Raw genomic sequence first — 1,153,433 nt, 5'->3', positions numbered from 1 at the left:
ACACTCTTCTGAAATCTTCATATAATAAAAGCAAATGCAAGTGGCAAATAATTAATGCAAAAACAGGTAGGAATAGTGTTAGTAACATTAAACTTGATTACTAAGAGGAAGTAGCTCAGGAATTTACAGAAATTTAACTCCTACTTTACTGAAACTGTAGAAAGCTGACAGAACTCACAGAACATCTAAGACATAATTGCTCATTGCTCTTCTCAATCAGTCCTCAATACCTTCATCAACATTTTATTTTATTTTTATATTTTTTTAATTTTTATTTTTTTGCCACCATCAAGAACAAAGATAAGAAAGATAATACATAGTAAAATAAAGAAAATCATCAGCAAGAGAAGACATGATCCCCTGCTTCCTTTTCCACAGATGCAACAAACTTATTAGTGAGCCATTGTCTCCGGTAATAAATGCCTCATTTTCAGATGCAACTTTCCCAAGAAAACTTAAAATTGTAAAAGTCATATCCATACATAAAAATGGATCCAAAGAAGATCCCGGCAACAACTGTCCAGTTGCATTGCAGTCTGTATCCAGAAAAATATCTGAACATGCAGTGGTTGGCAGACTTGCAAACTTAACAGAAGCTTTCCTGCGACACTTGCAGAAGTTTGGAAGGTAGGAGACAAGGTACTGGTAGAAGGAAATCTGTGAGGACAGGGCGGGAGTCATGCTTGGGTAGCTCAGTTGGTAGAGCACTTGCTCGTGAAATGCAAAGGTCCCGAGTTTGAGTCGTGGTCCGGCACACAGTTTTAATCTGCCAGGATGTTTCATGTCAGCGCACACTCCACTGCAGAGTGAAAATCTCATTCTGGAAACATCACATAGGCTGTGGCTAAGCCATGTCTCCGCAATATCCTTTCTTTCAGGAGTGCTAGTTTTGCTAGGTTCGCAGGAAAGCTGCTGTTATGTTTGAAAGGTAGGAGACAAGGTACTGGTAGAAGGAAATCTGTGAGGATGGGGCATGAGTCTTGCTTGGGTAGCTCAGTTGGTAGAGCACTTTCTCATGAAAGGCAAAGGTCCCGAGTTCGAGTCTCAGTCAGGCACACAGTTTTAATCTGCCAGGAAGTTTCATGTCAGCGCACACTCCGCTGCAGAGTGAAATCTCATTCTGGAAACATCCCCTAGGCTGTGGCTAAGCCATGTCTCCACAATATCCTTTCTTTCAGGAGTGCTAGTTTTGCTAGGTTCGCAGGAAAGCTGCTGTTATGTTTGAAAGGTAGGAGACAAGGTACTGGTAGAAGGAAATCTGTGATGATAGGGCATGAGTCTTGCTTGGGTAGCTCAGTTGGTAGAGCACATGCTCGTGAAAGGCAAAGGTCCTGAGTTCGAGTCTCGGTCTGGCACACAGTTCTAATCTGCCAGGAAGTTTCATGTCAGCGCACACTCCACTGCAGAGTGAAAATCTCATTCTCATAAGCTCTAACGAATCCTGCACAGGCACTTTCGTAAACAAAGATATAACGTCAAAACTAACTAAAATATCTGACGCTTGTAGCTTAAGTGTCTTCAGGCGTTCTATGAAGTCCTCTGAATTCCGGATGTGGTGATCACACTTGCCTATGAGAGGACCCAACAGTGTAGCAAGATGTTTGGCCAGAAAATAAGTGGGAGCTCCAATGTTGCTCACAATTGGCTGAAGTTGTGTTCCATCCTTGTGTATTTTGGGTAGGCCGTAGAGTCTTGGGGGGACTGCAGCCTGTTGTCGCAGACTTTTGGTCACTTTAGAAGGAATGGAACTCATCTTTAGAAGATCTAATGTTTTCCTCTGGATTTTGCGAGTGGGATCCTCTCTTAGCTTGCGATAGGCAAGATCGTCGAGCAGCGCCTCCATCTTGCTGTTGTATTCAACTCGTGAGAGAAGGACGGTGGCGTTCCCCTTGTCGGCAGGTAAAATGATGAGTTCTTTGTCCGCTCTCAAGTCTCGCAGAGCCTTCCTTTCTGCTGATCTGATGTTGAACTTGCTCGATGGGGCACGTGTTAAAATTCGGCAGGTGTCCCTCCTAATCTCTTCTGCAACATCACTGGGAAGCTTCAAAATTGCCTGTTCTCTGCCAGCTATGACATCTCGGATTGGAGCTGTCCGTGGTGTTGGTGCATAGTTCAAACCTTGCTCGAGCACTGCAACAGCAGCGTCATCCAGAGTTCTGCCTGTGAGATTAAACACGGTGCGTCGACGTAGCACATTCCCTTCTTGCTGTAGGGCCTCGAGACGAGAATAGTTCGACATTTGGCGGACCTTGGCCTGTTGTTTTGACCAGTCAGCTAGCGCCCAGGTAGCGCTGTCAATCCAATCCCAGGATAACGCTGAGAGTTTCGAAGAGATCTTCAGATGCAGTGATAGCAATTTTGTGGACACTGTGTGCAGTTCCCGTCTTGTATAACGCACCCTCTCTCTCACTAGGGCTGCACCCGACCGTCGTTTAATTCTAGCAGCGGCCGCAGATTCAATATGATGTTTAAATTTAGCAAACGTAGGGACAGTTTGCTTGTCACGGCATCTCAATAAAAACATCATAGTGCACAGCAATCTACGGAGCATTGCCTGGACACGGGACATCGTATGCTGTACAAACAGACGGAAATTTTATCCTCAGCGTCATCTTTCTGGGACTGTGTTGTTAAGGAGGCCATACATATCCGTACAGCTGACAATCTTATCAACAGGGATGCAGGGTTCCAGCTAAGCGCCACCTGGAATCCAGCACTGGCTGCCATTAAATCGGAGAAAAGGGAAACAAGAACTTCCGATCCGTCAAGTGACGAAACGCGCAACTGAGGTTTAGTTCGGACTTTAACCACAGGAACATCCGGCAGCACAGTCATTGCCCACAGCGCACGCATGGATGTCCTTTCTGCGGCTCCCAGCAGGGGTCACCAGGAGCGCCGCTTTCCTCCAACTACGAGCGTCTTCCCACGCACGCATATTGCCTGCTCCCGGCATGATAAATTCCATCGCCGTCATGCGATTATCATCAGTAGCACCTTGTAGCAGTGATAACAGCAGCTACCACCACCTGATGATGTCGAGCAGTTGCATCGACGAAATATTGTGCGAGTTACACAATACAATCCGGCGGCAAACCCGAGAAGAGTATTTGCAGCAGATCCATCGGGAAAGCATGAAAAGTCACAACTTCTGTTATGTTTGGAAGGTAGGAGACGAGGTACTGGCAGAAGGAAATCTGTGAGGATGGGGCGTGAGTCATGCTTGGGTAGCTCAGTTGGTAGAGCACATGCTCGTGAAAGGCAAAGGTCCTGAGTTCGAGTCTCGGTCTGGCACACAGTCTAATCTGCCAGGAAGTTTCATGTCAGCGCACACTCCACTGCAGAGTGAAATCTCATTCTGGAAACATCCCCTAGGCTGTGGCTAAGCCATGTCTCCGCAATATCCTTTCTTTCAGGAGTGCTAGTTTTGCTAGGTTCGCAGGAAAGCTTCTGTTATGTTTGAAAGGTAGGAGACAAGGTACTGGTAGAAGGAAATCTGTGATGATAGGGCATGAGTCTTGCTTGGGTAGCTCAGTTGGTAGAGCACATGCTCGTGAAAGGCAAAGGTCCTGAGTTCGAGTCTCGGTCTGGCACACAGTTCTAATCTGCCAGGAAGTTTCATGTCAGCGCACACTCCACTGCAGAGTGAAAATCTCATTCTGGAAACATCCCCTAGGCTGTGGCTAAGCCATGTCTCTGCAATATCCTTTCTTTCAGGAGTGCTAGTTTTGCTAGGTTCGCAGGAAAGCTTCTGTTATGTTTGAAAGGTAGGAGACAAGGTACTGGTAGAAGGAAATCTGTGAGGATGGGGCATGAGTCTTGCTTGGGTAGCTCAGTTGGTAGAGCACTTTCTCATGAAAGGCAAAGGTCCCGAGTTCGAGTCTCAGTCGGGCACACAGTTTTAATCTGCCAGGAAGTTTCATGTCAGCGCACACTCCGCTGCAGAGTGAAAATCTCATTCTGTGATATGAGACCAGTCACTCTGTCCTTCTTTGTTTTAAAGACATTAGAAAAATTGGGTAATTTACATGTAAGGGAAAGGAGGCTGACTGAGTTTTCTCTACCTGAAAACCAACAATTTCAAGAAATTGCACTCTGCATTTTCCTGAATACTGAGAGGGCTTTTAGCAATATGCTCTTCAAATTCACAGTTAAAGCTGCAGTATAGCATGGCGTCAAGACCAATACATGTACATTTAACAAGACCACACTGGGTAGACAAAAAACAGCAGCCACAATGATGGATGTGAAAATCATGATCGACACCACCAGAGGATGTCTGCATGGTGGAGCTTTCTAACCATTACTGTAGAAACTAGTAGTGAATGAATTAATTAAAGGGTTAAATGCTAGAGGTTACTTTTGCGAAGGATATGCAAATGATTTAGTCATAGTAAAACTTGACAAATTTGCAAGTACAATTAGAACATTGGCACATTACACTCTGAACATTGTGCAGACTTGGTGTAAGTAACAGGATCTAAGTCCAATCCTGGGCTTGAACAAGAGGCAAATTAAACTCATGATAAGTTTAATGACAGGCCATGCAAACTTCAAGAAACATATATACATGATGAGAACACAGAAAGAAACACCTTTTGTTTCTCTAATTAAATCAAATCAAATCTGGACTCACAGTTTTATATTAATATGTCTATGTACCAGCATGAAAATACATCATTGAAGGATCTCCTTTTATGCAAATATTTTGTTACTGGAATAGAAATATTTGGTATATTAAATTCTTTTCCAAATGATTGCATGATTCATAGGCAAGAACTTGCAGCAAAACAAAACAAAACAAAACAAAAATTCTGAAGTCGTAGTAATGCGTTAATCAAGTCGCCAATATCACTAACTTCATAAAATCTCAGGTAATGAATACTCATTTATTCAAAACACAACATGAGGATATGAAAAGTCATCTTTTATATAATGAGGTCAGACAGTTGTCTCAAGGAAAGATATTAACCCATATTCTTAAGCTGACAGAGGAGGTGTCAGCTTTATTTTTAGAACAAAAGTTTCAAATTGAAAGGCTAGTTATTTGACAGAAATTGACTGCTCAAAATTTCCCATTTAAATGACTTTTTTACAAATGTCAATTGACTTAATTTAATTCTTCCAGGCAACCTAGCAAATACTTGAGAAATAAATTCTTCCTTACAGATTAAAAAAAGAATTTTGGACAATTTGTATACACTCCAATGGCTTTAGATTTGCTTTCCTACAATAAAACGCTTTTTAATAGAGAAAGGGGTTTGAACAGGAGAGACATTTATTGAAGTTATTTAGCATTTGAAATGTTTGAGTGAATCTTTTAATCAGTATTGTCCAACTGAACATCAAAGATCAAAAATAACTGTGGATTAAAATCCTTTATATTATCAATATATGACCTTCAATTCTGTCAGCTTGGTAATAGGAAGCTTCTATTAAAATGACATCTCATTCATCATTGGAAATATAATTTAAATTAATATTCTTATGAAATTCTGGCACAATTCAGGAGATGAACATCTTCAGTTGGCACAAAAAGCCATGATGGTAATTTTATTTGCAACTATGTAGAGGTATGAAACAGTGGTCTCAACTTATGTATTGACAGAAAATAAATACCACAACAGTCTTAATGGCTAATTTGTCATGAGAATGTAGTTTTCATCCATAAAGCAGAATATTAAGTATGTCTGCAAAAATAAGAACCAACATCATACCTCTCATTAAAATTCTAATTTAAGAATCCTGTTTGATTACATTATTTTAAATTTATTTTAAGAACTTTTGGGTTAATCTGAAATTACTTTTTAAAGCAAATAAATGTTATTTGAAATAACTCTCATTTTGTTGCAAACAATTCATTTGAAATTGTTGAATTAAATAATGCTATGGAAACAAACCAGGGGTCCACAATAAACAAAGGACTTAAAAAAGGGTTCCACTTACTGAAAAACTTAAGAAATGTTGATACAGAGAATGCACTTTATAAGTTATATAAATTAATAGACAATAGCACCCATGACCTACATTGTAGCAGAGAAAATAATGTAATAATGTTGATTAGGGTTGTTAGTAATACAGTGAACTTGCAGAAACTATGTTCAGAACTTAGTTGCGTTAGATCGTGGTTTTATTAAATATTTTCTCACTGAGATGGTTCTTTGAAGGCAGCCATTGCCAATTACTTTTTGTAAGTGACTTATTGCTACATGTATAGTGATCACACATCTAACTGGTCAAATGTTTGCAGTAGTATTTATAGTGACTATAATAATCTATCGATATTTATTTTGTAAATACTGACCTCAGCAACAATCAAAAAACTCTTATCATCATCTTGATTACATAACTCAGCAAAATAATATTCTCCATACGTATCATGTATAAACTCAATATCATTAAAAATTTCCATTAAATCATCATTGTCATCTTCCCTGAAATATTAAAAAATGTCACACTTTTAGGTGTCATATGCAACATTTGTTGAGATGGAAATTAGAACAAGTACAATTGACAGATGCAATACTTTTCTTTGGTGTGACTTTACTGACCAAGAAAATAAAATAAAATATAAAGCTAGTAAACCATTAACAATATCTACAGCTCTCAATTTCTTTTTAATGATCTTCCATGGCTTCCTGTAGTGGAAAACTTTTCTTTTATTGAAATGCTTCAGCCTGGTTATTTTTATATATTTTCGCAATTATTGTATAATTTGTGTGAAATATAAATATTAGGAGTCTTTCAGATGATCAAAAATGACAAGTTATGGTTCAATTTATCAAACTGATAAATACGTCTTAAAGTAGTTACCAATAGAGTATCAAAAAATGGAAAATCCAGGATTGAATGCAACAATATACGCGCATTCACACACACAAGCAATCAACATAAACATATCTCACACACATGTGAGCACAGTCTCTGGCAAATGGAACAGAAAAGCTCATGCTGCCAGAGACTGTGGTCATGTGTGTGTGTGAGTTGCATTTGTATTGATTTTGTGTGTGTGTGTGTGTGTGTGTGTGTGTGTGTGTGTGTGTGTGTGTGTGTGTGTGTTGTCTATTTTTGACAAAGGCCTTGTTGGCCAAAAGCTGACTGTCCAGCACTCTTTTTGTTGTATCTTTCTGCAACTCAGCATCTCTGCTATGTGGTGAGCAGCAACTATCATTTTCATAATATTGTACGACTAAAGTATTTCATTTCATAATGAAATCTGTTCATATAAGAGCTGTGCTACTGGCAATTAGTAATCATTATATTATTATTATTATTCATACAAAACACTAAAGAAACTAATTTACTGTCAACATAACAGAACTAGACGAGAGTCGATGTCTGAGCAGTAAACGAAGGACCTTCTTTGTCATACAGCAATGTAGGTTTCCATGACCTGTGTAAATTTCATTAAAATTCTTCTTGAAGCATTGCCACATGAATATGCAAAATAGAAAAATAGGTAATATATGGCCATATTGGAGTGGACTACTTCAGGGCAGATGGAGGGTACTTGCATATTTGCATCTCTACCTGGATTGAATGATTACTGATATCAGTAATCTAAAGTTTTAATGGTCCCAAAATATCAACAGTCTGTTAAGATATTCAAAGATTCCAAGGCTTACAAACAAATGGTACTCCAGAATGAGTAGGCATTTTATTTTATTTAGTATTTTAAGATAGGCAGTGCTGACAATGTAGTTTGTTTAGACAATCATTAGTGTCCACTGAGGTTGCACCTGTCATCTCTCACAGTTAAGATCATCAAGATTGCTAGCAACAAATATGTTGGGAGCCTATAGCCATCCTCTCTGTGAATATTGTTGGGATGTTGTGATTTCATTCATTTCTCTTATGGTACATCTGTAGCTGATATACAAGCACTCCAACCTCCTAGAACTAGAATTTGCACACACATGATTGGTTTTTGCCATTGTTCATTTGTTGTGCTATTCCCTTTGCACACAGTATCCATATTCTCTTATGCATATGTTAAATGGGCTCAATGTTTCCCCAATGTAGACAGCACCACACTCAGAGTATGACTGACATATATCTGAAGTTCCTTGGTTGACACTGATGCTCTGGATTCTGCATGACATTGATTCAATGAGTGAAGCATACTGCTTATTCATTTGCCAATGTATGTTGTATAAGGTAAGTACATTAGCAGAAGCTATTTGCCAGTGTCATGTTCTTTGTTTTCATGTCTACTGAACTTGTAGTCCAGTCCTTATTATCATTTTAATATTGTGAGGCTCAGACACTACTACATAGTTATCTCTGTTCATGTTTGATGCTATCCTGGGTCATTAAACTGATACAACTGAGAAAGCATGACGTTACTTTAATAATCTATAGCAGAACAGCAGCATTAATATAAATTCTCAGATGATATCAGTGCTTGCAGCTGTGGATTTGACAACATATAACACAAGCAGTGATAGAACTCATAAATGGCAACAAAATTAACAGAAAATTAATAGAGAGTATAACTGTAGCTTCTGTGTTATGTCGTATTTGCCAGACAGCTTTGTAAGATAGCTCCAACGGGTTACTGGGCAGCTTCCTCACTAGGGTTATATCTGTAAACCATCTAAACTGCACAGGTAATGAAGCAGTTACTCTATTTTTTGCAACGGTGTAAAGTTTTATTTGAGCCAGATGCATTTCATTTTATTTAAAGCAGATCAGCATTTTCACTCCTACATTATCTCCATGCATTTACAGCATGTACTGATACACAATATTTTTTCATGTACATGTCTTCATATTGGTATCAGCAAAGACCAGTGTGCTAAAAATGGAATACCTGTGTATAGAAGAACACATTAAAGTACTGTAGGAACCAAAATAATGATCATCAAAGATGCTTTAAATAAAGTGATACGCATATTGGCCAAATAAAGCTTTACATGGTGCCAAAAGCTGGAATAACTCCCATACTACTTGCAAAATTGTGATTATGAAAGAGAAGCCTCAAAAACAAAAAGAAAACATATAACTGCAGAGGCATTTTTCAGCGATAGCAAGCAGGAAAATTCATCTCCCAGTAGCTTATCGTCTATCACCAGTGGGCTGTTAATTACCAGCAATGCACAATTCTTGAATAGCCTTCCATTTTTTTTCTTCTATTCACAAGAAACCAGTGATTTTTAAGGCATATAAAAACTATGAATGATGACACTGGTAGTCTCGTGAGCTTGTCAGGTCTCCTGATCAAACAAGCTGTGCTCAGAAGAATATCACTATAAAATTTCCAAAATATTGGTCACTTTAGGTATTTTATTTTGTGATGTGCTCCGTACTCCAAGAAGGATTTTAGTGAAAAAGTCTGCTTTCTTATTTTGAATATCCAATACAAAACAATTTCAGCATCAAGACTTACCATGATAAAATACTAAGAAGCTTCAAAATCATTTCAAAAACTTTGAAGATGAGTTAAAGACCCTACATGTAAAGTAAATAAAATAGATTTATTCGAAATAACTGTGTGCTACAAACATGACACAATGGCCATTTTGAAGATCTTTTAACTCTTTTGTTTACTTCACAGTAGATTTACAGAATGACAGATTTTAAGTTGATTGCAAAAATCTGTTTGAGGTGAACTTTGATTTGCTGTGTTGCAATATGACACCAAAAACAAGAGTCAAGCAGACTTTGCTTTCTTGTCTCAGTTTCAATGTGGAGTCAAGAAAATTGAAAAATCCATTATTAGTCAGTTTTTGTACAAACTGTCTGAATATCTAGATTCATGGCATCAGAATTACTGTTACCTACATGGCAAATGGCAGTGTTCATTGAAAAGCTGCATGACATTTAGTAACATATATTAAACAGAAGTATGTTGTTATAGATTTACAGATGTGAGTGATCATTGTTCATCTATCTTATTCTTAGTCAGCCTTTCCTTCTTGTGGAATCCAGTTTTTCTTTCATTATTGCTTTGGAAAATCTGTCTTCCTCTTCTTATGTTATAAGCAGGGTATTTACTGAGATCTGAAACTGTTGACTATATCTTTCACTTGTATAAGGTGCTATAGTTCTTAGTTATGTCTTTATCTCCAACTGTTTGCCTCTCTCTCATTTGTATATGTTTTCCACAATATTTTTCATTTGAAGTTGCTTATGTTGTTTATATCCACTACTGTCACCTTGTATTTTTATCATCCATCTGTAACAACTGGTCATACAAGGGAGTAGCATACTCTTAACTTTGTTGTTGTTCTATATAAAGAGTTCTTAAATATGCTCACATCATTCAGACTGTACGAATTTATTGGGAAATTATGGTCCTTTGAGCTATGAATGTTCATGGTCTTTGAAGAAAAAAGGAGCAGGAAATCTGAGTAGCAAAATGGATTTCTTACACTGAAGTGATATAGGCCTACACTGCACAGATTAATCTTACTTTTGCAACATCCTTCGCTTCAGTTGCAAAGAAAATAGTAATGAAAGTAGATGCTTCCACTCACATTGAAGCAAGTAAGGTCAGCACAAACACCTGTGCTTGCACATACATCTGCTAAGTCAGACTTATAAAACAGCAAAAAAAAAAAAAAAAAAAAATTATACAGCATCAAAAGATACAGAAAACACTAACATTCATTTTAAAAAGTTGCTAAACATGGTTATCGGTAGCACACCACATGCAACACCAACATGACTATTAACTGGTAAACATAGAAAGAGAATAAGGGGCAAAAACCAATAAAGATGACTACAAAACTGTCAAACTATCAGAAGGCCTAATGACAACCCACCTAATGAGTGATGGAATTGGACATATGTCTGTTGGAACCAAAAATCCTTCTATAAATCCCCTGATGATTACAAAATCTCCAAAGTTATGTAAGGGAAAAGGTAAAGGGAGTGATGTAGACAAACTGCACCAATAAAATGGCTCCCATTCTATAGTGAAATATTAGTGAATTCAGGAATCAAATAGAGAAACTGAGATTCGGAGCACAGGAGAAATCCCTGTCTCTGTGTCTTCAGGAAATCAATTTCAAAGAGTCTGACACCTCTGTGCTGAGGGATTATAGTCTCCACAGAAATTACAGCCTCAATGGGAAAAGAGCTAGAGGTGCTGCAGCCATATTTGATGAACGTTTCGCCCTACCAGCTCACAAGCAATTGCTGTAATAGTGCACATTCCATATGAAGTGACTAGATGTTCTCTGTACCAGCTCCTCAAGGAAGATCTAGAGGTAAATGTTCTCAAGAGCCCTATAATACAGATACCCCAGCCATTCCTCCTTTGTGAAGCATTTAATGCACACAATGTGCTACAGGACCTGGGATCCTGACTGAGTAAACTGTGACCCTTTCCCTAAAACTCTCCAGTCCTTTTCCTTCACCCCTCTTAGTTCCCTTACAACTACTATGCCAGAAGGAGCCACTGGCTCTGAAAGCTTGTGTGTGTGTGTGTGTGTGTGTGTGTGTGTGTGTTTGTGTGCTTACCTTCCTGCTGCTCTTATCTGTCCATTTACATTATGGAGCGGTAACTAGGCTGGGCATTCAGGACAAAGCCTTGGGACCCCAGAGTACAAGCAAAAGATAGGAAAACTTGAAACAAAATGGAAAATAAAAGTGGAAAAATAGCAAATATAATATGCATCAACAAACATTCACACATGTACACAGCATAATGGTATCCAACAGTTTAAGTCCAGAATTAGTGCTTTGGATGTGAGATAAATGGATTTTTATCTGTTTAGACTGCACCAATAGCTCACAGACAATTGACAAGAATATGACACATGCTTACCTTCCATCAGTGTATCACACTTTCATGGGAGGACATAGACAGCTGCATGTAGATTGCTAGGCTTCAGTCCCCTGCCCTAGAAGAAAGCATTACTTGGCACCACAACATATTTATTGTGAAGTAGACAGTTGTGTAGGGAGAGCTACAGAAAAATTGTGTGTATCAGTTAAGTAGTGCCCATTGTCAATTCTCTGATCAACAGAATGTCTCTGGTTACTCACATTGTAGTCACTACAGAAGCCTTGATGCAGCAGTCGTTTCATTAATGTACTCAAGCTCTCTGCTGACCAGTCCTGTCATGATCTCCACATTATCAGGACTATTTGCTTACATGATGTAAGTGCTCCCACTGCAGGGGCTTTCAGAAATTGATGGACTCATTTTATGATAGTATCATGAAAAAGTGATTGTGTGAAAAACAAAAAACAAAACAAAAATGGTACCTCACAAAATTCTTTCTCATTATCAACATGGATGTATCAATCAACAGAAAAAGGCAGGCTCAAGATTCAGCACATGCCCCACAAGTAAGTGTGATTTTCAATGTAGTGCTGTTACAAATGTGCACCATGGTAACACCAAATAAACAAAAACTCCATCCCAAAAAGGCCTTGAAGGTCCAATGGTACTGACAGACAGCTCCACCATCCTCAACTCATAGGCATTACTGAATGCAGGTATGGAGAGGCATGTGGTCAGCACACTGCTCTCCTGGCCAATGTCAACTTTCGTGGCCAGAGCTGCTACTTCTCAGTCAAGTAGCTCTTCAATTGGTCCCACATGGGATGAGTGGATCCCACTTGTCAACAGCACTCAGCGAACCTGGACAGTCACCCACCCAAGTGCTAGCCAAACATGACAGTGCCTGAATTCAGTGATCTGAGAGGATCCAGTGTTACCACTGCACCGAGGCCATTGACATTTGGTAACACCAAACAAAGAAGAAAACAACAATAGTCTCCTAGTTTATTTGTAAGAGTCTCTCACTATCAATCAAATTTTGTGTATTTTAATGGATTTAGCACATTTGAGGTAAAAATGAAAGTTGTCTTGTGATTTCCTAGTGGTACTTCTCATGAGAAGTTATTATGACTTCATATCTGTTATAGTTTGTGTGTTACACATTATCCAGACTGTTTATATAAGTTGGAGAGGAAGGGGGAAAGCAATGGACATTCTGACTAGTACAGTAAATGTGAAGTCATTGGCTTGATTCTTTCACTACATGATTCATTTTCAATCCCCAAATTACACTGTAAATCTGTAAGAACTACACAAAGACTAATAAAGTAAAGATCAGAAATTAAGTTAACTTTATTAGATTATTTGAGAACAATGTATGTCAACCCAATATCTGTCAAGTCTGTTGATACACTGACAAACCAAGACAGTATTCTAATGCCTCTTCTTTAGACTGGTCAGGTTCATCCTACTGGTAGTTTTTCTGAGCAGCTCCTTGGTGCGAGTGTTCCAGTTGAAATGTTGGTCCAGTGTGATGTTTAGATATTTCTGTTGACCATATTCATTTGAAAACTAAAGCTAGAGGTTTGGATTCTGTAGTAATAAATAATTATTAGGGACAGGTGAATAGGTTCCTGCTTTTGCTGCAAATCACAACTTTTCTCAATTTCTTCACCCATAAGTTCTTCATATGGAAACATCCACAAAATCATTAAACATGTCATTGGACAATGACACTAATTCATCAAACACTAGTTTCATAAAATGCAATGTTTATGTGTTTATACTATGCATGTTCGCTACAGTCTGGAACTGCGTGACCACTACAGTCACAGGTTCGAATCCTGCCTCGGGCATGGATGTGTGTGATGTCCTTAGGTTAGCCAGGTTTAAGTACTCCTAAGTTCTAGGGGACTGGTTACCTCAGATGTTAAGCCCCACAGTGATCAGAGCCATTTATGCATGTTCAATTATTTTCGTCTTGGCCCTCGTGCTTAATTCGAATGTTTCTACCTCTTTCATTCAATTAGTCCCTAGTTACCTAGATCCATATGCATGCATGCATGCTTGTGCGTGTGTGTGTGTGTGTGTGTGCGTGCATGTGTGTGTGTGTGTGTGTGTGTGTTCAGGCCCACATGTGTCCATTTATGTGTCTGCAATTTCTTTTCTGATATAATATTTTCAAGTTAGTAAAACAGTTTGTTTTTAAGTCATGTTCTCTATTTGTTTAAAACATTTTTCAACTTTGCTATTTTTTTTTTTTTTTTTTTTTTTTTTTTTTTTGTAGGCTACATGGAAATTTTCTTCAGTGGTGCAACTTTTGTTTAGGCTGCCGATGGATTTCATGTAATATCAAGTTTTGTTCTATGTTTGTACGATAATGTTTCTAGATCATTAAATAGCCAACATAGAGGAAAGTGAGATGTTATATTTTAGAGTTTTGAGGTAGTATATACAATGATCTACAAAACTATATCAAGAAATTAGCACCTCGCCCAATTTATCTGTTGTGCAAGTCACAATTTAAATTTAGTGCTTAATGACTCTGTAGAGACTAATCAAACCAGTTCTGTTTTTCAAAACACTTGAGAAAATCTCTAATTTTTTTGGTCATCCTGTGGTATGATGGCATGATTTAAAAACTTGTCCCATGGGCATTTCCAATGTAACACTAAATCCATGAAACCTGTCACACAAGAGTAACAGATACAATAACTGAGTGTAGTAAAAGGTCAAAGAGAAACTGGAATCCTGCAGATTTGTTATTTGTGTAGTAATTCAGTACAAAGCACTACAAAAAAAAAAAAATAGGTGGAACATTTAAGGCATTACAATTGCATGTAAACTCTTTAGAATGCCAATATCAGAAATAGCTAGTAACAGGAATAGCAAGGATTATTCAAGAAGTTGCTCGACACAGCTTTCAGTATCTGTGAAGAATTTGACAGGCACTTAGTGTTAAGTACCTAACAAATGAATAACACAGCAAAGAAACACTTTGATGATCTTGGGATGAAAGGAAGCTGACAGAACTAGTAACTGGACTTGACACTTTTTACACAAAAATTGACATTATTTATTTGCAATAGAATACATTTTCCAAACCATGAAGTAAGTTATGGATGCATACAGAACAAAACAACCTCTGTTAATATCAACCACTTGCAACAAAAATCTAAAAATGAGGCAGTTAGTTTTACAATGTCACTCTGATGAAATTCTGCTTCTGGTTTCAGTACATTTGATAGGTCTGCACATCAACAGGAACTCACCACTGTATTCCTTGAATAACTCCATCATAGTACTGGCCTTGTGACTCATTGAAAAATGCCATTGCTGTCAGGAAAGATGATTATCATGAAGGGGTGTACATGGTCTGCAACTAGTGTATGATACTCCTTGGTATCATGGGGCCTTGCACAAGCTCCACTGAACTCATGGCTGCCCACATTAATGTTCTCCACAGCATAATGGAGCTGCCACCAGTTTGTCACCGTCTCACAGTACCAATGTCAAGGAACTGTTCCCATAGCAGTCAAAGGATTCACAACCTCCCATTGGCATTATGAAGAAGGTATTGGGATTCATCAGACCATGCAATACTTTGCCCCTGCACTAATGTCCAGTGCAATGACCATGAGCCCATTTCAGTCATAGTTGCTGGCATACCCATGGGTTGCTGATTGGAGCAGTCCATTATTAGGACTGTTGAGTGCACTGTGTGCTGAGACACACTTGTACTCTCCCAGCATTAAAGTGTGATGTTAGTTCCACCACAGTTCACCACCTGTCCTGTTTTACTATCTGCCTGGCATAAGACATCTGACATCTGTAATGAGGGGTGGTCGCACAATCCCAAGATGTCCAGACATCATTTCACCTTGGTTTTGCCTCTTGTTGAAGACACTCACCACAGCTGTCCTCAAACATCCAACAAGTCATACAGTTTCTGAAATGCTTATGCTTAGCCTCTGGGCCATCACAATCTGCCCTCAAACTCTAATAGATCATTTGCCTTCCCCATTCTGCATATGGAAAGCATGTTCACTGACACTACATGTGCCATGCATGTGTATGACTAGCAGTCATTCCTCGCCAGGTGACTCTGATATCCCCTGGGTGGGTTTGTATTGATAGCAGGTTGGTGATTATAATGTTCTGGCTCATTAGTGTAGCTCACAAATATCAAGGTACTCTATTGTATGCACAGCTGACTAGATAATCTAAAGTACTTTTGAGTGCTGCACAAACTTCTTACACTCTACACTGATATGGGAAGTGTTAACCAGACTGGCAATACTATCAACAGAAAATGAAAGAGCATAAATTTCTTTTCAAAACTATGCTTGAGAATTTTGCAGATACAAAAGCAGGAAAAATATAATTTAAATAACATAAAAATTCCACTCACTAAGCATGTAGCACATAGAAACAAGGTCTGGGATCCTGTGCTCAGTTTATTATGAGCTTGGTGGCCATTGCACCCACTACAGCTGGGAAAAGCTGAGAGAATTGGCACCTAACAGAACATCAAAGACCGTAGTGTGCATCAGGAATCAAACTCAACTATAAACATGGGAAATTTTTGGAGGATTCTTGCTATTTTAAACGAAGTGTTGCCAACGAAAGGAAGAAAAGCTAAAGATTGTTCCGGCATGTTCTCCTCTTTATTCACTTCCTGCTTCTTAGTTTTAAATGTTAGTGGCCTGTTGATCTGCCTGATGGAATACCCATTTTTGCTGAATACTGTCTTTAGATGGGCGAGTTCTTGAGGTAAGCTATATATATCTGAGACAGTATGAGCTCTATGAACAAGTGTTTTAAGTAAACTCATGGTTTGTGATGTGTGATCCTCCAAAAACTTCAGGTAAAAGTAGTTTCCCGCCCACCATCAAAGATTGTGGACCTTGTGGGACCAGTTAAGGACAATCTGTTACTACGAAAGGCCGGAATTCACAAGATACTGTGCCAATGTGGTATGGCTTACATAGGTCAAACCACATGCACCATGAAAGAATGCTGCACTGAACATCAACGTTACACCCACCTTTTGCAGCCAAGCAAGTCCGTTATTCCTGAACATTGTATTTCTACTGGACATTCAATGGAGTGTGAGAAAATAATGATTTTGTCCACAACAACGTCTTTCTGGAACTCCATTATTAAATAATCCACAGAAATATGACTGGCAGAAAATCTGTTAAACCATGACAGCAGCTACCAGCTGGACAGTTCATGGAATCCCATCATCTCCACAATTTGCTCAAATCAAAGACGACACAGTGCGTCGATGGCCATGGCATACAGCAATGCAGAGGGCGAGTGAGTTCCGCTATTCCACCAGCGAGGGCACTGCTGGCAGGCAGTGTGGATCATCTATCAAATTTTCAACGCATGTGCAGAATAGTTACAGTATTCTATATATTGCGGAATGGAGGACGTTTTCGCCAGTCTGCGACGGCTCACCTGAAGATGACTGGCAGGTTCCCAGTTGAAATATCGTGTGAAGTATTGAACAACGATTGGCTGCAAGCCTGAAATTTGTTTGAACACTGTTGTAAGTGTTCTCCATGTGGCAAATATGAGTCAATTTACATTTTTTTTAAAATACTTGCAGTGGGTTTAGCAGATAAAATTTTAGCCTTTGGTGTATTCCTCCAATGTGAAAAATTTCAGGGTAGGTTTTGGCATGTCAGATTGGATCATGTGCTTGTTAACTGTAGAGAATTCACTGCTTCATATTTTTGGGCTCCCAAAACAAATTACCACGCTTTTATATTTTGCCTTCATTTCCCTACTGTTCACTTTTAACTATTCTTAATTTTTCTGTATTCTCCTCTTTCAATTTTTCCGTCTATTTTTCTTGCTCCAATTCCTCTCCTTGGTATTTTCCCCTTTGCAGCGATTTGTTCAAAAAGCTCACTGTTGATGTTTCATCACAATTATGTCAAAAACTAAATAAAATCCTTTATCTAAATATCATTGCCCAAACACAGAACTAGAAAAAGAGTGGGTTACCTTCCCTGCCATCTTTTTACACATAGAGGTCTTTCCAGTGCCCTTTTATTACTATTAAGGTATCTTTAATATTGAAACACAGATAATTATTGTATACTTTCTTTGTGACTGTTGATCGTTAAATTATACTAGTATCATTCCTTCTACATAAATTAATAAATTACTCAGAGAAATGTGAGATTAGTGTATTTTTAAAGTATGTACTCACATTGCAAGACGAATATTCAGTTTTGGAACATGCTTTTGCCTCGTGCTCAAGAACAGCCACTGTGCTCTTTGCTTTTCACCCTCACAGGAAAGAGGATATATGCGTACAAAATGCTCATCAAATATATCACCTGAGTAGAAAAAGACAAACAGAGCAATGTGTGATTAATACATATGACATCAGTTTCAGATCCAACCATTGCTTCATTGACAATGGAGGATTCATATTATTTAATCTCAAAATATTTATACAGAAAAGTAAGCAATAATGGTTTCATGTAAAGTCTGTTAACATACACCTTGCAGAACATTATCTAAAACTTTGGTATTCTACAAGTATGAGGTGTTTGAGAACCATTTTTATCTACCAAAGTTTTTATTTTTTTCAAACAACACATTGTCCCCTACAAAGTGGCTCCACTTGGCAGCTATGCACCAGTGGAATCACTGTTCCCAGTTTTGGTAGCAGTTCCAAAAGGCATCAACTGGTAGGGCCTTTAACATGTCAGTCACATTTGTTTGAAAGTTCTCCAGAGTCTCAAAATGATGACCTTTCAAGACATTTTTCAATTTTAGGAAAAGGAAAAAGTTACAAGGACTGAGATCATGTGAATAGGGGAGCTGTGGAACAACAAGGGTGTCTTTTGAGGTCAAAAATTCCATGATGGAAGTGGCTGTGATATGGGATGTAGTCATGATGCAGCTTCCACTTGTGTGCAATGTCCGGTCTCACTTGATTCACCCTTTTCCTGAGCCTTTCAAGGATATCCTTGTGAAACCTAATACCTCTACTGTCAAAAAAGCAAATTAGCATTGCTTTGATCTTTGATTTGCTTATTCAAGCTTTTTTTAGTTGAGGAGATATCTCAGTGTGCCACTCCTCAATTTGCAACTTTGTCTCAGCATCATATCAAAAATCTGTGATTCATCACCACACACAGCTGAACCACTTGTGCTCACTGGCAATCCTCTCAAGAAGATCAATGCACATGTTTCTTTGATTATCCTTCTGCTTAGACGTCAGGTTTTATGGCACCATTTTGGCACAGACCTTTCACATGTACAAAACTTCAGTCAAAATTTGATGTACAGTGAAAGTGTTTAAGTTTAACAGGCCACTCACTATCCTTACTGTTAAACATCAGTCTGATCTTACAGGAGCACACACATTTGTTGTTTTCAACAGTTTTTCAAGTTGAAGGCTCTCTGAGTGAGGTTCATCTTCAATGTGTTCTTGGCCGTCAAAAAATTATTTATGCCTGAGAAAAACCTGTGCTCTTAATAAGGAAAGTTCCCCATAGGCCCAGTTCAACTTTTCAAAGGCCACACAGGCAGATCCTCAAGTTTAACACAACCTTGATGACATAACACTAAATTTCATTGTTCCATTTCAGTAATACACAACAAAAACACAACTTCATTTAAGGTACTCTCAAAAATTATGTGATGGCTGTAAGAAGCTGAAACCCAGACTGATCAACTGGAAGGAGTAAAGACACCAGTCTATACAACAACAAAGTAGTGTTGTCAGTCTCATTACTTACCTCACTCGCTCTTTCTTCTCAGTACATTTACTCTTTAAAGGTATGTAGCTGGTTTCAAATGACTTCTGATATATACCATCAAAATTATAAATCTCTTTCTCCTCCTTTCCTTATCTAGTGCAGCCTACTCACTCTACCTTCATCTCCTCTGTTTTCCTTTCTCTGTCCATCTCCTCCTCTTCCCTTTCTCTGCCCATCTTCTCCTCTCCCCTCTCTCTGTACATCTCCTCTTCCTCCGTTTCTCTGCCCATTTCATCCTACCCCTCTGTCTGTTCATATCCTCCTTCCCCCCTCTCTGCCTGTCTCTTCCTCCTCCCTGTCTCTGTCCATCTTGTCCTTGTCCTATTTCCTTTCCCTGTCCATCTCCTCCTTCCTCTCCCCACTGTCTGTTTCCGCCTTCCCCTCTGTCTGTCAATCTCCTCCTCCCCCTATCTGTGCTCATCTTCTCCTTCCCTCTCACTCTCTGTCCAGCTCCTCCCCCCCCCCCCCCCCCCCTTCTCGCTCCATGTTGTCATAGTCATCCCAATGGTAGTTGGTAGTTTTTATCTGCACACTATTTCTTTCTACATTTAACTAATATGTTTGCTGAATTTTGCTGAAATTGTTCCAGGGGTTAGGATGAGCTTTTTGTCAATGACTTTGCCATGTAACCACATTTAAGATACATTGCACATATATTTAACATTTTTCACACATATTTCTACAGATATTTCACCTGAATCTCTAGCGAATTTCAACCTATAGTTTCATTTGCAAGCAGCTCAACATCTTATCTACTGAACTGTTTGCTGTACGATATACAGGACATAAAATCCCATCTGGGGCCTGTGATCATTTTTATGGTAATAATTGGCAACCAATGCTGTGCAATTGCAATAAAGTCATGAGATGTTCAATTCACTCTTTTATCAGAACATGTTACGCATTTCAGGATTACACCCATCTTGAGACACCACAAACTTCAACTCCTTCCTAACCAACCAGACGTAGAGCCTTCATAACCCAAAGAAAGTTTCGAATAACATATGACTGTGACACAACCAGTCTTGAAGCAGATCGTTTGTCTGAAGATGTATGTAATCCCGAAATAGGTAACATGTTCTAATAAAACAGTCAATTGAACATTTCATGACTTTATTGTGATTGTACAGCATTGGTTGCCAATTATTAATATGTTTACTGTAAAATAATATATTTTTTAATACATTGAGCAACACATGCAGACACCGTCTGTGAAATATGTTGCAAGTAGAGCTAGTAGTAAGTAAGAAATAAATTAAATCGTCATACATCATGCCAGTTTTTCACACATCTCAGTATTTGATATCATACTTCCTGAACTAAGTGTCATACAATGATATATTTAGTTGTACAATGATATATTTAGTTGCACAATGATATATTTGTGTAGGTACATTCATCGGCAGATATGGATACTGTCTGCAAAAAGTGTTGCAAGTAGAGTGAGTAGCAACAAAGTAATAAATTTGAATGTCTTGTGTGGTACAGTACTTTTTCATGCATTTCAGTGTTTATGACATCATATCTTCTGAACTGTGTTGTACAATTATGCAATTTTTTGTGCATTCAGTGATATATATGAATACTGTTTACAAAATACTTCATGAACACAGTTTGAAGTAAAGAAGTAATAAATTAAAACGCCATGCTTCATGCAGCTGTTTTAGTGCATGAACAGTGAAAATTTAGTAAGCAATAAACTTTTTTTTCTTTTATTGCTTTGTGGGGCTTCACCTCTGTCATACATACATCATGATCACTTAAGTTGAATTCTGCCAATGTAACAAGCAGCCCCATCAGTATTATCATGCCTGGGCTGTGACCCTCCACAACCTTAGTCGCAAGTGCCATTTTGTCACAGCAAAGTCAAAAGTGCCATGTGCAGATTTCGTGGTGCTATGCCCCAAGGAAGTCTGGCAGTGTGCCCTCCCTTGAAGAAGTTTTTTCCACTGCCCAGTTGGTTGAGGTCTCACACAATCCTGTTCAGCAGCTGGAAACATGATGCGATGTCACAGCGTTACAGGGTGGCCCAACTCTGGGGAGAGCAATGTCGGGATGGTGAAAGCCGGCTGATCCAGCAACTCCTGCACAACATGTAAACAGCCTTCCAGTCAGCGCTCCCTGTTGCCTTCGTGGGCGTCTTTTTACCCCTAACATGATAGATGAGAACGTCCCTAGGGTTGAGCTGTCTGTCATAAGTGTCACAAAAAGGCCACATTGCATTAGTCTGCCACTAAACCACACAGAATGCACAATAATGGAGCATTGACAGGGATATCCAGGAAGGGCCATCATTAGGGCCCATTCCCAATCAGTATTACAACAAGGTTTTTATCGAGGTTTTGGCTCTCTAGCAGCAGCTGCACCTGCAGCTTCCCTGCTTAATGTCCAAATGTGTTGAGACCTTGGCTCTCCACTACAATCAATGGTAAACAAGTGCCTATGGGGATATGGCAAACAACAAATACCCTTGCTTGGCCAATTCATAGCTGGCATTACCTATAGGTCAGTGACTTGTTCTATTACCCTTACTGTTGTCCATGATACTAGTTAAACAAACATTTTCAGGTTTGATGCCTTTTAGGCCTTTGGCTTTTCAGTCACAGACCCCATACTATTGGCATCTGCTGCAGTCTCCTATCAGTCATCCTTGCTGCAAGAGCTGAAAGCTTTCCTGGGTGAAATTGCCTATTAGCACTGGTTCTTTCTTGGGGCATCCACCAATGCACGCCCTTTCTACCCTCTTCTTTGCAAGGTTGCTTCCTTCCCCTGGTCTCCTGCGTGACAAGGCATTCTTCACACAGAAAGACTGCCTCAGGTTGGTACCGTGTCTAGCTGCTTTTAATTCCAACAAACCACTGGTTTTGCCTATGGACACATTGCAGTATAGTTTGGGGGAAGTTCTCACCCATCAAAATGCAGATGGCTTAGAGCAGTCCCTGGCATTTGCATCCAAAACTCTGTCCAGCATAGGTCCACTACTTTCAGGTCGAGGAGGAGGCTTTGGCCATTGTGTATGCAGTCACCAAATTTTACATTTTGTTGCATGACACAAAATTCCAACTCATTATGGACCACAAGCCATTAGTTTCATTCTTTAGTCCGTCTGCCTGGGTCCCAGATATGGCAGCCCCAGACTGCCTTGTTCCTCTCCAGATACCACTATGACATCCATTTTCGCCCCACTGGACGCCATGCCAGTGCATATGCCTTATCCTGGCTGCCCATTGGTCCAAACTCCAAGTTTGACTGGGAGGAGCTCCTGTGTTTTCGTTTGGTTACTGCTTTCTGGAAGGGTTAGACATGTTTCTGATCACTAGTAGTCAGGTTACCAAGGCCACAGCACTAACCCCATCCTCAGGCATGTTGTCTGTCTTGTCAACCACAGTTGGTCATCTCATCCTCCAGGCGGTATCTTCTTCGTAACTACTTTCTATTGTGCCATCATCTTAATAGTTCCCAGAGTGGTTATTCCTGGGAGATTGCAGTGGGGGGTCTTACAGCTGTTATCAGAGGGTCACTGGGGGGTTTCCCGCACCAAAGCCTTGGCTAACAGATGTGTATACTGACCTGGCACTGACTGGGAGCTGACCGGTGTGCTAGTCAACAGGCAGCTACTGAGGCCTCATTCTCCCCATGACCTCCAGCAACCCAGCTCAAGGAAGCATCCCTACGGACTTTGCGGCTCTGTTTCAGAATATGTTTGGACTGATAGCCAATGACACATTTTTGCATTTTCCATGCAGGGTCTGGTGCTCCTTGACCACTACTGAAGTCACTATTCAGGCCCTCACAACATTTTTTCTGTCAGAGGTCTCCCAGTTATTCCCATTTCTGACAACATATCTCAGTTTCTGTTCCTGGAATTTAGTGATTTCTGTGTGCAATCAGGCATTTGCCATTGTCACTCCCCTCCCTTTCACCATCAGTCTAATGCAGAAGCTCAGCATGTGGTTCACACCTTTAAGACCCATACGAAAAGTTATCTGCTGTATTTTCCCACTAAGGCTGCATTACAGTTTTTCTGACAGCCTATAGGATGACTCCTATGGCTCCTGTAGCCCTTCTGCATTTCTCCATGGATGCCAGCTTTCCACGTTCTCACCTGCTCTCATGTTCTGCTGCACTGCATTTCCCACCAGGGAGAGCAGTCTGGACATTACTGTGCATCAGAACAGCTGTACCTCTATACCCTCCAAAGTGGAGACTGGGAGATCCAGCACCATCAAATTCAAGTTGGAGTCGGGGTGGACACCCATCCTCTCATCCCAGCCATACCACCACCTATGCTGGAACCCCATTCACTGGGTGCCGTCCATTTATCAGTGTTCTGATCTCCTCTTTTCTGCTTGCATCAGCACCTCCTCCCTCTTCACAGCCTCCAGCAGTGGCTCTGGTTTTTCCCTAGCCAGTGGACATGCCCCTTGATGGTTATATGTCTCCCATAGTGCCTCATCCTGCAAAGGAGTCACCTCCATCTCTCACACTGCTGGCAAACATCACCAGGGACCCCAGCTTGGATTGCCCATCACCATGCCTGTCATCTCTTGCCCCGACAAGGAGGAGTCGGGGAGCTCTTCATGACGACTGCTTTTACCCATATTCTAAGGTCTCCAGTGGCCAGGAATTACTCTCCCCTCTCATCTTCATTTATGTGGATGCCATCTTCACATTGAGGTCATCTACACTGTGCCCGGGGAATCAGGGATGTTCCATCCCCGAGGGGGGGGGGGGGGGGGGGGGGGGATGATGGAAGGTGTAGTGAGTGACCTGTGTAGCTTTCACATCCACAATTATGGTGCCCAATTGTACAGTGTGCCACAGAAGTTAAAAGACCTTAGCACTGGCAGAGGCCTCCAGTCTTGGATGCATGTGAGCTTCTCCACAGTGCACGGTACCGGCTAGCTGACAGTTTACATATTTGGGCCCAACCAGCCTCGCTCTCATTCCTAGGTTGACATTCAGCCTACGTTTCTCAGACTAGCAGTGCACCCACCCCATGGCAAGTGTCTTCTTGTACAACTATTATATACATAATAAAGTTTTGTGCCCATTATTACTCTCTGTTCTTGTGGTTAGTACAACAAACTTGTTCATTAAGCAGTCTCATTACTTTCTTATTAACATCTCAGACTTCATTCTCAAGCTTTATTAGTTTATGCAAAGAAAGGTTTGCTGAACTAAGGCACTTTAAATTTGCAAACAATATCCCCAGATGTTGCCTTACCAATGACCAATGTCTCTAAATGATGACTCACAAATTTTTTTCTGAGCTGCTGACCAATGGGCTCAATAGTCATGCTTGGTCATACATCTTCCAGTGACTGGCAGAGAGGGTTGAGAATATGATCCTTGCTCATGGAGTTTAAACAAACCTAGCAGTCTGCAACATTGACCTAGGAACAGATGACGGTGCTCTGGTTCTCCTCGAGTGGAAGGCTTGACTGTGAAGGTTCTGTGACAAAGTAGTTTGTTATTTCCTGTACTTACACCATAGTGTTGAGAACTTTAGGAGCTCCCTAAATAGGTTGGGTGTGCATTACACATCAGAAGATGCCACCCAGACAGCTGATATGAAAGGAGTGCAAAGGCAACTCTCCATCTAGTCTAGATAATGTAGGAGACCCAGGAGTATGAGTGTGTAAGACCCAAGGAAATGCCCTCTACAGGTGAGAGTATTAAAATCCTAGTGGTTGATTGCCGAAGCATTGGCAACAAAGTGTCTCAGTTTGAAGTGATCCAAAAAAGCCATGAAGCTCACCCAAAGCTGGTTAAAACCCAAAATTGAGGGCAGTGAGATTATTGAAGCATATAACAAAAGAATACACTTATGGGAAATGGAGATGGTGGATGTACCATAGCATACAAGAAATTCAGTTCAACTGAGATAGAAATTGAAGCTGCATTCAAGAATGTTTGGGCACAACTCAGTATCAGGGCTGGGAATAAAAGTATCATTAGATCCTTCTATTGAATGGTTGACTCACCTCCTTATGTAGCCAAAAACTTTAGAGAAAACCTTAGTTCACTAGTGTGTACACTACCCAATCATACTGTAATCATCTGAGGATACTTTAATAATCCAACAATCGATTGGGATGATTACAGTTTTATTAGTTGTGAGCATGGCAAAGCTTCTTCTGAAACATTACTACATGCCTTTTCTGAAAGCTATCTAAAACAGATGGTTAAGACCACCCTCTCATGATGGAAATATTTACATACAATGGCAATGAACAGACCTGACCTCTTTGAGGATTTCCACACTAAAACTGGTATCAGGGACAATGAGACAGTTGTAACAACAAGAATTACCAAAGTATAAAGGCCAACTAAAGCAAATAAAAAGATTTATATGTTCAGTAAACCAAATAAATAAGCAGTATTTCAATGAGGCACTCGCAATTTTCAGTTCAGGACAGGAGCTTAAGATTTTTAAAAAAACACATTGGTTGATCATACAATGGCCTGATGTGTACCAAGTACAGCAATTCACAATGGGAGTGACTCTCTGTGGTACACAGTCACTGTAACAGATTAGATTAATACTTGTTCCATAGATCATGAATACGACACTTCGTAATGATGTGGAACGTGTCAGGTTAATGAAAGATGTCTGTACAAGATCTTACATTACACAAAATATTGCATGACACTAATGTTTAAGTTAGTTTTTTTCCCTCCCTTAATTTATATCTAAAAATTCAGCCAATGAGTAGAAGGAGTTGTCATCTAGAAATTCTTTTAATTTATTTTTAAATGTTGGTTGACTATCTGTCAGGCTTTTGATGCTGTTTGGTAGGTGACCAAAGACTTTTGTGGCAGCATAATTTACCCCTTTCTGTGCAAAGTCAGATTTAACCCTGCATAGTGAAAATCATCCTTTCTCCTGGTGTTATAGCTATGCACACTGCTATTACTTTTGAACTGGGTTGGATTACTAACAACAAATTTCATAAGTGAATATATATACTGTGAGGTAACTGTGAGGATCCCTAGATCTTTAAATAGATGTCTGCAGGATGACTGTGGGTGTGCTCCAGCAATTATTCTGATTACACGTTTTTGAGCAATGAATACTTTTCTACTCAACGATAAATTACCCCTGAATATGATACCATATGAAAGCAGTGAATGAAAGTAGGCATAGTAAGCTAATTTACTGAGATACTTATCACCAAAATTTGCAATAACCCTAATAGCATACGTAGCTGAACTCAGACGTTTCAGCAGACCATCAATGTGTTGCTTCCAGTTGAACCTCTCATCAATGGACACACCTAAAAATTTTGAAAATTGTACCTTCGCTACAGACTTCTGTTCAAAGTCTATATTTATTACTGGAGTTGTGCCATTTACTGTACGGAACTGTATATGCTGTGTTTTATCAAAATTTAAAGAGCGTCCATTTTGCTGAGAACCACTTAATAATTTTGTGAAAAACATCATTTACAATTACATCTCTTAGTTCTTGGTTTTTGGATGTTATTACTATACTTGTATCATCAGCAAAAAGAACTAACTTTCCATCCTCATCAATATGGAATGGTAAGTCATTAATGTATATCAAGAACAGTAAAGGACCTAAGACCAAACCCTGTGGGACCACGTACTTGATAGCCCCCCCCCCTCCCCTGTTTGAGGAATCAGCTGTTGTTTTAACATTACATGAACCACTTATTTCAACTTTCTGCATTCTTCCAGTTAAGTATGGATTAAACCATTTGTGCACTGCCCCCCTCAAACCATAATGATTTAGCTTATCTAAAAGAATTCCATGATTTACACAATCAAAGGTCTTTGAGAGATCACAAAAAATACCAATGGTTGATGTCTGGTTATTCAGAGCATTTAATATTTGATCAGTGAAAGCATATATAGGATTTTCTGTTGAAAAGCCTTTCTGAAAACCAAACTGACATTTTGTTAGTACTTTATTTTTACAAATCTGGGAGATAGTACTTTATTTTTACAAATCTGGGAGGCTACTCTTGAATACATTACTTTCTCAAAAATTTTTGATAGAGCTGTCAGAAAAGAGATTGGGTGATAGTTGTTGACATCCGACGTATCCCCCTTTTTATGCAATGGTTTTACAATGGCATATTTCAGTCTATCGGGGAAAACACCCAGCTCCAAAGAGCTATTACATACATGGCTGAGAATCCTACTTATCTGTGGGGAACAAGCTTTAAGTACCTTGCTGGAAATGCCATCAATTCGATAAGAGCTTTTACTTTTCAGTAAGTTTATTATTTTACTGATTTCAGAGAGAGAGGTTGGTGGAAATACAGTTGTTTCAAACTGCGCAGGTATGGCCTCTTCTATTAGAAGCCTTGCCTCTTCTAGTGGAGATGTAGATCCTATTTTCTCCACAACATTTTAAAAAAATGATTATTGAAAATATTTCCAATATCTGATTATTCGTTAGCACACTTGTCATTCAGTTTTATGGCACTAAAGTCTTCCTGTGCTCTTGGTTGCCCTGTTTCCCTTTCAATAACAAAACTTCTAACACCAGAGACTACGATATAATGCATGTAGTTAGGTACGTGTTCCATTGATCAGTCTCACAGAACATGTTATGATGTGTAACATTAAAGAAGGACTTATCCAGGAAATATGATTTCCATTTATTTTTGAAACTAATACCCCTTTCTGTGCCAAAGATAGATTATGTAGAGGACGGCGTAAGTCTTTCTTTCTTCTGGTATTATAATCATTAATGTCACTATTGTTTTTAAACTAGTCTATGTTGTTGAGAACAAAGTCCATTATTGAGTGAATGTACTGTGAGGCTGTTGTAAGAATTCCTAACTACAAACTAAAGGTGCTCTACTGATTTGAGCATGGAATGTCAGATCCCTACCAGGCAGGTAGGTTAGCAAATTTAAAAAGGGAAATGGATAGGTTCAAGTTAGATATAGTGGAAATTAGTCAAGTTCGGTGGCGGGAGAAAGAAGACTTCTGGTCAGGTGAATACAGGGTTATAAATACAAAATCAAATAGGGGTAATGGAGGAGTAGGTTTAATAATGAACAGGAAAATACAAATGTGGGTAAGCTACTACAAACAGCAAAGTGAATGCATTATTGTGGCCAAGATAGATATGAAGCCCATGCCTACCACAGTAGTACAAGTTTATGTGCCAACTAGCTCCACAGATGACGAAGAGATTGATGAAATGTATGATGAGATAAAAGAAATTATTCAGATAGTGAAGGGAGACGAAAATTTAATACTCATGAGTGACATGAGTGACTGGAATTCGACAGTAGGAAAAGGAAGAGAATGAAACGTAGTAGATGAAAATGAAATGGGTGTAAGGAATGGAAGAGGAAGCTGTCTGGTAGAATTTTGCACAGAGCATAACTTAATCATAGCTAACACTTGGTTCAAGAATCATAAAACAAGGTTGTATACATTGAAGAAGGCTGGAGATACTGACAGGTCTCAGATAGATTATATAATGGTAAGACAGAGATTTTGGGACCAGGTTTTAAATTGTAAGACATTTCCAGGAGCAGATGTGGACTATGACCACAATCTATTGGTTATGAACTATAGATTAAAACTAAAGAAACTGGGAAAAGGTGGGAATGTAGGGAGATGGAACCTGGATAAACTGACAGAACCAGAGGTTGTACAGAGTTTCAGGGAGAGCATAAGGGAACAAATGGCAGGAAAGGGGGAAAGAAATACAGTAGAAGAACAATGGGTAGCTTTGAGGGATGAAGTAGTGCAGGCAGCAGAGGATCAAGAAGCTAAAAAGACGAGGGCTACTAGAAATCCTTGAGTAACAGAAGAAATATTGAATTTAACTGAAGAAAGGAGAAAATATAAAAATGCAGCAAATCAAGGCAGGCAAAAAGGAATACAAACATCTCAAAAATGAGATCATAAGGGAAGTGCAAAACGGCTAAGCAAGGATGGCTAGTTCCAAGCAAAGAAGGGAAGGCAGAAAGGTGGAAGCAGTATATAGAGAGTCTATTCAAGGGCAATGTAATTGAGGGCAATATAATAGAAATGGAAGAGGACATAGATGAAGATGAAATGGGAGATACGATACTGCGTGAAGAGTTTGACAGAGCACTGAAACACCTAAGCCGAAACTAGGTCCCAGGAGTAGACAACGTTCCATTAGAACTAAAAATAGCCTTGGGAGCAAAGTACCTGATGATGTTCAAAGTAGAGAGGATATAAAATGTAGACTGGCAATGGCAAGGAAAGTTTTTCTGAAGAAGTGAAATTTGTTAACATCGAGTATAGATTTAAGTGTCAGGTAGTCATTTCTGAAAGTATTTGTATGGAATGTAGCCATGTATGGAAGTGAAACATGGACGATAAATAGTTTGGACAAGAAGAGAATATAAGCTTTCGAAATGTGGTGCTACAGAAGAATCCTGAAGATTAGATGGGTAGATCACATAACTAATGAGGTAATATTGAATAGGATTGGAGAGAAGAGAAATTTGTGGCACAACTTGACTAGAAGAAGGGATCGGTTGGTAGGACATATTCTGAGGCATCAAGGGATCACCAGTTTAGTATTGGAGGGCAGTGTAGAGGGTAAAAATCGTAGAGGGAGAACAAGAGTTGAATACACCAAGCAGATTCAGAAGGATGCAGGTTGCAGTAGGCACTGGGAGTTGAAGCAGCTTGCACAGGATAGAGTAGCATGGTGAGCTGCATCAAACCAATCTCAGGACTGAAGACCACAACAACAACAACCCAGCTAATCTTCAGCATTATTCTGTAGCACTACATTTTGAAAGCTTCTCTTCTTGTCCAAACTATTTATCATCCATGTTTCACTTCCATACATGGCTACATTCCATACAAATACTTTCAGAATTCACTTCCTGACTCTTAAATCTATACTCGATATTATCAAATTTCTCTTCTTCAGAAACGCTTTCCTTGCCATTACCAGTTTATTTATATCCTCTCTACTTTGACCATCATCAGTTATTTTGCTCCCCAAATAGCAAAACTCATCTTCTACTATAAGTGTCTCATTTCCTAATCTAATCCACTCAGCACCACCTGATTTAATGCGACTACATTCCATTATCCTCGTTTTGCTTTTGTTGATGTTCATCTTATATCCTACTTTCAAGACACTGTCCATTCCGTTCAGCTGCTCTTCCAGGTTCTTTGCTGTCTCTGACAGAATTACAATCTCATCAGTGAACCTCAAAGTTTTAATTTCTTCTCGATGGATTTTAATTCCTTCTCCAAATTTTTCTTTTGTTTCCTTTACTGCTTGCTCAATATACAGATTGAGTAACTTTGGAGATAGGCTATAGCCCTGTCTTACTCTCTTCTCAACCAATGCTTCCCTTCCATGCACCTCAACTCTTACTGCCATCTGGTTTCTGTACAAATTGTAAATAGCCTTTCACTCCCTGTATTTGACTCATGCCTCCTTCATAATTTGAAAGAGAGTATTCCAGACAACATTGTCAAAAGCTTTCTCTAAGTCTACAAATGCTAGAAACATAGGTTTGCCTTTCCTTAATCTATCTTCTAAGATGTGTTGTAGGGTCAGTATTGCCTTGCATGTTCCAACATTTGTACAGAATCTGAACTGATCTTCCCCAAGGTCAGCTTCTACCAGTTCCTCCATTTGTCTGTAAAGAATTCCCATTAGTATTTTGCAGCCATGACTTACTACATTGATCTTTTGGTAATTTTCACACCTGTAAACTTGCTTTCTTTGCAATTGGAATTATTATATTCTTCTTGAAGTCTGAGGGTATTTCGCCTGTCTCATACACCTTGCTCACCAGATGGTAGAGTTTTGTCAGGGCTGGCTCTCCCAAGGCTATCAGTAGTTCTAATGGAGCGTTGTCTACTTCCAGGGCCTTGTTTCAGCTTAGGCCTTTCAATGCTCTGTCAAACTCTTCACACAGTATCACATCTCCCATTTCATCTTCATCTATGTCCTCTTCCATTTCTATTATATTGCCCTCAATTATATTGCTCTTGTATAGACTCTCTATATACTGCTTCCACCTTTCTGCTTTCCCTTCTTTGCTTGCAACTGGTTTTACATCTGAGCTCTTGATATTCATACAAGTGGTTCACTTTTCTCCAGGAGCCTCTGTAATTTTCCTGTATACAGTATTTATCTTACCCCTAGTGACATATGCCTCTACATCCTTACATCTGTCTTCTAGCCTTTACTATTTAGCCATTTTGCACTTCCTGTCGATTTCATTTTTGAGACATTTGTATTCCTTTTTGCCTGCTTCATTTACTGCATTTTTATATTTTCACCTTTCATCAATTAAATTCAGTATCTCTTCTGTTACCCAAGGATTTCTAATAGTCCTTGTCTTTTTACCTACTTGATCCTCTACTGCCTTCACTATTTCATCTCTCTAAGCTACCCATTCTTCTTCTACTTTATTTCTTTCACCTGTTCTTGTGAATCATTTCCTAAAACTCTCTCCCAAACACTCTACATTCTCTGGTTCTTACAGTTTATACAGGTCCCATCTCCTTGAATTCCCACCTTTTTGCAATTTCTTCAGTTCTAATCTACAGCTCATAACCAATAGATTGTGGTCATAATCCACAATCACCCGTGGAATTGTCCTTGTAACTGCTTAATTTCCAAATTAATTTGATCCTTTTTCTTTTTAAAACATCCATGAAAAAAGTATGAGTGAGACTGAACTGTTCAAGATAAGAAGAAAACTAACAAAATTTTAGATACTGGTTGCAAGAAATTATTAGCAATAAGAGTACATGAAATACTTAACTATACTTACTTGTAGTAGCATTTGGTGGCACCACCATAATGATGTGCTCAAGATAGGGACTGGCCAAAAAAGCATTCTCCAGAAAGAAAGTGAAGGAAGTTTTGTCATAGTAATAATCCCACACAACCAGATGCACAAATAATGTATTACGGGCTGTGAGGTACTCCAGTCTGGCATAAAAATAAAGCCATCTCTGAATAAGATCACACAATAACACTAGGAAGAATCATGTTAACAACTTCAAAATTGTATTACACTTATTAATTTAAGTATGCATAACTCTATAGTTAGTTAACAACAGGAGCACAGTTTCTTGAAAGGCACAACATGTACAACATACATTTGATTTGTAGTACAATAGGTGTGACCTATGCAAAAATTTATGTCTTTGGCATAGTAATGGCTACCACAAGTATCACTGTTTCTCCTTTATATAAATCAGTCAAAAGCATCAGTAGTAACGGACCACAGACAAACCCTCCACTAAAAATCTCTTCACTGATTCACTAAATAAAACACATTAGCATGCAAAAACTCTAGAACAAACAAATTATCTCTAGGTTTCATAGCTTTTCCTGCATTTGTGGGGTGCAATAACATTAAAGAGGAAGTTTATTTCATGAATTATCAGTCAAATGTAAGAATTGGAGAAGAACAGAATGTATAAATGGAGCAACACTGAGTTCATGATACACCGTTCATTAACCTTCAAACAATGGAAACTCCAGGTTGGAATATTAACAATGTAAGTATTCATAAACCATGGACCTTGCCGTTGGTGGGGAGGCTTGCGTGCCTCAGCGATACAGATAGCCGTACCGTAGGTGCAACCACAACGGAGGGGTATCTGTTGAGAGGCCAGACAAACGTATGGTTCCTGGAGAGGGGCAGCAGCCTTTTCCATAGTTGCAGGGGTAACAGTCTGGACTATTGACTGATCTGGCCTTGTAACACTAACCAAAATGGCCTTGCTGTTCTGGTACTGTGAATGGCTGAAAGCAAGGGGAAACTACAGCCGTAATTTTTTGCGAGGGCATGCAGCTTTACTGTATGATTAAATGATGATGGCGTCCTCTTGGGTAAAATATTTCGGAGGTAAAATAGTCCCCCATTTGGATCTCTGGGTGGGAACTACTCAAGAGAACGTGGTTATAAGGAAAAAGAAAACTGGTGTTCTACGGATCGGAGTGTGGAATGTTAGATCCCTTAATCGGGCAGGTAGGTTAAAAAATATAAAAAGGGAAATGGATAGGTTAAAGTTAGACATAGTGGGAATTAGTGAAGTTCGGTGGCAGGAGGAACAATACTTTTGGTCAGGTGAATACAGGGCTATAAATACAAAATTCAGTAGGGGTAATCGAGGACTAGGTTTAATAATAAATAAGAAAACAGAAGTATGGGTAAGCTACTACAAACAGCATAGTGAAAGCATTATTGTGGCCAAGATAGATACAAAGCCCACGCCAACTACAGTAGTACAAGTTTACATGCCAACTAGCTCTGCAGATGACGAAGAAATTGAAGAAATGTATGATGAAATAAAGAAATTATTCAGGTAGTGAAGGGAGACAAAAATTTAATAGTCATGGGTGACTGGAATTCGGCAGTAGAAAAAGGGAGAGAGGGAAACATAGTAGGTGAATATGGATTTGGGGTAAGAAATGAAAGAGGAAGCCGCCTCGTAGAATTTTGCGCAGAGCATAACTTAATCATAACTAACACTTGGTTCAAGAATCATGAAAGAAGATTGTATACATGGAAGACCCCTGGAGATACTAAAAGGTATCAGAAAGATTATATAATGGTAAGACAGAGATTTACGAACCAGATTTTAAATTGTAAGACATTTCCAGGGGCAGATGTGGACTCTGGCCACAATCTATTGGTTATGAACTATAGATTAAAACTGAAGATACTGCAAAATGGTGGGAATTTAAGGAGATGAGACCTGGATAAACTAAAAGAACCACAGGTTTTACACAGTTTCAGGGAGAGGATAAGGGAACATTTCACAGGAATGGGGGAAAGAAATACAGTAGAAGAAGAATGGGTAGCTTTGAGGGATGAAGTAGTGAAGGCAGCAGAGGATCAAGTAGGCAAAAAGACGAGGGCTAATAGAAATCCTTGGGTAACAGAAGAAATATTGAATTTAACTGATGAAAGGAGAAAATGTAAAAATGCAGTAAATGAAGCAGACAAAAAGGAATACAAACATCTCAAAAATGATATCGACAGGAAGTGGGAAACGGCTAAGCAGGGATGGCTAGAGGACAAATTTAAGGATGTAGAACCTTATCTCACTAGGTGTAAGACAGACACTGCCTACAGGAAAATTAAAGAGACCTTTGGAGAAAGGAGAACCACTTGCATGAATATCAAGAGCTTTGATGGAAACCCAGTTCTAAGCAAAGAAGGGAAAGCAGAAAGGTGGAAGGAGTATATAGAGGGTCTATACAAGGGCGATGTAATTGAGGGCAATATTATGGAAATGGAAAAGGATGTAGATGATGATGAAATGGGAGATATGATACTGCGTGAAGAGGTTGACAGAGCACTGAAAGACCTGAGTCTAAACAAGGCCCCCGGAGACTTAAGATTAAGGAAGGGCAAACCTAAATTTCTAGCATTTGTAGACTGAGAGAAAGCTTTTGACAATGTTGACTGGAATACTCTCTTTCAAATTCTAAAGGTGGCAGGGGTAAAATACAGGGAGTGAAAGGCTATTTACAATTTGTACAGAAACCAGATGGCAGTTATAAGAGTCGAGGGGTATGAGAGGGAAGCTGTGGTTGGGAAGGGAGTTAGACAGGTTTGTAGCCTATCCCCGATGTTATTCAATCTGTGTATTTAGCAAGCAATAAAGGAAACAAAAGAAAAGTTCGGAGTAGGTATTAAAATCCATGGAGAAAAAATAAAAACTATGAGGTTCACCAATGACATTGTAATTCTGTCAGAGACAGCAAAGGACTTGGAAGAGCAGTTGAACAGAATGGACTGTGTCTTGAAAGGAGGGTATAAGACGAACATCAACAAAAGCAAAACGAGGATAATGGAATATAGTCGAATTAAGTCGGGTGATGCTGAGGGAATTAGATTAGGAAATGAGACACTTAAAGTAGCAAAGGTTTTTTGCTATTTAGGGAGCAAAATAACTGATGATGTTCAAAGTAGAGAGGATATAAAATGTAGACTGGCAATGGCAAGGGAAGTGTTTCTGAAGAAGTTAAATTTGTTAACATAGAGTATTGATTTAAGTGTCAGAAAGTCATTTCTGAAAGCATTTGCATGCAATGTAGCCATGTATAGAAGTGAAACATGGACGATAAATAGTTTGGACAGGAAGAGAATAGAAGCTTTCAAAATGTGGTGCTACAGAAGGATGCTGAAGATTAGATGGGTAGATCACATAATCAATGAGGAGGTATTGAATAGAATACGGCAGAAGAGGAGTTTGTGGCACAACTTGACAAGAAGAAGGGACCTGTTGGAAGGGTATGTTCTGAGGCATCAAGGGATCACAAATTTAGCATTGGAGGGCAGCGTGTAGGGTAAAAATTGTAGAGGGGACTGAGAGATGAGTACACTAAGCAGATTCAGAAGGATGTAGGTTGCAGTAAGTACTGGGAGATGAAGAAGCTTGCACAGGATAGAGTAGCATGGAGAGCTGCATCAAACCAGTCTCAGGACTGAAGACCACAACAACAACAAGGGAAAAATAAATTGCTACTCACCATAAAGAAGACAGATTGAGTTGCAGAAAGGCACAACAAAAAGACATTTGCACATTAGCTTTCACCAAAAGCCTTTGTCATAAAAGGAAACACATACACATTCAGTCACACAAGCAAAGCACACCTCACACTCACAGGACTGCCATGTCCAGTAGCTCAGACCAGAATGCCATTAAGCTTCTCAATTAATTACAGTTATTGACATTTACAGAATTTGTGGCAGTATATGTGCGTATGAGAGCATGAAATTGTTCAAAACGTTCCTCACACGGTGTTCACTGCTGTGCTGTGAGTAACCTTGACATAGCAATTCCCTTTTCGATCATACTATAAGGTACGGTAAGCATAGTGATAGGCAAACCATCGTTCTTGAGAACCAACATTGGTTCTCAGTTTTCAGTTGTCCCTTTGCAGTGTCAGAAAAATATTCAAACAAATTTTTATGCTTCTACTTCTGTCACAATCATTGGTAATGTGATATTTAGTTTATGCTTTGTCTTGATGTGGCAAATTTCATACTGAAACCTGTAATGGCTGCATAGTATAAAGGGACTTAACTGTTATGTGGGCCATGAGTTTGAATCCCAATATTTTATAATATTTATCAAAATACTTTTATCATTATTTTTATTCATTTAACTAGTTTAAATGCAATTTTAGACTTCTAACACTTTTCTGTATTTTTTTCAATCATTTCTTTTGCCCCATTTTTTCTTATTATAATTCTTTCTTCATTTGAATATCCATCCATGTGATTTTAATCATTTTTATGTATTAACTTTGATTTAATTTCTTATGCTTTATTATTTTATTTTTTGTCAATGCTATTGCATTCATTATTTATACACCTAATTTTGCTTACATTCTGATTTGTTAATGATCCCTCATTTTGTTTGAATTTCCATTTGTATTATTTCGTCCACAATGCAACAAGAATTTATGTTCAAAATGTTTCTATGATGATTACCATACAAAAGTCCTCAGTTTTTGGGTCTCATTTCTTTTCTTAGTTCTTGATTCTCAGTTCTCACTTCTGTTCTTGTTTTTTGGGACTTAGATTAGATTAGACTTACTTTCATTCCAGTTGATCCATTGTGAGTAGGTCCTCCAGGACATAGAACATGTCAGAAAAACAATAATACATGACAAATATTTACAACTAAAACAAATAAGCTAATGTACCTTCCACAGGTCCCAAGAAGAATGATCATAATTTTTTTTATGAGGGCTATATGGAAGTATAATTTTACAACACTCATTTACTAATGTCGCATTAATGCACTGACTTTAAAATTTATGAAAAAGTTCTTTTTATTTATAAGGTAATATGCATATTTACAATGAACATATTACTGCACATTCACAAAATCAGTTGGTTCTATTGAGAAATTCATCAATGGAGTAGGAGTTGACCACCAATAAATTCTTTAGGCTTCTCTTAAACTGAATTTCATTGGTTGTTAAGTTTTTTATAGTTGCTGGCAAGTTACTGAAAATGTGTGTTTCTGAATAATGTGCACCTTTTGGTACAAGAGTAAGTGAATTTAAATCCATGTGAAGATAAACCTTATTTCAAGTACTGATTCCGTGAACTGAGCTGTCAGTTTGAAAAAGTGATATATTTTTAATGACAAATTTCATTAAGGAATATATTGGGAAGCAGTAGTTAGTATCCCTAGTTCCCTAAACAGGCCTCTGCAGGATGCTCTTGAGTTCACACCACATACAACTCTAACAGCACATTTTTGTGCCTAGCAAACTTTAGCTTGGCTTGATGAATCACCGAAAAAAAAAAAAATCCCATATGACATTGTGGAGTTAAAGTAAGCATTGTATGCCAGCTTTTTCATTTTTATATCCCCTATGTCCGACGGAATGCACATTGCAAACAGAGATTTGTTTATACACTTCAGCAGTTGTGTGGTGTGCTCCCCCCAGTTGAATTTATTATCGAGTTGTAATCCCAAGACTTTTAACACTGTACACTTCTTCTATCTGTCTGTTGTCATATGTTAGGCATATACTCGTGGGACACCTCTTACAAGTTCTGAACTGCATGTAGCATGTTATTTCAAAGTTTAGTGACAAAAAATTGGCTAGGAACCAGTGATTAATGTCCACTATTATATTAGCCAATCTTTCTAAGATTACACTTGATTTGCTATTTATTGCAATGTCTGTCAAACAAAACAAATTTGGCATCTGGTAATGTTACTGATGAAAGGTCATTGATATACACGAGAAAAACTAAGGGCCCTAGGATGGAGCCTTGCGGGGTCCCACATATAATTAGTTCCCAGTTAGATGATGCCTGATAGCTTAATACATGTCTCTTTCCTAATAACACCCTTAATTTCCTGCCAGAGATATAAGATTTGAACCATTTTACAGCATTTCCTGTTACACCATAATGTTCTAATTTCCTTAAAAGGATATTGTGATTTACACAGTCAAATGACTTCACAGATTACAAAATGTACCAGCTGCCTGAAATTTTTCTATAAAGATATTATCAATGGCTCCAGAATGAGATTTTCACTCTGCAGCAGATTGTGCGCTGATATGAAACTTCCTGGCAGATTAAAACCGTGTGCCAGACCGAGACTCGAAATCGGGACCTTTGCCTTTCACAGGCAAGTGCTCTACTGACTGAGCTACCCAAGCATGACTCACACCCTATCCTCACAGCTTTTCTTCTGCCAGTACTTCATCTCCTACCTTCCCAACTTTACAGATGCTCTCCTGCTCATATCAGTGCACACTCCGCTGCAGAGTGAAAATCTCATTCTGGAAACATTCCCCAGGCTGTGGCTAAGCCATGCCTCTGCAATATCCTTTCTTTCAGGAGTGCTATTCTGCAAGGTTCGCAGGAGAGCTTCTGTAAAAGTTGGAAGGTAGGAGACGAGGTACTGGCAGAAGTAAAGCTGTGAGGACAGGGTGTGAGTCATGCTTGGGTAGCTCAGTCGGTAGAGCACTTGCCCGCGAAAGGCAAAGGTCCTGAGTCCGGCACACAGTTTTAAACTGCCAGGAAGTTTCATTATCAATGGCTGTTTGTGAGCAATTGGGTACCCTAGTTGGGAACTTTACAGTGGGAATTATGTTGAATGATAGTGTTGCTAACTCAGATAAGTTCTTATTGGGAAAGCCTTTAAGAATATCTAAATTGAAGTCACCCGCAACCACTGATTCTTTGTTTTTGGTTGTTAAATGGGCCAGTACAGCTTCAAGGTGGTTTAAGAACAGATTAAAGTTACCTGCAGGTGCTTGATATACACTTAATATAATGAAGGATTTTTTATGAAATTCTACTTCTGTTGCACATGTTTCTCAGATCTCATTTCCAAGTTCTTGCTTCACAGTTTTCTCTCCTTAGTTCTCACTTGTTATTTGTTTCTGTTGATCAAATTGAGAAAGAAGTTTTTGATCTCAAGATTTATTTTTGTTACTATTTTGTGGCTGCTGCCTTTTATTACAGGAATTCAGGCAACATCATTGATTTTGTAAATTGTTAAATAAATTAGAATGTTTAAGTGAAATACATACTAAAACACACAATATATCTGCAACATCATATACATAGAATTATGGAGTAAAATGCTTCACTACCTTTCAAAAATGTGAAACTCCAAGTGGATAAAATATTTTGTGAACAAGTTATGATGAAAATAATACAGTATTTCAAGGGCTAATTATATGGGAAGTGGCAACAATCTCAGTGGGAATCCTGCAAATACCACCTATTATCTAAACTCCAACCATCTGGAATACCAATCATCTGTCTTGCTTTGAGGAAAAACAAATTTGTATTGTTTGATTGAAATTGTTAGTTTAGTATGATAGTTATTACAGCATACCGTACACCATACATTGCTTTATTGTTCTAAAATCAATCCACAACAAATGCATTAAAAGACAAAATCTTAAAGTGATTAATGAATACAGTATGTGCATTGTTGTAGACGCAATATGTGCATGGTTGTGTTTGTGGTGCCTGCCATTCAGAGTGGCCTGCATCAGTCTGTATCATGACCTTAATGTATAGGCCTACACTGGCTTACCACCAGATGTTCTATTTTCCGTGTCTTTTGTTTAATGAGTGTATTTTAACTTATGGTGCAGCATATGTCTTGTAAAAGGAAATGTGTCTGTTCTCTTATCATTGGCAGACAAAATGAAAGTCCTGGAACAATTAGAATTAGAGATGTTTTAGTGTGGGAATATCAAATTTCAGGCATAAAAAATGAAATATATATAAAAAATAAAAAAAACGAGTGTTCTGTTTTAAACTTTGTGGCTCTACTTGAGAATGAAGATGGGAGTTCATTCAAAAAATCGATGAAAACAAGTTGAAGAAGCCACATTCAAGTGGTTTTTGCAGCGACGAGCATTGGGAGACCCTCTTTCTGGGCTGACTGTTCACAACAATGCGAATCATTTAACCAAGAAAATCGATATGTTGTCTTCATTTAAAGCTTGCAATGGATGGCTGCAGAGTTTCAAGGCAAGACACAGTATTCGTGATTTGGATCTAAATGGTGAAAAATTGTCAGCAGACTTGAATGCAGCAATAAATTTTATTGAAAATTTGAAACTGAAGCAGAATCTTATGGCTGTGAATTTTTATACAGTGCAGCTGAGACAGTCCTTCTTTGGAAGGCTTTTCCTGAAACAACTTTGGCTTCTAAATGTGAAACTAGTGCTAATGGCCATAAGTTAGTACAGACTGTATTATCATGCTGAACTGGGCTAACTCTATAGTAAATCTGTTTATAGGAAAATCAAGAAACCCCAACTTTCAAAACTGTTAAAAAGCCTGCCATATTTTACTGGAATCAACCAAAGGTCTGGATGCCTGCTACTTTGTTTTGTGAATGATATGATTCAGTTTTCACTAACTAAACTCCCCTGAACTGGCCATGAAGGCCTAACGGTACCAACTGGCCACCATGCCATCCTCAGCCCACAGGTGTCACTGGATGCAGATATGGAGGGGCATGTGGTCAGCACACCACTCTCCCAGCTGTATGTCAGTTTAAGAGACCAGAGCCAGTACTTCTCACTCAAGTAGCTCTTCAGTTCACCTGACAAGGGCTGAGTGCACTCCACTTGCCTACAGTGCTCCGCAGACAGGATGGTCACGCATCCAAGTTCTAGCCCAGCCAGATAGTGCTTAACTTTGGCGATCTGACAGGAACTGGTGTTACCACTGCGGCAAGGCCATTGGCTGATTCAGTTTTCATAGGTGAAGTAAAAAACTACTCAAAAGGCCATAGAGAAAAAAAGATAGGTAAAAATTTACCAATAGGCCGTAAGGGAAGAAAGGAAGTATAGTGATGTTAATTCTGGACAGCACACCCACCCACCTCACAGGAAACCTTCCTGATAGAGAAGATGGATGACTCAAAACACTCTTCCTGCCATGAAACTCAAAGAGTTTGTGGCAGCCAATGCACCATTTGGTTTTTGAAACTAGGAAGTGACATTACAGATGGCAACTGTTGTGGAAGCTTTTGATAGTAGATGAAAATGAAGAAGGCATTGGGGCTCCTCACCAAAAACGGAATTTAAAAGTCTGTTCTTCCATGGCCGCAGAAGCATGGAATTTGAAGAAAACCACATTAAAAGGAGCTTGGAATACATCGAAAGGCATTTCTATCAAAGGTGGGATACTGACAGATGAAGACAAAAATAAGAAACGCGAAAAGGAAGAGGAAGAAAGAGACATGGCAGAGGACAAAATATTATCTGAGGACATGAGAAAGATCCTTCTTAAAATTCTAGGATGCTTTTACTGCAGTGCAGAGGCTACAGATGAGTGGCTTGCTCATTATTCTTTGGACTCTGGATTCCAAATTCTCAGTGATGATGAAATCATTCAAAGTGTGAGAGAAGAAACTGATGACCAGAAGAATGACATTGTCACTGAACCAGATGCGGGACCACCAGCGGGTCAAGAATTTGCATGTCTTGACACTTCGCTAACAGAGATGGAGTGGCACCCTTAGTGTGGCCACATACAGCAGCTCACTGACAAACAGTTATGAGACTTGGCTGCACAAAAATTATTGAGAAGGCAAAACAGCTGACAGACCTGTGGTCAGCACATCACTCTCCCAGACACTGGATGTAAGTACAGTACTGTACAAAATGTAAAAGTATTGTTTTGTTGTCATTAAATTAGCATTACAGTAGTACGCATACACAAATTTAGCTTTCTTTTTTCTGTTTTAATGATTTATCTCCAGGTATCCACATATCTGAGATATTTGATCATCCAGAACACGTGTGGTCCAAAGTCATCTGGAAAATTGGAGTTCTACTGTACAAGTAAAAGCCATCGAGGAAATGTCACGGCAGTTGGGTCCCTGTCTGTGTGGGCTGTCGAAAGTCATCTGCTGAGAAGACTTTTGTGGTATCAGTGCAGCATCAGCAACTCCTGGAGAGAAGGTCACAGTTTTAATCCTGCATGGGCCTGGATCTTAATTTACCCCATTGCTGAGTGCATCCTCAATATGGTACAGAACGATAGTCTCAACCACTGGAAAGCAATCAATATTTGGGGCAAACAGTATTTATGGTTACTTTTCTGATCGATAATACATTTAATGTTTAGCTCACAGTCTGGTCAAATACATCGCTATAGAACAGGATTTTTGTAACAAACAGAACTCTTTAGAATTCTCTATAAGGAACCAAAAAGCAACACATCATATTTCTGCCCCCCCTTATTTTCTAAGAAATCATTTGCCTGCCTACCTACACACACACACACACACACACACACACACACACACACACACACACACACACACACACACCCACAAACTATCATTTATACAAATTGAAAGGATGAAAGACCAAAAAAATGAAGCAGCACAAAGTACAAAGGTGATTGATTGGTTGTGTGACATGGAGTAGGATACCAATATCTATAAAACTCATTTGGGAAAAATCTGATTACCAGCTGCAGGAAGAAATCACTTTGTTATTATTCATTGCAGGGTGACTGCAAGTTGAGTATGGGTTGGTCCATTATGGGTGATAACTTGTTTCCGGAATAAACTATAACGTTTCTCTTTCTTTACAAATATAAGTTAGAAAAATTCACTATTGACGCTGAAGACTGTCCACACAGAATGTTTCATACAACACACAGTGCAGTTTGCTGTAGTAAGAGCCACTGCTGCCACAGCCATCAAACTCTTAAAAACCATAAGCTAAGCTGCTCTCGCTGATAACTGATTCAACCATGGATGATTGGAAATTTACATGCAGCGAAAATACAAAAGCACATTGCTAAGGTAATGTGCAAGCACTTAATTGTTGCTCGTCTCCTGGCGCAAGAAGGGTTGCAGTGTTAAATACTACTGAAAAATGACTTATCACTAAAAATTGTTACTCATAGCTGGCTGATTCAGATACCATTGTTTCTCCGTGTCTGACAAAACAGGATTCCAAGTTTTACTTAGCTGATATCCATTATCAGAGTTAATGATTTCATCTTTTAGTCTTGTTTCAACAGATCTCTTAAAACACAATCCCAGTAACATGAGGCACTTGCAACCGCTTGAGTCTCATGTATAACAGCGTATGTCCGTCTGTAAGACAGAGTTTAGCCACCACAGATTTTTTAGATTATAATAATCAAGTATGGTAATGGTATTCCACACATCTGTCATTTACTGTACGAATAGTTTGGCCAATGTGTATTTTACCACACTCACATGGTATTTTGGCCTCAACAAGGCCAACAAGTGTTCTAATCTTAGCTGGCCGACACACACATCTAGTTTCACGTTTCTTCAAAACCCTACCTACCTCAGGTAGTATCTGACCAGCATATGGAAGGAAAGCCACAGAACTAAAGGTGTCTTCAGCTGGTTTAGATAGTGGTCCAAACTCAAAAGCATGTCGATTCTCTCTGCCTGTGTAGCTGCTATGATTAAACATTTTTTAACACAGCTCTAACTATAGAAATTTTCAGCCTCTTTGGAAACACAACTTCACTGAATGATAAATTAGCAATATGTACCAGTGGTTTCAAAATTTGTAGGGCAACATATTTTATTAGTGACACTGTCATTTCATCCATACCTGCAGATATTTTTGCTTTCAGGCTATTAATTACTTTCATCATTTCATATTCATTTGTGAGACTTATTCTCATACTGTTGACTACTTTTGCTGCTGTCATTTTCTCTTGTTTGGTGGAGTTCTCGGTTAGTTTCTCAGTTACTCTTAGAAAGTAATTATTAAAGTAACTGGGAAATGCTTCCTTCTTTATTTTAATGTTATCACTACATTTAAGTAAAACTTCTTGTTCCTTAATTGTTTTTTCCCCTAGTCTTCTTCTAACAATTTCCCATGTAGTTCTTGATTTATTGCCTGACTTCCTTACTAATCTGTCTGCTTTTAGTACTTTTGCTAGATTAATTACCCTTCTATACACTTTTATGTAGTTTCTTACATTTAAAAAAAAATTAAAGTCAGTACAAGTTTCATTTCAGAGTGAGTCTTTTCATAGTCGTAAAAAATTTTATACTAGATGTGACACATGTGTTTATGCCTAGTTGAGCTAATTTTGGCTAATCCAAGCACAGTTCAAAATTTGTCATGGAAAGAGAAGGGAAAACAATGTGTGCAGCATTTATATTCGTTTGTAGCAATACTTCTGGACAGAATTGGTTAGTCAATGTGAGCAAATTCGTTAGTTTTCAGATAAGAAAACTCTTTTATATGCACGATGTAGTTACTGTTTTTGTTTTTACTGGAACTGTGAGAACTTTAAAGATGAGTGCATTGTGGTCAGATATTCATTACTTCTGTATCTGAGGTTTCTATATTTGAAAATTTATTGTATATGAAATTTTTTAAAGTATTTATTAGCCATGAAGGGCAATTTATAAAGTTGAAAGTGTGTAAAATACTGAGGAATTGAACTTTTACAACTACATCCTTGCTCTGCAAACCACAGTGAGGTGCACAGCAGAGGGTGCATCCCATTGTACCAGCTATTAGGGTTTCTTACTCTTCCATTCACACATGGAGTGTGAGAAGAATGATTGTTTGAATGCCTCTGTGCATGCAGTAATTATTCTAATCTTATCCTCATGATCCCTATGTGAGTGATACATAAGGATTTTAGTATATTTCTAGAATAATCATTTAAATCCAGTTCTTGAAACTCTGTTAACAGACTTTCTCAGGACAGTTTATATCTACCTTCAAGAATCTTCCAGTTCAGCTCCTTCAGTATCTCTGTGACACTCTCCCACTGATTAAAAAACCTGAGACCATTCATGCTGCCCTTCTCTGTATATGTTCAATATTCACTGTTAATCCTATCTAGTACAGGTCCCACAGAATTAAGCAATATCCTAGGATGGGTCACACGAGTGATTTGTAAGCAATCTCCTTTGTAGATTGATTGCTCTTTCCTGATATTCTACTAATAAACCAAAGTTTACCACCTGCTTTACCCACAACTGAACCCATGGATCATTCCATTTCATATCCCTACAAAGTGTTGCAGCAAGGTACTTGTAAGCATTGTCAAATTCCACCTGCAACTCATTAATTTTATAATCACAGGATACTACTTTTTTTGTGAAGAGCAACATTTTACATTTTGTAACATTTAAAGCAAGTTGCCCACCTCGGCACCAATTTGAAATCTTATCAAGATGTGACTGAATGTTTATGCAGCTTCTTTCAGATGGTAGTTCATTATATTATATTATCATCTCCAAAACACCCTGATTTTACTATTAATATTGTCCACAAGATCATTAATATACAACACAAACAGCAAGGGTCCCAACACACTTCCCTGGGCACACTCAAAGTTACTTCTAAATCTGACAATGTCTCTACAGCCAAGATAACATATTGCATCCTCCTAACGAAAAAATGTTCAGTCCAGCCACAAATTTCACTTGATATCCCATATGATCGTACTTGTGACAAGAAGCATATGTGTGGTACTCGGTCATATGCTTTTCGTAAATTGAGAAATACAGCATCAACCTGATTGCCTTGTTCCAAGGCTTTCAGTATATCATGTGAGGAAAGTGCCAGTAGGGTTTCACATGATCAGTGTTTTCAAAATCCATGCTCGTTGGCAACATCTACGAATATATTGGCATTAAAGTCCCCACATATAATTACTGATAATTTCTCATAACGTAAGATGCTTGCAGGGCCTCAGTCTTATTTACAAAAATTTCTACATCATATGACGAACTATACGCTGATATTACTATTGTTTCTCTCTTTTTTTTTACATTCAGATGCTCTGCTGTAGCCTCAAAACATTTTTCTATACTCAAGGCTTCAGCTTCAGGGCTGTTTTTTACTTTAACCTCTGACTTTACATACATGTACATGGGGCAATATTTATGTTCTCTAGTTCATAACTTTTGCACCAACTCTCATGAATACAAATACAGCCAATGAATGCACCACTGGCTTTAATCTCAAATTCTGGAACTTTGTATTTGAGATATTGTATATTAAGGCTAAGTACTTTCAAGGTGTTGCAACTAGGTTTAGACGAGCTCATAATTTATAAATTCAAGGAAAAATTCATTTGTACCAGAAAATAGTTCCAAACATTAATTTGTCCATTTCCTTGAAATTAAGTAAAATAAGTAACTAATGCCAAATTTGGATGCACTGGTATATTTAGTTGAGTTCTAGTTTTAAATGTTCAGCATATTCGTACTATTTCAATTACTTTGCAAAAGTCAAAAAACTGGGGAAAACAAATGCGGAGTTGAGAAAATTTGTTATCCTCAATCAGTGTTAAAACAATGGAGGACAAAGCATGAAAACTGAATACTGTCCCCAGATCATGACGACAGCTGACCACCTCGGTCTACTGATTAAAAGTATAATCGGAGATTTGCATTGTTGTGCCATTGGACGTTGGTGTTGATTTAGGGAGGAGGAGGGGTAAATCAGGGAGCCTGATAGTAAAAAGAAGGAGTGTCATTTTTCAGTTTTTATTTATTTATTTAGTGCCCGTATTATCACATTCATGTCAAGGTACAGAGCAGTGTAAAATATTACATATTTACATAATGTACAAAATATTATCATTGGTATCAACACATCTTTGTATCAAAAACATTATTCTGCATAATTTGATTATAAAATTATATATGTACTTACAGATAGAATAAAAGCTAACAAAACCCCTTGGTTGATTTTATTAAAACTATTAAATACCAATACTTTAGTTAACTATACATAGTATCATATGGCACAAAAGCTAGGTGCATAATTAGATAAATACAGGGACGAAAGAAGTTTGGTTTTATCAAGGAATGGTTGATAATTACAAATTTTTGTTTAGTGAGTTATGAGGGAGACCTACAAATTTGAGCAATGCACTGTACAGAATTTTTGGTCTGTAAACAGCACTGTCCTGATATCTTGTTTTTCTGTGCAAATCCCTATGATAGTCATCTCTGTTCCTTGTTTGATAATTATGGATCTCACTACCCAAAGCTGGTTTGAAGTTCATTCATACAGTTTTCTTGTCATTGACAACTAGAGTTATCTTTACACCATTTTTCTGCCAGTTCTGCTATTTTGGCAATTTTTTGCTGCATCTCATAATCATTCTTCCCTTTTACAATGAAGCTGATATCATCAGCAAATAATGTTGTGGTAGGTCACTAATAAAAATCAAGAATAACAATGGTCCCAATACCGAGCCCTGGTGCACCCATAATTAACACTTTGATATTCAGAATGGTACACATTGTCATCCTGAGAAATTTGTACTCTTTGTTTCCTACCACTTAAACATGACTTGAACCACTCATAGGAAATACCATGGACATCATAATAATACAGTTTTAACAGCGGTAGATAATGATTTATAAGATCAAATGCTTTAGAAAGGTCCAAAAACAACCCACATATCAGTTCCCTTGTCCTCAATAGCTTTGTACAGTAAACAAGTTTTAGGAAACTGAAGAAAGCTGTTTGTGTAGATTTGCCTTTACTGAAACCACTCTGTGCATTTACAAGAATTTTATTTTAGCAATCTGTCATACATTATTCTTTCAATTACTTTCGAGAATACAGATAATGTGGTCTGAAATTTTTAATGTCAAATTTGTCACCACTTTTATAAACAGGTATGACTGTTGAAACTTCCTGGCACATTAAAACTATGTGGCAGACCAAGACTTGAACTCGGGACTTTTGCCTTTCGCGGGCAAGTGCACTACCAACTGAGCTACCCAAGCACAACTCACGCCCCGTCCTCACAGCTTTAATTCAGCCAGTACCTCATCTCCTACCTTCCAAACTTCACAGAAGCTCTCCTGCGAACTAGCCCTCCTTTGTTCCAGGAGTGCTAGTTCTGCAAGGTTCGCAGGAGAGCTTCTGTGAAGTTTGGTAGGTAGGAGACGAAGTGCTGGTGGAATTAAAGCTGTGAGGACAGGACGTGAGTCGTGCTTGGGTAGCTCAGTTGGTAGAGCACTTGCCCGCGAAAGGCAAAGGTTCTGAGTTCGAGTCTTGGTCCACCACACAGTTTTAATCTGCCAGGAAGTTTCATATCAGCACACACTCCGCTGTAGAATGAAAATTTCATTTTGTTGACTGCTTAAGTTTACTTGAAAACACACCAGTTTCAAACGAGTCATTGATTATGTCCATACGTTGAGAGACAACATTATCCGTACTATAATTAATAATTTTGTGAGGGATATCATCAAATCTGCAGGTCATTATAATAATGTGCCCTGCCCGTGATGTAATAACATACTGTTTTTCCATTTTCTATTGGAATATTAAGGTTTAAAGATATAATTTAACTACCGACTCAATGAACTGCACTGCAAGTCAGTGAATATGAACGCCCAGAATAATAAGAGCAGTATATCATTATCATCTGTACTTTGTTCTATATAAGAATGCACACTCATTTCTTTCTCTTCTTTAATCGTGCTCCTTTCCGACAGCATCTTACGCTATCAGACTACCATATTCTTCCATTTAGTTTGAATGAACTAAACTTGTATTGCTGCTGGGAATTTATTTATTCATTTTATTATTATCACCAACTGCGAGTACTAATATGACCTTATTATGAATGCTTTCACTCCAGAGTTGAGCTAAGATTACTGTAATTTCCAAGTATTTCGCCGAACTATGGAACAACAGCTTTACTGTATGATTAAATGATGATGGCGTCCTCTTGGGTAAAATATTCCGGAGGTAAAATAGTTCCCCATTCGGATCTCCGGGCGGGGACTACTCAAGAGGATGTAGTTATCAGGAGAAAGAAAACTGGCATTCTACGGATCGGAGGGTGGAATGTCGGATCCCTTAATCGGGCAGGTAGGTTAGAAAATTTAAAAAGCGAAATGGATAGGTTAAAATTAGATATAGTGGGAATTAGTGAAGTTCGGTGGCAGGAGGAACAAGACTTCTGGTCAGGTGACTACAGGGTTATAAACACAAAATCAAATAGGGGTAATGCAGGAGTAGGTTTAATAATGAATAGGAAAATAGGAATGTGGGTAAGCTACTACAAAAAGCATAGTGAATGCATTATTGTGGCCAAGATAGATACGAAGCCCACACCTACTACAGTAGTACAAGTTTATATGCCAACTAGCTCTGCATATGACGGAGAAATTGAAGAAATGTATGATGAAATAAAAGAAATTATGCAGATAGTGAAGGGAGACGAAAATTTAATAGTCATGGGTGACTGGAATTCGGTAGTAGGAAAAGGGAGAGAAGGAAACGTAGTAGGTGATTATGGACTGGGGTAAAGAAATGAAAGAGGAAGCCGCCTGGTAGAATTTTTCACAGAGCACAACTTAATCATAGGTAACACTTGGTTCAAGAATCATAAAAGAAGGCTGTATACATGGAAGAAGCCTGAAGATACTAAAAGGTATCAGATAGATTATATAATGGTAAGACAGAGATTTAGGAACCAGATTTTAAATTGTAAGACATTTCCAGGGGCAGATGTGGACTCTGACCACAATCTATTGGTTATGACCTGTAGATTAAAGCTGAAGAAACTGCAAAAAGGTGGGAATTTAAGGAGATGGGACATGGATAAACTAAAAGAACCAGAGGTTGTACAGAGTTTCAGGGAGAGCATAAGGGAGCAATTGACAGGAATGGGGGAAAGAAATACAGTAGAAGAAGAATAGGTAGCTTTGAGGGATGAAGTAGTGAAGGCAGCAGAGGATCAAATAAGTAAAAAGACGAGGGCTAGTAGAAATCCTTGGGCAACAGAAGAAATATTGAATTTATTTGATGAAAGGAGAAAATATAAAAATGCAGTAAATCAAGCAGGCAAAAAGGAATACAGACGTCTCAAAAACGAGATCGACAGGAAGTGCAAAATGGCTAAGCAGGGGTGGCTAGAGGACAAATTTAAGGATGTAGAGGTTTATCTCACTAGGGGTAAGAGAGATACTGCCTACAGGAAAATTAAAGAGACCTTTGGAGAAAAGATAACCACGTGCATGAATATCAAGAGCTCAGATGGAAACCCAGTTCTAAGCAAAGAAGGGAAAGTAGAAAGGTGGAAGGAGTATGTAGAGGGCCTATACAAGGGCGATGTACTTGGCGACAATATTATGGAAATGGAAGAGGATGTAGATGACGACGAAATGGGAGATAAGATACTGCGTGTAGAGTTTGACAGAGCACTGAAAGACCTGAGTCGAAACAAGGCCCCCGGAGTAGACAACATTCCAATAGAACTACTGACGGCCTTGGGAGAGCCAGTCCTAACAAAACTCTACCATATGGTGAGCAAGATGTATGAGACAGCCGAAATACCCTCAGACTTCAAGAAGAAGACAATAATTCCAATCCCAAAGAAAGCAGGTGTTGACAGATGTGAAATTTACCGAATTATCAGTTTAATAAGTCACAGCTGCAAAACACTAACGCAAATTCTTTACAGGCGAATGGAAAAAGTGGTAGAATCCGACCTCGGGGAAGATCAGTTTGGATTCCGTAGAAATGTTGGAACATGTGAGGCAATACTGACCCTACGACTTATCTTAGAAGCTAGATTAAGGAAGGGCAAACCTACGTTTCTACCATTTGTAGACTTAGAGAAAGCTTTTGACAATGTTGTCTGGAATACTCTCTTTCAAATTCTGAAGGTGGCAGGGGTAAAATATAGGGAGTGAAAGGCTATTTACAATTTGTACAGAAACCAGATGGCAGTTATAAGAGTCGAGTGACATGAAAGGGAAGCAGTGGTTGGGCAGGGAGTGAGACAGGGTTGTAGTCTCTCCCCGATGTTATTCAATCTGTATATTGAGCAAGCAGTGAAGGAAACAAAAGAAAAGTTCGTAGTAGCTATTAAAATCCATAAGAAATAAAAACTTTGAGGTTCACCGATGACATCGTAATTCTGTCAGAGACAGCAAAGGACTTGGAAGAGTAGTTGAACTGAATGGATAGTGTCTTGAAAGGAGGATATAAGATGAACATCAACAAAAGCAAAACGAGGATAATGGAATGTAGTCGAATTACGTCTGGTGATGCTGAGGGAATTAGATTAGGAAATGAGACACTTAAAGTAGCAAAGGTTTTTTGCTATTTAGGGAGCAAAATAACTGATGATGGTTGAAGTAGAGAGGATATAAGATGTAGACTGGCAATGGCAATGAAAGCGTTTCTGAAAAAGAGAAATTTGTTAACATCGAGTATAGGTTTAAGTGTCAGGAAGTCATTTCTGAAAGTATTTGTATGGAGTGTAGCCATGTATGGAAGTGAAACATGGATGATAAATAGTTTGAACAAGAAGAGAATAGAAGCTTTCGAAATGTGGTGCTACAGAAGAATCCTGAAGATTAGATGGGTAGATCACGTAACTAATGAGGAAGTATTGAATAGGATTGGGGAGAAGAGAAGTTTGTGGCACAACTTGACCAGAAGAAGGGATCGGTTGGTAGGACATGTTCTGAGGCATCAAGGGATCACCAATTTAGTATTGGAGGGCAGCGTAGAGGGTAAAAATCGTTGAAGGAGACCAAGAGATGACTACACTAAGCAGATTCAGAAGGATGTGGGTTGCAGTGGGTTCTGGGACATGAAGAAGCTTGCACAGGATAGAGTAGCACGGAGAGCTGCATCAAACCAGTCTCAGGACTGAAGACCACAACAACAATAACAACATGGAACAATTCTTAGCCATGTTCAAAACTGTGAGAATTATTCACAAAATCTTAGATTTCTGTACAAATTATTTACTTCGTTAAATAATAATTGTTTAATTTAACATTTCTGCTTTCATTTCATAACAGCAGTCCCAAATTTCCAATTTATAGATGTTATAGATATTTCTTTACTGCATTTTTTCGTTATGTTGCCAACACGATACTCATGAGATTATATCATATTATTCTGAATTTCTTGCGAGGTGAGAAGACAGAAATTTCCCTGATATTACAATAACACAAATTAACTGTTCTTCAGCACCCTGCTTGCCTACTGATCTTCATTGCAAGCAAAAAAGGTAAAAAGGGTAACATAAATTAAGAAGTGAAGTGATAATATTGCCTTTTCAATACTACTGTGTGAATTTTTATTATAAAGTCAAAAAAGTGGTGTGTGTGTGTGTGTGTGTGTGTGTGTGTGTGAAATATCTAATTCACTTACTTTTAATTAAGGATAAGAAGTGATACCTTTGATTATTTCACGCACTAATAGTTGTGTGTGAATATTTAAGTATTAAAGATAACTAGTCCCATGCATATATATAAATAATAGTAGAATAGAAAATTTAATGGGATGCATTAAGTTTGAAGAAATTTTGCTTAACTGTCATTCAATTACTGAACTACTGCCAATATATGAATATACTAGACATTTAGGTTACATCCATGGTAATTTACGCTAGCCGAAACATAAATTTTGGCAATAATAATAATATTCATGCATATTTATAAAATATACCACAGTCAAAAAGATTCAGTTTATCATTTTAGTCTTTAGTTTGGTGATAGCCATTTATACTTCTTTGGATGTTACAGGATATAGATACATTAACCTTTCATTTATTGGAGTTAGTACATTTGTCTTTGGATTATATTAAGTGGTGATCAGGTTCTGGGCTACATTAATATAATGATCCTTAAATATATTAGCTATTAGAAGTGGATCACCATAATTTCATTTCTGTGTTTTATGGTGATTTTATTACTTGCATTTTCATGTTTGCCTATATGATTATTAATAATCCACATAGATTTAGTTTTGTTGTTACCCTTTGTGATATATGAATCATTGTGTTTATTTTTGCAGCAACTACAGCTTTCCTGTACTTTTTCCTACAACACGTTACATAAGATTTCAAGATAGTATTTGCTTTGCACACTTATATTGCATTCTAAGACTTTCTGGTGACACTAATTTCACTCGTGATCCATGAATTTGATCTTTTGTTCATTTTCATTCTCTTCAGAGGGAATGAAACATCATAGCAGTATTTAGAATTTGGCAAGAACTTGCTGAATTTTGTATCTGCAGAACTATTGCCTTTGGTGTCCCAGTTTACTGTTTTTAACATTAGATTAAAGACCCTATTGCTGTCATCATTAATTAATCTTCTCTCAATATATCTCCTGTTGTAACTTTTATCATGAGATTTCTCTAGGGTCAATTTAACAGCTTGATGGTCAGAGACACCTGTATCCAATACCTCAGATTTAAAGCCACATTTTGATTTGTCGATGAATATTTAGTCTATAGCACTTTCACTGGCATATCTGGTGGTATCTTCTATACACATGTCTATATTGTATGTATTAGTAGATTAACAAGTTTCTGTCCTTTTACAGTTGTACTTGAAATTATAATTGAAATCCCCAAGCACAATGTATTTTGACTGACTTTTTAGATAGTCCAGATGATTTTCCAAATTTTCAGAGAACAATTCAAAATTGCCAGATGTGGACTTATATATAAATGCAATTTTAATTTTACTATCTGTTAACTCACATAAACAATATTCAAAATCTTTTTCAATACAGCAGACATTTTTAAACCTAATTTCCTTTGATTTAATGCCTCTTCTTACATATATACATGTTCCACCATCTCTGTATATTTCCCTGCAAAAGCTGTTGACCAATTGGAAGTCTGAAGTCCCAACTGCACATTTTTGTATAACTTACAGCCAGTGTTCAGTTACACACAAGACATATCTCCTTCAATGAACCATTCAAAAGGACCTCTAGCTTATATAGCTTTCTAGTTAAGCCCTGTACATTATGATATAGGAGAGTTCTCATCTAGGACAGCAAAACACCTAGCAGTGGCCCTATTTATGTAGTAAAAAACACCTGAACTAAAGCAGTGACACACAATTTTCCAGTGTCACGCCATTCATATAATGATGCAACCAAGGCTTTGGGGGTCATTGACATAAAAGAAATAAACCAAAGAGCCTTGTATGTCTCATAAGATTGGGTAGACATGCTCGCATCTTTAAGCGATAAGTTTATTGTAACTCTTACAGAAGATGAGGATTGATTTCATTAACATATTACAACTCAACACTTTCTTTCCAAAAACATTAATGGAAATCTGAGGAATGAAAGTTCTTCGTTTCAAAAAGACAAATCCAGCCACTCTCTTTTACAAGACTACACCAGGAAGTATTGAATCGAGCAAAGAGTTTCCAATCCCGGATCCGATCAACGTCCCTCACAGCTTCCAGTTCTTGCAAGAGTGGTGTGGTTTGTACAATACTTACCACATCTGTCTAGTAGACAGGAGAGCTGATTCAAGTCCTGGCTGTGGCACAAATTTTAATTCATTTCTTCAGCTTCTATCTTTATTGATGAAGAAGAAAAAATATGAAGCTCATGGAACTTCGCCAATCTGTCTCACCAATCTGCCATTAATTCTCTGCTGAGGTGCTGGATAACATGACAATGGAAGCAACACACCAGTTGTTGAAGAAGTAGAAGAATCATAACCAGACAATGTTTATGATACAGGCAGAGATGATTATATTGTCTAATACATACGGAGTATTCAATTTACATTAAAGTGAGTTTTCATAAATTTGTATAACAATAAAAGTATTTCATGAAACTACTGCAGTCATTTTCCTTACCATTTCTTTAGAAGTAAAGCGATCTAAGTCACGTCTTCTTGAAAGACAAAGGACCTGAGCGTAAACATAGTGAGAGGAATAAATAGAACTGCTAATATTAAAAAAATCAAGAAAGGCTGAAAGTGATTTTGAATGTCTAAGACTTCTATAAGACTTTGAAATACAAAAATGTACGTAGTCAATATTTTTATTCCACACAAAAATAATTTTTCAAACTTTAACATTGATTTACACAAAATTAGAAAAATTACACTTTGATCTCTTGTGTTCTAGATTCCACATATATACAGGGTGCGGATAAAGTCCAGGAACACTTTCAATTAGTTATTGCACAAGAACTAATCATTGTACAAATGTCATACATATTGCATTTTGAAAATATGCTCTGAAAGTTGTTGTTGTTTCCACCCCCACCGCCCCAAACTTTCGATATGCGAACCATGAGTGACCCAGCAGATGTCAATATGGTAATCAAATTCTTGTCATACCATCCCAGTATGGCATCGTTGGCTGTGACAGTAGCTTCCCGTATTCTCTTCCGGAGCTCTGCTACATCATGTGGTAGAATCAGTACATGTATCAGATCTTTAATATGTCCCCACAGAAAAAAGTCACAAAAAGTGGGTATGGTGATTGGGGAAGGCATATCACGGAACAGCTCTCCCCTTCTGTAGCACAGCCGATCCATCAATGCAATAACTCCGTGTTCAGGTACCGACGAACTTCATGTTGAAAATGGGGTGCAGTCCCATCCTGCTGAAAGATGAACGGAGAGTAAGATTGCATTTGAGGCATCAGCCATTGCTGCAACATGTTCAAGTAGGAAGAATGGCCCATACAGATTTTGGTGTGACAAGGCACAAAAAACATTTACCTCTGGGGAAGTCATCTCTGGGCAAAGCAATTTACGAAACATTAGAAACATATGAAAAACAGAGTATCTATGAGCCAGTTACCAGCCATTGTAATGAACTACCAATACATTACTGAAAGCAACCATTCAGGAAGTAAATCTGTCTTGGAGACAACAACTAAGGCAGCTGCAGAACCACAAATTGCTACAGCATCATGATCAAATTCAGTAACAACTGCAGCACCAGCAAAACCAACAACATCTGAACCAGATCAAGCAAAAAGACCAATAACAGCAACAGCACAAGCAACCGAAGCAGAAATGGTGTCAACAACAACTGTAGCAGTTCCACTGCAGTCAGTGGTAGAAAGGAGGAAGGAAACGACAGTGAGTATTGTATCACCACCTCCATCCTACACCAAAGTGTTATCAAGTACCTACACTCAGCCTGCCCACATAAACTATGTAACATGTGAAACAAACAAGAACCTTGAGAAACAGACAACAAAAATGTCACCTCCATTAGCAGATAAGAAGACAGAAACCTCAGTAAGTATTGGGTTATCTCCATCCCATAGTGAAGTGTTATCTAGTGCATCAAGTCAGCCATCCCACACTAATGTGTTACCAAGTAGGCCTATATCAAATCCCCCATGCCAGATAAATTATGCAGGAAGTGAAATAAAAAAGTCTGCCACCCGAGCCTCAAACAGAACCAAAAAAATACCATAGAGAAGTAATGATTTTTTTATGGCCTGCCACAAGGAAGTCCAGCCACTACCAAAATGTAACACCATCACCACACCAAACATGAGGACCAGTGAAAGGCAAACCACCATGTCTGCATCCAATTGGGCCCAAAACACCAAGCATCTTCCCTCTTGCTGTGAAAAATTAATATTATTCATGCACATAAATATTAGATCTCTGAAATATAAAGCTGATGAACTTGGTGTTGTATTGAATGGAAACAATAGAATAAAAATATGTATTAATGAACACTTGTTAAGAGAAGAAGAGAGAAAACTGTATGTACCACCATTTTTAATTTAATTACAAGTTACTGCAGACCCAATGAAGGTTATGGGGGTTTCTCAATGTATACACTCCTGGAAATGGAAAAAAGAACACATTGTCACCCGTGTGTCAGACTCACCATACTTGCTCCGGACACTGCAAGAGGGCTGTACAAGCAATGATCACACGCATGGCACAGCGGACACACCAGGAACCGCGGTGTTGGCCGTCGAATGGCGCTAGCTGCGCAGCATTTGTGCACCGTCGCCGTCAGTGTCAGCCAGTTTGCCGTGGCATACGGAGCTCCATCGCAGTCTTTAACACTGGTAGCATGCCGCGACAGCGTGGACGTGAACCATATGTGCAGTTGACGGACTTTGAGTAAGGGCGTATAGTGGGCATGCGGGAGGCCGGGTGGACGTACCGCCGAATTGCTCAACACGTGGGGCGTGAGGTCTCCACAGTACATCGATGTTGTCGCCAGTGGTCGGCGGAAAGTGCACGTGCCCGTCGACCTGGGACCGGACCGCAGCAACACACGGATGCACGCCAAGACCGTAGGATCCTACGCAGTGCCATAGGGGACTGCACCGCCACTTCCCAGCAAATTAGGAACACTGTTGCTCCTGGGGTATCAGCGAGGACCATTCGCAACCATCTCCATGAAGCTGGGCTACGGTCCCGCACACCGTTAGGCCGTCTTCCGCTCACGCCCCAACATCGTGCAGCCCGCCTCCAGTGGTGTCGCGACAGGCGTGAATGGAGGGACGAATGGAGACGTGTCGTCTTCAGCGATGAGAGTCGCTTCTGCCTTGGTGCCAATGATGGTCGTATGCGTGTTTGGCGCCGTGCAGGTGAGCACAACAATCAGGACTGCATACGTCCGAGGCACACAGGGCCAACACCCGGCATCAAGGTGTGGGGAGCGATCTCCTACACTGGCCGTACACCTCTGGTGATCATAGAGGGGACACTGAATAGTGCACGGTACATCCAAACCGTCATCGAACCCATCGTTCTACCATTCCTAGACCGGCAAGGGAACTTGCTGTTCCAACAGGACAATGCACGTCCGCATGTATCCCGTGCCACCCAACGTGCTCTAGAAGGTCTAAGTCAACTACCCTGGCCAGCAAGATTTCCGGATCTGTCCCCCATTGAGCATGTTTGGGACTGGATGAAGCGTCGTCTCACGCGGTCTGCACGTCCAGCACGAACGCTGGTCCAACTGAGGCGCCAGGTGGAAATGGCATGGCAAGCCGTTCCACAGGACTACATCCAGCATCTGTACGATCGTCTCCATGGGAGAATAGCAGCCTGCATTGCTGCGAAAGGTGGATATACACTGTACTAGTGCCAACATTGTGCATGCTCTGTTGCCTGTGTCTATGTGCCTGTGGTTCTGTCAGTGTGATCATGTGATGTATCTGACCCCAGGAATGTGTCAATAAAGTTTCCCCTTCCTGGGACAATGAATTCACGGTGTTCTTATTTCAATTTCCAGGAGTGTGTATATAAGTGACAACCTAGCATTAAGATATACTGTGCTTGATTTTAGGGACAAGTGTTAAAGGCATTCTTGAAGCGGCTGTCATGCTACTACCAACATTAAAACTCACAGTTATTTCAATATACCATTCTCCTGATAGTGATGCCGATCAATTTGTAGTGTGTTTAGATAAACTTATTCACCGTACAGAAAAATATACCAAACACAAGACAGTAATTTTAGAAGATTTAAATTTTGATGTAAGGAAAAAACACACAAAAATACTAATTTGCTTTACATGCTAAGATCCCATAATCTCTTCTGTGCAAATTATAGTCCCACAAGACAACTTTCTTGTCTCGACAATTTTATCACAAATATACATAAAGATGATTTTGAATTGGGAATCCTTAATGTTGACCATCTGACAGATCACAAAGGTATTGAGGGTAAAACTAACAATTAATGAAACAATGGGGGATTGTGAACCAGTATGTCAGGTTATTAAATGAGAAAAAGCATAAATAGCTTCAGGGTAAACTGAAGGTACTAAACTGGAATAATATAATATATGCTTCCAACAATGTTGAAGAGGAGCAGGTTTTTAGTACCCTATCTGAAATTTTCAATACCTCCTGTCCAACGGTTACCAAACGAAACAAAACTATGGCAAGAAACCATGGTCAAACTACTCCACATAGGTGGTTCACAGCATATTTACAGAAGCTAAGATTAATGGTTTTGATATGCTACGATAAGGTAAAAAATGGTAGTGTTGACAATGCAACATATGTTAGCCTCAAGAGACACTATAGACCACAAAGCAGATTAGCAAAATGTAGAGCAAATGATAACTTCATCAAAGACTCCAATAATAAGTGTAAGGCTGTGTGGCGGGTCATTAAAGCAGAATTAGGTACAGGTAGTCATAGTGTAAAAGTTACAGCTGATGTTAATGTCACCCCAGATGAATTTAAGCTCTTTTTTATCAATGCAGCAAACCCTAATCCCTCATCTCCTCATAAGAAGAGTTCAAAATCAAATTCACAATCTACTTATATAAACCAGTTTTTATAAGTTTTTATAAAACACTCCTGATACCATGCCAACCTGTAATTGGGAACATGTGGAAATAAGTTTTGTAATTGAATCAGTGGCAAAGTTAAGTGACTCCAGATCGGAAGATATTTACGGCCCCTCAAATTAAAAAAATAATAATAATAATAATAATAATAATAAACTTGATATCATTCCCTCTCTGCACACTCATAAACTGGATATTTGACAGCGGTATTTTTCCAGAATGTCTAAAGAAGACAGTAGTAATTCCATTACACAAAAAGGGTTGGAAATCCTGCACTAACAATTATTGTCCAATTTCTCTGACACCAATTTTTTTCAAAAATAATCAAATATTGTATACAAAAGCAAATTAACATGCATGCAATTGTCAAAAAACAATATACTGACTAAGTCTCAATATGGTTTTAGGGCCCAGTTATAAACAATTAATGCTGTTGAAAATGTTGTTTCTATTGTGCAATCTTCTTTTGAATTAAAAATTATCTGCTGAAGCCACACTAGTGGACTTAAGCAAAGCATTTGATTCTGTAAACCACACAATACTGCTGGAAAAACTATGATGTTATGGCATTAGGGATCTGGAACTCTCCCTCATAAAATCATATCTCAGTAATAGAAAGCAAACTGGAAGCTACAACTGTCAAAAGTCACAGTTACTGAATGTCACTAGGTGTTCCCTAAGGATCAGCACTTGACCATTTTGTTTATTATATTTATAAATGACCTGCCCAGCAATATGCCATGAAAATCTGTGCTTTACGCAGATGATACAACTTTCATCAATTCAGGGAAGGACATAAATAAACTGAAGGAGCAAAGTTAAGATTTTCTGAGATTATCCAATATGTGGTTCGAAGCCAATGAGTTAGCTATTAACTATAAAAAGACTGTAAATATATCCTTCAGCTTATCCAATACTGATATTGAGTGCACGTCTACCAAACTTCTTGGCATATACTTAGATACGAAATTAACCTGGCAGAGTCACATGGACAACATACCTCTAAAGCTTTCACGAGTTATCTATCTACTGAAAAAATTACGCAACTGTGTTTCTGAAAGCCTGCTAATTACTTCCTATTATGCATTCTTTCAGTGCCATATTAGCTATAGTATTCTTCTATGGGGTAATTCTCCATGGTCCAGGAAAATTTTTATTTGGCAGAAGAAAGCCATCGGGAGCATCTCTGGGATTACCAAAAATAACATACCATGTAGGACATACTTCAAATAATTGCAGATTATGACAGTCCTTTCTTTTTTCATATACAGCTGTCTTTTGCACATAAAAGAAAACTTTTTCAGTTACAACCTTAGGCAGTCATAACACTCATCAAGCATTTAAGATAGACATACCAACAACTCGACTCAGGAAAACACAAGACACTTATGAATACATGGGAATAAGGCTTTTCAACACATTACCTGTACAAGCATGTTGTGTCTCTCTTAATGTATTTAAAAGTACGACTAAAAATGGCTGAAAAACAAAGCTTTTTACTGTGTTAAAGAATTTAAAAACTCTTCAAAAATAGACTTGAATTACGACACAAGTTGCAACTGTTTGTACCTCTTCCTAAGCTTTTCTTGTCTCTGTAGTTCCACATTTAACTGTTAAACATGTGGAGAAATCCTTATGTATGAAATGAATTCTTTTATTATGCACATTCTTTAAAATGCACACTTTAGTTATGTGGAATATCTTTACGTATCAAATGTATTCCTTTAATATGTATGTGCTTTTAAAACGTAATTTTAGCTTCGTGTGATACCTCACAATAGTTATATTTCTTAAGATGTAAATTGTACATTACTCATGACGACATCGATTGCATGTAAATGCTTAACGATGGATAAATAAATAAAAACCAAGCTCAAATTGAGTGCAGTCGTGTGTATGTATTGTACTCCAGATTCGACAATTATGCCTGTTCACTCTCCTATTAGTGTGAAAAGTGGCTTTGTGTCTAAAAAAAAAATTAAGCGATCAACAATGCCATATCCATTCTCATTTAATTGTTGCAACTGCAAACAAAACTCAGAATTCTTGTCTTTGTCGTTGTGATTGTCATTGAACTTCTGTACTAGCTCCAATTAGAATGGTTCCATTTACAGCTTCAGTCGCAGGAGTTTCCACACTGTCACTTAAGACGTTTTGAGTTCACGGGATCCACGACGCACCGATTTCCTTGGACTCCTTATGAATGCCTCTCGTTCGCGCCCCACAGTCACTTCACTCACAATGGGACTGCACGACGCACCGATTTCCTTGAATTCCTTATGAATGCCTCTCGTACGCGCTCCACAATCACTTCACTCACAATGGGACGTCCGCTTCTCTTTGCCGGGTACAAGCAACCCGTCGTAACGAATTTGTTGTGCCAGCGGTAAATGGCCTTCCTTGCTGGGGGCTTCTTACAGTATTTGGTTCTACTTCTAAACATCCGTTGAACAGTTTGGCACACTTGTTTTTGTCGAACCCCAACACACAGAAAGCTCGCTCCCCTCCTGAAATCGCCATGTTTGCGACTAGCGCCGACTACCAGCAAATTACCAAACCACGCTGTGGCGGTATACATGAAAAAAACTTCAATGTACACCGTGTACTTACAACTGGCTCGCTACTGCAAACGCGTAACCATGCGGGGCGGCTGCACAACAGTCACCTCCATACACTCCTGTGATCTAGTAGAGCTCATTTCCGAGACGCAACTAGGCCGCGTTCACGAAGGCAATTCCTTTTTTTTGAGTTCAGTTTATGAACTACCTTACGGAATGATTCATTTTCAACAGACAATGGCTGAAAATTTGTTTCAGTATTTTTATAAATGCACACTCAACGTCATTTTCTCGAAGTGTTAATTCCCATTGACAGCAATATATTTCAGCTGCTGAGATTTCTTGCTTATTAAAATAAAAGTTTTTGATCACGTGTTGTTTCGCTCGAATCGCTAGCGTTGCTGAGAAACTCCAATGTCTTTTATTATATACTGCCCTTCCCCAGAATTGTCCGCAATTGAATAGTTTCTCTGCCAGAGTTGTGTAAGGGGTGAACACGCTGGAAGTGCCCCTTTAATTACCGAATTTCCAAAATATTTTACTTCTTTACGGCAAAGACTGAAAGCACTGGTCCTGCACAAAAACTTCCTACACATCACGTCAGACTTGTTCCTTCTTGAACCAATGTTCAATTTTGAAACCAATATTCGCAGTTTTTAAATACACATGACCGCATCACAAATCCGTAAACTAGTTAAGGCCCTATGACAAAAACAATACAGGGACACTGATGCTATGAGTGGCGGAACCGCAAATACCTACCTCACAAAAACAGAGAACGCGAGAACGTCAATCGCCAGCAACGAACTCCTGAGTACTAAATTCATTATCTGGGTCGAGAGATTTTTTATGGATGGTTAGAATATGTAAATGGATTTCCTCTCTATATTGACCTCTGTATATTCCGAACAGCGAAAGACTTCTGAGGGCAAACAGCACTACTGCCGACTTCCAACCGTGCGAACTACAGGAAAGGGTTTACAAAAGCCGGTATAAGCGTCTGGATGACTAAACAGACTTACTAGATCCTTTGTGGTGTAAGTATAGTAATGGATGTAGTAACTTTGTTTTTATGCAGTTTTCGCAGTGAACCTGAGCGTTTACAATTTCGGATTGCTGCTCGAACAAGTTCTATGAAGAGCTTGAATCAAAGCATTGGCATAGTGCTTTGAGTGCAATATTGTATAAATTAAGAAAATAAAATGTCACAGTAATTAACGCAACCTTTCCGTTGACCCTAATGCCGGTTTCACACAGGCAACAAAAGTACCGCCACTGGGAATGGCGAACTGCAGTTGCTTTGTAGTTGCATGTGTGAACTCCTAATTTTCGGTGGCGCCATTTAAGAAGCGCAACTTTTGTCACCCCACAAAAAGTTGAACTTGGTTCTACTTTGTTGCGCCATTTTGCCTTCTCCACAATCGAATAACATCATTCGATTGCTATCTCGTGGCTGCATTCAAACCTTTCTAGTGCGTATTCGTTCGCAAAAAGTGCTTTTGTTTGTGCGTTTGCTATTAATATGTCAAAAAAGTGGTCAACAGCGACAATTATGAGATTCTTGGAGGTGTATCAAGAACGAGAATGCCTTTGGAACGACAAAAGCGAAGCATACAAAGACAGAAATTTGAGAGATTCTGCATTAATTGAAATAGTAAACAGTATGCGTGAATATGTACCTGGAAGTGATGTAGCTACAACAAAGTTAAAAATTCGAAGCATTCGATATGCTTACATGAATGAACATAAAAAGTACTGAAATCACTTAAGAGTGGTGCGTCTACAGACGGCATTTATAAACCCAGCCAGGCTTGGTTTGAAGCTGAAGACCGGTTCTTAAAACATGTAGTCGAGACAAAAGAGACGAGAAACACTTTGGTAAGAAATATTTTACATTTATTATGTTTCCAAAACATCTTATTTAGTAATATGTACAGCCGTTTACTCAGCTCATACAGGTGACGCCATTTTGCAAACTGCGCAATTACGAAGAATTTGTGGCGTCCTGTGTGAACGGTAGCTGACAGCGCCACTTCAGAATGACTTCACTTGTGGCGATATTTTCGATGCGTGTGTGAACCCGGCTTAAGAAAGCTGCTGAGAATTGAGCTTTATACAACTAACGCCTTTACAAACTGTACGAGATCAAGAAAATTTACAGGTAGTAACTGATTCGAATAAGATTTCGCTTGTAGTAGAAATGTTTCGAGAGGTCTAAGGCGCTGCAGTCATGGACTGTGCGGCTGGTCCCGGCGGAGGTTCGAGTCCTTCCTCGGGCATGGGTGTGTGTGTGTGTGTGTTTGTCCTTAGGGTTATCTAGGTTAAGTAGTGAGTAAGCTTAGGGGCTGATGACCTTAGCAGTTAAGTCCCATAAGATTTCACACATATTTGAACTTTTTTTTAAAAAAATGTTTCACAGCCTACAAAAACAAACGGCGAACGGTGTCAGGGTTGCCCTGGGAACAACAAACATTTCAACTTGTGATAAGTTCCTAATTATTATTGGTATCGAAAATTCGACAATAATCTTCCTTTCTGAAAGATATGAGATAAGTGGATATAGTCTGTACTAACTTGAAACAACTGCAGTCCAAATTCCTCGTGTATTACCTTCAATTTGTTTCAGAATATATCAAAATATTATCTTCAGTTGTTGAGTGTGTGCGATTGCAGAAAGTTATTAATAGTTAGCTGCATATAACTGACAGTGACTTCATTGGCGCAATCTTAGCGCAGCCCCATAATTTTGAACGTGTTTGCCTTTGACAATAGTTTTACTTGTAAAACATCCCGAAAACAACAGAAACTAATTGTAGCTGCACTGTCTGGTGCAAATAAATTATGATTCATCTCATTTTAAGAACGTGTAAAGAGAAATAAATGTACGGGTAGAATTCTAAGTAATAACAAATAGCAGGAAGGTGGGGGAGGCTGGTGGTTTGCTGTATACGGCATGTTGTTGGATTTCTCGTTTCTCTTTCGACTCCTTTTGGTTCTCACGAATAGAATTCTCTATTCTTCAACGATTTAAGTTCTGCCTATCCAAGGCTGTAACCAAAGGGGATGGTGCTGGGGGTCCGGACCCTCCAAATGAAATTACACACGGCCTAGTTGCCGTGCAATGAAATTGAAATACATTTTGACTTTCGATCATACCATGATAACAGGCTACGCACTATCGATAGTCAGCAAGGCCAACGATATATTTAAACTATCTACAAATCACTGTTGGCTATCGCCCATCCCTATTTTAGCCAAGAACAACTGTTAGTCTTGTTTAAGCTCAGTAGTTTTGTTAATCAGTTCGGTTCTTACTTGCAGTTGAATTTAATGTAAGTGCTACCGCTTATTGTTTTTGTGCTGTGTACTGTCATGATAGTTTCTAATTGTGGATAAATTTGTAAAAAGAAAGAGGAAGAAAATTAATTTTGATCCATCTGCTAGCATTATGCCAAGTTAAAAATGTGTACGCACTACTGTAATAGCCTAATTACCTATCTATAGCAGTTTAATGTTAGCACTGCATTTGTTATTTGGAGGCTGCTAGGGCTTTTTGGTTGCAATATTTCAGTATTTCAGAAAGCAGCAGAGCGATAAATATCATTACAAATAACATTAAATTAAAATCAGTGCATAAAAATACACTTGAATTTGTCCGTATCGCCCAAAAATCGTGTCGACCAACAAAAACGTCGCCTAAAGGGTGATGGTTGCGTTTCTTGGGGTAGCTCTGCAGTTGGGTTGCTGAGCGAGCAATCCCTTGGTTCTGGAGGCGAAGTTGTTTGAATACATACACTAACAACCTTGAAAATGATCTTCTGGTGTTTCCCGTTCAATTTAAGCAAATGCCGTCCCGTTCAATTTAGGCAAATGCCGGCGTTGGTCCCTTACAACAGGCCCCAACCAATTTCTTCGAATACCATTCCTCCTCAAAGATTCCAATTTCCTTAAAGGAGCAGCCCCTGTGCTTAAATGAAAAGAGCTGCATCGAAGGCGGAATTAGTATTTCTTTGGAGACTCCCAGCACTAAAAGCCATATGGTAAATACATAATAATCCAAAATCTCCTCGTTTAGACTCAAGTATTTGTCTGCTGGGACATTCTTCAATGAAGAAAATGATCTTTCTTATATTGCAAGAAGTGAGAGATGCATACTTAAATGGAGAAATTTGGGAAAGTGTAGGACTGAATAATTCCGAACCCTTTGCATTTTCATCACCAACAATTGTTCTAGCTTAACTGTCGAACAGAGATCTCTCCATTCCGAAAGCCCTATCGGTAATAATCACTGTGTCCCAAAACAATTAGAGCTCTACCGTTCCTGATCACTTCCTCAGTTCACATCCAAACTGTAAGTTCATGAAAGAAGAAGAGTGTATGACGACCTTGGAGGGTGAAGGGAGAATGGAGCACGACTGCTTCTTAGTAGTTTGACAATATACATCACTTCTAAGTAAGGATATTACATCTTCACTTGGTGAAAGCTTCGACATCATCGTCGAACAAAATTATTTATCGTTCTTAAATTTTAAGAATAAATAAAAATATGAGACTTTTTAAGGTCGTGTTTCACAAATCGGACCCCCCCTTCGACAAAAACCTGGCTACGTCCTTAGTCTGTCCCTAGCGTGATCAGCTGGTGGCACATTGCCTGCTGGACAAACCCCACTTCCGCCTTCCAGGCCTGTCAGCTTTAGGCTTGTAAAAGAAAGAAACGTAATGACTACTCATTACTATGGCGCATAACAGGTTGGCAACGTGCGTAACATTCCGTAGCGGCTGTAATTCGGCTGACCTTCACAAATCAGAAAAGTGTCAGGTTATAACGTGGGATCAGTATGTACTAATAAGAGGATGTCATGCCGGCATGCCATTTCTTTAATCTGTAAGTAATAGGTGTCGTAATGTTGGCTGGTGTTAGTGTGTCCAATAACAATACACGACTGTTAACTGTTGTAGACGAAGCACATATGTAATGAAAATTGCACAAACAAAAATACATGTCTTTTACCATACGCATCGTTCAAGCACATAAGAAAACTTCGTCTGCATATAATGTATCACATTTATTTTGACGAACGTCATTTCCTTTCTATTCTGCCGTATGCTTAACTACAGTTTACTCACAAAAAGAAGAGCGAGACCTCCCTAATTCTGAATCGGCAGAAGTCGGTCTGCTCCGATCCGCTCACGTTATGCGTTCGCCCGCTGCCAAACTCTGCAATTTAATACAGTAGTCACTTGGAATCGACCGTTGTGCTTTGTTGAGTTCCTTAGCAAAATAATGCATCCCTTGACGACTGACAACGAAGCGATTTCTGGCCCGCCACTAGCAACGCCAGATACTCCTTCACTCTGCGGAGAAGGACACGAGGTAGCACATTACAGAGTGGAGCAAGGAAAATAATTGTTGATGCCACTGAATGTCAAGTCTAGTTTACATAACGACACTAGGTTGCAGGCAACTGCGCTACCGGCTACTGCGCATGCGCATCTCATCGCTGAAACTAAACAGTTTCGACGGTTCCAACTTTGGCGACACTAGTTGCATGGGTTTTGAGGTTATGTGTGTTCGTAGAATGTAGTCAAACTGAAATATGAAGTGCGGAACGGAGAATAATGTTCGCTTTCTGGATATATATGTGGTTTGCATACATGTCTGTGGACTTTCAGTAATGTTGATTACAAAAATAAGCAACATATTGCTGCTCCTGAGACCGTCATGTGCGAACAGAACATAGTTCGACAATTTCTGAGCTGCAGGGCAAAATTTATTGAATTAGGAGCACATATACGACTGAATTAAGACAAATACAAACAAACGTCATTCTAGCTGTAAAAATGCTCTCGTCTACAAGATTAAAATTCCTTCGTTCGCGTCGCCCCACCTTTTTTTTTTTTTAAAAAAAAAAAGAATATTGTTGACAGGAGGGAAGGCTACGCAAACCAAGAAGCTACATTCTTTATTCAATATTCATCTATTTAAAACGTCGCAGTAGTGCTCCCTATTTACATATGTTTTAATTTTGAAATGTTGCCATTGTACAGATCTATCTCCAAGAGAGAAGTCTGTAAACCATTCTCTTCTTAATGCGGCTTCGAATAATTACTGCTGTCAATGTTAATAATTATTGCTGTTAATGTTAATAATTATTGGTGTTAATGAAAAAGCGTCATCATACTTACAGCATGCCGAATGTTACCGATTGTAATGCATGCAGTGTGATATGTAATTTCAGTTCTGGCGACAATGCTTCATCCATTAGAATATCTCTATTCCTTATCGCATAATTAAATTTATTTAGAAGAAACGTGAACAGTTCTGGTGACATTCTAAGATAAGTAAAAGAACTTCTTGGATCTTCTGTTATAAATTATTTCAGCAAGGATGCTGAGCAACCGAGCTGACGTCTTTTCTTCATCTAGTCACGAATCGAAACACGTACCTTTTTTTTTCTTAAGCAGCGATTCCACGCAACGAGCTTCACTCCATCACAACTCGTCGACGTGCAACTGCCAAAACTTTCATTTCAGGCACGACTTAGGAACCCACAAAACGACGAAACTGAAGTATATACTGGTTTCGCCGTGTCTAAAGTCAAATATAAAACCCTTTGCGTGCAAGTAATTCCACGCAACGAGTGGCGCAACCCAATGTCGTCATGTAAACTAAGCTTTATGGGCAGGACAGCAAGAATAAAGAGTTGCTCCATTCTCTCTAAAAACCGACAAGACGCACTGTTAAATGCACAGGGGCAAGTATGAGATCTGTAAAAAGTATTCAAAGATTTTGCAAAGAGGCTTATGGAAAATCAGCAAAAAGATTTAGATTTCAGTTCAAATTTTTCTGTCGACTGTGGTATGAAACTACCTTCCATTTAGTCTGAATTGTTTTAGAGTGGTCATTTTGTTTTCTGTGTAAAAGAATTGCTTGTCATCTAGTAGGTGGCTCAATATGTAATAATAAAGAAGAATTGTTCGTGGCCCTCATTTACCCTAATGGTCAGCGAGCATGGTAGCTCGGTGTGTTCGGCCAGAGAGTTGCTTGCCCTCTACGATAAAAAAAAAAAAAAAAAAAAAAAACTAAGTGAAGTATTCAACGCTCAACTATAAGATCTGTCATGTGACATCTGTCCAGACCAAATGACGAGAACAACGACGAAGAAATGTACATAGGGTAAAGTACTAGGCCACTATGCCAAAGGTAGTGGGCTCGGGACCTGTGACATGGTAGGTTTTCTTTCTTTATTTTTTTTGTTTTACATTGTAATATAAATGCACATTGGAAAACAGAAAACCGCTTCAGCTGCACAAAGATACTTTACTTTTTTAAGTAAAAAAACAAGGATTTTCATACGGCTGAAGCGGTTTTCTATTTTACAACAGCTGTTGTTGCCCTGCCTATAGAGTCTTTTATTACAGAAATAACTGCCAGCATTACTTTTATTCAATTACTTGTGGCAGGATAGTGTGATCCCTGGGACCATAACCTATACTAGTATATAAGAGGTATCAAAAAGTCTATAATTCTCTTTGTGATCTCTCCTTGTTACTTGTAACTATGCATTTTGCATAAAATGAAATTCTACTTTCTCGCTTTTTTATGCTCTTTCATTAGGTCAACATCTGCAGCGTAAATCCAACTGGATAACTTCGGTAGGGAGTCTCGAGACAAACAATCAAGGACTTCTTCATGATGCAGAAGATTGTTCCCGTTCTGTCGAAACTTCGATCAATACTGGAGGAAAATATCGACAGGGTTGGGGGTATTATATCTCTGTGCAATATTTTGTTGTTCATGGGATTCACATGGGAGAAAAGTGCAGAATAACAGGTCTTTACTGCTAGCGTGTGGAGACATTATTGATTTGCGGTCGCCTTTTACTGTAGGAATGAAACATCTTAGCGAAGCAGTCACAGAAATATTCCATCTGGACGATGCTTGGATAGACAGTAATGTGATGGATGGTAAATGTTGGCAGAAGGTTGTCGTTGTCGGTATTATGGGATGGGGAAACTCCTCTAAAAGATTTATTATTGGAAGTGTTGGATCGAGGTGGGGATTTGTCCGGGAAGCCCAACAAAGTCTGGGCAAATCCATAAAAGTTGATTATCAAATTAACTCTGAAAACTGAAATATGATTCTCCCAAATCTTCATCCAAAGACAGAGATTGGGATGGTCAACGCTCCGTACCACAAAAGACAGTTAAAAAAACACCCACACAGCAGGCTATTGGAAAGGCTGCAAAAGGGGTGCGTTGCGTGTAATGAATGCATAAGCAAGAAATCTCAGCTTAACTCAAGACAATAAATCTGCTAAAAGAAACGTACGTGATCGAAAAATGGTAAAAGAGAAGGGCTACACAGCGTTCCGCTAGCAATCTGTAATTGTAAACAATTTGAGTGCAGTTGAACTGGCTTGGGCAAAAGTAAAACGGTTGTTTAGAGAGTGAAGCATTTCAGGAGACATGTCCAGAGAGTACCTGTTTAAGGCTGCAAGTGAATCTCTTCTGCCAACAACTGCTGATTATTGGGAAGTGCACAGTACAGCAGGAAGGTCCACCAACTGGATGAAGATTACTAGACTCGCGATTCTGTGTCATTGGAATCGTGGAATCGCACTGTATGAAATCATTATCAGTACTGGTGATGCTGAACCAGACAGTAGCAACAATAATGCATCGTGTGCAGATGAGGAATTTAATGAGACTGAGTCAGAGTGATTTTTGTGTACAGACATTTAATGTGTGAATAAATGATCACGATTTTACTCATTCTCTTTTTATTGCCAAAATGTTAAGTTTTACTACTGATTCTTTTTAATCCACAACTGTCTCCAACAGCTGATGAATTCGTAGCTACAAGTACCATTATTCAACATAAACCTACCAACTTCGATTTCACGAATCCTGTGACCTTTTACTACGTCCCTGTTTCAGTTTTTCCTTTCGTATTCGCGCAATAAATTTGATAGTCATGGGTGACTGGAATGCGATAGTAGGAAAAGGAAGAGAAGGAAACGTAGTAGGTGAATATGGATTGGGGGTAAGAAATGAAAGAGGAAGCCACCTGGTAGAATTTTGCACAGAGCATAACTGAATCATAGCTAACACTTGGTTCAAGAATCATAAATGAAGGTTGTATACACGGAAGAAGCCTGGAGATACTGACAGGTTTCAGATAGACTTTATAATGGTAAGACAGAGATTTAGGAACCAGGTTTTAAATTGTAAGACTTTCCAGGGCCAGATGTGGGCTCTCATCACAATCTACTGGTTATGAACTGTAGATTAAAACTAAAGAAACTGCAAAAAGGTGGCAATTTAAGGAGATGCGACCTGGATAAACTGGCTAAACCAGAGGTTGTACAGAGTTTCAGGGAGAGCATAAGGGAACAATTGACAAGAATAAGGGAAAGAAAAACAATAGAAGAAGAATGGATAGATTCAAGAGATGAAATAGTAACAGCTGTAGAGGATCAAGTAGGTTAAAAGACAAGGGCTAGTAGAAATCCTTGGGTAACAGAAGAAATATTGAATTTAATTGATAAAAGGAGAAAATATAAAAATGCAGTAAATCAAGCAGGCAAAAAGGAATACAAACATCTCAAAAATGAGATTGACAGAAGTGCAAAATGGCTAAGCAGGGATGGCTGGATGACAAATGTAAGGATGTAGAGGCTTATCTGACTATGGATAATATACATACTGCCTACAGGAAAATTAAAGAGACCTTTGGAGAAAAGAAAACCACTTTTATGAATATCAAGAGCTCAAATGGAAACCCAGTTCTAAGCATAGAAGGGAAAGTAGAAAGGTGGAAGGAGTATGTAGAGGGCCTATACAAGGGCGACATACTTGAGGGCAATATTATGGAAATGGAAGAGGATGTAGATGAAGATGAAATGGGAGATATGATACTGCGTGAAGAGTTTGACAGAGCATTGAAAGACCTAAATCGAAACAAGGCCCCGGGAGCAGACAATATTCCATTAGAACTACTGACAGCCATGTGAGAGCCAGTCCTGACAAAACTCTACCATCTGCTGAGCAAAATGTATGAGACAGGCGAAATATCCTCAGACTTCAAGAAGAATCTAAATAATTCCAATACCAAAGAAAGCAGGTGTTGAGAGATGCGAAGATTACCGAACTATCAGTTTAATAAGTCACAGCTGCCAAACACTAACGCAAATTCTTTACAGGCGAATGGAAAAAGTGGTAGAATCCGACCTCGGGCAAGATCAGTTTGGATTCCGTAGAAATGTTGGAACATGTGAGGCAATACTGACCCTACGACTTATCTTAGAAGCTAGATTAAGGAAGGGCAAACCTACGTTTCTACCATTTGTAGACTTAGAGAAAGCTTTTGACAATGTTGTCTGGAATACTCTCTTTCAAATTCTGAAGGTGGCAGGGGTAAAATATAGGGAGCAAAAGGCTATTTACAATTTGTACAGAAACCAGATGGCAGTTATGAGAGTCAAGGGACATGAAAGGGAAGCATTGGTTGAGAAGGGAGTAAATGCTATTCAATCTGTATATTGAGCAAGCAATCTGTATATTGAGGAAACAAAAGAAAAATTTGGAGTAGGTATTAAAAATCCATGGAGAAGAAATAAAAAATTTAAGGTTCGCCAATGACATTATAATTCTGTCAGAGGCAGCAAAGGACTTGGAAGAGCAGTTGAACGGAATGGACAGTGTCTTCAAAGGAGGGTATAATATGAAAATCAACAAAGGGAAAACAAGGATAATGGATTGTAGTCGAGTTAACTCGGGTGATGTTGAGGGAATTAGATTAGGAAATGAGACACGTAAAGTAGTAAAGGAGTTTTGCTATTTGGGGAGCAAAATAACTGATGATGGTCGCAGTAGATAGGATATAAAATGTAGACTGGCGTTTATGAAGAAAAGAAATTTGTTAACATTGGGTATAGAGTTGAGTATCAGGAAGTCGTTTCTGGAAGTATTTGTATGGAGTGTGGCCATGTATGGATGTGAAACATGAACGATAAATAGTTTTGGCAGAATAGAAGATTTCGAAATTTGGTGTTACAGAAGAAAACTGAAGGTTAGATGGGTAGATCACGTAACTAATGAGGAGGTATTGAATAGAATTGGGGAGAAGACGAGTTTGTGGCACAACTGGACTAGAAGAAAGTATCGATTGGTAGGACATGTTCTGATGCATCAAGGGATCACAGATTTAGTATTGGAGGGCAGCGTGGAGGGTAAAAATCGTAGAGAGAGACCAAGAGATGAATACACTAAGCAGATTCCAAAGGATGTAGGATGCAGTACGTACTGGCTTGCACAGGATAGAGCAGCATCGAAAGCTGCATCAAACCAGTCTCAGGACTGAAGACCACAACGACAACAACAGACGTGCAATATGTAGCAGCTGACAGATGTTGCGGTGGAGGCTAATAGATGGCACTGTCAGCGTCGCTTAGAGCACGAATTGTATGTGAAGTCAAGCGTGTTGCCAGCACTGCTTGCTACTTGACGTTAGTGCTGCTTGTTCCCCAAGCACGCTGCCTCTCAGTGCTCGGCAGCCTATGTGCTGAGGGTCGGTGGGTGGGGCTTGCTGACTCCACTTTCTCTCAGAATTCGCTCTTCTTTTTGTGAACAAACTGTACGTAAGATACCATGTCACATTTATAAATTTCTGTGGCTGGACAGTCGATGCATTTGATAGTGCAGTCTAACATTTGACAAGACTCTGCGTTTGACTGTGTGCTCCATAGCTCGACTGTCACATGCAAAGATCAGCATTCCACAGCAAATCCTATTACTTCCGTAACGGTGTAACTTACTACCTTAGAGACAGGCACTAACTGGCTCTTAAATGAAATTCTTTTATTGTATTTTTCAGCCCCGGGTCACAAAAATGATATCAAAGCCAGTTTCCACTTCTTAGCATATCATCATAAGATGATATGTTGAAAATCAGACAAAGGGGGGCAATGAAGTACTAGGAAAGCCGATTACTAAATCAAATAACGTGTGTCTACACCACTACACGTACATGAATGCATTACACAGCACACACTCATCAAGTACTACTGAACATGTCAGGAGAGGCACTCTGGACTCTAAAGGCTCTGAATACTATGGGACTTACCATCTGAGGTCATCAGTCCCCTAGAACTCAGAACTACTTAAACCTAACTAACCTAAGGACATCACGCACATCCATGCCTGAGCCAGGATTCGAACCTGCGACCATAGCAGTCGCGCGGTTCCGCACTGAAACGTCTAGAACCGCTCGGCCACCGCGGCCGGCTATCTGGACTCTAACTGGTGGAACTAAAGGCTACAGTAACAGTGTCATAGGATAAAGTTGGCTGAAATTGATAAAAAAAATTCCAGAAAAACTGTGCAATTCATGAGGAAGGTGCAGAACTTATTTTGATCAATTTGTATTACTGTTTATAGTGATTCAGTTGTGTTTCTCACTGTTGTTTCAGTTTCAACCATTTAACATCTGCATATTATATGCTTCAAAAGTTATTGCGGATAACATTCAGAAACTACCGTGAAATTTTATTGTTGATACGGAAATACACTTGTAATATAAACCTAGTTATAAACATATAAACAGAACATTAAAATTATTTACCCATAATGTGCTTTAATGCAATCAAGCCACATGCAGGGTGGTACTACTGGAATATTCGGAAACGGCTGCAATATCAAGCAGGATACAATCTCTTCATTTTCATTGAACACGGTCATCGGCATGTAAGATCGGTCCCTGCAAAATGCAATATATAGTTTTAAACGTAAGAAGAAACACAGTACTGTGTTATACAACGTGAGGTTTATAAGACTGATGAGTTACATAAGTTATGGAATGACAATAAATTCATCTTATGACTATAGGGATATAATAACCAATATTATTCCACGCTCGATTTCATCTCACAAGTCATTTTCATGTGGCTCTGAAGAGTCTACGTATCACATGTCACAGTCTTAAGTCACACCATTGCATTCTGTGTTTACCGTCATAATTCATGACTGTATACAGGGCAATCGGATTGCTCGTGTTCTGTGTCATTGCTCATAATGCTGTACATGGAATTCGCACTTTTGACTAACGACATGTGCACTGGTGCATTGACCTACCTGAACCTGGTTTTTAGACTGGTTTCCGCTTTTATATAAGTGTATGGAAGTATTTCCCCCATCGCCATCACAGAAGCACAACTCGCAAGTAGTTAAATGACCAATATATACAGAACAGCTTACACGAATTTACAGGCAAATACGCACACAGTGCCCCCTGAGCCAAATTGACAACATTTTCCCCCCACATGCGAATATCATTTGGCGTCCCTCTCTGACCCCGCCATCCTCAGACATAAGGTGTCTTTCCTTGGGCTCTTGAAGGGACCTTTAAAAATAAATTTGAATCTAGAAATCATAGAAGTGGATTGTTTACTCTTTCCAAATTTTTAGTACACAGATACTGATCTGTAACAAAAACAAATCTCTAAATCTTTTTTTTTTTTTTCACTGCGGGACTTAACTCCTGAGGTCATCAGTCCCCTAGAACTTAGAACTACTTAAACCTAACTAACCTAAGGACATCACACACATCCATGCCCGAGGCAGGATTCGAACTGCGGCCGTAGCGGTCGCACGGTTCCAGACTGTAACTCCTAGAACAGCTCGGCCATCCCGGCCGCCTAAACCTTATTCCAAAGTTAAATATTAAGAGAAGAAATGATTAATTTCCACTTTGGGTATTTTCTTAGATCTTTGAAAGACTTAAATAAAAAAGTTTTGCTATTATGTATTCAGGATGGATTACAGCTAATAGCAGAAATTTTCACTGTAAACATATACAATAAGTGGTGCAAGTGCGTTCTACAGTTGGAGTTACAAATGGACAGCAGTTAGTTTAGGTTGGTTTTGTCAGGGCCCACAAGAAATACGGGCCTTGCAACGAACTCGTGATGTTCTAATGGTCAGCGTGTCTGCCATACTTCGTGGGGCCATGGAAAATCAATATGTAATTGAGAAGGTATCCACTGAAGGTCTTCACTTTTTCATGTGCCATCAAGAGCTTACATACATTTAAACGCACACTTAAAAATTATTAAACTTGTTGCGCATTTTCAACTTCTCGTGGCGTAATGGATAGTCCATTAAATTTCGGGCATGCAGCCGCGCAAATAAAATTTCCTCCACTGATATTTCGGCCGCGTATCGTCCGGCCATCCTCAGAGTGAGTCACAAGACTGAAGACAAGATTGTTTTTTCCTTTATTGAATTTCAATTCCCCCCGGAAGGAAGTGGGCTGGCAGCAGCGTAGTAAGTTGCTCTACAGCCTACAGACTTTTTAAAAACGGAGGAAGAAATGAAACAAGAAAAACAGGCGATAAAACGGTGAGTTAAAATGTAAAATGGCGGGAAATTGTGGAAAGTTAAATCACAAAGCAAAGGAGTTGGGAATGTTAATAAAAGACACAGAAATCAGACAAGTAACATAGTAGACACACAATTAAAAAAACATGGCAAAGGTCTGGTTAAGAAGACAAGATGCCAAGCGCGGCCTTATATGCTACACCGCGGCGGTACTGCGCGTGCGGGTCACAGATGCTGGTCGGCGGCAGAGAAATTCGCTTACACATGCACCGCCTGTTGCGAAGGCGTACAGACATTCGATTCGCTTATCAATGTATGATCGGCGGCGGTGACACCATGACGACTTCTCTGCAGTTTAATTAGCCCATGAGCCGGATTCCATGCTTTGTCCAAATTAAAACCATTATCTCTATTTATAGCTTCCTTGAAAACAGATTCTCAAAAAGAAGAAGTGGATGTTAAAATCTTCACATAATTGTAATTCATGGAATGCCCCTTATCAATACAATGTTCGGCCACAGCTGACTTGTCTGGTTGTAATAAGCGTGTATATCTTCGATGCTCCACACATCTCTTATGAACGGTGCGTGTTGTTTGACTTATGTACGACTTCTCACAATTTCCGCATGGAATCTGATACACACCCGTTTTACGAAGCTGAAAATCGTCCTTCACAGAGCCGAGTAAAGCTGCTATCTTCGTGGGGGACCGGAAGATCACCTTCACACGGTGTTTCTCAAGAATACGGCCTATCTTCGAGGAAAGAGCACCCACGAAGGGCAAAAACGCACTAGATCTGAAGGAAATACTATCTTCTTCCCCGTCACATACCTGCATTTTAGGTTTTGCATCGAATGCTCTACGAATTTGTTGCGGAAAAAATCCATTCGATTTAAAAATGCTCTTGAGGTATGTGAGCTCTTCTTGCAAATTGTCTTTATCAGATATACAGTGCGCCTGATGTACTAAGGTCTTAAGAACACCTATGGTCTGTGAATGGTGATGGCAGCTATTGACGTGTGTTGGTTTCCGATGTGCGGCATGTCCTAATGTGCCATCACCTTTACGGCGAACGACAACATCCAAAAAGGGGAGGCAGCCGTCTTTTTCTATTTCCATAGTAAATTCAATGCTAGCATGGATGGAATTCAAATGTTCAAGAAATCGATGTAATTCATCCATCCCATGGGGCCATACCGTGAATGTATCGTCCACGTATCTTGTACCTCCAGAAGACCGTTAGTATAAACACACGCTCATTACAGCCAGACAAGTAAGCTGTGGTCGAACGTTGTATTGATACAGGTCATTCCATGAATTACAGTGATGTGAAGATTTTAACATCCACCTTTTGGGAATCTGTTTTCAAGGAAGCTCTAGAGATTAGATCAGTTTAATAAGTCACGGCTGCAATATACTAACGCGAATTCTTTACAGGCGAATGGAAAAATTGGTAGAAGCCGACCTCGGGGAAGATCAGTTTGGATTCCGTAGAAATATTGGAACACGTGAGGCAATACTGACTGTACAACTTATCTTAGAAGAAAGATTAAGGAAACGCAAACCTACGTTCCTAGCATTTGTAGCCTTAGAGAAAGGCTTTGACAATGTTGACTGGAATACTCTCTTTCAAATTCTGAAGGTGGCAGGGGTAAAATACAGGGAGCGAAAGGCTACTTACAATTTGTACAGAAACCAGATGGCAGTTATAAGAGTCGAGGGACATGAAAGGGAAGCAGTGGTTGAGAAGGGAGTAAGACAGAACTATAGTCTATCTCCAATGGAGTGTAGCCACGTATGGAAGTGAAACGTGAACGATAAATAGTTTGGACAAGAAGAGAATAGAAGCTTTCGAAACGTGGTGCTACAGAAGAATTCTGAAGATTAGACAGGTAGATCACATAACTAATGAGGAGGTATTGAACAGAACTGGGGAGAAGAGGAGTATGTAATTCTAACAAATTTAAATTATTGTTTGTTAATTCATTAAATGATGTTTTAATGTGAGAATAAAATATATAAAGAAATAATAACTTAAGAATCTTCTGATTTCATACGACACTCACTTTTTATTATAAATAAAAGTGAGATTTTCATACAGGGTCAAGGTTCTAGTTTTGGCCACTAACCCACAACACCTTGATGAAACGGGTGCAATTTTAAGCTCCTTTGGAATAACAGCCATTCTACCACAGATTATAATAAGCAATATGAAATGTGCTATTCAATTGTCTATAGAAACATTTCTTTGTTTGGTCGTGTTTGAAGTCACCATTTAATGAAAAGATCTGTGTTGCAAAAGTTGAGTTATGTAGTGTTTTTCTTTAAGCAACCCACAATCTGTTTTGTTTTTTTTGTATTCTACATGTTGTACAAAGCATCAGAAGAAAATTAATTTATTGAGAGGTAAGATTAAGTATTATACTTTCATTTCCTACAAGTTAAACACGATAAAACCTAAAAACATCTCATTAATGTGGCCATAAGTGGAGCCTCGACCCTACATTAAAATGTGTCTGAAATAATCATAGCAAAAAAAACTTATTTGTGCTCTATATTGTACTGTATTTTAGTGTTAGGTTGTCTAAGTTATCTAGTATAGAGCGGTGTAGTCTTAGTTTATGATGTGACATGTATGTGGTAATATATCAATCATCATAAAACACGACTATATACTATATTTATTTTTTCTCGAATGTTCCAAATAATAGAAATGTAGTTATTTAAATTTTTGATAGTATAATTTGTTACCTTACAGAAATGGGATCTCAGAAGAATTGGGTGATTATTGCTGCTAAATGTTGTAACCCTTCTAAAGTAGAACAACATAAGAAAGTCCGTGTACCATCACTAAGAAATGTAACATACTGAATGTGCTCTCTAGACTTAGGAATCATTAGTGGCATGAAAGTATGTGATGTATGTAGGAAAAAGGTTAGTGACAAATACGAAACAGAAGAAGTAGTTTTACCTTGCAGTAGCGAAAATATAAATGATTCTTTCATTGATCCTCAATCTTCCGTAGACTATTTGAACAAGTCACTGGAACGCATTGGTGAGTCACCATTAAAGAAGAAAAAGTTGTCTATGCCTACTTATACAAAGAAAAAACTTGATAAAATAAAGTCTAGCTTAGAAAAGAACTTACTACCAGAGTCGAGCCATGAAGAAGTTATTACTGAACATTCTGAAGATGAATCGGATATTATTCAACAGTTAAAAGAAAAGTTTGCTCAAACAACAAAAAGAAGTGAAAACATGATGATTTTGTCTATCGTACCTAGGAGTTGGAGCTGTCAGAAAATAGAAGAAGAATTTGGAGTGACAAACTACATGGCTCATGCAGTAAAACTGTTAGTAAAAGAAAAAGGAATTTTGTCAAATCCTAATCCTAAACCTGGAAGAACTCTAAATGAGAATATTGTCGACTGTGTAAAAGACTTCTACAGTTCTGATGACGTTAGTAGAATGATACCGGGGAAAAAAAGATTGTGTGACCATAAGAAATAAATATGGAAAGATCCATGTTCAAAAGAGGCTAGTGTTGGCAAATTTGCAAGAAATAATCCAATTATTTAAGGAAAACATCCCTGCAAACAAAATTGGGTTTTCCAGGTTTTGCGAATTAAGATCAAGAAACTATATCCTGACTAGAAGGAGTGGCACACATACTGTTTGTGTGTGTACCTTACACCAAAACATTAAGCTAATGATGAAAGGCGCTAAGATGCAAAATTTTGTTTTAGATGGAGATAAAACTGCTTTGAAATCTTATCATTCCTGCCTAGTCAAGATGACGTGCAATCCACCATCACAACAATGTTTAATGGATATTTGTAAAGAATGTCCTGGCATCTCTAGACTTAAAGATCTATTGAATGCAAAGTTCACTGACGATATGATTGATGAAGTTACCTAGAAAAAGTGGGTAACTGTAGATAGTTGTTTGATGGAAACTGTAGTAAAAAGTACTGAAGACTTTGTGAATGAGTTTTTGGACACTCTAATGAAGGTAAAAACTCATTCATTTACAGCTAGTCAGCAGAAAGAATACTACAGCGAAATCAAGGACAATTTAACTGAAGGTCATGTAGTAGTCAACTGTGATTTTGCAGAAAACTACTCTTTCGTAGTACAAAATGAAATACAATCATTCCACTGGACTACCACCCAAGCTACACTACATCCTTTCATCATATATTATAAATGGGAGGGAAAACTAAAACATCTGCAGTATGTCTTCATATCAGATTGACTGAAACATAATACAGTCGCTTTCTATGTATTTCAGAAAAAACTGCTAGAAATCATAAAGCAAACCTTGCCTTTTGCAGTTAAAAAGTTACTTGCTTTTCTAATGTCAGCGCTGCACAATATAAAAAGAAGAAAAACTTCCTTAATTTGTGTTTGCATAAAACTGATTTTGAAGTTGAGGCAGAGTGGGAGTTCTTTGCAACATCCCATGGCAAGAGTGCATGTGATGACCTTGGTGGAACTGTTAAGCGGCTAGCTGCTAAAGCCAGCTTACAAAGGCCATATGACCAACAAATCTGAACACCCAAATCACTTTATGTATTTGCCATGTAAAACATAAAATACATTGACTTTGAATATTGCACAACAGAGGACTATGAACTGACCAAAGAATACTTACTTCCTCAGTTTAGTGCATTAAAAGCGATTGTGGGAACACAAAAGTTTCACTCATATAAACCCAGCACAGAGAGTCATATTACTGTCAAGCCTTATCATTTTAGTCTGGATGAGTCTCTTGAATATGTGACAACACTGAACCAAATAACACTGTTACATATGGAAAATATTGCTGCTGCTTTTTTGACAGTTGTATGTGATGACTCTTGGTGGCTAGGATGCATTGAAGAAAAATACAATGACATGTATGGAATAAATGTTTTACACCCAAAGAGTCCAGCCCAGTCTTTTTACTATCCACAACCAAGAGATATATTAGATGTCCCAGGAAATATTCTTTTACAAACAGTGAATCCAACAACAGCTTGGGAAAGAACCTACACTACAAGTGCTAAAGAAATGAAGTTGTCTTCTCTTGCTTTGGAAAAATATCTTAAAAGATCATAAAAGAAGCACCTTTAAATTTTGTTACACCTACCCTCACTAAAGTCTAAGTTGTATAAATACCATGTGTATTAACTTTGTAAATACCAAGTAGTATTAGGAATATAGTTATATCCATGCAAATATCAACAAGTTAATCTTTCTCCCAAGTGAAATTACTTATATGCTAGAAGGAACTTCTTGCAAATGATTACAAATGACAATGGAAAACCAAGAAAAAGATAATCTCTGCCAGTTACAACTAAGGATGAAGGTGAGTGGCTTTATACAAAATTTTAACTTGTAGCACATATATTGCCAATTAAAATGTGTTCAATTCCTTCTGAGCATAGTTAAAAGAATCATGAACATTAAATTAAAACAACACTATATCATTTAATGAATTAACAAACAATAAGAGGGAAATGTTGCATAGAAAGGCTAACATAATAATTTAAGTTTGTCAGAATTACATAGGCCTACCTTAGTATTCATAGCCTAGAAATAGTCTGCTTTTCACCTCATTAGTGTGTATTGCCATAGTAAAATAATATTTTATACAAGAACCCACTGAGATCCCATCTTGAAATTTTGCATGCATGTAGTCAGTTAGACTGGACAACACATGTAATTTTTATAGAAAAATGCGAGGGTATGTATTTTGGAAATTTCAAAAAATGTATTTTTTTTGAATAGTTTAAAATGTCCAGTTTTAGGTAGCATGGTCATGTTACATTTTTGATTTTTAAACCCTTGAAACTCAAAAACCAAAGGTCAGAAAAATTTGAAATTTCAAATTTAAATTAGTGTTAGTGGGTACGTTACCTGACAAAAAATTCATCCAAATCTGAGAGGTCATGGTTCAAATCATGTAGTACAATTGGTTGATTTGACATGGAATTACCCTCCTCTGCATCCTCCTCTGATACCTTCCTTCTCCTCCCTAGCTCTGTTCCCTCCATCTCTGCATCCCCTGCCACGGCCCACGCCCTGCTCTCACTCTCACATTCACCATCATCATTGTCTTCACCATCGCCATCGCTTTCACCGTCGCCATCCTCGTCTCCAGTGCCAGCTCCAGCATCCACACCGGGACCTGCCACTTCCTACCCTCTCCCAGTGGCTCCTGTACCACAAACCTCCTCTCACCCTTCAGTTGCTGTAAAGCACCCCAGTGGCACCCCTGCCTCCTCTGCTCCCAAGAAGGCACAGTCCCATCCTCCTCCCCCCCCCCCCACCCAGGATGGCATGGATGTCTCCCCACCTGTCCCTGCCACCTCCTCCTCCTTCCCCTCCTCCCACAAATACCATTCTCCCTTCCTGATCCCTCCCACCTAGAGGCCCAGAACCTCACGCTCCTCTTACGCCAACACTTTCCTGGAGCCCCCATCTCCCTCCTCACTCCCTGCCAAGACACCGTTCTCATCTCCTCCACCAGCCCCATCCTTCACACAGACATCCTCTCCCAAATCCCTGTTACCCGATTTGGCCCAAATGCCTCCCTCACCCCTGCACCTTCCCCGTCCCTCTCCTACCAACCCCAACCCATGCGTCGCCTGCCAACCCTCACCGCCGTCATCACTCGGCTTAGTCTGACGATCAAGGAGGAGGAGGTGTTGGCAGAGCTTAAGGTGCACCCATCCTTAGAAATATGGGCAGTCCGTCGCATCTTCAACCATGCTTGCCCTACCCGCCTTATGAGGGTGTTCTCAGAACTTGCCACATTCATCGACCATTTCCTGAAGGAAATTTCCCTCCTCTTCCATCAATGGTACAAGGTCGACCCCTCCCATTCCCCTCCTCAATCCCACCGCTGCCAGAGGTGTCTTTACTACAATGCACATCCTACGTTTGAGTGCCGTGAGGCCCCTGTCTGCCCCCACTGTAAACAGGTGCATTTCCTCCGGCAGTGCCCCAACCTACAGTACCCTCCCTCCTGCAACACCTGCAACCTCCCACATCCCACTTACTCCCAGAAATGATCCCCTCCAACCACTCCTGAACTCCTCATCCCCGTCCGCCCTCTGGACGCCCCCACCCCTGATGGCAATTCCCTTCGTCACCCCCCCCCCCCCACCGCTGAGGACATCATCAGGTTCATAATCATCGTCCACCAGAATGTCCACCCATTCCAGCACCCCCACACCCTCCAGCAGATATTCCTTGCCGCCCGATCCATCTTCCACCTCAACATGTATGCAACCTACTCCCATAATCAGGCCCATTTCACCTTCTCCCATCTCGACACCCTCGTCTAAATCCCTGTCATGGCGCCAGCACCATATCTTGTTTAATAACATCCATTACCTTCCCTCCAACAAGAACCTCCTCCTGCACACAATTGCAATCCACCACGTGGATGCCTTCCTCCTTAATGAAACCTTTCTTCAGCTCCAACACACCATACACACCTCGCCCTACCTCCTTCACCCCTCCGATAATCCCCTCCCGATATTGTGTGGCAGAGTAGCCATTGGCCACCACTGCCAGATCCCTGTTCGACTCCAACCTCTCCTTCCGAAATCCACAGAACACCTGATCCTTACTATCTTCTTCCTTGGCTTTACCATCACCTGCGCCAACATCTATGTCCGCCCTAACGCCCCTATGCCTTTTGACTTCCTCTCCCACACTGACCATACCTTCTCCTCCTACGCGATCACTGCCGACCTCAACATCCATAGTCGTTCCGCCGCCCAGTTAGCGGCGGTGACATCAGTTCCTCTCTTCCTTCCAAGGCGATCTCATTCCCATTCCCCAGCACCCCCACTGCGAATCCAACTCCACTCCCAATGTCATCCTCTCCTCCCCTAACCTCCTTGGCTGTAAAGTGATGGATGTTCTGGACCCCATTGGTAGTGACCATTTCCCTGTCCTCCTCACCGTTTCAGACGGTCATCGCCCCTGACACGATCCTCGTAATGTCCCTCCCCTGAAATACGTCCATGCCGACTGGAATGCCTACCAGGATTCCCTCTCTACCCAGGTCAATAGCCACCCCTTCACCTACCACCACCTTGATGATGTTACCCTTGCCGCCTCCTTTCTCCAGCAGACCTTGTCTGAGGCCGTGGAGGCCCACGTCCCGTCGCCATCCACCCCCGCATCCTACTTTGCCCCCACAGGCCGTCCTCCTTCTCCGTGAATCCCCGCCGTCTCTACTGTGCCTTCCTTCACACGCATGACCTGGACACACTAAGACGCCACTGGCAACTACGACACATCAGAAACTTGCTCGCGGCTAGTAAATGCCGGGACTGGCGACAGACATGCACTCATCTTACTGCTACACTTCCTATCAACTCGTCCAAGTACTGGTCAGCCTTCCGCTGCCTTACCGGATCTAACCCCCCCCCCCCCCCCTACTACCCTCTCCTTCATGATAACCAACCCAACCTGACAACCTTAGTAAGGCCAATCACTTTGCCTCCTACCTCTCCCATGTCTTTACCATCCCAGACGATCCCCAGTTCGATTACTCCCTCTTCCCAGATGTCCGCAATCAAACCGACACCTCTGTACCTCTCCTCACTCCTGGTTTCCAATACTTGGACAACACTGCACACAATGAACTCAATGGCCCCATCACTACTCAGGATATCATCACTACACTCCGCACGAAAAACAACACCGCTCCCGGTCATGATTGTGTCACTTATTGCCACCTTCGTGAAGCTCCTGCCTCCTTCCTCTTCACCCTGGCCAGGCTCTATAATGTGGTCCTGTCCACCAGCTACTACCTCGACCTGTGGAAAACCTCCCATATCCTGATGTTCCTTAAACCTGACAAACCGCCGTCCGCTGTCTCCTCCTACCATCCCATCAGCCTTACCTCGGTCTTCAGCAAGGTCCTGGAATCCATCCTTACCCGACACATCCACCAGCATCTCCGCCAACACCGCCTCCTCCTCATTACCCAGTGTGGGTTTCGGCCGATGACCTTCTCCTTCACCTCACTCATCTCCTCTCCGAACAGCTCAATTCCCGTCGCTCTGCTATCTTCCTCTCCCTCAACCTTTAATGCGCCTATGATCGTGTGTCCAGTCTTGAACCGTGCGACCGCTACGGTTACAGGTTCGAGTCCCGCCTCAGGCATGCATGCGTGTGATGTCCTTAGGTTTGTTATGTTTAATTAGTTCTAAGTTGTAGGGGACTGATGATCTCAGATGTTGAGTCCCATAGTGCTCAGAACCATTTGAACCATTTTTTATGACCATGTGTGGCATTCTTGTCTCCTCTTCAAGCTCCAAACCTTCGCCCTTCCTACCAACTACGTCTGTCTTATCGGGTCCTTTCTTTCCCAACGTCCTACCTACGTCACCATCCATAACACGGATTCCTACACCTTTTCCCCCTCTGCTGGTGTGCCCCAAGGTTCTGTCCTCTCCCCTCTTCTGTATGTTTTGTACACGGCAGACATGCCGCCACCTTCATCCCCATCCACCATCTCCAGTACGCCGATAACACCACCTTCCTTGCCCTTGCCCCCTCACTGCAGCGCTCCCAACACCTTCTCCAATCCCATGTTAACCAGTTCACCGCTTGGTGCAACCAGTGGTTGCTCAAGGTCAATCCTTCCAAGACCCAGGCGATCACTGTAGGCAAAACCACCCCTTCCTTCCATCTCCTCGACTTCTATGTCCCCATCTATGGCCATCCTATCACCCTCACCCCCACCTTAAGTACCTTGACATCACCCTTGACCGTCACCTCTCCTGGACCCCACCCTCCATCTCTGGACAATTCAAGCCAAGGCACGCTCCCGATTCCGTCTCCTCAAGCTCCTTTCTGGCTGCACAAGGGGTCTGGACCCCTCCACCATCCTCCACACCTATAAATCCCTCATCAACCCTATCCTCTGCTACGCACACCCTGCCTGGATCTCCGCCCCTCTTACTTTTCACAAATCCCTTCAAATCCTCGAATGCCATGCTCTCCGCCTTGCCTATCGCATCCGTCTCCCCTCCTCTACACGGATCCTGTACGACCTTCTTCCATTTCCACACCTCCTCCTTTCCCTTGAACGGATACTGATCCTCTACACCTCCCGTAAACTAGATCCCCCTCACCCGCTTGTCTCTCCCATCCTCTCCCACTCCCGTCCGCTGCTGCGCTGTGCCTGTATTCCCACGTCCCACCTGCTCTCCATCTCTCCACTCTCCTTACTCTCTCCCAAGGTGGCTTCCACGAGCTCCCCCTGCCTAATGATTCCCTCCTCCCCTCCATCTACCCCTACTATCAACTTTGATCCTCCTCTTCCACTGCCTGTGTTTTTTCCTCATGGCACGCTCCCTCCTTTCTCTCCCTCCTCCCTTCCTCCCCCAGGCTTCCCCTACCCCCATCCCTTCTTTCCTACCCCCATTTCCTCTGCCACTGGCATCTCCACTCTCCCTCCTCCTCCACCTTTTTCCCCTTTTGGCAGGTCCCCAGACTCACACACGTTAAATGAACATTAGTGCGCCGGAGATCATCGCCATTGGTTTTGTGTGTGTGCCGTCGTGTTTGTGCTTCAGTGTTTTCGCCGCCCACGCTGCATCGTTCACCTGTGTCATCTCCGTCATCAGTGTTCGTGTACACTGCTAACAGTTTCGTTCGTTTTCTTCGAGTGTGAACGGCTTCGTGTTTTTTCGTTACTGTGTCTACTGTTTTTTGTCCACCATTATGTTATGTTCATTCTGTGTCTTCATTGTTTTCTCTTGTACTGCCTGTGGCTGAAGAGTGGCGTACTGTTGCCGCTGCCAGTCCACCTTGTGTAAGGTGTGAAATAACAATAAAGAATAACAAATCTTGTCTTCAGTCTTGTGCCTCACTCTGAGTATGGTCGGATGAAATATCAGTGGAGTAAATTTTATTTGCGCGGCTGCATGCCCGAAATTTAATGGACTATTATTAAATTTCTTTGAAATAATTACTCACTCTTCATCTGGGATTCTTCGGTGTAAAGTGTTGGGACATAAGCGGCATGACCTGTCTCCCTCGTGGAGCCAGGTTTGGTGCACCTACAACAAGCGTTCTAAATCTACATAGCTACTCTGCAATTCACACTTACGTGCCTGGCAGAGGGTTCATCGAACCATTTGCATATTACCTCTCTACCATTCCACTCTCGAATGGACTTTGGGGAAAAGGGACACCTAAATTTATCCGTTCAAGCTCTGATTTCTCTCATTTTATTATGATGATCATTTCTCCCTACGTAGGTGGGTGTAAACAGAGTATTTTCGCATTCGGAAGAGAAAGTTGGCGATTGAAATTTCGTAAACAGATCTCACCGCAAAGAAAACCGCCTTCGTTTCAGTGACTGCCACCTCAACTCGCGTATCATATTAGTAACACTCTCACCCCTATTGTGTGGTAACAAGAAACGAGCTGCCCTTCTTTGCAGTTTTTCGATGTCCTCCGTCAATCTTACCTGGTAAGAATCCCACACCGCGCAATAATATTCCAGCAGAGGACGGACAAGTGTAATGTGGCTGTCTCTTTAGTGGGTTTGTCGCATGTTGTAAGTGTTCTGCCAACAAAGCGCAGTCTTTTTTTCGCCTTCCCCACAATATTATCTATGTGCTCTTTCCAATTTAAGTTGCTCGTAATTGTAATTCCTAGGTATTAAGTCGAATTGACAGCCCTTTGATTTGTGCGATTTATCGTATATCAGAAATTTGTCGGATTTCCATTAGTACCCATGTGGATGACCTCGCACTTTTGTTTGTTTAGTGCCAATTGCCACTTTTCGCACCATACAGAAATTCTCTCTAGATCATTTTGTAATTGGAATTCATCGTCTGATGATTTTAATAGACGGTAAATTACAGCGTCATCAGCAAACAATCTAAGGGGGCTGCTCAGATTATCACCTAGATCATTTATGTAAATCCGGAACAGCAGAGGGCGTATGACTACTTTGCAGAACGCCAGGTATCACTTCTGTTCTACTCTGAGAGGAAATCACGAATCCAGTCACACAATTGAGACGATACTCCATATGCACGCAATTTGATTAATAGTCGCTTGTGAGGAACGGTATCAAAAGCCTTCTGGAAATCTACGAATCTGGAATCGATATGAGATCCCTTGTCGACAGCACTCATTACTTCATGGGAATAAAGAGCTAGCTGCGTTGCACAAGAACGATATTTTCTGAATCACTGTTAATTATGTATCAATAAGTCATTTTCTTCAAGGTGATTCATAATGTTCGAGTACAGTATATGCTCCAAAATCCTACTGCAAATTGAGATCAGTGATACGGGTCTGTAATTCAATGGGTTACTCCTCTTTCCTTTCTTGAATATTTGTGTGACCTATACTAATTTCCAGTTTTTTGGAACAGACCTTTTCAAGTGAGTGGTTGTATATGATTGCTAAGAAAGAAGAAAGGCGCTATTGTGTCTGCATACTCTGAAAGGAACCTGATTGGTATACCATCTGGACCGCAATACTTGCCTTTCTTAAGTGATTTGAGTTGTTTCGCAACACCTAAGATATCTATTTTTATGTCACTCATGCTAACAGCTGTTCTGGTTTCGAATTCTGGAATATTTACTTCGTCTTCTTTCGTGAAGGCATTACGGAAAAAAACAGCCAATGAGCGTTCTCTAGTGTTCTGAGCGCTCTGCCGTGAACTTTGTAGCCATTGCGAGTTATTTAGTGAATTTTTATTAAATTTTTTGTGAGTAGTCGTCGCTGATGGTAGTGGTAAGCTACAAACCCTACATAAGCAATTGGGAGACATAATTTGTAGGATATACACTTTCTTGAAGCGCAAAGGAAGTGTGTGTGTAATGCACCTATCGCATGGAACTGGCAACATAGTAATTCCCATTCTTGCCTCGACCTACGCGAACCGCAATTGTTTGTGAATTGAACTACAGTAAACATTGGTCCGCTGGGAATTCATTTGCGAGATAATTTTGAAATTATGGTTGGGTTGTGCGCCGCCACTCACTTCAGCGTAGAATAGAGTTCTACTTAGTATAATGATATCTAAAATGCAAACTTTTGGATTAAGCCCCTATCTAATTGAGCTGAAATTTCTTTCACGGCCTACCTTAACTGGTGTAATGTTACAGCATCTGGTAGGTACAGGATAGGGGATTAGGTACATTGTGCTCCTGATGTGGAACAACATGTAACACAAAATTACTGTACAACATGGACAGATCAAGCACGCCTGTAACTTGGCCTGCAAGATCACATGACCTCAGACGGATGGATTTTTCTGTCTGTCATCTCAGAAGCGAAGTGTACAGCACTCCCATTGATACTAACGAAGCACTGGAGAAGTGACTTCTACTGCCTTGTAAAAAAATGGTTCAAATGGCTCTGAGCACTATGGGACTTAACATCTGTGGTCATCAGTCCCCTAGAGCTTAGAACTACTTAAACCTAACTAACCTAAGGACATCACACACATCCATGCCCGAGGCAGGATTCGAACCTGCGACCGTAGCAGTCGCGCGGTTACTGCCTTGTAAAGATTCACGATAAACTCACTGCAGGGATGGGAGTAGTAATGCGTCCAAATGTGAGGACAACATATGAAACACATGCATAACAAGTACAAGTGTACTGTAAATTGTGACGTGTTATGCTGTACTGTATTTCTTAGGAAACAAGCCTTGGGCGAAATTTGAGCCCAAATAGATTGAGACTTAATCCAAAAGCTACATTATAGATAAATTGTACTAACAAGGTCAATACTATTTATTGAAATCAGTGGTGGATCGTAGCTGCCAATTCACAATTATCTCGCAAAAGGTCCCTGTTTACTGGTACGTTTTTGCTTCTACAACTATTATAGAGGAAATTTTCGTTACTATTTTTTTCATGCTGGATACAAATTTTGCACGTGGGTGCCTCTGGCATGTGCTTGTGTTGGATGGAGCTTAAACTGACCCCGATTATCCTCCCTTACGGTAAGTGACATATGAGTCACAAGAATGACACCCGACCACAGTACATACGTCAAATATGGCATAGGTAATTGTCCACCGTTTATGGACTGCGCGTTGCTGGATCACGGACTAATGTAAAAGAAGTGGTTTTATTTTATGTACGGTTTAACGTCCGAACTACAGAGACATGCACTGATGAACGAAAACCTTTTGATCACTGCCCACCAAGAAATGGAATGTCGCCTGGTGGCGTTGTAGGCATGTAATGTGGTAAGAAAAGTACACTACTGGCCATTAAAATTGCTACACCACGAAGATGACATGCTACAGACAATTAACTTAACCGACAGGAAGAAGATGCTGTGACATGCAAATGATTAGCTTTTCAGAGCATTCACAGAAATTTGACGACGGTGGCGACACCTACAACGTGCTGACATGAGGAAAGTTTCCAACCGCTTTCTCATACACAAACAGCAGTTGACCGGCGTTATCTGGTGTAACGTTGTTGTGATGCCTCGTGTAAGGAGGTGAAACACGTACCATCACGTTTCCGACTTTGATAAAGGTCGGATTGTAACCTATCGCGATTGCGGTTTATTGTATCGCGACATTTTTCGCGTTGGTCGAGATCCAATGACTGTTAGCAGCATATGGAATGGGTGGGTTCAGGAGGGTAATACGGAACGCCTTGCTGGATCCCAACCGCCTCGTATCGCTGGCAGTCGAGATGACAGGCATCTTACTCGCATGGCTGTAACGGATCGTGAAGCCACGTCTCGATAACTGAGTCAACAGATGGGGTCGTTTGCAAGACAACAACCATCTGCACGAACAGTTCGACGACGTTTAGAGCAGCGTGGACTATCAGCTCGGAGACCATGGCTGCGGTTACCCTTGAGCCTGCATCACAGACAGGAGCGCCTGCGATGGTGTACTGAAAAACGAACCTGGGTGCACGAATGGCAAAACGTCATTTTTTCGGGTTAATCCAGGTTCTGTTTACAGCATCATGATGGTCGCATCCGTGTTTGGCGACATCGCGGTGAACGCACATTGGAAGCGTGGGTTCGTCATCGCCATACTGGCATATCACTTGGCGTGATGGTATGGGGTGCCATTGGTTACACGTCTCGGTCACCTCTTGTTCGCATTGACGGCACTTTGAACAGTGGACGTTACATTTCAGATGTGTAACGACCCGTGGCTCTACCCTTAATTCGATCCCTGCGAAACCCTACATTACAGCAGGATAATGCACGACCTCATGTTGCAGGTCCTGTACGGGCCTTTCTGGATACAGAAAATGTTTGATTGCTGCCCTGGCCAGCACATTCTCCAGATCTCTCACCAATTGAAAACGTCTGTTCATTGGTGGCCGAGCAACTGGCTTGTCACAATACGCCAGTCACTACTCTTGATGAACTGTGGTATCGTGTTGAAGCTGCTTGGGCAGATGTATCTGCACACGCCATCCAAGCTCTGTTTGACTCAATGTCTAGGCGTATCAAGGCCGTTATTACTGCCAGAGGTGGTTGTTCTGTGGACTGTTTTCTCAGGATCTATGCACCCAAATTGCGTGAAAATGTAATCACATGTCAGTTCTGGTATTACATATTTGTCCAATGAATACCGGTTTATCATCTGCATCTGTTCTTGTTGTAGCAACTTTAATGGCCAGTAGTGTATGTATGCAGAGCATAGACGAATACGGTATTGTTCTAGTGACGATACAGACCGCAAGTGGTAAAACCCACTGACATAATCAACTTCGAAAAAAGTCAGATTATTATGACGTGGCACCTGGGAATGAGCATCTTGGAAGCTGTGAAGCTGGTCTGCTGTTGGTGTGCTGCTGTCATGAGCATCTACAGAAAGTGGTTCAGGGCAGTGAAACCATGAGAAGGCAGTAAAGAATTGGATGACAACGCCTAATCACAGAATGTTGAAGGCCTTCCCACTATGTAAAGCACGATAGGCAGTGATCTGTGGAAGATCCGGTGACAGAGTAGAATGTTGATGCAACCAGAAGTGTTTCGGAGCACATTGTTTAGTGCACATTTCTGAGTGTGGGGGTCCACCACAGATAATCCCCACATGTTCCCATGTTGATACTGAGATATCACTCATTATATTGTCGCAGAAAAAACAGAGTAGCGCAGTCGCCGTGCTGTAGTCATTATGATACTAGATTGTTGCCTGTAGGGTCGTGAGTTCAAAACTCACCCGACTTGAAAAAACTTAAATTTTATATTCGGTTCGAATACATTCTAGAAGCATCCACAAATGGCAAGAATCATTGTTCTAGAATGTTCTGTAGCTGTATATATATATATATATATATATATATATATATATATATATATATATATATATATATATATATATATATGTTTGTTTCTGTCAAGAAATTCGATTTAGTTGCATTGGCCACTGAGATGCATGTATAACCAGCTAAATACGTAAGCAAAATGTCCTTGAGAGATGAAGTGCCGCTAAACATGTGATGTTATGACTATGATCATGAAAACCTTTCACACTTGCAGTGGAATCATTCTTCGACTACGTAAAGAAAAGGTCGTGTGGTTGGAAGACTTAGATTTGTTGGAATGGTTCTCCAAAAATGTCACATACTGTAAAGGAAATGGTATATAAGATCCTAGTACGATCAATTCTGGAGGTCTTTTACGAATGCTGATGAAGTAAGCATTACGGCACATATGAAACGAAACCAAAGAAGCCCTGCTAGTATCACAATATGTATGCATAGTGCAGACGAATGTGTAGCAGTATGGGGATGGTATGAAGCGAATGTCATTGATTTTAATACAAAATGCGTTGATTTCAGCGCGAAATCGACGTATTTCATGTTGTATGTATCCGCTAAACTGTGTATATGTCCCACATAACTTATAGAAGTACCATTCCATGCCAATTACTTACGAGCATTAATTACCTTCTACAAATCAGACGCGCTGGACTGTTGCGGCACCTGTATTGAGCAGTCATTCCCATTTTCAAGAGCTGGGAGTAAATCTCATATTTTTTTCGGATTTCAATAAAAACGATAAGGTGCTCTGACTGATGGCCTTAAGTCTGATGCCTTGTCCTAGTACAGTTGTTGTCTAACATCGCTGTGTCATTATACTTTCCTTAAAAATACCGGTACATCAAACCATCAAGTAACGATACATCAGCGAGCAGAAAATGATTCTTGATTTCTCCTGTCTTCGTCGTCTTTACATGAGATGTGAGCTGTTCTGCTCCCTGTCGCAACTTCATATTCTTTAAACTTTCACATTAATCTTTCATGATGCGCATGGCAATGCATCTCACTGGGGTGATGTGCCACTTGCTACTGCAGGCCAGCAGACTTGCTAAGTGCGCTGCTGCTGTTAACAGCTGCCACCCGTCAGCACTCTGGACCAGAATGGGCATGAGTCACAGCTTCACTACGACGACAGCGGCATACCCCGTTAGATTGATGGTTGCAGGCTCTTTTCACCTGCAGTCTCCAGACCATGCCGACAGAAAATTCTGTGGTCTAATATCTGACAACACCGACATCTGTGTCTTGTTAATATACTGTGGATAAGAATGGTATGGACAATTACTCTCATAAGATGTAATTGTGTTATCACATGTATTTGCCAGGTTTTTGACGGTTATGAGTCACGATTCTGCTTTCAATAGAGGTGTTCTCCTCTCTCTGTGTCTGATATATGACTGGAGCACGTGACGTATAATTTTTTAACACAACCGGTTGTGTAATATGAGCAAGGCAGCTTAAGCTTCGAAGAATGTCATGTTCGCTGCCGAGAGCCGCTGATAAAATTTCTTTATTTAGCAACCAGTTTCAGCCCAGAGACAATCATCAAGTACGTAAAATGATTTGCAACATCAGGTTGGGCATTACAAAGTCATTTGCATCTGATAATAACATCCACGAATTTGTCAATAATGTCACCTAGTGAAATTACTTACGTCACCAATCATAAATTGTACCAGACAGCGTATTTATTCATGCTATATCAACAGTCAGCATTAATGATTGTGCTGGATGCATTCTATATATTGCCAACTGGTGAATATTTGTTCAGTAGCCAACATCAATAATTTTTGTAGCGACTTTCAAAATAAACTTACTACTTTCTTTTCTTCCAGCTTCTGAGCTTTAGCAAAACTTCCCTGAGAGGACAAGTTTGTTTAAATTTTCATGCAGAATGTCTGTGTTGGCTACTGGTTAGCTTGAATTTATTGCCATTTTTCAATGTGGATTAACGCATAAGCGTGCTTCTTGAATTTTTCAAATTCCAGTGCCATTTAAATTAGGTTAAATGGGTTTTGACGTTAGACGGATTGTTTGTGTGTGGGGGTGGGGATAGCAATGCTATTGTAAACAAAACGCTAGTAGTGGAAATCAGCACTACATCTTGGATTTTAAATTTTCCACAATTTTAACTTAGGGCAGTGTTTATTGTGTTTATGTGTGAGACCGCGGTCGGATGTTCACGCCAGACAATCAAATGACGTGACTCGGTGGCGAGCAGTGGATGCGGTGCTGTCTGGCACTTTCAATGACATCGTTCACAATCTTATATAGCTGAAGGTCCACTGGTGATACTTTGCAACCATGGAGGGACCTCTCCATGGTCTGATGTTTGTTTAAATAAAGATATAAATACTCTTATCATGTACCAACAATGGTGGCAGTCGTTTTAGTGTAGCAAAATTGGATTAGGAGAAGTCAGATTCGAAATAAGGGTGACAGTTGTTTAAACTGAGATATCAGAGGGGAAAAATCCAATGGCTATTTGAATTTTGTACGTGACGTGAGCTGACAGCCATGACTGCAAAAATAAATAGCCTCACACACAGGTTCCCAGATGTCTGAGTGAATAATTTTTCTCGATGCATGTGGAAAACATGTTAAGTGGTCTTTCATGTCCCTAAAGTTATATCTAAATAAATAGCCGGCATGTGAAGACTAGTTACTTCCCCTTTGTCCTAGTGAGTAAAGGTCACCATCATGGATTCTGACACAATAGAGCTGCGCCAGTATCACTGGTCAGCCATCTTGAAGCCTTCGAATTTCATACCATCAGGACAGTGCACCATCTTGGCTTTTTGAATCTCCTGCCTATTTACACACATGGCAACTGGCCTAGTAGGAGAAATCTGGTAGCAATGTATGACATCATAGTGTGATGAATGAGTGGGAAATCCGATGACGTCATAGGGGAGGGTGTTGGCGGCATCCTCTGTTCCAAAGCCGGCAAAACCTACATGCAGAGGCCTTCTCTACTTCCGTCAGCATGTATTACAAAAATACTGATCTTGCAAAATCCAGTTCGCATTTTTATCACATGACATTCTGAAACCATAGATGAAAGTAGTCTGGTAGATGTCTTCCGAAAAGCAACACCAACGCTTTTAACGAAAGTTATACGGTATCAAACTAAGTTTGTGAGTGGTTTGGGTATTTTTAGTAGGGATGATGCAGAACGTTACTGTCTCTATAGTCTTCTTGATTTCTGCTGTACTATATCACATTCTTAACACATATTATTGATGGAGGACACTGAAAAAGTTCAGAGAAGGGCATCTCAATTTGTATTATCACGAAGTAAGGGAAAGAGCTTTACGGATACTGTACTCAAGTTGGAGTGGTAATCATTAAAAACAGAGGCGTTTTTCGTTGCGACGAGATCTTTTCATGAATTTTCAATCACCGACTTTCTCCTCGAAATTTAAAAATATTTCATTGATTCTTACCTACACTGAGCGGAACGACCATTGTAATTAAATAAATCAGAGGTCGCACGGAAAGATTTGGGCGTTTGTTTTCTCCACGCACCAATTGACAGTGGAATGGTGAATAAGCGGTCTGAAAATGGTTATGTTAATCCTCTGCCAAGCACTTAAATGTGAAATACAGAGTAGTCATGTAGATGTAGACGCAGACCTGGGATGAAGAACCAGTGACGTCTATGTCCACATGACTACTCCGCAAGCCTCCGTACAGAGCGTGGTGGTCATTTTCCTTGCTGTTCAATTCGAAAATAGAGCGAGGGGAAAACGACTGTCTGCATGCCTCCGCATGAGCCTTAATTTCTCTTATTTTATGTTCGTGTCCCATACAAAAAATGCACGTTGGTGACAGTAGGATCGTTCTGCAGTCAATTCAAATGCCAGTTCTCAAAATTTTCGCAATAGCACTACGAAAAAAAAAAAAAAAAAACCATTGCCTTACCTCCAGGGATTCCGATTTGAGTTCCCGAGGTACCTCTGTATTACCTGTCTGTAGATCGAACCAACTAGTAATAAATCTAGGAGACTGCCTCTGTATAACTTTTAATGTTTTCCTTCAATCCGACCTCGTGGGGACCCCGAGCATTTGAAGAGTATTCAACAATGCGTCGCACTAGCGTCCCACACTGAACCGCCAAAGAAACTGGTATAGGCATGCGCATTCAAATACAGGGATGCACTATGTGATTAAAAGTATCTGGATACCTGGCTGAAAATGATTTAAAGTTCGTGGCACCCTCCATCGGTAATGCTGGAACTCAATATGATGTTGGCCCACCCTTAGTCTTGATGATAGCCTCCGCTCTCGCAGGCATACGTTGAATCAGGTGCTGGAAGGTTTCTTGGGGAATGGCAGCCCATTCTTCACGGAGTACTGCACTGAGGAGAAGTATCGATGTCGGCCGATGAGGCCTGGCACGAAGTCGGCGTTCCAAACCATCCCAAAGGTATTCTGTAGGATTCAGGTCAGCACCCTGTGCAGGCCAGTCCATGAAAGCGATGTTATTGTCGTGTAACCGCTCTGCCACAGGCTGTGCATTATGAACAGGTGCTCGATCGTGTTGAAAGATGCAATCGCCATCCCCGAATTGCTCTTCAACAGTGGGAAGGAAGAAGGTACTTAAAACATCAATGTAGGCCTGTGCTGTGATATTGCCACGCAAAACAACAAGGGGTGCAAGCTCCCTCCGTGAAAAGCACGTCCACACCATAACACCACCGCCTCCGAATTTTACTGTTGGCACTACACACGATAGCAGAAGACGTTCACCAGGCATTCGCTATCCCATACCCTGCCATCGGATCGCCACATTGTGTATTGTTATTCGTCACTCTACACGACGTTTTTCCACTGTTCAATCGTCCAATGTTTACGCTCCTTACACCAAGCGAGGCTTCGTTTGGCATTTACCGGCGTGATGTGTGGCTTATGAGTAGCCGCTCGACCATAAAATCCAGGTTTTCTCACCTCCCACTTAACTGACGTAAGACTTGTAGTGGATCCTGATGCAGTTTGTAATTTCTGTGTGACGATCTGGCTAGATGTCTGCCCACTACACATTACGAGCCTCTTCAACTGTCGGCAGTCTCTGTCAGTCAACAGACGAGGTAGGCCTGTACGCTTTTGTGCTTCACGTTTCCACTTCACTATCACATCAAAAACAATGGGCCTAGGGATCTTTAGGAGTGCGGAAATCTCGCGTACAGGCGTATGACACAAGTGACACCCAATCACCTGACCATGTTCGAAGTCCGTGAGTTCCACGGAGCGCCCCATTCTGCTCTCTCACGGTGTTAGTGACTACTGAGATCGCCGAATGGAGTACCTGTCAGTAGGTGGTACCACAATGCACCTACCTTGAAAAACGTATGTTTTTGGTGGTGTCCAGATACTTTTGATCACATACAGTATGTATAAAGGCAGAAGACGGGGCAGCGGTCGGTAACACTTACATGAGACAAATGTCTAGTGCTGTTGTTATATCGGTTACTGCTGCTACACTGGCAGATTATCAAGATTTAAGAAAGTTTGAACGTGGTGTTGATTTTCCCGTATTACCATTTCACGAATGTAACATGAATATCAGGAATCCGGTAAAACATTAAATCTCCAACGTCGCTGCGGCCGCAAAGGGATTCTGCAAGAACAGGACCAACGACGACTGGAATCGTTCTACGTGATAGAAGTGCAACGCTTTCGCAAATTGCTTAAGATATCAACGCTGGGCCATCATCAAGTTTCAGCGTGCAAACCATTCAATGAAACATCATCGATACGGGATTTTGGAGCCGAAGGCCCACCCGTGTACCTTTGATGACTGCACGACACAACGCTTTACGCCTCGCCTAGGCCCGTCAACACAGACGCGAACTGTTGATAGATGGGAACACGTTGCCTGGTCGGACGAGTCTCGTTTCAAATTGCATCGAGCAGATGGATGTGTAAGGGTATGGAGACAACCTCATGAATCCATGGACCCTGCATGTCATCAGGGGACTGTTCAGGCTGGTGGAGGCTCTGTCATGGTGTGGGGCGTATGCAGTTGGAGTGATATGGGACCCCTGGTAAGTCTAGATACGACACTGAGAGATGACACGTAACTAAGCATCCCGTCTGAGCACATGCATCCATTCATGTCCATTCACACTGACTTGGGCAATTCCAGCACGACAATGCAACACCCCACACGTCCAGAATTGCTACAGAGTGGCTCCACTCGTCTGAATTTAAACGCTTCCGCTGGCCACCAAACTCCCAAGACAGGAACATTGCTGAACATATCTGGGATGCCTTGCAGCGCGCTGTTCAGAAGGGATTTCCACCCCCTCATACTCTTATTCATTTATGGACAGCCCTGCAGGATTCGTGGTGTTAGTTCCCTGCAGCACTACTTCAGACATTAGTCGAGTCGATGCCACGTTGAGATGAGGCACTTCCGCATACTCGCGTGGGCGCTACACGATATCTTGTAGCTGTACCACTTTCTTTGGATCTTCAGTGTACATTTACAGATGAACTACACTTTCTCAAAACTCTCTAGATAAATCGAAGTCGACCACTCACCTTTCCCATTACAGTCCATTTCATATCACTTTGCACGTTTATGTCTAGATACATAATTGAACTGACAGTATCAAGTGGCATATTACTAATGATTTATTCGAACATTATGGGATTGGTTTTCCTTCTCGTCTGCATTAACGTTCATTTTTCTACATTTAGAGCTAAATAAAGTGTGAACTCCTAAGGGACCAAACTGCTGAGGTCATCGGTCCCAAGACTTACACACTACTTCAACTAACTTATGCTAAGAACAACACATACACACACACACACACACACACACACACACACACACACACACACACACATGCCCGAGGGAGGACTCGAACCTACAGCGGGAGGGACCGCGCAGTCCGTGACATGGCGTCTCTAACCTCGCGGCCACTCCGCGCGGCGCATTTAGAGCTAGGTACCCATTCATCACACAACTAGAAATTGTGTCTAAATCATCTTGCATCCTTCTACAGACAATTCCTTCCTGTACACAACAGTATCATCCGCAAACAGCCGCAGATTGCTGCTCACCCTGTCTGTCAGATCATTTATGTATATGCAGAATAACAGCGGCCCTATCACACTTCCGTGGTGCGCTCCCGACGATACCGTTGCCTTTGATGAACACTCGCCGTCGAGGTCAATGTGCTTGGTCGTATTACTTAAGAAGTCTTCAAGGCGTTCACATATCTGGGACTCTATTCAGTGTGCTCGTACCTTGATTGACAGTCTACAGTGGGGAACCGCGTCAAAGGCTCTTCACGGAAATCTCGGAATGTGGAATCTGTCTGTTACCCCCCACCCATAGTTCGCGAAAGATCATACAAGAAAAGGTCAGGTGAATTTCACATGGCCGATGCTTTCTAAAACTGTGCTAAGTTGTGGGCAGAAGTTTTTCCATCCCAAGGAAGTTTATTATATTCGAACTGAAAATATGGCCAAGAATTCTGTAACAAACGAAAGATAAGGATATTGATCTGCAATTTTGCAGCAGGTCAGTTTTTTTCCCCTTCATATGTACCTGCGCTTTCATCCAGTCGCATGAGACTTTGCGCTGGGCGAGAGAATCGCGATACATGCAAGCTAAGTAAGGGGCCAATGCAGTAGAGTACTCTATGTAAAACCGAATTGGGATTCCGCCCAAACCTACCTACTTATTTGTTTTGAAATCTTTCAGTTGTTTCTCTACGCCAGGATTTCTTGTTACTACACTATGTGATCAAAACTAACCAGATACCCCCAAAAACTCCATATCAGCGACCTCAGTAGTTCAAAAAATGGTTCAAATGGCTCTGAGCACTAAGGGACTTAACATCTACGGTCATCAGTCCCCTAGAACTTAGAACTACTTAAACCTAACTAACCTAAGGACTTCACACACATCCATGCCCGAGGCAGGATTCGAACCTGCAACTGTAGCAGCAGCGCGGTTCCAGACTGTAGTGCCTAGAACCGCTCGCCCACTGCCTCAGTAGTCATTAGACATCGTGAGAAAGCAGAATGGGGCGCTCCTTGGAACTCACGGAATTCGAACGTTGTCAGGTGATTGGGTATCACTTATGTCATACGCCTGTACGCGAGATTTCCACACTCCTAAACATCCCTAGGTCCACTGTTTCCGAAGTGATAGTGAAATGGAAACGCGAAGGGACACGTACAGCACAAAATCGTACAGGCCGACCTGGTCTGTTGACTCACAGGCCGCTGACAGTTGAAGAGGGTCATAAGGTGTAATAGGCAGATATCTATCCAGACCATCACATACAACTGCCAAATTGCATCAGGATCTTCTGCAAGTGCTATGACAGTTAGGCGGGAGATGAGAAAACTTGGTTTTCATGGTCGAGCGGCTACTCATAAGCCATACATCACGGCGGTAAATGCCAAACGACGCCTCCCTTGGTGTAAGGAGCGTAAACATTGGAAGAATGAACAGTGGAAAAACATTTTGTCCAGTGACGAATCACGATACACAATGTGGCGATCCAATGACAGGGTGTGGGTATGGAGAATGCCCTGTGAACGCCATCTGCCAGCATGTGTAATACTAACAGTAAAATTCGGAGGCGGTTGTGTTATGTTGTGGTAGTGTTGTTCACGGTAGGGGCTTGAACCCCTTGTTGTTTTGCGTGGCACTATCTCAGCACAGGCCTACATTGATGTTTTAAGTACCTTCTTGCTTCCCACTGTTGAAAAGCAATTCGGGGATGGAGATTGCATCTTTCAACACGATCGAGCACCTGTTCATAATGCACGGCCTGAAGCGAAGTGGTTACATGACAAAAATATCCCTGTAATGAACTGGCCTGCACAGGGTGCAGACCTGAATCCTAAATACCGATCGAGGTGGCGCAGTGGTTAGCACACTGAACTCGCATTCGGGAGGACGACGGTTGAATCCAGCGTCCGGCCATCCTGATTTAGGTTTTCCGTAATTTCCCTATATCACACCATGCAAATGCCGGGATGGTTCCTTTGAAAGGGCACGGCCGACTTCCTTTCCCATCTTTCCCTAATCCGAGCTTCTGCTCCGTCTCTAGTGACCTCGGTGTCGACGGGACGTTAAACACCAATAACCTAAATGAATTCTACACTCCTGGAAATTGAAATAAGAACACCGTGAATTCATTGTCCCAGGAAGGGGAAACTTTATTGACACATTCCTGGGGTCAGATACATCACATGATCACACTGACAGAATCACAGGCACATAGACACGGGCAACAGAGCATGCACAATGTCGGCACTAGTACAGTGTATATCCACCTTTCGCAGCAATGCAGGCTGCTATTCTCCCATGGAGACGATCGTAGAGATGCTGGATGTAGTCCTGTGGAACGGCTTGCCATGCCATTTCCACCTGGCGCCTCAGTTGGACCAGCGTTCGTGCTGGACGTGCACACCGCGTGAGACGACGCTTCATCCAGTCCCAAACATGCTCAATGGGGGACAGATCCGGAGATCTTGCTGGCCAGGGTAGTTGACTTACACCTTCTAGAGCACGTTGGGTGGCACGGGATACATGCGGACGTGCATTGTCCTGTTGGAACAGCAAGTTCCCTTGCCGGTCTAGGAATGGTAGAACGATGGGTTCGATGACGGTTTGGATGTACCGTGAACTATTCAGTGTCCCCTCGACGATCACCAGAGGTGTACGGCCAGTGTAGGAGATCGCTCCCCACACCATGATGCCGGGTGTTGGCCCTGTGTGCCTCGGTCGTATGCAGTCCTGATTGTGGCGCTCACCTGCACGGCGTCAAACACGCATACGACCATCATTGGCACCAAGGCAGAAGCGACTCTCATCGCTGAAGACGACACGTCTCCATTCGTCCCTCCATTCACGCCTGTCGCGACACCACTGGAGGCGGGCTGCACGATGTTGGGGCGTGAGCGGAAGACGGCCTAATGGTGTGCGGGACCGTAGCCCAGCTTCATGGAGACGGTTGCGAATGGTCCTCGCCAATACCCCAGGAGCAACAGTGTCCCTAATTTGCTGGGAAGTGGCGGTGCGGTCCCCTACGGCACTGCGTAGGATCCTACGGTCTTGGCGTGCATCCGTGCGTCGCTGCGGTCCGGTCCCAGGTCGACGGGCACGTGCACCTTCCGCCGACCACTGGCGACAACATCGATGTACTGTGGGGACCTCACGCCCCACGTGTTGAGCAATTCGGCGATACGTCCACCCGGCCTCCCGCATGCCCACTATACGCCCTCGCTCAAAGTCCGTCAACTGAACATACGGTTCACGTCCACGCTGTCGCGGCATGCTACCAGTGTTAAAGACTGCGATGGAGCTCCGTATGCCACGGCAAACTGGCCGACACTGACGGCGGCGGTGCACAAATGCTGCGCAGCTAGCGCCATTCGACGGCCAACACCGCTGTTCCTGGTGTGTCCGCTGTGCCATGCGTGTGATCATTGCTTGTACAGCCCTCTCGCAGTGTCCGGAGCAAGTATGGTGGGTCTGACACACCGGTGTCAATGTGTTCTTTTTTCCATTTCCAGGAGTGTATATAACACTTCTGGAATGTTTTGGTAAGCCGACTTTGTGCCAGGTCTCACCGACCGACATCGATTCTTCTCCTCATTGCAGCTCTCCGGTGAAGAATGGGCTGCTATTCTCCCAAGAAACTTTCCAGCACTTGATTAAACGTATGTCTGTCAGAGTGGAAGCTGTCATAAGGGCTAAGGGTGGGCCAACCCTATACTCAATTCCACGATTACCGATAGAGGGCGCCACGAACTTTAAGTCATTTTCAGCCAGGTGTCAGGATACTTTTGATCACATAGTGTATGCCCCCTATACGGGAGTCTGTGCGATGTTCAAGCGACGGTATTTTTGTACGATCCTTCTGCGTGTACGATTTCTTGAACGCGATATTTAAAATTCCAGCTTTCCTTTTGCTATCTTCTATTGCCACTCCAGATTGGTTAAGGGGCGACAGGTTAGAAGCCTTCGATTCGCTTCGCGATTTTGGGCAGAACTATAATTCTCTCTGTCTCTCGGTTACCTTCTTTGCTAAGATATGACGACGTTAGTTACTGCATGCTTTGAGCACCGATCTGTGAACAGACGCACTAATCTCGGTTCACATTTATCAGTCGTTATTTGGATGTTCTCTTTTGAACCGCGAGTGCAACAGTCTTTGCTCCCATAGAATTTTCTGATTTTTTAAAATTAAACCATGGCGGCTCTGTTCCATCCTTAATTCACTTACTCGGCACATATTTCTCCGAATAGTGATTTATAATCCGTTTAAGCTTTGCCCATAATTTCTCTGCTTCCATCATATTGGAACTAAATTATGTCCATTCATTGTCTAAGTGGGATGCTAGGAACATATACAGAAGTAACTTCAGACGTTCCCCAAAACAGTGTTTTGGGGCCCAAGCTGTTCATGTTCGTTTATATATTAAAGACCTGACAGACAGTATTAGCAATAACCGGAGACTTTTTGCAGCTATGTACACTCCTGGAAATTGAAATAAGAACACCATGAATTCATTGTCCTAGGAAGGGGAAACTTTATTGACACATTCCTGGGGTCAGATACATCACATGGTCACACTGACAGAACCACAGGCACATAGACACAGGCAACAGAGCATGCACAATGTCGGCACTAGTACAATGTATATCCACCTTTCGCAGCAATGCAGGCTGCTATTCTCCCATGGAGACGATCGTAGAGATGCTGGATGTAGTCCTGTGGAACGGCTTGCCATGCCATTTCCACCTGGCGCCTCAGTTGGACCAGCGTTCGTGCTGGACGTGCAGACCGCGTGACACGACGCTTCATCCAGTCCCAAACATGCTCAATGGGGGACAGATCCGGAGATCTTGCTGGCCAGGTAGTTGACTTACACCTTCTAGAGCACGTTGGGTGGCACGGGATACATGCGGACGTGCATTGTCCTGTTGGAACAGCAAGTTCCCTTGCCGGTCTAGGAATGGTAGAACGATGGGTTCGATGACGGTTTGGATGTACTATGCACTATTCAGTGTCCCCTCGACGATCACCAGAGGTGTACGGCCAGTGTAGGAGATCGCTCCCCACACCATGATGCCAGGTGTTGGCCCTGTGTGCTTCGGTCGTATGCAGTCCTGATTGTGGCGCTCACCTGCACGGCGTCAAACACGCATACGACCATCATTGGCACCAAGGCAGAAGCGACTCTCATCGCTGAAGACGACACGTCTCCATTCGTCCCTCCATTCACGCCTGTCGCGACACCACTGGAGGCGGGCTGCACGATGTTGGGGCGTGAGCGGAAGACGGCCTAACGGTGAGCGGAAGACGGCCTAACGGTGTGCGGGACCGTAGCCCAGCTTCATGGAGACGGTTGTGAATGGTCCTCGCCGATACCCCAGGAGCAACAGTGTCCCTAATTTGCTGGGAAGTGGCGGTGCGGTCCCCTACGGCACTGCGTAGGATCCTACGGTCTTGGCGTGCATCCGTGCGTCGCTGCGGTCCGGTCCCAGGTCGACGGGCACGTGCAACTTCCGCCGACCACTGGCGACAACATCGATGTACTGTGGAGACCTCACGCCCCACGTGTTGAGAAATTCGGCGATACGTCCACCCGGCCTCCTGCATGCCCACTATACGCCCTCGCTCAAAGTCCGTCAACTGAACATACGATTCACGTCCACGCTGTCGCGGCGTGCTACCAGTGTTAAAGACTGCGATGGAGCTCCATATGCCACGGCAAACTGGCTGACACTGACGGCGGCGGTGCACAGATGCTGCGCAGCTAGCGCCATTCGACGGCCAACACCGCGGTTCCTGGTGTGTCCGCTGTGCCGATGTGTGATCATTGCTTGTACAGCCCTCTCGCAGTGTCCGGAGCAAGTATGGTGGGTCTGACACACCGGTGTCAATGTGTTCTTTTTTCCATTTCCAGGAGTGTATAAATATCTGCGGGAGTCCTCAGATCAGATCTTGATAAGATTTCAAAGCCGCGCAAAAGCTGGCAGCTTGCTTTAACCGTTCACAAATGAATAATTTTGCACTTCATCAAATTCAAAACCGTAGTATCCTAAGGTTACAATATCCGTGTGTCACAATGGGAATAAGCGAAAGCGTACAAATACCTGGTCATAACAATTTGTGGGGAAATGAAATAGAATAACCACATATGATCAATCCCACTCAGAACAGTTAGTACTTTCGTAAAATGCACTTTATAAAGCAGATTGCTTACAAAACAGTCGTGCAACCAACCTTAGAATACAGCTCAAGTATGTGGAACCCGTATGAAACAGTACTAATAACGGGTATTGAACATATAGAAGAGTCGCATGAATGGTCACAAGTTTGTCTGACTTTCGGGAGAGTCTTCCGGGAATGTTGGGAAACCTGCATTGAAGATATATGTCAGTTATTCTTAAAATGCTTAGTTATTGAGTTTCAAGAGTGAGTGTTAAGTGAAGAATCTGAACATTGTCTTAGGCCACTATGTATCGATAATGTAGGGATCGTGAAGACAGGATCAGACTATTTCCAATGTGCACAGAGACCTTTTAGCTGTCATTCTTCCCCCGCTCCATACGCGATTGGAAACGATAGAAACACTGTCATATGGTGTAATGCGTATACAGTTTCCCACGTACTCCACAGTAGTTTTGAGAGCACGGATATAGATGTAGATGTTCCTGCTGGGAGAGAGAGAGAGCGCCTCAGTCTCTATGTCCACTGCAATAGTTTGGCCTGTCATGTGGTTATGACATCATTAGATCTTGTACCGTAGGCCTCGATCTTGTACTAGTGATGGTAACAACCGAATGAAAATATTATGAGGGTGGTTTCATAAGCCTGGTAAATTTCCATGAAAACCTATAGCCACCTCTTGTTGTCTTTCCTTCATTCTATGAGTAAAACCAGTGTATAAGAACAACTGAATGAAACCAATCGATTAGGCAATTGTTTCACATATCGGGTGGCTTATTATTCATTTATTTCTTTCGAGTAAAACTAGCGTTGCATTGCGGTTTCAGTTTTACGGTACATTCAAGAGAACTTAAGGATTGGTGATACTTGACAACTTTATAATGTGTTGTTAGTCCTGCAGCAGCAACGAACAATTCTTCCTGGGTATAGGCTTTGATGTCGATGCTACCGCGAATCTGATTGTATGATTCTTCGTAGAAATGTGATGCCTCATATCTGCCTTACCTCCGTGAGTTACTGACATGAAACAGCTACAAATCTCACACAACTCTTCCTGATCTGCACCCCCTTTCTTGGCAGAAGACCACTCTTTTGTGTAATCATACGAAAAGTGACACGTTTATAACACTTTCGTCATCGAAGTACACGTCCCTATACACTTCACCCCCTACACAACCGCAGTAAACACTTCAAACATTACTAACTTTTAGTCGTTGTTGGTACTATGTTCAGAATGAATCAGACCGCTGTTCAAATGAGAACTGTGTGAGTCTTCTGTGTAGCGCTGCTTAAATAGTTCCAGGCCCATACTACTGGAGAAGTCTGGTATGTTTTGGAATGATGGCGGTAGGTCCAGAAAGCGCTTGCATCGTCGATACAGGACACGCAACAGGCAACGCCGTCTGTGAGACGACCTTGTCAACATAAACTTGACATAAATAAAACTAACTGAGGCTGCATTTAGATCTTGCGCTAACAGATGGTGCTACTTCAGTACTAGAGCCACACACGTAATAGTATTTTCTAAAATCGGCACAAAATTGGGTTTTGTCGAGATGTCAGGAGAAGAAGGTCCATAATGGTGCCTGTCCCGATATATAGGGGCAGATGGAAACCCTAAGTAAAATCAGTGTGTAGGAGCGACCGAATGGAAACGATCGAGACATTAGGTTGTAGTTTTGCATACTCACTGAGTTAGTAATTACTTCTTTACAAGTGAAACCAGTCTGTAGTCTTCCTTCCGAATAAAACCAGACTGCTGTACTTTCCCTGGGTAAACTAAAGCAGTCGTATGCAACTGGAGTACACATACCCGCAGGCGATACCTTACCCCCACAAGTGCATGATGACATCTCAGTGAGTACCAAAAAGTCAAAATAAGCTTTTAATGATGTTCTGAATGGACATTTCCTTCAAAATCCTTAGCCCCATAGAAGTATCAGTACTTTCCAAGGCCTCACCTTTTGCCCTACTCTCTAATTCAAACATGCAGGGCTTGTTAAAGACCTTCTCCCAGTCCCTACAGTCGAAACACTTTTTCGCCACCAACCCTATCAATCAGACTCCACTAGAGGTCAATGTTGAATCCTCCCTGACTCAGTTCACTCCTCCATCCAAATGTGATCCACTCCATTACCCCCAAATCACACTCTGTTAACTTTCCAAACTTAATCTCAAAACTTGCCACACCATCATTCCCAAATCCCTTAACATGCAAACAAATCTTATATCTGCAGAAAGAATCGCAATCCACCACCTTAAAAGTCATCCTGACCATATAATTCTACCTGCTGACAAAGGCTCCACCACTGATGGTTTGAGCTGCAAGGATTACCTAGCAGAAGGACTCTGCCAACTCCACAGATTCATCCACCTACAAACTCTGCCAAAGTGACCCCATTCCAGAAATCCAGAAGGATCTACAGTCTCTCCTCAAGTCCCCATGCCCATCCTTGCACCTATCTCTGGAGTCCATCCTTCTGCTCGCCCCTACCACTCCCTGCACTCCTACCTTCTACATGGTTCCCACAAACCCAACCACCCAGGATGCTCCATTGTGGCTGGTTACTGAGCACCTACTGAGAGGTTCTCTGCCTTTGTAGACCACCATCATCAGCCTATTACCAACAACCAGCCTTCCTATATAATAGATACCAACCATTTCCTCATCTGACTCTCCACAGTTCCTGTTCCTTTACCATCTGGTGCCCTGCTTGTCACTAATGATGCCACCTCGCATTACTCTTAGATCCATAGTGCACATGGCCTTACTGTTATTGAACACCATCTTTCCCAAGACCCAACTGATTCCAGACCTACAACCTCCTTCGTAGTCTTCATGACCAATTACATCCTTGCCCACATTACTTCTCCTTTGAAGACATACTCTACCCAGAAATCTGGGGTAAGGCTGTGGGCACATGCATAGCACCATCCCATGCCAACCTAATCATGGGCCACCTAGAGGACACCCTATCCACATTTCTCCAGAGCCTCAACACACTCTCCCTCAGTCAGTTGACTACCTCCATCAATATAAAACCTACCAACCACCAGCAATACCTCCACTTCAACAGTTGCCACACGTTCCATACCAAGAAATTCCTTCCATACAGCCCAGCCACCCATGGCCATCGCATATGTAGTAAGGAGTAGTCCTCACTGAAATATTCTGAGAGTCTCATTGAAGCCTTCACACATCGTGATTACCCTCCCAGCCATGTACAAAAACAGATCTCCTGTGCCTTATCTCTCCAGTCACACACCACCTCCCACAGTCCCACTGTTGGGCCACAGAGCAGCATTCCCCTTGTGACCCACTACCACCCAGGACTGGCGCAACTGAGTCACTCTTGTTGTGACCTCCCACATTGGCATTCCACCGCCTACCGAACCTACACAGTATCCTCACCTATCCCTACACAACCCCTGCTACCAACCACTTGCCTCATAACTCATATTCTTGTAAAAGACCTGTCCCACGCATTCTCTCACCACCATCTACTCTAGTCCAGTCACCGGGAACACCTATCCCATTGAAGCCAGGGCTACCTGTGAAACCAGAAATGTGACCTACAAGGTAGACTGCAACCACTGTGCTGCTTTCTATGCAGTTGCTGAGCACACCACCCAACATGATGACTGCTTCACAACCTGTGCCATCTGGATCCTTCCCGTTAGCACAAGCTTTTTTGAATTGCACAGATGGGAACTCTCCCTGTAATATACCCTACATTCCCATAATCCCCTTCAATCTTTATTACACACTGCCCTCATCCATCTAGCCCCTTCCTTGTTCTCATTCTAGCAGTACACAGCCCTCTATTTCACCAGCACACCTTCCCCTCTACCCTCTGTCTTACCTCCCAACTGCACCTAGCTGCCCTACCCTCTCTCCATCTAATCCCTGTACACTCTCACAAGCAGCAGCTTACTGTCCCCCACCCCTACCTTGCTTACCTTCCTCTCCTCACCCCTGCCTCCTCCTTACCCCAACCATCTATTTGATTCTCCCATCATGTGCTGCTGCTCACAGTCTGGTCTCAGCAGTCAGAGACTGTGGTCATGTGCAAGTGAGTTGCATTTGCGTGCGTGTGTGTGTGTGTTCTCTATTTCTAATGAAGGCCTTGATGGCTGAAAGCTCACTTTCTGACACTCTTTTTGTTATGCTCATCTGCAACTCATCATCTCCTCTATGATGTGATTAGCCACTGTCATCTTCACAATACTGATCATTAAGCTTGTCACAAATAGAGTATTCAACAAGTTCAAAAAATGGCACTATAGGTCTTAACTTCTGAGGTCATCAGTCCCCTAGAACTTAGAACTACTTAAACATAACTAACCTAAGGATATCACACACATCCATGCCCGAGGCAGGATTCGAACCTGCGACCGTAGCGGTAGCGCGGTTCCAGACTGTAGCGCCTAGAACCGCTCGGCCACTCCGACCGGCCTATTTAACAAGTAATAGTGTTGTCTGACAAAGGCACACATACTAGCTAACTCTCCTGTCATAGTAGATACCAAATTCAGAACGGCTGGTGAAATAAGGTCTACTGTAATGAAGTTAAGTTTCTTGCTCTTTGTGACACAATAGACAACTTTATAGAAATCATAGCTAGTTTAGTGAAAGTTCTTTTTCTGTCATTTCTTTTATCTTGTGGGAAAAGTATTCTCACGGTTTGTCCAACAAATTTCCATGATTTTACGCAGTTTCATTTTATTTGGAAACATGCTTTCAGTAACTAGGACTTTGAATCTAATGACACACTATGGTCGTTCTTCATTTCTAACAGTAGCACACGTAAAACAAAACTTCAAGTAACCGTGGTTAGTCTTCCTGTATGCTCGCCTATTAATGTCTGTAGAACTACATGATACAGTACATTTGATGTCACATTTTGTACTTACATTTAAAATTCTGTATATGCTGACAGAGAAACACAAATCACAGAAGACAAACAACTATTAAGAAACTATCCACATTCGACAAAATTAATCTTGAAACTGTTATGTACTGAATAAAAAAAATTGAGTCACAGAGTACGACTCGACTGCAATCTGCCACGCTGCCATAGTAACAACACTTACTTGCCGGCCCGCTATATATCACTACTAGCACACACGTTGTTCCTTTATTCAGCAAGCGAACAAACCAAATTATTATTTTTATGAAATCATTTTGACGCTCGTACTGTGAGACTGTGATGTTTCTGGAAACCATGAGGCACAGTTTGAAAATCCCTGCCTTAGACCATAGATAATACAGGGTGTTTCAAAAATGACCGGTATATTTGAAACGGCAATACAAACTAAACGAGCAGCGATAGAAATACACCGTTTGTTGCAATATGCTTGGGCAACAGTACATTTTCAGGCAGACAAACTTTCGAAATTACAGTAATTACAATTGTCAACAACAGATGGCGCTGCGGTCTGGGAAACTCTATAGTACGATATTTTCCACATATCCACCATGCGTAGCAATAATATGGCGTAGTCTCTGAATGAAATTACCCGAAACCTTTGAGAACGTGTCTGGTGGAATGGCTTCACATGCAGATGAGATGTACTGCTTCAGCTGTTCAATTGTTTCTGGATTCTGGCGGTACACCTGGTCTTTCAAGTGTCCCCACAGAAAGAAGTCACAGGGGTTCATGTCTGGCGAATAGGGAGGCCAATCCACGCCGCCTCCTGTATTTTTTGGATAGCCCAAAGCAATCACACATTCATCGAAATATTCATTCAGGAAATTAAAGACGTTGGACGTGCGATGTGGCCGGGCACCATCTTGCATAAACCACGAGGTGTTCGCAGTTTCGTCTAAGGCAGTTTGTACCGCCACAAATTCACGAAGAATGTCCAGATAGCGTGATGCAGTAATCGTTTCGGATCTGAAAAATGGGCCAATGATTCCTTTGGAAGAAATGGCGGCCCAGACCAGTACTTTTTGAGGATGCAGGGACGATGGGACTGCAACATGGGGCTTTTCGGTTCCACATATGCGCCAGTTCTGTTTATTGACGAAGCCGTCCAGGTAAAAATAAGCTTCGTCAGTAAACCAAATGCGCCCACATGCATATCGCCGTCATCAATCCTGTGCACTATATCGTTAGCGAATGTCTCTCATGCAGCAATGGTAGCGGCGCTGAGGGGTTGCCGCGTATGAATTTTGTATGGATAGAGGTGTAAACTCTGGCGCATGAGACGATACGTGGACGTTGGCGTCATTTAGACTGCAGCTGCAACACGGCGAACGGAAACCCAAGGCCGCTGTTGGATCACCTGCCGCACTAGCTGCGTGTTGCCCTCTGTGGTTGCCATACGCGGTCGCCCTACCTTTCCAGCACGTTCATCCATCACGTTCCCAGTCCGTTGAAATTTTTCAAACAGATCCTTTATTGTATCGCTTTTCGGTCCTTTGGTTACATTAAACCTCCGTTAAAAACTTCGTCTTGTTGCAACAACACTGTGTTCTAGGCGGTGGAATTCCAACACCAGAAAAATCCTTTGTTCTAAGGAAATAACCATGTTGTCCACAGCACACTTGCACGTTGTGCACAGCACATGCTTACAGCAGAAAGACGACGTACAGAATGGCGCACCACAGACTGCGTTGTCTTCTATATCTTTCACATCACTTGCAGCGCCATCTGTTGTTGAAAATTGTAACTACTGTAATTTCGAAAGTTTGTCCGCCTGAAAAATGTACTGTTGTTCCAAGCATATTGCAACAAACGGTGTATTTCTATCGGTGCTCGTTTAGTTTTTATTGCCGTTTCAAATACACCGGTCATTTTTGAAACACCCTGTAAGAGAACGCACCCTGAAAGACGTCACATTAGTCAGCTTATTCGCCACATTTCGCAAACGCTCAGCTCCGTGAAGGGCACACGGGAATCGATAAGTAAATGAAACGGTATCCACGGAATTTTGCCGTGTGCTATAGAGAACTTGCAAGCATTTAAAAGTGCAGTCAAGAATTATGAAACTCGTCTGAAACAGTTATTTGGTCTCTGCCGGAGACGGCTGATGGCACTCGTAAGACCGTAGTGTCGCGTACTGTGATGTCCACAGCATTGCCAATATTTTCATGGGCCTCATGCAGAACACACAAGACTTCATTATATTGAAACCGGGAAAACATCGCGATGAACTGACTCGAGGCGGTATCCATTTACGGGTGACTTCTGGTATTCTGTTGAATTTATGTTAATTGTTGTATTTCTGGTAAAGGTTTCATTATTAAAATTGTATAATCTCGTGCAGCGTTTAGTTGCATTGAGAGTAACATGAAAAGAAGTAATATTTCGTTCCACAAGCATATATGTTTCGAAATACACAACAATTAAGAAAGAGATTTTTCGACATTAAGCCAGTGAATTTATAGGGTGACGTTAGGGAGTTATATCGGTACCAAGCAGTTGCGAATGGTCTTCTATTTCATTTAGAGTATTTATGTGTGTCATAATGTTAAGAACCGAGTGATTGAGCTCATTGCTCGGCACAAAATGAAGAACTGAGAAGGGAAGGAAGACACGTTATGAAACTTCGTGGCCTGTGTGGGCATGTAATGTTCTTGTAGTGATTACAATACTGAGTCATATTCATAAAGAATCTGGTACTATGAGCCCTGGATGCGTGTACTGATTTGGTTGGGAAGGGTGTCATAAAGCAGTGTATCTTCTCTATTATAGCTGGTCCTTGATACACTGGCAGTGGGATGTGCGAGCTGGTTCACACATGTTCTACTGGAGACAGATGTTGAAGGACACAGGAGTACCTCAACATAATGCAGACAGGTCATAGAAACATGTGTAGACGAGCATTGTCCTGTCGAAAAATGGCACAACGATACTGTCACATAAGAGGTAACACATGAGAATGCATGGTGTTCGTGATATATAATTGTGCCAGCAAAGTTCCCTCATTGCCGTGACCTGAAATTGTAGTCAATGGCATACCAGCATAACATCTCTGGGCCTCTCATTGAAAAAAATAGGACTCCTCCAAAGCTGACGTGATTCTCACTGATAACAATCATTTGGAACAGTGGAGAACCCCGATTCATCTGTAAACACCATGTGATGCAATTCATTAGTAGTCCGTGCTTTACAGTCCGAGCATTCCAAACGCAACCGTTTGTGGTGTATTAATGGCAGCCTACAAGTGAGACGGTAATTACGTAGTCCAGCTATTGCTAGTCTCCGACCAATGCTGTGGGATGACACAGAATATTGCAGGGAGTCCATTACTTGTTATTTGGTGGCAGGAGCAGATGTGAGGGGTTTGCGAAATGCTTGGTGCATGTAGGCGATCCTGTCTCGTACTGGTCAGCCAGAAGGTTGACGACAAGTTAACAAATGCCGTGTGGCTAGGGCCTCCCGTCGCGTAGACCGTTCGCCTGGTGCAAGTCTTTCGAGTTGACGCCACTTCGGCGACTTGCGTGTCGATGGTGATGAAATGATGATGATAAGGACAACACAGCATCCAGTGCCAGAGGAGAGAAAATCTCCGACCCAGCAGGGAATCGAACCCAGGCCGTTAGGTATGACATTCCGTCACGCTGACCACTCAGCTACCAGGGGCGGATGACGACAAGTGTATGACTGTCCATACGTTCCCATGCACTCTAACAGCTGGCCACTGTCGCATGCCATAAATTATTACACGATTCGACGAGTCATCCAAATGGAGACCCAAAATAAGGCCCTTTCAAAGTCTATCACGTGCTGATAAAGCTGTCTCACACAAGTATGCTGATATCCATGTACCTCACAATACTGTTCAACATGTGTCGCTGTCCACACGCCTCATATACCCTACTAGGCCTGCTACCAACACTGAACACGGACTACACTAATACACTCTGGAGGTCGTTCTACCTGTCACAGTGAATTGCAACCCTAATCATTTACAAACCCCCCAATGGTGTGTACGTGCACAGAGCTATACTCACATGTGATCATGACATTTGAATGCTTCACTTTTTTCTCCGGCAGTGTACATCTATCTCGTAAAATTACCATGGTCCTCTGATCTAAATTCTATAAATGACAAAGAATCAGAGATGACAAAATATTAATACCTAACTCACTGTTCTAAATAATCAACGTTTTCTAATATATTATGCTTCTTACCTTGGTGTTATTTCAGTATCTCAAGTAGTTTAAGCAAAAGTCTTAAGACGTAAAAGCCCGAATAGGCCATGAAGGTCCATGGTGCTGACTGGCCGATGCGTCATTCTCAGCCCACAGGCGTCACTAGATGCGGATATGGAGGGGCATGTGGTCAGCACACCGATCTCCCGACAATATGTCAGTTTACAAGAACAGAATCGCTACTTCTCAATCAAGCAGCTCCTCAGTTTGCCTCACAAGGGCTGAGTGCACCCTGCTCGCGAACAGCGCTCAGCAGGTTGGATTGTGACCAATGCAAGTGCTAGCCCATCTCGACAGCGCCTAACTTCGGTGATCTGACGGGAGCCGGTGTTACCACTGCGGCAAGGCCATTGGTATACAAGGGTTGTACAGAAAGTAAGTTCCGATCGGTGGCTAAATGGAAACCACAGCGACAATCAGAAACATTTTATATGCAAGAGTTAGCTACACTTTCCACATACTTCTCTACACAGTCGCCTCTCCGACTTAGACATTTGTCGGAGCGCTATACTCAATTTCCAACACCACCGTCATAGAAGGCAACCGCCTGTGCTTTCTGATAATTCTCTACAATGGTCTATAGCGCGTAGCCTGCACCCAAGTATTGTCTTCATATCCAGCGTTTCATATGAACAGAGATGACACTCAGGACGAGCCAATTAGGGCTGTGTTGAGGGTGATCGAACACTTCTCATCGAAAAAGCTGCAGGAGCATCTTCACTGCTCCTGCAAAGTGTGGCTGAGAATTGCCATGAGGAAGGAATAGCCTGGCAGTTGTGTTAGGTGGGCTGAATTCATTAAGGCAAAGACTCTCAGCGGGCCCTCCTACTTGGCGGGAAACATCGTTTTCCTAGGTACCTTTACTCGCTCACAATACGCTCACAACTTAAAAAGAGAGTCTTGATGCGATCGACGCTCATACTAGAGACACTACTCAACACATCTCTGCAAAGCTTCATCGGGTTTTCACTGTGGTGTCCATTTCGCGACCGATCGGAACTTACTTTCTGGACAACCCTCATATTTTGTGTATAAACTGGACGTTATGGTGTTATTTTTAGTAAAATAAAATTAAAAATTTCGCACGTGTTGTTTAGGAATCGTCAGAAAACTAAATGCTTCTTATCGAACTGACATTTTCTTCTGCTCCTGTGGAGCAGTGAACTAAATTATTCGCACTTCAAGAACTGCAAGAATTCGTTGAAGAACTGTAACTGTGTCGCTTGTAAAACGAAAGAATTGCTAATACAGTGTTTCAGGGTAACTTGTCCATCTAAAACTTCCGCCACAAATATTTTGGAAATGGAAAGTGCTATTGATGTGCGGATTTCACAGAATGGATTGGTAGTCAGGGGTCTATACAGTTAGCCAATAAACAGATCCTTAGAAAGTGTATTTTTGTGCAAACACATATTTTCAAATATAACAGTGCTTATTGACATTAACACGCTGTAAGTAGGGTACTTTAGAATGTCAGTGGTGTTCGTTGCAGGATTCTAGGAGGAGTCCTTTACTAGATATCATATTTTGAAAAGTTCCCATACTGACAATTGTTTACACTATTCAACCTGTATAGTTGCTAGGTACAACGTTGTTATTGTAGAATGAAGGCTTTCACGACCGGTTCACATGGCTGTTGATATACTTTCCGGGATGTGAGGTCGTGGTCCAAGAACTTTTCTGCTCCTTACGTTTCGTCTAGGACTGCGCTGGACTTCCTCAGAGGCGCTGCTCCGATGAGTCTTGCCGACTGGTCGGGTGTCTGAGAGCGACTTATATATTGTGAGAAAGGGGGGCGTGGTTCAGGTGACACGTGATGAGCAGTGATAATCCATAGCAAAGATAAGTTTGACTATCGATTACCACCTTGTCAAGATAAAAATTGTTAGCAATTTTGTAGAGCCACTGTCCATATATCGCTGAGTTTCATAGCCTCCTCTTTCCTATTAAAATTATCGTGATGTTTATAAATTTCAATAGCTTCTCTGTATAGGCGTGGATAGTAATTTAACGTTGTAGATAAAACTTCGGTATCCGAAAACTTCACTTGGTGGTTTCCTGGTTGAAGAGCATGTTCCGCTACAGCTGATTTTTCTATTTTCCCAAGTCGACAAAGACTTTTATGCTCTTTCAGTCGCGTATTTACGCTTCTTTTGGTAGTACCAATATAAACTTTCCCACAGGTACATGGAATTTTATACACAACACCTGTCGACAGAGGAGGGCGTTTATCCTTCACAGATCGTAGTACTTGACTTATTTTCTTTGTTGGTTTAAAGACCGGTGTTACGTCATGTTTTCGTAAAATCTTACCGATCCGATCTGTTACTTTTTTAATAAAAGGGAGAACTACTGTATTTTTCTGTCGTTGTGGTTCATTCTTATCTTTTGGTCTTCTGTTCCTTGGACGCAAAATTCTATTTATCTCTTTTTTTGATTAGCCGTTTTTTTTCGAAAGCCTGCTTCAGATGTTTCACTTCAGCATCCAAATGCTCAGGTGTACATATCCGTTGCGCTCGATCTACAAGACTTTTTATGAAACGCCCCTGAAGATATTCTTGTAAGTTTTGACATTGTGTCCTTATTCACAATGATTCCTGTTAACGAAGTTATGATTTTCATAGCGGATATTTTTCCAGAAGATTTGACTGTTCTTTTTAGACATTGTCTCACATCAAGTCAGTTCCAGTGGGATAATGAACTTTATGAACAACTTGATGGAGTAGCAATGGGTAATCGATTAGGCCCTGCGATTGCCAATCTTTACATGGAGAGATTTGAACAATCAGCCCTAGACAAAGCTAATAACAAACCATCTCGTTGGTATCGATATGTAGATGACACATTTGTGGTTTGGTCCCATGGCAGAAAGGCCTTGGATGATTTCTGTGATTATTTAAATAAAGTTCACCCAAAAATACAGTTTACCATGGAAATAGAAAAGGATAACAGAATATCTTTCTTGGATGTCTTAGTTATGAGACGGTCCGATAGAAGCTTGGAATATAAAGTTTTTCGGAAGGCAACACATACGGACAGATATTTACATAAAAATTCTAATCATCATCCACAACAAAAAAGGAGTGTCATAAAAAGTCTTGTCGATCGAGCGCAACGGATATGTACACTTCAACATTTGGATGCTGAAGTGAAACATGTGACGCAGGCTTTCGAAAAAAAACGGCTACTCAAAAAAAGAGATAAATAGAATTTTGCGTCCAAGGAACAGAAGGCCAAAAGATAAGAATGAACCACAACGACAGAAAAATACAGTAGTTCTCCCTTTTATTAAAAAAGTAACAGATCGGATCGGTAAGATTTTACGAAAACATGACGTAACACCGGTCTTTAAACCAACAAAGAAAATAAGTCAAGTACTACGATGTGTGAAGGATAAACGCCCTCCTCTGTCGACAGGTGTTGTGTATAAAATTCCATGTACCTGTGGGAAAGTTTATATTGGTACTACCAAAAGAAGCGTAAATACGCGACTGAAAGAGCATAAAAGTCTTTGTCGACTTGGGAAAATAGAAAAATCAGCTGTAGCGGAACATGCTCTTCAACCAGGAAACCACCAAGTGAAGTTTTCGGATACCGAAGTTTTATCTACAACGTTAAATTACTATCCACGCCTATTGAAATTTATAAACATCACGATAATTTTAATAGGAAAGAGGAGGCTATGAAACTCAGCGATATATGGACAGTGGCTCTACAAAATTGCTAACAATTTTTATCTTGACAAGGTGGTAATCGATAGTCAAACTTATCTTTGCTATGGATTATCACTGCTCATCACGTGTCACCTGAACCACGCTCCCCTTTCTCACAATATATAAGTCGCTCTCAGACACCCGACCAGTCGGCAAGACTCATCGGAGCAGCGCCTCTGAGGAAGTCCAGCGCAGTCCTGGACGAAACGTAAGGAGCAGAAAAGTTCTTGGACCACGACCTCACATCCCGGAAAGTATATCAACAGCCACAACGTTGTTATGTTTGCTTACAATGTGCTTGTTTGTTACTTGGGTGCACTGCGGCTTGCTGGCCAGAAAGAATGTGATAATCCAAGTAGGAGCTCGTGAGTGTACGACTGGATTTACCAATGCAAAAAAGGCGACATGCTCATGCTGCATAGAGAGTATGGAAAGAATGCAGTTTGTTCAAATGGCTCTCAGCACCATGGTCTTAACATATGAGGTCATCAGTCCCCTAGAACTTAGAACTACTTAAACCTAACTAACCTAACGACACCACACACATCCATGCCCGAGACAGGATTCGAACTGCGAGCGTAGCGGTCGCGCGGTTCCAGACTGAAGCGCTGAGAACCGCTCGGCCACACGGGCGGCTGCAGTTTGTTCTTGCATGGTGTATGTGGGAAGACATCCCAACAGATCTCAGCCATCTCGGCAATAATTTATCAACCTCTTTAACCAGTTATGTGAAAGCAGTAGTGTAACATGTAGATAACGTAGCAGAAGGAAACAAGTGACGACAAAAGAGGGGAAATTTTATGTTCTAAGTGCTGTAGCAATTGATCTGCACTTAGTCCCCGTGCAATCAAACAAGGATGTGGCACTGGTCAGGCACTTGTCCTACAAATTCTCCATTGATATAGGTTCCATCCCTATCACATCGCTCTCCGTCTAGAGCTACTTGGAAATGGTTATGTGAATCATGGTAACTTCTGTACAGGATAACTTCTGTACAGGAAACTCCAGATATGTCATATATCTTGTTTGATGATGAAGTCACGTTTACCAATCGTGACTAGGTAAACCACTGAAACATGCATACTGGTTTGTTGAAATTCGTGTTGGTTTTGTCAGGTGGAATGTCAGCGTCCATAGAGTGCAAATGTGTGGTGTGGAATAGTGAACCATCAGCACATAGGCCTGTTTTTTTTTTTTTTCTCAGAAAGAGCACTGTACACGCGCCAGCATCGCAGCCTCCTAACAGACTATCTCCCGTGGGTGCTAGAAGGCGTTCCTTTGTAGACTAGGCAGAACCTGTGGTACCAACAGCTCTACAGTACGTCTTCACGAATCTTCCACGGATGCTGCAAGACATTCGTCCGCAGACTAGGTGGAACCTGTGGTACCAACGTGGTGGCTGCCCAGCCCTTAGTGGACGAAGTTCTACAGCATGTCTTCACAAACTGTTTCTGAATCGCTGGATTGGACGCAGAGGACATGTACCTCGGCTGAGCCATTCCACGGGTTTGGTGCCTATATACTTGTTTTGAAAGACGCTCTCTACAAGGGCATACCAACTATAAACTGATGACATGCAACAACATTTTACTGCAGCCTGCTTGTATATCTCTGCTGAAATTCTAGCAAGCGTGCAGCAGTGATTCCATAGCAGACTGGGAGCGTGTATTACTGCCACCAGTGGTAATTTTGAACATAGCCCGTGACAGTCAACAGTCTCATTACTGGCCAGAATCCACATAACTAACGCATTCACTTATGGTGTTCTTTAGTGTGTGCTATCACTGGTGTTGAACAAGTGTCAGCGTGGATACTTTTCAAAATACGATATTTCATAAGCGACTTGCATTAGAATGCTGCAACAAATACCATGACGTTCTAATTTGCCTTACTTTTAGTTTGTTAATGTCTATAGGCATTGTTCCATTTAATAAAGTGTATGTTTGCACAAAAAGTACGCTTTCTAAGTATTATTACAGTCTGTTTATTGGCTAACAGTATGAGTCCCTGACTACTGACACAATTTGTGAAATCCGCACATAAACAGCACTTTCCATTTCTGCACGTTTTTGGTGATTCAGCCTATGTATGTAGTGGTGATGAGACACCATGCCAATTGCCCACATAAGACAATGCAAGTGCCTACCTACTTCAAATGTGAGATTCCAGCTCTTCCCAAAGATCGGCCAGTGCCCACACACCTGATAAGTAATGCGACTGGACAGTGAGAGGGGTGGAATGGCCACACCAGCAACTGTCTTGTCATAAGCATCCCACACAGCTGATAGATAACCCTACTGGAGTGATTGAGTGTGATGGCTTCTTTGGCGCTCTCTGTCACAGCAGCCACCAAATCGCCCACACATGATAAATAACAGGTAGCAGGCCACAACCCACAGCACTGTAATGATCTGGAACTGCTGTGTATGCCACAGAATACAGAGCCAGCTGTGACAAAAATTGCAGCTTGAGGGCACACTATGCACCATCTGTTTTTAGTTTATTTTAAATATATTACATGCCTGGCCTATTCCCATCCTATTCCAGTGGGAGTTATTGTTTGCAGTGTAAATTTAGTGATGTGGTGTATGAGCACATATTTGGAATTTTTTGCTGTTATTTACAAGTATAATATCATCTTATCGTATCACATTCATCTAAGGCAGTTTTATAGTGACATCATTATTTTTAACGCACTATACAGGGTGGTCCATTGATCGTGACCGGGCCAAATATCTCACGACAAAACTAAAAAGAACGAAACTTGTCTAGTTTCAAGAGGGAAACAGATTGCGCTATGGTTGGGCCACTAGATGGCGCTGCCATAGGTCAAACGGAAAGCAACTGTTTTTTTTTTTTAATTGGAACCCCCATTTTTTTTATTACGTATTCGTGTAATACGTAAAGAAATATGAATGTTTTAGCTGGACCATTTTCTTCGCTTTGTAATAGATGGCGCTGTAATAGTCACAAACATATGGCTCACCATTTTTGAGGGACAGTTGGTAACAGGTAGGTTTTTTAAATTAAAATGCAGAACGTAAGTACGTTTGAACATTTTATTTCAGTTGTTCCAATGTGATACATGTACCTTTGTGAACTTATCATTTCTGAGAACGCATGCTGTTACAGCGTGATTACCTGTAAATACCACATTAAAGCAATAAATGCTCAAAATGATGTCCGTCAACCTCAATGAATTTGGCAATACGTTTAACGACATTCCTCTCAACAGTGAGTAGTTCGCCTTCCGTAATGTTCGCACATGCATTGACATTGCACTGATGCATGTTGTCAGGCGTTGTTGGTGGATCATGATATCAAATATCCTTCAACTTTCCCCACAGAAATACCGCTTCAACCGTATACAAGCTATGTGCCGGACATCCACCATGCTGGAAGTACATCGCCATTCTGTCACGCAGTGAAACATCTTGTAGTAACGGAAATCAGCGTACATTGCACCATTTAGATTGCCATTGATAAACTGGGGGCCAATTATCCTTCCTCCCATAATGCCGCACCATACATTAACCCACCAAGGTCACTGATGTTCCACTTGTCGCAGCCATCGTGGATTTTCCGTTCCCCAATAGTACATATTATGCCGGTTTACGTTACCGCTGTTGGTGAATGACGCTTCGTCGCTAAATAGAACGCGTGCAAAAAGTCTGTCATCGTCCCGCAATTTCCCTTGTGTCCAGTGGCAGAACTGTACACGACGTTCAAAGTCGTCGCCATGCAATTCCTGGTGCATAGAAATATGGTACGAGTGCAACCGATGTTGATGTAGCATTCTCAACACCGACGTTTTTTAGATTCCCGACTCTCGCGCAATTTGTCTGCTACTGATGTGCGGATTAGCCGTGACAGCAGCTGAAACACCTACTTGGGCATCATCATTTGTTGCAGGTCGTGGTTGACGTTTCACATGCGACTGAACACTTCCTGTTTCCTTCAATAACGTAACTATCCTGCGAACGGTCCGGACACTTGGATGACGTCGTCCGGGATACCGAGTAGCATACATAGCACATGCCCGTTGGGAATTTTGATCACAATAGCCATACATCAGCACGATATCGATCTTTTCCGCAATTGGTAAACGGTCCATTTTAACACGGGTAATGTATCACGAAGTAAACACCGTCCACACTGGCGGAATGTTACGTGATACCACGTACTTATACGTCTGTGACTATTACAGCGCCATGTATCACAAAGCGAAAAAAGTGGTCTAACTAAAACATTCATATTTCTCTACGTACTACACGGATATGTAATAAAAAATGGGGGTTAATATTTTTAAAAAAGCAATTGATATCCGTTTGACCTATGACAGTGCCATCTAGCGGGCTAACCATAGCGCCATCTGGTTTCCCCCTTCAGGCTAGACGAGTTTCGTTCTTTGTAGTTTTTTCTTTTGATGCTTATTTCGTGAGATATTTAGCCCTGTCACTATCAATGGACCACCCTGTATAGCCATTTTTATGCTGTTTGTGGCAGTCAGCAGCACATGTGGATTGGGGGTAATTGTTTATAATGTAAATTTAGTAATTTGTTGTACGTGTATGCACTTCCCTTTGTAAATCCTATAGTATCCTGCTCCTCTAAGGCAACCTTGTAGTGGCGTTATTGTTTTTTTAACATATATGACATCACTGTTATTAACTCACTAATAATACAGGAACAAGTACCTTACAGTGAAATGTAGGCCTGGTATTAGCAAGAGTTTATTCGTTTAGATAATGCAGTGTAATAATGGTTAAAGATTAAAATTCCTATATTGTGTGCACCTTTGATTTACGGTCTTGAAACATGTCTGTTTGGAATACATGAGGTCATACGCTGGAGTGCTTACAGAAAAAGTCCAGTTCTCTGCTCCTAACAGTGCTAATTAACACAAAAAACTTGAAGGCGGCCATTTTGGATGATTAATTACGGCGATTAATATAATATCTGTCGCCATTTTTACGTAGGGTAAGAGCCTGTCATATAATTTGCATAGAGGAGTGGGTGTAAGGAATATTTAACTGCAACTTCTTATTCTTTCTAGAGGTACTGGCTGATCTCTGATGATGCTTCATGGTGTTTATTCCACTGGGGTGTACAGACCTCAAACGATATAACTCATGCAACTAGCCTAGGGAGAGAAGTGGGGATAGGAGGGGGAGGGGAACTTGATTCCCCCATATTTTTAAGTCATACAACTGGTCTAGAGAGACAAGGGGAAGATGAAATTTGTTTTTCCACCCTCCCATTAGCCTAGATCAATGGAGGGAGGGCCGCACGCGGTGGCCGTGCGGTTCTGGAGCTGCAGTCCGGAACCGCGGGACTGCTACGGTCGCAGGTTCGAATCCTGCCTCTGGCATGGATGTTTGTGATGTCCTTAGGTTACTTAGGTTTACGTTGTTCTAAGTCCTAGGGGACTTAAGACCTAAGATGTTGAGTCCCATAGTGCTCAGAGCCACCTGAACCATTTTTGAATGGAGGGAGGCTGACGTTGAAAGGGGATTGTACCTGCACAGTGGATGGGTGGCCATCATTTTCCCGCCATTTTTATGTCATATAACTGATGTACAGACGGGGGTGGCCGAATGGGGCATTATCTTGACATGCGATTAGTTTCATGTTACATCATGGCACTGATTTTACTACTGCTTGTGTGGGTATCAAGTTACATCGTGACCTTGAGAAGAGATCGTTATCTGAGCTCCTACCAGCCCAGCCACACGACTCACGATATTCACCTAGTCGGATGTGAAAAAAGTGCCAAAAAGCCGCATTGAGGCTGACAGGCACATCCCTCATCAGTGAGTCTGGTGGATTCGATCTGGAATCGCCACGTCCCCAAGAATCGTGAAAGCAGCAGGCTAACGTGTGTGGCTATCTGGGAGTGTAAGATAGAAGGATTAAGAATCCACAAAATTTTAAAATGTGTGTTACACTGTTCCATTTCAGCTAGGGTGGTGGGCAGGTCTGCCACCAAGCAAAGAATATCTCTTATGCCAATACATGAAACACACGTAACTAAAATGTGTTGAATCGAAACTGGTATTCCACAAGATGCAGAAACACTAAAAAAGGCCACTCGTAACATGGAAAGGGCCTCTTGGACTGATGAGTTGGGTTATGTGTTAGTAGAGGCCGACTGTGGTCGCATTAAGCAGAGCACTCAGTCTGCAACAGGTAAGTGGCGGAGATATTTTGGTGATTACACTTTGGTCCATCTCTGGCCCTTACGCAAGCAATTATTCAGCTTGCCACTGATTGACACGGTTGTCGGATTGGCAGAGTTGTTGGGATATCGTGCCAAATTCTATCCAACAGGCGGGTTAGATCGTCAAATGGCCAAGGTGGTTGGAGGGTGCTGTCCATAATGCTCCAAACGTTCTCAATTGGGGAAAGAGGCGGTGACATTGCTAGCCAAGAAAGGCTTTGGCGAGCACGAAGACAAGCAGTAGAAACTCTTGTCTTGTGCGGGCAGGCATTATCTCGCCAAAATGTGAGACCAGGATAGCTTACTATGAAGGGCAACAAAACAGGGCGTAGAAAAACGTCGACGTACCATAGTGGTATAAGTGAGCCATATAGCAGACGACAATCATCTTGGTATCCCCCTCCCGGCGTCTGGGGGTCTCCGGACACTTCTTTGCTGGTCAGCAGAGCACAAAAATGGTACAAATGGCTCTTAGCACTATGGGACTTTACATCGGAGATCATCAGTTCCCTAGAAGTTAGAAGTACTTAAACCTAACTAACCTTGCTTGGTAGAGCACTTGCCCGCGATAGGCAAAGGTCCCGAGTTCGAGTCTCGGTCGAGCACACAGTTTTAATCTGCCAGGAAGTTTCATATCAGCGTACACTCCGCTGCAGAGTGAAAATCTCATTCAGGAAACATCCCCCAGGCAGTGGCTAAGCCATGTCTCCGCAGTATCCTTTCTTTCAGGAGTGCTAGTTCTGCAAGGTTCGCAGGAGAGCTTCTGTAAAGTTTGCAAGGTAGGAGACGAGAGCTGCGAGGACGGAGCGTGAGTCGTGCTTGGGTAGCTCAGATGAGCCGGCACGGTAGCTCAGCGTGTTCGGTGAGAGGGTTAGCTGCCCTCTGTAATAAAAAAATTGAGTTAATCGATCAACAACGAACTTAAACGGATGTCTTACGACGTCCGCCCCGAGCAGATGCAACGAACGAAAGCGAACAAAATGAGGGGAAAAAATGGTAGAGCACTTGCCCGCGAAAGGCAAAGGTCCCGAGTTCGAGTCTCGGTCGGGCACACTGTTTTAATCTGCCAGGAAGTTTCATATCAGCGCACACTCCGCTGCAGAGTGAAAATATCATTCTAGAAGAATAAGATAAGCAGATATTTCATACAGAGTTCAGATTTGTTATTGTGGTTCCACTTTCATGTACAACAAGCAATGAATAGCAGAATATGCGAACTGAGGCACTATATTAACTTATTATGTTATTCAACTTATATTAATTTGATGTAACAGAAGACAGATGGGAAGCTACACAACACGCCAGCCCATCGCTTCCGAGTTGTAGTTAGAATGACGTGTGAAACATTTCAAAGGCATGAGGTTGCATGTGGAAACTCAGGTCACGTGGCCTCAATCCTACCGACAGCATATGGGGCGCCATAGAACGAGATGTGTGCCCCTTGCGGCCGGCTGCGACAACATCCATGAATTGTAAGCGGCAGTTGTTATGTCACGGATAGGAACGGCTGTCAAATACCCACTGTTTTACCTGGAATGGAAGTTATAATGAGTTGCTTCCATCACCTTGGCAGAAAGGATTGTTACCAGCGGTGTAAATGTAATTTAATTACTCATGTATATCTATTATATGGTAATTCCTATACATCCGGTCAATACTTGAAAACAGTTTCATAAGTCCACATACTTCTTCGAACCAAATACGTTAATTCTTTGGCAGTATAATACATAATATATAAAGAGTGGCCAAAAGTCATGGGAAGGCACTGTCATGTTACTCGCTCGTCCCTCGTCTGTCAAAACCACAGTGGCACATACAGACATGGTCTTTACGAGATTACATTGCAAAAATCTTCCAGTGTTACAAATAATAGTTCTTCTGTAGTTCGTGTTGGGTTCATCAAGTATACAGTGGTATTACACACATCCATAAATTTTCGACTGGGTTCAGATCAGATGATCTGGAGGGCCAAGCCAAATCATGAATACACTGGAATGTTTATCAAGCCACTTGCATGTACACAACGAATAGTGACGTGTCACATTGTCCTACAGAATCACTGTGATCCTATACCTCATACCACAAAGGACTGCAGATGGTTTGCAGGAAAGTTCATATAACATTAACCTGTCATTGGTCGCTACAGCTTGACAATGATATCTAATTGCGATCATGTGGACACAGTGCAAGTCATTACTTACTTTAGCCACGACCAGAACAGATGATGCACTGGATGCATAGTTTTATGCGGCATACGCCACACTCCCCCCCCCCCCCCCCCCTCATCATCTTAGCACAACTGAAACTGAAATTCAGCATAACGGGCTACATCACTGGTTCCAAGGTCCAGTGACGATATTCACGGTAGTCATTGAATTCTGTTTCGAACTGTCGGCAAGGGGACAAGACTGGCCCATCTGCTGTTGCAGTTGTCTCTGTACGGTTCGAGTAGAAATGGATTCCTGGTGTCTAACAGCTTAACTGGCTGTGATCTGACTAGCAGTAGACGTCGATCGACACTACAGCTCTGTGGAGGCGACATGATGCCCATTCGTAACAGTAATATTGAGGGTCCACTCTACAGTAGAGTCAATGAAAAAAGATCCCCAAGAGCTGGCAGCGCTGTTACCAGATTTAAACTGCAATACACAAACGGCTCTAGGAGAAAGCAACAGAGGTCTACTGAGCCGTGACAAAATGAGGTGTTGCCACAGAGATGTATACAAAATCGCGTTATGTGACGTTGATGCAAACATGCAAAGCGACTGCTCGAAGCCTGCTGCAAGTGTCAGGTATTTTCATTCACCGACTCAACTACAAGTAGTGTTAACGATTTTTGCGTAAAAATTTGAAGTGTTATGACCCATGCTTCTTGCATAAATTATTACTTCACGTTGGAAGTTGGTTAACTCGTGATGTGCCATCACATACACTACAAATCTATCTTTTAACAGACTGCTCAGTTATCGTGGCTACACTCTTGTACTACGCCACACTTAGCCACAACATTCAAGAGTTACACATGGCACATCCTTAAATGGAACAACCCATTCCGCGACCTTTGGGCACTCAGTTTAAATTAGTACAGAAAGAAACGTACACAAGTAAATTCAAATCAACGTCACCGAATATTTCCTTTGTACATGGAGTTTTAAAGAGTTTCCGTATATTGGGGATATCTTTTGTCTCCGTTCTGCGCCAATGAGAAACTGGATATATCTGTTTTGGTGAGTCCCTCTGGCTCTTCGGAGATTCTGACCAGTCTGGCGACGAAGGTTCCTGAAACAAGGAGACACACTTACACTAACAACTAATAAATCTTCCCCCCTTAGACATACTGCAACAGCTCATAGTTACATTCAAAGAACTACCTGGGACATAGCGCTAAACGAATTTACTAGATATAAGTGTATAAGTTCAGTCATGTAAAAAGGTAAAAAATGTTTGAAATTCTGTGAAAAACAGGAGTAAGGTGTAGAGAAAGGCGGATGATTTACAATATATACAAGAACGAAGAGGGAACAATAAGAATGGAAGGCCAAGAAAGGCGTGCTCAGATTAAAAAGGATGTAGACAGAGATGCACTCTTCCGTCCCTAGAGTCCAATCTATGCACTGAAGAGGCACTGACGGAAATAAAGGTTAAAGAGTGGGATTAAAATTCAGGGTAAAATGATATCAATGACAAGATTCGCTGATGAAACAGAACGAACAATCTAATGAGTTCAGAATATGTACTGCAAGTACACCAAAGCAGGACGAAAGTAAAGAGGGGAACACAAATGAGATAAGCGATAAAATTAAGATCAAAACTGGTCACCACTGAGTAGACGAAGTTAAGAATTTCTGTTACCTTTGAAGCAAAATAACAATCTCGGACGAAGCAAGGATGACATAAAAAGCAGATCAGCGCAAACAAAGAAGTCTGCTAGTATCACGTATCAGCCTTAAACTGAGGAAGAAATTTCTGCGAATGTATATTTGAAGGACTATATTGTGAATCTTGGAGTCTGTGGAAACTGGAGAGAAGGAAATCTAAGTATTTGAGATGTGGTGCTATAGAAGGATGTTGAAAATTATGTGAACTGATTTAAGGAACGGGACAGTTCTCTGCAGAATCGGTGAAGAAAGAATTAGAGGTAGCCATATGTGTACTGGATTTAAGCTTTATGGTAATAAGCACGTGAACATTCATGAATACGGAAAAGGATCTTCAAGCTAAGAACATGCATTTTTAACATATTACCTGAATTGTTGCCTGTTGGAAGAGTTGCCTGTTGGAAGAGTGAAGTATGCGAGTAGTGGATGCTGTGTAATGACATACTACTATACGCAGATGCGCAGTTTAGCCAATAAGCATATAGTTTAATGGATCGATGGGCGGTCAAGGCTGAAGACATACACTTTGTTGCGAGACTGTTTTTCCAAAGCTGTTTCACAGAGGAAGACCGCACTGCAGTTCGTTCTCTATATCCTCGCACGAACGAAAAAATGACTGACATCGAAATAAGTGTCCAAGGAATAGAAAAGCAACTGAAATCACTCAAAAGAGGAAAGTCCACTGGACCTGACGGGATACCAATTCGATTCTACACAGAGTACACGAAAGAACTTGCCCCCCTTCTAACAGCCGTGTACCGCAAGTCTCTAGAGGAACGGAAGGTTCCAAATGGTTGCAAAAGAGCACAGGTAGTTCCAGTTTTCAAGAAGGGTCGTCGAGCAGATGCTCAAAACTGTAGGCCTATATCTCTGACATCGATCTGTTGTAGAATTTTAGAACATGTTTTTTGCTCGCGTATGACGTCATTTCTGGAAACCCAGAATCTACTCTATAGGAATCAACATGGATTCCGGAAACAGCGATCGTGTGAGACCCAACTCGCTTTATTTGTTCATGAGATCAAGAAAATATTATATACAGGCTCCCAGGTAGATGCCATTTTCCTTGACTTCCGGAAGGCGTTCGATACAGTTCTGCACTGTCGCCTGATAAACAAAGTAAGAGCCTACGGGATATCAGACCAGCTGTGTGGCTGGACTGAAGAGTTTTTAGCAAACAGAACACAGCATGTTGTTCTCAATGGAGCGTCGTCTACAGACGTTAAAGTAACCTTGGCGTGCCACAGGGGAGTGTTATGGGACCATTGCTTTTCACAATATATATACACTCCTGAAAATTGAAATAAGAACACCTTGAATTCATTGTCCCAGGAAGGGGAAACTTTATTGACACATTCCTGGGGTCAGATACATCACATGGTCACACTGACAGAACCACAGGCAACAGAGCATGCACAATGTCGGCACTAGTACAGTGTATATCCACCTTTCGCAGCAATGCAGGCTGCTATTCTCCCATGGAGACGATCGTACAGATGCTGGATGTAGTCCTGTGGAACGGCTTGCCATGCCATTTCCACCTGGCGCCTCAGTTGGACCAGCGTTCGTGCTGGACATGCAGACCGCGTGAGACGACGCTTCATCCAGTCCCAAACATGCTCAATGGGGGACAGATCCGGAGATCTTGCTGGCCAGGATAGTTGACTTACACCTTCTAGAGCACGTTGGGTGGCACGGGATACATGTGGACGTGCATTGTCATGTTGGAACAGCAAGTTCCCTTGCCGGTCTAGGAATGGTAGAACGATGGGTTCGATGACGGTTTGGATGTACCGTGCACTATTCAGTGTCCCCTCGACGATCACCAGAGGTGTACGGCCAGTGTACGAGATCGCTCCCCACTCCATGATGCCGGGTGTTGGCCCTGTGTGCCTCGGTCGTATGCAGTCCTGATTGTGGCGCTCACCTGCACGGCGCCAAACACGCATACGACCATCATTGGCACCAAGGCAGAAGCGACTCTCATCCCTGAAGACGACACGTCTCCATTCGTCCCTCCATTCACGCCTGTCGCGACACTACTGGAGGCGGGCTGCACGATGTTGGGGCGTGAGCGGAAGATGGCCTAACGGTGTGCGGGACCGTAGCCCAGCTTCATGGAGACGGTTGCGAATGGTCCTCGCCGATACCCCAGGAGCAACAGTGTCCCTAATTTGCTGGGAAGTGGCGGTGCGGTCCCCTACGGTACTGCGTAGGATCCTACGGTCTTGGCGTGCATCCGTGCGTCGCTGCGGTCCGGTCCCAGGTCGACTGGCACGTGCACCTTCCGCCGACCACTGGCGACAACATCGATGTACTGTGGAGACCTCACGCCCCACGTGTTGAGCAATTCGGCGGTACGTCCACCCGGCCTCCCGCATGCCCACTATACGCCCTCGCTCAAAGTCCGTCAACTGCACATACGGTTCACGTCCACGCTGTCGCGGCATGCTACCAGTGTTAAAGACTGCGATGGAGCTCCATATGCCACGGCAAACTGTCTGACACTGACTGCGGCGGTGCACAAATGCTGCGGTTCCTCGTGTGTCCGCTGTGCCGTGCGTGTGATCATTGCTTGTACAGCCCTCTCGCAGTGTCCGGAGCAAGTATGGTGGGTCTGACACACCGGTGTCAATGTGTTTTTTTTTTTTTTTTTCATTTCCAGGAGTGTAAATGACCTAGTAGATAGAGTCCGAAGTTCCATGCGGCTTTTCGCGGATGATGCTGTAGTATACAGAGAAGTTGCAGTATTGGAAAATTGCAGCGAAATGCAGAAAGGTCTGCAGCGGACAGGCACTTGGTGCAGGGAGTGGCAACTGACCCTTAACATAGACAAATGTAATGTATTGCGAATACCTAGAAAGAAGGATCCTTTATTGTATGATTATATGATAGCGGAACTGGCAGTGCGGTTCTAGGCGCTGCAGTCCGGAACCGCGTGACCGCTACGGTCACAGGTTCAAATCCTGCCTCGGGCATGGATGTGTGTGATGTCCTTAGGTTAGTTAGGTTTAAGTAGTTCTAAGTTCTAGGGGACTGATGACCTTTGGTAAGGCGGGTATCAGGTTGAGATTCATTGGGAGAGTCCTTAGAAAATGTAGTCCACCAACAAAGGAGGTGGCTTACAAAACACTCGTTCGACCTATACTTGAGTATTGCTCGTGAGTGTGGGATCCGTACCAGGTCGGGTTGACAGAGGAGATAGAGAAGATCCAAAGAAGAGCGGCGCGTTTCGTCACAGGGTTATTTGGTAAGCGTGACAGCGTTACGGAGATGTGTAGCAAACTCAAGTGGCAGACACTGCAAGAGAGGCGCTCTGCATCGCGGTGTAGCTTGCGACCCAGGTTCCGAGAGGGTGCGTTTCAGGATGAGATATCGAATATATTGCTTCCCCCTACTTATATCTCCCGAGGAGATCACGAATGCAAAATCAGAGAGATTAGAGCGCGCACGGAGGCTTTCCGGCTGTCGTTCTTGCCGGGAACCATACGCGACTGGAACAGGAAAGGGAGATAATAGACAGTGTCACGTAATGTGCCCTCCGCCACACACCGTTGGGTGGTTTGCGGAGTATAAATGTAGATGTAGATGTAGAACTGCTGCGGCACAAGGATAGTGCTATAGCAGGACCGAAGGTTCAAGAACAGAGCGACTATGATCAAAGTCAATTAAATTCTCTGCCCGCTGTAAAGCATCGCTGCGAAATATATATCATACTCACTTTATTATAATCAAATATTAAATGAATGTTGAAGTGTAGAACACTTATGTTAGTGATACGTGAGTCACCCTCTACGTGAGCTTACAGCATTACTAATAACAAAATGGCAAGAGATTTTACACTAAGCTAAAGGCTGTTAGTCAAGATTTTAATACTGATCAAATTTTATTTAATTGAATAGAGGCATTATTTACTCGTTTATTTGTTTATTATTACATGCAATAACTACAATTATAAATCTTAAGATGTGTGACATGTTAGCAATTTCAGGTGAACAGAGGGAAGAGGAAGGGAAAGGAAACCTTTGCCTCAGTTGAGTATGACTTGCTAACATGCGTGCAAAGAAACACTAATATGGCGAGTCAACTGTTATGTCCCCGCAGCTAAAATTATTGTTATCTCTGGTGAAAGAGCGCTAATGAATTGTTTAAAAGCTGATGCGTGGTATGTTAAGAGGTGTAACATTGAAGAAATGATGAGTTATTTAGTAAATGTGCCTTATTTTATAAAAAGTGGAAAGGTTAGATGGGGATTAAAATCGAATTTAGCATTATTCTCAACAGATCTTGAGCAGCTACCTTTTAATACATATAGCGAGAATTTGTCTAAAGAAATTAAGAGGAAAGTACGTTTCAGACATTCAGGGCTGCATTTCTGTCAACGAATAAAAATAAACCGTAAAATCTAATAGCTATGAATGGATCCCTGTTGGACAGTCATTGACAACAAGTATTTATGAGAAGGTGAAGACTTCTTGGAAAAGTGTGCATGAATGTTATTAGTGACCCTTGGTAAAACGAATGTAGGGGGAATAACATGAGAGAAGGATCATTATTAGACGACTGAATACAATATATGCAACTTATGGTATTAGGAGTATATGTACAAAGGTACAGAAGGAATAAGGAAACATAAGTTTGAAATAACTGGGTAGGGACGATATGCTACGGAGAAACTTCGTCATTCATCTCCGTAAAGGAAAGTGTCAGAGGAGGGACACTTGCACTGTAAAGGTGAAGAAGTGTTTACATAGCATCTGCCCATAAGAGGAGATGTAAGCTCAGCTCTTCCGTAAGGTGGGAAGCTGCACAGTGTCTGGTGGACACACTGTAGAAGTTCTCTCCAAAATAGTTAAAGGATAAAAGTGTTATTAACTTGTCTCGGCAGTGATGATTCTCTGAATTTACATTTCCGCACATTTTTAATCTACCACAGACCTGAGATTTGAAACTGTGGGGAGTGGTGTAGATAAAAATGTCAGCATTTAACTCCTTATGGCAAAGAGGAGCTTAAATATTTTCTGTCTCAATAAATTTTAAAAACTTGCGCTATTGGTATCAATGAATTGAAAGCAAAGTAAATGCAATTACCTTTGAGTAAGAGTATAATAATGATGATATAGCTTGATCGAACAGGGCAAATATCTCTATTGTTTCTAAGAAAATGAAACTATGTACGTGTAAAGTAATTGGATGAAAGTACAGAAGAAACCCTGTACAGAAGAAACCCTGTACAAATGGAGCAACAAAATGTATAATGGGAAAGTCATTACTAGTTTATAGCAGGCTGTGAACTGCTTTATGATTGAATAGATATACACCTGTATTTTGAACGAAGTATGTTAAGCTGTGCAACGAGACTATTAAAGAAATATTCTGTTTTTATGTAAGCAAGCTGAGTAACGTAATGGATATTTTTTTCAAAAATAAAAATAGGGTTGCTCTTTAAGTGACCTTAAGGACAGATAATGCCAATAATAATTGAGTAAAAGTTAAAAATACGGTTATTTCGTTGACTTTTTTCAATGTGTTTCGTCTCAGTAGGGAAATCTGTGGTGTAACAAGTCGATTCTGTAGAATAACATGTCCCACTTTCAACCAATTACTCGTCCGCCCCCGGTAACTAAATGGTCAGCGCGGCAGAGTGTCAATCCTAAGGGTCCGGGTTCGATTCCCGGCTGGGTCGGCGATTTTCTCCGCTCAGGGACTGGGTGTTGTGTTGTCCTAATTATCACCATTTGACCTCAATCGACGCGCAAGTCGCCGAAGTGGCGTCAAATCAAAAGACTTGCACTAGGCGAACGGTCTACCCGACGGGAGGCCCTAGTCACACGACCAATTACTCAGGCCTACGAAAGAAGTCCGTGGAAACCGGAGACGTTATTTAGGTAATCTTTATACATGAGAACTGCGATTCTCCAACGTCAAATTTATATATATATATATTTTGCGATCTATGTTGAGCTACCTGGAGGAAAGCGGCGCTCCTAGTACCCCCTCATGGCATCCGCAGGAAGCCCTTCCGCACTTGCACTGTTGGCAATGACTGTGATGCCGGACGCTCCTGTGGTTACAAGCTGAATTAAATCTCAGCAGTGTGTTGCGTCGAATTATGAATCCGAAGTTCTTGTTTTCCCAGCCTAGATTTAATGGCAGCCAGTGCTGGATTTCAGGCGGCGCATAACTGAAAACCTGCATCCCTGTTTATAAAACTGGCCGCTGTACGTATATGTGTGGCCTCCTTAGCAACACGGTCCCAGGAAGATAACGCTGGGGATAAAATTTCCTTCTTTTCGTAAAACATGCGATGCACCGTGTCCAAGCAATGCTCCACTACAGCTGATTTATCAGGTTGCCACCAGCTAAATCCAGGAATTTACTGTATTCGATCAAAGACGGCCTTGGCCTTTGGAAACTTGACCTGTAGAATACCCTATGCCAATGTGGAAAATCTTGTATTGGACAGGCATGCCGGCCACTGTAGCCGAGCGTTTCTAGGCGCTTGAGTCCGGAACCGCGCTGCTGCTGCTACGGTCGTACATTCGAATTCTGCCTCGGGCATGGATGTGTGCGATGTTCTTAGGTTAGTTAAGTTTAAGCAGTTGTAAGTCTAGGGGACTGATGACCTCAGGTTTTAAGTCCCATAGTGATTAGAGCCATTTGGACCATTTGGTCATGCATGCCGAACCGCGCAAGAACGTTGGTGAACGCCACCGTTACACACACCTGGGTATTCGCAACAGATCAGCCGGGAAAGCCTAAAAAGTCACATAAGAGACTTCTGTTTTATCCGCAACTGTAAATGAAGTTGTACAGTGGAAATGCCACGCTTATAATACGGAAAAATTACTTTAAAAGCGACTATGTCATTTTAGTGGCTGGACAATATGGGAGCTATATTTCAATACCCAACCACTACAAAATGTGAAGAAATCTCACGTCACGGTCTAAATAGTGGCACTGCATAGCTGCTCCACTAAAGCGAATAACTTCCATGAACGACGAAGGCATAATATTTGTAAGTTAAAAGTTGCCGTAAATATCAACCGGGTGACAGATTATGCATCATACCTGCCTCATTCCGAATTATAAGTAGTATTTCTTTCATGTCCACCACTATCATTCTCGTAAAATTTCGATGTTGTTGTGGATCTTCCCTCGCAAGCGCTACAATGAAATTCTTGCATGTTCCAAAGTCATCCCCCGACTAATCCACTCTCGTACCCAAGACGGTCGTTTCTTTGCCTCTAAAATTATTAAAAGTGTACCTGCAGCCCTACGTTCTTCCTTCACGCTCGGAAATACGAATGAAAAATCTAGCAGAGTGATTTCTCAGCTCTCACAGACTCTCTCTCCCAACTGTGTGTTAATGTTTCCCATATCTACTACTGCAGAACTCTCAGACACTTACAGAAATTGCTCGGAAAGAACCATCCGACAATAACTACGAGGGTAAGGCAATTATTATCCGCAATTTAGTTATATTTTTGTTTATTTTGGTAGTACTGTCGTTTTACGTCGATGACGCATTCTTTGTTTATTTTTCGTTATATCTTTGCAACTTTCAAGCTGCTAGGTTAGTTTCGTTATCGCCGCCGTGCTGTAATCATGGCTGCTCCGCTGTATATTTGCACCAAAGAAGAGCAACATTCAGTATCCGATTTTTGTGGCCGGAAGGCGTATCAGGAGCCAAAATTCATCGAACAGTTTCGGTACAGTACGGGAACAGTGTCTTGCCATAACGGAGTGTCTACGAATGGATTGAAAAATTCTGAAATAGTCGCACAAGTGTTACGCACGATGAAGGAGCCGGACGACGTTTATCGCCACAAATGAAGAAACCATCGAGTGTTCACGTGAAATGATTCTCTTAGACAGACGATTAACTATTGACGAAGTGGCACATCTTCTGCAAATTGGTCACGGTTGTGCCTACGATATCACCCACAACAGACTTGGGTTTCATAAAGTTTGTGCAAGATGGGTCCCAAAACAACTCACACAGTTGCATAAAGAAACGCGCTTGGACATCTGCAAAAAAACATCTGGATCTCTATGGTAACGAATGGGACAAATTCTTAGACAGGATCAATACTGGTGACGAAACATGGATCCATAATTACGAACTGGAGAGCAAATGGCAAAGTATGGAATGGAAACATCCAAATTCGCCGTACAACAAAAAGTCCCAGACCCAACCGTCCTCAGGAAAACATGCTTACTGGTTTTTGGGACGCACAAGGTCCAGTACTGGAACATTACGGTGAAAAGGGCACAACAATAAACAGTGTACGTTACAGTGAGATGCTTACTGCCAGGCTAAAGACTGCAATTCGAAGCAAACGCCGAGGATTGCTGTCGAAATGTGTTGTGTTGTCGCACGGCAGTGCTCGTCCGCATGCATACTGCTGCCCACACTGCTGAAACGCTCCAGAAATTTGAAGTACTGGATCATCCTCCATATGGACCCGATCTTGCCTCGTCTGACTATCACTTGTTTGGTTCACTCAGTCAGTCATTAAGGGGCCGTCGATTTTCCTCGGACGAAGCAGTGGAAGAAGTGGTGCATTCCTGGCTCGCAGCTCAACCGAATACACTGTTTTATGAGGGCACCACGAAGCTTATACAACGATGGACCAAGTGCGTTGAAAGGCAAGGAGACTATGTCGAAAAATGATGTTCTTGTAAGATTCCTATTTGATTATAATAACATTTTATAAGGACTTTGCGGATAGTAATTGACTTACCCTCATATCAGCGATAATTCGCTCCTAGTGTAATCCTTTCTGCGAATACTATCTGAGAGTACCAATTACTGAGAGGAAAAATTTTCCAAGTGTAACGCAACCCTTTCAACAGTAGAGCTCTAGGAAAATAACGTAGGGCCTAGCTAAAAATTCATTCTCGTTTTGAGTGCTGGGCGAGTCCACCCTTACGTTATGAAGGGACAGCCAACACAGTTTACTGTCGCCTGCGGGGACTGATGACCTCAGATGTTAAGCCCTTAGTGCTCAGAGCCATTTGAACCATTTTGAGCCACTTGACTGTCGCCTGCCAAATTGTGTACTTCGACCTAGGGCAGTTGATATTTTTAAAAATATTGGGAAACAGTTATATCGATGTTAAAAAAATAACATATTCGGCCATGGTCGTATCGAAAGAATTATGGATATATCAATACATCGACGAGAAAAGCCTTTAAAAATATCGGCAGCACATTGCAGGCATTCTGGCAGTTTTGAAGCTGTATATTTAAATACTGATTTAGTCTTAGATACAAGCTAGCAGCCTGCTTATCCTCCTTAGGGCATGAACAGAAAGGAAAACTATGCACGTTCATGCTTGGAGATAACGAATTTGCTAGCAATGTTAACTGCATGTAAGTGACACAATATAAGGTGTTCGATGCGTCGTCGTTTGGTTTCGTCACGTATCGGATTTGTTTGGAACACTTCATATCGACTTTCCTGTTTTTTTTTTTTTTTTTAATATCTGCAAATTTCAGCGACCTAGCAGCTGTAGTGTCAAAACTGCGTGGTGAAGTTGAACGGTGCAGTTTCTGTTGGTAGCGCCGCGCGCCGGTAACATCACCATTTCCCGTCATACGTCTTCGCAAAGACAGACTGGTGTGCTGTTTCTTCATATCTGATATCTTGTTATGCCATTCACACCGCCATGCCCACAGTGTAATCGGACTTCTTTGTGCCATCTACACCTGCTATACCTGCTTCAAAAAATAAAGGGAAAGACTGGACGTGATGAAAGCTCAAAAAGTAGTAAAACTACTTCACACAGTACAAGTAAAATTATGTTCTACTACAATTTCAAAGGAACAATCTCAAATGTTTACCGAAAATTGCGAAAAAAACATAAAATAAAAATGTCGACTCTTGATATTGCCAATTCGATATCGATATATTGTGAGGAGACGTGTCGCCAATGTCGTTATTGTGGGAAAAAATATCCACGTTGGGAATGGTCATCTTTTATCAACAGCCCTACCTCGAGCACGTTGCTGTATGTTTACTGGATTGAATGACATTGGAGCATTTGCACACCGTAGCTCCAGAAAAGTTCTTCATAATCAGACGTTATACACTGAATTGACAAAAGTCATGGGATACCGATAAGCGCATATACAGATGGCGGTATTATGGCGTACACAAGGGATTTAGCGGAAGTGCATTGGCGTAGCTGTTATTTTGTTATTTTTTCACGTGAAAATATATCTGACGTGTTTATGACCGCACTACAGGAATTAATATGGTTCAAATGGCTCTGAGCACTATGGGACTTCTGAGGTCATCAGTCCCCTAGAACTCAGGACTACTTAAACCTAACTAACCTAAGGACATCACACACATCCATGCCCGAGGCAGGATTCGAACCTGCGACCGCAGCAGTCGCGCGGTTCCATGAATTAATAGACTTTGAATGCGGAATGGTAGTTTGGGTTAGACGCAGGGGACATTCAGTTTTGGAAATCGTTACGTATTCAATATTCCGAGATCAACTGTGTCAAGAGTGTGTGGAGAACATCAAATTGCAGGCACTATCTCTCACCACGGACAACGCAGTGGTCTACGGTGATCACTTAACGACCGAGAGCAGCATCGTTTGCGTAGAGTTGTCAGTGCCAACAGACAGGCAAAATTGCGTGAAATATGTTTATACGACGGATTCGGCTGTCGAGCTGCACCTCCCCTACTACCGCATGATGGTAATTTACAACGGAGCCCTCACCATTATCAGTCTTCTCCCCCTCCACGCAATCTGCACAGGGGCCCTATACAAGTGATCGCCGCATTCAGATCTCTCTCGCCGTTACGAGGCTGAGCATCAGACAGCGTGTCGATTGGGTAACGTTCATGACAGCATAAGGAAGGCATCTGGGTCTTTTCCTATTGCTATCTCATGACATTCATCGATAATTTTTCTTTTGAAGTAAATGAAGTCGCTCACATATGGCCAACGATTTGTAAATAGAAGACCTGTCACTACTCAACAGAGTGTTGTGTAGAGCTTTGGCTATATGTAACTAAAATACACTCCTGGAAATTGAAATAAGAACACCGTGAATTCATTGTCCCAGGAAGGGGAAACTTTATTGACACATTCCTGGGGTCAGATACATAACATGATCACACTGACAGAACCACAGCCACATAGACACAGGCAACAGAGCATGCACAATGTCGGCACTAGTGCAGTGTATATCCACCTTTCGCAGCCATGCAAGCTGCTATTCTCCCATGGAGACGATCGTAGAGATGCTGGATGTAGTCCTGTGGAACGGCTTGCCATGCCATTTCCACCTGGCGCCTCAGTTGGACCAGCGTTCGTGCTGGACGTGCAGACCGCGTGAGACGACGCTTCATCCAGTCCCAAACATGCTCAATGGGGGACAGATCCGGAGATCTTGCTGGCCAGGGTAGTTGACTTACACCTTCTAGAACACGTTGGGTGGCACGGGATACATGCGGACGTGCATTGTCCTGTTGGAACAGCAAGTTCCCTTGCCGGTCTAGGAATGGTAGAACGACGGGTTCGATGACGGTTTGGATGTACCGTGCACTATTCAGTGTCCCCTCGACGATCACCAGAGGTGTACGGCCACACCATGATGCCGGGTGTTGGCCCTGTGTGCCTCGGTCGTATGCAGTCCTGATTGTGGCGCTCACCTGCACGGCGCCAAACACGCATACGACCATCATTGGCACCAAGGCAGAAGCGACTCTCATCGCTGAAGACGACACGTCTCCATTCGTCCCTACATTCACGCCTGTCGCGACACCACTGGAGGCGGGCTGCAGGATGTTGGGGCGTGAGCGGAAGACGGCCTAACGGTGTGCGGGACCGTAGCCCAGCTTCCTGGAGACGGTTGCGAATGGTCCTCGCCGATACCCCAGGAGCAACATTGTCCCTAATTTGCTGGGAAGTGGCGGTGCGGTCCCCTACGGCACTGCGTAGGATCCTACGGTCTTGGCGTGCATCCGTGCGTCGCTGCGGTCCGGTCCCAGGTCGACGGGCACGTGCACCTTCCGCCGACCACTGGCGACAACATCGATGTACTGTGGAGACCTCACGCCCCACGTGTTGAGCAATTCGGCGGTACGTCCACCCGGCCTCCCGCATGCCCACTATACGCCCTCGCTCAAAGTCCGTCAACTGCACATACTGTTCACGTCCACGCTGTCGCGGCATGCTACCAGTGTTAAAGACTGCGATGGAGCTCCGTATGCCACGGCAAACTGGCTGACACTGACGGCGGCGATGCACAAATGCTGCGCAGCTAGCGCCATTCGACGGCCAACACCGCGGTTCCTCGTGTGTTCGCTGTGCCGTGCGTGTGATCATTGCTTGTACAGCCCTCTCGCAGTGTCCGGAGCAAGTATGGTGGGTCTGACACACCGGTGTCAATGTGTTCTTTTTTCCATTTCCAGGAGTGTATGATTAAAAAAAAAAAAAACAATGTTCGAGTGCAACAAATCTGAAATATGATAACAAACTGTTCCATAGTCTAGTCACAGATTTGACTGGCAGGTAATAGCCTGAAGCCAATGAATGTATCTACATAGTCTCTAACTGCACGACCATAGTGAATACATGCACTTGTTATCTCTATCTTTTATGTTACAATCTGCTAAAGGCTTTTACTATCAGTGCATCGAATGAGAGACTGATTTGTAGCATATGTCGTGGTCTACATTGTTGGCTTAATCAGGAAACAGATGAGTATTCTGTCATTATCTCCATTTCTCAGAGTACAGATACACTTATGGAGATTAATTTCGAAAAATACGTCATTATAATCATGAAATAACGGTTTAGATGCACGTACTTTAAGAGTTTGGGAAGTGACTGAAATATTGACAATTCACGGTCATAATCATAAAAACTAGCACTACGCTTTTATGCTTTAATTATACACTATGTCTCCATATTTTTGAATGTACTACTTTCAATGGTTATAAATATAAACGCAATTAACTGCGACCTTCGATAACGCAGTTTATTTTCCATAACAAAACTTCTAGACACAGTGGTAACACTGATTTTAATTGCTTGGCAAATCACTCATGTCTGAGAAGGCTGGGGCGAGCTACAAATCGCAGCGATATCACGTGCGAGGCCCTTTATTCTGTGTGGATTCGAACACACATCAACAAAACGTGTTTTACAATGAGAGTGATACAAGTTTTAGGTGTCATTGTGGTCAGTTTTCTTTTGAAAGTTGATGCAAGAGAAAGTCTATTTTTCTCTTGGTAAATACTTTCTCACAGCCCCAATATCCCACTAGTTATTGAAAAGGAAGCAGGGCGCCTTGTAACTTTTCCATCCCTTCGTCATCACCTTTAGCTAGCCAACTTTTTAAGTGTTCACCCTCTAACCATCTATTACGAAATGAGACCACTCTTTTCACTTTTTTCTTTCAGGTTTCATTCTGATTGTTTTAACTATCGTCACAACATTCATTTCCATTGATATTTGTATTTAGGCTACACTTAATCTACTGAGTATTTAAAATATGAATCGGACTTCGTAAAACCTTAAATTCACGCCAACATTAATGATATTTTGCACTTACGGAGCACCGAACGTAGGAAACATGGAAATTCGATTACTACGTAAGTAGAACTGTCTCTGCAACACCATAAGAAAAAGATAGTTTCGTTGCTCTCATGTGTATTTTAGACATTGGCTTTGGCAAGCAAGAATAATATGACTTACTTAAGAACACGAAATTATAAATTATAGAATATGATATAGTAAAAGTAAAACTGTAAAAAAAACATGGGAAGTAGATACTTCAGATGGTCCTGTATTACTCATTTAGGAAATCAGACCAGTTACAAAGGAGTAGGGACAATCGCTAGTGTCACAGAACTGATGAAAAATCATGTCTGAGAAACTGCCAAGAAATGTAAATTATTTCTCTGTTTCCAAGTAGCAAGTAGTGTCACTCGTGAAAACAGACAATTAGTACGACAAATTTTAGTTGACCAAGGATTTTTAAGCAATATAGTGTTATTTACTCGCAACAGCGTACGTAGATCTATGCTATTTGATGTTGAAAAGTTTACAACTTTCTCTCCTGAAGTGAACTACATCCTAGAATAGAAACAAACGCGTGCTTACCTCGCTGAACTGGTAAGACATGTTGCCGTTTGTTGCAAAATATCCTTCTTAAAGGTATAAGGTCTCACAAGTCACAGTTTTTCGCAACACATTCAAATAAAATCAGATCTTCTACCTTACAATAAAAAATCACCAAATTCCAAAAATAAAAATAATAGTCAAAAAACTCTTCGCTTTGATTACAACAAAATCTACAGTCAGAGATTATTGTGCAACAGAACACGCCATTCACGGAAACTTAAAAAAAAAAAAAAAATCTGCGAGTGCAGTTTAGATTCGTCGTAGGCCAAGGAGGTTAGAATATTTTGAAAAACCAACTCTGTTAAGGGGATTTACTTCTAGCCTCCTTGATTTTTATAACCGGTTGGATGTAGAACTCTGGTCTCTGAGCATAAAAATTCATCGTACCTATTGATTCGTATAGTGAGTATCGATAGCCGTATTATTATTAGGCAAGAAGTTTCCATCATTGTGTACTGTGATTAGGGATTATTTACTTATTCCTGGTTGTAAACCATTGCTCATTTACTGTAATAGTGTCTGAAGCAGAGAAATATCAACTCGCACGATACTGCACTACAATACTTCATTAAAATATGCCACAAAATCAGAGTAATCGCTTCTTTCAAACAAACTGCGAATTTCACAATCTTCACCCCTGATTTTCTACCTGCGTATGGTAACAGAAATGTTTCATTTGCTTTGTAACTTTACATACATCCCACAGTAAACGGACAAGGACTTCCAACGTTTTTCCCGAATTACGTTGTCCGTCAGCTTTTATATGGATCTCTCTTGGTCGAAATAGAACACCTTTAGTAACCGGAAATGCAGCTAATCCTATTGAAAATTCGATATGTAATGTCTTTTTGAAGAAATAATATGCCTCATTTGGAGTGTGTGTTTCTGTGAAATTGATTAACAACAGAAAAGTGGTAGCAATGCGTGGCTTTATATACCATGTACAGGGGTGGGACAAGAATATGAAAACACCTTAAGATATGCATGCATGAACATAAATGCAGATGCTAGCCAAGCCTCCAGTTTGTGCTGTTGTATTTTATCACCAGCAGTACCCGTGCAGTGTCCTCAATGCACTGCAAGTGTCAGACGTGGTCAGAACAGTGATATGTGTTGTGAATGCACCATGTCGGAGCTAAGTGAATTCGAAGTACGCAAGTTGTTGGGACTCGTATGGTGGGTGCGTCTGTAACCAAGGTAGTTGAAGTGCTTGATCTTTCAAGAGACATCGTGTTGAAGATTTATAACGCAGACCGGGAATGAGGAAAACCATTATCCACGAAGTCACAGTGTGGATGAAAATGTGTATTGAGTAATCATGACTGACATTCATTGCAGAGGATTTTGACACAAAGTAAGGGGGCAACTGCAAAATTAAATGCAGAACCGAATGTCCCACTCGTGAGCCCTGTCGGCACTAAAACAACATGAATCGAGCTCCATATGCAGGAAACTGCAGGGAAAGCTGGAATTCCAAAACTACTCGACTGCAAAATGTGAATAGTGAGGAAACGAGACAACGTTGCTCTAAAACAATGAACATTACCTAAGGTCAAGGTCACGTCCTTATCTCCAAGAATGGGAGTCAACATCCTCCTCTTTGAAAGAGTTTTGTTTCAATATTTTTTAATCAACTTCTATACACCTGGAAACCCTGTCACTTGGTTTTCAGGCATAATCGAGAATGAATAATATTACGAAAATATTTTGATACTAGAAAGTTACTATTGTATCTAATATAAACCAAAACTTTTTTTGGGGGGGGGGGGAGTGGGAGTAGGGTGAGTGTCCCCTGCCCCACCCCCTCACCCCGGCCCCCTACATGTGGGTGTGCCAGCATCTGCCATTTATAATGCAGTACTGGAAACAAGAATTTTCCACATTTCTGGTGCCTTTAGGTCGCCACATTAAGTTTTGTTATGCTTGCTGCAGTTCGTCCTTAAGGCCTTTTCTTACCACAGGCAATCCAGGACACAATCTCATTGGCCCCAAAGAAATTCTAAAATCGTTGTGGAAAGCAGAGAACAAAATGATTATTCAAGTAAGTTGATTAGCAGACATACCATCGGGCTTTTCTTGGAGGTATGGTGAACAGATTAGATACACTGGTATGCAAAACTTGTCTGTGGACGATGTTCTCACACCCTTCCCCTCCATTTTTCTCTCCTTCGCTACTCCTTTCTCTAGGCAAATTGTGCATCACTAACATCTGAACACTGCAGCGAAAGGATCATCATGAAGCATTACGAGCAGTAGAGATCAGCATCAAACAGAATAACAGACGAAAAAACTGACCTGTAAATACACACATCAAAAAAAGTATTGCATCACCCCGATTCCCAGAACTCCTGAAGATAAGACATTGTATTACAGACACAGTCCTTTTGACTCTACAGTGAGGTGACTAAACCCACCCATAGATCTAAACAACCACGCATGAGAAGCGCCTATTAGGCAGAGAGGGTCCGACAGCGATCAGTTCCAGTCATTCCACTAGGAAGGAGGTACACTTCTTGTGTTGTGTGTAATTCAAGCATACCCAGTCAGTCAGTACCGTGGTTCGACGGCGTCCGCATTGTTACTTTGTGCCAGGAAGGGTTCTCAACAAGGGAAGCGTCCAGGTGCCTAGGAGTGAACCAAAGTGATGTTTGGTCATGGAGGAGATACAGAGAGATATGTACTGTTAATGGCATGCTTCACTCAGGCCGCCCAAGGGCTGCTACTGCAGTGGATAACCGCTACCTATGGATTATGGCTCAGAGGAAACCAACAGCAACGCCACCATGTTGAATAACGTTTTTCGTGCAGCCACAGCATGTCGTGTTGTGACTCAAACTGTGTGCAAAAGGCTGCATGATGCCCAACTTCACTCCCAAAATCCATGGTGAGGTCCATCTTTGCAACCACAACACCATGCAGCGTGGTACAGATGGGCCCAACAACATGCCAAATGGACCGCTCAGGATTGGCAACACGTTCTCTTCACTGATGAGTGTCATATATGCCTTCAACCAAAGAATCGTCGGACATGTGTTTGGAGGCAACCCGGTCAGGCTGAACGCATTAGACACACTGTCCAGCGAGTACAGCAAGGAGGAGGTTCCCTGCTGTTTTCGGGTGACATTATGTGGGGCCGCCGTACGCCACTGTTGGTCATGGAAGGCGCCATAACGACTGTACAATATGTGAATGCCATCCTCCGACCAATAGTGCAACCATATATTGGTGAGGCATTCGTCTTCGTGGATGACAATTCGCACCCCCATCATGCAGATCTTGTGAATTACTTCCTTCAGGATAATGACATTGCTCGACTAGAGTGGCCAACATGTTCTGCAACCATGAAACCTATTGAACATGCCTGGGATAGATTGAAAAGTGCTGTTACAGATGACATGACCTACCAACCACTCTGAGGGATCTACACCAAATCACCGTTGAAGAGTGGGACAATCTGGACCAACAGTGCCTTGATGAACTTGTGGATAGCGTGCCATCACGAATACAGGAATGTGTCAATGCAAGAGGACGTGCTACTGGGTATTAGAGGTACTGGTGTGTACAGTAATCTGGACCACCATCTCTAGAGGTCTCACTGTATGGTGGTACAACATGCAATGTGTGGTTTTCATGAGCAATAAACAGGGCAGGAATGATGTTTATGTTGACCTCTATTCCAATTTTCTGTGCAGGTTCTGGAACTCTTGGAACCGAGGTGATGCAAAACATTTTTTTTTGTGTGTGTATTGACCCATTCCTCACTCATTATTCATTGTTCAATATCCTATGTATTTTCACAAATACTTACGATTTTTCCTTTTCAGTAGTGCAACAGCCCCCTGATATACCAATAGCTGAGGACATACACCTCTTCCCTGCACCATCACTCGCTGAGCTGCAGTAACATGCAAGTGGGTTACCTAACATTTCAGACCAGGTCACACAACCATTCTCTGCACCAGCACTTCCCAGGCCACAGCTAAGTGGTCCTAGTGTACTGTTATTCACCAGCAGATATAATTTTACTGACAAACATAGGTATAGGAGCAGACAGTGATTGCTATGTAGCAATGGAAATTGAGAGTGTTAAACATGGTGTGAAATGTGGTTTATCTTCCCTGTTTATTTACGTCATTTGAGTGTTATGAACTTGTGTGGTGCATTACAGATTATGAAAGACATGCTGAGTCACTGGCAGCTGTATGTCAAAGCTGCATTCTATGTGTGTGAGCTATTGTATAAATTCATGTGTCCACACAGTGCCAGAGTCAGCTCCTGTCACCCCAATAAGTATTAAACCCATTAAAGTGTAATTTACAGATGGAATGAAGAGGTTTTTTTGTTGCTCACATCTGTTTGTCTGTGATACAATGTGTATTTAAAGCATATATGAAACAGTTATTTGTGAGATACTGCAATGTAATGCTCTAGATAGAGAAAAAAGAGAATAACATTTTTGGATAGTTTTGAATAATAGTGTATGGAAATATTTAATAATTTAATAAAATAATATTTTCTTACAAAATTGTTTTAATTTTTCCCCAACCCCATCCTGTCATTAAATGTGATTTAGTAGCTTATAAAGCTGTGCAGTCACTGTAGCTCAATAAGTAAGGTGTTTGTTTCTTAAACACAAGTATATACAGAAACAGATGCAACAGCATCCTTCCACCAACTTGTTAAGCTAGAGTGACAGCATATTTTAGGTCCATCTGTTTGACATTATGCATTCAAATAATTTTGCTAAGAAAAAAGCATGTCACTCTTAAACACTTGAGGTAGCCAATGAAAGCTGTGTGAAATATCACTTAACACTGGTATCAATTCCTTAGGAAACACATGATAATAAAATATGTTCAAACAACAGGCTCTTTCTGTAATTTTGTTACACATTTCAAACATCAGCTTACATACATTTTTAGATCTAACCAAATAAAACTGGTGGTATGCATTAGCACTCTCATTATCATTCTCCTTGTTGAATTCATAGTTTCCAAACCGAAGCGTCATGACATATTCAGGAATAATTAGCTCCAGCATCTTCAGATCATCTAGATTGGGTAGATTTCCTGAATACACCAATCCATCAAACAGTAACCTGTATCCCTTAGTAGTGAGGTAATGAATGTGCTCAAAATATAAACAGATACATCAGTTCTCAGAACTTGTAGCACTGTACGTATTCATTGTCATCACTTAAATTAACAATTAGTAACCATTTTCAGTAGTACATATGACGACTCAAGTGACAGCAATGAATTGGCTGTAGAATCAAATGTATTTTTTCCTTCTATACTTGAAAGCAAAGATGATATTTTACTACAAATTTTCTTAAACACGTTGCAGACGTTGTGATGAATAGTACTCGGTAATGGAGGCTGAAGCAACATTTTCTCCCAGCCATGTAAAACTTTAGAAGGGTGAACATGCCGAAACACGCAGCAGCAGCAGTGCCGTTCTCATCCTCAGTGCGTCCATTATGTAAGTATTATTGAGGTTGGTGGTATTAGATTAGATTAGATTAGATTAATACTTGTTCCATAGATCATGAATACAACACTTCGTAATGATGTGGAACGTGTCAGATTAATGAAAGGTGTCTCTACAAGATATTACATTACACAAAATATTGCATGTCACTAATGCTTAAGTTAGTTTTTTTCCCTCCCTTAATTTGTATCTAAACATTCAGCCAATGAGTAGAAGGAGTTGTCATCTAGAAATTCTTTTAATTTATTTTTAAATGTTGGTTGACTATCTGTCAGGCTTTTGATGCTGTTTGGTAGGTGACCAAAGACTTTTGTGGCAGCATAATTTACCCCCTTCTGTGCCAAAGTCAGATTTAACCCTGCATAGTGAAGATCATCCTTTCTCCTGGTGTTGTAGCTATGCACACTGCTATTACTTTTGAACTGGGCTGGATTATTAACAACAAATTTCATAAGTGTAAATAAAATAGAAAGAAGCTTCCACATGGGAAAAATATATTAAAAACAAAGATTCCAAGACTTACCGAGCGGGAAAGCGCCGGCAGACAGGCACATGAACAAAACACACAAACACACACACAGAGTTACTAGCTTTCGCAACCGATGGTTGCTTCTTCAGGAAGGAGAGGGAAAGACGAAAGGATGTAGGTTTTAAGGGAGAGGGTAAGGAGTCATTCCAATCCCGGGAGCGGAAAGACTTCCCTTAGGGAAAAAAAGGACAGGTGTACACTCGCACACACACACACACACACATATATCCATCCACACATACACAGACACATGTTCATGTGCCTGTCTGCCGGCGCTTCCCCGCTCGGTAAGTCTTGATGTCTGCTTGTGTCTGTCACTCGTTGAGTGAAGCTAACAGCTGGAATCTAAGTAAATAGTCAACGATGGAATATTCTAAAATATAGCAGTCAACAACCGCAGAATGTCTGTGAGCCACAGCAGGGACTGATCCTAGTGGCCAGCACATGACCACAGCTGACACATCATAAGTGATCAGTAGATCATGCAGTGACACCTGTCACCACTCACCCCCCCCCCCCTCCCCACCCCACCCCCATGGGAAAATGGAGTGTCATCTTCAGTAATTGCCTCAGATGCCTTCCTTGAATCCTGCTGGAAGTGAGATTACAGGAGATGGCTGTCTGCTGTCAAATGATGGCACTGATCAGCATAGAGGAAAGTGAATAAAGATTATTCCAAGACAAATGCTGGATAACACTGTCAATAGACATAGTATTTCTCTTGCCATTAACTAAAATTTCCATCATCTTATCTTGTCTTGCTACTACGTGGTGTGATCCAGTATATGGTGGTGTGAGCACTGGCTTGATTCTATCTTTTCATGGGATGATATGGGTGCAACACTTCAACTCTCCATGGACAAATGTTTGCTGTATGCTGCATCATGATGCGGGATGCAGTTGAATGCAGGAGATCTCTCAAATGCGCTATGAACTCCGATGATTGCAATATGTCCCCCATTGAGGAATCCAGATCAACAAACTAACCTGTCAGCAGTTGCATTTCTCCATAGACCAATTCATCTGGGGCTGCACAGAGATCCAGTTTGCTTAAGGTGAAGAACCCTGGTGGAACTAATGGTAGGGCTGTTGTCCATTCGATTCAAGGCACATGAGGGTGGGAGGGCAAGTTTTAGGAACTGGTGCCACCACTTGACCATGCTATTGCTGGTTGGATGATAAATTGCTGATATGTGTCATGAAATGCTACAAAACTTGTTCAACTGTGTAAACAAATTGGACTCAAATGGGCATCCTCTGTCACTTGTTATTTCCACTGCACATCAGAAGCGAGTGACTCAGTTGGACATAAAAGCAGCAGCTAACATCTCGGCAGAGATATCATCTATAGGAATAGCTTCTGGCCAACATTTCAATCTACTACAATGGTTAGCAAATCTTGTTGACCTTCTGATGGTGGTAGCAGCCACATGATGTCAATACATATTTGGGCAAGCCTCTTAGTTCTGTCTGGGAATTTTTCTACTTGTGCATGAACATGATGTGAAGCTTTGCTGCATTGGCAGCTCACATATGCATGATAACACTGACAGCAATGCTTCTATATCCCAAGCCACATGTAATGATTAGATGTGAGCTCCATCACTGCCATAATTCCAGGATGACATAAATTGTGGATGCTACAGAATACTTCTTTGTGCATATCTGCTGGAACAAAAAGGTGAGTTTTTTTCATTGGAGGCATCACAATACACCTTATTGTTTGCCTCTGGTATGTCAATGAGTGTGAGCAGCAGGCCTGAGGCCTGCCATAGTAAGAGTCACGTAATCTCAGATTTATTGGTCAGACTGTTGTGCTGGAGCCAGTTGTGCGAATTTTATGGTCTCCACACTTGCGTTGATGAGTGAGAAATGGTCTGCTACTACATTGCTTAATTCTGAGATATGTTTAATGCCAGTGGAAAATTGAGCCATTAATTCCAGATGATTAAACTGCCTCAGAGCATTTGTATTGTTGCCAAAGATGGAGGTCAGAGGTTTGTGGTCCATCTAGACCATGCATACTCTTACCTCCAACTGTGGATCGAAATATTTTCTCCATTTTTGCTGAGCTGGGGGCATTTTCCAAGACAAAACAGCAAGAGTCTGCCAGGGCTCATTAACAAACTATTTTAATGCTGCACCAATGGCTACCTGGCTAGCATCGAGCTCTAGCATGAGGGTACATCTAAAGAATAATAGGTGAGAAGCAGTGCTCCACTATAATTTTTTTTTTTTTTTTTTGATGGCTCAAAGGCATCTGTTATTGACTGTGACAACTGCAGAGCTGTCATGCGTTTTGTTTATGGACCAGTCAGAACAGCCATAAATGGTTCTTGAAGTTCTGTCACATATGGCAGATGGAAAGGATAGAAACTCAGCACTCAAGAAATTGCTATAAGGTGTTCATTGTCTTTGGAAGAGGAATGTTCAAAATGTCTTCAACTTTCACTGGAAAAGGGCATGAGCCTGCTGTGAGATAAGGTGGTCTGGAAACATTATCTCCAGATTTCCAAACACACACATAGGGAAGTTCAGGACAATGCCAAATGCATCAAGTCGCTAAAAAACTTTTGTGAGATACTGCTCATGTTCCTCTGGCATTCCTGAAAATACTTGTATGTCATCCAGGTAGGTGAAACAACATGATAATCCCCATAACAGTGAATCAATGAATTGTTGTCATGTTTTTGCGGTGTTTCTCATTTTGAAAGTCTTGAACGAGCTTTCGAACAAACCAAAAGGTGGTATAATGGCTATCTTTGGAATGCCTCTCTCAGTAACTGGGATTTGTGTGTAAGCTTTGGCACAATCTGACACACTAAATACCTGTTTTCCACACAGTGGAAGGTTATAATCTTACAGCAGAGGCACCGGCTAGTGGTCTGGGATCATTCTTACATTTAAAGCATTGTAATTACCACATGGGTGCCACGCACTGTTCTTTTTTGGAACCAAATGCAAAGGTGATGACCATGGCCCTTTAGAAAGAAGGATAACGCTCTCAGTCAGTGTAGGGTCAGGATTTGACTTAGCAATTACATACTGGTTGGGAGCTAATACTCTGGGCGTGCATGAAGTCAGAGAGTCTGCTGTCATATTAATGTGGTGCACGGTATCATGACATACCTGTCAAGGCATTGTGAGAGCAGGCAACCGGTTGATGAGCTTGGCATATCCATTTCCTGTAGCCTGGGTCACCTTGGCTTCAAATGTGGCAACATGACACTGGAACCCAGTGGTGGACTGCCCAGTGACAGTGTTCAGCTGCTGTGCATTAGCAATGTGAGGAATCAGGCAAAAATGCAGTGAGAGATCTGCTTCAATGATAGGCTCTGTCACATCTGCAATTATAAAGTTCCATGCCAAAGCATACCTCAGTCTCAGGTCCAGTTCCAAATGCTGCACAATAGCAGACCTGTTAGTGGCTGACAGTTGAAATGTGGTGGCCGAGTGGTACTTGTGTAGCTTGTCCCACAGCAGAATGCTGAGACTAGACCCCACATTATCAAAAATGTTCACCCCTACTTGTAATCCATACAGAAAGATGACCTGATGCATCTACCTCCGTCTGACATTTATGGTTGGCAGATTACATTTAGTGCCTGATCTCCATATCACTCGCGATGCTGGCATATGCTGGCTAACTGCCTGTCGGCGGAGCAGGGTGAGTTTGATGAAGAGTAACTTGGTGCTTCCTGTCTGGACTGTCTTGTAATGTTCAGACTGGCAACCAACTTACACATCTATTTACTGCGGGCATCGATCTTGTTCAAGTAGCTGTCATTCAGCTGTTTGTTCAATGCCTCAACTTCATCCAGTAGACTGTCACAGTTTGGTCTGGTTCCCAACAAAACACTATTACATACCATCAGAATAGGAGGCAGGTACAGTTGCATCTTGAATAAGGTGAGGCAGATCAGCTACAGCATCGAGTGGCATATCCGTTTGCGATGCGATGATAGTTTCACCTGAGCTGACAGTTTGTTGCTCCACAAGGTATGACGTAGTGTGTCTGACATTGGGCTTATGTTGACTTTACTCCTCAAGCGATGGAGATATTGTAATGGTTTCTTGTCCCCAATATCCTCTTTTGTTAGTACTTAATGCACTCTCTCTTCTTGTGACACTGATACTCATCGTATTAATACCATCTTGAGTTTCAGGTACACTTCTGTGTCAGGTGGTAAGATTATACTGCCCTGCACTTTGGAAACATATCAGTGATCCATTTGACTAAGTGCTAAAGCAATCTTGATGGAATCAGCTGTCACACTGGCACAATGTAACACACTAAATACCTGTTTTACACACAGTACATGGTTATAATCCTGCAGCAGAGGCACCAGATAGTGGTCTGGGGTCATTCTTACATTTAAATCATGGTAATTATCACATGGGTGCCACGTAATGTGTGTGTGCCTCAAGTTTTGGGGCTGTGGAGCCAGAATGGTGGCAGCTGCACTGTCAGTCTTGAGATTGTGGATGCATCTGCCGCTGAAATGTTTCTGTTATTGAATGCAATGTTCTTGAGCCTTGTAAATTGTATTGTATCATACCACAAATTACGTCATTGTCACCACTGTCACAGGTCTTGCTGTCCACGAGGCTTCTGGCTTAATTTCATGTTCTTATTGTCGAAGAATTGCATTTAGGTGGTGCTGACATTAAGTACATTTTATTTTCCTAATTAGAGTGCTTCCAAATTACAGGAACGATAAGAAACATGGAAGCAGAACTAATACAACTGGAGGAAACAATAATTGACTGTAGGGAAGAGCAAGAATCTAGTAAACAGTCAACAACAGAATAATCTAAAATAGAATATCGAAAACCACAGAATATCTGTGCACCACAGCAAGGAGCTCTTAGCAACCAGTGTTTCAACTCAGTTGAAGTTGACATGTGGTGAGCAATTAGCTGATTACATGATGCCTCTCGCCATGACACCAACTGTTTTTGATAACTGATATTTGTGGTTTTTGTACATTTTTACTTATGACTGTACTGTAATTGGTGTATTTATGGTTGTTTTTCTATTAAAATTATCTTTGTATGTCATAATTTATATTGGCTGGGCGTCTTCTTGGTGTTGTCATTGAGGTTACAAGCTTCTCATGCTATGTCTTGACTATATATGGCCAGCTTCCTTCTTGTGTGTGCATGATGAAAAGTGTTGATGTATGAAAAGTATTGTTCTATATTGTTACTCATGAAACTGACAGTTAATATGATAGTATGATTCAGCATGATTAATGTGTGAGTTGCAGTAGCCAAGTTCTTCCTAAAATTTGTTTTTGTATTTCATTTCCACACAATGTTCTGCACATGAGATTTTGTTGTCGTTTCTACTTTCTGACATTGACTCACGTGCCAGAAGAAGGTCAATAACCGAAACTGCTAACAAATTAATAAACTGTTGTACTGCATCCAAGTGTTGTGGGCTTCCTGTGACATATATCCTATGCTGAAAGTTGACTGACGAAATCATTTGGAAATGATATTGCATACCTCCTACAAGACGCACATTCACACTTTAGTGAGGCTGCATTTACACTCATTCTATGTGAGCTAACTGGCATGCACAATACACATGGGTGCACAGCCCAGACAAATTCCTACCACAGAACACAGAACACAGAACACAGAACACAGAATGATAGCCCATACTACAGGTTTTCTCTCTCACTGTAATAGGAGTTGCAGGGAAGAAGGAATCAAATTGTTTAGATAGTGTGTAGGTGCTGAACATGCACCAGGAATTGTGAAGGCTGAGCCACATACCCCAATGGATTGTTGCAATAAGCGAGGAGTGCTCACAGTCGTCAAGTGTAGCGCAACATCCATGCATCTGTGCACCACGCCATTTCATGGCTGAATGCAGTAGGCTGGCAGCTGTGGGCACACAGAGTCCCCCACACATCTGCATGCACAGCTGCACTCCTTGCTCGTCTGCAGTGTGCACCCTGCCATGCCACTGCCTTCATTCTCACGACAATGAAATGGAAATGAGTGTTTGGCGTCATTGGCCAGGAGGCCCCTTATGGGGCAGGTCTGGCCACCTTGGTGCAGGTCTTATTACATTCGATGGACGACCTGTGCACCAGATGGGGATGAAATGATGATGAAGAGAACACAACACCCAGCCCTGAGGGGAGAAAATCCCTGACCCAGCCTGTAGGACAGCAATCCGTCACTGGCAATGCGCCAGTGCAACTGGTTGTCAATTACTTGGCGAGATAGGGAGCTGCTGATGGATGTCTTGGAAAACCACTGCTGATGTTTTAGTGGAGGTATCGACTTGCTGATGAATTGCACCAATGCTTCCCTGCAGTGTTTGAGCATGCCACCCTCATGTCAACCAGAAACCTCGCAAAAATATTTGAGTTAAATACACAGAAGTTTATACAGCTAGCACTGGTGATCTGTAGATGGGAACATACTGTAAACTGTCTCACTATGACAGCATCAAAGGGGCTGCAGACCCCTTTCAAAGGTGATGGGGGGTGTCTGCTGCACTTGCCTTCCATTTCCAAAACATATTTCAGTGCTACTAAGTCCTTAAAGCCACAGCATTTACACTGACTTTCCTGGCTAGAAGATGTGCAGTCCCATGACGAATGTGTTATGTCTCTCTGATCTGGTACAGACTTAACAGGTCAAAGAATTTTCCCATGCATATATTCTTACTCCTACAGATTCAAGTCCCTACAATATTTCACTCTAATGAACCTAAAGTGTGCTTTTCATGCTATTATTCTGAGGACACTGATATTTCAAAGGACAGCACAGTGAGAAAACATCTCATTATTCTCATTCAGATACCAACAGCAGTTAACCTCCTGTGATAAATTTGGTCAGCAGGTGTGCTTCCTTGCCTTTGATTTGACAATACATGCCCCCACTATCTCTACACGGGGTAGCTGCAGACATGATTCTCCCACCAGTCAACAGAATTTGTATAAATACCACAATTCTGCCAGTTGAATTCATTCTCCAGGTTGCAGCACTTTAACATCCACAATGGATATATTCTGCAGTCAGTCCTGTTCTGAAAGCAAGCACTCATGTCAGGCTGGTTTCATATTCAGTACTAAAGTTGAGATATTCTATGCATGCATTTGACCATCCATATAAGTAGTGACTTTTTTTCCTTCTTCAACTTGTGTGTGTGTGTGTGTGTGTGTGTGTGTGTGTGTGTGTTAGAGAGAGAGAGAGAGAGAGAGAGAGAGAGAGAGACCGTGTGTTATATGCAATTCATTATGTTGTTGCAGCATTCATCTCTCAAATGCTGGCTGAACTTGAACAACAACTTAAAGATAAAAGCAATGTGCCACCATGTCCGGAGTGACTAGTTACATGAGACAGTCCTCTCTCCTAGCTGATGACAACACTGGGGGATACTCAGAGATACATCATGCATTACAGAAACCGCCAGCAGTGTCTCAGTTTGGGAATGGATCTAATTAGAGTCACCCAAACTACCTCCTTCAAACAGATATGCTGATTAAAGCAATATAATGATATTAACACTTAAATAAAGGCTCCAGTGGCTTGTGATTTTTTAAATGGAATTTTTAAATTAATGAATGAATAATGCTGTTTTGGGCAAGACAATGGAGAATTTGAAACATCTGCATGAAACTTACTTAGGAATGCAATGAGAGGGGTGTTACAGTGTAAAGAATTATATTACAACGCCAAATTTTAAATGGGTCTCAATCTTCAAAAACAATTTTCCTCTAGAGAATGTTTCAGTAGAAATCACAAAATCTATTTGTAGATAAATACTGTGCCTACCCAAACTTCACATGTGCCAGTTTCAATAGAGGTTTGCAAAAACTCATTTTGCACGCCCAAAGATACTCTATACAGATACAGACAGCTTCATACACTAACAGGAAAAAAATGCAATACCAAGAAGGAGTTGCGCAACATCAACGAAAGTTATGAGGCGTGTTTCAGCGTCTGAAAGATGATGTCTATCCATGTTTCACCCCAGTCACATAAGAGTGGTGCTAGTACTGCCACTACAAGGATGCAAACCAAGTTTACTTTAAATACATGCTGTAACGGTTGTGAGCATTAGTTACCTTTTAGAGTGGACGGGATGAGTTGGTGTTAGTCAATAATGTCTTTAAGATGACAAAAACACCAATATCAGCACATCACTGAGTTTGAACAAGGATGTGTAATAGGGTGACAAGAAGCTCGATATTCTGTCTGCAATATTACAGAAAGACTTGGCTGGAATGTAACCACCATACAAAACTGCTGTCAGTAGTCGTCACAAGAATGTATGGTTGATAGAAGACTGGGGTCTGGATGGCCATGTAACATTACCAAGAGGGGAGAGCATCATGTTCGGGGAATGACTCTGGTGTATCATACTGCATCTGCAGTAGCAGTTTGAGCACCAGTTGGCACGACAGTGATACAATGAACCATCACAAATCACTTACTTCAAGGACGGCTCTGAACCAGATGCCCTGTGCCACGCATTCCACTGACGCTAAACTAGTGCTTTTTGTGACTTCAGTGGTGTCAGGCAGGTGTGTTGTGTTTTCTGATGAAATCTGGGTCTGCCTCAATGCCAGTGATGAGTATGTGGTGTTTAGGAGGAGGCTATGTGAGGGCCTGCAACCAACCTATGTGCTACAAACACTGGACATACACCTAGAGTTATGGTCTGGAGTGTGGTTTTGTATGGCAGCAGAAGCATTCTCATGGCTATCCCATGCACCCAAAGTGCAAAATTATACATCAGTGTGGTGATTTAATCTGTTGTACTGACATTCATGAACAGCATTCCATGGGGCATTTTCAACTGGATAACGATTGCCCACATTCCACTGTTGTAACCTAACATGCTCTACAGAATATCAACATGTTATCTTGGCCTCCTCAATCACTAGACTGTTTCCAATTGAGCACATATGGGACATCATTGGATGACAAATGCAGTGTTATCCTCAACCAGCATTAAGCATCACCATATGGGTTGACCAAGTGCAACAGGCATGGAAATCTATCCCACAAACTGATGTGTGGCACTGTAAAAAGCAATGCATGAACACTTGCATGCTTGCATTCAACATTCTAGCAGTTACACTGGTTATTATTGTACCATCATTTCACATTTGCAATGGGTTATATTGCTCTTACATTAACATTTGATTTTGCAATCTTAATAACTGAAATATGTTATCTAGACAAATGTATTCCCAACATTTCATTACTCTATGTTAATTATTTTTTTGGTGGTGCAATTTTTTTCTGTCACTGTATACTGAGTGAAGGATTGTAATCTATATAAAGTAATAAAGTGCCACCCCAAAGCATTCGACATTTCTCAATATGTGGACAATTATCCATATGGTATAACACCTGCACATGATAATGTTATTTACCTTATACTAACTGAGAAAAACGGATCACAGATTGAGGAGTTTTTATGTCTTAGATCGAAAATGCACGCACACCATACAGTGATAGGTGCCATCTGAAGGCAAGCAAAAATTGTGCTTTATGTGGCATCAGTGGCTCTTCTGGATGAAGACCACTTCAAGTGACTGTGCAGCAGTGTTGGTGGTGCTCCATCTCAGCCACTTCATATAGTGCAACCAGTTAGTATTCTATCATAGGGCCATGAAAGGCACACTATAACATAGCTGAAAACTGGTCTGTACCTCATGATGATAAGCAGGTCATTGATGGGGACAGGACTGAAATGCTCCCATTATCACACTATTCACTCAGGTGAATGCACTTATATGTAAAAAGTGTGTGTGTGTGTGTGTGTGTGTGTGTGTGAGAGAGAGAGAGAGAGAGAGAGAGAGAGAGAGAGAGAGAGAGAGAGAGAGAGAGAGAGGAGGGAGGGAGGGAGGGAGGGAGGGAGGGAGGGAGGGAGGGAGGGAGGGAGGGAGAGAGGGAGGGAGGGAGAGAGGGAGAGTGGATTGCTGATTGCATTCTGTGTGTACTTAATGAAATGTGTATTGCGTATATTTGTATAACTCATGTGGTGTTTTGGAATTTCACACAGAATTCTGAAAAGTTCTTCCAAGTTAACAAGTAATGACCTTAGCGATATACAGGGTGTTACAAAAAGGTATGGCCAAACTTTCAGGAAACATTCCTCACACACAAAGAAAGAAAATATGTTATGCGGACATGTGTCCGGAAACGCTTACTTTCCATGTTAGAGCTCATTTTATTACTTCTCTTCAAATCACATTAATCATGGAATGGAAACACACAACAACAGAATGTACCAGCGTGACTTTAAACACTTTGTTACAGGACATGTTCAAAATGTCCTCCGTTAGCGAGGATATATGCATCCACCCTCTGTCGCATGGAATCCCTGATGTGTTGATGCAGCCCTCGAGAATGGCGGATTGTATCACAACCGTCCACAATACGAGCACGAAGAGTCTCTACATTTGGTACTGGGGTTGCGTAGACAAGAGCTTTCAAATGCCCCCATAAATGAAAGTCAAGAGGGTTGAGGTCAGGAGAACGTGGAGGCCATGGAATTGGTCAGCCTCTACCAATCCATCGGTCACCGAATCTGTTGTGGAGAAGCGTACAAACACTTTGACTGAAATGTGCAGGAGCTCCATCGTACATGAACCACATGTTGTGTCGTACTTGTAAAGGCACATGTTCTAGCAGCACAGGTAGAGTTTCCAGTATGAAATCATGATAACGTGCTCCATTGATCATACATACTGACGAAACTAAAATGAGCTCTAACATGGAAATTAAGTGTTTCCGGACACATGTCCACATAACATGTTTTCTTTATTTGTGTGTGAGGAATGTTTCCTGAAAGTTTGGCCGTACCTTTTTGTAACAACCTGTATGCAATGAATCACTAGCAGAGAGAATTTCTTCAGACAGGTTAAAATATACAATTATTAAACCTCTCCATAAGAAAGGTGACAAGTCAGACTTAAACAGTTATCATCCAATTTCCTTACTGATATCTTTTTTTCAAAGTATTCAAATGAGCAATATACTGAAGAGTAGTTTCACACTTGCGAGAAAGTGGAAACAACTTACTTAGCATATGAGAGTCACAATCAATGGACCACCCTGTAGAGTCGAGAAGTCTTACATCCCCAGTGTCATTTGATGCAATGGAGAAATTCTGCAGCATAACTAGATTACACTAAAAACTGGTGACTCTGGCAGCTAACAGCATGTGCAAGACTAATGCAGAAAAAAATGTATATATAGAAACATTCCACATGGGAAAAATATCTTAAAAAATGCTGTGACTTACCAAACGAGGAAGTGCTGGTAGATAGACACAATAAAAAACACACAAACACACACAAATTTCAAGCTTTTGCAACCCAATGTCGCTTCATCAGGAAAGAAGGAATGAGAGGGAAAGACGAAAGGATGTGGGTTTTAAGGGAGAGGGTAAGGAGTCATTCCAATCCCGGGAGCAGAAAGACTTACCTTACGGGGCAAAAAGGACAGGTATACACTCTCTCACACACACATATCCATCCGCACATACACAGACACAAGCAGACATGTCTTTGATCTGCCTTTGATTGTGTACACCTTCCGGGTTGCAGGACTGGAGTAGGTGGTGGTGGGAGAGTGCATGGGACAGGTTTTACACAGGGGGCGGTTACAAGGGTACAAGCCAGAGCGTAGGGAAGGTGGTTTGGGTATTTCATAGGGATGAACCTAAAGGTTATGAAGGTTAGGTGGATGGCGGAAAGACATTCTTGGTGGAGTGGGGAGGATTTGATGAAGAATGGATCTCATTTCAGGGCAGGATTTGAGGAAGTCATATCCCTGCTGGAGAGCCACATTCAGAGTCTGATCCAGTCCCGGAAAGTGTCTTGTCACAAGTGAGGGACATTTGGGGTTCTTCTGTGGAAGGTTCTGGGTTTGAGGGGATGAGGAAATGGAACCTTCCACAGAAGAACCCCAAAAGTCCCTCACTTGTGACAGGACACTTTCCGGAACTGGATCAGACTCTGAATGTGGCTCCTACCCTTTTAACTGCCCCCGGTGTAAAACCTGTCCCATGCACCCTCCCACCACCACCTACTCAAGTACTGTAACCCGGAAGGTGTACACGATCAAAGGCAGAGCCACGTGTGAAAACACCCACGTGATTTACCAACTGACCTGCCTATACTGTAAAGCCTTCTATATGGGAATGACCAGCAACAAACTGTCCATTCGCACAAACAGACACAGGCAAACAGTGTTTGTTGGTAATGAGGATTACACTGTGGCTAAACATACCTTGGTGCATGGCCAGCACATCTTGGCACAGTGTTACACCGTCCGGGTTATCTGGATACTTCCCACTGACACCAACCTATCAGAACTCTGGAGATGGGAACTTGCCCTTCAATATATCCTCTCTTCCTGTTACCCACCAGGCTTCAACCTCTGCTAATTTCAAGTTGCTGCCCTTCGTACATCACTTGTTGTTCAACAACATCTTTGCCTCTGTACTTCTGCCTCGACTGACATCTCTGCCCAACCTCTTTGCTTTTACATATGTCTGTCTGTGTCTGTATATGTGTGGATGGACATGTGTGTGTGTGTACGAGTGTATACGTGTCCTTTTTTCCCCCTAAGGTAAGTCTTTCTGGTCCTGGAATTGGAATGACTCCTTACCCTCTCCCTTAAAACCCACATCCTTTCGTCTTTCCCTCTCCTTCCGTCTTTCCTGATAAAGCAACATTGGGTTGCGAAAGCTTGAAATTTGTGTGTGTGTTTGTGTGTTTTTTATTGTGTCTATCTACCAGCGCTTTCTCGTTTTTAATATATTTTTCCCGTGTGGAATGTTTCTCTCTATTTTATATATTTCATTACATCACACACATTCTGTACAATAAACTCAGACATGTTTATTTAATTAGGCTGTTAGTTACATATGTGTGTGGATGGAGATGTGTGTGTGTGTGTGTGTGTGTGTGTGTGTGTGTGTGTGTGTGTGTGTGTGTGTGTGTGTGTGTGTGAGTGTATACCTGTCCTTTTTTCCCCGTAAGGTAAGTCTTTCTGCTCCTGGGATTGGAATGACTCCTTACCCTCTCCCTTAAAACCCACATCCTTTCGTCTTTCCCTCTCATTCCCTCTTTCCTGATGAAGCAACATTGGGTTGCGAAAGGTTGAAATTTGTGTGTATGTGTGTTTTTTATTGTGTCTATCTACCAGTGCTTTTTGTTTGGTAAGTCACAGCATTTTTAAGATATTTTTCCTATGTGGAATGTTTCTATTTTTTTTTTTCTGCATTAGTCTTGCACGTGCTGCTAGCTGCCAGAGTCCCCAGTTTTTAGTGTAATCTAGTTATGCTGCAGAATTTCTCCATTGCATCAAATGACACTGGGGATGTAAGACTTTTCGACTCTACAGGATGGTCCATTGATTGTGACCAGGCAGGCTATGTGCCGGACCATGCATCATGTTGGAAGTACATCGCCATTATGTCATGCAGTGAAACATCTTGTAGTAACATTGGTAGAACATTATGTAGGAAATCAGCATTCATTGCACCATTGAGATTGCCATCGATAAAATGGGGGCCAATTACCCTATAATGCTGCAACATACATTAACCTGCAAAGGTCACTGATGTTCCACTTGTTGCAGCAATTGTGAATTTCCCATTGCCCAATACTGCATATTATACTGGTTTACATTACCACTGTTGGTGAATGATGCTTCATCGCTAAATAGAATGCGTGCAAAAAATCTGACATTGTCCCGTATTTTCTCTTCTGCCCAGTGGCAGAACTGTACATGACAGTCAAAGTCATTGCCATGCAATTCCTGGTGCCTAGAAATATGGTATGGGTGCAATCGATGTTGATGTGGCATTCTCAACACTGACGTTTTTGAGATTCCCAATTCTCGCTCAGTTTTCAGCTACTGATGTGGAATTAGCCACGACAGCAGCTAAAACACATACTTGGGCATCATCATTTGTTGCAGGTTGTGGTTGACATTTCACATGTGGCTGAACACTTCCTGTTTCCTGAAATAACGTAACTATCCAGTGAACAGTCCAGACATTTAGATGATGTCATCTAGGACACTGAGCAGCATACATAGCACATGCCCATTGGGCATTTTGATCAGCCATCCATCTATCACAAAGCGAAAAAACTGGTCCAACTAAAACATTCATATTTCTTTACGTACTATGCAATAAAAAAATGGAGTTTCTATTTTAAAAAAATGCAGTTGATTTCCGTTTGACTTATGGCAGCCATCTAGCGCACCAACCATAGTGCCATCTATTTTCCCCCTTCAAGCTAAACGAGATTCGTTCTTTGTAGTTTTTTCGTTTGACACTTATTTTGTGAGATATTTGGCCTGGTCGCTATCAATGGACCACCCTGTATATCAAATGACATTGCAATAACTGAATTGTAATTTTTCTTTTATTGTACCACTGATGGCTTTCATGGGAAACATATCTTTTTAGTGTCAGAAAACGTATCTCTATGGCATGCATAAAAGGCATTATTTTTTAAAAGAACTCATTGTTACTTTTATTTCAAATTGGATAGCTCTCTCTGTATTTTTATTAATGATGGAACTAAAGAAAGTATTTTATAAGATTAATTGAATGAATTATGAAGATATTTGTTATCCCATAACCTTGTTTTGGTTTACAAAACGCCAAATCACAATTCCGTCAAAGTAATGCAGTAGACTGAGATGTTTAAAAATGAGGATAACAGGGTTCACCGACTGACCATTTGGGATTTCACATTTTGATAAGCATGTGAAGGTTTCTGAGAACAGGTAGCATGTGATTGCGGCTGTTTCCAAATACATGTAGAAGATACCAGTCTAAAATTATGTAACCTGTGCTTGAAGAAGACCATAGGCATAATATGTGGATGAAGTTGAACACTAAACAAAAATATATCCTCATAATCTTACTCGTATAAGCTGATGGTAGTTGAAAACAAACTGGAATTGTGATCTCATTAATAACACATTGCATTAGTTTTAAATTCATTTATTTGTCACCCAGCTTAAAACCAATTACACATTTTCTGAAGCAGACACAACACTATTTTGTCCATCTCCATACTTCTCTTTGAGTTGCTGGAGGGTTGAACAGCCATATGATTCCAGATTCTGAATAGCTGCATACTTAAAGATACCATCCATCCACATAGTCTCCTAGGGGCCTTTAACATAAACAACAGTGCCTGTGTAGTTTAAAGTTTAAAGCAGTGTCACCACATCTGCATAAGGTATACCAGAATCATTCCAGTGATTTCCATAGAAAAATGGGTTAACCACAATGCTGCCTTCTTTGTTTCAGCCCACTTCCCATCCTTGAGATGTTTCGGTGATGGTATACTTCCAGAGAATGTCACTGTTACACTATCAAAATTTGTAAAAGCAGTTAAGGCAACATCCATACATAGCAAAAATCTTGAGCATCTACAGTGACGTTCACTCTTTGAGGTACCATCATGAAATGCTTTAGATGAGACACAGCTCTTGTTCATTTATACAACTCATTGCACTATTCTTCTGACTGGTGAATAGTTAATGATACAGTCATTCAGAACTAGAGCATATGCTATGATGCCTGCTGGGAAGTTTGCTGAAAATTCAAATTCAATATCTACATCTAGTGGACCAGGTTTAATTGTCTCATTCTATTTTGAGCGATCTATAATTATGAATGGTGCCAGCTCCTTAAATTTCTATGGGGTTGAGTAGACACTCTTCTTCTATAATATCCTCCATAGTAAGAAGGGTGAAACCTTGCATACATATTGAATGATGGACTGTAGACATTATGATTCCACTCCACTTGTAAGTTGTCATATGGATAATAAACTGAATTCAAGTAGACTTTGGCATTAGCTAAATTGCTAGTGTTGAATATGTCCAAATGATTTTCTAAGTAGCTGTTCCTATTGGTTTGAAATGCTAGTATAGTAAATCTTTTGTCACTAATTGAATGGACGTTTTAATAGCCCACATCTGCTTGGATTCATTCACTAGCATAGGATATTCAAAGAGCTTCCATGAACAGAAAGTTAATGGCAGATGAATACTGGCAATCAAATCTTTTAACAGCTTCAGGCATTCCTCATCTTTTTATTGATGGGTATCTCGTTCACTTCCTTGAATGTGTGAGTACAGGTTCAGTCAATCTCAACTCCAATCAATTCATATCTTATTTTATTTCATGAAGAGAAATTCTAGAGCATTATGAGTTGGTTGATGCTGGATAAGAATCCTGCTTTCATCAATTTTGTTAGACATTGCTGAGGAGGCAAACAGCTTGTGTGAAATGTATTCCTGTCATGTAATCCTTTCACCGTATCCTATGGGAGACGTTATAATTGCAAGGTTTCAAGTCCACAAATTTAAAGAACAAGTAGGTCTTCAGTGTTATCATTTTGCATCTGTAAAGTGGTGCACAGACAAGAGTATGTGCTGGTTTTATACCTTAGGGTCATCCTGCTATAGGTGTAGAAGTACCATGATTTCCACCCTGTGAAAGTAGAGTACATGATTGTCTTGGTCAATAATACATAGCTTTCGGTGTTCCAACATCTGGTGGTCACTGGAAGATATACAGCATTGGTAGGAGCTTCGATAATTTTGCATTCTGGTCAGATTGTTGGGAAAAAACTGCAGATTGTGTGAATTAATCTATCATCATATAAAATTTCATTGCAGTGTTACACTCAACATGAATTTTACTAACAGGTAACTAATGTATCATCTGGCACGTAAAACTTATGGGATTGTTCTCTAAAACTTGACTCCTTGAGAAACCCAGCAGTGGTCTTATTGAACCATCATTTGGTTAAAGTCTAGCATGTTTACTATTGTTCTTATTCTGGTTTAAGTGTACTCACATTTATATATAATGCAATCCTTTCCCAACTGCACAAAACCTCCTTTAAATCATCAATATCATATGTGCTGGGCTTTATTTACACTACATTACCACCTTCTAGATATAGCTTCTTGTTTACATCAGTATGTTGGGAATGCTGTTGTATGTCTCCAGTGCAATCAGTGTGACACATCAGTGCTCTCTGCTTAAATCAATTAGTGGGAAGTATTTGACATTTAATACTGATGATCATGTTTTAAAGCTGGAATGTGTGACATCACATCTAAATCGCAACTGACGATTTGATGTCTCATGTTGATCCTTATATTTTTTCTTAGTTGTAAATGTCAGGAAAACATGAGGCACAGATGACAACTCAACGATGTGTGGAAGTTTTGGTAGTGTCAAAAATTGTGGAACATATGGTGGCTGATAAAGTATCGGCACCTGGGCACAGGTCACCAAACAAATCAAAACTGTAGATACTGTTTATAGGTTTTTTAAAATATGTCATCCAGTAAGTCACAGATCCCCTCACTACCTCCAAATCCACAGTTCTGCAGTCATTAGATTTACACATAGTCTAAAGCAATGTATTCTGCATAAATACTTCAAAAAATCTTGGAATACCGAATTTATTTGTGAATTTAAGTAGATAGGCATTTTTAAGTGGTCCATTGAATAGTATAACAAGGAGCTTTTCATTATGAATTGTCTGTGGCCTTTCCTGTGTCATTTTAAATGTAGTCCTTTTTCAACAGCCAAAGATTCCATTATCCTATTGTGGCTTTTTGCCTTATAAAGCTCTGCCTGGGCTCTTTTGGTATTTTTCACTGTTGAGGCGATGGCTGCTGCGCCTCTGACTAAAGAGCCAATCACTAAAAGATCTGTCAGTGAAGGAATTAGAACTGGAATAATTCTACCTGAGGTCCAGGGAATTGGTAGACCAGGCATTTGAATTGGTCTTCTTCTTCTTACTCCTGTCTGCTTCAGGGCACTTTTTTTAGCAGGCATCACAGACTGAATGCAGTTCTTTAAACACCACTGGGTTGTCCTCTTCTTCTTAAGTGTACAAAGAGTGGCATTCATAGCTTGTCAGGAATTTTCTCCCAAACTCAGCTTGAGCTAGATGACCATTTTTATATCAACTGTAAATGCCCCAATCCATTTTCTTATACTAATGACTCCCCTTGCATGTGTTGCCTTAGCTTTATCAGCCACTATTCAACCTGTTGCATGAAATTCTGCCAAATCCCAATTTACAGCGTGTGCAATACTGTTCTCCTGGCAGGCCTTGTCCAACAGATTAATCATCTTATCACCATGTACTAGCCATTTTAAGCTGTTTCAGATCCACAGAAGTTATATATAGGGATTCATAATTTGACCATTAGTTTACCAGTAACACTAGCACCATCTCTGATGCACTCCCTACCACTCATGTTATGTTACTGCACAGTTTGAGATTTGTGCACCATGTTATATAGCAAATTATAGGCATCCACCCAAATATTGTGTGATGATGGGAAACCAAGCTGTTTAGCTAATGCCCTGTTCCCTCAGTGTCTTATGACACACACTATAACAAGCACATGCAATTCAGAGCTCTTCTGTAATTCTTCTGTGTAAAAACACCAAACAATTTCCTTATCCTTGCAATCCTTTAAGATGTTGGTTCTAGGGTTTGTTCTCTGTACTTTGGAAACTGTAAATATCTCTGTTGATTATTTTGGTATGTGAGATTCCTTAAATGCAGTCTTATACTTTGAAATATGTAATCAATTGCCTAGATTAAATTTCTGCTTGCATGAATCTAGATCTACCACTTTAATACGATGTATTCAGTACTAAGAGGCTCATTATCATGATCAGTTGGTATCATTCATACTGTATGATGTGCAGTTTGGTAAAACCCTTCAATAATTTGTGGGGGAATGTCAAGAAATTTGTGTGATCTCAAAGATGAAAATGCATCAACATTTGGTTTTTGATCATCCTTTCCAAACTTTCCACAATACTAGCTTTCAACTGGGAGGATGTCGAGTAGTGGTGTATTTCATATCGCCCCACTATCACTCTAAAATGCTTATTGTAACAACAAACTAATGCCATTGCCTTATCTTCCCTTGCAATTGGGCTGGACCCAGTGTTTGATGAGGACAAGTTGCTTTGTTTCTATTTACACTACTGGCCATTAAAATTGCTACACCACGAAGATGACATGCTACAGATGTGAAATTTAACCGACAGGAAGAAGATGCTGTGATATGCAAATGATTAGCTTTTCAGAGCATTCACACAAGGTTGGCGCCGGTGGTGACACCTACAACATGCTGACATGAGGAAATTTTCCAACCGATTTCTCATGCACAAACAGCAGTTGACCGGAATTGCCTGGTGAAACGTTGTTGTGATGCCTCATGTACGGAGGAGAAATACATACCATCGCGTTTCCGACTTTGATAAAGGTCAGATTCTAGCCTATTGTGATTGCAGTTTATTGTATCGTGACATTGCTGCTCGTGTTGGTCAAGATCCAATGACTGTTAGCAGAATATGGAATCGGTGGGTTCAGGAGTGTAATAAGGAATGCCGTGCTGAATCCCAATGGCCTCGTATCACTAGCTCTTGAGATGACAGGCATCTTATCTGCATGGCTGTAACGGATAGTGCAGCCACGTCTTGATCACTGAGTCAACAGATGGGGATGTTTGCAAGACAACAACCATCTGCACGAACAGTTCGACGACGTTTGCAGCAGCATGGACTATCAGCTCAGAGACCATGGCTGCGGTTACCCTTGATTCTGCATCAACAATGAACCTGGGTGCACAAATGTCAAAACGTCATTTTTTTGGATGAATCCAGGATCTGTTTACAGCATCATGATGGTTGCATCCATGTTTGGCGACATCATGGTGAATGCACATATGAAGCGTGTATTCGTCATCGCCATACTGGCGTATCACCGGGCACGATGTTATGGGGTGCCATTGGTTACACATCCTGATCACCTCTTGTTCACATTGACGGCACTTTGAACAGTGGACGTTACATTTCAGACGTGTTACGACCCGTGGCTCTATCCTTCATTCGAGCCCTGCGAAACCCTACATTTGAGCAGGATAATGTATGACTGCATGTTGCAGGTCTTGTATGGGCCTTTCTGGATACAGAAAATGTTCGACTGCTTCCCTGGCCAGCACATTCTCCAGATCTCTCACCAATTGAAAATGTTTGGTCAATGGTGGCCGAGCAACTGGCTTGTCACAATACACCAGTCACTACCCTTGATGAACTGTGGTATCGTGTCGAATCTACATGGGCAGCTGTACCTGTACACGCCATCCAAGCTCTGTTTGACTCAATGCCCAGGCGTATGGAGGCCGTTACTACGGCCAGAGGTGGTTGTTCTGGGTACTGATTTCTCAGGATCTATGCACCCAAACTGTGTGAAAATGTAATCACATGTCAGTTCTACTATAATATATTTGTCCAATGAATACCCGTTTATAATTTGCATTTCTTCTTGGTGTAGCAATTTTAATGGCCAGTAGTGTAGATACTGAGAACCAGAATGTGGCCAATGGTTTTCCCATTACTAGTGCCATAATAGTATCAGCTGTCACCTCGGATCCTGGACTTAGTTAGGTCCTCTCTTGTGCAGCACAGTTGGCAAGAAAAACTCCTGGGACATGTCTCAGATCATTTACACAATTACTTCTCCCATCAGCACCACCTTTCTGTTTTTCATGAGGTTCTTTTGTTAGCTATTGAGGACACTGCTCTCTGGGTTGTGATGCCTGCTTCCTTAACAGTAATGTACTGTGGCTTTTGCATGTCAGTCATTGGGTGACCTCTCACACCAAAGCTTTGCCCCACAGGCAAGTGTATTGGCTGGGAATAGATGGGGACATTATGCAGCCACTTGCATTCACTGCATTCAGCAACAGGTGGCTCTGTGGGTATCTTTTTCCCCCTGGCCAATGAAGCTGGGTCCATGTGAGCATCTACATTCAATTTTGCTAGGCTCTTCCTCAATCAGTATTGGCTCATTATAGTCGTGGACAACTATTCCTAGTTTCTCTATGTGGCACACTGTCCATCCACACATGTGGCAGGCCTATTTTGGCCTTGTCTAAGATTGTTGCAGTGGAGGAACTTCCATACACCATGGTTATCAATAATGGCCCAAAGTTTGTTTTTCAAGAATTTGTATCTTTTTGTCAGGTTAGTGATGTTCATAATCCTACATAATCCCCATTTCATCAAACTAATTGTGAGGCCGAACACGTGGTTTCTATGTTTAAAACTCAGATTTGGAAGGAAGTATGTATCCAGCAGGTGCGCTGAAGCTGCTTTAGACTGTTTTTTGAGTTCATATCAGTGGAGGACAAGAGCTCAGTGGAGCTGTTACAGAGACACCAACCATGGACCCTGCTTCACCTGCTGCATTTGACACGATGTCCACCAGCATCACTGGTTCCCCAATGGTCCCGGTTGTCTGCACCAGTCTGGGCTCATGGTTTTGGCCATTGCCCATACTGGGTTCCTGCCCTCATCAAGCATTACCAGGGCTGGTGTCTGCATGTTGTTCATACTCCTGAAGGGCAAACAACCCATCATTGACCAGCTGTGGCTGCACACAGTGGGGTCTGTTCCGGAGGGCCTACTGCTCCCCCGCCCCCTACCGATGCCTGTGTGGTAGATGGTCCAGTTCTTGTCAAATCGGTGTTCGCTGTGTGGCAGATTGCTGTATTCAATTCCTGCCTCCACCCCCACTCCTCGACTGCTGCTCTGTTGCAGCCCCCTCTATACTTGATGCTACAGCCTCCGTTGCTGCATCGATGTTGCTGTCATCTCTGATGCGCCCGCTGACACCTCTGGCACTGACCACTGACCTGAATGAGGACATTTATGTCGAGATGCCATCCGATGTACTGCCCTTCGGCCTCTCACAAGAGGGATGACAGTGCACCAACCCACCCCCTCATCATTCTCGTGCCTACTTGCCACTGACTTCCAGGGCCATGCTGCATCGGCCACCATTGTCAGGTGATGAAATGGATGCCTGTGACTTTTAATCTCAGTGCCTTGTGAATTAGTGCATTTTTTTCATGGTACCAGTGCTATTTATCTGTACCATTAATTTTTTCTGTATCATGTGTTTCTTCTGTACCACATATTTTTCTGTGTCTCCTGTTGTGACATACATATGTGGTTTTCCCACCCCTAGATGGGAGAGTGATGTACTTCCACTCATGATGCACACATCCTGTACTTCACAGGCCCACTTATAGACGCCACCTGGGTCAGCCCTGAGGCACACTCTGGTGAGCCACCAAAGAAACAGTATTATTTAAGAGATCGCTAGTGAGTGCTTGGCCTATTCTGTCACCTGCATTACTGTTGACCAGTCAATACATTCAGTGCTATGCATAACACATAATTCATTATATCTGACATGTAGCTCTAAAAGTGATATGTTCCATAAATTGTGTTTTTTCTTGCTATAGCACACATGTTGATAATATTTCTGTTTGACCTGATGTTGGAGCTTTTTATTTGCCCATTTTTCATATGTGCATTAGTCATATATAATATTTCAGTGTAGATTTTTAGATCTTTTGGGGATAGTTGTTAGGGTTTGAGGTTTTTAAGACTATTAGAGTCACTAAACTTGGCATTCTTTCAAGTTCCTTATTCCCAACATGTATTACATGCTTGGTTAAGCTTATAGGCTGTGTACCCAACATTTATGGTTCTTCTTCACAAACCCTGTATGTCCAATGTATTTCACTACCTCCGTGATGATTAATGAAATGTTCTTCTCTGCCTTTATCTGTCTTAGATTGATGGATTCACTAACTTGTTTAAATGTTTCTCAGCGACTGGTTCCATATGTCCCATCCTTAGCAATCATAATTTCCATCGAATAATATTACACACCTCAATGAATTTACATTTTGTTGACAAGTAATCATGTACTAAACTGACTGTGAGAAAGCACACAACTTACATAATTTTTTCTCATATATCTAAAACTTGATCATTATCTTTAACCTTTGCATTTAGTACCTTGGATAACCTCAGAACCACTCTAATTATTAATATTTGTACCTTGTAGCACTTTTCCAAATTTACAGATCTTTTTAGTTGCCAAATTCACATGCTGTACAAAAGCTTCACTGCTAGTGATATCTTGACAATCCTTGACAGAAAGTCTTTCATTGAGAAATGTAGTCTGTCTAGTATGATTTCTCAAATGTCCTTTATAAGACTCACCAACAATCCAAATACCAGTCGTTCTCACTATTGCCAGCATCACTGCAACCATTCCTGAAACCCATGTGGTTAATCATCGTGGACCCCTTCTCCCATTTCCTGTACATCACCTGCCTCCAGCTGCAATGGCAGCCATGGTGGTTGCACTGGAGCATATTTTTACAGTAGCCAATGCACTGTACATGCTGGTGACTGACAGTGGTCCTCAGTTCACAGGGCCAACTTCAGTCAGGTTTGCAACATTATGGTATTAAACATCTTACTACAACCACTTTCCATCCAGCCTCAAATAGGCTGGCAGAATGGTTTGTTTGCAGCTTTAAAGTGCAAATTCTAATAGCCCTAGGGTCTACTATATCAAAATCAGTGCTAAGCTCCTTCCTATGCCCATGCCTGTCAGTGGCCAAAGCCCACCGGAGCTTCTACAGGGGCACCATCACATGGCACTTCTTGATTTGGCCCACTTTGTTCACAGACTGTAAAGATTTACAGTAGAGCGTTGATTATCTGAAGTAATTAGGGGACATGGGTGTTCGGAAAACTGGTTTTTTTGGATAATCGAACTGTACATGTTTATTTGCCAAAAAGAAGTACTGTACAGTAAATTTATTCATAAAAACAGGCATCTCTTTTAGTATTACAAAGTAACATACAAAGGCAACTTCTGTAGGAATATATAGTATGTGGCACAGCTTATTGAAGAAAAGTATATACATATTACATAACGCATTTTGCATGAACAATACACACAGTACACAAAATTAACATTTAAAAAAACCTTTATTTTGGTCTGTCTAAGCAAGCCTACACGCTTATGAGCAGCTAAGTCATGTACTTTTTTCATTACAGATATCTGAAACTGGTCGCTTTCATCTTGGGCTTCAAACCATCGCAAGGCAGTATCTAAACAAGTGAACACCTCAGAAGCTGTTGGTATACTTTTATCTTCACTTTCTGGAGCACTGATTGATGAGATGCTGGTGGCATCATCTTTATCAGTTTACAATATCGCTGTCCTGCATGATTTGGTGTCCTGGATCTGCATCATCGATATTCATCCATTCATGAACGTCTTCTTCATCACATTCGTGGCAATCTGTTGCTTGGTTTGGGAGTGATGGGGACGATAGATGGTAGGGTGGGAGAGTAACAGGTCCAAGCGAATACACAGTTCAGTTAAGCGGTCGTTCGGTTGACCGATGTTCAGATAATCGACGCTCTACTGTAATTTGTTTACATCAAGTGACCCATGTCATTGACCTCAAAAACCGATACATCAGCAGACAGGGCCCCTCTCAACTATCATGTGACAAACCACAGCCCCTTCCTATCTATTATGTGATAAACCACACCCCTTCCCCTTTTTTGCCCCTACCATCCTCTCACCTTCCCTCTCCTCACCACCTCTTCCCAAACAAATTAAAGAGTAATATCAAAAATGTTACAGTTAGTCAGAATCCAAGGGAGCAGAAATAACACAGTTGTGCATTAGGCCCCATGCCACCCTCCCCAACTTTCCTGTGAATCACACTGAAATATTAAAATAATACATAAAAATGCCGTCAGGTAACATTACTTTCATAATAACTACAAACACATACATATCTCTGGCATAACAGTGAAATGCTGTGTAAAAATGATACCATTGTGTACACATATTTACCTCTGTATTTAGTCAGCACAACATAAAAATGGTATCTAAAAATAATGTAAATATTAAAGGTATACACTATCCCCATGATACTGAAGTAAAATTGTGTATGCGTGCATTGCTCTTGTGTAGTATTAAAATGATGTGTAAAAATTAAGCCAAAGTCAAATATATGCATTTTTTCTGTGATATTTACATAAAATTTTCTAACAAACATACCTCTGTAATTAATTAGCATAATATTCAAATGATGTGTAAAGCAACTGCAACCAGAGCCTGGTATTTTAGATACCATTGAAATGAAAGAGCCAATTACAATGTAGCACCATCTTGGCTGTACTAAAAAGTATCTGAATAACCTCAATTATTTATTTACAACAACAACAACAAAAAACTTTGTTTGCAGCTTTCCACATCTAAAATATGTCACATACTTAAAAACTACTTAAAATGGTGCCAGAAATACTGTAAACTATAGTTTCATCACTAATTACAAAAAAATCATTAATGGACTAGGTCACCAGTCATATCTGTGTATTTCATTAGAAGCTTATGTCATTTGCTACAAAGTAATAGAATTAGTATACAACATACTTTCCACAAATAGCTAAAAGCCTTTTGCTTATACAATGCAATCAACAAATAATAATTTGTATTTGCTGAATATTTGCTATTCTACAAAATATTCCATAAAAACTCAAAAATATGAAATAAAATCAACTGCTGATTTACACCCCTGAAGCCAGTCTTTTCCAACAAATGGCTGCACTAATAAATGCTCAAATTTCTATTGCTGTAAGACACAACAGAGGCTGAAATTAATTATTTGCCCCATCTATGATGCCTGTCAAATGTCACAATGTCTTTCCAAGTCTACAATGTGTGCAAAAATGCATCAAAGTGCATAAATGTGCAATGTTTACATCACAGGTAGTTTAAGAAAAAATAACAGACTGTTGACATTTAAATTTAAGCCTAAGACATCCAAGGTCACCTGACCCTGCTAAAATACTATGCAAACACTCAAATAAACTGGCATTTTGAATCTAATTATTTTGGGATACTTTTGGTGTAACACCCTCAAATTAAATATTTAAGTGTTACAATGGCACCTAAAAACATAAAGTATATAAATGTATTTCTAGGTGTAAACATGGACAACCATCAGCTGTATGATGAGATGACAACAATGAAAATTTGTGAGGTAATCAAACCTGGATTTCCAGCTTATCACTGGTCATATGTATTTATACGCTGACACTGGACAAGCAACTTTCTGTTAAAATTTCTCTCTTGTACAGGAATATACATAATGGATGAATGAGTGAAGGTTGTAGGTATATGGTTGATAACATATGGAAGTTTGGGTCTGGCCATGAAGCATGTTGAGATAGCCTAACATTAAGACAACCACTTGCAATAAGCAGGAAATCCATGTTCAAGTCGCAGTCTGGCACAAATTTTCATTGTTGTTTCACAATACAGCTGATGGGTTATTCGTATTCACAAGTATGAATACTTTTCATGTATTTCATAACACCTGTATTTGCCACGGTGCCTGTTCCTTCAGACATGCATCTATGGCTTAGACTAGCATTGTCATGCCACTTGCAACACTCCAGTTGCTGAATGTTTCTGACATAGCTGGTTGTTCATATTTTCCCATGTTATTCCAGTTTTTGGACAGGTGCTGGTAAATTTAAGAGTAATTACTTAACTATTTACATCTATTTGTTTTACGATTTACTGGATAAACAAATAAACACATTCACAGCTGGAATATTCCACAATACAAGCCTAAACAATATTATTTTCTACTGATTTCTTTGTAACAGTTATTTTCGAAGCAGAGAGAAGCAAAGAGATGTCATTACCTTTTTTACAATACAGATTTATTTAGCCCATTTTATGGGATTTACAGAACAGTATTAATTGTAGTGAAAATCTGCCAGTAGTACTGACATCAAAGCATTGATTAAGTTGTGAACTGCTTTAGGTTTAAAGCTAGCAACAGAGCATGATGAAAGTCCACCTATAACTCTAACTCTGCATTCAAATTGGCATGAAGGTTCATTACAGCCAAGTGAGAAACAAATGTGACTTTCAAAACTTCTGCAGCATTTTAGTGCACCACAGCCACTGAAACCCACAGCTGATATAGCAGTCAACAGCATTTGTGGTATGTCAAACTTCAACTGCTGTGGCAATCAAAGGATGAAACACTATCAGACTTTTCTGTTTCCATTATGGAAGTTACACATGGAAAAGTGTGCTTTATTACAATGTCACTGACAGTTGAGAAAATGTGACATACTAGTCAAAAAATAATCAATGAATTTTTTTAAAAAAGATTTCAGTGGTTTTAAAACAAACTTCCGTTTAAGTGTTAAATGTGATTGTATAAAAATAGGAAAAAATAAGAATATTTATTTCCATTATTTTCTATTACGACATTACTTCTGGAAATTTCTGCGCAATCAGTGTGACTCTTGAGCCAGCCAGTAATAATGCCATTATGGCCACCATTTCTTTCTTTCTTCTGCAGTACAGTAGTGCTAAGAGGAGATTTTTGAAACAGTGGGAACTGTTGATAAACATTATAATGTCCATTTCTAACTTTCATCTGTTTTCTCCTAAAATTTCCCTCTCTGATTGTTGCTTATTAGATTTGACATATTTGTCTCAGAAGGCCGCCAGTTAATTTTAGCCTTCAGCAGTCTTTTGTTTTAAATAAAAATCAGTTCACATTGCTATAATTTTTTTTTTATTTTTCAGTTCTGGTCACCAGTTAAGACTAAGACTCCAGATGACAGGAAGAGTGAGCACACAGGGCTACTACATAGTACCAAATGACATGTGTCTGAATTGCTTAACAGCTTGTCATAAATAAAAAAAATTAAAAAAAACCTTTTGCAACCCCCCAAGCTCATGGTATATAATATGTCAGAACAACTGAGAGGTATGGTTTCAGGTTTCAGAGAGAGGGATGACTCACACCAAGATCTGCAGAGAAACACACGCAGGTGTGTCATTGACTTTATTACATCAAAGGCGCACAGCAGGCATTATGCTGAACTTGATAATGGTACTGCACACCATACATGCATGGGTCAATTCCAACACCACTACTGGAATCTGCAGCATCAGAATCTGGTCGCCCAGCCTTGCAGATGTAGCACTCCTATTCATCCGACAGCTAAGTGGCTGCCGCATGCATTAGCTGTGCTCCATGGCCCAGAACACAGCTGATTGCTCTCCCAAGCATTACTCATGGACCCCATGTAGAGTGCTGAAGGGAAGCAGCCAGTCTCTGTCATTGCAGGAAGCATTAGCAGCTCCAGCTGTCTGCCCAGGGCAGTTTGCTCAGTGTCCGCAGACAGCTCTGCACCCAGGAGGCAGCAAGTTCATGACCCATCCTCACCCCTGTGGGTGGCAGCTTGCAGTCCACCTAATGATGTCACCCAGAGAGTGGAGGCTAGCAGCCCTCTCGCTCCTCATGGTTAAATAGCTCCAAGGTGCAACATGCCCCACCACAGTAATGATGCATTCATGCAGCTGAGGTCAGAGGTAGCTTCAGCAGGCCAGTTGACCACCAATATCTATCAGCAAAAGGTCATAGTGGTTGGCCTGCAACTGAAACAGTCACCATTCTCTCCAGTTCTAGACACAGCCAATGTGGTGACATGACTGCCTGCTTTGAGCTTTCCTCAGCTCACTTCGGTCCCTACATGCAGGTCACTAGGTGCTGTTGCAACTGCTATGTATGGGTTCTTCACATCATGTCAGTGCCCTGTGCTGCCCTGATTACTTCACATTTGTTTACAATGCCCAACAGGCTGTGCCTTCTAGCCTGCAAGCGGTGTTGTAAACCTGCCTTGCAGAATGTTTGCAAAATATCAACATCATCTGTGCCTGAAATCTGATGTGCCAATTAGTCCATTAACTGCTTCCTTCCAGCCATAGTGGTGCAAAATTCACAAGAATTCCACAAATCCACACATGTACTTATTCATGATGCAGCATGCATCCTTCCTTCCATGAAGATTCATCCCAAATCTTTAACATTGTGCTCCCACTCAACTACCTTAACTTTAATAATTTACATATTGAAGACAATCTCCTGAATTCACTATACAAGACTTCCACTCACAGTTTACTACTACCATGTACCCCTTATGAAAGCCTTATACATAAATTAAGACCTTAAAACTAACTGCTTCCCCGACCAATGCTGGTCAACCATTCTACTGGTAATGGCGTGTTTGCACATCCACAGCCTGTGTCCTCTTGCATCTTACCCAGAAATACAGTATGCAAAAGCCTGCTAGAAACATGCCATAACTGGTGACCCATATGCTCACGACTAAAGCTTTAAGCTTCTGATCTTCCCAGAACGGTGTACATGCTGCCACATTTGTTCCATCAAAATTCCCCTTTGCTGGGACTCTATTAACCTTTCTAATGACTGCAAAAGTTCTGGATTGAGTGTGTTATTTAAATACGTTAAATCCTGTAGAGGTAATACCTTCAGGGATCTTTTTGGTCAATGCATCATAACAGTTGAGTCTGTAAGTATACTCAGAAGATGAAAATCGTTCATGACTACCTCACAAGTCATGCCATTAATGACCATTCTGCTTTCCCAAAACTTGAGTTATTTCAACCCTACCAGTTTGCCTCCTTATAACAATGTAACCACACATTTTCCAACATGAATATGGAATATAACCAATGGAGTACCCATCCTCTGGAGGTACTTTTGGGCTGGTAGAAGCTCCTTCCCATGACTTGTCCCATTCACTTCCCCCAGAAACAAATTTGCTTCACATTTTTGCATATCAGTCCATACTTGGCCACTCAGACAGATCACAAATTACCTTATTATCCTATCCCTCTTTCCGAAAACAAACAATCCACAAATAAGCAATACTAACAACAATTACTTGGAAAACTAACAACTCTGAAAAAAAGGTCCTATGACAAAAAAATACCTACTCCCTGATGTACTAAACCAAAAAAAGCAACAAATAACAATTATACAACTTACTAACACAACCTTAACCTATAAGGCACATCATGCTCTTTATGCTGCTCACCAACTCCTGCTTTCTTCTTTTTACCTTTGTAACTTTCATCTCGCGATTGGCTGCCAATAACTGTGGTATCCCCACTACCATTCCTTTAAATGGTTTCCTGCAAACGGACATGTATAACAGAGTTTTTGTGAGGAACTATATCTTCACACTGACCGGTGAGGTCATTCCCACGACCTGATATGATGACTGATATTTTGTTAAAAATTTCTTCATTTTCCTCTTTGACTTACAGGAAGTAGTGATCATTACCCATTGCTCCATGTGGTACTGTAGCAATTTGCCCATACATTTGTTTGGTTGTTCCTGGTGTTCTAGCACCTTCATGTTTGCCTTTTGCACACTCTTCCAAACTTCATTAATCTTCTGGCAAACTTTCTCACTGATTTACCATATAGTCCTAATTTAGGAATCAAAATGTTAAAGGGAGATGGCATTTTCCTGCTGTACATCACCTCAAATGGTGACAAGCCCATTGCGGTATGACCTTCAAGTTATATGCACACAGTACATAAGGTAAATAGGCATCCCAGTCGTCATGTCTGGAAACTACATAATAGCTCAACATCTTTGCAATTGTCTTGTGCATGTGTTCCATTCTCCCATTGGTCTGCAGCCAGAACAGACTCACCAATAACTTTCTTATTCACAACATGCGGTATATCTGCTGCATTAAGCCCAAGACAAAATTCGTACCTTGGTCTGTAATTACGGTTTCAGGCACCCCAAACTTTAATATCAAGCTATTTACTAACGCCTGTGCTACAGCATTAGCCCTCTAGTCTGCCATCAGCACCATTGCCAAAAATCGAAAAAAATGATTGATGATTGTGAGAATATACTATTTCCTCCAGGTGTTTCATTAAATGGCCCAAGGATATCCAACCCCAACATAGAAAATGTACTGGACACTTCTTGTAACCTTTACAATGGCACTTTTTGATATGTATTGTTAGCCCTCTGTGCACACGGCACATCACCCACCATGACCTGAGAACATATGGTCATGAGCTTGCTGCAAAACTTCTTTCTGAAAATCCTCTGGAACCAGCACACTTGGTCCACACCTCATGATTCTACACAACAAACCCTGATGCATAACAAAATGTGTCTGTGACTTAAATGCTTGGTACTCCTTATCCTTTTCCTGTGCTTACTGCCAGTCTTTAACACTCTTCCCTAGCATACTTAACATTGCTACCCCTGGCTGAATGAATCTGCATTTGCATGTGATCTCCCTTGATAATGGATTACCTTGTACTTTAATTCACAAAGCTTAAGTGCCCACCAAGTTAGCCTGCTAGATGGATCCTTCAAACTAAGCAATCATTTCAATGAGACATGATCTGTCATGATCTTAAACTTCCTACCATACATATAACACCAAAAATAAGTAATACCATATATGATTGCCAACATCACTTTCTTTGTCGTTGAGTAGTTATACTCCACCTTGTTTAACTGCCTTGAAACATTAACTACCAGATGTTCCAAACCATTTACCATCTGTCCCAAAACACAACTGACTACCTCATTTGAAGCATCACATGAAAGGATAAACTCTTTCTCAAAAGCCAAAAAACCAATACTGGGTCTGAAACTAACATTTCTTTCAATTTTTCAAATGCTTCATAACATTCCTGCAACTAATGGAGTTTCATCCCCTTCTTCAGTAGCTTGTTCAAGGGTCCAAAAGTCTTTCATGAACTGTCTATAATAATTACAAAGGCCAATGAATGACTGTACCTGCTTAGTTGTTTGTGGTATCAGATAATTTTTAACTGTGCCTGTAAGATGAGGATTAGTCAGCATGCCACACTCATTAATCATGTGTCCCACATAGTTTACTTGAGTTTGCACAAAATGGCACTTGTCCACACTTCATGTCAAACATGCTAATCCTAGTCTACTAAAGACATACTCCAAACATCTCACATGCTCCAGGAAATCCTTTGAATAGATAATTATGTCGTCAAGATAGACTAGACAAGTTTGGCTTTAATCCTCTCAGTACCTCATCTAACAACTGCTGAAAAGTTGCTGGTCCAGTCTTTAGTCCAAGTGGCATGCATTTGTAATGAAAATGTCCTGCTGGGATGGTAAATGCTGTTTTCAGACTATCTTCAGATGCCACCTCCAATTGATGGTATTCTCTCCTCAGGTCCATAGTTGTAAAGAATCAATACCGACTGAGATTATCCAAGTTTCTGTGATGTTTGGAATTGGATAAGCATCCAAAATGGTTCTCGCATGTCGATATCTGTAGTCACAGCAAAATCTGTACTTCTGCATCCTGTCTGCCAATTTTTTTGGCATGATGACAATATTTGCACTCCAGGGACTATCACTCAGTTTTATGACCCCATCCCATAGATGTTGTTCAATAAATTATTCTAGCGAACCATGGACCTTGCCGTTGGTGGGGAGGCTTGCGTGCCTCAGTGATACAGATGGCCGTACCGTAGGTGCAACCACAACGGAGGGGTATCTGTTGAGAGGCCAGACAAACGTGTGGTTCCTGAAGAGGGGCAGCAGCCTTTTCAGTAGTTGCAGGGGCAACAGTTTGGATGATCGACTGATCTGGCCTTGTAACATTAACCAAAACGGCCTTGCTGTGCTTGTACTGCGAACGGCTGAAAGCAAGGGGAAACTACAGCCGTAATCTTTCCCGAGGGCATGCAGCTTTACTGTATGATTAAATGATGATGTCATCCTCTTGGGCAAAATATTCCGGTCGTAAAATAGTCCCCCACTCGGATCTCCGGGCGGGGACTACCCAAGAGGACGTCGTTACCAGGAGAAAGAAAACTGGCGTTCTACGGATCGGAGCGTGGAATGTCAGATCCCTTAATCGGGCAGGTAGGTTAGAAAATTTAAAAATGGAAATGGATAGGTTAACGTTAGATATAGTGGGAATTAGTGAAGTTCGGTGGCAGGAGGAACAAGACTTTTGGTCAGGTGAATACAGGGTTATAAATACAAAATCAAATAAGGGTAATGTAGGAGTAGGTTTAATAATGAATAAAAAAAATAGGAGTGCGGGTAAGCTACTACAAACAGCATAGTGAACGCATTATTGTGGTCAAGATAGACAGAAAGCCCATGCCTACTACAGTAGTACAAGTTTATATGCCAACTAGCTCTGCAGATGATGAAGAAATTGAGGAAATCTATGATGAGATAAAAGAAATTATTCAGGTAGTGAAGGGTGACGAAAATTTAATAGTCATGGGTGACTGGAATTCGTCAGTAGGAAAAGGGAGAGAAGGAAACATAGTAGGTGAATATGGATTGGGGGGAAGAAATGAAAGAGGAAGCCGTCTGGTAGAATCTTGCACAGAGCATAACTTAATCATAGCTAATACTTGGTTCAAGAATCATAAAAGAAGGTTGTATACATGGAAGAATCCTGGAGATACTAAAAGGTATCAGATAGATTATATAATGGTAAGACAGAGATTTAGGAATCAGGTTTTAAGTTGTAAGACATTTCCAGGGGCAGATGTGGACTCTGACCACAATCTATTGGATATGAACTGTAGATTAAAACTGAAGAAACTAATAAAAGGTGCTAATTTAAGGAGATGGGACCTGGATAAACTGAAAGAACCAGAGGTTGTAGAGAGTTTCAGGGCGAGCATAAGAGAACAATTGACAGGAATGGAGGAAAGAAATACAGTAGAAGAAGAATGGTTAGCTCTGAGGGATGAAGTACTGAAGGCAGCAGACGATCAAATAGGTAAAAAGATGAGGGCTAAAAGAAATCCGTTGGTAACAGAAGAAATATTGAATTTAACTGATGAAAGGAGAAAATATAAAAATGCAGTAAATGAAGCAGGCAAAAAGGAATACAAACGTCTCAAAAATGAGATCGACAGGAAGTGCAAAATGGCTAAGCAGGGATGGCTAGAGGACAAATGTAAGGATGTAGAGGCTTATCTCACTAGGGGTAAGATAGATACTGCCTACAGGAAAATTAAAGAGGCCTTTGGAGAAAAGAGAGCCACTTGTATGAATATCAAGAGCTCAGATGGAAACCCAGTTCTAAGCAAAGAAGGGAAGGCGGAAAGGTGGAAGGAGTGTATAGAAGGTTTATACAAGGGCGATGTACTGAAAATGGAAGAGGATGCAGATGAAGATGAAATGGGAGATACAATACTGCGGGAAGAGTTTGACAGAGCACTGAAAGACCTGAGTCGAAACAAGGCCCCGGGAGTAGACAACATTCCATTAGAACTACTGACGGCCTTGGGAGAGCCAGTCATGACAAAACTCTACCATCTGATGAGCAAGATTTATGAGACAGGCGAAATACCCTCAGACTTCAAGAAGAATATAATAATTCCAATACCAAAGAAAGCAGGTGTTGACAGATGTGAAAATTACCAAACTATCAGTTTAATAAGTCACAGCTGCAAAATACTAACACGAATTCTTTACAGATGAATGGAAAAACTGGTAGAAGCGGACCTTGCGGAAGATCAGTTTGGATTCCGCAGAAATGTTGGAACACGTGAGGCAACACTAACCTTACGACTTATCTTAGAAGAAAGATTAAGAAAAGGCAAACCTACGTTTCTCGCATTTGTAGACGTAGAGAATTTCTAAAGGTGGCAGGGGTAAAACACAGGGAGCGTAAGGCTATTTACAATTTGTACAGAAACCAGATGGCAGTAATAAGAGTCGAGGGACATGAAAGGGAAGCAGTGGTTGGGAAGGGAGTGAGACAGGGTTGTAGCCTCTCCCCGATGTTATTCAATCTGTATATTGAGCAAGCAGTAAAGGAAACAAAAGAAAAATTTGGAGTAGGTATTAAAATTCACGGAGAAGAAATAAAAGCTTTGAGGTTCACCGATGACATTGTAATTCTGTCAGAGACAGCAAAGGACTTGGAAGAGCAGTTGAACGGAATGGACAGTGTCTTAAAAGGAGGATATAAGATGAACGTCAACAAAAGCAAAACGAGGATAATGGAATGTAGTCATATTAAATCGGGTGATGCTGAGGGAATTAGATTAGGAAATGAGACACTTAAAGTAGTAAAGGAGTTTTGCTATTTAGGGAGTAAAATAACTGATGATGGTCGAAGTAGAGAGGATATAAAATGTAGACTGGCAATGGCAAGGAAAGCATTTCTGAAGAAGAGAAATTTGTTAACATCGAGTATAGATTTAATGGTCAGGAAGTCATTTCTGAAAGTATTTGTATGGAGTGTAGCCATGTATGGAAGTGAAACATGGACAATAACTAGTTTGGACAAGAAGAGAATAGAAGCTTTCAAAATGTGGTGCTACAGAAGAATGCTGAAAATTAGATGGGTAGATCACATAACTAATGAGGAGGTATTGAATAGAATTGGGGAGAAGAGGAGTTTGTGGCACAACTTGACAAAAAGAAGGGACCTGTTGGTAGGACATGTTTTGAGGCATCAAGGGATCACAAATTTAGCATTGGAGGCCAGCGTGGAGGGTAAAAATCGTAGAGGGAGACCAAGAGATGAATACACTAAGCAGATTCAGAAGGATGTAGGTTGCAGCAAGTACTGGGAGATGAAGAAGCTTGCACATGATAGAGTAGCATGGAGAGCTGCATCAAACCAGTCTCAGGACTGAAGACCACAACAACAACAGCTATGGTTGCAGCTGCTTTGTTATATATAATGGTTTCCTATAAATTGGTGCACTGCCCGTTGTTAGCATGTGATGTTGCATCAGCAGGGTTGCTGGTAACCTTCTGCTTGCCCAAAATAAATTACTAAACCTCAATAAGCTCTCCACAGCCATTCAATCACTGCCCTCCAAATTATCTACTTTCCCTGCTAACACTTCCTTATCAACAGTTTGCTTGTGGCTTTCCTCTAGGGTCAACTTATCCAAGTCCTCATCTTCCAGGACTTATAGAGTGGCTATTATTGCAACCTTTGACAGAGCCACCTCCCCTCTGCCAAAGTGATCCACACTAACCAGAATCATCTGTTCCCCATTAATGTCACACCTGTGAATAAAGCAATGCAAACTATCCAACTCCTCATTGCTTAAGAGTGGTTCAACCACGTATAATGTTTCCCTTGCCAATCGGTATCCACTGGAACCCACACTATCTTTCCCATACCTGCTGGTATTTTATCCTGCTGATCGATCTTTACTGGAAACACACACAGCTTAATTGGTCCCATCTCTATGACAGGTGATCCTTCGACCACTGTCTCAGTTACAACTGTTTCCCCCAATTGAAACAAAGTCCCACTGAGTTCCAATGTGCATTGCAAAAGATTAATCTTAGTGTGATGTTTGCCGAGAAAGTCTAACCCGAGATTCTCTTAATAACCTTAGTGTTCCCAGCTGACAGCTCCAGTACTGCCATACCCAATGATTCCATCCTATTATTGCCAATCCTACATAACCTATACTGTGGGGGTCCCTATCCCCCCCCCCCTTTCCCACAAGGTCCAATCTGATAATGGACACATTCACCCCCATGTACACCAAAAATCATTTTCCTGCCCCCCCCCCCCCCCCCACTGAGCCCACCAAGTTACATTCCATATCTGCGCTAACTTGTGCTGCTGTGTTGCGGTCTTTCGGGACTGCCTTCCCATGGGTGAAGCAATCCTGTTTGCATTTAATGGCTGCTTCTCTTGCCAGTGCTCTCCACCCTCACTACCTCTACACACAAATGCCCAGTGACCCACTATGCCACATGTATAGCACTCCAAATGCTTACACTGCTTCCTTGCATGTCCCTTCCAACCACATCTATAACACTTGACTTCATAAGCGAACACGTGATGGTCCACCCTCTGTTTTGTGGCCATATCCACCTCCTCTATAAGTTTTGTGATCCTAGGAGCTGACTCTTAAGTCCTCTGGGTTCTCCATTTGTATCCTCTGTGACATTTTAGTGGATATACCACACAAAAAAACATTCGCCACTCTATTTTCCACCACCTTAACAGCACCTTATTAGCTCCTGTATTCTGGGTCTGTATATGTATTTTTGTGTTTAGATTATGGATTATATACAAGAACACTTCCACGGACTTGTGCTGCATCAGCAACATACCTAGTTTCTCTCGAAAAAGTCACATACTGTTCTGCTTTTGGTACCACTGGCACAAGCCCGCAGCCCATTCCTGAAATGTATGTGTTTTGTGTTTTACTCAATGTCTTGAGGTAGATAAGATATGCTCTGGCATCTCCTGCCAAATGAACATTAGCAACATACAAGGTTACTTCATCCTACCATCCATGTGTTTTTCCAGCACCCCTAATATCCCTAATGAAAACTGTCATGTCCTCCATTGCCTTGCTTGAGAAGGAATTAATCCGTCTGACCACTGCTGGGTCATACTGAACAGAAGGCACTCTCAATCCACACTTACTTTCCTGAGACTCTGATTGCAACCAACATAAACTCCCATTCAGCTCTGCACAAAAAATGTAAACAAAAATTAATTCTTCCAGTGAATCATTGCCCATCTACACCCATTAAAACTACTAGACAGATGAACAGTATGCCTACATACAGAACAAAGAGCTATTACAGCTCTGGCATATGGCTACTCGTGCCCAGACAAATAGCAAAATTGACACTTCACTGGCACTAAATTATCCCATCATGGTCCTGCCCCTGCAGACAACAGACTAGACAATGTCACCCAAAGAGCAGAGGCTAGCAGTCCTCTCACTTCTTGCGCGGCTGATGTAGCTCCAAGACATGACTTACCCCACCATAGCAAGGATGCGACCATGTGGCGGAGGTTGGAGGTAGCTTCAGTCGGCCAGTTAGCTGCCAATATCCATCACCAAAAGGTCATCGTAGTTGGCACGCAACTTAAAAAATCATCATTCTCTCTGGTTCTAGATGCAGACGGAATGGCAACATGACTACGTGCTTTCAGCCTCCTCACTCGCTTGTTTATACATTTTTCCTATGCCTCTGACATAGTTTCTCTTGACGGTACAAGTGGAGTGCTCTTTGATAGTTAAAATATCAGCTTTTCTCAGCCATTTCGGCCACTACACACAGGTCACTAGACGCTGTTGTAACCGCAATGGATGGGTTCTTCATAGTACATCAGCGCCCAGTCCTGCCCTGGTTAGTTCACATTTGTATAGCAGTGTTGTAAGTCTGCCTTGCAGAATCATTTGCAAAATATCAATATTGCCTGCACCTGCCATATAATGTGCCAATCAGTCCCTTAACTACTGTCTTCCAGCCATAGCTGTGCAAGATTTACAAGAATTCTTCAAATCCATGCCTGTACTTATTTGCCGCACAGCAAAGCTATTTTGATCTTAGTGGCTCTTTATTAAAATACTATATTCCATATTGTTACTGTTGTTTCACAACTATGTCAAAAGTTATTGCTTTATCAGTCAGTTTTTATGGCTAGAAATGTACCACAAGAATAATCTTTAGCTCATGTATGCAAATATTAACAAAAATATTTTTATGCTGAAAAAAATTAACAAAAATCCTGCAACACATTCCTTTTCCTTTTCTAATAAAGTACATAAAATGCAAACTGATATTTACTCTTCCATAGATATGTTATACGGAGTTTGTAAACATTTGTTGATCCATGTATTACGTGAACACTCTTTAAGACTGAGTCATCAGTGCACATGCATCGAGTACTGGCTTGCGAGTGTGGACGGTTGCAGTTGGCCTCCAGTGGTCTTTACCAGAAACAAACAGTGACATTGCAGTTAACAAGTACAGTAGTGACTATGGGAAATATATCACACTGTCAATGCTTTCAAGTCAGTTGTGGATATACTATCAAGTGCTTCAGTATGTCCTTGTGAAATATTGTCAGTAGAGCAGTGCAGTGTTACACATTCAGGTCAAAAACAGCTTATATTCAATGTTGTTCAATTTTGCCAGGAAGGAAAGAAGCAGAATCAGATGATACCTGTAGAGGAAGCAATCTTTTAGGGGGGGAAAATGGTATGGAAGTCTGAAAGGCTTTAAGAAAGTGGAAGAAACTAAGGAAAAGTTAAAACTCCTAGAAAAGTTGTTTCTCTAGATGACTTCAGTAAATAACTTATTCAAAGAAAATTTTTGGAGTATTATGAGCAGAAAGCTGCTTATATTTTCAAAAACTGCCATAAATTTTTGGGGAGGGGGGAGGGGAGGGGGACATTTCAGAAACTTTTGAAATAGATGGTATTTCTTTTCAAAAAAATGTAAAAGTAAGAGAACCATTTTTCTGACATTGTTGCAAATCACACGGAATACTTGAGAGCTATAAGAAATAAAGAGAAGGGTCCAGATAAAACAGTATTATTTACAGAAGAAACATTGTGCACACACACCTTGCCATGAAAAAGTTCTGGCAGCATGAATAACTTCCATGTGTAATGACTAATAACAGTGCAGGCCAATGTAGAAGCAATGGGTCTCATAGAGGGAGCAGAGTTTGTTTATGTTTCAAAATCTAAATCCCAACATTATAACTATGACATGAATAGGGAAGAATATTACAAATGATAAGAACACAAACTGATTCCTAACATCCCAACTGGTAGACTTGTTCTTGATAATGCAGTGTATCACTCTGTTCAGGCAAATAAAGCCCTACAACTGCAGCTCACAAAAAGAGCACAATTTAACGGCTCATTCAGAACAAAATCAGTTTTGAATGAAGCTTTTCAAGAAATAAACTTTTAGAAAATGTGCATTACAATAAGCCAAAGCCTGTTTCCTAAGCAGATGCAGATATAAAGCGTAAGGGATAAATTGTTTCGTTGCTTCCACCTGGAGAGCTAATTTGCATTAGAATGAAACAAAAAAAGCTTTTCTTCCATTATTTTAACTACCCTAGAACACAAATCCAAAGAGTCTTCATCTAAGATTACTCAACATGATTTTTTAAAAGCTTGTGAACATGTAAAAGGAACTGAGAATGAATATTGGTGCACAGATGGCTTAACCGAAGATGCAGTAGAGAGTATATTAATCAAAGTTGGTCTAGAGAGTGAAGATGAATCTGCAGCATGTGGCAATAACAGTGATATGAAAACTATTACAGCAGATGGAGCTGGAGTGCGTAATGTACCAGAATGGGGCTAAATATTATAAATAGACTTATAAGAGGTCAATAAAAATTCCAATACTTCCACGCATTGCTATATCCATGTACTGACTGATTGATTTATTCATCCATAGAGGAATATACATTGTATGGATGCCATTGATGTTTTGTGCTTGCATCAATGAAATTAAACAAATGTTTTGAAATTAATAGGGTCAACCTGCTGTGTAACCTCAATTAGGTTACACAAATATTGTTCTGTAAACACCAGCGCGGTCTGTATAGAAACAAACAGCCGCACTGAAACTTCTCAGAACAGCATGCAAAAAAAGCAATAATAATAATTAAAATATTCATTTTTATGCTACCAGAAACATGTTTTACAGAAAGTTACTGAGTAACAGGTTTGTAATTAACAAGTAACCCTATGCAATTGTTTGCAGAAGATATTTCATAAAGTTTCAATGTGAAAACATATTTATATCAAATTACTGACTATCTGAAAGTTGTAAGCACAATTTGCCAAACTAAAATTTCGTAACCAGTGTCACAAGTTTCAATTCTAAGTTTGATTGCATAAATTCTAACAACACTGAGAAAACATTTGTAATTGTTGCACATTATATAAGCACCACAGCAGTAGCCACATTAGTTCAGTTCTGGATCACACACATTTTGTGATGTGTAGTGTGTGTATTTCAGAATAAGGATGGTGGTAATCTATGAAACAACTGGGATTTGTCTTTTTCTATGCCAGTTTAACCTGACTGTTAAAACCATTCAAAATAACTGGATTCCAAAGAAATGGATTTTCGGATTTTTATTCGTATTATTTCCTGTGATGAATGTATAAAGCAAAAAAATATTGAAAAATTTTGACTCTCAGTTTCAAGTTACATAGAATAAAAACATTAAATTTAGTTGACAATCAAAGAAAGCACAGTACATCCACTGTTCACTGCTTTTCTCAAAAAGTTGTTAAGTGGTTGAATACTACAAAAAAAACTGCCAGCATTCTCCTCATACGGTTCCAATTTTTTGCTCAAAAATCATGTTGTAAATGGGAATCATACCACTATTTTGGCATTATGAATAGTCAGTGCTAAAAGATGAAAAGTGGTGTTGAAGAACTAATTTTTTCATGTCAATCTGTCCCTGTTCAAGGGCTGCTCACAGGTAACGGCATATTAAGCAGACACAGGCAGCAGATCAGCTACTTTCTGTTTTTATTGTGCATTATGAATGAATTGCTATTAAGTTTTGAATCTATTACTGTTACCATAATTTCCTTCCTCTTATTATTTCATTGGAATGGCAGACAAATCTTTAATCTTTTAAAAGAAATAAAGCGTTGTACTTCATTGTTATGCAACTTTGTAAAAATATTTCCATACTAAGGTCAGTGACATTCAGAAATACAATGGATGCCTGGTAACAACAGTGAGGAACTAATGTATAGACCAGGTGGGAGCAAGTCCTGCACACTGCACTTCACTTAAGCCACAACACATGGCAACAAGGACATTAACATCTCAGAAATGCTGTACCACTTCTTACACCACGTGTTTGTTGCTAGTTTCTGTCGATGTCATTAAAACAGCACTGATCACTTTTCCCATTTTCTACAATAACGCAATATTTCGAACCAAAGCAAATTTTGTGAATAAAAATTAGTCCTTTTTTAAAAAAAGGGTTTATTTAAAAACCAAAAATTTTAACATTTCTGCTATGGATTATTGATATTAACCTGCCATAATCTAGACCAAGCAAATATCCAAAAATATTGCTTATTCAAAACTACAATACCAGTATCGGTTTTCAATGGTTGATTTTTCCCACCTCTATGTCACAGTGCCAATAAATTTGTTGACAAATGAAAAGTGGTGTCATGTACATGAACTACATATTAGCATCAAGTTTAACTGCTTGACTAAGTGGAAGGAACCCAACAAAGTTTTTAGTGAATTTATTTATCATATATTTTTACCACTTGAGTTACACCCAATCAATGAACATGATCAAATATGAATATTATTCAGATGCATGTGTAGAAAAACACACATTGGAACATCACAGGATCTTTTTAAACAGATTCCAGTGAAATTAGGTACAGCAGGTGAAGAACTTGGCCTCTGTCCCTTCTGTGGCGGACCACCCACTTCATAGCTCTCATCAAGAATGTCAGTGCAGTTTTCATTGCATAACTGTAGTTGACATACCTTCCCTCCTAACCCTGATCACATACTGACTCACAACAAGCCAACCAAAGCACTGTGACTGCCAGGTGCAGTTTCATGTAATATTGTGATAAACTAATAACGAGGTGAGCTGGGATACTACATATTGAAATGACAATACCAGTATTAGTGACATATACAATTCAATAGCCAGATATTTTTCTAGCACATTTTGTGTAACTGCTGGTTCTTACATTTATAGTTCTGTTCTGCTACGTTGTGAACTTTTACCCTTTGAATTTTGTAAACATAATTTTCTAGCTCCATTTCACTTTTTATGATACAAATTTACTTTCCTTACAACATACTAGTATTGTTGTCTTGTCAACGGTTCTGGATTCGGACATTATTATTTATTCACCTCAAAAGAGCTATATGCAATGGAATCCATTACACATACTGAAAATATGTTAGTGATAAAATCAGTAAAATAATTAAGATGTAAGTAAGGGATTCTGTGAACTCATTGTCTAAATATCAGCATTTAATCTAACTTTATAATGAAAACTTTACCTAACTGGAATTTACTAATAATAGATTTGTTTCAACCTACACTATTACACAAGGTGAAAAACCTGTTATAAAATATAAATTTCTAAACAGAATGTAATTGATGTAATCATGTCAGTTATGAAGTTATGAGCATTACCACTGGTATTTGCTGCTGGAGAGTACTTAACCAGGGTACCAATTCCATGAATGTGATCTGTTAGTTGCATGTTTGTATTATCTATACCTTTAAATCTTCTCTTTCTGCACTCTTGTCACTCCTTGAAGTTGTGGTCCTGACATGCAGTGCCACTTGTAGGTATATCACACTTCTTGACTGTCTGAAGAAAAGTGCTGTGATAATGGAAAATTATGTTTGGTACTCACTAGCTATGAAATCATGTAACCATTTCTTTTCAAAATACTTCTGTGTTTAATAGTCCACCTAACATTTTCAACATATCAATTAAACATTCACATTTAAGCTCTTAAAAACCAAACTTGTCAACAGACAGATCATTAGTATCCCAAAGTCAGAAAGTAAGTAAGTAATTCATTAAGTAATTCCATGCTTTTTTTGTTTTTCTTTTCCAGAACACCACTCATTGTCATCCCCACTTCTTCCTCTCTGGCATCCATGGCACCCCCAAGCCATGGTGCCAAAGTATAAATGGTTCTTTCCCCACCAGTAAAACACTCACCCTCCATTGCACCTTGTGGCTGTACTGTGCTTACATTTCCATTTTGTATCTGCACATACAATGGACATCTCTAAAAAGGGCCATCACAGAAGTTGGGAAGGAAAACATAGGTACAAAGAAGGTAACTGTGAAGAAGCCCTGGGTAACAGAAGAAATACTTCAGTTGATCGATGAAAGGAGGAAGTAAAAAAGTGTTCCGGGAAGCTCAGGAATACAGAAATACAAGTCACTGAGGAATGAAATAAATAGGAAGTATGGGGAAGGTAAGACAAAATGGCTGCAGGAAAAATGTGAAGACACTGAAAAAGAAATGATTGTCAAAAGAACAGACTCAGCATACAGGAAAGTCAAAACAAACTTCAGTGCCACTAATAGCAAGGGTGGTAACATTAAGAGTGCAATGGGAATTCCACTGTTAAATGCAGAGGAGAGAGTGGATAGGTGGAAAGAATACACTGAAAGCCTCTATGAAGAGCAAGATTTGTCTGATGTGATAGAAGAAGAAACAGGAGTCGATTTAGAAGAGATAGGGGATCTAGTATTAGAATCAGATTTTAAAAGAGCTTTGGAGGACATGAGATAAAGTAAGGCAGAAGGAATAGATAACATTCCATCAGAATTTCTAGTCATTGGGGGAAGTGGCAACAAAACGACTATTCACGTTGGTGTGTAGAATGCAGGAGTCTAGCGACATACCATCTGACTTTCGGAAAAGCATCATTCACCCAGTTCTGAAGACGGCAAGAGCTGACAAGTTCTAAAATTACCACACAAGCAGCTTAATAGCTCATGCATCCAAGTTGCTTGCAAGAATAATATACAGAAGAATGGAAAAGAAAATTGAGGATATGCTTGATGATGATCAGTTTGGCTTTAAGAAAAGTAAAGGCACAAGAGAGGCAATTCTGACATTGCAGTTAATAATGGAAGCAAAACTAAGGAAAAATCAAGACACATTCATTGGATTTGTCGACCCAGAAAAAGCGTTTGACAATGTGAAATGGTGCAAGATGTTTGAAATTCTGAAAAAAGTAGGGGTAAGCTATAGGGAGAGACGGGTCATATACAATATGTATAACAGCCAAGAGGGAATAATAAGAGTGGACGCCAATGATGGGCTCATATTAAAATGGGTGTAAGACAAGGATGTAGCCTTTCACCCCTACTGTTCAATCTGTACATTGAGAAAGCAATGATGGAAATAAAAGAAAGGTTCAGAAGTGGAATTAAATTTCAAGGTGAAAGGATATCAATAATATGACTGAAAGTGAAGAAGAATTACATGATCTGCTGAGTGGAACGAACACACTAATGAGTACACAGTATGGACTGAGAGTAAATTGAAGAAAGATGAAGGTAATGAGAAGTAGTAGAAATGAGAACAGCAAGAAACTTAACATCAGGACTGATGGTCACGAAATAGATGAAGTTAAGGAATTCAGCTACCTAGACAGTAAAATAACCAATTACAGACAAAGCAAGGAGTACATCAAAAGCAGACTAGCTATGGCAAAAAAGGCATTCCTGACCAAGAGAAGTCTACTAATATCAAATATCGGCCTTAATGAAATGTCTGAGAATGTATGTCTGGAGTACAGCATTGTGTGGTAGTAAAACATGGACTGTGGGAAAACCAGAACAGAAGAGAATTGAGGCATTTGACATGTGGTGCTAAAGACGAATGTTGAAAATCAGGTGGACTGACAAAGAAAGGAATGAGGAGATTCTACACAGAATTGGAGAGGATAGGAATATATGGAAAACACTGATAAGGAGAAGGGACAGGATGATGTGACATCTGTTAAGACACAAGGGAATGACTTCCATGGTACTAGAGGAAGCTGCAAAAGCCAAAAACTGTAGAGGAAGACAGAGATTGGAATACACCCAGCAAATAATTGAGAACATAGGTTGCAAGTGCTACTATGAGATGAAGAGGTTGGCAAAAAATGTGTGCACAGTACGCGGTCTTTCCTCTAACACTACTACAGTTAAATCATGTTGTATTTGATACCCAAATTGCCTGCTCCTCCCAGTTTTGAAAATGGATCTCTGGCCCCCCATACAAATTTTGAAGAAGAATATATTTGAAGGAATTAATTTCATTTCATGTAACTCAAAGTGAAATATTTTCTAAGATTTTGAGATGTTCCTTAACACGATTTTCTCTGAGCCCACATTCAAAAATCAATGAACAACGTAGCACTTCCTTTGACATACTTCTGGTATAATACCAGATGCTAAAATTATGAAAATTTGGTTCCAGTTAGATGGATACCAACACCAGATTGTAACTGTAGATGGGTATCTGCTAGTATGACCTCACAGATTTTCTTGGTAGTTGATTCATCATGTACTTTCAGTCGAGTCCATTTTCCCAAACCAGTATTGTGACAACAGGCCCCTTTGTCTTCTTCAGTGGTGTAAACTGTGTTGTGTGTGCTTGCTGCCTGGACTCCAACCATAGTGTGAAATGATGTTGCTAGTGTGTCACTGCTTACAGCAGAGTTACATATGCAATCATCAATACGTACTGGCTCAGTTGCGATGATTTCCATGCAGTGTTGTGCAAAGCATAAAAACTTCTTATTTTCCAGTTGTCATTTCACTTTAATGAACTGATATTAGAAGTTAATTCATAAACAAAAGCTTGCCTTCCGTGTTTTTACAGAAGAGTGCTCTTTCATGGTTTAGCTCGAACTGCAGCTGTTGTAGCAAATTCAATGTTCTCGATGGTCTTGTGAGGAAACAGTTTAGTTCTATGAGTAGCATAAGAAATGTTGCTACATATCTGATTCTTACACAAATGAGTTTTGTGAACATGATGTATATACAGGTTGTGCTCATTCTACATAATCTATTGAAGTTATATAAATTGTAACACATAACTAACAAATGTAAAATTTTCAGACCCTAGTTTCTGTGTTAAACTAATGAATGGGTTTTTCAAAATAAATAAAAAAGGAAACTGTAAACTCACACCAAATTACTACAAAGCATGTAGTGGAGATGTTAAACCACAGTCAGGCACAACAAAGGGACTACTAAACACATAAGCTTTTGGCCAGAAGGCCATTTTACCTGTCTGCAACTTATCTTCACCATATGATGACTAGTACGTAATCCTTTTTTTTTTTTTTTCCCATGCTATTGTCAATATTCCATTACGGCCTCTCCATTGTATGAGGATCTTGTAAACCCAAAGACCAATCACTTTCAGATTAGAATTCTCCTCATAGATGAACTAAGCAAATATGTAAACTAAAAAACACTACATCTATTCCCAAGTCACTTAAAGTGCATGGCAGAGGGTACTTCCCATTGTACTATGTATTGGGTTTCTTTGCATCCAATGCAAGTATGAAGCACAAGAGGAATGGCTGTTTTAATTCTTCTGTGTACATTATAATAGTCCAATACTACAGAAAGGGACTGTACTATACCATTAGATTCATCAGTTAATAATGGTTCTTGAAACCATGTAAGGTATCCATGAGACACTTGACATTCATCACTTTCCAGATCAGGCTTTTCACCATTTTCATGACACTCACCCATGGGACAGAAGAATCCATTACGATTTGTGCTCCCCTGGGTATATGTTCAATAACGCCCATCAGTACTACTGATATGGGCTCCACACATTTGAAAAATATTGTAAAATGGATATCACATGTGTTTTGTTTGCTGTCTTCTTTGTAGACAAGGGAAATGCTATCAATATCATTTCAATGAACTGATGTCTGTGACCTGTTTTACCCCCAGTTGACCCTATGTCATCATTTCATTTTATTTTCTGTGCCAACAAATTACACTGACTGACCATAAAAGTGAACCATGCTGTAACTACATAAATGTACACACCATCAGTGAATATATAGTACACCAGTTGCAGTTCTCTGTGACAAATCAAATGGCCAGCATTACTGTTGTTCATGTTTAGTGTTGTTACCAGGTCTGGTAGGATATACAAGAGGTGTGAAAAGCATCAGATGTTGAGTGTTCACCATGAAGGATACAGACATCTTGTGCACTCATGTGAGACAACGTTATCAGCACTTGACTAAGTTTGGAAAGGGACCTCATTGTGGGACTCCAATTGGTCAGCTGGTGAAACCGTGCAATGTTCAGATTTATGGGGCCATTGGACATGACAGCAGCTTGATATTGGATTGGATGGGAACGTTAGCGCATGCATGAAAATCATCAAGTTTCTAGTCAAACACATCTAACCACCATGAGGGATGATCACCACACTATGCACCAAACACATCTTAACCCATTTACATCTGTGTCTGTCATCCAAGAACACATAATGAGCCCTTCAGCATCCTGTGTCATCCTGCATCATTCGTGGGAGACTAGCAGCACCCAGACTATGGAATTACAATCCTGATTCATGGGCTGCCATTAATGCCACAATACAAATGGCTGAAGAGTAGTACTGTGACTGGAAGCATGGAGGGCTGGTGAATGGTGTAGCATTGTATTCAGTGTGAATCATGGTACTGTACTGCCCTGGATGACAGTTGTCAGCAACTGTGGCAGTGACACCTGGGGTGAGGTTGTTCATTGTCCCATTATTTTGGAGAGACATAGCTGGTGCCATGGTATGGGGATCCATCTAGAATGACTTCAGGTCATGATTGAGGGAACTCTGACTGTACAGTGGTACATACTGACATCGTGTGTTGTCATGTGATCTCTCTCATGTAACAGTATCATGGTGCCATTTTTTCAATGGTCTGAATGATAATGGGGTACTCCCTTAGCCAGAAAGATCCCCAGATCTGTCCCTGATGAACATATGGGACCAGCTTTGGCATCAGCTCTGTTCCATTGTCAGTATCCCGAATATTAAAGACCAGTTACAACAGTTGTAGATCACCTAACCTCAGGAGAGAGAACACTGATCAGCCAGAACATTATGACCACCTACCTAATAGCCGGTATGTCCATCTTTGAAATGGAGAGCAGCAGTGTCGCAGTGTGGCATTGAAGCAATGAGGGCTTGGTAGGTTGCTGGAGGCATTTGGCACCGCATCTGTACATGCATCTCACCTAACTGCCGTAAATTTCATGGAGGGGAGTGGTGGGCTCTGACATACATCCCAGATGTAATTTGCCACTGCATTTCTCAGACCATTCCATCAAACTCCTAGCTTTCTGACTTGGCACATTATCTTGATGAAAAATGCCACTGCTGTCAGGAAACATGATCATCATGAAGGGGTGCACGTGTTCTGCAGCCAGCATACGATGCTCACTGGCCGTTATAGTGCCTTGGATGAGCTCCACTGGACCCATGGATGTCCACATGAATGTTCTCCACAGCCTAATAGAGCTGCTGCCAGCTAGTCTCTTTCCCACAATACAGGTGTCAAGGAGCTATTATCCTGGAAGCCAATGAATTCACATCCTCCCATTGGCATGTTGAGGAACATATTGGAATTCATCAGAGCACGCACTGTTCTGCTGCTGCACCAACATGCAGTGCCAATGGTCATGTATAGTTGTTGATGTCATGGTGTTAACCCTGGCAAATGCATGGGTTGCCAGCTTGCACTGTGTGTTCAGAAACACCTGTACTCTGCCCAGCATTAAAGACTGATGTTGGTTCTGCCACAGTTCACCACCTGTCCTGTTTTACCAGCCTGCCCAGTCTGCCCAGCCTGCAACATCCAACACCTGTAATGAGGAGTGGCCACCCAATCCACAATGTCTGGACATGGTTTCACAACATGTCGAAGACACTCAACATAGCACCATCAAACACCTGACAAGTCAGGCAGTTTCCAAAATGCTCATGCTGAGCCTCCAGGTCATCACAATCTGCCCTTAGTCAAACTCTTAGTCAAACTTAGAGATCGTGCATGTTCTCCATTCAACACAGGGACAGCATGCTCACTGATACTAGATGCACTGTGCGTGTGTCTGACTAGAAGTCACTCCTTGCAAGGCAACACTGTTTTCATCTGGATGTGTTTACATCAATAGTGGTCATAATATGGAGATAGCTTTATGACACACTTTACAAATGAAATTGTTCATGGATCCATGTCAGAAGGGGTGCAATGCCATGCTGATATATGGGCTCCTATTGCCAAATTCTTTGTAATTTTGACTTGATTTTGTAGTCACTGAAATAACACAACATACCCTCTCAACCTGTGAAGTTCCTTTTTGTTTCCTGTTCTCCTTGAAGGTGCTTCAATTGTTTGTCTGGCAATGTATTATATCCAGGTATCTGCTGGAATTGGCATGATACAAGTGGGACTCATTAATATTGTTATCATAGGATTGTAATCATCAGATGTTATGTTTCTGCATTTTTTTAAGTGATCAGTTTTACATTTCTGAACATTAAAGTAACTTGTCAGTTTCTGCATAAATTTAAACTAATATGATCTGACAGGATATTTGTGCAGCTTTTTTCAATTAGTACATCTTTTTGTATCATTTCATCATCTGCAAACAGTGAGGTTACTATTACCACGCTGACTGCCACAAGACCACTGGCAGTGCCGCAGAGCTTCCAGCTATGGCTACTGCTGGCTGCATGGCAGTTAGTGGGTTTAATTGTCTGTCAGATCAATACAGTGTAGGACATAAACAGCTTGAGGCCCAAAATATTCTCCATGGGAACACCTAAAAGTACTTCTACATGTTTTGATGACTCTCCATCGAAAGGAGAACGTTCTCCCTACCAAGAAATCCTTCATCCAGTCACAAATTTTGTTTGATACCCAATATGATAATTCTTTTTTTAAAATAAGAAATGGTATGGTACCGTATCAAATGTCTTTCCAAAGCAAAAAATAAAATAAAATAAAATAATAATAATAATAATAATAATAATAATAATAATAATAATAATAATAAAAAGTGTCAACAGGCTCACTTATAAATTCATGCAATTCTAATCCACATCTTACCTAAAAATGGCAAACATCAAAAACTACAGAAGGATGTTGTCACTACCAGTCAGTTCCATAATTCTGTAAGTCTTACTTCTGAAACTCAAAACACAAACAGACCACCCAATTTGTTAACATCAGGTAGGTTTCTGGTAATGAGGATCACCCTGTGGCTAAACATGCCTTGATGCACGGCCAGCACATCTTGGCACAGTGTTACACCGTCCGAGTTATCTGGATACTTCCCACCAACACCAACCTATCCGAACTCCGGAGATGGGAACTCGCCCTTCAGTATATCCTCTCTTCTCGATATCCGCCAGGCCTCAACCTCCGCTAATTTCAAGTTGCCGCCGCTCATACCTCACCTGTCTTTCAACAACTTCTTTGCCTCTGTACTTCCGCCTCGACTGACATATCTGCCCTTAACTCTTTGCCTTTAAATATGTCTGCTTGTGTCTGTGTATGTGCGGATGGATATGTGTGTGTGTGTGTGTGTGTGTGCGAGTGTACACCTGTCCTTTTTTTTTCCCCTAAGGGAAGTCTTTCCGCTCCCGGGATTGGAATGACTCCTTACCCTCTCCCTTAAAACCCACACCCTTTCATTTTTCCCTCTCCTTCCTTCCTTCCTGACGAAGCAACTGCCAGTTGCGAAAGCTTGTAATTCTGTGTGTGTGTTTGTGTGTTTTGTTCATGTGCCTGTCTGCCGGCGCTTTCCCGCTTGGTAAGTCTTGGAATCTTTATTTTTAATATATTTTTCCCATGTGGAAGTTTCTTTCTGTTTTTTATATATATATATATATATATATATATATATATATATATATATATATATATATATATATCCTGTAGATTTCATCACTTAAGTGAAGATTCAGTTTAATATCTTAGATTGTTATTATAAGATGTGAAGTTCTTTCTGAAGTCATTGTTTACATTGTGAATGAAAATTATGAACTGTGCTTGTCAACGATTTTTGCTCTAAGAGGCAGTGATACAGAGAGTTCAGGAGCATAGACCTCCATACTCTTCAGTCTTGTCTTGGAGAAAGCAACCATTACCTTGGCTTGTGTCTGTGTATGTGCGGATGGATATGTGTGTGTGTGTGCGAGTGTACACCTGTCCTTTTTTTCCCCTAAGGGAAGTCTTTCCGCTCCCGGGATTGGAATGACTCCTTACCCTCTCCCTTAAAACCCACATCCTTTCATTTTTCCCTCTCCTTCCCTCTTTCCTGACGAAGCAACTGCCAGTTGCGAAAGCTTGTAATTCTGTGTGTGTGTTTGTGTGTTTTGTTCATGTGCCTGTCTGCCGGCGCTTTCCCGCTTGGTAAGTCTTGGAATCTTTGTTTTTAATATATATATATATATATATAAACACACACACACGAGAGAGAGAGAGAGAGAGAGAGAGAGAGAGAGAGAGAGAGAGAGAGAGAGAGAGAGAGAGAGATGCTACAAGTGTATTTGATTTGCTATGATTTCCCATATAGAAGGTGTTTTATGTACATTGCTTGTGTCACTAATGGCTCATGAAGTAACAAGTAACACAACATAAATACTTTAGGTGGAGAGGTACAAGATATTCCAAGGCTACACAGAATGCATTGTACTTCGTGGTGGAGCCCTTCCTCATTTTAGCATGTGTGTGTCACAGTATCTCAACACTATGCCAAATTATTGGGTTGATCATAGTTTTACCAGACACTGAGGTATCCAGATCTAATACTGTTAAAATTTTTATTTATGTTGTTAGACGAGTGCAGAATTGAATAGAATATAGGTCCATATTAGGCGCATTGCTAAGTCACACTGTGTACATTAGTGTTCCTGCAAGTGTAGGGATTGAACTTTTGTTTATTTTCGACTGAATCACATTATATGTTACAATCGTAACTGGTTTCAGCCTCAAATGGCCATCTCAAGATAATAAACAGAAGTTTGAGAAGTCTATCACTGATCTCCTTCAATGGAATCTCGCTGTTCCAAAATTCACTAAGACAGGAAATGAGAAATGTTTTCCTAAGAATTCAGATCTGTTCTAACTGCACTTAAGGTTGTATAAATTAATTGTAACCATTTTAACTGTATTGTGTACTGCCAAAAATTTATTAAGAATGGTTCAAAATTTGTAACCTGAGAAACAAAGAAACTGAAAAATTATTGTGGTTATAAAGATTTATAAGTATTCAACACAGGGACTAGCTTCAATAGAGCCTATGTTTATGTAAAATTTCTTCTGTCATCTGCTTAAATATTGATCTCCAGAAGGGTCAGTACTGTGGCAAAAGTTGAACATTGCCACTCGAGGCAGAAGGGTTCATTGGAATATGTGTCATGTTGTTCTGTCAAAGATGAATACTTCTAAATACTCATTCTATAGGCTGCAGTTACACAAGGTTTCACCATGGCTCTTTTTTATGTATTATTATTCCTTGCTGAAAAGCACTCTTGAACTAGCTGATGATTTTGCTTTCTTCTTCTCATAACTCTTATCTTCTGCTTGAAATATGTCTTTCATCCTTCTGCCCAGTCTGTCTCAAAACAGATGATTCTGTATAAATGTTCTGAATACATCTGTCCTGGATCATGTCACTTGAAAATCATTTTTTAGTTTCAAGCAGCCAGTTGTTCATAACTTTCACTGAGATGATAAGACTAAGAATTCTGTTGGTCAGCATGTTGTCAGTTATCTTGAGTGAGCCCATGACGTTTAATAATTTTTGGTAGAATTGTCAGATTTTCTCAGTATGCTAATGGAATTACTAGGATTTTCTTTTCATCCACATTCCTCCTGTGCACCCTGGATCCAAAGTTTTCCTTATAATTTTTCTTCTTTACTCCTCTATGTGTTGAATTTGGGCCTGCACCAGTTATTGAGGATTCCATTGCACTTTGATTACTGTGCTGTTGTGCTTAGTGTTGCATTTTGGGATACTGATTTTTCCTTATCTCAGTTTCAGGTGATTTTGTAGGCTTTTTGTTATTTAGAGATTCTCTCTTTGTGTGTTTCATAGTTTAATCTTTAATGTTGGCTAGTTTACCTTACTAGTGTGATTTTACAAACCAAAATATGAAAGAACTGAGGAGTTCCTTCCACATGCAGAATTTTTATATGTGAAATGCACAGTACTCTTTCGGCTGCAGTTTCAGGAATTTTTTCTTTGGAGTGAATCATATTGTTCTATTGTTTGAGAGAACTGCTAGATCATCTGCAAATGAATTTTATTTTCACATAGTCCATCAATAGTTAGTCCTTTTAATTCTTTTTCCCCGGTAATGGTTGCTTTCTCCAAGACAAGACTGAAGAGTATGGAGGTCTATGCTCCTGAACTCTCTGTATCACTGCCTCTTAGAGCAAAAATCGTTGACAAGCACAGTTCATAATTTTCATTCACAATGTAAACAATGACTTCAGAAAGAACTTCACATCTTATAATAACAATCTAAGATATTAAACTGAATCTTCACTTAAGTGATAAAATCTACAGGATATATATATATATATATATATATATATATATATATATATATATATATATATATATATATATATATATATATAAAACAGAAAGAAACTTCCACATGGGAAAAATATATTAAAAATAAAGATTCCAAGACTTACCAAGCAGGAAAGCGCCGGCAGACAGGCACATGAACAAAACACACAAACACACACACAGAATTACAAGCTTTCGCAACTGGCAGTTGCTTCGTCAGGAAGGAAGGAAGGAGAGGGAAAAATGAAAGGGTGTGGGTTTTAAGGGAGAGGGTAAGGAGTCATTCCAATCCCGGGAGCGGAAAGACTTCCCTTAGGGGAAAAAAAAAGGACAGGTGTACACTCGCACACACACACACACATATCCATCCGCACATACACAGACACAAGCAGACATATTTAAAGGCAAAGAGTTAAGGGCAGATATGTCAGTCGAGGCGGAAGTACAGAGGCAAAGAAGTTGTTGAAAGACAGGTGAGGTATGAGCGGCGGCAACTTGAAATTAGCGGAGGTTGAGGCCTGGCGGATATCGAGAAGAGAGGATATACTGAAGGGCGAGTTCCCATCTCCGGAGTTCGGATAGGTTGGTGTTGGTGGGAAGTATCCAGATAACTCGGACGGTGTAACACTGTGCCAAGATGTGCTGGCCGTGCATCAAGGCATGTTTAGCCACAGGGTGATCCTCATTACCAACAAACACTGTCTGCCTGTGTCCATTCATGCGAATGGACAGTTTGTTGCTGGTCATTCCCACATAGAAAGCATCACAGTGCAGGCAGGTCAGTTGGTAAATCACATGGGTGCTTTCACATGTGGCTCTCCCTTTGATTGTGTACACCTTCCGGGTTACAGGACTGGAGTAGGTGGTGGTGGGAGGGTGCATAGGACAGGTTTTACACCGGGGGCGGTTGCAAGGGTAGGAGCCAGAGGGTAGGGGAGGTGGTTTGGGGATTTCATAGGGATGAACCAAGAGGTTACGAAGGTTAGGTGGACGGCGGAAAGACACTCTTGGTGGAGTGGGGAGGATTTCATGAAGGATGGATCTCATTTCGGGGCAGGATTTTAGGAAGTCGTATCCCTGCTGGAGAGCCACATTCAAGGTCTGATCCAGTCCTGGGAAGTATTCTGTTACAAGTGGGGCACTTTTGGGGTTCTTCTGTGAGAGGTTCTGGGTTTGAGGGGATGAGGAAGTGGCTCTGGTTATCTGCTTCTGTACCAGGTTGGGAGGGTAGTTGCGGGATGCGAAAGCTGTTTTCAGGTTGTTGGTGTAATGGTCGAGGGATTCAGGACTGGAGCAGATTCGTTTGCCACGAAGGCCTAGGCTGTAGGGAAGGGACCGTTTGATATGGAATGGGTGGCAGCTGTCATAATGGAGGTACTGTTGCTTGTTGGTGGGTTTGATGTGGACGGATGTGTGCAGCTGGCCAAACATCCTGGCCGCCCCATTGTAGCTGGTTACCAAGCCCCCACAGAACGCATCTCTGCCTACGTAGATCAACACCTTCAACCCATTACATGCAGTCTCCCATCCTTCATCAAAGACACCAACCACTTTCTCGAACGCCTGGAATCCGTACCCAGTCTGTTACCCCCAGAAACCATCCTGGTAACCATTGATGCCACTTCCCTATACACAAATATCCCGCACGTCCAGGGCCTCGCTGCAATGGAGCACTTCCTTTCACGCCGATCACCTGCCACCCTACCTAAAACCTCTTTCCTCGTCACCTTAGCCAGCTTCATCCTGACCCACAACTTCTTCACTTTTGAAGGCCAGACATACCAACAATCAAAGGGAACAGCCATGGGTACCAGGATGGCCCCCTCGTATGCCAACCTATTTATGGGTCGCTTAGAGGAAGCCTTCTTGGTTACCCAAGCCTGCCAACCCAAAGTTTGGTACAGATTTATTGATGACATCTTCATGATCTGGACTCACAGTGAAGAACAACTCCAGAATTTCCTCTCCAACCTCAACTCCTTTGGTTCCATCAGATTCACCTGGTCCTACTCCAAATCCCATGCCACTTTCCTAGATGTTGACCTCCATCTGTCCAATGGCCAGCTGCACACATCCGTCCACATCAAACCCACCAACAAGCAACAGTACCTCCATTATGACAGCTGCCACCCATTCCATATCAAACGGTCCCTTCCCTACAGCCTAGGCCTTCGTGGCAAACGAATCTGCTCCAGTCCTGAATCCCTCGACCATTACACCAACAACCTGAAAACAGCTTTCGCATCCCGCAACTACCCTCCCAACCTGGTACAGAAGCAGATAACCAGAGCCACTTCCTCATCCCCTCAAACCCAGAACCTCTCACAGAAGAACCCCAAAAGTGCCCCACTTGTAACAGAATACTTCCCAGGACTGGATCAGACCTTGAATGTGGCTCTCCAGCAGGGATACGACTTCCTAAAATCCTGCCCCGAAATGAGATCCATCCTTCATGAAATCCTCCCCACTCCACCAAGAGTGTCTTTCCGCCGTCCACCTAACCTTCGTAACCTCTTGGTTCATCCCTATGAAATCCCCAAACCACCTCCCCTACCCTCTGGCTCCTACCCTTGCAACCGCCCCCGGTGTAAAACCTGTCCTATGCACCCTCCCACCACCACCTACTCCAGTCCTGTAACCCGGAAGGTGTACACAATCAAAGGGAGAGCCACATGTGAAAGCACCCATGTGATTTACCAACTGACCTGCCTGCACTGTGATGCTTTCTATGTGGGAATGACCAGCAACAAACTGTCCATTCGCATGAATGGACACAGGCAGACAGTGTTTGTTGGTAATGAGGATCACCCTGTGGCTAAACATGCCTTGATGCACGGCCAGCACATCTTGGCACAGTGTTACACCGTCCGAGTTATCTGGATACTTCCCACCAACACCAACCTATCCGAACTCCGGAGATGGGAACTCGCCCTTCAGTATATCCTCTCTTCTCGATATCCGCCAGGCCTCAACCTCCGCTAATTTCAAGTTGCCGCCGCTCATACCTCACCTGTCTTTCAACAACTTCTTTGCCTCTGTACTTCCGCCTCGACTGACATATCTGCCCTTAACTCTTTGCCTTTAAATATGTCTGCTTGTGTCTGTGTATGTGCGGATGGATATGTGTGTGTGTGTGTGTGCGAGTGTACACCTGTCCTTTTTTTTCCCCTAAGGGAAGTCTTTCCGCTCCCGGGATTGGAATGACTCCTTACCCTCTCCCTTAAAACCCACACCCTTTCATTTTTCCCTCTCCTTCCTTCCTTCCTGACGAAGCAACTGCCAGTTGCGAAAGCTTGTAATTCTGTGTGTGTGTTTGTGTGTTTTGTTCATGTGCCTGTCTGCCGGCGCTTTCCCGCTTGGTAAGTCTTGGAATCTTTATTTTTAATATATATATATATATATATATATATATATATATATATATATATATATATATATATATATATATATATATATATATATATTACTTCACCATTTATGTATTAATCACGGGTGCTAGAAGTTTCCTACAATGTTAGCCTTCCACTTAAAGAGGATGAAAAATCAATGCAATGGATATGAAATTTTGTTTTATTTGTAAATATATTAACATACAGACTGACATTATATTTAAATGCTGTAAAAGACACATACCCAAATACTAGGAATTTATTCAATATTACGGCTGTCTTTCATTAACTGAGGAATAAACATAACCATACAAACACTAAACAGTTTGCACATATTATAGCTTAAATCTGTATATCACTTTATCTGCTAAGGACATTAAAGTATATAATATTCACAACACATAAGGCACACATACACACTACATACAATAAACACACTCAAAACATCTTTTAGCACGTTGAAAGATTCTAATAGCATTGAAAGCTGAGTATTATTCAGAAAGTAAGCATATTTATTTACATAGATATTATGTAGTTGTTGGAAAGCTATCTGCTGTCACATCATATGTGGAGATAGACAGGAAAGGGAAGAAAGATTAAGTGAGAAGCAAGAATACACAATAGTCAAAGTTTCCTGTACACAGTGTAATTGAGAGGACATCATTCATACAAAAAGACTCATTTTATTCATAAGAGTAGACTGAGACAGCATAATGTACTGTCACCAAGAGCATTGAGAATAGGTGCAAGAGGCTTCAATTGAGGGAAATTTGAAACTGTTTAATGATTATTAAAACAGTTGGGATGACCTACTGTAATTATTTATAATTGAAACCAATCAGTCTTTAAAGGTAATTGCACACATATCCATGGCACTTAGCTTTTAGTCATTTTAATAATGACTGTGTTCAAAAAATCTTTACATAATGCAACTTACCTATAGATAGTTTTTCTTTTGGTTCTGCGAGATATTTGTCCTTGTGTAAATATTATCAAAAGAGATTTATTGTAAGTTTCACAAATGATTTACCATTCTGTTTGAGAAGCTACGTTGTTTCTTTCTTGTAGAATTTTATTTCAGAGTTGGTCTGCCATATGAATGTATGCATTTCAGTGGTTGTGAATTCTTTGACGAGGTGCGGTATGTAATAGTTCTCTAACACTGTTCAACATTTGTTGTTCCCAATCAGACAATAGATGAGTGATGTCAATAATATAAGAGAGAGAATAACTTTCACTAAAATTTTAATCAGACATTACTATTCTGTTCAAATGCTAAGATAACATTAAAAGTCTGAAGTTATGGTTCTCTGGAAACTAGGGTAGTGCTGCTGGTGGTGACAATTGCAGCAAATGAGAATAATGAGGACGAGGAAGGGGAGAGGAGGAGGAGGAGGAGGAGGAGGAGGAGGAGGAGGAGGCGGCAGCGTTTTACGAAGGCATACCATACCACTGCATGTAAACAAGGTTTAGAATGGATAGAATATACATGTTTCACCAATATATGTACAGTGTAGTGCAAATAAATATCATCTCCAGATCTCATAGTATAGTGTGGAATAGAATGCAATTCTTGCTGCCATCCCAGAAAAGGTCAAAATGCACACAATGCTAATTTTGAGGTATTTTTAAGCACATAATTAAGTTATATTGTTACAATGCCAGATTCGTTACTTGTTCAAGTGATTTGGTTTCTTCTTGTTCATGTTGAGATTAAAACTTGCAAATGCTTTTCAATGTTTCTTTTTATCAGAAGTTCATAACTTACACTCAGTGTCACTGTCATAATGTCAATCACACCATATTTTATGCTTGTAAATAATCCCAATGGTGAGATCACTGTGTTATGAGTAAATTGTATCTTATACAATTCCTGTAGAAACAAAACACTTGTCTGATGTATTGAAACTGAGTTTTAAATGGATGTTAGCATGCTTTATAAGCATGTAATACACATTACATTTGACTATCAAAGTTCAAAAATAGCTGTTTGTAATTGACAGTGAGCAGACAAAGAACTTCTAAAATACGGCAGTTTTTTTAATACTTTAATGTCAAATTTCTTCAGGTTACATATGAAACTTTTTATACTCCAATAACACTTATCATTTTGAATGCTTCGATGTAATAATTATAGCATAAATGTAAATCTATTATTTCTTTCATACATTAATCTGATATCTCAATAACAAAAATCTGAATAATAGAATTCCTTACTTGACTGAATTCTTTACGTGTTCTGTCAAGTCAACACTCATGGTATCTTCACACCAAAAGATTTAAAAAGATAACAATGATGGCAGAGGTAAAATTAAAAACTTTTTGTGACGCAGACAATATGAGGGAAGATGTAATCATAGAACAGATTTTTTTTAAAAAAAGAATCTGCTCCAAAGACAAATATTTTGAACTTTGCACAAGTGTGCAAAATATGTTAGGTGTAATTAACATTTATAGTTTTCTAAAATTTTCTGCCATCAAACAATAACAACAAATTACTTTTAATATTCAGTCATACTGCTCATTAACTTTTCTCTATATTTAGAGCAAGTTATTTAAATACAACACTCATGCACGCATTTGCACAGATCTGAATTTTTGTATATATATATAAATGGATCATGTACACAAATGTATGTCAGTATTTTTCCTTATTAACTACAAAGCTTATGTACAAAGGCATGATTTATAAAATGATATACAAGACTGATTATCTGCACCGAAGTAATAAAAAGTGACTATGCTAGAACACACAGAATGTCTATAAAAATGGTATGGATAATAATAAGGTACCTTAGCAGGAATAAAATGTCTTTGTACACAGAATATATCCTTCTTGGTCCTTTCAGCTTGTACACTGTTAAAAAGGGCACTGTCCACTGTTATGAAGATAAGATTGACAATCTTGATAAGAAAATGTATAAAAATTCTAATGGTTCACTATTTCTGGGTTGAACAGTTAAAGAATTTTTTTTTCCTTCCAATACAGCGTAGGAACAACTGAACCTACAAAGCTTCTGTGACATTAGATTACAGCAGTGAAACAATTCAGTCCAAATAACGTATTGTAAAACTAGTCTACAGTCGCTCAGTGACGAAAGTCTTAACTTGTGTGCGGAATGGTTCCCTCCGCACAGCGTAAGACAGAAGTATCCCCAAAGCTACCAACACCATAGCCAGAGCATTCATGATTATCCCTTCCTCAGGCATCTCCGAATACTTAGAGCTGAAAGCACACAGAGAAACAAACATAAATTTGTGCACATGCCACACCATGCAGGAACCCTGTGAGACAACACAAGCATAAACATGGTTCAACAACAGCAAGTTTGTAATGGGTGTTTTGCATTTGTGCCAACATATCACATGTTTCCTCAGAAGGACAGAAAACAAACTTCAGTCTCTTGTGAGTAAAACATAATAAATGACATTATGATTTAGACTGATACAAATTAAGGTCATGTCTGACTATATTGGTCTTTCACACCTGTATAGTGCTGCCGAAGCAGCATAACCCAAAATGAACAAAAATGTGACAGGTACTGAAGAATTGCCCCAGAGCCTCTAAAAATAAATAAATCAGGTGTATTAGGGAGGTATAATAAAACCTTCAAATTATGAAATACTTTCATTTTATGTTTTTAAATTTTGGGAACAAGAAAATTACAGAAACTGAGAAAAAACAAAAAATCTCTTTTGCAAATGGCAGTATTATGTAACTTTGACTGTCACCTGTAAGTTGTCTTTTTTGGTACTGTTCTATTTGCCTGATGTTTATTGTGTTTGCTGACCGATGAAACCAGTACTATGCTAGGCATAGATCACTGCAAGAGTAATACAGCTACTCAGTGGTTCATTCACAGACACTTGGTAATAACCGAGATATACTTGTTCTATGTTAATTACATGCAAACATTTTTCAGTATGAAAACAGGCTGATTAGTTATGTTTGACTTCGAGCTATAGTGTCCTGTTCTTTACTAAAACACAATTTCATTGTGAAAAAATGCAGGTGTCTTGAATCCATAGCCAGCAGATACTGTAATGGCATCTATTAATGCTCTCTGAATTAAAGATTTTTCATTTCTTTGGTATTCTTGGAGAATGACACAAAACGTACTGAATGATATGCATGTGAATTTCTGGCAGAATTAGAAGTTTGTCTCTCACTAAACATAGCAACTTTTTGAGAAAATATTCATCACTAAGCACTAGTAGACAGAAAATAAAATGTTTTTCTGGCAAATACTTCAAATGACAAGTAACAGCCAACTTTCCAGAACTTGCATAGCTCTGTCGAATTCTTATCTTGTCAGTAACTGTTACCGGCCTAAGGTAATTTTCTAAGCTGATCATTAATACTTAGTTTAACTATCACCGCGCAAGATAAAACTATTTTTTCTTGATATGAAAGTCATATATAGCGTTCTGCAAATGCTGATAGAGACTAACTCTAGCAAATGAATGGTTTACCTGAACTCTTGCATCTGATACATTTAATATTGTGTTGCTTAAAAAGAGGAAAAAACAAGGGTGCATAAGACAACAGTATTAAATTATAATTATAAACAGGAAAGACAGACAAACATGAAACTGTTACTTTAAAAAACTGGATACAGTTTTCACCATTATGGAATGAAGAAAGATGAATTAATGATGTTAGGGGTCCACTGTGACTGAAAAGCGACAGGTTATTGTTAAAAGGCTGTGTGACAGACTAATACCAAACACATCCAGTGCAGTGTACCATCACCTTGAGAGTGCCATCTGCTGTGCAGTGAAGTTAGTAAGCTGATTTAGGGCTGATACATACCATAAAGTAAGAGAAATCTGAGTATTTCCACAAGAGAGTAATCAGAATCAGAGAACAGGCAAGAAGTGTAACAAAAATGTTTTTATTTGAGCATTGCTCAATACAATCACTTAATCAAAAGTGTTCTTATGAATGAAAATATGAAATCTCAATTTATATTCCTTGTAAATAGTTTTCTGAATATCACATGAGAAGCTTATGAGAAGTGTTAAGATCTTCATAGATCTCCATCTGATGTAATCAGAATACGACCACGGTAACGGAAGTCATCCCTCATGACGATGTAGCCAACAACAACTGCGCTGACTGAAAGCACTATGGCAAGTGCGTTCACTATGACAGCCTCCTCAGGCAAATTCTGGTAATTGGTGCTGCAAATTGATAATTGATATGTGCATAAATGTAATGTATATATGCTAATGACAGTTAAAGTAACATAAGAATAAAAGTGTCCAGTATTGGAATTATTAGAGGAAAAAATGCAGGTTTGGAAAATCATTAAGAATAAAAGAAAGTTGACAGAAACTGAAATGTCAGGGAAATAAATTATAAATAACAACCATTAAAACTCACCAGTAATTTCAGAACATCAATCATTCTTTCTAATGACCAATGTAATAGCTTTTGTTCTCTTTATTGTAATTTATGCAAAGTTGGTAACACTGTCTACTGTGGCTATGATGCAAGTCACAAGTAAATAGTATGTATTATAATAGTTATGGGAACTAAATTAACTAGTGATACCTGAGAAGGTTACAGAATAAAAGAAACAGAATTAAATATGATAATTTGAACTTCAGGAAATAATATATTTCTACCTCCACAGCCAAAGTGAAAGTGAAAAAGCAGGAACAGAAAATATTTAGATAGGTGGCAAAGGTTAGAGTAGTAATATGGGTTAGAAAACTAGTCAACTGATACATATGGCCACTGTAGACAAAGTATAAGAATAGAAAGTTGATTATGATGAATAATTTGAAGACTAGAAGCAATCTGTAGAGTGCAATTAATGTGTCAGACAGTAAGTGGACCTACTGTTCCAGATCAGGATAAAGGATTGAAGGAAGATTGAAAAAGACAGCAGACACTAAAATCTCAACACAGGAACAAAAATGAGGAAAAATTGTCAGTAAATAACAAATAACTAAAAAGGTGATTTACCCTGATTATAAGAGATATAACTGCACAAGAAGAGAAAGCTACTTTGGAAAGGAATTATTAAATAAACTAGTGGCAAAGGAGGCCTTTTCAGAAGGAAATCAAAATAATATGGATTAGGTTAAGACCAAATATTGGGAATAAATTGAGGACATTAATTGATTTAAATTTTATGAAATGTAATGAATAGAATCATTAATGAAGAAATGCACAGACTTTAAATTATACCCACTATTGGGTAGCAAATTCCTATTAATTTCAGAACTATTCTTGTATGTATCATTTCCCACTATTTTTAATAATAACACACCAGTGAACATTTTTTCTTTTTTTAACTTTTAGCTTTTTATACATAACATATGACGAAGTTTTATATCTGGTCATTGTAGTGTAAATAAAGTATAGCAGCAGCAATTTATTATTATTTTTGCTCCATGTAAAACTATTGTTAACATATCCACATAACGGAACTTAATAGCAATTTATAATTTCTGCTTCTATCTACCATTTTGTTATTTTAAGAGAGCTGCTTCTAAAAATGTGGGTGCAAAATTGTAGGCATCACATCAGTAATGTCCCTCACATTTCATTCCTTTTCTGTGATACATCTATGCAGACAAAGTCTACTTTTAAGCAACAATCTATTGCTTAACCAGTTGACTGGACAGATTGTATGTGTTCATTTGGAATAAGGACTTTAATAGTAGCTGTATGCCACTCTACGTTACTAAAGGCACATGGGAAGTTTGGAAAGATTATTTGTTTATGACATGGATGTGAATGTTTGTTCTAAACATGGAGCTAAGAATGTGCTTCTGTGACACTCTCAGGTAATTTTTAAGAAGATTTTGAAGATTTCACATTTGATAATTATATGACACCGATAATTAATGATGCTTTTAAGATGCAAACTACTTGTCAAATAGATGGCAGACAGCTGAAATATCAATTATATGACACCAATAATTCATGATGCTTTTAAGATGCAAACTATTTGTCAAATAGATGGCAGACAGCTGAAATATCTACTTTTCAAATAGAATCATATCACATTGCACAAAAATGCAGTATGAAGCTATTAAGAAAGCTTCAAGACTTGTCTAAAAAGTAGAAAGATAATTTTCTAAATTTAACTTCACAGCTTGTGAACATTATCCTATTCTGACATTAATTTAATTTTGTGTTCCATGTGTGTCTATTTTAAAACATTGGTAATAATTTATTTGGACGGTAGCAAATAGAAAGTAAAGACAAATTAGTCCCTATCCTGTAGATGAAATACACTTTCACACTCTGGAATACATACCTAAGCTTAAAGAAGGCCTTCTCTGTGAGACCTGTAAGGCATGTCGCTACAGCCAGCATGAAAGTTGTTATGCCAAAGGATGCGTGTATGGGTACTAGAGAAGCTCGGAATGCTGCTGTTGCACCTTCACAGCACAGCAAGATCAGGAAGCTGAAGAAGCCTACAACAAACTGGAACAAGCAGTAATATTAATTATCTGTTCTATGGATCACTAAAATTAACTATTCTTTCTACAAATTGTACGAACTACACTAGAAGTAAATAAGCATTTAAACTTGATATGTAGGTATTAAAGCTTAGTGTAAAGTATAGGTTATTCACACTTTATGCAGATTCAGTTTATCTCAAATTTTCGTCAACACAGTCACCCTTAATTTTGTATGTATATTAATTAAATATTGCTTTCATTTTTAACAAATTTTTTTCCACCAACAGCCCTGACTCAGCACACACATGCTTGTGACTTGCATGTGTACAACAGGAAACCATTCGGTCTAATCTGAAAGTAGATACACAAAGAAAGTATTTTCAACAGAGGAGACAACAGTGATTAGTTATCTATAATAAAACTTATTATGTACCTAGACGGCACATATATCAGATTTTTTTGCAGATTAAAACTGTTGCCAGATGATGACTTTAGCTTGAGAACTTGGCCTTTCATGGGCAAGTACTCTACCAACTGAGCTATCCAAGCATGACCCATCCTCACAGCTTTACATCCATCAGTACCTCATCTTCTATATTCCAGACTTAACTGTAGTTCTGCTACAGAAACTTGCAGGACCAGCACTCCTGGAAGAAAGGATATTCCAGAGATGTGGCTCAGCCAGAGCCTGCAAGTGGAGATTCACTGTGGAAACAATCCTCCCACACTGTGGCTAAGCTGTGTCTCCACAATGTACTTTCTTCCAGAAGTGCCTGTCCTGTAAGTTTTGCAGCAAAACTTCTATGAAGTGTTGATGGTAGGAGATGAGGTATTGTAGGAAGTAAAGCTGTAAGGACAGGTAACTAGTCATGTTCAGATATTTAATTTGGTAGAGCACTTGCCCACTAAAGGCATAGGCGTTGGGTTTGAGTACCAGTCTGACATACAGTTTTAATTTGCCTAGAAGGTTCATATTAATACATACTCCACTGCAGACTAAAAATTCATTCATTGTGTATTTTTAGTCTACATAAATAACAAATAATTTTGCAAATCTGACTATTTTTGATTTACAATTTGTAGAGCAACCTACAATAAATATTTCAGTTACATCCCTGCCAAAAGGAATCTAAAAGTCTGCAGTTTCTACATTAAAGAGTCAACAGAATTCACCTTGCTCTTACAGTAGTGTGAAATTTCTGTTACAATAAAACACCATTTCTAATTTTGTAAATTAATATTTCTATTTAGATTCAGAAGTATACATCATTCAGTATGTCAATAACCCAAATGACAGCATTTAGTTTAATTATTTGCATGTTTCATAGGTCAGTATTTGACCTCTCACTGTGATATGGAAGACACCAGTTTCACAATTATAGTACATCTTCTTAATAGAAAATATGACTACATGCTCGCCAGATACGGTACATGATTTCTTAAGCCTTTCCCATCAAATTATTCTACTCACTGTGTTCTCCCCAACTCTATAGCACAATAATGGAAATTTGTCAGAAACTGTCTGACATTGGAGCCATTCCGGAAAAAAATAATGTGAGATGTAGCCCAATAGTGGACACAAGTTTTCAATGTGATAGGGTCTGCAGCTGTGATAAATTGTTTGAAAGATTTCTTGAAGCCTTTAGCTGCCATTCTCTTTATTTCCTGTATCATTGTACAATTTTGGCCTTAGACCATTTTCAAGTATCTAAAATGGAAGTATCGTACATTGGCTACATTAGTGACACTTGTGATTTGATGTAGGAACAAGTCATATCTGAATATACACTCGGCGTGCATTATAACTTTATGTACGATTTTTTACTAGCAGATTATGTCATATATGACTTTGCTCCTATGAAATCATGTTATGCTCATAAAATGCAACCATAATGCAGTTTTTACTCGGCTCTTGTAGTTCTCAGTACTGTTTCATTACAACACTGTGATAAAAGTGGTATATAAGACATTTGTACCAACTGTTCAAAAATGACGTGGTCCTACAACAACAGAACAAATATTTACAAGTCATTTTAAAGGAATTACATACAGTCATATTTACATCAATGATTTACGATAATTAAATGTAAGTAGGAACAAAAGTATATGCAGGGTAAGTAGCAAAATTCTGTAAAATAATTATAATCTTCCTAGCATTAAGTATGTTATATAAAAGAGCTTTGCAACAACTGCTCAAAAGTAAATTGCTCCTAAAATAGCATGAACACCACTAATTATTTTATGAGTAGAACACAATGTCATAAGAGCAACGACGTATATGACATAATCTGCTACTAAAAAATCGTCCATATAGTAAGTTATAATGTGCTAATGTATTCCTAGTTTATCTTCAGGTACGACTTGTTACTACATCAAAATCACAAGTGTCAATAATGTATCCAATGTATCATACTTCTGTTTTACATACCTGAAAAAGGCCTAAGGCCAAAATTGTACAATCTTACAGGAAATAAAGAGAATGGCAGCTGAAAGTTTCAAGAAATCATTCAAAAAATATTAATTTATATTGTGTTCCATATTCGTATAGTAATTTATAGTTAATTCTGTTTAATTTCTCTCTCCTACTCTCAAACACGTGCACACAGACCCAAGACAACACACAACTAAACATTCAGAAATATTTCAATGGAGGAGTGATTTCAGTTTGTGTTTGAAGTTACTTACATTCCTTACATTAGTGTGTACATGGTCAAAGATTTTTAAGGATGAGTACCTCACTCGGTTGAGATCAAGGGTGTTACACGAATGAAAATTATAGTGCAGGACAAGTTCACAGCTATGAAATTGAGAAAAGCTGGTGTTGCTGGGAAGAATGCAGATGACACAGCTGTGAAGCAATTTCTGAAGTCACACACACTGCGTTCAGTGGCATGCTCAGCAGCTGGATGGTCCTGCTGTCTCTTGGCCACTATTTGGTGATGGTCATTCATATGGACAGATGCCGAACAAGGATACTGCATAGTTTGGGGGTGGGTGGTGGGGAGGGATTGGATGGGGAGGGGGGGGGGGTGGAGTGTAGCTGTGGATGAGGTGGGTAAGGTAGTGAGGAGGATATATCTCAGTTCAGGTAATGGTGAGAGGTAGTCAGAATCTTGGCGGAGAATGTGGTCAGCTGCTCAAGTCCTGGATCACAATGAGTCATGAGGGGGTGCTCCCTTTTGGTCAGACAATGAGTATCTGAGGCATGTGGAGATAAAGAACAGGAGACTTGTTTCTGGATAAAGTGGGAAGGCAATTTCAGCAGCTGAAAGTCTCAGTGAAATCCTAGGCACATATGGAGAGGGACTGCTCCTCATTACAGATGGCATGACCACAGGCGGCTAAGCCATATGGAAGGGACTTCTTGATATGGAATGGGTGGCAGCTGTCAAAGTGGAGGTATTGTGGTGGTTAGTAAGTTTCATAAGGGTGGAGGTACCGATGTAGCCATCCTTCACATGGAGACTGACAGCAGGGAACGTGGCTTGGTGGGCTGAGGAGGACCAAGGATTTCAATCTTTGTGAGGATGATATGTCAAATTCTTATTCCAGTATTATATCTCCACTTTATCTTTATCTATTCCATCTTCCCTTTCAGTAATACTGTCTCCAAATGTGTCTCAGGGGGAGGGCCTCAGACGCGGCCAACCGATTCAGCTCAAATTTGGCAGGTCGCTTGTGTAGAACCTAAAACGAAGGAATCTAGGATATTTTGGGTCAACACCCCCGCAATTTTGAGAAAATCACCCCTAAAGGTTACGACGAGCAATCGACTCAAAATTGGTAGGATCAATAGATAATTGCAAATAGAGCATTTTTCATCATCAGGTATAGTGTCCGAAAATGCATACTTTTTCAGAAATCGAGGTAAGAAACTTTTACAGCTACTGCTTCTGTACCCACATGGTAAACGCTTTTCGCCGACAGCACCAATAGCACAACGGCCATGGTAATTGGCTGGGACTCTGAGAACCTTGCGGATGTTGTTCTTTTCGTTCGTATTTTGCCATATCTCAATTGATGGGGATAGGAGGCTTAATAAGGTCAGTATTACTATCATTCCTTAATGATTTACTTACCTTATTAACCCTCTTATCCCTATCAATTGAGGTATGGAAAAATACAAACAACATCCGCTACGTTTCTTTGAGATTCGAACCCGGGTTTCCCGATTCCCAGCCAATTACCTTGGCCATTGTGCTGTCGGCGAAAGGCGTTTATCATGTGAGTAGAGAAGCAGCAGTTGTAAAAGTATCTATCCTTGATTTCTGGAAAATTTTGCGTTTGCGGACCCCATACCTGATGATGAAAAATTCTCTAATTACAATTATCTATCGATCCCTCCAATTTTGAGTCGATTGCTCGTCATAACCTTTATGGGTGATTTTCTCAAAACTGCGGGGGTGTTGACCCAAAATATCTTAGAGTCCTTTGTTTTAGGTTGTACCCAAGTGACCTGCCAAATTTGAGCTGAATCGGTTGGCCGTGTCTGAGGCCTCCCCGTTGGCAGCCTACCCTTCTTTACTTAATACTGGCTTGTCATCTGAGCTGAAACTTGCATGTATATGAATATTACACAACACTTCACACACATCTTTCATAATTCAGTGTAAAGATTCCCTAATAACTTCATTACTATAAATTACTTTATATTGTTTATCAGATGTTTTACCTATGACCATTCACATAACTGTGTATTTATAATTGCTGCTGATAAAATTTTATGTATCCAGTACAAAATGACAGAAGGTAGAATACAAATAAATGTTTAGCTAGAACATCATACTCATCTGAGAATTTGAGACAGCACTAGCTCAGCTGGAGAGGACTGGGGAAGAAAGTAACCACATGATTTTTAAAAGACTCCTTTATTACTTACCTGATGTGATTATAAGCAATTCACAGACAGCCTAAATCAGAATGGGAAGCTGGTAGGTTGCACCCATTGCTTATGAAGAGGAGTCCATTGTTTTGTGTCACTGTGCTGCCTCATGCAGCACAATGGGGTACAATAAATATACACTATTACATCCATGATTTACTTAAAAAAGACACAAATACCTTTAGTGAAAAGCAAGTCAAAATGACTCCCTTTTAAAATTTTGTGCAACTGATAGAAATAAAATTAAAAACTTAGGCTTGTTTGACAAGCACTTCAAATACGCATAATTAATATGATAAACTCTAGAACTGTACCAACATGACTTGTATACAGAAACATAAATGGCAATATTTATTCATGAGTTTTACATGTGACACTTTATACCTAAAACTGATTAATTTTAGTAATTCATTTATTATAGATTCAGAGCTATAACTATTATAGAAAAATCACTAACTCATGAAATATCAGTTTTGTATAAAACTCTCACTTAAAATTCTCACTGAATTCTTGCTTACTATTGTAATAATGTAATTGGGTTGTTATTCCAGCTTATATATTCTCAGAACTCAAAAGTTTCAGAACTTTATAATGGAAATTGAGTTGCAATGCACAAAAGCGTGAACACCTGAGATCATTGTAAAACACATTACTTCTTATTCCAAAACATTGGAAAACATTGCTACAGAATCCAAAATTATTTTTGAAATTTATGAACAATTTCAACTTTGATCTCTCTGCAGGATCTCAGACAGTGGTGTCATGCAGATGGTGAGACATTTCTACGATTTGGTTTGTTTCTATCCTCAGGTGATCCTAATGACTGCTGTTCATAGGCATAGCTTCTTCCTCCCCCACCCACCCACCCACCCACCCACCCATCCATCCATCCATGTTTCTATGTGTCTATCCATAATGTTCCATAGATCCAACTGAGAAGGAAAACCTTCATGGGTGTGGAACAAGTCAATATACACATTAATGTAATACAACAATTTAATCTGCTTTACTGTATTAACAACATACTATCAATATATTGCTTTCACACTAATGTCATTTAAATTTCATCAGGTAAATTGGTAAGAAAGTTACTACCGTCAAAAAGGGTGCTGCCTCCATGGTTTTACTAAATAACTGCTCGTCATCTGCTATTAGTAGCTTAATATTTACTCAGTTACAATGGAACTTTTCAAACAAGACAGTTTTTACATCTAAAAATACTGGAGTTTTATAACAAACACTTATACTTGCTGTGTAGTTAATAGCACTTTCTAAACACTGAACCAAGATATTCAAATAATTTGTAGAAACAGTAGGTAGTGATGTACAGCTCCAGTTTTCTTTTGAATTTATAAGGATTCCCAATTTCTTGCTTTATGATAGATGGGAGCTTGTTTAATGTCTTACTAACAGAGCAATTAAGACTATTCAGGGGCCTAGTCAAGGACGCGAGATGCTGGAGGAAGTGAGTAACTGGGATACGAACCACATTCCTCAGTCATTAAGCTGCCACCACCAGGATCGGGAAATTGCTAATTTAGAGGTGGCTAACCTACATGGTGTCATCTTAATTTTTCAATTGATATGACATAAGTGGTTCTTCTAATATACTGACATTTTATTTTGAGTGGAATTCAAACTTGAGTCACAAGCTTTAATAGTTAATCTGTAATCAGAATTGCCTGAAGTTGTCAACAAATTAACTTGCCAAAATACCACTATGTTTAGACAACACTATCACACTGAATACCTGAGAAGAGTTCAAACTTATCATACACCAGGAAAATCTGAAATCACATATCTCTCTATTACTTTCTGCATAAGAAACACATCTCAACTGTATCAGTTCTGTAGTAGTGAAAGATTTAGCTAGAATTACAACTAGTTATCATCTCCATAACTCGTCAGGTTTTAATGAAACCAATTTGTGCAGTTGATGGCAATGTAGAAATGCAATACACAACAAATGATCACAGTATCAAAATAAGATAGGCTGCATTATCTGATGAGTGTTTACTGCAGAGCTGTTAGCAAGCCGGTCTTTGTCAATACCGAAATGCTGTGATTGCTGAGGTAATGGAGGCTGTTTGCATTACGTTTTTCAAACCTTTATCCACCCATTGACATGATAAGCATATACACAGTTGTTACTTATCAATAAAGCGATTCGCTTGGAAAAGTAAAAAATTCTATATTAAGTACCTACAACAATTCTTTGATAAGAAGTAAGTTCTGATGCACTCTGCAGTATGTATTGACTGTACGTATCAGCGTCAGTCTTTCCCTTTTCCCTCAACATGTTTTTAAAATTAGTTCACATATGTGCTAGCGCCAGTTCATTGATAAAGTTAAAAGGAGCTACTAAAATGGTGTTTACAAGTATAATTACCTGCAGTGCAAACAGGCCCATGGTAACCAGCCCCATCCAGCTGTGCAGGGAGTAGAAGTTTGCTATTGGTGGATCTGCAAGGTTGTGTGAATCAAGTACTGCTATAAATCCAACCACAATGCATGGTATGGCAAGAGCATGGAAGATTGTGTGGAACAGCTTCACGTATATGCGACGGCAGCATCGACAGATTCGATACAGTAACAGGGCTGGAAAAAAAAAAAAAAAAAAAAAAAAAAAAAAATAAGTTGTTAGTTTTTCTGTGCAAGAAATTTATATCAGAAACTTTTACTCTAATTTGCTTTTGAAAAAATGAAATTTATCAATTATTTTGTTAACTTCACAGAATGACAATATATCACATGTTACTCTCGCCCCAATGTTTTCCTGTAAATCATATGGCGTTACCAAGTGAGTACAGCTACATTTTTTAGATCTATCATTGGACACAGAGCTCCTTCACAATTTGTTTGTGCAAACATAAAATATGAATATGACATCAGACAGAAAACAACTGTGTGCCTGAATCGGCCCACAAACATTAAGACTACTGAAAGAGGTGAAGACACTGTTAATGTACAATGATTTCACTATTCCAAGCAGAATTATTAATGTTAAAAATATTTAATATCTATCTACGTGTGTCACGTCTGAAATAATCTGTATCTGTAAGATACTACTAATGAGGCCACATATGCCATCACAGTAAACAAAAAATTGTTTCTCTTTCTTTTTGTAACTGGAAACAGTCTTAATTTTTCAGACAGCACGCTGATTCTTGAAATGAATAGGATCCTTTTCACAGCCTGGCAAGCACAGACAGTATCAGAAGCCACATGGCACTTGTGCATAGCCACAAAAAAAGAATAAGGAATAGAAGAAAGAACCAGCAGGGTCAACCCTTCTATCACAAGTCAGGGTGTGCATTACAGCATTCAATAAGATTTTAAAATTATATAGGATTGGCATTCTAAATAAAACTGTGTCTGTGGAGTCTTACATCAGGTCTGTGTTCTTACAAAGCACCATGACAAAAAGGTAGCTTTTTCAGTACCTACAAATTTCCAATTTAATCATTATTCACAGTCACTGGTTGGTTGGTTCTCACTTCTCAAGCAGCTGCAGGAACAAAACAGTAAGCAGCTTTTAAGCCCATAGCTTTTGGTGAATAAAGACAACAGTGGACTTCATGTTAAGAATGTTACATTACTATCTGACTACATATACAAGAACTGTAAATACATTCCGTACATTATGAGTTTTATCTAGAGAAGAAGTATCCCTCACCACCATCAACTTGGCAGTCATTTACTGGAAATGAATGCACAAGTGAGGAAAGATATAGGTCATGAGTAACATCTACTACCATATTCCACCTAATCAAAAGTACATAGACATTTATTAACGACACAGATATGGGGTATGTCAAACCTTGCCTTTATGATGGATTGAACATTAATGGCAGTACTTTCAGTAAGATGTCAATGTCCATGGAGGAATGGTAGCCCTTCTTTCCTCCAGAACCACATCCAGATACGGTAGTGATGTAGGACACTGGTGTCTGGAGCGAAGCTGACATAACACATCAAAAGATATTGTTTGGGATCAGATCGGGACTCTGAGCAGGCCAGCCCATATTAGGAATGCTGCTGTCCACAAACCACTGAGTCAGAGATGCTGCTTTATGACAGGGAGTACTGTCATATTGCTAGAGTCATACTCTCTGAACTATTCCTCTACTGTACACAGTAACAATACTGTAAAATATGTTTATATCCTTCTACATTTATCTTCTTCTCAAGTGCAGTAAGGAATCACACACTGAACATAATAAACACCCTTATACTGTAACATTTACACCTCTATATTTCACTGTTGGCACAACACATGATAGCAGGTAATGTTATCCAGGCAGTTGCCAAACCCAAATTCCTCCAGTGGATTGCCACAGGATATAGATGCTTACCCTCACTCATCAATCCAAATCACTTGTCTCCTATCACCCTTTGTCCAGTAATACTGCTCGTCAAATGTACTTCGGCATTAACTGCAGATACTATGAGGTTCATTCAAATGAAACCTGGTCAGAGCATCTACCTTTGTCTCACACGTATGGTGACACCACATAACTCCGAGTATTGTGGTGCCATATATTGGTAGAGAGACTGGTGCTATGCAACATCAAATGGTGTGCATGCATCAGTGTGGTTTCACGCCGAAGAGAAGGTGGTCACACAAACATGAAGGCGAGAAAGCAGGAACAACAAGGAATGATTCAATTTTTGGTGGTAGACAGAGCTGTAGGCTGTGAAATGTGTTGACAGATGAACGCTGTGTACAATGAGTACAGTCTGAGTAGTTCACGTGTTGTGGAATGGCACAAACGATTCCTTGAGGGCAGTGAGTCACTGGAACACTATGCTCGTCCTGGACAGGCTCATCGTGTCATTATACTGGAAATGTTTGCAGAATTGAATGCTTTAGTCTTGGACAACTACAGAATAATCATGTACAAGATCCATTGGTTACTGGGTATTAACGTGAGCACCGCCCACACCGCAGTGCATTGAGAAATCTGTGCACAGTGGGTTCCCCACCAACTGATCAACGAACAGCGCAATACTCGAATGGTGCTGTCTTTTAGCTGCAACGTTATCACAAGGATGAATACTGCTTTCTGTCACATATTGTCACAACTGACAAAACATAGTGTCACCATTTTGAACTCGAAAATAAGTGTCAGAGTAAGTAGTGGAATCATGTGACTTCACCACCTCCAAAGAAATCAAAGGCCGTGCACAGCAATTCTGGTAAGGTCACGGTGTCCTTTTTTGACCACAAGGGTTCCTTGTTTGTCGAGTTCCTGGAACGGGGACATCAATTCCCAACGGACTTTGAAGTGTGTGACAGGTTCCAGGCATAGATCCGACAGCAGTCTACTGGCTTCTTCAAGGATGGAATCGACAGCTAGTGTCACAATGGGATAAATGTTCCAACAGTTCTGGCGACTGTTTTTGAGTATGTGTACTGTGTATAACTACATTTCTGAGCCCGCATCTTATGGTCGTGCGGTAGCGTTCTCGCTTCCCACGCTCGGGTTCGATTCCTGGCATGGTCAGGGATTTTCTCTGCCTCGTGATGGCTGGGTGTTGTATGATGTCCTTTTGTTAGTTAGGTTTAAGTAGTTCTAAGTTCTAGGGGACTGATGACCATAGATGTTAAGTCCCATAGTGCTCAGAGCCATTTGAACCCTTTTTTTACAGTTCTGAGTTAGTAAAATCGTTACCATTACTTTACACTAGCAACTGGATTTCATTTGAATGCCCCTCATATACTTTTTTCATCACTGGTCACATATTTAATTTATGTGGCATTTGAGGGGCAATATAGTGAAAAAAATCCTTTGTGCATTTTCATAAAGTTGTAGTGAATTTCATATGTTTTTCAAATATTTATTATTTGTAATTATATTTTCAAGAATGTGGGCAAGCTTGGCAAGCGCAAGTCAAACCTTGTTAAATAATGATGCGAATGACTTTATTCACAATCAGTAATATAGTCAGTGACAATGTGCCAGACCACAAAAGTAATTTACAATTATTCGTCGGGTGTGCTCTTGAGAGAACACGTTGGCGCCGGCCGTTGTGGCCGAGCGGTTCTAGGCACTTCAGTCCAGAACCACGCTGCCGCTATGGTCGCAGGTTCAAATCCTGCATCGGGCATGGATGTGTGTGCTGTCATTAGGTTAGTTAAGTTTCTAAGTCTAGGGGACTGGTGCCATCAGATGTTGAGTCCGATAGTGCTCAAAGCCAATTGCAAAATTTGAACCACAACCACGTTGCAGGATGGTATTTGTCATACAGACATAATAAGCATAAATTGAAACTTCATGCAAATACATGTTCTTTTTCTCATTATATCAACTATCCAATGTCATATAAATGAAATAATATGACCAGTGGTGGAAAAAAAAATTGATAACGAAGTTTGTGAGGGAGTCGAACCGTCACCACGTACACATTAGTCTTACAAAGCTCGAATGCTAATCACTTGACCACCATGAACTCTCAAGTCCAGTATCTAAACATAGATACGTAAGCCACTTAATAGATGCGTAAAACTTCTCTTGTGATTTTGTCATAATTGCCGGTATATTGCACCTTACTACTGGCACTTGCGTTGTTTTAAAGGCCTACTAAGGTTGAAGTAAATTCGTGATCCCAATGTTGTTGTCTCCCCCTGTAAGTTGCGGCAACACTGCGGCGTTGCCAGAGAGACCGATACGAAATCACGTTACGTGATTGGTTGTGTGAGACGCGCGAAGCAGCCGCGCCAACTCCACTTGAACGGTCACGTTTCGTAATTTCCAAGAATGATTGCCTATTGAAGTTGCGGTGGCCAAACGATATATATCGAACGTGCGATCGTAAATCGATCATGCGACTCTGGTGACGGGCGTTGTGATCAGTTATTTGTGATCGTCATTTTTGTGTGTTTCCCATCGTTCCCTTAGTTGCTCTAAATTACATATCTCCGCGAATTATTTGTGAATTGCTAGGGAATCGCAGACGAATAGAATGTCTGGTGTTCTTCACGTTTCTTCGACAGATTCTCTCACATGGAAAAATCTAATTTCACATTTATCCAGCGTAGAAAATTGTTCCACTTTTTGTCGCAAATATGGAGTGCTACTGGATGAGGAAAGACGGGACTGTGTAGACTGTGGCGGTGCGAAGCGTGTAAAACTTCGCAAGAACAGTTTCGATGCCGGCATACCGTTTACAATTTCATTGTGGACAGTGCGGAAAACGAACGAGTATCAGGAAGCATACCTTGTTCGACTCTTCCAAATTATCCATCCAAACCACCGTAATGGACTTTCACATGATTCCAACACCGACGACAGGTGAGGTAATTCGTCTCCTTTGCAATTAAAAGTATTTTTGTAACGATCTTCTTTTGTCGTTGCTGTAGCGACCACCGTAAACATAACGCCCGCCACCAGAGTCACATGATCGATTTACGATAGCTTGTTCGACATGTATCGCTTGGACCCCGCCACTTCGATAGGCAATTATTCTTGGAAATTACCCATATTTTGCGGTTGGACTGTACGTTGAGATAGAGTGAGTGTGTCGATGACTGTCTGCAGTAGCTTCGGGTCCGCGGCGTACTCACAGAAGCCACTGAAGGTGATGAACCCGGCGACCATGAGCACGGGGTGGAGATTGAACTGGCGAGCGGGCTCCTCGGTCCAGGCGAAGCCCCCGGCGTAGTACAGCGCCCAGAAGAGGGTCAGCGTGAGGGCGCCGAGCAGCAGCAGGCTGGCCAATACCACCACCAGCATGTACTCGAACCAGTTCATGCACGCCCACCCGCTCTCCTCATCGTCGTACTGACGATGCCTGCAACAAAGGAGAAACAGCTCGGTAAGACCAGCCAAAGTTCAATACAGTAAGCTACTCATTATAGATTGTTGCCGTGAAATGCGAGGCAGAAAAGAAGTGAGCATACACTCGTGGGAAAAAAAGAGACACGACGAAGGAATTATCCCAAAGTGACAAATCGGTAAATGTGATGTCCATATACAGACAAACAAATTATTACAATTTTAGAAAAACTGGATTTATTTGCTAGAAAGAACTTGAATTTCAAAGGGCAAATGGAGAAACTTGAGGTAAAGGAAAGAAAAATTTTAAGAAAAATTATTGGGCCAAAATTTCAAGACAATAAGATTATATACATCAAAAATGAAACTCTCTACAAGAAAATTGAAAAACTTTCAGATTCTATGCGAAAAAGGAGAACAAATTTTTATGGTCATCTTCTCAGAATGAATTCCAACAGATTAACTAAACAAATCTTTGACTTCTTCTGTAACCTAAAAACGAAGCCCAACTGGTTTAAAGAAACAGAAAGACCTAGTGGAATTAAAGATTTCAGAAAATTCACTTATTGATCGAACTGATAAATTAATTACTAAAGATGAAAACATAAGGTTCCAAGACAAATCCACACAAAAGTCCAAACCCTTTATCTCGGAAGAAGCGAGGAGAAGAAGATCAGAAAGAATGAAGAAATACTGGGCCCTAAGAAAAGAACAACGCACAAAGAAATGATTGATCCGGCGTACCCCAAAGAGGGTGAAACGAAAGAAGAAGAAGAAAGAACTTCACGAATTGAGTAAGTCAAAGTTTATGAGTTTCTTCTCCAGTGGTTTTGTTGGGGTCGTCCCACCACAGTCCGCGAGAATGTGGTAATTGCTCCTTGGTTGGGACGTTTTCATTCACACCTCGGTTGGATGATTTAGGGTCGGTGTTGCGGGTCTCTGTGGTTCGGAGTCTGTGCAGGCACCGCCCTGGCTACATCTTCTGGTTTTGAGTAACACGAGGAGGGGGCGGCTGGTAATGGAAGTTTTGGGGCTGATCTGTTGTGGCCCTGTAGACCACCAATAACTATTCCGACTATTGCGATTTGGGTACCTTTACACGTGTGACTCCCTCACCGAGTTAAGGAAAATTTTTTTGGGTACTGCGTTTAATGTGAAGGTTTGTGTGCTGGCTTATTCACATTTATCTTGTAACAACTGACAAGTGGAATATAAGTTATTTAACTGGCGAGAGGCAACTATTTTAGCTTTAGTACAAACTAGCTACTTAGTTTTTTTTAAGGAATTCCTCTCTTATAGATATAGCAAGTTTAAAATCTTATTATTGGGAAGTTGTTAACGTCATACCTTGCAATATCCTTTTCATAAAAAAATTTGTCAGCTATTCGAAATTTCTTTGATTTTTTTAAATGCCAGACTTAAAAATTTAGTATTGAGATACCCTATTAAAATAAAAAGATAAACTTAGCAGTGTGTGTTATTTCACCAGCACCTCCTGGCCCCTACTTCCACGATAACGTTTTTGGAATAACATGTGTACTTGAATTGTTGTTTGTGAACCGCCCTAATTGACGATTCAACGTGGTCAAAACCCCAACATGGTTGCAGGACCCTGACACAAAGCTTCACACTTTGTCAATTGCGGAGAGATCCAGCGACCTTGAGGTGCGGTTTGGCAAGCATGAAGACAAGTAGTAGAAACTTTCACCATGCGCGGGTGGAAATTATATTGCTGAACTGTAAGCCAGGATGGCTTTCCACGAAGAGGAAAAAAACAGGCCGTAGAAGGTCATCGATGCACAGCCCGGGTCTGGTCATAGGAACTCAGTTCGAAGCGGGACTCGGGACTCGTCACTGAGGTCGAGTCTACTCCAGTCAATGAGATCCCAGGCCGAGACGTATCTGGAGATTCCCTGGGTAGCAATAGGATACCACCGTGACTGTCGCCCGCCATATGACCTGACAACCAGGAGTGATTGTCTGGGGTGGCATTTCTTTTCATAGCAGCATCCCTTTGGTTTTCATCCGCAGCACATTTACAGCACTGCTGTGCGTCGACGGTATTTTACAGTCCGTTCCGTTGCCCTTCATGGCAAGCCACGTTGAGCTTATATTTCTGCCACATAATGCCCGCCCTCACACAGAGTTTTTACTGCTTGTCTTCGCGTTTGCCAAACCCTACATTGGCCAGCAAGGTGACTGGATCTCTCCCCCATTGAGAAATTCAGAACAATGGAGATTAAGGGCAGGGTTTTCCAGACAGCTCGGCATTTCCACGGTCTAAAGCGCAAATTGGACAGTATTTGGTACGATGCCTCCTATGTGGACATCCAACAACTCTATCAATGAATGCCAAACCATATAACTGCTTGCACAACCTAAGGACCAGAGGTGGGCCAATGTGTTACTAACTTGGTCAATCTATGAAGCAATCTTCAATAAATCATCCAGTTTTTCTGAAATTGTAATGATTTATTTGTCTGTTCATATACATCACATTAGAATAATTTATTCGTGGTGAGTGTTTTTTGTCGACTTAGAGTGTAATTTTAAGCCTGTTGTACACAATCGACTTTCAGGTCAAAATTTGCTACTCGTTGCGGGTGCAGGTAAATCAGCCGCCTACCACGTAGTGGGTAAGTCAGTGAAATTAACCATTAACTGACTGCGCGCAGTGTAGGTTTCAATAATCGTGGAGTTGAAGAATGCATGCACAGGATCAGGGGCTTGTGGGCGTCTCCTAACTCTCGAAGTTAACCTATTGTCGCAGCGTTCACTCATATTATAGTAATGGATTTTGTGCTTTTGTTTCTTCTTAATCTTTATATTTTGTTGCTTACTTTGTTTTCATGATGCATTGCAAAAGCTGCAGGACTAATTTACGTTACTCCTGCTAGCGTTCTCCCACAACGTAAACCAAATATCTCAAAGCAAAAAGGTATTTAGCATTTACAATACCAGGAGGAGGGATGGTCTACGCTCAGCATAAATAAGAAAGTCAACATAATGTCCGAAAAACAACAATGCTTCACTTACCTGGACCTGAACGAAAATGATATGACCTCTCCTTTGACAGACGTGGGTACTAGCTAGCTTCCTTGAATTCTAACTATGACGCATACACACAAGCAGAGGTGCAAGACTAGAAAAAATGACTGAGTCGATAATGCTATTCAGAAAACACACACACACACACACACACACACACACACACACACACACACACACACACAGAGAGAGAGAGAGAGAGAGAGAGAGAGAGAGAGAGAGAGAGAGATTGCCCGTATGTTGTTGCTGGAGTTCCATTCCATGGCAGGACAACGAAACCACCGCGCCACTTAACTGGCATTAGCAGAGCAGTAATGACATAAACCCATTATCTGGAGCTTCTGTAACGAAATGCTACGGACGGCATCTCCCAAGAGAAAGTAATGGCGTGCTTAGCATAACAAGTACCGCATAAATTTCGCCTTCAGGCGCTGGAGCACTTCTCCGCGGACCATCTTCGCGTCGCAAGCAGGTTCCACGCGTTGTCTGGACACTACAGCTCCGGGTTGGTCGTTTCGTTGGCCTCCCCGAGTTCCACCGCCTAAGGTACGCGTCACAGAAGTAAAACTGACAAAAAATAACTTGCGTACGGGAGCGATGAGCTAAACTTCCTTCACACTGTCATTTTCCCTGTGTGACAATGAGTTAGAAGTAGATACTAACGATGCTGCCATGCTTCTGTCAACAATGCCGGAGGAGGATGCAGTGTACTGACTAGTGGTAAGTAGAGTTGGGCAACACTATTCTTTTTCCCGATTTGATTCCTACGATTCAATCTCACATTGCGAATCGATTCCTACGATTCGTTCACGATTCTTCCTAGTCTGTGATGGCACGATTCTTACGGAATGCAAAAAGCTCTACATCTTACTCACAGATGGCAGGACATGTCTGAAATTGTCAATGGGGTTAGAATCGAACTGTGTCATGATAAGATATGCCAGAAGTAGTTTGTTTATGAGTAAACATGCATATGACGTTACAAGTGTGATTCTCGTTTTATACGAGTAATGCCTTAATTGAGGAAAGGTCACGTTTGATTTGATTGCATCTATAGTTTTATTTCAGTATGCCAGGAAAGAGGAGTCGATTTGCGCGAAAGGTGGTGCAAAATTGCTTCCTTTGTTCACACGCATCCTCCACTTGACTGCCGTCTGGCGGTCGTAATCATTCGGCGCGACTCGGCATGATTCGGAAGTTGCCTTCAAAGCATAGCGTACTAAGAATCGATGAATCGTTGGAACTTGGAAACGTCACGACTCGGAAACATTCAATCGTTCTTACGATTATTTTGAACGACGATTCGTACCTATCATGATTCGATTCTTACGATTCTTTATTTAGAGTCGTTCAAATGAACAACTCTTTCACAAATCGCCACAACTCTAGTGGTAAAACATTGGTTTCGTGGATCTACGTGTAATCCTGAGGAGTAGCGTCACCAAAATTCACAAACAGCGAAACAGGTTAAACACAACACGAACAGAATTTAATTACACCACTGTGATAAGACTAAATGCGTGCTCTTGATGCATTTGTGGCTTTTGTAGACATCAGTTATAACTGAAGAAAACAAGCCATACTGGTGAACAAGCAACATGGGAAAATAAGTTGAATATTTTAAAGTAAGGTAAGAACACTGTTTATTTTGTGACAGGTACTTTGATTGAGTAATTGTGATTGACGATTTAAACACAGCCATCCAGATGGTGATAGCGTGATTCTCGAAACGCTTAGCTCTGAATTAACAGTGCTTCTTTTCGTGTTGAATGAAAAAAATAAAAAAAAAACACAAATATAATGAACTTCAGGTATGTGTACAATATGGTTTATCAGAGGCTGGAAAATTAAAATCTGCAGTGGTCTTGTTCGACAGTATACTATTGACCAAAAGTATTTGATCACGAGATGACAGGAGACCAAACAGAGTAAAGGGAGGCGGGAAGTACTGTGTAGTCGGTAGAGAAACAGTAACAGCAGAATGGATCCATCACAGGATGTCACTTGAGTAACAAATCCATCAGACACATTTCAACCTTTGCACAAGGTGCCCAAATCGACTGTTGGTAATGTAACTGAAGAGAAAACGCGAAAGAACAGCCACAACTAAACCACGACCAGGCAAACCTCATGTGCTGATTGACAGAGATAGTCGAGCATTGTGGAGGGCGTCTGTCAAAAATCGCATTAAATCAGCGGCAGGAATCAGTCAAGTTCTAGAAGGCTACCAACAATGCAGCTAGCACAATGACTGTGCGCAGGGAGGTTAAAAAAACATAGGGAGGATCTCCCCATAAGCCCCAGATTTTTGTAGTCAATGGTTAGCGACGCTTTAGGTGCTGTGAAAAGCGGCGCCATTGCGCAGTGGATGACTCGAAGAGAGTGTTTTGGAGTGATGAATCTCCCTGTGGTAATGTGATGGAAGGGTTTGGGTTCGGTGAATGCCTGGAGAACGTTACCGATCACTATGTCGTGCCAACATGAAGTGTGGAGGAGATGGTGTTACAGTATGGAGTGTCTTTCGTGGTGAGGGTGTGATCCCCTGATTGAGCTTAAGAAAACGGTAAATGCGGAAGCATATGAACACATTTTACAGCAATGTACAGTAGAAGAGCAGTTCAGAGGCGATGATTGTATCAGCGGGATAATTAACCCTGTCAAAGCAGCATCTCAGTCCGAGAGTCCCAATGGAGCACCTCTGGCTTGAGTAAGAACGTTGACTTCGCTCCAGACCTCAGCCTCCAACATCACTACACAGTCTAGTTTCGGCTCATGATTGAGAATGGGTTCCCATTCCTACACAGGCATTCCAAAGCATCATTTCAAGTGTCCCCAGCAGAGATCAAGGCGTAATAAACCGAAGGATGGACACTCCTCTTATTAATGTCCGCTAACAGGTGTAATGACACTTTTGATCGGATAGTGTACAGGCCTATACAATGGTGCCCAGAGTGTCCAGATGAATCACAACTTCAGATGGTTACTTCCCGAACGGCCTCTTTGAAGACGGTGGTACTGTGAAAATTTACACACTGCAGTCAATTTCGGTGAGGCTATGGACTATTTCTCACGTTCGGCTAGTCTTGTACTCATTCAGATAATGACGAAGTAGGGTTTCACAAAAGAGCTTGTTCACGGTACGGAGAAATTACAACAGGATTTCTTAATAAACTTTGAAATAAATCATTTGTGATCCATACTTATCATAGTGTATGTTGTCTCTTTACGCCATTACTCGCTACATGTTGTTGTTGTTGTTTTCAGTCCTGAGACTGGTTTGATGCAGCTCTCCATGCTACTCTACCCTGTGCAAGCTGCTTCATCTCCCAGTACCTACTGCAACCTACATCCTTCTGAATCTGCTTACTCGCTACATACAGTCATAAAATGTTCCCAATACAAACGGACGTACTAAAAATCCGTGCTTGTATCGTGTAGCCGGTTATCTATAAGTATTACTACATTTCAAGATCCCACCGCGTTTGTCTGTATGTATGTATTCCCATCTCAGGAACTACGGTATTCTGATACCTTTTCGCTAACAGACTGACTGACTGACTGACTGACTGACGGAGAAGGTTTGCGTGTATAATTATAGTTCTATGGATATGTGCGGAAAAGAGAGAGGCAGACTGGGAGGGAGGGAGAGAGAGAGAGAGAGAGAGAGAGAGAGAGAGAGAGAGAGAGAGAGAGAGAGAGAGACAGGCAGAGAGAGAGAGGCAGTGTGGGGGGGAGAGAGAGAGAGAGAGAGAGAGAGAGAGAGAGAGAGAGAGAGAGAGAGAGAGAGAGAGAGGCAGAGTGGGGGAGAGAGAGAGGCAGAGTGGGGGGGAGAGAGAGAGAGAGAGAGAGAGAGAGAGAGAGAGAGAGAGAGGGGGGGGGGAGGGGGGCAGTAGCTTTTCAGTTTTCAAAAATCGTTGATATTCATGACAATCTGTTTTAACAAGACAGACAAAAATGTTTAAATGACTCCAGGTGCCACTGTTTGAACATTCTAAGTGCCTACCTATTCGAACAGTCAAAGAATACGTTACTGTCTCTATCATAATGACTATGTTACTACGTCCACAACTTCATGTTTTCCCGGGTTCGATTCCCGGCAGGGTCAGGGATTTTCTCTGCCTCGTGATGGCTGGGTGTTGTGTGATGTCCTTAGGTTAGTTAGGTTTAAGTAGTTCTAAGTTCTAGGCGACTGATGGCCATAGATGTTAAGTCCCTTAGTGCTCAGAGCCATTTTTGAACTTCACGTTTTAATTTTGTTAGTAAAACCATCAAATACAGTAACACGAAATAGTTTTATTTTATCGCCGTGCTAGAACGAAGAGTATAAGCAGAGACAATACAAGACCCAGAGAGGTCTACGAATAATAATGTTATAATTAGTAATAGGGGACTGATGACCTCAGATGTCCTATAGTGCTCAAAGCCATTTGAACCATTTGAATTAGCAATAAAGAAATAATATCCTTGACTTTTGGGAAGATGAAAGGAATATTCTATTTGATCTTCTCTTATAGTTTCGTTGCATGTCGCCCAGATAAAACTTTATTTACATCTACTATTCTCTTAAATGAATAATAATTCATTTCCAGATTGAGTCAAAAAACTTATTTTAAATAACGTTTGATACAAATTAATGCGACAAATAATGAGGTAATGTTAAATGTGACCGTCTTTAAAGCGGAATCGATTCGTTTCATATCATAATTAATACTGTTTAATAATCATGCAGTCGCGCAATTATTAAACGAATCGATTCCATAAAGGTTATGAACCTAGCTAATATTTTCTAATTCCATAATAAATGAACTCAGAATCCAACTGATATTTAAAGCATTTCAGTTAAAGAAAGAAAGCACCGCGCATACACGCCGCGAGTTTGCGCAACTCGTTGTTGAAACTAAACACTTTCGGCGTTTCAAATTTGGCGACACTAGTTGCATGCGTTTTGGGGTTGTGTGTGTTCGTGAAGTGTAGACAAACTGAAATATGAAGCAGGGGACGAAGAATAATGTTCGCTTTTTGGGTATCTATGCTTTCATAGGTGTTTGTGGGATTTCAGTGATGTTGATTTCAAAAATAAGCGACATTGCAGCCGCCAAGACCGTCATGTGCGATCTTAACATGGATGGTTTGACAATATCTGAGCTGCAGGGTAAAATTTATTGAATTAGAAGCATATATACAACTGAATTAAGAAAAATGCAAGCAAGTGTAATTCTAGTTGTGGCAATGCTCTGGTCTACAAGACTAAAATCCCATCGTTCGAGTTGGCGAACTCTTTGTTAAGGAATATTGTTGATAGGAGGAAAGGCTATACAGATTCAAGAAGCTGCATCTTTTATTCAATATTCATCTATTTAAAATGTCGCTGCAGTGTTCCACATTCACATATGTTAGAATTTTGAAATATTGCCACTATAAAGATTTCTCTTCAAGATAGTAGTTTGCAAACCATTCTCTTCTTAATGCGGTCTGCTTCGAGTAATTATTGTTGCTGATTTTAATAATTATTACTGTTAATGTTAATAATTATTGGTGCTAATGAAATAGCGTCATCACCAAGTAAAACCGTTCCTTATAGCATGCAGAGTGTTCTCAATTGCAAAGCATCGCATAATTAACTTTATTTAGAAGAAACGTGAACAGTTCTGGTGACATTCTAAGATAATTGAAAGAACTTCTCGGATCTTCTGATATAAATTATTTCGGCAAGGGTGCTGAGCAACCGAGGCGACACCTTTTTTTCATCCAGTCACGAATCGAAACACGTTTCTTATTTTTTTTCTTATGCAGCGATTCCACGGAACAAGCTTTAACTCTATCACAACTCGTCCGACATGCACCTGCCTGAACTTTCATTTCAGACACGACTCAGAGACCCACAAAACGACGAACATGAATTGTATACTGGTGTCGCCGTGTCTACTGGCCATTAAAATTGCTACACCAATAAGAAATGCAGATGATAAACGAGTATTCATTGGACAAAAGTTTTATAGTAGAACTGACATGTGATTACATTTTCACGCAATTTAGGTGCATAGATCCTGAGATATCAGTACCCAGAACAACCAACTCTGGCCGTAATAACGGCCTTCAGACGCCTGGACATTGAGTGAAACAGAGCTTGGATGGCGTGTACAGGTACAGCTGCCCATTCAGCTTCAACACGATACCACAGTTCATCAAGAGCAGTGACTGGCGTATTGTGACGAGCCAGTTGCTCGTCCACCATTGACCAGACGTTTAGGGCAGCAGTCGAACATTTTCTGTATCCAGAAAGGCCCGTACGGTATCTGCAACGTGCGGTCGTGCATTATCCTGCTCAAATGTAAGGTTTCACAGGGTTCCAATGAAGGGTAGAGCCACGGGTCGTAGCACATCTGAAATGTAACGTCCACTGTTCAAAGAGCCGTCAATGCGAACAAGAGGTGACCGAGACGTGTAACCAATGGCATCCCATACTATCACGCCGGGCGATACGCGAGTATGGCGATGATGAATACACACGTTCACCGCGATGTCGCCAAACACGGATGCGACCATCAATGATGCTGTAAACAGAACCTGAATTAACCCGAAAAAATGACGTTTCGCCATTCGTGCACCCAAGTTCGTCGTTGAGCACACCATCGCAGGCGCTAATGTCTGTGATTCAGCGTCAAGGGTAACCGCAGCCATGGTCTCCGAGCTGGTAGTCCATGCTGCTGCAAACGTCGTCAAACTGTTCGTACAGATGGTTATCATCTTGCAAACGTCCCCATCTGTTGACTCAGGGATCGAGACGTGGTTGCACGATCCGTTACAGCCCTACGGATAAGATGCCTGTCATCTCGACTGCTAGTGATACGAGGCCGTTGGGATCCAGCACGGCGTTCCGTATTACCTTCCTGAACCCACCGATACCATATTCTGCTAACAGTCATTGGATCTCGACCAACGCGAGCAGGAATGTCGCGATACGATAAACTGCAATCGCGATAGGCTTCAGTCCGACCTTTATCAAAGTCGGAAACGTGATGGTACGCATTTCTCCTCCTTACACGAGGCGTCATAGCTGCGTTTTACCAGGCAAAGCCGGTCAGCTGCTGTTTGTGTATGAAACATCGGTTAGAAACTTTTCTCATGTCAGCATGTTGTAGCTGTCGCCACCGGCGCCAATCTTATGTGAATACTCTGACAAGCTAATCATTTGCATATCACAGCATCTTCTCCCTGTCGGCTAAATTTCACGTCTGTCGCACGTGATCTTCGTGGTGTGGCAATTTTAATGGCCAGTAGTGTATGAAACTACTTGCGTGTAACTCATTCCACTCAACGAGTGGCGCAACCCAATGTCGTCGTGTAAAGTAGGCTTTAATTACGGAAGGGTGGGCACGACTTATATGTTAGTAGTAGAAAGCCATATTAAACCTGCCGTGAAATGACTACGACGAAAAACTTATAGGGGTTTGGTGTCATACAGATGTAAAGGCACTCAATTCTCCCGCGCACGATAATGAAATAGGGTAAAACGATAATGGCACTGACAGCACGACAGTATGAAGTGTCCTTGCTGTTGACGCAGAAGGTCGGGTTGAAGTGTCCTTGCTGTTGACGCAGAAGGTCGGGTTGAAGCGTCCCTCCACTCTAGCAGCAGTATGCGAGAAACTGCCGTCGCGCGTGGCAGCTTCAGAGAGGTGAGGAGAATGTGGGTTAATGAGAGTGTTCCCGGCCTTACATCACACGGCAGGCGCTCTGCTTTAGTGCCTATCCTTTCTTCCTTCCCGCCACTTGTCTGGCGGGACACGGAAAGGCCATAAGGCGGGCGCCCATTCCCGGAATGAATAAGTGGCGCGCGGCCCAGTATATTTAGCAACAAGTGCGACCACAGACCACTCACACGCTCGCCCAGCCTTTCTACTGCTAGCAGGGTAAGGTTTCCGCTATTCCTTTTTGTGGTATTATCCGTAGATCGCAGTGCCACACCAAAGTCGACAACGCGAATCGACACCATAAAACAGCGAGTACTCGCTGCAATCCGCAATAATCAATGGGAGACACTCCAGAAGACTCGCCTTCCTTTCGGCATAGCAGCGCCCTTACACTGCGGTCAATATAGTTCTGAGCATGCAAGTGTTCCGCCGAAGTTCGTGACGTCAGCTACAGCAGTCAACATTTAAGTGTAGGGCCAATAATCAGTTAAAGTTTCTGATGCATTGCAGTGTTGTAAATGTCGAAAAAAGCACTGTAAGGAAACAGTTTGTTGCTAAGTGCATCAAAAATGGTTCAAATGGCTCTGAGCACTATGGGACTTAACTACTGTGGTCATCAGTCCCCTAGAACTTAGAACTACTTAAACCTAACTAACCTAAGGACATCACACACATCCATGCCAGAGGCAGGATTCGAACCTGCGACCGTAGTAGTCGCGCGGTTCCGGACTGAGCGCCTGAACCGCTAGACCACCGCGGCCGGCGATGACTGGGTGTTGTGTGATGTCTTTAGGTTAGATAGGTTTAAGTAGTTCTAAGTTCTAAGGGTCTGATGACCAATCAGATTCGATAGTAGTGTCTTAATCATAAATCTATAGGCCATAAATACAACTTCCGTGTTAGCTGTAAAACCGAAGGCGAAGAAAAAACAAAGCAGTAAATTGTTGTTGAAAATGTGCATAAGAAGAAAGAATACATATGGGAGAAACATTTTGCATAATAGTTTGCATGCCCTCCGTTTAAAAAAAATTGAATTGAATCGGTACTTAACGTTTCGAGATTTTTGTTATCAACAAACAGCAACTTGTCTTTGTACAGTAGTATGGATTAAACTCCGCGAAATGAAATGAATGGAGGCAATAAGGATGAAGTCAGTTACATGAAATGTTATCGGTGAAAACCGTCAGGAGCGCTTAATCTGCAATGTAATGAATAATCGAACTTGAAAGAAGCTAAATAGTTGATGTGTGAAACGAGGCCTTCAAGACTTCCCGTCTCGAGATCCAATTTCCCGTGTCAAACCATCAATTAGGGGACGCCATTCCTCTTTCTTTTCTACACTTATTTCCATTATATTTTCCTATCGTTAATTAAATAATTAACTATAAAATAATTTTGTTGTATAAATTAACTGACATCACTCTATGCAGTTTTCAGAGTGTCCATCTGCGCAGCTGAGTGGTAATCTTAAGAAACCGAGTTCGACTCTCGTTACTGCCGAGGGTTTTTCCTTGGCGAGAGGACTGATACGGAGTACACTGAGCCTCATGATGCCAGCAGAGGAGAAACTTGACTGTGAAATAGCGGTTTCACCGCCTGGAAAGCGGTGTCTAACACATGCCTCTCCATACCGCATGGCAGAGGATGACATGGCGGCCGATCAACATCCCTTGGACTTTCAAAGGACTGGGCGACGAGCTCTTTGTTATTCAGATATAACAACTTATATGCCACCTCATCCGACAAAAAATTATGTACGCCCCAACTCCGTATACGATGAGGTAAAACGGTCTGTCACATCACAACTCCACAGGGTGTCCCAAATAATGTATACACTCTTTGGAACTTAATATAATTAATTAAAGTAGGAATGAGAAGTTTTTGGTATCGTTCATATTAAGGTGTAACTAAAGACTGCATATGCTCAAAATAACCACCATCCACCGCAATGCATTGTCGACAACGATTTAGATGTGAGCGACATAGCAGTTCTACTGTTTCTGATAGAAAAATCATTCACGATCTGTGATTTTGCGGAGTTCACTGCTAGAATTTGCTTTTCGTCGCATCCATGTCAAATAGAATAGGAATTGAGAAATTCCCTCGCATCAAGTTGTAATTTAGGTTGCGCCCCATCCCGCAGAAAGTAAGAATCTTTGTTGTCAATAATTTCGTTAAGATCTGGAGTTATATGCAAGATTTGCCGGCCGGAGTGGCCGTGCGGTTCTAGGTGCTACAGTCTGGAGCCGAGCGACTGCTACGGTCGCAGGTTCGAATCCTGCCTCGGGCATGGATGTGTGTGATGTCCTTAGGTTAGTTACGTTTAATTAGTTCTAAGTTCTAGGCGACTGATGACCACAGAAGTTAAGTCGCATAGTGCTCAGAGCCATTTATGCAAGATTTCTTGGTAAGGGGTACCTGTGACAGTGTCTTCCTAGAAGTACGGTCGAATTAACACTCCAGCCAACAGACCACGCCAGAATGATACTCCTAGTAAATTAAAACGCCTTTCTTCGATTATGTATGGATCTTGCTACACAAGTACATGAAAATTATGGTGGTTGACTGTTACATTATGTCTAAAGGCTGCTTCTTCGGACCAAAGAATTGGGTCCTGGAAACGTTGACCTTCGTCAGACAAGTTGTTGAAATACAAAATTAGGTTCGCCTATCGGGATTATTCTCGATCAGCGTGTGAATTGTCGGAATGTAAGGCTCCCATCTCCGCTTCCGTAAAAAAAAAATACTGTGACTCAGGTTTTACTGATCCCGGTCTCACGATAGCATTCTCTCATGGACTTTCGAGTCCGCCCCGGTAGCTGAGTGCTCAGCGTGATGGATTTTCCGTCCTACGGGCCCGGGTTCGAATCCCGGCTGCGTCGGAGATTTTCTCCGCTCAGGGACTGGGTGTTGTGATGTCTCCATCATCATTTTCATGCCCACCCGGTTCGCAGGTCGCCCGATGTGGCGTCGAATGTAGTAAGACCTGCACCAAGGCGGCCGGACCTGCCCCGCAAGGGGCCTCCCGGCCAATGACGCCAAACGCTCATTTCATTTTCATAGACTTCCGAGATTGGGTAAACTCCTGAATCACTACATCAATACTTCCGTCGTCTATTGAATGACTTTTTTTCCACTATGCCTCTTCTTCAAACATGCACCGTTCCATCAATTTTGGTGGGATTTGTCTTACAGTCTTAATTGTTAATCGTGAATGTGCGATAAATTCAACTATTCGACATCATCGAACCTAACGTTCTCTATTTTGCAGTAATACTTTAGGACCCACTTGAAACGATACAGTCATGTGTACTTCCAGTCATGCAACATAAGGTGGCGTTGAAAGTTTTCACTGCCTTTTGAATTACTACCCAAAAAAATTGTCATGAGCTTTAATTAAAGAGAGATTAAGTTTCAAAGAATGCGTGCATTGTTTTGGGACACTTTGTATATCTTGCCAGCAACACAGCGCGTAGTTTCCCTCATTGTCTCTAGGCTCAGACGTTGCGTTCAATGAGTTGGTAAGTCTCGTAATGATGTAACAGATAGCTCCTTTAGGGAATTCTACGATTGCACACTGACAGCGCTGATAAGTGACCTCATAAAATGCCCCAGCTTCTCCAATGCTGAAATGCTGAAGCGACGGAGAAAAATGTTTGGGTCGTGCCAGCGACATCGGCGTAACAAGTCATCCGGCGCGGATTGCAGAGGCGGGGCAAGGACGCCGGGCGGCGGGCCCATTTGACGGATGACGTTAAGTGCAGCAGGCGTTTGCAAACACGCTCCCGTCGCAGCAGCCGGAGCCGCGGCAAAAAACAAGGAGTGGGAGGACGAGGAAGCCGGCGTGGCGTGGAGGGACGTTATTTATGGGCCGGCGTAATGGGCGCGCCTGCGCTTTTACTGCTACGTCTGCTGCCTAGCTGGCTGCCCGATGCAGCAGGCGATTTACACAAGTCCGAGCCGAAGGAGGCACAGGATGAGAAGGCAGTGAGACAGGGTTCAGCCTATCCCCTATACCCTTCCAAGCACTAAAGGAAAACAAGCTGAAATTAGGAAAGAGCACTGAAGTTTACGGAGGGGAAATAAAACCTGCAACGTTTACATGCAGATTGAAGCGACGAATGAAAATGTTTAAAAAGCCCGGGATTCGAACCTGGGTTCCTGCTAACTTGGCAGATGTGCTAACCACAACGCCATCCTGTACGGATTACCCTAGGGCGCCTCCCTCCTTGACGCAAATTCCCGTCTCTTCGACCGTAGCCGGCCGCGGTGGCCTATCGTTTCTAGGCGCTTCAGTCCGGAACCGCGCGACCGCTACGGTCGTAGGTTCGAATCCTGCCTCGGGCACGGATGTGTGTAATGTCCTTAGGTTTAAGTAGTTAAGGGACTGATGACCTCAGATGTTAAGTCCCATAGTGCTCAGAGCCATTTGAACTTTTTTTTTTTTTTTTTTTTTTTTTTTTTTTTTTTTTTTTTTGCTATTCCAGTACAGATGGAGAGCCTCTGCAATTGCGTACGTTGTTGGAGACAGCGTGGAACGGTAGCTAGCGCATCTGTTTAGTAAGCAAGAGACTCGGGTTCGAATTCCACCCTTGGCACAAAATTTCCATTTGTCGCTTCAGTCTGTATCTACAGGGTGGATGTTGAAACCGACAAACTACAGGGTGGATTCCTGACTGGAAATGGAGGAAAAAAGGTCCCATGAACAGGTGTTCTGAAATGCGTCGTTGCCACGGTAGACGGCGCTGATGAATGAAAGTTTCTCTGATCACGTACTCTGGTTTCCGTGAGTGTTGCAGGCTGTGTGATTGACGATTGATGCAGCGTACTGCAAGCAGCAGAATGGTCCTGTATTCATGTCGGGAACAAGCCGAGATGGCGTTTGTGTACGGCCAAGCAGTCGATAACAGTCGAGAGACAGCGCGGCTATGCCAAAACAAGTCCCCTCACGGACACCACCGGCATCATACAACATTTCATGACCTTTTTGAGCGTTTGTGTAGTAATGAGTTCTCTCAGACAGACGAATGTGCAGGGGAGCGGCAGACTGTGCGTGCACCAGATTAGGAAGACCGGGTTCCACAGGACATTGAGACGAACCCGGAACAAGCTCCAGGCAAGTGGCCCGCCAACATGGTGTAAACCAAAGTACGGTTACGTACAACCGGCATGATGCGATGTGTGAACGCGTCCATTGCATCTCATGGAGACCACTTTGAACAACTGTTGTGATGTGGATGTGATGCAGCTGTGTACTGTGTTCGGGGAGGATTTGTAGTCGTTTCACGCACACTATCCGTTTCCGGACACGCGTTCATAGGACCATTTTTCCTCCGTTTCCAATCAGGAATCCGTCCCTGCAGTTTGTCGATTTTATTAATGTTCGCCCTCTGTACGTCACTGACGTTTGAGACTTGAAACAGTCTCTGAAACTATGTAGCTTGTAAAGCTGTATTGTCTGACGATGACATTGTAATCCTGTCAAAGATCGCATACGGCTTGCAAGACCAATTGAACGGAATGAATGTCATCATCGTAAGTTTTTAATCTCTGCAGAAGATACAATAATATTGAGCCAATATACTGCACGGGAGTGAGATGTCGAAACCGGCACAATGGTATTGCGCAATATTTGTGCTCGGGGAAGCGTCAGGCTTCATATCGTCATGCCTTCGCAGCGAACATGTTGGCCCTCTACGGTGTGGAAATCGCATGTGCTGTAACCGAGTTCCTTGCCTTGTGGAACACAAGCAAAAATTATGCAGAACGGACGAAACAACTCTCGGAAGCTTCCAGTGAGCATTTCAATGGGCCAGAGACTCATTCACTGCAGCATAGATTCGTAAACCACAATAAAAATAATTACAAACTGAACATGTGAATTGTGTTCAAAAAATGGTTCAAATGGCTCTGAGCACTATGGGACTTAACTTTTAAGGTCATCAGTCCCCTAGAACTTAGGTTAGTTAGGTTTAAGTAATTCTAAGGACATCACGCACATCCATGCCAGAGGCAGGATTCGAGCGTGCGACCGTAGAGGTCGCGCGGTTCCAGACTGTAGCGCCTAGAACCGCTCGGCCACCCCGGCCGGCTGTGAATTCTGTATTTTATCGCGTGCAAGCGAAATACAATTATTTATACAAACATGTACGCTCACAGGACAAATGATTCTTTTTGTCGCTTCTTAAAATTGCTAAAAATGAAATAAACATTTTTGCTTACTGTCACAACATTAAGATCTCTCGTCCCCTAAACTATTGTGGAAAACGAGGTATCTGGCGTTTTTTAATCAATCACGAATTTCATTTCTGAAAGTACCGCACTATGCTTTCACATACGTCTTCCAGCCAACTTCCTGATCTTTTCTCATTTACTTTTTTTAGTTCTTTGCGGACATTCGTTCGGAGCCAATTCAATTTCTTTCGGGATCGACAGGATCTGCCGTGTATTGCGCAATATCACCATTACACGGTACAATATACTGCACATTATGTTAAACGAGCCTCAATATTTTTAAAGTTCTGCAGTTTTCTTCAGTGTATTGCGCAAGACGTCAATAACGATGTAATTCGATCATTATTACTGTGCAATGTTCAGTGTTACGCAGGAAGTATAAAGCGCGTGAGGCTCCTTCAACAGCAATCGCGTTGGAAGATGAAAATATAGAAAGATTCAACGCCGGTTAACTGCCGTTTGTGTATGAGAAATCGGTTGGAAACTTTCCTCATGTCAGCACCTTGTGTGAATGCTCTGAAAAGCTAATCATTTGCATATCACAGCATCTTCTTCCTGTCGGTTAAATTTCGCGTCTGTAGCACGTCATCTTCGTGGTGTAGCAATTTCAATGGCCAATAGCGTAGTTTGTACGGAACCCTCAGTGCACGTGATCAGTTTTTTGTAACATCTTAACCGTTATAAACACAGTCCTATCATGCCACTCGCCTTATGACAAAATCATGTCTCTGGTTACAACAAATACTGTATTTCAGAGGGAGTGGTTGCGCAGAAGGGTGTGATTGTTACGTGGTAAGGAGTGAGTGCGTCGGATGGCTGCTTCCTGCTAGCGGGCTGCGGGGTGCTACACCAGACATAAAAACCCTCAAACAAGTACGGCCATAAACGCAGCCAGCAGTAAAAACGCCGGCAGTGCGTGCCCGACAGCGCTTCCGCCTCACTGCGACTTCCTCTTTGAGGAAGCCGCTGGTTGTCAAACGAGATACACGTTGTTTATCTCTCGCGTCTTAATTCCCGCATTCTGCTGACTGCTACAAAATTACGTTTATCCCCCATTCATAACAAGTAGTACAATCGGTTGCATCTGTGGCTCAAACGTTCTCCGATTCCGAAGCACAGCTTTCACCGACGAACCATCATTCGCGTTTTATTTATTGCATACAGTATTTCATCCAAATGATTCTCTCTGTGATTCCACATGTAACGCTCCAGTATTTAATTTTCTATTGGTCCTAGCATTTTTATAGCAGTTGTACATGAAGTATTACCCTGGATAAAAATTACTTTACGTTAAAAAGTCTGAAATTTGGAGAGACTGTGAGTCTCACAATTATTGGTTGCACGACTCGAGTCCCAGGACAGGAAAAGACGAAGCCACAACATAGTCAATAGTACCTAGAGTAGTCCAAGTAATCCTCTTGGTTTACTTTTTAGCCACATTTTTATGACACGTCCGCTCTTTCCTATGCTGCTTTGTACATTACTTTTAGAGCTTATCAGCAAAGTAAGTCGGTAGATGTGCAACTAAATCAAACAATGCACACTGTTGCTGGTACAATAAACAACACACAACACACAAGTTTTAAGATTACCTGCCTTGTGCCGCCTTTTCACAACCTAACCTGAGAAGAAACAACACCCTTCTGTGTTAATAAAAGAAAATCTGCAGTAATTAGCATCTGCCAATACATGACGACATACCTGCTATCCAAACCAACAGACCCTGCACCAGACATCCCCATTCAGAATATCTAGCTAGCTAGTGAACCATAACTTCGATCCCCATAAAGATTGGACGCAGCAATGGTGCAACATGGAATTACGTTTTCCTGGAGACATATTGAGTCTCACTTTCATCCTCTATAAGGACAGAAGTTGAAGAAATGAATTAAAACTTGTGCCAAGACGTGGAGTTGAATCCGAGCCTCCTGGTTACTGAGCAAATACACCACCCTGGCATTGTGGCTAGCACAGCTTTACGAACTAATCTAGTCCAGTGCTCTCCCTAACACAAACTTCAGTCCACTAGAGCTCCATAGCTTTCTCGAAGTAAACGACGCACCATGGGAACTTCATCTACCACGGAGGACACTGAGTAACTCAGCAGCAACCAGAGTAACCATGGGAGATGAGGCGAGTCCCATCGCGGAGCGCACCTGTTGCTTTCCAAGACACACTGGCAGAGATATAGTTGGAGTGTGCCCTCGAAATTCGTGCCCTGAAAACCTCCCAGACTACTTAGACACTACAGCAGAAGTGATCAATTACACAAATAACATGTCTGTAAATTTGTCGATCATGTACATATAAAGTATGTACTTCTAAAATGACTTATAAGTGCCATATTATTATTAATCTTCGTCACCACCACCACCACCACCACCACCACCACCACCACCACCATAAAGATCGTGATCAGCAAAATGATGTTCTGCGTCAATGATCAATGACTCATTAGCTGATGTGTGCAACATCAATAAGAAACAGTCGAGAATTTTTGTTTTATTGGGGAACGCAGTCATAACATACTTTTTAATTGGAAACATTGCCATCACTTGACTAAGTTTTTATTATTTATTTATTTCACTATCGGTGTTTTAGCATTTTTGAGTGCAATATAAGAAAGGTCAGTAAATATAAGAAACGTCTGAACGACACGTCGTCCTTGAAATGTTAGGAAGTATATCTGGTCATATGTACTAGTCGTATCATCGTAAGATCCGAGTGTGAATTAAAAATAGTTATCGTAACTAACATTGGGACGGCAGACATCCTTTGACACACGGTGCTGTGATAATGCTGGCCAACACAATTCTGTGACGAGCATAAACCATGTACAGATACGAATTCATCCGTTCCAAGTTGACTGAAAAAACAGTTTTTGCCACATACAATCAAGAGCACTGGCCATGATGGCAAAATAGGGGATGTGAGGCTTTCAGAGAGGCGTATTGACTGTCTTTCTTGCAGAGAACTCTCTTCCAAGTGTAACGCAGGGGGGAGGGGGGGGGGGGGTAAAAATGACGTACCCTCCACCATGTGGCTTTCAGAGGCCAGAAACACAATCCGCGTACTCCAGGAAGGCACTCGGCGGAGTGGGTCGTACGAGTAACAGATGCACAATGTAGTGTACGACTTCGGACTGCTGTTGTTTGGTTGGTTGGTTGATTGACTGACTGACTGATTTGAGGGAGGGGACCAAACAGCGAGGTCATTGGCCCCAGCGGATTAGGGAAGAATGGGGAAGGAAATCTGCCTTGTCCTTTCACAGAAACCATCCCGGAATTCGTCTGAAGCGAGTTAGGAAAAAAATCACAGCACTGTTGTTCACTTGTTTAGAATCGCCCTACTTTAGACTAGAAAACAATGCTGTATACACTGGTGCCCTTGTCATTCTGCGTTTGTTGTTTTACGATATGTAACGGTTATTCCAAAATGAGTTATGACGCAGCTTAAGCTCTATTAGAGACATACGCTTCCGTGCGCAAAATCATAAGATCAGCAAATTCAGTGTTGTCTACTAACAGAGGCAGGCTACGTTGGTAGCGAACGGGACAGGTTTCATGCTTCTTCCTCAACATGTGAGTGCGAGTAATTCCATTCACACCTGTGTTCACACTGGGCCGCTTCTACTTTCGTGTGGGGCAGCTACAGCCGTAAGGCGCATATGTGTAAACGCATCTTAGATGGTAGTGACTTCGGCTGACGAGACAGCTGTAACTGCTGTAGTAGTTTAACTTCGGATCTACATGACGCGGTGTCCACTTCTAGGAGCGATGCTCGCGGCAGATACCATCGTTACTGGCCGAATCGACTGTGGTACTCGAGCAGCGCGCACAGAGGCTCTTCGTGCGGCACGTCTGCAAGAAGCGCCATTAGGTCCACATTTTCTGGCGGCAGCATCGGGGAAGGCAGGCTGCGGCGCTTAGCGTGGAACCGGAAAGCCAGCCGTCTGCGTTCCCAGAAACTGTCAGCTCGCAAGAAACAGCACCGAATGCACTCATTCCACAAATGGATTGACAACATTCTTTCCTTTATTTCGAAGAAAAGAGTACAATCATTTCCAAGAACGTTTCGCCGGCGACACACGTCTCAGTGACCTTTTCTTAAGCAACCGCCTTACTATTCTCGCAAAATTTTCTGAAGCGGCAGTAAGAGAGAGAGAGAGAGAGAGAGAGAGAGAGAGAGAGAGAGAGAGAGACCGACCGCCGCATTTCCCAGGAGACATCTCGTTACACGAACTGAGCTCCGCATATCTCTAACGTCAATCAGTTGTAGAATTTTGGAACACGTATTGTGTTCGAGTATAATGACTTTCCTGGAGACAAGAAATCTACTCCGTAGGAATCAGCGTGGATTTCTAAAACGAAGATCGCGTGAAACCCAGCTCGCGCTATTCGTCCACGAGACTCAGAGGGCCATAGACACGGGTTCACAGGTAGATGCCGTGTTTCTTGAATTCCGCAAGGCGTTCGATACAGTTACCCACAGTCGTTTAATGAACAAAGTAAGAGCATATGGACCATCAGACCAATTGTGTGATTGGATTGAAGAGTTCCTACATAACAGAACGCAGCATGTCATTCTCAATGGAGAGAAGTCTTCCGAAGTAAGAGTGATTTCAGGTGTGCAGCAGGGGAGTGTCGTAGGACCGTTGATATTCACAATATACTTAAATGACCTTGTCAATAGCATCGGAAGTTCACTGAGACTATTTGTGGATGATGCTGTAGCATATCGAGAGGTTGTAACAATGGAAAATTGTACTGAAATGCAGGAGGGTCTGCAACGAATGGTGCAGGGAATGGCAATTGAAACTCATTGTAGACAAGTGTAATGTGCTGCGAATACATAAGAGAGAAAGATCCCTTATTTAGCTACAATATAGCAGGTCAGCAACTGGAAGCAGTTAATTCCATAAATTATCTGGGAGTACGCAGTAGGAGTGATTTAAAATGGAATGATCATATAAAGTTGATCGTCGGTAAAGCAGATGCCAGACAGATGCATTGGAAGAATCCTAAGGAAATGCAATCCGAAAACAAAGAAAGTAGGTTACAGTACGCTTGTTCGCCCACTGCTTGAATACTTCTCAGCAGTGTGGGATTCGTACCAGATAGGGTTGATAGAAAAAAATAGAGAAGATCCAATGGAGAGCAGCGCGCTTCGTTACATGATCATTTAGTAATCGCGAAAGTGTTACGGAGATGATAGATAAACGCCAGTGGAAGACTCTAGAGGAGAGACGCTAAGGTGGCTTGCGGAGTATGGATGTAGATGTAGATTAGCGTATCCTAAACGAAATGCAAGGTAATTCCCGAAACAAGGACGGCAGTTTAGAACGCTAACACCTGCGGTACATCCTGGACGCAGTCACATGGATCATATAAAATGTCCAAATAAAGTCTTGCACTCCCCATCTTGACGTGTGTAGTTTGTGTATCATTAGTCGGACATCCCTTTCTTAGTCCTATTTTGACTCGAGGAAATATATACCCGCAAGACTAAAAAAGGGCACAGTATACTCCTGTTTACACGAACTGTAGACCAATACTGCTAACGCAAGTGGCTTGAGGTACATTTGACTAACAGAATCCAGTACGTTATACTGAACGATGATTGTTCCACACAAACTAAAGTAGCATCGACTGTGCCCCATGGAAGCGTAACAGAACCTCTAACTTAATATTTCATGAACTGCTTATCAGAAAGGATATGTAGCACTATAGGATATCTCTGACGATGCTGATGTGTGCAGGAAAATATCGTCGTAGAACGATTCTAAGAAAGTTTAGAAAGAGTTGGACAAAAATTCCTCTTGGTGTAATGAATGGCTGCTCAGAATATGAATAAATAGAAGACAAGGCCTATTAACCAGTGAAAGGAGTCTACAGTACAGGGCGGGGCAAATAAAAGTGGCCCGGAGAACAGAGTTTTCCAGGATACAAAGAAAACAGGCGTCAGGTTGATCTGGTAGGACTCTGAAGCATTTTCAGGTGAACAGCAGCCACTTTTTCTGGTGTGCAGGCAAGTTTCGAAATGTTTTTTGACTTGCTCAAAACAGACCCTGTCTGACGCCATTTTCGGACTAAGCGTTGCGTGGCACTCTTTGCTAGCACTTTGACACCATTAACCTTCTCAGCAGAAAGCAGACCACTCCGTTTCCATGACTGTCACATAACTTTCCACAACGAGTACCCGCTGTTCGACTGTGACCACCACAGTCCCCATTGCACTGCTCCACCCACACTGACACAGGCTACGCTCTGAATCGGTGTGGATAACATGGCGGTCGTACACGTGATATAGGCATTACAGGGTGAGGTTATATGTATACATTCACTCATTCGGATCACTTATTTGTCCCACACTGTATCTTACTATCAGATTAAAGGTAAAGATCTTCAGAGTTTAACTCCCTCTGCCGGTATGCACTATCATCCTATATGTGAAATCAATGGTGTTAACATCTATGCGATTGTATTCTAATTGTTTCCTGTATTGTCTCTGGCACTGAGGATGGTCACTCAGTGACCAATATCTAGATCTACTACCATAAACACAAGTTGCAACTGATTACAGTGCCTTCTTTAACCATCTATAGCATGCCCTATCGTAGAAGTATTTAAGGGTAGTACTAAGAACCGGTATTAAGTGGGAGGGTCACCTAAAACCAGTATTAGAGAAGAAGACTGGAAGACTTAAGTTTTGTTGGAAGGGTTCTGGAACAGTGCGGTGCATCTTTAATGGAAACTGCACACAAGTCGCTAGTGTGGCCAATTCTAGAGTAGTGTTCATATGTTTGAAATCCTTGTCAAGTAGGCATGACAACAGGCATCGAACGAAACAGAGACGCGCTCTTAACGGCACGGTATAACCCACACGGAAGTGTAACAATGTTCCGACAACGTAAATGAGAGCTCTTTGAACAAAGACGACATAGTCATCGCGAAACCCTGTTGGGTAAATTTAGAAAAAAAGTATTCGAAGAAGGCAGTGCGGCCATTATGCTACCACCATGGAATATATCGCACATTGATCGTGAGAGTAAGACGAGAGATTAGGGCACGTTCAGTAGCATGCATATAATAATTTTTCCTTCGTTCAGCACTCTAATCGAATAGGAAATAAAACTGTTTATACAGTATTAGTACCATGTACTCTCCGTAGTGCACTGTTCAGTGGCTTGTGAAATATTTATGTACATGTGGATGTGTAATGGAGCTAAATGAAAAAGGTCTCTCAGAGTACTTCAGTATAGAATACTGTTTCTACAATCGAGAATTGGACGGTACTGCCTGGGTACACTGTTCGGGTTATCATCCATGAGTTGAAAGGTTATCTCAGGCTTAGACCGGATTCGCTTTGTCACTTTACGGCAAGAGGGGTTGCCGGAAGTGCATTTTCCGCCGCGCTGGAATGCACCACAGCGAAGTATCCAAACACTCAAACATAAAACACTGAAGATCTATTTCTCAGTGGTCGCCTGTTGTCAACAGCACTTGTTAGCCACTGTTACATAATAACGGCTCTTAGGTGCGACGAAGAAAATCTCTTCGAGCTGAATTTTTGGGGCAACTGTTAGTGCCGTGTCGTTCCAGACAATACACATCCGCCTTCACGCCATCGATTTGGTCTCAAGGTGTCCACTACGAACAACAGTAAAAATCTCCCTGCACCGTGATGCACGAAGAAGATGGGCAAGGAAACAAATGGACTGATACGGGATCAGTGGTGTAGGGTTCTCTTCACTAACGACTGCAAGATTTGCCTAACGCCTTATTGTCGCTGTAGACGAGCATGGCCGGGCCCAGGTAGCAATACACCTCTTATAGACTAACGGATTCAGCACGATGGTGATTCAGTCACGTTGTCGGTAGGTACCGTGTTCAGATTTCGGGCCATCTCATCGCTATCGAGGGTAATTTGAGAGCGCTGTTCAGTTTTGGGATTGGCTCCTTCAGTGTAATGGCCAGTCCTGCAGCCAAAATTTCAGGGACGAATTATGCACGAACACATCGCATCTACCTCGTGCGCGCTTCCCTCTAGAAAGCAGAAATCAACCGAAAGGGTTCGCCCGCGGATGTGGAGACATGAACCCAATTGAAACTTGCGGCACCTTGATCTCAGCTGTCTAAGTGTAGCACAAGCTCGATCAGCAACGTATCGAACACGTTGTCAACAACGTACCAAGGAAGATCCAAGCATGTTACAATGCACAAATCTACTTTCTTGCATCCACGTTGATGAGACGATGAAAGAATAAGCGTTACGAAATTTAGCCCAGACACGTTCGTGTTAACGTGAAGCCAAGCTTTCTTTGAGCAATTTCTACAGACAAGATTAGGTAAAAATGGTATAAATACAAAATGCCATTTGCAAAAAACGCATGATTTAAGTTATGGTACACTGGAGACTGCTTACAAAACTTGGTAATTCAGTGTTGAGCACGTGTTACTTATTTGCGGTCTCTCCACGAAGTGGGTTTGGAGAAGTAGATCTCACGAATTGAAACGCCGCTTGCCAGATTCGTGACTGGCTAGTTTCACTACGTCATGGCACATGCGCACTGGAAATCGTTGGGAAAGAGTACGCGTTGCTTTCGGGAGGAGCTACTGGCAAAGTTTCAGTAGCCCGATTCTAGACAAACTTGAACAGATTCGCCTACGTCGAATATATGCTTCGTGTACAAAAGAGGTGAGAGAGAATAACCAGCCATAGTGGCAATTGAATATTCGTATCTTCTTTTGTTCTTGAAAGTGACGAAGTCTATAATGGCATCACACACTTAATAATATATTTCGGAGCACCTTTGCGGCGTCACTGATCCTCTACCTTTCCCCACACCTGGAGACAGAATTGTGTAAAACACACCGAGTGACTTGCTTGATACTGTTGCTGGTTGTGGTGCATGTAATATGACAGATTAACAGTGCTGACTCGTGTGCTGCGGGTCACCAGTTCAAACCCGTATAATGTATAATTTCTGGAAATTTCCAGAAATGTCTCGTTTATTATGTCTGAATATTCTGGAATATTCGAAGTTTGTATAAACTGAAGTTCTCTGTCCAGGAGTTCAGTTCTGTTCTTCTCTGGTTGTACGTTGGTGTTCGTAATAAATGTGCATTCACTGCTAAGTGTTGCACTTGATTCACGACCTTGATTTCGGATTTGGACTTTATAGTCGTTACGACGTGACAGTATTATTAAAAGCTCTCCATTATTCTCTGAATGTCAACATACTACCCTGGGAGCGCGTGCATCAATTACATCCTTTTAGTTGTGGATAACCTAATCTTCGGCGCTGAAAGTGACTCATGCTGGTACCACTGTCGTGATTTTAATTCTGCAGTGGAAGTAACGGAAATAATTCAGCTTGATATGATCTTAACAGTCATTTATAGTACAAATCTATTTTAGAGAGTGATATTTTGGTGAAAATACAGTATATTATGGTAAGACAGAGATGTAATAGACTGCAGAAGTGGGCAGGACTATGACCCGACAGGCCGGCCGCGGCGGTCTAGCGGCTCAGGCGCGCAGTCCGGAACCGCGCGACTGCTGCGGTTGCAGGTTCGAATCCTGCCTCGGGCATGGATGTGTGTGATGTCCTTAGGTTAGTTAGGTTTAAGTAGTTCTAAGTTCTAGGGGACTGATGACCACAGATGTTAAGTCCCATAGTGCTCAGAGCCATATGATCCGACAGGTGAGTGTGGACTGTGAAATGTGTCCCTAGGCCATCTAAGAATCTACTTGTTTCCAGGAGGCTACCAAATAACTGTTCATCAAAATGTAACGCGGATTGAGAATCGATACCGACGAGCAGTCACCATATACATTTAGGTACGTAAGCTAAGAAAACAATTCACTGAACAGCACGAAAGTTTTACCTCTACTGATGGGCGACTCTTTACAAAACTTAGTCTGACAAATATTTCTATCACACACTAAAATTACAATAGAAAAGAGTGTACACTGTATGCCCATTCCACTAACGGAAGTATCATAGGGACTTTCCCTGTGATCCAGTAACTGCTGTGAGAGAAACCTACAATCATCAGTTTAACTTTTAATGGAGTGTTTCGATGTATGCCATCAGCAGATAGTGCATATGGTGTGGTGTTGGAAAGGACTCAATGGCAGGCACCGCGCGCTGGATGCAGATGTTCTGTGTAGGTGGCGGCTGTGGTTGGCTCATCAGCCGTGCTTAAATGGAGTAAGTGCCTGCCTGACAGTTGTTACGGTCAGAAGCAGCCTTGGGCCATGTATGAGCAACAGCAGTAATGGCTTACATCAGATCTAGTAGTGAAGCATACACATGAAACTTCCATACAAGGAAGGTAACTCCCCTAGCATTCAGAGAAATTTGCTATGAGTGTGCCCCTCTTATTTGACTGGCCAGCTCAGATTCTTCGACTTTCCCTTCGAATCATTTGGAATTAATTTAAATCGTAGCTACGTTATGCCTTATTTTCCAGCGCACACGCCGACGTACTCACATGGGCAACTAGTTGCACACACTTCTCTCTCTCTCTCTCTCTCTCTCTCTCTCTCTCTCTCTCTCTCTCTCTCTCTCTCTCTCTCTCTCTCGAAAGGACGATGTTCGAGTAGTGTGTTGATTCTGATTCTTCAATAAATGCGAAACACTGTTCTGCTGAGTCGTTCATTTACCTTCGACAATCGACAGTTTGTGTTTTACTCCTGTCGTCGACTGGAAAACAACGAGCCTCGAGTTGACCCTGGGAACTGCATCTACAGTGGCCACTGAAAGGCGCTGTAGCATTATTTCGCTAGGTTTGTCTGCTTGCGGTGGCGAAAAAGCTTTCTTCGTCTGTTTTTCGGGGCGACTGGGGCTCCCTTCAACGTAAAAATTGTCCTATTATACTCCCGAGACGCATAAGAGACAATACTGATCTATTTGTGGGTGGCTCTCCATACATGATAACATGGCACGTTCTGCATTCAGTCCTCTCGCAAACGTGGCTCAATTCACGTACGCGGACATATTTTCTCTAATAGTGGTTATCGAAAGTGTTGAAACATCGAGTGTAGGAGGCGTACGTGTAAAAGTAAGTCCTGGTATACGTTGAAATTCCCACGCTACAATATCGTAGCAAGCAGCTAGAGAAATCAGCTGATCCGAAAGCAAAATACCTCACGATATTCCACTTTACGATGCACGCCGCCTCTTTCTTTCGATACTGCAGTGTAGGGTGTTCAGTGGGTACCAGGACTGCAGACATATACCTGCAAACAAACCATATATTAACTGTGTAGCTTTATTTTATTACCTCTTGATTAATGAAATATTAAGACTCCCACGAACTCACGAGGCTGCAACCCCCTGGTGACTGAGCGCGATATCTGCTCTGCGCATGCGCATCCCGCCCCTCTGGGCCACGCAGTCCCCGACGCCAGCAGCCGCCGCCGCCGCCAGACAACTGGCGGTTAACGAACCCGACGGCGGGTGCGTGTTGTGCAGGCAGTGGGCCGGTAGGGGCAGCCGCCTAACCTGCTCCACTTGCATGGCCGGGTACCGTACGGGGAGGACGAGCGTCATTCCTCAGACACGACACGGCGGATGCTGGCCGCCTGCGGCATCGGCTTCACGTCCGGGACGCTCCCTCTGCCCTCTGGAGGCGCTGCCGTCTGCCCCACAGCCGGAAGAGGAAACCGACACGCTTCGCCGTCTCGCGGCCATCCTGAACGTAAATACAGCGTGTACTTTAAGTCCGGGAACACTTTCAATTCCTTACTGCACAAGAACCAAACATTGTACAGATATTATACATATGTCATCTTTAAGAGAAACCCTTAAAGTGTTTTTTACTTTTTTTTTACGTACATCGCCCGAGCGTAGTTTGGTAATTTGCCGATAGTCAGCGCTAGTCGCAAACATAGCGAGTTCAGGTGCGCAGCGAGCTTTCTGTGTGTTGGAGTTCGCCAAAAACCCGTCTTAACGAATTTGTTGTGCCAGTGGTAAATGGCCTTCCTTGTTGGTGGCTTCTTACCTTACTTGGTTCTAAACATTTGCTGAACAGCTGTAACACACTTGTTTTTGCCGATCTGCAACACACAGAAAGCTCGCTGCGCGCCTGAACTCGCCATGTTTGCGACTAGCGCTGGAGAGAAGGAGAGAGAGAACCACTTGCATGGTTTCTCTCAAATTGACATGTGTGTGATATCTGTACAATGTTTGGTTCTTGTGCAATAAATATAGAAGTGTTCCGAAACTTTTTGTATACCCTGTATATTGTACGCAGCTGACAACAATGCGCTCGCTCGGAATGTTGCTGCGAGTGGACCGACATGGTCTAGACACGATAGTATGCGCTCTTCTAAAAACAATTTCACGAATGCAACTACACTGAAGCGCCAAAACACGGGAATAGACATGCGTATTCAAATAGAGAGGTATGTAGACAGGTAGAATATACCGCTGCAGTCGGCAACACCTTTATAAGACAGTAAGTGTCTGGCGCTGTTGTTAGATCGGTTACTGCTGCTACAATGGCAGGTTATCAAGATTTAAGGTGGTTGAACTTGATGTTATAGTCGGTGCACCAGCGATGGGACACAGTGTCTCCGAGGTAGCGATGAAGTGGGGATTTTCCCGTACGATCATTTCACGAGTGTACCCTAAGTATCAGGAATGCAGTAAAACATCAAATCTCCGACATCGTTGCGGCCGGAAAAAGATCCTGGAAGAACGGGATCAACGACGACTGAAGAGAATCGTTCAACCTGACAGAAGTGCAAACCTTCCGAAAATTGCTGCAGATTTCAATCCAGGGCCATCAACAAGTGTCGGCGTGCGAACCATTCAACGAAGCATCCATTGATATGGGCTTTCGAAGCCGAACGCCTACTCCTGTACCCCTGATGACTGCACGACAAAGCTTTACGCTTCGCGTGGGCCCGTCAACGCAGATATTGACTGTTAATAATTGGAAAGATGTTGCCTGGTCGGACGAGGCTCGTTTCAAATTGTATCGAGTAGATGGCGTGTACGGGTATGGAGACAACCTCATGAATTCATGGACCTGCATGTCAGCAGAGGACTGTTCAAGCTGGTGGAGGTTCTGTAATGGCGTGGTGCGTGTGCAGTTGGAGTGATATGAGACACCTGATTCGTCTAGATAGGACTCTGACAGATGACACGTAAGCATCGTGTGTGATCACCTGCATCCATGCATGAACATTGTGCGTTCTGACGGAGTTGGGCAATTCCAGCAGGACAATGCGACACTCCACACAATTATGTGAAAATTATAACCGTCACTGACTCTAAAGGGTTCGAGATGGGTAAATACACTCCTGGAAATGGAAAAAAGAACACATTGACACCGGTGTGTCACACCCACCATACTTGCTCCGGACACTGCGAGAGAGCTGTACAAGCAATGATCACACGCACGGCACAGCGGACACACCAGGAACCGCGGTGTTGGCCGTCGAATGGCGCTAGCTGCGCAGCATTTGTGCACCGCCGTCGTCAGTGTCAGCCAGTTTGCCGTGGCATACGGAGCTCCATCGCAGTCTTTAACACTGGTAGCATGCCGCGACAGCGTGGACGTGAACCGTATGTGCAGTTGACGGACTTTGAGCGAGGGCGTATAGTGGGCATGCGGGAGGCCGGGTGGACGTACCGCCGAATTGCTCAACACGTGGGACGTGAGGTCTCCACAGTACATCGATGTTGTCGCCAGTGGTCGGCGGAAGGTGCACGTGCCCGTCGACCTGGGACCGGACCGCAGCGACGCACAGATGCACGCCAAGACCGTAGGATCCTACGCAGTGCCGTAGGGGACCGCACCGCCACTTCCCAGCAAATTAGGGACACTGTTGCTCCTGGGGTATCGGCGAGGACCATTCGCAACCGTCCCCATGAAGCTGGGCTACGGTCCCGCACATCGTTAGGCCGTCTTTCGATCACGCCCCAACATCGTGCAGCCCGCCTCCAGTGGTGTCGCGACAGGCGTGAATGGAGGGACGAATGGAGACGTGTCGTCTTCAGCGATGAGAGTCGCTTCTGCCTTGGTGCCAATGATGGTCGTATAAGTGTTTGGCGCCGTGCAGGTGAGCGCCACAATCAGGACTGCATACGACCAAGGCACACAGGGCCAACACCCGGCATCATGGTGTGCGGAGCGATCTCTTACACTGGCCGTACACCTCTGGTTACCGTCGAGGGGACACTGAATAGTGCACGGTACATCCAAACCGTCATCGAACCCAACGTTCTACCATTCCTAGACCGGCAAGGGAACTTGCTGTTCCAACAGGAGAATGCACGTCCGCATGTATCCCGTACCACCCAACGTGCTCTAGAAGGTGTAAGTCGACTACCCTGGCCAGTAAAATCTCCGGATCTGTCCCCCATCGAGCATGTTTGGGACTGGATGAAGCGTCGTCTCACGCGGTCTGCACGTCCAGCACGAACGCTGGTCCAACTGAGGCGCCAGGTGGAAATGGCATGGCAAGTCGTTCCACAGGACTACATCCAGCATCTCTACGATCGTCTCCATGGGAGAATAGCAGCCTGCATTGCTTGGAAACGTGGATATACACTGGACTAGTGCCGACATTGTGCATGCTCTGTTGCCTGTGTCTATGTCTATGTGCCTGTGGTTCTGTCAGTGTGATCATGTGATGTATCTGACCCCAGGAATGTGTCAATAAAGTTTCCCCTTCCTGGGACAATGAATTCACGGTGTTCTTATTTCAATTTCCAGGAGTGTATATCGAACCTCCTCACGTCTTTGCTAACGACCTTGCCGCATTGTTCCCGTAGGATGAGCGAAGATAAGCGCTGTCGGCTTTGCTAGCACTTGGATGGGTGGCCGTCTTGTTGTGCCGAACGCTGCTAGCAAGCGGGGCGCAGTCCGCCCTCGACTGAGAAGAAGCGGTCCGGTCACGAAAACTGACAACGGCCGAGAGAGCTGTGTGCTAACCACATGCCCCTCCGTGTCCGCATGCAGTGATGCCTGTCGGCTGAGGGTGACATAGCGGTCGTTCGGTACCGCTGGGTCTTCCAAGGCCTGTTCCGACGGAGTTTAGTTTAGTTTTATAGTTTTATATGTCTTCTGCGCCCTAATACGTTAGAAATAACGTTGGTCAAATTCTACATTTTTGTACATGCTATCAGCAGCTGCTGTATCAATTTATTAATACTGGTGCCACGGATGCAACTAATTAAATGTGTTTTACGTTATGATTCACGTTTCGTTTTATTCAGCTAAAACATCACAGCCATAGCAGCAAAGATACCCATCACGGTTGTTGCGCTCCTCTAGCTGTGCTGGAACACTGAAAAACGTGCGACGTCTATGTGTGAGGCTTATTTGAAAGGTATTAAATTCGGACGTGAGTTACAAAATCTTAACGAATAAGGTCTGCAGCTGATACGTAGAAAGCCGCTGTCTGCACAGTCAGGATTTGTCTGTTGCAACAGCTGTTACGGTAGAGCAGCGATGTGGTATGGGGGACGGCAGTCATCATAAGAGCAGTTGTAACCAGGAACGAGACAGCGAAGCGCACTTGCCATTTTAGTGTTATAAATATGGTAACTGCCAGAAATGCCATAAATGGTTAAATCTTAACCACTTATCTGTATTATTTCTATTTTCAATCAACCGAACGGTAGAAATTTTATGCAACAATTACTGGACTAAACGTGGTACGATTCCCGAAATTTGAATGCTGAAATTGAGCGATAGGAAGTGAATCTTTGTTTGAGTATGGACTAGAAAACGTTATGTTTAGCTTATGATGAAGTAGTAGTTAAATTTTTTGTACCGTTAAGTTAATTAGCATCTGACGGAGAGTACGGAAACTTCCAACTCAGGCAACATCACTAGTGGTATTTGTGCGATGTAATACCTGAGTCATGGTAGTCGAAGTCATGAAAATTTGGTACAAGTTGTCCTCTTGGAGAAGGCAGTAGATATGGTTGCCTCGAATAAATATCTTTTAAAGGTATCCCTTTTATTGTTCAAGACTATCGGACCGCAACCAGTCGTATCACCTGCAGCGAGACCTACACCAGCTCGGTTTTCAGTACGCGTGTATAACATCCGAACAGCAGCCAGCTGTGCTACGTATTCACTGAAGCAGTTCTACAGTTGTATCAATACAGACTGCGGCGGAAGTTGTAGCTCAGTTATGGAGGGTGACAATTACTGAAATACATATAATACAATCGTCGTAACTTCTGAAAGGTTTGCGTTAGGGCGTTCAAACTACACGGTTGGTCGCGGGGAATTAGAATGCGCTGTGTGGTTTGGTTGAGCGATGAAGCTCATCTTCATTTGCATGGGTTCGTCAGTAAACAGAACTGGCGCATTTGTGGTACTGAGAATCCGCATTTTGCAATGGAGAAGTCTGTTCACACTCAATTGGCGAATGTGTGGTCTGGCGTGACCTGTACGGAATAGTAGCTGCGATATCCCTTGATGGCACGGTGACTACCGCACGGTACGTGAAAGTTTTGGAAGATGATTTCATCGTCGTAATCCAAAGTGACCCTGATTTGGACAAGATGTGGTTTATGCAGGACGGATCTCGACCCCATCGAAACAGGAGAGTGATGTCCTGAAGGAGCTCTTTGGGGACCTCTTTCCGGCTCTGGGGTACCCAGAGGCCACTAGCATGGGCCTCGATTGATCGCTATTTACTCCGGGTCTGAGCACATATGACTCCTTTTTGTGGGGCTACTTTAAAAACAAAGTCTACAGTAATAACCCCGAAACCTTTGCTGAGCTGAAAACAGCCATTCAGTAGGTCATCGACAGCATCGATGTTCCGAGACTACAGCCGGTCATGCCGAATTTTGCTATTCGTGAGCGCCACACCATTGCCAATGATTGCAGGCATATCGAATATGTCATAACCTAAATCCGAATAACTGTAGTGACGTTTACATGTCGAATAAAGTGTGCGCACGCCCTAGTTCGTAACCAATTTAAGTTTTCGTCCTATAGTTCATCAATTGTCATCCTGTATCGTCACTCACGGAGATTGTTCGCAAATGCTTCCATCAGTTCCGTAAGATGTGAAAGTCTCTAACAACATTAGAAATGACACCGGCAGTGTGATACGGCCAATGGAAATTGCCCTTGAGATAGTGCGTTTATATCTCTTTTACTTGTTTTACACCATTCGACAAACACTGACGCCACTTGTATCACGCCGCTGCAGCCGAGAAAAATTGTCAGTCTTGTACTTCTGAATCTACACTGCGAAACCGGAAATAACCCATAGCTACGAAGCGTAATTTCCATGCAAGGGAACGTGTAAGCTAGAACTTCCAACCGCAAAGCGAAGTCCCATGCAACAGGTAAAAAAAACAGACTGTTACACGAGGCCGGCGGTTGTGACCGAGCAGTTCTAGGCCCTTCTGTCCGGAACCGCGCTGCTGCTACGGTCGCAGTTTCGAAGCCTGCCTCGGGCATGGATGTGTGTGGTGTTAGGTTCGTTAGTTTTAAGTATCGGGTGATCAAAAAGTCAGTATAAATTTGAAAACTGAATGAATCACGGAATAATGTAGATAGAGAGGTACAAAGTGACACACACGCTTGGAATAACATGGGGTTTCATTAGAACCAAAAAATTCAAAAGTTAAAAAAAATTTCCGACAGACGGCGCTTCATCTGATCAGAATAGCAAAAATTAGCATAAGTAGTAAGACAAAGCAGAGATGATGTTCTTTACAGGAAATGCCCAATATGTCCACCATCATTCCTTGACAATAGCTGTAGTCGAGGAATAATGTTTTGAACAGTACTGTAAAGCCTGTCCGGAGTTATGGTGAGGCATTGGCGTCGGATGTTGTATTTCAGCATCCTTAGAGATATCGGTCGATCACGATACACTTGCGGCTTCACGTAACCCCAAAGCCAATAATCGCACGGACTGAGATCTGGGGACCTGGGAGACCAAGCATGACGAAAGTGGTGGCCGAACACACGATCATCACCAAAAGACGCGCGCAAGATATCTTTCACGCGTCTAGCAATATGGGGTGGTTCTAATAAAACCCCATGTGTGCCAATTTTTACCTCTCTATCTACATTATTCCGTGGTTTATTAAGTTTTCAAATTTATACTGACTTTTTGATCACTCTGAAGTTCTAAGTCTAAGGGACTGATGACCTCAGATGTTAAGTCCCACAGGGCCATTTTTTGTTACACGAGCATTCATGTACATGGAGGCTTTACAGGCACAGTGTTAAATACGCCGCCTCCGCCTAGGAGAAGTGTGGTGCTGCGCTAGGTACCGGTTGCGCGCCGAGTGGACTGGAGTGAGGAGGAGAAGCGACTGCCTGCGGGCAGCAGCTGCCGTCGTCGGCTGTGTAATTAGGAGCGAGATGCGCCGACAGACATACGACGTGCCGCCACCAGCCCGTCTGGCCACGCACTGCCCTCCACACTGCGGTCTCGTCTCCTAACGCTGCACCGAGAGAAAATGTTCAACACATCAAATACACTACAGGCCATTAAACTTGCTATACCACCAAGATGACGTGCTACAAACGCGAAATTCAACCGACAGGAAGAAGATGCTGTGATATGCAAATGATTAGCTTCTCAGACCATTCACACAAGGTTGCCGCAGGTAGCGACACCTACAACGTGTTCACATGAGGAAAGTTTCCAACCGATTTCTCATACACAAACGGCATTTGACTGGCGTTGCCCGGTGAAACGTCGTTGTGATGCGTCATGTAAGGAGGAGACATGCGTACCAACAAGTTCCCGAATTTGATAAAGGTCGGATTGTAGCCTATCGCGATTGCGGTTTATCGTATCGCGACATTGATGCTCGAGTTGGTCGAGATCCAATGACTTTTAGCAGAAAATGGAATCAGTGGGTTCAGAAGGGTAATACGGAGCGCCGTGCTCGATCCCAACGGCCTCATTTCACTAGCAGTCGAGATGACGGGTATCTCATCCGCATGGCTGTAACGGATTGTGCAGCAACGTCTCGATTCCTGAGCCAACAGATGGGGACGTTTGCAAGACGACAACCATCTGCACGGACAGTTCGACGATGTTTGCAGCAGCGTGGACTATCAGCTAGGAGACCATGGCTGCGGTTACCCTTGACGCTGCATCACAGACATTAGCGCCTGCGATGGTGTGCTCAACGACGAACCTGGGTGCACGAATGGCGAAACGTCATTTTTTCGGATGATTCCAGGTTCTGTTTACAGCATCATTGATGGTCGCATCCGTGTTTGGCGACATCGCGGTGAGCGCGTGTATTGGTCATCGCCATACTCGCGTATCACCCGGCGTGATGGTATGGGATGCCATTGGTTACACGTCTTGGTCACCTCTTGTTCGCATTTACGGCTATTTGAACAGTGGACGTTACATTTCAGATGTGCTACGACCCGTGGCTCTACTCTTCATTCGAACCCTGCGAAACCCTAAATTTCAGCAGGATAATGCACGGCCGCATGTTGCAAGTCCTGTACGGGCCTTTCTGGATACAGAAAATGTTCGACTGCAGCCCTGGCCAGTATATTCTCGAGATCTCTCGCCAATTCAAAACGTCTGGTCAATGGTGGCCGAGCAACTGGCTCGTCACAATGCGCTAGTCACTACTCTTGATGAACTGTGGTATCGCGTTGAAGCTGCATGGGCAGCTGTACCTGTACACGCCATCCAAGCTCTATTTGACTCAATGCCCAGGCGTATCAAGGCTGTTATTACGGCCAGAGGTTGTTGTTCTGGGTACTGATTTCTCAGGATCTATGCACCCAAATTGCGTGAAAATGTAATCACATGCCAGTTCTAGTATAATATATTTGTCCAATGAATACTCGTTTATCATCTGCATTTCTTCTCGGTGTAGCAATTTTAATGGCCAGCATTGTATATGAGAGGTGAAGTAAAGGCTGGCTGGTACTTAACAGTCTTTCTAAAACACATCGGTGGCATTCAGTATGGACTGACGGAAATAAAAATCACAACACCAATAACTAATGTTGCGACAAACGGTAGGCGTGTTTCTACATCTGAAAGATGATGTGTATTCCAATTTCGCGCCAGACGCATTAGGAGTGGCAGCGGTAGCGCCACTATGAGTATGCGTATCCAGTTTGCTTTAAAAGTGCACGCTGCAGCTGTAGTGAGCGTTAGTTACCTTCGAGATTAGACGTGATGAGTTGATGTTAGTCAAGAATGCCTTTGAGGCGACAAATACGCCAATATCAATACACCACTGAGTTTGGAATTACTGCTAGCAGCGGTGGTCTTGGGAATCTACGGTTGAAGAAGACCGGGCTCAGAGCCACGTGGCGCTACCGAGAAGGAAGGCCATCGTGTTCGGCTTATGACTCTGACGCATCGTACTGCATCTGCAGCAGCAGTTTGAGCAGCAGCTGGCAGCACCGTGACACAACCAACTGTAACAAATTGGTTACTTCAAGCACAGCTCCGAGCCACACGCCCTGTAGCCCGCATTCCACTGACGCCAAAGCACCGCCATTTGCGACTTCAGTGGAGTCAAGCCAGAGCTCGTTCGAGAGTAAGGTGGAGGTCTCTTGTGTTTTATGATGAAAGCCTGTTCTGCCTCGGTGCCAGTAATGCCCGTATATTGGTAAGAGCACTTCGCTATTGGTCGTCCATTCTTATTTTTCCCTTTTGCTTTTGTACATACTGTACATTACACGAAAGTGCATTGAAAAGAGGATAAGATGAACATCAAGAAAAGCAAAACGAGGATAATGGAATGTAGCCGAATTACGTCGGGTAATGCTGAGGGAATTAGAATAGGAAATGAGACACTTAAAGTAGTAAAGGAGTTTTGCTATTTGGGGAGTAAAATAACTGATGATGGTCGAAGTAGAGAGGATATAAAATGTAGACTGGCAATGGCAACGAAAGTGTTTCTGAAGAAGAGAAATTTGTTAACATCGAATATAGATTTATGTATCAGGAAGTCGTTTCTGAAAGTATCTTTGGAGTGTAGCCATGTATGGAAGTGAAACATGGACGATAAATAGTTTGGACAAGAAGAGAATAGAAGCTTTCGAAATGTGGTGCTACAGAAGAATGCTGAAGATTAGATGGTTAGATCACATAACTAACGAGGAGGTATTGAATAGAATTGGATAGAAGAGGAGTTTGTGGCACAACTTGATAAGCAGAAGGGATCGGTTGGTAGGACATGCTCTAAGGCATCAATGGATCACCGATTTAGTATTGGAGGGCAGCGTGGAGGGTAAAAATCATAGAGGGAGACCAAGAGATAAGTACACTAAGCAGATTCAGAGGAATGAAGGTTGCAGTAGGTACTGGGAGATGAAGCTTGCACAGAATAGAGAAGCATGGAGAGCTGCATCAAACCCGTATCAGGACTGACGACGACGACGACGACGACCCTATAGCTACCACCAACTTTTTCGAGAATTTCAAACATTTTGCACTACTTTACGTTGTAGAATGATGTTCTAGATCGAAAAATCCTACAAACTTGCCTAGATGTTTTTTAAACCTTGCTTCCATTGTCAGAGCAACCAGTCTAGTGCCCATCTCCTTGCTAAAGACAAACTGGTCGTCGTCTAGCATGCCCTCAATTTTCTTTACCATTCTTCTGACCTTACTAAAAGCACTGTAGAAATGCAGATTTGGTGTAAGAATCTGGTAACCTTTCCCGACGGAGATTATAAACCAGCAGGTCAATGCTAAGAAGGCGGTAAGCCCGAACCCGTCACGTGGCCTACACTGTACCGGAAGCAGCAGCAGCAGCAGCAGCTGCTGTGTAGCCTACTCTCGGCTTGGGGCCCGAAGGTATCGGCCGCGCTTTGTCTGGTTGAGGTACAGCGCACACAAAAACACAGCAGCTGGCTGCCGGCTCTCCAGCAGGTACACCACACTGCGTACCTACGTCTCACTCCCGGCAGTTCTTCACTGCTGAACTTAAATAACAGAATGGTTCAAATGGCTCTTAGCACTAGAGACTTAACTTCTGAGGTCATCAGTCCCTGAGAACTTAGAAGTACTTCAACCTAACTAACCTAAGGACACCACACACATCCATGCCCGACGCAGGATTCGAACCTGCGACCGTAGCAGCAGCGCGGTCCCTGACTGAAGCGCCTAGAATCACTCGGCCACAACTGCCGGCCTTAAATAACAAACTTGCAGCATCAGTTCGGTTTTTTCGTATTTAGCACAAAGCGTATCGACAATTTATTCCAATTTTAGTTTGCTGTGGGACGTTATATATCTTTTTTAATATGGTGTGTGTGTGTGTGTGTGTGTGTGTGTGTGTGTGTGTGTGTGTGTGTGTGTGTGTACTTGGAGTCACAGGCGGTCCTATGAGAGATAAGGGGGTGCACTGCGTCCGATCGACAGTTCCGAGAGGGGGCAGAGGAGGGTATGCGAGGGAGTGCCGAAGGCTTAGTGCACCGTCCGTCACTAAGGTAACTGTAAATTTGCTCTTAAAGCTTCTACATTAATAATTTTATTTTGCATTATACACAGAAGCAGCATTCGTTTTATATTGAAATGGGGCTTCTAAATCATTTTGACTCTCTTCTAAGCAATTTCGATGCTGAAAATACTCGTATTCTGTAGTAGATAAAGTTTGTAGGTTGTTTTGGCGGAAAGGGTGGGTAATCCCGTTTGGGTCGGGCCAGCCGAAATCAGGCAGCGTCGCATTTCCCGCACCGCTGCGTCCCCGGTGTGGGGAAGAACTGTTACGTATGTGACACGGTAGTAGACCCAGAAACTTATTTCTAAACAAATCTTTACTATTGTTGCCACACATCGTTATGCCGAAATCTGACCAACGTTTTGAACTTGAAACTGGAAACCACACAGCCCTTTCTTTTCTAGAATGGCTCTGAGCACTATGCTACTTAACTCCTGAGGTCATCAGTCGCCTAGAACTTATTAAACATAACTAACCTAACGACATCACACAGATCCATGCCCGAGACAGGCTTCGAACCTGCGACCGTAGCGGTCGTTCGGTTCCAGATTATAGCGCCTAGAACCGCACGGCCACTCTGGCTGGCTTTCTTTTCTAAAAAAACTTAATTATAAAAAATATTACAAAGAATAAGGTCGCGTTAAAATTTACAATATAAATTACACAACCTCTGATATTGGTCAAAACGATGACTTTCACCAACTTTCCTTGATGGTACAAACCCATTACAAGTGCTGAATTACGAATTTCAGACTATATCGAATTTCAGTATTTCAGAATTTATCGACATGATTTAATTACCTATCACCCGACCGGATAGCCGTACGCGTTAGTACGCCGCTTCCGGGATTTGGGAAGACCCAAGAAAATGAAAATGACGATGATGATGAAGAATTGGAATTTACCTACCGTTACCAGTCAACAGCTGACACTGAAAATTCTATATCTGAATTAAAGGGAATTAGTACTGAACACGATACCTGTATTTAAGTCAGTGACACTGCCAAGGATGTTGCGAATAGTGAAGGTCGAAAAGTACTTACCAGCACAGTTTTTCGACAGTCATTGGTCTGATACTGTATACAGAGTAGCCTATTAGGGAAACACAGTGACCGTCTTGTAATTATTTAAACTCACAACTGAGCAGTTGCATCGATGTGCCGCTTGGACCAGAAACAGCTTATAGACCAAAGTGAAAGATATTAGGCCTATGCAAGCCAGCAGGGTTGCCACATGTTGCAAATAAAATCAGTCTCATTACTTTATTGTCGCACCTGATACTATGTTATGGCACGCCCAGAAATTTTTAACGAATGCTATAATATACTTAAAATTGACACAGCTACATGACTCTGTATCAGATAATCCCCAGGTCTCAGTATGTGAAAGAATGTTCTAACAATTGTTCACTTCCTTGACGATAGCAATCCGCTCCTTGGTCACGCAGGCTTCCGAGAACGGCGATCTGAGCGTCCTCAGTGTTGGAGTCTCTTCCCCAAAGATGTTGTTCCAGCTTGCCGAAAAAGATGGTAATCGCATGGTAGAGGATCAGCACTGTACGACTGATGCTTCCAAACCTCCCATCGAAAACCCCGAAGCAATACTTGTGCTGTGTGCGCAGTGTGAGGTCTTGCATTTTCGTGCAAGGGAACACAGTTTTTTTTCCACGCCTATTATTATTTACGTTATGGCCACAAGAATCTTACTGTCCTACATACTTTAAGTCTGAAGTACGTTTTCAGTTGGCATACAAGTTCACTCGCACCGTGTGATGATGTATCTTTAATCCATACAGCAGCAAAACTACGTTTGCAGGAAACCCACAATATCTATTTCCTTCTGACACTGGGCCCCTGTTGTTGTGGTGTTGTGGGACGTTCTTAGCGCGGGCCGACGCTTTTAAGTAACTTTCTACATAATTAAACACTGGCTAGAATGTGACTTATCGAACAGAGATTTATTGTTTACGTGGATGGGTTTTAAGCCCTCCTCTCGAAATTCCTTGTACACGCAGAGCCTCCCCGATGCAGATTTATATTTACTGAAGCGCGCAGCGCGCAAGACAGCTGGCCTTGCTCCGCTTTGCGCAGCGCATCCCCCCCCCCCCCCCCCTTTTCCCGAACAGTAAACGCCGGGAGCAGCGGTTCTCACGCGGCCGCTCCGCCACCCCCTCGCTGACTGCACCTGACAGGCTGTGCTCGTCCGCCCCCGCTAACCCTCCCCCGCGCCAGGAGGGTGCACTCCTTTCCCACGCAGGAGCAGCAGCGGCAGCGGCAGCCCACAAGAAATGACGGGCCTCTAGCGTTACTGACGGAGCCTCTCCCAGGAGACCCGGCGCACTAGCAAAGCACCGCTGTCTGCACGCCGTCAGCGATAAATCGAACCCCACCACGCACGGCACGTAAACTAACGCTTACAAAAAAAAAAAAAAAATTAAAAAATGCCGTCTCCACATCCTTTCATTACATCAAGGCTCCGACACCGCTTCTAGCATCCTGGCCCAATACCGCTCCTTTGTGTTTCTCGCTCTTGACACATCGCACTCCGACAAGAAAAGTAAGAAATCACAAAACGGCAATTTTTAGTTCTTGTTACTGAAAAATACGTGCGAATTGCTCCAGCGTGCACGAAAAACGTCGCATCTCTACTCCGCAATCTGTCTACTTCAGCACAGTTGCGTCTGTTTTGTTGTAGGCTGTCCTATTCCGCCACGGCAAGTACATTGTCGCTTTAGCGTTTATAAAACAGGTGTGCACGGCTCATTGAACAAGAGAGGCGCATTCTGACTTGTGACACACCTCATGTATATGTTAAGTTGAATGTAATCGTTAATATAATTGATTATTTAAACGGCTGTGTTTACACAGTGTCTGTATCTTAACATCACATGGTCCTTCTGACATGCATGTATGGAATGCAACAGACCCGTAGCCGTGTCGGGAAACTGTATCTCGACGAACAGATATTATTTTGACAATTAAAGTAGTTGTAAATAATACGAGATTTCGTAAGTAGCAGCGCACAAGGAAAAAAAACCCGGAAATTCTGCTGTAAAGGAAGTCCATATTGAATCCCTTCTTTCGGCTAAAAGTACGCCGTATGCCTACATTACATTAGCCCGTTTATATGTTTTCGTAAATATTTCTTAAGTTGTATTTAATTAATGTTTCTTATTAAATTGTATTAATTATCATAAATTACAATTTTGCATTTTTATTTTTCTAATACAACAATTTTAACTTTTTCTTTTTTAGTTTAAAATAAGTATTAACTTTCCCTGATGGATGTTCGAATGTCTGAAAAGTGGCAAAAATATTACATTAGGTGTCATAGCAAATTCATAAATTTTTTAGAAAGTCAAGAAAAGTGGCAAAACTCTAAGAATTTATTAATAATTACCTGATAACACCTCACATTCGACGAGAACAGAATTAGATGTCCGTATTACTACTGTATCGACTATGAAGAAATTTACTGGAAATTCTTCGGGGTTTCAAAGGTAGTGTGTGTGTGTGTGTGTGTGTGTGTGTGTGTGTGTGTGTGTGTGTGTGTGTGTTTTTAATATAATAAATAACAGTTTCCCTATAAATGCCCATTTACCAGCGTTTTACTGTTGCCGTGAAGCCTCGACTCCGCGTTAACCTGACTAATAGAGAGCCGCATGTACATAAAGGGTGACCGAGAATGAATTGCCAATATTGAGGGATATTACAGGGAATAGCATTCGAAGCACAAAAGTCTAGTAAATATGGGCTCTCAAATTCGTACCTTAACTGGTATGAACAGTTGTTCAATACAAGACATGTTTCACACCAGCGAAGATGAACAAGTACTGATATCTCTTAAGGTATGCATTTAAGAATCCACGTTTACTAGACGTTTGCACTTCGAATGCTCCTCCCTGTAACATCCTCGAGTACTGACAATAGACGGATTAAATTATACGCAGCTAGATGTCATGCATGTTTATACCTATAATAAACAGCATTCGTTTCCTCAGGAAATCAATTAAGTTGTTCAATGTTTGGGATAACCTGAATTACTTACAAAAGCACTCTGCAATGGGACACAAATGTTTTTGTTAACACAATTCCAGTTGACATTCATTATTTCCTTCAACCGCAGCCCGTTGAAGAGGCGACTATAGATTCGTTGTGGGAGTATTTCACTTTTTTCGTCGATAAGATGGAATGATGCTTCAGCACCATACTAATGAAAAAATTACTTCCACGCTTTTCGATAAGTAAATGGCCCTCTCAAATGGGGCAACGAAACCATTTTATCCATACTCCCTTTGAAGTCCGAATTTTATTTTGGTCTGTTTTGTTACAGGATAAGCTCTTAGAAGAGTTTCCGCCGTTCTCGTCTGCAGACTGTATGATATGAGATAACAATGTATACAAGGAAGCTCTTATCATAAGCACATGGCAAACTGCAGATAACCGTAGCTGATGTTCCCGATTATTGGGTTTCCTGTCCGTCTCTCCAACACACTTGTGACAAAAGCTTAGCTGAGGAAACAGACCACCTAGACGGGTCTATTATGACGAAGAAGACATAAGAGCATTTGGTTAACATATATAGTACAAGACGTTTCTTAAAGTTACGTGCAATAAAAAAAAGTTTTGGAAGCCCACCGCGGAGAAAGTTATATTTTGCTCGTCCAGTATGTTTCATACTTTAAGTTTAGGACTGCTTGGTAGCTGTATAAAACGAGCTTAATTAACAGTTACGGAATCTACTACAGCGCTCCCAGTTTCGAGGAAGAAACCTACACGTATTTTCAGAATGAGATTTTCACTCTGCAGCGGAGTGTGCGCTGATATGGAACTCCCTGGCAGATTAAAACTGTGTGCTGGACAGAGGCTCGAACTCGGGACCTTTGCCTTTCGCGGGCAAGTGCTCTACCAACTGATTTTTCTCATTCTGGAAACATCCCCCAGGTTGTGGCTAAGCCATGTCTCCGCATTATCCTTTCTTTCAGGAGTGCTACTTCTGCAAGGTTCGCAAGAGAGCTTCTGTAAAGTTTGGAAGGTAGGAGACGAGGTACTTGCAGAAGTAAAGCTGTGAGGACGGGGCGTGAGTCGTGCTTGGGTAGCTCAGTTGGTAGAGCACTTGCCCGCGAAAGGCAAAGGTCCCGATTTGGAGTCTCGGGCCGGCACACAGTTTTAATCTGGCAGGAAGTTTCATACCTACACGTATTTTATTTATTTGTAAACCACAATAGAAGTATATGACAAATTAGGCAGAACTTCGTATTGTTTAATTAGAAAAAAAATAAACCTTTCGCAAAGCCAATCTTTAAATATTCTCTCATCATGCCAAATTTTTTCCAAGCTAGTGATTTAAGTATTGTTTTCAAAAATATTTCAGAAAAAAGAAAATGTTTAGGTTCGAGGATAAACACTGTTTCCTTAGTCTTCATTCATTTTGTACGTCCCGTGTTTCTAGGCGACCGGGCGAAGTAAATATTCGCAAACTTGTGTTTAATACTAATAGCAAAGAAGAAGGGCAGTTACAGGAATATCGAACAACAACAACAACAAAAATAACGGAAATGTTATTGCGATCGATGGAGTTCGCATTTGAGACACATGAAATATTTCACACGGAAACGGAGAATAAGACAAATGAAAGTACAAGGTGTCGCCGGCACGGTACCTCAGCGTGCTCGGTCAGAGGGTTAGCTGCCCTCTGTAATAAAAAACTGAGTTAATAGATCAACAACGAACTTAAACGGATGGCTTACGACGTCCGCCCCGAGCAGATGCAACGAACGAAACCGAAAAAAATGAGATTAAAAAAGTGTGTAAAATATTTATCTGCTGCTCCTGCTACATTACTACGACGTTTAGAGATTCGCAGTGCGTGCACATACAGTGAGAAAGTAGGTCTTCTATCACGTGTTCTGTCATTTTGAAGCACAAGTATTCAATTATTAACTTCACGACAAGAAACTGTATAAGAAAATCTTACTTTTATCGCCTACGTTTAGAGAGATTTTCTCTATCATGACGCGCGTGGCTACGTAGTTTAGCAACGTTTCGCAGTCAGGTCGCTTTAAATCTGTAGACAGGTTGGTGGAAGCGTCGTCCCGACCGTTTGTATCTTCATCGACGTCGAACGTTGTGACTACAGTTACAGCCGGAATAAGCTGACACTGCGTCTGATGAGACCCTTTGGGTAGCAACCGACCGAGCGGCAACGAAATTTCAGAACAGCTATGTAAAATGGAGCTGGGTGTAGAACAGGAAATGACTTACGACTCTCGAACAGACGTGTAGTGCATCTGCGTAGGCATGTTGCAACGGCGCTAGTTCCGAACGCACTGCCTAAGGCCAAGCGGCGCTGTTATCGCCCGATAACGCCGACAGGCGGTACCTCTGCGTCACCAGTGTAGTCTAATAGCTTGGCCAGCGAGCGGATTCCTGCGACGGGCCAGAACTGTAGGTCATTTCTGCGGATATGTCTGACGGATCCGGCCTGGCCATTCAGGCCTGTCGTTTCCCACTATCTTACAGGCCCCACCGGTGCGGTCTTGTATCTTCGATCTGCCCAGAAGCCGGGTCCCTTAGTACGTGGCGAAAATCAGCAGAGTTTCGCCATTTGTCCGCGGACCCAGGGTGACGGTGGATACTCAGTATTATTTTAAGGCATTTTTTGTAGTGCATTTTTGGATTTTGAAGCTGTTCTAGCTGGGCGAAGCTACTTTCGTTGGGCCACCAAGTTGTTCTTCAATTTCTATGGAAGAAGGCTCATCAAACTAGAACGCGTGAAATATTAGTTCACCTTACTACATACATGTATAGAAGATTTACTTAACTTCGACACTCCTCTTTGCCCCAGGAGTACTTGTTAATTTACAACTGTCTTTGACTAGTAAAGCATCACTTGGTGCATCAATTAACAAGCAGTTTTCTTGACACACAATGTTCAACACGAAAAGCAAATGGCCTCTTCAGACGAATCACATTTTATCCTCCATCGGACAGATGGCCGTTTGCATGAAAGATGTGAAACGCCTGACAGCAAACACCCTATGACAATCGTCAGAATGGTCCAGGTCGAAGGCCATTCCCTGGGTGACCTCGTCACTCAGGAAGGCACATGTACTCATCTATCCTCCGGACTTTGTCGACCCCTCCTTGCAGTTATTTTTCGACGGCACCTATAGCACCTACTAGCAGGATCATGCTGTGTGTCACACAGCTCTGAGCGTACGTGGATGGTTCGAAGAGCATCATGACGAGTTTACTGTACTTCCCTGGCCACCAGACCCAGTCGAGAATCTGTGGGACTACCTTTTCAGAGCCTCTCTGACTCCCTTCCTTCACGTATAGAACGGTCCGTACTGCGAAAGGTGGTTATTCAGGCTTTTTACAAGTGCTGACAACGTGATTGGACAGTACATTCTTCAAGCCAGACCAATGGTGTTTTATTTCAATAAAACGAATTGGTTTGATGAAGAAATATGCATTTCTTGTAGTTTCAAAGATGGATTTAAAATGCTTTCAGTAATTATAAAGCAACTACAAATTAAGAATTTATATTCTGAAGCTTTGTTTCAAATTTTGGAACCTAGATTTTGTAGCACTTTGATGCACAGTTGGAATACCATCTGTAAATGTTTCTACTATATCTCTGCACGCCCTAGATCTGTCGTTCTTGTTCACATAATGTTCATCTGTCAGTTTCTACAAACACATTCCAAACACTACTTTTTATGTTCGGTTTGGTCTCGGCTAATGGAAATTATAGCGTCCCCAGTGCTATATTACGAAAAAACTTAGAAAACGGTATTTATAAAAGAAGAGACATTTAAAATTTGAGTAATAAGTGGACACTAGCCGCTCAGGCGAACATACATTTTTCTCTATATGATAATTTCTCTGTGTAAGTTTCGAGGGCAAAGGAATATAACAAAATTATCTAAAGAGGCGACAAGATACGCTCTTTTGTTAATTTTTTTGTCGTCTTCACTTCTTCTCCTGTCTTGTTTGCGTGAAGACGGACATCTTGCGAGTACTGGCAAATGTAAGCATATTTGTATGAGTTAAGCAGATAATATATTGATTTAATATCATTGTCCACTTTTAATTTGTAAGAGGTGATCCCGATTTCATGTCCGCCTTCCTTGAATTAACCTGCAGTCGAGTAATTTACAGTTCGCAGCGGCCGATGCAGCCAACGACGCCATTATGTGGCGAAATTAACTTACGAACATTTAGCGGAAGCGAAAAACTCGCCCGCTATTAACATAATATCCATTTTTCTCCAGAGCCGCACGAAGTAGCAGAAAATACGTAGCTTTAAGATTTCAGCATCCTAGCCGAGAGCCAGGACTCCGACAACAATGCAATATGTATACTCGCCACCAACGTTTCACAAAAATGTTGCCAGTTCTGTTTCGTCGAAACCTATTTTTTTGTGTATTGTCTTCACAGTTTCCATAAGATTTTTCTCTGACTCGAATCTCACTAATGAAACATTCCACCATTCACTGAAAACGATGTTCGAACCGAAGAAATTATTTCTCGGCTTTTCAAATCAAGACGATATTAGCTAACAGAAATTATTTGCACGGCACATATTAACTTATTTCTTATCTGAATGAGCACTTAAATCAATCATTTCTGTCAGTTCTAGAAACATTGACACGTCCGTAGTTGGAACCTTGGACTGATAAAGCTCAAATCTGCGAAAAAACTAGTAACCTCTTGTTCTGTTAAAACAATGATATTTCCTATATTTATTTCTTCAAGGAAATCCACAGAGCATCCAATTTTGATAACACTTACTTTACCCATGTGAAACGGGGCCACGTTTTGTGAATGTTGTATATAGTGTATAGTAACTTTTCAGAATGAACACTTATTTGGGAACTATACAGTTCATACATAATACAGCGAAATTTATTAACAAAGTACTATAGAAATATTCGCCGAACGCATCGTTCAACATGCACCAAACAATTAACGACCATAAAGTGAGTCCCCAACATTAAAGTTTGGAAATGCCATCGCACAATGGATTTTTTAAGATGCGAAACCAATAACTGTTAAATGTAAATAACTTTTATACCATAGTAATGGCTGGTTGCTGCATTTAGGTTACAATTCTTATACTTCTGCTACAGCCACGCCTCTCATAATGTCTATTTTCGACAAGACAGCTAATACGCAGCAGCTCTGCGGCGAAGAAGCACAGTTCCTATCTTGCTGCAAGAATGCAGTGTGGGCGCCGACGTTGAAACGCTAGCGAACGTAATACACTCTCTTTATACGATAAATGAGCGGGAAGAAACACTGCTGACCGGGAAACACAACCACCATTTTTATAGCTTTTTTCCCCTAAAATGTTGTCGTGCAGTGCACAGCGTTTAGCGTTCCGTAGCGCCTTTACCAGCACTAGGCCTATGGTGCATTAGACACAAGGCTTTCGCTGTCTCAGCCACCGATCATCTGGTGTACCGGTCAAACTTAGTGGATTTTCAGTGCTGTTTTCTGTCTCAATGATAAAAGATTGGATTGATTTCTCACATATAGAATGCAGATTACAGGAAGATAAATCTCATCCGTTCCCTGTGCTCCAACGTGAATTATTTCCGGCATTGCGGCAGCAGAATATCGTGTCAGAAAAGAAAGTCAAGTCTAGAATGGAAAAAAATACAAATAAAGAAGATTCTACGTAGGACAAGTTAAAACCATAGACTTGAAAATGGGAGTAGAGCACTACGCAAATGGTTCAAATGGCTCTGAGCACTATGGGACTTAACATCTGTGGTCATCAGTCCCCTAGAACTTAGAACTACTTAAACCTAACTAACCTAAGGACATCACACACATCCATGCCCGAGGCAAGATTCGAACCTGCGACCGTAGCAGTCGCGCGGTTCCGGAATGAAGCGCCTAGAACCGCTTGGCCACCGCGGCCGGCAGCACTACGCAAACACGCCTCTCGGACAGATTCAGATCTTGAACTGCTCAGTACTACTAGTGGACTCCACAGTGTGTCTCTCATGATACGGGAGCAACACCTCTAGCGGGGCAGATATGGTGGAAATTTTTCTTCGAAGCCTCTACGGTGTTGATGAGATTGTCACACAGAACCAACACAGCGCAAATTCTTCAAAAACAGTAGAAAATTTCTGTCTACATAATAAGTGAACTTTGAAAACAGCAATATCTCACAAGCCACGGAAGAATCTCTGTTGTTGAGTAAAAGGTTGGCTCAGCCACCACTTTATGTGACAGAGTATGAGACTAGTGGAATCGAAGGTGTATTGCACGATTTCGCTTTTAGTCCTGTAAAAAGGCAGGTCAGCAATCTCGATAATCTCATCCAGAGTTCCAAGTTCACTTTAATTATTAAATTTATTGGTTTCTCCCAAAGAGAGAACAGTGAATCGTTTATTACATTTTGAACGGACGACAGATCGGACGTCTACATCACATAGGCGTAGTGAACCTTGCGCATAAACTGCCCTAAAAAGAAGGAACATTGTTTTACACCTCTCGTCGACGACAAGGTTACTAGAGAAGGAGCGCAACATCGAATTAGTGAAGGAAACCAGCCGCGTCGTTTGCACTGGAACGGTTTCGGCATTTGCCTTAAGCGATTTAGGGAAATCACGGGAAACATGAGTCTGGATTGTCAGACGAGTATCTGAACTACCGTCCTGCCTGCTACGAGTGCAGTGTGCTGACCATTGAGCTGCCTCACTCGGTATGAACGGCCGAGTAGGTGGACAGCGTCTTGGAAGAGATATGGCACTGTATTGCTTTCTATGTTAACCGGGGACCTACAAACGACGGAGAGGCTCCGTCCCCGCCGCTGCCGCAGTGGTCCACAACCCCACGACGACTGCCGCAGTCCACTTCACCCCTCCTCCGGCCCCACACCGAACCCAGGGTTGTTGTGCGGTTCGGCCCCCGGTGGACCCTCCAGGGAACGTCTCACACCAGACGAGTGTAACCCCTATGTTTGCGTGGTAGAGTAATGGTGGTGTACGCGTACGTGGAGAACTTGTTTGCGCAGCAATCGCCGACATAGTATAGCTGAGGCGGAATAAGGGTAACCAGCCCGCATTCGCCGAGGCAGATGGAAAACCGCCTAAAAACCATCCACAGGTTGGCCGATTCACGGTCCACCGGACCTCGACACAAATCCGCCGGGCGGATTCGTGCCGGGAACCAGTTGCTCCTTCCCGCCCGGAAAGCCGTGCACGGCCAACCGGACGGGCAGATATGGCATTACGGAACGATGCTCAAAATTAATTGAACTAATCTGGTAAGAAATGAGGACGTTGTTCGTAGAACCGGCACGGAAAGTAAAATGTGGCAGACACTAACTGGAAGAAGAAACAAGATGGCATTTAAAACTTCAAGGAATAAATTCTATGATACTAGAAAGCCGTAGAAGCAAATGTAGGAAGGAAAGGTAGAGTTCATAACATACAAGGTATTTCACAAGGTCTCTTACAGGCTTCTAGGGGTTGCCGAAGGCCGTCTGTTGGTACAGTTTCGACATGCGGCCCATGTCCAGAAATGTACCGTTTGCATATAAAATAAATTTTAAGATCGAATCACTTCCAGACTTCCAACTCCACGCTGAGCGCACAAGCTGGGGGAGAGTGCCGTCATCAGTCCGTGTTGTAATTATATTCTCGTCGTACAGCATTTTCATCCTACTACAAGAACGGCTGTGATAAACTGGTAGTTCGCAGCTAGGGAGGTTGAGTGAGGTGCTTAACGGACATATTGCACTCTCGACTCACGTAGAATAGAACCCAACAGCAAGCACTCTAAACATTGCCCGTACCTTGGACCCCTGTTGAGCATGTTGTCTCCATTGCCCGCGAGATCTGAAAGTGATCCAATCTTCAAACTTATTTTACATCCAAATGGTACATTTCTAGAAACGTGTTTCTTATAAACACTTTATTTACTACAACCCTCAGAAGCCTGTAATAGGGCTCGTGAAACACTCTGCATACCATACATAGTCGAGGACGTTGAGCTGAGGTGCTACATCAACATTTATACTCCGCAAGCCACACAACGGTGTGTGGCGGAGGGTACTTTACGTGCCACTGTCATTACCTCCCTTTCCTATACCAGCCGCTATGGTTCGCGGGAGGAACGACTGCCGGAAAGCCTCCGTGCGCGCTCGAATCTCTCTAATTTTACATTCATGATCTCCTCGGGAGGTGTAAGTAGGGGGAAGCAATATATTCGATATCTCATCCAGAAACGCACCCTCTCGAAACCTGGACAGCAAGCTACACCGCGATGCAGAGCGCCTCTCTTGCAGAGTCTGCCACTTGAGTTTGCTAAACATCTCCGTAACGCTATCACGGTTACCAAATAACCCTGTGACGAAACGCGCCGCTCTTCTTTGGATCTTCTCTATCTCCTCTGTGAACCCCACCTGGTACGGATCCCACACTGATGAGCAATACTCAAGAATAGGTCGAACAAGTGTTTAGTAAGCCACCTCCTTTGTTGATGGAATACATTTTCTAAGGACTCTCCAATGAATCTCAACCTGGCACTCGCCTTAACAACAATTTTATATGATCATTCCACTTCAAATCGTTCCTTACGCATACTCTCCGATATTTTACAGAAGTGTTTGTACCGCTATCACATAATCGTACAATAAAGGATCCTTCTTTCTAGGTATTCGTAATACATTACATTTGTCTATGTTAAGGGTCAGCTGCAGATCTTCCTGCATTTTGCGGCAATTTTCTAACTCTGCAACTTCTCTGTATACTACAGCATCATCCGCGAAAAGCCGCATCGAACTGCCGACACTATCTACTAGGTCATTTACATATAGATTGTGAAAAGCAATGGTCCCATAACACTCCCCTGTGGCAGGCCAGAGGTTACTTTAACGTCTGTAGACGTCTCTCCATTGAGAACAATATGCTGTGTTCTGTTTGCTAAAAACTTTTCAATCCAGCCACACAGTTGGTCTGATATTCCGTAGGTTCTTACTTTGTTTATCAGTCGACAGTGCGGAACTGTATCGAACGCCTTCCGGAAGCCAAGGTTCAAATGGCTCTGAGCACTATGGGACTCAAATGCTTTGGTCATCAGTGGGAAGCCAAGGAAAATGGCATCTAATTGGGAGCCTGTATCTGATATTGTCTGGGTCTCATGAACAAATAAAACGAGTTGGATCTCACACGATCGGTGTTGATTCCTACATTGTGGTGAAGAGGTTGGCACAAGACAGGGAACAGTGGCGGGCCGCTTAAATTCAGTCCAAAGACTGGCGACGAAACTTCTTGTTAGGGTTATCAGGCACACTGATCAAGTGACGACTACCCAAATGAGGAACCGCAATTGTGTAATACAAAACAACAAATATCCAGTGGAAAAGGTGGCGTAGAACTCACAGTCTGAATAAATTTTCTTGTCTGTATTGCAGCAATTACCTCTCCTCTTCTTCACCCTGTACATTTACCTAGGTAAATGTTACGAGCTAACTGTTACAGAGGAATGTTGTCGCCGACACTACCACCTCGTCCGCCCTGCTTAAAACTTCTCAGATGCGCCACACACGCACGTTTGATTTTTTCCTGGGTAGCATTTAAGACTAGCTCCTTTAGATCGGCAGTAGCGCTGCAGACTAGGGCTACTGGCTGGATCAGCAGACGGAGAGATGGACCCCGCCGTGCAGTCGGAGCGTCGCGCAGTTTGGGGTTTAGCGGCGCGAGTTAAGCCGGGGACGCGCGGTGTGGTCGGTGCTCCAAATCAGCGCAGCCCAGCCCAGCCCCGCCGTAATCGCCCGCACCTTAACCGTCGGATTCGCGTGTGCCTCAAGTCGGGAGGCGCGGGCAGCAACGGGCCAGCAGCTGCCGCCATGGTTCAGAAAGTTGTTCGTTGTGAGTCAGAAGAATTATTCAGCAACTGCCAAATAACGCAAAATGTCTGACAGGTGGAAAATCGAATCCAAAATACACCTTACTTAACTCTACAGCAACGTATAAAATAGTAACTGATGAGCATTTAGAACGCCTCTTAACGACAGCAATATGGAATTCTCTCATTGAAAGGCGAAGAATTCACATTTTTTCACTGATGATTGTTGTGCTTAGCTTAATGAAACTCACTAGTAAGCAATCAGCACTTTAAGTTGTCGTGACAGTGGCCAGGGGTAGAGGACGTCCCTGTACAGTGAATTCCTCCGACAGTGAAGCTGTAGATGACGTAGAATAAAAATCCACGAAAAACTGTGCTGCAGCGAGTTTCAGAAATTAGGTCTGACAATGTTGACCCACTGTCAAAATTTGTTGAGGCAAGGAGTGCCTCAAAATGTAGCAAACTGGCTGCGCCGGCCAGTGTGGCCGAGCGGTTGGTTCTAGGCGCTTCAGTCTGGAACTGCGCGACCGCTACGGCTGCAGGTTCGAATCCAGTCTCGGGCACGGATGTGTGTGATGTCCTTAGATTAGTTAGCTTTAAGTAGTGCTAAGTCCCATAGTGCTCAGAGCCAAACCCGGCTGCAATTCCTACATAAGAGACGCGTATCAAATGTGGTATGTATTCATGTATTTTGAAAGATAATTGTTTTGAAGCTTATCATAAAACGCACCGAAGCAAGGACTAGTACGTTTTCATGGTAACTCGGGTCCACATATGTGGGCTTACGTTTATGCCTTAGTTAGTCATCAAAATTATTTCATTTGCGTCATCCTCGTTCATTAGTTCGCTTGAAAATATGAAAAGAAAAATTAACTGCTAATTTTTATCTGAGAAGTGAAGAGGTTAATGCAACCTGCCGTTCACTGCACAAAATAGGAATTCTACAGACATCATCCTGAAAGGCTATTTGAATTTTAACGAGACGACTAAGACACGATGAAAGACTTTTTTTCAAAAATTCAGTCCTACAAAGGTGCCGCTTGTTTAGAACCGAAAATTCCCGAATCACAAATAGCGAAGGAAGTGAGTTAACCTGGAACGCATATTACGAGACAGAAGCTGGAGAAAACAGACGTAAGAACAGAGTGGAAGAGTGAGGGCGCCGCAATCGAGAATAGACCAGCACGCAGCGGACGACAGTGTTAAGGTAGGTTCACACTTTACGTTACGTCACCGTTACGCCGTAGATTCTCCTCTGTAGCTCTCTGTGGCACTCACACACGCCGTCAAAGGAAGTTCATCGACAGGTCACGTCACGTCAGCGTTACCAGAGGTCTCTCAGGAAGAATGTTTCGATGGGCCATAGTTTAGCGTACTTGGCGGACAAAGGTCACATTAAGCACACAGTGTGGACTAATACCGAAGTATCCCCATTGACTGCTATCGCGAAAAGGTCTTAATATGTACTGGAAGACAATACTGAAGGAGTACATTGCAAAATAAACGATACATATCTTGGTTAAATGTGTTACACTCAAGATTTTTCTAGTGGAATAGCGAGAAGAACATTCATGAGTAAAGCTGATGTGGCATGCAGAAGTTTAAAATAAGATTCGTAATAAATTAACAACGAACAGCAGGCAACAAAAATACGAGGGTGAGTCACAATGAAAACCTTAAATGTGTAATAACAAATCGAAATTTCGCACCCGTTATCCTGTAATTTAGTAAGCGTGCTACAAACAGCGTGCAGAATGACCTGTAGGTGGCAGCATAGTGCAGACGCACACATACCGTCGCAGTATCAGTATAATGATGGCCGCCCAACTTGCGACTTGCACCAGGGAAGAACAGCGTCCTGTCATTCGGTTTTTGCGTAGTGAAGGTGTGAAACCTATTTAAATTCATCGACGAATGAAGGTTCAGTACGGTGATGCATGTTTGTCACAGCAGCAAGTCTACGAATGGAGTAGGAAGTTCGCAAATGGTGTGACTTCAGTCGAAGATGCTCCTCGTACAGGTCACGCACAACGAGTTATGACTCCATAGAACATTGCAGCAGTTGAAGCTATAGTGAAGGAAAACCGCCGAGTGACGCTGAATGACATTGCAGCGTGTTTACAGATTAGTCATGGGTCAGAACACCACACTGTCCATGATGTGCTCAATTTTCCCAAAGTGTCTGCAAGATGGGTGCCACGGCAGCCGACTCCTGAAATGAGAGAACGACGTGTTGAAGCCCGTGAAGAATTTCTTCGTGCTCTGAAAAGAAGGTGATGGCTTCTTTGCAAGAATCGTTACTGGGGACGAAACCTGGGTTCACTTCCACCAATCGGAAACGAAGAGAGGGAGCAAGGAATGGCGCCATTACTCATCACCAAAACCAAAGACGTTTCGAGCAGAACCATCATCAGGGAAGGTTATGCTGACTCTCTTTTGGGACGAACAAGGCGTCATTTTGGAGCATTACATGCCTAGAGGGACCACTGTCACCAGTGCATCATACACAGACCTCCTAAAAAATCATTTTCGGCCTGCAATCAAAGCAAAGCGACACGGATTGCTGTCAGCAAGTGTCCTTTTGCAACAAGACAATTCAAGGCCCCACACTGCCCGTACAACAGTTGCTACAATCACAGACCTGCATTTTGAGTGTCTTCCTCATCCACCATACTCTCCAGACTTCGCCCCAAGTGATTTCCATATGTTTGGACCACTCAAAGACGCAATAGGAGGAAAGAAGTTCCGTTCTGACGGAGAGGTACGCCACGCGGTGCGTGAATGGTTGCGCGGGCTACCTACAGATTTATTTTTAAAGTAATTTATGCACTTTGTAAGCGCTGGAGGGCTTGCATTGAGCGTGGGGAAGATTATGTTGAAAAGTGATACAGCTTTGTACCACCTCTGCACAATAAATAATATTTAAAAAATTTATGGTTTTCATTTGACTCACCCTCGTATATGTAAACATAGTTCAAGTACGCATCTTGACATACCGTAGGCCAGGGCTTCCCAACCTTTTCAGCTGGCGGACCCCTTTTTCAGTCTAAAATCCATGGAGGACCCCTCGTCAATCAACAGCACAGTAACTTTAAATTTCAGAGCGAAACCCATGGGAGCTGGAAACTTCTTAATGCACGTGCCATGTTCCCAATTCGTCTAGCATGCAAGAAACAATATCATTAACACACGGCTTTATGAGATTTTCTGCAATGGTATGAGCTTTGTCTGTTTTTGCTACTCGGTAACTAACCAAGAAAGAAGCTTTTAATGAATTTTTATTGTTTTTGCATACGTTTTCATACAATGCTGAGAAGCAGCTAGTTCAGCACTCTTCCTTTTGAAAAAATCGATTCTTTAGCCTGGATATCCGGGTGAGTACCTTCAAAATGACGGTGCAATTTAACTGGAACCACTGAACTGTTCGAAAGGACTCGCGCACAAAATACACACTGAGCTTTACCGTTTCTTGTCTCCATAAAGCCCATTTCTAAATAGCTTTCGTTGTACTTTACGCTTTTTGGTTATTCCACTTCCACAGGATATTGCAACCAATGGAGTACTTGCAGCGTTTTCACATAATAAATCCGACAAAGCTCGCTCCGCGCATGCGTAAAAGGTTTTAGCGCATCTAGCGCCGTGAGCCGGCGCACGAACGGCACCCCTATTGTTGCGAAACATTCGATCAGAGAAGCCGCATTCTCCGGCACTAAACTGTGTATGCGTACTCACTTAGCCTGCTTGGGAATACCACCTGAAGTACACATGTTTTTCACAGGAAAAAAGAGATGAATTTGATTTTCACATTTCTATTCAATAATTTTACTCATTATTTTACACGATTTGGTGAAAGTTGGCCGAGGACCCCCTAGAAAGAGCCGGCGGATCCCTAAGGGGTCCGCGGACCACACGTTGGGAAGCCCTGTTTGTAGGCAAACCAACAACTCCTGTCGAAGTGATATACGACACCTAAATATTCGGTTTCTCTTCGCAATTTTTATTTGTGCCTTGCGTAACAGGTAAAAATCTGTTATTTAGAAACTCTGAAATATTTACAGAACGATGATTACTCCACTTCCAGAACCTTGTAAAGTGTATGGATCTCATCTTCATAGTCTTTTTTTTTACATTTTTCTAATCCAGACACTTTCTTCTCTCCGTTCCTCATCATTAGTGCAAACTGCTTTAGACTGAGTTTCGGCTTTTTGTGACTGTCTAACGCGAACTACGAAATAGCACCGCTAGTGAGTATTTTATGAACCAGCTGTAACGTTACGACGTTCTTTCGACGTTTACGTGCCGTATAATATGACTGCACAGGAATTCCTCTGACCGTCGGCGTTCAAAAACGTGACGGTTACGTTACGGTGACGTCCCGGCAAGTGCGAATCCGCCTTTGTAGCAGCAGCCGAGGTGCGGACCCATCGCCGCGGGCGCTGCCGCGCCAGTCAGTGGCTTTGTTCTGAGCGACAGACGAGAGCACGCCTGGTCGCGTTAGCAGCACGCATGTAAAGCTCGCTCACGCCGCCGCGCTTCGCACAAGCGGCATATTAAAACCAACTGCGCTCTTTTCCGCTAGTTTGTGCAAGGATGGTGCAGTCGAGGGCAGGTGTAGGAAGAAATGGTTGCGGGATAGGTCTACATCTACATACATAGCTCCCTACTTAGCACTCATATACAACCGCTCGCTCACCGATAGATCTGTACCTACAGATTGGAAAATTGCGCAGGTCGCACCAGTGTTCAAGAAGGGTAGTAGGAGTAATCCATTTAACTACAGACCTATATCATTGACGTCGGTTTGCAGTAGGGTTTTGGAGCATATACTGTATTCAAACATTATGAACCACCTCGAAGGGAACGATGTATTGACACGTAATCAGCATGGCTTCAGAAAACATCGCTCTTGTGCAACGCAGCTAGCTCTTTATTCGCACGAAGTAATGGCCGCTATCGACAGGGGATCTCAAGTTGATTCCGTATTTCTAGATTTCCGGAAAGCTTTTGACACCGTTCCTCACAAGCGACTTCTAATCAAGCTGCGGAGCTATGGGGTATCGTCTCAGTTGTGCGACTGGATTCGTGATTTCCTGTCAGGAAGGTCGCAGTTCGTAGTAATAGACGGCAAATCATAGAGTAAAACTGAAGTGATATCAGGTGTTCCCCAGGGAACCGTCCTGGGACCTCTACTGTTCCTGATCTATATAAATGACCTGGGTGACAATCTGAGCAGTTCTCTTAGGTTGTTCACAGATGATGCTGTAATTTACCGTCTAGTAAGGTCATCCGAAGACCAGTATCAGTTGCAAAGCGATTTAGAAAAGATTGCTGTATGGTGTGTCAGGTGGCAGTTGACGCTAAATAACGAAAAGTGTGAGATGATCCACATGAGTTCCAAAAGAAATCCGTTGGAATTCGATTACTCGATAAATAGTACAATTCTCAAGGCTGTCAATTCAACTAAGTACCTGGGTGTTAAAATTACGAACAACTTCAGTTGGAAGGACCACATAGATGATATTGTCGGGAAGGCGAGCCAAAGGTTGCGTTTCATTGGCAGGACACTTAGCAGATGCAACAAGTCCACTAAAGAGACAGCTTACACTACACTCGTTCGTCCTCTGTTAGAATATTGCTGCGCGGTGTGGGATCCTTACCAGGTGGGATTGACGGAGGACATCGAGAGGGTGCAAAGAAGGGCAGCTCGTTTTGTATTATCGCGTTACAGGGGAGAGAGTGTGGCAGATATGATACACGAGTTGGGATGGAAGTCATTACAGCATAGACGTTTTTCGTCGCGGCGAGACCTTTTTACGAAATTACAGTCACGAACTTTCTCTTCCGAATGCGAAAATATTTTGTTGAGCCCAACCTACATAGGTAGGAATGATCATCAAAATAAAATAAGAGAAATCAGAGCTCGAACAGAAAGATTTAGGTGTTCGTTTTTCCCGCTCGCTGTTCGGGAGTGGAATAGTAGAGAGATAGTATGATTGTGGTTCGATGAACCCTCTACCAAGCACTTAAATGTGAATTGCAGAGTAGTGATGTAGATGTAGATGTAGATAAAGTTTTAATTACTACCTCAAGCAAAAGCTATGTAACTAATTTCTTGTTAGTTTGCAGGTACAGTTAACGTCTGCAGTTGTGGTGCACTCTGAAATGCCGAGGCCGCAGTACTGTAGGGCGCTGTTAGTGAAGCCAGAACAAAAGGGTGCACGCCATCTACACTTTATCGATGGTCTGTGCGACAGCACTGCGCCGCCGGGATTTCAGTATGTGCCAGGACTGCAGACATAAACTGTACTTACAAACAAACTAGAACTTAAATCCCTAACTCAATCCAGGATGCCTCAAAATAATGTACAGATTCTTTGAAATTAAGCAGCTCTTTAGCAGATACCAATGAAGAAGGTGTACCTTAAACTGAAGTGACAAAAGTTATGAGACTGTTGGCTGAGCGGCCTAAGGCGCTGGAGTCATCGACTGTGCGACTGGTCCCGGGGGAGGTTAGAGTCCTTCCTCCTTAGGATAATTTATGTTAAGTAGTGTGTAAGCTTAGGGACTGATGACCGCATTCGCGACAGGCTACAATCCGACCTTTATCAAAGTCGAAAACGTGATGGTACGCATTTCTCCTCCTTACACGAGGCATCACAACAACGTTTCACCAGGCAACGCCAGTCAACTGCTGTTTGTATATGAGAAATCGGTTGGAAACTTTCCTCATGTCAGCACGTTGTAGGTGTCGCGACCGGCGCCAACCTTGGGTGAATGCTCTGAAAAGCATATCACAGCATCTTCTTCCAGTCGGTTAAATTTCGCGTCTGCAGCACGTCATCTTCGTGGTGTAGCAATTTTAATGGCCAGTAGTGTCGATATAATTCCTCAGTGCGCCAGAGCTAGGTCACTTTTTTTCACATCATCGTCACAACCACTACACGCAGCGCACCAGAACTGAGAAAGGAACTGCGGGCAAAACTAAATGTCGCCTGCACGCCTTCAGTTGAGATAACTGCATAGATATAGTATTTGTCGGCTAACAGCACAGTGAGACTGAAGGTGTGTGGGTGCATTTCTAGGGCCGACACTATCTGCGCCTGGCCATCGTTCCGATATGCGTGCTGCACAGCCCGTGACGTCAGCTGCGACCGCGCCCCCACTGTTGCCGCCGTCCCACGCCGCCGCAGCAAGTGCTCCGGAGACGATGGCCTGCAGCAGCCTGCTCTGAATATCAATAGTCCCTATTAGCAGGCAGGCCGTGGTCAGCCGAGCCGGCGCGGCGAGCCAGCCATCCAGCGCTATCCGGTAACACTGGACCCCAGCGGGCTCACTTTTCACATTTCCTGCTCAGCTGAACCGAGTTACAACAAAGTACGCCCGTCTGCAGTTATGTTCTCTCTCTGGCTGTCAGAGAACATTAACCTACCGAAGAGTTCTGTCTCTCTGCGCCGGAACATCATTAATAGCTGAGATGGACTAACAAGTTTCGTACAAGAAAGAGGGAAATACAGGCTGTATAAAAAAGAATCACCCGACTTAGAAAAAACATAACCATTATTTTATGTGAGATATGTGCGTGAACAACACACTATTGAAAAGAGCGAACTGTCGAGTTTTTCATGGTTCCCACCAGGTAGCACCAGTACGCGCCCACTTCGGTTCTAGTGAAATCGTGTCGGGACAACAGAAAGCGTTGTGTGTTCTACTTCTTGCTCTGTGAGGGTCAGTAATAATTGTTCAGCGTGACTTTCTTACTAGGAATGGTGCGGGTCCTACTACAGCATAGAGAATTAGACGATGGCATGAACAATTCCGAGAGACAGGTTGTTTGTGTAAAGCCAAATCGCAGGACTACCCCCTGTCGAATGCATCCGCAATAGTTTCACAAGGAGTCCGCAGAAATCCGTTCGCCGTGCAACTCGACAGCTCAACATACCCTCTATGCCCATCTGGTGTGTTTTGCGTCTACTTTTATACATGAAACCACACAAAACTCAGCTCGTCGAAACTGTCCGTAAAGGTGAGAAACAACTACGTGTTGAGTTCTGTAATTTCGTTCTTGGTACGATGGAGGATGACACTTTTCTTCCACGCTTAGCGTTTAGTGACGAGGCGACATTCCATTTAAATGAAAAGGTGAACAGTCTTGATGTGAGAATATGGGGTACGGAACAACCACATCAAGTTGTATAACACGAGGGGAGTTCACCAAAATTAGACGTGTTTTGTGCCTTTTTACGGGAAAAGGTGTATGGTCCATATTTCTTTGCCGAGAACACTGTTACATAAAGTACACCTCGATATGCTTCAGAACTTTCTTTTCCCCACAGTTCAAGTCGGATTCGAACGACTCCATTTACCAACAGATTTGGGCACCGCCACACTGGCATCTGGAAGTGTGGGAATTTTTAAATCAAAGGATTACTGAACAATGGATCGGTCGCACTGGACCAAATGATTCAGCCTTACATTACTGGCCTGCAATGTCACCGGCATGACTGCATGTTATTATTTATGGGGTCTATAAAAGACTGTTTACATGTGGCTACGTTACCAACAACAATGAATGGAGACATTGCATAACAGCACCTGTGGAGGCTCAACTCAAGACATGCCCGCTTCAGTGGGGAAATAATTTGAATACCGCATTGACATATGCGGTGCATCTCGAGGGGGTCATGTTGAACACGTATGAAAGGATACGAAAGAAAACTGAGTTTCTCGTTCATCACAAAACTTCGGGGAGGCTGACGTTAGCAGTTACAGCGAAAACATTTTCAATTTAGCCTCTGCTGTTGTGGTTTTCTTGTGACATTAAGAAGCAGATAGCAAAAACTGGTGGCCCTATAAACTTAGCATTTGCACGTGGTAAAGTTAAATTATGTTGAAACGTGAGCAGCAGCTCTGAACGGACCATGACACACACACCACTTTCCGCTGTATCAAAGCGATAACACTGCTTAGCAAACACGTCCCACACAGAGTTAGTCAGCAGTTAAGCTTGTTAGATAGCAGGCTCCTCATAAAGACGTTCTTGTCTCAACTCAAATATTTGGCACGGGCGACGGGAACTATAAAGCTACTGTGTACAGCGCTGCAGGCATCTCAAGATTTTAGACAATGTTCCTGCACTGTCGTAAACGGATAAAGTCAATGGTAGAACTTTCACCCACGTAATGGGCGTGATGATTCAAAATAAGTTGTGCTTTAACATGTAGAATACCTTGTTAGTCATTGTCAGAAAAGTGACGACATACAGTACATAATCCCCGCTTCTAAAAAAGTGTCTTGGAGGAGATTACGAGCAAGTCTAGAGTATCTGAATGTTTGAAACCATTAGACATTGTTCGTTTGATAAAAACGGGAAGTCTGGTGGTTTCCTTCATGGATTTAGATAAAATTAATCTAAATGTTGCCACCAGGTTACATCCTTCCTTTAATGTCCATAATCACTCACAATAATACAAACACAGCACTACAGCGAAGGCACACTAATCACAGCGCCAAAATTCAAGTCATGACCCTGAGATAAGATGATGGACCATTCGTCAGCATTTCAGAACCTCCCACGAAGGTCCACGAAATTGGATTGCGATGTTGAGTTCTAACCAATGGCGAGGTTTAATAGTAAAAACGTCGCGGCCGGTCTTTCGTGATCGTCTCTCTCATCGAATAAGCTCTCCACCTTTATTTCTGCAAACTGACTGATGATCTAGGTTACTAAAAGCCTGAATACAGCCGTTACCAGTTGCAGGTAACGTATCTAACGGGTTGCCGCGAGGGCAACAAAAATTTGACTTTCAGTATTTGATATGATTAGGCCTATCAAAATCCTCTCCTCCCGCACACGCCATGAAGACCCAGAGGTACCGACCGCCCGCCGTGTCATTCTCAGCCCATAAGCGTCACTGGATGCGGATATGGAGGGTCATGTGGTCAGCACACCGCTCTCCCGACCGTATGTCAGTTTACAGGACTGGAGCCGCTACTTCTCAATCAAGCAGCTCCTCAGTTTGCCTCACAAGGGCTGAGTGCACCCCACTTGCCAAAAGCGCTCAGCAGACCGGATGATCTCCTGTCCAAGTGCAAGCCCAGCGCGACAGCGCTAAACTTCGGTGATCTGACGGGAACGGGTATTAACACTGCGGCAAAGTTGCTACAATCTACCCATTAAGAAACGTATTATTATGTTGAAAGTATAACAGAATAATTCAAGTATCGAAATTGCTGACGAGTAAGAAATTTGTGGTAAGGACTATGGGACCAAACTGCTGAGGTCATCGGTCCCTAGGCTTACGCAGACTTGATCTAACTTAAACTAACTTACGCTAAGGGCAAAACACACACACACACACACACACACACACACACACACACACACACACACACACACACACACACACACACAAACGCGCGAGCACGCACGCACGAGGGAGGTGCCGCGCGAACCGTGTCAAGGCGCCCTAGATCGCACGGCTACCCAGCGCGGCTACTGATGAGTCTTCTGGGCTGGGCGGTCGTAATCAAACAAACTTTTCAGTTCCAGAAGTTTCGTTCGGAGCTGTGCTCGACGTCTTCGGAGGTGCTCCTGGTGACTTGAGTATTGCTCACTGACGCGAGAGCGACATAAATACTCACGCTTGGGCGTGGTCGAGTATACACGTGATAAGCAGAGATAATCTTTGTTAAAGATAAAACTTGACTACCGATTGCCGACTGTCAAGGACAAAACTTAACTATCGATTCTGCAGAGCGACTGTCCATATATCATAATTGCCATGACTTCTTCCTTTCTGTTAAAATTTGTCACTATGCTTGTACATTCTCTGTACAGTCGTGGTAGATAGAATTTTGGTTTCGGAAATTTTCACTTCATTATTTCCTGACTGAAGAGCATGCTCTGCCACACACGATTTTTCTGTTTTCCCTAGTCGGCAGAGACTTACGTTCTTTCAATCTTGTATTCACGTTTCTCTTCGTAGTTCCAATGTAGACCGTTCCACATGTACACGGTGTCTTTCATAATTCACTTGGTGTCAAAGGAGGACGTTTGTGTTTTCATTGCGCGATCACGTATTAAAGCTAGAAAATTTGTATATGTCTTGAGGCAACGTAACTAACAAATTTCCCAAAGAATATTTATCCAGCATTGCATTCTCCGCGTTTTCTCGCAGTGCGATCGGCTGACATTGGTTTCTCAGAACGGGAGTCACGCCTTGTGTCCCAATAAAATACTTGTCCTTTCCGGCTTTCTAGTTCAGGCAAGCGGCCCAGCCATGACGTGTGGAACATATCCGTTCCTCCCAGAGCCACTAGACGTCGCCAAGAATGGACAGCGAAAGCCGCGGCTAGTAGGCCGCACGCGCTCTGAATGAAGCGCATCTGTTAGGCACCACGAGCGTTTTTGTGTGTGTGTGTGTGTGTGTGTGTGTGTGTGTGTGTGTGTGTGTGTGTGTGTGTGTGTGTGTAGAGAGAGAGAGAGAGAGAGAGAGAGAGAGAGAGAGAGAGAGAGAGAGAGACGGACTAAGACGACTTCATTATCGAGTATTTCCTAAGGTCCGGCAGCGGCGCTGTGGAGTCTGTGGCAGGAAGAGGGGTCACGGCGCGGTGTCCCGCTAGCGCCTAGCGGCAGGTGGATGCCAGCAAGTGTGTCGCTGACCCGGTGTCCTCACCGACACCGCTGCCGCTGTCACCTTTTCATAGCTTCCTATGGCTACGGAAGGTGGCCACGGCGTTCTATGGAGTGGTCAGATGTGTATTCTCTCCCAGGAGATGAGGATCAACAAAGTGACAACTGGGTGTGGGGGGGGGGGGGGGGGGTGAGAGGAAGCGGTTGCGATTATGATCTCGTCTTACCTGGGTGCCGCAGCCATTCTAGAACTAACTAGACTACAGGCGGATTGTCCAGACAGCAGACGTAACACGTTGCGGGACAAGCGTTGTCAGGGGCACTGCAGTAGCACTGCCGAGTTTTCTTAACATTCAGTAGCTTTGAATTGCAAAAAATAGAAAAAATTTAAATGTCATATAGCATATGGGGCTTGGATATTTCACAAGGTGGATTCAACCGCCCGTCGAAGTGGCGCTCATCGGCCCCTTTCCTTTTGAATATGAGAGTAGAGAGCAGGTGAGTGTAATGGATGGTGTGTATAGCATAATGTTTGTATTGTATGCTGCTGCTGACGATTATTATTATTATTATTATTATTATTATTATTATTATTATTATTATTATTATTAGACGAGGGACAGTGTGAAACTCGGCTGTAGCACGTAGCCTACTCCTCTCACATAGCCCTAAGGGGGCCGCCGTGTTCAGCGTCCCCTCTCGACTGACGAATTACTCGCAACAGCGCCACATGGCCACACTTCATGAGACACTGCAGAGAGGTCAGTCAGGACACTGGCGCATTGAATGGTGGCCGGGACTTTACATACCGCCCCCCCCCCTCCTGCCGACCAAACACTCGCACTAAAAATTTGATTCACCATCATGGCTCGAGCCGACTTACCTCTGAGTTGACCGCCACGGCACATGCGTGTTTAGAGATCTCTGTATTGAAAATACACTGCGATCCATATAAACCCGAACTGCTTTAATGATTCATAACACTTGAACCAATAATGGGACCGCATTTACAATTTTGGGAGATGCTGACAAGTGGTTCAAATGGCTCTGAGCACTATGGGACCTAACATCTGAGGTCATCAGTCCCCTAGAACTTAGAACGACTTAAACCTGACTATCCCAAGGACATCACACACATCCATGCCCGAGGCAGGATTCGAACCTGCGACCGTACCGTAGCGGTCGCGCGGGATGCTAATACACAATTGAGAGATTTCGTACGTATGTACATACATATATACAAAATATTCGCAGAAAATGCTGGAACTGCCGTCCATCAGCTTCGAAGCATAACTGTACTTGTTTCATCATATCCCGCGATGTTTTGTGAAGGGTATCTTCGCCAGTGTCGTTTATTTAGCGTATTACAAATTGGCATAATTATTTCATTAGCATATTGCGAACATTGTAGATAGTGTCGTTTAAACCAGTGGTCATTAAACTGCGGCCCGAATCAAGTACTCATGCAGCCCGCGGTTCTCAGCCGTAATTTATAACAACATGCTCTACCAATGATAAGCCGAATCAATAAGAGCACACATACAGCAACAATTCGTCAGCTTCTTAGAGTGTCACAACTTTGGAGTCGCTAAGAGTGGCAGAAGCAATCTGAAACGGGAAACAGTCGACACGAAGCGTTCCGAATGGTGCCGACTTTTTAACAATCAGTACTTCGGGCTGGAGGCCAACGTACCGCGCCCTTACTGTATAACTATTCTATTGGTGGCGTATAAAATGATAATTTATGTGCATAACCGATTAATAATAATATCGGTACATACACAGTCCTAGGTGCAATCACAGAATGTCAGTATACGTTCTTAGGCAAAAAAAGTTTGACGACCACTGGTTTAAACAGTCGCCCAATCAGAACTAGTTTGAATTAAGATTAGTGATACTCCTCCCGCTTAGTGGGAACAGGAACATCACCACCTTGGTAACTTACTTAGTTGAGCAGACAGCCTAAGAAGGAACTGGTCCAAAAATTTTATTTCTTTAATGACACAGATACTTGGTATTCGTAAACGGGAAGCTAGTCTTTACTTTAATGGAATAAAACTTCATGAGACTTTGCCTTCACATTTTATACGGAAGCAAAACGAAACAATTAGGAAAAATATGAGTCTATAATGATGACTTGGGGCGCTGAAGTTCGTACGTGTTAGGGGCTCCGCCCGACAATGTTTATGATTATTATTGTTCTCAACATATCCATCACCTCTTGTTCTTTTCCATCCTCTATTCACTGTCCTTACATTATACCTTAATTGCAAATAATTTACATTGCCACGTACTGCACATCTATATATTGTTAGGAATTTTGAAAGTGCAGTGTGCCATCTATTCTCCCTTCTCCCCGTTTTTACGGTTCCGTACATCAATCGGCAAGAAGGGAACCCTTACAGGATCATTTTGTTGTACATCTATCTGTCTGTCCAACTGTTGAAAAACCCTTTTCTCGGAAATGAGTATACATAGACAACTAAAATTTATTTCACATATTGAGGTGTATGGTCCTTTGGTGGCGTACGAAAGTTAAGATTCTAAATCAATGTAATCGAAAGATACGGCCATTTTGTCACATTTTGAGACTCGCGCACTCACGCCTTAAAACCTCTAGGGTACTTCCTGTTGACCTACAATCATAAAATTTGGCAAGAAGGAAGGCTCCACAGGAAAAAAAAAACACACACATTATTGATTTGTAATTATATCACACGCAAAAAATATTTCCTTTTTCATTCGTTATCCGACTTCAGACTTGAAATTAAAACATTATCGAAACTTTAGGAATGCCGGGGACCAACATCTTACGAGTATCGATGTGGATGTCGATGTCGAAAATACGCAAAAATCATAGAGTTTCTCGATTCCCGGAGTGGATAAGCTGTATACATACATAATTGTGTACGGAATCCACAGCGTGAGAGTCCAACTCTTACCTGGTCAATTTTTTTCTCATAGCAGTCGTCTGAGTTTCAGCCTCGACGTCAGTTTTGATTTGCTTACAAGTACTAAACAGGACGCTCAAGCTGGAGTGTGAGCAGTAACTACAATGACAATGTTTTGTTAGCGATACTGCCGTACCTTGGCATTCGTCCTGTGTCTACGGAGGAAATAGATTAAATGTTGACTGTTAGATAGGGCATAGCTCGATTCGTACGTCTGTTTCGACAGCACTTCATTCAAAACCTTTGATCTTTCACTGCACCATTGGCCTCCTGGGTCGCTGATCGCACGGTATGTGATTTCTTTTGTGATTATTTGTGGAACACTCCTATGGATCTACCTATGGATCTCCCCTTCCAACAACTTAGAGCGAATTGCGGCGCCGTATAGCAAATAGGAGAGAATATAGTAACTTCAGACCTGATGAACAAAGTATGGGACGATTAATGCGACGACTATGACTATCCTCAGGAGTTATATCGTGCCTCCTTTGGAAAGTACTGAATAGTTATAATTAGTACTCGCTGAGGTCCACCGTGGGCTGTAATTATCCGTACGGCAGCGAAACTTGCTGGATATGCTACTGCTGTAATGAAGAACAGATTTACGTCGGAAATAAATTTGTTCAAATTTTGGCCACTAGGCGCTGTACACCATTTCGCGTCTGGTGCTGATATTGAAAAAGCGGCGTAAGCGTTGGTTAATGATAAAATCAACCTTGTGCCTTTATTGCTTGTGTGACCTTTCCTGCCTACGTCCCGCTTCCAACCCATCACATATGCAAACATTTATGTACGTATTTCTTGCATCAGCGCCAGATACGCACCTGGTGGCCAAAACTGGTACTGATTTTTTCCATCGCAAATCGGTTCCGCATTAACACATTAGAATACCTATCAAATTTCGATGCCATACTACACTCCTGGAAATTGAAATAAGAACACCGTGAATTCATTGTCCCAGGAAGGGGAAACTTTATTGACACCTTCCTGGGGTCAGATACATCACATGATCACACTGACAGAACCACAGGCAACAGAGCATGCACAATGTCGGCACTAGTACAGTGTATAACCATCTTTCGCAGCAATGCAGGCTCTTATCCTCCCATGGAGACGATCGTAGAGATGCTGGATGTAGTCCTGTGGAACGGCTTGCCATGCCATTTCCACCTGGCGCCTCAGTTGGACCAGCGTTCGTGCTGGACGTGCAGACCGCATGAGACGACGCTTCATCCAGTCCCAAACATGCTCAATGGGGGACAGATCCGGAGATCTTGCTGGCCAGGGTAGTTGACTTACACCTTCTAGAGCACGTTGGGTGGCACGGGATACATGCGGACGTGCATTGTCCTGTTGGAACAGCAAGTTCCCTTGCCGGTCTAGGAATGGTAGAACGATGGGTTCGATGACGGTTTGGATGTACCGTGCACTATTCAGTGTCCCATCGACGATCACCAGAGGTGTACGGCCAGTGTAGGAGATCGCTCCCCACACCATGATGCCGGGTGTTGGCCCTGTGTGCCTAGGTCGTATGCAGTCCTGATTGTGGCGCTCACCTGCACGGCACCAAACACGCATACGACCATTATTGGCACCAAGGCAGAAGCGACTCTCATCGCTGAAGACGACACGTCTCCATTCGTCCCTCCATTCACGCCTGTCGCGACACCACTGGAGGCGGGCTGCACGATGTTGGGGCGTGAGCGGAAGACGGCCTAACGGTGTGCGGGACCGTAGCCCAGCTTCATGGAGACGGTTGCGAATGGTCCTCGCCGATACCCCAGGAGCAACAGTGTCCCTAAGTTGCTGGAAAGTGGCGGTGCGGTCCCCTACGGCACTGCGTAGGATCCTACGGTCTTGGCGTGCATCCGTGCGTCGCTGCGGTCCGGTCGCAGGTCGACGGGCACGTGCACCTTCCGCCGACCACTGGCGACAACATCGATGTACTGTGGAGACCTCACGCCCCACGTGTTGAGCAATTCGCGGTACGTCCACCCGGCCTCCAGCATGCCCACTATACGGCCTCGCTCAAAGTCCGTCAACTGCACATACGGTTCACGTCCACGCTGTCGCGGCATGCTACCAGTGTTAAAGACTGCGATGGAGCTCCGTATGCCATGGCAAACTGGCTGACACTGACGGCGGCGGTGCACAAATGCTGCGCAGCTAGCGCCATTCGACGGCCAACACCGCGGTTCCTGGTGTGTCCGCTGTGCCGTGCGTGTGATCATTGCTTGTACAGCCCTCTCGCAGTGTCCGGAGCAAGTATGGTGGGTCTGACACACCGGTGTCAATGTGTTCTTTTTTCCATTTCCAGGAGTGTATATTTACAGCCCACACCGCATCTCTGCGAGTAGCTGCACTTTTTTTATTATAACCACCCGATACACTGAACTTTTCTGAAAGGTAAATGGAAACTGATATAAATGCGACTGTAAGAAGTACCAAAAAGCTTTGTGTGTGTGCGTTTTAAGCTCACTTGGCTTATACTGTACATTTTAATTTTCCGTCTAGCTGGCACGGGTATGGAATGGTCGACAGAGAGAACACGCTTCGTTTCTAACACAATGCGGCCTAGCTAGATAATGCGAAAACGCGTCTCTTTGCTTTTTGAATACTGACGGAAATATCTTGCTTTGAGAAGTTAGCAGTACAGATCATTTTGTCGTTTGTTGACACACTTTAAGCAACACAATCCATAACAGTGGCTAGACACAACTATGCTCATATTCACTTTCACACTGTAGTTTGCCATTTTCCGAATTAATCTTTCAGGTCCACGTACCTTTTTTAAAACTGTTCAAATACTAATACGTACCAACGACACAAGCTACTGACTAACGACGACCACCGCTTTTCGTCCAATGGTATCATATGTAATTACGAGAACCTTTCCCGAATAAACCGCATCATTGCTCACTAACATACTACCAATCGACGTAATACTTACAAACCCGTAATTCATCGCTTTCAAATAATGTTGTGCGACACAGCTACACGCTACCCATCCGTGCGAAACCCCAGCGACTCCGTAGTCGCATACTGGCGCGTGGCCAGTAGCACTTGGGCATTATTGAAGGTAAAATAACAGGACAATTCACCTGTCGAAAGAGGGTGCGTTGAGCTCCAAGTTCCAGAGAACGAGCGTTGTTGCTTTACCCTCGCAGTACCAAGGGGGGGGGAGTGACTTGATGCCCACATACTGAAATTTTAAAAATATTGTTTTTAATGAATTATTCTACCAGATTCCATAAATGAGTTAAAACTTTCAGTTAAACTTATCCAAAAATTTAAGACTTAGTATTAGATATCAATTTAACCAGTGAATGTCACATTCGATATTTACAAGTTCGGGACTTACCCATAAAAAAATCTTTAAAGAGTTTATTGTGAGTAAAATCAACAATAATCAACATAATTTGAATCTGAAAAATGTTTTTGTAGTGTTGATAGTACATCTGGTACCAGACATTAATAAAACTGTCTTGAATGATGTAGCTTAGTCTGTGCTGTAATATTTTCAGATTATGGATCCAAATTAAGCATCAGAAACTGTTTTCAAGAAAACTATTTTGCTAATATAAGTCGACAACAGTTAACGAATTTTGATTTTTTTATTATTTATATAATTTTTTTAGGGTGAACATAAAGTACCCCCCTCCTTGGTATTGCACGTTGTGGGAAATGCGTTGGTATTGCGAAAATGAAGCCAACCTTGAAAAACCGAAACCCAAGAGATTCAGTTAAAAAAATCGGGAGATACAAATGATCCAAAAACCGGAGCTCTTTCTCAGTATAATCACGAGATAACTGATGTGAGTCTTTCCCTATGAACTCATAAAGCTATATGAACACTAGAATTACTCAGAACATTTATTTCACACCCCTTGTCTGTAGCACAGCCTAGGTAAAGGGTACTAGGTTGGAATGTTTTTCAACACAGCTGCAACTTTGTTCTTCATTCCAGCCATTGCAGGTGCCTGACCACAAGATATGGCTAAACAGTTATTGAATGGAACATTACATTCCTTTAGTGTGTCAAGAAAAAGTGTCCTACGTTGATAGCCGTGGAATCTCCTTTTAAGTTAGTGAGAGATAGTAAGTTGCTTTCAGTTTCTTGGTTATTATAAACTGTAACAACTACGGAATATAAATCAGAATCGACTTTGTTACTACCGTCCGCCGAAACAGAAAATGACCAATCTTCGGCAGTATTTACGATTTCTTTCTTTTCGCAATTTCTGCTATAATTGCAATGTTTGTGTTTTGTTTTTGCACAGCTGTATTTTTTCGCTGTACTGCCATCCGGGAACATTTTCTGAACACCTACTTGTCTCGTCAGTGCAATCGATTGGCAAATTGTGTTCAAAAATGAACGATGTAAATAGACCCTCAGCATTTAACACTCCGCCACTTTCACTTTCAACACTGGATTCCAGCTTCTGTTATCATTCACAAAACGTTTTGTCGATTTTTTTTGTTTGCACATTTTTGAAATACTGCTTTTTCCACTGTGTGAGATACAAATACAAATGTCATATCCACAAAGAGTACAAAACGCACAGAAGAGACCTCCCTACACTCGATAATGCAAGGAAACTGTTCCGAATATTGGTTCAAGAAAACATTTATATATGTTTTGGCATAATGAAAAAACAGCGAAGCAAAATACTACGTATACAATGAATCAGAGGATTCGGGTGACAAAATAACAATCATCAATTCTAAACATTTATACCGATTATAAAGCCGGCCAGTGTGACCGAACGGTTCTAGGCGCTTCAGCCTGGAACCACGCGACCGCTACGGTGGCAGGTTCGAATCCTGCCTCGGGCATGGATGTGTGTGATGTCCTTAGGTTAGTTAGGTTTAAGCAGTTCTAAGTTCTAGGGGACTTGTGACCTCAGTTGTTAAGTCCCACAGTGCTCAGAGCCATTTTCAGCCGATTATAAAAACGTTGATTGGTAACCAAACAAACAAGTCCAGAAGAGCACAACACTAAGCAATACGAGTCTACACTCCAGAAAATGCGTGGGTAAAAGGAAAATATGAACTTCGATACTCTGAGCCAATAAACTCTAGCCATCGTGCAAAAAAACTGAAATTACGGGTTTTCAGTTTGATGATAATTAGCTAAAAATCTGGAGAAATAAAGGTGAAATATCATGTCTCACTTAAATCGGTACAGGTAGCTAGTACACGAACTTTTTTATTTTTTAAAAAAATTATGTGTTCATATGCTCATACCTACATTCATTTACAAGATACAGACGTGTGAAATCCGATGAGTCTTTTTGAACCACTGTGAATATCGACAGTTCCGAATTCCTGGGAATTCTCAGTTCTGCCCATCACTAGCTTGCAATACCACCGGACTCAATCAAACCCACCAGCTTCAGTAAAGTGGACTCTTAACAAGGTAAAGCAGAGAACTCCGAGAGGAAGTTTTCACACCAGATCGTCATACTTCTTGCCAGCGCCTGCAGAGATAAAAAGGGGCACGTACAGTGGAACTGGGTGTCGAACCGGAGCCCCCTGTGGGAGAGCGCCAGAAGGGAGGGCGGTCTGCGCGTGGCGCGTCGCCGCCACATCCTCCCGGTGACTGTCCACTCCACTCCAATTGGGGCGAATTGTGGCCGCTCGTTGAGGCAATCAAGCGGGATTGGCGGCGGCCTTGCGCGCAAGTTAAAGCGCGTTGCATCACAGGAGGTGGCGGTTCCGCGCTGCAGGCGGCTGTGTGCACGGGCGGCGCGCCGGGCCGCCACCTGTCCACCTACACGTCCACCCAGCTTGGCCCACCAGCAGCCGAGCTGTCTGCCGGCGCGGCCTCGCCGCTCCTGTGATAACGGCGCTCACCAGATGACCCACATCCTGATTATCTACATACCGCCGCCATTGGCGCAATTGGATGAGTGTCGCCAATTGCAGATTAAGCTCTGCAGTTCGATCACACGTCGCTTTCGTGACCTTGCTTCGCTTTGCCAGTAGTGCGCTGAGGCAAGTGTTAAAACAGCTACCACGTTAGGCCGAGGATGAGACGTATTGGCCTTCCTCTTTTGCAATCGTGGCGTAAGTAGACTGTGGCAGCCGGTGTGTGTCCTGCTGGGCGCCGTTTCTGTGGGGGTGCAGTTTTCTAACGAGCGAAAAGTTAGGAAGGGAAAAAGGGCCGGCCGCGGTGGTCTAGCGGTTCAGGCGCTCAGTCCGGAACCGCGCGACTGCTACGGTCGCAGGTTCGAATCCTGCCTCGGGCATGGATGTGTGTTATGTCCTTAGGTTAGTTAGGTTTAAGTAGTTCTAAGTTCTAGGGGACTGATGACCACAGATTTTTAGTCCCATAGTGCTCAGAGACATTTGAACTATTTTCAAGGGAAAAAGGGGTGGGAGGAGGAGGAAGCTGGCTGGTTGGTTGATTCGGGGGAGGGGAGCAAACAGCGAGGTCATCTGTTTCTTCGTGTTAGGCAAAGATGGGGAAGAAAGTTGGCCGTGCCCTTTCAAAATAACCATCCTAGCATTTGCCTGAAACGATTTAGAGAAATCAAGGAAAACCTCAATCAGCATGGCTGGACGATGGTTTGAATCGTCGTCCTCCCAGTGCTCGGTAGGAGGAACAGGAGGGTTGGAAGCATTAAAATAGGTAGAGGGGAGAAGATGCATCAAAGGAAATCACGAGCAGATTCAGATTGAACTTGGTTGAGCAACAGGGTGGGTTGCTTTTTTTCCTTCTGTGGTGGATACGAAGTAAGACAACACAGAAGCCCGCCCGGTTATGGCTCTGAGCACTATGCCACTTTTCTGAGGTCATCAGTCGCCTAGAACTTAGAACTAATTAAACCTAACTAACCTAAGGACATCACACACATCCATGCCCGAGGCAGGATTCGAACCTGCGACCGTGGCGGTCGCTCGGCTCCAGACTGTAGCGCCTAGAATCGCTAGGCCATTCCGACTGGCTCCGTCCCGTTAGCCGAGTGGTATAACGTACGGCATTCCGGAGTGGGAAGGAACGCCTGGTCCCCTGCAAGAGTTCGATCGGCGCACTTGTGTCGAGGTCTGGTTAGCCGACCAGTTTATGGGTGGTTTTTAGGCGGTTTTCCATCTGCCTCGGCGAATGCGGGCTGGTTCCCCTTATTCCGCCTCAGCTGCCCTGCTTCGGTGATTGCTGCGCAAACAAGTTTTCCACGTACGCGTACACCACCATTACTCTACAACGCAAACGTAGGGGTTACACTCATCTGCTGTGAGACGTTCCCTGGGGGGTCCACCGGGGGTCCAATCGCACAATAATCCTGGGTTCAGTGTGGGGCAGCGGAGGTTCGAAGCGGTTCTATGAGCTACAGCGTGGAACCGTGAGACCGCTACGGTAGGTTCGAATCCTGCCTCGGGCATGGATGTGTGTGATGTCCTTAGGTTAGTTAGGTGTAGGTAGTTCTAAGTTCTAGGGGACTGATGACCTCAGATGTTGAGTCCCATCGTGCTCAGAGCCATTTGAACCATTTGCAGGGGTGAAGTGGACTGCGGTAGTCGTCGTGGGGTTGTGGACCTCTGGGGCTGCGACGGAGACGGAGCCTCTCCGTCGGTTCTAGGTCCCCGGTTAACATACAATACAACACAATACAGAACTGTAAAGAGCATACAGGGTAATCATAATATCTTCCCCGATTACAAAAATGTCTTAGGAAGTACGGTAGATACAGCTAGTAGCTTAACACATTTCTTAAGGATACACTGCCACTTGTGCTCCGTTTGTTTCCCGTGGAATACCTCAACGGCACTCAATATGTCTGCATGTCTTTGCCAACATGTCTTCTGTCACCGCCTCTACAGCATCTCGTACTCGAGCCGTAGGAGTTTTCAGGTCAGGAACTGGTCAGCTGAACACTTCGTCCGTGACATAACCTCAAGTCAAGGGGGGGGGGGGGGGGGGGAGGGGGGCGAGTGTGTATGGATGACAACTATGATGAACCGCCCCAACTGATCCATCTGTCCGGAAACGGTCAGCTGAACACTTCGTCCTTGACATAACCTCAAGTCAAGGGGGGGGGGGGGGGGAGTTTGTATGGATGACAACTATGATGAACCGCCCTAACTGATCCATCTGTCCCGAAACGTTTAATGCAAGAATTGGAAAACAAACGACTCCCAGTGTGCCGTAGCACCAACTTGTTGAAACACTATTAGGAGTAACGCCGACATGTAGAAGCGAACCCGTAAAAAGTTCAAGAGATGACGTGCCGTTTGCAAAAGAACAGAACAGGCATACGGAAGCTTGTCCACAAAATCTCTGATTTAAGCTAACATTTGCCACAAAGACCATAACTGTATCTAGCATAGTTACATAGATATAAATTTATGTATCCAAGCATAGATATGTTCACCTCGTACCTTTCGTTTATTGTTTCAATAATTTTTGGAACATTGCTCGTGGAGAATAGTGGTCTGGCGAAAAATACTTTAAAAACGCACACAGAGAGACTAAATCGCAAAAACACTTATTTTGTGATAACTGGTTTCGCTCAGTGTTTTACTATCTTCAGACCCTCATACCATAATGATAGGCGGCTCCATTCACTGCCACCGTCTAACATTATGGTACCAGGGTATGAAGATGGTTAAAAGCTGACCGAAACGCGTCACCACAAAAAGTTTTTGTATTCGAGACCGTTTGTGTTTGTTTTTAAAGTTTACTCTTTCGTTTTGTTACCACTTTGCACTGACCGGCAATTCATCGGCGAAAAAGGAATCAACTTATTGCTGCAACCAGTGCGAATTTGGTCTGTGTACTTTTCTTCGTTTTGACTATCATAAAGAAAAGGATCACTGAAATGTATGGCTTTTACTTATTTATAACTGAGTATTTAAACAACCTCATCGGATTTCCTAGAAAAAACTTGCAATTTTAGACGATTTTGTTTGTACAGATTGTGGAATCTGAAGCTCACAGATTTCTTGTTCGAATTGGTAGCTAAGGAGTTCCCGACTTAAAATCGCTTTTAACTAATATACTCATCAGCCGCCTCCGTAGCCGAGGTCGCCAACGCACACCTACGCAATGGCACTCTGATGTGAGCCGGCGGGAATCCTGGTGGGGGATAGAATTTTCACTGCAAGTATTTGGCCAGCTACGGGAGGGTGGATCGGTGGTGCGCGAAGTTACTGATCACGAGCCTTTTTACGAATGGCCTGTTTTAAATTGCAAATCTGTGCGTAAGTGTCATGGAATGAGAGCGTGTGGCACCAATGATGGTGGTCCGTCGTCGGATGGGGACGTTAAGCTCTGCGGACGCCTTGGTGTTGTTCGGGAAGAGTATGCTACGTGAAGGCAGCGTGTTCCACCCTCTCCCTTCTCTTCTCTTCACCCATAACGACACAAACCCGGTACTACTATGCACAGACAGTTCACAGTCATCCACACGACACAGACTCGCACTTGAAATTTCGGAACAGGTCAGACGCAGGCACTGGCAAACCACTAGGACCTTTCCTAGCATGGCGATGCTGAATTCGGCCACCTGCTTCCTCATTCTGTGAGTACAAAACTACTCTGATTTTTGACTATACAGACTTTGATATCAAGCACATGAATGGTGATTCTGTTTTATTAACACTTTTCAATCTGGAAAAATAACGAGAGAGAGTTAGGAAGAGGCAAGGGACGAAGGTTAAATAAGAAGTCATAAGAATATGGGAATTTGGCAGGAAGTGAATGGGTTGAAGAGCACGCAAAACCTAAATTTGCCTCGGGTGCCAATTACCTCGGTTACACGACTGTACGGAAGTAATAATATAGGGCAGAGCAAATTTCTAACTCATGTCGCCATGTTTATTTGAATTGTATATTGTTGGTTACCTGATGATGAACGCAACCGGTAATTAAAATAACAGCATTTTTTTCAAACAGCAGTTGAGGTTGCAAATTACACAGTCCTTAAATTGGAGAAGTGTGAAGGTTTTAACACTAATGCTCATAAATTAAGGATAGTTGCAGAATGCGGTGCCACACAACGTGGCACTACACAAAACTGGCGCTAATAGCATAGGCACATAGGGAATACACGTGACACACATCTGCAAGTCCACGGTACTGGTGATAAGTTGAGAAAACCGTCCCGAAACACATGTGCTACAAAACGCCACTGTTTCCTGCGCATGTACCCCGACATCAATATGGGATATGATCACCATGCAGACGTGCACAGTCCGCACAACGGATTGGCATACTCTGGATGAGCTGGCCGTGCTGGGGTATAGCCTCCCATTCTTGAGCCAGTGCCTGTCGGAGGTCCTGAAGTGTCCTAGGCATTTGAAGACGTGCAGCGATACGTCGAACGAGAGCGTCCTAGACGTGCTCGATGCGGTTTAGGCCTGGAGTACAGGAAGGCCACTCCATTCGCCTGATATCTTCTGTTTCAAGGTACTCCTCCACGATGGTAGCTCGATGGGGCCGTGCGTTATCATCCATCAGGAGGACGGTGGGACCCACTGCACCCCTGAAATGGCGGACATTCTGGTGCAAAATGATGCCCCGATACACCTGACCTGTTACAGTTCCTCTGTCAGAGACATGCAGGAGTGTACGTGCACCGATCATGATCCCACCCCACACCATCAAGCCACGACCTCCTTACAGGTCCATTAAGGACATTAAGGGGTTGCTATCTGGTTCATGGTTCCCGCCAGATGAAAACCCGGCGACAATCACTCTTCAGACTATACCTGGACTCGTCCTTGAACATAGCCTGGGACCACTGTTCCAATGACCATGTGCTGTGTTCTTGACAAGACTTTACGGGCTCTCCTGTGTCCAGGGGTCAGTGGAATGTACCTTGCAGGTCACCGGTCGAATAAACTATGTCTGTTCAGTTGTCTGTAGACTGTGTGTCTGGAGATAGATGTTCCAGTGGCTGTGGTAAGGTGCCGAGCAAGGCTACTTGCAGTGCTCCATGGCCATCTGCGGGCACTGATGGTGAGATATCGGTCTTCTTTTGGTGTTGTACACTGTGGACGTCCCGTACTGTAGCGCCTGGACACTTTTCCTTTCTGCCGGAATCGTTGCCATTATCTTTAGATCACACTTTTTGGCACACAGCACCTACTGTGTTTGACCAGTCTTCATTCGCCACAGTATTCTACCCCTCATAACGTCATCAGTGTGTGTCCTTTGAGCCATTTTCAACGCACAGTCACCATTAGCACGTCTGGAAACGTCTGCACACTTGAACTGTCTGCACCGTACTCTGAAATGCACCAACACACCTCTGCATATGTGGACTGCTGCCAGCGCCACCGTGCGACGACCACAGGTCAAATGCACCGCATGGTCATACCCCGAGGTGATTTAAACCCCCAAACTGCCCCCCAGACTGTTGTTTAACATGTATCAGCATTGTCCTTAATTTATGAGCATGAGTACAGTTACTTTAAAACGTGCTGAACCATAGTGGCAACGTAAGCAAAGCGGGACAATGTACTGTATTCTCACGGGATAAAAAACCCTTACAGTCGGGTTACTGTGGAGACACGTTGACTTTCGCTAGAGCGTTTTAGGGAAAACAGAGGAAAAGTAAATTTGCTGCACTAGGCCAACAGTTCCTGGTAACGCATTAGCGGAAAGCGAGTCTAATTCGCTTTACTGCGGCACGGCCAGAAGCCCGTGACGCCGGGTAAACACAGTTTTGCATCAGCCGCCGCTTTTAAGACGCTACGTTGAAGTTATTAAAACCTCATGTTAGCTGCCAGTTATGAAAAAATCAAAGGAAAAAAGCGGCTGTCCAAAAAGAAATGAGCAGGCAGCGAACACACTTAGTGAGGTGAGTCCTTCAAAAGGTACCGTGACGAACTCTGCACAAAAGGGTCTGCATCTCTTGTTCTCCTCGGTCTCTGTTTTTAGTGATGTAGCTACGCTACTGAATCATTAGAGTTACCGTGATTAACTGCCAGCTACGCCTAGTGCCGAAGTGTCGGTTTGTTTCCAGTTACAAACAAAATGATTTCAAAAGCGAAATTACGTTGTGACCTTTCGACGCAGCTGTCTCAAATTAATCTAGTACGATATTCGGTTCAATGGTTCAAATGGCTCTGAGCACTATGAGACTTAACATCTGAGGTCATCAGGCCCCTAGAACTTACAACTACTTAAACCTAACTAAACTAAGGACATCACACACATCCATCCCCTAGGCAGGATTCAAACCTGCGACCGTAGTGGTCGCGCGGTTCCAGACTGAAGCGCCTAGAACGGCACGGCCACTCAGGCCGGCAACGTAGGCGGAAAGAAACAACACTAGCCCCATCTACGTGTTCGTATAGCCACAGTCTACAGACATGTTTTCAGAGTCTTAGTGCTAAGTTACAGACTGGCATTGGTCGGCCCACACTTCGATTTTATATCGCGTAAATTATTACATTCCCCATGTTTTAAGAGTTTATTACTGTTATTGCTGAAATCAATAACTAGAAACATGCATGTCTCAAATTCTTCGACCGACTGGTGTCTGATATATTTATCTGCAGTGCAATTTAGTGTAAGTTGTGCTAAAGCTGTAAGCTGTGGCGACAGTACTCACTACTCCAGAGAGTTCCGCACCACAATCGATAAACCGCGCTAGCAACAATCGTAGCGCAGCAGCTGTGTGGGTTTGCAGTGCGAAATATACAGAGATCCGCCAGTGGCCGCAGCTGCCAACCCATGGGGATCACGTGTGTGGACAGCGATCGGTCGATGCCTCGTTAAATACCGGAGCACTGAGCGACGGCGGACAGTTCTCTTTAGTGTGCAGAGTCGTGTGCATTCTCCAGTTACCGCCGAGTCGTATTACTAATTGCTGGGAATTTCTCTCATTGAAGATAACCTGCATTCTCGACATAACCGAAGTGCAAATGTAAACAAATTATTATTACATTTAAAAAATTCGCCAGCCGGAGTGGCCGAGCAGTTCTAGGCGCTACAGTCTGGAACCGCGAGACCGATACGGTCGCAGGTTCGAATCCTGCCTCCGGCATGGATTTGTGTCATGTCCTTAGTTAGGTTTAAGTAGTTCTAAGTTCCAGGGGACTGATGACCTCAAGAGTTTTGTCCCATAGTGCTGACAGCCATTTTTGAACATTAAAAAATTTCATTGATATTATTAATCAACCCTTAGGCATCAATAGCATGTTACCAGTAAGGGTGGCAAAAAATTCTGTTTGGGAGTTTTTGACAAGACTCGTCCCCGCCTTCCGCCCCCACCTGCGCCACGTTCATCCAAAGAACAAAACAATGCGTGTCCGCCTCAGAGCCGCAAATTTCTTATCCTCTGGTCTTTCTACTGTAGATGTTTCGCTTCTGTGCACTGCTGCTCCACTATTAAGAGTCCCTGAGCTACAGTAACATAGTTTCCGTTCCGTACTCCTATAAAGCGAGCAAGAGAAATGTCACGGTGGGTAATGCATGTCCACTACGTCTGTGTGTTCACTACACGTAAGCGTATGCACACTTTCCCGTCACCCCAGGGTACACACTTGTTGCTCTCCGTGCAAACGTATCGTACGTTGTTGGGTTCCCACGCAGCGTCGCGGATGGCTGGTCGCACTTTCCTCCGCGTCAGCGGCCAACGGTTTGGCGAGGGTCACAGGTGAAACTCTACCGTTCGCCGGGTCAGCACGGCCAAATCTACTGTGACACCGTCATTAACACTCCTCCTGTACACCACACAGGCGTAAAAATTGAACGAAAGCAGTGTTCATAAGCTGATATCAGTTTTGCAATGACCTCACGATTTTCATAAGGTGCGACTTCGTACAAGTATTCATGAAATAACGGAAGTTTTAGTTCCGCAACTACGAGATATGCAATATGTGACCTCAAGTGTCCGGACATCCCTTCCAATGCAGAACTGAAAACTAGATGTCAATGGAGACGGACCTGCAGTACAGAAGATCGTGGGGAGTATTGTGTTTTCAGTGTAGACAAGCAGTAACAGAGGGACGGATGTGCCAGGAGAACTCTGCGACTTCTAACAAAGACTAGAGTTTTGTTGTCACCTGAATAACAAATCCGTCAGGGAAAATTATTCCACTCCATCTTGGTGCGGTCACACAGCAACCTTCTATTGCTCCTATTTCAAAACAGTCGTAGGTCTATGCAAAAACGGTCAGGCCTCTGGAGCCGTTTTAGTATACGGCTATTTACGGTTTGCGTCGAGGTCCTGTTCTGTGCTGCTAAGGCTCTCGTTGCCTCCATGAAGTTGCCTTTTAGTATGTTCTATTCGGCACTGCAATTCTGCCAGAGACAGCAAAGGACTTGGAAGAGCAGTTGAACGGAATGGACAGGGTCTTGAAAGGAGGATATAAGATGAACATCAACAAAAGCAAAACGAGGATAATGGAATGTAGTCGAATTAAGTCGGGTGATGCTGAGTTAATTAGATTAGGAAATGAGACAATTAAAGTAGTAAAGGAGTTTTGCTATTTGGGGAGCAAAATAACTGATTGTTGAAGTAGAGAAGATATAACATGTAGACTGGCAATGGCAAGGAAAGCGTTTCTAAAGAGAAATTTGTTAACATCGAGTATAGATTTAAGTGTCAGGAAGTCGTTTCTGAAAGTATTTGTATGGAGTGTAGCCATGTATGAAGGGAAACATGGATTATAAATAGTTTAGACAAGAAGAGAATAGAAGCATTCGAAATGTGGTGCTACAGAAGAATGCTGAAGATTAGATGGGTAGCTGACATAACGTATGAGGAGGTATTGAATAGAACTGGGGAGAAGAGGAGCTTGTGGCACAACTTGACTATAAGAAGGGACCGGTTGGTAGGACATGTTCTGAGACATCAAGGGATCACAAATGTAGCATTGGAGGGAAGCGTGTAGAGTAAAAATCGTAGAGGGAGACCAAGAGATGAATACACTAAACAGATTCAGAAGGATGTAGGTTGCAGTAAGTACTGGGAGATGAAGCTTGCACGGGATAGAGTAGCATGGAGAGCTGCATCAAACCAGTTTCAGGACTGAAGACTACAACAACAACAAATGCGGCATCGTGCCTTCTTGACGGATGCTTTTGGCTGACAATTTCTGAACTTTTAACGTAACCTGATGATGCCCTATTTGGGTGAAACGCGTCGGTCTTATTAACTTAAGACCATTCTGCAACATATCACTGTTTTTTAGATAGTAAGTTCATCAGGGGCATTTAAATCCTCCCAAAGCACTGTTGGCGATGTGCCTGGTCGTCAAAACGCAAAGGAACAACCACTTGATGCAAGACGAGGCAAACCTTGTGTACTGATGGACAGGGACTGTAGACCACTGCAGAGGTTTGTTATACAATATCGCATGACTTCAGCTTCCGCTGATCCGATCCGGCCGGGATTTGGAGTGACGAATCACACTGTGAATTAGCGTGTCGATTACGCACCAGACCCCAGCTTCTCCGGTTTCGGCTCTTGAGCTGCCATTCCTGCACAGACATTCAGACACTTCACTGTAAGTATCCCTAGCAGAGTTCAGCCCGTCATAAAGGTGAAGGATGAATATACCTCGTAATAATGTTCATTAACAGGATACCCCGTAGTAATGTTCATTAACAGGTGACAGGATACTTCTGATCAGACACTGTATTTACAACCAGCTTTATACAAATTGTCCCAAACATTATACAGGTTGATTCAGCTGTCCCTACTGTGAGATTTTATGCAATCCGCAACGCATTAAAATACACCTGCAAGATTTTGCAGTTCTCTTGCTTGCTATGCAGAGAGTACTAGCTCTACAGAAAAAATAGAAATCATTTTTGCTAAGGGCATGTGTATCATGAATTTTGCAAAAAGTCGCAATTTGACTTTGTTCGTGGTATGATATGGTGCAAAACGCATGGGTCACAGAATATCGGAGATGACACAAAGTAGTTCTTTCTGTGGTCAACAGTGTATAGTGTGCGTCTTTCGTACCGCATAGAGAATGTTTCTATATGCATAAATCGCAGCACACCAATCGCAGTAGCTGCATCAAAACCAACGCGACGGTAGGAGAACTGTACATGATACAACCGAAAACCAGTTGGGCAACATATCGTGTTTTCGCCCGTACTTCTTATCGAGCGGTCACTGGCCTTGTAGACCACGCACTGCATCAATAATCAGTGAACATTGATTCTGTCCGTTGTTTCCTTCAAACGTACTACATTCAAAGATTCCGCATCTCTCCCGTCCCATCCAGACATCTTTTCGTTGTAATGCGGGTAACGAAAGCTTGCTCAGGAAGTCCATTCTCTGGCATACGGATTACGTGACCTGCCAATTACAGTCGTTTGGTCTTTTGATACTGTAAAATGTTGGGCTGGTTTATGAAATAAATTTCATTATTCTTTCTTACTCTCCAAGGTCTCTGGGTCTCACTGGGTCCAGATTTTTCTCACTGCGTATCTTTCACATGATACAATCTTTTGCATTTTCATTTTAATCAGGATCTAGCTTTCTGAATCATACAGGACAACAGGGGCGTATAACGCCTGTACTGCATTTTCACAGAATGTGATACGGCTTGAGACTTTAACGTATCTCTCAGGGCATATAGACATCTGAAGCGAGCAGAAATTTCTTCATTTACCGTGATCCCCATTACTTGCTCAATGTACCAGGTGGTTATAATTAAAGTGCAGTTACCCACGGAGGCCCAACGTGGGCTGTAATTGTCGTATGTCGGCATAATTTGGTAGATAAGCTAAAGTGTTAATGCGAAACTGACTTACGCTACACGAAAGTTCCAATTTTGGCCACCAGGTGCAAATCCAGCGCTGTAGAGCATCTCGTAGACGTCTCTTGTGCTCATATTCAACAAACTGTGTTTAGTGGTGGTTAATAACAAAATCAACATCATGTATTTCTCATTTGTTTGACCTTTTCTGCCCATGTCTCATTCCTAACCCACTCCTTATGGAAATATTTCTATACGTCTTCCTTGCATTTACACTGGTTCCAAAACCGTCCAGGTGGTATGTTGACGGCTCCACTCTAGTTCCCTTCTGTGAAGACACGCCAGCGGTAACCAGACAGCAGGTTTCCAACAATAAAGGCCACTCTGCTGAAACCTACTGCACACAATTTGCCTCGATACAACACGTCCAGGGGATGCTGCGAGGTCGGATGCCAGTTGCAGTGCGGCACTAAGGCGCAACCGACTTGCCCTTACAGCCAAATAATGGTCCACTCTTTCTGACGTCACACATGGGCCCTGTCCTGGTCTCCGGGATACAGTTTCGATCTCTATAAACTGTCGCATTATCCTAGAAACAACAGAAAGATTCACATTAAGCCATTGGGCCACAATAGTTTGCGACTCTCCTCCTTCCATTCCTCCTACGGCCCTCCACAGTAGTGTCTGTAGGCGTCTTCTATGTGCCATAATGCACCGTCCTGACTCAGTACACAGCGACTGTATTGTGGATGTGGGACTACCGGCACACTTCACCCCGCCTGACGTCATTGCTGGCGTGGCTGTCCGTTGACCGGAATGCGATCTTCCGTGCATAACTCGATCGTAACGACATCTGTTGACAGTTTGTATGAATTACACACAGGGCGGGGAAATAGCAGTTCATTGCTTTAATTTTGGACTCTAGTGTACACCCCCAGATTTGCTCCTGGTGGCCAAAGTGGAACTAATTTTTTTTCCAGTGTTTATCGGTTCCGTATAAACGCATTGGTATATATACCAAGTTTCGCTGCCACATGGTAATAACAGCCCACACTGGACCTCTGCACTTTAATTACAACCACCCGGTACAACGAGGAGAGCGCACAACCCTTTCCGGACCGCCTCAGCCCCCTGCAGTGTGTTCGCTGTCTCCGCCTGCGCAGAGCGCCGACCTCACGGCCGCTGCTCGCTATTAGCGTGGGAGGCAGAAAAGACCACAATCATCCCATCACGGTCCCATTACGGCGCCTCGCGCTCTATTGTGGCGCAGATATGTGCCGCTGATAGACCGCGCCGCAACAGCCGGGCCCGGCCGTCTTAGCATAGGGAGAAGGAGCGAGGCGCGGATTGACTCCGCCTCAATGCACCCGGCCCTCCATTATGGAACACTTCCGCTTCGTTGAGGCCGCCGACTATGTGCATTTTGAGATGCTGGCTGGCGTCAAGTTTCACGACGGTTGTGTGATTCCTTTAAGTCGGGACTCAGCTGGACCGTGAGGACATACTTCATGGGATTTGGAGAAGGCCAGATTTTAATGTAATGGTACACTATCTGAAAAATTCAGCTTGTGTGGATGTAAAAAAAAAAAACACTAGTTACATACAGGGAGTCATTCCTAAAGGAAACTCACTTACTTCCCCACAGTAGGGATACCCCTGTTTCAATGACTTGGCACATAATAATAATAATAATAATAATAATAATAATAATAATAATAATAATAATAATTATTATTATTATTATTATTCTTTTTCCCGGTTTTTATCCAGTATCTTCATAGGGCCGGCACGTAAAAATTGAATTTGGCACTATCAGTCATAGAGGGTGACCGGATACCCATTCTGTCGCAACTCGTTTTTATCGAATACGTGCTTGCCGATGTTGGGGAAACGTTCCCAGTTTTCTCGTTTAAGAATCTAAAATAGGCATTGAAAATAGCATGTGGCTGAACTGATTCGGATATGAACCCAACTGCTCCTTAGCACAATTTGTGCTAGTCAGCTTATACAACGAGAGAACAAATTCCTCGTTTGTGAGATCTCGTTTCGGAGTTGCTTGGGTCTGTAATCTTACTTTCTTGTCCCTTACTTAAGAACGCTCACGAATTGGCAAAGCTCTGATCTGGTGCAATTACATTTTCCTGGACAAATACTGAGTCGCAACTTTATAACCGACAAGGCTGAAGTAATTAATTACAATACGTGCCAAGGCCGAGACATGTCTCCAGCTTACTAGGCATCTGTGCTATCCACTAAAACACCGTGGCATTGTGGATAACGCAGATGCATGGATTATCCTAGTGAGTGTGGATTGAAGTTTGTGTTAAAAAAAAAATAGTTCAAATGGCTCTCAGCACTATGGGACTTAACTTCTATGGTCACCAGTCCCCTAGAACTTAGAACTACTTAAACCTGACTAACCTAAGGACATCACCACACATCCATGGCCGAGGCAGGATTCGAACCTGCGACCGTAGCAGTCGCGCGGCCCCGGACTGAAGCGCCTAGAACCGGCGAAGTTTGTGTTATGGGGGGCCTTGGGCTACGGTAGTCCGTACAGCTGAGTCAGCCACAATGGTGGTCTTTTGGGTAGTACAGATGCCTAGCAAGCAGAAGCCCTATGTTCAACTCCTGGCACATATTTTAATTCACTGCTTCAGTTTATACCCTTAGCGAAGCTTTGTTACAATCCGCTTGCATCTTTTGCATATTATTTCCTGGTTTTTATTTTCTGCATCAGAATATCACGATGCGAAAATATGGTATTCATAAGACAATAGCATCTCTTAGGCTACGTGTTGTCTTGTTCATCAACGAGACTGTCCCCGAATTCGTGTTTACTACGTATTTCCACAGAGATTTTCGAGGCCAGTTCTTCAGTCAAGCTGTTCTCGGCGGCCTACATTAAAGCGTACAGCTTGATATAACACTGGCGACAGAAAACAATGGAGGCTTGAAATAACGTTATACTTCTACCACTTCGCATCCTATCGCAAGTCTTTCGCGTAGTGGCAACCTATGCTCGTTTTCAGTCGCCGTGAGACAACCTGAGTATACACTGTTTCTACAGGATCTTGCCCTGTGGAGGCGCGTGTGTTTGAACGCAGAGGCATGCTCGGGTACACGGCCTAATTATAAACACGGCTGGCGTCCCAAATAGATGGGCGCCGACAGACTGCCGGGGCGTGGCTGGGCCGTCTCTCGTGACGGACTGGTGCGTGCCGCGTCTCATCAGCGAACGGCAGCGCAGTGCTCCCGATTAACATTTCAGGGGCCGCGTTGCGGTATGGCCATCAGTTTCAGGGCAAAGGCAAGTGAACCCATAATCTCCCTTCTAACGAGAAGAATGCAAGGAGCAAATACAAAGAGAAGAATGCGAGATGGGAAAAGATAAGAGGAGAGGATGGGCGACAAGTAGAAGTAGAAGAAGAAGAAGAAGAAGAAGAAAAAGAAGGAGGCAGATGATGAGAGAAGAGGAGGCGATGCAATAAATAAAAGGCGAAGCAACAAAGAGAATAAGAGTTCTGCAATGAGTAAAAATAAGGGAAGACAACTTGGAAAAAGAGAGAAAAGAAAGTAATAAAGTCAGGAAAAAATATAAGGAAAGAAAGATAGTGACAGTAAGAAATGTGAGAGAGATTGAAATAAACACACACACACACACACACACACACACACACACACACACACACACACACAGAGAGAGAGAGAGAGAGAGAGAGAGAGAGAGAGAGAGAGAGAGAGAGAGACTTTTATTACAGACTGAGAGACCAAGAAAGAGGGGGGGGGGGGGAGAGGGAGGGAGTTTAAAACGAAGAGCTTTACTGCGACAGAAAGTCCCGCAAGAGACCTGTGACCGTTATGTAAGCTCTGAGAACGTCTTGTATCACTGTTTTATCAGATCACTAATATTAGGTCACCAAGATCAACAGATTAAATGTTACAAATTAAATTCGCTGAGTGCTAATACACTGAAAAATGAAACATAATTGCCATGAAAGTACAAGCGTTAAATCTACATGACATTGAGTTCTAGGGTGGTGGTGGTGGTGGTGGTGGTGGTGGTTAGTGTTTAACGTCCCGTCGACAACGAGGTCATTAGAGACTGAGCGCAAGCTCGGGTTAGGGAAGGAAATCGGCCGTGCCCTTTCAAAGGAACCATCCCGGCATTTTCCTGAAGCGATTTAGGGAAATCACGGAAAACCTAAATCAGGAAGGCCAGAGACGGGATTGAACCGTCGTCCTCCCGAAGGCGAGTGCAGTGTGCTAACCACTGCGCCACCTCGCTCGGATTGAGTTCTAGGGGACTGATGACCATAGATGTTAAGTCCCATAGTGCTCAGAGCCAAAAACTACACAGTTATGTTTACGCGCCACGTAAAATACCGCATTTCATAATATTGTGTCGCAGAATTACATTCTTGATATAGATGTCCAACTGATGGTGGACTGACAGTTAAAAAATTCTCACTGTCTGCCAACGGGTGGTAACTATGTACGGTTGCACTGGCGTTAGAAGCGTACACCGAAATTAGCGAAACAAATGAATAAGAAAAATAGAATCAGAAAAAAACTATAGAAAGTTGGAGGAAAGAGCTGTAAGAAAAACTGAAAACAATAAAATTAAATAAAATTATGTCAGTGATTTATTTGAGGGTGGTGGAAAGGGAATGAAAGGAGGACTGTGGTGAGCATATTGGGACAGTCGCCATGCAGTTGTAATTCGTACAGGTAAGAGCCAACAAAACATGGAACAGTCGTATCTAAAATTATACAAGAAAGAAACACCTCATGTACTTTACGAAATGCACATAAATCAGAAAGGGAAGGAGGAGGAGTGAAAGAACCGCGTACTCTTAATGTCACGCATACGTTGTGATTATGCTTTCATGCCAACTTTTGTTTTGCAGATATTCTGATGTCTGATGATGGAATATACCCGAGACGAGTCCGGAAATGTAATTTTACCTGTAGATTTGAATAATAAAGAGGTCCGCAGAGATGGAAGGGGGTCTAAGGAAGTCATAACAGACCTCACTGACAAGACCATTGTCAACACAAAATGGGATACTCATACTCTTATAGTAGGCCTATACATAACTGATTACTAATAAATCACAAGTCAACAGTTTCTCAAAAGCGTTACTGAGACAACAAAGGTAACACAATGCGTTTGACTGTTTCCGTGCTGAATATGCGACGATGAACGGTTACGTAAACTGTGCGGTATTTATAGCGCCCAGTCACCGCCACTGTTAGTGGGCCACCTACTTCGAACCTACATTTAACTGACGCGTTCCACACAGAGGCAGAAATGTGGAATGCACCGACTATCAGAACGGCTGCAGTAGCATCGGCGTGGCGCTCTGGTTGGGGTGGGCTGCCCGGCACAGCACGCTGTTATCCAAACAGAGCGACGGCCCCCTCCTCTGCTCGATACCATCTGCTCTACTTCCAAGTCACGCTCGTGTCCGGTTCCCTTTAACATCAGATGGGACACACAGTCCTCTGGCGAGGTTCTGCCGGGGAAGTCTCTGTGCTCATAGATCCATCAGAAACGTCCAGACGACGACCCTTAACATTATCACGTCCCGACAACAGAAGTAAACTAGTCATTATGTCTAACGGTTTCTGAAAATAGCAGCACTGACGCCAGCCTTGGGCGTCAGTCAACAATTAATTGCTTGTCTCTGCTCTAAACAGAAAGCCAGACTAATAAAATAGGCTGGAGAGCCGATTACTAATAAATGTTACACATACAGGGATTCTACAAAAAATATGGAAATACCGCAAGAAATGCATGCTTCAACATAAATGCAGATGTAAGCCAACCCTGCATGTTTCGCTGTTTTATTTGGCCACGAACGGCGCCCGTGCAGAGTCTTCAATACATTGCAAGTGTCAGCCGTGGTCAGAACAATGTTCTGTATAGGGTGTTATGTCGAAGCTAAGTGAATTCGAACGTGTGGAAAGTGTTGGTGACGGTATGGTGTGCCATTCCGTAATCAAGGTAGGCAAAGTGATAGAGATTTCAAGAGGCATCGTACCGAAGAATGATACCGCATACAGGGAAAGAGAAAAACTGTCATCCGCTTAGTTAAAACGCGGACGAAAGTGTATGTTGACTGATCGTGAGAGACGGTCACTGGAGAACCTAAGACGAGGATGGCTGTAAAAGTTACTGAATGTTGCACTCGCGCACCCTGTCAGCACCAAACCACGACATAATCTCCAGAAGCAAGGAATTGCAGGAATTTCAAAACCAATCGTCAGTGATGCAAATGACTGTAAAAGGAAAACGTTGTGCCGAAGCCTTAGAAACTAAACTATGTAGCAATGGAAGAAATTTATTTGGTCGCACGAGTCTTGTTTCACACAGTTGCCAACATCTAGACGAGTTACGTCCCAAAAGTGAAACATGGTGAGGATTCGGTGACTGGGCAGCCTTACCGGGGTAATCCAAGCGCACCCTCCATTGGTATTCTGCATGGCCACACTACTGCCAAGGATTAAGTGACTGTTGGCTGAGCAGGTCCATCCCACGGTACAATGTTTGTTCCCTAAGGATGACTGTGTTCCATTGCGACAGGGTCCCTATTCACGAAGAATAAGAACAATCTACATGAAGATCTAGAATCCCTTATCTTGGTCCAAAAAGGGGTCCAATATTCAGGAACATACATTTTCAATAAATTGCCAACAACCATTAAAACTTGTTTTCAGATAAAGCACGGCTTAAACAGAGTTTGAAAGACTTTTTGATAGGCAACTCCTCCTAGTCTATACATGAATATCTTAACGGCGACTGTTAGACCAAGTAAGTAAAAATGTCGTCAGGTTTCAGTTTTGAAAGCACTTGGTCACAACAGTCAAGATTACGCATTTTGTTTATGATACATTTATTAAAAGTGCATAACAATCTTTCATTCTGACAGTGTATTAGTTCCATAAATATTAACAGTTCCAGTATACTGTAATGTATTCACCTATTTTGACAATATCCGGACAAATCATCAGGATAGTAAGCATTATATTTAAATGTTTTATGCTTTTTTAATGTTATACTTTCTGATATGTTCCACACCCACGAGAATCATCTCATTTTTTGGGTCTATGGAATGAAAACTGAATCTAATCTTATCACACAGCTCGCATCCTTCACGACTGCTTTTGCGAGCACGGTAATGAATTTTCGCATCTCCCTTGTCGTCCACACTCAGCAGATCTCAGTATTTATTGAGCCTTCATGGTCTACTCTGAAGAGAAGGTGCTTTATCGCTACCCACTTTCATCACCATTACCTAAAATTGCCACTATTTTCCTGGATGAATGGTATAAGATTCGCTTGAAAACTATGTAGAACTACGCTAATCCATTTCGAGAGAGCTGCAAGCTGTTTTGAATTCCAACGGTTTTCCTATGCCGAATTAAGCATATTAATGCGTTGTTTTTGTGGTGCTTCCATATTTTCGTCCACCTCCTGTAGTATGTTCTAAAATGTAAGACTTAACTATCACTAATCGCCACTTCAGCGAACTATGTAATACGCATTGGCATACACTATCGATCGACTTGTTTTTTTGTCTCTGAGTGAATCTTTAACAGAAGTTAGAGTAGTTGTGGTTCGCACATGATACGGTATGGTACTTCAGTGAAAAGACATAACCCTTCATTACCAAGTCTCACAGTGTATCACTTTCATATTTCACTGCTCTTTCGTTTATATTCGATACAGAAGATACTGTTGTTCACGTGTGGCGTCACATGTATGCCACACCTGGTGCGACATGGTTCATACTATTAATGTGTAAGCAAGCGATGGACGGTAACATATGCCGAATTTAAGACTGTCAGTATTATGTTTCCGAGTTACCTTGACTATATACAAATTAACACATTACTCTTCTATCTTGTTACTTTCTTTTAATAGGTGCTTGATAGTGACATGGTACTCGAAACAGGCCTGTAGCACAGCAAATAAATGATATAAATATACATCCTACAATGGGTAGTGTTTCCATTTACGAACGGGTATAAGTGCAGATATTTCTACAGGTGAGTGAGGACGGTGCACTAAACAACTGGCACATCAGTATTTACGTTTGTAGACTAATAATTAAAGCTATTGTAAGTCCTACGTTTTTAGGTTGGGTAGTACCTCCAAGTAATGTAAGACACAAGCAAATTATTATTTATTAATATTCATTTCTTTTTCCTGGGCGGCATGTCAGATATTGAAGCGTAGACGAAGGTAACAAAACGTGTAGCCTATGCTGCCAGGCGTCGTTCACTTCCCAGCCTCGGTCCGGCAATGTAGAAAACATCAGCTTGTAAAGTTTGTGATGTGTTAGTGGAACGACTGTTTAATACAGAGAAAACGCAACCGATGCATTGACATGTGTGTATATTAAGGCGCCACACAGAAAAATATCTGCATGTACATCCCTAACACCCTGTATTTGGAGACTGTGGACCCACATATAAACACTTTCATCTCTGCAAGTTTGTCGGTACAACTGAGACGTTCAAACGAGTAATATCTTTCCCCGAATTAGGTTTTTCACTAGTTCCCACTCGTGGCGTGACTAAGTTTATCTCTCTACTGTTCGAATAAAGTTGCCTTTTCTAGCGCTACCTCATTCCCCTCGGCGGATCTCCTCCGACCGTCTTCTTCTCGTCGCTTTGCCTCTACCTTTTCTCTTTCTTTCATTGTGTCCAATGTTTCCACACCTTCATTCGAAAATTGCCGTATTGTTTTCTTTCTTCTACCTTGGTGTGACTATTGACTTAGTAAGCATCCATAGTCAATATTAGCCTTGCGTTTGTTTAAAATGAAACTACAATGGTCTGGAAATGAATTTGGTGTTAAGGGATACAATGGTATTTAAGCCCAATCAAGCTGTCTCTGACCTCGAGCTTTTGTATTTATTCTCGGGTATGGACAACAGGAAATACGTGCGATGAAAAGATGTAATTAATATTCCGATTTAAATTTCCTACGCGTACAAGAGTATTTCCATTTGCATGCCTTCGGATCGTAATACGCCACAGTGCTCCATTAACAGACACGCTCCGCTTTGTTACGTGTTACTAATTTTAACGAATGAGTAATGTGAAATGCTCAATATAATGATAATTTTCTGCTAAGCAGAGAGGAACAATGCCTTGCCCAAGTTCTCACTAACTGAAATGCAAGTCATAATAAATGGCAATTAGTAAACCGAATGGAGTAAAAATATGGGTACGTGTGATTGCATGTTAATCACGTAGTCTTTTTGTGAACTATCTTTAAAGAAACACTTTCCTGATACAGAACTAGCGAGACAGTTTGGAGGCTACGACATTGTATTGTGCGCGGATTAAAGATGAGTGAGGTTCAAATCTCGCGTCGGCTTTCTTGATTAAGTCTCTCCATGGATTCCTAATTCGTTGGAGGAAAATAATGGAATGGTTCTCCCCCCCCCCCTCCCACCATCACCATCAGACTCTCCGCATGTTCTGTTCCTAATGACACGCTACCATCTAATGCTTCTTTTTCCCCTGGTCATACAGAATAACGTCAGGTTATTTTCTGAAAATAGACATCAGCTCTTTGAATAACAGACAACATCAGTTTCTCATTTACAAAGCCGACTCAAGATTCGACTTTTCACTAAGCCGAATCAAGCGCGACGTTACATAACCTAGCAGAAGGTCGCAAGACACTTGACTGGGGTGTACAGTGGACGGGAAAATACTTCAGTCACCACGCCATACAACAATCTTTTTTCTCGTATTTCCTGTTTCAGCTAAAGAACGGTACTACGAGGCGAGACCGGTTCGTGACGAACGCTGGAGGGAGTTTAACGTGAGTAGCCCTGAAACTATTCCAAGTATCGGCGTGCGAGCGGAGTGCTGCAGCGGTAATGCCGTCGATATCGACCTTGTAACAATGACTTGTTTTTCCTGTGGTTAGTCTGAAACTATCCGTGCGGCCGCTGACATACTTTCTTGTTCAAAGACGTGAACGTTGCTTTCTCCAAGGTTGCCAGTCTTTAAACGACTGGTCAAATTAATATCTGAGTTGAAATTATAGTAATATTCGCCGCTAAGCCTTGCGTAATAAAATCCACCTTAAGTTAAAATGCTCACTAGGCAAGCATTTCGTCGTCTCATCCAGTTGTTTTTCATTAAGTCTCTGTCCTATCTGTCCATTGGTCTTCCTCTCTGTCTTTTCTGGTAAATTGGGCTAGTATTCGTGTCTGCCATCGTTTCTTCGCGAGACATGACCAGCCCACTGCCATTTCAAGATATTTAGTCTTTCCATTATGTCACTGACTTATGTTGTACGTCTGATGTCTACTGCTTTGTTTCTGTATTTCTTTGTATAGCTCAACATTGATCTTTCCAGTCCTCTCTGAACTGCTATGAGTTCTCTGATAATTAACTCAGTGTCCATGTATAATGTACGGGATAGATAAACAGCTCGTCAATTTGTGACGCATGGTCTACAGGAAAAAACTTCTTTTTAAGTTTAGTTGCATATGTATGTTTTCATAAACATTAACACTAATTATGCGACCATATCCTGTTAACTGATTCATTCCATGTCATTTCAATAAAAGAATCGTTCAAATGATCTAAAGAACGTATAACTAATTAAAAACTAAGCGTGGAAAGTTACGTCTATCGGTACCTATATCTATACTCTGCAGATCACCTGACCCTTGGTACCACCGCCATTTTCCCTTTTTCGTTGTTCCAATCACGAATGGCGCGTCCGAAGAATGATTGCCGGTAAACTTCCATATGAGCTGTAATTACTTTGATTTACTAGTCGTGGTCATTTCGCAAGAGTTTCGTAGGAGTAAATTCTATAAAATTCAACAATAATCCTCGCCGTGGAGCAGAAAGCCTCTCTTGTACGCAATGCCCTTTGCGTTTCCTGACTATTTCCTACTCGCTCTCGCTCTTACAGAAACGATCCCGTGACGAAAAGTGTCGCTCTCCGTTGGTTCTTTTCTATCTCTTCTATTAATTCAGCTAGGTAGGCAGCACGAGCAGTAAATCTGCCTTCTCAGAAGTGTCAGCGGTGGGAACTTCCAGTGTTATCTCTTAACGTTGAAGCATAATCTAGTTTTAATTTAGAAAAGAAAGAAAGAAGGAAAACAGAAAAAGACCGCTAGGGAGCAACATCAGATTTCAACAAGAGTGATTTACGAAAAGAAGGCTACTTCTTCTTCTTCTTCTTCTTCTTCTTCTTCTGTTTCTCTTCTTCACTTCGTTCCGCTGTTACACGAATTCTGCCCGCAAGTCAAGTCACGTTACGTTACTGGCAAAGCTCCAGCGACGCGAGGAAACTCGGCAGCGGATAAAAAAGGGAAACGAAAGGGAACAAGAAACTCACAGGCCCGCATCTCGCAGCTTTCAGCACTGTGTCGCATTAATTCCGTCATAAAATGTATTTCTGCGTTTCTGTCTGTCGGGTGAATTTTGTGGCTTTGATCCCCGAAGCGCGAGATGATAATCAATATGGCGCACAAACCCCTACCACAGCATCGTAGCCCGTCCGCTCGTCTAAAGCTTTTTTTTTTTGGGGGGGGGGGGGGGGGGGGGCAGGTGGCTTCAAAGCTTCTGTATGCATTACAAAGACTATTTTTCCGTTGTAACGAGGTAGGACTGTCTTTGCGCCTGGATGAATTTCTTTAAATTGTATAGATCTTAAAACACAGGAAGGAAATTATACAACTAGAAATAGAAGTTGAAATGAAAGTACAAGTTATGAAATGCAACGAATTATATCGAACGGTACCGATCTCACCTTTCCTTCATCTGGTAAACTCTTCATGCTCCATCCAGAGCAAACTTACCGCGGAGTTGTGCAATCCCATGTTTATAAGGCATTACTCAGAGCTTCAAAATGTTCAAATGTGTGTGAAATCTTACGGGACTTTACTGCGAAGGTCATCAGTCCCTAAGCTTACACACTACTTAACCTAAATTATCATAAGGACAAACACACACACACACACACACACACACACACACACACACACACACACATGTCCGAGGGAAGACTCGAACCTCCGCCGCGACCAGCCGCAAAGTCCATGACTGCACCGCTCTAGACCGCTCGACTAATCCCACGCGGCCAAAGAGCTTCCTATTCAAACACACACAAAACATGTAGATTTTCAGTTTTCTGGTACTCCTTACACAGAATTTCGAAAAGTTAAGACGCCCTGATTTATGACTTTTTATCGTTAAAAGATATTTCCTTTATCAGTTACGATTATGGTTATTTGAACACAGACTATTATCGGCAAAATTCATCATATCAATAATTTTTCGAAAGAATTTTTTCTTCAGAGCTCTCGGCGTTCCTAACCGGGGAAATAAGAATATATGTCTTGTAGTACATAAACTACAACTCACAAGTACAGTATACGCATTTCAGGATGAGCAACAGAGCTGGTGAAGAAAACATAGTCAACCTAATTTCATTGTTGTTATCCACCTGGATGGTATAACTAGAACCATATATTTCACTTTCTCTTATAAAAGAGGTTTCAAACCCCTAATTTTCGCTCTTTCCATGTGCTGTGAGGACTGTTTTGAAACTGTTAATATAGAATTTGTGGCAGCATACTCTTAATTCATTACGAAAGGTTAACTTTTTCATCGTCTGTTACTGAATTTTCTCGTCTTATCCTGCTGGAGCTTCTTACACATATAGGCATCTACATGTAACAGAAAGGTTGTCCTCTTAAAAGGACTCAGTAAAAAATCATTGCTTCCATATCAAAATTTCTTTGTTGAGGCTCCACCTTAAAATTCTCTGTGGAGTTGTAAATATGAAACTGTACAATATTTTGACAAAACCATTTTGTTAGAAAAGAAAAGGAAGTTTCCAAAGAATAAATCTTCAATTCAAGTTGTGATCATTCCTGTAATCAAAACATTATTTCTCCTTTAGCCTGCATGTGCAAGTTATTGTTCTTTACATTTTACTGGAGTAGCTAAAACACCTCTACTTTCTAGCATCCTAGATCTCACCCATATATTTGTGAACGACGAATGAAAGAAATTACTCCGCAAAGATAGCTGCTCTTTGCTGCAGAACAAAATCTTTGGCAGCATGAGCGTCTGTTGGTCTCGAAACGTTTCTAAGTTACAAAACACGTGTTTATTACCTTATTCGGTGACTAAAGTTTCTTTCATGTAAAGAGAACATAGACAAGAAAGAGGTTAGCTACAATTTTTTAATATTTAAGTCACTAAGCGATACACGTTAATTTTTTACAACATCAAAAACAGCAACCAGCAATTGTTAACAATGTCATTTATTAAGAACAAGAAGCACCAATAGTGGTTTCGAGGCGACAGGTTCATTATCAGCCGCTGTCCAGGTTTGAAAACAGATTTACCTTACGGTGCACGACTGAGGTAGGCTGATTTTCATTGTAGCTGAAGTTCCTATATGAAATAAAATGATGTAAGAAAAAGCGACCACTTACTTTAAGTGGGCCTAATAATGAATTAAAACATCTTAAACAATTTTCTATATAGAGTCGCAGGACTTTTGATGTAAGTAAAACAAAAACAACTCAATCCTTATCTTAGAAAGTTAATTAAGATGTTTTAATTAGTTGTTAACTCCAATTACAGTACATAAGACCTCTGTCTTACATCTGTTTTGCTGCGAGGTGCAAGGGACTGACACATCACGGAACTTCCGTGACGTCAAAAGTACAACATAAGCTATATGTAGTGTTAAATGTAAACAGCCGTCTAGTGAAGAACCTGTAGCTTAGAAACAGATAATGGCGTTATTTTCTCTCAATAAATAGCCCTGTCAAGTGTCTGGTTGCTATTTAATTTATTGTATGAATTAACCTGTATTTTCACATAGCCACGGTCTCGCCATATCAATTTTCAGAAAAATAACGGTATTAGGGTATCCTTAGCGTCGTTGTGAAAACTTAGATGAGTAGATTTCTTTTTAACCCTTGACCCAAGAAGTGTGGTCTTTCAGACCGCGCAAGGATTTTCAAGAAAATGGCTCTGAGCACTATGGGACTTAACTTCAGAGGTCATCAGTTCCCTAGAACTTAGAACTACGTAAACCTAACATACCTAAGGACATCACACACATCCATGCCCGAGGCAGGATTCGAACCTGCGACCGTAGCGGTCGCGCGGTTCCAAAGGATTTTCAAACTCGTTCTCCAAGGTAATTTCAGGCAGCATGCTTCTATACTCCACCTACCCTCCTTGAATCGTCAACTTTATAGTATTTTATTGTCAACTGATTTACCGCCTTCCTTGTTCGTTGCCGACACGTCTTGGGGTGTCCTAGACCGCGCCTTGTGAACTACATACCTGCTTTCTTAGTATAGCACAAAATGTGTTCACAGGGAAGTGTCGATTTTAGCTATCCTGAGTTTGATGAAGTTGTCTGCCGGCGAGTAGAGCAAAATGTCAGTGATCTTGATCAAAAAATAAACGGAAAACGGCGATTACGGAATAACTGGTGATCACAACTGACAGCGAATAAGAGGATCACTCGGAGGCAGAATTTCATAAAAGAAAAAAAGCTTAAAGTGTAAGTTAACATTAAAAGTGTTCGGAGTTGCTAAAAAGGAAAATTTAAATGTCAGTTTTGCAGGCTTGCTTTTTGTCCTATCGAGTGGAATTTTCGTCTGCAAGCTTAAACCCTCCAGTTTAGTTTTACGTGAAAATTTACCAGATACAAAGACACTATAATTTTTCAGAATGTAAAATTCAGTTCTAACAGTTTGATTATGTGCACTATTTAAAAAAAACCGGACGGAAGTATGTAACTTTATGAGATAACAAGTAAAATACTGCAGGCTTTACTTAGCATCAACGAGCAGTATTTAAACGACACTGAAATAATTGTAAAAATAAATGTTACACAACTTTAAATGAAAATTTTCGTATGATTTATCCCCTGAATCTCAGTTTAAACACAAATATCTCAGAGGCCACACATCGTATTATACGTTACAGATAAGTCACAGCGTCAGTTGAGGGTTGCAGATGGGTAATGGTTAAATAATGTCTGCCAGTGCTAGACAATGAACAAGTGACTTGGGAGTGTAACACCACATCGATGGGTACTCCTATTTCCGTGCAGAGCTACGTAATCTACTTCCCCAAAAAATCAATTGAGAAGAAATAAATAAAATATTTTACCCGACCTCCACTATCTATAACAAGACGAGCACGAAACAAAGTAGCACTGTCAAAGGCTCTACGTCTTCGCTATGCTTCTCTGTGGGACGAGAGGCAAGTTGCATAACCCGTACGTCGCAGGCGTTACGCTACCGATAACGTGAATTATCACGACGTTAACTGCGGTCCGAAGGCCAGTGTATCCTCTGCCTGTCGACCTTAGGCGAATGCAAAAGCCTAGTCTACAGAAAACAGTCTGGAAAGTTGAACGCTAAGTTTGTCAGTCTATAGTTGCCACAAATTTAGTTGTTTAATCTTACATACGAAAGGGTAAGGCAACCAAATCCCGAACACTCATTTCTTTGCCCAAGTATAGTTACAGCACTGCTTCGTTGTAAATAGCGCCAGTCTTGTTGTACATACTTTCCGATACAGATTTAATTCGCACACTCTGTACGTATCGCGGACAGCAAGAGCCTTAAAACACTCCCATCGGATGCTTACGTGGTTACTTCCACATCATACAATATCGCCCCGTTAAGAATGACGCCGCGTGGGATTAGCCGAGCGGTCTCAGGCACTGCAGTCATGGACTGTGTGGCTGGTCCCGGCGGAGGTTCGAGTCCTCTCTCGTGTGTGTGTGTGTGTGTGTGTGTGTGTGTGTGTGTGTGTGTAATTTAGGTGGTGTGTAAGTTTAGGGACTGATGACCTTAGCAGTCAAGTTCCATATTCAAAGAAGAGCATCGTGCTTCGTCATGGGATTATTTAGTAAGCTCGAGAGCATCAAGGTCACGCTCCTTAAACTGTAGTTTTATTCGATGCAGGCGTGGCGACTCCGGTAACTTTCTCTCACATTCATCTCACAAAATGACTACATCTGCAAAGCTACAGAAATTAGAGCTCGCCGACAATCATTCTTCCCATGCACTGATCGGTACCTATCGCACACTTTAAGATGGTTTGCAGAGCCACCGTCTGGTGCGTGGCGGAGGGTGTCTTGTACCACTACTAGTCACTTCCTTACCTGCTCTACTCGCAAACAGAGCGAGGGAAAAACGACTGTTCACACACCTCCGCGCGAACCCTAATTTCTCTTACACTAGTGGGCCTCACGCGGAATCTACGCTTGCGGCAAAAGAATCTTTCTGAAGTCAGTCTTCACTATTGCTGAGCAACCGTTTCAGGTGAGTTTAGTCAAGGCGCTGGTTACCACTCGCAAAGTCTTCTGTAGTTGTATGCATTATCAACTACATGTCAGTCACGGCAACTAGTACAAATATTTTACCTGTGGGCGATGGCAATACTAGATTCACTTTATCAATTTACTTAATGTTCTTTTGTTGAAAGAAGGTAAGATATGAAGAGGAACAAAGCTTTCCATTTGTGCTGTTTGTTTTCTGTATGATTACCACCAGAGCTGGAATACGAATACACACTCTCAGTGCCAGCTAGATTCGGTACACAGCAAAACAAAATATCGCATCCTATCTATAACGCGGAGGTAAACAACGCAATTTTGTTGTATGTTGTTCAGCGGTATGGAGCGGGGATTTCAGTCTGTAACAGAGCTACAGACATGTACCTGCAAACAAAAAGTTGTGTAATTCTTTCTTTCTGTGGTCATAGTTTTTAAAATGTTTTTAGCGAAGGGTTCTGTCTAAAGCTATTTTACTTACTTTCTTATTTACGTTTGGGCATAGCCTTCTGCTGGAAATTAATTTTTGTTCACTGATTTATTGATTAACGGCGTCAGGGCTACGGTGGTGCGTAGCGTGTTCGGTTCACAGATTGATTCCAAACGGTGAGCAACGAATTCTGCGCTCGGCACCTGGCGGAGACGTGTCGTGTAAAGAGAAAAAAAACAACCAAAAAAACCTGTACACTAAGAATTTTAAAGAGAGAGCCCAAAGGTACGCGTCATGCATGCAGTTACGCCGTAGCTAGTCGTCAAGTGTATTCTTGGCGCGACCAAGCCACGATATGCTCACCCAAACACCACGGAAGGGAGAGAGATCGCCGGCACGTGTTCACATGCCAACACCTCTCCCCTCCTTCTCCCCCCCCCCCCCCTCTTCCCACCGGTATTCGCTAATGAGCGTTCGTTAGCGGTGAGCTCCTATCGGCGCCGACACCTCCGTAACCAGCCTTTCACGCCCGCCTCAAGCCGTTAAGGCGAAGGGCGTCCTCAAGTGCGTGGCGTAATGTAAGAGCGGCCACGTCAATAAAACTGACTGCCGAACTTTGCGCGAAGCGCTTGCGGCAGAGTGGCTGTCTCTAATTTTATCAGTTCTTGAATACTTCTGTGAAACGCGTTAACGCTGTTAACATCTATAAAAACGAATCTCACCAAATAACTATTCGTGTGCACAGTTCACGTGATAGCTGTCATGTAGACACTGTACACAACTAGTGCTTTGATGGGATTCATGTTAAGTATGTTAACAACGTTAAAAGATCCAACATACGGATAAGACGACGACTTTTACTCATGTCAGAAAATTAAAATATTTTGACAAGTGTTAAACGACAGTTATACCACTTGATAATGGCCACACTGCCAAATCTGAAACAGTACACATAGCAGCTCCTACAGTCAAAGGCGAGTTTGATTTCATTTACACAATCTTTCTAGTTAAAAGTAATATAAATTGAAATAGCGCCAGCCTACAGGCAAGTTAATTTTATTAGTAAACACATTCTTGCACTTCGTTTGTGACATCACATCCATGGTGCGAAGAATGATGTCTTTAAATTCGTTTTGCTAGACGCCATGTGTCACTTGAGACTGCCATGACCCGATTTCGCATCTACCGGCTTCCGCAGCAGATCATTATACGAATGCTTCTTATCGAATTACGAGATATAAGGATATTATATTAATTGTAAAATTATAATTGAGTTTCACAATAAATGTCATACAGTGTTGTGTGTGTGTGTGTGTGTGTGTGTGTGTGTGTGTGTGTGTGTGTGTTTTATTTTCAGGAGTTAGATCTTTTTATATTCTTATAGTTCATTTCTAAATCAGTTCTTACATTAATTCTTACATTTTGTTCTTTACGTTTATGCTTCTGGAAGATTTGGTGCACTTGCTTGGATGTTACCGATCGTAGACACATTGGAAACATACAAATTCCGAACTCTACGAGCGTCGCGCGAAGGCAGGTTGGCTGCAGTGACTTTTCTTCGTATGAATCTCACACTAATGAATATTTCACGCGTTGGCAATATTTTCGCGGCAAACCACGTATACCGGACCGTTTTTCCGAAAACTCGTGCATGCAACTGATTATGAATCAGGAAGATCAGGAATTTCACCGAAAACAATTTGAAATAATTTTCTAATTCATTTACTGTTTTTTAATTGCACTCACCAGACAGACAATTAATAGACTAATAAGGACAACGTTGTTTCAGCATAAATTGGAAAACGTTCGTGTAGTAATCCTCTTAGAACATGGGTTAATAAATTAAAAACAAAAATATATAAACAGTAACCGAGTTTCGAATGCGGGTCGCTAAAGTGTTAAGCCGCGACGCAAACCACTTTGCCCCCGGTTCTGTTAAAGTTGCCGGTGCTAAAAGGCGTGTAAGTTACAGCGGTAACTTTGACCGTCGTGTTCTCAGAAACGGTGGAGTATCTATGGGTCAGACGAGACACGTGTTCGCTTTTTTTGACCCCTCTTCCACTGAGCGAAGTTTCTGGGAAATAGGATAATGGCACTTGCGGTGTTCACCTCGTGAGTTGTTGTGGTTCCAGCTAACATAGACCTACAATACTTTAAAGTTTTGTGGAAATGTGCTTGAACACGTCCGAAGTCAGTTCTGAGTGTCCTCTGACATTTGTTTGCGAAATACTGAGCTGTGAAGACATATTTTGCTTTATCTACATTCGTATTGCACGTTATTACGTAAACCTTACAGAGAGCACAGATCTGGAATCGACTGCGGCCATTATATTCGTCACATAATATTGAAATTCACAGATTGGGTTTATGTCATCGTATATTAAGTGAGGGCTCACACTACTTCCATTGACTCCACGTACACGTCCGCCACAGCCTGTTGGCCATGATAAATAGACTAGTGTGGCCAACTAGGATTTGAACAGCGCTTCTTCCAAACACAAAAAATACGGTACTGTCAACTACCGCTTCTCCTACATTTGTGCAAACAAGATGGAGCGTAGAGTACATGAGCTAACATTACTATCAAATTAGCTAATCTGAACGTACAGAGCCGGCCGGGGTGGCCGAGCGGTTCTAATGGCTCTGGGCACTATGGGACTTAACATGTGTCGTCATCAGTCCCCTAGAACTTAGGACTACTTAAACGTAACTAACCTAAGGACATCACACACATCCATGCCCGAGGCAGGATTCGAACCTGCGACCGTAGCGGTCACACTGTTCCAGACTGAAGCACCTAGAACCGCACGGCCACACCGGCCGGCCCGAGCGGTTCCAGGCGCTACAGTCTGGAACCGTGTGACCGCTACAGTCTGGAACCGAGCAACCGCTACAGTCGCAGGTTCGAATCCTGCCTCGGGCATGTATGTGTGTGATGTCGTTAGGTTAGTTAGATTTAAATAGTTCTAGGTTCTACGGAACACATGACCTCAGAAGCGAAGTCCCATAGTGCTCAGAGCCTTTAAAAAAAAAAAAAAAAGTGTAGAGCGGGTTTCGCGCACGATGTAGGCGTGATATGTGACAGAAATTCGTGTTAAAAGGCCAAAGATAATCAAAATTTGTTCCGATCTAATCAAGAATATTCACTGGTAAGCGTATGAAAAGATGTAGACAGCATTTACAGGCGCTACACAGGATCTCTATAGTTTAGTAACATCCCAAGCAGAGCCTTTGATTACTGTCTAAAAATATCTGCAGTACCTATGCAACACAGTAACAGCTATTTCGTGTGGGTCAACGGCCTGCTAGAAGTCTTTAAATTGGATGCCACTTCGGTGACTTACGCGTCCCTAATCTACCAGTTATCCAATCGTCTAGCTCGATGAGGAATCCGAACAACGTGTCGATTCTGGCGAATATCAACATCACTGAGATGTAAATGCCAGGCTGAAATGCAGGCAGATCCATGTTCCTACCGGGATACGATACCGCGACCTACGTGTTCGCAGACACGGTACCGCAACACCATGATGCTACGAGAAAAACATCTTGAAAAGTGTGGATATTGGTTGGTTGGTTTAAAAGAGTGGGAAATTACGAGGTCATCGGTCCCCTGTTCCTAATAAAACACTGCCACAAGTGTGAGAATAAAATAGACGAGACATGTAACACAAAACGGAAAGAAGGGAAAGACCACAAGAAATAAGGAAAGGCAACGAGCACTGAAAGGAACAAAAGAGGACAAGAGAACAACAGAGAGATGCAAGAAACAGAAGAGAGTAAAACATGGAAGCAGATTACAGTGGCTGGCCGACCACGAAAATAAAAAGGTAAAGCCAGCCACCCAGCAACACATTAAAACCTTCACCCTAAAAGCACTAGGGTGGAGGACACAGAGGGACAAAGGACAGGCTCTAAAACTAAGATCGAATGATAAAACGCACCCTCACAGATGAGCCGATGAGGTTTGTCTGGTAAAATCAATGATAACGAGTCGGGTAACTGAAGATGAAGTCGCAGGGCAGCCAAAGGAGGACAGAGCAGAAGAGTATGGGCCACTGTCAACCGACACTGAGGTGGGTCTTCACGGAGCACGAGGTAGCCGTGGGGGGCCCATGCATGGCCAATGCGGAGTCTGCAGAGAACCACAGAGTCCCTGCGAGACGCCCTTATCGAGGACTTCCACACATTCGAAAGGGTGGGTATTATGAAGCTTCCGAGTAGGGAGATCGTGGAGCTTATTTCTAGCGTGAAAGAGACTGTGAAGCCTACATTTGTGAACGCCATGAATTTGGTGAGCCTTCGCTACGGTACCGGGTGAAGAAAGCATATCGTGTCCGTGGCGCCGGAACACTGGGAAGGCAGTCCTCGCCTGTTGGCCAGCTGGTGTCTATCTCGCGGCCAGGTGCAGATCCCTAGGCAGATGTAGATCCGGGCGTGCTGATAGCGCCAGGTGTGTAGCTGGCACGCAATCACGCCGGCTTTCTGCGGCGATCAAAGATCCGCAGACACGGACGCTTTCTCTAGTCGCTGGCATCTTCCGCATTGTCCTGTTCTTGTGTGATGACAGAGGCAGAGAGAGCATTGCGCGTCATACCTTAAACATCGTCTGTCATTACTTGTCATCGGTAATGTTTACACAGGGATGTCCTTGCTATGGGTAACTACAACTTTATACGAATACGTGGTGTCTGTTCTTTGGACATATGCGAAAGAACAGACACCACGCTTTCATGTAACTGATTCGCCTCGATGGGCAATGAATCCACCACCTTCAGTGCGGATGCACAGTTACGTTCGATCTCCAGCGAGAATCTAAAATGGCGAGCATGGAGAACATAAACGGGGACTGCAGATAGGCGGCGATAGATGGGAGTGTGGGTCAGTCAGGGAGCGCGCCAAGACAGTCCGCGCATTTGCGATGGATACTGTGTCCTGATGACGCACTGGTTAACGCAACTGCATAGTAAGCAGGAGATTCCAGGTTCTAGTCCGAGTCCGGCACACATTTTCACTCGTCGCCGCTGATTCCGCGCACAGAACACCAGGCTCTCGTCGGGTATCGCTGTTTTATCTCGTCCCTGTCATGGCACCACATTAAGGGACAACAAGTACCCCGCACCGTCGGTTCTCTGGACGATCGCAGCTCACGGCGGACACAGCTATAGTCTACAAGAAACTTTGCAATGTAAGCAAGTATCGGCGAAATGTTTGCAACTGGAACAGGAGGCAGGCACATGAGAGAGTAGCGTTAGCTGGTCAATTAATGGCGATGTTACTGTAAGCGTCCAACGGCGCGAAATTCTGAGTATCGCCCGCGTGAACAGGGCTGAAGACTTGAGGCGGACGTTCGTAAGGCCAAGTCCACCATCCTACGCTCTGAGGGTTAAAGTGGCATTAGCACGACTCAGGACACGTCCTCACAGTTTTAGTTTCGCCAGGGCCTCTTCTCCTACCGTCTGAGAAGTCTGGAGGGTAGGAGGCAAGGTACTGGCGAAAGTAAACCTATGAGCACGGCACGTGAGTCGTGCCGGGGAAGCTCAGTCGGTAGAGCACTTGTCCGTGAAAGCCAAGGGGTCTCGAGTTCGAGTCTTGGTCCAGAACATAGGTTTAATCAGGCAGGAAGTTTCAATCAAGTGCAAGTCTCAAGGGCCTACGTCTGAGGATATTGATGGGTGGTACTGCACTTCCCAAAAAAAGTCGATCAAACACGCCAGTAAGCTTACGTCATACACGCCTGAGCATTCTCCCAGAAAATGATAGTCGAGTCATGCAGGAAGTGTTACCGCTTCTCTCTCTAAGCTGTTCAGTTTTGGAACACAGCCTGCGAACAGCTCAGAGAAAGAAGCGGCGACACTTTCTGCAGGACCCACCGACCGTTTTGCAAGACAGTGCTCCGGTGGGTGTGGCGCAAGTAGTGACTGATTTGTTCGAGCAAATGGGCTGGGAAGTGTTGTACCACCGACCACACTTTCCAGACTTAAGATCTTAGACTTCAGTTCCTACACTAAAGGAACAACTTTATGGCATTTACTGCAGAACTGTTAGAGAGATTCGTAGGGCAATAGATCGTTCCACTAGAACTTCGAACACAACTGGCGCTGCTAAGTATATCGTACGACTTCAACATCGCTGGCGTTGTCACCCCGTCCAAAAAAATATAAAGTCAAATAAAACAACAAAACGACGCTGATTTGCTTTTTTTATGCGAAGGGCGTAGTTCATTCAGAGTTTGTTCCTCCACCAGGTCAGACGGTCAATCAAACCTTTTATTTGGAAGGTTTAAGAAGACTGTCCAACAATGTTCGTAAAAAAAAGATCCGATTTGTGGCAGACAGGAGGCTGGTTCTTCCATCACGACAACGCACCTGGACACACAGCAATTTCTTTTACAGAGTTTTTGGCTAAAAATGGAATGGTTCCGCTTCGCCACACACCTTACTCACCTAACCTGGCTCCGTGCGATTTTTTTCTTATTTCCACGCACGAAAAAAACACCTTTTTGACATTGGAGAAGTCAGGAAAAAACGACATAGGAACTGTCAGCTATTTCTGAAGACTACTACAGAAAGAGTTTCGAACAGTGGAAGCACCGGTGGGACAAATGTACACTACTGGCCATTAAAATTGCTTCACCAAGAAGAAATGCAGATGATAAACGGGAATTCATTGGGCAAATATATAATACTAGAACTGACATGTGATTACATTTTCACGTCATTTGGGTGCATAGATCCTGAGAAATCAGTACCCAGAAAAACCACCTCTGGCCGTAATAAGCGCCTTGATACGCCTGGCCATTGAGTCAAACAGCGCCTGGATGGCGTGAACAGGTACAGCTGCCCATGCAGCTTCAACACGATACCACAGTTCATCAAGAGTAGTGACTGGCGTATTGTGACGAGCCAGTTGCTCGGCCACCATTGACCAGACGTTTTCAATTCGTGAGAGGTCTGGAGAATGTGCTAGCGAGAGCAGCAGTCGAACATTTTCTCTATCCAGAAAGGCCCGTACAGAAGCTGCAACATGCGGTCGTGCATTGTCCTACTAAAATGTAGGTTTTCGCAGAGATCGAATGAAGGGTAGAGCCACAGTCGTAACACATCTAAAATGTAACGTTCACTGTTCAAAGTGCCGTCAGTACGAACAAGAGGTGACCGAAACGTGTAACCAATGACACCCCGTATCATCACGCCGGGTGATACACCAGTATGGCGATGACGAAAAAACGCTTACAATGTGCGTTCACCGCGATGTCGCCAAACACGGATGCTACCATCACGATGCTGTAAACAGAACCTGGATTCATCCGAAAAAAAATGACGTTTTGCCATTCGTGCACCCAGGTTCGTCGTTGAGTACACCATCGCAGGCACTGCTGTCTGTGATGCAGCGACATGGGAACCACATCCATGGTCTCCGAGCTGATAGTCCATGCTGCTGCAAACGTCGTCTAACTACTTGTGCAGATGGTTGTCTTGCAAACGTCCCCATCTGTTGACTCAGGGCTCGAGGCGTGGCTCCACGATCCGTTACAGCCATGCGGATAAGATGCCTGTCATGTCGACTGCTAGTGATACAAGGCCGTTGGGATCCAGAACGGCTTTCCGTGTTACCCTCCTGAACTCACATATTTCGTATTTTGCTAACAGTCATTGGATTTCGACCAACGCGAACAGCAATGTCGCGATACGATAAACCGCAATCGCGATAGGCTACAATCCGACCTTTATCAAAGTCTGAAGCGTGATGGTACGCATTTCTTGGTACGCATTTGTCCTCCTTACACGAGGCATCACAACGTTTCACCAGGCAACGCCGGTCAACTGCTGTTTGTGTATGAGAAATCGGTTGGAAACTTTCCTCATGTCAGCACGTTGTAAGTGTCGCCACCGGTGCTAACCTTGTGTGAATGCTCTGAAAAGCTAATCATTTGCATATCACAGCATCTTCTTCCTGTCGGCTAGATTTTGCGTCTGCAGCACGTTATCCTGGTGGTGTAGCAATTTTAATGGCCAGTAGTGTATTAGTTGAAATTAGAGGGATTTAGGTTATTTTGTATACAATTTGAAAAAGTAGATAGCTCTTAAAAAATAATCCCTTTTTTGGCTGGTGGTTGTTAGGGTTGTCCCTCCGAACACAATGCTGGTGACTACTCCGAAGGACAGTAAAACTTTGAAGCATAAATAAAAAGTTGCCACTATAGAAGTTCCACTCCTGATAGAGCGATTATACTGTGACGAAGAGTTGAAACTCGCGGCTGCAGCGTAGCGCGGGCTGCAGAGTAGGCGATAGTAGAGAGGGGGATCCGGCCGCAGACGCGTCGACCTTGAGAGGGCATGAATGGCGGCAGCGGCGGAGGCCGATCGCAGGTGCCGGCGGCCGAGCTGCGCTGAGGCGAGGCTGTGCTGTGCTGTGCTGGGCTGGGTAGGCGCGGCTGCGGCCCCGCCTGAATGCTCGCCTCTCTGGGTACGCGGCTGCGCTAATGAATGATGCAGCGCGGTCCGCGCATTGTCCGCGACGCGCTCTCCGGTGGCGTGCCGGCTCATTACGGGGTACTCTGTGCCGGCGGCGCTCGATACACGCGCTGCGTAGCTACCGGCTGCGACTCCTCCACCTGTACCGCCACAAGCTGATGACACTCGCCCCACAGGTCGCCAGCGCTGTTTACACCGCGTCAAACGCTTTGTGCCATCGGGAACTGCGTCTCTACCTAAACTCTGTAACATCATAGATTAAGGGTCGACCTGCGACAGCAATCGCACAACTTGTGTACGGGCCGCTAGAAGCCGCCGCGAGCGCTAAGAGTGCATTGCGATCGTAAGCGAGCGTGTTGCACACGGGCCGCGAGGTGCAACCACGAGCGCAACCGTATGTAAGTGCCCACGGAGTTCGGCCAGCTCTCATTTTGTTGGCATCTCATTTTTGCCTATTCTCTTATTTGCTTAGTTGCTTAGCTCTTACTCGTTTGTGGCTCATGTTATTGTGCTCTCTTTCAGCCATTCTGATTGTTTTGATTTACTCCAAATTGAGAAGTGCTCATTGCATATTTTTTTGGCTCTGAGCACTATGGGGACCCAACTTCTGAGGTCATCAGTCCCCTAGAACTTAGAACTACTTACACCTAACTAACCTAAGGACATCACACACATCCATGCCCGAGGCAGGGTTCGAACCTGCGACCGTAGCGATCGCGCGGTTCCAGACTGTAGCGCCTAGAATCGCTCGGCCACCCCAGCCGGCCGTTGCATATTCCTCATTTTCCTAATAATATGCTCCTTAGCTTTTTACAGTTGAATTGATTAACATAGTCTCATGTACTCTTTTCATTTCAGCCTGCTCATATTTTGATGTTCTTTAAAAACTAATAATTATCGGAAGCATTTCTTCCCCTAAACTTGTGTAAAGTATTATCGATGTAGCATTTGTTCTGTGACACAGGTGTAAGGTTTTGAATATAAATTATATACGAACCTGTGCTTTAAAAGGAATTTATTTTTTCAGTTTTTACTACATCAGTAGACGATTTTGTGATACGAGGGATATATTTGAGAGGCGAACCCATGGAAATAGTCTTAAGTGATCCCCTTTAAAAATAAAAATTTGTGTGACACAAAGACGTGAGACTAAGCACCGAACATTTATATATATATAAAATTATACGTCACAACTCTCAGCCAAAGAAGTTATTAACCTAGAGGGAAACTTATGGTATTAGACGCATTCTGTACTCATGGAAAGCAAATAAATCTAAGCTCCGTATTCTGGTCCTGAAAGACCAGTCGACACCGACGACGTGTCATTACCTGCCAGTGGCCTCCTCAGATTCGGTATCGGGGCCAACGAGAAATACGGGCCCTGCAGCGAACCTGTGACGTCACACTAGCAGCTTGTACGCCTCAGTTCGCGAAAACTCAGATCCGTGCAGGGCCCACGGGAACTCAATAATGGAAAAGGCATTCACTGACTGTCTTAATTTTGTCGTGTGCTATCGAGAACATAGGCAACGGCCTTGCCGCAGTGGCTACAGTGATTCCCGTGAGATCACCGAAGTTAAGCGCTGCCGGGCGTGGTCGGCACTCGGATGGGTGACCATCCAGGCCGCTATGCGCGGTTGCCATTTTTCGGGGTGCACTCAGCCTAGTGGTGCCAATTGAGGAGCTAATCGACCAAATAGTAGCGCCTTCGGTCACGAATACCATCACAACGGCCGGGAGAACGGTGAGCTGACCCCAAGCCTCTCCTATTTGCATCCTCCACGGAGGATGACACGTCGGTCGGATGGTCCCGGTAGGCCACTCGTGACCTGAAGATGGAGTGCTTTATCGAGAACATGCATGCATTTAAACACGCACTTAAGAACTATTAAACTCGTCTGAAGTATTTAAGTCTATCCCCGCCGGGGACAGCTGTTGGCACTCGTAAGAGCAGCGTTGTCATGAGCTCTGACGTACGTCTGTCCCCCTCGTGGGCCTCGATTCGCTATGGAGCGACCTGCTGTTAAACATCGCTCTCCCGGCCGTTGTCGGTTTTCTTGACCTTAGAGCCTGTCGCGACCCAAACGTGAGTATTGGGGACTGAGCGACTAAGAGTGAATTAGCCGCTTGGCCTCTGTGAGGTAGTCTTGACCTAGCTGCTACTCCTTGCAAAACAGGATAAGGATTGGAAAGTAGCTTGAAACGATCTCAAAAACAAGTGCATTACAATTCCTCGTTCCTTTCCTTAAGCGGCTGCTCTTCTGCTACTTTTACTGGTTGGGCTTCATATACAGAGAGACCAAGTTTCTGTACAAAAACAATGATTTGACGGAACACTTCCGCCTGTACTCAATATCACTGAAGTGGTACTGTACCCTCTCTACGACAGAGTTCCTTGGCACTAATCCCGTTTAGAACATCCGGCAGCTCCTAATCTCTAATTCTCTATTTCTTTCAGACACTCTCGAGGAGAGCTGGGATCCCTATTTTTGTCCAGCATTTCCACTCCATCCGTGTCTGTCTCCGACATGACGTGATGTTGAAGGCGTGTTTTCTTCTCTCGGGCTCTAATTTGCAGTCGCTCTTAGTAACTTTCCTGAAGCTGGGTGGAGGGGAGAGAGCAGTCAGTCTATATACTGCGTTTCTAGTTATCTGCTTCTTATGAGATCTCTCTTCCCTTCCCCGAACATCTCTGTCCGTCCTCTTCTAGCCCCCAGCTTGCTGTTACGTCGGAAAAATTTCCGTTCCCTTATTTTGATGCAGATGGGTACTGAGTGTACTCTGCAAGGATGCAATGTAATGCTGCTGTGTTTTCGTCCCTCACGGCGGTTGCCGCCATCCTGACGCCGACTTACTCGCCGTCAAGAGACGCCTGGCGCCCTGTTGATGCCCGCTTCTGCATTGAACCTGAATGACTTTCTCTTCACAAAACTTGGTCCTTTCTCTCTGCGGATACGATAAACCGCAATTTATCACTCAAGCAGCTCCTCAGCTGGCAGCAAAGGCTGAGTGCAGCCTGGGGTGCACCAGTCCTCCCAGCATAGAAAAATACCTGAACCCGAGTCCTCCCCATAATAGCCCGACATGTGACCCACTGAGTTACGGAGGGAGACGTATACACGTAAAGCGTTTAGAAGATACGAAGCATCGTATCACGTATGTATCTGTCGTATAAAAGTTCTTTACAAAAAAACAAGAGGCCAGACTGAGGTGTTCGGGAAAGGGATCGTATATCTCGTAAGAAGCTGATAACAGGCTATAAGATCAGAATATGGACAGACTGCTCTGTCCGCTTTACTCATTCTGTCGAAAGTTACTAACGGCGAGTGCAAATTAGAGCCGATGAGAATGCAATACGCCTTCAACATCATGTCATGTCGGAGACAGACAGCGACGACGTGGAAATGCTGAATAAAAATACGGAGCTCGGCGTTCCTCCAGAGAGTCTGAGAGAAACAGAGAATGTGTGTGTGTGTGTGTGTGTGTGTGTGTGTGTGTGAGAGAGAGAGAGAGAGAGAGAGAGAGAGAGAGAGAGAGAGAGAGAGAGAGAGAGAGAGAGAGCTGCCGGAAGTGCTTGGCTTCCGAGTTATATATATCCTTCAAACAGTGATATTCACTGCAACGTCTCTCTTCGCGCAGGAAGTCACCGTGACAGAATATATTAACAGGACAGTTTACTCCCAGGCGAAGGGTACCTTAACTGTTATAGTTGGCGTTCGACTTTTACTCCGATCAGGATCTGGTAGAAGTGCTCTTTGTGAACGTTAAAGCGAACGGCAATGCTACGCTCCATCGTTATTGGCACCAGGAGCGAGAACAACAGCGAAGATGTCCAGATCGACAGACGTATCAATGTCTCTATCACTGTCTGTGCGTTCGTGGGAAGTTTACGGCTCCGGGTTTGCAGAGGGGGAGGGGGAGGGGGGGGGGGTTAAATAATGATCATCATAGCAGATGGCGGTTCTGTCAATTGATGTTGAATAAGTGTTCCGCAGATACACGGTTCACATCTAAGATTTTATTTACCGATGAGACAGAGTTTACAAGAGACGGTGTTGTATGGGCAGACGTAAATCATCAAGCAATTCAGGAAAAAGGGCATCAACACTGATTGTCAATCACCATATGGGCAGGCGTACTTGACGAGAGATAAATAAGGCCATACGTGCTACCACGAAGGGTAACTGGGGTGCATTACTTGAACTTTCTCATGAATTTACGGCCTACCTTGCTGGAGGCTGTGCCACTGCACCAGCAAATACGCATGTGGTTCATGCATGATGGCGCACCAGCACGGTTGCGTCACAACGTGCGCAAACATCTGGCGCAGTCATCTCAGGACAGCTGGATTGGGAGGGAGGAGGGGGGGGGGGGGAGGTAAAGAGGGAGGATGGTGGTAGTACACACGTTGGCCTGCTCGTATCCCACACCGCAAACCCCTATACATTTGGTTATGGGGACACTTAAAGGAATTAGTCTACACACGCTAATCAACGATGTGCGGATACTGCGGTGTCGCTTCTTCAATGCGTGCCAGCAGGTACAACAACAACAACCGGGTATACTTCGAAGAGTGTGTCATTCCTTACGCCGTAGGGCAGACAGGTGCATTTGTCATGAATGGATGCCACGTTTAACACCTCATATAAACATGTTTAGTGCAGAAACTATGCATTTACGGACCCGTGTTTCTGTTGTTTCGATGAGTACTACCGCCTCTCAAAGTATTCTACACTTTTTTTAGCACCTTGTATAAATTCATAGCGTTCTTATCACCTGTAGCAGGTATAACTACCGCAAGACTAAATTACAGGACTGCAACCGCGTGATCGCTATATGTTGTCTTCACTCGACAGCAGGGCGCAAGAGGGCAAAGATATTTTATATAGATTGGCTGAAGTTAGCAAAGATGACAGGCACTACCCCGCCTAGCGATGCGGCAACGTATTTGAGGCGAAAGGCCACCCGGCGGTCACTCGGCTGTGGCTACTTCCAGATGTGTTCCGAAGCTGCAGAATGCGCTGGCGCAGTGCGCTTCCTTTCACCCCACTACAATGTCTGCGCACTCCACTGCTACTGATTCAAAAGGCACGCTGTAGAAGCACCGGCATGACTTTGCGACAGCTTGTAGGTTCCGCTTGTGACGTAGCTGGGTAGAAAAGAGTGCAGAGTCACCTGTTCGTTCCTCAACTTCCGGACAGGTCACACTATCTGGCCAAAAGTATCGGGATACCAATTAGTGGACATTAATATAGGGTATGTCCGCTCTTCGCGTTTATGATGGCTCGGGTTCTTCTGGGACTATCTCAATGAGATGTCTGAATGTCTGTGGAAGAACGGCAGCTAATTTTTCCTCAAGAGCCAAAACCAGAAAAGGTAGCGATGTAGGACGATAAGGTCTGGTGCTAAGTCCACGTTCTAACTTACGACAAAAGTGTTTCGTTGGGTTCAGGTTGGGACTCTGGGCAGCCGAGTGTATTACAGGAATGTTGTTTTCCAGAAACCATTGCCTCACACATGTCGCTTTATGACAGTATGCATTGTTATGCTGATACAAATAACTATCGTCTACTGGCAACAGTACACAATGCTGTAAAATGTGTTCATATCCTTCCGCATTTAGCGTATTCGTAAGTGTAGTAAGGAGACCACGCATTACCCGCGAAAAACACCAACTGCGTATTCCACTGTTGGCAGCACATACAATGGAAAAATGTCATCTTTAATTACCAGACCCGCTAGGTTAGCCGAGGGCGCTAACGCGCTGCTTCCTGGACTCAGGTAGGCGCGCCGGCCCCGGATCGAATCCGCCCGTCGGATTGACGACGAGAGCCGGTGTGCCGGCCAGCCTGGATGTGGTTTTTAGGCGGTTTTCCACATCCCTCTAGGTGAATACCGCGCTAGTCCCCACGTTCCGCCTCAGTTACACGACTCTCAGACATTTGACACACAGCCGCACTTTTCCATGATTTACATTTGACACAGACAGATCTGGTGCTCTGATTCCGTCCCGGGGGGTACGGGGTGACGGCAGGAAGGGCATCTGGTCACCCCTTCACATTAACATGCCAAATTCGATTTAACCACGCCAACCCCGCGCACAATGCGGGACCAAGGCGCAAGTGATAGACTAAAATAACAGTCATATTTAATAGCCAATATTCACTTTTCCACATAATCACCAGCTAATTGAATACATTTTTGCCAACGATGAACAAGTTTTCTGAAGCCATCACAGAAGATGTCGACACTGCTTCCGCAAACACAGTCTCACATTTCTCCAAATGTCTTTATCAGAAGCATAACGATGTTCCCGCAGATCGCCTTTCATTATCGGGAACAGATGGAAGTCAGACGGTGTTAAATCTGGACTGTATGGAGGATGCCGTACGGTGGTGAGATTCAGTCTCTGAAGTTCGGCTGTGGTGGCTCGTAAAGTGTATGGTTTGGCATTGTCATGCTGCAGGAAAACATTTCCCTTTTCCTTTCGGACGTTTCTTAGCCGTCGTTTCAGAGTTCGCAGCGTTGTGATGTAAAGCTCTGAATTTATTGTTGTTCCACGATCAAGGAAATCAACATGAATAACATCAACTGCACCCTAGAACACTGTGGCCATGATTTTTCCAGCTGATGGTGGCGCCTTGAATTTCTTTTTCTGGGGCGAGTCTTTGTGTCGATATTCCATGCACCGACGTTTCTTCTGCGGGTCGTAACGGCGTACCCACTTTTCGTCTCCTGTCACAATTGAATGGAGAAAGGAGTCACCTTCATTCTCTTAACACAAGAGGAGTTCCTGGCAGCAAATTTCAAGTCTGTACGCTTTCATTTCAGGAGACAGCACCCGGGGTACCCATCGTGCACAGATCTTTCGGTAGCCAAACAAAGCAATAATGTGACCCACACGTTCTTGTGAAAGGTCGATTCTGTTTGCAGTTTCTCTCTGAGTGATACGACGATCGTCCTGAATCAATCTGTCAACATGTTGCTTGTTAAAGTCTGTTCTTGCTGTCACAAGACGTCCAACTCTGTCACGCAGGTCAGATGTTCCCGCCCCAACATATTTGGTTCAAATGGCTCTGAGCACCATAGCACTAAACATCTGCGGTCATCAGTCCCCTAGAGCTTAGAACTACTTAAACCTAACTAACCTAAGGACATCACACACATCCATGCCCGAGGCAGGATTCCAACCTGCGACCGTAGCGGTCGCGCGGTTCTAGACTGTAGCGCCTATAACCGCTCGGCCACTTCCGCCGGCGAGCAGGGTTCCATACTTTACATTGTAAGGGCAGAACAGTTCAATGCTAAGGCTTCCCACCATCTGGAACTGTAGAGAAGAGGCTACCGAACAAGCCAGTACCTGCAGGATACCAATGCTGCCAACTGTTGAAGAGTTACGAAGGTGGAGACATTACTTTTCAGTCAAGCCTAGTAACAAAAAAAGGTGAGCTTTGTGCGTGTAATCCTCTCTGCCTTCTGGCAATAGGCCCAGATCTGAAACTAGCTCCAGCATTCCTTGAAAAAGTGTCGGAACGGCGCGACTGCTACGGCCGCAGATTCGAATCCTGCCTCGGGAATGGATGTGTGCGATGTCCTTGGGATGGTTAGGTTTAAGTAGTTCTAAGTTATAGGGGACTGATGGGTCAGATGTTAAGTCCCATAGTGCTCTGAGCCATTTTAACCATTTTTTGAAAAGGTGTAGTTGGTTGCAGTTTCCTATTCCATGATATTTCCGGTAACAGCCTGTTGTTCTCAAACCATCATGGATAAAATAATTTGTATTCATATTTTTAACAGTGAAGAAAATCAAACGAAGAGACAACGAAGCCTTTCGATCTCGGCATCTTAATAAACTACGAGAAACAGCAGATTCGGAAACGTGATCCCTGGGCGTCGGCTCCTACGCGCCGGCTGCGGTGAGACAGACAGTAATTGCACGGTGCCCGCGGTAGATAGCGGAAATGCCTTCGCATCGCGCTGGATTTAAATTGTCACGGCTCACTGAGTCACGCCCCCTGTACACAACTGCGCCACAGTTCAGTTCAAACACGGCAGTGACGACAGCCCCGCGACTAAGCGAACAAAGACTACACCCGAGTCGTAAGCGCTAGGCCGCGATGCGTGGGTACCGACCCAGCTACACTACGACATCTGTTAGGATTACACCTAGAATATAGCCACCAGTCAAAATTATGGTATAAAAAGTTTATTCGCATTTAATCACTAATGGGTTCGGAATTGTACACGCTTTCGTGCTGGGCCTTCGCTCTGTTGTCAGTTGTTTGGTGCTCTAAGATTAGCAGATAATAGTTCAAAATTTAGTATATATATATGTACGAAAATGTGTTTGAAAGCCGTTTTTGAAAATACTTGTGTTTAGGGTAGCCTTGCACGGGAGTGAATCGTGCTCGATAAGCAGTTCAGTGTAGAAGCTTGTGAAATATCATACTAAAGAAGGAGAATGCTGAAGATCAGGTGATCAGATCGAGTAAATAATGTAGAGCTACTGAATGTAACTTGGGGGGGGGGGGGGGAATGAAACTTCTGGGGCAACTGGACTAAAAGAACGGGTCGGTTGATAGGACACCTCATGAGGCATCAAGTAATCTTCAATTCTGTAATTGGGAGAGAGAGAGAGAGAGAGAGAGAGAGAGAGAGAGAGAGAGAGAGAGTGTGTGTGTGTGTGTGTGTGTGTGTGTGTGTGTGTGTGTGTGTGTGAGGAGGGGGCAAAAATGTAGAGGAAGAGCAAGAAGTGAGTACAGCTAGCAGATATAGATGGCTGTAGGTTGCACTAGGTATTTACAGATGAAGCTTGCACAAGATAGACCAGAATAAAGTGCTTCATCAAGCAGCTGCTGCAGCAGCAGAAACAACAACAACAACAAGTGGAATTATACAGGAAATGGTCTTCAAGTTGGTTAATACATAATTTGGCGAACATTTGCGCGATATACCGGGTGATCAAAAAGTCAGTATAAATTTGAAAACTTAATAAACCACGGAATAACGTAGATAGAGGGGTAAAAATTGACACACATGCTTGGAATGACATGGGGTTTTATTAGAACCACCCCATATTGCTAGACGCGTGAAAGACCTCTTGCCACTTTCGTCATGCTTGGCCTTCCAGGTCCCCAGACCTCAGTGCGTGCGGTTATTGGCTTTGGGGTTACCTGAAGTCTCAAGTGTATCGTGATCGACCGACATCTCGAAGGATGCTGAAAGACAACATTTGACGCCAATGCCTCACCATAACTCCGGGCACGTTTTACAGTGCTGTTCACAACATTATTCCTCGACTACAGCTATTGTTGAGGAATGATGGTGGACATATTGAGCATTTCCTGTAAATATCATCTTTGCTTTGTCTTCCTTTGTTATGCTATTTATTGCTATTCTAATCGGATGAAGCGCCATCTGTCGCACATTTTTTTAACTTTTGTACTTGTTTGGTTCTAATAAAACCCCATGTCATTGCAAGCATGTGTGTCAATTTGTACCCCTCTATCTACATTATTCCGTGATTTATTCAGTTTTCAAATTTATACTGACTTTTTGATCACCCGATATATTCTTCAGCGACACGTTCGTTGAATATTGCTATTGCTTTTCTACTATTTCTCACTATGCACTGGTTATAGGATTCACTAATTATCAGTTCAATGTCACATCTTTCTGAATTTTAGGACACCACACACTATAATCAACATTCAACGCTGCTAAGTTTCAAATGGATAATGAAAAAAAAAATAGGCCTATATCCAATCAAAAATGCAACTACATGAAGTTACAGGCGCTGCGTAAGTTTACACTTGTAAGTACACTATTTTTATATTTTAGAAGTTCATTTATGTATTCTGTGCCTGACGATTTGAGTTAATCGCAATTAATACAAAGAAGTCAGGTTTTTCCACAGCAGGTGATTGTGGTATTATATTGTTTCCTCTAAAGACACAGTAAGTGGAAGTATTTTTTGAAGTGAAGTAATGAATTGAAGGAAGAAAAAGTAAAAGCTCTATTTATCCGTAGGTCAGCTGTAATCTGAGCCACTTCTATGCTTCTCTCACTGCAGTTCTTAGATTTTGCCGCAAATATCATGTGGAATACGTCTTGCGAGGCCAACGTTCCGGTGTCAGAAAATGGGTTCAGTTACGCAGCGAAGTTGCGGAACTCAGGACTGAATGATGTGACATTTCCTTGAATTTTCCAGTGTCACTTCAGCTGAATGACTAGTGGTTGGTTGGAAACTACACAGCATGTAGCATTGGACAAAATGCTTCAAATGGCTCTGAGCACTACGTGACTTAACATCTGAGGTCATCAGTCCCCTAGAACTTAGAACTACTTAAACCTAACTAACCTAAGGACATCACACACATCCATGCCCGAGGCAGGATTCGAACCTGCGAGCGTAGCAGTCGCGCGGTTCCGGACTGAAGCGCCTAGAATTACTCGGCCACCGCTGCCGGCCTAGCATTGGACAAACTGATCCACTGATGCGTCTCTAACAAACGTGTTCCAGTGGGACAGTACGACGCAGCAAAGAAACAAGATCACGTAGCGTGTAACTAAACTCGAGCGGGCAAATCGTACATACATCGCTTCGGAAGCCGGTAATGATAAATCTTGAAAAAGAAAAATTGTCTGTTTCGTGTGAGTGGTACACAGCCGACGACGTGAAGGATAACAGCACTTTAAGCTAGCGGTATGGATGACGGCTACAGCGCCCGCCGGAAAAACAGGCGGTGGCAGGGCCATTAGAGCTTCCCGGGAAAAGTGTCGTGCAAAACATGGCACACGCAAGCCGGAGGGCGGCCCGTTAACTCTCCATTAACCAGCTCGCCACGCCAACTTGCGACACGCCGCCAATTACGATCCACGCTTTATTACATTAACCGCTGGCCAGGGCTGGGTGACGGAATACCCTTAGCTCTGTTTGCACAACGTCAGCCACAAACGTACAAAACGAAGCGGCCCGTTCTGTGGATACTGTGAAGGCCGAGCAAACCGACCGCGTTTTTGGCCAATTGTGTTGTAGTTCGGAAGGAATCACACTGTCAAAAGTACATGGGTATCAAGTGAAATTTGTGACCAGATTGAGCACTGTTTCGTAGGGGGATGTAGTATGTTATCTTGGACGGAGAGTCATCGTCAGATGTAGAAGTAACATCGGATGTGCACCAAGGAAGTGTTTGGGACCCTTGCTGTTCATGTTGTATGAATGACCTTGCAGAGAATATTAACAGTAACCTCAGACTTCCTGCAGATGATGCAGAAATCTATAATGAAATACTGTCTGAAAAAACTGCATAAATATTCAGTCACGTCTTGATAAAATTTCAAAGGGATGCAAAGATTGGCAACTTGCTTTAAATGTTCAGAAATGTAAAACTGACCACAGAATGAAAAAACTTAATATCCTATGACAATAGTCTGATATGAATGAGTAACTGCTGGCATCGGCGAATTCATAGAAATACCTGGGTGTAACACATAGTACGCATATGAAACGGAATGACCACATTGGCTCAGTTGTGGGTAAAGCAGAGGGTAGACTTCAGTTTACTGGTAGAATACTGGGGAAGTGGTATTAGTCTACAAAGGAGACGGCTTACAAATCACTCATGCGGCGGTTCTACAATATTTCACATGTGTGTGGGCTCCGTACCAAATAGGACCAACAGGGAGTTTTTACCGTATACAGAGGACAGCTTAACCTGGGGGAAAGTTACACAGATACTGAGGAAATTTAAATGCAAAACTCTTGAAGAAAATCTATTAACAAAATTTCAATAATTGGCTTTAAATGATAACTCTAGGAATATACTACAACCCCCCCCCCCCCCCTTGTATTGTTCACATAGGGATTGCGAGGATAATACTAGAATAATTAAACAACGCATAGAGGCATTCAAACAATAATTCTTCCCTCGCCCCGTACTTAAATGGAACGGGAAGAAACCCTAATAACTGGTACAATGGGACGTACCCTCTACCGTGCACCTCACGGTGGTTTACAGAGCACTAGATGTACGTGTAGGTGTAAGTGGATGTCTTCCAGACCCCGGCAGAAGAAAAAGCGGAGCAATAAGTAACTTTTTACATTCTGTGTAATTCACCTGTGCAGCCCTCAAGCAAAAAATGTAGCAGCCTTTTTTAAAAATCAACTTATTACTGCGAAGTCAATACTAGAAATATCGCCATTTTCCCACTTAGCCTCCCTTCAGTCTCTACCCACTTGATAGGTCGCATCCTTCATGGATGTTTTGACTGCACATGAACAAAATATAAATACACCTAACTGCCATTCGTCACTTGTGAAGTATTTCTTTATTTACATCAATGACTTTTCAAGGCTTTTCAGATGAGCCATGCAAAGCTTACATTGGTGTTTGTAGCGCGATACATGCTGACGGAAGTTCCTTGAGGCAATTTGGGCAGTGCTGCCGTTAATACACACTCAGGAGCTTCAATTTTCATGGCCTTCGGACAAAGAACCAAGCACTACTCGCTGACAACACTGAATGTACCAGAAATCTTCAGAATCCAGCATGCGCTGTAGAGCCTCTGCTACAGTGCAAAGTTTCTTGGGCGATTTTAAACTGTGAACAGTGGCTAATCGTCAGCTCACGCGCAATGTCATCACTTCTGGGATGGTGACCGCAGCGAATAATTTGCCCAGCTGTCTCGAGGTTCCTGGCAGGTCACATAACAAGAATCGTAGCCGAAAACTGTACTCTAAAGGGCAGTGGAAGTACAGAATCTCAGGGTCAAACCCAAAAGTATTTAACGCAGATCGTCGATGCTTTGGGAAGCAACAGGTATGTTTAAATGAAGAGCAGAGCTGAAAGGCAACAAGAGTCCACAGCGGCATCAAACCAACCTTGGCGTTGATGACCAAAGCAACAACAGCAGCATGTCCTGATTTAGAATTCCGTAGCAAAAATTTGTATTACTGGCGTTCAGCCTTCAAAAAAGCATGACTGGAATTTCGAATTTTGCCCGTTGACTATGATGTAAGTCCACTGTCGTTGAAATGTTTGTAGCGTGGAAAAAAAAGGGCAAGACGATGCGAACAGTCTGATACAGGAAAATTATGATACATGAAGTTGGGAACTAACATAAATTAGCCTAAAAAACCACCTAACCTACAGTACATTTGCGCCACCCGAGATATTAGAATACCGTCTCTCCATCTTACGCCATCGTCTTAGTCGTGCACTCATGAGCTATAAGACTGACGTTTGCGTAAATTTTGCCTCACTATTTTGTGAATATTAGCGCGTAAAATTAACAGTTAAATCGTTCTGTTTTTCTGGTATTCTTACTATGAGACTAGTATGCTTCTAATGGTTAAGTTTTGATCGAATTGTAAAAGTAATTAATTTTTGCACATAGTGTTCGAAAGTCTTTTACTTTCACTTCGCTGACAGGAAAGGTTTACTTTAATGATGCTCAAGAAAGTCGATGGCATATGAGGGCGAGGGGGGTATCTTGCTTGGCGTGCAATTGTGGCTTCGATGGCTTTTGTAGGCCAATTTGAGGTTGTTCTCCGATTTGACAGACCATACGTGTCTCACACTCGAGTGACAAAAGTAATGGGACACCTGCAAATATCACAGACTCCCTTTTCCCGGCGTTGTGCAGCAACTCTACGCGGCATGGAGTCAAGGCGTTGGCAGAAATACTGAGGCATACTGCATCTACAGCTGTCCCTCATTGCGAAAATGTTGCCAGTGCAGGATTTTGTGCACAAACTGAATTCTCGACTATGTCCCATATACGTTCGATACGATTCCTGTCCGGAGATGTGGGTGGCCGAATCATTCGCTCGAATTGTCCAGAACGTTCCTCAAAGCAACTGTGAACAACTGTGACCCGCCGACATGGCGCATAATCATCCATAAAAATCTCATAGTTGTTTGAAAACATGAGGTCCAGGAATGGATGTAAATTGTCTCCAAGCAGCCGAACATAAGCACTCCTTGTTGACAAACTGGTTCCATGGCTTCGTGGGGTCTGCGCCACACTCGATCACTACCGTAAGCTCTTAGCAACCGAAATCGAGACTCATCTGACAAGGCCACGGGTTTCCAGTCGCCTATGGACCAACCGATACGGTCACGAGTCCAGGAGCGCGCTGCAGGCGATGTCGTGCTGTTAGCAAAGGCACTCGCGTGGGCCGTTTGTTGTCGTAGCCCATTAACGCCGAATTTCACCGCAGTGACCTAACGGGTACGTTCGCCGAACGCCCCACATTGATTTCTGCGGTTATTTCACACAGTGCCGCTGGTCTGTTGGCACTGACAACTCTATGCTAACGCCAATGCTCTTCGTTGTTTATGAACGACCGTCGCCAGCTGCACTGTACGTGATGAGAGGAGATGCCTGAAATTTGTTATTCTCGTACATTCTCGACACTGCGGACCTCGGCATATTGAAATCCCTAACGATTTACGAAATGGAATGTTCTGTGCGTCTACCTTCAACAACCATACCGCGTTCAAAGTTTGTTAATTACCGTGGTGCGTCCATAATCACATCGGTAGCCTTTTCACACATTGAAACTTCCTGGCAGATTAAAACTGTGTGCCGGATCGAGACTCGAACTCGGGACCTTTGCCTTTCGCGGGCAAGTACTGTACCAACTGAGCTACCCAAGCACGACTCACGCTCCGTCCTCACAGCTTTACTTCTGTCAGTATCTCGTCTCCTGCCTTCCAAACTTTACAGAAGCTCTCCTGCGAACCTTGCAGAACCAGCACTCCTGGAAGAAAGGATATTGCGGAGACATGGCTTAGCCACAGCCTGGGGGATGTTTCCAGAATGAGATTTTCACTCTGCAGCGGAGTCTGAGCTGATATGAAACTTCCTGTCAGATTGAAACTGTGTGTCGGACCGGGACTCAAACTCGGGACCTTTGCGTTTCGCGGGCAAGTGCTTTTCACGTTAATCATCTGTATACAAATGGCAGCTCCGCCAATGCACTGCCCTTTTGTACACTGTACTACAGCCTTCTGTGTACGTGAATATCGCTATCACAGGACTTTTTCACCTCAGTGTACATCAAATTGATGTACTTCTCCTACACCGTTCAGTACTTTTTACATCTTATTTATTGTGAAACACGAGTCTAAAACACAAAAACCGAAACATGGCAATCTAATGACGCCAAAACCATGTTACAAAGTTCTTTCTTCCTGGGTTTGAGCAGGAGGCAGATTAAACTCGTGACGGGTGTAATGAGTGTCCACTTCAGGAAACATTTGCACGCGATGCGTATAGATAAAGAAGGTCCTAAGTCAGACTACGTGAAATGGGGGATGAAGCTGCAGCATTTTTTTAACTTTGAAGTGCAAAGCAGTGGAGGCCAAAAGATACGAAACATGTGGGTCACTAAGTACTGAAGGAAATATAGCAAGGATAGACATAATAAAGGGCCTCCTATTAGTCTGTAAGGTTACTGGCTGGCTTTATTAGAATGACAGGGAAAGATACCGTGCAACAAACTTAGCGTCGGTGCGGACAACAGTGGACTAAAACCACTGTTGCTTTGTTTTTCTGGCTATCTTAAATCATCATATTGTACAGGCTGACCTTCTAAAGTGAGAAGTTCTCAAAATTCATCTGGATGCTGTTATACAGGGATCCATAATTGAATTTCAAGTTTCAAAACGTTGTAGAACGGACCCCTGCTCAAAATGACTTAAAATTTGACCAGCATATAATAGCTGGGAAAACGTCATGGAACAAAAAAACAAGAACAAAAAAATGTTTGAGCAACAGATGGCGCTGTAAGTGTCGGAATATGCAGAGCAACAGACGCGCGGCACACGCCTTTTCCTCAGTTTGAGATCGAGACGCCCAGCATGGCTGTCTCCATTTAGGACTGCGCGCTGCTGATAAAGTCCGTTTACATGAACGGTGACGATGCGTCATTAGCCGTGCAAAAGTTCCGGACACTCAGGGCTATGGAAAAAATGCATTGGTCCGTTGTCAGCTAAGGGCCCGGAGAAAATGAAAATGAATTCAAAATTCGAAAAGAGAGGTTCTTTTGAAGTACTATGTGCCAGTGGGAGGTAAGAAGTTGATCTGACGTCTGTTGAAGATGTGGACACAGCATTGTAGGAGGGGTCGAGCAGTGCCGTGCAAACACTCGGTGGACAGGGAATCGGCAGATCGTTAGACACGCCTACGAGCATGCTGTATAAAATCCTACGAAACGTCCTGCATTGCTATCCATGCAAAATTACCCATGTTCAGGGGTTGTGCTCTGCGTTTTGACATGTCCTTGGAGCAACAAATTCCAGAGTTGTAAGATGGGGCTCCTGGGCGCATTACACAGCCGCTGCAGAGGCACTTTGGATATGCTATATTTATTAGCCGTCATTTATCTCAGCTTGGCCATCCAAATCAACTGATCTTAATCCGCGGGACTTCTGGCTGCGTGGTTATCTGATAGATGATGTGTTCACTGCTCCAATTGCCAATGTAGCTGAAGTAAAGGCCTGCACTGCGCAACGCGTTCGTAAGTGTCATCCGTCACACTTCGATCTGCTGTGGAACGTGCTGTGACAGAAAATTGTAGACAACGTATTGAACATGTCTTGCGTCACTCTCACGAATTTTGTTTATTTATTTGCAGAGTTTGGCTTCAGGACAATTAAAAACCGATATTTCCCATACGATATGGTACGACCTTGCCGTAGTGGATGGGTGTACCTTAACAGTGCCGAGCTTGCGCAGTCACGCACACTGAACAATACCGACGGTGTGATGTGCAACTAAACCGTAGCCGTCGTATTGTGATTCATCTGTCATTTGTAGCCAGCCCCATATATGGCCGGACAGTGTGGCCGAGCGGTTGTAGGCGCTTCATCTGGAACCGCGCGACCACTACGGTCGCAGGTTCGTATCCCGCCTCGCGCATGGATGTGTGTGATGGCCTTAGGTTAGTTAGGTTTAAGTAGTTCAAAGTTCTAGGGGACTGATGACCTCAGATGTTAAGTCCCATAGTGCTCAGAGCCATTTGAATCAGCCCCATATATTGGTAAAAATTTCCGTTAATTTCTTTCTTAAATGACGTTTACTTTGCGTCAATAATATGGTTTGCAAATCTGACGTCATTCCGAGGTGTGGCTCTCCTTCTACAGCGTTTTGAAACTGTAAATTTAATTGTGGATGGCCTTTATTTTCTAAAGTAAGGCCAGAAAAGAAATGAGAACTACTTTAGATGCGATCACATCGCTCCAGACGTTTTAGATGTTTTAGTTTTCCCATCTCAGTGGATCATACTATTGACGGTAGATTTTGACGGAAAAGCAAATTCGCAGCGGTCTGCCCATATATTAAGTAGATGTTTTACTACCTTCCGCATTGAAAAAGTTAGCTAGTAAGTTGAAGCTACGGTAGCAGGTAAGAATATAAGTCCCTGGAATTTATCAAGTGGAGTTCAGTTGCTGCGTTACCACCATCCTGTGTGCATTCTTTCTGAACGATGTTTACTGGAAAACGCCGAGGCCGTGCGAAGGCAGCTGGCGACAAAGCTGCAAGATAAATCGTAGCCTGTTCTATTCCTTTCCTTTCAGTCGTCCTCAAGTAGCTTTTGTCTTCCTGTTTTCATTCAATTAGACGCTGTGCGGTTAGTCGCAGCCGGCCTGCACGGCCGTCCTTGGCGGTTACGGCGAGCAACGCTGACCTCTGCTGGAATGCGAGAGAGTTGCGCCGAGTAAAAGCGTGCTGGCCCAACTGTCACTTGTCTGCACCTGGGGCAATAACAGCCGCTGCCACGCTGTTGTGTAAAGGCACTGCGTTTAGTTTCGCGAGCGAAATAAACACACGGCATATGAAGGGCTTATTTCAATAGTAGTATAAGTCCATTTTTGTTCATTTTCAGGTACAGAGTCCTAAAGCTAAATCAGCGCAGAAAAGTCTGCAGTTGAGATACCAGAAATAGACAAGCATATGGCTTCTTGCTGGAGATGAACCTTTCTTTCTGTTTGGATCGTTAATTTCAGAGGCATTATCGGCAGAAACGTGGAGGTAATGGACTTATACCACTATTGAAATAAGCCCTTCATATTATACACTGTGCAGCAACGAGCTCAACTACAATCAATGCTCCGATCTGAAGCCCGTGCGCCTATATCCCTAAGTCGTCAGTACTTCTATGCCTATTTAATGATGGTCTCGCACCGATAGCTTAAAATACGACCATGAAATGCTTGATTAGATGTTTCAAGTTTGTTACAACTTTTGGTTCAGTGCGCTTATTTCCACCACAGTCGGTGATACTTTCGAAGTGGAGCACGGTAGCAGTCCCTTTCTCCCTCAGGGTCTTAAACGATTATTGCACTCACTGGTCCGCAATAATTATTGTGGTGTGCGTACTGTAAGACCTTCGGTACACACACCATCAGATAATTTGACTTGTCGCTCTAATGAAGTAGGCAAATGTCAGCAATATGTCTCGTGGTCTTATCGTGGCGTGTTTATCTTCTGCTGTTAGGTCAGACGATAGAAATGCCACTTGCACACTTAGAGGAGCAGATTGATGGTGACCAACTTTAAACAGAACTTGATTAATTTTCACACACATTATTAAAATAATAACAAGTATAAAATTACTTAACTTGGTATGGATGCTATTTACAATTGACAATCTGAAGTTCCTTTGGTATTGCAACGTTAGTCTTATTCTCACATATATCTCTGATACTTGACAAAAGTGTCTATACATTTATCTTCATCGCTATCTACAGGAATATGGTAATCTTATTAGGCTCAGACTGAAACTTGACTATAGACTGGTACAGACAAATGTAGAACTGGTAGAGACTAATGCAGACTGGTACTGACTGATGCAGACAAATGCACACTGTCTAATCGGAGGTCTGTACACTCGTTATAATACCTCGCGCGTTCATGTATCACTGCGCGAGTGTTATCTGCGAGGAGAAAAGGTTCTACGTTAGGAGAACTCTCATTGGCTGCGTCACATATTAATACGCGGATCGGCGGAAGCAGAATTTGGTCCGACTCTATGGCAGCGCCATCTCGTAGTGCGGCGATGGACGAGCGCTGCGTCTGCGCTGTTGTGCTTAGCGGGGCGCGCTCTAGTGGGAAAGTTGTGTTCGCGCTGACTACGCGGAACTATGTACACAATAATAATAATAATAATGCCGTTGGCTTTCAGGCAGTTTTAAGATTTTCCATTATACATGTTATCTTTTCGTTTTTCTATTTCAAAACACATCTGCAACTTGCGTATTAGCTTAAAAATTTTGTCAAGCAGTTTCTGATTTAGTTTCACTAGATGAAACAGACCTTTTCGCAATACAAAGTTGATTGTGAAGTTCGGGAATCAAACCCTGTACCTCTGCCTTCACGTATAGAAAAAAAAAAAAAAATACGAAAAACACGGAGATAATGCATCGTCGAGCGAATTACACGAGCGGAATATGTTTACGCGTTCAGATTAGCTTACCTCAGAAATGCTCAGTCCATGGGTACTTATGCCAGCCATGAAACATACGGAGAGAGGAAGGGATGACGGAGTTTCAAATGGCTCTAAGCACTATGGGACTCAACATCTGAGGTCATCAGTCCCCTAGACTTAGAACTACTTAAACCTAGCTAACCTAAGGACATCACACACATCCATGCCTGAGGCAGGATTCGAACCTGCGACCGTAGCAGCAGCGCGGTTCCGGACTGAAGCGTGTAGAACCGCTCAGCCACACCGGCCGGCAAGACGGAGTTTATCACAAGTCACTCCGAGCTATGCATATGTGGATGCGTGGCGAGCTCGCAGCGAACGGAAGTGCGTCCGCATCATGCGGCGACTCGCAGGTGACACGCGTCTCCCGCTGCCGGCCAGGAAGGGCACTGCATCGCCACGCAAGCTGCGTTCAAATGCGTGAGCTGCACGCACAACGTCCCCTCACACTTCCGTCAACGTGGTACGACGCACGCCGCCCCGTCCTTAGCAAGGGGTCACATCTGGGCACGCTACGCAATTTCATCTCCAGCTTTCTGCGCAGATCGTATTTCCGCACGGGTAACATGGATCCGACCCCAGAGTGGTAAATCCTGTGGGGCGCTCAGAATGCCTTACGGAAAAGATCAATTACTTTCATCCGTCTCAGTCTCGGGAGACGGTGCATAATTTTAAATGTTAACTATTTATTTATTTTACCTGATGCTCTGACGTCGGGCCAAAGTTTTGCAAATACATTTTTACATCGTAGTTACTTTCTGTTGCTAGTGAAATCAATGACTTATTTCTTTCCGTGTTTGGAAACCCTTTTTTTGTCGTCGAAACAGCAAACGAAAAATATTTGGCTTGCAACGTTGTTTTCACGGTACCTGGACTTCACAACGTGTAGCCAATAATGCCGTTATTAGTCCTATCGTGATAAGCTGCTTCGTTTTATTTCCCTCAAAACTTTCAAAACCTTTTTTACTTTTTTTTTCTCTAGACATGGAGTCAGAAAAAAGGACTACTATTTCTGTGCGAATGTTAAGGATACATGCAGAATGAGAGCTATTAAAAAAAATAGATGAAGAAAGAAGATGGTGGCAAATTTATAAGAAGAGTAACTTTCCTGTCTGTGGTTGTCACAGTTGGGTAGAACTGTTTAAACTCTTAACGCTCTCTCCATTTGATTATACCTTTATTTTATTTTGCACGCTACTGAAATTTTGGCTCTATAGCCATTTGAAAGTCATCCATTAGTGTACCATGGTAATTTGTCACACATTGCTTGCTGCAAGATCATAATATGAGACATCCGATCATAATGTGAATTTCATGTCAAATCAACTTTTAATTCTATTTCAGCGCCAGTCCCACTCTTAACACAACTCCTGTCAGATACGTTTCATCATTGACACAGTAGAAAGTACTGCTATCATGTCCAAAAGGAAATTAAAAAACAGTCGGAAGGCGCAAGTGTTATGTCGACAATTACGAGGACGACATTGCTTCTATTAAGTACTGTCTACTTATGATGCGTGAGGCTCCATGTGTAATGTCTAAACACATGTTGGATAGCGGTTTATGTATTAGAATTGCACGCACTGTTATTTCCTTTTCACCTTTTCGTAAAAGGAGTGACTAAGATGGTCTGATTCAGGACCGAAATTGACTGTCTTTAATAAAAGATGAGATAGTACAGTTATGTTTTGTACAAAGCAATTCTTACAGTCTTGATGGACAAGGTTTGGGAACCAATGATTTCCCCAAGCGACGTATTATGACTGGGGACATGAACACCACACAGCTCAGTCCCCGTGGATCCAAACTGCAGATATGCACTTGAGGACACACACATGACACGTGTTCCACATGGCCACCGCTCATGTGAAGGCAGGCCTCAGCGCGTCTCCTCATCGATGCCCGTACATTTTCACACCTCCCAGATGTGTTCTCAATGCACTGACAACCACCTAAAGTGCGTACACGGAGTCCATCTACACTATCAACAGAGCTAAAATACATCAAAGCTCTTAAATATACCCACACAAAAAAATCCAACGAGTTGATATGAGGTGTGGAAGGCCAGAGCATTGGCGAGCCACGACCGATACACTTGTTGTCGAAGATTGGTGCTACGTATTCTCCAAACAGCCACTCGAAAGTGCACCAGACAGTCATCATGCACGCACCACATACGCATTCTTGCACCGCCAGGTACACCGAAGTTGCAGCGTCGACGTAGTCTTCGAGATTAACAGTTCTGTAACACTGGCACGACTGCACTCGTGCATATGTCGTATCGAAGAAGCCATTGGTTTCCAAACGTTCGTATCAAGAGTTTTTGCTAGTTTCGTTGTCCTCTACTCGCCCGTTTCATTTGTACTTGTAACTAATAAACACCCTTTATATTGTGGGGGGGGGGGGGGGGTTGTGCCCCATGGCTTGTAACTCCTTCCGAACAGGCCATGAAAGCCCAACGGCACCGACCGGTCACCGTGTCATCCTCTCCCAAAGACGCCACTGGATGCGGATATGCAGGGTTATGTGGTCAGCACACCGCTCTCCCGGCCGTATGTCAGTTTCCGAGACCGGAGCCGCTACTTATCAATCAAGTAGCTCCTCAGTTTGCCTCGCAAGGGCTGAGTGCACCCTGCTTGCCAACAGCTCTCGGCAGACCGGATGGTCACCCATCCAAGTGCTAGCCCAGCTCTACAGCGCTTAACTTCGGTTATCTGACGGGAACCGGTGTTACCACTGCGGCAAGACCGTTGGCCCCAGAGCCCACAAGTATCTAAATTAAAGTCATTTCAACATCTCTTAATGATTCTGAAATATGACTCATTTTTATCATTGGTTCAAATATTATCGCTCGATTCAACATATCTGAATGTTGATCACACCTACAGTTCTGTAACTATGTGAAAAGGCAACGCAGATGGCTAGCAGCACACAGAACTAGTTTACATGTACACATTAGCAATCATAAAAATACTACTGTGTGCAGCTGAAGATGAGGATGTACGCCAGTGAAAATCGTTGCGGGTGACGTAAAAAATTGTGTGCCAAAAACAGATGTTTTGATTTAGGCAGAAGTTAACGATAAAACGAATCGTGCTATTTCTCTGATACGCAAGTAAACTGGCGCAATCTCGCAGACGCGTAGAACCGGAGCGAGGGGATTCCCCACCGAGGAATAAAGTCGGGGTGAGGGGAGGGGCAGGTAGGGAGTAGGGGGAGAGGAGGTAAGGTGTGAAGCCGGCGCTCCAGAGGCGTGACGTCACCCCCGCCTCGCCGCCCCCGCCCGGCTGCTGCATTATTCAACAGCGGGGCCAGAGGCAGCGCCAACATTCCGCGGATTAGCCGTGGCAGCACGCTCCGCCTCCGATCGCACCCACTGAGCTGCCAGAGCGCCAGCTTCCTCGACATCTCACTCAGCGGCCAGTCTCCCGCCGACAATTTTACTCCGTTAGTAGTTAGAATACGGAAGTGAAAGTTTAATCAGTGCACCGATTTCCAAATGAAACCACGTGTTAGAGATATGAGAAACGACACATCGTGTCCAAACTGAAGCACTTTTTCCTGCCGTGGCCAATCAATCTTAGTCGGCGCGAAAACCAGTGGGGCGGGTTTTATCGGAAATTAACGATACATGGTGACATAGATGCCATTGGTTTCAGTACACGTGTATAGAAGAGAGCTGTGAGCAGAAATTGTGTATCTTAGAACAAAATCAAGAAGGAATAGAGCCTACCTCGGTAGCTGCGAGATCAGAGCTAGCAGACGGGGCCAGGGTTCGATTACCGACTGGGTCGAAGATTTTCTCCGCTCGGGGACTGCGTGTAGTGCCGTCCTCACACTCGTAACATCATTACTGACACGAAAGGCTCCTCAAACACCCTGTTGTACCGTCTTTTCACTATTGAGGTGGCTGTATGTGCACTAATTGAAAAAAAAAGAACTACGATGAACAGGCACGGAAGTGTGTGTAGCGAATTCGTAGAGAGGAGGTAGGGTAAAGTTAGAAGCCTGTGCGCTAGCGGTTCTAAATAAATGCACAGTTTTGCAGTTCACGAAATGGGATACGAGGGATAAGGAGTCACAACTACAGTCAGACATGTGACACAAATATTTGCGCTCTGCGTAACGGTTTTTAAAGATGGTAGTTGGAACGATTACATAGGTTTAGTTGTAAGTTAAACAAATGGTAAGCTTCCATCGGCTGATAGAATACTAGGAAACTGCAGTTCCTTTACAAGAGAAATTCTTTACCAAAGGCTTGTAGGAACTGCACTAGAGTCAATGCCAGATTAACAGAAGGCATCGAGCGTATAAAATGAAAGAAACATGTTAACCGGCTGATACTCTAGGAAAGCCAATGCACAGGATCAGCTTAGTAAGGTCTAACAACAGCTTTCAGCGAAGAAATCGACCCCCTACACATCTATCCCGTAGAGATTTGAGAAATAACAGCTTTAACACAAGCATACAAGTAGTCATTGTTCCCCCCACAAGAGAATGAAACTGAGAGAAACCTTAGGAAACGTTACAAAACAAAAATACCCCTGCCATACATCCAAACGAATCGACTAGTTCAGTTGTAGAATTGGCTACGGTAGGAAAATCAGAAGAATGTTAGCATTGATACCGATTAAAATGAGATAAACAGATTGCAGGGACTGCAGCGATATTTCGGAACATTTACTTCGGGGTTATGAATTACCTGAAGGAAACGATCTAATCGAACTCAGTAACTACCGTTCTTGTAAAACAGAGCTGGTTCTTTATCCACACGGAGCAATGAGTGCCCTCGACAAGGGACATCAATTTCATCACTTTGATTCAATATTATTTTGGATACTTCCAGAAGCCTTTTGCCACCATTCTTCATAGGAGACTTCTAATCGAACTGTGTGCCTATTTATCGTTGCAGTTGTACGACTGTATTCGTTATTTTCCATCAGAAAGGTCGCATTTCGTAGTAATTGACGAGAAGCCTCAAGTGAAACAGAAATGATGTCTGACGCTCCTCGAGGAAACGTTATAGACCGTGTGCTGAAAAATCTTTATAAACGATTTGGGAGACAATCTGAGCAGCCTTCTTAGATTGTTCGCAGGTCACGTTGTCGTTTATGGCTTAGTAAAATCTTCAGAAGATGAAACCAAACGTAAGAGATAGGACAGGTCTGCGCGACCTTGTTGCTATAACAACATACGCCTCACCTAACGACTCAGCGTGCTTTTGTTCACTGACAGGTTTTTGTAGACATTCTGCAACCGCCTGTGAGTACGTGCGATGCTCCGGATTCCACCCAAAAGTAACTTAATGACAGCTTTCTGCTTGGAAAGCAGCTGCGTCACAGCCGCCATTTTGAAGGCTATGTATAGCACCGCCACCTATCGGATCTTCATGAAACTATAGGTGCTGAAGCGGAAACACTCCACAAGTTCCCACAACAAATCCCGCATTTTTGCAACCGAAATTGTGCGAGAAAAAAGCGTGTTGCGTTATTTATTGTGCACCCCTCGTAGACATGCAGTGATACGAAGATTATAACAATCTATCAGGAGACGGAGAACAGCGCCAGACGAGTGTCTTATGTTTGTAACGAACAAGGAAAGTGACGTGTTTAATAGTATGGAAATAGCGCTGACTGGAAGCTGGCCGAGAGCGACAGGTTTTATAGGGAAAGGTGTTTAAGTGGAGAGGCTAGTGGAGAGAGAGAGAGAGAGAGAGAGAGAGAGAGAGAGAGAGAGAGAAAGAAAACATGGCTCAAGGCCAGCCGTAAAGCTCTCGCCGCGGAGCGTTTTGCGAGCCGCTGGTGAAGGCGGGTCCAGTTGCCCCGCAACGGTACCGGGAGCCGGCATACCTGGCCAGCGCGGCAAAGCACGCTGTTCTGCGGTTACGCACGTGGCCCGCTGGCAGCACCGGGCACTGCGCCTCCAGCAGCTCTGTGCCCGTCTCGCGATTCTCCACTACTTCGCCACCCTCTACAGCAGGAGATGGCGGCGTTGTATCTCACATTTACGTTAGTTGTCACTGCACCTTGAATGCAGAACGAGTATATCTGCATTCTATGCCAAACCTGAGATTCAGTAGGGAACCAGATTGCAATTATACGAGGGGGCGTTCAATAAGACAGTAGTGAAATACAACCTCTGACAAATTTCTGTGAATAGTCCTGTAACATTAACGTAGATGAGCTATGAACTACAGTTCCTTTACTGTCCTTCGAAACAGTCACTTCCCATAACTCTGCACCGTTGAGCTGTGCGATACATGTCCTGGAAACTTTGCGCAAAGTTTTCCTTTGGGGTGATGTTCAAAAGCCGCGTCACGTTTCGTTGGATGTCGGGAATATCGTCAAATCTCTTTCCTTTCAAAGCTAATTTGAGTCGAGGGAATGAGTAGAAGTCTAGAGGATTGAGATCCGGCGACTATGGCGGATTTCCAAGTTGCCTCACCCCTTTTTTTGCCAGGAACTGTTTGACGTTGTTGGCTTGTGTGGCTGCCGACCGCGGTGGCCGAGCTGTTCTAGGGGCTTCAGTCTGGAACCGCGCGACTGCAACGGTCGCAGGTTCGAATCTTGTGTGTGCTGTCCTTAGGTTAGTTAGGTTTAAGTAGTTTTAAGTTCTAGGGGACTGATGACCTCAGATGTTAAGTCCCATAGTGCTCAGAGCCATCTGAACCATTTTTTTGGCTTGTGTGGACGAACGTTGTCGTGAACAAAAACAGGAACATTGTTGTGCGTACTGAGGCGTGCCCTGCGTAGATGTTGCATAAAACGGGTCAAAATTTCGGAGTACCATGCTGAAGTCAACGTCGTTCTCTCAGGTAGAAATTCCTTATGAATAACGCCTCGACTATCGAAAAAGGTGATGAGCATCAATTTGTGCGTGATTTTTCGGCTCTGACATTTTTCCGACGAGGTGATGTCTGAGAACGCCATTCCATGTTTTGCCGTTTCATTTCAGGGTCGCACCGGAGACACCAGGTTTCATTTTTAGTGACAATACGGGTCAAGAAATTCGGTGTCGCATCCAGCGTTTCGTCAAAATCCTGTGAAGCCGCCAAACGTGCCTGCTTCTGACCGTCAGTCAAGTGGTGTGACAAGACAACACGTTTTCCTCTTCCCTGAGTGCTGGGCAAGGAGTTGCAGCAGGGATTCACGGTTCATCTGCAGTTCATACGCTGTCGTGCCCACGGTTAATCGACGGTCGTTCGTGATTAATTTCCCCACTTTCACAATGTTTTCGTCAGTGACGGCGGTCGCCGATCTTCCGCTACGGGGACTGTCAGAAACACTTTCGCGGCCTCCTCGAAAACTGGCGAACCACTCGTACACAAACTTCATGGACAGTGCTTGACACCCAAAAACACATACCAGCATTGCATCCGTTTCTTTCGGTGTCTTGCCAAACTTTAAACAAGACTTTAAATTGATCCTTTGTTCGTTCACTGTCCTGTTCTCAGTTCAGAACCTACGCACTAAACAAGCACTTCGTCCAACAGGTCTAACACTTAACAGACATGATGCTCTGTTGAACTACGGTGGGGGAGGGTGCCAACACCGGCTGCTACGCAGGTGCAGCGTTGTGAGTCGCCAAATTGCTCGATCGACCTTCTAACTTCATTCACCGAAATTTGTCAGAGATTTTATATTTTGTTCTCCGCCAATTTCGGTTGAAAAAATGCGGAAGCTGTGCGACAGTGTGGAATGTTTTCGCTTCAGCCTCTACAATTTCGTTAAGTTAAAATAATGATGGAATCTGAAGAAATGAATTAAATTTTGTGCCACGGCCGGGACTTAAATCCGGGTCTCTCTGCTTCCTAGGAAGGAATCCGGGTCTCTTAGTTTCCCCTTCTTAGATCGTCCCTGTTGCCGAGGCTCGCCGGCATTGGACTAGCACCCCAGCTTTGGACGTAATGGGGAGATCATGTTTCTCAGTTGCAGGTGATCTATAGATCTTATAGCCGGCCGCGGTGGTCTCGCTGTTCTAGGCGCTCAGTCCGGAACCGCGCGACTCCTACGGTCGCAGGTTCGAATCCTGCCTCGGGCATGGATGTGTGTGATGTCCTTAGGTTAGTTAGGTTTAAGTAGTTCTGAGTTCTAGGGGACTGATGACCTCAGCTGTTAAGTCCCATAGTGCTCAGAGCCATCTATACATCTTATAAAATCATTAAGTTCCGGTAGGTGGCGACGCTATAGGTAGATTTCAAAATTGTGTCTGTAACAGAGATGTGTTACAAGAAGAGAGCTGTCACAGCGCATCGCAGGTACTGAAAGGCGGTTGGAGAATGTATACGAAGACCTGGCAGTGAACAAAACCACGGTGAGTCGTGGGGTGAGGCATATGTCATCGTGCCAACAAGATCGCGCAAACCTGTTCGATCTCCTGCGTGCCGACCGATCGCACACACCTGTGACTCCTGCAAGGTTGGAACGTGCGGACATTCTTATTCGAGGTCATCGACTGATTACAATCCTCGCTGCTCAACTGGGCATATCCGTTTGTAGTGCTTACACATTCGTCCACCAGTTTGAGTACTCAAAGGTGTGTTGGATCCTCGCGCGCTGTCTCTGCGGAATTACTTGCACGTTACGAGGCTCGTCGAGCAGATTTTTTCTCGATCATCATCATCACGGGCGATGTAATTTGTGTTCATCACTTCGAACCAGAAACGAGACGGCAATCCGTGGAATGGCTCCACTCCATCTCTTCTCCCGACAAGAAGCTCAGCTGGTAAAGTGATGGCGACGGTCTTTTGGGATTCTGTAGCGGTTATTCTGTTTGATGTCTTGCCTCATAGTGCAAAGATCAACTTTGAAGTGTATTGTGAACCCTCAGGAAATTGAAGAATCGACGTCAGGTGTTCGTCGCCGCAAAAATGCAGACGAACAATGCAAACTAATTTCTGCTTCTCTATGACAATGCAAAACCCAAGACGACTCTGCGCACCCGATAGTTCACAAAACGTCATTGGACTGTTCTTCCTCGTCCACCCTACAGCCCCGATCTCGCACGTTTCGACTTACATCTATCTGGCCCAATGAATGACGCACTCCACGGAGGCAGTACGCGGATGATGGGCAGATGATTGATGTATCAAGACGTTCCGACGTCGAGCAGTAGAGTTATACCATGCGGGCATACAGATCCTCCCAGTAATGTGGCGTAAGGCCGTAGTATTGAATGGAGATTATGCTGAAGAATAGGGTTTTGAGGCTAGAAGATTGGGGAATAATATGGTGTATTGGAATCTTGAATAAAACCAACCTGCTTTCAGAAAAAAGGTGTTGCATTACTTACTGATCGTCCCTCGTAACAGTTGAGAATTTAACACAGAGTAATTGAGAAGGAAGTGAGAAAGAAATTTGGAAAGGGAATAAAAGTACAGCCAGAAGAATTACAAACTTTGAGGTTTGCTGATGACGCTGTACCTGTCACAAATGGCAAAGGAATTTGAAGAGAAGTTGAACGGAATGGATAGGTCTTTAAAACAGCTTGTAAGACGAAAGTCAAGGAAAGTAAAGTCAATGTAATGGTGAGTAGTCGAATTTCATGAGCCGATAAGGGGGGAAACAAATTAGGAAATGAGACACCGAAAGCATAGGTAAGCTTTGATATTTGGGTAGCAAAATAATCAACGATGGCACAAAAAGAAAAGATTAAAACTGGAGACCGACAACTGGGCCAAAAGCAATCCTGAGAAAGAGAAATTTGATAATACCCATTATACGGTAAATTTAAATCTTATAAAGTCGTACCCGAAGGTATTTTTGGGACGTCGCCTTATATTGTGATGTCTATTTATCAATTTCTAAAAGAGCTCTGCCATCTCAAGTAAAGCTTCTCTGTGGATCACAGCTTTGCTTCGTTGCTGGCACTTGCGAATAACTTTAACTATAGATTCCGACACACCTTGTCAAAGACCTTGCCTCGGCCAATTCAAGTACGATGTATCCCTTACCCCCTCCACCCTAACCATAAGCTGTGTGGAGTAGGGGATGAATGCTGAAAGTGTTAACACGGCTGGTCTCCTCCACTCGGCCTTACTGGAACGTTTGAGATGAGGAGAAGTAACGTGCGAAAGCGATTATTCCGCAGGAAGAATTGCTCAGGACAAGATTACCTTCTGATTCCTTTACAAATTCTGGCTGCTGGTGAATATATTTTTATAAGGTATTCAGCGTTGTTTTCCGATTCATTGGAAATTTTTCTGTCAGAATTGTTCCCGTGAAATGCCAGAGCAGAATGAATAGTTAGCAGCGCTTTTAATAAGTAACTAATCTTGTCACATACAATTTTGTTCACTGTAATTTGTTTGTGTTGTGGTGGTTTAGATTTTTTGTTTTATTGCGTAAGACTTGCACAAGGAAAGTTGTTTCATTCACATTTTTGTCAGACTGTTAATAAGTGGGTATCTCATGCAAAGCATTTTTCTGTATTTAAAACAACGTCTAGTTATAGTATGGGGTCCCCTTCTAAATTTCATGCAGGTACTTTTACCTGAAGCAAAAAGGCATCATATTAATATCACTAAAATTCATCCCTTTACGTTAACGTACATACAACTCGAACCAAACGAAACTTTTCAATTTACTGATTTATTAGTTCTTATTCCTACAGATCATAAAACCGAAGCACTATAAAATATGTTAATAATGCATTCGTATTTAACATTTATCACAGGTGCCTCATCTTAGCTATATATTTAATTACATTCTGGGATCCATTAGATTATTTCCTCGAGGAAAGATCTACTCGGGTGTATACCTAGACCACCACCTTATCAAATGGAAGCGAAACCTGGACGATAATCAGCGCACACAGAAATAGACTAGAAGCTTTCGAAATATGGTGTTTCAGGAGAATGCTGAAGGTTTGTTGGACAGAACAAAGTAATGCAGACCTGAATCGCTAGGATTTGGCTAGCCGACTTACTGCGTGGAAGTCATTCTCCGCGGTATCTAGTCCATCATTAGCGCTGGTTAAGGAAGATATCTAGGAGAGCCGCTGGGAAGTTTTTGAAAGTAGGAGGTGCGAAGGCGGGTCGTGAACCGCTGTTAGATGTTTATCCAGTAAGAGTGCTGCTCGCCAAATGTCAGGGGCCCGGTTCGGCACATTTTCAATCTGTCACGAATTTTCACAACAGCGCGATAAATTCCTTCTAGGTTCTGTCAGAAAATCACGGAAATCTGGATGTGGCTGATCAGCTTGCCTTCTCTGCAGTTGATGAAAAAGATATGGTTTTTGTAAAACAGAAGCACAGGTCTGAGCAGTTCTCTTAGACTGTTCGCAGATGATGCTGTAATTTACCGTCTAGTAAGGTCATCCGAAGACCAGTATCAGCTGCAAAGCGATTTAGAAAAGATTGCTGTATGGTGTGTCAGGTGGCAGTTGACGCTAAATAACGAAAAGTGTGAGATGATCCACATGAGTTCCAAAAGAACTCCGTTGGAATTCGATTACTCGATAAATAGTACAATTCTCAAGGCTGTCAATTCAACTAAGTACCTGGGTGTTAAAATTACGAACAACTTCAGTTGGAAAGACCACATAGATAATATTGTCGGGAAGGCGAGCCAAAGGTTGCGTTTCATTGGCAGGACACTTAGAAGATGCAACAAGTCCACTAAAGAGACAGCTTACACTACACTCGTTCGTCCTCTATTAGAATATTGCTGCGCGGTGTGGGATCCTTACCAGGTGGGATTGACGGAGGACATCGAGAGGGTGCAAAGAAGGGCAGCTCGTTTTGTATTATCGCGTTATAGAGGAGAGAGTGTGGCAGATATGATACACGAGTTGGGATGGAAGTCATTACAGCATAGACGTTTTTCGTCGCGGCGAGAGCTTTTTACGAAATTTCAGTCACCAACTTTCTCTTCCGAATGCGAAAATATTTTGTTGAGCCCAACCTACATAGGTAGGAATGATCATCAAAATAAAATAAGAGAAATCAGAGCTCGAACAGAAAGGTTTAGGTGTTCGTTTTTCCCGCTCGCTGTTCGGGAGTGGAATAGTAGAGAGATAGTATGATTGTGGTTCGATGAACCCTCTGCCAAGCACTTAAATGTGAATTGCAGAGTAGTCATGTAGATGTAGATGTCGTGAACAAGAGAGAATGGTCCCTGGAGTATAGTGCAAAGTTTAAGTAAGACTGCATTACCGAAATGTTACGAGGGGATTTCGAAAAGTAGGTTACGCATGTCACCCCACACTAAAACCAATGCGAAACAAGAGTGGTGTATTGTCAGAAAAGCGTACACGTTCAGGCTTCCTTGCAGACACAGTGAGTCACATTGTGCGAACAGACTGGCGCCGCTAGTGGAAACGTACTCCAAACTTTAAGTATGTAAAACAGAACGATTCTTGGGGCAAAACGTCTGAACTGTAGACAGATTCACTGAGAAATTCTGGCGGTATATCATCCAGCTGTAGTGTCACGTCCAGACGCAGTGAAGTGGCGCAGGCATTTTGACCAAGGCCGCTTGGATGTGGTACTGATGACGCTAATCGGTAAGGAAGCCCATCGACATCTATAATGACGACACTGTCGAAGTAATCGGAGAAATGATTCGCAAAAATTCCATTTTTTCCCCCACTTCTGACGACGAGATCGTTCACAAAGCGGTTCTCGAATGGCACCGTGACCGAGGAGCGGTTTTCTACCGTCGAGACACTGAATGTTTGATATACAGTTCCGACCGCTGTGTACAGATACTGTATGGCTACACTGACCAGTACTGTCATATATATCTGCGCCACTTTGTAGTGCAGCATTCAATAAAAGTTAGTTACTTTTAAAGTTCTCTGTTGTCTTGGGAGATGGATAATTTTTGCTCTGTCCTTTAAAGCTCAGATCGTGGGCAAAGGTTCCGTGAACGCAGCTGGAAAATTTTATAACGAATAAAAAGGAAACGCCAAAGCAGTGTCTTTGTCGTAAATTCTTTCGGCTGCTGACGACAGAAGTCAATTTTCTTACATTCGCTTCGCTGATGTTGCGACACCTGCAACGAACCGGCAGGAAATACGGTATTTTGAGTTCCACGGAGGCGTGTGTGTCAAGGTAACTGATAATTTGAGCAAATTTTCACTGTTTGGTAATTCTAGCGAGAGAGGGCAAAATAGTTTCACATTAGGAAGTTGATTTCGACAGTTCAAGGGACGCGAGCGAGGACTTTGGCAGTGGGGTATTGTAATCGACCGATTACAACTGCCTTCGGGTGTAAATATACTAATGGCTCTTTGAGACAGGTAAATGTAAGATTTTGATATTGATGCAGAAGACGCCTGTCATCAGGACCACTTCATATTGACGTCTACGGGTGTCCCATACCGCAATAATACGTATATTTAACGGAGGTGAAGCAGTTTTAGAGTATTTTTAAGAGTATTCGACATATAGTGTGCAACGGGATGCGATCTCAGGTATTCTCGGAGTGATGTATTAATGCTGCATGTTCAACAGACTTGTTTCATTTATTCCACATAAACAGAGTGTAAAAGACAAGGGGCACCAAATGTCAAAAATACCTGCTACATGATGTGCTACTTTCTCTATTCTCTTGCTTTGCAGTGCACGTAACAAAACAAATTTTGTCATGTGGTCCTGATACACCATAATATACTTAAATCGACAATCTTCTTGAGTTTGCATGTTGATCAGATCAACCTGACAACGACTGTTCATTTCTGATGAAGTTTAGGTTTCGAAACATGTCCCCTTTTCTTGATGCTCCTTTTGCGCTGAGAAGTTTCACAAATAGACAGATAAATGTTTATCATCTCCACTGTTATGTTTGCATATTTTCTTGAAGTTTCAACCTTTAATCTGTCTCGACCTCCGTGACCAACGGCCTGATGAGCTGCTACAATAATGTCGAAAATTTCTTCGACACGTAAGTAGTACTTCACAGGCTCTTTTCTTGTCACTAACTTCCTGGTCCCACAAATATTAATAACCTTGAATCGATTCAATCTTCTGCACTGCTTCTGTGTCTTTTTCTCAACTGATTGTAGTTCTTCAATTTCGTCCACTAATTTATCGTAAGATATACAACAGGCTCTAGATACCGGCTCCAAGTTTGATGCCATATTTCTCGACTTTCCACAGGCGTTCGACTGAGTTCCGTACTGTCGCTTGCTCAAGTGCGCGCTTACGGCCTATCCAATGACATATGCGGCTGGATAGACAGTTTTCTAACAAACAGGGAGTAGTATGTCGTCCTGAACGGAGTGACTTCAACAGAAACAAGCGTAACTTCAGGTGTGGCCCAGGGCAGCGTAATAGGTCCGCTGCTTTTTACGATTTACATAAACGATCTGGTTGATGGTATTGACAGCGGCATTAGGCTGTTTGCTGATGATGCTGTAGTCTACAGGAAAGTGGTATCACATGAAAGTTGTGAACAAATCAATGAAGATTTGCAGAAAATAAATGCGTGGTGGGATGACTGGCAATTATCTCTCAATATTAGTAAATGTAATAACATGTATAACAAGGCGAAAATCCCCATTAATGTATGAGTACAAAATAAATGCCCAGTTTTTGGAAGCGGTAACATCAATCAAGTACCTGGGTGTGACTGTTCGAAATGACCTCAAATGGAATGACCAGATTACACACGTAACGGGCAAGGCTAACTCTAGATTGCGGTTTATTGCTAGAATCCTGAAGCGATGCAGTCCTTCAACAAAGGAAATAGCTTACAATACGTTAGATCGTCCAGTCTTAGAGTATTGTTTGTCTGTATGGGGCCCTTACCAGTTGGGTCTGATTCAAGAGATTGAGAAAGTCCTAAGAAGAGCGGCAAGATTCGTGACTGGTACATCTAGCCATCACGAGAGCGTTACAAACCTCATAGAAAGTTTGAAGTAGACCCACTTGCAGATAGCACGCTAAGCGGAAGGGGCTGCTCACTGAAGTCCGAAATCCGATCTTCGCCGAGGATGTAGAGCATATACTAGTACCACAAACTTTCAAATCGCGCACTGATTATCATTCAAAGATAAGGGAAATTAAAGCTCGTACTGAGGCATTCAGACAGTCGGTTTTCCCTCGCGCGATCCGCGAGTGGAACAGAGGAGGGGAGGGGGGATATGATTTTGGCGCGAATTGTGCCCTCCGCCACACACCGCTTGGTAGCTAGCGGAGTATATATGTACATGTAGAACACAAAAAAAGAATGACTTTAAGGCGACAAAGAAGCATTACAAACACCTCACTGAGTTTGAACAAGGTCACGTATGGGGCTACGAGAAACTGGATGTTCCTTCTTCGATGCTGCACAAAGACTTGGCAGGAATGTAGCAACTGTACATGATTCCTAGCAGCGCTGGTCGCGAGAATGTGCTCTCGCAAGAAGACGGGGCTACCGACGACCACGTGGCCCTATCGAGAGGGAAGACCAACGTGTTCGGCGTATGGCAATTTGAGCAGCAGTTGGCACCACAGTGACACAACGAACAGCCGGCCGGAGTGGCCGAGCGGTTCTAGGCGCTACAGTCTGGAACCGCGCGACCATGCCTCGGGCATGGACGTGTGTGATGTTCTTAGGTTAGTTAGGTGTGTGTCTGTCGGGGCTTATGGGCGCTCAACGTCGAGGTCATCAGCGCCGTTAGTTAGGTTTAAGTAGTTCTAAGTTCTAGGGGACTGATGAGCACAGAGCCATTTGAACCACTTGAACGCAACGAACTGTTACAAATCGGTTATTTCAAGGACACCTCCGAGCCAGACATACTGTGGCGTGCATTCCACTGACCCCAAACTACCGCCATTTTCGACTCCAGTAGTGTCAAGCCAGAGCTCATTAGGTGGTAGGGTGGAGGTCTGTTGTGCCTTATGATGAAAGCTGGTTCTGCCTCGATGCCATTGATGGCCGTGTGTTTGTTAGGAGGCGGCCAGTTGACTGTCTGCAACTAAACTGTATGCGTTTTAGATACACTGGTCTTACACCTGGAGTTGTGGTCCGGGGCGCGATTTCGTATGACAGCAGGGCCATTCTTGTGGTTACATCAAGCACCCTGACTGCAAAATTGTCGAGCAGTCTGGTGATTAGACCAGTTGTGCTGCCATTCATGAACAGCATTCCGAGGGTTGTTTCCCAGAAATATAACGCTCGTCCACATACCGCTGTTGTAACTTAACATGCCGATATGTTGTCTTGGCTTGCTCGATCACCAGATCTGTCTCCTACGGAGCACATACGGACCATCATCGGACGACAACTCCAGCGCTACCCACAAGCAGCATTAACCGTCCCTGTGTCTAACGACTAAGTGCAACAGGGATAGAACACATCCGGCACCTGTAAAACACGAAGTATGCGCGTTTGCACGCGTGCATTCAACATTGTGGCGGTTACACATAAATGTGTTACCTATGCAAATTGTATTCCCGAAATTTCATTACTTTACAATAATGATTTTTTGGTGTTGCGGTTTTTTTTCCATCGGTGTATTTCGCCGACCGACTCAGTCGTCTTCTTCAGGTGCTGTGAGTTTTGCTGTTATGTGTACTTGCTGCCTGGGTTCAACCAGACTGTTGGCTATTTGATGTCGGTGAAATATTGTGTATAGAATAAGAGTAACAAAATGGCAGAATGTCCCGAAACGCGCTATTAATGTGTAACTGGAAAAAAGAAAAAAATAACATGCATCATAGATTTCGAAATTTTGCAGTATGAATAAGAAAGTCATTTTCTAGTTTTTGAGAAGAGGAACTTCGTCGGAATCATCTGTCCGAAACTAACCGTGAAGCAGGTAATTAAACCACAGTAAGAAAGATGCATCTATGGATGCCGTGTGTTTGTCCATCAACGAAGGAGGTGGCTTACAGAACACTCGTTCGACCTATACTGAAGTATTGCTTATCAGTGTGGGATCCGTACCAGATCGGGTTGACAGAGGAGGTAGAGAAGATCCAAAGAAGAGTGGCGCGTTTCGTCACAGGGTTATTTGGTAAGCGTTACGGAGATGTTTAGCAAACTCAAGTGGCAGACTCTGCAAGAGAGGCGCTCTGCATCGCGCTGTAGCTTGTTGTCCAGGTTTCGAGAGGGTGCGTTTCTGGATGAGGTATCGAAAATATTGTTTCCTCCTACTTATACCTCCAGAGGAGATCACGAATGTAAAATTAGAGAGATTCGAGCACTCACGGAGGCTTTCCGGCAGTCTTTCTTCCTGCGAACCATACGCGATTGGAGCAGGAAAGGGATGTAATGAGAGTGGCACGTAAAGTGCCCTCCGCCATACACCGTTGGGTGGCTTGCGGAGTATAAATGTAGATGTAGATGTACATGACTTTTCTTTCAGGAGCTGCAGAGTACGTGTCCTGTGCTAATCTCTCAAAATAATGTCAGTTTTTTTTCTGAAATATCTGACGAAAACATTTCTACGGTGATTTACTAAGGAATCGGTACATAAATTTTTCAAGCGGTAATCAAGCTTAATTGTTGAAGGATTCTAGCTCTCTTCGTGCTATTTATTTTTCCTGCTGTATAGCACTTTCACAAACGACCTTTTCTTCCTATTGTACTAGAGTCCTTCAGTTGAATGCTTTTAAGTCGATTAAAGAACATCCGATGATGTTAGAGTGTAGCCAATCACAGAAAGTTGCTCCGTCGGGTAGTTCCAACCTTTGCTTCCTACTTACCATCTTCGCTGGGGCCATCGCTATCACGAGTTGGTTCAAATGGCTCTGAGCACTATGGAACTTAACATCTGAGGTCATCAGACCCCTAGACTTAGAACTACTTAAACCTAAGTAACCTAAGGACATCACACACATCCATGCCCGAGGCAGGATTCGAACCTACGACCGTACGGTCGCGCGGTTCCAGAGTGAAGCGCCTAGAAGCGCTTTGCCGGATTATCACGTGTTGAGCTCGCCGATCCCGCACTGCGAACTTCCACGAGATACGCTCCCTGACACGCATAACTTCAATTTCCACAGCGTAGGTCTCGTCATTGGCAATCTGTAAGCGATCGACTGAGGTGACCATGGCGTCGCTTGCATCACCGTCGTACATGGAGGCGGCCGGCTGACTTCACTCCGGAACCGCGCGTAGTACAAACAGACGCGCCCTTACATACTAAGCGTGTTTTATGTAACAGCCGAATCACATCACTCACTTTACTCTGTGTCGCTATTCCGACATAGAAGTGGGACACCAGCAGACTGGAGTAAAGACTTTTCTTTGCATATACAACCAGCCTTACAAAGGGTTAGACATTTTAGTATCCTCGTTTCAATGTTTGTCGGAAGGCAAATAATTGCACACGGAAGGCCACAGACCTCTGTTTTTTCCTTATGCGAAAAATAAAAATAGGAACGCAACAACCAAAAAACTATTAGTCAGATTGTAAATCAATGTTTAGTGGCGCGCAATACTTTTTAGTAAACTGTGATACTGCGTCGGTATTTATTGACCTTGATATTACGTAAAACACACTTTGTACGTAAGAGCGCGTACGTTTTAGATCCGCTTTTGCCAATTTTTCTGTTCGTGCGGCATTTGTGTGATATCTGAAAATGTAAAATTCCGGAAAGAAATTTCAAGATGTTACTTAAGTATATGAGTATTATCTTCACTTTTTCTGTTATCTTCACTTCCAATGTTTTTCCATTTAACATTGTTTGAAACAATCTTTCAACAAATGTGCAAATGTGTGTGAATTCCTAAGGACCAAACTGCTGAGGTTATTGGAAACTAGACTTACACACTCCGTAAATTAACTTAATCTAACTTATGCTAAGAACAACACACACACACCCATCCATGCCCGAGGTGGACTCGAACCTCCGGCGGGAGGGGGCGCGCAATCCGTGACATTGCCCCTCTAACCCCGCGGCCAGTAACTTTGATGAAATAATTGTTTCCTAATGTGAATTTGTGATTGTAGCTAGATTTGAATTCCCATGTGTCTTTCTGGTCTACATCTATTACACCGCGTTCTGCCGTCCAAAGGAAACTTGGCAGAAATTCAAGTTACTGATCCAAAGATTTGCGGTTCAATCTTAAGTTGGTCGTAAGTTTTTTTCTGCTACTCACTTCTTTTTTCAACTTTGAAAACTGTTTATATACGGGAAAAATGCTAAGTTTTACCGTGGTCTGGAGTCAATGGTAAACTGGCTGGGTTACGTCGTTTCAGTGGTCGGAGGAAGACCACCAGTAGGACCATGTCTACTGAAGCACTCCAATGTCCAAACCAATCTTTCAGCTGAGGACAGCCCTACCCCTTTACTCACAAAATGTAACACAGTAATTAAGGTATGGAGTAAATAATTAACTAATGACCATGGCGGAAACTAGCTGCAACTGCTTCGAGCAATAAAACTTACAACAAAATTGTGTTTCAGAAACAGGCATAATCCAGTGCTGGAAGATGTGAACGAACTTCCGGAGCGTTTGACTTTTTGATGGAGCAGTTTAGTCGACCATGGCTTGTAGTACAAAGATGGCCACAGCATGGCTTTTACGTTAACCTAGTGTCGCTCTTGCACACTTAGCAATGCTGTACACGGTTGCTTAACATTCCTGTCGCCTTCGATTTGTTTTAGGAGAGAGAAACGGAAAGTAAATGTGGCTTCTGTGTCATGTTCAAGAACGGTGATCTGTTCTAATAGGAACCATCGCGACGTTTTCTTGAAGTAATTTAGGAAAAGCATGACAACGTAAATCCCAGTTCGGTTTTACAAAGAGTACTGAACGGAAATGGCTCCTTACTTAGCTTGCATTAATCGCGAATCTCTAGCCCAGTGCATCGTACCAAGCGACTGGAAAAAAGCGCAGGTGTCACCTGTGTGTAAGAAGCGTAAAAGAACGGACTCTCAAAGTTACAGACCAACACCCTTAACATTAGCTTGCTGTAGAATTTTTGAACACATTCTGAGTTCTACCGAAGAGGCCGAAAAGCTGAGGTCCGCGTATCAACACGTTTTCACAATGCATGCATGTTTGTCATGCGCTAGGAAAATGTTGTTCGTCTGTAAAAGACACTGCATATAGGACGCTATGACCTGTTCTTGATTACTGCTCGAATGTTTGGCACGCGCAATATGTCGTCGAATTAAAGGGAGACGTGGAAGCAATTCAGAGGCGGGCTGCTAGACTTGTTACCGGTAGGTTTGAAGAACACAGAAGTGTTACGGAGGTGATTTGGGAACACAAACGGGAATCCCAAAAAAATTTAGAGAACCAGCATCTGAAGTTGACTGCAGAACGATCCTACTGCCACAAGCATACATTTCGCGTAATGAGCAAGAAAATATGAGAAATTAGTCTCATATTCCGGCATAAAGATAGTTGTTTTTCCCTCCCTCTACCAGCGAGTGGGTTCAAATGGCTCTGAGAACTATGGGACTTAACTGCTGAGGTCATCAGTCCCGTAGAGCTTAGAACTACTTAAACCTAACTAACCTAAGGACGTCACACACATCCATGCCCGAGGCAGGATTCCAACCTGCTACTGTAGCGATCGCGCAGTTCCAGACTGTAGCGCCTAGAACCGCTCGGCAACCCCGGCCGGCCCTGCGAGTGGGACAGCAAAGGAAACTACACTACTGGCCATTAAAATTGCTTCACCAAGAAGAAATGCAGATGATAAACGGGTATTCATTGGACAAATATATTGTACTAGAAAACGCAATTTGGGTGCATAGATCCTGAGAAATCAGTACCCATAATAACCACCTCTGGGCGTAATAACGGCCTTGATACGCCAGGACATAGAGTCAAACGGAGCTTGGATGGCGTGTACAGATACAGCTGCCCATGCAGCTTCAACACGTACCACAGTTCATAAAGAGTAGTGACTGACATTGTAACGAGCCAGTTGCTCGGCCACCATTGACCAGACGTTTCCAATTGGTGAGAGGTCTGGAGAATGTGCTGGCCAGGGCAGCAGTCGAACATTTTCTGTATCCAGAAAGGCCCGTACAGAAGCTGCAACATTCGGTCGTGCATTATACTACTGAAAAGTAGGTTTTTTGCAGAGATCGTATGAAGGGTAGAGCCACGGGTCGTAACACATCTGAAATGTATCGTCCACTGCTCAAAGTGCAGTCAATGCAAACAAGAGGTGACCAAGACGTGTAACCAATGGCACCTCATACCATCACGCAGGGTGATACGCCAGTATGGCGATGACGAATACACGCTTCCAATGTGCGTTCACCGAGATGTCGCCAAACACGGATGCGACCATCATGATGTTGTAAACAGAACCTGGATACATCCGAAAGAAATGGCGTTTTGCCATTCGTGCACCCAGGTTCGTCGTTGAGTACACCATCGCAGGCGCTGCTGTCTCTGATGCAGTGACATGAGTAACCGCAGCCATGGTCTCCGAGCTGATAGTCCATGCTGCTGCAAACTGTTCGTGCTGATGGTTGTTGTCTCACAAACGTCCCCATCTGTTGACTCAGGGATCGAGGCGTGGCTGCACGATTCGTTACAGCCATGCTGATGAGATGCCTGTCGTCTCGACTGCTAGTGATACGAGGCCATTGGGATCCAGCACGGCGTTACGTATTAACCTCCTGAACCCACCGATTCCATATTCTGCTAACAGTCATTGGGTCTCGACCAACGGGAGCAGCAGAGTCGCGATACTATCAACCGCAATCGCGATAGGCTACAATCCGACATTTATGAAAATCGGAAACGTGATGGTACGCATTTCTCCTCCTTACACGAGGCATCACAACATCGTTTCACCAGGCAACGCCGGTCAACTGCTGTTCGTGTATGAGAAATCGGTTGGAAACTTTCCGTATGTCAGCTCGTTGTAGGTGTCGCCACCGGCGCCAACCTTGTGTGAATGCTCCGAAAAGCTAATCATTTGCATATCACAGCATCTTTTTCCCGTCGGTTACATTTCGCGTCTATAGCAAGTCATCTTCGTGGTGTAGCAAATTTAATGGCCTGTAGTGTAAAAAGCGATTTCCAAAGACGGTGGATTACCAAAATTTGTACGAAATGATTCGAGGCGTATCACAGCAATTGTAATGGCTAGTAGTGTACTAGTAGTGGTAAAGATTACCCTCCGCCAGGCACCGTACAGTGGCTTGCGGACTGTGTACGTAGATGTAGGGTGGTCGCATCAGGCCCTGAGCCTCCGTCCTGCCGAATGGAGACCGGCGGCAGCTGCCGCAGGCTTACACGGTGGTCTGGGGAGCGGGACAGAGCGGAACCGCTAGCCGCGTGACGGATGGACTCATTCATCCGGGCCACAGCCGACCCCAGCCAATTGGCGCCTCGCGCTGCTTCAATTTGTAGCCTCGGCGCCGGTGCTAGTGTCTGGGCAGGAGTGGCGTGGCTTTCCCCGCCGCTACACGCCAGCCAGTACCGCTTCCCACTGTGAAATACACGGCGCGAACCGCCGCCAATCTTATTCTCCGGAAGGCTAGCCAAGTAGCAAACTTTCAGTCGTCAACCTGAAAGCACCGCTCTTGGCAACCGCACTGTTTTACTAGACAGCGCGTGAAAGTGGCACCGAAACGCCAATACGGCGAGGCAGTAGACTCGCATCCTTTTTAGGTGTAATCACCAAAAAGGTGTGAGTGAAGTTGAATGTTCGTGGATATACTGGAACTGCCTATTCCTACTCCTGACAACTAGACGTCGCGAAAGCACAATCGTGCTACGTTTCAGGCTCCACACGCTTTTGAATCACACTTTGCCTCGTTGCTGTTGTGGCCTTCAGTCTGAGGAGTGGTTAGATACAGTGCTTTTTTTCTAAAAGAAGAAGTTTGAGAGTACTCCGACACTGGATACAATGCAACATGGGATACCACCACCCGTCTGCTTTTAGCCATGACCTCATCAAAATCATCATGGTAGCGAGACCGCAGAGACATCTATCGGTGGCTCGGCCTTCGAGTGTACGCATATCCGTTTAGCACTACCATCGCCCACTATTAGCGGGCGAGGGCTCTACATGCTTGTCGAACTGGCTGCCAGCAATTCAGTTGTCGAGAACGGTTGCTGCAGCTTCGTAATGCTTGAAACAGTCAATGACATTGCTTTTCCCACCAGAAACTGCACTGGTATCGTTCGTATTGCAATTACCAACAAGGAAAAATTAAATAAATTTACGTCCGTGAAAATAATCTTTGGCACTCTTCCAAGTTATCAACATCGTAAAAAAAATTACTTTGTCGAAGAGAAAGTTTAGGGGTACGCATCCCCCAGCGTTCCCCCAGAAAAACAGCACTGGTTAGATATATTTCGAGTTGTGCTCTACCAAAACTACACTTTGGTGCTCTCGGTACAGAATACACATGACGTAGTAAAGGTAGGGTTACCGGTAGTATTGTTAGCACTGATAGAGGAAAAAAAAATTAATGGATGTATGCCAGAGAAACTGGGAAGCAACGACAATTTCTTGTTTTTTATTTGTTTTTCAAATAATTAGAATCAAAAATCGATATAAATACCGTTTATTTTTAAGCGACAGGAGGATAACTACATAGAACAACAATGTTTCACATGGTACATGGCCCTTTATATATCCTCACTTAGCTTCTAGATGAGTCACTACTTCCAGTTTTTTGTGTGAATCTACTAAGACACTGATAGCACACGCAAAGAAAGCGATCAAAATGAGGTGATGCCTGGTCGGGCATGGATGTGTGTGATGTCCTTAGGTTAGTTAGGTTTAAGTAGCTCTAAGTTCTAGGGGACTGATGGCCTCAGATGTTAAGTCCCATAGTGCTCAGAGCCATTTGAACCATAACTTAGGTACGATCGTAACGGACGAAAGCTACTAGGGAAACTACCTTACTCTACTCTTACTTCTGACAGTATACAGTAGCCTAAAATAGTGTTACAACTCTAGATGTAGCTCTCTGTCCTAGCTTATCCTGTGCAAGCCTCTGTCATCTCTTCGCGACTACTGCAATCCAAATTGTTCTGTAGCTGCTTTCTGTAGCCTAGTCTTGGTCTCCGTATTCTTCCTCCCACTACCTAATTAACTATTTCTCGAATTCTCACTCCTGTCAACCTGTGCCTTCTTTTAGTCAAATTGTATCAAAGCTCTTTCACCTTAATTTCACTTAGTTACTCGATCTACTCATTCGTTCATCAGCATTCTCCCGTCACACCAGATTTCAAAAACTTCTGTTCTCCTGTCTTTACCGTTTATCGGCTGTTTCCCTTCTTGCAGTCTGTTCTTTTATGCAGCAGACCCGAGTCAACTGTCTGCACTGTTATATTATAGAAAAAGTTTTTGGTAATGGTCAACAACACTACTTCAACCGGCGAGACCTTGATATAACAACTCTTGACAGACCTGACCACTGTCCTGTAGCATTCTGACTGGACCCAGATGACTTAAATCTTATCACTGAACTGCAGACAGACAACGCGATATTCCCTATTTCACTTCCAGCTGGCTCTCTGCGAAGTCCTCGATAATGTCAGAAAAAGCAGTCAATGGGGAATAGTTCAGGAATACCACCAACATCTAACACTCCAGTTTGCCCAGAGACATTCAAGTTTATTCATACTGTAGTAAACATGGCCAAAGCTATTTCTTCGACCCAATTAATACTATCAACATTAATACACTCTGGTGGTCTTTATACTTGTCAGAGAGAATTCAATCTCTTTCCATTTACATGTTGTGTACGTGTAAGAAGTTACATTGACACCCGACTGTGTCTTCTGGGTGCCCCATTTCTTTGTCAGGTAATGTAGTTAAGACATCCCTCGTCAATTGAAGGCGCTGGCAAATAAAAAAAAAATTTTAAAAACGAATTGAAATAATTACTATTTCACAACTACTCTTACTTTAGTAACTAGTTTCTGAGCAGATAGAAGGTAAAAAAATACAGTTATGTAAATGGCAAGCACATGGCCATGTCTTCACAAAGAAAATTTATCTTGATTTGTAAACCTGCTAACATATTCCACATCACGGCGAGTTATCGCGAATATGATCCACGGAGCATGCAATAAAACCAAATTGAACTATCTAGCCAATCGAAAAACGCTCATGTAGAGAACAGCTGTGCAATGACAGCGCGTGGGAAAAGATGATCAAAGGAATGGCGCCCGCTAGCTTTCTCCGCCAGTTCCTAAGCAAAGCCGATGATAGCGCTGACTCACTGGATCGCTGGAAGGCAGGAGAGCGTCCGTACAGCAAAAAAACATTTGTCATGGTAAACGAGGAAGCTGCTCAACACCATAGCTAAATGCAGACAATTGTGACCCCTGCTAGCTCATTGAATTAGGAAAGCGTGAGACTGCCACATTCCACTAGGTAAGAAAACTAATCTTTATTATACACTGATCACAGAAAACATTAGGACCACCTGCGTAACAGCTTGTTCGTCCGTCTTTGGGACGAAATACATAACTGATTCCGCGTATCTTGGATCCGACAGTTTGTTGGTAGGTTATGGAGGTATGTGGCATTAGATGTCTACGCACAGGTCATGTAATTTGCGCAAATAGCGGGCCGTTGATTTGCGTACGCGCTGATGGCACCCAATAGCGACCCACACGAGGTTCCATAGGATTTACATCATGCGAATTTTGTCGCCGAGACATCAACGTGCGTTCACTGTTATCTCCTCGAACGACTGTAGCACGGCTGTGGCTTCGAGAAACGGAAAATTATACTGCTGATATCGCCACTGGGAAAGACATCAAGCATGAAGGGATAAAAGCGTTCGCAGCTATTAGTGTGTCTTCAGTTATTACCACAGGTCCCATGCAAGCTTAGGAGAATTTCTGCCATAGCATAATACGCTCTCATCAGGCTATGTCCGTGGGTCGTGCACGTTTCGAGCCGCCGTTCACCTCGATAACGGCGTTTTGTGGAGACGACCATCGACCTAGTGTAGCAAAAGTGTGATTGACCCGAAGTGCCGACACATTGTAATATTTCTGGCTAAGTCAGCCATCATATTAGACTCCAAGAAGCTGTTCCCAGAGCAGTGGAGATACAAGAAGTATATAGATGACGAAATTTCATGTGAGTTGCCTGTGACAGATGTTAGGTTCGGTACTATTCCCGTGAGAAAGACCGCCTGCATAATTCTACTGCTCTGTGATTGGCTGCTGTGTTCGGAGCAAGGGCGCCAAAACGTTAAAGTATAGTTATTGTTATTACTTAAACTAATCATTGGAATGACTTCGCTTTTTAATATAAATATCTCTCAACAGCTAACAATCAATCAGTCATTTTAGAATTATTAAATACAATTTAAATCAAAAACAAAAGACTGACGAAATTGCAGACGAAGTACTTCGGAAACGTTCGGGTCACGCCTTTTCTGGTATGGCGCGCGAAGTTGTTCAAATGTGTGTGAAATCTTATGGGACTTAACTGCTAACTTCATCAGTCCCTAAGCTTACACACTACTTAACCTAAATTATCCTAAAGACAAACACACATACCCATGCCCGAGGGAGGACTCGAACCTTCGCCGGGACCAGCCGCACAGTCCATGACTGCAGCGCCTGAGGCCAGCCGCGGTGGTCTCCCGGTTAAGGCGCTCAGTCCGGAACCACGCGACTGCTACGGTCGCAGGTTCGGATCCTGCCTCGGGCATGGATGTGTGTGATGTCCTTAGGTTTGTTAGGTTTAAGTAGTTCTAAGTTCTAGGGGACTGATGACCTCAGCTGTTAAGTCCCATAGTGCTCAGAACCATTTGAACCTTTTTTTTTTTTTTTTTTTTTTTTTTTTTTTTGCAGCACTTGAGGCCGCTCGGCTAATCCCGCGCGGGTCGCGCGAAGTGTTTCGGGCTGTTCGTCACTCTGGATTAGGCAGTCCAGATGTACAGACATGTCTGTGGCAGGATGTGTTTGCCAGTATTAAAAGATTCACTCCGGTGGTCATGAGGCACAGACACGTGCCACAAATAGTAGAAAGATACATTTTCGTAAACATTGTGTTTGATCATGTACTTAGCTGTATCAGAAGGTGTTGTATTAAGATCTTGTAGTCTTCTCGTGTGGCTATATTAAAATACTCGAGAGGCATTCCAAAGAAGTGATACATTATTTCAGAACAGAACCTCGCTAAAAGTCGGTTTGAGCCTCAAGACACAGAACCTACGATCTGCGTGCGGTTTTCTGCGCTGGGGACATCAATTTGAAGACAGCAGGTTAGTGAACTATAACAGAACCTTCGTATTCCACACAGTGCAGTGTAAACAACTAGGCGACTCACACGTACTGTGTGCTCAGTACAAATGTGCTCATGCTCAGTACAAATGTGCTCATGCTCAGTACAAATGTGCTCATGCTCAGTACAAATGTGCTCAGTACAAATGTGCTCAGTACAAATGTGCTCAGTACAAATGTGCTCAGTACAAATGTGCTCAGTACAAATGTGCTCAGTACAAATGTGCTCAGTACAAATGTGCTCAGTACAAATGTGCTCAGTACAAATGTGCTCAGTACAAATGTGCTCAGTACAAATGTGCTCAGTACAAATGTGCTCAGTACAAATGTGCTCAGTACAAATGTGCTCAGTACAAATGTGCTCAGTACAAATGTGCTCAGTACAAATGTGCTCAGTACAAATGTGCTCAGTACAAATGTGCTCAGTACAAATGTGCTCAGTACAAATGTGCTCAGTACAAATGTGCTCAGTACAAATGTGCTCAGTACAAATGTGCTCAGTACAAATGTGCTCAGTACAAATGTGCTCAGTACAAATGTGCTCAGTACAAATGTGCTCAGTACAAATGTGCTCAGTACAAATGTGCTCAGTACAAATGTGCTCAGTACAAATGTGCTCAGTACAAATGTGCTCAGTACAAATGTGCTCAGTACAAATGTGCTCAGTACAAATGTGCTCAGTACAAATGTGCTCAGTACAAATGTGCTCAGTACAAATGTGCTCAGTACAAATGTGCTCAGTACAAATGTGCTCAGTACAAATGTGCTCAGTACAAATGTGCTCAGTACAAATGTGCTCAGTACAAATGTGCTCAGTACAAATGTGCTCAGTACAAATGTGCTCAGTACAAATGTGCTCAGTACAAATGTGCTCAGTACAAATGTGCTCAGTACAAATGTGCTCAGTACAAATGTGCTCAGTACAAATGTGCTCAGTACAAATGTGCTCAGTACAAATGTGCTCAGTACAAATATGCTCAGTGACACGTTGTCTGCAGTAATGCAGAGGAGGAACAGGAGGATGATCGTTATTAACACCAACAATCAATTCTTTTTTTCCTTTCTTGCCGTAACATTTCCATTGATCGACGGTCGAATCCCGATGGTCCCGTGGCCACCGCAATCGTAACTGATGATGTCAACATGCGAACACCTAGGGGTGGTCTGCTGCGGAGCTCCAAGTTCAACAATGTACGATGAACGGTGTGCTCCGAAACACTTGTGCGTGCACCAGTATTGTGCTCCTTCGGCAGAGACGACACAGATTACCATTATCCTACTTCACGGAGCAGACAACCCTCCGGACCTTGCATTTTGTGAAGAGACGTGGACGTCCAACCATATACCGTCTACTTTTAGTTCCACTGTCCTATCTCTTTCCTTAGATGCTCACGACAGTAGCACGCGGAAGTTCGACCAGCTTCGCCGATTTCGAGATACTCGTTCACAGGCTCTGCGTAGTAATCTGCCCTTTGTCAGTCTCGCTGACCTCAATGGATTTCCCCATTTTTAGTCCGTATCTTCGCTTGCATACTTTTGACACCGCGTGATGTGCCTGCAACGGCACCAAGCGGCATCCAATATCGCGGTGGGCAGTTGTCAAACGTTCTGGCATATCAGCGTAAAGCTATGATTAATCATGTCGGGGACAATCTGTTACTGTCTCTCCTCTGCCTGTGAAGTTGTTGAGGTAAAATTGTAAACTGCAGCAGGACTTCGCACTTTATCCACACAAAACGCCTTCACAAAGGCAAAAATTATGTCATGAACTATTAAAAAGCTCGCAGGGGATCACCAGGAGTTTGAACTTCAGATAAATAGCTCACCACTACCCAGCTTGATGAGAGGTGCCAGCTCGTGGTACACGGGGTTTTAATTCCGCTCCAACCACACACAGCTTTCCCCAATTTGTCGCAAGGTAATACGCTCGAATGGCGGTGGCTGTCCATCCTTTAAGACAATGGACTGCTCCTTACCAATTTAGCAAATGCAAAAAAGGCGATGGATTTCAGCCAACAGGATGAAACACTGAAATGTAGAAAAAGAGCTGTTGAATCCAGTAACTACAGCTAACAGGTCTTGATTCCTACATATAACAAGTAGTTCTTCGTATTGTTAGAAATAGATACTGGTATACAAAATCGGACTTCTTGTTGTTGTGGTCTTCAGTCCTGAGACTGGTTTGATGCAGCTCTCCATGCCACTATCCTGTGCAAGCCTCTTCATCTCCCAGTACCTTCTGCAACCTACATCCTTCTGAATCTGCTTAGTGTATTCATCTCTTTGTCTCCCTCTACGATTTTTACCCTCCACGCTGCCCTCCAATACTAAATTGGTGATCCCTTGATGCCTCAGAACATGTCCTACCAACCGATCCCTTCTTCTGGTCAAGTTGTGCCACAAACTTCTCCCCAATCCCATTAAATACTTCCTCATTAGTTATATCATAGATCTTCGACCGCATGTAATGAGCGTGTCGAAAAATTCCACGACGACTGTGAGAAAAACAAAGCTGTTAGTGGTGTACTTCGAAGATACATTACGAATGTTGAACATTATGACGGGAAAACTCTGGGTACATTCCTGACATATTAAAGTCCAGGAAGTATTGTGTGAACTCAACTGACTGAGAGAATGGACACATATCTAAAAGGGTTCAGCAATTGTTCCAAAGAACAACCCGCCAACGACATTTATTTTGAGGGTATGGCATTCCTTGACGACGAATACGTCAGAGCACTTGAATGCCATCGGTATTTGAATATTTCAGTACGATCGTATAAACTAACGTACTGCTTACAACTGAGCGAACAACGATCACACTACAGACAATTTCACCGCACAGAACATTAGCTGCGAAGAAAAAAATTCTGAAAAAGAATGTTAAGTCCAACATTCTTTTTATACCTTAGAATTCACTTTGACTGTCTCGATGCTTATGTGCTTTACGGAAGTACTTTTTCTATTTTCTTTTAGCTCAAGATTCAAAAGCTGCTAGAAGTCGATACTTGAGAATGTCCTGTAGTTGACTGCGATACGCGAGTTCAGTCATATTATTCACTGCCTAATATCACTGTCATTAGCAATGAACAAATTCAAACCATACATATGAAATAAAATAGCTACAGACACTAAAACATCTCTACTATATTTTTTTCTCTCTCCTTAGAATCACAGGAGAAATACTACTGAATTCAACGTCTCGCGAAATATTCGTTGCATTTAACATTTAGGACGGGGTAAAAGTGAATGCGAAACCACGATTTCAACCCAGGATTCGCGTGCATCGGTCTTATAACTGTGTAGTGGTGGGACGTAAGTGTTACTTGATCAGTGCTTAAAGGTGTGTCCGAACTGTTCAACCGAACGAGTACTTGCCACGAATACATGTATCGAGGTCGAGATTCTAGTCATAGTCCGAAATTTGTTTGTTAGTACAACATTCGAGAACCAATGCTGACGAAGAAATGTATGGCTCCTGTAGGCTCCGAGAAAACCTACTAGGCTGACATGAAGACGATATCTCTCTCTCTCTCTCTCTCTCTCTCTCTCTCTCTCTCTCTCTCTCTCTCTCTCTCTCTCTAGCCCGTGAGATCTAGGTATAAAGCTATTTGGAGTATGAGGAAAGAAAATAGGCTACGAGATTATTTTGTTTCAGTAGAAACTGTTAAAGTACACACACACACACACACACACACACACACACACACACACACACACACACTCACTCACGCACTACAGGGTGAGGGGAACGCATTTCTTGTGCTTGGGAACTTGGCCTGAAGGAATGTCGTAGAGAAAATTATCACGCACACGCAACCTGCTCCAAGACCGTTACACGGCATTCCACTGAGTCATCTTTTGTAGTACACGACGGTGCAGTTCCCATTCATAATATACCTACGTACCACATAATATCACGACTATTCTTCGGCTTATGGAGAATTAAATTGATATTTATTTTAACTGCATTTCTGATAACGGAACGGAGTTCAAAATCTGCAAAATATTAATAGTTCCAAGAAAACAACGGAGTTGCAGACTAGAAAATAACTCCGTAGGAAGACCATCTCCATAAAGAGCCTGTAAAAGAAAATAAGGAATTCAAAATCTCCAGAATTTTCTTGCAGTATAAATTGACGTGAATATGTTGGACAGCGTATCACGTGAATTGCCATTGCCTGTGAAAGTACTCCAGCAGTTACATCTGAGACAGAAGTAAACACTTTGTTCATATTGCGAAAGAACAGGGAAACTTTATGTCGAGACCATACCGGAAAGTAAACATACAATGGAGTTGCGGGGGCGGGGGGAGGGGGGGGAATGATACAGCAATTAGTCTAATGATGTTAGACCGCATAAACACACTACGACGTAACTCCGGTGAAAAATGGAAACGTGGAGTTGTCTGAACTTTACTGTTAATCGAGGAAATGAAAGGAAATGTATTTGTTCAACAATATCATTTAACTTTCTTTTAATGTTCAAACGTAGACTTAGTTTCCATTCGACTGCGTTTGCACCGCTGTACCAGGAAATAAGAAGAGAAAATTATATTTGGAATGTCAAAAAAATGTTCAAATGTGTGGCAATATCTAAGGGACCAAACTGCTGAGGTCATCGGTCCCTAGACTTACACACTACTTAAACTAACTTACGCTAAGGACAGCACACACACCCATGCCTGACACAGGATTCGAACCTGCGGCCGTAGCAGCAGCGCCGTTCCGGATTGAAGCGCCTAGAACCGCTCGACCACAGAGGCCGGCTGGGGACTGGTGACCTCAGATGTTAAGTCCTATACTGCTTAGAGTCATTCGAACGATTTGAAGCGGCCATGTCGGCTGGGTGTTGTGTTGTAATGTGTTGTCTTTACGTTCGAATCATAATAATTGACATTCTTCTGTTGAGACGGCTGTATGGTCACGTCTCGGAAGCCAGTAAGTAAAACTCGCGGCAGGCCAGGTCTACGTGGACTGCACGCAGCCAACAAGGGCGTGCATCTGGTGAAGGTCAGTCGGCAACCCGGCGCGTGATCGTCGCGGCCGGCATTCCGGAGCCAAACGATCTGCTTGTGGCAGCCGGCCAAAGCTGTTTACCTCTGTGGGCGCCAGCACGCCGTCTGCTCCCAGGTCAGCCGCGCGTATTTCACACTCGGGACTCTGCTCCACCCCGACACACGACTGCTAAGCTGCGTTTGTCTCTGCACGCCTGAGAAACTGCAGCTAGACATTTACCGGTGCAACTCCTGACCTACGTCTGGAGCTCTGTGTGCAAACGATACGTGGACAGGAATAAAACCAGAGAGATGCGGGGACACTTTAAATATTCTCCTGCAAATCGATATAAAAAAAATTCAGATCAATTTATGACCTAGATTAAAGTCCCCCGCCGCGTTTTTCTGCCCGTACCTTCGGTCTAATCTTAGGAGCTACTGCAGAGCTTTTGATATACTGTAGTTTTCACTAATATGAGGAGCGTTCAGTAAGTAGTGCGACACATTTTTCTCGCATAATCTTGGTTGAAAAAATGAGAAATTTATTGGGGAACATAATGGAATATTCTCTATTCAGCTTCAGTAGTTTCATTAACTTCCGATGAGTGGCGACATTATACATAGGCTTCAAAGTGGCGTCTGTAGCGCAGGTGCGCTCCAAACCGAGAGCTGTCATTGAGCTTCTTTTGGCGGAGAAACGGAGAATCGCAGATGTTCATAGGCGCTTGCAGAATTTCTACGGAGACCTGGTGGTTAACAAAAGCACGATTAGTCGTTGGGCGAGGCGTCTGTCATCGTCGCAACAAGATCGCGCAAACCTGTCTCCCGCGTACCGAAACTGAACAAACGACTTCAGCGTGTTCACCGGCACAAAATTACAAACGAACTCCTCCCTCCCCACGACAACGTGAGGCTCACAAGTCAGCGCACCCAAGACCGCCTCACAAAATTGCATTGGACTGTATATGTGGTGTGTTATTTCGGACAAGTCTGAAAGAGTGAACACCAAATATATTTAATTCAGGAGAGAACGGGCAACGACCCCTTCAGTGCTGATGCACACCATATCGGCGAGATGCTGCGAGAAATTAGGATAATGGGCAAGAGGTACTACACTAGTAGCGTGTGGCGTAAATTGAGAATTTGGCTCTGACGGGAGGTCCAGTAGTCATCACATCTGCCTATTAAGTGCGAGACCCGCGTTTGAATACTGGTCTGCGGCAAATTTTCAGCTTTCCTCACGATGGACTACCATGTACTGCGAATTGATGCCTCCCAATGTGCCTCTTCCACCTCATTCGCGGAAGGAATGATCATCCACATCCACATATCATCCGGCGGCAAGGGATACAGGCCTACCGGCTACTGACCCTTCTCAATTGCGACTACAAGATCTACTCCAGGATACTTGCGGCAAACTTTAAACGCGTAATACGCCAAGTGAGATCACTTCACCAAACCCAGCTAGGAGGGGATAGCAATATACAAACGGCACTCAGCGACTCAATGACCACTGGCAGCTAATATCTTTAATTCCTGTCACGGCACTGTTCTACCTCATCCACCCTACAGCCCGGGTCTCACACCTTCCGATTACCATGTGCTTGTCCCATTTGGGCTGCACTTCACGGGAAGCAGTATGTGGATGATGGGGTGGTTATTGATGCAGCAAGACATTGTCTCAGGCTCGATAGAATTTGAAACATGACTCGCCCGACCAGGCAGTGTGTTTTCAGTCGTCAACAGTCTAATGTCTGTGTTGACGGGCCTAGGCGCCGGCCGCGGCGGTCTCGCGGTTCTAGGCGCTCAGTCCGGAGCCGCGCAACTGCTACAGTCGCAGGTTCGAATCCTGCCTCAGACATGCATGTGTGTGATGTCCTTAGGTTAGTTAGATGTTAAGTCCCATAGTGCTCTGAGCCATTTGACGGGCCTAGGCGAGGCGTCAAGCTTTGTGTCGTGCAGTCATCAAGAGTACACGAGTGGGTCTTTGGCTCCGAAAGCCCATATAGATGATGTTTCGTTCCATGGTTCGCACGCTGACACTTCTTGATGGCTTAGCATTGAAATCTGCAGCAATTTGCAGTAGGGTTGCACTTCTGTCTTTCCGGTCATCGCTGGTTCCGTTGTTGCAGGACCTTTTTCCGGCAGCAGCGATGTTGGAGATTTGAAGTTTTACCGGATGCCTGATATTCACGGTACACTCGTGAAATGGTCATACGGGGAAGTCCACACTTCATTGCTACCTCGGAGATGGTGTGCCCCATCGCTCGTGCGCCGGCTGTAACACCACGTTCGAACACAAATCTCGATAACCTGCCACTGTAGCAGCAGTAACCGATCTACCTACTGCACCAGTCTCATATAGGCGTTGCCGATCGGAGCGCCGTATTACATATCTCTTATTTGAATACCCAAGCCTATACCAATTTCTTTGACGTTCCATTGTATATACGCAGAAGTTTATTTTTATTTTCACAGATTTTTTTATATCCAAATTATGAACGGCTGACGATGTTTTTGACGACGCCTGGTGTTTTGCTGCTGTTTGTTGTGGTTCGGGAGCGGGTAGAAGCAGCAGAGCAGAGCCGCGGCTTATCCCCGCCGTCGCCACCGCAGGCGGGGGAGTGTGGGACACAAGCAGCGAGGGGCGGCAGCCGGGGGCAGCCCTGTTGACCCGCGTACAGTCGCTGCCTGTGCTGCGTGCTGTGGTGTGGCGGCGGCGGCGAGTAGCCGCAGCACCAGCGACCGAACCAATTCAGAGGCGTGCCGCAGTACAGCGAACACAACGTGCGACAGGGATGCCACGGGAACGCAAATGTGGGAACTTTCGGAAAAAAACGCAACATTCTATTCGCGATACTCTGTTGAACGTATCTGAGGAGCTGGTACTCTAAAGAGTCTGTCAAATACAGGGTGGCGCATGAAATGTGTTACCATTTTATTTTTGAATACAAACTTTGTCAATACAATCTGAAAGGAACATATACTACAATGAAGAGCCGTCCATGGAGGTTTGTTCTAACTCAGCACATGCTCAGTATGTCCACCATTTCTTTTCCTAACTTCCTTCAAACGAACACTGAAGTTAGTGACTACCCTACGGCACATGTCTTCCGTAATTTCACTGCAAGCTTGAAGAATGAGTCTTCTGAGCTCCATTAAATCACGTGCACGTTTCGGGAAATTTTTTTCCTTTAGGTACCCCAAAAGAAAAAAATCACATGGATTGAGGTCGCCGGCCGATGTGGCCGAGTGGTTCTAGGCGCTTCAGTCTGGAACCGCGCGACCGCTACGGTCGCAGGTTCGAATCCTGCCTTGGGATGGATGTGTGTGATGTCCTTAGGTTAGTTAGGTTTAAGTCGTTCTACGTCTAGGGGACTGATGACATCAGATGTGAAGTCCCATAGTGCTTAGAGCCATTTGAACCATTTCATTGAGGTCTGGACTATTGGGGGGACCAATTTTGTCGTCATTGAAGCGACCTGGAAACCCGAGTGAAATGATCCGCATGTCGAAATGATCGTTAAAAAACTCAAACAGTGTTTGCAGTAAGTGGCCTTGCTCCATCTTGCATGAACCACTCCGTGTTGAAGGGAAAGGAGTAGCAAGAAGTTGTGGAATGAAGCTATTGCGAAGCACGCTCAAATAACGCTCGCTGTACACAGTTTCTTCAAAGAAAAAGAGTCCAATAAGTCCGTGACTGGAAATTGCTGCCCACGCTGTAATCCCCGGAGCATAATGTTGTCATTCATGAAGCACTTATGGGTTTTCAGTGGCCCAAAAGCGTACATTTTGTTTGTTAACCACACCGTCTAAATGAAAATGCGCGTCTGAAAACCAAACGTTGAGAGTTTCTTCCCTATCCTCCACTCACTGAACAAACAGTCTCTGCTGCTTGTGTTCTTCAGTGAGCTTCTGTGCACAGGTCTTCTTGTATGGGTACATATGGAGGTCACTTAAGAATGCGTTGAACGGAGCGTCTGGATATTCCCAGTTGCACTGCTGTATTTCTACACGATTCCCGGGACTTCTCTGTACTGCAACTCGTACCGCTTCAATATTCTCCGGCGAACAAACAGGCTTAGGCCGAGGTCGCTTCGCTTCCAATACTGCTCCCTCCTGAACAAATTTATCGTACAACCTGTGGATGGTCTTCTTGTAAGGGACCCATCGTGTGTTAAACTGTTGTCTAAAACGCCTCTGAGTCACAACAAGGCTTTTCGTTTCATGAGAAAGTAACACTTCGTTTCATGAGAAAGTAACACAAATTTGCCGATCGTTGCTATGTCGTCAGTCTTCCATTGTCAGCCATTGCTGCTTACTAGTCTCCTAGCGGAAGTATCTTGAATTACACGTCATTTCGTAGCTCATTTGTTTTTCCAAGCTCTGCTGGTACTACTGTAGAGATCTCAGCGGGATATCTAATGTGCGTCGTAAATTTTGAAAGAACAAATTGGTAACATTTCTTGCGCCACCCATGCTGTCGCTATCGCGTATTTTACGTAGGTTAGAAAGCCCTCCTGACCAGATTGTAAGGTGCCACTTATTTTCGAAACATTTTCTTTCAATGATATTACAGATTTACATTTTATGTCGCGTCTGCAGATGTCAGTGGCAGTCATTCAGTGAGATTAAGCAGTACTGCGGAACGCAGTAAACTGCACGCAGTTCCCTTCGCGGTGTTCGTTCGGAAAGTGGCAGAGGTGGGCTTGCATACACTGATAGTAAAACGCCAGTCGGGCGTGAAACCGATTTTGCCACCGGTAAAGACGGAACAGTTGTCTTCGGTCCCTCTTGATGAGTTTCTCTTTTTGAATACTATTCCTACGCTGTGTTACCTGGCAGCGTGTTAAATGATTTTGACTATTCCTTGTAGGTACGTTGAACAATCTGCGATGGTACACCAGCAAATCAGGCAACTTCATTCACGGGTCTGTTGCGGGCACTTCCAAAAATGGCAGCTAGCATTCTCTCACGTCTCCACGTGTATCCATACAACCGACTAGAATATACGCACCTCTTCACTAATATGACTTACACGTCTGTGGTAGAGGGTCACATGACTGCCTGATACTATTTCCACACCTTCCGACCGCTCCAAAGCGAACAGTGTGCTCTTTTACGGTGTTGACAAATTTTTTCCAGTGATTTACTTTTTTGAAGACTGTGACAGTTACTCCTGTCTGAGCTTAAGGCATGTTGAAGGATGCGACGACAAAGCCACAGTCTTTGGCATCTGCTTTGCTGTTACGGCTTGACTGTCTCTGGGTTTGTTGCCAGAGCGGCAGTGATCCCGCGTCGCGCTCCACGGGAAATACGGGCCCCACAACGGACTTGTGACATAACATTGGTTGTCTTGCTCGATAAACATCGAGCACGTTCGGCTGCGTCCAGGGCCAGAAGGGAAATCAGTATATCAATGGAAAGGTACCCACTGACGTCCTTAGCTGGCCGTTGTGGCCGCAGGTTCGATCTTGTTTCGTGCATGGATGTGTGTGATGTCCTTACGTTAGTTAGGTTTAAGTAGTTTGACCTCAGATGTCAAGTTCTGTAGTGCTCAGAGGCATTTGAACCAATTTGACGTTCTTAACTTTTTCGTGTGTTATGAAGAGCGTGAGTGTACCTAAACGCCGAGCTAAAAGTATTGCACTGGTCTGTAGTAGTGACTCGCTTCCGCCAGAGACGGCCGCTATAACTGTTCAGACCTGTAGCATCACGTACTGTGACTCACGCGACAGGAGCTGGCATGTCTCGTTGGCCTCGCTCAGCGGTTGGTGACGTCGCGCCCTGGTATCGGACAGGAGGAATGATGCTGACGCCGACATGTGCGGAGCTGCTGATCGACGGATCAACTCTTGACATTTGCGGCTGGGTACACACGAGGAATGCACTGGAGCCCTCTGACCCCAGAGAGGAGGGAAAGAAACAAAAAGTGCGTGAGCTGAGCTCACCGCGAGTCACTAGTGACGTCACGATACCAGGGGCACAGTCGCCGCTCCCGTCTGCTTCTCTGCAGCGACTGCACACGAAATGTCTTCGTGATTTTCAGCCGTACGTGCTTTTTTTTGTTATTGTACCAAAAAAGCGTGTATTTATGAAAGTCTACTTAGCATTTCACCGATGTCCAAACGAAGGTTCGATGATCATCATCATACTTAATGTATGATGGAGATGAATGAATGATGATAGAGATAGATGGATGAGAACTTACGGCGCTCATCTGTACGGTTATCAGCTTCTTTACTGCATATCAACGCACACATCTCGAGCTTTCAGCGATGTCTTTGGTCAAGACAAATTGCTGCGACGATTCCCCAGGAACACAAACTATCAATTTAACTTCAGAATGTGGAACCATACTGACGCAAATATATGGTTTGACACGGACAAAATTATGGTCGTATACTGACCGCCACCGATCATTTGGATTAAATCCTTATGACACACTAAACCATGGCAAATAACCATTGTTTCTATGGCAGTTAATTAATTGCTGGTGAGTTTACTAACATAATAATAATAATAATAATAATAATAATAATAATAATTCCGTGCGGTTAAAAAGCCTGGCGCAACTCTTTCAAATGCACGCCACTTCGTCGACTTGCGTGTCCTTAACCTACACCCGTAACCTTCCAGAGAAATGGCATCTGCAGTTTAACGTGGAATCAGAACAACGTGACACTCCTAGCGAATCTTCTCTCCATTGAGACACGAAGGCTGGCTTGAACGCAGACTGAACTATTCCGTGGTCCGTCTAGGATTCAATCTCAGGATCTTCCGGATTCCAGCCACGGGTTTTACAGCTGGACTACCAGTCCCTACAACTTATCGCAAAGCTACGTTACTACACGCTGCATACAATGAAGAACAATGTTTATAGGGCGGATTGTATAAAAATGGAGGGAATCTGAAAAAAACGTGCATTAGGGTTTTAATCTCTCCACACACTGGTGTCATCGTAGTTGAGTACAAGCGAACTAATCACGACTTGAGATGCTACTTAATGCTACGAGAACTAGCTGAACAGAAACGTTAGAACTACTTGTTACATGTGGGAAGCAGACCTCTTAATGAAAACCAGGAGTCAAGCCATCCACTCAGAGCTCACTGACATCTCAACAACACTTCAGGAAGGATGCCCCGAAACGTCACTAAACATTTTTGAAAGGTTAGAGGATAAACATCCCCCCCCCCGTCCCCTCCCCCCTCTGCTAAGATTATTGATGATGGTGCCGTAACACTGTCGGACAAGGACGGTGGAAGCAAGAGACTGTAGCAGTTTAAAAGGAACTGACCCGGCATTCACCTGACGTGATTGGTAAAGCGCCACGTAACTCGATAACTCACAAACCAACAAGGCAGCTGACTGATAAAGTGACACAGTTGTTCTTATAAAACATTTAATCTATTTTTAAGTTTTACTTCCAATCATCAACGAACTCTGGAATTATTTTCCCATAAGCATAATAATTTTTAGCATAATAACAAGTGAAATGGAATAAAGCTACCAAAATAAATTTGGGTTTGAAAGAACAAAGAACGCGCACTTTTCCAAGAAACTACGGATGTCGACGTACGTATTTCAAAATTTCAAATTACTTTCGTTTGACAGAAGTAAAAACAATGTATATCAATAACATGGAGCCGAAAACCTTGCAAGAAAGATCTAGTAATTTGTACACAACATGAATCTGAACAGAACGGACTGTAGTATCAATTTCAAATATGTAACAGTTCAGCGTAATGTACAAAACTGACAAAAATATGCAACATTTACTGGGAAATAATTCTATTTACTGCGGCAGGTAGCGAACTATAGTGCACAATTGCTTTCCTCGAGTTTAACGGATCATTTGCAGTTCACAAGGAGCGAATTATTATCCTGTCGCTTCCTTAACTATATATCAAATTCATAGTGAGTAACTACAACTATTTATTTTTGTTTTTCTTCTTTTTTTAACCTTCTGCATCAAATGTGTAATGGGCAACATTTGTACTCACATTCACTGTATCAGTAATACCCGAGAACCCGTGAAATAACGGTTATTGACCGCGTGATACGGAACTGAGCCAATTGCGAACACGTGGAACTATCTTGCAGGTGTCGCTATTTAAATGTGGGAGACAAACTCGTGGAACACTATCAGCATTCTAATCGTTCAGTTGTTAAATATTTGCATCTAATTATTTCCACGTCCATTTGCATACGGACAACGCCTGCATCTAGATGCGTGGAACCCCGCTTCAGTCGCAAGAAGCAAAACTCATTGTGAATGTATGCTGTTCCCTAACTGAGATAACAACCTGGAGGTACCGCAAGGACAGCTTTTTCAACTGAATTTGCCGCTTTATTTGGCCTTGAAGTTTCTTATTTCAATGATATCTATTACTGTCCCCAAAGCTTATTTTAAATCGGGTGTCTCGTGCATATTATGATGATGTTGACTGACACATATCGAACTGCTGGCGGAATAACTGCATTTAAGTAGTAAGAACTATAGCAGTGAGGTTTAACAGATGTATTTTATCCTAACGCTAGTTGTCTTAACAGAGACCTACTCAACATCATCTTAAGCGAGGCGTGTTTGACACTTACCAGTCTGATTTTAGGCGGGTTTTCACACCTTTCTAGACAAATTCCCTGGTTTGTCCTCCAAATGCGCACAAACAGTTTGCGGATAGAAAGGTACTGAATACAATTTACACGGTTGGCGGGCAGATGGTATATTCGGTATCGCTCCCCATCTCAGGTACATGGACCACCATATGGTCAACTGGTAACCGAAATAAACCAAAAGGTTAGTTTAACCATTTGCGTGCTTCACTAGGAATGATCCCTTTGGTAATGATATGTCTCGCTGTTTTCCGACGTTTGGACTGTCTAACCTAACCACTTACAGGGGACTTTCAGCTCATGTTGATTTCGAACTATGGTGCAACATGACATTTTCCACACTAACAAATCATTGTCAGAAACAAAAGAAGCCCCTGGATTAATTATCTGATTTTTAACTACAAACACTGTTTGAGACTTCCCCCGTCCCCGGACCTATAGGCACCCTGCACCTCCAAACAGGCGTGTAACTAAGTACCGTTTGAAGAAAGGCAGAACATGTTACGTATATTTACTAGTAGCTAGTGAACCAAGAGCCGTTCGGCCTGCAATATCAAAATTATTACGTCAGTGAGCCCGAAACTAACATAAGTTACTACCCTCCCCCCAAACACCCGCAGTTCATGTTCTAGGTACGCTCTTGTTAATCACTTAAGACACCGACCTATGAAGTGATTTCAGGATGTGTGTCCGATCACCTGCACACACAGAAAATTAGGGATAAAGACAACGAGAAGAAATGCATCCCAATGTCTTGAAAAGTACGTACACGTCACCGCTTGATCTACGAAACTCGGATTGTGTTACAAGAAAAGAACGTGAGTGTCGACATCTAGGTCTTAGAAACAAAACAGATTATTTCCTCGAGCCGCTTTAGGAGACCTCTGATAACTTAAAGAAAGCAGTGAAGCCCAGCTTCTTAACAGTACGTGTCCAGGTTCTTAACCACGGTACCCCGCACACAGTGGGACTACGAAATTCACAAGGAATATATTACCAAATACTATCGTTCACCTTTAAATCTGCGTTTCATTTAAGCTTAAATTCATTTAGCTGCCAAGAAAGTGCTATTTGTACTAAAATAGTACAGTGTTCTCCGGAAGATACGGAAAATTGCATACACAGATGAGCACTGGATATCTATATCTCAGTCGCACTATAGATTCAATTAGCCTTGACGGAGGGCGCAGCCTGCAGGGTCTACATTACACTTCCGTCTTACGTCACGCAAATAGTTCCGAAATGAACATCCATCTGCAAATCGCGGATATAAGCAGACAGTATCAACAGTATCTCACCACGACGCCAAGAAGAGCAAAATTTAACATTCTAGACGTGATCTTAGTTGTCACTCACTGGATTCAGGACTATACCAGAGTTACAGATCAGTGCAAGTGAACGTGGGATGAATTATTGACATGCACCATCCTCATACTGGAGCTGAGTATTTCTAAGTTTTGTATAAATAAATTGTTGCCGATCTGTGTTGCGTCATTTTACAACAGATGTTGTCTAATCCTATTTGGTGCTGCGACGCGTTGCTACGAGGAAGCAAGCCATGTCATAACAGCAACTAATTCTGGTGGTAGTGAGTTCTCTTTCTGCCACATAGTTATGTTTGACAACTAGAGCGCTTGGCGAATACAGCAAATACTTCACTGAACAAGTTCATGAAAAAACAACAAGTGTGTCGTTCTCAAACCAAACCAATGTCATCCCAAATCCACAATCCCCCATATAGAATTTCAAGAAACGGTATATTCCGCTGACCATATTATACGCCGTTCTGTCCAATGAGAATAACGGTCTATGATGTATTACGAGGTATCAGAACCGAAGGAAATGATGTAGGGGTTAAAACAGAGCTCGTATTGGAGAGGATAGTGTTCGAATACCCTCTCTGTTCTTCTGTTTAGGTCAAACGCGCTTTCCCCAAACGCGAGAACACGGGCGGTTCCTCTAAACAGGCTGACGAGGCTTATTTCGTGCCTCATCCTTATCCAGTTAATTAGTCGTCGACGAGACGTTAAATGCTGACCGTGCTGCTTTAAGGAAAATAATCATGCGCTGAAAGAAATGAATGAGGCGGGAGAAGAGGGTAATAATTTGCTTGTGCTGTGGGCGCCTCGCCTCGACGTAACGACACTGCAGCAGCATTCGCCGTTGTAAGAAAAAACTGGGACAGTGACGTCACATCGGTGACGCTCCAGCGGCGACCCCAAGACACGCAGCTGCGGCCGGAAGCCTGGCCCACACACCGTGACGTGGCCGGCACAGCTTGGTCTGCCACAGTCACGTGACGACTGAGCAGGAAACCGGGCGCAGATGACACAACGCGCTCGAGAGAGAGGCGTCAGCTCTACCATTAGACCTGTGCACTGTCATCTACTAAACGAGATACGCGCTTTAGTAGTATCACATCAGCCCTGCGATTCGAGTGCTGGTCCGTTTACAGGCCGTCCAATCAACCACTCAAGTGCGGTTTTGCCACAGAATTACGACACGTACGCAGAGATTTTCGCGGGAGTGGGTGCTTCCAATCTATATACATAGGAGAAGAGTGTTTCCAGAATGAAACTTTCACTCTGCAGCGGAATGTGTCCTGATACGAAACTTCCTGGAAAATTAAAACTGTGTGCCTGATCGAAACTCGAACTCGGGACCTTTGCCTTTCGCGGGGAAGTACTCTACCGACTGAGCAACCCAAGCAAGACAAACGATCTGTCCTCACAGCTTTAATTCCGCCACTACCTCGTCTCCTACCTTTCAAACTTCACAGAAGCTCTCCTATAGACCTTGCAAAACTAGCACTACTGGAAGAAAGGATCGGAACTTCCTGGCGGATTAAAATTGTGTGCCGGGCCGAGACGAACTCGGGACCTCTGCCTTACGCGGGCAAAGGTAAAGGTCCCGAGTTCGAGTCTCGGCTCGACACACAGTTTTAATCTGCCAGGAAGGTTCGTATCAGCGCACACTCCGCTGCAGAGTGAAATTCTCATTCTGGAAGAAAGGATATAGTGGAGACATGGCTTATCTACAGCCTGTTGATCCCCCAGGAGTTTTATTAATGGGAGCTCGATTCTTTAAAGATTCGGGGTGAGGAGTTCACCGGTGGAAAACCTAAATAAAGCTGGACGGGCATTTGAACCCTACTCCTCCCGTATGCAAGGACACAATCTTCAACAATCTTCTGTGTACAGAATTATTAATACTAACCTGCAATTTATAGATATCGTAGATGATAATAATAATAAAACAGCACAAATAGGTGGGCAAACTAAAATCAAAGAAACAGAGAAACAAGAAAGGAAAATTTTTGGCCCAATACAAGAGCAAGGAATCTGGAAGAAGAGACCAACATCAGAATTATATAAATACACAGAAAAGATTACGGATACAATAAGGAAAAGAATGCAATTCTACGGACATATCCACAAAATGAATGAAAACAGAATTTCAAAGCGAATTCTTAAAATCATCAACTCAGCAGGGGAAAAACAAAATGGATAAAAGAAGTTGAAGAGGACCTCAGACAAGCACACATAACAGTAAACGATGCAGAAAATAGAACTGAATTCAGGAACATCATCAAAAAACATAAATTTGACACCACAACACAGAAGAGACCAGGTTGCAAATGGACAGCGGAGCGAAATAATCAACACAGTGAACAAATGAAGAAAATTTGGGCTCAGAAAAAACAATCATCATAAAGGAATTCAAGTTCAAACGCTCTCTTAAATGGGAATAATCGAAAATAATAATAATAATAATAATAATAATAATAATAATAATAATAATAATGCCTTTATGCATCAGAATTCATTTCGTTAAAAACAGCCAAAGAATCGGGTGAAACGGAAGAGAACGAAGGAAAATAATCAAGAAAACCCTCGGACCAAAATGTGTGAATGGAAAATGAAAATTAAGAAGTAATGAAGCAGTTTATGGAAAAAATAGAGCTAATATCAGACATGATGATGAAGAGAAATTTGTTCAAATGGCTCTGAGCACTATGGGACTTAACATGTGAGGTCATAAGTCCCCTAGAACTTAGAACTACTTAAACCTAACTAACCGAAGGACATCACACACATCCATGCCCGAGGCAGGATACGGCGACCGAAGCAGTCAGGCGGTTCCGGACTGAAGCGCCTAGAACCGCTCGGCCACATCGGCCGGCCAGGAAGAGAAGAGTTGCATTCTATGGACACCTAAAAGGCTAGATGAAAAGTGGACAGCAAAAAGAACGTTTCTTTGACAGAAATTCCAAAACACCAATGACTTGGATAAAAGAAGTGACAGCAGACCAGAGCGAAATGGAAATAATGAGGACGAAATAGGATAAAGGTTCAGAGCGAAAGTAAAAGGTATCAAGGGCATCCAGAACAAAAGGGTGCAATATGGACAGAAGAAGAGAAAAACGTAGGGAAAGAATGAAAAATTACTGGAAAGAAAGGAGAAAAGACAGAATACATAATTTATGTGATCCTTAGTAGGCCAAACAAATTAAAATAATAATAATTTAGATTTGTGGAATAGGTTCATTTATGGGTATGGCAGGAAATGATTTGCACAAACAGCGTCTGTTCGTCCATCAGTGTGTGTGTGTATAAGAAGCGTGGGGGGGGGGGGGGGGGGGGGCGCTTACGTAAACCTAAGTCTGTAGGCGCTTGTGTGTAAGGATTTAACGGTGCCGCCAAACAGAGCGGTCTCTCCCCGGCACTGACTTCGCTTGTGTAGCACGGCGCGTTATCACAGTACAATTGTCAGCCGCGATGTCGGTGGGTTTTACCGCGACACGCCTTACCTTTAACGGCGCAGTAAACTCAGTGAAGTCACCGTAACAGTCACTCTCTCGCCGTCGTTTACACTTGAAGGGTGACAGGCGGGACATTCTCTCTTCTACGGAGCAAAAGAGCCCTTCCCTTCACTTGTTGGTACCGTGAACGCGAAAGCATGTAATTCGTTCACAGCAGTTCTAATGCTTAAAAGTGAAGCGTAACAACGGGGGGGGGGGGGGGGGAAGAAAGGAAATGGAATGTGGAAAGACGACCACTCATTGTAAATGGGCATCAAGAAACGTAGTTGCTCTGTCTCTAGGAGCAAAGAGTACCCGTGGTTAGACCAATAAGAAGGAAGATACTGGTTTGATAACCCATCGGCCTGGGTATAATTGACGTTGCGTAGGCAAACGCAAACATTTTTCCGCGAAACCACTGACCATCTTGTCTCAGTGGGATAAACGTATTAACAGTTATGCCGGTTATTTGCGAAATAACGCCGGCCACGGTGGCCGTGTGGTTCTAGGCGCTGCAGTCCGGAACCGCGGGACTGCTATGGTCGCAGGTTCGAATTCTGCCTCGGGCATGGATGTGTGTGACGTCCTTAGGTTAGTTAGGTTTAAGTAGTTCTAAGTCTAGGGGACTGATGACCTAAGATGTTATGTCCCATAGTGCTCAGAGCCATTTGACCCATTTAGCCACACTATATTCATCCTGTATTTAAGAACGAGATGATTTAACGACTTCTATCAAACTGTTCACATAATATCTGCACCCACGACAAAGTGATGAAAGGAAAAATGTTTATCAGTTGTTATATTTCACTCTCCACGCAGTTAAACTTCAGCGCAAGGCTTTATTAGTTATAGAGCTATGAGAGAAAAGTAATGAGACTCTCAACACTGCGAGCTATCTCACAACGCTGCGGTGTTCTGCTTGTGTACACAGGTGTGTTCCAGATGCTCAGTCCGAGTTTCAGCTAGGTACAGCCATCATGTGATTTTTGAGAGCGCCTTCAGTAAAGTTATGATTTTGTTGTGTGTTACGAAAATGGAACAGCGGAATTTAAAGCAACGTTAAGCTATCGAGTTGTGTGTTAAACTTGGAGAATCCACGAGTGCAGGCTCTGAAAAGTTGAAACGGGCCTATGTGGAACATTCCTTACCATGGCGAAAGTTTATCACTGTCACAAATCATGTTTGGAAAGCCGAAACACACTGAAGATGAATCTCGTGCAGGAGGAACTTCAACTTCAAAACCGACGAAAACGTTCAACGTGTGCATGCTCTTGTGAGATTGTACCTGCAGGACGAACTTTCAACCAAGTGGTTTTAAAAGATATGTTCTTGAAAGGCTCATGAAAATGGTTAATCAGGAGAGACCGGACATTGCAGACAAGGGATGCTGCACCATGACAACTCCCATGTCACAGGGCCACATCCATTATGGATTTTTTTCCTTTTACCTCAAAAGGCATTCCTCTTGTTCCACAGCTCCTATCCCCCCCCCCCCCCCGCCCCCCATTCATCTGATATGAGCCCTTATGGCTTTTTCCTTTGTCGAAATTGAAAAACATCTTAAGAAGGACATCATTTTGGGACTCTGGAGAACATTCAAAAGAATGTGACAGACATGTTAAAGGCCATATCAGTTTTAGACTTTCAGCGCTGCTGCCAAGACTGGGAGGAACGACGAAGCGAACTGCTTTGAAGGGGACAATACTGTTGTTTGAAAACAAATGTAAGTAAAAAATAATACATACTTTGGTACATAAAAAATCAGTCTCATTACTTTTTCAATCGCAACACATTTTGGAGACCGTATTCACAGGAAAAAAGGTTGAAATGGCTCTAAGCACTATGGGACTTAACATCTGAGGTTATCAGTCCCCTAGAACTTAGAACTACTTGAACCTAACTAACCTAAGGACATCGCACACATCCATGCCCGAGGCAGGATTCGAACCTGCGACCGTAGCAGCAACGCGGTTCCGGGCTGCAGCGCCTAGAACCCCTCGGCCACGGCGACCGGAAACAGTATTCGCATATACCAGTGGTGGTGGTGGTTAGTGTTTAACGTCCCGTCGACAACGAGGTCATTAGAGACGGAGCGCCAGCTCGGGTTAGGGAAGGATTGGGAAGGAAATCGGCCGTGCCCTTTCAGAGGAACCTGGAACGATTTAGGGAAATCACGGAAAACCTAAATCAGGATGGCCGGAGACGGGACTGAACCGTCGTCCTCCCGAATGCAAGTCCAGTGTGCTAACCACTCGCATATACCAGTGAATGTATCAGTTTACGACACATAGTGTTGGAGGTATGACGTCATAAACATTGAGATACGAATAATTAGCGTTCTGCTTCTTCAACTGTACGAGTTTTACAAGCCCAGCGTCATATATTTAATTTATTGACTCACTTATCAAGCAATCGGACGTTTCTTTTAAAAATGATGTGGAGTGAGGGGCGTTACTGACAGCTGTTTAATAACTTCTGTTGTTGAAGTAATTTTACAAGTTACAAGGGCTGTTCGGAGCATAAGGTCTGATCGGTCGCGAAATGAATTTCACAGTGAAAATGAAAAATTTTTTATTCGCAACAGTTAGCCACACCTTCCATCTATCTCTTTAAACAGTTGCCACTGCGACTTAGAAATTTGTAGTAGTGTTGTACAAACTTTCCAGTACCCTCGTCATAGGAAGCAGCCGCCTGTGCTTTCCGCCAATTCTCTAAGCTGATCTGCCTTTCGTTGTATGTGCCAAAATGTTGTCTTCATATCCAGCGGTTCATGTGAACACAGACGAACAACGGAGGAAGCCAATTAAGGGCTGTATTGTGGGTGATCACTTCCCATCGAAAACGTCGCTGGAGCATCTTCATTGCCCTTGGAGAACGCGGTTGAAATAGTCTTGAAGATAGAAACGCATGACATTTATGTTATGTGAGCTGCATAGCTTCAGGCAAAATCTCATCCCAGATCTACATACTTGGCGGGAGACGTTGTCAATTTAGGCATTTATACGTGATCGCTTGGCGCTCTGAACTGAAAAGAGCGACGTGAAGCGATCGAAACGCACACTAAAGACACTGCCCAACACATCTGTGAAAAGTTCCATCGGATTTTCACAGTGGTTTTCACTTCGCGCCTAATCGGACCTTACTTTCCGAATACGCCACGTACATACATTACTTTTCTACAGTTTCATAATTTCACTAGCCTCATGCTGTTGGACACTGCTCTATCCAAAAATGTCTTGCGATCGAGCTTTAAGCTGTTCTGTAGCACTTCGGGTACGAAGTTCAGGAACAAAGATCTCATTTTTCTCGACTGTGCCAAACTTTTGGATGTTAGTGTACTTCGATGGCGTGGAATAGTCGTTAAGCTGCAGTGGGCAGGGCCTACCCCGGCTGTACGTTATTTTGCAACGGCAACAAGCAAAGTGGAGAAGTTATATAGCGGTGTGTTTTAATTCCGCGCTATATCTGGGGGGAAGTACAGAGAGCTCCCCTCCAGCACTTCCGTGATGAAGCGGGCAGTCTTCCTACTCCCTGCTGCTGAGCTCATCAGCCAGAGAACGCAGCCGCACTGCGTCCGCTGCTTGCTTACACCACTGAGACTCATCTGAAGTTGCGCCTCGCCTCGCGCGACGTCATTATGTAGAAACTAACACTCCCTGGCTGCTACGTTTCCTGCATGCTACTCGAGACGTTTAAAGAGAGGTTCTCTGTGAGACACACATTTAGACTGAGAGCCAAGTAATATCGTATCTTAGTTTAAAACTAATAAACACGTGATTCTTTCAAGGATACAACTCCGATGTATAATATAACTTCAAACGTCAGATTACTGTACAAATGAGTTGATGTGTTGAGCAGCATGTCAAGCCTTCATGGCTAAGGAAGCAAAACACTAATTACGCGGAACTGAATGTTTATGACATCGTATCTCCTGAAAGTAGTAAAGGAGTTTTGCTATTTGGGGAACAAATTAACTGATGATGGTCGAAGTAGAGAGGATATAAAATGTAGACTGGCAATGGCAAGGAAAGTGTTTCTGAAGAAGAAAAATTTGTTAACATCGAGTATAGATTTAAGCGTCAGAAAGTAGTTTCTGAAAGTATTTGTATGGAGTGTAGCCACGTATGGAAGTGAAACATGGACTGTGGAGAAGAAGAGAATAGAATCTTTCGAAATGTGGTGCTACAGAAGAATGCTGAAGATTATATAGGTGGATAACATAACTAAAGAGGAGGTATTGAATACAATTGGGGAGAAGAGGAGTTTGTGGGTCAAAATGGCTAGAAGAAGGGATCGGGTAGTAGGACATGTTCTAAGGCACCAAGGGATTACCAATTTAGTTTTAGAGGGCAGCGTGGAGGGTAAAAACCGTAGAGGTAGAACAAGAGATGAATACACGAAGCAGATTCGGAAGGATGTAGGTTGCAGTAGGTACTGGGAGAAGATGAAGCTTCCACACGATAGAGTAGCATGCAGAGCTGCATCAAACCAGTCTCACGACTGAAGACCACACCACCACCACCACCACCACCAACAACATCTCCTGAACTGAGCGTTGCACAAAGATGTAACTTAGCAGGTACATTCTGAGTGGTATACGTGGATACTGCCTGCAAACTCTATTGCGACAGTCGGTATTAAAGAAGTAATAAATTAAAGTGTCATGTCTGAGGCCGAAGTTTTACTGCATGTGTAGCGTATAAGTAATAAGCGATAAACGGTTTTTTGTCTTTTTTTTGGGGTGGGGGGTGGGGGAATGAGACAGACAGCGAGAAAGTATTCCGTGAAAGTTTGAAATTATATGTACAGCTTCTTGGAAGTCGCTAAGTCTTCTCATTCTCAAACAGTGGATAAATAAAGTCTGGGTATTTTCGCGCTATCAGATTGCCTCGAGACAAACACGCAGTTTCTAACTGTAATACATATTGTTTCAAAAACGAATATACGTATTGCAAACTGCTATGTTGTCAAAACTCTCTAACGCTGCGCCACGGTTCGGTTATTGGTGGAACTAATACATTGTCTAGGTTATATTCAGTACCACTAGATGTCGGTTGTCTTCTCTTTGTTTCGTTACCGTCACATGTCTCGAAATGGCTACTCTGTAGCTGAAGCAATTTTGTGTCTCCAAGTTTGCTAAGTGATTACAGTGCAAAGACATTTCACACCAAAATTCTGATCTAACTTTTAGTTGTTCTAAAAATTATACCAAAACTCTCAGTATCTATCGCAGAAAAACAACGATATGCTAGCAAACAGCATTTGCCGATGTAAGCGAGAAATCAAGCGGAAATCACCGTAAGTACAAACCAACATATTCTTAACGAATTGTTGTTCGATCTAAAAGCAAATCAAAATGTAAATAACTTAGTTACAGACCACTGATGATGCTTTTACCCCAATAAAGTGAAACGCGTCTGGTGAAAAATAAAATCACTCATTTTTGTAGCTGCAACGACAGAACAAATATACCCTCAACAAGGATTTGGAAGTTAATGCAGGATATTGGCGCAAAGACTGGTGATCAGGAACTTTACGCCTCCACCTCCTCCTCTTGCCCGGCAAATACTGGCACTGAAAATACAGGGTGTATCAAAAAGAATCATCCGATCTGGCAAGTCTATGTTTCTGAAACTAACAAACATATACGATGAATTTTCTTTTTTGATGAACGGGAAACTCAAAAGGTCTATTTTCATTGCTTTCCATAGGCGTTCAGTGTGCCCCCTTGAGATGCACGGCATATATCAATGTGGCACTCAAATTGTTCCCACATTGCAGTTGTTGTTGTTGTTGTTGTTGTTTTCAGTCCTGAGACTGGTTTGATGCAGCTCTCCATGCTACTCTATCCTGTGCAAGCTTCTTCATCTCCCAGTACTTACTGCAGCCTACATCCTTCTGAATCTGCTTAGTGTATTCACCTCTTGGTCTCCCTCTACGATTTTTACCCTCCACGCTGCCCTCCAATGCTAAATTTGTGTTCCCTTGATGCCTCAGGACATGTCCTACCAACCGATCCCTTCTTCTAGTCAAGGTGGTCTGATTATGCGAGGTCTTGGTTCATTCATTGTTGTTGGTAACGGAGGCAGATAAACAGTATCTTTTACAAATCCTCACAAGAAATAATCACATACAGTGAGGTTGGGTGGACTTGGAGGGCACTAATGTGAGGCTCAATAATTTGGTCCACTAATGTGAGGCTCAATAATTTGGTCCACTACTTGTGAGTCTAGACGTGTTAACATGTACTGTTTTGAACCGGTTATTAGCGGTGGACACTTCTGCTGCCACCTAGCGCGAACCATTTAAAACTCGAGATTTGCTCTTTCCAACAGTACATTGTCACGCACATATCTCAATTAACATACTAGTTATTTTTTTAAAAATAGGATGATACTTTTTCATAGGCCTGTATCACCAGGATTCGATCCGGCGCACCATCGACTCGACCGCCGAAGCACAGACGTTCGTTAGCGACTTCAATTATTGAGGCAAGTTAAGCTATCACTATAAATGCTTATTATTATTTGCATTTACGACAGCTACAAGTAAGCTAGTAAATTAGCAGGGTGTTCACTACTTTGGGAAAAAAACTTCAGTTTCTCGGTTGGTTAAGCGAAGTTGAGTGAATCCAGTTTGAGTCGACTCACTGAGTAAAGCTACTCGGCAGCGCTGAAAACCGATGTTGGATTCTTGGCGTCACAGGTGAGACTCTGAACACGAAGCTATGGAAGAGAATGCAGCAGAATGCTTGTTGGTAAAAACACATGGTAACTGGTGGTGTGGGATGACCGCAGCGTATTGGGCACGAAACGAAGTTGAGGACGAGGCTACCGGCAGTGGCGCCGAGCAGACACCAAGGGGCGCCTTGAGAGCCGTGGGAGAGTGTGAGAGCGCGAGAGGCACGTGGCTGGCCAGAGGTCCCGCCGCTGCCGTGGGAGGCGCACAGCGACCAGCGTCCACTGACCCCGCCCTCCTGTCCCGCAAAAAGCACTCCGCTCTGTACCACCAGCGCTGCCGCACATGTAAGCCCCCCTTCACTCCGTAGCGAATGGAAGCGATCACAAGCGTATGTTCTTTCGAGACGATTCGCCAGTGTTCTCTATTATCCGCTGTACACTGAGGCGACAAAAGTCATGGGATAGCCATATTTACGTTTACAGATGGCCGTAGTATCGCGTACACAAGATGTAAAAGGGCATTGCGTAGGCGAAGCTGTCATTTGTACTCAGGATGTTCATGTGAAACGTCTCCGATGTGATTATGACTACATGACAGGAATTAACATACTTTGAACGCGGAATGGTTGTTTCCATTTCGGAAATCGTTAGGGAATTCAACATTCCGAGATCCACAGTGTCAAGAAAGTTCCGACAGTATAAAATTTCAGGCATTACCTCACACCATGAACAAGGCAGTGGCCGACGGCTTTCACTTAACGACCGACTGCAGCGGTATTTGCGTAGAGTTGTCATTGCTGACAGACAAGGAACACTGCGTGAAATTACCGCGGAAATCAGTGTGGGATGTACGACGAACGTATGTGTTAGGACAGTGCGGCGAAATCTGGCGTTAATGGGTTATGGCAGCGTATGACCAACGCGAGTGCCTTTGCCAACAGTACGACACCGTCTGCAGCGCCTCTCCTGGGCTCGTGATCATACTGGTTGGACCCTAGACTGGTCAGATGTGTCCCTATCTCAGTTGGTGAGAGCTGATGGTAGGGTTCGAGAATGGCGAAGACCCCACCAGGCCATGGACCCAAGTTGCCAATAAGATACTGCACGAGCTGCTGGTAGCTCAGTAATGGCGTGTACTTTGTTTACGTGGAATGGACTGGGTCCCCTGGTAAAAATGACTGTCCGACTGCTTGAAAATCATACGGAGCCATTAATGGGCCTCATCTTTCTCCAAAAACAAACAAAAAAAACTGTGGAATTTGTATCAATGACAATGTGCCATGTCAGTTCGCCACAATCGTTCGCTACTGGTTTGAAAAACATTCTGGGCAATTCGAGCGAATGATTTGGCCACCAAGATCATCCCATCTGAATCCCATCGGACATTCGTAGGACGTAATCGAGAGGTCAGTTCGTACACAAAATCCTGCACCGTCAACAGTTTTGCAATTATGGACGGCTGAAGAGGCAGCAAGGCTCAAAATTTCTGCAGGGGACATCCAACGAGTTGCAATTGATTTCATGCCACATCGAGTTGCTGCACTATGCCGGGTAAAATGAGGTGCGACACGATATTAGGAGACATGCCATGGCTGCAGTCGTCTCACTGCGTCTGAACAAGCGTTTACTCTAGAGGGTAATGGGAGGGAACGCGACACAACGAACGTCAGCTATGAACGCTGTGTTGTTGTTTTGTGGAGCTGATAATAAGCGCCGGCCAGGGTGGGGAAGCGGTTCTAGGCGCTACAGTCTGGAGCTACGCGATCGCTACGGTCGCAGGTTCGAATCCTGCCTCGTTCATGGATGCGTGTGATGTCGTTAGGTTAGTTAGGTTTAAGTAGTTCTAAGTCCTAGGGGACTGATGACCTCAGAAGTTAAGTCCCATAGTGCTCAGACCCATTTGAACCTTTTTTTAATAATCAGCATACAGAATGTAACACTATACAGTGAGAGCATTAATAAAACCGATAAACTGCAAGAACGGCTTCCTGCCTGGAAATGGAGGAAAGAGGTCCTCTGTACATGTCTCTGGAAATGCATCGTTGCCACGGTATATGACGCTGACTAACGAAAGTTCCTCGACTACGTACCATGTTTTCCTTGAGTGTTTCAGGTTATTTGACTGACGGAGCGGATTCTAAGCAGCAGAATGGAACGGTCTTCATGTCGGGAACAAACCGAGATGGTATTTGTGCACGGGGACGCAGATGGAAACGGTCGAGGGGCAGCACGGCTATACCAAAACAAGTATCCTCACAGACACCAACCACATCACACATTTGAAGCCCTTTTTGTGATCGTGGGTCCTTTCAGACAGACGAACGTGCAGGGAGGCGGCGGACCGTGCAGTCACCAGACCTGAAGGCCGGGTTCTACAGGATGAGGCGAAACCTAGTACCAGCTCCAGGCAAATGGCCCTCCAACATGGTGTAGGGCGACGTACTATTGTATGTATCCTACATGACAAATGCTACTATCTCTTTCACCTGCAACGAGTGCAAGCGAAGATTATCATCAGCGCATTTCCCTCTCCGGAAAGTCTTTTGTCGATGGTTTTTGCACCAGCCATACACAATTACGGGATTTGTCATCTTCCTCTTTAGTGACAAAGCAACCTTTACCAGAACTGGCATCGTCAACCTGCATAACCGTCATCTGTGAGCAACAGACAATCCTCGGGGAATGGGGGAACGTCTCATCAGCATCGGTTCAACGTCAATGTGTGGGCAGAGATTCTTGGCGATCACATACATGGACCAGTTATTATTCCACAACTCCTCGACGGAGGAAGGTACATTGACTTCCGGCCGAATATTTTGCCTGCGATTCTTGAGAATGTTTGGGTTCGGAGGAAGAGACCAAACTGCGAGGTCATCTGTGTCATTGGATTAGGGAAGGACGGGGAAGAAAGTCTGCCGTGCCCTTTCGAAGGAACCATCCTGACTTTTGCCTGGAATTTTAGGGAAGTCATGGAAAAGTTAAATCAGGATGGCCGGAGCCAGGATTGAACCGTCGTCCTCCCAAATGCGAGTCCAGTGTGCTAACCACTGCGCCACCTCGCTCGGTCTCTTTGACAATACGACAAGTTATGTGGTTTCTGCACGAACAAGCACCAGCCCACTTCCGCTTTAGAATTCGCCGACACCTCAACATCATCTTCCCCGGATGTGGTTAGCGCACGGAGACCCTGCAGCATGGCTTGCTAGATCGCCGGGCTCAAACTCCCTGGATTTTTTTTCCCTCTTGAGGCATCTAAAAAGCGATGTGTATGCTGAAGCAGTTCCTGATATGCAGACCCTTCAACAGTGTCCTCAGTTATTCGGAGAGGGGCCGGAACGTGAGGAAAGAATGTGGCAATCCACGAGGCGACGTGTGAACGCGTGAACTGTATCCTATGGAGGACACTTTGAACACGTGTTGTGACGTGGGCGCGATGCGGCTCTGTATTGTGTTCCGGGAAGATTTTTTGTCGCTGCACGCACACCGTCCATTTCCGGACACTTGTTCATAGGACCTATTCTCCTGTATCGACTCTCGCCTTCGATACAACGTCGGCTGAGGAGGCGTGAATAGGAATTTCGATTGGGGATGATGGCGCGCTAGGGTAGTTGGTGCAGTTGTGCAAAGTCACTGTGCCAGAGGGGCGTTGTGGTTAGCACAAAAAAAGAAAAAAAAAGAGCGTGTGGGAGACCCGGGTTCGGACCCTGGCCTTGGTACAAATTTCCATTCGTCGCTTCAGCCTGCTTATATACATCATAAAAGACACTTATAACTATCATATGTAAAAGAGCACCATGGATGCCCAGCTTCATACCTGTATTTTACAGTGCTAATTTATTCCTCACCAATAAGAGAAAAAAATGGCTCTGAGCATTATGGGACTTAACGTCTTAGGTCATCAGTCCCCTAGAACTTAGATCTACTTAAACCTAACTAACCTAAAGCCATTACACACATCCATGCCCGAGGCAGGATTCGAACCTGCGACCGTAGCAGTCCCGCAGTTCCGGACTGCAGCGCCTAGAACCGCACGGCCACCCCCGGCCGGCCCAACAATAAGAGACTCCCTTTTGATATTACCTTATTAAAAATTCCATTTTATTTGTTTTAAAGTACTTTTTAACTGCATAACATATATACAACATTGTCATAGATAATAACTGTGACCACACCGTAATCCATCATCTCTGTCCTTCGTAAAAGCTGACTTTTCTAAACGAATATACTTTCCGAATAAAAAAAAAAAAAAACAATAGTATTTGTCATTGAGGCCTTGAATTGTGAATTATTTACTGCTAGTACGGACTAACCGTGTTTACTTTAACTGGAAAATTTTGCCTAATTGAGGATTGTTTGACGAAACTGACAGTACCTGCTCTGTCAGTCGTACAGGCCGGGACAGACAGACAGTTGAACAGTTGAAAATGTGTATGTAAGGATGCATCGTAAATTTATCCTTATTATTTCACGACGTTCTGTTCTTTTTTGAAGATGTTTTCTCTTCATTCCCGCAACTCGCCCCAACAACTTCAGTTATTCCAAATACTGTCATTATTTACAACCATGGAAGTGCGAAAGTTTCGGGCGGATTCTCTGGTATAATGAATTCGTCGCCAGTAGGCTCTTCGATTACTTCGGCAATTTTCTACCAATCAGTTTTTCCTTCGGCTTTTGTGCTGTTGTTGATCTCTTGGATCTGAAGGCACTCCTGACATTTCTATTATTCTATCAGCAACATTACATTACCTTGGGTCTGCTTCATCGCTCGAGAAACTCTTAACAATAACAGTAGACCTGATGGGATAGGCTTTCTGTACTACTAGCGCCGCAGCGGAGATGACCCGAACCTCCTTTGATGGTTTGCAAAGATATCGGCAAATAGCGGAACACGAGCGAAAACAAGGAATGCGGACCGAAAACGACAGAATACCGTTAGCTCACGCGCGCCTAGCGTTTACACCACAAAAACTCTCGTTGGCTGTTGCACGTTTGCTTGTGTTCGCTACACTGTTAAAGGGGCGTTAGCGTGCCACAGATCCCCGTGTAGCTGCACTGATTGGAGCTTAGGCCCGAGTTACAAGACCCCCGAACGACTAAGCTTCTCAGCTGCGTCCTGCTCCTAGCCTATACACAGATTACCAGGCTGGTACCTGGTACCGTTAGCGTCCTTAGCCTAGGGGTACCGTCGTTGCTTCGTGAAGGCAGATACAGGGTTCAAATCCCCCTGTGGCCACTTATTATATTTTAGATGTGTCGTTGCAGTGCATGACGCTTTAAGTACATTAGAATGTTACAAAGCATTACAAAAATGTTTTTTATCTTTTACACTTCTACATCTACGTGGATACTCTGCAAATCACATTCAAGTGCCTGGCAGAGGGTTCATCGAACCACATTCACAATTCTCTATTAATCCAATCTCGTATAGCGCGCGGAAAGAATGAGCACCTATATCTTTCCGTACGAGCTCTGATTTCCCTTATTTTATAGTGGTGATCGTTCCTCCCTATGTAGGTTGGTACCAACAAAATAGTTTCGCATTCGGAGGAGAAAGTTAGTGATTGGAATTTCGTGAGAAGATTCCGTCGCAACGAAAAACGCCTTTCTTTTAATGATCTCCAGCCCAAATCCTGTATCATTTCTGTGACACTCTCTCCCATATTTCGCGGTAATACAAAACGTCCTGCCTTTCTTTGAATGTTTTCGATGTACTCCGTCAGTCCTATCTTGTAAGGACCCCACACCGCGCAGAAGTATTCTAAAAGAGCACGGACAAGCGTATTGTAGGCAGTCTCCTTAGTAGGTCTGTTACATTTTCCAAGTGTCCTGCCAATAAAACGCAGTATTTGGTTAGCCTTCCCAACAACACATGAATGAAGAGGCATTTCCTTTGCTTTTTAACAAAGGAAATTTTCTTTTTTTTTTTAAAAAAAAAAAAGAGTGCCCACACACAACGCTGCCTCCATAGCCGTCCATATCTGCGAAAGTGTCGCTGTTGCAAGGTTTCGTGAACGAACTTAACTGTTGATTATTTCCCATAAATGTTCCATGGAATTCATGTAGGGGGATCTGGGTGCACTTCGAAACAACTGCGACCAACTGTGGTCCAGTGACATGACATTGTTGTTTGGGAAGATGAATGGCTGCCGAAAATAACTATTTCTAGTCAACGATCGGTTCATCAGTCCACTCCATGTAAACACAGTCCACACCATTATGGAGCCACCACCAGCCTGCACATTTCCTTATTGACAACTTGGTTCAAATGGCTCTGAGCACTATGGGACTTAACTACTGTACTCATCAGTCCCCTAGAACTTAGAACTACTTAAACCTAACTAATTTAAGGACATCACACACATCCATGCCCGAGGCAGGATTCGAACCTGCGACCGTAGCGGTCACGCGGTTCCAGACTGGAGCGCCTAGAACCGCACGGCCACTCCGGCCGGCTATTGACAACTCGTGTCCTTCAGTGTATTCTGGAAATCGGCATGAATGCCCTTTGCTTTCTTGCCTCTGTTTACGAAGTACTTAATCGCTTCTCGAATCTCTATTATTTCGATCTTCGCAAATTACTACGCGGGAACAACAACAGAGCCACGTCCCTGCCACGGCTCTCTTCCAAGAGGACTAACGTGGCACACGTTTACAGGCAACAGTCCAATGAATATTACGTGAACAACTCGTTGCGTTAGCACTGCCCTCTAGTGGTAATTCCGAGAACTTTTCAAACCGCCCTCGTATCGTTGGGAGACGAACAGGAAAACTATTTGATTATACAGCGGAAAAATTTGTGCAGAAATCTTCTATAGTCAGGGGCAGATAAATGAAAAAACAGAAATGAAAATAGCAATCGGGTTTCTAACAGGCAGCCCAAAAGCATGAAACCGTTATACTTGCAACTGTCGCACCGCTTGGGTTGAACCATGCACTCGCTGAAAGGCACATGAAGTACCTCGAAAACTTTGACCGTCCTTTTCTCGGAAATGGTATTGTATATATGGATATGCGGAGACATGCGTACGCTTATTTAGACCTCTCTTCCAGTGTGCGAAGTTTTCTGGAAGTCTGATTACAGCACTTGCATGATGTTTCGTGACACTTACTTCACCATTCTATAATTGTCTCACTGAGTCGTTATTTCTAGGTTTAACAAAATATCTACAAAAAGTGAGCATAAGTTATCTTTTGTCATTTTCCAAATTAAGATTTTAAGGAAATTCTTTTTAATTCTAAATTTCAATTAGGCGCCAAGGTTGACATGATGGGGAAACGGGTGGGTGGCGGGGGTGGGGGAGTGGGGTGGTTACTAACTAATATCCGATTGCATCCATGAGTAACGTACTCAGAGCAGTGGTTCCCAACCCTTGTATCAGACACCGGTGCGGCTCACGTTTCTGTATTCCACCTAGCTGCCGGCGCTAGAGATACGCGGAAAACCGAGGCTGCCGGGACAAGTAGTTTAGTTTGTGTTACGCTTTAATTAAATGTGGAACTTTGTAACTCACCGCCGTACATAACGTGGTGACATAATCATGCTATTCAGCGGCGCCGCGCGCAGAATCGGCAAGCAGCCGGCTTTATCTGTCGCCGGTTTGCACGAAGCTTCGCAAAGCTCTCTAGTTTTCCGCTCGTGGGCGTCCGTGTCAGCTGGAGGCAGCCGACTGCGTCCGTCCCAACGATGACTGCTCCACTGTGGCCGCAGAGGGGGAAAAAAAAAAGTGGCTCCGCTCAAAGAGCGATATTCTGTTTGATCTCTCTTCGTGCGGTTCATGCGGGCTGCAGTCTGGCCGAAACCAGTACTGACTTGCATCCGCTTCGAATCCCTGGAACGGCACGGCAGGTTCCGTGACGGGAGGGACCTCTGTCCCTACATGTTTTCAACTTATTAATCCTTTCACTACCACTGAGGCGTATGTGGCCCACGTTACGTTATCGAAGAACCAGCGGGAATTCAATGCATGTTATTACTATGCACAGTGTATCAACTTGCTTTGTGCAAAAAGTGTTTCACAACATACCATATGTAGGAAGATCGATGGGATTGTGAGACGGGACACTCAAATTTGCGTTATAATATTAGTGTTTAATTCAATAAATGTAACAGATTTGCACTTTTCAACCAAAAAGTATTTAAAGATGTTCACTAACTATAGATTTTGTTTGCATTCCAAGACGCTACACGAAAATGCTATAACTCTTCACTTGTCTCCTGCTAACACTCTGTCTGTAGTTATGTTGTGAGAAAGCATATTGTAAGTTTGCGACCTGTAAGGTGCTTATTGAATAATAATCGATTTTATGTAAGAGTGTATTGTTTAGTAGAAATGTTTTAAATACGTTATTTTCATGTTCTTTATGATTCAAAATGCAAATTTATGTTATTCCTGGACTGATTTCAACAGGACTGCAATCGCATTGTTCAGTGCCGAGTTGAGCCTAATGTTAGCCATATCGTTAATCAATTTCACGTGAGAGAAAGTATCCATCTTTGTCAGAAACCAAGTCCGATTATGTTAGCTTTTACTTTTTACCAGTGCGTATTTTATTGAAGTTTTACGATCAAAAGCCACTAATCAATGTTGGCAACCATCCATCATGGCTTGGCGTAAAAATTCACTGATTATCGTACGAAAGCAGCAGCAATAGTAGCACACTGCAGAAATAAAAATCGCAACACCAAAAAATAATTAATGTAGAGCAATGACATTTCGGGAATCCATTTGTCTAAATGCCAAAATTTAAGTGATTAACACTGCAAGATCACAGCAAAATGGAAGCGTGAGATAAGTCATTGCAAGTGTGAAATGCAACAACTCGGCAAAACGCCCGCAGCACACTAATAATCAATTCCGTACAGAAACCCTGACAGACAGTGATAAACAGCTCACCATTTGAAATAACCTACCGAAATCTGAAATATTTGTAATCATAAATACGACCCAAATGCTTTTCCCGAAATGTAAGTAATATACATGAAAATACAGTATCATTTGATTACCACTGGGACATATAGGTCACACATCTAAATACAAAGGAGACATGTACGTGCAACCCCTCCCTGAATTGGGAAACGGAACAGCGGGAAATATTTTTTTCGTATTCTTACTTTTGACTACAGTATTAATTAAAATAACCGCACAGTAATGTTTTTCACTCCGGAAAAAAGTGGTAGCGAAAGGGTTAAGTGATGTAGGAAGTTCGTGCACGATTTCATGACAGGTTTATTTGTGTTAATAAGTTCTGACCCTGCTGATTGCTAGTCTTCTGTTGGTTGTTATTTCGACTGCAAGGTATGTAGCTAACTTCCGCATTAGCCAAACTTCAATAAAGCTTATCCGCTTCTGCAGCCCAAGTTGCTAAATGGCGTTAGCCACGCGGAGTGACCGCGCGGTTAGAGCCGCCATGTCACGGATTGCACGGCCCCTCCTGCCGGAGGTTCGAGTCCTCCCTCCGGCATGGGTGTGTGTGCTGTTTTTCGCAGAAGTTAGTTTACGTTAATTTAAGTAGTGTGGAAGTGTAGGGACGGATGACCTCAGCAGTTTGTTCCTCTGGAATTCACACACATTTGAACATTTTAAATTACTTTGTGCTACCAAAACATTATTTTCAGCCGAGGGAAGGAGAAGTGATGGACCAAGGGATGTGCAGCAAGACGTTGCTGTGGTGTCTTACCTTGAAGGAAGTAAGTACATGGTTATTCATAAGGTTTCGGAAGATGACTCCACTAAAACTGCAATACATACAAAGAAACGACATTTGTCAGTGGCTAGAGTATTTATTTAAGTTTCAATTCGTAATACACGCCATTCCGTAGTTGTACAAGGGGACAGGCGTGTCAGAACAAGCAGACAAATCATCCCCTCCGCATTGTCGCGTCGAATCAGATCGTGTCTGCAGATAAGCAACGCAATTAGCAGTTTGCAAAGCGGGCTGCCGTCGCGCCTTGTCAGGCAATTCACGAATCGCAAGCAGATATTGACGTTCGCCGCATCACGAACGGTTCCCATATTGAGCACCGGTAATGTGAGTCCAAAGTCCGAGAGATGTTTTATTCACTGATGTGTGTGTGTTTTTTGTAGGTCTTGCAGTTTTCGTGTACCTCACTTCCGAAACCCCCAGAGATACTTACGAATAACTTTTTATTCGAATACGGAAAACTCTCACAACAAATAAACTGGTGTGACCGTAGGACTCTTGCTTGGACATCAAGGAAAAATTAGTCTGGCAATTTAGCCAGAATGACTGAAAAACATATGAAGGAGGAAGCCACGAATAACGAAAGAAGAAACACAAATTATTACACAGGTTCTTAGGCGCAGTCGATAAACATGGATGAGAAGATTACCATACACTGGAAAGACACGTATGGCTACATCACCCTAGTCAGAAGAAGAAGAAGAAGAAGAAGAAGAAGGTTTAAAAAAATTGGAAGAACACACTTCGAAGTATTTGTGAAGTGTTTTTAGTTCTCATTTTTCGAGTATTTGAAATTGTATTGTATTGTAGAACAAAAGCAAACTGGTGCTTTTCATTTATTACGATTATGTTCTACCAAGAACCGACGAAAGATTCTGTTAATATTTGAAACTGTAGTTCTTAAATTTAAAAAAATCTGTGGCCAAATATGGGAGTAAATTTCACATACTAAAACACACAAAAAAACATTTCATGTAACCTTTAGGTTGATAAAGCATTCTGATAAGTAACATTAGGTATTTGCAGTTTTCAGCTCCCATGGATTGGCCAGAACGTCAGCAACTCGAACAGTCTCGCAAATAATGTTAAAAATATCCAATTGCTCAAACTTTCACACATTTCCGTGACATTATAAGCCATACGTTGGGTACTGCGCAAGAAATGATTCCCCTTTGGTGCTCTCGCAGAGAGCAAATTCAGGGGGAACTGTAGTCAAGTTCACACGCGTACCTTCTAACTAATTATTCCCTTCGTAGCTCATCTGTCGTAAGACACTGGGCACTGCATTTATAACAATATGACTGATATGTCCTGGAGGTCAGTGAAGCATAAACTGCATTATACGAGTATTCGGCACTGCCGGAGTTGCATTCTGTATTAGTTCTGACACCTCAGCAGATTGTGACTCACCGCTTACATCACAGAAGTGGTTATACAACAACTTGAGCATATGTATACACAACTTTTTTCCGTTATGTTGATGTGAAAAATCAGCGCAAAATATTGGCCTGAAGAGTAATTGTAGCGTAGCGTTAAAAATACTAACAGGTGAAAGTTATTGATAGTTCGGTCGTAGTGGAAGAATACACAGTCACACATAGACTATTTGATCGAAAGTATTCGGACACCTATTAACGGACATCAATTTGGGGGGAGGGGGGTGTCCATCCTTCGGCTTTATGACGTTTTAAACTCTGCTGAGGACATTTTCAATGAGCTGTGTGAATGTATGGACCGTCACACAGACTCGTGTGTACCTTACTGTTGGTAATAAACATGATGGCAAGTAACTTTCTCCATGCATTCGCCAAACACAAATCCTTCCATAGGATTGCCACAGGGTATAGGGTAATTCATCACGCCAATTCACTCGTTTCCAATTATCCACTGTCCAGTGCTGTCACTGTACAGCATCTCAAGCATCACTTACGACTAACTACAGAAATACACGGGTTATCAGGAGCTGCTCCACCACTGTAGCCTATTCTTTTTAACTTCCTACTCACAGCCATCGTGATAGCTCGTGCGGTTCTAGGCGCTACAGTCTGGAACCGAGCGACCGCTACGGTCGCAGGTTCGAATCCTGCCTCGGGCATGGATGTGTGTGCTGTCCTTAGGTTAGTTAGGTTTAATTAGTTGTAAGTTCTAGGCGACTGATGACTTCAGAAGTTAAGTCGCATGGTGCTCAGAGCCATTTGAACCATCGTGATAGGTGCAGTGCTGACAGTACTTTGATAGTCCCTGTCTGCAGTCCATGAGATGTACCTTGTCTTTGTTTAAATCTGTATGTTCCTTCGTGTTTCCACTTCATAGAAGCATCAGTAGCGGTAGACTGTGGCACATTTAGAAAGGTTCAAATGTTGTTACCCACGTGATATCCACTAGAATTTCACTAGAGCGATATCGTCTGTTTCCTTAATATTCCCAACAAATTTCGCCGAGAATTTCTGTTATACTTTCGCATGGGCTGTGCCGACCTGTTAACGATCCTCGCTGTGCGTTTCTGGGATAGGATGACGTCTATTGCCATAGCTACTCCAAAGGAATTACAAGCACTATTGTAGAACTACTCACACCACCATCTTGTATGTATTCAACTTCAGACATGAACTGCATTTCCGCATGTCCCCATCGACATAGCTAAGTGTTCCATTCGCCTTCCCTAAAGCTTATTTACGTGCTTATCCCATTTCATACAGCTTCCAACATTAAAATGGTCAAATGACTGAGCACCATGGGACTTAACTTCTAAGGTCATCAGACCCGTAGAACTTAGAACTACTTAAATCTACCTAACCTAAGTACATCACACACATCCATGCCCGACGCACAATTCGAACCTGCGGCCGTAGCGGCCGCGCGGTTCCATACAGTAGCGCCTAGAACTGCTCGGTCACCCCGGCCGGAGTTCCACTATTATCCCTAAATACTTACACGATCAAGAGGTGGACCACTAATCTTATAATCGTTTGAGGTCGGAGTTTTTTTTCTTTGTTATAGGCGTTTATCAACATTTGAAATAGGCTGCCGCACACCAAGCGACGACATTTCCCTGTAGACAACGAATGAGCTTCACGCCTGCACGGCTCCGAAGGGTGGAGTGACCTCAGCTGGGACGGAGAAGCTTCACACTTGCTCTTAAGTGACGTCAAAATGTCAGCAGCACATTTTGAGTAAGTCGAAATGGACAATGCACCAGCTTCTGCCGTGAGTGAGTGTATGCAAGAAAATCCCAGAAACAGCAGCTAAATGTTTCACTCGCCGCGATTTAAGCTATTCTCTTAAGTTCCTGCCTAACCACACCCTCGGAAATAGCGATACAAACAGCTAAATATTTGACACAAACAGTGAGTATAAACTGTCGTTGCTGGTCGTTTCTTTCGTAATAATCCCATCCTTAGTTTTCTAATCAGACAGAGGTCACAAAATCGAAGCAGCTAATTCCTGACAGCTCGCGTTGATATGGTAAACAAAAAAAATCGAATCTATTACATTCATTAGAAAGTCCCAGAATGAGTTAAAAAGACTACAGCAAAAGAAATTAGTGTTGCACGCAAAACATACTTCGTTCAGTTTCGTAATCCACGATCTTAACTACATTACACGGAACACACGCAGCTTACAACATTCTACTATACATCATAGTATCACTTGAAGGCTTTTACCGAAGTCGTAACAAGGGTGACGTGTCTTTGACAAATCTTCAGTGCACCGCTGCCTTGAAACCGCATACTACAAGATATGGTTCAAATGGCTCTGAGCACTATGGAACAACATCTGAGGTCATCAGTCCCCTAGACTTAGAACTACTTAAACCTAACTAACCTAAGGACATCACGCAGATCCGTGCCCGAGGCAGGATTCGAACCTGCGACCGTAGCACCCACGCTGTTCCGGACTGAAGTGCCTAGTACCGCACGGCCACCGTCTCCGGCTACAAGGTATGATACAAAAACAGAGATACGGCTAAACCAATATGGCGTCTATTGCATCGAGTGGCACGTCATTTCGACGTCACTACGCACAGCTGGGGTATATGGGAAGTGCGGGGCTATGTGGGTAACGTGAGCCGCGCACGCCTTAACGTTTGCTATTTGAAAACAGTGTCATAGGCCAACAACCGTAGTGCTGTTGACTTTATTAAATAAATCGTTTATGTAAATTGGTAAAAAGAGATCTTACTACTCTTCCTTGGAGCGTACCAGTGTTAAGATTGCCTACATCAAGAAACAATCGCGCTTGCAGAATTCCACGCGGGATCAAGACTTTCTGACTGGCACTCTCTGACAGGCTTTGCTGGCGCCCGAGTCGTAAATGAGCTCGCAGCGGCAATTAGACGCGGCAGCCATCGGCGGGGGAACATTAAATTACAGGCGCGCCGGTTAACAGGACCTCGCCGCCTGATAGGTAGTCTTTATCGAGCGTCGGCCGGCAACAGGTAACACGTGTCCCCAGCCAGCGAGCAGCCATGTACTGGGACGCCAGCCGCCGGCGATCAACAGATGCCGAGGCACCTAGCACGGCGGTCACGAAATCTAAAACCGGGTATTCTCGATCGCTCGGTACACTTCCTTGGAAATGCCTGCCCTAGATCTCACCTAGTTCACACAGGCAGGATCTCTCCGCGCTGTTTACACAGCAACCAGCATGCCAGATTGATAATACCACCTGTTACTTTTGGAGAAAGCAGTGTGTAGCTCACGAAAGACTTTGCGTGTGGCCTGTGGTGGTGCGTAATCAGGGTGCAGCTTATTAACAGACGTGATATATGTTTACTGAACTTATCTGATGGCGAAACAATATTTTGAAGCAGCAGTCAACGAATCTAGGACTTTAGTATACGGTTAACACTCTTAGGCAAATCATCGGCTCTGTATTGTCGCATATATTCAGCATTCTTCTACAGCCTTACATTTCAAAAGCTTCTATCATCATCTTGTCTGAATTTCCCATCTTCCACGTTTCACTGCCACAAAAGGCTACACTACAGAACAATACCTTCAAAGAACACACTAACATTTAAATATATATTACACGTTAGCAGACCTCTTTTTCAGAAACGCTTTTCTTGCATTTTACATTCTGTATAATTCAGTCATCATCCCTTATTTTCCTGCCCAAATAGCAAAACTCATTTAGTACTTTTAGTGGCTCATTTCCATATCTAATTCCCACAGCATCACCTGACTCACTCCAACTACATTCCACTTCTGGGCGGTGCGGCCGGGCGGTTCTAGGCGCTTCAGTCCGGAACCGCGCTGCTCCTACGGTCGCAGGTTCGAATCCTGCCTCGGGCATGGATGTGTGTGGTGTGCTTAGGTTAGTTAGGTTTAAGTAGTTCTGAGTTCTAGGGGACGGATGACCTCAGAAGTTAAGGCCCATAGTGCTCAGAGCCATTTGAACCATTTTTTTCGCCTATACCTTTCAACTCGTTTCTTGACTACGGTCCGTTACTTCAAATTGATACTTTATCATTCTCCATCATCCCCGAAAGTTTGAACCACGGCGAAATGACACTGCGTATGAATAACCATGTATATATGAAGTCCCTCTCTGATACGCTCCTGTGAATTACCTTAAAAATTGGGATAGGCAACCGCAGCGGCTGTCGCGTGTAGGCCTGCAGAACGAGAAGGTAAAGAATAGGCGCTGGGCGAGGTGTACAGTCAGTCACCCCGCCTGCGGGACCGGTCGCGCCGCCTGCACTGCCGTGGAACGGAGCGGTGGTCCGCCCGACCGGCTCTGAAGAATACCCGGAAGCGAAGGCGGAGGCGGCGCCTTACAAAAGCGCGCCGTGGGAGCGGATTCCTGCCGCCATTGTGACGCCGCCGCCGCTGTCAAAGGCGATCTCGTCCGGGAACGAGGACCGCTCGCAGGTGACGTCTCGGCCCGCGTGAAGGGGGGGGGGGGGGGGGGGGGAGAAAAAGCGGTGCGGGGCTGCCATTGTAGGACCTGGCTGGTGTATTGACTGGCGCTAAACTCACGCTCGCTGGTTCGCGGGGCCCGCTTCCCCGAGTACGTGCGGCGTGGGTGTTACGGGGGGGGGGGGGGGGGGCGAACAGGCGTGCCAACCCTCCGGCATCCCCTCGCAGCCCGCGGCGGGCGCAGAGTGCGGACGGCGCAGGAGGGCGCTTTTCGAGGCCCCTCGCGTGCGTCGCGCAAACGAATACGGCGCGGTCCTTCATCCGAATGAGTACCACCACCGAGTCTGCGAGCGGGCGTGAGCAAAATAACGTCGCGCCGGCGCAGTACTTGGAGAGATCCGCCGCAAGTGGTGGTGCATTAGTGCCCAGTTTTCGCCGCGTGGCTTCCCTCCGCCTTTAAGAGTCATTGCAGTGTTTTGCTATTGCGCTCTTTAGCGTTAACCCGTACTGCGCCACAACGAAGCCACCCTGCTCCGTTAGGACTAAAACTAAAACGTGGTACAACTTTCCAGAATGAGATTTTCACTCTGCAGCGGAGTGTGCGCTGATATGAAACTTCCTGGCAGATTAAAATTGTGTGCCGGACGGAGACTCGAACTCGGGAACTTTGCATTTCGCGGGCAAGTGCTCTACCAACTGAGCTACCCAAGCACGGCTCACGCCCCATCCTCACAGCTTTACTTCCGCCAGTACCTCGCCTCCTACCTTCCAAACTTTACCCAAGCTCTCCTGCGGACCTTGCAGAACTAGGACGCCTGGAAGAAAGGATATTGCAGAGACATGGCTTAGTCACAGCCTGGGGGATGATTCCAGAATGAGGAGGGCTTCTGTAAAGTTTGGAAGGTAGGAGACGAGGTACTGGCGGAAATAAAGCTGTGAGGACGGGGCGTCAGTCGTGCTTGGGTAGATCAGTTGGTAGAGCACTTGCCCGCGAAAGGCAAAGGTCCCGAGTTTGAGTCTCGGTCCGGCACACAGTTTTAATCTGTCAGGAAGTTTCGTGGCACAACTTTATTTTTATTTCGCCTTCAGACTTGCACCCATTCTGTCAGGTGCACAGCATGAACTCGGAAAATTCTACGGGACTGAGCTGTTTCCTAGAATGCAGTGCTGCAACTCAACGAAGAGACATGCAGCTGTGTCTCTAAATTGAGGAGAAAGTGCGGCACCTATTTTGACATGGTCTGGAGAGCGACTTTTAAGTGAACGATTGGTGGATGTCGATTTTTTACAGTACTGGGTCACTAGCTAATTCAGTTCCTCAAGCAGAAGCGGATAAGCTACAAACCTGAGTTAAAACCGTTGTTACCGTTTCCGGACACGGGTTCCTATTCAAAATATTGTACCATCACTCCTCTCTACAAATAACGAGTATTTCCGAACATCCTGCATACTGCTTTAAACGTCGCTGGCGGCCAAGTTCAGTATCTTCTGTGATGTGTAGTCATAAAAGTCAATTCCACGTCAGTCACTTTAAGTAATATTACTTCTCCAGATATACACTACTGGCCATCAAAATTGCCACACCACTAAGATGACTTGCTACAGACGCGAAGCTTAACCGACAGGAAGAAGATGCTGTGATATGCAAATGATTAGCTTTTCAGAGCATTCACACAAGGTTGGCGCCGGTGGCGACACCTACAACGTGCTGACATGAGGAAAGTTTCCGACCGATTTCTCATACACAAACAGCAGTAGACCGGCGTTCCATGGTGAAACGTTGTTGTGATGCCTCTTTTAAGAAGGAAAAATGCGTACCATCATGTTTCCGACTTTGATAAAGGTCGGTTTGTAACCTATCGCGATTGCGGTTTATTCTATCGCGACATTGCTGCTCCCGTTGGTCGAGATCCAATGACTGTTAGCAGCATATGGAATGGGTGGGTTCAGGAGGATAATACGGAACGCCGTGCTGGATCCCAACCGCCTCGTATCGCTGGCAGTCGAGATGACAGGCATCTTACTCGCATGGCTGTAACGGATCGTGAAGCCACGTCTCTATTCCTGAGTCAACAGATGGGGACGTTTGCAAGACAACAACCATCTGCACGAACAATTCGACGACGTTAGCAGTATCATGGACTATCAGCTCGAAGACCATGGCTGCGGTTACCCTTGACCCTGCATCACAGACAGGAGCGCCTACGATGGTGTACTCAAAGAAGAACCTGGGTGCACGAAAGGCAAAACGTCATTTTGTCGGATGAATCCAGGTTCTGTTTACAGCATCATGATGGTCGCATCCGTGTTTGGCGACATCGCGGTGAACGCACATTGTAAGCGTGTATTCGTCATCGCCATACTGGCGTATCACCCGGCATGAAGGTATGGGGTGCCATTGGTTACACGTCTCTGTCACTTGTTGTTCGCATTGACGGCACTTTGAACAGTGGACGTTACAGTTCCGATGTGTTACGATCGGTGGCTCTACCCTTCATTCGATCCCTGCGAAAGCCTACATTTGAGCAGGATAATGCACAACGGCATGTTACAGGTCCTGTACGGGCCTATCTGGATACAGAAAATGTTCGACTGCTGCCCTGGCCAGCACATTCTCCAGATCTCTCTCCAACTGAAAACGTTTGGTCAATGGTGGCCGAGCAACTGACTCGTCGCAATACGCCAGTCACTACTCTTGATGAACTGTGGTACCGTGTCGAATCTGCATGGACAGCTGTACCTTAGACGCTATCCAAGCTCTGTTTGACTAAATGCCCAGGCGTATCGAGGCCGTTACTGCGGCGAGAGGTGGTTGTTCAGGGTACTGATTTCCTAGGATCTATGCACCCAAATTGCGTGAAAATGTAATCACATGTCAGTTCTATTATATTTGTCTAATGAATACCCGTTTATCATCTGCATTTCTTCTTGGTGTAGCAATTTTGATGGCCAGTAGTGTATTGGGGTGGTCTATCTCACCCTGTATGGGTTGCAGCCCTGGGTCACGGCCAACGAACCAAGAACTAATTTCCGTTGTCATACGAACAGAGCGGATAAATCGCACGAAGCCATTTCGGGCCGGCTCCCCTCCCCTGGGTTCCCACGAGTCGCTGCACCTGTTGTCGGCCGATCCGTCCCACCTGCATGTAGCTGGCTGGCGAGCACCACGGATCCGATGTCGATCGCGCGTGTCGGATTTCCTGCCGACACGCTTGCGCCCAGTTCTTCCGCCGCTGTTCCGCCTTTGTCTCGGCTACTTACTAATGCTTCATTACTATCTGCGCCACCAGTCACGTCAATATTACTGTTATCTGCGCCGCAATGATGCAGGCGCGGGTTCTGCACTCAATAAAATGGATGCTATTCCGTCGTTGTTTAACTCAGAGAATCTCAATCTGTATTGAAAGTGCAGTGGGTGTTTTAGGAAGGAAGGATGGAAGGAGGGGGGGGGGGGGGGGGGAGCGAGAGGCGTTCGTACAACTCGGTAGTACAATCATTCTTCATGGTTCTATGAAACATGACGACCTAGCGAGCTGGCGCAGTAGCTGGCACACTGCACTCTAATTCCGGAGGACGACGGTTGAAACCCGCGTCCCGCCATCCAGATTCAGGTTTTTCGTAATTTCTCTAAGGCTCTCCTGGAAAATGCAGGGGTAGTTCCTTTCATAGGGTACAGCCGATTCCTTTCACATCCTGGAAATATTCCGAAATAATGCTCCGTCTCTACTGACTTCGGTGTATATGTACCAATCGGTTGTTACGTGTCTGCGCATGCGCATCTCTCGCGTGCCCTGCCCCTAGTATTTCGCTGTGTCATCACGTTTGCGTGAATGAGAGAGCGACAGATCTGATTAGTGACCAGCTGAATGAAACAGAATATGGTGTTCACGATAAAACATTCATGGAACATCTGAAAGATAAACAGGCTGTGAGATACACTTAGTCGCAGCTTGCTGTATGCCTCTAATTGCCATTCCTGCATCGTACACGAAGAAATTTATGGCCACCAAAATGCAGAAGTTCTCGCGAGAAACGACACGTGGTAAAATGAGTTTCTTGTCTCGAAAATATAACAGTAGATCTGTAGTTTGAGAACGTAGTTTTCGTTTTGGTGACTATGTTCTTACTTAAATGTTTTTCTGAGTTCTTACGGTGTCGAACTTGTTTGTATGTACGAACGTTCGACGAATTCAACTGTCCTCATCGTCAAGAGTTAACTTAAGGACTAATATGCCATGTGGGACTTCCGTACATAGGTGGCTGATTACACTGAGGTGATAAAAGCCATCGGATACTGCCTAATATCGTGTCTTATCTCTTTTTCTCTGGCGTAGTCCATTAACTGGATGTGTCCCGGTCTCAACAAGTCGCTGGAAGTCCCCTACAGAAATAGGGAGCCATGCCGCCACTGCAACCATTCATAATTGCGTAAGTGTTGACGGCGGATGATTTTGTACACGAACTGACCTCTCAATTACGTCCCATAAATATCCAATGGAATTTTTGATGGGCGACCTCCGTGGCCAAATTTTTCGCTCGAAATGTCGAGAATGTTCTTCACGCCATTCGAGAACCATTTTGGCCCGGTGGCATGATATCGTGTTTGTGAACCTCAAGTACGTGAACGATTTCATATGGCCTCCAAGTAGACGAACACAATCATTTCCAGTCAATGATCGGTTCAGTTGGACCAGAGGACCATGTCCAGTCCGTCTGAACACAGCCCACTCCAGTTCGGTGACACCATCAGCTTGGACAGCGCGACAACGTGAGTCAGTGGCTTCGTGGGGACTGCGCCACATTCGAATCCTATCACGGGTTCGAATGTGGTGCGGACGCCGTGAATCCCCAAGGGTTTCCAGTTGTCTGGGGTGCAATCCGGCTTGGTCACGATACCTGGAGATACGATGTTTTGCTGTTAGTAACGGCACACGTCGGTCGTCTACTGCCATAGACCACTAACGCCAAATTTCGCCGCACTGTCGTAACGCATACGTTCGTCGTATGTACCACATTGATTTCTGCTGTTATCTCACGCAGTATTGCTTGCCTGTTAACAGTGACAATTCTACACGAACACCGTTGCTCTAGGTCGTAATGCGAAGGCCGTTGACCCCTGCGTTGTCCGTAGTGAGAGGCAATGCCTGAAACTTGGTACTTTCGGCACACTATTGGCACCGTGGACCTCTGAATATTGAATTCCATAGCTACAACTATCATTCTGTGTTCAGGGTCTTAATTCCTGTCGTGCGGACACAGTCACCTCGGAAACCTTTCCACATGCATCACAAATGACAAAAAAAAAAAAAAGTGTGAGAAATATTATGGGACTTAACTGCTAAGGTCATCAGTCCCTAAGCAAACACACTACTTAACCTAAATTATCCTAAGGACTATCACATACACCGATGCCCGAATGAGAACTCTAACCTCCGCCGGGACCAGCCGCACAGTCCATGACTGCAGCGCCCAAGACCGCTCGGTTAACCAACCGCGGCACAGACGACAGCTCCGCCAATGCACTGTCCTTTTATACCTTGTGTACACGACACTACCGCCATCTGTATACTGAGTATCGCTATCCTATCTCTTCATTGTAGTTACTTTACAATTTATGGTCATATTGATTGTTAATTGAGCGTGAATGTTTCAAAGATATGAGGAGATTTTTCAGAGCTCGCTTCCAGTCACAAAATTTGTCCATAGAAATTATTTAATGGCTCAACATGCTTCGGGATATAAACCTCATCTTCACTGTACAATGCAATACTTTTTTTAATTTTTTCTTTTGCTACAGTAACATACTTCGAAATATGTCGCTCCATTAAATAGTTAAAGAGAGTCAGCTAATTTTGTTACTGGCAGCGGCCTCTGAAAAGCATTTCCAGAGTTACTTGAATTTGACTCTGCAACTTCGGTTTCGAAAGCAACCATCAACGGACGCAAAGGCTGTGTCATGACCCCGTCGCTCTGCTGTACTGCAGTCTGTCAGGATAAAGACATCGATACCGCTACCAAGTATCGAATGTCACAATTAAGTGATCTCTAGTCTATTAATAATGTTGTGCAAATATGCTGAACGGTTGGCTGCGGACGGCGAAACGATGTTGCGCGAAGTTAACATAAATTCTCGGACTTGCAGATATGCCGGATAGTGACGGGACGGAGCTGTTATTTGGCTCTTTGGGGGGGGGGGGGGGGGGGGGCGTTCGTGTAAGGAATATAGGACACGTAGATGCACGTGTGTGATGTCCTTAGCTTAGTTAGGTTTAAATAGTTCTATGTTTTAGGGGACTGATGACCTCAGATGTAAGTCCCATAGTGCTCAGAGCCATTTGAACGAGAACAAAACTACTATGCTGATATACCGTTTACATGCACGTGGAAAACCAAGCCAAGTGACGATACACGTCGAAGACGGGATGGCGATCATAGAATGGATGGCCCACGTTGGAGTACCACATTGTCCCAAGAGCAAAAATAAGGCAAACAGAACAATGACTACATCGGCTTTGGAAAACAAAAGAGTTAATCTGTTATACTGATGTGTCGTTCAGAACTGCCAGCCCTCATTGCGAGCTCTGAACTCTCAAGCTGTAAGCAGTGCTTTCTTCTTTGAGATGAAGACTGAAGTATTTGCTAGATGAAGATTGCTGTACTGATTTGAAGAATGTGTGTCATCTTTATCGGTTAGAGATCATAAACGGAGTGAATACGAGGGTAATGTTGGCGGTTGCATACATCTGAAACCAAGGCGCCGTTGCACGTCAGTACTTTGCCTGCTTCCTTCCTTCCTTCTTTCCTCCCTTCCTTCGACTTCACGAGTATGACGAGTCTGAGAACGGTGGTATTGGAGTTGCTTCTTGCACGTCCAGTCTTTATAATTCGTATGCATATAATAATCGGCATGCCCAACATTTGTGTATGTGTGTAGCGGCAATGCTGTGAGCTTCAGTTACACTTGTGTACTTGTCTCTCTCTCCTTTCTATGCCGATACAGTCCACTTCCACCCGACGACAAACTCTCAGTTTTCGGTTGAACAGTCAGCGACAAAGACCCACTAGTCCAGTCTAGAGCATACAGAGTGTTCGAAGATGACGTCATAGGGCCCGTTGGCGAGTTTAAAATAGTATACGGAGCAGATTTCTGATGTCTAGTGTCGGAGCATATATTCAAGGAAAGTAGAGTTATTTTCTGCCATTGTCCTTCAGCACATACTGCATAATGAGGTGGTAAAGTCGATCATGGTTCACTACTTTAACTAAATCTATACTTGGAAATACAACGGGAATACTGCAATCGATGTACTAACCAGTGTTGTAAAATTATATTTTATATTAAAACAAATTATATACTTAATTATTATTATTGAAATCTTAGTCATCTGTCCCAGGGTGCATGTGAGAGCGATGGCAAGTTAGAACAAACTGCGATCCCTTACAGAGCCAAACCCAGATCCCCGCCTGCGTCGAAGTGATTTGGAAGCCCTCTAGGAAGTGTGGCAGCAGACTAGACGGCAGATGGGTGGTGAATGGGAACCAGCGCAGAGAAGAGAAGAGAAGAGGCCGCGATGTTTCAATTAGGCGCACGGCGCGGCGGATCAGCCGACCAAAGCCGCCTCCGCCGCGAGTTTATTCTGGCGCCGCATTTCTGGGAAATTAATGCCGTCAGGCGGAACCTATCAAAAGCCAAACGAGCTTTTGCTCCGCCGGTTACTTTTTTCTTCCCTTTTTTCCGCGCCTTTATGCGAGGCAGTTGCTCAGGCTTCCAGAATTTAACGAGACCCTGGCGAGCGGCTGTACCCGAGCCTTCCTCATCTGAACCCATTTCGCACAACCACGCACACAGACATGCACTTTTCTCACTTCTGAGGTTCAGACACTGAAGTAAGCTACAGCCGACATGGGACAGCAACAGCTCACTACGCCACCCTTAATTTTACTATTGTGCTGCTTCCACCGTATGCGCCGCTCGCAAAAGGACGCTTGCTTGCGCCACGGGGAGGTAAGTCAGATCCGTAACGAATCTGTACGGCGGATTAACAACTGTGGGCTGATACACCGACAGGATCTGAAATTGGTTTTTAGGCGGCATCCTATTGTCGTCTTAGATAATACGATACACAAACAGCTAACATACTGTGGTGGTGGTGGTTAGTGTTTAAAGTCCCGTCGACAACGAGGTCATTAGAGACAGAGCGGAAGCTCTGGTTAGGGAAGGATTGGGAAGGAAATCGGCCGTGCCCTTTCAAAGGAACCATCCCTGCATTTGCCTGAAACGATTTAGGGAAATCACGGAAAATCTTCACCAGGATGGCCGGAGACGGGATTGAACCGTCGTCCTCCCGAATGCGAGTCCAGTGTGCTAACCACTGCGCCACCTCGCTCGGTAGCTAACATACTATAACACATGATACGCAGACAGATGGTGCACACGAGTTCCCTCTCTTAAGGTTACCTTTACGTCTGTGGCGCCGCGAACGGATTCGACCGCAAATTAAGATTGTATGTATACATACATACAGAGGGGTCCAAAAAATGTACCCACAATTTAAAAGTCCATAACTGGCAAAGTAATTGACGGAGTTGTCTCATCTTTGGTAGTGTAATAGTTTGTAGTTCCGGCAATCGCCACACAAGCGTTGTATTGCGTTGTTTTGATTTGTCAGATGACAGTCGCCAGATAGTGTTTCGTTCTTAGTTGCACCTAGTTACCCGAGTAAATATGGCTGGCGCAAGGCTTACATTCGATGAAAGGAACGTCAGTTTTGAAGTGGTATTTTAAGTACGAAAACGTTAATGAGGTTCAACGACAATGGCGAAATATCAAACAGAGCCACCGACACATTTAACGATTCGTCGCATTCGAAACAAATTTGAAGCCGGAGGCTGTGTTAAAGACGTACACAAACAACGATCTGAATGACCTGTAACAGTAACAAATCCAGCTAACTCCCGTCGTGTGTTACAACAATTCACTTTCTCACCACAGAAGTCTGTGAGACAGTGTGCCCGTGAAACTGGAGTGAGTCGCACAAGTGTTCGGCGAATTTTAAAGAGAGCAAAGTGGAAGTGCTACATACCACAACTGCTACACGCAATGAACGAGGACGACCCAGATCGTAGAATGGAGTACTGCGAATGGTTTACTAACATAGTGCGCAACGGTGAAAAGTTTGCAGAGATGATTGTGTGGTCTGATGAGGCACAGTTCAAACTCAGTGGTACAGTAAATCGCCACAGTTGCATCTACTGGGCCGCCGAAAACCAGAACGATCATGTAGACAAAGCCGTGAATTTGTCAGGAGTAAATGTATGGTGTGGGTTGTCTTACCGGGGCTTGATTGGGCCATTCTTCTTTGACGGCACAGTTCCCGGTGAGGTGTACCTTCAGAAGCTTCAGACATCCATTTTACCTGCCATCCGAGACTTGTATGGAGACGGAAGAGTTTACTTTCAACAAGATGGTGCCCCAGCCTACTACCAAAATCGTGTTAGGGCGTATCTCGACGAAAATCTACCAGGAAGATGGATAGGCCGTGGAGGTGTTGTGCAGTATCCATCACGTTCCCCATACCCAGCTCCTCTGGACTTTTACCCGTGGGGAACACTAAAGGACGTCGTTTATCGACAAAAGCCACGCACATTGGATGAACTTCGAGAATCCATCGTACATTCATGTGCAAATATCCAACTGAACACGTTGCAGTCAGTAGTTCGTGCTGCAGTTCGGCGGCATCGTTTGTGTGTGGGTGTTAATGGTGACCACTTCGAACGCCTGCAGTCATATCTTTAAGTTGGACTTTAATCTACACTTTCACCAAAAATGAGACATCTCCGTCAATTAGTTTGCAAGTTATGGACTTTTAAAAAAATGGTTCAAATGTCTCTGAGCACTATGGAACTCAACTGCTGTGGTCATCAGTGGCCTAGAACTTAGTACTAATTAAACCTAACTAACCTAAGGACAGCACACACATACATGCCCGAGGCAGGATTCGAACCTGCGACCGTAGCGGTCGCTCGGCTCCAGACTGTAGCGCCTAGAACCGCACGGCTACTCTGGCCGGCATGGAATTTTAAACAGTGGATACATTTTGTTTGGACCCCTCTGTATATAAGCATGTCTGTTTGTTTGTATTTCATACAAATCTACAGTTTTATTCCGGTCTTGATCGAATTTTGGACACTTTATCTTCCAGACAAGAACACTGTCCACGTAAGATATCGTAATCTGATCTGAAACATAGACGCATGTAACATTCACTGATGGGCCAAAGAAACTGGTACACCTGCCTAATATAGTGTAGAGTCCCCGCGAGCATGCAGAAGTGCCGCAACCCAATGTGGCATGGACTGAGTCTTGCAGGGCTGTCCATGAATCCGGAAGAGTACGAGGGGGTGGAGATCTCTTCCGAATAGCACGTTGCAAGGCATCCCAGATATGACTGGGGAGATTGGTGGCTAGCGGAAGTGTTCCTGGAGCCACTCTGGGGGACGTGGGGCGGGGGGGGGGGGGGGGGGGTCGGATTGTCCTGCTTTAAATGCCCAAGTCCGTCGGAATGCACAGTGAACATGGAAGGATGGTCCCGTATCACTCAAAGTGCAACCGCTCCACACCACTACAGAGCCTCCACCCACTTGAACATCCCCCTGCTAACATGCAAGGTCCATGGATTCATGAGGTTGTCTCCATACCCGTACACGCCCATCCGCTCGATACAATTTGAAACGAGACTCGTCGGACCAAGTAACAAGTTTGCTGTCATCAACAGGCCAGGCGAGGCGTAAAGCTTGTGTCGTGCAGTCACCAAGAGTACACGAGTGGGCCTTCGGCTCCGAAAGCCCATATCGACGTTTGGTTGAATGGTTCGCACGCTGACAATTGTTGATGGCCCAGCATTGAAATCTGCAGCAATGTGCGGTAGGGTTGCACTTCTATCACGCTGAATGATTCCCTTCAGTCGTCATTGGTCCCGTTCTTTCAGGGTCTTTTACCGGCCGCAACAGTGTCGGAGAACTGATGTTTTACCGAATTTCTGATATTCTCGGTACACTCGTGTAATGGTCATACAGGAAACTCCCCACTTCATCGCTAACTCGGATACGCTGTGTCCCATCGCTCGTGCGCAGACTGTAACACAACTTTCCTTACTTAAATCTTGATAACCTACCACTGTAGCAGCAGTAACCGATCTTACAACTGCGCCAGACACTTGTCTTACATAGGCGTTGACGAGAGCAGCGCCGCATTCTAATTTCTTACATCTCTCTGTACGTTAATACGGATGCCTATACCAGTTTCTCTGGCGCTTAAGTGTATAAAGGGGAAAGGTTGTTACTATAACTTCGTAAAAGGTCTTGGCCGATATACTTCAAATTTGTACACGATACTCAAACGAACATTTTGGCGGCCATATATCATAAATATTTCTTATGTACACAGTATGTATAATTTACAGACGGGAACCGTTCTTACTAAGCCTCTCGAAAAGTACTTGACGTGTTTAGTTCAAATTTCTATATTCAGACAATGAAGAAAATTAAAGAAATATTGGATGCCTAACAAACGAAATATATCGTGCAAAACTGACCTATCGCGAGAATAAATGATAGTGGCAAAACCCGTCTTAGAGACAGTACCATCAGACATCACTAGATTGCGGGACGATCGAAAGCTCGGCAGTTTGACAGAAACATGATTGCTAACTCTTATTTATTGATTAGTTGTCGTTGTTACAAATACAACGGAAGAAAGATGGCCCTGAAGAACCTTTCGTCGAATGTAATAGAGGCCACCATCACGGGATATGCCGTAGGTGAAGACGTATTCATTCCTCGCATTCCGTCGATACCAGTAATTTAAATATGCTTTTCTTTTTAAAGCGATTGCAGTTTCCTATGCGGCTTTCATTCGTTATGAGTATCAACAAGGCATAAAGTCAATTTCAACAACGATTTCTTCGCTTTGTTTGTTCTATATTAAGAGTCACTCCATAATGTATCGCTTCTGTTGCAGCAGGCGAAGTCTTGTTGCTCTACCGCCCACTATACAGTGCTTGTTGAGCGTATCGCAAAATCTCGTGTGCTAATACACAAACTAGTCACGAAACGGGAACTTCGCCTTTGAAGTGACGCTATCTCCGCTTTGGCTCGTGTCCCAGCCAAACTAACGATGATCGCGCATGGATTGCACAACCTTATAGCAGGCGACTTCCCTTTCGAATAAGCTACGCCTCCATAGACTCCACTTAAAGAACCACTATCTAATTTCCTTTCTCTCCTATAGTGTTTGCGTTACTGACCATCCCGCAGCACTTCATCATTCCGAGATATTTCACCAACTAAACTAATCGTGAATGTTGTTCACGCAGGAACTATATTGGAGCGCTTTATCTATTCCTATATATTCAGCTAAATTGACAGTTGGATGCCAATCACTGTAAAAACTTTTTCCTACGATTTCGCGGCAGTGAACGATCTACGAACGATATAATAGTACGCTGATGTTTATTTGCGGCAGCCATAGTAGATCATCACAGTGCTATTATCGTCTAGCGTCAAACTGTGACAGTTCCACTGCAAGCTGAACTGTACGACAAAAATCATTACGACATCCACTGTCTAAGGAAATGTGGAACTATTCTATTTAGAAGCGATAGTCGAAGGTTAACTTACGACTGCCCAATAAAAGAACTAAATCCGTGATGGGTGTGCGTTTCATAGGTACCACGAAGCAAGATCCGCAACAAATCATGAACGAAAGCGAATTCAAAGATAAATCTGAAAAGCAGCCTATCCGATGTACAGGAAATCATAGCAGCTCCGCGGGAATTACAACTATGAGGAAGTCCCACACTCTAAGATGAGGATCTTCTGCAAGTCTTATCTATGCCGACAATGCAGTAAGTAGCGGTTCTGATTGTGTAGAAAACGTCTTCTAGAATTTCTGAAAATTTTCGCGTACAGATTTTGGTATTTATGTAGGGCCAATGTGTGCATAGCACGCATTCATCGTGATCATTGGTTATTGTCCTTTGTGATTTTAAAACTGGCATATAGGCATAACTAATATTGTACTAAGTTCGACGGGTTTCACAGAGAAAGTCACTGGAAACCACATGCGCAGCTCCACCCGTCATGGACAGGATGTTCACCCTAATCTTTGTTCCTTTTGATCAGCTGCTATGAAAATAGCAATAGACCAACAACACATTTAATAGGTTTAACACTTTCAGCTGACAGTCTGTGATATTTTCAAACGTGTTGTGGCCAGCTGAATAAAATGCAGAGTAAAAAGAAAAGTTTAGATTTAGCTACTACCGGGTCTTGCAGTTTGTATGGCCGAAGTCCGTGTAACTTTTCCGTTCCTAACGTTTCGTTCAGGGCTGCGCTTGACATCGTCAGAGGTGCTCCTGGTTCAGCTATTATCTTGCAGTCGGAAGAAGTTTCATTGACCACAGATATAAAACCCGGAAGACCTACCAGCATCTACGACATCTAGTCGTGAGAGAATTCAAAGTTTAGAAGTCTTTCGTTGCGTACATACACATATTGCATCCGCGACAATCAACCATTTTACTTTGCAACTGGTAATATATTGGGTACTTGGACTAATTCTCGCTGATTGTTGGACAGAAAACATATGTTTATTTTAACAAAATAGTAAATGATTATTTACTGAACATAGGGTTCAAAATGGCTCTGAGCACTATGGGATTTAACATCTTAGGTCATCAGTCCCTTGGAACTTAGAACTATTTACACCTAACTAACCTAATGACATCACACACATCCATGCCCGAGGCAGGATTCGAACCTCCGACCATAAAGGTTTCACGGTTGAACATAGGGTCCTTAAGTAGCTATAACATTTTCTCCACTCTTCGGGTAATAAATAGATTCCTAGACTAAAAAAAATTAAATTATTTTAAGATGATCCACACATGGAGGTATTTTACGAGATGTGAAGTGTCGTTCACAAAGGCCACGCTGCGTGAACCGAAAGAAATTTAAATCGGAAGGGCAATGTCTGCTGAATATGTCGGGTGGGGTATACATAGACGTCCCCTCAGGGTTTCTTTAACTGTGTTTGCAGCGTGTGGTTTGGCATTGTCATGACGCAGAATGACTGTCACGCCTCTGAGCAAATTGCCGGCGTTTGTCTTACATGCGCGATCCAGATCCAGTATCAGCGCTTCGCAGCGTTCAGTCACCTCAAAATATTGGTTTCTGAATCGTCGAATCAAATCAAATGGCTCTGAGCATTATGGGACTTAACTTCTGAGGTCATCAGTCCCCTAGAACTTAGGCATCCTTAAACCTAACTAACCTAAGGACATCACACACATCCATGCCCGAGGCAGGAATCGAAGCTGCGACCGTAGCTGCCACGCGGTTCCAGACTGAAGCGACTAGAACCGTACGGCCACACCATCCGGCAAAGAAGTCCGGAAAGTTCGCTGCCCATCTAAGGAATTTGCTTCTTTAGTTGACTTTGAGAAAAGTTTTCGGCGCGGGTGGGATCGCGATCGTAAGTAGGCCGAGTAAAAACGCAAGGTTGCCACGTGGGTACGCACCTGGCCTGGTGGCGCACGTGCTGCGCGCGCGGGCCCCTGCCGTGTCCGTGTCCGTGCGCGCGCTCCACGCTTCCCACCACCATGGTGGCAGCCCTGCTGCCGGCGCCCTGCTCCAGCTTGCCGCTCCTGAAGACGCCGGGGCTTCTGCTGCCGCAACGCACGCACCAGCGACTGTCGCGCGGCAGTGTCCACTCGTCTCGGCGCGGCCGAGGAAGGCGCAAATTGACGCAATGACCTCAGCAGCGCCGCCGCCAATTGTCGTGTGAGGAAGGGGGAGCCGGCCGCCCCCGCACCAGACCGGTCGGCCGGGCTGCTCGGGTCGCCGCGTGCAGCCGCACAGCGGCTTTCTCCGCTGCTCGCGTTGCACGTGCAGCGAAAGGGAAACCGCCGGCCGGCCGATTAGCAGATTGCTTCCTGTCCTCCGCCCGCTGCAGACTGTCCTTTGTTCCTGGAGCTTCAAGTGCCGGTATTCGGGGGTCCATTAGCTAGATCAGTCGTTCCGGAACGAGTCTTTCGCTCTGCAGCAGTTTGAAACTTTTTTTAAAAATTTTTTAATGGCCTCCACGCATTATCCAACGAGCCAGCGCAATATCTATGGTATTTCGTACTGAAGTCAGTGCCGCCCAGTACATACATCTACATACATTCTCCGAAATCCACCTTACGGTTCGTGGTGGAGGGCACCCAGTACCACAACTAGCATCTTCTCTCCATGTTACACTCCCAAACAGAACGAGGGAAAAATGACTGCCTATATGCCTCTGTACGAACCCTAATCTCTCTTACCTTATCCTTGTGGTCTTTCCGCGAAATGTAAGGTGGCGGCAGTACAATTTACTACAGTCAGCCTAAAATACTGGTTCTCTAAATTTCCTCAGTAGCGATTCACGAAAAGAACGCCTAAGGGGTCCGCCGGCTCTTTCTAGGGGGTCCGCGGCCACACCTCACCAAATCGTGTAAAATAATGAGTAAAATTATTGAATAAAAATGTGAAAATCAAATTCATCACTATTTTTTTTTCGTGTGAAGAACATGTGTACTTTTTTTTACTTCAGGTCGTATTCCCAAGCAGCCTTTGCGGTTCCTAAGAGAGAACGCATACACAGTTTAGTGCCGGAGAATGCGACTTCTCTGATCGACTCTTACACAACAATACGGGGGTCGTTTGTGCGCCGGCTCATGGCGCTAGATGCACTGAAACCTTTTACGCAAGCGCGGAGCGACCTATGTCGACCAATCACAGCGCTCGCTGGCATGTATGCGGCCCCAGGCATCATTAACATTTAAACTTGGTTTGCCAGTGCTCTACCTATTGCATAAGTCGATTTTTGACCATCAAGTTGTTTTCATTCATCTCTAAACCAAAGACTATTGATACTTTGGGGGGGAGGGGGTGGGGCGGGTAATTGGGAACATGGAACATGCATTAAGAAGCTTTCAGTTCCCATGGGTTTCGCTCTGAAATTTAAAGTTACTGTGCTCTTGACTGATTAGGGGCCTGCCATGGATTTCCAGCTGAAGAAGGGGTCCAACCAGCTAAAAAGATTGGGAAGCCCTGCTCTAGACACTACCACCCGAGTTCCTGTAGCATTTCCTAACACTCGCGTGATGATCAAACCTAACAAATCTAGCAGCCCGCCTCTGAATTACTTCTATGTCCTCCCTCAATCCGACCTGATAGGGATCCCAAACGCTCGAGCAGTACTCAAGAATAGGTCCTATCAGTGTTTTATAAGCGGTCTCCTTTACAGATGGACCACCTCTTCCCAAAATTCTACCAATGAACCGAAGACGACTATCCGCCTTCCCCACGACTGCCATTACATGCTTCTCCCACTTCATATCACTCTGCAATGTTACGCCCAAATATTTAATCGACGTGACTGTATCAAGCGCTACACTACTAATCGAGTATTCAAACATTACGGGATTCTTTTTCCTATTCATCTGCATTAATTTACATTTATCTATATTTAGAGTTAGCTGCTATTCTTTACACCAATCACAAATCCTGTCCTAGTCATCTTGTATCCTCCTACAGTCACTCAACGACACCTTCCCATACACCACAGCATCATCAGCAAAAACAGCCGCATATTGCTATCCACCCTAGCCAAAAGATCATTTATGTAGATAAACAATAGCGGACCTACCACGCTTCCCTGGCGCGCTCCAGATTATACCCTCCGATGAACACTAACCATCGACGACAACGTACTGGGTTCTATTACTTAAGAAGTCTTCGAGCCACTCACATACTTGGGAACCAATCCCATATGCTCGTACCTTAGTTAGGAGTCTGCAGTGGGGCACCGAGTCAAACGCTTTCCGGAAGTCAAGGAATATGGTATCCGTCCGATACCCTTCATCCATGGTTCGCAAGATATCATATGAGAAAGGGCGAGTTGAGTTTCGCAGGAGCGATGCTTTCTAAAGCCGTGCTGATGTTTGGACAGCAACTTCTCTGTCTCAAGAAAATTCATTATATTCGAACTGAGAATATGTTCGAGGATCCTGGAACAAGCCGATGTTAAGGATATTGGTTTGTAATTTTGAGGATCCGTCCTTCCACCCTTCTTATATACACACAGTACGATTAAAATTACTTGTAGTTGAAGTTTGTCAGTTGCTGCTACAGTGTTGCCACATCGTCTGCTGGTTACCGCTCGGTTATAGATAACACATTCCGCAGGTCACTTCACAAACGCTGAACTGTGTAACGCAGAACAGTGTTGGAATAGGCCGGCACGAGGTATGCCGGAAATACGAGATGCTCTGTCGATAGCTGATTTGAAGTTCAAAAATGGTTCAAATGGCTCTGAGCACTATGGGACTTAAAATCTAAGGTCATCAGTCCCCTAGAACTTAGAACTACTTAAACCTAACTAACCTAAGGACATCACACACATCCATTCCCAAGGCAGTTTTCGAACCTGCGACCGTAGCGGTCGCGCGGTTCCATACTGAAGCGCCTAGAACCGCTCGGCCACAAGGGCCGGGTGATTTGAAGTCATCAATGACTTAACTGCGGCAGACGACGCGTTTCGTAGACCTGAATTTAAACTCGTGTCCAAACTACAACCTCGTGATGCGTACTGTATCAGAGAAAACGACAACCAAAAATCTATGGCCCAACTGAAATCACTATCGCTATGCGATAAAAGCTAACCTCTACGAGCAAATTTAAGAAAAAGAAAAAAAAGCGAGCTACAGTTTCTCTTTACAACTGGTTACCCGAAACTACCCTCACACCGGCAACACGAGATGCCGCGTTACCAACCGATGAGGAGCCGTCATTGGCGCTTCGTTGCAGATTATAGGCGACAAAAGCAGATTCCAAACGAAAAAAGAATGACAGGAATAAAAATAAGAGCAAATACGGTCATTACGACACTGGAAATGACGCAGCAACGAGTAAAATTAAAAATGCTTTAAACCAGTTAACTGAAAGAAAATAATAATCATACTCTTCTGATTAGATTTAGAGATGATAAAAATTGTTTCAGTTCTCAGATTCGAACCTACACATCAAATTTATACGCTAGCCATTGTGCCGAGTCACAAAGCTGGATTAAGCAGCTATATTTATGAGTGTGGGCTTCAGTCGCAACAATGAATTGCAGCCTTCAAAAATTGGGCTTCACGTAATGTCGTGCGAAGCTTATCTAATGCAAGCTGCTTGTCTGTAATTATGACAAGTGTATATGTAACACTGAATCGGGTCTTGTGCGGAAGTATCCAGTAGTGTTCAATTAGTGCTATGTATGAAACGAATGTATTTAATTAGCATCGTTGATTCTGCGTGTAATGTCTTTTTGGCGTCGTTATTGTGTTTAACAACCTTCGAGAAACCTCCTTTCCGGATGAAAATGTGCTCTGAATAAGGGTAGTTCTGCAAGGTTCGCAGAAGAGCTTCCGTGAAGTTTGGAAGGTAGGAGAAGAGGTGCTAGCAGAATTGAAGCTGTGAGGGTGGGTCTTGAGGCGTGCTCTGGTAGCTCAGTTGGTAGAGCACTTCCCCGCGAAAGGCAAAGGTCTCGAGTTCGAGTCTCGGTCCGGCACACCGTTTTAATCTTCCAGGAAGTTTCATTCCAAACATTTCTTCTGGTCGTCCATAATGATGGAAATATCTACATCGGGTTGCGTGAAAATGCTGTTTATGGAACTAATGCGCTTGCATTTCAAAGCACTTTTGCAATTTACAATCAAATGCTGCAAAGAAATACTGTATGTAAACATGCTTTTGCAAATGTTTGATTAAATATATAATCCTTAGCAGAAATTTGAAAGAAACTAGTCAAGTAGGTGCAAGAAGCAATATTTTTACTGGTTTATATGTACTCGTTTTAGACAGAAGACACATTACGTATCGTGTTTCTTACCGGAAAAACCGCGTTATCAGAACATTTTCACGGACATTACTTGAATGCACAAGCGAATCCCATGCGTTCACACCACTTAATACCAGAAAATAAAATCCTCGCCGTTTGCAACAGCTACGGCACAGACCACCTTGATGAGTTAACATGGCTCGGTGGCGCTAACACGCGTGGGCGCTGTGCCGCAGCAGTGAATACGTCTCTTCTAGAAACACCGACTCACTCTTCCTGCCTGCGGTTTCACAACAAACCCACTAGTGTTATCTGCGTTGCTGACGAATACGAGCACAGGCTAAAGGTCTCAACAGGAAAGGATCGTACACCGCAACACGGCATTTCGCGACTCAGTTGCATTTTCAACATTTCACTACTGTATTAGACACTGGGCCTCTAAGTGTCAGTGAGAAGGGAGACGAATAGCACAGTTTTTATGAACTTCGTCTTCTGGAAAATAAGTTTCTTTTTCCGTACTTTTTTCGATACATATTACGACTGCCATGTAGTGTGGATATCTATTTTATTTCCTAAGCTGCAACAATATATAGGTAGACTACAAGGCGACCTGCGATTATTCATTGGTTTGACATCATGCCACGTTTTTTTCTTTGTTATATAGTGCACTCTTGGTGTGTTTCGTGGGTTCCACTAATGTATACTGTTGCCGTTCATACTTCTTTCCACTTCGCTATTATCTGGTACCGCAGCTCAAAACGAATTTAGAATAAAAACTTTCCTATCAACATTCATGAAGGGATGTTATTGTATCTTCCGATGAGTGGGTGCGGTAAGGTTTTTTTATAAATTCGTTTCAGCCGATGAATATAGTTTTAAGTATGAAAGGAAGATCCACAGATGACACACAGCTCCCAATGCAGATATGGACACGTAATGGAGGAAAAATCGTGTTTTAAGGAAGGCGCACTAACAAATTCTCTCTCCTGTGCCTTACGTGCATTCACAGACTTAAAACTGAAAACATGTATGTACGTTCAAACACTACAAGTAGCTCGACAGAAAAAGGCGAGCGTCCGTTTGTTTGTAATTCATACTAATCTACAGTTTTATTCTGATCTTGATAAAATTTTGCACACTTTACCTTCAAGACAAATGGAAGATCACTGTCTACATAAGATTCCGTAATCTGACTTGAAACGTATATACATGTAATATATAAAGCGGAGAGGGAAAGGTTGTTACCAAAAATCTCTAGAAGTTCTTGGCCGATTTGCTTCCAATTTTTTGCGTTCAGATGAAACAATGAAAAAATTAATGAATAATTAAATGCCTAACATACGAAATATATCGTGGAAACCTGACTGTAATTCCTATCGCGAAAATAAATCACAGCGGCAGTGCTTGTCTTGGAGACAGTACCATCAGACGTCAATAGATCGCTAGATGAGCGAAAGTTCGAGAATTTGACAAAAACATAGTTGCAGAATCTTATTTACTGATTAGTTGCCATTATTGCATATGATATATACCCCAGAAGATATTTTAGCCCGTGTTTCACAGTTATTTTTGTTATTAAAATCCACAGTGACATACAAGCGCTAAGGCAGATCGCGGATATAGTACCAACAAAAATCACTAAATCGTAGCCAATCAAAAGATCGATCAGAACCCGATATTTTCTGAACTGTGACGTAAACTGTTGGAACATTCGAGTCGAGTTCAACATCTCGAGATCAACATCTTTTCATTCACCGCATTTTGCTGACATTCAGTGATTCGATTTAAAGCGTTTGCATTTTCCCCTTGCGACTTGCTTTCGTTGTATCAACAAGGCACAGGGCCCAATCATTTCGTGTGGCAGATATTAAACATTCCGCGCAATGCCGGGCACTACAGCTAGTGTTCCATATTCAAGAGTCTTGGATTCTTCTCTGAAGTCAATCACTGTCAGATACATTGAATATTTTAGTGCTTTGTAAAGCCGTACCCCAACAGGGGGTTTCTCGTTCAGCTTGTCTGTCTGGTGTAATGCAGAGGCACCAACATCGTTAAAAAAGTGTACGATTAGTTTCAAAATTGTTCAATCTGCCTTGCTAGGAACGGGGTGATGGTTAAAGGGCTCTCATATTGTGTAGTTGATTCACGAGATTGCCTGTCTCTCCTCTCCCTCAGTTGGAGAAAGTTTCTTTTCTCCGAGTACCATCATTCACTGTTCGGAGAGTCTGTTCTACCAATGCTGTAGGGAGCACACTGCGTCCTAAGCACTCCTCGATTCCTGCTGTGACTGAGAACTAGATGCTATAGTGGTCGTAAGAAGTCATGTAAATACACGTGAGCTGCCATTTAATGAAAATAGTAAAGACTGTTGCGGATGCGCTAGGTTCGAGATGGGAAGCTTGGTGGAAAAATAACAGCAGTGGTTGACTTTATTAATATCTATAACCTCATTGAAGCACTGTTCATGAAGCTGTGTTTTGTTGCTACTTTCGGATGTATTTGTCTCATAACATCCGTATCTGGTTATTATCAACGACATTTTTCATTCCATCGTGTTGCTTGTTGCCTTATGAGTCTGCATCTACATCTATATAGATACTCCGCAAGCCGCCATACGGTGCGTGGCGGAGGGCACCCTGTTCCATTACTTGCCTTTTCCCTCCTGTTCCACTCGCAAACAGGGCGAAGAAAAACGTCTGTCTGTGCGCCTCCGTATAAACCCTAATTTCTCGTGTCTTATCTTCGTCGTCCTTACGCGCAATGCATGCTAGCGACAGTAGAATTGTTCGGCATTCAGCTTCAAATGCTGATTCTCTAAATTTTATCAATAGCGTTTCTTGAAAAGAAGGTTACGTTTCCTGCACGGATTCCTATTTGAGTTCCCCAAGCATCCACGTAACACTTCGCGTTGTTTGAACTTACCGGTAACAAATTTAGCAGCCCGCCTCTGAATTGCTTCGATGTTTTCCTTCAATCCGACCAAGTACGGATACCAAACACTCGAGCAGTACTCAAGAATAGGTCGCACCACTGTGCTATATGCGATCTCCTCTACAGGTGAACCACTCTTTCCTAAAATTCTGCCAGTAAACTGAAGTCGACCCTTTGCCATCCCTACCACAATTTTTGCATGCTCGTCCCAACGTCACGCCCAGATATTTAAACGACTTGAGTGTGTCAAGCAGGACACCAGTAATACTGCATCCGAACTTCAGATGTCTGTTATTCCTACTCATCAGCATTAACTTACATTGTTCCACATCTAGGACTAGATGCCATTCATCACACCAACTGGAAATTTTGCTTAAGTCGTCTTGTATCTTCCTACAACCACTCAATGGTCGACACCACGCCATCATCAGCAAACAACCGCAGACTGCTCCCCACCTTGTCCGCCAAATCATTTGTGTGTATACAGAACAACAGCCATTGGATCGCAATACGGGATCGCATAGCGTTCGTGAATGCCCAGTCTTATAACACCTTTTGCAAATTTATATGCCACTTCATTCCCACAAAAGCAGCATACCACAATCGTAATCGACTTTTGTATGTGTTGTTACCGGAGTAACTGTTCAGCTATGTCTTGCATCGAATGGCTGTTATGTCGTTGCATCGTATGGTTTATAAGACACAGCTAAGTTGAATGCCAGTGTGATAATAGTAGATTGTTTTGAAAGGGATCCTTACACACTGCATCGGAGTGAGTGTTGTTTTGAAACTTCAAGGCAAGCTAAGACTGTACGTAGAACAGGGACTCGAACCCGGCGGCTTGTCCTGCGCAGCCAATTCCCTTATTGGCTGAACTATACGAGCACGATCCTCTACCCACAATCACACTCTTACATCAACCAGGAGGCGACGTGAGGGCGAGGCGTGAATCGTGCCTGGATAACTCAGTCGGAAGTCTAAATCAGTGTCGATTTCGTATATCGACCATATGGTTTGCTCAGGGTTGCTAATATAGCTGTCAGCTGTGAATTCACGACAGACGACTCTTGAAGCAGTTTAAAGTAGTCGCATTTCTTCATATTCGGGTTTATGCACGCACAAACTGTATCAGTGAACCAAATTCTACCATTTCTACAGTTTCCGAGTCGGAAGTACTAATATTCTTCTCTCTAACGGCATGGAGACGGTACTCAATTCGCTTAGGTCTGTGTAGCGTGTAACAGGCGAAGAGTTTGGACCTAAAAATACGCCTCCGGACATTGACCTCTGGGGACGGACTTCAGTGCCTGTGTCAGCGGAGATAAGGGCAGTGCTGGCTGGCTTCCGTTTGCAAGACGGCGTGCAACAGTCCCAGGCGTCAGCTGTCTGCTGATAACACTAGAGGCTGCGACCGCAAGGAGGGAGTAGGCTACTCCGACTTAGCGTGGCGCGTTCTTTTTCCAGAGTTGTTTCTGCGATTCTGCCGTGTGATCTGACACGGAGAATGTTGCACTACGTGAAATTTAGAAAAAAAAAAGATATTTAGATAAGGTTTTAGGAACGCGTTATTTTGTAGTTCTCAGGCATATCATATAGAGAGCGATAGAAAAAGAACAACTTGAACTAAACCAGAGTACAATTATAGCCGGCCGCGGTGGTCTCACGGTTCTAGGCGCGCAGTCCGGAACCGTACGACTGCTACGGTCGCAGGTTCGAATCCTGTCTCGGGCATGGATGTGTGTGGTGTCCTTAGGTTAGTTTGGTTTAAGTAGTTCTAAGTTCGAGGGGACGGATGACCACAGCAGTTGACTCCCAGAGTGCTCAGAGCCATTTCAACCTATTTTTAGTACAATTATAGGAATCGAACAGTACGAACTGAGGAGTAAGTGAGGGTTGTAGCCTTTGCCCCCATGTTATTTAGTCTGTCCATTGAGTAAATTGGAAAGGAAATCAAAGTGAAAGTTGGAAAGGGGTTAAAGTTCTAGGAGAAGAAAAAATGCTACATTTGCCAATGATCTTTTAACTCTGTCAGTGCCAGCAAAAAACTTAGAACGTCAGGAGATTGGCTTGGAACATGGTTACAAGAGGAACACGGACGTATATCCTGTAGCAGTGTTCTCGGCATAGAAATATGGACCATAAATTTCTTTTGTGAAACTCCAGATAAAGCATTAATTTTTGGAGATTCCCTCTCATGTTGTACAAATGGCTCTAAGTACTATAAGACTTAACATCTGAGGTCATCAGTCCCCTAGAACTTAGAACTACTTAAACCTAACTGACCTAAGGACATCACACACATCCATGCCCGAGACAGGATTCGAACCTACGACCGTGGCAGCAGCGCGGTTCCGGATTGAAGGGCCTAGAACCGCTCGGTCACAGCGGCCGGCTATCATGTTGTACAAGTTTATGTGGTTGTTCCGTACCCCATACTCTCACATTATGAGAGTTCACTTTTCCATTTAAATGGAATATTGGCCCATCACTAAACACTAATCACGGGAGAAAATTGTCGTCCATCATCTTGCCAAGAACGAACTCAATACGTTGATGTTTGTCACCTTCACGAAGAGCTTGCAGTAGCTGAATTTTGTGTAGTTTCATGTGTAAACGTCGACGCAACACACTCCAGACGGACCATCGGTGGCATGCTAAGCTGTCTACACGGCGAACGGATTTCTGTGAACTCCTTGCGAAACTATGGCGGTTGCGTTCGACGTCTGTGTCAGATACTCGGGGACGCTGCGGCGATTTGCCTTCAGACAAACAACCTGTTTCTCGGAATTGTTTGCGCCATCGCCTAATGCTCTGTACTGTAGGAGGATTCACACCGTACCTAGTACGAAAGCCACGCTGGACAATTATTACTGACCCCGGCTGCTCAAAACTTAGAACACAAAACGCTTTCTGTTGACCTGACACCATTTTTACTAGAACCGAAGTGGACGCACAGTGCTGCTACCTAGCGGGAACCATGTAAAACTCCAGAGTTTGCTCTTTCCGACACTATGGTGTTCACGCACATTTCTCAAATAACATAACAGTTACGACTTTTTTTAATCGGATGATTCTTTCTGCTAGATCCTGTATTTTTTCCTCACGAAACAATGAACAGAATGTTAATGTAGATTCTGGAATTGTGTCAGTCTCGTGTTGATACAACGTCCACAGCCTCGTTTAGAATCTCAGGTGGAACAAAGCTCTGTACTGGAATCGAGACACACACTGCTGCTACTGATAGACCGTCCTGCATAATGACGCTGCACACGTCTCGAGCACTGTGTAGTTGGCAGCGTGGCTTAGAAAGTGCAGAGAGACTGCGGCGCGGTGGCTGGCTGCTCGTTTGTTCCACATGGCGGCGTCGACTGTACAACAGTCATTATACCGCTGTTGGGAAATGCCGACAGGAATGCATCGCCAACAGGCGTCTCAGCACAAGGGATGCGAAAAATCGACCGGCTAGAACCTATACCGGTATTTCACTTCTCAATAGCCGCTATTTTATTTTTTACTAATAATCAGGTAATACACCGAAGTATCAATTAGCCATAGCAGCTATCCATAAATTTTTGGTTTTTAAATATGCCCTTTTCAAAGAAAGAGTAATGTTTTATTCGTAAAATTTCCAATGTTTTGAAATGTTGTGTTATTAGGGAAATTGGGAAAAGCAGTGAGTGATATTTTAATAATAGTGCCGACAGAAACGAGCAACAAACACATGAGATCTTAAGTGGTACACTTTTGCCAAGACCGTAATGTACCTGTTACCATGAGCTGTGGCGTATTTAATGCCACCATCCCTAGTATGGAAGAGCAGGCCGGTGTGACCGAGTGGTTGTAAGCGCTTCAGTCTGGAACCGCGCGACCGCTACGTTCACACGTACGAATCCTGCCTCGGGTATGGATGTGTGTGATGTCCTTAGGTTGGTAAGGTTTAAGTAGTTCTAAGTTCTAGGGGACTGATGACCTCAGATGTTAAGTCCCATAGTGCTCGGAGCCATTTGAACCATTTTGAACTTTGTACGGAAGTATTTTACGGAGTGCGGTATCAGTGAAGTACAATGCTTTAAAATATTGAGAATGGGATGAGACATAACGAACTTGCAACAGCAGTAAAAACTTAACAGTTCATTCATATAACGAGAAAGCAGTATAAAGTACCACATTTCACTTATTTTATTCACTTTATGACCAGTTCCCATAATAAAATGGTCACCATGATTAGTGACTATAACGATCCGAAAACCATATCAAAAATGTACAACGAGCAGTTACAGCGCATACAGATAACTGGAACTGTTCGTTGCATATTCTTGACATGGTTTTCGCATCTACGGATACATTATTATTGAATATGTCACGATGATTTGAAAATCGGTCTCGGCCCGAACTAGTAATGGATCAAATGGCTCTGAGCACTATGGGACTTAACATCTTAGGCCATCAGTCTGCTAGAACTTAGAACTACTTAAACCTAACTAACCTAAGTACATCACATACATCCATGCCCGAGGCAGGACTCGAACCTCCGACCGTAGCAGGAGCGCGGTTTCGGACTGAAGCGCCTAGAACCCCTCGGCCACAGCGGCCGGCCAAACTAGTAATCATGTGAATAAAAAAAAATTGCTGCTTTGTACTCGTTTTCCGTTGTACTGAATAACAGAAGTTGCTGACCCATAGCTATTCCAGCATGCTGGAAGTTCGTTAATTCATTCATATTTTACAATAGTAATAGAAAGTAACCGATCTGTTGCCTCTTTCTTTATGTGCACTTAGCTGCTTGTAACTATTGAAAACGGGCGAATTAATAGAAAAAATATAGGTCTTCAACCTCAGTTTTCACCCTTCGACACTGACTACTCGTAAAGCCCAAACACTGGTATGTTCCTCCATTACAACATGATTTTTGAGTTTCAGAAATATTAGAATCGATAGAACCATAAGGGCAACTTTTTTTGTAGTGATCAGCTACTCGCCAGTTTTAGATAAAGCAGTGAACAATTGAACTATTTTTTCTTCTATTTGCTTAATTAAATATTTTGAGTTTATGTACACTCCTGGAAATGGAAAAAAGAACACATTGACACCGGTGTGTCAGACCCACCATACTTGCTCCGGACACAGCGAGAGGGCTGTACAAGCAATGATCACACGCACGGCACAGCGGACACACCAGGAACCGCGGTGTTGGCCGTCGAATGGCGCTAGCTGCGCAGCATTTGTGCACCGCCGCCGTCAGTGTCAGCCAGTTTGCCGTGGCATACGGAGCTCCATCGCAGTCTTTAACACTGGTAGCATGCCGCGACAGCGTGGACGTGAACCGTATGTGCAGTTGACGGACTTTGAGCGAGGGCGTATAGTGGGCATGCGGGAGGCCGGGTGGACGTACCGCCGAATTGCTCAACACGTGGGGCGTGAGGTCTCCACAGTATATCGATGTTGTCGCCAGTGGTCGGCGGAAGGTGCACGTGCCCGTCGACCTGGGACCGGACCGCAGCGACGCACGGATGCACGCCAAGACCGTAGGATCCTACGCAGTGCCGTAGGGGACCGCACCGCCACTTCCCAGCAAATTAGGGACACTGTTGCTCCTGGGGTATCGGCGAGGACCATTCGCAACCGTCTCCATGTAGCTGGGCTACGGTCCCGCACACCGTTAGGCCGTCTTCCGCTCACGCCCCAACATCGTGCAGCCCGCCTCCAGTGGTGTCGCGACAGGCGTGAATGGAGACGTGTCGTCTTCAGCGATGAGAGTCGCTTCTGCCTTGATGCCAATGATGGTCGTATGCGTGTTTGTGGCGCTCACCTGCACGGCGCCAATCAGCACTGCATACGACCGAGGCACACAGGGCCAACACCCGGCATCATGGTGTGGGGAGCGATCTCCTACACTGGCCGTACACCTCTGGTGATCGTCGAGGGGACACTGAATAGTGCACGGTACATCCAAACCGTCATCGAACCCATCGTTCTACCATTCCTAGACCGGCAAGGGAACTTGCTGTTCCAACAGGACATTGCACGTCCGCATGTATCACGTGCCACCCAACGTTCTCTAGAAGGTGTAAGTCAAATACCCTGGCCAGCTAGATCTCCGGATCTGTCCCCCATTGATCATGTTTGGGACTGGATGAAGCGTCGTCTCACGCGGTCTGCACGTCCAGCACGAACGCTGGTCCAACTGAGGCGCCAGGTGGAAATGGCATGGCAAGCCGTTCCACAGGACTACATCCAGCATCTCTACGATCGTCTCCATGGAAGAATAGCAGCCTGCATTGCTGCGAAAGGTGGATATACACTGTACTAGTGCCGACATTGTGCATGCTCTGTTGCGTGTGTCTATGTGCCTGTGGTTCTGTCAGTGTGATCATGTGATGTATCTGACCCCAGGAATGTGTCAATAAAGTTTCCCCTTCCTGGGACAATGAATTCACGGTGTTCTTATTTCAATTTCCAGGAGTGTATATTGTAACTGAGGGAGTCAAAAGTTTTCAATGTTTGTTGGATTTCTACGTTTATTACAGGGATTGATGGGAATGAAAACCCGAAAATCTGTAATTTCAGAAACCGGTTATTTTGAGCGGTTTTAACGCTCCAGTTCAACTGGCGTTGAAAAAAAGGCCGATACAATCAAAATCTGGTTGTTTAAGTGATAACTCCCATCCCTACTGAGCAGAGTGGAACGACGGCAGAAGCTGCGGGGAGAGCGAGAGATAAAGATCCAGGAATGCTGGTGACTGCCGACGCTAATGGTGGTACCTCACCGCCGCGACTGGTTGTTAAATGGATGCAGGGGAGGGTCGGCCAGTACTGGACAGGAGCTGCACCGGAACTCTACCATTGGCACTGCCCCCGTCGCGCCGGTTCGTACTGACCTACGGAGGGTCGAGACCGCTCACGCGATTTTGAATCTGAACAACAGTGCGTTTCAGAGTGGCAACAAATTGTGCGTTTCTAGAATGTTTTTTAGATGGACGAGTTTAGCTGTGAAGTAGTATTGTTTGCAACTAAGTAATATTACATTTTCATTGCATCTTTAAATAGAATTGACATTTTCTATATTGTTGGCTGTGAGAGTGATTAGTCCAAGTAAACGTAACGGGGAATGTTATTACCACGGTGGTACATTCAGATTGTTTCGTAAAAGGCATTTCGGGTTTTCCAGACACAAAAGGCACCATAAACACACATTTTAAAGTTTTTTTTTAACAAGCAAATGTGGAGAAATCATTAAATAAAATGTGATGAAAGTAATACGAAGGAATCCCATGTTGGGCTTATGAAAATTGTGCTAGTGTAGCCAGCCGTTGTGACTGAGCGGTTCTAGGCGCTTCAGTCCGTAACCGCGCTGCTGCTACGGTCGCAGGTTCGAATCCTGGCTCGGGCATGGATGTGTGTGCTGTCCTTAGGTTAGTTAGGTTTAAGTGGTTCTAAGTCAAGGGGACTGATGACCTCAGATGTTAAGTCCCATAGTGTTCAGAGCCATTTGAACCATTTTGTGCTAGTGTAGAGGTGCAATGTCTTCACTACGCGTGTGATGAATGTTTCACTGAAGGTTAAACCAATATTTGATTCAGACATAGTCTACAGAAAACTGTAACTTAATAGCTTCATTATGAAGTTTTGCTTCTTTGAGTCAAATTTCACCCTATGTGGAACCTCAGTAATGAGAGACACATATGACTTTACTTTAGTATGATGCCCTTAAACGCATGTCTAATTAAAACGTTGTAACAAAACTGACTGTCACAGTTTCACGTACGAACAACTGTAAAAAATTTATACGACCAAAACGCGAAACGGAAAATAAAAAAACCAGCAGAGTATATTATTATGAATCGAATTTATAGTTCTGTTAAGTAACTTAATATTTTTAAAAAATACAATTAAAAAAAGCTTATGTGCCCTACGGTACTAGACCTTCCCCTGCGGTACAGGGCTGAAAGACGTATTCCTACTTCGGGGAGGGGGGGAGAGGAAAGAGAGATCTTCTTGGCCATAAATAGACGGAGCAGGAAGCCACCTGATTAAGCGTTGAAAGGAAAACGGATATGACCAGCTTTAAGGAAGCAACTTGACATTTCTCTGATGCACGTAAGTGCAATCACGACCAACTACTTGAAAATGAATAAATTATTCTCGGGTCTCAAGCACCGTTATATCGAAGTACAGGAACTGAGGGAAGATTGCAAATTGCTTAGTTCAGTGAATCAAAATATGTATGATGTAAACACGACAGGAAACGAAGTTTGCGACTACTGCAAAGACGTAAGCCCACCTGACGGAGGTGAAATCATCCTGAAAGGAAAGTGGAAATAAAAGTGAATTATAAGTACTCACAGTAACTTTTAGTTTCGATTCATGATCACAACGGATAGTCAAGCATAACCTAAAATGTTGACATTAAAAATGGAATTAGCTCCTCGAGCTTTCTGAAGCTACCTACACCATCGTCATCAGGAGGAAAACTACCGGCTACCGGGACTGGCATGGTGTTCTCACAAGGAGCGGAATGCCGTGCCGGCCTCATCACTCAGTGGCTTCACTCTTGTTGGTGAGATTGATCATTTTATTCGAAATGACACGGATTAAAAACCAAGGAGACTTATCTTCAGGCTTGCTGCCGTGAAGGATATCGAGGACTTATCTCATCTGGTCCACGTACCATTCCAGCGGGTTAAGCACGGCACACGTCATTTGCTACGTCACGTTGAAGTTCAGCATATTCGCTATTTATGGTGACACCTTCTGCTGAGTACAACTGCGAGATAAGAGACGTATGTTATATATGACGGATGAGTCCTCAATAGATAGACTACGACAAAATTGGCTATGTTGAATTTGTTTCGATGAATTGGCCCATAGAACCATTAATTTAAATTCTTAATGGTTCTTGGAGTATCAGTAGCGATTTAATCGGAAGCATAACCACTTTCACTCTATAGAAACGCCATGTGAAAATATCCCTTGCCGTACGATCTGCACCTCTCGAAAAGTAGAACCTCTGACGCGTCTGAGAATGCTGACGTCGTGATGCTGCTGTATGTGACGCTGCCACTCCATCACTAAGAATTTACACTAAAGGAAAAAGAGCTACAAGAAATGATAGGGCGGATCGAAAGTACTAGAAAATATCGTGGGAGGGAAGTAACGCAATGGAAACGAATATAATTACAATAGCAGAAGGGCCAAGGACGTCGATACGATAGTTTGAACGGGAGGAGGGCTAGATCTGGGAATACAGACTATTTTTAATATTTTGGAAGACTAATGGCGACTTGCAAATAGCATAAAAAGTTCGAGGTGCGACCCTTTTAAAAACATGTGGACTTTAAGGTAATATTCTTGAAAGCAAAATATCTGACTACACTGCGTTTTCTTCTTTCCCTGAGAGCTAAGGGGGGAGGGGGGTTGGGGAGGCGCCCTCCTCCCCCTTTCCTTGCCTCACGATACGGGCGCTCTTGACAGCAAAGTGGTATAAATAATGCCAAATGGAGAGAAACTGTAATTAAATGATGAATGTCAGTAGCAAAATCGGCGTTCTCTAAGACGAGGATTATTTTCGCAGCAGTGTGAGCATGTGATCATGTAAAATGTTAATACTGTGTTTTGTCTAGAGCGACTTCCTGCACCTCACCGAAAATTTGCCCATGAGGAGGAAAGACGTGAAAAGGCTGGAGCATTCGCGCAGAATGGAAGAACTTAAAAAAATACAATGACGTTCAAACTGAAAACTTGTGTGCCTTCAACATTTTCAACTTTTCCGACGAAATTATTTCCTTCAAATATTCGTTCGTATTGTGTACTGACAATATTTCATTTCTATATCATCATCATCATCATTTAAGACTGATTATGCCTTTCAGCGTTCAGTCTGGAACATAGCCACCCCCCCCCCCCTCATAAAATTCCTCCACGATCCCCTATTCAGTGGTAACATTGGTGCCTCTTCTGATGTTAAACCTATTACTTCAAAATCATTCTTAACCGCATCCAGGTACCTTCTCCTTGGTCTGCCCCGACTCCTCCTACCCTCTACTGCTGAACCGATGAGTCTCTTGGGTAATCTTGCTTCTCCCATGCGAGTAACATGACCCAAACAGCTAAGCCTGTTCGCCCTGACTGCTACATCGATAGAGTTCATTCCCAGTTTTTCTTTGATTTCCTCATTGTGGACACCCTCCTGCCATTGTTCCCATCTTCTAGTATCTGCAATCATCCTAACTACTTTCATATCCGTAACCTCAACCTTCTTGATAACTTAACCTGAATCCACCCAGCTTTCGCTCCCATACAACGAAGTTGGTCGAAAGATTGAACGGTGCACAGATAGAGTAGATCGTAGCTGAGCGCTCACTGCATTAGCTTTGCTACACCTATCTTCCAGTTCTTTCACTACGTTGCCATCCTGTGAGAATATGCATCCGAAGTACTTGAAACCGTCCACCTGTTCTAACTTTGTTCCTCCTATTTGGCACTCAACCGGTTTATATTTCTTTCCCACTGACATTACTTTCTTTTTGGAGATGCTAACCTTCATACCATAGTCCTTACAGTTCTGATCTAGCTCTGAAATATTACTTTGCAAACTTTCAATCGAATCTGCCATCACAACTAAGTCATCCGCATATGCAAGACTGCTTATTTTGTGTTCACATATCTTAATCTCACCCAGCCAGTCTATTGTTTTCAACATATGATCCATAAATAATATGAACAGTGGCGACAGGCTGCAGCCTTGTCTTACCCCTGAAACTACTATGAAGCATGAACTCAATTTACCGTCAACTCTAACTGCTGCCTGACTATCCATGTAAAGATCTTTGCTTGCAAAAGTTTGCCTCCTATTCCATAATGATTTCTATAATGTATATATTTTTTCAATGAGGAAAGGCAAATAGATACTATGAAAATACGAAGCACGAATTGTTACCAATATAGCATCGGCCACCGCGCCATTCGGTTCAGTGAGCGGACGCATGGGTATTATATACTGTAAGACTGAAAGTTTTGGAGCGTTTTTCTCGTGAATGGCTGGCCATCTGGCCGGGGCATTATAACACTATGGGGTAGTGCCACAAACACGCTCCGTCCCACTCCGAACTTCATTTCCCAACCCTGGCACTCCCCCTGTGAACTGTGAGCAGTCGGCAGTGGAACTGCGACGAGTGGCCATGCGAAGAAGGACGAGTCCGGCCGAGCGAGACCGCGACAGAGACAGACGGGAACGGGACCGAGAACGAGGCTGGAACGAGACCGACCGTTTCCCGTTCCCGGAAAATATAAATAGAGAGCCGCGACTGAAGCGAACAATGAAAGACCGTTCCTTAGAATTCGTTCCTCGCTTCTTCCGTTCATCTTGGTGACTCGTTCCTTTAGACCCTTTAGTTCGCGAACGACCCATCTCCAGTGCATTACACTAACCTCAAACCACCGCCATTTACGACTTCAGTGGAGTCAAGAGAGGAGTCATTGGATGGTAAGTGGAGGTGTATTGTGTTTTCTGATGAAACCTGGTTCTGTCTCGGTCGACGGCGCGCAACCAACCTGTCAGCGTGCTAGAATGATTGGACCTACACCTGGAGTTATGGTATGGGGTGCGATTTCGTGTGACAGCAGGAGCACTCTCATAGTTAACCCAAGCACCCTGACCACAAATTTGTTCGTTGGTCTGGTGATTCGACCTGTTTTGCTGCCATTCGTATACAGAATTCCGCGGGGAGGTGTTTTGTGTTTCCCAACAGGATAACGCTCGCCCACATATCGCTGTTGTAACCTAACATGCTCTACAGATTGCTGACATGTTGCCTTGACCTGCTCGATCACCAGATGTAATCAAATAGAGTATATATATGATATCATCGGACGACAACTCCAGCGTCATCCACAAACAGCATTGATGCTGTTGGTTGTTGTTTTTATTCCTGAGACTGGTTTGATGCAGCTCTCCATGCTGCTCTATCCTGTGCAAGCTGCTTCATCTCCCAGTACTTACTGCAACCTACACCCTTCTGAATCTGCTTAGTGTATTCATCTCTTGGTCTCCCTCTACGATTTTTGCCCTCCACGCTGCCCTCCAATGCTAAATTTGTGATCCCTTGATGCCTCAGAACATGTCCTACCAACCGGTCCCTTCTTCTTGTCAAGTTGTGCCACAAACTCCTCTTCTCCCCAATTCTATTCAATACCTCCTCATACGTTATGTCAGCTACCAATCTAATCTTCAGCATTCTTCTGTAGCACCACATTTCGAAAGCTTCTATTCTCTTCTTGTCTAAACTATTTATCGTCCGTGTTTCACTTCCATACATGGCTACACTCCATACAAATACTTTCAGAAACGACTTCCTGACACTTAAATCTATACTAGCTGTAACAAATTTCTCTTCAGAAACGCTTTCCTTGCCACTGCCAGTCTACATTTTATATCGTCTCTACTTCGACCATCATCAGTTATTTTGCTTCCCAAATAGCAAAACTCTTTTACTACTTCCAGCGTCTCATTTCCTAATCTAATTCCCTCAGCATCACCCGACTTAATTTCATTACATTCCATTATCCTCGTTTTGCTTTTGTTGATGTTCATCTTATATCCTCCTTTCAGGACACTGTCCATTCCGTCCAACTGCTCTTCCAAGTCCTTTGCCGTCTCTGACAGAATTACAATGTCATCGGTGAACCTCAAAGTTTTTATTTTTCTCCGCGGATTTTAATTCCTACTCCGAATTTTTCTTTTGTTTCCTTTACTGCTTGCTCAATATGCAGATTGAATAACATCGGGATAGGCTACAACCCTGTCTCACTCCCTTCCCAACCGCTGCTTCCCTTTCATGTCCCTCGACTATTATAACTGCCATCTGGTTTCTGTACAAATTGTAAATAGCCTTTCGCTCCCTGTATTTTACACCTGCCATCTTCAGAATTTGAAAGAGTATTCCAGTCAACATTGTCAAAAGCTTTCTCTAAGTCTACAACTGCTAGAAATGTAGGTTTGCCTTTCTTTCATCTATTTTCTAAGATAAGTCGAAGGGTCAATATTGCCTCACTTGTTCCAACATTTCTGCGGAATCCAAACTGATCTTCGCCGAGGTCGGCTCCTACCAGTTTTTCCATTCGTCTGTAAAGAATACGCGTTAGTATTTTGCAGCTGTGACTTATTAAACTGATAGTTCGGTAATTTTCACATCTGTCAACACCTGCTTTCTTTGGGATTGGAATAATTATATTCTTCTTGAAGTCTGAGGGTATTTCGCCTGTCTCATACATCTTGCTCACCAGATCGTAGAGTTTTTTCAGGACTGGACAGCATTAACCGTCCCTATATCGACCGACCATGTGCAACAGACGTGGAACTCTGTCCCACAAACTGAATCAGGTACGTGTATAACACAATGCATACTCGCCTGCATGATTGTATTCAGGCACACTGGTTATAAATGCAGCACCATTCCACATTTCCAGTAGCTTATCTCTATTTTTTCCGTCGATGTAGATATAGAAATTTCACCGTATCCTTTTCAAAGGATGTATCACAACCGCTGCCTTGTTCAATTTAAGGAAACCAAAATTTTGATAGGCGGACAGAAAATCTACCTCTAGTTCTCCGAAAGGTAGGGCCGATGGTTCACAATTCTGTCAAGTTAATAATTTTCAGCAGACTTTTCGTAGTGCCTAACTTGCAGTGCCGGCACCAAACGCCATCGATGTCAGAGGACAGTGTGGAGCCTGGAAGTGGAGTCGGCCTGAGATAGTGGTAGCCCCGAATTACTGGTCGTTAAGGGCGGCGGGCCACATCGTGTGTGCAGCGGCGCCGTAATTGCAGGGCTGCCACCATTAGCATTCCTGGCGGCTGCGCCGCACTCCAAGGTCACGAAATTAACGCAGGCCCGCGCGACCGGTTAAACCACGGCAGGCTAGCTGCATCACTGCCCGCCCGAACATCCCGCAGACGGGTCGCGCCCGTGTTGTTGGCAGTAACGACTCGCTGTCACAAGTCACAATGCGAAAGTGACGTGATGTAACGCGAGCAGCCACAAGGATACTTGGGCCGTACATACGTGCATACAGACCCCGCACGCCAGAAGATTATGCGAACCAATCGCGAACAACTGTGTCCTGGTGGCATGGGACATTGTCATCCATAATAATTCCGTCGTTTTTTTGGGAAGTACGTGAATGACTGAAATTGGTCTCCAAGTAGGCAAACGTAACTATTTCCAGTCAAAGGTCGGTTCAGTCGGACCGTATGAGAGCACATACCATTAAGGAGTAACCACCAGCTTGCACCGTGTCTTGTTGACAACTTGGGCCAATGGCTTCGCGGCGTCTGTGGCACACTAACCCTACCATCAGCTCTGACCGACTGAAATCGGGACTCATCTGACCACGGTTTTCCAGTCGTCTAGGGCACAACAGATATCGACGAGCCCAGGAGAGGCGCAGCAGGTGATATCGTGCTGTTAGCAAAGGCACTTACGTCGGTCATCTTCTGCCATAGCCCATTACCACCAGATTTCGCCGGACTGTCCAACCGGGAAGGTTTTTCGTACATCCCACATTGATTCCTGCGGTTATTTGAAGTGTTTGTCTGTCAGCGCTGACAACTCCGCACAAACGCCTTTTTTCTCTGTCAACGTGAAGGCCGTCGGCCACTACGTTGTCCATGGAGAGAAGTAATGCCTGTTTCCCGGCACACTCTTGACACTGTGGAACTTGGGATATTTAATTTCGTAACGGTTACCGAAATGGAACGTCCCATGCGCCTAGCTCCAACTACCAGTCCGAGCACAAAGTCTTAATTACAGTCGCGTGGCCATAATCACGTCGGAGACCTCTTCACGTGAATCACCTGGGGGCATAAATTACTGCACTGCACTGCTTTGCCCTTTTATGTTTTGTGTACGCGATATTACCGCCATCTGTATATGTGCATACCGCTATCCGATGAGTTTCGTCCTCTATCTTAGTTCTATTGTCTGGTGCGATATAATGAACGAGGGCATTCTGAAATACTAGTACCGTGTTTTAACTCTTCGAAATGTTTGTTTACAAAGGAGAGTCATTGAACTTCTCGCCTTGCAACGGAACGGAGTATTTACGTAGCACAGGGTGTGTGTGTGTGTGTGTGTGTGTGTGTGTGTGTGTGTGTGTGTGTGTGTGTGTGTGTGTGAAAATGAGATAGATAGAGAGATAATGAAAATTTTATTCTCTATGTCTTCATCTTGTTTGCCTACGACAAAAGCGTGCGAGCGTAATTTGCAGCATGCGGTCGGAGCACGCGAGGATGGGCCAAAAAACGCGTCCATCAAGATACAGAGCGCAATCGATACTCGGGTCGACCCCTCGCCGTGTTGCGTGTTGGCTGCTCCCGTGCTGGCGTTAACCACATCTCACGCGCCTACCTGTTAGCGCACACGCACAGCGCAGCATTTTGGAGAGTCCTGCCGGTACTGACCCGTTAGTAGCGGTGACATACTCTGCCCCAAGGTCAGCTACTCTTCTTTGTGTTCATAGTGGTACGACAGAACTGACTTTTTATAGAACAGCATAAAATATTGTCGTTGAGGATCACTTTAGTGAACCTACGATTTGCGGTTCGTCCCTAAGTCACCTTCTCAGATTTATAATTATGAAGAAGAAAGGCATACTGTCAGGGTCACCTTAGGACTTGTCTTCTCTGGTGTTGTTCTTACAGAGTGTGTGGGTCCGAACAAAGTCGCCGCATTTGAAGATAAAAAAAAAATTTATCGTTGCTGGAGCTTTGTTAACAGTCGGTAAACGAGCGCGTGAAGTCGCTAATTGGAGTGTTGCTAGTGGCATACATTTTTGTTTAGTTTTTTAAATCCATATTTGTTAACAAGTAGAAATCTTAATTAAACATCTAATTTTAGAGTACTATTTGCACGAAAATATTCACACTAAATTAAAATTTGGTACAAAAGAGAACATAAAAGAGAAAATATTTTTTTTAATTGCTGAAGATTGAACAGTCTCACTAATGTATACACTATTTTTGATTTAACAAATAGGCATTTCCCATTTCTGCGTCAAATTTTAATTTATTTTCGTATTCCCAATAATTAAAAATGCTTTAGTTTTTAATAAAAGTTATGACAAAATTTATTAATTACCATTTGCGACAGCCAATAAATGAAGTAAAAAGATATGTAATATATACTACTAGCTACGACGGGCGTTCAATAAGTAATGCGACATTTTTTTTCCCTCTAAGCAGGTTGGTTTTATTCAGGATTCTAATACTTCACATTATTCCACACTCTTTTGCTACAAAACCCTATTTTTCGACATAATCTCCGTTCATCGCGGCGGCCTTATCTTACTGGGAGGGCCTGCATGCCTGCACGGTACCACACTACTGACCGACGTCGGATCTAAAGTCTTGCCGCATCAGTAAGTTCCCCATCATCTACGTACTGCTTCCCGCGGAGTGCATCCTTCATCGGGCCAACCATACGGAAATCGGAAGACGCGAGATCCGGGTTATGGGGTGGATGAGGAAGAACAATTCAGTGAAGTTATGTGAACTACTCTCGGGTGAGCGGAGTTGTGTGTAACGCCTCGAGTCTTCATCAGGAAGGTGAACTTCCTTTTGCATTTTTGTGGCGACGAACAGGTTGCAGTTGTTTCTTCAATTTCCTGAGGATATCACAATGCACTTGAGAGCTGGACGGTGTACGGTGATGGAGGACAACCAAACAGAATAACCGTTTTACACTCCCAGAAGAGCGTCGCCGTGACTTCACTGAGGGTGCGGCAATGAACTTTTTCTTCAGTGGGGATGTGGTGTGGCGCCTCTCCATGGATTGCCGTTTTGTTTCCGGTTCGAAGTGACGAGCCCGCGTTTCATCGCCTGTGACGAAGTTCGACAGAAAATTGTCACCATCAGCCTCGTAACGCGCTAGGAATTCTCCACAGACGTACCTAGTTGCTCTTTATGGTCTTCCGTGAGGCGGCGAGGATCAAATGGCTCTGAGCACTATGGGGCTTAACATCTGAGGTCATCAGTCCGCTAGAACTTAGAACTACTAAAACCTAACTAACCTAAGTACATCACACACATCCATGCCCGAGGCAGGATTCGAACCTGCGACCGCAGCGGTAGCGCGTTCCCAGACTGAGGCTCCTAGAACCGCTCGGCCACCCTGGTCGGCGAGGCGACGTGGAAATCAGTGGACACACATCATTGCGTTATGCAACTGGTGGACGACTGTGTCAGCGCTGCTAGCAGATATGTCCATTTGAGCAGCGACGTGTTTCTTTGTGATCCCACGATCACCTCGAATGAGTGTGTCCGCACGTTCCAACATTGCAGGAGTGACAGGCGTGTGTGCGGGCAGGTCGGAAAGTTTGCTCGACCCTGTCGCCTCGCCCCACGACTCACCATGCTTTTGTTCGCTGCGAGGTCTCCGCAGACAGTCTGCAACCGGCCATGTGTATTTGCGTTCCTCTGGTTTTCTGCCAGAAGAAACTCAATGACAGCTCACTGCTTGGAACGCAACTCGGTTGCAGACGCCATTTTGACGGCCACGTAAAGCGCCGCCACCTATCGGAACTTCATGAAACTTACAGGGGGTGAAGCGGGAATAATCCAAGATGTCCCACAACAAATTTCGCATCTTTTTAAACCGAAATTGACCGAGGAAAAATGTGTTGCATTACTTATTGAACGCCCCTCGTGGAAGAAATTTGGCTTTCCACACAGAGACGTAGCCGCGGTAACTTTCTGCGCCCTCTCAGCTGTGCCGAATTTTTTCGGGCCCGAACCTAATCGTCACTCGGGTTTCCGTCACGGCGACAGGAGCAGCGCCGGTGAATGAGCAGCGAGACAGCGGGGTGGCTGCAAAACAAGGCGCCCGGCGCTTTCGCTGCGACTGCGTCAGCTGTGCCTCCGCCTCCGCCTGGCTTCCCTTCGCTAGGCGCTACCCTTCCCTACCCTGCTTTCCCGGGCAGCCCCTCGACATATCGACGTTGCTATTAGCCGCTCCCGACTCCCCGCTTCCTCTCGCAACAAAGACACGCCTGCCACCTGCGCGCACTCACATTGCGATCTTCCTGGCGCGTCGCCGACACTGCGACGCATTCTCTTCCGCGTCTTGTGCTCTACAGGGTGGTCCAAATGTGACACAAAATACTGCATATCGCATATTGGTGTCTCTTCTAAGGAGGTCCGAGACAAAAATAAAACTGATTACAAATGGCTCTGAGCACTATGGGACTTAACTTCTGAGGTCATCTGTCCCCTAGAACTTAGAGATACTTAAACCTAACCAACCTAAGGACATCACACACATCAATGCCCGAGGCAGGATTCGAGCCTGGGACCGTAGCGGTCGCGCGGTTTCAGACAAACGCCTAGAACCGCTCCGCAACACCGGCCGGCATATCTGATTAATTTTGGGTAATTTGTTGGGTGCTATTTTAAAGTAATCTTTGAAATTCCACGTTTGTCGAAAAGTAGCAGAAAAACTGTAATTTGTGTACTGAGTTTTTTTTCTGAAGTGTTGAAACTACTGACTAGTACAAGATGAAAGTGAATAATATTTGAGTCGTAAATCTGTCGCTGTTTTAAAGTGGACTAGACAACTACTGGTTGACCCAAAAGTTAACAGACTGTCTAAATTACTGGATAGTTTAACGTAAATAAAAAACTGAATAACTATTAAATAACATATGGGTGCTGTATTAAAGGGGTCTTCAGAACTACAAGTTGATCCTAAAGTAACCACAAAGTTTCGGACACTGAATTCTACTTTAAAGGGAATCCCTTGCAGTTTTCGCAGCTTCTTTACGAAAGTTTTGCTGCATTAATAACTCTCCCCCCTCCCTCCCCCCAATCATCTACGCACTGCTTCCCGCGGGGTGTATCCCTTATATGGAAATCGGAAGGTGGGAGATCCGGGCTATAGGGTGGATAAGGAAGAACAGTTCAGTGAACTTCTGTGAACTCCTCTCGGGTGCGCGGAGAAGAAATAAAAACTTTGAGGTTCGCCGATGGCATTGTATTTCTGTCAGAGACAGCAAAGGACTTAGAAGAGCAGTTGAACGGAATGGACAGGATCTTGAAAGGAGGGTATAAGATGAACATCAACAAAAGCAAAACGACGATAATGGAATGTAGTCGAATTAAGTCGGGTGATGCTGAGGGAATTAGATTAGTAAATGAGACACTTAAAGTAGTAAAGGAGTTTTGGTATTTGGGGAGCAAAATAACCGATGACGGTCTAGAAGTAGAGAGGATATAAAATGTAGACTGGCAATGGCAAGGAAAGCGTTTCTGAAGAAGAGAAATTTGTTAACATCGAGTATAGATTTAATGGTCAGGAAGTCGTTTCTGAAAGTATTTGTATGGATTGTAGCCATGTATGGAAGTGAAACATAGACGATAAATAGTTTGGACGATAAGAGAATAGAAGCTTTCGAAATGTGGTGCTACAGAAGAATGCTGAAGATTAGATGGGTAGATCACATAACTAATGAGGAGGTATTGAATAGAGTTTGGGAGGAGTTTGTGGCACAACTTGACTAGAAGAAGGGATCGGTTGGTAGGACACGTTCTGTGGCATCAAGGGATCACAAATTTAGCATTGGAGGGCAGCGTGGAGGGTAAAAATCGTAGAGGGAGACCAAGAGATGAATACACTAAGCAGATTCAGAAGGGTGTAGGTTGCAGTAAGTATTGGGAGATGAAGAAGCTTGCACAGGATAGAGTAGCATGGAGAGCTGCATCAAACCAGTCTCAGGACTGAGGACCACAACAACAATACGATATATGTACGTAATATGCATGACAATACTTAAAGGAGGCTTATCCATGATCTGATATGCGTTTCCTGAATTTATCCTGCAGTTTTAGTTTTATATAATTAAAAAGTGCGAGGAGAGAGCGCTGTGAGAAGAGGTCGGCCAATCGCGTACAGGCCGGACCTCCTTCCAGGACGACAACGTGACAGCAGCGGCCCTTATGTGAAGAGGACATAAGCGCCGCAACCGACTGGTTGAATATCAGCTTAAAAATTATCCAGTTCAATAGCAGCTTCAAGTTAAGTGACTTGGATAGCAGCGTCAACGCTAGAACAGTTCACTTGTACTCTCTATGTAGCACAGATTTCGGATTGTCTATACTGAAGAAGCTTGATTATTTTGTATTCGTCCTTTGCTTGAAACACATCAGTGTGATTGCAAAAGTTAAGGATTATAATTTTATTTTTATAATAAAACTCATTAATACGACTCGTTTGACTGTCTAGCGATCCTAGACACGACATCTACAGGTCAGTTTGTTACCACAACCTGTATTTGGCATTCACATTTTTAACCTACTTAATCACGTTGTCATATTTCTGCCTAACCTAGTCCTCGGGCGATGTTACAGGTCTCTGTCACCACAGCCAAGATTTCAGGGAGATCCAGTCAAACATTCTGTCCTTTAAAGTGGGTGTCCCTCTTAGTAGGTAATCCAACGTTCTCTGGTGCTCTTAATAGAGTTTCTAATCTTACGCTCACCCAGAGCCGTTAGTAAAAATTGGAGATCCTTAATTTTTAATAAAAAAAATGTGTTGCTGTAACAGACATATTGTTTACCGATTAACATTTTCGCCTTGTCTACTAAGCGTGTTTGCCTTCAGAGAACAGGATATCTATGTATTAAACAACCGAATCTAGATATTTAAACGTCTACCTGGATCCTGTCTTTAGCTGTACGCTTTTATCAACTAATCATAAGTGCATTATCTATAGGCATGGAGTACTTTGTTAAAGAAAGACGTCGATGTCATTAGAGACAAGTTCAGAGGAACCTTGCCTTAATTGATTTAAAGAAACATAAAACTGAATGGACGAGCCGGCCAGAGTGGCCGAGCGGTTCTAGGCGCTACAGTCTGGGACTGCGCGACCGCTACGGTCGCAGGTTCGAATCCTGCCTCGGGCATGGATGAGCGTGATGTCCTTAGGTTAGTTAGGTTAAAGTAGTTCTAAGTTCTAGGGGACTGATGACCATAGATGTTTAGTCCCATAGTGCGCAGAGCCGTTTGAACTGGATGGACGAACGGGTATTTGATGCGCCGTCTTCCAGAATGCTACTCCATTGTGACAATCACAGCCTGATCTCATTCCTCGAGCCGTATTCAGTTACCTGTCCAGATTCGCCAACCTCCTACAGTAACTTCTCAGTCTGCAGGAGGGTGTGCACTTGGCTGCTACCGAGGAGAAAACTGTAAAGTATACTTATAACTACTTTCCTCTACCATTCACACGCCAAGTGGATGCTTCGCCCACGGAGGACAGACGAGCGCAACAAATTACGTATCCCTTTCTCAAAGTCCAGCAAGCACCATAGACAAATTGTCTGCAAATTATGCGGACCTAACAGCACTGATTGAATTGACATAGACGGGAACGACTGCCAGAGCTTCGTCCGCGGCCTAAAGAGTGCTAATTTCAGACCTGCTGCATCACACAAAGCATCAACAGGGTCCAGAGCCCACAGCCCTGTTGAGTAACTGTTCCGACATACGACCCAGATCGAATTCCACCACTTAAGCGTGACTGCACAGGAAACAGGGCGGCATCCGGTTCAGAGAAAGGACCACCCATTGTCGGGTCTAATAGGGGCCGTACGCACTGAATGGTGACCCCTATCCTCACCTAATTCTGTTTCGTTAATGTTTTACGTATGAATATATTATCTCTGTAATGTATCTGCCGCGCAGTTCTCCCCCCCCCCCCCCCCCCCCCCCCCCCGTCGGAGGTTCCAGTCCTCCATCGGGAATGTGTGTGTGGGTGGTCCTTAGTGTGAGTTAAAGTTAGATTAAATAGTGTGTAAGCTTAGGGGCCTATGACCTCAGCAGTTTGGTCCCATGAGACCTTACCACAAATTTCCAAATATCCGCCGGCCAGCGTTAGCGGAGCGGTTCTAGGCGCTACAGTCTGGAACCGCGTGACCACAACGGCCGCAGATTCGAATCCTGCCTCTGTCATGGATATATGTGACGTCCTTAGGTTAGTTAGGTTCAAGTAGTTCTAAGTTCTAGGGAACTGATGACCTCAGATGTTAAGTCACATAGTGCTCAGAGCCAATTGAACCAAATGTCAGATACTGTTGTCCTTAACTGTCTATGAAGGAATAAAGAAATACATAATAAATTTTCAAACCAGGTCGTAGTGGAGCTGATCGTAAGACGACGTAGGGACACTATTTCCACTGGACTTTCGACGCAGTGGCGATCCTTCTTTGAAAACGCGCTGCGTTTACATGTGGCTCCAAAAACAGGGCTTCGTAAACAGATTTCGCAGTACCATTTCTGGTTGGTAATGCGATTCTAACTGCCCTATTTCCTTCTCCACAATCTATTTTTGCTCCTATATAAACGCGTAATCGGTTTTGAAAGGTGCTAGGGTTGTCAGTTGTTTTGAACAACTTTCGGCTGATCTGGACGGAGTGACTCTTTGTGCAGTGACGAAGTTGAAACATCAGATTGAGTATGAAGCGTTGTCTACCTCCGATATTTATCTGAAGAGAAAAAGCCTTGTGCTGACTAGAAACCGTAACAGCTGATATCTAAGAGGAAATTTGTGTTATACAACCGACTGTCGGAAAACCGATTCTTGACCGATCTAGCAAAACCGTTTCAAGCCTTAACTTGTAAACACGGGAGAGAAAAACTGTTTCCGAAATTCAGTTTTCGTCTTCCAGAAGTTGTCTCTGACGTAAACGTAGCTACTGTATAAAACTTCTGTCGTTGCGAGAATCGAACCTGAAACCCTTAAGTCTTGCACTAAGTTCAACCTTAGTATCAATTGGGACGTTATATTTTATAAGCACGCCAACACTATGCAAGCGATTGTACAGAGCAGGGTGGAGGGTACCTTGTACCACAAGTATCTCTTCAGATCCTTTATCATTGGCGTATGCAACAAGCAAAAACTGAATATCTGGGCCCCAGTACGCTTCCTAAGCCCTCTTATCTTATTCTATCCTAAGCCTTACGGGAGATATACAAAGGGACCAGCAAATCTGTAGTCTTACTCTAATAACGGTTCACTAAATATTCCTAACAGTGTCTCGTGAGTACAACGTCTTTATTCCTGTATCCTAGTTAATTTATCTGAGCATTGCTGTAAAACACACACGGGTTATACTGGCCTGTGTATTTGTTTGATGTCTGCCGTCACATTTAATTGATAAGAAGTCCAAGCGCTGGAGCAGTACTCTACAATTGTTAGCACTAGCGCCGTGTATGCGGTGTGTCATACACAGCCCACTTTCCCAGAACACTTCTGCCAAATGTAAGTAATCCATCCATCTCCTCATTACTGACTTTAAGGATTCACCTCAAGTCATATTGCTTCTTAGTGTTGCATCTAGATAGTTAAACAATGTACAACACCCAGAAGTTTACCACCGATTTTATCAACGTGATACCAACGGGTGGTCTTTTCTTTTTATCGGCTTTACCGCGGACGTGACTCCATTAAAAGATCTGCCATTCACCACAAACGAAAATGCTTCCCAATTAATTCAGTATTTCCTTTTTGTCATTACTCAGAAAACTCCTGTAGGCATAAGCATAGTCAGCGAACAGTCCGCTAATATTGTTAAACCTACCTGATATACTACTAATTTGTACTGAACAATTTGGAATTTACCTTTCCGTAGGGCGCACTCGGTACTGCTTTCGCTTCTGTTCTGTCCTGTATAAAGTACTAGGTTATACAAATCAAAAATTCTTCGAACCAGTCGCTTGTGTATGAAGATAACGCTTATATCTGTAGACTGGTTATCCATCAACAAAGTGCTACAGTGCCAAACACGTTTCATAAGTCCAGAAAGACGGAATATATAGCAGTCGCCGGAGTCTACTACTTCTAAGATATTGTGGGTGAAACTTTATTTTAACTTGCGACGAATTTTTGAGGTAACTTTTTCCTCGTCAGAATTCATTACGTTAGATCTTAGTGTATGCTCTACGAACAAGCAGCAAACGGATGGTATAAATATTGGTATTTATTTGGCTCTGAGCACTATGGGACTTAACTTCTGAAGTCATCAGTCCCCTAGAACTTAGAACTACTTAAACATAACTAACCTAAGGACACCACATAGATCCATGCCCAAGGCAGGTATTTACTTGTACGCATCCTTTCTCCTACCCGTTTTATAAATAGGAGACATTCGCGCACTTTTCCAATCACGCAGCAAGGAACTTTGAAATTTATCTTTCTGCTGCCGTGCTGTTAACACTCATTACTTATTCATATGAACCTGAGAACTGCAAAGATTTGTTGTATTCGGCGAATTTTGGTTTGTCTACATCTTGCCAGACGACAGTTCTGCTTGTTGTGGCACATGTAGAGTTCTCGCAGAATCCTATCACCGGTGTACATTCGTACTGGTGAAAGCATCAAAATATTTACACTGTCATTTTAAAATTTTTAAACCATCTTAAGTGTCATAGTACTTCCTGTTTACTATCATGAATTCTGCGAAGGCAATTTGTCCAACACGGACCCATTTCTGGTGAGAGATAACAACGAAATTTGATTACTTCTCGAAGAAGCCAATTCACTGTCTCTAATACGGAAGAAACACACTGCTGCTTCATTTTGCAATAATCGTACTCTTTAACAAAAGTAATTAAGTCTTCAGTGAGAATATGAAGAAAGTTAACAATGAACAAAGGTAACAATGAAGTAGAACAGTAGCACATTTCTCGTAGACGGTTTCTCGTTCTGTGTGCATTAGCTTTGTGACAAAGTCTCGGTTCACATCGCCGCCGATAACAGTACAAATTTCCGTGCTTGACGGTTCTAGACGTCGCTCACTGGTCGTATGGAAATGGAAATCTGCATTCCTTTTGTTTCAGGGTGCTAAGCTAAATGGAGATGAGAAAAAATTGTGGCATTCATAACGCGAATTCAAGCAAGTAATAGGCTCTTCTTTACGTAAGTTATTGCCTACTTTCACTGTAGGTGTGTTTTCTATTAAAATCTGTGTTCTTCAGCAGTCAGTTATCGAACGAGTCTAAGAAACTGGATGTGATACAAACTGTAAGAACAGAAAATGCAAGGTCCTTTACGTAATGGCAATCTGACCTCATAGTTTCTAAAAGTGAAAAAAGGTTAAAAATAAAAACAACCCACTACAGTCAAGTGACCTGTTGCACCAACTCCTTCAGTGCAGCAATATCTTAAGACAAATCGTAACAGGTGCTGGAGATAACCTCCAAGGAGGGCGCCGGTGCAGCGCGGAACAAAAAATACAGCCTCAGGGGGCTAAATTTTCCGGACCGGTTTTGAAGGCAAACTACAAAAATGAAAACATTTGCTGATTACTCACGAGACATGCGTTTTCGACTTGGCCATCGTTGACGTCCGTGCAGTGGTGGAACGCTGAAGGCGTGTTTGTGCGACGCCGGTGTCTTGTCGGAGCACGAGGGCTACGGTACCCAACACACCACAACAAACAAGTGACACAGACTGACCGACGCGCCTACAAGCCGCGCGCTTGCCAACAACGCCGCCAACCCCGCGCGCCGCTGCTGCCACCTAACGTTGGCGTCGCCAACTTGTAGGAACACGCGGCGAGGTAACGCCGATTCGTTAGAGCTGTCCGACAGATGGCACGGTGGGACACCGCACCGCTGTGTGGGCGGGAAAGTGTAGGAAAGTGTACGATTTGTGAAAGAAATGCTTCGTAGTCGGAAGCAAAGCCCGTTTAGTTTCGGTCGGAGCAATCTACGGAGATTTCACAGGTTGGTTCTGCAGTGATGTTTTCCTCTCCCTTCCACAAGGAAAAGAAACAAGACATGTCAGACCGTTGTTTCCTGTTCGTAACATCTCGCTTGAGGGCTGGCTTCCCACTGGACATCAATGGAGCCGAAGGTAACGTCACTGTCAAATGATGGCGTGTGTTCACACTATACGGGACATCAACACATCGCTTCGTTTAACACAATAGCGAAAGGCGGAAGATTGGTAATGAGTTATCATCCGTGATACAAAAAGTACGGGAGATAGTATCAGAACTGCGAAATTACTAAGGATAAAGCCTGTTAAATGGCAAAATCAAAGTTTGAAGCGTGTATTCTCGACGAAGTATCGACGATAAACTGTTTAAAAGTAAAGTAATACTAAATGTGTTGGCAACATGTACTGGTGTGCAACACTTATGCAAGAAAATAACTTTCGCGTGTCAAGCTACATAGCTCGACGAAGCTTGAACCATACATATACTTCTGGTCTCCGAGCTGATAGTCCATGCTGCTGCAAACGTCTCGAACTGTTCGTGCAGATGGTTGTTGGCTTGGAAACGTCCTCATTTTTTGACTCAGGGATCGAGATGTGGATGCACGATCCGTTACAGCCATGCGGGTAAGATCCCTGTCATCTCGACTGCTAGTGATACGAGGCCGTTGGGATCCAGCACGGCGTTCCGTTTTACCCTCCTGAACCCACCGATTCCATATTCTGCTAACAGTCAGTGGATCTCGACCAACGATAGCAGCAATGTCGCGATACAATAAACCTCAATCGCGTTAGGCTACAATCCGACCTTTATCAAAGTTGGAAATGAGATGGTAGGCATTTCTCCTCCTTACACGAGGCATCACAACAACGTTTCACCAGGCAACGCCGGTCAACTGGTGTTTGTGTATGAGAAATCGGTTGGAAATTTTCCTCATGTCAGTACGTTGTAGGTGTCGCCACCGGCGCCAACCTTGTGTGAATGCTCTGAAAAGCTAATCATTTGCATATCACAGCATCTTCTTCCTGTCGGTTAAATTTCGCGTCTGTAGCACGTCATCTTCGTGGGGTAGCAATTTTATTGGCGAGTAGTGTACATACTCTGCAAACCACAGTAAAGGTTTTAGTACAGGGCATATGGCATGGTACCACATATTTGTGTTTGCTATGAATGTGGTAATGGATAGTTACTATTAATTCAGCCCAAACATCAATGGTAGCAGAAAACTGCTTTAGTTCGTTCAAGGACGCCATAGCACACTTTCTAATTAATATTTGTTTTACAGGGCTCACTAAAATAGGAATGTGGCTACTCTAAGTAAATAACCGACAACATTAATTATTTTATTGAGATTATGTTAGAAAACGATACAAAACTTCGGTGCAATTTGAGGCGTGGCACTCTCTCCTAAACCTAGTCCAATGAAATATAAATAAATCCGCTGTTTCTTGGCAGCCTATTGTATTGTAAGTATCACAAATAGCAATGTGGCGGAATGTTACTGGTACAAATTCTGAGCAAACAGCGACTGCTAAATTGGAAGGTAGTCTTTAGAACACTGCACTGGGCTGACTGGAGGCACTGTATTAAAAAAAAAAAAAAAAAAAAAAATGGTTCAAATGGCTCTGAGCACTATGGACTTAACATCTGAGGTCATCAGTCCCCTAGAACTTGGAACTACTTAAACCTAACTAATTTAAGGACATCACTTACATCCATTCCCGAGGCAGGATTCGAACCTGTGACCGGAGCGGTCGCTCGGTTCCAGACTGAAGTGCCTAGAACCGTTAGGCCACACCGGCGTTAAACTTCCTGACTGCTGGTTCATAACCATCTGAATGACCGTGGCAGGTCGCATTTTGGGGCACATGACTTCCAGGTCCGTCAGTACAAGGCAGAAGCTACGTCGTCCTCAGTTGAGAGTGTTCCCAATTGGCCGTCGCTTTTATCACTGGAGGGTATGCGACGTGCTGTAGGACCTGGCGCAGAAGCAGGATGAGGACTGTGTTTGAGAGCGGCATCTAGAGGCTGCTGCACCGAGCTGAGACACGCTAGGTGAGTGTTCGTGCTTCTCGTGGCATTTGTTGTGTGCGTCTTGCTGTAACAGTCAAAGAATGTTTATATACAGGGTGGTCAGGAATAGTCTGAAAAGATGTTAAGAGTTGCAGGGAAGGCTGAGTTGAGAAAAATAACCGTTATGAAAAAGTTCGACATGTTGCGCCGTTTCCGATTTAATTAGCATTGAAGTTAACCAATGAGACCATTGTGGGCCCACCAGATATAATTAGTGTTAGTTGTTCGCATAGCGTAGATGAAGGCGCACGAGACTGCTGAGCTTTAGACTTGGTTTCAATCTTGACGACCGTCCCATGTCAAATTTTTGTACCGATCTCTTATTCGCTTTTGGGAACCCAAAATAAGAACACGATTGGTGACACCGTCCCTGACGGACGTTTCAATTTGCGCCTGATTGGCTAACTTCCAGCTTAATCAACTTGGAAATGGTGCCGCGTATCGAATTTTTTTCTTAACAATTATTTATCATTACAACCTGCCCTGGAACACTCTATCAGACTGTTTCTAATCTCCCTGTGTAGTATGTGTCCCTCATAACGCTTATTCTCACTAACGTTTTTGCAAATTAGTTTTTACAATGTGTAGCTCGAATCAGGCCACGCAAATTCAGCTGATCTCTTTTAAGAGACGCGCAGCGTCTGTAGAAGACGTCGGTTTTTTGAACGTTACACACAAAATTACCGAACTATCTGTTTAATAAATCACGACTGCCAAATACGAACTCCAATTATTTACAGATGAATGGAAAAACTGGTAGAAGCAGTCCTAGGCGAAGATCAGTTTCGATTCCGTAGAAATATTGGAGCACGTGAAGCAATACTGACCCTACGACTTATCTTAGAAGCTAGATTAAGGAAAGGCAAACCTATGTTTATAGCATTTGTAGACTTAGAGAAAGCTTTTGACAATGTTGAATGGAATACTCTCTTTCAAATTCTGAAGGTGGCAGGGGTAAACTACAGGGAGCGAAACGCTATTTACAATTTGTGCAGAAACCAGATGGCAGTTATAATAGTCGAGGAACATGAAAGGGAAGCAGTGGTTGGGAAGGGAGTTAGACATGGTTGTAGCCTCTCCCAGATGTTATGCTATCTGTATATTGAGCAAGAAGTAAAGGAAAAAAAAAGAAAAATTCGGAATAGGTATTAAAATCGACGGAGAAGAAATAAAAACTTTGACGTTCGCTGATGACATTGTAATTCTGTCAGAGACAGCAAAGGACTTGGAAGAGAAGTTGAACGGAATGACAGTATCTTGAAAGGAGGGTATAAGATGAACATCAACAAAAGCAAAACGAGGATAATGGAATGTAGTCGAATTAAGTCGGGTGTTGCTGAGGGAATTAGATTAGGAAATGAGGCGCTTAAAGTAGTAAAGGAGTTTTGCTATTTGGGTAGCAAAATAACTGATGATGGTCGAAGTAGAGAAGATATAAAATGTAGACTGGCAATGGCAAGGAAAGCGTTTCTGAAGAAGAAAAAATTGTCAACATCGAGTATAGATTTAAATGTCAGAAAGTCGTTCCTGAAAGTAGTTGTTTGGAGTGTAGCCATGTTTGGAAGTGAAACGTGGACGATAAATAGTTTGGACAACAAGAGAATAGAAGCTTTCGAAATGTGATGCTACAGAAGAATGCTGAAAACTACATGGCTAGATTACATATCTAATGAGGAGGTATTGAATAGGATTGGGGAGAAGAGGAGTTTGCGGCACAACTTGACTAGAAGAAGGGATCGATTGGTAGGACATGTTCTGAGACAGGTAAAAATCGTAGAGGGAGACCAAGAGATGAATACACTAAGCAGATTCAGAAAGATGTAGGTTGCAGTAGGTACTGGGAGATGAAGAAGCTTGCACAGGATAGAGTAGCATGGAGAGCTGCATCAAACTAGTCTTTGGACTGAAGACAACAACAAGTAACAAGAATTAGTTGATCGCCTAACTTCGGCGCTTTTATGTAATCAAAGCAATTACTTTTGGTCCAAGTACAGTTTACATGCACTAAGATAAAAAAGTATATACAGAGTGTGTGGCAATTCCTGTTACAACTTATAGAGGGGAGTGAGTAGGTAATATTTTGAACTGGAATCCGCGTTTGGTAACGTACTGCCTCCGTGCTACAATCATTTGAAAACATGATCGGAACGCGATCACTTTTACAAGTAATTCATTGGGCGTGACCCAGTACATCCCTTGTTTTACAGTTACACTCGTTAATAGCGAAAGAAACTGCTCGCGTTCTCGTTGCCAGTTTCTCTTCAACTTGGTGCAGTACGGCCCCTTCCAATTCGGGTCTCCTTGGAGCACCACAGTCACGCCTGCTGACGGTGAAGGTACTCTTTCTCGAAGCCGTGACGAAAAGCGTATGATAGAGAATCGGATGAATAGAACCTGAATTAAACATTGAGATTTAAATTTTGCTATAAATACTGTTTACGTTTAAGGCAAGAGGATAACTATGTTGAAAAAAAAGTGCCGTAGGTTATGCAGTCCTTTTTGCACACATCAAAAGAAGTTTTGCATCACCTCGGTTCCGAGAGGTCCGGAACCTGCACAGAAAATTGGAATAGAGATAAACATAAACATCATTTCCGCCCTTTTTATTGCTCATGAAAACCACACACTGCATCTTGTGCCACCATACAGCGAGACCTTCAGAGGTGGTGGTCCAGATTGCTGTACACACCGGCATCTTTAATACTCAGTAGCACGTCCTCTTGCATTGATGCATGCCTGCATTCGTCGTGGCATACTATTCACAAGTTGATCAAGGCACTGTTGGTCCAGATTGTCCATTCTTCAACGGCGATTCGGTGTAGATCTCTCAGAGTGGTTGTTGGGTCAAGTCGTCGATACACAGCCCTTTCCAATCTAACCCAGGCATGTTCGATAGGGTCAATGTCTGGAGAACATGCTGTCAACTCTAGTCGAGCGATGTCGTTATACTGGAGGAAGTAATTTACAAGATGTGCAAGATGGGGGCGCGAATTGTCGTCCATGAAGACGAATGCCTCGCCAATATGCCGCCGATATGATTGCACTGTCGGTCGGAGGATGGCATTCACGTATCGTATAGCCACTACGGCGCCTTCCATGACCACCAGCGACGTACGTCGGCCCCACACAATGCCACCCAAAAACAGCAGAGAACCTCCAGCTTCCTGCACCTGCTGGACAGTGTGCCTAAGGCGTTCAGCCTGACCGGGTTGCCACCAAACACGTCTCCGACGATTGTCTGGTTGAAGGCATACGCGACACTCATCGGTGAAGAGAACGTGATGACAATCCTGACCGGTCCATTCGGTATGTTGTTGGGTCCATCTGTACCGCGCTGCATGGTGTCGTGGTTCCAAAGATGGGACTCGCCACGGACGTCGGGAGTGAATTTGCGCGTAATGCAGCCTACTGCGCACAGTTTGAGTCGTAACACGACGTCCTGTGGCTGCACGAAAAGCATTATTCAACATGGTGGCGTTGCTGTCAGGGTTCCTCCGAGCCACAATCCGTAGGTAGCAGTCATCCACTACAGCAGTAGCCCTTGGGTGACCTGAGCGAGGCATTTCGTCGACAGTTCCTGTCTCTCATCCATGTCCGAACAACATCGCTTTGGTTAAAGCCGATACGCCTGGACACTTCCCTTGTTGAGAGCCTTTCCTGGCACAAAGTAACAACACGGACGCGATAGAACTGCAGTATTGGCCGTCCAGGCCTGGTTGAACTACAGACAACACGAGCCATGTTCTTCCTTCCTGGTTGAATGACTCGAAATGATCGGCTATCGGACCGCTTCCGTCTAATATACGCTTCTCATGCATGGTTGTTTACATCTTTGGGCGGGTTTATGACATCTCTGAACAGCAAAAGAGACTGTGTCAGTGATACAATATCCACTGTCAAGTCTATTTTCAGTTCTGGGAAATGGTGTGATACCAAAACTTTTTTATTTTTGTATATTCTCATTTAGTTTATAGACTGTTCGCCACGTTTGGTTTTTAGGAGAAAAAAATCAAATGGTCGCGTGGCATTGTTGGCCAGCAGGACCCATCCGGGAAAGTTCGGCCGCCGAGTGTGAGACGTATTTAGTCGACGCCACATTGGGCGACTTGTGTGCCAGTGATTAGAATGAAATAATGATGAGGACAACACAACACCCCGACCACGAGCAGATAAAAACTCCAAGACGACCGGGAATTGAACCCAGAGCCGCTGCATGTGATGCGAGCACGTTACCACTAAGCTAAACAGGGGGGTTTTTAGGGGAACCTAGTAAGACGCTGATCGCAAACGCAAGAAAAGCTGAGGTAACTCATGATGGTATACAAGACACCTAACGTACAGATAATGCGGGTATGGGCTTAATTGACCAAAGCTACTAGGAAACTGTCGTAGTCTATGCTTACTTGCTACCATCTACAGCAGGTCAAAGTAGTTTTACAACCCGGGTATTAGGGGACTATAGTTCGGCCGAGCGAGTGACAAACAACGGTGCGCACGAAAAATTAAAAGCTGCACTTTCACAATGCCAAAACTGTGTACTACCAGAATGATGGCCTAAATTTTCACGCGGGTGGAAAAAATGGTTCAAATGGCTCTAGGCACTATCGGACTTAACATCTGAGGTCATCAGTCCCCTAGAACTTAGAACTACTTAAACCTAACTAACCTAAGGATATCACACACATCCATGCCCAAGGCAGGGTTCGAACCTGCGACCGTAGCGGTCGTGCGGTTCCAGACTGAATCACCTAGAACCGGCCGGCACCATATGTTCGATGGGACTCATGTCGGCGATTTGGGTGGCTCGGTCACGCCAGCCGTCCACTCGGGAGGAATTACTGAGGTTGATATCTTACAAATGTACGAGGGTTGGAACTTTAATAGTGGCAACTATTTATTTTCAGCTCGTAGAAAATAGATACGTGTTTCAAAGTTTTACTGACCTTCAAAGTAGTTACCAAAATTGTGAATAACCCGTTGCCAGCGATGTGGAAGTAGTAGCATACTCTTAACAGTGCCAGTTGTGTTGATAGTTCGAGCGGGGCGGTCTGTTGCCAGACGAATTTGTAGCAGTTCGGAAGCGAATTCCGTGAACTGTTTCCTTCAGTTTAGAAATCGAGTTAAACTCACGAGGGCTTAAGTCAGGGGAGTGCAGTACGTGGTATAGCACTTAGCCGCCCCACCAGTCAAACAAATCAGTAACAGCAGGTGCTTGAGCATTGTCCTGCGAAATGATGGTCAGGTTCTGCAGAAAGTGTCATCACTTCTGCCTATTAGCTTATCGTAGGTTGTGTTCCAAAAATGAACAGCATAGAGTCAGAAGTGATGACACTTGCTGCAGGACGTGACCATCATTTTGCAGGGCAATGCTCAAGCACGTACTGATTTGTTTGACTGATGGGGCTGCTAAGTCCTATACCACCCACTGCACTCCCCTGACTTAAGCCATCGTAAGTTCGACTCGATTTCTAAACTGAACGAAGCGATTCACGGCATTCGATTCAGAGCTGCTACAAATTCGTCGGGCAATAGACCGCGCCGCTAGAACTGTCTACACAAGTGGCACTGCTAAGAGTATCCTACAGCTTCCACATAGCTGGAAACGGGTTATACACAATGCTGGTGGCTACTTTGAAGGTCAGTAAAACTTTGTAACACGTATCTATTTTGTACGAGCTGTAAGTAAATAGTTGCCACTAATCAAGTTCCAACCCTCGTACTTTTTCTCCTTACGAGATATGATCAAGTTGGAGGTGATTCCTTATGAGTGACGCTGCAGCCTAGCGGTACCACTCAGCGCGGTGCTGTCAGCGCTGGAGTGCCGGTTACTCTTCATGCCTTACTGACCCTGTTAATACATACAGACCAAACGAACATCACACTGGAAAAAATTGGGACCACTAAATCTAAGTGGCACGTAAAATCCCGCTTTAAATATCATTTTGCTTGTAACAACAAACAAACCGATGCTTTCCGAACAAACACGATGTTCTCATCAGCGTTGTGACGAGCGAGGCTGGTCCCAGCTACACATTTGTAAAATCGAAATTGTAAACACTTGCAGAAAAAGCAGAGAACATGCACCTTGTAGCTCTTAAGAGGTACGCCTTGTATATGCATCACTCCTTGCTTCCCTTGAAGCCATACTTTCACAAATTCTGAGCATTTTTAAAGGATCAGGCGGACTCATTGGTAAAGTATACTACTGGCCATTAAAATTGCTACACCAAGAAGAAATGAAGATGATAAACGGGTATTCGTTGGACAAATATACTAGAAATGACATGTGATTACATTTTCACGAAATTTTGGTGCATAGATCCTGAGAAATCAATACCCAGAACAACCACCTCTGGCCGTAATAACGGCCTTGATACGACTGGGCATTGAGTCAAACAGAGCTTGGATGGAGTGTACAGGTACAGCTGCCCATGCAGCTTCAACACGATACCACAGTTCATCAAGAGTAGCGACTGGCGTATTGTGACGAGCCAGTTGCTCGGCCACCATTCACCAGACGTTTTCAGTTGGTGAGAGATCTGGAAAATGTGCTGGCCAGGGCAGCAATCGAACATTTTCTGTATCCAGAAAGGCCCGTACAGGTCCTCCAACATGCGGTCGTGCATTATCCTGCTGAAATGTAGGGTTTCGGAGGGACCGGATGAAGGGTAGAGCCACGGGTCGTAACACAACTGAAATGTAACGTCCGCTGTTCAAAGTGCCGTCAGTGGGAACAAGAGGTGACCGAGATGTGTAACCAATTGCACCCCATACCATCACGGCGGGTGATACGCCAGTATGGGGATGTCGAATACACGCTTCCAATGTGCGTTCACCGCGATGTCGCCAAACACGGATGCGACCGTCATGATGCTGTAAACAGAACCTGGATTCATACGAAAAAATGACGTTTTGGCATTCGTGCACCCAGGTTCGTCGTTGAGTACACCATCGCAGGCGCTCCTGCCTGTGATGCAGCGTCAAGGGTAACCGCAGCCATGGTCTCCGAGCTGATACTCAATGCTGCTGCAAACGTCGTCGAACTGTTCGTGGAGATGTTTGTTGTCTTGCAAAGGTCCCCATCTGTTGACTCAGAGAAGATCCGTTACAGCCATGCAGATAAGATGCCTGTCACCTCGACTGCTAGTGATACGAGCCCGTTGGGAGCCAGCACGGCGTTCCGTATTACCCTCCTGAACCCACCGATTCCATATTCTGCTAACAGTCATTGGATGTCGACCAACGCGAGCAGCAATGTCGCGATACGATAAACCGCAATCGCGATACGCTACAATCTAACCTTTATCAAAGTACGAAACGTGATGGTAGGCATTTCTCCTCCTTACACGAGGCATCAGAACAACGTTTCACCAGGCAACGCCGGTCAACTGCTGTTTGTGTATGAGAAATCGGTTGGATACTTTCCTCATGTGGGCACGTTGTAGGTGTCGCCATCGGTGCCAACCTTGTGTGAATCCTCTGAATAGCTAATCATTTGCATATCACAGCATCTTCTTCCTGTCGGCTAAATTTCGTGTCTGTAGCGCGTCATCTTCGTGGTGTAGCAATTTTAATGGCCAGTAGTGTATATAAATGCGATCTGAAATAAGGAGTATTCGACTTAGAGCAAAAAGTTAATATAGGATACGAATGTGGCTGGTTGAACAAGCGATGTAGCACGAGAGCACGAGCCAAACCTTTTTTATAGTATTAAAATCTAACCCCCCCCCTATCCTCAGCTGTTAAGAAGCAGACGTTATCTTACAGTCCGCAAATAAACTACATTCCCATGCGAGAAACTGATATCAAGGGAAGAAGGGTGGTGAGAAGAGGGGACGTGGAAGAAAATATTGCTACCACACTTGAATGAAAATTAGAACTCTTCGATTAGCCATTACATATATAGCCAGTATCATTACAACGGTTAAGGATCCAGGCGGATAAAGAAATAAAATTTATGACCTCGGGGTGGAACGTACCGACAGTTGCTGGACAAGAGGCACTAATTGCGTGTGGAGGGTAGAGCTGTGGGCGGGTGCCACACAATGCGCAGTTGAGAGGGCATTGTGACACTCAAGTAGGGCCGATGAGAGCTGAATTAAGAGGCCCACGGAGGCTTCCCATTCAATGTAATCCCACATTTCCCAGTTAACACGTCGTTGCCACCGTCACTTTAGTGAAGCACTAGTGTGGCAGTAACCAAGTTTGTTCACGATACTGTGTGGCATTCTGGGACATACCACCAAGCCCTGTTCCGAATGTTGTCTGAAAAATTTGTTCTGGAGTTAACTTTTCTTTACATATATTTCGAAATAACAGCTTCCAGTTTCTTGGCGGCCGTTCCTGTGAAAACTACTGTTTTTCCGCAAATGGCCCAATTTAAAACCTGAGAAATAAAGCTGAATCAGTTTTGTGCTGTGAAAAAAAAAATCCAACCTCCTGCTAAACTAACACATTAACAAGAAATAATAGTTTTAAATTCTTGGGTGTGCACCTTGATGAAAAATTTAACTGGAAAAACGATTCAGTAGACCTGCAAAAACGTTTACGCTCGGGTACTTTTTCCATTAGAAAAATAGCCAACGTTTGGGGGTGCAGAAGTCAGTAAGTTAACCTTTTTTCGCATACTTTTATTCAATGTCGTCCTACAGGATAATATTCCAGGTAATTCCACACTTAGGCAATAAGTGTTAATTATAGAAAAGAAAGTAATTTGAATTATGTGTAGTGTTAACGAACATAGCAAGCATTGCCTTAAGCATCTGTAAATGTTAATCACAGCCGCACACTAAACTTATTAACTTATGAAATTTGCTATCGACAATCCATCTTAGTTTGAGAATAACAGAGACACTCATAAGTACACTATTCGAAGGAAAAGTATTTGCATAAAGCTTTGATAAATCTAAATTTAACAAAGAAAGGGATAAAATAAGTAGCTACAAAACTGACAATGTACTCGTTAAAAAAAATGTCTGTCAGACAGCAGAAGTATTTTCAAATGTACTTCAATGATTTTTCTTCTTAACAACTCCTTGTATATAATAGACAAATTCTTGAGGAGGTATAACTAGTCATTTATAGAGAAGAAACCTGTAAATTGCGAGTATATAGCCACACATTTTTTTTTCATTTAAATAAAGTATGTGTTTTACGTTTATTCTATTGACACATTCCAGATTACAACATTGACTGTGAATATGATCTATGGAACATGTAACTAATTTAATTGGGACATTGTTTAAACTTTCCTCTAATATTCCTACCTACATATTAAAAAATGGAAACGTTTAACTCCAAGTCCATATTGTATTTATAAAAGCCACGTAAAACTCTCCTTCACATTTAACTTGAATACGCACACCCAATATGCATAATGGATTTAGAGATTAATATTGTCTTGTTGCAAAATTAGCATGTTACATTATTATTTTTTTGGCACGTCAGTACGTCCATTGTATATACATACAGTAAGTAACTTCTCAGTAACGAAGATCGCGTGTGTTTCTAGTGCTACTTTGTTAGTCCTATGCTGAGAGGCTAGTTTATATCTTAAGCCTTGTTCTGCAGTCTAAGAGGCTATTTTTGTTATATGGATTTATCTGTTATACACCTTGAGAGTCTGACTTACCTGTATGTATATAAGAGAGAATGTTTGTATGTACATACATGTGTATGTCCATCATCTCCTTCCAAGTCACTGGCTCGATTTCTACCAAATTTAGCGCACATACTGCTTGCGATATGAGAATCAGCAGTTTGGGCGTCAGAGCTTCCTAGCTCACATAGGAGTAGAAATATGGACAAAAAGTATTTTGAATCCCTGATTGTAAGTTGCCCAACATGACAGGGGTGTCGTGTGGGTAGTACCCGTATGTCTTGCACGGTCTACATGTGTGGATAGGCCGGCTGAACAGAGAGAGGGGGGGGGGGGAGAAGATGGACAGTGAGAGAGGGGGAAGGATGAAGTGGACAGAGAAAGGGAAAGGAGGAAAGGGAATGAGAGGAGGAGGAGGAGGTCATAGACAGGTAAGGAGTGGGCAGAGAGAGTGGAGGAGATGGACAGAGAGGAAGAGGAGATACACAGGCAAAGTGTTGAGGAGGAGGAGATAGACATAGAGAGGGCGGAGGAAATGGAGAGAAGGGTGATGGAGCAGACAAAGAGACAGGGGGAGGAGGAGATGTTGAAGAGGAGAGGCGGAGATGAATGGAGAGAGTGCAAGAGGGGGAGAGGTAGGATGCAGGTGCAAGGTGTAGAAGGGTGATGGACGGCTGGGAAAGGAAGAGTTGCTGTGTACGTTGTCACACGGCACACTGCGAATATCCACAGATGGCGTCACGAAAAAGGCGCTCTTCACGCTGGGTGTCTCAAAATTCCCATCTGTTGCAGCGCTCATAAACTGGAATCAATTTATGCTTTCCCGTCCCACGGAACAGAGCGCAGCTGTACATCATTCTGCCGGTCGTGGATAAATGCCGACGCACCGCACACAGTCGGCAAATTCAAGGTGCAGTTCATTTTCCAGCACCGGTTCAGCACCAGCAACGGTTCCAGTCTACAGGTACAGCCGCCACTGACGAGTGATCATCGGACAGTAAACGCCGAATGTTCATTTGTTACTCAAATCCGAGACAGACTTATAAACTGCTAGATACATCAGTCCAGACTGAACTTCTTTAGATTAGACAGTTCTTTTTCAATGTCTTAGGCTACTGCAGCATGTAGGACTTAAACAGAGCCACCCATCACACATCACTAAAAGTTGAGCATTCTGTATAAAGTCCTTTAATAAATGTTTTGATGAATCAGCCTCAGTTGCACAAATTTTGTGGTCTTTATCAGGTTTCGGCTAGATTAATCTAGCCTTCTTCAGAAGCATAAAGCTCCTTCACTTTATGCTAAAGCTCCTCCATTTTATGCTTCTGAAGAAGGCTAGATTAATTTAGCCGAAACCTGGTAAAGACCAGAAAATTTGTGCAACTGAGGCTTATTCTTCAAAATATTAGTCTATCACAGTTGCTGACGCGGCTGCAATATGCTAAAAATTCTTTTAATAAATGTTTATTACTTGTTTAATTTTACGTTGCCCATACTATTTGTTTAATTTATAAAGCCCTGTGACCACATATGTTGCTAGCGTTCTAGCCAGGTGTAGGGGCCGGACAAAACTATGGAAATATTGCAAGAAATGCATGCTTGAACAAGTCTGTAGGATTTGTTTGTGACACTTCATGGCCTCTCCGTCGTAGTTGGCAAGAAACTGCATAATAGGTAGGAGGCCTTTAGCCGGCACGGTCAGACAGCTGCGCTTCATCATACCGTTGGCTGTGTGAAAAAAATAGCTAATTCAAAAAAATAATTGTAAATAAAGTTGTACGCTGGCATTATCTTGTTTATTTGTATTTGTTACGTTGCTAACAACATGTTGATATCTAACAGTCAGTGCCGAGTTTTACGATTATACTGGTGTACATTATGGTGCAACTGTGTGCTTTCTAGCGAGTGCATCTGCGTATTGTTTCGCACCACTGTTATTTCAGTGCAACTTGGAAAACTATACGAGGTGCAACTGGCAAACTAATTTTTTTACGCAACTATCATATCGCGTACGCGTAGAGTGCAAAGATTCTGGTGCTGTGGAACTAATTTTTGTACTCTATCATCTGAAATTACAGAATCTGTGCAACAGATGATCACTTTAAAAATCATACACCCATGTATAATGATTAGTTCCAGATACATCTGACGACGTTAACTTTACAGGAATATGACTCACAGGCTAATTATCAGTTATTTCGTAAGATATGTTGTGTTTAAGAAACATACGTGAAAAATTAGAGAAATGCTTTCGGAGTATGCTGATGCATTAGCTCCATACTTAACAATCATATACAGCCGTTCGCTCGACGAAAGATCCGTTCCCAAGGACTGGAAAGTTGCACAGGTCACACTAATATTCAAGAAAGGTAGTAAGTGAAATCCACTAAATTACAGGCCCATATCGTTAACGTCTATATGCAGCAGGATTTTAGAACATATATTGTGTTCGAACATTATGAATTACCTCGAAGAAAACAATCTATTGACACACAGTCAACATGGGTTTAGAAAACATCGTTCCTGTGAAACACAACTAACTCTTTATTCACATGAAGTGTTGGGTGCTATTGATAAGGGATTTCAGATCGATTCCGTATTTCTGGATTTCCGGAAGGCTTTTAACGCTCTACCACTCACGCGGCTCGTAGTGTAATTGTGTGCTTATGGAATATCGTCTCAGTTATGTGACTGGATTTGTGATTTCCTGTCAGAGAGGTCACAGTTCGTACTAATTGATGAAAAGTCATCGAGTAAAACAGAAGTGATTTCTGGCGTTCCCCAAGGTAGTGTTATAGGCCCCTTGCTGTTACTTATCTAAATAAACGATTTGGTAGACAATCTGAGCAGCCTTTTTCGGTTGTTTGCAGATGACGCTGTCGTTTGTCGATTAATAAAGTCATCAGAAGATCAAAACAAACTGCAAAACGATGTAGAAAAAATATGTGAATGGCGTGAAAAGTGTCAGTTGACCCTAAATAAAGAAAAGTGTGAGGTCGTCCATATGAGTGATAAAAGGAACTAGTTAAGCTTCAGTTACACGATAAATCAGTCTAAACTAAAAGCCGTAAATTCAACTAAATACCTAGGTAATACAATTACGAATAACTTAAACTGGAAGGAACACATAGAAAATGTTGTGGGGAAGGCTAACCAAAGACTGCGTTTTATTGGCAGAACACTTGGAAAATGTAACAGACTTACGAAGGAGACTGCCTACACTGCGCTTGTCCATCCTCTTTTAGAATACTGCTGCGCGGTGTGGGATTCTTACCAAATAGTACTGACGGAGTACAACGGAAAAAAGGCAGCACGTTTTTTATTATCGCTAAATATGGAAGAGAGTGTCACAAGAATACGAAGGAGACTGCCTACACTGCGCTTGTCCATCCTCTTTTAGAATACTGCTGCGCGGTGTGGGATTCTTACCAAATAGTACTGACGGAGTACAACGGAAAAAAGGCAGCACGTTTTTTATTATCGCTAAATATGGAAGAGAGTGTCACAAGAATGACACAGGATTTGGGTTGGAAATCATTAATAGAAAGGGGTTTTCGTTGCGACGGAATCTTCTCACAAAATTCCAATCACCAACTTTCTCCTCCGAACGCGAAAATATTTTGTTGACACCGACCTACATAGGGAGGAACGATCACCAAAATAAAATAAGGGAAATCAGAGCTCGTACGGTAAGATATAGGTGTTCATTCTTTCCGCACGCTATACGAGATTGGAATAATAGAGAATTGTGAAGGTGGTTCGATGAAGCCTTTGCCAGGCACTTAAATGTGATTTGCAGAGTATCCATGTAGATGTAGATGTAGATGTAGTTTTTTGTTGAGTATTATGTTTTCTTAAGTTTACTGACTGAAAATAACCCACGAGATTTTCCTAGCATATTACAGTCGTTAGCGTTTTTTCTGATACACTGCTAGTGGAATTACAGAACTTCTAGCATTTACGCCCCATGACGACAAAGATTTTGTTAGACTTTATCGTTCGGTGTAGAAAGACTTACGACGAATCACGCTGCGAGTCTTCGAGGTAGTCATATAACTCTGGTCAATAATATTAACTGTTTAAATGTTTATAGACGACTCCAACCAGACTCTCGGCATTATCCACATTGACAGCTCCCTAAATTTGATTTCAGTAACTCCAAAGTCAAGGTTATATTTTAATTAGCATTTTGTTTAGTGTAATCTATCAATGGCCAGATGAACCGGCCAGTTACAAGCGCGCCCTATACAAGTAGACGCGGAAGACCGAAGACAGCACACTACACTGTCTCGGACTATTTTTCGAAGATGCACCATGCACGTACAGCGAACCGAATACGTTCTCGCGTGAAAGTGGTTATTTGAGTTAAAAGTTCCTTAGAGAACGTACGAATTCGCGAGTGTGTGACTTCTAATTTGTATGGAGATAATTTTCCGAACTTCAATGGTACTCGATAAGCGAAGTCTAGAATTCACGAACTTGCATTCAAGTGTTACCACTAGACAGGCTATAAAGATCCTTTTTTCCTTGATTCTTGATTAAAACAAGTTGGCATCCCACTATTTCCAGATATTTCGTTTAAAGTGCCGTTAAGGTTTCCGGGCTTGCCATTCCATTGCTCACAGTTGATTGAATGCTTACACAGAGCGTGACTTTTTGGTTAGAAGAAGAGCAATTTGAACATCGAGACAACGCGAGGAAAGCAGACCTGTTAATCGTGAATCAGGGAGCTTGCACGTGCGATGCACTTTCCGTTGGCGAGCTGGTCAACTTAAACCTCCACACGCAACGGTTCTGTAGAAACAACTCGTGCCTTTAACGCTTTCGACACAGTTAAGTCTCACGGCAGGAACAATCCATATCTCGCCCCAATTAATTAACTAGTTAGAAAGGTAGGAATTGTTACAAACTCACATGATACTTCTACCACACACAAACCAAATTTCTACGATTCCATCTGCCAGAACGCTCGTGGACTGCGTTTAAAAAGGAGTCTCTGATGAAAACTGTTCGTTTTCACTGGAGGCAATAAGATAACGAGAAATCCGATGAGAGTAACTGAAATAAATCCTTTATCTGCAAGTGAGCTTTCTTTATGGTGAAACTGTAATCATTGCACGTGAAGGTTAATAAGTATAGAACTGGCGCTGCTCTACTGTCACGCTAGTCTAGTTCTGTGATGAAAGTCACTCTCGCCAGCCAGATATGGATCGAGCGTTCACGGCCGAGCGCCATCGCCATTAAGCCAACCCGCCTACAGAGGCCATTTGCGTGCGTAATTGGAGTTGTGTATCTGATTTATCCTCAACGGTGCTTGCGGAAACTGTAGCGCCATGCTGTAATTATTAGACGTTACTCCAGTATAGTTCACATATCACCTATGGTGATGAGAAGAAAGGATATGCTGAACAATGAAAACAGTATGACACGCCCAGAACCAGTATTTGATGAAGGCTTCACACGCTGCAGCAACGAACTCTGGACGTCATGGTATCGGATGGATAGCCGGCTGCTGTGGCCGAGCGGTTCTAAGCGCTTCAGTTTGGAACCATGCGACTGCTACGGTCGCAGGTTGGAATCCTGTCTCGGGCATGGATGTGTGTGGTGTCCTTAGGTTAGTTAGGTTTAAATAGTTTCTAAGTCTAGGGGACTGATGACATCAGATATTAAGTCCCATAGTTCTTAGAGCCATTTGAATCTTTTTTTTTTTTTTTTTCGAACGGATACGTTTGAATAGTCCGTATCCACTCCCTTAGTCGGAGCCTGCACAGAGTTTTTCGATGCGGAAGAGGTCTGTTGGAATCCTGGTGGTGGAAGAAATGTTTTTACCACCAGAGGGAAGATGGTGGTGCAAAGTTGCAGCTTACCACACTTTGCTCCAGTGTCCTTCAGTGAAGCCACAAAACTTCGCGCAGTGTCTTGAAAAGAGGGCATGTAATTCTGTTGACGGTGATACGTCCGTTGGATGAGGATGTGAAGCTCGACGGCTCCCTTGGTGCTATTCGAGAAGATTAGGCATTGGGTTTCACCCTCTCCATTCTCTCATCGTATAACAAAAACACGACAGAAAAGGTACATACATAAATTAATTACAGTCCCCTACGCTCAACATATTCACTTATGACGCAATACATACTTCGTGAAGGATTGAGCGAGAAGATGGAAAATTTCGCCAAATACTTGCCTGAATCTGTACCTCGGGGTGTCAGACAACAATGCCATAGTACAGTGAGGTGACAAAAGCGATATGCACACTTACAGATGGCGATAGTATCGCGTGCACAAGGTATAAAAGGGCAGTGCACTGGTGGAGCTGTCATTTGTGCTCAAGTGACTCACGTGAAAAGGTTTCCTACGTGATTATGGTCGCACGAAGGGAATTAAAAGAACTTGAACGCGGAATGGTAGTTGGAGTTATACACATGGGACATTCATTTCGGAAATCGCTAGGGCATTCAATATTTCTTTATCCACAACATCAGTGTGCAGAGAATACCAAACGTCAGGCATTGCCTCTATCACGAACAACGCAGTGGTCGACTGCCTTCGTTTAACGACAGAGAACAGCAGCATTACCGTGAAGTTGTCAGTGAGAACTAGAGATGGGTCGTTCGCGAACTAACGGGTACAAAGGAACGGTTCACCAAGATGAACGGAACGAGCGAGGAACGAATTCTAAGGAACGGTCTCTGATAGTCCACTTCGGTCGCGGCTTTCTACTCACAGTTCCCGGGAACGGCACGTCGGCCGGTCTCGTTCCAGCCTCGGTCCCGTTCCCGTCTCTCTCGGTCTCGGTGTCGGTCTCGCTCGGACGGACTCTTCCTTCTTCGCGTGGCCACTCGTCGCAGTTCCACTGTCGACTGCTCATAGTTACCTCAGTATCGAGTTGTTCGTCTCGTCCGCTTCGCACGCCCATTCTAGATCTGTTTCAAACCTTTTTTGAACTCTGAACTTCTGGTTCTTTTCGTATTCTATTCAGCGTCCACGACTGGTAATTAAAATGTATTTTATAATTACGTAAATTACATAAAAATTACGTGGTATCTAATACATACATACTTTCAGGTAAGAAATCGGCGTATCAGCTTACTTCACTATTTCGATAAACAGTAGAAGAAATACTTGTAAAAAGCCAAGAGTTTTTGTTATTACTCATGCAAAGGCACACAAGAGTGACCATTTTCCCTTTTTTTTATACAGGCTAAAAGAGCATGTTCATTGTTATGGAAGGCAGGCAGCCTTACAACCGAATGAAGCCTGCGCTCCGTAATCGAGTGCATGGTGTCACATTTTGTAAAGATAGTATGATAACTCCTACAATATTATTTCAGTGGTACAGGGTGGCGCTCGAAATATCGGCCCCGAATACTGCGCATTGTCGCTTACCAATCACCACCTATTGTTTCGAAGTTGTTTGCTTTAGCTTATTTGTTGTTTCTTCACTGCCAGATTGTTACATGTTTATCTATTCTGCTCGTAGCGGTCAACAAATCGTGCGTAATTGGCGAGCAGCCACATAACGCTGCAGTTGGCTAACCGAGATGTTTTGAAGAATCACGAAAATTACAAATGTGTGAGAATTCCGTTACGAATAAAAACTCTATACTCCAGGGGAGAGGCAAGTGCCTCTCCTTGGCGTCTTCCATCTTCAGTCATCTATGCTACCAATTTTCAATTTTTCATAAGAACCATACACCAAGCTCAATGAACGGTGAACGAGTAAAAATGAAAAGAACCATACACCAAGCTCAATGAACGGTGAACGAGTAAAAATGAACGGTTCCCAAAAAAAGAGCGATCACCAGTGAACTAGTTCCCAAGGATGAACGAGTTTGCCCATCTCTACTGCTAATGGACAACCAACACTTCGTGGAACAACGGCAGAAATGAATGTGGGACGTACGACGGACGAATCTGTTAGCGCGGCGAAATTTTGCTGGAATGGGCTACGGAAGCCGACGACCGACGTGAGTGCCTTCCTCAACTGCACGACATCGCCTGCAGCCCCTCTCCTGGGCTCTTGGCCATATCGGTTGGATTCTAGACGACAGGAACCCCCGTAGCCTGGTTAGATAACTCACAAATTCAGGTGATAATAGGATATGACAAGGTTCGAGTGTAGCGCAGACCTCACGAAACCATGGACGCAAGTTGTCAACAAGGCACTTTGGTGGTGACTCCATAATGATGTGGACTGTGTTAACATGGAAGTGGACCGGCCATTGACTGGAAATGCTTATGTTCGGCTACTTGGAGACCATTTGCAGCTATTCATAAACTTCATGTTCCCAAACAATGATGGAATTTTTATGGATGATAGTGCGCCGGTGATGTCACAAGGCCACAACTGTTCGCTATTTGTTTTCAGAATATTCTGGACAGTTCGAACGTATGATCTGGCCACCCAGATCTTTCGGCATGGATTCCTTTGAACATTTACGGGACATAATTGAGAATCAGTTCGTGCACAAATCCTGCACCGGCAACACTTTTGCAGTTACAGAGACAGCATGGCTCAATATTTCTCCAGGATGCTTCCAATGACTTATTCAGTCCATGCCACGTCGAGTTGTTGCACTACGCTGGGAAAAGGCAGGTCCGACACGATATTAGGAGGTATCCCATGATTTTTGTCGCCTCATTGTACTTTAATTACTTTTAACGTGCTCCTGAGGCATAGCATTTCAGAAAACTTCTATCCAAAACTGAGTTATACTGGCTACATGACTAGTGTCGGGAGCAAGTCACAGACCAACGTAACCATAGATATATTTATGACACCTCACTAAGGAGAATGTTAACGAACTGGGAGGAATAAAAATCATGTGGTTGATTTAAAGATATTTTTAATGGAAATGTACATGACACTGGTCAGAGATGGAATGGGACGGAAGTTATACCAAACTGTTTTCTCAACTGATCAGCGTTGTATGACTTGCTTCAGACCATAACTCACAGTGTGAGAACCTCGTCGAATGCCATGACCAAGAGAATTGAGTACGCGAGAGTTCCTAACGAGTAATGCGAACTTGGGATACCTGAGAATTAAACAGTCTCGATAGACGACAGTTCCAACAGATAAAACGAGGAGATAGACTACCCATCTGATCTACAGTAGACTTGTGAAAGAGCGAGCGGAAAGGTAAGACATAACTCAGTTCGTGCTGAATTCGATTACCATGTTGTTAGTAACTAATTAGTTGTTTTTTTCAAAATGGATCCTAGCAAAAATCGGAAAAGAACGTCACGAAGACGATCTGGGTCGAGGAAACGCGGTAAGCAAGCATGTGCCGGGCTGAGAATAGGCATTTCTCAACAACAAATATACTGCATGCAGTACCTGTAGCCGATATAGGACTTACAGTTAGAGTCTACAAGTTTTATGGCAACTCATTAGGAATTACAAAGGACTGAAGAGAATTTAGTAAGTGAGGAAAAACGTGTTTTGGTGTCCATGTAAATTAAATATATTTCTCTTTGTGGTAGAAAATTAGATTGAAGTGGGAAACTTACGATAAATAAATTACTTAGTGGTGGAAAATGAGATTGAAGTGGCTAACGTAGGATAAATAATTTGGACTTGATGGAACTGGCCAAGGTAGCTATTAATGAGCCAGACACTAGTATAAATAAATATTTTACAATATACTTCATTAGAGTTTCTGGGTTTACTTATTAGTAGTTCTTCGCTTCAGAGAATCCCTGTCTGTGTAGTGAATGGGCTAGAGAGAATCTTCAGCAGGTGTTGATGAAGCCAACTAGAGCTGGCACTAATTAATCTCACTCATTTAAGTGACGCTGGCTGCGATACTCATGTGAGGCCACAGGCAAAAATCCTCTTAAGTTGTGTGGGCAACGTAAAAGGTAGACGAGTCGACAGGGGCGATTAATCCAATGAGTCGTGGAGAGGATATTAGGATTGGATTGTATGGTTTTAGCAGGAGAAATTGATTCTTACGGATAATCTTGTCAGGGTGCTGGCCTACCAGGAGTGGAGAAGTTATAGTGTTGGATCGGCGACACGTCAAGTGTAGGAGCATGCCTGGAAGAAGTAGTGTTGTCATGTAGAGAAGAACTCTTCAACGTTCCTTACAAATATGGACAAATATTGATCTGTCGGAGTACAGCTCAAGGAATACGTTGAAGTGAAGTTGCCAATAATTCTTGAAATCAGGGTTGGTGTTGAGAGTGTTTGTAATCTGGCGATCAGTGTTTTGATGTAGATGACGGTCGATTGTAGATAGCCTTTTCCATTACTGTGTCTCATGGGTACTTGGCGATAACAAGTATCCAAATTATGTCTTGTCAAGTGAAAAGTCACTATGTTGATGTGCCTGTTGTAGCCAAATGAGTATCTTATTTACGATTAAGGGTATTGGTGTGTCGTCTGAACAAGACAAAGAGCCACAGACGCAAAGATGCAAGCTGGCGGCGGTCTCATAGAGGCTCGCCACTTGCATAAGTTCCACCAGCTCGACGGGCGGCGCTGAAGATGTAGGTATCGACTTGGCCTCGGTCAATTGCCGGCCGAGTACAATCTGCCATTGACTGGACGACAACGGACAGAAGCCTATTTGGAAGACAGAAGAGTAACTCTAGCCCACTTGGTTATAGATCACCGTCCAGGGCTGACTTAGACAGGGAACATCGTTTAGTGAACACTTAGAAGTGAAAGACAGTTGTTGTAAATGACAGTTGGTATGTACTGTGAAGTCTACCTACGGTTATTTGCACTTAGCCAGTGAGGGCCTTTTTGGTGTTATATTACATGCAGTATTTCAGACTTAATCGTTCAAGTAGTCACAAAGATAAGTAAATCTTTTAACTGAAAAAAATGGTTCAAGTGGCTCTGAGCACTATGGGACTTAACTTCTGAGGTCATCAGACCCTAGAACTTAGAACTACTTAAACCTAACTAACTTAAGGACATCACACACACCCATGCCCGAGGCAGGATTCGAACCTGCGACCGTAGCGGTTGCGCGGTTCCAGACTGTAGCGCCTAGACCCGCTCGACCACTATTACAGCGCCATCTATCACAAAGCAAAAAAAGCGGTCCAAGTAAACCATTCATATTTCTTTACGTACTACACGAATATGTAATAAAAATGGGCGATTCTATTTGAAAAAAAAACGCAGTTGATATCCGTTTGACCTATGGCAGCGCCATCTAGCGGGCCAACCATAGCGCCCCCTTCAAGGTAGACAAGTTTCGGTCTCTGTAGTTTTTTTCGTTTGACGCTTATTTCGTGAGATATTGGGCCCAGTCACGATCAATGGACCACCCTGTATACTGATAAAATTTTATCGGGCCTGCAGTCGGGTACAGTGGCTTAAAATCCACGAGCTTTCGGCCGAAAGTTCATGGACTTTAAACCACTGAACAGAGAAGAAATGGACGACGCCAGCCTGCCCCCTCACTGTGAGATTATAAACAACAGATACATTAAAAGGACGTGTATCTCCGTCAGGGCAATACAGTGCTACCACAAAGCGTTATCTTGAGAAATATCCTCACTGTGACGCCGTATCGTGCCCACTGCTGGAGTACCCCTGTGGTTATGACAGCCGGTCGCTGCGCAGTGATTGAGGAAGAGCCGGGAGGCGGCCGGGCAGCCCACGGCTGCAGCGGCAGCGGCAGCGGCAGAGGATGGGAGGATGTGGGTAATTTGAGCCCTGCTTGCCGTAATGGGGGCAATCGGCGCCCACTCGCCGCGCGCCGCTCGCCGGCGAGCCTGTGCGGGGGCGGCGGGGGCGGCGGCGCACCTGCGCAACGCAGTCAGCGAGGTGCCAACCCCCCCTCCCCCAGGTCACGTCCGCTCCCCCCCTGACACTGGACACCCAACGAGCCGCGGCACGCCGTCTCCCCACACCAGTCTTCCGTCATTTGACCCTAGGAGCCTCGCACGCAGCGTCCATCGCGTTCGTTAAGCGCAAATAGCCCGTTTCGTGTAACCCAGTCAGCAGTGATTATAGCGGTGTGCACCAAAGAAGATGGGTGGTCGGCCGTACGCAATGGCAAAGGGCAGTGTAGGCCAACAACCTCTTTGTGTCAGAAGTATGCAATGCTTTGATAGAAGGACCGAAAGATTTCATCAAGGGCAGCTAAAATAAAAACACATCTTTGTTTTAGTTCAATAGCACACATTACCGCTTGCATTGTCAAATCTTGCTTCATTTATGCCTCGAGATAGTATGACTCAAACCTTGTGGATGAAGTGTCACCTGTGCTTTCACTTTACGTGTGCATCTTTTTTGCCTGGCATCTGTCGTAGGTTCGAAGACTTCGGACATGCTTCGACAAGCATGATTCCGACTTCATCACCAATAGCTTACCAATTTTTTTTTTCAGACTGCGATATGTGCATACATTATTTTCGACGTCCTATAGCTCTAGTCATACTTGGATCGCATTATGAAAGTCATAATTCTCTCGTTTGTCCATTTATCGCACTGTACACAACAAAATAACGATAAAATACAACGACAAAACACGTAGCTATTTAGGTATGCTCGCAAATATTCGAACAAAAGCGAAACGATATTGTTTTCATTGAGACACGTGACTGCAGCGCTGTAGGTGAGGAAAGCAGGAAACAAAGTTTTCGGAATTAACTAGATCAGTAAGTAATCGTTCGAACGCATGTGTCTTATCTTCTGATAATATTTTCTGGCGTATTAAGGTGGCATGTTTGACAGCATTGTAAAGTGATCTGTGGATGAATAAACATCTAAGTTTGAGGCTTGGAAAAATTCAGTTCATTCTTTCCAGAGCACATTTTCGATATTTCTAATGCTGACTACTAATTCAGCTACAGAATCGAGCTTATAGCTTTTAGTATCGCTAATATCTACATTTCATGGCTCGTAGCAGAATCCATTTCAGCACGAGCACCTGTCTTGTCCGTGCGACACCCATCGGTGGTCCTCCGTCGAGTTCACGGTATTGCCACACCGTGGCAGCCCGAACAGGCACCGTAGAGCATCGGTGGTCCGCTCCGATGCGTTGTGTTGTGTTCTGGTGTTGACGGCGACTGGATCTGTTGTGTTGTGTTCTGGTGTTGACAGCGACTGGATCTGTTGTGTTGTGTTCTGGTGTTGACGGCGACTGGATGTGTTGTGTTGTGTTCTGGTGTTGACGGCGACTGGTAGGCAGGTTGTTAGGATGACGTAGGTGTCAGCTGATGGTGCTATATAGGGGAAGACAACGTATGTACAGCCTACTGAGTTTAGGCCACACTCCATTCACTGTTCACATTCACATTTAGCTATTGCTGTGCGACATTACTATTGTGTTAAAATTTGTCATCAGGTATTAATAAAATAATGGCAGCTCATAAATTGTCCGAGTACTTCGTTAACCGTGAACGTTTAAAGAAATATTGTCGTAATAACTGAGAGTTTCACTTGAAGGTTTCGCTCGATGATCATTTTACGATTTTAATAAAAGCCTAACTGAGAAGCAATGCCTCGAATCGCTTCGTACAAATTTTGGTAATGCATCACCTTTGGAAATCGCTTTTTACAATCTGTCAGCGGAGTTTCATTGTGGTCATGTTTCCATTACCGATGAACTTCGCGAAGGTCGACAAAAATCGGCTGCTGTACTGAAACACCGTGGATACAGTGCGCAAGGTGACCGAGTAGCATCGGTATGTGACTCAGTGTGACATGTAGGCACCCTTAGGTAGGTCGAGGACTTCACTACATTACACTCCCAAGGAATATTTAGCTGCGAAAAAGATCGAACCCTATAAATAGCCTCATTTCAGTTGCTGTAGGGCTATGCTAAAAATTCGAAATGCAACTACCTTATACAACATTGTAACAGGAGACGAAACTCGCATATACACTATATGATGAGAAATATCCAGACACCCACAAGCAGCGCAGAATTGATCGCTAGATAACACGAGATTGGGACCAGCCAGTATAAACGCAGGTAAAGATGATTATTTTGTCAGTAGAAAAGCAAAAACAGCAGGATACGTCGGTCAGGAGAGGCGCGTGCTTTCAAATGGAAACTAGTCATTGGCCGTCACATGAGTAACAGATCCATCAGGAATATTTCAACCCTTATAATGATGTCCAAGTCGATTGTTAGTGATGTGATTGTGAAGTTGAAACGTGAAGGAACAGCCTCAGCTAAACCACAACCCGGTAGACCTCATATACTGAAGAATAGATATGGTCGAGCGTTGCAGAGTGTGGATGTAAAAGATCGTCTGAAATACCTTAGACAACTTTGTAGAATGGCACCGAGGTCTTTATCGGACCAACAGCGATGGAGGGATATCGGGAAACTTGAAACTAGTCAATTTCAAACACAATGGATGAGGACAATTATTTTAAACATATTTATTTATGTCAATGTATATTACAGATTACGCCATTAGTGAATGTCAAAAGCATTTTTATTTCTTGAATATCACTCCGATACTTGAGCACCCCTTCGGCGCACACATTCTTGCAACAGTTCCGGAATCTACACTGTTTGATCAAAGGGCTACATTTACGCTAATGACTAATACATGTTCATTCAAAAGAATGTGAAGTTTTCGAACGTTTGTCAACGCTGCGAGATATGCGGTGCCGAATGACATAAAGAATGCTCATCTCTCTGTCTTGCAATTTAGGAAACAGTAATCATAGAGCACTCGAACGGTGTGCAGCTTGCCTTTATGATAAAAGCCTGTTACAGCAATGGAGGTGTGGAGCCCGCGCGTCGAGAATTTCGGCGTTATTATGACATACGACGGGAGTCAACACAAGGGTACGCGATTCTGAAGCAACGGGTTCTGCATTGAAGAACCGTTCTGCAGGGAGGCCCCGAACCAGGAGGCAGTATCGAGACTGTTGCGTACTGCTTTCGTAAGAGGCCTTCAGTACTCTGTTCGACGTCACGAAGAGTCCCTACAGTTGTATCGTTCGAGTATCCAGCCAGTAATGAACGTGGATTTAAAGTTCCATCCGTACAAGCTGCAGATCGTTCAGCAATTTCAACCTAACGATCTTCTAATGCGTACTATATGGTGCGGCATGTTGTCGAGTGGTGTTACGGGTCCCTATTTTTTTTTGAAGATGATGATAGATGCGCAACGATGCGCAACCACTGTAACGTCTGCTAGGTACCTTGGCAAATTAAAGTTTTTTTTAGCACGAAACTGCCCCTTTTTCCTGACAACAGTTCGTTTCAGCATGGCGGGGCAACGGCGCATACGGCACGGATATCGATTGGAGCTGTGCGATGATTGTTTGGTAGCCGAGTCTTTTCAAAGCACAGTGAAACTGCATGACACCCAAGATCGCCTGACCTGACAGCGTGTGGTTTTTTCCTGTGGGGCCACATTAAGTGCGCGGTTTGTCGCACTCGACTTGCTACCAACAAAGAACTTAAAGCAAGAATACGGGAGGAAGTGTCCAGTACTCCTATTGAAATGTTAAGTCGAGTCATGCATAACGACCTTATAAGGCTGCAGGAATGTGTGCGTCGAGGGAGAGTTCATCTACTGGATGTGATATTCAAGAAGCTGAAATGAAATGTTGAAATGTGTGTGAAATCTTATGGGACTTAACTGCTAAGGCCATCAGTCCCTAAGCTTAGACACTACTTAACCTAAATTATCCTAAGAACATACACAACCATGCCCGAGGGAGGACTCGAACCTCCGCCGGGACCAGTCGCACAGTCCATGACTGCAGTGCCTTAGACCGCTGGACTAATTCAATAAGTAAAAAATGCTTGTGACATTCTGTAATGGCATACTCTGTACTGTACACTGACATAAATAAATATGTGTAAAATAATTGTACTCATCCATTAATCTCCATTTCAAAATTTCCCGTCCTTATGAGTCACGTAGGTGATATCATGCACCCAATGAATGGGTGCGATCCCACGTACGTACTAAGATTACGGCGTTCTTCTCACAGAAATAAAAGAAAGAGTCGTGTGGTATTTTTGCTGGGAAACTGTAATGTGTTTGAGTATAATGTAGTGTTATCTCTGTATTGAATGGTGAGAGAAGGGAGATAATAAAACCCGGTGCCGGCACGTAACCCATTACTCACGAATAGCACTGACGGGACCGATGAGCTAAACCATTTCAAAGTTAAAATTTATTTTGCATGTATTTGAAAAATAACAATTCAAAAACTTTCTTCCTCTGTAATAAATAATACTAATTTTTTTAAAAAAATTGACGAATTTTGACAACTGATGAAGTGGGACAGATGTCTCCCACGAACCTAGCTAGATGCTTGTTTTCTTGTGAACCTAAGCTTTTTAGAGTGAAACTTTAAATTTTAAAATGGTTTTATCATGATGAAAATTATGGAAAAAATTAACAAATCAGTACCGAAACACATATATTCTCCTCACAATGAAAAACATGAAATAGGGCACGCAAGCCTACAACATAATATTTGAAGATGGCTTTGACGTACCACGCACCATTTTTAAAACACTCTATGAAGTTTTCTGGAGTATATACGTTCCGCTACATACAGATTATGGTACAAACCAGCTGAATCAATGAAGTGTGTAGTAATGTTTCAAAACGATGTCTATGATATGTAAGAAAACAGAGTTAGGTTCCAAATGGTTCAAATGGCTCTGAGCACTATGGGACTCAACTGCTGTGGTCATTAGTCCCCTAGAACTTAGAACTACTTAAACCTAACTAACCTAAGGACATCACACACATCCATGCCCGAGGCAGGATTCGAACCTGCGACCGTAGCAGTCGCACGGTTCCGGACTGCGCGCCTAGAACCGCGAGACCACCGCGAGAGTTAGGTACTTCAGACGTTCTTGGAATAGAGAAATAGGTGATCTGATCTGCTTTTCGTGAAACAGACGCACTGTGTCATCTATGAACACACGGATTCAAATTTAATCACTCACAGCCTTCTACCAGGGTGAGTCAAATGAAAACCTTAAATTTGTAATAACAAATCGAAATTTCGCCCCGTTATCCTGTAAGTTGGTAAGCGTGCTACAAAAAGAGTGCAGAATGGCCTGTACGTGGCAGCATAGTGCAGATGCACACATACCGTCGCAGTATCAGTATAAAGATGGCCGCCCCACTTGCGACTTGCACCAGGGAAAAACTGCGTTCTGTTATTCGGTTTTTGCGTAATGGAAAGCTCGCAAATTGTGTGACTTTAGTGGAAAATGCTCCTCGTCCAGGTCAGGCACAACGAGTTGTGACTCCACAGAACATTGCAGCAGTTGAAGCCATCTACATCTACATCTACATGACTACTCTGCAATTCACATTTAAGTGCTTGGCAGAGGGTTCATCGAACCACAATCATACTATCTCTCTACTATTCCACTCCCGAACAGCGAGCGGGAAAAACGAACACCTAAACCTTTCTGTTCGAGCTCTGATTTCTCTTATTTTATTTTGATGATCATTCCTACCTATGTAGGTTGGGCTCAACAAAATATTTTCGCATTCGAAAGAGAAAGTTGGTGACTGAAATTTCGTAAAAAGGTCTCGCCGCGACGAAAAACGTCTATGCTGTAATGACTTCCATCCCAACTCGTGTATCATATCTGCCACACTCTCTCCCCTATAACGTGATAATACAAAACGAGCTGCCCTTTTTTGCACCCTTTCGATGTCCTCCGTCAATCCCACCTGGTAAGGATCCCACACCGCGGAGCAATATTCTAACAGAGGACGAACGAGTGTAGTGTAAGCTGTCTCTTTAGTGGACTTGTTGCATCTTCTAAGTGTGAAGATAAACCGCCGAGTGACACTGAATGACATTGCAGCGTGTTTACAGATTAGTCATGGGGCAGCACACCACACTGTGCATGATGTGCTCCAGTTTCAAAAAGTGTGTGCAAGATGGGTGCCACGGCAGCTGACTCCTGAAACGAGAGAACGACGTGTTGAAGCCCGTGAAGAATTTCTTCGTGCTCTGAAAAGAAGGTGATGGCTTCTTTGCAAGAATCGTTACTGGGGACGAAACCTGGGTTCACTTCCACCAATCGGAAACGAAGAGAGGGAGCAAGGAATAGCGCTATTACTCATCACCAAAACCAAAGACGTTTCGAGCAGAACCATCATCAGGGAAGGTTATGCTGACTCTCTTTTGGGACGAACAAGGCGTCATTTTGGAGCATTACATGCCTAGAGGAACCACTGTCACCAGTGCATCATACACAGATCTCCTAAAAAATCATCTGCGGCCTGTAATCAAATCAAAGCGACACGGATTGCTGTCAGCAGGTGTCCTTTTGCAGCATGACAATACAAGGCCCCACACTGCCCGTACAACAGTTGCAGCAATCACAGACTTGCATTTTGAGTGTCTTCCTCTTCCACCATACTCACCAGACCTTGCCCCAAGTGATTTCCGCATGTTTGGACCACTCAAGGACGCAGCAATGGCAGGAAAGAATTCCGTTCTGATGAAGAGGTACGCCATGCTGTGCATGAGTTGTTTCGCGGACTACCGAAAGAATTTTTTTCTAAAGGAATTTAAGCACTTTGTAAGCGCTGGAGGGCTTGCATTGAGTGTGGGGGAGATTATGTTGAAAAGTGATACAGCTTTGTACCAATTCTGCACAATAAATAATATTTTTAAAAAATTTAAGGTTTTCATTTGACTCACCCTCGTATTACCCATCCCGTGATACATACTATTTCTCTCCAAGTTCCTAGATTTTAGCACAAGACAGATATGAGATATACAGTTCCCAACGCTCAAAACTGGATATTATTTTTAGTGGGACGTATGTGTCCCATCAACCACGGAAGGGTTAACGTCCTGATCCGACTGACGGATCACTATTAACAGTGTCATATGCCCTTACTCTACGAGACACCGTGCAGAGGTTTGGAACTCAATGCATGCCGCTGGCGCTAAGTGCAGCGATCAAGAACTTGATACCAACGGCTCACCTCCCCTTGTTGGTCAAAGGGGGTCGCAGAATATTTCTTCCAACACTGAGATTCGAACGAGGTACCCCTAGTCGAGCACCACCACATAGGCGTGTATTAACGACCTCAGTTATTTTCTTCCTCTCCTCAGAAAATACCTCGCGCAGGACTCGCGTGTGATGAATTTGTGCGTAGCAGAGAGCGCGGCTCGGACCTATTCATTTGCTCGCATTGTCACATAAAAATCCGGCCAACACGCCGCCTAAAAGCGCGCTAAAGGGAAGTAATAAATGCGAGCACTGCCGGCGCAATTTTCGCGCACATTTTAATAAAGGAGTGGTAAACAAACAAATGGCGAGCCAGGTGAAATTCGCGCGAGTGGCGCGGAAAGGCGAAGCGAGAACAAAGCGGAAAAGCTGGCCGCCGTTTCCTCGCGCCGCAGGGGTGGTTGCTCGCACGTTACTTCACGCAGTCACAGGAAAAGAGCTACAGCAACGGTTTCTCGGTGTTCAGTTTTCTCCTTGCTTGCGGCATAACAAGAGTACAATGGTCCCCTTGCAGGGACATCTAAACCTTTCTTTAAAACGATAATAAAATTACCGGCTGAGTACCTCTCCTCTGGTCTTTTTAAAGAAAATCATCACCAGCTTTGTTCGACTAAGCCGACCCCTAGATTGGACCACCTGGTCACCAGGTCATGTTGCTCGAAGTTCCACCGTAACTGTCTGTGTATACCACCAGGTGGTTATAATTAAGGTGTAGCTACTTAAGGAGGTCCAGTGTAGGCTGTAATTATCGTACGCCAGCGAAACTTGGTAGATACGATGTGTTCATGCGAAGCCGCCTTACGATGAAAAAAATAGTTCCAATTTGAACAACCAAGTGAAATTTGGCGCTGTATATCGTTTCTGCGACGGTATGACATCCATGCTTTCATTTGACAAGCCATAACGTGAGTAAACAGCATGACTAATGTGAAGAGAGAACGTGTGCTGTTAGTGAAGCCGTGCTATGTGAACGACAGAAATTACAGTGCTACATTGAGACCGTCTCTGAGGAGAGGCCTGAAGTCATTAAATGGTTTAAAGAAGACGATGCCGTAATTAAAAAGAAAAATACAGACGAGGTTGGCGTGGTACCTGGAAGAGGAAGGCATCCTAGCCCAGTGGAAATTATGAGGAGGTTGCTGTGCTGTAACTGACCACACCAGCATGTCTACCTCTACATCTACATCCATACTCCGCAAGCCACCTGACGGAGTGTGGCGGAGGGTACCTTGAGTACCTCTATCGGTTCTCCCTTCTATTCCAGTCTCGTATTGGTCGTGAAAAGAAGGATTGTCGGTATGCCTCTGTGTGGGCTCTAATCTCTCTGATTTTATCCTCATGGTCTCTTCGCGAGATATACGTAGGAGGGAGCAATTTATTGCTTGACTCTTCGGTGAAGGTATGTTCTCGAAACTTCAACAAAAGCCGGTACCGAGCTACTGAGCGTTTGTCCTGCAGAGTCTTCCACTGGAGTGTATCTGTCATCCTGTAACGAAGCACGATGCTCCCCGTTGCATATTCTCTATCTCTTCTATCAACCCTATCTGGTACGGATCCCACACTGCTGAGCAATATTCAAGCAGTGGGCGAACAAGTGTACTGTAACCTACTTCCTTTGTTTTCGGATTGCATTTCCTTAGGATCCTTGACTGAATCTCAGTCTGGCATCTGCTTCACCAACGATCAACTTTATATGATCATTCCATTTTAAATCACTCCTAATGCGTACTCCCAGATAATTTATGGAATTAACTGCTTCCAGTTGCTGACCTGCTATTTTGTAGCTAAATGATAAGGGATTTATCTTTCTATGTATTCGCAGCACATTACACTTGTCTACGTTGAGATTCAATTGCCATTCCCTGCACCATGCGTCAATTCGCTGCAGATCCTCCTGCATTTCAGTACAATTTTCCATTGTTACAACCTCTCGATATACCACAGCATCATCCGCAAAAAGCGTCAGTGTACTTCCTATGTCATCCACAAGATCATTTATGTATATTGTGAATAGCAACGGTCCTACAACACTCCCCTGCAGCACGCCTGAAACCACTCTTACTTCGGAAGACTTCTCTCCATTGATAATGACATGCTGTTATCTAGGAACTCTTCAATCCAGTCACACAATTGGTCTGATAGGCCATATGCTCTTACTTTGTTAATTAAACGACTGTGGTTAACTGTATCGAACGCCTTTCGGAAGTCAAGAAACACGGCATCAACCTGGGAACCCGTGTCTATGGCCCTCTGAGTCTCGTGGACGAATAGCGCGAGCTGGGTTTCACACGACCGTCTTTTTCGAAACCCATGCTGATTCCTACAGAGTAGATTTCTAGTCTCCAGAAAAGTCATTAGACTCGAACATAATACGTGTTCCGAAATTCTACAACTGATCGACGTTAGAGATATAGGTCTATAGTTCTGCACATCTGTTCGACGTCCCTTCTTGAAAACGGGGATGACCTGTGCCCTTTTCCAATCCTTTGGAACGCTACGCTCTTCTAGAAACCTACTGTACACCGCTGCGAGAAGAGGGGAAAGTTCCTTCGCGTACTCTGTGTAAAATCGAACTGGTACCCCATCAGGTCCAGCGGCCTTTTCTCTTTTGAGCGATTTTGTTTCTCTCGTCTATTTCGATATCTACCATTTTGTCATCTGTGCGACAATCTAGAGAAGGAACTACAGTGCAGTCTTCCTCTGTGAAACACTTTGGAAAAGCTTTAGTATTTCGGCCTTTAGTCTGTCATCCTCTGTTTCAGTACCATTTTGCTCACTGAGTGCCTGGACATTTTGTTTTGATCCACCTATTGCTTTGACATAAGACCAAAATTTCTTAGGACTGTCTGCCAAGTCAGTACATAGAACTTTACTTTCGAATTCATTGAAGGCCTCTCGCATAGCCCTCCTCACACTACATTTCGCTTCGCGTAATTTTTGTTTGTCTGCAAGGCTTTGGCTATGTATGTTTGCTGTGAAGTTCCCTTTCCTTCCACAGCAGTTTTCTAACTCGGTTGTTGTACCATGGTGGCTCTTTTCCATCTCTTACGATCTTGGTTGGCACATACTCATCTATTGCATATTGTACGAGAGTTTTGAACTTTGTCCACTTATCCTAAACACTATCTGTACATGAGACAAAACTTTTGTGTTGAGCCGTCAGGTACTCTGTAATCTGCTTTTTGTCACTTTTGCTAAACAGAAAAATCTTCCTACCTTTTTTAATATTTCTATTTACGGCTAAAAACATCGACTCAGTAACCGCTTTATGATCGATGATTCCCTGTTCTGCGTCAACTGTTTCAAATAGTTGGGGTCTGTTTGTCACCAGAAGGTCTAATATGTTATCGCCACGAGTCGGTTCTCTGTTTAACTGCTCAAGGTAGTTTTCAGATAAAGCACTTAAAAAAATTTCACTGGATTCTTTGTCCCTGCCAACCGTTATGAACGTTTGAGTCTCTCAGTCTATATCCGGCAAATTAAAATCTCCACCCAGAACTATAACATGGTGGGGAAATCTACTCGAAATATTTTCCAAATTATCCTACACTACTGGTCATTAAAATTGCTACACCACAAAGATGACGTGCTACAGACGCGAAATTTAACCGACAGGGAGAAGATGCTGTGATATGCAAAGGATTAGCTTTTCAGAGGATTCACACAACGTTGGCGTCGGTGGCGACACCTACAACGTACTGACATGAGAAAATTTCCACCCGATTTCTCATACACATACAGCAGTTGACTGTCGTTGCCTGCTGAAACGTTGTTGTGATGCCTCGTGTAAGGAGGAGAATTGCGTACCATCACGTTTCCGACTTTGATAAAGGTCGGATTGTAGCCTATCGCGATTGCGGTTTATCGTATCGCGACACAGCTGCTCGCGTTGGTCGAGACCCAATTTCTGTTATCAGAATATGGAATCATTGGGTTCAGGAGGGTAATACGGAACGCCGTGTTGGATCCCAACGGCCTCGTATCACTGGCAGCCGAGATTACAGGCATCTTATCAGCATGGCTGTAACGGATCGTGAAGCCACGTCTCGATCCCTCAATCAACAGATGGGGATGTTTGCAAGACAACAACCATCTGCACGATCAGTTCGACGACATTTGCACCAAACATGGACTATCAGCTCGGAGACCATGGCTGCGGTTACCCTTAACGCTGCATCACAGACATTAGCGCCTGCGATGGTGTACTCAACGACGAACCTGGGTGCACGAATGGCAAAACGTAATTTTTTCGGATGAATCCAGGTTCTGTTCACAGCATCAAGACGGTCGGATCCGTGTTTGGCGACAACGCGGTGAACGCACATTGGAAGCGTGTATTCGTCATTGCCATACTGGCGTATCATCCGGCGAGATGGTATGCGGTGCCATTGGTTACACGTCTCGGTCACCTCTTGTTCGCATTGGCGGCACGTTACCAGTGGAGGTTACATTTCAGACGTGTTACGACCTGTGGCTCTACCCTTCATTCGATCCCTGCGAAATCCTACATTACAGGAGGATAATCCACGACTGCATGTAGCAGGTCCTGTGTGGGCCTTTCGGGATACAGAAAATGTTCGACTGCTGCATTAGCCAGCACATTCTCCAGATCTCTCGCCAGTTCAAAACGTCCGGTCAATGGTTGCCGAGCAACTGGATCGTCACAATACGCCAGTCACTATTCTTGATAAACTGTCCTATCGTGTTGGAGCTGCATGGGCAGCTGTACCTGTACACGCCATCCAAGGTCTGTTTGACTCAATGCCCAGGCGTATCAAGGCCGTTAACACGGCTAGAGGTGGTTGTTCTGGGTACTGATTTCTCAGGATCTATGCACCCAAATTGCGTGAAAATGTAATCACATGTCAGTTCTACTATAATATATTTGTGTAATGAATACCCGTTTATCATCTGCATTTCTTCTTGGTGTAGCAATTTTAATGGCCAGTAGTGTATCATCATTATATTTTCGTGAGATATACGTAGTAGGAAGCAATATGTTGGCTGACTCCTCTAGGGACGTACGCTCTCGTCATTTTGGCAGTGGACCTTACCATGGTGCAGAACACCCTTCTTGCAACGTATTCCGCAGGAGATGGCTGAGCATCTCCGCGACTATTTCACGCTTACTAAATGAACCTGTAACGAAACGCTCTACTCTTCTTCGGACATTCTTTATTTTCTCTGTCAGTCATATCTGGTGCACATCCCAGATTGACGAGCAATATTCAGGTATTCGTCATATCGACAGATCACACACATGCTTAAGTGTAGTGCAGTGACTGCAGAACGTGTGGTTTCGAGTTAGATTGAGGACATTAGTGTTGCTACAAGAGTAGGTGTGGGTCCTTCAAGAATGACTAGACCACAAGAAGATCATAAGATTGTGCGAATGACGTTGCCAAACAGACGACAACAACTGAAATTCTGGTAGAGCCTACGGACAGTTACCAGGGGAACAGATTACTTGATATTTCATGTTACCATGCAGTCGTCTGCTGCTCACATTATACTACACAAACAACAGAATCTTGCATTTTGTAGAGCCTGAATTACCTGATACACTGCCATTCGGTGGTGTTGTGCGATGGGAGTCGCTTCTGTCTCTGGCAGTCAGATCGACGTCAACAAGTCGATAGACAGCCTGGTAAAGGTCACGGGAAGCTGCGATTATCGATCCCTATAAGTCTCCAGCTCCTCAGTAACAGCATGGGGAATTACTGGACATGGAAACTGGGTGAGCTGGGCAATAGTTTAGGGGAGACTGAGTGCTCTCCGCTATGTTGCAAAAATAGTAAATCTTGGTGCATATCTTTCATGATCAAATGGCATATGTTAGCAGAATTCAAACCCCACTCCCGATTTCACACAACAAATGTCTTGAGAAATGAATGTATCCTTGACTGTCCAACACAGTCCTCTGATTTGTCACCGGTAGAGCATGTCTCAGATGCGATGGGAAGACGTATAGTTGCATGCCGGCCTCCAGCCAGCAAGACTTCACGTATGAATTTCAGGTATGGCATGAGATTCCTCAAGTTGATATCCAGAGGCAGTTGTCTCCTATATCAGAACAAATACAAGAGTATTATTGTGTTCGAGGGGGGTCATAACTGGTCTTGGTGATGGGCATCAGTCCCAAAAGATATAAGACTTTAATTATTAAATTCCCATTATATGATGTTCACCTCCACAAAGTTTAATAAACATCCAACTCCTGTTCATGGTGTAGCACTTACTATTTCCGTCAGCGAATTTTTCTTTTTTAGAAAAGTTTTCCTTGGCATTGACAGTCTGAATTTTATAAGCTATTTACCTCTTCACCTCTGCAGACGTACAGCCGGTTCTAATGAGCACACTTGCTGCAGGTAGTTGGACTAAAATATATTAAAATTTTTGTGTTTGTTCAAGACAAGAAATTAATTACAATACTGGTAGGGCGTTAATAACATACAAAGATTCATTACATACAAAGTATCCATTTCAGAGAAAATCCAATAGAGTAAAGACAGAAAGTAATAACAATAACAATAATAATAAAAAAACTCTAAGAAAAAAAGCTACGCATCACGAAGGATTTATCCGAATGGGACGGAAATCGGTACATGTGATGTACACATACAGACAAACAGATGATTACAATTTCAGAAAAATTAAATAATTTATTCAAGAAAAAGAGATTCACAAATTGAGAAAGTCAATAACGCATTGGTCCACCTCTGGCTCTTATGCAAGCAGTTATTCGGCTGGGGATTGACTGAGAAAATCGTTGGAGGCTGTCCTGAGGGATGTCACGACAAATTCAGTGCAATTGGCGCGTTAGATCGTTAAAATCCCAAGATGGTTGGACGGCCCTGTCCATGCTCCAAACTTTCACAACTGGGAACAGATCCGGCGACCTACCTGACCAAGATAGGGTTTGGCAAGCACAAAGACAAGCTGTAGAAACTCTCGCCGTGTGCGAGCTGGCATTATCTTACTGATAATTAAGCACAGGATGGCTTGCCATGAAGGGAAACAAAACGGGACGTACAGTATCGTCGACCTATCACTGTGTTGTAAGGGTGAGCTGGATGACAATCATAGGAGTTCTGCTATTAAAATAAATGTCATCACAGACTATCAGTCCTGGTTGTCGGGTCATATGGTAGGCGACCGTTCAGGTTGTTGTGCCACCGCTGTCTGGGGCGTCACCAATCTTCGTCCACAAATTTCATTGATTGGAGTAGAACTGTCTACAGTGATGAGTCCCGCTCCGAACTAAGGTCCGATGGCCAGCGAAGACGTGTCTGGAAGCGTCCTGGACATTGGTAGCATACCAACCTGACAGTCACCCCCATATGGCCCAACAACGAGGGTTGATGGTCTTGGGTGCCATAACACTTCATAGTAGGACGCCTTTGCTAGTCATTCCTGGTGTCCCTACAGCACAGCGGTACGTCGACGATTTTCTACACTCCGTTTTGTTGCTTATGGCAAACTATTCTGGGCTTGAATTTCAGCAAGATAATGCCCGCCCGCACGTGGGAGAGTTTCTGCTGCTTCTCTTTGTGCTTGCCAAACACTAGCTTGGTTGTCAAGATCGTCCGATTTCTCTCCAGTTGAGAGCGTGTGCAGCACTGTAGGCTGGGCCCTCTAACCAATTGGACAGAATTTGGCACATTATGTCTCAGGAGAACATCCAACAACTCTAACAATCAACGATATGTCAAATAAGTGCTTGCGTCAGGGCCGAAGGTGGACCAACGCGTTACTGACTAGTTCAATTTCTGAATCTTTTTCTCTTGATTAAACCATCCATTTATTTCTAAAATTGCAATCATTTGTTTGTATCTAAATGTACACCATATCTACCGATATTCGTCCGATTCAGATAATTCCTTGTTGGGGAGGGGTGGAGAGGGGGTTAGTATTATGTCTTAGAGTGAAATACGGGTAGGAAGATTTAAAAAAACACGAACGAACAGCAAGACTGTTCTCTTCATCTTTTGTGGAGACACAGTATTCGACTGCTCTTTTTGACTGTTGTTTTCTTAACTGTAGCAAGACCATCATCTGTAGTACAGGTATCTGGCAGCTGCAGTACAGCAGATTTTGCTGGTCCTGCAGGTAACCACACTGGCAAATTTCATCACGGCTGCTGAAGCCTGATTTCGTGAGGTTGAATCTGCACCGTGACAGCCCAGCACAGTCCAGCGTCTTCCATGTCCATAAGGCAGATGCCCGCCTCGGGCTGGTGCCTCTTTGACATTCATCCGATGTGGCTCAGGTGAAGAACCTCGCCAAAGTTCCGCTCGGCGATTTCCGGAAAATGAAGGAATCGCTGTAGTTGTCTGCGTGAAGCTAATTCGTCATCTGAATCTTGGTCGCCGAGGTACGTGTCCAAACAGCGTATTCTGGGATCAGTTCCATGTTTTTTCTTCTCCACTTCTGGAGCTCCTTTCCTGTAAATACCTGGTGGTGCTCTATGTAGTACCTTAGCCTCTCGATACTCCCGAAGTCGGTGCCTCGTCTTCATGAGCGCCACTTTGGACATCAACACCTACGAAGCCTACAGGCCGCCGGCCAATGAAGAGCGTCAGGACGGAGTTATAAGAGGCGGGCACCTGGGAACCAGTCTACTAGTTCAAGATTACTTCTTTTTGCTAGTTGATGTTCTTCATAGCTAGCTCTACTGTCAAACATTCAGTTTACTCAGACGCACGCCCGTGTCGGGCCTTTGCTTGTAGGTAGCTACGGCTGTTTGCAAACGGTGTAGCATTTCTTCACCCACAAGTTGAGCGCATTATATTTATTTAAAGTACACTTGTGTCAACTAATCTTTTGCTTGCCTGTCCTTTTATTATTAGCAGCGAGGATGTAATACTTGGCGCCTCGGAACATAGCGGTTACCGACTCGTATCATAACACTATACCTGTAACTTAGTACAGTTTACTGCAGGAGTTAGTCGTAGACAGCCTGTCACAATGCGTCCAGTGTCGTTTCGTGCTGCATCAACCTGTCTGGCATGTGTAGACTTTTGTCAGACTGCTGCAGAATATATCGCTGCAGAGAAACATAGCGACAGGGAGGATGTTCGAAAAATTTTAGGGTGAGCACCACAGGTGTTTTCTGTGAGTATACGGACGAGGTTGTTTCACGCCGATACTTCTTCGCAGTGGGTTTGACCGAAGTATTTAGAAGTGGAATTTTTATAGATAACGAAAATATTCTGACTCTTGCGTTGAAAGGGTACGTGATTCAGATAAGTCCAACTGTTAGTACGCTAAAAGTTCATTAAAATTGTGTTATGTGTAATTGTTCTTGTCTATTGGGCCAACAGGTTATCCACAACTTGTATAAAAACCATATTGCAATTATAAGTGTCGAACGACATGAAAATGTGATAGAAACGGAGAAGACAGAGATGTTCGTAACCTTTGCCCGATGTTATTCAACCTGAACATTGAGCAAGTAGTAAGGGAATTAATGAGAAATTTGTAAAAGGAGTTTAAGTTCTGGGAGAAAAAATAAAAAGCTTGAGATTTACCGAAGAGATTGTTATTCTGTCACAGACGGTAAATGACATGGAAGATCAGCTGAAGTGAATGTTTAATGCCTTGCAGAGAGGTTGCAAGATGAATACTAATAAAAGTAAAACAAGGATAATGGTGTGTAGCAAAATAAAAAAGGTGAACTGAGGGAGTTAGATTGGGAAATGGACAACTAACAGATGACTTTTGGTATTTGGGCAGTAAAATAAGTGACAATGGCCGTAGTAGAGACGATATAGTACGAGGGTCAGTCAAAAAGTAATGCCTCCTATTTTTTTTTCTACATTTAATTGTCAGGAAATTTAAATGCAATTACATAGGTTGAAAACCACAACATTGAGGATCATTTTGTCATTTTTCAATGTAATCTCCGCCCATCTCTACAGTTTTGGTCCATCTTTGAACAAGGGCATGTATCCCAGCACGGTAAAAATCACAGCTCTGCTTCCTAAGCCATTGACGCACGGATGTTTTGACGGCCTCCTCATCTTCAAAATGAATCCCACGATGAGCTTCTTTTAGTGGCCCGAACAGATGGAAGTCTGATGGTGCCAGGTCAGGGCTGTATGGGGGATGAGGCAAAACTTCCCATCCAATTTTGACAATCTCGTCAGAGGTGTGACGACTGGTGTGTGGTCTTGCATTGTCATGCAAAAGAAGAACATCTGCCATTGATTTTGTTGGGCGAACTCGCTGAAGACGTGCTTTAAGTTTTTTGAGGGTTGTGACGTATTGAACAGAATTTATTGTGCATCCCTGCTCCAAAAAATCAACCAGAATCACACCCTCTGTATCCCAGAAAACTGTTGCCATAACTTTCCCTGCCGATCGCACAGTTTTGAATTTTTTCTTCCTCGGCGAGCTTGTGTGACGCCACTCCATTGACTGCCTCTTTGATTCGGGTTCAAAAACATGCACCCATGTTTCGTCCCCGGTCACAATTTTTTTCAGAAACTCATCTCCCTCCAAACGGAAGCCCTGCAAGTGTTGGGAGGCTATTGTTTTCCTTGCCTCTTTATTCTGATCGGTTAACATTCTTGGAACCCACCGTGCACAAACTTTTGAGTACCCCAATTGTTTAATAATCGTGATCACACTGCCTTTACTAAGAGAAATAATGCGACACACTTCATCTGCAGTCACCCGACGGTCACCACGAATGATGTCATCAACTTGCTGAATGTTGTGTGGAGTCACTGCACTCACCGGCCTGCCGCTCCGCTTTTCGTCAGTCAACGGTGTTTGCCCTTCAGCTTCCTTACAACGACGAACCCATGGTCTAACAGTTCTGACATCCACTGTCACAACACCATACACCTTCTTCAGTCTTTCATGAATGCGTATGGGCGTTTCACCTTCTGCATTCAAGAATTCAATCACACAACGCTGTCTTAAACGTACATCGATGTCGGCCATCTTACAAACTTCTGCTGTGCTGCCACCTGTTGACACAGAAAGTTACTACTGCAGTGGATTGCAGAAGAAGGTTTGAGGAATGGCGCCAAATTCAAATTTTTCACTTAACTTAATTTTTTTAAGTAGAAAAAAAATGGGAGGCATTACTTTTTGACCGACCCTCGTATGCAAACTGGCAATAGCAGTTAAAGTATTTATAAATCACAGGCAGATTTTAACAACTAATATACATTCAAGTATTTGGAAGTCTCTTTGTGTCTGAAGTCTAGACTTATATGGAAGTGAAACGTTGATATTAAACTGTACAGACACGAAAATGGAAGAATGTTTTAAAATGAGGTCTACAAAAGTGGTTGGAAATTAAATGTGTAGATCGGAAAACCAATGGAAAGTAAGAGATCTAATCAGTGAAGAAAGCAATTTACAGCACTGTATGGCCAAAAGAAGGGATAGGTTGATAGGACACTTGTTGAGGCATGAAGGAATGAACGAATGTGGGAGTGGAGGGAAGTGTGTGTGGAAGGGGGGAGGGGAGGAGCGATAAAATTGCAGAGAGAGACCCGTGTTGGCCACAGTAAACAGATTCACGGGGACGCACAATAGGCTGCAACAGTTATACAGAGAAGAAGTGGCTTGCACAGAACAGACTAGGGCGGAGAGCTACATCAGACCAGGGCTCGCACTGAAGATGACGACAATGACAACTACAACAACAACAACAACAACAACAACAACAACAACGAAAACAATAAGAACAATAACAAGACATAGTCATGGACCCACAGGATCTGTAGATACGTAATACTTATTATTCAGGTAGTAATGTGAACTCTAAATTACCACATGTTCGCATTAAAGTGTGAAACATTTAAAGCGTTTTCCACATTTGTGTGCTCTGTTTTTCCTTAGATGAGTAACTGTATCATAGGCAAATCTGACGTACCTGTCCCATTTTCTAATAATGTGTTAGGACGCCGCAGCCTTAATCAGTGCTAAACAACATTCTGGTGCATATGGTTATTGAAACTTACGAGCTGTTAGATACTGGGAACTGGACTTAGAGATATAAAGCATCTTTATTGAAATAGATTTGCGAACTGTTTTGTAGCATCGAATGGATTGCCTCTTGTTTGCTATAAAGGATAGATTTAAGAAAGGTCACTTACAAGAAATTCTACAAAAAAAAATTAAAAAAATCGAATGGATTGCCCCTCGTTTTCTATAAAGGATAGATTTAAGAAAGGTCACTTACAAGAAATTCTACAAATAAATAAATATATAAAAATAAAAAATAAAAAATTACGCAACTTTACTTCGTATGCTTTAAAGTTCTAACTGAACTGAGCATCGCTTGAAAGTTGTAGTTTCATCTAATGATTACTTGCAGTTTGTTTCTGAATGTTTCTGGCAGCACTGAAGTTCCATTTAATGCAAACCAGAAAGCCACCGTTTAATTAAAGCGCTAATGGAATGTTCTTTTACAGTTATTTCAAACACGTTCGTTCACGCATTATTTTCAGTTTGTATACTTATGTAGGTGTGTTAAAATTTTACAATGCAGTCGATATTCAGGCAATTGTTCTAATACGTCACGCTGCCGATAACCACAAGTAATTTGTTCGCGGTTAGTCCGATTGCCACATGGTCAAATCATTATAATATGTAAGGGTAAACCACAGGCTGGATTTCATGTCTGCTATATTCTGAATTGTTTTAAACCAACCCACGGCTTTGACAATTTGATCAGACGACATAGCGCAGTCTTAATAATAACATTAATAATAATCATTTCGTATGGTGACTTGCATGTTCGTAACATTCCCCACTGTTCATGTGATAGCGGAACAAGTGAAAATCACACAAACAGTAAAACAGTGTGTGTTCGGAAACTCCACTTCAACAGCGTGTAGAAGCAAGAAAACGCGAGATCTACAAAAAATAAGCACATACATGTACATACGAAGTCTGCTCCCCCTCTCCAATCAACATTTCTTAAAGCCTAACCACAGTCAGCGTATGTTCAACACAGTTTTAGAAAAATAGTACTGTAACCTAAAAAATATTAGTCGAACAGAAAAAATAGCGAATCTTTGTTTACAAAACAACATAACACAACGACAGTAGTGCTACAAAAAGAAAAAAGCGATAATACCATTTTAGGTCTAAAAATAAAAATATGAGAGAAAACAACGATAAACGCTTATTAATTACAGATGATATATTGGAAGGCAATAATTGTAGCTGTGCTGCAAATACCAAACTCTTGTTGAAACCAATATGCAATAATAAGGTATGTATTTATTCTTTATTTTAATATTTCTGTCATTACTTATCGTAAAGGAATACTATAACCTCAAAACACTGGTAAATATCATAATGCATAAATTCTTTGTATATTGTTCAACAGATAATAGATAAAACCCGCTTAAGATCGAGAAACTTTTCCGAAACATGAATGGATAGTAAAACAAGAAAAATGGTGTTTTCTCAAGACAGAACCACATGTCCGTAACATAGTCCGCTAAAGTTTAGCTGTAAAAATAAAACTAAGATAATTGGCTAATTAAAAATTGAAATAAAAATCAGTCGAATGTTTTGTGAAAGGATTTGTCTAAAAGTGAGAAATAAAATAGATTAGAGAAACATATGGTATGCCTTTAAACAAGGCTCGAAATCATGTTATTTGACATTCCTATAAAGGATGATTTTGCTAAATGGAGATAACCGCAGGAAAGGAGCCAGGAGTGAATTTGGGGCAAGAAAGGGCATATGAACATATGGCCGGAAATGCGTTCCAATGGAAGTACATCCATTTTAAGTTGGAGATTAAAGATCTTTGACAGTGTGAGTATCAATGATTGAACGCGTGGTGTATTGTGGTAAATGTAGATCACTTCAGGAGGAGATCGAGCATTTACATCACATACACACACAATTTATTAGTAATCTACAGTATTAAAACTTGATCATGGCAAATACTTAACTTTGAAAATAATTATTGTCCTCACAGGTGACATATATTCGATACTTTCGACGGCATAACATTTAGCGTTTCGTTCATTGCAGAAAGATACACACCTGGAAATTGAAATAAGAACACCGTGAATTCATTGTCCCAGGAAGGGGAAACTTTATTGACACATTCCTGGGGTCAGATACATCACATGATCACACTGACAGAACCACAGGCACATAGACACAGGCAACAGAGCATGCACAATGTCGGCACTAGTACAGTGTATATCCACCTTTCGCAGCAATGCAGGCTGCTATTCTCCCATGGAGACGATCGTAGAGATGCTGGATGTAGTCCTGTGGAACGGCTTGCATGCCATTTCCACCTGGCGCCTCAGTTGGACCAGCGTTCGTGCTGGACGTGCAGACCGCGTGAGACGACGCTTCATCCAGTCCCAAACATGCTCAATGGGGGACAGATCCCGAGATCTTGCTGGCCAGGGTAGTTGACTTACACCTTCTAGAGCACGTTGGGTGGCACGGGATACATGCGGACGTGCATTGTCCTGTTGGAACAGCAAGTTCCCTTGCCGGTCTAGGAATGGTAGAACGATGGGTTCGATGACGGTTTGGATGTACCGTGCACTATTCAGTGTCCCCTCGACGATCATCAGAGGTGTACGGCCAGTGTAGGAGATCGCTCCCCACACCATGATGCCGGGTGTTGGCCCTGTGTGCCTCGGTCGTATGCAGTCCTGATTGTGGCGCTCACCTGCACGGCGCCAAACACGCATACGACCATCATTGGCACCAAGGCAGAAGCGACTCTCATCGCTGAAGACGACACGTCTCCATTCGTCCCTCCATTCACGCCTGTCGCGACACCACTGGAGGCGGGCTGCACGATGTTGGGGCGTGAGCGGAAGACGGCCTAACTGTGTGCGGGACCGTAGCCCAGCTTCATGGAGACGGTTGCGAATGGTCCTCGCCGATACCCCAGGAGCAACAGTGTTCCTAATTTGCTGGGAAGTGGCGGTGCGGTCCCCTACGGCACTGCATAGGATCCTACGGTCTTGGCGTGCATCCGTGCGTCGCTGCGGTCCGGTCCCAGGTCGACGGGCACGTGCACCTTCCGCCGACCACTGGCGACAACATCGATGTACTGTGGAGACCTCACGCCCCACGTGTTGAGCAATTCGGCGGTACATCCACCCGGCCTCCCGCATGCCCACTATACGCCCTCGCTCAAAGTCCGTCAACTGCACATACGGTTCACTTCCACGCTGTCGCGGCATGCTACCAGTGTTAAAGACTGCGATGGAGCTCCGTATGCCACGGCAAACTGGCTGACACTGACAGCGGCGGTGCACAAATGCTGCGTAGCTAGCGCCATTCGACAGCCAACACCGCGGTTCCTGGTGTGTCCGCTGTGCCGTGCGTGTGATCATTGCTTGTACAGCCCTCTCGCAGTGTCCGGAGCAAGTATGGTGGGTCTGACACACCGGTGTCAATGTGTTCTTTTTTCCATTTCCAGGAGTGTATTATGGAGCCACCACCAGCTTGTACTGGTTCCATGGCTTCGTGGGGTCTGCGCCACACTCGAACACTACCAACTGAAATTGGGAATCATCGATATTTATCCGCTGACACTGGGCAAGCGATTTTCAAAATAAAATCTCTCATCTTTACTGGAATATGCAAGGGTTGGAACTTTAATAGTGGCAAGTATTTATTTACATCTCGTACAAAATATATACGTGTTTCAAAATTTTACTGACCTTCAAATTATTCACCAGCATTGTGTATAGTCCGTTGCCAGGGATGTGGAAGTCGTATCATACTCTTAGCAGTGTCAGTTGTGTTGACGGCTCGAGCGGTGCGGTCTATTGCCCGACGAATGTGTAGCGGTTCTGAAGCGAATGCCGTGAACTGTTTCTTTCAGTTTAGAAATCGAGTCGAAATTGCGATGGCTCAAGTCAGGGGGGTGCAGTAGGTTGTATAGCACTTAGCAGCCCCATCAGTCAAACAAATGTGTAACAGCTTGCACTATACGTGCTTGAGCATTATCCCGCAAAATGATGGTCAGGTCCTGCAGAAAGTGTCATCACTTCTTTTTCTAAGCTGGTCGTAGGTTGTGTTTCAAAAATGAACAGCATAGAGACAGAAGTGATGACACTTTCTGCAGGACCTGACCATCATTTTGCAGAACAATGCTCAATCACCTACAGTGCAAGCTGTTACTCATTTGTTTGACTGATGGGGCTGCTAAGTGCTGTACCACCCACTGCACTCCCCTGACGTAAGCCATCGTAAGTTCAACTCGATTTCTAAACGAACGAAGCGATTCACGGCATTCGCTTCAGAACTGCTACAAATTCGTCGGGAAATAGACCGTGCTGCTCGAACTGTCAACACAACTGACACTGCTAAGAGTATCCTACGATTTCCACCTAGCTGGTAACCTGTTATACACGACGCTGGTGACTACTTTGAAGGTCAGTAAAGCTTTGAAACATGTATCTGTTTTGTACGAGCTATAAATAAATAGCTGCCACTATTGAAGTTCCAACCCTCGTACATAATGGATGCACGAGTACAGATTGTTCAAAATGGCTCTGAGCACTATGGGACTTAACTGGTGAGGTCATCAGTCCCCTAGACTTAGAAGTACGTAAATCTAACTAACCTATGGACTTCACACACATCCATGCCCGAGGCAGGATTGGAACCTGCGACCGTAGCAGTCCCGCGGTTCCGGACTGCGCGCCTACATACAGATTGTAGACGCAAGGTCGACGACATGTGAAAGTTTCGGTCTGGCCTTGAGTCGTACACGGACAGCCAAATGGTAAGGCGAACACTAACGATAAGCGGGAAACACGGGTTAGAGCCCCGGTCCGACACATAATTTCATTGTCGTCATTCCATTCTACAGCTGGTCGTTACCCATATTCGCAATTGCGAATATATTTAATGTTCTCAATTACATTTGCGAACTAAGCACGGTCAGTGCACATGTTTTACTATAAGGTTGCATATACGAAACTTATGTAAGGAAACTTAACCATTAGAGAGAAGTAAGCAATCTATAAGGTGGTCAGAAATAGTCTGAAAAGCATGTAAGGGTGTTGCAGGGCAGGTTGTGCTGAGACATAATAGTTAAGAAAAAAATCGGTATGTTGTGCCGTTTCCGATGTAGTTAGCATCGAAGTTAGCCTATCAGGCTCTAATCACTATGGAACTTAACATCTGAGGTCATCAGTCCCCTAGACTTAGAAGTACGTAAATCTAACTAACCTAAGGACATCACACACATCCATGCCCGAGTCAGGATTCGAACCTGCGACCGTAGCAGCAGCGCGGTTCCGGACTAAAGCGCGTAGAACTGCTCGGCCACAGTGGCCGGCTGTTGCGACTCAAATTCCAGCGGCTCGTCAAAAACGTTGTCGCCAAACGTCTCCGTCTGGTTTCCTAAAACCGAACAAGAGAGTGATGCGAAAATTGGACAAGGGACTGTAGTAAGGACAAACCCGGGCCAAAGACTGAGGAGTCTCATGTGATATCTACGCTATGAAAAATAATGTACCTGGCGCGCCACTGAATTTGCGCTCGCAATGGGCCGATTGGCTAATTTAAACGTAAATTAACATTGAAAAGGGCGGAACGTATCGAATTTTTACTTAACAATTATTTCTCAGCACAACCTGCCCTGTAACATCCTTACAACCTTTTCAGAGTGTTTCTGACCATCCTATATATGACAATGTAACCAATCTGCAATATAAGCACGTCTGTGTTAAATTATTCATAAACTGAAGTCATATTCCGTTAGAATAGTATTGGACTGGTCGTTTTCCATAAGTTAAGATACACAACAGATACGCATAACAGAGACTTTAGGCTTCATGTCTGCCAAGGCTGGAGTAACTTTTTGCTTTCCGCGATTGTAGAAATCACGGCATTTTCATCAGGAAAGGTTTCTTGAAGCTTGTCCGAGAGAGAGAGAGAGAGAGGAAAAAGTGCCAATCGTGAAAATCTGAGGGCGGAAGATCAGGTGAATAAGACAGGTACGGAATGACTTCCCAACCCAACTCCTGTTATTTGTCAGTGTAGCGACATGCGGGCGGGCGTTATAGTGGAGTAGCATCAATAGACGCAGTCTTCCTGGTCTTTGTTGTTGGATTTCGACTGCAAGACATCTAAGTTGTTGTTGACAATGAATGTCAGCAGGCATAGATATACCTTAGGGTGCCGGCCGCTGTGGTCGAGCAGTTCTAGGCGTTTCAGTCCGGAACCACATAGGTGCTACGGTCGTAGATTCGAATCCTACCTCGGGCATCGATGTATGTGCTGTCCTTAGGTTCGTTACGTTTAAGTAGTTCTAAGTCTAGGGGACTGATGACCTCAGATGTTACGTCCCTTAGAGCTTAGAGCTAGCTGAACCATTTGAACCTCGGGGAAGCAATTCATACACTACTGCCCATTAAAATTGCTACACCAAGAAGAAATGCAATTTATTCACGGGTATTCATTAGACAAATATATTATACTCGAAATGAAATGTGATTACATTTTCACACAATTTGGGTGCATGGATCCTGAGAAATCAGTACCCAGAACAACCACCTCTGGCCATAATAACGGCCTTCATACGCCTGGGCATTGAGTCAAACACAGCTTGGATGGCATGTACAGGTACAGCTAACCATGCAGCTTCAACTCGATACCACAGTTCATCAAGAGCAGTGACTGGCGTATTGTGACGAGCCAGTTGCTCGGCAACCATTGACCAGACGTTTTGAATTGGTGAGAGATCTGGAGAATGTGCTGGCTAGGGCAGCAGTCGAACATTTTCTGTATCATGAAAGGCCTATACAGGACCTGCTACATGCGGTCGTGCATTATCTTGCTGAAATGTAGGATTTCGCAGGGATGAAGGGTAGAGCCACAGGTCGTAACACGTCTGAAATGTAACGTCTACTGGTAACGTGCCGCCAATGCGAACAAGAGGTGACAGAGACGTGTAACCAATGGCATCGCATACCACCTCGCCGGATGATACGCCAGTATGGCAATGACGAATACACGCTTCCAATGTGCGTTCACCGCGATGTCGCCAAACACGGATGCGACCGTCATGATGCTGTGAACAGACCCTGGATTCAACCGAAAAAATTACGTTTTGCCTTTCGTGCACCCAGGTACGTCGTTGAGTACACCATCGCAGGCGCTCCTGTCTGTGATGGAGCGTCAAGGATAACCGCAGCCACGGTCTCCGAGCTGATAGTCCATGCTGCTACAAACGTTGTCGAATTACTCGTGCAGATGGTTGTTGTCTTGCAAACGTCCCCAGCTGTTGACTCAGGGCTCGAGGCGTGGCTGCACGATCCGTTACAGCCATGCGGATAAGATGCCTGTCATCTCGACCGCTAATGATACAAGGCTGTTGGGACCCAGCACGGCGTTCCGTATTACGCTCCTGAACACACCGATTCCATATTTTGCTAACAGTCATTGGATCTCGACCAACGCGAACAGCAATGTCACGATACGATGAACCGCAATCGCGATAGGCTACAATCCGACCTTTATCAAAGTCTGAAGCGTGATGGTACGCATTTGTCCTCCTTACACGACGCATCACAACAACGTTTCACCAGGCAACGCCGGTCAACCGCTGTTTGTGTATGAGAAATCGGTTGGAAACTATCCTCATGTAAGCACGTTGTAGGTATCGCGACCGGCGCCAAACTTGTGTGAATGCTCTGAAAAGCTAATCATTTGTATATCACAGCATCTTCTTCCTGTCGGTTAAATTTCGCGTCTGTAGCATGTCATCTTCGTGGTGTAGCAATTTTAATGGCCAGTAGTGTAATATTTTTCTAGGTCAGCATTCATAGAGAAAAAAAAGACACTACCATTAGGGCAATTTTCCGTGGGGATTTCAAAGTCCAGTCAGTTTATTTCTGAAACACAGGCAGTTTACCAGCTACATTGCTGCAAAGCGACTAGTGTCCTCTTTTAGGAGTGTGACCAACATTTTTTGCTGTGAGCTCATCTCCTTTTGGCGGCACAGCGAGTCACAAGGGCCGAATTCATCGCTGCAGTAACTATTCGATGGCCTGGGACGCAGGCTAACGGGAGCTCGGTAGTGGCGTGTGTGCCTTCTCTGTGGCGGCTGTTCCGTACCGCGGCTTGTCAACGGCTTCCACCCCTGTGTGTGGAGTTGAGTCCCCCGTGAGACGGCCGCCTGCCATCAATAGTTTACAGCTGTGCGTGACGCGTATGCGTAAACGGCTGAATTATTCGTCAGCATCTATTAAGCAGTAGCGTCGGCCCTCGCTGCGTCCGCTTGACAGCCCTACAGCCGTTTGCACGGCGTTCCTGGGCCCCAGAGATTACTGATGTGTCCTCCGTGTGCGGTCAATATGGTGAAACAGTGAGGTGATAATCAGGGAGCCATGTAGCTAACATAAAATAATTTTGTGATTGAGGGATATCAGTGGCGGTGGGGCAAGGGAAGTATTGTGTCAACGGGTAGCATGCCACGCTTGACGAGGCTCTGCGCGTACCTACTAAACAGGCAATATAGGGAGCACGTGGCGCTTCTGACATGCTGGATCGGGTAGCAGTGCCTCGAACCAGCAACTAATTTTTTTATTCGAAAAGTCCACGGGTGTACTGCCGGTCCATAGTGTCCAACGGGCACAATATTTCGGCGATCAGACATGTCGCCATCGTCAGCTGTGCTGACGAACTGAGCTTCTCCCCTCGCGAGGCGTTCTCTCTGCGGTCCGCGCCCGCGCGACAGTGGCCGGTGAGACGCTGGCGTCGGCGTCTGTGGTGGCGTCGGTGTAATTGCTTCGTCCAGTCGCCGGGTCGTTTCCTTTGCTGAGCGTCTTTTTAATGTGCTGGTTTCCATGTCCTGCTGAGGTTGTAGCCGCAGTCTCGGTTGATGAATCCGTCACTGGTACTAATTTCGATAACCTCTCTAGCGACGCTGTCCCATTATTTAGATGTCTGTGCCAGGACCCTGGTATGTTGGTAGTCCATTTCGTGAGTTTCGGACAAACAGTGCTCTCCGACCGCCGACTTCTTGGAGGCCAAGTCGAGTGTGCCTCTGATGTTCTCTTCTTCGATGGTGCTCACTGTTTGTCCAATATAAGTCTTCCCACATTGACATGGAATCTGGTATATGCCGGTCTTACGCAAACCGAGATCGTCTTTGATACTTCCCTACAGCCCTACCCGTTGTGCGGCCTGTGTACGTGTGCATGGTGATCACTTCCCGTATTGATGTCGGTGTACATGAGCAGGAAAATGTGGCGTTTTGTAGCACATATGTTTTCTTATCACCAATACCGTGGACTTACAGATCTATGTCGTGTGTGTTCCCTATGCGCCTATGCTATTAGCGCCAGCTTTGTGTAGTGCCACGTTGTGTGGCACCACATTCTGCAGTTATCCTTAATTTATGAGCATTAGTGAATAAAAAATGTAAAGAATAGCCGGACGGTGTGACCGAGCGGTTCTAGGCGCTTCAGACTGGAACCGCGCGACCACTACGGTCGCAGGTTCGAATCCTGCCTCGGGCATGGATGTGTGTGATGTCCTTAGGTTAGTTAGGTTTAAGTAGTTCTAAGTTTTGGGGGACTAATGATCTCAGATGTTAAGTCCCATAGTGCTCGGAGCCATTTGAAACATTTTGTAAAGAATACAGAATGTAAACAACTGCAACATGCATAACGGTAGACAAAAATGTTGTTCGTTTCTTTTCGAGAATTCTTTTCCACATATTCCTACTACTGGTTAACGTGCTCGGTATGGGGTAATTACTGAAGTTATGAAAACTTTTTCATGACCCCGTGTCACTATTTCTCTAGATGAAAAAAGATGACGTGATGTCACACCTGGTCTGTCCTGCCCTGATCTTTGGGATACAGTTTCGTTCCCTATAAACTGCCGCCACGTCCTAGAAACAACAGAACGATTCACATTAAGCCAGCGGGCCACATCAGTTTACGTCTGTCCTGCTTCCACTTTTCTTATGGCCCTCCACTGCAAAGAGTCTCGTAGATTTCTCTGTGCTATTCTGGACTGTCTGTGACTTTGTACACAGCAATTTTTGATGTGGGACTACCTGGCAAACACTATCCCGTTCGATAGGTGCCCTGACGTGGTGTGGTTGTACGTTGACTGAAATACTATCTTCCGTGCAGAACACGATGGTACTGACATCTGTTGACATTTTGTATGACTATATCGTGGATTAGAAACAGTTCGGAAAAACAGCGGTTTGTTGGGACACCATTGTAAATTAAATGCAAAAGGAGACGGCTGCAAGTATTTTAATTTCCATTTCATAAAGGACGTTAGTCTGATATTTGGATTAGACATTAACTCAGCAATTTCAACGATAATTGACAGAGGAGCGCACATCCAATATTCTACCGCAAAACTACCTCCAATGAGAAAAGTTGATTTTTGTTTGACGGTCGTTACTCGAGTTATGAAAGCGTGTTCATGACCCTTCGTCACTATTTGTGTGTATCAAAAAAGATAACAAACAGTTATTATTTCAGATGAGAAAGTTGGGTACCTCGCCTTACACATACGCATTAAGCTCGTGGATGCGACGTACTAAGTTGCTACCCCTAGTCGACGAAAACTTTTAATTTCTGTTTCTTTATTCTCTCTTTTTGCCCTGCCTTGACTTTTTTATGTTTCAGCTAGTACAGCTCGGAATGTATGTACGTAATAATACTTGAAGGTTTTAAAGCTAAATAACAGAGTACAAACAAATTTGCCCCAAGCAAATAGATACAATACAGTACGGCCGGCCCTGTCCTTTGTGAAAACGGGACGAAATTAAGCCGGCAGCGGACCGGCGCGATGTTTCAGCAGAGAGGCTCCGAGACCACGAGGTGTGAACAGTCGGCGTGTTCCCGCGGATGCTGCTGCGCAGCCGGCAGTAAGCTCCGGGCTCATTCTCCTAGCTGGCTGGCGTTTACGCGCCGGAGCGCAGCAGCTCGACACGGACTGAATGGCTGCGCTCGTAGCGCCGGCGCCTGGCCGAATAATGTCAGGAACAAGCGCAGCGCAGCCAAAGCGCAAAGCCCTTGTCGGCGCCCTTTCTCACTTTCCAGAATATTTTGTCTCTAGAAAGAAACAGCTTTTAGATGGGGAGAAGTGAGGGGGCGCGAGAAAATATTCTCGTGAATGTTCCTCTTCTTCCTCTGGCAGTCTGGGCGTCTCGCTCGATGAACTTCCCAATTACTGGATAGTGCGCTCTTCGAGTGCTAAACAGCAGCGTGGTGCTGGTTGTTCAGTTAACACCCAGCCGTGTATTTCAGCTCTTACACGCTGCCCAGTGTATCAGTGAATAACCATCTTTTGAAGTTCGGATCACTGCGAGACGTCCAGGAAGAGAGTCGTGGAAGGTTCCTACAGGGATGTGGAACCATGCCGACTCCAGCGCCGTGGCCACCTGCTCTAGGTTTCTCGGTTGACGATCCATGACGCGAACAGCCCAATCAAGGTCGTCCCACAGATTCTTGACTGCGTTTAAATCTGGCGAATTTGGTGGCCAAGAGAGTACGGGAAACTCATCCTGGTGTTCTTCAAACTACACAAAGACACTGTAAGCTGTGTGACACGTTGCATTGTGCCGCTGGTAGATGCCAACATTCTGTGGCGGCACCACAGTTTAAGATAGCAAAGTTGGATTCAGTGCAACATTTCTGAGCGCACAAGTTACAACCATCCACAGGTCTGTTGGCAGTAAGTTATGCTGGCCAGTGGTTGCAAAGTACAATAGAGGTCACAGGGCCGTCAAAGCACTGAAAAGCGTAAATCTACATCTACATCTACATGACTACTCTGCAATTCACATTTAAGTGCTTGGCAGAGGGATCATCGAACCACAATCATACTATCTCTCTACTATTCCACTCTCGAACAGCGAGCGGGAAAAACGAACACCTAAACCTTTCTGTTCGAGCTCTGATTTCTCTTATTTTATTTTGATGATCATTCCTACCTATGTAGGTTGGGCTCAACAAAATATTTTCGCATTCGGAAGAGAAAGTTGGTGACTGAAATTTCGTAAAAAGGTCTCGCCGCGACGAAAAACGTCTATGGTGTAATGACTTCCATCCCATCTCGTGTATCATATCTGCCACACTCTCTCCCCTATAACGTGATAATACAAAACGAGCTGCCCTTTTTTGCACCCTTTCGATGTCCTCCGTCAATCCCACCTGGTAAGGACCCCACACCGCGCAGCAATATTCTAACAGAGGACGAACGAGTGTAGTGTAAGCTGTCTCTTTAGTGGACTTGTTGCATCTTCTAAGTGTCCTGCCAATGAAACGCAACCTTTGGCTCGCCTTCCCGACAATATTATCTATGTGGTCCTTCCAACTGAAGTTGTTCGTAATTTTAACACCCAGGTACTTAGTTGAATTGACAGCCTTGAGAATTGTACTATTTATCGAGTAATCGAATTCCAATGGATTTCTTTTGGAACTCATGTGGATCATCTCACACTTTTCGTTATTTAGCGTCAACTGCCACCTGACACACCATACAGCAATCTTTTCTAAATCGCTTTGCAACTGATACTGGTCTCTTCAGAAGTTTGCAGAAGTTTGCATGGCGCAAGTTACAGGCAGATGGGGCCCACTGGCACAACCTAGGTGTTGTGAGTACGTGACTCGGAGCGGCGCGTTAGCAAAACAGAGGTGCATAGCCGCGTATAAATAGGTGCGGTTTTCTAACGAGATTCATTCAAGTGAGGCAGCGCTCCTGGACAGCGGGGCGTGTCACGCCACCAGCTACACGCAGCAGCAGATGGGGCGCCAGTGTTGCAGTCCACGCCACACCGCTGGTTCGACCCTCTGAGGCCGACGCGGGGTCCGTAGCCAGCCAGACAGTGGCGGGTCACTCTTTGGCTCGCTACCACAGGCAGTCGTCTTGGCTCCCAATGCACACCAGAGGCTTCCCATGGCGAGAGCTGCAGATTCGGACGCCTGATTGCGAGCGCTTGTGACCGCCGCGATCTCAGCTACGCCAGCGAGGAAGGCACGTCACAGTCGATATTTCGCATGAAACCGGAAGTGTCCTCTCTCAACAGGAGAGGAATGTACTTGCACGATTAAAAAAATGACGAAAGGAAGTGCAGACCAAGAAGCATATATATATATATATATATATATATATATATATATATATATATATATATATATATATATATATATATATATGTGGTGTTCGTACTTGGTTCTAAGCAAAGTGTAATCTCAACGTGAAGGATATAACTAAGGCCGTAAGACGACATTTGACTCCTGTTTTGCAAGGTAGAGTCTTCAGATGCACTGAAGAAAGTCGGACGGTCTTCAGTGTTAGATGCTGAATGTGTCTAAAATTCTCATTTAAAGTCTTCTACGACGGTTCAGAAACACAGGACTTACGCACAGTAGGCTGGAACTGAGTAACCGTTTCACGATGTCTTGTACTGACCGTACTACAAAATCCAACAATGTGCGTTAGTTTATTTATTTAATTCATCAGACTGCGTCGGACCACGTGAGACAAAGCTGCTTAGTTATGGGACCTGTTGCTACAGTTGCCAAAGATTCTTGGTAAGAAAATTGAAGAAAACAAACAAAGAATACTTAAAAATAAAAACACAAAAGACTGATTTATATGATACATATAACAAATATTATATTACAGTACAAGACTCTGAACTACTTAGGGAACTCCTATATAAAGTACAAGGTGCGACAAGTCTTTTTTATTTCTGCCGGAAATTCACTGCAAATGACAGCTGTAGAATTGTGCACACTTTTCTATGCAACGATGAACCAACTGTTTTTCAAGTGCAACTCTTTCTTCATTCTAGTGTTCACGGAGCGAATGGCGCTGCTCCTTTTGAATGAGTTCAAATTATCAGTTGAAAGTCTCATGATGGTGTACACATACAGGAATTGCAGAATTAGAACTGTGCAACACATGAACAGCGGCTTGCACAAAGTTTGTGAGCTGAGACTGCAGATCATCCTGGTGGCACTCTTCTGCACGAAGAATATTTTTGTGAACACATAAAACAGAGTTGAAGTATGCAACGAAAACAGTTTTTTTAGGAAGCTTGTATCAAACAGCTGTCTCTATTTCTTTTATTATTACAATCGGTTTCGGTTATCAGCCATCTTCACAGAATCTGTATACACTAAAGAAAAAGAGCACAAAAGAAAATACGCGTAGATTACAATCAACTGAAATATGAGTCTGTATTAACTAATACTTAAAAAATATTATTTACGTGTGAGGTCAATATTCGACATCGTAAGACTATTAATACAGCTTTTATTCCATCAAAACTGCTCAAGAAAAAAGTGACAGACGTAGTTGTTATGCTTTTCAACTTACTTACAAGACGTTATACATGGTTAAAAATCATCTGGTACACGCACAAAAAAGGGATACCTAACAGCCAACCAGTAATCAATTGTCAGAGCAATTGTAAACACGTCGAAGAGAATCAAACCAGAGATGTATGTTATACTTTATAGTTTTCTGGAATTGACATATGCTGTTATCATAAATATGCAGGGTGTTAATAAATATTGATAAAACGAATATCACACTAAACTAATTTAGGATGGCTGTATCGAATGGACATTTAAAAATCGTGTTTAAGAATCTTTTTGTTGGTAACGGGAAACAAACCGACGCTTTCCGCGGATACTGTGCGCTGCATGAAAGGACGTGATCAGTAATATTTGTTTGGAATGACATCAACTACACGATCCAAAAACGAAATTGTAAACATTTTCTGAAACTCCAAAGAAAATGCGCCTGACGGCTCTTAGGAAAGACACCTTGTATATCACACTTCTAAGGGAAAAGTTGCCTCTTCCGGAACGTACGGTTTTTTTAAAAAAACTTCCTGGCAGATTAAAACTGTGTATCGGGCCGAGTCCTATCGCGGGCAAGTGCTCTACTAACTCTTTTTTTTGTTCGGTATTGGTAGCTGTATTTGTTAGGGGCGGACGTCCCTTGACGCTTGTTAAAGTCCGTTGTTGATCCATTAACTCAGTTTTTTATTACAAAGGGCAGCTAACCCTCTGACCGAACATGCTGAGCTACCCGTGGCGGTACCAAAATGAGCTACCCAAGCACGACTCACTACCCGTCCTCACACCCTTACTTCCGCCAGTACCTCGTCTCCTACCTTCGAAATTTCACAGACGCTCTCCTGCGAAACTTGCAGAACTAGCACTCCGGAAAGAAAAGATACTGCGGAGACATGGCTTGGATAGCTCGGTTTGCCGGCAGGGTAGCTCAGCGCGTTCGGTCAGAGGGTTAGCTACCCTCTGTAATAAAAGACTTAGTGAACGGATCAACAAACAGACTGATCGGGTGTCATCGGACGTCCGCCCCGAACAAATTCAGCGAGCAATATAGAACAAAATGAGATCACAAAAAATAGTTGGCAGAGCACTTGACCGCGAAAAGTATAGGTTCCGAGTTCGAGTCTCTGTACGGTCCACAGTTTTAATTTGCTGGAAAGTTTCATATCTACGCACACTCTTCTGCAGAGTGAAAAAATCATTCTGCTAAGTTTGTTTTATCTGTGTACAGAATTTTGCTATGACTGTAACTAAAAAATACCTCTCTCCTGATTGCTAATCCAGATGACAACTCTTTTTGTTAATTTATACACAATATTCATTACTATATAACATTGATTGGATGAAGCTGCGTTATGTTATATCCACTGGCACGAGTTTTCTTTGCACTGGATCGTTACACTACACCCAAGATTTGACCCTTTTGTGTGATTTATCAGACAGCCAGTTTAAAACTGTGCCTTCAAGATTATATACTACCATGGAACTACCTCTTGCTTAAGGATTGACTGTTATACATACCCTTTGAGTGAATTTACCAGATGATCTGTAATACGTTATAAACATCCTATCATTTCGAAAGTTAAAGGAAAAGAATCTTAATGACGAGGTATGTCACTTTCACGTTTCGAAAGTTAAAGAAAAAAATCTCAATGACGAGGTATGTCACTTTCACGTTCTGCAGCTCTGACGAGGTACAAGGTTGCAGTAATAAACTTTCCATTTCTAAAACTGACGAATCACGTACTTAATATTCGAATTTTTTAAAGTATATGAACCTCACTTTTGAAATGAATGTACTCTGCTCATTTATGTGTTTTATTCTCTCATTTGCTATATATACATAACATGAAGATGGTTGATAACCGAAATCGGTTATAATAATAGAAATATAGATAGCTGCTTGTGACGCACTTCCCAAAATACATAACACCTATTGGTAATAGCACATAAAACATTTTCGAAGCAAAGAAGCTTTCGCGCTTCAGTGTCAGAATCAGTGGAGTAGATTGTAGAAGCAAAGAGCGCTACATTAGTATTTGTACAAGATTCTGAACTAATATTCCCAAGAGAGCTTGTCTGTAAAGCTTACAGCTGCTCTTCATGAATACCGTTTTCCCACAAACTGTGTCAGAGGCTCGTGGCAGTCGGTGTTGTATGCCTGGCGCTCGGCAGCGTACGCCCGCAACAGCAGTGCGGATACAACCCCTTTCTGACAGAGCCAGCAACAGCCAATGAATGGAATGAATAGAGACTGTGCTCTTTGGCGACTATTTCCACCTTGCTTTGATTCACAGGGCACATTTGTGTGGGCGAAACGTGTAGACACAACATTCAAAGGAACGCTGTACACTGATGAACTGAAACATTACGGCCGCCTGCTTAATAGTGTGTCGGTGAAGCTTTAGGTGCAATATGGCAAAGGTTCTTCGTGTCATCGATTGGGCATGTTCTTGGTTAGTTTCCAGACGTATATGGCCCGAAATATCTATGCACACATCATACGATTTCCATAATGTACTGGTAAGTGGCTTGTGGTTATAGAGCTTGTTTTCTCTCTGTCTCTATAAGCGGAACTTCCTGGCAGATTAAAACTGTGTGCCAGACCGAGACTCGAACTCGGGACCTTTGCCTTTCGTGGACAAGTGCTCTACCAACGGAACTACCCAAGCACGACTCACGCCCCGTCTTCACAACTTTACTTCTGCCAGTACCTCATCCCCTACCTTCCAAACTTTACAGAAGCTCTCCTGCGAACCTTGCAGAACTAGCACTCCTGAAAGAAAGGATTAGCAACAGCCTGGGGGATGTTTCCAGAATGAGATTTTCGCTCTGCAGTACCTGCCTTTCGCGAGCAAGTGCTCTGCCAACTGAGCTACCCAAGCACAACTCACGCCCCGTCCTCACAACTTTACTTCTGCCAGTACCTCGTATCCTACTTGGTGCTCTGGTAGAGCACTTGCCCGCGAAAGGCAAAGGTCCCGAGTTCGAGTCTCGGTCTGGCACACAGTTTTAATCTGCCAGGAAGTTTCATATCAGCGCACACTCCGCTGCAGAGTGAAAATCTCATTCTGTCTCTATATGTGTTTACACAGAAGTGTGTGTGTGCACACGTATTTATACACACATATAAGGGAGTTTAAGTTTTTGTAAGACAGCGTATAATGGATATAAGTGCAAATGTTTCTATTAATGGCTGAAGAACATTACATCAGTATTTACGTCATTTTCAGACCTATAATTGTAGCTATTACTGATGTTATGTTTTTAGGCTGGATACTACTTCCACGTACATGTGGCAAGAGCAAGCCGTTAATGCTTATTTTCCCCTGAGGAACGGGTCAGGAGTAGACGCAAGGACGCAATGTAGTTAGCCTATACTGGCAGGCATAGTCCACTTAGTGATACAGCTACGGCCGTGCATAAATCATCATGAAGTTTGTGAGGTGTTTATGACTAGGGAGAACTTTTAACATTGCAGCGCGTCAGCAATCGTGAATAATTTAATGATTATAAAGAATCCGCCTCGATTGCAAGTAGAAACCGGATGTTGACCTAGGTTTCGGCTCGGCTGTATTAATGTTGGACATGGCCTCTTTAGGCAGTTTGTAGTTTTAGTGTGTTCCGAAGATGGCGTGGTTATCCGCGACCAAGCCTTTGTCAACATCCGGTTTCTATTTCCAATCGAGGCGGATTCTTTATAATTATTAGTTTATGGGAAGACTTATGTTTGTCTATATAAGGTACCACATATAAAAATACCTTTACTTATATCCGTTACACCCTGCATATTTCTCTCATAATTTTGGATCTTAAAAAGTCCTTTCTTACATCTGTGCACGTGTGCTTGTGCGTGCACACACACAGAGAACAACTGGAAACAAACAAATTAGGAAAGTAGGATCACTCACGGAAACAAATGAAATTCTAGACACCGAAAATAATAGTTGAATTTACTTGATGTTACAAATTTACAATGACCACGAAAAAGTGCGACTCTCAACCGGTTTTCCACATAGAGGTAAACTGCATGATCTTCACGTGTGAATTAGATTTTTTACTGTAAGTATATTTTCATTTTACTATAATATATTTACGTCAGTTGTTTTAAATCTAAAAACCAATCTGTGGGAAGGAAAAGTCTTATGACATTCCACGGCACCCACTGCTGATGGCTTGTTAAAATGGTAAATCGCGTGTTGTACAAATGAAAATTTATGTGCACCTTGAAAATAGGCGTTTTCCTCCTAACTAATACAATTTACATCGTAAGTGTATGTTATGTCGCTGCTAATTCAGTGTTGGTAATTGGAGGCAACTATCTCTCTGACTGTTTTGTTGTTGTGGGTCATATAAGTATGTCTTTTACATTTCGAAAAATACAATAAAATATTTATAATTTAATGTTTTTCGCTAGTATTGAACGTAAAAATGCAGGACTTAGCTTGCTCGGTAGTAATTCCAAAATTCTGTTCAGAAATCGTACTTCCATTTCTTGATTAACTCTTGGGTACATGCGTACTATGCATGAACTGCCACAACGTTTCATACACAGTTTAAAGTGTTGTAATAAGGAGTGCAGGGAATGTTACTACAAAAGACGTAAATGGGACGCTCTACACTGAATACAGTAATACATATAAGCATGTCGCAAGTAGGTTAACACAGTGGCATGATTTAAATGACTAGGTTGAATTTTTTAAAATTTTAAAGTTTCAAAGGGATGTTAAAGAAGAATAGCGTGATTTGAATTGTAGTAATAGTCTCGATGGCGTATTGCTGAAAAAGGTCCACATAATTTGATAACAAGCAACAACTGTCTTTGATATATTTAAATGAGATCACTATCCTTGACTTGGAATTCTCGGCTATGAAATAATTTGTGGGGCAACCCTTTCTAGTCGTCATCAGGCACTCTTAGCTATATATCTCTTTATTATTTGACACTCCTGATGTGATGAGATGGACTAGTTTGTAAGAAGCAGCTATACAACAGTAGGAAAAGCCAAAATATGCAGTCATCTGTTATAACTGCTGCTCCTTTCAAAATCCTGTAAGTTGCTGTTCACTTGTACCCTTTTGCCTCATGTTGATTGAATCTTAGTTTTATTGAAGTGTGGAGACTACGAAGAAGATCTCAGACTCTTCTACAATGGTGACACCACGCACGAAGGACTTACCCAATATGCAGCATGCAACAGCAACAGCAAGCGGCTACACTCACCTGGAAAAAAAAGAGGCCAAAAATTACTCACAAAGAATCTTACAGAATTCCATTTTAAACTGAAAAAAACGAATGTTGTCTTGATAACAACATGATTTCAATTACCACATGCTAATAGACAGTGCGCTCTTAGACAGCTTCTCAGGCTAACTTCCTACTGATCTTTACCCACTTTTGAATAGTGCACTGATATAATGAAGGATTCGATTCCAGAAATCTATGTATTGCACTACAGTATCGATAATTATTGGCATGTTACATATTGGTACTGTTATTGTTTTCTTTGCTTTTATATTAATTATTTCATTGACTCTATGGCCATATTGCTCTAGCATGAGAATGTCACAGTATAAAACTTAACATTGCTAGTACCATAAAGGAGAGTGAAATGGTGATTCCAGTCGACAAGGAAGGATATTCAGGGAGGGGTACTACTTCAAATTGCGGTCTATGTATTTCTGTTTGAATCTACTCTTGACCCAAAAAAGTGAGTCAAAATGTGTTTTATGTCATAAATGTTGATGTAGAAAGTGATATTTTTAAAGGGAAGCGCTTCAGATAGAAAAAAGTAGTTGGTGATGACCATCGTTACGAACCAGTTGTGTGTCTGGTATCGCCATCTGCTAGACGATTTTTTGTGATAATTTTAGGTTGGAAACATGCTAACTACTTTCGTTTGTGTGCAAGTGTGATGCTCGTTTGTTTGTCTTTTCGAAATAAACATATAAATCGTCTTTAAATTACTGAGTCGGTATCCAACAGTGAATATGTCGACGTTGAAACCTGTATGACGCAACCGAAACCAAGATACTGAATCTACAACTATTCTGCTGATGGACATTCTCGAACAATGTAAGAAGTTTGTTGGTAGGCTCGGACTAGATTGTTTTCCTGTATAACACAGCACTTCAGACGCAATATGTGTGAGAGAAAGTGAAGGAAACTTCATCATCTAACGAGTTAAATGGACTGGATATCGTTCTCAACTCATCTACCACCTAAGTCACAGGTAGGTTGTACAAATCCTTGCCGTGTTGGGGTATTTTTAAAGATAATACAGATTGCATTTATACACATGTATAAACCCATCCAGGCGATAGCACCGTCACCTGGTGAGGAATGACTGGTAGTCAGACACACACACACGTTACGTATAATATCAGAGAGCGTGCTAACCGTGTGATGGAGCGCGATCTATCTTAGTTAGACCGAGGTAAGATTTTGATGACCCGGAAACTGGGCACAGAGATTTCGGAAAATGTACGACTTGTCTTTTTCCAAAGCTGTTTCACAGAGGAAGACTGTATTGTAGTTCCTTCTCTGGATTGTCGCACAGATGACAAAATGGTAGATATAGAAATAGATGACAGAGGGATAGAAAAACAATTAAAATCGCTCAAAAGAGGAAAGGCCGCTGGACCTGATGGGATACCAGTTCGATTTTACACAGAGTACGCGAAGGAACTTTCTCCCCTTCTTGCAGTGGTGTACCGTAGGTCTCTAGAAGAGCGTAGCGTTCCAAAGGATTGGAAAAGGGCACAGGTCATCCCCGTTTTCAAGAAGGGACATCGAACAGATGTGCAGAGCTATAGACCTGTATCTCTAACGTCGAGCAGTTGTAGAATTTTGGAAAACGTATTATGTTCGAGTATAATGACTTTTCTGGAGACTAGAAATCTACACTGTAGAAATCAGCATGAGTTTCGAAAAAGATCGTGTGAAACCCAGCTCGCGCTATTCGTCCACGAGAATCAGAGGGCCATAGACACCGGTTCCCAGGTAGACGCCGTGTTTCTTGACTTCCGCAAGGCGTTCGATACAGTTCCCCACAGTCGTTTAATTAACAAAGTAAGAGCATATGGCCTATCAGACCAATTGTATGATTGGATTGAAGAGTTCCTAGATAACAGCATGTCATTATCAATGGAGAGAAGTCTTCCGAAATAAGAGTGATTTCAGGTGTGCCGCAGGGGAGTGTCATAGGACCGTTGCTATTCACAATATACATAAATGACCTGGTGGATGACATCGGAAGTTCACTGAGGCTTTTTGCGGATGATGCTGTAGTATATCGATAGGTTGTAACAATGGAAAATTGTACTGAAATGCAGGAGGATCTGCAACGAATTAATGCACGGTGCAGGGAATGGCAATTGAATCTCAATGTAGACAAGTGTAATGTGCTGCGAATACACAGAAAGAAAGATCCCTCATCATTTAGCTACAATATAGCAGGTGAGCAACTGGAAGCAGTTAATTCCATAAATTATCTTGGAGTAGACATTAGGAGTGATTTAAAATGGAACGATCATATGAAGTTGATCGTCGGTTAAGCGGATGCCAGACTGAGACTCACTGGAAGAATCCTAAGGAAATGCAATCCGAAAATAAAGGAAGTAGGTTACAGTACACTTGTTCGCCCACTGCTTGAATATTGCTTATCAGTGTGAGATACGTACCAGATAGGGTTGATAGAAGAGATAGAGAAGATCCAACGGAGAACAGTGCGCTTCGTTACAGGATCATTTAGTGATCGCGAAAGCGTTACGGAGATGATAGATAAATTCCAGTGGAAGACTCTGCAGGAGAGACGCTCAGTAGCTCGGTACGGGCTTTTGTTGAAGTTTCGGGAACATACCTTCACCGAGGAATCAAGCAGTATATTCCTATCTCCTACGTATATCTCGCGAAGAGACTATGAGGATAAAATCAGGGAGATTAGAGCCCTCATAGAGGCATAGCGACAATGTTTCTTTCCATGAACAGTACGAGACTGGAATAGAAAGGAGAACCGATAGAGGTACACAAAGTACCCTCCGCCACACACTGTCGGGTGGTTTGCGGAGTATGGATGTAGATGTAGATGTAGACTGCTGTGGTGTGAGTGTGTTCAGCACGTGGCGAATCAAGGTGAAACCACGTCCAGACGTCATGGGGTTGGGCGACCACCCCTCATTACAGATGTTGGACGTCGTAGGCTTGGCAGACTGGTAAAACAGGACAGGCGGCGAACTGTGGCGGAATCAACATCAGTCTTTACTACTGGTCAGAGTCCAAGTGTGTCTAACACACAGGGCACCGAACACTCCGCAGCCGACGACCCATGCCGTGTGCCAATGTTAGCTCCACGACGTCAGTAACTGCGACTGAAACGGGCACGTCACCATCGGCACTGGACCTTGGCACAGTGACAGAGCGTTGCATGAGCTGATGAATCCCGATATCTTCATCGCGCCGAAGGGAGGATGCGAATCCATCATCTTCCATGGGAACAGCCTCCTCACACTCGTACTGTGCGACGGGGAAGGGCTGACAACGGCTCCATTATGATCTGGGGAACATTCACGTGGGCATCCAAAAGTCCAGTGGAACTCGTGCAAGGCACCACAGCGGCCAAGGAGTGTCGCACGTTGGTTGTAGAACACGTAGTCCCTTCATGACACCCATGTTTCCCGACGTGATTGGTATTTTCAAGAAAATAATGCGCCATGAACGTGGCGTCAGAGCTCATCGCTCCCTTCTCTGAAATTTACGGAAATTAGGTGACCTTTTTGTGGGGCTAACTCCTCCAACGACCTACCAGAGCGTCACTGCTTCCCGGAACCGCGCGACTGCTACGGTCGCAGGGTCGAATCCTGCCTCGGGCACGGATGTATGTGATGTCCTTAGGTTAGTTAGGTTACAGTAGTTCTAAGTTCTAGGGGACTGATGACCACAGATGTTAAGTCCCATAGTGCTCAGAGCCATTTGAACCTCACTGCTTCCATGACACGACGCATCGCCGCCGTTATTCGTGCCATAGGTGGACATATCGGCTACTAGGTAGTGGTCATAATTGTCTGGCTGATCAGTGTCAGTTCTACAAGAGCAGTGTTAGCCAGTTATGAGAATCTTCAACACGTACCATGGCGGGGTCATCAATGACAGTTGAAACTATGACAGAAAGCAGGTTTATTATGTAAACTCAACACTAAGTGTAGACAAAGTGAAATTGTCCCCTAAGCGAAAAGCATTGATTAGTGGGTGTAAGGTGACGGCCAAATCACAATAAAAAAAGGAAAACAAAAGAAAAAGTGAAGAGTTTTTGTAATAACGCTTAACATCGAAATTTCTAGAGTGAAATATATTTACAATAACGCACAGGGAAATTCTGTAAGTTTTAAATATTAAATTACGAATGGTTACAGGAAAAATCAGAGCAATCATTGAAGGGTTTCTTCGGTATACCACGTAGCGATTGCAACTGTTACTTCACGCTAGGCCACTAACAGTTACCAGAAATATGTTACCAACTAAACCGTATTCCATCGAATAGAAACTTACTGGCGTTATTCGTTTGTTAAGGACGGATTTGTCGCGAAATGGAAACCACAGTGAAAATCTGATGAAACTTTACACAGATTTATTGAGCAGTGTCTCTAGTACGCCTGTAGAGAGCGTCACGTCGCCCTTTTCAATTTTGAGCGCACAGTGAGCGCATATAGATGAATCGTATTTCCCTCCAAATATTAGTACTGGCTAAGAGATTTCGCTTGATTTCATGCAGCCGATATAACATAACTGTCACGCATTTCCTTCTTCATCACAATTTGCGGCCACATACTGCAGGGACAATGAAGGAGCTTGCAGTGTTGTCGATGGGGAGTGTTTGATCAGCCATCATACAGCCAGGACTTGGCTCCCTCTGATGCTCATCTCTTCTCACATGAACTGCGGGCTACAGAGACAACATTTTGGCACAGACAACGAGCTGCAGACCAGCGTAGAGAAGTGGCGGAAAGCACAGGCGGCTACCTTCTACGACTAGTGTATTGGATAGTTGGTACAACGCTACCACAGATGACTAAGTCAGAGCATCGAGTTGCCTTTTACGACGAGGGTGTTGGAAAGTTGGTACAATGCTACCACAAATGACTAAGTCAGAGCAACGAGTTCTTTGTACTTAGAGAAGTACCTGGAAGGTGTAGCTAACTGTTGCAAACAAAACATTTTTATTTTCACCATGGTTTCCATTTAGCAACCGATCTAACCTTAATAAACAAATAGCAATTGTACATGCCTAATGCCATTCGTGGTTTCGTTAATGTCCATGGGAAGAAACACGCACAAAATTTCCAGTGCATTTATTGCCACGCTAAATCAATCAGTGCTAATGGGACATTAGTCTACTCTACTCTAATAACCATAGTAGACGCTGAACAAATTATGATACTCGGAATATATGTTAAGTTGCTTACCCAACATGAGAAAAGTCGATACGTTTCACTGAGATTATTTGGTTTCTAATTTAACTTTAAGTATTTATAAGAACCCCCGCTGAAACAGTCATAGAGTCTTTACTTTTAATGAATTTATGTTTGAAATAAAACATTTCGTTACTTCATTGTGCTTCCAGCTCGTTTTTACGGAAATTACGCAATAAATTTCAAGATTAATGCCTTCATTTTCAATAATAAAAAAGTAAATGATTTAATCCTTGCCCAAGTGTAAAACACGAGGCTCGTACTCATAGGTAATGTGAGGCCCAATATTTTGTACCCATTAGAAATTAAGGTGTCGACAAATAATTAAATTGCCTTCCGGCTGTTTTTTTTTTCTTTCTCGTTTACTTTCATTTCTAAGAAACGCGTTACTTTCATCATCTGACTCGAGAAACATCAGGATTCCTCGGCGTCTTGAGAGCCCAGCAAGTCGGTCAGTGTGGGCGGATTTTAATCCATTAGGGGTGCGGCATTATTCACAAGGGCAGCCGTGGCGGCGTGAGCCCGCGCCCCTTGGCGGTCTGCTACCCGCCGCACGGTCTCCGAACAGGTCCGGTCCCGCGGGATGCTGTTCGCCACTCAGCCAAGGTGGCACCGTGACGTCACAGCAGCACACAGTCGCCTGTGGCTCCGCGTCTCTCTCTACCAGGGTCGCCACCTCCTCGTCGAAGTTGTAATCGAGGCGAATTACAACGCAAATGGATATCGTTTCATTCATAGGAAGTATAACTCAAAGTAGAGACAACAGTGGATGAATTTCAATACAAATTACGCATCAGATGGTTTGTAAACACCTGAAGAAATAGAATAATAGGACCAGTGCCACCAACAAGTAATACTTGGTTCGATGCACCGCTCCATTAAGCCTATTCTGTCGAACTCTCTTTATTTATGTATAATTACTGCAACCTACATCCGTTTGTACGTTCTTACTGTAGATAAACATTTAACATTGGTCTCCCTCTAGAATTTAACCGCCTCCCATTCCTCCCGAACTTCTTTCAGATACCAGAGTGTCGATTCCTTGGTTACATAAATTTCGTTCCCTGCAATTCGATTCAGTGCCTCCCCATTAGTTATTTGACCTACCCATCTGATCTTCAACATTCTTCTGCAGCACCACATTGCAAAATCTTTTATTACTTTTATTACTTATCTTCAACGTACAACGAAAGAATCCAGACAAATCCCTTCAGAAATGACTACTAACACTTACATTTGTATTTGATGTTCACAAATTTCTGTTATGAGAAACGCGTTTCTTGATATAGATAGTCTGTATTTTATACGTTCCCTACTTCGGCCTTCGTCAGTTATTCTAATAATTTCCGGGTATGCAGCCGGATCCCGTCGACATTCTGCCACGATATTTCGGCCCAGAGACGTCGCTGGGCCGAAATATTGTGGCAGAATGTCGACGGGATCCGGCAGCATAGCCGGAAATTATTAGAAGAACAAATACGCCGGGAAAATTTCAGAAGTCACTTCTTCAGTTAGTTTGCAGCTAAATAACAAAACTTATTGACTGCTTTTAGTGTCTCGTTCCCTGATCTGATTCCCTCAGCATGGCCTGATTTAATTCGACTGCCTGTAAATATCATTATTTTACTTTTACTGACGTTCATCTTACAATCTCTCTTGAAGACATTATCCGTTTCGTTCAACTGCTGTTCCATGTCCACTTCCAATTGCAACGACATCGACAGACCTCAATCTTTTAATTTCTCCACCATGAAATAATACTGTCCCTTCTTTTCTACGTTTCTTTAGTACGCTTAATTATTACTCCTATTCAATAATTTCCTCATGTAATGCATCCTCATCGTCAACTGCCTATGAACCACTGCCCACTCCTGCCCCCTCCCCAAACCACCATTGTTTCTCCGACCTCGTTACAAATAATCAAAAGTAAATTATTATAATATATTTTTAAAGGTTTTAAAAATTGTTAAAGAAATATATCACATTACTTTAATAAACACAACCACAAAATCCTTCGGAAGTAGATATTCCTTCCGCGAATACCAGATATGTATGCGTACACAGAGGATTTCACTTCCCCTACAAACCCTCGACCTCTGCCTACTGTTACCTTTACCATTGTCGATAACGCAACGGAAACCACTTGTAGCATGCGCATTTATGCATAATTTTGTTATTTTTATCCTTTTGTAGGTAGTTACTTGGAAGATTTTGTAGATTCAGTAACGATACTTTGTCTTCCCTTTCTACCTGTTCATGGTCTGAAGGGTCGAAACCGTTTACGGCATTGTGAAATTTAGAAATGAATTTTCAAGAAGTTTTGAGATCAAAACTTGAGTTAGAGAGATGGTCTCTCTCCGCTGCTCTTTAATTGTATTCTAGGAAAGGTTCTAAGAGAATGGACACTGGCGTTACGAGAAAGCCAAATCAATGAGGGAGTTATATTAGATTACAAAAGGGACAAACTACAAGTAGACTTCTTAGCATTTGCGGATGACCTAACTATTTTTTTGGACTCAATGGAAACAGCCACTACACAAACAGAATTGCTTAAAGAACAAGCTGAAAAATCGTGCCAGCAAGTCTTCTTTGAAGAAACCAGATTTATGACAGATATTAAGACAGTCCCGAAAATGATGAAAACTAAATATGGAAAAATTAAGAACTAACAACTTCAGGTGTCTTGGAGGAGTAACTGAACAAGACATTTAGAAGAAAGGAACTATTAAAGCAAGAGTTCATTAGATGAAAACAGTATGCTACTTCGCTAAGGACGTATATAATAAGCACTCAATACCCTTCAATGCTACACTACTCTGCAGTAATTCGCCCAGAAGCTCTCATGCAGGCGAATGTTTAGTTGTGATCAAAAAGCCATGATAGAAGCATTGGAAATCACAGAAAGTAATAAATAAAAGTTTGGGACCAGTTAAAGAGCAAATGCAATACAGAAGACGTCATAATTGTGAATTTTATACGCACACTGAAAAATAACAGACATGGTTAGGAAAAGGAGGATAGCTTTCTACGACCACGTGCACTGGATGATTCCAACAGACTGACAAAAATACGGTTTATAACGCTATTGGCGGTGCGTGCGACCTGTTTTCTAATAACACAACTTCTAGTCATGTCACAGGAAACCGAAGTAGAACGCTACCGCGGAATTTTAAATGTGCCAAATATGACCTTAACATGCAGCAAGCTTTACCCTCTGAGAGGAATTCTGAAAAATTTGACCATGCATTAACCTATCGAACAGAGGGTATCGAACGTGAATTTCGTAAGGGTGGCAATTAGTAAAAAGCAGAAAGACTATAATTTAGAAAATAATGAAAGTACAGAAAATTTATTTAAATGAAACAAAAAATAGACGGCCACCAGCTTAGTTAGGCATAATAATGTGCAAACATTATTCTCAATGGATTTATATATACTCTTGCAAAAGGAACTTTCATTAATACTTTCTTAGTAAAGTGCAATGAACACCTGTAACGACCAGACAAACTACACAGTGGGTAGCAGTAATTATCAACAGTATAGGTTAGCAATCACAGAAATGTAAAAGAGACTGTAGAATGTTAATTACAATCATCACCTCAACCATTAACTAATTCAGCACAGAAAATGTTCTCAAAATACAACACGAGGCTAGGTGGCATCTGACAAGTGTTCAAGTTTAACTAACATACATACACACATCACAAAGTCAATAATATGACACTGAAATAACACATTTCATATTCGTTCCACAGTGGCAATGTTTCAGGTTCATTTGCAAAACCCAGATTCAAATTGACTTTCCTCTGCTCATAAAGATTAAAGTCGAGGCCCTTAAACTGTCCCTTTCTTTATAAGTAACTATGCTCACGTTTCAGAATCACTTTGCATCACATAAATGCTGAACTGCAACTCAACTGAAGATTATTTAGTCCTCAATGGTTTAAAACAATTTACGCAAGCAATATTCTTATGAAGCTTTGGAAATAAATTCAAGTTAAGTTTCTAATAGGATCAAATTTAAGTGCCTCATAACACCACAAGGGAAGCAAGTGATTTCAACTAACCACATTTATGTTCATTAGTACTAAAACTTTGGCACATTCAAATTAAAGCAGTTCATAGCAAATTAAAACTTTTCATCAGTTAATCAGTAAAATATTATGTGCTTCTTTTTTTATCTGTGAAACAAATGATTTAACTAGCAACTTATATATGCTTTAAAACTGAACAAATTAGCATTTCTTCATAATTAGGATACTCGGTTTTTAGCACTATTAGGATAGGACCCTACTTGGTATCATGAAGAGGGCAGTTCAAAGTTTAAACCTGTAGTTTGCAACACTGATATTTATTGCAAAAGCACACACAAGCCCATTGGTTCATGCTGACATAAGTATCTGTTTTCCAAAGTTATTGACGCAGTTGCGCAATATTGGTGGCAAGCACATGGTGACTATGAGGTCTCCTTCTGGCGGTTTTAAGCTCCATTTAATTCTTCTTGGCAGCGTATTCATCATCTTGAGAGCCTTTCCAAATACGAGAGCACCCTTTTTACAGTCAGAACCACATCTGAGGCCATTACATTATAGATTTTGTTACAGAATGCCTCACTTGCCACCTGCAGTGTTGACTGCGCAACTGCTGGCCACTGAATACCTAACGTGCTCTCTCCCTTGCCGGCCAGAATGTCCGCCACTTCCACCTTTTTTTGCGTGCCAAGCCCCTTCCGTAGTGGAAGGGGTTCCCTACGTCTTTTCTTTCCTTACAAAACCTCTCTCTAAGCATAAACCAGTTATTTACATACAATTTGTTTTCATAAGCAGACATTTTTAATAAAGTTTCATTATTTAAGCACACTGGTAAGTTAAACAAATTATACATCATATAATTCCATTTCCCTCCAATAATTCAAAGAAATTAACGCTTAAAGACTAAACACTTAATAGTTATATTAAATTAATTACACTGTACCAGTTATTCGCAATCGATAATGATGTTACACGTTCACTTACTGCGGTAAGTTAAAAATGGATAATACATGCTGCAAAGAAGTTGGAAGGGACTCTAAGGTACTCCACATGGTACTGAAGAAAGACTGTCAATCAGGAGTATATTACAGGACTTCAAAGGTTTCCATGAAAACTCCAAGAAGAAGAGTGGAGCCACTTAGAGAGATGAAAGAAGAGGAAACATCGAGAAATGATGAGAGAAATGTGGAAGAAAAAAAAAGAAAAAGTTGAAATAATCATAGTTCATTGCGTCTCAAATGTGAAAGAAGAAGAAAAATAGAAGGAAATCTGTTGTGCTGTACCTTATGTACAGTCATAAAATCATAAAGAACTGTTTGTGATAGTAAATTGCCGCACTCTCCTCAGATTTAGTAGTAATAAGGCCCAGTGGATAGCCTGCCAAAAACAGGGTGAAAAAAAAGGCACAATAGCAACAGTGAACGGTCCGAGAACAAGAACTGCAATATCGAACAACAGCATGGGGGCCGCTAGAACGGAAAACAAAATTCTTTGCGGTTCACCGCACTTGTGAATTAATTTATTTATCAAGTTCGGCGGGACAATGAAAGCCATGATTGTGGTTGCCTCGATATCAACACTTCCACAAACCAGAATGAAATTTGCGTTCTGCAGCGCAGTGTGCGCTGACCTAGAACTTCCTGGCGGATTAAAACTGTGCGCCGGACTGAGACTCGAACTCAGAACCTTTGACTTTCGGGGGCAAGAGCTCTACCGACTATTTTTTAGCCATCTACTCAGTATTTTATTTATATATAACTGCATTATCAAAAACCAGAAAGAAAGTATAGAGAAACATGTTTACAGTTGGTTGGTTGATGTGGGGAGGGAACCAAACAGTGAGGTCATCGGTTCCACCGGGTTAGGAAAGGAAGGGGAAGGAAGTCGGCCTTGCCCTTTTAAAGGAACTATCCTGGCAGTTGCCTGAAGCATTTAGGGAAATCACGGAAAATCTGAATCAGGATGGTCAGACGCAGGAGTGAACCGTCGGCCTTCCGAGAGCGAGTCCAGTGTGTTAACCACTGCGCCACTTCGCTCGGTACGTATTTACAGTATAAAGTACTTTATAAAACGGAAAGGGAGAAGAGAAACAATATGGGGTATACATCCGTATGGCGGCATTGCCTAAGGGCAGAGAGGAGAAAGGGTCGTAACTGAGGCCTGGCCACGGTCTCCCGGCCCACCCCGCAGTCGGATGCATAGGAGGGGAGTACGTGTGGTAGTTAGGGTCGGGTGATGGAGGAAGCGTCATGTCGCTGTCTTGTGCGGTGAAAGATGTCCTCAGAAGCCGGGGACGAAAGATGCAGATCCAGCGAGAAGAGCTAGAGGAGAAGTCATGGGGGGAGAGGGAGTGGGAGTAACTTCCATGACGTCCCAACTGGGCGGTGGGGATATGAATACACCACGCGAGTAGTTGGCAAACATGGTCCGGTAACTGGGTTATCGCTCCAAGTCAGTGATGGCGTTCTATAACCTGTACCAAAAGCCGAGGCCTGATTTGTCGTCGTCGCCGTGGATGTAGCTGAGCGTTTGACCTTTCATTCAGAGTATTGCGTAGGTTTCTTCTGGAAAGATGCATATCTGATCTCAGGGAAGATGCATATCTGAAGTTCAACTTTGGCCGGGGAAATGTGGAGAAAGCAGGCGATCGCCCTGCATCTTAGCTCACAGATGTCAACAGTTGATGGGTACGTGAGGCAGTGGACGTCCACGTGTTGACAGGCAGCACACAGAGGGGCGACAGTTAATCCAATTGCATCTTCTGTTGTGTCGCAATTTTGCAATTGGTAAACAAGTACCAGGTTGCTCTGAAGTATGTTGGGAGGTAAACTGTGCGGATATGACGCCATAAATTTGATCGACGGATCGCAGGTAACATCTGCTCGACAGTGTTGCGTAACAATTGACGTAGCATGGTAAGATAGATGTCTGGCCATAGTAGGATGCTTGGGTGGGAGTGCGGGTGCACGTAACTATAGGCCACACTGGTTGCTACATTTTAATCATCGACTTCAGTCGATTCGTGATCGTCGTCCGTAAGTCCTGCAAGCGAGGCGTCATTGTGAGGTGAGGCATCCCGATGGGAAACAGAGCGACGTCTGCGTTTAAGGCGCTTGGGTGATCGCTGCTTCCGTGACCGGTCTTCCATGCCGCATCCTGCATAAGTCGGCGGTTGGCCGTCGTAAAAGCCGACCGCGCGACAGCCGCTTATCTGGACGTAGGATGGCACATGCCAGTGGAGGTCTACGGTTATCTGACTGGCGCCATTGAGGACCGGATATGTTCGAAAGTGTGCCCACTGTTCCACTACATGGCCGTGAACGGCGCCATAAGGAGGAAGGCGTCAACGACGTCAACCGCTGAGAGTTCGAACGGCATTTCAAAGACTTTTTGTTCTCATGGCTAACCCTGCGTAATCGACCGTCACCGGCCCGACGTTGCCGTCGGCGTGGTAGAAACGTCGCGTCACTGGTTGCTTTAACGTTCACTGTACTGTTGAATATTCATAAGTGGATGCCCGCTATGTCGTTTTCCCGTATTTTGGCTACATCACGAAGAAAGCGCTCTACCTCGAACGCCTTTGGTCTTGCATAGTCATTACAGAACATGAAACGGAGTGTTGATTTACGGAATGGGTGTGCCATTGCTCTGGAGCGCAAGCAACAGCCGCAGAAGATAAAAAAAACTAGCACGCGCGCTCCCCAGGCGGTAACACGGGACGACCGCACAGGTCGGCTGCTAAAGCCAGACTGTGACTGTAGTGTAGAAGCAGGGTGGTAGTGCTCGTAGGTAAGGGTAGTGATTAGACAGGGTGGGTGCAGATTGGCGGTTAAGCGGCGCGCCGATACGATCTGCAGCCTGGGGTTCGCGGCTCGGGCAGGCGACCGAGGGCGCTGGGTGGGAAGCCGGCGAGGCACGTGTGGCGTGATTCAATCTCGGTGATACGGCCCAGCTCTCCGGGCCCTCCCCTCTCCAAGCACGCGCCTGCGGGGGTGAGAAACCGCAGGCCGCCGAGGAACCGCAAGAGAAGCCGAGACCGGTCTTCCATCACGGCGCAGCCTCCACAAACTACCCGCCACCAGCCCTGCAGATCAGAGAAATCCGAGGGGGTCTCCACTAATCCCCCTGTCTGTATTCCACAACATGTCTTCTGGTAGAAGATTTTGAAGCCATTTTGACTATTTTTCGACTGTGACTGTCTCAAGATATATGTAAAGGATTATTTTTATTTTTTTAATATATATATATTACCGCTACCAGTCGCAAACTTGGCCAACTATTGTAGTACTTATTTATTTAGCGACACGTTTCGAGGTAAATCTTATCTTCAGGCTAAATGGCTTTACAAAAACAAATTTAAAATAAGGCCATACTGATGTTACATAATCTTTTCGTAAATGCTGTAATCATGCTGTGGAAGAAGAGAAAACTTAGTAAGAGGTGCTGTCACTTCGGAAGCTGGACTGGTGTTTGCACGAAAATGTTTTGTAACGGTCACTCACTTTTTTCTTCTGGCGTGGCAGTCTTGTAGTGATGCGCTGGGGTGCCTCCAATTCCGTGCCTCTCCTGGTCACTGTTCACAAATTGTCACTAACATAGCCGTAACTTGGAAACACGATCACAAACAGTTCTGTAGTGGTTGCACAGGATTGCGGTCGAAATACAGCTGGTTTCAATATGACTATCGATTTGTCGATCTGTGTGGTGTCAGATGTTTACCTGTCTTCTGCACGTTTTGTTCTCGTATTACAGGTGTAGGTTGACGAAATACATTGCAAATTGAGCACCAGTTACAATATTATTGAACACATCATGATATAAACTATTTATTTTACATATTTCCAAGCTATTGCTGGGGCTACAGTCAAACGTCTGTGTCACTAACATAGCAGTCACCTGGACAGAATAAAAAAGTGAGTGACCGTTACAAAACATTTTCGTGCAAACTTCAGTCCAGCTTCCAAAGTGACATCGTCTCTTAGTAAGTTTTCTCTTCTTCCACAGGATGACCACAGCATTTACGAAAAGGTTATGTAACATCAGTATGGCCTTATTTTAAAGTTGTTTTTGTAATGCCATTTAGCCTGAAGATGAGGTTTACCTCGAAACATGTCGCTAAATAAATAAGTAATAAAGTTAACAAAGTTTGTGACTGGTAGCGGTAATTAAAATAAAGCCTATACAGACGTCTTCTGGTAGAATAGCGTGTACATACACCGATGACTCAAAAAAGTGGCTACCGATTGCACGCGAAAAGGTTTACTGCCCATCCAACTGCGCGAGAGAAGGTTCAGCATTACGTCAGGGAACAGGTCGACTGCATGGAACTGTTTTATTTGCTACTTCGTAATGTTTACACAGGGTTGTTGTTAGAAATATTATCATTAGTCACTTTCTCCTATTGTGCCAGTTCCTACTCCTCATCTGTGACTGATAGTTGTAAGTGGATTGTCACGTTCCTGTGGAGCATATGGCAAGTGAAAGCATACGTAAGCTGATCGTTGTCGGAACAAATAAATTTTGGGAAGACAGAGAAACAACATAGAGTAGCAAGGAGGTGCACGGCAATTGCATGTTATTTAATCAAACGATTCTTCAACTGACACCCTGTTTACTGAACCCTCGACTACTGCTTCCAACTTTTTCATGACTTATTTTAATTCATGTTTCAAACAATGGTCAATACATTTGTTACTGACTTGTGACGAGATTCTGTTAAGTTTCAATTGTCAGGCATTGTGCTGATTGTCAGCACTTAGCCAGGTGTGGCGATTTTCATCAATACTAGGCTGCAGGTCTGGCGGAGGAAAATTCAGCCGTAATCGCTGTCTTCCGATTACAACCTAAACAACATTTATACAGCTGAATGGTTACACTGGTTATTTAGTTTCACTTTTCTCGCTCTCCACGAAGCTGGAGATGCTATTATTGAAGATGTTAAATCTTAACTAAACCCGAAAATGATAATGTTACAAGTTTAGCTGATTATCTGAAAACGATCTTCATAGACTTCGAAAGTTGGTTGCCGCCAGAAAGTTAGGCTTCCTGTAATATAATCCCTGAAGGAACAATCAATGCTTGTGAGGCATTTCACAGGGCTTTCGGCCTTAATTTTTAGAGAGCACATCGACATTTACATAATTTTGTAGACACTATCGTTCAAACTCAATCACCTACGTTAAAATAAATGATACAGATAGGCCTCACCGATGTAACGATAAACGTGACAAATACGTGCAGTATATACAGGAAATGATGTTGAAGTAGAGGAATGAAGCTACGACACATTTTAATTGTATTAGTTGAAAACAGTCTTGGTTGCAATTTTAGTTTTTTATTTATCAACTACGCGTTTTACCCTATTTAGGGATCTTCAGGCGGATCTTAATGTGGTATTTCTTAAGACGATCCTTTATACACTGTAGCTAAAGGGCATCGTGGAGTACATCAGGCCAACATCGCCTTCTCTAACTTCATTAAATACTTTTTAGATGGAGGTGAGCCAAACGGCGCCGCGCTTGGTGTTAAGGAGCGTGAACACTGGACGACTGAACAGTAGAAAAACGTCGTGTGGAGTGACGAATCACAGTACACATTGTGGCGATCCGATGGCAGGGTGTGGGTATGGCGAATGCCCGGTGAACGACATCTGCCAGCATGTGTAGTGCTAACAGTAAAATTCGGAGCAGTGGTGTTATGATGTGGTCGTGGGGTTTTTCATGGAGGGGGCTTGCACCCCTTGTTGTTTTGCGTGGTACTATCACAGCACAAGCCTGTTTTGATGTTTTAAGCGCCTTCTTGCTTCCCGTTGTTGAAGAGCAATTGGGGGACGGCGTCTGCATCTTTCAGAACGATCGAGAACCTGTTCATAATGCACGGCCTGTGGCGAAGTGGTTACACGACAATAACATCCATGTATTGGACTTGCCTGCACAGGGTCTTGACCTGAATCCTATAAAACACCTTTCAGATGTTTTGGAACGCCGACTTCATGCCAGGCCTCACCGCCCGACGTCGATACCTCTCCTCTGTGCAGCACTCCGTGAAGAAAGGGCTGCCATTCGCCAAGAAACCTGATTGAACGTATGCCTGCGAGAGTGTCAGCTGTCATCAAGGGTAAGGGAGTACCAACACCATATTGATATCCAGTATTACCGAAGGAGGGTGCCACGTACTTGTAAGTCATTTTCAGCCAGGTGTCCGAATACTTTTAATCACATGGTGTAAAATTTAGGGTCTGCCCGCATTTGGAATAACCCGACCCAAAACACGACCAGCTGCTTATTAGAGTGTTGCTTCGCATTTCGAACGCAGTGCAGGCAGCCCTTGAGCGTAGCAGGGATTCGACAAGTCGTTGATTGGTTTCCGTAGATATTTAGCATCTGATACCAACAAATAGTTCAAGCAATTCCCGTAAATTACTGGTGAACCTGGCAAGCGATACAGTAGCAGATATGGTCAATCAGGCTCAGATCATTCGAATTTAGTGGCCTAGACATCAGCGTAAGTTCGCTATCAATGGATCTCAGATCACTGTGGCTTGGGTCTGACCTTGTGATACGGGCAGTTACCCTAATGAAAAATGCAAGCGATGGTCGAAAAGACATTCAACATGAAGCGATGCAAGTGACCATCATTAATGTATGGGCAGCGTCACAACTGTCATGGTGTCCTCGATTACTACCACAGGTCACATAGAAGCCCAAGTGATCATCCCCCGCAGTACAAACTGTTTCAAAAGAATATACGTATTCTGATCACAAATATTTATTAAACAGTAAGACATATTACTTGAGATACGCATTTACTAATCTCTCAAGCTCAGATTACAAATGTTCAATATGTCCTTCACCTTCAACACGTCCTCCATCAGCGATACGAACAATATCACATCGATACTCGAATTCCTCCCATACTCCGGTAATCATATTCATCGTCACTAATGTTGTGGACGAATCATGTTCTTCAACTCTTCTAGATGCTATGATAGTGTTCGTGCATAAACGTTGTCCTTAATGAAACACAGGAAGAAGTCACAGGGCGTGAAATCCGGTGAACGTGGAGAAGTTCTAAGTCACCTCTTGTTTGACAAGCAAATCAATGGCTAGCACAAGTTTCATTAAGATATTCACGCACTTGGCGATTCCAGCGAGGAATTGCGTCGTCTTGTTGAAAAATGAAGGTGTCCCTCTTCATCCTTGGAAACAACCAGTTTTGTAACACAACGAGTTACTGCTGACCGTTAATCATGTTTCCATGAAAGAAGAATGAGCTGTAATTAGGTGAGTGCGATATCGAACAAGACACATTGACGTTGGGTGAATCTAGTACATGTTAATTTTCTGTATATGGGTTCTGTAGGACCCAAATTCCAGCATTGTGTTTGTTTACTATGGAGGAAATATGCTACATCACTGAACAAGATGCGCTGTGTGAAATTTTTATCATTGTCAACAGCTTTGAGAAACTCGTCAGAAAATGCCACACCTTCGCATTTGTCTTAATAACGTGCAGCCTGCAACGAATGAAACTTTTGAGGTTTCATAACCAACCGACATATCAAAACACGCCCAATTCTTGTCGAAGGCTGTTGTAACTCCCGAGTGGCACGATGAGTTCATTTTGTAAACTACGCTGGAAAGGGGTTTGGACTCGTGCTACATTTTCGTCGTAAACACGAGGGTGGCCAGGACTCTTTGCTGTACATACACATCCTGTGTCTACAAACTGTCGATACCATCTGAGAATTTTCCATCCATTCGGAGGATCAGCTTGATACCTCAACATGAAACTCCTTTGCATGGTAATCACGCATTGCGCTTCAGGTAAGACACGTGGGAAGACCAGGAGACTTTCCCATCGAGCATAAGCCCAAGACTTCGAAATTCCAACGAACAGAAGAGCAACAGGCCCAAGATGAAAAGATGGTGGGAGAAACCAATTTGCGCCGCCAGAAATTCATACAAACAGTTTTGTCAATGGAAAAACGAAAGCCATTGTCAATGCTCGATGAGTAAAAACGATTGAGACATCGCTGAAGACGCCGCTCAATGAGACAAGTCCGCGCAGACCTGCATTAGATGGCAAAATCGTCAAGAAAAAGGGAGCTGGGGATGCCTTCCATTATAGGGCTAATGGCGATATCAAAGAGGACGACGCTCAGGACGGAACCCTGAGGCACACCTTCTTCCTGGATAAAGATGTCCGACAAGGCAGAACCCACACGGACCTTGAAAACTACGTCTTTTAAAAATTTCTGAAGGAGAGTGTGGGGACTGATGGGGAACCTACCTTTTTCATCACCCGATGGTCGGCAATGACGCCCTAATCAGAGGATTATGTTTGGTTTTCCGTCTGAGTCAGACCGTCGAGAAGCCTAGTGTATAACATCACGGGCAGAATTCAGAGTTCTATGGGCCTCTACACGAAGAGGATAGCCATGGAGAAACGGAGCGGGAAGCAGTTGTTGTGCCTGAGAAGCAGAAGTAGTCTCGAAAAGCAAAGTGCCATTCACCAAACGAGAGCAGTATTTCAAAGGGCCGGCAACTACATCAGCACCTTCCGGAATAACAAATGGATTTACCGTTGTGACGGACTGACCGTCTTCTGTATGTGAAACAACGAGGAACCATGGTGCAGATGGATGGGTCTTTGAATCGTTAGCCTCATTCCATTTACGTGTCGTATACGTTGATTATGAAGATGGTTGGCTCATTCCGAGAAAATCCCCCATGATTGCTAGCGCCTCCGATGGCGCATTCCTTCCAACTGGGGGCCCCCTTCACATCTCAGGTCACACCTCCAGAAGACCTTACAGAGGGACCAATCCTCAATTTGGGAAGATAGCAGCTCAGGCAATCATCTCTCCCTGGGCCTGGCCTGTGCCAGGGGGTACGTGCGAACCCTGTCTGTCGATCCGAGGCTGGGAATTATGCGTTACCCAGTCATCTATTACGCGTCAGACACGCACGGGGAAGAAGAAGAAGAAGAAGAAGAAGAAGAGGAGCCTCAAACGGCGAAGCGAAGGAAGGATAGGAGAAGGTGAACGAAGAAAAGAAAAGGGAACATAAAGCAGTGGTGAGACTGTTTTATGCCACCTAAGAACATTGCGGAATGAAACGCGGAAGGGAAAACACGCTGCCAAGGCTGGGGCCCCGTGGTAGCCAAGCACGAACCCACCGACGAGCGGCGAGCCTTCTTTGGGGGCGGGGACACTGGACTGTTGATGACTGGAAACATGTCGCCTGGTCGGTAGAGTCTCGTTTCATACTGTAAAGAGCGGATGGATGTGTACAGATATGGAGACAACCTCATGAATCTATGGACCCTGCATGTCAATAGGGGACGTTGGAGGCTCTGTAATAGTGTGAACCGTGTGAAGTTGGTGTGATATTGGGCCCTTTCAACGTCGAGATACGACTCGGATAGGTGACACATACGTAAGCGTCTTATCTGATCACCTACATCCATTAATGTCCACTGTGCATTCCGACGGACTTGGACAATTCCAGCAGGACAATGCGACACCCCCAGAATTGCTAAAGAGTGGCTCCAGGAACACCCTTCTGAGTTTAAACACTTCCACTAGCCACCAAACTCCCCCGACTTGAACATTATTGAGCATATCTGCAATGCCTTGCAACGTGCTGTTCAGAAGAGATCTTCATCGCCTCTTACTCTTACGGATTTATGGACAGCCCTGCAGGATTGATGGTGTCAATTCGGTCTAGTACTACTTCAGACATTAGTAGAGTCCATGCCACATCGTGTTGAGGAACTTCTGCGTGCTCGCCGTGGCCCTACACGGTATTAGGCAGGTGTACTTGTTTCCTTCAGTGTAATACTGCTCACACGGTGTTGCATCCAATGCACGTTTCGAGCAGCCGTTCCCCTGGGTGACGGCATATCCGGAGGTGCCGACGACCTGATGTAACAGGAAACGTGAGGCGGCACGTTTTCAGTGATCAACGGTCCATTCTCGATGATCATGTGACCACTGCAATCTTAATTCGCAAGTCGTTAAGTCAACATGGTAACATGTAGGAGTCGTCTGCTGCAAAGCCCCATATTTAGCAATGTGCACTGATCGGTGTGCTTCAAAACACTTCTACCTCCACCAGCACTGTACTATGTCGTCACATCTGCGGCTGAGTGCCCCTATACAGCTTTACTGAGCGATCAGACCATCATGTTCTGTGAGGAGTCATGGACGTCCAGCGGCTTCTCGCCCACTTAACGTTTTCCCCGACCTTCGACCATTTGGCCGCGCGCTCAAGACAGTAATATGCAAACAGCTAACATATTTCGCCGTCTACGAGATACTAGTTTCCAAGCGTCAAGCCGTAACAATTTGTCCTTTACGAAAGTCGCTTAAATAAGGGGATTTTCCCATTTGCAGCCGGTAACGTTGCTGGGCGACATTCAAGGTGGGCAGTAGCCGTAAAGTTTTCGTGATCACGCCGTATTTCGGCAGACGAGTCCTCTGCGCTTTGGAGATCGATAAATGTCTGCGTGGGCTTAGCTCTGTTTGAGTCAGCTGATCCTACCTCACATTTAAATTTAGGCAATGAAGTTGAGCAGAGTATAGCCAGACTCATAAATACGGTAACTATTGTGGGTTCCGGTTCCGTACCAAGAAAGTAACAAGAAAAGCAAAGAGAGACAAGTATTCATCCAGAAGAGAATTGTGCCCTGATAAAATAGACAGATAGACTAGGATTATTGAAGCATGTTTCGTACAAAATTCATACTTCTGGCCATTAAAACTGCTGCACCACGAAAATGACGTACTACGGACGCAAAATTTAACCGACAGGAAGAAGGTGCTGTGATATGCAAATGATTAACTTTTCAGAGCATTCACACAAGGTTGGCGCTGGTGGGGACACCTACAACGTGCTGGCATGAGGCAAGTTTCCAACAGATTTCTCATACACAAACACCAGTTGACCGACGTTGCCTGATGAAACGTTGTTGTGATGCCTCGTGTAAGGAGGAGAAATGCGTACCATCACGTTTCCGACTTTGATAAAGGTCGGATTGTAGCCTATCGCAATTACGGCTTATCGTATCGCGACATTGCTGCTCGCGTTGGGCGACATCCAGTGACTGTTAGCAGAAGAATCGGTGGGTTCAGGAGGGTAATATGGAACGCAGTGCTGGATCCCAACGGCCTCGTGTCACTAGCAGTTGAGATGACAGGCATCTTATCCGCATGGCTGTAACAGATCGTGAAGCCACGTCTCGATCTCTGAGTCAACAGATGGAGACGTTTGCAAGACACCAACCACCTGCATTAACATTTCGACAACGTTTGCAGCAGCATGGACTATCATTTCGGAGACCATGGCTGCGGTTACCTTTGAAGTTGCATCACTGACAGGAGCACCTGCGATGGTGTACTCAATGACGAACCCAGGTACACGTCATTTTTTCGGTTGAATTCAGGTTCTGTTTAGAGCATCATGATGGTCGCATCCGTGTTTGGCGACATCGCGGTGAACGCACATAGGAAGCGTGTATTCGTCAGCGCCATACTGGAGTATCATCCGGCGTGATGGTATGGGGTGCCATTGGTTACACGTCTCGCACTGACGCCACTTTGAACAGTGGACGTTACATTTCAGATATGTTACGGCCGGTGGCTCTACCCTTCATTCGATCCCTGCGAAAGCCTACGTTTCAGCGAGATAATGCACGACCGCATGTTGCAGGTCCTGTACGAGCCTTTCTGGATACAGAAAATGTTCGGCTGCTGCCCTCTCCAGCATATTCTCCAGATCTCTCACCAATTCAAAACGTCTGGTGAATGGTGGCCGAGCAACTGGCTCGTCACACTGCGCCAGTCATTACTCTTTATGAACTGTGCTATCGTATTGAAGCTGCATGGGCAGCTGTGCCTGTACTCGGCATCCAAGCTTTGTTTGACTCAATTCCAGTCGTATCAACGCCGTTATTACAGCCAGAGGTGGTTGTTCTGGGTACTGATTTCTGAGGTTCTATGCGTGAAAATTGCGTGAAAATCTAATCACATGCCAGTTCTAGCATAATATACTTGTCCAATGAAGTCCCTTTATCATCTGCATTTCTTCTTGGTGTATCAATTTTAATAGCCAGTAGTGTAAGTATTTTCTTTGGCTTAAAAACATAAGGGGCAGTTAAATGAAAAACGAGTGGCCGCCACAACTGGACCACCCAATGGTTCCATCCAAAAGTAATCACTGCTCGCGTTAAGATATTTTTGGCGCTGGGATACGGGACGATCAGTTCCTCTTTCATAGAACACGGTCGGCCGCTGTCGGATCACCAACCGCATCCACTGTTGCACTTTCTCTTCCGACTGAACCCAACGTCCACGCATGTCTTTCTTCATGTCGCCAAAGATGTCAAAATCACACGGAGACGTATCTGGGCTCTATGCAGGATGTTGCAGTGTTTATCAGCCAAATCGCCTTCGTCCGATTGATAATGTGAGGTAGGCGTTATCGTGCAAGAAGATGGAAATGGAAATGAGCGTTTGGCGTCGTTGGCCGGGAGGCCCCTTGCGGCGCAGGTCCGGCCGCCGTGGTGCAGGTCTTATTACATTCGACGCCACATCGGGCGACCTGCACGCCGGATGGGGATGAAATGATGATGAAGACAGCACCCAGTCCCTGAGCGGAGCGAATTCCCCAACCCAGCCGGGAATCGAACCCGAGTCCGTAGGACGGCAGTCCGTCACGCTAACCACTTTTATTCTATTTTTTATAATTTTGTTCGGCATTGTTCGTTTCGTTTGGTCTGGCTGGACTTCACATGATATCTGTTTAAGTTGATCGTTTATTCCTTTACTCAGTTTTTTTTTTTATTACAGAGGAAAATCGGCCCTCTGACCGAACCCGCTGAGCTACCGTGCCGGCGAATGTTACAGGAGATTTATTTATTTATTTGCTTGGTCGTTGCAGACGTCACATGACATCCGTTAAAGTTCGCTGTTGATCCTTTCACTCAGTTTCTTTATTACAGAGGCCAATCCCCTCTCTGACCGAACACGCTGAGCTACCGAGCCGTCAACTGAGCTATCGGGGCGGACGCTTTTGAATTTGTGGCGCGTCGCAGTTTCTGGAAATTGTGTTCGAAGAGCTCCCCGCTGAGAGTGGTTTGCTCCTCGAGGAACTCGACGACCGTAGAGCCCCTGCAGTCACAGAAGAAGGCCATAATGACCCTAACGAAATTTGTGATAACAGTTTTGGATTCTTAGGCGGGGGAGGTGTGAAATATTTCCTCTTTCGGCATTCCCGTTTGCCCTCGGGCTTTCTTGTTGTACGACAACGCCCGCTCGTTTCTGCCAATCGGACGAAGGCGACACTTCACAGCGATCTGATTGGGAAACACTGCAACATCCTCTGCACAGCCTGGATCCTTCACTGTGTGATTTTTAGTGCTTTGGCAACCTGAAGAAAGGCATGCGCGGACGCCAGTTTCAGTCGGATGAGGAACTGGAAGAGTTGATAGGGTTGCGGATCCGGCCGACTGTGTTCTACGAAACACGCCTCGTCTCCCAGTGGGATAAAATAGATACCTTGTGGCGGATGTTCATCTTTCATTTGACTGCCCCTCAAATATTGTGAATAAAAGTACTTGCTACTGATAGTGGTTATTATATGCTACCTTATCTAAGCACTTTTTCATCGATTTTAATAAAAATTATTGGAACAGTGATCAAAAAATTAAAAAAAAATCTTTTTAAAGTTCAGTCTTGATCGCACCACGTATGCTACAAGAACAGTTGCAATTGACATCACAACAGCTGAGAAGAGTGCTCCACCTACCATCTTCGAAGAATGCCATGGGTCTGATGGTGGTCCTGTGATATGACCACAATCGGTCACCTATGTTCTTGTAGCATACGTGATGGGATCAAGACTGAATTTTAAAAAGAAGATTTTTCAAGAACTCTTTCATCAACCTTATGCTTGGTTAGAATATTTAATTTAATTATTTACCTTTTTAAAATTTTGTATTTCAAAAAGCAAGAGTAATCTTTATCTTAACTTCACGTCAGTCCTCGAATTTGGATTAGTAATATGCTGTCGGAAGTGGCCAAGAGAAAATCATAGGTCTGTTTTGGGCAAGTTGCGGAGCTGGAGTGCTGGCGGTGAGGGCAGTTTTGGGCAAGTTGCGGAGTTCGTGTGCTGAACAGATAAAAGTTGCGAGGTTCGTGTGAGCCGCCACAAACACTCGCCTACAAATTTCTGGTCTCCAACTTCCATCGGAGAAGTTGGGAACTATTTCGAAACACAGTATGTCCGGTTGCGCCTGTTATTAATTCCGTGTTCCTCAACGAGGAGGACATACTAATTTAGTTATCTTAGGAACACAGAAACCCTTTTGCATTATTTGTCACCTCACGAGGCCTGGAGCTGAGCCCTTCTCCACCGTTAAATATTAACGTGGTTACTGCTGACACGTTCCTTCCAACTCGTCCTAGAAGCTTCCGTGACGTCGTGGCCACAGCCAGAACCCACGCTCTCTTGACGATGTACGCTGTGCCATACAGATCACGCGACGTACCACTCCGCATATTTAATCGGAAACGTTTGTTTAGGGACCGGAATTAATCCTCTGTAGTGTTAAAAGCAATCTAAATGAGGGTCGAAAGCCTTTGACCCGCGAGACAGGCTAAACTTTTCATTGCTCCAAAGTCAACAATTAATGTTCTGTAGCTATCTAAGAAGATACTGGACTATCTCCACTACTTTTCATTGCACTCATCGGTGTAGAATCTCACGTTTTGAGCTCCTTAGGCTTTTTTTTGGGGGGGGGGGGGGGGATGATGTTGTCATGTGAGGAGTATCAAGGCAAGAGATTCAGAGGAAATTAGATTGCTGACCGATAAATGTAGTGAGTAGAAGTTAACTGTGAGTAATAAGGAAACAGTATCAATGAAACTGTCCACAATACCCAATGAAAGAAACCTTAAATTTAATAGTGAAAGACGTATGTGTGTGTAGAAACCTACATTTATCTCGGAAGTATTGCATCAAATCAGAAGGGGGTTAGATTAGAAGTACAAAATAGAATGCCAAAAGGTTCCCTTTATTCTACCAAGTACAAAATCTAGTGTCGGATAAAGTGGTTCCCGTAAAATCCAGACAAACTGCGTTCAAATCATACTTTCTGTCAATCATGACGTACGGCTTGGAGTCCTGTGTTTTATCTAGAAGGGACATAAGTGAACTACAAGCGGGATATTTTTACAATTTGCTACGCAAAACAAAAGACGAGATCGAATTAGAAACGAGTGCACTAGGAACGTCGTGCAAGCAAGTTGTATAATGGAAGAAAGATTAGAAACTACACGGCTGAAATAGTTTGGGCATGCGCAGACGATGCAAGGGACTACAACCCCCGACATTACTTGGAAACTACAGTACACGGAAGGAGAACTGTTGAACATTCTAGAAGAAGATGGCTGGATGGAATAAATGAAGATCTTGTTAAGAAAGGATTAACGTTACAAGATTTAAAAAGAAAGGAGGTTTATAATGACAGTAACAGATGGAGTAATTTTGCCACAAAAGTCCTACCCTAGAAGAAACTGATGATTACGATTATCATGAAGATGATAGCTGTCTAAGTACTTTCACATTCCGGTATCTGACTACTGGTCTGAGATACATACACAACCAGAAGTTGATTCACAGCTTCCTGTTGACTCCTACCAACGCCCACTGACAATCTCCACAATAAAGAAAGTATGAATACAGTTCAAAGTCAACGGGCCGAGAGACACGTCATCACCAAACTGCAAATTAACCGCAGAAAAAATGAATTTTATTGGCTTCAATTAAACCTTGCCAAGAGACTGACTTTTGTTAAACACCATCTGCTGTTACCTAACGCCAACGATTTGATAAAGGCCTATTTCCACCAACTACTTGAACAAGCTCTACAACGCACACTTGCTTGCAAATACCGGAAAATCACTGAACAAACGACACCTGCCAACAGGAAACGTGTTTACCAGATCTATCAGTTTTTCTACAGCAGGAAATATTCCATGGATCGTGGATCATTGAATCTCTGAGCACACAAATCACCAATATTCTCGATACAATAATTCCGCGCACGGAGCCCACGACTTCAACACCCGATTGACTTCCCTCAGGCTGTCAGCCCCAAGTTGCTCCACGAAATTTTTTCAACATTTCCAGCCAATAAACCTAAGGAGAAAAACAGAAAGTACTTTATTGGCTTTTTCCTGCTCCAGCTAATAGCGCTTATCTACAAAGTTCTGCTTTCTGCTAGGACTTAAAAAACGGTGTGAGATATCGAAATGAAATTTTGGCAAATAATAGGGGAGTATTTCACGAAATGGTTATTATTACGCAATACTTCATTATATTTCGTGTTACTCCACGAACTACGGACTTTTTCGATGAAAGAATGTAATTTTTAAGGGCTGTCGATAGCTAGTTAAATGAGAAATGCTGTGGGTTTTGAAGCAGCATAAGTGAAGAAATTATACGTTTGTTCAAATGGCTCCGAGCACTATGGGACTTAACTGCTGAGATCATCAGTCCCCTAGAACTAGAACTAATTAAACATAACTAACCTAAGGACATCACACACATCCATGCCCAAGGCAGAATTCGAACCGGCGACCGTAGCGCTCGCGCGGTTCCAGACTGTAGTGCCTAGAACCGCTCGGCCACTCCGGCCGGCGACATACGTTTGTTTTTGTACCCTGGATGTGCTCAGCTACTGATCTTACTTTTCCTCAGTTTGTCACTTAACAAAATTAATGAGCCACTGTTTTAGAATTCTCTCGCAGCTGAGTGTGCATAACATCTTACTGAGGTGACTTTGGGTGACTGTGTAAACTCCGCTGTACTTTGGCGAAAGAAGCATATTTTAACATGGCAACAAGAGGATTATAGGTTTCACTCAAAATACGCCACTCATGACGCTTCTCTGAATGTTGGAATCGGTTAAAAAGCCACGCGACAATAGATCGCTGCTTTTGTCGGAATTTCAGCGGAATTCTTTCTAGATACCAACCAAGCAGAGGTGGATGGTCACTATGCAAGTTTGGGTGTGAAGAGGCTCCACCGACATTTGCATATTAGCGTAGTGTTCAGTTTAGAATGGCACTTCCCCTCCAGCTCTCAGCATTTCCCCTACAGCGCCTGACCACAACCCCACCACTACCATCCTCCCCATGCGTGCAATTCCAATTGCTCATCTACTGACCGCATTATTCTGCAAACGCACACTACTGCCAGGGATTTATCCTTCGCGCGGTGACTGAAACACGGTGCACTCAGCCTCGTGTTAACACCTAAGGAGCTAATGGAGCGAGAAGTAGCGACTCCAAAGTCTAGAAAGCCAACAACTGCTGGAAGAGCGATGTGCTCACTTTCTCCATACCGCATCCAATGGCCCCATTTGGCACAGGATGATACGGCGGTCAAACAGTCTTGATTAGCTTAACAGGGACAGAATACAGAGATTTACCTTTTCTTTCAAAAGGAGTAGGCAGTGAAATAAGCACTCCCATTTCTGAAATGCAATGAAGATCAGACATCTGGTGAAGACTACTGTATTCAGTTATCTGGGCAAGCCATCAGTGATATACATCTAATAGATCTACATTCATACTCCGTAAGCCACCCAACGGTGTGTGGCGGAGGGCACTTAACGTGCCACTGTCATTACCTCCCTTTCCTGTTCCAGTCGTGTGTGGTTCGCGGGAAGAACAACTGCCGGAAAGCCTCCACGAGCGCTCGAATCTCTCTCATTTTACATTCGTGATCTCCTCGGGAGGTATAAGTAGGTGGAAGCTTTATATTCGATACCTCATCCAGAAACGCACCCTCTCGAAACCTGGACAAGCAAGCTACACCGCGATGCAGAGCGCCTCTCTTGCATAGTCTGCCACTTGAGTTTGCTAAACATCTCCGTAACGCTATCACGCTTACCAAATAACCCTCTGACGAAACGCGCCGCTCTTCATTGGATCCTCTCTATCTCCTCTGTCAACCCTATCTGGTACGGATGCCACACTGATGATCAATACTCAAGTATTGGTCGAACGAGTGTTTTGTAAGCCACCTCCTTTGTTGATGGTCTACATTTTCTAAGGATTCTCCCAATGAATCTCAACCTGGTACCCGCCTTACCAACAATTGATTTTAAATGATCATCCCACTTCAAATCGTTTCGCCCGCATACTCCCAGATATTTTACAGAAGAAACTGCTACCAGTGTTTGTTCCGCTATCATATAATCATACAATAAAGGATCCTTCTTTCTATGTATTCGCAATACATTACATTTGTCTATGTTAATGGTCAGTTGCTACTCCCTGCACCAAGTATCTATGTTAAGGGTCAGTTGCCACTCCCTGCACCAAGTGCCTATCCGCTGCAGATCTTCCTGAATTTCACTCCAATTTTCTAATGCTGCAACTTCTCTGTATACTACAGCATCATCCGCGAAAATCTACATGGAACTTACGACTCTATCTACTAGGTCACTTATATATACTGTGAAAAGCAATGGTCCCATAACACTCCCGTGTGGCACGCCAGAGGTTACTTTAACGTCTGTAGACGTCTCTCCATTGAGAACAATATGCTGTGTTCTGTTTGCTAAAAACTCTTCAATCCAGCCGCACGGCTGGTCTTATGTTCCGTAGGCTCTTACTTTGTTTATCAGGCGACTGTATCGAACGCCTTCCGGAAGTCGAGGAAAATAGCATCTACCTGGGAGCCTGCATCTAATATTTTCTGGGTCTCATGAACAGATAAAGTGTGTTGGGTTTCACACGATCGCTGTTTCCTGAATCCATGTTAATTCCTACTGAGTAGATTCTGGGTTTCCAGAAACGACATGATACGTGAGCAAAAAACATGTTCTAAATTCTGCAACAGATCGACGTCAGAGATATAGGTCTACAGTTTTGCGCATCTGCTCGACGACCCTTCTTGAAGACTGCCGTTGTGCACCTGGGGCCAACGATACACCTGGACTCTGAAACAAACTTGTGGCGTTACACTAGTAGGTCTGTCCGCCAAACTTCGTGAGCACGTGGCTCCAAAAAAGGGAAGGATTTCTAACATTTATTGCTTCCAAACTGAAAAAGATAGAAACATAATTCCAATGTTCCTGTAAAGTTCAAATTTTTATGCATTCAGTGTGAGCACCATGTATTATACGACAAATATGAGAATGCTGGCTCGTTTCCTACCACACACGATGCAGCTAGTCTCTTGTTAGCGAATTCACAGTTTCAACAGTACGATTTCGCAGACTTTCAATAGTGTCAGGCATAGCGGGGATAAAAACGTGGTGTTTTATGTAACCCCACACATAAAAATCACGAAGTCTGAGATATGGAGACATAGGAATTCTCTAAACACGTCTGACATTACCTGAATGACACCATTCCAGGACGTTGAATTGGAGGAGGAGCAGAAGACGAAGTTCATCTCCGGTTGCCTCCCAGGTCTCCAGACCTCGCATCTAGAAATATTTATCTGCGGGGTTACGTAATAGACAGCGTTTTTTCCCCCCTATTGAAAGTCTGCGACAACGCATTGGTTGAATTCGATGACGAGCGGTTAACTGCGTAGTGTGTTGCAGGAAATGAGCCACCGTTTTGATATTTTTCGTGTAACACATGGTGCTCACATTGTACGCACAAAAATTTGATTTTTCCTCTTTTCAAGAACGTTAGAATAGTGTTTATACCTTTTGTAGTTTTGAAAAAATAAATGTTTGAAATCTGTTCATTTTTACACTACTGGCCGTTAAAATTGCTACACCAAGAAGAAATGCAGATCATAAACGGGAACTCATTGGAAAAAATATATTATACTAGAACTGACATGTAATTACATTTTCACGCAGTTTGTGTGCATATATCCTCTGGCCGTGATAACGGCCTTGATACGCCTGGGCATTGAGTCAAACAGAGCTTGGATGGCGTGTACAGGCACAGCTCCCCATTCAGCTTCAACACGATACCACAGTTCATCAAGAGTAGTGACTGGCGTATTGTGACGAGCCAGTTGCTCGGCCACCATTCACCTGACGTTTTCAATTGGTGAGAGATCTGGAGAATGTGCTGGCCAGGACAGCAGTCGAACATTTTCTGTATCCAGAAAGGCCCGCACAGGACCTGCAACATGCGGTCGTGCATTATCCTGCAGAAATGTAGGGTTTCGCAGGGATCGAATGAAGGGTAGAGCCACGGGTCTTAACACATCTGAAATGTAACGTCCACTGTTCAAAGTGCCCTCAATGCGAACAAGAGGTGACCGAGACTTGTAACCAATGGCACCCCATACCATCACGCCGTGTGATACGCCAGTATGACGATGACGAATACACGCTTCCAATGTGCGTTCACCTCGATGTCGCTAAACCCGGATGCGACCATCATGATGCTGTTCACAGAACCTGGACTCATCCGAAAAAATGACGTTTTGCCTTTCGTGCACCCAGGTTCGACGTTGAGTAAACCATCGCAGGCGCTCCTGTCTGTGATGCAGCGTCAAGGATAACCGCAGCCATGATCTCCGAGCTGATAGTCCATGCTGCTGCAAACGTCGTCGAACTGTTCGTGGAGATGATTGTAGTCCCCATCTGTTGACTCAGGGATCGAGACGATGCTGCACGATCTGTTACAGCCATGCGGATAAGATGCCTGTCATCTCGACTGCTAGCGATACGAGGCTGTTGGGATCCAGCAAGGCGTTCCGTAGTACCCTCCTGAACGCACCGATTCCATATTCTGCTAACAGTCATTGGATCTCGACCAACGCCAGAAGCAATGTCGCGATACAATAAATCGCAATGGCGACAGGCTACAATCTGAGATTTATTAAAGTCGGGAACGTGATGGTACGCATTTCTCCTCCTTACACGAGGCATCACAACAACGTTCACCAGGCAACGCCGGTCAACTGCTGTTTGTGTATGGGAAATCGGTGGGAAACTTTCTTGATATCAACACTTTGTAGGTGTCGCCACCGGCTCCAACCTTGTGTGAATGCTCTGAAAAGCTGATCATTTGCACATCGCCGCATCTTCTTCCTGTCTGTTAAATTTCGCGTCTGTAGCACGTCACCTTCGTGGTGTAGCAATTTTAATGGCCAGTAGTGTATGAATAGCCTTGTATTTAATTGGTCAGTTACCCACTAAACGTCTTAAATTTTTCGTGTGCTGTCGAGAGCTTACATGTTCCCCGCCGGAAAGGGCTGCTGGCGCTCGTAATACCTTCAGTACGCGCTATGGTCTGTCTGTATCGTGGGCCTCGTGTGCAACCTATCTCTACAACTACATCTCCTTCTACATACTTACTTCCAATTTAACATTTAAGAATTGGGAGGAGGCAGTGTAGCAGCACTTCTATGCTATTCCTCTACCGTTCCACTCTCGAATAGCATGTGAATTAAATGATCACACAAATCCTTCCGTGTGAGCTCAAATTTCTTTTGTTCTGTCATAGTCTTCATATCTCTCTAAGTGGCGGAAATCAACTAAATGTTTTGACATGCGGAGGAGAAAGTTGGTGAGTGGAATTTCGCGAAAATGTCTCCTCGCAGCTCAAAAAACCATTGTTTTTAATGATTGACATACCAACTGGCGTTCCATGTCCGTGATACAGCCTCCCCCCATTTCGCGAGCTTAACTTCTTTGACATTTTTCGATGGACTTTGTAAATCCTATGTGGTAAGGATCCCATATTGTGCAGCAATACTCCAGAAGAAGATTGAGAAGCGTAGTATAAGCAGTCTTTCTGTCGCATCTTCTGGGTGTTTAGACAATAAACATAATCTTTAATCCGTCTTCCTTGCAACATTTTCTGTGTGAAGGCTTCAGTTCAAGTTGTTCGCAATTTTAATCCCTAGGTATTTAGTTGATTCAGCAACATTTAAATTTGTGTGATTTATATTGTAACCGAAATTTAGCGAGCGTTTTTTAAGTACTCTTACGGACGAGCTAACGCCTTTCCTTTAGCACATTAAATTTCGGGCATGCAGCAGCGCAAATAAAATTTTCTCCCCTGATATTTCCGTCCGGCGATACGCCGACGATACGCAGCCGAAATAACAGTGGAGGAAATTTTATTTGTGCGGCTGCTTGCTCGAAATTTAATGGGCTATTCATTACGCCTCGAGAAGTTGAAAATTCACCTTTTCTTTCGTTTTAACTGCCACTTTTCGCACCATACTGATTCTTGGCTAAACCATTTTATAATTTGTTTTGTTTTTCTGATGACATTCGTAGAAAGTAAACGACAGCCTCATCTCCAAACAATCTAAGATAGCTGCTCAGACTGTCTCCTAAACGGTTTATTTACATTAAGAAGAGCAGATGACCTATAGAACTTCTTTGGAGAACCCCATATATCACTTCTGTTTCATTATGTGACTTCCCGATAACTACTGCGAATTCAGTCGCATATATCAGCGGATACTCCATTGACACACAATTTCATTAATAGCCGCTTCTGAGGAACGATGTCAACAGCCCTCTGTAACTCTAAAAATATGAAATCAATTGAGATACCCTGCCGATAGTGCACATTACTCCGTATGAATAAAGAGCAAGGTTTATTTCATAAGAACGAATTCTAGTGAATACGTGCTGACTCTACGTCAATAGATCGTTTTTTTCATAATGTTGTTGTACGTATGTGTTGCAGATCCCAAATGCGAACTGGTGTAAACGTTACGGGTCTATAATTCAACGGACTGTTTCCTTTTTTGTGTATTGGTGTGCAACGTTCCAATGCTTGGATACAAATCATTCATCGATCGTGCTGTTTTACATGTTTGCTAAGAATCAAGCTGTTTCATCAGCATTCTGTGGAGGGAACCTAATTGGTTTACAGTCTGGACGTCTATTAAATGAATTAAGTTGCCTCGCTACACTGAAGGAACCTACTTCTAAATCAGCCATGTTGGCAAATGTTCTTGATTCGAACTCTAGAATGTTTACTGTATTTGCTGTGGTGAAAGAAATACGCTAAATCGTGTTGAGCAACTCAGTTTTGGTGGCACTGTGGTCGGTACCCTTACCATTAACCTCACACTGAGAAGGTACTGACTATATCTTGCCGTTAGTTTACTTAACACAAACACAAGCACCTCACTTTGTTCTCCCCTCCATGTGCGTCAAGTATAGTTAGCACCTAAGACATTTCTTGGAATAAAGCACATCCGCTGCGGATTTCTTTGCAATTACAACTGCCCGCCAGTTCTAGTACCTGCTCACGCACCAAATACACTCTCAACTTTTCCCGACCGAGTGGCAAGCCCTGGATTCACCAACTTGCGGAATGCCACAAACAATTTCCAATATCTGTCTGCACCGCGTGTACAATAAAGCACTTGGGAAATGCGCAGCGGAAATTACTAACCGCGCCGATGAAACAACACGCACTCAGCTTACAGAACTCTGAATTTCGCTGCTTGTCAAAACGCATTACGAAAACAAGAGAAAACGAGGCAGCGAATTTCCGGAAACTGCTCTGGCAATATGCATGGAAAATACTGAAACAAGGAGACTCGATAAAATAACTATTTGTATATCAGATCCATCAATTTTGTTAGAGGGCAGCATGAAATAACATGCAGATTCGATTAACACATTTATACGTCACACAAGACAAAAGAACTTAGAGACAAATTAAAGTTTCTCTACTACGTTTTTCCTCCTTTGCAAGGAATCAAAATATTTTTGTTTCGTTCACTAGGTTTCGCACCACAGTAGCTGCGACAGAAAAAATGGTTAGGTATTCGTGAATGAAGGCCATGTCTCTAGGTTGTCCACGTCTTCGTGACTCTGCCAGGTTATTTGCTTCCCGGAGCACCTCATCAATCGTCTTGCGAGTGTGGACGAAGCTATATCAGAAAATGTTCGATAAAAAATTGGCGTCTCCAGTTTTTTTCCGATGACGAATTTTGCTGTCAGAGGTTACAAGTAGACTGTATATCAGAATCTTACAAGCGGAGGCCACGACGTTTGGAACGCGGATTTACTTCAAACTTCGTACACTCGTAGTACTCCATTAGGACAACAAAATGTGTCCAGTAGCGCGTACTTATCAAGCCTTATTGAGAAAATCGCTAGATAATTTCGGTGGTCAAGTATATACCTGTGCGTGGCCATTTTTACTGTGCCGCCGAGTGGTTAGCGTTTAAGCCACGTAATCACTGGATCGAGTCCCATTCGTCAGTTTTTTTTAACACAATCATTTTCTTCACTATTTATAATACAATTGATATAATGGGAAAAATGCGTGTAATCGGATGAACTTTTATTAAATTTACAATGTTATTTGGCAGTGTACAAATTTTTGTTATGACAAATAATATAATATTCATAGCTATTGACTAGTAAACGACCAAACGCATAAAGTGATACTAAAGATATATGCTTGTCCGCGATTTGGGAAATCCCTTATACCTGGAAGGAGCCCGAAACGACTTGTTACCTCCAAGTTTTGACCGGCATAGACGGCTTTCGAAAGATGTATAACTAATCGTCGCTTTCGACATCACGAGTATAAGTTACAGGATGGTATTTTTCGTAAAAACATGGAAAACATGAAGTTAAGCGGCACCAGCTGCATTGAATAAATGCTATGTTTCCGCACACGCAAAGTCTTTTGAGGTTTTCCATGGAAAAACAAACTTCATTAACATTTTCAAAAACCTCTGTTTCAGCCGATAATTTGGAAGCGAACCACGCATAACGCAGTATTTCCTTAAATATCGGCGCTGATGATTGGTCATGTAGTATTGAGTGTATTTTAATAGCGTCTTCGCGAGAAGCAATTTCTCGTTCTCTTTCGATTAAATACGAACAATTTAGAGGACACGGACAAGCCTACATTTTCAGTATCACAAAATGCGTTTGGTGGTTTGTTAGTCGATAGTTATGAATAATATATTATTTGTGATAGTAGAAATTTGTAGACTGCCAAACAACATTGTAAATTTAATAAAAGGTCATCCGATTACGCGTATTTTTCCCATTATATCAATTGTAATATAAGTAGTAAAGAAAATGACTGTGTTGAAAATAAAAAAAAAACTGACGAACGGGACTCGATTCAGCGATTACGGGGCTTGAACGCTAATCACTCGGCGCCACAGTGAAAATAGCCACGCACAGGTATATATTTGACAACGGAAATTATCTTGCGATTCTCTCAATAAGGCTTGAGAAGTACGCGCTACTGAACACATTATGTTGTCCTAATGGAGTACTACGAGAGTACAGTAAATCTGCGTTCCAAACGTCGTGGCCTCCCCTTGTGAGACAACATGGACAGCTGTGTCCCGTATCCTCTTGTGATGATTCGGGACAGCAAATCACCTGAGAGTCCCTCTCAGCACCATGCCCACTTCACAGTTATTCTTGGTGGATTTACGCTCTGCCGGCCGGAGTGGCCGAGCGGTTCTAGGCGCTACAGTCTGGAACCGCGTGACCTCTACGGTCGCAGGTTCGAATCCTGCCTCGCGCATGGATGTGTGTGATGTCCTTAGGTTAGTTGGGTTTAAGTAGTTCTAAGTTCTAGGGGACTGATGACCTCAGAAGTGAAGTCCCATAGTGCTCAGACGCCATTTGACCCATTTGAACCATTTACGCTAGAGAGTACCACGCTACATCACTAGAGGAAAAACTCGTTCTAGTGTCTTCCAGTCTGCGTCCGTTTCAAAGATTTTGCAGTCACTGGTGGAATGTCCTCGTAATGAGTTCGTGTGAGAAGCAAGTTGCCGCTGCTTTTATAATAACTGTTTGTAGAAAAAGAAGGAAAACGTGTGAAAAGAAGTGTTAGCTCCTGTATAGGACGCATCAAAGTCTATTTGTCAATCTCGTTGGACGCACGAATAATAGCTTCCCTTGTTTGACTCTTCAGTTTTCTTCTAACAGCATCAGAGCGCAGTGTGTGTAATACTGAAAGTCTACTCTGCAAAACTGTCATATTCGTCAGGTATTCCTTTCGGCTAAAGCTGGGAGTGCAGCTGTTGCTACCAGGTCGTCTTCTTCTTCATTTTCCCCTTTGTTTTTAACTTTTCTTCCTAGTCAGCTCTTTAACATTGTCGTGACACTGTCATGTCATCGGTAGCCTCTTCCCAAGCATCAGTACCTTCGACTTCCCTTAATATTCTGGGCTGTTAATTTGTATCCGCCTGATATTGATAATTCATCTCTCTTCATAAAAAAATATTTATGGATGAACAGACACGCATTACAACAGTATTTTGAAAGTGGTATTATACATTAGGGACAACAAATGACATATCGTACCCGACGATGGTGGAGACAAAAAATATATTTTTTCTGATTAAAAAATAAAAACCGTGAGAGATAAAACTCAGACATTATTTTAAACTACTACAAATGATTTTTCTTGACAGTACTTATACATAGCTATTTGACGGCAGATTTTGAAGAAAAGGTTACACGTAGCAAATTGTTTTGTGTGGGAACACAGGTAGCCATTCCCTGAATAACAGATTTCATTGCACCGACATAAGACCACGTGCTTTTGTAATTGTCATCGCCGGCCAGGGTGGCCGAGCGCTTCTAGGCGCTTCAGTCTGGAACCGCATGACCGCTACGGTCACAGTTCGAATCCTGCCTCGGGCATGGATGTGTGTGATGTCCTTAGGTTAGTTAGGTTTAAGTAGATCTAAATCCTAGGGGACTGATGACCTCAGAAGTTAAGTTCCATAGTGCTCAGAGCCATTTGAACGAATTGTCATCTGCCGAGCTTTCGCTTCTTCTCTTTCGCTATTTCTCTGCTTAACTTTCTTCAACTCTCGAGATACCTTAAAAGATGAGAGACAACCATTAATGTTATTTACCACTCTCAGCCTTATATACCATACAGTCTGGACAATCCAACGATAGCAGAGAGCCAAGTGACTCGCTGGTGGGCCGTTTGCGGGTTTAAGTCTCTTCGAAGTATGACCTTGCGGTGCATTTGACCTGCGGTCGTGGCACGGTGGCGCTGGCAGCATTATAAGCAGAGGTGTGTTAGTGCATGTCAGAGTACGGTGCAGCGAGTAAGTGTGCAGACGTTTTCAGACGTTCTGGGTGTTGTGGTGTCCTCCTCCTCATCATCATCATTCGTGAGAGTGGCCAGATTGGACCATGCAAAAATTGGGCTGTGTCAAAATTGGGACTCTGTACGGGCTCTGATGACCATGCAGCTGAGCACCTCACAAATCAAACATTTTTATCATCAGAGCAGAACTCGTATCCAACGACCTCAATTATTTCCAGGCTGTATCCCAATCTCTGTCTTACCCTAGGCTTTTACCCTCGACAGTTCTCTCTAGTATAACGGAAGTTATTCCATTATGTCTTAACACACGTTTTATTATCGTGTCCCTTGTTTTTGTCAATGTTTTCGATTGTTCATTTCTTCGCTGATTCTCAAGGGATGGTCGTCGTTCTTTATTTTATCAGTCCACCTGATGTTCAATATTCTTACAATGAAATGAACACCCTTAGCTGCTTACAGGCGTTGATATACGTCAACAGGGACAGATGAAAATGTGTGCCCCGACCGGGACTCGAACCCGGGATCTCCTGCTTACATGGCAGACGCTCTATCCATCTGAGCCACCGAGGACACAGAGGATAGCGCAACTGCAGGGACTTATCTGTGTCACGCCTCCCGCCAAACCCACATTCTCAACGTATTGTCCCGCACTACATTCGTAGTGCCCCCGCCCATTATACTCATTACTCGCGGCGCGTTGCCGATTCCCGTAAGAGTTCGGGCACTGTTTGTGCATTCGCACAGAGGAAGAAAATGGTCAAGTGGCCGGTGAGCCATATATATATATATATATATATATATATATATATATACTAAGACGGTATCTGTTCTTACTATCGGTGACCAACAGCTCGTTACAGGCGTTGACATATGTCCGAAAGAACTGATACCATCTTAGTAAATATATTCAATATTCTTCTTTGGTACTACGTCTCAAGCGCTTCGTATCTCTTCTGTTCCGGTTTTCCCATTTTTTACGATTCACTATCAGAAAATCCTGTGCTCCAAATGTACAGTCTCAGCTATTTTTTCCTCAGATTAAGACCTACGTTTGATACTAGGAGACTTCTCTTAGCCCGGAATGCCTCTTTGCCTGTGCTAGTCTGCTTTTTATGTCCTCCTTGCTTCGTCTGTATTGTGTCTCACTGTTTAGAGGCACAAAACGCGTGGATGTTTTCAGCTCGTTACTAAATGCAAATAAGTAGGAGGCCGAGTTGATAGGAGCTGAAGGAGTCCAGGTTGCAATAATATGCGGTACGGCACACTATCAAAGAGAAGGATTATTATTCAAAAAACACATAGTACAAGAAATTACTTATCTTCAGCAGTTTGTAGGACTGCTGCTGCGGCTATGAACTGACAATCTCGTAACATGGAATACCATGAACTAATATAACATATTCTCAGGGACTAAGACTAATGAGCCCTCCCCAGAGAATCAATGCAAACATTACAGAACTGGCTGAGGGCCGATTATGAAAGTGCGTCTGCCTAGGTTGAAGTCTAGCTAAGAAGTGAACGAGGCACACTCCAGTTCCTTCGAGCTGCACAGCCCACTAGCGTGCGCTGTGCTCGGCAGACGACAGGCTGCCAACCTTGTGTTAGCGCTGAGTTGTAGTAGTATCTGTGGCAATGATACTACAGTCTGCCACGGGTTATTTTCCTTCCAAGGTAGCAGAATTCCTTAACTTTGTCTATTTCTTATCACCAGAGTTGACGTTAAGTTTCTCGCTATTCTCATTTCTGCTACTCCACACTACTTCAACATCTACATCTACATGATTACTCTGCAATTCGCATTTAAGTGCTTGGCAGAGGATTCATCGAACCACAATCATACTATCTCTCTACCATTCCACTTCCGAACAGCGCGCAGGAAAAACGAACACCTAAACCTTTCTGTTCGAACTCTGATTTCTCTTATTTTATTTTGATGATCATTCCTACCTATGTATGTTGGGCTCAACAAAACATTTTCGCATTCGGAAGAGAAAGTTGGTGACTGAAATTTCGTAAATAGATCCCGCCGCGACGAAACACGTCTTTGCTTTATGACTTCCATCCCAACTCGCGTATCATATCTGCCACACTCCCTTCCCTATTACGTGATGATACAAAACGAGCTGCCCTTATTTGCACCCTTTCGATGTCCTCCGTCAATCCCACCTTGTGAGGATCCCACACCGCGCAGCAATATTCTAACAGAGGACGAACGAGTGTAGTGTAAGCTGTCTCTTTAGTGGACTTGTTGAATCTTCTAAGTGTCCTGCTAATGAAACGCAACCTTTGGCTCGCCTTCCCCACAATATTATCTATGTGGTCTTTCCAACTGAAGTTGTTCGTAATTTTAACACCCAAGTACTTAGTTGAATTGACAGCCTTGAGAATTGTACTATTTATGGAGTAATCGAATTCCAACGGATTTCCTTTGGAACTGATGTGGATCACCTCACACTTTTCGTTATTTAGCGTCAAATGCCACCTACCACACCATACAGCAATCTTTTCTAAATGGCTTTGCAACTGATACTGGTCTCCGGACGACCTTACTAGACGGTAAATTACAGCATCATCTGTGAACAACCTAAGAGAACTACTCAGATTGTCACCCATGTCATTTATATAGATCAGGAACAGTAGAGGTCCTAGGACGCTTCCCTGGGGAACACCTGATATCACTTCAGTTTTACTCGATGATTTTCCGTCTATTACTACGAACTGGTTATGACCTGTAGATTAAAACTGAAGAAACTGCAAAAATGTGGGAATTTAAGGAGATGGGACCTGGATAAACTGAAAGAACCAGAGGTTGTACAGAGATTCAGGGAGAGCATAAGGGAACAATTGACAGGAATAGGGGAAAGAAATACAGTAGAAGAAGAATGGGTAGCTCTGAGGGATGAAGTAGTGAAGGCATCAGAGGATAAAGTAGGTAAAAAGACGAGGGCTGCTAGAAATCCTTGGGTAACAGAAGAAATATTGAATTTAATTGATGAAAGGAGAAAATATAAAAATGCAGTAAATGAAGCAGGCAAAAAGGAATACAAACGTCTCAAAAATGAGATCGACAGGAAGTGCAAAATGGCTAAGCAGGGATGGCTAGAGGACAAATGTAAGGATGTAGAAGCTTATCTCACTAGGGGTAAGATAGATACTGCCTACAGGAAAATTAGAGAGCTTTGGAGAGAAGAGAACCACGTGTATGAATATCAAGAGCTCAGATGGCAACCCAGTTCTAAGCAAAGAACGGAAGGCAGAAAGGTGGAAGGAGTATATAGAAGGTTTATACAAGGGCGATGTACTTGAGGACAATATTATGGAAATGGAAGAGGATGTAGATGAAGACGAAATGGGAGATACGATACTGCGGGAAGAGTTGACAGAGCACTGAAAGACCTGAGTCGAAACAAGGCCCCCGGAGTAGACAACATTCCATTAGAACTACTGACGGCCTTTGGAGAGTCAGTCATGACAAAACTCTACCAGCTGGTGAGCAAGATGTATGAGACAGACTAAATACCCTCAGACTTCAAGAAGAATATAATAATTCCAATCCCAAAGAAAGCAGGTGTTGACAGATGTGAAAATTATCGAACTATCAGTTTAATAAATCATAGCTGCAAAATACTAACGCGAATTCTTTACAGACGAATGGAAAAACTAGTGGATGCGGACCTCGGGGAGGATCAGTTTGGATTCCGTAGAAATGTTGGAACACGTGAGGCAATACTGACCTTACCACTTATCTTAGATGAAAGATTAAGAAAAGGCAAACCTACTTTTCTAGCATTTGTAGACTTAGAGAAAGCTTTTGACAATGTTGACTGGAATACTCTCTTTCAAATTCTAAAGGTGGCAGGGGTAAAATAGAGGGAGCGAAAGGCTATTTACAATTTGTACAGAAACCAGATGGCAGTCATAAGAGTCGAGGGGCATGAAAGGGAAGTAGTGGTTGGGAAAGGAGTGAGACAGGGTTGTAGCCTCTCCCCGATGTTATTCAATCTGTATATTGAGCAAGCAGTAAAGGAACAAAAGAAAAATTTGGAGTAGGTATTAAAATTAATGGAGAAGAAGTAAAAACTTTGAGGTTCGCCGATAACATTGTAATTCTGTCAGAGACGGCAAAGGACTTGGAAGAGCAGTTGAACGGAATGGACAGTGTCTTGAAAGGAGGATATAAGATGAACATCAACAAAAGCAAAACGAGGATAATGGAATGTAGTCAAATTAAATCGGGTGATGCTGAGGGAATTAGATTAGGAAATGAGACACTTAAAGTAGTACAGGAGTTTTGCTATTTAGGAAGTAAAACGACTGATGATGGTCGAAGTAGAGAGGATATAAAATGTAGACTGGCAATGGCAAGGAAAGCGTTTCTGAAGAAGAGAAATTTGTTAACATCGAATATAGATTTATGTATCAGGAAGTCGTTTCTGAAAGTATTTGTTTGGAGTGTAGCCATGTATGGAAGTGAAACATGGACGATAACTAGTTTGACAAGAAGAGAATAGAAGCTTTCGAAATGTGGTGCTACAGAAGAATACTGAAGATAAGGTGGATAGATCACGTAACTAATGAGGAGGTATTGAATAGGATTGGGGAGAAGAGAAGTTCGTGGCACAACTTGACTATAAGAAGAGATCGATTGGTAGGACATGTTTTGAGGCATCAAGGGATCACAAATTTAGCATTGGAGGGCAGCGTGGAAGGTAAAAATCGTAGAGGGAGACCAAGAGATGAATACACTAAGCAGATTCAGAAGGATGTAGGTTGCAGTAAGTACTGGGAGATGAAGAAGCTTGCACAGGATAGAGTAGCATGGAGAGCTGCATCAAACCAGTCTCAGGACTGAAGACAACAACAACATCAACTACGAACTGCGACCTTCCTGACAGGAAATCACGAAACCAGTCGCACAACTGATACGATACCCCATAGGCCCGCAGCTTGAATAGAAGTCGCTGGTGAGGAACGGTGTCAAAAACTTTCCGGAAATGTAGAAATACGGAATCAACCTGAGATCCCCTGTCGATAGCGGCCATTACTTCGTGCGTTGCACAAGAACGATGTTTTCTGAAACCATGCTGATTACGTATCAATAGATCGTTCCCTTCGAGGTGATTCATAATGTTTGAATACAGTATATGCTACAAAACCCTATTGCAAACCGATGCCAATGATATAGGTCTTTAGTTCGGTGGATTACTCCTACTACCCTTCTTAAACACTGGTGCGACCTGCGCAATTTTCCAATCTGTGGGCACAGATCTATCGTCTTTCGGTTTTCTCTCAATGTTAGTATACCACTCCTGAGTGAAATACGGTAAATATATTGAAAACACACAAAAGAATATGCTAGCCAATGCGCAGACGGGATGCAAGTCAGCCTGTAACGACAGGTGCGGTGCTGGCCGCAAGACGGGCAGAATCTTTGCTGCTGTGTCTCATATCTCTTAAAACCCGGCGACCTAACAGCGGGGTCTCTTTGAGCGTCCAGCTTGCGCACAGGTGCCGGGGCGGCGGGCGGAGGGAGACAAAGACTTGGGCGCAGCAAGCTCGGAGCTCTCACAGATATTGGCCTGCGTCCGCGGGGACCCTAGAAAACGCCTCCAGTCGCCATTTAGCCACCGGCCCGGAATTTGCGCCGTGTCCTCATTATCACTTCGCTGCAGCGGGCACTTCCATTACCCGGCAATAACCATTAGTTTATTACACAAAATGGCCGCCGTCGTTGCAGCTGCTGCAGCCGCCTGTAGGTGGGCGATTCTCTCCTCTGTAAATTACTGCTGTTATAATCTTCTCCTGTAACTTTCGAGCAAGCGGAATAGGTTCTCGGAAGTGGGACGCCCTCCACGAACTTTTAAATAATAGGACCCAGAACGTTTTGCTGAACTGCGAATGTTTGCCAGAGACAAAAGCGTCGTCAGAAGAGTCCACAGAAAAATAAAAATGAAACTCCCTCAAGGACAAGGCTATTTTATTGATAAGTGACGTGACAGACTGAATTGTATTTTATGTTCACCGTGGACCTAGAAACGACGGAGAAGCGCCGTCTCCGCCGCAGCCGCAGTGGTGCGCAACCCCACGACGACTACCGCAGTCCACTTCACCCCTCCGCCGTCCCACACCGAACCCTGTGATTTCGTGCGGTTCGGCCCCCCGTGGATCCCCCGGGGAACGTCTCACACCAGACAAGAGTAACACCTATGTTTGTGTGGTAGAGTAACGGTGGTGTACTAATACATGGAGAACTTGTTTGCGCTCCAATCGCCGACATAGTGTAGCTTTGGCGGAGTAAGGGGAACCAGCCCGCATTCGCCGAGACAGATGGAAAACCGCCTAAAAACCATCCACAGTCTGGCCGGCTCACCGGACCTCGACACAAGTCCACCGGGCGGATTCGCGCCGGGGACCAGGCGCTCCTTCCCACTCCGGAAAGCCGTGCGTTAGATCACTCGGCTAACCGGGCGGGTTAAGACGTGACAGATAGTTCATCATTGTAGGAGTAAATACGAACAAATTCAGACAAAATGAAACACACGGCACATTAAAAGGTGCCCAAATAGCCGCATCAATACACAGTGTAACTCCTCTGGCAGCAACATAGGTGTAAATTCTTGTATGCAAACAATCGTAAAGGTGACACAAGGCATCCGCCAATAGATTGCTCAAGCAACTTGCAACTTTCGTTGCACACCGACAGTGGTTCTTGCAGGTTGTGGAGGTCGAATAACTTGCCGCTTCACCCTGTCCGATACATGTTTAATTGGCGAGAGACATCGTAATCCTGTCTGCACCGATAGCTGATTGGTCAGCATGAAGGACTGCCGTCCTTAGGAGCCCGGGTTCGATTCGCGGATGGGTCGGGGATTCTCTCCGCTCAGGGACTGGGTGTTGTGTTGTCTTCATCAGGCGCAGGTCGCCCAATGTGGTGTCGAATGTAATAAGACCTGCACCAAGGCGGCTGGACCTGCCCCGTAACGGGCCTCCCAGACAATGACGCCAAACGCTCATATCCATTTTACATGGCAGTCCTACTGCCCGGGGCACTTGTTGTACATCTACATCTACAAGGTTACTCTGTAATTCACACTTACGTGCCTGGCAGAGGGTTCATCCAACCATTTTCATTCTACTTCTCTACCATTCCACTCTCGAATGGTGCGTGGGAGAAAGGAACACCTAAACCTTTCCGTTCGAGCTCCGATTTCTCTCATTTTAATATGATGAGCATTTCTCCCTGCGTAGGTGGGTGTCAACAAAATATTTTCGCATTCGGAAGAGAAAGTTGGTGATTGAAATTTTGTAAATCAATCCCAACGCAAAGGAAACCGCCTTTGTTTCACTGACTGCCACCCGAACTCGCGTATCATACCAGTGACACACTCACGCCTATTGCGTGGTAGCACGAAACAAGCTGCCCTTCTTTGTACTTCTCCAATGTCCTCCGTCAATCCTACCTGGTAACGATCCCTCACCGCGCAGCAACATTCCAGCAGAGGACGGACAAGTGTAATGTAGACTGTTTGTGGGTTTGTCGCATCTTCTAAGTGTTCTGCCAACAAAGCGCAGTCTTTGTTCCTCCTTCCCCACAATATTATCTATGTGGTCTTTCCAATTTAAGTTGTCGTAATTGTAATTCCTAGGTACTTAGTCAAACTGATAGCCCTTAGATTTATGCGATTTATAGTATACCCAAAATTTATCGCATTTCTTTTAGCATCCACTTGGATGACCTCGCACTTTTCCTTGTTTAGTGCCAGTTGCCAGTTTTCGCACCATACAGAAATTCTCTGTAGATAATTTTGTAATTGGAATTCATCATCTGATTTTACTAGACGGTAAATTATAGCCTCATCTGCAAACAATCTAAGGGGGCTGCTCGGATTATAACCTAGATCATTTATGTAAATCGGGAACAGCACTAAGAAGGGAATGCTCATTGCGTCGTAGCAGTGCATGTGGACGTGCATAGTCCTGCAAAACGACTCATCACCTTCCTGTCGAGGGACGGGCGTAGTTCGAGGATAACAAGCGTCACAAAGAATGCATTTCTTTTTCTTTTGTGATAGTTTGAGGTGCGGCGTTACCGGTGGATCTCGGTCTTACTGTCTTGGTGCAAGGGTAAAATTGTTCTATCCTACAATGATGCCATTCCAATGACATCATTAGAGTGCAAGTTGGGGGGGAGGGGGGGGGGGGGGTAGCAGGGGAGCTTGAAATCCCATACCACCTTCCGACGATGGAGGTTCAAGGTAGCAGCCAGCGGGTAACACAACTATATAGGTAGTGTTATTGGTGGTCGTACCAGGTGTACCGGTATGAAATGAGCGTTTTTTTGTGAAAATGAAACACTAATTTTGAATTGAAAAGTAAAAACATTTTATTCAAAGTACTGACCATTGATTTTTATACAGTTTGACCACCTTTTTGGCAATTTGTGGACTCCACGCAAATAGAAATGTTCGTCTTTTGAAGCAAACCAATCAGACACCCAATTTTCGACTTCTTCGTAGGAATCGAAGTGTTCCTCAGCCATTGCGTGTCACATTGATGAAAACAGCTGGTAGTCGGAAGGGGCCAAGTGTGGTGAGCACGGCGGGTGGGGTAGCAGCTCCCAGCCAAGTGTTTTGATTCTATCCTGAACCAGTTTTTCTTTGTGTGCAGGTGCATTGTCGTGTAAAAAATTACTTTGCCACGTCTTCTGAGCCATTCTGGTCTTTTTTGGATCAAGGCATGGTTAAAATTGATCATTTGTTGTCTGTAGCGATTAGTATTCACAGTTTCACCGGGTTTTAGAAGCTCATGATACACCACACCTTTCTGATCCCATCAAACACAGAGCATTGTCTTCTTGCCGAATAGATCTGGTTTTGCAGTCGATGTTGACGGTTGTCGCGGATTAACCCATGATTTTTCCCGTTTAGAATTCTTAAAATAAATCCATTTTTCATCGCCAGTAACAATTCGATGCAAATTGATTTTCTTTCAAAATTTGACAAATGGTTTTTCGGTTTTCCATCTGTCTTTCATTCAATTCATATGGCACCCATTTTCCACACATTTGGATCTTTCCCATAGCTTTCAAACGGTCAGAAATTGTTTGTTGTGCAACATTTAGCATTGCTGCCATTTGTTTCTGACTCAAAGTATCATCTTCATCCAATATTGCTTGCAATTCGGCGTCTTCGAACGTTTTTGGTGGTGTTCCACGTTCTTTATTTCTTACATCAAAATTATTATTTCTGAACCGTTGAAACCATCTTTTGCATTTTGCTTCTGATAGAGCACGATCACCATATGCCTCGACAAGCATTCGATGCGACTCTGCAGCACTTCTTTTCAAATGAAAACAAAAAATTAATGCTTTCCGCAAATCATCACTTTCTGGTACAAAATTCGACATTGTTAACACGATGGAAACATAAGATGTTGCTTGTTCCATTACTTGATGTATACTAAATATCTTTGACAGATGTCATACCAACCAAGCGAAAAAAATTAAGGATCATTCACAACAAATGTTCCCTATCGACACATCTGTATCTTAACGCTCATTTCATACCGGCACACCTGGTATGATAGTCGAGACATATCGAGTGGTCGTATCACTTGGTCGTTACAATGTAGCGGCACTGGTTACTTTATCCTGCAGGAACACCAAATGTGACCGCGAATTGTACTATAAAGGCCCCCCAAAACCATGAAGCCTGGGATGGAACTTATGTGTCGTGGCGGATGCACTACGGAACAAGTCGGTCACCATACACGGGTACGTTCATCACTCGCACACAGACAGAACCCTCTCTCATCACCGAAGACAACAGATCACCATCCCACTCTCCAATCGACTCCTTCACAACACCAGAGCAGCCTTGGTTGGTGGTGTCTTGGGTCAGTGGTAGCCTGGCCAGAGACACTCTTGAGCTTAGTTCTGCCGCAGGCAGACGATTCCCAAAGGTCAGTGGTTACTCAGCAAGTACAACACGTACCCGGATTTCTTCCGTGAGAGTCGGTCTGCAGCAGGGTTTTGGAGCATATACTGTATTCAAACATTATGAATCACCTTGAAGGGAACGATCTATTGATACGTAACGAGCATGCTTTCAGAAAACATCGCTCTTCTGCAACGCAGCTGGCTCTTTATTCGCACGAAGTAATGGCCGCTATCGACAGGGGATCTCAAGTTGATTCCGTATTTCTAGATTTCCGGAAATCTTTTGACACCGTTCCACACAAGCGACTTCTAATCAAGCTGCGGGACTACGGGGTATCGTCTCAGTTGTGCGACTGGATTCGTGAATTCCTGTCAAGAAGGTCGCAGTTCGTAGTAATAGACGGAAAATCATCGAGTAAAACTGAAGTGATATCAGGTGTTCCCCAGAGAAGCGTCCTGGGACCTCTGCTGTTCCTGATCTATATAAATGACCTGGGTGACAATCTGAGCAGTTCTCTTAGGTTGTTCGCAGATGATGCTGTAATTTACCGTCTAGTAAGGTCGTCCGAAGACCAGTATCAGTGGCAAAGCGATTTAGAAACGATTGCTGTATGATGTGGTAGGTGGCAGTTGACGCTAAATTACGAAAGGTGTGAGGTGATCCACTTGAGTTCCAAAAGAAATCCGTTTGAATTCGATTACTCGATAAATAGGACAATTCTCAAGGCTGTCAATTCAACTAATTACCTGGGTGTTAAAATTACGAACAACTTCAGTTGGAAAGACCACATAGATAATACTGTGGGGAAGGCGAGCCAAAGGTTGCGTTTCAGTAGCAGGACACTTAGAACATTCAACAAGTCCACTAAAGAGACAGCTTACACTACACTCGTTCGTCCTCTGTTAGAATATTGCTGTGCGGTGTGGGATCCTTACCAGGTGGGATTGACGGAGGACATCGGAAGGGTGCAAAAAAGAGTAGCTCGCTTTGTATTATCACGTAATAGTGGAGAGAGTATGGCAGATATGATACGCGAGTTGGGATGGAAGCCATTAAAGCAAAGACGTTTTTGGTTTCGGGGGATCTATTTACTAAATTTCAGTCACCAACTTTCTCTTCCGAATGCGAAAATATTTTGTTGAGCCCAACCTACGTAGATGGGAATGATCATCAAAATAAAATAAGAGAAATCAGAGTTCGAACAGAAAGGTTTAGGTGTTCGTTTTTCCCGCACGCTGTTCGGTAGTGGAATGGTAGAGAGATAGTATGATTGTGCTTCGATGAACCCTCTGCTAAGCACTTAAATGTGAATTTCAGAGTAATCATGTAGATGTAGATGTTCGGTCGGCCATGGACGCTCTCACAACGTGCTCATCTTGACGTGTGTACTACGCTAACGTCCAAAAACTGTTGTGCTGGTGCGGTAACGTTCCATAGCCCACTGTTGAAACCAGTGACGTAAGACCGACACATTATGTCCAACACGTGCAGCAGTCCGTCGGCATGTCCAGCCAGCTTCCCGTAGGTCCACAATACGACCCCGTTCAAATGGCTGAAGCTGTTCAATAGAAGCGCGAGGGCTATTAAGAAACTAGCAACGTTTCCGTCCGACGCCGCTTGGCGCGCCGACCGCGTATATTTTGGTATGTGCGTGGTCGGCAGCTCAGCCGGCATCAATCCGTGACGTCGGGAATGTCTCTGCGCGTCTGGTTTTTTCGATATTCCAATTTGAAATGTGGGCTGCAATCGAAAATACCGCCAGTTGTGAGGTGCGGTCTGTGATACGGTTTTTGTTGGCTAAAAACCTAAAACCTATAGAAATTTATCGTGAACTGTGCGAAGTGTAGAGAAACAACGTAATGAGTGAATATTCCGTCCGGAAATTGGTGCATTCGGTTTAACAATGGCCGAACCAACCTTCAGTGGACGCCCGAGAATTGTAACAGACGATCTTGTCGCTAAGTTGATGAAACGATTCTTGAAAACCGTCGCTTCACAGTAACATAGCTTTCGCTTTCTTTTCCACAAGTTTCACAGACTTTGTTGTTTGAAACTGTCAATCAAAGGCTAGGCTTTACGCCTACCACAAACAATGTGATTCATTACTGGATCGATTGTAACCGATGACGAGGCTTGGGCGAAACACGTCAATTGCGAGACAAAATTACAGTCCCCCCAAAACCAAGAAAATGTTTGAAAACCTTGTCAGCAAGGAGGATGATAGCGACAGTGTTTTGGGATAGGCAAGGTGTGCTTCTTATTCATTTTCTCGAACGTGGAGCAACCATAAATTCTGCACGGCACTGTCTAACTTTGCGCAGCCTTAGAAGAGCAGTTCAAAACAAACGCCGAGGAAAATTTTGTTTTTGTTTGACAATGCCCGACCTCATACGGCAAACAACACTAAAGAACTCCTTAATTCATTCAAATGTGAAACTTTCCCTCATCCGCTCTGCAGTCCCGATGTTGCACCACGCGAATTCCACTTGTTTCCCAAGATGAAGAACTGGCTTGCAATGCAACGCTTTGATGACGGCGAGACGGCCGGTGTGACCGAGCGGTTCTAGGCGCTACAGTCTGGAACCGCGCGACCGCTACGATCGCAGCTTCGAATCCTGCCTGGGGCATGGATGTGTGTGATGTCCTTAGGTTGGTTAGGTTTAAGTAGTTCTAAGTTCTAGGGGACTGATGACCTCCGAAGTTAAGTCCCATGTGCTCAGAGCCATTTGAATCATTGTTTGATGACGACGTGGAACTCCAGGCGGGCGTGACTCACTGGCTGAAGTCTCAGGCGGTAGAATCTTCCAACGAAGATATTCAAATCTTGTCCATCACTATCATAAGTGCCTCAATGTGTTTGTTGACTATATGGAAAAGTAGTATGCCAGTCACTCTTTCAGATGGATATAATAAAATGTATTTCTTGTACTTAGTTTTTTTAATGCCAAAAGGTCCCCTCATTTCTGGATAGCCCTCGTACGTACTCGTTGGCGGGGTAAGGTTCTAACCTAGAATGAATGTTATAAGCACGTTTCGCCTCCAAACTCTCCAGAATTACGGCCTAGAGAGTCAAAACAGAGGGAGCTCTTACAGACCTGAGTGTCATCTGATCGACGATGACCTTGACAAATGAATAACTAACACTACAACCTCTCAGTATCCACATATTACATCGGTGTCCAAAATTAAAGCAACAAAATGCTATTTCCCCGTCCTGTGTCTAATTCATGATATAATTTATTTATTTAACCTGATCAGATTAAGGCCATCAGGCCCTCTCTAACATCGGACCAGTGTTCCACACATGCAGCATTTCACACATCAGAGTTACATCATGACCATAGTTTAAATGAGAATATTAGCTTACTCTAGTGACAATATGAATAAAGAGTAGTGACTAAGACCTAATAAAGTAAATGCGGCAGTATTTTTACAACAGGTGCAATACATACAGATTATGATAAAATCAATAATAATAACAGTAAAACAAATGTAATGATAAACATGACTAAGACCTAATAAATTAAATGCTGGCAGTATTTTTACAGCAGGTGCTATACATACAGATTATGATAAAAGCAATAATAAGCAATAATGATAACAGTAAAAAAAATCAAATAATAATGACAAACATGAGAAAGATTGGCAATAGTAATGAAGGTTTGTGCAGATGTGTGTAAAGTAGATGTTTACTAGTTTAGCGTGTTTTGGGGAATGGAGATTTAAGGAGGGGGAAAGAGGGAAGTAATGATGTGAAGTGCATTCATGTACAGAGGAAGGCATTACTGTTGCTTAAGCAGATACGTCATTAACTGTTTTTTTGAAGCTGGACATGCTTTTAAGTTCTGTAACATAACGAGGGAGGTTATTCCATAGTCGGGTTCCCGCTACTGTAAAGGACTTCGAGAAGGTGACTGAGCGATGCAGTGGAACGGAGAGGATTTTATTATAATGGGAACGTGTGTTTCTGTCACGTTGTTCCGACATGAGCGTTAGGGACGAGGAGAGATATGAGGGACAGTTTACATTTATAAGGCAGTAGATGAGACAGAGTGTATGGAAATCTCTGCGTTTGTCTGCATGCAGCCAGGACAATTTTGCTTATGCTGGTGAAATGTGATCAAAAAGTCGAACGTCACAAATATAGCGGACGCAGGCATTCATGACCAGTTCTAGACGTCGGGAATCATACAGACTGTCAACAGATGTCGTTACGATCAAGCCCTGCATGGAAGACGGAATTCAGATCAACAGATAACAACGCCAGCAATGGCGTTAGGGCACATATTAAGCGGTGAAGTGTTTGCAGGGTAGTGCCACATCCACAATCGCTCTGTACACAGTCGCACACGGTGAAACGTCCCCTTTGTAAAATTTATACAAGACTGTGCTTAAACTGACACACAATATGTTTAGCGCAACGCAATGTGACTTCCAAAAATCCCTACGAAAGAATGGCCCTGACTAACATTAACCTATACGTTTCACAAATCACTTACCTCACAAAAATCTTCGTTACTCAAGCTACTGCAATACAGCGAGCGCCACTACTGCCAGCTAAATAAAAGATTCAAACTACTGATAGGGACAGTTAGCAAATGAAAGATTTTAATAGAGAACAAACGATGTATTTACCTTAATAGTCAAAATATATATGGTAGTTCATGACTTTCAGTGTTACAAATTAGAAAACTCCGTCATCTCTCTCCCCACGTCCACCACTGCTGGCGGCTCACCTCCAACTGCGCAACGCTACGCGCTGTTAGCATCCAGCTGCCGCTGCCCAACACTACAATGGCAGACAACAATGCAAACCAGCCACAGACTGCACACGGCACAGCCAGTGATTTTTATACAGAGCGCTACGTGGCGGCGGCGTTACCAATAAAAAAACCTAAACAGCCTACTTACAACGGTGCAGTATGGTGCGGAGAAGACTCCTACAGACTCTGTGCTGTGGAGCCTCGTAGTAAGAATGGAAGCAGGGGAGTCGGAAACTGATGTGGGCTGATAGCTAAATGTTAATCGCCCTGTTGTTTCTAATATGAGGCGATAGTTTATAGAGATCCAAACTGTATCCCGTAGACCAGGACAGGGTATGTCACGTGTGACATCAGAAAGAATGGACCGTTATTTGGTTATAAGGGCACGACGGTACCGCCTTACTACTGCAATACAGCTGGCATCTGATCTCGCAGCATTCCCAGGACGTGTTGTATTGAGGCAAACGGTGTACAGAAGGCTTGAGCAGAGCGGCTTTTACTGTTGGCGGCCTGCTGTCTGTTTACCTCTGCCGTGTCTGCACAGAAGGGAACTTCTAGAGCGGAACCGTCAACATGCCACCTGACGGTCGAACTGAGGGCCGATGTTCTTTTCACAGATGAGGCCCGATTTGGCCTAGAGAGTGATTTTCGACGGATTCGCATCTGGAGGGCACGTGGAACACGATTTTGGGATTCAAACATTGTGGAAAGAGACTGATATCGAGGAGGATCCCTAATGGTGTGGGACGAACACTTTTTCAAGAAACTGTACAGGTGAAACAGCAAGATTTAACTGCTGTCAGGTGGCCTGAGGTCTTGCGATCTCATGCGAATTTGTTTCGAGTAGCTGTGGGACCAGACTTCGTAGTGATGGACGATAATGCTCGACCTCATAGAGCACAGGTGGTTGATTTTTTTTTAAGTAAGATATTGCACGCATGGCGTGGCCTGTTCGCTCTTCCGACCAGAATCCCACTGAGCATGTCTGGGAGTCACTAGGTAGAGGGGTTGCATCACGTCAGTATCGATCAACCACTGTCCAAGACTTGTAAGCAGCTCTGCAGGAAGAATGGGCGTTATTGGCTCAACATGAAATTGATAACATCATTCACATCATATTCCGTCGTTGTCAGGTCTGTATTGATTTAGAGGAGGTTGTGCGTCTAGGTCCGTTAAGTTGGAAAAGAGGGAAGAACATTTTTGTCCACTGTTATTCACGTTGCAGTTGGCTACGTTCTGTATTCTTTACATTGTTTCTACTTTACTTCACCTCTTTACACTGTTTTGTCTCAAAATAAACGCAATCTTCCAAAATGTCCTTTTGTTGCTTTAATTTTGGTCACCAGTGTTGTCCGCGAACACAGTATCTGAGGGTGCTGCATTGTTTTTCGGCAATATACACTATTGGCCATTAAAATTGCTACACCATGAAGAAATGCAGATGATAACCGGGTATTCATTCGACAAACATATTATACTAGAACTGACATGTGATTACATTTTTACGCAATTTGGGTGCATAGATCCTGAGAAATCAGTACCCAGAACAACCACCTCTTGCCGTAATAACGGCCTTGATACACCTGGGCATTAAGTCAAACAGAGCTTGGATGCCGTGTACAGGTACAGCTGCCCATGCAGCTTCGACACGATACCACAGATCATCACGAGTAGTGACTGGCGTATTGTGACGAGCCAGTTGCTCGCCCACCATTGACAAGACGTTTTCAATTGGTAAGAGATCTGGAGAATGTGCTGGCCAGGGCAGTAGTCGAATATTTTCTGTATCCAGAAAGGCCCGTACAGGACCAGCAACATGCAGTCCTGTATTATCCTGCTGAAATGTAGGTTTTCGCAGGGATCGAATGAAGGGTAGAGCCACCGGTCGTAACACATCTGGAATGTTCAAATGGTTCAAATGGCTCTGAGCACTATGGGACTTAACTTCAGAGGTCATCAGTCCCCTAGAACGTAGAACTACTTAAACCTAACTAACCTAAGGACATCACACATATCCATGCCCGAGGCAGGATTCGAACCTGCGACTGTAGCAGTCGCGCGGTTCCTGACTGAAGCGCCTAGAACCGCCTGGCCACCCCGGACGGCCATCTGAAATGTAGCGTCCACTGTTCAAAGTGCCGTCAATGCGGACAAGAGGTGATCCAGTCGTGTAACCAATGGCACCCCATACCATCACGCCGGGCGATACGTCAGTATGGCGATGACGAATACACGCTTCCAATGTGCGTTCACCGCGATGTCGCCAAACACGGATGTGACCATCATGATGCTCTAAACAGACTTGGATTAATCCGAAAAAATGACGTTTTGCTATCTGTGTACCCAGGTTTGTCGTTGAGTACACCATCGCAGGCGCTCCTGTCTGTAATGGAGCATCAAAGGTAACCGCAGCCATGGTCTCCAAGCTGATAGTCCATGCTGCTGGAAACGTCGTCGAACTGTTCGTGCAGATGGTTATCATCTTGCAAACGTCCCCATCTGTCGACTCAGGGATCGAGACGTGGCTGCACATTCCGTTACAGCCATGCGGATAAGATGCCTGTCATCTCGATTGCTAGTGATACGAGGCCGTTGGGACCCAGCACGGCGTTCCGTATTACCCTCCTGAACCCACCGATTCCATATTCTGCTAACAGTCTTTGGATCTCGACGAACGCGAGCAGCAATGTCCCGATACGATAAACCGCAATAGCGATAGGCTACAATCCGACCTTTATCAAAGTCGGAAACGTGATGGTACGCATTTCTCCTCCTTACACGAGGCATCACAACAACGTTTCACCAGGCAACGCCGGTCAACTGCTGTTTGTGTATGAGAAACCGGTTGGAAACTTTCCTTATGTCAGCACGTTGTAGGTGTCGCCAACCTTGTGTGAATGCTCTGAAAAGCTAATCATTTGCATACCATAGCATCTTCTCCCTGTCCATTAAATTTTGCGTTTGGAGCACGTCATCTTCGTGGTGTAGCAATTTTAATGGCCGGTAGTGTATAAACGATCTGACGGATAGTGTGAATAGCAATCGGGGATTATTTGCTGATGACGCTGTAGTGCACGAAATAGCGTCGAAAAGACTTTAGGAGCATACAGGGTGAATCTGACGAAATGTGTATTAGTATTTGCTGTGACGCAAGGCAGATTGCTGCAAATGTGGGCCGGCCGCGGTGATCTCGCGGTTCTAGGCGCGCAGTCCGGAACCGTGCGACTGCTACGGTCGCAGGTTCAAATCCTGCCTCGGGCATGGATGTGTGTGATGTCCTTAGGTTAGTTAGGTTTAAGTAGTTCTAAGTTCTAGGGGACTAATGACCACAGCAGTTGAGTCCCATAGTGCTCAGAGCCATTTGAACCTTTTTATTTTTATTTATTTATTTATTTATTTTTTTTTTTTGCAAATGTGGAAAAATTTAAGTCAGTGAAGATAAGTGGGAAAAAGTATAAGTGGCGTGCTCCAACAACCGAGAAAAGCTCGAGGAAGGATTTACTAATCCACCTACTCGAATTCTGCAACTTGTTTTTGTGGTAAGTGAGCGAATTTTCTACCAGGATAGGTGCATAGTCTACGTACCTTCTAACTGGCGACAGCGGCGAGCACGGTAGTGTCGAATTTAGCACCGAGAAAACAAATTACAGACATGTTCCTTTTTACATGTAGGATAGTGAAGATGTGGAAAGGTGTAAGAGATACGTGGAGCGAAAGCGGACAGACACTCCTACGTACTTTTAAAAAACTTCACGTTCAGATATCATAGCAAAGTGACATCTACCAATGAACGGGGTTGGAAATGTTCGAACAAAAAGTACTTTAATGTAAAAATATTAGAATAGGAAGTAATGACGTTTTGTCCAGGTGCGTGACAATTCACACTCTTGATTCACCTTCAGTATGAGAAATAGGCAGGAAATCGGCAACAAATACAAGAAAAAGGTAGGGAAAGCATGTGTGAAAAAGGAAAGTGGCTTTCTAAATTTCTTGAAACATGAAGTAAGAGCTGCGTTTTGTGATGTAATGAGCATCGTGTCAGAAGATCGTTTACTGTCACTGTCCGTTATTCTCATCACAGAAGATTATGTAGATGAGGAAAACGCATGACGACCTGTCTGTTGACTTTCGTCTCGGGACCTTCGGCCGACGTTTGTTTAATGCAATTTGTGACGTTTCGCCAATACAAGTGGCTCCATGATGATAGATTCACCCTCTGTTGCTGGTGGCAGAGGGTGAATCTTTGACAATGCTGACCGCTCGTGCTGGAGAAACATCAGAAAAAAAATAGAAAGTGGCCTATGAACCCGAGACGAAAGCTAATACGCAGGACACCGAGTAGCCATGAAATCCCCGACAACTAGGGAAATGCATCTTTCTGTCCTCGTATTTGGGCAGACGAGTTTTCTGTGCTTTGGATAACGATCAACGGATTCGAGAGTCTTCATTCTCGTTTTAACTATTTGTTTGCATCCGATAAACGTAAAAGCTACCATTTTTAGTGATTTAAGAAGAATACAGGCTCTTAAAACTGCCTAATAGTGTCGGGTCTGATCGTGTACTAAACTCTGATAAGAAAGCCAAAGAGGGTCAAGACAGCAAAACTGAGCGATGGAAAAAAGGTGAAGTCGTCACATTGTAAAACAATGATCTTCCACAGAATCGCCACTTGTCGGTACACAAACGTGTACAGTTGCCCAAGGCTTCTAACAAGAAAGAGACGCTTGGTAATTAATAATCAATAGACCTAATTACTGATTCTGGACCCTTTGCTAATGAGCAGCGCAGTAATTTTAGAAATGTTAATATTATTTTGACTTTCCTTAAATCTCAGCTTCAAGTTTTTGTTGTTGTTGTAGGTTCTTCAGTCCTGGGACTGGTTTGATGGAGCTCTGCACGCTACTCTATCATGTGCAAGCTTCTTCATCTCTGAGTAACTACTGCAACCCACCAGCATTTGAACGTACTTACCGCACTCGCCTCTTGGTCTCTGTCAGGTTTTATCCCCCACACTTTCCTCCAACACTACGTTGACGGTTCCTTGATGTCTCAGAATGTGACCTGTCAATTAACACTAAAATTGTTTTTTATCTCCAGTTTTGTTCAGTTCCTCCTCATTGATTATATGATCCTCCCATCTAATCTATAGCATTCTTCTGTAGCATCACATTTCAGAAGCTTATATTCTCTTTTTTTTTATATTCGATGTTAGTTTCTCTTCTTCTGAAACGCTTTTTTTTGCCATTGCCTGTCTACGTTTTATAAACTCTCTACTGTAGCCGTAATCAGTTATTTTAATTCCCAAACGACAAAATTGATCTACCGATTTTAATGTATCATTTGCTAATCCAATTCCCTCAGCATCGTCTGACTTAGACTACATTCCATTATCATTGTTTTGCTTTTGTTAATGTTAACCTTATATCCTTCTTTCAAGACACTGCCCATTCCGTCCTACGGCACTTCCATATCCTTTCCTGCCACTGACACAATTACATTGTCACCGGAAAACTCCAATGTTTTTATTTCTTCTCCCTGAAGGTCTATTACTTTCCCAATTGTCTCTCTGCTTTTCTTCACAACTTGCTAAATGTACAGATTTAATAACATCGGGTTAGGCTATGGCCCAATCTTACTCTCTTCTCAGCCAGTGTTTCAAATTTCATGCCCCACGATGCTTCTAACTGGCGGCTGGTTTCCGCACACGCTGTAAATAACCTTTCGTTCCCTAAATTTCTCCACTCTTCTGTAAATAATTTGTATCATTATTTTGCAAACATGACTTATTAAACTGATAGTTCGATAATATTCGAACGTATCAGCATCTGCTTTGTTTAGAATTGGAATTATTAGTTTCTTATTGACGTCTGAGATTATTTCCGCTGCCACATAAATTTTCCACACCAGGTGGAGTAGTAAAATCACGGCTGGATTTCCGAAGAGTGTCAGCAATTCTGACGGAATGCCGTCTACTTCAGAAGCCTTTTTCGACTTAGGTGTTTCAGTGCACTGCCAACTTCTTTTATCAGTATTTTATCTCCTATGTCATCATCTAGTTCCTCTTCCCTTTCTATAATAATCCTTTCAAGTTCACTTCCCTTCTAAATCGCAAATTGACTCCTTAATAAACTCTGGCTTTTTATGGCCTCGGAGTTACTGCACTTCACTGAATTTCTGACCATACAAAATGGGTAGATATGGCACCACTTTTCTTTGGCGTGCGTGCCTGCATCGCGCCTCAGATGAACACAGACTGGGTCAGCCATGTGGTAAGATGTGGTAAGACATGACCGCAACCACACCCCCTGTCACCTCAGTTGCGATCTCATACCTTTCAGTACGCTCTAGGATGGCAGGAATTACTTATACATTTTCTTCCAACCACCATGCTAATGCTGCTTGGTTTAAACAACTTATGGGTTTTTTCAATTGATGAAGCATACAGCCAGTCGGTTGCATAAAGTTTATTATAATAAGCTTTGACCAGGTTTCAGTACCACTAAGGGTATCTTCCTCAGAAAGAATAAAGTCACATACCTAACATTACGTTAAAATTATAAACATACGCTCAAATTAAATAGCAGATGTCATACATTGAGTCCTTTTGGAAAAACAGGCAGAATTATTCCACAGGTACGTGGGACTTCATTCCTTCTCGAGTAGGTACCCATAGCGGTATTGAAACTTGGTCTAAGCTTATTACGGCAAACTTTATGAAACCGATTGGCTGTTTGCATCATTTATTGAAAGTTTATTTACAGTTTCTGCCCTTAGCCATGTATAAAACTGTTAGAAGAAGCTTTTGGCAATACAGTTGATCTCTGGTTAAGATCTCTGTCAGAGTACTCTGCGTTTATACGTATTGCTAAACGGCAGTGAAGGCTACTCTCGGCTCATGTTGTGACTTTGTATTACCAGAACTGATTTCATAGTTAACCCTCAACCAACTTTTATATTCCACCTGTAAACCCTATTCACATCTGCCAGACTTCTAATTAGCAGCAAACAGGTGCTTTCCGCCGCTGGGCTGAGCGGAAAGTTAATTTAAATGCTAGCGGCGTGTAAACTAGGGCAAGCACTTCACTGACGGCCATCTGTGGGAGATACAAGATTGCACTTATTGCTTTCGTACCAAAGCTTAAATGTTAACGTTAGCTTAAGGATATCTTCTGAAAAAAGTACTTTTAATTGAATATTATAATGTATTATATCATTAATACCTTGTCCTTAAACGCTTTTTCATCATCCTTCTTTTAGTTAAAATATTTACATAATAGTTTATCTTCATTTAATTTTTCTTCATAGCTATGTAATACTACTCTGTAGCTTAACATTGTTAGACTCATACGATATGGCTTACTGACATATTGCGGGTAGTGGGTAAGAGCGAATGTCGAGGCTGCTGCTAGTTACAGAGTTCGCATACTGGGACTAATAGCGGTTTTGGGCAGGTTGCGTAGAACAGTCGACGGAAAACGATTAAGTCCCACATCAAGCATTCTCGACGTGTACAGCCAGGTCGCAATTTGTGGCAACACTTTCGCCCCATTAATGCCCCTGTTCCATGGTAGCGTCAAGATACTGACAACATAGGAAATTAATAGCAGTTTAACATTATACTCGGAAGTATAAAGTATCAACAGCTGTCGTAAAAGACGTGGTGACCAGCTCAGCAGTCGATGCTTCGCTTGCATAGACTATATTGCGCGTAAAGATTTTTGTTTTTGTTTTTCTTTAATAGAATTTTCATGTTGTTCACAAATTGCAACACGTTCTAAACTATTCACGCAAATTAAGGTTATAGAATCATGGTCTTTTTCGAATGCCGATCTGAACAAAAATCGATTCTGTTAGCTGAAATCAGAAGTTGTTGTTAATCGTAGCTTTTGAGTTCTTGTGGTGATATTTCCTTAGAAGCTTTCATCCCTACTTCACTCCCTTAAGGGTTAAATTTCCAGAAACACAGAAACATATATTTTTTATTTCTAACCAAGAAGTAAAATACCAACTTTCACAGACATAGTTTAAAAACTGCTTTAGTAGTTCTGTAAAAATGATTTAATTAAAAAAAACTTTCACCCAATATTATACCTCCCTTCGTGGTTGACTTTCCAAAAATGCTGAAGCACGTATTATTATTTTTATGAGTGAGGAGTCAAAATACCAATTTTCGTAGCTCTGCGTTCAAAATTGTTTAATAGCGACCTATTTTCGAAAAACGTTTCATCCCCTATTTCACCTCTTTAGGAGTGGAATTCGAACACTCCCTTCTTAAACGATGCCTGCAGCATAAGATCAATATCCTGGCCAGATTTCAAACTCCTGTCGTTAGCGGTTTGGACTGGGCGATGTAGAGTCAATAAGAACATTGCCTAATACAGTATATATGTATAGAGACTGGCTTAGCGCCTGCTATTTGCTCGCGTAAACTATACGGTTGCACAGATTTTTATTTATGAAGATTCTCGAAAGAACAGATTCCATTAATGATGGTGCAGCTTCTCTAGAATAAATGGTAACTAATTGAAACCCTCAGCTGCCGATAGGTGTTGTTGATTAGCTCAATGGGGACAGCTGAAAATGTGTGCCCCGACCGGAACTCGAACCCGGGACCTCCTGCTTACATGGCAGACGCTCTATCCATCTGAGCCACCGAGGACATAGATGAATAGCGCGACTGCAGGGAATTATCCCTTGCACGCTTCCCGTGAGACCCACATTCCCAACCGTCCACAATATACATACGTAACGTTCCTAATAGATATTTGCCTAAACACTCATTACTCGAACACACTAAGGTGACGATTCCCGTAAGAGTTCGGGCAACCTGTGCGCATTCGCACTGACGACGGTCAATGGGCGGGTAGCCATTTTAACTAATTCGCACATACGAAGGTCAATGGCCGGGTAGCCATTTTAACTATATATGAAGATAGTAACTGTTCCCGAAAGAACAGATACCATTGATGACCGTGCAGCTTCACTAGAATAAATGATAATTAACTGAAACCCTCAGCTGCCGATAGGTGTTATTGATATACCTCAATGGGGACAGCTGAAAATGTCTGCCTCGACAGGACTCGAACCCGGGATCTCCTGCTCACATGGAAGACGCTCTATCCATTTGAGCCACCGAGGACACAGATGAAACGCGCGGCTGCAAGGACTTATCCCTTGCACGCTTCCGGTGAGATCCACATTCCCATTTTGTTTATTTTTTTTTTAATCGAAATTTTATGTTGTTCTCAAACCGTAGAGTATTCCTAACTTTTCACTCTAAATGAGGCCATAGAAGCATGATCATCTCTGAATGCACTTCGCGCCAAAAAGAAATTCTATTAGCTGAAGGCGGAGGTCTTCATTCATCCTGCTTATTGAGTTCTTGTGGTGATATATCTATAGAAACTTTCATTCCCTTATACATATTTCCTTAGAAGACAAATACCAATTTTCATACATTTAGATTTAAAAATGTTCTGATACAAGGAGATATTTTCAAAAAATGTTTCATGCCGTATGTCACCATGTAGGGATTAAATTTAAAAAAAAATATACCACTGAAACACATATATTTATTTAAATTGAAGGTAATGGTGGAGGGGGGGGGGGGCGGGGCGGAGGGAGAAAGGAAAATAAAGAGAACGGACTATTGATGTCGGCAGCATCTGGACTTTATCAGCGGCGACGAGTGAAAATGTGTGTCGGATCGGATTTCGAAGCTGCGATCTCCTGCTTACTAGGCACTTGCATTTACCTCTACGTCAACCGGATACGTGCTCACAGCAATTTTGGGAACTATCTCGGAACGCATCTAGGACGACCCATGTTCCCACCTAGCGCCACCAATTCGCAGTGCCGAGATAGTCTGCACAGTTGACAGTTGTGTTAAACACTGTGTCTTAGTGGCGCAGTGATTAGGTCAGCCGGCCGCTATAGCCGAGCGGTTTCAGGCGCTTCAGTCTGGAACCGCGCGACCACCACGGTCGCAGGTTCGAATCCTGCCACGGGCATGGATGTGTATGATGTCCTTAGGTTAGTTAGGTTTAAGTAGTTCTAAGGTCTAGGGGACTCATGACCTCAGATTTAAGTCCCATAGTGCTCAGAGCCATTTGAACGATTTGGTTAGCTCAACTGCCTAGTAAACACGAGATTTCGGCTTCGAATCCCCGTCTGAAACACAGTTTTACTTATTCCGATTAAAGTCCCGATACCGATACAGCTGATATCAATAGTCCCTTCCTTCCCCCCCCCCTCCCCGCAATCGCTTTTACCTTCAATTTACATAATATATAACACACCTACCAATTCCGTGTGGTGTCTCTTCGTTCGGACATGTGCGAAAGAACTGATACCACGCATTCGTATATTCTTCTGGTTCCTATCCGTACCGGATGTTGGCACCATCTTGGCAGTGCTTTTCTGTTACTTGCAGCTCTAAATAGCCCTGTAGATGTTTTAGAGGTCCACGTTCTGATGTCCTTAAGCCAACGCTTCTCTTCCATGGTATTTTTCCTTGCAGGATGGTCTGGAGGAGATGGTATCTGTTGTTGTCCCGCATGATGCTGTGTCCCAAGTACTGGATCTTTCCTGCTTTCCAGGTGTCCAGTACTTCTTTCTTCATTCTTCGTAGAACCTCGACATTTGTGACATGCGCTGGCCACGGTATTCTTAACATTCTCCTGTACAGTCACATCTCAAAAGTCTCCAGTCGCTTGCCCAACAATTCTGTCAGAGTCCATATTTCAACACCACAGAAGAGGGTGGAAAATACGTAGCAGCTTAGAAGTCTGTTCTTCGTCGTCATTGCTATACCATGATGCTTGAAAAGGTTACTCATCTTATTGAAGACAGCCCTGGCTTTTCCAATTCGAGTTCTCACCTCATCAGAAACATACCACTGCTCATTTATTGTAGTGCCAAGGTACGTGTATTTATGTACTAGTTATTCGTATAACATATTTTTTAAATTTCTGCCCGAAAAATAAAATACCAGTTTCCGTAGATGTTGCGTTAACGGCCCTTTAGTAGTATTTTTATAATGATATTTTTTTTAAATACTTTCACCCGCTGTTCTACCCCTTAGCGGATGAATTTTCAAAAAGTGCTAAAGCACGTATTTTTTATTTTTGACCGAGAAATCAAATACCAATTTTCGTAGTACTTGCTTCAGAATTTCTTTAATAGCGACATTTTTCAAAATTCTTTCATCTCCAGCTTCACCCCCTTAGGTGTGGAATTTCGGACAATCCCTTCTTAAACAATGCCTACAGGATAAGACCAACAATCTCCCAAAATTTCATGTTTCTGCCCGTCGTTGTTTGGGGTGGGCGATGATTGGACAGGACATTTCCTTTTATACCTGGAGATTTTATCGGCAACGCTAGAAGCGATCTTAAGAAGGTGTTCGCGTCGCTGTGCCACAAGCTCACGGTCAAAGTGCCTTTTCGTCACTCACTGAACTGGAGTTCGCTTCCGCCGTATGATCAGTACTGTATTCTTGTATGTCCCCATCGCTGTATGTGCCATGACTTTCCTGTGATAGCGTCTCTGCAATGGTGCGTAATATTTATTGTCTTTAAGAGAACTATTTTACTACTAACTAATCCAACTGTATCAAAAAGCTCGCAAAATGTTAAAGAAAATCTATCAAAGTTATTTTAACGACATTCGTTTTACAGGACTGAGAGAATATTGTTATGTTGAGAAATAAGTGATTTTAGACCAGACTTCTAGCACATATTTGTCTTTTATGAAGATCGTATTTCAAATTAACAGAGGCTGACTAACAGATAATAATTCAGTTCTTTGCAACGAATAAACTAGTAACGACATACTTTTTATCAAATTACGCGCCAGAATGTAAGCGCCAAACTCAAGAACAATACTTTTTTCCTTTTATTTGGGAATATTAAAATTCGCTATCACTCTCCACTTCGAAAACAACCAGTTCCAAATCACGTTGCCAAAGAGAGTTGAACACTTTTCATAGAAACAGCAGGCAGAATGGGAAAGCAGATGAAGCAGAAAAAAAACATTAAGCTGGAACAGTATTTATTAAAATTCTGTTGGACGTGTATAATGATCCGAAAGAGATTAAGCAGTTTCGTAATAGCAAGACCTTCCAACTGACAAGACAAATGTTGAATATGATTTTCCAACGAAAAATGTGGTATTTTCAAGGAAAATAGAACTCAATAATGTCAGTGGTCCGCCGGTATCAAACTGCAGACACCAGAAGACGGAGGGCATTCCTGTTTACGTTACTATAATTAGAATTTAATTTGTGAAAATGGCTAATTATATTCTGTTTTACATTGTTTTCGATTAATCCAAAATATACTGTTGTTGCTGAAAATAATTTTGAATGCGGAAGAAAGGCACCTGTTATCGGAGAGTTCGCTAACGTGATACAGCTGGATTCTAGCGAAAGTAAGCGTTCACCCCCCTTGGGAGGTATTACAAATTAGTTCTCACAGCGCTTCAGGTGTATAGCAGTGACAAAAAGGCCATTACAGCGATGGATATTGTTCAGATTCCTTTATTGTAGAAGCGTAGAATTTCAAGTTTTTGGAGTGTGGGTGCTTGCAGGGATTTAATACCTGAAGTTGAGTAGGTGTTGCAGCAATATTCATATGACTATATATTTCACAAAGTTCTCTTTTACTCGCTATAACGAATTGTCCTTCAAACCGAGCAGCGTAACTATGACGCCTTGGTCTCCAGTGTAAAATAGCTTATTCCTAAAATGCCATGGATATCCTAATACGCGAAATGGTCGTATATTAGTAAATGATGTATCATATTAGGGTATCTTCATCTTGCCACTCTAGTAGCTGGATTAAAAATCGTACTTCTAAGTGGTCTGATAATTTTGTAAACTTTGTGAATTCACCTGGTGATGATCATGTTGCGATAATGCTTGATGGGCATCATATCACATTTGTGTGAAAGGGAAACCAACAGAAAACCGTTTCCGCAACATCTGTTTACCGCCCTACCACACGCATAAAATATAGCCTCTTGTGTGAAATTCATGGGGCCATTTAAAACACATTATTCCCAAGAAACGGCAACCTGTGTGGGCAAATAACTCAGGTCAATTAGCAACCTCATTTTTTATTGCAAGGTTATTTGGAGGGACCTACTTGAGGGCAGTAACAATGGAAAATGCTGGAAATGTCCTCTGGAAAACGGGATTCTTCCCGTGTGACAGGAATTTAATTAGACACAATGACTCTGTAGTACAGCAGGACTTCAAGACGCAGAGAACAAAGTAAAAAAGAGTCCAACTGGTATCTGGCCAGAGCTCAAAATCATTAAGCCACATCAGAAGCATCTGATCTAGTAAGGTCAGCACGTTCTGATTCGGTTAAGTAGCTAACATCGTCTCCATACAGGGAACGTTTAAATCACTCCAGAGAGATGAAAGTTGTAGTGGAATCAAAGGAGACAGAAGGAAATTTTTGTTCGTGAAAAAGAAAGAGAGAAAAATATAGGAAACAATCTTCCACTCATTCATAGTCGCATACAAATTCAGTTGTGGACAATGCTTCAGATGTGCAATTAGTAGAAGAAGACATTGAATGGGTATTCTGCGGTGGTGGTTTTTCTGAAGATTTACAGACAAATGGGCACAGTGCATGGAATGCTATTTATGGTCTTCCAAAGAATGGTAACTTGCAATATAGTGTTTATATGCCCTGACTGCACTTCTTTTGCACAATAAACGTAGAAAATGTTGAAGAGTCAATAAGGAAAAGATTATTATTATTATTATTTGTTTTACCTGTTCTTATACTGGCCGATGTTAAGTGTTTTCCCTGACTGCCTCATATTAGGACACCATTTCTATTTCCATTCAGGTTAACTTGTTTGGGATTTTCCCAAATTTACGTGTATTAAATGTTAAGTAGCACGACTAAAACAAATAAAATGTAAAGTGCAATAATTTCACATAGGTTCCCAATTAACAAACGTAAAATTGTATCAAATGTTGTAATACTAAGCGGAGTAACATGAGACGAAGAAAGCTTCACATCAGGGGTAAGGCTGGTATGTGCTACACACGCCGTTGGCCTCAACCACCTGCCTCATCCGACGAGGCACTGAAGCGGTCAACCTCTGGAAGTATATCTGATAGTACCCGAGACTCTCCCATGTATCCAACACTACGGCCTGAGGGGGCCGGTATCGGCCAGTGTAAGTTCACGTGACGCTTCATTTTGGCCCTTTTCAATGAAATTCAAGTCAGGCGCTCGAACAGTCCAGTCGATCAGGTCGACGTCAGCTTGTTGCTAAAAGCGTTACTGAACGATTCGACTAGTGTGAACCTATTAGTTGTCAAGCTGGAACTGGATCACTTCATTGGAACGGTACACTGAAATCATTATGCTGGACGAGTACCAACGCTATCTCTCGAGGTCAGCAAATCCTGAGGCAGCATGGTAGTATGATTGTTTGTCACGTACACGTCTGTGGCGCAGCGCATTAGTTATCGAGTTAGATATATCTCAGCTATATTCGTGTTAGACTTGCAACATAATCAGCAAACAATACAATGTAAAAAAATAGTGTCGACGTGACGTGACCCGTACTTACTTTCGGGAAATAGGGATCATCAAGCGTTGCCACCTGGCAACAACGAAACTATTCGGCTCTGCTCTTATTCGCGTACACTGATCGGCCAGAACATTATGATCACCGACCTACAATACTGTCGATATAAAGCTATCCAGGTGATAGCATTGGCCGGCCGGAGTGGCCGTGCTGTTCTAGGCGCAACAGTGTGGAACCGAACGACCGCTACGGTCGCAGGTTCGAATCCTACCTCGGGCATGTGTGTGTGTGATGTCCTTAGGTTAGTTAGGTTTAATTACTTCTAAGTTCTAGGCGACTGATGACCTCAGAAGTTAAGTCGCATAGTGCTCAGAGCCATTTTTGATGGCATTGTCACCTGGCGAGGAATGACGGTTAGTCAGACACACGCTCGGTGAATGTAGTATCACTGAGTGTGTCGTCCGTGTGTAGAATGGGGAAGGCGCGCGATCCCACCGAGGGCAGATTGCGATGGCCCGCGGGCTCGACATGGGAATTTCCGAAACTGCACGACTTGTCGGGTGTTCGAGGAGTGCTGTGGTGAGTGTCTTCAGTATGTGGTGAGACGAGGTGAAACCGTGTCCAGTTGTTGTGGGGTGGGGCGACTATCCGTCATTACAGATGTCGGACGTCGTAGGCTGGATAGACTGGTAAAACAGGACAGGCGGCGAACTGTGGCAGAACTAACACCAGACATTACTGCTGAGTACACATTTCACAGAACAGTCCTAACGATGGCCTCCACAGCCGACGACCTATGCATGTGCCAATATTAACACTATGACATCGGCAAGTACGCTTGAAATGGCACGTGACCATCGGTACTGGACGTTGGCGCAGTGGTAGAGCGAGATGCATCCCGATACCTTGTTCATTATGCCGATGGGAGGGCGCCAATCCGTCTTCTTGACACATCTACTGCGGCACGGAGACAAGCTGACGGCGGCTCCATGATGCTCTGGGGAACATACACGAGTGCATCCATGGGTCCATTAGAGTTCGTACAAGGCACCATGACGTCGAAGGAGTGTTGCAGACTTGTTACAGACCACTTACACCCCTTCATGACGATTATGTTTCCAGGCGTTAGTGACATTTCTCAGCAAGATAATGCGCCATGTCACATGGCGAGGAATGTGATGGAGTGATTCGAGGAACACAGTGGCGAGTTTCAATTGATGTGCTGGCCCCCCAACTTAGATATGAATCCGATTGAACACAATTGAAATGTGACTGACCGTGGCGTCAGAGCTCATCGCCCCCCTCCCCGGAATTTATGACTTGTGTGTCCAGATGTCGTGCGAAGTCCCTCCAACGACCCACCAAGGCCTCATTGCTTTCATGCCATGACGCATCGCTGCTGTTATCCTTGCCAAACTTGGACATATTGGCTACTAGGTAGGTGGTCATGATATTCTGGCTGATCAGTTGTAAGGTGGCTACAATTTCGCACCTTACAAGCACTCATCTACATACTTTGCCGTGATTTACAACCGGAATTAGGTATCATTTGATAGGTTGTACATCGTATGTATGAATATTTAAAGAAGACTAACACTGTCACGTATACCTTGTAAATAGTTGTTAACGCTTATTGCATGAAAGGCGATGGAGTGTCTTTATTATCAAAACTGCGTAATGGAGGATTGCCTATACTAGTAGAGGTTGGAAGGCCAGTGGAAATGAACCGGCAGGCGTAACTCAGGCCCTGGGTGGAAAAGCCCGTACAGGTGTGTTGGTCCTGCTTAACACAGGAAGTAGCCCAAGACGACGGTCAGGGCACCAGAGCGCTGAAGAACAATAGAGTGGCAGCTGGCCGGTTTTGTAGCGGGGACGGAAGGACAACTGGAAACTCTGAAAATCTTGCACGCAGCAGAGACGAAGAAGCGTACCATTGTATGAATTTCTAATTAACTGGAATAGGTATTTCCTCGCAAACTTTCCGCGCTGGACGACAAAAGACTAGAATATGGTTCGTTGGCGTTCGGAAGAATCTGTAGAGAGGGAGTATATTCCGTGGTTTGGAGAGTATGATTCGCCTTCTGCAGTTACGAGGGAGGGGAGCGGAGCTTTGCTGGAAAGCCAGCGGTGGAGAGAAAGAGGTCTTCCATTTTGAGCGCCCATGTTTGACAGTCGCTTTGTATCAGCTTTCGTTGGTACAGACAGACTTGCTGTCTTTGCTCTCAGGAGATTTTATTGTTAGAACGGTTAGGCACTGTACTGATGCGAACTTACACGACTCTGGACTTCACCTCTGGCAGGGAGTCGTCATAGAGTACGCAGCGTTCAGTGATTGAGAGCACTTCCTCTGTCTATACTCACATAGAGACATTATCTGAATTCCGTCCTTGTGGCTGGGAGCTAGCATTGCTTGTATGTAGAACACAGGGAGGAGAAGATAGTATTAGATTATACTAGTCAGAGGACCACCTTTTGCAGTCCTAGTGTTTGAAAGAGTTTTTTATCTTGTGGCTGGAGTGTTTCCATCGTCGCAGACGTGTACGAGAACCATGACTCCGACGCACCGGACGCGGTACATACGGTGATATTCCTAATTGGTTTGGCTTATTAGTGCTATAAAGCTAAACAGCTGTGATATCGTAAGTTTTATTTCCACTGAGGTTGCACACCAATGTAGATCATATTTGAAAGTATTGTCTTCTAGTGTTTGGTACGCAGATGATGTCAGTCATTTCGTGTTATTTATATTAGATAGCGTAGCTATAAAAAGGGGCAGATTTAGGGAGCTGATCGGTAATATTACTTAGGAAATTCACTTGTGTCTATTTATTTCCACTGGATATTGATTTATAAACATTTGTAATATATAAAAGGGGTATTAAAGTACAGTAAATGTATAAGCAGAATCAACGTTTATCATTTTGTAGTTACTAGTTCCCGTAGTCATTCATTTATGCAATTTATATGTTAAAGAGCAAGAAGAAGGATCACCACTAAGAGATCCTAAGATCTGCTTCAGAGGGTAGACAGACAGGGCCAAACCTTCATTTTCGCGCTTAGTATTTTCCGTTGCGTACATCCATTTTCACACCCGCCTGGAGAAGCATCTTGGACAGTGTATTCAAGACAGAAACATCACGGCATTTCAAACAGATAAAAGTTAAATGTTGCAGTGTATACATAAACGAGTATGCAGTACTTATACGTAATTGCAGAAAATCAGAAGAAAAATCGTTAGAAAAAGACGGGAACAAATAAACTGCTAATAGTGTGTTACATGTGGCGCTGCCGCCGTTGCCGGTGTGTGCTGCCGTCCCACTGGTGCGAACTGTACACAACCGAAGACATGCGAGCTTATCAACACATGCGGACAGTTTAGTTTTGTCGACTGTGCGTGTGCTCTGCCTGAGGAATGGAAGAACTAGCGTTTTCCGCTTCCTACAGCAGCCTTTCCGGTTTGCGATTAGTAACAACAGATGACCTTTCAAGGTGCTCTACAGGCAAAAATTGCAGGGAGAGGTATCATGGCATATAGGAGGACAAGAGACCAGCCTGCTTTCTCATGTTGCTTCTGCTCATTGATCACATTATGAACCCGAGCCAAGGTCGCAAGTGTAACGTGTGCGATTTGTGTTGCTACATCCTGCTGATGATATCCATGCAGTTGTTCATCTTCTGTCACCTGATTCGCAAGTGAATTAAACAGAGTACCCAGTCACGAAACGCTGAAACACATTTAGCACATGCTGAATTTTTGGCACTATGTAACACGTAAGTCATACAAGGAAATGCGCATATATGTTAGTAATTCTCGCAATATATATATATATATATATATATATATATATATATATATATATATATATAGAGAGAGAGAGAGAGAGAGAGAGAGAGAGAGAGAGAGAGAGCAGTATGAAAATCTACGCCTACATCTACATCTATATTCTCCAAGCCACCTTACGATGTGTGGTGGAGGGCACTTTATATACCACTGTCATTTCCTTCTTTTCTACAAATTGCGTTTTCTGTATAGGCTTGTAAACAGTATCCTCGGCCTGAATTGAGCTTTGGACGGTTTAAAGTCCAGGTAACAAGATGTGCATATAAAATCTTTTTGAGTCTAAATAACTCGCTCCTAAACGATATGTTTGTCTAACGACGTAATCTTTAATCTATACAACTGCTAAATGCTTCATTTCCAATGTCTGATTTCTATGTTTTCTTATTCCTTTTAGCAGTGATGATGGTTATACTGTCTGAAATCTATCTGGATAAAATATGGACTGATACGCGACTGTTCGCTGTGTTATTCCCTAATTATAATTATTTTACAGCCGCTGAGCACAGCGATTCTTAATGAAACCCAACCTTAATATATATAAACTGGGGTCGCCTGGCTAACGCCCGTCTGAATGCACAGGTTGTGTACGTCTGACAGGACGGATAACACTCAGATACATACACTTCTGCCTTTCTACATATAGAGAAAGCTTTTGAGATGTTGTTTCTTGAAATTATGAATGTAGCAGGGTAAAATACATGGAGTAAAAACCTGTACAGAAACCACAATAGAAGGAATGAAAGGGAAGAAGTAGTGGAAAGTAGTGGAAAGTTGAGTAAGAAAGCGTTGTAGCCTCTCTCCGGTGTTATTCGATCTATAAACTGAGGAAGCCGTAAAGATATACAAGCAGAAATTTGGAAAGGGATTTAAAGTTCAGGGGGAAATAGATAAAGAATTTTAGGTTTGCCGATGACATTATAATTCTGTCAAAGACGGCAAAGGACTTACAGAAGCAAGTGAATGCAATGGATATTTTCATTCCATTTTGGAAATTGTTATGGACTTCAGTATTGCGAGATCCACCGTGTGAAGAGTGTAGCGAGAATACCAAGTTTCAGGCACTACCTCTCTCTACAAAGAGTTGCCGATGATATTCACTTGACGAACGAGTGCAACGGCGTTGACATAGAATTTTCAGTGCTAATGGAGAAGTAACGCTGAGTGAAAAATTGGAGAAATCAATGCGGGAAGTATGACGAACGTATCCATTAGGACAGTGGAGTAAAATTTGGAAGTAATGGACTGTGGAAGTAGACGATCGACGCGAGTGCCTTGCACAACGCTATTTCGTCTGCAGCGCCTCTCCTGGACTCGTGACAATATTGGTTGGAGCCTGGAGTACTGGAAAACGTGGCCTGGTCAGACGAGTGCCATTTCAGTCGGAAGGAGCTGATGGTGGGGTCCGAGTTTGATGTATACCACACGAAGCCATGGACCCAAAATATCAATAAGGCACTGTGCAAGCTGGTGGTGGCTCCATAATGGTGTGGGCTGTGTTTATATGGAACAGAATGGGTTCTGTGGTCCAACTAAGCCGGTCATTGACTGGAACTGGTTATGTTCAGCTACTTGGAGGCCACCGCAGCCATTCATGACTTCTCGTTTCCAAACAGTGATGGATTTGTCACCGGGCCACAGTCGTTCGGGATTGTTCTGAAGAAAATTCTGGACAATTCGAGCTAATTATTTGGCCATCCATATCGTCCGACACGAATCCCACCGAACATTTATTGGACATAATCGAGAAGCCAGTTCGTGCACAAAATCCTGCAACGGTAACACTTTCGCAAATTATGGACGGCTGTAGAGGCAGCATGCACTTCCAGCGGCTTGTGGATTCCTTGCCACGTCGAGTTGCTTTACTATGTCTGGAAAAATGAGGTCCTATACGATATTGGGAGCTATCCAGTGACTCTTATCACGTCAACCTATAATCGCTGTGAGCATGGGAACATATAAAACGTCATTTTCAATAACCCAGGATCATCACGGTCGTGTTCTTCAGTTCGAATACTGGTCTCCATGCTAGTCTATCTTCTGCAAGCTTCAGCATAACTAAGCATCCTGCGTCAACTTGAACATGCTTACAGTGTTTAAACCTTGGTCCCCATCTACAGTTACCACCCTTCCCGGTCTACCCTTTCACCCCCTCCCTTCATACATGAATTTCCTGCTGCTGAGAAACTGACGGACCTTTGATGAACCTTTGATGACTCATGATGTGTCCTTTCTTATAGTCAAGTTTTGTCATAAATTTCTTTTCTCCCCAGTTAGATTCAGTACCTCCTCATTGATTTTTCGGCCTACCCATCAAACTCCCATACATAAACAAATTCTTTCAAGAAAGATTTCCTAGCACTTAAGCTTATATACGACGTTCAGAAATTTTTCCAGACATGCTTTTCTCGCTGTTGCCATATTGTATTTAGTACTCCCTTTACTTCGGCCATCGTTAGTTATTTCGGTCCCGAAATAGCAAAACTCATAGACAGCTTTTAAAGTCTCTTTTCCTTATTTTATTCTATCGGAGTCTCCTGATTTCTTCTGAGTGCATTCCAACAGCTTTGTTTTACTAGCATTGATGCTGATATTACAACCTCTTTTCAAAAGACTATGCGTTCCGTTTCAGTGTTATTACTCTTGCGTTTTATTGTTCAAAAGAATTTTTGCCAATAATGTGGAACGACATATTATTAAATTTAAAATTGTAAAATGCATGTTTTTAAATATTAGGCAGCAAGTCTATCTCCAAGTACCATTCAGGGTTAAAGTTTGTTAATTCCCGCCATGCTACCATAATCACGTGAGAAACATTTCCACAATCACTGGAATACAAGTGACAACTCCACGAGTGCAGTGCTCGTTTTTACTTTGTGTACGCATCACTACCGCCATCTGTATATCTGCGTATCGCTGTTCCACGACTTTTGTCACTTCAGTGTATTCAGTCATTCACTGTGACAGGTGGACGGATCTGCATGGACTTATCATTAGCCTTTGTCAGAGTGTGGCCGTCAGCCGTGTTCCTGGTTACGTGGGTGCGTAAGGGGGAGTGACCGCCTCGGCAAAGGGTGTAGCGACGGCGGCAGACCTTTCATGCCAGAAATAGAGACAGCGCCGGGCCCGCGGCAAGCTTCATTAGACACTGCGTCCTGTCGCCCTGGCCTCCGTGACTCACCCCAGCGTCTGGCTCAGCCTCACAAGTAGGCAACCCAACCAACGGAATCGTTCGCCGTGTGGTATTCTTAATTCTCGCAGGGACTCCAGGAGTAACCGCGGGAACCTGTTCTTCGGTTTAGCTTTCGTAAGAACAATACGTCTCTCAGACGAATTTCTTAACGGCTACAGATTGCAACAAAAATATTTTTGAAAGTAGCAAAGCATATTTTCTTACAAAGGCACCTTATAGTTCTGTTTTCTTCATGCGATTTCATTGGATTTTTTTGATATGTACAGGAATTCAAACTCAGAGTCTGGACATCATTTTCATAAGGCAGTACGATGCACGTCTGAAAAGCAGTCGAATAAATCTGCTTCAAAGATTTACGAGTGCTGTTAAGCACAAAAAATTTCGAACTTTTCTTAAAAAGGCAGTCAGTAGCTGTTTGCGTAGTGTTCTGGTCTTCTAATCGCATCGTCACTCGTTGAATCATTCTCAATGGTCGCAACATATCTTTAACTTTTATGTGAATCTATATTCAGTTTAAAGTTAAAATATTAATTACAAATATTGATTCATAATTTTTATAAAAATACACCTATTTAATTTTGATTGCCAATCAAATGACAGTACGAGTATTCGTAATAAATTGAAGTTTGATACGAAAATGCTCAACGTGAATACTTAACATACGTCAATAATATTATTTTTAACATTATGTTTGTATTTATTCGTAATCTCTAGAAATAAAAAGAAGTTCAAATGGTTCAAATGGCTCTGAGAACTATGGGACTTAACATCTGAAGTCATCAGTCCCTTAGAACTTAGAGCTACTTAAACCTAACTAACCTAAGGACATCACTCACACCCATGCCCGAGGCAAGATTCGAACCTGCGACCGTAGTGGTCGCGCGGTTCCAGACTGAAGCGCCTAGAATCGCTCGGCCACACCTAAAGAGAAGTATTTTATTTTTTGTTTCATGATGCGAACTTCACCCTTTTAACGTGTTCGTGGGTGATTACTTGTCTACATGTTTGCCTAGTCGTTTTCCAGTGAGCTTAAAGTCGATAATTCCCAACTTACTTCAAGCTGACAATAGAGGAAAGTATGTTTTTGTCTGGGATGGTCCCCATAAGAATTCTTAGTCTATGTTGATGATAAATGAAAGCTTACTGTTAAACCTTGCGAAGAAGAACGCATTGTTGGTTCGTGTTCTATGCGCCGATAGATCTCGGTTATACCGAATCATCTAAAATGGATCAAGGAGAATGAGCGTTATCTTGTATCACATTTTTTGCTGGTGCTGAAGTTACGGACGGCTTTCAAGTGCTGGAAGATGGCAGGTAAACGAAAACGCGTTGCTTCGTTAAAAACGTGAATTTCGAATTATCTCTGATTTTCAGTCATCTGCACAGTCTAGCCTCCACATCAACGTCTCTAATTGGAAGTTTACTGTATTTATTTCTGTGGTGAGCTTGTAGAATAAATGAGGTAAAGATCATTCTATATTGGATAAATGAATGGAGTGTTATTTGCCACTTCAGATTTGTATGTCAACTCAGGCTTTCGACGACTGGCCCTGTCTTCATCATCAGGAGTTATCTATGAGCTGTGCCGTACTTTATGTATTTAGATAAATTATGTAATGGAGTCGCATCGAAGAAAGAGAACTTCAATATGCTTTCAGAGATTATGTCGACGCCTATAACGGAGGAACATTAGTAGTCTTTCAGAATGAAGCACCCGTTTCCAAACACCACATCGCTGTCCCGGTTAAAGCTGTTGTTGCACATACTGATCACAATGGCTTCTTTGACGACAGAATTATAACAGATGTATGGGATGAAATTTTCATTTCATTAAATATTATTATAAGTTTGTTTATCAGGCTGACTGAGCGTCAACAAATTTCACGAAACTGAATTTTTAATGTGGCTTCAGTGGTCTATGCACAATCCTGAAGTCGCTCTTACCGATTCAACAATGTGACCGCCATCGCATTCACAAGAACTGTCGTAAATGCCAGGAACACTGAGACCAACGGTGTCTTTTACTGAGAGCAGTATCTCTCTAATTTTCTTGGGAGGTTGGAGAACGAATAACGGATTGAATATGTCTTCCCAGGTACCTACCCATTTTATTTGTTGTAGATCTGAAGGAAGGAAGGAGTGCTACAGGCAGATCACCTTGTGTTGACTGAGCGTCCTTATGTTTTCGTTCACTATAGTCAGTTTTTCGAAACACCTTTTTCAGATTTTTGATCTCAAAGTCCAGGTGGCCCCTGTCAGCAACAGCCTTAACTCTATGTATCGATGTACTTCAAACCACTCAACTTTGGGCTGGGTGATGAAAGCTCTGCCTACGGAGTTACACACTGACGAGTCAAAACATGATGGTCACTGCCTACTGCGGGGATGACTGCCGCTTGTTGACGCGCGACCCGATAAGGTAAGCACATACGCGGACAAGAATTGAGAATCAATCTAGCGACAATGCGGGCCGCAAGTGGGAGAATACAATGTGGTGCGCGACTCTTAGTATTATTCACCGTGGTGTTGTCCAACGGAGGGGACCTTTACCTGGTCTCCCATGGTGCTGTAATTGAGGAAACCATGAGAAGTGTGGACTCGTGACCACGTGCATCCTTTCATGTTTGATGTTTTCCTTGACGGATGGGATCTTCCAGTAGGATAACTGTCTACATCACAAGGCCAAAGTCTTGCTACAGTGGATTGAAGGACTTGACGTCTCAGTCGATAAATACATCTAGGACGCTACTGAGACAGTTTCGGTACCACACGCCACCAGCCAATGATTTACCCAAATTGCGTGGCCTGTGCGTAGACGTCTTGTACCACATACCTCCAGAAACATATCAAGAGCTTGTCGAATCGAAAGCACTCAGAATCGTTGCTTTATTGATTTACAAATATGGTTGAACATGGTTTTAACCAGATGGTTTTAATGTTGTGGCTCACTAGTGTAGGTCAGTAAGACACTGAGGTGGCAAAAGTTAGGGGATGGCGATATTCACGTACAAAAATGGCGGTGATATCGGGTACACAAGGTATAAAAGGGAGAGCTGTCATTTGTACTCGGATTATTCATGTGAAAAAGTTTGCCCACGTGATTTCCGCCACACGACGCCAATTAACAGACTCTGAATTCGGAATGGTAGTTGCAGCCAGAAATATGGGACACTCCATTCCGGAAATCGTTAGGGAATTCAATATTCCGAGATCCACAGCGCCAAGAGTGCGCTGAAAATACTATATTTCAGGCACTACCTCTCACCACGGACAACTCAGTGGCCGGCGGGCTTCACTTAATGACGGAGAGCAGCAGCCGTTGTGTAGAGTTGTCAGGGCTAATAGACAAACAACACTGCGTGAAATAACCACGGAAATCAATGAGGGACGTATGGCGAAGGTATCGGGCAGGACAGTGCGGCGGAATTTGGAGTTAGTGGGCTTTTCCAGTAGACGACCGACACGAGTGCCTTTGTTACCACGACGACATCGCCTGCAGCGCCTCTCCACGGCTCGCGACCATATCGGTTGCAGCTTAGACGACTGAGAAACCGTGCCCTGCTCAGGTGAGTCCCGCATTCAGATGGCAGCTGGGTTCGAGTGTAGCGCAAGCCACACGAAGCCATGAGCCCAAGTTGTCAACAACAGAGGATGACAGACTAAAGGCTGAAATAATAAATGTCTTTTTCCAAAGCCAGTGCACAGAGGAAGACTGATGAATGTGGACGTAACGCGATACGTCTGCCCAACACATCCCACACGTGCTAGATGGGATTTAAATCGAGGGAACGGGGAGGCTAGTTCATTCGTCAAATATCCTCTCGTTGCACGAGTTCCTCCACCTGTATTGTTCGATATGGTCGCGCACTGTCATCCATAAAAATGAACAGGTCATCCCAGTTTTCAAGAAGGGACGTCGAACAGACGTGCACGACTACAGAGCTATATCTCTAACGCCGATCAGTTGTAGAATTTTGGAACACGTATTATGTTCGAGTATAATGACTTTTCTAGAGTCTAGAAATCTACTCTGTAGGAATCAGCACGGGTTTCGAAAAAGACGATCGTGTGAAACGCAGCTCACTCTATTCGTCCACGAGACTCAGAGGGCCATAGACCCGAGTTCCCAGGTACATTCTGTGTTTCTTGACTTCCGCAAGGCGTTTGATATAGTTCCACACAGTCGTTTAATGAACAAAGTAAAAGGATATGGTCTATCAGACCAATTGTGTGATTGGATTGAAGAGTTCTTAGATAACAGAACGCAGCATTTTATTCTCAGTGGAGAGAAGTCTCCCGAAGTAATAGTGGTTTCAGGTGTGCCGCAGGGGAGTGTTGTAGGACCGTTGCTATTCACAATATACATAAATGACCTTGTGGATGACATAGGAAGCACACTGACGCTGTTTGCGGATGATGCTGTGGTATATCGAGAGGTTGTAACAATGGAAAATTGTACTGAAATGCAGGAGGATCTGCAGCGAATTGACGCATGGTGCAGGGAACGGCAACGGAATCTCAATGTAGACATGTGTAATGTGCTTCAAATACATAGAAGGAAAGATCCTTTATCATTTAGCTGCAATATAGCAGGTGAGCAACTGGAAGCAGTTAATTCCATAAATTACCTGGAAGTAGGCATTAGGAGTGATTTAAAATGGAATGATCATATAAAGTTGATCGTCGGTAAAGCAGATGCCACACTGAGATTCATTGGAAGAATCCTAAGGAAATGCAATCCAAAAACAAAGGAAGTAGGTTACAGCACACTTGTTCGCCCGCTGCTTGAATACTGCTCACCGGTGTGAGATCCGTACCAGATCGGGTTGATAGAAGAGATAGAGAAGATCCAACGGAGAGCAGAGCGCTTCGTTACAGGATCATTCACTAATCGCTAAAGCGTTACGGAGATGATAGCTCGGTACGGGCTTTTGTTGAAGTTTCGGGAACATACCTTCACCGAGGAATCAAGCAGTATATTCCTACCTCCTACGTATATCTCGCGAAGAGACCATGAGGATAAAATCAGGGAGATTAGAGCCCTCATAGAGGCATACCGACAATGTTTCTTTCCATGAACAGTACGAGACTGGAATAGAAGGGAGAACCGATAGAGGTACTCAAAGTACCCTCCGCCACACACCGTCAGGTGTCTTTCGAAGTATGGATGTAGATGTAGATGTAGATGTAGCGCGAAAACTTCCAACTGAACCGATCACTGATTGGAAATGGCTATGTTCGGTTATCTGGAGACCATCTGCATCTATTGATGGTCTTCATGTCGTCAAACAATGATGGAATTTTTTTGCATGACAGTGCGGGATGTCACCGGGCACAGCTCTTCGCCATTGGTTTGAAGAACGTGCTGGGCAAATGGAGCGTTTGGTTTGGCCGCACAGATCGCCCGATATGAAACCCTTCAAATGTTTATGGGACGTAATCGAGAGATCCGTTCGTGCACAAAATCCTGCACCGCCAACACTTTCGCAATTACTGACGGTCCAGTATTCCGCAGGGAAATTCAAACGACTTGTGGAGTCAATGCTACGTCGAGCTGTTGCACTACCCCACGCAAACGAAGGCCCGAAACGATGTTAGGAGGTTCCCATTACTTTTGTCGCCACAGTGTATACTGGCTGTAGCTCCGGACACACTTTGTGGAGTAATTAAGTGAGTATTCGCAGCACTGCGGACGGCCTCGGTGTTCGCTGCGGAGCGAGACCCGCAGCACTCACTGCTCGCAGGCCGTGTGATTTGCCTGCTCCGCCCTGTGGACATTCCGCAGTTTGTTGATCTACATCGCTCGTTCGCCAGCGTTAAAACACGGCGCCGCAGCCAGGCGTGTCAATATTTGGCGGGCTCCCACAGCGCGTCCACCTGCCGGCATCGCAGCGGAAGGGCCGACGTACGCTCGCGTGTGCTAAACTGTCCACCGCCGCATTAATTTGACATCTCTTTCTGCAACCAGCTGGGCTGATGACCGCCGCCTCGGAACAGTGTTGGGATTTGCGACGAATCTCCGCATCAGCTATACGCACATATGTTCGTAGCAGGCGTAGTTTGTTTCAGCACCTAAAATTCATTTAAAGCGAAACCTGACGCTGTTGCAAAGTGTGTGCTTCAAGAGACGCTAAAAGGTTTAGTATCGCTCACTTTAAAACCTGGTTTACAAAGGAGTGAACGCAATCGACTGAGCGTCAGCGAACGAGGTTTTTCAGTGGTGTAAACAGCGAGCGAGCGCCAATGAACAGCGTTCTGTCACATACGGTTCTACATTCAGTTGCAGGACTGTGAACCACTGGCTAACGTCTTTAAGCGTGTAAGACGTGTATATTTCTATTGTCTATTGTCAAACCACAATTTATGAAAGATGTTTATATTTCTATTAGTAGGATTAAGTCGGAATAATTAATATTTGTCATTTTGGAAGTAATTGTGGTAGCAGGGAACGTCTGCACCAAAGTATTGTAGGCGGGAGAGAGCACACCTTGATATAATTTTAAAAAGGGCGGGAGAGACGACGTATGTATACATTTAAGAAAAGAGCGGGAAAGACCACGCATTGATACATTTTGCAATGGTAACACGTATTGTTTGCACCAGAAAGCATTGTTGGCGGGAGATACCGCACTTTAGCGTTCGTTGGAAGTCAGTAGTAAGCGAGATTTGAAGCGAGTCGGTAGCAGGTCTGAAGCGAGAGGTTGAGAGGAGCTGTGTGCCTGCCAGCCACCAGCTATGATTTACAAGAGATTATAAACGGACGTACAGAGACATCAGCTAACTATTATCATAAGAGGAACTAATATTATTGAATTATTATTCTTTTTCTTTTTGAGAAACTCAAAACCACTGGAGGTATGTTTAGGCAATGCTAGTTGTAAGATTATTGTAAAAAGTAAGTCCCATTTGAAAGTTTGTAATATCATTTCATTACCAATATTAAATATGTGTAGAATTTTTTTCAGAATATAATTAATTTTTGCCAGAAATATTGCATTACTGATTATAATCCATCCCGAAAATCATCAACGTAAAACTTTGCAAAATTTTATTGTTGTCAAGAAAAGGTTTAAGTATGAATTACGTAACTTCAGTCAAATTAATTAAAGAATAACGGCAGCTTTACTATTAAAGAATAACGTCAGCTTTGGTAATAAATACAGCCACTTATTATGGCAGCCCACCAGCAGTTAATAGAGTATAGTAAAACAGAGTAAGTATATTCATGTCGCAGTTCGGTGTTGCAGTCAGATGGCGATCCAGTAACAGTAAAGAAAGGTAAGGAACAGTTTTGGGTTATTGCAGGTAACGACTGAGGTCCACGACGACGACACATTCTATGTTTCTTCGGAATAATCAGCAAATCACTTTTAATAAGCAGCATTTAAATTTGTATGCGAAGATTGCAATTATTTTTATTGAGAAAGAGAATTAATTTCAAAGGGAAGATTTAATTTGTTATCATTAAGCAAGAGATAGAAATCCTAGGGGAAGGTTTCACAGGTTATTGTAGAAGGGAAGGTTGCGTAACAAAAGAGATATAGAGGAGACGCGAAAGTTTCAAGCGAACCAACGAAGGAGTTTCGTGCTCTCTGCACTTCGGCGTTTGTTGTTTTGCGTGCGATCTTCTTTTGTTGTTAATGTGAACTGTGCGAGTTACTGAGTAGTCGGTAGAGAATATATTACGGGTGAGAAAAGAATACAGATACAGAAAAATACGTGATTGTGAGATCCACTGCACAAATTCCACCGAGAAAGAAATATGTTTGATACTAACTTACTTAAGCACTGAAACATCGGACGGAGAACGTGAGAAAGGTGAAAAATTCTCTAACTGCTTCCGTTGGATGGGTACAACGAGAAAAGACACAAGCTTCGTATTTCATTCTCTTAAAAAGGAACAGCACAACAAATATCCTTGAAAGTAGTATGATAATTAAAACTATTAGTTTACGTGTGATCTGATTATTCTCGTTGCCTATGTTCCTAGTAGCTGTAATTACATAGCTTATGTATCAGTCCTCCTCTTCCTTTATCGTGGACGAAGATACCCAAATTGTTTTCTTTTTACTGCTCTTTTCCCTTATCTTCACGGAGTCGACAATTTAACGACCCTCTCTCCGCCACCGGGATGAAAGTAGTGTAACACACTTTGCCGCCGACCAGCATCTGTTACCCGCAAGCGCAGTACCGCCGCGGTGGAGCATATAAGGCCGCGCTTGTCATCTTGTCGTGTCTTGTGACTCACTCTGAGGATGGATACGCGGCCGAAATATCAGTGGAGCAAATTTTATTTGTGCGGCTGCATGCCCGAAATTTAATGGACCACAACCCATCTGTCTGCTGCTAGTGTTACCCATCGGAAAGTGCGTGAACGTTTTCGAAATGTTTCAAAATCGTATAAGAGAGGCGGGACGTGGGTGCCTGCCCGGTATTCACCTTGTCGGATGTGGGAAACCACCGAAACAACATAACTGGTATACAGTTTGGACTGGAAGACTAGCATGAATGCGTGTGTGGGAAGAGAATGTGAATAGCCAGACAGGGAAATTTTCCGACAGAAGTGTAGCAAAGAGGAAAGGCACTACAGTGGAGCACTGGTTGTGCAAGCAGCGACTACGCCGTCGGCGGCTCCTCCCGGGCGTGAGCGGCGAAAGCCAGGGTATTGGCGACGCCCAGCGGAACGATGGCTCGCCGCGAAGCTGGAGACAGTGAATAAAGAAGCGCAGAGGGACGGCAGCTTCTGCGTGACTGATCCCGTTGTCCAGCGGAGCCGATTCGCGATTTGTGACTGCCTTGCGGGCGCTTCTCACGGACGGAAACTTTAACCCGGCTGGAAAGTCCGCTACACGCTCAGCTGACTACGATTGTGAAATCAGTCATCTGCCACAATCGTAAATCTTGCAGTTTGTACACCGGGCAGCACTGTAAATGTTTCAATGAAGGTGGCATCCTCACCTGATTGGAGCCAACAGATTTTCACAGAATTGTGCGCTCAATACAGAATCATTTGATTTCAGTTCTTGAAGAATCTGAAGCTTGTGACGATGAAGTTAAAGGCTATGGAGTATTCTTTGCACGCTCCGACATCCGATCCCCAATGGAGGTGGATAGCAATGACGAACCGCTCTCTGCAATGTAGACCGCAAAGGCTCAAGAACATTGAGATATGGTGACTGGTCGACATGCTATATGCGACAATTCATTCTCGTACCCAAAAAATGAGTTGTGTGAACAGGGTCCCTCTCGTCTTGTAACACAGCTTCACCGTTGATAAACAAAAGTCGTCCCGTGGGACAGACCTGATCAGCCAAAGTGGCCACAAAATCCTTGGCAGTGATGTCACCTTGCAAAGTACCCATGGGGCTCATGGAATACCGCAACATTCCTAGCCAAACCATTAACCGACCTCGGGCGCGTTTCACTCTTGGGATTTAATCTCGGTCAGAAGTCGTAAACAGTGCGAAACAATACTGATCCGAGGAAACGACATTCTTCCATTGCTCCACAGTCCAGGTTTTATGGCTTCGGCACGTCGTTTCCAGCTAAGTGTATTTGCATCACTGATGAGAGGTTTTGGACTTCCAGCTCGCCCTTCAATTCTCTGCTTATGGAGCTCCCTTCTTCTTGTTTTGGTGTTGACAGGATTCGCGAGTGCGACATTCAGTTCTGCAGCGGGTTTTGCAGTTGTCGTCCTCTTTTTTTTTTTTCACTGTCCTCTTCAATGACCATCTGTTAGGATCACTCAATACATACACGCTGCCGTCCGCGTTGTGACTTAGCGGATGATATTTTTCTGCTTTCGCTGTACGCAGTATAACTTTTCGATTCGGTGGCTCCTGAAAGCGAAGCATTTCAGCAACCTTGGTTACGTAAGCACCTTGGATACGAGCACCAACAACTTGCCCACGCTCGAATTCATTTTGCTCCGATATAATGCATTCATAATTACACAAAACACTTTTCTGGACACGACTAACACATGCAACGTCCTGGTCAAATAAAACAGCGTAACCTATAGGTTTGGCTAGCATCTGAAATTACGTTCAAGGATGCATTTCTCGCCGTGTTTCAACATTTTTGTTAAACTTCAGTATATAAGAAGATACCAAGTTTAGTATCAGGTGCCGTAGTTGTGTTCAAAAACGGAGTGAGGGTGGATGCCGGAGTGTAAGGTAATGGGCAAGTGGAACACGATTTCGCCGATGAGACGACGCTAATTGTAGCCGTTAACAGTCCAGGGGTGTGAGTCTTAGGTCTGGCAGGCCTTACGTGTCTAAGAACCCCAAGGAGTCTGCCAAAGAAATGGAGTCAAAGAATCCAAACCCTCCTTTAAATTGAGTGTGTCCTATTTAATATAAACAGCTAATTCCTAAATTCAAGACATATAGGCAAATAGAGTCCGTCTGGCATCAAGTCATCTAAAAAGATTTTCTTTTCAAAGATGCATTTGCCATAAAAGGACTTTAAAAACTAAAGTAGCGTGAAGGGAGGCACCATCCCCTGAGTGGCTTGCATAAACATTTGTTGTGCGACGAGTCTGTAGGCGATACCACTCGATAAAGGACACGTCGTTCTGGCCACTTGTGAGTGGCGGACACACAAACCTACTGCCTTGGCACTCGTGAAATGGTGGGTATGTTTGAGCATAGTGGTGCACAACATTGTGGAGATATTACGCATAAAATACCTTGATCAGTTGGCGTTGGTTTTCCGTATCTGTGAACAATTCGTGGCCTAGCCGTTTCAGTGCAAATAATTAGTGAAAGATATAAATGCTGCCTCCGAAAAATAAATCAGTAATGTATTGAAGTTGCGGTTGTGGACACTGTAACAGAAAACAGTCTTATCCCGACTTAGTTTTGTTTATCCTGCATTGAGAAGCCGGTGGCGACGTTAGAGCTTTTATTGGTTCCTGCTGATTGTGTTTCACTTGTTGTACGCAGTGTTGTATGTATACGCTGCGCGACATGGCACAGAACTGGAGGAATATGTGGGGGTCAATTGTGTTTGAGAAGTACATGGTAAATCTCGAACTGATGCCTTGCACAAGTTACTGTATCTGTACGCACAGGTGCCTGCCGCTGTGGCCTAGCGGTTCTAGGCACCTCAGTCCGGAACCGCGCTGCTGCAACGGTAGCAGGTTCGAATCCTGCCTCGGGCATGGATGTGTGTGATGTCCTTAGGTTAGTTAGGTTTAAGTAGTTCTAAGTCTAGGAAGCTGATGACCTCAGATGTTAAGTCCCATTGTGCTTGGAGCCATTTGATTTTGTACGCACAAGTACAACAACATCTTTTAAAATCCTTAATGCGCCAAACAGCTTCGCAACTATCGAGAGTAGTTTCGTCAGGGAGACCTCTATCAAGTGAACGTTAGCATCCAGTTTACCTCGTACGCGTCCTGTCGTAGGACAGATACCACGAAGCATAGAAAGCATAAGTCAGCCATTGTGAACCATAATCTCAGTCCAGCGAGTTCCTCAGAGCTTGTAAGTCTTGGTCTATATCGTGCCAAATGCACGTAATGGGATCGGTGTCAAATGACTTGAGATTTACAAACTAGAGTGTCTTTCACTTACAGCGTCTTTGTTTCCATCAAGATGTCAAATACGGAGAGAAGCTAGTATCTCTCGAATCTTCCGCAGAAGCGAAGTCAAAATGACGTTTCGCTCGAAGCGACCACGGCAGTCGATAGAAGTCGCCCAAATCCGTGCGTGATCAGATCTTCGGGAAAACCCGACGAAATAAATAAATAAATAAATAAAATAAATAAATAAAATAAAAAATTGCTAAATATTTTGGACAAGCAAGAACATAGTCGTCATTGCTGCTCGTTTCACCCGCAGCAGTTTAAGCTTTGTTCTTACATTCCTGTCCAACCACTCTCTCGGAAACCGAAACATGTTCGAAAATAAATAGTAAAATATTTGACAAACAAAAATATAAATGTCATTGCTGCTCGCTTCACTCGAGGCAGTTTAAGTTTTACTCTCAGTTTCCTGCCTCGGAAATAGAGATATATTCGGAAAAACGGCCACATATTGGTGACAAGCAAGAATAAAAATGTCATTGCCGGTCGTTTCGCTCGCACCAATTTCATCTTTAGTTTTTTAATCAAACTGAATCCACAAAATCGAAGAAAATATTTCCTGAGAGAACGTGCTCTTACGTGTAAATATCATCAAATTTTGCAGATGTACTTCTATTACATAAATAAGAAAGTCTCAGAATCTTTTACAAACGCGGTGATAAAAAAGAAGGATACTAGCATGTAGCAGAACGCGAAGCTACTACCATCGACTCCGTATCATTACGTCTCTATCTCCGAGACCACGCTGAACTGATGCAAATTTCAAAAATAATAGCATTTATCTTACGATCTCCCCAAGGCTTTTACTGTCAATGTGTCCTTAACTGATATTTAATTATAACAAATCATACCAAGAGTGACACGCTGTGATAAATCTTCAGTGCCGCATCCTCTTGAAAAGGCATACTGAAATGACACGAAAGCTGTATTATAAAAATAGCGAAATACGACAAAACCAATATGGCGTCATCAAAGTTGTTTATTCGTCGACTTCTATGGGTTTTGGTAGTCGCACGTCATTTTGACGTCGCTTCTACTAATTTTAATTTTTGACTCGTACAATAGACAACATTTTGCTAGAAGTAAATTAAATAGTTCCGGTTCCAACGCCCGACCGAGGGTTTACGTAGGTTACGCTTTGTCATGAGGCGAAAGGCGGAAATCCCCTCCCAGACAGTTCCAACTGGGTTTTCCTTAGCCCGCAGCTCCACTCCCAGTTTGCTGGAATATTTGACTGAAAAGAAAGTTCGATAAAAATGACTATTCTACAACGGTCCGCCCTGCTCTCACGAGTTGGGAATAAAAGCTATAAAAATGCACATACGTCTGGAAATGTTTTATTTTGATAGAAAATATTTCCATTTTCCTAGTTCTGATGAAAGTCCTCTGGAGGATTTCCAAATTGATAAGTTCAGCCACACTAGCAGCTCATCTGGTATTCGGCTGCACTGATCGAGAGTGTGTCATTTAGCAGATCTCAGACAGGCCGCTCCATCGCTTTAAATAGAGAATATTACTATAAAAAAATGGTGTTTCTCTGTGTCAAGTGCCCGCTTCTACACATTGCTAAGTGCGAATCTCTTATGTCAGAGTGTTGGTGTACATTCTAATTTATACGGGTTCTTCGATAACTGATGCTCAGTAGATTTAAGTGTGGGCTCGAAGCCATGTCTGCTGAACAACGTTTTGTGTTAATTCCTAAACTGTGGTCAGCCACGGCAGACTTTCCTAGATTCCTGTACTTATTTGATCACTATATTGAGTACAGTGCTGTGAATGGGTCTGCGTATTGATATGAAACATTGTGGACCCGTGGTACTCTCCTTCAGTGAATGCAACATCTCGTTGATTTTCTTGGATGGTCGAAAGACGGTTTTAATTATATCCTCGTTACAGTACTTCGGCTGATTATTTGTTACTTTATTGTTGCAACATGTTTCACGGACTATTTTGTTTGTACGTTTCTACAGTAGATACCTCTTTAGGTCATGACGACTTCACCACTTTAGAGAACTATGTTCGTCGCTTTGTCTGCTTATATTGTGCAGATGTAATAAATTTGTGTTACTACAAAATAAAAGAGCCAAATATGTGAATATAGTTGCTATCAAACTCCGCATCGACTTGTGGCCTAATGCTCTTCCTGCTGACCGAGCAGGCTGATTAATATACGAAGGCAACTCCAATGTGCTAAAAATGTCAAACGGGAATTAAAAATGACGTATTGGCACAGGGGATTTAATCTGACCTTTTCAGTCGGTTTCCATCCGTTTTATCAGCATCCCCCAGCTCGCGTCACGGTGTAGAGTGAAACATTTCGCACGGATTTTCTCCCGAGCTATGTGGAACTGGCATCAAACTGAGCCTGGCACCAAAGAACGAAAATATTAGCAATGTATTTTAAAAGAATACTTTACTTTTTTATACCAAATTTGATCGCCTAATTTGTATCAGCAATAATTTCCAAATGAAGCTTCACGAAAGACATTCATGCACCAAACATCACATTTCATGCTGTGCAAAGCAGATTGAAATTAAGTGACTGAAATAAATGGCAAGCAGATTTATCTGCACAGCTATATTTTTCGTTTGCCATACATTTTTTCATTTAAAGTATTCCCTGTTTAAAGATCTGGAAACTACCTCCAGGGCTAACTCCGATTCCAGTTTGAAAATTCTCAACTTTCTGATGAAGACTAACGGAATTTCTGTCACTGACGTATCTACTCTTCAGTATACTAACATAGGATGAATCGAAGCTTTGTTGCTCAAGGATTGTCTGTAAATATTTGTTGTGACTGAGTTCAAAAAATATTTTAGAGCAGTTTCGTTTGATTCAGAATGTTTCTATTATCATTTACTTGTAACTTTTCGTTTCTCTTTAATTGTCACCTCATTTCAGCTGAGATTTTCTTTTATTTTGCTTTCTTCGTTGCTGCAACATCTTTTGATGATTGCCTACGTAGCCTCTTTAAAATATTTGCTCCTTTTTGTATGTATAACATTAATTTTCGAAGATTGTGAACGTTTTGTTTAATGTATTCCGGCTGACCTCCATATCCTTGCCCAATAAATTTGTTCCTCTCTGGCTTTGTAGCTAATATTAACCTAGGTCTTAGTAGTCTGTGACCACGTGACGTTTTCAGTGGTTTCAGCAGTCACATTCTGTACAGCTTCTACATTTCTCGGAAAACGTAACATTGTATAAAACTTTTAAGAAGCTGCAGCCCGTCTTTTTATTCTCCCATTACGGGAAAAATTCTATTGTCACTTCGTTTACTGGTTGCTATTATGTTTAACAAGCTTCATTTATCACACCTGCAGTGTTTCATATCTATATCTGATAAGCATTACATATAATAATTTCGAAAATGTCGAATAAACAACAGAAATTCACGTTAATGTTCGCCAGTAAAACGAATACAAGCACAGAGGACAGTGTCCCACAAAACCATAAGAACCACGTTTGAATAAACATAAGCATGATTTAAATATTAATGAACGCAGTTGCGAACTCTACACATCCAAATAATTCAAACACGTACTTAAACGCTGTGTAGTTCAGTGCTGTGTGTGGAGAAAAATGAGACTAGTCTCTGGGAAAACAGAGCTGAGAGAAATAAGCGAGTGGTAAATATGACTACTTCAAAACCGAGATGAAATTAAAAAAATTCGTTTTTTAACAAACTGTATAAAAATTTATCTTTGGACGGTACTAATAATCATGATAAGGATCAAATCGAAAATCTTTTGGCAGACATTTTTATTTAGACGTGAAAGCAAACTACATTTGGGAACTTACGGAACGTGTTTCAAGCCGTTCAGATTGAAATAAAAAGTGACGTCCTCCTCATGAGAAGTAAAAAAAAATTCCGTTAAATTCCTGTTATACCACAAAAATTATCGATTCAGTTAAATATTTTGAAATATGATCGCTTTGTGCGCATTCACGTTATCAGTAAGTCACTTGCAGACTCACGAACGACCATTCACAAACTGCCCCTATCGGTGGGAGTGGTACATCTCTGCCGAAAAGATAAGGGCAGGCATCTCTTGTATCAGCGCTAGAGATTTGATCAGCAATGGCCCATCAGATCGGTAGGCGCATGTAGTTCAGTTGATCCTCTCATGCAGTTCGAAATACCAAAGTATTGCTCGACTTGTCTTTCATCCTGAGCAACAATGGAACAGTTGTAATTCTGACTCTTGTTTTGTGTGTTTGAGATGGCGCGTGCTGCCAGCAACTTCCAACAGAACTGTAAGATTACAGCAAGCGGCGAGCGTTCGGATTCATTCATATGACTGTAAACCGCGATGTTGTTGAAGTTACGTAAAATGTGTCCTTTTTCCCGTTGTCTTTTTCATACGGATTTGTCGATCGCAATGTTGTCTCTTTGTTCTCGTTCTCAGTTGCTGCAAAACACATGGTGATCGGTATACGTCTCTGACTGAACTCTCTGTAAATTCAAATGACTCACAAACAAACTCTGCGCGCGCAAAGCTTTTTCTAAAAAGCTTATAAAATTATTATTGCGCAATTTTTTGCCCAGATTTCCGGAGCGGATGTTAAATGTTCTGATTTGGTGTTTTTCCTTAATCATAACGATTAAATTTTTACATCAGATGTTTCCACGTATTATAATGTATTTTTCATAAATTGTGGCTTCGCCAATTCATTGTCTTGTGGCTTTCTTTTATTCAAAAATATTACCACATATAACTTATCTCTATATTTGAGTACGTAAGATCTGTCTCATACAAAACGTGCCACATTCGTCTGAAATTTGCTCAAGGGTTACGCTGCACATGATTGCAGTGCTGCATTCATCTTCTGTAAGAAATTTATAACAATCCAGGTAAATCATCGATAATGCATTTCTTCTGATTACGCGGTAGGAGCGTTATCGTTAAGTTACTACTTTCACCACACAAGCCCTATTTTCAGGTTACTGGAAGCCCTACTTTCAGGTTATTGGATAGAGCAGGTAACATACGACAAACACGTTGTCCTGTACAAATGGAGCCTGCAAGGATACGTTTTACACTCCTGGAAATGGAAAAAAGAACACATTGACACCGGTGTGTCAGACCCACCATACTTGCTCCGGACACTGCGAGAGGGCTGTACAAGCAATGATCACACGCACGGCACAGCGGACACACCAGGAACCGCGGTGTTGGCCGTCGAATGGCGCTAGCTGCACAGCATTTGTGCACCGCCGCAGTCAGTGTCAGCCAGTTTGCCGTGGCATACGGAGCTCCATCGCAGTCTTGAACACTGGTAGCATGCCGCGACAGCGTGGAAGTGAACCGTATGTGCAGTTGACGGACTTTGAGCGAGGGCGTATAGTGGGCATGCGGGAGGCCGGGTGGACGTACTGCCGAAATGCTCAACACGTGGGGCGTGAGGTCTCCACAATACATCGATGTCGTCGCCAGTTTTCGGCGGAAGGTGCACGTGCCCGTCGACCTGGGACCGGACCGCAGCGACGCACGGATGCACGCCAAGACCGTAGGATCCTACGTAGTGCCGTAGGGGACAGCACCGCCACTTCCCAGCAAATTAGGGACACTGTTGCTCCTGGGGTATCGGCGAGGACCATTCGCAACCGTCTCCATGAAGCTGGGCTACGGTCCCGCACACAGTTAGGCCGTCTTACGCTCACGCCCCAACATCGTGCAGCCCGCCTCCAGTGGTGTCGCGACAGGCGTGAATGGAGGGACGAATGGAGACGTGTCGTCTTCAGCGATGAGAGTCGCTTCTGCCTTGGTGCCAATGATGGTCGTATGGGTGTTTGGCGCCGTGCAGGTGAGCGCCACAATCAGGACTGCATACGACCGAGGCACACAGGGCCAACACCCGGCATCATGGTGTGGGGAGCGATCTCCTACACTGGCCGTACACCTCTGGTGATCGTCGAGGGGACACTGAATAGTGCACGGTACATCCAAACCGTCATCGAAGCCATCGTTCTACCACTCCTAGACCGACAAGGGAACTTGCTGTTCCAACAGGACAATGCACGTCCGCATGTATCCCGTGCCACCCAACGTACTCTAGAAGGTGTAAGTCAACTACCCTGGCCAGCAAGATCTCCGGATCTGCCCCCCATTGAGCATGTTTGGGACTGGATGAAGCGTCGTCTCACGCGGTCTGCACGTCCAGCACGAACGCTGGTCCAACTGAGGCGCCAGGTGGAAATGGCATGCAAGCCGTTCCATAGGACTACATCCAGCATCTCTACGATCGTCTCCATGGGAAAATAGCAGCCTGCATTGCTGCGAAAGGTGGATATACACTGTACTAGTGCCGACATTGGGCATGCTCTGTTGCCTGTGTCTATGTGCCTGTGGTTCTGTCAGTGTGATCATGTGATGTATCTGACCCCAGGAATGTGTCAATAAAGTTTCCCCTTCCTGGGACAATGAATTCACGGTGTTCATATTTCAATTTCCAGGAGTGTATTTAGGCCGCGTAGTACGAGGTTTGCAGTTAATATTATAGTTTAGTACTCAACTGTGTTATTTCTTTGTAACTTCTAACCTCCCCTCTCCTCCAATTTCTCTGCACTATGAGTAAACTTTACCATCTGCGAATTCTATTTTCAAAGTCAAATCGCGTTGTTAATGTGCCATATTCAGTGTCTGGGGACCAATTTCGGGTTCATAATCTCGTATGAGTCGTTGAAGTGTAGTTTCAAAAGGAATGGCAAGTTTACAACCTAGGGATTAAATTTCTGAACAACATCGGCATCACACAGAAAACGTCGTGGGGAAGACGAATCATAGCCAGAACATTTAGAACGTGAAACAAATCTACTAAAGAGACTCCTTTCACTGCGCTTGTCCCTCTCTTCTGGAGCACTGCTGTTTGGTATGGGACGCTTATCAAATAGGATTGACGGAGGACTTCGAAAAAGTCCGAAGAAGGACGGCTCATTTTTTGTTATCACATAATAGGGGAGAGAGTGTCACGGATATGATACGCGAGTTAGAGTGGCAATCATTTAGACAAAGCCGTTTTTCGTTGTATCGAGATATTTTCACGAAATCTCAATCACCAACTTCCTTCGCCCAACGACAAAATTTTTTTTTGAATCCTGGCCTACATAGTAAGGAATGATAATCGTGCTAAACTAAAAGAAACCATATTTTGCACAGAAAGATTTAGGTGTTCATTTGTTCCACGAGCTATTCGAGACCCTGCCAAACACTTGAGTGTAAATTCTAGGATAATCATGTGCGAGGGACATTAAATAATTAAAAGAGCAAACCGATGTAGAAATGTAACAGTTTGTAGGAGTTGTTTGTACTTATAGGAAGAGTTTTGCACTTTCATGACTTTAGTATCACTGGGATGAGATGAGAACAGATGATGGATAAAAATTATTTTGTTTATAATCTCAATATTGCATTTAATGTTGATGAGTTTGCTTGAAGTTTACACATTAGTTGAATGACATTCAGTGTTCCATTTGTTCCTCTCTGAATGCGAAAAATCAGCTGGAATCATTTCTCGAATGATTTTGCAGTATGGAAAAAGTTCTATGTAACTCGGAAATTTTTGTAAGTGGGTAGGACAGATCAAAGAGACCGAACCTCAGTGACTGATGAGCAGCATCGCTTGAAACCCGCAATGACGACATTAACCGTGATGACCGACGTGTTAAAGTTGTACATATATTGCAATGAATGTTGACGCAGTTCATAACGTTACCAGCAACAAACTCAATCACAGAAAAACAAGTGCAAGGTAGGTCCCGAAAGAGTTAATGCAACAACACAAGGAAGCAGCACTCAAAGTTTGTACAGAGTTGAAGGAACAATATGAAAGGGAAGGTGATCATGATATAACAAAAAATCTAACGTGTGGTGTAATTTATGTTCATCATTTTGAACCAGAATCCAAAAGACAAAGCATGGAATGGAACCACACCAGCCCATCTATGCAAAAGAAATTCAGAAGACAAGCATCAGCGGGAAAAGTCATGTTGACCATTTTTTGGGGTGCCCAAGATTTTGTCTCTCGTGAGTATTTGCAACATCGCGTATATTAAACAGTGCCTGGTACTCAGACGTGCGATTAGAGAAAAACATCACGGATCTCATAAAAAAGCTATGATATTGCTGCACAACCATGTTCGCCCTCACACCACCCAGGTGACCAAGAAACCATTGATAAAATGGGTTCGGTGAAACTACCTCATCCTCATTACACTCCAGATTTGGCTCCCTCGGATTTTCATTTGTTTAGTCCATTCGAGGAGGCATTACCTGGAAAAAGTTCAGCAACAACGAGGGGGGCAAATATTTTATGGGAAAGTGGCTCAAATAACAAGACAAAGATTTCCTTGCATCAGTTATATAAAAGATTGTTGGGACAAGTGTATTAATACCAGCGCAAAAATGCTCCTAAAGAGCAGAAAAAATGCGAATTTATTCCTGTTTATTTAAAAGTCTCTGACTGAAAAGTAAGGTACCAACTTAATTTCGTTTGTCATATTAGATGATTCAGGAAAGCCTGCAACTGTGACTTCATGATTTAAATAATGAAAACTGAACCAGTTACTTACTTTTTGTAGCTAAGCACAACGCGAGTCGAGAATTTATTCTTTTTTCAAGCGCATTTGTGCATTTCTTTACATGAAGATTTTTGGTGATGTTTGCCTGTCTAATTTTCTGCATCTCTGTATAATGGAGGCGGCAAAATACCTTCTAACTTCAAAAAGACACAAGAGAGAGAGAAAATCACACGTGCAAACATCACCAAAGATATTCATGTAAACAACGGTACAAATGCACTTGAAACGAGTATAAATTCTCTAAACAAAAAATAAGTATCTGGCGCCGTTTTCAGTATTTAAATCAAGGTACCAGCTGCATCATTCTACCGTCCTCAGCACGTGTAAAAACGTTCATAACAATTTCGGCATGCGAACACTTTCATGCTTCTTTTAATATGCAGCTCACTTTAAACTGCTACAGGCTCCCGTGAATGTAACTCATTTACACCCAGGAGTCCGTTGCTGCGAGTCGCCCACACCCGCCCTCTCCCAGTTGCCCTTTCTCACACACTCATTCAGCCCGACTCTTTGTCGTTCCCTCTTTGTGTCTCTCTGTCATTGTCTCCTGTGGCACAGCCACAGTCCCCTTCGTTCTGTCATTCTACTACAGTCTCCTCTCACACTCACTGTCTCCCTCTTGCTCTCTCTTATTGTTGATATTTCATCCCTTTCTTCCTGCTGCTGCTGTCTCTTCTCACTGTCATTATCTCTCTGTTCCTCATTGTCTTTATCACACACTCTCTCACTTTATCACTTGCATTTTCTCTTTCTGTTTATTGCTCCCCCACCTCCCCCCCCCCCCCTCCTACCGTGGGAACTATCACCTTGCTATTTTCCAAGCACTGTTCTGCAACTGTCAACTATCTTCCACAGCCACTGTATCCGCCCTCTTTCCTTTCCACTGCCATTGTCTCCTTCACTCTTTCTATAGCAGAGCCACTGTCCACTACCTTTCAGTATTTATTACGTTTCCGTCTCTTAGTCGCTGCTACTGTCTTCTTCTCTCTCAACATAAAAAAAAAAAAACGCGAATATGACCGAATGCCAAAAATTTTTGTAACAATTTTAACGGTGCAGAGGGAGGTAGAATGCGGCCGTCAGTCTTTTGCAAAAAACGGAAACATATTCGCATTTTCTGTTCTCTGACAGGAGCATTTTTCCGCTGCTTCCCTTTTTTTGCCTGCTGAAGCAGGGCAGGGCATATAAAAAGAAATGTATAGGTCAGTAAAATTTAGATAATTTACTTATGTGAAACTGAAATAACTCAGAACTAATCTTAAAACTCAGGCAGGATTTTACGTGCAAAAAGATTTTGCATGTCCTTCGGTACTACAACATGGGGTTCCTAGATGATAACAGAGACACTTCACAGCCTATTTCTCCGTACTACGTCACTTTCTAAACTATATCTTTCCCTCACTCCGGATTTTACGTGTGTACTTTACATGTACAAGTAGGGTAACTACGAACCTCTATATCTTGGATATGAGCGAAGATATGAAGAAAATTTTCAAGGCTGTTCGAGATTAGGGTCTTAGGAATATATCGTAAAAATTACAGCCATTTGCTGCTCAAAGTTGTCTTGGAACCTGCTGTTGGGTTTTGGTAGCCAAAAACCGACTTTTTGTTATGCTTCCCGATAACGGATAAAGATTTTCGATAAGGAGGAGATGGCTCTTTCAGATAATTGCCTAGAGAATACGCAATTAAAATTTGAGCAATTTGCTACGTTTATTTATTATTTAGATTTCATCTCACACTGGTTTTCACGTGTAGAAGTAGGGTAATTTTGAACCTCTCTGTCTTGGAAGTGGATAAAGATATCAAGAGAAGTGTCAAGGTTGTGCGAGATCGGGCTCTTTGGAATATATCGTAAAAATATCAGCCAATTGCTGTGCATAGTCATTTTGGAATCCAGGAATGGGTTTTCGTCCTCTGATGACGGTGAAAATATAGTAGAAAAAACCCTTTCTTGGAACTAGTGTTGCCTCCATAAGTCCCATCAAGCACACATTAGACGACGTCAAATGCAAAAAGAACCAACGGGTTTGCTCCACTTGCCTAAGCAGGAGGAAGTGTGTAATATTCATACTTTGACCTTGTACTGCAGGATTGTGAAACCAAGGCGATATTTCCGGTGGGAGTACAAAAGGTCCCTAGCCCAAGAGCTGTTCGAAACACTCGACCCTACCTTTTTATCTCTAACAGAACCCGAGGTATGAGCACCGCAAAATACCGTTTTTATTTGCGGCGTTTTGGAACGTATTAGATACGCATGCTGTCGCATGCATACCGATTAGTGGAGATTATGCTTGGAAGTCGTAAAAGTCTCATTTTCTAAAAATACAGTTTTTCCTACATCAGTCTGTCTCTTTAATTATTGAATGTCTTTGGTAAGTGTACATGTAGAGTTAATTTGTCAGTAGAGTGAACAGTACACTATAGGAATTGAGAAAGGAGCGTGTAATCTCCCCCCCCCCCCCTCCCCGCCCCGTCCCTCTACTTCCTTCTTTCGTCTATTGTCCTCATTAAACAATGCGCAGTCTTTGTAATTAATAAGCAAAGTCTTTTATGAAGATTTGGGAGGAGCGAAGATTACAATAAACTTTCAAGTTTACTTAGCTTGTCATGTTGAAATGGCTTCAGTTCTTCTTGTCTAGAGGTCTGACTCTTGAAGCTGAAAATCTATCAGGTCCTCACGGTTGGTTTGAACTAAATAAATTGGAAGATTTTTGTTGCAGGATTTTTTGCATAAATATATGTTCCATTGATTTTCTCACATTTTAGTGTATCATGCGGTATTTTGATTTTTTACACTAAGAAATCCGAAGTTACATTGTTCACACCTGTTATACAAAGAAACGTCCGATCACATCAAAGGTAAGCTTACGACTCTCACACTATGCGGAAATAACAATATTCTAAAGGGTTTACAATTTTTCTTAAAAAATGAATTCCTACTGGTTTTAATTACATTATTAATTTCGATTATTATTTCATAAATGAATCCAGAAATAAACATAGTAAAGAGGACATGATTGGATAATAAGTATTATAAATTTTAAGTGTGCAAATAAAAAAGATAATTTTAACTTTCCATTGTGAACCAGTACTTATCGATTATAACATCGAAACTAAAATATTTTATGAAGTAATTCCATTTCATTAATTTTAGCTTGAAATACAACATACTGTGTGTAAAATTTTATGAAAGTTTTCAGAAAAGCAGATGAAATGATACCGACCTGTCCAAAATTCGAAAAATGATACTGGTATCAACAACAACTGTTGAGGAAAAAGTAATGCTGGAGGAGGATGTCCCGTTACAGGTGGAATACGTAAGCCGTTTCATGGTGACTATGATATAATCAGAAATTAACAGAGAGAGAGAGAGAGAGAGAGAGAGAGAGAGAGAGAGAGAGAGAGAGAGAGATTGCTTTCAGCTTTGTGGAAGCGTGCATCGTTTTTAGTAAATACGGATATTTGATTTACTTCTATGTATTTTCGTTTTCGTGAGATTTATTGGACTTCCTGGAAAATATTCCAGGGGCATGCAATCTTCACAGTTAATACAAATTCAGACAGTAAATTCCTAAAGCATCCAATAATCTAAGCGAAACGTGCAAGCCACCAACGGATACCCAGTCGTAAGAAACGTGGCGAGCAGCCCTCGGTAGGCGGCGTTACTCTTTTGTTCCATCCGACTGTGGGGGAGGGGGCACTGTTTGCTCGGCACCCAGGGGAGGCGCGCGCCTGTCCGTTGCCATAACAACGTTTTATAACCAAATCTCCCCTCGCCGGCCGATCCCTTTGGTCACGCCGGATCGATACTCAGCCCTCCCGGTGGCTTAATGAACAGGTAATTGCCATGTTTATTAATAATCGCGTACGCACAACGGAAGTGGCGGTGCGTGATCCACGCGCGGGGAGCAGACTTCAGAACAGCGATGACACGTGCGTTGTCAGCCACCCTCCTCAGTGTTCGCTTCTGATCCAGGGCAGGAAATCCCGTAGCTGTTGGCCTGCTTACTAGCTGACGTTTCGGACCTGACGTTTGGGAAGTACTTCGCAGAGCGTGGAGGAGCACTGACGTGCAATCAAAACTGACGTCCTCTTCAAGCAAAAGGTAGTAGAAAAGCGGTACAGGCATAAAGCAAGCCGCCGCATGTCGCACAGTAATTGTGTGGTTTCCCCTCGCGTGACTTTGTTTGTCGCTCTGACCAACGGCTGCACGTTTTTAAAGGAGTTACAGAGCTGCTATTGCTATCACCAGCCCACCACTCCTGGGCTTCGGTTGAAAAGGTTCCAAGGTCAACAGACTGATTCCTGTTTGGTGCTATAACAACGTTTTTTTTCTGCAATTTTCTCGGGAGTTGTGGATTTAACAGTTAATCTATTTTTCAAAATCCCTTTCAATCAACCCAGAACGCGGAATACTTCTTGTAACGATATATCGTTTCGCAGCTGCAACAAGCGGTATCCCTCCTTCTTCAACTTTTTTTCCTGAGAACATTTTTTGTACATTCTGTTGTTCCAGAATTCCGTTCACCTTATTAGGTAACGGAGAACTCGACGTATGATGCGATATCCTTTGTATGTACCTGAATTACAGCAATTAACAATACATGGCTTTACTAGCAGATTACGAACTACTACCGGCTTATGTAATAGCACACACCGTTACTGTCCGTCAAGAAACAGGGCACACATGATTCACGACACGGATCTTGAAATATGAAATGTTGCTTCCGTAATACTACAGTTCCGCCTGTTGAGATAATATTCAATTCTTCTGTGCTTCTTAACTAATGTTTCTCAATTCAGATTACGCTTTAACGGCAATATCTGTTCGATGTTGGACAAACTACAGGCAGGTGCTTTCGCTTCTTGCCGTTAGATGGCCTGTTGTTGCGATCTCCCTCAACTACCGTATTCTTTTGTACTTTCTGTATCATACTGAAAATAATTCTGGATAAGTTTTGCATGATGAAGTGAAAACCCCGCTGGGACAAGTGTGTGAACAGAGGGGGTACTACTTTGAAGAAGACAAGGACTAACCATCTGTGAGCAGAATATTATTTAAAACATCGGTTTCTTTCTTGAACAGCGTTAGGCGCATTTACACCTGGACAACTTTCTGTGCACGTTAATTACATGCGTCTGGTACACGAATATACACGTGGAGCAACAGACTGTCATTACCAGCTTTGTGTAGAACCCGTTTCCAGCGATGTGGAAGGCGTAGTATACCGTTATCAGAGCCTGTTCTCTTGATGGTGCGAATGGAGCGGTCGACTGCCTGTCGAATCACTGGAACAGTTCTGAAGCGAATGCTAAGAAGTGGTTCCTTCATCTTCAGAATCAAATCAAAGGGGCTTAAGTCCGGGGAGTACGGTGGATGGTACAGTACTTCCCAGTCCCATCGACCGAACAGAGCAGCCACAGCTTGCGCTGTATGCGCCCGCACATTGTCGAGCAAAATGGTGGGTGGGTTGCGCAGAAGGTGTCGCCGCTTCTTTCGGAAAGCTGGTAGCAGGTTATGCTCCAGAAACGAACAGTAATACTGTGCATTGATGGTCTGCCGTGGAGGAACGTAATGCGTTAAGATAACAAGCTGCGTGTTCGGTCGATGGGACTAGGAAGTACTGTACTATCCACCATACTCCGCGGACGTAAGTCCTTGTGACTCTGTTTGATTGCGAAGATGATGGAACCACTTCGTGGCATTCGCTTTTGAACTGTTCCAAAGATTCGACAGGCAGTAGACCGCTCCATTAACACCATCAACAGAACAGGCTCTGCTAACTGTTTACTACGCCTTCCACATCGCTGGCAATGAGTTCTACACAACGCTGGTGACGACTTTGAAGGAGAGTAACAGGTCCAAACATGTGACTGTTTTGTATCGGTTGTAAATAAATAGTTGCCACTATTTAAGTTACAACCCTCGTATTCAAATGAACTTCCAGAGTAATGAATTGGTTGTGGAAATGCAGCGTTCTGGCCTCCACGTTCCCCGTACCTTAATCCACAAGATGTTTATTTTTGAGACCACTTAAAGGAACAAGTTTATAATGCTCCATTCACGGATGTGCAGTTCGCGTGCATGCCGCTTCGGTAAGGAGGATGCAAGTGTGTTGCGTAGGATTCAGCAACGTATGAGCCAGCGAGTGGCGAATTGTGTTTTTTGTATCTCATTGGTCACGGATAATGTTAGTGTATTTTCTATTGGCTTTCTTTGTGTTGTGGACGAAACAAACTGGTCGTTTACGTCTGTAAGGAGTTCATGTTATCTTTTAATGTTTAAAGAAAGGTAACAGCTACAGAAAGAAATACACAATATACTAACCGGCCGCGGTGGTCTCGCGGTTCTAGGCGCGCAGTCCGGAACCGTGCGACTGCTACGGTCGCAGGTTCGAATCCTGCCTCGGGCATGGATGTGTGTGATGTCCTTAGGTTAGTTAGGTTTAAGTAGTTCTAAGTTCTAGGGGACTAATGACCACAGCAGTTGAGTTACATAGTGCTCAGAGCAATTTTTTTTACACAAGATACTGCGCTGTGGAAGTAAAGAAAATGTCGTGTGGCTAGGGCCTATCCTCGGGTAGACCGTTCGCCGGGCGCAAGTCTTTGGATTTGATGCCACTTCGGCGACTTTCGCGTCGATGGGGATGATTCAAATGGTTCAAATGGCTCTGAGCACTATGGGACTTAACTGCTGACGTCATCAGTCCCCTAGAACTTAGAATTACTTAAATCTAACTAACCTAAGGACATCACACACAACCATGCCCGAGGCAGGATTCGAACCTGCGACCGTAGCAGTCGTGCGGTTCCAGACTTTAACACCTAGAACCGCTCGGCCACTCCGGCCTGCGATGGGGATGAAATGATGGTGATGAGAATACAATGGTGGCTTACAAAACACTCGTTCGACCTATACTTGAGTACTGCTCATCAATGTGGGATCCGTACCAGGTCGGGTTGACAGAGGAGATAGAGAAGATCCAAAGAAGAGCTGCGCGTTTCGTCACAGGGTTATTTGGTAAGCGTGATTGCGTTACGGAGATGTATAGCAAACTCAAGTGGCAGACTCTCCAAGAGAGGCGCTCTGCATCGCGGTGTAGCTTGCTGTCCAGGTTTCGGGAGGGTGCGTTTGTGGATGAAGTATCGAATATGTTGCTTCCCCCTACTTATGCCTCCCGAGGAGATCTCGAATGTAAAATTAGAGAGATTCGGGAGTGCACGGAGGCTTTCCGGCAGTCGTTCTTCCCGCGAACCATATGCGACTGAAACCGGATAGGGAGGTAATAACAGTGGCACGTCAAGTGCCCTCCGCCACACACCGTTGGGTGGCTTGCGGAGTATAAATGTAGATGTAGATGTAGATGTACAACACCCAGTCCCTGAGTGGAGAAAATCTCCGACCCTGTCGGGAATCGAACCCTTGGGATTGACATTCTTTCGCGTTGACAACTTTTTTTTTAGACTAGTATCATATTTTTTGTTAGAAAAATAAAAATAAATATAATAAGCAGGAGGGTGTTTGGAATGCGGTCCAACAACGCGACCACATTTTTTTGTTTTTTCGTGGAACAGGAAGACTGGGTAAACAATCTTTATTCGTACAATTGTGCTGTCCTTGGGGTAAGAAAAGAATAGAGACAGCAAAAACAATTTGGAAAACATAACATCATTGAAAATACTGCCTTTTTTCTTTTTTACACGAATAAAGTAAATGACAATCCTAGTCACGGGCGGGATTGAAAACGAAGTAATCATCTGCATCACAATCCCTGCAGCACGAGCTGTCACCTAATGAATCGGGCACCCAGCCATATAATCTTCACCATATCTGTCATGGTGGGCGGCATGTATTTCTTCTGCGTCGACCATTCGAAGGACCATTATCTGTGGCGGTTTCGGTGTTTACAGCCATTCAGTTACCGCGGGCGGACGCTGTGGAAGTGGATACAGTAGAGTAGATGTGTAAAGCACATTAAGGAGACAACGTTCATGTATTTATCCATTTATTTTTATTTATCTTGTCTTATGTTTTGTTTCATTACCATCGAGCGTATCAGGAAACCAACGTCTCTGACAAGAGCTTTCCGATAACCAGAGAACAACCAGTACCAAGGGTGGGAAACGCGTCGATCAACTCCTCTTTCTAGTGACACCCCAAGTCCGTGGTGGGTTAAGAAAGACGCTACAAAGGAAATCAGAGAAAATTGGCTCTATTTGGGATTACGGAAAACTGCACAATGTCGTTCATTAAGAAAGTTTTAAAAATTGAAGGAAATTTTCCTCGCCATGAGCAAACAATTAGTGAACTGCGTGTCCACAAATCCACTTCACGGAGTTCGTCTTCGTTTGTGGGAGGTATCCCGAGCCCCGAAAGAGGATCAGGTGGGGAGAATCTGATGGGGAGTCGTACGGGTAATTACATTAGGCATCTGTCGCAACAAGAACTCACACCTGTCGCCGATCCACGCTCCAGGCGATGTCTGTGTCCAGAACATGACAGATGACACGCATTGGTTGTCTGCAATGTGAAGCCTATGAAGGCATCACCGGCGTACTTGCTTCCCACTGACAGTAAGGTGTCACGCAGACTGGACGTCAGTGTCAAGATAAGAAGCGCAAATCGATCGCCAGACGGCACGCCAGTCGACGAGGGGATACTTCCCCTCAACAACAGTCGTTGACCTGTCCTGCTCAAGAGAGACATAAAAAGACTTCTTGGACATTAAGCACGTTGCAGTATCGCAGTGCCGACATAGTTCAATTCAAGGAGAAAAAGACGAAAGTAAAAGAAGGGCGCCGGTACCTCCGAAATCTGTATAGGGGCTGAGAGAGAGCTTGGTGCAAAGAACCTCTAGCAACAGACTGTTGAGGCTCGTGGGACAACGGCGCCACAACACCACCAGAGAGCTGATGGAAAGGGCTTTCGTTTGAGGGGCATGATATGGGCCTAAACCGCCCTGCACCAAGGAAGAATGAGGATCTCGTACAGAATCTTGAACAGCAAGTTGAGGCAAACGTATGTACCCAATGCTGCTGTAAGTAGGCTGTTTAGGTTTTTATGTTGGTAGTGTCATGTAGCGCTCTGTATGAAAATCACTGGCTGTGCTGTGTGCAGTCTGTGGCTGGTTGGCATTGTTGGAATATTCGCTATTGTAGTGTTGGGCAGTTGGTTGTGAACAGCGTGTAGCGTTTCGCATTTGGAGGTGAGCCGCCAGCAGTGGTGGATGTGAGAAGAAAGATGGCGGAGTTTTGAGAGCGGATGATTTGGACGTGTGTCCATCTGAAAGAGAAAATTGTAAGACTGGATATCATGAAGTGAGATATATACTTCTGAACACTATTAAGGACAAATCTTTCATTTGCTAACTATGCCTATCAGTAGTTAGTGCCTTCAGTAGTTTGAATCTTTTATTTAGTTGCCAGTATTGGTGCTCGCTGTATTGCAGTAGTTCGAGTAAGGAAGATTTTTGTGAGGTAAGTGATTCATGAATGGGATAGGTTATTGTTAGTCAGGGCCATTCTTTTGTAGGGACTATTGAAAGTCAGATTGCGTTGCGCTAAAAATATTGTGTGTCAGTTTAGTTTTGATCAGAATAAGTAAAGAAAGAAATGTATGAGTACGTTCAGTTCTGCTTAGCTGTTTGAAAATCAAATAACGTAAGAGCTTTACCAGCACAGTAATTTAAATTTTTTTCTAATGGAGACGTTTCACTGCTAGCATCCGGCGGGCCATCGATAACAGAATTGGGAGTGTCTGTTCAAATGGTTCAAATGGCTCTGAGCACTATGGGACTTAACTTCTGAGGTCATCAGTCCCCTAGAACTTAGAACTACTTAAACCTAACTAACCTAAGGACATCACACACATCCATGCCCGAGGCAGGATTCGAACCTGCGACCGTAGCGGTCGCGCGGTTCCAGGCTGTAGCGCCTAGAACCGCTCGACCCCCCTGGCCGGCTTGGGAGTGTCTGTGCCACTTGGGGGATACGTGACGCCCAATATACATTTATCGTGTCCGTTGCAGACGATCGAGGGCTCGCAAACGATGATCAGGGAGCCCACCTCTTAATTGGAACAGTAGGCATCGGCAGTTGAGGGCAATCTTGCGCCGCAGATCACTTGCGGAATCGAGTCCTAAGCATCAGATAGTAGCAGCTACTAGCAATGGAGCAGCGCCATCCCCAGGAAGCCCCGAACCTATAGCCATAGCGCTCGATTTGCGAACGTTAAGACACCTACCAGAAGATTCGCCGTAGGCGGTAACCCATGCCAATAATTGCCTGTCGTCAGCACCGCTATGAATAACAAGGATGAGACCGTCCACATAAGACGTGCAGCAAAAAGAAATGGCCACCGGGAAACATCCCGGACACACGCTGACGGAGGCCGCATAACAACGGTTCCATGGAGAAAGAATACAACAGTGCAGAGAGCGGGCTGCATGATCAAGTGGGGTAGATCTTGCACCGCGCAGAGTTCATGCTACCTGTTCTTGGCCACGCCGCCAGCAGATATAGCGTTTCCAGAGACTCGTTTCTTAAATTGTATTTCAATTAAACCTATTGGCGGGGCTAGGTCTTGCTAGATATACTTTTGTCTTGAATTGGGATGACGAATCGCATGCCGATCGCCAAGTGCGGTAATTTTTCTTCGCAATGTACATTATTCTCCTATAGAGAGATATGGTTCTATGGTAAGTCGACTGAAACACAAAAAAATCTTACTATCTATTACGCTGACGGGGGTTTCTGACGATGTATCAGGATCTCGTCAGAAAAATTTAGTAGCTCGAGAACGTAGCGCTGGCATGCGACGCGGCACAGAATAGACTTAGTGCTGTCGCTGGCTAAGTGCCTTTCCCACTGTTTCGTAACGGTCGACGAAGGCCGCGTGATAAGTTGAGGTCAAACCAATTAACGATAACATTGTGTTTCTCTTCACTTCTTGTTTATTTTCGCTACAACGCAGAGGCGTTTAGGGATTTCAACACAAACCTTTTGATTTGCAGACCGTAGTTTCTCTGCTCCAACACACATTCACGCAACATTGCACAATCCGAAAAACACCACAATAGTCTCTAGAAAAAGTAAGAGAAAAAGACGGAGTTGGAATATGCCGAGTTCTGTCGCAAGTTACTGAAGCTATGCCAGACACTTTACGAGTACTGGGCATCCAATCGAATTCAAGGCTATATACTTCAATGAATTTTTTATCTCAGAATTATTCGCATTATGCATTGAATTTTCGTTGGCTGAGCCGGCAAGGTTTATAAAACAGCGTGTTGTGTGTCTGAATTATATATTTAGAAAAGCTTAAGTTTCCATCTGACTCTCTAGATACGTTTCCTGTGCTTTCCCTAGAACACAATGTCTCACCATCGACAGAACGTTAAACCCAGGATATTCCTGCTTTCCGTCCTTATCACGGGCTCAGTAGCAATACGCAAGACATATGGACGTTTCTGTCGCAAGAAGTAGTTTTTTCTTACTGTAAAAGGTCTTTGATAAAGATGTGTTGAAAGTTCTGCTTACATCTACAACACAATACGTACTACTTCCACTATAATCAGTCCGTGTCATACCTCAAATTATGCAATAAAATGATATTATAAGTTATGACCATGTTATCCTGAACACGGCTTGTTGTCCTAGTCCTATAGAACTTACCCGTTTCGAGATTTATGCTGCAACTCCAGTACGCGTGAATATTATAGACAATACTCATAGTATTCGTGAGACGAGTTAACAAAACGCAAAACACTCCCCTCTTCTTCGCCTTATTCTATTTCTGTCACTAGTAAACGGCACTTATGATAACTTTCAGAAACACAAAAATAACGCCTCGGAGGCTGTGGTCTGTAAACTTGTCCCGTGCAGCTGTCTGTGCGATTGTTTACGGTAACAATGCTGGAATTGGCGGGCATTTAATATGTGTTTGCTGGAACGGTACTTCTAAACAAGCTGTTCCATAGTTTTTATGTATAAGGAGTTCCGTTACGCACACTTCGATTCTAATGGACGGGGATAATTTCAGTTTGCAGACTGCTGGCCTGTGGTCAAGCCACTCACCGCCATGTTTGTTCCACCGCGCTAGCCTGGCCTTGAACGCATAGACTCTCTGTACAGTACGGAAGAGCTGGAAGAAGGACTAATCGGACTGTTCTTTGAATCAAGTCGTGAAGTTCTGGTTAGTTGCTTGATTTGGGGGAGCGTACCAAACAGCGAGGTCATCGGCCCCATCAGATTAGGGATTAATGGGGAAGAAAGTCGGCCGTGCCTTTTCGAAGGAACCATCCCGGCATTTGTCTGGGTAGATTAAGGGAAATCACGGAAAACCTAAATCGGGATGGCCGGACGCGGGTTTGAACCGTCGTCCTCCCGAAAGAGAGTCCAGTGTGCTAACCACTGCGCTAACTCGCTCGGTGTCGTGAAGAGTGTGACTGGCTAGCTCATTCGGCGTTGACATTGTTCACAGTAGACAACAGACCAGAACTGAGCTCCAACTGGGTTCAGATTTTTAACGTACTAGAATGCTCACCTGATACACCACCGCAGAATGAAATTTCTATTCTGGATACGATGGAGTTGTTATCTTGTCCGTTAAAGTTTCTTTTTGTGTGTGTCGTCATCCAATTCTTATTCATGCTATTAATGGGCAAAATATTTCGTTTGTAGATTTTACCTCAATATGTTTTGATGCATTGAAGATATTCGTGATATGTGTCCATTAAAATCGCTTGTAAAATAGCGACCAATAGTTGTTTACATAAGCCTATTAGCCACCGAGCTTACAGCATCAAGTTAGTTTTTAAGTTAAAACTATATAACTTTTAGGCTCCAGAAAACTGGTCTCCGTCACAAAGTATATGGTGGCAGAACTATTTAATTGATTAGTGATTATCGAATAAAAACGCCTTTAAAATTTTGAATCCATGATCCATGGCTCACTTTCCACGATTTATCGCCGACCACTGTGATCGAGCGGTTCTAGGCACTTCAGTCCAGAACCACGTGGCTGCTACGATCGCAGGTTCGAATCCTGCCTCGTGCATGGATGTGTGTGATGTCCTTAGGTTAGTTAGGTTTAAGTAGTCCTAAGTCTAGGGGACTGAAGACCTCAAATGTTAAGTCGCATAGTACTTAGAGTCATTTGAACGATTTATCGCAATGACGTGGATTAAGTAATTTTACGGAATATTAGCTTAATTTATGTACGAGTTTTATCTGTGCTTTCGGACACGACCGCAAGAACAGACAAAACACATATATAAATATATAAGCCTTGAAGGCTACTAAAGATTATTTCTGTGTGGATGCACTCTCTCCCCCGAACTCTTTCGGGAATCAGCGTGAGGCTGCGAGCAATGAACGTAATGGACAGGAGACACTATGTCTTCAGCGTGAGAAAAGCTGGAAATTTGTCTTGGACAGGAAGCGAAGCGGGGAATCCGGGTTCGAGTCGTGGTCCAGCACAAGTTTCCACTTATGGCAATTCAATTCGTATCGATTCAGAATGCAGTCGATTTGAGAATTTCTATTGGAAGCACTGTTACCATAAGAGCCCAAAGCACAGAAACAAAGTTTTGAAAAAAGTAAATTTATGTAAAAATCAAATTTATAAACAAACCACCATTCTCATAGGTCTGAATTGTTTTTTTTACAAAGAATCCTATACTTCCTATGAAAAAGTAATCTACCCACTATATTTATAGTCAGGCCCTCTGGCCACAATTGTGTACATTAACGTTTGCTGTGTCTTAGCTGCAACAGAAGTACTTTTTCCTAATGGAAACTTGAGGTACACATTTGTGAACGTTCAGCTTTTTCATCATGCGCAAGTTCTACCAACTGTAGGGCATCACTATGAACATATCAGCAAGTCAATGTAGCAGTGCGCAACAGTTCGTGACCACCACAATACACAGACGAGGTTAGTTCGCCATGTTCCACTGTATAACTGAATATTGTTATAATAGCTTTACATGGTAATTTTTGAATGGCCATTTTACTATTTATTATAATAGAGAATATTTCGTAATTAGTTATTTTGGTCCGTAAAATGAAGCCAAGTGCACAAAGTACGTTTTGAAAACTGGTACATATTTTTGTATAAATCTTGCGTCTAAAATCATTAAAAATCATCTAAGAGCATTACCACATAAAGAAAAATTTTCGTTTCTCCAGAAAAAAATCAGGTCTTAAAGAGTTACGATTATATTTAGAATTAACGTTAATTCACAAAATTAACATGTATAAGCTACTGAAAATAGCGTGATTTTGCAATTGCAAAATTTGCAGTTATTATGAACAACTCTGTCAGAGACAGCAAAGGACTTGAAAGAGACGTTTAACGGAATGGACAGTGTCTTGAAAGGAGGATATAAGATGAACATCAACAAAAGCAAAACGAGGATGATGGAATGTAGTCGAATTAAGTCGGGTGATGCTGAGGGAATTGGATTAGGAAATGAGATACTTAAAGTAGTAAAGGAGTTTTGCTATTTGGGGAGCAAAATAACTGATGATGGCTGAAGAAGAGAGGATATAAAATGTAGACTGGCAATAGCAAGGAAAGCGTTTCTGAAGAAGAGAAATTTGTTAACATCGAGTATAGATTTAAGAGTCAGGCAGTCGTTTCTGGAAGTATTTGTATGGAGTGTAGCCATGTATGGAAGAGAAACATGGACGATATATCGTTTGGACAAGACGAGAATAGAAGCTTTCGAAATGTGGTGTTACAGAAGAATGCTGAAGATTAGATGGGTAGATCACATACCTAATGAGGAGGTATTGAATAGATCTGGGGAGAAGAGGAGTTTGTGGCACAACTTGACGAGAAGAAGGGATCGGTTGGTAGGACATGTTCTAAGGCATCAAGGGATTATCAATTTAGTATTGGAGGACAGCGTGGAGGGAAAAATCGTAGAGGGAGACCAAGAGATGAATACACTAAGCAGATTCAGAAGAATGTAGGTTGCAGTAGGTTCTGGGAGATGAACAAGCTTGCACAAGATAGAGTAGCCCACAACAACAACAACAACAACAACAACAGTGAACAACTAAATCATAACACAAAGAACAGATGATAAAGCATCACACACACAAACACACACACACACACATACACACAAACAAACATACACACACACACACACACACACACACACACACACACACACACACACACACACACACAATTATGGCCTATCCCAGCTCTTCATGGTTCTCGTTATCGTCGCACATTCTGCGGCTTGAGGTTCAGATAAATTGCCGATGTAGCTCAGATGATGGAGTATTATTCTCACGTGCATGATGTAGACACTAAATTATGTTTTGTACACTTGATAAAAATTGAGAAGCGCAGTGCAACAAAATTATACTTTGTGATTTGGGCCCATATGAAAATGAATATCGGAGAATTCGGTGTGAGATTTTCGTGAGTGTTCAGGCATACAGTGTAGGGATCAGATGTAGATAAATCTGATTCAACATAAGATCAACAGACAGGAAAAGCATACATATATGCTAAAATCTCAAAATGGATGTCAGTGTGCTATATGCCCTTATGCTTCTCAGCGCTTCGTTTAATTTCTTTATTAACTGGTGTATAAACGTGGCGATTTTATGAGTGTATGTGAAGGCGTATGGCTAATCTCAGGAACTACGCTAGGTATTTTGAGATGGCTTTCATTAACAGACAGACTGATTCGTGAGGATGATTTGTGTATACGCCAAACAACTCGTCACAATGTAGATACTTAGTGTTACTCATATGAAGCCAGAGTGGGTCGCTACTTTACACTAAATAATCTTCAAGTTCCTAAATAAAAAATTGTACTTAAAAATAAGACTTGTCCAGAAGGGACTTTTTCAGCATACTTTCAAATTTAGCTTCTCTGTCTCTCAGGTATTTAACATTATTGGGTAAGCAATCAAAGCTGTTGGTGACACCATTTCATCCCTTTCTGAGATAATGTCAAACTGAATGAAGAGCAATGAGTTTTATAATTAAGTATGTAATTATTCTTTCTGAGTTCTGCGGATGATTTACAACAAATTTCACGAGAGACGTTATCTGCTGTGATGTCGCAGTCGGATTATAGAACTCGTTAAACAGTTTTGTACAAGAATATCGAGGAAGAGTACCATATATCGTTCTTTTGACGCGCTGTTCTGCAATGGAGACTGTCTTTCTTAACGATCCGTTATTCCAGAATGCAATTCCATACGATATTACTGAATGAAAACAAGTATGCGAATTAACTAATTTGTCTCTATTCAAACTACAAATTGCGACAGTGGATTATCTGCGCTGTTTAACAGGCACCAAAATGTGTTTTTAGCCTATCTGAATTCTCATCAATATGTACAACCATATGTAGTCAATGGAATCGCGCGATACCTGGGGAAGCGTATAACCTCTTAACGAACAGGAGTATCGTTGTGTTAAGATTTAAAGTCTTGTTTGACTGCTAGACGCACAATTTCAAACATATTTTGCAGAATAAAATATCGAAATTTCTAAAAATAATGACATAGGCAGTGTCATTTCCCTTATCCATCGCGAATAATATTTTGTCTATTATTGTCAGTTAAAAATACAACGGGTGCAGATTTAATTGCATCAGTAGGTACATATATAGCACGCACTGTGATTTTTTTACTGAAGTAGTCCGATAATTATAAAGATTAAATTCACACACACAGCAGTATGAGCACATTACACTAAAACGTACATAAACTTCAACATAATAACTGTTTCACGGAACTTAAGACTCATCTTTATCAAAATAAACTTTTGCACTGTTGGCTACTGTGGTGACGCTGAAGCAACTGGTAAGCAAGTTTTGCCATCACTGCTGATCCTAACTGCGTGAACTGCTATTAAGAGAGGCACCAATTTCAGCACGACACGTGTTTTAGAATGCCACAACACTCACTGCCTAATATCAATGAATAAGCACTTTTACGTCTAAAGTTTTTGTCACACCTTCTAAATAATAATTTATCTCTACTGTTTTGGAATCAAAACGCAGAGAAGTTTTGTTTATATAAAATAAAGTGCATGTCTGTATTTCGGTTGTTAACGAGGTTGCGAAAACACTTTCTCGTGTTATCTTTAACGTGCCAAAGCATATTTGTAGTGAAGCGGTGGGAGGGAGTACTTGTGTGTGACGTCTAGCAACCAAATCAAAATTTATACAATATGTGGAGTACAGTACGTATAACACCAGTAATAGAAACACGGGATTGGGGACATTCTTTCGAAACCCCCCTGTGTTTGTACGCTCACTTGCCCTATGCACGTTAGTGTTGCAATTTCACCAACATTTAGAAGCTTTCAGCTGTATGCTTTATAATACAATTTCATTTCATTCGCACAACATGGAAGCCACTTTGGTCATTTACAGTAACAAACTCAAACATAAGCGCAGTAAAGCAGACGTCTATCTGCTTGATATTCATGTTGAAACAAAAGCCGGTCTCTCGATTAGGTCAACAAGTTTGCAGGCAAGCGCAGTGAATTGATCTGACAAGTGTGCATTTAACTAGTTGTGCTGCTGTTACCGACGCCAAAGGGCAGGCCCCTCATGACGTCATCGTCCTTTGGTGGGGGCAGAGGGCGCCCTGTGCGAACACCATTGATTAATGACGCTGTTGAAAGGAGGGGAGGGTGGCGATGATGAACTGCGGGGACGGTACGGCGTGTACCACTTTGTTGGCGAAGTGTCAGCGAAAAGCGGCAGCTAGCACATTGCAAGATGAGCAAGTTACGTTGAGAACTAACCGTTCGTTCTCTTCTACTAGTACATCAAACATTACCTGTGATGCTATTGCGGTTTGGTGGCCTATTTCGTGTACTTACCGATATTGTTCTATTCTTGACCCATGCTTACGAGCTAGGAGCTTAGCTGAGGTAGTGAATATGTAAACAATTGGTAATTTGGGCCTGCGTGTGGCAAGTTAATTGATTAGAAATTATTCCACAAACGCCGGCTGGAGTGGCCGTGCGGTTCTAGGCGCTACAATATATATATATATATATATTGCTCTGCAACTAGGTTTGATTGTATGTCATCATTCGATAACTGCTGTGTTTATTGCTCTGCAACTAGGTTTGATTGTATGTCATCATTCGTCATTCGATAACTGCTGTGTTTTGCTACAAATGATGCCATCCCATACGTCAGCCTCACTTCCGTTTCTGCACTAAATATGTATATAACATATTTTGAAATGTGGTAAACACCATGTTAGACTTATGATGTCTGTGAGTTCATGACACTGTCGAAACTACTTGTACAACAATAAAGATTCTAGGAACTTAAAGGTGGCTATACATACAGACCCACACTGTTTTAAAAACGTATTTATTGTCTGTAATTTACCCTAGCGATATATGTAGTCGTAAAACACAAAAAATAAAAGGAAGTAAAAATCAAGGAAGTTTCATGTAGCATCTCTAATGGAGTGTTATAGAAACAATAACAGGAATTATAAACTAAGAAATATGCATATGCTGCTACAATGTAAAATAAAATGAACAGCTATGCACAAGATACTAGCAGAACTATTGCCTCCTGTAACATGGTTGATGCCTTACCAAACTGCGAGAGGCGACCGAACGGATGACCAAGATGGGTCGCTAAAAGAAGTACGGTACAGCTGGCATTCGGCTGAAATCGGTCGAAATGGTTGTGGTGACAAACTCATCAATAGCGTAGCCCAAGTTCTGGTTTAGGTCGATAGGTGATGATTTGGTTGTGAGTTGCGATGCCAACGAACGTGAATGCTCTTAAATGTTCTGGTAAAAAACTAATCTGTACGGTAGCCTAATGTTTACGCACGCGCCATTTTTAATCGGTCCATTTCAGGCGAATGCCAGTGATACTGTACTCATTTTCGTTGCTCGTTGACCCAGCGTGCTCCCTAACCCATTTAGACGTGGCTGCAAAACAGCATTAAAACTGACAAGGGCCCGCACCTACTCGCCACTCGTTCAAATTTTTGATGTATTCAGGGCGTGGCAGCTTAAGAGTTAAAAAAAATAGTATTGTTGTCGGGGGTCGTACGAGGCATGAGTCATTATTGGTGTCCAAAATTAAACCAACAAACCGCTATTTCCCCGTGTAATCTTTCATTCACGGTATAATCACACAAAATGTCAACATATGTCAGTACGATCGTGTTCTTCACGCAAGATGGCATTCCGGTCAATGGACAACCATCTCAACGATGATTTCAGGGCACTTATCAAACTGGATAGTGTTTGCCGGATAGTCCCACATCCAAAATCGCTGTCTATACAGTCAAAGACGGTGCAGTATGGCACAGAGAAGACGCCTAAGAGACTCTCTGCAATGGAGAGCCATAAGAAGAACGGAAGCGGGAGAGTCACAAACTGATGTGGCCCCGAGGCTTAATGGGAATCATTCTGTTATTTCTCGCATGTGGCGACAACAGAATCCCGAAGACCAGGGAATGACCGACCACGTGCGATAACAAAAGGAGAGGACCGTTATCGGCCGTAAGGGCGCGACAGTACCGTCTTAGTACTGCACGGCAACTGGCATCTGACCTCGCAGCAGCCACTGGACGTGTTTATCGAGACAAAGGATGTACAGAAGGCTTCCAAAGAGTAGCCTTTATTTTCGTAGATCTTCTGTATGTGTATCTTTGACGCGTCTTCACAGACGGGAACGTATAGAGTTGAGTCGTCAACAAGCCACTAGGGCGGTCGAAAAGTGGGTCAATGTTCTTTCCGCAGATAAGTCACGATTTGGTCTGGAGACTGATTCTCAACGCATTCGCATCTGGAGGGGACGTGGAACACGATTTCGGAATCCAAACATTGTGGAAAGAGATCGATATCGAGGAGCATCCTTAATGGTGCGGTCAAGGATCATGTTATTCATTTGAACATCTCTTCGTGAAATTTTACGTGTGAATTGGCACGGTTTAGCTTCTGTCAGGTATTGCAACGAGATGTTCGGACTTCATGTGCGGTTGTTGCGAGGTGGTGTGGACGCAGACTTCGTACTGATGGACCGTAACGCTCGACCTGACGTGACCTGCTCGCTCTCCCGATTTTAATCTCTTAGAGCATGCCTGGAATGTAGTAGGGAGACAGTTTGCATCACTTCAGCATCGACCAACCACTCTCCAAGGCTTTCGAGCAGCTCTGCAGGAAGAATGGGCGTTATTGCCTCGACTCATGGCATCACACACAGCATGCCCCGCCTTTGTGAGGCCCGTATTGCAGCCACACGTGGTAACACCCCGTGCTGAGCAAATTAACCAGTTGTTGGAATGTGTGTGCAAATCCGGTCAAGTTGGAAAAACGAAGAACATTTTTGTCTACCGTTATGGATGTTTCAGTTATTTACATTCAGTGTTCTTTACATTGTTTCTACTTAACTGTCACCTGTTTACGCTGATATGTGGCAAAATAAACGCAACCTAGCAAAATTTCAGTTTGTTGCTTTAGTTTTGGACACCGGGGTATGATAGCGCAGTTTCCAAACAGCAGTTGGCACATCGGAAGGAAACTGAATCCGAGGGACGTACGGAGAGAACTTTTTTTTATTTTAAATGTTTGCAGTACTTACAGCGAAATATAAACGAAGTAACTGACTCGTGTATAGCGCAGTTTGCTATAACCCTTTCTGGAGAATTATTGCCAACATTGTATGTACTGGGGATTCTAAGTACAGTGGATGAGTACGCGGTAAAATGCAGAAATGTCGTCATTACTTCGTTGAAATTTGGGAAACTAACAACAGCATTATACAAAAACATTTGGCTAATGTGATGAAGCTCTACGTGCAGGAGAACAAATTTTTTTCTGTTAACTGCCTCGCAAGAAAGACAAATCCAAAATTATACGACGAATTTTTTCCAAGATGAAGAAGGGTTGCCATGTGCAGTATTAAAGTGATTGTACCCAGAAGCACCGTGCTAGTGCAGCTCTGCTATGTCTGTCTTCCTCATCAGATAAAGAATTTGATCAAAAAGCTTCAAAACTGCTCTTGTTTCGTTGACAGAGCAAAAGAAATCACACTCCAAGAAGACGTATTCAAAATACCTTCCACTGTACATCACCAGCTACCCTCACCAACATTTGGCGAAGTGACGCGTTACGCGTGGTTCGCTACGCAACTGTGCGATGAGAGCGTACCTTTTATCAGCGAAAAACAAGTTTGTTTGTTTATAGAAACTTTAAAGCAGCCACATAATTGTAAAAACGCGGTATTTGCAACGTGTGCAAAATGTCGAGAAAAACACTGATTCCCTGTTTTTACGACGAATATCACCCCAGAAGGTGTAAATCAATAATTGTCAAATTGTAAAAGTTTCTAATTTTACAATAGATTTCTCCTATAATCCCTTCCTAGAAATATATTTCCAGCCCCAAATTTCCCTTTGCCTTTTCTTTTCATGACTTTAGAAAGTATGAATAAACACAGGATATCGAACAATATTTCGGTTTGTTTCCAGTGTAAGTAACGTAAAAATTGAAAATAAAGTTTCTAAACAGGGACGAGACCCCACGCCACTACTCGGAGTACCGTTCTGTACTCTTCCCGCTGCGCTAATCACTGCTTGGAGGCATAAATGGCTCAAACTACACCCGGCCAGCGACAAAAATATTTTCTTTGAACGTTTGGGCATCTAGACTTCTCATTACTGAAACTTCCATTTCTTGCCAAACTTCGCATATACCATACATTTGGACTAAAGCGGCGACGAGTACGTGCGGTTACCCTGATTATCAACATGACTCCTCAAAGAATTAGTACGTCGGAAAGACCGGCAATTAGCTTAACGAGGATCGAGCATCAGTACGTGCGTGCTGAAAAGACTTGCGAGATGATGAAAGAAGATAAAAATGAACTAGCGTACGGTCATTTTGTAACTTAACTTTACTACTCTATAGACTAACTTTAGAGTGGGATCTGTACCAGATCGGGTTGACGGAGGAGATAGAGAAGATCCAAAGAAGAGCGGCGCGTTTCGTCTCAGGGTTATTTGGTAACCGTGATAGCGTTACGGAGATGTTTAACAAACTCGCATGGCAGACTCTGCAAGAGAGGCGCTCTGCATCGCAGTGTAGCTTGCTTTCCAGGTTTCGAGACGGTGCGTTTCTGGATGAGGTATCGAATATATTGCTTCCCCCTACTTATACCTCCCGAGGAGATCACGAATGTAAAATTAGAGAGATTAGAGCGCGCACGGAGGCTTTTAGACAGTCGTTCTTCCCGTGAACCATACGCGACTGGAACACGAAAGGGAGGTAATGACAGTGGCACGTAAAGTGCCCTCCGCCACACACCGTTCGGTGGCTTGCGGAGTATAAATGTAGATGTAGATGTAGAGGTTGAAGTACGAGATCAGTTTCGTTATACAGTTTTTATTACTGCAGTTACTTTTTTTTGCACTGAATTTAATTTTAGGCAGCAATAATTGTAAGATAATCTGCCTTGCGGTCAGAAATATACACGATGTTTCAGATAAACTAACTTTCTCCATAACTACAAAATAATAAGTGAAAGGAAAACGACGAATGGCAGCCAAAGCTGACGTGTATTTTGCAGGCCTGAGGAATTTAATTTTCGAGGATTCAACGCATTGGAACACCGCTGTAACAAGTGCATAAGTGTACAGGTAGACTACATTGAAAAATATAGTTTTATGGAGTTAATCCATTCTTTCTATTTCATTGTGAGAATTCTACGCTCGTAACTATACTTCAAGACGATGGATATACAGGTCCATTCTCATAAGCGAAGTATCTGCGTAGGTACTCAATATAGCGCTTTCATTCAATACTCTGTTTGCTGTCTGATGTACTTGCCGTCCTACAAAGCAATATAAAACTGATCTAATGCACGGTAGTTCACAATTGTGTACCACGCATGATGCACTAAAACAGGCAGATTCGTTTTAAATGACAATGACACTGAATCACTAAATCAAATTAGATTACTTATATTTTGCATAGATCATTGGCAACGTTTCTCATAGTCCTGTAGAACAAGTCAGTTCGTACGTTACTTGTGCATGGTTAGTTTATAAGCACATGGTTCAAATGGCTCTGAGCACTATGCGACTTAACTTCTGAGGTCATTAGTCGCCTAAAACTTAGAACTAATTAAACCTAACTAACCTAAGGACATCAGACATATCCATACTCGAGGCACGATTCGAACCTGCGACCTCGGTTCCAGACTGTAGCGCCTAGAATCACACGGCCACTCCAGTCGGCTATATAAGCAGACATTGGCCGTTTACAGACAAATATTTTGGTAGCACAATAACGTTTTACTTGAGATGTAGGACAATATTTTGCATGAGAAAAAAAATCCAGTTTGTTTCGGTCACATTATCTTTTTCACATCATTATTCCGCTTACAAACAACGTGTTCTTACTAAAATAAAGTGTTCAGGTTTCGTTTCTGAAGATATTTTACGCAGTAACTCTTAGAGTAAGCAAACAGAAAGTCAGATTAATCTTGCAGCTTGACTATTTTGTTATTAATAGTGTTTCGTCGTCCTTTTTTTTGTATCTGATCACATATTATTCAACTAACGCACTCTTGATCAAATGTGTGCAGGTTTCATTAACATTATTTTCAATGCCTTGTTGTATTACAAATTGTTTAGTATTTGACTTATCAAAACAAATTTCGCTGCATAGATCGCTTTATGGAACTTTAATCACAACAGGGCCAGTAGATTTAATTGATTTATACGGATATTATACAACCATTTAGCAAGCATGGCATTGCTTGATAATGTAATAATATCCGAAATAAAAATTCACCCTGCAGCGAAATGTATGCTGTAATCCTGACTGATGTAATCCTGTGTGACAGTACAGGCCTCTAACCTGGACTCCCATATCGACTAGAGCCTTATTCTCTCCTTGCCCTCAACCCCCTCACCGCTCTCTGGCATTATTCACCTCTTCCTCTCTCTCCTATGTAATACTCTGATGCTCTCTGTCCATGCGAAATGTCGAAATGGGCTATCCAGTGAAGCTACACGGCTTGACTCAAAGTCAGTCTAACTGTTCCTCTTTCCAACTCATGAATGCCTTATGAGGGCTCTGTCTTGGCTGCGAAAAGAACGGGAGTGATTTAGCCACAGCCTAAATTCATTTCCAAAACGAAATTAACACTCTGCCTTCAATTCGCTCTGTACTCTATGAAACATGTTACATATTAAAACTGAGGAGTCAGTCTACTTTCAAGTCCTGTTTTGCAGTTCGAGGCTCATCGGACAAAATACTGATCACCCCCGTAAAAAAAAAAAAAAAAAAAAATGCAGTCGCTTTGGAGCGATGTACAGTGGATAGCGTACAGCTGATACCAAGTGATCAGTGAACAATATGAACGTCCATCACTGAAATTTGTCTTGGCAATGAAGTGCTATGTAAATACCGGTCGGCTATATGGAGCGTCTGTTTTAGTAAAAAAACTTTTTCCATTTCGGCGAAAACGTGATGGCAGATAGTCGAGAGCAACGCGCGGCAGTGAAATTTTGTTTCCTGTTGGCAAAATCGGCCGGCGGAAACTGATGTAATTCTTAACACAAGACTGCTTATGGGGCTGCTGCCCTAAGTAAAACCAGATTCTACTAGTGGTTTTCATGTTTTAAGAATGGAGATATGTCAATTGAAGACCAACCCCGTTCAGGACGACCCTCAAAGTCAAGAAGTGAAGAAAACATCGACAAAATAAATTCCCTGTTTCGTGAAGACTGTCTCCGAACCGTTGATAAACTCTGTGAGATGCCTGGGATATCATGGAGTTCACCTCAGACGATTTTATCCGAATATTTGCACATGAGGAGGGTTGCAGCCAAATTTGTCCCTCGTCTCCTCATAGACGAGCAAAGGGAGCGTCGACTTCAGGTATGTTTTGAGCTTCGAAATCAGCTCAAAGAGGACCAAGAATTTTTTTTCGAAGATCATTACTGATGATGAGTCGTGGCGCTTTGGATACGGCCGCAAACAAAGCAGCAATGAAATTAGTATAAAACAAGTGGATCTCCTCCTTCCAAAAACTCTCGCCAAGTGAAATCAAACATCAAGACAACGTTCGTTTGTTTCTTCGACTGCAGAGGTGTTGTGCAAACAGAGTTCTGTCCCTGGGGTCAAACGGTCAACCAGGAGCTCTAACTGGAGGTTCTGAAAAAGTTGAGGGAGAGTATCTGGAAGAAAAGGGCAGATCTTTGGGGCACAGGCGACTGGTTCTTCCATCATGACAACGCGCCAGCCCACATCACCCTCACCGTAAAGCAGATTTTGAACCAAAACCGGCATGACACCGACTGTCCACCCTCCCTACGCGTTACAAATGTGGAGATCGGATTATCAACTGGAGGTGGGCCAGCGAGAAAATTGCTCAATAACAAGAACTTCTGCAAACAATGTACCGACTAACATTTTCTTCAGACCGGAAGAAAGTTACTACTCTCAGGCAAAAAATAACGCAGTGACTTGGTTAATGGGAAAATATACAACTTACGTTATTGCCAGTCTACATTTTATATCCTCTCTACTTCGACCATCGTCAGTTATTTTGCTCCCCAAATAGCAAAAGCGTTTCTGAAGAGGAGAAATTTGTTAACATCGAGTATAGATTTAAGTGTCAGGAAGTCGTTTCTGAAAGTATTTGTATGGAGTGTAGCCATGTATGGAAGTGAAACATGGACGATAAATAGTTTGCAGAGGAAGAGAATAGAAGCTATCGAAATGTGGTGCTACAGAAGAATGCTGAAGATTAGATGGGTAGATCACATAACTAATGAGGAGGTATTGAATAGAATTGGAGAGAAGAGAAATTGGTGGCACAACTTGACTAGGAGAAGGGATCGGTTGGTAGGACATGTCCTGAAGCATCAAGGGATCGTCAATTTAGTATTGGAGTGCAGCATGGAGGGTAAAAATCATAGAGGGAGACCAAGAGATGAATACACTAAGCAGATTCAGAAGGGCATAGGTTGCAGTAAGTACTGGGAGATGAAGAAGCTTGCACAGGATAGAGTAGCATGGAGAGCTGCATCAAACCAGTCTCAGGACTGAAGACCACAACAATAACAACGTTTTTAACAATATTGGGAGCGATGAACATATTGAATACAGGATGTATACGGAAAATGAATACGAGAAAACACTTAAATATCAGAATCACAATAAGAAATATGGTAACATGCTCCGAATTGTTTTCAAGAGAATGAGTATAGGTTAGGAACTGGATTCCTAGTAAAGAGAGATTGGGTTGGGTCACGATCCTGTCCCTAACCTCACCTGCAAGTCACACATGAAAAATAAATTATTAGCACAGCAGATACAAGAATATGGCGACAAACATCTGGTGTCTGATATAAAGGAAGATCTTGAACTCCCTATGGATGCGTTTAGAAGGCTGCAACTGACAAAAATAACACGGCAGTGAAGGATTTTGCAATGTCGCTGTTCGGGACTGCTCTTCTGTCCACGTAATTTACCCAGGAAGAAACACACGTCAAGCATTTACTGCATGATTAATTTGGGTCTGGGAAATGATGATGAGGTACCAGCTGCAGAAGAAGAAAATATGCAAGCTGAATTGCCACCAGTTGAAGGTGACGCTGAAGGTGCTAAATGTGTGCTGCTGCTAAAGGCTGAATATGATTCCTTATTCTTTGAATGCTGTAATTTATGACTGCAGTTATCTGTCACCTTATTTATGTCATTTCATTGTAGACAGTTATGCTACTGTTTTTGTGGAATAATTAACAAAAACTGGATCTAGCCCCCTGTGATTTCATTTTTGTTCCCCAGACTCAAAAGCGACATGGCGTTTTGGCACTGTGGAGGAGGTAAACAAAAAATCGTTGGAAAGCATAAAGAAGATCCCGATAAGTGAATTTGGAGGAAATGGTGAAATGTGGGTAAGGGAGCTGTGACGAATTTCCGATCGTGTGACACGTCTACAGTAGCGTCGGGCAGAACTGTGGCAAAGTTTGGTGCCAATGTGACATCATAAAGCCATCTTACACGTCACATGAACTTCTGTACTGTGACCTTTGTTTCCCATACGTCGACACCTTGCTATGAGAAGCGCCGTCGAGGCCATGGGTGACTTCGCATAACGCCACGCATCCGCAACATTACAGGGAAATGTTTCACGCGCCTTTGAGCCAATTTTCAAACGTAAGAGTCGTAGTGTGTGGGAATTACGGGGGTTTCAAAAAAGTGATCCTCTAACTCCACTGCACAGTGTATATTTACGAATTCTTTTAGCTGTTAAGAGAATAAGTTGTAATAAATTAAGAAAGACTGTACTTTCGAGAAGTTTAATTTTTGTCACTTTGATGCGTAAAACCCTCGAAGGTGTAGGTCTGGTCCTTAGAAAATTATTCTGCTCGAGTAAGCACTTCACAAAAACACTGCCCATCGCTTTTTTAATATATAAAAGAAGCTTTTTGTGTCGGAGGGGATTATACCAGTTAGGGATGAAAGAACCATCGTATTTTAAGCTGCGTCGCCTCAAGCTGGACAGAAATACGGCGGCGGCAATTGCTCGCGGGCGCTGACGAAGCTTGACAGGGATGATGCTAATCTCGAGAGTGTAGCTGGCAGACACGCAGCTGAGACCGGTAATTTGCGTCGACACCACCGCCTATCTCGATTCAATTAAGCAAATCCTTTTCCCGAAAGCCGCCGCCAAGGTCACAAGTTGCGGGCCGGTGGTGTTGCTACGGAGTTTGAGAAACGCGATTTTGAAGCGTCGCGGTGGGATAGATAACCCGCTGCTGCAGGGTCCAGCTGTCTAGGGACGGGGAACGGAGGCTTGCAAGGAGTGGTTAGGAGGGCTGGGGGAAGTAATTAACGTCGTGGCCCATTAGAGGTACCGCATCGAGCGCTTCTGAAGAGCGAAACCTGCCGTGAGTCTGCCAGCAGGAAGGCGTGGCAGATGTATGCAGGGCAGAAGCGCGGCATGACACACAGGGCGTACTCAGTTTGCTCTGTCTGAAATTTTCAATTAAATGGAAATTCCCGAGATTGTACACTTTTCTTTTACGTTGAGTCTTAATTTGTCCTTCAGTCGATCGGCGGTGTCAAAGTCTATTTTGAAATTAGTATTTTTGAAAGATTTGGTTATTTTATCTGGAGGATCAAAAGGAGCAGTAGAAATCTCTGAATGACTAAGGACGAAATGAGAAAATGCACTGTTATTTAAAAAGATTTTGTTTTTCTTTCATGTCGAGCATTGCAGCAAGATGATCCAGTGGGGACTCCAGACATGGCGGACGGCGAGAGCTAACCACTATTGCATCGAAGTCAACGGCCGGCGGCTGGAAGAACCGTTGAAACATCATGCTGACCATTATTAAAATGTGTTTTATATTTTTTTTTATAAAATGAAAAGGAGTTCAATGTTGAATGTGGAATGATAAAGTTTGTAACTGGATGTCAATTGGTTGTCAACTGTTAAATAAACTTCGAGTTGGAAGTTAAAACAGTCAGTTGACTCTGTTGTTGCGACATACATCGTAAATATTACTTATGTGTGAAATTGGCAAATTTTATTAAAATTCAGACTTCTTGAAGAGATTCTGGAAGAATTTTATCAGGAGTGAGGACGATCTTCAATAATTAACTAGTTTAAAGTTTTATTAATTAGATGTCGACACGTACTGATATTTTGAAAATAATCGATACTGTGAAATGTATTAAAATTCTGTTTTAAAACTTTATCGGTGATTGTGGTCAAGAAGATCGGTTATAAAGTGGAATATGTCGTTAAATGAGAACAAGATGGATTCTTTAGTGACATTAATTAACTATTTATTTATTTATTTATGCATTTATTTTACAAGTAAAAATCAGGAGAATTTCAATTTATTCTGGCAAAGACCTCAAGGAGTGTCAGACCGGACAAGGAACAGATGCAAACTCTGTGACTTTGTTGAACAGTCAAAAATTTTTTTACGATAAAACTTTTCTACAAAAGGGACTGGTGAATTTTTCTGCGTTCATATTTATCTTCTAGGTTGAATCTGCTACAGCTTAATGTTTTTCTTTATGGATTTTTCAAGTAACTGGGAAAAGAACTTATAATTTGATTTACGGCGGCTTGTCGATATTGGGTACAGGGACAGGCTGCTGTAAAGCCTGTTGGTTTGCAGATTGCCTTTCTTTCCCCTGCTACAGGCATCGTTGCTGCGACTGGATCGGCCGTACAGTGCAAAAAAAAAAAAAAAAAAAAAAAAAAAAAAAAATAAAAAATAAAAAAATAAAAAAAATAAAAATAAAAATCTAAATAAAATAAAAAATAAAAATAAAATAAAAATAAAAAATAAAAAAAATAAAAATAAACCGGAACACCAAAACGTAATCTGTGTAGAGTAACAAAATATCTGGAATACATTTGTCTTGGTACTACATTAAAGCGATTAACATTCCAAGATCGCAGGTTAATGCAAGCGTGAAACAAACCATGGCAGATTTGAAATTCTGGCACATTAATAAGCTGTGTAACCGCCAGAACGTTGAATACAAGCATGCAGCCGTGCACACAATGTGTTGTACAGGTGTCGGCTGAGGACGGTTAATGCTGTTTGTGGAAGATGCTGGAGTTGTCGTCCGACGATGTCCCGTTGTGCTCGTTTGGAGACAGATCTGGTGATTGAGCAGACCAATATGTCACGTCACTCCAAAATAAATGCACAATATTTTTTTAAAAATCCATCTTTTATTCTACATGTTTGAAAGTTTTACAGTCTGTAGATACATCCTTTAGGAACAATATTTTCATTTCTCCACATAAGTTCCATCCCTATCACCTGCCTTACGCCATCTTGGAACGAGAGCCTGTATACCCGCACGGTAAAATTCTGGACCAACATGTTGGAGCCACTGTTTGGCAGCGTGTACAAGGGAGTCACCATCTTCAAAACTCGTTCCACGAAGAGAGTCTTTCAGTTTCCTAAAGAGATGACAGTCACATGGAGTCAGGTCAGGACGGTAAGGCGGGTGTTTCAGTGTTGTCCATCCGAGTTTGGTGATCGTTTCTACGGTTTTTTGACTGACATGTGGCCGTGCATTGTCGTGCAACAGCAAAACACCCTGCTTTTGCCGATGAAATCGAACACGACTCAGTCGAGCTTGAAGTTTCTTCAGTGTCGTCACATATGAATAAGAATTTATGGTGGTTCCACTTGGCATGATGTCCACGAGCAAGAGTTCTTCGGAATCGAAAAACACCGCAGGCATAACTTTTCCAGCAGAAAGTTCAAATGATTCAAATGGCTCTGAGAACTATGGAACTCAACTGCTGTGGTCATCAGTCCCCTACAACTTAGAACTACTTAAACCTAACTAACCTAAGAACATCACGCACATCCATGCCCGAGGCAGGATTCGAACCTGCGACCGTAGCAGTCGCACGGTTGCGGACTGCGCGCCTAGAACCGCGAGACCACCGCGGCCGGCCCAGCAGAAGGTATGGTTTTGAACTTGCATGATGCCACTTCATTGATTGCCTCTTCGGCTCTCGTGAAAAATGATGGAGCCATGTTTCATCAACTGTCATAATTCTTCCAAGAAATTCATCTCCACCATTCTCGCACTGTTCCAAAAGTGTGGATGTGTGTGATGTCCTTAGGTTAGTTATGTTTAAGTAGTTCTAAGTTCTAGGGGACTGATGATCTTAGAAGTTAAGTCCCATGGTGCTCAGAGCCATTTGATTTTATATGTAAATGTGTTACTTTCACGTAAAGCGTGGTACAAAATTTCATTGCCATATCTCCAAAACTGTGGATTTGGTGCATTTTGTGAAATAGTGGGTTTTTTCATCAACGTCCCTCCTTAACATATGGAAGTGTGTAATATTCAAACTTTGACCCTTTATTGTAGGATGGTGACGATCCTTCTGTTGGGCATATAAACGGTCCCTAGTCCAAGGGCTACCCAAAACACTTGACCCGTTCTTTCTATCGCCAATAGAACCCGAGGTATGAGCACCGGAAAATCCCGTTTTGGAATATGTTGGTAAGCACGCTGTCGCATGCGAGAAGACGCCCACGGACAGTGGGTCGGAGTTCTGTGGGACGCTGGCCTCCAGCAGAGTGGAGAACACGCGACTAGGGCTGTAAGTCGCGTAGGCAGCGTCAACAAGTTAAGGCTCATCACGGCGGCTCGCAACTACTTAGTCACCGGCGGGAGGTGGGAGGGCAGCCGCCTCTGGCGCTCACTCCGGGACTTGCAGTCTTGGCTGCGAAAACGTGGCCTTGGGAAAGGACAGGGGGAAGGTCGTCGGGTGTTGGGGGCGGGGAGGCGGGAGGGTGCAAGGGTTGTTGGTTTAAAGAGACGGGGAGGGAGGGGGGGGGACGAGGGATGCGTGGCAGGGAGGTGGAGGCGCGGAAGGTTGCACTGGAGGATGAAAGTTGTGTACTCCGTAATATGTAGAGAGAAACAGTGTTGTCAATCACTTAATTCCTGTCCAGGATTCTCTTAGTTTTTGTTTATTTTTTTTTCTTTTCGCACCACTGAGGAACGCGTTTGAAGTCGTCTAGAACTTTTTCTCATCCTTTCTTCCCAGTATCTTTTCATTCGTGCATTGTGTTCTTGTTGGGTGTCCATCTTGAATTTCGTCTGGTACACTTCTCAGAAAATTTGTGTCTCCGAATCAGAGTTCTTTCTTCGATTTATTTATGAATGCTGTAATAACCCTGTATAAAATTTGTGTGTGTATGTGTGAAAAAAACCAATTTATCGATTAGCAGTCAGATATTTCATGTGTACATGTTTGTCTAATAAAAAAAGGGCGCAGCCATCAAGTTTTTAGAGAGCTGCTATCAGAAGCGTTGTTGTTCGCATTTGCCTTTTTTCTTCCATCCGTCCGAAAGTAAGCATTGTGGGCCGTACCTGTAAGTCGTTTCTGATATATAGAACTGTTTTTCACTAACCAAGGTGTTGTATCTTTATTAATACTTCAGATCCCATGTATATCTCAATATTTATACTATTACATGTTTTATTTTCCAGCTTTCCTCGCGGGGAAGACATGACACCTCGAAGTGTAATAGATCCGCGATTGGTGTGATTGTATAACTGTTTTACAATGTTCATTTTTGCTTATCGGACCACCAGAGCCTGCCGGTATTCAGACAAGAAGCCAAAGATTTTTTAAACCGATCATACAGCATAGAGCGGTTATCGAATGGCGGTATGATTTACACGTTATACAATTCCATCGCTCCACATCTTCTGTTGCGTCGTTCCAAAGACGAATCTGTGTCACTTGCAAATTTCATACTGTTTTATTTGAAATATTTGAACGACTGGAGGTGGAGGCCAACTCACAATGCCAATTCCTTGCAAGTCTTCATTAACTTCTGTTTACCGGTTGTTGTGATTTTTCATCTATAAAGCTTAATTTTCAGTTTTGTTAGTAAGTCTGTTATCCATTCCATAAAGGTGACCATATAAGTGTAACAGCTTTTTTCTGGTTACATCTGCGTTTCTTTTTGTAACTTGATAGGTTTTATTTATTTATTTATTTATTTATTTTTTGCCGCTACGGTCACAGGTTCGAATCCTGCCTCGGGCATGGATGTGTGTGTTGTCCTTAGGTTGTTTTAGTTTTAAGTAGTTCTAAGTTATAGGGGACTGATGACCTCAGAAGTTAAGTCCCATAGTGCTCAGAGCCATTTGAATCATTCTCTTTTTTACTCAAGTTCTATTTTGGCATTTTGGTACTAAGATTTTTCTGAGCATTTCACTTTCTTGTTTTTTAATCAGATTTATTCTACACGTTACCAAATTTTTATGGTTTGCAGTGTGTAAATAGTTTCCGTTCAGAGTTCTACAGTTTTCAATTTTTATTTTTTTGCGCATCGCTCATATCAGGCAGAAATGCAAATACTGTGTAAGTCAGGAGGAAAGGTACTTACCTTGAGGAGGTGAGAGTAACAAAAAACTTCAGGTGGAAGTATGTACTGTTCTTAACGTGTTCTGAGGAAACTAATGAAAACCATGGGGAGCAGGACAAATGCAGATTATAATAAATAAAAGATTATGCTGTAATGTTTTTTTTGTTTAATTGTGTACATTTCCTCACGAAGGGTGTTCAAAACATCCAACGTCAACTGCAGTGCAGTTTGCAGCTCTTGTAGACAGTTGCTGTGTTGCTGATCTGAGCTCATTCGTACGGTCGTTCACTGGAGCACACAATGTGATACAAGAGTTAGAATTTTCTCCTTCGTGTTCACACGGCGCATCTAGACTTCGCTCTGTAGCAAACCTCACAAACAGCAGTCTGATCGAGTAAGACCGGGTGACCTCGGTATCCAAGCAATGACTCCACGGTGACCGATTCCACGTCAGGGGTACGTCTCCGTGAGCTACTGAGTCACTGGCTGTACCAAATATGTAGGAACTCCGTCGTGCTGAAAGCGCATACGACGCCGTGTTTCCAAAGGAATATCGTTCAAGTATTCTGGTAGGATATTTTGAAGAAAATCGAGACACATTAGCCTGTAATGACGTTATCTAAAACAACTGGACCGATAAGTTGGTCATTAATAATATCGCACCACATGTATTGAAATAGTCAGTAAAGACAACACTACGTAGCCTATGTCATTTTGTCTTCGCATATGAATGCTAGAGAAGAGCATGGGACTGACACCAGTGATTTTCAAAAAGCTGTATGGCGGTTTACGGTTAAGAAAAGGATATACGTTCATTGGAAGTTTTTGTTCGGTATCACGAGTACTACCACCCATAAAGCCTGTAGCCTTCCTCCTGAGTCACCCTGTATATTTGTGTAAAACGGCGAAGTTACCTGGTAAATGATATCCACTGTCACTAGCGCAACCTGCATATTCGAACCTTGTCTGCTCTTCACCTTGTTTTGCAATCTAGTGCGTTGAGTTTTATCAAGAGTTTAGTGAAGTTTTAAAAATGATATTTCATAACATAATCTCATTCTGACAAAACGGTTGAACTTTGTCTTGCAAGCGATTCGTTTCGTTAACAAAGTATTCTTTCTACATCTACATCTACATGACTACTCTGCAATTCACATTTAAGTGCTTGGCAGAGGGTTCATCGAACCACAATCATACTATCTCTCTACTATTCCACTCCCGAACAGCGAGCGGGAAAAACGAACACCTAAACCTTTCTGTTCGAGCTCTGATTTCTCTTATTTTATTTTGATGATCATTCCTACCTATGTAGGTTGGGCTCAACAAAATATTTTCGCATTCGGAAGAGAAAGTTGGTGACTGAAATTTCGTAAAAAGCTCTCGCCGCGACGAAAAACGTCTATGCTGTAATGACTTCCATCCCAACTCGTGTATCATATCTGCCACACTCTCTCCCCTATAACGTGATAATACAAAACGAGCTGCCCTTTTTTGCACCCTTTCGATGTCCTCCGTCAATCCCACCTGGTAAGGATCCCACACCGCGCAGCAATATTCTAACAGAGAACGAACGAGTGTAGTGTAAGCTGTCTCTTTAGTGGACTTGTTGCATCTTCTAAGTGTCCTGCCAATGAAACGCAACCTTTGGCTCGCCTTCCCGACAATATTATCTATGTGGTCCTTCCAACTGAAGTTGTTCGTAATTTTAACACCCAGGTACTTAGTTGAATTGACAGCCTTGAGAATTGTACTATTTATCGAGTAATCGAATTCCAACGGATTTCTTTTGGAACTCATGTGGATCATCTCACACTTTTCGTTATTTAGCGTCAACTGCCACCTGACACACCATACAGCAATCTTTTCTAAATCGCTTTGCAACTGATACTGGTCTTCGGATGACCTTACTAGACGGTAAATTACAGCATCATCTGTGAACAGTCTAAGAGAACTGCTCAGATTGTCACCCAGGTCATTTATATAGATCAGGAACAGTAGAGGTCCCAGGACGCTTCCCTGGGGAACACCTGATATCACTTATCGTAACATATATCATTGCGCTCGTACCTCTTCTGTGCCTACATATAAATACTTGCTCTATTTTCACGTATACACTTATATTTTGAACTACATATTTACCCCCAGACCTTTGCGTAGCTCACGGCGGGGGCTAATTCGTTTAAACACTAGCCACTTTCCTTCGAGATCTGTTCGCGAGTGGAGCAAGGAGGAAGCTCTCTTGGCGCAACCGCAAGTGCACAACTCTATATGTTCTGTTGTCCGTGCACGAGATGTACAATGCAGGTAGTGGTTGATTTTCACTTTACACTCTGTCTTTAATCAATACGCTCTTTTTTTGCTCAAAAACTTTTCGCAAAAATAACTTATAATTCTTTAATAAACTCTTACTTATTGCCGGCCGGGGTGGCCGAGCGGTTCTAGGCGCTAATTCTGGAACCGCGCGACCGCTGTGGTCGCAGGTTCGAATCCTGCCTCGGGCATGGATGTGTGTGATGTCCTTCGGTTGGTTGGGTTTAATTAGTTCTAAGTTCTAGGGGACTGATGACCTCAGAAGTTAAGTCCCACAGTGCTCAGAGCCATTTTCTTACTTATTGACTAAACCAGTGACATCTGTAGCAGCGTGCTTTCGAATTTCATTGATCCGCTATGACGCTAATCGGCGGCGGGCCCAAATACACAATCACTATTTAATTCAAGATCTCACAACTCTCTTACAAAATCTCCATGATAGATGAATCATAATCATAATAACCCAGAGCCATCTCATGAAAGCAGAGTCGCCATTTTAATCAACGTGGCTATGGATGGCGGAATACCACTAATGCTGCTATCAAAAGATACAGCTTTTTTCATGCTCTTTTCAATTAATTGTTTTGCATTATCACCATTTAAGACAAGCTTCAGTTCACTATATTATATTTCAAGTCTATGACAATGTATTTTCCTAGGATGTGTCTATATTTCAAGTCTATGACAATGTATTTTCCTAGGATGTGTCGGACGTAACAATACCACCCGTCATCTTTGAGTCTTGACGTCATCTGAACGGGAGACGAAAATATCGAACCAAATTCAGGGTACATAAAATTTGTGCAACAACAAGAATTATAGTTATTATCATGAGATCACATTAGTTGCTGTCGTCAAATCTCAATCAACCATTTACGTTTCAACGAAACCTACCCCTCTGTTACAGTAAAACTCAGTATGTCACAAGATATAAGATTTCGCATTCGGATTCGTTGACTTCAGCAACTCACGACCAAATTGTCACTTTAAGCCATACTTGGTATTGGACTACGCTACACATTAGTCTGACACTACATCCTTCATTCCAAAAAAGTAATGTTGAAGCAATATGAATGTTGTCGCTCTTCTGTTTTATCTTGGTTTGCGTACGCATGATGTCACACGCAACAGTATCATTACGTTAGTGATGAAAGACTAGGTTTCGGTAGGGTCAGCGCATCCCACTGTATCTCTGCAACAGTTCGTGAATATTTTACTCCGAACTTTATCTGCGTATGTAACTGATAGTCAGCAGTCTGTAATTTAACTTGCTCGCTGATTTCCTAAGCTACCCTTAAGCGAATTATGAGATTAACCATTACTCAAAGCCGATACCAATACCCGAACCCACCGACGTTTCAGGTGCTAACATAGATGTGCAAACATGTTTACACGACGCTGCACTATTACACGCCTAACATAACTCGCAGACAGATTGAATAGCTTAGGAGATAGTTGCACAATAACGCGGACAAAATTCGTAAGCTGTCTTGACGATCGGTGGTCTTAGTATACCTGGGAGTCGTACAGACGAGATGTTAAGTAGTTTCCTGCCCCCGGCTAGAAAAAAATTCGTGCTGGTTTCCGGTATTATTTACAAGTGGAGAGTCTGATCAAGTTTGGAAAGGACGTTCTGTATGATACATAAACAGTCATGTGTTTTGGCTTTCCAGACACACACACGTTTTTAAAGTCGACGTCAAATGTGATGAGAAAATTGTATTTTCAATGCTATAAACTGAAAGATCGTCTAGAAACAAACATATTTGTTTATACACGAGGGTGAGTCAAATGAAAACCTTAAATATTTTTTTAAAATATTATTTATTGTGCAGAAGTGGTACAACGCTGTATCGCTTTTCAACATAATCTCCCCCCACGCTCAATGTTAGTCCTCCAGCGCTTACAAAGTGCATAAATTCCTTTAGAAAAAAAAAAATCTTTTGGTAGTCCACGCAACCACGATGCATCGCGTGCCGTATCTTTTCATCAGAACGGAACTTCTTTCCTCCCGTTGCGTCTTTGAGTGGTCCAAACATATCGAAGTCACTTGGCGCAAGGCCTGGTGAGTGTGGTGGATGAGGAAGACACTCAAAATGCAGGACTGTGATTGTTGCAATTGCTGCACGGGCAGGATACCAGCTGACAGTAATCCTCGCCGCTTTGATTTGATTGCAGGCCGCAGACGATTTTTTAGGAGATCTATGTATGTTGCACTGGTGACAGTGGTCCCTCTAGGCATATAATGCTCCAAAATGACGCCTTTTGCGTCCCAAAAGAGTCAGCATAACCTTCCCTGCTGATGGTTCTGTTCGAAACTTCTTTGGTTTTGGTGATGAGGAATGGCGCCATTCCTTGCTCCCTCTCTTCGTTTCCGGTTGGCGGAAGTGAATCCAGGTTTCGTCCCCAGTAACGATTCTTGCAAGGAAGCCATCACCTTCTCGTTGAAAGCGCCGAAGTAGTTCTTCACAAGCATCAACACGTCGATCTCTCATTTCAGGAGTCAACTGCTGTGCCACCCATCTTACAGACACTTTGTGAAACTGGAGCACATCATGCACAATGTCGTATGCTGACCCATGACTAATCTGTAAACATGCTGCAATGTCATTCAGCGCTACTCGGCGGTTTTCGTTCACTGTGGATTCAACTGCTGCAATGTTCTGTGGAGCCACAACTCGTTGTGCCTCACCTGGACGAGGAGCATCTTCCACTGAAGTCACAGCATTTGCGAACTTCCTACTCCATTCGTAGACTTGCTGCTGTGACGGACACGAATCACCGTACTGAACTTTCATTCGTCGATGAATTGCAATAGGTTTCACACCTTCACTAAGCAAAAACCGAATAACAGAACGCTGTTCTTCCTTGGTGCAAGTCGCAAGTGTGGCGGCCATCTTTATACTGATACTGCGACGGTATGTGTGCGTCTGCACTATGCTGCCACCTACAGGTCATTCTGCACGCTGTTTGTAGCACGCTTACCAACTTACAGGACAACGGCGCGAAATTTAGATTTGTTATTACGAATTTAAGATTTTCATTTGACTCACCCTCGTAATATGGAGTCCATAGTTAAAAATTTAGAGTTATTACTGTTTTTTTGTGTTCGTGCTGTATCTTGTGTGCAATCCTAAAGTATCGACTGCAGACCGACCAGCTCGGTGCCGCGAAACAGCAAGAAGAAGGCGGCGATCCGCTCGCCAATAGAAAGAGCGGGCAGTGCCACACCTCCAGGAAGACTGACTGAACCAGCTGCCCATCGCTGATCAGCCCAGTTTGGTCGCAGACTTCGAGAGCATTAGTGTTGAGTATTGGGAAACAGATACTTAGCCTGCGTTCTGCGAGTAGTAACACTGGAAAGTATTTACTTGTAGGAGGCACAGTAAGCAAGTTAAGCTATGTTTATTTTCTATGTTTTATGTACAGATCATTTTGGATTCCTTCCACAGGACATTGCAACTTTTCTCCTTCCTTGTTTGTGTCCGTGCTCACTCCAGCAGTTGCCGACACAACATCTTGGGTACGCAGCCATTTATTGTGTCTTCAGAGAAAGCTCAGTGGTTGAGCGGTCAAGGGATTAGACCGCCAATCCGCTTGTCTGTGTTCGAGTCTTGCTCGTGTCTTTTTCTTATTCGATATTTTTTTTGGTGTATCTGATAAAATTCTGATAATCTGAATACTTTTCTTTGCCTTTTTTGTGTTGTTGGCTGAGAGACCGCTAACGGCACGTTCAACCACCTAACTGGACAAATTTATCTGTCCTTCAAGCTCAGTGGCAGCTTTTCTTCGCGAAATGTGTGGGTTCTGTGTTCAAATGTGTCTCAGAAGAGCAGGTGACTGTAATGAGTGTGAGAAGTGTGGTGTCTTTTTTTCTATTGGATGACGATGATGAGAGGAGGGAGAGGTTGAAACTCGATGTCAGCACCCAGCCGATTGTTCTCGAAAAGCTCCAAGGAGGCGGCCCAGTTTAATGCTACATATGACCGATCAACAGCATCACGTGCCCACACTTCAGGAGACACTGCGGAGAGGACTCGAAAGTAATTGAGGAGATTGGATGAAAGACTGGTAACCGGGAAACACAGGCCACCATCTCTCTCCCTCTTTGCCGTAACGGCAAATGGAAAACAGCCAACAACACGTGGCATACCCAGGCGGCTACCCATCCGTTCAAGTACCGACTACGCCAGAAGTTGCTAACTTCTTTGAACTGTGGAGAACCCGGTGTATTCAACAAGGTAAGACCGTTGCCTACAATATTGTTAATGAAATAGGTCAGTGGTAATCACACGGACTTCATTGCAGTCTGGCATATAAACAGACGGAATATGTCACTATTTTCATCATGGCAGCAACACCAGCAACCGTTACGAAATTGTTTCGAATGAAAAACAGCCCACAGTTGAACTAATTATGTTTATTCCTAACCTAGACCATTGTTTCAGCTATAACATCATAGCCTTCTTCAGAAGTCCTGAAAAGTGATCAAACTACCATCTAGACCAGTAATACAATCTATACATCAACTTTTAAAATTACGTATGTGGTAATACGTTACTTACATAAGCTTTTAAAAATGAAAAATCTTAGCCCAGCGGCTGCGTCAAGATCAATACAATAAAGTAAGTTCAACAGACATAACTGCATCTATTATGTAGTGGCGGGGGACATACGGTGACATAACGGTGACATATGTAGTTTTACTTATGATCGAAACAGACTTATGTCTGTTATTTTATTTTATTAATTTTGAAGCAGCAGCTGGACTAAGACATTTTTCATTTTTAAAAGCTTATATAAGTAATGTGTTTTCACATATGTAATTTTAGAAGTTTATGTTTACATTATGCTACTGGTCTGTATATTAGTTTGATCACATTTTACGAATTCTGAAAAAGCCTATATTGTTATTGCTGAAACCATGGTCTAGGTTTAGAATAAACATCATTAGTGCAAATGCGGGCTGTTGTTCATTCGAGAGAGATGGAATATGGTTGTTTGGCGGCTGGCAGATATGTAATGCACCAGATAGTTTATGATTAAACAATAAAAGTATTTTTTACTGATTTGTAGTATCATGTTTCTGATGTTTGTGCTTATCGACCCACTTGTTTCCACTGCGTTAGTTAATGTGCGACGTGTTTGCAAAACTGGACGTGTGGCATACAGCGTTGTCATTTTTAAACTAGGTACTTTGTGATATAATGCGATTACAATGTTACATAAATCTTGTGCTTCAGAAGAAGTGTGCTCTCTTGTCATGTATTAACCCAGCAAGTTGGCGCAGTGGTTAGCACACTGGAGTCATGTTCGGGAGGACGACTGTTCAAACCCGCGTCCGGCCAGCCAAATTTAGGTTTTCCGTAATTTCTCTAAATCGCTCTAGGCAAATGCCGAGATGGTTACTCTGAAAGGGCACAGCCGATTTCCTTCCCAATCCTTGACACAATCCGATCTTGTGCTGCAACTATAATGGCCTCGATGTAGGTCGGACGTTAATACCAATCTTCCTTCCTTCATTTTTATTATGTATTATGCTTACATCAGCTTGATGATTATGTAAGTTGTCGAAACTGGTTGTAATATAGCAAAGTTTATTGCAGATTTTGGTGGTTTAGATAAAAAAAACCTTTTATCAATGCTGTGGGGTGCAACACAAAAACAAGAAAGATGGTTGGATGAAAGAAGCTAAACAGATAAGGAATGAAAAAATAAAAAAACAGATCGGTTGAAATCAATAACGGTAGTTTAGCACCGAATAACAAATTTTTTCCAAATTTTTCTAGTTTCGATTAAAATAGTATTTTTTTAGATTTTTTACTGATGAGGAGCTAAAACTATTATATCAATTTACCAAAGCAGCGGTCCTAAAACTTTCGGTTTTTAAATAATTAAAAAAAGAGTTGTACTTATTCATGAAACTCAGTTAATTTGAAATATTGGGTTACTATAGAAAATGAGAAAAACGATCAGTGCTATTTTAATAACAAAACCGATAGTTAGAAACGCGCAGCAACTAACAAACACACAAGAATCTATAAAGTTTTTCTGAGAGTCACGTAGGTGTCGGGGTGTGGTGTGGTCTATTACATGGTATACTCATCCTTGCAGTGTGCAATACTATACGGGACTTCACCGCAAAAATACTCTGATGGACTGCAGAATGGCTCCGTCCATAATCTGTAAGGATTGAATTGCACTGAATTGTTGTCAGAAATGTTCGACATTTTGATGTCTTTCGACGATTCGACGAGACCAGAAATGAGTTTTCCGTAAGTAAGTATTTTTCAGGGGTACTGATTTACCCATAGACATTCTCGAGTGAATTAAGAAATCTCAGTGATAAACACGGTGCAGTCAATGTTCTGTATCAGAAGCTTCTAAGCAACCTTGAAGGCAGAAGAACGAAAGTACTGCAGAACTCTCTGCTGTGGAATTCTACAATATCTAGTCCAGTGTTAGAAAGAATTCATGAACCTCGTTACCATCAAAGCCGTTATAAACTTGACCCAAACTGTAAACTTTCATCTACATGAACGGTTATTTTCGAGCTTTTCAGCTATCGCGGTTAGCCAAGAGTGGTCCAGTGGAGCTCGAAAGTTTATTTCCGAACGAAGTACAGCTTTACTTACAGCATTCTTTACTACTCAATATCAGTAGTGATCGTTTCTTTTTTTACGAGCAGAGTAAAAGTTGTATGGCAGGCATCTCATTTGTAGCTCAAAAATATTTATCTTTTGCAGTAAGTTTTATGGCGTCTGAAAGATGAGTCTTTGAATGATACTGTTTCTGATGAAAGGAATCGATTTACAAATCAACACATTATGGAAAGAGTATTTATGAACAGACTGGACAGTAAAATATTTTAACTACTATTGTGTACTTGTTCCCGATAAATGTTAAATTTTGTCTACAATCGAAACTGTTCATTCGAATTTTTGGAAAGGGTATTTTTATTTTCGTCAGAAAAAATCAGCTGTATTCGCATTCTCATTTAGAAGTAAACACGTATATTTGACTACAAAAGAGGTTTTCCACTCAAAACAAAGAAAATGAGAGCTACAAATTTGCACAAAAGCTTATAATTGGTTTGCCATTCCCCTGAAGTAATAAAAGAGGAAGGAAATTATAGCAACATAGTATGCCTATATCTGCTTGTAGCCCTTGGAAACGGACAACTTAACACCTAAAATAGAGTACTGTAATTAGTTCTCACTCTCTAGCATTGACTATGCGTAATCCCCTGAAAGTGGCATGGTCCTCGATTTAAACATGGTTTCTGAGCAGTTTCAAAAAACTAGAATCAGTAGAAAAATACTGCTGATTTTTTGTAGTATTCAACCCCTCATTATTCGTAGAGAAAGGCGGCGAACGTGGAGGGACAAAGTTTTCTTTTATTTACCTATTTTATTTGATATTTTGGTTCTAAGTGTCTTGACAATTATAATGCGAAAGTGTACGGGAGTCTTAAGATTTTTTCAGCCTTTGTTCCATATTTACCTTTATCGCTAGACATAACAGCAATAAAGTATCGAGAATCGGTTATTTCAAAAACATGTTGTTTTGGGCGGTTTCAAAATCAGGTTGCATTGGAGAGGAAAAATATCGGTATAACCGCATCCCTAAAGCGGGTACCTTGGAGCGACATTCACTGACAGTCGCCTGCGACCGTAGGTACAGGCCTGCTGAATGGAGTGATAGAGGTTCCCTCCGTGTTCCTCGGCCGGGGTGTGCCGCTGTTATGTATTCACCTGCCCTCCGCCGGACGGCGGCGGCTTCCGAAATTCCGATATTACTTTGTGATTGGCGCCTCCCCCGCGTCCGTTCCCAGGCCCGCCCATTCATCTGGCGCTGCTGCTGGGTCCCCACGGAATGCCGATGGCGTCGCCGGCATTCCACCCCGGTCCCACTCTCTGCGCGTTCTGCTCTGCCGGTATTGCACCTCTCTGCGCTGTCGAATAGTTTCCGGTTCGCATTAATCAGGCCGCGTCCGAGAACGTAAGTCACGTCCGCGGAAAGAACGCCAGAGTAAGCAAGCTGCTGGAATCTGATGCTGTATTTAAATGGCATGTAAGATGGTGTTGTATTCGTTTACGTCCATTCTCCATCTCCCGAGCGCTCACATCACGTTAAATTTCAGTTCCAGTAATACGGCTGGGATGAATCGACACTCGAAAAGGGGCCTAACACAAAATTCGCGGATAAATACTTAGTCCTCTTTGGCCCCTAAGTATGCATCTATCTAAGTTCACATAATTCTGCAACAGAAAAAGTTCCGTCGCTCCATTCGAATCAGAGTAACGGTCATCTCACAAAACTTCCTGACGTCATTTTGACGTTACACGCAATATCGACAATCGATTCTGCAGGCGTAATATTCGTTTTGACATATTTAGTTATTTGTATTAGAACTTGCTGTACGCCGTATCAAGGCAACTGTGCACTGAAAATGTATCACGAGCACGTCACCCATATCATTTAATGTCAGTTAAGCCTTCAAGAGATACTATAATAACCGTGCCATGAGGCAAAAACCACACGAAAAACTGCTAGTGTACTGGATAATGACGTGGTTTGCTGATTCGATGGGTGTAGCGGTTCTAGGCGCTTCAGTCCGGAACCGCGCAACAGCTACGTCGCAGGTTCGAATCCTGTCTCGGGCATGGATGTGTGTGATGTCCTTAGGTTAGTTAGGTTTAAGTAGCTCTAAGTTCTAGGGGGACTGGTGACCTGAGATGTTAAGTCCCATAGTGCTCAGAGCCATTTGAACCATTTAACATTTCAGTCTGATTCCAGAACGAAGGATGAGATAAATATTTAGTTGTTTACTTCCGGCTATTAGGCGACTTTCGAGTGTGTCATAAGTCAGGAACTTAAGAGGACAGCTTAAATTGCTGTGAGTGAAATGATGAGTAATCATATTCATATTCTCCCCTGTCGTGATTTCCCTAAATCGTTTCAGGCAAATGCCGGGATGGTTCCTTTGAGAAGGGCACGGCCGATTTCCTTCCCAATCCTTCCCTAACCCCAGCTTATGCTCCGTCTCTAATGACCTCGTTGTCGACGGGACGTTAAACACTAACCACCACAACCATCTCCCCTGTCACAAATACTTTTGGCGGGTAACACTCAACTCACAAGACGGGCTGCAAACCAATGGCACTTCAGGTTGGTATCTTTCTCCTACTAAGACCGTGTGTCAGCTGTCATCCATGCGAGGGGGGCGCGCGTCGAACGCTAACGAGAATCGATAGCAGTTCCTGCGGTTGTCGATTTTGTATGTGGTGTCAAAATGAAGTCACATTTGCATGAAATTTTGTGAAATGAGTGTTACCCCTTCGAATCACTATTGGAAGATAGGAACAGCACAATCAAAGATCGATTATCTCTCTACGACACATCCAATGCCTTAAATGAAAAGTAAGTTGACAAGTAATGTAATAAACTCAAAACATGATCACTATCCAGTCAGTCAAACACAAGCCTCACGCAAAAGAAAACAGTAATTTTCTGAACACTAAGCTTTCAAGCATATTCTGAAATCATAATTACACACAATGCACCTCGTAATATCTAGCTACCCATTCTTTAACGAGATTCAGTTAACATGAAATTCAATCGACTATCCGGGTGTATATAAAAGGATTACCTAATCAAACATAAATGCAGTACGATTGATGCATTACAATATACATTGTTGTGCAGAACTGAAGGGCAACAGTAACTATCGTGTAATGAGTGACTGGGATTCTTTCTTTCTTTCTTTCTTTCGCTTACGCCATAGTCCCGTAGCGATCGCAGGGTCGGCGTGGTTACAACGGACTTGGCAGTGTTAGGGATGGCCGGATGCCCTTCCTGCCGTCACCCCGTACCCCCCAGGACGGAATCAGTGTACCCCAGCTTGCTGCGTCGAGTGTAAATCGTGAAATAGTGCGGACGTGTTTCAAATGTTTGCGACGCGTGTAACTGAGGCGGAACGTGGGGACCAGCCCGGTATTCATCTAGCAGGATGTGGAAAACCGCCTAAAAACCACATCCAGGTTGCCCGGCACACCGGCCCTACTCGTTAATCCGGCGGGCGGATTCGATCCGGGGCTTGCGGGCCTACCCGAGTCCAGGAAGCAGCGCGTTAGCGCTCTCGCTACCCTGGCGGGTAATGAGTGACTGGGATGTAACGATAAAACTTGAACCATACGTACAAAGAACTGCTACTGTATAGTACAGAAGATAAATCAGAGAAATACAGTGCGCAATGAGACGAACAAAAGCTATTCTTTTTCAAAGACAGTAATTACACTGAAGTCACCGCCATGTATGATGGTCCTCCTGGACATTAATAAGGGCTGGACGTGGTTCTTAACAGGACGTGTGAGCAGTGCATGAACTGCAATGTGTTCCCATGCTGGCAGCATGGCTGATACGGAGCTCATCCGGTAGGGCGTTCTATTCCTCCGCCATTGTAGTTAAGAATTACTAGATGGTCGTTGGTGTGGATGTGTACGAGCTGTAATAGGCTTTCCCAACTCATGAAAAGCTTGCTCGGTGGAATTTAAATCTGGAGAACGGGCGGGCCAGTACATTCACAGAACATAATTTCATTCTAAGTGCTCTGCCGTCTCTGCTGTTCGATGCGCCGCCCATATTCAGCCTTGAAAATGAAATCTAGAGCGAATGCACCTCTGAAAAACCGCACATAGGAAGGTGAACAGTTCCACAACAATACCAATCGTTAAGTGAACCATATTCAAAGGTTTGGAGGCCAGTACGCACATGGAACATTGTCTCTCCGGATCAGAACACCTCAACCACCAAAACTATTATGTTCGACAACGCTGGACGTACCATAATATGGTGAGAAATGGGAACACACATTACACCCAGGAATATTGTCATACGTAATCGTTTGGGTGGTCCACGTGTTATTGAGTGGGGAGAGAATGTTGCATTGGCGTACTGGTTCAAATGGTTCTGAGCACTATGGGACTTAACTTCTGAGGTCATTAGTCCCCTAGAACTCAGAACTACTTAAACATAACTAACCTAAGGACATCACACACATCCACGCCCGAGGCAAGATTCGAACCTGCGACCGTACCAGCAGCGCGGTTCCGGACTGAAGTGCCTAGAACCGCTCGGCCACTGCGGCCGGCTTGGCGTACTGACCAACACTCACCGGTCATTGTTATTGGGACACTGTACTCCTTCCACGTCAGCATTTTTTCAGGGCCGGCTTCGCCTCAGACTTAATTTTTACGGATGGCAATGGGCGATCACTTCGAAGACGGCACGTACAGAACGTTTTGCAACGAGACGATACTCAGCGAATGAAATGTCTTGTCAGTTCCTCGACTTAAATCCTGTCGAGTATTTGTGGGAGGCGCTGGGGAGACAAATTACTGCACGTTCACATGCACCAGTGACCATCCAACCACCGTTAACCGCGCTGGTGGAGGAATGAAACGCTCTACCGCAAGAACTCCTTACCAACCGTGTGGCCAGCTTTGGAGCAAGTCGCACAGCATACTCTGCCGTCCGTCACACATCCTATAAAAACTATGTCCAGCCGTTTGTGATGTCCAAGAGACCATCATAAAACATAGTGAATAAACTAAAAATACTTGTCCCGAACAGGCCATGAAGGCCTAACGGTACCGACCGGCCACCGTGTCATCCTCAGCCCACAGGCGTCACTGGATGCAGATATGGAGGGGCATGTGATCAGCACACCGCTCTCCCGACCGTATGTCAGTTTCCGAGACCGAAGCCGCTACTTCTCAATCAAGTAGCACCTCAGTTTGTCTCACAAGGGCTGAGGGCAAAAATGGTTCAAATGGCTCTGAACACTATGGGTCTTAACATCTGAGGTCATCAGTCCCCTAGAACTTAGAACTACTTAAACCTAACTAACCTAAGGACATCACACACATCCATGCTCGAGGCAGGATTCGGACCTGCGACCGTAGCGGTCGCGCGGTTCCAGACTGAAGCGACTGGGATTCAGCCACTCCGGCCGGCGGCTGGATGCACCCCGCTTGCCAACAGCGCTCGGCAGACCGGGTGGTTACCCAGCCAAGTGCTAGCCCAGCCCCACAACGCTTAACTTCGGTGATCTAACGGGAACCGGTGTTACCATTGCGACAAGGCCGGTGGCCATAAAACATAGTGACTTGAGTGTCGAACTGCCGTTCATGTCACTGCGTATTTCTTCCAGTTACCTCGTGTATTGCCGGTCGCTGTATTTGAGCAGTTCTACGCGCTTCAGTCTGGAACCGCGCGACCGCTCCGGTGGCAGGTTCGAATCCTACCTCGTGCATGTACTTAGGTTAGTTAGGTTTAAGAATTTCTAAGTTCTAGGGGACTGATGGACTCAGATGTTAAGTCCCATAGTGCTCAGAACCATTTGAACCTTGTATACTTTACTGTATCAGTTCTTTCTACGTGTGGCCTAAGTTTGTTTGTGGCACATCATGCGGAAGCTACTTTCGTCCGTAAGTTTTGCACACCAGTGTAATGATACCTACGTTACTCTCGATGACACCTTCAGGTTTTCAGCTGCCCGAGTCATTGTTTGGTTGCCACCAGCGCTCACGCCTCCTCAGATCAGCTATTCCATTCCCTGGCGGGTTGAAATACTGGGTGGTAGTTAGTAACAAAACATGAATCAGTTTTTAAAACAATTCATGGAATGATTTTCTTCAATCATTCAGCAAATGTATTTACGGCATCGGTCTACCATTTTTGTGTAAAGGAGCCAGATATAAATGGACTGTTACACTTGCTGTAACTTTAAGCAATGAATAAGCACTTTTAAACTCAACACTATTACCACTTACATCACCAAATCTCTATATCCGGGATAAAGTAAATTCTACAAGAAAGTAAACGGACTGGAGGGAACGGAATCGTGATGATCCAGAAGTTCAGCGTCTATAACACGATGCAGTCAGCGTCACTTCTTAACGTGAACAACTTGAGTGTTCCACAGACATAGCCCGCAGCAGTATCTCAGATACACAGAGGAAACGTTTGCCAGTCTGTAACTAGTAGTCGAGCACTGCTGTCAGAATCAAAGTCCCGGGGCAGTACAGTATGGTGCGGCGGCGAATTCTGCATACTCCAGCGGAGCGGAGCGACGTCTTATGACAACGGCAGTGACGTTGACAAGCGTAGCTGGCGACAGTCTGGTTGCACTGGATGCCGGAAGAGAAGTGGTTCCCGCATTCTCTGCGGCGACTTGCATCGCCGTGTTCAGTGTTCCGCAGGCGGTCCACTAGCGGAAACGTGACGCAGTTACAACTGCTCATGGCGAGACCGCTAAACTGGCGATGTCAAAAAGGGTTCCGAAAGGGGGAAAAAGAGGGGGAAATGTAGGTCTCAGAAATCAGTGTGGCATGTATCTTATTGAAATTACAATGAAATGAATACCACTAGCTGCATAAAGGCCTTGATATAAGTCAACGGGGACAGTTGAAAATGTGTGCCCCGACCGGGACTCGAACCCGGGATCTCCTGCTTACATGGCAGACGCTCTATCCATCTTCTTTTTTTTTTACATTTTGTTCGTTATGGTTCGTTGTATTTCGTCGTAGCGGACGTCACATGACATCCGTCGAAGCTCGTTGTTGATCTTTTCACTGAGTTTTTCGTATTACAGACGCCAGCCAGCTCTCTGACCGAACGCGCTGAGCTACCGTGCCGGCACAAAAGACTGGAATCAGTGGGTTTCGAACTCGGGACCTTAAGATCCATCTGAGCCACCGAGGACACAGAGGATAGTGCGACTGCAGGGACTTATCTCTGGCACGCCTCCCGTGAGACCCACGTTCCCAACTTATTGTCCCGCACTATATTCATGGTGGCCCTGCCCATTGTACTCATTACTCGCGGCTTATTGCCGATTCCCTTAAGAGTTCGGGCACTCTTTGTGCATCCGCACAGAAGAAGATGGTCCAATGGCCCGTGAGCCTTAATTATATAAATATATGAAGATGGTATCTGTTCTTCCCGACATGTCCGAAAGAACAGATAACATCTTCATACGTATGTATCTTAGTGTCAGCCGTGCGCAAACTAGAAGTTTCCTTCTGTTCAAATTTCCTCAACCACTCCCAGTTTTTATTCATTTCGATAATGATGTAAATCACCCAGTTGTGGATTATGTTATCTGCGGACTTCGTGTCGATGTCTCTATTTCTAAGTCACTGCTTGAACCGGATATAATACAACAGATGTTTACAGAGAATATGAAAATATACTTTAAAGGACAAAGGAAACGAGAATGCCTACCTAGAACTTGAAAGAAAAGTATCTACGGTGCAGTGACTGTCTCTAGAAAGATAAGATGTTTAAGGGGAAGTAGAAGATACGGCAGAGGCTATGATAGTCGACATGGGCACTCGTAATAAGATGCTGATTTATTGCTCAACTTCCAAACAAAATGTTACTTATAAATCTGCTCACACAAAAATGTTGCATTGTGTGCTTTCAGGTAAGCCAGGAAGCCATCAGCAGTAAAGAAATATTCAAATTCATTGTCGTGGGATATTGTGTTAGCATACAGCGGTGGACCTGTAAGCGGAATCGAGACGGGTCATATGCATTATGCAGACTGTACTCCACATACATGGGCAGAATCTGATAACGACAGTGTGCGAAGATTAATTAACAGTTGCATTGCACTCTAGCGTTAACTGTACGTTGCAAATTACTAATGACGGCAGAGATGCAGTGTGTATTTTATTTTATCTGAATGGACAGTGAGGTACTGCAAATAAGTTTACGATATCTAATGATGATCAGATGAAACCGGTATTAAGTAAATAATTATCTCATTAGTAGCTCTTAGCGGTTTGAAATACGACATTTTTAATTTGCTAAAAAGGCATTTTTGAATATTCAACGTTAATTATAAGAAACTTTTGGGTTGTACGATTTTTTGAAATGTTTAGAATTCAACTTTCCAAAAACCAGAAGGATAACCGCCTTTCATTACAGAAAGTACTTTCATTGTACGCCTGTTGTGACGCCAGAATGTGAGAGGAGAATGTGAGCCAGAATTTAATAAATAGAGAGTAATTAGGGAAATTAAAGCAGAACAAGCCTTTGAGGCCCGAAATAACACATCACGTATTTATTCCTGAGTGCTTAATTTTCATCATTTTATGTCCGCCAGGACGAGAAATAAAACATATGTATTGACGATACATAGGTATGGTAGTATTTTTCTATAACTTTTGCGCATCGTTATTCCATTTCGTTATACAGATCCATTAAGAGTAAGTCCTTGTTGTATCTTGGTGGAGATGCAGTTTCAGTCGTTAAGAGGCATTCTAACGCGTCGCAGCAATCTCTACAAAGCTGTAAAAATGAACTCAGGTTGCCTTTAAAAAGTAGCACATCTCTGCACAGTCGACTGTTTTCTTTGAGGGCCGGGCATTCAAATAGCACTAAATACTAACGCTTCTTCTCAGTTTGGTAAATGATCTTCTGTAGACAACACGCATATTCTGCACTTAGTAAAGTCAGCTCCCACGTCACATGGACATACAGCTTAGGCGCCATGTTGCAGTAGTTTATCCAAATGCCTAAAGCCTCAGATGTTCAGGAAAGGCTGCCGGTTTTATTTAGCTAACGGGTTTACAATATTGTTTCTTGCTAGACGCAACAATTAGATGCCTGGAAAATACAATGGTATATCGCATTTACCACTGCATCAGGACCTCAGATGCTAATAAGAAGCCGCTAAGCTAATTGGCGCTGTATTGCCGTGAACCATCAATAGACAGAATCTATCCCGCTCGCCCCCACTTTCATGTCTGATGTCTACATTCATCTGTTTTCCATGATTTCTTGTGCGTAGTTTGTCCTTGTGGACCGAACACTGTTTGTCGGCCCCTTAACCATTACGAGGGGCGTTTGAAAAAGTCCGTGCAAAAATAAAAACTACTTACGTTTTTGGGGCAAACCTTTTTTTATTTTTCGATATAGTCTCTTTTTAGACTTATACACTTCATCCAACGCTTTTCTAATTTGTTGATCCCTTCCGAAAATAGTTGTCCAAGTCTGCAAAATAGCTATTAGTTGCTGCAATCACCTCCTCGTTTGAATAAAATCTGTGTCCCGACAGCCACTTTTTCAAATTGGGGAGAAATAGTAGTCCGAGGGAGCCAAGTCTGGAGAATAGAGGGGACGTGAAACGAGGTGCAATCCTATTTCCATTAATTTTGCGACCACAACTGCTGAGGTGTGTGCTGGTGCATTGTCGTGATGGAAAAGGACTTCTTTGCGTTCCAATCGCCGGCGTTTTTCTTGTAGATCGGTTTTCAAACGGTCCAATAACGATGAATAATATGCACCTGTAATAGTTTCACCCTTTTGCAGATAGTCGATGAGGATTATCCCTTGCGAATCCCAAAAGACAGTCGCCATAGCCTTTCCGGCTGAGGGAATGCTCTTCGCCTTTTTAGTGCAGAGTCTGCCTTGGTAACCCATTGTTTAGGTTGTTCTTTGGTCTCAGGAGAATAGTGATGCATCCATGTTTCATCCACTGTGACGAAATGACACTCCAAGTCCTGAGGATTCTTCCTGAACAGCTGCAAACCATCCTTGCAACACTTCACACGATTACGTTTTTGGTCAAGCGTGATCAATCGCGAAACCCATCTTGCGGATAGTATACTCATGTCCAAATATTTTTGCAAAATATTATATACCCGTTCATTCGAAATGCCCACAGCACTAGCAATCTCACGCACCTTAACTCTTCTGTCGTCGATGACCATATCATGGATTTTATCAATGATTTATGGAGTCGTAACCTCCACAGGGCGTGCAGAACGTTCAGCATGACTTGTCCCCATACGGCCACGCCGAAAATTTTGAGGACACTTATAAAGTGTACTAATCGAAGGTGCAGAGTCACTGTCATGTTGTTCAAGCTTCTCTTTAGTCTCATGAGGCGTTTTGACTTTCATAAAGTAATGTTTAATCACCACACGAAATTCTTTTTCGTCCATTTTTTTTGACAATCACTCGACTTCCTTGATTCACACGTGTGCCAGACACAAAGAAAAAGACCAATATGGCCGAAACTTGGTGTGCGTTGTTTCAAAGATGCTACGAACTAAACATGACCTCGATACGCGCCGGTGAAGCCATCTCTCGGACTTTGCAGGGACTTTTCTAACGCCCCTCGTAATTCTATGTTGGAACAGCACTTTCGCCTCTGATTTCAGTACTTTCTAATTTACGCACTGTGTGATCCTTTTTGTAAGTTAGTATTACATTTGTCTCCGAAACAATATATCTGTGTCATCTTCAGATTTCCCGACGAATCAACTGTTTGCAATGCCAGCACGCCTTCAACTGCTATCATGACTCACAGTGTGAGAGTACGGTACCGGTACGTACGCTGGTCTACAGGCCAGGTGGAACATCGATCGAAGAAAGCTGATAAGGGAGCTCAGCTACCATAAGGAAGAACTCAAAGGGAACAGATACAGCGAGGCATAAATCCAGCGTGCTCTCTGGTGGACAGTACAAACCCAGCAAACAGAAGACGACGAAAAGGATAAAACAACGGTGTATTTGTACGACGGCAAAGTACCGAACAAAATCGGTAGAACCCTGGCTTGCCGTGTCATTAAATGTGTTTCTGTGCACTTACGAGGACGTGCGCACTCTTTCAGGGAGTGGACAAAAATGTGGAAACACCATGAGAAAATAATGCTTGAGCATTAATGCAGATTCTACCCAAGCCTGCAGGTTGCGTTGTTGTAATTGAACATGAACGTTACCTGTCTAAATCCGCAACAGGATTGCGGCGAAACATAACAGGACGACAGCTGCAAAAGTCACTGTAGAACTGACTGTCGCACTCGTGAAACCTGTCGGCAGGAAAAGAACATGAAGGTAGCTTCATAAGCTGGAAAAATGCAGGGCGAGCTGGAATTCCAAAATCGCTCATTAATGGTGCAAATACGCGAACAAGAAAACATGGAGCCGAACCCATAAAATGCGGACTATGGAGTGAAGAAAGAAACTAATTTGGTGGAATGTGTCTTCTTTCACACTATTTCCATCTTCAGGGCTACTTTACGTCCCAAGAGGCAAACATGTTGGGGGTTCAATGATTATTCGAGAAACCATATTTTGTGTGCTGTATGGTTACTTTGAATGACCAAGACCATCCCACGGGACAATTTTTGTTCGTTTCCCAATGGTGAAATCGTGTTCGAAGACGAGACTGTTCTGTTCACACAGACCGCATCGTCGAGGATTGTTTTTTTTTTCCTTTTTTTTTTCTTTTAGTTTGGGGAACAAGTTCCGCATCTCCCCTGGGCACCATAGTCACCAGATGTCAATATTATCGAGGATTTGTGGTACATTTCGGAGAGAAGGGTGCGTGATCGCTAGCCACCTCCATCATTGTTACCTGAAAATGCCCCTATTTTGCAGGTAGAATGGTATAAGATTCCACTTCAAACCGTACAGGACCTATATTTAAGTGTTAGGAGAAGTCTGCAAGGTGTTTTGTATGCCAGCGCTTTTCAAAATGGTTCAAATGGCTCTGAGCACTTTGGGACTCAACTTCTGAGGTCACCAGTCCCCTAGAACGTAGAACTACTTAACCCTAATTAACCTAAGGACATCACACACATCTATGCCCGAGGCAGCATTCGAACCTACGACCGTAGCGGTCTCGCGGTTCCAGACTGTAGCGCCTAGAACCGCATTTCCACTCCGGCCGGCTCAGCGCTTTTCCTGTACCGTATTAGTCATGGTAAAGTGTTGTTTTTTGCATATTTTTGTCCGTCCTTTTTAGCTATGGTGAAAGGTGACTAGCAGGTCCATAAATCGGGTGTCTATCGTACTCCATGCCAATGCGGTGAGGTATACATCGGCCATACTGTGAGAACAGCCGAGAAAAGGAGCCAGAAACAGAGGAAAAACGCCGAACTCGGCCAAACAATAATATGCGGTTGTGGAACACTGCATAGTTACAGGGGACTCCGTGAAATATGAACGAATAAAAGCGCTTGACACAGACCTTGTAGTATTGCGACTGTGTTGTATTGGAGGCTGTTGAGATACGAGCTACTGATGGGATGGCCAACAGAGATGGTGGCTTCACTCTCAGTAAAGCGTGGCTCCCAGAGCTCAGGCTACTGGAAGTTATATCGCTGGCATAACGTGCTGCCGAATAGTAGGGGAAGGCGTGCAGAGCGAGAAGTTTGTGAAAGTGTCCGTGTGTAGTAAATAATGATACCAATTCTACATATTAAACCTCACGATGAAGGCAAGCTACGGTGTCGAAATATCGTGTTTTGTAAATGCTTGCACCAGGCTGGACACCCGAGAACGATACAGATACATCTGTGTAATTGAGTCTATACTCTTCTCTTACTTGACCTCCGTTGTGCTTTTCCCTTCTGTCTTGGGCCCCACTACTGTGAGGCTAAAGAAAGTTTAACCTGCAGTAGATTAGGAATTGGATGGTTTAGGCAGGATAGTGCGCTGGGGTCGTAGGGTGCTCTACTTGAACCAAGTCAGTGGATACAGGCCCCGACTTCACACAGTTATGTATGATGTAGAAAACGGTGTTTTTAAAGGCGTCGATCGCAGATTGTTATGTAAATGTTATTGTGGGGAAGTCTGCAGTGGAAGATAAATGGGGTATTACAGATTACTGATGTGGCTGTGAGCATTAGGTACGCGTAGGGTGAAGAGGGACGGAAAGAGTGATGTACGCAGCGGTGACGTTCGTCCCGTGCTGCCTGGGAGTCTGCTAGAAGGCGACGCGGCGTCAGCTTTTTGCGCGCCTCTCCGCCTTCAAAACAAACGGTTGGCAGGGCGGCGTGCTGCCCCGAGCAGCTGGCTCGCCAAGTTTTTGCGGACGCGCCGCACAGATTTGGTGCACTTCGCGGCGCTTCCTGCCACCGCTCTGCCGCTTCTCGGCTACCACGCTCACACTGAGGTCATTCCTGAGAGGAAATCTCACTTGCACCACGGCAGATGGTCGTTCAGAGGGGGCTCGACAGTTGGGACATCTCGACACTATCTGGAAGTCGCACCACGGATAACAGAGCCTCTGGTGGAAGGAAGTGGAACTGCGTCACATGACACTACATTGTATGTACATCAGTCCGTCTGGTGGAACGAAGCGGCACTAGATCACACGCGACATTTATTACCTTCACGAAATAAATCTGCCACCCAATATGAAAGGTAGTAGGAAAGTAGGAAGAGAACCCTACTAAAGAGAAGTAGTTTTGTATTTAGGCGGTGTGCTTGCATGCTTGCAACTAATCTCGTCACGGGGCGAATACTACTTTACCAAATTGGACAGCAATAATTTATTAAAATAAAGTGCACGTTAAACACTCAATGTAGAGCAATGAATAGAGTTGTAAAGCTACTGTAGACTACTATAAGTAAGTGGAGACTACGGTAGTTTTCCTAGAAGCTGTAACATCATAGATTAAGGGCCGACCTGAGACAGCAATCGCATAACTTGCGTACTAGTCGCTAGACGCCGCCGCGAGCGCTAAGAGTGCACTGCGGTCGTAAGCGAGCGTGTTGCATACGGGCCGCGAGGTGCCGCCACGACCGCAACCGTTCATAAGTGCCCACGGAGTTCGGCCAGCTCTCGTTTTGTTGGCATCTCATTTCTGCCTATTCTCTTATTTGTTTAGTTGCTTAGCTCTTACTCGTTTATGCTCTCTTTCAGCCATTCTGATTGTTTTGATTTACTCGCAATTGAGAAGTGCTCATTTTGGCGTTTCACTTTTGCATATTTCTCATTTTGCAAGTAATATGCTCCTTAGATTTTTATAGTTGAATTGATTGACATAGTCTCATAAACTGTTCGTTCATTTCAGCCTGTTCATATTTTGATGTTCTTTAAATACTGTAATAATTATCGGAAGCATTTCTTCCCTTAAACTTGTGTAAGGTATTCTCGATGTAGCATTTGTTCTGTGGCAGGTGTGGGGTTTTGAATATAAATTATATACGAAACTGTGCTTTAAAAGGAATTTATTTTTTCAGTTTTTACTACATCAGACGACAATATTGTGATATGAGGTAAAATTTGAGGGGCGAACCCATGGAAATAGTCTTAAGTGGTCCCCTTTAAAAATAAAAATTTATGTGACACTGTATGCACCGAATATATATATATATATATATATATATATATATATATATATATATATATATATATATATATATATATATATATATACGTCACAAAACCGAGCGAGTTGGCGCAGTGGTTAGACACTGGACTCGCATTCGGGAGGACGACGGCTCAATCCCGAGTCCGGCCATCCTGATTTAGGTTTTCCGTGATTTCCCTAAATCGGTCCAGGCAAATGCCGGAATGGTTCCTTTCAAAGGGCACGGCCGACTTCCTTTCCCGTCCTTCCCTAATCCGATGAGACCGATGACCTCGCTGTCTGGTCTCCTTCCCCAAACAACCCAACCAACCCTATACGTCAGAGAGCTTAGGTCAGCTAAGGTCATACCTGCAGTACCTAAATGTTGGGTGTGTTGCATACCTATCAGGCGTTGCCTCATAACAGTCGCTTTCTATACATATGCTATCATTGCCATACTAGATCTCCCTAAAAACCAGAAGCAATGAACTGTCTGGAAACTGAGTTAGGATATATCAACAGCTGGGTAACTTACATAACAGTCCTATATACTTATCCTCCTGTCTGTTACTTAATAATAAACAGTATTTGTAGTAAGCTGAAACTGTCAATGTTTAATTCAGGTTTTATTCGAAAATTGTTGATTTGAAATGTGAAACAAAGGGATGTTGTAGTAAAAATAATATATATTTATTATACAGCGCTAGAAAACGAAATTTCATGAACAAAATCGTAAAATAATAATGTGCCATACAGAAACATACCGAATATCGCTTCAATACTTCATTGAGCTTATATAGAAGATGTTTTCTGTTATTCATAAACAACTTTCGCATTTATAAATAATAACAGGTAACTCTTCCTTTGATCATGATGGCGAATGTTCTATTGAGAGGAAATTACAACAAAAATTGTTTGAATTTTTGTAAGTTTGTGGATGTAAACTGCACTTGCATTAAAAGTAATTGGTTTTGTTATGTAGAAGTGCAGAAGTTACAACAGCAACTAATTTTTGTTACTTATAAAATGTAATTTATATTTTGTGAGAATGTAAAATACACAATGGTCTAACATCAAATGATATGCAGTTCTAATTATATGCGAAACAAAAACCAAACAAAAAAAAAGAAGAGAAGTCGTTCGCTCCTAATTTGTCTCTTACACATTCATTTACGTTTCTTTTCCTTTCAATTCCACCAATACTCTCGGTAATATACATCATTTACGTAGTGCATCAAAACTACCGAGCCATAGTTTTGGGACAGCGCAACTCTAGTAATGAACTGTGGTAACCTGGTCTCAGTGATGACTAACTGTGTAATAGTTCAGTCGGACTCCTACAAACAGTTCATAGTTTAGGCTCAAATAATGATACCTTGACACTCGGCGTTGACTGTTCAACGATCACTCATTGACAGCTGTGGGCAACAACTGCGGCGACTGTTCATCTTGTCAACGACAAGTCGACAATTCGCGTGGTGACTCTCGGGAACGGCAGGAGGTGTGCCTTGTCCCATGCATTAGCGCTACCGAGAGAAGAGAAGCGGCGAGCCGAAGGCAGCATCGGCAGCGTGAAGCAGTGATGGCCCCGTTACTCGTGTTTTGTGCCTTGAAATGTGTACACTGATAAATCGCATCTAGGAGCAGCTTAACGTTGGCAGTGCTCGGAGATAAATATCTTTCCACTGCTGCCGACATTCTTCGCTTCTGGTAGCACTAGTAAAGTGATCAACTTATTGTGGACAATCTGTAAATAACTGGAACTGGTTGGTAACTGATGATCTGCAGCAATTGGTCGGTAATTGGCCGGTAACTGTAGAGTGAAGTTGCGCGATCGGTGGAAGAATCGTCATTTGCCCTCTGTTTGGCACCAGGAGTATGGAATCGATATGAAATCCCTTGTCAACAGCACTCAACACTTAATGTGAATAAAGATCTAGTTGTGTTTCACAGGAACGATGACAAGTGTTTATCGCAGCTGGAATTCAGTTTCTGCTACCATTATGTTGGGCATCGAAGTTATTGGTGAATACAGTTTCTATCAAGCACAGTTTTGTCATGATGTGACATCGTTATAACTGAGCAACTTAAAATATCTCATGCAATGGAATGAATAGTAACTTAATTTTAAATATATTTTACTGAAATAGAGAAAAGCTCAGAAATGAATGAAGATCCTGTAAAAAAAGTGAATCTTTAAGCTTGTTAAACAGACTGTTTCTGAACTTTTCCAGCAAGTTGGCTACCACAGAAATGTGATGTGGACCCTTTTTGTTTCCTGGAACTCAGTACCAATTTGCTTGAATGATATCCAGTCCACCCTCTCAGTCGTTTCCTAAACGAAGTTGGAGTTGACCAACAGTTGGGTCCATCCAAAACAAAATCTTTCAATTTCGCTTCCGCCAGATGAGAAATTCTCGGAGAGAAACTTGAAACGTTTTGCATCATTAGGCTCAGTAAAGTCGCTGAAACTGAGCTTTTGAAATGTTGAGGATTAATTGTAAGAGCATGACTATTTGTTGTGATGTCAGAATTCAAAGCACTACAAATCAGAAGAATCAATCGCTTTCATTAAAAAATTGTTTAATATTAACCTCAGAATTACAAAACTGTATTGCCAGAAGCGTAAGTTTGTTAGTTGCATATTCCATTAATCTTCTGAAAGATTCTTTTAGCGAAATGATATGGAACGAGTCAGTTTACAGGATATGTATAAATAATTAGTGTTAACATTAAAAATAGTATTATTATTTTAGTCCTAATCATGCAACTACACTTCAAGACAAGGTTGTTTTTATTTTTATTTTCATGCGCTATCAGTTTTTAAGTGGAAAATCGTCAATGGAATAGCATCAGTTGTCCAGGAAAAATGGTTTTAAGTTATATTTGAAATATTATGTAAATTGAAGGAGGAGGGGCAGAGAAGGAAAGAAAAGGGAAGGGAAGGGAATACTGATATCAGCTGCATCAGGAGTTTGTGCGGCATCAGTGGCGACGAGTGAAAATGTGTGCCAGACCGGGATTCGAACACGAGATCTCCTGTTTACTAGGCAGTTGCGTCAATCACTGTGGTACCCCAACACAGTATGTATCGTAATTGTGCGGACTATCTCGGCACACCCTCGGCCGATCCATGTTCCCACTTAGCGCCACCCATGTGCAGTCCCTGTTCATGTCCTACTTTGAGATGCTCGTAGGAGGTCGGATGGAACTGACGCCGCTCATTCATATGACTGATTCACCTCGATGGGCAATGGATCCACCACATTCAGTGCACAGCCACAATTACGCCCGAATTTCTGTGGGAATATCAAAGTAGCGAGCATGGATGACATGGACTGGGACCACGGGGTCCCGGGTTCGATTCCCGGCTGGGTTGGGGATTTTCTCTGCCCGGGGACTCGGGGACTGGGTGTTTGTGCTGCTGTCATCATTTCATCATCATCATCATTTGTAATAGTGGCTAGATTGGATTGTGAAAAAACTGGACGTGTAAAACTTAGGACTTTGTACTGGCGCTGATGACCGCGCAGTGTCTCTGAGCACTATGGGACTTAACTGCTGCGGTCATCAGTCCCGTAGAACTTACAACTACTTAAACCTAACTAACCTAAGGACAACACACACATCCATGCGCGAGGCAGGATTCTAACCTGGGACCGTAGCGGTCTCGCGGTTCCAGACTGAATCGCCTAAAACCCCTCGCCACCATGGCAAGCTTACATTGCTTCAACACTACTTATTGGTATGTAGGCTGTGGTGTCAGACTAATGTGTAGCGTCCCACAAACCAATCGTCATCATCGACTGGGGCTTTGGATAGGTGGCGTTAGTGGGAATGAGGATCGGCCGAGAGGCGTGAAGAGACGGTCCGCGCAGTTGCGATAAATTCTGTGTCCGGGTGGCACAGTCGCTAATGCAACTGCCTAGTAGGTAGAAGATCCGGGGTTCGCATCCCAGTCCAGTACTTATTTTCACTCGTCGACGCTGATGCCGCACAAAGCCACGATGCAGTTTTTTTTTTTACAATCTTATTGGCCAACTAGGATCACGTTAACAACTTCAGTTTCTCTTCTTCCTTTGTTGTTGTTTCCTGTTTTTCCAGTATTCCCTCATTTTCTCCTCATGAAGTCTCTTCCTTTCTTCTGTCCATGTTGTTCCCGATTTTTTATTTCTTCTGCTTTGAAAGCCTTCGAAATTTAGTATTATGTTTTTAAAACGGTTTCTTTCTGCTATTTATGATTCTTTGATGTTGTTTCTTTCTTAGTCTTCGTTTGGCCATTACTTCAGATATTTTCTCTATATTTTTGTAGATCTCCTCATTACTTCTTATTTTCCAACCATCTGTAGTTTTCATTGAAGCCATTATTTTTCTAATAACCCTTCTTTCCAGTACCTCTAGTTTGTCCATTTTATAGTTCATCGTTAGGCATTCAGATCCATATAAACATTCTGGTTGTACCACTGTGGTGTAGTGTTTTAGTTTTTTTCTAGATTATTATTATTATTAATAATCTCTTCCCTTTTCCCCTTCCTCCTTCAATTTACATAATATGTTTCAAAGCTGTGGATTGCGCTAGGTGTCTGTTCTCTCGGACATGTCCGAAAGAATAGATATCACGCACATAAACATTAATTTAAAACTTGAATACAGTTGTTGCAGAAAAAGACCGAATGACCTCCAATTTTATATTAAATAATAAGGGAAGTTGACTCAGTAAGCGGGCTTAGAGTTGCTTCCAGGATTTGCTTTAACATACTGTTACTGGATTAAAATTAAATATCACTAAAATACGGTAGACTGTGGTACATGGACTCTGTATAAATGGTGTCGTTTGGAGGAAACAGTTTCGTTTGTTGCATTGTGCCCTTTGTTTCCAGATGACTGGGAATTCTGTCACTCTTAATGGAAGAAGCGTGTTCTCCTTCCATTCATTCGACACAGACGCAGTAATCGGCGGACGCTGGGGCCCATGCTGTGTTGCGCGGCAGAAAGCCCTGCATATCCGACGTGCGGCAGCCTAACAGAAAGTCTCGGAATTTCAGCTCAAACAAACGAATATTTGATGTAAACGAACCCTCTAGTATTCTTTCAAGAAACGCCGTGATTGGTGAGTACAGTTCCGTGCTATCACATTTAGCAAATTAGTTTTAGTACCATTCGCTCAGTCAGTGTTAGAGTTCGACAGAGAACATGGAAACAACGAACTTTGTAAATTATTAGTAAAGCCTTATTATGTAATGTTGACAACGTAATCGAAAGTACATCCGAATTCTGTTTTCAGTTTGCTGTGCAAGATCTGTAAGCGGCACATCCTGCCACACATTACCAACATTCTGGATCCCATTGCAGGACACTACCTTGCCAATTGTGACACGATATAACGAAAAATAAATGTGCGCCTTGAGTAACGTGATGTGGAATGACAGAATGAATAAAACGGCAAATGCTGCCCTGGAAAGGTTAAGAGTGTTCTTCCTCGTTTGTTCGGTAAGTTTTCGATTGTTTTGCCGCTGTTTCCCACGTATTTTCCCTCTTGATTTTCGACATACAAAATCTAACACTTAGTATTCTCGTAATAGGAATAACCATTTCACCGCACTCAAGAGCAAATGTAAATTATGTATTAGTTTATTTGGATCAGAAGATGGCTCTGCAAGGTCTGTAGTGCATTGTGGATTTAATAAAGCACGAAAATAGTGTGACTGAAGGCGTTTATCCAAAGTTGTTTTCGGTAAATTTATCACTTTTTCTATTCTTTTTTATTTCATTTATAATTGTCTGTAAAAACTGTCAGTCTGTGTACTGCTGGCATAGGCAAACTCAATTTATACCCTCTAGGTTGTGTATAGTTGGTAACATTGTCATATCATAAAACTAAACAACCGACAATCCTTGTGAGGTGAGGAGACTCGAATTGTACTGAGATCCGAAAACCACTGGGCTTAATTGAAAAAAAAAGAAGTCCCAAATAGTTAGTATAGAGGGTGATGTGATATGAGTTTTACTAAGGAAGGCACAGAACCGAACAAAAATGACAACTATATTTCGCAGTTATCAGGATTTGGTACAGACAATATCGATATTCATTCATCGATAGTCTTTGTCAGAATATCAACAATATAGATGTATTTGCGGCATGTATTGGGCTACGGAATGTAAGTAATCACTTTGTTTTCACACGTTCAGCAAAGTTAACAGAACAAAGATTTTGAAGTGTTTCAAGTATAGCCTTGATATATAACACATCAGACTTACATGTACGGTAAGTACTTCATTATTATTTAAAAAATTCGTTTTTATTTCCTGGCAATAAATGTACACACATAAGGTGACAATTATTGAACTATACGAAATAAACGTAAATTATTTGCAAACTACAGCGTGCACACGCACTATTCAACGTGTAAACGTCACTACATATGTTCAGATTTAGGTTAGGACATGTTCGACATGCCTGCCATCATTGGCGATGATGTGGGGCAGACGAATAGCTAAATTCTGCATCACCCTCGGAAGCGTCGAAACATCGATACTGTCATTGACGTCCTGAATTACTGTTTTCGGCTCAGAAATGGTTTTGGGGTTGTTCCTGTACGCCATGTCTTTAATATAGCCCTACAAAAAGGAGGCGCATGTGTTCAGATCAGGAGAATACAGCGACCAATCGAGGCCCATGCCAGTGGCCTCTGGGTTTTCCAGAGCCAGAATGCGATCCTGAAAGTGCTCCTCCAGGACATCAAACGCTCTCCTGCTTCGACGGGGTCGAGCTCCGTCTTGCATGAACCACATCTTGTCGAAATCACGGTCGCTTTGGATAATGGGGATGAAATCATCTTCCAAAACTTTCACGTACCGTTCGGTAGTCACCGTGCCATCAAGGAATATCCCACCAATTATTCCGCGACTGCACATTACACGCCACACAGTCACCTGCTGAGGGTGAAGAGACTTGTAGATCGTGAAATGCGGATCCTCAGTCCCCCAAATGCGACAATTTTGCTTATTGATGAATCATCCAAATGAAAATGGGCTTCATCGCTGAACCAAACCATTTCCACACTAACTCTCATCATGCCCCGCGGCCAACCGTGTAGTTTCAACGTCCTAACGCAAAACGTTCAGAAGTTATGAGATTTTATTTCATATAGTTCCAAAACTGTCATCCTGTGAATCACACACATTCGTGTGTCTATTTAAACACTGAACCAGTCGGTTACTTCCCTGTGTATTGGAAACTACACTGCTTGTGAAGATCTAAAGTCAGTCTACACGATGCTTTATATTTTTGTAAGAGCGTATCTTCATGTCCGTTATGAATCCATCGAGTCAGTAACGCCCTACTTCTCTGAGCCCATTCCCACACCTACTTCTCTTCAGTTCTTCTGTTGAATCAAGCCCACGTAGTTTGTATGAGTTGTTGGCTTGCAGTTGATGAAGTGACCTGCTGCACCGCTCGCTGATACTTTACGGAGTGTGGTGTGGTTACTAAACTAGTGCAGTGAGGAATATCTTCTTCAAGTAATGTGTGGAGATATTTTAAAAATAGTACTAATTGAAAGAGTAACATTTGGGGAACAATTCTGAAATGTTAGGTAATGGTCACATTAGACGCCACTCGCCGTTGTCCTGTGATGCGAACATGGACTTACGGTATCCTACTTGCGATCATGCAGTCATAGAGCGGTTTCTTTTAGAGACGAGGGAAGATCTAAAGCCAGTCTACACCTTGCTTTATATTTTTGTAAGAGTGTATCTTCATGTCATGACGTTTATCCCACACCAGACGTGATTTTCAAGAGATGGCAACATCATCACTGAAAAAAAGGAACAGCCTGTGTGTCGGTCTCTCATTAGAACTACTTTTCAATGCGAGCTTTAAGTTTATTGGAAGGAACCATGTTTCACGTTGTGGTGTAGATCACACGTCCACGTAAGTATTGCAGTCCTTACTTTTATAATATAGGAAAATTGACTTTCATCAGGAACACATAAAACTCATTTTTCTTCGTTCTTAAGTCAGTGTTACTCAATACAGCAAAAATATGGTTCAAATGGCTCTGAGCACTATGGGACCCAACTGCTGTGGTCAATAGTCCCCTAGAACGTAGAACTACTTAAACCTAACTAACCTAAGGACATCACACACATCCATGCCCGAGGCAGGATTCGAACCTGCGACCGTAGCAGTTGCACGGTTCCGGACTGCGCGCCTAGAACCGCGAGACCACCGCGGCCGGCTCAAGACAGCACATTCTCGATTTTTTACAATTACTTTCTACTTGTTATATTTATTATCTATTTTTAACTGATAAGGTAGATGAAATCTCAACCAATTTCTATTAAAAAGTACGTAGGTTTATTGACAAACGTTTATGTATCATAAGTAAACATCAAAAACAACAAGTTTATATTTGTTGTTTCAAATCTAGCAATATTTTTCAAATAAGAATCACTCTTGCTAATACGAATATATTAAAAATTACATATATTGGAAACGGCAACATTTTCCATTCAGTTTGTCTTAATTAACGATATCCGCAGACGACCTATCGAAAAGTCAACGTGCCGATGCTTCGGAAAGTTTTGCCATCTCAGTAACCGAATGACATTAGTGTCGAGATTTGAAGTTAATGTGAGAACTGCTTAAGGCTTTTATGTACATTGTATTTGTGCATAATTGTTGAACTTGCCTCATTTTATTTCAGTTTTAATCTTTCTTTATTCAGCACTTTTGCTCTTTCATTATTTTTATTATTATGCCAAACTGATGAAGATTGGTATCTTCTAAATATTTTAACATGCTCATGTTATGTAAACAGATTGAGGCGTTCGACCAGTTGCTGGGAGGTACGGAACATGTCACGTAAATCACTTAGAGCATCAATAATGTTAAAAATTCAATGGAAGTAATGTTGAAAAATAAGATTTGCTTCTAACAAAACATTAAATTTTCAGAACTTATGAATCCCAGTGCGAACGTATGCCAGTTGTACATTGCACTACAGCCCGCATCTCGTGGTCGTGCGGTAGCGTTCTCGCTTCCCACGCCCGGGTTCCCGGGTTCGATTCCCGGCGGGGTCAGGGATTTTCTCTGCCTCGTGATGGCTGGGTGTTGTGTGATGTCCTTAGGTTAGTTAGGTTTAAGTAGTTCTAAGTTACAGGGGACTGATGACATAAGATGTTAAGTCCCATAGTGCTCAGAGCCATTTGAACCATTGCACTACATATTTACGTAGCCCTGTAAATGAGCCTCATGTCATTCTGAAGGAATGATCTGACATTTCGTACTTCACTACAGTTACCCAAAATGACGTAAAACAACGTCGTGAGACGATACGCTTTAAAATGTCAAGGGGCACCAAGTGGCGCAATGTTGTAGCCACTGGGCTCGTGTTCGAGAGTGTAGTTATTCAAATGCCCGTCGCAGAATCCTGATTTAGGTTCTGTGTGGTTTCCAGAAATCACATTGAGTGATGGGACGCGTTGTTAAAAGGATCTGGGGAATCCTAATGGCTTAGTTGTCCGATCTGTGTTAGTGCTTTTTTTTGCAATCAGTTCAATGTTCGTGGAACGTTAATTCATAACCATGCTTTTTTTTATGGTCCAGAAGCAGAATGGCGCTCTATGTTAAACAAAGTAGTGCCGCGATAAACACGACTTTAAAAGGAATGGTATTAAATGTGCTATAGTTTTGAGAAAGTTTGGATATTCTAAATGTAAATCTTCGCAACAAATTGAGGAAAAAGGGAACTGAATTATATTTAACAAAGATTTACAACATTTTTCTACCTGTAAGCGTATCCAATAGAACCATTAAAACTAAATAAAAACAGCAGCTATGTAGCTGAGAGAAGAATATAGCACTCATCTAAGTCGAAAAAGACCAACTTTAGTATACATATTGGATTGTGCATAAATTCGTAGCATTACTTCATAAGTTTAATAAACACAACAGATACACATAACAGAGATTTCAATCATCAGTAATATATTCTCCTTCATAATTTGAAGTTTGCCAACTTTTCGATTCCACGAGAGTAGATTCAAAAATGTTCAAATGTGTGTGAAATCTTATGGGACTTAACTGCTAAGGTCGTCAGTCCCTAAGTTTACACACTACGTAACCGAAATTATCCTCAAACACACACACACACACACACACACACACACACACACACACACACACACACACACACACACACACACACATGTCCGAGGGAGGACTCGAACCTCAGCCGGTACCAGCCGAACAGTTCCTGACTGCAGCGCCCTAGACCGCTCGGCTAATCCCGCGCGGCCACGAGAGTAGAAATCACGTGGTTTTGAGGCGAATAAATCGTCGAACTATGTTCGGAACGCATTTTCATCCGGTAAGGAAGTTCCAAAAAAAATGGCTCAAATGGTTCTAAGCCCTATGGTGGGACGTAACTTCTGAGGTCATCAGTGCCCTAGAACTTAAAGCTACTTAAACCTAACTAACCTAAGGACATCACACACATCCATGCCCGAGGCAGGATTCGAACCTGCGACCGTAGCAGCAGCGCGGTTCCGGACTAAAGTGCCTAGAACCGCTCGGCCACAGTGGCCGGCCTAGGAAGTTCCTTTACGGTGTTAAACCTTAAACGAAATGTGGGTGGATTATGGCATCATTCTAAATTCGGTTGTTAGTTATATGAAATAATGAAAATCAAATTTTTACTGTTTCTGGAAAGAGTTAGATGGATAACCTGCAAGTGAGATCGTGGATCATGGACCGTGAAACGGGTTGTCATTTAGTGATATACCTGGTGATTATAATTAAAGTGCAACTACACACAGAGGTCCTGTGTGGACTGTGATTATCGTCTGGCAGTGAAGCTTGGTAGATATTCTACTCTGTCAAAGCAGAACAGATTAACAGCGTTAGTTCCCATTTTGGCTACTAGGAGGAAATCTGACACTGTAGAGCGTCTCTTCGACGTCTCCGGTGCTCATATTAAAAGTATTGTTTATGTAGCGTTAATAACAAAATAAAAATTGAGCCTTTATCTCTTTCCTGACGTTTTCTTCCACGTCCGATTCCTAATGCATTACATATGGAAACATTAGCATACATGTTTCTTGCATTCACAGAGCCAGATTTGCATCTGATGGAGAAAACTGGAATTAATTTTATTTAACAAAATAAAAATTGAGCCTTTATCTCTTTCCTGACGTTTTCTTCCACGTCCGATTCCTAATGCATTACATATGGAAACATTAGCATACATGTTTCTTGCATTCACAGAGCCAGATTTGCATCTGATGGACAAAATTGGAATTAATTTTATTTCAGGAGTTAATCTGTTATGCATTAACAGATTAGAATACCTACCGATCTCCGCTGCCAGACGATAATTACAGCCCACAATGGACCCCTGTGAGTCGTTCCACTTATAACACTAACGTGCTGTGAAACTCGCTAATTTCACGCTCTGAGAGGACTTCAGGGTTCGACCGCACGTGGATCTAATGGACAAGGGTATCGGACTGTAATGTCGATTTTGGTGAAATTAACAGAAAAACCAAGTGGACTTTAACCTTGGAAGTTAACGAAAGTGGCAAATCACAAATGAATGAAAAAATGAACGGTCGTCAGCCCAATCGGGCACATTAATTTGGAAATATATATTTGACAAAATTTAATATTAGTTGTTGAAGTTACTTTTGTTGAGATTTCCCTTTGAATAGCAAACAGGATACAAACTGACACAGTGCACTCTGTACTGTGTGTAGCAGTAGTTACCGGTAACACACACACACACACACACACACACACACACACACACACACACACACACACACACACCAGTAAATTATGGGGAGCAAATTTGCACTGAACTCATACTAATGACAGCCTCACTCCAGAGCATTACTTATTCAAATACTGAAACGTCACTGCATGAAGTGCAGAACTAATTTTGGACATGAGGGACTTCTATCTTGACCGACATGAAAAAACTCAAATAAACATAAATAACATCAAAAATACACTGTTCAAGGTCCTCTACATATAGCAGTTTTCCTTAGTAACAGTAATAGTTCAATTTTTTCTTAATAGGTGGAGAATATGATGGGGACCCATAAACTAGTATAGTTTCATAGTTTCACTAGTCAAAGATCTTTGATTAGTGCAATAGTAAAGACTAACTTTAAAAGGTAATGGTTAACTTAAATTACTTTGCAAGACAGTAAGTTACAACACTGGGGTTAATTACCTTCAAAAGAAACCTCTCATGATGGGTACCACAACTACACAATCTCCGAAAATGTGCATAATTTTACTTCTAACAGTACTACCGTAAATCTATTCATTAAAGATTTATATGTACTAGAACGTTACTCACCTGTGAGGTAGATATTCTTTGCAAAAACATTTACACAATCTCGCACCCGTAATCCTACAACACAGTATTTTATAATAAACTAAGGATAAGTCAGCAAAAGCGTATCCAACGCCACTTTTGTAGTTTTAACTTTTAAATAATTAAGGTTTTCACTTTCCTCTTAATTGATCTTTGATGAATTTCTCTTTTTCTACTTCCTACCTTAATAATTTCTCTTGGAGTAGTTTATTAACAAACCATCCAAATGTTCCTCTTAATTTAACTTTTATACTCCTTTTACTTTAGACAACAAAACACTTTAAAACATATGAATGCTAGAATTGTTCCCTTAAATCAGGATAGTAGGTTTTAGTATTACTTAGGTGAGGACCCTGCGTTGGTTCGTGATCAGTATTGAAATTATGGTTCCAGACGCGAATTTATGTATTATGTGATTATTATTGAAACAACACACAAATTAACTGGTCCATGCACATATACATTACTTAACTTAATGTATGAAGTTCGTGAAGCAGTGGCGAAAACTGGTGGTACGCGAAATGGCGGCTAACTGTACTCAAATGGTTCAAATGGCTCTAAACACTGTGGGACTTAACATCTGAGGTTATCAGTCTCCTAGAACTTAGAACTGCTTAAACCTAACCAACATAAGGACATCACACACATCCATTTCCGAGGGAGGATTCGAAACTGTGACCGCGGTTCCGGACTGTAGCGCCCAGAACCGCTCGGCCACAGCGGCCGACAACTCTACTCACGGTTCTTGATGTGCGAATGCTCAATAAATTATCTTCTTGGCGTCGGATTTTCAACATATTAGAGCCATTCCATTATTCCGTGAATACCAAATAATAGCCAGATTCACATTCGAGGCAAACCCTTCTAATGCAGCTTCCGATTGCCTCTCTTTAGCACCGTCGAGGTGTACCGCGCGAAGGCTATCCACATACTGAGTGTCGTTCATACAAAGGAACCGCTCAGTTCGACCTCCAAACCCACTTATTACATCGCGACATGCCACTTTCGATGCGGAGGGACTTCCCTGCAGCGTTTACACGTTACAAATACAAGTGCCCTAAGCAGGTACCATATATCAACAAACATACTCTTTCTCATAAACAAATTTATATTATAATAATTTAAAATTTCAATATATTCTTTTGCTTTTTTCACATATGCATTACAAAACTCTAATTTCCTTGCCATACATCAAGAAGTTTAAACAACACAGAAGACACACTTCATAAATTGCAGGTACACAGTTACGTAAAATAAACCTACTCCTAATCGATATGAGTGCTACTCAATTTAATTATAACCCCGTGGTAGGGTAGACAATCACCTTGACTACCGGGTCGGTGCAAAATGGCTCTGAGTACTATGGGACCTATCATCTGAGGTCATCAGTCCCCTAGAACTTAGAACTATTTAAACCTAACTAACCTAACGACATCACACACATCCACGCCTGAGGCGGGATTCGAACCTGCATCAAGAACATAGTGGTCTTGCATAATAGAATAAGACTTTTGGCTGGTTTAAATATTGCAACTCATGGCCTCACGTTTCATTTCGCTTCTCTGGGCTTCTCTGGCAGAAAGTCGGAAGATTTATAATAACTGCAGTCCTTATAGCACGAAGGTCGCCGTCATTTCATTTTCTATATAAAGAGGCCACACATTTGTGTCGTAGCTTGACGGTAAGTAGACAGGTCACTGTAACGGACCTCTTACAGTCGGGAAACCAAAACTTACGCTAATGTAGATAGCGAACGTTGCAACAGCAAGTAACGTAGGGCCAAATCGGTATCAATGAACAAAACCATATTTGTCTTACGCAGCAACACACAATAGGAGCTGCAAATCCAAGACTGAGTCCGCAAATTTTGGGTAAGAGATGCATTTGTGAATCGGTGTGACAAAGACTTCAGTACCGGCCAGGTAGCCGGCCGGTGTGGCCAAGCGGTTCTAGGCGCTTCAGTCTGGAACCGCGCGATCGCTACGGTCGCAGGTTCGAATCCTGCCTCGGGCATGGATGTTTGTGCTGTCCTTAGGTTAGTTAAGTTTAAGTAGTTGTAAGTTCTAGGGGACTGATGACCTAAGATGTTAAGTCCCATAGTGCTCAGAGCCATTTGAACCATAAAAATTGGGTTTCACAAAAGCACACGCAAAAATGTTTTTCTCGACTTCAACGGAAATATTGGCTTGAAAGTACCTACAACTACGGTTATATAGCGTATACAGGCGATTTTGGTGGTGTATGCAGTCACGAAGTGTCAGTAAAGGCTGCAAATAAAAAATTTTCTGGTGTTAAGGAATATTCTTGGTCGTATTAAGACCAGCCGATGGAACAAAAATCGGGCGGAATCTCGTAAACAAAACACGTTCATACGGTGACACGATACAATAAAGTTGTCTCAGATGTTACCCAAAAGTAGTTTTATGGTTTTCTTAACAACTTTCTCGCTGTAACTTTCTACGACGTTCTACACAAGACATATTCATCAGCGACATTTTTCGTTACACAGGTGGAACAGTGTCACATATCGTAAGTCGGAATACTTTTATGTTTTCACGATAAAAAATGTACCACATGCATCTACAAACTTTGGAAATGTTCATCTATCATTTTCAGTTCAAACACGTCGGTCGCTTTTTTTTTTGTTTTTTTCCCTGCAGATCGAAGCAAAAATACATTTTTCTCTAAAATTGCTCGCAACGTTAGCATTAATTTTTTTCGAGCAGCTGGCACAAATTATCTTTTGGAAAGTACTCCATCATATTCTAGATTAAAAGTAGGGATATCTAACTTTTTCAGGTTTTGTACAAACATGTGAAATTACCACTAAATGACAATGCTGTAAGACGGTGAGATGACTTTGAGGTGCCTATTTTCGTGACGGCCGTTATAGTGGAAGAGCAGCTGTGTACTGAAGAACGAGCATCGTATTGACAATAGTGGAGCTTTTTCTCACAGGGAATGTTGTGCAATTTCCCACGCTCGGAGACCCATGCAACGTGAAGGACTCCTTCACGCTTGTTCTTGAGCACGTAACGTTGTTTATTACAGATACAACCCACTTGGCAGTGACTGGAATGAATAAGACCCCGTGAGATAAACTCACCTTGGTCCTAATGGCACCTAACTGTCACCAAGCCCTTGTAACTGCTGAGATTCGCTGTTGCATAAATGACACAAAGTACTGGATGTAGTAGCCACCGAAGTGCAGCACCATATGAAAATAAATGTCCAAATCGACGAGAATGCGCGGTGTAGACACTAGCGATCAGGGATTACGGTTAGGAAGAGAAGTCCATCGCTGTAGAATGATGGCTCTGAAGTACTCATCGCTGTCAGGAAGAAGACACAGAGGATAGCAGCGGAAACGAGGTGGTCGTCTGTAATCTCAAGTAGTAATATCATCGTCACCTCTTACAAGGGAACCTCCCCATCGGACCCCCCTCAGATTTAGTTATAAGTTGGCTCAGTGGATAGGCCTTGAGAAACTGAACACATGTCAAGCGAGAAAACAGGAAGAAGTTGTGTGGAACTATGGAAAAAATCAAAATATACCAACTGAGTAGTCCATGCGCAAGATAGGCAACATCAAGGATAGCCTGAGCCATGGAGCGCCGTGGTCCCGTGGTTAGCGTGAGCAGCTGCGGAACGAGAGTTCCTTGGTTCAAGTCTTCCCTCTAGTGAAAAGTTTAATTTTTTATTTTCAGACAATTATTATCTGTCCGTCCGTCCGTCTGATGCGAGGTAACTGCGCCGTTGTATGGGATCGCTACTCCTAAACAAACATCGAAACACACGACGTCAGTCGACTACAGCGCACGGAAGAGAGTATTCCTGCTAACGAGGCTCCCTGGCTGGCAGTTGACTGTTCGCTACGTTGGACAATCGCATGGTTGTGCGGTGCTGTAGCAAAACACAGACACTAAACTTATTACAGTGAACAGAGACGTCAATGAACGAACGGACAGATCATAACTTTGCGAAAATAAAGAATGTAAACTTTTCACTCGAGGGAAGACTTGAACCAAGGACCTCTCGTTCCGCAGCTGCTCACTCTAACCACGAGAGCACGGCGACCCTTAGCTGACACTATCCTTGGCCTATCTTGCGCATGGACTACTCAGTTTGTATATTTTGCTTATTTTTTCATAGTTCCACACAACTTCTTCCTGTTTTCTCGATTGATCTGTGTTCAGATTTTCAAGGCCTATCCACTGTGCCACCTTATAACTAAATCTGAGGCGGGTGCGATGGGGAGGTTCCCTTGTTAGGTGTCTGCCGAGCACGGGGTCCCGAGTTCGATTCCCGGCCGGGTCAGGAACTTTCACCTGCTTCGATATGTGTAGGTGTTCGTGTTGTCCTCCTCACTTTCATCATTCATGAAAGGGGCGAGATTGGACTGAGCAGTTGGGCGCCCCACAAACCAAACATCATCATCTTAGGTGTCTGACCGATGTAGTGCAATGGCAAATACGCTGAACTCGTATTCTGAAAGACCGGGAAAGAATCCCTGGATGGGCATCCAAATTTTTGCTTAACGTGTTTTTTCCAAGTTCATTAAAGGTGAGCGGCTGGCTTACGGCCCATTTCATTCCCCTTCCTTTCGTGGTACAAGGAGCCCTTTGTCGCTAATAAGTTCGACGAAGATGTAACATTAATCTTTCTTCTGTCCTAAATGTTGCGTTCAAGGAGCCATCGATTCACTATTGGATGGAAGAGTGTCGGGGCTGGGGAGGGGGAAGGGGAGGGAGGACTAAAAATTGTAGAGGCAGTGCTCAGGTTCAAATGGATGTACGTTGCAGTAGTTATTTGGAGATGAAAAGGCCTTATTACGAAGAATTCAAATTATTTGTCGGTACAAGGCCTCAAGCAATAGGAATAATTGAAACAAAATATTATTTTTTAAAGAATTGACAGAATCAGACCACATAAAGAAGGGGTGGTCCACGGACAGTGGTCAAAGGATCGACCTGGGAAAGTCCCTCAAACGTAAGTAAGGAGAGACAGGCAGCCCAGTGTTATACTCACTTAATAGGATGGCAACTCAAACCAGTCACAGTTAAACGCAAGACCAACACTCTCGCAAAATCTACCTAACATCCGATGTCCAATACGCGATAGAATAAGCCATGCCAAGCAGACGGGCGGCCTACACTCTTGACATCGTAGAACGACAAACATATGTGGGAGCACGTTCAAACGCAAGAATAATCCGAGATAATCACAACAAGCTGCCCCTACGAATCTAGTACGCAGACAGCGTTAAAATGGCTGATCATTCCAAACCACACTGGATACACGTGGATCCGCGAAAACAATTCCACAAACAACTCAGAGAATACTAAAACCAGTCACTGTGGAACAACAAGGACGAATTACAAGTCGACACAAACACAGAGAACCCAGAAGCCGTCGGAAGACAAATTACTCGTCGTCCGTTGAGACGTCCCAGTACGAATCGCCAACTAAGAGCTTGTTACCGTGAGATCACTTCGGCGGACGAAGAAACACACAACGGTGGCGGTTTCACTACTCGGATTTAACGATCCATTCAGCTTAAACTCGCTGAATGCGGTCCTTGGCGTGGTCGTGCACTCTCGCGACCACGTCCTTCCATCGGGCAGTGCATGTACTGACAGCTGTCCCGGCGAGTCCTGGACTGTGCGGACCTCACTGGTCCTCCGTCCCAACCGAATTCGGACACACGACGACCTGGAAATAATAGAGGTCGCTCTAAAGATAGTACCACAGTACTCGCTAACGGTAATCGCCGCTGCTGCCACTCACGGACATACAAAGCGAGAAAACGCTGTGACGCCAGTGAACGCATTAGGAAAACGAGAGGTCACAATCCGAATACACGACGCCAACCTGTCAACGGCACAAACGCAAGCCGGAGCACGGCTCATGTGTCATAAATAGTGAGATGCGTGGAAAACTGCCGCATCGTGCATGACTTATAAATTTACTAGAGCGTTTCCACCAGCTCAATTCGAAACACGTTTTCAGACAGTATCCAGATGTGCTGCTGACTGTACCTACAAAATTTTATCACTGCACGACACGTAGTTGAAGAGATATTACGTCATATCGCGGGGAAATAACGCTTCATGCGTGAGGTTTTACTACATTTATTCTTTATTACTAAGACACTTCTACGATCGAGTCAACATGTGGGAAATCCCTGACAACTGGCAATGCTTTTGACAGCTTTAAACTGCGAAGTGCGACGGGTGTAGGCGAAAAGGATAGCTGTCTATAGAGCTATGAAGAGGCGTTGCCATCGAGACGCTTACAAGATTGCGTTGTAGGCACACGAAGCTGCGCCTGGCGAACATGAACTGTCCGGGATCACGTTTCCTAATTTGGATACTGTACTTCTATGTTTGTAAATTTTGCTTATTTATTTGTACGACTGTTTCATATTTCCATAGGTGTTTTTACGAATAACGGAAATGAAATTTTTTGATACTTCACTACAAACACATTTCATGTTTTTCTTTTCGTCTCTAACAGGAAACTGCTAAAATGAACATCCAAGCAATGTCGTATTTGACAGCTAATTAACAGATAAAACTGCGATCACATCACGTAGTGGCAGCGCGTGTATCACGAAAAACCGAAGCGCGGCTGAACTTTAACGATTGCTCGCATAGGAGAACAATTTTAAATACAGGGAGCATAAAAAAAAATAAACCGACTTAAAAAAAATCATTACTATTATGTTACTTGATATTTGTGCGTGAACGACGTATTCTTGGAAAGAGCAAACGCTCGTGTTTCACATGGTTTGCCGCTAGGTAGCATCAGTGTGCGCCCTCAGTTCTAGTAAAAATGGCATCTGCACAACAGAAAGCGTTTTGTATTCCACGTTTTGCGCAGTGCGGGTCAGTAAAAACTGTTCAGCGTGACTTTCGTACTAAACATGGTGTGGATCCTACTACCGCACAGAGCATTAAACGATGGCGTGAAAAATTCCGAGAAACAGGTTGTTTGTGTAAAGGGAAATCGCCGGGCCGTCCCCGAGTGTCTGATACAGACGTCGAACGCATCCGCCATAGTTTCACAACGAGTATGCAGGAATCCGTTCGCCGTGCAGTTAGACAGCTCCACATGCCTCTGATGTCCGTCTGGCGTGTGTTGCATCGACATTTACACATGAAACCATACAAAATTCAGCTGCTGCAAGCTCTTGGTGAAGGTGACAAGCAACAACGTGTGAAGTTCTGTAATGAGTTCTTGGCAAGACAGATGCTGTCAGGTTTCTTCCACGCTTAGTGTTTAGTGCCGAGGCCATATTCCATTTAAATGCAAGGTGAACCGTCACAATGTGAGAATATGGGGTACCGAACACCCATATTAAGTTGTATAACATGAGAGGGATTCTATAAAATGTAATGCATTTTGTGCAGTTTCATGGGAAAAAATGTATGGTCCATTTTTTTCTTTGCCGAGAACACTGTTACAGGAAGGACATATCTCGATATGCTTGAGAACTTTCTTTTCCCACAGTTGGAGACTGATTCGAACGACTTCATTTACCAACAGGATGGGGCTCCGCCACACTGACATCTGGAGGTGCAGGAATGTGTAAATCAAAAGATTACTGAACGATGGATCAGTTGGACTGAACCTAATGATTCAGCCTTACATTACTGGCCTCAAAAGTCACAGGACCTCACTGTATGTGATTTTTCTTGTGGGGTTTTACAAAAGACTGTTTATGTGCCCGCATTACCAACAAAAATGAATGAACTGAGACTTTGTATAACAGCAGCTGTGGAAGCTGTAACTGAAGACATGCTCGCTGCAGTGTGGGAACAATGTGAATACCGCATTGACATACGCCGTGCATCTCAAGGGGAGCAGATTGAACACCTATGAAAAGGTATGAAAAAAAACTTCTTGAGTTTCCTGTTTATGAAAAAAAACGAATTTCATTGTATATGTTTATTACACTACTGGCCACTAAAATTGCTACACCAAAAAGGAACGAAGATGATAAACGGGTATTCGTAGGACAAATATATTATTCTAGAACTGACATGTGATTACATTTTCACGCAATTTGGGTGCATAGATCCTGAGAAATCAGTACCTAGAACAACCTCCTCTGGCCGTAGGCCTGGGCATTAAGTCAAACAGAGTTTGGATGGCGTGTACAGGTACTGCTGTCCAAGCAGCTTCAACACGATACCACAGTTCATCAAGAGTACTGACTGGCGTATTGTGACGAGCCAGTTGCTCGGCCACCATTGACCAGACGTTTTCAATTGGCGAGAGATCTGGAGAATGTGCTGGTCAGGGCAGCAGTCGAACATTTTCTGTATCCAGAAAGGCCCGTACAGGACCTGCAACATGCGGTCGCGCATTATCCTGATGAAATGCAGGGTTTCGTAGGGATCGAATGAAGAGTAGAGCCAAGGGTCGTAACACATCTGAAATGTAACGTCCACTGTTCAAAGTGCCATCAATGCGCCTAGAACCGCTCGGCCACACTGGCCGGCAATGTGACGGTAATGGCGAGAGCAAAGCACCCCCTGATTTGTAAGCGAGACTTGCGTTTAGCCGCAGCCCGTGGCCGAGAGCCCCTGGGTCGGTACTCTCCAGTCTCGGCCCGTGCCTTCCCGTCCCTCATTTCCATTCAGATGGCGCGTCACACAGCGCCGCCTACGCCTCCGTCAGGCGCGTGAACAGCATCTTCCCGGCATGCCTCACTGTAACCGCTCCACCAAAAGTCTATCGAAACCCCAAAGGCAGTCGAGGTTAACCGCAGCGAACTACATCGTGAACACACAATAATGACTATTCCTTCAGCAACTTCTAATTTAGTAATTCCGACCACGACATTTACGAGGGCTCCTTTTTTCTTGCAAGTTCTGTTCGGTGGCGAAATGGAAACCAGAGTGAAAATAAAAATCGGCAATACACGAATGCCGCTCGTGGCTCTGCATACTACAGTCACGTTACTCTCATAGTGCATTTCTGCTGCTGTGTATTCTTAGTGTCTGCTGAAATGGACAGTGATCGCGCAGATATATGAGGGTCGTTCAATAAGTAATGGCCCACATTTTTTTTCTGAGAACATATTTATTGTTAAGAGTCAGAATTTGGTGACAATATACATCATGTCTTGTCCATGTCCTATTTTTCTGCGTAGTCTCCATCACGTTCTATGGCCGTATGCCAACGTTGTGGGAGAGCATGTATTTCGTGCTGGTAAAAGGTCTTGTCCTGTAGGCGTAGCCATGTTTTCACTGCATGACTGACACTTCCATCATCTTCAAAGTGTATTATCCATAGAGAATCTTTAAACGATCCAAAGAGTTGGAAATCCAAGGGTGCCAGGTCTGTACTGCAGAGTGGCTGAGGCAATGAGACAAGATGTCCACCTCAATTTGGTGGTATGTTCCCGGGTTCTAAGGCTTGTGTGTGGGCGTGCGTTATCGTGTTGGTTCAAGATTTCTGCCGGATTGTTGTCCGATCGAACACGTCGAAAACGTGGCATCCGCACGTTTCAGCATGTCTGGGGCAGTGACAAGACGTCTCAAACATGGTGGTTTATAGAGCTCTATTTCTGCATTTCCTGAGACTGTAACTTTTACTCGTCGCTCAGCTGTACTCCTGTCTTTTTACAGGCGTTGACATGCGTCAACGGGGACAGATGAAAATGTGTGCCCCAACCGGGACTCGAACCCGGGATCTCCTGCTTACATGGCAGACGCTCTATCCATCGGAGCCACCGGGGACACAGAGGATAGCGGGACTGCAGGGATTTATCTGTGGCACGCCTCCCGCGAAACCCACATTCTCAATGTATTGTGCCTCACTACATTCGTAGTGCCTCCGCCCATTATACTCATTACTCGCGGCGCGTTGCCGATTCCCGTGAGAGTTTGGGCACTGTTTGAGCATTCACACAGAAGAAGAAGATGGCGAAGTGGCCGGTGAGCCTTAACTATATAGGGTGATTCAAAAAGAATACCACAACTTTAGGAATTTAAAACTCTGCAACGACAAAAGGCAGAGCTAAGCACTATCTGTCGGCGAATTAAGGGAGCTATAAACTTTCATTTAGTTGTACATTTGTTCGCTTGGGGCGCTGTTGACTAGGCGTCAGCGTCAGTTGATGCTAAGATGGCGACCGCTCAACAGAAATTTTTTTCTGTTATTGAGTACGGCAGAAGTGAATCGACGACAGTTGTTCAGCGTGCAGTTCAAACGAAGTATGGTGTTAAACTTCCTGATAGGCACTTATCTGTCCGTAACTACCTGAATGTCAACTACCCGAGGCGATGGATCGGCCGCCAGGCAGCCCGTGACAGAGCACTTCATCACTGGCCTCCAAGAAGCCCTGATCTTACCCCCTGCGATTTTTTCTTATGGGCGTATGTTAAGGATATGGTGTTTCGGCAACCTCTCCCAGCCACCATTGATGATTTGAAACAAGAAATAACAGCAGCTATCCAAACTGTTACGCCTGATATGCTACAGAGAGTGTGGAACGAGTTGGAGTATCGGGTTGATATTGCTCGAGTGTCTGGAGGGGGCCATATTGAACATCTCTGAAGTTGTTTTTGAGTGAAAAAAACCTAATTAAATACTCTTTGTAATGATGTATAACAGAAGGTTATATTATGTTTCTTTCATTAAATACACATTTTTAAAGTTGTGGTATTCTTTTTGAATCACCCTGTATATTTACTGTCCGAAAGAACAGATACAATCTTAGTAAAAACAAAATGTACTCCTGTCAACTGCAGCATCGACATACATTGCGCACAAACGTTTGTGGATGTTCACCACGGTTTCTCTTTCTGCACACAAGAATCTAATAACAGCACGCTGCTTGCAACGTTAATCGTATTCAGACGCCATTTTGACGTTGTATTACCGCTGTGCCATCTGCCAAAACAGTTCGAAACTTCACCGGCGCGCAGACCAAATATCATCAAACGTGAAGCACAAACAAGGACGTTTGTCTGTGTATATTAATGGCTATTATTTTAAAAAAGTGGGGCAGTACTTATTGAACGACCCTCGTACATTATCAATGAGAACTGTCAGACAGAACAGTTAGAAAAGAGCAACAAACATGTGATGTAAGGATCGGTAGAGCACTGCTGGAACAGTTACGTGCCTGTTGCTGGTCGCCATTGTCAGGTTGGTCGTTACATCAGTTTGTCACTGTCGTCCTCAGACGTCCGTTGCATTGCAGAATGGCATCCTAGTACACTGCTCCATTTGCTTTAAAAGATTAAACACGGGAGGAGTCACAAGAAACCTACGACAGCATTTAAGGTTGAAAACATCCATCATGTTCCTTGGAAGACAGGGTAATATCTCTGATATAGCAACAATTCTGTAGAAATAATATAAACTTAGATAATAATTAAACACTTAATATTGTGGTTGCTTTAGGATGAAAACTTGGTATCATCCAAAAGCGACAAGGCAGAAAAGTCGCCAATTTTCAAACTTCGCTCTCGCCGTCGTCGCGCCCCCCTTCTTCACCTTGAAGCGACCCTTTAGAAAAATTAACGAATTACTGTGCTGTTAAACTTCTTACATTATTTGATTTTCAAACGCTGAGCAAAACTGAACGTACTCAGACATTTCTCTCTTTACTTACTCTGATCAACACTAAACTGACACACAATATTTTTAGCGCAATGCAATCTGACTTTCAATAATCCCTACAAAAGAATGGCCATAACACTAACCTATAACTTTCATGAATCACTTACCTCACAAAAATCTTCCTTACTCGAACTACTGCAATACAGCGAGCACCACTACTGCCAGCTAAATAAAAGATTCAAACTACTGAAGGCACTAACTACTGACAGGCATAGTTAGCAAATGAAAGATTTTGATAGAGAACAAACAATGTATTTACCTTCATAATATTCAAAAGTCATATTTATATCAGTCCATTACATCGAGTCTTACAAATTTACTCTAATGGACACACGTTCAGATCATCCGCTCTCAAAACTTCATCTCTCTTCCCACATCCACCACTGTTGTCGGCTCACCTCCAACTGCGCAACGCTACGTGCTGTTCACATCCAGCTGCCCAACACTACAATAGCGAATATTACAACAATGCCAACCATCCACAGCCTGCACACAGCACAGTCAGTGATTTTCATACAGAGCGCTACGTGGCGTTACCAACATAAAAACCTAAACAGCCTAGTTACAACCTTCGACGTCTTTTCTGGCGACATCCAGACCGGTTTCTGCCACAGCCTCAACCCCATATCGATAGAGATTTCCCACTCCTTCATATTCATTAGAGTTCTTCAATCATTGTTTGAAGTTGGAAATAACAGCAGTAAAAAATCGGAAATCGGTTTTTAAATGAATATTTCGCCGTTTGACTCTATTGTTGTTTATTTAATTACGACCCAGGTTTCGACCTTTTATGCCATTTTCAAGTGACTGAGTTTATGCCATTAACATATATTGCAGGACATCCACCTCAAAATTGGCCATAAATTAAGAAAAATATGGCTCTCCACGAACCGCCAGATGTAAAATCATCATCTTTAACCGTTTATATTTAAATACACCCTCAAATGCCTGGCTAGGTAAGTCAGTAAACAGTTTTTGATGTAGCTAAGTAACAGCCATACAATAATTTTTAAATGATCACACCGCCATTTGACTGTATTGCTATATATTTTATTACGATCGAGGTTTCGGCCTTTTATGTCATTTGGATGTCCTGCAATATATGTTAATGACGTAAAATCAAAAACTTGAGAATGACATAAAATGTCGAAATCTGGGTCGTAATTAAATAAACAACAATACAATCAAATGGCAACGTGTTCATTTAAAAATTATTGTATGACTGTTGCTCAGCAACAATAAAAACTGTTTACCGCCAATCGGTTATTTCAGAAACCAGTTATTTTGAACAGTTTTAACAGTCTGGTTAAAGTGGAGGCTAAAGAAATCGATATAACCGAAAACTGTTTACATCGATAATCGCCATCCCTAGCTGTTTCACGTTAACTGTCGATCTAGCTCCTACTCGCCTGCTATACTTTGTAAGAAAAAGTTGCTTGCCCTCATTATAGCCATATTCGTCGTTTCCCGTTAACTTCCCAATTACTTCGTTCACGCCCGTGATTCTTGCCGCAAACCTCTCGCCCGTGTACCACAGGAAACGTTCAGAGCTGAGATTGCTTGTAGAAGCACCTGAAAAGGATCTTGCATCGTAAAGCTGGGCAGCTAATTTATCGCACCCCCTGCCCCTCCTTTGACTCACCTTTTAGTTCGCACCTCGCGTTCATTCGGCCTCGCTGGATTGCCAAGCTCTCCGTGCTTCATTAAACTGCCAAATCCGCCATGAATATTCATCCGCACACGCAAGCGCCAAATGAGTAATGTCGAACTCCGTTGCCTGGAAATCCGATACCTGTCAGTGGTCCCACGGCTATCCCTCCACTCTTGTTTATCCGTCTATTACAGCAGCTCGCACTGAACAGCCAGTGACACGATGGAACCCGAATACGCCCTTTCTAAATTTCGAAGCTGAAATGGTATTCCATCCTGCACATCCAGTTTCTGCAATCACTGGATGTCGTGTCTGCACCGCTATCAATCAATAACCGTAGTTCATCTCAATGCACAGCTCGTTGCTGCAATATTTCATCAGTACGGGAACAGAACTGCTGTCATATTCAGTGTATTTACAGTGTCCGGGGCGCTACGAACGTGCAGAATATCCTCTGCACCCGAGCTGCGTAATCCACTACACCCTGATCGCTCTAGATCCTGGTATATTTGGGTGTGCGCTTCGAATAACACGAATCAGATTGGAAATGTGGAGCCGAAATCAAGACTCCACGCCAATTTCTTGGTTACAATACCGGGTGATTAAAAAGTCAGTATAAATTTGAGAACTGAATAAATCACGGAATAATGTAGATAAAGAGGTACAAATTGACACACATGCTTGGAATGACATGGGGCTTTATAACAACCAAAAAAATACAAAAGTTCAAAAAATGTCCGACAGATGGCTCTTCATCTGATCAGAATCGTAATAATTAGCATAACAAAGTAAGACAAAGCGAAGATGATGTTCTTTACAGGAAATGCTCAATATGTCCATCATCATTCCTCAACAATAGCTGTAGTCGAGAAATAATGTTGTAAACAGCACTGTAAAGCATGTGCGGAGTTATGGTGAGGCATTGGCGTCGGATGTTGTCTTTCAGCATACCAGGAGATGTCGGTCGATCACGATACACTTGCGACTTCAGGTAACCCCAAAGCCAATAATCGCACGGACTGAGGTCTGGGGACCTGGGAGGCCAAGCATGACGAAAATGGCGGCTGAGCACACGATCATCACCAAACGACGCGCGCAAGAGATATTTTTACGCGTCTAGCAATATGGGGTGGAGCACCATCCTGCATAAAAATCGTACGTTCCAGCAGGTGTTTATCAGCCAGGCTGGGGATGATGCGATTCTATAACATCGGCGTACCTCTCACCCGTCACGGTAACAGTTACAAAACCAGAATCACGCATTTCCTCGAAGAAAAAAGGCCCGATAACGGTAGATGTGGTAAACCCAACCTATACCGTGACTTTCTCGTCGTGCAATAGAGTTTCCACGATAGTTCTAGGATTTTCGGTAGCCCAAATTCTGCAGTTGTGGGCGTTGACAGACCTTCGGAGAGTGAAATGAGCTTCGTCGGTCCACAACACGTTACTCACCTAATCATCATCTTCCTCCATCTTTTGAAACGCCCACACCGCAAATGCCCTCCGCTTCACTAAATCGCCAGGTAACAGTTCATGATGCCGATGGATTTTGTACGGATAGCATCGGAGGGTACGCCTAAGTGCCAGCCAAACAGCAGTTAATGGAATGCCGGTGCGACGTGTGACTGCACGACCGCTGACTTCCCCGTGCATAGACGAACCCGCTACAGTCTCCGTTTCTTCCTGAACTGTCTCAGCAGCATTACGCCTTGTGCTCGGTCGGCCACTGCGGGGTCTATCGTCTAAACAACCCGCGGCTTCGAACTTCGAAATCATTCTGCCGTAGCTGCATTTGTCAACGGACCTTTACCCGTTCGAATCCCCTTCCTATGGCGACAGGATCGTAACGCTGAACTAGCACAGTCCCCATTCTGATAATACAGCTTCACTAAAAGCGCCTTTTCAGGTAACGTCAAAATGCTGCGACTGCTGGCGCATCTGATTCTCTCTCTCATTACAGCTCCTTTTGTACACGATTGTCATGCACAGTCACTGACGTTTTGCTGACCAGCGCCATCTGTCGGACATTTTGTGAACTTTTTTTGTTCTAATAAAACCTCATGTCATTCCAAGCATGTGTCAATTTTTATCTCTCTGTCTAGATTATTCCGTGGTTTATTAAGTTTTCAAATTTATACTGACTTTTTGATCACCCGTTACAATTTATTGCACCGTGACACGCCAACATCAGCGCTATAGGCCTACGAATTGTGGTGCAGAGCGTATAATAACTGTAAACACAGTCTAACACAACAGTCACGGCTCTCCATCTCTTTTCAGTTACCCAGTGCGATAGCAGCGCACCGAGATACCAGCAAGTGACACTTCTGAATACGATCTCGAATGAGTGTGAATATCATGATTGATACTGATTTGTAACATACTTTATATAATAAGGAGTGTGTTAAGTGCCATAAAAATCGACTAAAATTAAAAAGACACACCTCATTTGTCGTTTCTTAGTTCCCTGAGAAGCCTGGGAGGTATGAACGGTAGTTTATATTACAGGACAAGTTATTTACGATTCTCTTGTAAATAATAGGCATTTACTGAATAATGTCGTTTCTCTTTAATAACAAAAAGTTGCAGAAGACTTAGCCTCTTGCAGAAAGACGCTGTATATCTACTAACAACGCGGAGTTTTGTTCGCTACACTTCCAGCAAAAACAGTGAATGTGGAACGTACAAAAGACGTATGGAACGTAATACCTAAATTAATTAGTGCATCAAATAAGCCACCACACTTGTAGCTGACGGGAAAAACCACACAAACGTGATAATAAAACATCATATGCAAGATAACAATTTTCCGCCGCAGAGGAAACAAATCCCACAATAGTTGATTTATATAAGCTGCGAACGCCAAGAATCTTAATCACACTCGCTTCTGAAGCAAAAGTAATTACGTTTACAAAGATATTCGGCTATTAGAAAATTGATTAAAGTATAAGAATAGGTGAATCATTAGATTCCATAAAAAACTTTTCCTGTCAAGCAAAGTGCCCCTCAAAATAAGAACAGACAACGACTGAAGATTTGCTTCTCCCGCTTGAAATGTGTGTTTACCTTCTCTCGCTTTCAGCGAAATAAGCTGAATTTATACACACTTTCGTGATACTTCTTCAAAAGTAAGTTGTAGCCCATTTCACTGAATCAGTGAGTTTCGGATGCTTTTTACGATTTTATATTTATAAAATACCGGGTGATCAAAAAGTCAGTATAAATGTGAAAACTTAATAAATCACGGAATAATGTAGATAGAGAGGTAAAAATTGACACACATGCTTCGAATGACATTGGTTTTTTTTAGATAAAAAAAAGCAAAGTATTGCTAGACGCGTGTAAGATCTCTTGCGCGCGTCGTTTGGTGATGATCGTGTGCTCAGCCGCCACTTTCGTCATGCTTGGCCTCCCAGGTCCCCAGACCTCAGTCCGTGCGGTTATTGGCTTTGGGGTTACCTGACGTTACAAGTGTATCGTGATCGACCGAAATCTCTAGGGATGCTGCAAGACAATATCCGACGTCAATGCCTCACCATAACTCCGCACATGCTTTACAGTGCTGTTCACAACATTATTCCTCGACTACAGCTATTGTTGAGGAATGATGGTGAATATATTGAGAATTTCTTGTAAAGATCATCATCTTCGCTTTGTCTTACTTTGTTATATTAATTATTGCTATTCTGATCAGATGAAGCGCCATCTGTCGGACATTTTTTGGACGTTTTTTTTTTTTTGGTTCTAATAAAACCTCATGTCATTCCAAGCATGTGTGTCAATTTGTACCTCTCTATCTACATTATTCCGTGATTTATTCAGTTTTCAAATTTATACCGAGTTTTTGATCACCCGGTAGATGTCGTAAATTTGTAGAAAAGGGATGTCAAATAAATGTTGTCCTTAAAACGCACGTGGCTGTGTTTTCTCATTGCTTGGAGCTCTATTGTCGCTCCAGCTGTTAGGCGGTAACAACTTCCGCAGCAGAGAGTGTCGTGACTGTATAGAGGCTGTTTCCGCAAGAGCGTGCAAAAATTTAACAGGACGCAGATGACGTTCCACTGAACAATTTGAGGTAGGGAACCTGCGGTCCGAGAAGCCAGCTTAAGAAGGTGATAGGAATAAAATCACATTGCAGTGCACTATTTTAGTTACAGGTAACTTCAAGTACCTTCATTGACACAATGAACGTACTATTTGTATAAAGAGTGCTGAAATTGAAAGTCATCAACTTCAGTGCAAGCATGACATCCGCGAACAAGATTCTGACGCATCCTGGTAAATATCCCTGGTGTGTTTCGAATCACATCAGTCAGCAACAATTATGACAACTAATTCCATCTTCGTATCCACAGTCGTCTCATACCAAGTGAATTCAGATATGCCCACAGGAAATAATCAGGGGGATTCAGGTCAGTGGACCTAGTAGGACGTGGAGCAGGACCTCCCCTTACAATCCTATGACCTGGAAATACAGCACTGAGATGGTTGTGGACATCCACACTGAAGTGAGGCGGTGCACCGTCATGCTGTACCCACATCCTTTCAGGAGCAGCCAAGAGTACGTTCTCCAACAACTCACCGAGCGAGGTGGCGCAGTGATTAGCACACTGGACTCGCATTCGGGAGGACGACGGTTCAATCCCGCTACCGGCCATCCTGATTTAGGTTTTCCCTAAATCTCTCCAGGCAAGTGCCAGGACGGTTCGTTTGAGAGGGCACAGCTGACTTCCTTCCCCATCTTCCCCTAATCCGATGATACCGATGACAACGCTGTCTGGTCTCCTCCCCCAAACCTCCCAACCCCATCCCTCCAACAATTCGGGTAGAGCTCTTTGTACGAACTTCAAGTACAGGTTGCCATTCAGACTGCCAGATAGGAGATAGGCCCAATGAGATTATCGCCTACAAAGCCGACTCATATGTTCACAGCAAAAGGTACCTGATGGCGTTACTCTACTTCAGCGTGAGGGTTTCCCTCATCCCATAAATGGCTTTTCCTGCTGTTCGAAATACCATCACTATTGTCAGTAATCAGCACGATTTGGAGGAAGTCTGGTCGATCAATTCATTGTTGGAGCAACCACTGTCACAATGAGACCCTTGCAGCAAAGTCAGTTACAAGCGTTGCATGGCCTCGTTGGTGCAATTACTCGCCACACGCTAGTATGTACAGCCCCCATATCACGTGTAATTCGACGAGAGCCTGTAGTGGGGTCCGCTGCAACACTTTCCAGCACCTCCTCTTCAAAATCGGATGTGCGAGTGATCCTCATGTTGTCAAATCCCTCGTTTCTTCTTTCCAAAGGACCAGTCTCCCGCATTCGTCGATCGAGAGAAATAAATACTCGTCGTGATGGATGATGCCTGTTGGGAAATCGTTCCCTGTACAGCCTAAAATAAACTTTATATTGTTTCCCAATTTTAGTTTACCTACCAGTCTCAAAACAGTTTTTCCCATTTTTCCAGGTTAATTGACTTGCCATATGGCATGGTAACCATTCTTAGGTCATTAAACAGTAATGAACAACTGCTACTAAAGGGCATTTTCGGAGTTTGCTGAATTGGTTTAGGTAGTTTCCGTTACTCTTTGAAATAATGAAACTAGGAGCTGACAGTTTACAATTCGTATTTTGTGATCCGTAAGGCACCACCCGTAAATGATTTTCCTCCTTGTTTGTTGCGCTCTTGCGCAGACTTGCTCTCCCCTAATCAAAACGCTTTATACTTTAAAATTCTTTCTTATATTTGGAGGCGAACGCCAGGGCACAAATAATTATTCTAAACTTGTATGTACCGTATATGCAAGTACTTTATCACAAGACTGTGGGCAGCTTTCTAAGTCTTTTACCAGGACTGCGATAAATTGCCAGTGGAGGTCTTATAGAAATACGGCCTAAAGGCTTTGTCGCTATCAAACTATTCTGGTATTTTTTTAAACTTTTATTCCTATTTGGGTATTTTTAAGACGAACTCTGGGCAGGACCTGCAACTCGGATAACAAATTCTTTATTGTAATTCTGTCACAGTTGCATTTTATGAGCTGGTGACTAGTTTCGAACTACTCGGTTCATTTTCAAGCCAGGCCTTAGCTGCACTAATACTAATGAAGTGCGTTGCGAAACTGGTTGACATTCCATATGACCATGTCTCATGTGTGTATTACCTATGTGTGAGTTGATTACCGCAGTTTCAGTAGGCCTGGTTTTCAAATGAACTTCATAGTGAAACTAGTCACCAGCTTAATAAAATGGAACTGTGACGGAATTAATATAAAGAATTTTTTATTATTTATTTTGGATACTGCTGGAGGCAGAATGCCATGACACTAGTAAGTACCTTATTCTGTTATCATCCCAATAACCTATTCGATAAATGTACTGTAGCTTCTTGACTATGGTCAACTTTTGAATATTTGCTTTAGACCGTACAGTGCTCTAACACAAACAAAAAGGACCATTGGTCGAACGGTTTATAACTTCATGCAACTTTATCGGCGTTCTGCGCATCGACGGCGGCTTGTGCAAGTAGCTGCTAATCCGATTTTATGCGCAAGAGCTGACCCCGACTCGGTCCAAAATCTAAGATTTTCATACCAGGGTTTCCAACAAACAGAACCTCTGACCACTAGCCTACAGAGCATACACAGAATTATTTATCTTTGCCATCTATATTTTCCTTTGAGGAAACTATCAGTCTCGCCATTAGACAAGATTTTCGATATTTGAAGCAAATGAGTCCATCGAATAGTCACAATAACTGCTTACCTCAAAATTCCATCTACTCAGTCAGTTGCCGTTCTACTTATGTGGGCAACTGGGACGAAAATTGTAAGTCGTGGTTCTTTGCTGATATGGCGCACGGCGCACTTACCGCACTAGGTAGCATGCAAGGCAGAGACGAACCAGCGACACTCACCTGAAAAAGAAACCAAAGGTTTGATAAAATCCGATCATGAATTAAACGTCAGAAAAGTAATTGGTCAAACAGAAATAATTTTTGCAGATGACGTATTAATTAGAGCTGTGCTGGGTGTTATCAGGATTGTTAATGAGTATCCAGCCACTGTCTATTAAACGTGCTTATAAGGGTCCACCCAATCTATGGAGAAATACACCTAGAGCCACGCAGTTCTATCCTTGTAATATATTTCAGTCGTATAAAAATGAGTGTATGATGTGTGTTAGACCCACATTTCCTCATAAACCACTGGACCGATCTGAACCAAACTGGGAACACATGTCCCGTACTGTCAGGCAACAATTGCTGGAGGGGGGGGGGGGGGGCGGTAAGTATCACTTACCTATCATAGTTCAGAAGATACGACTTCATCAACAATGAGATGCATGAAAAACTGCTGCATCATGCATGACATTTAAATGCATTGCTTCTGTGCTACTAACTGTATTCAAAATAAATTTCGCTGGCATTATCCACAGATGCTGCCATTCGACAAGAACGAAGCAGGATCTCGGACACTGTGTTCTTGAAGGAACTTCCGTGCTTTCGCCTCGTCGTGAACGGTAGCTGTACGTTCCAGAAAGCCGCGAGAGGAAGTGTGATTTTTTAAAGGGTCATATCCCCGGTTCTATTGATCACAGAGGTAAGGGGTCAAGTATATTGGATAGCTCCCGGCCTGGCAACCATTTTCATACCTATCGGAGGAAGGGTCATAATGTAGCTATCCTACACTTCCTCCAGGCCAGGCAAATTGAGCAACTGAGTTGGCTCTTTTGCATTAGATGGGGTTTATGGTGGATCGTAGGTGGCTTACAGAAGTACCATTTGTTCATGGGCAGTCCTGAGAAACCCAAGAAGCTACGATTTTTGAGTACGAAAATTACCAATATTGGAGTGGCCACTTCTACAATTTTTGTTCATGGCAGATCGTCGAAATTTCTACTTTATGTTATTAAGATGATATTCTCGGGAAACTTTGAAACTTTATTCGATATCACTGTCCGTTACCGAGTTCTAGAGGTTTAAAGTTACCATACTTACGCGCGTAAAATACGGACGTAGTATCCGGTCTGAGGTGTTAGTACAGTTTCAACTCACGCAATGAACACGTGGTGGGAGTTCTGAAGTCCCCAAGCCATGTTTTTGGCAGCCTTTATTCACCAATAAAACTTTATGATGCGATGTTTCTGTACAATGAGCACTTCACTCCAAAGGAGCTCTGTTGACCTGGAAATTATTCGATGGTGCTATCTGGCGGTATAAGCAACTTACAGAAATCATTCTCATACGAAATTACTTACACTAAAATATGCGCTGTTTTATTTTCAAGTGCATTATAAGTGTAGCCGAAAAATGTTGTGCATTTGGATGTAAACTGCTATAAAGTGAACTAGTGTTGTATGGAAGACGATACTGCTTATTTGTTGTTTATGTGTGTCAAAGTGTATAAATGTGTCGAAGTGTATAAATAAGCTGCCAAAACGTTACTAATTTGTAGGACTCATTATATATCAACAGCACACCCGACTGTGGCAGGGAAAAGAAGAGAACGAGGGGAGAAATGCTCTCGTCGGATCACATAAAAGGCGAATAGGTTCCTCTTTAAAAGTCACTGACAGAAAAGAGGGGAACTGGTTGCCTCAACCGTAATTCCGATTTCCACACCAAAAATTTTGGCATGCGAAGATATTCGCGCTGTTGTATGTTGTAAGAGAGTAGCAGACTATGGTATCGTCCAGAGGGCATGGTGCCACACCAAATTCGGCAATGCAAGTCGATACCACAGATATTAGCAAGGTCTCGCTGTAGTGGGGAGGCACTCGAGAAGACCACGCCTCCCGCTCAGAATAGTAACGCCCTCAAATGGTTCAAATGGCTCTGAGCACTATGGGACTTAACATCTGAGGTCATCAGTCCCCTAGAACTTAGACCTGCTTAAACCTAACTAACCTAAGGACATCACACACATCCATGCCCGAGGCAGGATTCGAACCTGCGACCGTAGCGGTCGCGCGGTTCCAGACTGAAGCGCCTAGAACCGCGAGGCCACATCGGCCGGCTAGTAACGCCCTCACTCTGCGGTCAATTTAGTGTCGAGCATGGAAGAGCACAGCCCCAGTTCGAGACCACAGATGCAGCAGTCAATTTGATCGTCCCGCACAAAACGCAATTTTTTTCGAAATTGCATTTTGTACGGCAAGAGAACAGTTTGTTTATATGAGCATCAAGTGACGCTTTAATAGTCAGTAGCAGTCGCAGATTAAGCTGTGCTGTGGCAAATAACTCTGAAAAAGTTAAGTAAATCCTTTATTTATGCATGTATTAAAATAAATTAATATTTCATGTGATCTAGTTGATGTGTCTTCTCTCAGACCAATCATAGAACGCACAGCTATTGCCTGACGAAAGTACTTTCATCTGGTGACTACGCATATACGCATTGGTGGGGAATAGAGAGAATAAATTGCCAATGGGAATGAAAGAGAGACGAATCAGCGATGGCAGGAGAGATAAAGTGGTAATTAAAGAGAGAGAGAGAGAGAGAGAGAGAGAGAGAGAGAGAGATGTGGATCAAGACAATAGCCGTGGGAGCAAAAGAGAGGGGAGACAGTGGGAACGAAAAACAGGGATGAGTGGAGATGATACATAGACTTCGCGGGTTTGGATCCCCCCCTCCTCTACCCCCATACCCACTCCATCCAGTCCCTCCTCCCTCACACTGGCGAACTTTAACTGTAGGTGTAGGGGAGAGCCCAGTTTGGACCAAACTGTTAATGATGTGGGTGCAGTGGAAAAAGTAAGCTATACCGCAGAGAAATTTAGAGCTGCCGGGGTATGGTGGAGACAGTGCCATTGGGAAAGAAAGACAAAACGAGAGAGAGAGAGAGAGAGAGAGAGAGAGAGAGAGAGAGAGAGAGGAAACAGTGGCAGTGGGATATTGTGTAAACCAATGTGAGAAAAAGGAGACAGTGAGAGAGAGACATATATAGACAGTGGTAGTCAGAGGAAGATGCTCAGTTTGAAAGCATAACCACAAAGAGAGTCTGTGTAAAAGAATTCTGTGTTAAAAGAGCGCGAATATGTTCGCTTGTCAAAATTATTGGTGAGGCAGGCGGATTGAGGATTGGGGCAGCGGGTTCCCCAGTTTTCTGTCAGAGTCTTTCAAAGAGGAACATACTCGCTTTTATGTGCCCTGCCAGGAGCATTTTTCCACTTGTTAGGGAATATGCAGAAATCTACGTCAGTACGATGAGACAGGAATTTCGACACTGCTACCAACGAGAACAGTTACTTAAACAATGCGCCACCTTATTCTGCTAAAAAACTTATCAGTGACAGATTTTACAACTACGTCTACATCTGTACTGCGCAAGCCACCTTGATGTGTGTGGCAGAAAGTACTTTGTGCGTCACTGTCACTTCTCCCCTTTTTCTTGTTCGAGTCACGTATGTTTCAGGCGAAGAACGATTGCTGCTAAGCTTCCATGTCGGCTCCAATATCTCTAATTTTATTTTTATGGTCTTTCGCGACATCTAAGTAGGAGATAGAAATATACTGGCTGACTCTTCTAGGGACGTACACTCTCGGAAATTTAACAATAAACGACGCAGTGATGCAGAACGCCTCTCTTGCAGCGTCTGCCACTAGAGCTAACTTACGCTTTAGAGGAAGTAGTGTACCTTTAACTACAGGTGCTGCTGATTTTTGGACTTTTTTTATTTCTTCTATCACACCTATCTGGTGCGGATCCCAGACTGACGACTGATAGTGGAGCATTGGTCGAATGAGTGTTTTCTAAGTGCCTCTTTTGTTCATGGACTACATTTCCTGAGGATATCTCCAATGAATCTGTCTGGCATTTGCGTTCCTCGCGATAAATTTTGTGTGGTCGCTTCACTTCAAATCGCTCCGTACACATAAACCTAGATATTTTATGGAAGTACCCTCTTTCAGTAACTCTTTTGCAGTTTCGTAATCATACAGAGAAAGATCTTTATGTCGAGATATTCCCAATACGTTACATTTGTTTATGTTGAGGGTCAATTGGCACTCCTCTTACCAAACGTCTATCCTTTGCAGATCGTCTTCCATTTTGCTGCAATTTTCTAGTGTTTCTTTTTCTCTTTATACAACAGCATCATCCGCGAAAATCCTCATGGAATTTACGACGTTATCTACTAGGTCATTTACATATACAGGATGGTCCATTGATCGTGGCCGGGCCAAATATCTCACGAAATAAGCGTCAAACGAAAAAGCTACAAAGAACGAAACGTGTCTAGCTTGAAGGGGGAAACCAGATGGCGCTATGGTTGGCCCGCTATATGGCGCTGCTATAGGTCAACGGTTATCAACTGCGTTTTTTAAATAGGAACCCCCACTTTTTATTACATATTCGTGTAGTACGTAAAGAAATATGAATGTTTTAGTTGGACCACTTTTTTCGCTTTGTGATCGATGGCGCTGTAGTAGTCACAAACATATGGCTCACAATTTTAGACGAACAGTTGGTAACAGGTAGGTTTTTTAAATTAAAATACAGAACTTAGGTACGTTTGAACATTTTATTTCGGTTGTTCCAATGAGATACATGTACCTTTGTGAACGTATCATTTCTGAGAACGCATGCTGTTACCTCAATGCATTTGGCAATATGTGTAAGGACAATCCTCACAACAGCGAGGACTTCGCCTTCCGTAATGTTCACACTCCCCCCAAGAAACATGGACCTTGCCGTTGGTGGGGAGGCTTGCGTGCCTAAGCGATACAGACAACCGTACCGTAGGTACAACCACAACGGAGGGGTATCTGTTGAGAGGCCAGACAAACTTGTGGTTCCTGAAGAGGGGCAGTAGCCTTTTCAGTAGTTGCAAGGGCAAGAGTCTGGATGATTGACTGATCTGGCCTTGCTGTACTGGTACTGCGAACGGCTGAAAGCAAGGGGAAACTACGGCCGTAAATTTTCCCGAGGGCATGCAGCTTTACTGTATGATTAAATGATGATGGCGTCCTCTTGGGTAAAATATTCCGGAGGTAAAATAGTCCCCCATTCGGATCTCCGGGCGGGGACTACTCAAGAGGATGTCGTTATCAGGAGAAAGAATACTGGCGTCCTACGGATAGGAGCGTGGAATGTCAGATCCCTTAATCGGGCAGGTAGGTTAGAAAATTTAAAAATGGAAATGGATAGGTTAAAGTTAGATATAGTGGGAATTAGTGAAGCTCGGTGGCAGGAGGAACAAGACTTCTGGTCAGGTGACTACAGGGTTACAAACACAAAATCAAATAGGGGTAATGCAAGAGTCGGTTTAATAATGAACCGGAAAATAGGACTGCGGGTAAGCTACTACAATCAGCATAGTGAACGCATTATTGTGTCCAAGATATATACGAAGCCCACACCTACTACAGTAGAACAAGTTTATATGCCAACTAGCTCTGCAGATGACGAAGGAATTGAAGAAATTATTCAGATAGTGAAGGGAGACGAAAATTTAATAGTCATGGGTGACTGGAATTCTAGAGTAGGAAAAGGGAGAGAAGGAAACTTAGTAGGTGGATATGGATTGGGGCTAAGAAATGAAAGAGGAAGTCGCCTGGTAGAATTTTGCACAGAGCACAACTTAATCATAGATAACACTTGGTTTAAGAATCATGAAAGAAGATTGTATACATGGAAGAACCCTGGAGATAATAAAAGGTATCAGACAGATTATATAATGGTAAGACAGAGATTTAGGAACCAGGTTTTAAATTGCAAGGCATTTCCCGGGGCAGATGTGGACTCTGACCACAATCTATTGGTTATGACCTGTAGATTAAAACTGAAGAATCTCCAAAAAGGTGGGAATTTAAGGAGATGGGATCTGGATAAACTGAAAGAACCAGAGGTTGTACAGAGTTTCAGGGAGAACATAAGGGAACAATTGACAGGAATGGGGGAAAGTAATACAGCAGAAGAAGAATGGGTAGCTCTGAGGGATGAAGTAGTGAAGGCAGCAGAGGATCAAGTAGGTAAAAAGACGAGGGCTAGTAGAAATCCTTGAGTAACAGACGAATTATTGAATTTAACTGACGAAAGGAGAAAATATAAAATACAGTAAATGAAGCAGGCAAAAAGGAATACAGAGGTCTCAAAAATGAGATCGACAGGAACTGCAAAATGGCTAAGCAGGGACGGCTAGAGGACAAATGCAAGGGTGTAGAGGCTTATCTCACTAGTGGTAAGATATATACTGCCTACAGAAAAATTAAAGAGAGCTTTGGAGAAAAGAGAACCACTTGTATGAATATCAAGAGCTCAGATGGAAACCCAGTTCTAAACAAAGAAGGGCAAGCAGAAAGGTGGAAGGAGTATATAGAAGGTTTATACAAGGGCGATGTACTGAAAATGGAAGAGGATGCAGATGAAGATGAAATGGGAGATATGATACTGCGTGAAGAGTTTGACAGAGCACTGAAAGACCTGAGTCGAAACAAGGCCCCGGGAGTAGACAACATTCCATTAGAACTTCTGACAGCCTTGGGAGAGCCACTAGTGACAAAACTCTACCATCTGGCGAGCAAGATGTATGAGACAGGCGAAATACCCTCAGACTTCAAGAAGAATATAAAAATTCCAATCCCAAAGAAATCAGGTGTTGACAGATGTGAAAATTACCGAACTATCAGTTTAATACGCCACAGCTGCAAAATACTAACACGAATTCTTTACAGACGAATGGAAAAACTAGTAGAAGCCGACCTCTGGGAAGATCAGTTTGGATTTCGTAGAAATATTGGAACTCGTGAGGCAATACTGACCTTACGACTTATCTTAGAAGAAAGATTAAGGAAAGCAAACCTACGTTTCTAGAATTTGTAGACTTAGAGAAAGCTTTTGACAATGTTGACTGGAATACTCTTTCAAATTCTAAAGGTGGCAGGGGTAAAATACAGGGAGCGAAAGGCTATTTACAATTTGTACAGAAACCAGATAACAGTTATAAGAGTCGAGGGACATGAAAGGGAAGCAGTGGTTGGGAAGGGAGTAAGACAGGGTTATAGTCTCTCCCCGATGTTATTCAGTCTGTATATTGAGCAAGCAGTAAAGGAAACAAAAGAAAAGTTTGGAGTAGGTATTAAAATCCATGGAGAACAAATAAAAACTTTCAGGTTCACCAATGACATTGCAGTTCTGTCAGAGACAGCAAAGGACTTGGAAGAGCAGTTGAACGGAATGGATAGTGTCTTGAAAGGTGGATATAAGATGAATATCAACAAAAGAAAAACAAGGATAATGGAATGTAGTCGAATTAAGTCGGGTAATGCTGAGGGAATTAGATTGGGAAATGCGACACTTAAAGTAGCAAAGGAGTTTTGCTATTTGAGGAGTAAAATAACTGATGATGGTCGAAGTAGACAGGATATATAATGTACTGGCAATGGCAAGGAAAGCGTTTCTGAAGAAGAGAAATTTGTTAACATCGGGTATAGATTTAAGTGTCAGGAAGTCATTTCTGAAAGTGTTTGTATGGAGTGTAGCCATATATGGAAGTGAAACGTGGACGATAAATAGCTTGGACAAGAAGAGAATAGAAGCTTTCGAAATGTGGTGGTACAGAAAGATGCTGAAGATTGGATGGGTAGATCACATAACTAATGAGGAAGTGTTGAATAGGATTGGGGAGAAGAGAAATTTGTGGCACAACTTGACCAGAAGAAGGGATCGGTTGGTAGGATATGTTCTGAGGTATCAAGGGATCACCAATTTAGTATTGGAGGGCAGCGTGGAGGGTAAAACTCGTAGAGGGAGACCAAGAGATGAATACACTAAGCAGATTCAGAAGGATGTAGGTTGCAGTAGGTACTGGGAGGTGAAGAAGCTTGCAAGGATGGAGTAGCATGGAGAGCTGCATCAAACCAGTCTCAGGGCTGAAGACCACCACCGCCACCACCACCACCACCACAACAACAACAACAATGTTCACACATGCATTGACAATGCGCTGCCGCATGTTGTCAGGCGTTGTCGGTGGATCACGATAGCAAATATCCTTCAACTTTCCCCACAGAAAGAAATCCTGGGACGTCAGATCCGGTGAACTTGCAGGGCTCCGACGACAAATCCACCTGTTATGAAATGTGCTATTCAATACCGCTTCAACCGCACGCGAGCTATGTGCCGGACATCCATCAACTTGGAATTACATCGCCATTCTGTCATGCACTGAATCATCTTGTAGTAACATCGGTAGAACATTACACAGGAAATCAGCATACATTGCAACATTTAGATTGTCATCAATAAAATGGGGCCAAGTATCCTTCCTCCCATAATGCCGCACCATACATTAACCCGCCAGGGTCCCTGATGTTTCACTTTTCGCAGCCATCGTGGATTTTCCGTTACCCAATAGTACATATTAAGCCGGGTTACGTTATTACTGTTGGTGAATGATGTTTCGTCGCTAAATAGAACGCGTGCAAAAAATCAGTCATCGTCCCGTAATTTCTCTTGTGGTGGCAGAACTGTACACGACGTTCAAAGTCGTCACCATGCAATTCCTGGTGCATAGAAATATGGTACGCGTGCAATCTATGTTGATGTAGCATTCTCAACACCAACGTTTTTGAGATTCCCGATTCTCGCGCAGTTTGTCTGTTACTGATGTGCTGATTAGCCGCGACAGCAGCTAAAACACATACTTGGGCATCATCATTTGTTGCAGGTCGTGGTTGACGTTTCACATGTGGCTAAACAGTTCCTGTTTCCTTAAATAACGTAACTATCCAGCGAACGGTCCGGATACTTGGACGATGTCTTCCAGGATACCGAGCAGCATACATAGCACACGCCCCTTGGACATTTTGATCACAATAGCCATGCATCAACACGATATCGACCTTTTCAGCAATTTGTAAACGGTCCATTTTAACAAGGGTAATGTATCATGAAACAAATACCGTCCGCACTGGCGGAATGTTACGTGGTACCACGTACTTATACGTTTGTGACTATTACAGCGCCATCTATCACAAAGCGAAAAAAGTGGTCCAACTAAAACATTCATATTTCTTTACGTACTACACGAATATGTTAAAAAATGGGGGTATCTATTAAAAAAAAACGCAGTTGATATCCGCTCGACCTATGGCAGCGCCATATAGCTGGCCAACCATAGCGCCATCTGGTTTTCCTCTTCAAGCTAGGCGAGTTTCGTTCTTTGTAGTTTTTTCGTTTGATGCTTGTTTCGTGAGATATTTGGCCCGGTCACTATAAATGGACCGCCCTGTATATTGTGAAAATTCATGGTCCTGTAACACTAACTTGGGGCATGACGGAAGTTACTTTGACGTCTGAAGATTTCTCTACATTTTGAATGGCCGCGCGGGATTAGCCGAGCGGTCTGGGGCGTTGCAGTCATGGACTGTGCGGCTGGTCCCGGCGGAGGTTCGAGTCCTCCCTCGGGCATGGATGTGTCTATTTGTCCTTAGGATAATTTAGGTTAAGGAGTGCGTAAGCTTAGGGACTGATGACCTTAGCAGTTAAGTCCCATAAGATTTCACACACATTTGAACATTTCCGTTCTGAATAACATGTTTTGTTCCGTTTACTAGAAACTCTTCGGTCCATTGACGTGGTTGGCCTGATATTCTGTATTTTCGTATTTTATTCATTGGACGGTAATGCGGAATTGTCCTGAAAGGTTTCCGAAAGTCAAGGAGCACGGCATCTACTTGGGCGCCTGTACTTACTCCTTTCTTGGTCTTGTGGACGAACAGAGTGAGATGGAGTTCACGCGATCGTTGTTTTCGGATTCCTACATTCAATGTTGATTCCTACAGAGGAGATATTCGGTCTCCAGAAATGTCATAAGACCGAAATGTCGAAATACGGGAGCATAAACATGTTCCAAAATTCTACAACTGATCGACGTCAGGAATATAGGTCTATAGTTTTGTAATCTGTTCGACGACTCTTCATGAAAACGCGACTGACCTGTGCCTTTGTTCGATCATAACGAACGTTTCCTTCCTCTAGAGACGTACAGCACACTACTACTAGAAATGGGAAAAGTTCTTTTGCGTACTCTGTGTAGACTCGTACTGGTATCCTGTCAGGTCCAGTGGCCTATCCTCGGTTGAGCGACTTCAATAGCTTTTTGACCCTTGGTCACGTATTTCGATGTTTGTCATTGCGTACTCTGTGTAGACTCGTACTGGTATCCTGTCAGGTCCAGTGGCCTATCCTCGGTTGAGCGACTTCAATAGCTTTTTGACCCTTGGTCACGTATTTCGATGTCTGTCATTTTGTCGCTCATGTGACGATCTAAAAGAGGAACCACTGTGCAGTCTTCCTCTATGAAACAGTTTTGCAAAAATACGTTCAGTATTTCGGCCCTTGTTGAACCATTCTGCGTTTCGTTGTCACAGAGTGTCGGGACAAGTGGGTTCGACATGTTCACTGATTTATAAGACCAAAATATCTTAGGATTTTCTATCAAGTCGGTAGATAGAATTCTACTTTCGAATTCGTTGAACGCTTCACACACGGCCCTTCTTACGCTAATTTTGGCTCTGTTTAGTTTTCGTTTCCTTGTGAGGCTTTGTCTATGTTTAAATTTGTAGTGAAATTATCTTTGCTTTCGTGACATTTTTCTAACACGGTAGTCGAATCACAGTGGGTCTTCTCCGTCACTCACAATATTGCTCGGCAAGTACCTGCCTAGCAACGAATTTACGATGCTCTTGAATTTTGTCCATTGATACTCAGTGTTGGCAGTACTGGAGATGAAATTTTCGTGTTGACCTATTTGGTAGTCTTAAATCTGTCTCTTGTTGCTAAACAGAAAGATATTCCTACTTTTCTTTACATTTCTAATTATAAATATATTAAGTGGCGTTTTAACAGTCTTGTGACAGCCGATTCCCTTGTTCTACGCTAACTGGTTCGTACAAGTTCGTGTCTGTTTGTCGCCAGTAGATATAAGATGTTATCTTAACGAGTCGGTTCTCTGATTAACTACTCAATGTAATTTTCGGATAAAGCATTTAGAACAACTTCATTCGATTCTCTGTCCCTACTACCCGTCATAATTATTTGAGGCTCCCAGTCTACAGCTAGTAAGTTAAAATCTCAACCTAAAACTATAAGATGACCAGGAAATTCACGCGAAATATTCTCAGATGTTCCACCACTACCGTTGTTGAGGCAGTGGTCTCGAGCATCCGATAACCTTTAAGACTTGCAGTCACCCAAATGATACCGCATTCTGAATACGTACTTATCTCACTAGACATTATCGTATTTTTTAAAATTGTTATAAACACGTCTCCTCCACCAACGCTCAACCTATTTGGGCTGTATATGTTACAGTCGCGGCTTAGAATTTCATTACTGACATCTGCTTTCAGTCTGCTTTCTCCCCCTAGTACTATGCGGGTACTATTACCATGTATTAGCGGGACTCGTGCCGGGGCCTTCCACAGACGCTTCTGTTGTTAACAAATACTATACGAACGTTTTGTCCCTCCAATCTGCTATGACGGATGCTGTTCCATCTGGACTCAGAACGCGTCTTTTCCGGCCTGTGGAACAGTTTCTCTATCGTAAAAAAGCCAAATGTGCTCACCACACGCAGTCCGCTACCCTGTTAGCCCCTTCCTGCATGTAGTGCACGCCTGACCTGTTAAGAGGAAGTCCTATATTTCTCCACCCGATAGCGGAGGTCGAGAAATCCGCTCCAAGATCGTCACAGAGTAATCTGAGCCTATGGTGTTTGAGCCTTCAACTCGACTCTAAACCAGAGAACTGCGATCGGTTCTGAGAACGATGCTACAAAACGAGAGCTCTGCTTCAATCCCAAGCACGGGGTTAACTGTCTTCACCCGAAGCCAGGCGGTAGGCGCCATTCGTGTCGACATAACCACGGTTTGCAGCTGTCGGCAGAGCCTCCTCTACATCTCGGAGGAGAGCCCCAGCAAGCAGAGAGGACACTGGCCGTCTTCGCCGACATGCCCGCTATTTCCTTGAGAGGCTCCATCACTCGCCTAACATTGGAGTTCCGAGCGACATGCAATTTCACCGTCTGTACTTGTCCGGGTAAAAAAAAAAGGCAAAGGACGACATGGTTGTTTTGCGAAAATGCACAATAAACAGAAAATAAAATATCATACGAGGGTCGGTCAAAAAGTAATGCCTCCCATTTTTTTTCTACTTAAAAAAATTAAGTTAAGTGAAAAATTTGAATTTGGCGCCATTCCTCAAACCTTCTTCTGCAATCCACTGCAGTAGTAACTTTCTGTGTCAACAGGTGGCAGCACAGCAGAAGTTTGTAAGATGGCCGACATCGATGTTCGTTTGAGACAGCGTTGTGTGATTGAATTCTTGAATGCAGAAGGTGAAACGCCCATACGCATTCATGAAAGACTGAAGAAGGTGTATGGTGTTGTGACAGTGGATGTCAGCACTGTTAGACGATGGGTTCGTCGTTGTAAGGAAGCTGAAGGGCAAACACCGTTGACTGACGAAAAGCGGAGCGGCAGGCCGGTGAGTGCAGTGACTCCACACAACATTCAGCAAGTTGATGACATCATTCGTGGTGACCGTCGGGTGACTGCAGATGAAGTGTGTCACATTATTTCTCTTAGTAAAGGCAGTGTGATCACGATTATTAAACAATTGGGGTACTCAAAAGTTTGTGCACGGTGGGTTCCAAGAATGTTAACCGATCAGAATAAAGAGGCAAGGAAAACAATAGCCTCCCAACACTTGCAGCGCTTCCGTTTGGAGGGAGATGAGTTTCTGAAAAAAATTGTGACCGGGGACGAAACATGGGTGCATTTTTTTGAACCCGAATCAAAGAGGCAGTCAATGGAGTGGCGTCACACAAGCTCGCCGAGGAAGAAAAAATTCAAAACTGTGCGATAGGCAGGGAAAGTTATGGCAACAGTTTTCTGGGATACAGAGGGTGTGATTCTGGTTGATTTTTTGGAGCAGGGATGCACAATAAATTCTGTTCAATACGTCACAACCCTCAAAAAACTTAAAGCACGTCTTCAGCGAGTTCGCCCAACAAAATCAATGGCAGATGTTCTTCTTTTGCATGACAATGCAAGACCACACACCAGTCGTCACACCTCTGACGAGATTGTCAAAATTGGATGGGAAGTTTTTCCTCATCCCCCATACAGCCCTGACCTGGCACCATCAGACTTCCATCTGTTCGGGCCACTAAAAGAAGCTCATCGTGGGATTCATTTTGAAGATGAGGAGGCCGTCAAAACATCTGTGCGTCAATGGCTTAGGAAGCAGAGCTGTGATTTTTACCGTGCTGGGATACATGCCCTTGTTCAAAGATGGACCAAAACTGTAGAGATGGGCGGAGATTACATTGAAAAATGACAAAATGATCCTTAATGTTGTGGTTTTCAACCTTTGTAATTGCATTTAAATTTCCTGACAATTAAACGTAGAAAAAAAATAGGAGGCATTACTTTTTGACTGACCCTCGTAAATAAGATCGTGACTTTTTTATTCCTGTAGGTTTTTGTTTTCTTATATTTCTAGAGTAACGATATATTTTTAAAATCGTAAATTCTATCCCAAATTTTACTCATAAAAATGCATGAACAGGTGCTTAACATTGTTCACTTGCAAACTGACTGCACTTGACAGGGGTTGGCATTGACTTTTACTGTTTACTTGTTGGACGATTTAAGAATCATCATTGTAAAACCTCTCAATAATACAAATGTATAAGGTCTGAACTGTTTCACTTCATAATATTAAGCGCTGCATTACCAATTTTTACAGTAACAAGGTTAAAAGTCAAAATTGAGTCTATGATGCGGCATAATATAAAATTAATTTTATCGTGGCCTTCTCTACAATACGTAAACAACGTTAAGGATGACACTTAACGTGTCTGCCATCACACTGTCACGTAAATTAGTGTAAAATATTGAAAGAAACAAGACTTAGTTATTCACGTGCAATGCAGTGTGGGACGTCCGATGATCGTGTCCGTTAGGACAGTGTGGCGTAATTTGTCGTAAATGGGCTGTGGCAGCAGATCACCTAGGCGAGTGCCTTTGCTAACAGCACGACACCGCCTGCAGTGCCTCTCATGGGCTCGTGATCATGTCGGATGGACTTAGACGGTCGGAAAACTGTGACCTGGTCAGATGAATAGTAAGGATCAAGTGTGGCATTGAACCCACGAAGCCATGGACCGAAGTTGTCAACAATGCAGTGTGCAAGCTAGTGGGCCGGCCGCGGTGGACGAGCGGTTCTAGGCGCTTCAGTCTAGAACCACGCGGCTGATGCGGTCGCAGGTTCGAATCCTGCCTCGGGCATGGATGTGTGTGTTGTCCTTAGGTTAGTTAGGTTTAAGTAGTCCTATGTCCAGGGGACTGATGACCTCAGATATTAAGTCCCATAGTGTTCAGAGACATTTTTGCAAGCTAGTGGTGGGGAAGCAGTGGTTGGGAAGGGAGTGAGACAGGGTTGTAGCCTATCCCCGATTTTATTCAATCTGTTTATTGAGCAAGAAATAAAGGAAACAAAAGAAAAGTTTGGAGTAGGTATTAAAATCCATGGAGAAGAAATACAAACTTTGAGGTTCGCTGATGGCATTGTAATTATGTCAGAGACAGCAAGGGACTTGGAAGAGCAGGTGAACGGAATGGACAGTGTCTTAAAAGGAGAGTATAAGATGAACATCAACAAAAGCAAAACGACGATAATGGAATGTAGTCGAATTAAGTCGGGTGATGCTGATGGTATTAAATTAGGAAATGAGACACTTAAAGTAGTAAATGAGTTTTTCTATTTGGGGAGCAAAATAACTGATGGTCGAAGTAGAGAGGGTGTAAAATATAGACTAGCAATGACAAGGAAAGCGTTTCTGAAGAAGAAAAATTTGTTAACATCGAGTATGGATTTAAATGTTAGGAAGTCGTTTCTTAAAGTATTTGTATGGAGTGTAGCCATGTATGGAAGTGAAACGTGGACGATAAATAGTTTGGACAAGACGAGAATAGAAGCTTTCGAAATGTGGTGCTACAGAAGAATGCTGAAAATGAGATAGGTAGATCACGTAACTAATGAGGAGGTATTGAATAGAATTGGATAGAAGAGGAGTTTGTGGCACAACGTGACTAGAACATGGGATCGGTTGGTAGGACATGTTCTGAGACATCGATGGATCACCAATTTAGTACCGGAGGGCAGCGTGGAGGGTAAAAATCGTAGAGGGAGACCAAGAGATGAATACACTAAGCAGATTCAGAAGGATGTAGGCGGCAGTAGGTACTAGGAGATAAAGAAGCTTGCACAGGGTAGAATAGCATGGAGAGCTGCATCAAACCAGTCTCAGGACTGAAGACCACAACAACAACAACAACAGTGAACGTATTGGCTGCATCCACACGGAATGGGCTGGGTCCTCTGGTCCAACTGGACCGTTCGTTGCCTGGAAATGGTTATGTTCGCTGCTTGGAGGCCATTTGCAGCGATTCATGGACATCATGTTATGGGTGACAATGCACCATGTCACCAGGCCACAACTGTTCGCGATTGGTTTTGCAGATCATACTGGAAAATTCGAGCGAATGATGTGGCAACCCATATCGCCCGACGTGAATTCCATCGAACGTTTATGGGTCGTAAGCGAGAGGCCATTTCTTGTACAAAATCCTGAAAATCCTGCGTTGATAACACTTACGCCTTTACGGACGGCCGTAGAGGCAACATGGCTCAATATTTCTGCAGGGCACTTCCAACGACTTGTTGAAGCCGACCGCAGTGGCCGAGCGGTTCTAGGCGCTTCAGTCTGGAACAGCGCGACCACTTCGGTCGCAGGTTCGAATCCTGCCTCGGGCATGGATGTGTGTGATGTCCTTAGGTTAGTTAGGTTGAAGTAGGTCTAAGTTCTAGGGGACTGATGACCTCAGATATTAAGTCCCATAGTGGTCAGAGCCATGTGAACAATTTTTTCGACTTGTTGAGTCCATGCCAAGTTGAGTTGCTGCAATACTCCGGGCAAAAGGAAGTCCGACACGATATTAGGAAGTATTGCATGACATTTGTCACGTTCTCAGTGTATGTCGATGAATTATGTAATGCGTATTTGTGAGTAGCGTGGCTAAAATCCCCGTTCAGCGACTTTGACCGAATATTCCGTAGCAGCTTGGTGTATATTACATTAAATGCCCCCATGGTGCCTACACAAAGTGTTAAGTAGGGTGTTTAGGTTTTTATGTTGGTAACGCCACGTAGCGCTCTATATGAAAGTCACTGACTGTTCTGTGAGAAGTCTGTGGCTGGCTGGCATTGTTGGAACATTCGCTATTGTAGTGTTGGGCAGTTGGATGTGAACAGAGCTTAGCGTTGCGCAGTTGGAGATCAGCCGCCAGCAGTGGTGAGTGTGGGGAGGGGGGGGGGGGAGGGAGAGAGATGGCGGAGTTTTAAGAGCGGGTGATCTGGACGTGTACGTCAGAGACAGTAATAAATGACTTTTGAACACTATTAAGGTAAATACATTGTTTGTTCTCTATCAAAATCTTTCATTTGCTAACTATCCCTATCAGTAGTTAGTGCCTTCCGTAGTTTGAATCTTTTATTTAGCTAGCAGTAGTGGCGCTCGCTGTATTGCAGTAGTTAGAGTAACGAAGATTTTTGTGAGGTAAGTGATTCATGAAAGTTATAGGTCATTGTTATTCAGGGCCATTCTTTTGTAGGGATTTTTGAAAGTCAGATTGCGTTGCGCTAAAAATATTGTGTGTCAGTTTACTGATCAGCTGTTTGAAATTCAAATAACGTAAGGGGTTTATCAGCACAGTAATTCATTAATTTCTCTAAGGGGGCGTTTCAAAAGGACATGGCCCGTTTCCGTTCTCAGTATTACTGTGCCCGATCTAGCGCTTCTTTTCTAATAATCTCATCGCCGACAGGACGCTAAACCTTATCCTACTGTCATTTTTCCACTGAACTACGCGCATAACATAGAATGACCGGCACCATACCCCGTTTACGTGCGCAGACTTCCCGGCAGCCGGCCAGCTTAGCGGGGATTCTACGAATGCGACAGAATTACTGGAGCAGGACGCGGGTCTGGAAGCGAACGCGGATCTGCGGGGTCGGTGCGACCCGGTGGCTGAGTGACCCGGTGGCCGGCAGACGCTGTCCGCTGTGCGTGTCGGCCAAGGCTTCCCGCCAACCGGAAGCCGAGTCTGCAGCCTGCAGTCTGCAGCCTCGCGTGACGAGCGTTCACAACGGCGCCGCCAGCGCTCTGCCTTGCCGTGCAACTAAACTATTCCGCCAGCAACTGCATCCACTGCTCTCTCTGCCACAAGCATGTTGACACGGAAGTCATTTGCTCAAAGTGGTTCAAATGACTCTGAGCACTATGGGACTTAACATCTAGGTCATTGGTTCCCAACAGGTGGTCCGCGGACCCCCAGGGGTCCGCAAGATGCTATTAGAATAAAAAATATATTTAATATATTTCGTATGATAACAGATTTTTTTGTTTTGGCCGCTTCCTGCATGAGCAGAGTTTGTTACACTAAACACCCAGATTTGACAACAAAGATTTTGAGCAATAATCAAAAATTTAAGGTTAACAATGATGGCTAAATTCAAAAAGTTTTAAGCTCAACATTTTTTCAATAATGAATATGTCAATGTTTTTTCTAAGTACCAAAAATAGAAAACGTATAAAAAGACTCTTAATTTGGCATTTTTAGGTACTTGACACTGTGATATGACAAGGTACCAATCATGCTCGAGACAGGATTCTAACCGTAGCGGTCGCGCGGTTCCAGATTGAAGCGCCTAGAACCGCTCGTCCACAACAGCCGGCGCACATTTGCTATGGATACTCTCAGCACGTACTTCTTCCTCTTCTACTGCTTCGCTTCGTGTATTACGCAAATTTAAACTTAAATTTTTCCATTTCACAGGTACGTTGTTTGAGGACTGCGTCTATATTGTAAGATTTTTATGAAATAATATGTACTCCAACAGCCACTTGTTACAAATATTTTATTTGTACGACGCTTTTCGGCAGCATGCTGCCATCTTCAGGTTCTTTTACACTTAAATGGTTCCAATGGTTCTGAGCACTGTGGGACTGAACTTCTGAGGTCATCAGTGCCTAGACTTTAGAACTACTTAAACCTAAATAACCTAAGGACATCACACACATCCATGCCCGAGGCGGGATTCGAACCTGCGACCGTAGCGGTTGCGCGGTTCGACTGTAACGTCTAGAACCGCTTGGCCAGTCCGGCCAGCATTTAGAGTTACTTTTACAGTTTTAGATTGAAATAAAAATAAAGTGAGGTTAGATTTCTTTCCTATGTGTGCCAGTGAGGTAGCGTGACGAAAAACACACCTGTCCAGGAAAATAAATATGTAATAGTCCATTAAGTAATAGGCATGATCAGCTCATTTTGTCAGTGCATTTCGAGGTCTGGCATACACATCACAGTAGCGTGTACATCACAACTAAAAACTTTCACAATCACTTGCTGACATCAGTCCATAGCGTCTTAAAGGCTAAGGCGCTAAGATAAACTAGCTTCTACTAGAAATATTAAAACAACAGTATGAAGTGAAGATGTGGGTACGAAACAGTTATGTCTAATGTGCCCAAAGTATCCGGACACCTGGCTGAAAACGACTTACAAGTTTGTGGCGCCCTCCATCGTTAATGCTGTAATTAAATATGGTGTTGGTGGTGTTGGCCTTGGCCTTGATGACAGCTTCCACTCTCGCAGGCGTACTTTCAGTCAGGTGCTGAAAGGTTTCATCGGGAATGGCAGCGCATTCTACACGGAATGCTGCACTGAAGAGAGGTATCGCTGTCGGTCTGTGAGGCTTGGCATGAAGTCGGAGTTCCAAAACATCCCAAAGGTGTTCTATATGATTCAGGTCAGGGCTTCGTGCTGGCCAGTCCATTATAGGGGTGTTATTGTCATGTAACCAATCCGCCACAGGCCGTACATTGTGAACAGGTGCTCGATCGTGTTGAAAGATGCAATCACCATCCCCGAATTGCTCTTCAACAGAGGGAAGTAAAAACGTGCTTAAAACATCAATGCAGGCCTGTGCTGTGATAGTGCCACGCAAAACAACAAGGGGTACATGCCCCTCCACGAAAAAGACGACCACACCATAACACCATCGCCTCCGAATTTTACTGTTGGCTCTACACACGCTGGCAGATGACGTTCACTGGGCATTCGCCATACCCACACCCTGCCATCGGATCGCTACATTGTGTACCGTGATTAGTCACACAACGTTTTTCCACTGTTCAATCGTCCACTGTTTACGCTCCTTACACCAAGTGAGGCGTCGTTTGTCATTTACCGGCGTGATGTGTGGCTTATGAGCAGCTGCTCGGCCATGACATCCAAGTTTTCTCACCTCCTGCCCAACTGTCGGAGTACTTGCAGTGGATCCTGATGCAGTTTGGAATTCATGTGTGATGGTCTGGATACATTTCTGCCTATTACACATTACGTCCCTCTTCAACTGTCGGCGGTCTCTGTCAGTCAACAGTCAACACTGATTTTATGCTGAAGGGAGAGAGTATCCAACTCTCCGGGATTTATCCTAACATATACCGAAATGTCAAAATACTAAAATGAATTCTTTACCGACAGCTGGAAATACTGGTAGAAGACGACCTCGGGGAGGATCAGTTTGGATTCCGTAGAACTGTAAGAATACGCCAGGCAATACTGACCTTAATACTTATCTTAGAAGCTAGGTTAAAGAAAGGAAAATCTACGTTTATAGCATTTGTAGACTCAGAGAAAGCTTTTGACAATGTTTACTGGAACACTCCCTTTCAAATTTTGAAGGGGTAAAATACAGGGGCGAAAGGCTATTTATGATTTGTACAGAAACAAGATGGCAGTTATAAGGGTCGAGGGGCACGAAAGGGAAGCAATAGTTGAGAAGGGCGTGAGACAGGATTGTACCCTAATACCGATGTTATTCAATCCGTACACTGAACAAGCAGTAAAGGAAACCAAAGAAAAATTTGGAGTAGGAATTAAAATGCAGGGAGAAGAAATAAAAACCTTGAGGTTCGCCCATGACATTGTAATTCTGTCAGAGACAGCAAAGGACTTGGAAGACCAGAGGAACGGACTGGACAGCGTCTTGAAAGGAGGATCTAACATGAACATCAACAAAAGCATAACCTGCATAATGGAATGTAGTCGAATTAAATCAGGTGATGATGAGGGAATTAGATTAGGAAATGAGACACTTAAAGTAGTAAAGGAGTTTTGCTATTTCGGCAGCAAAATAACTGAGGGTGGTCGAAGTAGAGTGGACATAAAGTGAAGACTGGCGATGGCAAGGAAAGCGTTTCTGAAGAAGAGAAATCTGTTAATATCGACTATAGATTTAAGTGTCAGGAAGTCTTTTCTGAAAGTATGTGTATGGAGTGTAACTACGTATAGATGTGAAACATGGACTATAAACAGTTTAGACAAGAAGAGAATAGAAGCATTTGAAATGTGGTGCTACATAAAAATGCTGAAGATTAGATGGGTAGATCATATAAGGTACTGAACAGAATTGGGGGAAAGAGGAATTTGTGGCACAACTTGACTAGAAGAAGGGATCGGATGTTAGGAAATGTTCTAAGGCATCAAGGGATCACCAATTTAGCATTGGAGGGAGGCGTGGAGGGTAAAAAACGTAGGAGATCAAGATATGAATACAGTAAGCAGATTCAGAGGATGTAAGTTGCAATTGTTACTCGGAAATGAAGAGGCTTGCACAGGATAGAGTAGCATGGAGAGCTCCATCAAACCAGTCTTTATACTGAAGACCAAACAACATTACGAAACGTTCTCGAAGAGCGTTATAGGTCGAGCAAGTAAAGTGCTGTTGCGTCCCTATCTTGTGACAGGCGACAGCCCCTGTCTTCGGAGTCTGAGAGGAACAAAGGGCGATGAAGCGTCCGTGTCGCAGACTGCGGATTCCGTGGCTCCCTTTGAGCTCCTCCGCCGACGTGGCAGCACGCAAAGCACGGAACTCTGGAAACACTGCCGGGCTTCACCAGCAAGACATCATCGCCGAGGGGAATTTCTCAGTAGCTTCCGCGAAGCTCTCAGTAAAACCCAGTCACAAGTGTTGCAGCACAGCACAGGAGTGTAGCAGTCGCAACATCTCGGAAGCAGTCTGTGTACCTACGTGGATTATGTACGCAGATAGGGTGAGTTACTAACCTTACACTGCCATGTTTACTGTCTGCGTGTGTCTTTATTCTAATATTGAGCAGTCCGGCCATTCTGATCTATATTTTCTATGATTCCCCTAAATCTACTGGGACGAATTCCGGTATGGTTTCTTTGAAGAGGATTCAAGCAGTCTCTTTGCCCATGCTTGTGTCGGAGCTTGTCCGCTTCCTTTAACGACTTAGTCGTATAAGTCATAGAGGCGACTTCAAGTCGCAATCTTCCTTCTTTGTTTATGTAAAGTTCATTGAAGCTGATTCTACACTAGTGATTAAGGCTTATACTGTCCGTCTACAATTAAATAATATTTTTTTATTTTTTAAAATCAAATTTTGTGTCTTATGTATATGCACGTAAATGAGAGAGAGAGAGAGAGAGAGAGAGAGAGAGAGAGAGAGAGAGAGAGAAGTATAATAAAAATAAAAAAAAATGATAAATATTTGACTGTTCTTTCTATCATTTGAGATCTTAATCACCAAATTTAAATTTTTTCTGTCTAATTTTTAACCTTTTAGAGTATCGAATACGATTGTTGAATAAAATTCTTAGTGAAAATATTTCTATCATTACGGAAGTACTGACCACAGCCTGTTGCGAAAATACTCATTAAAAACTGAAAACTGTCTTTAAATTATGTTACACTCAGTCATTAATTTACTGAAAATCACTTAATGTGGAACTGCGCGCTTGCCTCACAATTTGAAGAAATCTGAATCCGCCGCGTGTTGACGGCGTATTGTTGCGCGTCAGTGATGTTATTTCTCGAAGCTGCAATCTTAAGTAAAATCTTAAAATGCTTATATATTTGACATGGAGGGTGCTACATAGACAACCACTAAAATAGTACTGAATACATATAATATTCTTATTTGTCACAGTGCAGAGCTGTATGCAAAAGCGGAGCTAATATTTTTTAAAAAAATTGTTGTAAGTTTCTATGGGACCAAAATGGTTCAAATTGCTCTGAGCACTATGGGACTTAACTTCTGAGGTCATCAGTGCCCTAGAACTTAGAACTACTTAAACCTAACTAACCTAAGGACATCTTTAGTCACATTGGGGAACGAGCAAGCGAGAGAGTAAGGTAATAACGTCAGAAATAAACTTACAGGCTTCCACAACAAAAATGGTTCAAATGGCTCTGAGCTCTATGGAATTTTACTGCTGTGGTCATCAGTCCCCTAGAACTTAGAACTACTTAAACCTAACTAACCTAAGGACATCGCACACATCCACGCACGAGGCAGGATTCGAACCTGCGACCGTAGCGGTCGAGCGGTTCCAGACTGTAGCGCCTAGAGCTTCCACAACAACAAGGTAGTTATAGCTGTCGTCAAGACAATCTTTCACTTTTGATGGGTAAGTTAAAATTCACCCCAAGTTTCTCTCTTTATTGATGTGTAAGATGTAGTATTGTGAAGAATCTCTTTGAAATACAATATAGATTCCTTGCTGTTGCAAATAAGTAGAGAGTGGGAACTAATTAGACCTATGAGAACACAAACTCAATAGTGTGGTGCTGATTTAACGCCTACAAGTCTAGCATATGGTATGAGATCGTCTAGGAGAGAAATGAGGATCCTATGGTTCTAGAATTCCCTGTCAGACAAGCTGTCTACCGGTCCCTTTGTTCAACGCCTCGGAAGTTAAATTTCTCATCAGAAACTTAAAAGGCACATCGGCACGTGGACTCAGCTGCATAACAAATTAACATATCAAAAATCTCTCAAGTAACCGTTACTAACTAAAATGTGCAACAGATGCGCACAATTTCGCTGATCTACTCAGATGTGGGGGAGAATCAGCATTATAACCGTCCCGATCACAGCAAAACATCTGAAGCTTCTAGTTAGTTACGAACCGATAAGCATATTACGCACCTTAAGCGAAGTCATTCAAAAAATGAAAAAAGAGTCCCACTAACAGAAGTGCATCCCATACGAGTGGAGCAATTAGCCTTCCAGAGAAAGCACCATATTACTCGTTTGTAAAGATGCTTACGATAACCCAGTATGAATGCTTACAGTAATGTCTTGAGTGATCATCTCACCTAGAAACTCATCACACAGTCAATAATTCAAAACTGTTCTATCAAACTGCTTGATAATTCCACCGGAAAAAAGAAATTGTCCGTGTTACGAGATACCGTGTAGCGCCACGTGTGGTCATGCTAATGGTCTCAATTCGGCAAGGAAGACAGGCCACAAGTTTTCTTTTCCAGGTGTGCCATACTATAACGAGGCCACTCTTTGATGGTCAGATCCTTTTTTTTAAATATATATATATATATATATATATATATATATATATATATATATATATATATATATATATAAGACATAGGAAGTTGTAGCGGGGTGTCATTGCAGTAAGCTTGTACACGAAGGTCGAAAAACGTGGTGCTCCTGCGAATTATTTTATTGATCTGACGCAAGATATTATTGTTACAATAGGAATATTATCATTATGCAATGCATAAGACGGATTTACTAAAATAGAAGCTATTTTGATAAGATTAGCACTTGCGGTATCGAATGAACATATTTTACTTTGTTGCAGGAGCATATTGTTAGGCATTCTTGGCTCAACATAGACGTCCAAATAAGGAATTTCTTGCTTTTTTATAAAGTTTTTGTCACAGCTGATGTTAATGGATTTGAAAAGATGAAGAGAGTTTAATCATTATATGAGGACTTTTGTGTTAGAATAAATTTTCATGTTGAGTTCCTTTTTTGTTTTTGTCCAGTGATGATCTTATGTAATTGTAAGTTGTAATGAAATATTTTCCAATTGTTTGCTTATCCTTCAATAGCGAAATTTTGTAAATGGAATAGTGTAAGGAAACTTTTTGAGATGAACTTTTTGAACACGGTTTCTTGAGATGAATTTTCGCCTAGAGAGTAACTCAGATTATGCTCCGTCATAATCCATCTCCCAGAACCTGACGAACATTCTTTTTTATGAGAGACAAATTTTATGAGAACCAAGTTTGCACGGCATCTGTTTAAGAGATCGCATTGCTCCACCGCGATTCTCTGTTGTCAAGTAGCAGCTCAAAAATTGAGGTGCACTTTTCCTACTTTTTCTACGAGAGCAGTTGCACGGCGTTTTCCGTTGCAACACAGGGAAGCCAGGTACAGTGGATACGAAATTTCAGTTTCCCAAAATCAGTTAATAGTGTTGATTTTAATTCCCATTAAAGGTCAAGGTTTATTTTTTTTGTGTAACAGACAGTGTTAGTTCAGACAAGGGCATATTTCATTTACACTGTCGCAATCAGATTTGCTTCTCATTCTCAAAGATTTAGTTCTTAACTGTAAATGTGATGTTAGGTTATGCATGTATTTGCTTCCTATGAATGGAATTTTTTGGTATGCAATAGTTTACATTCATAAAGAAACTATGCATTCAGAAAGGGACAATCCAGAAGTAAAGGAGGAGGAGGAGATTAGTGTTTAACGTCCCGTCGACAACGAGGTCATTAGAGACGGAGCGCAAGCTCGGGTGAGGGAAGGATGGGGAAGGAAATCGGCCGTGCCCTTTGAAAGGAACCATCCCGGCATTTGCCTGAAATGATCTAGGGAAATCACGGAAAACCTAAATCAGGATGGCCGGACGCGGGATTGAATCGTCGTCCTCCCGAATGCGAGTCCAGTGTGCTAGCCACTGCGCCACCTCGCTCGGTAGAAGTAAAGGAAACACGTGCACATTCACTTAATCTTCTTTGTTTTTTTTAATTATTTTTATGGAATTTAGATGGCCAGTCGAGGTGCAAGGGTGCCTGAGTTTAAATGAAACCAGGGCAACTGAAATCAGGAGCACATGTGTGCTGTGTGAATGCAGTTGTTCTCACCTTGGAAGAAGACAGGGGTGTACGGCTGATCCCCGCGGAGGTTCGAGTCCTCCATCGGGCATGAGGGTGTGTGTGTGTGTGTGTGTGTGTGTGTGTGTGTGTGTGTGTGTGTGTGTGTGTGTGTGTGTGTTTGTCCTTAGGATAATTTAAGTTAATTAGTGTGTAAGCTTAGGGACTGATGACCTTAGCAGTTAAGTCCCATAAGATTTCACACATACACTCCTGGAAATGGAAAAAAGAACACATTGACATCGGTGTGTCAGACCCACCATACTTGCTCCGGACACTGCGAGAGGGCTGTACAAGCAATGATCACACGCACGGCACAGCGGACACACCAAGAACCGCGGTGTTGGCCGTCAAATGGCGCTACCTGCGCAGCATTTGTGCACCGCCGCCGTCAGTGTCAGCCAGTTTGCCGTGGCATACGGAGCTCCATCGCAGTCTTTAACACTGGTAGCAAGCCGCACAGCGTGGACGTGAGCCGTATGTGCAGTTGACGGACTTTGAGCGAGGGCGTATAGTGGGCATGCAGGAGGCCGGGTGGACGTACCACCGAATTGCTCAACACGTGGGGCGTGAGGTCTCCACAGTACATCGATGTTGTCGCCAGTGGTCGGCGGAAGGTGCACGTGCCCGTCGACCTGGGACCGGACAGCAGCGACGCACGGATGCACGCCAAGACCGTAGGATCCTACGCAGTGCCGTAGGGGACCGCACCGGCACTTCCCAGCAAATTAGGGACACTGTTGCTCCTGGGGTATCGGCGAGGACCATTCGCAACCGTCTCCATCAAGCTAGGCTACGGTCCCGCACACCGTTAGGCCGTTTTCCGCTCACGCCCCAACATCGTGCAGCCCGCCTCCAGTGGTGTCGCGACAGGCGTGAATGGAGGGACGAATGGAGACGTGTCGTCTTCAGCGATGAGAGTCGCTTCTGCCTTGGTGCCAATGATGGTCGTATGCGTGTTTGGCGCCGTGCAGGTGAGCGCCACAATCAGGACTGCATACGACCGAGGCACACAGGGCCAACACCCGGCATCATGGTGTGGGGAGCGATCTCCTACACTGGCCGTACACCTCTGGTGATCGTCGAGGGGACACTGAATAGTGCACGGTACATCCAAACCGTCATCGAACCCTTCGTTCTACCATTCCTAGACCGGCAAGGGAACTTGCTGTTCCAACAGGACAATGCACGTCCGCATGTATCCCGTGCCACCCAACGTGCTCTAGAAGGTGTAAGTCAACTACCCTGGCCAGCAAGATCTCCGGATCTGTCCCCCATTGAGCATGTTTGGGACTGGATGAAGCGTCGTCTCACGCGGTCTGCACGTCCAGCACGAACGCTGGTCCAACTGAGGCGCCAGGTGGAAATGGCATGGCAAGCCGTTCCACAGGACTACATACAGCATCTCTACGATCGTCTCCATGGGAGAATAGCAGCCTGCATTGCTGCGAAAGGTGGATATACACTGTACTAGTGCCGACATTGTGCATGCTCTGTTGCCTGTGTCTATATGCCTGTGGTTCTGTCAGTGTGATCATGTGATGTATCTGACCCCAGGAATGTGTCAATAAAGTTTCCCCTTCCTGGGACAATGAATTCACGGTGTTCTTATTTCAATTTCCAGGAGTGTATTTGAACATTTTGAAGACAGGAGTCTCCACAGCATTCTCACCACAAGACTTAGAAGAGAGGTCAGCATTTGGTTACAGAGAGTGTTGAAATAAGAATCCTGGTTCATGTTCATGGTAATCTGAATAGCTGAAGACATAGTTCGGAAAGGGTCACTCGAAAATGTCATAGAACCACCTCGAGCCGGAGTTCTCATTGGACCGTCGGTGCACTTGAAAAGTGCATTTTAAAAGAGAAAACATCGTAACTCGTCAAGTTTCTGCGTTGTTCGATTCACTGATGTCGTGCATGTTAATGAGCACCTGTGAGCGATGGCCTTTCGCGAGGTCCACACTCCGAGTGCTCACTGCTTCCAGGACCCTTCCCATTGTTCATCTGGAACCCAGCTGTCAGAGTCAAACAACTGAAGATTTCGCCCATCGCAATGAATGTGTCTCGCTGATGTGTATGAAACACGTGACAGAGGAAGCGTTGGGCGCGGCTGTGCGCGTCCCAGAGCGCCGCACCGCCAAGTCGATTCCAATTTATCGCGCTGCGCACGCTCCGCGAATGACACACGGCGTCCTGGGAAGGGATGGGATGGGATGGGAAGGGAAGGCATGGGATGGTGTGGGATGGAAAGGAAGCGCATCTCGCTGCCGGCCGCGTGCTCGCGCGGAATAAAAAACCGCCGACCGTGGCTCAGCTGTTCCCACTGGCGGCCACAATAGCCGGCTTCCAGCAGAAATATGGCCCGCTATTCCTGGCCGCTGCGCCACGCTGTCAGCGGCTGCGGAAATGCTCGTCGTGACAGCGCTTTCCGGCGCCTCTGCCGTCACACGCTGCCCGGGGGCGACGCAAAGTGACGCTATTAAATTTCTGCGGAGCACTAGAGAGTGAAGAATCCGAGCCACTGAGAAACAGGAAGCTTTCTCGGGTCGGAGACAGCTCTTAGCTGCGTATCAACCAACTGTGTGGGCAGAATGTACTGAGAGTTGACCTTCTGGAATGATGCAATGTGATATTTAGATCGAGACAGTTCTTTTAGTTTTATACTGTCTGCAGTCCAATCAGTAAATATTTCTCCATGCTGTGACCGACTTCGGCCAGCCGTAGATCATCTTAAGACTGTCAGTAGATAAAGACAAAGAATCGTCGTAGGGGCGGGCGAAATAGAACTGGCTCGGAAATATTTCCTACACCTTAACGCAGGCAACACAACTCAAATTATCCACGTCTCCGGCGGATGCTGGAAGTTGGGTTACCTTCTTAAAATGCATGAAATACACTGACGGAAAAAAATCGCAATACCAAAAGGTAAGCCGGGCGTGGTGGCCGAGCGGTTCTAGGCGCTACAGTCTGGAACCGCGCGACCGCTACGGTCGCAGGTTCGAATCTTGCCTCGGGCATGGATGTGTGTGATGTCCTTAGGTTCAAATGGCTCTGAGCACTATGGGACGTGATTTCTGAAGTCATCAGTGCCCTAGAACTTAGAACTACTTAAGCCTAACTAACCTAAGGACATCACACACATCCATGCCCGAGGCAGGATTCGAACCTGCGACCGTAGCTGTCGCGCGGTTCCAGACTGTGGCTGCTAGAACCGCTCGGCCACTCTGGCCGGCCGATGTCCTTAGGTTAGTTAGGTTTAAGTAGTTCTAAGTTCTATGGGACTGATGACCTCAGAAGTGAAGTCCCATAGTGCTCAGAGCCATTTGAACCATTTGATCCAAAAGGCAATTAATGTAGAGTAATGACATTTCGGGAATACATTTGTCTAGGTAACATATCTAAGAGGTAAACATTCCAAGTGAGAGGTTGACGTAATTGCAAGATAAGCCATTGCAAATGCGAAGTGCTGATACATTAATAAACTGTATAACCGCCAGAATGTTGGAGGGAAGCGTGCAGACGGGCGTGCATCGTGTTGTGCTGGTGCCGGACGTCTGCTTTTAGGGTGGACTTGCATTCCTGTTGCCCTTTGTCGGTCAATACGGGGACCGTAAAAGCTGATTGTGGGTCACGCTGGAGTTGTCGTTCGATGATGTCGCACATGTGCTCCATTTGAGACAGACCTGGTGATCGAGCAGGAAAGACAACATGACGGAATTCTGTAGAGGAATTTGGGTTACAAAAACAGTTCGTAGGCGAGCGTTATAGTGTTGGAAAACACCCCATTGAATACTGAAACTTCCCGCCAGATTAAAACTGTGTGGCGGACAGAGACTCGAACTCGGGACCTTTGCCTTTCGCGGTCAAGTGCTCTACAATCTGAGCTACCCAAGCACGACTCACGCCCCGTCCTCAGAGCTTTACTACTGCATCTATTCTCGTACCTTCCTAACTTCACAGAAGCTCTCCTGCATACCTTGCAGAATTAGCACTCCTGAAAGAAAGGATATAGCGGAGACATGGATTAACGACAGCCTGGGGGATGTTTCCAGAATAAGATCGTTTCTTTCAGGAGTGCTAGTTCTGCAAGGTTTGCAGGAGAGCTTCTGTAAAGTTCTAAGGTAGGAGACGAGGTACTGGCAGAAGTAAACCTGTGAGGACGGGCGTGAGTCGTGCTTGGGTAGCTCAGATGGAGGAACACCTGCCCGCGAAAGGGAAATGTCCCGAGTTCGAATCTCTGTCCGGCACACAGGTTTAATCTGCCAGGAAATTTCTTATCAGCGCACACTCGGCTCTAGAGTGAAAATCCCACCCCCATGGAATACTGTTCATGTATGGCAGCACAACACGTTAAATTACCAGACCCCAAGGACGGGGTTCCGCGTTCGATTCGCGGAGGGGACAGGGACTTTCACCTGCTTCGAGATGACTGGGTGTGTGTGTTGTCCTCATCATTTCGTCATCGTTCATAAGAATGGCCAGATTGGACTGAGCGAAGGTTGGGAATCTGTACAGGTGCTGATAACCGCGCAGCTGAGCGCCCCACAAACCAAACATCATCATCAAATCACCAGACTGACGTACAAATTTGCAGTCATGACGCGTAGGAAAACCTCGAGAGAGCTCCTGCTTGTCATAGGAAGTCGAACCTCAGACCATAACTCTAGGTGTAGGTCCAGTGTGCCTAGCAGAAAGAAGATTGCTTGAAGGCCCTCAACTGGTCTCCTCCTAATCAGTACAAGGCCATCACAGGCATCGAGGGAGAACCAGATTTCATCAGGAGACACAACAAATTTAAACCGTGCCCTCCAGTAGGTTTTCGCTTGACACCACTAAGTCACAAAAGGTGGTATGGGGACAATGCCTTGCACGCTACAGGGCGTCTGGCTCGGAGCTGTCCTTGAAGTAACTGATTAGTACCAGTTCATTGTGTCACTGTGGCGCCAATTTCCGCTCAAATTCCTGCTGCAGATGTAGTACGATGGTCTTCTTTCTCGGTAGTACCACGTGGTCATACGGAGCCCAGCCATTTAGCGATCGTACATCCTCATAACCACCGCTCCCAGCAATCAAGTACAGTGGCAAGTCTTTCTGTACTATTGTAGAAGGAACATACAGCTTCTCAAAGCCCTCTCACAAGACCTCATTCAAATACAGTGATGCGTTGATGACGGCGTCTTTGTCACCTTAAAGGCATTACTGACTAACGTCAACTTACCACGCCCAGTCTCAAAGCTAAATAACGCTCACGATCTTGCATAGTGTGTTTAAACCAAACTCGATTTGAATCCTCATAGTAGCGCTACCGACCCGCGAGGATAGCAGAGAGCGCTAACGCGCTGCTTCCTGGACTCGGGTAGGCGCGCCGGCCCCGGATCGAATCCGCCCGGCGAATTAACGCCGAGGGCCGGTGTGCCGACGAGCCTGGTTTTTAGGCAGTTTTCCACATCTCGCTAGGTGAATACCGGGCTGGTCCCCACGTTTCGCCTCAGTTACACGACTCGCAGACATCTGAACACGCTCGCACTATTCCATTAATTACACTCGATGCAGACAGTAGGGGTACACCAATTCTGTCCCGGGGTGTACGGGGTGGCGGCAGGAGGGGTATCCGGCCACCCCTTTCCACTAACCTTGCCAAATCCGTTCCTTACAATGCCGACCCTGCGTCCGCGCGGCACATGGGACCAGTGAAAGAGAGAAAGTAGCGCTGCTGGCGCTATTCTAATGCGACTGGCGCGAAATTTGAACAGGCATTATCTTTCAGATGTTGAAACACACCAACCAAATTTCGTCTATGTCGCACAACTCCTTTGTGGTGATGCGATATTTGCCGTCAGTGTAATTTGCGATCCAGTCTTTCTGCCCACCCTGTATAGTTAGAAGTTACCTACAAATTGAAAAAAAAGAATAATATGATTCTTATAGGAACATACTGCAAGCGTGCAGAATCCTCTTGGGACAGAATCCCTGCTTCGATACTCTACCAAAATAATTAAGCACCTACTGTGTTCGCAATGAGTTGAATAAAGTGATTCTATACCAACACATGTGTTCTCAGCTACGTTAGAGGATGTTTTCGGGCTATCAAATTGGGAAGAAGGAATATGGACTGACGAATCATACTTGAGCCATCTTGGTTTTGCTAATGACACTGCACAATTTGCGTCTAGCGTAAATAAACTTCAAAAATGTGTGGATGAGCTTTATGGGGCTATGTTTAAAGTAATCCTGAAAAATCAGTTTGGATAAGACTAAACTATTGTACAAACGAGGTATCGAAAAGAAATAATTAAATCGTACAAATCATGTCGCAGAAAAAGTTAGAAGTATTTCGCGTGGCTCAGTGGCTGGGCGCAAATCTTTCAACTGAACGTCACTTCGGCGGCTAACCTGCCCCAGCTACCCGGCGGGATAAAGCTGATCTACGGCTTACCTGGAATTCCAACGACGTGCCGTTCCTCGTGAATTCTCACATCGTTGAGTACTGAAGGCTAGATTAAAGGCAGACTGAAAATTTCCGTGGCCCGATTTGATACCGCGACCTATTGTTTTTAGGCGACATGCGTTACCACTAGTTCGCCAAGCCCGACACAAAAACATTTGATGAGATTTTATACTGACAGAAACTGAAGCCAGGGATTAGATATACAGGCAAAGAACTAAGTAGAGCAGTAAAAAAGGCTCAGACTTCTCGTACACAAATAGGGGTTTCAAAACCGAGTTGCCAACGCGTCAAAAAAAGGAAAGTTTAAATTCAGCTTTTTTTTAGCAGGGCGAGAGGGGTTTGTAACGAGAGGGGTTTGTAACGCCGTTTAAAACTGATGATTTCTCAACCAGAAATGGAGACAGAAATATTGAGATTGGTGCTGCCATCTGTTGTCACGTTTCCATCTCTGTGGACGCTTCTTCAGGCACTGAGCTTGGCGTAAATCTAAACTTTCCGACAGTACTAGTGAAGGCGCTGATGGATGCACAAATGCCCTATCTCTCCGAGTCTGGCTCACTAGCTGCCGATATACTAGCCTACACACTCTCATTAATGCAGGAAATAAATTTCTTGAAACAGGCTGCGGTCACCATAGATTTTTCTGAATACAGCTGTCTATATTCATTCGGGATACCTATTTCCTGTATTAGCAACAATTAAGAGTTCGGGCTCTGTTTGTGCATCCGCATTCGCATTTGACCGTCTTCTTGTGTGCGGACGCACAAACAGTGCCCGAACTCTTACGGGAATTGGGAAAAAGCCGCGAGTGTGAGTATAATCGGCAGGGGAACTATGAATGTAGTGTGGGACAATAAATTGAGAAGGTGGGTTTCGGCGGAGGCGTGCCAGAGATAAGTCCCTGCAGTCGCACTATCCTCTGTGTCCTCGATCGCTCAGATGGATAGAGCGTCTGCCATGTAAAAATGGTTCAAATAGATTTTGGCACTATGGGACTTAAACATCTGAGGTCATCAGTCCCCTGGACTTAGAACTACGCCGGCCGCGGTGGTCTAGCGGTTCTAGGCGCTCAGTCCGGAGCTGCGCGACTGCTACGGTCGCAGGTTCGAATCCTGCCTCGGGCATGGATGTGTGTGATGTCCTTAGGTTAGTTAGGTTTAAGTAGTTCTAAGTTCTAGGGGACTGATGACCATAGATGTTAAGTCCCATAGTACTCAGAGCCATTTGAACCATTTGAACTTAGAACTACTTAAACCTAACTAATCTGAGGACATCACACACATTCATGCCCGAGGCAGGATTCGAACCTGTGACCATAGCAGCAGCGCGGTTTCGGACTGAAGCGCTTAGAACCGCTCGGCCACAGCGGCCGGCTCTGCCATGTAAGCTTGAGATCCCGGATTCGAGTCCCGGTGGGGGTACACATTTTCAACTGTCTCCCTTGACGTATATCAACGCCTGTATGCAGCTAGGGGCATTCATTTCACTGTAATTTCATACCTTTTATTGTTTGATTGCAGAACTACTGCTGGATCAGTTATTTCCATACTATACATTGGAGTATGCGTACGTAGCGATCGGAAATAGAACGACGACATAAAATGAAGCGTACGTAATGCAGATGACGGATATATTCGTTGAAAGAATCCTCAAGAAATGTAGTCCGTTACAAGCAACTCCTCGACCAATACTTGAATATTGCTCGTTGGTATGGGATCTGTACCAGACAGGGTTGATCGAGGAAACAGAGAAGATCCGAAGAAAATCAGCACGTTTCTTTGCGGGTTCACTTAGTAAGCACGAAAGCGTGACGGAGCTGCTCAGCTAACTGCAGTGGTAGACGCTGCAAGAGAGGCGTTCTGTATCACGGTGTGGTTTACTGTTAAAAGTTCCGAGAGAGTAAGTTCCGAGAGAGTAAGTTCCTCGAAGAACCAGCCGTGTATTGCTTCCGCCTACGTACATCTCGTGAAAAAACCATGAAGACGAAATTATGGAGCTTCGAACCCACACGGAGGCTTACTAGTACTCTTTCTTCCCTCAAACTATTCGCGATTCACGACTGGATACAGGAAAAGGGGGAGGTAACAGTGATACGCGAACTCCAGATTCACGTATTAGTCTGTCTAGAGTTTCCCTATCATAAGAATCAAAAGCAATTTTTTAAAAATTGATAAATATTACAAATATGTCTCTGGAGTTTATTTATCCGTGACGAATTACGGATTTCAAGTTGGAAATATGTTATGAATAGGATCTTTCCTTTTTAACCCTAATTTGATATTCAGCCAGCTGATAGTCAAGTCAGTGTCGTTGAGAATATATATATTCATACATACATTCGTTAATTTTAATTACAGATGCCTCGTGGTTTGAGGCGCCATGTCAAGGATGGCGAGCGCCCCTTCCGCCTGAGGTTCGAGTCCTCCCTCGGGCATGGGTGTATGTGTCGTTCTTAGCATAAGTTACCTTAAGTAGTGTGTAAGACTAGGGACCGATGACCTCAGCAGTGGGTCCCTTAGAAATTCACACACATTTGAACATTTTTAATTACAGATCTGATGATCTAAATATACTGGGTGGTTATATTAAAGTGCAGCTACTCACTGAGGTCCATTGTGGGCTGTAAATATCGTATAGCAGTGAAATGCGAGAGGCATACCAACGTATTAATGCGGAAGTGATTTACACTGTAAAAATATAAGTTCCAGTTGTGGCCACCAGATGCGAATCTGGTGCTGTAAACCGTTTGTATGAAGATATGACATCCTCGCTGTCACTTGATAAGCCATGACGTGAGTCAACAGTGAGAGTATCGAGAAGACAGACCCTTTGCTGTTAGTGAAGCTGTTGTATGTGAACAGCAGCAATTTCAGTGCTGCATCGAGAGAGTATAGCCGATTGAAAAGTCCCAGGAGAGGCTGGATATCATTAAATTGTCTAAAGAAGATGAAAATGAAATTCGAAAACACAGGAAATATTGCTGTGGCATCTGGAAGACGAATGAGCCCAAATCCGGTAGAAGTTACTCACGAAATTGCTGTTACTGTAAATGACCATGCAGCACGTGCCTTGGCAAGTGCTACAGTTCGTGCAGTGTCGTGAGAGTCGTCCATACGATGGTCAACAGTACAGAATATTTTGCTGTTTATTTCACAATGATACCTGTACAAGATCCAGAAGGCGTAGCAACTAAAACCTCATGATCCGCAACAACGTGCCGCCCAAACAGGCACTGAAGGCCTAACGGTACGATCAGCCGCCATGTCATCCTCAGGCTACAGGCGTCAATGGATGCTGGTTTGGAGGGGGCATGTGGTCAGCACACTGCCCTTCCGGCCGTATGTCAGTTTACGGACCCGGAGCCGCTACTTCTCAATCAAGTAGCTCCTCAGTTTGCCTCAAAAGGGCCGAGTGTAACTCGTTTGCCAACAGCAGTCGGAAGACCGGATGGTCACCCATCCACGTGCTAGCACTGCTCGACAGCGCTTATCTTCAGTGATCTGACAGGGACAGCTGTTTACCACTGCTACATAGGCCGTTGGCACCTCTATGAGTAGCTGCACTTTAATTATAACCGTCCGGTATTAATCTACACTACTAGCCATTAAAATTGCTACACCAAGAAGAAATGCAGATGATAAACGGGTATTCATTGGACAAATACATTATACTAGAACTGACATGTGATTACATTTTCACGCAATATGGGTGCATAGTTCCTGAGAAATCAGTACCCAGAACAACCATCTTTGACCGAAATAACGGCCTTGATACGCCTGGGCGTTGAGTCAAACAGAGCATGGATGGCGTGTACAGGTACAGCTGCCCTTGCAGCTTCAACACGGTACCACAGTTCATCAGGAGTAGTGACTGGCGTATTGGGACGAGCCAGTTGCTCGGCCACCATTGACCAAACGTTTTCAATTGGTGAAAGACCTGGAGAATGTGCTGGCCAGGGATGCAATCGAACATTTTCTCTATCCACAAAGGCCCGTACAGGACCTGCAATATGCGGTCGTGCATTATCATGCTGACATGTAGGGTTTCGCAGGCATCGAATGAAGGGTAGAGCCACAGGTCCTAACACATCTGAAATGTAACGTCCACTGTTCAAAGTGCCGTCAATGCAATCGAGACGTGTAACCAGTGGCACCCCATACCATCACGCCAGGTGATAAGCCAGTATGGTGATGACGAATAAACGCTTCCAATGTGCGTTCACCGTGATGTCGCCAAACACCGATGCGACCATCATGTTGCTGTAAACAGAACCTGGATTCATCCGAAAAAATGACGTTTTGCCATTCGTGCACCCAGGTTCGTCGTTGAGTACACCATCGTAGGCGCTCCTGTCTGTGATGCAGCGTCAAGGGTAACCGCAGCCACGCTCTCCGAGCTGATAGTCCATGCTGCTGCAAACGTCGTCGAACTGTTCGTGCAGATGGTTGTCGTCTTGCAATCGACCCCCATGTGTTGACGCAGGGATCGAGACGTGGCTGCATGATCCGTTACAGCCATGGGGATAAGATGCCTGTCATCTCGACTGCTAGTGACACGAGGCTGTTGGGATCCAGCTCGGCGTTCCGTATTACCTTCCTGAACCCACCGATTCCATATTCTGCTAACAGTCATTAGATCTCGACCAACGCGAGTAGCATTGTCGTGATACGATAAACCGCAATCGTGATAGGCTACAATCCGACCTTTATCAAAGTCGGAAAGGTGATAGTATGCATTTCTCTCCCTTACATGAGGCATCACAACAACGTTTCACCAGCCAACTCCGGTCAACTGCTGTTTGTGCACGAGAAATCGGCTGGAAACTTTCCTCATGTCAGCACGTTGTAGGTATCGCCACCGGCGCCAACCTTGTGTGAATGCTCTGGAAAGCTAATCATTTGCATATCACAGCATCTTCTTCCTGTCGGTTAAATTTCGCGTCTGTAACACGTCATCTTCGTGGTGTAGCAATTCTAATGGCCAGTAGTGTATTTCTGGACTCAGCCAGACGGGCCAGCCTCACGTCCCAGTGGTTCCGTTTCGCCGGCTACGGCTGCGGTGCGGTCGGCTGAGCCAACGGTTTGGCGCCGCTTTCGCCTCCTCAGGGGCCCTCTCCTCTCCTTTCCGCAACCCGCTCAGCGCTGGGAAGCGGAACTGGCCGAGAACGTCCGTGCACCCCGCGGCACGGGACACGCTGTTCCCGCTAATACCTTTTACGTGCCTCTCCGCCACGTCTGCTCAGTTTCCTGGAGGCTCGGACACTCCGTCTCGCAACTGAACGAATGATGGTTTTTGTGCTCGTGGTAGTCGGTTGGGAGGTACTGCGGTATTTCGCTCTCGACATGTTTTTCATTTTTCTCAGGCCGACCACTGTGACAGAGCGGTTCTAGGCGCTTCAGTCTGGAACCGCGCGACCGCTACTGTCGCCGGTTCGAATCCTGCCTCGGGCATGGATGTGTGTGATGTCCTTAGGTTAGTTAGGTTTAAGTAGTTCTATGTTCTAGGGAACTGCTGACCTCAGATGCTAAGTCCCATAGTCCTCAGACCCATTTGAACCATTTTTCTCAGAATAATGTATTAATTCAGTTTGTTGACCAGTTATTAGTGGTTTCAGTGACTCACAAACGACATCTGTCTTTAAGGGGGGGAACATATCAGTTAGTTTACAGGTGAATACTTTTTCAGTGAAAAATTGTCAACGTACTGAAGGTTAACGCGATTCAGTTTTATATTAATGTTAAGCTACCTTTAATCTCATCTGACATTTATGCTAATCTGTACTACTACATAAAGACAAGTCGTAGTTTAAGTTGTGGCCAAAAATCTCGAAGTTTTGTAACGATTCGCTTCAGATTTTTACATGATACTCTAAACAACATTAGGGCAGACACAGCTTACAATTTTTAATATATACGCTGTATAATTACATATAATAAATCTATGCTTATATGCTGAAGATGAAATGTTATGTGAGTCTCCCTGCCGTTTTTTTTTTAAAACTAACTTGTGTCTGATTTTATTCTGTGAAGCTCAGTAATTTATGTAAATACCGTAAATGTAAATTTGATTCAAAAGTACTTGAAGTGAAATGAAGCGCAGCTGGACAGCAACAAACTCTTTAGCGCACAATCCCCGCAACGATAGTAGTTGCGAATCTTTTGAGTATGGCCTCTCAGAATAAAAAAATAATAAATTTAATTTATTCTAAAAAAAGGAAGAAGGCTGTTAATCTGTATCTTGTGGAAAGAGGACGTGTTGCTAGGTCGTCACTCAGAACGTATTTTACATTTAATGAAAATTGATATTTTAGTGATAAAACCGAGTAAAGTAAGTGTTGTTTTGTTCTGGTCTTCAGTCCTGAGACTGGTTTGATGCAGCTCTCCATGCTACTCTATCCTGTGCAAGCTTCTTCATCTCCCTGTACCTACTGCAACCTACATCCTTCTGAATCTGCTTGGTGTATTCATCTCTTGGTCTCCCTCTACGATTTTTACCCTCCACGCTGCCCTCCAATACTAAATTGGTGATCCCTTGATGCCTCAGAACATGTCCTACCAACCGATCCCATCTTCTGGTCAAACTGTGCCACAAACTTCTCTTCTCCCCAATCCTATTCAGTACTTCCTCATTAGTTATGCGATCTACCCATCTAATCTTCGGCATTCTTCTGTTGCACCACATTTCGAAAGCTTCTATTCTCTTCTTGTTCAAACTATTTATCGTCCATGTTTCACTTCCATACATGGCTACACTCCATACAAATACTTTCAGAAACGACTTCCTGACACTTCAATCTATACTCGATGTTAACAAATTTCTTTTCTTCAGAAACGCTTTTCTTGCCATTGCCAGTCTAAAAGTAAGTGTTGGCAACTGGCAACAAGTAAGTGTAACAGCTGCCAAACATTTATGTATTCAAATTTTCTGGAAGTGAAGAATAGAAATATCTTGTTTTTGGAAAATGAGGTGAACTTCATTGTCGTCACAGTCTATCAATCAACAGAATTGTAAGTGTACAATGTTCACTAAAATACAGCAAAAAAATGCATTCTCTATAGTTTTCATTCAATAAGTAACAACCTCTCATAATTTATTAATCACAGTAATTGGATTATGTTCTTTTACAATAGTATGGTGCTGAACTCCACTGAGCAATTTTGATGTAGCAGAACGTGTAGTTTGAAGGAAGTTTGTGTGCTAAGCAATGTCCTTTTCTCAAGAAAGGAAGAATGCTGTTTGATCTTATTTACTTATAATAGTGGTCCCTTACGTATGAAAAGCTACGAAAACTTGGGCTCAAAGCTATCTGCAATACGGCCAAGTAACTAACACAGTCATATTTTAAACCTTAAAGAACAATAACCTCCTCCAAATTGTAATACGTCACCAACTGGTGAAGAAGCTCATCATTCAAAGAGGCAGCAACCAAAATTCAGGTACCAGTTACGACTTAAAGTAAAAATCTCAATCAAAAACCTCTCTCTCTCTCTCTGTCTCTCTCTCTCTCTGTGTGTGTGTGTGTCTCCAAAACAAATATAAGCATTCATATTATAAATAAAAAATATTATAAATAAAAGAAGGTGGGAATTTAAGAAGATGGGAACTGGAAAAACTGACTAAACCAGAGGTTGTACAGAGTTTCAGGGAGAGCAATAGGGAACAATTGACAGGAATGGGGGAAAGAAATGCAGTAGAAGAAGAATGCGTAGCTTTGAGGGGTGAAGTAGTGAAGGCAGCAGAAGATCAAGTAGGTAAAAAGACGAGGGCCAGTAGAAATCTTTGGGTAACAGAAGAAATATTGAATTTAATTGATGAAAGGAGTAAATGAAGCAGTAAATGAAGCAGGCAAAAAGGAATACAAACGTCTCAAACATGAGATCGACAGGAACTGCAAAATGGCTAAGCAGGGATGGCTAGAGGACAAATATAAGGATGTTGAGGCTTATCTCACTAGGGGTAAGATAGATACTGCCTACAGAAAAGTTAAAGAGAGCTTTGGAGAAAAGAGAACCACTTGTATGAATATCAAGAGCTCAGAAGGAAACCCAGTTCTAAGCAAAGAAGGAAAAGCAGAAAGGTGGAAGGAGTACATATAGGGTCTATACAAGGGCGATGTTCTTGAGGACAATATTATGGAAATGGAAGAACATGTAGATGAAAATGAAATGGGAGATATGATACTGCGTGAAGAGTTTGACAGAGCACTGAAAGACCTGAGTCGAAAGAAGGCCCCCGGAGTAGACAACATTCCATTAGAACTTCTGACAGCCTTGGGAGAGCCACTCCTGGCAAAACTCTACCATCTGGCGAACAAGATGTATGAGACAGGCGAAATACCCTCAGACTTCAAGAAGAATATAATAATTCCAATCCCAAAGAAGGCAGGTGTTGACAGAGTGAAAATTACCGAACTATCAGTTTAATAAGTCACGGCTGCAAAATACTAATTCGAATTCTTTACAGACGAATTGAAAAACTAGAAGCCGACTTAGGGGAAGATGAGTTTTGATTCCGTAGAAATATTGGAACACGTGAGGCAATACTGACTCTACGACTTATCTTAGAAGCTAGATTAAGGAAAGGCAAACCTACGTTTCTAGCATTTGTAGACTTAGAGAAAGCTTTTGACAATGTAGACTGGAATACTCTTTTTGACATTCTGAAGGTGCTAGGGGTAAAATATAGGGAGCGAAAGGCTATTTACAATTTGTATAGAAACCAAATGGCAGTTATAAGAGTTGAGGGGCATGAAAGGGAAGCAGTGGTTGGGAAGGGAGTGAGACAGAGTTGTAGCCTCTACCCAATATTATTCAATCTGTATATTGAGCAAGCAGTGAAGGAATCAAAAGAAAAATTTGGAGTAGTTATTAAAATCCATGGAGAAGAAATAAAAACTTTGAGGGTCGCCGATGACATTGTAATTCTGGCACGACAGCAAAAGACTTGGAAGAGCAACTGAACGGAATAGACAGTCTCTTGAAAGGAGGGTATAAGATGAACATCAACAAAAGCAAAACGAGGATCATGGAATGTAGTCGAATTAAGTCGGGTGATGCTGATGGTATTAGATTAGGAAATGAGACACTTAAAGTAGTAAAGGAGTTTTGCTATTTGGGGAGCAAGATAACTGATGATGGTCGTAGCAGAGAGGATATAAAATGTAGACTGGCAATGGCAAGGAGAGCGTTTCTGAAGAAAAGAAATTTTTTAACAGCGAGTATAGATTTAAATGTCCGGAAGTCGTCTCTGAAAGTATTTGTATCGAGTGTAGCCATGTATGGAAGTGAAACATGGACGATAAATAGTTTGAACAAGAAGAGAATAGAAGCGTTCGAAATGTGGTGCTACAGAAGAATGCTGAAGATTAGATGGGTAGATCACATAACTAATGAGGAAATACTGAATAGGATTGGGGAGAAGAAAAGTTTGTCGCACAACTTGACGAGAAGAAGGGATCGGTTGGTAGGACATGTTCTGAGGCATCAAGGGATCACCAATTTGGTATTGGAGGGCAGCGTGGGGGGTAAAAATCGTAGAGGGAGACCAAGAGATGAATACACCAAACAGATACAGAAGGATGTAGGTTGCAGTAGGTACTGGGAGATGAAGAACCTTGCACAGGTCAGAGTAGCTTAGAAAGCTACATCAAATCAGTCTAAGGACCGAAGACCACAACAACAACAAAAAAATTATTTTATAAAGAGCTAAAGAAACTCGTACACCTGCCTCCTGGTACACCGCCCCCGCGAGTACGCAGAAGTGCCGCAACATGACTTGACATGGACTCGACTAATGGCTTAGGTATTGCTGGAGGGAACTGACACCATGAATCCTGCAGAGCTAGCCATAAATCCGTAAGAGCACGAGGGGATGAATATCCATTCTGAACACCACATTGCAAGGCAACCTAGGTATGCTCAACAATGTTCATATCTGGGGAGTTTGGTGGCCAGTGGAAGTGTTTAAATTCAGAGGAGGGTCCCTGGAGCCACTCTGTAGCAATTCTGAAAGTGTGGCACTTCGCACTGTCCTGCTGGAATTTCCCAAGTCCGCCGGAATGCACAATGGACATGAAGGAATGCAGCTAATCAGACAGGATGTTTACGTACGTGTCACCTGTCAGAGTCGTGTCTTGACATATCAGGTATCCCATTTCACTCCAACAGCAGACGCCCCACACCATTACAGAGCCTACAGTTGAACAGTCCGCTGCTGACATGCAGGGTCGATGGATTATTGAGGTTGTCTCCATACCCGCACACGTCCATCCGCTCAGTAGCATTTGAAACGAGACTCGTCCGACCAGGCAACATATTTCCAGTCATCAGCAGTCCAATGTCGGAGTTGACGGGCCCAGGCGAGGCGTAAAGTTTTGTATCGCGCCGTCACCAAGGGTACACGAGTGGGGCTTCAGTTCCGAAAACCCATATCGATGATGTTCTGTTGAATGGTTCGCACACTGACACTTGTTGATGGCGCAGCACTGAAATGTGCAGCAATTTTGCGGAAGGGTTCCACTTCTATCTCTTCAGTTGTCGTTTGTCCCGTACTTGCAGGATCTTTTCCGGTCGCAAAGATGTCGGACCTTTGATGTTGTAGCGGATTCCTGATATTCATGGTACACTATTGAAATAGTCGACGGGAAAATTCCCACTTCATCGCTACCTCGCAGATACTGTGTCCCATCGCCCGTGCGCAGACTATAACACCACGTTCAAACTCACTTAAATCTTGATAACCCGCCATTGTAGCAGCAGTAACCGAGCTAACAACTGCGCCAGACACTTGTTATCTTATATAGGCTTTGCCGACCTCAACGCCGTATTCTGTCTGTTTACATATCTCTGTATTTAAATACGCTTGCCTATACCAGTTTCTTTGGCGCCATAGTGTAAATGAGGGAAAGTTGTAATTCAAGGTTATCAAAAATCTCGGAACGTTCTAGGCCAATTTAATATAAATTTTTAGACGACACACTAACAAATCTTCAGACGAACATACGTTACGTATTTTTATATATATGGGTTAAAAATATACATAAGCTATACTACTCTACAGGGACATGTCGTTGTTTATAGTTGTTACCAAAAATGTCGAATAGTAGTTGACCAATTTACTCCATATTTTTACGTAATTCTCAAATGATAATTAGAATGGACACAGGTTTCGTGTTTTTAATATGTGTAATACATAAACATATATATGTTGTATAAAGGGAAAACATTACAAAAAATCTAGAAAATTTCTTAACCGATTTACTTTAAATTCTTTCACGATAATCTAATGAACAGTCAGATGGACATAGGAAAGATAATTAATAATAAAAAAATGGCTCTGAGCACTATGGGACTCAACATCTTAGGTCATAAGTCCCCTAGAACTTAGAACTACTTAAACCTAACTAACCTAAGGACATCACACACACCCATGCCCGAGGCAGGATTTGAACCTGCGACTGTATAATAAATAGTATACACAACATATTAATATATACGCAATATACAAAGGGGAAAAGTTTGCACAGGCATAGGCTATATATTCTTAATAAATGAGTATATATCTAATACATAAAGAGGAAACTTGTTGCCAAAATTCTGAATAAGTTCTTCGCCCACTTACTTTAATCTCTTACGCCATACTCCAATAGACGTGTGGACACACATGGGCTACGTTTTTTTTTTTAAAGAACAATGTACAGGTTTTCTGTTAAAACCGGCTGCAATAAAGAAAATCCTGTGCTGTGCTGTGCTGTGAAGATGTGCGGTTCTGTTTTCTTTCTCACAGCTAGAAAAACTGTTTCTCTCATAAATATTCTTTCTCATTATATAGATTTTTTAAACATAGAGTACACAACAACGTTTAATTTTGTTTTCTTTCTCGCAGTCCGTTTTTGACAAAAAACGGAAATTGTCGATTGTGATTAGAAAAGTACAACGGAATACGAATATGAAACAAAGTTTAACGAGGATCAGGGTCCTAGAGAGGAGGAAAGACGTGATAGGCTGTGGAGTGAAAGGGGGGGGGGGTCTGGAGAGAGGAAGCAAACGGACATAGTAGGGGAACACACCACCGCTGTTCCACAAGATGCGTAACATTATCTTTCTTGGATTCGCCCAGATCTTTGTACGAGGAGTTGCTGCTTCGTTTGAGCTCAACCATTCTTTTCCTATCTTACGTTAGCATAAAATCACCGTTCCTCGTCACCAGTAACGATACAGGATAGCAATGATCGGTGTTGTATGGCCACCTGCTGATTTTCTTGTTTTTGGCTTAGAGCATGTGGTACCCATACGCTAGAGTTTTTAACCTTCCCTTTTCATGCAAATGTCACATGATGTTGGCATGCTTACAATTCATCACATTTACCAGCCTTCGGGTACACTGACGTGGATCATTGTGGATTAATGCCTTTAATCTTCATGAAATCCCCTGAAGGTCTTCCTGGTTGTAAAGAGGCGCTAATATCAGAACGATCCTCCTAAAAACGATAAAACAATTTTCGTGCCGTGCTCCAAGCAGTGACATCATTATATACACGTCGCAAATGTTTCTGTCTGTCTCCGCTGCTGTCACCCCACTTCCGAACTCCGAGTGAAGAATATGTCAAATGTTCCGATTTCTCCACTAGTCACCTCATTTCCTAGCGTCCACAGCTGCACTCGCAATCCCCAAATGACAAAATGGGAATATGTAAACTCAAATAGCAATTGTGAAACAGAAACAAAAAGTGACAATCGATAAATAAACCCATAACAATCGGTATATCAACATGCAAAACAGAAACGATGGGAACTTATGCAACACTAATAAAGAGAGCCAGAAACGTACGGTTTTAGCGATACGATGTACTGCGACTAAATACATGAAAACCTTATAACGGAATCCCTTGGGTTCAAGCTGCAGATGTGCACCTGAGGACAAGTACATTTCTACGACTATTCCAAATGTCCACCGATAATATGAAGGCATGCTTCAGCACGTCTCATAGATGCACGTACACGTTCATAAATCCCAGCCGTGTCTCGAATACATTACCAGCCATCCACAATGCGTTTATGGAGTTCATCGACATTATCGGCACGGATGGAATACACAAAATATTATCAATTTCGCCACACAGAAAACTCCAATCTTAGCTTCAGACATTCAATCGTGTTATAACATTGGCATGACTGCACTTGTGTATACGCTGTGTCGGAAAAACCATTGGTTACCGGGCCTATTTTTATTGCGATTATTTGTTTGATTCTTCTCCACTCGCCCCTTCCGTTTGTACCTACAACAAACATCCATACATGTGGGTGTACCAAAAATATTTATCCACTTTCACATGACTACATCATTCACTTGGTGAAGGTAAAGATTTGTGGCCTTGAAGCTTTTAGATGCTAACATTCTGACTTGGAAGACATGGAGTATATCGGAGACTACAGGACTGTTGGCTAAACAGCCTTATGGTACTCTAGTTCCAAGCATGCCATTTGTTTTGAGTACTAGGAAGAAGAAGAAATTAAATGCTGATTAGTACTTGTTTATATGGGCCAAAGTTGGTAATGGCAATTGTAAAATTGCGCCCCCCGGCCTCGGCAGCGTCTAAGTCCGCTTCAAGATCACCCGCCTAGCGAGCAAACCAGACAGCCGCCTTAAAAAAAAAAAAAAAAAAATAAAAAAAAAAAAAAAAAAAAAAAAAAAAAAAATTCACGTGCGGTCTGGTGCGACCCATAACCACCTCAATCAATATCTTTTTTTTTAGAAAGGAATTGAGGAAAAGAGATAAGGATCTTTATTGTCTATAATATATCATACAATCGCCGTTAATCTTTATTTTACAATTGCCATTACCAACTTTGGCCCATATAAACAAGTACTCATCAGCATTTAATTTTTTCTTCTTCCTAGTACTCAAAACAAATGGCATGCTTGGAACTAGAGTACCATAAGGCTGTTTAGCCAACTGTTCTGTAGTCTCCGATATACTCCATGTCTTCCAAGTCAGAATGTTAGCATTTGGAAAAGCTTCAAGGCCACCATAATCTGCTTGATTGCCCCACACAACAGCAAGTGTGAGCCAAGTACTACCTCCAAACACTGCCTGTACATCACAGGTAAAGTTCAGATGGAGTCCACGAAATACATTCGGACCTCCAATTAACTGCTGCTTATTAAATTGACCAGCAAGGTCAATATCAATAGCCTTCAAACTGCGATACACAGGTACACTGCGCCGCCAGAGACGACGCCATGCACGTCGCAGAGGCATTGTTGTGGCATGTTAACACAAGTGGAAACTAAAAATTTAAGTTGGTGACCGTTTTAAGTTTCCGGTTCACGTGGTTGGCTCAAATGGTTCAAATGGCTCTGAGCACTATGGGACTCAACATCTGAGGTCATCAGTCCCCTAGAACTTAGAACTACTTAAACCTAACTAACCTAAGGACATCACACACATCCATGCCCGAGGCAGGATTCGAACCTGCGACCGTAGCGGTCACGCTGTTCCAGACTGAAGCGCCTAGAACCGCACGGCCACACCGGCCGGCTCACGTGGTTGCCGATAGGTGTTTATCAGGTGCGATTAGCTCACTCGCTCGTTCGTTCATTAACGAATGTACGTCCAGTCGATATGACGATAACACAGTAGCAAAACGCGTTCCGAATGCTCCCTTGCAACAGGATTAATTCAGTTACAATTGTGCTGCGTGATTTCCATCGAGAGTACGGCCTCAATCATACAACGATGGACTGATCGTATGTAGATTGCGGATCACATATTGCACCATTGTTCTCCAAGGTCGTCTCGTCTCGCAGCACGTGTATATTCTCTGTGAGGTTTTTGTGAAAAACTCTGTCTGTTGACACCCGTGCCACCAATTTTGGTTGAACAGCGAAGCCGCAGGTAACTATGAATGGAGTAACTCTAGATTTGCACATAAAAGTATGAGATGGGATTGGCTATCATTTGAATGTTTTTAGTGCGTTCAGTGGATGGCACACTGAACATCTACGAAACGTAAATGTAAACTTTCATCGTAAATGACCCAGAAAAAAAGCCGAGACTATATGTGCACAACACCTAAAAATATACCTTTGTAAAATCGGAGAGTTATTTTGGAAATAAAAATTTCCTAGTGCTTTGTGTGGGTTAAAATTTTAACCGAGCAATGACGCATAATCAGCTAATTTAATGTTTATTAATGAAGAGTATAGAAAGTACGTATTGGTAAGATAAGCATTTCTGAAAAAAGAAATTTGTTAATATCGAATATAAATTTCAGTGCTAGGAATTCTTTTCAGAATATATTTTGTCTGCAGTGTAGTGCTCTACGGATGTGAAAGGTGGAGGATAAGTAATTCAAACAAGAAGAGAATAGATGCTTTAGAAATGTTATGCAACAGAATAATGTTAAAGTTTGAATGAGTAGATCGAATAACTAACGAAGTGGTACTGAAAGGAACTGGAGAAAAACGAATTTTATGGCACATCTTCACTAAATGGTTCAAATGGCTCTGCGCACTATGGGACTTAACATCTATGGTCATCAGTCCCCTAGAACTTAGAACTACTTAAACCTAACTAACCTAAGGACACCACACAACACCCAGTCATCACGAGGCAGAGAAAATCCCTGACCCCGCCGGGAATCGAACCCGGGAACCCGGGCGTGGGAAGCGAGAACGCTATCGCACGACCACGAGGTGCGGACAACTTTACTAAAAGGACAGAGAAGTTGATATGATGTACACTAAGACATCGAGAAATCGTCAGTTTGGTAAAGGAGCGTGGAGGGTAAATACTGTAGACGAAGGCCGGAGCTCGAACACAGTAAGCAGGTTCAGATAGATGCAGTTGTTAGAGATTTGCACAGGATAGGTAAGGGTAGGGATCTGCATCAGACTGGTCTTCCGACTGAAGGTCACCACAACAATTACAAGTGCATTATTGCTAGGTGTCATGTATAATTTTGATATCTCAATTTTTGATAACTGAATCGATTGTGAGCAAGTAGCGATGTTGTAAGCTGTATCGCAGAAGTTAAGTGAATATCTTTGAGCTGCACGAGGGCGCAATGGGGGCAGACTAAGCTTAGCTTTAGAGAGAGGAGTCGAAGTTCAGCAGTGTTAGAGTTAGGCAAGCGAGGAAGTTATGGAAATATTATGATTCAAATTTTATGTCTCAACTTATCATTTTTGTTCAGTCGACATGATTATGAATCTGATATGTGAAGCAAGGAATCTAATGAAATTTCAGGTAAATACAATAATGATGTTACCATTTTCTTCACTGCTGCTGCGCCATGGAACTAACTTGGTTTTTGTACTGAAAGTTGTTGTATTTTAGAGATAGGAAAGTGTATTCTTTGGATGTTGAGAAGTTCATTAAATTTAAAATATGTCTTGAGCACTTTTACTCAATACACAAAAAAACGTAGTATTGTCATTTATGCGCTTATTCCATTTTCTTACCAACGTTTCCCTCACAGTTCTTTTTAATGGATAATCCAAACAAATATGTTCGATAAACTGTTCTATTTGCAATTAACAGAAAACTCATTGCACCTCTCGAGCGTCTCTGTGTAGATACAGTAATTTGCAGGTTTAGCATAGCGGCGCGCAAGACAGATAAGTATTGCAATGCGTTATCCAGATTTGCACAGAATATAGGTAAGGAGAAAAGATTATGATTTTTTTATTTATGCCATCAGGGCCAACTTATGTTATTCAGAGAAAGTTTTTGTGATCAAATTTTGCAAAGCCAGTTACTCTAGATTTTTTGTCCAAGTTAAGTATTCAGGCAATTTATATTGTTCAAAATTCTGAAGTCAGAGTGCTAATTTTTACAGCATGTAAGACTTCCCGTTTCATTAGAACAATTAATTACATTTACAGTGCAGCTTGTCTTTCACATCACGACGGTACAAGTATCATTGCGACAGTTCACTTTTTATCACAGCGCTGGTTTACGATAAAAAACAGACTACTTCAATCCATATTTTTATTTATTCAGATAACTTTTACTATATTTTTCTTTATTCAGCTTACTTTCACTATGTATGTAGATCGGGTAGAAATCTAAATTAAATCGGCCAAGAACTTTGAGAGATTTTTGGTAGCAACCTTCCCTTTTATACATTACATGCATATATGTTTAAAAACAGATCATAAAATCTTATGTAAACAATGATCTCCCTCTTGAGTTCGGATTTCTACAAGAACCCCAATAAACATTTGGGCGGACATGGGTTATACATACATACACACATACAAGATTTCGTGGTCTGACTTTAAACGTATATTATGTAATGTATAAAGGGGAAGCTTGTTACCAAAATATCTAAAAGTTCTTGGGCCTATTTACTTCAGATTTCTACAAGAACCCTAAGAAACATTTGGTCGAACATAAGCTACACATTTCTTTAACATACACATATATAACTGTACGTATATAAAATATATATGAAGGAGAAATGTTGTTACCAAACAGCTCGAAACATGCTTGACTGATTTGCTTCAAATTTCTACATTCAGATGAAACAATGAAAAAATAAATAAAGAAAATAATGCCTAACAAACGGAATATAGCGTGGTAAACTGACTGTGATTTCAATAGCGAGAATAAATTACAGTTGCAATACCCGTTTTGAAGAGAATGCCATCAGACGTCATTAGATCGAGGGGACGGGCGGAAGATCGAGAATTTGACAGGAACATGACTGTAAACTCTTATTTATCGATTAGTCGCCGTTTTATGCATGACAAGTACCATAGAACACATTTAGTCGTTGTTTCACAGTCGTTTTTGTTATTAAAATCCAAAGTTCCATAAAAACTCTAAGCCAGGTCGCGGATACATTACCAACAAAAGTCAATAGGTTGCGAGCCGCACAAAAGATAGAACAGAACCCGAGATTACCCAGACAGTGACAGTTCGACCGGTACGAGTCATGCTCAAACACAGCCCTACTTGAAACAGTGAAAACTGAGCTGAAACGATAGAAGACGAGATACTTATCGCAAAATATAACAACAGATGTCGCAATTGATCATCTTTTCATATAGGTGGATATGTACTCATTCCTCGCACTCCATCGACACTCAGAGATTCAAATATGCCCATAGATTTAAAGCTATTGCAGTTTCCAATGTGATTTGCTTTCGCTGTTAGTATCACAAAGGCACAGGACCAATCACTTTGGGTGGCAGATATTAAATATCCCAGGCAAAGCTGGACAGTGCAGCTAACACACAATATAGATCACACGATGCTATCCTAGGCCGGCCGTTGTGGCCGAGTGGTTCTAAGCGCTTCAGTCCGAAACCACGCTGCTGCTACGGTTTCAGGTTCGAATCCTGCCTCGGGCATGGATGTGTGTGATGTCCTTAGGTTAGCTAGGTTTAAGTAATTCTAAGTCTAGGGGACTGGTGACCTCAGATGTTAAGTCACGTAGTGCTCAGAGCCATTTGAACCATGCTATCCTAAGGAGCTGTTTGAAGGAACAATTGTAGTGATAAGATTACCTACAGGCATGGGTTGTACAAAAGCTTCTCAAGAATGTCCTCGTATACCACAAAACAAAGATCCATAAACTCTATATCTATACAACAGTTACATCTTTAAGATCGCATGATAAATTTGGGCGATGATAATCTTGTAGTTGAGCGCTCCTAACACACTAACACACCTCAAGACCTTTTCTCGCCTCTTTACTGAATGCTTTCTGAACAACGAACTATGTCCTAAAGAGGAGAACGCGCCAAGTGCCGTCACCTGATTTCCCAGTAACTTCCCTCAGTGGAAGAGGGATCAACACAAGTGAACACGTGTTCAGCTTATCCGCAGATACTCAACCGTTTCTCAGAAAATGGTGGCCAAATTTTTTGCTGTAATTTAGATGCCTTTTAGCACGCTGAAAGTTGGACTGACGTCCTGGCGCAGTGGATAGTGTCGCAGATTCTCACATTCGCGCCCCGTGTTTTTAATTTTATGTCACTTATCTAACCATGTTCCAATGTTAATACACAAATGTTTCGTATCAAATTAGCGAATACAAGGACGTTCTGTCAACTGCACAGATTGTTATCGGAACACGGCTGCAACGAGCGGAGCGAGTGGAATGGATCTTCTTGTCCATAACCCACATGTCAGCTCCAGAGAAACTGCAAGTGACTCTGCAATAATGTGCGATTTTCGCATTTTTCTCGCAAAAAGGTTCCACTTGTATCATGTGTTACGTTAAAAGTAGTCGCATTTCGGATAACAGTGGTTCACTTGGCCTTATAACAAGGAATTTGGGTAGCTGAGCGCCAACTATGCACAAAGACTGTAGTTAACTTTATCTATCCGGGCCTGAGGGCTCCAGCGCCATCCACAAACAGTAGTATCCGTACCTGTAATGCATGACCAAGTGCAAAAGGCACTCCATTCCACAAACTAACATTCGGCTCCTGCACAAACACAAAGCATGCACTTTTGTATACTTGTATTCATGATGGTTACACGGATTATTAATGTACCAGCATTTCACATTTGCAATGACTTATCTCTGCGTTTTACAGTTAGTGTCACACATTTACTATATACGTGTTTATGGTATTTTCAGTGTTTATACTATTTGTAAATTCACATACTCTTATATTTCATTCTTATTTCAATTCATGTATTAATTCTTACGTTTTATTCTTATGTTTATCCTTCAGTAAGATTTGGTGCAATGCCTTGGACGATATCGATCGTAGAAACGTTCGATGCACAGAAATTCCGAACACCATGAGCATTGTGCGAAGGCAGATTTACAACAGTGACATTTCTTCGTATGAATACCATTTGGGAAAGAAACATCGTTAACAATGCTGAAATTTCCACCCACTGGAAATAATTACGCTGCAAAGTACACATAAAACATTTTTTTTTCGAAAGCTGGCGCTTTCTGTTCATTGTGAATCAAGGCACACTGCACGATTTATTTGGAAAACGATTTCAAATAATTCCTACCAATACAGACAACGTCAGTTCAGCATACAAGGGAAACATTCATGTAGTAATCTTCGACAGATATGGGAAGATAAAAACTAAACTAAAACCAGCAATCGGATTTTGAACACAGAGTGCAAAAACTGTGAAGGCGCGTCGCTATCAGCTGTGCCACCGTTTCACTGGAAATCTTCATACGCTAAATGGCACACAGAGTATGTCGAAATCTTTGCCTGTCGTTTTCTCAGAAACAGTCAATTACCAACAGATAAGGCGATGCGTGTATTTGCTTATTTTGGCTCCTTTTCTGTTGACCGAAGTTTCTGGGAAATCAGGTTATTATGGAACTTGCCGTGTTCTCCTAGTAAGCTCTAACCAGTCACTAACGCAGCAGATGAGCACACGTATGTAAAGCTATGAAAAAAGGTGAAAGAGCCAGAGTGTAAGCCACCAGAGGGCTGGTCATAAGAGTAGCCAGTATCACAACAGTGACAGGTTTAATTGTGTAGCAGTGGGGAGCCGAGGCCGCGCGTGAGGCTGACATTCGAGCACCGCGGAGAGCGACCGCGTCAACTGCAGGCGGCGCGCGGCCTTGTGGGTAATTAAATATCGAGGCGGGGCAAGAACTGCCGGGGTCGCCCCCGCTCAATGGAGCCGCTTCTCTTCGCCGTCGAGCTAATTACCCGCACTTGCCGCTGGCCGCCGGCGACCGCAACAGCATCTGACCACGATGGCTTTCTCGTCTCAAAGAAAAAGCATCGAGGAAACAATTCAGTTTGCAATATTAGCGTGCTAAAGAGTTGCGGTCCATTGTGACTTTCTACGTCTACACTCCCGGAAATGGAAAAAAAGAACACATTGACACCGGTGTGTCAGACCCACCATACTTGCTCCGGACACTGCGAGAGGGCTGTACAAGCAATGATCACACGCACGGCACAGCGGACACACCAGGAACCGCGGTGTTGGCCGTCGAATGGCGCTAGCTGCGCAGCATTTGTGCACCGCCGCCGTCAGTGTCAGCCAGTTTGCCGTGGCATACAGAGCTCCATCGCAGTCTTTAACACTGGTAGCATGCCGCGACAGCGTGGACGTGAACCGTATGTGCAGTTGACGGACTTTGAGCGAGGGCGTATAGTGGGCATGCGGGAGGCCGGGTGGACGTACCGCCGAATTGCTCAACACGTGGTGCGTGAGGTCTCCACAGTACATCGATGTTGTCGCCAGAGGTCGGCGGAAGGTGCACGTGCCCGTCGACCTGGGACCGGACCGCAGCGACGCACGGATTCACGCCAAGACCGTAGGATCCTACGCAGTGCCGTAGGGGACCGCACCGCCACTTCCCAGCAAATTAGGGACACTGTTGCTCCTGGGGTATCGGCGAGGACCATTCGCAACCGTCTCCATGAAGCTGGGCTACGGTCCCGCACACCGTTAGGCCGTCTTCCGCTCACGCCCCAACATCGTGCAGCCCGCCTCCAGCGGTGTCGCGACAGGCGTGAATGGAGGGACGAATGGAGACGTGTCGTCTTCAGCGATGAGAATCGCTTCTGCCTTGGTGCCAATGATGGTCGTATGCGTGTTTGGCGCCGTGCAGGCGAGCGCCACAATCAGGACTGCATACGACCGAGGCACACAGGGCCAACACCCGGCATCATGGTGTGGGGAGTGATCTCCTACACTGGCCGTACACCTCTGGTGATCGTCGAGGGGACACTGAATAGTGCACGGTACATCCAAACCGTCATCAAACCCATCGTTCTACCATTCCTAGTCCGGCAAGGGAACTTGCTTTTCCAACAGGACAATGCACGTCCGCATGTATCCCGTGCCACCCAACGTGCTCTAGAAGGTGTAAGTCAACTACCCTGGCAGCAAGATCTCCGGATCTGTCCCCCATTGAGCATGGTTGGGACTGGATGAAGCGTCGTCTCACGCGGTCTGCACGTCCAGCACGAACGCTGGTCCAACTGAGGCGCCAGGTGGAAATGGCATGGCAAGCCGTTCCACAGGACTACATCCAGCATCTCTCCGATCGTCTCCAAGGGAGAATAGCAGCCTACATTGCTGCGAAAGGTGGATATAAACTGTACTAGTGCCGACATTGTGCATGCTCTGTTGCCTGTGTCTATGTGCCTGTGGTTCTGTCAGTGTGATCATGTGATGTATCTGACCCCAGGAATGTGTCAATAAAGTTTCCCCTTCCTGGGACAATGAATTCACGGTGTTCTTATTTCAATTTCCAGGAGTGTACTTCTACATACACTGATGCTCATAAATTAAGAATAATTACAGAATATGGTGCCACACAACGAGGCACTACACAGGACTGGTGTTAAACAGCATAGGCACATAGGGAACACACAAGACACAGATCTGTAAGTCCGCGGTATTGGTGATAAGTTGAGAAAACCGTCCGGAGACACATGTGCTACAAAACGCCACTGTTTCCTGCCCATGTACCCTGATATCAATATGGGATATAATCACCATGCTCACGTACACAGGCCGCACAACGGGTTGGCATACTCTGGATCGGGTGGTCGAGCAGCGGCTGTGGTATAGCCTACCATTCTTGCACCAGTGCCTTTCGGAGCTCCTGAAGTGTCGTAGGTGTTTTAAGACGTGCAGCGATACGGCGACCGACAGCGACCCAGACATGATCGATGGGGTTTAAGTCTGGAGTACAGGCAGGCCACTACATTCGACTGATATCTTAGATTCAAGGTACTACTCCACGATGGCAGCTCGGTGGGGCCGTGCGTTATCATCCATCAGGAGGAAGGTGGGACTCACTGCACCCCTGAAATGGCGGAAATACTGGTGCATAATGACGTCCCGATGCACCTGATCTGTTACAGTTCCTCTGTCAAAGACATGCAGGGGTGTACGTACAACAATCATAATTCCACCCCACGATCTCCATACAGGTCCCTTTCAAGGGCATTAAGGGGTTGGTATCTGGTTCCTGTTTCACGCCAGATGAAAACCCGTCGAGAATCACTGTTCAGACTATACCTGGACTCGTCTGTGAACATAACCTGGGACCACTGTTCCAATGACCATGTAGTGTGTGCATGACACCAGGCTTTACAGGCTCTCCTGTGACCAGGGGTCAGTGGAAAACACCTGAGGTCTCCGGGCGAATAAACCATGTCTGTTCAGTCGTCTGTAGACTTTGTGTCTGGAGACAATGTTCCAGTGGCTGCGGTAAGGTCCTGACCAAGGCTACCTGCAGTATTCCGTGACAGTCTGCGGCCACTGATGGAGAGATATCGATCTTCTTGTGGTGTTGTACACTGTGGACGTCCCGTTCTGTAGCGCCTGGACACTTTTCCTTTCTGCTGGAATCGTTGCCATAATCTTGAGATCACACTTTGTGGCGCATAGAGGGCCCGTGCTACGACCTGCTGTGTTTGACCAGCCTCCAGTCGCCCTAGTATTCTACCCCTCATAACGTGATCAGTGTGTGTTCTTTGAGCCATTTTCCACACACAGTCACCATTTGCACGTCTGAAAACGTCTGCACACTTACTCGCTGCACCGAACTCTGACATGCATCAACACACTTCTGCGTATGTGGACTGCTGCCAGCTCCACGATGCGACGACCGCAGGTCAAATGCATCGAATGGTCATCACCTGAGGTGATTTAAACCCGCAAACCGGCCACCAGAGCGTTTTTACACCATGTATCTGAATTATCCTTAATTTATGAACATGAGTGTACATACTCCGCAAGTCATTGTAAGATGCTCAGCGGAGAGTGCCTTATACCGCTATTAGTCACTTGATTTGCTGTTATACTCCCAAATAGAGCGAGTAGAAACGACTGTCTATACGCCTCAGTACGAGCCCATATTTCTCGTATTCTACCTTCGTTATCCTTAGGCGAAACATATGTTGGCGGTAGTAGAACCTTTCTGCAGTCAGCTTCAAATGCCGGTTGTCTAAATTATTTCGACAGCTTGCCGCTAAAAGAACGTCGTCTTTGATTTCACGAAGCATCTTGGAACACTCGCGTGACTGTCGGACCTACCAGCAACAAATCTACGCTACTGGCCATTAAAATTGCTACACCACGAGGATGACGTGCTACAAACGCGAACTTTAACCGACAGGAAGAAGATGCTATGATATGCAAATGATTAGCTTTTCAGAGCATTCACACAAGGTTGGCGCCGGTGGCGACACCTACAACGTGCTGACATGAAGAAAGTTTCCAACCGATTTCTCATACACAAATAGCAATTGACCGGCGTTGCCTGATGAAACGTTGTTGTGATGCCTTCGTGTAAGGAGGAGAAATGCGTATCATCACGTTTCCGACTTCGATAAAGGTCGGACTGTAGCCTACCGCGATTGCGTTTTATCGTATGGCGACATTGCTGCTCGCGTTGGTCGAGATCCAATGACTGTTAGCAGTATATGGAATCGGTGGGTTCAGGGGGGTAATACGGAGCGCAGTGCTCGCCCAACGGCCTCGTATCACTAGCAGTCGAGATGACAGGCATCTTATCCGCATGGCTGTAACAGATCTTGCAGCTACGTCCCGATCCCTAAGTCAACAGATGAGGACGTTTGGAGAACAACAACCATCTGCACGAACAGTTCGACGACGTTTGCAGCAGCATGGACTATCAGTTCGGAGATCATGGCTGCGGTTACCCTTGACGCTGCATCACAGACAGGAGCGCCTGCGAACCTGGGTTCATGAATGCCAAAACGTCATTTTTTCGGATGAATGCAGATTCTGTTTACAGCATCATGGTGGTCGCATCCGTGTTTGGCGACATCTCGGTGAACGCACATTGGAAGCGTGTACTCGTCATCGCCATACTGGCGTATCACCCGGCGTGATGGTACGGATGCCATTGGTTACACGTCTCGGTCACCTCTTGTTCGCATTGACGGCGCTTTGAACAGTGGGCGTTGCATTTCAGAGGTGGCTCTACCCTTCATTCGATCCCTGCGAAACCCTACATTTCAGCAGGATAATGTACGACCACATGTTGGAGGTCGTGTACGGGCCTTTCTTGATACAGAAAATGTTCGACTGCTGCCTTGGCCAGCATATTCTCCATATCTCTCACCAACTGAAAACGTCTGGTCAATGGTGACCCAGCAACTGGCTCGTCACAATACGCCAGTCACTACTCTTGATGAACTGTGGTATCGTGTTGAAGCTGAATGGGCAGCTGTACCTGTACACGCCATCCAAGCTCTATTTGACTCAATGCCCAGGCGTATCAAGGCGGTTATTACGGCCAGAGCTGGTTGTTCTGGGTACTGATTTCTCAGGATCTATGCACCCAAATTGCGTGAAAATGTAATCACATGCCAGGTCTAGTATAATATGTTTGTCCAATGAATACCCGTTTCTCATCTGCATCCCTTCTTGGTGTAACAATTTTAATGGCCAGTAGTGTAGCAGCCTACTTCTGAATTACTTAGATGTCTTCGTTTAATCCGACCTGGTGGAGATCCCGAACACTCGAGCACGCCGGCCGCGGTGGCCGAGCGGTTCTAGGCGCTCAGTCCGGAACCTCGCGACTGCTACGTTCGCAGGTTCGAATCCTGCCTCGGGCATGGATGTGTGTGATGTCCTTAGGTTAGTTAGGTTTAATTAGTTCTAAGTCCTAGGCGACTGATGACCTCAGACGTTAAGTCGCATAGTGCTCAGAGCCATTTGAACCACTCGAGCAGTACTCAAGAATTGGTCGCGTTGGTGTAGTATACACTGTCTCCTTTACAGATGAACCACAGTTTCCTAAAATTCGCAAATAAGCAGAAGTCGACCATTTGCCTTCGCAACTACCATCCTTACGCACTTCTTCCATTTCGTGTTACTTTGTAATGTTGCACGTAGATATTTAATAACCGTAACTGTGTCAAATAGCTCAGTAATAATGATGGTTGCGAACACTACGGTATTGGTTTTGCTACTCATCCGCATTGGCTTATATTTTTATACATTTCTTGCGAAATGTGCTGACACAGTTGTAGAACACTGTACCCATGTCCGTTAAAAGATGTGGTTTCAACAAGACGGTGCATCAGCCCACTTTGATGTTAATGTGCACGCACCTGAACAATACGTACTTTGAACGTTGGAATGGATGAGGAGGTGCTACTACACGGCCAAAGCGATCAGCGTATGTCACACCTCTGGACGTTTCCTCTTGGGTAACGTCAAGACGTTGGTGTGACACCCCAATAAAAACGGATGAAGACCTGCTTGCTAGGGTCTAAGTTACCTGTCTCCTGGTACGACAGGAAACAGGTATGTTTGAGAAAATGTGGCAGATCTTCATGCGCCGTTGTCATGCATGTACTGCAATTGGCGGTTGGCTGTTTGAACAGTTACTAAGAGTGCAGTGCTCTCTGGGTATGTACATAACACAAAAATTATGCATATCCGACCATTGGTTCTCTGTCTTAATATAATCAGCTATGGACTCACCATCACATGTTTGTTTGACCCAAAACGTTTGAGACACGATGTATGCGCTTTATCTCATCAAAATTGGGAAAAAAGGCAACCAATACCGTAGTGTTTTATCTGGAACAGTCTATTTAGCTTTGTAGTTCGGATGTTTAACCATCACAGTGTAGTTCACCAAAGCACAAATGGAGTGCACTGTCTGTTTCTTTAACAAAGTGACAGATGTATTTCCGGAAGTTTACGTCAGTGAAAGGATTAAGCCCCGCAATTTTATCTTTACGAATACAAACTAACATGGAATTTCATTAGCTAGGAGATTCGGATTTACTGATTTCGGACTGCGTATTAGGAAATTAACGACACAGTTTTTTTCGATAGGTCTTATTCATATTATTTGCAAGCTAGAACGGATTTATTGGGTTTGCTTTGTGATTTGGGTGGCCACTCATTACAGTTTGATTTAGTTTTGTTTACGAATAACAATGCCTAGAAAACGCTCTGCCTTTCCGAATACACAAGAACAGCGAAAAGGCTGAGGACCATGCGGTCTCAAGACTCCAATGAAGATCGTTGGGAGAGACTTGCTCTAGCTCGTGAACATCAGGCTTTAACTCGCATCGAGAGCGTCATGCTTTATCTTTCTCCTCAGAACACTTCAGTCACAGAGGCTTCAAGGTACGTCTTTTCAATGTAAGATCATAGAAGCATAAATTTTAACAGGAAGTGGAGCGGCCGAGCGAGTTTTTATAACCAGAATCCTGCTAATTCCTAACAGTTTATGATTTTGCTTTAAACATGTACAAGTCCCAGTGAGCTTATGTTATGCCATGATGACCAACAAGGGACAAGGCCAGACGCTGGATATTGTGGACGTTAGTGCCATTTGCTTTTATCACATTCAGATCTACATTGCTCTCTCCCAGGTTAGTGAAACAAACACTGTCTTCATTCACGCCTCCAATCATATTACTTCGAATGTTGTATACATAGCAGCTTTATAAGTTGAAAACAAATTCTGCACGTATCAAGTCTCGGGCACAGTTATAAATAAATGTCTGGGCAACGCTGAGTTTATCAGCTAGTAGCATAGTAACTCCCCCACCAACCTCTGTACGTGGCGCGGTTCATGGTTTGAGCAGTCAATGGCCTGGATGATGTCGTATGCAGTCACAGCCATGAACCCGGTTTGAGAAGGAACATGATCCACCCAAACAAGTGGCGTTTCCATTGATCTGCGTTCCAGTCTCGAATATCCCATGTCTACTGCATCGTAACTGACGGTGCCGTTGGTCGACACGAGAACACGTATGAATCCTCTGCTGCGGGGCACATGTTCAACAATCTGTGTGAAACAGTGTTCTCTGAAAGAGGAGTACCTGTCCTAGCACTGTGCTCTGTCATCAGATCTGCCACAGATCGCCGTCTATCCCGCTTCACATACTGGGCAAGCCTCTGGCCTCCACGTTTTGTGAAGAGGCGTGGACGTCCAATACTTTTCCGATTATTGGTTGTTTCGTTGTCCTCAACCACTTTCCGTAGTTGCTCACAACAGCGTGCGAGTGGACGACCGTTCCGAGCCACAGTAATCTGCCCTCTTACAAAGCCGCACATGTTAGTGTATTTCCCCATCGTTGGTTCGTATCGTCGCTAGAATGATTCCTTAGTCGTCTCTGTCCCGTTTATATCCTTTTTTTTTAATGCGTCCAATACTCCCAGCACCGGTGGGCAACATTGTATCTCGGGATAGTCATATTGTTTTGGGTCACTATTACATCTACTTAATGGTAAAAGAATAGAATTTTACCTAATTACACATCCTGCAATAAGTGATGTGTACCATTAAACATAGTTTTCTTTTCTTTTTTTATCATTACGTGGATAGTTAGTTGGCCGATTTCACACCTAAAGAAGTAAAAATGAGGGAAAATCTCTTGTAGTTCCTTTGGGCAACTAAATACTGTGCTCAGAATTAAATTTTCGACTCGCCTTTAATGGGAAGCCTGTAACCAGTGTATACTGTCTGTAACCAGTGTATACTGTCTGTAGTAACTTATTGGAGGGAAACATGCACGTTAACAGTGCAAAACTGCTCAGTTGTTGAGGGTCACCCAACCAGCGGTAGGAAGATGTACATAGGACATAATAAGAAGGAACAGAAAAATAAATTGTCGGAAACACGAAAGAAAAGAACTGAAGTTGTGATAGTGATGGTCACGAATCTGAAATGTACATAGAGAGGACATATAGCCAACATAAATGACGCAACATGACCTCAGCAGATTTCTTGTTGGATAAGAAACGACCTGGAGGACAAGCTAATGGCATATGGATTGCAAAATAAATAAACAAGCAAAATGGCTCTGAGCACTATGGGACTTAACTTCTGAGGTCATCAGTCCCCCAGAACTTAGAACTACTTACACCTAACTAACCTAAGGACATCACACACATCCATGCGCGGTTCCAGACTGTAGCACCTAGAACCACTCGGCCACCCCGGGCCGGCAAAGAAACAAGCATACAAACGTTAAAACGAAAAGCTGGAGATCGAAATGAACGGAGAAGTTCGGAAGACGCCTGTATCCAGTATTGATGGTCAATGGCTGACGATGATAATGAAAATAATGACGACGATAGTGACATTCTGTCTGCCTAATTAGAAAACGAAATGGTTTACTAGTAGAGTAGATTTCCAGATTTTCATATCTTCCTTGCGAAACAACCTTTCTTCCAAGGAAAAACTAAAGGGTCGTTTCATAGAAGTTGGTATAATTTCGTATAAAAACCCGTAGCAAGCTGATATCTCCAGTCGGTAATTATGATCCTGTAACATGTTACGTAAATCAGAGAACAGTAGGAATTCTCCCAAAGTAAGTAGCTGCAAGACACGCGATTCAGCAGCAAAGGATAAGCAACGTTATCTTCCCAGTAGTCGTTAATTTGAGTTTCCCATCTTTAATTACTAGTGACATAGAAGGCAAGCGCAATGAAGAGAAACATGAAGGCGAAGTGTCCCGTACCTTGACGTGTAAAAAAAGAAAACTCCAGTTAAATGTTGTCACTATAATGTGGGCAACAAAATGTCAAAATCAATGAAAAAACTCCGGATGCTTGAAATTCGCCATTTTTTAATGACTTGTGTTGCTTCGGCCACTATTGTAAGTGACTTTTATCGGGGTGGTGTATTACCTACACGACGACGCGGTCACGAACCAGGAAAACTGTAACTAACTGTCAAGAGCCGCTGGAGCCTACACTTGGAGAAACCTGAATCCACACTCATCTTCATACTATAATACATGATCATGAGTTGGATCGCTGCAAAGTGGTTTAACGCAATTTGAATAATACAGTTTGAATACATCTTTCTCTACGTTGTTTAACAAGGCACTGGAAACAGAAGGTGTAGATTTCACATTTACACCGGTTCTACTAAGCACTACATGAACAATAATCCTAAGCAGATGAAGCAAGCGGGTGTGATTCCTTCAAAAAGACGACGACCCCCCCCATTTCCTCAAATCTTCACACGACTATTATTAAACTGGTACTCCGTCTGCATTGATATGGTTTCCGACGGATTATCAATTGCTGATGTACCATTCTTAGCTTTCTTTTCTTACGAAATTCGCTGCTTTCTGTATCTTGTATTCACGTTTTACTTGCTTTTGAGAAAAATGTTCAAGTGCAACAGCAGGCCACCATATGTGTTTACCTTAAGGTTTCCCAAATCGCTGTGGCAGATATGACGCTAGTTTTTAACTACCTGATCAATATGGGAGGTCCCTGAGAAGCTCGCTATTGGAGTGAGAGGTTAACAGCTTCTAAGAAATGCACTTATTCCTTCCAGTTGTTTAAAAGTTAGCTTTCTAATTTCAGCAGCTGCAGCGTTCTCTTAATTTCCCACAGACAGGGTAGCAATTCTGCTCGCTCGATTAGATTGAAGTGCGTTATGTTTTACCTTCTCACGCTTCCCCTATCCTCTCCCTCCCCTCCAAACGAAAACACACACACACACACACACACACACACACACACACACACACACACACAAACACAGAGGCAGAATTCTAACCTGCGACTGTTTGTCCCAGCCAACGCTACACAGAATAGTAAAAGCTAATGGTAAATACTAATTAAGAACACCGTTTCTTTAGACATGGCTCACCATATCTATTGTTCGTGAAACGATAGTCCGTCTTCCACTGTTCTCTCGCTTAGTATCCCCGCTTTTGATGCTCTCGCCTCTTCTCACATGTGACGCACTCAAAGACGTTTTCCTTTGTCTCCATCTCTTCTGAGACCAGCATAGTAACATACCCTTCTGCGGTTGACTTGTTGGCAAGACCTTGTTTTTTTCCCTCTTTTTTTGTCTCAGACCCTATCTCGTTTTGCGGTCGTAACCAGGAGTCTTCTTGCACTTGCACCTCCGCGTCAAACGCTGCGTTCTGCCTACGCTAAATCGAGCTATTCAGGAAAAGACAGCAATCCGCAAAGACAGCAGCAATCGAAAACAGCGTCACTACGTAGATAGCCGTTTACAGTTTTCTACAAATTTCCACTTGGACAGGATGTTCAAAAATTAGCTCAATCTTTAGAATAGAAGACTAAATTAAGAAGATTGTTAAATATACTTTTCCATTACACGATCCACGTAATTAAATACGACGCTGCATATGTTTAAAAACACACGAATCTTTGTTGAGGAATTGCAGCACCACGCCGTTCATTTTCTTCTTGCAGTTCGGAAAGAGTGTGAGGGAGAATTTCGTAATCAGCGTCCTTAACGTTTCCACACAACGGAAAGTCAGATGAGGATAAAGCAGCTCACCCACGAACCAAATTACTTTTTTTTGTATTCAAGGTGTCTTGCAGCCTTCGTGTAGTAGATGAAAGACATTTCTATTTGCATATATAAAAACAAGCCTACTTGTGTTTCACATATTTTATTTTACTGGACGATTTATAATAAAATGAGAATATGCTAGAAAGTATACAAAATTAATAGGACAACTGAAAAATATTCTATAAATGGTTGAAAGTAAAACCACTGATAATGTGCTCGATATCGGTTCAGTATATAAAAAAAAATATAAAGGAAACAAGCAACATTGTCGTTATATATGCAGATAAGAATGTCTCTCATCAGCAAAAGAACTTGTCTGTAAAAACACTGATGCAAATAAATCGTACTGTTGTAGGGTGTAGGAACCCTAGCGTTGTAAAGCTGAAGCGCACGTACTGTAGCTGGTTTTCAGGAATAGTATTTACAAATCGGTACACCATCTATACGCTGATGAGTGATGAGACAGAACACACCGCGAGGTTGAGTGGCTCCTGGTGGTGCTGGAGCACTTATACGATAAGGAAAATATGTAAGCGAAGCAGAGACAAATGGGAAATCCACTGGCGTAAGCTATTTAGACAAAGGACAGATCGCAGTGCTCCGCAGTCTAGGAACGAATATCTCGGATACAGTGAAGCGTGTAGGCTCTTCGCATATTACTATGGAAAGGGGAATGTGTGAGTGCGTACGTGCGTGCGTGTGTGTGTGTGTGTGTGTGTGTGTGTGTGTGTGTGTGTGTGTGTGTGTGTGTGTGTGTGTAAAAGATATATATATATATATATATATATATATAGAGAGAGAGAGAGAGAGAGAGAGAGAGAGTGTGTTAGGTAAGAGAGTGAGAGAGAGAGAGTGTTAGGTAAGAGAGTGAGAGAGAGAGAGAGAGAGAGAGAGAGAGAGAGAGAGAGAGAGTGATAGATAGATAGAGAGAGAGAGAGAGAGAGAGTGATAGATAGATAGAGAGAGAGAGAGAGTGATAGATAGATAGATAGAGAGAGAGAGAGAGAGAGATTGATAGATAGATAGAGAGAGAGAGTGATAGATAGAGAGAGAGAGGAAGGGAGGAAGAGTGACTAAACTATAAAGTTCACATAGCTTTGCGGAATTCGCCGAAGATGACAGATTCTGCCTCGCCTAAACACACAGCCGAGTGAGCACTGTCCACGGTCACGTGTATGTCTCGCTCTCGCACTCACATGCACATAGGCGGCGAATCTCTAGTGTCGGTGTGAGTGCGATGCACTTCCCGTACCACTTACACCGCACGACTCCTTCCTCGTTCCCGTCACTGTAGTTAACACTGTCAACTGTGATGAGTCCTGTTAGTTTATTTGCTCGATTTGCTACCGAGACCCTGCCGTGAAGTTGCATTTAAGTTCTTTTGTTAATCATAAAAATGATTCAAATGGCTCTGAGCACTATGGGACTTAACATCTGTGGTCATCGGTCCCCTAGAACTTAGAACTACTTAAACCTAACTAACCTAAGGACATCACACACATCCATGCCCGTGGCTGGATTAGAACCTGCGACCATAGCAGTCGCGCGTTTCCGGACTGCGCGCCTAGAACCGCTAGACCACCGCGGCCGGCTGTTAATCATAAAAAAGTCAACAATTATAATCAGTTGTCACGTTCATCAACGAAAATCTGTTTCATTTAATCTGTCCAAAATACACTGATCATCCAGAACATTCTGGCCACTTACTTAATAGTCGGTATATCCAACTTTGGCACTGTTAACAGTGGAGACGCTTCTTGGCATGGAAGCAACGAGGACCTGGTACGTCGCTGCACACACAAGTCACATTACTTCCGGATATTCCGGGGAGGGGGCGATGAGGTTCGACGCCACGTTCAGTGACATCCAAGATGTGCTCGACGGGGTTCAGATTTGGCGAGCACATCAACTGGAACTGGCCACTGTTTACCTCGAACCACTCCATCACACTCCTGGCCTTGTGACATAGCGCATTATCTTGCTGAAAAATGCCATTGCCCTCGGGAAAAATGATCGTCATGAAGAGGTATACGTTGTCTGCAGCTGGCTCCTTGGCCGTCATGGTGCCTTGCACGAGCTCCACTGTACCTATGGATGCGCAAGTGAATGGTCCCTAGAGCATCATGAAGCCGCCGCCAACTTGTCTCGGACCCGAGTGCAGATGTGAGGGCGCTGTTTCTCTGTTAAGACAACGGATTCGCGCCCTCCCATTGAACACAAGCATTATTTCATCTACTGTTCATTTATACAAATTTATAGTTCCACAACTAAATCAGTGACCTTCAATAACGTTTAATATTCGATAATCACCTTAATTTTCGTTATAAGTAATCGTACTCAGTAGCTGCAACACTCGTAACATTTGGCGAATCTCTAGTATACAGTATATATTTACTCCATGGCAAATCGACAGCCAAACACATATTGTAAGCGCATTCCAGCTTTACAGAGTCCATGTTTGCGTAGCCGCGCGGTGGGGCCTCTAGCCTATTATCCAGCACTCAGGGACTGCACGCCCATGTGATGGCGAGTGAGGAAACTGTCGGCCGTTTCTTTCCACGCAGCGTGCAAAGCGAATGGCGAGAACGTATGCGGCTCACACAGGTTCGCACACGAACCCGGTGCCATGATAGGTGTGCTCAGGTACTCTAATGGTTAGCGCCATTGCTCCCGGAAAGCAGGAGGTTCAAATTCGAGGCCCGGTCTGCTACAGATTACCCCTTGCCACGATATATTCATTGCACGGCTGGTTAAGCATACCCGTAAGATTTCTTTTGCTGGCCGGAGTGGCCGAGCGGATCTAGTCGCTACAGTCTGGAACTGCACGACCGCTACGGTCGCAGGTTCGAATCCTGCCTCGGGCATGGATGTGTGTGACGTCCTTAGGTTTAAGTAGTTCTAAGTTCTAGGGGGCTGATGACCTCAGAAGTTAAGTCCCATAGTGCTCAGAGCCATTTGAACGCAAGACTTCTTTTGATGTCATTTCATATTACCACACCCACAATGATATCATACTCGTCGATTTACTTATTTCACTTTGGTTCGTTCAATTAATTAAGTTGGCCATTTTTTATTCGGCTGCGACGCTCGGTTGTTGCCTAATGGAGGCATAAGCTGACAAAAATTGGTTAGTGAATAGAACAGTAACCAATTACAAGTTGTATAGGTTATTCTTATTAAGACAAGAGGCGTTTTGCTTTATTTTAAGGCGTCTTCAGTGGTCACTGTAACAATATGGTTTCTCCTCTTACAATTTTGTTTCTTTTCGTGAAGAGGGAAATTAACCTATACAACTTTTATATGGGCAACTGCGGGAAAAGGAGGCCAAAAAACAAAGAAGACAACATGTATAGGATGCACGTTCTAGAGGACTTCACTTCAAGCTTCGTCACACGATTCAACACATCAGTTTTAATAAATATTGTAAAATTAACAATCTTCTAACTGAATATGTCACTGTAACGATCAGAAACAGTTCACAAGCAGCTCAAAAAGCCAAGTCATTAGCACAAAAATGTTGGCTTGCAACTGAAATTAGAACGTTATACACAATAAAAAAAAAAAAAAACGCGAACTGAATCATACGAAGAAGAATGGAATTAACAACAAAGAAACTGTGAGTAAAGAAAGAATGAAAACTGTTTCTAACAGTAAGTAAAGTATGTGAATTGCTAGGGATCAAAACAAACAAAATTGTAAGATAAAACTATATTGTTACAGTGAAGTTTGGGAGGTAGGAGACGAGGTACTGGCGAAAGTAAAGCTTTGAGGACGGACCGTGGCTCGTGCTTGGGTAGCTCAGACGGTAGAGCACTTGCACGCGAAAGGCTAAAGTCCCGAGATCGAGTCTCGGTCCGGCACACAGTTTTAATCTCCCAGGAAGTTCCATAATCTGCAAAGTTACAACACGGACGAAAGTGTGTGTGGAGTGATCGTGACACACAGTCTTTGAAGAGGATTGTGACGAAAAAATAAGAGGGCGACAGCTGCAAAACACAATGCAGAACTGAATATCGGAGTCGCGAACACTTCCAGCGCCCAAACCGCAAGGAGCTCCATAAGCAGGGAATTGCAGGACGAGCTGCGGTCCCAAAACCACTAACCAGTGATGTAAACGTGGTGCCGAAGCCAAAAAACCTGAACTTTGGGCCGTGCGGTAGGATTCTCACTTCCTGCGCCCGGGTTCCCGGGTTCGATTCCCGGCGGGGTCTGGGATTTTCTCTGCCTCGTGATGACTGGGTGTTGTGTGATGTCCTTAGGTTAGTTAGGTTTAAGTAGCTCTAAGTTCTAGTGGAATGATGACCATAGATGTTAAGTTCCATAGTGCTCAAAGCCATTTGAGCCTGAACTTTGGAGCAATGGAAGAATCATTTGATCTGATGAGTCTTGTTTCATACTGTTTCCAACTTTTGGTCGAATATATGCCAAAGACAGGAACATGGCGGCGGTTCGGTGATTATTAGGCATCCATATGGTGTAATTCGGTGGGTTCCATGGTTAGTTTGCAAGTTCTAATAACTGCTAAGGATTGTGTGACCATTTTGGCTGATCACATAGTACCAATGTTTGCTCACCAATGGTGAAGCTGTGTTCCAAGATGACAGGATCCCTGTTCACACAGATCACATCGCCAAGCACGAGAATAAATTGTGATATTTCCCCCGGCCCTCACAGTCAACAGCTCTCAATATTATTCAGCCTTTGTGGTCCACTTTGGAGAAAAGTGTGCGTCATGGCTACCCACCGCCAGTGTAGCTACCTGATCTTTCCAATATTGTGCAGGAAGAATGATATAAGATTTCCTTGCAAATCATACAGGATCGTATCTATTTATTTCAGACGACTGCTAGCTATTTTGAATTCCAACGAGTTTGTCGTAGACACCAGTTCTCAAAAGTAACTTTCCTAATAGTGTTTCACTACAAGAACTTCTCCCCTTTTGGGATTCCCATCTGAGTTCGCAGAGCATTTTGGGAACACTGTCTGTAAGAAATATAGCTACACGCATCCATATTGCTTCGACGTGTCCCTTTAATCTGACCTAGTGGGGATACCAAACACTTGAGTAGTATTCAAGAATTGGTTGCATGAATGTTTTGTCCGTGGTGTCCTTTACATATGAGTTACATATTCCCAATAAACCGAAATACACCATTGGCCTTCCCTTCAACCTACCTTATGTTCGCGTTCCATTTCATATCGCTTTGTTATGTTACGCCTAGATTTTCAATAGACGTGGCTGTGTCAAGGAGCACGTGACTAACATGGAAGCGAACATTATAGGATTGTTTTTCCTACTCATCTGAATCAACATAACATTTCTACGCACTTAAAGCAAGCTACCATTTATCACATCCAACGGAAACCTTGTCTAAGTCTTCCTGTATCTTTCTATGGCCACTCAACGAAGACTCTTTCCCATACATTACAGAGTCAACAGCAGAAAGTTGCAAATTGCTATTCACCCTATCTGTCAAATCGTTTATGTACACAGTGTGTATCATTATTAATTGAGTAAACGCAGTCGGTTGAAAGTACACGATACCAGAAGTATTGAAGTCTCAGTAAACATGTGCTCGCTCTGAAAAGCATACCTTAAGAGCTATGAGTACTTCTTCATCCTTCATACTGTAAAACATATCTCTTGTAGCGTAAGCTTCTTGCTTTCAAATTTTGGGAGGACATAATATGGACCAAAACAAGGGATAAACGTCTAGTGAATATAGGCTTAAAAGTGCACACATTAAGAGCAAGGAGCACTTGTTCAATAGAAGACATACGTTTCGCAGTTGTGAAGATGAACAAGTTCTCATAGCTCTTAATGTATGCACTTTAGAGCCCATGTGTACCGGACATCTTTTCTCGTTTTGATCCTTACTGTCACCTCTCAAAATACGGAAAAGAGGGAGCCCGCTGTAGTAGACATTTTTTCACAGTATCGAAGATAAAGAAATGCTGATAGCACTTAAGGTATGCGTATTAGAGCCCATGTTCATTAAGCTGTTTTGTTTCTAGTATCGTGTACTTTCAACGGTGTCCGTTCACAACATTAATTATTACACACCCTATATAGAGAGCAAGGGCGATCCTATCACACCAGAGTGGCCGAGCGGTTCTAGGCGCTACAGTCTAGAACCGCGTGACAGCTACGGTCGCAGGTTCGAATCCTGCCTCGGGCATGGATGTGTGTGACGTCCTTAGGTTTAAGTAGTTCTAAGTCCTAGGGGACTGATGACCTAAGAAGTTAAGTCCCATAGTGCTCAAGGCCATTTGAACCTATCACACTTGCCTTCTGACTATATCTCTGTCTCAGATGAACATTCACCGTCCAGGACAAAATACTGGGTAGTATTATTTCGAAAGTCTTGGATCCTCCCTCTGATCCGACCTTTGTTAAAGTTTGCAATGTGGTACTATGTCGAATGCTTTCCAGGTATCTAGGAATTTAACTGAGAAGCGTATAATTTATCGATTTCTGAGAAGTGCCATTAAAAAAACATCTATGCATGAACTATAATTTGTGCAAATCATACTGTTTTTTCGAGCAGCCACAAATGGTTCAAATGGCTCTGAGCACTATGGGACTTAACTTCTGAGGTCATCAGTCCCCTAGAACTTAGATCTAATTAAACCTAACTAACCTAGGGACATCGAACCTGCGACCGTAGCGGTCGCGCGATTCCAGACTGTAGCGCTTAGAACCGCTCGGCAAGCCGCCACAAATATTTTAATAGCATCAACGGGAAGAATCATTGGAATAAATTGATGGCGTCAGTAAAGTTACCATGAAATTTGGCGCTGTCCAAGCTAAACTACTGTCCCTTGAGGTACGCTTCGTCACCAAAGTTCAGATGTCGTTATTGCTCACCTACACACCCCAAGTATGCCTCAAGAAGAGCGTCGCTGAAACTCGTTGCTTTCAGTCTGGTGAAGCCGTTAATTCAGGCCGTATTGCTGTATTCGAGGGATGCAGGGAATTTTTCACAAGCGGGACTGATTTCGAGCCCTCACGTCAGCAGCCAGACGAAAATCAGCGCACATCATTGACTGACTTACAAGATTACTTTATCCTTGTTATACAACACATTTAAAGAGATCAGTTTTTACACTGTTGGTCACTTTTTTTCTTTTTTTCCGGTCTTGATTTCCAAGGCATATATCTCTACTTGTCGTTTCGTCTACTGTTTTTGGAGACCTTCTCAAAAGCTATGGACACAGTAGGCCGAATCTCTGACAGAAAATACCTTAACACGGCAAGGATTCCACATTTCTCTCTGTCAACTAGCCGAAACAACTGTACTTAACGGTGTTTCGTAACAGCGCTGTAGGTGTATGGGAAGCAATAAAAAGTAAAATAAAGTAAAAATAAAACCCTTGTGGGCAATAAAGTTGTGAGCACTGCCCTTACAGAAAATACAATGCCCCCTCACGTAAATATTCGATAAATTTGTGTCAGTATCTGCAATGGCTCTGGAAACAGCGTAAGAGACCCCTTCCTGTAAGAGCGACGACATTGAAAAATCATATTCACCACATGGACTTTGGAAGTATTGGTAAGTTCAGTGGAAGCCTGAAATAGCTTTTAAGAGATACCTGTCGTGGTCAGCTAAGTCTTTCAATTATAAGCAATAGCCTAATGTCGACTCTACGTATTTTATAACACGTAATAGCGTGCACATACCTGTGTCGAGTCAGAGAAGAAGATACACTGAGGTCACAAGTCAGGGTATAGCCATACGCGTATGTGCATATAGTACCACAAACACATGGTAAACGGGCAATCATTGATAAAGATCGCACAGCGGGAATCATCAAACTTTGAACGTGGCATAGTAACTGCAGATGGATGCACGTGACATTCTATTTCGGAAATTGTTTGGGAACTAAATATTCCGAGATACACAGTGTCAAGAGTGTCTCGAGAGTACCAAATATGGGATACCTCTCATCACGGACAACGCAATGGCCGATGGTCTTTACTTAACGATCGAGATCAGCGGCGTTCGTGTAGAACTGTCAGTGTTAACAGACAAGCAACACTGCGTAAAATAACCGTAGAAATCAATGTGGGACATACGACGATCGTATCCCTTACGACAGTCTGGCGTTAGTGGGCTGTGGCACCAGCCGACCGACGTGAGTGCCTCTTTGCTAACAGCAAGACATCGTCTGGAGCGCCTCTTCTGGGCTTGTGAGCATATCAGTTAGACCCTAGACGACTGGAAAACCGTGGCCGGGTTACATGAGTTCTTAGTTCAGCTGGAAAGAGCTGACGGTAGGGTTCGAGTGTGGCGGAGACCCCGCGAAGCTATGGACCCAAGTTGTCAACAAGGTACTGCGCAAGCCGGTACTGGTGTGGGCTGTATTTTCATGGTATGGACTTGGTCCTCTGGTCCAACTGAACTGAGCACTCACGAGAAATGGTTATTTTCGGCCACTTTGAGACTTTTTGAGCCATTCATAGACTTCATGTTCCCAACAAACGATGGAATTGTTATGGATGTCAATGAACCATATCACCGGGCCACAACTATCCGCGAATGGTTTGAAGAACATTCTGGATAATTCCAGCGAATGGTTTGGCCACCCAGACCGCTCGACATGAATCCAATCGAACATTTATGGGACATAATCGTGCGGTTAGCTCATGCAAAAAATCCTGCACCGGCAGCTTTCTCGCAGTTATGGAAGGCTATAGAGGCAGCGTGGTTCAACATTTCTGCAGGGGACTTCCAAAGACTTGTTGAGTTCACGGCGCGTCGAACTGCTGCACTGCGCAGGGTAAAAGGAAGTCCAACACGATATTATGAGGTATGTTCTCAGGAAATTGATAGCCTTCGTATTACTGAGACAATGCTGAGGACCAAAAGACGCGCTAGACAGTGGGTGCATCACGGGGCTTCAATTGCATTTGTATTTCCAGTGTAACTTGAACCAAGAGGTGCAATATTTCGGCTGGTAAAATCCAGATGACTATTAGTATAGCATTTGCTGAAATTTAATGTGGATCTTATGTGACCGTCTGATACATGCTTCTGCTTCTACATCTATACTCCGCAAGCACCTTATGGTGTGTGGTAGGGGGTACTTTGTGTAGTGCTGTCATTTTTTCCTTTCCTGTTCCAGTCGCGAATGGTACGCGGAAAAAATAATAGCAGTTAAGCCTCAGTCTGAGTTCCAATCCCTTTATCTTCATAGTCTTTTCGCAAGATGTACACAGGAGGAAGCAATATACAGGGTGTTTCAAAAAGGACTTTACAGCTTTGAAAATTCATATAAATTAATCCATAGTACCTACAGAGGTGATTATAGTGTCAGTTTGTAGGGAAATACATCAAAGTTTGTCTCGCGTAGTTCGATAGCGCCGGGGCGCACCGTAAGGTGCGTTAGCGGCAGTTGCACTTGCCTTCACTGGACCTGAGCGTGCTGGCTGTGAGTTTTGGTTTGATGAATCGAAGTCGGCGACAGTGGTTCAGCCTAATTTCCGTACCAAGTACGTAAAGATCCTCCTAGTAGGCGTGCAGTTTATGAGTGGCATAAATGTTTAGTAGAAACAGGGTGCTCGGTAAGTCATGGGAAATCATGAGGTCGGCCGAGCACATCTGACGACGTCTCTGAGCGGGAGAGACAATGTTTCTTCAGCAGCCCTACGAAATTGACCCGGCGTGCATCTCACGAACTGCCAATCTCACATGCGACTATCTGGCGTGTGTTGAGAAACCGTCTGTATTTGTAACAGTACAGACTGACAATCGTACAAGCAATAAAAGAAACTGATAAACTTGCTCGCAACAACTTCTGTGCGGATACGTTAAATCGATTACATGAGGACGAAAATTTCCTGAACAAAATGAGCTTTTCTGACGAGTCGTCTTTTCACTTAAGTGCCAAGGCTAACACACACAACTGTAAGATTTTGAGCACTAAAAATCCACATGAAACACTGCAACATGTTCGTGATAGCCCTAAACTGAACGTTTTTTGTGCATTGAGCAAGAACAAATTGTACCGCCCCTTCATTTCCGTAAGAGAACCATCGACGGGATAGTGTACTTGGGTATGTTACAACAATTTTTGATACCACAGATCGATGAGGATGGCCAAGAAGGAAATGTTTACTTCATACAAGATGGTGCACCTCCCTACTACCTGGCTGACATGCGAGATGTTCTCAGTGACCGGTTTGCAGGTCAATGGATAAGCCGTGATGCGCCAATTGCGTGGCCCCCACGTTCCCCAGACCTGGGGATCCATCAAGAATATCGTGTTTGTATCTCCTGTGCCGGGTTCTCTACCTGAACGTAGAGCAAGCATTTACGCGCCACTGAGCAAGTTACACCTGCAATGCTACAGCGAATTTGGGAAGATATTGACTTTCGATGGGATGTGTGCAGGATAACCAACGGAAACTACACAGAACATCTTTAGTTTAAGGTAAAAAAAAAACTAAAAAAAACTTGATGTGTTTCCCTATAAAATAACATTAAACCCAGCTCTCTATCTTCTTTCAATAAATTTATATGAATTTTTAAAGTTGTAAAGTCCTTTTTGAAACACCCTGTATTGTTTGGCTGTTCAAGGATCGCACACTCTAGGAATTTTAACAATAAACCACACTATAATGCACAACGCCTCTCTTGTACCGTCCACGAATGTTGTTCAATGGGCATCCCCGTGACGCTTTGGCTCTTACCAAATGAACCTGTGACGTATCGGGCTTGTGTTCTTCGAGGTTTACATGAACCACTGAGTTTGTCAGGAAAGCCTGAAGGAACTACTTCTTGCAACTGATTGTAAAGCAACTCGTAAACTGACTAATGAGCGAGGGTCGAGTTGCATGAGAATGGCGAGACATTCGCATGCCGCGGAACAGCTGCAAAAACTTCGGAGTCTGCTCGTGACACACTTCCCGTGCAACTTGGCATTAGTTTTGCTTTCGTGCTCGTCATTGATAGACATCAACACATTACCAACATTGACTCCCACTGCCCATTATTCGTACAATAAACTTGCAATTTTAAGCGATCACAAAAATATTAGCCACATTACGATGTAACTCTTGTCAACGACGAGGTGATTAGAGATGGAGAACAAATACACTACTGGCCATTAAAATTACTACATCACGAAGATGACGTGATACAGACGCGAAATTTAACCGACAGGAAGAAGATGCTGTGATATGCAAATGATTAGCTTTTCAGAGCATTCACACAAGGTTGGAGCCGGTGGCGACACCTTCAACGTGCTTACATGAGGAAAGTTTCGAACCGATTTTTCATACAAAAACAGCAGTTGACCGGCGTTGCCTGGTGGAACGTTGTTGTGATGCCTCGTGTAAGGAGGAGAAATACGTACCATTACGTTTCCGACTTTGATAAAGGTCGGATTGTAGCTTATCGCGATTGCGTTTTATCGTATCGTGACATTGCTGCTCACGTTGGTCGAGATCCAATGACTGTTAGCAGAATATTGGATCGCTGGCTCCAGGAGGGTAATACGGAACGCCTTGCTGGATCCTAACGGCCTCGTATCACATGCAGTCGAGATGACAGGCATCTTATCCGCATGGCTGTAACGGATAGTGCAGCCACGTCTCGATCCCCGAGTCATCAGATGGGGACGTTTGTGAGACAACAACTATCTGCACGAACAGTTCGACGACGTTGCAGCAGCATGGACTATCAGCTCGGAGACCATGGTTGCGATTACCCTTGACGCTGCATTACAGACAAGAGCGCCTGGGTTGGTGTATTCAACGACGAACCTGGGTGCACGAATGGCAAAAGGTCATGTTTTCGGATGAATCCAGGTTCTGCTTACAGCATCATAATGATCGCATCCGTTTTTGACGACATCGCGGTGAACGCACATTGGAAGCGTGTATTCGGCATCGCCATACTGGCGTATCACCCGGCGTTATGGTATGGGGTGCCATTGGTTACACGTCTCGGTCACCTCTTGTTCGCATTGACGGCACTTTGCACAGTGGACGTTGCATTTCAGATGTGTTACGACCTGTGACTCTACTCTTCATTCGATCCCTGCGAAACACTATATTTCTGCAGGATAATACACGACCACATGTTGCGGGTCCTGTACGGGCCTTTCGCTCTGGCCAGCACATTCTCCAGATCTCTCACAACTTGAAAATGTCTGGGCAGTGGTGGCTGAGCAACGCGCTCGTCACAATACGCCAGTCACTACTCTTGGTGAACTGTGGTATCGTGTTGCAGCTGCATGGGCAGCTGTACCTGTACACGCCATCCAAGCTCTGACTCAATGCCTAGGCGCATCAGGGCCGTTATTATGGCCAGAGGTGGCTGTTCTGGGTACTGGTTTCTCAGGATCTATGCAGCCAAATTGATTGAAAATCTAATTACATGTCAGTTCTAGTATAATACATTTGTCCAATGAATGCCCGTTTATGATCTGCATTTCTTGTTTGTGTAGCAGTTTTAAGGGCCAGTAGTGTAGTAACGGCACAGGTGGGAAATGAGATGTTACTTTTTTGAAGGTATCATTTGTTGCAATTGACGAAGAGAAGCCACATAAAACCTACATCTGAATTGCCGGAAGGGGATTTAAACATCGTTGCTGAAAAAAACCGAATAAAATGCTTCAACCTTTGCACCACTTCACTCGCTGGCAAATGAAATATCATACGAACAATAAAGCATTTTCGCAGTCCTGTAACAAAACGGACGGCCGGCTCGTAAATAAATAAAAAGCAGTAGAATATTTTCAACTTCGTGTTCTCATTCGTAAAAGCAAAACTGTCTACACGAGGAGCGGCGAACGGTTCGTTAAATTTTTATACTTTTATTACAGAGGTTTTCTAAATGTTTGGCTTAGCAGCGTTACAAACGCGTATTTTATTTAAACTAAATCCGTTTCATTTTACATTAACGACCACTGTCCGCCTGTTTGATTGTGAGAAGGTGAAACAGAATCGTCAAAACCTTCTCTACGTTTGTGGTGCATTTACACTGATCAGCCATATTAGGCTACCTAGCTAATAGCCGGTATGTCCACCTTTGGTACGGATAACACCGGCAATGCGCCGTGGCATGGAAGCAATGAAGTCTTGGTAGGTCAGTGAAGGTGTTGGCACCACATCTGCACACAAGTTACCAAATTCCCGTGAATTCCGTGGTGGGGGGCCATAATCTCTGACGCCACGTTCAATCACATCCCACATGTGTTCGATTGGATTCAGATCTAGTGAGTTCAGAGGCGAGCACATGAATCGGAACTGGTCACTGTATTCCACGAACCACTTCATCACACTCCTGGCCATGTGACATGGTGCACAATCTTGTTAAAAAATGCCACTGCCGTCGGGGAGCATGATCGTCATGAAAGGCTGACGTGCTCTGAAACCAGTGTGTGACACTCCTTGGCCGCCGTGGTGCCTCGCACGAGCTCCACTGGACCCATGGATGCGCACATGGATATTCCCCAGAGTTCAGTGGAGCCGCCGCCTGCTTGTCTCCGCCAGGTAGTACAGCTGTGAAGGATCAGTTCCCCTGGAACACGATGTATTCTGTCCCTCCCTTCGGCACGATGAAAAAGTTGTCGGCATTAATCAGACCAAGCAACGTTTTCCCACTTTGGCAATTTCCATTGCCGATGGTCACGTGCCCATTTCAGTGGTAGTTGACGATGCTGTAGTGTCAACATTGGCCCACGCATGGGTCGTCGGCTGCGGAGACCCATCAAAAAATGGTTCAAATGGCTCTGAGCACTATGCGACTTCTGAGGTCATCAGTCTCCTAGAACTTACAAGGGAACCTCCCCATCACACCCCCCTCAGATTTAGCTATAAGTTGGCACAGTGGATAGGCCTTGAAAAACTGAACACAGATCAATCGAGAAAACAGGAAGAAGTTATGTGGAACTATGAAAAAAAATAAGCAAAATATAGAAACTGAGTAGTCCATGCGCAAGATAAGCAACATCAAGGACAGTGTGAGCTCAGAAGCGCCGTAGTCCTGTGGTTAGCGTGAGCAGCTGGGGAACGATGGGTCCTTGGTTCAAGTCTTTCCTCGAGTGAAAAGTTTACATTGCTTATTTTCGCAAAGTCATGATCTGTCCGTTCGTTGATTGACGTCTCTGTTCACTGTAATAAGTTTAGTGTCTGTGTTTTGCAACCGCACCGCAAAACCGTGCGATTACTAGACGAAAGGACGTTCCTCTCCAATGTGAACCGAAAACGTTTGATCGCAAGGTCATAGGTCAACCGATTCCTCCACAGGAAAACACGTCTGATATATTCTATAAGACACCGGTGACGGCATGTGCGTCACATGACAGGAATATGTTGTCGACCCACCTAACTTGTACGCTTGGCGAATGGGTAAAAAGATTCTTATACCTTGCCCGATTTAGGTTTTCTTGTGAATGTGATAATCACTCCCAAAAAGTTATCGAATCGGACGGGCGGACGGACAGAAAGTAATTGTCCGAAAATAAAAAATTAAACTTTTCAACCGAGGGAAGACTTGAACCAAGGACCTCTCTCTCCGCAGCTGCTCACGCTAACCACGGGACCACGGCGGTCCTGAGCGCGTACCAGCCTTGTTGGCTATCTTGCACATGAACTACTCAGTTTGTATATTTTGCTTATTTTTTTTTCATAGTTGCACACAACTTCTTCCTGTTTTCTCGATTGATCTGTGTTTAGTTTTTCGAAGGCCTATTCACTGTGCCAACTTATAACTAAATCTGAGGGGGGTGGGGTGGGGAGGTTCCCTTGTTAGAACTACTTAAACCTAACTAACCTAAGGACATCACACACATCCATGTCCAAGGCAGGATTCGAATTTACGGCCGTAGCGGTCCCGCGGTTCCAGACTGTACCGCCTAGAACCGCTCGGCCACATCGACCGGCAGGAAGCCCATCGTTAGGAATGTTCGGTGCACTGTGTCTTCAGAGACACTTGTGCTTTGCCCAGCATTAAAGTCTGATATTAGTCCCAACACAGTTCGCTGACTGTCCTCTTTTACCAGTCTGACCAACCTACGACGTCCGACATCTGTAATGAAGGGTAGCAGCCGAACTCCACGTCGTCACTGGGTGTTGTGTGATGTCCTTAGGTTAGTTAGGTTTAAGTAGTTCTAAGTTCTAGGGGACTGATGACCATAGATGTTAAGTCCCATAGTGCTCAGAGCCATTTGAACCATTTTTGAACCCACGTCGTCTGGCCGTGCTTTCCCCTTGGTTTCGCCACGTGTTGAAGACACTCATCACAGCGCTCTTCGAACAACCGTGCATTTTTCGATATGCTCAAGCCGAGCCTCCGGCTCGGATAGATCCCGCGCCTTTCCCTTTCTATACGCGGACAGTACGCTCACTGCTACTACATGGTCCGTGTGTGTTTCTGATTAGCAGTCATTCCTCGCCAGGTGCTGCTGTTATCACATGGACTAGTCTATATCGACAGCAGATAGGCGGTCATGATGTCCTGGCTCATCAATGCTTTCAGAATTAGAGATCATTCAGTGCAAAGCGATTCACTATCTTTCCCACACAAAATCATGTAACTTGTTTCCGCGCGGAAAATAATAATATTTAATCAGCCTACGTTGGAGACTCTCCGTTTGTGACTCTGATAATTACCACACTGGCATCAAAATAATTAAAACTGCGACGGGGCCCAAATATGAATGATACATGAAGAGTACAATACTTGTGTCTGACATTAAAAGTTGTCTGTCGCATTCACAAGTTTCAACACGCAATTTCTTTTCCGTATTCTTAAATCGCAGACACTCTGCTAGGTTATGTTCTGTACCAAGCTGTCGATTGCTGCAATCCTAGCATTCCTTGATACGTTAAGTAATGTGGCACAAGGATATGGAATTTGTGAGGTAGAAGAAGCGTAGCCTTGAACTTCGGAACGCATGTAGTTTTTAAACCTCCTACGCGTCGGTTCCTTCTCACTTCATCAAATTGCAGCAACCTTCAATGAGGCGTAAACCTCATGGGATTCGCACAAATGCAGATGGCAATACTAACGCGTACCCAAGCTATAAAAGGGCAGTGGATTAACGGAGCTGTCATTTGTACTTAGGTGATTCGTGTGAATGGGTTACGTGATTATAGCCGCTCGACGGGAATTAACAGACTTTGAAAGCGGAATGGTAGGTGAAGATAGAAGCATGAGGCATTCCATTTCGGAAATCTTTAGGGAATTCAGTATTCCGCAACCCACAATGTCAAGAGCGTGCCGAGTATACCAAATTTCAGGGATTAACTCTCACCACAGACAACGCAGTGGCGATGGCCTTCACCTAACGACCGAAGCAGCGGAGTTTGTGTAGTGTTGCCAGTGCTAACAGACAAGCAACGTCGCGTGAAATAACCGGTTAGGACAGTGCCGTGAAATTTGGTGTTAATGAGCTATGGCAGCAGGCGGCGGACGCGATTGTCTTTGATAATAGCAAGACATTGTCTGCAGCGCCTCTCCTGGGCTCGTTATCATATCGGTTGGACGCTAGCCTACTGGAAAACCGTCGCCTGGCCAGATGAGTCCCAATTTCACTGGTTAAGAGCTGATGGTAGGGTTGGAATGTGGCACAGACGCCACGAAACCAAGGAGCGAAGTTAACAAGGCACTGTGGATGATTCAAATGGCTCTGAGCACCATGGGACTTAACGTCTGAGGTCATCAGTCCCCTAGAACTTAGAACTACGTAAACTTGACTAACCTAAGAACATCACACACATCCATGCCCGAGGCAGCATTCTAACCTGCGACCGTAGCGGTCGCACGGTTCCAGACTGTAGTGCCTAGAACCGCTAGGCCACTCCGGCCGACGGCACTGTGGAAACTGTTGGTAGCTCCATAGTGGTGTGAGCTGTGTTTACATCGAATGGACTGGGCCCTCTGCACCAACTGAATCAATCGTTGTCTGGAAATGGTTATATTCGGCTACATGCAGACCATTTGCAGCCGTTCATGGACTCCATGTTCGCAAACAACGCCGGAGTTTTCAAGGATGACATTGCTCGATGTCACAAGGCCATAGTTGCTCGCGATCGGTTTGAAGAACATTCTGGACAATTGCAGCGAATGATTTGGCCACCCAGGTCGCCCAACATGGGACGTATTAGAGAGGTCAGTCCATGCACAAAATCCTGCACCGGCAACATTTTCACAATTCTAGGCAGCTATAGACGCTGCATGGCTCAGTATTTGTGCAGGGGACTTCCAACGACTTGTTGCGTCCATGGCATGTCGAGTTGCTGTACCACGCCGGGCACAAGAAGGTCCGACAAAATATTAAGAGATATCCCACGTTGTTTATCACTTCAATAAATGATAATTAATTGAAACCCTCAGCTGCCAACAGGTGTTGTTGATATACCTCGATAGGAACAGCTGAAAATGTGTGCTCCAACGGGGCTGGAACCCGGGATCTCCTGCTTAGATGGCAGACGCTCTAACCATATTAGCCACCGAGGACATGGATGAATAGCGCGATTGCAGGGTCTTATCCCTTGCACGCATTTTCAGCTGTCCCTATCGAGGCATATCAACAGCGCCTGTTAGCAGCTGAGGGTTTGAATTAATTATCATTTATTCTTTAGAAGCTGCAGGGTCATCAGTGGTATCTGTTCTTTCGGGGACAGTTACTATCTTCGTATATAGTTAAAGGCTACCCGGCCATTGACCTTCGTCTGTGCGAATGCGCACAGGTTGCCCGAACTCTTACGAGAATAGTGACCTTAGTTGGCGCTAGTGAAGAGTGGATGGGCAAATGTCTATTAGGAACATTACATATGTAGATTGTGGACAGTTGGGAATGTGGGTCTCACAGGGAGCGTGGAAGGGATGAGTCCCTGCAGTCGCGCTATTCACGTTCGGTCAGAATACTGGTTGGTGTCTGTAATAAAAACAAAAAAACAAAAACAAAAAAACTGAGTGGAAGGATCAACAAACGAATTTCAACGGATGTCATGTGACGTCCGCAACGACCAAACCCAACTATCAACAACGAACAAAAATGAGAAAAAAAGGGGTAGAGCGGGTCCGCGCGTGATTAGCCGAACAGTCTAAGGCGCTGCGCCGGCCGATCTGGCCGAACGGTTCTACACGGTACAGTCTGGAACTGCGCGACCGCTACGGTCGCAGGTTCGAATCCTGCCTCGGGCATGAATGTGTGTGATGTTCTTAGGTTAGTTAGGTTTAAGTAGTTCTAAGTTCTAGGACTTCAAAAGGGTTCGAATGGCTCTGAGCACTATGGGACTTAACATCTGAGGTCATAAGTCCTCTAGAACTTAGAACTAATTAAACCCAACTAACCTAAGGACATCACACACATCCATGTCGAAGGCAGGATTCGAACCTGCGACCGTAGCGGTCGCGCGGTTCCGAACTGTAGCTCCTAGAACCGCATGGCCACTACGGCCGGCTAAGTTTTAGCGGACTGATGACCTTAGAAGTTAAGTCCCATAGTGCTCAGGCCCATTTGAACCATTTTCTAAGGCGCTGCTGTCATGGACTGTGCGGCTGGCCCCGTAGGAGGTTCGAGTCCTCCTTCGGGCATGGGTGTGTGTGCTTGTCCTTAGGATAATTTAGGTTAGGTAGTGAGTAAGTTTAGGGACTGATGATCTTAGCAGTTAAGTCCCATAAGATTTCACACACATTTGAACATTTTCTTTTAAGCAGAGCGTCTGCCATGTAGGCAGGATATCCAGGGTTCGAGTCCCGGTTGGGGCACACATTTTCAGTGTCCCAATAGAGCTATATCAACAACACCTGTTGGGAGCTAAGGGTATTAATTAATCATGATTTATTCGAGAGAAGCTGCACGGTCATCAGTGGTATCTGTCGTTTCGAGAACAGTTACTAACTTCATATATTTTATCACCACAGTGTACATTCCGCTGCAGAGTACGGCACACTCAGACCTAAATTTCGAGAGTAGAGGTCAAGGATCTCCAAGTGGTTGGCGACAATCAAAATTATAGAATGAGAAACGAAACATCCTGTACGACAAGAAACGGATGAGGGTGATTTGCTAGTGCTGAAGCAACGGAACTATCGTAGCGAAGTCCCTACTCTGAAACGCGGACGTCTGTCAATGTTTGGTACTGGCGCGACGATGAAGAAGACGACGGCGCCGCGCGACCTTGTGCAACATCCTGCGACTGCTAGCTGGTTGGGCCCAGCCCTCCGGAGCGGCTGTTCTGGCGCTGCCACTTGCCGGTCGCTAGTTAGCGACTCTCCAGAGCCCTCGACTCCGCCGCCACTTCAGCGCCGGCATCTGGCGCGTGCCGACCTCCCTGTGCTTCGTTACGAAACCGCGCAGCGCGAAGCGACCCATCCTGCTTACAGCCACCGCCTCAAGCTGTCATAAGGGTTCTTATGACAACCACGATACTTCCTTATAAACACCTCCCCTTCACGCTCCCACTAAGGGGGAAGTCACAATCGTTACGGCGCCGGAGGTGTGGGGTTAAAATATTCAAACACTCATTCCTATTGTGAAACTTCCTGTCAGATAAGAAATTCTGGTCGTATGTAAAATACACAAGCGACAAGACGCAGTCAATACCTTCGATGCGCAGTGCCGATGGTACTGTTATCGACGACTGTGCCGCTAAAGCGGAGTTATTGAACGCAGTTTTCCGAAATTCCTTCACCAAGGAAGACGAATGGAATATTCCAGAATTTGAAACACGAACATCTGCTAGCATGAGTTTCTTAGAAGTAGATACCTTAGGGGTTGCGAAGCAACTCAAATCGCTTAATACGGGCAAGTCTTCAGGTCCTGATTGTATACCGATTAGGTTCCTTTCAGATTACGCTGATACTATAGCTCCCTACTTAGCACTCATATACAACCGCTCGCTCACCGATAGATCTGTACCTACAGATTGGAAAATTGCGCAGGTCGCACCAGTGTTTAAGAAGGGTAGTAGGAGTAATCCATTTAACTACAGACCTATATCATTGACGTCGGTTTGCAGTAGGGTTTTGGAGCATATACTGTATTCAAACATTATGAACCACCTCGAAGGGAACGATCTATTGACACGTAATCAGCATGGCTTCAGAAAACATCGCTCTTGTGCAACGCAGCTAGCTCTTTATTCGCACGAAGTAATGGCCGCTATCGACAGGGGATCTCAAGTTGATTCCGTATTTCTAGATTTCCGGAAAGCTTTTGACACCGTTCCTCACAAGCGACTTCTAATCAAGCTGCGGAGCTATGGGGTATCGTCTCAGTTGTGCGACTGGATTCGTGATTTCCTGTCAGGATGGTCGCAGTTCGTAGTAATATACGGCAAATCATCGAGTAAAACTGAAGTGATATCAGGTGTTCCCCAGGGAAGCGTCCTGGGACCTCTACTGTTCCTGATCTATATAAATGACCTGGGTGACAATCTGAGCAGTTCTCTTAGACTGTTCGCAGATGATGCTGTAATTTACCGTCTAGTAAGGTCATCCGAAGACCAGTATCAGCTGCAAAGCGATTTAGAAAAGATTGCTGTATGGTGTGTCAGGTGGCAGTTGACGCTAAATAACGAAAAGTGTGAGATGATCCACATGAGTTCCAAAAGAAATCCGTTGGAATTCGATTACTCGATAAATAGTACAATTCTCAAGGCTGTCAATTCAACTAAGTACCTGGGTGTTAAAATTACGAACAACTTCAGTTGGAAGGACCACATAGATAATATTGTCGGGAAGGCGAGCCAAAGGTTGCGTTTCATTGGCAGGACACTTAGCAGATGCAACAAGTCCACTAAAGAGACAGCTTACACTACACTCGTTCGTCCTCTGTTAGAATATTGCTGCGCGGTGTGGGATCCTTACCAGGTGGGATTGACGGAGGACATCGAAAGGGTGCAAAAAAGGGCAGCTCGTTTTGTATTATCGCGTTATAGGGGAGAGAGTGTGGCAGATATGGTAAGCGAGTTGGGATGGAAGTCATTACAGCATAGACGTTTTTCGTCGCGGCGAGACCTTCTTACGAAATTTCAGTCACCAACTTTCTCTTCCGAATGCGAAAATATTTTGTTGAGCCCAACCTACATAGGTAGGAATGATCATCAAAATAAAATAAGAGAAATCAGAGCTCGAACAGAAAGGTTTAGGTGTTCGTTTTTCCCGCTCGCTGTTCGGGAGTGGAATAGTAGAGAGATAGTATGATTGTGGTTCGATGAACCCTCTGCCAAGCACTTAAATGTGAATTGCAGAGTAGTCATGTAGATGTAGATGTAGATGTAGATGTAGATGTAGATGTAGATGTAGATGTATGCCTGGCCAGTATTCAAAAATGGTTCAAATGGCTCTGAGCACTATGGGACTTAACATGTGAGGTCACCAGTCCCCTAGAATTTAGAAATACTTAAACCTAACTAACCTAAGGTCATCACACACATCCATGCCCGAGGCAGGATTCAAACCTGCGACCGTAGCAGTCGAGCGGTTCTGGACTGAAGCGCCTAGAACCGCTAGACCACCGCGGCCGGTATGTGTGTGGTGTCCTTAGATTAGTTAGGTTTAAGTATTTCTAAGGTCTAGGGGACTGATGACCTCAGATGTTAAGTCCCATAGTGCTCAAAGCCATTTGAACCATCATACTAGAATGTCGTGTTCCCAATTCGGCACATCTTTGCCACAGAAACACGAAAGAGGTCGAAGACGTCCGTCTTCTGCTCGGCTCCTGATCGTTGTCAGAAGGAGGCTAGTGTTTGATTACCTAAAGGCTTCTATTATTTGAAAAAGAACAACCCGGATTTCTTTACGTAATCAGTATGAATTTTATAATTACCTAAGGGACCTTTACCAATGAACAATAAAAAATTGCATTTGCAAATGAAATCATTAATAAATGGAGCGGCTATGAGTTGTATAGGAGACAAGAAGTGGCCTTCTGTCTACGATGGATGCTGCAGTATTCTCTGCTGTAGTAAAGGCTGTCTAACATTTGTAAAAAGAATATGATATGGAGGTAAAAAAAGCAAAAGAATAGAATAAGAAATGTGGTAAACACTAAATATATTCAAATAATTCTCACAAGCAATTAGGGCTTATTTATAAACAGTACAACTTACATAAGTAATTTTCTGACTGTGTTGGTGCGATCAGATTTCAGCCTGTCCTGTGCTCGCTTCTTGCATCACGTCTTTATCACAAATTACACTCATTACTTTTCTCCTTCCTTCGAGACAATTCTTGAACCTTCATAACAATAACTTGCCGGTTTACAGTATCGAACATAAATTACTTGAATTCTATTAATTAATAACTATTGTCTGCACGCTGGCAAGACCGCTCACTTTTATGGCTTAAAAGACGACCTTCTTTACGTTTTCGCATTACAAGAAGTAGTATGAGAAAATATGAAGATCTACAAAAGTTTTCTACCGTCATACTTTTTATTTAGATCGAAGCGGAACGTTCAGTTCAGCTTCTATTAAAATGTTTGTTTGACTGCACAATCGATGTGTTAGCGTTCGCTCTAGATGCGCATCTTTACAGTTAGGTAAATTATATAAAACAAATGTCTTTCAAAGAATAGGTTTAATCTTATAAGTTGATCATTTAATACACAGCTAGGTGTATTCCTTTCCAAGGGTACTCACAGCTTTCATACGACGGAAAGCCCAATAATATTACACTATCCAGACATGACTTACACCCTGCACCCGCAGCTCTACACACCCCAGGTCTCCTGCATACCTTGCTGAACCACACAGTCTGACAAACAAAGTGAGATACCCACAAGGAGACGAGGAGACGAAATTAAATTTCACAGGCGGAGAGCGCATGTAATCTATTTTAGCGATTCGAATTTCGATCCAAATTTACATACAACTTCACACTACGAGGTCACTTATCAGTATAAAGATGCACCCCGTCTGGTCTACATACAGCCACAGGTTCGGTTAGGAAGGGTGTCATAAAGCCGTTGTATCCTCTCCTGGGGCAAGATGGATCAAACTGTTGGAACTGTTGGAACTGGTCCTTGATATCATGGAAATACGAGGCGCGACAATAGAGTAATGAGACTGATGTGAAAAAAATGCTGCTTACTGTTTTAGTCAAGTTTAGTGTTGTCTCCTTCAAAGTAGTTCCCTTCTGATTGCACACGCTTTTTCCAGCGCATCTGCCATTGATGGTAACATTTCTGGAACTCATCTTCTGTAATATCCTCAAAGACCCGCGTCACAGCTTTTTAGACATCTTGTGTTGTTTGAAAATGGTGTCCCTTGACGACCGTTTTGACTCTTGAAAATTGAAAAAAAGTCGCACGGAGTGATACCTGGTGAATAAGGTGGCTGTGGTAGTACTGAAATTTGTTTTGAGGTTAAAATTTTGAACAATTCCCTTGGAATCAAAGAAGCACACAAGCATGCATTTCACTTTTGACTTTGACATGTGAGCATTTTTTGGTTTGGGTGATCCCTTTGAGCACCATTACGAACTTTGGCGTTTTGTCTCTGGATCGGACTGAAAAAACCAACTTTCATCACCAGTGATAACAGGGCCCAGCGATTCTGGATTGATTTCCGTTCGCTCTAACAGATCGGCTGCCACAATTTTCCGTGTTTCTCGCCGTTGTGCTGTGAGATTTTTGGGGATCATTTTTGCACAAACCTTTCTCATACCAAGATCTTCAGTTATTATTAGACGAACCGCTTCTCGATTGATGTTAGGTTCTTCGGCAATCATTTTCACGGGTCATCTTCGATGAGATCGTCCGAGTTCACGCACCCTGGTCAAGTTGACAACCGTCCGTGAGGTTGATGGTCGTCCACTGCGGTCTTCATCTTCAACATTCGTTCTGCCTTCAATAAACATTTTATACCAACTAAAAACTTGAGTTCTTGACATAACCTGCTCTCCAAAAGCCTTCTGAAGCTTACCATAAGTTGTCGTCACGTTTTCACCCAATTTAACGCAAAAAGAAATGGCGTACCGTTGCGCAATATTACGCGGTTCCATTTCCGCGAAGAGACGTGTTAACTTATTGCAGCACAGCTCACGACTGAGCAGGTGCATAAAAAAATGGTTCAAATGACTCTACGCACTATTGGACTTAACATTTGACGTCATCAGTCCCATAAACTTAGAACTACTCAAACCTAACCAACGTAAGGACATCACACACCTGCCCGAGGCAGGATTCTAACCTACGACCGTAGCAGCAGCGCGGTTCCGGACTGAAGCGCCTAGAACCGCTCGGCCAAAGCGGCCGGCAGCAGTTGCATCGATGTACCACTTGGACTAGAAGCAGCTTATAGACCAAGGTCAAAGATATTGTGCCTACGCAAGCCTGCATGGTTGCCACATCTTGCAAAGAAACTCAGTCTCATTACTTTATTGTCGCACCTCGTAGGCTCTGAGATGGAGTGGCCACGCCAGGTGATCTGTATTATGTTCTTTAGGGGACAGTCTGCTTCTCTTGTCGGCCATGGGAGTATCTCGGCATCACACAGACGGTTCATAGACACACGAACCATGTGTGGAAGAACATTGTCCTGTTGAAAAATGACACCACGATAATGTTGCATGAGAGGTGGTACGTGAGAACGCAGGATGCCCGTCATGTACCACTATGGCGTTCCTTCAATCACAACCAGCCGTGATCTAAGGTCATACCCGATGGTGGCCCACACAATGACGCCTGCAGTAAGGCCGCAGTGCCTCTTCAAAACATTGGAGAAATGGAACCTCTCCCCAGGTCGTCGCCATACTTGGTAAGGATGGTCATCAGTGATAGTGCAGAACCTTGAATCATCGCTGAACACAATGCGACACCATTCACCAGCAGTACATGCTTCCCGGACTCCGTTTCCAGTCCAAACGCAGCAGCTTATGTTGTGATTTTAGCGGCAATCTACGTATAGGACGCTAATTCCCTAGTTGAGCTCCTGTTGGTCTGGGTCAATGGAGCAGGAAGACACAGAATGTTGCAAGGAGCCCATTGTTTGTTCTCGGATGGCAAGAGGAAAGATGAAAGCGTTAGGATGTGCTTGGTGCACAACATGGCTCACCTTCCTCTTGGTGGTCAGAGTTCGTAATCGGAGCCTTGACAACAATTATGTCTTGCCTTACGCTCCCATGCAGAGCAACATGAGCAGCATCGTTTCAAATCGTATTATGTGCAGACATCACAATTTTACAGGAAGCGAAAAAGAAAAAGAAAAGTGTTTCACTTCATAACCAACTTCTCGACGTCAGGACCTAGATACTTCGGTTATGTTGTAAAATCAGTCACGATTGAAATCATTTCCCAGCGCAAGAAGGCGACATTTTAATTTTTAAATTGTACTGAATACGTTTTGAACCAATTCACTGAACAAAATAGTTTTGATTCAGTCATGTTTCATATAATATAATTTGAATGTTCATATCTATGTTATTTTATTTGTTGTTAGACTTAACTCATCGGGTAAGAAAATATAGTTATTAACATTTTATTGACGGTAGATCGATGTGTTAGTGTTCCTTGTGCAAGATAAAGATAAGATGTCAGACACTTATTGTTCTACAATAATGAGTACTCACCTACGAGGGTGACTCCAAAAGAAATGCACACTATTTTTGTAAAAATACAGTTTTCATTCTGCATGTGTGAAAGTTTTACGGTGTGCAGATACATTCTTCCCGCTTGGTTTCAAACTTAGTTCAACCTGTTCCCGTGAGTGGCGCCGTCACAGCATGTCTTCAAGATGGCTGCTACAATTGACATCCGTCAGAAGCAACGTGCTGTCATAAAATTCCTGTGCTGTGAAAACGAGATAGTGGGAAACATCCACAAGAGGTTGAAAAAGCTGTATGGAGATACTGCTGTCGATCGCAGTACAGTTACTTGGGGGGCGATGAAAACGGGCATGGAAATATTGAGGATTGTCCTCGCATCGGCAGACCTCGTACTGCACACACTCCAGACAATGTGCAGAGAGTTAACGAATTGATGACTGCTGACAGACGCATCACAGTGAACGAATTGTCACGATACTTTGGGATAGGGGAAAGAAGTGTTTACATAATACTGAAAGTGTTTGCGTTAAAAAAGGTTTGTGCCAAGTGGGTCTCCTAGATGTTGACAGTGGCTCACAAAGAAACAAGAAAAACAGTATGCAGCGAACTTTTGGAACAGTACGAGAATGGTGGAGACAAATTTCTTGGAAAAATTGTGGCAGGTGATGAAACATTGCACCATCATTTTTCACCAGAGACGAAGAGGCAACCAATTGAGTGGCATCATGCAAATTCATCCAAGAAAAACAAATTCAAAACCACACCTTCTGCTGGAAAAGTTAGGGCTACGGTGTTTTTAGATTCCGAAGGACTCTTGTTTGTGGACATCATGTCTAGTGGAATCATCATAAATTCTGGTGCATATGTGGCGACACTGAAGGAACTTCAAGCTCGACTAAATCGTGTTCGACCACATCGCCAAAGCGGGATGTTTTGTTGTTTCACGACAATGCACGGCCTCATTTCAGTCAAAAAACCATGGAAGCGATTACAAAACTCGGATGGACAACACTGAAACACCCGCCTTACAGTCCTGACCTGGCTCCATGTGACTATCATCCCTTTGGGAAACTGAAAAAGTCTCTCCGTGGAACAATGTTTGAAGATGATGACTCCCTTGTGCACGTTGCAAAACAGTGGCTCCAACAGGTTGATCCAGAATTTTACCCTGTGGGTATACAGGCGCTGGTTCCAAGATGGCGTAAGGCAGTTGAGAGGGATGGAAATTATGTGGAAAAATGAAAATATTGTTCCTAAAGGATGTATCTACACATTGTAAAACTTTAAAACATGTAGAGTAAAAGATGGATTTTAAAAAATAGTGTGCATTTCTTTTGGAGTGACCCTCGTATTTATTTGTATTATCGCGAAATCGGGGAGAGAGTGTCACTGAATTTCGGGTGGACATAATTAAAACAAAGGCGCTTTTCGCTACTGCAGAATCTTCTCACGAAATTTCAATCACGCCAGCCTACTTCGGGAGAAACGGTCATCATAATAACATAGGGGCAACCAGAGCTAGCGCGGAAAGATTTAGATGTTCGTTTTCTCCGCGAGAGATTGGAACTTCCGTTTTATGGATATATGAAGATCTTGTAGCTGTCGAAGAATGAAATTACAATGAAATCCAGACTATTAGCTGCTTACAAGCGTTGATAAATATCACCGGGGACTGTTGAAAATGTGGGCCTCGACCGGACTCGAACCCGAGATCTCCTGCTTGCATGGCAGACGCTATATCGGACAGAGCCATTTTTTTTTTCATTTTGTTCGTTGATGATCGTTGTGTTTGGTCGTTGCGGACGTCACATGACATCCGGACAAGTTGGTTTGTTGATCCTCCCACTCAGTTTTTTATTACAGAGGCGAAACAGCTACCGTGGCGGCAACATAACACCCAGTCCAACGAGCGGAGAAAATCCCCAACCCGGCCCGGAATTGAGACCCCTTAGCATCTCCGCTACACATAGGGATCTATAATTGATTCCCTGTATTTGTATTTACCTGACCAGAACCCCAGTTTTTAGAGTTTACAAGTTTCAGTCAAGAATTTTCGTCATGGCCTAATAAAGCTGTAGTCCTTTTACTTCGCGAGAGTCTCTTAAAATTCATCTGCGTTGTCGGATCTTCCACGGTACACATATCACCACAACAGACTGATATCTGACAAATTTGCAAACATCGGGTGATAAGCGAAACTGGGAACGGAGCTTCCCTACCGAAATATGAACAGGTAAAAGAAAATCGAAATACAGCCACAAAAAGCATACTAGTGACAATATCGGTATTTGGATCAAAAATAAAGTGCCTCTCAGCCGCACCAATCATTGGTATGAAGTTATAGCACTACCTCGAGTCTTGGGTTTAGCTTCCTATAGAATTACAATAAATAGTAACTTAACTGATATAAAGAAAATAAAGAAAGATTCTTCTTATATCTGAACGTACTGGCAAAGGAATAATATAAAAACAATTTTTATTGCATAGACTGAATGGTAAAACAGAACTTTGAAGTCAAATTATGAGAATTTATTTCAGGACTGGGAAGAAAAGAAGCTACTTTGTATTAGACTAGATTAAGCACCAAGCTCAGCTCTTCGAAAATGAAAGTGACACAAACAGAAAGAAAAGTTTTAATAATTTAACGAAGGTACTTATGCACACTGCAGAAAATGTTGCTTGTACAAACAAAACAAAAGAAAAGAACTTCTCGGCTGGACAGTGCAGCTATTAAAGATAAGACACGACTTTCAAGTAGACTACACAGAATATGCCAAATCAAATAAAACTATTTGGAAGTAATCTTTGTAGGATATCAGAAGATTTAATGAAAATTTGGTAATAAAAACGGGAGAAAACAATAAAAGAATGAGGAAACCAAATTTAAACATATGTGGGTAGGCATATCATTTCTCCTGTTACGGTGGCAGATGGTAAATCAACTAAAAACACGCACAAAGTTGTGCAAACTTTCGAAGTTTTCTTTAAATATTTCTGCAGTTCATTGGATGGACACAGATAGTTTACAATGAAAACAATAGCTTCCCGGAAGTAGTGAGAAATTATAGTTACAAAGCGAGTCTAGTTTTGAATTTGAGGAACATGGTAGAAAATGGTAATATTTCAATATTAGTGGTGAAATATGGAGGAAAAGTAATAAAAAAGGCTCTTGTAAAATTATTTGCCGGACGTCTCACGAGTGCAACATACCTCAAATTTGGAACGATTCACTAAAACTTCTGCTTCACGAGAAAGGAGCCAAAAATTAAACAAGAATCTATAGACCCAATTCCCTCCTTTCCTTAGTGTGTAATATATTCATAACGACCATTACTACCTCCATAGAAAAACCATTAGATTATAATCAGGCAAAGGAATAAGCTGCCTTTAAAAGTCGATGCAGCACTATAGACTATTTACAGGGTTTTTCAAAAATGACCGGTATATTTGAAACGGCAATAAAAACTAAACGAGCAGCGATAGAAATACACCGTTTGTTGCAATATGCTTGGGACAACAGTACATTTTCAGGCGGACAAACTTTCGATATTACAGTAGTTACAATTTTCAACAACAGATGGCGCTGCAAGTGATGTGAAAGATATAGAAGACAACGCAGTCTGTGGGTGAGCCATTCTGTACGTCGTCTTTCTGCTGTAAGCGTGTGCTGTTCACAACGTGCAAGTGTGCTGTGGGCAACATGGTTTATTCCTTAGAACAGAGGATTTTTCTGGTGTTGGAATTCCACCGCCTAGAACACAGTGTTGTTGCAACAAGACGAAGTTTTCAACGGAGGTTTAATGTAACCAAAGGACCGAAAAGCGATACAATAAAGGATCTGTTTGAAAAATTTCAACGGCCTGGGAACGTGACGGATGAACGTGCTGGAAAGGTAGGGCGACCGCGTACGGCAACCACAGAGGGCAACGCGCAGCTAGTGCAACAGGTGATCCAACAGCGGCCTCGGGTTTCCGTTCGCCGTGTTGCAGCTGCGGTCCAAATGACGCCAACGTCCATGTATCGTCTCATGCGCCAGAGTTTACACCTCTATCCACACAAAATTCATACGCGGCAAACCCTCAGCGCCGCTACCACTGCTGCACGAGAGACATTCGCTAACGATATAGTGCACAGGATTGATGATGGCGATATGCATGTGGGCAGCGTTTGGTTTACTGACGAAGCTTATTTTTACCTGGACGGCTTCGTCAATAAACAGAACTGGCGCATATGGGGAACCGAAAAGCCCCATGTTGCAGTCCCATCGTCCCTGCATCCTCAAAAAGTACTGGTCTGGGCCGCCATTTCTTCCAAAGGAATCATTGGCCCATTTTTCAGATCCAAAACGATTACTGCATCACGCTATCTGAACATTCTTCGTGAATTTGTGGCGGTACAAACTGCCTTAGACGACACTGCGGACACCTCGTGGCTTATGCAAGATGGGTGCCCGGCCACATCGCACGGCCGACGTCTTTAATTTCCTGAATGAATATTTCGATGATCGTGTGATTGCTTTGGGCTATCCGAAACATACAGGAGGCGGCGTGGATTGGCCTCCCTATTCGCCAGACCTGAACCCCTGTGACTTCTTTCTGTGGGGACACTTGAAAGACCAGGTCTACCGCCAGAATCCAGAAACAATTGAACAGCTGAAGCAGTACATCTCATCTGCATGTGAAGCCATTCCACCAGACACGTTCTCAAAGATTTCGGGTAATTTAAATTCAGAGACTACGCCATATTATTGCTACGCATGGTGGATATGTGGAAAATAACGTACTATAGAGTTTCCCAGACCGCAGCGCCATCTGTTGTAGACAATTGTAACTACTGTAATTTCGAAAGTTTGTCTGCCTGGAAATGTACTGTTGTCCCAAGCATATTGCAACAAACGGTGTATTTCTATCGCTGCTCGTTTAGTTTGTATTACCGTTTCAAATATACCGGTCATTTTTGAAACACAATGTACAAGTCACTGTAGTTATAACACCAAGAAATGAGTTAATCACGATTCTGTGTGGCTTTCACAGATTTCGAGAAGGCTATTCACTTTATTTTTGCCACAGTCTATATTAACAGATTTTGAGAATGAATGCACAGATTCAGTTTTTGTTAATATACTGACACATACACTATTTGGCCAAAAGTATCTGGACACCTGTTACTGGACATTAATATAGGATCTGTCCTCCCTTCGCCTTTGCGTCGGCTTGATCTCTGCTGGAGGCAAGGGAGGTGTCTGAATCCCTGTGAAAGAATGATATCCCATTCCTCCTCAAGAAATGAGAGTGTTGGACGCTAGAGTCTGCGGGGGGTCGACGTTCTAATTCAACCTAAGGTACTCCATTGGGTTGATTTCGGGACTCTGGGCAGGCCAGTCCATTTCTGGAACTTTACTATCCACAAACCATTGCGTCAAAGATGCTGTTTTGAGACACGGTGCGTTGTCATGCTGATACAAACGTCATCGCCCCCGAAGTGTTACTCTGTTGTAAGCAGTACATAATGTTGTAAAATGAGTCCATATCCTTGCGCATTTAACATTTTCTTAAGCGTAATGATGGGACCACGTACTACACGAAGAACACCTCAGTACCGTAATGACGTCTCTTCTGCACTGCACTATTGGCACAACACGCGACGGCAGGCAACGTTGTACAGGAATTTTAGAAGTCCAGACCCTTCCATCAGTTTGTCGCAGGATATGGCGTGATTCATCAATCGAAATCAATCGTTTCCAATCGCTGTTTACTGTAGAAAGCTACACGTGTCACTTAGCACTGACTACAGAAATGTGTGGCTCAACAGAAGGTGCTCAGTTATTGTATCGCATTCTTTTCAATTTCCTACGCACAGTCATTGTGCTAGCTGGACAGCTGGTAATACTTCAGAACTCACGAGTGATCCTTCCGCACATTTCATGCTATTTTTTCATATTAATCTCCGCAATGCTCAACGGTCGCTATCCGTCAGTACATTAGGTCTGCCGGGTCTGTCTGCTGCTACTGTCGCAGGTTCGAATCCTGCTTCGAGCATGGATCTGTGTGATGTCCTTAGGTTAGTTAGGTTTAAATAGTTCTAAGTCTGGGGGACTAATGACCTCAGATGTTAAGTCCGATAGTGCTCAGAGCCATTTGAACCATCTGCCGGGTCTTGGTTTAGCCGTGGATGTTGCTTCGCGTTTGCACTTTACAGTCACAGCACCAACAGTCGATTTTGGTAGCTTTAGAAGGGTGGGAATGTCCCTGATGGAGTTATTACACAGGTGACATCCAAAGGCTGCTGTACGTTCTACGTCATTGTGCTCTGTTGACGGAGACTATCGAGACATTCAGCACTTACTGCTTCTGTACTGGCAATATAATACCCATCACCTTTTATACTGGTGACATCTAATGGCAAATTCCGCATTTACGTAGGGGTGCCCAGATATTTTTCAGCTGACAGAGTACTGGGTATTTCAAAGACTTTGCATCAAACGTGTTGGGATGGCTGATCACGTCATGGGTGGCTGATCACGTCATGGGAAGAAAAAAAATTAATAAAATAAAATAAAAAATAAATGGAAATGACCGTATGGCATCGTTGGCCGTGAGGTTCCTATTCGGGGGAGTTCAGCCGCCAATTGCAAGTCTTATGTCATTCGACGCCATATTGGGCAACTTTGCGCGCCGGTGATGAGGATGAAATGATGATGACAACAACACAACACCCAGTCCCCGAGCGGGAAAAATGTCCAAACCAGCTGGGAATCGAACCTGGGCCCGGTTACATGGGAGGCGAGCACGTTACCACCCAGCTTTCTCTTTTTTCCTTAATCTCATTTTGTTCGTTTTAGATTGTTGCATCTGCTTGGGGCGGGCGTCGCAAGACACCCGTTTCAGTTCGTCGTTGATCCATTAGCTCAGTGTTTTTTTTGTTGTTGTTTTTTTATGGCAGAGGGCAGAAAACCCTCTGACCGAACACGCTGAGCTACCGTGCCGGCGCCCAGATAAGCAGGCGGACATGGGAAGCAAGTTTTGTTAAGAGGTAAAATGTTCACTGACGCTTCCTCGCCGGCCCTGGGATGACGACATCTCACCGAACTATCAGTGTCTACTAATCAGATGCGTTGCACAGTCCTTACCCCAGTAAAATGTCAGTGATTTACAACAAGAGAACGTTAAGTATGAGTGTCTCTAAGTGGACAAAGAGATCTTAGGGGCGAATCAGGAAATTTAATTTTGCTGAGTCTGTTCCCTTCCGTACGGGGCAGACGACTGGCAACACGCACGGCATACGCACGCAGCGCAGTGCCTACGCCCTGCTGCCTCTCAGGGAAATAATCAATACAGAGGGACACCTGGCGTCGCCAGGGAGCGCCAGCGAACCATTTGAACAGATAAAAGTTATTCCTAGAGTAGCACTCCAACAAAACTACAGTTCGGTATTTTTGCTACAGTACGTAAATGGCGTAGTAAATGGTAGGATCGCCGGTAGAGTTGATAGCATTGCTAAGGAAAATAACGTAATTAAATTTGTGAGAGGGAAACTGGGAGTCGAGGCCTTCTATTTCATTTTTGTCCGTTTTGTACAGGATTAGAATAGCACATCATTCAGTGTTAGTCAACTGAGTATTTTATATCCTTATGGTTCAAATGGCTCTGAGCACTATGGGACTTAACATCTGAGGTTGTCAGTCCCCTAGAACGTAGAACTACGTAAACCTGACTAACCTGAGGACATCACACACATCCATGCCCGAGGTAGGATTCGAACCTGCGACCGTAGCAGTCGCGCAGTACCGGACTGAAGCGCCTAGAACCGCTCGGCCACCGCGGCCGGCCTTTTTATATCCTTATAAAATACAATTTGCATTTTATAAGCAAAATTAGTTAATTTCGTAACTTCAGCACTTTTATGTATCCAAATCAATTATTTTTGATGAAAGTACAGTTTATATGCACAAATATAAATAAACTATAGAATTATTGTTGTTATTTTGTATTTAATACAACATTCTTCATCGTGATCAAAGGCAAGAGTTTCCTGTTATTATTGATACGTGTGAAAGTCGTATATAGATAACAGAAACATGTTTTGTGTATGCTCGACGAAGTACTGAAGCTGTTATGATTCTCGTCGTCAGTTGTTATGATGACAGGTGGCCAATGCTAAATAGAAACATATACTGAAGTATGTAAGGAGTTGGCTGCATAGTCTTATCTGCGACGACTTAAATAATTAGTAGCCGTGGGTAAAAAGTTGTATATATTGTACTTAAGTTGTGTTATGCTGCATACATATAATTACAAACAGATATCTAAAGAGGCGTTACTTATGCCATACGTGACTAAGCGCATTGTTAGAGGTTGCTTCCTATCAGCTGAAGGCTATGCTACATTCCTGGTTGACGCCCCGAGCAAGAGTGGACGAGAGCTCGCTAGATACTTGTCACAAGCCGCGAGGGATTAGCCGAACGGTCTGAGGCGCTGCTGTCATGGACTGTGCGGCTGGTCCCGGCGGAGGTTCAAATCCTCCCTCGGGCATGGGTGTTGTATTTGTCTTTAGGCTAATTTAGGTTAAGTAGTGTGTAAGCTCAGGGACTGATGACCTTAGCAGTTTAGTCCCATAAGATTTCAAACACATTTGAACATTTGAACTTGTCACAAGCTGCGGAGCGGCGCTAGTCGCAACTCGCGGGTCCAGCGATATCTATTACGGACCACGGTCGATAACTGCAACCCCTAACAAGTGTTGTATGGAACGTTGATACCACTGAAGCAAAGCTTGATATGTTCTTTTGCGTTTTGTTAACTTTACCTTTCTTTCAGGAAGCTGCGTTTTTAGCGTGATATGATACATTTCTATTGTTTTTTTATTTTTACGCCAGCATCCCTCTGTTTAACGGTACACATCAACGAATTTCGTATAAAACCTGAATTAAACATTGAAAATTTCAATTTTGTGATGATGATGATGATGATGATGATGATCAGGTTCCATACTCCCAGCAGTGTAGCGGACGATACGGGAAACCCGCACCGCCGTACTAGGCAAGGTCTTAGCGGAGGTGGTTTGCCACTGCCTTCCCCCGACCGTAATGGGGATCATGATGACGACGACACAAGAACACCCAGTCATCTCGAGGCAGGGAAAATCCCTGACCCCGCCGGGAATGGAACCCGGTACCCCGTGCGCGAGAACGCTACCGCAAGACCACAAGCTGCAGACACAATTTTGTTACAAATATTGTTTATTTTTAAGTAAGAGACAGGAGGATACATGAGAATAACTAGCTAGAACAGAAACGTCGAGTAGGTTAGTCGGCCCTTTATGTACCGTCACTCAGTTTCTAGATGGTTCCCCGCTGCCTGTTTCAGCAGGAATCTAGTGAGACACTGACTGCATTCGCAAAAAAGCAGTCGAAAGGAGTTAAGGCCCGATAGGAATGCAACACTCTTAACGTACAAGTAACGCGATTACTATATTACCTGACCATTGCTACTAGGAAAACTCCTTTAGTCTACAGCTATTTACAACAAAGTACGGCAGTCTTACACCTCTATGCGGAACAGATGATAGGCAACACGCAAAGCATATTCACGCCATAGAGTGCAGCCCTGTAGCTGCTCAGGGGCATAACGTACACTACTGGCCATTAAAATTGCTACACCACGAAGATGACGTGCTACAGACGCGAAATTTAACTGACATGAAGAAGATGCTGTGATATGCAAATGATTAGCTTTTCAGAGCGTTCACACACGGTTGGCGCCGGTGGCAACACCTGCAACGTGCTGACATGAGGAAATTTTCCAACCGATTTCTCATACACAAGCAGCAGTTGACCGGCGTTGCCTGGTGCAAAGTTGTTGTGATGCCTCGTGTAAGGAGGAGAAATGCGTACCATCACGTTTACCACTTTGATAAAGGTCGGATTGCACCCTATCGCGATTGCGGTTTATCGTATCGCGACATTGCTGCTCGAGTTGGTCGAGATCCTATGACTATTAGCAGAATATGGAATCGGTGAGTTCAGGAGGGTAATACGGAACGCCGTGCTGGATCTCAACGGCCTCGTATCACTAGCAGTCGAGATGAAAGGCATGTTATCTGCATGGCTGAAACGGATCCTGCAGCCACGTCTCGATCCCTCAGTCAACACATGGGGACGTTTGCAAGACAACAACCATCTGCACCAACAGTTCGATGACGTTTGCAGCAGCATGAACTATCAGCTCAGAGACCATGGTTGCGGTTACCCTTGACGCTGCATCATAGACAGGAGCGCCTGCGGTTGTGTACTCAACGACGAACCTTGGTGCCCGAAAGGCAAAACGTCATTTTTTCGGATGAATCTAGGTTCTGTTTACAGCATCATGTTGGTCGCATCCGTGTTTGGCTACATCCCGGTGACCGCACTTTGGAAGCGTCTATTCGTCATAGCCATACTGGCGTATTATCCGGCGTGGTGGTGTGGGGTGCCACTGGTTACACATCTCGATCACCTCTTCTTCGCATTGACGGCACTTTGAACAGTCGACGTTACATTTCAGATGTGTTACGACCGGTGGCTCTACTCTTCATTCGATCCCTGCGAAACCCTACATTTCAGCAGGATAAGCACGACTGCATGTTGCAAGTCCTGTAAGGACCTCCCTGGACACAGAAAATGTTCGAATGCTGCCCTGGCCAGGAGATTCTCCACATCTCTCACCAACTGAAAACGTTTGGTCAATGGTGGCCGAGCAACTGATTGTCACAATACGCCAGTCACTACTCTTGATGAACTGTGGTATCGTGTTGAAACTGCATGAACAGCTGTACCTGTACACGTCATCCAAGCTCTGTATGACTCAATGCCCAGGCGTATCGAGGCCGTTACTACGGCCAGCGGTGGTAGTTCTGGGTACTTATTTCTCAGGATATATGCACCCAAATGGCGCGAAAATGTAATCACATGTCAGTTCAAGTATGAAATATTTGTTCAATGAATACCCGTTTATCACGTGCATTTCTTCTAGGTGTATCAATTTTAATGGCCAGTAGTGTACTTACATCGGCGTACGGTAGTTTTACAACCCTATGTGGAGCAGATGATAGGCAACACGCAAAGCATAAGTACGCCATAGAGTGCAGCCCTGCAGCTGCTCAGGAGCATAACGTATACAGGTCACGTGGCTTCTTCGGGAAGCTTGGAAATTTAGCCCCATTACGTGGCCTGTTAGCTCCAGCCGCTTGATGGAGAGACTTTGACACACCCTGCATATTTCAATACCACAACTGTCATTAGAGTTCATCAGGATGGATCATGATATAACTGTTGCTGTAGTAGTTGTTGATGATGATAATTTTGCCACTATGTCTCTCAGGAATACGGGAATGCCGTAGGAAAAAATTTTGTTTCATGACTGATGAAGGACGAAAAGATAAAAATCGTGAAACGAGAGTGGTCTTCTTACAAAAAATGGCTCAAATGGTTCTGAGCACAATGCGACTTAACTTCTGAGGTCATCAGTCGCCTAGAACGTAGAACTACTTAAACCTAACTAACCTAAGCACAGCACACACATCCATGCCCGAGGCAGGATTCGATCCTGCGACCGTAGCGGCCGCTCGGTTCCAGACTGTAGCGCCTAGAACCGCACGGCCACTCCGGCCGGCGGTCTTCTTACAAGCTTCAGCTCCTCATAAATTTGCATCTCCTGTCAGCGCTCCGGCAGGCATCTGAGTGGAGCGTCCAGTCCAGGCAATTCGTCTTTGGTTGGGCGAGGGGGCGGGGGTGGCCCGAGCTAACTGTTGCCCCCTCGCCCGCCGCCGCTGTTTCGATAAGCCTTGCTCTACAAAGCGGGGAGCACTCGTGTGCCCCAGAGCCCGCAGCGCTCCACTGGAGTCGCCACGAGGGCGTGCTTAGCGCTCTGGACGGCGCCGCAGGCGGGTGGGTCTCGGCGGGGAACCCCCGCCCGCCCCGCCCTTCACAACGGCGCGCGTTCGCTTCATTTCGCGGCGCCGCGCTGGCTCTGCACATAATTACGAACGGCACCGGCGCCACAAAGGCCACGGCCAGAGCGCCGCCGTAGAGCGCCAGACGAACCCACGGCATTAGCCGCCTTTGCCCCGCTCGATTCAGTCGCAATTTGTATTTTAGCGCGCAACTGCTTCAGTTGCTCCTTTGTTTCTTTCGCCATTCCTTTTTAATGTCTCATCTCCCCTCACGAACTGACAAGCAAATTCATTCACTGGGTTTACAAATTTAACAAACTTATTACCGACACCGGAAAACAATACACTGAATCGCATCTGTATTTGCTTTCTTTCGATGTCCAACGGCCGCCCCCATGCCCTGCTTAGTGTGTACCCGTGCTCTCTGTTGAAATTGATGTTGTTTAAACCAATCTCGGCCGCTTCCTTTATAACGGAGTCCCAATATGTAGATGCATGAGCCAATGCTTCTGTATTTTCGAACTGTATTTTATGTCCGTTTTCTAGGCAATGCTCCGCTATGGTCGACTTGTCGAGCTCCCTTTGTTTTATAAGGCGCTTCTGCTCAGTACAACGCTCCGCAAGCGGGCGAATTGTTTGTCCGATATACCTGCTGCCACATTCGCAGGGTACACCATACACGCCGTGAGCCGTTCAGTAATTCATATAACCAGTCGCTCAGTGGGAAACTGTCTGACTATAGATCCCAACGTTTGGTGTTCATTTCTCAGTCGGCTCTAGGATTTTTGTTTCTAGTACTTCCGACATATTTAGCCTCTGGGAATCAGTTCTTGGTGTGAAAAATGCCGAACTGCACCATGGCTCTGAGTAGGCGATAACTTGTTCGTTCCTTTGTAACTACCTGAGTAAGTCAGGTCTAAGGGCAGAGAAAGGCAAGGACACATCGCCTCCAATAGGTCGATGCCTAGTAAACAAATACGGCAGTGAAACCAACTTTCGGAATGAAGACAGCTTTGGTTTACTTAAGTCTCTTAATTGAGCGTGTAAAAATAAAGGGTCTGGGAGGTAGGTTCCGCCTATGCTATTAAATGAAAGGCAGTTCTTTCTCTTGCCATACGCACTTCGCTTATTTTATTTATAAAGCATCTTCAGTGCCCTGTAATGCACCTTTATTTTTATACATACAATAAAGTCCTATTTAGTAGTGATGATATGTTACTATGTAATATTTAGTCATGTTTTTCTCTTGTTTTTCAGATTATAGAAAACTTTCGTAGCACAAATTTCTAGAGGTTAAATTATCGTTTGGTGCTTCTTAGGTGTCGTTAGTGCACAGATGTGATCCTGGAGATATGTTCATTCGTTCCAGGCTCCAGCTGGCCAATTTCCAGCATTTTTCTCACCGATATTTATCACATCACTTGCACTTTTCATTTTGTGAACAACAAGTGTGTGTTTATGGTGGACAGTGCTACGAACTGTCGCTGCGTGTTTATCTTTCGTCTTTTTCTTGTGTGTGTGTGTGTGTGTGTGTGTGTGTGTGTGTGTGTGTGTGTGTGTGTGTGTGTGGTCTGATATTTTTCATTTTTTGTGCATGTGTGTATATTTTGTCACGTGTCACGTGTCTTAAACGAGGTAACGTAGCGGTTTACCGCCCGTCCACTTCGTAACCAGTCTGATTTGCGATCCACATATATCCGACAACTGCCGCTGGAGCGCGCTGCGATCGCATATACCACGTAGAGGCACATGTAGTGTGTGTACAAGTCGCATCGTTTCTGAGCTTTCACCAGGATGTTGACCTCGGCATGCTCAACGGCGACTTTGGAAAGCACGGTCTGTGTGCCGACAGCTTTACGCTCAAATCGGTTTCATTTTGTAGTTGCAAAGAAAATGGCCGTCTCCTTCAAGCGGCAGCGTGTGTGGGAGACCCGTGTCAAGGAAGAGGAAGCGCGTGCGTTCCTGCAGTGGCTGAGCTGTGGCCGGCGCGTAACGCGAGAAGCCGTCGGCGCGGCGCTCACACAATTTCCCGTGTCACAGCGGGATCGCCTTACTTACTCCAGGCTGCCGGCGGGCAAGAGCGAGAACAAGCGCTCGTGCGTGCCACAGCTCGCTTCGCCGCGGTACACTGCGCTCTCGCATAGGCGGCACTCGTGTTTATTTAAGAAGACCCGTCCCTGAACGAGTTATGTTTTTAAACATTGTCTTCCTTCTGACATTGTTACTGATCTACAGGATGGAGCACGAAAAAAGAAATTTAAAAATAAATTTAAAAAATGTTCAAATGTATCTGAATTCCTAAGGGACCAAACTGCTGAGGTCATGGGTCCCTAGACTTACACACTATTTAAACTAACTTAAACTAAGTAGTGCCAAGAACAACACACAAACCCATACCAGAGGTAGGAATCGAACCTCCGGCGGGAGGGCTCGCACAGTCCGTGACATGCCGCCTTGGACCGCGTGGCTACTCCGGCGGCTGAGCACGTACACTACTGGCCATTAAAATTGCTACGCCACGAAGATGACGTGCTACAGACGTGAAATTTAACCGACAGGAAGAAGATGCTGGGATATACAAATGATTAGCTTTTCAGAGCATTCACACAAGGTTGGCGCCGGTGGCGACACCTATAACGTGCTGACACGAGGAAAGTTCCAATCGATTTCTCATACACAAACTGGTGAAACGTTGTTGTGATGCCTCGTGTAAGGAGAAGAAATGCGTACCATCACGTTTCCGACTTTGATGAAGGTCGGATTGTAGCCTATCGCGATTGCGGTTTTTCGTATCGCGACATTGCTGCTCGCGTTGGTCGAGATCCAATGACTGTTAACAGATTATGGAATCGGTGGGTTCAGGAGGGTAATACGGAACGCCGTGCTGGATACCAACGGCCTCGTATCACTAGCAGTCGAGATGACAGGCATCTTATCCGCATGGATGTAACGGATCGTGTAGCCACGTCTCGATCCCTGAGTCAACAGATGGGGACATTTGCAAGACAACAACCATCTCCACGAACAGTTCGATGACGTTTGTAACAGCATGGACTATCATCTCGGAGACCATAGCTGCGGTTACCCTTGACGCTGAATCACAGACAGGAGCTCCTATGATGGTGTACTCAACGACGAACCTGGGTGCACGAATAGCAAAACGTCATTTTTTCGGATGAATCCAGGTTCTGTTTACAGCATCCGTGTTTGGCGACATCGCGGTGAACGCACATTGGAAGCGTGAATTCGTCATCGCCATACTGGCGTTTCACCCGGCGTGATGGTATGTGGTGCCATTGGTTACACGTCTCGGTCACCTCTTGTTCGTACTGACGGCACTTTGAAAAGTGGACGTTACATTTCAGATGTGTTACGACCCGTGGCTCTACCCTTCATTTGATCCCTGCGAAACCCTACATTTCAGCAGGATAGTGCACGACCGCATGTTGCAGGTCCTGTACAGGCCTTTCTGGATACAGAAAATGTTCGACTGCTGCCCTGGCCAGCACATTCTCCAGATCTCTCACCAATTGAAAGCCTCTGGTCATAGGTGGCCGAGCAACTGGCTTGTCACAATACGCCAGTCACTACTCTTGATGACCTGTGGCATCGTGTTGAAGCTGCATGGGCAGCTGTACCTGCACGCGCCAACCATACTCTGTTTGACTCAATGCCCAGGCGTATCAAGGCCGTAATTAAGGCCAGAGGCGGTTGTTCTGGGTACTGATTTCTCATTATCTATGCACCCAAATTGCGTGAAAATCTAATCACATGTCAGTTCTAGTATAATATATTTGTCCAATGAATACCCGTTTATCACTGCATTTCTTCTTGCTGTAGCAATTTTAATGGCCAGTAGTGTAAAATCGGCCCGGAGAACAGAGTTGCATGGTACAAAGAAACAAAGCAGAGGAAAGGAAATACAGTACTAACATGACATGACATGACATGAAGTTGGAAGTGATCATTCTTCTCTTGGCACTTCTGGTCTCTGGTCAGCAAGTTGCTGAAGGAGCTGGACAGCTGAAATTGCTGTAATTGAATCTGAAATGTTCTGCTGCATTTCTTGAAAACTATGGGTGGGGGGGGGGGGGGGAGGGGGTTGCGATACGCCTTAGACTTAGGGCTCATCACACAAAATAATCGCACACTGACAGATCAGGTGACCTGGAGGACTTGCTAGAGCCGCTACCAGGCTGACCTCTGTTAGAAATTCTGTTAGGCGTGATGACTGTGTAAATGCGCTCTAAGATTCGGTGCGGATCACGTGGCGGACGTACAAGTGGTGGGCACTTCACGAGGTGTGGTTGTATTCATACATTTACGTCCAATCATATCCATTCCTCTGGCACCACTCTGTACAAAGTAGGAGTGGCTCAAAATTCGTACACACAATCAGGGTTATTAATCAAATCATTTCGGAGAAAATTAGGTTAATATCTTTTATATTTTGATGTCGATAATAATATTTACAGAAGGCTAAAAAAGCAGAACACTGTTTAACTGAGGTTCCATTTTCTTTCTTAACTGTACAGCTTAGAAAAACGGTAAGGCTACAGAAAACATTAAGGGAGGTATGTTTGCCTCCAGTTTCAGCCGGTCGCGGTGGTCGAGCGGTTCTAGGTGCTTCAGTCCGGAACTACGCGGCTGCTACGGTCGCAGGTTCGAATCCTGCCTCGGGCTTGGGTGTGTGTGATGTCCTTAGGTTAGTTAGGTTTAAGTAGTTCTAAGTCTAGGGGACTAATGACCTCAGATGTTAAGTCCCATAGTGCATAGAGCCATTTGAACCATTTGAAGCCTCCAGTTTCCTCTTCCGATGCTAATCTGTGAAAAATATACAAAATTTATTTTACTACGAGAAATATATTTAAAATTTAGATATATAATCAGCACCACATTATCATATATTAGAATTTTCAGAAAATAATAAGAATGGAAGGTAGAGAAGATCGTTCTGATTATATGTGCCCGTTTTGAAGAATTTAATTTCAGCCATTTAGGAGACAATGTACCTGAATAATAGAAGTTCAGCTTTCCTGTAAATTGCGAAGGAAGATTTACTAACTTATTAGCTTATCACTATGCAGTTTTAAAACATTCAAGCTGCATATTTTTGTTGGTCACGAGTCTCTTTATCCTCCAGCCTCTTTCTCTTCATTATTTTATTTATCCTAGCCTCCTTGGTAACAGCTTCTGCAGCTGTCTCCGCTTCGGTTACTTACAGCCGATGATTAACAGTTAGAACATAAACCATATTCACTACGGTCTGGATACCTAATGTCTTTCAGAACATTAATTTTAGAATTAAGTAATCGCTGAAAGTTATTACTGCATCCATTACACCCATCTTAACCACAGTCAGCCCAACGAATACAGTTTTCAGTAGTCCTATGCACCCATTGAAGCTTTGAGATTCTGTGAGAGACCGTGGAGATACTTCTTTAGAAAATTTATGTTTGCCAGAACCCTTATTTATGCTTAATTGCCTCCATAAGACCAAGAATGCTTTTGAGTGTATTATATGCCCGTACACTCAATTTCTGTAAGTGACTGGTGAACCAAATGAAGTGTATTATTCGTTGTCGCTTTGAACTAATTGCCTAGAAACTTCCGTTTGGCATTAAATTTCCTTATTCTCGGCAGTACTAAAATAGAAAACACACGCGGAAGTAGAACAACACAGGATCAAGTACAAAGGACACGTGTTTCCAATTCCGAAGGCATGAAGTAAACAAATATATCATAAGATCTTTGGTTGCAGCTAAGCCACAGATTTGTAAATACGCCTCTACCTAGGTTCCGGAAATCAGGTCCTACTAGAATACACCTGTTTTTACAATCCATATCTAAAAACTGAAAGAAGAAAGGAAAAAAGAATACATTACACTCAACATCACCATATATTGGGATTTTCAGAAAATAGTAAGAAAGGCAGATAGAGGTCATTCTAATTATATGTGCCACTTTTTGTGTATTTAACTTCCCCTATTTAGGACAGAAGTGTACTTGAAAGAAGTAAGAAACAAGAATACATCAGATGTTATGATGCATTTTAAAATAACAAATCGGCGTCGCATCTGTGCAACATTATGTTCAAACTACGCTTATGACTAAACAGAAAATAAAATGTCCATAGACTATACACTTTCATAATCGGCATGGAACGATCTTTTCAATGGAACAGAAATATTTCTTTTTCAAATATTTGGTCATTTTTCACGGGCAGGTCCCCTAAAGCGCTTTCCCTAACAGAGTTATACTATTTTATAAATGGCAGAGCGCATCGATCAGTTGTCCTTTCTTTTGCAGGTTTAATTACGCAAATCCAGATCTCGGCTAGTGCCTAGCCATTATCAATGCACTGTTTTTTAATCTCGATGTATGTTAGTGCCCTGTTGTTCGGGAGTCAGGCACAATATTCAAAGAACTGTGACTGACGCCCTAACAGCAACTGCCTTGTAGTCGCTAATCCCTGCATTCATCACAATACTCACTATTTTTCCAGGATTATTTGTTGCTGAAAGGTCAAGCATGCTTTCGCAACCATTTACGCTTCGAGTGGGCTAATGTTCTAATTGTTCAAAATAATTTTCTGAGAATTTCGGATGACGTTTTATGCCTGCCGCCGGCTTTAAACGTATAATTTTGCTGTGAAGCATTGGTTTATGGACAATAGCATTCCACAAATGCACTGTCCTGCCTATAGACACGATCCGAAAGCAGTATAACACCTTCGGCGGAGTCAGAAAGTCGATTCGCTCCTGATGTCAACGTCCAACGTCACTAGCTCGGCTGGGTTCGCCTCTTGGGGCAAAATGGACTGCCATTTCTCACAGGCATTCACACACCTCGCTGACAGTTTCCTCAGCTGCGTTTAAGCCGTCATAAAGGCGCCACTAGTAAATAAGTGTCCGTGTTCTTATGATCACATCATGCATACACGGACGCGGCCTCCAAAAACTTGTAAGTTGTAGGAAAACACATCACTGAATATTCGTTATAAGACGAAAAGCACGATGCACCACGAAGGAATTTTTCGAATCGGATGGAAATCGGTAAATGTGACGTACATTTTCAGACAAAACAAATGATTACAATTTTGGTAAACCTGGATAATTTATTCAAGAGAAAGGGCACCACAAACTGAAAAGTGTCAGTAACGCGTTGGTCCACCTCTGGCCCTTGTGCAAGCATTTATTCCGCTTGGCAATGTTTGACAGAGCTGTTGGATGTCATTCTGAGGGATATCGTGTCAAATTTTGTGGAAATGGCGTTAGATCTTAAAAATCTTGTGCTGCCTGGAAGATCCTGCGCATATTGTTCCAAATCTTCTCAACTGGGGAGACATCTGGCGACCTTGCTGGCAAACATAGACTTTGACAAGCGGGAAGACAAGCCGTACAAACTCTCACCGTGTGCGGAAGGGTATTATCTTGCTGAAATTTAAACTCAGGATGGCTTGCCACGAAGGGTAACAAAAGGAGGCGTAGAATATCGTCAACGTACGGGTAGCTTTGACAGATGAAATAGTGAAGGCAGCAGAGGATCAAGTAGGTGAAAAGACGAGGCCTCGTAGAAATCCTTAGGCAACAGAAGATATATTTAATTTAATTGATGAAAGGAGAACATATAAAATGCATTAAATGAATCATGCAAAAAGGAATACAAACGCCTCAAAAATAAGACCGACAGGTAGTACAAAATGGCTAAGCAGGGATGACTAGAGGACAAATGTAAGGATGTAGAAGCATATCTTACTAGGGGTAAGATAGATACTGCCTACAGGAAAATTAAAGAGACCTTTGGAGAGAAGAGAAGCACTTGCATGAACATCAAGAGCTCAGATGGAAACCCAGTTCTAAGCAAAGAAGGGAAAGTAGAAAGGTGGAAGGAGTATATAGAGGGACTATATAAGGGCGATGTTCTTGAGGACAATATTATGGAAATGGAAGAGGATGTAGATGAAGATGAAATGGGAGATATGATACTGCGTGAAGAGTTTGACAGAGCACTGAAAGACCTGAGTCGAAACAAGGCCCCTGGAGTAGACAACATTCCATTAGAATCACTGACAGCCTTGCGAGAGCCAGCCCTGACAAAACTCTACCATCTGGTGAGCAAGATGTATGAGACAGGCGAAATATCCTCAGACTTCAAGAAGAATATAATAATTCCAATCGCAAAGAAAGCAGGTGTTGACAGATGTAAAAATTACCGAACTATCAGTTTAATTAGCCACGGCTGCAAAACACTGACACGAGTTCTTTACAGACGAATGGAGAAACTGGTAGAAGCCGACCTCGGGGAAGATCAGTTTGGATTCCGTAGAAATGTTGGAACACGTGAGGCAATACTGACCCCACGACTTATCTTAGAAATTAGAGTAAGGAAAGGCAAACCTACGTGTCTAGCATTTGTAGCTTTAGAGAAAGCTTATGACAATGTTGACTGCAGTAACCTCTTTTAAATTCTAAAGGTGGCAGGGGTAAAATACAGGGAGCGGAAGGCTATTTACAATTTGTACAGAAACCAGGTGACAGTTATAAGAGTCGAGGGACATGAAAGGGAAGCAGTGGTTGGGAATGGAGTGAGACAGGGTTGTAGCCTATGCACGATGTTATTCAATTTGTATATTGAGCAAGCAGTAAAGGAAACAAAAGAAAAATTTGGCGTAGTAATTAAAATCCATGGAGAAGAAATATAAACTTTGAGATTCGGCGATGACATTGTAATTCTATCAGAGACAGCAAAGGACCTGGAAGAGCAGTTGAACGGAATGAACAGTGTCTTGAAAGAAAGATATAAGATGAACATCAACAAAAGCAAAACGAGCATAATGGAATGTAGTCGAATTATGTCGTGCGATGCTGAGGGAATTAGATTAGGAAAAGAGACACTTGAAGTAGTAAAGGCGTTCTGCTATTTGGGGAGCAAAATAACTGATGATGGTCGAAGTAGAGAGGATATAAAATGTAGACTGGCAATGGCAAGGAAAGCGTTTCTGAAGAAGGGGAAATTGTTAACGTCGAGTATAGATCTAGGTGTCAGGAAGGCGTTTGTGAAAGTATTTGTATGGAGTGTAGCCATGTATGGAAGTGAAACATGGACGATAAATAGTTTAGACAAGAAGAGAATAGAAGCTTTCGAAATGTGGTGCTACAGAAGAATGTTGAAGATTAGATGGATAGATCACATAACTAATGAGGAGGTATTGAATAGAATTAGGGAGAAGAGCAATTAGCGGCTCAACTTGACTAGAAGAAGGGATCAGTTGGTAGGACATATTCTGAGGCATCAAGGGATCACAATTTAAGGTTGTTGGTTGTTTTTGGGGGAGGAGACCATACAGCGAGGTCATCGGTCTCATCGGATTAGGGAAGGAAGAGGAACGAAGTCTGCCGTGCCCTTTCAAAGGAACCATCCCGGCATTTGCATTGACCGATTTAGGGAAACCACGGAAAACCTAAATCAGGATGGCCGGACGCGGGATTGAACCGTCACCAATTTAGTATTGGAGGGCACCGTGTGGGGGGGTGGGGGGGAGGGGGCGGTAAAAATCGTAGAGGTATCGCAAGAGATGAACACACAAAGCAGATTCAGAAGAATGTAGGTTGCAGTAGGTACTGGGAGATGAAGAAGCTTGCACAGTGTAGAGTAGCCTGGACAGCTGCATCAAACGAGTCTCTAGACTGAAGACGTCAACAACAACAACAACAACAACAACAACAACAACAACAACAACGGCTGTACTATAAGGGTGCCGCGGATATCTTCCATAGTGGTACTGCTATGAAATAAACTGTCACCCGGACCATCAGTCCTAGTTGTCGATCCATATGGCAGGTGACAGTGAGGTTGGTATACTGCCACTTTCCGGGGCGTCTCCAAATACGTCTTTGCTGGTCATCGGAGCTCAGTTCGAAGCGGGACCCATGAATGAAGATAAGTCTACTCCACTCACTGAGGTTACAGGCTGAGGACGAGTGTGGAGACGCTCCAGCCAGTGGTGGGATGCTAACCTGAGGGTAGCCTGCCACGCTGCCCGACAACCAAGAATGATGGTTTGAGTTGTGAGTTGCCGTGTTCCCATATCGCAAACGTTATAACACAAAAGTTACGCCAACTCAAGTGGCAGACACTTGAACACCCGCCCTATACTACTGATCCCTCTTCATGCGATTATCACGCCTTCAGTCGCTTAAAGAATGCCTTGAAGGGTCTACGATTCCTGTGAGACAAGGATATGCAGCAGGCAGTTACGGAATTGTTCACGCAGCAGGGCATGGAGTTTTAGCAAACGGCTGTCTTCAGCCTGGAGCGTCGGTGCAGTGATCGCCATAATGCTCACAACGATTTTGTCTGATTGGCATATCGCTTCTCACTGTATGGCCCTCGAACGAAAACTTTTTGTCAGTAAAGGTATACCAGATTTGAATAATGCTAGGTAAAATGTGTCCTGCTGTCTTCTGAAGTTTGAGCATTTCACTATGCAATTCTTACACTGCGGATTCGGCGACGTTTCAGTTTTTGGATAGTATTGCATGTTCCTCCATCGAGAACCAGTAAACTATGGAATTTAGCATTTCTGCTAGCGGGCACATAATCCAGAATAGTCTCCGCCTCAGCCCGGGGCGTCGACTCGCAGGCTACACATGTAAACGCTCTTCATCATCAGCCGGCGATGGGCGAGTCCATCATGTCAGGCCTAAGTTGTGAGGCGGCGCTCCCCGCCCGCGTCGTCAAAGGCCAAGTTCCGGCGCCTGTTTGTTTGTGCTGCTGCTGTGCGCCACGGAGCGGCTCCGCGCTAACCAAACAGCCGACCCAGTTTCCTGCAGACAATGTCAAGGCGTGTGTCCATTCAAAACAGGCCCCTTAGTCTCTCACATCCGTGCTTAGAACGTACATTACGAGAGACATATAGTAACAAGCTACTCCCTCTACGGATCATGTTTATGGAAAAACTGTTACAGCAGATAAGAATTCATACATCCATTTTATCCATTTATTTCTACCTATGTTAAATTTAACTAAAATTTCTATTTACTTAAGAAGTACTGAATGTGCAAAAAAAGTTAAACTGGTTTCTATGCCAAACAAATAATGTACGACAAAGAAAAATTGCGTCCAGAAACGTATTCATACAATGTGCATTAATTTTCTTGTCGTATTGTTGATCTGACGGAGGTTGAAGTCAGTGTGAGTTGGCTCCCACCTTCACCAACTCAAATATTTTTATAATGTTTTATGTCCGCCCCGATAGCTGAGTGGTCAGCGTGACGGACTGCCGTTATACAGACATGGGTTCAATTCCCTGCTAGTTCGGGGATTTTCTCCGCTCAGGGACTGGGTGTTGTGTTGTCTTTATCATCATTGTATCCCCATCCGGTGCGCAGGTCGACCAATGTGGCGTCGAATGTAATAAGACCTGCACCAAGGCGGCCGGACTTGCCTGGTAAAGGGCCTCCTGGCCAATGACGCCAAACGCTCATTGCCATTTTTCGATAATGTTTTATCAGAATGAAGATTGTGATCCCAGATTCCTATTGCCTGCGGCGCAACAGAGCATGTGGACTGACTCAATTTTAGGAAATGTAATTCGCATATCGCGATCTGGTAGTCGCTCTATGCTGTATGATCGATCTGAAAAAAACTCGGACTTCTTTTCTGTATGACTGCAAGTTCTGCACGTACAATGGGCATTGCAAATTATTAATGAAATGTCGCCAATGGCATATTGGTGCTACATCGAAATGTTGCGTGTTAGTTACTAGAAATCTTGAAAAATAAAACTTATAATACGAGAGCTGGAACTTAAATAGTGGCAACTATTTATTCACAATCGATACAAAAGAGTTACATGTTTGAACCTGCTACTGTCCTTCAAAGTAGTCATCAGCGTTGTGTAGAACCCGTTGCCAGCGATGTGGAAGGCGTAGTATACCGTTAGCAGAGCCTGTTCTGTTGATGGTGCGAATTGAGCGGTCTACTGCCTGTCGAATCTCTGGAACAGTTCTGAAGCGAATGCCACGAAGTTGTTCCTTCATCTTCGGAATCAAATAAAAGGCACAAGGATTTAAGACCGGGGTGTGTGGTGGATGGTACAGTACTTGCCCGTCCACCGACCGAACAGAGCAACCAGAGCTTGCGCTGTATGCGCCCGCGCATTGTCGTGCAAAATGATGAGTGGGTTGCGCAGAAAGTGTCGTACTCCTCTTGAAGATCTTGATGACACTGTTGTTCTGCACAACCTCTGGCACATTCAATCTTGCTCCAACTCCTTTGTTCCTGTTTCGAAAACATAGTGACAGAGTTACGTTAGACCGCTCGCTCACAACTGACTGTGTTTCCCTCGATAGTGCACACGCCGGTGACGTGGGACGGGCTAGTCCATTTGCTCAGAGGTAAGGTAGGTATGTCAACAACGTGTGCTATCACCGACAATAGTAGATTACATTGCATAGTGTTTCCACAGCACTGTTGTCACTGTTTAAGTTCCAACCGTCGTATAATGAATAATAAAATAAAATTTTATGGCCAGGTTAACTGATGTAAAAATAGCACTCATACTCATTACAACTACAGCCCACGATGCTTACATGTCGAAAACTGAAATCATAAAGAAAATTGCGATCACCTAGGCTTGTCCTAGTTGCTCTCTAAAAAATCTGCAGGCTTCGAAGTTTTTATTACACAGATAACACAAACATTAACATCGACTCCTTGGTCTCAAAGCATATTTTTTCCATAAAAACAGTTTTTAGAGAAGTGGTACTACAGCGTCTAAGATTGGCATGTTGTTGTCTAGCTATCGAATCCATTATATTAGCTGTGGCTTCTACTACTTCTACGCCAGCCGCGGTGGCCGAGCGATTCTAGGCGCTTCAGTCTGCAGCCGCGCGACCGCTACAGTCGCAGGTTCGAATCCTGCATCGGGCATGGATGTGGGTGATGTCCTTAATTCAGTCAGGTTTAAGTAGTTCTAAGTTATAGGCGACTGATGGCCTCAGATGTTGAGCCCCATAGTGCACAGAGGCATTTGAACCATTTTTTACTAGTTCTACTCAAATATGGAGTGTTCGTAAATTCTCGTTACAGACTTCTAGGGCTTGTAGAGCGAGTGAGTACGTAATATTAGGAATAGTAGCCCATATTCAGAAACACATCGTTTCCGTTCTACGAGGGTTTCAGTTCAGATGTTTAAATCAGCCATTTCCGCTTGAGGAATTGAATTAGGTGTGCCACAATACAGTTATTAGATAACAGTTCGAAAGGAAACATAATGAAACATCCGTTTATTACTTAAGCACATTTGTTTGTATTAAAACCTGAACTTCAAGCATTTACATTATTTCAATACAAAAAAGATCCCATCATATTTTACGTACAGAACAGTACTTATGCAGTGCAACAGCGGCTCGATGTTGCGCCCATCAACGTTGTCAGAGGCTTACCTACGGAGCATGTTCTGGTACACACTTCTCATCCCACCTGCTATCTCTTCAATTTCTGGGGCAGCGGCCACAACCGGTGCCAGCAGATCTTTCTTTGTCCAAAAAATGGCCTTGAGTACTATGGGACTTAACATCTGAGGTCATTAGTCCCCTAGACTTAGAACTACTTAAAACTAACTAACCTGAGGACGTCACATACATCCATGCCCGAGGCAGGATTCGAACTTGAGACCGTTGCAGCAGCGCGGTTCCGGACTAAAGCGCCTAGAGCCGCTCGGCCACATCGGCCGGCTTTCTTTGTCTCTACAGGAGTCTCGCAAAATAAAGTTTGCATACGACCCCACAAGAAGTAGTCGATATGAGCTCATTCCGTGGTACACCTTATCCTGTCTACCCTATTGCATACCAGGACAAGCAGCTCTCAGTCTTTGCTCTTTCCCTCAGCAGACGTGGACGCGTTACACATCTGAACTGAAACCGTCGTAGAATCGAAACGCTACGATCGGGAGGTGGGTTCCTATCCAATTTTTTGTGTACTCACTCCTTTCTACTAGTCATAGAAGTCTGTAATGGGAACACCCTAATACCCTGCATGTACTGTACTGATATATTAATGTTCCTTTTTAAACTGTATTTTTTATGGAACCATAATTCCATAAACAAACTACTGGCAAGAACCATTAATCACTTTCTCTATAATATTAAATATGAAGAGAATAGAAAATGCTAAGCATAATAGTATTATCACTGAATATCTTTTCTGCTGTATTACTAATATGTTGAACATCTATGTGCAGTCGCAAACTTTGACGTAAAACTAGGCCTTGTTTGCAAAAGTACCGCAAACGACGGAGTTCTGTTGCAATGTGACAACGCACGAGCGTTTGTCATGGATTTCAAGCAATGTGTTTCGCAACTGAAAATGAAACAATTCTTTCCGGTTGGTTGTAGCTAAAGAGACACTGGAAGTCAACTCATGTTGTTCCACGCTGCTGTACGGTACTGCACATTACGAGGACAAAGATTTTGAAGGAAGGTTCGGTCAAGAACAAGACTCGTGCTGAGCGAGCTTCCTATGCACACCGTGGAGATGTGCTACATCAAGAAGAAGACTGCAGAATGACCTTACAAGAGAATTCGTCAGATACTCAAGATGTTCCTCAGTTTTTAAGAGCTATTATACGCGATGCTGGTGGTAAGTCTAGAGCATAGAGGCAGAAGTCATTCATTGGTAAGAAAAATAGAAAACTAGGACTGTAATTCGCTCAAACCTACATAAGTAAATCGAGTGAACTTTGGAACAATGAGCTCTTCACGGATTTCAACAATTACAACTTATTTGATTCTGATGTGACCTAAGCCATATAAAGGAAGGGAAATACTCTTAAAAGACTGGAAGCAAGCAATATTGTTCCCATTCTAAATCATGGAGGAGAAAATGTCATGTTTTGACGTCGTATCAACCATACAATCATTAGACAATCAGCCGTTTCTGACAGGCTTTAAATTGCAGACGGTTTATGTACACATTTTGCGAAAAAGACGCGACGCGAGGAGTTGAGACGAGGTTTTTAATTCAACAAGATACAGAATTATTTAAATTCCCCCATGTCACCAGCCCACAGCTCTACAGAAAGTTTGTAGTGTACATTAGCAAAAATAAAAAAAAATTGAAATATCGCCAATCAAATGCTTTGCGGAATGGTTTGTATAAAAGTAAGAAATGAAATATATTGGAGTAACATTTGACACGCCTTTAACTCATGCTCGAAATCACGTACAGCAACTGAGAAGCTCATACAGTAGCGAACCAACCAAACTGAATCGGTAGTTTGAAGGAGGGAATGAATTCAAAACCTGTTATTTTTGAGAAAAACAAAAAATTTTCTTGTGTTCTCATTTACAATTTTGTCCTAGCCACACACTTAAATGAGATTCTTCACATTAATCTCCTGTCTTAGCACCTTGGATAGATGAATTGGGTCGTCGTGAAAGAGGCATCACGACATTAAAAATCGAGGATTTGTTTATTAGAAATAATTGAATATTTTCACAAAATATTCATCATGCGACACATACAGGGACTGTCTATACTCTACGTACATTTTGAAATCATTATCTATAAAATATACTCTGAAAATCATTACTAATCTTCACTTACTCCGTCCTCCGCAGTAGCTTCTGTTGGTCAGATCGACACCTCTTCATGAAATTGTTTGTACTCATAAGGACTGTACGTAACTATCTCGCGTAAAACATCGATATTCTTGTCTTGTATCGGAATTTTTTATTGTGTGCCTTTTCTGTTGGAATGTAGGGTATTCCTCTGTTGTCCTGTTGCAGTAAGGAAGTGTTTTCATACAACATCAGTGAACTCAGATACGGTTAAATAACTCTTAGGTAAGAAGTATCCTAATTGCCCTCGCAATGGGGAGTAGTAGTACAGAGTGTTCGGAAATTCCCGTTACAAATGTCTAGAACTTATAAAGGGCAGTGAGTACATAATATTTTGAATAGGAACCAATGCCCGGAAACGTACCCTTTCCGTTCTACGATGGTTTCAGTTTAGATATTTAACTCGTCCACTTCTGCGTGAGGAACTGAATTAACCGTGATGCAGTATAGCTTTTAGCCATCAATCCGAAAAGGAACATAATGAAACTTACTTTCATCACTTACGCACATATGTTTGATTAAAACTTAAATGCTACCTGTTTACATTATTACAAGACCAAAAAGAACCCAGCATACTGTATGTATGGAACAGTACTTTTGCAGTGCAACAGCGGCTCGATGTTGCGACAACCAACGCTGTTACAGACGTATCTATGAAGCGTGTTCTGCTCCACGCTCTCCACCCCACCTGATGCCTCTTCAGTTTCTAGTGCAGCGGCCAGCATTCACGCCAGCAGATCTTCCTTTGTCTCTACTTCAGTCTCATAAATTAAACTTTGCATACGACCCCATATGAGTTCAATCCGCTGTACACGTCACCTTGTCTACCCTATTATATTCCAGGATGATCAACGGCGACGCTGGTTATCACACTGGACTCGCATTCGGGAGGACGATCGTTCAAACCCGCGTCCGGCCATCCAGATTTAGGTTTAAATCGCTTCAGTCGATTTCCTGCATGATTCCTTTGAAACGGCACGGCCGAACTCCTCCATCCTTCCCGAATCTGATGGGACCGATGATGCCGCTGTCTGCTCCCCCCCCCCCCCCCCCAATCAACCAGTCAACCAACCAATTCAGAGACCTTTCTCTTTCTCTCGGCAGACGTGGAGGCGTTACGTATCTGAACTGAAACTGTGGTAGAACCGAAACGGTACGTTTCCGGGCGCGGGTTTCTATTCAAAACATATGCACTCGCGAAACTGGGATGCGTTCCCTTCTCCGAACTAACGAATATTTCTAAGGCGAACTAAGCTGGCATATGACTGGCTTTCTTAGCCTTTTTATAACTCACAATGTGCTTCTACATAGACCACACGTTTGCTGAAAAATAAAACAAAACTCCACTTTTTATCACTTGTTCCCTGCTTCTAACTACCGGTCCAATTACAGAAGACAAACATTCTCTAGCACTCTTTAAAATTGTAGGATTCTAAGTTAAACACTGAATTTTAAATTCTCATTTAATGTATAGGAGACTTCGACCATCATTCTAAGGCGCGTCAAATGTTTGTCTAATTTATTTTATTTTTTACTTCAATAGCTACTTACATTAAATTCCTGTTTTTATCAGCCTCGCCTCGATCTTAAACTTCTATCTTTATCTTATAAACAGCAGGCCCAAATGTACTTGTTAGTGCCTGTCTTTAATTATCTCTGCATTCTGACTTCCTGGGACAGTATTTAGTGCTCGCCTTAAGCTGGCCACCCCGTAGCATCTTTCGGTGTTCTTGCTCTCGCCGTTTCCTCTCGCGCCGACATTTTTGCCTCAGGGATCCAGCTCCGGTCAAATGCAGCAGGGCTTCGATCTACGAGTGGGCCATTACGGCAAGCCTCCTACCCTCTACAGCTCCCAGAAAATCAAACGCTGAGAAACGAAGTGCCTTGCATCTCTAGTTTATGCATTTAATAACACAGAAGGCTTATATCATTGCATGAGTGACTAGCCAGGCCCCAGCAGTAGAAATAAGCCTACGGATGGATAAAGAATGTGACAATCTCTTCTCCTAGCTATCTAGCACCCTGCAAAATGACCAAGAAAGCAACTGCACCATATAAAGTTTGAAGCGTTGCTTATCACGATTCAGCTGAGGGAATGGTATGCTGTGGCCGGCGTAGAGACATATTACCATTAAAAGTGGTTGACAGACATTGCATCATACATGCTTTTCACTTATAAAAGAACTTCGGCGTAATCATTATTGTGAGAACGCTGAAAGAAGCGAATATTAATATGGGATCATTGTCTTTCTCACTTTTTGTTAAGTTCTGAATATCAACTTTCAGTCTTTCAGCTGTTTCTGTCTGACATTCCATTTCGCGTTTTCGAGGGGCAAAAGATCCTCCCAGACATCAGTTTCGTTGCTCTTTTTATGTTCATGTTCCTGTTGTTATAGCTGATTACCCAGCGTTGCTCGTTCACATGTTTCTTCTAATATGACATTAGAGTCGGAAAGTAATGAAATCTGACTAAGGTGCACAAAGTACTGAGGACTAGCAAATATGAGGTTAGTGATAAACTTGGCAACAAAACTGGGACCACACAGTAGACGAGGTGAAGGAATTATTCTACATTGGATACGAAATAAAGCATTCAGGGTATAAGAAACGGATTAGCACAGCAAAAAGGGCATTTATCCTCAAAGGAAGTCTTTTAGTGTCAAACATCGGTCTTAATTTGAAAACCAAGTTTCTGAGAATGAACGTCTGCAGAATCTTGAATGCAAGAGTATCATGGATTGTGGAAAAACTAGAGAAGAAGAGAATTGAAATGTTTGAATTTTGATGTTATAAAAAGAATGTTGAAAATTAAATGGACTGAGAAGATAAGAAATGAGATTCTCCGCAGAATCGACTGGCAAAGGGTTATGGGGAATAAATTCTTTCTAGAAGGAACATTGCGATGGAACAATCGTTAAGACGTCAGGGAATTACTCCCGTGGTATTAGAGGTAGACATAAGGGGTAAAACCTGTAGAGAAAGGCGGAGGCTGGAGTTTATGAGTATATACAAATATTTAAGGTCGCTGGGTGAATGTTGCCCTGAGATGAATAGACACAAGGAAAAGGTGAGTAAATAAGTTTATGTTAACTATGCGTCAGATGAAAACAGAGATTAGATGGAAATGTGGTAAGATACTCGGTAGTGGCTTACTAGGTACTGAAACCGCAATATATGGGAATACTCAACGATTAATCTAATACAGATTCGTGAAGATGTGCAACAGACAGGCAATAATGAAAAGATTAACACGAACTATCAGGGTATGGAGAAAAAAAAACCAAAGACGTCGAGGGAGTGTTAACTGAAAAAAAAAAGAAATGGAAGGAGACATAGAAGAAGTAGCGGGAAAAGAAAACTACTCGGTCAATCCCAAAAGTTTCGAGACTGGATTAATAAAAGAATAGAAAAGTGAATATGGTCGTTTTAATGCTTCACGTATTCTACACAATCTCCCATCTCCCCATTTGAGTTGAACGCAGAGAACATTCATACAACCATGTAAAACTGTCAGAAAGATCCTTTTTGAGATGATGTTCAGCTCGTGCGTCACACTAGCGCCATTGTCGATTACGTTGCCAAAGCGTTGGCCCTTCTTGGCAATTTTGTCGTTGGTTCGTACTGATGATACTAAGTACAGTCACCCGTGATGATTTTTTTGTTTTTTTGGGAAAAGAATTGTTCGTGTTTTTCATTTCAGTCAAGTCACGGCGAGCGTCTACGTGGTCGTATTTGTTCGAAAGTAAAGGTGTGCGGGACAAACTTAGCACACGCTTTTCTCTTCTTTTCTCTTCTTCAAACCGTTCTGGACAATGTGTCGAAAACTTAAATTATCGATGCTGTCCTATTGTTGCATGCGACACAACAACGTTGACGCACCACGGCCACACTTCCACTATTTAACTCTGCCTGCTTACAACTGACTGTTCGAATGCACATCTGTTATTTACAGTTGTTAGTTCAAGCTGCCACCGTAGTTGTTGCGCTGATGTCGCTTGTGTGCCAATAATAAAATCAGTCTCGGAACTTTTTGGGCAGACGGTGAATATTAGAGTTTAGAACAGTTGCAGATATCATTTATTCAAATCGGAAGTAGGACTGAGCTAAATTATTACAGAGACTATTTCTTTTAGGCCAGCGAAACGACAGTTTACCGATTGGAAAACACCTCATTCCCAAGGCGTCGCACGATTAAATTGAATTTTAGATTAGTTCTGCAGCGCTGAAGAAACTTATACGCTACTCCTAGCTACAATCCACGGTATTTGGTCGCGAAATATCCGTTCCCCTTTAGTCAATAAGTCAGCCGATATCCGCAAGCGAACGTAGCTTCGCCTTCTCAATACTTATCGCAATATCGTTTTTCCCACAAAAAAGTACCTCTATAATTCTCTTCCGGAAACTTTATTGCGTCTCCGGCAGACATAATATAGAGGGGCGGGTCTGTTGCCGGCGAATGTCCGCCAATCTCTGTCAGATGGATGGGTGCCGGCTTATGGGTGCTGCTGGCTCCGCCATCAAGAACAGCCTCAGCAAACAGGCCGATGGCGTCTGTTAAACCAAGTCCCGCCGTCACTGCCTGACAACAGCAGTTTTACTGCTCGATTCCCGCTCCTCAGAGTATCATATATGAACCATGCGGCGTTTACTGGTTTCCCATAAAAGTTTGAGTGTCTTCGCGACTGTGTTTAAACTAATGAGGTGGATCCCTTAAAATATTATGGACCACTTCTGTGAAAGCAGGAAAGTACGGGAAAATGAAGCTTTTACGTACACTACAGTAAGTTCCTTATACGCTTCAGTGTTCATGTGCGAGAGGTGTGGTGGTATGTGGCTTTGATGAATCCTCCCTTTTAAAGGTCGCAGGCTGTTAAGAAACATTAAGGGGAATTTTCAAGATCCGTGCTCCCATTGTTAAATAAGCTAAGTCCATGTACCTTTATCTTTTTAAGTAATGAACATATCTATGTTATTTATATCGATTCATGCAGAATTAAGAAAGCAAATGCAAGAGAACCCCAGATATTACTCTATTCTGATTTCTGGCGTTCCCCTCTGCTGTTCCTTATCTATATAAACGATTTGGGAGACAATCTGAGCAGCCGTCTTCGGTTGTTTGCAGATGACGCTGCCGTTTATCCACTAATAAAGTCATCAGAAGATCAAAACAAACTGCAAAACGATTTAGAAAAGATATCTGAATGGTGCGAAAAGTGGCAGTTGACCCTAAATAACGAAAAGTGTGAGGTTATCCACATGAGTGCTAAAAGAAACTCGGTAAACTTAGGTTAAATCAGTTTAATCTAAAAGCCGTAAATTCAACTAAATACCTAGGTATTACAATTACGAACAACTTAAATTGGAAGGAAAGCGTAGAAAATGTTGTTTGGAAGGCAAACCAAAGACTGCGTTTTATTGGCAGGACACTTAGAAAGACAATGTAACATATCTAGTAAGGAGACTGCCTACACTACGCTTGTCCGTCCTCTTTTAGAATACTGAGCGGTGTGGGATCCTTACCAGACAGGACTGACGGAGTACGTCGAAAAAGTTTAAAGAAGGGCAGCACGTTTTGTATTATCGCGAAATATGGGAGAGAGTGTCACAGAAATGATACAGGATTTGGGATGGACGTCATTAAAAGAAAGGCGTTTTTCGTTGCGACGGAATCTTCTCACGAAATTCCAATCACCAACTTTCTCCTCCGAATGCGAAAATAGTTTGTTGACAACAACTTACATAGGGAGTAACGATTACCAAGGTAAAGTAAGGGAAATTACAGCTCGTACGGAAAGATATAGGTGTTCGTTCTTTCCGCGCCCTATACGAGATTGGAATAATAGAGAATTGTGAAGGTGGTTCGATGAACCCTCTGCCATGCACTTAAATGTGATTTGCAGAGTATCCATGTAGATGTATTGGAATATTTGTAAGTACGGACATCTGCCATCATACCTATTCAAACCACTGCCATGACTGTGCTCCAGTAGGTGCAGTAAATTTTAATAAAGCACCTCACGAAGTTTAATGCAGTTGTCACAAGTAGTTTTTCAGATATAGGAACAGTAACTTCAAAAAAGGTAATTTTGAGAAAATCGAGTTTAAAGTTTATAGTTGAAAATGATAAAAACCCATCCACATTTTTAATGAAGGTCTGAATGCACATACGAGCATTGTCAGCGTCCTCTCCCTTGTCCCCCTCTTTCCCTGAAAGCATCTTCCATCGGGCAGACCTTGCTTCTTTGGTGTTGAACTCGACTGCTGGCTGTGACTTGGCAACTCTTAATTTGTCTAAAAGTTGCAGTTCTTTTACAGTTTAGCAATCAGGATTGATGTTGATGTTGACAAAGAGAGATTGTGGGGGGGGGGGGGGGGGGGAGGCAGAGACAGAGAAAAACGATGCACCGCGCAGGAATTATCCTAATGGGACGGAAATATGTAGATGTGATGTAAAGAAAAACTAATTACAATTTCAGAAAAAATGGATGATTTATTCCATAGAAAAAGCTTAAGCTTTTAATCGGCTTGGCATTGATTGACGGAGTCGTTGGATGTGCTCCTGAGGGATACCGTGCCAAATTCTGTCTAACCGGCGCGTTAGATGGCCAAGAACCCAAAGTAGTTGGAGGGTCCTGCGCATAGTGTTCCAAATGTTCCCAGCTGGGGAGAGATCCGGGACCTTGCTGGCCAAAGTTGGGTTTGGCATGCACGAAGACGAGGAGCAGAGTAGAAACTGTCTCCCTAAGCGGGGGACGTCTTGCTGAAATGTAAGTCCAGGACGGCATGAAGGGCAACAAAACTGAGTGTAGGATGTAGTCGACGTACCGCTGTGCAATAAGGGTGCAGCGGATGACAACCAAAGGGGTCCTACCACTAAATGAAAAGCATCCCAGACCATCATTCTGCTTGTCCAGTTGGTATCCCACTGCCGTCCGGAGCGTCTCCAGACACGTCCTCATTGGTCATCGGGACTCATTTCGAAGACAGTTCTACTCCAGTCAATGAGATTCCAGGCTGAATGAGCCAGACACCACTGCAAACGGGCTTGCTGGTGTACAGAGCTTAACAGTAGCCAGATCAAGAGGCGTCCTGAGTTCAGTCCTCATAGAGAGCCTATATAGAGGGAGAGAGTGGCCAATGGTGATAGCGTTGCTGATTGGCTGAGAGCCGAGGACGCCATGTTTTTACCAAACTGACGCTGACTTGGTACGAGTATAAATAGATAATGTGTGTGATTCTGTACTATTGGTTCGCTCCAACGCTTCGAGCACCAATTCCATTGAACAATTATGTACAGGTTGTAATACGGTAGGTACTGAAGGACGTTTGCATGACTATAACATTGAGATTCTTATAGATCTATGAGTACAATGTTTCATGTACTAAGTGGTAAACACATTCACTGTTATTTTTTCCTGAAGTACCATTTGAAGATGATTGTAGGCGTTCAAGATTATGTGACTCATTTTTAAAAATGTGCAACAAATTATTTTGTAAAATGACTGGTTCTGTAATAATTAGACAAGATTCAATATCAGCTTTTTGCTTGTTACATTTTCTTCTGTTTATTCTTAGAATTTCCCATGGCTAAGTGGTTGGTTTTATATCCTGTTTGTGCCAGGAGTCTGTTATTTCATGAATTGACGAATTATTTATTTTTATATGCTGACATGCAGTTTGTCAAGTTACATGAACAAGTTATGTTGCCTGTCACATATCAAGCCTAAATGCCCATTGTCTTCACTTTTCCATTCCGATGTGAAATAATTGTTCTTTTGGAGTCAAACAATGAATGTTGTTATATAAGTACACACACCAACCATTCTTTTATGGAAAACTAAACCCCCATGAACCATGGACCTTGCCGTTGGTGGGGAGGCTTGCGTGCCTCAGCGATACAGATAGCCGTGCCGTAGGTGCAACCACAACGGAGGGGTATCTGTTGAGAGGCCAGACAAACGTGTGGTTCCTGAAGAGGGGCAGCAGCCTCTTCAGTAGTTGCAGGGGCAACAGTCTGGATGATTGACTGATCTGGCCTTGTAACACTAACCAAAACAGCCTTGCTGTGCTGGTACTGCGAACGGCTGAAAGCAAGGGGAAACTACGGCCGTAATTTTTCCCGAGGACATGCAGCTTTACGGTATGATTAAATGATCATGACGTCCTCTTGGGTAAAAATTCCGGAGGTAAAATAGTCCCCCATTCGGATACCCGGGCGGGGACTACTCAAGAGGATGTCGTTATCAGGAGAAAGAAAACTGGTGTTCTGCGGATCGGAGCGTGGAATGTCAGATCCCTTAATCGGGCAGGTAGGTTAGAAAATTTAAAAAGGGAAATGGATAGGTTAAAGTTAGACATAGTGGGAATTAGTGAAGTTCGGTGGCAGGAGGAACAAGACTTGCGGTCAGGTGACTACAGGGTTATAAACACAAAATCAAATAGGGGTAATGCAGGAGTAGGTTTAATAATGAATAGGAGAATAGAAATACGGGTAAGTTACTACAAACAGCATAGTGAACGCATTATTGTGGCCAAGATAGATACGAAGCCGACACCTACTACAGTAGTACAAGTTTATATGCCAACTATCTCTGAAGATGACGAAGAAATTGAAGAAATGTATGATAAAATAAAAGAAATTATTCAGATAGTGAAGGGGGATGAAAATTTAATAGTCATGGGTGACTTGAATTCGGTAGTAGGAAAAGGGAGAGAAGGAAACGTAGTAGGTGAATATGAACTAGGGCAAAGAAATGAAAGAGGAAGCCGCCTGATAGAATTTTGCACAGAGCACAACTTAATCATAGCTAACACTTGGTTCAAGAATCTTGAAAGAAGGCTGTATACATGGAAGAATTCTGGAGATACTAAAAGATATCAGATAGATTACATAATGGTAAGACAGAGATTTAGGAATCAGGTTTTAAATTGTAAGACATTTCCAGGGGCAGATGTGGACTCTGACCACAATCTATTGGTTATGACCTGTAGATTAAAACTGAAGAAACTGCAAAAAGGTGGGAATTTAAGGAGCTGGGACATGGTTAAACTAAAAGAACCAGAGGTTGTACAGAGCTTCAAGGAGAGCATAAGGGAGCAATTGACAGGAATGGGAGAAAGAAATACAGTAGAAGAAGAATGGGTAGTTTTGAGGGATGAAGTAGTGAAGGCAGCAGAGGATCAAGTAGGTAAAAAGACGAGGTCTCGTAGAAATCCTTAGGCAACAGAAGATATGTTGAATTTAATTGATGAAAGGAGAACATATAAAATGCAATAAATGAATCATGCAAAAAGGAATACAAACGCCTCAAAAATAAGACCGACAGGTAGTACAAAATGGCTAAGCAGGGATGACTAGAGGACAAATGCAAGGATGTAGAAGCATATATTACTAGGGGTAAGATAGATACTGCCTACAGGAAAATTAAAGAGACCTTTGGAGATAAGAGAACCACTTGCATGAACATCAAGAGCTCAGATGGAAACCCAGTTCTAAGCAAAGAAGGGAAATCAGAAGGGTGGAAGGAGTATATAGAGGCTCTATACAAGGGGGATGTACTTGAGGACAATATTATGGAAATGGAAGAGGATGTAGATGAAGATGAAATGGGAGATACGATACTGCGTGTAGAGTTTGACAGAGCACTGAAAGACCTGAGTCGAAACAAGGCCCCCGGAGTAGACAACATTCCATTGGAACTACTGACGGCCTTGGAAGAGCCAGTCCTGACGAAACTCTACCATCTGGTGAGCAAGATGTATGAGACAGGCGAAATACCCTCAGAGTTCAAGAAGAATATAATAATTCCAATCCCAAAGAAAGCAGGTGTTGACAGATGTGAAAATTACCGAACTATCAGTTTAATAAGTCACGGCTGCAAAATACTAACACGAATTCTTTACAGACGAATGGAAAGACTAGTAGAAGCCGACCTTGGGGAAGATCAGTTTGGATTCCGTAGAAATATTGGAACACGTGAGGCAATACTGACCCTACGGCTTATCTTAGAAGCTAGATTAAGGAAAAGCAAACGTACCTTTCTAGCATTTGTAGACTTAGAGAAAGCTTTTGACAATGTTGACTGGAATACTCTCTCTCAAATGTGGAACGGCTTGCCGTGCCATTTCCACCTGCCGCCTCAGTTGGACCAGCGTTCGTACTGGACGCGCAGACCGCGTGAGATGACGCTTCATCCAGTCCCAAACATGCTCGATGGGGGACAGATCCGGAGATCTTACTGGCCAGGGTAGTTGACTTACACCTTCTAGAGCACGTTGGGTGGCACGGGATACATGCGGACGTGCATTGTCCTGATGGAACAGCAAGTTCCCTTGTCGGTCTAGGAATGGTAGAACGATGGGTTCGATGACGGTTTGGATGTACCGTGCACTATTCAGTGTCCCCTCGACGATCACCAGAGGTGTACGGCCAGTGTAGGAGATCGCTCCCCACACCATGATGCCGGGTGTTGGCCCTGTGTGCCTCGGTCGTATGCAGTCCTGATTGTGGCGCTCACCTGCACGGCGCCAAACACGCATACGACCATCATTGGCACCAAGGCAGAAGCGACTCTCATCGCTGAAGACGACACGTCTCCATTCGTCCCTCCATTCACGCCTGTCGCGACACCACTGGAGGCGGGCTGCACGATGTTGGGGCGTGAGCGGAAGACGGCCTAACGGTGTGCGGGACCGTAGCCCAGCTTCATGGAGACGGTTGCGAATGGTCCTCGCCGATATCCCAGGAGCAACAGTGTCCCTAATTTGCTGGGAAGTGGCGGTGTGGTCCCCTACGGCACTGCGTAGGATCCTACGGTCTTGGCGTGCATTCGTGCGTCGCTGCGCTCCGGTCCCAGGTCGACGGGCACGTGCACCTTCCGCCGACCACTGGCGACAACATCGATGTCCTGTGGAGACCTCACGCCCCACGTGTTGAGCAATTCGGCGGTACGCCCACCCGGCCTCTCGCATGGCCACTATACGCCCTCGCTCAAAGTCCGTCAACTGCACATACGGTTCACGTCCACGCTGTCGCGGCATGCTACCAGTGTTAAAGACTGCGATGGAGCTCCGTATGCCACGGAAAACTGGCTGACACTGACGGCGGCGGTGCACAAATGCTGCGCAGCTAGCGCCATTCGACGGCCAACACCGCGGTTCCTGGTGTGTCCGCTGTGCCGTGCGTGTGATCATTGCTTGTACAGCCCTCTCGCAGTGTCCGGAGCAAGTATGGTGGGTCTGACACACCGGTGTCAATGTGTTCTTTTTTCCATTTCCAGGAGTGTAGATTAGTGTTGACTGGAATACTCTCTTTCAAATTCTGAAGGTGGCAGGGGTAAAATACAGGCATCGAAAGGCTATTTACAATTTGTACAGAAACCAGGTGATAGTTATAAGAGTCGAGGGACATGAAAGGGAAGCAGTGGTTGGGAAGGGAGTGAGACAGGGTTGTAGCATCTCCCCGATGTTATTCAATCTGTATATTGAGCAAGCAGTAAAGGAAACAAAAGAAAAATTTGGAGTAGGTATTAAAATCCATGGAGAAGAAATAAAAAATTTGAGGTTCGCCGATGACATTGTGATTCTGTCAGAGACAGCAAAGGACTTGTAAGATCAGTTGAATGGCATGGACAGTGTCTTGAAAGGAAGATATAAGAATTAGATTAGGAAATGAGACACTTAAAGTAGTAAAGGAGTTTTGCTGTTTGGGGATCAAAGTAACTGATGATGGTCGAAGTTGAGAGGATATAAATTGTAGACTGGCAATGGCAAGGAAAGCGTTTCTGAAGAAGAGAAATTTGTTAACATCGAGTATAGATTTAAGTGTCAGGAAGCCATTTCTGAAAGTATTTGTATGGAGTGTAGCCATGTATGGAAGTGAAACATGAACGATAAATAGTTTGGACAAGAAGAGAATAGAAGCTTTCGAAATGTGGTGCTACAGAAGAATGCTGAATATTAGATGGGTAGCTGACATAACTAATGAGGAAGTATTGAATAGGATTGGGGAGAAGAGAAGTTTATGGCAGAACTTGACCAGAAGAAGGGACCGGTTGGTAGGACATATTCTGAGGCATCAAGGAATTACCAATTTAGTATTGGAAGGCAGCGTGGAGGGAAAAAATCGTAGAGGGAGACCAAGAAATGACTACACTAAGCAGATTCAGAAGGATGTGGGTTGCAGTGGGTACTGGGAGATGAAGCAGCTTGCACAGGATAGAGTAGCATGGAGAGCTGCATCAAACCTGTCTCAGGACTGAAGACCACAACAACAACAACTCTGTCGGTTCTATTTACTTAAATTACCTTAAAGTCACTCTGTTGGTCGTTAGTTGTAATCCTGCTCAATCCAGGTTTTCTTGAAACGTTATTTTCTAGATTTTTATATGGTTCTCGAGTGACCCGATGTGTTTTAACATGTATACGTAACCCTAAATCTACGTACTTCCGACTGGCGACACGCACTTGGCTCTGTAGTCATGGTCGCCCTTTGTGGCCGAGCGGTTCTAGGCGCTTCAGTCCGGAACCGCGATGCTGCTACGGCAGCAGGTTTGAATCCTGCCTCGGGCATGGATGTGTGTGATGTCCTTAGGTTAGCTACGTTTAAGTAGTTCTAAGTCTAGGGAACTGATGACGGCAGATGTTAAGTGCCATAGTGCTCAGAACCATTTGAACCATCTGTAGTCTTGGCTATTCAGATTCCTGTAAATTATAATTATCGTGTGGAAATTCAGTTACATATTTTGAATTACTTCTGCTGTTTCTGTAGAGTACCTAAGTATTGATATTTTTCCGATTTTCTGTTGTAGAGAGTTCCTAAAAGTGTGTACAGAGTGAAGAGTTTTGCTAGCATAAGAAAATGTTAAAAGATCGATACACACTTAAAATGCATTATGTTGGAACGGAAAGAGACAAGCGTTTACCAATGTCAGCGATGAATATCGGCACGGAAAAATCTGAAATAGCATCATGTACTCTGAGAGACATTAAATTAAATTTCTTTTTCTTATTAATCAGTTTTCAATGTTTATATAGCATCATAAAATACAGCTGTTGAAATTCGGCAGACATACACACTGCTTCACGATACTTCCATTTGCTCACAAATTTATTAGGCCTATATAAACATAGGCGAATGACAATTGTTTTAATCATCTACCGAGTATTAAGATAGGTCTGCTTTGGTCTAATGCGTCAAACACACGCCTTAATTTACTCATGAAGTGACTAGCTTTCTGCTTGCGTTGTTACCTAATTGCACGTCCCGCGTGCAATCTGGTAATAACATGGCGGCCACGTGCCGATTGGCCACTTAATCCCTAAATAGGCTCACTAAGGCCCCATTTCTGTGAGCAGCGTATCAGTGGTTCTTGAAGTCCCTGAAACACCAGTTGCACGTCGGATCGACGTTAATGATGAATCCGGGACTCTTGAGTGTCTCTCTGACCATTGCTCAGTCCTCTTGTTCTGTCGTGTCTCTAGGTCGTTCGCTTCATTATTGACGCTGTGTTCGTCCACAGTTCACCCGTTCCTGCCAGAATTATCGGACAGTGGCATCGCTGCTATACAAATGTGGAGCATTCGCCGATTACTCCAACTGGCTTCTTTGTGCGCACCTACACTTCATCCGTCAAATGCTGCTCTTTGCCCATATTGTTCACATCCCTGTCTATTGGACATAGTCACTGTCCGATTGAGATCACGGAAAGAAATGTGCAAAGACTTTATACCCTCGTGGCGACATGTCACGTGTTTACTATCCTGACCATCTGCGCTGTGAAATAGCGCTGCAGCGTCACACATCCATCGGCCGCCAAAGTTTTTAATTTTGCTTTTTCCGTCGATACCTGTGTAAATACAGATTTGACAGCAATGTGCGTAACTCCTTCGCGGTGCTTCTTTTTTTCTTGTCTTAGGGTGTGTATTTGCTCACCACAAAGAATGCAACGTAAAGAATCAGCCAACACCTGGCTTATAATGTACTTCTCACTGGAGCCACAGCCTAAACAAAAAGTGCTATCTGCTTAAGTTTCCGCAAACGAATCCTTAAACTGTGGACCTAATTCAGATCTTTTGCTCTGAGAGGGGGCGTGCCTCCCTTGTTGTCCGGTGTCACATTTTAATATCTGCATCTACAAGTGCTAGTCAAGCCCGATAGCAGTTACCATCGGTGATCTGAAGGAAACCGATGTTACCACTGCGGCAACATCGTTGGTCACTTGCGTTGATGCAGAGTGGTTATAATTGAAGTGCAGCTACAAATGGACGTTCAGTGTGCGCTGTAATTATCATATCACAGCGAAACTTGGTAGATACGCCAGTGCGTTAATGTGGAACTGATTTACGCTCTAAAACAGATTATTTCCAATTGTAACCACCAGGTGAAAATGTGCCGCTGTACACTGTTTGTACGACGGTACACCCATGCTGTTGTTTGACAAAATGGTTCAAATGGCTCTGAGCACTATGGAACTCAACAGCTGAGGTCATCAGTCCCCTAGAACTTAGAACTACTTAAACCTAACTAACCTAAGGACATCACACACATCCATGCCTGAGGCAGGATTCGAACCTGCGACCGTAGCGGTCACGCGGTTCCAAACTGATGCGCCTAGAACCGCACGACCACACTGGCCGACTGTAGTTTGACAAGCCATAACGTCAGTTCCTATGGGACCAAACTACTGCTATATTCTTCCTCATGCGAACCACGAATTGACGTTTGTACGGTTACAATGCTGGTTGCCACCAAACTTAGGGTTCTTAAACGGACTGGCACCTCTGGGCGTGTTCATATTCTGTCAGACTGCATCTAAGAACTTCGAGAGACATGAGTCTACCAGATAATCGTTTATTTTCATACGAAACAAAACCAAGTGCCAGACTTATTGCAAACAGGAGGGTAGCCAACACTGAGTGCTGCGTATCTTCCATCGATAAACCGCATCCTTCTATGTGGAGTAGTTTCAGTGATAGCCATACAAAGAAGAGATGCGTCTCCAGAATTAGGTAGCTTCACATTTTCGCAAATAATGAATAAAACATAAAATTAAATATTTCTAAGGATAATACAGAGAGAAATTACGTACCATTTTATGCATGAAAAAGTGAACAACCTAACGGGCTTATTTAGAAAAAATATTACAAAATTTCAGATTTCTGCTTGTAGACTTCACTTAAATATCGATCTAACCGTGTTCAAATAGAAGTGAATTATATTTCCTTAGCATTCTCAGTTTAGCGTCCTCTTTATATGGTTGTCTGAGTTGTCGTAAAAAAGAAGATTGGAAACTAACACAAATACGCATTTTCAAGATAGGAAAAATTATTAAGACGTTAAAGAAACTCACTTTATTTTCCGAGTATCAGAAGCCCCATGATAAACGACGTTATTCTGTTTCAGAGTTCAGGATAGTGCACTACCTAAGAATTCTGGAACAACTTTCCACATATTATACAAATAGTTCTAAAAATATATAGCATAGCACTTAAATAATTATGTAGAACTTGTAAAATTTACAAACGCAGCACAAAACACAACACCATGTCTCACAACAACAAAAACCGTAAAAAAAATGCCGGCAACTGCTTATGGTAATGTCTAGTGCGCGTTTCTTCACGTGATTCTAAAATCAGTCACTAGATTTTATCACCTACCAGGAAATACCATGTGTTGCTAGGCACACTATCAAATGGTTCAAATGGCTCTGAGCACTATGGGACTTAACTGCTGTGGTCATCAGTCCCCTAGAACTTAGAATTACTTAAACCTAAGTAACCTAAGGACATTACACACATCCATGCCCGAAGCAGGATTCGAACCTGCGACCGTAGCGGCCACGCGGTTCCAGACTGTAGCGCCTGGAACCGCTCGGCCACACGGGCCGGCTAACCACCAGGTGAAAATGTGCCGCTGTACACTGTTTGTGCGACGGTACATCCATGCTGTCATTTGAGAAACCATAACGTGAGTGGCGGGACCAAACTGCTGAGGTCATCGATCGAGGGAGGACTCGAACTCCCTCGGGGGAGGGGGGCAGGGGGGTGGGGGTGGGGGGAGCCGCGCAAGCCGTGGCAAGGCGCCCTGTACCATGCGGCTAACGCGAGTGAACAGTACGGCTATCGAGAAGAGAGATCGTGCGCTTTACTGAAATTGCTTATGTAAATAGCAGCAACTGCAGTGCTGCCTTAAGAGGGTATCGCCGACTGGAAGGTCTGAGGAGACGCCCGATGTCATTAAGTACTCTGCAGAATGTGTTAATGAAATCGGAAAACACAGATGAGCTTGGTGTGGCATCTGGAAGAGGATGGCGTCCTATGCCGGTGGCAGTTGTTGACGAGGTTGCAGTTGCCGTAACTGATCATGCTGCACGTGATTGTGCAGTGTCCATTCCACGGACTCACCACTCGCAATCTACACACATCAAAAAATGTTTTGCATCACCCTGGTTGCCAAGGTGAGGTTTACTGTAGATATTGTACCACAGACACAGTCCCTTTGACGGTTCAGAGATGTCACTAAACCTGGCCAAAGATGTAAACACCTATGCATGAGCAACGCCTATTAGACGAAGGGCGTCTGACAGCCGATTAGTTCCAGTCATTCCATCAGGAAGGAGGTACACGGCTCGTGTTGTCTGTAGTTCAGCCATGCCTAGACGGTCAATAGTACGGTTCGATGGCGTCCGCATTGTTACTTTGTGCCAGGAAGGGCTCTCAACAAAGGAAGTGCCCAGGCGTCTCGGAGTGAACCAAAGCGATGTTGTTCGGAGATGGAGGAGATACAGAGAGACGGGAACCAAGGGCTACTAATGCAGTGGATGACCGCTATCTACGGATTATGGCTCGGCAGAACCTGGACAGCAACGCCACCATATAATGCTTTTCGTGCAGCCACAGGACGTCGTGTCACGACTGAAACTGTGAGCAATAGGCTGCATGATGCGCAACTTCACTCCCGACGTCCATGGCGAGGTCCATCTTTGCAACCACGACACCATGCAGGGCGGTACAGATGGGCCCAACAACATGCCGAATGGACCGCTCAGGATTTACATCACGTTCTCTTCAGCGATGAGTGTCGCATATGCCTTCAATCAGACAATTGTCGGAGACGTGTTTGGAGGTAACCTGGTCAGGCTGAACGCCTTAGACACACTGTCCAGCGAGTGCAGCAAGGTGGAGGTTCCCTGATGTTTTGGGGTGGCATTATGTGCGACAGACGTGTGCCGCCGGTGGTCATGGAAGACGCCATAACGGCTGGACGATACGTGAATGCCATCCTCTGACCGATGTGCAACCATTTCGGCAGGATATTGGCGAGGCATTCGTCTCCATGGACGACAATTTGCACCCCCATCGTGCACATCTTGTGAATGACGTCCTTCAGGATAATGACGTCGCTCGAGTAGAGTGGCTAGCATGTTGTCCAGACATGAACCCTATAGGACATGCCTGGGATAGAATGAAAAGGGATATTTATGGACGACGTGACCCACCAACCACTCTGAGGGATCTACGCCGAATCGCCGTTGAGGAGCAGGACAATCTGGGCCGACAGTGCCTTGGTGAACTTATGGATACTATACCACGACGAATACAGGCATGTATCAACGCAAGAGGACGTTCTACTGGGAATTAGTGGTGTCGGTGCGTACAGCAATGTGGACCACCACCTCTGAAGGTCTCGCTGTATGGTAGTACAACATACAATGTGTGGTTTTCATGAGCAATAAAAAGAGCTGAAATGATGTTTATGTTGATCTCTATTCCAATTTTCTGTACAGGTCCCGGAACTCTCGGAACCGAGGCGATGTAGAACTACTTTGATGTGTCTATATTACACCGGTACCCGTATAAGATCCAGACGGTATAGCACCTGAAACCTCATGATCAGCAGCAACGTTCTGGAGTTCACGCTTTACGCGAGCGGTTGTCTTAATCGGTACGGCCATCCGAGAACGCCTTCCCTCCGACCCAAATTCCCACTACTGATGTAGCGCCAGCCTTACAGCTTCCTGATTCCCGTAAGAGATCAGACATAGTGGATCTGTAGCCGTGATTTCTGTTCTTTCGAACATGGTTGAAAGAACAAATACCACATATGCATACGTAGTAGTATAAAACTACCTGTAGCATGTGCCTATTAATTTTTCATGCGCACACATTATGGGCCACAATGCATTGATTTGTCTGGCTATTGTGGTCGCCTTCGTTAAGGGCGTTTACAGAGATCCTCCTGTTTAGACGCTCTTCAGCAAGGCGGAGAGGCGCTGACCGGGCATATCTACTGAGGTAGTTTTCTCCTTCCCATATATCCACTTCCGCTGATTACCTGCTCATCACGACCGGCATGAGTTGCGATTCTGAGAAGAACTCCTGTTTTGTGACACTGTTGTGTTACTTACGTGCTGTCTGTCACCTTCTGGGCTGTGGTCCAGCACAACGGAAAGTCCGATCTAAATATGATCTCAGTTTACTCAGAGAAACTAAATTACGAACTCAGTCGCCACATGGCAGACTGTCTATACACGTAGTTTATGCATAACGAAACTAGTTAGGATCGAGTGACGTTCACTACTGTGATGTAAAGGAAAGGTATAAAAGGGAAAGGAGTAAAAAGTCATAATGAGGACAAGCTGTCGTAACTAGAACGATACAGGTTACTAATACAGAGGACTAAAAAGAATGGTTAAGGGCATATTGTGAATACAATTTATTGGATGATCGCACAGGCCCTCGCACGCTCAATATTTATTGCCCGGTACTGAATGTTATAGAATAATACTGGCCGTATTAGATAGGTACTGACGGTTCGCGCAATATACTGAAGACAGCAAAGGCTTAAAATATTGACACTGGTTTAGTATACTGTGAAGTACAATGTACCGTGTGCTGGTGCAATAGACGGCAAGTTCCTGCCCCCACCGGGGGAAATTCAATTCGCTTCGAAAGAATTGCCGCAAAGAACTGAAAAAAAAAAAAAAACAAAATGACAAAACATCAGGAGGTTGGCTGGAAGATGCGTAAGAAATCACCATTCAGTTCTTTGAGAAATGAAGTTTCTGATTGATTAGAAACGCCAGGTATCTCGTCGGCCACAATACTTACTTTTAGCAGTCTTTAGAAATGACAAACAAGGTAAGGTTAGCCGTCCAGTGCGCAAATGTTTTGTTTTTCTTGCAGCAGTTGTCGTAGTGCAGAGGCAATATCATGTAAGCTTTCGGTAACCAGAAATAACAGTTTTAATTCGTTTGCAACTTTTGTCACCGTAGAGAAAAATGTAGGCAACAGCACATGTACACGATAAATTACACACATCACTTGTTTAATTTGTTACTAGTTGTTGTTGTGGTTTACAAATTTATGCTGCAGTGAATGATTCCCTGGTCCACTGAAATGTTCAGTGGAAGCTTTACAGACTCCTTTCACTCGTATGCATAATTTTTGTTCATGCTGCGCTAGGTAAGCAACTCAATCGCAATATGTGCTAGTTCCACATCGTCGAGCACGGACATGTTCACTGTTTTTAACTGACGGTTCCTGGACATAAATATTGCGCAGTATTGTCATGCCGTTCTTGGCCTAGCACTTCCGCGCAATGTATTGACACAATATTATTTTGTCAATAATGTTGCGCGTGTGAAGCTTGCAGGACGTAGTTTTCTAGAGGAGAACGTGAATGCATGATTTTAACGCCATCGTAAAGCGGATACTTTGTAGCACGACGTTGACATTTGATTCTACACGCAGAAAACGTTTACGTTTTTATAGTTGTGTGAGAATATGACGACTTTACAGGCAGGTGGTAAGTGGCTTCTGCTAGAAATAGACTTGAAGAACAACGTTGTTAGGTTCTGCGAGCATCAAGCCTGCCACTCCATTGTCCTGTTATTTCGTCGACGTCTGTCAGAAGCTACTGCGATGATTTTACGACAGATGACGTGAAAGTTATGAAGGAATAGGATGTGCAATGTGGCGTTGTGTAGGAGAAAACGCAATCAATAAACTGCGTCAAATTTTTCTTTGTAATACACAGCAAACCGATGAAAATAGTAAGGGAGATAATACGGAAGTTATTACAGTGAGTCTCGCAGAAAGCGCAACTGGAACACTGTTGATTGTCTAATGTCCGCCCCTGGTAGCTGAGTGGTCAGCGCGACGGAATGTCATACCCAACGGCCCGGGTTCGATTCCCGGTTGGGTCGGAGATTTTCTCCGATCAGAGACTGCATGTTGTGTTGTCCTTATCATCATTATTTTTCATCCCACTCAACAAGCAAGTCGCCGAAGTGGCGTCAACTCGAAAGACTTGCACCAGGCGAACGGGAGGTCCTAACCACACGGCATTTCCATTTTATTGTCTAATGATCCACTTTGAGTAAAGTGTTTCTTGTATGAATTTTATAGAAACTACCGGAAAGGATGACGTTTTGTAACTATGATTCACTATGAATGATTGCGTTATCTGGAAAAGCTAATAGGCTCTATGCCTGAATACTGTCCTTCTTTTTTGTTGTAGTAGTCATTCCGAAGAATGGCTTCATGCAGCTCTATCCTTTGCAAGCTTCTTCATCTCTGCAAAACTGCTGCAACGGACATCCACTCGAACCTGTTCCCTGTAGTCAAGTCTTTATGTCGTCCTATAATTTTTACCTCACGTACTTCCCCCAGTTATCAAATTAACTATTTCTTGTTCATTCAGGATATTGTCTATGAACATATCTCTTATTTTAACCAACTTGAGCCGTACAGCACTCTTGTCATCGATTCGATTTGGCATATATGCCTTTGTCAACTGATCTATCCGACTAAAATTCAGCACTATTTTGTAGCATCGCATTTCTGGAGCACGTATTCTCTTCTTGTTTATTCTGCCAATAGTTCACATTTCACATTCATGTAAGGAGATAATCGAGACAAATAATTTAAAAAATAACTCCTTTATACATAAATTTACATTCAGTGTTGACAGATGTTTCTTTTTTAGGAAAGCTTTCCTTGCTGGTGCTACCTTATGAACTATATCCTCTTTACTACTAATTACTAATTTTTTTGCTAAAATAGTAAAGCTCTATTACTATTTTTGGTGTATAATTTGTTGATCTAAAAACCTGAGCATCATCTGATCTTAATTCGATTGCATTCCTTTACTCATGTTTTGCTTTTTTCGATTATCGCTTTATAACCCATACGCATATCTGGATATGAGGTTCCGCTACATACTGCGCTTCCATACAACGCGAAAGTCAAAAAGTAAACATAATTAGTGCTGTTCTTCCAAAACACTCGTCACAGAGCCAGTGTACATCGACATGTTAAAATTATCATTAACGCCAAAACCCACGGCAGATGATGAGGGGATTAAATTTGTAACATGCATATGAACGTCTAAATGTATCTAAATCTACATCAGACAGGTGGATGTCTTGTAAGCACATAGGTAGCAGACTACACCATGTAGATACGGCCTTCACGTTAATTGGACTCCCATGTGGCCGGCCGCGGGTCTCGCGGTTAAGGCGCTCAGTCCGGAACCGCGTGACTGCTACGGTCGCAGGTTCGAATCCTGCCTCGGGCATGGATGTGTGTGATGTCCTTAGGTTAGTTAGGTTTAAGTAATTCTAAGCTCTAGGGGACTGATGACCACAAATGTTAAGTCCCATAGTGCTCAGAGCCATTTGAACCATTTTTGACTCCCGTGTGAAGTGTATCCCTATTAACAATATCTAGAAGGCGCATTACCATACCATTTGAGTAAAACTCAGGACTCGTTCGAGAGATCCACCGAGTTTGTGATTAGTATACAGCGCTCAATTCGCGCGCGTAGTTCTGGCATAAAAAGTTCAACCATTCTTCCCATTATGTCTGTGATGTAGATAACGCTATATACTATCCGTCTTTTGCAACCGAGTATTTTGTTTTCAACCAAACATGTTCCTGAAACAATAATTAAATCGACACCCTAGCTGCAAACAGGCGTTGATATACATCATTGGGGACATGTTGAAAATGTGTGCCCGGCCGGAACTCGAACCCGGGATCTCCTGCTTACATGGCAGACGCTCTATCCACTTTCTTTTAAATTCTTCGTTGATCTTATGTTGTTCTATATTGTTCGTTGTATATGCTCAGGGCGGACGTCCCATGACACCCGTCCAGGTTGTTCGTTGATTCATTCTCTCAGTTTTTTTTATGACATACGGTAGCCAACCCTCTGACCGACCACGCTGAGCTACCGAGCCGGTTATCCATCCACAGCACTACATGCGTAGGGCGCCTAACAGATGTTTGCCCATGTAAGAAAGAGATCCCGTGTTCGAGTACCGGTCGGGGCACACATTTTCAACATGCCCCCCTCCCCCCCCATGTGCAATAAGCAATAGAGGGAACATTTGTCAACAAAAGCTGCGGTGGAAACCTTTAAATCGTCTTTTAACGTGCGACCTCTTTAAACCCAGTGAAAATCAATTGCGAACATGATTACACGATTCATGGCACAAGCTATCTATCTTAGACATTTATACGGAATTATACACTGAAGAGCCAAAGAAACTGGTAAACCTGCCTAATATCGTGTAGTGCCCCCCCCCCCCCCCCCCCCCTCAAGTACGCAGAACTACCGCAATACGACGTGGCATGAACTCGACTAATGTCTGAAGTAGTGCTGGAGGGAACTGACACCATGAATCCTTCAGGGCTGACCATAAATCCGTAATAGTACGAGGAGGTGGAGATGTCTTCTGAACAGCACGTTGCAAGGCATCGCAGATATGCTCAATAATGTTCATATCTGCGTAGTTTGGTGGCCGGTGGAAGCGTTTAAACTCAGAAGTGTGTTCCTGGAGCCACTCTGCAGCAATGTACAATGGACATGAGTGGGTGCAGGTGATCAGACAGGATGCTTACGTACGTGTCACCTGTGAGTCGTATCTAGAAGTATCAGCGGTACCATATCACTCCAACTGCACACGCCTCACACCTTTACAGAGTCTCCACCAGCTTCAACAGTCCCCTGCAGATATGCAGGGTCAATGGATTCATGAGGTTGTCTCCACACCCGTACACGTCCATCCACTCGATGCCATTTGAAACGAGACTGGTCCAAGCAGGCGACAGGGTTCCAGTTATCAACAGTCCAATGTGCGAATTGACGATCCTAGGCGAGGCGTAAAGCTTTGTATCGTGCAGTCATCAAGGGTAGACAAGAGAGCCTTCGGCTCTGAAAACAATTATTTTGTGGGGCAAGCGTATGCAATGGGTTCGCCAGGTGGTACGAATGACCAACGGCGATATGATTAGAAATGTGGATGAGTGATTTTGGGTAGGGGACCTAATTGCGCTAGATTAGGGAAGAATGGGGAATGAAGTCAGCCGTGCCCTTTAAAAAGGTACCATCCCGGCATTTGGAAACTAACACACAGCTGTGGGACATCAGTAAAGGTGACGTCTCCAGCTGTATTACGAAGCACAGTAGGGTTGGTTACCTGATTATGACTGACACGTCCTACTCGGTCATAGCTGTATAACTTTACAGCTGAGGTTGAAAATAAAACTGGTTGCATTGGAGGGACCACCAGTAAAGAAGCTCCAACTTGTGACACCAAGAATTCTTTGGCAGAACAAATCTGAAAAGGACTTCATTGGGCATTTTAGGAGATGGAGGCAACTTGTTGAAGGAGAGCGTGGTGTTCCGAGCCGGTGATAGCTGACAGATGACGGTATAGTCACTCTTGTAGTGAATGATGAATATTGTTTTGCACTATGCGTATTACGTAAATATAATGTAGGTCAAAGATGCAAACACTTTTTAATTGAAAGTGGACTATTTTTATGGTTTCTAGTGTACTGACCCGCATATGATAACAAAAAGGCTGAAGCAATTTTTTTACAAGTAACACGTGATATTTAAAAAATCAGTTGTAGCTGTTTTATTTATGTATATTTCATATGCTATTTCAAGGAATAGCAACATGATTATGAAATTTCAGGGTTACGGTTGCTATCATGACAAATTCTTAGGTGCTTTTTCTTATTCGGAAAGAAGCTAACGGATTCGGAAAAAAAAATTCTATTGCAACTTCTACACATGAAGTTGAGCCTAATGAAATAGTTTCTGAAAACCCTACTCTAAGACATCAAATATTTCATGTGTCTCTGCGAGATTATTTCTCAACTATCCGAAGCGACTATGAAAGAAGACATGTTTGTTGAACTTAAAGTTTGAAAACAGAAATTAGATTTTAGCAATGAATCTCAAACTTACTGTGAATGAAGGAGAAGATTGAGTACGATTTAGAGCGGTGATTGCTGAGATCTCAGGCAAACCGCGTCATATTATATTGTAGCCAACACGATGGAAAAGTTTAAGCGGTTAGACTCTTAGAAGATCAGAGAGATTCATTTTCGAAGCAGTCACCTGAATTGTGTTCCAAACATTTCAGTGTTGTAAAAAGTCATGAAAAGAGTGAATCAATGCCTTGTAGTACCAGTTTGATCGGAGACTACAGTTGGTCTTATCGCCGAGACGTAGAACAGACGATTCATCTAAGAGGAAGACGCTTTAAAGCGAAGAGATGAAGGAAACATAATCGAATGGACACATAATTGATACCTAAGGAAGATACGTTTTCATACTTATACTTCAACAGTATCTATGTTCATATTAAAATATTACTTTCCATTCCAGTTATATATGTGTTGCTAACTTTTTAGTTTAATTTCTATCATTAAATTGGTGGATTGGTTGACTTGGAGGAGGGGGCCAGACAACGAGGTCATAGGTCCCATCGGATTAAGAAAGGGTAGGGAAGAAAGTCGGCCTTGCCCTTTCAAAGGAACCATCCCGGCATTTGCCTGAAGCGATTGAGGAAAACCGCAGAAATCAGGGTGGCCGGACGCGGGTTTGAACCGTCGTTCTCCCGAATGCGAGTCAAGAGTGCTAACCAATGCGCAACCTCGTTCCGTAATCGGTACATTGAGTCAGTATTAAAGGAAACCAAGGACAAAGTAGGAAACTACGGTGTCACCGGAAGCCACCACACTTGCTAGGTTGTAGGCTTCAAATCGGCCGCGGACCATAGGTACACATCGGACGCGCGAGTCGCCACCGTCGACGCTAGCAGGCAGAGCGCCGCCACTCGGCTGGTCTTACGAGACAAGCTAGCGCACTGGCCAGTTCTACAGACGACTTTAATAGCAATGGTTCACTTGTTATAGCTTCAGAGATCTCATTTGCAGAGACGCTAGTTAGCATAGCTTTCAGCTAAGTCAGCAGCTACGACCTAGCCAGGCGCCACATAGACTTTATGTATTGACAATTGATCTATATGTGTGAAGGAATCAGAATTGTTAAGAAGTATTCACAGTTAAGTCTATAATTGCACTTGTAAATATTATTGTACAAAGTCAAGATCGACGTTCACCGCTGATGCTGAATTAAAGCTAAGTATTTAATTGTCTACTAACTTTCTAATCACCAAAGATGTTCCAGATACATTCCGTCAAGTACAGTTCATTGACCCTCACGTCAGTCTATGTGATCAACGCGTGCAGTTAATTGCCACACCTCGTGACCAGACAAAGAGTCAAATTTTGTGACTCAGCCGGGTCATCCTTTTTCCATGAGGCCCATAGTTCCGCCTCATACATAACAGAAACGAAATTAGATTTCAGGGAGAAGAAGTACAACTTTTAGGTTTCCTGATGAGATTTTATTTCTACCCGAGACAGTAAAGTCCTAGGAAGATCATTTGAAAAGAATGGCTAATGTTGCAAAAAGAGGTTGTAAAATGAACGTTGACAACAGTAAAACAAGGACAATGGAACGTAGTCGAATAAAATCAGTTGAGTCTGAGGGTAATAGATAAGTAAACAACACAGTGACAGAAGTAGACGAGATTTCTTAATTTGGGGAGCCAAATAACTGATTATGGCCGAAGTACAGAGGGTATAAAATTTACTGGCAATAACAAGAAAACTTTTTCTGAAAAAGAGAAATATGATGATATCTAATATAAAGTGTGGGCGATAACAGTAAAGACAAGAAGAGAATAGAAGATTTTGAAATGTGATGCAACAGATGAAGAATGAAGGCTAGACTGGAATAATTACTCACGACGTACCAATTGAGGAGAAAAGAAATTTATGGCAGAACTTGAGTGAGAGAAGTGGCTGGTTGATAGCACTTATCCTGAGACATCAATGAGCAATAAATTCGGTAGGGAGGGAAAATGTTCAAATGTGTGTGAGTTCCTGAGGGACCAAACTGCTGAGGTCATCGGTCCCCAGACTTACACACTATTTAAACTAACCTACGCTAAGAAAACACACACACACACACACACACACACACACACACGCGCGCGCGCCCGAGGGAGGACTCGAACCTCCAGCAGGAAAAGCTGCACAATCCGTGACATGGCGCCTCTAATCGCGCGGCTAGTGCCGCAACACTAGGGAGGGAAGTGAGTGGGTAAACATCATAGAGAGAAACCAAGATTTCTTTGCAGTAAGTACGTTAAGGTGGATACAGATTCCAGCAGTGACGCAGAAATGAAAAGATTATCGTGGAGAGGTGCATGAAACCAGTCTTAGGATAACAACTAAAGAAATCATGTCAAACTGTGACCAAACTGTACGTGATCGAAAATAACTGAGGTCATACGATTAAGCTGTAGTGATAGTCATAAGATTTTGTCACCTCGTAGTATCTAACAATGTGTAACCAAAAATACTTTTCCGTGGTCTCTGTAGTCCTTCGCCGTAGGGGAGGTGGCGGCTTCGTCGCGCGTGGCTCAGCTGGGATATCCCTCTGTACGTCTGAGGCGAGAGCTTCCGGTACATTTCGCCGAGCCTCCCCAGCGGCGCACTAAAAGTTTAATACGGCGCGTAAATCACGGCGCGTGCTCTCGACACCTCCCCCTCTGGGCAGCCGGCCAACGCCTTCTCCATATCTCTCCTCCGCCCGGCGGAAGTCGCATCGTGTACTGCCAGACTGCCCACCAGAATTACTTCTGCACGCCTTTACCCTCGTCCTCGTTTACTTCACTAGCAGTTTTTAGCCGGTGACGTCGAAGTCATTTCAGAATGCTGCAGTTTCTTAGTCTGTGTGAAGTACAGAATGTCCCGTATGTGGTTAGGAGCCTTAAAAAAGTACTAATTCGATACGATATTTGGTTATCGATGCAGCGCCGAAAGTGGCATGGAAAACTGTATGACATCGGAACGAAAGAACCTGTACCCATTGTACTGCATAGGTATGTATTGTATTTTCATAGCTCTTCTTCAACAAAAAAGTAGTTTATTGTTAATATTTACTGCCATTTTTGTCACTCGCTTGTCTGATTATCATATGGACAAGAACAAGTCCATCTTTTGCAACTGAACGTTTTTTTTTTTTTTTTTTCAAATATGTTTCACGTAGGCGTTAACAGTGGTGTACAATCCCTCTCTGAGCGTGTAATCCTTCCGTTTTCTATGTCCATTTCCTCCCACCCGATTTTTCATCTCCTCTCTCTGACCTTGAGTCACGTTTATTGATATTTCAAATTGACATTCTGTAGTAGTATGCTAATCACAATCCAAGTAGCCATAAATACGAGTACTACTTTCCTCTTTGCTAACAACGTTCCACTATTGTATGTTTTACAGATATATATTTACATTTAAAAAAGTATATAGTCTATGTGTGGTTAAAAGTTTGTTACAGTAACATGCAAAAATTCGAAGTAATTCGGAAAGGTACATTTTGAGAATAGTGTGTATTCGAAAGTTCTTCACTGATTGTCTTTTAAATTTTGATACAACGTCGAATTCTAATACGAGCGTGTTTTTAGGTGCATAATTCTTCAATCTATGTCAAATGTATCAAAACTGCGAAGATATACGATTTTGAACAAACGAACATTTACGTTTTTATTTATATAGACAAATATATTGTCAGGACAGCTGTAATGTTTCCTAGCAGCATATTTAAATTATCTATCTACCATTATACAGTTGTGGCCTGTCTCTCACTTTCGTTTTCCAGTTCGTTTCATGTAGGCACTATATGCGCACTGTACAGGTTTTCTGTTGATGGTATATCACAGATATACATTTTAGTACATTCCTCTTTTCCTGCAGCGCACTATACTACAGATGATCCCTTGAACTGAACAGGTGAAACACATGTGATAAAAAGAAAATAAATATTTAATTATAAAAGGCGGATTTTTTCTTAGCTACATGATAAATACAACACAAGGACTCATTTGAGAGCCGGCCGCTGTGGTCGAGTGGTTTTAGGAGCTTCAGTCAGGAACCGCGCGACTGCTACGGTCGTAGGTTCGAATCCTGCCTCGGGCATGGATGTGTGTGATGTCCTTAGGCTAGTTAGGTTTAAGTAGTTCTAAGTTCTAGGTGACTGATGACCTCAGATGTTAAGTCCCATAGTGCTCAGAGCCATTTGAACCATTTTTGACTCATTTGAATACGGGGCGATACACGAAAATTGTCCCATGTTTGCGTAAACCAAAGAAAGTATAAAATCAAGTAAAGTCCAAAAGCAGTATATATTACAAACAAAAACAAAATATGTGGCTTGACATAAATGTTGGTAATTAATTGTCTATGAAATATTGTATGTCATAGAGTGTGTCACATTTTACTGGCCCTGAGAACAATATTTTTGTTACAAATATATTGTCACGGAATTTTTTAGTGGTCTTTACATTTTCCATTAATTCATTAATTTTTATTGATTTCCTAATGTACTTGCAAACCTGAAGACACACCACAGTGTGATGCCATCGAGATCCCTAAATATCTCAGTACCTAGATATTGATTTTCAGGTATATATCTATCCCTCATAGTTAAATCGTATTTTAACTAAAATGGCTGCAGGCCATTCCATTTGTCTTTCCGTACAAAAGCTCTTTTCCTCAGCCTAATGATACTTTACGCAGCAACGTTTTAGTGGGAACCCTCATCATGATGCAGGAACATAAGAACAGTACATGTTACCCTGTCACTTCACTGACAACTCAAAATTTTTGGAAATTTGTGGTAAGTTCCTATAGGGGCAAACTGCTGAGGTCATCGGTCCCTAGGCTTAGACACTACTTAATCTAATTTAAAATAAATTAAGCTAATGACAACACACACCCATGCCCGACGGAGGACTCGAACCGAACCTCCGACGGGGATAAGGGGGGGGGGGGGGGGGGGAGTCGCGCGAACTGTGGCAAGGGCCCCTAGACTTCTCGGCACAACTCCAAAAGAAGGGTTTCTAGTGCAAGTCGAGAGTGCTGATACCAGAAACTAGCGCATCTTGGTGAGGTTCAAGTACTGCGTCTATTTAAGTGTAGGGCCACGCTGTGTCATTCTTATTCGTAACTCACTCGTAGCTGAATATTTTATTAGCATATCTATTGCTGAACTTCGCGATTTATTAGATGAATCTCGCCTTGTGTGACGGCATGTTGTGGACAGTATGGTCGCAGAGATTCAAACACGAATCGTGCACGTATTAGAGATGAGTAAAACCTCCCGCGCATCTTCGTTAAGTCACCAATCGCAGTGACGCTCCTTGCAGTGAAATCCCCAATCGCTTCATGGGGAAATCAACAGTTGCCACTACGTCACTTAATCGCATAGGCCATCATATTTCCTCTATCTTCGCATATTGAAGGCAGCTTGTTCTGTAGCGAGATCTCTGGATCTTAATAAATCCGAAATCACGCACTTCTCAGTGTCTACGCTTTTAAATCTAATTTCCACAGGGCTGGCCGGTGTGGTGTTTAACATTAGTGTGGTTCAGTAGCATTATTTGTACACGAGGAGCTCAATGTTGCACATAATGGGTGTCAAACGGAGGAACATCTGATTTCAGTATTAAATCTCTCGAAAACTAAGATCGATAGACGAGTGCAAATAAAGGCATGCTTATAGTGAAAGCTGTAAGAATTTAATACAGAAGTTATAAAAAAAATTCGAAATAGTTCTAAAAGCTGCTATGAGATGGCGTTCTACGCTGTGCAGCTCGTACAGTATCAGAGAGCATAATCAAACTCTTTCTCTACAAGCAGTCTTTGCAACCACATCCCAGTCTTTTAGAAACGTCCACCAATCCCAGTACCGAAGTGGCCCGAAACAAACAATAAAAATTTCCATCGCAGCCTGCAATGTCTCAACAGAAATGGATTCAGATGTCAAACAGTCGATTCAAGATCGTACAGCGTAGTGGGATGGTTCCGGTAGACAGTTTTGGTGCCCCACATAAAGTAGTCATAAGAAGTCAGATCGGGCGAATTGGAGGCCAGTCCATCTCTGCGCCAGTAAATTTGCAATAATCCAACGCAATAACTCTATTCCCGAAGTATTCACCAAGAAAACAAAACACCTGTTTCGGGCGATGCACCCTGGCCCCATCGTGCATGGACCACTCGGTACCTGGTAGGTACTCCAGCGCTAGCTGTGTGGGGACAAATTGTCCACAATCACAACGTAACGACCACTACTGATCATTTCTAGCATGATAAAATGGACAATAATATCTCTGCTGAATACCGCAGCCCAAACAATAACTTTGAGTGAATACAGTGGTTTCGCTTCACACAAATGAGGAGTTTTCGGTACCCTAATATCCCCAGTTTTGTTTTTTAACTCCATTCAGGCATAAGTTTTCATCTGCGAACCAGATGCAGCCAACACCAATCCTTCATCGTCAAACTTTGTGAGCATCTGGTTCGTGAAGTCAGCCTTCTGTGGCACAACTCGTACAGGTAGCTTTGGGACTTTGATGGAAACAGGTGTATGCTCTGTCTCAGTACTTTCTGCACGATGGAACTCTTCCAATCAGTCTGAGCTACAATTCTTCGGAATTCTGTGAACGATATCACAGAGAAATGTGCAGCAAAAGAGTGAAATCGATAAATGAATATGCAAAAATGTAAATGTAAACGTAACATGCTAAGCAAAGTAACTGTTTGGCTGCAATTTTATTAAATAAAATAAAATTCTTAGGACGGAGTCATATGATTTTGCTAAACAAATACATTAAACACGGCGACATTTTCAGGTAAATACAGTTTGCCTGCGGCCAACATTTTCCGCTAGATCAGCAGCCACGCTACCTGTCCATTGGAATTTCCGAACACCCTGCGAATGGTTTTTTCATGGGGTTGTTTTGGAACACTAAATCGCGTTTAATATCTGTCCTTATTGACTTGGTATGCTAGTACCAGAAAAACACGTTGTTCAATGGAATACATGGTTTAAAACTTTTCCTTTGGTACATTAACCTCCTTCGACGTGGTGACTCTGAGCTGTGGCGCACTGTTTGTAGGCACTACGTACTGCAATTAATGCGCCGTCTGTTAGGAGCTTTTGAATTATATCGAAACTTCTGTATAAAATTTTCACACCTATCACAATAAACATACTCGTTTATCGATATTAGTTTTCCAGCGATCTTAGTTCCATTTTGAAATCAGACACACTTTCGCTGGACACCCTGAATTAAATTTTTTACACCTTTGCCTATATTTCCACGCTACGTACCGATCTCGCTCGTACCATGAAAATACCCAAACAAAATCATCGAAGGAGAGGCTAAGAGAGGGAACAGCGCCAAGGCGCAGACAGGTTTACGGCAATACCACTGATACAGACTCCCTCTGCCATTCGATATACTTGTTCTTGTGAAGTTTTTATAATGATTTTTCGCCTGAAAAACCACAATTTTTAATCAAGGATTTCCTAGAAAAATATTGTAAATAAGTTATTTGGTTTGGAAATGTATTTTTCATTCAAATGTGACAAATTTATGGCACCACCTGTTGGCGGTTGCCTGTGTGATATATGAAGAACGAGGATCTTACTAAACTACTATGGTATACTATGACGTAGCATGCACATTTTTCTGATAAGTTGGACAGGTACTCTTGTAACCGATACAATCGAGAAACTTCTGATGTATCTGATCTTACGTATTGTAGAATAGCAACGTTGTACATCAAGAGTATATGTTGGTTAATAATTTTATTTGAAGAGCTGAGGATGGTTAATATGGTACCGAAGTCAGTCACTTTAAAAATGGAAGCAGTCTAGATGGACAATAAATTCTGTAATACAACAAGTGGTTGCAGACTTTCTCTCCGAATAAAGTATGTCAGTTTTTGCAAAATAATATTTACTGACAGTTTGTAGAATATACTGTCTATTTTTTCTACTTCTTTTTATTTTTAATAGTTGCCTATAGGTTCTCTAGATAGACTGAAATATTAACTATGCTCGTAAAACAGACAAGCGTACCTATAGGTAATGAATTATGATGCCTTATGTATTAGAATTCTATGGTCAGGAATACGTTCTTTAATGTGGGCAGCTTAAATAGAGACCAATGCTAAGATTGACAAAGCTTACTCTGCAACCAGAGGACTCTTGTCTAAAATTCCTGTGCTTTCTTCGTCATTGCCTACCGCCTCTGGAGACTTTCTCATGACAGTTTTCCATACTACGCGTTTAGAAACATTTTGAAGACAAAATCATCAATCGAAAAAATGTGATTTTGTGGCTGGTAGTTGATCACGAATTGAGAGCTAGCTGCTGTGCATAAAAATGTCGTCTGATCCCTCCCTTGAGGGTTGAAAAAGGCCATCAGACGTTCCCTTTCCCACGCCAGACCTAAGTGCAGTTTTTTCCCATAGTGCTGCGGGAGTCCCTACTTCCTGCGTGGTAACAGAATACCTATGATTTTGGCATTGCGCACGTTTAGCTTGACTTTGTTCCGCACTTCCAGTGTAGTTTATGAAATTCAGTTGCTGGATATACTTGAATCTTTGATGTCTACAACGTCGTTTGTTCGTTATCTAGCGTGGTTCTGAATTCTACCATGGAACAACTTTCTTCACTTTCATTAGGCGCCGAGGAGCAATGAGCAAATAAGTCTGTAGCTGAACTGCTGGGCTTACCGACAAACTTTGGCTCATTGCTTCCAACCCGTTTTTGTGCCCGTGACTGCAGTAAGTTCGTATAGAACGTACTGTTGTTGTTGTTGTTGATGATGATGATGATGATGATGATGATGATGAAGTATGAGACAAGTCAGAACGTGAATCCGCGCTCCAGCACACTGTCTGTTATTCTTGAAGATGTAAAGGAGACCACCGAGCTTAGCTTGTCCATCCGACAGACGGAGCAGCGCGAACAGTGTGACATACCATCATTCTATGAGAAGCTGCTGAGCGGTTTGGAGTTTAACACGGAGACTGGCGCAAATTATAGTCATCAGGAACTTTACACTTCCCCTTCTCTTCCTTTTGCTTGGCGAACACAGGAGATAAAATTTCTTCCACCTCAAGAATTCGAACCAGCCAACTCTGCGACGAGCTCATATATCCTACCATGAGCTGCTGAAATTGGCCACAGATATGTTTTTTTGTGCCTATTGATACAAATTCGGGAATAAGTGGATGTACTATTTTTCTCACATCTCAAAAAATTTTGGCAAGTCAGTTGATGTCTAACAACATACTTCAAAAGACTCGTTGAAAACTACCTGAAAAGAATAAAAATGATTGAAACTCGTGAAATAAGAGAATAAGTCTATATTTAGGCAGTGACATCATTGACGAATATAGTACGACGCAGAGGAAAATTTCTCTATGTTCTGCAATGCATGTCTAATGACTAATAGATACGGATGAAACTAAAGAGGAAAACAAAGCAAAATGAAATTACATTTAAAAATCCATATTCGAACGATAATACATGGAAGTCTACTAATACAATCGAATAAAAGAGAAAAGGAAAAAACAAGAAAATACAGAGCCTTGTTCAAGCAAATGAAGTGAGATTTGTTACCGCACTGAAACGATGAAGAAAAGCAGGTAGATGCAATGATAGTAATAGCCATAATCTCATCATTATCTGCGTCCGCCCTTAGTAGCTGAGTGCTCAGCGCGACCGAATGTTGTACCTAACGGCCCGGGTTCGATTCCCGGCTGGGTCGCGGATTTTCTCCGCTCAGGGACTGGGTGTTGTGTTGTCCTTATCATCATCATTTCATCCCCATCGACACGCAAGTCGCCGAAGTGGCGTCAAATCGAAAGACTTGCACCAGGCGAATGATGTTCCCGACGTGAGGCCCTAGCCACACGGCATTTCCATATCATTATCTTCCATTCTGCGTCTGCTGCCGCATAAAGCTTCCTCTATAGCTTCCCGTGCGTTTCTCCACACTCCAGAATTATAGTACTTGTGCAGAAGACTACTGCTTGCTTTAGATAGACATCTTGTGAGGTATATGCAGCTCATATGTTTTAATTATACAGTTAAACAATGTACCTCATTCTTTTTAACTCCATACGCAAAGTCATTTTGCTGGCTGGACTGCTGGTAGCCCTTTAGAACTCACGACTGATTCCGTCTGCTCATTTTGTGCCATTTTTATACTCACCTTCACCTTTTTAATAAAGAGAAAGTGCGGTTCCTTAACAAATGACACTTACTTCATAATGAGATGGTGGTTTAGGGAGTGATGTTGGAAATTCTTAAACTGATCAGTGTGTGCGAAGTTTTATTACATCGCCTTCCTCATGTGCGTTATCGAAAAAAAGTGCAAAGTGATCATAGATGTAACATTATTGAACACTAGCCAATCGAAATTATCAGGACTCCCCTATGTAAAACATAATTAGCCGCTAGATGTACAAGAGGCGGACCAGCCAGTGTAAAAGAAGGTGTGGAGTATTGTGTTGTAAGTAGAGGCAGAAAAAGCAGGCTGTCCCTGTAAGGAGAGCTAAGTAACTTCGGACGTGGCGCTGGATGCCATCCGAGTAACAAATTCAGCAGCAACATTACATTCCTTCTAAAGCTGTTCAAATCAGCTGTTGGTGGTACAACTGTGAAGTGGAAACGTGAAGGGACCACCGCAGCTAAACCACTATCAGGGACACTTTATACACTGACGGACCGGGACCATCCAGCGTTGCTAAAGGTGACTGCAAAAATGGCATAAATGAGCAGAATGAATCACTCGTGAGTTCTAAAGGGCTACCAGCAGTCCAGCCGGCAGAATGACTTTGCGTATGGAGCTAAAAAGAATGGGGTTTTGTGCTCGAGCAGCTCACTATAAGCCACATATTTCTTTAGCAAAGTTAAGTGACGCTTGGAGTTGTGCAAAGAATGACGCCACTGGACAGTGGATGGTTCGAAACGAGCGATTTGGAGTGATAAATCACACTATACCCTACGACAATCCGCTGGTAGGATATGGATTTGGCGAATGGCCGGAGAGCGTTACCTAACGTCATGTGAAGTACGGAGGAGGTGGTGTTAGATTTTGGGGTGTTGTTTATCGCTGGGTTGTGGTCCTCTTGGCCGGCCGTTGTGGCCGAGCGGCTCTAGGCGCTTCAGTCCGAAACCGCGCGACTGCTGCGTTCGCAGGTTCGAATCCTGCCTCGGGCATGGATGTGTGTGATGTCCTTAGGTTAGTTAGGTTTAAGAAGTTCTAAGTTCTAGGGGACTGATGACCTCAGAAATTAAGTCCCATAGTGCTCAAAGCCATTTATTTTTTCACACTTGTATCAACAACAATCGACTTGGACGGATTTAGGAGGAGTGGATGTCCTTGGTGGATTTGTTACTTAGGTTTGCATCCAGTGCTACGTACGAAGTCACTGAGCTCTCCTGACAGAGGCAGCCTGCTTTTCTGTCTCTCTACTTACAACACAATACTTCACACCATATTTTATACTGGCTAGTCCGCCTCTAGTGACATCTAGAGGTCAATTGTGCTTTACATAGGGGAGTCTTGATATTTTCGATTGTAAGGTTTAGAATAATGTTACATCAATGAGCACTTTGCATTTTTTTCCATAACACACATGATCAAGGCGATGTAATAAAAGTTCTAACACATTGATCAGTCTAAGAGTTTTCAACATCGCTCTTGACGTCACCACCTCATTATGAAGTCATTGTCGTTCGTTAGGTAGCCGTACTTTCTCTTTATTAAAATTTACGAAGATGCTGATAACCTCAGTTCCCAGGGCTCATTAAATTGGAACAGACGATTTACAGACACTATATCTGTAAAACAGCTCTCTCTCGCTATACTGGTATTTGCTCGGGCTAGAAAAAAACAGATTTTCATTGTCTAAAAGTTGTGTCGCATGTAAACGTAGTGGATGATTACCTAACGAGGTCACAGGGTGTGACTCCTATCGAGTATGTACAGAGTGTGTTTAGGAGAGGAACAGTAACTCATCAGCCGGCAAGGTAGAGCTCTTCTAGAGCTCCACACAGTCACTCCTCAGGGATAAACTGCCATCAGAGCCCTTGCACCACTATACGGGGAAAATGTCTTCTCGCTGTAAGCCATATGCCGGAGCAAGGGGGCACTAGTTTTACATGTCTTCCACAGGTTTCAGAACATTCGTGATTGTTTATTTAGAGACTTCTGAATGCAGAATCCCTTACGATTAGTACTTATGTAGTTCTTTAATCCTCTCAGCATCCTCTTCAGGAAACACATTCACACTTCTTGACAATGTTAAACATCTGAATACTAGCGTTTCGCTGTAGAAACAATCACAAATGCTCCAACGGCTTACAGCCTACCTTTTCAATTGACGCCCCATGGGCGGCTAGCGACTCAACGTCACCTTCTGGAGGCAGTTACTCACCCTCTTTGACCAGGACGAGTGAACCGCGTTTCGTAGAAAAATATGAGATTGTCATCGAAAAGTAAACAGGGTTTCTCAATAGACAGAAACGCTGGCCAACAGAATACTGTGCATCACAGAACCTCTGATACGTCCTGTCGGTCTTTATAAATTCTGAAAACACCATTCTTGTAATACGGCAATAGTTTCTAAAGCACTGTCGTAATAACAGCTCATTTACGGATGCCACTTACATTCTGTTTTTGTTTACTCGTATGCCTACACCACGAGTCGACGAAAGAGTAATGGAGATGGACAGGAAGTAGTTTTCATAACGCAACCATTTTTGTAACATGCAAGGGCGATAAGAACGAAAATGATTGGTCATAGTACTGTGTCGATGTCAGACACGGCGCACTCACCACACTAGGCAGCATGCAAGGAACACGAGCCAGCGACACTCACCTGAAAATGAAACAAAAAAACTATTCAAACAGAATTTGGCAAATTATCGTCAATAATAATTTCAGAAAAGTGACAAATCAAATAGAAATAATATTTTACACAAGACGTATAAATTAAGAGTATAGTGGGCATTAGTACGTTAGGCTATCCACCCACTGTATTTTAACCATATTTAGAGTCCTCTGAGAACATGAAGAATTATCTAGTGTTAGAAATCCAAACAGAACTGCCTAATTTCGACCATGGTAACTGTATTGCCATTTTTCTCTCCCCTGAAAACACATGTTCCGGTTGTCTGCCTTACTAGCGGACACTGTTACTGTGGTTATGGGGACAATAATAAAAGTACACTAAATTCAGAGAGCATTCGTAGAAACGCAAAGAAGTTAGGAGAACGGCTCTGTGAGGCTAGAATGAGGATTACGATTTTTGTTACGAAGAACGATGCAGTGTTCTTTCGGACACCTTCGGACATGTTTGCAACCCGAAGAAGCAGGCACCGCGGTTACTACAGCCGTTATGAAATACATTAAATGTATTCGCAGTTGCCAGTATAAACATGGGAATAAGGACAATGAAAATATATGCCGGACCGGGATTCGAACACGGATTTTTCGCTTTATGCGAGCGGTCCTCTTAACTGCTTCGGCAGGCTATGACTCAGGAATGACGACGTCTGGCCGTGAATTGTGCACGGATAGCTGAAGTAATTAAGGTGACTGCTCGCATAAAGCGGAAAATCCAGGTTCGACTCTCGGCTCCGCACAAATTTTCATTGCCGTCATTCCCTTATACAGTCAACAATTTTTCGTATTCGCAACTGCAAATACATTTCATGTATAATAAAGAGGAAGAACTGCGACGGTGGCTTTATCGAAGGAATCAACCTAACGTTCACTAGAGTAATGTAGAGATAACGCGAAACACTTTAGTTGGGATATATGGACAGTAATTTGAAGCCCATTCGTTACGAATTCGAATCGAAGCATAATACATTGACCGAGCAGCCTGACGCAGTGGTTAAGGCAGTAGTTGCATTCAATTCCATGTCTCGTATGGAAAAAGTATCTTGCATCCCCCTCGTAAGGGTGAAATGGTTGTCGTGGCCACTACAGAAACAGTAGCGTCGTCAAGATAGCTTGACCATTAGCAGTAATGTGAGCAGCAAGTTTAATGTTTCTTAACAGCATAATTCTGTTTCCGTTTCATATCAAGAGTGCTTTGTGACGATGATGATGTAGAGATGCATCTTGCTGTAATAATTCATTAATGTTCGCAAACTGCGCGCTTTCCATCAACACCATTTTACCCCCTTCACAGCTCTGAATCTGGAGTTAATTTTGATCATCCTTTATGGTACACAATTTTTACTGGTTTACATCGCAAAAATGTTGGTATATTTATGTGTGATCAGACACGTGCACCACACTCGGTCCCATGAGGGAGAGAGAACCGCTATGTAAGAGCCATGCCAACGGCATTGCCGCAGTGGTAAAACCTGTTCCCGTCAGATCACCAAAATTAAGCACTGTGGGGCTGGGCTAGCACTTGGATGGGTGACCATCCAGTCCTCCGAGCGCTGTTGGCAAGCGGGGAGCACTCAGCCCTTGTGAGGCAAACAAAGGAGCTACTTGATTGATTAGTAGCGGCTCCGGTCTCGGAAACACATACGGCCGGGAGAGCGGTGTGCTGACCATATCCGCATCCAGTGACGCCTGTAGGCTGAGGATAACACGGTGACCAGTCGGTGCCTTTGGGCTTTCATGGCCTGTGTGGGAGGAGATATAAGAGCCATAACCAAGTTAAAGAAGACGTACCATTAGACGATAATCAAAGAGAAATTAATAAATAATAATAAAGAAATAATTATGAAACTTACACTAGAATTTAATTTTATGACTGGCTGATGATACTGTAAGGTGGAGCATGCATCTTCGTTGTGTTAATCTGCAAAACATTGATTGCAGATCCCTATTAATGTTCCAAACCTGTACGCTGTGACTGCATATTCGGGAGAAGATTTTCATTAGTTAATTTTAAGCCGTGAAATCCTTCGTCATAATACAATAGATGCTATACATACACTCTGTTAAGTAAGAGCGTGGTCGGCATTACAGCCGGCCGGTGTGGCCGCGGTGCTTCAGTCTGGAACCGCGCGACCGCTACGGTCGCAGGTTCGAATCCTGTCTCGGGCATGGATGTATGTGATGTCCTTAGGTTAGTTCGGTTTAAGTAGTTCTAAGTTCTAGGAGACTGATGACCTCAGATGTTAAGTCCCATAGTGCTCAGAGCCATTTGAACCATTTTTCGGCAATACACACAGATGGTGAAAGATATCGCCTTAGTTCTTTCACACCCCAATAGAGGGAACAATTGTCGTTCATCACATATTAGTATACTTTGAATTCCTGACGGAGATGCACAAGGAGAGACATGAGTGCACCTACGCAGTGTACCTGTGTATCGCAGTTTGAATTGATGCACAAGGAGAGACATGAGTGCAGCTACGCAGTGTACCTGTGTATCGCAGTTTGAAGGGAATTGATATTGACCTTGCTGGTCAATTTAATAAACAGCAATTGATTGGAGGTCCTAATGTTTTTCGTGGACTCCATCTCAACTTTACCTGTGATGTACAAGCAGTCTTTGGAGGTAGTACCTGGCTTACACTTGCTGTTGTATGGGGCAATCAAGCAGATTATGGTGGCCTTGAAGCTTTTCCTGATGCTAACATTCTGACTTGGAAGACATGGAGTATTTCGGAGACTTCTCTGTAGCCACACAGAAAGTTCGAGAATTTCGTTTCAAGAATGCTTCGGAGATGCCAAGGAATTATCGACGCTACTGATGGCTGGACATATTATTAATTTTAATTGTATTTTTCTCTTGTTCACATATTATATATGGATATGTTTTAGTTTGTTGTCAGACACATTTTTCTACTGATTAGCCCGACCACGATGTTACTTAACTGACTGTATTTGCTTATAATGGATTGGGTCAGTATTGGCCATAAAAGATTAATGGCAGGAGATTCTGTTTTTCAGCATGCATACGCCTTCGAAGAGTCACCACACTAATGAGCTCTGGTGAAGATGCTGAATGCAGCAATCCTAAAGTGGTCTCCAAATAAGGAAGGCGGATGAAAAATTTCCTAGACTGCCAGCAAACCAGGGGATCTGGGAACAAGGAGCACTCGTTTTTGTGAGGGGGAAAGCTGCTTACCGGTATCCTCTCAAGTACAAACAAGATCTGTGGACCAAGAGTGGACCCTAGAACCCCTCCGGCACTTCACACTGCCCTTTCAACTGCTTATCTGTTTCCACAAAAGCTATTCACTTAAACCTGAGTACGTACACGCATTTTAAAACAGGTTTTGCTAAGGCCATTCTGATACTGGGGCAGGTATCATGTATCCCATTTACAACAATCGTATATGACTCTTCATCTGCGTCGTAGAAAGTAGGGCAAAGAGAAAAAACGTTTTATCATAGCAGCGTAATCGTGTCTCTTTTCTACATGCTACCACGGGACCTGGAACCAGAATCCTACTTCTCATAGCTGTTTCCAGACTCCTTGTCCGTAGACAGTACGACATTTATCGGCTATATTTGCGAAAAGCATTATTTCTCTGTACTCGGGTTCTCAAGGGCCTGTGAATGTTGTTAAAAAAAGTGCACAGCTCCATTTAAGGAAACATAATTCCTTCAATACCTTGTTATTTACAAGAGTTGAGGGAATTAAACATGTCCCTCTTCGTGCTATCATTTAGCGAAAATCTCATACCGATGGTTTGAAGAGATCACGCTGTAAAAGGGAGCGTTACGTCTTGCTCGACGTACCCTGTATACATACACTGTACCACAACTAAAAACAGGGTGAGTGTGATAATTAATAATTCAATTAAATTCAACTGAAGTACATCAGCTGGGATGTGTCCACCCTTCGCCTTGATGACTGCTTGAACTCTGCGGAAGACGCTTTCAGTGAGGTGTCCGAATTTCGATGGAGGAATGTTACATCATTGTTCCTCAAGAGAAGGTAATGATGATGGACTCCTGAGGTCTGAAGAGAAGTCTACACTCTAATTTACTCAAAAGGTATTCCTTTTAAGTTTGGCTTTAGACTTAGGTCTGACCTGTGGGCGGGCTGGTCCATTTGAGGAATGTTATTGTCCAGAAACCACTGACTCACAGACGCTGCTTTATGACAGGGGGGCATCGCCTTAGTGATACACACAGACACCGTCTCCGAAATGTTTTTCTACTGTACGCAGTACATAATACACAATACTTTTAAATGTGTGCACAGCCTTGGGAAATTAGTGTTTCCTTAAGAAAATTAAAGTAGCCGCGCTCTGACCACACAAACACCCCCTTATAGTAACACCAGCACCTCCGAACTTCACTTTTGACACTACACATGAAGGCAAGTACGTTTTCCAGGCATTCGCCAAACTACAACCCTTCCACTGTACTGCCACAAAGTATAGTGTGATTCATCAGTCGAAATCACTCTTATCCAGGCACCCGCTGCCCAGTTCCATCGCTCTACAAACTACTCCAAGCGTCACTTAGTATTGACTAAAGAAATGTGTGGCTTGTTAGGTGCTGCTGGACCATTATAGTCCATTAATTTCAACTCCATAGCACAGTCACTGTGCTGTCTGGATTGCTGGTAACAAATAGTTCAAATGGCTCTGAGCACTATGGGCCTTAACTTCTGAGGTCATCAGTCCCCTAGAACTTAGAGCTACTTAAACCTAACTAACGTAAGGACGTCACACACATCAATGCCCGAGGCTGGATTATAACCTGCGACCGTAGCGGTCGCGCGGCTGCAGACTGTAGCGCCTAGAACAGCTCGGCCACTCCGGCCGGCTGCTGATAACACTTTAGAACTCACTAGTAATTCCTTCCCCTGAATTCATGTGCTTTTGCAACCACATTTCGCCGTGAGCTACAGTAGATGAGGTTTGCCTAGTGTTGTTCATCTGTGGTTGTCCCTTGCAGCTCCCACTTTACTACCATCTTACCAACAGTCCAAGTAGGCACCTTTAGTAGGACTGAAATGTTCCTGATCGATTTGTTACTCAGGTGACACCTATTTACTAATCCATGTTCAAAATCCGGGCCGAACCATTGTGCTGTTTACTTTTCTGCTGACTGAGCTATACTTCCCGCCTCCTCTTACGCTGGTGGGTCCGCCTTTAGTGACATCTAGTCATCAATTCCGCGAAAACTTTTGACCAGAAATATATCGCAGTATATAGGATATTATTTATTCCATTTCAATTTCTGTATTTTCATACTGTGGGGCGTTGGCAGCAAGAAGTAATTCACGTTCAAGCTCCCAGTCTGGGCAGTCTCTCATACTTGCTTGCCATCCCTCTCTCACAAACCGCTCTTTCTGTCTCCCTCCTTTCCTGCCCCCCCCCCCCCCCCCCCCGCCCCCGCCCCCGGTGGTCAATGTGGTCATCACCGTTTGTACGCATTCCCAATCTTTCCATTTCCAATCTCGCCATTTCCCGAATGATAATGAGGACAACACGAACATCCAGTTTACGAGCGGAGGAAGTCCCCGACGCGGCCGGGAATCGAAACCGGGACTCAGTGATCCAGAGGTAGCAACGATAGCCACTAGACCACGAGTTGCGGACAGTTCTGGACATATACAGTGTAGAGGAAACGATGCACAATCGCAGCTAATGTCCTCAACTTCAGTATAAAGCGGAACAGCCCTATACGAAAGTGATTCGACCTGCTTGAAATAGGATGTGGTTAAAATATAACGAATAGCAGTGTATCAGAACAGCAGTCGTGTATGTACTCTATTTGTGAGCAAAGTAGACTACCTTGCTGGAGCTAACACAATAGTGACAAAAAGGCGCCAATGAGGCTCTGTTGTGAAAGGACTGAGACACCACTCGGACTGTGACACCAGTTTCATCTCTTCGCAGATGAATAGAAATTGAGTTTTCAGAACGTTTTTCGTTTCATATTGGTCTGGATGAAAAGCGACAGCCGGTTAAACCAGAATAACACTGTGGAAGACGACCAATTTGGTGTGGTGGAGTCTTGGTATCCCCCCCCCCATGAACCATGAACCTTGCCGTTGGTGGGGAGGCTTGTGTGCCTCAGCGATACAGATAGCCGTACCGTAGGTGCAACCACAACGGAGGGGTATCTGTTGAGAGGCCAGACAAACGTGTGGTTCCTGAAGAGGGGCAGCAGCCTTTTCAGTAGTTGCAGGGGCAAAGGTCTGGATGATTGACTGATCTGGCCTTATAACATAACTAAAACGGCCATGCTGTGCTGGTACTGCGAACGGCTGAAAGCAAGGGGAAACTACGGCTGTATGGTTAAATGATGATGGCGTCCTCTTGGGTAAAATATTCCGGAGGTAAAATAGTCCCCCATTCGGATACCCGGGCGGGGACTACTCAGGAGGATGTCGTTATCAGGAGAAAGAAAACTGGCGTTCTACGGATCGGAGCGTGGAATGTCAGATCCCTTAATCGGGCAGGTAGGTTAGAAAATTTAAAAAGGGAAATTGATAGGTTTAAGTTAGATATAGTGGGAATTAGTGAAGTTCGGTGGCAGGAGGAACACGACTTTTGGTCAGGCAAATACAGGGTTATAAACACAAAATCAAATAAGGATAATGCAGGAGTAGGTTTAATAATGAATAAAAAAATAGGAGTGCGGGTAAGATACTACAAACAGCATAGTGAACGCATTATTGTGGCCAAGATAGACACAAAGCCTACGCCTTCTACAGTAGTACAAGTTTATATGCCAACTAGCTCTGCAGATGACGAAGAAATAGAAGAAATGTATGATGAAATAAAAGAAATTATTCAGATAGTGAAGGGAGACGAAAATTTAATAGTCATGGGTGACTGGAATTGGAGTGTAGGAAAAGGGAGAGAAGGAAGCGTAGTAGGTGATTATGAATTGGGGTGAAGAAATGAAAGAGGAAGTCGACTGGTAGAAGTTTGCACAGAGCACAACTTAATCATAGATAACACTTGGTTTAAGAATCATGAAACAAGATTGTATACATGGAAGAACCCTGGAGATACTAAAAGGTATCAGACGGATTATATAATGGTAAGACAGAGATATAGGAACCAGGTTTTAAATTGTAAGGCATTTCCCGGGGCAGATGTGGACTCTGACCACAATCTATTAGTTATGACCTGTAGATTAAAACTGAAGAAACTCCAAAAAGGTGGGAATTTAAGGGGATGGGATCTCGATAAACTGAAAGAACCAGAGGTTGTACAGAGTTTCAGGGAGAGCATAACGGAACAATTGACAGGAATGGGGGAAAGAAATACTGTAGAAGAAGAATGGGTAGCTCTGAGGGATGAATTAGTGAAGGCAGCAGAGGATCAAGTAGGTAAAAAGACGAGGTCTCGTAGAAATCCTTAGGCAACAGAAGAGATATTGAATTTAATTGATGAAAAGAGAAAATATAAAAATACAGTATATGAAGCAGGCAAAAAGGATTACAAACGTCTCAAAAATGAAATCGACAGGAAGTGAAAAATGGCTAAGAAGGCATGGCTAGAAGACAAATGTAAGGATTTGGATGCTTATCTCACAAGGGGTAAGATAGATACAGCCTACAGGAAAATTAAACAGAACTTTGGAGAAAATAGAACCACTTGTATGAATATCAAGAGCTCAGATGGAAACCCAGTTCTAAGCAAAGAAGGGAAAGCAGAAAGGTGGAAGGCGTATATAGAGGGTCTATACAAGGGCGATGTACCAGAGGACAATATTATGGAAATGGAAGAGGATGTACATGAAGTTGAAATGGGAGATATGATACTGCGTGAAGAGTTTGACAGAGCACTGAAAGACCTGAGTCGAAACAAGGCCCCGGGAGTAGACAACATTCCATTAGAACTACTGACAGCCTTGGGAGAGCCAGCCCTGACAAAACTCTACCATCTGGTGAGCAAGATGTATGAGACAGGCGAAATACCCTCAGACTTCAAGAAGAATATAATAATTCCAATCCCAAAGAAAGCAGGTGTTGACAGATGTGAAAATTACCAAACTATCAGTTTAATAAGTCACGGCTGCAAAATACTAACACGAATTCTTTACAGACGAATGGAAAAACTAGTAGAAGCCGACCTTGGGGAAGATCAGTTTGGATACCGTAGAAATATTGGAACACGTAAGGCAATACTGACCCTACGACTTATCTTAGAAGCTAGATTAAGGAAAACCAAACCTACGTTTCTAGCATTTGTAGACTTAGAGAAAGCTTTTGACAATGTTGACTGGAATACTCTCTTTCAAATTCTGAAGGTGGCAGGGGTAAAATACAGGGAGCGAAGCCTATTTAAAATTTGTACAGAAACCAGATGGCAGTTATAAGTGTCGAGGGACACGAAAGGGAAGCAGTGGTTGGGAAGGGGGTGAGACAGGGTTGCAGCCACTCCCCGATGTTATTCAATCTGTATATTGAGCAAGCAGTGAAGGAAACAAAAGAAAAATTCGGAGTAGGTATTAAAATCCATGGAGAAGAAATAAAAACTTTGAGGTTTGCTAATGACATTGTAATTCTGTCAGAGACAGCAAAGGACTTGAAAGAGCAGTTGAACGGAATGGACAGTGTCTTGAAAGGAGGGTATAAGAAGAACATCAACAAAAGCAAAACGAGGATAATGGAATGTAGCCGAATTAAGTCGGGTAATGCTGAGGGAATTAGATTAGGAAATGACACACTTAAAGTAGTAAAGGAGTTTTGCTGTTTGGGGAGCAAAATAACTGATGATAGTCGAAGTAGAGAGGATATAAAATGTAGACTGGCAATGGCAAGGAAAGCGTTTCTGAAGAAGAGAAATTAGTTAATATCGAGTATAGATTTAAGTGTTATAAAGTCATTTCTGAAAATATTTGTATGGAGTGTAGTCATGTATGGAAGTGAGACGTGGACAATAAATAGTATGGACAAGAAGAGAACAGAAGCTTTCGAAATGTGGTGCTACAGAAGAATGCTGAAGATTAGATGGGTTGATCACATAACTAATGAGGAGGGATTGAATAGTATTGGGGAGAAGAGAAATTTGTGGCACAACTTGACTAGAAGAAGGGATCGGTTGGTAGGACATGTTTTGAGGCATCAAGGGATCACCAATTTCGTATTGGAGGGCAGCGTGGAGGGTAAAAATCATAGAGGGAGACCAAGAGATGAATACAGTAAGGGGATTTAGAAGGATGTAGGTTGCAGTAGTTACTGGGAGATGAAGAAGCTTGCAAAGGATAGAGTAGCATGGATGGTTGGTTTGTGGGTAGTGTTTAACGAGCCGTCGACAACGAGGTCATTAGAGACGGAGCGCAAGCTCGTGTTAGGGAAGGATTGGGGAGGAAATCGGCCGTGCCCTTTCAAAGGAACCATTCCAGCATTTGCCTGAAACGATTTAGGGAAATCATGGAAAACCTAAATCAGGATGGCCGGAGACGGGATTGAACCGTCGTCCTCCCGAATGCGAGTCCAGTGTGCTAACCACTGCGCCACCTCGCTCGGCAGTAGCATGGAGAGCTGCATCAAATCAGTCTCAGGACTGAAGACCACGACAACAGCAACAACAACGGTCTTGGTATGGAACGTCATCATGTTGGATAGGGTAAGGAGATTCACATTTTCTTTTATTGTGGAGGAATACTGCCGCATTGATTGGTACAGAGCTGAAGTGCTGCACGCTCATATCGTATTTCTCATAAGTACAGTTTACCATGTTTCCTTTTAATGGACGAAATTAGTTGACCGATTTCTCGCAAGTTAAGGCATGCATCGTGTGGACTGATTCGTGACGCCTGCGGTTGTTTGTGGGATGCAGTGAGAAGGCGGACTGCATGCCGTGAACTGCCATTAAACACTATTCCAGAGCTACACACAAGTATTTTCGAGGGATTATTTGGACTGTCCAAGCTGCTTTTACACAATCTCATAACGATCGTGCCTTGTCGCTAGATTGAGCATTTGCAATTTATCGCGACGAAGTGAATTGCCAATCACATTTCGGTCGTGCATCTTCTCACAGAAACGTACTTTCACTCAATTTTCGGCCGTGAATTGTGCAGTTATCTCTACAGTGATACGCAAAAGTGATACTAAGTTGCCAAGCGCGGCCTTACATACTCCACCGCTGCGCAAAGGGTCTACGAGTCACAGACGCTGGTCGGCAGCAAAGAGATATGTGTACCCCGCGCCGACTGTGGCGAAGGCGCACAGACATTCTCTTCACTTATTGATGTATATCCGGCGGTGATAGTGAGAAGTCATACATAAGTCAAACACCATGCACCGTTCATGCGAGTGGTGTGGAACATCGAAGATACACAAGCTTATCACAGCCAGACAAGTCATCTGTGGCCGAACATTGTATTGATACAGGGCATTCCATGAGCTACAGTGACGTGAAATTCTAACATCCACCTTTTCCTTTTGGGATTCTGTCTCGAAGGAAGCTATAGAGATTACATTAGCTAATAATAATTTAATAAATTGAAATAATGGTTTTAATTTGGACAAAGCGTGGAATACGGCTCCTGGGATAATTAAACTGCAGAGAAGTCGTCATGGTGTCATCGCCGCCGAACATTACATCGATAAGTGAATCGAATGTCTGTACGCCTTCGCTACAGACGGCGCGTGTGTATACGTATCTCTTTGATGCCGACGAGCGTCTGTGACTCGTGGGACATATAATGCGGCGCTTGGCACATGATGGTCAGATTTGCAATTAACTTTACATGAATTAAGCCACAGATAGTTCTCCAAAATATTAGCAGAACGGAAGTGTAAAGAACGAGAAGTAATTACACTCCTGGAAATTGAAATAAGAACACCGTGAATTCATTGTCCCAGGAAGGGGAAACTTTATTGACACATTCCTGGGGTCAGATACATCACATGATCACACTGACAGAACCACAGGCACATAGACACACTCAACAGAGCATGCACAATGTCGGCACTAGTACAGTGTATATCCACCTTTCGCAGCAATGCAGGCTGCTATTCTCCCATGGAGACGATCGTAGAGATGCTGGATGTAGTCCTGTGGAACGGCTTGCCATGCCACTTCCACCTGGCGCCTCAGCTGGACCAGCGTTCGTGCTGGACGTGCAGACCGCGTGAGACGACGCTTCATCCAGTCCCAAACATGCTCAATTGGGGACAGATCCGGAGATCTTGCTGGCCAGGGTAGTTGACTTACACCTTCTAGAGCACGTTGGGTGGCACGGGATACATGCGGACGTGCATTGTCCTGTTGGAACAGCAAGTTCCCTTGCCGGTCTAGGAATGGTAGAACGATGGGTTTGATGACGGTTTGGATGTACCGTGCACTATTCAGTGTCCCCTCGACGATCACCAGAGGTGTACGGCCAGTGTAGGAGATCGCTCCTCACACCATGATGCCGGGTGTTGGCCCTGTGTGCCTCGGTCGTATGCAGTTCTGATTGTGGCGCTCACCTGCACGGCGCCAAACACGCATACGACCATCATTGGCACCAAGGCAGAAGCGATTCTCATCGCTGAAGACGACACGTCTCCATTCGTCCCTCCATTCACGCCTGTCGCGACACCACTGGAGGCGGGCTGCACGATGTTGGGGCGTGAGCGGAAGACGGCCTAACGGTGTGCGGGACCGTAGCCCAGCTTCATGGAGACGGTTGCGAATGGTCCTCGCCGATACCCCAGGAGCAACAGTGTCCCTAATTTGCTGGGAAGTGGCGGTGCGGTCCCCTACGGCACTGCGTAGGATCCTACGGTCTGGGCGTGCATCCGTGCGTCGCTGCGGTCCGGTCCCAGGTCGACGGGCACGTGCACCTTCCGCCGACCACTGGCGACAACATCGATGTACTGTGGAGACCTCACGCCCCACGTGTTGAGCAATTCGGCGGTACGTCCACCCGGCCTCCCGCATGCCCACTATACGCCCTCGCTCAAAGTCCGTCAACTGCACATACGGTTCACGTCCACGCTGTCGCGGCATGCTACCAGTGTTAAAGACTGCGATGGAGCTCCGTATGCCACGGCAAACTGGCTGACACTGACGGCGGCGGTGCACAAATGCTGCGCAGCTAGCGCCATTCGACGGCCAACACCGCGGTTCCTGGTGCGTCCGCTGTGCCGTGCGTGTGATCATTGCTTGTACAGCCCTCTCGCAGTGTCCGGAGCAAGTATGGTGGGTCTGACACACCGGTGTCAATGTGTTCTTTTTTCCATTTCCAGGAGTATATAACTGTAGAATTTATCATTCTGTTTTCGTTGATGACTGAAACGGTCATGCTCTCTGCTTTACTGCATGCTAGATGTGACAATTAAGAATTACTTTTTTCTGCAACACTGCAAACATCGTGTTCTTCAGTTACGTCTCAAATTTCCATTACACGTATTCTTGGATGGTTGTATTGTTGTAATACGGAACTGAATAGATTGCTTCAAAAAAAGTCATGAGCAGGTGAAACATGACTTCAAGACGCAAAGGAATTAAAGACGTTAGCTACCAGCGGGCGTTGATTTATATCAATGTGGCACTTTGAAAATTTGTGCCAGGCCGGGATTGAAACGGGGGTCTACTGCTTGCTAGACAGATGCGCTGATCACTACGCCATCTGGACACAGAGGTCACCACAATCGCACGGACTGCCCGAACACGCCTCCTGCCAGGACCGTAATTCTCAACACATGTCGCACACTACCACGTAGTGCCTCTGCTCACTAGCCTCATTACTGACAGCGTCTTCCGATCCCCGTATGAGTTCGAGCCTGGTATGCATCTGCGTTGAAGGGACCATTGGCCGCCATCGCCTTAATTACATATGTAAGTATGTGGTGTCTTTTCCCTTGGACAGACACCACATTCATGCTGAGGAGGGCATGGGATCCAGTGATCGCGCTCCTGAAGCTGGCATATCGGACGCTCAGTCAACGTGTGCCCGTGTACGGCGATGCCGCGAGCACCAGTGACGTCACAGGCGGCAGCTTGCATAATACGGAGCGTGCCTACATCCCACTGGTAGTCATATCCCTTGACAATGGCCAAAGGGTGACTTGTTGCGTTCTGTACTTCTTATTGACTGAGATGTGTTCACTGACAGCAGCATATTCCGTAGGGTTTGGAACCGACTTTGATCAACGAGGTGTCATCTCGTTTCTGGTCGCTATCGGATCTTTTTACGACACAGTTCTTACGCCATGTTGCAAATGGTACACAATTCCTTGTAGATTCGCTGGACGGTGTGCGTTGGCACACCAAAAAATCAGGTAACTTCATAGACGGTGCAGTCAGGGACACGTCCAAACAACTCCTTCCTGGTATTCAGTCACGTCGACCCATCTTAAACCGGTGATTCCATACAGTCGACTGGAAAATACGCACCGCTTCACTTTCATGAGTAACGTCAGCGGTGAAAGGTCTATACAAATGCCCGACCCAAGTTCTGTACTATTTTTATCGCTCCAAAGTGACCATTGTCTTGTTTTGGAGGGATGTCTAACTTCTGTCCTGTGAGCTCGTTGATCGCTTGATAATGTCTAAAAAAAGCCGATACCAGCTGACTGTGGCACACTTGTAAATATGGTGATGATTATACTGTTGTCCTGAGCGGTTATTGTTACCATTTAACTTCTCATAGCCATTGGGGTAACCCCATCAACACATCCGTGCCATAAGAATATCTGGCGTTCCCCAAGGAGTGCTATGGGCCACCTGATGTTCGTGATCAACAGAAACGACGTAGCAGACAATCTGAGCAGACGTCTTAGATTGTTTGCAGATGATACTGACATTTACCTTACACTAAAGTCATCAGATGATCAAAACCAATTGCAAAATGATCTAGACAAGACAGCTGTATGTGATGTTTAAAACTTTCCCGGCGTACTGATTGTTCCATAATAACACGGGAGAACTGCCGTAAGTCAATAACGTCCTGCCACGATATTTCGGCACAAAGTCTTTTGGCCATCTTCAGGTGAGCACCGCTGTAGTAGTACTGGCGAGTACGTGCTGAACTCTGCTATTTAAAGCCCTATGAAAGTGGCATTGCGCATGCGCGACACAGTGTACGCATACACAACGACTCTGTGCGCTGCGCCTAGCGCCCTCCGCGGTGAAAGCTTGGCGTTTCGATATCAGATCGATCTTCATCTTTATGCAGATAACTGCGTCGGGTACGGAGTTTCTCTATTAGCGGATTCCAAGCGGCGTTTAACTGAAAACCACTATCTCGATTAATAAGAGTGTCTCTGTCAGACAATCTTATTTCCACTGATTCATTAATAATCGAACTCCAAAAGTTTAATGTGTGAGCCACAATTTTTGTATCATTATAATTCATGGAGTGGCCTGTGGAGATACAATGTTCGGCGATTGCAGACTTGGTGGGTTGAAGAAGGCGAGTATGCCGCTGGTGTTCCACAATGCGTTCCTGCACAGTTCGTATTGTTTGCCCTATGTACGATTTGCCGCAATCACAAGGAATCTTATAAACACCTGATTTACGCAGACCCAGGTCATCCTTAACGGATCCCATCAGTGATGATATTTTAAGAGGAGGGCGAAAGATGACTCTTACTTGATACTTCTTCAATATTCTGCCTATCTGCGAAGAAATATTACCAATAAATGGTAGATAAGCCGTCGACCTGAAGACCTCTTCTTCTTCCTTGTTCCTTCGTTTATAGGTCTGCATTGCTCTATTCACTTGCTTAGATGAAAAGCCATTCATCAGGAATACTTTTTTCAGGTGTTCCAATTCAGTGTGAAGACTGTCGGCATCAGAGATGGTATGGGCACGATGAATTAAAGTTTTAAGAACGCCCACTGTTTGTGCTGGATGGTGGCAACTACTGGCTTGTAGATACAGACCTGTGTGCGTAGGTTTTCTGTACACGGAATGACCAAGTGTACCATCATTCTTACGCCGCACCAAGACATCTAAAAATGGCAAACAACCATCTTTTTCAATCTCCATAGTAAACTTTATATTTTCATGTATGGAGTTCATGTGATGTAAAAATTCTTGGAGACGGTCCAGACCGTGAGGCCATACTATAAAAGTGTCGTCAACGTAACGCCAAAACACTGTCGGTTTGAAAGTGGCAGAATCGAGTGCTCTCTCCTCAAAATCTTCCATTCCTTGTGATTGCGGCAAATCGTACATAGGGCAAACAATACGAACTGTGCAGGAACGCATTGTGGAACACCAGCGGCATACTCGCCTTCTTCAACCCACCAAGTCTGCAATCGCCGAACATTGTATCTCCACAGGCCACTCCATGAATTATAATGATACAAAAATTGTGGCTCACACATTAAACTTTTGGAGTTCGATTATTAATGAATCAGTGGAAATAAGATTGTCTGACAGAGACACTCTTATTAATCGAGATAGTGGTTTTCAGTTAAACGCCGCTTGGAATCCGCTAATAGAGAAACTCCGTACCCGACGCAGTTATCTGCATAAAGATGAAGATCGATCTGATATCGAAACGCCAAGCTTTCACCGCGGAGGGCGCTAGGCGCAGCGCACAGAGTCGTTGTGTATGCGTACACTGTGTCGCGCATGCGCAATGCCACTTTCATAGGGCTTTAAATAGCAGAGTTCAGCACGTACTCGCCAGTACTACTACAGCGGTGCTCACCTGAAGATGGCCAAAAGACTTTGTGCCGAAATATCGTGGCAGGACGTTATTGACTTACGGCAGTTCTCCCGTGTTATTATGGAACAAGACAGCTGTACTGTGCGAAAAGTGGCAATTGACCCTAAATAAAGAAAAGTGTGGAGTCATCACATGAGAACTAAAAGGAATCAGCTACATTTCGGTTACACGATAAATCACTCATATCTAAAAGCCGTAAATTCAACTAAATGCTTAGGGGTTTCACTTACGAATAACTTTAATTGGGACGATTGCATCTACAATGTTATGTGAAAAAGAAACCAAACACTGCGATTTAGTGGCACAACAATTAGAAAATGCGACAGGTCTACTAAAGAGACTGCTTACACCACTCTTGTCCACCCTCTTCTAGAGTACTGCTGTGCGGTGTGGGATCTGCATCAAATGGGACTTACGGAAGATTTCGAAGAAGTACAATGAAGGACAGATCTCTTTGCATTATCGAGAAACAGGCAAGGAAGTGCCACAGATATTGTGTGCGAATTGAGCTCGCAATCATTAAAACGAAGGCGTTCTTCGTTGCAGCAGCATCTTTTTGTGAAATTTAAATCACAAACTTTTTCCTCCGATTGCCAAAATACTCCATTGGCACCCGCCCATATAGAAAGGAATGTTCATCATGATAAAATAAGAGAAATCAGAACTCGCGCCGAAAGATTTAAGTGCTCGTTTTTCCTCGCGCCGTTCGAGCGTGGAACGATAGAGAAATAGCTTGAAGGTTGTTCAATGAACCCTTTGCAAGGCACATAATTGTGAACTGCACAATAATTACGCAGAGAAATTTGTTAACATCGAGTATAAATTTAAGTGTCATGCAATAGTTTCTGAAGGTATTTGTGTGGAGCGTAGCCATGTATGGTAGTGAAACATGGACGATAAATAGTTTGGACAAGAAAAGAATAGAAGCTTTCGAAATGTGGTGTACAGAAAAATACTGAAGATTAGACGGGTAGATCACATAACTAATGAGGAAGTATTGAATAGCATTGGGGAGAAGAGAAGTTTGTACCACAACTTGACCAGAAGAAGGGATCGGTTGGTAGGACATGTTCTGAGGCATCAAGGGATCACCAATTTAGTATTGGAGGGCAGCGTGGGGGGTAAAAATCGTAGAGGGAGACCAAGACATGAATACACTAAGCAGATTCAGTAGGATGTAGAATGCGAGACAAAGTTGAGAAAGATACGTTACAACAAAGTAGTAAACACGAGGAACATACCTTTAACATCGATACAAGGAGTATTGTCATTTTTACTCATTCCTCAATTACAACAGTGCTAAAACTGACTCAGGCAGTTCAAAATCTTATAACGCAAAAGTTGTCACCAGTAGGTGGCGTTAGTACCTTAATGCCTGTGACAACAGGCATATCTGTAAAAGGACAACGTTCATTACAACTGCTTGTATTATTTATCTTTCAATAATATGAAAAATTTGTAACAACACAGTATATTAATAAGGGTGTAACTGTTACATTTCAAAGCTATTCGGATTCTAATGTAGTAACTGTCCTTCACAGAATAACTGTGCAATCTAACGCCTACGAATGCAACAATTGTTTATCTCATAACATACTGAAGTGCCTGAGTTATGTTTGGCACTGATGTAGTTGTGATATGAGTGGAAGCGGCAAGATACTTTTACTGTAAGTTTCTCGTCTTCACTGCTTAATTATAATGTAGATTTCTCAATTTTGTTTTGTATTCTCATACCATAGATGTGATTATGGGATAACCCGAAACATGTTACGAGAAGTTAAATAAATTGATGACCAACACAAATGCATAATCATTTATTTCAAAATGGCCGCAGAGCACCTCAAAGATTTCTTGTCTAAAGTGGTGTTATAAATATAGTCTAATTAATGGAAATTGATTTCATTTAATAATTTCAGTCGAGCTGTAGATACCAGTTATAGATGGTTATTAATAACCAGTGTAGCTGATACGAAGAGCACTCATTTGAAATTTGAGTAGGCAGCTGAGATCCCGTATTCCGTTTTTAGCTTCACTGTGATTTTATTGGGTGGGAAAAATGAGACTGCGACGGGCATTGGAATGCAAAGCGACGCTGCCGGTGAGGGGTCGGCAACATTTCGGGTCCATATTAGCGCAAGGGCCAGTTTTTGCCGCCCTGCCGCGTTACCGCGAACGTTCTGGGCGCCCCTGCACACTGCAGACGCACCGCGAAGCTTGTTACCCAGGACAACTCCAGAGCGCCGACCGCCTAAGAATCCAGCCAAGTGCTGTGCTGCACTGCGCTGCTCTCTCCATGAATCTGAGAGGAAAACTGCCCATTAAAATTGCAATGCAGGTAAGAAAAGATCCGCATTCTGACCCAGAAGGGCCAATCGGGATCGACCGACCGCCGTGTCATCCTTTGACAGTGGCGTAACACGGATGTGATGTGAAGGGGCGTGGAGTAGGCACATCACTCTCCCGGCCGTTGTCAGTTTTCTAGACCCTGGAGCGGCAACTACTCACTAAAGTAGTTCTTCAGCTGTAAACACGATCTCAGTGCGACCCACTCCAGTCCTACGAAGGAAAATCCCTAGGAGTTCTGGAAATCGAACCCTGGTCTTCCGCATAGCAGCCTCAGACACGCTGACCACAGACCTACGGAGGCGGACGCAACACAGAAAGATTAGCGAATAACGAAATGTGGTTTTCTGCGCATGTACTCTATTGTAGGAAGCTAAAGGTAAAGCTCCGCGTTCTGGCCCTATACTAATTAGTCGGGACCGACCGACCGCAGTGGCATCTTCTCTGAATGACGTCATTGGATGCTATAGGAATGGGAACCTGGTCAGTACACCGCTGTTCTGGTCGTTGTTGTGTTTCTTGGCCTTTGAACAGTTGCTGACCGGTTGAGTAGCTCCTCACGAGGCTGAATGCACCCTGTACCAGTCTTCCCACCAAGAAAAAATCGGGAATCGAACGCGAGTCCTCAAATGACAGTCAGCCGTGATTGTCACTCACTTACGGAAGCAGACTTCTGTAGAAAGGTTACCTGATGAAATTTTCGGGTGACCACGGGAGACACAGGGTGACAAATTTAGTACGCCACTTCTGGCAGGAACGATAGCCCGAACCCAGCTAGGCACCATATAAGGTTCCCGACATTCCAAGTTACGCCGTCTCTATGTCAAAGTTCATAAATCATAGTGGCTTGTGTGTAGAGGTGTGCTAGTCTCTCGGTAGATGTTTTGAATGGATGAGACCTGTGGACACCGTTCTGGCCAGGACAACAGTCAAACACCCTCTGCACGGTGTTTCCGTAAGAACGTGAAAAAAATTTAGCAGAACATAGAGGATGTTCCACCGAACAATTTGAGGTAGGGAACATGGGGACGGAGAAACTAGCGTAAGGAGATAATAGAAATAAAATCACATTACTGTGTACTTTCTTATTTAGATTAGTTACAGTTAACTGCAAATACCGTCATTGGCACAATAAAATTCCATTTGTACTGAATCTTACAAAATGTGACGAAACTGACGGTCATCAACCTCAATGCAAGCAAGGTTTTGCGCACCCTGACGAATATCCCTGGTGCCTTTCGAATCACATCACAGGCAGCTACAATTTTGATAACTAATTCCATCTGTGTATCCACTGGGGTCTCATACACAAGTGACTTTAGCAATCCCCATAGGAAATAGTCATGTGCGCTGAGGTCAGGTGATCTCGCAGGCCATGGGAGACCACCCTTCCAATCCAGCGACCAGGATGGTTGCGGACATCCGCACTGACGTGAGGCGACGCATCGTCATGTTGTTGATTCATAGCACGTTCTGCCATGAGACAATGTAAATACGATACAGCAGAGCCACCTTGTGGACAAGCAAAGTGAACAAAACCTGCATCATGACTTCCTAGTAATAAAGAATGTACAATGAAGTACTGTCGTCTCTAGTGGAAACAGTGACTGTGGTTTCATTTTGAGCATTGTTGGATACAGCCACTGAAGTTTCTAGATGGAAAAATATTTATATATTAATTTAAGCACACAAAGATGAAGGTCAAATTCGCGTATTTATGAGAACGACGGCATCAGTAATACTATTAACAATAATCCCAAGAAAATTTAACTGCGTCATTATATGTTGCAGGACCAGTAACCGAGAACCCCATATACGAAATTAATTCTTCTTCGGTAAATGTAACTTCAGCGTTTCGACTTTCTCGCCTGTTGTTTGTTTTGCACTTAAGGGAGATCCTACAAAAAAGTGGACTATCTAGAAATCTTTGGCAGAAATGAATAAAGCACAGAACAAGTGAAGTGGGGGCGTTCTGATTTATATCACAATAAGACACTTGCGGTGCTACTAATATTCAAAGGTGAATAATAAAACAATTTACTTACTGATATCAGTCACTTTCAGGAACGATTCTCCGCTTTCATAAGCTGATGTCAGCTGAGAAACAATTTCTTCTTCAGAAAAAGATAATCTATATTGCTGTCCATTATCACGAATGAAGCTACAAGCATGGAATCACTTTAGAGCATTGTTAAATACGTAATAAGGCAGTAACAATGTGCTGTGGCTGCGCGCGCTTTTGTATTTACTCGGTATTGTTTACAGTATCCATAGATTGTAGATACGCGGTATTTAATTCCCTACAGTTCCGCGGTATTGCCATCTACTTATTTGCTGTGTCACATACGCGGTATTGTTTTAGATAATTTTTTATGGTAAATAATTAAAAGTTCGTCATTATGACGTTAAGAGCAGATACGCGTACGGTCAACGACATCATCTGACTGAAAAAAGAAAAATCGCGAATTTGTCAGTTACGTGGTATTGTTTCTTCATCGATGACATGTAAATAAACAGCACAATACGCGTCAACGTGTGCTCAAGTTAGTTGCAAATAAGCTGGAAAACAGTAATGTTAGACAAAGAGGTAGACAACTTTACTTGCATATGTGATTAAGCTGGCTTTTTCGACCCCTCGTTTCCCTCCTCAAATTGTTCACTGGAGCATTCTCAATGCCCTGTTACATTTTTGTACGCGCTTAAGGAAATACCTTGTATATCGAGGCAGGTCAGGACAGCAAGAGCAAAATGCGGTCTCGTGTTATCGTGATGGAAAATAACGACACAGAGGCTTGGAAGAGAGATGGCAGCCTCGACCCTTAGCGCGTCAGAAATATAACTGCTACTGTTCTAATTACCACGTCAACCAGAGGTTATCGTGCTGTGTGCCAAACGACATTCCAAATCATCATGTCAGGTTCTGTGTCCATATGACAATGGCAAAAGCAATCTAGCAACATTAGTTCTCTTCGGAGTTTCCACACAGAGAAACATCCATCATGTTTATGTAGTCACAGCCGGGAGTCGTCTGAAAAGACGACGTGGTTCCATTCCAGTATCTAGAGTAGAAGCTGGGCTCACCGTTGTCAGCGCATCTCTCTCTGCTGCCACGTCAAGGGAAGTCGCATGACTGGCCGTAGTACTCACGCTCCATGCTGCTAGAGACGTCTACGCCCTGCCCTTGCGAATACTGGCGAGTACTGGTCTTGTTTCAAACAAACCCGTATACTGAGTCAAGGTACGATACGGATCTGTATGACACTACACGGCGGCCGAGCGAGCAATACGTCTCCCCTCTCGGACGCTAGACCAAAAAAACTCTGAGCACTATGGGACTTAACAGCTATGGTCATCAGTCCCCTAGAACTTAGAACTACTTAAACCTAACTAACCTAAGGACATCACACACATCCATGCCCGAGGGAGGATTCGAACCTGCGACGTAGCAGTCGCACGGTTCCGGACTGCGCGCCTAGAACCGCGAGACCACCGCGGCCGGCGCGCTGGACACGTGGGATGATTGAGAACCTGCGTGGCTCTAAGTATGGCCCTCCTTAACCCATCGATTCTTATCCACGCGAGAGTCATGAGCTTCTAACCAATGTGAGCAGCAATACATCGGAGCAAAAGCCGCACACCATGCAGATCATGTTCCTGCCACTAGTGAATTCCCACTACTGCTGCTAGACCGTTTTTAGACAAGGCTTAACACAAACAAGACTGAAATGCAATTTCTTGACGAGAGACATGCTGCAATATCTTCAAAAAATGGTTCAAATGGCTCTGAGCACTATGGGACTCAACTGCTGTGATCATCAGTCCCCTAGAACTTAGAACTACTTAAACCTAACTAACCTAAGGACATCACACACACCCATGCCCGAGGCAGGATTTGAACCTGCGACCGTAGCAGTCGCACGGTTCCGGACTGCGCGCCTAGAACCGCGAGAGTGCAATATCTTCCCTTGTTTGCAGAATGTAGATGGCTTTATTCCTACCCAGTTTGAGCGGCTGCGCTGAAATACTAATCGTTTCCATATCCAAGCATATAGCACACTTCTTGCGACTTTCACGCTTATTGCAAGCCACCTTCATGGTTTTGCAATTTTAAGAGTGAGCAGCGTATGTCTTTTCACATCGTAGCGCGTCCAAGATAAAGAATGTATCTGTATCAAATACTAATCTTTCTATTTTTCGTATTCATCTTCTTCTTTTTCGTCTTCTTCTTCTTCTTCTTCTTCTTCTTCTTATTATTATTAGCTAATTCTCCAGTAAATGGAAGACATAAGCAAATAACTCAATCAACTTTTCTTTCGGTTTGTCTTGCTGTTGCAAAAGGATTTCATTGTTTCCGCGAAGGCTTGTTTACGTTCATCCGACCACTTTGATCTGTACTGTTTTTGTTTTGGTTACTTTGGTGTAACTTCCCATTTGTCTACTTTGTGTCTCAAGACTTCTCTTTCAAAACTGTCGGTTCGTCTTATGTTTGCGTTTTGGAGATCCTTTCGAATTTCGTTCAAACAAGGTGTTGAGTACTGAAGTTCCTATTACATGGTCTGATAACGTTTTTGGCAATCAGTTTTCTGGTAGTCTGTTGGGATGGCCAAGAAATTCCGTTAGCCTCTTCTTAATGTCAATTACGATGTGCGAAATCTTTACTGTTTTGATTGATTGGAGCCTGTAGTGATGTCGAGTACGTCTTGCTTCTAAAATTTTCATAATAATCTTTCTCTTTTCTTTTTTGATTTCTTAAAGTTCATGTCTTCTCTTAGGAGTTAGTGTTTCCCTTGCGGAGAGGACTGTTGGTTTTGTGACTGTTTTAGTGGACAATTTTGTCTGTCTTGACACGGATTTTTTGTTGTAGAGATTTTGGATTAACTCTAACCCTTTTTCGACTTCTTGGAGGTTATTTTTCTGTCATTTTATTCTTAGTTTTCTTATTATTATTATTGTATCGTCTCTGCCATTTGTACACCACATTATTGAAAACGTGTCTTACATAGAGCTGTAATTTCTGCCCAGAATTCTCGCATTCGATTTCTGTGATCCTCTTTCATTAGCCCACGTCCTGCCAAATTTCAACTTTGACTTTCCTAGAAACCACTAGCGTGTTTTAAGTTTCTTCTTAGTGAACCAATGACCTCTTGGCTTTTTGTCCTGGAAAACCGGAAATCTCTACTTGGTCAGATGGTGCTCATTCCAGGTGTATGCCAACGGACGGAAATCTTCCTTTTTCGGGAAGTGTCTGTCACCTTTTCGATATGCAAGTAAAGTTTTTTGTTCGTCACCTTTTCGATATGCAAGTAAAGTTTTTTGTTCGTCACCTTTTCGATATGCAAGTAAAGTTTTTTGTTACGCTGTCCTTTGTACCCGTCATCCTCTCTTGTTTTGATAGTAATAGGACCACAAATACGATAAATTTCGTGAGCGATAAAAATGTCCCGCAGTGATTGTTATTGCCTGAGGTAAGTTACCCTTTTTTTAAATTTTATATTATTCACAATACTGCAAACAATATATAACGTAATAGGCTACTTGAATCCTGCCAGCGCGGAAAATTGATATCATTGAAAAAATTCTTTCTTATGCGGATTAAAATCTTTCTTAAAATCATTTTTCCCTTGGCTTCCAAGTTCTCGTTCACAGGTTACCTGTAGTAATAGTAGTAGTAATAATGATGATAATGATGATAATGTTGATAATATAATATAATATAATATAATATAATATAATATTATTAAGAGTTCATTATTCTGAGGATATTATAGCCATTTGTCAACAAACACTAACTCAATTCGCGGGATATTTGCGTTGATGACATTACTGCACTGATAATGTACAGAGATCAAATTTTACGTATCACTGAGTTTCTTTGATATTGTACCAACACACACATTTTTCAGTTCTGCTTAGAAACTGTTCAGTGGAGTAGAAAGAGCTGGCCACCAATAAATCTCTTAACCTGAAATGGAGATTATCAGCAGTTAAACTTTATATGATTGTTGGCAAGTTACTGAAAATGAGGGTACCGCATTAACGGACATCTTTCTCTACTAAAGTAAGTCACTTCATATTTGTATGAATATTGTTCTGATTTCTTTTCTAGCACTGATTCCGTGATCTGAACTGTTTGTGCGAAAAAGAAATGTGTTATTTATGACAGTTTTCATTAAGGAATACATGTATTGGGCAGCATTAGTTAGTATCATCAGTTCCTTGAACAGGCCTCTGCAGGACGTTTGTGACTTCACACCACAAACAATTCGTATTACACGCTTTCGGATTCGGAAAATTTTAGTTTCACTTGATAAGTAACCCCAAAACAAGATCTCCTACTACATTGTTGAATGAAATTAAGGGAAGCAGGCAAGGGTTTTTGTTATTATATTACATATATCCGACAACATTTGCATTGTAGGTAACTATTTGATTAGGCGCTCCCACTTTACGATGTGCATACAGACTGAGACGAGAGCAACAGATACTGGTGGTGTTATTGGAAGAGTGTCCACTATCACTCTAACGGAAAATGTGATTCTAACATGATGGTGTACCTGCACATTTTGCACGTGACTTCCTCAAAATTCTAAACCAAAAACTTGGTGAAAGATACACACTTCTACAAAAGTTTGGAATATCACAGAATTTATTACAATGACTTCTTACATCACACCGACTGATGTTTGCAGAAGAAACATAATTCCTTCTGAAAACAAGAACGAATTTGGTTGATTACAAAAAAATCATTACAACACAAAGCAGGCTCTCTCCTGTGTGTACATCTTAAATTATGAAAATCTTTATCTCGTGTTGATGATTTTCGGTATTTAGTAGTGAGTATGCCCTCCCTGCATACAAATGAGTCCTTTCACTCTGCGAAGCATTCGCTGGATGAGACCGCAAAGTTTATCTTGGTGTATGAGGTTCCACTCCGCAATGTTAGCTTCACTGACGTCCGAGACTAGTTGCATTCGGAAGTTGTGCATTGGCCACATTCAACAGATCACATGGAAGCTCAATTGCTCTTATGTCTGGGGAGCGTGCTGAACAATGCATTTGGCTGATATTGCATCTTTGAAGGTACCGAGACACTGCTGGAGTACGGTGTGTTCTTCCATCGTCTTCGACTAGGATGAAGTTGTCACCGACTCCATGTCTATGGGGCCTCTTAGAGGCATTGAGGACGAGTCAAATTGGCGTAGATGGGAATTAAAGGGGTCCGCCCTCACATCATTAAGGCGTCTCAGAACATCACACTTCCACCTGCAAATGGATAGACTTCCTGGACGTGTCGGCGTTCCTGGTGTCATCTAGCGCTTCTGCAAACCATAACGTGTCTATTGTCCAGTCGCAAACCAAGCCTGGTCTTCAAATGGTTCAAATGGCTCTGAGCACTATGGGACTCAACTTCTGAGGTCATCAGTCCCTGAGAACATAGAAGTAGCTAAACCTATCTAACCTAAGGACCTCACACACATCCATGCCCGAGGCAGGATTCGAACCTGCGACCCTAGCGGTCTCGCGGTTCCAGACTGCAGCGCCTAGAAGCACTCGGCCACTTCGGCCGGCCAAGCCTGGTCTCGTTAGAAAACATGGTATTACTGCATTATGCAAAGGTTCCAGTTTATGTCCTTCGATTGCATCGGTTCCGTTGAGTCAGCGCCATACCTTACACTGGCATGAAGACAATCCGATACAATTTTCTACGCACTGTCTGGTCTAAGATACGAATCCCTGTTGTCCGGAGAAGTCATTTCCAATATTTCTGGCAAATGATGTTGGACGCCCGTGAGCTGCCAGTTGGAGGAAACGATCCTGCTTTGGTGCTGTAATACGAGGACGACCACTGCGAGACGTGTCGCACACATTTCCTCTCTCTGTCTCTCTCTCTCTCTGTCTCTCTCTCTCTCTCTCTCTCTCTCTCTCTCTTTACTTTCTCCTCACCTTAGACAAACCACTATGAGTGACATGTAACCGATCAGCAACATCTTGTTGCATATGACCTTCTGAAGGTAAAGCAACTATCCTGTCTATCAAAGTGTTTTATGCCTCTACTTGGCAGTGCTGAACACAGACTAAAGCCTAGTTTACACGACGACACTGGGTTGCGCCACTCGTTGCGTGGAATGAGTTGCACGCAGGTGGTTTTATACAGCGTGTTACAAAATGTACACGCAAACTTTCAGTTAACATTCCTCACACACAAAGAAAGAAAATATGTCATGTAGACATGTGTCCGGAAACGCTTACTTTCCATGTTAGAGCTCATTTTATTACTTCTCTTCCTATCACATGAATCATGCAATGGAAACACACAGCAACAGAACGTACCAGCGTGGCTTCAGACATAGGCTGGAATGTTCCGTGCTCCCTAAGACGCCGATCAATTGCTTCGAACGTCTTGCTGTCGGGACACCTTCGTTCTGGAAATCTGTCTCGATACAAACGTACCGTGCCACGGCTATTGCCCTGTATATGACTGTAGACACGGCGACACCAGTAGAGACTTCAGTTTCGTCGTTTTGTGGATTCCTGAGTCGGGTCTGAAATGTAAGTTTTGGCAGCTGCATGTCGCACGAGTTGTGATGGAGTTAAAGCTTGTTGCGTGGAATCGCTGCATAAGAAAAAAATAATAAACGTGTTTCGTGACTGGACGAAGAAAATACGTCAGCTCGTTGCTCAGCATCCTTGCTGAAATAATTTATAACGGAAGATCCAATAAGCTATTTTAATTATCTTAGAATGTCACCAGAACTGTTTACGTTTCTTCTAAATAGAGTTAATTATGCGTTAAGGAATAAAGGTGCTGTAATGCATGAAGCACTGCCACCAGGACTGAAATTACATATCATATTGCGTGCATTACAATCGAGAACACTGAGAATGCTATAAGATACGGTTTTGGTTGGTGATGACGCTTTTTCATTAACACCAATATTTATATAATTATTAACATTAGCAACAATAATTATTCGACGCAGGCCGCATTAAGAAGAGAATGGTTTGCAAACTACTCTCTTGAAGGTAGATCTGTACTGTGGCAATATTTCAAAATTCTAACATATGTGCATGGGGAGCACTGCAGCGACGTTTTGAACAGATGAATATTGAATAAAAAATGCAGCTTCTTGAATTTGTATAGACTTCCCTCCTGTCAACAATATTCCTCAGCAAAGAGCTGGCCAAGGCGAACGATGGGATTTTAGTCTGGTAGACGAGAGCATTGCCACAGCTAGAATTACACTTGCTTGTATTTTTCTTAATTCGGTTGTATATGTGCTCCTTACTCAATAAATTTTGCCCTGCAGCTCAGATACTGTCAAACCATCTATGTTATGATCTCACCTGATGGTCTCAGCGGCAGAAATGTTGCTTATTTTTGTAATCAGCATCACTGAAATCCCACAAACACCTATGAAAGAATAGATACCCAAAAAGCGAACATTATTCCTCCTTTCCCCACTTCATATTTCAGTTTGTCCACACTCTACGAACACAAAACTCATGCAACTAGTGTCGCCGAAGTTGAAACACACCGAAAGTGTTGAGCTTCACCAACGAGCTGCGCAAAATCGGGGCCGGTAGTTCAGTTGCCTGCAACCTTGAGTCGTCGTGTAAACTAAGCTCAAATGAAGCTGTTGTTGATACTGGACTGCTCACGGTGTGACGCTGCGGCACATGACAGGGAAACGCTCACAAAGCATACCAGTAACAAGCACCGTTTAGTATACGGGCTCTAACCGGAAAAACAGAGACTTTTTATCGTAGACTTCGTTGTATGATAGTATTCCAATCTTTTGCTGAGTAGTGTAGACAGGTGGATGGACCAACTACTTGGTCGCCGTGGTCGTCAGCTTTAAGTCCTTTCGACTTTTTCTAGTGGAGCAATATGAAGGCTCTTGTGTAGAAGACTCCTATTATGTCGGAAGAGGATTTCCTTGCAGGTGTTCTGGGCGGCAGCAGAAATTATGCACCACACATCGACGTCTGTGACCCTGTGCAACTAACACCAGAGTCACTGCCGGCCGCTGTGGCCGGGCGGTTCTAGGCGCTTCAGTCCGGAACCGCGCTATTGCTACGGTCGCAGGTTCGAATCCTGTATCGGGCACGGATGTGTGTGATGTCCTTAGGTTAGTTAGGTTTAAGTAGTTCTAAGTTCTAGGGGACTGATGACCTCAGATGTCAAGTCCCATAGTGCTCAGAGCCATCTGAACCCTTTGAGCCAGAGTGACCATGCGGAGCAGTTCATGAAAAACACACTCACTGTTTCCGCTATGTGCTAACTGTGAAGCAGGGGATTTGGAAGTGACTGGATTTTCAAACTTATGTTACATACAAACGGTACATTACTTCCAAAGGGTTGCCCACCAAAGCTATATCTACCAACTCCCCTCTGCAATCCCTAGTAGTCTGTAATAGGAATTGTGAAACAGCCTGCATATTTTACAACGGGAAGTATTTTAACGAATCAAGTATCTTTGTTTATGACTCCCTGGCAACAGAGCAAGGAAAGGAAATACATTTTGTTTGCTTCCGAAGACTGCTTATTGTCGCATGGGTCTTGGCACGTGAGCAGTCGTTTTAATGCTGCTGGAGCTGACCCAAATGTAACAGGGCACAGACATCGTGGCGTCGGTTCTATTCGCCCCGAGGAGGCGCTGCTGCTGCTGTGAGACGACCAGCTGGACAGGAAGAGGTTTTTCTGGCTGCCGCTCCGATGAAGGCGCCTTTCATATTCAGTGGCATACTGGACGCAGTGTCACTGGTCAGGACTGCAGGAGAGGGCTTCCACACGATGTGTGACAAACATATCTCGACCGAACACATTATAAAAAGGCACTCCCACTGTACTCTCCGTATCTCGGTAAACTCTGTTTCGCTGTACCATGTATTAAAATTTCTTCCAATTTCCACTCGCGGATTTATCGTGTGAAGAATGCATTTATGGCTCTGTGCGAGCTGCGAGTAGCCTAATCATATCTCCATTGTTTCTACAACAGTGGTAAAATAGGGAACTTTAAGACTATCCATAGAAACGACTCATGGAATTCTCTAACAAGGTTTCTTGCAGGATTATTTTTGTTTATTCTCCCATGGAGCAAACAAGCTTGTGCCATTTGAGCTGCTCTTCTTTGAAGCTTCAGATGGTTCAAATGGCTCTGAGCACTATGGGACTTAACATGTGAGGTCATCACTCCCCTAGAACTTAGAACTACTTAAACCTAACTAACCTAAGGACATCAGACACATCCATGCCCGAGGCAGGATTCGAACCTACGACCGTAACAAACTTGTACAGTATTCCAGTGTGTGCCGTGTGAGTGTTCGAGTGTTTTGTAAGCAATCTCTTTTGTAAAGTATGTACATTTTCCCAGTAGTCTCCTAAAAACAGAGGCCTGTCATTTGCTTTGTCATCTGGCTTCACAATCCTTTTACTAAGACTGGCGTAAGCTCTCATTCTTTAATCGGTAAACTGAGTCCGCTATATCCTTGCATTCCGTCAACTGCTCAACTTCACAAATTTCTTAAATAATAGCTTTTAGCCGCCTTTCTACCAAGTTGATATTTTGTCTAGGTCTGAACAGCTAAAAATTTTACTGTCGCGACGTCAGATAATTCTGTCCGATAAGCCACCAATACATATCGTGAACATAAACAATCCTATACTGCTTGATCCTCTTTTGTTTATGGCTTCGCAGACAGACGGAACTTGGAGGTATGGATTACTGGAGATTAATTTCACAAAGAGAGGATCGTTGCAGAACTGTATGAAAAAGGTACCGAATATCTGGCGAAATCCTTGTTCATAAAAATTGGAATAACTATTTTCAGAAAGGAATCGAGGAGTTATGTGCAGATTTCTATATTTAGTATCTTGAGGGACAGTAGCAATATCTGAGGGACATTAAACATCAGCTTATATTAATTCTACCTCGAACAAAGGAGTGCAAACAATCATTCTTACGACGCTTACTGCGACGAATGGAATGGGAAGGACCACTGCTTTGCAGTACGAAGAATTCTTACAGTAATAAACAAATGTATACGTTTATAGATCTGGATAGTCGAAGTTAGTCAGTGAAGTCTTCACATACGACTGAGTATAGTTTGCACTGCTAAGGTGTCTAACGAATTAGCCATTTAAATCGGTAAAATCTTCTTTACTCGCATTCACGGAGCACTATTCCGTGAGAAGGTCGAGTATGTGTGTCAAGTGTGGCAGTTTCGTGTAGATTACTGTTTTAAGTGTGTCTAGATTGTAGTGTAGTGTTTGTGAGAATTGATAGCTGCCACTGGCTTACAAGTTTTACCTGTGAGTGTGGCATTTATTGGCCGGGAAATCCCCTTCGGGGTTCGGCGGCCGTATTGCAAGTCTTTTCAGCTGACGCCACTTCGGCAACTTGTGCGTCAGTGATGATGAAAATGATGATGGACACACATCACCCAGTCCCCTGCCGGGAATCGAACCTGGGCCTCCTTGCATGGTAGGCGGTAGTGCTACTGCTGCACTACGGAGGCGGTAAAAAGTTGTGAGTTTAGTATTAATGCAATGAAAATATTCCTCTTTTATGAAATTTGATCCATGAATGAACAATGCGAATGTCTACTTATTAACGAAACATGGGGTATTGAGCAGCTTTTCATAGTGCAAAGGAACAATAGAAGGGCCTTTAACGTAAAGTAAATGCAGATAAATTGCGACCAAGATTTCAAGGTAATGAAATGAAACATATCCAGCCGTCCTTTTGATGTTACTTATTATATAGCTACCAGTTTCGGTCATTCCATACACCATGTTCAGGCCTGGATGCGTCAAGAGTAATTACAGCAACACCAACTTACTAACCATGCAAATAATACAAAGACAGATTGAAAATAGAATAAGAATCAAGGACAATAATATACAAGTGAATTTATAGTAATCATGTAATTACGAACAGATACGTCCATAGTCACATACCTAAAATAGTTATATACTGTATACTAAAATGAATTTCCGCTCTATACCTTGTACAAATGTACTATTTATTAACAAAATCATGAATTAGATATTCCACAATTAAAACAGGTCAGTTGTATCATGCATTAAACAGCACAATCTTGAACTAACCTGTTAATTTATAAAATTAACTGTCGGAAATGATAATGTATAAAAGAAACTGTAATATCAAATATCAGAAATAAGTAAATCAAAGAAATATGCATCTATATGCAAGTAGTCCTTGCAGGACAACCTTAACAATTCGTATAGTCAAAATAAGTGAAGCTTTCGAAATGGCAGTGTAAATATCTCGATTTGTCACATCAAAGTTATAAAATGCCAAGATGAAGACTGAATCTAGGAACATTTGTCACATGTGCAAAATGTCCAAAAACGTGTCAAGAGTTCTACGTAGAAAACCACACGTCATGTGATGCACAGAATATATGGAACTCAAGATAATGTTCAGGATCATCATCATCTACGCAACTGTGTCACAATAGCCCCTCCAGATGGACAGCCCCAGCAAAATTTAAGTGTCAGTGCAGATAAGCTGTCAAAATGACAACATAAGTACATATACATATACATATATATATATATATATATATATATATATATATATATATATATATATATATATATGTTATGTCAAATTTATAAAATGCTGTGGTGCATGCCTTAGAGGGGTATACTTATGTCATATATATGAAATGGATGTCCAAGACATGTCAAAAGACCAATTATGGGAAACAACCTGTATCATAACAAATGCGTATATATCATAATGTACCTGTAACAATTCGTTGGGTCACTTTGGGACCAGTTGCTGCTCTTATTTCTGCAGTAGATGGAGTACGATGCACCAGATCCGTACACCGAAGATAACGATATTGCCCCTCGGCAGTGCCACGTGGCCGTTCGGAGCCTGGTCCTCTACCGACCGTACAATCTGGAGACTGCTGCTATTAGCAATCTTGAACACTGGCTATATTCCTTACACGTCTTTCTGTAGTACCGCAGAAGAAACATCCAGCTACTCGTAGCCCTATTACACGACCTCGTTCAAACTCAGTGAGGTGTTGATAATGGCCCTTTTGTCACCTTCAAGGCATTCTTGACTAACATCAACTCACCTCATCGAATCTCAAAGGTAACTAACGCTTGAGACAGCTACAACATGTACTTAAAGAAAACGTGGCTTGTATACTCATAGTAGTACTACTAACGCCATAGTTATGCAAATAAATGGTTCCAATGGCTCGAAACACTATGGGACTTAACATATAAGGTCATCAGTCCACTAGACTTAGAACTACTTAAACCTAACTAACCTAAGGACGTCACAAACATCCATGCCCGAGGCAAGATTCGAAGCTGCGACCGTGGCAGCAGTGCGGTTCCAGACTGAAGCGCCTAGAACCGCTCGGGCACAGCTGCCGACTATGCAACTAACGTGAATCAGCAATACACATCATCTTACAGATGAAGAAACACGCCTACCAACTTTCATTAATGCCGCACGTCTTCTTCTTGATATGACGATTTTTTTCCATCATTGTACATGGAGGTGTTTCTCACATAACGGATACTACAAAGTTCAATTTGCAGTCCATTCGAAACTAACACTCATCATCACACCAGCATGTCCGTCTGCGTAGCAGGTCAGCGCAGCTGATTGTCATGCAGAAGCCCGGTTTGGACTTCCGGCCGGGCCATAGATTTTATCCGCTCAGTGACTGTCTATTGAGTTGTCTTCTTCATCATCAATGCACACGTCACCGATGTGAAGTCAAATCAAAAGCCCTGAACTAGGCAGGAGAACAACAATGCCAAAGATCGTTTCATTTCACCAGTATGAGGTGTAACTCCATGCTCACGAATACACTCTCTGAATGTCATCATGAGAAATTTGTTGCCATCCCTGAAACCCATCACTTGCCAATTTACGAAGATTGCTGGCTGGAGGCTGATAGGAATGTATGCGTCTTCCCATCGCATACCATACAACACTGAGGCGACAGAAGTCATGGGATACCTCTTAATACTGCGTCCCATCTCCTTTTGCCCTGCACAGCTCGAAGTGGTATGGACTCAACAAGTCATTGTCAGTCCTTGCAGAAATATTGAGCTATGCTTCCTCTATAGCCGTCACTAACTGCGAAAGTGTTGCCGGTGCAGTGTTTTGTTCACTAACTGACCTCTCGATTGTGTCGCACAACTGTTCGATAGGTTTGATACTGGGCGATCTTGGAGAATGTTTTTCAGAGCAATCGCGAATAACCTTGAACAGTGACATGACATCGTTTTTGCGAATTAATGGCTGCGAGAGGTCTTCCAATAGCCGAACATAACCGTTTCCAGTGAATGATCGGCTCAGTTGGATCAGAGGACCCAGTCCATTCCATGCAAACACCACCGACACCATTACGGAGCCACCACCAATTTGCACAGGGCCTTGTTGACAACTTGCGTCTTTAGCTTCGTCTGCGCCACACTCGAACCCTACCGTCCTCTCTTACCAACTGAAATCACGATTCATCTGATAATGCCAGTCGTCTAGGATCGAACCGATACGGTCACGGGCCCAGGACAGACTCTGCAGGCGCTGTCGTGCTGTTAGCACAACCACTTGCACCGTTCGTCTGCTGCCGTAGCCCATTAACGCCAAACTGATCCTAACATATACGTTGGAATTACATCTCACATTTCTTTCTGCTGTTATTTCACGCAGCGTTGCTTGCCTCCTAGCACTGACAGCACTACGTAAACGCTGCTCCTTTTGCTGTACCCACACAACATTCTGAGTGCTTAAAGCGCCATATTTTCACGCGGTGGCGGTAAGTGCAACTATAATTTGTTCAGCGTACTCTACTTGCACTCTGATTAATGAACATACCTACGCTGTTTCAGCGTCCTTCAGTGCATACAGACCGCATTGCAGCACTCTGAACACCGTCAGTTTAATTGCACACACCAAAAAAGTCTTACATCATCTCGGTACCGAGATTTCCGGAACTTGTACAGAAAATTGGAATAAAGATCGACATAAACATCATTTCCGCCATTTTTATTGCTCATCAAAACCACAAATGGCATGTTGTACCACTATACAGCGAGACCTTCAGAGGTGGTGATCCAGTACACACCGGTACCTCTAATACCCAGTAGCCTGTCCTCTTCCACTGATGCATGCCTGTATTCGTCGAGGCATCTATCCACAAGTTGATCAAGGCACTGTTGGTCCAGATTGTCCCACTCCTCAAAGACGATTCAGCGTAGATCCCTCAGAGTTGTTGGTGGGTGATTTCGTCCATAAACATCCCTTTTCAATCTATCCCAGGCACGTTCAATAGGGGTCATGTCTGGAGAACATGCTGGCCACTTTAGTCGAGCGATGTCGTTATCCTGAAGAAAGTCATTCACAAGATGTGCATGATGGGGGCGCGAATTGTCGTCCATGAAGACTAATGCCTCGCCAGTATGTTGCCGATATGGTTGCACTATGTGTCGGAGGATGGCATTCACGTAGCGTACAGCCGTTATGGCGCCTTCCATTGCAAAGATGAGCCTCGCCATGGACGTCGGGAGTGAAGTTGCGCATCATGCAGCCTATTGCACACAATTTGAGTCGTAACACGACGTCATGTGGCTGCACGAAAAGCATTATTCAACATCGTGGCATTGCTGTCAGGGATCCTCCGAGCCATAATCCGTAGGTAGCGCTCATCCACTGCAGTAGTAGCCCTTGGGCGGCCTGAGAGAGGCATGGCATCGACAGTTCCTGTCTCTCTGTATCTCTTCCATGTCCGAACAACATCGCTTTGGTTCACTCAGAGATGCCTGGACACTTCCCGTGTCAAGAGCCTTTCCTGGCACAAAGTAACAATGCAGACGCGATCGAACCGCGGTATTGACCTGACTAGGCTTGGTTGAAGTACAGACAACACTAGCCGTGTACCTCCTTCCTGGTGGAATGAATGGAACTGATCGGCTGTCGGACCCCCGCCGTCTGATAGGCGCTGCTCACGCAAGGATTTTTTTACATCTTTGGGCGTGTTTAGTGACATCCCTGAACAGTGAAAGTGACTGTGTCTGTGATACAATACCCACAGTCAACGACTATCTTCACGAGTTATGGGAACCGAGGTGATGTAAAACTATTTTTGGTGTGTGTATAACCACACGGTATTTCTGGGTAACCACTATCGCGAACCGTAGGCGCCAAACAAGGAGATGTTCTTAGTATGCGAAACGAAAACTTCTGAGCATAACAGGCCTAGCGTATGTTCATCGAAGGTTTCGGCGCTCCCTTCCCCACCCCCGCCATTGATCGGGCTGCTATTTAATAACGTCCTCTTGCTCCGGAGGCGCATCATACCAGGCCCTCGGGCAGCTGGCTGGTAGAGCACTCCGCTCTCCGCCGATACTCCACATACCCCACAGAATTCCTCTGCCAGTTACAGTCTATGAATACGAACAGCAGCTACAAACACAGACGCGAGAGTTACTCGGCCAATTAACGTTGGAATTCTGGATCGAGAGCAATATTGCGTATTGTCGATGACACTGCCGTGAGTTTCAATGGATGCACTGAGTTAAGAGAGCAACAGCATCAGCTCCGTGTTCCTTCTAGAGCCCTTTAAAACGACATTACTTACACGTCGTCGCACGAAAACAGAGGACTTCTCCATTCTGAAAAGAATTTCAACAGCAATTCAATGTCACATGACGAATCCTATACATCGCAAATACCTTAGATGTATATTGTACGCAATTGCCTCGAGTCCGCGTTTAAGTACTTTTAAATTTACAGTGCAAATATCGCACCGTAACCGCAAACCACATACACATCATGTAAAGGTTTTTGTGTATATTACCGCTACCCGTCTCAAACTTTGTCAACCATTGTATTAGTTATTTATTTAGCGACATGTTTCGAGGTAAACCTCATGTTCATGCTAAATGGCATTACAAAACAACTTTACAATAAGGTCATACTGATGCTACATAGTCTTATCGTAAATCTGTGGTCATCCTGTGGAAGAAGAGAAAACTTACTAAGAGACGATGTCACTTTGGAAGCTGGACTGATGTTTGCACGAAAATGTTTTTTAACTGTCACTCAGTTTGTTCCTCTGGCGTGGCAGTCTCGTTGTGATGCGCTGAGGTGTTTCCATTTCCGTAGTTCTATTGGTCACTGTTCACAAATTGTCACTAACATAGCAGTAGCTTGGAAACACGACCACAAACAGTTCTGTAGTGCAATGGATAAGATGGCGGTCGAAATACAGCTGCTTTCGATTTGACTAACGATTTGTCGATCTATGTGGTGTCAGATGTTTACCTGTCTTTTGCACGTCTTGGTATCGTATTCCAGATGTAGGTTGGCGGAATACACTACAAACTGAGCACCTGTTACAATATTGTTGAACACATCATGATATAAACTATTTTACATATTTCTAAGCTATTACTGTGGCAGCAGTCAAGCGACTGTCATGTTATCTATCTTTTATTCTAGGAGTACTGTAGTGAAATTGTAAAAGAAATGTGAATTTTTGAAGACTGTCATTTAGTTCAAAAATGGCTCTGAGCACTATGGGACTTAACATCTGTGGTCATCAGTCCCCTAGAACTTAGAACTACTTAAACCTAACTAACGTAAGGATATAACACACATCCATGCCCGAGGCAGGATTCGAACCTGCGACCGTAGCGGTCACGCGGTTCCAGGCTGAAGCGCCTAGAACCGTACGGTCACACCGGCCGAATGTCATTTAGTTCAGTATCTCGTTATTCCCCTTGAGCCCATAGGTGAATATTTCCATTTCTTCCAAGATGTCCATTTCCCAGCTCTTTTCTAAATTATGTAGTACTCTGAGATCGTTGTCTATTGTAACATCAGAACGAGACTGCCACGACAGAAGAACAAAGTGATTGACCGTTACAAAACATTTTCGTGCAAACATCAGCCCAGCTTCCAAAGTGACGTCGCTTCTTACTAAGTTTTCTCTTCTTCCACAGAATGACCACAGCATTTACGATAAGACTATGTAACATCAGTATGACCTTACTGTAAAGTAGTATTTGCAATGCCATTTAGCCTGAAGATGAGGTATTCCCTCGAAACACGTCGCTAAATAAATAAGTAATACAGTAGTTCACAAAGTTTGTGACTGGTAATTAAAAAAACATTTACATATTTATTGCTATAGTCACGGTTGGAAAATAGTGAAAATGGCTTCAGATTATTACATACAGATCGGTTTGAAGAAAAAATGTATACCCAAGCTGCCTTCCCAGTAGACGTTAATACGATACTACGACATTTATGGCTTTGCTGAACTCGGAGTTAGTCGTTTCGAATCCTGCTGATTGAAGAAACTGTATTCGATAGAATTTGGCTGGCAGTGTTGAAGAGGTGTAACACACGGTTCCTAGTGACCAGACTGCGTACGGTAGTAGTCCTGGCTTAACTCTTTCACTATTACCGGGACATATGTCTCCCACGGTAGGTTATCAGAGAACCAGTAGGAATTTGCTACATGTTATTGCCATATACAATGTGTCAGACTACTTTGTGCAAAAACAGTTTCACACCTTCACAAGTAGCAGGATCGATGTGACTGACATGAGAGACTCGAATTTACATCTAACGATAAAGAACTTGTCATATGGAACAATCTATCGTAATGTCAAATATTTGAAGCCATAAATACGAAGTGAGAGCTTTTTTTTAAAAAAAATGTGCCATAAATGAAAATACAGTATTATTATTCACTTCTCGGATATGTAGGTCACAAGTCAAAATAACAGTGGGACGTTTATTCCCCACTTCTCCGCCATATGCGTATCGCTATCTCATGACTTTATCACCTCAGTGTACGAGGTGCTATCCAAAATTTTCGGTGCCGGTGCTGCCATCTACTGAAAACCTTACCTTTGGACTAATGGTCACCATGACCCTCAAAGTGGTTCACACTCACACGTACACACCGGTCCCAGCGCTTCTGCCACTGATCAAACGTTTTCTGGAAGTCCTGTTCTTTGAGGGTGTTTATCACCGCCAGAGCTGCTTCTTGAATCCTCTCTACAGTGTCGAACCGTCGCCCTTTCGACTTGTGTTTCAGTTTCGGGAATAGCGCGAAGTCGCGAGGTGCCAAATCTGGCGAGTACGGTGGGTGGAGTGCAATCGCCATGTTGTTTTTTTGCCAAAAAGGTCCTGGTGAGCAAGGACGTGTAACAGGCTCGTTGTCGTGATGTAGCAGCCAGTTCCCTTGACGCCAAAGTTCGGGCCGTCAACACTGCACGTTTTCACAGAGCCGTCGCAAAACGTCACAGTAGTACGCGAATTTACGTTCTGGTTGGTGGGACGAATTGTTTGTGCACAGTTCCCTTGGTATCAAAGTAAACGATGATCATGCTCTTCACCTTGTTCTTTACCTGTCTCCATTTTTTGAGTCTTGGAGAGCCCGAGTTGTTCCACTGGAACAATTGTTGCTTTTTCTCTTGGTCATAACCGTAAATCTAGCTCTCGTCACCGGCCGGTGTGGCCGCGCGGTTCTAGAAGCTACAGTCTGGAACCGCGCGACCGCTACGGTCTCAGGTTCGAATCCTGCCTTGGGCATGGATGTGTGTGATGTCCTTAGGTTAGTTAGGTTTAAGTAGTTCTAAGTTCTAGGGGACTGATGACCTCAGATGTTAAGTCCCATAGCGCTCAGAGCCATTTGAACCATTTGAAGACAGCTCTCGTCGCCAGTGATAACCCGTGACAAGAAGGTTGGATCATCAGATGCGGTCTGACGAATGTCCGTGCACACTTCTACATGCTATGCCTTCTGATCAGCGGTGAAGATCCTTGGCACAAATTCTGCAGCGACACAATGCATGCCCAGTTCATCAGTCAACATTCGTTGACATGTCCCATAACCAATACCCACTTCATCCACAAGGTTTTGAATGGTTCAACGTCGATCCGCACGACCAATTGTTGAAGTTGGGTAAAAATGTCTGGCGTTGTGGGGCTAACGGGCCTTCCAGTGTGAGCATCATCTTCGACGTCTGTACGGCCGGCCCTGAACCGAGCAAGCCACTCAAACACACGCGTACAGCACATGTTCATCACATAACGAGAAACATAGGGAAAGTTTCTGCCAGAAAATTCAGCAAAGGTGTAATTAGTTTTATAAGAATTTCAGTGGAAGAGAGTGGTCTAGCAGACTACAGCTCATCGCAGCTTAAGGCTAATACCGAATGCAGAGGCGTAAACTTGTTGGTTCTCCAGCTTCTGTCCACTGTAAACTCGAGCGACCTTGGGTAACCTTTTGCTCAATTTGTCACATAACTAACCATCTACCGTTGACTTTGTTGTCATCCTAAAATAGTACCGAACTTTGAACTGGAATCGGACGATTTTCCTAGTACTGACGAGCATCATAATGTAAGTGTAGGAACAACATTGTACAAAAACTTCTAGTTAAACTTTAATATTGACGTGTTTAGGATAATTTAGCCTTCTGAGAGTTAATATTTAATATTGTTGTGTTTAGGATTATTTCACTTTTTGATGTTGACGAGATATGTTATCCTGACAATTGTTTCTGTTGTCACATTGAAAACTGTGTAAAAGCGTGAGTTTTTGTGCTAATATTGCGACATTAAATACGTCATTTTAACTTGCACAGTTGTCTTCAATCTTAGAGTAAGTAAACCACAAAATATTGCTCCTTAAAATGGAACATTATGGGCCCTTTGGTCCAACTGAATCAATCATTGACTGGAACTGCTATGTTGGGCACCTTGGAGACCATATGCAGCCTTCTGTGAAATTCTTGTTCCCGAACAACGATGGAACTTTTATGGATGACAAGGCGCCATATCATCGGTCCACAGCTGCTCGCGATTGCTTTCAAGAGCATTCTGGACCGTTCGAGTGAATGGTTTGATCACCCAGATCGCCATGAATCCACCCGAACATTTATGGGACGTAATCGAGAGGTCACTTCGTGCACGTAATCCTGCACCGTCAAAGCTTTCGTAATTTTCGACGGCTACAGAGGCAGCATGGATCAATATTTTTGCAAAGGGCTTACAACGACTTGTTGAATCCGTGCCAAGTCGAGTTGTTGCACTACGCCGAGAAAAAGGATGTCCGACACGTTATTAGGAGGTATACCATGGCTTACGACCTCAGTGTAGATTGTACTGTAGAAATAGCACTGCAGTAAGGTAGTCGACGTGCGGTATTGTAATGTGCAATATTATTAATAAAGAAATCTAAAAGTCACATGTTTTAAATATGCCTAACGTACTGGAAGCATGAATGAAGTATTTGTCTAACATATAACGCCAGCCGGTGTTGCCGAACTTCAGTCTGGAACCGCGCGACCGCTACAGTCGCAGGTTCGAATCCTGCCTCGGGCATGGATGTGTGTGATGTCCTTAGCTTAGTTAGGTTGAAGTATTTCTAAGTTCTAGGGGACTGATGACCTCAGATGTTAATCCCCATAGTGCTCAGAGCCTTTTGAACAACCTAACATATAAGATAAATAAGTTCAAAAATGGTTCAAATGGCTCTGAGCACCATGTGACTTAACTACTGTGGCCATCAGTCCCCTAGAACTTAGAACTACTTAAACCTAAGCCGGCTGTGGTGGTCTCGCGTTTCTAGGCGCGCAGTCCGGAACCGTGCGACTGCTACGGTCGCAGGTTCGAATCCTGCCTCGGGCATGGATGTGTGTGATGTCCTTAGGTTAGTTAGGTTTAAGAAGTTCTAAGTTCTAGGGGATTGATGACCACAGCAGTTGAGTCCGTTAGTGCTCAGAGCCATACTTAAACCTAACTAACCTAAGGACATCACACACATCCATGCCCGAGGCAGGATTCGAACCTGCGACCGTAGCATTCGCGCGGTTCCGGACTGCGCGCCTAGAACCGCTAGACCACCGTGGCCGGCGGTAAATAAGTAATTACGATGTAAAATAACTGTGAAAAAAGAAAATAAAAATAAAATTTTCAACAACGTTTTTTCCAGAATCACTTTCTGTAAGAAATGCGTTACAACGCACGGCATTACGTGCAGTGGAGCACCACAACCATAGCATAACACAGCAGCAGTTTAATTCAGCAAAACCGCAGCTACAGACACAAATCAAATTCATCTGCGCACTCGTCTCTGTTTCGCTGTCGTTTTACGACCTTTGCTCCAGAACTATGCGTTTGTGATTGTGGTTAATTATAAATTTTACTCGATTCGACGGAATAATGGTGTGTCGGAGTTCCTGTGTGGGTTTTCATTCGTCCGAAAGCTTTATGCAGTGTATTCTTATTTTCAGATACGATTGTGCTATGAAAGTATTCTTTTATTTCGTAGGGCAGTTTATAGTGTGAGTTTGTAGTATTCTGCTAGATCGGGTAACATATAAGTTTTTGTTCCCGTCACGTAGGAGGTCGCTGAAAAATTATCGAGTGAAAACAAATGAAGATACCGAAGTTCAAGCGACGAGAATATAAAACTAGAAGTGCACATCCTCCATTCATATCGCGGTCTCTCGTAAGCTTACCGTCTATATCTCGGATTTTGTGACGATGAGTTACTGTAGTGGTTTCGGAAAACAAGAGGGTAAGTGTATTTTCAGTAACTGCTCGATCTCACAATCTGACATTTACAAAATGTGATGTTCCTAAGGCTTTCTTGTATCTAGGAGTTGTAGTACCCACAGAAGAGCGGCAGGTCGGCTCATCGCGAGGAGATCAATAGGGATATAGTCTTCTGTATGTTTATCAGATCGGAGACACCCTTCTAGATGGGGCTATGATTCAGAACTCGATTTTGTCACTGCAAGAAACAAAGGGAAGTAGCCTGAGCGTGCCATAAGAGGTGCCAGATACGGTGCTTTTATTGTCAAGATATCAATAAAAGCGCTACCGAGCCACTAAAAACGAGGTTATACGACCAGTTCTGCTTAACAGCTGAAGAGTCTCAAAGAGACTAGCTATCTCGCAGCGGACCACAGTCTGGTTCGTTCTGGTTCGGATATAACTTTTCATCCAGTTCGAAATAATTGAACAATAAGCGGTTAATTAACTTTGCAAAGAATAACGGGGATTACATCACCACCTTCTAGTACGCTTGATTCGGCATTCCATGTAAATGATTCACTGAAACTGTTGTGTTGTGCATATCTTCAGGGACCGCGGAAATGTTCAGTCTGCTATCAGCGGACAATAAAGAAAGCAAGTGTTACATTTTTTATTTTGATAATGTCCTCTTCGGTTAGAAATCTGCTATGTTAGTGCTGCAGAATTAATTAAACGCTTTAACTTGTCTTGCTAAACATGTTCTCTCGTTCAGCAACAACATTAAATCCAGATATGACAAAATATGTGAATCATCTAAGCCGTAAATAAACCTACGTTGTACTGAAAAAGAAAACGAATAATATGAAAACACAAACACTTGTTGTCGTTCAATCGTTGTGGCATCTTGTGCGCTTTAAAAACCGGAGTCAGTCGCTGATAAAATAATATTTATAATAATAATATTTACTCGGCGATAAGATCATGTGCACCGCGTGTTGTCTGCCGAACGACGACAATGTGAAGTGCAGATAAAGCAAACAGGAAGGAAAAGTCGTCAGACAGCCTCATCTGCCACTGCAGAGGACCGTCGCTGCATTTACAGTACAAAAAGCAGTGGTGAACTATCGACAGAGAACAACAAAGATTCCAAGCGATGTGCTCTCTGCAAAGCAGTGTTGAAGAACTGTGACAGAAACCCGAACAACAGGTGTAGACTTGCTAGGGCATGTATAAAGACTCTGAAATATTGCACTGACAATGGATATTTGCTAGCCGAAATTTGAATCCGCTTTAATAAAGCTAGAAGGGAAACGACGACCGACTGCTGTTCTCTCTCGCTTTGAAAGTCGTATCACAGTCTTTTGGGCGCATTTCACTTTCCTAATAGAAGGCAATTTGTTGATAAATATTTGTATTTATTTGCATAATATTTGTATTCACTAAAATAATAAGTTATAAGTAAACTATCGCAATTTCAGAAGAGCAGCAATGTCCATACCAATAAAACTGGAAGTAACAGCGATTTTCGTAAGTCATTGCTAAGCCTATCACTAATTTCGAAACGCAAGCACATTAATTTTGATCATCTCCTCAGTAATATAGAATAATTTCACACAAAGTAGCAAAATTTTAAATACAAACTGAAATATTCATCTTCAGGCAATGATCTTCACGCATCTCATTATTTGCGTTTATTTTTGCTGTAACGATAAATTTCACTACCAAAAAGGAAAAAAAAAGTGAAAAATAATAAACAAAACTGAAGGACTCGGAAGAATTGATCGGGGGTCAACGTAACACATACATGTACGGATCATCGGCGGGTATGTGAATGATTAGAAATGTAACTCCCTGCGACATGCAGAACGACCACAAGAGTTCGTTAGTGCTGATCGTGTTCATTTTTGTTAACAGACCTAGAGGGGCACGTGAGAGGGATGAACTATGTCAGATGTTAACTGGTCATTTTGAATGACTCGGAGATACCCCGTACTCGTATGAGACGGCGTCATCAGCACCTGGCTGCGTTCGAATGGGGCCTCATTTTGGATTTATATTTGGGCGGGTGGTCATGATATATTGTTATTTCAGTGTCCTATCTTTGCCATGCCCCCCCCCCCCCCCCATAATCCGCATACGGTGACACCTGTGAGCTGAGGATGACACGGCGACCGGTCAGTGCCGTTGGTTCATGGCCTGTTCGGGAGGAGTTTAGTTTTTATCTTTGACATGACGAATGTGCGACACCTCCGTAGAGTAGTACAAAGATTACACAATTAAGGCTTTCACGACCGGATGGTACTGTTGTTGATAATTATAACGGGTTATATGGCCGTGGTCCATGGAATTCTTCTATTCCTAACGTTTCGTCCAATACTACGTTGGGCATCCTCAGAGGTATGGCTGGTCCTGTTGAGTCCTGCCGACTGACGAGTCGGGCGTCGGAGAGCGGCCTAAATACCGAGGAAAGTGGGCGTGGTCTAGCTTTCACATAGTAGCAGAGAGAAAACTAGTGAAAGATAAAATGTAACTATCGATAATAGTTCGTCATAGATAAAAATCACTTATTGACTCTCTAACGCCACTGTCCATATCTCGCTTAATTTCAAGGCCTCTTCTTTTCTATTAAAATTATCTTCATGCTTATAAATTTCAATAGCCTCCCTAAACAGTCGTAGATAATAGTTCGTGGTAGCACTTACAACTGTAGTTTCAGTAAACTTAACTACATGGTGACCTGACTGAAGTGCATGTTGCGTAACGGCTGATTTATCTATTTTTCACAGTCGGCAAAGACTTTTATGCTCCTTTACCTTCTTATTCACATTTTTCGTAGTACCAATATAGACATTGCCACAAATACACGGAATTATATATACACCGCTAGATGATAATGGTGGCCTTCTATCTTTAACAGAACGAAGTACTTGTCCTCTTTTTCTGGTAGGTTTGAATACCGGTTTCACTTTATGTTTCACCGAAATTTTGCCGATTCCATCTGTAACCTTACTAATGAAAGGTTAAGACACCGTGTTCTTCCATTGCTGTGTACCATCCTTGTCCTTTGGCCTGCGGTAATTAGGTCTTAAAACTCAATTAATTTCTTTGTTTGTGTACCCATTCTTTTCGAAGGCCTGTTTCAGATTATTCAGTTCCGTATCCAGATGTTCCGGCGTAAAAATCCGTTTTGCCCTATCCACTAAACTTTTGATTACACCTTTTGTTGTTGTGGGTGACGATAGGGGTTCTTATGTAAGTATCTATCAGTATGTGTGCTCTTCCGAAACACTTTATGCTTTAGACTGTCATCGGTCTGCCTGATGACTAACACTTTTTTTCCACTTCAATGGTAAACTGAATTTTATGGTTTATGCTATTAAGATAATCAAAAAATTCATCTAAGGCTTTTTTACCGCAAGCTAGACCACGACCACGCCCTCTTTCCTCGGTATTTAGGCCGCTCTCCGACGCCAGACTCGTTAGTCGGCAGGACTCAGCAGGACCAGCCATACCTCTGAAGATGTCCAACGTAGTATTGGACAAAACATTAGGAATAGAATAATTCCGTGGACCAAGGCCATATAACCCGGAAGAATTATCAACAACAGTACAAAGATTGTTCTGATGGGTCTGTAATGCGCTTGAAGGAGCGATGAAACGAAATACATCATGGATGCCCTCAAATAAGCATTCATGAACCTGCTAGGTTCCTGGCAGTAGGCACTTCCTTGTAAATGCTATTGTCACATTGAAATTTGCTATATTCGAGGAAGTTACCTTGGGATTGCTTTGATCTTACACTACTATTTATTGCTGACAGCAAAATGGCGCACGTACCAATGAAAGCGTTTTATACAACAGCGTGCTTCTCACACTGTGGCGACAGTATCAAATAAGATGTAGTGTTATTTATGTTACACTATTACCAATCCCTTTATATTTATTTCATGTCTGAAGTGTTTTTCGTCATCATGCATATTTACATAGAGAATAAATGGGAATTAATGATGAATTTTTAACATCTTGCAGCCCTGTGAGCAACAGTGATAGTTAAACATATAACACATCAGCCTCAGTTGCAAATAGAAACGAATCTTTAGCTAGGTTTCAGCCAAAATAATGTGGCCTTCTTCAGAAGCTATTGAAGACTAAACTATTGGCCATGTCAAGTATAAAGCTATAGCACCGTAGTACCCAGTCATGAATCTACATTGCCGGCCGGGTGGCCGAGCGGTTGTAGGCGCTACAGTCTGGAACCGCGCGACCGCTACGATTGCAGGTTCGAATCCTGCCTCGGGCATGGATGTGTGTGATGTCCATAGGTTAGTTAGGTTTAAGTAGTTCTAAAGTCTAGGGCACTGATGACCTCAGACGTTAAGTCCCATAGTGCTCAGAGCCATTTGAACCATGAATCTACATTACTTAGCCGAGGAAAAACTGCACGCCGCACTGCGCAGACGAGGTCGGTAGGCCGCGAGAGATGCGCCGGAACTAATTCTAGTGTTTACGAGATTGGGGGCCAAACCCACTGTTAGTTGGTTGGTTGGTTACATGTTCCATACACTTTTTGAATGATTCTTTTATCAAAATAACGTGAAACGACTATTTTTATAAGATATGTATACATGATTTCTGTTAACATTAATGAATACAATATTTCTTAGCCCTACTCAAACAAGAACACTTAAAAATCAGATCTTTTTATTATTTATTTATTTTTGTAGGTTATCTGTTTTCATCTAGAAATTAGTCCATGTGACAGAAAGATATGCCGAGAAGAAATTATTTTGGGTCACATTTAAAACTTGCGTTGGACATTTTATGTCACTTGGCAAATGATGAAAAAGTTGGTTGAATTCGCTTCTGAGGCTCTAACAGTTTTAATAATGGGTAATAAAGGCCATTTTTTCCTCTAGTGTTGTAGGTAGGTACGGTCCACACTGTTATTTTCGACTTCTGATGGATTATTTATGACGAATATCATCAGCGAATATATGTATCGCGAATTTGCAGTTAAAATTCCTGTCTTCCTGAAGAGGTACCTGCATGAGGTCTACGATCCACATATTATTCTTACTGTTTCTGCAATCAATACTTTCTTTGCAGATGGCGAGTTAGCCCAGAAAATTATTCCATAATTACTGACTGGAAATATGCAAATTATGTCAGGAGGTTAATTATTTTGTTTCCAAGCCTAGCAACTATTCGAGGAGATCAGTAATACGCATACAATAGTTCATCCAGTCCGAGTTTTCAGCAATATGTACAACCAAACATTTTCAGCATTCTACGATGTTGTTTGACTCCTGTTTATGTGCCAAGTCAGCTGTTCGTATGACTCTTATTTCTTCTACAAAACCGAATGTAGTGTAAATGATAATTAACTGAAACCTTCAGCTGCCGACAGGTGTTGTTGATATACCTCGATGGGACAGCTGAAAATGTGTGCCCCGACTGGGACTCGAACCCGGGATGTCCTGCTTACATGGCAGACGCTCTATTCACCTTTTTATTTATTTATATATTTTATATAGGAGAAACATAAACCTTTATTATTCACAAAATAAATATAGTACGTCCTGCCACATGATAACAGTCCTAGAAGGAACCTCGCTCCCGTCCTACCATGCAGCATGAAATAACAACAAAGTCAGAGTGGGGCCACCTCCGGCACCCTAAAGAGACGTATTTATAGATATGAAAACAAAGTGTGAAGTACATCCATTTGCTAACTGTTTAAGTGTGAGTTTTTCGTAGGTCGCAAACTCGCATAGTGTTCTTGGTCGATCACATTACTTGGTCGGTTTCACAACGAAAGCATCGCCGCTCATCTTTGCGCACCCGGCACACCCCAAGTACACTCATGGAAATTGAAATAAGAACACCGTGAATTCATTGTCCCAGGAAGGGGAAACTTTACTGACACATTCCTGGGGTCATATACATCACATGATCACACTGACAGAACCACAGGCACATAGACACAGGCAACAGAGCATGCACAATGTCGGCACTAGTACAGTGTATATCCACCTTTCGCAGCAATGCACGCTGCTATTCTCCCATGGAGACGATCGTAGAGATGCTGGATGTAGTCCTGTGGAACGGCTTGCCATGCCATTTCCACCTGGCGCCTCAGTTGGACCAGCGTTCGTGCTGGACGTGCAGACCGCGTGAGACGACGCTTCATCCAGTCCCAAACATGCTCAATGGGGGACAGATCCGGAGATCTTGCTGGCCAGGGTAGTTGACTTACACCTTCTAGAGCACGTTGGGTGGCACGGGATACATGCGGACGTGCATTGTCCTGTTGGAACAGCAAGTTCCCTTGCCGGTCTAGGAATGGTAGAACGATGGGTTCGATGACGGTTTCGATGTATCGTGCACTATTCAGTGTCCCCTCGACGATCACCAGAGGTGTACGGCCAGTGTAGGAGATCGCTCCCCACACCATGATGCCGGGTGTTGGCCCTGTGTGCCTCGGTCGTGTGCAGTCCTGATTGTGGCGCTCACCTGCACGGCGCCAAACACGCATACGACCATCATTGGCACCAAGGCAGAAGCGACTCTCATCGCTGAAGACGACACGTCTCCATTCGTCCCTCCATTCACGCCTGTCGCGACACCACTGGAGGCGGGCTGCACGATGTTGGGGCGTGAGCGGAAGACGGCCTAACGGTGTGCGGGACCGTAGCCCAGCTTCATGGAGACGGTTGCGAATGGTCCTCGCCGATACCCCAGGAGCAACAGTGTCCCTAATTTGCTGGGAAGTGGCGGTGCGGTCCCCTACGGCACTGCGTAGGATCCTACGGTATTGGCGTGCATCCGTGCGTCGCTGCGGTCCGGTCCCAGGTCGACGGGCACGTGCACCTTCCGCCGACCACTGGCGACAACATCGATGTACTGTGGAGACCTCACGCCCCACGTGTTGAGCAATTCGGCGGTACGTCCACCCGGCCTCCCGCATGCCCACTATACGCCCTCGCTCAAAGTCCGTCAACTGCACATACGCTGTCGCGGCATGCTACCAGTGTTAAAGACTGCGATGGAGCTCCGTATGCCACGGCAAACTGGCTGACACTGACGGCGGCGGTGCACAAATGCTGCGCAGCTAGCGCCATTCGACGGCCAACACCGCGGTTCCTGGTGTGTCCGCTGTGCCGAGCGTGTGATCATTGCTTGTACAGCCCTCTCGCAGTGTCCGGAGCAAGTATGGTGGGTCTGACACACCGGTGTCAATGTGTTCTTTTTTCCATTTCCAGGAGTGTATATGGCGTGTCCGCAAAAACCGTTACTAGGAAATTGGCATACCAATCCTTGTACTTTTGTAGCCGTAATAGTTTTGTGTGTCCATCTTGTAAGTTTTGCCAGTAATCCAGGACGTTCAGGAAGCTCGTACGTGTGTCTCTAGAGATGTAATGGACCGTCATACCTGTGATCCACGCCACTGCGTTCGTCTTATGACGCGGAGAATACGTTTCCTCTGGAAAAAATACTGCGTCAGAACAGACTGCCGTATACATAGGGCGCCGCATGAACGCTATTATCTTTCTTGCGTGAATCCAGACAGCCAATGCCTCGCAGCAGACCAGCCGATGGTCGTCCGTATCCAGCACGCCTCATTGCTGACACAAGGGTGAAGCCGCCAAATGTATTGCGTACTTTTTATCATTTGTAACGTATTTTCGGTTCACGACAATGATCTGAGCCACCGAGGACAGAGATGAATAGCGTGACTGCAGGAACTTATCCCTTGCACGCTCCCCATGAGACCCACATTCCCACCTGTCCACAATCTACATACGTAAAGTAACTAATAGACATCTGCCCATCCACTCATTACTCGCGCACACTAAGGTGACGATTCCCGCAAGAGTCCGGGCAACCTGTGCGGATTCGCACAGCAGTTAATAGGCGCGAGTAATGAGTGGATGGGCAAATATCAATAACGTACATTACGTATGTAGATTGCGGACAGTTGAGAATGTGGGTCTCACAGGGAGCTTGGAAGGGATAAACCCTGCTGTCGTATTATTCATTGTGGCTTCGGTGGCTCTGCTGGATAGAGCGTCTGCCATGTAAGCAGGAGATCCCGGGTTCGACTCCCGGTCGGGGCACACACATTTTCAACTGTCCCCATCGAGCTATATCAACAACACCTGTCGGCAGCTGAGGGTTTCAATTAATTATCATTATTCTAGAGAAACTGCACGGTCACCAATGGTATCTGTTCGATCGAGAACAGTTATTATCTTCGTATTCGAATGTAGTGTTTTTTTCCCCTTCAATACTAAGAGTGTGTCTATTTTCAGAAAACCGCTTAGTCAAAAACATCATTAGTAATTTTTCTGTGGCTTACTCTCTAGCGGGATTTGTTATAAATGGCTCTGAGCACTATGGGACTTAATTTCTGAGGTCATCAGTTCCCTAGAACTTAGAACTACTTAAACCTGACTAACCTGAGGACATCACACACATCCATGCCCGAGGCAGGATTCAAACCTGCGACCGTAGCGGTCGCACAGCTCAAGACTGTAGCGCCTAGAACCGCTCGGCCACTCCGTCCGGCGGGATTTGTTATAACACTAGTGTTCTCTGCAAAAAGTACCAGAACATTGACATATGTAAGGAATAGGAGTGTACCCAAAATTGAACACTGTCGGACTAGCTATGCGATTTCTTCCACGTAATTTAAATTTTCTTTCCTTACAACATAGTGGGAATTCTTCAGCACGACGTTTTGTGTTCTGTTTGGTATGACAGAAGTTTGTTTCGAATTATTGCACAATGCCTAAATGTCGCATTCCGATACGTTACTGCAAGCATTTACGCCAGTGCTTTCGGATACCTGGAAAATCCAGCCTTTACTAAACTGGAATGTATCCGTTTTGACGTGCGTGCCTAACATTCGTAGCGGTTGTCGCGTCGGGGAACGTCAGGGAGCGTGGGGAGCGCTGGCTTGCTGACGCCTGTGCAGCTCGCGTAACGCGACGCGGGCCGGCGCCGTCAGCGGCTGATAGCGGCGGCACGCCAGCGCCGCCACCCGCCCCTCTGTAGCAGAGTTCGCAGGGGGACCGGCGCCGCGTGTCGCAATTTCCTCTGGTTCCCCCGGCCGGCGTAAACTTTTGACGGCCACCGGCGTAGCGCACAGCGGATCGAGTCCTGGCTGCGCTGTGCCGCCGTGTGGTGTTCAGCTCAATAATGCCCACTGGCTGAGACTCGTGTCGTGCGTAACGTCTACGTCTCTACAGGGTCACGCACCTAAATCTTTCACCTCAAATAAGTGTACATATCAGATGAATTTGCAATTGCGAATAATGACCTCCGTCAGCATTTTAGAGACTGAAAATCCGCATTTCGCGATCGAGAAGTCTCTTCACCCTCAATGGGTGGCTGTGTAGTGTGCGAAGTCCAGTCACGGAAAAATCGGTGCCATATTTCTTGATGGCACGGTGATTACTGAACGGTACGTAAATGTTTTGGGAGATGATTTGATCGCCATTATCCAAAGCGACCCTGATTTCGACGAGATGCGCTTCGTGCAAGACCGAGCTCGACTCCATCGAAGCAGGAGAGTGTCTGATGTTCTGGATGAGCACTTTGTGGACCGCATTCTGGTTCTGGGGTACCCAGAGGCCTCTGGCATGGAGCTTGGTTGGCCACCATCTTCTCCGTATCTGAACTCCTTAAGGTTCCTTTTTGTGAGGCTATATTAAAGACAAGGCGTACAGCAATAACCGGAAAACTATTGATGAGCTGAAAACAGCCATTCAGGAGATCATCGAAAGCATCGATGTTCCGGCACTTCAGCGGATCATGCGGAATTTCGCTATTCGTCTGCGCCACATCATCGCCAATGATGATTAAAATGGCTCTGAGCACTATGGGACTTAACATCCGAGGTGATCAGTCTCCTAGACTTAGAACTACTTAAACTTAACTAACCTAAGGACACCACATACAGCCATGCCTGAGGCAGGATTCGAACCTGCAACCGTAGCAGCAGCGCAGTTCCGGACTGATGGGCTTAGAACCGCTCGGCCACAGCGGCCGGCGCCAATGATGGCAGGCGTATCGAACATGTCATAACTTCTTCTTCTACTTCTTTTGTTGACGCCTTAGTCCCGCAGGTTGCGCAGGGTTCGCGTAGTTACAATCAGATTTGATAATGTTAATTTGAAGTGGTAGCCGGATACCATTCCTGCCGTCACCCCATACCTCCTGGGGACGAAATCACTGTACCCCAGCCGTCTGCATCTAGTTTAAATCACGAAACAGTGCGAACGTATTTCAAATGACTGTGAATTGTGTAACTGAGGTGGAATGTGGGGGCCAGCCTGGTATTCACCTAGTGGGATGTGGAAAACCGCCTAAAAACCACATCGAGGGTGGCTGGCACACCTACCCTCGTAGTTAATCCGCCGGGCTGTTTCGATCCGGGGCCACCGCGCCTCCCCGCGTCCACGAAGCAGGGTATTAGCGCTCTCGGCTAACCTGGCGGGTCCGGACATGTCCTAGTCTAAATCCGAATATCTGTATTGACTTTTACATGCTGAATAAAGTGTGTGTATGCCTTAGTTTGTAAGTAATTTACCTTTTTTTCTTGTAGCTCCCTGGCGCCGTTGGATCAGCTGCTGCCAGCAGCAAGTCTTATACTCCTAGCTCACTTATTTGTTACATAGTTTAATTCTTAATTTATTTGCGTGTTTTTGGGTACTTGCATTGTTTACTTCATAAATTTCGGGAGTATTATAGTATTTGAGCATTGTAGCATCGCGTTTTAGAACCTGAATAGTATAATTCGCGTAGTCGTTTGTCTTCTGTTTTTGTTTTAAACGGCCAGTGTCGGTTGGTCACAGCCAGTGTGCTCCCTGCCGCGGTTCGACAGCAGCTGCCAGCAGCAAGTCGTATACTCCTAGCTCACTTATTTGTTACATAGTTTCGTATAGGAGGTGCAATTTCTAGTTTTAGTTGCTGTAATTGTAAATTCAGGCAGATTGTAGCACAGTCGTTAGGTATTTGAACAGGTCAGTTCATACATTCTTTGCGTGTTTCCCTTGCGTTATCTACGCACGGACTCGTGTTTCAGTAACTGTTGTTCAACATCGATTAGAATGGACAGGAACTGTGATTGCTGTGTTCGGATGAGGGCTGAGTTGGCATCCCTTCGCTCACAGTTGCAGGCGGCGCTGATTCGGTCACGCAGCTTGAGGCTGTTGCCAATGGGCACCACTGTGGGGAGCCGGACTTGGGTATCACGGGGATGTCAACCTCGTCCCGTCTGTCCCCTGATCGGTCTGCCACTGTGGTTGCCCTGGTTGCTGTCCGAAGTGGGGCTGAGCCCTCGCTTGTGGTTGATTGGGAGGTCGTTCCAAGGCGTGGCAGGCAGCGAAAGACGTCCCCGGAGGCTGACCAGAAAGCCTCCCCGGTGCGTCTGACAAACAGGTTTCAGGTACTGTCTCTGGCTGAGCCAGATGCAGCTGCCTACCCTGTTTCAGAGGATGATTCTCAGACTGCAAGGTCCGGGCAATCGCAGAGGGTGGGCTTATTGGTAGTTGGGAGCTCCAATGTTAGGCGCGTAATGGGGCTCATTAGGGATATGGCGGCTATGAAGGGGAGACTCCAATGATATAGTTGCTGAACAGTCCAGAGAAAATTTGAGTCTCGTAACAAATAAATACCCCACTCATACGGTTATAGTTGGTGGGGACTTCAACATTCCCTCGATATGTTGGCGAAAATACTTGTTCAAAACCGGTGGTAGGCAGCAAGCATCTTCCGAGATTGTCCTAAATGCTTTTTCCGAAAATTATTTCGAGCAGTTAGTCCACGAACCTACGCGAATTTTAAATGGTTGCGAAAACACACTTGACCTCTTAGCCACAAACAATCCAGAGCTAACAGAGAGCATTATGACTGATACAGGGATTAGTGATCACAAGGTCGTTGTAGCTAGGCTCATTACCGTTTCTTCCAAATCCACCAGAAACAAACGCAAAATAATTTTATTTAAAAAAGTGGATAAAGTGTCACTAGAAGCTTTCTTAAGAGAGAATCTCCATTCCTTCCGAACTGACTATGCAAATGTAGACGAGGTGTGGCTCAAATTCAAAGATATAGTAGCAACAGCAATTGAGAGATTCATACCTCACAAATTGGTAAGAGATGGAACTGATCCCCCAAGGTACACAAGACAGGTCCGAACGCTGTTGCAGAGGCAACGGAAAAAGCACTCGAAGTTCAGAAGAACGCGAAATCCCGAAGATTGGCTTAAATTTACAGGCGCGCGAAATTTGGCACGGACTTCAATGCGAGATGCCTTTAATAGGGTCCACAACGAAACATTGCCTTGAAATTTGGTAGAAAATCCGAAGAAATTCTGGTCGTGTGTAAAGTACACAAGCGGCAAGACGCAGTCAATACCTTCGCTGCGCAGTGCCGATGGTACTGTTACCGACGATTGTGCCGCTAAAGCGGAGTTATTGAACGCAGTTTTCCGAAATTCCTTCACCATGGAAGTCGAATGGAATATTCCAGAACTTGAAACACGAACATCTGCTAGCATGAGTTTCTTAGAAGTAGATACCTTAGGGGTTGCGAAGCAACTCAAATCGCTTGATACGGGCAAGTCTTCAGGTCCAGATTGTATACCGATTAAGTTCCTTTCAGATTACGCTGATACAATAGCTCCCTACTTAGCAATCATATACAACTGCTCGCTCACCGATAGATCTGTACCTACAAATTGGAAAATAGCGCAGATCGCACCAGTGTTTAAGAAGGGTAGTAGGAGTAATCCATTTAACTACAGACCTATATCATTGACGTCGGTTTGCAGTAGGGTTTTGGAGCATATACTGTATTCAAACATAATGAATCACCTCGAGGGGAACGATCTATTGATACATAATCAGCATGGTTTCAGGAAACATCGTTCTTGTGCAACACAGCTAGCTCTTTATTCGCACGAAGTAATGGCCGCTATCGACAGGGGGATCTCAAGTTGATTCTGTATTTCTACATTTCCGGAAAACTTTTGACACCGTTCCTCACGAGCGACTTCTAATCAAGCTGCGGGCCTATGGGGTATCGTCTCAGTTATGCGACTGGATTCGTGATTTCCTGTCGGGAAGGTCGCAGTTCGTAGTAATAGACGGCAAATCATCGAGTAAAACTGAAGTGATATCCGGTGTTCCCCAGGGAAGCGTCCTGGGACCTCTGCTGTTCCTGATCTATATAAATGACCTGGGTGACAATCTGAGCAGTTCTCTTAGGTTGTTCGCAGATGATGCTGTAATTTACCGTCTACTAAGGTCATCCAAAGAGCAGTATCAGTTGCAAAGTGATTTAGAAAAGTTTGCTGTATGGTGTGGCAGGTGGCAATTGACGCTAAATAACGAAAACTGTGAGGTGATCCACATGAGTTCCAAAAGAAATCCGTTGGAACTCGATTACTCGATAAATAGTACAATTCTCAAGGCTGTCAATTCAACTAAGTACCTGGGTGTTAAAATTACGAACAACCTCAGTTGGAAAGACCACATAGATAATATTGTGGGGAAGGCGAGCCAAAGGTTGCTTTTCATTGGCAGGACACTTAGAAGATGCAACAAGTCCACTAAGGAGACGGCTTACACTACACTCGTTCGTCCTCTGTTAGAATATTTTGCGTGGTGTGGTCTCCTTACCAGGTAGGATTGACCGAGGACATCGAAAGGGTGAAAAAAAGGGCAGCTCGTTTCGTATTATCGCGTAATGGGGGAGAGAGTGTGGCAGATATGATACGCGAGTTGGGATGGAAGTCACTAAAGCAAAGGCGTTTTTCGTCGCGGCGAGATCTATTTACGAAATTTCAGTCACCAACTTTCTCTTCCGAATGCGAAAATATTTTGTTGAGCCCTTCTTACATACGTAGGAATGATCATAAAAATAAAATAAGATAAATCAGAGCTCGAACAGAAAGGTTTAGGTGTTCGTTTTTCCCGCGTGCTGTTCGGGAGTGCAATGGTAGGGAGATAGTATGATTGTGGTTCGATGAACCCTCTGCCAAGCACTTAAATGTGAATTTCAGAGTAATCATGTGAATTTCAGAGTAATCATGTAGATGTAGAATTGTCACCCTGTATTTATCAACGACAACGGGTAAACGATTTTCATTTACGGTGTCTCCCTTATAGGGGAATATGCATAATGGATGTACGAGTCCAGGTTGTAGACTCACCGTAGACGACATAGGGAAGTGTGTATCGGGCCGTAATTAGTGCTTAGATAGCGGAATTACAAGGCGACCGCTAACGATATGCAGTTAATCCCGGTTTGAGTCCGGGATCGGCAGATATTTTCATTGTTGTCACTCAGTTCTACAACTGATGATGTCCTGTATTCGCAACTGAGAATACATTTCATATATATCAAATATCTGTTGTGACGGTAAGGATACAGTACCTCACAAAAATAGCGAAGCACTCACAAAACATGGTCAGACGTTAATGTAATTTCGCTGACGTACAAACTATCGGTGGGTATGTAAACGATTAGAATCGCAATTATCTGAAACGGGTAGAACGGCCACCAGAGTGCATTAGCACAGTGTCGTTACCAGGCATGGTAAAATATTTATGGTTCAAATGGCTCTGAGCACTATGGTAGGGAGGTCATAAGTCCCCAAGAACTTAGAACTACTTAAACCTAAACTAACCTAAGGACATCACACACATACATGCCCTAGGTAGGATTCGAACCTGCGACCGCAGCGGCAGCGCGGTTCCAGACTGTAGCGCCTAGTACCGCTCGGCCACTCCGACCGGCCAATATTTAAGGGGCGTGAACAGTGTCAGATGTTGAGAGATTATTGTGAGGGACACGGAGATAACGTGTACACATATGAGACAGCGTTATCAGTACGTGACTGAGTTGGAACGGGACCCACTGTGGGTCTACATTAGGCGGGCTGGTCGGATCGTGTAATATTAAGATCTGTAGGGCATTCGGATGTGACAGTGGTCCGCTATTGGACTGCAAGGGAACGTGAGGGCAGACAAGCACGTGGTCCAGGTTAGGAGCGATCATGCGTGGCCACCACAAAGGACGCTGGCCGCAATGTGCACGAAGCACAGCGTAACGCCTTATCATCATTGTCTGCCATCCGACAACTAGAGACGGACTCCCTCCAACATTCTGTGTCTCCCACACAATTAGTCGGAGACTACCGGCAAGCGGACTGGGGAACTGTCGTCCCATGCTTAACCTACCGTTAACACCACAACAGATACGGCCGCATTTGGAATGGTGTCGTGCCCGGGAATGATGGACTGCTGATAAATAGCATCGCATTGTGTTCAGCGATGACTCGCCGTTCTGTAGTGCCCAGGAAAACCACCGTCAGCGAGTATAGCGGCTTCTAATATTCTGGAGAGGCACAGCGGTGTTCCTCCTGGAGTTATAGTGTGATGAGTCATCGAATATGACTTCAGGTTACGACAGGCAGTCATTGAGAAAAATCTGACAGCACTTCGGTACGTCACGGGTATCCTCCGTCCTATGTATTACATCTCTCGCGACAGAATCGTAGTGCCGTTTCTGAACAGGACAACCCTCGTCCTCACATTACACGTATTTCTATGAACAGACTGCGTGATGTTGAGGTCCTCCTGCCGCCAGCAAGGTCCCCAGGCCTGTCCCCGATAGAACTTGTGTGGGACCAGTCAGCTCTGTCCCAGTGCCAGTATTCAACATATTAAAAGCCAGGTACAACAGTTGTAGGTCAGATGGCCTCAGGAGAGGATATAGCGCCTTTATGACACCTTTTCCAATCGTTTCCGTGTGTGAATCCATGACAGGCGGGGTGCAACGCAGTACTGATAATTGGGTCCATACTGCCAAATAATTTCGATATCTGATTCAGTTTTGTAACCACTGAAGTAACAGCACATACCCTTTTAACCCTGGAAGTTTCGTTTCGTTTCCTCATTTCCTTCACTGCACTTCGTTTGTCAGACAGTGTATATCGTTATAGGTAATAAAGACAACGAGAAGAAGTAGTCTTTTTCGATGTGATGTTATGGTTCATCATTATGAAACAATGAACCAAATAAAAAAATTTAAAAATTTGTAAGTGAAAATAAATTATATAATTTTGTTATTATGTTAGGACCACAGATAACCACTGTGCAGAGCTGTTTTCATTCGAGGGTTGTGTGTACTTTTCATTCTTTTGTGAACAAATCGTAAAATATGGTGACTGGAAAAAATCGCGACTCGTAAAGTAAATGTAAAGTAACAGAATTTTGTCAATTAATTTATCTAGGAAATATACTGAAGTGATTAACATTGTAGAATCGCAGGTAAAAGTAAGCGCCAGATAAGCAATTGGAAATGTGAAATGCTGGTTCATTAATATCCGGTGTAACCACCAGAATGTTGAATGAAAATATACATTATATTGCACAGTTGCCTGCTGTCAGTTTGTAGGATGGAATTCCATGCCTGTTGTACTTGGTGGGTCAATGTAGGGACGGTTAATGTTGTTTGTGGATGGAACTGAAGTTGTCGTCCAGTGATGTTCAATATGTGCTCGATGGGAGACAAGTCTGGCGTGCGGTAGCGTTCTCGCTTCCCACGCCCGGGTTCCCGGGTTCGATACCCGGCGGGGTCAGGGATTTTCTCTGCCTCGTGATGGCTGGGTGTTGTGTGATGTCCTTAGGTTAGTTAGGTTTAAGTAGTTCTAAGTTCTAGGGGACTGATGACCATAGATGTTAAGCCCCAGAGTGCTCAGAGCCATTTGAACCATTTTTTAGACAGGTCTGGTGATCGCAAAAACCAAGGCAATATGTCGACACTCCGTAGAGCATGTTGCGATATAACAGCGATGTCTGAGCGAGCGTTATCCTATTGGAAAATTCCCCCTGGAATGCCGTTTAACAACCACAGCACGACAGGTCGAATCACCAGACCGACGTACAAATTTGCAGTCAGGGTGCATAGGATAACTACGAAGAGTGCTCTTGTTGTCATTCGAAATCGTAGTCCAGACCATAACTCCAGGTGTAGGTCCAGTCTGTCTAGCAAGCAGACTGGTTGGTTGCAGGCCCTCAGCTAGGTTGCTCCTAACCAATAAACTGCCACCTCTGGCACCGAACTGAACTAGCTTTTATAAGAAAACACAGCAGACTTCCACACTTCCCCGACGTACAAATTTGCAGTCAGGGTGCATAGGATAACTACGAAGAGTGCTCTTGTTGTCATTCGAAATCGTAGTCCAGACCATAACTCCAGGTGTAGGTCCAGTCTGTCTAGCAAGCAGACTGGTTGGTTGCAGGCCCTCAGCTAGGTTGCTCCTAACCAATAAACTGCCACCTCTGGCACCGAACTGAACTAGCTTTTATAAGAAAACACAGCAGACTTCCACACTTCCCATCAATGAGCTCTCCCTTGATACCACTGAAGTCATAAATGACAGTTGTTTAGGGTCAGTGGAATGCAAGCTACAGGGCGTCTGACTCGAAGCTGTCCTTGAACTAACCGTTATGTAACAGTTCATTGTGTCACTGTAGGGTCAACCCCGGCTCATACTGCTGCTGCAGATGCTGCACGATGAGCCAGAGCCATACGCTAAACACGATGGTCTTTGCTTTCGGTAGCGCTACGTGGCCGTCCGGAGCCCGGTCTTCTTGCGACTGTACATTCTCTTGACCACCGCTGCGACCAATCACGTACAGTGGCTACATTCCTGCCAAGTCTTTCTGCAATATCAGAGAGGAAACAGTTAGTTCCTCTTAGCTCTATTACACGGCCTCGTGCAAACTCGATGAGGTGTCGACAATGGCTTGTTTGTCACCCTAAAGGGATTCTTGACTAAGATCAACTCACCACGTCCAATCGCAAAGGTAATTAACATGCACGACCATTAGAGTTTGTATTTAAAACGAACATGGTTTGCAACCTCTTAGTCGAGCTACTTGCACGAAATTTGAATGATCATCATCTCTTAGATGCAGGAACACGCCTACTAGCTTTCGTTTATGTTGCACGACTCTTTGGTTTTGCGAGTTTTTTTCCTATCTGTGTGTAATTACACAGCTAATGAAAAAGAGAGGAAGTAGTCTTTTAGGTTGGATTTGAAGGATTACCATTACGACACAATGACGAAAAAGAAATTAGCAACTGTAACTAAATTAGGTCGGTTTTTCTATTTACTTGAGGACCACAAATAGTCATTGTGGAGAACTGTATTCGCTCAAGGGTTGTGATAACTGCTGCATTCTTTTGTGGGCGAATAAAAAAATAATTACACAAATAATGAACTTTAAAATAAAGTAATGTTACTTTTAATCCACCCAATTCCGAAGACGGCAAGAGCTGACAAGTGCGATAATTATCGCACAATCAGCTTAACAGCTCATGCATCGAAGCTGCTTACAAGAATAATATACAGAAGAATGGAAAAGAAAATTGATAATGCGCTAGGTGACGATCAGTTCGGCTTTAGGAAAGGTAAAGGCACGAGAGAGGCAATTCAGACGTTACGGCTAATAATGGAAGCAAGGCTAAAGAAAAATCAAGACACGTTCATAGGATTTGTCGACCTGGAAAAAGCGTTCGACAATATAAAATGGTGTAAGCTGTTCGAGATTCTGAAAAAAGTAGGGGTAAGCTATAGGGAGAGACGGGTCATATACAATATGTACAACAACCAAGAGGGAATAATAAGAGTGGACGATCAAGAACGAAGTGCTCGTATTAAGAAGGGTGTAAGACAAGGCTGTAGCCTTTCGCCCCTACTCTTCAATCTGTACATCGAGGAAGCAACGATGGAAATAAAAGAAAGGTTCAGGAGTGGAATTAAAATAAAAGGTGAAAGGATATCAATGATACGATTCGCTGATGACATTGCTATCCTGAGCGAAAGTGAAGAAGAATTAAATGATCTGCTGAACGGAATGAACTGTCTAATGAGTAAACAGTATGGTTTGAGAGTAAATCGGAGAAAGACGAAGGTAATGAGAAGTAGTAGAAATGAGAACAGCGAGAAACTTAACATCAGGATTGATGGTCACGAAGTCAATGAAGTTAAGGAATTGTGCTACCTAGGCAGTAAAATAACCAATGACGGACGGAGCAAGGAGTACATCAAAAGCAGACTCGCTATGGCAAAAAAGGCATTTCTGGCCAAGAGAAGTCTACTAACATCAAATACCGGCATTAATTTGAGGAAGAAATTTCTGAGGGTGTACGTCTGGAGTACAGCATTGCATGGTAGTGAAACATGGACTGTGGGAATACCGGAACAGAAGAGAATCGAAGCATTTGAGATGTGGTGCTATAGACGAATGTTGAAAATTAGGTGGATTGATAAGTTAAGGAATGAGGAGGTTCTACGTAGAATCGGAGAGAGAGAGAGAAAAAAAAAAAAAAAAAAAAAAGTTACTGCCCGATTCGATTTAAGTCTGTAGTCTTTGGTGGTGACTCCAAAGTCGACATTCCTGAGTATCTGATCTGCTAATTTTTGGTTGCTTTCGATGTGTGCTCTCTTCTGCTATCGTACATTAAGTGGGTGGAAGGAATCTCTTCTGCTGGTAGCGTATACTCTTTTAAAATGTGAATATATTGAGAACAATTGTCCACATCCACCCTAAATTAAACTTCTATCAATTCTCTCACTCTGTTGCCGTCATCCATTACCAAATAACCAAGATTATCCTTTCACTCAGGACTGTGGCAACAAATAATTTGGAGAGCATTGGATCTTCGCAAAGAAAACATACCATTCTCGTCCGAAGAAACAACGTTTTAGTCGAGCCGTTCAACAATGTCGCAGCTACTGGGAGATGCTGTGGGCAGACCGCTATGCGTGCTTATCGATGACGAGAGGCAATCGCTCATTTTCTTGTATGCCTGCTGTAATAGGAACCGGCGGGCAGTGGACAGTAGTGGCACTCACTTGCAGAACGAAGATTCTGCTTACTTCTGTAGCTGACATGAATGGGTCATCGATATAGGCATTTATAATGGTTCGGTTGTGATCCCTAGTGCTTGCTCTAGCCTTTCCTGAGTTCTGGCGAGTATGAAGATCTCCTTCGACGTCGCGTTGACAGCTCCTTACTGATATTTTCAAGTTACCCTTGGAATGCCTGTCGCTTCTGCAGTATCAGTGACTTGGCCATTACATTCGCTCATTACCAACCATGAGGCCCTTATTTATCTCAGACAAGTAGGACATGGATCGAAAAGAGCTTATGGCCGATATTTATTTGTTGTTATGTATGTCTGTGGCAGAAGGTTACAAATAATACTTGAGGAAATCTCTCGCATGACCAGAAACATTGAGCTCGCGGTGTTCATGGAAAAACACAAGCATGAAGAAGGGCTGTTTATAGTTCAGATTCCAGTCAATTGTCACCCAAAAATAATTTTCAGCGTGTAGAACTTTTTAGTATAGTAGTCTAAGAGTTCCGGTCTAAAGTCTGACAAAAGGAGCATCTACCTCTCATGGCGTTTGCAATCATGATACAGTCATTAATTCATAGTCAATTATCAGAACCTATACTTACCATCACGGAAAAAAATGCTTGGTTTACATCAAAGCTTATGGCAACAGTTTGGTAAAAAAATATCCCTGCTAAACTAATCCGGTTTGTTTCCCTACAAAATTGACTGCACAATAATGTAAATGTACATAGAATCTGTTGCATTCCGTTCGTGGTGTCGGAAACCCCAAGTCCGTTTGGTTTTATGATCTGTCCCATGGCATCACCTGCAACGTATCGAGATAGTGCAGCTGTAGAGCAGTGGTTTTCTTGTCCTATGTATGGGCAGTATGTTACATTTATGTACGTCCAACGGCAACTGCCGGATCTTGCACCGTTCACCAATTCTCTGGAGGTAGGTCTGCAAATTCTTATCATTCTCTGGTGTTGCTACTTTGTTATAGACAGCGGGATTATCTGCGAACAGCCTTAAAGAGCATACGATGCTTTTTATTAGATCATTTACCTATATTATAAACAGTAAGAGTTCTACCACACTTCCTTGGGGTACACCGGAAATTACCTCCACATGTGTCGATTTTCTTCTGCTAAGACCGACGTGTTGAGTTCCATCTGAAAGGAAGTCTTGAATCCAATCGCAAATCTGCCACGATACTTGACAAGCTCGTATTTTTTCTTTCCCACTAAACAGCAGTGTGGGGCGGTGTTAAATGCACTCCTGATGTCAAGGAACACGGCATGAACCTGGGCGTTGTGGACTCATGGAGAAATAGATCGAGCTCAGTTTCACAGGATCTCTACTTGTGAAATCTACAGGTATGTTGATTTTATAGAGGCGATTTGCATTCTCCAGAAACAACGAGTAGGCACCGTCTCCTGGTCAGTGAAATTCCACCAGTGGAATATCCCCATGTGCTCTTCAAAATTCTAATATTCTGAGTTAAACATTGAACTTTAAAATTTCAGTCAGCATTTCATTTGTTGTGGATGATTTCCAGCATCATTCAAACACACGTCAAATGTTTCTCTAATGGTATTTCTTACTTTAAGGCGATTAATGATTTCACAGAACCTTTCATCGTTTTATTTTCAAATATATTTATTTCAAGTATTGTTCAAGAAGCATGGAATACAATATACACTGAAGAGCCAAAGAAACTGTTACACCAGCCTAATATAGACTAGGGCACCGCGGACACGCAGAAGTGCCACAACATGACGTGGCATGGACTCGACTAAAACCTGAAGTAGTGCTGGAGGCAGATGACACAGTGAATACTGCAGGGCTGTCCATAAAACCGTGAGAGTGCGAGAGGATGGAGATCTCTTCTGAACAGCTCGTTGCAGGGCATCCCAGATATGATCAATAATGTTGATATCTGGGGATTTTGGTGGCCAGCGGAAGTGTTAAACTCAGAAGACTGTTCCTGAAGCCACTCTGTAGCAATTCTGGACGTGTGGGGTGTCGCATTGGCCTGCTGAAATTGCCCAACTCCGTCGGAATGCACAATGGACATGAATGGATGCAGGTGATCAAAGAGGATGTTAACGTACGTGTCACCTGTCACAGTCGTATCCAGACGTATCAGGGGTCCCATATCAGTGCCACTCCACACGCCCCACACCATTACAGACCCTCGAAGGCCTTGAAGAGTTCCCTGCTGGCAAGCAGGGTTAATGGATTCATGAAGTTGTCTCCATACCCGTACTCGTCCATCCGCTTGATACAATTTGAAACGAGACTCGTCCGACCAGGCAACATGTTTCTAGTCATCAGCAGTCCAATGTCGGTGTCGACGGGTGGAAGGGTTCCGGCGAGGTGTAAAGCTTTGTGTCGTGCAGTCATCAACGATACACGAGTGGGCCTTCGGCTCCAAAAGCCCATATCGATGATGTTTTGTTGAATGGTTCGCACGCTGACTGTTGTTAATGGCCTAGCACTGAATTCTGTAGCAATTTGCGGATGGATTGCACATCTGTCACGTTGAACGAATCTCTTCAGTTGTTGTTGGTCCTGTGCTTGCAGGATCTTTTTCCGGATGTCGGAGATTTGATGTTTTATCGGATTCGTGACATTCACGGTACACTCGTGAAATGGTCGTACGGGAAAATCCCCATTTCATCGCTACGTCGTAGATGCTGTGTCCCATCGCTCGTGCACCGACTATAACACCACGTTCAAACTCGCTTAAATCTTGATAGCCTGACATTGTAGCAGCAGTAACCGATCTAATTACCGCACCAGACACTTGTTGTCCTATATAAGCGTTGCCGACCGCAGCGGCGTATGTTGCCTCACTATCTGAATACGCAACCAGTTTCTTTGGCACTTCAATGTATATTCAACTACCGATGATCCCCTTGGTTGGTTGGTTGTTTCGGGGAAAGAGACCAGACAGCGAGGTCATCGGTCTCATCGGATTAGGGAAGGACGGGGAAGGAAGTCGGCCGTGCCCTTTGAAAGGAACCATCTCGGCATTTGCCTGGAGCGATTTAGGGAAATCACGGGAAACCTAAATCAGGATGGCCGGACGCGGGATTGAACCGTCGTCCTCCCGAGTGCGAGTCCAGTGTCTAACCACTGCGCCACCTCGCTCGGTGATCGCCTTGGTAGTCGAATGACTAGCATCGCCGCTTTCGGAGCGGAAAGACTCGGGTGGGACTCGCGGCAGCTCCTCAGAAATGTTTTCTGGAGTAGGAAGGTCTGGCACGGAAACCACTCAGCCCTGGTGAGGCCAAATGAGGAGGTGGAAGTGGATTTGAAAGCCACTTTTTGTACATTTTTCTTGAACAACTCGAAAACCGTGGCTTCCAGCGAAAACGTATTCCAGTACAAAATTTAACTACATTAAATTTCCTACAAAAAGGTCTTGTTAATTTTTTCCTGTAGGACCGATAGGTTCCGCTTTGCGAGCGACAGAATATGAAAACCTCACTCGTCGTTCATGAAGACCAGATGTAAAATTGCGGGTAGCATAAAACGACACCGGTAAGATATACTGAAAACAAGAACAGTCCTATCACACTCGGCTGTGGCAGTACGAAAGATATCCTTGTCTCTCGTTGTTCAGGGCAACGTATTTGGTTCTATTACTTATGAAGTCTTCGAATTAGTCTCATATCAGTGAACCTATTATGTTTGCCCGGACCGCCATTAACACTCCTCAGTGTGGCTATATGTCAAACGCTTTCAGGAAATCTACGAATATGGAATCCGCTTGTTGTCCTTCATACATGACTGGCAAGATATTGTGAAAGGAAAAGACAAGATCGGTTTGGTAGGAGAGATGCTTGTGTGATCTCCGGTACTCTATGAGCCACGTGTCTCGCACTGACTGGTATGCCACGTTCAAAGTCAGTCAACTAGTGACTGGCTACCTGCCATAGTCACTACACATCTGGCTGTAACAGATTGCCCAAATACTGTGTCTACAGACTCGCCATAATCCATAACCAGCCACAACACTCAGGCTCGTACAAGGCGCATATTCATGTGGGATACACCCCCCCCCCCCTGCCTCCCCCCACCCCAAGTGACTTTCGGGTACTCGGTTTTTTTCTGTATCACATTCTAAGAGCCGGAAGACGTTGCTGCTTCCTTTACGACACAATGACTGAATATCTGAGACAAAAAGTCAACTCGTGCTTAAATGATGAAAGGCTGTCGGAGTCTCTTTCTCAAACTGCCAGATTGGCTGGCCAGATTGAGAGAGGAGCCAGTTAGAGCACGCTCTGAGCAGACCGCCGGCTTTGAGGCAGTCTCCCTAAGCCGGTTAGCAGTGGAGCGCGGCCACCAGCACTGAGATCAAAAGTAGCAGAGATGAAGACGCAACTCCAGGGAAGGGGGGGTCGAGGGAAGGTGGAGAGGAAAAGGCGAGGGGGGGGGGGGGAGGTGGTAGCCGTTCTGCAGGGCACCTATTGTCCGCGGAAAAATGGGCAGCCGCGGGGGAACACGCAGCAGAGAACCCGTTCGCATTCCTTGAAGAAGAATGAGAATGACGCGGAGAAGGGGAAACGCGAGGCGACGAGGGACGAGCGACACGGGAGGGAACAGCGACCGAGCCACACGATACGGCCGAGCTGGACAGCTTTCTGTTCGCGTGTGTTGTCGTTCCATCTACATCCGCTTCTGCTTTCCTCCCCCCCCCCCCCCCCCCCCGCCCTTCCCCTCCCCGTTCCATTCACCAAAGCAGCGTCGGAGGAATTGTAAAAATGACATCATGTTAACAGCTCGTACGTGAATAACTGTCAAAAAAAATAGATTTTTAAAATTTTTGTATCAAAAAATTCTCTGTAGTTCTCTGAACGAGAAAAAGTTTACTTCCAGGGAAATGGACCACAGGGAGTACCAAAATTAGACGAACTTAAAAGTGGCTGCACGCACCACGACATTCCCATGGCACACAGTTAGCTGTGTTAAAAATAAAGTTTTGCTCTCATTTGTTTCGTTTTTATGAGTTTTTATGGATATTTTAGTCCCTTATGTTGGCTAACCTGCGAAAGCTTTACAGTTGCTTATCTTTTGTTTACAATGAGAGTTAGTCATTGTTTGCTGTTGGCCGGCGAGCGGTTTTAGGCACTACAGTCTGGAACCGCGCGACCACTACGATCGCAGGTTCGAATCCTGCCTCGGGCATGGATGTGTGTGATATCCTTAGGTTTAAGTAGTTCTAATTTCTAGGGGACTGATGACCTCAGAAGTTAAGTCCCATAGTACTCATGAACGATTTTTTGTTTGCTGTTGTTTCAACAACTGTATGTGGGAACAGATACCAAAAACTATTTTAGTAGGACTAAATGCTTTGAAAATAGGTGTGCTAGATGCTGTTCTATGTTTCATTGACGGTGCAGTGTCAAGACTTAATGTCATAAAACAGATGGGAGTGCCTAGTGGACAAAATACGCACAGAGCTCTAATAGCCACTGACCGAAGGAGACTCTTCAAAGCAGAAAAACCAGTGTTGAAAGCCACAGAAGAAGCAAGAATAAGAAGTCGTGTGAAGAAGAGACGGGGGAAAAACAACTCAGGAAACAAAGATAAATACGGACCTGGCATGCATTAGTGCCACGCAAGTTTAATACAAAAAGCAAGTTTTAATTTTAACTTGAATATCCCGAAAGTTAAATTATTTCACGTTTTGGTACACTTTGGCTAAAATCTATTAAAGATAGAGAGCTGAAATTTCGTGTACCATCTTAAAAATGGCTCTAAGCACTATGGGACTTAACATCTGAGGTCATTAGTCCCCTAGACTTAGGACTACTTAAACTTGACTAACCTAAAGACATCACACGCATGCATGCCCGAGGCAGGATTCGAACCTGCGACCGTAGCAGTCGCACGGTTCCGGACAGAAGCGCGTAGAACCGCTCTGCCACAGCGGCCGGCTGTGTACTGTATTAAAAATGCTTAACTAAAAAGTAGACTGCTCTTGTCACTTATCTTTGAAAATAAAATGCTTTTTTGAAGAAAAACCCTCAATTCATTTCCAAAATTTTTGATAATCACACTTAAAATTTTTTTTTACCACAATTTATGACAGCATTATCTTTTCAGTAGTCTGCTTTAAAGCTAATAGTGTAAAAAACTTACAGGAAAAAATGAATCTTCTACTTTGTATTTTGAATAACGTGTACCTATGATGTACATAAATAATTAGCATGGTTTATTTCACTTGCAACAAAAATACAATAAAAACGTGTGAGTTCTAAAACTGTGGTTCGTACATAAAATGTTCCCAAAAGACGGCTTAACCGATGCTAAGCATTATATGGGCTTACAATTCTTATTGTTTGAGTTACACTGTTTAGAAAACTGACAATTTTTTCAATGTTTTCCCTGGTGTTCACGGACCAGTCCCCTTTAGCTCTTCAATTTATTCATTATTGTGCGACAGGATTTCTAAAGACCATTATCTAGCACAGGGTTTTGTTCACAGCACGAGTTACATCCATTCATATTATAAAAGTGTATGGATGTATGTGTGTTCCACATCTCCTCCTGATCCACAGCATTGATTTCAATCAAAGTTGGTAATATCACTTACTGTCTGGAAAGAACCACTGTGGATGTAATCTCTGAAAGGCACGCGGTAGGCGGTGAAAAGGAGACGTAGGTCAGGACGTGGAACGCTTCACCGAGCAGTTGACAATGAGAGCACTTAGTGACTTCCAGCAAACTTTACACATAGTTTAAAATATTTACTAGATTTTTTGTCGCTGGTGCTCCTCAGAAAATGAAAAAGGAAAAAAAGTTTATCACTTACTTTCTTTATCGCGTCACCTATTACCACTGCTACCAGGTGGCCTGGAGGTATATCAAGAAATCTTGTTACAGATACGACTCACTATTCGAGAAAAGATTACTGTGACGGTAAGAAACGACGGGTGATGGGGTGACAAGAGTGGAATGCCTCGAGAAGCTCCAGTGAACATTGACAGTCGTATAATTCTCTAAGAGGAAAAAAGTTACCATTGGGATAGGTCACTCCTAGCTACGTCCGCCCCGATAGGCTGGCACGGTAGCTCAGCGTGTTCGGTCAGAGAGCCAGCTGGCCTCTGTAATAAAAAAAAAACTGAGTGGAAGGATCAACCAGCGAACTTGAACAGGATGTCTTGCGACGTCCGCATCGACCAAACACAACGAGGCCCGGATTCGATTCCCGGCTGGGTCGGGGATTTTTTTCGCTCAGGGACTGGGTGTTGTGTTGTCCTCATCATCATTTCATCCCCATCCGGAGCGTAGGTCGCCCAACGTGGCGTCGAATGTAATAAGACCTGCACGAAGGCGGCCCGACCTGCCCCGTAAGGGGCCTCCCGGCCAATGACGCCAAACGCTAATTTCCATTACCAAGATCTGCTCTTAGGAAGAGCTGGGTGCAAGGGCATAACATGCGGAAAAAATCGAAAACGACAGATGTAAATGTTGAATACAAAGTTTTCAGGGACGCTAGTTTGACGCATGGAAATGCCAGTGACATTTCATCTGGAGGGACAGCATTGTAGGAAGAGCGTAACATGTAAAGATAATGAACAAATGATCAATAGAATTGTGACGTTTATAATAAATCTACAATTTTAGAGGTTTTTTTGGCTGACTGATGACAGTTATAATGGTACAGAATTGTCGAACAGGACTCTAAAGCATTTTTTGGTATTCTTGGAACCATTTCCTCACGCTTTCATATTTTGAGAAATCACTCATCTTCCTGTACACATACTCACATTCATACATACATATGCATTCAAATATATCAGTTGGAGGAGTCGTGAAGAGATGGTAATTATAATCACCTGGCTTACCAAGTTGCTTTAGGTAACCCAAAGTTATGCTCGAACATAACTCTGCTTTTACTCTATAGACACATTTCATTGCCTTTGATTTAAAAAAATGATCAAATGGCTCTGAGCACTATGGGACTTAACATCTGAGGTCATCAGTCCCCTAGAACTACTTAAACCTAACTAACCTAAGGATATCACACACATCCATACCCGAGGCAGGATTCGAACCTGCGATCGTAGCGGTCGCACGGTTCCAAACGTTTTTAAAATCTCACTTTGTTCGCTTTCGTTCGTTGCATGTGCTCAGGGGGGGGAGGGGGGGGGGGCGTCGAAAGACACCCGTTTAAGTTCGTTGTTGATCGATTAACTCAGTTTTTTATTACAGAGGGCAGCTAACTCTCTGACCGAACACGCTGAGCTACCGAGCCGGCGACTGAAGCGTCTATAACCGCTCGGCCACTGCGGCCGGTATTACCTTTGGTGCCAAACAGAAGATAAGGATATGTGCGCAATATAAAGAATTTAAGTTTGCACCAGTATGTCGATTCTGCGGGGACTAAGGAACTATTATGATAAGCGGACACATGAAAAAAGTGCTGCAAGCAATTTCCTTCAGCCGCAAGTGCGGTCGCTAGCGGTCCACGCCAAAAACTAGAAGAAGGCAACGAAGACGAAGCGCCGCTGTATATGTACTCTGGCGCTCGTCGAGAGCGTCCTCCGACAGCCACTTGTGTTACTAAACGAGAAGTGGAGGAGTTGATAAATGGCGTGACGTGTGACGCACAGGTAAATGGACGTCGCGGAGGCAGCCGAGTGCAAACTGAAGCCAATTTGGGGGCGTGAGTGGAGCTGCGGGCACGCAGGAGGCGCTTTGGGTGCGGCTGGAGGCGATCGATCGGAAGGCAGCGACGCGTTTGGCGTCTGGGCGGCTGCGGCGCATCCTCGCCGCCTTCCGGGCGAGTCGCGAGTCGCGCGCCGCCCCTGCCGCTTCTCCAGGCGCCTCCAGTGCCAGTCTCAAAGAGCCACACTCAGGGCTGTTATACATCTGCCACCGTACGGCGCGTGGCGTACGGTACCCTGTACCACTAATTGTCCTCTCCCTTCCTAGTCCACTCGCAAATAGAGTAAGGGAAAAACGACTGTCTACATGCCTCCATATGAGCCTTAATTTCTGCTATGTTATCTTCAAGAAGAATATAATAATTCCAATCCCAAGGAAAGCAGGTGTTGACAGACGTGAGAATTACCGAACTACCAGCTTAATAAGCCACGGCTGCAAAACACTAACGCGAATTCTTTACAGACGAATGGAAAAACTGTTGGAAGCAGATCTCGGGGAAGATCAGTTTAGATTGCGCAGAAATTTTGGAACACCTGAGGCAATACTGACCCTATGACTTACCTTAGAAGATAGATTAAGGAAAGGCAAATCTACGTTTCTAGCATTTGTAGACTTAGAGAAAGCTTTTGAAAATGTTGACTGGAATATTCTCTTTCAAATTCTGAAGGTGGCAGGGGTAAAATACAGGGAGCGAAAGGCTATTTACAATTTCTACAGAAACCAGATGGCAGTTATTAGAGTCGAGGGACATGAAAGGCAGGCAGTGGTTGGGAAGGCAGTGAGACAGGGTTGTAGCCTCTCCCCGATGTTATTCATTCTGTATATTGAGCAAGCAGTAAAAGAAATAAAAGAAAAGTTCGAAGTAGGTATTAAAATCGATGGAGAAGAAATAAAAACTTTGAGGTTCGCCGATGATATTGTAATTCTGTCAGATACAGCAAAGGACTTGGAAGAGAGTTGAATGGAATGGACCGTGTCTTGAAAGGAGCATATAAGATGAACATTAACAAAAGCAAAACGAGGATAATGAAATGTAGTCGAATTAAGACGGATGACGCTGAGGGAATTAGAATAGGAAATGAGACATTTAAAGTAGTATAGGAGTTTTGCTATTTGGGGAGCAAAATAACTGATGATGGTCGAAGTACAGAGGATATAAAATGTAGACTGGCAATGGCAAGGAGAGCGTTTCTGAAGAAGAGAAATTTTTTAACAGCGAGTATAGATTTAAATGTCAGGAAGTCGTTTCTGAAAGTATTTGTATGGATTGTAGCCATGTATGGAAGTGAAACATGGACGATAAATAGTTTGGACAAGAAGAGAATAGAAGTTTTCGAAATGTGGTGCTACAGAAAATTCTGAAGATTAGATGGGTAGATCACATAACTAATGAGGAGGTATTGAATATAACTAGGGAGAAGAGAAATTTGCGGCACAACTTGACTAGAAGAAAGGATCGGTTGGTAGGACATGTTGTGAGACATCAAGGGATCACCAATGTAGTATTCGATGGCAGCGTGGAGGTTAAAAATCGTCGAGGGAGATGAATACACTAAGCAAATTCAGAAGGATGTAGGTTTCAGTAGGTACGGGGAGATGAAGAAGCTTGCACAGGATACAGTAGCATGGAAAGCTGCATCAAACCAGTCTCTGGACTGAAGACCACAACAACAACATCTTCGTGGTCATTTCTCTACTCTTCCATCCGTTCTGGCTAGCCCGGCTCACCCCACTCATAGAAGATAAGCTCGTTAGAGAACAAGCCGGCTTCCGACCTGGACGATCTTGCCCAGGTCAGGTGCTGAATCTTACCCAACATATTGAGGACTGCTTCAGGAAACGTCTTGGCACCGGTATTGCCTTTGTTGACTTGAGTGCAGCCTACGGCACGGCATATATCAGGAAACTTCTCCCAAAGGTGTGCGACACAACCAAAGCTAACGTCTTTATGAAGTTCACTGCAGAGATGCTCAGAAACAGAAGTGTCAATGTCAATTTTCAAAACACTAAAGGTCTGTGGCGAAAACAAAAAATAGTCTCCGCAAGTTAGTGTTCTCGCTTCCTCACTACTTAACTTTTGCATCGACGGCCAACCATGTGACAAGGCTTGCACTTCATTTATGCCGTTGGTCTGGCCATCTCTACCCAACATAAGGCATTTGACGGCATTGAAAGACAACTTTCGTTACTCTTCACGGCAACAGCCTGTAAAGTCAAATGTCAGTCAGAGCTTTCTATCCCCATAATAAATATGCCAGTCCTAAAGACTGGAAAGTAGCACAGGTCACACCAATATTCAAGAAAGGAAATAGGAGTAACTCATTGAATTACAGACCCATATCACTGACCTCAGTTTGCAGTAGGATTTTGGGGCATATACTGTACTCTAACATTATGAATCACCTTGAAGAAAATGACTTATTGATACATAACCAACACGGATTCAGAAAATATCATTCTAGTGCAACATAGGTAGCTCTTTATTCCCATGAAGTAATGAGTGCTGTCGACAAGGGATCTCAGATCGAATCCATATTCCTAGATTTCCATAAGGCTTTTGATACCGTTTCTCACAAGCGACTGTGAATCTAATTGCATGCGTATGGAGTAAGGGCTCAGTTGTGTGACTGGATTCGTGATTTCCTCTCAGAGAGGTCACAGTTCGTAGTGATAGACGGTAAATCATCGAGTTGAACAGAAGTGATATCTGGCGTTCCGCAAGGTAGTGTCACATAATATCCGGGCGGGCTAAGGACCCGGTACCTCGTATGTTTCTATGCAAGCGATAAATTACTTCCAGTTAACACGTCACGACTTGCGAAACGTTTGTCTGTACAGTCCTTCGGCATTCCAGGTTGCAACATCATTAACTGCATATCTGAAGGATACTGAACCGAGCGATGCTTCTTCATGGACAACGAGTCATAAAGTTTCAACAATGGTGAACTCGACCGTAACCACATCACAGGCGGTATCGATTTTTAAGGCTGAGCCTCGAACGGCAGAGAATCGTATGCTGTAAACTGCTTCACACCATTTGCTCGCTGATGGGCTTTACTGCCGTAAAAAATCATTTATAGCAACTGGTTCCTTATCTCGAAGTTCTCCGTTCTGGATGTTCTGCTGTGTCTGTAATATGACCATGCTTCACCACCGAAAGTGCCGATGTCACCTTTTGCTTTGAATCATGATCGAAATAAATTATTCGTTGAAATCCAATATGCGTTAAACACACGCCAGAATAATAACCAGCTTAGTACCCGCTGTTTCGCTCGCTGTATAGCCTGCACAGAAAATTTTGTTTTACTCTATTCCGATTTTTATGTTGTTCATAAATTGCCAGACCTTCTGAACTTTTCACACTAAGTAAGGCCATGGAAGCATGGTCTTTTCCGAACGTACTTCTGATCAACAATACCTTCTACGTTCTTGAGGTGACATTTCCATAGAAACTTTCTTCACGTAACTTGTGTCTCCTTACAACTAACCGAGAAGTGAAATATCAAATTTCAAAGATTTAGCTTTAAAATGTCATTTAATACAACGGAGTAATTCCTTCAAGACTTTCATCCCCTTTTCTGCCCCCTTAGGAGTTCAGTCCCCTAAAGCAATGAAACACGTATTTTTTTTACATTTCTAAAAGAGAAAGGATATATAAATTTTCATAGAGTTAGCTTTGGAAATGCTTTCATAATGAAACACTTTCAGAAAGCTCTTCATTCCGTATTTCATTCTCTTAGAGCGTTGGATATTCAAAAACACCGAAATACATATTATTTTTTATTTCTGAACGCGTTTGTCTTGAATAACTCGAAAACCATGGCCTCCAGTGAAAACGTATCCCAGTTCGAGATTTAACAACATTGAATTTCCTTCAAAATTGTGCTATTCATTTCTTCTGTAGGACTAATACACTGATGAGCCAAAACATTGTGATAATATGCTTAATAGCTTGTTTTTACTTGTTAGGAACAAAATGTGTCACTGATTCTGCGCATCTGGGATCCGACAGTTTGTTGTAGGTTTGTGGAGGTGCGGCATTAGATGTCTAGCACAGGTTATGTAATCGGCGTAAATAACAAGCAGCTGATTTGCGCACGCGGTGATGGCGCCCGATAGCGACCCAGATGGTTCCATAGGATTTGCACCAGGCGGATTTGGTCGCCAAGACCTCAACGTGAGTTCACTACAATGCTCCTCAAACCATGGTAGCGCGGTTCTGGCTGGGAGACGCGGACAATTATACTGCTGAAAGATGACATCGCCGTCAGGGAAGACACCAAACATGAAGGGATGCAGGCGGTTCACAGCTGTCAGCGTGTCTTCACTTACTACCACAGGTCCCGTGCAAGTGCAGGAGAATGTCTCTCGTAGTATAATAGTGCTCCCACCAGCCTGTGTCCGTGGCGCGCTACACGTTCCGAGCCGCCGTTAACCTCGATGACGGTGTTTGTGAGACAACCATCGCCATAGGGTAGCAAGAAATGTGATTGATCCGAAGAGCGGACACGGTTTTATTGATCGACGGGCGATACCCGATGATCCTGTGCTCACTGCAATCGCAATTGACCATGTTTGGTGAACACGTAGGGCTGGTCTGCTGCGGAGCTCCATGTTCAACAGTGTACGATGAACGGTGTGGCGCGAAACACTTGTGCATGCACCAGAAGAGATGGCACAGATCACCACCCATCTTACTTTACAGAGCAGACAAGTCTCCAAACCCCACGTTCTGTGAGAAGTCGTGGTTTTCCGACAATGTGGCACCTAGTGATGGTTTCGCTGCTCTTTATCTCTTTCTTTCACAGGCTCTATTACTACTACTACGGGATCAGGCCCAGTGGACCGCACGCATCTACAAGTTTCCTCCTCCACTGTATTCTGTCCATTGCTGCTATCCGCCATTCGTCCACATCTATTGACACTTGGTTTAAATCTTCATGGAGTCCATCCCTCCAACGCTTCTTGGGTTTCCCTGGCGGTCTCTTTCCTGCAGGTGTGAAATCCAGAAGCTTCCGAGGCCATCTGTGATCCTCCATCCGGGCCACATGGCCAGCCCACTGCATCGTTTGGCTTTGTCAGTTCATACTACGTTGGGCTGCAGGTATAGTTCCTCAAGGTCTTGGTTGTATCTGATCCTCCATTCCCCTGTATCTGCATCCAGAATCGGACCGAAGATATTCCGAAGCACTTTTCTGTCAAAAACAAGGGGCTTATGGATACTCCATGTCTCACAGCCATATAGAACAACAGGCTGGATCAGGGTTTTGTACAGTCGAATCTTGAACTGTCTGGAGAGAGATTTGGACCGAAGCAGTTGTGCTAGGCTGTGGTAAGATCGGTTTACTGCTTATATTCTGGCATTGATCTCTGCTTCACATGACGAGTTTTCAGTGAAAAGTGCCCCTAGGTGTCTGAATTCTTGCACTCTCTTGTAGGAATGGTCCCCAACGTGCAGGCTCTGCGTGATAATAATCTGCCGTTTGTCAAACTTGTTTATCTCAATGGACTTCCTCATCTGCAGCCCATATATTCACTATGTTGACGTCCGTCCGTGTCTGTTCCGCTTATATACGAGGGTGAGTCAAATGAAACCCTTAAATATTTTTTTAAATATTATTTATTGAGCAGAAGTGGTACAAAGCTGTATCACTTTTCAACATAATCTCCCCCACGCTCAATTCAAGTCATCCAGCGCTTACAAAGTGCATAAATTCCTTTAGAAAAAAATTCTTTTGGTAGTATGCGCAACCACTCATGCACTGCATGGCGTACCTCTTCATCAGAACGGAACTTCTTTCCCCCTATTGCGTCTTTGAGTGGTCCAGACATATGCAAATCAGTTGGGGCAAGGACTGGTGAGTATGGTGGATGAAGAAGGCACTCAGACACTCAAGATGCCGGTCTGTGGTTGTTGCAACTGTTGTACGGGCAGTGTGGGACCTTGCATTGTCATGTTGCAAAAGGACACCTGCTGACAACAATCCACGTCGCTTTGATTTGATTGCAGGCCGCAGATGATTTTTTAGGAGATCTGTGTATGATGCACTGGTGACAGTGGTCCCTCTAGGCATGTAATGCTCCAAAATGACTCCTTCTTCACCCCAAAAGAGAGTCAGCATAACCTTCCCTGCTGAAGGTTCTGTTCGAAACTTCTTTGGTTTTGGTGATGAGGAATGGCGCGCCATTCCTTGCTCGCTCTCTTCGTTTCCGGTTGGCGGAAGTGAACCCAGGTTGCGCCCCAGTAACGATTCTTGCAATGAAGCCTTCTCGTTCAAAGCGTCGAAGAAGTTCTTCAAAAACATCAACACGTCGTTGTCTCATTTCAGGAGTCACCTACCGTGACATCCATCTTGCAGACACTTTGTGAAACTGGAGCACATCATGCGCAATATGGTTTGCTTACCCGTGACTAATCTTTATACATGCTGCAATGTCATTCAGTGTAACTCGGCGGTTTTCCTTCACTATGGCTTCAACTGCTGCAAAGTTCTGTGAAGTCACTGACTTGGACGAGGACCAACTTCCTCTGAAGTCACACCATTTGCGAACTTCCTACTCCATTCGTAGACTTGCTGCTGTGACGAACGTGCATCACCGTACTGAACCTTCATTCGTCGATGAATTTCAACAGGTTTCACACCTTCACTTCGCAAAAACCGAATAAGAGAACGCTGTTCTTCCATGGTGCAAGTCGCAAGTGGGGCGGCCATCCTAATGCTGATACTGCGACGGTTTGTCTGCATCTGCATTACGCTGCCACCTACAGGCCATTCTGCACGCTGTTTTTAGCACGCTTGCCAACTTACAGGATAACGACCCGAAATTTCGATTTGTCATTACAAATTTAAGGTTTTCATTTGACTCACCCTCGTACTTTTGTGCCCACAACGCCACCAGGCAGCAGCCAACGTCACGGCAGGCAGTGGTCATAATGTTTTGGCAGTCCCGTGTACATAGCGAATGAGAGGATATGAAAATCTCGCGCATATATTTGAAGACATTGCGGGTTTCATAAAACTCAGACGTAGGGGCAGACAACACGACATATATTCAATACTGACAAACTGCAGAGCATTACAATGTATAGGATATCTGTGTGGGTTTGACTACTATGTTTTGTGACCGCCTGAATGTACCGAACAAGTGTTCGTGTAGTAGGTGAGTGCCACCTATCGATAATTTGCCAAGCGACGGAACGGCGGGCAGGTGTTGCGGTGCGATAGTGCGGTAAGCCGCTCCTTCCGTCGGTGTCTGGGTTAATGTTACTGGCTGGCGCTCGCGTGAGCTGCCGCCAGGGCCCATCTGCCGCGCTTATCTGGCAGAGCCACAAGGCGGCCGTTGTAGTCCGACCCGGAGACTCTGGCTCTGGGCGCCCACCACGAGCCGTCCGTCACCTGCCTCTTCCATCTGACACCTCCTCGCCTTCAAGAAACTCACTCATTACCTAACCTTTAAGAGCATTTACAATGACGGGTAGATTATTTGAAAAAGCTATACAGAGTGAACATTATTTAAACTGACAAACACTGACTCAGGGAGGGTGCAAGGGACACTGAAACATTTTTTTCTCTAATGTCATACACTCCTGGAAATTGAAATAAGAACACCGTGAATTCATTGTCCCAGGAAGGAGAAACTTTATTGACACATTCCTGGGGTCAGATACATCACATGATCACACTCACAGAACCACACGCACATAGACACAGGCAACAGAGCATGCACAATGTCGGCACTAGTACAGTGTATATCCTCCTTTCGCAGCAATGCAGGCTGCTATTCTCCCATAGAGACGATCGTAGAGATGCTGGATGTAGTCCTGTGGAACGGCTTGCCATGCCATTTCCACCTGGCGCCTCAGTTGGACCAGCGTTCGTGCTGGACGTGCAGACCGCGTGAGACGACGCTTCATCCAGTCCCAAACATGCTCAATGGGGGACAGATCCGGAGATCTTGCTGGCCAGGGTAGTTGACTTACACCTTCTAGAGCACGTTGGGTGGCACGGGATACATGCGGAAGTGCACTGTCCTGTTGGAACAGCAAGTTCCCTTGCCGGTCTAGGAATGGTAGAACGATGGGTTCTATGACGGTTTGGATGTACCGTGCACTATTCAGTGTCCCCTCGACGATCACCAGAGGTGTACGGCCAGTGTAGGAGTGCACTCCCCACACCATGATGCCGGGTGTTGGCCCTGTGTGCCTCGGTCGTATGCAGTCCTGATTGTGGCGCTCACCTGCACGGCGCCAAACACGCATACGACGATCATTGGCACCAAGGCAGAAGCGACTCTCATCGCTTAAGACGACACGTCTCCATTCGTCCCTCCATTCACGCTTGTCGCGACACCACTGGAGGCGGGCTGCACGATGTTGGGGCGTGAGCGGAAGACGGCCTAACGGTGTGCGGGACCGTAGCCCAGCTTCATGGAGACGGTTGCGAATGGTCCTCGCCGATACCCCAGGAGCAACAGTGTCCCTAATTTGCTGGGAAGTGGCGGTGCGGTCCCCTACGGCATTGCGTAGGATCCTACGGTCTTGGCGTGCATCCGTGCGTCGCTGCGGTCCGGTCCCAGGTCGACGGGCACGTGCACCTTCCGCCGACCACTGGCGACAACATCGATGTACTGTGGAGACCTCACGCCCCACGTGTTGAGCAATTCGGCGGTACGTCCACCCGGCCTCCCGCATGCCCACTATACGCCCTCGCTCAAAGTCCGTCAACTGCACATACGGTACACGTCCACGCTGTCGCGGCATGCTACCAGTGTTAAAGACTGCGATGGAGCTCCGTATGCCACGGCAAACTGGCTGACACTGACGGCGGCGGTGCACAAATGCTGCGCAGCTAGCGCCATTCGACGGCCAACACCGTGGTTCCTGGTGTGTCCGCCGTGCCGTGCGTGTGATCATTGCTTGTACAGCCCTCTCGCAGTGTCCGGAGCAAGTATGGTGGGTCTGACACACCGGTGTCAATGTGTTCTTTTTTCCATTTCCAGGAGTGTATTTACTTGTGAGGGTTGTTTATACCGGTAGAGAGAGTTTTGGGTTCAAATGGCTCTGAGCACTACGGGACTTACTGCTGTGGTCATCAGTGGTTCAAATGGTTCAAATGGCTCTGAGCACTATGGGACTCAACATCTGTGGTCATCAGTCCCCTAGAACGTAGAACTACTAAAACCTAACTAACCTAAGGACATCACACACATCCGTATCCGAGGCAGGAATCGAACCTGCGACCGTAGCGGTCGCGCGGTTCCAGACTGTAGAGCCTAGAACCGCTCGGCCACCCCGGTCGGCAGAGACAGTTTTCTCTGGATGAAAATTAAATAACTAACAAACACTGGGACATTGCATGGGACAATGAAAACACTTTTTCTAATCTGTTTACATGTGATAACGAAAAAATGGAAATGAGCGTATGGGTACGTTGGCCGGAAGGCCCCTATTCGGGGAAATTCGGCTGTCAAGTGCAAGTCTTATTTCATTCGACGCCACATTAGGCGACTTGCGCGCCGGTGATGAGGATGAACTGATGTTGAGGACAACACAACACCCAGTACCCGAGCGGAGAATATCTCCAACCCGGCCGGGAATCGAACCCGGGCCCGCTTGCATGGGAGGCGAGCACGTAACCACCTTTTTTTCTTTTTTCCGCGTTTTTCTTTTTTCTTTTTCATTTTTTGTTATACATCTTTTTACTTTTTAAAAAAAATCCGCTTTGTTCTTTTTATAGAACCGTTTTTTATTTTTTATTTTTCCACTTTTTGCTTTTTCTTTTGTTTTTTATCTTTTCTCCGCCTTTAAAGAGAGAATGTAACTTGATGATGGGGAAACGCGCTACTTCTAAACGACAAACTAGGTATGCCCTTTCTGCTGCCTTTGTTTGCAACATGGATCGAATAAAAATAAATGTAAATTCCATTCACATAATTGTTATGGAGACGGAACTGCATCTATAACTTTCTTTCTCCGTGCGTGGAAAAACAGAAAGAAGTAAACTCTTTATTGCTGATAAGTAAAATTCTTTTTTTCAGTAAGGTAATGAATTAAAGTAGGCTTCTGGTGCTTGATTTTACACATAAATAACATAAATATGTCTTCCTGTAAAAAGAAGGAAGGAAAGAAAGAAATTAAATAATTATTTTTTGTTTTTTTGTTTTTGTGCCCCGTCACCCAGCTAAGCAGGCAGACTGTGATAACAAAAGTAACGCAAACAAATTTTGACTCTTTGCTACGAAGAGAGACGAAAATTAACACAACATAATTACTTCTATTACAGTAAATGTTGAAGAATGCCTCCACCGACTTGGAAACAGAGGTTCTGTCTAACACGGTCAAAGACTATCGGAGTGTCCTTAATTCTTTTTGCTGTTGCTACTGTCTGGGCAAGCAGATAGTCTTCTAGATTATCAGCGATTTTGGAAACAAGGTTGCGCATCTCTCGTCACACAAAAAAGTCCAGACGTGTCAAATCACGGGATCGGGTAGGCCATGGTGCAGGACCATCAATCAGCACCAATCCATTTTTCTGGAAACTGTCGGTTCAAGAATCTCCGCACAGGACTACTGAAATGTAACGCCGCCTCATCATGCTGGAACCACATGGGCCGTCTTGTAGCGAGTCCAGCAATTCTGGCAATGCTTTGGCTGGGAAACTGTAATAATGCCAGTTATTCAATGGCCTATGTAGGAGATATGGTCTAATTAGACACCAACATCTGTCCACACATTCACTTCGATCCGCAATTGATGAGCGCGAGTAAATGTGGCATATGGATTTACCTCACTCGAAAGATCCAAACTGTGAAATTTGAAGACCCCTCCACGCCCAAACGTCACTTCATCGGCAAACAGCACGGAGGACGGAAATGTACACTCCTGGAAATGGAAAAAAGAACACATTGACACCGGTGTGTCAGACCCACCATACTTGCTCTGGACACTGCGAGAGGGCTGTACAAGCAATGATCACACGCACGGCACAGCGGACACACCAGGAACCGCGGTGTTGGCCGTCGAATGGCGCTAGATGCGCAGCATTTGTGCACCGCCGCCGTCAGTGTCAGCCAGTTTGCCGTGGCATACGGAGCTCCATCGCAGTCTTTAACACTGGTAGCATGCCGCGACAGCGTGGACGTGTACCGTATGTGCAGTTGACGGACTTTGAGCGAGGGCGTATAGTGGGCATGCGGGAGGCCGGGTGGACGTACCGCCGAATTGCTCAACACGTGGGGCGTGAGGTCTCCACAGTACATCGATGTTGTCGCCAGTGGTCGGCGGATGGTGCACGTGCCCGTCGACCTGGGACCGGACCGCAGCGACGCACGGATGCACGCCAAGACCGTAGGATCCTACGCAGTGCCGTAGGGGACCGCACCTCCACTTCCCAGCAAATTAGGGACACTGTTGCTCCTGGGGTATCGGCGAGGACCATTCGCAACCATCTCCATGAAGTTGGGCTACGGTCCCGCACACCGTTAGGCCGTCTTCCGCTCACGCCCCAACATCGTGCAGCCCGCCTCCAGTGGTGTCGCGACAGGCGTGAATGGAGGGACGAATGGAGACGTGTCGTCTTCAGCGATGAGAGTCGCTTCTGCCTTGGTGCCAATGATGGTCGTATGCGTGTTTGGCGCCGTGCAGGTGAGCGCCGCAATCAGGACTGCATACGACCGAGGCACACAGGGCCAACACCCGGCATCATGGTGTGGGGAGCGATCTCCTACACTGGCCGTACACCTCTGGTGATCGTCGAGGGGACACTGAATAGTGCACGGTACATCCAAACCGTCATCGAACCCATCGTTCTACCATTCCTAGACCGGCAAGGGAACTTGCTGTTTCAACAGGACAATGCACGTCCGCATGTATCCCGTGCCACCCAACGTGCTTAGAAGGTGTAAGTCAACTACCCTGGCCAGCAAGATCTCCGGATCTGTCCCCCATTGAGCATGTTTGGGACTGGATGAAGCGTCGTCTCACGCGGTCTGCACGTCCAGCACGAACGCTGGTCCAACTGAGGCGTCAGGTGGAAATGGCATGGCAAGCCGTTCCACAGGACTACATCCAGCATCTCTACGATCGTCTCCATGGGAGAATAGCAGCCTGCATTGCTGCGAAAGGTGGATATACACTGTACTAGTGCCGACATTGTGCATGCTCTGTTGCCTGTGTCTATGTGCGTGTGGTTCTGTGAGTGTGATCATGTGATGTATCTGACCCCAGGAATGTGTCAATAAAGTTTCCCTTTCCTGGGACAATGAATTCACGGTGTTCTTATTTCAGTTTCCAGGAGTGTAGTATCAAATGGTTCAAATGGCTCTGAGCACTATTCGACTTAACCCCTGAGGTCATCAGTCGCCTAGAACTTAGAACTAATTAAACCTAACTAACCTAAGGACATCACACACATTCATTCCCGAGGCAGGATTCGAATCTGCGACCGTAGCAGTCGCTCGGTACCAGACTGTACCGCCTAGAACCGCACAACCACCCCGACCGGCCATTGTAGTATTCATTCGACACTGTTTCAGGTATCAACGCGAAAACTGTGCTCTGAGAGGATAATCATTTGGTTCCAGGTTGTGCACACGCTGTAAGTGAAATGGATTAACAGCAGCTCATGAAGGACGTTTCTTACATTCGTCTGATTAGTCCCCACGTTTTGCACAACTGCACGAGTGCTGGGAGCGATTAAGCTCTCTACCGGATTAAAAACTGCTCACAGGTTATTATGACATCAGAGAAAGGTGTTTGTTTTTGTGCCTCGTGCGACCTTCCCGAGTTTGACGGTTTACATAATTTTCACTCTGTAGGATGAAGAAAACCCACCAACAACTCTGGAACTTGAAGCCCTGAACAGCGTGAATGATGAGAAAGGAACAACAACTGTAATGGAAGAAGTAAAGAATGCAATAGCTGCAAAGACAAACAGGAAAGCAGCAGGTACAGACAAGAGATCAGGAGAAACATAAAATATTTGAACCAAAAAGGATTAAGAGAAATACTGAGGTTATGTGACAAAATGCCCCACTAGAAAATGAAAAAAAGAACACCTGGACGCAAGTGACTAAGGCAGTTGTCGGCAAACCGTGGCTTGAGCCAGATGCCGCTCTTTGGCTCGCTGACTGTCGCCCTTCCACACAATATCACGCAAGGTCGCTCACATACAGAGTAAAGCTCTTCATCGTCACCAGTTTAAGACATTGTTAGTTGTAATAGAGAGTGAGAAAGCTAAAGCTAGCCTTTTGCTGCATCAGAAGACACGTTAGTTGTCAGGTGGAAATGTGTGAACCGTTTCGCTGAAATTAAATTAAAGCGTTTTTCCATGAAATAGGTGTTCACTATCCAGAACTAACGAACGATCAGTGGACTAAAAAAATATTTCTTGGTATCGTTAGGTCTCAGCTAAATCAGCTTAATCGTAAACTCCACGGAACTGGAAACATAAGTTCTTCGATGTTAAATAACTTATTTCATTCGAAAACAGATTATCTCTTTTTGTTGTAGATTTTGATGGAGAAATTCTAAGTCACTTTCAAGTGCTGTTGGAAACATCGCCCACAAATAATTCTGATGCCGAAATTTGCTATTTCAAAACAACGCTTTTAAATGTGAGGGAAACTTTTTTTCTCAAAATTTTCAGGAACTTAGGAACAGCAAAACGATGTTAATCTGTCACTGTTAACAGACAGAAATTTTTCTCTCGTTAATACTGAGACAAGCAACTTTGGGAATCAGTTGCTAGTTCAAGAAGCACAGAATTGTGGAGATCGAAATTTGAACGTCTTTCTATCGATACAGAAATACTGGAGAAAAGCAAATGTGATCTTGGAGCATAGCACAAGTAGTCTGCTTTGAAGTACCCAGAGAAGGAAGGTATGTTGCTTTTCAATACGTGGATTAGTATTCCTGGCATAGAATAAAAAAAAAAAAGACTTGGCGATTGCTGTTCTTTCCTTATTGGTGTCACCATCTACATGCGAAAAGTCATTTTCAGGCTTGAAACTTATCAAGAGTAAACTGAAAAATCGTCTTGGTGATGACAACCGTTCTCATTTTACTGTATTTAATATTTTCAGAGCAGGTATGAAGAGAAAAGGCAAAGGAATATTTGAGCATTGGAAATAAATTTCCAAGAAGGATTCGTTCTTACAGCGTCCGAGAGAACTTTGAAAATAGCTTTCCAAGAAGGGATTGTGATTAAAGTTTACAGACTTCGTACTCCAATCGTTCATTTTAACATTCGAGCAGCACTTGGCAGCTGCACGGAAAAGATACGTTCCCGATGCACGTAAAATCGGCCCATTGGCCAGTGGGGACAACGCTAGCACGTGTAAATAATCAACTGTAAAATAATAAAAACAATTTTTTGTACAAAGATCTGTCATAAGCGTTACAATTACTTCCTGAAAATTTATTTGCAATTTCAAATTTTCCTTTGCATATCCTTTTCCTGTCTTTTATGAAAATGCCGACAAATTAAATATATTGAGCATCATATCGATTTATTTGCAGTGTTCGTAGCTTGAAAATTGAAAATAAAAAGGAAAATGGAATGAAATTTTCACTCTACAGCGGAGTGTGCGCTGATATGAAACTTCCAGTCGGATTAAAACTATGTGCCCGCGAAAGGCAAAGATCCCGCGTTCGAGTCTCGGTCCGGCACATAGTTTTAATCTGCCAGGAAGTTTCAAAAAAGGAAAGTGTTTCGACATACTAACTCGAGCCCGGGATCCTTGGTTTACCGTTCTGTACTCTCTTTCTCTCTCTTTTTCTTCTCAATTTATTGAATTTCGAGCCGTGCTAATAGGACTATCTCACTAGTGGAAAGTTAGTTACGACGATACGGACGTAAGGACATCACAGCATCCAGTCCTCGAGCGGAGAAAATCGCCGACGCGGCCGGGAATCGAATCCGGGTCCATTCGCTTAGCAGTCCTCCGCGCTGTCCGCGCAGCTACCAAGGCGGACATTTTGCACTCTTTTCGCTGCGCCAACCGTTGCTTGAAAACTTCTCAAACATAAACATCTCACGCCATGCCCGACCTGCGCCACGTTTGCTTTTTTTTTCCCTAAATGCTTGGTCATATAGAGCTTCCATTTCAGTCACTTTCACTTCTGGTCGAGCCTTACACATACCATAAAACGGACAAAATGGGTGGAATGTACACTACTGGTCATTAAAATTACTACACCACGAAGATGAAGTGCTACGGACGCGAAATTTAACCGACCGGAAGAAGGTGCTGCGATACGCAAATGATTAACTTTTCAGAGCATTCATACATGGTTGGCGCCGGTGGCGACACCTACAAGGTCCTGACATAAGGAAAGTTTCCAACTGATTCCTCATACACAAACAGCAGTTGACCAGCGTTGCCTGGTGAAACGTTGTTGTGATGCCTCGTGTAAGGAGGGGAAATACGTACCATCACGTTTCCGACTTTGATAAAGGTCGGATTGTAGCCTATCGCGATTGCGGTTTATCGTATCGCGACATTGCTGCTCATCTGTTAACGACTGTTAGCAGACTATGGAATCGGTGGGTTCAGGAGGGTAATGCGGAACGCCGTGCTGGTACCCAAACGGCCTCGTGTCACTAGGAGTCGAGATGACAGGCATCTTATCCTCATGGCTGTAACGGATCGTGCAGCCACGTCTCGACCCCTGCGTCAAAACATGGGGACGTTCGCAAGACAACAACCATCTGTACGAACAGTTCGACGACGTGTGCAGCAGCATGGACCATCAGCTCGGAGACTGTGGCTGCGGTTATCCTTGACACTGCATCACAGACAGGAGCGCCTACGATGGTGTACTCAACGACGAACCTGGGTGCACGAATGGCAAAATGTCATTTTTTCGGATGAATCCAGGTTCTGTTTACAGCAACATGATGGTCGCATCGGTGTTTGGCGACATCGCGGTGAACGCACATTGGATGCGTTTATTCGTCATCACCATACTGGCGTATCACCTGGCGTGACGGTATGGGGTGTCATTGGTTACACGTCTCGATCGCATTAACGGCACTTTGAGCAGTGGACGTTACATTTCAGATGTGTTAGGACCTGTGGCTCTACCCTTCACTCGATGCCTGCGAAACCCTACATTTCAACATGATAATGCACGACCGCATATTGCAGGTCCTGTACGGGCCTTTGTGGATAGAGAAAATGTTCGACTGCTGCCCTGGCCAGCACATTCTCCAGATCTCTCACCAATGGTCAATGGTGGCCTAGCAACTGGCTCGTCACAATACGCCAGCCACTACTCTTGATGAACTGTGGTATCGTGTTGAAGCTGCATGGGCAGCTGTACCTGTACATGCCATCCAAGCTGTTTGACTCAATGCCCAAGCGTATCAAGGCCGTTATTACGGCTAGAGGTGGTTGTTCTGGGCAATGATTTCTCAGGATCTGTGCACCCAAAGTGCGTGAAAATGTAATCACATGTCAGTTCTAGTATAATATATTTATCCAAAGAAAACCCGTTTATCATCTACATTTCTTCTTGGTGTAGCAATTTTAATGACCAGTAGTGTATTTGTACGGTTGGTTCCTCGTACGGAACCGAATCGTGGACGATAAGACGAGAGGGGAATAGAAGCTTTTAAAATGTGGTGCTACAGAAGAATACTGTAAATGAGATGGGTAGCTCAAGTAACTGATGAGGTGGCACTGATTAGAGTTGGTGAAGGAAGACATTTGTGGCACATCCTGACTAAAAGGAGAGATCGGTTGATATGAAACATTCTGACAACGCAATCGTCGATTTGATAACAGGAGGAAGTCTGCGGAATAAGAGAGACCAAGTCTTCATCACAGAAAGTAGTTTCAAACTGTTGCAGGGTGCAGTAGTTTTGCTTTACAGAGACGAAGAGGTGAGTAGAACTGCATCAAAACGGTCTTCGAACTGAGGACGACAGCACGAACAGAAATTAATTCTAATTTGAACGAGAAGAAACTTCTGTTCTTCATGTTCTGATAGTCTTGAAAAAAAAAATCTGCACCCTACCATTCTCCAAGAATTAATTTATGCGGAAACCCTTTACAATGAAAGAAAGAAAATACTAGTACAAACCGGGGCAGTGAAATTAATATGTGGCTTTCACCCCCTGTTCACCCACATTCATCTTGAAGACGCCAAGGCATTTTAAGCACTCTTTCGCAATATCTGTACTCCCTAGTGAGATTCGTCATAAATAATCCTGCAGAATTTCCGAAGAATAATGATGTGTGCTACTACGACACTAACAATAAAAAGTAACCAGTTTTCACTCACTGATTAGCCCTCGCAATACCACTGTATGTCTACCTATAATGATGTAATCAGCTACTTTATATTTTAAAACACTGAAAAGTATTTATTATATTTGATTAACTCTTCTACTAGATTCCTTATATGGTTTGAAATTTTCATTAAACTTAACCAGAAAATGTCACTTTCCGCAATGTACGTTGTACTCGATTTTTCAAGGTTCAGGGCCTTACTTACACATCAACATCTCTTTAAAAGATAGGTTGAAACTAAGAGCAAACAATAATGGACTAAATTTGCTTTCTTAAAATTTTTGTGGTGGTCATGGAGTCGGTACTGCACGTTACTGAAAATATGTTTGTGTTGCTAATATAATTCAGTAACAAATAACCAAATAACGGATTTTGTTTTATTTCGATTTTTCTCGGATGGGCTTAAAGAAGTACCCCCCACCCCCCCGACTACTCTCCCTCTGGAATTGCGCGTTATGGAAAATGCCTTAACTTTGCTAGAGTTAAACTGCTAGTGGAGCACGAAGAAGTTCAATATTCAGCCATGAAAATCTTTGATCATTTGTCTAAAAACAAACAACGTATGACACCAAAGAAAACAAATTTTAAATCTCGTCTAAAATTATTTCCTATAGGCAGTTCTTTCTAAACTGTAGACGAATTTTTAATTAAAAACTGGTAGCCTAAAAAGTCAAAGTACAAATGTGTCACTAGTTACATGATTAATATTAAAGAATAAATTGTTCGTTCTTATTAATTTAAGCCGATGTGATGTCTAATAATCCACTAACTGTCAACAGAAAAAATCATGCAAATGAGAGAAGTAAACCGTGTAATGACACGAGCCCAGATGAGCTCGATGCCCTAAAGCGGGCCATTTACTGTAAAATGATGACACTGCGTTGCGCCACGGTGCTCACCGTACGTCACCACCCGACAGTTATCTTCAGCTGCTTACGAAAATCATGTAGAACGTAAATGAGGATGGTCGGACGCTGGATCTTATCCGGCGTCCTCCCGAACGGCAGTACAGTGTGCTAACCACTGCGCTACTCAATCGGTCAAACGATACGAGGCCGCGGCTCTGTTAAGTGAAGACGAAACACGTCGGACGAGGAGACACTCGACTGCTTTCTAAACATCTGTAAAGCATTTAACAACTTCATATCTGAAGGGTTCCATCAGGAATTCTTTTATGTTCGTTGTCCTTAAGTGTATTTGTGTGTGTGTGTGTGTGGCACGTAATAGATGGATATTTATATTCAAATAAATTCGAGTTTCTGTATCGCTGAACACAGAAATGGAAAAATTTTTTTTATCGCTTGTTACGTCTTAAACTTGAAATTGTTAGGCGCTTCACTGACGTTTGGAAAGCACCCGAGCCAGATTACTCTTTGTCTGGTGTGGTTCGTCTTCGCTTTAACGGAGCAACGATCTCAAATCAAACACGTGTTACATCGTTACTAATATTTCTTCATGACTATAATTGAGAACATAATTCTTAGCATCTCCGTTCATATGATACTGAATACTACTGAAATTTTGAGTTATACTTTTCACATAATGAGACTTAATTATGTGCCAGCAACGGCCAAGAATGCGATAGACACACTGAAAAGGCATCATGTTTGTCAAGCGTAAATACTTTTCAAAAACTTCTAGATTATAAGACTAACCTGCAGCCACAATACCAGTAGTATCCTGAACAGCTCTTCAGTAGAGTCGTCCTAGGACTTCAGAAGAAAATTAAAAGACGCTATAGATAATGCTCGGAAGAGAGACACAAGAGCGCAGCCGCCCTTCTCTTAAAACCTAGACAACAATTCCGTGATCATTTGCTAGGCAACGGAACGAATGTCGGGCGAGGTGTATTCTCTTCCGTCAGAGACAATACTTTTTGGACACACCATTCAAAATTCACTGGGTATGTGAAAGGAAATAAATAAATAGTGTCTATGTCATTGATTCGTTGTTATATACTTTTTACCATCTGATCATTCTCCGCGGGCATAACTTAGCTAAATGTAAGTAATAATTTATCGACAGCACGGCAGGTCACCTATGTCTTGCCGTTTTGCAATTATTTACCTATGCATTTCAAACGAAGATTATTTTTTTGAATTCAGGGTTATAGTAAGTCATACCACAATTAAATTTATATTACGTCCAGGGAATTAATAACGGAAATTTGCTAGTGTATTGAAAGAAACAACTCATGAAAGAAACCTGTCCCAAACAGTCATTAACACCTGCCTATACAGATTTTAACGAATAAAATGCGACTAACAAAAGTAATAAATGGCGACAATGTCGCTCCGCTTCTCCTTATGCCCTCATACCATTTATATATTCTGCAAAATATTGTTTAATTCGTGACGGTCTGTGCTTCATGCACTATTTCTGAACTTCCTTTTCTGCAGAATTTGAGAACGTAAAAATTAAAAATGACTATCATCAGTCTCACATTCAGTGACAGCGTCAAAATTAAGGCGGAGACTACAAATTGGATTGTTGAACAAAGTTTTAGCGGAGTGATTAGCCGATCCCTTATTTCGATGCACGGGTGCTTTTCTGCTGTATACTCTGAGACAATAAATAAAATAAAAAAAAGTCGCATCGCGAAGGGATCATGCGAATTGGACGGAAATCGGTGGATGTGATGTTCATGTACAGCCAAACAAATGATTACAATTTCAGAAAAATTAGGCTATTTATTCAAGAGAGAGCTTCACAAACTGAGCCAGTCAATAACGCTTTGCTCGCCCTCTGATACCTATGCGGGCGTTTATCCAGCTTGGATAGTGTGCTGCCTTGGGCATGGATGTGTGTGTTGTCCTTAGGTTAGTTAGGTTTAAGTAGTTCTAAGTTCTAGGGGACTGATGACCACAGCAGTTAAGTCCCATAGTGCTCAGAGCCATTTGAACCATTTGATAGTGTGCCTAGCAACACATGGTATTTCCTGGTAGGTGATAAAATCTAGTGACTGATTTTAGAATCACGTGAAGAAACGCGCACTAGACATTACCATAAGCAGTTGCCGACATTTTTTTACGGTTTTTGTTGTTGTGAGACATGGTGTTGTGTTTTGTGCAGCGTTTGTAAATTTTACAAGTTCTACATAATTATTTAAGTGCTATGTTATATATTTTTAGAACTATTTGTATAATATGTGGAAAGTTGTTCCAGAATTCTTAGGTAGTGCACTATCCTGAACTCTGAAACAGAATAACGTCGTTTATCATGGGGCTTCTGATACTCGAAAAATAAACTGAGTTTCTTTAACGTCTTAATAATTTTTTCTATCTTGAAAATGCGTATTTGTGTTAGTTTCCAATCTTCTTTTTTACGAGTATTTAATTGTAACTGGATTTTGAAAATACCGGATGGTTATAACTAAAATGCAACTACTTGCATGCCGCGCGGAGTGGCCGCGCGGTTTGAGGCGCCATGTTACGGATTGCGCGGCCCCTCCCTTTGGAGGTTCGAGTCCTCCCTCGGGCATGGGTATGTGTGTTGATCTTAGCATAAGTCAGTTTAAGTAGGGACCGATGACCTCAGCAGTTTGGTCCCTTAGGAATGCACACTCAATTCTGAACACAACTACTCACAAGGATCCAGTGTGAGTTGCAATTATCGCGTGGCAGCGAGACTTGGTAGATATTCCAAAACGTTAACGCGGGACCGATTTACGCTGGAATAAAAAATTAGTTCCAATTCTGGCCACCAGGTGCGCTGTTTATTCATGGAAGACGTACAGAAATGTTTTCGTACTTAATAATGGTAATGGACGAGGAACGGGACAAGGGCTGAAGAGATCAAACAAGTGAGTGGGGCATAATGTTGATTTTATTATTCGTCGTCACTTACACAGGTTGTTCAGTTTGAACACCGGAGACGTCGATGAGATGCTGCATCCGTGAAACGACGTGGTTAATACTTCCTCGCAGCACTTTCGGTGGAATCTGAGCAACTTCTTCCTGTATACTGGCCTTCAGATCATGTAGAGACATAATGTGTCCCTGATAGACGTGGCTCTGAGGATATCTACAGAACTCAAGTCCCATTGATTCAGATGAGGTGATCTTGCAGGCAGTGTATCTGGAAAACTTCTGGAGATAACACGTTCGTGGAAGGTTGCATTAAGCAAATCTTCCACTGGGCGGTCGACATGAGGCGTTGCCGCATGGTGCATAAAACCAGTGGTTTCCCCACAGCTGCGCTCTTCCAAAGTAGGAATCACATGCTGTACAAAGAGGTCTCGATAGTATTCAGACGTCTTGGTACTCCTGACAGGCCATCTGGGTGTATTCTCTTCAAAGGAGAACGGATCGAGTATAAACATGCTTGTGCAACCACATCACAAAGCCACGTACGGCGAGTGCATTGACTCTACGTGCACAAAACGCAGATTAACAGTGCCCCACATTCGGCATCACGGGTATTCACTGCACCCTGTAGTGTAAAATTTGTGTCGTCACTCCATAGAGTATTGCCGGCCACATGTTGTCAACTTCGATCCGTGTCAGAAAACGAAGAGCGAATTCAGAACGTTGCTGACGACCACAAGGTTTCAGTTGCTGCACCGTCTGGATCTTGTTCGGGTACCAGTGTAATTTAGACCGCAAAACTTTCCGTACTGTTGACCTTGGGATGGACACTTCTCGTGACACTGCAAGAGCTTTAGCATTACCCGGGCCACATGCAGCATGGTCAGTTACAATAGTAACATCGTCAGTAACTTCCACCGTAATAGGATACCATCCTCTTTCAGGTGTCACACCAAGATCAACAGTGTTCCCGTATTTCACTGCCATCTTCTTTAAACCATATAATGACATCGGGACTATCTTCAGACATTTTAGTCACGGATACTATGTCGGTGCAGCACTGTGATTGCTGCCGTCTACTTTGAACCATTTCACTAATACAGCACGGTCTCTCTTCTCTATAGCCACATTGTTCACTCACGTTATGAACTGTCAAATGACAGCGTGTATATAATGCCTCCATACAGTGTACAACGCCAGAGACGTACCTGGTGGTCAAAACTGAAACTAATTTTTTCACCGTGTAAATCGGTTCCGCATTAACGCATTAGCATATCTATCAAGTGTCGCTGCCATAAGATTACAGTCCTCACTGGACCTCCACGAGTAGCTGCACTTTATTTAAACCGCCCAGTTGTTCTGCTTAACTTTATTTCAGTTACTGATTACTGGTGTGTAAAAGAGCAGTAGTGTAACAGACAGCCTATTAAATACAGTACTGAAAAGACTTTCTCAACTGCGCCACTTCTATATTTCAATAGAGTATTTATTAGAGACGGTAAACTTCTTTGCCAAAATCTCTAAAAATGACCTTTATTGTCGATATCTTTTATTCTTGATTCGGTAATTAGTGTTACCATCTTCAGATCTGGGAAGCATACATACAGTGTGAGCATTTACAAAACAATGTTTATTTTGTGTAATCTCAGCTGATAATTATATTTCCGTACCTTATAATAAAAGTTTCTACTATGTTATCGTCTGAACACATTGTCGTTTCTTTGGATGCAGCCACAATTTGCACTGTTCTTTTAATGATTTTGTAGAAGCTCAGAATGTAATTTTTATTCCTGCGTTTTTAAAATCTGTAAAACTTTTAAAACAATTTCTTAAATATTTTAACGGCATCGTACCTGTATCTGTGGCTTTTGTTAATTGTTAAACAGTGTGTTAAATAATCTGTCGTATATCAGTTCGCTGCTACATAGGTACATTGCTTAATTAATGCTATAAGAATATCTTTGTTAGAGTCTATCTGAATTGTTAATTGGCAATAATTTTGCAACCACACTTTCAGATTTATTTTCGTCAATATTTTACCCAGAATTCTGTAACGTAATCACAAGTAAGTAAGAAATGCATGTTACACTAGCGATACCTTGTCAACGCCTTTCCTTTACTGGTCGCAACTGGCAAGTTTAGCGAAACCCTGGCCGCATGATGTACTGTGTTGAGAATGACGTGAGACAAATGTATATAGTGAATAACTGTGTCTGAAGTTGTAGTAATTCTGACATTCCGGTGAATCCGTTTTCTAGTCTGTTACGTACCTGCCAATTCATGAGAAAGAGTACTTTTACTGCTGTTTTAAGGTATATGCAATAACCTGTCAGTCGAGGTAGGCTGTCTTTCTTTTTTTTCTTCTATATTGTCCCTGATACTATGTATTCCAATTATTTTGTATGCAGTCACAGTGTATAAATGTTTCCCATATCTGAAACCGGCTATCGATAATAAAGGTTATGATTTGCGATCTTGGCAAAGAAGTTTATCTTGTATAATGTGTCATCACATATCACCCCTGGCTGCTCAAAACAAGTAAACTAAATAGGATATTTGTCCGTAGATACGTGACATTTAGTAGCTTCGAGCAGTTTCCCACGTTTGGAAAAAACTTACTTACCGCAGTAATTTTTATAATTTCAGAAATACACTACAGTACAGACAAAACGAATGCTATCACTTAGAAATATAGTAAGGTAATACATTAAATTTCTAGTACAGAGGTGCGTAAAGCCAAAAGCCTGAAATGTGTTCCAACACTCACCCCTATAACATTAATGTGCCATGAGCAAATACAATATGAATTAGACTTCAAATCAGGTGAGGCGCTGGCTCGATGGACGATTAGCTATCTCAGTTATTTTTACGTTGAATACATCGGAGGTCACAGAATACCGAGAAAAAATTTATTTCAAAACTGGGCATATAAAATAATTTAAACTATTTTAACTAGCTGAGTTCCCGGCGTTGCCCTAGTATGTATTTATTTCAGCCCTAGTAGTCAATCTCATCATTCCTTCTCCCTCTGTCCGTCTCCTCCACACCCCACACTCTGCCAATCCCCTCCTTCCCTCACATCTCTCGAACTAAACCATGTGTTGTACAGTGATATAATTTTAATGATAGATTCAGCGGCATGTGTGTGTTTGCTACATGGTTGCAAATAGAGTAAGCAGCAAATAATGAATAAATTTGAACGTCATGTCACGTATGACTTCTGTGATGCATGTTTTACTGCATGAACAGCGGCAATGTAGTATGCAATGAAATTTTCCCCTGTCATATTTTTAGAGGGTTTCGTGTGAAAAAAGTTTCTTTAAAGTTTGAAACTATGTGCAAAGTCTGTTGCAAGTCACTTTTGAAGTGCTCTCGTTCTCAAATACTGGACAGTTCGCGTAGTAGTATATACATTCATGTACATGTTTATATTGCCGGAGATCACTGTATAAATACAAAAAATTATTTGCCGGTGACTAAGGAAATACAAGTGGAACAACTGTAAGTGGTAAGGCAGCATATGTCAAAAATATATCTGCACTTATATAAGGATGAAGCATCATTATTATAATTATGCTTATTGTGACTTCATAAGATCCCTTGTGAGAAAGGAAACAATTACATCTGTCAGTCCATATGTACAGTTTCCGACTGATAATGTTTTATACAACATAAAAATCTTTAACTTAAGACGTAACAATACCCTCGAAACAGCTTAAATATATAATGCAGCACTTAAACATGTGGAACTCGTAATATTTATAAACGCCACAGGAAAAAAAAAAAAAAACAGATCCAAACGCCGTTAATTGTTCGCGTCGGTTTCTAGTGTACGTTCCTTCACATGAGGCCACTATATCCTCTAAAACTTGAAAAAAAAAGGGCCCACATGAATTCCTCGGAAGCTTTAGGCAGAAACTCGTACAGACAAAAAGTTAGCAGCTAGGATTGCAGTCGGAGAACGGAACTGGGAAGAAAACAGGAATAAAGCAGTATGAAGAAAGAAACACACGAAGAAGAAATGAGTTGGACAGAAACTCAAAAAACTGAACTATAAAGCTTTTCGTGTCCAATGGGGTCCGATCGCACCTGTCAATAATAGTAATAATGGTAATAATAACAATAGCAATAATAACCTCAATGTTTGTGCTTGCCATCTCGGTAACTTCAGCGTTAGGGAAACATTCGATATTTCGCACTGCTTCCCAGTATATGGTATTAAATATTCCACGTCGGGGGCTCTCCTGGCAAAGCGGAAAGAGTCAGCTTTGCATAACAATCCGTCGCAGATGAACTACGGACAAGAAAAAGTATCTAGTGTTCAGAGAGGCAGCTGCTATGAGGGGTAAGAGTGTCCCAGCTGATGAAGTGAGCTAACAACGCCTCATTACGCAATAAAAGTGACACAGCGGCACAGTGCAGCCTTGAGCGGGTACCTGCATGCCGACATACACTGCGCTGGCTTGCCTGTGTCCTCATCAAATGGATGAGAAGAGACCCTCCGGTTGAAAATTACCAATATGCGGTGTTTAACTGTGGGGTGTGAGGAAAATTCTGAATGTCAGTAAGAATCGAATTTGAGATGTATGGTTTCAGGAACTTTCCAACGTTCCTTTTGTCCATTCCCGAAACTCCAGAGACACGCGCAAAGATCGATACTCCGTCTGCTGCCTGAATTTACGCACTGCTGGCGATGTGCGGCGTTCAGGATTTTGGAACATACATTGTGTTCGAACATTATGAATTACCTCCAAGAAAACGGTCTATTGACACACACTCAACATGGGTTTAGGAAGCATCGTTCCTGTGAAACGCAACTAGCTCTTTATTCACATGAAATGTTGAGTGCTATTGACAAGGGATTTCGGATCGATTCCGTTCAAATGGTTCAAATGGTTCTGAGCACTATGGGACTTAACATCTGAGGTCATCAGTCCCCTAGACTTAGAACTACGTAAATCTAACCAACCTAAGGACACCACACACATCCATGTCCGAGGCAAGATTAGAACCTGCGACCGTAGCAGCAGTGCGGTTCCGGACTGAAGCGCCTAGAACCGCTCGGCCACTACGGCCGGCATCCATCCCGTATTTCTAGATATCCGGACGGCTTCTGACACGGTACCACACAAGCGGCTCGTAGTGAAATTGCGTGCTTACGGAATATCGTCTCAGTTATGTGACTGGATTTGTGATTTCCTGTCAGAGAGGTCACAGTTCGTAGCAATTGACGGAAAGTCATCGAGTAAAACAGAAGTGATTTCTGACGTTCCCCAAGGTAGTCTTATAGGCCCTTTGTGTTCCTTATCTATATAAACGATTTTGGAGAGAAGCTGAGCAGCCGTCTTCGGTTGTTTGCAGCTGACGCTGTCGTTCATAGATTAATAAAGTCATCAGAAGATCAAAACAAACTCCAAAACGATTTAGAAAAGGTATCTGAATGGTGCGAAAAGTGGCAGTTGACTCTAAATAACGAAAGGTGTGAGGTCATCCACATAAGTGCCAAAAGGAAATCGTTAAATTTCGGTTACACTATAAATTAGTCAACTACAAAAGCAGTAAATTCAACTAAATACCTAGGTATTACAATTACGAACAACTTAAATTGGAAGGAACACATAGAAAATGTTCTGGGGAAGACTAACCAAAGACTGCATTTTATTGGCAGGACAATTATAAAATCTAATAGACTTACTAAGGAGACTGGCTACACTATACTTTTCCGTCCTCTTTTAGAATACTGCTGTGCGGTGTGGTATCCTTACCAGATAGGACTGACGGAGTACATCGAAAAAGTTCAAAGAAAGGGAGGACGTTTTGTATTATCGCGAAATATGGGAGAGAGTGTCACAGAAATGATACAGTATTTGGGCAGGACATCATTAAAAGAAAGGCGTTTTTCGTTGCGATGGAATCTTCTCACGAAATTCCAACCACCAACTCTCTTCTCCGAATGTAAAAATATTTTATTGACAGCGACCTACATAGGGAGGAACTTCCACCACGATAAAATAAGGGAAATCAGAGCTCGTAGGGAAAGATGTAGGTGTTCATTCTTTGCACGCGGTATTCGAGATTGGAATAATAGAGAATTGTGAAGGTGGTTGGATGAACCCTCTGTAGGCACTTAAATGTGATTTGCAGAGTATCCACTTAGATATAGAAACAAATAACGGGACGTACTGATCCGCAAATTTAATGTCAATTGTCTATTGGTGAATTTGTTTGATCAAATATTTGCACTACTCATTCAGAAAGTCAGTCTAGAAAAGGGTCGCCAGCATCGCTTTAACAGGTTTAAACTTCTCGTTATTGAATGCCACTTTCAAAATCTGCTATAGACAGATTAGTACTGTATTTCCTTTGTGCCCTGTTCTCCGGTCCACTTTTATTTTCCCCACGCTGTAAAATCCTGTAGCAATCGAACTACTTTCAGACACTTTCCGATACCCGATCACTGCCCTAGAATGTGTTCAATGTTAGGAGATCATACATCCCATCCAACGGACTCCTATCAACTGCCACCGATAATCTTCCACATAGCAAAAAGTTTCGTGGCGGGTTTAATAGAAAGTAGATAGGCATTAAGATAGTGGTTTAAATGCTTCAGATGTTCTACATAGTATCCACTCCCCTGATTACAACGCACAGAACACACACGCAACGATCTGAAACTGTCAGTCAAGTTCAACTTTAGGATGTTGTTCAACTCGCACGTCAGTTTCGCACCTACTCCGGTCTTGACGAACTATCAGACACCCATTCTGCACTTTGTCGTTTTGTTCTAGGCTCATACTGGTAACACCAACTCTTTTCACTCTCGATGATTTCTCTTTTTTTTTTCAGAAAAGAACTTTCTGCGTTTTTTCTTTCGATAAAGTCGTGACATACGCCCAGGGATCGTTTTTTGTTTTTTTTGTTTTTGTTGGTGAGTGAAGGTTTGCGAGACTAACTTTCCAAACACTTACCTGTTCTTCAACACATTCTGCAAAAGGTCTCGAACACTTGATGTAGTTGCTCCACTGCGATTTGTGACACAACGATACCTAATATGGCCTGCACGCAGCTGGGTGGCCAACTACTCATTTGTTGTTTACAGTTGTTACTTCAAGCTGCCACCGTAATTATTGCGCTGAGTTCGCAATTACTCCAGAAATAAGATCAGTCTCGGAACTTTTTGGACTTAGACGTACAGTTCAACGCCAATAAGGGAATAATTCACACAAGAACGCTACACTGAAATTCGCACAGAAGCAAATATAATTGATGGGCTTGTATTAATAGTCAACAAATCGGTCACGATTTACTAAAAACCGCCATCGTGCTACCTACTTCTCTACACAAGCTGGTGGAAATTGCATCTTCCTATGGAGCACTTGCGTGCTCATTAAAAGTCAACAGTTGCCAAGAAAGCACTGGAAACGCCATGTCCGCACACGGGAAAACATTTCTGATTCTTTCTACCTTTTTATAGTTCATAATTGACTTTGTTGATGAGTAATTTGAGAGATTGCTGGGCACTGTCATTTCTGATTCGGTGTTACGCCGCTTCATGTTCTTAGGGAATATGAACTTTATTTCGATTTGACTCCATACATCATGATGAAATGGTGGGCAGTAGTTAATGCTCTTGCTTGCGTGCTCTAGGGAAGAAATAACGTTAAGCTTTGCCTGGATTCAAAGCAGTAGGGTGCCGACTTAAACGGGTGCAGTAAAAGCGCACGGCGGCGGTGGGCCGAGGGAAGCGCGTTTTTTCTGTGGAACCTGGGTGGAAACATTTCCAGACGGCCGAACTCCGTGGTCTCACTGTGCAGACGCGTTGGCCGGTGCCGGTCAGTCCGCATCCACGTCTAGGTAGAGTGACTAGTGCTGAGAAGTCGCCATTGCAATGGCCAGCGCATTGTAGACCGGCAATAAAGCACAGGATGGGGCCTTGCTACGCAAGAACATCTGTGCGCTTCTGCGAATTTCCGTGGCACAGGTCACTGTTACAAAACTTATTTGCGAAAGCACAAGACTTTCAGCGAGTTTATGGCCATTCTTTGGAAAATTCGAAATGGACGCAACAGGGGAGATAACATGCTTTTTATGGAGGGGTGTGGTTCCATCCTGGTCATGTTGTTAGCAAACGTCACGGCATAAACGCATAGGAAACAGGCCGCGAAGCTGAATCTTTTTTCCTTTTCTCCAAATTAATTTAAAAGTCTCTGATTGGTCAAATCGGTGTATGCACAGCAAAGGGCGCTCTCCCAGATTCGAATGCAGCGCTCCTGCTCGTGATTGGCTTATGCTAATGTGAGGGGAAGTCTAAGACGTAAATGGGCTTTTGCTACCGAGCTGAAGAGGAAGTGGACAGAAAGAGAAGAGATCACTCTTGTGCTGGTGCTTCGCAGGTCTCTACCTAAACGGTGAGGACGGTTTCCTTTGCTAGTGTGCCACTTAGAGGCTGTGCCAGTCACCTTCTGAACCGTCAGAGGTACTGTTTCCAGAACGACACACACGAGTGATGCGTGGGTGTGCTTATTTGTCTTGAGTCGGCCATCTAAACATTTGACATATTCCGTCACACATAGTTGTGGCACGGAGTCAATTTGGTTTGGCAGATCAGCAAACGGATCCACCTGCACACTGGAACCCACTGGGCTTTCAGAGGCTCATAGGAAAGTGCCTGCATTCAGAATTAACTGAACACGAGACCGCATACTTGCATTTTTCGTGTGCGCGCAATCAATAACAGATTGTGGCCGTCCATGACCTGAGTCACCAAACGTGTCCTGACCAGCAGGAGGGTAGGTATTCGCTGCTACGGCGTAAGGCTCCAATATATGTTTTTCAGCACCCTGTTCTTTCGAAGCATATTTTTCTTTTTGGAATGGCAGAATATAGATGCTTGATGGTGGCGTAGTTTATGTGCCATAACCCGGATTCACGTGTATGACGTCAGATAAAGCGATTAGTGTTCTGGTTATTGTCGTGTCACGATCCCCAGTTGATCATTTTATCCACCATAGATACCACGCCAGTAAAAGCTTTTTTCAAATAAAAATGTTTGTGTGACGTTTCTTTAGTCATTTTTGTTGTCTTGTGATGTTAAGGATCAATAAATCTATTGCGCCGGACGCTGTGGCCGAGCGGTCCTAGGCGCTTCAGTGCGGGACCGCGCTGCTGCTACGGTCGCAGGTTCGAATCTTGCCTCGAGCATGGATGTGTCTGATGTCCTTAGCTACGTTTAAGTAGTTCTATGTTTAGGGGACTAATGACCACAAATGTTATGTCCCATAGTGGTTAGAGCCATTTGAACCAAATCTATTATCATTTAGATCACAACTTCTCCCTGAGGTCTGATTAACGGTATCTTCCCGGTTCCAGGCGCGCAGTCTGGAACCGCGCGACTGCTACGGTCGCAGGTTCGAATCCTGCCTCTGGCATGGATGTGTGTGATGTCCTTAGGTTAGTTAGTTTTAAGTAGTTCTAAGTTCTAGGGGACTGATGACCACAGATGTTAAGTCCCATAGTGCTCAGAGCCATTTTTTTGAACAGTATCTTCCCATTTTATTATTATAGTCTAGATTTGAAACATAAGTAACAGGCTTTCAAACTATCGACTTCTGTTAAATAATGTAGGCAATTTCCTGCTCGTGCTAGTAGAGCTTGTAGTACTCCCAGATCATTACCTATGTATCGGCGTTAACGAAGCACCAGGCCATTATCGCCAGAACGAACAATACAGCCTTCCCTGAGTACCGGTTCTGCAATGTATCGTTGTTAACTTACAAGTAACATTGGCGGAGAAACAACCTGTAGACAGATCGAGCTCTGTACGGTATGGCTAATGTGCACAATAATGTCGTCAGCAACAAGTACACCGAGTAAATGGAACAAATTTGCTTCCAGACAGTACACACAACACATATCGTCGCCATTTGCTCCATTGCGCAAATTTTCTAAGCGCAACACGGAGACAAATGTGAATCGGAGCAGGAAATCAAACAAAATGCAATTATCATGTAACAAGCCGCCACAGACTACGACTCCTTTATGCCAAAACATTAAGAAAATGTCCCTAAATAACATATGCTATTATCATCTTCTTGATGTTTAAGCTCTTTAGTCTGTGTTTGCTTTAACAATAACATATGATTTTGAGTGGGATCCGCCTTTAGCACTATTTTGTTTTTTGTCGCAGACATGTTTCACTGCAGTTGCAGCATCGTTAGCGTTTTTTTATTGTTATGGCTGTTAAACATAAGGAATGTTCTTTAATGTTTAAATACATACAAATATTAGTTTCTAAATCGTAATTACAAGTTTTTGAACAGCACATAAAATTGTGTGGTCATGCCTTCTTAGCACATGGTGTGGTTTCCCTGCTGTATTACGTTTTTAAGGTGTCTGTTATTATTTACAGTTTTCCACCTGCAACTATATACAACTTAATGTAGGCAAAACATTTATGCAAAATTACGATTTCTAGAATTTTGTGGCTATGCCTGAGATTAATAATTTATGCGGAAGGTTGTGTGTGTGTGTGTCTACCTATTTACATCATGTTTCACTTACAGTTCCTTTTTTCGTAATATTTTTCACTGCCAAGTTCAGTGTTTTGAGTTGTTACTGTCACTGTCACTATCAGCTGTGATAACATGTTGGCGGACAGTGGAACATTAGAAGGTGTGGAAACAAGATGGCAGACAGTGGAACAGGGAACAGTTGAAGATGTCATTGGCGGTTGTTTTGAATTTCTCAGAGAGAGAGAGAAATAGAGAGAGAGGGGGGGAGGGGGGGGCAGAGTAGGTTTGATGATTTATCATTTTATTATAATTATATATATATGTATTTATTTATTTTTAGTTTTAGTTTTCTGTGTGTGTATGTAAGTATGTGTCTGTGTGTGTATGAGGGGGGGGTGGCTGGGGTGGCGGGGGGGGGGGGGGGATAGTTCTATAGGTTGGTATTATCTACTAATTCTTTGAGGGCAGAGAACAGAGTTCCATTGCAGACAGCTGTGTATTCATTTATTTTGCTAAAGGTGGACCCCACTCAAAACCATATCCGCTATTATGTCTGTAGAGATCGATTACACCTTGCAGATAGAGATGTATAAAGTCAGGACACGAGGGGTCGCACAAGGAACGTTAATTGACTGTGAATTAATGGAGATACAGCGACAAATTTCGGGAATGGATTTTCGTTGTCCGTATGTGACGTTGTTAATGTAATTAATATTATGTTAGGGATTCTTTAAATGGTATTTGCAACAGTGTGAAATAAAGTTAGGTCTTACAGGAAGGACGGCAGACTTCCGATTATCCGCGGCACGAGGAAGCGGCCAGTTAGGGTGAGGGCCGGAAGCGACGGGCCTGCTGGCAGTTTTTGTGGCCACGAAATAAACGCGGCCGCTGCCCTGACCAGCAGAAAGACCGCCGCCGAAACCTCCCCGCTCCGCTCTTCAGGCTCCTCTCGGACAGCGAAATAACTCGACAAACCAGCAGCATCGCCATGGCGTGTCTATACATTGCGCGGCACTAAATATCTTTCGGTCTTCATTATTAAATGGACATTTATTTATTTGTATATTTTATTACAAATTTATTGACGTCTGGTGTACGTACCAGGCAGCCCACACCTTGTTACGTAAGTACTACGACTTATCATTAAAATAAAAATGTGCGAGGGTCACTCCAAAAGAAATGCACAATATTTTTGTAAAAATACAGTTTTCATTCTGCATGTGCGAAAGTTTTACAATGTGTAGATACATCCTTCCCACTTGTTTTCAAACTTCGTTCAACCTGCTCCCGTGAGTGGCGCCGTCATATCATGTCTTCAAGATGGCTGCTACACTTGACGTTCGTCAGAAGCAACGTGCTGTCATAGAATTCCTGTGCTGTGAAAACGAAACAGTGGGAAACATCCACAAGAGGTTGAAAAAGGTGCATGGAGATGCTGCTGTCGATCGCAGTACAGTTGGTCGGTGGGCAAGCAGGTTACGTGATGAAAGTGGGCACGGCAATTGTCCTCGCAGTGGAAGGCCTCGTACTACACACACTCCAGACAATGTGCAGTGTGTTAACGAATTGGTGACTGCTGACAGACGCATCACAGTGAACGAATTGTCGCGATACTTTGGGATAGGGGAAGGAAGTGTTTGCAGAATACTGAAAGCGTTGCCGTTAAAAAAGGTTTGTGCCAGGTGGGTTCCCACGATGTTGACAGTGGCTCACAAAGAAACAAGAAAAACGGTATGCAGCGAATTTTTGAAACAGTACGAGTATGGTGGAGATGAATTTCTTCGAAGAATTGTGACAGGTGATGAAACATGACTCTATCATTTTTCACCATAGACGAAGAGGCAATCATGCAATTCACCCAAGAAAGAAAAGTCAAAACCACACCTTCTGCGGGAAAAGTTAGGGCTAGGTGTTTTTCGATTCCGAAGGACTCTTGCTTGTGGACATCACGCCAAGTGGAACCACAATAAATTCTGATGCATATGTGACGACACTGAAGAAACTTCAAGCTCGACTGACTCGTGTTCGACCACATCGGCAAAAGCAGGATATTTTGCTGTTTCACGACAATGCACGGCCACATGTCAGTCAGAAAACCATGGAAGCAATCACAAAACTCGGATGGACAACACTGAAACACCCGAATTTCAGTCCTGACCTGGCTCCAGATGACTATCATCTCTATGAGAAACTGAAAGACTCTCTTCGTGGAACAAGGTTTGAAGATGATGATTCCCTTGTGCACGCTGCCAAACAGTGGCTCCAACTGGTTGGTCCAGAATTTTACCGTGCGGGTTTACAGGCGCTGGTTCCAAGATAGCGTAATGCAGTTGTGAGGGATGGAAATTATGTGGAGAAATGAAAATATTGTTCCTAAAGGATGTGTCTACACACTGTAAAACTTTGAAACATGTAGAATAAAAGATGTATTTTAAAAAAAAATAGTGTGCATTTTTTGGAGTAACCCTCGTATGTCCACAAAGAGCACATATTAGCTGGTAAAAACGAATGATAATACTCATGGTGGTACAGTGGTCTTCAGTCCACAGACTGGCATGCAAGCCACACATCTCTGAAGACAATACAGAGCGACCCTTGTAGTGATGTAGAACGACGGCACTGGAAGTTGCCCGCCGTTGCGTGTGGCATCACCTGTCAAGTACGGAGGACGTGGTTTTACTGTTTGAGGATGATTGCATGGTTCAAGTATGGTCCCCTTATTGCTGTTAAAATAAGCCAAATGCGAAACTATGTAAAAACATTTTACACCATTCTGTGCTGCGAACAGTAGAGGAACAGTTCAGGGACGATTATTGTACCGGAAAAACAATGCACCCTGGCATACAACATCTGTGAGGCAATAGTTTGTGGACAATAACGTTCTTGAAATGAACTGCCCTGCACAGAGTCCCAGCCTGAAGCCAACAGAACACTTCTCGGATATGTTGGAGCGTCAACTTCACCCCAGACCCCAGTGATTAAAACATCATTACCTTCTCTGGTTTCGTGTCTTGAGGAAGGATGGGATGCCATTCCTTCAGATATTCGGGCACGTAATTGAAAGTGTCCCCAGTAGAGTTCGGGGCATCATAATGGCGAAGGGTGGACGTGTCCCCTATTAATGTTTGCTAGTAGGTGCCTGGATACTTTTGGCCACATAGTGCAACTATTTCCTGCGTCATACGGGTCAGTACCTCTTCATTAGTTATCTGATCTACGCATCTTATCGTCATTTAAAAAGTTTCTATTCTGTTTCTGTGGCAACTGCTTGCCCTCTGCGTTTCACATCGAAAAAGGATAAAGTGCACACTATCAGAAAAGAATTCCTAACGTAAATTTGTATTCAACGTTGATAAATGCCCCCTTGCTTAAATACTTTTCTTCCTATTGACAGAGTGAATCTCCTATCCTCTCCGGACACGGTCAGTTATTTTGCTGCCCCCCCCCCAAAAAAAAAGCTTTTGTACTGCATTTGTTGCCTCGTATGCCAATATGAACCCCTCAGCATCGCCTAATTTAATTCGAATATATTCCATCCACGCCCGTTCGCAGACATATTACGCTGAGGTACCAAATGTCATGGATTCCTTCTAATATCGTTTCAGACCTCCTTTTGCCCGGTGTAGAGCAGAAAATCGACGTGGCATGGACTCAACAACTTATTGGAAGGCCCTACGGAAATACTGAGCCATCTTGCCTCTTTAGCCGTTCATCATTGCGAATGTGTTGCTGGTGCAGTATTTTGTTCGCGAACTGAGCTCTCGGTTATGTCCCACAAATTTTTGATCGGATTAACGTCGGGTGATCTGGGCGACCAGTTCATTCGCTCCAGTTGTGCAGAAAGTTCTTCAAACCAATTCCGGACGTTTGTGGCCCGGTGCCACAGTGCACTGCCATCCATAAAAATTTCATCGTTGTTTTGGGACATCAAGTCCATGAATGGCTGCAAATGGTCTTCAAGAAGCGGGACATAACCATTTCTTGTCAATGATCGGTTAAAATGGTTCGAAGCATTATGGAACTTAACATCTGGGGTCATCAGTCCCCTAATCTTAGAACTACTTAAACCTAACTAACCTAAGGACATCACACACATCCATGCCCGAGGCAGGATTCGAACCTGCGACCGTAGCAGCCGCATGTTTCCGGACTGAAGCGCCTAGAACCGCTCGGCCACAGCCGCCGTTTCAGATGGACCAGGGAACCCATTCAATTCCATATAAGCACAGCCCACACAATTATGGAGCCACCATGCCTTGTTGGTAACTTGGGTCCATTGCTTCATGGGATCTGCGTTGTGTTCGAACCCTACCGTAAGTTCTTACCAGCTGAAATCGGGATTCATCTGACCAGGTGACGGTCTTCCAGTCGTCTAGGCTCCAACCCATGAGCCCAGGAGAGATGCTGCACGCGATGTCGTGCTGTCAGCAAAGGCACTCGCGTTGGTCGTTTGCTGCTATAGCCCATTAGCGGCAAATGTCGCTGCACTGTTTTAAGGTGGACAATTGATTTCTGCGGTAATTTCACATAGTGTTGATTGTCTGTTAGCACTGACAACCGTACCCAAACGACACTGCTCTCGGTCGTTAAAAAAATGCCGTCAGCCTCTGCGTAGTCCGCGCTGAGATGTAATGACCGAAATTTCGTATGCTCGTCACCCTCTTGACACTGTGGATCACGGAATACGGAATTTCGTAACGATTACCAAAATGGAATGTCCGATACGTCTAGCTCTAACTACCATACCGCATTCTAAATCTCTTGATTCCCGTCGCGCAGCCATAATCGCGTCGGAAACATTTTCAGACGAATTACCTGAATACTAGTGACAGCTCCGTCAATGCACTGTCCTTTTTCACGTTGTATACTAGAGAGCCTGTATAGGGAGAGAGTGGCCGTAGGTGAAGTTGCCCATGATTGGTTGATTAGCTTTGGCAGAAAAATGGTGCCGAACGTCTCTCGCGCTTCCTACGTTCGCCGTGCTTTTGAAGTTCAGAGGACTGTTGGAAACGATTAAAAGGTATTTGAATCATTGAGAGACTTGTTATGCGTTGTGCATGCATGTTCGATTTAGTTGTATATCGTTTTTAGTACGTAATTAGCGTTTTCGATCTTAAATACGAGTTGAAATAATGAAGCGTTTTGTGATGAAGTCGGTAGGCCTACGTGTTTGAAATAAACACGTTAGTAATTGTACAGTATTGTTTTTGACATCTGTAATTCGTTCTGCAGACGTTCGTAAACGATGCCAGGTTGTGCTGCATTAGATTGTTCCAATAGAGGTGAAGATGGATTTCGCATGTTAGCATTTCCACGCAATGAAGAAAGACGAAAGCAGTGGGAAGTCGCAGTCAACAGGGCTGACATAAATCAAACAGGAGCCTTGTGGAAACCAACCAAGTACTCTTATCTATGCGAAGTAACTCGTTTTTGCTTTTTACTGTATATAAAACAACTTGCAATATACATAGTTAAATGTGAAACCAGACCTGTAAATTGGCTGTGTGAAAATTATTATAACACATTATTCTTATAAACAAAGGCATTTAACGAATGATTTCGCCATATTGTTTGTGCTTTTGATTCGGTGAGTGTGTTCTCCACTACTGGCCATTCAAAACTCCCGCCCGCAGCTTGGCAGAAAAGTGGCCGCCGTGTCGTCCTGTTGGCCACTCTCTCCCTATACAGGCTCTCTATTTTGTACGAGATACTACCGCCCTCTGTATAGGTGAACATCGCTATTGCACGACTTTTGTCACTGTGTTTCGGAGTACAGCGAAGGTGACGCGCACGGGCGATGGCGTACCACGCGATGCCCGCACCGTGTGTCCATCGTCGGCATTAACGGATTAAACGGGAGGTTGTAGGCGGTGCACGACCGCAGCTGGGCTGCACTGCCGCACAGCATGTCGTATCGTCGCCTGAGCGACGAATGGCAAACACGAGACGCGTGGAACGGCCCACTGCGTCGCGTGTGCGCAGCAAGCGGAAGCTCGTGCACGCGCGCTAAACACTTCCGCTGGCGTGGCGTGGCGTGTCGTGCCACCGCGGGTGCACGAGACGCGTACGTGCTCGCACGGCTCCATTAGCGTGGCTGCACGGTGCGCCTCATTGCTGCTTTTAAACACCTGACAAAACGCACCATTCACGACAAGCGCATTTGCTCTGTTTTCAGTTCAGGTGCTGCGAGCCACAAGGGACAACTCAACACGGGCCCTTTTATTTTTTATTACGGCTTCTATTCAAACTGCGTCCGTGCGGAGTATCGTGTCAGTTGTGCGACTGGATTCGTAAATTCCTGTCAGAAAGGACACAGTTGGTAATAACTGATGGGGAGTCATCGAGCGAAAAGAAGTGCTGTGTGGCGTTCCGCAAGAATGTGTAAAGAGACGTCTGCTCTTTCTAGGCCGGCCGCTGTGGCCGAGCGGTTATAGGCGCTCCAGTCTGGATCCGCGCTGCTGCTACGGTCGCAGGTTCGAATCCTGCCCCGGGCATGTAGGTGATGTCCTTAGGTTTGTTAGGTTTAAGTACACTACTGGCCATTAAAATTGCTACACTACGAAGACGAAGTGCAACAGGCGCGAAATTTAACTTCCAGGAAGAAGATGCTGTGATATGCAAATGATTAGCTTTTCAGAGCATTCACACAAGTTTGGCGCCGGTGGCGACTCCTACAATGTGCTGACACGAGGAAAGTTTACAACCGATTTCTCATACACAAACAGCAGTTGACCGGTGTTGCCTGGTGAAACGTTGTTGTGATGTTTGATAAAGGTCGGATTTTAGCCTACAATGATTGCGGTTTATTGTATCGCGACATTGCTGTTCGCGTTGGTCGAGATCCAATGAGTGTTAGCAGAATATGGAATCGGTGGGTTCAGGAGGGTAATACGGAACGCCGTGCTGGATCCCAATGGCCTCGTATCGCTAGCAGTCGAGATGACAGGCGTCTTATCCGCATGGCTGTAACGGATCGTCCAGCCACGTTTCGATCCCGGAGTCAACAGATGGGGACGTTTGCAAGACAACAACCATCTGCACGAACAGTTCGACGACGTTTGTAGTAGCACGGATTATCAGCTCGGAGACCATGGCTGCGGTTACTTTGACGCTGCATCACAGACAGGAGCGCCTGTGTGGTGTACTCAACGACGAACTTGGGTGCAAGAATGGCAAAACGTCATTTTTTCGGATGAATTCTGGTTCTGTTTACAGCATCATGATGGTTGCATCCGTGTTTAGCGACAGCGCGGTGAACGCACACTGGAAGCGTGTATTCGTCATTGCCATACTGGCGTATCATCCTGCGTGATGGTACGGGGTGCCATTGGTTACACGTCTCGGTCACCCCTTGTTCGCATTCACGGCACTTAGAACAGTGGACGTTACTTTTCAGATGTGTGTACGACCCGTGGCTCTACCCTTAATTCGATCCCTGCGAAACCCTAAATTTCAGCAGAATAATGCACGACCGCATGTTGCAGGTCCTGTACGGGCCTTTCTGGGTACAGAAAATGTTCGACTGCTGCCCTGGCCAACCCATTCTCCAGATCTTTCACCAATTGAAAACGTCTGGTCAATGGTGGCCGACCAACTGGCTCGTCACAATACGCCAGTCACTACTCTTGATGAACTGTGGTATCGTGTTGCAACTGCATGGGCAGCTGTACCTGTACACGTCATCCAAGCTCTGTTTGACTCAATGCCCAGGCGTATGAAGGCCGTTATTTCGGCCAGAGGTGGTTGTTCTGGGTACTGATTTCTCAGGATCTATGCACCCAAATTGCGTAAAAAGGTAATCACATGTCAGTTCTAGTGTAATATATTTGTTCAATGAATACCCGTTTATAATCTGCATTTCTTCTTGGTATAGCAATTTTAATGGCCAGTAGTGTAGTTCTAAGTCTATGGGACTGATGACCTCAGATGTTAAGTCCCATAGTGCTTAGGGCCTTTTTTTGTTTTTTGTTTCTAGCCCATAGAGACCAGGGCTGACCACAGCGTGTCACATTTCACGGGTAAACGCTCTACCTGTCCCGGCTTTACTCGTCTCTTCCAGGAAGTACTCGGCACCGTGCGGCATTTCATTTAGTACTGCAGAGTACCAATTTTCGGTCGGTACAATTCCCTTTATTTCAGCAGAAATCTGGTGGCAGCGCTGTTCACACGTCACCATCTGTTCGTGGTATGACGGACGTACAATGTTCGCAAAAAGAAATGCAGCCTAACAATCTATCCTCTCAAACCTTACAAAAAATGAATGGGAGTGACAGGCGAAAAGGGTGTGAATTCTCAGTATACAGGGTGTAAACCAGTTGACATACCAGAATACCTCGACAAATAACGTTCGCACGAAAAAATGTGTAGAATCCAAAGCTGATTATTTTCGATGGGGACATCTGCTGCTGAAAAAATTAGCCCGTCCCTCCAGCCCCTGGAGGTGGGACGGGAAGCAACTTTAAAATTTCAAATGGGAACCCACATTTTTAATTGCAGAATCAGATTATACATAAAAAATAAAGTACATTTTGTCTTAAAATTTGTTTGATTCTTGGTAGTTGACGCTGTAATTTAAGAAAATCCATGTTCTCTTTCTTGCGTGGAAGGTTGCGGATAAATAAAAAATACTTATTTACTTCTGAAATTTTGATTCGCTAAAACTAAAACTCTCCCTCTCTCCCCCTAGGGTGGGGTTTGAGAGAGAGGAATTAGAGTTTTACAAATGTTGATCCTGTTGTGGTTGGCAGGAGAGCCAACCGTACAGTTAAAGGAGGCCGATATGCACGCGTTTTAGCTCACGCAGGCTGGCGTGAGGTCTGGAACATGACAAGGGAATTAGAAGTGAGAAAAACGGACGTAGCTGGTGGAATATTTAACTTTAATCCATTCATGGAGAACGTCGCTCTTTATGGTACATGATTCACAATATCAATAGCACGGATACTGGCGCCTTGCTACGTCTTAGCAAATAACGTAGCTCAAGGCTATGCTAACTATCATCTCGGCAAAGGAGAGCGTAATTTGTCAGTGAACCATCGCTAGCAAAGTCGGCTGTACCACTGGGTGAGTGCTAGGAAGTCTCTCTACACCTGCCGTGTGGCGGCGCTCGGTCTGTAATCACTGATAGTGGCGACACGCGGGTCCGACGTATACTAACGGACGGTGGCCGATTTAAAGGCTGCCACCTAGCAAGTATGGTGTCTGGCGGTGACACCACAGGTCCACACTTCAGAACCTCACTTGCTACCCAGTGGAAAATACATGTTAATGGCCTACCTGTAGCATGCGTACGTCGAGGTATGATACTACCCAACCTAAGAACATGTGATTTGTAATAGCTATAATTATTAGTCTGCAAATTACGTAAATACTGATGTAACGTTGCTCAGTGCACCGTCCTCAGTCACCAGTAGATATAGCTGCACTTATACGCAAGACACCCTATATAACGCCCTGTGACATGACTGTGTTAAGTGTGCAAATATGCAGAGTCCATGTATCACAGTTTATCGAGTTTTCATAATATTTAACTTTAATCCAGTTGCAATCGCTTTAAGTAAATCCTAGTAGCTGCTCTAAGACCATTTACTGAGTCAAAAAATGGTTCAAATGGCTCTGAGCACTATGGGACTTAACATCTGAGGTCATCAGTCCCATAGAACTTAGAACTATTTAAACCTAACTAACCTACGGACATCACACACATCCATGCCCGAGGCAGGATTCGAACCTGCGACCGTAGCGGTCGCGCGGTTCCACACTGTAGCGTCTAGAAGCGCTCGGCCACACCGGCCGGCTAATGAGTCAGATACAGGTAAATAAAATCAACTTCTGTTATTATTTAAAATAAAATTGGAGGCCATTCAGTCTTTTTTGCAACAAATTAACTCAAGTTTTAAATACACTCCTGGAAATTGAAAAAAGAACACATTGACACCGGTGTGTCAGACCCACCATACTTGCTCCGGACACTGCGAGAGGGCTGTACAAGAATGATCACACGCACGGCACAGCGGACACACCAGGAACCGCGGTGTTGGCCGTCGAATGGCGGTAGCTGCGCAGCATTTGTGCACCGCCGCCGTCAGTGTCAGCCAGTTTGCCGTGTTATACGGAGCTCCATCACAGTCTTTAACACTGGTAGCATGCCGCGACAGCGTGGACGTGAACCGTATGTGCAGTTGACGGACTTTGAGCGAGGGCGTATAGTGGGCATGCGGGAGGCCGGGTGGACGTACCGCCGAATTGCTCAACACGTGGGGCGTGAGGTCTCCACAGTACATCGATGTTGTCGCCAGTGGTCGGCGGAATGTGCACGTGCCCGTCGACTTGGGACCGGACCGCAGCGACGCACGGATGCACGCCAAGACCGTAGGATCCTACGCAGTGCCGTAGGGGACCGCACCGCCACTTCCCAGCAAATAAGAGACACTGTTGCTCCTGGGGTATCGGCGAGAACCATTCGCAACCGTCTCCATGAAGCTGGGCTACGGTCCCGCACACCGTTAGGCCGTCTTCCGCTCACGCCCCAACATCGTGCAGCCCGCCTCCAGTGGTGTCGCAACAGGCGTGAATGGAGGGACGAATGGAGACGTGTCGTCTTCAGCGATGAGAGTCGCTTCTGCCTTGGTGCCAATGATGGTCGTATGCGTGTTTGGCGCCGTGCAGGTGAGCGCCGCAATCAGGACTGCATACGACCGAGGCACACAGGGCCAACACCCGGCATCATGGTGTGGGGAGCGATCTCCTACACTGGCCGTACACCTCTGGTGATCGTCGAGGGGACACTGAATAGTGCACGGTACATCCAAACCGTCATCGAACCCATCGTTCTACCATTCATAGACCGGCAAGGGAACTTGCTGTTTCAACAGGACAATGCACGTCCGCATGTATCCCGTGCCACCCAACGTGCTCTAGAAGGTGTAAGTCAACTACCCTGGCCAGCAAGATCTCCGGATCAGTCCCCCATTGAGCATGATTGGGACTGGATGAAGCGTCGTCTCACGCGGTCTGCACGTCCAGCACGAACGCTGGTCCAACTGAGGCGCCAGGTGGAAATGGCATGATAAGCCGTTCGACAGGACTACACCAGCATCTCTACGATCGTCTCCATGGGAGAATAGCTGCCTGCATTGCTGCGAAAGGTGGATATACACTGTACTAGTGCCGACATTGTGCATGCTCTGTTGCCTGTCTCTATGTGCCTGTGGTTCTGTCAGTGTGATCATGTGATGTATCTGACCCCAGGAATGTGTCAATAAAGTTTCCCCTTCCTGGGACAATGAATTCAAGGTGTACTTATTTCAATTTCCAGGAGTGTATATTGTTTCTTTGCTCGTCTCTTTTTGCCTCTGAACTGCAACTGTCACACAATTACAGATTAGTTAGACCGTTGGCTGACCAGTGCTGTCCAAGTTTAATGCGCCTGTAAAGCTGGTGTCCCGCATTATCGCTCAGTCTACGTGCGTGTAGCACAGCGTAAAACGTATCCTTATCATTGTATTTGACTGTAGTGGTCACAGCTCGGCTTCCGCTCCAGGTAAAACAAAATCTAATGAGATTCAAACAAATGCGGCAGAATACACGGAGTAATGTTTACATCAGGTTTATTCTTATGATGATCGGAGTAGGTACAGTTTCGGTGGTGTGGGGCGTGCTCGCTGTGGGTTAGTTGCATGAAACGAACTCTGCAGCAACTGTTCAGCGGAAATTTTTCATCGAATACGTCGAAGAACGTCGAAGCTAGACTAGTATTTACTCTTGGTACAAGAACTTTGTTTGGACGGTTTGTTCACTGCAACACCATAAATCACTGTCGCCCGCATGTTGATGATTGTGTAGAACACGTTAGGGAGAGCTTTGCTCGCAGTCCTAAAAATCAAAGCCAGGTGCGTTTCACGAAACCGACATTGCATAATAGACTGTTTGGCAAGTACTGCGTAGACGTTAGCACTTGAAACCATACAGATTCACAATGGTACATCATACACGTGATGTAGATAAGGTTGCTCGTGGGCAATTCTGTAGAGAAATTCTTCATTGGATAGAGGACGAAAAGACATTCCTGAACACCTTCCACCCCCCCCCAAACGGCAGAATATGGGGCAGCGGAAATTCACATGTAGTCTTTTTTCTTCATGGAGAAAAAAATGGTTAAAATGGCTCTGAGCACTATGGGACTTAACATCTGTGGTCATCAGTCCGCTAGAACTTAGAACTACTTAAACATAACTAACCTAAGGACATCACACAACACCCCGTCATTATGAGGCAGAGAAAATCCCTGACCCCGCCGCGAATCGAACCCGGAAATGATGCATCTTAGTGGCCAAATTGATTCCTAGAAAGATACTATAACATTTAGGAAAGATTACATTTTTTAATACCACCATCAGTTTTGCTGTGCCGATATCTGTTATTTAAGGTCGAAACGGAATCATAGCTTGGAGACTTTGGCCAGGTCATTTAAGGTCCCGCCCTTGCATTCAAGTTTGCAAAACGCCTCGTGATTATCGACAGTTAATCCCAGGGACGCTGCAGCAAGCTGTAAAAGAATAAATGGCAGAATACTAATTGTATTCGACCTTTGCGTCTCCACGCCACGACCCTTTAAGCTCGTATTGGTCGTTGGCTACAATCATAAAGCATTAAAAAATTTCATGTCTCTTTATACCGATTAGAAGAACAGTTAAGAACTCCTAGAGTTAACTAATTTACATTAATTTAATTGTAAATGGTTTTAAAGATAATGCATGACACTTATATCACATTTGTCTTCACGAAAGAAAGTTTAATTAATGACAGGCATGGAAGGCAGCTATAGTGCGCCCTTTTAGTACAAAGGCCAACGGAAAAGAGAGAGAGACATTCGAGTAGCAACGCTCTTCACTTGCTCACTAAAAAAAGAAAGAAACGTATTACAATCGATCTCAAGTAGGCACATGCTAACTGCCGCTATGTCTTTGAAATATTACTTAATAAATAATAATTACTTTTCACAAAATGAATTTTCATAAATTATTTAGATTTGACGTTATTTACAGTAAATAAATCGATAAGTGGAAATTTCTGTTTTCCGCCGTTTCTACGACGTTAGATGTACATGAAATTACGTGGTTCAAATGGCTCTGAGCACTATGGCACTTAACATCTGTGGTCATCAGTCCCCTAGAACTTAGAACTACTTAAACCTAACTAACCTAAGGACATCACACACATCCATGCCCGAGGGGGGATTCGAACCTGCGACCGTAGCAGTCGCGCGGTTCGGGACTGAGCGCCTTAGCCGCGAGACCACCGCGGCCGGCTGGAGAAAACTGTCAATGATATTGTGTACCGGGATATGCTTGAAAACTTTTTAATTCCACAGATCGATGAAGATAACCGAGATTGGATGGTTTACTACCGACGAGACGCTTCACCGCCTCATTTCCTCGCGGAAGTTAGAGGTTTCCTCGATAATCGCTTCCCAGGTCGGTGGATTGGCCGTGAAGGGCCTCTCCCCCAGACTTTACACCACTGGGTTTCTTTCTCTGTGGTTTCAATTAAGGCCGTGTGTGTGTTCCTCCCATATTAAACAATTTAACCGACCTGAAAAATCGAATCTACACAGCCGTTGCACAAGTTAAGCTCGATTTGCTGCAACGAGTGTGGGAAGCAACTGATTGCCGATGTGATATTTGCCGTATCACGAATGATAGTCACATCGAACAAAATTACACTTGACCTTTTATATGGAACTTGAGGTTGTGTGCTACAAAATTATACATCTACCGATTCTGGAAGTTATGTGAATAAATTTGTATATAATTCCAAAGTCTTAAAGTCCTTTTTGACTCACCCTGTTCATTTGTGGATACTGTTTTCCGTCAGTATTCCTGTCGTTTTCCACCAAACATAAGAAAGCAGAATGAGCGTTTCAAGCGTTTATCACAGCACAGGCAAACACGACCCCCCGGTTACACTGCGTTGACGTGGATTAGTGTTGTGGCCGGCCGGTTTAGCCGAGCGGTTCTAGGCGCTACAGTCTGTAACCGCGCACCCCTACGGTCGCAGGTTCGAATCCTGCCTCGGGCATGGATGTTTGTGGTGTCCTTAGGTTAGTTAGGTTTAAGTAGTTGTAAGTTCTAGGGGACAGATGACCTCAGATGTTTAGTCCCATAGTGCTCAGAGCCACTTGAACCATTAGTGTTGTGCAGACTTTGCCGCAACAGCTGGAAGCGTGGCGAGCGCTTATGCGGCAACAGATCGGCCATTAACGGCGCTCACTGGTGTCCAGCAGCGACCAGCAACAGCTGCGTGTAAACGCATCGCAGCACGAGAAGTGCCGACTAAAGCGTACCGCATTGTAATTATGATTTGAGACTTCCCGGCGTGTGATGATTATGAATTGTTATCTACTATACAGACAGGTGCGTCGTCAAAATGGTACGATATTTCGGCATGCAGCAAGAAATGTTGCTGCTGTCTCAGACCAATCCAGACGACTCAAGAAGTTACCTTGATCCGCCTGACACGACTGCAACATTTCTGCTGCTACCGTAAACGTAGTGTAGTACGACAACCCGCTTCATCAGCTGTCGTGTTATTTTGTTCTGGCTCCTACAGCGACGAGCTAGGTAATGTGGTGCGGTCTTCTAAGTGTGTATTAGGACTGCAAACAGGTATCTGCAGACATAAAGTTAAACACGTAACTTAATTCTTCCAAACTGTCTCCTTAGAGGGATGGTACGTGGTACAGTAACAGCGTGTTCAATTAGGGAACTGGCCACCTTCTGTAGAAAAAGAAAAAACTGTGTGAAGTTTTCATTGATGGAATTTGAAAGGTGTCTTGCGAGATCTACACAGAATCACCGAAGAAAAAATGTTGAATGAATCAGATACAAAAGAAGAAGACTAAAACATGGTTCAAATGGCTCTGAGCGCTATGGGACTTAACATCTGAGGTCATCGGTCCCCTAGAACTCAGAACTACGTAAACCTAACTAACCTAAGGCCGTCACACACATCGATGCCCGAGGCAGGAATCGCACCTGCGACCGTAGCGGTCGCGCGGTTCCACACTGAAGCGCCTAAAACCGCTCGGCCACATCGGCCGGCAAGAAGAAGACAAAAAATTGTCATCGTCGCTGCCTTCGTTGCGGAAGGACCTGGGTTCTTTACCCGGTAGCATTCAGATTTTTTTTCTGAAGTAGGGAAGACGTCGAATACTGGCAACGGAAAACCCACACGCAAACCAACCAGTACCACTTCATTCTGAAAAGGGCACTGTGTGGTGCTGGTTTACGGCATAATTTATCACAAGGTCAAATTGTTTCGAAGAGACACGTGCTTACGGTTCTGTTAACTGTACCGTCACTGGTAAGCACTATGAGTGTCTTTTGCGCAACCACGTCATTCTCCAGCTCTCCAACAGCGTGGATGTATGGATGGGATCATTTTTATACAAGGTGGCGCACCTCCGCACATAGCAAATCCAGTTAAACAACTTCTGAAGCGCCATTTCGGAAATGCTAGAATTATCAGCTCCTATTTCCCTACTGCCTGGCGGTCCCGATCAACTGATCTTAATCCGTGTGATTTCTGCCTGTGGGGCTATCTGAAAGATAGCTGAGGACAGAAAAAGGTGGGCAGCATATTGAACATGTTTTGCGCCAGCCACACAGAAATTAATAATCCAATTTGATTTTGACTGATGCTTTTAATGCGGTGTTTGGCCTCGGGACAGTGCTTTTTATGCCTTTTATTGGTCTCAGGACTATTAACAACCGGTTTTTCTCATCCGATGTGATATGACCTTGCCGTGGTGGAAGGGCTTACGTAACTAACAGTATTTCACCTGTATACCCATGCACATTGACCAGTACAGTTTGTTTAACTTCAAACATACACCTTAGGCATTGTTATATGATTCATTTGTCATTTGTAGTCGACCACTATTAAATTATGATGCTTACATCGCCATCTGTTGCTACGTTTTGTAACTATTTTTCTTCTGCCATACGTTTTCCTCCACCTCCGATAATATTCCGTTGCAATTTGACGTCATTCTGACCAGTGTTGTTACTTCTACAGCGGTTTGAAAGTTTAACTTTAATCTCCCTGTACTTACAAACCCACGCCTTCACTGCGCAGATCTTAATACGCTAAATAAATAGCTCTGAGCACTATGGGACTTAACTTCTGAGGTCATCAGTCCCCTATAACATAGAACTACTTAAACCTAACTAACCTAAGGACATCACACACATCCATGCCCGAGGCAGGATTTGAACCTGCGACCGTAGCAGTCGCGCGGTTCCAGACTGTAGCGCCTAGAACCGCTCGGCCACTTCGGCTGGCAATAGCTAATACTTAACAGTAATAAGTGTTCAGTGGCCCAGAGGAAAAGCTGAGGGGTTTGGCACGGTGAGCTGCGAGAGGTCTTAAAACTCGGATGTCGCTAGCGAGCTCCCCCAAATGGGAGCTTAATGGCCGGAGTGATTACCTACGCGCAAGTCGTTAAATGCACGCTACTGATTTGCGTAATTTTCAGTCGCGCTCATATCTAGATTGACGCAGTTCTTACTAACAGTTTTTACTAACTTATCTTGTATTTAGAGGTTTATTTGTACTTTTCAGGCAGCCTGTGCTTCACATATTGCAACTTTTTCGCCCCTTTTAGCAAAAACTCACTAGACAACCATCCTATGGTCGTTAAAGATATGTGCATGATTTCTATAGCTAAAAAAACATTAGCTCCATAGCTGGGAGCATTAAAAACTTGATACAACTAGGCACACAGTAAGTTACTCACCCTGTTTGCGAACTATTGCTCGTCTTAATCATTCTGGTGTTTTCAGTGATTTATTAAGTTGCCACATTTCCGAACAAACTTTGGTTTACGATTTTCAGAGGCAGAAGATTGTATACTTTTAACCTATTTTATTAATCTGAAACGTATGGAGATCCAATGATTTCCGTAATACGCTAATAATAGAACTACATCCTAGCCACGATAAACACCCCCACGATGTAACCTGACTTCCTCCATATTTTACTGGTATTGGCACTACACAGGACGACAGGTAATGTGTTTCAGGCATTCACCAAACCCAAGTCCTCCGTCCGGATTGCCGCGGAGTACGGTATAGCCTAATTCATCAGTCACTCGTTTTCAGTCATCCGCTACCTGTCTCTCTTTACACCAGGTCAATTGTCAACTAGCAGTGACCACAGAAACGAGTAGCTAGTGAGGAGCTTCTCGATCACTGTGCCCTACTCTTTATAACTCCTAGAGTAAAGTAACTGAGCTAGCTGGACTGCTGACAGTACTTTGTAACTCACGAGTGATTCCTTTCGGTGATTTCTTGCAATTTTTTATAACCTCTATCTTCGATGCGCGACGTTTCCCGTCCGTAAGTACATGAGGTGTGTCTGATCTTGGTTTTTTGCCCCTGGCTTTACCACTTCACAGTTAAAATACCAATAGGCAACTTGGGGAAGCTTTAGAAGGGTAGAAATGTTCCTGATATACACTCATGCTCATAAATTAAGGATAATTACAGAATGTGGTGCTACACAACGCGGCACTACACAAAACTGGCGCTAATAGCATAGTCAGATGGGCAACACACACGACACAGATCTGTAAGTCCACGGTATTGGTGATAAGTTGAGGAAACCGTCCCGAAATACATGTGCTACAAAACGCCACTGTTTCCTGCGCATGTACTCCGACATCAACATGGGGTATTAGCACCTTAAACACGTACACAGACCGCACAACGGGTTGGCATACTCTGGATCAGGTGGTTGAGCAGCTGCTGGGGTACAGCCTCCCATTTTTGCACCAGTGCCTGTCGGAACTCCTGAAGTGTCCTAGGGGGTTGAAGACGTCGACGTCGACTCAGAGCAGCCGGCCGCGGTGGTCTCGCAGTTCCAGGCGCGCAGTCCGGAACCGTGCGACTGCTACGGTCGCAGGTTCGAATCCTGCCTCGGGCATGGATGTGTGTGATGTCCTTAGGTTAGTTAGGTTTAAGTAGTTCTAAGTTCTAGGGGACTAATGACCACAGCAGTTGAGTCCCATAGTGCTCAGAGCCATTTGAGCCATTTTTGACTCAGAGCACCCCAGACGTGCTCGATGGGGTTTAGGTCTGGAGAACAGGCAGGCCACGCCATTCGCCTGATATCTTTTGTTATAAGGTACTCCTCCACGATGCCAGCTCAGTGGGACCGCGCGTTATCGTCAATCACGAGTAAGGTGGGACCCACTGCACCCCTGAAAAGGCGGACATATTAGTGCAAAATGACTTGACATATTACAGTTCCTCTGTCAAAGACATGTAGGGGTGTACGTGCAGCAATCATGATCCCACCCCACACCATCCAACCACGAACTCCATACAGGTCCCTTTCAAGGACATTAAGGAGTTGGTGTCTGGTTCCTGGTTCAAGCCAGATGAAAACCCGAGGCTATACCTGGACTCGTCCGTGAACATTAACTGGGACCATTGTTCCAATGACCGTGTACTGTGTTCTTGACACCAGGCTTTACGGCTCTCCTGTGACCAGGGGTCAGTGGAATGCACCTTTCAGGTCTCCAGGCGAGTAAACCACGTCTGTTCAGTCGTCTTTAGACTGCGCGTCTGGAGACAACTGTTCCAGTGGCTGCGGTAAGGTCCTGAGCAAGACTACCTGCTGTACTCTGTGGCCGTCAGCGGGCACTGATGGTGAGATATCAGTCTTCTTGCAGTGTTGCACACTGTGGATGTCCCGTACTGTAGCGCCTGGACACGTTTCCTGTCTGCTGGAATCGTTGCCATAATCTTGAGATCACACTTTGTGGCGCACGGAGGGCCCGTGCTACGACCTGCTGTGTTTGACCAGTCTCCAGTCGCTCTAGTTTTCTACCCCTCATAACGTCATCAATATGTGTTCTTTGAGCCATTTTCAACACACAGTCACCATTAGCAAGTCTTGATACGTCTGCACACATACTCGCTGAAACCGAGCGAGGTGGCGCAGTAGTTAGCACACTGGACTCGCATTCGGGAGGACGACGGTTCAATCCCGTCTCCGGCCATCCTGATTTAGGTTTTCAGTGATTTCCCTAAATAGCTTCAGGCAAATGCCGGGATGGTTCCTTTGAAAGGACACGGCCGATTTCCTTCCCAATCCTTCCCTAACCTGAGCTTGCGCTCCGTCTCTAATGACCTCGTTGTCGACGGGACGTTAAACACTAACCACCACCACCACCACTTACTCGCTGCACCGTACTCTGACATGCAGCAACACACCTCTGCGTATGTGGACTGCTGCCAGCGCCACCATGCGACGACCGCAAGTCAAATGCACATCATGGTCGTACCCCGAAGTGATTTAAACCAGCAAACCGCCCACCAGACTGTTGTCTCACAATATACCAACATTATCCTTAATTTATGAGCATGAGTGTATTTGTTACCCTGGTGACATCAAATGAATGGTCCATTTTAGAAGTTACTTAGCTCTAATGGCCTGTCCATTCTGGTGTCACTGCTTCTCTACTGACAACACAGTAGTTCCGACCTCCTTCTATACTGTCGAGTCCACCTGTCTTAACATATTTTCGGCAATTCCATATTACAGAGAGCTATCGGGGTACTTTTGATTAGACAGTGCAGATGGGAACCGGTTGTGAAACACAAGAATAAATTATTGCCATTAATAACTTCCATTCTACAACTGTAAGTTGGTAGCATTACAAGGCATACAACTTTGCTTCCGCCGTTTGCAGGATAGGTGGCGACAACGGTAAGTAGCGATCGAAAGAAACAGATCGCAGACGCCAGGCAGTTAGCTTGAACCTCGGTGAACATAACCTCATCCAAACATTAGTCGATCTGTGTCTGCTTCATGAAGTTGTTCTTGATTGAAAATGTCATTTACGAGCCTAATTCTCGTCATTTGCGGGAGGTGTTATTGTTTTGTTTCAATATGAAGAAAACAGCGGCTGAGTGTCATCGAATGCTCTCACGTACGTACGATAAGCACGCTATTAGTGAACGAACGTATCGTGAGTGGTTTCAACGCTTCAACAACGGTGATTTTAACGTCGTAGACCGGCATAGTGGTGGAAGAGAGAATGTTTTCGAAGATGCAGAATTGGAGACATTGCTGAGTGAAGAACTCAAGAAGGATTGGCAAGATTAGTGGGAGTGGCACAGCAAGCCATTTCAAAACGTCTCTAGGCTATGGGCATGATTCAGAAAGAAGGAACTTGAGTCCCGTGTGAGCTGAAACCAAGATACGTTGAGCGGCGTTTGTGTATTTGTGAGCAGTTGCTTCAGAGACAAAAACGGAAGGGATTTGTGCACCGCATTGTGACCGGGAACAAAAAAAAGGGCTCATTACTACAATCCTAAATGCAAAAAATCATGGGGATATCCCGGCCATGCTTCCAGGTCGACGGCCAAACCGAATGGTTCAAATGGCTCTGAGCACTATGGGACTTAACTTCTAAGGTCATCAGTCCCGTAGAACTTAGAACTACTTAAACCTAACTAACCTAAGGACATCACACACATTCATGCCCAAGGCAGGATTCGAACCTGCGACTGTAGCGCCTAGAACCGCTGGGCCACCCCGGCCGGCGCCAAACCGAATATTCACATCTCCAAGATCATGCTTTGCATTTGATGGGACCAGCTCGACATCGTGTACTATGAGGTGTTAAAACCAAGTAAAACAATAATCATTTATCGAACGCAATTAATGCGTTTGAACAGAGCATTAAAAGACAAACGACCGCAATACAGCGAGAGGGACGATAAAGTGATTTTGCAGCACGACAACGCTAGGCCCCACGTTGCAAAAGAGGTCAAAACGTATTTGGAAACGTTAAAATCGGAAGTCCTACCCCACCCACTGTATTCTTCAGACATTGCTCCCTCTATCACCTGTTTAGATCAATGGCGCATGGCCTGGCTGACCAACACTTCCGATCTCATGAAGAAGTCACAAATTGGATCGATTCGTGGATCGCTTCAAAAGATCAACAATTTTTTGGACGTGGGATTCGTACACGGCCCGAAAGATGGGAGAAAGTAGTGGCCAGCGATGGAAAATCCTTTGAATGATATATGTGTAACCAATTTGTTTCATTAAAACCTCAAATGTTGGGGAAAAACTGCGGAAGCCAAGTTGTACACCTTGTATTAATGTAATTATCAGAATGATACTATAGATGGCAATGAAAAATGTAGAAAATCCTGCTAAATACAGAGGTGAGTCAAACGGGATGCTGGTTCTGTTATGGCCTATTACTCACATTAAATTCCATCAGTTTTCAAATAGATTATTTCTGAGCCATAAATATCACATTTTCAGTCAGTGAAATGTTTCCCTCGCATTTAGGCGCGACACAGCTCAACGATATGTTGTTACCGGAAACAGCGCTGTTGATTTCAGATTAATGGTGGAAACGGGCAATTTGTGCAAATGTAACAGCATTTCGCGATGGAAATGGGGGAGTCGCCGGGGTGCCGGGGAGCTGCAGTCCGCGCGCGGCGTTGTCGCAGCAGATATTAGCCGCGCCGCTCTGTCCTGTCCTGTCCCTTGCCGCTGCGCCCGGGGTTATTAGGAGGACGCAGCGGGGATCCGTCTCGTTACCGGAGGGGCCGCTGGCATTCAGGCCAGCAATTAGCCTTTCGCATTTCTAAAGGCCAGATTAGAGCGCCGGACGCCAAATTATTTGCTGCTTAATTAATAATTCTCGAATCCGGTGGCGGGAGCGCGGCAGCGAGAGGGGATGGAGTAGTGTAGGGGAGGGGGTAGCCAGGTGAGGGATGAAACGGGTCGCAGACAAGGATGGCCAGGATGATGCCGTGCTCCTTGACTTCCGAAAGACATTCGATGCAGTACCGCACTGTTGCACAGCGAACAAAATAACGAGGTTACGCAATGCAGGAACAGCTTTGTCATTATTTCAGGACGAAACTTGCCTGTTAAACAACCACTTCCAATTTTCAGTTACATTTTCAGTTTATTATGAGACCTAATCTTTGCGGAAATTATACAAAGGTGGTACTGTACCAAATCGACTAAAGACAGTCAGGATTCCAGATAATTCGGAAAGTAATGTCCGACCTGTCGTGAAGTGGAAACCATGGCGAGAATAAAAAAAGGTTTATTTGCAGCAGTTAGGTACATCTTTCAACTACTTCCCGCCACAGTCGCCGCTCTGACTTAGACATCTGGCACAGCGTTGTACCAACTTTCCAACACACGCTTCATAGAAGAATGCCGCCTGTCCTTTCCGCCACTTCACTACGCTGGTCTCCAGTTCGTTGTCTGTGGCAAAGTATTGTCTTCATAACCAGCGTTTCATGTGGGCAAAGACGAGCATCAGAGGGAGCCAAGTCCGGGCTGTATGGTGGATAATCGAACACTTCTCATGAAAAAATGCGGCAGGAGCGTCCGCGATTGCCCCTGCAGTGTGCGGCAGAGAATTGTCATGACGAAGGCAATGCATAACAGGTACATTATGTGGGGTTGCAAGAAAGCAGGAGAAACCTCGCAGCAGGCACTCATACTTGACGGGAGACGCTATTCTTGTAGCCAGTTTTAGGTGCTCACTGTGTACTCTGAACTGAAAGGAGCGACGTGTCGCGATCTACAGGCATACCAGAGACGCTTCCCAATACATCTGAGCAAAGCTTCATGTGACTTTCGCTGTCGTTTCCATTTCACGACCTATAGGATATTGCTTTCAGAACAGCACTTGTATTTGTAGTTTTCTTTCTGTGAGATTTGGGCGGAAGCATGTCACGCTTCTTCTGGCCAGTTCAGTTAATGAGCTTCTTTGCTGGTAGATTAGCCAGTAGAAGCGTTTCTTGATTTAAATAATGAACCACTGCACCAGTTACGCATTTTTTCATGTCTATCACGACGTGTTTCCACAACTTACTCTCATTCTCAAGCACATCCGTTTATATAAAATTTTTGGTGATACTTATTCTGTAAAACCCTCCTGTCCTTGCTGCTATGTATTTTATTTGTTCCTGAAGCGTTTCGCATTTTATTTTAAGGCATCTTCAGTGGAATCTAGAATGATAAGGTTTTGTTTTGATATGTGAAACTTTATCATTCTAGATTCCACTGAAGAGACATTCAAGTAAAAGACGAAACGCTCTGGAAGAAATACAATAATTTGCAGCAACAAAAGGCAGTTTTTATTTAGAAAACGAATATTTCTGTACTTGCTGCAAATTATACCCACACAAACAAACTTGTTATTTTTTGTGATATTTGTATGTGTGATTTTCTTCCCCTATGGGAACACACTCGTCTTTTTGAGGTTATAAGGTATTGTGTCTCCTCCATTATGCAGAATACCACACGAATGCCAGTCAACACTCACGCTGTTCGTTGATTTAAATCAAAATATTTTACAAATATATTATGTCACGATAGTTTCATAAAGTATTTCTACATAGTGAGAGGTGTTAAATTTTCTGTGGACTACATTACTTACACAAAGTTGTCAACTATATATTTATTTTACCAATATTGACTCTTACCAACTTGTAAATTACCAGTTATGCTTTAGGTTCTATTTTGTTGCAAATGTTGAGTAGACTCTATGAAAAAATGAACATATTTATGGAATTTACTACAGTTCTTGTATAAGGAGGTACATTTGAAGAGTTAATTGATTCATTTTCTAGTTTGCCATTCAGAATCTCCCCCTTGCTTTTTGTGGTTATTGTATAAGGAGAAACATTTGAAAAATTAATTCATTCATTTTCTAGTTTGTCATTCATAATCTCCTCCCTTGCTTTTTGTGGTATACAAAAATTTCCAACTCCTCAATTAAATCGATTGTAAGCGATTTCTGGCAGTGGTGGAGTATCTTAAGACCTTTTTCTATGTTTTTGATTGGGTGTGTAGTGTTTTTGGTGTTTTTTGCTACTGCTCATATCGTGAACTGGTTATGTGTTTAACTGGTTATGTGTTCATTGTATCCAGTATGTAAGTTCCTTCCAGTCTGTCCTATGTAGTAGTTCGAGCAACTTGTACATGTAATTTTGTACATCTCTGAGTCTAGGAATTACATTTTCATTATGTTAGTGTGTACCAATTTCTGTTGTAGTTTGTTGTTCCTGGAAAAGCTACTTTCAAGTTACGTGATCTAAGTAGATTTGTTATTTCCTTCAAAAGATCCAAGAATTTCTTTCTTTTTTGCTATTTGTTTCTGTACTTTGTCTATATTAAGATGGGGAAATCATCAGCCACTGCAGATTTCTTAATGATGCCTAATTCATAATCCCTGTCCTCTTTGTTCAATGGAATTGTGTTTCCTCTGTGTACCATCGGTTTGTATGCAGCTTTCTTTTGTAATTCGGGTGCTATGATGTTGCAGGGATTGCGGTAGTGGTAAAGTAAATTTATAATTGACGTCTTTATGTAAGTAATGACATCCACGGAACACATGAAACCTCTCACTGTATCTAAATTATTTGTGGAACCGTACTGTCGTAATATCTTTGTAACATATTTTGATTTAAAAAACAAACAGTGTGATTGATGACTAGCATGTGTTTGGTATTGTGTGTAATGGAGGAGACGCTACACGAATGCTACAGTTGCACGCTCTCCAGGTACAGGGTATTTGATAAACGAAAAAAAGAATAGTTTCGAATCACTTTTTGTTTACTGACTGCTATTATTTCAGCCTCGCCGCAGTGTGGATGTAAGACGTCGGAGGAGTGCTGAATGCGGCGGTGCCGACAACCAGAGTTGGAGAAACTGGTTGAAATTGTTGGGCTTAATTGAAGTCATTGTTTAACGGTGGGATGAATCCTGCCTGATTATTCATATTACATGGTCGGATTTTTACTGATTTAAGGAGAGAAGTTGATAGATTTTGTAAGCGTGTAAACATACTCAAAGTGATACCAATTCTTTGTTTTACAATGTCTGTAGCTTCGAACCTTTGCACATTATCCGAATTCAGTAATTCAATCCGAAGAGTAGCTCAGTCAATGAAATCGCTCCCCCAACCCAATTAAAGTGTTACATTTTTCCTATGGCGTATGCTCTTTAGTTTCCATCTTGTGTGCATATCATATATTTTGCCACGGGTCTGTGTGTTACTATGAACCTATGTATTCAGAATGAGATTTTGACTCTGCAGCGGAGTGTGCGCTGATATAAAACTTCTTGGCAGATTAAAACTGTGTGCCGGACCGAGACTCGAACTCGGGACCTTTGCCTTTCTCGGGCAAGTGCTCTACCAACTTAGCTACCCAAGCACGACTCACGCCCCGTCCCCACAGCTTTAAATCCGCCAGTACCTCGTCTCCTACCTTCCAAACTTTACAGAAGACTGCGGCGCTCTAAAAGTGGATGCCATTTTTAAAAATGTAATATGAAAATGTAATAAATTGTTTTTTATAGGGCTAGCAAGAGGCGAAAGTTTGACAAGTATAGCAAGGTAAAATTCTACCCTACTTGTTCTAAAGAAATGTACCTTTCCAGTGATTGACAACCATTCATGAACAGAGTGATTTTTGTAATATTTTATAGCACATCTTCAAGAACTATGCATATTCGTTTTTGCTAGGATCTTATAAATTGTTTTCGTGTTCAGTGATATTCATTTATTACGATGCGCGGTTATTACAAGTATGTGCTGCTCAGTTATCTTCAGTTACTTCGTCAGTCAGATTACGTTTATTAATGAGTTACTTGGGTCATTACTGGGACTGTTACAAGGCCTAGTTTGTTCATATTACGGCAATTTAGGTATATGTGACACTAATAAATCATATCTTAAAAGCACGCACCACTTCTTTCTGACTACTGCTGGACGGTATATTCATTCCCCCATGAAGTTTGTTGTAAATATTCCACGAAAATTGAAAAGGAACAATGAAATACATAATAACAATATCAGAAGGTTTTGTATTTAGCACAAAAAGGGGTGCACAATGCTGCAATAAAAATTTTGATCACTTATCCAGTGAAATACAATATACAAAATAGTGAAATTTGAAAATATCGAAAAAAAAGTTTCTCTTTGACAACTCCTATTCCATAGAAGAATCCCTATTACTGTAATTTGTGAAAGGTGGTGGGTAGAAATTACTAACTCTTAACAGCATGTCTTTTTTCTTTTTGTAACAAAAAAATAAAAAAGGCTTAGAAATGTTCAGAATGTAACCACATGCACAAATTAATTTGCGACGTGAATGTAAAACGACTCGTTCCACATCATTATGATCAATCGTACAAAATTATCCATGGGACATGTAACAATGACAACAACAGTAACAATAACCAATATTACTACTAACGTCTTCCGTATCGATGAATGACCAGTCCAGTCTCTTGCGTATCACCTGAAGACCATGCCTGGGATGTGGTGGGAAGATGTATACTTTGAGACCACCCTCCAGCCAGCACCCTTCACGAACTGATACAGCATTTGCTTCATGCACAACAAGAAATTCCTCAAGAAGACATTCGAAGGCTATTCGCGTACATGCAACAGTGAATACTAGAGAGTATTCGTGCCAGTGTGGGTCACCCTCGCATTGATGTCAGGTGGTTCCGAATGGAATGAAACATTAATCATTGAGTAAGCAATATGTGACGAACACTGCACTAACTATGGTAAGTGTCGGACTAATGCTTTATGGTGTGGCACTTTCCATTTTTTTCGTCAGTGTAACTGAGGACTTTGGATGTAAGGGCCACTCTGAGGTGAAGAGCTTCACGACGGCTACTGTAGTCTGTCTTACGAACTGGAATCGGGTTCAAACTGCACTAGCATTGTAATCAACATGAAACATTTCAATCCCTTCACTACAGTGTGGGCGTATGTGTCTGACGACAGGTTATCTGACAGACAGTGGGAATCTGCTGCATGTTGCTGCTGTGTATCATTGTTCCACTGGTAAATGAATCCTGCAAATGGTTTTCAGAATTCTTTGTGCTTATCTCCAAATTTCATTGTTAACCTTCTGCACCGTAATGTCGTACCGAATTAGTTAGCACTTGCAGACAGGCAGCCGAAATAAGAGATGCAAAGTAGGCTGCGATCGCACCTTTCCCGGACAATTCTGTTCAGTGAGTTGAACGCATATGTTGCTGTTTGCCACGTCACAAACAGTGCCCATGCCGAGCACTTGTAATGTGAGGCACAAAGTTACAGGGACGCTCTATCCACTGACTTATGTCTGTTCTCTTTATGTGTTGCAGTTTTTGCGCAGTCGTTTTATGGAACCCTGGAGGCACCTAAGAACAATCTTTTATGTCCTAACTATTCCATCACTGGAAAACGAAACGATGGGACACATTTTTACATTGTGTCTTTGACTCCGACATTAATTGAAATAACATTATATTAATGTCTTTCATACCGGAAAAAAGTGGTTGTGAGAGTGTTAAACGATTGACGCACTTATCAAGTGATTAAAACTACGAAGTGTTTAAAGAAGTCTCTCCGCAGTGCCGTATGATTGTTAGCTGCGCGTGCCGTATGGTTATTCGCCTGCCTGGCCCAGGAAAATCGATGTTAGTGTCGGAACGGATCACATAGCTGTAGAACGTTTCTCATAGGAAGTGACAGTCGTGCAAGAACTGAAAAATACTGATCATGGCAAGAGACTGCATTATTGTCAATGGTTCAAAAATTTCGTTCAACAAAATGGAAGGCATATTCTTAATGAAACGTTTTTCACTGATGAGGCGAGGTTTCATTTATCCGGGTACATGAAATCGCAAAATATCTCGTATGTGGAGTAGTGCAAATCCATTTCCTATTCATGAGGAACCACTTCATTCTCTGAAAATAGGTGTTTGAATTGCAATTTCTAGGCGTCGGATTGAGGGTCCCATATTTTTCAGCGAAGCAATGAACGCACAACGACACTGCAGTGATATTCTCTACCCATTCATATGAGAACTTGTGTTAAGTGAAATACTGAACTGTTATTTGCAACAGGATGCTGCAACCGCGCATTCAGCTCGCGTTTCAGTGTCACTGCTTGCTGATGTTTTCGGTGGTCGCATAATTTCACAGAGACTTTGGCCTCCACGATCGCCTGACCTAATACCAGCTGACTTTTTCTTCTGAGGTGCAGCGAAAGCAAAGTCTATAAAAACCGCCAAAAATCCATCGATGAATTGAAAACTGCAATATCTACTTTCATTGCTTCAATTACTGAAGAAATGTTACAGCTTGTGTTTGGAAACATGATTAGAAAAATTGAATTGTGTATTCACCAATAGGCTGGACACTTTCAACATTTAATGTGAAAATTTGTAAGTAAAAATTAATATTTGAACACCCCGTACATATTCAGGGTGTCCCAGAAACGTTGCGACGAACTTAGAGGGGTTGTAGAGATTGCCTTGAGGAACAAATGGAGGATAGGAACCCGTGTTCGGAAACCACCTAAGGACGATACAGAGCGTCGAAACTATAGGCGCTGCCTCCCGCCTTTACGTCACCTCCTCAGTAGCAAACGTGAATTTGAGCGGTGACAGACCGTAGACGGAACGGCTCGCAGTGTTGTTTGTTATCCACTGATTGCGACAGTCACCAGTGGAGGTGTAGCTAGCTGCTGTGTATAACGGCCTTGTCTGCTGCGAATGTGAGGCTCTATTCCTTCTGCTGTGGATGATGGTTTCGGACACAGGTATCTATCTGCAGTTTACTTCTCTCCTGGAAACTATCTTCAATGCTTTTCGGTATACAGGAGAAAAATACACAGCGGGTGGGAACGGGGACAAGCTATACTATGAAGCAGCTAGCTCCATCTCCTCCATTGGCGACCGTGGCAATCAGTCGCGATCACTGAATAACAAACAACATAACGAGACGTCCCGCCTACAGTCTGTCAGCGTACAAAGTCACGTTTGCTGCCGAAGGGGTAGCCTAGTGGCAGGCGTCTGTGCCTATAACTTCGACGGTCTGTAGCGCCGTAGGATGACGTTTCCAGGCATCTGTTCTTATCATCAATTTGTTCCTCAAGACGCCCTCAGCAGCCCCTCGAAGTTTGTTACAGCATTTCTCTGACAATCTGTATACTTCACATATGTTTCTGTGAGCTGTGATAATTCTTCTAATCACAGTAGACGATCGACGCCGACCTGTAGCAATGGAACTGGATCAGCATTTGGTTGGGAGCGAGCTCTAGTCTCACTTGAGGTCTCAAAAATAAGGTTTCTTATTACACTACTGGCCATTAAAACTGCTACACCACGAAGATGACGTGCTGCAGACGCGAAATTTAACCGACAGGAAGAAGATGCTGTGATATCCAAATGATTAGCTTTTCAGAGCATTCACACAAGGTTGGCGCCGTAGCGACACCTACAACGTTCAGAAATGTGGAAAGTTTCCAACCGATTTCTCATACACAAACAGCAGTTGACCAGCGTTGCCTGGTGAAACGTTGTTGTGATGCCTCGTGTAAGGAGGAGAAATGCGTACCATCACGACTTTGATAAAGGTCGGATTGTAGCCTATTGCGATTGAGGGTTGTCGTATCGCGACATTGCTGCTCGCGTTGGTCGAGATCCAATGACTGTTAGCAGAATATGGAATCGGTGGGTTCAGCAGGGTAATACGGAACCGTACTGGATCCCGCCGGCCTTGTATCATTAGCAGTCGAGATGACAGGCATCTTTTCCGCATGGCTGTAACGGATCGTGCAGCCACGTCTCGATCCCTGAGACAACAGATGGGGACGTTTGCAAGACAATAACCATCTGCACGAACAGTGCGACGACGTTTGCAGCAGCATGGACTATCAGCTCGGAGACCATGGCTGCGGTTACCCTTGACGCTGTATCACATACAGGAGCGCCTGCGATGGTGTACTTAATGACGAACCTTGGTGCACGAATGGCAAAACGTAATCTTTTCGGGCATCCATGTTCTGTTTACAGCATCATGATGGTCGCATCCGTGTTTGGCGACGTCGCGGTGAATGCACATTGGAAGCGTGTATTCGTCATCGCCATACTGGCGTATCACCGGGCGTGATGGTATGGGGTGTCATTCGTTACACGTCTCGGTCACCTCTAGTTCGCATTGACGGCACTTTGAACAGTGTACGTTACATTTAAGATGTGTTACGACCCGTGGCTCTACCCTTCATTCGATCCCTGAGGAACCCTACATTTCAGCAGGATAATGCACGACTGCATGTTGCAGGTCCTGTATGGGCATTTGTGGAAACAGAAAATGTTCGACTGCTGCCCTGGCCAGCACATTCTCCAGATCTCTCACCAAATGAAAACGTCTGGTCAATGGTGCCCGAGCAACTGGCTCGTCACAATACGCCAGTCACTACTCTTGATGAACTGTGGTATCGTATTGAAGCTGCTTGGGCAGTTGTACCTGCACACGCCATCCAAGCTCTCTTTGACTCAATGCCCTATCGTATGAAGGCCTTATTACGGCCACAGGTGGTTGTTCTGTGTACTGATATCTCAGGACCTACCCACCCAAATTGAGTGAAAATATAATTACATGTCAGTTCTAGTATAATATATTTGTCCAATGAATACCCTTTTATCATCTGCATTTCTTCTTGGTGTAGCAATTTCAATGGCTAGTAATGGCTAGTAATGCTTAAGATGAATTCTGGGATGATACCTTTGGAAACGACGTGCATTGTCCCCTGCTCAAGATCGATCTTGTCTTCCACGTTTGATGACGCCGACGACTGAAATTAAGCACTATTCTTCTTCCCTTGTCCTTCAAAACGGAAGAGCATATGCATACGTTTAGAATTCCTGCCCACAGTCAGGCTAGAAACCTCCACGACCCACTTGGCTTTCGCCCAGTAATGCGTTTACACGGCGAGATGTAAAAGCACAGCTCAAACAAGGCCATCTCTGTGGCGCTCATTATGATCAATTAATTCCGGTAACGGCGCCGCTTTAATATCGGCCGCAGCGCCCCAACCCACTGCGTTCACGCCCCTCCCATTATTCTCTCTCCCTTTCTTCCTCTTCTGAGCCGCACCGTCTTTGTTAAGATCTTTCGAGCGGTAAAGCGACCCAACCCTTGCATTCGAGCCATTTCCTCTGCTTTTTTTTTGCGCGCTGTGGAAACTTCCTCTCGTTCTCTCTCTCTCTCTCTCTCTCTCTCTCTCTCCCTGCCGATTTTATTGCGCCGTTTTGTTTGTTCCCCGCGCCGTGCAATTCGGCAGGATTCCGACTAATGGAAGTTTAAAAATACATTCGCTCGCACCCCGGCGCAACAGTTGTGGCCTGGGCAGGCGGCCATAAAACTTGCAGCACGCGACACACGACCCCAGCGGTGATCACGCCGACCCCAGCGGTGATCACGCGGCCTCCGCTACACTCCGGGGTATCGCCTCGATTTTTCAGCCGGTGGTGCACACTTGTCTTACAGCTGAAGTAAGGCGAAGCCCCAGGCTAACAGTTACCGTCGTTAGTGTCCAGAGCAGGATAAAAGTTTCATTCTTCCTCGAACTCGTTTATTGCCTTGTAGGAAACATGTTCGGGCCAAGCTTGCGAAAATTAGCCACCTCCCTGTTATTGGGTTGGTGCGTAAGTTCCCAGCCTTTTTCCATAAGATTAATAAAAACAGCAGCTAAATATGACAAAGGCTATAGCCATCAATAATATTGATTTACACTCCTGGAAATGGAAAAAAGAACACATTGACACCGGTGTGTCCGACCCACCATACTTGCTCCGGACACTGCGAGAGGGCTGTACAAGCAATGATCACACGCACGGCACAGCGGACACACCAGGAACCGCGGTGTTGGCCGTCGGATGGCGCTAGCTGCGCAGCATTTGTGCACCGCCGCCATCAGTGTCAGCCAGTTTACCGTGGCATACGGAGCTCCATCGCAGTCTTTAACACAGGTAGCATGCCGCGACAGCGTGGACGTGAACCGTATGTGCAGTTGACGGACTTTGAGCGAGGGCGTATAGTGGGCATGCGGGAGGCCGGGTGGACGTACCGCCGAATTGCTCAACACGTGGGGCGTGAGGTCTCCACAGTACATCGATGTTGTCGTCAGTGGTCGGCGGAAGGTGCACGTGCCCGTCGACCTGGGACCGGACCGCAGCTAAGCACGGATGCACGCCAAGACCGTAGGATCCTACGCAGTGCCGTAGGGGACCGCACCGCCACTTCCCAGCAAATTAGGGACACTGTTGCTCCTGGGGTATCGGCGAGGACCATTCGCAACCGTCTCCATGAAGCTGGGCTACGGTCCCGCACACCGTTAGGCCGTCTTCCGCTCACGCCCCAACATCGTGCAGCCCGCCTCCAGTGGTGTCGCGACAGGCGTGAATGGAGGGACGAATGGAGACGTGTCGTCTTCAGCGATGAGGTCGCTTCTGCCTTGGTGCCAATGATAGTCGTATGCGTGTTTGGCGCTGTGCAGGTGAGAGCCACAATCAGGACTGCATACGACCGAGGCACACAGGGCCAACACCCGGCATCATGGTGTGGGGAGCGATCTCCTACACTGGCCGTACACCTCTGGTGATCGTCGAGGTGACACTGAATAGTGCACGGTACATCCAAACCGTCATCGAACCCATCGTTCTACCATTCCTAGACCGGCAAGGGAACTTGCTGTTCCAACAGGACAACGCACTTACGCATGTATCCCGTGCCACCCAACGTGCTCTAGAAGGTGTAAGTCAACTACCCTGGCCAGCAAGATCTCCGGATCTGTTCCCCATTGAGCATGTTTGGGACTGGATGAAGCGTCGTCTCACGCGGTCTGCACATCCAGCACGAACGCTGGTCCAACTGAGGCGCCAGGTGGAAATGGCATGGCAAGCCGTTCCACAGGACTACATCCAGCATCTCTACGATCGTCTCCATGGGAGAATAGCAGCCTGCATTGCTGCGAAAGGTGGATATACACTGTACTAGTGGCGACATTGTGCATGCTCTGTTGCCTGTGTCTATGTGCCTGTGGTTCTGTCAGTGTGATCATGTGATGTATCTGACCCCAGGAATGTGTCAATAAAGTTTCCCCTTCCTGGGACAATGAATTCACGGTGTTCTTATTTCAATTTCCAGGAGTGTATTTATTTATGCATTTATTTTACCTGACAAGATTAGGACCTTCAGGCCCTCTCTTACACCTAAACAGGTATACTCAGATTGAACAAATTTCAGTTTGTACAGAACATTATGGACATACCACGTTATACAGTATTAATGTTAAAGAAACAATAGGGATTATAACAGTAATACAAGGGTAATTATAACTATCAAGAAAATAATTATAACAACCAATAATAATAATAATAATAATAATAATAATAATAATAATAGTAATAGTAATGACTATGTACTGGGTGATCAAAAAGTCAGTATAAATTTGAAAACTTAATAAACCACGGAATAATGTAGAGAGAGAGGTAAAATTGACACACATGCTTGGAGTGACATGGGGTTTTATTAGAACCAAAATGCAGGATGGTTCTCCACCCCATATTGCTAGACACATGAAAAATCTCTTGCGTGCGTCGTTTGGTGATGATCGTGTGCTCAGCCGCCACTTTTTTCATGCTTGGCCTCCCATGTCCCCAGACCTCAGTCCGTGCGATTATTGGGTTTGGGGTTACCTGAGGTCGCAAGTGTATCGTGATCGACCGACATCTCTAGGTATGCTGAAAGACAACATCCGACATCAATACCTCGCAATAACTCCGGACATGCCTTACAGTGCTGTTCACAACATTATTACTCGACTACAGATTTTGTTGAGTAATGATGGTGACCATTTGAGCATTTCCTGTAAAGAACACCATCTTTGCTTTGTCTTACTTTGTTATCCTAATTATTGCTATTCTGATCAGATGAAGCGCCATTTGTCGGACATTTTTTGAACTTTTAGATATTTTGATTATAATGAAACCCCGTGTCATTCCAGACATGTGTGTCAATTTGTACCTTTATATATACATTATTCCGTGATTTATTCAGTTTTCAAATTTATACTGACTTTTTGATCACCCGGTATATTAAAGTAAACATATTTTTCGTTTATGAATGCCAGTCCTATTGCTATTTGCGGATTTTCTCGTTTTGGTGTTGCAACTTGTGAGTTATTCACATCGAGCAGAGATATAAGACGATAGAATGGGGCGAAAGATATATAGAAGAGGTAGCTAGGTTAGAGGAAGAGAAATATAATGGTAAAATTCGAAGCTATTATGGAGAGGAGAAAGAAAGAGATGAGAGGTTCAAAATGGCTCTGAGCACTATGGGACTCAACTGCTGTGGTCATTAGTCCCCTAGAACTTAGAACTACTTAAACCTAACTAACCTAAGGACATCACACACATCCATGCCCGAGGCAGGATTCGAACCTGCGACCGTAGCAGTCGCACGGTTCCGGACTGCGCGCCTAGAACCGCGAGACCACCGCGGCCGGCAGAGATGAGAGGGGCACAACAATGGTGCCTATACCGTCCCTAATACAGGGTGAGCACAAAGTATAGTCCTGATTATAAAAATTTATAACAGAATAACCGTTTGACATAATGAGTTACATTTGATGCATTACATAGGTTAGTGTTACTAGTTTTTTGTTTAAGACCACTTACGTTAGTAAGCATCAACGTGTGCTCACTTGGTAGCTCGGAGAAAGTCGAGACGGTATTCCAGTTCCCTCCAGGCGTTTCGTAACATGTGTTCTGTCACAGTACCCGCAGCAGCTTGTATCCTAGACTTCAATTCGTCGGAGTCAGCAACTGGTGTGACGAAGACTCTGTCCTTGATATAGCTCAGAAAACAAGTCAAGGGGCGTAATGTCTGGAGAGCTGGATGGCCAGGGTGTTGGACCGTTCCTTCCAATCCACCGATCCCGACATTACGCCCCTTGACTTTTTTTGGGGCCTATATCAAGGACAGAGCTTTCGTCACACCAATTGTTGACGTTGGTGAATTGATGGCTACGATATAAGCTGCTGTGGGCACTAGATTAGATTAGATTAGATTAGTGCTCATTCCATAGATCATGAGTACGATACTTCGTAATGATGTGGAACGTGTCAGGTTAATAAAAGGTGTCTATACAAGATATTACATTACACAAAATATTACATGACACTTAATATTTTTAATAATTTTTTTTGGGGGGGTTGGGGTAATTACCCACTTACTATATCCAAAAATTAATCTATTGTGTAGAAGGAGTTGCCATTAAGAAATTGTTTTAATTTCCTTTTAAATTCTATATGGCTTTTTGTCAGACTTTTGATGCTATTGGGTAAGTGAGTAAAGACTTTTGTGGCAGCATAATTTACCCCCCTTCTGAGCCAAAGTTAGATTTAACCTTGAGTAGTGAAGATCATCCTTTCCCCTAGTGTTTTAGCCATGTACACAGCTTTTACTTTTGAATTCGTTCGGATTGTTAATAACAAATTTCATAAGTGAATATGTATGTTGTGAGACTACAGTAAAGATCTCTAGCTCTTTAAATAAGTGTCTGCATGATGATCTTGGATGAGGTCGAGCAATTATTCTGATAACACGCTTTTGTGCAATGAACACTCTTTTACTCAATGATTAGTTACCCCAGAATATGATGCCATATGAAGGCAGAGAAAGGCGTGGTAAGCTAATTTACTAAGATGTACATCGCCAAAATTTTCAATGACCCTAATAGCATAAGAGGCTGAACTCAAACGTTTCAGCAGATCCTCAGTGCGTTTTTTCCAGTCCAACACCCCATCAAAGCACACACCTAGAAATTATGAATATTCCACCTTAGCTACCGATTTCTGATCGAAGTCTATATTTATTAATGGTGTCATTCCATTTACTGTGTGGAACTGTATATATTGTGTTTTGTCACGGTTTAATGAGAGCCCATTTGCAGAGAACCACTTAATGATTTTCTGATAGACATCGTTTACAATTTCGACAGTTAATTCTTGTCTGTTGGGTGTGATACCTATACTTGTATCATCAGCAAAATGTAGCAGCTTTGCATATTCGTGAATATAGAATGACAAGTCATTAATATATATTAAGAACAGTAGAGGACCCAAGACCGAACCTTGCGGTACCCCATTCTAGATTGTTCCCCAGTTTGAGAAATCAGCAGTTTTTTACGTATTATGTGAACTGGTTATTTCAACTTTCTGCACTCTTCCAGTTAGATATAATTTAAACCATTTGAGCACTGTGACAGAACACATGTTACGAAACGCCTGACGGGAACTGGAATACTGTCTCGACATTCTCCGAGCTACCAAGGGAGCACACGTTGAGGTTTACTAACGTAAGTAGTCTCAGAAAACTAGTAACACTAACCTATGTAACGGCATAACATATAACTTATTCTGTCAAACGGTTATTCGGTAACAAACTGTCACAATCAGGGCAAGACTCTGTGCTCACCCTGTATATCCTCCTTCACCTTTTGCAACTCTCTCTCAGCGCTGGGATAACTTTTCTATTCCGCGACTGTAGAAATCGTTGAGCCATGGTCGCAGAGCATTTTCATCGGGAAAGTAAGTTCTTTTAAGGTTGTTCGATAGAGAGCGTAAAAGGTGAAAATTTGAGGGCACAAGGTCAGATAAATAAGGTGGGTGCGAAATGACTTCCCAACACGATTCCTGTATTGTCAGTCTATCAGAATGCAGGCGCGTGTTATCGTGGAGGAGAATCGCTCCATGTATGCTCCCTACTCGTTATTCTTGGCTTGCGTCTGCAAGACGTCTCAGATGTTGACAATAAATGTCAGCTGCGATTGTTACAGCTCGAGGAAGCAATTCGTGGTACACCACATCGTCACTGTGCCACCAGATGCACAACACTCTTTTTTTATGCCCGAAGGTCTTTGTACCCGGAGTTGTTGCTTTGTTTGGGCTCAGTCATTCCATTCTTTTCATTATATTAGCATTAAGACACTGTTTCTCGTCATCAGTAACGATACAGATAGGAATGGTTGGTGTTCTTCACAAGCCACCAGCTGATTTGTGATTTTGGCTTAGTGCATGCTCTACATGTACACTCGGTTTTTGTGCCTTCCCTATAGCATTCAAATGTCGGACGATGATGCAATAATTATAGTTTATCATATCTGCCAGTTCTCCTTAAAACGAGGGCACCATTTCCTTGCCGTACTCTGCCCATTGGTATTATCCCACAACGCGGCGCAAACGTTTCTGGCTGCTTTCGCTGCTGTCACTCCTCTGCTGAACTCAAACAGAAGAATGCACTGATCAGCCAGAATATGACCACCTACCTAGTGGCTGGGATGTCCACCTTTGACACGGATAACAGCGGCGACGCGTCTTGACAAGGAAGCAATGATGCCTTTCTTGGTAGGTCGTTGGAGAGAGGTGACACCACATCTGCCCCACTAGGCCGAACCGCACAATAACCCTGGGTTCGGTGTGGTGTGGAGGTGGGGTGAGTGGACTGCTGTAGCCCGTTGTGGGGCTGTGTACCACTGAGGACTACGGCGGGGACGAAGCCTCTCCGATGTCTCCAGGTCAATACATAAATACAAGTCTCAATCTAATTGGACTCAAATTAAAAAAAAAATACTACTCTAGCAGGATGCGTATTACAATCTACTGTTCACTTTTGCCTGATGCGGGAGATGTTCCACGTTTTGCCCTCATCTTTGGATTCAATACTGCACTAGTTTCTGCAGTGGGTAATCAATACTTTCAAACACAATCGGATCATTTTGTAAATCTTTACAACTCGCAGGCTCTAGTTTATCAACCGTATTCAGTGGTAGCCCTCTTTTGAGATGACCCCATACAGAAAAATTTTGATGTTAGGTGGCCAAAATACAGTCCCTACTCTATGTGTCCATCGTGGATCATAATGGTACGTTAGACGTCGTGTTATGTCAGCATCTAAAATGCGCCGGTGCCCCACCGTGCATTTACCACACACCTCAAGAACTTCCAGCAATACTGGAAGCCCAATTAGAATGCGAACTGCAGTGAAAATTAATCTCGAATACATTTGCAGTAACTAGGCCAGTGATTCTCGGCCTGGAGGTAGTTACGCCTGACGAATAAAAATTAAATTTTGTGGGGGGTAAAAACAAAAGGGTGCAGCTGCGGTTTAGTCAAGAAACTAAATTACTCTTGAAGGACCACAACTATTATCACAATTTCGTAATACTGATTATACACTGATGTGCCAAAGAAACTGGTATAGGCATGCGTATTCAAATACAGAGATATGTAGATAGGCACAATACGGCGCTGAGGTCGGCGACACCTATATGAGACAGTAAGTGTATGGCGCAGTTGTTAGCTCGGTTACTGCTTTTACAATGACGGGTTATCAAGATTTAAGTGAGTTTGAACGTGGTGATATGGTTGGCGCACAAGCGATGGGACACAGCATCTGATGAAGTGGGGATTTTTCCTGTACGACCATTTCACGAGTGTAGCGTGAATACCAGGAATCCGGCAAAACATCAAATCTCCAACATCACTGCGGCAGGAGAAACGGGACCAACGACGACTGAAGAGTATCGTTCAGTGTGACAGACGTGCAACCCTTTCGCAAATTACTGCACATTTCAGTGCTGGGTCATCAACAAGTGTCAGTGTGCGAAACATTCAACTAAACATCACCGACATGGGTTTTCAGAGCCGAAGGCTAAATACCTTTTGCAACTTAAACATTATAACTCTTGCTCGATGAAGATAAAATATTACTGTACCAGCTGTTAGCCTCGTGGCTGTCCTCGCCTGTAATAATGAAGTCCAATCTTACTATAATCCTCCCACGCTCTACATGTTAAAGGCACGGCGTCTCTCTATCCTATAGCATTAAAATGGGGCCGTCACTGTGAGTCTTCAAGCAGAAACAGCAATGGAAGTGCAAAAACGCGTGTGCACACCAGATAATGCTTCAAGAGGGGAAGAAGCCTTCCAGGCGAAGTCCCAGGCGTTCTGCAGGCAAGCATGTGCTGCAACTTTACATATCGGATCGCAGTGTACGGCGAATATTGCAAAAGGAGCTGCAATACCGCCCACACAAAATTCAGATAAAGCGAAAACTCGGCTGGTTCCGGGGAGGTCCGAGTCCTCCCCCTGGCATTGGTGTGTGTGTTTGTCCTTAGGATAATTAAGGTGAGGTAGTGTGTAAGCTTAGGGACTGATGACCTTAGCAATTAAGTCCCATAAAGTTGCACACACATTTAAACATTTTTGAAAGCGAAAACTGAATGCAAACGACTTTACAAAAAGATGTGCTTTTGCCGAGAACAGTGGGAACTGATAAACGGGGAACAAGGTCTGTACAACAATCTGATCATGAGTGATGAAGCCAATCTTTATGTGGCAGGCTTTGTTAACAACCAAAACTTGAGATAGAGGCCACGTGAATATCTGGAAATGTGGTGCAGCGTATCCCCGTTTGGAATTACAGGACCTTACTTTTTTTGAAGACGAACGCGGTCATGCTGTTACTACGAATAAAGAACGTTACATTTACATGTTGAACCATTTCCTTGTGTGACAGATCGCTGAGAATCCTGTAACTGAAAATTCAATATGTAGCTTTACATGGACAGATCCACGTAATGTCATGTAAATCTAACGCCGTAAAAACTGCGGAAAACACAGAAATTTGCACTTATCTATTTATTTACTGTAAATAACTTCAAATTTGAATAATTTATGTAAATTAATTTTGTGAAATGTAATTATTATTTCTTAAGTAATATTTCAGAGACAAAGCGGCAGTTAGCATGTGTCTTCTTGCGGTAAATTGTAATACGTTTCTTTCTTTTTTTAGAGAGCAAGTGTTAAGCATTCTTTTGTGTAGATAAATGTGATATAAGTGTCATGTATTAGCTCTAGAACCATTTGCAATTAAATTAATGTAAATTAGTTAAGTCTAATGAGTTCTTATTTTAACAGTTCTTCTAATTGGTATAAAGAGACATGAGGTGCTATAATGCTTTAACGTTGTAGCCAACGATCAGTACTTTCTTAATGGGTCTTGACGGGGAGACGCAATGACCGAATACAATTAGTATTCTGCCATTTATTCACTTACAGCTTGCTGCAGAGTCCCTGGGATTAATTGTCGATAATCACGAGCCGTTTTGCAAACTTTAATGCAAGCGTGGGACCTTAAATGATCTGGTCACAGTCTTCAAGCTATGATTCCGTTTCGCCCGTAAATAACAGATATCGGCCCAGCAAAACTGATTGTGGTATTAAAAATGTAATCTTTTCTAAATTTTACAGCATTTTTCCAGAAGTCAATTTGGTCACTAACTAAGATGCATCTGCCGTCAGCAATGGCCGTCTGCCCCAGTTAGTTTAGACAGTACTCTTTCCAGTGATTAATTTTAGCTTCTATTTAAAGTCAAATTATCATTCATTTTAATAATCTTGCGCGAGCAGACGTGTCTATTTCTCCAACAAGAAGTGGCCACATGCCATACCTCTTGGCCACAGAACATCTTTCCTGGACAACGTAGGAATAGCGAAGCAACTTCATTTAACATAACAAGTATTCCGGTCTAGACTGTACACCAGTTAGGTTCCTCTCCGTGTATGCTGATACAATAGCTCCATACGTAACAATCATACACAACCGTTCGCTCGACGAAAGATCCGTACCCAAGGCCAATATTCAAGAAAGGTAGTAGTAGTAATCCGCTAAATTACAGGTGCCTTATCATTAACGTCGATATGCAGCAAGATTTTGGGTCGTATATTGAGTACGAACACTATGAAATGCCTCGAAGTGAACGGTCCATTGACACACAGTCAACACGGATTTAGAAAACATCGTTCTCGTGAAACACAAGTAGCTCTTTACACACGAGGTGTTGAGTGCTATTGACGAGGAGATTTCAAATTGGTTCTGTATTTCTAGTTCATAATAGTTAACGGAAAGCCATCGAGTAAAACAAAAGTGATTGCTGGCGTTCCCCGAGGTAGTGTTATAGGCCCTCTGCTGTTTCTTATGTACACTCCTGGAAATTGAAATAAGAACACCGTGAATTCATTGTCCCAGGAAGGGGAAACTTTATTGACACATTCCTGGGGTCAGATACATCACATTATCACACTGACAGAACCACAGGCACATAGACACAGGCAACAGAGCATGCACAATGTCGGCACTAGTACAGTGTATATCCACCTTTCGCAGCAATGCAGGCTGCTATTCTCCCATGGAGACGATCGTAGAGATGCTGGATGTAGTCCTGTGGAGCGGCTTGCCATGCCATTTCCACCTGGTGCCTCAGTTGGACCAGCGTTCGTGCTGGACGTGCAGACCGCGTGAGACGACGCTTCATCCAGTCCCAAACTTGCTCAATGGGGGACAGATCCGGAGATCTTGCTGGCCAGGGTAGTTGACTTACACCTTCTAGAGCACGTTGGGTGGCACGGGATACATGCTGACGTGCATTGTCCTGTTGGAACAGCAAGTTCCCTTGCCGGTCTAGGAATGGTAGAACGATGGGTTCGATGACGGTTTGGATGTACCGTGCACTATTCAGTGTCCCCTCGACGATCACCAGAGGTGTACGGCCAGTGTAGGAGATCGCTCCCCACACCATGATGCCGGGTGTTGGCCATGTGAGCCTCGGACGTATGCAGTCCTGATTGTGGCGCTCACCTGCACGGCGCCAAACACCCATACGACCATAATTGGCACCAAGGCAGAAGCGACTCTCATCGCTGAAGACGACACGTCTCCATTCGTCCCTCCATTCACGCCTGTCGCGACACCACTGGTCGCGGGCTGCACGATGTTGGGGCGTGAGCGGAAGACGGCCTAACGGTGTGCGGGACCGTAGCCCAGCTTCATGGAGACGGTTGCGAATGGTCCTCGCCGATACCCCAGGAGCAACAGTGTCCCTAATTTGCTGGGAAGTGGCGGTGCGGTCCCCTACGGCACTGCGTAGGATCCTACGGTCTTGGCGTGCATCCGTGCGTCGCTGCGGTCCGGTCCCAGGTCGACGGGCACGTGCACCTTCCGCCGACCACTGGCGACAACATCGATCTACTGTGAAGACCTCACGCCCCACGTGTTGAGCAATTCGGCGGTACGTCCACCCGGCCTCCCGCTTGCCCACTATACGCCCTCGCTCAAAGTCCGTCAACTGCACATACGGTTCACGTCCACGCTGTCGCGGCATGCTACCTGTGTTAAAGACTGCGATGGAGCTCCGTATGCCACGGCAAACTGGCTGACACTGACGGCGGCGGTGCACAAATGCTGCGCAGCTAGCGCCATTCGACGGCCAACACCGCGGTTCCTGGTGTGTCCGCTGTGCCGTGCGTGTGATCATTGCTTGTACAGCCCTCTCGCAGTTTCCGGAGCAAGTATGGTGGGTCTGACACACCGGTGTCAATGTGTTCTTTTTTCCATTTCCAGGAGTGTATATAAACGATTTAGGAGACAACCTGAGCAGCCGCCTTAGGTTGTTTGCAGATGATGCTATCGTTTATCAACTAGTAAAGTCATCAGAAGGTCAAAACAATTTGCGAAATGATTTAGAAAATATATCTGTATGGTGCAAAAGTGTGAAGTAGTCCATATGAGTGGTAAAAGTAATCCGTTAAACGTCGGTTGTACGATAAATCAGTCAAATCTAAAGGCCGCAAAATCAACTAAATACCAAGGAATTACAATTACGAACAACTTAAATTGGAAAGAACACATAGAAAATGTTGTGGGGAAGGCAAACCAAAGACTGCGTTTTATTGGCAGGATACTTAAAAATGTAACAGATCTACTACAGAGACTGCCAACACTACGCTTGTCCGTCCTCTTTTAGAATAACAGATAGGACTGACGGAGTACATCGAGGAAGTTCAAAGAAGGGCAGCACGTTTGGTATTATCGCGAAATATGGGAGGGAGCGTCACTGAAATGATAAAGGATTTGGGATGGACGTCATTGAAACAAAGGTGTTCTTCGTGACGGCGGAATCTTCTCACGAAATCTCCAACTTTCTCCTCCGAAAATATTTTGTTGCCGCCGAACTACATCACATCATCATAATAAAAAGAGGGAAACCAGAGCTCGCGCTGAAAGATATAGGTGTTCGTTTTTTCCACGTGCTGTTAGTGACTGTAATAACAGGGAATTGTTGTGAAGGTGGTTCGATGAACCCTCTGCCAGGAACCTAAATGTGATTTGTAGAGTATCCATGTAGATGTAGATGTAGACATCTCATCTCCTAGGACGGGGACTGTTCCTGGTCTCCATGATCCCCCTAACCTTTGAGCATGTGATTTCTTCTTTCGAATCATTTGAAATCTCATATCTTCCAAACTGACCCCCCACACATCGTCCACGAACTGAAGTATCAAATTCGGGAGGAAGTTAAGCGAATTACAATTCCAGCCTACAAGATGTGATGTCTGACTTCTGTAAAACAGTTGAAGTAGGTATGAAGGAAAATGGCGGCCACCTATGAGATGACATTTTCAACTGATGATCATATTTAACTGCGATCATTGTAAATTCATGTCGTATATCTTTTATATTTCCGTGAATAAATTTGTTTTGCTGGTGTAGGTTTCAAAATTGTCCGTTTCACTGACGCACCTGTTACTTCTGTGAGACCAAACTACGCTACTATGTTTCACTGAAGAATAAGTTGTAGAAAAATGATTACAAAGGATTAATGACGTGTAAGTGAGGAGCTTAATGCCCTGATTTGAAACTTCCTGACAGATTAAAACTATGTGCCGGATCCAGCTTCAAGCTCTGGTTTCCTCACACACGTTTAATCGATGAGGTAGTTTCATGAATCAAGTGTCATCCGCCATAAGTGATTTAAGAGACTGACAGACTGTCTAAAAATCGGCGTCTGGAAGAGAATTTAAATCATGCTCCCTCCAAAGAAAATCATTATGTGTACTAAGCTATATATTCTCGTCTTGGGGTATATGCTCTCACCGTAGCACCCTGTAACTTGTAGCTTTATATGTGGAGACATGAAAGTACAAATGAATTTCATGTGAAGATCAATTTACGAGTAAAAGCTAGAATCTGACAGTAGTATAAATAAGTGTAGTGGTGGCTGTCTGTTACGTTTATTCAATAAATACATTTTCTGACTAGCTTCTGTCCATACAGATTTTTCTCCTTAGCACCTAATCTACGCAGTTGGTGGATATTCTTTCTGGTCTGGCAGACCATCGAAGCAACAAGTAAGAAAAATAACAGCAGTTCGGGCCGGCTGTGGTATCATACGTCGTCGGACGATGGGAACTAGCCACGCGAGCTGAGAAGGCGGTGAAAAAGGTGGAGGGCGCAGTTGCGTGCCTAGAGAAATAACTGTAGCCTGAACGTATTGCTGGCCTCGGTACTAGATGTGGGTTTAGCTTTATTATAGCATAACTAGCTGTCTCGAGTGACCGGCCTGACACACTTCGTCTACATGAGTTAAGACAAGTATCACTCAATGATAAAATATTTTTATTGAAACATTTCAACCCAAGTCTAGAAAATAACATGTTGAAGGAAGTGTAAGGGGTTTTCGCACCATCATGGACGACTAAGTTTGTGTGTCTGTACGCACACCGCTCATTTATCACGTTCCGGTCATCCAAGTGCGGTTTCTCTATATGAAGTGATCAACGACATTCAAGATGTTAACTTAGACAGTCGCAAAAAGATTTATGAGACTCTGGGAGAACTTTATGAATGAAGTATATGCGTACGTGGACAAGTTAAGCGGGCGATATGTGTGGTTTGGTAACTGTTGACTCGATGCTTCTCTAAGACAGGCATTTCAAAATTATATTTGGGAAAGTTCAAACATACTCATTAAAATAATTTTTTTTCATGAGAACTGCTATTGCTATTTGCGTGTTGATGTGTGTATGACATGACAGATGAAGATTGTTCCAAGAGCAGTGCATGGAACCTGTATTTTCTGATTTTCGCTACCTGTCGCCTTACCATTATTCTCATTTTTTTCAATATTTTACTCCTACCGGAGCTTATGATCTTTCGTTTGTCTCAAATGTTCAAATGTGTGTGAAATCTTATGGGACTTAACTGCTAAGGTCATCAGTCCCTAAGCTAACACACTACTTAACCTAAATTATCCTAAGGACAAACACACATGTCCATGTCCGAGGGAGGACTGGAACCTCCGCCGGGACCAGCCGCACAGTCCATGACTGCAGCGCCCGAGACCGCTCGGCTAATCCCGCGCGGCGTTTGTCTCAACAAGTCCCTTATACAGGGAATTTCACAATGCCTGTTACAGGCTTCTAGGGGTTATATAAGGTTATTAGTAGATAAATTTTTAGTAAGGAACCCATTTCTAGAAACGTACCGTTTGGATGTGAAATAAGTTTTAAAACCAGTTTGTATAGAGATCTCGCACTTCACGTTACACGCACAAACTGAGAAGCTTGCGCCATCGTCAGTCTCTGCTGCAATTATGACATCACATTCCCCACAGCGAATGTTGACTGTGGAACTCCACGGACGAGCCGCACTGTCAGATTTGAGGAGGACGTGCTTCGTTAGAAGAGAAGAACCCAACGATAAGTACTCCAAACACTGTCCATGACATGTGCTTCTGTAGAGCTAACAGGTCAGAATCCATTCTCTCCGCTGCGTGCGTACCGCGCAGAAAGAGGCTTGAAAGTGACCAGTTGTTCAGATCTATTTTACATACAAACGGTAATTTCTGCACATGCACTCCTTATCAAAACTTTATCTACTGAGTCCTTTCACTAAGAATAGTGAAACACCTCATATACCTTTGGTTAGTAATTGCGGTAATGCTCTATACATCAGTGGGAAGGGCGGAGATTGTGAGGGGGGGGGGGGGTCGGGGGGGGGGGGGTCGGAGAGTGGGATAGAAAGCCGGTTTTTGCCACTCAGAGAATATCATCATTTTTATTTTCTTAGCAGGTCTGTGCTTATTATGCAACGTTATTCATGTTATTAGAGAGTTTGCATAACATGAAAAGGAAAAATTACCGAGATTAATGTGTAAAGTAGTATTCTTACAACAGGATAATGCTACAGAAGTTTATAAGCTGAGATTCAACATATTAGCAGACGCACAATGTTCTCAAAAAATAAAAAAAATCTGCTGCGGAAGAGAGTTTCGATTTTTAATAAAGAGGTTATCCCTATACATACTGTCTTTTTGTTTTTATTGCTTGAGACTGTAGTAGAAGTCTTATTTGGACCAGAGACGTTTGGTTTGGTTTTAAAGAATATTCAGTCGTCACTATAACAATTGTGATTTAGTTTACAGATATGCTTTGTGAGGTCATAGCAAGTCCTCATGTATCAAACAACTTTTATTACTAATGTTTTGGGCTCCTACTTCATATCGGTGCTTTCTTCTACACGTATTATGTCGGAGCTAAGTGAATTCGAATTTGGACAAATTACTGGTGTTGTCGTGGATGCTTCCGTAACCAAGTTAGCCCAAGTGTTTGGTGTTCCGAGAAGCACCCCATCGAAGATTTGTACTGCATACAGAGAAAGCAGAGAAACATCGTCCGATAAGTCACAATCCAGAAAAAAGTGAATGTTAACTGATCATGACGGACGCTCATTGAAAAGGATTGTGGCGAAAACTAAGGGGACGAGAGCTGCAAAAGTCACTATAGAACCTAATATAGCACTTGCAAACCCTGTTAGCACCAGAACAACACGAAGGGAGCTCCATAAGCTGGAAACTGCAGGGCTACCCGGCATTCACAAACCATTCATCAATGATGCATTTGCAAACGCCCATAACAGGAAAACGTGGTGCCGAAGCCACAAAAACTGGATTATGGAGCAAAGAAATAATTTAATTAGGCCAGATCAGTCATGTTTCAAACTGTGTCCAACTTCTGGACAAGTTTACGTTCCAAGAGTGAAACAGTACGTGATCATTTTGGCTAATCAGTCCATCCCGTGGTAAAATGTTAGTTCCCCAGTGTTGGTGCCGTATTCCACGACAGGACTACCGTTTTCACAGCTCGCATCGTCCAGCACTAGTAAATCATATCTCCCCTGGCCAACACAGTCACTAGATCAGATATTACTGAGGCTTTGTGGTCGACTTTGGAGAGAAAGTTACGTGGCAGATACGCATCGCCATCATCGTTAATTGAACTTGCCACTGTTTTGCAGGAATGACGGTATATGATTGGCTTGAATCCCAGACAGGACCTGTATTTATACTGAAAGGGGTGTTTGTATTTGCTCACTATCCGCTATCCTTTTAACTTGGATACACAGATGGCAGTCACGCAGACTTTGTTTCTCAGGCACCGCACAATGTCATCTGTGACACTGCGCGTCTGCAATAACATCTCTGCGTCGGCCGCTCCTCACAGATGCTTGTCGCACAGTCAGTCAGTCCACATCAGCTAATCGTTTAGACGACCGAGAAAGCGGCATGACGAGAATGATGAAAAACTGTCGTGACTGAGGAAACTGATTTTATAATGTGGCATTTAATATGTTTTCTGTGACAGTCATGATTTTTAGACTGACTTGATGAAAACTTTGGCGACCGGAATGGCCTAGCGGTTCTAGGCGCTACGGTCTGGAGCCACCTGATCGCTACGGTCGCAGGTTCGAGTCCTGCTTCGGGTATGGCTGTGTATGCTGTCCTTAGGTTAGTTAGGTATAAGTAGTTCTAAGTTCTAGAGGACTGATGACCTCAGATGTTAAGTCTCATAGTGCTCAGAGTCATTTGATGAAAACTTGATGTTGTTGTTGTGGTATTCAGTCCAGAGGCTGGGTTGATGCAGCTCTCCATGATACTCTATCCTGTGCAAGGTTCTTCATCTCCCAGTACCTACTGAAACCTACATCCTCCTGAATCTGTTTAGTATATTCATTTCTTGGCCTCCCTCTATGATTTTTACCCTCCACGCTCTCCCCAATACTAAATTGGTGATCCCTTGATGCCTCAGAATATGCCCTACCAACCGATCCCTTCTTCTAGTCAAGTTGTGCCACTAATTTCTCTTCTCTCCAATTCTGTTCAGTACCTCCTCATTACTTATGTGATCTACCCATCTAATCTTCAGCATTCTTCTGTAGCACCACATTTCGGAAGCTTCTATTCTCTTCTTGTGTAAACTATTTATCGTCCATGTTTCACTTCCATACATGGCTACACTCCATACAAATACTTTCAGAAATGACTTCCTGACACTTAAATCTATACTCGATGTTAACAAATTTCTCTTCTTCAGAAACGGTTTCCTTGCCATTACCAGTCTACATTTTATATCCTCTCTTCTTCGACCACCATCAGTTATTTTGCTCCCCAAACAGCGAAACTCCTTTACTACTTCAAGCGTCTCATTTCCCAATCTAATTCCCGCAGCATCCCCCGATTTAATTCGACTACATTCCATTATTCTCGTTTTGCTTTTGTTGACGTTCATCTTATATCCTCCTTTCAAGACACTGTCCATTTCATTCAGCTGCTCTTCCAGGTCCTTTGGTGTATCTGACAGAATTACAATGTCATCGGCGAACCTAAAAGTTTTATTTCTTCTCCATGGATTTTAATTCCTACTCCGAATTTTTCTTTTGTTCCCTTTACTGCTTGATAATAAGGTAATAATTAATTTTCTTTGTTTTATCTGCGCACGAGCTGTTACCTGCTTACCATTATAGCAATTTGGTATCCAACACAAAACTTTCCCCTCTTCTTAATGAGATAACATTAGCGACAATTAAGAAAAGAATAATTCAGATAGTGCAACCTTTCGTAATCAAAGATGAAGATATATGTCTTGTGATATAATTTCTTTGTAATTCTTGATTATAATGAAGAATACTTTTCTAAAGTGATTTTTCTAAACATGGCAATACACTTTTCAAGAAATCAGCATTAACATAATTTACCACGTCATGATTCATTCCCATATTTGTCATTCACTGGATAAAGTTCCCCAATTGCAATATAAAATGCAGTCACATCACGTGGACCCACTGCACACGGAGTTCACCTGTAGTTACTTTGCCGCTCAGTAAATGAGACGACCTTTTTTAGTAGCTTTCAATAGCAGCAGTAGTAGTTTCCAGAGAGCAATTACCCTAGCCCTATTCATTGCCACCGGTAAGCCAAAAGAGAAAACGAAAAATTATATCTCAGACTTCAAGTGACTTCCTTTCATACGACCAGAAATCAGTTAAGGTTCTGCAAGATTTAATGTCAGAGAAGTAAGGAAGTAAGAAACAGTGTGTTACGAGTTTCGAAAGGAACCTGGGTACAATCAGGGTTTCTTCATTAGGCGACTGAGTACATTTTCTTGGAAATCACGCCGTCAGATTAACTGCTGTTTCGGTTCGTAGTTCATAATAGACGCAACTTTCCAAACAACCTTTCAGTTATTCCAAGCAAAGCAATTGTCAGTGCAAAGTAAATAAACAGAAGCTTAACAATAGTAATAATTATTTTTTTAAAAGAAAGTTTCAGTGCACTGCAGGACGATTGGAAGCTGTGTTGAATGGCAACGGGCTTCCCACACCGTGTTAGGGACGGTAATTTGTTGTATTTCTGCTGTTTCTATATTTTTGTCCAAGCCCTACACTACGGAAGCCACCTTCCGGAGTGTGGTGGATGGTACCTCTCGTAGCTCTATAATTTCCCCCTTTTCATGTCCCATTCGCGAACTGTGCTTGGAAGAAAGACAGTCGATAAACTTTCGTATGAACTGTAATATCTCCGATTTACTTATCGTTGTCATTTTGCGAGGCTTGCGTAGAAGGGATTCTTGTGTTTACCGACTCCTCTTCTAACGTATGTTCTCGGAATTTCAGTAGTATCCTAATCCGTGATACACAACGCTTTTGTTGCAGAGATTGGCACTGGAATTTTTTGATGATATCCATAACACTCTCACACCGACTAAACAGTCCGTGACTAAACGTGCCGCTCTTCTTTGGATCTTCCCTCTTTTTCTAATAATCCAGCCTCGTATGGGTCTCACACTGAGAATCGGTCGAACAAGTGTTTTGTAAGCCACTTCTTTAGTAGGTGAATTACATTTCCTAAGGATTCTCCCACTTCAGCCGGACATTTGAGTTTCCTGCAGTCTCTTTTACACTGTCATTCCAGTTTACGTCGCTCTGGTTGATTACTCCTACAATAGCCACTGTTCTTTGTGATTTTTCATCAAAAGCGTAATCGAATAGCAACGTATCTTTTCGCCTATTTAGGCACACGGTTAGATTTACTTATATTCAAGATCAACTCCCTATCCCTGCATCAGTCTTCGATTCTTTGCAGGTCCTCCAGCATTTCGATACAGTGTTCTAGCGTTGTAACCCTCCTATTGGTAACAGCATCGTCTGCATAATGGTTTAAGGAGCATCTACATCTATATGGTTACTTTGCAATTCACACTTAAATGCCTGGCAGAGGGTTCATCGAACCATTTTCATACTACTTCTCTACCATTCCACTCTCGAATGGCGCGTGTGAAAAAGGAACACGTAAATCTTTCCGTTCGAACTCTGATTTCCATTATTTTATTACGATGGTAATTTTTTCCTACATAAGTGGGTGTTAACAAAATATTTTCTCATTCTGAAGAGAAAGTTGGTGATTGAAGTTTCATAAATAGATCTCGCCGCAAAGAAAACAGACTTTGTTTCAGTGACTGCCACCCCAACTAGCATATCGTATCAGTGACACTCTCACCTATATTGCGTGATAACACGAAACGAGCTGCCCTTCTTTGCAGTTTTACTATGCCTTCCGTCAATCCTACCTGGTAAGGATCTCACACCGCCCAGCAATATACCAGCAGAGTGGGTTTGTCGCATCTTCTAAGTCCTCTGACAACAAAGCGCAGTCTTTGTTTCGCCTTCCCTACTATATTGTCTGTGTGGTATTTCAATTTAAGTTGCTCGTCATTGTAATTCCTAGATATTTAGTCGAACTGCGATTTATCGTATACCCAAAATTTATCGGATTTCTTTTGGTACCCCTGTGGATGACCTCCCACTTTTATTTGTTTGGTGCCAATTGCCACTTTTCACACCATACAGAAATTCTCTCTAGATCATTTTGTAATTGGAATTGATCGTCTGACGATTTTACCAGACGGTAAATTACAGCGTCATCTGCAAACAATCCAAGGGGGCTGCTCAGATTGTCACCTAGATCATTTATGCAAATCAAGAGCACCATAGTGCCTATGACACTACATTGCGGAACGCCAAATGTCAATTCTGTTCTACTCGATGATTTACCGTATGTCACTACGAACTATGACCTCTCAGAGAGGAAATCACGAATACTGTCACACAACTGAGACGATACTCCATATGCACGCAATTTGATTAATAGTCGCTTGTGAGGAACGCTATTAAAAGGCTTCTGGAGCTCTAGGAATTGGAATCGATCTAAGGTCCCTTGTCGACAGCACTCATTGCTTCATGGGAATAAAGAGCTAGCTGTGTTGCACAAGAACGATATTTTCTGAATCCGTGTTGGTTATGTAGCAACGTTATCCGGTATGTCATTTAAACAGCATGCTCTAAAGCTCCCCTTACAAACTTCTTGGGCTCAAAAGGCGACTGAGTAGACAATATTTTAAATTGATACCCATGCCGGAGACGTACCGTTTTCGAGCTTCAGTTTGCGTGGTAGGTATGCAGCAGGATAGACATGGATGGGGTGTTTATGTCGTATCGGCTGATGTCATTTTGACATATATTCTACGTCTCTGGTCTGGTTCTAGTCTGATTCGAATAGCTGTGATTTTCAGAGCAATATGACTGTGTACACGCTTGTAGAATATCCCGACATGCCTGCCGCTGGTGGCCGAGCGGTTCTAGGCGTTTCAGTCTGGAATCGCGCGACCGCTACGGTCGCAGTTTCGAATCCTACCTCGGGCATGGATGTGTGTGATGTCCTTAGATTACTTAGGTTCAAGTAGTTCTAGAGGACTGATGACCTGAGATGTTAAGTACCGTAGTGCTCAGAGCCATCTGATATCCCGACATGATACTTCTGTATGGCGAAGTTCACGGAAATGGAAGAGCTGCTCGTCGCCTTTATTAACATCGATATCCACAACCTCCAACTCCATCGCATACCCTTTTCGTCACAATTACGCAGCGGCTTTGAGAAAGAGGTACCTTCGCCGACAGCAGGCGTGACTGAGGTGCTCGAAGCAGACGCCGCACACTCGAGTTGAAACAGGCCGTAGTGCATCACGTTGTAGCGAACCCGTCAACGAGTAGACGAGCAGTTGAGCGAGTAATGGATATTGCTCCCAGTACCGTCTGGTATGTTCTGCATGACCGGCAACTACATCCATATAACCTCCAGCCGATTTTGTACCACGCATTGAGACCTGTGCGCAGTTCAAGTGCACTGCATCAACGAGCCCCCAGTATTTCCATGGATTATTCTCTTCACAGTTGAATGTAAATTTGCTAGAGATTGTGATACAATTTTTTGAAACAGTCAAGTGTGGGCAGACGAAAACGCACATGCCACGTACGTCCACTGATTCCAACAGAGATTTGTTATCCACGTGTGTGCAGGTATTCTGGGTGGTCATGTGATTGGACAGTTACATGCTTGTACTCAAGTTCACTGGCCGCATCTACCTAACCTTCCTACAATAAGTATCGGGAGTGTTTTTGGACGCTGTGTCACCGAACGCCCGTCGAGACATTTGATTTCAGCATTACGGCGTACCCACTGACTTCTCAAGCCATGTTCGGGAACATCTGGACCAACGACTCGCACACAGATGGATAGGCCGAGGTCATTCAGTCGCATGGCCTCTACGATCACCGGATTTGATGCCATTGGACATCTTCCTCTGGGGTCGAATTAAGAGTTTGCTTTGATGAGACACCTGTACAGACGGAAGAAAATTTGGTGGCATGAATTGTTGTCGCTGCAGGACAGATTGCAGAGATACCAGGTGTCAGAGTGTGTGTATCACAATACCATTGATAGACACAATATGTGTACCGAACTTGGTGATCCCCACATCGAACTTCACCTGTAGTGGAACAGAATGCTAACTCTCATTTGGATAGAACAAAAATGGTATAACTATAAGCAACAGTGTTTGACAAACTGATTAAGTTTCCTTTTTGGTTCTTTGGTTATTAGAGAGGAGAATACTAAGAAAAAGTGATGTACTGGGTCACCCCTAATAAATTAGTTGTGAAAGTTGTAGCGTTACCAACATGTTTTCAAATTGACGTTGCTCGGAAACGGTACGTTCAGAATAATATCTACTCATTCCCATCTACAAATGGTTCAAATGGCTCAAAGCGCTATGGGACTTAACATCTCAGGTCATCAGTCCCCTAGAACTTAGAACTACTTAAACCTAACTAACCCAAGGACATCACACACATCCATGCCCGAGGCAGATTTGAACCTGCGACTGTAGCGGTCGCGCGGTTCCAGACTGTAGCGGCTAGAACAACTCGGCCACTCCGTCCGGCCCCATCTACAAGTCTGAGAAGTTTGTAGGGAGGATTTTAGAGCATCATGTGTAGCCTATATTGTAAGCAATAATGGTCCTCGCTTGAGGTATTCCAGAAGTTACCTAAGCCTGTTATTTCGCCCCATTAAGGATAACTTAGTGAGATGTGTCATCTGAATCCAGTCACCAATCTGTCCCGATACTCGGTAAGCACATATTTTATTCACTAAACGACAGAGCGGAAGTGTTGAGACAAATATTTTGCCGATATAGATAGCTTCCCTGGAAATTTGTCGAGAGCGTAGATATAGATAGCTTCCCTGGAAATTTGTCGAGAGCGTAACTTGCGTTCGGATAGATGACGGGGTTGCAGCCGGCCTCTAACTTGAGGCAGCCCGTCGGCTTGGAAGCGATCCAAGTACCTGTTGAGCGGCGTCGCGGTCCCTGGAAGTCTGCCAGCGGCAGCTCACACAGGAGCAGCGTCCGCCGTACAAGGAGCTGACCTCGAGGGACAACCAGGAAGGGAGGTTAGGGTTTAATGTCCCGCGGTCGACGATCTCACTCGGGAGCCAGCGCATACTCAGATCGAGCGAAGGATTAAGGAAATTGACCAGTGCCAGTAGACTAGTATGTGACATTCGTTTCAACTTAATACGTCCACCCGTTCCGGAGAAAATGTGTCCTAACAGACGGACAGACACATAGTCGGATAAAAATGGCTCTGAGCACTATGGGACTTAAGTTCAGAGGTCATCAGTCCACTAGACCTTAGAAATACTTAAACCTAACTAACCTAAGGACATCACACACTTCCATGCCTGAGGCAGGATTCGAACCTGCAACCGTAGCGGTTATAGTCGGATAACATGACAAGACACTGTCCATTCCGTTCAACTGCTCTGTCTCTGACAGAATTACGATGTCATCGGCGAACCTCAACATTTTTATTTCTTCTCAATGGATTTTAATACCTATTCCGAATTTTTCTTATGTTTCCTTCACTGCTTGCTCAATATACAGATTGAATATCAACGGGGAGAGACTACAACCCTGTCTCACTCCCTTCCCAACCACTGCTTCCCATTCATGGCCCTCGACTCTTATAACTGCCATCCGGTTTCTGTACAAATTGTAAATACCCTTTCGCTCCCTGCTAGCTTCAGAATTTGAAAGAGAGTATTCCAGTCAAAATTGTCAAAAGTTTTCTCTAAGTCTACAAATGCCAGAAACGTAGGTTTGCCCTTCCTTAATCTAGCTTCTAAGGTAAGTCGTGGGGTCAGTATTGGCTCACGTGTTCCAACATTTCTACGGAATCGAAATTGATCTTCCCCGAGGTCGGCATCTACTAGTTTTTCCATTCGTCTGTAAAGAATTCGCGTTAGTATTTTGCAGCTATGATTTATTAAACTGATAGTTCGATAATTTTCACATCTGTCAACACCTGCTTTCTTTGGGATTGGAATTATTATATTCTTCTTGAAGTCTGAGGGTATTTCGCCTGTCTCATACATCTTGCTCACCAGATGGTAGAGTTTTGTCAGGACTGGCTCTCCCAAGGCCGTCAGTAGTTCCAATGGAATGTTGTCTACTCAGGCGGCTTTGTTTCGACTCAGGTCTTTCAGTGCTCTGTCAAACTCTTCACGCAGTATCGTATCTCCAATTTCATTTTCATCTACATCCTCTTCCATTTCCATAATATTGTCCTCAATACATGGCCCTTGTATAGACCCTCTATATACTCCTTCCACCTTTCTGCTTTCCCTTCTTTGCTTAGAACTGTGTTTCCATCTGAGCTCTTGATGTTCATACAAGTGGTTCTCTTATCTCCAAAGGTCTGTTTAATTTTCCTGTAGGCAGTATCTACCTTACCCCTTGTGAGATAAGCCTCTACATCCTTACATTTGTCCTGTAGCCATCCCTGCTTAGCCAATTTGCACTTCCTGTCGATCTCATTTTTGAGACGTCTGTATTCCTTTTTGCCTGTTTCATTTACTGCATTTTTATATTTTCTCCTTTCATCAACTAAATTCAATATTTCTTCTGTTACCCAAGGCTTTCAACTAGCCCTCCTCATTTTACCTACTTGATCCTCTGCTGCCTTCACTACTTCATCCCTCAAAGCTACCCATTCTTCTTCCACCGTATTTCTTTCCCCCTTTCCTGTCAATTGCTCCCTTATGCTCTCCCTGAAACTCTGTACAACCTCTAGTTCTTTTAGTTTATTCAGGTCCCATCTCCTTAAATTCCCGACTTTTTGTAGTTTCTTTAGTTTTAATCTGCAGCTCATAACCAATAGATTGTGGTCAGAGTCCACATCTGCCCCTGGAAATGTCTTACAATTTAAAACCTTGTTCCTAATTTCCGTCTTACCATTACATAATCTATCTGAAAACTGTCAGTATCTCCAGGCTTCTTCCATGTATACAGCCTTATTTTATGGTTCTTGAACCAAGTGTTAGCTATGATTAAGTTGTGCTCTGTGCAAAATTCTACCAGGCGGCTTCCTCTTTCATTTCTTTGCCCCAATCCATATTCACCTACTACGTTTCCTTCTCTCCCTTTTCCTACTACCGAATTCCAGTCACCCATGACTATTAAATTTTCGTTTCCCTTCACTATCTGAATAATTTCTTTTATTTCATCATACATTTCTTTAATTTCTTCGTCATCTGCAGAGCTAGTTGGCATATAAACTTGTACTACTGTAGTATGTGTGGACTTCGTTTCTATCATGGCCACAATAATGCGTTCACTATGCTGTTTGTAGTAGCTTACCCGCATTCCTATTTTCCTATTCATTATTAAACCTACCCCTGCATTACCCCTATTTGATTTTGTGTTTATAACCCAGTATTCACCTGACCAAAAGTCTTGTTACTCCTGCCACCGAACTTCACTAATTCCCACTATATCTAACTTTAACCTATCCATTTCCATTTTAAAATTTTCTAACCTACCTGCCCGATTAAGGGATCTGACATTCCACGCCCCGATTCGTAAAACGCCAGTTTTCCATCTCCTGATAACGACATCCTCTTGAGTAGTCCCCGCCCGGAGATCCGAATGGGGGACTATTTTTTTCGGTTATATCGTTTTTTTTTTCCACAGCGGTTTAACCTGACTGTTAAAATCACTCAAGTAGCCGGTTTATGAATCAACCAATTTACAATTTTATTCCTTTTATTTCCTGCAGTAAAAGTGAAAATCGAACAAAGATTAAAAACTTTTGACTTTGTCTGTTTTAAGATGTATATAGAATCATAGTATTAAATTGAATAGGTAAGTAAAAGAAAACTTAGTTCGTCGACCGTTCGCTCCTTTTCTCGAAAAGTGACTAGTGGTTGAATACCACAAAAAATCAACGGTATTCTCTTACTGATTCTAGCTTTTTGAAACTTTCTTCAAAAAGCATGTTGTAGTCTGGGATCGTAATACTATCCGGCCATTAGGACTAGTCAGTGCTAAAGCGTTAAAACTGAGGCTGAAGAACTATTTTTCGTTTTAATTTGTCCGGTTTCAAGGGCTACAAGCAGATAAAGGCATATTACGTAGACACAGGCAACAGATCAGCTATTTTCTATTGTTATTGGATACTATGAATGAATTGTTAAGTTTTTACTCTATAACTGTTACTACTATTTTCTTCTCTCTTATTATTTCATAGAAGTCCGCCCCCGGTAGCTGAGAGGTCAGCTCGACAGAATGTCACTCCAAAGGGCCTGGGTTCGATTCCCGGCCGATTCGGAGGTTTTCTCCGCTCAGAGACTGGGTGTTGTGTTGTCCTAATCATCATCATTTCATCCCCATCGACGAGTAAGTTGCGAAGTGGAGTCAGATCGAAAGATGTGGAACCGGCGAACATTTTTTTATGTCATAGAAGTGCCAGACAGAAGTTTAAACTTCGTAAAAATATTTTCATGCTAGGGTTAGCACCGATCTGCAGTATGGGCCAAGTGGGGCTAAGTCTTGCATAGTGCACGTACACGCGTTCCTTGATACGCGCCATACAGCAACAGCGAAATTATTGTCTCAGTAATGCTGTACCAACTCTTATGCCACGTGTTTGTTGGTCGTTTTTGTCGTCATTTTTATTAAAATAGCACTGATCTCTTTTCCCATATTATATAATAATGAAATATTTCGAAGCATACAGATTTTATGACCAAAAATTACTCTTCTTCTAGAAAAGGTTTATTTGAAAACCAAAGTTTTAGCATTGCTGCTCTGGATAATTGATATTACAGATTTGCTGCTGGGTTATTAGTAAAAAAAAAAAAGAAGAGAGAGAGAGAATAAGATGTTATAACCGAGACCAAACAAATACCTAAAAATATCGGTTATTCAAAACTAAAATACCGGTATCGGTTGCAACCAGTCCGTTTTTCCCATCCCTAATTTGCTGGATCAGCCATAAACAGCTTGAAGGTACACAGTCAGTAGTTACCTGAAAGTTTTGGCGTCTAGCACTCAGACAGGCTGTTGATGATCCGAGTAAAAGATGGTCATGATGATGCGAGCGTAATGGAGGCCTGTCGTTTACTGGTAAGGCTAATAACAGTGGTGATAGAACAGTTCCTTGCGGGACGCCTAGTTGCGTCGCTCCGTTACGATAGTCACGTTCATTTCAATCTGCTCTGTTGGCAGTTTGAGAGATATGAATAAAAGCATTTCTTTGTTAGTGACACGAATGTTAGGGAGATGCAGAAAATTGATTTCTTCTTCCGCATACCTTCCGTGATCGGCGCAGATAGCACGGTAAAAAATGGAAATGCCTGGAAGGACAAAGCCAGTAGCTTCCACTCCCTCGGTCCTCGTATTTCTCAGTCTCTGAGTTCAGCCGTTATGCAAACAGAAGCAGCAAATATTTACAGGATGGTACCCTTGTCACAGTTTGCGTAAGATATAAGAATGAAACAACAGGTGCTTTGCCAGCTGAAAAGGATACATTTTTCTTTCATGGTTCTCTCACACGGCCGGTAAAGGAACAACCGCTATAAAAGTCTATTTCGAGCCCCACTGTTGGTAACTTTTTCTCTCTTTCAATAGTGTCATTATTCCTCGCTAAGAGATGCTGGTAAAAATTTCGTTATCGTCCAACAAGTTCCGGTCCATAAACGGTCATGAGGTATCATAAAATATTTACAAAAGCACACATGGTGATATAAAAACAACGTTGTTAAATAAAATAAAACCAATAATTAGTCTTTGTTGTCAAATAGTAATACGAATTATATCATCAATACTAAAATGAAGTAGACACGTCTTTCCTTCATGTAACATTAGCAGAAAGACTACAACATTACAAGAGAAAGCACTCTGCATATGCTGTTGTAAATATTTTATAAGGAGCAGTCAAATGAAGATGATCCAGATGGCAAAAAGTAAGTAAATTGTTTATTATTTCAAAAGAAATTGCCATAACTGTCAATGTATTTACCCAACTGTGAGACAACACAGTCAGTGCCTTCGTAGAAAAAATGTTGGCGTTTGCCTGTGGAATCATGACCGTACACTGGCGTGCACCTCTTTGTGCGAAGGAAATCGACGGCCACTAATGTCTTCCTTCAGGACTCCGAAAACATGGCAATTGCACGAGGAGAGATCGGAACAATATGGAGCTTGTGTAATATCTTCCCAGCCAAGCTTCTGCAACGTACTCGGAATTACCTTAGTAACATGTGAGCAACATGGGGACGGAGGGAAAGGGGTGTAGAGGAGGGGGAGGGGACACTGTCTTTTACCAGCCGTGTGTGTGTGTCTAAAAAAGAACAAAATCATTCACAAACACACACACACAAACAAACACACACTCGGTTCCGAGAGTTTCGGAACTTGTACACAAAATTGGAATAGACATAAACATCATATCCGCCCTTTTTATTGCTCATGAAAACCACATATTGCATGTTGTACCACAATACAACAAGACGATCAGAGGTGATGGTCCAGATTTCTGTACACACCGGTACCACTAATATTAGTAGCACGTCGTCTTCCATTGACACATGCCTGAATTCGTCGTGGCATAATATCCACAAGTTCATCAAGGTACTGTTGGTCCAGACTGTCCCACTATTCAACGGCTATTCGGCGTAGATCCTTCAGAGTGGACGGTGGGCCACGTCGTCCATAAACAGCCCTTTTCAATCTATCCTAGGCGTCTTCTGGAGAACATGCTGGCCACTCTAGCCGAGCGATGGCGTTATTCTGAAAGAAGTCATTCACAAGATGTGCACGATGGGGGCGCGAATTGTCGTCCATGAACACGAATGCATCGCCAATATGCGCCGATATGGTTGCACTAGCGGTCGGATGATGGCATTCACGTACAGCCCTTACAGCGCCTTCCATGACCACCAGCGTAGTAGGTCGGCCCCACATAATGCCACTCCAAAACAGTAAGGAACCTCCAGCATGCTGCACTCGCTGGAGAGTGTGTCTAAGGCGTTCAGTCTGGGCAGGTTGCCTCCAAACACGTCTCCGACGATTGTCTGGTTGAAGGCATATGCGACACTCATCGGCGAAGAGAACATGATGCCAATCCTGAGCGGCGCATTCGGCATGTTGTTGGGCCCATATGTACCGCGCTGCATGGTGTCGTGGTTGCAAAGGTGGACCTAGCCATGGACGTCGGTGATGAAGTTGCGCATCAAGAAGCCTACTGTGCACAGTTTGAGTCGTAACAAGACGTCCTGTGCCTGCAAGAAAAGCATTATTCAACATGGTGGCGTCGCTGTCAGGGTTCCTCCGAGCCACAATCCGTAGATAGCGATCATCCACTGCAGTAGTAGCCCTTGGACGGCCAGAGCGAGGCATGTCATCGACAGTTCCTGTCTCTCTGTATCTCCTCCATGTCCGAACATCATCGCTTTGGTTCGCTTCGAGATGCCAGGACACTTCCCGTGTTGAGAGCCCTTCCCGGTCCAAAGTAACAATGCGGACAATATCGAAACGCGGTATTGACCGTCTAGGCGTGGCTGAACTACAGACAACACTAGCCGTGTACCTCCTTCCTGGTGGAATGACTGGAACTGATCGGCTGTTGGACCCCCTCCGTCTAATAGGCGCTGCTCATGCATGGTTGCTTACATCTTTGGGCGGGTTTAGTGACATCTCTGAACAGTCAAAGGGACTGTATTTGTGATACAATATCCACTGTCAACGTCTATCTTCGGGAGTTCTGGGAACCAGGGTGATGCAAAACTTTTTTTGATGGGTGTTTTAGGTTAATTTCAGAATTAGTGTTAATATTTTCCTTCTGTTAGTCCTTTTTCAGTCGTTGACCATGTTCTCATTTTTCTTTATGCCACACTGTATGAAATACTCTTCCTCGAGAGTGAGCATGCTCTTTTTTCTGTTATTATGTGATAAGAGAGCATCCAGTAGAAGAATGGTACCACCATGTTGCGATAAAAACGGAAATGTCAGTCTTATCCAATTCTTCTCAGGAAGAATATGTCATACAAAAGGCCATAAAGTATATTGAAAATAATCTCTTGACCAAGAAGGCTCTAACAGAAGTACAAAATTCCGATTAAGTCACTAAAATAAAAACTAGACAAATTAAAAAATAACAAAAGTTAACAAAACAGTTAAACCCCGCCCCCCCCCCCCCCCACACGCACACCTGTACACTAGTCATTATCCAACCTCCGTCCCCAACATCGCACTCCATTGCTACCCTGTATGTTCCCATGGTCGATCTTAACCATGTCAGTTAGGTCATGTGCAGTGTGCACCAAGCAAAGTTACGTCAAGGGAAATACCGAATAGTGACACACAACTAGAAATTTACATTTTTCGTCTAGTATCTATACGAGAGACAGTTGGACACACGAAAACGAGACTTAAAAGTAAGAGGTGAATCAGCATCATATTGCTGTAATAAATGTAAACACCAACGTCACCTAAACGCGCTGTCGGGAAACACCGCATAACTCACAACAAAATATGTGTTTCTGATCATTACTGACAAGGCCTAATACGAGTAAGTGAAACATTCTTGACTGAAAATAAGAATAAATATTAAGTAAGGTTTTTTTATTTTACTACTCGCACGACGCGTTTCGAGAAATAATTCCCAGTTTCAAGTGCTTTTTTTGGTGTGTATTAAAACATATTAAAAAATAAACGCACTTGAAAATGGGAATTATTTCTCGAAACGCGTAGTGCGAATAGTAAAATAAAGAAAAAATCGTGACTGATACCAGAAGATTTATTTATTTATAAACAAACCTATTGTATCTACAGTCGCAGGCTTTCAAAAACCGTTTATAATGAATCAAATCAGAATTTGGAGACAACGATCGAGTCAGCATGACAAAGCACCCAGTCATAGAACAACATTTGTGAAACAAAGATATGTGGACAATAAACTTCCTGAAGTGTGCCCTCCGTCCGAACTGGCCTCATATGGTCAGACACCAGACACCAGCGGCTTTTCGGCTCTTGAGGAATAATGGACTACCATTCCTCCAAGGACATGCAGACACCTGACAAAGTGTCCCCAGCACAGTTCAAGATTTCATAAAGGTGACACATCGTGTGTTAATGTCCACTGCTGGGTGTCCAAAGACTTTTGATCAGATAGTGTACACTGATTCGTGTTCTGCACTTAGAGGTGTAATGCGTTTAGTTTGGTAGCGGTCGCTATACTAACTCAGATACAACACTGTATTATGAGCGTGGACAAGGGGAGAGCACCGGCGCAGCACGGACCGCAATGCCCCTGCTGCCGCTTGCACGCGCAGATCTCCCCGCAAAGCAGCCGCCCCTGTGGCAAGACCTGCAGGACGAGCAGGCGGCAGACACGTGGCGAGGGGTTCCCACAGGAGTCGGGCAGCAGAGGCACGACACCGGAGGCCGGCTCACGCAGCAGCCGCACTGCCCAGCACGTGAGGGCCGCGCTGGCGACCACCCCGCCCTCCCATCTCGTGCTGGGCCGTACCGCATTACCTCGCTACTTGATTATTCGTCCAATGGGTCGTGTAAAATGACTCAAGTCTTTCCAATACCTAATCTTTCCAAGACCTAATAGCATACAGCTCTAACACCCACTACTACAGGAATTTTCTCATGAGTGATCCCACCACCCCCACCCATGCTGTCACTTTTTTTAGTTATCAACTTTTTAGGAAGGCTGATCCAGTTGCTGTAGAGACATTTGTAAACCTTATCAAGGAACAGGAGTGGCAAAATGTTTATAGTGCTGATACAGTAGACAATAAATATAATGCTTTCCTCTAGACTTTTCTCGTGCTCTTTGAAAGCAGATTTCCGTTAGAACGTTCAAAACAGGGTACTAGCACACACAGGCAGCCTGGGTGGCTGACTAGAGGGATAAGAATATCCGTGAAGAACAAAGTGGCAATTATATCAAAACATTAGAAATAGTCAAAATCTAAATGCAGCAGCCTATTAGAAACAGTATTGTAAGGTGCTTAAAAAAGTTATTAGGAAGGCAAAAAGTATGTGGTATGCAGATAGAATAGCTAAGTCTGAGGATAAAATTAAAACCATATGGTCAGTCGTAAAGGATGTGGCTGGTCTGCAGAGACAGGTCGAGGATATAGAATCAGTGCGTAGTGGGAATGTCCGTGTTACTGATAAGTCTCATATATGTACAGTATTTAATAATCACTTTTTGAATATATCATGTGAACTAAATAGAAACCTAGTCCCAACAGGGAATCATATAGCGCTCGTAGTAAAAAGTGTTCCGAGACTGTTACCTTAAATGCTCCTCCATGATACTGACAAGAGGGAGATTGAGTTAATAATTAAATCACTAAAGACCAAGAACTCTCATGGATATGACGAGGTATCTAGCAGAATACTGAAGTATTGTTCTATGTACGTTAGCCCAGTACTTGGCCATATCTGTAACTTTTCCTTTAGGAGTGGTCGCTTTCCTGACCGATTAAAGTACTTGGTAGTGAAGCCACTTTATACAAAGGAAGACAGGGATAATGTTGACAATTATAGACCTATTTCTATGCCATCGGTGTTTTCTTAAGTTATCGAGAGGGTTGTATACACAAGGTTACTGGAGCATTTAAATTCACATAATTTGCTATCAAATGTACAGTTTGATTTTAGAAATGGTTTAACAACTGAAAACGCTATATTCTCTTTTCTCTGTGAGGTTCTGGACGGATTAAATAAAAGGTTGCGAACGCTAGGTGTTTTCTTTGATTTAACGAAGGCTTTTGACTCCGTTGACCACAAAATAGTACTGCAGAAGTTGGACCATTGTGAAGTAAGGGGAGTAGCTTACAATTGGTTCGCCTCGTACTTTAAGAACAGAAAGCAGAAGGAAATTCTTCGCAATATTGAGAGTGGGGCACTGTTAAGTGGGTCGTTCCCCAAGAGTCGAGGCTGGGGCCAAGGCTGTTTTTTATTTATATAAATGATATGCCTTCTAGTATTACAGGTATTTCTGTTTTCTGAAGACACCAGCTTGGTAGTGAAGGATCTTGTGTGTAATATTGAAACAGTATCAAATAACGTAGTTCATGAAATAAGTTCGTGGCTTGTGGAAAATAATTTGATGCTAAATCACAGTAAGACTCAGTTTTTACAGTTTCTAACTCACAATTCAACAAGAACCGATATTTTGATCAGACAGAATGGGCGTATTATCCCCAAACATGGTCCTCGTTTGTTTACTAAAACCAAATAAGAGATCAACACGAAATTTGGACATGGGTTGGCAGTACGCTATGAGAACAACGCGCTTATTGTACCCAGCGGGCCGCTTGAATTTGCGTGGATACTGTCGTGGATAATAGAACTGTTATCCACGACTGTATAGGGAGGCTATTGAAATTATAAACATGAAGATAATTTTAATAGAAAAGAAGAGGCCTTGAAATTAAACGAGATACGGACAGTGGCGTTACAGAAACGATAAGTGATTTTTATCTATGACGGACTATTATCGATAGTTACATTTTATCTTTGACTAGTTTTCTCTGTGCTATTATGTGCAAGCTAGTAACTATTTTTTAAAAGACCGCGGCCGATTTCATACACCATCTTTTTCTACCTGAGCTAATCTCTAAGCCCCCGACGGAAAGTTTGTATTCAAAATAAGTAACGAATTCGTATTTCCCAAACGTATGTTGATAGCAGGAGTAATTGAATTTTTCTATGCCGAAGGAGAAGATGTACCACATAAGGCTGTCCCTGAGAGCAAGGACGGCGGTGAAACCGTCAAAATTCATCTCCGCGCTGCAGCGATGATAAATGGAAAGCGAGAAGCTTTGGAAAATTGGTAGAAAGCGTTGGTCACGTTTTTCACGCTCACCACTGAAAAAAGATAGGTTGGAACACGAGTCTAATTTGTGGCGTTGTTGGCTTGAGCAGTTATTTGTAGCTCTGAACCAGCCATATACGAATGAAATATTCATTGAGCCACGTTGATTTAATTGCATATTCTGAACTACTTTACAGTGTGCTTGTAAGTCTCCTGAAAACCCAGAAGACGCGGTAGTATGACGTCACACGGCATACAGTCTGTTGATAATATGTATTTACAAGGATGCTGTTGAAGGGCAGATGTATGATTTCGACATGAGATTGTCGGGTATTCAAGTGCAACACTGTCATTCACTGTTACAAAACTTTACTTTGCCATTGACTTTAACATTATAGCTGGATATGTAGGGCATCGATTATCACCAAAGACTTTGTTTTGAAATTATTATTTCTGTACCATATTTTTTCGAACTTTGCAAGTGATTTTCAATTCACTGATTTCTTTAGGTTTGAATAAACAATCATAGCCGACTTATACGTAAATTAATATGGTTCCACAATGTCAGTCGTGGTAATCTAATGGTAAAACGCATGCCTGGAAACAGGAAAGTCGCGTTTTAGAATACCAGACAGATGACGACATTTTTCAGTCTTCCTTTAACCTAGCCTCTAATGACGCGAATGTACGCCAGAAATGAATCGTGGTTCACATTCCATATTAAACAGTAGGTCCCCTTTCCTCGGTAGGTACGTTAGGGACACACAAGCCTGCGAAATGGCGTCCATTTGATAGACTTGTTCCAGTTGGCTGGACAATTACGCTACACGAACATTTCTTATGCTTTCCACATTAAACCGCGTAAATCAAAGTTGTGTAAGAATAACTGTGGAAACTAATTGCTAAAAGCAATCCTGGACTTCTCAATCAAATCCTGGTCCTCAAAGAATGTCTTGTTAGTGTCTTATCACTTCTCGTACTCGCAGTTCTTAAATCTATGTATGTGTAACAACTTTCACTTCATTAGTAAGACACTTTTATTTATTTCTAACAAAGACAATCCATCACTGGGGTCATAAAATGACAATTTTGATAACAGATCATGGTACACTAACTGTCCAAAATACTTCGATACATGATTAATAAAAAAAATAGAGAAAATTATCATGGTGATTTTATTCCTTCAGTTGTCCTACGCTGTCTCCTTCCACCTAAGTACAAAGCACAGATTTTTCATACAACCAAGTTAATCCATCGGAATAGAATTGCTGAATTTTATCTTAGGTTCACGTTCATAGCACCAAGATAATTTTTTTTCTTCAGAAAAGAATTTTTGGAGTTTTGCATTTGAATTAAGTCGCAGCACGCGTCCCCACGTCTTTGTCGTGGCGTGCGGGACTAACTTTGAACACACTTTTCTCTTCTTCAGAACATTCTGAAGACTGTCTTGAACTTTTGATGTAGAATAGTTGCTCCATTTCCATCTGAAACACAACACTAAAGCCTCACGTCTACTACTTAATACTGTCAGCTCTCAACTGACTGGTCGAAGTAATTTCCAGTTTATAAGTTTAAGCTGCAACCGTAGGTACTGTACTGACGTCGCTTATACGCCATGAATAAGGTCAGTCTGAGAACTTTTTGGACGCAGTGTGTGTGTTAAATTGATTGATCCCACATTTAAAACTTATTTTAATTATTTTGATAAAAGATAAAATACAGCGAGCCATGGATAGGAAACGTGAAGTAGGTGCGATAAGCCTTGTAAAATACTGCTTTTTAAGTCAAGACCAAGGCATAACGTTACGATGAATCATCCGCTGACTCGCAAACGTCAGAAACCGTCGGCGACGATGTAACGTCGATACCTCGAGTCTCGCGGAGGGTACGCATCATACTCCATATTTATAAAAGGACAACGAGTAATATGAAATTTAACTTGTACAACTTGCAACCGTGATATTAAAGCCACATCATCAATAACAAAAGAGTCATTATCAACTATAACAATCCCATAATGATAGATCGCTAAACCAGAATGGTTTTGAGTATTAATAGTCCCCCCAATGACAATAGGTTTCAGTACGATTATTGATGCCATTTTAATCAATCCATTTCATCAAACATATTATTCTTGTATCCGTTAACTCCGAATTCGTAAAGGAATGCAGACACACACTTCATGGGCTTCCTGGAGCTTTCTTTATCAACTATAATTTGCCTACGTTGATATCATCATACAAACGTAGATGGGTTTTACGGAGCTTTGTAGTCCAGAAGGACGAGTTAAACCACCGCACGGCATCTTCTGGCGCACGAGGATAATTCAAACGCAGCGTTTGCAGGAATGTCTCTCATATGCGTAGCAGGAAATGATTGGAAAGCCTCAGGTAATGCACAATGTCACATTGCTTAACGTCATTTTATAAGGAGAGATTTGTTCGAGGTGCGTCGTCCTCGAGGGATTCTTACACTTTCCCGTCGGTGGATAATGGATCGTAACACTAGGCGTTGGTCTGAACTTCAAGTGCAGTATAATGCAGTGAAAGAAGACTATTGATAGTAATAAGCAGAAACGGAAAAAATCGAATTTACTTTTGTGCGCTTACTATGACAATTTTTGTAATAATCTTATCTAAAAAATGTGCATAACGAGGAGAATTTACAATATCGGGAGAAAAAGGACCGCCAATGATCATCGCAATTTTTTGGTTGATATATCGATACTTTATCAACAGCCCTATTACACACGACCTCACTCAACTGCTGCTTGCCAGAAACCAATGTTACCGACAAGTGGAAAAAGGATTTGCACATCTGATAGAAGATTCAAGGTCAGCTCACGCAGTCCTGATAGATTAAAATGCGTAACGTGTTAGCAAAACAAGTAAATAAATAAAAATAAAAGTATAGGACACTTTTCTAACGGATCTCGTGTGTTGTTGTATATTTCGCAGTGATGGAACATAAGAGTGAGTGTGGAAAAAGATGGAACAGAAAAACTGCATGTAGAGTAGTGTATATGTAGTAATGTAAATGTTAGAGCCATAGAGCCAGAGATAAGGTACAACAGTAAGTTAGACTTAGTAAACTTAGTTCTGTAGTCAGAAAAGAAGAAAGAGAAGAAAGAGAAGAAAGAGAAGAAATATATTGTCATAATGATTCACATAAATATAATTTCATACGTAACTCTTCATGTGTGTCATCATAAATTGAGCTATACTGCTTCACAACTGATAAGAAACAGATTTTTGGACAACATAGTTGAGAAGAGAAGCAGCGATCAGTATTATTAATCAATTATTGAAAAACAGTGTGCCGGCCGGAGTGGCCGTGCGGTTCTGGGCGCTACAGTCTGGAGCCGAGTGTCCGCTACTGTCGCAGGTTCGAATCGTGCCTCGGGCATGGATGTGTGTGATGTCCTTAGGTTAGTTCGGTTTAATTAGTTCTGAGTTCTAGGCGATTGATGACCTCAGAAGTTAAGTCGCATAGTGCTCAGAGCCATTTGAACCAAAAACAGTTTTAATCGCATTTATTATTATTATACCGCCAACCGGTTTCAAGCCGACGTAGGGGTCATCTTCTGGACGTTTACACCATTGGTCGACTGCTGGTGGTGTCACTCCTGTCTACATAAGGGCCGTTATGTAGACCGCGGCCGACACATGCCGACGCGTGAAACTTCTCACACTGTGGCCGTTATGTAGACAGGAGTGACACCACCAGCAGTCGACCAATGGTGTAAACGTCCAGAAGATGACCCCTACGTCGGCTTGAAACCGGTTGGCGGTATAATAATAATAAATGCGATTAAGACTGTTATTGAATTATTAATAAGAAACAGCGGCGTTCTCGGACAGGAATAATCATTGGCAGTGATGGACTCGCGAAAGAGGACCATAGAGACGCTCAAGTTTCAATAGGCTCATTACTTATTTCTCAATTGAGGCACACAACTCAACATTTATTGATGCTTCGAAAGCGTGTTTTCTTTTATGAATAACAGATCGAATTGATCTGAGAAACAGCAGCAGTCTAGAATTTAAGTGAGGGCTTATGACTGAAAACATTTTAATGGTAACTGCAAAGAGTATTTCAAATTTGCATAGAAAGACAAAAAAAATGCAGTGTTCTGCAACTTCCATAAATATGTAGTTGTAGGGTAGCAAAATTTATATTTGCACAGTTATTAAACTTTATTGTGATTTTGTGTACTGTATGCGTTGAACAAATAAAGTTGTTTCGTTTAGGTCAGAACAGACTTATTTTTCATTCCATGAACCCACAAATAAGGTAATTCTCGTAGGGGTGGAACAAGTCAGAAAACGTAATACACCGAACATCCTTAGAACGTTTGAGTGTAATACTCATTCCTGAATTTGCACCACGAATGAGTCTTATTACACGCTATTCCACTCTAAAAGCTTTCTCTCGGTTTATGTAGTTACACCAAAATATGATATCGTATAACATAATAGAGTAAAAGTAAGTATATTGCCAATTTTTTTACGTCTATATCTCCACTGACATCCGCCCAAGAAAATATGGCATATTTGTGCAGTTAAAATACATTTCCGACAAAATCTCCCTTAAAACTGTGGATAGATGTTGGTCATTTCTCTTAACACCATGATCAAATGTTGGTCACTCTAGATTGGAGGTGCTAACCGACCTAAAAACATTCGACTTGTAATGGCTATATTTATTAATCCGCAGATGAGGTACAGTACTGGCCATTAATATTGCTACACCACGAAGATGTCGTGCTACAGACGCGAAATTTAACCGACAGGAATAAGACGCTCTGATATGCAAATGATTAACTTCTCAGAGCATTCACACAAGGTTGGCGCCGGTGGCGACACATACAACATGCTGACATGAATAAGGTTTACAGACGATTCCTCATACACAAACAGCAGTTGACTGGCGTTGTCTGGTGAAACGTGGTTGTGATGCCTCGTGTAAGGAGGAGAAATGCGTACCATCACGTATCCGACTTTGATAATGGTCAGATTGTAGCCTATCGGGATTGCAGTTTATCGTATCGCGGCATTAATCCTCATGTCGGTCGAGATCCAATGACTGTTAGTAGAATATGGAATCGGTGGGTTCAGAAGGGTAATACGGAACGCCGTGCTGGATCCCAACGGCCTCGTATCACTAAACAGTCGAGATAGCAGGCATCTTATCCCCATGGCTGTAACGGATCGTGCAGCCACGTCTCGATCCCAGAGTCAACAGATGGGGACGTTTTCAAGACAACAACCATCTGCACGAACAGTTCGACGACGTTAGCAGCAGCATGGACTATCAGCTGGGAGACCATGGCTGCGGTTACCCCTGACGCTGCGTCACAGACGGGATGGTCTGTGATGGTGTACTCAACGACGAAGCTGGGTGCACGAATGGCAAAACGTCATTTTTGTGGATGAGTCCAGGTTTTGTTTACAGCATCATTATGGTCGCATCCGTGTTTGGCGACATCGCGGTGAACGCACATTGGAATCGTGTATTCGTCATCGCCATACTGGCGTATCATCCAGCGTGATGGTATGGTGTGCCATTAGTTACACGTCTCGGTCACCTCTTTTCCGCATTGACGGCACTTTGAACAGTGGACGTTACATTTCAGATGTGTTACGACCGGTGGCTCTACCCTTCATTCGATTCCTGCGAAACCCTATATTTCAGCAGGATAATGCACGACCGCATGTTGCAGGTCCTGTACAAGCCTTTCTTGACACAGAAAATATTCGACTGCTGCCCTGGCCAGCACATTCTCCAGATCTCTCACCAATTGAAAACGTCCGGTCAATGGTGGCCGAGCAACTGGCTCGTCACAATACGCCAGTCACTACTCACGGTGAACTGTGGTATCTTGTTGAAGCTGCATGGGTAGCTGTACCTGTACACGCCATCCAAGTTCTGTTTGACTCAATGGCCAGGCGTATGAAGGCCGTTTTTTCGGCCAGAGGTGGTTGTTCTGGGTACTGATTTCTCAGGATCTAAGCACCCAAATTGCGTGAAAATGTAATCACGTGTCAGTTCTAGTATAATATACCATTTTACCCTGTATAGCTCAGTTATGGTTTAATAATGGAGGAGGAGGAAGAGGAGGAGGAGATTAGTGTTTAGCGTCCCGTCGACAACGAGGTCATTAGAGACGGAGAACAGGCTCGGATTAGTAAAGTATGGAGAAGTAAATCGGTCGTGCCCTTTCAAAGGAACCATCCCGGTATTTGCCTTAAACGATTTAGGAAATCACAGAAAACCTAAATCTGGACAGCCGGATGCGGGTTTCAATCGTCGTCCTCCCAAACGCGAGTCCAGTGTGCTAACCAAAGCGGCACCTCGCTTGGTGGTTAATAATGGCAGTTCTTGAACAACGTGCAGTGCCTAACATTAATTACTTATTTAGATATTTGCACAAATTACTCACAGGAAAATATGAAAAATGCATTGTCTTTTGTACGGCGATCTGAACCGCCGTCCTCCCAAACGCCAGCCCAGTGTGTTAGCACTGCGTTTCACCTCTCAGACACCGAGCGCTCAGCCCAGGAAAGAAAACGTTCAATGACATGATCGTAGACGAAACCCTTCGATTAACTCTTAGCAAGACGTTTAGAATTCTTCGTTCGATAAAAATATTGGCGGATGAGCGGTTGGAATGATTTTGTGCTGAAGGGGTGGAGGAGATTGAGGTCGAAGGCAGATAAAAGATCAGGAAGGGTGAGAAGAAGGAAGAAGGGGGCTTGAAGAGTTCCGCAAACTGTATTAATCTACACTTTGATTTTTTAACTGAAAGAGGTTGATATATGTGAACTTTTTCTTAGGTCATTTTGTATCAAGTTATTAGGTATTTAAAGCGAACTAAAATTCTGTATACGTATTACTGCGAAACGCTTGTTCTGAAGTTTTGCGTGGCTCACGTGTTTCGCTGCTGCTACCAATGACAATCGAGTACAGCTGATTAAGAGTACACGCTATATGACGCTAACGGCTGTTTATGTTGTTACAGGTGACTGTAAGAGGCAATAAAATTTTTGTTACTTTTTTTCCGTATATGAAATACACAGCAGTTTCGTATTCAAAAGAAAGACTACATAAAAGCCGTACGAAATACTGTCACTTAGTAAAACGTGTCACCATACTCACAAATTAAAACGTCGTCCTTCAATCCTTCTTATTTCCCAATTTGTGTATTACATCCGACAGTAATAAAGCTTCCTCACAGCTGTCTCTGTAGAGTCAGGCGTCATAGACCCATAGAGCTCTATTGAGCCACTGACGTTCTTAGATATGTTCTATCATTTAAGATGGAAATACCCATTTCACATTATACAACGCCTACCCGATAATGTGAAATAAATTCTTAATTTTCCAAGCAAATTAATGTGATTTTTATCATATAGGATACATTCTTTGATATATCTCACTTACACACAAATCCATGACTCAAATATCAATGGTTGTCAAGTCCGAGAAAATCTGAACACCAACAACATTCTTAAGAAATTAGATTACCTTGTAAACTAAAATGGTCCTTTTGAGTCTTTTCCTAGAACTTGTTAACAAACTGAAATGTCTTCTAACATTTTATATATTTTCAAACATTTCCTCAATTGAATTTGCAGCTGTGTGAAGCATTTTTACGTCACGAAGCCTAGCTGTTGGAAAAGATACTAGATTACAATGCCCCAGGATATGTGCAAAATGTCAATTTAGAAAGTGCAGTGCTGAATGTAATACGTTCCGCGCTTTTTGGTACGAAAAACACAGGTGTGGTTATTCTTCCTCAGGACGGCTTTCACGTTTTAGGCTACAAAGACGAATTAGTTCAAAAGTGTTTACCGCTGGGGCAGTTCATAGACTGATTTGACTTTTGGATTGATATTCATCAGTTTCTCCGATAAGATACATGAGTTTGGGGACAAAATTGTTCGATGTACCAAACCATATACTGCAATCTTCTGCAGGAGAGCAAGAGAGGTAATTCCTGGTACAAGAAATACCTTGTAGCAGGCCGCTGTAGCCGAGCGGTTCTGGGCGCTTCAGTCCGGAACCACGCCGCTGCTACTGTCGCAGGTTAGAATCCTGAATCGGGCATGGATGTGTGTGATGTCCTTAGGTTAGTTAGGTTTTAGTAGTCCTAAGTCTAGGGGACTGATGACCTCAGATGTTAAGTCTCATAGTGCTCAGAGCCATTTGAACCATTTGAAACCTTGTAAAACTATCGTAGGTGTATTGCCAATGTATGTTCTTTCATTGTAATGTGTAAAATAATCGTGGCGCTTTTTCTTAGTAGTTAGTTCCTTGAAAAAAAGTATCATTGTGCCGTTCACGTACCTATCTGAAGAGATTTGGTACAAAAAGTTCGGGAAATTGAATCGTGTCGCACTAACTGCACACCACACTCATGTTTTCACATCTCGATGTAACAATGACGGATTTCAGATCTCAGACGTCGACTGATCTGCCTTAGTAAATGCACCCATACTTCTTCAGCGTAGTATGGGGAGACGCCCCGGCCCCAGATGGAATGCGCCGGCGCACAGTGAGCCATCTCGCATCAAAACCTGGACGGAATAGAAAAAAAAGGCCCTCGAAATCTTGTGTAGAATGCACTGGTGAGTACGTGCCCAATGCTGCGGTGTCATTCCAGTCTCAAATTGGTGTGATGCGTGTCGTGACTGTTGACGGTAAACCGTTAATCGAACAGCGATAAATTTTTCAAATATTGTTTGTGTGGCCTGTTTAATACATGACTGTGAGCGTGTCTGTCAGGATAAAATAAGATAGCACGCCAGAAGATGTGTATAAGACATTTTTAACAAGTGTAAAAATATGTATCGACTTTAAACTACTTCCGAAATTATCCGAAATTGCTGACTAAAAATTGCCTCTGCGTGTGCCCACTTCAGTAAAAGGCGTTCCTACTACCTTAATAGTATAGATAACGAACTCAAATGTGTTCGCCGTGCACGTACTTGCATGTTTTAAGTAGATGATAATTTTTCTACCCTGCGGTTGTGCCACAAGATAAAAATGAGTACCTCATTGTTGCAGTTATAAACTATTAGCTACACAAACTAAGTCGTCGGGATTATCTGTAGAATTCTTGGGGAGCTATTGGGAAATGTGATCATAATTTTTTCATATATTGGCAAGTAATATTATTTACTAGAATAAAGTTAACCCAAATAATATTGTTATTATCTGCGAAATGCTGCAGAACTATTCAAATTTTGATCAGAGAACTCTAGAGTTAAAGCAAATCCATGAAGAAGCCCGAAGAAATGTATGTTTCTCTAAAGTCGGTAACAACTTCACCTGATTCACAAGATCCTGCAATAATACCCGACTCCGACAACAGTCTACGCAGTTTCGATCCCCAGACGTGCTGCCATATAATCGAAGCTGCTCCATTGCGTATTGGTCGACTGTCTGAACATGCGCAGGAAGCCCGGAATAAGAAGATTTTATACGCAAGTATACTAGCGAGAAAACGACGCACTTCGTATTTTATCAGCTTCTGTCGTCTTCGGGTTCAGTCGACTCGAGGGTACTGAAAATGACAATCGAAGAAGACAAACAGACGCTACTGGTGGTAAAAGATCTGATTTATAAATGAGCTCCCAAGATCCTTATGATAGCGACACGCATGAAACGTATTTGCAGGACAGCCATCAGCTACTTAATGGAATGATAACAAAGAAACATTGTGCCGGGCCGGGACTCGAACCCGGTTTTCCAGCTTTACGCGAGCGGTCTCCTAAACCGCTTTGGTTAGCCGTGAACCACTCACGGCCAGACCCAAACTTCTGTATGTCGTCGTTCATGCGTCACAATCTGCACTCGCACACATTCCGTAATCCCTGTACAGGGGGACTCTGTAACTGGAAGTCGGTGCCTGGTATCGACAGATTAATACAATATTGCAGTGCCTGTGTTGTTAAGAAAAGCTATGGAATGTTACTTCGGACATGCATTTATGCATATATTGACAGGCACCCACGTGCCTTGCTCATACTGTGGCATCAAGCAGTCAGGCCTGCAAGATGAGTGATCTGCCAAGCGAGTGGATTTCTTGTTTTTTTCGAGTAACATCAATGACTGATTATGAGCTCTAGTACCCAGAATTAAGCTACAAATTATTCTCCTGTTTGAATATTACGCAACGGAAACGGATAACGCACATCTGACTATTAGTAATTTACACAACTCTGATTGTTCACTACGCTCTGGCAATACCACATTTTCTTTCTTACCCAACGGCTTTGACCAACACGTGACCATCGCGCTGAATATGAAAGGTGCACACATTATAAATTCTGGGTATCATGGCTACACACTATTTGAAGAACAAGGCCACCAATCGTTTTCTTTTCACTATCTTTTTTATTCCGATAAATTCCATTATGGTTCAAACATAACCTAAACACACCATTACATTTTATACAACAATTACACATGAGAAACTCCACCCAGTGGGCATGGATTTACATTGGTGATTCTGTATTTTATGGTCTCGTAATTATCTAACACTACAGTTCACTTTCTGGATAGGATGGTGGATCTTTTGCTATATATCACACTTCGACTATCACACCCATCATCACGAAAATTTACTCCAGACCGAGCGGTACAAAAAGGAACGTGCATAACCCACTGCCTCTCAACCTATCTTGCTACTCTTCCATGCAAACCACACATACTTAAATTACATGAAATACATCACACTGGCAACAAACATCACAAAGAATAGTCACAACGTTAGAATCACTTCACTTTCAGCTTTCCCACTTCAATTAGTATTCATCCCAGTTTCACACGACACTGCCCCACTTCGCAACTTTTCTTTCCGACTACGAACTCTGGAGGATATATGCACGTCTTCGTGTGCAATTGAAGTCAAGTGGCGTTGCTGGATAGACGGCTGACTCACCTTCCTTCTCTCTCAGAGTATTAGAGTTTGAATCCAGCGTCACACGAAAATATAACACGCAAAGTAATATTAAGATCATATTCGTCACACACGCGAGTCCTCAACTGATGCGTTGGACGAGTGCTTCTCTTTATCCGTTGTCTCATACACAGATTGAGACTCACACAGTACTCACCACGTGGAAGTACTCGTCTCTAATTTCAAGTCCTGCACACGCCATTTCTTAAATATTTCCAACTTATAGTACACACGCCAGTAATTCAGCTTAACCTTAGCACTCGGAAGTATTTCAACTTAGTACTAGCACTCGCAAGTATTTCAGCTTATTGCTACACGTGGTTTCACTGTGACCGTTGGTCACTTCCGAAGATTACTACGATCCCCATAATATTACCTGCCTGTCATTTAATTCTCCCCCCAAAAGTTCCGGAAATACGGAAATAATTATTCGAAACTACTCTTAAGTAATTCACATGCATACCATTTTCCCCACTCTTTTGTTTTTACGGAGCACACCTAAGACAGGTCTTACCAACACAAGATCCAGCGCCACAGTGCTGAAACACGGCCGTTCTTGAGGTCATCTCGCACCTCCCTCAAGGTGGGGGAGCACCATGCTACCGTATTGGTCAGCCACATTTCAGGCGCTCAAAGCTCAGGTAAATTTCATCTCTTTGGTTCCACCAAAGGTGACCAAAGGACCATCTCAAAGATGATCACATATTGCACATTCACTATCTGCAGTTAATAGACGACCATAGATTCATTCATTTCACAGGTCTTACCAAATTGGATATAGGGATTTATTTTGTGGGAGTGCACATGTGATCAATTAAATAAATAAATTGTTCTTCTTTCCTACAGTGGTATCCGGCTTCGGTGTATTAAGTGAAATCGAGTTATTATTACAAAAAATATGTTGTTCTGTCAAAAATAACGATGAATGTTGTACATATTTTCAATGTCGGGCTGTACTGCACCCTTTCAATATGGTCGAAGCAACATTGCATAATACTTCTTAACAGCACAGGCACGGCGATATCGTATCATGCTAGCGACATGACGCAGCGACGAATCCGACTGATTTTGATTGAGAAATGAAACTATGAAATAAAACATTTCAGTACTGCAATTTCGACTTCTAATTCGTACAGTCGACTTCTAATTCGTTCTACCAGCGACCTTACCATACTTTATACCCGAAATTTTACTCGAATCCGCTAAATTTATATTTTTTTATCCTCCAGATCGGATCCGCCAGTCCGAAATTTTGTAATTCCGACATCGAATTTCTAATCAGTGACCCAAAGAACCTAAGAAAATAAGTTTTATGTGATTTTATATCCGTTTTTCTTTATGTCCAGGTTGTGAAGCGAGTTAGCCCGCTGTGCGGCGGATTGACTACGAAGACCAGTGTGCCGGCCAGACTGGATGTGATTTTTGTTGGAGATTTCCCACATTCAGCCAGGCGAATACCGGACTAGTAGCCATGTCCAGCCTCAGTTACACAATTCGCAAACATTCATAAGATGTTCACACACTTTTTCATGGGATAACTAGGCAATTGAGGTACATAAGGATAGGGCGGGGGAGAAGGAATTCGGGAGAGGTAGGGGGAACGAGGATGGGGAATGGCGACAGGAAGGGCATGCGGCAGCCCTCTACTACTAACACTGCCAAATCCCGTAATTAACATGTCGACGCCGTGCAGAAACGAGATAAGATACCTCATAAAAAAAAAAAAAACAGGATGAACCTATCATGCTCAGACTGCATAGCGCCCTGCAGTACTAATATGGAGCAACGTTCCCTCAGTTGGTCTGTCGATGCTCTACCTTCCCTCTGTCAACTTTCATAATGAGTTTACGTACAGCTCTGTAGGCAGATGCCCGCATCTCGTGGTCGTACGGTAGCGTTCTCGCTTCCCATGCCCGGGTTCCCGGGTTCGATTCCCGGCGGGGTCAGAGATTTTCTCTGCCTCGTGATGGCTGGGTGTTGTGTGATGTCCTTAGGTTAGTTAGGTTTAAGTAGTTATAAGTTCTAGGGGACTGATGACCATAGATGTCAAGTCCCATAGTGCTCAGAGCCATTTGAACCATTTTTTTTTTTTTTTTTTTTTTTTTTTTTTTTTTTTTTTTTTTTTTTGTGGGCAGATACTACATTGACGGAATCAAAATCGCATCACCAAAAAGCAGTTGTGCGACGTTAACGAAAGTTGATGTCGATCGATATATCGCGCTAGTCGCGTGAGAGTGGCGCTGGTAGCTCCACTATGAGGATGCGAATCAGGTTTGCCTTAAATAAACGATGTGGTGATCGTGACTGTCCGTTACCTTTGAGAATGGACGCGGTGAGTTGATGTTAGTCAAAAACGCCTTTAAAGTGACAAAGATACTATTATCAACGCCTCACTGAGTTTGAACGAGGACTTGTAATAGGGCTACGAGAATCTGGATATTCCTTCTGCGACACTGCAGGAGGACTGGGCAGGAATGCAGCCACTGTACACGATTGCTGGCAGCGATGGTACGAGAATGTACAGTCGCAAGAAGTCCGGACTCTGGACGGCCACGTGACACTACTGAGAGGGAAGCCCATCGTGTTCGACCTATGGCTGTGGCGCAACGCACTGCACCCGCAACAGCAGCGTGAGCAGCAGTTGGCACCACAGTGACACAACGAACTGTTACAAACTGGATACTTCAAGGACAGCTCGAATCAGATGCCCTCTAGTGTGCACTCCACTGAGCCCAAAGCAGCTCCATTTTAGACTTCATCGGTGTCAAGCGACGAGAGCTCATTGGCGGCAGGTTGGAGGTCTGTTGTGTTTTCTGATGAAAGCTGGTTCTGCCTCAGTGCAAGTGGTGGCTGTGTTTTGGCTAGAAGGAGGTCAATTGAGGGCCTGCAACCAACCTGTCTGCGTGCTAGAACACTGGACATACAACCAGAATTATGATCTGGGATGCGATTTCGTATGACAGTAGGAGCACTCTCGTGATTATCCCACTCACCCTGGCTGCGAATTTGTAAGTCAATCTGGAGTTGTGCTTTCAATCACGAACAGCTTTCTAGCGGGTGTTTTCCAAAAGGAAACAGCGTGCCCAAGTAACACTGTTGTAACCCAATATACTCTACAGAGTATCGACATGTTGTCTAGGCCTTGCTCGATCAGCATACCTGTCTGCAAAGGACCACATATGGGACATCATAGGGCGACAACTCTAGCGTCATCCACAAACAGCATTAACCATCCCTGAATTGACCGATCATGTACAAATAGACTTGGAACTCCATTCCACAAACTGACATCCGGCACCTGTACAACACAAGACATTCAAGTTTGCATGCTTCCTTTCTTATGGCAGTTACACTGTTTAGGTCACACAACACAACAAATCGTTGGAAGTCACTTGCAGAAATATTGTGTCATGGTGCCTCTATAGCTGTCCATAAATGCGGAAGTGTTGCCAGTGGAGAACTTTGTGCACTAACTGACCTCTCTATGTTCGATGGGATTCATGTCGAACGATCTGGTTGGCCAAATAATTTATTCGAATTGTTGTTTCGGAACATGAAGTCGCTGAATGGCTGCCAGTTGTCTCCTAGTAGCCGACCATAACTTTTTCCAGTGATCGGTTCAGTTTGACGGAGGACCCACGAGGACCGAGTCACAGCCCATACCATTATGGAGCCACCACCAGTTTCCACAGTGACCGACCGAGGTGGATCAGTGGTTAGCACACTGGACTCGCATTCGGGAGGACGACGGATCAAACCCGAATCCGCCCATCCTGATTTAGCTTTCCCGTAATTTCCGTAAATCTCTTCAGGGAAATGGCAGGATGGTCCCTTTTTTAAATCTCAATTTGTTCGTTTTTGTTCATTGTATCTGCTCGGGGCGGACGCCGCAAGACACCCGTTTCAGTTCGTCGTTGATCCGTTAACACAGGTTTTTTTTTCTTTTTTTTTTTTTTTGTTACAGAGGGCAGCTAACCCTCTGACCGAACACCCTGAGCTGCCGTGCTGGCAAGGTTGACCTCGCTGTTTGGCCCTCTCCAGCGAATCAACCAACCAACCAATCTTCCACAGTGCGTCGTTGACAACTTGGGTCCAAGGCTTCGTGGAGTCCACCACACTAGAACCCTGTCATCAGCTCTTACCATCTGAAATCGGAACTCACTTGACCAGACCACGGTATTTCAAACGATATGGTCACGAGCCGAAGAGAGGCGCTGCCGGTGATATCGTGCTGTTAGAAAAGGCATTCGCATTGGTCGTCCTATGCCATATCCTAATAACGTCAAATTTTGCAGCACTGTCCTGATGGATACTTCGTAGTACGTCCCACATTGATGTCTGCGGTTATTTCACGCAGCGTTCTCTGTCTGCTAGAGCAGCCAATACACAAAAGTCACAGGTCTCGGTCGCCTTCGGCTACTGCGTTGTCCGCCATGAGAGGCAATGCCTGAAATTTGGTGTTATCGGCGCACTCTTAACACTTTGCATGTCGGAATATTGAATTCCCTAACGATTTTGAGAAATGGAGTGTCCTATGCATCCTAGCTCCAATTACCAGTCCGCGTTCAGACTCTGTTAACAACCGTCGTGCGGCCATAATCACGTCGTATACCTCTTCACATTAACCATATGTGCACAAATAACTGTTCTGGAAATGTACTACCCTTTGATACTTTGTGTACGTGATACTTGCACCACCTGTACATGTGTACATCGCTGTTCCATGACTTTTTGTTATCTCAGTGTAAGAATATATTTAGGCGCTACAGTCTGGAATCGCGCGACCGCTACGGTCACAGGTTCGAATCCTGCCTCGAGCATGGATGTGTGTCCTTAGGTTAGTTACGTTTACGTAGTTCTAAGTTCTAGGGGACTGATGACATTACAAGTTAACTCCCATAGTGCTCAGAGCCATTTGAACAATTTAGGAATATCTTTGATATTCGGATTCTCGACGTTTTTAAAAATATCAGGTATCCAGTACATCGGCATCTAAAAAAAATATCATAACTTGTTCTCGATATATCGTCGTCTAAAAAAAAACATCGTCACCTGGTCTCGATATATCGACAAAATGTGATGAATAAATTATCGACGTAATCGTTCAAATGGCTCTGAGCACTATGGGACTTTACTTCTGAGGTCATCAGTCGCCTAGAACTTAGAATTACTTAAACCTAACTAACTTAAGGACATCACACACCATCCATCCCCGAGGCAGGATTCGAACCTGCGACCGTAGCGGTCGCGCGGTTCCGGACTGTAGCGCCTAGAAACGCTCGGCCATCGTGGCCGGCTTATCGACGTACTCGCTTATAAAAATATCTGCTGCATATCGTAAATATACTGCCGGTTTTAGAGATGTATACTTAAGTATTGATTCTTTGTTAGATATTCTGTATGTCAACAAGCTAGCAGCCTGTCTATTCCCCTTGGAGCAAGAATTGAAAGAAAACAATTCACATTCACGCTTGGCGATAACCACTTTGCTAACAAAGGCAACTGCATGTAAGCGGCTCAATAAAAGGTGTGCGATGGGTCTGTCGGTCGGTTTTGTCATATATCGGATCTGTCCATAACACTTACGTCTACTTTCCTGTTTTTTTCATTTCTGCCAACGCCAACTACCTAGAAGTTGTAGTGTCAAAACTGCGTGGTGAAGTTAAACGTCCTTAGCTGAGAGCAATTCTCTAACAAGGAGTCTCAATGAAGGAACAACGTAGATTCATGCATCGCAAAAGACCGTCATAAACTTTTTAATACGATTCTACGAATGCGAATTTTCTCGAAATTATTCCACTGTTGCACCAAACTAATGCTACCAGCAAACAATTGTCAAAGGGTTCCTGGACACGTTTCACAGCCAGCGTAGCACAAAGAGACAAAAGCTGCATACCGTCGCGAAATGAATTTAATTGCCGCCGTGGATAGCTCCTGACAAATATGTGAACAATATACTGTTGTTCGTGCCTGTATTTAATAAATTTGATTTTCAGTAACGTGTACGCTAGGTATCTCGCAGCGCATGAATCCCTTCCCTAGCTGTGAACAGTGCTTTAACATGAAGTTACGGCTGTAGGTCAATGAGAGACTCTCACAATTTTATCCGGCACTACAGACAGTAATACGTTGCTTGCTACACTTCTACGAATGCGACTTCAGTGCAGCTTATTCCGCTCTTGTGCCCAACTAATATTACCTACAAACAATGCGCATTGTGTATCTGGGCGCGTTTGGTAGCTCGCTAGGCGCAACGAAGGAAAAGCTCGGACTTTTCGTGAAATGAATTCAGATGGCGCACTGGGATTCGTGTTAGCAGGAATTGCGAGGGCGGGGCGAGCAGAGAAACGTCCTCTGGATCTCTAGTTGCAGTGCGAGCGCCACCCCATCAGGAATTCGTAGAAGCAGGGCGCGTGCTGTGGCTTCGCTGAGCACGGAACGAGCCTTCACGAAACTCGAAAGGACTGCTATGACATCTCGGGAGCTCTGCAAACCCCAGAATCAAGTGCAGGTTCTGACAAATGTGCAAAGCACAAATTTCCGAAGGCGACATATATTCGGGACACCCCAGAGCCCACATATTTGGCGTATATTGAAGCATATATATAGGGTGTTACAAAAAGGTACGGCCAAACTTTCAGGAAACATTCCTCACACACAAAGAAAGAAAATATGTTATGTGGACATGTGTCCGGAAACGCTTACTTTCCATGTTAGAGCTCATTTTATTACTTCTCTTCAAATCACATTAATCATGGAATGGAAACGCACAGCAACAGAACGTACCAGCGTGACTTCAAACACTTTGCTACAGGAAATGTTCAAAATGTCCTCCGTTAGCGAGGATACATGCATCCACCCTCCGTCGCATGGAATGCCTGATGCGCTGATGCAGCCCTGGAGAATGGCGTATTGTATCACAGCCGTCCACAATAAGAGCACGAAGAGTCCCTACATTTGGTTCCGGTGTTGGTAAACAAGAGCTTTCAAATGCCCCCATAAATGAAAGTCAAGAAGGTTGAGGTCAGGAGAGCGTGGATGGCATGGAATTGGTCCGCCTCTACCATTCCATCGGTCACAGAATCTGTTGTTGAGAAGCGTACAAACACTTCGACTGAAATGTGCAGGAGCTCCATCGTGCATGAACCACATGTTGTGTCGTACTTGTAAAGACACATGTTCTAGCAGCACAGGTAGAGTATCCCGTATGAAATCATGATAACATGCTCCCTTGAGTGTAGGTGGAAGAACAAACTAAAACGAGCTCTAACATGGAAAGTAAGTGTTTCCGGACACATGTCCACATAACATCTTTTCTTTATATGTGTGTGAGGAATGTTTCCTAAAAATTTGGCAGTATATATATATATATATATATATATATATATATATATATATATATATATATATGTGTGTGTGTGTGTGTGTGTGTGTGTGTGTGTGCTTCAAAAATGACCGGTATATTTGAAACGGCAATACAAACTAAACGAGCAGCGATAGAAATACACCGTTTGTTGCAATATGCTTGGGACAACAGTACATTTTCAGGCAGACATACTTTCGAAATTACAGTAGTTACAATTGTCAACAACAGATGGCGCCGCAAGTGATGTGAAAGATATAGAATACAACGCAGTCTGTGGGTGCGCCATTCGGTACGTCGTCTTTCTGCTGTAAGCGTGTGCTGTTCACAACGTGCAAGTGTGCTGTGGACAACATGGTTTATTCCTTAGAACAGAGGATTTTTCTGGTGTTGGAATTCCACCGCCTAGAACACAGTGTTGTTGCAACAAGACGAAGTTTTCAACGGAGGTTTAATGTAACCAAAGGACCGAAAAGCGATACAATAAAGGATCTGTTTGAAAAATTTCAACGGACTGGGAACGTGACGGATGAACTTGCTGGAAAGGTAGGGCGACCGCGTACGGCAACCACAGAGGGCAACGCAAATATTGCATAAACTGAACGCGCTGTTGATACGTGGTTTTCACAGAATGGGTTGGTAGTGAGGAGCTTGTATTGTTAGCCAGTCAACATATTCTAATAGTACTTAGAAACTTTTTTAAATGAGACGGTGCCTATTGCCATCAAAATGCTAAAAGTAGGATAAACTTGAGTGTTAGTGGTGTTTGTTGCAGGGATCTAATGCGAGTGTTTTACGAGACATCGTGTTTTGGAAACTTTCCACACCGGAAAAATGGTTCAAATGGCTCTGAGCACTATGGGACTAAACTTCTGAGGTCATCAGTCCTCTATAACTTAGAACTACTTAAACCTAACTAACCTAAGGACATCACACACATCAATGCCCGAGGCAGGATTCGAACCTGCGGCCGTAGCGGTCACGCGGTTCCAGACTGTAGCGCCTAGAACCGCTCGGCCACCCCGGCCGGCTTTCCACACAGACACTTGTACAATACATGTGGTAGCACACACTAAAGAACAGCTCAAGTGCGTACACCACGCACTCTGACCATTAACGAGACAGTTGACCACCACAGGTTGTGCTCAAAATCACCACCGGCAGTTGTTATACGCGCTTCCAGTCCGGTATGGGCCGACGGTCGTACACGTGCTAGCATGTCAGCAGAAATGTCCTAGTAGGCCGCAGTAATACGTTGCTGCATATTATCGGCTATAGTTGGTATGTCCTTGCCGGCCGTTGTGGCCGTGTGGTTCTAGGCGTTTCAGTCCGGGACCGCGCTGCTGCTACGGTCGCAGTTTCGAATCCTGCCTCGAGCATGGATGTGTGTGATGTCCTTAGGTTATTTAGGTTTAAGTAGTTCTAGGTCTAGGGGACCGATGACCTCAGATGTTAAGTCCCATAATGCTCAGAGCCATTTGAACCATTTGGTATGTCCTCGCAGTCTGCGGCTTTCAGCTTCAGAAAAAAATGTGCAAGCGTCAAATCCGGGGAAGTGGTCGGCCAAGGCACGGGTCCTCTGGGCCCAGTCCAACGACTTGGAAACAGTTCGTGAACACATGCTGTAGTACTTCGTGCGCTGTGGGCTGTACAGCCATGATGTTAGTATCACAGATTCCTCCTAGTCTGCAGAGGGACGTCTTCTAGCATGTGTGGAAGATGGTCTGTTGAAAAACTACTATATTTGCGCGCGTTCAGTGTTTCGTCCATGCAAAACGGGACTATCAGCTGGTGGTTCGCTAACCTACACCACACTTTATACTCCATGGACGCTGACGTTCCACTTGAAGAAGCCGGCGGGAATTGTCGACAGACCAATAGTGCAGCTTTCGGCGATTTACCTGGCCACAACTGGTAAATGTGGCTTCATCGCTAAACAAGATACATGATGCATCCGGAGTCTCTTGTCCTAATGCCCATGATCAGAAGTTAACGTGGTTCTCACATTCGTTTCCATGTAGCTCTGGATGGAGAGAGATGTGATAGCGATGGAACCTTTAACGATGGAGAATGCGTAGGGCACTCGCCTGATTCGAGCCATTTCCACTTGTGAATGCGCTGGAGCTAACATACGGATCAGCTGCAACAGCGGCGAGAACATTAATTTCCCCCTCTTCTGCCGTCACTTCTTTCGTTCTGTTAGGTTGTCTAGGTGTTACACTACAACTTTCCGTAACTGGTTGAAGAGGCTGATAAATAACTGCCGAAGTGGTTGACGTCTATCGGGATACATTGCCGCATACACCGTACAAGAACGAACTTCATTCTTCCTACACTCTCCATACACTATGAGCACGCCGGCTTTTTCTGTACTGGTAAATCTCAATCTCCACTCGCGACCTACCGCTTACACTGTCGCACACTAACTGACTAGCAAGTTACAATGCACTCAAGGCAAACAGGAGCACACTGTAAGTAAACATAACAACATCGTACCTCGCAACTACGCAGGTTGAAGGACACAAACAAGTGTCAATGTGGAAACTTTTCAAAATGCGATATCCCGTAAACTATTCGCATTAGAATCCTGCAACAAACGCTACAGACATTCTAATTTACCCTACTTTTAGTATGTTAATATCAATAGGCATTGTTCCATTTATAAAAGCGTATGTTTGCATAAAAAATAAACTTTATAACTATTATTACAATCGCTTAATTGGTTAACGCTCAGCGCGAAGGGGTAATTCGTGCCTTAGTTCACAGGGCCCACATCATTTAAGACAATGAAAGTTCATTGGCTGTGTTAGCCCACCGCAAAGTCACCTTCCGCCAGACACAGCAGATGCGCATTGCACTAAAAACCAATTATGAATCAGGCAAGTGACGGCAATAACGAGGCCGCACGTACATTTCCAGCCTGCTTGCCTTGCAAAAGTAGCATTTCCCAATAGTACTTATTGTATTTTGTGGAAACACGATGTGAATGATGTTTTTCGACTACCATGTAACATTGCAACACTTTTAGGGTCTGCAAAGAATGGTCCTGGCGAGCGTAATGTGGGTCATATCGCTCGCAATTGTGGAATATGTGGGGTGCTGGTTGAGTTGTTTAGCAAGCCCCTAAGATACTGTGAGTTCAATCCACAGTAACCTGCAGGGAAGGGAAACTCCCCATAGGATCATGCAAACTTTAGATGAACAGTGTCATCCAGTGGAATTATTATTGGAGGAGGACTACCAAAGGTGGCGCAATGACACTACCTGTGTCACTCAACACATGCATGTACACGGTATTTTCGTAAGAGCGTGCAGGTAGGGATCTCAGGGTCGGAGAAGCCAGTGTAAGAAGATAATAGGAATAAAAACACATTACCGTGTACTTTTTCATTTACATTAGATACAGTTACCAGCCGCCCGGGTTTAGCCGAGCGGTCTCAGGCGCTGCAGTCATGGACTGTGCGGCTGGTCCCGGCGGAGGTTCCTCCCTCGGGCACGGGTGTGTGTATTTGCCCTGAGGTTAATTTAGGTTAAGTAGTGTGTAAGCTTAGAGACTGATGACCTTAGCAGTTAAGTCCCATAAGATTTCACACAGGTTTAACAATTTTTTTGACATAATGAACATACCATTTGTACAGTATCTTACAGAATATGCCAAAACTGATGGCAATCACCCTCAATGCAGGCATGACATCAGCAAACAGGATTTTGACGCCCCCTGACAAATACCCCTGGTGTGTTTCGAATCATAGCAAAGGCACCTACAGTTCTGGCAACGGTCTCCATCTCCGTATCCATTGGGGTCTCATACACAAGTGATTTAAAATATCAACATAGTAAACAATGAAGACGATTCAGGTGAGGCGACCTCACTGGCCATGGAATAGGACCTCCTCTTCCAATCCAGTGAGCAGGAAATACAGCACCGAGATGGTTGCTGATATCCACAGTGAAGTGAGGCGGTGCACAGTCACGTTGTATCCACATCCCCTCACCAACGGCCAGGGGTTCTTCAACAACTCAGGTAGATCTCTTTACACGACCCTCAAGACAGGTCGTCATTTAGACGGCCAACAGCATCATGGCTTCAGAGTAATCAAGCTCGTCCACCTTGTTTCCTTTTAGGACATCAAGAATGTACATGGTTCAAATGGCTCAGTCCCTTAGAACTAGTTAAACACAAATAACGTAAGGACAGCACACAACACCCAGTCATCATGAGGCAGAGAAAATCACTGACCCGCCGGGAATCGAATCCGGGAACCCGGGCGTTGGAAGCGAGAGCGCTACCGCACGACCACGAGCTGCGGACAATGTACATGTAAATGAACAGTATACTACTTGTAAACTTGTTCGCATGTACGTCCTAAATAAGATGGAAAACAGTAATGCCAGACAAGACGGTAAACAAGCTGAATTCTCCGACCGCAGGTTGCGTACCTCAAATTTTGCAGTGGAACAAATGGCCTCAAATGGCTCTGAGCACTATGGGACTTAACTTCTGAGGTCATCAGTCCCCTAGAACTTAGAACTACTTAAACCTAACTAACCTAAGGACATCACACACATCCATGCCCGAGGCAGGATTCGAACCTGAGACCGTAGCAGTCGCGCGGCTCCAGACTGTAGCGCCTAGAACCGCTCGACCACTCAGACCGGCTCAGTAGAACATTCTGAATGTCCTGTTACATTTTTGTACGCTCTTATGGAAACACCCTGTATTAATGACGGGGCTCATTCATACACACTCATGCTTATAAATTAAGGATAATGTTGATACATGTTGAAACAACGCTTTGGTGGGCAGAATAAATTTTATTGTGATCGTATCTGTCCGTCTTGGATTTTAACTTTTCGCAAACAGTAGTGTAGAATCGGGAAATTATCTCGTTAGGCCCTGATACCTTTCCTCCGTCTACTGCAATGTAACCATCATTACTTGGGGATGTCGCCCTCCTGCCGGTTCAAAGTACCTGCTTTCCCCCTGCGGGGCTACAAGATACAAACTGGTATTGCGGGCAGGGACGGTGCTGTCGGTAGGGTTCACGGGGAGGGCTGAGGGCTGAGGGCCGCGGCCTGGCCTTTGATCTGTGGCGGGCGGGGCACGCACAACTCCGTAACAGAATTATCGGCCGGCAGGAGCCAGCGTTAAACACGCCGCCTCCTAACAGCTCCGCAGGGACAGCCGACACGCAGCCCGCTGATTTCCCGCAGCGGCCTCAACCTGTGCCAAGGAGGGCAGCCGACTCACTCGTGGCGGCTGCCAGGGAGATCAGGGCGCGCTTCCACCGTTCAGCACAGCAGGACCCACTGGCAAGGGACGCGGACCTCCTGCAGGTCACCAGTTTTGTTCAGATTTCGCACACTGTAGCGCCAAAGAAACTGGTATAGTGTTGTGTACATAGTTCCGCGTAGTCCGCGCATACACTACTTTCCCACTAGAGCGCGCCCCGCTAAGCACAACAGCGCAGGCGCAGCGCTCGTCCGTCTCCACACTACGAGACGGAGCTGTCTTAAGGCCCGTCCAACGATCTGTCTGCGCAGATGTCTGCGCACATCACAGCTGCGCAGACAGCTCGTTGTGTGTGGACAGAAGATTTGCACCAACCTGAGGTGTGTGCAAACGTGGAAGTTGGAGTTGGAGGTTTGAGCGATACCTCTCAAATCTTTGGGTTCAAACCACATCTGCACAGAAAAGTTGGAGCATGTGGACAGGAGATCGCCGCAAATCTGGCGCGAAACAGCTGTTTACTCAGTCTAGTGTTTGTATTTGTGCGCACAGGGCATTAAAATGGCTGATACTCGAGAGTTTGTAAGTGAATTCATTGAAATACATAGAAACAACCCATGTTCGTGGAAGATTAAAAGTAAAGAATATAGTGACTGAGACAAAAAGACAGCAGCATCCACTGCTCTAATTGAAAAATTGCGGGCAGTTGACGTCTCGGCAAACAGAGAAACGGTAAAAAAAAAAAAAAAAAAAAAAAAAAAAAAAAAAAAAAATCGTTACGAACTGGCGAAATTACTTGCGGATGGATGTCGAAACTTATAATTGTCTCTTAAAGCTTGTAACCCCTCATGTTATGAGAAAAAATATTTGTATGAGAAGGGCAATTTCTCCTCATGAGCGGCTGGCGGTAAGATTAAGATTCCTAGCAACAGGAAGGAGCTACAAGGATTTGGGATTTTCAACTGCAATATCGAAACAAGCGTTGAGTAAAATGATACCCAACACATGCAAAGCTATTTACGCTCTCCTTAAGGATGAGTTCATGAAGGCTAGTCAAGTAAATTAAGTCTGTCAGCGAACTGTTTACCGAAAAGAGTTATCCAAAGTTCAGAAATCTAGAAGATCTGGTGTAAGAGTAGATCAAGTATAACAGCCAATGTTATGGTATTTTGATCTGCTTGGCTTTCTTAGTGATCAAGAAACGCCAAGACCAAGCAGGAGTACAATTGAAGATGAAATTGGAGTGTCAATGTGCCAGGAAATGAAACAAGAGGTAATGTAAAACAAAACAGGTTCGCCCTGGAACTCTCGCACTAAATGTACGTCAGAAAACTGCTTTCGCTTTAGCAGTCACACCATTTTGACCGCTTTCTCTGTTTCCTGCCGTTGTCTGAATGTTTTTTGCAACACAAGTTGCGAACACAGACCACAACAGAACTTCCTCCATTTCTATATTTCAAAATAACTGAATTAAATTTTTAACGTTTACGGGGAGCGTAGTCGCTTGCCACTGATATTTCTTTTCTACACCGACAGATGGCAGGCGAGTAGTAGATTGGGGTTTGTGTCGTGTGAACACACCACATTTGCGGCGATCTTTTATATGTACAGACATCTGCGCCAATGTCTGCGCAGACAGACCGTTGCGTGTGGACCGGGCTTTAGAGACGGACCAAATTCTGCTTCCGCCGATCCGCGTATTCATATGTAACGCAGCCAATGAGATTGCTGCTAACGTAGAACCTTTTCTCCTCGCGGATCACACTCGCGCAGTGGTACATGAACGCGCGAGGTATTATAACGAGTGTACAGACCTCCGATTAGTCAGTCTGCATTAGTCTGTACGAGTCTGCATTAGTCTGCACCAGTCTGTAACAGTCTGCATTAGTCTACATTAGTCTGTACCAGTCTATAGTCAAGTTTCAGTCTGCGCCTAATAAGATTATCATATTCCTGTACATAGCCATGAAGATAAATGAATAGACACTTTGTCAAGTATCAGAGATATGTAAAAATAAGATTAACGTACCAAGACCAAAGGAACTTCAGATTGTCAATTGTAAATAGCATCCAGAATCAAGTTAAGTCAGGTTTATGATTTTTATTATTTTAATAAATGTGTGTGAAAATTAATCAAGTTCTATTTAATGTTGGTCACTGTCAATCTGCTACTCTAAGCGTGCAAGTGGCATTTCTATCGTCTGACCTAACGGCAGAAGATAAACACGCCACGATAAGACCACGAGACATATTGCTGATACTCGCCTACTTCGTTAGAGCGACAAGTCAAATAATCTGATGGTGTGTGTACCGAAGGTCTTACAGTACGCACACCACATATAGGCATGCGTATTCAAAGAGAGAGATACGTAAACAACAGAATACGGCCTATATAAGACAGCAAGTGTCTGGCGCAGTTTCTAGATCGGTTATTGATGCTACAACGACGGGTTATCAAGATTTAAGTGAGTTTGAGCGTGTGTTATAGTTGACGCACGAGCAAAGGGGCACATCATCTCCGAGGTAGCGATAGAGTGAGGATTTTCCCGTACGACCATTTCACGACTGTACCGTGAATATCAGGAATCAGGTAAAACATCAGATCTCCGACAAGGTCAGAAAAAGATCCTGCAAGAACGGAACCAACGACGGCTGAAGAGAATCGTTCAACGTGACGGAAGTGCAACCAATCCGCAAATTGCTGCAGATTTCAGTGCTGGGCCATCAACAAGTGTCAGCGTCCGAACCATTCAACGAAACATCATCCACACGGGCTTTCGGAGCCGAAGGCTCACTCATGTACCCTTGATGACAGCACACAAATCTTTATGACTCGCCTGTGCCCGTCAACATCGACATTGGACTACTGGAATATTGCCTGGTCGGACGAGTCTCGTTTCAAATTGTATCGAGCGCATGGACGTGTACGAGTATGGAGACAACCTCATTAATCCATGGACCCTGCATGTCAGAATTGGACTGCTCAAGCTGGTGGAGGCTCTGCAACGGTGTAGGGCGTGTGCAGTTGGAGTGATATGGGAACCCTGATACGTCTAGATACCACTCGGACAGGTGACACATATGTAAGCATCCTGTTTGATCGCCTGCATACATTCATGTCTATTATGCATTCCGACATACCTCGGCAATTCTAGCAGGACAATGCGGCACCCCCGCACGTCCAGAATTGCTTCAGAGTGGCTCCAAAATTTCACTTCTGAGTTTAAACACTTCCGCTGGCCACCAGAAACGAACATTATTGAGCATATTTGGAATGCTTTGCAACGTGCTGTTCACAAGAGATCTCCAACCCACTATACTCTTGCGTATTTACGGACAGCCCTACAGGATTCATGGTGTCAGTTCCCTGCTGCACCATTTCAGTCATTAGTCGAGTCCATGCCACGTCGTGTTGCGACACTTCTGTGTGCTCGCGGTGGAACTCCACGATATTAGGCAGGTGTACCAGTTTCTTGGCTCATCAGTGTACATGCACTGAGGTGAGAAAAGTCATCAGACAGCGATATCCATTCATTTAGACAGCGGTAGTATCACGTAACCAATGTCTAAAACGCCAAGCATTGGCGGAGCCTGATATCTTTTGTTTCGAGGTACTTCTCCACGATGGCAGCTCGGTGGGGCCGTGCGTTATCATCCATCAGGAGGAAGATGGGACCCACTGCACCCCGGAAAAGACGGGTGTACCGGTGCAAAATAACATCCCGATATACTTGACCTGCTAAAGTTCCTCTGTCAAAGACATGCAGGGGTGTACGCGCATCAATCATAATCCCACCCCACACCATCAAACCACGACCTCCATACAGGTCCCTTTCAAGGACATTAAAGGGTTTGTATCTGGTTACTGGTTCACTCCATATGAAAACCCGGCGAGAATCACTGTTAAGACTATACTTAAGCTCGTCCGTGAACATAACCTGGGACCACTGTTCCAATGACCATGTACTGTGTTCTTGACACCAGGCTTTACGGGCTCTCCTGTGACCAGGGGTCAGTGGAATGCACCTTGCAGGTCTCCGGGGGAATAAATTATGTCTGTTCAGTCGTCTGTATATTGTGTGTCTGGAGACAACTGTTCCAGTGGCTGCGGTACGCTACCGTGCAAAGCTACCTGCAGTACTCCGTGGCTGTCTGCGGGCACTGATGGTGAAATATCGTTCGTCTTGTGGTGTTGTACACTGTAGACGTCCCGTACTGGAGCGCATGGACACTTTTCCTGTCTGCTGGAATCGTTGTCACAATCTCGAGATCACACTTCGTGGCACACTGAAGGCCCATGCTGCGACCTGCAGTGTTTGACCAGCCCCCAGTCGCCCTAGTATTCTACTAGTCATCAATATGTGTTCTTTGAGCCATTTTCAACACACAGTTGCAATTAGCATGTCTAAAAACGTCTGCACACTTACTCACTACACCATACTCGGACATGCACCAACACACCTCTGCTTATACTGCTGCCAGCGCCACCGTGCCACGACCGCATTGTCATACCCCGAGGTGATTTAAACCAGCAAACCGCCCACCAAAGCGTTTTTTCACCATGTATCAGCAATTTCATTAATTTATGAGCATGAGTGTATATGAATAACCTAATGAATAAGCTCGGTGTCCCCGTGGGGCGGTTCGCAAATGGTTCAAATGGCTCTGAGCACTATGGGACTTAACTGCTGAGTTCATCAGTCCACTAGAACTTAGAACTACTTAAACGTAACTAACGTAAGGACAGCACACACATCTATGCCCGAGGCAGGATTAGAGCCTGCGACCGTAGCGGTCGCGCGGTTCCAGACTATAGCGCTTAGAACCGCTCAGTCACTCAGGCCGGCGCCGTTCGCAGGTGATGACATAGTAGATGGAGAAGTTACAGCGCTAGAACATTGTAGAGAAACGCAGAAAGACCTGCAAAGGATCTACACTTGGTGCAGGCATCGGAATTTGTCTCTTAACATAAACATACGTAGAGAATTACCCACAAGTATGTGGGAAGATACATCTTTGATTACACGACTGGGGAATAAGCGGTAGAAGCCGTCACATCTGTAAAATATATGGGTGAAAACGTCCGGAGCGAGTTCGAGTGAAATAACTACATAAAACTAATCGTAGGAATAGAAAATGACAGACAGATCAATTGCAAGAATTCAAGATCTGACATTCCCAGGAGAGTCAACAAATATACACTATCTGATGAAAAGCATCGGGACACCTGTTAGTGTATATTATTACGGGGTGTGTCCGCCCATTACCTGTATGGTGGCTTGAACTCTGCTGATGAAGCTTTCAATAAGGCAAATACAAAAATTTGCAACAAGTCACTTTTTGAAATACACTCCTGGAAATGGAAAAAAGAACACATTGACAACGGTGTGTCAGACCCACCATACTTGCTCCGGACACTGCGAGAGGGCTGTACAAGCAATAATCACACGCACGGCACAGCGGAACCGCGGTGTTGGCCGTCGAATGGCGCTAGCTGCGCAGCATTTGTGCACCGTCAGTGTCAGCCAGTTTGCCGTGGCATACGGAGCTCCATCGCAGTCTTTAACACAGGTAGCATGCCGCGACAGCGTGGACGTGAACCCTATGTGCAGTTGACGGACTTTGAGCGAGGGCGTATAGTGGGCAAGCGGGAGGCCGGGTGGACGTACCGCCGAATTGCTCAACACGTGGGGCGTGAGCTCTCCACAGTACATCGATGTTGTCGCCAGTGGTCGGCGGAAGGTGCACGTGCCCGTCGACCTGGGACCGGACCGCAGCTACGCACGGATGCACGCCAAGACCGTAGGATCCTACGCAGTGCCGTACGGGACCGCACCGCCACTTCCCAGCAAATTAGGGACACTGTTGCTCCTGGGGTATCGGCGAGGACCATTCGCAACCGTCTCCATCAAGCTGGGCTACGGTCCCGCACACCGTTAGCCCGTCTTCCGCTCACGCCCCAACATCGTGCAGCCCGCCTCCAGTGGTGTCGCGACAGGCGTAAATGGAGGGACGAGTGGAGACGTGTCGTCTTCAGCGATGAGAGTCGCTTCTGCCTTGGTGCCAATGATGGTCGTATGCGTGTTTGGCGCCGTGCAGATGAGCGCCACAATCAGGACTGCATACGACCGAGGCACACAGGGCCAACACCCGGCATCATGGTGTGGGGAGCGATCTCCTACACTGGTCGTACACCTCTGGTGATCGTCGAGGGGACACTGAATAGTGCACGGTACATCCAAACTGTCACCGAACCCATCGTTCTACCATTCCTAGACCTTCAAGGGAACTTGCTGTTCCAACAGGACAATGCACGTACGCATGTATCCCGTGCCACCCTACGTGCTCTAGAAGGTGTAAGTCAACTACCCTGGCCGGCAAGATCTCCGGATCTGTCCCCCATTGAGCATGTTTGGGACTGGATGAAGCGTCGTCTCACGCGGTCTGCACGTCCAGCACGAACGCTGGTCCAACTGAGGCGCCAGGTGGAAATGGCATGGCAAGCCGGTCCACAGGACTACATCCAGCATCTCTACGATCGTCTCCATGGGAGAATAGCAGTCTGTATTGCTGCGAAAGGTGGATATACACTGTACTAGTGCCGACATTGTGCATGCTCTGTTTCCTGTGTCTATGTGCCTGTGGTTCTGTCAGTGTGATCATGTGATGTATCTGACCCCAGGAATGTGTCAATAAAGTTTCCCCTTCCTGGGACAATGAATTCACGGTGTTCTTATTTCAATATCCAGGAGTGTAGTTATTTATTATTCCATGAAGTGGTTCTCCAGCCTATTCAGGCTCATCTTCAGATGGTTTTCAGGAAGTTATACGTCTCTTTCAAACGTAATGCTGGGTACTCTGTGACAAGAAGGTGGAACATGCTTCAATGCATCGCTATGGGTATTGTTTATCTGTCAAAATGGTTCAAATGGCTCTGAGCACTATGGGACTTAACATTTGAGGTCATCAATCGACTAGAACTTAGAACTAATTAAATCTAACTAACCCAAGGACATCACACTGATCCATGCCCGGGGCAGGATTCGAACCTGCGGCCGTAGCGGTCGCTCGGCTCCAGACTGTAGCGCCTAGAACAGCACGACTACTCCGGCCGGCGTTTATCTGTCGATTTGGATCTAAATGTTAGTTTTGCACTTATTGCGACAGCATGAGTGGCCTTTTTTTTTTAAATTTTTGTATCCATCTGTCTGCTTCCATTGTGATGGCCAGTTAGTACCACATCACACACTTTTATGCAGTGTGTATGAATATACACTGTAATAGCGAAACTTTGGCAGCACCCAGCATGTGCTATACAACTGTTACTTGTTACAAAGATCTTGACATAAAGATATAACATTGTCCAACTATGCTCACAGATATTGTTGTTGTTTGCATGTATTAAAGTCGATATATGGGCAAATACTTTAATCAAAACTGGTGTTACCATGAGAGCCCAATATAAAATAAATAAATTACTACAAGAACAAAGTGATCTGATATCTTATTTCTGCTCATTTGTTAACGTATAATACAGTCAATTTATGTGCAAATACTTAAATCAAAATTGGCATTAACACGAATGCCCAGGAATAAAATATGACGAGTTATAGTATTTGTAATGAACTGCAACTGTTTATATGATCGTGAACTTTATATTTAGATCAAGAATAAAATTTTAGATGAACTGCTGAGTTATTTCTATTCTTACATTAATAAATCAGCAGTTCATTTGAAGATTTGCTCTTGTTTTTAAATATAAAGTTCATGGTCATACAAACAGCTTTAGTTGGTTACAAATAGCATCACTTTTATGCATATTACCTCTAGCTGAAATAAACAGAATCTGCCTTTACTAATTTTCTAGACATGTCAATGTAAGAACAGAAATAAGTCAACAGTTTATTTGAAGTTTTGTTCTTGTTTTTAAATTTAAATATAAAATTGATGGCCATGAAAGCAGGGTCAGTTCACTGCAAATACTATAACTCTGTCTTATTTTATTCCTGGGCATTCGTGTTAGTGCCAATCTTAATTAAAGCATTTGCACATAAATTGACTGAATTATACGTTAATATATAATATACGAGTAGAAATAAGACATCAGATCACTTGAAGTTTGTTCTAGTAGTAATTTATTTATTTATTTTGAGCTCTTGTGTTAATGCCATTTTGAACTAAAGTATTTGACCATACATCGACAGAAACAAATAATATCTCTGAGCACAGTAGGTCTACTCATATCTTTATGTCAAGATCTTCGTAACAAGTAACAGTTGTATAGCACATGCTGGTTGCTGACAAAGTTTCGCTATCACAGTGTATATGCATGTGTTGTTGTGTTGGCATAAGAACCAACACCGTGTTACTAGAGGAGGCCGAAATGCACGCGTTTTAGCTCACGCAGGCTGGCGTGAGGAGGGAAGAACTATACTGACGTGAGGTCTGGAACATGACAAGGAATTAGAATTCAGAAAGCGGACGTTATTATTAGTTTGATACTTAACTTTAATCATTTAATGATGAACGTCACTCTTACGGTTGATGATTCACAATATTATCTGTTCAGAATAGTAACTGAATATGGCGCCTTGCTAGGTCGTAGCAAATGACGTAGCTGAAGGCTGTGCTAAACTGTCGTCTCTGCAAATGAGAGCGTATGTAGTCAGTGAACCATCGCTAGCAAAGTCGGCTGTACAACTGGGACGAGTGCTAGGGAGTCTCTCTAGACTAGACCTGCTGTGTGGCGGCGCTCGGTCTGCAATCACTGATGTGGCGAGACGCGGGACCGACGTATACTAACGGACAGCGGCCGATTTAAAGGCTACCACCTAGCAAGTGCGGTGCCTGACGGTGACACCACATATGTAATGTGTAAAAGTGTGTTATGTGGTACCAACTGGCCATCACATTGGAAGCAGACAGATTGACACTATATAAAAGACCACCCATGGTGCCCAGTAAGTACAATACAAAATTTTTTGCCGGCCGCGGTGGTCTCGCGGTTCTAGGCGCGCAGTCCGGAACCGTGCGACTGCTACGGTCGCAGGTTCGAATCCTGCCCCGGGCATGGATGTGTGTGATGTCCTTAGGTTAGTTAGGTTTAAGTAGTTCTAAGTTCTAGGGGACTGATGACCGCAGCAGTTGAGTCCCATAGTGCTCAGAGCCATTTGAACCATTTGAACAAAATTTTGTGTCCAAATAAATACATAAATAGTACTCATGGCTATTCATTAAAGCATGTTTCATCTTCTTGCCACAGAGGCAGCACCCACAATTAAATGTGTGACTTCGGGAAACCATCTGAAGATGAGCCTGAGAAGGTGCGAAAACCGACTCATGGAATAATAGATAACTATTTGAAAAAAGTGACTCGTTAGATTCATGTATTTAGTTTAAATAAACAGTTACGGGTTCTAAAACATCCGTAATCGATAAGCTTAATCTCTCAATGAGGTGTTGGAATGTATGTTGAGGAGGGTTGGGTTGTTTTGGGGAAGAGACCAAACAGCAAGGTCGTCGGTCTCATCGGATTAGGGAAGGATGGGGAAGGAAGTCGGTCGTGCCCTTTCAAAGGAACCATCCCAGCATTTGCCTGGAGCGATTTAGGGAAATCACGGAAAACCTAAATCAGGATGGCCGGACGCGGGATTGAACCGTCGTCCTCTGTTGAGGAATAGCATCCCGAACCAGAGAAGATAGTGACTTTGGGCGAAGGGGTCTCGAGCGAATTCGACTTCTAACTCATCCCAAAGGTGTGGTTCTTCAATTTCTCCAGGCGTATTTTATGACGAAATAAATCTCGGGTAAACAGCCTGGTATGAGTGTGTATCGGACATGTACATCAGCGTACCTGATGATAGCAACGTGGTCGATTGCCGAAATATTGTGTCCTATGCACACTCATACCAGGCTGTTCTCCCGAGATTTATTTCGTCATCCCAAAGGTGTTGCATTCAGTTTAGGTGGGGATTCGGGGCAGACCAGTCCATTCCAGGAATGTTATTCTCCGCAAAACCATGACCTCACAGATGCTACTTCATGAAACAGTGCATTGTCATGCTGATACAGCATGCTTCAGGCAAATGCCGGGATGGATCCTTAGAAAGGGCACAGCCAACCGGAACGGTCGCGGGGTTGACGTGAACGAAAGCGCTGTGGGTCCGAACGGGAGCGGCCCGCAAACAAACAAATCGAACAAACGGGGAAGGACGGATACACACAACGACTGACGACCGAGCAAGACACTAAGAACAACAACACGCAAGAAGCAACGTGGTCACAAGCGAAAACCTCACGAAAACAACAACGTCCACTCGTACACGAAAATTAGCAAAGTAAACACGATGTAGGCGAGATATCGGGAGACTCACGCGAATATCAGACTGCCTCGCTGAGTGAGAGGCAGGCCCTTAAATACATGGTAGCACTCAAAGCACTCCGTCTGCAGGCCACAAGTGGTCGATCGGGACCATCCGACCGCCGTCTCATCCTCAGATCAGGATGCGGATAGGAGGGGCGTGTGGTCAGCACACGACTCTCCAAGTCGTTATGATGGTTTTCTTTGACCGGAGCCGCTGCTGTTCGGTAGAGTAGCTCCTCAATTGGCATCACGAGGCTGAGTGCACCCCGAAAAATGGCAACAGCGCATGGCGCCTGGATGGTCACCCCTCCACGCCCGACAGCGCTTAACTTCGGTGATCTCACGGGAACCGGTGTATCCACTGCGGCAAGCCCGTTGCCAAAATACATGATAGGGTACGTCGCTATTGGCCGCTGGGACCACGTGCTCCACCGTGGCCCCCTCACATTATACGCCTGCCAGGAGCGTACGCAGCGACGGCTTACGGCGTAACGGCTGCAGAGACCTCTAGTGATTATCGAGGTCTATGCCGTCTGGCGCGGCTTCGAAACCCACGGCGCTCGGTACCAGACTAACCATGAAAGCTCCCCCATTCTGTAACCTCAACTCCTCCGTACTCTGTACTACATTAGTTCAAAAGGCTCTGAGCACTATGGGACTCAACTTCTGAGTACATTAGTCCCCTAGAACTTAGAACTAGTTAAACCTGACTAACTTAAGGGCATCACAAACATCCATGCCCGAGGCAGGATTCGAACCTGCGACCATAGCGGTCGCGCGGTTCGAGACTGTAGCGCCTAGAACCGCTCGGCCACTCAGGGCGGCGCTGATTGACAGATGCAGCGGCAACTGCCGAGTCGTAGTGCGTCTGTCCTCGCGATTGACAACAGCAGCTCACTGCAACATGTCAGTTGTGACAGCCGTGGATGGCCTACCCGACTGCTGCAAATCGTGGAGCCCTGCCGAACCGCCTTTTGATGACCTCACCCTCCGAGTCCAGCGACTAACTGTACTTCTGTCGACTGAAGATGCTCCATAGACTTTGCAAAAGCGTTTGCGAATATTTCCCACAGTTTCGTCCTCTGCAGTGAGAAATTGAATGATGGCACGTTCTTGTACATCACCAACAAACGCCGTTTTGAGACTGTCCTGCAGCTACTGTATCTGACAGAAGAATACATATGCAACGTTTCGCATTCATAACGTTGTTTCCAGCTGAAAAAATGCGCTGCATTTCTTTCTTGGCAACCCTTGTACAATATTTTGATGATTGGCACAGCCGTCTCTCATGGAGCTGCGGGCTGTGTTCTTATGGTCCGATTACGAGTATAAGCAGTGAATACGCACAAGAAATAGCTTGCATTACCTAATCAAGACGGCTCGGTTACTCGTCGAAATACTGCGCGCAAAATGGAAGTAACAACTCGGAAAAACACAAGGAAAAATGTTGTATTTGGAGTAGCTTTGAAGATACGGAAACAACAACTAGGTTTGACATCCAAAAATACACATTAATCTGTCAGGCCGAGAATGTTTGAGAAATGTTATTCTCAAACTTTTTTACTTTATTGAGATTCGCGGAATAGTGGCAAAAATCCTGTTTGAGATTAAACGAGAATTGTAGGCTATGTATGGTACCAATACATTAGTCGGAACTTGGAGTTTATTTTGAGTGCTATCGGATTTCTCCAGAATGGCGATAAATGGCAGAAGGATTGGGTCTTTTCAACCTTGTATTTCAGACTTAGGTGAGCTGTGTTCTACCAGTACCTAAAAAGCTACTGCACTGAAATAACAGTTCAGAGAGTTTATACGGGGAAGCCAATGAACAGTTACTGCAGCAACAGTAGCGCTAATGCACTTCCTAGCAGGATCGACTGTGTTGCAGAGACCTAGAATACGAAGACTGCGGCTTCAAATAGCGCGCTGTTAAGAAGGTATTCCAGAATTAATTTTCACTCTGCAGTGCAGAGTCCGCTAATATGAAATTCCTGGAAGTGAGCTGAACCGGGACTCAAGCCCGTTGCGTTTACTTTACGCGGGCAAATGGTGTACTCACTGAGCTATCTGGGCAAGAAATAGGACTCACTGTAGCAGCTTCACTTCCGCCATTGCCTCAGCTACCACATTCTGTAGAGACCGTGAGTACTGCCTGGGTGATTCAGTTGGTAGAGCCATTGCCCGCGAAAGGCAAAACTTATTGCTTCAATTTTAATCTGGCATAAAATTTCAAGAAGTGGATTGTTGAAACATCCATTATCGTTCTGAAAGACTAGTCGTTTGGTCTTGAAGAGTAGGAAGCTGAATTACACCTCGGATCATCCTTGAACGTGACGAGCTCAAGAGATAAACAGCTTTCTCCAGTGGCTATAAAACACCAGAAGACAAACCTCCGTGCAGTATCTCGCAGCGTGTCTAAAACCACAAAGACAGCCAGAGGGCATCCAACCAGTTTCACACCGAGGCGGTTTCATCTCGGCGGATTTTCCAGGAATTCTACAATTTGCTGACAGAGAGATAAGCAGAGCTGTTTGGACGCCCTCTGGCCATACTGTCAAGCGTCAAAGCAGTGAAGCGTTGTACGTCGTCGTCCCTTACCAGCAGGTAAACATGAAGAACACGGCCGTCCCCTTCGATAGCTCCTCGTCTGCCCTGCAATTAATCAGTAACGGAAGTATACTCGGTGATATTTAACAAATAAATTAAAAAGAATTTATTTTTTCCTGTATGTTATCTCGTCTTTGATGCATATTCCATTGTCGCACCTATAGCTAAAGGCAGATTACATTTAACTATGATTTTTGTTTTCATCCACAAATACAGATCAACATTCCACGAGCGAGAAATTCAGAAACTAAGATTTCTGAATACTGAACATAAACCCACAACTGGCGTATTCTGAGGGGGAGGGAGGCGTGAAGGGGCGGGCAGCGGAATCGGAGGTCAGTTTTGAAAGCACTATATAAAATCTTACATAAGAGTAGAGAGGATATAAGATGCGAAAGCAAGTAGGAAAAAAATTGATAACAATGAAGATGTAGGGTGTTCAAAATGGCTCTGAGCGCCATGGGACGTAACATCGGAGGTCATCAGTCCCCTAGGACTTAGGACTATTTAAACCTAACTAACCTAAGGGCATAACACACATCCATGCCCGAGGCAGGATTCGAACCTCCGACCGTAGCAGTCGCGCGGTTCCGGACTGAAGCGCCTAGAACCGCTGGGCCACGGGTGCTGGCTATGTAGGGTGTGACAGCTATAAGTGCAGATACTTCTATTGTATTGAACAGCACTGCATCAACATTAACGTCACTTGCAGACTAATAATTATAGATGTATGGAGTGGTATGTTTTTGGGTTGGCTAGTATCTCCAAATACATGAGGAAAGATGAAGCCGTTATTGCTTATATTCCACGCGGCAGCAGGTCAGGTTTTGAAGTACGGACACGTGCACACAAAATTGTTAGTCTATATTTGCAGGCGCTGTCTACTTACGAGGGAAACTCTGCATCGCACCCCGTCAGATTTAACGGTAAGATGGCCCAGTGGATACCGCCAAAAACTGAACACAACAGTGGCTGAGCGGTTCTAGGCGCTTCAGTCCGGAATCGGGCAGCTGCTACGGTCGCAGATTCGAATCCTGCCGCGGGGATGGATGTGTGTGATGTCCTTAGGTTTGTTAGGCTTAAGTAGTTCTTAGTCAAGGGGACTGATGACCTCAGATGTTAAGTCCCATAGTGCTTAGAGCTGCTTTTTTGAACACAGCATGAAGATGTAGAGAATCGTGAGAAAGGAAGCAAAATAGAAACAGGGAACGATCTAAACTCAAGATGTATACTTTCGAGAAAACTTGAACAGCAACAGCATCGTGGTTGTGTGGTCACGGTGTTGGACTACGAAGCGAGAGGTCCGTGTCCAAATCCCTGACGCCCTTTTTTCTTCTTTTTCACAAAATTATGAACTGTCTGTTCGGTCATTTACGTGTCTGTTTGCTGTATTTAAATTCGTGTCTGTGTCGTGGTGTAACGTCCGTTTGCAACAGCTGTGTCTAAGGAAAGCACCTCCAGATGTAGGCACTTCCTGATTGTTCTACACAAGTACCACAAGTTACGACTCTTGCTTTCCGTTTTGGAAGCTATTATTCTTGAATTCGTTTGTTGTAGTATAGTTCACACCAGTTTATTTGTTGTTTTCATTTCTGTGAGATGTCTATGCGGCATTCTGTTACCAATGGCCAAGACTACAGTGACCTAACGGAAAGTTCATAATTTGGTGAAAACAAAATCGGCGCGAAGGAGATTTGAAATGGATCTTCACGATCCACGATGCCGTTGCTATTCAAATTCGTTCGATGTTGCACACCTTGAGCTTGGACTGTTCACTGTTTCTATTTTGCTTCTTTTTCACAGTTCAGTACACCTTCTTCCTCTTTTAATGCTTGATCTGTGTTCAGTTTTTGTCGGGCTATCCCAGTGGGCCATATTACCACTAAATCTGAGAGGGGGGCGGTTTGCTGGAAGATTGTTAGACGCAGGAAAATACAGCCAACTCATTGATACATGGGCATATTACAGTATTACATATAACAATTTCTTCACTAATACCCGTTATACTCTGTATATTAAAGTGTTAGTAAACCTTTGATGAAGATATTTGTCTGGTGCAGAAGTGAAACGTCGACGATAAGCAGGTCAGACAAGACGACAATAGAAACGTTTGATGTGTGCTACTACAGAGCAATGCTGAAGACTACGTGAGTAGATTGGGTAACGAATAGTAACTGAATCGTGTTGTGGAGAAAAGAAATTTATGGCACAACTTGAGTAATAGAAGGTCACGATTGATAGGACATCCCGAGATATCAAGGGATGGCCTATCTGGTGACGGAGGGAAGTGAGGGAGGGTGTAAAATTCGTAGAGGGAGACCTAGGCGTGACTATAAGGAGCAGTTTCGAATGGTTGTTGGCTTGTATAAGATAAACCAGCAGGCAGACTGATTCAGTCTAGTTTCGAACTGGAATCCACGACAAATATGTAAGAACTTGTTCGGAATATTTGCAAATTTCATAGACAACATTTTTCGGTACTGGTAGCTAAAGTAACAGATATCAAATTCTGCCTCGAAACAGACTTCTCAAACACTGGAGTGCAAAGAAAGAAATACGTTTAATTTTTATTTTGTTGGAATAGAGCAAAAGAGATAACTACTGAAAATACAAAATAGCGTAATCCATAATAAACCGCTCAGCCGAGTCTGATGCAGTTTTGTATAGAGATAGGCCTAACACTGAGGAATAACACAGGCTAGAGAAAGAAAGAAAAGTCGAAGCCTACGAGATGAAGTAGGGAATGGAACATCTTTTTGTATACCAGTGAGTATAAACCATGTTAAAAAGTTACAAAATCTGTTGTATGATACACATGTTGTATAATGTATAGCTACTTCAATAGCACAATAATGCGTAGGTGCGTGTTCTGGTCCACGCCGTTCTGCACACACCACTGGACAGGGGCACAGTGCATGCCATGTCGTCGGACGTTGGGAGAGTTCGGGGGGTGGGGGGGGGGGGGGGGGGAGTGGAGGCGCTATGGTTACCCAAATAGGCACACGTGACGGCAGCTGGCGTTATTGTGCATCCAAGTACTATAAAATATGCGCTGCACTGAACTATAGATTATTTATTTTCTTTCTTCCTTACTTTAAGGCTGTTTAATAATTTATGAAGTCCACTTTTTATTTATGTGCTAACTTTGATCCCTTTAAGCAGGAATATAATCTATAGTAGGTAATAGACATTTTGTAATTTTCAATTCATATTTATTTTAGTTTCAATAATATAGTCACAATTAAATAGCTGTTTAGCTGTTTATTGTGTTTTATTTTCGTGATACCTTTCATTATGAGTATTTTTAGTGATTTTTAAGAGCAATCATTAATAAGTAACCAAAGATGTTTTTCTTATAATTCTACAAAAGTCCTATTAAACTGAGTCATGTTCAGCATTTAGTTGTTTCTTTCTTTCTACAACAATACTTTCTTTTTTCAGTTCCTAAATGTCTAAAGCAATCGATCTATATTTTTCTTCACATTGGGTAGCTGTAATATATTTTTGAGTATAATTAATATTTTTAAATATCGCACATATGAGCGGGACGCAGACGACGCTTGCGTGCAGGTCGCCAACTCGGAGTGCTTATAGACTGCCCCGTGACAGTGCGGCAGCAATGTCTACTAATCCGAGTGGTTCCTGAAATTTTAAGAACAATTGCTATCCCACGGGACCAAGTTTGAGTAATTTTTATCGTTAAGTATTGGGGAGATACAATAATAAAACCCGACTGTATGCCCAAGAACCGTATTTAAAATTAAAACACCACGAGAGCCTTAAGAAAATTATTATTAATATAAAAAATAGAACTACTTATATGTGAGCACAGCCACAGGTAACAGCTAGACAATTAATATAGCAAACTGCAAGATGCACAATGAATCAATAAAGCTGGCCGGTGTGGCCGTGCGGTTCTAGGCGCTTCAGTCTGGAACCGCGTGACCGCTACGGTCGCAGGTTCGAATCCTGCCTCGGGCATGGATGTATGTGATGTACTTAGGCTAGTTAGGTTTAAGTAGTTCTAAGTTCAAGGGGACTGATGACCACAGATGTTAAGTCCTATAGTGCTCAGAGCCATTTTTGAATCAATAAAGATAAAGATACGTTGTAATCATGACATAACTTTTCGTGAAAAATTCAATTACCTCGTCACTTCGACAAGTCTTTTCTTTGCTGTCTTGCTTCTTAGTAACAGCTCCAGTAGTACGAAACCCCCTGACGTTCGCATTAGTGTAAAATGATCACCACCTGATGTCAATGGATATTGTTTCATTTCTATAGAGTAACTGAAGATTAGTTAGATATTATTCTGGCGAATATGTATATCTGCAGTAGCTATTTTAACAGCTGTTCCTCATAGGTGAAGCTAGAAAAACTGCAAAGTAAGTAACGGTTGGCGCCTAAAATGAACGAGGTAGAGAAAGCGTATTGTTCACAATTATTCTGAATCAGTCTAAGGTAGTAACACTTAAGCTGTTGGCTTTTCTTCATATGTAATGGCTTCGGAGGAGATAAATCTGAGAAATCCTAGGATTAACAAAGATATCGTTCTGGAAACTACTCTGTGTGGCAGTTACAATGTTCCGTGAAGCGTGAAGAGAGCTAACCGCTGAGACGTGTCAAACGTCTGGAAAGCGTCGGGGAAACAAGAAAGAGAATTGGTGACTGCAGCATTCTGCACTGCCGCACTGAATGGTTCGTCTCATCTCGCATTAAGAAACTGAATCACTGTCCGTATTTAGTAACTAGCGGAGCTGTTTACTCTTGCAGCTGTCCCTGCTCATTTATCAATGTCGCTGGAACATACGATCGTACTGAAGAGACACTCGCCACTAGTTGATCAGTGAACTAGGCCAAGTTGCTATGCAAGATACCGTCGACTGCTGAAGTCACTATTTCTGACCATTTGAAGCTTGACAATGAATGATGTCTTATTCATTCTAATTTTCTACGCAACTAGCACTGCTTTCTCGATTCGTTGTGGATGTGGATGACTGTACTTGTTTGCAGACCAAGAATCATAGCAGCTTCCTGTAAGTGTGCATCTTTTTACGCAAGTAAGCAATATTTTTCGGAGCACCGACAGCCGAAAAACGATTAAATTAGAATACGAAATTGTCTGATATCACTATATCTTTGTTTAAGACACACAGTGTGAAGCAGCTAACTGCAAGACAGGCTATCACAAATATATCCTGAAAGCGCGTTACATACTGAGGTGCGATTTTCGCTAGGGGCAGTGTGACCTTTTTTTTAACGTATGCAGTTTAGTTTAAAATACTTATATCTGCCGAACTGAGTTGGTAGTTTAAAGAAGACAACGAATCCATAACCTCCTTTTGTGGGTGGGGAAATACGAAAGATTTTCTCCCGTTTTTACTTTCAGTTTTGTCTAAACCGAACAGTTATATGGAAACCTCTACGTTAAATTCTTATCGCAGTATCCCGAAAATATGAACTGGAGTGTCGTGAAGGGCGCAAACTGATTATGAATTAGGCTTTAAAACTTTTTACTACATCATCACAAATAGTTATATTTTCACACAATCTTCATAACACAGCGCATACAGCACGTCTATACTACTCACAGGGTTTGAAAGCATTATTTATGAGATTTGCTCTGAAAATCGTTACTGTCCTTCACTTTCACCGTCTTCTGCAGTAGCTGCTGTTGATGTCCTCATCATTTCACAAAATGGTATGTACGCGTGTGGAATGTATGTAACTATCTTGCATATATCCTGGGTGTACTTGTCTTGTATTGAGATTTTTCTACTGTGCGCCATTGCTCTTGTAATGTGGATACTCCCGCGTTGTTCTTTTGCAGTAAGAAAGTGTTTTTCGTCACATCATCAATGGACTTAGTTGCGATTAAATAACCTTTAGGTAAGAAGTATTCTGACTGTCTGTATTTGGGAATCGAACGTAAGGATTTTCCGGGATCTTTGTGTTAACCCCAAATTTGCGATCTCAGTAAAGAAAGAACAACTCTCGTAATGGGACGTAGTGAAAAATCTTTGTAACTCACACGTTAGCAACCAATGCAAGGAGACAGCACATTGTAGTATTGTTACGGTTTTGACCTACGCAGGCGTCACTGGGAAGGTGAAGTTCTCTAATCTCAAGGTGCGTGTTGTTTATTTTTAACCTCAGCACGCATATAGTAAAATACAAGCACTGCAATAGAAAGATTTTTTATTTCTTTCTTTTTGTTTAAAGGTTCTGAGCCCGGAGAACATGAATGACCGTTTCGGACAGCAGCCCGCTTTGCATTGTCGTTCAGACGTAGACTTTTTATCTTTGCTGCTAGTTCTTCAGAAGTACTACATACATCGATCCGATGACTCCCAAATACATAATAATAATTTTCGTGGAAGTACCTACTGAAAAAAATCATATTTTATTTCCTTGGATAGATCTCTACCTCTTTTTACAAAAGAGGTCATATATGCTCACTGGAAATTGAAACCGAGGTCTAATCTTGTACAGACGTGGAGAATACAAGCTCTGATTTCGATTATGAAAAGATGACACCACATCCCCTGCCACAAGATGATTTGAATGACATTGTTATGGACCTGAATATTTCTGAGACACAAGCCAAACTTTTGAGTTCGCTTCTGAAACAGTGGAAATTACTAGACAAAAATGCTAGGGTTTATTTCTTTAGACATCGTGAGACGGCCTTCGAACCATTCTATGTCAGACACACTAGTGCAGGAATGACATGAATGGTCTGTTTAATACTATGGGAATGAAACACATACTAGCGGAACGGCGGCTATTGGTTTATGGCTCCAAAACTAGCCTCAAAGTGGTACTGTTCACGGTACCAATGTGTACCCTTCTGTTCCTGCAGCTTGTACTAATACTTTGAAGGAAACATACAGCAGTGTGGAACTTTTGGTGAATAAAATTCAATATAACAGCCACAAGTGGCAAATCTGTTCTGACTTCAAAGTAACTGGTAAACTTACAGAATTACAATATGGGTATACAGAGCATTGCTGTTTTTCTTAGCGAATGTCGTAGCCGTCATCGGAAGAGTCGTTACGACAGGCGGATTTGGCCTGCCCGTACACAAATTAAACCTGGCTGAAAGAACGTAGCAAACGTTCCATTGTTGAATTTAAAAGTAATTTTGTTACCACCACTTCACATAAAACTTTGTCTTAAGAAGGCGCTCGTCGTTGCAGTGGACAAAGGTGGACTTGTTTTGACTGAGGCCAAAATGAAAGGAGGTGTTTTTGTTGGCCGGCCGCTGTGGCCGAGCGGTTCTAGGCGCTTCAGTCCGGAACGCGCGACTGCTACGGTCGTAAGTTCGAATCCTGCCTCGGACATGAACGTGTGGTATGTCCTTAGGTTAGTTAAGTTTAAGTAGGTCTAAGCCTAGGGAACTGATGACCTCAGATGTTAAGTCCCATAGTGCTCAGAGCCATTTGATTTTTTTGTTTTTGTTGGCCCCCAGATTAGACAGCTTATTCGCGATCCTGATTTTGTCACAGCTTTGAGCCCTTTTGAACTGGACTGCTGGAATTCTTCCATTTACATCTACATTTAAGTACCTGGCAGATGTTTCATGGAAAATCTTCTTCAAAATTCTCTGTTATTCCAATCTCGTAAGAACAAACACCTATATCTTTCCGTACGAGCTCTGATTACCCTTATTTTATCGTGGTGATTGTTTCTTCCTATGTAGGTCGGTGTCAACAAGATATTTTCGCATTCAGAGGAGAAAACTGCTGATTGGAATTTCGTGAGGAGATTACGTCGCAACGAAAAATGCCTTCAGGATGAGATTTTCACTCTGCAGCGGAGTGTGCACTGATATGAAACTTCCTGGCAGATTAAAACTGTGTGCCGAGACTCGAACTCTGGACTTTTGCCTTGCGCGGGCAAGTGCTCTACCAGCTGAGCTACCCAAGTGCAACTCACGCCCCGTCCTCACAGCTTTACTTCTACCAGTAAGGCAAAGGTCCCGAGTTCGAGTCTCGGTCCGGCACACAGTTTTAATCTGCCAGGAAGTTTCGAAAAATGCTTTTCTTTTAGTGATATCCAGCCCAAATCCTGTATCATTTCTGTGACGCTCTCTCCCATATTTCGCAATAATACAAAACTTGTTGCTGCCCTTCTTTGCACTTTTTCGATGTACTCCGTCAGTCCTATCTGGATAAGGATCCCACACCACGCAGCAGTATTCTAAAAGAGGACAGACAAGCGCAGTGTAGGCAGTCTCCTTAGTAGATCCGTTACATTGTCTAAGTGTCCTGCCAATAAAACGCAGTCTTTGGTCAGCGTTCCCCACAACATTTTCTGTGTTCCTTCCAATTTAAGTTGTTTGTAATTGAAATACGTAGGAATTTAGTTGAATTTACGGCCTTTAGATTAGACTTGTTTATCGTGTAGCCGAAGTTTGACAGATTCCTTTTAGCTGTCATGGGGATGACCTCACACTTTTTGTTATTTAGGGTCAACTACAAATTTTCGCACCATTCAGATATCTCTTCTAAAACGTTTTGCAATTTGTTTTGATCTTCTGATGAGAGTATAGGTCCATAAACGAAAGCGTTATCTGCAAACAACCTAAGTGGACTCCTCAGATTTTCCCAATCGTTTATATAGATAAGGAAAAGCAAAGGGCCTATAACACTACCTTGGGGAACGCTAGAAATCAATTCTGTTTTACTCGATGGCTATCCAAAAAACTGTGTTCTGATTTCTTTGGAAATAAGAGAGCAGACCATAATGTTGTGTCAGTCACCGAACGATTACAGTCTTACCGTAAACTCGATTGGAACATGTCGTTAAAAATGCACGTCCTTCTTTCACATTTGGATTCTTTTCCTGCTGGTGCTCTTGGACAAGACCCCGATGAACACGGACAAACATTTCATAAAACCATATCTCCATTGTATTAACGCCATCAAGGGCCATATGCAACATGTATGATGGTTGACTACTGTTGGACACTGTTGCAGGATAGTAGTGCCACATATAAAAGGTGCAGTGAACTTCCATAAATAATTTAGGTATACATAAAAAGTTATTTCATTAGCATTTCATGCTCTTTGTATTGATAAATTAACATCTACGGACAAAATAATATTGTTTGAGCTGTACAAAAACGGAATACAATTAAATAGTGACTAGTACAGTTTACACAAAAACTGTGGGTGCTGTGGGAAATACCAATGCCATATTCGTGTTCAGCAGGGCGAAGTACATAAGGCTAACCTATATTGCTGCACGAAAATTTTACAAAGTTAAATTTTGTAGATCAGTGTAATACGCAGAGAGCTCCTGCGTGGAATAGACGGATTGCACAGAGTCCACTGTAGCTTGTTGACAACGCTGTAGCACACACGATACACTCTGTGGCAATAAAGCCCGAGGCCAAATACAGACTGGCAGTTCAGCTGTGCGGACGGAAGCAAATACTCGCCGGCAGCGGCGGCTCACTGGAGTTTCCCTGAAGGCGTGTCCGCAGGCCGAGTCCTGATTGGTCGCCCCGGCAGGCAATGACCTCTCACCTGTGAGACTTTCGCTTCGATGTATCGATAACACCACTGTCCGTCGTCCCTTCTTCTTGTCAGCATTTTCCGAATGCTCCTTTCTTCAAGCGAACAGAATGTCGCGATCCTACCAACTGTCGAATTGCTACGCGTGGTGGTAGGAGTCTCTCCCTTCTTGAGCGGGAAATAAGACGATCTTCACAAAATCAGTCCTCATTCAAGTATGGTTTCTGAATGACGAACCCTCTACGTTATCATTCCTTAGAATGTAAGAGGTGAGTGTCAATGGTAGCGAGACTAACAACACTGCGATCGAACTGACGATGCTTTATTGTTCTACTTGTGTAGACCGTTGTGTTCATCCCTTCCAGATGCTCAGTCCGAGTTTCGGCTCCTTACGGTCATCACGTGGTTTTTGAGAGAGCCATCAGTGACGAAAATGGAACAGCGGAATTCGGAGCAAAGTTATGTCATCAAGTTTTGTGCTAAAGTTGGGGAATCAGGGAATGTGACCTTTAAAGAGCTGAAAGTGGCATATGGGGAAAATTCCTTGTCGAGAGAACCAGTTTTTGGCTGGCACAAATCATTTTTAGTCGGCCGAGAACACGTTGAAGATAAACCTCGCTCAGGAAGACCTTTAAATTCAAAAACCGACGAAAACTTCGAACGAGTGCGTGCTCATGAGAGATCAGACCGACGTTTAACAAAATGATGATGGGTGGATCCGCTAAACTTACTGTTTCACCGAAGTTTTGCTCGTGCAAACGGTTTGTGCCAAAATGGTACCGAAAAACCTCACAACTGAGTGGACGGACAATTGAAGAAACGTGTGCGTTGATCTTCTTGAGAGGGTTGCCAATGATCGCGAGTGTTTCAGTTGTGTGACCACAGGTTATGAATCTTTTTTTTTTTTTTTTAATACGATCATGAGACAGTGGCAAAGTGAGTAGTGGCACTGTGATACATCCCGTCGACCGAAGAAAGCTTGTATGTGATAATGAAAGATTAAAACAATGGATATTTGCTATTCCGACAATAGTGGTATCGTGGATAAGGAACTTGTCCTTCGGAACAAACTGTCAACTAAGTGTTCTACAAAGATTCACTTGAAACGCTCAGGAAAAGGGTGAATCGAGTAAGGCAGGACTTTTCGGACAAGTGAATGCTGCATCATGTCACACGGCCACTTCCAGCACAAAATTTTTGATGTTTAAAGTCATTGATCGGTTTTCAAGAAGGAACCCATATCTGGAAACGCATGGCTTGGGAGCTGGAGAGCGTCGAAGTCTGAGTTGGTTGTGCGTTCTACATCATGTCAATAAACCCAACATGAGCAGCACATGATGCTGCCTACGTGACAAACGGGCTTCGAACTGCTTATCTCTTACGTCAATGGACCGCCTACATCGGTCATGCTGAGCTTCACGTACATGAGCCAATACGTACAGCTGTCTTTGAAGTACACTATGTGACCAAAAACATAAATTTTTCATATTAGCTACATTGTGCTGCCACGTACTCCATATCAGCGACATCAGTAGTCATTAGACGTCGTGAAAGAGTAGAATGGGGCCTCCGCGGAACTCACAGACTTCGAACGTGGTCAAGTGATTGGGTGTCACTTGTGTCATAAGTCTGTACGCGGGATTTCCACACTCCTAAACATTCCTAGGTCTACTGTTTCCGATATAAGCGGAAACGTGAAGGGACACGTACAGCACAAAAGCGTACAGGCCTACCTCGTCTGTTGACTGACAGAGACCACCGACAGTTAAACAGGGTCGAAATGTGTAACAGGCAGACATCTATCCACACTACCACACAGGAAATCCAAATTGCGTCAGGATCCACTTCAAGTACTGTGGCAGTTAGGTGGGAGGTGAGAAAAATTGGATTTCATGGTCGAGTGGCTGTTCATAAGCCACACATCACGCCGGTAAATGCCAAACGACGCCTCGCTTGGTGTAAGGAGCGTAAACATTAGACGATTGAACAGTGGAACAACGTTATGTGCAGTGAAGAATCACTGTGCATTACGTGGCGATCCGATGGCAGGGTGTGGGTTTGGCGAATGCTCGGTGAACGTTATCTGCCAGCGTGTGTAGTGCCAACAGTAAAATTTGGAGGCGATGATGTTATGGTGTTATGGTGTGGTTTTTCATGGAGGGGACTTGTTCTGCGTGGCACTGTCATAGCACAGACCTACATTGATGTTGTAAGCACCTTCTTGATTCCCATTGTTGCAGAGCAATTCGGGGATGACGATTGCCTCTTTCAACACGATCGAGCACTTGTTCGTAATACACTGCCTGTGGCGAAGTGGTTACACGACAATATCATCCCTGTCATGGACTGTACAGAGTCCTGATCTCAATCTTATAGAACACCTTTGGGGTGTTTTGGAACGCCGACTCCTTCCCAGGCCTCACCGACCGACATCGATATCTCTCCTCAGTGCATCACTGCATGAGTGTCTGCGAGAGTGGAAGCTGTGATCAAGGCTAAGGATAGCCAACACCATATTGAATTCTAGCATTACCAATGGAGGGCGCCACGAACTTGTAAGTCATTTTCAGTCAGGTGTCTGGATACTTTTGGTCACACAGTGTATATCAGTCGCTCCGTGGGCTCGAGCAATAAGGTGTGCCATACACTTTACTCTTGATACTACCCCACAGAAGAAAATAGTCGAGAGATGTTAGATCTGGCGACCGTGCTGGCGATGGAACTAGACCACCTCTACCAGTCCATCTACTGTGACATGCAACGTTCAGGTGATATCGCACATCGACGTCAGAGTGTGTTGGAACTCTGTTTTGTTGCACCCACATGTCCATCCGAACATCCTAAAGGGTAGGCAAAACACCCCTAACAAATGCGAGGCAAATCTGTCCTGTTAATCTGTTTGGCAGTAGGTATGGCCCATTGATGTGGTCATCGATTATCCCGGCCCAGATGTTAATGCCGAACCTGCGTCGGTGATTTTGAATTTTCGATCGTCTAAACATTTATGTTGTCCTTAGTAAACGTGCATTCATCCATGAATAGCACCAAGCTCTGGAATTGTGGCTGGATATGCATTGTTGTAAATATAATACGCAAATTGTCGTGGGTACTCCTCCTCCCGTAGTGCCTGGACCTTCTGCAGATCGTATGGGTGGAGACAGTGTTGGTAGACAACACGCAACACGGCAATTTTAGCTGTGCGCGGTGCCTGTGCTGCCTACCCAGTGCAGCTGGCTGGGTCCTCTTCGAACGTTATTAGCACGTCCTCCTCCAACTGTAGTATTCGAGCAGAGTGCTGACGATTCGTGCCACTTTTTGGCACGTACCAGAGGACAAACAGTAGACTGGGAATAATATTCGTAAGTACCAAGCACGAAGTGCTACTACTTTATTGTACAATGGACGCATCTCAGGCAGAAACCTACGTGCGACTTTACAGTTTCTCACGTATGCCGCGAACGAGGGAAGATGTGAGATACGTCAGTTTGGAAAACGTTCCGCACAGAACATTGTAGCAGTTCTCCCACTGGAATCCGCTTTCCCATATGCAAGCACCATGTAATTTATTTCCGCAACTGTACACTGGTGCATGTTGCACTGTTCTCAACAACGTTACGCGTCCGGGTTCCCGGGTTCGATTCCCGGCGGGTCAGGGATTTTCTCTGCCTCGTGATGGCTGGGTGTTGTGTGATGTCCTTAGGTTAGTTAGGTTTAAGTAGTTCTAACTTGTAGGGGACTGATAACCATAGATGTTAAGTCCCATAGTGCTCAGAGCCATTTGAACCGTTTTCAACAACGTTACTCCACTGGCAGACGACTCAATTTCCGCAGTAACATGCGCAAGACGACTGTGTGGAGGAATATAGCGCTTGCACAGGACTGTTATTAGGCTCTGGTCGTTCGTCCACGGCAAAAGATGGATAAAGGGTACCATACATTCCGTATTCAGACAGCAAAAAGAATCGGATCGAACTGTAACAAATGTTCGTTCTCAGAATTTGACCTTCTTCTGCGCACAAGCCGGCGTTTCCGGGTATGGGCTCCTTCTTGAAAACCGTAAGTTTGCATTGCTGTCACCGCACTAAGTGTTGTCGGAGTTTTCGGGGAAACCTGTATGTCTTTAAAAGTAACTGTCTTGTAACACTCGCTTGGGACACCATGAAACTACTTCTGAAGAGACCGAGCGAGGTAGCGTAGTGGTTAGCACAATGGACTCGCATTCGGGAGGACGACGGTTCAATCCCGCTTCCGACCATCCTGATTTAGGTTTTCCGTGATTTCCCTAAATCGCTCCAGACTAATGCCGGGATGATTCCTTTGAAAGAGCACGGCCGACTTCCTTCACCGTCCTTCCCTAATCCGATGAGACCGATGACCTCGCTGTTTGGTCTCTTCCCCCAAATAACCTAACTTCTGATGATTTCTCTCCGCTGTGAATGACATGCTGTGTTCTTTTTGCCAGAAACTCTTCAATCCAACCACACAGTTGGTCTGATAAGCTCCTATTTTGTTCATTAGGCGGCGCTGCGGAACAGTATCGGATGCCTTCCGGAAGTCAAGGGACACTGTATCAACTTGGGCGCTGTTAACCACTGCTTTATGGGCCTCGTAGACGGACGGAACGAGCTGGGTTTCACACGATCGTTGCTTATTGCTGCCTTCACGGAATTGCAGTTTTAAGGGGGGTAGTACGTCAAACGAGCCGACTTGGAGCAGGAGAGGCACCACAGGACATTTAAATTTCCACTGTCTATACTTTTACGGATAAATTCATATAACTTTGTCAGCATTACCAAGAAGTATTCAGGATTCACACTCATAGGAGCGAAAGTTCGAAAACATAACGAAATTATTTTTTTTTACATGTGAAATTTCATCATTTTTCGACTTACTAATGGCAGTATTTGTTGCTTTAGGTACAATTTTCTTCATAAGTAAGAGAGATTCTTCGATGAATTTTGCACAGCATACAAACCATACTTAAAGGCGTATGAAACTGTAGAATTTTCCAAAACTATTAAAAACTGTGGTAAAAATTGAGGTAAGTAACTATAAAATTTGTTTTTTCTAAACATTAAGTTTAAAATATAACAGTTCATTCGTTTTTTCATGAATTAAATAATTTCTAGAGTTTTATACACCTGTGAGTATGGTATGTATGCCGTGCAAAATTCATCGAAGAATCTCTCTAACTTATGAAGAAAAACGTACCTATAGCAGCAAATGCAGCCATTAGTAAGTGAAAAAAATGATGAAATTTCGTTGTTATGTTTTCGATCTTCCACTGCAATGAGCGTGAATCCTAAATCCTTCATGATGTTGCTTATAAAGTTTTAAGAATTTATTAGTAAAAGTATAGACAGTGGAAATTAAAATGTCCTGTGATGCCTCTCCTGCTCCAAGTCGACCCGTTTGACGTCCTACCCCCCTTAATGGCCAGTAGTGGAAAACAACCGATAAATCAAGAAACCGAACGCAAACCCCGTGCGCACGAAACAACCCCAAGAAGAAAACGAAGATTTTACGAACTGTGGAGAGCTGAGCAGTAGCAGAACGGGACAGGTGGCGGCTAGCTGGCGGGCTCCAGATTGCGGCGTTCCCCGCCAGCCGGCAGAGCCGGCCTGTTCTGTTCTGCTGCCGCACCGCTCCTCCAAATTGGTGCGTGGCTGGCGGCTCCGCTCCACGCATGCATAACATATGTAGAGGTACAGTCGCGCCCGCACCAGCGGCTCCTGCTGCATTATGCCGCACGTGACGTCCCGTCCCTTCTCATATCACGGCGCCCACGGCTTCGGTGCAGCCAAAACGCGAGGGAAAGACGGGAAGCTATTGCTCCTGTCCCACAGAGCCATTCCCGTCCAGGGTCAGCGTAAAACAACGCGTGGATGTTTCCTGTCCTCTCTAGTGCACCTGTTTACACTTTTTCGCGTCTTCAAATGGCTCTGAGCACTATGGGACTTAACTGCTGAGGTCATCAGTCCCCTAGAACTTAGAACTACTAAAACCTAACTAACCTAAGAACATCACACACATCCATGCCCGAGGCAGGATTCGAACCTGCGACCGTAGCGGTGGCGCGGTTCCAGACTGCAGCGCCTAGAACCGCTCGGCCACTACAGCCGGCTTACTACTGGACTGAAGTGATGCCATTTGTTCCAAACTGCGAGAGTCACTACATCCCTACAAGCTGCAATGTACTGTAGGGCTGTGCGAGAGTGCTACGGAGAATAGACTGGAAACCCTGTTTCGGCACTTTTTTTGTTAAGATTCGCACCTACGTTGACTTCAAGACAGCTCCAAGATCACACAATTTCTGAACTGTTTTGGCTGCGAAGACTTTTCGACTTATGCATCAATACAACCAATTACAAAGGTCATATTTTGGCCAGAGTGAAAAGAACAGATCACTTTACATATGTAGTTGTGTACTCGCTAGCTAATGTGATCAGCTTCTACACTGTGGACCCAAAGAAACTGGTACACCTGCCTAATGTCGTGTAGGGCACTGACGAGCACGCAGAAGTGCCAAGCTCGACTTGGCATGGATTAGACTAATTTCTGAAGTACAAAAAAAATAGATCGCAGGTTCGAATCCTGCCTCGGGCATGGATGTGTGTGATGTCCTTAGGTTAGTTAGGTTTAAGTAGTTCTAAGTTCTAGGGGACTGATGACCACAGCAGTTGAGTCCCATAGTGCTCAGAGCCATTTGAACCATTTTTTTTTTGTTTTCATTACGGATTTGGTGTGCTCTACTGCGGAGTAAGCAGAAGCTCATTTTTTTCTGTTCGGATTAACAGACGGTAATGGCCATAGTGTTCAACATTTGTAGCGAGAGAGATTCCTATAACGACGGTGACACGAGAGAGGGGACGTTTGAAGTAACTAATCGTCGTCTTAGGCAGCATTGGACGTTTAACCCCACGCTCGAGAGTGAGGCAGACATAGAAGGACGGGGACACCTTACACCGAAACTTCCGCATGTCAGACAGTTACATCAATATAAAACATTGTATGTCCATAGAGAATCAACCAAAACACCGATATAGTTTGTGCTATACGCTGTCGTCCAGGAGAACGTACGTAAACAGTGAGTGGTAAGTAACACATGACCTACGGAGCAGAGGAAAAGCATAAATGTATCTATCGTGTGGAGCTCCTGTGGGGAAATCAATAAACATTAGTTCGTCATACCAAAGGTCCCGGGTTCGAGTCCTGCTCATGTCAGATTTGTACTATAGTGTGGGACAACATGTTCCTGACGTGTAAAAGGACTGTGCGGACTTGACAGATGTGAGGCGGTGCTGCCATCTAGAAGTCAATTATTGTTGTTATTATTGGTAATATATTACTATTAGTGCACTCTCACGTGTCATGCAATTCTTTATTCTTCCGTTCTGCTTGTTTGTCTTTATTCTGTAAAACTACAAATGTACTCTTATAAGTCTGCTACCTTCAAATAAGCAAAGCAAAAGCGGACTGTCAGTGGAACATCGATGTAAACTCCGAATAGTCCATTTACGTATTTGTCTCATATAATAGTTTCACATGTGCTACAGGACAAAAACTGGAATGACCAATTTGCGTATTAAGTGCGGGAAAAATGACTATGTATGTTTCTGTGTACACGCCCTGAACTCTGCATCTAAATACTTATAATATGTGACATCCTGAAGATGTTCAACTCTCATCTTGTAGTCAGATACCATTCACTCTCTCTCTCTCTCTCTCTCTATGTTCCTACCTCCATCCCTTCTGTAAGGTACGTGTCCTCAGCGGCCTTGTAAATAATGTTTTTAAATGTACTTTAAGTGGTTGGTGTCGTATGATTGATGAGTTCTAAAATCGGTCTATCACTAAAGGAAACCAAAGAGAAGACTGGCGATGACATTTTAACTCTCTCAAATACGAAAAAGACTCTGATGATAAGCTGAACAGAATCTTCCCTTGACGGGAGGTTATAGGGCGAACATCAACAAATGATTAGCAATACAGTGTAACCACATGTAACAGTAATGCCGTCTACATTAAGTGTGCAAGGTGATTCTTACTAACGATTAAGGAAACTGGGAAGCGACGTTGATGAATCTGAGACACGTAGTTAATGTAAGACACAAGGGGGTACAAAAGTTGGAAATTCACAAAAGTGGATGACATATGTTGAACAAGTGACGTCACCAGATAACGTACTTCGCCGCACGCACAGCGGTGGTGCCTGTCGGTCTGTCGCACCTGATTCTCCCAACCCAACTCAAGTATTCACGCCGTTGTGGTTCCGTCCTCCGTGAGCAATTTCAACGTGTGAGGCTCAGGGTTTGAGTCTTGCGTCTAGCAGGCAATACTTTTTTTAGCATTAGCCAATTATGTGTTTACATTGAGGTAAGATTTTATTATTTTATTTACCGGTCTTGCGATCCCCATTGGTTAGTTACAAAGTACAGTACAACAAAAATCTACCATATCGTGTCACAAGTAAATAAGTTTAAGCTTCCGAACTGCGTCGCTACCAGTAAATGACCTACATGTTCTTTACTAAATAAAGACTGTAAAGAAAAAAAGAAGCGAGAAAAGGAAAGAAACACAAATTCATAACAAGTTTTGCTTGTCTACAGCGAGGACAATAATTTTGTAACTTCCACGTTTTCAGATCACATTTACAAAAGGTTTTCGAAAGGAGAGTAGTCTTGCAGAATGACGTGTAGCACTGCCCCTGCCGGCGAGGATTGGATCGACGAGCCCGATCGCTGCACATGCGGCTAGGTACGTCATCTGGTGACGTCACACGCTCAACATTTGTCATCTACTTGCGGGGTGTTTCGCGACATTTGCGGCTCCATGCGTCTTATATTAAATCGCTTGTCTCGGCCACATCTACCTCACTTCGGGGTTATTAAACGTTAATAACAAGCACCCTGTGTATAAGCAATGATTACGCAGGAGGTAATTTGGATAGCAAGTGTTACACCTCTAACATGTTAAGGCCGGTTGCTGCGCTCTATCTTCCGGGTCTCAGTGACGTTCTCTTTCAACAAGACAACGCATGATCGTATATTGCCCTTTCTGTCCTTACCTATCTCGACACAAATAAAGGGGGACGTTTATGAAACTGACTGAAAATGTTGATGTTAATTTTCAGTTTTATTTATTATTACAACTCATGGACAATAAGTTCGCAAAATTTCAACGAAGAAATCGCATCCGAAGGGCCTGAAAAATAAATGTGTGGCGTGATCTTTGTGTCACCTCCAATTTTTGGAACAATACTTCAGTACCAAAAATTGGCTCTGAGCACTATGGAACTTAACATCTGAGGTCATCAGTCCCCTAGAACTTGGAACTACTTAAACCTAACTAACCTAAGGACATCACACACACCCATGCCCGAGGCAGGATTCGAACCTGCGACCGTAGCGGTCGGGCGGATCCAGACTGAAGCGCCTTGGACCGACTTCAGTATCAGCTCGGTGAAAAATGACTCCGTGGATTACTTTCACGAGATTTGCACGAGGTACACTTGGAAGGATGTGATACATACTCGTTGGTTTTATAGATCATCTGTCACTCTGTTCGGTGTCTTAGAAACAATAACAATCCAGCTGCTTTGTTTATGAAGAAGCAGCTCTTGTATCGCCTCATTTTCAATTGTTACAGTTGTGAGAATTCCAACTTATGATGCAGTTCTCTTATTTAATGATGGGAACGTAGGGAGAATGAAGGTATTAGAGAGAATGGGATCTAAGACAGCAAATTTCACTCAAGACATCTGGAGAAAAATAGATTTACTGCTCCTTTCTGCAAATGAGAAGTCAGTTGAAGACCTGGTAAAGGAAACAGGGCAGGAAACAAGAAACCAGAACAGAAACCTTGAAGGGAAAGAAGAAGATGAGTACGAATCTGGGGCCTTATGGAGAGGTGACATAAGAAAAAAAAACATATGGTTTAACTTTACATTGCATTTTCTGAAAATTACGTTTTTTAAAGCTTATGTACCTTTTTCTCAGCATCTATGAAGGCTAAAAATATGAAAGTTTGTTCACTTATTTCTACAAATCCAATAACCGTTATCGAGAGAGTAAATTTTGAAATTCTGAGTATAAGCTGAGATATAGGGAAAAGAGCTTGGAATTTTGCATGGATTTTATATTGTACTTACAGACTTATAACTGAAAAAAATTGAAATTTTCTTATTCGATATATTCAAAAAGTATCATGAGAGAAGATTACTATATACAAAAGCATAAACAGAAACATTTTTGCAGAAATCTGTAGAATAGTTTCTGAGAAAAAGTTGCACATAATACTTTTAGAAAATAATTTTTTTTTAATTCTAAAAAAAATGTTAAATACATATAATCCGAGGAACGTAATGTGTTAGTTTAATGTAAAGTACGATAGAAAGTTTCATTGCTGTATCTTCAAAATTGTGAATTTGGTGCATCTTTTAAACTGAGTGTGTTTTTTATTCATGAACGTGCCCTTTAGAGATTCGGGCCGACTGCACGAAAGAACGTTGTGCTTTCTTGCTAGAAAACAGGGTTCCATATCCTGCTAATAGGAAAACACTTGTCTCCTTTAACAAAGTTATCTGTGAACCTCATCTGATATGACTCGTTATAAATACCGTCCCAAGAAACCACATATATCGGCAATTACCGGGACTCGGCAGATTTCATCCCATGTACCTCGTTTAAGCAATGTCCCGAATCCGCGGAATTTTCTGGCTGTCGAGGCCTTGTGTGATGGCGATGATCCATATACATGTATTGAACTGTGTCGATCAAGCCTTCTGACACTGACACAGTTTTACACGTGCCAGGTTTCCGAAGTCCCAAATCACCCTTGACGGTGCCGAATAGAATCCAAACCTTGGCACGTGGACGGAATACACTTTTATCTCACTGAAATTCTTGCTCTTAAAGGATATGCCTTCAGCCTGAGGAATATAGGACTCAGATACATGCTGCAGTTCATGCACCTTAGAGCGTGGTACAAACTCCATAGCGTGACCAGTTTTCTCCTCGAAGTACTCGTTGTCCTTAAGCACAGTTGTTAACTATGGAAACAACTGTGTACGACAATCCGCGTCCCAAATGCCGTACGCTCTGCGAATCAGAATCATAAGGACGCCACTGCATTGGCAACCGGCCGGTGATAACTATTGGCACGCAGATGTCGATCGGTATGTGTGGACACTATACACCACACTACTCTAGCAGACTACGAAGAATTATTACACCCGAAAGTCTACGCACGAAAATCAAATCTTGTATTGTTTCTGTTACAGCGTGTAAACGCAATAAGCGAAATTCCGTTATTTACTATGACACTTAGTGTTGGAATTTTAACAGCCAGTAGTGTAACTTTAAGCTTAAAGATTTCGGTTTTAATGAATAACAGCGACCGTTTCCCTGCGTCGACAAATTGAGCGCCAGGTTGTAAGCTTTGCTTAAACAGAAGCCCCTACCCTGTTGATTAAATTATCCGCCACTCTAATCTCGATGGCCCCTTTATTACACGACGCCTGCACCAGAACCCTTGTGTCTTTGTATTTCGTTTCTCGCTCACAGGGGAGGCGCGCTAGAGTACGATTCAATGGGCTACCTAAGTCACCCATAGCGCTCACGCCCTTTACATCCTTCTTCTGAAACGTACGGACACCATCGAAACTAGCGGCGGAAATAAACTCCGAAATCATCAGTTTCAGCGAGAAAGTTTAAACAACAACTTCACATTTATAGTACGTTTATGTTTGTTGTGCCCACCGAATACTATTGGCGTCAAACATAAATGTGGCATGATGAGAACCCCCTTACAACCGAATATACACTCCTGGAAATTGAAATAAGAACACCGTGAATTCATTGTCCCAGGAAGGGGAAACTTTATTGACACATTTCTGGGGTCAGATACATCACATGATCACACTGACAGAACCACAGGCACATAGACACAGGAAACAGAGCATGCACAATGTCGGCACTAGTACAGTGTATATCCACCTTTCGCAGCAATGCAGGCTGCTATTCTCCCATGGAGGCGATCGTAGAGATGCTGGATGTAGTTCTGTGGAACGGCTTGCCATGCCATTTCCACCTGGCGCCTCAGTTGGACCAGCGTTCGTGCTGGACGTGCAGACCGCGTGAGACGACGCTTCATCCAGTCCCAAACATGCTCAATGGGGGACAGAACCGGAGATCTTGCTGCCAGGGTAGTTGACTTACACCTTCTAGAGCACGTTGGGTGGCACGGGATACATGCGGACGTGCATTGTCCTGTTGGAACAGCAAGTTCCCTTGCCGGTCTAGGAATGGTAGAACGATGGGTTCGATGACGGTTTGGATGTACCGTGCACTATTCAGTGTCCCCTCGACGATCACCAGAGGTGTACGGCCAGTGTAGGAGATCGCTCCCCACACCATGATGCCGGGTGTTGGCCCTGTGTGCCTCGGTCGTATGCAGTCCTGATTGTGGCGCTCACCTGCACGGCGCCAAACACGCATACGACCATCATTGGCACCAAGGCAGAAGCGACTCTCATCGCTGAAGACGACACGTCTCCATTCGTCCCTCCATTCACGCCTGTCGCGACACCACTGGAGGCGGGCTGCACGATGTTGGGGCGTGAGCGGAAGACGGCCTAACGGTGTGCGGGACCGTAGCCCAGCTTCATGGAGACGGTTGCGAATGGTCCTCGCCGATACCCCAGGAGCAACAGTGTCCCTAATTTGCTGGGAAGTGGCGGTGCGGTCCCCTACGGCAGTGCGTAGGATCCTACAGTCTTGGCGTGCATCCGTGCGTCGCTGTGGTCCGGTCCCAGGTCGACGGGCACGTGCACCTTCCGCCGACCACTGGCGACAACATCGATGTACTGTGGAGACCTCACGCCCCACGTGTTGAGCAATTCGGCGGTACGTCCACCCGGCCTCCCGCATGCCCACTATACGCCCTCACTCAAAGTCCGTCAATTGCACATACGGTTTACGTCCACGCTGTCGCGGCATGCTACCAGTGTTAAAGACTGCGATGGAGCTCCGTATGCCACGGCAAACTGGCTGACACTGACGGCGGCGGTGCACAAATGCTGCGCAGCTAGCGCCATTCGACGGCCAACACCGCGGTTCCTGGTGTGTCCGCTGTGCCGTGCGTGTGATCATTGCTTGTACAGCCCTCTCGCAGTGTCCGGAACAAGTATGGTGGGTCTGACACACCGGTGTCAATGTGTTCTTTTTTCCATTTCCAGGAGTGTAGTTGCTCTTACTGAGGTTGCACTCACATCAATAAAGTTTCGTGACAACGCAAAATAAGTTTAGGGAAACTACGTCAAAACTGAATCAAAGATAAATCAGCGACAGCTTTCGATGACTTATTTAAAGGTAATATATATTCGAATCTTGAGTGCGAAGGTGACTCGCGAAATGTTAAAAGTCCACTTGCGGTAGTCTTTCAACGCCGGTCTACTCCTGAATCCAGTGAACAGTTACTAACATAGCAGAATGTCCAGTTTGGTTCTTCTTGGTGGTGGCTGAATGTAAATCCTAATGCTGTGTTAAGGCACGGTGTTGATACTGTCGAACTTACTGTTGATACACTCTGGGCATTGATACTGACAGAGCAGATTTAGTTATAAGTTGCCACAGTGGATAGGCCTTGAAAACCTGAACACAGATCAATCGAGAGAACAGGAAGAAGTTGTGTGGAACTATGAAAAAAATAAGCAAAGTATACAAACTGAATAGTCCATACGCAAGATAGCCGACATCAAGGAGATGTGAGATCTGGAGCGCCATGGTCCCGTGGTTAGCGTGAGCAACTGCGGAACCAGAGGTTCTTGGATCAAGTCTTCCCTCGAGTGAAAAGTTTATTTTGTTTATTTTCGCAAAGTTATGATCTGTCCGTTCGTTCACTGACGTCTCCGTTCACTGTAATAAGTTCAGTGCCTGTGTTTTGCGACCGCACCGCAAAACAGTGCGATTAGGAGACGAAAGGACGTGTCTCTCCAATGGGAACCGAAAACATTTGATCGCAAGGTCATAGGTCAACCGATTCTTCCACAGGAAAACACGTCTGATATATTCTATACGACACTGATGACAGCATGTGCGTCACATGACAGGAATATGTTGTCGACCCACCTAACTTGTACACTTGGTGAATGGGTAAAAAGATTCTTCTGCCTTGCCCGATTTAGGTTTTCTTGTGGTTGTGATAATCACTGCCAAAAAGTGATGAAAACATAAGAGTTTGTCACATAAACTGCAACAAATGAATGCAAAAGTTACACAGTTTCACAGTTTTCCCTGTGCTCTGTCAAAACATATGTTTCCAACGTTTTCATATTTTGCCGTGTGTAGACCGTCAAATCCTGCATATGTCCAAGCAAATCTGAACATGTCCTGGAATTTTGGAGAGCGAAGTTGATTATGTATGTGAGTGCCTGAACTTTGATAATTGTCTGAAAATAAAAAATTAAACTTTCCACTTAAAAAAAAACTCATTTTGTTCGCTTTTTGTTCGTCGTGTCAGCTCGGGGCGGACGTCGTAAAGCATCCGTTTAAGTTCGTTGATGATCGACTAACTGAGTTTTTTGTTACAGAGGGCACGTAACCCTCTGACCGAACACGCTGAGCTACCGTGCCGGCTGTCACTCGAGGGAAGACTTGAACCAAGGACCCCTCGTTCCGCAGCTGCTCATCCTAACCACGGTACCACAGCGCTCCTGAGCTCACATGACCTTGATGTTGGCTATCTTGCGTATGGACTACTCAGTTTGTATATTTTGCTTATTTTTTCATAGTTCCACACAACTTCTTCCTGTTCTCTCGATTGATCTGTGTTCAGTTTTTCAAGGCCTATCCACTGTGCCAACTTATAACTAAATCTGAGGGGGTTGCGGTGGGGAGGTTCCCTTGTAAGTAACATAGCTCGACGAAACTTGGACCATATGTAGAAAAATCTGGTACACCATAGTACAGAAGGTAACTGAAAGAAAAAATCTATTTTCTTCGGAGACAATAACTCCAATGAAGTCATCGTGATTTACGAGGCTGCTCTGGACATGGTTCTTAATAGAGCGTACGCTTATCACTGACAGTAACGAATGCTCAGCAACATGCTCCCGGGTTGGCCACAACATTGGTAAGGAGTTCTCGTCGTAGGGAGTTGTGTTTCCCTACAGCGTGGTTCACAACTAATGGATGGTCGCATTCCACATTCACCGGTCAATGTTATTGCGAGACTGTATACCTCCGCCGTTACTGTATTTTGAGGAGCGCAACGGCCCTGGGTTCATTTATATGGATGGCGTTGTGCGACCGCATCGAACTGCGTAGGTGGAGGAGTTCTCGGGAAGAGAGGATATTCGGCAAATGGACTGGGCCGCCCGTTTGCCCAACTTAGGGAAACGTATTGCTTCACAGATTACCCAGCAGTCGTCAACCACACTGGTGGAGGAATGGAACTTCCTGCCAAAAGACCTCTTTATCAACTTTGCAGCTAGAATGAGAGCAAATTCCAGAGTATGTATTTCTCTCCGTTCTGATCATACACCCATGAGGGCCGGCCGGAGTGGTCGTCCGATTCTAGGTGCTACATTCTGGAACCGCGCGACCGCTACGGTGGCAGGCTCGAATCCTGCCTCGGCAAGGATGTGTGTGATGTCCTTAGGTTAGTTAGGTTTAAGTAGTTCTAAGATCTAGGTGACTGATGACCTCAGATGGTAAGTCCCATAGTGCTCAGAGCCATTTGAACCATTTTTTGAACCCCATGAGGAAGTATGAACGGTATTTTGTAATGTCATAAATCATAAATCTCTGTGAATTCAGTATAGTTGTTGTCTCTGAATAATAGTGTTGTTTCTCTTCATCTCACTAAGCATTTCTTTCAGCTACCTTTTGTGCTATACTGGAACCGTTTTTTTTTTATGTATGATCTGAGTTTCATCGACTTATTTTATACTTGGCAGTCACACATAATTGGAAAGTTACATTCGTTGTCAGTGTGATTGTGTGATGTTGTATTGTATTGTATTGTATGTTAACCGGGAGCCTAGAAACGACGGGGAGGCTCCGTCCCCGCGTAGCGGCAGTGGTCCACAACCCCACGACGACTACCGCAGTCCACTTCACCCCTCCGCCGCCCCACACCGGTTTGGCCCCCGGTGGAGCCCCCAGGGAACGTCTCACACCAGACGAGTGTAACCCCTATGTTTGTGTGGTAGAGTAATGGTGGTGTACGTGTAAGTGGAGAATTTGTTTGCACAGCAATCGCCGACATAGTGTAACTGAAGCGGAATAAGCAGAACCAGCCTGCATTCGCCGAGGCAGATGGAAAACCGCCTAAAAGACCATCCACAGACTGGCCGGTTGACCGGACTTCGACACAAATCCGCCGGGCGGATTCGTGCCGGGGACCAGGAGTTCCTTCCCGCCCGGAAAGCCGTGCGTTAGACCGCACGGCCAAACGTGCGGGCTTGTGTGATGTTAGTCGGAGGCGTAACATAGCGAGTGTTGTGTTGAGATCTCTATGGTGTCTGACTATTGCGTTCTGTCTCTCTGAGGACTGGGCCTGTATTACGACGTTCTCTGTGTGTACTGCCGCGTGTCATGTCTTATGGTGGAGACAGCAATATTACAGATATTTGTACACTTCTAGGCATTTGTGAAGCATACATGGGAGCGAAAATAAGAAAAAACAAGAGAAAAATACGACGAAATAGTTATCTATTTCTTGTTTTGTACTGAGTGAAGGAACTGTGACATCAGTCATCCTGCTGGAGGCTATGTGTTGCAATTCTCTCTGAACAATCGTGGTCGTCACACATTCAAATCGGCGGCGATGTGACTAGCAGCAGACCGTCGATCGCCACGTATCGCTCTGTGGAGGGAATGTGACGTCCGTTCGTTGAACACTTGTGGCCGTCCTGTAAGGCAGTTCACGTGTGTGGAGACACTGTCTCTGCTGTGTTGAAGATCCACCCTACACATTTCTGAGCCCCGAAAACAATATTACAGTGTTACACCCAGGGTCTCCCACCATTTATCGCATCACTTTCAGAGTCAGTCAACTGGTTACGTGCTGCACGTTTGTGACAGGCTGCTGAGATATCGTGTTTACACTAGCACCATGTGCTACATCGGATGTCAAACACGGTACCTCTTCAAATAAGAGTTCTGATCTTTTACTTTAATTTGAAAATCCTGTATTGGATGTGATTGCACTGAAAAGCATTGGCTTATTTGGAAGGTCACCCCCAAATCTGTAGCTCTAATGTATACGTGTAGTCAGGAATGAAAACCCGCAGCATCGTTATTGCACTTTTCTCGGATCGGAAACACGTAAGGACGTAAGGTGAGGCTTCGAGGTACCCAGTGAGACGACTTCGAAATCCTAAATCGAACAGGGCAGTTCATGGCTTAACAAGATATGCGGGTCAGGGTGCTAGTGAAGCAAACAGTTTCAAACTCAAGGTTGAGGGGAAACTGATCTTTGCTTCAATATTTCCAACAAGTAAGCATAATTTCAACGTTGGTAAAAATATCACGAAGCGTAAATTTCATCGTGGTAAAAGACGGACATATGTTTATCGGAATAGGTGTTTTTCTCTAGTTTGCCTACTTCTTTGTAGGTGATGGCCCAAATTTTTACATCTGCGTCTTGTCTCTACAAGTCAATCTGTGGCGTACAATCAATTCATTTTCCTCTCATTTCTGTTCCGTTGCCATTGACAGAGGCGGCGTAGTGGCCAAGACACTGGACTCGTGTACGAGAGGAGGGCGATTCAAATCGCCGTTCGGGGATTTAGACAATTTTCGAGGTAAAGCAAAAAGTAGTAAAGTTCACACAAAAGAAAACGTACCGTTCTCTGTCCCATCCTTTCCTAATCCGAGATCGTGTTCTATCTCTAATGACCTCTTCGTTAAGCTGTATAATCTTTCTGCTTCTTTTTTCTTCCATTCCCGTGCGGAACGCGAGAAATTAGACCGTCGATACCTCTAGGAATAAGCCCGAAATTCTCTACTACAGCCAAGTGAGATATCGCAGTGCCGCGCGGGATTAGCCGAGCGGTCTTGGCGCTGCAGTCATGGACTGTGCGGCTGGTCCCGGCGGAGGTTCGAGTCCTCCCAGGGCATGGATGTGTGTGTTTGTCCTTAGGACAATTTAGGTTATGTAGTGTGTAAGCTTAGGTACTGATCACCTTAGCAGTTAAGTCCCATAATATTTCACACACATTTGAACATTTTTTGAGATATCACAATGGTTTGGACACGATTCGTAGACCGTGTGGACCACAGTTCAAATCCATATCCGGCAATCCAGATTTACCATTTCCATGGCTCCCCTAAAGCGCTTAAGACAAATAAGGGGATAATTTCTCGAAAAGAAAGCAGCAGATTTCTTTCCCAAAGCAGGGAATGTGCTCTGTCAGCAATGACCTCGTTGTTGACTGGGTATTCAACGACAGTCTTCAGGCTTACTTTTCTCCATTCCCGGACGGAACAGGAGAAGATGGACTGTCGCCTCATCCATATACGAACCCGAACGTCTCTGATACAGGCACATTGTTATTACACGAGATGCCAGGGTGTTCCTTCATTAATAGTGAAAAGTGACACCAGCGATAGTACGTAACAATTAAAACAAAAACATGGGTCCAAAAATGAGCCGCCTACGACATATTTTCGAATGTGTAGTTGAGAGCAGCCCCTGATATCAGTATGAAATACACTGCTCTGCAAAACTTAAGGACGAGATAGATGAAGTAACATGGCATATTAACTACTCAATGGAAATGAATGAAAGTGCGGGAGCATGTTGCCGGAGTTGACCTAGCAGCGCGCAGAAACCTGGACGGCACATGGCATGAAGTCAACGTGACTACAGCGCCAAATGGGGCAGGTTACGCTACGCGAGGAATTAGAGGGGACGTGAGAATAAAGTAGGTTTTTGTTTAAGCACGATTTGAATTTTGTGAGCAGTTCACATCACAGTTCGGGAAACTGTGGGGTCTGTACGATATTTCCACCGGTCCTCAATCTGGTAACTTGTTGGTGCTATCGCAACGACCTCTCTTAGCACTATGGATTTTAGTAACAAAAATAACCGTGAAATACGGGCTAAAATATCTTCTAGGGTAACAACGGAAACTAACAAATAAATAAAAGAGTACAATCATGGTTCTACCCAATTCTCGAGCTTTCGCACGTCACGCGGTCTAGTGGAGTCTGAGTGTACTATCTCCAGGACTGTTCTTGCCGCTATAATTTCTTCTCTCGATGGCAGTTATAGTCACTGTATCATGATCTATTTCGTTTGTTGGACAATAATTTTTTGATTAAAATCTTCCTTGTTTGATCCCAATGTTCCATTCGTGTTTTCAAACACAGGGAACCTCTGCACGCGTTGCTGCTGCGCCGGAATAACATACTCTGGTGTCATGTCCTTTACCATTCGCAGGTGAATAACGCGTCTCTCTGTCCGCTGCTGTCTCCTGCGTGCTCCATAGAGTTCCTTCCTTTTACCCTCTCAGACATTATCTTTGACTCTATACAAAACTACATCACTGACTTCGCCGATGTGTCTGCTATACAACAGTTACAATTTGTTTTAATATCTTTTATTACAAATTCATTTGTCAATCACAAAACTCAAACTTACGGCTAATGTACAGTAACCTCTTGATATAGGCCTTTCTTGCAGCGCCTCTCCTGACCCCCCCCCCTTCCTCGACCCCCCCTCTCCCCTTGCAACTTCTTGTCTGACCATATGAACACAAGGCGAATCGCGCATTTTCTGACAGTACAACACAGTTTGTCGCTATGCGATACAGCATTGCACTTGAATTATTTAATTGTACTCTTTTCACGAATGTAATGCTTTTATATATTGTGTATAGTCATTGTTGATATTATGAACATTTTGTTGAAGAAAACGCGACAAATAAATTCAAGAAAGAATAATCAGTCTTGGTTGCAAAATTAAATAAATATAAAACGCTTTTGCAACCGAGGCTGCCTATTCTTTCTTGAACATCTCAAGAGGTTACTATACATTAGCTGTAAGCAGGAGTTGCGTGATTGACAAATGAATTTGTAATAAAAGATTTTGTTTTAAAATGTAGCTATTGTATAGTAGACACATCGGCGAAGTCAGTGGTGTAATTTTGTATAGAGTCAAAGATAATGTTTGAGAGGGTAAAAGGAACTCTTTGGAGCATGCACGGGACATAAGCGGGCAGAGAAGGACGTTATTTAGCTCCGACTGGTAAAGGACGTGAAATCAGAGTATGTTACTCCGGCGCAGCAGCAACGCGTGCAGAGTTTTCATGTGTTTGCGAGAGGCAATGCATGTTCCGAGACCCAAAGTGCATTTGTAATTTATAATAAGGCTTCAAGAGGTTTCAATGGAAGAGCACCGACAGCGCGAAGTGGCCGCGCGGTTTGAGGCGCCATGTCACGGATTGCGTGGCCCCTCCCACCGGAGGTTCGAGTCCTCCCTCGGGCTTGGGTGTGTGTGGGTGTTGTTCTAAGCATGAGTTAACTGTCAGTTTAAGTAGTGTGTAAGTCTAGGGACCGATGACCTCAGCAGTTTGGCCCCTTAGGAATTCAGACACATTTGAACATTTTGAAGAGCATCGTTGGGCGATAGCATGCACAAGGAAAATTCGCATTTGGAGACGAAATATGATTACTGCGATTGCTACTGCCGAGTTACTACTTCGAGCATCCATTGGTTCAGAATGAAAGATCAAATCGTTTCAGACTTTTAGTTTTGTAGAAGGCTTGTCAGTGTTCTGAGTTACTAGGATGAAATAAGATTTTTGTGAACTTTATTCATAAATTTATGGTCGTCATCAACCCAAGTCATCGTCACCTAGAAAAACGTCCATGTTGTATGTCCTAAGTTCTAGTCACCGATCCGACGACCGCGTAATCAAACGATATCGGCCCTTCTCGTGTACTTATGCTCATTGAATTACATTTATTCGTGCCGAGAGCCAGATAACAATTTTGGAACCCGGTATCGTTATTGTTTCAGTTACGTAAAAGTTTCCTGACCATGTAAATAAGTAAGTCGCATGTGAACAGCTTTATGGATCTTCAGACGATATGCGGTCTGGTTGGTTGGACGATATGGGGGAGAGGATCAAATAGCGGGATCATCGGTCCCATGGGATGGGGAAGGAAGTCGGCCGTGCCCTTTCAAAGGAAACATCCCGGCATTTGCCTGAAGCGATTTAGGGAATTTTGTCTGGTCATTTGCGTATAACACAAGTAACAGCTGTCCTATCATACTTACCATAGGCACGCCCGACCTTACCCTCGTTTCACGTCAGGCATCCTGTCTTTCCTTACGTGGCCAATAGCGTCTTTATTTAACGGCTGTAATACCTTGTGCTTTCCAGACTGCAGTACGTTGCTATGATCTTTTTTGTGGCGCTGTCCTAACATTCTTTTAACTTTTACGGAGGAATCTCCAGTCTTGAGCAACCCATTGGTGTGACATTCCAGTTTCGCGACGATTAGCTTAGATTCACACCGTTTCCTCGCTCTGTCTGCTAAGCTTTCCACAACACTATGCTTTTGTCCTCCATTGACCGGGACGAAAAGTTGTGTTTCAACAAGAAATTCATTCGAGTGCGGCGTTATAGCGTAAAATATTTTAAAAATTGTGTCATTTCTGCACGTGAAAGTTTACATATTGCGAAACCTGGAAGTCATCTGAGCCCCTCAGTCTATGGCATTTCTTATCTAATAAGTTAACAAAGTTAACACGACTGACGTTCTTGGAAACTTTTTTCATTCCTACAGCGGAATTGTTCCGTCTTTAGAAAATTCGTAATAGGTGAGTACCTAATGTGTTGCTCACAGTTATTCCGTGTAATGTGATGTTTGACACCTCTTTCGGGAGTGCGTTGAGAAGACCTAGTATATTATCACCATCTTTGCCCGTATTATTATCGAAGCGAGGCATTGGTGGAAACTCTTGGCACAGATTTCAGTACACATCGTAACCACGAGTTTTGCTGCCAGCAGATGCATTAGGGGAAACACCTAGAACGACTGTTGTAATGGGAACTTCTCACAATCAGTTATATAGACTGACCTGGATCTCGTCTTTTAGGCGAGTGTAACCGGACAGCGAAATTACTGCGGTATTATCGAAAGCTTCTTATTCGTGATGAAGCGAGAAACATCACCAGGGTCCTCAAGCGCCGAAACTTACTTCCAGATCACATCTGGCAGTTATTTCAGGTAATCGGCGATGTAATAAAGCTGTTAAAACTGTAGGTATCTGTATAATTACCAAGTCATGGGTAAGGTCTGCGTCCATATAAAGAATATTGGTCTGACTTGTCAGAGTAGTATAGTATGTTCTACATGATCGATCCAGTACTTACATGATCAAGAGTCTTTCCTCCGTCTCCATTCTTATTTTCGCTCTTCCAGTTCGTGGTAATTCTGAGAGACAAAATACCAAGTACAGCTTCGTAAGTTCTCTGTTTCTTCTACGGTGGTCAGCAAAATCTTACGAAAAGTTTACACGAAACGTGTCTGATTAGTTGCTGTTTCAGCTGTCACTGCATGTTTTGCAAAACGTTCTAGTTTAAAATTTCTAGCGTTTTCTATTAAAAAAGAAACTTATATAAAATAAAAACGATTCGCTAATATTAATGTTAGTTTTAACAGGAAGCATTCTTCATAGAAGTCAGAGCAAATGAGACAGATTCTGCGGATTTCTACGTTTCGTGTTTTTACTGGACAAGAAATGGGATGGAACTGAGTATTCGAAAGCAAATTTTGATACTGTCAATAAATTCGCCAAGGGAAAGTAATTGCATAGCACATCGCGATGTCAAATTGCGGAACTTCAGATATATGATATCAATCCACACCACTTTGCGTTGCTCCCCCTCTACATTTTACCTAAGACGTAAGGCTGAGGGACACTATCACACTTAAAATGGAAGATAGAGACCTTGAACAATAGAATCCTTAGACATCCAATCACGGCAATAAGGTTTAAGACCTAACAGTCATTAATTACTGCAAAGCATTAAAAGTCTATAGTTAGCGGTGACAGCACCAAATGTGATCCAAATTCACTCTAACCATCACATGCACTGAGCTTTACGAAAGACTGGATAACAAATGTGCTTCATAGCTTGAACTTAGACAGTGGTTCAGTCTTTTGTCCTGGGAGAGACTTGTTTGCAATGTGGTCGTACATTTTTGTGTATCCCACGGTCCAAAACTAGAAGTGTAGGATTGTTGGAAAAGTAGGCTACATCTTTGTTATTGCAAAAAACTTGCACAATATCAAAGTGTGGCATCCCTTTAGCTTGCTTGAAGGCAGATGTGAAATCACATAATACTATGTAGACTCACAGCACAGATTCATTACCTAGACGAACATCAGTGGAAGTGTCCTTTCGTATTGGGTATACCTGTCTGTTGTTCCTAAATTTTACATCCAATTCTCTTAGACATTTCCATAGACACAGGAAGGGACGGATCCTACGCAGAATATTGTATTTATCTGCGGTTATGTACACAGATTTACAATACATCCGTCCAGAAAGATATTCTCAATGGCTGCGGTACGTATATTACAAAGAAGATTCTAATGCAGACCTCAAGGAAGGATGTTATGGGTGGATGGAGGTTACTGGCGTCGCTGCCCATTAACAAAGATGAGCATAACTTGATACCCGATTATGGCAAGGAATTTTTATGAGGAGGAGGATGTGAAATTTGGTGTATTCAGCCTCGAGGCTCCAAATGAGATTGTGAGGAAGAAGCATAACTGATGAATACCCAATTGAGCAAACACTGAATTTTGACCAAAAGATAAATAAAACCGTAAAAACTTTCGAGGAATACTCCAATCGTACCACCTCCAAATGTGTGTACTTCGCACGTTATATAGTGATTCGGCTATGCTTATTAAGGAATGTATATGCTACAGGTCACACGCAGATTTTTACGGGCTATACGCTGGAATATCCACTCGATATACTCGAACAATATTTGCTTTATCTGATTGATTGAAAGGATATTGAAGTACATAGGTATGACCCAGTATTTGTATAAACAGCACACATGTGAGTTCAGGCCAAAACCATAGTTGAACGAATTGTATTAAACGTGTTCAGTTTAGTAAAACTGATTGAATTTTTTACAGATTCTATGCAGACCATAATAATAATAATAATAATAATAAGTAAGTTACTTTCTGTTATTGAACATGAAATAGAGTTTTTGATACTATTATCTTCAAGTTTGTTGATAAGTACGGGTTTTCAGGAGTTCGATAACTCGATGAAACAGCTCAATCCTGCTAGAGCTGAAAGTAGTCCGTGTGGATAGTAAACAATGCTCGTGAAATCTTCCGCTGCTTAACAGGTTCTCCGAGAGAAAATGTTTATAGTCGCACTTTAAATCTATGAAGTGACTTGCGGTTTCGACAGTCTTATAATCACAAACTTACTTGTGAAAGGAAGTTCGATGACTGCACGCCAGCAGATGGCCCAACGATGACACTCCGTACCGTAACCGGAAGTCATTTGATAAAATTAAGGCTCCACTATAGACGACAGGAAATAATTGTTTTCCAATGTGCTGGCCGGTAGGCAACACGGTAGTATACCTGGGATATGTATTATCTGACATTTGAGGACTGCCTACCATTTAAAGCACCTTTTCGAGAAGAGAGGTAATGGTGATACACACCGAGAACTTGTTTGCTAGCCGTGTGAATTATAATGGCGATGATCTGATTGACAGTGATGGACTTACTTTTCGGCTGCGGCGAGTTCCAGTTTCTCCGGGGGCGGTTGCTGCACAGCATTGGGGGAGGCAGCGACGGTGGTGGGGGCGGTGGAGGATCCGGCCAGGGAGGCGGCGTTGGAGGCGGTCGCGGCCGGGGTGGCGGTGGCGGCCGCGGACACCGAACCGTGCACCGAGCCGGAGGCGGACGCCGGGGGCGGCGGCAAGTCGTCGGGGGCGGACAGCGGCGGCGTCGCGGGCGGACTCGGCGGCGACTTGTCGAACTCGGCCATCGGGGCCATCATGTCGGTGGACACGTGCGTCAGCGACTCGTTCTCCATGTGTGCGCTGTGCCGGCTGTGCCTGCTGCTTGCCACTTGCCGATTGCTGCTTGCTGTCCCCGCGAGGAACGGACGCCGACTGCCGCTCCGGAGACGCTGTCCGGCGGGCCCGCCGCCAGCGCCTCCCGCGGCCGCGCCGCGAAACTCGGTCCCGCGGGCCGCGGCTCACACACGCCGCCCGGCCAAAAAACGCACCTGCGGACTGCACACTTTCGGCGCTCTCCGCTTTTCCTTCCCCTGGGCTGCCTTTATGCACGCTGCTTACACGCGTTCTAGCGTTCGGGATTCGATTCCTCGACCGTGCAGCTCTCTTCCGGATGCGACGGGTAACTTTCGAACTGGAGAGAGATTTCCTGCACCACACCACTCTCAGAAACAGCTCGTTACACAAAGTATTTTGCTCTTTCCGTGACTTTATCCATCCTAATATCGTTTCGTATGCAACCCTTTCGGATTCAGTTTGTTAACCACATTTATATCTGCACATAGTAAATCAATGCAGATGAATAGGAAAAATAATCCTGTAACGTTTGAATACTCCATTAGGAGTGTAGCGCTTGACACAGTCACGTCGATTAAATATTTGGGCGTAGAATTGCAGAGAGATATGAAGTGGGACAAACATGTAATGGCAGTTGTGGGGAAGGCGGATAGTCGTCTTCAGTTCATTGGTTGAATTTAGTGAAAGATATGGTTCAAATGTAAAGGAGACCGCTTATAAAACACTAATACGACCTATTCTTGAGTACTACTCGAACGTTTGGGATCCCTATCAGGTCGGATTGAGGGAGGACATAGAAGCAATTCAGAGGCGGGCTGCTAGATTTGTTACTGGTAGGTATAACCATCACGCGAGTGTTACGGAAATGCTTCAGGAACTCGGGTGAGAGTCACTGGAGGAAAGGAGGCGTTCTTTTAGTGAATCGCTACTGAGGAAATTTAGAGAACCAGCATTTGAGACTGACTGCAGTACAATTTTACTGCCGCCAACTTATGTTTCGCGGAAAGACCACAAAGATAAGGTAAGAGAGATTAGGGCTCGTACAGAGGCATATAAACAGTCATTTTTCCCTCGTTCTGTTTGGGAGTGGAACAGGGAGAGAAGATGCTATTTGTGGTACGAGGTACCATCCGCCACGCGCCGTATGGAGGATTGCGGAGTATGTATGTAGATATAGATGTAGATCCCTAACATGTGAAACCTCGCAAGCCACGTTTTTACCATTTTGCATTATTGATAGACAAAACAGCGGTAATTGATTCGCCTCATCCTAGCGATACCTCGTAAACCACGAATGAAAAATGTTGAGGTGACATCGTTTCTAAGTAGTGCCTTGTAAATCTGTATTATAGCCAACAAATTATTATTCAAAAGAAAAAGTATCATAAGAAACTATGAATCCTAGCGCATTAATTTTAATTTTACCACATCGTATCTGACAGTTTGTAACAAAAAGGTCCTTAACAAAAGGAATTCAGAAGAGTTTTTCCTCTCTTCTGAAAAGTTGGGTTTTTGTACGTAAGAAGTATCAGATAAGAAGGAGCGATATGCACACCTGTATACGTATACAAGGTGTCTCTGCTAAGAGTCGCCACGCACATTTTCTCCGGCGTTTCTATAGATATTTGCAATTTCGTTTTTGAGTGTGTAGCTGGAGTCACCTCTAACAAATACTGCTCATCATGCCTTCAAGCGACATACATTGTCAATGGAAAGCGTCGGCTTGTTTCCTGTTACAAAGAAGATGATGTTTAAAGCGGATTTTCATATGTCGATTCTATAGAGCGGGGCTGAATTAGTCTGGTGAGATATTCATTTTACCGGCGAGTATAAACAGGCATAGCGCTGCTACGTGCTGGTAATCAGTCAGTGCGGGCTAGGCCAGCGCTCTCTCTGCTGGAGTACTTGTTGCTCTTCGTGTGTTGCTGTCCCTGTTAATACGTATCGATAAAACGAATGGCGCAGTAGGATTCGTTCATATTGCACTGTCGAATAGGCACGTTAAACTCCGCATTAAATATATTTATGTTTGTAAAGGGAAACAAGCACTGAAAGACCTGAGTCGAAACAAGGCCCCCGGAGTAGACAACATTCCATTGGAACTACTGACGGCCTTGGGAGAGCCAGTCCTGATAAACTCTACCATCTGGTGAGCAAGATGTATGAGACAGGCGAAATACCCTCAGACTTCAAGAAGAATATAATAATTCCAATACCAAAGAAAGCAGATGTTGACAGATGTGAAAATTACCGAACTACCAGTTTAATAAATCACAGCTGCAATATACTAACACGAATTCTTTACAGACGAATGGAAAAACTAGTAGAATCCGACCTCGGGGAAGATCAGTTTGGATTCCGTAGAAATGTTGGAACACGTGAGGCAATACTGACCCTACGACTTGTCTTAGAAGCTAGATTAAGGAAGGGCAAACCTACATTTCTAGCATTTGTAGACTTAGAGAAAGCTTTTGACAATGTTGACTGGAATACTCTCTTTCAAATTCTGAAGGTGGCAGGGGTAAAATACAGGGAGCGAAAGGCTATTTACAATTTGTACAGAAACCAGACGGCAGTTATAAGAGTCGAGGGCCATGAAAGGGAAGCAGTGGTTGGGAAGGGAGTGAGACAGGGTTGTAGCCTCTCCCCGATGTTATTCAATCTGTATATTGAGCAAGCAGTGAAGGAAACAAAAGAAAAGTTCGGAGTAGGTATTAAAATTCATGGAGAAGAAATAGAAACTTTGAGGTTTGCCGATGACATTGTAATTCTGTCAGAGACAGGAAAGGACTTGGAAGAGCAGTTGAACGGAAGGGATAGTGTCTTGCAAGGGGGATATAAGATGAACATCAACAAAAGCAAAACGAGGATAATGGAATGTAGTCGATCTAAGTCAGGTGAGGTTGAGGGTATTAGATTAGGAAATGAGACACTTAAAGTAGTAAAGGAGTTTTGCTATTTGGGGAGCAAAGTAACTGATGATGGTCGAAGTAGAGAGGATGTAAAATGTAGACTGGCAATGGCAAGGAAAGCGTTTCTGAAGAAGAGAAATATGGCAAGGAAAGCGTTTCTGAAGAAGAGAAATTAGTTAACATCGAGTATAGATTTAAGTATCAGGAAGACATTTCTGAAAGTATTTGTATGGAGTGTAGCCATGTATGGAAGTGAAACATGGACGATAAATAGTTTGGACAAGAAGAGAATAGAAGCTTTCGAAATGTGGTGCTACAGAAGAATGCTGAAGATTAGATGGGTAGATCACATAACTAATGAGGAAGTATTGAATAGGATTGGGGAGAAGAGAAGTTTGTGGCACAACTTGACCAGAAGAAGGGATCGGTTGGTAGGACATGTTCTGAGGCATCAAGGGATCAGCAATTTAGTATTGGAGGGCAGCGTGGAGGGTAAAAATCGTAGAGGGAGACCAAGAGATGACTACACTACGCAGATTCAGAAGGATGTAGGTTGCAGTGGGTACTGGGAGATGAAGAGGCTTGCACAGGATAGAGTAGCATGGAGAGCTGCATCAAACCAGTCTCATGACTGAAGACCACAACAACAACAAGGGAAACAAACCGACACTTCCTACTGTTGCTTCGCGTTGTTCCGCGCGGTTTGAGACGCCGTGTCACGGTTTGCGCAGCCCCTCCCGCCGGAGGTTCGAGTCCTCCCTACGGCATGTGTGTGTGTGTGTGTGTGTGTGTGTGTGTGTGTGTGTGTTTTGTTCTTAGTATAAATTAGTTTAAGTTGTGTGTAAGTGTAGGGATTATCTAGGAATTCTCTCTCTCTCTCTCTCTCTCTCTCTCACACACACACACACACACACATTTGAACATTTTTTTCTGCTGACAATGAGTTTCGCATGAATGACGTGATGAGCAATATTTGTTTGGGCTGACTCCAACTATACACTGCAAAAACGAAATTGCAAATATCTGGGGAAATACGGCGCATTATTTGTTTTCTAAAATTCTGTGATGTCGTAGAGCCACTATTGCACCTGCTTAGCAATATGACAAGCTCTGGATGCTACACAGCCAACGCAGATGATTTGTTCAAAAATGGTTCAAATGGCTCTAACCACTATGGGATTTAACATCTGAGGTCATCAGTCCCCTAGACTTAGAACTACGTAAACCTAACTATCCTAAGGAACTCACACACATCCATGCCCGAGGCAGGATTCGAACCTGCGGGCGTAGCAGCAGCGTGGTTCCGGTCTGAAGCGCCTAGAACCGATCGGCCACAGCGGCCGGCGATGATTTGTTAATAACAGCTGAGCTAGCATTAACTGCGCTGCTTATAGTCATCCTCGCGATCGGGATTCAAAGTTTCGACCGTGCATTTTGCTACCGGATGCGATAGACGATGTTAGCTAAGTTACCAAACGACTAGAGAAATTTTCTATGCAGCAGCAATGTTAGGCAAAATTGTTTTCTTGACATTAACCATTATAGTACTATTCCATATTTTCGGATTCAGTATGTAATGTAAAAATATAGAAAGAAAACAGTGGAAGTTGTCATCATAGGCTGCCCACAGGTCACTGTTTGTGACCTAGAGCCACTTCTGAACATGGTTCGTGGTCTGACGTGTAGTGGAGGCTGCATCGCCAACGCACACGATCTGCTGATGATAGCTGAATAGTTGAGCTAGACCGCACTGCTTACACGGATTCTAGCAGACAGGATCTGATTCCTGTACAGATCGCTTCCAGCGAGGTTAGGTAACGTTCTATTTGGATAGGGTGCAGCACTGTCAGAAATATTTGTTTCATACGATAAAGTGTTCTTTCCGTTACATCATACATCCTAATACACTTTCGTAAGCAATGTTTTAAGATTCAGTTCGATACGCAAGTATCTACTGCTACATCTACACTGTGCAAACCATTGTGAAGTGCAGGGCAAAATTTAGTGTCTTTTGAACAATTCATTAGGGCATCTTCTAGTTCCATTCGTGTATGCAACTCCGATGCGACTTAGATATGCGGTACGTGGGCCCAAACTTGGTACACGCGATCACAACGCACTCCAGCGGCAGTTGCGGGATGTTTGTAGCTCGTAAACCACACTTTTTACTAAACGGGTAGGCGTGAAACTCCCACATTATCTCTATCAAAACGCACATTTACTCCACTGGCCCTAGGCTAGTCACGTTCTTCTGTACGCAATATACACAAATAGAAATTTCAATATCCATGTACATGTTTTAAGACGAAAAGGAAAGTGCCATGTCCAATAAGTAAGGACACAGGCTTATAAAAGTTCTATTACAAGCAGCGCGATACAAATTAGCAATAATACTCCACATAACATCTACATTCACCTGACGGCGTGTGGCGGAGGGTTCCTTGAGTATCTCTATCGGTTCTCCCTTCCATTCCAGTCTCGTATTGTTCGTGGAAAGAAGGATTGTCGGTATGCCCCTGTGTGGGCTCTAATCTCTCTGATTTTATCCACATGGTCTCTTCGCGAGATATACGTAGGAGGGAGCAATATACTGCTTGACCCCTCGGTGAAGGTATGTTCTCGAAACTTCAACAAAAGCCCGCACCGAGCTAACGCTTTCGCGATTACTAAATGATCCTGTAACGAAGCGCGCTGCTCTCCTTTGGATCTTCTTTATCTCTTTAAATCAACTCTATCTGGTAAGGATCCCACACTGGTGAGCAGTATTCAGGCAGTGGGCGAACAAGTGTACTGTAACCTACTTCCTTTGTTTACGGATTGCATTTCCTAGGGATTCTTCCAATGAATCTGTCTGGCATCTGCTTTACCGACGGTCAACTTTATATGATCATTCCATTTTAAATCACTCCTAATGCCTACTCCCAGATAATTTATGGAATTAACTGCTTCCAGTTGCTGACCTGCTATATTGTAGCTAAATGATAGGGGATCTATCTTTCTATGTATTCGCAGCACATTACACTTGTCTACATTGAGATTCAATTGCCATTCCCTGCACCATGCGTCAATTCGCTGCAGATCCTCCTGCATTTCAGTACAATTTTGCATTGTCACAACCTCTCGATTTACCACAGCATCATCCGCAAAAAGCCTCAGCGAACTTCCGATGTTATCCACAAGGTCATTTATGTATATTGTGAATAGCAACGGTCCTACGACACTCCCCTGCGGCACACCTGAAATCACTCTTATTCCGGAAGACTTCTCTCTCTCAATCCAGTCACACAATTGGTCTGATAGTCCATATGATCTTAGTTTGTTCATTAAACGACTCTGGGGAACTTATCGAAAGTCTTGTGGAAGTCAAGAAACAAAGCATCTACCTGTGAACCCGTGTCTATGGCCCTCTGAGTATCGTGGACGTATAGCGCGAGCTGAGTTTCACACGATCGTCTTTTTCGAAACCCATGCTGATTCCTACAGAATTGATTTCTAGTCTCCAGAAAAGTCATTATACTCGAACATAATACGTGCTCCAAAATTCTACGACTGATCGACGTTATTAGAGATATTGGTCTACAGTTCTGCACATCTGTTCGACGTCCCTTCTTGAAAATGACGATGACCTTTGCCCTTTTCCAATCCTTTGGAACGCTACGCTCTTTTAGAGACCTACAGTACACCGCTGCAAGAAGGGGGGCAAGTTACTTCACGTACTCTGTGTGAAATCGAACTGGTATCCCATCTGGTCCAGCGACCTATCCTCTTTTGAACGATTTTAATTGTTTCTCTATCCCTCTGCCGTCTATTTCGACATCTACCATTTTCTCATCTGTGCGACAATCTAGAGAAGGAACTACTGTGCAGTCTTCCTGTGTGAAACAGTTTTGGAAAAAGAAATTTAGTATTTCGGCCTTTAGTCTGTCATCCTCTGTTTCAGTACCATTTTTGTCACAGAGTATCTGGACGTTTTGTTTTGATCCAGCTGCCGCTTTGAGATAAGACCAAAATTTCTTAGGATTTTCTGCCAAGTCAGTACATAGAACGTTACTTTCGAATTCATTGAACGCCTCTCGCATAGCCCTCCTCACACTATATTTCACTTCACATAATTTTTGTTTGTCTGCAAGGCTTTGGCTATGTTTATGTTTGCTGTGAAGTTCCCTTTGCTTCCGCAGCAATTTTCTAACTCAGTTATTGTACCACTGTGGCTCTTTTCCATCTCTTACGATCTTGCTTGGCACATACTCATCTAATGCATATTGTACGATGGTTTCGAACTTTGTCCATTGATCCTCAACGTCGGCCGAGTGGCCGAGCTGTTCTAGGGGCTACAGTTTGGAACCGCGCTTCCGCTACGGTCGCAGGTTCGAATCCTGCCTCGGGCATGGGTGTGTGTGATGTTCTTAGGTTAGTTAGGTTGAAGTAGTTGTAAGTTGTAGGGGACTGATGACCTCAGAAGTTAAGTCCCATAGTGCTCAGAACCATTTGAACCATTTGATCCTCAACACTACCTGTACTTGAGGCAAAACTTTTGTGTTGAGCCGTCAAGTACTCTGAAATCTGCTTTCTGTCACTTTTACTAAACAGAAAAATCTTCCTACCTTTTTTAATATTTCTATTTACGGCTCAAATAATCGAAGTAGTAACAGCTTTATGATCGGTGATTCCCTGTTCTGCGTTAACTGTTTCAAGTAGTTGGGGTCTGTTTGTCACCAGAAGCTCTAATATGTTATCGCCACGAGTCGGTTCTCTGTTTAACTGCTCAAGGTAGTTTTCAGATAAAGCACTGGAGTCTTTGTCCCTGCCACCCGTTATAAACGTTTGAGTCTCTCAGTCTATATCTGGCAAATTCAAATCTCCACCCAGAACTATAACATGGTGGGGTAATCTACTCGAAATATTTTCCAAATTTTCTTGCAGGTGCTCTGCCACAACAGCTGCTGAGCCATAGGGCCTATAGAGACTTCGAATTACCATGTACGAGCCTGCTTTAACCGTGACCTTCACGCAAATTATTTCACATTTCGGATCTACGTCAATTTCCTTCGATACTATTGCGCTTTTTATCGCTATAAACACGCCTCCCCCTTCACTGTCCAGCCTGTCTCTGCTGTATACATTCCAAATCTTTTAGACTTTCGTTACTGTTTATATCTTGTTTCAGCCAACTTTCTGTCCCTAGTACTATGTGGGCATTGTGACCGTTTATTAATGAGAGGAGTTCTGGGACCTTTCTATAGACGATCCTGCAGTTTACTATTACCACATTAATACTGTTATTCCCTGTTGCGTTTTGCCTACTAACACCTTGCCACGTCTCAGGGGGCGTCTTGTCGGGCCTAGGGAGGGAATTCTCTAACCTAAAAAGCCCACATGTGCACTCCACACGTACTCCGCTGCACTTGTAACATAAGATAAGCATTATTTCACCATTCCAACATTTTACTAAAGCCCTAAGGTCATTCTTACTTGATCACTGTTTCTACCCAGTAGCAGAATTTTTGCAACATGTAGATTACGAAACGTAAAAGAAAAAGGAGCAAAATATCGTTATACAAGTAGTGCAAGCTGCCCTCTAGATTAAGCCAATCGAACAAACTCACTCCTCATAAAAAGGTGAACTTATATTTACATAACATCAGATACTGCATTCTATATTAAACTAATAATAATGCGTCAGAACCTATTACGCGAATGATAGGAAAAAAGAAATTTAAACCTGGCGATACGCGAACATTCGGCGTATCATGCAAATCGAATGAAGTCGGTAATGCTACTCACTACGCTAAACTGACAACAAACTCCGCGTAACCAATCCTAATATATTTGCTACTCGCTAAAAGCTTTAATCGTGGCTATGTTAATATTTTCAATTTAATTATAACAAATTGTACCAAGAAAAATACGTTTTTGGTGAAGCATCAGTGTGTCGTTGCCTTCAGGTGCCATACTCCCATAACACACAAGTTACAGTAGTACTTTTGTCACGAATAAGATGTTTCTCACTATTTTTATGCAATGAATCACACAGTTAACAATGGATTTTCGAGTGATTCTCAATTTGCTGGTGCTCAGAAACGGCATATATACGTATAGGCTTGAAACGAATGACAATATGGCGCCTCACAACTCCGTGCTAAAGGGAGATGGCGTGTTTGTGACGTAGATGACGTTGTGCCATCTTATTGGTCAACGCTCAGACACACGCTCAGAATATCTAACATGCCAGATATTGCCCTGCACCTTCGGGAAGACTCCCGAACATCCTATTCCACGCTATGACGTCAGAAACTCGGCACGCTCAACGCTCAACGTTCGGATGCACCCTCGGTGTGTCGACGGCTTAAGGGAGCTATACCTAGGCGACTGTAGTATACGCCTTAGTACTGGTTCTTGGAACTTCGTAAGTAGCCTTTCTCGGGGCAGTTGGAGTCTGCCAGTTTAGATGTTTGGCACTTTCGCGACCTGTTCAACGGTCAAACAGTCCCTTCACCATCTGTGCGGCCCTCGTTACGTTTATTCGGTATGCGTACCACGCACTTTGAGTAATATTCTGGAATGAGTGGTACGAGTGTTTGCTAAGCAGTCTCTTTTGCAGGCTGATCTGCGGTTAAGTGGCGTGAGGAACTATGGTTTTCGACACAGAATAGTTTCAATGTGCATCTCGAAGCCCACTGTGAACGTTTGATCTAAAAGGTAGTCTACATTACACTTATGATGGTCCCTTTAAAATGATGATGCAACAGAGAAAAGATCGAAGAATAACAATTTCATGCAAGGAACGATTTATTTATCCATAACAACTTTCGAGTGTAAGTTAAATGTCAGAGAGCAACATAGTTTTCGATTGTTTCCCAAGTTTACTTCCTGCTGGAAATAGATTGTGTACTCTGTATTGCTTTGGAAAAAAGAACACTTCATCTTCATTGGAAACTACATACCGCAGTCATCGGTTTGTTAAGGACACTTTAAGAAACTGATTTATAAAGTGTCGGATCTATCATATATCCAGTTTAAGAAGCAAGTTTATATCATTTACATTTATTAATTATAACTCTGAAAGGGAGACCAGGGAATACCGATGTACCAGGAAATACCGGCACCAACGTTTTCTCAGTCTAATAGCTCTGTGCTCGTTGGGAGACAGTGCTGCAGCATAGCGGACGACAGAGAAAATGGGTACAAATAATAATAATAATAATAATAATAATAATAATAATAATAATAATAATAATAACAATAAAGGTTCAAATGGCTGTGAGCACTATGGGACTTAACATCTGAGGTCATCAGTCCCCTGAGACTTAGAACTACTTAAACCTAACTAACCTAAGGACATCACACACATCTACCCCTGCGGCAGGATTCGAACATGCCACCGTAGCGGTTGCTCGGTTCCCGACTGAAGCGCCTAGGATCGCTCGGCCACAGCGGCCGGCATATGGTTACAGAGGCGACCAGTTCTTGTGCCGGACAGTCTTACATTGGCAGTAAGAATTAGTTTATGTTGGATTTTTCGTTTATGCCTAAACTGAGGTAAGCACCTCAATATTTTATCAGTAGTAACAATTATCCGTAGAATGTGGGTAGTTAGCATGTTTTCTAGAGCGTCTTTTAGCATAGCTTTTGTAACTTTTTGAGTATTATCAAAGTTATTGGAGTCTGATCTCCGACATGATGTTTGCTTGGTTTAATATCGACAGTTGCATATGGTGCAATGTTGATAGGGTGTCGATATTTCCCAATGATCTAAACTACAGGAAAAAAGTTACTTGAATTAATTAAGGTCTTATATCTAAATGAGGATGAAGAGGACAAGACTAACGAAATCAGAGAGGGCTAAATGGACTGAAGAAACCCCAAAAAAGGCGTTAAGTGAAGACAGGGAGATCACTGAGCAGCATTTCAAAGGAACTGAACATACCAAAATTACACTTAACGATGGGTCCAAGTAAAATTCACACAAGAAACCCCCTGGGGAATAGAACTGTTTTTACTCCTGCATTACATTGACACAATCATTCTATCGCATTTCCCTGGCTGAACTGCGGCGATTTCCCTGTGACTTTTCCGAAAAACTATGTCTTCAGCACAATTGAAATAAAATTACCAAAATGGCTGGAGGAGACTGCGTTCCTGATTTTAACTGGAGAAATCCTTAAAAAACCATCAGCAGCAGGTATCAACACAGTTCTAGGTTTCAATGAAGCTTAAGTTGATTTACTTTTTCCAACTTGAATACCATTTTCGAAAACATGCTGCGTACATATTCAAATACATGTTAAGGTAACAAAATGTATTACTTTCTAGAACAGGAATTTCATCCTGTTTTTTGTAATGTTTGTTCTACCGTGTGACGGTTTCTCTGCTGCTCGGGACAATGTCGATAGATTGCAGACTTGAGAATATGTTTATACAGCTCCAAAAGTATTAAAGATTTTTCGATTTTTCTGGCGCACCTGTGCTTCTAGAGTTTCTGGATCACACAGGGTAGCATGAGTTTTTCCATGGAAGTGACAGATTCCAAAGCAAAACGAAAAATATCTTAAGATATGCAATGGAGGCGCTCAAATCAGATCGAGTAGCAACATGTTTTACTGTTGGAGTATACGTAATCTTATCGGGGTGTTAAACAGGCCCTCCGCAGTGCCGTATGACTGTTAACTGCCCGTGCCGTATGATTGTTCGTCTGCGTGGGTTACTTCCTTTCAAGTGGACTGTCCCAACATTACACTGTTTCGTTTACCTCAGCCAGCGTCAGTAGCAACGCTGGTGTGTGTCGTTTAGTGTTGACGTGAACGTTTAAGTTTAGTTCCTTTTAGTTCCCACATCGCGATACTGTACGAGATTTGATTAACAAATTTCGAAGTACAGGTTCCGTGACATGCACCGAGAAGTGGTCGTCCTAGCGTTTTGTCTGAGGATAAACTACTCCATATTTCCGATAAAATGTCCACGAGTCCGAACAAGACAGTAAGAAAACTCGCCCAGGAAATCGATGTTAGTGTTGAAATGGCCTACACAGCTGCAAGGAAAAAATTGGTTCTTTTCCCATACAAAGTGACGGTCGTGCAAGAATGAAAAATACTGATCATGGCAAGAAACTGCATAGTTGTCAATGGTTCAAAAATTTCGTTCAACAAAATGGAAGGGATATTCCTAATGAAACGTTTTTCACTGATGAGGCGTGGTTTCATTTATCCGGATACATGAACTCGCAAAATTCTCGTTTTTGGAGTACTGCAAATTCATTGTGTATTGATGAGGAACCACTTCATTCTGTGAAAATAGGAGTTTGTATTGCAATTTCTAAACTTCGGAATGTGAGTCCCATGTTTTCCAACGAAAAAATAAACGCACAAGGATACTGCAATGATATTCTGTACCCATTCATAGGGGAACTTGTGTTAAGTGAAATTCTGAAAGGTTATTTTCAACAATATGGTGCAACTGCGCATAAGGTCGGGTTTCAATGTCACTCCTTGTTGACGCTTTTGGTGATCACGTAATTTCACAGGGACTTTGACCTCCACAATCGCCTGACCTTACACCACCTGACTTTTTCTTATGCGGTGCAGCGAAAGCAACTGTCTATAAAAACCGTCCAAAATCCATCGACGAATTGCGAACTGCAATATCCACTTTCACTGCTTCTGTTATAGAAGAAATATTACAGCATAAGTTTGGAAACATGATTAGACGAATTGAATTGTGCATTCAACAACAGAGGGGACACTTTCAACATTTAATGTGAAAATTTGTAACTAAAATGAATATTCAATAAATTAATAACTTTAATTTCACAGAGTTTCATTTCGGTATATTTACTGCGGCATACGGCACGTGTGGCTAACAATCGTAAGGCACTGCGGAGAGACTTTTTGAACATCCCGTGTCTCCTCTATCATTCTGCAAAATTCTCTTCATATGCTTCCTCACATTTGATTGAGCAGGTCAGGTTTCCTTTGTCTTACCAATCAAATTATTTTGTGAGAAACTTCGAATGCCGTTGCTCAACACCCACTTTTCCCACGCTAAAAGGAACTCCTACTAACCACAAAATGTGCACTCTAAAAGCGTTCCATTCTTGAGTAATGTTTGCTTTGGCGATGTCTCTCTACAGATGCAAACCTCTATGTCTCGTAACTCTTCTTGACATCAGGCTCATCCATTGTGCATTGTTGCCGACGTGCAGGCCAGGAATAAGCTTCGCGCCTGGTTCTCCAAACCTGCAGTTAAATGGCTTTTCAGTAAGCGCCCGCAGCTGCAATGTGCGGGACGCTACTGTTATTACAAAGTGCGTTATTCTTAGATATCGTCTGGAGACGCCCGTCATTGTTAAAATAGTTGTCATTCCGGCTTTCTGTGCAGCAACTGGATCTGGAAATGGCCATTTGAGACGGTCGAAATCGGTTTCCTGAAAAGATGAATGCGATTAAGTCGGAAAATAAAAAGTACATCTTTACATCAAACTGTCATTTATGCAAGAAAAATGTATTGTTACATGATGAAAATTTATGGGTAAATGAGTTAGTCCCCACCCCCACGCCACGAACCATGGCTCTTGTCGCCGGTGGGGTGGCTTGCGTCCCTCAGCGATACAGATGACCGTATCGTAGATGCAACCACGTCGGAAGGGTATTTATTGAGAGGACAGAGAAACGTGTGGTTTCTGAAGAGGTAGCAGCGTTTTCAATAGTTGAAGGCGAGTCTGGATGAGTGACCGATCTGGCCTTGGTACATTGACCAAATCGACCTTGCTGTGGTGGTGTTGAGAACGGCTGAAACCAGGTGGTACCTGCATCCGTAATTTTTCCCGAGGGGACGCAGTTCTACTGTAAGGTAAGCAGTGATGATGGCATCCTCTTGGGTAAAATGTTCCGAAGGTAAAATAGTCCCCCATTCGGATCTTCGGAGAGTGTCTACTCAAGAGGATGTCGGGTCATCGAGAGAAACGAAACTAGCATTCTACGGATCGGAGCGTAGAATGTTAGATCCCTTAATCGAGTAGGTAGGTTAGAAAATTTAAAACAGGAAATGTATAGGTTGAAGTTTGATACAGTGGGCATTAGTGAAGTTCTGTGGCGGGATGAACAGGACTCCTGGTCACAAGAATACATGATTATAACTACACGGTCAAACAGGAATAATGTAGGAGTGGGTTTACTAACAAATAAGAAAATAGGAATGCTTGTAAGCTACTATGAACAGCGAAGTGAACGCATTATCGTAGCCAAGATAGACTCGAAGCTCACACATACCACAGTGGTACAAGTTTATATGCCAACTAATTCTGCAGATGATGAAGAGATTGAAAAAAATGTATGATGAGATAAAAAAAAATAGATAGTTAAGAGAGACGAAATTAAACAGCGATTGGGGGGGGGGGGGAGAATGGAATTCGATTCGTAGAAAAGGAACACAAGGAAAAATAGTAGGTGAATATAGACTGGGGGAAAAGGAATGAAAGGAACCCACCTGATAGAATTTTGAACAGAGCATAATTTAGTCATCGCTAACACTTGGTTTAAGAACCATGAAAGAAAATTATATACGCGGAAGAGACCTGGAGGCACCGCAAGGTTTCAGATTGATTATGCACTGAAGCGCCAACGAAACTTGTATAGGCACGCGTACTCAAATACAGAGATATACACTATGTGACCAGAAGTATCCGAACACTTGGCTGAAAATAACTTAAAAGTTCGTGGCGCCCTCCATCGGTAATGCTGAAATTCAGTATGGTGTTGGTCCTCCCTTAGCCTTGATGACAGCCATACGTTCAATCAGGTGCTTGAAGGTTTCTTGGGGACTGGCAGCCCATTCTTCACGGAGTACTGCACTGAGGAGAGATATCGATGTCGGTAGTTGAGGCCTAGGGTGAAGTCGGCGTTCCAAAACATCCCAAAGGTTTTCCATATAATTCAACTCAGGACGCTGTTCAGGCCAGTCAGTTACAGGGATGTTGTTGTCTTGTAACCACTCCGCCACTGGCTGTGCATTAAGAACAGGTTCTCGGTCGTGTTGAAAGATGCAACCGCCATCCCCCAATTTCTCTTCAACGGTGGGAAGCAAGAAGGTGCTTAAAACATCATGTGCTGTCATTGTGCTACGCAAAACAACAAGGGGTACAAGCCCCCTCCATGAAAAACACGACCACACCATAACACTAACACCTCCAAATTTTACTGTTGGCACTACATACGCTGGCAGATGACGTTGACTGGGCATTCGCCATACCCACATCCTGCCATCGGATCGCCACATTTTATACCGTGATTCATCACCCCACACAACATTTTGTCCACTGTTCAATCCTCCAATGTTTACGCTCCTTACACCAAGCGAGGCGTCGTTTGTCTTTTAACGGTGTGATGTGTGGCTTATGAGCAGCCGCTCGACCATGAAATCCAAGTTTACTCACTTCCTGCCTAACTGTTATAGTACTTGCAGTGGATCCTGATGCAGTTTGGAATTCCTGTGTCATGGTCTGAACAGACATCTGCCTATTACACTTTACATCCCTCTTCAGCTGTCGGCGGTCTCTTACAGTCAACAGATGAGCTCGGCCCTACGCTTTTGTGATGTACGTGTCTCTTGATGGTTCTACTTCACTATCACATCGGAAACAGTGGACCTAGGGATGTTTAGGAGTGTGGAAATCTCGCCTACATACATATGACACATGTGACACCCAATCACATGACCACGGTCGAAGTCTGAATTCCGCGGAACGCCTCATTCTGCTCTCTGACAATGTCTAATGACTACTGAGGTACTTGTATGGAGTACCTGGCAGCAGGTGACAGCGCAATGCACCAAATATGAGAAATGTTTATTTTTCGGGTTGTCCATATACTTCTCATCACATAGTGCATAAACAGGCAGAATACGGGGCTGCGATCTGCAACGCATACACGAGACAACAAGTTTCTGACGCAGCTTTTAGATCTGGTACTGTTGCTACAGTGGCAGGTTGTCAAGATTTAAGTGAGTTTTAACGTGGTGTTATAGTCGACGCCCGAGCGATGGGACAGAGCATCTCAGGGACATCGATGGAGTAAGGATTGTCCCACACGACTATTTCACAAGTGTACCGCGAATATCTGGAATCCGGTGAAACATCAAATCCCCAACATCGCTGTGGCCGGAATAAGATCCTGCAAGAACGGGACCAACACGACTGAAGAGAATCGTTCAACGTCACAGAAGTACAAACCCTTCTCCAAATTGCTGCAGATATCAATATCAATGCTGGCAATCACCAATGTCAGCGTGCGAACCATTCAACGGAACATCACCGATATGGGCTTTCGGAACCGAAGGCCCAACACAAAGCTTTATGCCTCGCCTGGGCCCGTCAACACCAAAATTGGACTGTTGATGACTGGAAACATGTTGCCTGGTTGGACGAGTCTCGTTTCAAACTGTATCGAACGGATGGACGTGCACGGGTATGGAGACAACCTCATGAATCCATGGACCCTGCATATCAGCAGAAAATTGTTCAAGCTGGAGGAGGCTCTGCAATGGTGTGGGGCGTGTGCAGTTAGATTGATATAGCACCCTCGATGCGTCTAGGTACTACTCTGACGGTGACACGTACGTAAGCATTCTGTCTGATCACGTTCATCCATTCATGTCCATTGTGCATTCCGTCGGACTTGGGAAATTGCAGCAGGACAATACGATACGCCACATGTTCAAAATATCTACGGAGCGGCTCCAGGAACACTCTTCTGAGTTTAAATACTTACAGTGGCCACCAAACTCTCCAGACATGAACGTTATTGAGCATATATGGGATGCCATGCAACGTGCTGTTCAGAAGAGATCTTCACCCCGTCGTACTCTTACTGATTTATGGACAGCCCTGCAGAATTCGTGGTGTCAATTACCTCCAGCACTACTTCAGACATTAGTCGAGTGCCTGTTACGTCGTATTGCGTCACTTCTGCGTGCTCGCGGGCGCCCTACATGATGTTAGGCAGGTGTACCAGTTTCTTTGGCTTTTGAGTGTATAATGGTTAGACGTAGATGCAGGAACCTGATTTTAAATTGGGATACTTTTTCAGGAGCAGATATGGACTATGACCACAATTTATTGCTTATGAACTGTATATTAAAACTGAAGAAATCACAAAAACGTAAGAAAATAAGGAGATGGGACCTGTATAATTTGAAAGAACTAAAGGTTGTTCAGAGTTTCAGAGTGACCATTAGGCAACGATTGACTAAAACAGCGGAAAGGAATACAGTGGAAGACGAGTGGGTATTTATGAGCGATGAAACAGAGAAGGAAGCAGAGGATAAAACAGGTAAAAAGATCAGGCCTAATAGAAATCCTTGGATAACACATGAGGTGTTGAATTGGTGAAAGCGGAGAATACAAGAAATTCTGCAAATGAAGGAGACGAAAGGGAATACAAACGCTTAAAAAATGAGTTTGACAGGAAGTGCAAAATGCTTTACATGAATGGCTAAGAGACAAATATAAAGATTTATAAGCATATTTCACTAGGGGAAAGACAGACACTGTCTACAGGAAAATTAAAGAGTCCTTTGGGGAAAAGAGAAGAGGCTGTGTGAATATGTAGAGCTCAGAGGGAAACCAACACTATGCAAAGAAGGGAAAACTGAATGGCGGGAGGAATATATAGGGGGTCAATGCGAGGGAGATGAACTTGACGGGCAGGCCGCTGTGGCCGAGCAGGTTCGAATCCTACCTCGGGCATGGATGTGTGTGATGTCCTTAGGTTAGTTAGGTTTAAGTAGTTCTACGTCTAGGGAACTGGCGACCTCAGATGTTAAGTCCCATAGTGCTCAGAACCACTTGAACCATTTGTACTTGACGGTGGTCTTACAGAAAGGGGAAAGAACGTAGATGCAATGAGATATGAAACATGGTACTGCGAGAAGAATTTGACCTAATTCTGAAAGATTCGAGTTGAGGCAACTCCCTGGGTGTTGACGACAGTTCGTCAGACCTACTGATAGCCTTGGGAGAGCCGGCTGTGACAACACTCTTCCATCTAGATTGTAAGGTGTATGAGACAGGCGAAACGCCCTCACACTTCAAGAAGAATGTAATAATTCCAATTACATAGAAAGCACTTGCTGACAGGTGCTAAAATTATCTAAATAAAATACTAACACGAATTCTTTACGGAAGAATGAAAAAAAAACTGGTCAAAGCCGACCTCGGGGAAGATAAGTTTTGATTTCGGCCAGATGTAGTAACACACGAGGCAATAATGACCCTACGACTTATCCCAGAAGGTGGGTTTAAAAAAAGACAAACCCATGTTCATAGCTTTTGAAGACTTAGAGAAAGCTTTTGACAATGTTGACTGGACACACTATTTGAAATTCTGAAGGCAAAATACAGGGAGCGAAAGTCTGTTTACAACTTTTACAGAAACCAGATGGCAGCTATAAGTCATGAGAAGCGAGAGAGACAGGACTGTAGCCTATCGTCAATATTATTCAATCTGTACACTGAGCAAGTAGTAAAGGAAACAAAAGAAAAAGTTCGAGTAGGAATTAAACTTCAGATAGAAGAAATAAAAAGTTGAGGTTTGCTCATTACATAGTAATTCAGTCAGAAAGAGCAAAGGACTGGGAAGAGTAGTTGAATGGAATGGACATTGTCTTGAAAGGAAGATATAAAATGAACATCATGAAAAATATTTAGGTACAATTTTCTTGCCTTATGACTTATTTGTAAATAACAGCTCATCAGCCAATAGCCTCATGGAACCTCTGATGTTAAACAGTATGTCATTTACATATATTGTAAAAAGTAAATGGTCATATAACATTCCCCTAGCGTACGCCTCGAAGTCTTTTTTACATTTGAAGATTTCTCTGCGTTAAGAATGACACCGCACATTCCGTTTGCGGATAACTGTTCAGTTCAGTCACAAATCTGGGCTGATATTACACACTATCTTATTATATTCAATAAGCAACAGTGTGGAGTTGGGTTGAACGCCTTATGGAGGTCGAGGAACACAGAATCATTTACCGGGTTGTCAATTTTGCGGCACCCTTCGAAACTATTTCCACCGGAAACTACGTAAAGACCTCTCTTAGTGGTTTCAATCGAATCCACTGCTTTACGTCATCGGCACCCACAGACGCAAAATCCTCCTCATAGCAACCCGGATGTCTTCTGTTTAGCAGCGCGATGTCACGAAAGCGAGCCACTGCGCCGACTTCTCGGTCCAGCATTTGTGCCATACAGGGTCTGCTGCTCGGTGTAATTGTACAACTACCGACGAAGGAACTGTTAATTTGCAGACCTCGATGGACACTTTAGAATGCTATACGGGGCCAGCGAGATACACAGGCTTGTAACCTGTGACGTCACAGTAGTCGGCTTGTCCGCCACACTTCGCGAACGCACGGCTCCGCGCAGGACCCACGATGAATGAATATTTAACTGTAAAGGTGTCCACTAAAGCTCTTAATTTTGTTCTGTACTATCGAAAAGTTGCATGCATTTAAACACGACAGTCAAGAATTATTAAATTCGTCTGAAATAGTCACTCGCTCCCCGCCGGAGACGGCTGCTGGCCCACGTAAGACCTGCAATGTCACGTGCTGTGACGTACGCGCCACGACCTATCTTTCTCGTCACCCTCGGCTGCTGTAGTAGTGAACTAGCTTTTATCAAGGAAGTCGTACCAAAACGAAATCAGCGGACATTTTCGTGGAACGTTTCCTCCAATAATCCGTGATCGTATTCAATTACCCTATCAAAAAACAGGAAAAGATTTTAGCAAAACCTTCACTCACCATTTAATTTGGTAGGAACAAACTGTTACACATGCAAAAAATCCTTCTCTTGGCAATATACAATCCAGAATTTAGAAAAATGTTGAGTAGAAAAATAGTTTTTTGATCACGAACCGGATTTCGGCTTCTTAGACCACCTTCAGGTGAGAACTGAATTCCGAAAACATAGATAAAATGACGTGCGGCATAAGCAGATATTACTTATACAGCTCTGTGATACAGAGAGAGCTTTCATCTGAAGACCGTCTAAGAATCCGGAAGCCGATTCAGGAACAAATAAATATTGCATAGCAGAACATTAGAAAATGTGTCTTATTTAATATTATTATCATTTTCTGACAAGCACCGACAAGAAATTCAGTTAACGTTGTTTAGAAAAATATTTCCACTTCAAGTAAAACAAAAATTAGTTCGGTCTTTAGCCCTACAAAGGCAACGGCCTTGGGTGGGTGACCATCCGGGCCGCCATGCGCTGTTGCCATTTTTCGGTGTGCACTCAGTCTCGTAATGCCAACTGAAGACCTACTCGACCGAATGGTAGCGGCTCCGGTCAAAGAAAACCATCATAACGACCGGGAGAGCGGTGTGCTGACCACATGGCCCTCCTATCAGCGTCCTCAGCTGAGGATGACACGGTGGTCGGATGTTCCCGATGGGCCACTTGCGTGCTGAAGACGGAGTGCCTTTAGTCCTACAAAATCTCTCATACTTGCGATACACTTCAACAGAATACAAGTAATGAAAATTTCAGACCGCTCTAACCAGCCATAGTTGCTTGCAAAAGATACGTGTGTAACATTTGGCTGTTTGATCTTATCAGTCCCTCCTGTACTGAGGAGGCATGCGGTGGGATGGACTACGTGATTGTCACAACATTTGATCTCACAGTCACCGGTGTCATAAGTACTTCTCCTCACATAGCAGGTACTCATCACCATTCCGTAACTGCAATAACAGATAGAAAATGTACGGCATCTTAGTTGTGCCTAAGCTTAATATTAAATAATTGTCCATCTCCTCCTCCATCTCGGCCATACGAGTCTGGAACAATCTGTCTTGTAACCTGCATTTTATACGGTACCACTGAATCTGCGACTGAGTTAGCGACTCTTCTAGCTACAATCTATCGTAGATCTGGCGAACAAAAAACCGCCCCCAGTTCTTGGAAGAAGGCACAGGTTCCATCCGTCTACAAGAAGAGCAGTAGGAGTGATCTACAAAACTACTGTCCAATATCGTTGACATCGATTTGTTATAGAATCTCAAAACACATTCTGAGCTCAAACATAATGAGGTATCCTAAACAGAATGACCTCCTCAACGCCAACCAGCAAAAATTCCGGAAACATCGATCATTTGTTTACACGTCAAGTTCCGTAGGACTAAATTAAGGAGCAAATCTCTAAGGCCATGGAACGTGTCAGTGCATGAAATCACGACTTAAAAGTAATACCAGATAAAAATACAATGCTTACGAATCCGAAAAAAGCCAGGCCATACGTTTAAGTAAACGGAATCAACAACAAAAGAATCAGCCCAATTTTTCAAGGAACTCTTCGACAGAATAGAAGGAGTGGCCCTTGAGGAAGCTCTTCAGTTTCGATTTGAAAGTGCGTGGATTACTGTTATCCAACTAGCACTTTTCTCACATGACATACTGAAAGCTTTGGATCAAGGTGTGGTGTCACCGCCAGACACCACACTTGCTAGGTGGTAGCCTTTAAATCGGCCGCGGTCCGGTAGTATACGTCGGACCCGCGTGTCGCCACTATCAGTGATTACAGACCGAGCGCCGCCACACGGCAGGTCTATAGAGACTTTCTAACACACACCCCAGTTGTACAACTGACTTCACTGACAAAATACGCTCTCATTTGCCGAGACGATGGTTTAGCATAGCCTTCAACTACGTCATTTGCTACGACCTAGCAACGCGCCATATTCAGTTACTATTGAAATTGTGAATCAAGTACCGTCAAGAGCGACGTTCGTCATTAATGGATTAAAGTTAAGTATTCCACCAACTACGTCTGTTTTTCTAAATTCTAATTTCCTTGTCCTGTTCCAGACCTCACGCCAGCCTGCGTGAGCTAAATCGCGTGCCTTTCGGCCTCCTCTAGTAACACGGTGTTGGTTCTCCTGCCAACTACAACATTGGCGACGAGGCAAAACCGCGTTCTTATCGATATTGCCCTGATTTTCTTGTGTAATGGCTTCGCCACAATCTCCAGATGTACTGTCCGAATTTTATCGCTTACAGAATCAGCAGACCCAGGCATTACTGGATGCCCTTGGACAGCGCGTCCAGGGTCAACGAGCGATGCAAAACGATGCGGGAGCCGCCGCTCCACCGCTAACGCAGCCACAACACGCTGTTGCACCAACTTTTCGACCTTTTGATGCTGCACTGGAAAGCCGGACGGAGTGGTCACGCCAATTTGGATTCCATCTCGCCGCCTACAGAATTCAAGGTAACGAGCGGCAGCCTTTTCTGGTTTCATGCGTCGGGGTGACCACGTACCGTGTGATAGTCAAATTATTTCCCCGACGCGACGTAGCAACTTTGTCCTACGACGAAATTTTGTCTGCATTAGAAGCATATTTCAAAGAATCAGTCAATGTAGTTGCCAAACGGTATACCTTCTTTCGTACAAAACGTACGGCAGGTCAGACTAATCGGGAGTGGATTGCAACCTTGCAAGGCCTTACTAGTGATTGTGCTTTTGAGTGTCAATGTGGACTCCCTTATTCAGATACTATAGTACGAGATGCAATTGCACAGAATGTTTCTGATGTTCGTATTAGGGAAGAGATTTTGAAACTAGTAAATCCCTCCCTTCAACGAGTGATGGACATACTGGATCGGCAGGACACACTTGACTTTGCTCAGGAATCATTTCAAACTTCGCCAGCAGTGTGTCAGGGTAACTGACCCGCCGGGCGGGCTGCACGGAGCAGTAAACTGGCCTCGCACCCGGCAGCGCCGCTGCCGCCAGGCTCTCAGCCACGTGTGCCGCGCCGGCAAGCAAATGCAGTGATCAAATCATGCCCGAGGTGTGCTATTAAACATTCGCGTGAGAATTGGCCGTCACGCCAAGCTATTTGCTTTTATTGTAATAAAAAAGGACATGTTCAGAACGTCTGCCAGAAAAAGCTCAGATCGGAAGCTCAAAACCGTTCCAGGCCCTTTGCTTCGCGCCGGAATCGGAATCGAACCAAGGATGCTCAGGCTCGCGAAACTTCGCCCATGGAAATTCATGTAGTTCATTCCACTCCGCGCAGTGCCACTCTCTCTAACAGTGACTGTGTTCGTCCCAAAAATAGTGTGCGTCGATGTCGCCGTAACTCCCGTCAAGTCGCAAGTGATTATGTACCAGTGTCAGTTCACATTGCACGAGACAGTCGCTCTTGTCGTCAGCATGACAATAAACTTTTTGTAGACTTGGACATTACCGGGAAAGTGATATCATTCCAGCTCGATACCGGAGCTGCAGTTTCACTGATCAATCAAGACACTTACAAACTGCTGGGCACACCTCCGTTGCGTGCTGCAAATGTTAAATTATCTAGATATTCCGGTCAAGATATCCCAGTGTTAGGACAGTGCAGCCTTCTTGCAACATACAAAAGAAAAACAAAACTTGTGCCATTTTACGTCCTTCGTTCTTCTTCTGCAGTGAACTTCTTTGGTTTCAATTTATTTTAGTTGTTTAAGTTGTCTATAGTAAATCAGGTCCTATCAGTGAACCAGACTGTGCCTTCAGACAGTGTTTCTCGTCTATGTGAAGAATTTGCAGACATTTTTGCACCGGGCCTCGGTCGCGCTAAGTACTATAAAGCACATTTGGAACTGAAAGTAAACGCGCACCCGAAATTTTTCAGAGCGCGCAATGTTCCCCACGCATTGCGTGATGAGGTCGCAAAAACATCACGCGATTTGGAATCACAAGGTGTAATTGAACGTGTGCAGGCTTCTCTCTGGGCATCACCCTTAGTAATTTTGCTAAAACCTTCCGGCAAATTGAGACTTTATGTGGACTTCAAGGCAACAGTGAATCCACAACTAGTGATTCCAACTTTTCCTTTACCCCGCCCGGAAGATCTTTTTGACAAACTGTGCCCGGTAAATATTTTTCGAAGTTGGACCTCGCAGATGCGTACTTGCAACTACGGGTGGACGAAGAATCCCAGCGCGTTTTGGTGGTTAACACGCATCTTGGGTTGTATAAATTCAAACGACTGCCACTCGGGTGTGCATCCGCCCCTGCATTGTTTCAGCAATATCTACAAACTGTTTGTGCGTCGGTCCCTACTGCAGCAAATTATCTGAACGATACTGTGATCTCCGGAAAGACGGAAGAAGAACATTTGGCCAATCTCCGGACATTATTTCAGGTCTTGCGACAAAATGGTCTTCGCTTGCGGAAGGACAAATGTGTGTTTTTTGCTCGGGTCTTGCCATACTTGGGACAATGGCAGAGTCATACATCCCCGTCCAACGCACCTCCGTGCCATACAAGACTTGCCTTCGCCGCAGAATTTGAAGGAGCTACAGAGTGTGCTGGGAAAAATAAATTACTATAACAAATATGTTCCACACGCCTCTTCCATTTCAGCTCCGCTTCATCGCTTACGCCGTAAGGGTGTTCCGTTCGTCCGGACGACGGAATGCGAACGCACCTTTCGCCAGTTGAAATCGGCGTTGCTTTCCAATACTTGCCTTACACCATTCGAACCCCAGAAGCCCATTTTGTTGATGGTGGATGCATCGGATTTCGGGATCCGTGCTGTGCTTGCGCACAAAGATGGATCGCACGATCGCCCTATTGCTTTTGCGTCCAAATTGCTTTCGTCTGCGCAAAGAAATTATTCACAGATCGAGAAAGAAGCATTGGCTCTCGTATTTGGTGTTACAAAGTTTCATTATTTCTTGTATGGTCGTCACTTTACCATAATCACAGTCCACAAACCTTTGGCATCGCTTTTTCATCCGACCATGCCTGTACCTCCACGTACAGCGCAGAAATTCATTCGCTGGTCTATGTTCCTCTCGCAGTACCGCTACGATATCTTGTATCGGCCCACTGCTAAATACGGAAACGCCGATGCGTTGTCCCGCTTGCCTGTTGCTGAGGGTAGAGCATTCGATTCCTCCGAACTTGCTTGCTTTTTCATAGATGCGGAAACCGATGACGTGGTCGAATCGTTTCCGATTGATTTTCGTCGTGTAGCTACAGCCACAGCTGCCGACCCTGTCCTTGTTCCCGTTCTGCGTTTTGTTGCTACGCAATGGCCCTTGTCAAAGTCACGGATCGGGGACCCGTTGGTTCGCCGATTTTTTGCTCACAAGAAGAGACTTTTTGTTCGACGTGGTGTTTTGCTGTTGCGTTCTGATAATGATCAGTCCAGGGTCGTGGTCCCACGTTCGTTACAGTCCTCTGTCTTACAGCTTCTCCACCACGGACATTGGGTATAGTGAGAACGAAACAACTTACTCGTAAGCACTGTACTTGGTTCGGAATCGATGCCACAATTACGAATATGTGCTCTTCTTGAATGGTGTGTGCCGAACAACAATCAGCACCACCGCGGAAATTCTTTGCATGGCCAAAAGCCACTTGTTTTTGGCAACGCTTACACATCAATTTTGCTGGTCCATTTTGGAATGCTCGATGGTTGGTTGTGGTAGATTCATTCAGTACTTTTCCTTTTGTTGTCCGGATGTCTTCAACGACGTCATCTGCCACCATCTAAGCGAACTCCGCTATCTTTTGCCTTGAAGGTCTTCTACAGACTATTGTTTCCGACAATGGCCCACAATTTATGTCCGCAGAATTTCAGTCATTCTGCAAGGCCAATGGTATTCAACATCTGATGACCGCGCCGTTTTCGCCACATTCAAACGGTGCCGCTGAACGATTGGTCAGGACTTTCAAATCACCGATGTTGAAGTTGAAAGTATCGCATTCTCGGGAGGACGCGTTGTTGCTCTTTTTGTCCTCGTATCGCTCTCAGCCCCGAGATGGTCGCTCGCCGGCTGAGTTGCTCCATGGTCGTCATCGTCGAACCTTGATGTCTTTGCTACATCCAACGCATCAGGTTCCTGTGCAGCGGCAGACACCTGCTTTTGTTCCAGGCGACGTTGTCTACTATGGCCACTATCGAGGTTCACGACGTTGGTTCGAAGGGCGCATTCTTCGCTGCCTTGGCCGCGCTATGTATCTGGTTTTGGAGGCCTCTGGTGAGGTGCGTCGGCATCTCAATCAGCTGCGCCTCTGTCGTCGCACAGGATCTGCCGCTCGCTGTCTGCTTTCAGCGACGGTGCCGTCCGGTCAGCGCCCCGAGGACCCATCTACTGGCTCGCCTCAGCCCCAGGTGTTACCGACGCTGCCTTCCATTTTGCCCCGTGGCGACGCGCCGCCGCCACCGCCGCCGCCGCCGCCTGCTCTCTCGCCGGCGACGCCCACAGTGGACGCGTCGCTGGAGCCTTCGGGCGCCCCCCTGGGTCGCGCGCCGCCGATCGCTTGTCTTCCGACATGGAACTCTTGACCGCTCCGGACCATACGTCGTCTTCGCCCGTCGGGTGTCCCGGCCCGATGGAGGTCGACCCTTCGGCCCCTCCTGTCTCTCTACGGGCGCATACACCGCATGTTGGCGTGCACCCTGGAGCAAGTTTTCAGGCGTTTCCTAGTTCCCCGCGGTCCGAATGGCAGGGTGCGGGTGGCACAGCCTCGCCTGTTGTTAGGCTCCCCACCTCGTCGCATACGTCAACATGGGTCCTCCCCACGGCGGGCGGAAGCCTTATGGCACAACCGTACGCCGATTTGCGGGGGAGGAATGTGGTGTCACCGCCAGACACCACACTTGCTATGTGGTAGCCTTTAAATCGCCCGCGGTCCGGTAGTATACGTCGGACCCGCGTGTCGCCACTATTAGTGATTGCAGACCGAGCGCCGCCACACGGCAGGTCTGGAGAGAGACTTCCTAGCACTCGCCCAGTTGTACAACCGACTTTGCTAGCGATGGTTCACTGACAAAATACGCTCTCATTGGCCGAGACGATAGTTTAGCATAGCCTTCAACTACGTCATTTGCTACGACCTAGCAAGGCGCCATATTCAGTTACTATTGAAATTGTGAATCATGTACCGTCAAGGACGACGTTCGCCATTACTGGATTAAAGTTAAGTATTCCACCAGCTACGTCCGTTTTTCTAAATTCTAATTTCTTTGTCCTGTTCCAGACCTCACGCCAGCCTGCGTGAGCTAAAACGCGTGCCTTTCGGCCTCCTCTAGTAACACGGTGATGGTTCTCCTGCCAACTACAACACAAGGCAACCAGGTAGATGCAGTATTTCTTGATTCCCGAAAGCATTTGACTCAGTACCGCAGCTACGGTTATTGTCAAAAGTGCGATCATTTTTGGTTTCAGGTGAAAATTGTACCAGATTGAGGACTTTTCGGTAGGGAGGATACAGCATGTTATCTTGGATGAGAGTCATCGTCATATGTAGAAGTACCTTCAGGTATGCCCCAGGGAAATGGGTTCACTTTGTATATTAACGATCTTGCAGACAATATTAGTTGTAAAATCAGACTTTTTGCAGATGATGCAGTTACCTATAATTAAGTACTATGTGAAAAAAACTGCATGAATATTCAGTCAGAGCTTGATAAGATTTCAACGTGTTGCACAGATTAGCAATATGCTCTAAATGTTCAGAAATGTAAAATTTTGCTCTTCACAGAACGAAAAAACGTAGCACCCTGTGACTGTAATATCGATGAATCACTGTTGGAACCGGCCAACTGATGCAACTTTGTAGGCTTATGAAATGGAATGATCACAATGGCTCAGTTGTGGGTAATGCAGGTGGTGGACTTCAGTTTATTGGTAGAATGTTGGGGAAGCGCAGTCAGTCTACAAGAAAGATTGTTTTCAAATAATTCGCGGGACGGGTTCTGGAATAATGCTGAATTGTGTGGGACTTGTACCAGATAGGACTAACAGGAGATATTGAATGTATACAGAGAAGAGTAGCACGAATGATCACAGGTCTGTTTAATTCGTGGAAGAGTGTCACAGAGATACTGAAGAAACTGAACAGGAAGACTCCTGAAGACAGACGTAAACTATCCTGAGAAAATCTATTAACAAAGGTTCAAGAACCGACCGTAAATGATTAATGAATACACTACAATCCCCTACGTATCGCTCACATAGGGATGGTGAGAAAGTAAGGGTAATTACTGGACGCACAGAGGCATTTAAACAATCATTCTTCTCGCGCTCTATACGTGAATGGAACAGGAAGAAACCCTAATAACTGGTACAATAAGACGTACCCTTTGCTATGCACATCGTGGTTTGCAGAGAATAGGTGCAGATGTAGTTATGCATTGAAAAGGAGGTTAAAGCATTCTTTGTTATCATTGGCTTAGCTTCTCCTTCGATATATAGCACCTTTTTTTCTTCTGTCCGACACTGAACCAATATCTATGTTACCTTGTAAATACCATCCATCCTTTTTTTCACCCCTATCTGTTTCTGCTTTCTTCCTTCCACTCGATCAGCTTCCTTAACCTATTGTTTCCCGCGCTTCCTCTAACAATTCATATTCTTCTATACATTTGATTCCTTCCTGTACTGCTGCTATACATTTGTGTTTGATGCCATTACTCACAAGAATGCAGTAAGGAAATTGCTTAACACAATGTTAATAACAATGACTTTCTCAAATTCCATATTTTTATCACTGTATCTATTATTATTACTACTCCATTACTATCAGTATGTTCTATTCATATGGGAGAAGATTTGATAAAGTGGCCAGGACGGGAACAGTGGCTAGTGCGTTTGTTTTTCCCCGAACAGTGCTGCTACCTACCGAGAAGTGCTCAAACTAGTGCTAATATACACCATAATTATAGTCAATAAGTTTGGCAGAGGAAGCATGTTCCGTAATTTTTAGCAAAATCTATTCCTATTTTCAGTCGTCTGGTCTATGTAAGTCATTTACATTATTATTGCTATTTAACTTACACACAGAGTAATACTTTTTTATACTATCGATATTTAAATATCATTATTTGGCTTACAAATATAACTTGTTGTCTATTTCAGTATGACAGAGTAATCTGTGAACCACTTTTTCCAAGAATTTATTTTTAATCTCTTTACTAAAATTAGAGTTATTTACTTCCACGTATGACAAACAGTACTACACATTGACTTTTATACACAAAGCTATCATCCGTTACTCTGTTCCTTCGTAGTAAATTCCTTTGTAGTAATTAAATCATAAAATTTAAAGCCATCCCTGTTCTCTTATCTTTGGAGCAGTAAAAAAATCCGACTGAAGATGTCTGCTGCAACCACTTGTTTTTGGTTTAGATGCTAGGTTATCAAGATGCTTAGAAAATAACCAGAGTAATAACCATGGGATCTTATTGCGATAGAAGAACGACAAGATATACAGGGTGTAACAAAAAGGTACGGGCAAACTTTCAGGAGACATTCCTCACACACAAAGAAAGAAAATATCTTATGTGGACATCTGTCTGGAAACGCTTACTTTCCATGTTAGAGCTCATTTTATTACTTCTCTTCAAATCACATTAATCACGGGATGGAAACACACAGCAACAGAACGTACCAGCGTGACTTCAAACACTTTGTTACAGGAAATGTTCAAAATGTCCTCCGTTAGCGAGGATATATGCATCCACCCTCCGTCGCATGGAATCCCTGATGCGCTGATGCAGCCCTGGAGAATGGCGTATTGTATCACAGCCGTCCACAATACGAACACGAAGAGTTTCTACATTTGGTACCGGGGTTGCGTAGACAAGAGCTTTCAAATGCCCCCATAAATGAAAGTCAAGAAGGTTGAGGTCAGGAGAGCGTGGAGGCCATGGAATTGGTCCGCCTCTACCAATACATCGGCCACCGAATCTGTTGTTGGGAAGCGTACGAACACTTCGACTGAAATGTGCAGGATCTCCATCGTGCATGAATCACATGTTCTGTCGTACTTGTAAAGGCACATGTTCTAGCAGTACAGGTAGAGTATCCCGTATGAAATCATGATAGCGTGCTCCATTGAGCGTAGGTGGAAGAACGAAACTAAAATGAGCTCTAACAGGGAAATTTAACCTTTTCCGGACACATGTCCACATAACATCTTTTCTTTATTTGTGTATGAGGAATGTTTCCTGAAAGTTTGGCAGTACTTTTTTGTAACACCCTGTATTTCTCTATAGCAGAAAAGCAATTTAATGTTCCACGTTACACACTAAAAATAAAGAGTACAATGAAGAATAACAACAAGAAATCCTTAGTTATGTTTTTGAAATGGAAAAGCGATTTTATGGATTTACAGCGAATGACCTACGGAGATTAGCCTTCCAGTTGGCAGAGCGGAACGAAATATCCCATCCTTTCTATACAAATATCCAACAGCAAGGGAGAAGTGGGTTCTACGTAAGTAGCAAGTTAAATGCATATATTTCATACGTATTATTTTCTTTTTCACTTAAAAATATTTACTCTGTTGCCTTAAAACTTATAAATTCAAGATGTGTAAACGGAAAGCGTCTATCAATAACCATGGTTTGGTGAAAATTCAGTTTTCTTTTGATTCCTCACTGTATCCTATCCTTCCCTACTATACATAATTTAATGCTGACCCACTAAAAGTGTCCGGTTAGATGTAAGAGAGAGGCTGAAGGCGTCAGTAGTGCTAGGTGAAACAAATACATAACCAACTAAATAAATATATAAATAAATGTAGCTTACCTCATTTCAATCCGAGAGACAAGGTTAAAAAGTTACACGGACTGAGACAGCTGATTACTGCCCTGGAGCAATCTCACTGCAGTGAAATAAATTCCGACCACTGTCATGGATACATACAAAAGTAACATGTCCTAATCAGCCTCCGTCAGTTTCCTGGCAACGTCGTCCGCAATCACAACAATTAGAAACACTTCAAATGTATGACGGTAAGAAAGTCAGATCAAAATCGGGAGTCCAAGTTTCTGTAGAGGCACTGCGGTTTATTCCCATTTTAATAAACCTGTCCAAGTACGTTTATTCGACCAGCACCTTCCCCAGCTGTCAACCCTGTGACCGAACACCAGTCTATAAGAAGGCTAAGTAGAAGTGGTGCACAAAACTACCGTCCAGTATCATCGGCTACAATGTGTTGCAGGATCATAGAACATATTCTGAATTCGCAAATAATTAGTTATCTCAGACATAAATACATCCTTCATGTCAAACAGAATAGTTTCCGAAAAAAATGACGATGTAAAAACAAAAGTGCGCTTTTCTCACACGACATCCTGGAGGCCGTGGGTCAAGATGCTCTGGTGGACGCAATATTTCTTCCGAAAAGCGTTTGACTCTTTACCACACCAACGCTTATTAACGAAAATACGGTTATATGGGGTATCAACCGAAATCTGTGACAAACTTGAGGAGTTCTCGGTAGGAAAGATGCAACATGTTGTCCTGGATAGCAAATCGACGGGTTTACTGAGCCAGTACGTTCAGGATTGCCCGAGGAAAGCGTGTTGGGGACCTCGCAGCTCATTAAGTACATTAATGACCGGGCAGACAGTAACAATAACACTCTCAGGATTTTTACAGATGGTGTAGTTATCTATAATTCCAAATCTAGAGAAAATTGCAAAATTGTGCGAAGTCTGGCAACTTGCGTTTAGTCTTCAGAAATATTGGATACAGGTTCCGCGTTTTATGCAAAACACTGCTCTTTTTTAAACCAAAACATGTTTTTCCCATCTGTGCCTACTTCTGTGTTTTTTGTTTACTGTAAAAAGTGAACATAATCTGATTTGATCCATTATAAACGGTTTTGAAAGCCTGCGACTGTGGAAACAATAGGTTTGTTTATAAATAAATCTTCTGCTACCAGTCACGATTTTCTTTATTTACTTTTCGCACGACGCATTTAGGAAAATGATTCCCATTTTTAAGTGCAATGTATAAAAAACACGCGACTTTTAAATGGTTACCGATTTCTTTGTGAAGCTAGAGGTGAAATTTAGAATAAGTAAAAATTTTTCAAAGTTTCGCCGCTAACTTTACAACGAGATCGATAACAAACTAAAAAATCGAGTGTTTATTATCTATTGCAGTAAAATCAAGGAAATGAAGCAGACTCACACATCGACAACACCACACAGAAATGGCATAATGCACACAAAATCGCACTTGAAAATGGGAATCATTTCCCGAAATGCGTCGTGTGAAAAGTAAATAAAGAAAATCGTGACTGATAGTATAAGATTTGTGTATAAACAAACCTAAAGTGAACACATTTTATGTTGTATCTGATCTAACAAAATGAGCCCTAAAGACAGTTTTTTTCGTTTTTGTTCTTACTTTGATTTTACATTATATTTTCTTGCAGGACGATTGGTTTGGTGTCCTACACTAATAGCTTGTGCAAACCAAACGATGTAAATGTGAATTTTATCAGCGAGTTAAACACGGACCTTTATTTTTAAAAACCATGTTTCGGGCGTATAGTTGGTAATTACTCACATTTTTTTGCGACTTATCCTTCTTCTTTCGCATTCTGAGGGCAAAGCATGGCTGCCATTAATCTCACCAAACACGAAAACACACATATGGAACAGCTACACAATGAAATGAACAACTTACATCCAAAAATTTACTGCACATTAGGAACAGAAAAACAATTTTCTAGATCTCACCATACGAAAAGCCGACAACACAATGATTTCATGATACTCAGGTTGTCTGTACAACAACCATTCACAATCTATCGATCCACCCGATGGTACACAAACAAGCAAACTTCAGATTCGTGCTCCACAGATTGAACAGAACACCCACAAGCAAACAGAATTACACACAGGTGCTAAACACAATAAAACAAATAGCAGAGGAAAGCGGTTACAAGCCCCATATGACAGAGAAGTTAAACCAACAAATTTGTAAACGGAAAAAGAACTAACACACCACGCAGATGCAACCTTACACAATGCAAAACAAAACACAAACAATGACCACATACAAGACCCAACAGTGCAACAACACACACACACACACACACACACACACACACACAAAACAAAATGGCACGTACTCACTGACAATAACAAAATTCCATACTATAGTCAACATACTGAAGTAATAGGGTGTTCCAATATGATACAGAACAGACAATCATAACACAGAAAAACTCAGAACACAGGAGACTCCCACAGAGAAATTCAACGGATCAGGAATATATGAACTGACAGGCAATACTTGCCAGTCAGTATGCATAGAACAAACATGCAATAACTTTAAAAAAGATACTCAGAGCACGTCATAACCCTAAGAAGTAACTGCACCCGCAGTATTTTTGCTGGCCATCCGATAGCCCATAACCAGCATACAACTACAACAGCAACAGATTTAAAAATACTGAAATCCAGCCACAGTCTATACCACAAACTAACAATAGAAGACAATTTCCACATGCAGAAGGCAAACAAATTTTAATCGAAAGCACTATACTCTGTAGAGGCACATTATTTAACGCGATAAAGGAACTTTAGAGAAAAGGCAACACAAGCAACTAAAGGAGCTTACACACACACACACACACACACACACACACACACACACACACTCAGAGAGAGAGAGAGAGAGAAACGAGAGATAAAACTAACAAAATTAAAATTCCGCGCCGAACTCACTCGGGAACAAAAGAACGCCTACGGGTTTGGGACACACAACAACATCGTGTACACCGCGTCTTGTGAAGTAAAAAGGCGTTTGTAAAACCGAAATTACACAAAGTCCACTGAGTGTGAGTAGTGCCCTCAGAACGTGAGAGGAGGATCGGTCACAGCAAAAAGTGAGTAATAACAAAATAAATACGCAAAATATTTTGCCACACCAAATCACTTTATTGAAACTCAAGGATGTGTTAACTTGCTGCTAAATTCACATTTACATCATTTGGTTTACAGATGACAAGCTATCAATGCAGGACGCCATACAAATGGTCGTGCATAACTATATAATGTAAAACCAAGAAAACAAACAAAAACAGCCTTTAAGCCTCATTTTGTTAGATCAGTTACGTCCTACAATACGTTCACTTTTTACAGTTGTTCAATAAACAAAACCCACTGATGAGGAAGAAAGGTGCCGAAACATGTTTGGGTAGCAGGAAAAACAGTGTTTTGCCTAAAATGCGGCACCTATATCCAATAATTTTAACTGCAAACACGAAAAAAATACAATAGCTGCAAACCCAAGAGAAGAATATTAATCTACAGAAATTTAAAACTGCGCACGTCAAAAAATTAATAATATGCGATATCATCTGAGTACGACATCAATGAATCACAACCAGAATCAATCAGCTCATATAAATACTACCTCAATGTAAAAATTTGTGGACATTAGAAATGGAATAATCACATAGGCTAAATCACAGATAAAGGAAGTGATGGATTTAGCTTCATCGGTAAAATACAGGGAAAATACAATAAAAAAATCTTCAAATGTGTTTGAAATCTTATGGGACTTAATTGCTGAGGGCATCGGTCTCTAGTCTTACACACTACTTAAACTAACTTATGCTAAGAACAACGTATACACCCAAGCCCGAAGGAGGACTCGAACCTCCGGCAGGTGGAGCCGACAGTTCGTCACATGACGCCTCAAACCGCGAGGGCATTCCGCACCGTAAAATACACTTTCCCGCTAAAGGCAAGGTCCCGTTCGGCACACCGTTTTAATCTGCCAGGAAGTTTCAAAATACACTCCTGGATATGGAAAAAAGAACACATTGACACCGGTGTGTCAGACCCACCATACTTGCTCCGGACACTGCGAGAGGGCTGTACAAGCAATGATCACACGCACGGCATAGCGGACACACCAGGAACCGCGGTGTTGGCCGTCGAATGGCGCTAGCTGCGCAGCATTTGTGCACCGCCGCCGTCAGTGTCAGCCAGTTTGCCGTGGCATACGGAGCTCCATCGCAGTCTTTAACACAGGTAGCATGCCGCGACAGCGTGGACGTGAACCGTATGTGCAGTTGACGGACTTTGAGCGAGGGCGTATAGTGGGCATGCGGGAGGCCGGGTGGACGTACCGCCGCATTGCTCAACACGTGAGGCGTGAGGTCTCCACAGTACATCGATGTTGTCGCCAGTGGTCGGCGGAAGGTGCACGTGCCCGTCGCCCTGGGACCGGACCGTAGCGACGCACGGATGCACGCCAAGACCATAGGATCCTACGCAGTGCCGTAGGGGACCGCACCGCCACTTCTCAGCAAATTAGGGACACTGTTGCTCCTTGGGTATCGGCGAGGACCATTCGCGACCGACTCCATGAAGCTGGGCTACGGTCCCGCACACCGTTAGGCCGTCTTCCGCTCACGCCCCAACATCGGGCAGCCCGCCTCCAGTGGTGTCGCGACAGGCATGAATGGAGGGACGAATGGAGACGTGTCGTCTTCAGCGATGAGAGTCGCTTATGCCTTGGTGCCAATGATGGTCATATGCGTGTTTGGCGCCGTGCAGGTGAGCGCCACAATCAGGACTGCATACGACCGAGGCACACAGCGCCAACACCCGACATCATGGTGTGGGGAACGATCTCCTACACTGGCTGTACACCTCTGGTGATCGTCGAGGGGACACTGAATAGTGCACGGTACATCCAAACCGTCATCGAACCCATCGTTCTACCATTCCTAGACCGGCAAGGGATCTTGCTGTTCCAACAGGACAATGAACGTCCGCATGTATCCCGTGCCACCCTACGTGCTCTAGAAGGTGTAAGTCAACTACCCTGGCCAGCAAGATCTCCGGATCTGTCCCCCATTGAACATGTTTGGGACTGGATGAAGCGTCGCCTCACGCGGTCTGCACGTCCAGCACGAACGCTGGTCCAACTGAGGCGCCAGGTGGAAATGGCATGGCAGGCCGTTCCACAGGACTACATCCAGCATCTCTACGATCGTCTCCATGGGAGAATAGCAGCCTGCATTGCTGCGGAAGGTGGATATACACTGTACTAGTGCCGACATTGTGCATGCTCTGTTGCCTGTGTCTATGTGCCTGTGGTTCTGTCAGTGTGATCATGTGATGTATCTGACCCCAGGATTGTGTCAATAAAGTTTCCCCTTCCTGGGACAATGAATTCACGGTGTTCTTTGTTCAATTTCAAGGAGTGTACAACCAGTTTACAAGGGAAATTGCTTACAAACCACTAGTACGACCCATCCCATTGCTCAAATGCATGAGACACATACCAAACATTACTAACAAGTGGTACTGAATGTACACAAAGAAGAGCAGAATGACTGATTAAAGGCTCGTTTGACGCATGGGAAAATATCACGCAAATGCTGCGAAACCTAAACTTAGAGATGCTTCAAGACAGACGCTAATAATCCTCAAAATCCGGCTTAAAAATTTCCCAAAACCAGTATTAATCTAGGAAGATACTACAGCCCTTTACCTATCTCTGTCTTTCCTGTAGACGCCGCAAAGGCAATATTAGACTAATTACAGAGCACTGAGAGGCATTTAAGCTTGTAAGGATTCTTGTAACGGGTTGTTACTGCTAATTCAGCCTAAACATCCAATGTAGTAAAAAAGTAGTTTACTGCTATACGAGGGTAGTTTGATAAGTCTGGTAAATTTTCATGGCGGAATGGAACATTTTTGTTGCGGCTTCATGATTGGTAAGCTTGATTATTCCAAGTTTCGTATAAAGAATTTCAACAATATACAGCATACACAGTTCGTTGTTGACAGCTGTCTGTATTGGTCAGGTATCGACTGCGATGGAAAATAGAGAAAACCGACTTTCGTGCTATTATTAAACACTTTCATTTGGAGGCCTGGTCTCCCGCACAGATCAAAACAGAATGGAATGAAGTTTACGCGAACTCAGCACAATTATTGATTATTTACTTCTGGATCAATCAGTGGACAAGCACCTAAGAAGAAACGCGCTCCGGCCGTACAGTTGAGATCACCACAGAGGAAGTGATTGACAAAATCCATGGTATGATAATGCAAGACCACTGAATAAAAATTCTTGAGATCGATGAGGCAGCAGGCATCACAAATTAACGAGTGTATAATATCCTGCATGGAGAATTCGCTATGAATAGACTTTGAGATGAGCGCCACGATTGCTCACAGTCGGCCAAAAGCGCATCCGGTACAACATTTCGGCACAATGCCTTACGATGTTTAATCGCAATCCACAAGACTTTTTGTTCCGATTTGTGTCTGTTGGCGAAATCTGGATCCATCATTACACGCTAGAATCGAAACTGCAGTCAAAACAATGAAGAAAGGCAGGTGAATGTGCACCGAAGAAGACAAAGAACATTTTGTCAGTCGATAAGGTGATTGTCAGTGTTCCTTGGGATTCCCAAAGAATAATCCTCATAAATTAATTTAAAAAATACAGAACCATAACTGGATCCTATTATGCTTCATTTTTGGACCGTGTAAAACTAACATTGGCTGAAGAAAGACCAAGGCTGGCACGCAGAAAGTTGTTCTTTTACGGGGATAATGCACAATCCCACATATCAGTGGTAATTATGGCGAAAGTATATAAGTTTGGATCTGAATTGGTCCTTCATCCGTCCTATTCACTAGACTTAGCCCCAAGTGACTTCTTCCTATTCCCTAACTCGAAACTTTCGATTCCTGGGCTGAAATCTTCATGGAATGAAGAAATAATTGTCGTCATGAATATTTTGCAGAGTACGACAGAACCTTATTTTTCCAATGGGATGCAAAAGATGGAGGATCGCCGGACCAAGTATACATTTCCAAAGGAGACTATGTCGAGAAGTAAGGTGGACTGCTTACGAAACAAACATTTCTTCTTGCAATTTTGCAAGACTTACCAAACCTCCCTCATAATTCCTTAAACCTGGTGGCAATGCATGCTTGAACTACCACTTTAAATAGTTGCTTGGCAGGGCAGCCCTATAACACAATAAGAAATAAACAATAACATTTACCAACATCATGTTACAAAGTAATATGTAACTAGAATGAGATTTTCACTCTGCAGCGGAGTGTGCGCTGATATGAAACTTCCTGGCAGATTAAAACTTGCCTTTCGCGAGCAAGTGCTCTACCATCTTTTTTTATTTTTTTATTTTATTTTTATTTTTATTTTTGTTTGTTTTTTCTTTTTTGTTTCTTTTTATAACCATTTTTTGTTTTCTGTTCTTTTTGAAAAGCCTTTAATAAAATGGAACTAAAAAAATACTAAGTGCCACCGCCACTTTTCATCCTATAACAAAAAAAATCTGGTCCACTTCAGGCGTTGGCTCCTGACTAAACCTACCCAGAGAGCTGCCTATATACCAGGGGAAAAATGGTAAATCAAGGTTAGGGCTATCCTTACAAACAAAACAAAATCTTCCTTTTTCTGATGTTATTTTTATTTTTATTGTTGTTATTTTTTGTGTTTTGTAATTGATCAGAGGCCTTCTGCGCCCCGCTGGTAATATGTTGAATCACATCTTCTCGAAATTGATGTGTTCTGTTCAGTTGTTCAGAAATGTTCATTGGTTCAAACAGGAAAACTTCTTCTCTCTTGGCTTAACACATTCCAGCTGCGAGACGGGTCGTGGAAATCACTCCCAAGGAAGTTCGAGAAAAATTGTCTGTATTTTGGGTGACGGACAACGACATAATGACGGTCATTGAGGTATGTCCAAAAATCGAGTACAGAGTCTACAGTTTGTCCAAATAGGTAGCGAATGGCATGTCCGCGAATCCAATTCACAGCATTGGTCTTTGTCCGAGGAAAATATTCACGTTCCGGAAATAATAATGAAAGGGGAGTAATCCGATCCGGAATGTCCCGCGTTAGAAAAGCGACAATACGACGAATCAAATGCCAAACATCCGCCGCCGGTCCGCAAACAAACCGAAGCTCATCATTGTCTGGCACTCCACACGTGGAACAGAGAGGTGATTGGGCGAGGTGGATACGATGAAGGCGAAAGTGGTTGATTTGCTTACCATTGACAGTTAGGTACCAGACAGATTGAACATTCGTGTCAAGGTAACGGGCGAAAACCGCGCGCCATACATGACGCCAGTCAACCTGGGGGAACTTTTGTTCAATCGGGTTAGGTGGACGACCTAATTGGAGGACATTGTATACTGCCTTTGTCTTGAGTAAAAGCTGTCTTGGTAAGGTGAGGCGTAGATAACTGAGTTCAAGAAAGAAGTATCGTATAGAATGGAACTGGGCCGGAACATCCGAGATCATCACTGGGGCTGACAGTGAGACGGGCGTATATGCCGACAGGAGGAGACCAGTGAGGCTCGTTGGGCAACGTGTCCATACCGTCATCTGGGAGCTGACAAATAGGGCGCGAGCTCTATCCGGCACGTGAAACAGACCTATCCCACCTCGTTCTTGGGGAAGAGTAAGGGTTGCATAGTTAACTTTGAACAACAGCCCAGAGCTGACGAAAGATGCCATCGCTGCCAACATGGGATGTGCCACAGTAAGCGGGAAAGGTAGAACTTCTGCTACATGGGTAACTCGGAATGCGATATATATATTGACATATCGAGCTCGTTGGAGAATATCTAGGGATCGAAGGCGATGGTCCATAAGACCTGTTCTGATCATTAAAAGGAGGAGTCGGCAGTTGATGGTGGCTGAACGCCGGAGGTCAGATGAAAAATCTATTCCCAAACAGCGAATGGTATCAACGGTGGTGAGAGGTGTAACACACTCCACAGGGAGTCCCGTGCCAATGAACATAACTTGTGACTTACGTACGTTTAAAGAGCTACTCGAGGCCTCACCATAAGTCGCTACCCACGTCAAAACAGATCGAATCTCGTCGGCATTACGTAAACAGATGACTACATCGTCAGCATAGGCAGTGCAACAGAATCGGTATCGATCTATGGACAACCCTACCAAACGTTGTCTGAGTCCACATAGCAAGGATTCCAAGGAAAAGGCGTACAAAATCACTGATAGAGGGCAACCTTGATGTACTGATCGACCTATTTTTATTGGAGGAGTGAGTCTACCATTGTACATAATCCTGGAAGAGGCACCCCAAAGAAGGCGCATCACTACCGTGATAACGGTGACTGGGAAATCCATATGGTGGAGAACGGCCGTAAGGAACGAATGGTCAACCCTATCAAAAGCTTGACTAAAGTCCAAAGACGCAAGTGCCCCAGAGAGGCGTTGTGCCTGGGTCACGGCGATCATATCCCTGTAGCGGCAAAAAGCCGTGCGTATAATATTATCCCCTCCCAAAGATGCTTGGTCTGGCGACACAACATATCGGGCAACGTTTTTAACTCGTGCCGTCAAAAGGCGAGTGAAGATTTTCATATCACTGTTAAGGAGGGTGAGGGGCCGATAATCACTGATATCGTTGCCACCATGCGGTTTATGTACAGGAATAATAATTCGTTCCATGAAAGCGTCTGGCACAGGTACTTCCGGAGACATCAGTTCCCGACAGATGGAGGTTTAGGTGGACTCTAACAAATCACGGAAGGTGCGATAAAATTCGAGGGGAAGACCGTCGGGTCGTGGGGAGCGATTGATGGTTCCTGCCCGGAACACATCGCGGACTTCATCATCAGTCACCTCTGACACCAAGTCAATCGCCGCATCTTCCGGGATACCGCCGAAGTTGAGCTGTGAGACTTCCTCGATCAACACTGGGGGGGTGTGGAATTGCGGCGTAGAGCTGCTGGTAGTGGGCGTGAAGCACATTCCCTATTGCAGATTGGGTTACGTAGCGACGCCCTTCTTGATCTGTTACGACGGGAATCAATTTTCGGCGTCGATGTTTGCGTTCTTGGATGATATGGTACATAGATGGATGTTCATGAGGCATGCGATCAGCAGTACGAGATCGTACTATCGCTCCTTCCAAATGCCTTCGCATGAGATTGGAGATTTGGGCCTTAGCATGGTTCATCCTTGTATGGCGCTCAGGGGAGGCTGGCATCGTGGAGCATTCACGTAGGATCCTGTAGTAAAAGTCCATAGTGCTCTTCCTCCAGGCGACAACATCTTTGCCATACCGGATCAAAGTTTTTTGAAGAGCAGGTTTTGCACACTGGATCCACTAGGATATGGTAGACGGATACGTGCGACGGCGTCTATTACATGTGATCCAAGTGTCTTCTATTAGAAGTCGACAGTCAGGTGAATTAAGAAGTGCCGTGTTCAGTTTCCATAAACCACGTTCGTGCCATACTACCTGTTTTGTGAGAACAACGTCACAGAAGTAAGCCTCATGATCTGAGAAAGCATCAGGCCAGATTTGAGCCTGTCGAGTGTGTTGAATTAGGGATCGCGAGATATAGATGCGATCCAGTCGGCTAGAGGAGTGCGCAGTGTAGTACGTAAAGCCCACAAGATCACCGTGAACATGTCTCCACGTGTCGACAAATTGTATCCGCGTCAAGACTGTTTCCAGAGCTGCGCATGGTGAGTGACGCGGCAATTGATCCTGAGGTCGCTGGGTTCAGTTGAAGTCTCCACCCATGACCCAATCATTGTGTGGTCCCATAAAAAGGGATGTAACTTCAACTGCGAAGAAGGCATTGCGTTCACGACGGTAGCTGGAGCCCGACGGCGCATAAATGTTGACAATGCGTACACACTCTGCCGTTGGAGAGGTATAGGACATCTTCGGCAGGAAGACCTTCTCGTAAGATGATGGCAACACCACTACCGGTGTCCGAAGCGGGAGAAAGATGCGCCGTGAAGCCATGTGGTGGTGAAAAATCGGCGACATGCACTTCCTGAAAAAGCGCAATATCAATGTCCGCATCATAAATCATATCGCGGAGCAGCGCTAGTTTGTGGGGCGCACGAATGGTCGCAAGGTTAATTGTTGCGACACGATAATGCTGGTGTTGGAATCCCACAGGCACAGGTGGGGCTTCTTCTTCAGGAACGAGAGGTCGTCGATCTTGTCGGTCCGCCGAAGAGGTTGCTATTGTGGAGAGTTTGCGGGCGAGGGGGCAACCGATGGGGGCGCCCCATCATCAGCACCGTCCACCCCAGTCCCTTCGATCTCCACGTCGTCTGCCCAGGCGACTGATACTGCGGTAGGGTACCGGCTGTGTACATCATCCATGTGGAGAGGAGACGTAGTTTTCGGCTCAGCGGATAGACTCTCTTCAAAGTCGACCTGTGGGGGCGACGGCGCCAGTAAGGAGGGGTGTTCGTTGCCTGTGATCGCCTGTGGCGGGTCGTTCGCATCAGACTTTTGGTCATCATAGAGCGGTTTGACGTCCATATTCGGTTCTGCGTCCCCGGTATCCATCCGTAGAATGGATTCATGTGGGGGTGTACGGCTACGTTTCTCTCTCTTTCGTGTCGACCCTTGTTTTCGAACAGGTCGTTCCGAGTCTGATTGCGGGTGGCTTTCGTCTGATTCCGGACCAGTCTGAAGGAAAGCAGAAGCAGGTACCTCTCCCGGATCAACGTCCATCTCAGTAGCATTTTCAGTCACAGTGTTGCGATGATGCGGCAGGTCAGGATCTGGCGTCTGTGGCACCTCAGAAGGAATCTCAGTAGCGGTTGCATCTACCTGATCAGACGACGTCAACGGAGCAGAAAGACCCTGTGTAGAGGTGCTACCTTCCTGGGCAACCTTGGCATATGTGACAGGGATCTGAGTGATCACCGCTGGGGACGCTTCCTCGCCGACCGGCGTCTGGATCAGGCGGCGTCGCATGCAGGCGGATCTGACGTGGCCTTCTTGTCCACAACCCGCACATGTTCGGGGTTGGCCGTCGTACATGACAATGGTTCGCACCCCGCCAGTTGTCAGGTATGATGGTATATGTTTTTTCAGTTCAATTTTGACCTGACGCACACCATTAAGGACATGGTAGGTTGTGAAGGTTTGCCATTTTTCCTCGACGTAACCGATGGCGTTACCGTATGGTTGTAACGCAGAGACAACTACATCCTTCGGCACTTCAAAAGGTAGTTCAAACACCCTAATCGTGCGTTGACCGTACTCTGCGAGTTCAAGTGTTACAGCTCCGACGTGACCATCAGAGTATTTGAACATAAGTCCATTGGCATGGCGGCGAATAACATCTTCACACACCTCGGTGTTTGTCATTTTAATATCAACGACACTACCCGTGATCGAAAAATGGACTCTGAGAACGTGGGTAGGATCTAAACGAACTTCTTCACGTAGGAACGTTTCAACTTCATGTGCACGAGGTCGCGCATGTTCAGCTGGGAAGGAAACTTTAAGGGTCGCACGGCGGTAAGCGCTCGACATGTTCACGGTAGACGGACACAAGCCTTAAAGCTACGACGCGGAAGTAAACAACGCCTGCACCGGAGCACGGGGCAGGCGCGCGAGGCCGTCCGCACGCTGCCACGGCTGAGAGCCGACTGTTCAGGAAGTAAACTTTTCACTCGAGAGAAGTCTTGAACCAAAGACCTCTCGTTCCGCGGCTAGTCACGCTAACCACGGGACCACAGCGCTCCTGGCCATCTGAGCTACCGAAGCACGACTCACGCCCGGTACTCACAGCTTTACATCTGCTAGTATCCGTCTTCTACCTTCCAAACTTTACAGAAGCTCTCCTGCGAACCTTGCAGAACTAGCACTCCTGAAAGAAAGGATATTGCGGTCGGGCACACAGTTTTAATCTGCCAGGAAGTTTCATATCAGCGCACACTCCGCTGCAGAGTGAAAATCTCATTCTGGAAACATCCCCCAGGCTGTGGCTAAGCCATGTCTCCGCAATATCCTTTCTTTCAGGAGTGCTAGTTCTGCAAGGTTCGCAGGAGAGCTTCTGTAAAGTTTGGAAAGTAGGACACGGATACTGGCAGAAGTAAAGCTGTGAGTACCGGGCGTGAGTCGTGTTTCGGTAGCTCAGATGGTAGAGCACTTGCCCGCGAAAGGCAAAGGTCCCGAGTTCGAGTCTCGATCGGGCACACAGTTTTAATCTGCCAGGAAGTTTAATATGTAACTGTGGTAGCATTTGATCCAGGGCACTTGATGTCTTAAAACTAATACATTGATACTTTGATGTCTCTTCATTGTCTATGATGTTGTTACTATGACTGAAAATAGTATTGCAGACACTTATCTATAAACAGCAACTGATAACACGGAATGCCTCCCCCCATGAACCATGGACCTCGCCGTTGGTGGGGAGGCTTTCGTGCCTGAACGATACAGATAGCCGTACCATAGGTGCAACCACAAAGGAGGAGTATCTGTTGAGAGGCCAGACAAACGTGTGGTTCCTGAAGAGGGGCAGCAGCCTTTTCAATAGTTGCAGGGGCAACAGTCTGGATGACTGACTGATCTGGCCTTGTAACACTAACCAAAACGGCATTGCTGTCCTGGTACTGCGAACGGCGGAAAGCAAGGGGAAACTACGGCCGTAATTTTTCCCGAGGGCATGCAGCTTTACTGTATGATTAAATGATGATAGCGTCCTCTTGGGTAAAATATTCCGGAGGTAAAATAGTCCCCCATTCGGATCTCCGGGCGGGGACTACTCATGAGGACGTCGTTATCAGGAGAAAGAAAACTGGCGTTCTACGGATCTGAGCGTGGACTGTCAGATCCTATGATCGGGTAGGTAGGTTAGAAAATTTAAGAAGGGAAATGGATAGGTTAAAGTTAGATATAGTGGGAATTAGTGAAGGTCGGTGGCAGGAGGAACAAGACTTCTGGTCAGGTAAATACAGGGTTATAAATATAAAATCAAATAGGGGTGCCGGCCGCGGTGGTCTCGCGGTTCTAGGCGAGCATTCCGGAATCGTGCGACTGCTACGGTCGCAGGTTCGAATCCTGCCTCGGGCATGGATGTGTGTGTTGTCCTTAGGTTAGTTAGGTTTAAGTAGTTCTAAGTTCTAGGGGACTGATGACCACAGCAATTGAGTCCCATAGTGCTCACAGCCATTTGAACCAACCAAATAGGGGTAATGCAGGAGTAGGTTTGATAATGAATAAAAAATAGGAGTGCGGATAAGCTACTACAGACAGCATAGTGAACGCATTATTGTGGCCAAGATAGACACAAAGCCCACACCTACTACACTAGTACAAGTTTATATGCCAAGTGGCTCTGCAGATGACAAATAAATTGATGAAATGTATGATGAGATAAAAGAAATTTTTCAGGTAGTGAAGGGAGACGAAAATTTAATAGTCATGGGTGACTGGAATTCAAGAGTAGGAAAAGGGAGAGAAGGAAGCATAGTAGGTAAATATGGATTGGGGCTAAGAAATAAAAGAGGAAGCCGTCTGGTACAATTTTGCGCAGAGCATAACTTAATCATAGCTGACACTTGGTTTAAGAATAATAAAAGATGGTTGTATACATGGAAGAAGCCTGGAGATACTGACAGGATTCAGATAGATTATATAATGGTAAGACAGATTTAGGAACCAGGTTTTAAATTGTAAGACATTTCCAGGGGCAGATGTGGACTCTGACCACAATTTATTGGTAATGAACTGTGGATTAAAACTGAAGAAACTGCAAAAAGATGGCAATTTAAGAAGGTGGGACCTGGGTAAACTGACTAAACCAGAGCTGGTACAGAGTTTCAGGGAGAGCATAAGGGAACAATTGACAGGAATGAGGGAAAGAAATACAGTATGAGAAGAATGGGTAGCTTTAAGGGATGAAATAGTGAAGGGACCAGAGGATCAAATAGGTAAAAAGACGAGGGCTAGTAGAAACTCTTGGGTAACGGAAGAGATACTGAATTTAATTGATGAAAGGAGAAAATATAAAAATACAGTAAATGAAGTAGGCAAAAAGGAATACAGACGTCTCAAAAATGAGATCGACAGGAAGTGCAAAGTGGCTAAGCAGGGATGGCTAGAGGACAAATGTAAGGATGTAGAGGCTTATCTCACTAGGGATAAGATAGATACTGCTTACAGGAAAATTAAAGAGACCCTTGGAGAAAGGAGAACAACTTGCATGAATATCAAGAGCTTTGATGGAAACCCAGTTCTACGCAAAGAAGGAAAAGCAGAAAGGTGGAAGGAGTATATAGAGGGTCAGAAAGGTGGAAGGAATATATAGAGGGTCAGAAAGGTGGAAGGAGTATATAAAGGGTGTATACAAGTGCGATGTACTTGAAGACAACATTATGGAAATGGAAGAGGATGTAGATGAAGATGAAATGGAAGATATGATACTGCGTGAAGAGTTTGACAGAGCACTGAAAGACCTGAGTCGAAACAAGGCCCCCGGAGTAGACAACAATCCATTAGAAATACTGACAGCCTTGGGGGAGCCAGTCCTGACAAAAGTCTACCATCTGGTGAGCAATATGTATGAGACAAGCGAAATATCCTCAGACTTCAAGAAGAATATAATAATTCCAATCCCAAAGAAAGCAGGTGTTGACAGTTGTGAAAAATACCGAATTATCAGTTTAATAAGTCACAGCTGAAAAATACTAACACGAATTCTTTACAGACGAATGGAAAAGTGATAGAAGCCGACCTCGGGGAAGATCAGTTTGGATTCCGTAGAAATGTTGGAACACGTGAGGCAATACTGACCCTACGACTTATCTTAGAAGCTAGATTAAGGAAGGGCAAAACGAAAGGCTATTTACAATTTGTACAGAAAGCAGATGGCAGTGATAAGAGTCGAGGGGCATGATAGGGAAGCAGTGGTTGGGAACGTAGTGAGACAGGGTTGTAGCTTCTCGCCGATGCTATTCAATCTGTATATTGAGCAAGCAGTAATGGAAACAAAAGAAAAATTTGGAGTAGGTATTAAAATCCATGGAGAAGTAATAAAAACTTTGAGGTTCGCCGATG

At 43.4% G+C, this 1,153,433-nt stretch overlaps 1 protein-coding gene, 1 long non-coding RNA gene, 3 other non-coding genes and 2 pseudogenes across 6 annotated transcripts; 2 read left to right on the top strand and 5 right to left on the bottom strand.

The window, feature by feature from the left end:
- The first annotated feature begins 143,476 nt into the window (after nt 1-143,476).
- On the top strand, nt 143,477-154,256 carry LOC126353761 (uncharacterized). The gene is made up of 3 exons (XR_007565199.1): nt 143,477-143,578; nt 148,523-148,657; nt 153,908-154,256. It is a non-coding gene; the product is annotated as an uncharacterized LOC126353761 (long non-coding RNA).
- A 54,130-nt stretch (nt 154,257-208,386) lies between these two features.
- On the bottom strand, nt 208,387-1,107,091 carry LOC126353759 (transmembrane ascorbate-dependent reductase CYB561). 2 transcript variants are annotated; one of them, XM_050002819.1, is made up of 5 exons: nt 1,106,525-1,107,091; nt 226,234-226,460; nt 221,056-221,264; nt 213,637-213,806; nt 208,387-209,585 (listed from the first exon to the last, which is right to left on the bottom strand). In XM_050002819.1, exons 1-5 carry the CDS (start codon nt 1,106,833-1,106,835, stop codon nt 209,438-209,440), a joined length of 1,065 nt encoding a protein of 354 aa, XP_049858776.1. In that variant the 5' UTR covers nt 1,106,836-1,107,091; the 3' UTR covers nt 208,387-209,437. The 2 variants fall into 2 exon arrangements, with proteins under 2 accessions (XP_049858776.1, XP_049858775.1); XM_050002818.1 differs by having other exon boundaries at nt 208,387-211,543; nt 1,106,525-1,106,975.
- On the bottom strand, nt 358,413-358,530 carry LOC126356721 (5S ribosomal RNA; annotated as a pseudogene).
- On the bottom strand, nt 571,172-571,245 carry Trnat-ugu (transfer RNA threonine (anticodon UGU)). Its single transcript has one exon. It is a non-coding gene; the product is annotated as a tRNA-Thr (tRNA).
- Trnat-ugu (transfer RNA threonine (anticodon UGU)) lies at nt 593,962-594,035 on the bottom strand. The gene has a single exon. It is a non-coding gene; the product is annotated as a tRNA-Thr (tRNA).
- LOC126357323 (5S ribosomal RNA) lies at nt 674,416-674,533 on the bottom strand (annotated as a pseudogene).
- On the top strand, nt 918,832-918,905 carry Trnat-ugu (transfer RNA threonine (anticodon UGU)). Its single transcript has one exon. It is a non-coding gene; the product is annotated as a tRNA-Thr (tRNA).
- Nucleotides 1,107,092-1,153,433: the final 46,342 nt, after the last annotated feature.

Source organism: Schistocerca gregaria, chromosome 3 (genome assembly GCF_023897955.1).
Source record: "Schistocerca gregaria isolate iqSchGreg1 chromosome 3, iqSchGreg1.2, whole genome shotgun sequence".
Classification (NCBI taxonomy): Eukaryota; Metazoa; Arthropoda; class Insecta; order Orthoptera; family Acrididae; genus Schistocerca; species Schistocerca gregaria.
Note: the sequence above shows the minus strand (reverse complement) of the source record. Positions and strands in the feature narration are given on the sequence as shown.

Coding starts and splice junctions, on each gene's coding strand:
- LOC126353759 (XM_050002818.1), bottom strand. CDS start 1,106,835: ATGGAGAACGAGTCGCTGACGCACGTGTCCACCGACATGATGGCCCCG. Junction 226,461..1,106,524: donor GAACTCGCCGCAGCCGAAAA/GTAAGTCCATCA, acceptor CCTTTGTTGCAG/GCATCGTCAGTACGACGATG. Junction 211,544..213,636: donor AAGGCCTTCTTTAAGCTTAG/GTATGTATTCCA, acceptor ATCAATTTGCAG/CACCAATTACCAGAATTTGC.